The 936,338-nt window shown below is 45.3% G+C and overlaps 3 protein-coding genes across 12 annotated transcripts; 2 read left to right on the top strand and 1 right to left on the bottom strand.

Annotated features, from left to right (window-relative positions):
* Positions 1–14,527: 14,527 nt before the first annotated feature.
* CAMKK1 (calcium/calmodulin dependent protein kinase kinase 1) lies at positions 14,528–499,006 on the top strand. Of its 6 annotated transcripts, XM_063953688.1 has the most exons (18): positions 14,529–14,750; positions 59,166–59,331; positions 175,532–176,028; positions 192,582–192,629; positions 227,687–227,740; positions 261,291–261,342; positions 262,239–262,372; positions 267,908–267,944; positions 272,962–272,983; positions 274,861–274,949; positions 379,145–379,344; positions 382,169–382,222; positions 383,051–383,124; positions 384,580–384,667; positions 396,697–396,825; positions 411,614–411,714; positions 444,073–444,114; positions 496,511–499,006. In XM_063953688.1, exons 3-18 carry the CDS (start codon positions 175,633–175,635, stop codon positions 496,581–496,583), a joined length of 1,593 nt encoding a protein of 530 aa, XP_063809758.1. In that variant the 5' UTR covers positions 14,529–14,750; positions 59,166–59,331; positions 175,532–175,632; the 3' UTR covers positions 496,584–499,006. The 6 variants fall into 6 exon arrangements, with proteins under 6 accessions (XP_063809762.1, XP_063809758.1, XP_063809757.1 ...); XM_063953692.1 differs by lacking the exons at positions 59,166–59,331; positions 496,511–499,006 and adding an exon at positions 467,332–468,144 and having other exon boundaries at positions 14,528–14,750; XM_063953687.1 differs by lacking the exon at positions 59,166–59,331.
* A 334,174-nt stretch (positions 499,007–833,180) lies between these two features.
* On the bottom strand, positions 833,181–863,772 carry MIS12 (MIS12 kinetochore complex component). 3 transcript variants are annotated; one of them, XM_063953685.1, is made up of 2 exons: positions 863,538–863,772; positions 833,181–834,939 (listed from the first exon to the last, which is right to left on the bottom strand). In XM_063953685.1, the coding sequence occupies exon 2, from the start codon at positions 834,917–834,919 to the stop codon at positions 834,236–834,238; it is 684 nt and encodes a 227-aa protein (XP_063809755.1). In that variant the 5' UTR covers positions 834,920–834,939; positions 863,538–863,772; the 3' UTR covers positions 833,181–834,235. The 3 variants fall into 3 exon arrangements, with proteins under 3 accessions (XP_063809755.1, XP_063809754.1, XP_063809756.1); XM_063953684.1 differs by lacking the exon at positions 863,538–863,772 and adding an exon at positions 863,398–863,504; XM_063953686.1 differs by lacking the exon at positions 863,538–863,772 and adding an exon at positions 863,265–863,333.
* Positions 863,773–863,859: 87 nt separating this feature from the next.
* Positions 863,860–934,538, top strand: DERL2 (derlin 2). Of its 3 annotated transcripts, none has more exons than XM_063953682.1 (7): positions 863,860–863,999; positions 866,036–866,101; positions 895,895–895,968; positions 897,111–897,204; positions 918,403–918,598; positions 921,740–921,830; positions 933,684–934,538. In XM_063953682.1, the coding sequence occupies exons 1-7, from the start codon at positions 863,979–863,981 to the stop codon at positions 933,787–933,789; spliced, it is 648 nt and encodes a 215-aa protein (XP_063809752.1). In that variant the 5' UTR covers positions 863,860–863,978; the 3' UTR covers positions 933,790–934,538. The 3 variants fall into 3 exon arrangements, with proteins under 3 accessions (XP_063809752.1, XP_063809751.1, XP_063809753.1); XM_063953681.1 differs by lacking the exon at positions 863,860–863,999 and adding an exon at positions 864,006–864,218; XM_063953683.1 differs by lacking the exon at positions 863,860–863,999 and adding an exon at positions 864,236–864,382.
* The last annotated feature ends 1,800 nt before the right edge of the window (positions 934,539–936,338 follow it).

Genomic DNA, 936,338 nt, shown 5'->3' with positions numbered 1-936,338 from the left:
ATGCTTGTGTTGGTACTGTCAACCAATAACGACAAAATATTTCACTGTACGGTACCATATGCCATCTTGAATGGAGTGTAACTGGGTAGGACAAGCACATACTGTCCCTGTATGCTGTCCTACTTTGACCTGTGCATGTGCACTAGACTCTGGTACAATGCTAGCATCCCCTAGTGACCCTGTGCTGCCGGCTAGAGAGGAGGGGGCCCAGACAGAGACTGCACGCATGCCTCCGCCTCTCTTAATATGCCTCTAGCTGTATTATTTATTTATTAGCAGTTTCTTATATAGCGCAGCATATTCCGTTGCGCTTTCTGTATGGCAATACACATGCCTTGTAAGGCAAAACACAAGTCCTGTAATGGAGCACACATCTCCATTAAATAAGCATACTTTCTTGGGCGCAAATCACTGCAATTCTTTATACGTCCTTGTGCACACAGCCGCTGGTGAAGTCATCAGTGTCCTGGAGGGCAGCAACAATCTCCTTGTAGTACAATATCTCCTTTTTCTTCCCTACAGTGTTTTCTCCATGGTGGGTGTCTCAAGGAGATTGCTAGACTCCTCAGGGAGTCTGCAAGATTACCACTACTTAGGGAGTCTCCCCAACACTCATGTAGAATCAGCAATCATACATCCATAAACAAACTGTCTATTCCTTTCCTTCAGTTGATAAGAATGTTGATCATAACGGTGCTGATTGGCTAAGCTGAGGTTAGGAAAATGTCACTGTACAATGAAAGACGATAAGCCAGTATAGCAGGAAATATCCAGTGCGTTTTGTCCTGACATCACCAATGTGTCACAATAACCATGACTGTTGACCTTTCATTGTATAGTCACTGTGGGACAATACTGTTTTCAGGTAAGCCTCATTGTCTTTTTATTATTATTATTATTATATGTATCATTTCTTTTTTAATAAATATGTATGTGTTTATATGGTACACTATATTTTTTCTCTTTCAAAGTTATTTCTTCTTGTGATTTATCTGGGACAAGAAAGAGGCACCCAGTGAATTTATCTATTACCAACTGGTTCAGATAAGCATATTTTATTTTATTATTAGTATGGGGCCAATCATGAGTTATTTATTGACTGCACCAGTAGGTATCCTTGTTGTCTCTCTGCAAACAAGCAATATGAAGCCCAAGCAAGCAAACCTCGTGCTTGGGCACTAGGACATATACTATATAGGCATCTATAAAATAAGGGCTCATCTAGACATTCATGCTTAAAAAGAGATGTTTCCAGATGGGCTCACACGGAGTATGTGACAAACAGGCTCTCTGTATCATACTATCTTGTCTGTATTCACCTTATTACATGCTCTGGCAGGTTTCAGATATTTCCAAACACACCACCCAGCTGTCCTGATTCTGGTGTGACCGGCGACTTGTCAGGATTTGGAAGTCTTGGCAGCAACTAGTAAGTGACGGCTTGCTAACGCCGCATGTTTTGCTTTTAATAGCTTTGAATGGCATTTTACATTTCTTGCTTGAATTCTTGAGAAGCACTCTTTTGCAAGATGTAGCTTAATAAATGTATCCTTTGGTCTTTTTGGACCGCAGGCCTTATTCAGACCCTTTCACAGACGGACGAAAATCGCAAACAAGATTTTCGGTCATCTGCAGATGCACCGCAGCCGCAGCGTGCATGCTATCCTGATGCGATCCTATCCTGGAAGGATGCGTTCACATAATGATTCATAGATGATCAGCGTCTGAGGGTGGCACAGCGGTATACGGGGGGAGTACACCAGGAAACGCAGGCATGTCGTGCCCATTTTCGGGGCTAGCTGATGACGTTGTCTGCTGTTCCCGAGATCGGAAACATCTATATGCAATTGAATTGCGATCGAATTGCGATGCGGCGCCACACATGTTGGGCAACCTTGCTGGGCAACCTTGCCCGGTGCTTGGCGGCCGCCAGCATGTGATTTTAGTGGTCGCAGATTTTGCTAAAATAGCTAGATTTGCGACCAACTCTGAATAACCCCCTATGAACCTTGTTGATACCATACTGCCCACAGAGTTGTTGGTGTGTTGCTGCAATACTGCAGTTCATCCCCTCTTCTATATTCTCCAGTCATTACCAAGTTGTATCTCTGCTTGGATATTAAAACCCAGGGCTGCCCAGCAATCATTCCCAGAGCAGAGTATTTACTTGCTGTCTGTGTATCTGCAATCCAGTCCCTGACCTGGAAATCCTGTGTATCTGCAAACATGGTTAGTGACCTGCCAGTCTTGTGTATCTGCAAACGTTGTTCCTGACCTCGCAATCATGTTTACCTGCAAACCTTGTTCCTGACCTGACAATCCTGTGCTTCTGCAAATGTTGTGTTTGACCTAGCAATCCTGTGTATCTGCAAATCTTGTGCTTGATCTGGAAATTCTGTAAATCTGTAAACCTTGTTCCCGACCCAGCTTTTCTGTTACTCTTTGCTGCCCATGTGCAGTCTCCAGTGTCTGTGATTCCTTGCTATTCTACAGCAATCCTTGAGTTTACTCCTGTAAACTGTTATCTGTGTACCTGGTTTCTTCTCCCTCTATTAGTACCTGAAAAAAACACTGACAAAGTCCAACTTAATAGTGTGTGCAGTTTTCAGTGTCACAGATTCAACAGTCCACTAGATGGCCCTCAACAGCTAACGTATTTTACTTAAAGACCAAATAGCAGAAATAAAAAATTAATGACAATAATAATATAGTGACTAATATACTAATAATAAAATATACAGATTTATATTGTTTTTTGTTTGTTTGTTTTTTCAATTCTCAAAGCTGATTAGCTGATGTCCAGGCATTATCCTACTAGTAATTCCAAACCTTTTGACAGCAAGCTCAGATTGTGCTGGTAAAATAACAGTCACTGTAATTGTGACAGCACCAGCTTTAGCATAGCGCACTTCAGTGAAGTCTTCCCCTGCTTATTGCTACAACAATAACACTGCATCTGTTCCTCAGCATCATGTCTCATTATACAGTCGCTCCCAAATGACACTGCATCTGGCACAAGCTACTCTGCATCCATTTACAACCTGCACTTCAACAGGTCTTCTGCTGCCATTTTCCCAACATAAAGGTTGTGCTAGTGTGACATAAAAATTCCCTCACTTTTATTGGGCGCAAGGGCCCTCATTCCGAGTTGTTCGCTCGGTAAAAATCTTCGCATCGCAGCGATTTTCCGCTTAATGCGCATGCGCAATGTCCGCACTGCGACTGCGCCAAGTAAATTTGCTATGTAGTTAGGAATTTTACTCACGGCTTTTTCATCGTTCTGGCGATCGTAATGTGATTGACAGGAAATGGGTGTTACTGGGCGGAAACAGGCCGTTTTATGGGCGTGTGGGAAAAAACGCTACCGTTTCCGGAAAAAACGCAGGAGTGGCCGGAGAAACGGAGGAGTGTCTGGGCGAACGCTGGGTGTGTTTGTGACGTCAAACCAGGAACGCCAAGCACTGAACTGATCGCAGATGCCGAGTAAGTCTGGAGCTACTCAGAAACTGCTACGTGGTGTGTAATCGCAATATTGCGAATACATCGTTCGCAATTTTAAGTTGCTAAGATTCACTCCCAGTAGGCGGCGGCTTAGCATGAGCAAATCTGCTAAAATCCGCTTGCGAGCGAACAACTCGGAATGAGGGCCCAGGTACCGGAAGAACGGTGAGAATGCCTTCACCTCACAGCCACCAATATGGCACACAGGGGTGAGCAGGAAAAAAGGCAATTTTGTTCTACACTAATTAGCCTATCTGGGCTGTGAGCAGCTGGAATACATATGATATCCCTGCTGACAGGATGCCGGATATCGATAAACTGACAGCAGCATCCCGTCTGTCTGAATCCCGGCAGCGAATCCCCTCGCGGGCTTGCTGCATTCGCCACGCATCGGGCACGGTGCTTCAGGTAGCTTGCCACAGGTTCTATTCCCACTCGGTTGGTGGCATAGAACCACAAACTGAGTGGGAATACTGTTGGTATTCCGGGCATCGGTATTTCACTGGCTGTCAGGATTCTGGCGTTGGTCTCCTGAATGCTGGGTTCCCGACAGCCAGTATATTGACTGCATCCCGAGCAGCTGTACATTGCAAAAATGCATGCCTTACAAATGAATTTCCTCATGGAATGAGAACCGCAACAGTAGTAGACAAGCGATGTACACAGACATGGGAGAGTGCATGTGTTACCTACAGCACTGGATGCTTACTTACATAAAAATGTTTTATTTTCAAACCTCCATGACAGATGCCCCTTAAAGAGCATTTATAAAATATGCCACTTTTTACCCTTTTTATGACATATTATCACTGACCTGGTCGAAGGGTGTTGTGGACTCGGGGCTTCTTCCGGTGACAGGGAAGAGGAACCGCTACTGGGTCGCAATAGAGATGGCCGGATGTAGGTCTTCTTCATACAGGATGAAGACGGTAAGCAGGAAGCACGGAGGAATGATGAAGGTCTCCTGAAAAACAAGACTAGTGAAAGTGCTGAGTGCTGAGGTACAGAGATGCTGGTATTATTGAGGTGCTGAAGGCACTGAGGTGCTGAGACACCGAGGTACTGAGGTGTTGGAGTTCTGCGATACTAAGGTGCAGAGGCTCCGAGGTGCTGAGGTTCTATGGTGCTGAGGCACCGGAGTGCTGAGGAACAGAGGCACTGAGGTGCCGAGGTACTGAGGTGCTGATGGCGCTCAGGCGCCTTGGTGGCACGGAGGTGCGTGATAGCGCTCGGGCGCTTGGAGGCACGGAAGTGCGTGATGGCGCTCGGGCGCTTGGAGGCACGGAGGTGCGTGATGGCGCTCGGGCGCTTGGAGGCACGGAGGTGCGTGATGGCGCTCGGGCGCTTGGAGGCACGGAGGTGCGTGATGGCGCTCGGGCGCTTGGAGGCACGGAGGTGCGTGATGGCGCTCGGGCGCTTGGAGGCACGGAAGTGCGTGATGGCGCTCGGGCGCTTGGAGGCACGGAGGTGCGTGATGGCGCTCGGGCGCTTGGAGGCACGGAGGTGCGTGATGGCGCTCGGGCGCTTGGAGGCACGGAGGTGCGTGATGGCGCTCGGGCGCTTGGAGGCACGGAGGTGCGTGAAGACACTGGAGACACTGGGACACTGGAGACACTGGAGACACTGGGACACTGGAGACACTGGAGACACTGGGACACTGGAGACACTGGAGACACTGGAACACTGGAGACACTGGAGACACTGGAGACACTGGAGACACAGCGGAAAATAGGAACAAGGGAGCTCTGGAAATCACTGCTTCAGACAAGCAGAACGATGATACACAGGCGCCGGCTCCCTGCTCGGCGTCTGGCTTTGAACCTCCCGCCTTGGTCTGATTGGCGGAGCGGGCAGATGACGTCAGCCCCGCTCCGCCTACCTAATCTAAAGCAGCATGGCGGCGCCCTCGCTCCGGGAGCCGCCGGAGAGACCCGCCGACCCGACGCCGGACCCCCGAGGCCGCCGGAGGGGAGAGACGCCAGGCCATCCAGGACACCCGCAGCGGTAAGCGCGGCCGCCGCTGCCCGCGGGGTGTGACAGTACCCCCTCCTCCAGGAGTGGCCCCTGGACACTTTCCGGGTTTAGTTGGATGTCTGGAATGGAAGATTCGAACCAGTCGGGGAGCCATTACCTCAGTAGCATTGATCCAACTTCTCTCTTCAGGACCATAACCTTTCCATTCTACCAAGTACTGTAATTTCTTATGAAAATAACGAGAGTCAAGAATAGCTTTGATTTCAAATTCTGTCCCAGCTTCAGACACAGTAGTAGTTGGCTTAGGAGATGCTGAGTGGAACCGATTTAGAATGAGGGGGCGGAGGAGAGAGACGTGGAAGGAGTTTGGAATTCGAAGGTGGGAAGGCAACTCCAATTTGCAAACGACCGGGTTCAAGACTTGCCGCACTGAGAAAGGACCAATGAACCTTGGGGCAAATTTCATGGTGGGTACTTTCAAACGAAGATTGCGGGTAGAGAGCCATACCTTGTCACCAACCTTATATTGAGGAGCTGCTCGTCGTTTCCTATCCGCAAAGAATTTATAGCGACCGGAAACCCTCTTAAGATTGGCATGAACTCGGCTCCAAATTTGAGTGAAATGTCGAAGAGTTGAGGCTGCAGCAGGAACTTCTTCTGGAGGACAAATGGGCAACTCCGGAACTTGGGGATGAAATCCATAATTAATAAAGAATGGAGACTCACCAGTAGAAGAATGATAAAAATGGTTGTGGGCAAACTCAGCCCACGGTAACAACTCCACCCAGTTATCTTGAGAAGGGGAAAGGTAAATACGGAGAAAAGTCTCTAGATCCTGATTGACGCGTTCAGTTTGCCCATTAGTCTGTGGATGGTAAGCAGAAGAGAATTTGAGCTTAATTTGTAGAGTTGAACAGAGGGCTCTCCAGAATCTCGCTGTAAACTGTACTCCCCGATCTGAGACTATTTCCAGAGGTAACCCGTGCAGGCGGAAATGCTCTTGGATGAATAACAGGGCCAACTTGGAAGCGGAGGGTAATCCGGTCAACGGAATAAAATGTGCCATCTTAGAGAATCGGTCAATGATCACCCAAATGGTGTTATGACCCTTAGAGAGCGGTAATTCAGTAACAAAGTCCATCGAGATATGAGTCCAAGGCTTTTTAGGAATGGACAAAGGATGCAACAAACCCGTAGGCGGCAGACGTGGAGTTTTGTGCTGAGCACATTGAGGACACGAATTGACATACTCTTGAACATCTTTTTTCATAGTGTCCCACCAGTATGATCTTCGCAGAAATTCCCACATTTTCTGAATTCCCGGATGACCAGAAAACTTAGAAGTGTGTGCCCACTGCAACAGTCTCGGTCGAAATTTAACTGGTACCGACATTCTTCCCGGAGGAGGGCCCAACCTAGTGGGAGCTGCAGAAATAGAGATGGGACTGAGGATTAATGCCTTCCCCATAGTATTCTCCTCATCGGAAGCCATCACTGAACGGGATAGGGCATCCGCCTTGGTATTTAGAATTCCAGCCCGATACTTGATGATAAAGGAAAATCTGGTAAAGAAGAGCGCCCATCTCGCCTGACGGGGGTTCAAACATTGGGCCGTCTTTAGATACAGTAAATTCTTGTGGTCCGTAAAAATTGTGATTAAGTGTTTAGCACCCTCCAGAAGATACCTCCATTCTTCCAACGCAGATTTAATTGCCAGTAGCTCTTTGTCTCCGATGGTGTAATTTAGTTCAGCAGGGGAGAACTTGCGAGAATGAAACCCACACGGATGCAACTTCCCATCTGAGGCGTATTGCGAGAGTACAGCACCTATGCCTACCGTGGAAGCATCAACCTCCAAAAAGAATGGTTTTAGGAAATCTGGCTGCTGAAGTACGGGAGCAGATATAAAGGCGGTCTTCAACTGTTTGAACGCTGCTATTGCTTCAGAAGGCCAATTGCTTGGGTCAGCCCCTTTTTTAGTCAGAGCCGTAATAGGTGCCACGATGGTAGAGAAACCTCTTATAAATTTCCGATAATAATTTGCGAATCCTAGAAATCGTTGCACTGCTTTTAAGGAAAGAGGTTGAGTCCAATCCCGGATGGCCGAAAGTTTCTCCGGATCCATACGCAATTCAGTTCCAGAAATAATGTAGCCCAAAAATGAAATAGAAGGAACCTCAAAGGTGCACTTGGAGATCTTGCCATAAAGATGATTCTTGCGCAACCGAAGGAGTACTTCCTTAACTTGTAGTCGGTGCTCAGAAAGATTCTTAGAAAAAATCAAAATGTCATCCAAATAGACTACTACATTCAGATACAACATATCCCGAAAGACTTCATTAATGAATCCTTGAAAGACAGCGGGGGCGTTGCTGAGGCCAAATGGCATTACCAGGTACTCATAATGCCCATCTCTCGTATTGAAAGCCGTCTTCCACTCATCTCCTTGACGAATACGTATCAAGTTGTATGCTCCTCTTAAGTCAAGCTTAGTAAATACTCGAGCTCCACGCACTCTATCAAAAAGCTCTGTGATGAGCGGCAGAGGATACTTGTTTTTAATGGTGACTTCATTTAAACCACGATAGTCGATGCATGGTCTCAGCCCTCCATCTTTTTTTTTTACAAAGAAGAAGCCAGCTCCCGCTGGAGAAGTGGAGGGACGGATGAAGCCCTTCTGCAAATTCGACTTAATGTACTCAGACATAGCTTGTGTCTCTGGAACCGACAAAGGATAAGTGCGACCTCGAGGCGGTATTTTCCCAGGAATGAGCTCAATGGGACAGTCCCAAGCCCTATGCGGAGGTAATTTATCAGCCGCCTGTTCCGAGAAGACATCCAAAAACTCTCGATAAGCCTCAGGAACTAACTCCACGTCCAACTTGGCCGACGCACGGAGTGGAACGACAGGAGTAAGACAATTCAATCGGCAGAAAGGACTCCAAGAAATTATTTGTGTCGACCCCCAGTCGACATGAGGGTTGTGTAGCCTGAGCCAGGGAAAACCCAAAACGAGATCGTGAGACATTTCCTGAATAACTAGAAACTTCAGTTGTTCATGATGTAAAGCTCCCACTTGTAGCTGAATTGACTCAGACTGACTCGTAATCAAGGCGTTAGGAATTTGAACCCCGTTAATGGCTGTAATAGTAATAGGTCGTTCGACCAACTGTAATTTCAAACCCAAACTCTGGGCGCAGGAAAGAGAAATAAAATTCCCTGCAGCACCTGAATCCAAAAGAGCCATAACGGTCTTGACTTTTGTTTTAGTAGACAAAGATACTGAGAGTAAACAGTCCACTTCTGGAGAAGATTGAGAAACCACACCCAGCTTGACTTCCCCGGAACAGGCTAGGATTGCCCGTTTCCCGGGCGAGCTTTGCAAGACTTGAGGAAGTGATCCGCGGCTCCACAGTAGAGGCAAAGTTTGTTCTCACGCCGACGCTGTCGCTCCTCTGGAGACAGTCGAGACCGATTAATTTGCATGGGTTCGTCTGGAGCTGTCGTAACCGATGGTTTAGACGGAGGAGCCCGGAATCTGCACCGATCAGACCGAGAACGTTCGCCAACTCGTTCCTGCATGCGGAGATCCACTTTCACACAGAGCGAGATCAACTGTTCCAAGGAATCTGGCAAATCTCTTGTAATCAATTCGTCTTTAAGACGGTCGGACAGCCCGTTCCAGAAAGCGGCCCGTAAGGCATCATTATCCCAGCGCAATTCGGAAGCTATGGTCTGAAAATGAATCACATACTGACCCACTGAACGAGAGCCTTGTCGAACTCTAAGAAGATCTGAAGAGGCAGCGGCCGTTCTGCCAGGCTCATCAAAGATCCGGCGGAAAGATGAGATGAAATTAGTGTAGTTGGAAACCAAAGGATCAGATCGCTCCCATAAAGGAGACACCCATTCCAACGCTGAACCCTCAAGCAAGGAAATAATGTATGCTACTTTGGATCGATCCGTGGGAAAATTGTGTGCGAGGAGTTCAAACTGCACCTCGCACTGGTTAAGAAAACCACGGCAATTCTTCGGGTTGCCGTTGTAGCGAGAGGGAGTGGGAAGCTGAAGGCGTGACCTGGTACCGGACACTGCGTGAGCATTAACAGGAACGACTGCCGGAGTGGGTACTGGAGCTGGAACTGGAACTACTGAAGCCAGGGAAACCTGAATTTGATCCAACCTGCCGGATAGCTCTTGGAGATACCGCATCACCTGGTTTTGCGCCGCTTCCTGACTCTGTACACGGGAAACCAGATCCTGGATGGCACTTGCTTCTGGGTTCCGATTCCCCGGGTCCATGTGGCCTGTGTATACTATCACTGACCTGGTCGAAGGGTGTTGTGGACTCGGGGCTTCTTCCGGTGACAGGGAAGAGGAACCGCTACTGGGTCGCAATAGAGATGGCCGGATGTAGGTCTTCTTCATACAGGATGAAGACGGTAAGCAGGAAGCACGGAGGAATGATGAAGGTCTCCTGAAAAACAAGACTAGTGAAAGTGCTGAGTGCTGAGGTACAGAGATGCTGGTATTATTGAGGTGCTGAAGGCACTGAGGTGCTGAGACACCGAGGTACTGAGGTGTTGGAGTTCTGCGATACTAAGGTGCAGAGGCTCCGAGGTGCTGAGGTTCTATGGTGCTGAGGCACCGGAGTGCTGAGGAACAGAGGCACTGAGGTGCCGAGGTACTGAGGTGCTGATGGCGCTCAGGCGCCTTGGTGGCACGGAGGTGCGTGATAGCGCTCGGGCGCTTGGAGGCACGGAAGTGCGTGATGGCGCTCGGGCGCTTGGAGGCACGGAGGTGCGTGATGGCGCTCGGGCGCTTGGAGGCACGGAGGTGCGTGATGGCGCTCGGGCGCTTGGAGGCACGGAGGTGCGTGATGGCGCTCGGGCGCTTGGAGGCACGGAGGTGCGTGATGGCGCTCGGGCGCTTGGAGGCACGGAAGTGCGTGATGGCGCTCGGGCGCTTGGAGGCACGGAGGTGCGTGATGGCGCTCGGGCGCTTGGAGGCACGGAGGTGCGTGATGGCGCTCGGGCGCTTGGAGGCACGGAGGTGCGTGATGGCGCTCGGGCGCTTGGAGGCACGGAGGTGCGTGAAGACACTGGAGACACTGGGACACTGGAGACACTGGAGACACTGGGACACTGGAGACACTGGAGACACTGGGACACTGGAGACACTGGAGACACTGGAACACTGGAGACACTGGAGACACTGGAGACACTGGAGACACAGCGGAAAATAGGAACAAGGGAGCTCTGGAAATCACTGCTTCAGACAAGCAGAACGATGATACACAGGCGCCGGCTCCCTGCTCGGCGTCTGGCTTTGAACCTCCCGCCTTGGTCTGATTGGCGGAGCGGGCAGATGACGTCAGCCCCGCTCCGCCTACCTAATCTAAAGCAGCATGGCGGCGCCCTCGCTCCGGGAGCCGCCGGAGAGACCCGCCGACCCGACGCCGGACCCCCGAGGCCGCCGGAGGGGAGAGACGCCAGGCCATCCAGGACACCCGCAGCGGTAAGCGCGGCCGCCGCTGCCCGCGGGGTGTGACACATATGGGGTGGTTGATCTGCAAGAACTGTTCCACCCGTTGAGAATTAGCGTCATCCACAGTCTATGGTGTGACTATGGTTACATGGCTCTCTCAGATCTGACAACCACAGTGTTGTGGACTGTTGACAAAATGCAAAGGTCCATTTTTTCCTTACACTGGGACACACACCTTTCCTATATGAATTCCTATGATTTATCCCCTGTACAGCTTCTTTTTCTTCAGAACATTTAGGACTGAGATGTACGGGTGTCATACATCTCAGTTTGATGGGTCATTAATATTTTGTCCAGTTGAGATGGGAAGTTACCCCAAGCAGTAGCTTATTCTGTCAGTAGCCACCTCTATGGCCTACTCAGCAGATCTCTCATAGAGTAACTGCCCTTTTAGCACTATTGCCATCTCAGGTGTCAGGATACGGAAAAAATAAGTCTTATTACTAAAAAGAAGGGATTTTTTTCCTTAGATGATTATATTAAATTTAAACCTGCAACTGGAAGCACAATTCCAGGTTTTCAGCGGATTGCGCACGTGCAGCTGGGTCAGAATGGGCATAGTGGACCAGGAACCTTTTAATGGTGACAGCCAGTATCACTGGATTATCAGTCAACTGCCCCAACAATATTGTAATAGTATATTGGGCAGAAGGTTTTTATTCTTTGCAACAAGCGGCAATATACTAGTGTATCTTTGTATACTCCAGTATTGGTAATTAGACCTTTAAGGGGTCTATGTACTAAGCCTTGGATAGAGATAAAGGGGTCTATTCATGAAGCAGTGAAAACAGTGGAGAAATTAGTCTGTGGGGAAGTTTAGCCTGGTGACCTCAAGCCACCGCGGTGGCTTGAGGGCACCAGACTGGAAGTGGGGGCTGTAGTTACACCAGTGCTGGCTACGGTGTAGTTATGCCAGGCTGGTTGTGGGGGCTGTAGTTACGCCAGTGCCTCCTGCCCAATCTCTGCACACATAAGAAATTGTCTATAGGGTTGTTTTGTGAGAAGAGGGTACGTGTGTTCAGGTCTCTATTAGGGGGGAAAAGGTGCTGAGTGGTGAGGTAACCAATGAGCAGTGAAGCATAATAGATCAGCCGCCTGCTCTGATTTGCTAGCATCTATCTTGTTCTATGCTGAAAATGACCAACCAACATAAAGGGCCCCAGTAAGCTTGTAGTCTACAAAAACAACAAAAAACTTTCGTTTTAAATAAAATTATGAAAATTAAAAATATCAGGTAAAGACAAGCTCATATACCAAAGGGCTGGAGTAGGACAACCATGTGGATACAGTATGTCACTGTTTCCAGGACTGCACTGATTGTGTAAAAGTTCCTATGGGAATTTAGTGAAACTGCCAATAAATGTATTTATTATTTAAAATCCAAACACAGATGACCATCAAGTAGCAGAGATGTTTATTCATTCAACAGCAGCAATGCTTCATATATTGGCTCTGATAATTTCTCAAGCTTGAGAACGAATTATACATACAGTACCTGACCCAATGTTTATGTTGTGTGAATCTCTGCTTATTGCATCCTACTTGACGGCCATCTGTTTCTGGACATAAACACAATTTTTGGTCTGGGATCCTGTTCTTTAAAGTCTTATGGTATGTGTTAAGGGCCGTACTGACGGGGAGATTTCCCCAGAGATGTGTGAGGAGCGATCTAGCACAGACCGCTCAGCACACATCTCTCCCCCCGCTCAGCACAGCGCGATGAGCGAGGGGAGGACGGACACCGGGAGCCGCTCATTTCACCCAGCGGTGAAATGAGCGACCTGCTAGATTGTGCCTGCATGCGCATCGCTGCCGCCGGCACCCCTACACACGGAGTGATGTTCAGCTAATTTCTAAGCAATCTAGAATTGCTTAGAAATTAGCTGACCATTGCTCCATGTGTACCCCCCTTTAAGGGCCCTACAGACCCGGTGACCCACCACCGAGCTGCCCGACCTCAGATACAGCAGATGGGCGACCCGGCGGCGGGGGGGGGGGGAGGTGACGGGTGGAATGAATTTTCTTCACTCCCCCCATCACCCGGCTCCATAGCAATGCATGCTAATATGGACGATATTGTCCATATTGGCCTGCATGTTTAAACGAGTGGCACCAGCGATGAACTAGTGCGGGGCCGCGCATTGTTCATCGCTGGTGCCTACACACTGAAAGATATGAACGGTATCTTGTTCATTAATGAACGAGATCGTTCATATCTTTCAATGGTATCGACCAGTGTGTAGGGCCCTTAAGATAGATAGATAGATAGATAGATAGATAGATAGATAGATAGATAGATAGATAGATAGATAGATAGATAGATAGATAGATAGAATATCTCCCAACATGACCCTCTCCAGGAGGGACAGAATGCTCTGCTTCTGGACTTTTCTTGTAATTTATAATGGACGACACCTGTGCTGAACACCTTTCTTATCCATTAACCTGTCCAAAACAGGTGTCGTCAATCATAAATTACGAGAAAAGTCCAGAAGCAGAGCATTGCGTCCCTCCTGGAGAGGGTCATGTTGGGAGGTATGAGATAGAGCAGTGGTTCTCAAACTCGGTCCTCAGGAGCCCACACAGTGCATGTTTTGCAGGTAACTCAGCAGGTGCACAGGTGTATTAATTACTCACTGACACATTTTAAAAGGTCCACAGGTAGAGTTTATTATTTCACTTGCGATTCTGTGAGACCTGCAAAACATGCACTGTGTGTGGTCCTGAGGACCTATGAGATAGATAGATAGATAGATAGATAGATAGATAGATAGATAGATAGATAGATAGATAGATAGATAGATAGATAGATAAACTTACCATACTATCCTTTTAAACCAGGACATTCATGAATTACACATTTCACCACATTTTAAGCAGCTAGAGAACATGAGTGTCCCAGTTTAAATGGATAGTATGGTAGATAGATAGATAGATAGATTCATTATAGCACAAGCTACCAGTAGTGAAGGGGTTGGAGAAAAAAAATAGTCTGTATAAATCCATGCAATATATATAATGGAATATGCTTATTAAAAATGTAGATGAAAAAAAAGGTATCAGCCTGAGTAATTGCTGCTGGTTTCCAACAACCCAGGCAGAATAATATAATTTTATAAACCACACTACCAGAGTACAGACAGTCCTCAGTCTGCTACACAGTAACTCATTTATCACACATGTCTGTCATTCATTGTAGCAGGAAGTAAAAATACTAAAAGCAGAACTGACCGGGCTTCCTTCACATGAAATGCAGAGCGCAAAATTCCTTAGAACTGTGGATGTGTGTGAGGACATTTGCATGTTCTGTGGTATTAATGATGGTCGGGTTGTTTTTGCTTTGGCAAGGTGCCAGATACTATTGATTAGCGTTGTAGGCTGGGCCAGATGTAGCTATCAGCGAGGTACTGTATTGACCACTTGTGAATTCCCTATCCATCCGAGCACCGAGGTTATTACACACATGCCAGCTGCTGCAAAGGGAAGAGCCAATCGTGCTCCTTCCCAGCGCCAGCCAATCAGAGAGGGGTTTGCACAGTTACCCGGCCGCTCTGAGAGTAAAGTTGTGTTAGGCGGCCGCTGAGTGGAGGAGAGGCTGGAGTTGTGGTGCCAGTGCAAACAGAGACAGTAACAGCACATTGACATGTAGAGCAGCTGCCGGGGAGCGGGGAGGCTGCAGAGCCCGGCGGCCGGCAGTGCTGCGGTACACAGCGGCTCCTGCTGCACAGGTGAGCGACGCTTCTGTCATTACTCCCGTGCAATGCGCCCCCGGGATCCCCCGCATGTCTTAGCTCAGCGTCTCCATTCAATGCCCCATACATGTGATGGATGGAGTGCAGCAGCCAGCTGCTAATGCATGTGTGAAGGCTGCGGCACGTACTATGTGTAACGTGTCTGCCTATGGTCCTGGATTAATAGACTGTAGATAAGGGTGACATGGATTTCCATCTGTTATTACAAGAGCAAGGTACTGAAGCCTACTGCCACAGCGTTCTTGGCTACTCTTCTGATTAATGTCACCTTTGTGTGAACCTTAGGGAGATTTACATTTAATACCATGTGTTGCATACATGTGACATGTACACTGATTTATTGTATGGTGAACGATGCTCAGTGTTTATGTGATTGCTCAGTGCTTGTGATGCTCATGTGTATTATGTCCTAGTGATGTGGGTCTGTTCACAGCAATCTAGAAACAATTGCCGTCACTCCAGGTTAGATGCAAAAGACCGGCCAGTGCTAACAGAGTATCAGGTTGGTTACAGTATATTCATATGGATGTGCTTCCCTGGTCACCAATACATGTAGGAAATGCAAGAGCAATGGTCAAATTAAATGAGCACTTCCAGTGCTGTAAAAGGCTGGTTTAAGGTCAGTGTCTGCTACTACCAATGATATTGTCAATATATGCTCCCAGAACAACTAATGGGCCAAACCCACTGTAGTGCCCCCATTTCATATTATGCCACTGTGCCCCAAACGCCAGTGATGTAGTTATGGAGTCGTGTGTGAGCCCCTGGCTGCCATGCTGTTATTCCAGCACTGGGGCAACAGCAGAGTTACATAGACCACCAAATAACCCCCCTGTCTGTCAGTGTCAGTTGCTGTTCCGGTACCACAGCTGCTGACCATTGCTGCAAAGCACTGGGAAATCCTCAGTAATACACCCAGGATATACTAACTGGCCTAAGAAGGAGGGATGTGTCTGTCTTGTGGAGCAGATCATGTGAGATGATCCTCCTCCAAATGCCTTAATAAACTTGTTAGTCCGGTTACAATTAACCCCTACACCTCTGTCTGCCTTTCAGCAATATGATCAGTACTTCTCCCTGTGGGGACTAGTAACATCCCTTTGTGCTAGCCCTGGTTACAGATGATGTTTGTTTGGGGATTTCTTCTAGCTAATTGCTCTTCATAAAGGGAGTACATCAGATGAGATGCAGGCAGTAGACAAGTCCTATTGATCTGCTTTGATGCAATTTAACGTGCCATGTAGACTCTCAGGCATTGGCGCAGAGCTTGATGCTTTAGGTTTCTGCAGTATAGCTATTGGATATGTAGAAAGGCAAGTTGTCCAACAAATTACAGTTTATACATTTAGCCACATGCAGCAACTTTGTTCATTAAAAAAAAAAAAAAAAAAATTTAAAATTTGTAAAGCAATGCAAACAGTAAAACTTATTTTGTTAAATACATTACCCTACTAGATGGCTTTCCTTGCTCAGAATAGAAAGTGCACTGGCATGACTGAGAGATGCCTCATTCAGAGGTTATGCTTGGTGGTAAACTGCTGTACCTGGTCGTTTTGGCTTCTGTGTTGTAATCAGAGGCAGAACTCTGGGAGTCATCTGCCGCCGGGCTCCTGCTCTGTAGGGGGCACCTCTCCTCCCATTCTGTGACACCAGTGAATTAAGTTAATTGATACAGTAGCTGCCGCTATCTTTTCAGTGGCCACCTTCCTCACTGGTCCCTGCACCTTACAAATCAACACCCTCTTAGTTATACACATTTTACAAGTGTCACACCCAGGATTAGAAACCACAACCTATTACACTGGAAGCTGACACCTTGCTGGTGGAGCTGTTTGCGCCTGTATAGGAGATATGGGAATTTTAACTATATGAAGATACTTCTCTGACAATTACACGTAACTTCATGTGGTTGGCATTCTCGTGCTTCCTCTACGGGAGCAAATAGCTCCATCAGTAAAGTGTCTGCTGTTACACACACTTATCTTGATATAGGAAATAGGGGGGCACCAATATTTATCTTGCCCTCCGTGCAACAGGGACGAACTTACGCCACTGGTTGTAATATTTTATTATGGTCTATGAGTGATATTTATTTTTACATTGGTAGAGAAAAAATGTAGGAGTTTATCTTAATAAATAGATGTATGCAGTGCAGTAAAATTTTACTTATGCATGTTTCACAGAACATCTGTAGAGAAACAATGGATGATAGCCTTGATTTTTAATTTAAAATTAATATGTTCTGGCAAGATTGATCTGCCCATGGGTGAATTGTAGGTGAGAAAGGGTTAATCAAAACAAAACCACCTTTTCTGTCTACATATGCGTAGAATTGGCATAAAATGTCTTGCACTCCCTATTAAACACCAAATACTGCCACCACAAAAAAAAGTAAATAGTACAACTGACCCTTAACTGAAGTGTTTTTAGTTATTTAGTCAATGTTATAATAAACTAAACCATTACCTTTTATAAATGTAGTATTCTAAAAATCAAGCCTTTTAAGTACACAATGGGCGGAATTCAATTGATTATCATACCCAATCTTCCATCTAAAGTGACGGGAGATTGCGGGGGCGATATTCAATTGTACCACTGTATCGTGCTCCTAAAGGGATGGTTTAGTAAAGCAGCTGTTGGGCGCGCAAATGGGTCATTTTTTGCGCGTCAGCTCACCACACCCGAGGGGGTGTGAGTTGAAATTCAGATGCAGGCAGTCATTCGCACTTGAACGGAGCTACAAATTGAATAGCTCCGTTCGGCACCATTTAGCGGCTGCTGGCGAGTACAACATTTGAATCTCGCCCAGTGTTTCTTATGTATATGTGTGAGAAGCAACAACCTGTTTAGTAGAAGTAATGCCATATCATGGTCCAGAAAAGAATTTATAATATATTTGTAGAACACATTGATAAAACTGTTCTTAGACTAAATGCAATAAAACAGTTGGAAAACAGATTAGCATACCAGTACATTTCTTGCAGTGATTCCAATAAAGCGGGAGAGAATTTAAATTTGTTTATTACTATATTTACTCAAGAGCATTATGACTTTTTCTTATATTAAATCATGTAGTAATATATTATCTTTGGGGGAATTATTGTTCCGATTGAGCGCCCATTACTTTTGACGTGCCCAAAAGCACTGGGTTTAGCTGAGTAAAGCAGCTAAACCCAACTAAAGTCCTGGCTGCGACGCGAATAGTCCCACTTTTCACACATTTCTGCTCTGTGAACAGAAATGTTGGCGCTGGTAGCGCTCACGCCTGAATGGCAGAACAATTGAATAGCTGCTGGCTAGCGCCCTCTAGTGGCATGCACCCAAACAATTGAATTACCTCCTTTATATAGGGTTCCGATTCAGTTGTTTTGGTGTCTAATAATCCTATCTAAATGAGACTGTTTAGACGTCCAAACAATTGTCACAATTCAATTGTTGTTTGGGAACCCATGCATATCTGGCCCAAATAGTCAGGGCTACACCTGTCTAAAGTCCAGCTTTAGGCAGCCCAAAGTGCCGACTTATCACACATTTCTTCTTGCACCTCAGGAGGCTGCGAGAAGAATAAAAGTCATCCCCGTGGCTACCAGGCATCTAAATAGAGCAACAATCAAATTGCTCCGCATTGTATCCCATAGTGGTAACTGCGGGAAAAACAATTAAATAGAACCCTATTATGTTATATTGGGATAGTATGGTAAGCCTAAGGGATAAAAGGCACTCGCCAGTCTTGTACAATTTAGTTCAACAAAAGTCACAGGGTTTACTGGTGGAAGTCCAGAATATACAAATGTTTCGGTCCCTCTCTGTTCGATCCTGCCAGCACTGACCCCGTAGCCTAACCCGAACTCTCAGCCCCCCCTTGGTGCATAGCTAAATCCCGTTTGATAAATTGCCCTTTTTTTACCCATGACCACAACAAGTGATATGTGTGCAGATGGCCTATCGCACACCTTATATACCCACCAAGCCAACGCACTTCATGGGCTATGCACTGCCGACGTCAAATGTATGAGGTGGTCATAATAATGTTACTCAACTGTGTGTATATACATGTTTTCTCAAATGTGTTTTAAGGAAAATAAAACTGTGTCATTATGTTACCGATAAGAATTATACACTGAACTTGGAGCGACCAACCTATTCTAGTCTGTTTTAACCAAGCTTTTCTCCGGCAGGGTCCACAGGTTATCCACAGGATAACATTGGGATATGATGAAGCGACAGCGGATTTGCCCCAATTGATGAAAGCTTTTCGGCCTCCCAGCATGCAACAGGCCTCTCCATATATATCCCCGCCTTCTGGCTCAGGCAAACCAGTTTTTTGTTTGGTGCAGCAGGAGCCAGACCATGGTCAGAGGGCTGCTGGTTTTTAGCAGCCCTAAGCTTTCTTATTTTATTTTTATAGTCTTACTATTTTTTCTTGAGTGATCTTTCTAAAAGCGTTTTATACGTACCTTAGATTCGCTCCAACAAATCTCAGCCGTCTCGTGACAACACTTACCTACGAGTACAGTGCTGTTTCGGCGGGCGTCTGTGTCAGATATACTAGCATATCCAGCAGACTTTACCAGGCTGTGGTCGGAGCACGGGGAGAAGGTAAGGCATCGGTTCCGCTTAGAAGGGGAATACGGACACAGCCGCACTGTTTTGGGAAGTGACTACCAAACAGTTGCTGACGCGGCTGCCACCTCGGGTGCACTAGTGCTAGGCCTTAGGTATCAGAGGCTCCAGAAATAGTATGAGGCTGCAATCCCTAGGGTTGAAGTCAGCAGTGGGGAGTCAGACGCTCTCCTGGTCACCCCTCCACCCGGTTCATGACCAGTTTCTACCGAGTCTCCTGCCATGAATCGTTTCCCGCTTCCAGCTCAGAAGCTGTACACGAAAGGGACCCAGTTGCAGCATAGGCGGCTGTGTGACTGGTGCGTCTGTGTTCACTATAGGTTCATGGAGCGGCAGTGTACACTAGTAGCGTCTGGATCCACTCAGCATTCACAAATGTATTGATCGGTCCTGGAAGCAAGGTGAGTCTCCCTGTATCCCACTCTACTGAGTATGGGTAATACAGCACTAAGGGGGTCATTCTGACCTGATCGCTTGCTGCATTCAGGTCAGAACTGCGGCTCATGACTGACAGCTGACGGCTGTCGTTGCCTAGCGATCGCCTCTGCCTGATTGGCAGGCAGAGGCGGTCACTGGGGGGCACGGCGGCGTTTGGCCGCTGTTTTGTGGGCGCATTCAGCCAACGCAGGCATGGCCGGACCGTGCGGGGGGCGGTCCGCATCAGCTGCGTGATGTCACACGCAGCCGCTGCGAGCCGGGCAGCGATGAGTAGCTCCCGGCCAGCACGCAAAAGCTGCGCAGGCCGATAGCTACTCCTGAAGTGCAAAAGCATCGCCGCTGTGCGATGCTTTTGCACTTCTGTGACTGGGCAAGGACTGATGTGGGGTGGGCTAGCCCTGTGCTGGGCGTCCCCCCGCATGTCTGTGTTCCTGATCGTAGCTGTGCTAAATTTAACAGGGCTATGATCAAGTCGTAATCACCCCCTAAGTCTCTATCTACCTTTTTGAGTATGAATAGTTAGATAAGTGCCTATTGCATATGAGTCTGTATACTATTACTGTTTCTTTCGCTGTGTGTCTGAATACGGTAGATCTGTTTAAACATGATTCAGTAATATGTTCTCCTACATACTTGCAATGTAGTTGTAGTTGATGATGTGCTCATATTGCTTATTATACTAATGTATAACATGTGACTGACTGCTAGTATGATTGTCTATTTTACTATATATGTTCTGTCAGGTTTTTTTTTTTACTATTCTGATCCTCAATGCTGGTGCATGGGTAGTGTCGGATTGTAGGTCTCTTTAAAAAGCTTAAAGTGATTACAGTCACAAATTTATGTAGTACACTGTGGAAGTGTTGAATATTTATCATGTCTAAGAGCTGCAAAGGTGAGGAAAATACACTCACAGCAACACCAACACTCATATCATGTTTGTCTTGCAAAGCTGTGTTAACCTCACAGGATCTGGTTCAGGATGGTTCGTGTGCAAATTGTTTTAGCTTTCACCAGGGTCTCTTGAAAAATACAAGGCAGATTCAGGTGCATGTTGATCCACCTTGGGCTATGTTTGCACAGACATCCAGTATAGCTGAACGGATAATTCCTCCAACTCCTGTACCTGGGATAGGTTTCACGATTAACCCTTACATGCAACTTCCCACCTGCGGTTTATCACTTCCAGCAGCAGCCTCTCAAAAGAAACAGGCTGATAAGCCAGTGGTGAGTAAATCTTCATCCTCACAGGCTACACATGTTTCAGATGAGGATTCATCAGAGGATGGAAGCTCAATAAATTCTACTTCGGCATATGAAGAGGAATAAGGTTTCGGCTCAGTGGATATAGCTGAGTTAATTAAAGTTATGAAAGCCATTCTATCCTTAGAGGATCCAGCAGAACCTTTGTTAAAAACTAAGGCACCTGTGTTTAAATATCCCAAAACAGTTAAAACTGAGTTTCCAGGGTCAGATCAGCTGACAAAAATCATGGAAGAGGCTTGGGCTACGCCCAATATGAAGTTTAAAATTCCTAAGAAATGGAATTCCAATTATCCTCTTCCAGCTGGGGATTGTTTAAAAAGGGAGGTGGTATCCTAAAGTAGATACGCATGTGATTCGATTAGTGCGAAAATCTACATTACCTTTGCCTTCAACATCATTAAATGATGTCACGGATAGGAGAGAGGATGGTTTTTAAAAAAAAAATTTTTTTTCCCTGTCTGGGGCAGTCATAAAGCCAGCCATGGCTTCAGCTTGGATGGCAAAGGCAGTGGCTGCCTGGGCTGATGCATTGGAGGGGGATTTTTCAATAGCATCTAGAGAGCAAAAATCCCACATAGCACATATAAAACAGGCTGCAATAATCTTGAAAGAAGCAACATTGGATATGGGTACTATTGCCTCCAGAGCATCAGCTTCAACAATAGCTGCTCGCAGAGTAGTTTGGCTACATACGTGGAAAGCTGATTTCAGAATCAAAGAAGGTTTTGGAATCTTTGCCTTTTTCTGGAGATATTCTTTTTGGTAAAGAATTGACAGATATTCTGTAGTCAGAAGCAGACTCCAAGAAGGTCAAGTTTCCTTCCACATACAATTTCAAACATAAAGTTCTGGCTTTACTGCCCTTTTGGTCTCAAGGAAAAGCTAAAGGAAAAAGTGATGGCAAGCAGTCCCAATACAACAAGTCTGGTAAGACTAAAAAGCATTGGGCTACCAGAGGACCGGTTGGTAAAACAGATAATAAGCCATCAGCCTGATGGTGCGGGCCTCCACCTCGGGGATTCCAGGGTGGGGGGGCGACTTCTTCAGTTTGCACAGATCTGGCAGCAGTCTACAACAGATGCCTGGGTGCAGGAAGCGATATCTGCAAGTTATGCTTTTGCCTTCAAGAAACGCCTTCCTCAAAAGGTTTTTTTTTTTGTACCAGCCCGTCTCGGGTAGAGATGAAGGCCAGGGCTTTGCAAGAGGCAGTTCAGAAATTGCTTCAGTCAGGAGTATTCATTCCAGTTCCTCTTGCACAATGAGGACAGGGTTTTTACTCCAACCTCTTTCTAGTTCAGAAACCAAATGGGTCATTTCGGCCCATTCTCAATCTCAAAGTGCTGAACAAGTACATTTGGGTACCTCTGTTTCATATGGAGACGTTACGTTCCATCATTTTGGCCATGGAGCCAGGAGATTATATGGTATCCCTGGATATACAGGATGCTTACCTACATGTTCCTATAGCACTGTCCCATCAGTGCTATCTCAGGTTTGCTATCCTCCAACAGCATTTTTAGTTCCAGTTCCTACCTTTTTGGGTTAGCCACAGCCCCCAGAGTATTTACCAAGATTATGGTGGTAATGGCAGCTTATCTCCGCCAGCAGGGGATAAGAATTTTTCCATACCTCAATGATCTTTTAATCCTGGCTTAGTCGCAGGAATTGCTCCTATGTCATCTGCAACAGACAATAACGTGTCTGCAAAGGCACGAGTGGCTCATAAATTGAGCAAAATCGTCTCTGGTTCTGTCACAGTGGATAACTCACTTGGGGGCTGTACTGGATTCAAGGCTTCAGACAGTAATTTTACCGCTGAATAAGATATCCAAGGTTCAGTCAAGGATTCAGGACTTGCTGTACAGTCAAAAGGTATCCATTCATGCAGCAATGCGTGTGATGGGATTGATGGTGTCAACATTCGACATGGTGGAGTATGCACAGTTCCACTTGAAGCGTCTGCAGCATCTGATTCATTCCAAATGGAATGGGTTACATCAGACGATAAAAACGCAGACTATTGTTCTTACGATAGAAGTAAGGTCATTAGCCTGGTGGCTACAGACATCCCATCTGGACAAGGGGACACCCTTTTGGATATCAGATTGGGAAATTCTGACAACAGATGCCAGTCTCCAGGGCTGGGGAGCAGTGTCAGGAAGGTTTTGTTTCCAGGGGAAATGGACCAAGGAAGAAGGTTGCCTGCCAATAAATATAATGGAACTTCGGGCCATATACATTGCACTGATTCAGGCAAAGGACATTCTTCGGGGAAAACCAGTTCAGATCCGCTCTGACAATGTGACGGCAGTAGTGTACCTCAACCATCAGGGAGGAATTTGCAGCCTAAAAGCGATGAAGGAGGCAAGTTGCATACTAAAGTGGGCAGAACTTCATCATCCAGCCTTGTCCGCAGTGCTTGTTCCGGGAGTCCTAAACTGGGAAGCAGATTTTCTCAGTCGACATGCCATTCAGGCAATTGAATGGGCTCTACACCCGGAGGTCTTCCAGACTCTAGCAGACAAGTGGGGGTTGCCAGAGAGAGATCTCATGGTGTCCTGTCAGAACAACAAAGTTCTTGCATACCGGTCAAGAACAAAGGATACCAGAACGATCTTTGTGGATGTCTTGTCTGTGAGATAGGACTTTCATCTGGCTTATGTGTTTCCTCCAATCACCCTATTACCCAGGGTGGTGAGAAAGATAAAGCAAGGAAAGGGTGCCATGATACGAATAGCTCCGGCTTGGCCCAGAAGTCATTGGTACACAGATCTGCAGAGAATGTCGATGGATGCTCCACTCATGTTCCCTCAACGTCCAGATCTACTGATGCAGAGTCCTTGTTATCACAGACATCTGGATCAACTGTCTTCGACGGCGTGGCTCTTGAAACCTCTATCCTGAAGTCAAGAGGATTCTCACAACAGGTAATTCAAACAATGCTCAGAGCGAGGAAACCTTCCTCAGCTTGCATTTGTCACTGAATATGGCAAACCTATATTCATTGGTGCAGTGGACGGAAGATGGACCCTAGGTCTTTCAGAGTTTCCAGGGTCTTAGCATTCCTTCAGGCAGGAATAGATAAAGGTTTGAAGGTGGTTTCCTTGAGAGTGCAAGTGTCCGCATTGACTGTATGGTTACAAAAGAAATTTGCCAACTTACAGGATGTGGATACTTTTTTTTCCAGGGAATGCTGCACATTCAACCTCCTTTTGTTCCTCCTACAGTGCCTTGGGACTTAAATTTAGTCCTAAAGGCCCTTCAAGTAGCTCCATTTGAACCACTTAATAAACTGGATCTTAAATGGTTGACTGCTAAAGTTCTCTTTCTACTGGCCATGGTGTCAGCTAGAAGAGTGTCAGATTTAGAGGCATTGTCATGTCGTTCCCCATTTCAGATTTTTTTTTTTTTTTTTTTAATCCAGATAAAGCAGTTCTCAGAACTAGATCTGGGTATCTTCCCAAGGTGGTGTCTGTCTAAATTCCACCTTAACTAATAAGTTGTAGTCCCGGCTTTCCAGGTACCAGGTCTTTCTGCGGGAGATGCATCGCTGGAGGTGGTCCGTGCCTTAAGGATCTACGTGGATCGTACCAGTGCCATCAGAAAGACAGATTCTCTCTTCATTATCTATGGATTTCACAAGCGAGGATGGCCTGCTGATAAGCAGACACTGGCAAGGTGGCTTCAGATTACTATTTCTCAAGCTGATCTCCCTATTCCGGCTAATATCTCTGCTCACTCTACTCGTAAGGTAGATCCATCATGGGCAGGCGAACATTAGATAGATAGATATATATCTATCTATCTCCCTATACATTCGGCGGTCCGCCGCTGAGCTGCCTGATGGCGGATACGGCCGAAGGGCAACCCTGCGGCAGGGGGGAGTGAAGTTTCTTCACTTGCCCCGTCACCTGGCTCCATAACAGTGCATGCTAATGTGAATGAGATTGTCCATATTGGCCTGCATGAATAACCGACGGGGGACCAACGATTATTGAGCGCAGGGCCACACATCGTTAGTCGTTGGTGCCTACACACTGCACGATATGAACGAGTTCTCGTTCATTAATGAATAAGAACGTTCATATCGTGCAGTGAGATCTGCCAGTGTGTAGGGCCCTTAAGGCAGCCACATGGTCTTCCATTAACACATTCATAAGACATTATGCCATGGATACCTTTTCCTCTTATGACGCTGAATTCGGGCAAAGGATTCTCCTGTCCAATCAGCACCACTAAATTTTTTTGGGGGGAAATCCCAATGTTATCCTGTGGATTACCTGTGGACCCTGCCGGAGAAATATACGTTATAAGAACTTACCGTTGATAACGGTATTTCTCCGAAGTCCACAGGTTCCACAGGGATCCCACCCTGACACACACCTGATTTGAGGATCCATTTACTCACTAACCTCTTCCTTCTTGTACGGAAGGGTGTGTACGTGTGTTCTTCTCACCTGATTTGGGCTATCTATGATGCTCCTGCCCTTGAGCTTTGGGAATACAACTAATTTGCCTGAGCCAGGAGGCGGGGATATATGGACGGGCCCGTTGCATGCTGGGAGGCCGAAAAGCTTTGACCGATTGGTGCAAATCCGCTGTCGCTTCATCATATCCCAATGTTATCCTGTGGAACCTGTGGACTTAGGAGAAATACCGTTATCAACAGTTAGTTCTTACCATAACGTATATTTTTGGTACTTGGATCTCTCAACTGGAGAATGACTCAATGCTTGATGGCTCTGTAGTGCCAACAGGCCATATCTCTGTAACTAAAGTAAGGTGACCGAAAACAAGACTCTTGACTTGTCTTCTTCCTTCATCAGAATATATTGGTATTTGTGGGAAACCATGGTCACTTAAATATAGTAATAGTTTAAGGTAGACCATGGTAACATTTTATTTTCCAGAATTATCCAGAACAGCTGTAATAATATTATGCAGGAAGATTTAAGAGAGATAAAATATAGGCAATTAAATAAATCTGGATTTACTTTTAAGCAAAATTTACTTTGATGCAATCATATCAATGGAGATACATCAGGGAAACGGGGAAATTCAGCAGGTTAAAAGACTCTCTCATCCCAATTTTAGTGGAAATCAGCAAATTGAGGATAAATTCCAACATGTTGGATTTACCCGATACCCCAGCGTCGGCAGAAAATCGTATTTGGGCAGTCCCTTGCAGGTGTATGGGCCCCATAATATACCACAGAAGTTGCTATGACCAATATACTGCAAGCAGGAATGTATTACCCAAACCTTACAATTGTACTTTCCGTTCTAACATTTTTACATTTGTGCATTGATTGAAATTGTTAGGGTTATAAAAAAAATATCTTTAAAACAATGGATTTATTGGATGTTTTCTCCCTGAACAGAACAGTACGTTTGTTCATTTTAATTAGCTGTATCCTACTCCTGTTTAGTAGAATAGACTTCTACGTAATGCATTTAAATGGCAGCCCATTGATTCAAGGCTTTATCCACTGGGTCTTTGAAGCATATTCATTTGTTTAGTCTGTTTTGTAGTTGGAACATTTACAGGATAAATATAATAGTATAGCTGTTAGACCTGTAAGTTTAGGTTTATTTTTTATTTTTTTTGGGGGGAGGGGGGGGGGGGGGGTTGCTGTCTTTTTGTATTGCTCCAAAACTCCATGTATGTTGCTTAAACTTCTCGTAAGAATATTACAAACAATGCATGATTTGCATTTGGAATGCATTATTGTTTAGCTGTAATGCTAGTGGCATCTGGTCTTTAGGTCGACATGGTTTCTAGGTCAACAGGAACTCTGTCGACACGTTCTAGGTCGACATGACAAAAGGTCGACATGAGTTTTTCACTTTTTTCTTCATTTTTTTGAACTTTTTCATACTTTACGATACACGTGGACTACAATTGGAAACGGTAACCTGTGCTGAGCGCAGCGGTAGTGGTGCGAGGCACCTTGCCCGAAGCATAGCGAGCCATGCGAGTGGACGTGGTGCACTAATTGGGGTTCCTGGTCACTGTACGGAGAAAACGAGACCAAAAAAAGTGAAAAAAACTAATGTCGACCTTTTTTCATGTCGACCTAGAGTCCCTGTCGACCTAGAAACCATGTCGACCTACTTACTGTCGACCGATAGTGGTCGACATAGACACTGTCGACCTAAGTGTGGTACAGGGGCAATGTTAGAAAATTGCCCAAGTGCACAGGGCTGCCATCAGAAATTGCGAAGCCCATGATTAATAAAGTAGGCAGCCCCCCCTTCACCTACCCAATCATTCAAGCCAAGGAGACCATGAAAATGTGGGTACCAAGTCAAGTCATGGGGTCCAGGTGAGCGAGGGATAGTGGAGGGAGACATGGGGCAAAGAGGGTGAAATAGGAAGACATGGGGCAGAGAGAGAGACAGAGGGAGACATGGTGGGGAAGAGAGAGACATGGGGATAGAGAGAGATACATGGGGGAGGAGAGAGAACAGGGGCAGAGAGAGAGGGAGGCATGGATGAGAGAGTCATGTTTCCAGTTCACTTTTTTGCATGCTCATGTAGAGGTCTTGTGATGTGTAGAGTGCACTGTTTCAGCTGGTCAGCAATTGGTGGTGCTGTTACAGGTGCCTCACTACTTCCACTCTGTGCCCCCCCTCACCTCAAATGTCAGTTTGGACACACACTTGTTGCACATAGTGTACAGGTGTATAGATATTCTTTCTCACAATGGCGCATATCATTAAATTGTTTGAAAAAAAGTGTCCTTACTCCAATTAATTGAAATAGGTCCGCAATCCCTTTTATCATGTAGTGGGTCAATTCTCCTCAGTATGGAAGATGAATTCTCAATCTCAAAGAGAAAAACAACACATCTGGTGCAATATTGTCTGATCAAATGGGCAGAGTATATTTAATTAAACTCACATTAGAATCATATAAACAAGCCTGTCACCACAACTCGTGGACGGGGATCGCCACAGACGTCAGGTCCCACTCCACTAGTCGTCCCAGATCAAATTTGGATTCAGCAATCACGATATAAGTTCTCAGACTCAGAAAAAAGAATAACAAAATCTAGTGCAATATTGTCTGATCAAAAGTAGGCAGAATAAATTTATTACATTAGACTCACATTAAAAACATATATAACAAGCATATCACCACAAATTGTGGGTAGGGATCATCACAGATGTTAAACTCCACTCTATTACCGGTCCCAGATTGAAATAGGGTTCAGAGGCCGATGCCTCTGAGGAAGGACGTGTTGTCCGAAAAGCTTTAGGTGCTGGTGAGACCAACTCTGGGGACAAACATCACTATATCCACCATTTACCAGACGAGGTGAAGGAATCCCGGGCTTTCGGCCTCTGAACCTTATTTCAATCTGGGACCGGTAATAGAGTGGAGTTTAACATCTGTGATGATCCCTACCCACAATTTGTGGTGATATGCTTGTTATATATGTTTTTAATGTGAGTCTAATGTAATAAATTTATTCTGCCTACTTTTGATCAGACAATATTGCACTAGATTTTGTTATTCTTTTTTCTGAGTCTGAGAACTTATATCGTGATTGCTGAATCCAAATTTGATCTGGGACGACTAGTGGAGTGGGACCTGACGTCTGTGGCGATCCCCGTCCACGAGTTGTGGTGACAGGCTTGTTTATATGATTCTAATGTGAGTTTAATTAAATATACTCTGCCCATTTGATCAGACAATATTGCACCAGATGTGTTGTTTTTCTCTTTGAGATTGAGAATTCATCTTCCATACTGAGGAGAATTGACCCACTACATGATAAAAGGGATTGCGGACCTATTTCAATTAATTGGAGTAAGGACACTTTTTTTCAAACAATTTAATGATATGCGCCATTGTGAGAGAGAATATCTATATGCATTGTAATTTTTGTGGTGAATTTGTGAGGCACTACTTTTTCTCATAGGCTGCTATTCAGAGCTAGCGCATCCGTCATCAAAACCTTTTCTTACATAGTGTACAGGTAGCAGGACTCGTTGGGGAAGAGAAGTGGTGCGGTGATACAATAGGAGGAGGCCAATAGATAAGGCGTGGGTCTGTGAGCTCATTGGTGGCTGGTCCTGGGAGTGGAACCAGCCATGGAAACACAGCAGTTCAGGGGCAAAAAATTTGCAATGCGTGGGTGCGTGCAGCACTGCGGACAGGCTGTATCTGGGTGTGAGTGCCAGGGAGGTGATCAGCGTGCCAGGTCTTTGCTCCAGCAAAAGGCCCTCTCTCTGCCTGGGCCCCAGGACTGGAGTTCCGGTAGTTCCTCACCCCTTGATGGTGGCCATGCAAGTGCAATCCCTCTTATGCAGCATACTGTATATTACATTTTATTAGAAACTCTAACACTTAATTTTCCTTTGCATTTGTAGAATATACATATTGAGGCATGACTGAATAAAACATTGGTAATTTTACCTCTCCTTGATCCATTTTGACTGCATGTAGAGCCACCAATTGGTCATTGTTTTCCTTCTCTTCCTGGAATAATTTATTCCTTGCCAGTACCTCCCTGTTTGTTGATGTTGCACAGTTTAGTATCTATGGATTTGTGTGACAGCATTTTGAGTGGGTTATAATGTTGGGTGAGTGGTCATGCAGGAAAAGCAGTAACAGTATCTGCCCTGTATTTACTTATTCAATAATCTGTGGGCCTTACTGCAGGCTTGTAGCAGTGCCCGGGGCTATTTAATTGCCCTGACCGCAGTAAATCTTCAGGCTCTATTAACTCAGGAGGGTGCATACAGAAATCCACGGTAAGTGGGACTTTTTGGCCTTACTTTGGCCACTGTGAGCGTGTTAACCCATAGCTCCGGGCACTTAAACTAGAATCTATGGGATAAAACGCGTTGGCCATGGCCTCCGCTCTAGTTGAAATGGGCATAAAATTGAATAGCTCCAGGATTAAAACCCCAGGCTATCCTTCCACGGTAAGTAAAGCAAAACAAGAGACAACAGAAGTTGTACACTATAACATATTGCATTGTACTATAGTACTTGAAATTACTGTATCTAGGGAAAATCACTGTAAATTGATGGAAGTGATCATTTGCACCAGGTACATATACTTATGAGAAGTCTGGGAAGTATAAAATATTCTGCACATACCATAATTCCTGAAAATACAGTTTCTAAGCATAAATGTGATAAACTTTGAGGAAAATGTGAAATTCTTCTGGTCTGCTAATACCATCCTGAAACAGGTGATATTTGTTCAGATGTTAAACAATAAAAATGTCTGGTATATCAAAATTCTTCATAAGGCAAATGACCACTAATACACTAGAATGATAATGCCCGATTTCATCCAAATTCGGGCCGATATATCTGGTGAAATCGGGCATTTTTGGAGGTGTTTCCGATCCGATGCACGTTCCCGTGAGGGTCTGTTCGGCTCCCCTAGATCGTTAGTGCTGCACTCGTGATCTGTCGGTTCCCGCAGGCATGGCTGGGATGATATATCGCATGCAAAATGTTCCAAAACGTATGGAACCACTCCTGGGAGAGTTCAAGATAAATCGCCTCCGACTTCAGCTTCAGACATATCGTTGCAGTGTATGGGGCCCTTTAGGGGCTGATTCAATTAGCAGCAAGTTGTGTGGTCTGTTCTACTGGGTAAAGTGACCTGATGAATACAATTAACGATCTGTGATCAATGTATGAGCATGCCCTAGCTGTTCAAGCAGAAATAAGTATTACCTGCTACCCGGAGTTTGATTGCTGCTCTCTGATTGAATAGCTCTGGGAACATTACCCAGGAGAAGTGACTACACAACACAACTCATGGATAATCGAATCTGCCCCTTGTATGTGCATTGTACCTGTGTTAGGAAGGAGGGAGGCAGTCCGTGCTAAATACCGTCGGCGTTGGCTCTGCATTGCTGCTTGGCAGTGTGCCAGCTCCAATCAGCTGGTGGTGCTGAGCCACACTGCTGCCATCTGAGCCTCTTCTTCACAGATGGGAAGTAGAAAGTGGGAGTGGACAGCAAGAGCAACTCTGATCTACTTCCAGGGCTCCGAGCAGGTGAGCACCATCTCATGGCACATGGTGTAATGTGTGACCTCTGCATCAGGGGGGAACTGCCCAATTACCCTGCCTCCATGTGCCCCTCAGGCATTACTCTGCACTCCCCACAGTCTCCTATGTATATAATGATTCCATGTCCTCCCTCAGGCCCTGCCCTGCCCCATCCTCCATTCACAAGCAGTGTGTATGTCTATATGGCCTGCCCCTCCAGTCACCACTGTGTGTAGTTCCATGTGACCCCCGCCCCATTCACCAGCAGTGTGTATTTCTCCATACCTCAGGGGCCCCATAAGTCACCTGTGTGAATGTCTCCATGTTGCCCCACTGCTTCTCTTTCTTCCTTTTTTTATTTCTATTTGTCTTTGGCTTTCCATTTCCTTCCTTACATTGCCTGCATCTCCTCCTATTACACCTCTTATTAAATCTGACACTTGCCCTGCCCCTTATCCCAGTGCGTATATTGTCAGTCCCAGACCCCACAATTTCTGATGGCAGCCTGGATAGGGATGGCATATATTATGTTCCTGCCATATTTGCATTAATGCAGCACACAAGATTTGTATTTGCTTTTATTGGCATAATGATCGGTTTAGAATGGGAAGGTACAGGACCCTAATCAGTTGTCATATTACTTGATAATTTGAATCTTGCATGCTGACAAGCAACTCCTAATTGACGTGGTGCATTGAGCAGTTGGTGTGAATCTGTATAATATGAGAGGTCTTGCTGGAGATTGTCAGGGGCTAGTCACCGAAGTCAAGGAAAATTAGTTGAATGGTCATCTTTTATTTATCAACCAGTTTTTTATTTTTATTTTATTTCCCAGTGTAAAGTCCAGGTGCCATCAGTATTCCCTGGATTCCGTCCAACAGCTTCTGCCAAACACTGAGCAATGTCTGGCTCATCACAAAATATGTATATCTTGCACATTCAGACTTTATTCAGAAATACTATAATAGCCTCTTATGCAGTTCTATAATTTGTAACATTTACCTTGTTATGTTGGGGCAGTAGGCTTTAACATTGGTAGAGGATGATAATGGTGTGTTAGTAGCAACACATCCTTCTGAAAATGTCATTCTAGTTCTGTGTGACCTTGTGCAATTTGATATATTGTACCTCCGGAGCCTCAGAAATGAGACTATGTGCTTGGCTGGGCTAGGGAATTTATTAGACATGAAAAATTCAAGTAAATGATTATATTGCTGAGAGTGAACAAATGCTGCTATGGAAAACAGTTGAATTTTTTGTTTTTGTTTGTGTGTGGAAAGATACAGTATGGATTCCAGATGCGGCGCATCGTTCATCGATTATGCATACACACTGATCGATTTATCGTTCATTACTGAACAAGATCGTTCATATCGCCCATACACATCGCCCTGTGTGTGTAGGGCCCTTTACTGTTATTATATGAGAATTGCTAAATATTATTGAAGTACATGGATAAAGACAGTACCATGATTAGCAACCCTATATTTATTCAAGTTATTTATGTAAATAAACTATTAATTGCAACCTTTTAATGAGGCCATGACTTAGTCAGTATTTATAAAATATGTGGCTTGGGCTCTGGCTCATAAAGAGATCAAGATCAGGAGGGCGCGGATACCTTGAACATTTTCAAAGAGAGAGTTCTGTTAACGGCTGTTGGGAGTGACGGAAGGAGGTGATTACAGATAAGCCTCATTCAGACAGCAATGAAAATACATATCAAGATTCCAAAAAATAGTTTGGCTGATCTTTGTAGGAAGAGTGGATCTGCCTTGTACTAAGAGGATTTAGGAAGCAAGCGAGATCGCAGATAAGAGATCGCATCATGTTTATGCACATGGCCTCCATTAGAGAAGCCTATAAAATAACCTCTGCTGATTATCTCCATACTGCTTTTAGGGTTTTGTGCCCACAGCACCTAACAGTCACTCCGCTCCATCTTCTGTAATACATTTGGCAATATAATGGACAGCTACTGGTTGTCACAGGTTTAGGTATTTTGAGATCTGTGTTTGGTCCCTTTGGGCCAGCTGAACTTGGCATGTGAGGAAAGCTAGGAGATCTGAGGCGTACTGTAGTCTGCTCATGGAGCAGATAAACATAGGTTTGAGGTGCTTGTGGTCTCTAAGGCAATGCCAAATGACAAGTCAGACCAAGGCCAAAACTAGGATGCAGGACTGGAATCCTAGCTGTGAATACCTGCTCCAGGCCATGTGTCACACTGGGACTAGGATCTGTTGAACCCGAACTGGGTTCAGGGACTGGTGGCGGACTTGGAGTTGAATGAAGAAAACGGGCAGGTAGGATGAAGTTCCTTCTCAGAGGCTATGAAGTGGAAACTTGCAGTACACAAGTCTAACTGAAGTGAACTGGAATATTTGGGAACTAATAGTTGTTGTGACTAGACTGGAACTAGGATTTGTAGTAACTAGGCTGGAACCAGAGTCCGTTATAACTGGACTGTAACAGGAATTTACTATAAATGAGCTGGAACCGGATGTTATTGTGTCTGGATTGGATCTGGAATTCTCTTTACCGGGCTGGTATTGGATTTGGCTTTAACCGAGATGGAGCAAGAGAAGTTGCCAAAAAGGTAAGTACAGGCACTGATACAATTTGCTTCCACCAAGCAGCTGCTTATTGGAGATAATCTCCCACATACGAACAAAAAAACTAAATACTGGTAGCAGCGCTATATAGACTTATTCAGGTATAATGCTCAATGGTTCTTAGAAAAATGTTAAATATATTTAATAATAAAATATTACAATAACCAGGCTGGTACTAGAATTTGCTTTAACCAGTCTAGAATCGGAATTTGCTTTAACTGGGCAGGAACCGGAGTTCACTTGGGTTCTCTGCTAGATCTGTAGAATTAAGAAAGGTACAGGCGCCGGAGGCGCTGTAGAGAGTGCAGAGCTCCAGCACGCAGTGTAGAGGAGTGAACTGTGAGAGTCAGTGTGAGCACCAGCTGCAGCAGACACTAAGGATTTCTGCAGTAGATAGCAGACAGTGGGTGAGCTCACCAGTGGCTAGCAGCAATAGTAGATGGTATGCAGCTCAGGACAGCCATGAGGCAGAGTATAACTGTGAGCTGAATGAATGCTGCAACACTGATATACAGATGAACTGATGCAGCGGAAACTGAACCGTGATCAGTATAAGCCAACATGAATGCATATTTGAAGATAGCAGCAGGAGATGGCTTATAGGTTACCGGTAGCAAATATAGTAACAGGTACAAGAGTAATACCCCTTTCTCTAACGTCCTAAGTGGATGCTGGGAACTCCGTAAGGACCATGGGGAATAGCGGCTCCGCAGGAGACTGGGCACAACTAAAGAAAGCTTTAGGACTACCTGGTGTGCACTGGCTCCTCCCTCTATGACCCTCCTCCAGACCTCAGTTAGAATTTTGTGCCCGGCCGAGCTGGATGCACACTAGGGGCTCTCCTGAGCTCTTAGGTTTTTTATTTTCAGTGAGATCTACTGGCAACAGACTCACTGCTACGAGGGACCTAGGGGAGAGAAGCGAACCTACCTGCTTGCAGCTAGCTTGGGCTTCTAGGCTACTGGGCACCATTAGCTCCAGAGGGATCGAACACAGGCCCAGCCTCGGTCGTCCGGAGCCGCGCCGCCGTCCCCCTAGCAGAGCCAGAAGCAAGAAGACGTTCCTGGAAATCGGCGGCAGAAGACTTTGGTCTTCATTAAGGTAGCGCACAGCACTGCAGCTGTGCGCCATTGCTCCCCAGGCACACCACATACTCCGGACACTGATGGGTGCAGGGCGCTGGGGGGGGGGGGCGCCCTGGGCTGCAATATAAGTACCTTACTTGGCAAATTAACACATAATATAGCCTTTAAGACTATATATGTGTCAAATCCCCTGCCATAACTGTATAAAAAAAGCGGGAGAAGCCCGCCGGAAAAGGGGCGGGGCTATCTCCCTTAGCACACTGGCGCCATTTTCCCTCACAGCTCCGCTGGAAGGATCGCTCCCCAGGCTCTCCCCTGCAGTTCCAGACTACATAGGGTAAAAAAGAGAGGGGGGGGGCACTAAATTTATGCGCAATCTGTGATATATAAGCAGCTATAAGGGGTAAAATCACTGTGTAGTGTGTATCCCTGTTTTAGATAGCGCTCTGGTGTGTGCTGGCATACTCTCTCTCTGTCTCCCCAAAGGGCTTTGTGGGGTCCTGTCCTCAGTCAGAGCATTCCCTGTGTGTGTGCGGTGTGTCGGTACGGCTGTGTCGACATGTTTGATGAGGAGGCTTATGTGGAGGCGGAGCAGGTGCCGATAAATGTGATGTCACCCCCTGCGGGGTCGACACCAGAGTGGATGGATATGTGGAAGGAATTACGCGACAGTGTCAACTCCTTACATAAAAGGTTTGACGACATATCGGATGTGGGACAGCCGGCTTCTCAGCCCGTGCCTGCCCAGATGTCTCAAAAGCCATCAGGGGCTCTAAAACGCCCGCTACCTCAGATGGCAGACACAGATGTTGACACAGATACTGACTCCAGTGTCGAAGATGATGAGACTAGTGTACATTCCAATAGAGCCACACGTTACATGATTACGGCAATGAAAAGTGTGTTGCACATTTCTGACATTACCCCAGGTACCACAAAAAAGGGTATTATGTTTGGGGAGAAAAAAACTACCAGTGGTTTTTCCCCCTTCTGATGAATTAAATGAAGTGTGTGAAGAAGCGTGGGCTTCCCCCGATAAGAAACTAGTAATTTCTAAAAAGTTACTAATGGCGTACCCTTTCCCGCCAGAGGATAGGTCACGTTGGGAGACATCCCCTAGGGTAGATAAAGCGCTCACACGCATGTCAAAGAAGGTGGCACTACCGTCTCCGGACACGGCCGCCCTAAAGGAGCCTGCTGATAGGAAGCAGGAGGCTATCCTGAAGTCTGTTTATACACACTCAGGTATTATACTGAGACCAGCTATTGCTTCAGCATGGATGTGCAGTGCTGCAGCTGCGTGGTCAGATTCCCTGTCAGAAAATATTGATACCTTAGACAGGGACACTATATTGCTAACCATAGAGCATATTAAAGACGCAGTCTTATACATGAGAGATGCACAGAGGGATATTTGCCGGCTGGCATCTAAAATAAGTGCAATGTCCATTTCTGCCAGGAGGGGTTTATGGACTCGGCAGTGGACAGGGGATGCAGATTCTAAAAGGCACATGGAAGTTTTGCCTTACAAGGGTGAGGAGTTGTTTGGGGATGGTCTCTCGGACCTCGTTTACACAGCGAAAGCTGGGAAGTCAGCATTTTTACCCCATGTTCCCTCACAGCCAAAGAAAGCACCGTATTATCAGGTACAGTCCTTTCGGCCCCAGAAAGGCAAGCGGGTTAAAGGCGCGTCCTTTCTGCCCAGAGGCAGAGGTAGAGGAAAAAAGCTGCAGCATACAGCCAGTTCACAGGAACAAAAGCCCTCCCCCGCTTCCTCTAAGTCCACCGCATGACGCTGGGGCTCCACAGGCGGAGCCAGGTACGGTGGGGGCCCGTCTCAAGAACTTCAGCGACCAGTGTGCTCACTCACGGGTGGATCCCTGGATTCTACAAGTAGTATCTCAGGGGTACAAGCTGGAATTCGAGACGTCTCCCCCTCGCCGTTTCCTCAAATCTGCCTTGCCAACAGCTCCCCCGGACAGGGAGGCAGTGCTGGAGGCAATTCACAAGCTGTATTCGCAGCAGGTGATAGTCAAGGTACCCCTCCTTCAACAAGGAAGGGGTTACTATTCCACAATGTTTGTGGTACCGAAACCGGACGGTTCGGTGAGACCCATTTTAAATTTGAAATCCTTGAACACCTATATAAAAAGGTTCAAGTTCAAGATGGAATCGCTCAGCGCGGTTATTTCAAGCCTGGAGGAAGGGGATTACATGGTATCACTGGACATCAAGGATGCTTACCTGCATGTCCCCATTTACCTTCCTCACCAGGAGTACCTCAGATTTGTGGTACAGGACTGTCATTACCAATTCCAGACGTTGCCGTTTGGTCTGTCCACGGCACCGAGGGTATTTACCAAGGTAATGGCCGAAATTATGATACTCCTTCGAAAAAAGGGAGTTTTAATTATCCCATACTTGGACGATCTCCTTATAAAGGCGAGGTCCAGGGATCAGTTGTTGGTCGGGGTAGCACTATCTCGGGACGTGCTACAACAGCACGGTTGGATTCTGAATATTCCAAAGTCACAGCTGGTTCCTACGACACGTCTACGGTTTCTGGGGATGGTTCTGGACACAGACCAGAAAAGGGTGTTTCTCCCGGAGAAGAAAGCCAAGGAGTTGTCGTCTCTAGTCAGAGATCTCCTGAAACCAAAACAGGTCTCGGTGCATCACTGCACGCGAGTCCTGGGAAAAATGGTAGCTTCCTACGAAGCAATTCCATTTGGCAGGTTCCATGCAAGAATCTTTCAGTGGGATCTGTTGGACAAGTGGTCCGGATCCCATCTTCAGATGCATCGGCTGATAACCCTGTCTCCAAGGACCAGGGTGTCTCTGCTGTGGTGGCTGCAGAGTGCTCATCTTCTAGAGGGCTGCAGATTCGGCATACAGGACTGGGTCCTGATGACCACGGATGCCAGCCTTCGAGGCTGGGGGGCAGTCACACAGGGAAGAAACTTCCAAGGGCTATGGTCAAGCCAGGAGATTTCCCTACACATAAATATTCTGGAACTAAGAGCCATTTACAATGCCCTAAGTCAGGCAAGACCCCTGCTTCAAAACCAGCCGGTACTGATCCAGTCAGACAACATCACGGCGGTCGCCCATGTAAACCGACAGGGCGGCACGAGAAGCAGGACGGCGATGGCAGAAGCCACAAGGATTCTCCGATGGGCGGAAAATCACGTGTTAGCACTGTCAGCAGTGTTCATTCCGGGAGTGGACAACTGGGAAGCAGACTTCCTCAGCAGGCACGACCTCCACCCGGGAGAGTGGGGACTTCGTCCAGAAGTCTTTCAGCTGATTGTAAATCGCTGGGAACGGCCACAGGTGGACATGATGGCGTCCCGCCTCAACAAAAAGCTAGAAAGATATTGCGCCAGGTCGAGAGACCCTCAGGCAATAGCTGTGGACGCTGTAGTGACACCGTGGGTGTACCAGTCGGTTTATGTGTTCCCTCCTTTTCCTCTCATACCCAAGGTACTGAGGATAATAAGACGAAGAGGAGTAAGAACTATACTCATTGTTCCGGATTGGCCAAGAAGAGCTTGGTACCCAAAACTTCAAGAAATGATCTCAGAGGACCCATGGCCTCTGCCGCTCAGACAGGACCTGCTGCAGCAGGGGCCCTGTCTGTTCCAAGACTTACCGCGGCTGCGTTTGACGGCATGGCGGTTGAACGCCGGATCCTGAAGGTAAAGGGCATTCCGGAGGAAGTCATTCCTACGCTGATTAAAGCTAGGAAGGAGGTGACCGCAAACCATTATCACCGCATATGGCGAAAATATGTTGCGTGGTGTGAGGCCAGGAAGGCCCCAACGGAGGAATTTCAGCTGGGCCGTTTTCTGCACTTCCTACAGTCAGGGGTGACTATGGGCCTAAAATTGGGTTCCATTAAGGTCCAGATTTCGGCTCTATCGATTTTCTTCCAGAAAGAACTGGCTTCACTACCTGAAGTTCAGACATTTGTTAAGGGAGTGCTGCATATTCAGCCCCCTTTTGTACCTCCGGTGGCACCTTGGGATCTCAACGTGGTGTTGAATTTCCTAAAGTCACATTGGTTTGAACCACTTAAAACCGTGGATTTAAAATATCTCACGTGGAAAGTGGTCATGCTGTTGGCCTTGGCTTCGGCCAGGCGTGTGTCAGAATTGGCGGCTTTATCATGTAAACGCCCTTATCTGATTTCCATATGGATAGGGCGGAATTGAGGACTTGTCCCCAATTTCTCCCAAAGGTGGTTTCAGCTTTTCATTTGAACCAGCCTATTGTGGTGCCTGCGGCTACTCGTGACTTGGAGGATTCCAAGTTGCTGGACGTAGCCCGGGCCCTAAAAATCTGTTTCCAGGACAGCTGGAGTCAGAAAGACTGACTCGCTATTTATCCTGCATGCACCCAACAAGTTGGGTGCGCCTGCTTCAAAGCAGACTACTGCTCGCTGGATCTGTAGCACGATTCAACTTGCACATTCTGCGGCTGGACTGCCGCATCCTAAATCTGTAAAAGCCCATTCCACGGGGAAGGTGGGCTCTTCTTGGGCGGCTGCCCGAGGGGTCTCTGCTTTACAACTTTGCCGAGCAGCTACTTGGTCGGGGTCAAACACATTTGCTAAATTCTACAAGTTTGATACCCTGGCTGAGGAGGACCTAGAGTTCGCTCATTCGGTGCTGCAGAGTCATCCGCACTCTCCCGCCCGTTTGGGAGCTTTGGTATAATCCCCATGGTCCTTACGGAGTTCCCAGCATCCACTTAGGACGTTAGAGAAAATAAGATTTTACTCACCGGTAAATCTATTTCTCGTAGTCCGTAGTGGATGCTGGGCGCCCGTCCCAAGTGCGGATTGTCTGCAATACTTGTATATAGTTATTGGTTAACTAAAGGGTTATTGTTGAGCCATCTGTTGAGAGGCTCCAGTTATATTAGCTAGTAGCTACAATTCTCAGCAGCAGTTGCAACTGTTTATGATTGTAACATATTTAGAGAATCTAGTAGCTGAGACAGGATCAACATAATATTGTTACACAGAAGTAAATTGGCAACTTTGAGAAGCCAGAAGCAGTGGTTCTAACTGAATACACTGAACACAACACACTGTAGCAATTTAACTGGTAACACATAGGAGCCAGGGGACAGCTACATATTTCAAGAGATCAGTGAAGTAGCTACTAGCAATAAAGGTTATGTTAAAACCATAAACCTTATAATATATATGATCATCAATACAGTCATAATTTATGTGACTGTGGCACAAGTGACAGCTAAAATATATGACCTAATGATACATATTTCTTGAGATATTTACAAAGGTCTCCCTATACAGTGGTCATCTCATATATTAAGATTTTTGGATAGATGTAATAAATTTACTAGAAACGATAGATTAATTTCCCTATATCCGAGACCGTTTTAAGTACAATCATGTATACACATCACACTATATGAATATTAAAAATACTATACCTGTCAACTATCATTCCATTTATATCGGTAGCTAAAAAATAGGAATTATTCCTTAAAGCTACCATTATTAATGTATATGTGGGTTACCTTATATTAAGATCTTGGATTGCTATTTAATTGAAGATATATAATAACTCTTAGGATAATTATAGACGCACAGGAAATGAGTTGCGCCTATAGGTAGATTGCTTTCCAGAAAATTGGGGCTGCTATACCTCTAATATAAGCAATTTCCTAAAAAATTGGGGCTGCTAAACCCCTAAATGTAATTGGGGCTACTATACCCCTAAATATCAGCAATCCCCTAGGAAATTGGGGCTGCTATACCCCTAATATAAGCTGGTTACCTCCCACAAAGCGGGTATTACCATAACCTTTAGAGTAATCTAGCCCACATACATAATATACTTTCTATTGGTATAGGTAGTAAGTGTGAAGGACTCCCGATATATAGAGATTCCTATTTCGGTAGAGATCCGTGACTCTAGGTATAGGGAAATTGAGACTACAGCAATTCTACGTGTAATCGAATGATATATGTACATATATTTGAATCTACAGTTTCTGCATTTGGGGAGTACCCTCTAGCTGGTAACCTCTATGGAGTGAAGGGGACACACACATGAAGATTGTCTGTTTTGAATTATTAATACAGCATAGTGGGTTCTAATACTATAAATTTGTGATAAACCCTCTTGATATTGGATAAAGACAATCAATGTACACGTCATTACAATAACTTCCAAGAATTAGACGAGAAACACATGTGGACACGTTTTTAACTCTTTATTCACACATTTTTTTCCATTCTTTTCACGTATTTGTTAGTATTGTGATTTTAACTCTTATGTTTCACGGTAGCTCAGGACAAATATCCAACCTTATTTTAATGTATATCGAATAAAGGTTATTTTAGAATAAATTCATATTCTCTCAGTGCGTCAACAATACAGACTTACTTCTGTTTTTTCCTCTCACATCGACGTTAGAGAAAATAAGATTTTACTCACCGGTAAATCTATTTCTCGTAGTCCGTAGTGGATGCTGGGCGCCCGTCCCAAGTGCGGATTGTCTGCAATACTTGTATATAGTTATTGGTTAACTAAAGGGTTATTGTTGAGCCATCTGTTGAGAGGCTCAGTTATATTTCATACTGTTAACTGGGTATAGTATCACGAGTTATACGGTGTGATTGGAGTGGCTGGTATGAGTCTTACCCGGGATTCCAAATCCTTTCCTTATTGTGTCAGCTCTTCCGGGCACAGTATCCTAACTGAGGTCTGGAGGAGGGTCATAGAGGGAGGAGCCAGTGCACACCAGGTAGTCCTAAAGCTTTCTTTAGTTGTGCCCAGTCTCCTGCGGAGCCGCTATTCCCCATGGTCCTTACGGAGTTCCCAGCATCCACTACGGACTACGAGAAATAGATTTACCGGTGAGTAAAATCTTATTTTTCCACTGACAAGAAAATCCCAGGTTACTGCACGTAAACCCTGGATTTTTTTCAGGGGAAACTGCTCAGGACCCGCTTACAGCATAGGCAGAGCCGGCGCTAAGAGATGTTTTCATCTCTAAGCGCTAGCACTTCACCTGTATTATGTTGCCGTCCCGGCAATAAACTGAGTCCTGATGCCAGTCTACAAGGGGACTCAGCCAGTTCACATCTGGGTTTGATCAGTCTACAAAATTCTGGGTGTAACACGGCATTTCAATCTAAAAGGGGTATATCTGAGGCCTTGGGACCAGGAACAATCCCAGAAGGAAAGTGTTGCTCTGGCAATGTGCAGCAGGCCAGAGCAGATTTAAATAGGCAGTAGTGAAAGTGCATAGGCTGCTGCAGTCCTTTTTTAGTGCGGTGTTGTGCAAGGGATTGAATCTGTGAATCCAAAATGGCTGGGCTAATGCATGCAAACATGTATGGAGGGGAATGTGAACAGCATTGATATAACAGCGCCAAGTACAGTTTGGCGCTGTTATATCGGTACGGGACTAAGACTCCTATTCACAACACTGGTTGTGAGCGTCAAATACAGTTATTTACTTATGTACTAATTTCTCCCATTATAAGTAATTAAAGTAGATACTAATTTGTAGGTTCATAAAAGGCTTACACGTCTATAACTTATGCAGACTTGTTAATCATTGGGATAACGACAGATGGAAAGAGCAGCATGCATACCAAAAATCATTTAACTTTGTGTCTTTGCAATCACCATGTATAGGATAACCAAGCTTCACCAATGTAATTGACGGCTGAACTTAAATGTAAAATATAAATGCACTATCTACATATGTAAGCTATTGTGGAAAGCAGCGCGAGTGCATATAAAGGATGTTTTACTCACTATTGGCCCCTAAGTGGGTTATAACTCTGTATGCCATTAGCAACCAGACCAGCTGTTCATGCTTCTGACAGTGGTGTTGTGTACTGTGGCGGCTTCAGGGGTTGGACGGCAGCGCAGTGCAAATTTCAAATAAGGGACCTACACCTACTGCCACCGACTGTCTTCCCAAACTGATGCTCTGGCACTCAAGCTAGCTTGGATGCTAATGGCGAACACTTTCAACACTTGCAAGTACTTCCTCATGTTTCTTGTAGACCAAGGTATGTCTGTGTCAAATATCTCTGAATTATGTAAATTTCTTTAAATGTTATAAGGAAAAACTTAGAGGAAAAAGTGTATTTCTATACTATAAATTTAATTTGAGGATATTGTTATAGAGGCCAAATTAGATAGTATTGTGATTAAATATTAAGGAGTCAGATCAGGCATTCCCAACCTTGATCCTCAAGGCACATTTATTGGTAAATTTACTAAAGCTTATAAAACAGAGAATTGGTAATGTTCCCCATAACAACCAATCAGATGCTGTCTATCATTTTCTAAAAGTCAATAGAGAAACGAAAAACAGCATCTGATTGGTTGTTATGGGTAACATCACCAGTTCTCTGTTTTTATAAGCTTTAGTAAATTTACCCTCAACAGTCCAGATTTTAGTGATATCCATGCTTGAGCACAGGTGACTTCATTAGTACTTCAGTTATTTTGATTTTATCTGTGCTGAAGCTTGGATATCCCTAAAACCTGCACTGTTAAGCTACGTACACATGGTGTGACCCGTGCGGTGGCCGATACTGATTATATTGATGCCGGAGGCATGAGCCTCTGATATACACAGTATTGGTCCTGCTTGCACCAACTATATTTTATTGAGATGCCGATCCTGGAGGACCGCGTATCGGCATCGCAAGGTGTATACACATGGTGTGACATGCACTATGTTTACTTCCGATATGGACTATATAGTCCATATCAGAGGTAAAATTGCGCAGTGTGTATGCACCTTTTAGTGTGCCTTTAAAGCCTGAGGTTGGGAATGCCTGGGACAGAGATTGAGTCAATGTAATGTTGGAGTATTCATTACCTTTTACATTTAATTATTAAGAATTGTCAATTTATCTAAGAGAACTTGTGTATTTGTTATACATAAAGAAATAAAATTTACTGCAGCTACTTACCGTACATACTCGAGAATAAGTCGACCCGAATATAAGCCGAGGCACCTAATTTTACCACAAAAACCTGGGGAAATCTTATTGACTCGAGTATAAGCCTAGGGTGGGAAATGCAGCTCTAGCCGTACACAGCCATCATACTGCCAGATATGCCCTCACGCTGCCAGATATGCCCTCACGCTGCCAGATATGCCCCCTCATTGCCACATATGCTCCGGCCCCCCACCCCCCCAAGTGCCAAATATGCTCCCCCAGTGCCAGGCATAACTTACCTTCCGCCGCTCCCGCACTGTCTTTTGAAGGAGGGACATGGAGGGCACAGCGCGCACCTCTCCTGTGTCCCTCCGGCGGCCGCGGCGGGTCTGTTAAATGAAGTGCCGGTTCGTGAGCCAATCAGAGCTCACGAACGGGTACTTCATTTAATAGACCCGCCGCTGCCGCGGGAGACGCAGGAGGGACACAGGAGAGGCGCGCTGTGCCCTCCGTGTCCCTCCTTCCACTGACTCGAGTATGAGCCGAGGGGGCTTTTTCAGCACAAAAAAAAAGTGCTGAAAAAGTCAGCTTATACTCTAGTATATATGGTACATTATCTCCAGAGTGTTTTTCCTTTTTATCAGTTTCAAATAATATTCATCTAAATGAATTCATGTAGGTGGTAGAATGTTCAATCCTAATAAGGTGACGAGGAGTTTGCTGGGTCAAACCCTGGTGCTTCTCATGTACTCTCTATACCAGTGGTGGCCAACCAGTAGCTCTTGAGCCACATGAGGCTCTTTCTTTATTTAAATATGGCTCCCAACACTCTAAATCATGTGACCACAACAAATACAGAAACTGCTACACTCCAGCCAGACCTGCAGCAGCACTACAGGGACTGAAAACTGAAGGAGCCAGATACTAGAGGCGAGACACCCACTGGCAAACAGAGAACACATTAGGGGCTGCAGCAATGGCATGACTTGGTGGGGGAACTTTAGTGACACATGAGGGTGGGCTAGAGTGATACAAGGCTGAGCTGGCTGGAGTGACACAGAAGGGTCCTGGCAGGAGTGACACATGGAGGAGCTGACAGGAGTGATGAAGGAGGGTGCTGGAAGTAGTGACACACAGGAAAGCTGGCTGGAGTGACGTAGGACGGTGCTGGCAGGAATGACTCATGGGAAGCTGGCTGGAGTGACATAGGAGGGTGCTAGCAGGAGTGTCACATGGGGAGCTGGCTGGAGTGACATAGGAGGGTGCTAGCAGGAGTGTCACATGGGGAGCTGGCTGGAGTGACATAGGAGGGTGCTAGCAGGAGTGTCACATGGGGAGCTGGCTGGAGTGACATAGGAGGGTGCTAGCAGGAGTGTCACATGGGGAGCTGGCTGGAGTGACATAGGAGGGTGCTAGCAGGAGTGTCACATGGGGAGCTTGCTGGAGTGACGTAGGAGGATGCTAGCAGGAGTGTCACATGGGGAGCTGGCTGGAGTGACATAGGAGGAGCTGGCTGGAGTGACATAGGAGGGTGCTAGCAGGAGTGTCACATGGGGAGCTGGCTGGAGTGATGTAGGAGGATGCTAGCAGGAGTGTCACATGGGGAGCTGGCTGGAGTGACACATGGGGGAACTTAAGTTTATTATGTGAATCTGTCTTTTTCAATTATTTTATGTGAAAGTGGCTTTTTCAATGGATCGGACTTTAAATGTTTTTATTTTATGTCGTTCTGGCTTTTTCAATGTATTTTATACCAGTGGCGTGGTCTAGCAGGCACAAGGCCACATTCCATTTTTGCATGCGCGCCTTCGGCTCGATGTCTGCTCTTTGACGTCGCTAACAAGGTTTTTTGGCTCTTTGTCACTGACTGGTTGGCCGCCCCTGCTCTATACCCTTCTCTCACTAAAGGCCGATGATTGCATTGCAGCATCCATCTGTCTATCAGGCATGACAGAATGATAGATTCTCCAGCCTGACAGATGTGATAATTTGTGCTTGGATATACTCATGATCAGACAGAAAGAACTATGACCTTCTTACAGTGTCTGGCAAAGTCAGATAATTGTTCTTTCTGTGTAATGGTGACTTTAATCTGACAGTATATGGTCACCTTAACCGACTCTGGTGGAACTGTTTAAAGAAAGTTTTCACCACATCAGAATTTATAAGCATTATTCATTTATTTATTATGGTGTTCAGAAGGTGTTTCATTAACATATAAACATATTATTTTAGGTGCAGATATGAGACTTTCACACTGCTGTGTAACTTCACTGACGTGATTCTACCTCTAACGACGCACATTCCCAATCACATCACACACTCTACCTTCCACATATACACTCATTGGTGCTTTCCAGCTTGATTTTCCTTGTTCTTTGTCTCTGCTGCCTCCAGTGCTTAGTGTCACCTATATCCTCCTGTCTCATACCATATACGTCTTTCCACCTCTCCTGTCTCTCCCCCCATTCTCCGGCTGCTCATGTCATGTTACAGCTGTTATACTCCTAGGGAAGCACAGATTGCGAGGGGGAGCTATGAGGTTTGCTTACCTCTTCTGATACTGTATGTTTAGCCAGGAGCTTTTTCTGGCCTGTCTTCTACTTTAAAATCCAACCTTCATGTAATGTTCAGATTTATAAGTGCATTTTTAAGCAAAGGTGTAATATAATATACTCACTACTCTTTGACATTAAATGTATAAGATTCAGGTAACTTGCACGCTGTAAGTACAGGCGACTTGGAATTTCCATAATCATTTGTCGCCACCTACATTGTTAGGTCAAATGGCTCCCAAAAAATGTAACCCTAGCGTGGATGTGTGTGCGTCAACTTGTGTTAAAGGGAATATAGACAGTAAGCTTCACAGGGGCAGGGACTGATGTGAATGGCCAAACATTCTCTGTAAAGCGTTCCAGAATATTTCTGCACTATGTAAATAACTGGTAATAATAATAAAGCTAACTGCAGCCTAACCCTAATCTATCTGTAATCCTAATATGTCTAACCCTAAAATAAATAAATCCCTGTTTCTTTCCTTTCTTCATGGTAGTTGTCTGAATTAATTGGTGAATCATAGTTGAAACTTGGTTACACGTTTCTCATGCTCTATTGATTTTGTTAATGTATACAATACATCCTAGTGAAGTAGTCAATCAAGAACAGTCTCCTAGGCTGGTGTTCTAGTAGCTGCAATAATTTAACACTTTTCCCTTACCTGGTGATGCCTTTTTCAGGGATGGCTCAGGTAGAAAATGTGAGAAGATGGGGTAAATTTACTAAAATGGGAGTTCTATTTAAGATGGGATGTTGCCCATAGCAACCAATCAGATTCCAGGTATTATGTTCTAGAAGGTGCTAGATAAATGAGAAATAGAATCTGATTGGTTGCTATGGGCAACATCCCACCTTTAAATAGAACTCTCATCTTGGTAAACTTACCCCGATGTGTTTTATGGAAGGCTTCTGTTATTTCGGCAATGGAGAGAAATATATCAAATCCTGAATGCCCACCATTCATGAACCTAGAGGTGCAGCAACTTTTGATGATGTCATGCAATAATATCACTGTAGCCCCTTCAAATGTCTTTGAGAAGAAATTTTTAAAAAAAAATAAAATAAAAAAATCAGTATTACGTACAGTATGGTTCCATTCAAGAGCTATGGTTGAACAATTCTGGAACAGGGTTTTAAGTTAAATAGTTTCTGCCAATCACCTTGAAGTCATGCTACTTTGTGTTTGATCTTTGGGAGATCTGCCTGCCTCACTGGAAGAAGCCAGATACTTGCCCATGGCTTGCTGTAGTTTTTAAATTGGCTCAGAAATTTCTCACGCACAAATGGATCTCCTTCAGCCCCCTTTTGTTACGGACATCAGAAAAGATAGCAAAAGGTACATCATCATGAGAAGAGATCCATGTGCTGGAAATTAGAGCAGTATGGAAAAAGTTGAACATTTTCATCAACCGTTACTGGGGAAGCAACAGAGTATTCTCAGACAACAAGACAGTGGTGTCCTTAATAATTTGCCAGAGAGGTACCAAAAGCAAAGTTATGGTAGTGGTAGTAATAAAGCTGATATCTAGGTCAGCATTCAACGTGGGTTTAGTACCTACAATCAAAATCCCAACGGTCAAAATACCAACAACAATTGACAGATGGTCAAAATACCGATAATTTCAAATACTGACATTTAAAATGTCGACAGGTCAAAAAGTCGATATGAGTTTTTCATATATATTTTTGGTGTGTTGACCTAGGTCGACATCAACACCGTATAAGTGTGCCGCGTCCCGTTGCATGGCTCACTGCGCTCGAACTATTATATTCCCCCTCCAGCTCCACTGGGAGGGTAAAGTATGAACAAGTCCGTTTCAATGAAAAACTCATGTCAACTTTTTGACCCGTCCACGATCTTGTCTGTATTTTAAATGTCGGGATTTTGACCATCTGTTACTGGTTGTCTGTATTTTGACCATCGGGATTTTGATTTTAGGTACTGTAAATTGACCGCATCCCTTCCACGTAATAGGCAAAGTGAACACATTGGCAGTTAAACCGATGTTAAAGTAATTTGGTCCATGCAAGTTGTCGCTACATGAGGAATTGTTCTAGCTGCTGATAGAAAAATTTGAGCTTCATCAAATAGATGATATGGCAAGGAACCAGAATGCAAAGATCCTAGATTCTCCTCTCAGGACAAAGGGAGTGGATGTATCAACAGTCCCAGTTTCAGCTAGCCTATGTCTCTGTTCAATTTCCTTTTATAAATAATACAAAATCAGTTACCCAAGGCGCAAACACACCTGTGCAGCCACTTGGGGATGAAAAGGGCCACTTAACCCTTATACAAATTACAATACACACAGAATCCACAAGTATAAAGCGCTCAGTGCTGTCTCACATAACAATACTCAATGTCCAAATGAGAAAGTGGATCAGTCCCAAATATCCAACAGACTCCTCCTCAAATGTGTCTCGCTGTTCCAATATGGGATAGCCTCCTATTCCTCTGTGTGTCTCAGGGTGATATAAAATGAAGAACAATAAAAGATCATGGTGTAATATCTCCTATACTGTTTTCAGAATAAAACCATCAATCTTCTAGTGATCCAATGCGTACCCCACTCACAATAAAAATGGTATATATCCACACATAAAGGTATCTTTCACTGTGACATATAGACAGGATCTCTCATGTATAGATGCGTACCGTACTCACTTCTCCCAAGATATTGATCCTCACATCACGGTTTATTTTATCCAATGCTCGGCCGTATGTCCCTCCTCGTATAATAATCGTGGAAATAGGGCATATACTTAAAAAGAATTTATTCAAATATACAGGCAATTACCATATAACAATTCCCAGAAGAGTGTAGGCTGGTTATCATTCTCCCCTCTGTATATTGATGTTTAACATCAGGCAGGAATCTGCTGTTTTCGGCCGACAGCTGCACCTGTGATTGTCATCATAAGCAGTAGGGGATTGCTATATGGTAATTGCCTGTATATTTTAATAAATTCTTTTTAAGTATATGCCCTATTTCCACGATTATTATACGAGGAGGGACATACGGCGGAGCATTGGATAAAAGAAACCGTGATGTGAGGATCAATATCTTGGGAGAAGTGAGTACAGTACGCATCTATACATGAGAGATCCTGTCTATATGTCACAGTGAAAGATACCTTTATGTGTGGATATATACCATTTTTATTGTGAGTGGGGTACGCATTGGATCACTAGAAGATTGATGGTTTTATTCTGAAAACAGTATAGGAGATATTACACCATGATCTTTTATTGTTCTTCATTTTATATCACCCTGAGACACACCGAGGAATAGGAGGCTATCCCATATTGGAACAGCGAGACACATTTGAGGAGGAGTCTGTTGGATATTTGGGACTGATCCACTTTCTCATTTGGACATTGAGTATTGTTATGTGAGACAGCACTGAGCGCTTTATACTTGTGGATTCTGTGTGTATTGCAATTTCCTTTTATCTCTCTCACATTATGGAAAATAAAAAAAAATAAAGCAGAAGGCATAGCAGTCTTCTATATTGGCAATGATGTCTGTATTTCCCAGTAGCCTGGGTGAAGTGTTAATAAAACTAATGGTGAATATCTCTTCATCCAGATTTATTGCTTCAGGGTGTCGGATTTCACCCAAATATACAACTGCTACATCTAACGACCTAATCTAAGGGGGTGATTCAATCGTTTTTCAGGCGGTGGCCACTAGGTGGCACCAGACACCAGTTCTTCTGTCAGGCACGATCACTGACAGTGCCAATGTTTCTGTTTGCAGCCTCCTTAGGTGGCAAGCAGAGATGTGCTAGAAGTGTCCCACTTGGCTGCGCAAACAGGACTTTTCGCGCTGCGGAGACTACTTTAGATGGGATCTGTTGCTATTCGTGGCTAAACCATGTCCGTTTGGGTGCCTGATCAGAGCAACCATTAAATTGCTCTAAGATGGAATTGCTCAAAGAAAAAGGATTACAGTGGTCAACAGCCATAAAGTGGAACTCGAATGTAATTTGCGCTCGCAGCCAGCAGATGGCACCCAACAGAGCGGTTCAATTGTAGCTCAGTTCGGACGTTATCGACTGCTGTCGCTGACATTTCAGCTCGCACCTCCTGCGAGTGGATGGGCAGGTGTGTACATACGATAGCTCTTTCACAAACATTAAATCGGCCATGCAGCACAGCTAATGCCATTTTATATCTTTCGATATATCGGTGCATCGGCATGTGTGTACAGGCGACCTACCGACCACAGGGAACTCAGTCCCTGGCTGCAGGGACCACCGACAGACATTACAGCTGGGTGGGTAAATTTAAATGCTTGCTCTGTTGTAACATCTGGCCCAATATTGAGCAGCTGATCGGTAAGTATGTAAATCTTACCTTATCGGCTGCTCAGTCGGTGGGCAGATCTATTAAGGGGGGGGGGGTACACACGGAGAGATCCATGCTTAAATTCTAAGCAATCTGACTAGATTGCTTAGAAATTAAGCACGGATCTCACTAGATTTGGCATGCGTACCAAATCTAGTGAGATCTCTCATTTCACCGCTGGGTAAAATGAGCGCCCCCCCCCCCCGTCGCTTAGCACACATTGCACTAAAGAAGGCTACTCGCGGAGCGATATTCTAAGCAATCTGACTAGATTGCTTAGAATTTAAGCCTGATCGCTCCGTGAGTACCCCCTACAGCGATAGCGATGCGCAGCCCCGTGCATCGCTATCGCCTCTGCTAGATTGGCCTGATCATCATCTCACTCTGCTACCAAAAAAAAAAAAATTAACAAAAGGGTAGCATTATGGTGCACCTGGTCGACTGTTTCAAACATTTAAGATATAACTTTTAATCAGTACAAGTAAAAACTGAGTTCCCCTCCTAGAAAGATAAAGGCGAAAATATTAAAAAGATAGAAATAGGTTAGAAATAAAGAATATTAAAAATTATGCCAGGGTATCAATTTATGCTCCTGATCGATTGAGTTCTCTGACTTAAATGTCCATAAACAGTGCAAATAAGTATCTTGCGACCAAATTTGGGTGTGGTATGGAAGGTATATAGTATCTAGGTCGACAGTGTCGAGGCTGACAACTATTGGTCGACAGGGTCTCTAGGTCGACCGGGTCTTTGGGTCGACATGGTCTTGGTCGACAGGTCAAAAGGTTGACATGATATTTTTTAATGGTTTTTTTTTTTTATTGTCTTGTTTTCTTTGTAAAGTGACCGGGAACCCCAATTAGTGCACCTTGCTTCGGGCAAGGTACCTCGCTCCGCTCGGCACAGGTTACTGTTCCTAATTGTAGTCCACGTGGATCGTTAAGTAGGAAAAGGTTAAAAAAAAGGCAAAAAATCGTGAAAAACTCATGTCTACCTTTTGACCTGTCGACCTAGAGACTGTGTTGACCTAGTTACTGTCGACCAATAGTGGCTGACCTAGATAGTGTTGACCTAGTTACTGTCGACCTACAGACTGGATCCCGACCATATTATTCTGATAGTCCCAGGTAACTATCTTACCTATCTATATTTCCTATCTGGTGGTGATCGGGCAATAGTTTTTAAATGTCTGCTAAGCAATTCTTCCTCATGGGGAAATAATCAGCCTGCACGTATAAATAATACTAGTGTACGAAATGTAATAATATATATACACAATGGGGGAGATTCAAATGTTTGAAAAGTCATTTGGGAGTCTGTTTGTTTTTTCCTATCTAATAGACAGGAAAAAAACAGATACCCAGCCGACTTTTCAAACATTTGAATTCCACCCATATTGTGTCATTAAGAGCTCACTATTTGCTACAATATATTCCACATATAATATTATTAGACCATTGACATGTTGGGGGATATTCAATTGTTTGAAAAGTCGGTCGGGTGTCCTGTTTTTTTCCTGTCTATTAGATAGGAAAAACCAGACACCCAACTGACTTTTTAAACCTGAATATCACCCTGTATGTCTAGAGATAATATATATAGACAGCCTCTACTGTCCTTAAATTAATAGTACATGAACTGCTTATATTAGCAGCACAGGTGTAGTATGGTACTTAGTATTGCTTAGTAATGCAAAGTGGTTTAGTAAATACACAGATTTAATATCCATACAAATAGCAGTTGTGCTGTAGATATATACTACTTACCACTCATATATTGGGTTTCATTAGTTAATGTGTGCTAGCTTCTAATGCCTCACTGCAAGTAACCCCATTAGACAAGGTGAAGCTTTAAGGCTTTCATACTGAATTATCAGCCGACCTTTTATAATCTTGGCTGTACATTGTGTTGCAAATTGTCTGCAAATCTGGTTATTTGAAGATGATGTATAATGACCTCATTAACATTTGGACATCTATAACCTCAGCCAATTCAACATGGTCTTGGACTAATAAGAGACAAAGGATAAAAAGCATTTTATTCCCGAAACAGCATTAATATAGTGTTTTTGAAAACCTGAATATCGTCTGACTTCTAGTAAATTCTTCTGAGTTAGGTCGAGTTTGAAAACTTGCTTTCCTCCCTGTCATACAACAATTTAGCTATCATTTACAAAACATGCCAAAATTGCAGGCTTTCATTTCTTACTACACCGCAAGATTACCATGCTATGGACGCCAAAGTAACAATATTGCATAAACTGAAACTAATAGCATTGTCTCTGGAGAGGGCTGCCACCTGTAATGTACCTTTGCTGGCTGAGCAGGCACGCCTCATTTATTTACTAAATTGTGATCATTATATACATTTATTTTAGCAATTTGAAAATATTTGTTTTAACATTTGGAATTTAATTACTTCGTAAAGTATTTTCTTAGTTTTAACAAATCATATTATTCAATGTTTTTCTGACGTCCTAGTGGATGCTGGGAACTCCGTAAGGACCATGGGGAATAGCGGCTCCGCAGGAGATTTGGAACAACTAAAGAAAGCTTTAGGACTACCTGGTGTGCACTGGCTCCTCCCTCTATGACCCTCCTCCAGACCTCAGTTAGAATCTTGTGCCCGGCTGAGCTGGATGCACACTAGGGGCTCTCCTGAGCTCCTAGAAAAGAAAGTATATTTTAGGTTTTTTATTTTCAGTGAGATCTGCTGGCAACAGACTCACTGCTACGAGGGACTAAGGGGAGAAGAAGCGAACCTACCTGCTTGCAGCTAGCTTGGGCTTCTTAGGCTACTGGACACCATTAGCTCCAGAGGGATCGAACACAGGGCCCGACCTCGATCGCCCGGTCCCGGAGCCGCGCCGCCGTCCCCCTTACAGAGCCAGAAGCATGAAGATGGTCCTGAAAATCGTCGGCAGAAGACTTCGGTCTTCAACAAGGTAGCGTACAGCACTGCAGCTGTGCGCCATTGCTCCTCATGCACACCTCACACTCCGGTCACTGATGGGTGCAGGGCGCTGGGGGGGGCACCCTGAGCAGCAATATTAATACCTTGGCTGGCAAAATAATCACAATATATAGTCCCAGAGGCTATATATGTGAAAAATACCCCTGCCAGGATCCATAAAAAAGCGGGAGAAAGTCCGCCGAAAAAGGGGCGGGGCTATCTCCCTCAGCACACTGGCGCCATTTTCTCTTCACAGTGCAGCTGGAAGACAGCTCCCCAGGCTCTCCCCTGTAGTTTTCAGGCTCAAAGGGTTAAAAAGAGAGGGGGGGCACTAAATTTAGGCGCAAATCTGTGTATTATAGCAGCTATAAGGGAAAAATCACTGTGGGTAGTGTGAATCCCTGCATTATATAGCGCTCTGGTGTGTGCTGGCATACTCTCTCTCTGTCTCCCCAAAGGACTTTGTGGGGTCCTGTCCTCAGTCAGAGCATTCCCTGTGTGTGTGCGGTGTGTCGGTACGGCTGTGTCGACATGGTTGATGAGGAGGCTTATGTGGAGGCGGAGCAGATGCCGATAAATGTGATGTCGCCCCCTGTGGGGCCGACACCAGAGTGGATGGAGAGGTGGAAGGTATTAACCGACAGTGTCAACTCCTTACATAAAAGGCTGGATGACATAACAGCTGTGGGACAGCCGGCTTCTCAGCTCGCGCCTGCCCAGGCGTCTCAAAGGCCATCAGGGGCTCAAAAACGCCCGCTACCTCAGATGGCAGACACAGATGTCGACACGGAGTCTGACTCCAGTGTCGACGAGGTTGAGACATATACACAATCCACTAGGAACATCCGTTGCATGATCTCGGCAATGAAAAATGTGTTACACATTTCTGACATTAACCCAGGTACCACAAAAAAGGGGTTTTATGTTTGGGGAGAAAAAGCAGACAGTGTTTTGTTCCCCCATCAGATGAGTGAATGAAGTGTGTGAAGAAGCGTGGGTTCCCCCGATAAGAAACTGGTAATTTCTATAAAGTTACTGATTGCGTACCCGTTCCCGCCAGAAGATAGGTCACGTTGGGAGATATCCCCTAGGGTGGATAAGGCGCTCACACGTTTGTCAAAAAAGGTGGCACTGCCGTCTTAGAATACGGCCACTTTGAAGGAGCCTGCTGATAAAAAGCTAACCATAGAGCATATTAAAGATGTCGTCTTATATATGAGGGATGCACAGAGGGATATTTGCCGTCTGGCATCCAGAATTAATGCAATGTCCATTCTGCCAGGAGGGTATTAGGGACCCGGCAGTGGACAGGCGAGGCTGACTTTAGAAGGCACATGAAGATTCTGCCTTATAAGGGTGAGGAATTGTTTGGGGATGGTCTCTGGGACCTCGTATCCACAGCAACAGCTGGGAAGGAAAAAAATTACCTCAAGTTTCCTCACAGCCTAAGAAAGCACCGTATTATAAGGTACAGTCCTTTTGGCTTCAGAAAAGCAAGCGGGTTAAAGGCGCTTCCTTTCTGCACAGATACAAGGGAAGAGGGAAAAAGCTGCACCAGACAGCCAGTTCCCAGGATCAAAAATCTTCCCCCGCTTCCTCTGAGTCCACCGCATAACGCTGGGGCTCCACAGGTGGAGCCAGGGCGGTGGGGGCGCGTCTCGGGAACTTCAGCGACCAGTGGGCTCGCTCACAGGTGGATCCCTGGGTTCTGCAAGTAGTATCACAGGGATACAAGCTGGAGTTTCGGGGCGACTCCCCCTCGCCGTTACCTCAAATCAGCCTTGCCTGCTGCCCTCGAGGAGAGGTAGTACTGGCGGCAATTCACAAGCTGTACTTCCAGCAGGTGATAATCACGGTACCCCTCCTTCAACAAGGCCGGGGTTACTATTCCACAATGTTTGTGGTACCGAAACCAGACGGTTCGGTGAGACCCATTCTAAAATTGAAATCCTTGAACACTTATATACGAAGGTTCAAGTTCAAAATGGAATCGCTCAGGGCGGTTATTGCAAGCCTGGACGAAGGGGATTACATGGTATCACTGGACATCAAGGATGCTTACCTGCATGTCCCCATTTACCCTCCTCACAAGGAGTACCTCAAAATTGTGGTACAGGACTGTCCTTACCAATTCCAGACGTTGCCGTTGGTCTGTCCCTGGCACCGAGGGTATTTACCAAGGTAATGGCCGAAATGATGATACTCCTTCGAAAAAAGGGAGTTATAATTATCCCGTACTTGGACGATCTCCTTATAAAGGCGAGGTCCAGGGAGCAGTTGTTCGTCGGAGTAGCACTATCTCGGGAAGTGCTACAACAGCACGGCTGGATTCTGAATAGTCCAAAGTCGCAGCTGGTTCCTACGACGCGTCTACTGTTCCTGGGTATGGTTCTGGACACAGAACAGGAAAAAGGGTTTCTCCCGGAGGAGAAGGCCAAGGAGTTGTCATCTCTAGTCAGAGACCTCCTAATACAAATACAGGTGTCGGTGCATCAATGCACGCGAGTCCTGGGAAAGATGGTAGCTTCTTACGAAGAAATTCCATTCGGTAGGTTCCATGCGAGGATCTTCCAGTGGGATCTGTTGGACAAGTGGTCCGGGTCGCATCTTCAGATGCATCGGCTGATAACCCTGTCTCCAAGGGCCAGGGTGTCGCTGTTGTGGTGGCTGCAGAGTGCTCATCTTCTAGAGGGCCGCAGATTCGGCATACAGGACTGGGTCCTGGTGACCACAGATGCCAGCCTTCGAGGCTGGGGGGCAGTCACACAGGGAAGAAACTTCCAAGGAGAAGTCAAGTCAGGAGACTTCCCTACACATAAATATTCTGGGACTAAGGGCCATTCACAATGCCCTAAGTCAGGCTAGACCCTGCTTCAACACCAGCCGGTGCTGATCCAGTCAGACAACATCACGGCGGTCGCCCATGTAAACCAGCAGGGCGGCACAAGAAGCAGGATGGTGATGGCAGAAGCCACAAGGATTTTCCGATGGGCGGAAAATCATGTGTTAGCACTGTCAGCAGTGTTCATTCCCGGAGTGGACAACTGGGAAGCAGACTTTCTCAGCAGGCACGACCTCCACCCGAGAGAGTGGGGACTTCATCCAGAAGTCTTCAAAATGATTGTACACCATTGGGAAAGGCCACAGGTGGACATGATGGCGTCCCGCCTCAACAAAAAAGCTAAAAAGATATTGCGCCAGGTCAAGGGACCCTCAGGCGATAGCTGTGGACGCTCTGGTAACACCGTGGGTGTACCAGTCGGTGTATGTGTTCCTTCCTTTGCCTCTCATACCCAAGGTATTGAGAATACTAAGAAGGAGAGGAGTATGAACTATACTCGTGGTTCCGGATTGGCCAAGAAGGACTTGGTACCCAGAACTTCAAGAAATGATCTCAGAGGACCCATGGCCTCTGCCGCTCAGACAGGACCTGCTGCAGCAGGGGCCCTGCCTGTTCCAAGACTTACCACGGCTGTGTTTGACGGCATGGCGGTTGAACACCGGATCCTAAAGGAAAAAGGCATTCCGGAGGAAGTCATTCCTACGCTGATTAAGGCTAGGAAAGATGTGATCGCAAAATATTATCACCGCATATGGCAATAATAGGTTGCTTGGTGTGAGGCCAGGAAGGCCCCAACGGAGGAATTTCAACTGGGTCGATTTCTGCACTTCCTACAGTCAGGAGTGACTACGGGCCTAAAATTGGGTTACGTTAAGGTCCAGATTTCGGCTCTGTACATTTTCTTCCAAAAAGAACTAGCTTCACTGCCTGAAGTTCAGACTTTTGTTAAGGGAGTGCTGCATATTCAGCCCCCGTTTGTGCCTCTAGTGGCACCGTGGGATCTCAACGTGGTGTTGGATTTCCTGAAGTCGCATTGGGTTGAGCCACTTAAATCCGTAGAGCTAAAATACCTCACGTGGAAAGTGGTCATGCGGTTGGCCTTGGCGTCGGCCAGGCGTGTATCAGAATTGGCGGTTTTGTCATGCAAAAGCCCTTATCTGATTTTCATATGGATAGGGCGGAATTGAGGACTCGTTCCCAATTCTTTCCTAAGGTGGTATCCGCTTTTCATGTGAACCAACCTTTTGTGGTGCCTGCGGCTACGTGGGACTTGGAGGACTCCAAGTTACTGGACGTAGTCAGGGCCCTGAAAATATATGTTTCCAGGACGGCTGGAGTCAGGAAAACTGACTCGCTATTTATCCTGTATGCACCCAACAAGCTGGGTGCTCCTGCTTCTAAGCAGACTATTGCTCGCTGGATCTGTAGCACGATTCAACTTGCACATTCTGCGGCTGGACTGCCGCACCCTAAATCTATAAAAGCCCATTCCACGAGGAAGGGGGGCTCTTCTTGGGCGGCTGCCCGAGGGGTCTCGGCTTTACAACTTTGCCGAGCTGTTACTTGGTCAAGTTCAAACATTTTTGCAAAAGTCTACAAGTTTGATACCCTGGCTGAGGAGGACCTTGAGTTTGCTCATTCGGTGCTGCAGAGTCATCCGCACTCTCCCGCCCGTTTGGGAGCTTTGGTATAATCTCCATGGTCCTTACGGAGTTCCCAGCATCCACTAGGACGTCAGAGAAAATAAGATTTTACTCACCGGTAAATCTATTTCTCGTAGTCCGTAGTGGATGCTGGGCGCCCGTCCCAAGTGCGGATTGTCTGCAATACTTGTATATAGTTATTGCCTAACTAAAGGGTTATTGTTGTGAGCCATCTGTTAGTGAGGCTCAGATATATTTCATACTGTTAACTGGGTATAATATCACGAGTTATACGGTGTGATTGGTGTGGCTGGTATGAGTCTTACCTGGGATTCAAAATCCTTTCCTTATTGTGTCAGCTCTTCCGGGCACAGTATCCTAACTGAGGTCTGGAGGAGGGTCATAGAGGGAGGAGCCAGTGCACACCAGGTAGTCCTAAAGCTTTCTTTAGTTGTGCCCAGTCTCCTGCGGAGCCGCTATTCCCCATGGTCCTTACGGAGTTCCCAGCATCCACTACGGACTACGAGAAATAGATTTACCGGTGAGTAAAATCTTATTTTTTCAGTTTTGACAATTAGAGAGAATACGTGTATCTGTAATTTGCAGTAGGTTCATAATGTCAGTAAGTGCTGACTCTTTAGCATCATTGTGTCTTCCTTGAAGCATGGCCCATCATTGATGGTACTGTGGACGTTATTGGAGAATGACACTGCAACACAGTTAAGATTCGTCTGTTGGCAGCATAGCCACTTGTCTAACGTACACCAGAGCGGATGTTGAAAGTAGAAATTGAGGAGGATGGCTCAGTCTGTCCATCAGAAGAATCTATAAATGAAGCGTGCTGATCATGCTGTTTGCTGACTACTTCCATTATGTATGTAACGCATGCTAGCCTATTTATCTTTTCAAAGCTTCACTTAGAATCTGATTCCCTTGATGTAAGCATTAATACTGTTCGGAGCAGATTTAAAATTGTGTTGGTTAATAGAGATTATTCATTAATTCGTTTTTGTTTCTTTGTTTTTAAACCTATTCCCACTTTTTGTAGGGATAGAGGTGTCAGAACTCTTGATGCTGGAGACCAGAGCTTGCTTGGATAATGCATTAAGTGCCCTGGGGGAATCCCTTAGAGACGCTATGGCCAGCAGGGTGTGAACTGCCCTTCCTGGGACCCTGTTGTAAAAACCCTGCCAGAATGGCTGAGAAACCCTAGGGTAAGCTTAGACTCAATCCAGTCTGATTTTGGGAGGGTTAAAATGCATCCGAGGGGGGGCCTGCAGTGGTTTAAGTATGAGAAATGCTGGCTGCAAGTCATTCATTGTCGTGAAGGGATCTAGATGATCATGACGAAACATACTTACCAGAGGAAACTTCACCTCAATTAGCGTTCAGCCCTGCCTTGGTGATATGAACGTTGTCCCTTTTTCCCCTTATTTTATTTCTGGAAATTGTAATTACTTGTGTGACTATTTAAACTATTATATTCTTGTAACCTTTTATTTTTCTGTAACTATAAACTTTGAAGTTTTGACTTGGATTAAAAATCTTATGCCCAGATTTATCAAGCCTTGAAGAGTGATAAATAGCACAGTTATAAAGGACCAACCAATACGCTCCTGTCTTTTTTCAAACACAGCCTGTAATATGGCAGTTAGGAGCTGATCAGCTGGTACTTTATCACCGTGCTATTTATCACTCTCCAAAGCTTGATAAATGAGCACCTATATATAAGTTCTGGATTCTATGTTTTTACACCCAAACCCAGAGAGGCTCATGTTACCTAATTTTTACGTATTAATAATTGTGTTTGGGGTTGAGAGCAGTAGCTGAGCTTGGGCTTGGCTCAAAAGGTACTTCTGCTGGTGGCAGTTACTGCTTTGATTTACTGCACAAGCTGAGGTAATCAGTAAGGTGTCACGGACAGTGTATCTGTAGAATCGTGACATGGATATTCTTCCCTGATTCTTGCAAAGAAACTGGGTTGTTTGTATAGTGAATTGGAGGAAACCTTTTACATAGTAAATCATTAGCCTATTTCCGATGTGTCATATAAATTTTACCAGGATGAGGGATTGTTTCAGCAAATTAAGAACATGTGTGACGTTCTGTACAGGCAAAGACGTGCAGATGAGCCTACTATTACTATGCCTTCATTTGCTATTAAATTTGTATTCTGTGGTTAAGTCCTGATCTTCTACAACTATATAAGAGTGGTCTGTGACAGCTGGAGAGTTTTAACTGACTCCAAGCTGCTTTGGGGATGAAGCAACATCCTGAACCACTGTGTTTCAGTGGCTTGCAGAATTTTGGCATGGGAGACCCATAAGTTAACTCCAGGGCAGGAGGAAGCTCAGGTGACATGCTGGCCAGATTTGATAACTGTCGCTAAATCTCTGTCTAGGAGGTAATCAGTGGCGATTAATCCTAAATCTACAGTTTCGCCCCTGGATCTAAACAAGTCATCCCAGTGGACCCTAGCTGAAGAAATTCTTACGTGAGCACAGAGTAGCCAATAAGACTGTGGCTGTTTTTGTGGCCAAGACTGGTCATGTAGCTACCTTACAACTCTGGCAAAAGCACACAGCCACTAGGGACTGGTAAGCCAACCAATGCTTGATGCAGTGCTGGAAGCCATTTTACTGAACTGCCCAAGAACGCATGCTCATGGTCCTTTCTCTATCATGACAGAGCATCTTCCCACAAGTCCGGGAAAGTGGATGATTTTCTGGCCCATGAATGCATCTACGAGCTTGGTCATCCGCCAACAGTCCAGACCTTGCCCCCTGCGACTCTTTTGTGTTCCCACAAATCAAGTGCAAAATGTGTAGGATTGATCTTTAGTCACCAAAAGCTGCAGTATAGACCTTCATCAAGCATATGGAAGACTACTTGCTTCAGACATGTCCAGCTGCTTCACCAAGTGGTTTGAGAGTATGCAACTTTGCATAGACTCCTCTGGCAAATACTTTGTTTTGTGCTGTTTATTATGAATATGCTTTGCTAGAGAAAACTTGAGAATCACCCAGTTATGATTGCTGATAAAGCCAATCTTTCTATTCTATTTTCTTTTTCTTTTCATTTTTTTCTTTTCTTTCCTTTTATTGCCCATTATTACAGAGTTTCTCTATGTATTCTCTCTAGTGTACACTTCTGACACTCCAAGTACATTAGTTCTATTGGGTGCTTCCTACATTTCCTGTGTGTTCTGTTACATATCCAGCACCAGTGGTTGTTATACCCCTTTCAGACTGCCAGCTTGTAACCAGGGTTATTGCACATGAGTGCACCGTAACGTGCAGTCTGAAATGGCCCAGGGGAAATATTCTGTGTCGAACGACAGTGTTTTGACTCTGGTAGCGACCAGGGTTGGGTCGCTGTGCAGTGTGAACGGGTTGGAGGGTCGATGCGACCCATTTCCCATTTACACTGTACGGTCCAATGGCACTTGGAGATCTTCTGTTCCCTATGATGATCATATTTGCCAGCCTTGCTGGTAACCAGTGACTGTCCATTGTGCCCTATCAGATACTTACTGCTTTCTTTTTTCTTTTTGTGCCAGTTCAATAAACACGTTCCATTCTCATCTAGGAGGTTAAACTGTATTCAACCTTTTAGTTCTGATCATACGATGTACAACCATATGCAGACCCCGGTACCTGCTCCAAGTCCAGACAATTCACAGATTCTGGCAGTAGGTACACATTCAGGAATTTATGCAGAGTTAGGAGAAAAGCACTTTTGGTGAGGGGGAGTATTTATAATAAGCAGGAAGATTTAAAGTTGGGGGAATTTTTAGCCCATTTCTTGGTTTTAGTGTAAAAACAGAGCTTCCCAGTGTTTGTGTGCGACAGTACATACAGAAGCAGCCTGTATTTTCCTTCATGCTAAATTAGCATTCAGTGCATTGCATTATTGTTTATCCAAGAGCAAAGATGCTGCTTTTTTATTTTTTTAAATCTTTGCTTCTAACTGCATTAGTCCCTCTGGCTCAGATGATATTACTCCAACCCTTGAATGGTGAACTGTGGTCCAGTCTAAAGGGGGGTACTCACGGAGCGATATTCTAAGCAATCTGACTAGATTGCTTAGAATATCGGCAGGATCGCTCCGTGTGTAGCCCCCTCGGCGATAGCGATGCGCGGCCCCGCACATCGCTATCGCCGCTGCTAGATTGGCCTGCATGCAGGCCAATCTAGCGGGTCGCTCACTTCACCCGCTGGGTGAAGTGAGCGGCCCCCCGTCTCCCCCCGCACGCTCAGCACAGATCGCGCTGTGCTGAGCGGCAGGAGAGATGTGTGCTGAGCGGTTCGCTCAGCACGCATCTCTCCTTGATCGGCCCGTGAGTACTGGGCTTAATACATGTCTGTATTAGACCGTTATCTATAATGTTTCATGCTCCTGAATACACTTCTGACATCAGGACAGTGACTAGAGCGGTGTTAAAAGGAGCATGAAAATTGCCCAGGAGAGTGCATCTAACATGACATTTTATAGTTTGTTATTTTAATACAGTTTAATGCTATAAATTGCCGTTGTATTTTTGCAGGCTTTGTACAGTACTAGCTCCAGTTATTTTAATGTATTTATTTAAAATACAGTTGTAAAGGGTTATGCCACATATTTTGAAAAGAAAAGTTTACTAAATTAGTTTTTTTTTTTTTTAATTATTTTTTTTACACATTGGTATTCATTTTATTTTAATTGGTATCACAAGCTACTATTTATATATGGTTCTCTTAGGCAATACCCATAGCTTTCTAAAAAATGATATACTTGGCAAGTTTTTTTGCCTTGGGGAAGCAAAACGTAGATAAGTTGTAATTAATTATAGCACTACATTGAATTTCAGTTTGAACACAATAACATACTGTATTGTATATAGAACTAGTGTTCATTCTAGCACCCTGCACCTAGTCTGTGAGGAAGGCTTATTTTAAATTTGAAGGGAAACCTTTTATACAGTTGCGATGTGTCGCTACAGCTGCTGAGCGATATATCACATATAAAATTTTGCCCTTTAAAATTAAAATATGCCCTCCTCACTGATTAGGTGCAGGGTGCTAGAATGAACTCCTATAGAACCAACAATCCATGTTATTCTGTGTTTTTATTTACCTGTATAGTCTAAAGCCCAGTACTCACGGGCCGATCAAGGAGAGATGCGTGCTGAGCGAACCGCTCAGCACACATCTCTCCTGCCGCTCAGCACAGCGCGATCTGTGCTGAGCGTGCGGGGGGAGACGGGGGGGCCGCTCACTTCACCCAGCGGGTGAAGTGAGCGACCCGCTAGATTGGCCTGCATGCAGGCCAATCTAGCAGCGGCGATAGCGATGTGCGGGGCCGCGCATCGCTATCGCCGAGGGGGCTACACACGGAGCGATCCTGACGATATTCTAAGCAATCTAGTCAGATTGCTTAGAATATCGCTCCGTGAGTACCCCCCTTTAGGATGGTTTCCTGTATGGAGAAAAAAATGTTCACTGGAGTTTCTTTGTGTACTAATATCTCTACCTAATCCAATTTGAACAAGAAACACAATTTGTACAAAAATAGAACTCTGGAGGTCCAGAACTTATCTAGTTCTGTAGAATTGTCTTCCTCTTGGCCACAGTGATGGGCAATAATAATGTTCTATAGCCCTTTGTCGCACATTGTCTTTGGGGTAAAATGGCTATAACTGCGCATTCAGAGGTGAATGGGATATAGTTAGTCAAATATTGTACTACATATGTCCGAACAGAGTGCAAAGGTATATAAGCACATTTATCACATTTTGGGCAAGTATTGGTGGAGGAGAGACCCATCTGGAAGTGCCTGACAGGTAATAAATAGGTATTACGGAAAATAATAAGAAAAAGTGCAATGTAAATGCTGGCAGATAAAAATTTTCAGGAAGAGGCCTATAGGGTCAGCAGTTAATCTAGAGCAGGCATGTTCAAACTGCGGCCCTCCAGCTGTTGAAAAACTATACATCCCAGCATGCCCTGACACAGCTTTAGCATTCTCTGACAGCAAAACTGTCAGGGCATGCTGGGATATGTAGTTTCACAACAGCTGGAGGGCCGCAGTTTGGACATGCCTGATCTAGAGCATGGGTCTTCAACCTGTGGTCCTCCAGTTACGTTTCTGTTTGTCCACATATTTTATTATTGGCAACCACCAGTTCTGGTTTTGGGCCATACATAAATTGATTTATTCCTGCACCACAAACACTTGGAACCCAGTTTGGGAACTACTCCACTAAGTGATGGACAGAAGTAAGACCCCCCCCCCCTTCCTAGAAATTAACTGGATAGAAAGCAATGTCCTCTTGAAAATCATGGTATGCTTTGTGGCTGGTGTATTAAGTAGTGTGTGCCAAAGTTGTCATGTCATCCGAAGAAGGGAATCCGTTTTAGAAATTTAATGGACATTGTTGGTGGCTGCATAGTCCATACTGCAGGTTTGTACTCTACATTACTCCCTCATCTGTTGGACTATGCTTTTGTGAGCATTCATGTGCACGGTCTGGAGTTTGCTGGAACTTTTGTTTCATAATATACATAACCTAATATCCGTGGAATCTTTGCTATTCTATTCAGAGGTAGCTGTTTAACAATTAGGGTTTTCTCTGTAACTATTAATTTTCTCCTGATTTTTGCGGCAAATTTTAAATTGAATTGCATTTTTAATGCAGCTTCCAAATTAGTTTTAAATTGAAAATGAGTTTTTTAAATTGAGCTAGGTGCTGCTCTGTATTTTTTCTATGTTAGTTATTATTAGCCTAAAAAAAAGTCTAGTTGTTAAAGAGCTGTAAGATGTTTATTACTCAAGCAAACTTTTTTTTTTTTTTATATACATCATTGTTGAATTAGTGTTGTAGGTTATACAGTATGTGATAATAGTAAGAGTTAACAGATTTTAATTTAATCCTATGATCCAATTAATTGGGAAGCAGATTATTCAAACTGCTTTAAATAGTTACAAGTTCACCTAATTGCTTTGAGAAAGTTCAACGGTATGGGGGGGAATGTGTAATACCCCTTTCACATCGCAAAAATAACCCGGTATATTGCCGAGTTTGAGCCGTGTCAACCCGGTTTGAGGTGCAGTGTGAAAGCGCCATTATGAATTTTACCGTGTCAAACAACCTGGTATTTCAACCAGTGTAAAAAGAAGGATCCTACACGGTTCGGAACCGGTTCATTTGGCAGTGTGAAAGCCTCAGACCCGCTATATTCAACCCGGTAATCTTAAAAAGGAGGTGATAGGTTGTCTCCCTGCATGATGTCACCTGTCTGAACCCGGAAATAAACAGGCAGCACGCTTTAAACAGTGTGTTTTTATTTATACTACATTCACAGTGCTACAGTGCTTGGAGAATATGGCAAACTGGAGTGAGGATGAGGTTAGGGAGCTGTTACGGATAAGAGGGGAGTCTGAAATTTCCCACCAAATGACAGGGACTGTTAAGGATGCAATCACGTACAAAAACATAACAAAGATGCTTGCAGCCTCTGGATTCCACCGTACCTCCCAGCAGGTAATCAATAAACTAAAGGCCCTTAAAAGGAATTTCCATAAGGTCCACGACCACAACAGAAATATAAGTGGTGCTGCCGGTATGGAGTGGCAATATTACGAGCAGTGTGCCACCATATTTGGCCACACACCACTTGCAACACCGGTTAGCTTATCCTCCAGCATGGCAGCAGCAGAAACAAGATAGGCCTGTGCTGCTTCTACCTGCAGCGTACAGGACCCAGACACCCGATCACAGGACCCAGGCACCCGATCACCACCACTATCTCCACCACTCGTACTGGATGATACGCAACCGATGCAAACCACTATGCCTGACCCAGTTGTACAGGAGCCCAGCAGAACTGAAACCACTGATGTGCCAGAAGACACAGAGGCTGGGCCAAGTCAAGTGGCCCCAATTGCACAAACGCAGCCTTTGCGTGGAAACAGTAAGTACAACAATCCTAAAAGCATAATAACTAACATTAACAATTAACGTAAACTAAACACAAACTAAGAACTCTAAACATTAACGTCATTAAATCTTAACAATAAATGCATACAATTAAAATTGATAAATGTTGCAGAGTATATGCAGTGTGTAGGTGGAAGGAGGCCACAAACACGTTTGTGAACACTGCTATTTTATATAAGCTCTTTGCAAATTCCAATAACATAATTATTTGATTTGTGTCTGCAATATATACTGTTCCGCCAAGGAGGCGCCGCCTAAACAAAACGGAGCAAGCTGCAAGAATTATGACCACTGTCCTGGTGGAGAAATTAGAGCAGATGGACGCTGCCATGGCTGATCGAGAAGATGCACGTCTCGAGCGATTTTTGCAGGCAGAGCAAGATATGAACAACACATTTATGACGCAGCTGATCTCTATGCAGGAAACCTATAATAGGGATGCAAGAGAACGTCAGAGGGAAATGCAGGAATTTCAAATGTCCATATTTGACCGAATGTTCCAATGCATTGAAGGGCTGCACACAGTGCCACCAAACTACCCTCAACCGTATACCCAATATTACCCTGGCCCCCCCCTACTATGATCATACCCCACCTCAACCAACGCCACACCATACCCATCCTCGACATAACCAACCTCAACAAACCCCACTCCACTAACTCCAACTCACTATACCCATCCTCGACATACACAACCTCAACACACCCAATCACCTTCTGAAACGGAGACAACTAGAGTCTCCTGTTTATCGTAATTTATCTTAAATGGTTATTGTTTTTCTTAAAAGTTGGTTTTAAAATCATAGGAGTGTTTTTCCTACACTATTACTGGTTTGACTTTTATTACTGTAAAGATTTCACTACTTTATTTACCAAAGTTTTATACAAATTAAAATTCTAAGGTCTCTGACCTTTTGTTAATCTTTGGACTTGTCCTATTTTTGCTTACAAACAAAATGCTTGATACATCCATTTCAAATTGGATATTGATGTTGTACATTTGTTATCGACACAGTAGCAGAACGTCAACTAAACAGGTTTATTTTTTGTAGAAACAACAATTAACAGAATATACAAACTGAAAAAAATTAACGGAGTAATGAGGGAAGGTTGGCCATTATAGCAGACCTCATCTGTTCTGTACTTCCAGAATGGTTGCCCAGATAGGCCTCACAATCAAGTGCAGGGTACGCAGCAGAGGCCTGCACTGTCCACTATAGTAGGAATTCCTCCCTCTGAAACTCACATAGGTTATGCAGAATACAACATGCTGCAAAAATGTTAGGCATGATATTAATGTCTACATCATTGCGCTTCATAAGACAACGCCAACGTCCTTTTAATCGTCCAAAGGCATTATCGACCACCATTCTTGCCGAGCTCAGGGTGTGCGTATATGTAATTTGATTGGGGCTCAGCTGGACATGTTGGGTGAACCCCTTCATGAGCCATCGTCGTAACGGGTAGGCTGCATCACCAAACATGTGTACCGGGATCTCCACTCCGTCCACAAATTTGGATTTCTAGTAGGAATATAGATAAAAAAATGTACGTTAGCAACAAGAAATTGGAATACAAATATGAGCAGACTCCTCCGTGATGGGCAGGCTGGTGGGCACATAGGAAGCATGTTTGAAGGTAACGACAACTAATTGGTCCCAATGTAAATTAAATTGCATTCATCTATTACCTGCTTGATTCATGAACATTGCGTCATTTTAACACATCTTTTCTTGGGCATGTTTTCAAAAGTATTAAAATTATTAAACAAAATCACCTCTCTTGGAAAAAGGTAGCCCCCTTGCTTGTCCTCTGCTAGCCGGTACAGATCAGAGTTAGCAAGCACTCTAGCGTCATGTAACCGTCCCGGCCAACCGATGAATATGTCTGTGAAGCTAATATAAAAATATATATTAAGTTGTAAATTAATTATAAACAATTAGCATTAAGAAAACACACTGACAAGAACATTACCAATACTTATGATCCACCACAGCTTGCAAAACAATGGAATGCCATCCCTTTCTATTGTAGTAGTCGGCAGGATTATCATAAGGTGCGATTATAGGGATGTGGGTACCATCAATTGTACCTGCACACTGCGGATATCCAGACTCCACAAATCCCTTAATTGTTTTATCCAAACGCTGGCCATGCGGAAGAGAAATAAATCTGTGGTATAGGTTGTCCACCAATGCTCTGGTCACCTCATGTACAATGGTGCAAACGGTAGATATCCCCACACCAAACAGGCAAGCAATTGTGCGATATTCACCTGGAGTGGCATATCACCACAATGCTATAGCTAGCCTCCTGCTTGGCTCTATTGGTGACCTGAAGTTTGTGGTCTGTCTAGAGAGTGCTGGGGACATTAAATCCAAAAGATAGTGGAATGTGTGATGTGACATTCTGAAGTGACACTTCCACTGAACATCCTGAAAGTTCAGCACACTTTGCATAAACACTTGCCCATGCTGCCATTCTCTAGACCACAATCTTTGTTGAGTAGTGAGGTTAAGGTTGAGTATGGTGGTCACAGAAGCAGATATAAACGATCTCCTCCTGCGCAGGTATTGTTGGCGACGAATGGCGGTGTCTCTCAAATACTGCAGCCTCCTCCTCCTCATAACATAGCTGCTGAACAAGCTACAGAATGTGAGAAGCTCAAATATCCTCTCACAGGCTGAATCCAAGAGCAGTACAGCTGAGACTATCATAAAGTCTATAGAGACATGAGCTGTGTCGGCCTTGATTGCTGCACTACTGAGCACTCCCCAGCCCCTCCTTGTAATACCTTTCAAACCTCATCAATAGGAGACAGAAAAGTCCATTTATAATGACATCACAAATGTTTTCAAAGGGTGAACCGGGTTCAGTGTGAAAGGCACCAACCCAGGAATAACCCGGTAATAACACTTCTCCAAACTGCGATGTGAAAGGAGAAGATTGCAAGGCAGCAGCTACTCTGATTGCATAGAGAGCTAAAGTTTAGTTTTAATATCACCTTGTTGGGGAGCTGTCATTGGATGTACTACTAACCTATTACAAATAAGAATGCTCCAAAGGGGGAAAGCAGTTTGTATGCAACTATAACTAAATCCTTGCTTCAGTTCTCAATTTATGGAAATTCACGTTGCTTTGAAAATCCCTATATACTACCAATTGATGAGTAAAGGGGTTTACTCCCCTAAGGACTTGATGAAATAAAGTTCCTCATTTGATATATAACTGGGACATAAAGGGCCCACTGTGTGAATGCAGTGGTAGTGGCCCATACTTAGGATTGTGGCGAGGTTTGGCTAACCTTTAGAGAATGTATAGAATATACAAATCCTGGGTGTGCGACCCAGATATAGCTGTCTGAAAGGGGTACTGGTGAATGAAATCTGAGCTAAAATGCCTTTCTAGTGACTGACAGTAACTGTTTTCATAGGGGGATTTTCAATTGATGGCGCCGCTCACTATCCCATTTAAAGTGACTGGAGATCACAGGGGCGATATTCACAAGATGCTGTTTATCGGGGATCAGTACGCCGGGATCCCGACAGGCGGTAAATTGACTGCCTCACGTTTATCACACCCATTAATGTCTGGTTTAGCTGTGTAAACTAATGGGAGGGGTAAAATGTGTCTCCCCGCAGCTTAGCGCAACTGAATGGAGCAACAGTTTAAGTGCTCCATTGGGCATGGCACCCAATGGAGCACTTAAACTGTTGCTCCATTCAGTTGTTATGTTATTATGTTAAAACTAACAAGTTCAGGGGACCGAGGTGTGTTGTGACCACCCACTTTCATTGGCAAAACTGTTATACTTGGTGCACCCATGTTCATCAGAGGTCCTTCTCTACCAGGTAACTAACACCCTAATATAGTAACTTTTGTTTATTTGAATGTACAATCTGGAAATTGACCCCTAGAGGTGAGGGTGGGCCCAATGGGGATTTCCCCTGTAGCCATGTGACCATGTCCAATCATAATTACTAAGTGATTATAAGTAATTTTTCTCTACGTTATCTGCTTTCATACATACCTAGGCTCATTATGCTTGTCACATAAGTTTAAATTGTTATAGCGCATTTGACACAAACCTCTCAGGCATGTAAGGTCATCCTCTGCTCCTGTTCAAAACTGACCATCCTATTTAATGATATTCTACAGTGTGTACCTAAAACTTGTTCCTCATGGACCCCCAACAGTTCATACTTCATATCATTTTAATCAGCAGAAGCTGCTCGTGCGGCATATTGCATTACATTGCGTCTAAGACGCATTTTCGCGGCAAAAAGACGCTTTGCGCTGCAGAGTCCCGCCACAAATGGCGCGACTTGAAGGGCTGTTTAGCGTCAATGCAGCAAGGATGTAAGATGAAATCTGTACAATATATGTATCATAGTCAGTCATATGACTCGTCATCCCTTACTCTATACAACATCTCTAGTAGCAAAACTGTGGAATGGCATGCTAGGATGTGAGTGAATTAGGTGAAGAACATGTATTTAAACTTATCCAAAATGATTTTTTTATTTTTGTGTGTGTGATATTTGTAAAAAGATTGGTTTATCGAACATCAGAAACATTGAGCCTAATTCAGACCTGATCATAGCTGTGCAAAATTTTGCACGGTTACGATCTGCCACCCTGACATGCGGGGGGACGCCCAGTACAGGGCTAGTCCACCCCACGTCTGGCCCTCCCCCTGCCGCACAGGTACAAAAGCATTGCACGGCGGTGATGCTTCTGTACCTGAAGAGTACCTCCATACCGGCGCAGCTCCTGCGCGCTGGCAGGGAGCTACCCGTCACTCTCCAGTTCAGCTGTCAATCACGCCCACCCAGTTCAGCTGTCAATCACCGCTGGCTGCTGCAGCCTGTGTACACACACAGCGACACGCCAATATATCGGTAGGGCTATTGGCCGTCGGCTGTGCTGCCGGGCCGACGCAATACCTCTGTGAACGACTGAGTTCACAGACGTATCGGCCGTACACACTGGCCGACGGACCCGCGATATATCGGCCTTTCAAGAGGACGCCTGATATATCGGCCAGTGTGTACCCACCTTAAGCCTGAATCCGTAAACAATTTGATACTGTGCAGCGGGTGTGGCTTTTTCAATGCCAAGTTCCACTGTGCTAAGTTTACAGACTTGAGGGTAATTCAGAGTTGATCGCAGCAGCAAATTTGTTAGCAATTGGGCAAAACCATGTGCACTGCAGGTGTGGCAGATATAACATTTTCAGAGAGAGTTAGATTTGGGTGGGTTATTTTGTTTCTGTGCAGGGTAAATACTGGCTGCTTTATTTTTACACTGCAATTTAGATTTCAGATTGAACACATCCCACCCAAATCTAACACTCTCTGCACATGTTACATCTGCCCCCCTGCAGTGCACATGGTTTTGCCCAACTGCTAACTAGTGATGAGCGGGTTTTGATCCTCTGGATCCGAACCCGTCCGAACTTCACCTTTTTATTCACGGGTCCGAGCAACTCGGATCCTCCCGCCTTGCTCGGTTAACCCGAGCGCGCCCGAACGTCATCATCCCGCGGTCAGATTCTTGCGAGATTCGTATTCTATATAAGGAGCCGCGCGTCGCTGCCAATTTTCATTCGTGCATTGGAGATGATCGTGAGAGGACGTGGCTGGCTCTCAGTTTCTATGTTCAGTGGGCTGCAAATTGTGCTGCAAATATCTGTGCTCAGTGTGCTGCAAGTGCAAATATCTACGTTCTCTGCCTGAAAAACGCTCCATATCTGACTGTGCTCAGTATGCTGCAAATATCTGTGCTCAGTGTGCTAATTGCTTTATTGTGGGGACTGGGGACCAGCAGTATTATATAGTAGTAGGACAGTGCAGAGTTTTGCAGACCAGTGACCACCAGTATTATACGTTCTCTGCCTGAAAAACGCTCCATATCTGTGCTTCATTGTAGTATATAGTAGGAGGACAGTGCAGAATTTTGCTGACCACCAGTATAAATATATATATATATATATATATATATATATATATATATAGCCGTACGGTACAGTAGTCCACTGCTCTACCTACCTCTGTGTCGTCAAGTATACTATCCATCCATACCTGTGGTGCATTTCAGTTTTGCACAGTTAGCTGTCCACCAGTATATAGTATATAGCAGTACGGTACAGTAGGCCACTGCTCTACCTACCTCTGTGTCGTCAAGTATACTATCCATCCATACCTGTGGTGCATTTCAGTTTTGCACAGTTTGCTGACCACCAGTATATACTATATAGCAGTACGGTACAGTAGGCCACTGCTCTACCTACCTCTGTGTCGTCAAGTATACTATCCATCCATACCTGTGGTGCATTTCAGTTGTGCGCAGTATATATAGTAGTAGGCCATTGCTATTGATATATTACTGGCATATAATTCCACACATTAAAAAATGGAGAACAAAAATGTGGAGGGTAAAATAGGGAAAGATCCAGATCCACTTCCACCTCGTGCTGAAGCTGCTGCCACTAGTCATGGCCGAGACTATGAAATGCCATCAACGTCGTCTGCCAAGGCCGATGCCCAATGTCATAGTAGAGAGCATGTAAAATCCAAAAAAATAAAGCTCAGTAAAATGACCCAAAAATCTAAATCAAATTCGTCTGAGGAGAAGTATAAACTTGCCAATGTGCCATTTACGACACGGAGTGGCAAGGAACGGCTGAGGCCCTGGCCTATGTTCAAGGCTAGTGGTTCAGCTTCACCTGAGGATGGAAGCACTCATCCTCCTGCTAGAAAACTTAAAAGAGTTAAGATGGCAAAAGCACAGCAAAGAACTGTGCGTTCTTCTAAATCACAAATACCCAAGGAGAGTCCAATTGTGTCTGTTGCGATGCCTGACCTTCCCAACACTGGACGGGAAGAGGTTGCGCCTTCCACCATTTGCACGCCCCCTGCAAGTGCTGGAAGGAACACCCGCAGTCCAGTTCCTGATAGTCAAATTGAAGATGTCAGTGTTGAAGTACACCAGGATGAGGATATGGGTGTTGCTGGCGCTGGGGAGGAAATTGACAAGGAGGATTCTGATGGTGAGGTGGTTTGTTTAAGTTGGGCACCCGGGGAGACACCTGTTGTCCGTGGGACGAATATGGCCATTGACATGCCTGGTCAAAATACAAAAAAAATCACCTCTTCGGTGTGGAATTATTTCAACAGAAATGCGGACAACTGGTGTCAAGCCGTGTGTTGCCTTTGTCAAGCTGTAATAAGTAGGGGTAAGGACGTTAACCACCTAGGAACATCCTCCCTTATACGTCACCTGGACCGCATTCATCAGAAGTCAGTGACAAGTTCAAAAACTTTGGATGACAGCGGAAGCAGTCCACTGACCACTAAATCCCTTCCTCTTGTAACCAAGCTCCTGCAAACCACACCACCAACTCCCTCAGTGTCAATTTCCTCCTTACACAGGAAAGCCAATAGTCCTGCAGGCCATGTCACTGTCAAGTTTGACGAGTCCTCTCCTGCCTGGGATTCCTCTGATGCATCCTTGAGTGTAACGCCTACTGCTGCTGGCGCTGCTGTTGTTGCTGCTGGGAGTCAATCATCATCCCAGAGGGGAAGTCGGAAGACCACTTGTACTACTTCCAGTAAGCAATTGACTGTCCAACAGTCCTTTGCGAGGAAGATGAAATATCACAGCAGTCATCCTGCTGCAAAGCGGATAACTCAGGCCTTGGCAGCCTTGGTGGTGAGAAACGGGTTTCCGGTATCCACCGTTAATTCACAGGGAACTAGAGACTTGATTAAGGTACTGTGTCCCCGGTACCAAATACCATCTAGGTTCCATTTCTCTAGGCAGGCGATACCGAAAATATACACAGATGTCAGAAAAAGAGTCACCAGTGTCCTAAAAAATGCAGTTGTACCCAATGTCCACTTAACCACGGACATGTGGACAAGTGGAGCAGGGCAGACTCAGGACTATATGACTGTGACAGCCCACTGCGTAGATGTATTGCCTCCCGCAGCAAGAACAGCAGCGGCGGCACCAGTAGCAGCATCTCACAAACGCCAACTCTTTCCTAGGCAGGCTACGTTTTGTATCACCGCTTTCCATAAGAGGCACACAGCTGACAACCTCTTACGGAAACTGAGGAACATCATCGCAGAATGGCTTACCCCAATTGGACTCTCCTGGGGATTTGTGACATCGGACAACGCCACCAATATTGTGCGTGCATTACATCTGGGCAAATTCCAGCACGTCCCATGTTTTGCACATACATTGAATTTGGTGCTGCAGAATTATTTAAAAAACGACAGGGGCGTGCAAGAGATGCTGTCGGTGGCCCGAAGAATTGCGGGCCACTTTCGGCATTCAGCCACCGCGTGCCGAAGACTGGAGCACCAGCAAACAGTCCTGAACCTGCCCTGCCATCATCTGAAGCAAGAGGTGGTAACGAGGTGGAATTCAATACTCTATATGCTTCAGAGGATGGAGGAGCAGCAAAAGGCCATTCAAGCCTATACATCTGCCTACGATATAGGCAAAGGAGGGGGAATGCACCTGACTCAAGCGCAGTGGAGAATGATTTCAACGTTGTGCAAGGTTCTGCAACCCTTTGAACTTGCCACACGTGAAGTCAGTTCAGACACTGCCAGCCTGAGTCAGGTCATTCCCCTCATCAGGCTTTTGCAGAAGAAGTTGGAGACATTGAAGGAGGAGCTAAAACAGAGCGATTCCGCTAGGCATGTGGGACTTGTGGATGGAGCCCTTAATTCGCTTAACCAGGATTCACGGGTGGTCAATCTGTTGAAATCAGAGCACTACATTTTGGCCACCGTGCCCGATCCTAGATTTAAAACCTACATTGTATCTCTCTCTTTCCGGCAGACACAAGTCTGCAGAGGTTCAAAGACCTGCTGGTGAGAAAATTGTCAAGTCAAGCGGAACGTGACCCGTCAACAGCTCCTCCTTCACATTCTCCCGCAACTGGGGCTGCGAGGAAAAGGCTAAGAATTTCGAGCCCACCCGCTGGCGGTGATGCAGGGCAGTCTGGAGCGAGTGCTGACATCTGGTCCGGACTGAAGGACCTGCCAACGATTACTGACATGTCGTCTACTGTCACTGCATATGATTCTGTCACCATTGAAAGAATGGTGGAGGATTATATGAGTGACCGCATCCAAGTAGGCACGTCAGACAGTCCGTACGTATACTGGCAGGAAAAAGAGGCAATTTGGAGGCCCTTGCACAAACTAGCTTTATTTTACCTAAGTTGCCCCCCCCCTCCAGTGTGTACTCCGAAAGAGTGTTTAGTGCAGCCGCTCACCTTGTCAGCAATCTGTATACGAGGTTACTTCCAGAAAATGTGGAGATGATGATGTTCATCAAAATTAAATTATAATCAATTCCTCCGTTGAGGCATTCACCAGCAATTGCCTCCAGAAAGTACACAGGGACCTGAGATGGTGGATTCCAGTGGGGACGAATTAATAATTTGTGAGGAGGAGGATGTACACAGTGAAAGGGGTGAGGAATCGCACGATGAGGAGGAGGTGGACATCTTGCCTCTGTAGAGCCAGTTTGTGCAAGGAGAGATTGATTGCTTCTTTTTTGGTGGGGGCCCAAACCAACCAGTCATTTCAGTCACAGTCGTGTGGCAGACTCTGTTGCTGAAATGATGGGTTTGTTAAAGTGTGCATGTCCTGTTTATACAACATAAGGGTGGGTGGGAGGGCCCAAGGACAATTCCATCTTGCACCTCTTTTTTCTTTCATTTTTCTTTGCATCATGTGCTGTTTGGGGACAATTTTTTTGAAGTGCCATCCAGTCTGACACTGCAGTGCCACTCCTAGATGGGCCAGGTGTTTGTGTCGGCCACTTGGGTCGCTTAGCTTAGTCATCCAGCGACCTCGGTGCAAATTTTAGAACTAAAAATAATATTGTGAGGTGTTCAGAATAGATTGAAAATGAGTGGAAATTATGGTTATTGAGGTTAATAATACTATGGGATCAAAATGACCCCCAAATTCTATGATTTAAGCTGTTTTTGAGGGTTTTTTTGTAAAAAAACACCCGAATCCAAAACGCACCCGAATCCGACAAAAAATTTTCAGGGAGGTTTTGCCAAAACGCGTCCGAATCCAAAACACGGCCTCGGAACCGAATCCAAAACCAAAACACAAAACCCGAAAAATTTCCGGTGCACATCACTACAGTGCTAACAAATTTGCTGCTGTGATCAACTCTGAATTAGGCCCTCAGTCGCATACCAAGTTATTCAGCAAAGTCTCCTGGTGCATCCTTGTTGTGTTTCTTATTCTCAAACATATTATGCATATAATGGACCGTTTTAGAAATATAATAACGGTATCATGATTATAATTGTCAAAATTTTAAATTTAATGTCCATAATAATGTCTCTTCCTGACCCTACGAATGCCAGATTTACAGGAGCATGGGCAGATGGGAATGAAGAAAGTGTTTGCTATAGAAGATGCAGACGATAAGGGATCTTTTTCAGCTGGCTTAAATGTGCTTAATGCAAAAACAGCATCTTTTTGGAAGTGCTGTCAGGGGACATGCCGGGTGATATTATCTAATACTAAGCGCAGGGAGGTCAGTACAAGACTACCCACTGCTTCTATGCGTCATTTAATGAATAGATCCTTCTGTGTGATAAACTAAATGGATTTATTATGTTGTATAGCAGAGAATCCCATTTGCCTTTCAGTTCCTTCACATAAGCATGCACAGTGCTCCGATATATGTAGAGTGCTGAGCTGGCAATCTGACTTTTGGAATAGAGCCGACTCAGCATCTCAAAATAAATGGGCTGATTGAACAGGAAAGAGACTACCCATAGGAAACTGTTACAGCTTCTATTGATTAAATGACTTATTGCTGGGAGCGTCCAACCATGTAATATGGTTTCTCTTCATTAGTGATCTCTTTAGAAGACTAGAGGAAATCTAGTCGAAGTTGGGATTTATTTATTTTGTTTTTTTCCTCATTTTTTTACATAGCATATAAACTAATATAAACACCTATAACACGCCCACTAATGGCCAATTTTTGTATGCACTATTATCCATCTCCCAGTCGCCGCTCAGGAATGGCCAGCGCTTTTCCGTCACCTTTCTGTTAACTTTGTGCATACATCCTGAGTAATGGTTGCGTCACTGTTTTCAGAAATGTTTGCACAGCTGCAAATAATCGCTCAACTGTTTGATTTTCAGCATTGTGGGGCTAATTCGGACTGGAACGCGATCCAACCGGAATTTTGGCATTTGCCCGCAGGCGCATGAGTTTGCCCATCCTGCTCATGTACCCGCATTTTCTGCGGGTGACCCGCAGTAATTTCGAACGCCTCTGCCTGATTGACAGGCAGAGGCATTCGCGGGGCGGGAGGGGGGGTGGCAACGCTCCGTTTCCAAGGCGGAGCATTGTGGTGGCGGCATTGAAACTGAAGCGAAAATATTTATTTCCCTTTTAATATGCACCTTTTGTCCTCCCTGAGTTCGCCTTGGGGAGCCTGATTGCTCATTTAAATAACTATGGGGTCTATTCATAAAGCAGAGAAAAGCCTTGTTTTGTAAAAAAACAGGGCTTTTCTCTGGTTGGTGCTATTCACAAATGAATCGCATCATCATACTTTAGTATGGTAAGTGCGATTCATGAAGGAACCTTTCCACTTCACCATGGAGTTCAGGTCACCATCCCTGGATGGCACAACCTGAACAGGGTGGCACTTGATATACCGGCTGTCGGGATCCCGGCGCTCACCATACCGATGCTGGAATTTCGACTGCCGGTATACCAACAAGTATTCTCCCTCTTGGGGTGTCCACGACACCCGTGGAGGGAGAATAAATACGCGCACCACCATGCCCGCACAATGGCTAGCGCAGCGAGCTTGCAAGGGGCTCTTTTGCACTCGCCCTGCTGCCGGCATTCCTGTGGTCAGGATCCCGGCGCCAGTATGCTGGGCACCGTGGAAACATACAACACCCCCCCGCACATCGGTGGGGAGATAGCAGGGAAGCTTTCTTCCCTGCTCTCTGCCCGACTCTGGCTCCACCCCCTTGACTTCCCAGCAGCCCCTGCAGCTACCCGGGAGCTCAGCGTCGGCACATGCGCACAGGGACCCGTCGGTTGACTTTACTCTATGCAGAGGTGACTGCTGCTGACTCCAAGCACCGGATATCGTATCACATCACTGCAAACATAAGTACAGGTTGAGTATCCCATATCCAAATATTCCGAAATACGGAATATTCCGAAATACAGACTTTTTTGAGTGAGACTGAGATAGTGAAACCTTTGTTTTTTGATGGCTCAATGTACACAAACTTTGTTTAATACTCAGTTATTAAAAATATTGTATTAAATGACCTTAAGGTTGTGTGCATAAGGTGTATATGAAACATAAATGAATTGTGTGAATGTACACACACTTTGTTTAATGCACAAAGTTATAAAAAATATTGGCTAAAATAACCTTCAGGCTATGTGTATAAGGTGTATATGTAACATAAATCCATTCTGTGCTTAGATTTAGGTCCCATCACCATAATATCTCATTATGGTATGCAATTATTCCAAAATACGGAAAAATCCGATATCCAAAATTCCTCTGGTCCCAAGCATTTTGGATAAGGGATACTCAACCTGTATACATGAATTGCTACTTACCAAACCTATATATCGCATTGAACTGATGCAATGTACAGTGATAAGTAACTATTACATTTTTGATTTCTACATGAATATACCCCTATATACAGTATATAAGTAAGCATTTCATTTTAAGTCTATGCTGTAAAATACCTGTACAGTTCCACATTTCAATACACTATCATAATCAGCAGTATAATTAAGATATTGAACTTTACGACAGACTCTAAAATATTCCAATCTTGTCTGAAATAAGTCCTGTTCCTATGTCCCCACTGTTTACTTACTATTTATTTATTGCAAGTTTTCAGTGGAGCAGGAGTTCTGAATGAAGCATAGAGGAGATAGGAAGGGGATATCTGAGTGCCTTAACTGATTCATGTAATAAAATGATCAGCTAGAACTGAATTCTTCATAGTAATATACTAATAACTGTAGGGAAATAGAAGAAAAATTACATGTTTTAAAATAACAAATAGGGGGAAGGGACAGAGAAGTTGAGGGGGCTGTCATTCCTACAAGGGAAAAGCCAAGAAGCTATTCAACATAAAGCTGAGAGGGGTTCAGGGTTTTTCAGCAGACAACTCTCAATATTGCTTAAAATACATCAATACAGTTTTTAGGAAAGCACAGCAAAGCGAATCTGGTATTGTGCACATTATTATACTCTTGAAACTTTGCACACCAAGGAGACCTCTGTGGACAAGCTCCATCATATGTGGGACAGAGGGACTTTCTGCCTCCAATCCCTGTAAAGGCTGGAAGTAGTACATGAAATTATATTTCCACCTGCAGTATATATTTGATGTATTTTCTTTTTTTGCAAGTAAGTATTGACACTTAGCAATTGTGTTCTAATAACTTCCCTTTCCTCAAAGTCTAAACTTTACCCAAAGTCTATTTTTTTTTTTTTTTCACCCCACTTAACTTTTTCATGAACCTGAAGACTAATTCCATGATTTGGGAGACGACTATAAATTATTAAGCCGGGCTATTAGCAGGAGACCTCATGAAACCTAGTGCTTCTCTATTGGCTCTCTTTGGTAGTTTATTTCTAGAAACCGTTCAATTAGATGCCGATCAGCAAATGCATAAAAATAATCTTGTGTGTAGAATATGTGAGATAATTATTGTACCTCAAGGAGTGTGATTTCTGTAAAGGGAAAATTAAACTCCATCAGGCAAACATATAGTGTTTTTTTCTGGATAGAAAAGTGGAGTTTGTTCAGTAATTGGAACATTTTTTGTTCTAGACAGCAGCAAGATGCTTTAAGTTTGTGTATGACAATCTTTAACCATGTCCAGCATACACACCACATATATAATCAGAGTTTCAGGCATCTTTCTAGGAATTTTTATTTTCGGTGGATTTTAGCCTGACTCTTTGGGTGCAGAATGCCTCCAACTCCACATGACTCTCTAGGTGTTCCTCCTATTCAAGAGGGCTTTTATATTATCCCATTTATAGATATGAAGTAGTTGCCAGAATATGACAAAGCCATTAGAAATAAAATGTGCCCTTAAAAGTTGAGATTGCTACTCTGTTATAAAGTGTTGGATTATTAATGTGCCAATTCAGACTTTGTATAGGTTTAAATAATAGCACTAATAAGTTCAGCAACATAATTTCCATTGTAAAATGAGGTAGGTTTATCTAGGCGCAGCTCTCTATGGGGTCGATTCAATTCAGCAACTTAAGAATAGCGCCGGGAATTAGCTCCCGACGCTATTCAATTCAGCTAAAGTTAAGTCGGCGAAAGCCCGTTCTCGCCGACTTAACAGGTAGTTTTGTCGGGAGAACGGGCATTCTCCGACTTAACTACCCGCGGCGATGCTGATTCCCGACACAATCAGCCTCGCGCCGGCCACGCGGCAGCACTTTTGTCGGTTTTCTTCTCTCACCCCCCGGGGATGAGAGAAGAATTCCCGACAATTGCGGGTAACTAACAGCTGAATTAAATAGCGTCGGGAGCTAATTCCCGGCGCTATTCTTAAGTTGCCGAATTGAATCGACCCCTATTTGTGATAAATGGCTGAGAAAGGTTGGGGTATTGGAATATAATGTATTTATTTTAGCAAGACAAGTTATACTATAAAAAAAACAATAGTACAGTATATACTTTCAGTGACTCAGCGTCCAGTGGGAGTTGTAAATCATTAGGTGTTACACAATATATCATCACAATAAAAGTCCAGTTTATAATGTGATGTGATAAATAACTGTTAAAACAGTTTGTATCAACTTACATTATACATAGCATATTATTTGTACCTTGCATATTGTCCACACTGGAAATGTCCTGTGCTGGGTATGTTATCTAGGAACTACAGTATTGCTCTTGTGGATGATCTTCATATTGTGGAAAACATTAGTTGTGGCCGGTGTATGCACCTCACATATTGGGCTCATGCATTAAGCAATCCTTCCCTACCTGTCACATCGACTTTTTATTTTGTTAGAAAATAAGAAAAATGCTCTGTACGTATTGCTTTACAGAAATGTGTATTTTACAAATGTAATTTACATCCGACTCTGCATGAAGCTCAGCTGCTATAGCCCAGAATAAAGAATGCAGATTTATGATCTATCTCTTCCACTGTGACTTTTGTATTCTAGCATTGCTGACAAGTGGCTGTCAAAGAGCTGGAACACATTCTAGAAGCTTCTGTGCATATCTGCTGTTCTCAGATGCTCTTGTTTGAGCAACATATTCACAGTTTGACTCCTGAAAATTTGCCATACCAACAATCTGAAGCTCCATCTAATACTATGAAAATGAACATAATAAGTCTGCTTTATGATTTACAAACTGATTTACTGTAGGTAGCTTATTAACTTTTCGATGCACTATGTATTATAATGGTAACCTGACATGTAGCTGTATATCAAGGGACCTCCTTTCTTTTCAATTTTCTCCTTCCTAATGTTATTTATATTTTACCTTTTGTGGGCACGGGGGAGTTTTTTTTTTTTCCCTTCGGTGAATGGGTGGATAGCATTGTGCTTAATGTAGGGAACAAAAGGTAAATACCATGAACTAGAGCAGAGGTTCCCAAACTGTGTGCCGTGGCTCCCTGGGGTGCCTCGGGACACTTGCAGGGGTGCCCTGGGTTGGTGGTCCAGGACCAATTCAAATTATTCATGGTCAATATAATAGGCAAAACCAGCGCTGGTGGCTGCCAGTCAAAAAATGTGGCCAAACAGAAGCAAATCGTGTCCCTCACCACACAACTGACCCTAAGGATGACATATAAACGCGATCTACTTAATGTAATATTTCTTTCTAAATTTCTCAATAAGAAATTTTTGGCCTAGGGGTGCCGTGAAAAAAAATCTGATATTCTAGGGCGCCGTGATTCAAAAAAGTTTGGAAACCACGGAACTAGAGGCAAATGCAAGATTTATACATGGGTTTCCTAATGCATTCCTTAAGAGCAAAGCAGAAGAAAAACTGTAGTAAGCCTAAAACTGGCACTTTTAAGGTAGGCGCGTGTGTGGAGGGGGTATTTAAATCGCATTACATATACTGTATATAACAAGTATGGTTAAGTAGCAAACCATTTCTTATTCAAACAATTTTATCTAATAAGCTTGAGATTAATAGTATATTTTAAAAGGGTAAAATAATTTTTACACACACTAAAATATTTTACCTGTGGTGCAGTTGGCCACATCCGCCCCATGTTGTGGGAGATGTGGAGGTAAAGGCAAGGCAGCCGTATTTGCTCCCTCGTTGCACGCATTGAGAAAAATGTAGATATTCTGTGATGTGCAGCTGTGTGACTACACCAGCTGTATCCATAGACTTGGTTTTATAGCAGTCATTATAATTAGAGCACACATGCACTAGCTCTGTCCTAGTGCAAACAGGCATATGCACAACTGCATAGCCCACAGTTGCATCAATACTCGCTAAATAAACGTGGCCTATGTGCAAACTAACCAGTACCATCCTGTTACATCCCTTCAGTCGCAGGATGCATACAGCTTTGCATCACCTGTAGATGCATGCACTCAGCTCTGGCGCATGTGCAGTATGAAAACATGCAAGATCTGTCTACAAAGTTCTGGCTACATCCGCCATGTGGTCGATACTACAGTATACACTAATCTGTGGTATCGACCAGTTTTACATTTTCATAGACACCAGATATGTCTGAGCACTTAGAACAGCGGTGGCCAACCAGTAGCTCTTGAGCCGCATGTGGCTCTTTCTTTATTCAAATGTGGCTCCCAACACTCTAAATCATGTGACCACAACAGATACAGAAACCACTGCACTCCAGCCAAACACGCAGCAGCACTACAGGGACTGAAAACTGAAGGAGTCGGATACTAGAGGTGTGACACCCACTGGAAAACAGAGGACACATTAGCGACTGCTGCAATGGCATGAGTTGATGGGGGGGGGGGGGGGGGGAGGGGGGCTGTAGTGCTAGAGTGACACGTGGCAGAGCTGGCTGGAAAGACACAGGAGGGTCCTGGCAGGAGTGACGTGGGAGGGTGCTGGAAGTAGTGACACATGGAAGAGCTGGCTGGAGTGACATAGGAGGATGGCAGCAGTAGTGACACATGGGAGAGCTGGCTGGAGTGACATAGGAGGATGGTAGCAGCAGTGACACAAGGGAGAGCTGGCTGGAGTGACAGGAGGTTGTTGGCTGGAGTGACACATGGGAGACCTGGCTGGAGTGACACAGCAGGGTCTTGGCAGTAGTTACACATAGGAGAGCTGGCTGGAGTGACATAGGGTGCTAGCAGGAGTGACACATGGAAGAGCTGGCTGGAGTGACAGGAGGGTGTTGGCAGGAGTGACACACAGGAGACCTGGCTGGAGTGACACAGCAGGGTCTTGGCAGTAGTGACACATGGGAGAGCTGGCTGGAGTGACACGGGGGAGCTGGCTGGAGTGACATAGGAGGGTGCTAGCAGAAGTGACACATGGGGGAGCTGGCTGGAGTGACAGGAGGGTGTTGGCATGAGTGACACACGGGAGACCTGGCTGGAGTGACACAGCAGGGTCTTGGCAGTAATGACACATGGGAGAGCTGGCTGGAGTGACACGGGGGAGCTGGCTGGAGTGACATAGGAGGGTGCTAGCAGGAGTGACACATGGGGGAGCTGGCTGGAGTGACAGGAGGGTGTTGGCAGTAGTGACACATGGGAGAGCTGGCTGGAGTGACATAGGAGGGTGCTAGCAGGAGTGACACATGAGGAAGCTGGCTGGAGTGACAGGAGGGTGTTGGCAGTAGTGACACATGGGAGAGCTGGCTGGAGTGACATAGGAGGGTGCTAGCAGGAGTGACACATGGGGGAGCTGGCTGGAGTGACATAGGAGGGTGCTAGCAGGATTGACACATGGGAGAGCTGGCTGGAGTGACATGGGGGAGCTGGCTGGAGTGACAGGAGGGTGCTAGCAGAATTGACACATGGGAGAGCTGGCTGGAGTGACATGGGGGAGCTGGCTGGAGTGACATAGGAGGATGGTAGCAGCAGTGACACAAGGGAGAGCTGGCTGGAGTGACAGGAGGTTGTTGGCTGGAGTGACACATGGGAGACCTGGCTGGAGTGACACAGCAGGGTCTTGGCAGTAGTTACACATAGGAGAGCTGGCTGGAGTGACATAGGGTGCTAGCAGGAGTGACACATGGAAGAGCTGGCTGGAGTGACAGGAGGGTGTTGGCAGGAGTGACACACAGGAGACCTGGCTGGAGTGACACAGCAGGGTCTTGGCAGTAGTGACACATGGGAGAGCTGGCTGGAGTGACACGGGGGAGCTGGCTGGAGTGACATAGGAGGGTGCTAGCAGAAGTGACACATGGGGGAGCTGGCTGGAGTGACAGGAGGGTGTTGGCATGAGTGACACACGGGAGACCTGGCTGGAGTGACACAGCAGGGTCTTGGCAGTAATGACACATGGGAGAGCTGGCTGGAGTGACACGGGGGAGCTGGCTGGAGTGACATAGGAGGGTGCTAGCAGGAGTGACACATGGGGGAGCTGGCTGGAGTGACAGGAGGGTGTTGGCAGTAGTGACACATGGGAGAGCTGGCTGGAGTGACATAGGAGGGTGCTAGCAGGAGTGACACATGAGGAAGCTGGCTGGAGTGACATAGGAGGGTGCTAGCAGGAGTGACACATGGGGGAGCTGGCTGGAGTGACATAGGAGGGTGCTAGCAGGATTGACACATGGGAGAGCTGGCTGGAGTGACATGGGGGAGCTGGCTGGAGTGACAGGAGGGTGCTAGCAGAATTGACACATGGGAGAGCTGGCTGGAGTGACATGGGGGAGCTGGCTGGAGTGACATAGGAGGATGGTAGCAGCAGTGACACAAGGGAGAGCTGGCTGGAGTGACAGGAGGTTGTTGGCTGGAGTGACACATGGGAGACCTGGCTGGAGTGACACAGCAGGGTCTTGGCAGTAGTTACACATAGGAGAGCTGGCTGGAGTGACATAGGGTGCTAGCAGGAGTGACACATGGAAGAGCTGGCTGGAGTGACAGGAGGGTGTTGGCAGGAGTGACACACAGGAGACCTGGCTGGAGTGACACAGCAGGGTCTTGGCAGTAGTGACACATGGGAGAGCTGGCTGGAGTGACACGGGGGAGCTGGCTGGAGTGACATAGGAGGGTGCTAGCAGAAGTGACACATGGGGGAGCTGGCTGGAGTGACAGGAGGGTGTTGGCATGAGTGACACACGGGAGACCTGGCTGGAGTGACACAGCAGGGTCTTGGCAGTAATGACACATGGGAGAGCTGGCTGGAGTGACACGGGGGAGCTGGCTGGAGTGACATAGGAGGGTGCTAGCAGGAGTGACACATGGGGGAGCTGGCTGGAGTGACAGGAGGGTGTTGGCAGTAGTGACACATGGGAGAGCTGGCTGGAGTGACATAGGAGGGTGCTAGCAGGAGTGACACATGAGGAAGCTGGCTGGAGTGACAGGAGGGTGTTGGCAGTAGTGACACATGGGAGAGCTGGCTGGAGTGACATAGGAGGGTGCTAGCAGGAGTGACACATGGGGGAGCTGGCTGGAGTGACATAGGAGGGTGCTAGCAGGATTGACACATGGGAGAGCTGGCTGGAGTGACATGGGGGAGCTGGCTGGAGTGACAGGAGGGTGCTAGCAGAATTGACACATGGGAGAGCTGGCTGGAGTGACATGGGGGAGCTGGCTGGAGTGACATAGGAGGATGGTAGCAGCAGTGACACAAGGGAGAGCTGGCTGGAGTGACAGGAGGTTGTTGGCTGGAGTGACACATGGGAGACCTGGCTGGAGTGACACAGCAGGGTCTTGGCAGTAGTTACACATAGGAGAGCTGGCTGGAGTGACATAGGGTGCTAGCAGGAGTGACACATGGAAGAGCTGGCTGGAGTGACAGGAGGGTGTTGGCAGGAGTGACACACAGGAGACCTGGCTGGAGTGACACAGCAGGGTCTTGGCAGTAGTGACACATGGGAGAGCTGGCTGGAGTGACACGGGGGAGCTGGCTGGAGTGACATAGGAGGGTGCTAGCAGAAGTGACACATGGGGGAGCTGGCTGGAGTGACAGGAGGGTGTTGGCATGAGTGACACACGGGAGACCTGGCTGGAGTGACACAGCAGGGTCTTGGCAGTAATGACACATGGGAGAGCTGGCTGGAGTGACACGGGGGAGCTGGCTGGAGTGACATAGGAGGGTGCTAGCAGGAGTGACACATGGGGGAGCTGGCTGGAGTGACAGGAGGGTGTTGGCAGTAGTGACACATGGGAGAGCTGGCTGGAGTGACATAGGAGGGTGCTAGCAGGAGTGACACATGAGGAAGCTGGCTGGAGTGACAGGAGGGTGTTGGCAGTAGTGACACATGGGAGAGCTGGCTGGAGTGACATAGGAGGGTGCTAGCAGGAGTGACACATGAGGAAGCTGGCTGGAGTGACAGGAGGGTGTTGGCAGTAGTGACACATGGGAGAGCTGGCTGGAGTGACATAGGAGGGTGCTAGCAGGAGTGACACATGGGGGAGCTGGCTGGAGTGACATAGGAGGGTGCTAGCAGGATTGACACATGGGAGAGCTGGCTGGAGTGACATGGGGGAGCTGGCTGGAGTGACAGGAGGGTGCTAGCAGAATTGACACATGGGAGAGCTGGCTGGAGTGACATGGGGGAGCTGGCTGGAGTGACATAGGAGGGTGCTAGCAGGAGTGACACATGGGGAGCTGGCTGGAGTGAAACATGGGGGAGCTGAAGTTTATTATGTGAATCTGGCTTTTTCAATTATTTTATGTGAAAGTGGCTTTTTCAATGGATCTGGCTTAAAAATTCTTGTTTTATGTCGTTCTGGCTTATTCAATGTATTTTATACCAGGGGTGTGGTCTAGCAGGCACAAGGCCACATTCCATTTTTGCATGTGTGCCATCGGCTCGATGTCTGCTCTTTGACGTACCTAACAAGGTTTTTTGGCTCGATGTCACTGACTGGTTGGCCACCCCTGACTTAGAATAAACCCTGTAAACATACAAATTTTAAATCATATTCAGTACTATACACTAGTATTAGGACTAGTCATTCGCCGTGTTGCTAGCTATTGTTGCAGGGTTTTTTCCCCGTTTCTTCACCAACCTTACCATCTCTCTTCCCTGTCTTCCCCGTTATCTCTCTTCGTCGTCTTCCTCCCATTTCCCCCCTCTCTCTGCCACTCTACCTTCCATCTCTTTCTCTCTTCCCCATCTCCCCCTCTCTTCCTCCCATCTCACGCCATTATTATTATTCTATTTCCCTCCCTATGTCTTTCCTCCTATACCTTGAACTTGGCCTCTGTAGCCTCGCACCCACTGTTATAAGGTTGAATTACATGTTATACTGGGTTACAATGCATCTTATACCCCTTTTCCACCTATGAGCACGGGTCGCAGCCGGGAGCCTGACACGGGTGCTACCTGGCTGCGGCCCGTGCTCAGCTCCCTTTCCCATCAGCAGTCACCAAACCCGGCATTTTGCCGTGTTGGTGACGCTGCTAGTGACGCGGCAGGGGCGAAGGGGGCGATCACATGATCACCCAGCGCCGCCCTTCCATACAGTGTAAACGGGAGCCGTGTCGCATAGACAAGGCTCCCATTTACACTACAACCCTAGGGGGGACCCTTTTCCACTTGCAAAAAACACGGGTAAATGCGCACCCCCGTACATTTACCCGTGTTTTTTGAGCTAGTGGAAAAGGGGTATTTCTCTGACATCCTAGTGGATGCTGGGGACTCCGAAAGGACCATGGGGAATAGCGGCTCCGCAGGAGACTGGGCACAAAAGTAAAAGCTTTAAGACTACCTGGTGTGCACTGGCTCCTCCCCCTATGACCCTCCTCCAAGCCTCAGTTAGATTTTTGTGCCCGAACGAGAAGGGTGCAGTCTAGGTAGCTCTCCTGAGCTGCTTAGAAAAAAGTTTAGTTTTAGGTTTTTTATTTTCAGTGAGACCTGCTGGCAACAGGCTCACTGCATCGAGGGACTAAGGGGAGAAGAAGCGAACTCACCTGCGTGCAGAGTGGATTGGGCTTCTTAGGCTACTGGACATTAGCTCCAGAGGGACGATCACAGGCCCAGCCATGGATGGGTCCCAGAGCCGCGCCGCCGTCCCCCTTACAGAGCCAGAAGAGCAGAAGAGGTCCGGAAAAATCGGCGGCAGAAGACGTCCTGTCTTCAATAAGGTAGCGCACAGCACCGCAGCTGTGCGCCATTGCTCTCAGCACACTTCACACTCCGGTCACTGAGGGTGCAGGGCGCTGGGTGGGGGCGCCCTGAGACGCAATATAAACACCTTAGGGGGCAAAAAAAGCATCACATATAGCTCCTGGGCTATATGGATGCATTTAACTCATGCCTGTTTTTCCATAAAAAAGCGGGAGAATGGCTGCCGAGAAGGGGGCGGAGCCTATCTCCTCAGCACACTGGCGCCATTTTTCCTCACAGCTCCGTTGGAGGGAAGCTCCCTGACTCTCCCCTGCAGTCCTGCACTACAGAAACAGGGTAAAACAAGAGAGGGGGGGCACTAAATTGGCAGATAAATCTATACAGCAGCTATATAAGGGAAAAACACTTATATAAGGTTATCCCTGTGTATATATATATATATAGCGCTCTGGTGTGTGCTGGCAAACTCTCCCTCTGTCTCCCCAAAGGGCTAGTGGGGTCCTGTCCTCTATCAGAGCATTCCCTGTGTGTGTGCTGTGTGTCGGTACGTTGTGTCGACATGTATGAGGAGGAAAATGGTATGGAGGCGGAGCAATTGCCTGTATTAGTGATGTCACCCCCTAAGGAGTCGACACCTGACTGGATGGTCTTATGGAAGGAATTACGTGACAATGTCAGCACTTTACAAAAGACTGTTGACGACATGAGACAGCCGGCAAATCAGTTTTCTCTGACGTCCTAGTGGATGCTGGGACTCCGTCAGGACCATGGGGAATAGCGGCTCCGCAGGAGACAGGGCACAAAATTTAAAAGTTTGACCACTAGGTGGTGTGTACTGGCTCCTCCCCCTATGACCCTCCTCCAAGCCTCAGTTAGGTTTTTGTGCCCGTCCGAGCAGGGTGCAATCTAGGTGGCTCTCCTAAAGAGCTGCTTAGAAAAAGTTTGTTAGGTTTTTTATTTTCAGTGAGTCCTGCTGGCAACAGGCTCACTGCAACGAGGGACTTAGGGGAGAAGAAGTGAACTCACCTGCGTGCAGGATGGATTTGCTTCTTAGGCTACTGGACACTAGCTCCAGAGGGACGATCACGGGTACAGCCTGGATGGGTCACCGGAGCCGCGCCGCCGACCCCCTTGCAGATGCCGAATACAGAAGAGGTCCAGAAACCGGCGGCAGAAGACGTCTCAGTCTTCATGAGGTAGCGCACAGCACTGCAGCTGTGCGCCATTGCTCTCCGCACACTTCACACCAGCGGTCACTGAGGGTGCAGGGCGCTGGGGGGGGCGCCCTGGGCAGCAATGTAATATACCTATTCTGGCTAAAATATATCACATATAGCCCCTGGGGCTATATGGATGTATTTAACCCCTGCCAGGTTCCAAAAAAAACGGGAGAAGAAGCCCGCCGAAAAGGGGGCGGGGCCTATTCTCCTCAGCACACAGCGCCATTTTCCTGCCCAGCTCCGCTGCGAGGAAGGCTCCCAGGACTCTCCCCTGCACTGCACTACAGAAACAGGGTAAAAACAGAGAGGGGGGGCACTTATTGGCGATATTTATAAGATTTGAGCTGCTATAAAGGGATCACACTTATTAAGGTTGTCCCTATATATATTTATAGCGCTTGGGTGTGTGCTGGCAAACTCTCCCTCTGTCTCCCCAAAGGGCTAGTGGGGTCCTGTCTTCTATCAGAGCATTCCCTGTGTGTCTGCTGTGTGTCGGTACGTGTGTGTCGACATGTATGAGGACGATGTTGGCGTGGAGGCGGAGCAATTGCCTGTAATGGTGATGTCACCCCCTAGGGAGTCGACACCAGAATGGATGGCTTTGTTTATGGAATTACGGGATAGTGTCAGCACGCTACAAAAGTCGGTTGACGACATGAGACAGCCGGCAAACCAGTTAGTACCTGTCCAGGCGTCTCAGACACCGTCAGGGGCTGTAAAACGCCCTTTACCTCAGTCGGTCGACACAGACCCAGACACTGACACTGAATCCAGTGTCGACGGTGAAGAAACAAACGTATTTTCCAGTAGGGCCACACGTTATATGATCACGGCAATGAAGGAGGCTTTGCATATCTCTGATACTGCAAGTACCACAAAAAGGGGTATTATGTGGGGTGTGAAAAAACTACCGATAGTTTTTCCTGAATCAGAGGAACTGAATGAAGTGTGTGATGAAGCGTGGGTTACCCCAGATAGAAAACTGCTAATTTCAAAGAAGTTATTGGCATTATACCCTTTCCCGCCAGAGGTTAGGGCGCGCTGGGAAACACCTCCTAGGGTGGATAAGGCGCTCACACGCTTATCAAAGCAAGTGGCGTTACCGTCTCCTGATACGGCCGCCCTCAAGGATCCAGCTGATAGGAGGCTGGAGAATACATTAAAAAGTATATACACACATACGGGTGTTATACTGAGACCAGCAATCGCCTCAGCCTGGATGTGCAGTGCTGGCGTGGCTTGGTCGGAGTCACTGTCTGAAAATATTGATACCCTGGATAGGGACAGTATTTTACTGACTATAGAGCAGTTAAAGGATGCATTTCTTTATATGCGAGATGCACAGAGAGATATTTGCACTCTGGCATCAAGAGTAAGTGCGATGTCAATATCTGCCAGAAGAAGTTCATGGACGCGCCAGTGGTCAGGTGATGCGGATTCCAAACGACATATGGAAGTATTGCCGTATAAGGGGGAGGAATTATTTGGGGTCGGTCTATCGGATCTGGTGGCCACGGCAATGGCCGGAAAATCCACCTTTTTACCCCAGGTCACCTCCCAGCAGAAAAAACCGCAGGCTTTTCAGCCGCAGTCCTTTCGTTCCTATAAGAACAAACGAGCAAAAGGACATTCCTATTTGCCCCGAGGCAAAGGAAAGGGTAAGAGACTGCAACAAGCAGCTCCTTCCCAGGAGCAGAAGCCCTCCCCGGCTTCTACAAAGGCGTCAGCATGACGCTGGGACCTTACAAGCAGACTCAGGGGCGGTGGGGGGTCGCCTCAAACATTTCAGCGCACAGTGGGCTCACTCGCAGGTGGACCCCTGGATCCTGCAGGTAGTATCTCAGGGTTACAGGTTGGAATTCGAGCAGTCCCCTCCTTGCCGTTTCCTAAAGTCTGCTTTGCCAACGTCTCCCTCCGACAGGGCGACGGTATTGGAGGCCATTCACAAGCTGTATTCTCAGCAGGTGATAGTCAAGGTACCCCTCCTACAACAGGGACACAGGGGTATTACTCCACACTATTTGTGGTACCGAAGCCGGACGGCTCGGTAAGACCGATTCTAAATCTAAAATCTCTGAACCTGTACATACATGGTGTCCTTGGACATCAAGGATGCTTACCTTCATGTTCCAATTTGTCCTTCACACCAAGGGTACCTCAGGTTCGTGGTCCAAAACTGTCATTATCAGTTTCAGACGCTGCCGTTTGGATTGTCCACGGCACCCCGGGTCTTTACCAAGGTAATGGCCGAAATGATGATCCTTCTTCGAAGAGAAGGCGTCTTAATTATCCCTTACTTGGACGATCTCCTGATAAGGGCAAGATCCAGAGAACAGCTGGAGGTCGGAGTAGCACTAACCCAAGTAGTGCTCCAACAACACGGGTGGATTCTGAATTTTCCAAAATCCCAACTGATCCCGACGACACGTCTGTTGTTCCTAGGGATGATTCTGGACACTGTTCAGAAAAAGGTATTTCTTCCGGAGGAGAAAGCCAGGGAGTTATCCGATCTAGTCAGGAACCTCCTAAAACCAGGAAAAGTATCTGTGCATCAATGCACAAGAGTCCTGGGAAAAATGGTAGCTTCTTACGTAGCGATTCCATTCGGCAGATTCCATGCACGAACTTTTCAGTGGGATCTGCTGGACAAATGGTCCGGATCGCATCTGCAGATGCATCAGCGGATAAAATTGTCCACAAGGACAAGAGTGTCTCTGCTATGGTGGTTGCAGAGTGCTCATCTGTTAGAGGGCCGCAGATTCGGCATACAGAACTGGGTCCTAGTGACCACGGATGCCAGCCTGAGAGGCTGGGGAGCGGTCACACAGGGAAGAAACTTCCAGGGTGTGTGGTCAAGCCTGGAGACGTCTCTTCACATAAATATACTGGAGCTAAGAGCAATCTACAATGCTCTAAGCCTGGCAAAACCTCTGCTTCAGGGTCAGCCGGTGTTGATTCTGCCGGACAACATCACGGCAGTCGCCCACGTAAACAGACAGGGCGGCACAAGAAGCAGGAGGGCAATGGCAGAAGCTGCAAGGATTCTCCGCTGGGCAGAAAATCATGTGTTAGCACTGTCAGCTGTGTTCATCCCGGCAGTGGACAACTGGGAAGCAGACTTCCTCAGCAGACACGATCTGCACCCGGGAGAGTGGGGACTTCATCCAGAAGTCTTCCACATGATTGTGGTCCATTGGGAAAGACCAATGGTGGACATGATGGCGTCCCGCCTCAACAAAAAACTGGACAGGTATTGCGCCAGGTCAAGAGACCCTCAGGCAATAGCTGTAGACGCTCTGGTAACACCATGGGTGTACCAGTCAGTGTATGTGTTTCCTCCTCTGCCTCTCATACCCAAAGTACTGAGAATTATACGGCAAAGGGGAGTAAGAACGATACTCGTGGCTCCGGATTGGCCAAGAAGAACTTGGTACCCGGAACTTCAGGAGATGCTCACGGAAGATCCGTGGCCTCTACCTCTAAGACGGGACCTGCTTCAGCAGGGACCGTGTCTATTCCAAGACTTACCGCGGCTGCGTTTGACGGCATGGCGGTTGAACGCCGAATCCTAAGGGAAAAAGGCATTCCGGAAGAGGTCATCCCTACCCTGGTAAAAGCCAGGAAGGAGGTGACTGCACAACATTATCACCGCATTTGGAGAAAATATGTTGCGTGGTGTGAGGCCAGGAAGGCCCCGACGGAGGAATTTCAACTGGGTCGATTCCTACATTTCCTGCAAACAGGATTGTCTATGGGCCTCAAATTAGGGTCCATTAAGGTTCAAATTTCGGCCCTGTCGATTTTCTTCCAGAAAGAATTGGCTTCAGTTCCTGAAGTCCAGACTTTTGTAAAAGGAGTACTACATATACAGCCCCCGGTTGTGCCCCCAGTGGCACCGTGGGATCTTAATGTAGTTTTGGATTTTCTCAAATCCCATTGGTTTGAGCCACTCAAATCGGTGGATTTGAAATATCTTACATGGAAAGTAACCATGCTACTGGCCCTGGCTTCAGCCAGGAGAGTGTCAGAATTGGCGGCTTTATCGTATAAAAGCCCATATCTGATTTTCCATTCGGACAGGGCAGAACTGCGGACGCGTCCTCACTTTCTGCCTAAGGTGGTTTCAGCGTTTCACCTGAACCAGCCTATTGTGGTGCCTGCGGCTACTAGTGATTTGGAGGATTCTAAGTTGCTGGACGTTGTCAGAGCATTGAAAATATATATTTCAAGGGCGGCTGGAGTCAGAAAATCCGACTCGCTGTTTATACTGTATGCACCCAACAAGCTGGGTGCTCCTGCTTCTAAGCAGACGAGTGCTCGTTGGATTTGTAGCACAATTCAACTTGCACATTCTGTGGCAGGCCTGCCACAGCCTAAATCTGTCAAGGCCCATTCCACAAGGAAGGTGGGCTCATCTTGGGCGGCTGCCCGAGGGGTCTCGGCATTACAACTCTGCCGAGCAGCTACGTGGTCAGGGGAGAACACGTTTGTAAAATTCTACAAATTTGATACCCTGGCTAAGGAGGACCTGGAGTTCTCTCATTCGGTGCTGCAGAGTCATCCGCACTCTCCCGCCCGTTTGGGAGCTTTGGTATAATCCCCATGGTTCTGACGGAGTCCCAGCATCCACTAGGACGTCAGAGAAAATAAGATTTTACTTACCGATAAATCTATTTCTCGTAGTCCGTAGTGGATGCTGGGCGCCCATCCCAAGTGCGGATTGTCTGCAATACTTGTACATAGTTATTGTTACAAAAAAATCGGGTTGTTATTGTTGTGAGCCGTCTGTTCAGAGGCTCCTACGTTTGTCATACTGTTAACTGGGTTCAGATCACAAGTTGTACGGTGTGATTGGTGTGGCTGGTATGAGTCTTACCCGGGATTCAAAATCCTTCCTTATTGTGTACGCTCGTCCGGGCACAGTATCCTAACTGAAGCTTGGAGGAGGGTCATAGGGGGAGGAGCCAGTACACACCACCTAGTGGTCAAACGTTTAAATTTTGTGCCCTGTCTCCTGCGGAGCCGCTATTCCCCATGGTCCTGACGGAGTCCCAGCATCCACTACGGACTACGAGAAATAGATTTATCGGTAAGTAAAATCTTATTAATACCTGTACAGGCGTCTCAAACACCGTCAGGGGCTCTAAAGCGCCCGTTACCTCAGGTGGTCGACACAGACCCAGACACGGACACTGACTCCAGTGTCGACGGTGAGGAAACAAACGTATTTTCCAGTAGGGCCACACGTTACATGATCACGGCAATGAAGGAGGTTTTGAACATTTCTGATACTACAAGTACCACAAAAAAGGGTATTATGTGGGGTGTGAAAACTACCCGTAGTTTTTCCTGAATCGGATGAATTAAATGAGGTGTGTGATGAAGCGTGGGTTTCCCCCGATAAAAAACTGCTAATTTCTAAAAAATTATTGGCATTATACCCTTTCCCGCCAGAGGTTAGGGCGCGTTGGGAAACACCCCCTAGGGTGGATAAGGCGCTCACACGCTTATCAAAACAAGTGGCGTTACCGTCTCCTGATACGGCCGCCCTCAAGGAACCAGCTGATAGGAAGCTGGAAAATATCCTAAAAAGTATATACACACATACTGGTATTATACTGCGACCAGCAATCGCCTCAGCCTGGATGTGCAGTGCTGGGGTGGCTTGGTCGGATTCCCTGACTGAAAATATTGATACCCTGGACAGGGACAATATATTATTGACTATAGAGCATTTAAAGGATGCATTTCTATATATGAGAGATGCACAGAGGGATATTTGCACTCTGGCATCAAGAGTAAGTGCGCTGTCCATTTCTGCCAGAAGAGGGTTATGGACGCGACAGTGGTCAGGTGATGCGGATTCCAAACGGCATATGGAAGTATTGCCGTATAAAGGGGAGGAGTTATTTGGGGTCGGTCTATCGGACCTGGTGGCCACGGCAACGGCTGGGAAATCCACCTTTTTACCCCAGGTCACCTCTCAGCAGAAAAAGACACCGTCTTTTCAGGCTCAGTCCTTTCAGCCCCATAAGGGCAAGCGGGCAAAAGGCCACTCGTATCTGCCCCGGGGCAGAGGAAGGGGAAAAAGACTGCAGCAGACAGCCTCTTCCCAGGAACAGAAGTCCTCCCCCGCTTCTGCCAAGTCCTCAGCATGACGCTGGGGCCTTACAAGCGGACTCAGGCACGGTGGGGGCCCGTCTCAAGAATTTCAGCGCGCAGTGGGCTCACTCGCAAGTGGACCCCTGGATCCTGCAGGTAGTATCTCAGGGGTACAAATTGGAATTCGAGACGTCTCCCCCTCGCCGGTTCCTGAAGTCTGCTTTACCAACGTCTCCCCCCGACAGGTAGGCGGTATTGGAAGCCATTCACAAGCTGTATTCCCAGCAGGTGATAATCAAGGTACCCCTCCTACAACAGGGAAAGGGGTATTATTCCACGCTGTTTGTGGTACCGAAGCCGGACGGCTCGGTGAGACCTATTTTAAATCTGAAATCCTTGAACACTTACATACAAAGGTTCAAATTCAAGATGGAATCACTCAGAGCAGTGATAGCGAACCTGGAAGAAGGGGACTATATGGTGTCTCTGGACATCAAGGATGCTTACCTCCATGTCCCAATTTGCCCTTCTCACCAAGGGTACCTCAGGTTTGTGGTACAGAACTGTCACTATCAGTTTCAGACGCTGCCGTTTGGATTGTCCACGGCACCCCGGGTCTTTACCAAGGTAATGGCCGAAATGATGATTCTTCTTCGAAGAAAAGGCGTCTTAATTATCCCTTACTTGGACGATCTCCTGATAAGGGCAAGGTCCAGAGGACAGTTAGAGGTCGGAGTAGCACTATCTCAAGTAGTACTACGACAGCACGGATGGATTCTAAATATTCCAAAATCGCAGCTGATTCCGACGACACGTCTGCTGTTCCTAGGGATGATTCTGGACACAGTACAGAAAAAGGTGTTTCTCCCGGAGGAGAAAGCCAGGGAGTTATCCGACCTAGTCAGGAACCTCCTAAAACCAGGCCAAGTGTCAGTGCATCAATGCACAAGGGTCCTGGGAAAAATGGTGGCTTCTTACGAAGCGATTCCATTCGGCAGATTCCACGCAAGAAATTTTCAGTGGGATCTGCTGGACAAATGGTCCGGATCGCATCTTCAAATGCATCAGCGGATAACCCTGTCTCCAAGGACAAGGGTGTCTCTCCTGTGGTGGTTGCAGAGTGCTCATCTTCTAGAGGGCCGCAGATTCGGCATTCAGGACTGGGTCCTGGTGACCACGGATGCCAGCCTGAGAGGCTGGGGAGCAGTCACACAGGGAAGAAATTTCCAGGGCTTGTGGTCAAGCATGGAAACGTCACTTCACATAAATATCCTGGAACTAAGGGCCATTTACAATGCCCTAAGTCAGGCAAGGCCTCTGCTTCAGGGTCAGCCGGTGCTGATCCAGTCGGACAACATCACGGCAGTCGCCCACGTAAACAGACAGGGCGGCACAAGAAGCAGGAGGGCAATGACGGAAGTTGCAAGGATTCTTCGCTGGGCGGAAAATCATGTGATAGCACGGTCAGCAGTGTTCATTCCGGGAGTGGACAACTGGGAAGCAGACTTCCTCAGCAGACACGATCTCCACCCGGGGGAGTGGGGACTTCACCCAGAAGTCTTCCACATGATTGTGAACCGTTGGGAAAAACCAAAGGTGGACATGATGGCGTCCCGCCTCAACAAAAAACTGGACAGATATTGCGCCAGGTCAAGGGACCCTCAGGCAATAGCTGTGGACGCTCTGGTAACACCGTGGGTGTACCAGTCAGTGTATGTGTTCCCTCCTCTGCCTCTCATACCCAAGGTACTGAGAATCATAAGAAGGAGAGGAGTAAGGACTATACTCGTGGCTCCGGATTGGCCAAGAAGGACTTGGTACCCGGAACTTCAAGAGATGCTCACGGAAGACCCGTGGCCTCTACCTCCTAAGAAAGGACCTGCTCCAGCAGGGACCATGTCTGTTCCAAGACTTACCGCGGCTGCGTTTGACGGCATGGCGGTTGAATGCCGGTTCCTGAAGGGGAAGGCCCCTACAGAGGAATTTCAACTGGGTCGTTTCCTGCATTTCCTGCAAACAGGACTGTCTATGGGCCTAAAATTAGGGTCCATTAAGGTTCAAATTTCGGCCCTGTCAATATTCTTCCAAAAAGAACTAGCTTCAGTTCCTGAAGTCCAGACGTTTGTCAAGGGGGGTACTGCATATACAGCCTCCTTTTGTGCCTCCAGTGGCACCTTGGGATCTCAATGTAGTTTTGGGGTTCCTAAAATCACATTGGTTTGAACCACTCACCACTGTGGACTTAAAATATCTCACATGGAAAGTGGTAATGCTGTTAGCCCTGGCTTCAGCCAGGCGTGTCTCAGAATTGGCGGCTTTATCCTATAAAAGCCCTTACCTAATTTTTCATACGGACAGGGCAGAATTGAGGACTCGTCCTCAATTTCTCCCTAAGGTGGTTTCAGCATTTCACTTAAACCAGCCTATTGTGGTGCCTGCTGCTACTAGGGACTTGGAGGATTCCAAGTTGCTGGACGTAGTCAGGGCCCTGAAAATATGTTTCCAGGACGTCTGGAGTCAGAAAATCTGACTCGCTGTTTATCCTGTATGCACCCAACAAGCTGGGTGCTCCTGCTTCTAAGCAGACTATTGCTCGTTGGATTTGTAGTACAATTCAGCTTGCACATTCTGTGGCAGGCCTGCCACAGCCAAAATCTGTAAAAGCCCATTCCACACGGAAAGTGGGCTCATCTTGGGCGGCTGCCCGAGGGGTCTCGGCTTTACAACTTTGCCGAGCAGCTACTTGGTCAGGGGCAAACACGTTTGCTAAATTCTACAAATTTGATACCCTGGCTGAGGAGGACCTGGAGTTCTCTCATTCGGTGCTGCAGAGTCATCCGCACTCTCCCGCCCGTTTGGGAGCTTTGGTATAATCCCCATGGTCCTTTCGGAGTCCCCAGCATCCACTAGGACGTCAGAGAAAATAATAATTTACTTACCGATAATTCTATTTCTCATAGTCCGTAGTGGATGCTGGGCGCCCATCCCAAGTGCGGATTGTCTGCAATACTTGTACATAGTTATTGTTACAAAAAATCGGGTTATTATTGTTGTGAGCCATCTTTTCAGAGGCTCCTCTGTTATCATGCTGTTAACTGGGTTCAGATCACAAGTTGTACGGTGTGATTGGTGTGGCTGGTATGAGTCTTACCCGGGATTCAAAATCCTTCCTTATTGTGTATGCTCGTCCGGGCACAGTATCCTAACTGAGGCTTGGAGGAGGGTCATAGGGGGAGGAGCCAGTGCACACCAGGTAGTCTTAAAGCTTTTACTTTTGTGCCCAGTCTCCTGCGGAGCCGCTATTCCCCATGGTCCTTTCGGAGTCCCCAGCATCCACTACGGACTATGAGAAATAGAATTATCGGTAAGTAAATTCTTATTTATACTGTAGAAGTATCCAGCATCTATTGATTGTCAATCAGTGTTGCTTCCTAAGTGGACAGTTTGATTTCACAGAAGTGTGATTGACTTGGAGTTACATTGTGTTGTTTAAGTGTTCCCTTTATTTTTTTGAGCAGTGTACATGTGCACACTTACACTCTAGGATTATTTTTATTTTGTTGGGAGCCAATTAACCTACCAGTATATTTACGGATTGTTTGAGGAAACTGAAGTACCCGGATGAAACCCACGCAAGTACAGGAAGAATATACAAACTCCACACACAGTTACAGCCATAGTGGGAATGGAACACATGACTTCAGTGCTGTGAGGCAGAAATACTAACCATTACATCATCCGTACTGCTGCATATCTATTTATATCTATCCATTTATATCCAGCAGCAGTCAGCAGCACTCCATTCAAGAAAAGGTAAACATCAATATAGTAGCCGGTGCCCTTCAAAGATAATAGCGCTATGGACAGTCCATTCGGGAGTATTTAGGTATGTGTTGTATGTGGTAATGGTTGTCCTGACGGAAAATGTTGCTTACCTGACGTTCAATCGCTGACTCACAAGACAAGGTCTCTGTCTCTTTTTTGTGTGCCGCCCACAGCATGTTTTGTCTGTGTATGTATATATATATGTATGTATATATGTGTGTGTGTATGTGTATATATGTGTATATTTGTGTGTGTGTATGTATATATATATATATATATATATATATATATATATATATATATATTCAAAAAAGATGATGGCGTCACTCCAGGTCTTTCAAATGGTAAAAGTGTATTTCAAATAAACATCACAAATTCCAACGTTTCGGGGCCCGTAGCCCCTTTGTCAAGGTGTGTGCAGTGCAATAAGGGAATGGCCTTACCTTTTAAAGGTCCGTGTCACCCACAGTGAGGAGGAGCTTCACCTGCGCCGTCGCCGCTGCCGGTAGCCGGGGGGCTTCCGGCGTCCCGTGGAATCCTTGTCACGCGGAGATGCCCGCCCACTTCCGGTGTCCCGCAGTTGTGACGTAACGATTGGGTTTCGGCCTTGGTGTCCATGGCAACCCGTGCCGATTGCCAATGCGCATGCGCGCCGGGTTCTGCAGAAGTAAAAAGTGAAGGAACGGAAGTGTACAGCGTCCTAGTGCTGCATATTAACTATAACAGTGTATATAAAATACAGATAAGTCAGGTACCTACTTAACATCCTAACTAGCAAGGCTCTATGTCCTATAATCATAAGGTCCTGTCAGGTTCTTAACTGCAAACCAAAGTTGTATTTCTCTTATAGATACTTCTTGTATAGCTAATGACTGGCTGTGTAGATGCGAGGGGCAAGGTGGACAGGGAAAGGGGGGTGGGGAGGAGGGGGGGGGGGAAGGAAGGGAGAGGAAGGTTGGGATGGACAGGTTAGTAAAAAGGGGGGGGGGAAGGAAGGTGCACAGTGGGGAAAAGAAGTGAACGGGAAGGGGTGGGGGGAGTTGGGAAGTTGAAGTGGGAAAGAAAAATTGATTACCTGCATGTCTAAAACGAGGGGTGGATCTCACACATATATTGAATTCTAACCTCTAGCCCTAATGTAGTACTACAGGGACAGAGACATAGAAACATACAGAGAGCAGAATAGGCCACCACCTCATGTCAACCATATAAGTGTGGGGGAAAGGGGTAAATGTCTCCCCGAAACAACTTGGGCTAACGAAATTATTTCTTTGTTAAGGAGTTCCACAGAATCTGTTCATTGAGTCCTTTGGGATAGATCGTTTCTAGCTTGAATATCCAGCGTGCTTCCAAATTCAGCAGCTTTCCATTTCTGTCCCCTCCTCTTGGACTCGGGGGGATGTGGTCTATAATCATGTACTTCAGCGCGCTGAGCTGGTGCTGCTTGTTCACGAAATGTTGGGCTACTGGTTGATCTGATTTTCCATTCCTGATGGCTGCCGCAATAGCCGATCTATGTAATGCCATCCTTTGTCTCAGGTCCCTGGTGGTCTCCCCCACATATCCTAGTCCACACGGACATGTAATAAGGTAAATTATGTGCGTTGTTGTACACGTTACAACATGTCGGATATTGAAGACTTGGTCACTGCTGGGATGTTTAAACTTTGATCCTGTTAGTAAGGATCTACATGTAGTGCATCCCAGACATTTATAGCACCCAGGTGCTTTTGTGAGGAAGTTCATCGGGGTGTTGGTCCCAAATCCTGTAATGTCTGAATGTACTATATGGTCTTTAATGTTCTTGCCTCTCGTGAAACAATTCATCGGTCTTTTTGATCTAAAGCATCTTAATTTGTTATCGGTCGCTACAATAGGCCAAAGGGCTTTAGTAGCTCTCTGAACTACCGGGCTGGAGGTGCTAAATTTACTAGTCCATGGTATAGTGTCCTTATTGTCCCTTGATGTCTTCCTCAGTAGTGTATCTCTTTCGAGATTCAGTACTTCCTGCTTTTGCTCCTGTAACTTGATTGGGTCATACCCCCGTTCTGTGAATCTATTCACGACTCTGTCTAGTTCTGTGTCCAGTGACCATGGTACACTGGACACAGAACTAGACAGAGTCGTGAATAGATTCACAGAACGGGGGTATGACCCAATCAAGTTACAGGAGCAAAAGCAGGAAGTACTGAATCTCGAAAGAGATACACTACTGAGGAAGACATCAAGGGACAATAAGGACACTATACCATGGACTAGTAAATTTAGCACCTCCAGCCCGGTAGTTCAGAGAGCTACTAAAGCCCTTTGGCCTATTGTAGCGACCGATAACAAATTAAGATGCTTTAGATCAAAAAGACCGATGAATTGTTTCACGAGAGGCAAGAACATTAAAGACCATATAGTACATTCAGACATTACAGGATTTGGGACCAACACCCCGATGAACTTCCTCACAAAAGCACCTGGGTGCTATAAATGTCTGGGATGCACTACATGTAGATCCTTACTAACAGGATCAAAGTTTAAACATCCCAGCAGTGACCAAGTCTTCAATATCCGACATGTTGTAACGTGTACAACAACGCACATAATTTACCTTATTACATGTCCGTGTGGACTAGGATATGTGGGGAAGACCCCCAGGGAACTGAGACAAAGGATGGCATTACATAGATCGGCTATTGCGGCAGCCATCAGGAATGGAAAATCAGATCAACCAGTAGCCCAACATTTCGTGAACAAGCAGCACCAGCTCAGCGCGCTGAAGTACATGATTATAGACCACATCCCCCCGAGTCTAAGAGGAGGGGACAGAAATGGAAAGCTGCTGAATTTGGAAGCACGCTGGATATTCAAGCTAGAAACGATCTATCCCAAAGGACTCAATGAACAGATTCTGTGGAACTCCTTAACAAAGAAATAATTTCGTTAGCCCAAGTTGTTTCGGGGAGACATTTACCCCTTTCCCCCAGACTTATATGGTTGACATGAGGTGGTGGCCTATTCTGCTCTCTGTATGTTTCTATGTCTCTGTCCCTGTAGTACTACATTAGGGCTAGAGGTTAGAATTCAATATATGTGTGAGATCCACCCCTCGTTTTAGACATGCAGGTAATCAATTTTTCTTTCCTACTTCAACTTCCCAACTCCCCCCACCCCCTTCCCGTTCACTTCTTTTCCCCACTGTGCACCTTCCTCCCCCCCCCCCCTTTTTACTAACCTGTCCATCCCAACCTTCCTCTCCCTTCCTTCCCCCCCCCCCTCCTCCCCACCCCCCTTTCCCTGTCCACCTTGCCCCTCGCATCTACACAGCCAGTCATTAGCTATACAAGAAGTATCTATAAGAGAAATACAACTTTGGTTTGCAGTTAAGAACCTGACAGGACCTTATGATTATAGGACATAGAGCCTTGCTAGTTAGGATGTTAAGTAGGTACCTGACTTATCTGTATTTTATATACACTGTTATAGTTAATATGCAGCACTAGGATGCTGTACACTACCGTTCCTTCACTTTTTACTTCTGCAGAACCCGGCGCGCATGCGCAATGGCAATCGGCACGGGTTGCCATGGACACCAAGGCCGAGACCCAATCGTTACGTCACAACTGCGGTACACCGGAAGTGGGCGGGCATCTCCGCGTGACGAGGATTCGACGGGACGCCGGAAGCCCCCCGGCTACCGGCAGCGGCGACGGCGCGGGTGAAGCTCCTCCTCACTGTGGGTGACACGGACCTTTAAAAGGTAAGGCCATTCCCTTATTGCACTGCACACACCTTGACAAAGGGGCTACGGGCCCCGAAACGTTGGAATTTGTGATGTTTATTTGAAATACACTTTTACCATTTGAAAGACCTGGAGTGACTCCGTCATCTTTTTGAATGCATGTTGAGACCAGCACGGAGGGCACCCAGGCAATTTACACCAGCAGGACCGGGAGTGCCGGACACCATCGATACATTTATATATTTATATATATATATATATATATATATATATATATATATATATATATATATATATATATATATATATATATATATATACATACATACATACATACATACATACATACATACATACATACATACATACATACATACATACATACATACATACATACATATTCTTTCTCTTTCTCTTTCTCTTTCTCTTTCTCTTTCTCTTTCTCTTTCTCTCTCTCTCTCTCTATGGACCTAGCTTGAATTGAATATCCCCAGGAGGGTAATTAGCCATGGTAAATTACCACAGCTTATTGGATGTCACCCTATTGACTGGATGTACTAAGAATCGTATCCACGTTAGGACTTACAGGTTTTGCCACGGGGATCACTTCTACGTATGCGGCAAGTGATGCACATGGGGGTGCTGGGAGGGATCCTATTAGATCCCTCTTCGGGAAATTGCAATATAAGCCCATAGGCTTCTATTGGGTAACGCCACCCAAAGATGGCGCTACCCACCGGGACAAAGCTGTACATGTGGAAAATGTAATAAAATCCATGCAAACTGAATTTTGTGGGGGGGTTTTATCACATTTTAGGGTTTAGTACATCCCACCCAATGTTTGTCAATTTCTATCTTTTTTTTTTTTTTGTACTGTAAAATGCATCCAAAATGTTTCAGGTTTCAGATTTTTATATACTGTAGCGGTCTCAAAAAAGAACAGATAAATACCATAATAAAATATAAAAACCCAGTACATTAATGAAGATAGAGCATGCAGCAGCGATGGTCCAAAACCTTTTAAAAGCGGAAATAGTAGGATGACTGCTTCCAATCCTTTGTTCATTTGTGCAAACTGGTTCTTCTCGCAGGTTCCAAAATTGTCAGATTATCAATCCATCATTATTTATGTTTACTGTAAACCAAAGGCTTATGCACAGTGTATGCGTCTGCATACTCCTTAGGCAGCCCAAGCCTGTACATATGCAGTCACTGAGCACTAGGATAGGCAGACACCATTCCCGGCAGTGTAACTGGTGGTTAGACTGTGTTGCAGTGGTGTCTGCAGAGTACCAATCCAACCCTGCCACATCACTTAATTGGCCAAGAATGGGAAGGGGGAGTGTTTGTTTTGTCACACACCCCTTACACACAGCCTGTGCATGCCTATACCAAAAACCATTCCCAGTGTGCAGGGCGTTGTGGTAAATACACTCCCTACAAAGGTTTCCCATTTTGTTTCTTTTATTGTGATTAATAAGATAAATAGGTGTTCCTCAGTCTTAGCGATCCATTGTCAGTGCCCGACTAGGCTGACTTGGGAGTGGGGCAGGGGAGGTCACCACTGAGGAAACAGCAGGGGAGTAAAATGGAAACCCAATTAAAACCATGGCCCTCATTCCGAGTCGTTCGCTCGGTATTTTTCATCGCATCGCAGTGAAATTCCGCTTAGTACGCATGCGCAATATTCGCACTGCGACTGCGCCAAGTAATTTTACAATGGAGATAGTATTTTTACTCACGGCTTTTTAATCGCTCCGGCGATCGTAATGTGATTGACAGGAAATGGGTGTTACTGGGCGGAAACAGGCCGTTTTATGGGCGTGCGGGAAAAAACGCTACCGTTTCCGGAAAAAACGCAGGAGTGGCCGGGGAAACGGGGGAGTGTCTGGGCGAACGCTGGGTGTGTTTGTGACGTCAAAACAGGAACAACAAGCACTGAACTGATCGCAGATGCCGAGTAAGTCTGAAGCTACTCTGAAACTGCTAAGTAGTTTGTAATCGCAATATTGCGAATACATCGGTCGCAATTTTAAGAAGCTAAGATACACTCCCAGTAGGCGTAGGCTTAGCGTGAGCAACTCTGCTAAATTCGCCTTGCGAGTGATCAACTCGGAATGAGGGCCCATGTTGTTGGTGGACACAGAGCTTGTTATTCAACCGCCTTGGAGGGGTGTTGAGGGGAAAGACCTGCAGTTTTTAAAGTGAATGCCAGATTACTGGGCCAATGTTACCATGCAACTTGCTGCTGAAACCTCTTACCTTGTAAACATTGTACCACAGAGTTTTTTGTCTGGGCAAATAAAGGTTGTGTGTATTTTATTTATTTATTTTTTGGGGGGGAGATGTTATGTGTGCACTATCGTAGGGAGTGCAGAACCTTTAATCAGGCCCTGTCCGTTGTTGTAACCCTATTGCTCAAAAGTTCTGTTGTGTGGGGGGTTTTTTTTTTCTTGTATTTCAGGGTAATTAAGCAATTCAAAAATGTGCATCTTTTTTGCAGTTTTTATCAGTATAATCTTGGTTTTGTAATTTTATTCTCTTTGAATTTGAGAAATTTCTGTTCCTGTTTTTGGCCTGAGAGTATTTAACTGTGGCATCCACTTACTGTAATCTGTGTTTCAGAGCAGAGCAATGTAAAATTGCATATGTTGCATTACTGGATGGAGAGTGTGGAAGTGTCTGATAATGAACACATGGTCCGTACTTTACATGTGATATGGATTATCTGGTTTTCTCCTGCTTGATGATTGGTTTATACTTTGTGTTCTGTGTACACACTACAAGGAGCCATGTGCTTGTGAATGGCAATAAATAACTATTATCTAGATAGTAACTATCCACTGGGTTAATGTTTGTGGAGACCACAGTATAAGTAAGTAGCATGTTAGAGTCTGTGCCACTAATACTTCAAAGTCCAAAGTGTTAGAGGAATTAGAATTTGTACCGCAATTTAGTTTATGAAAGTAGTTTAGGCCGGCAAAACACTGCACTGTGCAAGTTATCTAAAGCTACAACAGATATGCTATAAGCGCCTAATATCAGATTGTTTTAAAACAACATCATGAGCGCTGCCAAAAAAACACTGTGTATGTGCTTTAAAAGTTGCCAAGAAAGAAGAAAAAAGATTGGCTGCACTTATAATGTTGTTAAAGTGCCGTGTTGTTGGAGAGCTGACAAACACAATAATAAATAAATAAATACATTTTTTTATTAAAATATTAATACACCAATAGAAATTTAAACACAATATATAGCAAGGTTATACGTGTATATATATATATATATATATATATATATATATATATATATATATATATATATATATATATATATATATATATATATATATATATATATATATATATACACACACACTCTGAAAGGACCATATATGTCAAGCAACAAATGGCAATATCCACAAGGTAAATTTGTGGTTAGTAATAATGTTAAGAAAATGTAACATTCATATGGCTGCTCACTGAAATTGTATAGTTACCTCTCCTGGGCTATTAACACCGAGCGTCCCCGGTGTAGTCCACTATAGCCCTCTCTGTGAGTTAATAAGGAAAGATAATTTGAGCAAATTGCTCTAATGAGGGCTGTTCCCGTGTGGTGAGAGGTATCTTTATGTCAAAAGGCTTCTTCCTGAAATCTCCAGGGGGCTGGTAGAAATCCTTTAATGCGCCCGCTCACATGCGGAGAAGGTATGCCGTCCGGTGCCGTCAATAGGGCTGCTAACAGAGTAGCTGTGCGCGCCGTGCATCAGCGCTGGCCAGGTCTCCCAGGTGTAACAGGGCAAGTCCTCTCGCTGAGGCTGGAGTGTCCTTAAGCGGTGACAGCCGCTGGCAGCAGAATGGAGGCGCTGAATGAGAAGCACTAGCCGGAGCAGTCTGTAGTAAATTGGAGCAGTGCCGATATGAACGGGTCAGCGATCAGAGTATAGTGGGAGAAGCCTAACACGTTTCGTCACGATCACGTGACTTTCTCAAAGGAATGTGCAAGTTATGTCTGATTTTCTTAGGTTCTAAACAGCGGACACATGCAGCTCTCTAAATAGCACCCTGCGTTATTCCACAAATTAGATGCAGTGGACCAATTAGTTGGTGGGAACCATCTGTTTTGCCCTATTATTTATCTGTCATTGTATAAACCGTTTTTCATATTAATAGATTGTCAAAATAATAGCATTATGGGTTATAATTAGTGACGTAGGTCAAAAGCACATTTTAACTAAATTAGGCAATCTCTGCCTATATAACTGGTCACATACATTGAAATGTAAATGATACATTGCTAAATTGTAATAGATTTCAGTCAATATAATGCTATGTATTCATATTGTAAAATGCAATCGTTAAAATGTATTGCTTATATTATAGTTGAATCTGGTAGAAATCATGTGAAAATAGATTTCCAAAACACTTAGTTTTAGCAAAAACCCCACATTTTATTTTTCAGGGTACTGGAAATTGTAAAATAATTGAAAAGTGTTAAGTAGTCTAAGAATACAATAAAGGAAAAACATGCAAGTAAGTTCCGAGGCCAAAATGGTTTATTGTGCTAAATCAGTTTGCACAGTAAAATCTCTTTACTTCATGGTCTTCCCAAGGAAAAAACACATCTAGACAGAAAGATGAAATATTTACTTCCAGAAAGCCCTCATTAATGCTGACCTGAGCGGGCACGTCTAGCATATTGTATGTGCAGAAATGGGCATTGCTGAAACGTGTAGGTGTTGTGCATTAACCCTTTTGCTATTTAGGATTTTTGCACCCCTGTGCATTTTTCAACGTTAGTGCTTATCACATTGCAACATCAATAAAACATTTTTATTTTTCCGCAGTGCCTACCCAAATTATATTTTCAGAAATACCACTAGTGTTTTTGCTCAGTCTAACACATCACATAGAATTTTACCAAAGTGGGCAAAAAAAAAATGTTGGTTTCATTTTTAAAGTGAATAAAAAGCAAACATTACTATTTCTTTTATACACAACTTTGTGGTTCTTGTTCTGACATTAATCCATCTTTCCAAAATAGCAAACAGAAGGCTTCTCATGTAGGTTTGCACCAAAAAAATCTACTCTTTAAAATGGTTAGGCATTTTTTTATATTCATTTATTTTTTTTACAATTTTTTTTCCCATCAATTTAAACTACTGCTATGTGTAATGTGTAAGTATAATATAGTAGCCCAGCAAGGCCTACCATTTTTTAGAACACAAATCCTACTGCATGAAATGAGGGAGAGATCCTTAGATCCTTCCCATCTGTTGAAAAATTTATTTTGTGTACTGTTTCCATTATTGTGATCACCAGACAATAACTAGTAAATGGACACGTCTTTTGAAAGAAGAGTCCCCCATATATAGTACTGTGCAAAAGTTTTAGGCAGGTGTGGAAAAAATGCTGCAAAGTAAGAATGCTTTCATGACCACCCTTGCCTTCAAAACAGCATCAGTTCTTCTAGGTACACCTGCACACATTTTTTTAAGGAACTCTGCAGGGAGGTGGTTCCAAACATCTTGGAGAACTAACCAGATCTTCTGTGGATGTAGGCTTGCTCAAATCCTTCTGTCTCTCCATGTAATCCCACACAGACTTGACGGTGTAGAGGTCAGGGCTCTCCGGGGGCCATATCATCACTTTCAGTACTACTGTACTTGTTCTTCTTTACGTTGAAGATAGTTCTTAATGACATTGGCTGTATGTTTGGGGTCGTTGTCCACTGCAGAATAAAAGCTTGCTCAAGCTTGTGTTAGGGAAGTAAATGAGTAGAATTATTAAGAGCATAATATCCACATAGGGGTACTGATATATTTATCCAAAAATGGTGACCAAAGATCTGTTTTCTGTGTATTACTTGACATGTTTGAAATGTTATGCTACTTTTTCCATACCTTCGGAACTCAGAGGCTATTGCATTTAGCCGATGGTTTCTGTTGTGAGATGGTAAAGACCAGATAGTAATTGCAAAGCTGGCTCTAGTTTGCTGTTATGTCAGTATTTAGAATTTTGTGTCCTCATAGGCTGATTATAAGTGTTATCAGTAATTACCATAAGTCTGTTGCATTGTTTTGTGTAATTACTATATATGCCGATTTGTCGTACTTACCAATGATTTGTAAGATTCTCTTTTTTTAATAATATTACTTGAATGTCATGAAATGACATAAGGTCTGCAATACTCTATAGGTAGTCTTTATAACCAGACTTCTGATTTTTATTTAGTCAGTAAGGGTCTCCGTTTATCACTTTCATCAATTAAATTCCCCTCTTCATCTCAGCGTATTGCTAAAGGCTTATATCAAGCAAACATAAAGGGGATCAATGTACATTTAACATAGGTAGTAATTTTGGCAACACTGTCTATTACTGCACCTTTTAAAATAGTTAGATGAGCAAAATGTTACATTTTATTGCTCTCGTTCTACAGGAGCAAAGCATCCCTGGAATGCAGGACCAGTATGCCAGCCTTGATAAACATGACATGAACCATTAACATTTCAACAGACAGTCACAGCCTGAGACTGCATGCTAGATTTGGAAGGGGAGAGAGTTGTAGACTAGTACACAAATTCTTGCACGGAAGGAATGTCTTCACAATCATCCACTAAACACAATGAAGATAAAGTCTTTACTGTACTAAATGCGGCAACAGCTAATCCTAGTGCAGCGGTCACCTAGGTGTGCAGATGAAAAGAGGCTTTGCCGATATGATTAGCACTGCTGACAAGCATAGTGTAGTACTTCATGTTTTCAGAAGGAAAGACAGCTGCTCTTAAAGCATTCAACTTTGTGTCCTATAACAAACCAATACTACATGTATTACAGTACATCTACTAATGCCATTCTTTTCTTGCTTGGGCATGTTCTAATACTTCATTTGGAGCTAGGGTTTTTTAAAGCACATCATCACTTGGCTACATAATTATGAAAATGATCCCATTAATATGCCTGTCATTTTGCTAATTTGTCACATTATAATTATCCAGCATCCTAATTTTGTAGACCTCAACCCTTCTCATATTAAAAAAATATATAAAAAATATAATAATAATAATAATTAAAAATACTACATTTGTAATAACACTCTTGGGGTTAAATGTACTATGCAGTGCTTTCAAAATTTTCAGTATGTTTGGCAATTTTTGGTTGATTATTTTTTTAAAATGTATTTATTTATTAACAACTAGCTGAATTCCCGTGCTTTGCTACGGAATTAAAAGAATAATGCCAATCTTTGTCAGGCTGCACCTCTGGGCTTCCCCGGATTGATGCTGTCAAAATGCTGGTGCTGAGGAGAATAATCCGCCTCCTTCTCTGCCCCGTCCCACCTCTGATGCTGCCCTGCTCAGTGCTATAAATGCTGGGACATCAGGCCAAGCTTCGCCCGCTGTATGTTAAATATGTTAGATTTGCAGGCTGACTATGTCAAAAAGCCCTACGTCTCCTTGCTTTGACACTAAAGGGTGCCTCTGCCCCTACCCGTGTGTGCCTCTGCCCCGCCACGTGTGCATCTGTGTAAATTGCTCCAGGCATTCCAGATTTATGCTGGAACATACACACATACGTCCATTTTTATATATACAGTATATAGACGATTACTTATATAGGACCCTATTCAGCTTTAATTGTAGTTTTGATAAAATAGCAAAACTGCAACTGCTTGCGATCGAATGCTGGGGCCTCCCAGCACAGGGAAAGGCCGCTCAGCATGCGATTGCAATTCAATTGCAATCGCATAGCTAAACAAGGGAAGCCCCCTACCTCCACATGAGTCCCATCGCAGCGGCCGCTTGTGACTTTACATGGCTGCCCCAAATCTGCACCCGTTTCGGACACCCCTCCCCCACAATGCCGCATCACCCCTCCCAAACATGGTGTCACCGCCCCGTGAACACCTCTGCTTCTCTTATCAGCAGCGGCGTTCGCATAAATGCGCTGCAATCACATTGTCCAGCCCACGCAAGCACAGACTGGGACCTGTGCATGCGTACTGGGCCTAAAAAGGGCATAAAGCGATGGCATCGCATTAGCGGCCCTTGCTGAATAAGGCCCATAGTGCCAGCTGTACAATTGGGAGTAAACAATAATAAAAGAAGACTGGGTAATAACAAAAAACTTACAATAACAAAAAACTTACAATTTAAAGGTGCATTAATATTAAATATAAAACATGCTTGATTTGTATATTACATTATTGCCTATTTAACCACTTAACTGACATTTTTTTTATTTTTATGAGTGAATTAGATGAACATGTATTTAAACTAGTGATGAGCAGGTTCGGTTCCTCGGAAACCGAACCCCCCCCCGAACTTCACCCATTTTACACGGGTCCGAGGCATACTCGGATTCTCCCGTATGGCTCGGTTAATCCGAGCGCGCCCGAACGTCATCATCCCGCTGTCGGGTTCTCGCGAGATTCGGATTCTATATAAGGAGCTGCGCGTCGCCGCCATTTTCACTCGTGCATTGGAAATGTTAGGGAGAGGACGTGGCTGGCGTCCTCTCCGTTTGTGCTTATTGCTTAATTGTGGGGAGCAGCTGTATTATATAGGATGAGTACAGTGCAGAGTTTTGCTGATCAGTGACCACCAGTTTTATCCGTTCTCTGCCTGAAAAACGCTCCGTATCTGTGCTCAGTGTGCTGCATATATCTGTGCTCCCACTGCTTTATTGTGGGGACTGGGTACCAGCAGTATTATATAGGAGGAGTACAGTGCAGAGTTTTGCTGACCAGTGACCACCAGTATACGTTGTCTGCCTGAAAAACGCTCCATATCTGTGCTCAGTGTGCTGCATATATCTGTGCTCACACTGCTTTATTGTGGGTACTGGGGACCACCAGTATATTATATAGGAGGAGTACAGTGCAGAGTTTTGCTGACAGTGACCACCAGTATATATAGCAGTACGGTACGGAAGGCCACTGCTCTACCTACCTCTGTGTCGTCAAGTATACTATCCATCTAGATTCTATACCTGTGGTGCATTTTAGTTTTGCAGTTTGCTGACAGTGACCACTAGTATATATTGCAGTACGGTACGGAAGGCCACTGCTCTACCTACCTCTGTGTCGTCAAGTATACTATCCATCCATACCAGTGGTGCATTTCAGTGGTGCGCAGTATGTATAGTAGTAGGCCATTGCTATTGATACTGGCATATAATTCCACACATTAAAAAATGGAGAACAAAAAATGTGTAGGTTAAAATAGGGAAAGATCAAGATCCACTTCCACCTCGTGCTGAAGCTGCTGCCACTAGTCATGGCCGAGACGATGAAATGCCATCAACGTCGTCTGCCAAGGCCGATGCCCAATGTCATAGTAGAGAGCATGTAAAATCCAAAAAACAAAAGTTCAGTAAAAAAAATGACCCAAAAATCAAAATTGAAAGCGTCTGATGAGAAGCGTAAACTTGCCAATATGCCATTTACGACACGGAGTGGCAAGGAACGGCTGAGGCCCTGGCCTATGTTCATGGCTAGTGGTTCAGCTTCACATGAGGATGGAAGCACTCATCCTCTCGCTAGAAAACTGCAGTGCCACTCCTAGATGGGCCAGGTGTTTGTGTCGGCCACTTGGGTCGCTTAGCTTAGCCATCCAGCGACCTCGGTGCAAATTTTAGGACTAAAAATAATATTGTGAGGTGTTCAGAATAGACTGAAAATGAGTGTAAATTATGGTTATTGAGGTTAATAATACTATGGGATCAAAATGACCCCCAAATTCTATGATTTAAGCTGTTTTTGAGGTTTTTTTGTAAAAAAAATACCCGAATCCAAAACACACCCGAATCCGACAAAAAATTTTCAGGGAGGTTTTGGCAAAACGCGTCCGAATCCAAAACACGGCCGCGGAACCGAATCCAAAAGCAAAACACAAAACCCAAAAAATTTCCGGTGCACATCTCTAATTTAAATTTATCCAAAATTATTTTATACAAAATAGGAACCCAACAAATCGGCACCATTGGAACATTGCGGCTTTCATTTTTCTAGTCACGCAGCCACCAGGTACATACTGGGGGGGGGGGGGGTGGAGTTGTTAATGTCCGCAGCTTCTGGGTGGGAGGTCCTGTTGTGCTTACCGGTCAGCAGCGATCGTCAGCATGGCAAAAACTAGGGGAGGGTGCAGAGAAGCAAGGGACCAGAGAGCTGCAGCTGTAGGAAGTTTCTCTTCCCTGCAGCTGAACGCACTGTGTATCTGACTGGTCACATCGTGTGCCTCCAGATCAGATAAGGCAGCATCTGATGTGACCATGCTAGATAAGTAGTTAAAGCCAGCTTCTGTAAACACAGGCAACTTTGAAAAGTGTCATACAGTATGGTTAATTTATGCCTTGGGGTCCACAAATTCTAGTGCTTCTTCAATTACTAGCATACATCCTGCAGCCAAAATAATTGGCACAAATCTGTGATCCTTTTGTAAATGTTGTTTTTATATAGGCAAATGGGGGTTTCCAGTTGCCCGGTAACACCCCCTTCCCCACAGACTGGGCAATGGCCACTTCATACAATATAGAGGATGGAATGGAGCTGCTGCATGTGCCCAGTAGCAGTAGATTTTCCGGGATGCGGTTAATATACTTGCTGTCAGGATGCAGACACCGGAATCCCGACTGCCAGGGAAATTCCAAGTATTCCCATGCAGGCAGTCCCGACAGAAGCCCAGTATTCCCACGCAGGCGGTGGTCCACACCATCACCCAAAGGGGAATATAATAGTGTTGTGTGGGAAGCTCACCGCCGGGCCCGAAGCGTGGCGAGCGCAGCGAGATTTCTGCCGGGATTCCTGCTCTCTGTATTTTGGCGTCTGCCTCCTGACCGCTGGTAATTCATACCGAATACGATTTTCCTACCAAATCTGCTGTGCGTTGATCAACCATTGCACCAGAGAGAAAATCTGGTAGGTGGCTTACCGTGATCATTGGTTCTGAATGTCTGAATTACTGTGTTACAAAAACTGCACTTTGGGGCAGATTATAGTTCAGAGGTTCCCAAACATGGTCTACAAGGCACCCCTACGAGCCAGGCTTTAAGTATATCCATGCTTGCCCACAGGTGACTTAATTAGTACCTCAGTCAATTTTATTTAACCATCTCTGCTGAGCCATGGATATACTTGGACAGTTAGGGTGCCTTGAGTATTGTGTTTGGGAACCTCTGCTGTAGCTTTTTACATGGTAATTCTGCATCCTTTATGGACTGGCAACAATTGCTCAAAAGTCAAACATTTGGAAACCTCCATTCAGAAATCCTGCATTTGCCCCGGTTTAGCAAAAACTCACCCTCATGTCTGTTTACCATAACATAATTCTGTGCTGGTATGTAATCTTAGATAAATGGATTCCGAGTGTAAAATGGAATTAGTACCTAGAATCTCTCATCGTTTGTTCGCAGCCCACTGGATGTGACTCTCTGGAAATCGCTATCTTGCACAGTTTGAGAGGCTTCCCCTAGAATCCTTCAAAACCAGACTCAAGTTATAGGGTGAAATTCAATAAACCGTGGTAGATTATCACATGCTAATTGATCTCCAGAGGCTATCCAAAAGCCATAAATTATCTGAGATTTTTTTCACCTGGCTCAGCGGATGAAATTTGGTATAATAAATGCTGCTATGGGTATAAAGAAAACCCCCAAATTTTAGGCTATGTTCAACGGTTTGAAGTTATATGCCTTTTTAAAGCTGCAATTTTTTCACAAAAGATATGCTATTTACTTTTTTTTTATAAATTGCTCTTGCAGCTCACCTAATTTAACTAGAGTTGGGCAAGGTCTCATTTTAAATCTCTTTTTATGGGTTTTCATATGATATATAACACAGCAGTATGTTTCCACAGATGCCCCTTTTAGTTTGTAATTTAAAAAAATGCTTAGATCTCTTCCTCCGTAGTCTGTTAATACTGAAGTTTACATTTTGAAGATGTCTTTTATTTTTAAGCAATTAGGGGGGAATTCAGTTGGGGGGCGAAGGTAGTGAATTGCCAATTCTACAATGTTAAACGCTAGCAATGGCATCACATCTCACAGCCCTCGCCCATCCGGCTGAATCCTGAATTTGCACAAAAGTGCCTCACTACCCTATGGGGCTGAAAACCACTACACAAATATCACATTACTTTGAGCATGGTGATCTAAAGATCATCTTATAAAGAAGATCATCTTCTTACCACAAAAATGAATACTGTTATAATTTCTAACCATGTTTTTAATAGTGTAAAATGTTATCTTGATTTTAAAAGGACTTGGTTAATTATCTAGTACCTCATCGCACTTGTAGCTTTAATATAGAAAATACTCAAATGGTTCATGCCTGTTCCAGCTTTCTTGCCTTTCGATTTTTCATTACATTTGACTATTGTTGCAAAGTTTCTGAATTCTTGAGGAAATTTACATACTTAATTAGTGTATTACCCAAGCTTGGCAGACCTATGTTTGTTTTTGGGATTTTTTTTTTCCCTCCCCAAACATGATCACAGATCAACTCCCTCAATTACTAAATAACCCTATTTGCATTTTCTGTTTAGTGACAGCTGAAAACCGGTCTTTACTGAACCAGCACATAATGTAAAGGGCCCTACACATTACCTAACTGGCCGCCGAGCTGTCCGACGGCCGATACGGACAACTTGGTGGCTGGGGGGAGTTTCTTCACTCCCACCGTCACCCGGCCCTATAGCCCTGCATGCTAATATGGGCGATGTTGTCCACATTGGCTTGCAGGTATGAATGGGCCGGCACCAATGATCGAGCGCGGGGCAACGCATCATTCATCGTTGGTGCCTACACACTGAAAGATATGAAGGATATCTTGTTCATTAATGAACGAGATCGTTCATATCTTTCAGTGGTATCTTTCAGTGTGTAGGGCCCATTACATACTGGATTTCAGTCCGTTTCTCTTTTAACCAAGTTGCCCTGAAGGAGAAATACAAATATAATTTAACCTGTTGGCAGACGCCACTGAGAGCTACTGGGTTGTAGAGTAACTACAACTGTTTTACGTTCAATTATTTCAATTTAATAATACTTTTTCAACTCTCCTATTACGTACCTGATGACTGCACCATGAAAAAATTGTCACTCAATTACTTCCTGCAGTTCTATGGCCCTTAACCCTTAGTTGGCTCAACCATGAGTATTGTTCTTTCAGCTGCTCCCATCTAGACATCATTTTTGCTTAATTAGAATAAGAGGCACTGTGCAGCTGCAGAATAGTTACATTCCTGACTAGGGATACAGTAAAACCTTCTTTGAAACACTATTATCACAGTCTCTGTTGGAATTGACCACAGATTGTAAAGAAGGAACAGGAATAGGTTTTGTCAGTGGCACAGCATTACTTAGAGCTGAAGCGTGACTGATTTTCCTCAGAGTAATGCTGGGTACACACTTAGCGATGTGTACCCAGCCCGACATCCGCGCCGAAATGACCTGGCATGCGGTAAGTGCATACACACTGATGCTAGGTCAGATGGGGTGGGGGAACAAGTGACGTGCTACATTCTGCAGAGTGTAATCACTAGCGACATCCCCCCGTCGGCCCTGCTTTAGGGCCGATGGAGGATGTCAAAAGAGGGCTTGTTCAGTGATTAAAGACTGTAGCCATCGGCACTCATTCCCAGTGGTATAGTAGTGCCTTGCAAGAAATATTGCACAGGGTTCTACATTTGCAAAGCCAGACATGCATCTGAATGTTTCTGCTTGGATTTATGTTCTCTTGGTTGGCTTACATTCACAGGCTTATCTTCCATTTTGCTTACATTTTCTGTTACACATTATACCTTCTCTACTCATTTTCGTCTGCTAATAGGATCCACGTACTTAAATTCTCTATGCTCTACTGATTAGACTGAGTGCACTGCCAGACACGTGTCTTGTTATACACTTCTGCAGCTTGTTACATGAGGTAGGGATGGGTGTAGAAGGTGAGGAATAAGATGAGCAGAGCAATTGCTGATTACTCAGAATAGAATGCTGTAATAGTTACCCACCAATATGTTCTAATTAAAAAGTTCTTCCTGATCATTTGTACCCCGCCTCTGGATGAGGGCATTGGCAGCCTGCCCCACAGTTATTAAACAGTCTTTAAAACAAGACGTTCTTCGTCCTACTGCAGGGTCCAGGCAGAATATTGTCTCGCATAATAACATAAGGGATAAGCATTCACTTCTTGCATAAATGATTGTCCCTTTAAAACATTGTCCAGACTCGACGGGATCTCACGAGGCCCGAAATTCACAGGCTATTATGTTTACCCCATTATTTTTTTGTCTTGAGTCCAGATGGATCCCATGAGAACCAGATGGATTAGAAGCTTACATCTTTCAAACACAGGATTTCAAAAGCTCACTAAATGCGGTAAATTGAGTAACACATTTTTATCAATATAGTACTGATAAAATATAGTTATTTGGAACTATAGTTAAATACATGTGCACATTCAATAGGGTGGTCTTCAGTTTACTGGCGGACGGGCTCCCGACGACCAGCATACTGGCGCCGGAATCCCGACCGCCGGCATACTGACAGCTTTTCTCCCTCTTGGGGGTCCACGACCTCCCTGGAGGGAGAATAGATAGCGTGGGGCTCATTTGCGCTCGCCCAGCTTTAGGTATGCCGGCGGTCGGGATTCCGGCGCTGGTATGCTGGCCGCCGGGAGCCCGACCGCCGGCATAACATACTACACCCCATTCAATACTATAGTTGACTAATTATATAGTACTGAATGTGAGGGAAAGGTTATTTGCAACATTTGTTTGATCTTTGTGTATCAGTCTAGGACTGGTAAGTGGAGTAAGGAAGGGAATTGGGGAGATGTGTGTGTGTGTGTGTGTGTATGTATGTGTGTGTGTATATATACATATATATATATATATATATATATATATATATATATATATATATATAATCACTGCTTAACTAAACTACTAAGCCCCATCCTGGACCTGATTGGCCCATGGCCTGGTGCTCCCCATCAGTAGATGCAAACTGTTGATGGTTCGGCTTTGATGATAACCACGGATGGCACCACCGATGATGGGTGACCTTTAATTGTTAAGTCACTGATGGCACTCCCTAAACACAGCTGATGGCTCAGTAGGCGGGTTGAAGGCAACAGCAAGTCTCAGATTATTTATAGTATAAAACAGAGGCAAATAAGAATTCTGTTCTACAGGTATGAATAGCATGTTGGTTATGTCCAAAATGAAATCCAGTTATATCACTCCAGGCATGGGACGATTGTGTAAACCAAGGTTCCCAGACTTCATCATATGCGATAACTGTCATGGAGGAGAGCTGTGATGTACTCCATAGAGGCAATACTGTATATAATATTCTAATAGTAATAGCAAGAAGAGATTGCATGGTAAGTTGCTTCTGTGTCTGAAAGTTTATTGCATGGTTTGGAGACCCTGTGAAATGGTTTGCAAAGCAGAACATGTAGTGGATTTGAGGGTTTGTAACTTTGGACATTCTACTTAGGGAAATGCCCATATACCAATATCAGTGCTGAGATACAGACCAAAATGTGCTGAAATGCCCCAGAGCATAGAGCAGGCATTTCCAACCACGGTCCTCAAGGCACACCAACAGTGCAGGTTTTAGTTATATCCAGGCTGCAGCACAGATGGTTAAATCAAAATAACTGAGCTACTAATTAAGACACCTGTGCTGAAGCCTGGATATCACTAAAACCTGCACTGTTAGTGTGCCTTGAGGACCGTGGTTGGGAATGCCTGGCATAGAGCGACACACCAGGCAGGAAAGAGAAACTGCACTGGTTTTGAAAGGTGCAGAATGCTAGAATGGGGAAGCAGTTAAGTGACCGGCGATCATGAGACCGCTGGTCACAATACAGACGCTGGAATCCTGCCCCCTTACAGTCCCAACAGTCGGCATGCCGGCTAACGGGGACTATTCCCACTCGTGGGTGTCCACAACGCCCATAGAGTGGAAATATAACTACCGCGAGGGGCTTCTTTCCACTCACCCCCACCGGCCATCTGCAAGCTGGGATTCCGGCGTCAGTATGGTGACCAGCGGTCACGCATACCCAACTCCTAGAATGAACACTATGAAATGCAGCCTTGTAGGGACCAAATACCAGCGAGAATATATTGTGCGCCTGAGTATGACCCCACCCACTACACCTCACTGACCTCCCACCCGCAGTTCAAACAAGGGCGCTCCTCCAGGACCTGCCTTCCCAGCACTCTGCTTGCTCCATCACTACCTTCAAAGGTTAGCTTCTATGCGTTCCCTCCCCAAACTTGTTTTTATAAGAACCAGCTTATATCTCCTGCTTCCTATGTTCCCCACATCTCTCATTGGCTTCCTCCCCTGAATCCCTCCTTCATCAGCTTCCTTTTTATCTTCTCGGCCTCTCTCCACAAGGCTTCATATGCCCCCTTCCCCCCCCATCGCGGCATCTCCGACCCCCTCCTCATCGCAGGAACCCCCACCCCATCGTGGCAAGCTGAAGCCGAATGTGCCAGAAAGTGGGGTGTTTATACAGTGGCGGGGACCTGGTCAGAGATGCAGGATGCACAGTGCTTTCTTTGACTTCGTTTTTGGTAAGTGATTGATTTTGGGGATCAAATTAGACTGATAGGCTCTTCCCTGATTCCTTTATTCATTAAGTGGGATGGAGCAATGGCATAAGGAGCCTTGTTCCTTTATTCATGAAGAGGGATAGAGCAATGGCATAGGCTCAGAGCCGTCCCTAACCAATATGATGCCCTAGGCAAGATTTTGGCTGGTGCCCCCTAGCACCGCCGCTAGTTCCGCCTCTGACCCTGCACCCCTTTCCCAGCACCATCACCCCTCATCCATAGCAGTCCTCATTTTGGTGCTCCTACCCCCTATATTTTAAATAGGAACAGTGCACACATTCGGCGCATAGACCAAAAAGGGGCATGTTCTTGCTGGGAAGGGGCATGGCCATACAATAGTATCCCCAATTCAAAGTTAGCCACACAGTAGTGCAACTTTATACACATTATATCATGTGATAGCGTCCCTTATTTACGTTACATCACACAGTAGTACCACTTTACCTTATATACGTTACTCCTTAAGTAGTGCCCCTTATTCACATTACATCACACTGAATTGCTCCATATTCACATTACACCACACCATATTGATCTTTATTCATATTAGACCACACAGTAGTGCCCTTTCTATACATTAAGCCACACAGTAGAGCACCTTATACACACACTGCCACACAGTAGTAATGCATTTATAAACATAATACCACACAATAATGCCACTTACACATATGACACACATTTATTAATGTCCTTATAAACATAATGTGATTTACACATTATGCCGACCTTTATCAATGCCCTTATACCCATAATGTCCCTTACACTGGTGTGGTATGCGTGACTGGAGGTCAGGAGACTGCCAGCGGGATCCCGGCAGCGGAATGCCGGGGGGAAGCGCAACAAGCGCCTTGCGGACTCGCACTCGCCGCGCTGCGGGGTCTGTGGTGACCTGCATTCATCCCAGGTTCTATTACCACTCTATAGGTATCGTGGACACCCGCGAGTGGACATAGTCCCTGTTAGTCAGCATGCTGAACGTTGGGATTGTGAGGAGGCAGAATGTAGGGGGAGGTATTGTCCCATAACTACATCCCCCTTACACATATGGCGCACATTATTAATGCCCTTGTACACATAATGACACACTTAGTGCCTGTTACACATATGCCACACATTATTAATGCCCTTATACACATAATGACACACTTAGTGCCCGTTACACATATGCTGCACATTTTTAATGCATACATGATGCATATAATGGGGGTAATTCCAAGTTGATCGCAGCAGGAAATTTTTTAGCAGTTGGGCAAAACCATGTGCACTGCAGGGGAGGCAGATAGAACATGTGCAGAGAGAGTTAGATTTGGGTGGGGTGTGTTCAATCTGCAATCTAATTTGCAGTGTAAAATAAAGCAGCCAGTATTTACCCTGCACAGAAACAATATAACTCACCAAAATCTAACTCTCTCTGCACATGTTATATCTGCCTCCCCTGCAGTGCACATGGTTTTGCCCAACTGCTAAAAAATTTCCTGCTGCGATCAACTTGGAATTACCCCCAATGCCCTTTACACACATGCCAAACACTACTGCACAACCAACCCACCCGCACACAGCACTCATATGGCCACTAACACTGTGGCCTCTGTTTGGATATAGATGTGTCCTCATACATCTTTCCTCAATACGCCATGCAGCAGGAGATGACGGGCATAAGTCAGCTGGCAGCTCTGCTAACATTGGGTGCCTTTTTTTGAAGAAAATTCATCTTATTTGCATTACTATGTGGCTAGGATGCACAAACGGCTTCTGCCAATTAAAATTATATGCAGCATGCATATTCTGTGTGCAACTGTGGCTGAAATGCTACCTTACAGGGATTTCCAGGAATACACTGTAACGTAGCATTTCGTATGCAGATACAACCGCAGTCACATACAGAATATAGGCATGCCGCATATCATTTTAATCAGCAGAAGCTGCTTGTGCCATTAGGAATACCAAATGTCCTAGGCATTTGCCTAGTTTGCCTACGCCTAGGGTCGGCTCTGCAATAGGCTGCTGGACCAATAGCCGGCAGAAAGCCCAATGCACAAACTGTGAGACTTCTCATTACTTTCAGTGCTATTTTTCAGCAAATGTAATAGGGTTGCAAATTTCAAGGTTAAAACGGAATTCGATTTTTAGTAAAGGAAACGTGATTTTTAGTAATAAAACATGCGGTTTTGGTCATGTTTTTATTACTCGGTCAGAAGCATGCACAGATCAGCGAGATCCGTGCATGCTTCTGTATGGAACAATAAACAAACTGTTTAGAAATGTAAAAAAAAAAAACGACATGCAGGTGTTCCCTCCCCCCCCCCCCCCCCCTTCTTCCCCCCCCTAAAGCATTACCAGCACCGGGGTCTTCGAGCCAATCCTGGTTGCAAAAGCACAGGGGGAAAATTGACTGGGGTTCCCCCGTATTTAAACAATTAGCACTGTACTCTTGGACCGGTCCTGGTTCCAAAAATACGGGGGACAAAAGAAGTAGGGGTCCCCCATATTTTTGAAACCAGCACCGCGCTCCTCTAGCCCGGGAGGGGTATGGGTCGTTAGATAGACACAACTTAGGTCGACCATGGAAGGTCGACATGCATTAGGTCGACAGGGACAATAGGTAGACATGGTCATTAGGTCGACATGTACTAGGTTGACAGGTCAAAAGGTCGACATGTTTTTTTTTTACTGTTTTTGGCGTTGGAGAACCACAAATACCACTGGTGAACAAGCCCTGCCCCTAGAGTGAAACGTACGTTCAATCGACAGACGTCACTGTGACGTCACACGGAATCCCCGTGCAGAGAACACGGCTCCGTTCCCGGGCACCAGGAGAAACACGCGCTGACCAGTCGCAGCGTTGCTGCACGGCCCGCTTTCAGCCAAACACTTCATCTACGTACAGGTATTCTGGTGTTCTCTCAAGGAGGGGCAGCGGGCACGTTTCCCTGCAATAACCTAAAGGTTACCAGGGATTACCCGACCCGCAGCCCACAACAGTAGTAAACACCACCTTTTCTTTCTTCACATCAGCGCCGGCCGCTCGACTCTCACACCTCCCATTCACTGTGGAATTACCCACACATGGGAAGGCAGCAGAAGTCGGCGGAAAACCGGCACTGACTCTATTCTCTTTGAAACAAGTGTTTTTCAAACGCATAGATTGCTTTATACATATGATTGTTTCCCTGGTTAAACTAGTATGCCCAACATGGTGGGAAAAACTACTTTCATCTGCAATCCCATCATGCTATAAATGTTCATATTCACCTGTCAGGCACATCCACTTGTTAGGTACGGAGTAAAATACTTCCTATTTTACCTCCTGAAGTGTAACAATTTCATATTCAGATTGGATGGAAACATTATTACCCTCTCTGTCATAAACAAATGTTCAGCCAAGGACACAAGATAGTTACAGCTGTCCAGGATTTAAAAGTAAAAACATCTCATAGGAAGCATTACTCGTACCTTCGTGAATTACCAGGTAATTGTATTTACCAAATAACCAGTGGCTAATTAATTCCGTGATATTTTTGTAATTATTTGTCTAAACATGCACCTTTTGTCTTTTTTCTGCTAACTCTACTAAGGGGTGTAGCAGATTGGGTTAAAATCCCAAATACATAAACTTTTAGCCGATTCAAATTAAAATTACATATTTTTAAACAATATCTTTGTTACTAAATGAGTGCCCCCAAAAGAGGTTTTCTTCTTTGCTGCCGTGGTCTCTTTCCCCGGTACAAAAACCCCGTATGATTATAGTTATTTCCTCCAGGGAGCACCGCCAACACCAATAATTAATTATTTATGAATTATTCAAATTATTTGATTATACGTTGGTCATATATAATTAATCAACATTCAAACATCATAGCTGTGCAGGTATATCATACCTTCTGAACCACAAGTACCAGCATGCGGGGAAATAACAGGTCCGCTGGTACCTGTAGTTCTACAACAAAAGAAATATAACAATAAACACACACACCGTGACAGTAGAGCTTTAATAAATCATACTTGCACACTCGCATACATACACACACTTACACATACTTACCTACATACAACGTAACCATTCACGTCCACTTGTCCCATAGCATCCACGATCGCAGTAAAGAAAAATAAAATACTCACCTACCCCTTGTGTCTAGTCCTCTTCTTTCCAGTAGGCATCCCAGGGGTTAACAAAAAAAAAAATGAGAAACCCAAACCCTCGAACTAAAGGGGGTCCATGTTTACGCATGGATCCCCTTTATGCGAATGCCGGGACCCCCCCTTCCCCTGTGACTGTCACTTCAGGAGCCGCCAGCCAATCGGGGAGCACCACGTCATAGCGCTCTCCTGATTGGCTGACGGGTCCCGGCCTGTCAGTCAAGCGGAGGCCGTAGTGTATAATGAAGGAGCTCACCTTCCATTATACTCTATGGTGGGAATCCTGCAGTCTGCGGTAGACCGCAGGTTTAATTGAGGTCACTTTTGTGGTCACTACTTCTTTTGTTCCCCTGTATTTTTGGAACCAAGACCGGTCCAAGAGTCCGGTGCTGGTTGTTTAAATACGGAGGAACCCCAGTCAATTTTCCCCCCGCATTTTTGCAACCAGGACCGGTTCGAAGACCCTGGGGCTGGTTATGCTTTTGGAAGGGGACCTGCACGTCTTTTTTTTTAATTTTTTTTACATTTTAACACTTTCTTTACTGTTCCATACAGAAGCATGCACGGATCTCACTTATCTGTGCATGCTTCACCAGAAATCGCCAGTCTAAACATGGTCTATTATTCTGGCGATTTTTGGTAAGGTTTTGTGTGCAAGTGAAAAAATCGCATCCTGTTACATTTGTGATTTTCATTGTTTTCAATGGGAAAACATCTGGATGCGATTTTTTCATCTGCAATTTTTGGTATATGTTCAAAACTTGCGATTTTTAGCAAAATCGCAAGCTATTACATTTTGGATTTTCAGAAAATGTGCAATTTTGCGGTAAAAATCGCACGTTTTCCGAAATCGCACCCTATTTACATTTAGCCTATGGTGTCGCTTTTGTGAGGGGGAAAAAACCCTTCTTTTTAAAAATTTTTTTACTGTTATTTAAAATGTGCATAGGAAGACACAGCGAGAATGAGGGACAAGAGGGGACATATAACTTGAGAGGGGATGCTAATGACATGAAAGACAAAAGGGAATGGATAGAATGAAGCACAGCAATAGACTTGTAGAATGCAAGTGTGAGTAGATGGAATGAGGGATAGAATTAGAGGCTAATGGATGGAGTGAAACAGGAGGGAATTGATAGAGTCAGACGGGGATGAATAAAATGAGAGACATGAGGGGATAGTTTTAATAATATGAATAAATGTATAGAATGAGAGACAGGAAGGGACGGATAACTTGAGAGGGGATACTAATAGCATGAAAGACGAGGTGCTGGATCGAATGAAGCACAGGAGTAGACTTGTAGAATGCAAATGTGAGTGTATGGAATGAGGGATAAGATTGCCACTGATAAAATTAGAGGCTAATGAATGGTTAGAATGAGCAACAAGGATTGGTGCTAGAATGAGACACGAGGGGATGGATAAAAAGAGAGTCAGGAATTTCTGTTATCAAATCTATTTGACATATAGGGACTTTATTTAAGAAGCACTCTGATATTTAAGTGAATCAAGAAGTGTGAAAAGTTAGCCTTACTGCCTCACAGCGCTGAAGTCTAGGGTTCATTTTCCACCAATGCCCTGTATTTGTGGAGTTAGTATGTTCACCATGTGTATGCACAGGTTTCCTCCGGGTACAGTACTTTGGTTTACGTCCACTATCCAAAAACATACTGATAGGTTTTATGAATTGTGACAAATAAATTAACCCTAGCATATTTATGCATGTACAGTATGTATATGTACATCTAATACCCTAACACGAATACCTTAATCCTCACACTTAATCTTAAACCCTAACACTGATACCGAAAACTTTAACAACTAATCCTACTACTCTAACACCCCAGCCCTGACCCTGAGACCCTTACTAAACCCCTAATACAACTCTAACCCCTAACACTAATAACTGCACCCTAAAAGGGTAGGCTGGATTGCCAAATGTTTCTTATCTACCCTCAACTTCTGTGTTTATAGGTCTCCATCTAAACATTTATATTTCTCTGACGTCCTAAGTGGATGCTGGGACTCCGTAAGGACCATGGGGAATAGCGGCTCCGCAGGAGACTGGGCACAACTAAAAGAAAGCTTTAGTCTAACTGGTGTGCACTGGCTCCTCCCACTATGACCCTCCTCCAGACTTCAGTTAGAATCTTGTGCCCGGCTGAGCTGGATGCACACTAGGGGCTCTCCTGAGCTCCTAGAAGAGAAAGTATATTTAGGTTTTTTATTTTCAGTGAGATCTGCTGGCAACAGACTCACTGCTACGAGGGACTAAGGGGAGAAGAAGCGAACCTACCTGACTGGAGATAGTTTGGGCTTCTTAGGCTACTGGACACCATTAGCTTAGCTCCAGAGGGATCGAACACAGGACCCGACCTGTTCGGTCCCGGAGCCGCGCCGCCGTCCCCCTTACATAGCCAGAAGCAAGAAGTGGTCCGGAAAATCAGCGGCAGAAGACCTCGGTCTTCAACAAGGTAGCGCACAGCACTGCAGCTGTGCGCCATTGCTCCTCATGCACACCTCACACTCCGGTCACTGATGGGTGCAGGGCGCTGGGGGGGGGGGGGCGCCCTGAGCAGCAATATAAACACCTTGGCTGGCAAATCATCACAATATATAGTCCCAGAGGCTATATATGTGATAAATTACCCCTGCCAGAATTCCTGAAAAAAGCGGGAGAAGTCCGCCGGAAAAGGGGCGGGGTTAACTCCCTCAGCACACTGGCGCCATTTCTCCCTCACAGCTCCGCTGGAAGGATCGCTCCCAGGCTCTCCCCTGCAGTATCAAGCTACAAAGGGTAAAAAAGAGAGGGGGGGGCACTAAATTTAGGCGCAGTATAACTTATATAGCAGCTATAAATTGAAATAATTCAGTTAATCCCTGTATTATTATAGCGCTCTGGTGTGTGCTGGCATACTCTCTCTCTGTCTCCCCAAAGGGCTTTGTGGGGTCCTGTCCTCTGTCAGAGCATTCCCTGTGTGTGTGCGGTGTGTCTGTACGGCTGTGTCGACATGTTTGATGAGGAGGCTTATGTGGAGGCGGAGCAGATGCCTATAAATGTGATGTCACCCCCTGCGGGGCCGACACCTGAGTGGATGGTTATGTGGAAGGAACTACGTGACAGTGTCGACTCCTTACATAAAAGGTTTGACGACATACCAAATATGGGACAGCCGGCTTCTCAGCCTGTGCCTGCCTAGGCGTCTCAAAAGCCATCAGGGGCTCTAAAACACCCGCTACCTCAGATGGCAGACACAGATGTCGACACGGATACTGACTCCAGTATCGACGACGATGAGACTAATGTAACTTCCAATAGGGCCACACGTTACATGATTGAGGCAATGAAAAATGTGTTGCACATTTCTGATGTTACCCCCGGTACCACAAAAAAGGGTATTATGTTTGGAGAGAAAAAACTACCAGTAGTTTTTCCTCCATCTGAGGAGTTAAATGAAGTGTGTGAAGAAGCGTGGGCTTCCCCCGATAAGAAACAAGTAATTTCTAAAAGGTTACTAATGACGTACCCTTTCCCGCCAGAGGATAGGTCACGTTGGGAAACATCCCCTAGGGTGGATAAAGCGCTTACACGCTTGTCAAAGAAGGTGGCACTACCGTCTCCGGAAACGGCCGCCCTAAAGGAACCTGCTGATAGAAAGCAGGAGGCTATCCTGAAGTCTGTATATACACACACAGGTATTATACTGAGACCAGCTATTGCTTCAGCATGGATGTGCAGTGCTGCAGCTGCGTGGTCAGATTCCCTGTCGGAAAATATTGATACCCTAGACAGGGACACTATATTGCTAACCGTAGAGCATATTAAAGACGCAGTCTTATACATGAGAGATGCACAGAGGGATATTTGCCGGCTGGCATCTAAAATAAGTGCAATGTCCATTACTGCCAGGAGAGGGTTATGGACTCGGCAGTGGACAGGTGATGCAGACTCAAAAAGGCACATGGAAGTTTTGCCTTATAAAGGTGAGGAGTTGTTCGGGGATGGTCTCTCGGACCTAGTTTCCACAGCAACTGCTGGGAAGTCTGCATATTTACCCCATGTTCCCTCGCAGCCAAAGAAAGCACCGTATTATCAGGTACAGTCCTTTCGGCCCCATAAGGGCAAGCGGGTTAAAGGTGCGTCCTTTCTGCCCAGAGGCAGAGGTAGAGGGAAAAAGCTGCAGCATACAGCCAGTTCCCAGGAGCAAAAGTCCTCCCCCTCTTCCTCTAAGTCCACCGCATGACGCTGGGGCTCCACAGGCGGAGCCAGGTACGGTGGGGGCCCGTCTCAAAAATTTCAGCAATCAGTGGGCTCGCTCACGGGTGGATCCCTGGATCTTTCAAGTAGTATCTCAAGGGTACAAGCTGGAATTCGAGACGTCTCCCCCCCGCCGTTTCCTCAAATCTGCCTTGCCAACAACTCCCTCAGGCAGGGAGGCAGTGCTAGAGGCAATTCACAAGCTGTATTCCCAGCAGGTGATAGTCAAGGTGCCCCTACTTCAACAAGGACGGGGTTACTATTCCACAATGTTTGTGGTACCGAAACCGGACGGTTCGGTGAGACCCATTTTAAATTTGAAATCCTTGAACACATATATAAAAAAAATTCAAGTTCAAGATGGAATCGCTAAGGGCGGTTATTGCAAGCCTGGACGAGGGGGATTACATGGTATCACTGGACATCAAGGATGCTTACCTGCATGTCCCCATTTACCATCCTCACCAGGAGTCCCTCAGATTTGTGGTACAGGATTGTCATTATCAATTCCAGACGTTGCCGTTCGGTCTATCCACGGCTCCGAGGGTCTTTACCAAGGTAATGGCCGAAATGATGATACTCCTTCGAAAGAAGGGAGTTTTAATTATCCCGTACTTGGACGATCTCCTGATAAAGGCGAGGTCCAGGGAGCAGTTGTTAGTCGGGGTAGCACTATCTCGGGAGGTGCTACAACAGCACGGCTGGATTCTAAATATTCCAAAGTCACAGCTGGTCCCTACGACACGTCTACTGTTCCTGGGGATGGTTCTGGACACAGAACAGAAAAAAGTGTTTCTCCCGGAGGAGAAGGCCAAGGAGCTGTCATCTCTAGTCAGAGGCCTCCTAAAACCAAAACAGGTGTCGGTGCATCACTGCACGCGGATCCTGGGAAAGATGGTAGCTTCCTACGAAGCAATTCCATTCGGCAGGTTCCATGCAAGAACCTTTCAGTGGGACCTGTTGGACAAGTGGTCCGGATCGCATCTTCAGATGCATCGGCTGATAACCCTGTCTCCAAGGACCAGGGTGTCTCTGCTGTGGTGGCTGCAAAGTGCTTATCTTCTCGAGGGCCGCAGATTCGGCAGTCACACAGGGAAGAAACTTCCAAGGACTATGGTCAAGTCAGGAGACTTCCCTACACATAAATATTCTGGAACTGAGGGCCATTTGCAATGCCCTAAGTCAGGCAAAACCCCTGCTTCAAAATCAGCCGGTACTGATCCAGTCAGACAATATCACGACAGTCGCCCATGTAAACCGACAGGGCGGCATAAGAAGCAGGACGGCGATGGCAGAAGCCACAAGGATTCTCCGATGGGCAGAAAATCACGTGTTAGCACTGTCAGCAGTGTTCATTCCGGGAGTGGACAACTGGGAAGCAGACTTCCTCAGCAGGCACGACCTCCACCCGGGAGAGTGGGGACTTCATCCAGAAGTCTTCCAACTGATTGTAAACCGTTGGGAAAGGCCACAGGTGGACATGATGGCGTCCCGCCTAAACAAAAAGCTAGAAAGATATTGCGCCAGGTCAAGAGACCCGCAGGCGATAGCTGTGGATGCTCTAGTGACACCGTGGGTGTACCTGTCGGTTTATGTGTTCCCTCCTCTTCCTCTCATACCAAAGGTACTGAGGATAATAAGGAGAAGAGGAGTAAGAACTATACTCATTGTTCCGGATTGGCCAAGAAGAGCTTGGTACCCGGAACTTCAAGAAATGATCTCAGAGGACCCATGGCCTCTGCCGCTCAGACAGGACCTGCTGCAGCAGGGGCCCTGTCTGTTCCAAGACTTACCGCGGCTGCGTTTGTCGGCATGGCGGTTGAACACCGGATTCTGAAGGAAAAGGGCATTCCGGAGGAAGTCATTCCTACGCTGATTAAAGCTAGGAAAGAAGTAACCGCAAACCATTATCACCGCATATGGCGAAAATATGTTGCGTGGTGTGAGGCCAGGAAGGCCCCAACGGAGGAATTTCAGCTGGGCCGTTTCCTGCACTTCCTACAGTCAGGGGTGACTATGGGCCTAAAATTGGGTTCCATTAAGGTCCAGATTTCGGCTCTATCGATTTTCTTCCAGAGAGAACTGGCTTCACTACCTGAAGTTCAGACTTTTGTTAAGGGAGTGCTTCATATTCAGCACCCTTTTGTGCCTCCAGTGGCACCTTGGGATCTCAACGTGGTGTTGGATTTCCTAAAGTCACATTGGTTTGAGCCACTTAAAACCGTGGAATTGAAGTATCTCACGTGGAAAGTGGTCATGTTGTTGGCCTTGGCTTCGGCCAGGCGTGTATCAGAATTGGCGGCTTTGTCATGTAAAAGCCCTTATCTGATTTTCCATATGGATAGGGCAGAATTGAGGACTCGTCCCCAATTTCTTCCTAAGGTGGTATCAGCCTTTCATCTGAACCAACCTATCGTGGTGCCTGCGGCTACTAAAGACTTGGAGGCTTCCAAGTTGTTGGACGTAGTCAGGGCCCTAAAAATTTATGTTTCCAGGACAGCTGGAGTCAGAAAGACTGACTCGCTATTTATCCTGTATGCGCCCCACAAGTTGGGTGCACCTGCTTCAAAGCAGACTATAGCTCGCTGGATCTGTAGTACGATTCAGCTTGCACATTCTGCGGCTGGACTGCCGCATCCTAAATCGGTAAAAGCCCATTCCACGAGGAAGGTGGGCTCTTCTTGGGCGTCTGCCTGAGAGGTCTCGGCTCTTCAACTTTGCCGAGCAGCTACTTGGTCGGGGTCAAACACGTTTGCTAAATTCTACAAGTTTGACACCCTGGCTGAGGAGGACCTAGAGTTTGCCCATTCGGTGCTGCAGAGTCATCCGCACTCTCCCGCCCGTTTGGGAGCTTTGGTATAATCCCCATGGTCCTTACGGAGTCCCAGCATCCACTTAGGACGTCAGAGAAAATAAGAATTTACTCACCGGTAATTCTATTTCTCGTAGTCCGTAGTGGATGCTGGGCGCCCATCCCAAGTGCGGATTGTCTGCAATACTTGTATATAGTTATTGTTTAACTAAGGGGTTATTGTTGAGCCATCTGTTGAGAGGCTCAGTTGTTATCATACTGTTAACTAAGTATTGTATCACGAGTTATACGGTGTGATTGGTGTGGCTGGTATGAGTCTTACCCGGGATTCTAAATCCTTCCTTATTGTGTCAGCTCTTCCGGGCACAGTATCCTAACTGAAGTCTGGAGGAGGGTCATAGTGGGAGGAGCCAGTGCACACCAGTTAGACCTAAAGCTTTCTTTATAGTTGTGCCCAGTCTCCTGCGGAGCCGCTATTCCCCATGGTCCTTACGGAGTCCCAGCATCCACTACGGACTACGAGAAATAGAATTACCGGTGAGTAAATTCTTATTTTTTTCAACACCACTTGTTATTTCGCCTTGATAAGTACCTTAAATGTGCATGCAATATGACAGCACTCAGGGCACCCACAGATTTCTATAGGCAACGTCATCTACAGTGCCTTGCTAAAGTATTCACCCCCCTTGGCTTTTTACCTATTTTGTTACATTACAACCTGTAATTTCATTTATTTATTTTTATCTGAATTTTATGTCTTGGATCTGCACAAAATAGTCTAAGTTGGTGAAGTGAAATTAGAAAAATGTATCTAAAAAATATTTTTTATAAATAATAAATTGAAAATTCCCATGTGTATATGTATTCACCCCCTTTGCTATGAAGCCCCTCAAAAGTTCTGGTGCAACCAATTACCTTCAGAAGTCACATAATTGGTGAACTGAAGTCCACCTGTGTGCAATCCAAGTGTCACATTAAACACACCTTTTCTGAAAGACCCCAAAGGTTGCAACACCACTAAGCAAAAGGCATCACACCATGAGGACCAAGGAGCTCTCCAAACAAGTCAGGGACAAAGTTGCTGAGAAGTACAAGTCAGGGTTGGGTTGAAAAAAATATTCAAATCTTTGATGATACCCCGGAGTACCATCAAATCCATCATCTTCAAATGGAAAGAACATGGTAGCACAACAAATCTGCCAAGAGAGTGCCGGCCACCAATACTCACAGACCGGGCAAGGAGGCATTAATCAGAGAGGCAGCACAGAGACCAAAGGTGACCCTGAAAGAGCTGCAGAGTTCCACAGCAGAGACTGGTGTATCTGCGCATGTGACCACAATAAGCCGTACACTCCATAGATCTGGGCTTTATGGAAGAGTGGCCAGAAAAAAGCAATTACTTAGTGTTAAAAATAAGAAGGTACGTTTTGAGTTTGCCAAAAGGCATGTGGACGACTCCCCAAATGTATGGAGGAAGGTGCTCTGGTCAGATGGCCGAAAAGTAAAATTTTAGTCCCAACAAGGAAAACGCTATGTCTGGCGCAAACCCAACACATCCCATCACCCCAAGAACACCATCCCCACAGTGAAACATGGTGGTGGCAGCATCATGCTGTGGGGATGTTTTTCAGCAGCAGGGACTGGTAAACTGTTTCTAGTCAAGGGAAAGATGGATGGTGCAAAATACAGGGATATTCTTGAGCAAAACCTGTTTCAGTCTGCCTGTGATTTGAGACTGGGACGGAGGTTCACCTTCCAGCAGGACAATGACCAGAAGCATACTACTAAAGCAACACTCGAAAAAATTTAATGTGTTGGAATGGCCTAGTCAAAGCCCAGATCTCAATCCAATCTGTGGTCAGACTTGAAGATTGCTGTTCACAAGCGGAAACCATCCACATGAAGGAGCTGGAGCAGTTTTGCCTTGAGGAATGGCAAAAACCCCAGTGGCAAGCTCATAGGGACTTATCCAAAGTGACTTGCAGCTGTAATTGCCGCAATTGTTGTTTGCTTCACAATAAAAAAATAAAAAAAAGTTGTAGGCATGTTCTGTGAATGAAATGATGCAAACCTTCAAATAATCCATTTTAATTCCAGGTTGTGAGGCAACAAATCATGAAAAATGCAAAGGGGGTGAATACTTTAGCAAGGAACTGTATAAATGGCATTGCCTATTGATAACAAGCTTTGAAAAGTGACGCATGGAACTTGCTGTACCGCTGATTTGCTACAGATATCTCCTAAGGACTTTTTTTATTTTTTTTAATACATATGGGCATCCACATATATTACAGTAAACATCCGAAAAGCTGCAGTTTTTAGGAGGTTTAACCGCATATTTACTAATGACCTATTACCATCCAGCATGGTAGGACAATCCCATAGGGGTGCAGACGTAACCCAAAGTAGGCCCCACTGCCTGGGGACCCATCCTATCCTCCAGGGATTAGGTTTTAGACTGTGCACTTGAATTATACATTGTATATAAGTTACATTATACTGCCCAGGACTATGGTGTATTCATTACAGTGCATTGCTGTTGTTAATCCGTTACATTATTTGCATGCACTAGCAATATTTATTATATTTATTTATAAAAGTGCCCAAATCATACAGTAACCGGATGATAGATAGTGTCTAGTTAGTTTAATTTTCCTGATACCCCAACTGCCTGTGCTCATATTACCTCTGTGCATTCTATAATGCCACCAGCCCCTCCTGTCCGCATGTATCACACCCCTCCTCCTCTTATATTTACCTCCAGCCCCTCCTGTCTTCATGTCACACCCATCCTACTCATGTTCACCTCCAGCACAACCTGTCCCCATGTATCACACTCCTCATTCTCTTATATTCACCCCCAGTCCCTATATATTATATGGGTTCAGTATGATTTACCTTTGGCAGCAGGGTAAGCGCAAAGATTCCCCTTGCGGGCTCGCCACGCTGTTGGCTTACTGCGTTCGCCACAGATTCTGTTCCCACTCTGGGGATCCCGGCAGCCAGTAACTTAAACATATTTTCTCTGGCTGGGTCCACAGGTTATCCACAGGATAACATTGGGATATGCCGGAGCGACAGCGGAAATGGCACCAAACGGTCACAAGCTTTCTGGCCTCCCAGGATGCATCGGGGCTTCTCCATATAATCCCGCCCACTGACTCAGTCAAATCAGTTTTTTGTTTGGTGCGGCAGGAGCCGGACCATGGTCACAGGGCTGCAGTTAATAGCAACCTGAAGCTTTTATTATTTTATTTTTATAGTCTTACTATGTTATTTTTTTTTTCTCTGAGTGACTTTTCTTAACAGCGTCTTAAACACATACTAGAAAGAGTCACTCCAACAACTCTCCACTGGGTCGCAACAACGCTTACCTTCGCGGTATAGTGCTGTCTCGACGGGCGTCTGTGTCGGATGATTCTAGCAGGTCCAGCAGACGTAACCATGATGTGGCCGGAGCATGGGTAGAAAGGTAAGGCATCAGTTTCCTCTTACTAGGGGGTCCGGACACAGCTTCACTGTATTGGAGGAGACTACAAACAGTGGTTGATGCGCCGCCACTCTTTAGTGCAGCAACGCTATGCTTTAGGGATCATAGGCGCCAGGGCTAGGTGAGGCTGCGATCCTAAGTCAACAAGGGGAGTTAAACGCTCTCCTGGCCGCCCCTCCCCCAAGTTCATGACCAGTTTCCATGCGTCTCCCGTCCATGAACTAATGACCTCGCTTCCGTCTCAGATGCTACCATGAGGGTACTTGGTCGCAGCTTAGACGCTGCGATGGTGTACATTAGACTTTCTGCCTAGGCCCGGGCACAGACAGGAGCGTCTGCATATACTTATCGTTCAATGAGCGTCTGTGTCCATTAAAGAGCGTATGTGTCTCTCATCAGTCATCAAGAGCAGCAGTGTACACTAGTAGCGTCTGAATCTACTCAGCGTGTTGATGGATATGGAAGTGTGGTGAGTCTCCCTGTATCCCACTCTATGGAGAAATGGGTTATACAGTAGAGATGAGCGGGTTCGGTTCCTCGGAATCCGAACCCGCCCGAACTTCATGTTTTTTTACACGGGTCCGAGCGACTCGGATCTTCCCGCCTTGCTCGGTTAACCCGAGCGCGCCCGAACGTCATCATCACGCTGTCTGATTCTCGCGAGGCTCGGATTCTATCGCGAGACTCGGATTCTATATAAGGAGCCACGTGCATTGAGATTCATAGGGAGAGGACGTGTCTGGCGTCCTCTCCGTTTATAGAGATTCGAGAAGAGAGTGAGACAGAGAGAGACACAGTAGTAATTTGGGGAGCATTAGGAGGAGTACTACTACTACTAGTACTTGCTGAAGTGATAGAGAGAGATAGTGTGACTGTATTATCTGACTTGTGGGGGAGACACTGACAGTGGGGAGCAGTTAGAGTCTGAGAGCAGGACTCAGGAGTACATATAACGTACAGTGCACACTTTTGCTGCCAGAGTGCCAGCCACACTGCCATTGTTTGTGACCACACTGACCACCAGTATAATATATATTGTGATTGTCTGCTTAGGACTCAGGAGTACTGCAAGTTGCTGATAGTGTGACCAGTGACCTGACCACCAGTTTAATAAATCACCACCAGTTTGAGTTTAATATATATTTTATATATATATATATATATATATAATTGTATATAATATATATATAATATTGTATACCACCTAGCACCTACCCGTGTTTTTTTTTTTTTTTTCTTTCTTCTTTATACATACTACTATAGTAGCTTACTGTAGCAGTCTGCGGTGCTGCTGAGCTGACAGTGTCCAGCAGGTCCGTCATCAGTCATTACATAATAAATATATAATATATACCTGTCCGGCTGCAGTACTAGTGATATTATATATACATATATATTGATTTCATCTCATTATCATCCAGTCTATATTAGCAGCAGACACAGTACGGTAGTCCACGGCTGTAGCTACCTCTGTGTCGGCACTCGGCAGTCCATCCATAAGTATACTAGTATCCATCCATCTCCATTGTTTACCTGAGGTGCCTTTTAGTTGTCCCTATTAAAATATGGAGAACAAAAATGTTGAGGTTCCAAAATTAGGGAAAGATCAAGATCCACTTCCACCTCGTGCTGAAGCTGCTGCCACTAGTCATGGCCGAGACGATGAAATGCCAGCAACGTCGTCTGCCAAGGCCGATGCCCAATGTCATAGTACAGAGCATGTAAAATCCAAAACACCAAATATCCGTAAAAAAAGGACTCCAAAACCTAAAATAAAATTGTCTGAGGAGAAGCGTAAACTTGCCAATATGCCATTTACCACACGGAGTGGCAAGGAACGGCTGAGGCCCTGGCCTATGTTCATGGCTAGTGGTTCAGCGTCACATGAGGATGGAAGCACTCAGCCTCTCGCTAGAAAAATGAAAAGACTCAAGCTGGCAAAAGCACCGCAAAGAACTGTGCGTTCTTCGAAATCCCAAATCCACAAGGAGAGTCCAATTGTGTCGGTTGCGATGCCTGACCTTCCCAACACTGGACGTGAAGAGCATGCGCCTTCCACCATTTGCACGCCCCCTGCAAGTGCTGGAAGGAGCACCCGCAGTCCAGTTCCTGATAGTCAGATTGAAGATGTCAGTGTTGAAGTACACCAGGATGAGGAGGACATGGGTGTTGCTGGCGCTGGGGAGGAAATTGACCAGGAGGATTCTGATGGTGAGGTGGTTTGTTTAAGTCAGGCACCCGGGGAGACACCTGTTGTCCGTGGGAGGAATATGGCCATTGACATGCCTGGTGAAAATACCAAAAAAATCAGCTCTTCGGTGTGGAAGTATTTCAACAGAAATGCGGACAACAGGTGTCAAGCCGTGTGTTGCCTTTGTCAAGCTGTAATAAGTAGGGGTAAGGACGTTAACCACCTCGGAACATCCTCCCTTATACGTCACCTGCAGCGCATTCATAATAAGTCAGTGACAAGTTCAAAAACTTTGGGTGACAGCGGAAGCAGTCCACTGACCAGTAAATCCCTTCCTCTTGTAACCAAGCTCACGCAAACCACCCCACCAACTCCCTCAGTGTCAATTTCCTCCTTACCCAGGAATGCCAATAGTCCTGCAGGCCATGTCACTGGCAATTCTGACGAGTCCTCTCCTGCCTGGGATTGCTCCGATGCATCCTTGAGTGTAATGCCTACTGCTGCTGGCGCTGCTGTTGTTGCTGCTGGGAGTCGATCGTCATCCCAGAGGGGAAGTCGGAAGACCACTTGTACTACTTCCAGTAAGCAATTGACTGTCCAACAGTCCTTTGCGAGGAAGATGAAATATCACAGCAGTCATCCTGCTGCAAAGCGGATAACTGAGGCCTTGACAACTATGTTGGTGTTAGACGTGCGTCCGGTATCCGCCGTTAGTTCACAGGGAATTAGACAATTTATTGAGGCAGTGTGCCCCCGTTACCAAATACCATCTAGGTTCCACTTCTCTAGGCAGGCGATACCGAGAATGTACACGGACGTCAGAAAAAGACTCACCAGTGTCCTAAAAAATGCAGTTGTACCCAATGTCCACTTAACCACGGACATGTGGACAAGTGGAGCAGGGCAGGGTCAGGACTATATGACTGTGACAGCCCACTGGGTAGATGTATGGACTCCCGCCGCAAGAACAGCAGCGGCGGCACCAGTAGCAGCATCTCGTAAATGCCAACTCTTTCCTAGGCAGGCTACGCTTTGTATCACCGGTTTCCAGAATACGCACACAGCTGAAAACCTCTTACGGCAACTGAGGAAGATCATCGCGGAATGGCTTACCCCAATTGGACTCTCCTGTGGATTTGTGGCATCGGACAACGCCAGCAATATTGTGTGTTCATTAAATATGGGCAAATTCCAGCACGTCCCATGTTTTGCACATACCTTGAATTTGGTGGTGCAGAATTTTTTAAAAAACGACAGGGGTGTGCAAGAGATGCTGTCGGTGGCCAGAAGAATTGCGGGACACTTTCGGCGTACAGGCACCACGTACAGAAGACTGGAGCACCACCAAAAACAACTGAAACTGCCCTGCCATCATCTGAAGCAAGAAGTGGTAACGAGGTGGAATTCAACACTCTATATGCTTCAGAGGTTGGAGGAGCAGCAAAAGGCCATTCAAGCCTATACAATTCAGCACAATATAGGAGGTGGAATGCACCTGTCTCAAGCGCAGTGGAGAATGATTTCAACGTTGTGCAAGGTTCTGATGCCCTTTGAACTTGCCACACGTGAAGTCAGTTCAGACACTGCCAGCCTGAGTCAGGTCATTCCCCTCATCAGGCTTTTGCAGAAGAAGCTGGAGACATTGAAGGAGGAGCTAACACAGAGCGATTCCGCTAGGCATGTGGGACTTGTGGATGGAGCCCTTAATTCGCTTAACAAGGATTCACGGGTGGTCAATCTGTTGAAATCAGAGCACTACATTTTGGCCACCGTGCTCGATCCTAGATTTAAAGCCTACCTTGGATCTCTCTTTCCGGCAGACACAAGTCTGCTGGGGTTCAAAGACCTGCTGGTGAGAAAATTGTCAAGTCAAGCGGAACGCGACCTGTCAACATCTCCTCCTTCACATTCTCCCGCAACTGGGGGTGCGAGGAAAAGGCTCAGAATTCCGAGCCCACCCGCTGGCGGTGATGCAGGGCAGTCTGGAGCGACTGCTGATGCTGACATCTGGTGCGGACTGAAGGACCTGACAACGATTACGGACATGTCGTCTACTGTCACTGCATATGATTCTCTCACCATTGAAAGAATGGTGGAGGATTATATGAGTGACCGCATCCAAGTAGGCACGTCACACAGTCCGTACTTATACTGGCAGGAAAAAGAGGCAATTTGGAGGCCCTTACACAAACTGGCTTTATTCTACCTAAGTTGCCCTCCCACAAGTGTGTACTCCGAAAGAGTGTTTAGTGCCGCCGCTCACCTTGTCAGCAATCGGCGTACGAGGTTACATCCAGAAAATGTGCAGAAGATGATGTTCATTAAAATGAATTATAATCAATTCCTCCGTGGAGACATTGACCAGCAGCAATTGCCTCCACAAAGTACACAGGGAGCTGAGATGGTGGATTCCAGTGGGGACGAATTGATAATCTGTGAGGAGGGGGATGTACACGGTGATATATCGGAGGATGATGATGAGGTGGACATCTTGCCTCTGTAGAGCCAGTTTGTGCAAGGAGAGATTAATTGCTTCTTTTTAGGTGGGGGTCCAAACCAACCCGTCATTTCAGTCACAGTCGTGTGGCAGACCCTGTCACTGAAATGATGGGTTGGTTAAAGTGTGCATGTCCTGTTTATACAACATAAGGGTGGGTGGGAGGGCCCAAGGACAATTCCATCTTGCACCTCTTTTTTTCTTTCATTTTTATTTGCGTCATGTGCTGTTTGGGGAGTGTTTTTTGGAAGGGCCATCCTGCGTGACACTGCAGTGCCACTCCTAGATGGGCCCGGTGTTTGTGTCGGCCACTAGGGTCGCTAAGCTTAGTCACACAGCTACCTCATTGCGCCTCTTTTTTTCTTTGCGTCATGTGCTGTTTGGGGAGGGTTTTTTGGAAGGGACATCCTGCGTGACACTGCAGTGCCACTCCTAGATGGGCCCGGTGTTTGTGTCGGCCACTAGGGTCGCTTAGCTTACTCACACAGCTACCTCATTGCGCCTCTTTTTCTTTGCGTCATGTGCTGTTTGGGGAGGGTTTTTTGGAAGGGACATCCTGCGTGACACTGCAGTGCCACTCCTAGATGGGCCCGGTGTTTGTGTCGGCCACTAGGGTCGCTTAGCTTACTCACACAGCTACCTCATTGCGCCTCTTTTTCTTTGCGTCATGTGCTGTTTGGGGAGGGTTTTTTGGAAGGGACATCCTGCGTGACACTGCAGTGCCACTCCTAGATGGGCCAGGTGTTTGTGTCGGCCACTTGGGTCGCTTAGCTTACTCACACAGCTACCTCATTGCGCCTCTTTTTTTCTTCTTTGCGTCATGTGCTGTTTGGGGAGTGTTTTTTGGAAGGGCCATCCTGCGTGACACTGCAGTGCCACTCCTAGATGGGCCCGGTGTTTGTGTCGGCCACTAGGGTCGCTAAGCTTAGTCACACAGCTACCTCATTGCGCCTCTTTTTTTCTTTGCGTCATGTGCTGTTTGGGGAGGGTTTTTTGGAAGGGACATCCTGCGTGACACTGCAGTGCCACTCCTAGATGGGCCCGGTGTTTGTGTCGGCCACTAGGGTCGCTTATCTTACTCACACAGCTACCTCATTGCGCCTCTTTTTTTCTTTGCGTCATGTGCTGTTTGGGGAGGGTTTTTTGGAAGGGACATCCTGCGTGACACTGCAGTGCCACTCCTAGATGGGCCCGGTGTTTGTGTCGGCCACTAGTGTCGCTTAGTTTACTCACACAGCTACCTCATTGCGCCTCTTTTTTTCTTTGCGTCATGTGCTGTTTGGGGAGGGTTTTTTGGAAGGGACATCCTGCGTGACACTGCAGTGCCACTCCTAGATGGGCCAGGTGTTTGTGTCGGCCACTAGGGTCGCTTATCTTACTCACACAGCTACCTCATTGCGCCTCTTTTTTTCTTTGCGTCATGTGCTGTTTGGGGAGGGTTTTTTGGAAGGGACATCCTGCGTGACACTGCAGTGCCACTCCTAGATGGGCCCGGTGTTTGTGTCGGCCACTAGTGTCGCTTAGCTTACTCACACAGCTACCTCATTGCGCCTCTTTTTTTCTTTGCGTCATGTGCTGTTTGGGGAGGGTTTTTTGGAAGGGACATCCTGCGTGACACTGCAGTGCCACTCCTAGATGGGCCAGGTGTTTGTGTCGGCCACTAGGGTCGCTTATCTTACTCACACAGCTACCTCATTGCGCCTCTTTTTTTCTTTGCGTCATGTGCTGTTTGGGGAGGGTTTTTTGGAAGGGACATCCTGCGTGAGACACTGCAGTGCCACTCCTAGATGGGCCCGGTGTTTGTGTCGGCCACTAGGGTCGCTTATCTTACTCACACAGCTACCTCATTGCGCCTCTTTTTTTCTTCTTTGCGTCATGTGCTGTTTGGGGAGTGTTTTTGGAAGGGACATCCTGCGTGACACTGCAGTGCCACTCCTAGATGGGCCAGGTGTTTGTGTCGGCCACTAGGGTCGCTTAGCTTACTCACACAGCTACCTCATTGCGCCTCTTTTTTTCTTCTTTGCGTCATGTGCTGTTTGGGGAGTGTTTTTTGGAAGGGACATCCTGCGTGACACTGCAGTGCCACTCCTAGATGGGCCAGGTGTTTGTGTCGGCCACTAGGGTCGCTTAGCTTAGTCATCCAGCGACCTCGGTGCAAATTTTAGGACTAAAAATAATATTGTGAGGTGTGAGGTGTGAGGTATTCAGAATAGACTGAAAATGAGTGGAAATTATGGTTTTTGAGGTTAATAATACTTTGGGATCAAAATGACCCCCAAATTCTATGATTTAAGCTGTTTTTTAGTGTTTTTTTAAAAAAACACCCGAATCCAAAACACACCCGAATCCGACAAAAAAAATTCGGTGAGGTTTTGCCAAAACGCGGTCGAACCCAAAACACGGCCGCGGAACCGAACCCAAAACCAAAACCCGAAAAATTTCAAGTGCACATCTCTATTATACAGTACTAAACATTCTCTCTACTTGTTAGTATGAATTGTTAATTTTTGGTACATATTGCATATGAGGCCTGTATATTACTGTTGTTTTCTGCATGATATGTCTGAAAAAACTGGTTAAAAACAGAAATACAATTGTCCCACTTACTTGTAAGTTATTATGATGGAGGTTTTATTCTCATATGACAATGTCTAATATTTTAACATGTGACTGACTGCTAGTATGTGTGCTGACTTTATATGTTGTCAGTTCTGTTCTGAACCTCAATTCAGGTGCACGGTTGTGGTGAGTTTGATCTCACTTCTATATATTTATATATAGGTGATTTTCAGTCACAAATTGTGTAGTCATTAAAACAGATTATTACCATGTCTGTGAGCGGCAAAAGTGACAAGGGGAGAATTTATCAGGCACTCCTACATCCTTAACATGTTTATCTTGTAAAACAGGGTTAATTGAAATAGGCCAGTTGGTCACTTATGAGGGGTTATGTGCAAACTATTTTGCTTTTCAGCAAAGTAAAAAACAGGAATTGGTTCAACAACCAGCAGAACAACCATGGAGTATGTTTGCACAGACTTTGTCTTCAATAGCGGACAGATTAACTCCTGCAGCGCCACCCCAGGGAATAGGTTACACTATTAACCCATACATGCAGCTCCCTTCCTATGGTTTGGTTCCAGTAGCTTCTACAAGTAACCAGGCTATTAACCAAGGTACAGGTAAGACTAAAGTATATACGTCTATGTTGCAAACTACACAAGATGATACAACAGATGATGATACAGTATATTCAAATACTCCGTATGATGATCAGTTGCAGAGTTTCAGCTAGAGGATGTAGCTGAACTTATTGATGCAATGAAGGCTATTCTCTCTTTGGAGGAAACAGCCAAAACAGTGTCAAAATCTAAAGCACCTGTGTTTAAACGAACAAAAACAGTTAAAACTGAATTCCCAGCGTCAGAGGATCTGACGGAAATGATGGAAGAACCCTGGGCGACGCCCAGTAAAAAATATAAGATTCCGAAAAAATGGGATTCTTATTATCAGTTTCCAGCTGCGGATTGTTCAAAAAGAGAAGTTCCTCCTAAAGTAGATGCACATGTACTACGACTTGTGCATAAATCTGCTTTGCCTTTGTCATCTACCTCTCTAAATGATGTCACAGACAGAAGGGTAGATAGCTTCTTGAAAAATATATTTTCTCTCTCAGGAGCAGTGGTAAGGCCTGCTGTGGCTTCAGCCCTTGATGGCAAAGGCAATGGGAGAATGGATAGAGGAACTAGAGAATGGCCTCTCCCCTCCTAATAGGGAGCAGGAGTATCAGCTAGGCCGTTTAAGACAAGCTACCCAATATTTGGAAGAAGCAGCAATTGATATGGGTACAATTGCTTCTAAAGCATCAGCCTCGACAGTAGCCGCTCATAGAGCAGTTTGGCTATGCACTTGGAAAGCAGATGCAGAATACAAGAAAGCTCTGGAAGCATTGCCTTTCATTGGTTATATATTGTTTGGGAAACAATTGTCAAATATTCTAGAATCGGAAGCTGAATCCAAAAAAGTCAAATTTCCGGCTAGTTAAAACCCTAAGACTAGGGGTTCGAAATTTCCGCCATGTTCATGTCAAGGCAAAGCAAAAGAGGAGTCTAAGCAACCCCAGTTCAATAGAGCAGCCAGGGGTAGGAAGCAATGGGCTAATAGAAAGCCAGCTTCCAAGCCTGAACAGAAGCCATCAGCTTGAGGAGACGGGCCTCCCTGGAGGATTCCAGGGTTGGGGGCCGACTCCTTCATTTTGCACACATATGGCAACAGTCGACGACAGATGTTTGGGTGCAGAAGGTGGTATCTCTCCGTTATGGGTTCCCGTTTAGGAGGCAGCCTCCTCAAAGGTTTTTTTGCACCAGCCCGTCTCGTATAGAGTCGAAGGCCAATGCCCTGCAAGAAGCAGTTCAGAAATTGCTTCAGTCGGGTGTGATTATCCCGGTACCCCCATCACAACAGGGACAGGGTTTTTACTCCAATCTGTTTTTGATTCAGAAGCCAAATGGGTCAATTCTCAATCTCAAAATGTTAAACAAATACATTTGGATTCCAAGGTTCCACATGGAAACATTACGCTCCATAGTTTTGGCCATGGAACCGGGAGATTACATGTTATCTCTGGATATACAGGATGCTTACCTACATGTGCCCATAGCACGGTCTCATCAATGTTACCTCAGGTTTGCCATCCTCCAGCAACATTTTCAGTTCCAAGCCTTGCCCTTCGGACTAGCAGCAGCACCCAGGGTGTTTTACCAAAATTATGGTGGTTATGGCAGCTCATCTCCGCGAGCAGGGGATAAGAATATTTCCATACCTCGACGACCTTTTAATCCTAGCACATTCGCAGGAGTTATTTTTGAGCCATCTTCAACAGACAGTAGTTTGTCTAAAAAGACACAGGTGGTTCATAAACTGGGAAAAGTTGTCTCTGAATCCGGCACAGCGGATGGTTCATTTGGGGGCCATATTGGATTCAGGTCTACAGAGAATTTCCTTACAAGAGAAAAAGATAGCCAAGGTGCAGGTCATGACTCAGGAGGCGTTGCACACTCAGACAATGTCAGTCCATGCAGCAATGCGACTGTTGGGTCTGATGGTGTCAACCTTCGACATGGTGGAATATGCACAATTCCACTCCAGACCACTACAGCACCTTAGTGGTCTGGTCCAGGGCGGAACAAAGAGCAGAGCGGCGATGGCGGAGGCCACCAAGATTCTTCGCTGGGCGGAAAAACATGGAAGCGCTCTGTCAGCGGTCTTCATTCCAGGAGTGGACAACTGGGAAGCAGACACGATCTCCATCCAGGAGAGTGGGGTCTTCATCAAGAGGTCTTTGCAGAAGTGAAAAGTCGTTGGGCACTTCCTCAAATAGACATGATGGTGTCTCACCTCAACAAGAAGCTTCAGACATATTGTTCCAGGTCAAGGGAACCTCAAGCAATAGCAGTGGACGCACTAGTGACGCCGTGGGTGTTTCGGTCGGTCTATGTGTTCCCTCCACTTCCACTCATTCCAAAGGTGATAAGGATCATAAGAAGAACAAGGATTCAAGCGATACTCATTGTTCCAGATTGGCCACGGAGGGCCTGGTATCCGAAACTTCAGGAATTACTCAACGGAGATCCCTGGCCTCTTCCTCTAAGAGAGGATCTGTTACAGCAAGGGCCGTGCGTGTTCCAGGACTTACCGCAGTTACGTTTGACGGCATGGCGGTTGAACGCCAAATCCTAGCTAGGAAGGGTATTCCCGGGGAAGTCATCTCCACTCTATTCTACTTAAAGCTAGAAAGGAGGTAACTGCGAAGCATTATCACCGTATTTGGAGAAAATATGCGTCTTGGTGTGAATCCAAGCAGGTTCCTACGGAAGAATTTCAGCTGGGGCGTTTTCTCCACTTTTTGCAAGCAGGTGTGGATGCGGGCCTGAAGTTGGGCTCCATTAAAGTGCAGGTTTCGGCCTTATCAATTTTCTTTCAAAGGGAATTAGCCTCGCTTCCAGAAGTACAGACTTTCGTGAAGGGCGTACTACACATCCAACCTCCATTTGTGCCCCCAGTGGCACCGTGGGACCTTTAACGTGGTGTTACAGTTCCTTATATCACATTCGTTTGAACCTTTACAAAAGGTTGAGTTGAAATTTCTCACTTGGAAAGTGGTCATGCTATTGGCCTTGGCATCCGCAAGGCGGGTGTCCGAATTGGCGGCTTTGTCTCACAAAAGCCCCTATCTGATTTTCCATGAGGATAGAGCGGAGTTGAGAACTCGTCAACAATTTCTACCAAAGGTGGTTTCCTGCGTTTCACATGAACCAACCTATTGTGGTGCCTGTGGCTACGGAAGCCTTGGCTGATTCAAAGTCTCTAGATGTGGTCAGGGCTTTGAAAATGTATGTAGCCAGACCGGCTCGGGTGAAGAAAACAGAGGCGCTGTTTGTCCTGTATGCGGCCAACAAGGTTGGCGCTCCTGCTTCTAAGCAGACTATTGCACGCTGGATCTGTAATACGATTCAGCAGGCTCATTCTACGGCTGGATTGCCGTTACCGAAATCGGTGAAGGCCCATTCCACTAGGAACGTGGGCTCATCTTGGGCAGCTGCCCGAGGCGTCTCGGCATTGCAGCTTTGCAGAGCAGCTACTTGGTCGGGATCAAACACTTTTGCAAAGTTCTACAAGTTTGATACCCTGGCTGAAGGGGACCTCATGTTTGCTCAATTGGTGCTGCAGAGTCATCTGCACTCTCCCGCCCAGTTTGGAGCTTTGGTATAAACCCCATGGTCCTTTTGGAGTCCCCAGCATCCTCTAGGACGAAGGAGAAAATAGGATTTTAATGCCTACCGGTAAATCCTTTTCTCTTAGTCCGTAGAGGATGCTGGGCGCCCGTCCCAGTGCGGACTCTATCTGCAGTAATTGTATATACTTATTGCTTGTGTTACACAAAGGTTGTGTTGGTAAGGGTCAGACTGTTGCTGATCTGTTTTGGTTCACACTGTTAACTGGGTTTAGTTAAATGCCATGTTGTACGGTGTGTTGTGGTGTGAGCTGGTATGTAGCTCACCCTTAGTTTAACAGCATCCTTTTCCTCGAAATGTCCGTCTCCTCTGGGCACAGTTCCTATAACTGAGGTCTGGAGGAGGGGCATAGAGGGTGGAGCCAGTTCACACCCATTCAAAGTCTTATAGTGTGCCCATGTCTCCTGCGTTCCCGTCTATACCCCATGGTCCTTTTGGAGTCCCCAGCATCCTCTACGGACTAAGACAAAAGGATTTACTGGTAGGTATAAAAACCCTATTAATTTATACTATTTTCTGTGTTTTTGATGCCTGTAAAGCAACTTTGAGTCCTGCTGGAGAAAAGCGCTATATAAATAATTAATCATAGTTTTGCCTCTCTGATAAATTCTATTGTAGTGATTGTAGAACAGTGATAGGCAGCTAAATTCACTTTGGGGACGACCCACGAAGGGCTGCACATTATTCTTAGGGCCTGATTCTGGGTCGCATGCTTAAATACTGCACATGCATTATGAATTTGGACATATGAAGTGTGGAGTTTAGTGGGTTTTCCTGGGAGGTAATAGGGGGTGGCTATACAGACGAGCATGTCACGCATATGTCGCTAACAGCAGCTGCGTCCATAGCTTCACAGCTGCTCACACAGCACTTCATAATCAGATGCCAAAAATAAACTTGTTGTGGTATAAAGACGCACTGAGATGGATTTGTGCCACCGAAGATCTGTAAGTGGGGAATCTTAGTTTTGTATAAATCGGATGTGGCATTGACGAAAGACTCTCTTAACATCCGGAGCTGTTAAATTAGAGCCCCTTTTCTCACTCTCTAAATTACCGTTTTAATTAGGTGTTACCCCTTAGAATCCAGGATAAGTTCCGGGATCTATGGGTTAACACAGCCGCAGCGCCTGCAAACAGGCTATCTAATGGGGATTCTTTTTGGGTCTGCTCAAGCTTAAAACAAATTCTCATTAACGGCAAACTGCCTTCGGGACTAATTGAATAGCCCCGGTGCTTCAATTAGCCTCTGGTAATTTATTGTTCAGCCCATTATCAGCAGACCGTGCTATCACTCCTGTTCATATGTGATTCATGTACCAATCCTAAATAAATCTGATGTAAGAATGTTGGGAATCAGTGTATCACCGATGTTGAATCATGTTTTCGGCTGTATACAGTTATTATGTGATACTACAATTTGTTTTCTAATTTTTAAAATAGAGTAATATGGAAACATATAGATGGCATTTACTGTACATACTGCAAAACTGAACAAAAACTTCCCATCTAACTGAGCGTATGGCTCTGAAGCCTGACTGAGCATTACTGGAAACGGAGATCAACAGCTGGACTGCTGCAAATTGCTCATGCATGTCTTAGTGTAAAACATGGGAACCTGAGGCTCTGTAGCTGTTGTGAAACTACAAGTCCCAGTATAGCCTTCTATAGTCAGCTACAGTAATTAAATTAATGTTGCTCATGCATGTTTGGAGCAACGTTTCTCAAACTGTGGTTAGTGTACCCTAAGGGGTACTTTAGTCTGCCACATGTACAGTGTGACTAAATAACGGTTCAAGGTTGGCAAAAGGCTCATTTAACAATACGTTAAGCCGTAAAGGGTTGCTTCTTGGAAATGTATGCACTTTGCAAAAATGTACTGTTATAAGGACGTACACAATACAAAACGTATTGGTGTAGAGGTGAGGTGAAGAATGCTGGGATTTGTAGTTTCACAATGCCTGTTAGCCACAGGTATCCTATGTCTGCATTAAAAGTTGTATAGGAAACATTCAATACTCCAGCAAAGGCTGCCATCTTATGGTTGCTTACCTCTGCTACTAATCGTACTTGAACTAGCGTCTGCATCCCAGCTGTTGTTACATTCAATATCTCTTGATACTTAGTCAGGTACAAAGTCTAGAAGGGCATGCTGTCACTTATAGTTCCACAACATCTGGCAAACCACAGGCTGTCCGCTGTGTTAGTACTGAAGTCTTCTTAATGCTCTACTTTCAAACTATGCAACATTCTTCAGCTCATGTTTGTGATGTACTGCTGCACAATATCTAAAATATTAAGTAATAAGGGGCATATATATTATAAATCCCCATTGCAATGTGATTTGCACATTATACCACTGCAAATTGCACTGCAAAAAAGTATATGTACTCCAGATATATTAATAAAGTATTTCTGGGACAGCAGTTATGTTAAAAATCTGTCTCCGCTGGGGAGCATTAATAGAGGAGGGGCCCCGTGTGCAGTCTCTGTCCAAGCCCTCCTTCTCTCTAGAGGCCACAGCAGGCAGTAGACTTACTCCTAGCACAAGGAGCACAGAGTCTACTGCGCATGTGCAGGTTTCTGGGAAAATGGCATGGCGGGCATTTTCCCTGTGATTTTCCTACTTCACATGCACGCATGTGCAGGTTTCTGGGAAAATGGCATGGCGGGCATTTTCCCTATGATTTTACTACTTCACATGCACGAAAAGCCGGGGAAATGTCTGCCATGCAATTTTCCTGGTGACTTGTGCAGAGCTACTGCACCGACACAAGACTTTGGAGAGGTAACTATTGAAAGAATGGGTGCAGGGTGTGTAGTGTGGGGCTCATGTGCATGGTATACACTGCACAAATTATAGGTACACCACTGTGTCTCAGTAAATTAGTACCCTTTGCATAGAAGTTCACTTTTGCCTGTTGGAGAACTTCTCTTCTGTCTTTTGAATGTCCCTTTGTTCTTATCATGCTGTGCATGCACCACATGAAAAGGCACATAAATTACTCCCATATTCCCATACACGTGTCCACGGCTATTTCTGATCTTAAGGAACTCTTGGTTGGTGGCCTGTTCCGTGGACAATGGTGTTCTTTGCCAAAAGTAATTACATTTCTTTGGGGAAGTTTCCTTTTAATCTATCTAAATTTACTTATCTATATACCATTGTGTTGACATTTCGGTCACAATATGTGACCTTTTTCAAAACATGTCCATAGACATGAGTAGGAAGGCATACATCAGTGTACTAAACCTCCCTAAATACCCCCCATGCCCTAATTGGTGACTTTCTCCCCCCCCCGAACGATTCATTTATAAACAGAAAGTAGTGTCACTTACCATAAAAAGGGCTCTAAACCATTCAAATGGGGACAGCCAACCACTCCTGAGGCATCTCTTACTCAAATCCATGCTGGCCGGCGCTGTCACAGCTGCTGGGATCACATATACCAGTTAATACAACCAAAACCGCAGAACCGCTGCCTAACTTCCGGTATACGATCCACCCGGCCGGAAGCTTATGGTCGGTGCATTCCAAACACCGGAAGTAGCGTCACATGACTCAAAAAAAATGCTGTGTGTATCCAAAAAGCTGTGGAACGCAAACTGGAAACTAAAGGGTTTATAACAATTAGGAAGATCCCTCAATCTGACAATTTCCTCAGCGGCATGGGCAGCATTAGGGAGGCTTATTAGCTCAATCTGTAACAAATACAATAATTACAATAAAACACACAATTAATGGAGGCATTAATGGGCCAGTAAGAATAACTGAAGGGAAAAAAAAAGTAATCTTCTTAGATTTTCTGTATGCAGACCAGTTGTCGAGGGACATCCAAAAGTATTAGTGCAGAAAAAATCCTGATGGAACAAAAAAAATTTATATGAAATTTTGTTTTTGTTACTGACATTTTTTTTACAGATAATTATATTCATTCAGGTCTCTCAGGGATACAGTATACAGTTGGTGTATCCATCTGGCTTCTTTTTTTTCCACAATAGTGAGCCTCCTTCATTTTCTGGGGTGGTACCCAATTAATGATCAGAACTTTAAGGGCTGCCACTTTGTGTCCCTTTCGAAGGAAGTGTGCTATCACCGATTTATCAGTACCTTCCCTCTCAAATGCCAGTTTAATATCTGACTGATGCTGGGTCTTATGCTCATGGAATGTTCTCATCGTCTTGCCCACATAGATTAGCCCACATGGGCACAATAGGTAATAAATGAAAATTTCCAGCTGTCAATTCAAACTGTGCTGCAGGAAGATCCTTTTTTCACTATGTGTATGTGGAAAAGAGCGTCCTGTCATAAGTGCCCTATACGTTGCACAGCCCAAGCATCTGTAGCAACCTTTATTCGTAGTTAACCAGGGCTCATATCAGTTCTGTATAGCAGATTCTTCAAATTCAGACTACGACAGATACTCAGAAGTGGTTTGTGTCATACGTACATCCTTCAGTGTGGGATCTGTCCCCAACAAAGGCCTATGCTTCTTAATTGAATGTTGTACGCCATGTATACCAGTGTCATATTTTACTCCCAGAATCATTCTACCTGTGTCATGTGTTTTTGATACTGGTTTGCGATGCCCAGTGAAGATTTTTCTTGCTTTAGTAAGGCAACAGTCAATACCCTGTCTTTTATATCCCCTCATTAGGAATCTTTTGTTTGAATAGATTAATCTGCCTTTCAGCAGGTTCAGAGTCGTTCCTTAATACACATGTAAACTGGGACACTGGCAGATTGTACTTTCTTGACCACCCTATTTGCCCTTTACTTTATACCAATTATAAAGTATATTATATTATAAGGTGTCCAACTATCTCAGCTGGGTGGGCAGTATTACAACCTTTGACGCAATATATTAATTTCTACCTACAGGATTGTGTTAAGCAGACAGGGAGTTATATTAAAGATACTGCTGACTTACTGAGTGGCATCAAGAGGACCATATTCAGATCCACCGGTTTAATTTGTGATTTATTTGTTAAAGATGGTGCTGGAACACAATCCTTTCCTATATGTAGATTAATTTTGCATCCAGCAGTCAGGGACGGCCATGGGGTCAAATTTGGGCCTGTCTTTTATTTTAATCCATATTTTTATGGATCAGCGTATAGAATGGAAAACCCTTAGCGTTATTGGCTCTGTGGTTAGTTCTCCAAGATGTTTGGAACAGCCTCCATGCCGAATTCCTTCAAAAACTGTGTGCCATAAATTGATACTGTTTTGAAGGCAAAGGGTGGTCACACCAAATATTGATTTTGATTTAGATTTATTTTCTGTTCATTCACTTTGCATTTTAATTGATAAAAATAAACTTAACTTCTATTTTCGAAAAGCATTCTTACTTTGCAGCATTTTTTCCACACCTGTCTAAAACATTTGCACAGTACTTTATACTGTATATTAGAGATGTGTGCTGGACTAATTTTACTGGTTTTGGTTCTAATTTATAGTCTGGTTTTGGATTTGAGCCGTGAAAAAATTTCAAAAACGAAACTAAAATCATATAATTTGGGACTGTTTTTGTTCCTATAGTATAATTAACCTCAATACCATTAATTTCCACACATTCCCAGTCAATTTTAACCACCTCACAGCTCACAATATTGTTTTCATCTGCTTTAGACCAAAAACTGCAGCGTGCTGGCTGGTTACTAAGCAACAGAGCAGCGGCACAAACACACATGGTAGTTTATAGCATATCTGTCACAACTACTGGTCGATTCTCCAGATGTGCCAATCCGAGAATCGCCGGGTGTGACTACTGGATTACTTTAAACCCGAAACTGCCACCAGCAAGAAGGTTTAGCGACTAAATGCAAGGCCGTCTTCGCTTCGGCCTACACACACAATTATTAATACATCACAAACTAAAAGCATGGACTATGAGGCCTTTGGGCATAAGAACACAGACCAGAACTAAAAATTAAATGTTTAATTTCAAGAATATCTTCAGAGCTTTAGTTACAAAAAAAGAGTTACAAAGATTATGATAAATATTTAAAAGTACACACCGATTTAGGATATCTTTTCAAATAAAAAACTAAATGGAGGATAATTTCAGAAACCTAACTTACTCAGCAGTAGGTGAGCCTTCTTGTGGAGAGATTTCACAATGTAAGACATATGCATTCCCAGCTCTTGGCTGTTCCCTCAGAAATTAACAACACAATATGTGTGAGAGGGGCAGATATAACCCCCTCACAGCTGTGGCCCCCCACCTTTTCCTTAAGTCTCTCAATGCTGTGTACCTGGGCAGTGAGAAACAAGAGTTACTTCGGTTTCACTTTCAACAGCTGTCTTTCTGTTAAGTTTTAAGAGGCCAGGTTTCTTGACCTGTGATGTTCCTCCTTACTATAGTTTATAGCTTCTTAGATAAGGTAAGGGCCATAAACTAACCTCTGACTCCCCACTATACATCATTGTCCTCTACTCCCATATCTGGGTAGCTAGGAGTTCACTTAGAGGACAGACTGGCAGCCATGTTGTGTCACAGACTCCATTACAATATACATGTAGACATTACATACAAGTCTTATATCGCTGGATGCAAGCAAATGTCCCACCTTGCCACAACATCTATGAAGCATTGCCACACAGCAGTGGCAAAATACAAAGTGGTGCAAGATGGAATTATCCTTGGCACTCCCATCCACCCTTAAGTTGGATATTCAAAAGGTCATGCACAGTTTAACAAACCAAACATTTAAACGATGGGGACTGCCACTTTTGTGGCTGAAGAATTTGTTTGCTTATATGTTATGGATAGACAGTGGGGTAAGGCCTGCCAAGTGACAATACTTATATGTTATGGATACACACAGTGTACAGAGGTAACCTCCCGTGGGCCCCACTGCCTTAGGCCCAGACACTACTCTAGAGATCAAGATCCAGACTGTGTACTTGAATTACACATTATACATATGTTACATTATACTGCACAATACTTTGTTGTAATTTCTACAGTGCATTCCTGTTCTTAATGTGGAATGCATGCACTAGCAGTATGTACTGTAGTGCTTGCGTGCATTAAACGGGGCATTGAGACCAAGGATGAGGTTGTAATCCTGCCGTTGTACAACTCATTGGTACACCCACACCTGGAATATTGCGTTCAGTTCTGGGCCCCATATTACAAAAAGGATATCGGGAACTAGAAAGAGTTCAAAGACGAGCTACTAAATTGATTAAAGGGTTAGAGACACTGGAATATGAGGAGAGGCTTACTAAATTAAATATGTATTCACTAGAAAAGAGGAGACATTAATATCTTCAAATATGTAAAGGGGCATTACACGGAGCTAGCAACGGATTTGTTTATTAAAAGAACTCTGTATAGGGCGCGTGGGCACTCACTGAGGCTAGAAGAGAGAAAATTCCGTACACAATGTAGGAAAGGGTTCTTCTCCGTAAGGGGAATAAAGATTTGGAACTCGCTGCCGGAGAAAGTAGTAATGCAGTAGTAACTCTGTAAATGCATTTAAAAACGGATTGGAAAAATTTCTAACAGGAAAACGTATTAAGGGCTTTAGCATTTAGCATACTGACATTAAAATTATCTGGGAGTGGTAGGAATCATTGCTGTAAATCGGTACTAAACCATTACTTCAGCATGCACATTATAAAATGAACAGATTAATGCAGAATACAGGTTGAACCAGATGGGCATTTTGCCGCTTTTCAACCTCACTGACTGTAATTATGTAACTGTTCAAAAAGGGGCCCAAGCCATGCACACTCTAATAGTTAGCCAAGCCTCTGTGCAGGCTGGGCACACCCCCTCTGGAGGGTGGCCGCACACCTAAGTATGGATCCCTATTACTGCATTCCCTGGTGGGCCCATCATGCCCCTGTCTGCCACTGCCACCCAGAGGGACAGCTGTTGAGGTAATTATGGGAGACATAAGTTATAATGCACGGTTGGTTTATACAGTCAACAAAATATGTAAGGAGACAAAATAAGCATGGAGACCCTATGCACAGTGTTTAGTTTATGTTGAAACATGGCGCCATTGTCGCTACTGCTGTGGCCAGTCTGCTTGACCATAGACTCAATTGGGGAGTCAATCTTCCACGTTTCTGCGTAGATGCTGCATATGTGTACGCAGTTCTATGGACATTGTGATGGCTCTGGTGGGCATCTTCCTTCTTCTCTGGGCAGCTGCTTCCCTTGCGATGCTTAGCTAGTCTGTAGGCTTAAAAATCACAGCTGTGTGCATTGGCATACTAATCTGAATCATGAATTACTCACTGAGACAGGCCAAACAACACAATGCATCACAGAATGACTGAAAAGTCCAGAGAAAAGGGGGTTGTGATAGCAGTGGGAAACGTATGGACAAAATTAAAAATTTTATCCAATGGTTTCTTCTAAACCATGAGATACTGATCTTTTTCTTTTTTTTTTTAATGTATCAGTTGCCTTTTTAACATGAATATCTAAACTGTTACTAAAGTCTCTTTATTTTACTGCTTAATCTATTATTTTACTACTTTATTTGCCTGATTTAGAGTTAGAAGTAAATCCAGCAAAAATATACAGTTTTGCACCTTGGTAAAACCATATGGCACTGCAGGGACACACACCTGCAGTTCTAGAGTTGGAAGCGGGGTGCTTCCAAGCTCATCCCTAAATCACACTGTTAAAATAAAACTTCCCAGTATGGGTGTGCACATGCTAAAGCATGCGGTATTTCCCCTGCATTTCATTATAACAAGGTTTATCAAGATCCTGATTTATACATTTTTAGCTGGCTGCACTCCGTGCAGAGACGTCCATTATGTCCATCATCGCGTTTTTTGCGAGAATTATTCATACAAAGAAAAAAATGGCTTGCATTTTAAAAATGTACAGTGAATGTATTTTACATCATAAACACAATCTTTCAATTAGAATATCTGATAATAGTAATTTAGCTAATTATTTTAACTACGATATTACACAGTTCTTACTATATAAAAGTAAATAATTAGAGTGTTAGAAATGTTAAACCTAGACCTATTCAGCTTTGATGGTGATACAGTGTTTTTGTTTGTGATTATAATAGGTTTATTTTATGTGCTGAGACACTAATTAGGTTTGTACAGTTACTCAGACAAGTGCCTGACTAAAGGTGTGATTTAGTAGAATAATACATTGCTAGATGTTTGTATTCTATTACCGTATAGGATCAATTATTCTCTGTGTCAGTTGACTAATTTGAGTTGATGTATTTTCAAGATTATGTTTAGGAGAGGCAATAATGGACACAAAGTTGGTGAGGATCTGTGCCACCATCTTCTAAGAGGCAGTGGCCACCAGGTATCCGGTCTCTAGGTTGACCACATTTAGGTCAACATCTTCTAGGTCGACATGACAGAAGGTCGACATGAGTTTTCCACTCTTTTTTTTTTTCCATTATTTGAACTTTTTCATGCTTTACGATCCACGTGAACTACTATTGGGAACGGTAACCTGTGTCGAGCTGCAGCGGTAGCAGAGCGAGGCACCTTGCTCGCAGCATACCAAGCGAAGTGAGTCATGTGAAGGGACGCGGTGCACTAATTGGGGTTCCCGATCACTGTACGGAGAAAACACAATTTTTTTTACAAAAATTCATGTCTCCCTACTGTCATGACGACCTAGAGACCATGTCGACCTAGAAACCATGTCGACCAATAGTGGTCAACCTAGACACAGTCGACCTAAGTGTGGTCGACCCTATGATCCACACCCGGACACCAAGCACTGCCATTAAGTGTGTTAAACGGGTCCAGCCACCTAAGATCTGTACAACACATATTTTTCTAAAGTACACTGAAGAATCAGGTGAAGCTTCCCTGAGGGATTCTACCAATGAAACACAATTTTGATGCCTTGCTCTATTTAAACAGAAGACAAGCTAGGCAAGGCCAGACATCATTACATGTTGATCTGCTTTTGGGTGCTTTGCCTTCATTTAGTACTGTATATCACATATTCAGGACACTGTCCCATTGCAATCTGGTTTTTGTTTGGGTAACAATTCAAATGCTGTTATTTATTATCATTTATATATCGCCACCATATTCCGCAGCCTTTATACTCACATCAGTCCCTACAGCAGACACAAACACACATGCCATCTAACCTCATCAGTGGATTTTGGGAGGAGAAAACTGGAGTACTTGAAGGAAACCCACAGTCTGTTCAAAGGCACTGTCCAGAGAATTGTTTGAGAGAAATAATAGCACAGATCAGTTTCCCAGACTCTGGCATTACAGTCCAGATTGTAAGGATATCCATGCTGGAGTCCACATGATTTTAATCAAATTGAGGTACATACATATTAAGTCACCTGAGCTCAAGCATGGATAGCCTTAAAACCTGGACTGTAATGGCAGAGTTTGGGAAACTGGCATACATTATTATGGAATGTAGGCACATAGTGTTGAGTATGGTGGTGAAAATTAATGAATGCAATAGGGCTGAAAACAAGTGAGTATTATAAAAACAAATACAGATTAATAAGTAGTAACAAGGAAGTCCGAAAGAATATTGTGAGAGCATATAAATTAAATTAAGATAACCATAGCGTAGTGATGAAATTTTTCCATATGTAGCCTCCTCATTTACTGACCCAGCCATACTTGTATGCCCTCTAGAGAGATTTTGATAAGGAGATAATCAGTAAGGAGACAGCTAAAAAGGATGATTAAAATAACATAACATGTTGTTTAAAGAAAAAAACAAACACGTTCAATTGGTGCTTTAAGAGATTTTGTTAGTGTGCGATGTTAGAAGCTCTGAAAACTAAGCATGCTTTACTTGAAATTTGAAATGTTGTTGTATATTTATTACTAATTTACTGTTTCCAAGATATATCTCTATTTTATAAAAGTCATTTAAATTATAGATGGACATGGACCTCCGTGTTTTGGTACTGATTTTGGCTCTGAAAGCATTTGTGTTTTCTCGTTGGTTTTGTCTTTGCCCAACATTCCTGACCGTTTTGTTATTGGTTTTGGATTTCATTAAAAATTTTCAAAATCAGGTACTATTATTATTATATATATATTTTTTTTTAGTTCCTACATTACCATTAATATCATTAATGTTCATTTATAGTAATTTACATTGAATTCCATAAATGAACATCTCAAAACTTTCAATATTTACATTTTTCGTCACTATTGTCCAAAGGACAGGGAGCAGGGAACTGGCTGAGCAGCGGCACAAACACAAAGCAGCTTTATATTTGATACAACACCTATAGAATACAATATAATTAAATAAATGCAAGGTTCTTTTGTGAAATGCACAGAAATTAATCTTGGCAGATTGGGAGGCCAGTTCATCTTAACAAGTAGATACTGATGATGGTTAAAAGACTGTATCAAGAATAGCTAGCGGCTCAGTGGAGTGTGAAGATGCTGTGTCAGTGGAAATAGTACTGCCTCCGTAACAGAACGTGGTCGATGTGCAATTTAATCACCCATAGTTTGATCTAATAAAAGCTTTGAGGAAGCATTATCAAGTATATTCTGTAAAAATGAGTGAGCTTCTGGCCAATACTTTTTGTATTATGATAAAATGGATTAAACAATTCTACTAATCAATAATTAAGGCAGGGGAAATTGATTAATGTAGAATAATTACTACTGTTAGACCCTGACAATCGTGGGGAGAATTCAATAGATTTTTAAGTGGCATTAAGTAATAGGCGCCCAGTGGAGCTATGCAATTGTTTCTGCCGACAGACATGATTGCATTACTTATCACTTGTTTCACCCAAATGCACCAGATTTAGACATGTAAAGCTGCAAAACCTGTCTAATTCTTGGTTAGTGTGCCCAGATGTCAGTTTGGGGCGCCCCAAAAAATGGGCTTTTTACCTATTTTTGCTCGCGACCTCAGGAGGCTGCTGGTATAAATCATGCATTAGTGCCCATTGGCAGAAACAATTGATGATTTTCGATGGGCGCCCAATACATACAGCCCCACAAAAAAAAACCTCCCTGTGTCTTATTTGGGCTGCTTTCTGAGCGAGATGAGTTAACACCTGTCCCACTCCCGGCCTCTTGGCATCTCCTGGCCACAGTGGCTTGTAGTCCGAATTAGGATACTTTAAAAACTCTAAAAAGTACCCATTGGAGGTCCAGGCTTCCTATGTTTTAGCTGGGACTGATATTAATAACCTCAAACTATCTGCATAATATAAGATATACAAATTTTAAATAATCATTGTCAAAAAAGTAGATTAAAATGTTAGTCCAGACTTCAGGGCACAACAAAAAATAATAAAATAGTGGTCCAGTTTCCAGGGCAGCAGTAGCCTTTTCATTTTTTGGCTGTACAGGTATTTCATTTCCTTTCTTTCTCCCCAGTTATTCATTATAAGTTTTTCTTCATTGTCAAGGATTAAGGGAAAGATGTACTAAGCCATGAAGAGAGAGAAAGTGGAGTGGGATAAAGTGCCAGCCAATCAGCGCCTAACTGCCATGTTACAGGCTGTGTATGAAAACACCCCAGAAGCTGGTTGGCTTGTACTTTATCTCTACCCACATCTGCCACTAAGAATGTTTGGCTTTGTTGCTGAAGTGAAAATGGTGCAGACTTGTTCCCACAAGGGTATACACTTAATCAGCCATCTATCATCTGCATCATATTAGCCAGTCATCACATCTGGCACACTGGCCCTCATTCTAATTATTTTCCAGGCATTACTATATTCACAGCTGACAAATCAGATAAATGGATAGAGCATATACAGACATAACTGGTTAAATTTAAATCTGATTTGATCTCATTTAAGAGGAAAAATCATGAAAGTGTTGATTTAGACTATCAGAGACACACAGTATATCGTTGGTTATCTGGCGAGGAGAGACGCACTACATTTCCACAAAATAGATAGTACAGACGCCAATGGAGGGAAGGTGAAACTGATAACTTTGTCATATTCTTCATCTGAGTCTGAAAACACAGATGGCCTACCGCACCCTGGTACATCTTTTTTAGGTCCAAACATGAGATCAAGAAGAGGTTGCCAGAGAGGAGGTACAGGAGGCCGAACATATGGGGAAGGGGGAGGGGGGGGGGATTGATTTTCAATTTATCAGGCCATACCTTGAGTCCGGCTGAGTATTCTCTACTTTCTAAGGACCTTTCCTACAACCCTACATATAGATTAGATGACCCATAAACTCAGATTCAAATAATATTTTGACAAAAAAGATACTGATGTATTACCTGGTGTTAAACTGATTTTTGGTAAACCAAGTTCATTTGACCCGATTTTAAATAACTCTAGTTTAAAATCTTTTTTTAAAAATGGTTGAGCAAGAAGTTAAGACTGGTGCAGTGAATAAGGCAAAACTATGACAGTTTGACTTATGAGGAAAGAACCGCTTTTAAAAAAACTGTAAGAATATGTCAATTGTGGTGAGGAATGCTGATAAAGGGGGCATGGTTGTATTGCAGGACTTCTATAGAGACCAATAATCTCTGCCAGGGGATTCACCATGCAATCAATAGCCCAGTTTCTAGACTATTTTCCACAACCATATGTGAAATCAACTAGAGGCTATCTGAAAGAAACAGGTACATTTTTGATGGAGAAGAATCATATTGTATTCCTACCAGTGGGAGCCTTATTGGGCCACACTTGATGTAGTATCACTCTATACTATTATTACACACACAGGTGGTATTGAAGCAGTGAAAGAAGCTCATACAACTTGACCTCATGAGGGTCCACTAATTTAGTTTTTTTGTGAACTACTGACTAAAGTTCTAGAATGCAACTAATTTATCAGTGTGAATACTACATGCAAATAGCTGGGACTGCGATGGGGTCCAACATCGTCCCAGCGTATGCCAATGTATCTATGACCTGCTATAAACAAAACCTATATTGCAGGAGTACTCTGTTAGTATTTTATACTATCTAAGATTTATAGATTACATTTTTCTTATTTGAACTAGTGATGCCAGTTCTTTTCACAACATGGTAAATAAACTAAATGGTCTAGAGAGCCCAGTACAATTTACTGCTTCAATAGATGATAAAACTATTCACTTTCTGGATGTTACAATTATAAAGAGTGGGTGCACACTTGAATATACACTATTCCGCAAACCAACCAACAGAAATACATTACTGAGGGCAACTAGCCACCATCCTGATTCTCTTAAATTTGGTTTACCAATGTCACAGTTTTTAAGAATCCTGAGAAACACTTCTGATAATACGAGAGGCGAGCTACAAATTCAGGAATGTGTACAACATTATACCAGTGTACGAAAGGGACCCAATTTGAAGGATGTCCTACTGAGACCTAATATGCAACCCGGCACTATAATGGAGAGCAGTTGGCTAACCCAGCAAAATGGGTGCTAGAGATGCCTAGGTTGCACAACTTGTCGAGCAATGGTAGTGGGTAAACTTTTCAGTCACCCATACACTGGCAAGAAAATCTATTTAAGGTACCGATTGACCTGCCTTGTGGATCATATAGTTTATTACTTAATCTACCCCTGTGGCCTGGCGTATTATAGAAAGACTATAAGAAACCTTTTGAGAGAGGATGAACCAGCATAGATCATCTATACGTATAGCCTACAAAAATTGATCATCTAACAAACCTATTAGGCTCACTTCCTAAAAGAAGTTAATCAGATCTTTACGCTGCATGGCTATAGATTGGAGCCTGAAAGTTTCCGATACAGAAAATATACATTAAAAAGATCGACAGCCATTAGGTCGACAGGGTCAAAAGATCGACTGGGTCAAAAAGTCGAGACACAAAATGTTTGTGTTTTTAAACAGTTTTTACCCCAATTTTTTAATGTGTCCCTTCGCAGACTCAATTCGCTTGCTACGCTTCGTTACTAAAAGTAATAGGTGGTGACATGGATAGTAAATGCAGCAAAAGTAGTAAAAATTTTTTACAAAAACCTGATCTTTTGATCCTGTCGACCTAATGCATGTTGACCATTACTGGTCGACCTATTGACTGTAGGACTTTTGGTGGATTTACCACCTAGATACAGTGGCCTGAATGAGATGAACACACTCTCCGTTTCTATAATAGCTGACTGTTTTATCATGGTAGTGTTAAGATCGTCACTTAAAATGCAATCCTTTTTTTTTTTTTTTTTTTTTTTGGTGGCCGAACACAACTTTTTATAGTAAAATAAATTTTATATATATATATATATATATATATATATATATATATATATATATATATATATATATATATTTATTTATATATTAGTATGTTGCATTAGAGGCTGTCATTCTGTATTTCTTTCCTGAGTGCCGCCGACATCTCCATATTTGGCAGTTTGACTGCATACACGGAAGGCAACAGGGCCAGTTACTATGTAAGCAGTGAGTGCCGGACCTCCTGAACATTATATATAATATATAATATGAATTTATATTTTTGTTGTCTACGGCTCCGTGGTCATCTTCGTCACTGTTGACATTGACAATTTCATTATCATAAACATCATTCTCATAGCTGATGTCAGGAAGACAATCCTCATCATCTTTCCTTGTTCACCCCCAATGGAATCTGGATTTGCATGCCCATTTTTGAAGGATGAATATGGTGTTCCTTAAACAATTTGTACTTCATTGTGATATACACCAATTTCTCTGCATGTTTGGGTAGTAGCCTGCTACAGTGAGCACTGACCATGATTCCGTCCTGTTCTAAACGTTCTTTCAGAGCACACACTGGAGGGTGGACAGCTTACATACACCATAGCTAAAGTGTATAAGGTGTTCCAGATTTCTTTCTTTCCCTCTCAAATTTCCATTGGGTCACTCTGTGATGCTAATCTGTGTATTGACATTAAAGTTTTCCTCCACCAGTCTACAAATTGACACTGCATAACAATGAGAGTCGTTACTGTCAAAATTGGACATTATATTTAAACCTGCCCAGATGATCTAGCAACCTTTCGATCCATCGTTTGTGAATCTCTGTAGGAAAAAGAAATTCCTGGCATTATTACTATTATAGCAGCACTAGTATGCAGCAGAGGAAGTGGCACTTGTGACTTGGGGCCAAATTCAGAGTTGATCGCAGCAGCAAATTTGTTAGCAGTTGGGCAAAACCATGTGCAGTGCAGGGAGGGCAGATATAACATGTGCCAAGAGAGTCGCTGCGCTCGGCACACTATTATATTCCCTCTCCAAGTCCACTGGGATGGTAAAGTATGAACAAGTCAGTTTTAATGGAAAAAATCATGAAAACCCCGTCGACTTTTTGACCTGTCAACATTTTTAATGTCTGTATTTTGACCATGTCGGTATTTTGACCATGTCGGTATTTTGACCTTGTCGGAATTTTGCCTGTTGGGATTTTGATTGTAGGTAAATTGACCACATCCCCTTAAACCTTCTTCCCACATGAACTTTGTTTCCACTAGTAGAAGACATTTAATTACTACTACAGTACTAGTGCCAGTTTTCCTACTGTTTCTAGGATTATCTTCCCAATTTAGACTCATCCATTACTAAATATAATACAGTCTGATGTTACAATTAAATTACAACAGGTAAACAGCAGGATGGAAAGTCAAGCAGACTCTCACCGTGCTTTCTTAAATGGTCTCTCACCCTCCTCTGAAAATATATACTTAAAAATGTATGTAGTGTGGTGTGTACAGTATATGCAGTTTATGTATATCATAAGATTGTTTTTGGCACAATGGAAAATCTTACATTCTGGCAGATTCTCATCATGCCATCTGTCTATTGCTCTCAAGCTGGGTACACACTGGCCGATATATTGCAAACCTGTCTGCAAGTGTGTACCCCGATATGTCTGTGAACTACATCTGTCATAGACATATTGCATCGACTGTACAGCTGATGGACGATATATCTTTATATATATATCGGCGCATCTGGCTGCGTATATGGGCGGTTTGCCAACCACCGGTACACTTGCTGCGGGAGGCTGACATCACAGCTCGTTTTCCTGACCGAAACATTGAGTGTGTATACTTACCTGGATCAGATGCGGGTGTTGGGTTTGGGTGTGTAGTCAGCCTCAGTCTCTAGCATAAACTTCAAGTTGATACTTGCATATAGGTGCAAATGGCAGGTGAGCATCTTCTAAGTGCCCTTATGTGTGATCAAAAGACAGCAAGCACAGAAAATTATGTTTGACCTGCTTCACCTCCAACATTTACTGGAAAATGGCATTTTGTCCAATTAAAAGGTCCGATTTTTGCACCCAGAATCGAGTCAAGATGTTTTTTTTTTTTTTTTTAAATGTTTTACTTGCACTACTGTATGTAGCTCTCATCTTTATTTATTTCTTTATGCAAATAAGGAAGGTGAGTACATGTAAATAAATATGTACTGTATATGAAAGTAAATATGATTCTTTGTAAAGAATTTATGAAGTAAATAGGATTACTTTTTTTTTTTTTTTTATAAATAAACTAAACCGCTTTTGTCAGTTGATACAGTTCATTATGGTGAAAGGTACTTTAGTTATATAAGACAAGAATGTTGTGTCAAAGTGCATGAGAGGTTATATGCTTTCCACTTATACCGTATGGGAGATTGCAGTTTGGTAATTGCAGCTGTCTTTGTTATTGTTGTTGTGTTGTTTTTTTTTTGGGGGGGGGGTTATTTGGGGTTTTATCTCAGAGTTTATACTTTTTGTGAAAACTAAAATGGTAAGGATTACAGGATCCAACAATAAAGCTGGATGTTTGGAGGGTGTTTTCAAAATAAACTTATTTTCAGTTTAGCGGTGTGTGTATGTATGTATATGTGTGTGTGTGTGTGTGTATGTATATATATATATATATATATATATATATATATATATATATATATATATATATATATAATATTGCTACCATTTAATATGTGTACAAAAATGGTATTAGTAAGTATTGTTGTTTTTAGAAGGATAACCTTTTTCGTAATGGCACAATCTTTGTAGAATTCATTCCTTTAGATCTGGGTTTTATGCAGTGTGTGAGACAAATGACCATATACTTTGTGTCTTCCAAGGTTATTTTGGAAATATGCTTTTCATTAAAATCCTTTTATAAACTGTCATATTTACTTCCATCTACTGAAACATCATTTTATACATACATTACCTTAAGGCTCAGTGTCACTGAAGCTTGAAGTTATGTCAGTACCCTTTAAAATCGTATTGTAAGGTGTTCCTGTAGAATGTTCTTGGATGAACCTGTCTCAGTGGCATGAGCACAGCATACTGAATTTCAGAACCAATGGGATAAGTACGTAAGAGCCCATACCTACAACAGTCTTTCATAAGGTAATGGTTTTTGACTGACATATTGACACTGTGACTCTGTTGGTTGATGTATTATGGCTAGGAGCTATCTGGCATTATGAACTGTGTGGGGTTGGAACTTCAGTAAAAGAGCTGATGTGAGTCGGAATGATAATTGTGGTAAATTGTGCTATATTTTTAGATTCATCTTATTATAAATATGACTTGGGGGTCACTACAATTACCCACAAGTTGATTGAGGAGCGAGTAAGTGCTTAACACTACAGCCGGACTTGCAGATGTTTCCATTACGTTGCTACGAACAAAAATCTGCAAGTCCCCGAGGCGAAATCTGACCACGAGGGGGGAGAATTGTGACACCATTGCCAGCATTTACACGATGCTGTAACGGCAACTCGCCTGCTTCGCAGGTAATTGATTGAGCCCTAATTGTGTTGTGGGTTTTTTCTTTGTAATGTATATGTGCTGGGTTTTTTTGTTTTTTTTTACATTACTGTGAATCATGTGGATGTTTGGCGTTGGTAGATATTGAAGAAGTGTTTGGAGAAGTAGTGTGTCAGTTGCAAAGGGTAAAGCCACAAAAGTAGTAGTAGTAGTAGTTTATTTTCATAAACTGACTTTCAATTTTGTATAATTTTCTTGCAAACTGGTGCCAGATTTTTTTTTTTTTTATAATCCCACAGGCCTGTCTCCGACAATCATAGAAACATTACTAAGGGTATAATAGCCTACTTAGAAATATTATATATTGTATTTCATATTTGTTACATTATGGGGGGGGGGGGGGGGCGGGAGGGGGAGGATACGGGGTTCTTCTAATCACTCAGACACGGACCATGAAACCAAAGTAATGGTTTATTTCTCACTGCACACAGGAGTAGATAATTCACAGGAAACAGGTAAATATAGTCCAGATAGTAAGTCCCAGTAGAGGATTTAGGTCCACAGCAATTCCACACAGAAGTTACAGATAAATGGGTCCACACAGAGGAAGTGATAGCAGATTAGTACACAGGAGAATATTTGTAGAAGTCCAGGCAGTAGTAAATTCGTATAAGTCCACACAGCACTGATAATGCATTCCACAAGGTACCCTGGCAGAGAATCACCCCTTAGCCAAAGTCCTGCGACTAACATGAGGCGCTGACCTGCGCAACCACTTTTAAAACCTTCCAAATGCCCATCATGCCATGCTCACCTGGGGAGGATACACAGATTCCTGATTGGTGGGATCCCATTGCCTCCTCCATCCCACAGCTGGCCTTCTCCTGCTGGCCACATGCTGGGTCAGGTACCGAGTTGTCAGTCAGAGCCCAGGGTTTAACAGAGGAAAGTAAACAGAAAAAACAATGAGAGGGAAATTAGTTTAAGTCCTGATTGTCCCCTGTGGAGGCAGGGCCATCTTTCCATATGGGCTCAATGGGCACTTGCCCAAGAGCCCCAGGAGTGATAGCTGAGGGTCCCCTCTTTCCAGGGGAACTATATATATATATATATATATATATATATACACACACACACATATGTATGTATATAAACATATATTTGTATTCCTCTTGCACTTTTAGAGGCAGCAGGTGAACGCCTCTAATGCTCCCCCCCTATGGGTATTTCCTCACCTACTGTGACAGCCAGGGGATCTGGCACTGCACCGCTCTGCTAACAAGAAACTGTACATAGACTACACCTCCCAGCATACCTTGCTGCTGGGAGCTCCTGGTTGCAATGACTGCTGGGAGGTGTAGTTTATGTAGAGTTTCTTGTTTGTAGTGCGGTGCAGTGCCGGACCCCGGAGCCTGCTGCTGCATACTGTGTTCATTGCTGGCCCTTACAGCAGGTGAGGTACTATCCGGTGCGGGAAAGGGGGATATGGGGGACATATTTAGCTGCTACCTACTGGCCATGGGTGGCACCGATTGCTGGGCGGCGCCCCTCCTCAGCTGGTGCCCCTGGCGTGTGCCATCCAGGCCAGTAGGTAGATACGTCCCTGGATAGAACACCCCCTACAGCCCATGGGACATCAAAGCTGCCGCTGATAGCACCCCCCACCCCTACTGCTGGAGGATGGGTAGGGGGCCCAGTGCTTGCTATGCCCAGGCGCCTACACTGCTGTTAAGACGGCCCTGTCTGGAGGAGCATCTTCAGAGACAGATTACCTGTCCCTCATGTCTACTTCCTGTGTGACCATATAAGGATAATAGATGGACTCAATAGGCTTATCAATGATAACTTGTAACCTCATACACAGAATGGCATCCTCCTAAAATAACATAACATGACAGCACTATGTGCCAGGTCACAGCACACCTGTACCTACCCGAGTAAGATTATAGTTCAGAATATATAGGCTAACGAACGAACACGCATATGGGGTAATAGTGATACAAGCCAGAGAGACAAGGGAACTGATGGCTAAAAAGTATATTAATCGCTACAGAGAATGAAACACCACAAATACAGTTTTGCCCTCTGCCTCATGTCTTCACAGGGGTGAATGTCAATTGCTGGCGAAAGTGATACTTTTTCAATGGTTATAACTTAATTTCACTTTACGCCTGTATGTGGGTGGTAACTTATTGTGCAATCCAGTTAGATAATGGATGTAAAGTGCTTCACCTGATAATTCTTGCTGATTTTTACACGTGTCAAGTATAGGTGAAAATTTGGAAATCTACTACACTGGTTTTATAGTGTAGCATGTTCACATTTAGGACAAGACTGTGCCACCTGTATAGTTTGCACCAACTGATAAAAAGTTGTATTGGGTTTTTCCTTCTCAAGAATGGATAGGCATTGTAAACCTTATTTAATTTTGCATAATCTAGCTGCCCTTTCATGGCAAGTGATCCAATGAAAATTATAACATTTTTACTTATGTCTTAATTATACATTTGGTACTATAAGATTTTTCAAATCTAAATTTACCTTTTTTTTATTATTTGCTTTTTTCTACCAGTAGTTTTTGAATTATATCTGAAAACGTATAGAAGTCTGTAAATTTTTGGGCAATTTGTAGGTATTATGGAGTAATCTTTTATTATATTATATATACTTTATATTAATATCTGGGGTGCCAATTATTGAAAAGGAATCTTCAATATTAATACAGGTTGAGTACCCCATATCCAAATATTCCGAAATACGGGCTTTTTTGAGTGAGAGTGAGATAGTGAAACCTTTGTTTTTTGATGGCTCAATGTACACAAACGTTGTTTAATACACAAACTTATTAAAAATATTGTATTAAATGACCTTCAGGCTGTGTGTATAAGGTGTATATGAAACATAAATGAATTGTGTGAATGTACACACACTTTGTTTAATGTACAAAGTTATAAAAAATATTGGCTAAAACTACCTTCAGGCTGTGTGTATAAGGTGTATATGAAACATAAATGCATTCTGTGCTTAGATTTAGGTAACATCACCATGATATCTCATTATGGCATGCAATTATTCCAAACTACGGAAAAATCCGATATTTCTGGTCCCAAGCATTTTGGATAAGAGATACTCAACCTGTATATGTATATTTTCTATAATTTAATAGAGATCTATTTCACTTAGTATACTGTATGTTTCTCTGACGTCCTAAGTGGATGCTGGGGACTCCGTCAGGACCATGGGGATTAGCGGCTCCGCAGGAGACACGGCACAAAAGTAAAAGCTTTAGGATCAGGTGGTGTGCACTGGCTCCTCCCCCCATGACCCTCCTCCAAGCCTCAGTTAGATTTTTGTGCCCGGCCGAGAAGGGTGCAATCTAGGTGGCTCTCCTAAAGAGCTGCTTAGAGTAAAAGTTTGTAAGGTTTTTTATTTTCAGTGAGTCCTGCTGGCAACAGGCTCACTGCTACGAGGGACTTAGGGGAGAGAAGTGAACTCACCTGCGTGCAGGATGGATTGGCTTCTTAGGCTACTGGACACCATTAGCTCCAGAGGGAGTCGGAACACAGGTCTCACCCTGGGGTTCGTCCCGGAGCCGCGCCGCCGACCCCCCTTGCAGATGCCGAAAAGTGAAGAGGTCCAGAAACGGCGGCAGAAGACTCTTCAGTCTTCATAAGGTAGCGCACAGCACTGCAGCTGTGCGCCATTGTTGTCAGCACACTTCATAGCAGCGGTCACTGAGGGTGCAGGGCGCTGGGGGGGGCGCCCTGGGCAGCAATGATAGTACCTTATTCTGGCTAAAAATACATCACATATAGCCCCTGGGGGCTATATGGATGTATTTAACCCCTGCCAGGTCTCAGAAAAACGGGAGAAGAAGCCCGCCGAAAAGGGGGCGGGGCCTGTTCTCCTCAGCACACAGCGCCATTTTCCCTCACAGAAATGCTGGTGGGAAGGCTCCCAGGCTCTCCCCTGCACTGCACTACAGAAACAGGGTTAAAACAGAGAGGGGGGGCACTTATTTGGCGATATGTATATATATATATTAAAATGCTATAAGGGAAAAACACTTATATAAAGGTTGTCCCTGTATAATTATAGCGTTTTTGGTGTGTGCTGGCAAACTCTCCCTCTGTCTCCCCAAAGGGCTAGTGGGGTCCTGTCCTCTATCAGAGCATTCCCTGTGTGTGTGCTGTGTGTCGGTACGTGTGTGTCGACATGTATGAGGACGATGTTGGTGAGGAGGCGGAGCAATTGCCTGAAATGGTGATGTCACTCTCTAGGGAGTCGACACCGGAATGGATGGCTTATTTAAGGAATTACGTGATAATGTCAACACGCTGCAAGGTCGGTTGACGACATGAGACGGCCGGCAAACAAATTAGTACCTGTCCAGGCGTCTCAAACACCGTCAGGGGCTGTAAAACGCTCATTTTCCTCAGTCGGTCGACACAGACACAGACACGGACACTGACTCCAGTGTCGACGGTGAAGAAACAAACGTATTTTCCTTTAGGGCCACACGTTACATGTTAAGGGCAATGAAGGAGGTGTTACATATTTCTGATACTACAAGTACCACAAGAAGGGTATTATGTGGGGTGTGAAAAAAACTACCTGTAGTTTTTCCTGAATCAGATAAATTAAATGAAGTGTGTGATGATGCGTGGGTTTCCCCCGATAGAAAATTATTGGCGGTATACCCTTTCCCGCCAGAAGTTAGGGCGCGTTGGGAAACACCCTTTAGGGTGGATAAGGCGCTCACACGCTTATCAAAACAAGTGGCGGTACCGTCTCCAGATAGGGCCGCCCTCAAGGAGCCAGCTGAGAGGCTGGAAAATATCCTAAAAAGGTATATATACACATACTGGTGTTATACTGCGACCAGCGATCGCCTCAGCCTGGATGTGCAGCGCTGGGGTGGCTTGGTCGGATTCCCTGACTGAAAATATTGATACCCTTGACAGGGACAGTATTTTATTGACTATAGAGCATTTAAAGGATGCATTTCTATATATGCGAGATGCACAGAGGGATATTTGCACTCTGGCATCAAGAGTAAGTGCGATGTCCATATCTGCCAGAAGATGTTTATGGACACGACAGTGGTCAGGTGATGCAGATTCCAAACGGCACATGGAAGTATTGCCGTATAAAGGGGAGGAGTTATTTGGGGTCGGTCCATCGGACCTGGTGGCCTCGGCAACAGCTGGAAAATCCACCTTTTTTACCCCAAATCACATCTCAGCAGAAAAAGACACCGTCTTTTCAGCCTCAGTCCGTTCGTCCCCATAAGGGCAAGCGGGCAAAAGGCCAGTCATATCTGCCCAGGGATAGAGGAAAGGGAAGAAGACTGCAGCAGGCAGCCCATTCCCAGGAACAGAAGCCCTCCACAGCTTCTGCCAAGTCCTCAGCATGACGCTGGGGCCGTACAAGCGGACTCAAGTGCGGTGGGGGGTCGTCTCGAGAGTTTCAGCGCGTAGTGGGCTCACTCGCAAGTGGACCCCTGGATCCTATAAGTAGTATCCCGGGGGTACAGACTGGAAATTCGAGACGTCTCCCCCTCGCAGGCTCCTGATGTCTGCTTTACCAACGTCTTCCTCCGACAGGGAGGCAGTATTGGAAACAATTCACAAGCTGTATTCCCAGCAGGTGATAATCAAAGTACCCCTCATACAACAAGGAAAGGGGTATTATTCCACACTATATTGTGGTACTGAAGCCAGACGGCTCGGTGAGACCTATTCTAAATGGGAAATCTTTGAACACTTACATACAAAGGTTCAAATCAAGATGGAGTCACTCAGAGCAGTGATAGCGAACCAGGAAGAAGGGGACTATATGGTGTCCCTGGACATCAAGGATGCTTACCTCCATGTCCCAAATTGCCCTTCTCACCAAGGGTACCTCAGGTTCGTGGTACGGAACTGTCACTATCAGTTTCAGACGCTGCCGTTTGGATTGTCCACGGCACCCCGGGTCTTTACCAAAGTAATGGCTGAAATGATGATTCTTCTTCAAAGAAAAGGCGTCTTAATTATCCCTTACTTGGACGATCTCCTGATAAGGGCAAGGTCCAGAGAACAGTTGGAAGTCGGAGTAGCACTATCTCAAGTAGTTCTACGACAGCACGGGTGGATTCTAAATATCCAAAATCGCAGCCGTTTCCGACGACACGTCTGCTGTTCCTAGGGATGGTTCTGGACACAGTCCAGAAAAAGGTGTTTCTCCCGGAGGAGAAAGCCAGGGAGTTATCCGACCTAGTCAGGAACCTCCTAAGACCAGGCCAAGTGTCAGTGCATCAATGCACAAGGGTCCTGGGAAAGATGGTGGCTTCTTACGAAGCGATTCCATTCGGTAGATTCCACGCAAGAACTTTTCAGTGGGATCTGCTGGACAAATGGTCCGGATCGCATTTTCAGATGCATCAGCGGATAACCCTATCTCCAAGGACAAGGGTGTCTCTCCTGTGGTGGTTACAGAGTGCTCATCTTCTAGAGGGCCGCAGATTCGGCATTCAGGATTGGATGCTGGTGACCACGGAGGCCAGCCTGAGAGGCTGGGGAGCAGTCACACAGGAAAAAAATTTCCAGGGAGTGTGATCAAGTCTGGAGATTTTTCTCCACATAAATATACTGGAGCTAAGGGCAATTTACAATGCTCTAAGCTTAGCAAGACCTCTGCTTCAAGGTCAGCCGGTATTGATCCAGTGGGACAACATCACGGCAGTCGCCCACGTAAACAGACAGGGCGGCACAAGAAGCAGGAGGGCAATGGCAGAAACTGCAAGGATTTTTCGCTGGGCGGAAAATCATGTGATAGCACTGTCAGCAGTGTTCATTCCGGGAGTGGACAACTGGGAAGCAGACTTCCTCAGCAGGCACAACCTCCACCCGGGAGAGTGGGGACTTCATCGGGAAGTCTTCCACATGATTGTGAACCGTTGGAAAAGACCAAAGGTGGACATGATGGCGTCCCGCCTGAACAAAAAACTGGACAAGTATTGCGCCAGGTCAAAAGACCCTCAGGCAATAGCTGTGGACGTTCTGGTAACACCGTGGGTGTACCAGTCGGTGTATGTCTTCCCTCCTCTGCTTCTCATACCCAAGGTATTGAGAATTATAAGACGTAGAGGAGTAAGAACTATACTCGTGGCTCCGGATTGGCCAAGAAGGACTTGGTACCCGGAACTTCAAGAGATGCTCACAGAGGACTCATGGCCTCTGCCGCTAAGAAGGACTTGCTTCAGCAAGTACCATGTCTGTTCCAAGACTTACCGCGGCTGCGTTTGACGCCATGGCGGTTGAACGCCGAATCCTAAGGGAAAAAGGCATTCCGGAAGAGGTCATTCCTACCCTGGTCAAAGCCAGGAAGGAGGTGACCGCACAACATTATCACCACATGTGGCGAAAATATGTTGCGTGGTGTGAGGCCAGGAAGGCCCCATGAAGAAATTTCAACTCGGTCGTTTCCTGCATTTCCTGCAAACAGGAGTGTCTATGGGCCTCAAATTGGGGTCCATTAAGGTTCAAATTTCGGCCCTGTCGATTTTCTTCCAGAAAGAATTGGCTTCAGTTCCTGAAGTCCAGAAGTTTGTCAAGGGAGTACTGCATATACAACCCCCTTTTGTGCCTCCAGTGGCACTGTGGGATCTCAACGTAGTTCTGGGATTCCTAAAATCACATTGGTTTAAACCGCTCAAATCTGTGGATTTGAAATATCTCACAGGGAAAGTGACCATGCTGTTGGCCCTGGCCTCGGCCAGGCGAGTGTCAGAATTGGCGGCGTTTGTCTCAAAAAAGCCCATATCTGATTGTCCATTCGGACAGGGCAGAGCTGCGGACTCATCCCCAGTTTCTCCCTAAGGTGGTGTCAGTGTTTCACCCGAACCAGCTTATTGTGGTACCTGCGGCTACTAGGGACTTGGAGGACTCCAAGTTGCTAGATGTTGTCAGGGCCCTGAAAATATAGTTTCCAGGACGGCTGGAGTCAGGAAAACTGACTTGCTGTTATCCTGTATGCACCCAACAAACTGGGTGCTCTTGCTTCTAAGCAGACGATTGCTAGTTGGATGTGTAGTACAATTCAGCTTGCACATTCTGTGGCAGGCCTGCCACAGCCAAAATATGTAAATGCCCATTCCACAAGGAAGGTGGGCTCATCTTGGGCGGCTGCCCGAGGGGTCTCGGCTTTACAACTTTGCCGAGCTGATACTTGGTCAGGGGCACACCCTGACTGAGGAGGACCTGGAGTTCTCTCATTCGGTGCTGCAGAGTCATCCGCACTCTCCCGCCCGTTTGGGAGCTTTGGTATAATCCCCATGGTCCTGACGGAGTCCCCAGCATCCACTTAGGACGTCAGAGAAAATAAGAATTTACTTACCGATAATTCTATTTCTCGTAGTCCGTAGTGGATGCTGGGCGCCCATCCCAAGTGCGGATTGTCTACATTTGTAAAAATCGGGTTATTATTGTTGTGAGACATCTTTTCAGAGGCTCCGCTGTTATCATGCTGTTAACTGGGTTCAGATCACAGGTTGTACAGTGTGATTGGTGTGGCTGGTATGAGTCTTACCCGGGATTCAAAATCCTTCCTTATTGTGTACGCTCGTCCGGGCACAGTATCCTAACTGAGGCTTGGAGGAGGGTCATGGGGGGAGGAGCCAGTGCACACCACCTGATCCTAAAGCTTTTACTTTTGTGCCCTGTCTCCTGCGGAGCCGCTAATCCCCATGGTCCTGACGGAGTCCCCAGCATCCACTACGGACTACGAGAAATAGAATTATCGGTAAGTAAATTCTTATTTTATCATATAGATCTGCAAATATATTATGTCAGGCACACAAACTAGGTGGCTGATACATATATGCAGTTCTCATGAATTATGAAATTATGGGCGGGATGCAGTAAGCATCGCAGCATCCTGCCACTCTCTGCGTGCATATTGGCATTTACTAACGCCGTATGTATGAAGAACATCACAAAGGCCAGCTCTTGCAGTAAGAGTTTCTGGGTTTGTGACCTGGCGTCCTGTCTGCGTATGTGTCAAGTGACGCACCCGCCACAGGGGGTGCTGGGAGGGATGTGGTTGGACCCCTCTCAGAAGGAGCAACACGATAGAAGTCAATAGGCTTTTATAGGACAACGCCATCTGAAGATTGATTATAATCATTGGCGTATTTATAATGGGTACACCCTGCACCTATATAATTATACTTACCCCTCTGGAGTCCCGCAATGGCCACTTGTGCTGCGGACAGAAAGCACTGGGAAAATGGTGCTGCGCCCATCCTTGGTGATATGCGAATGCGCAGGAGAGATATTCCCGGGAACAAGGCGCAGGCACCATGTACTCAGAATCCTGCGCATGCGCAGTAGACTTTTTCACAAAGCTAGCTGTCACAGTGTACAGCTCTGTTGCCGGAGTGGAGGGGGACCCACAGGCAGGAGGCAGGGCCAGTACATGGTTTCTTGACACCCTAGTCAAAACTTCACCTACTGCACTGCCCCCCCCCCCCTCCCCCCACAAACCCCACACTAGTGCTGACTTTCCAGCCTCAGGTGAAAGTGTGGAGGTGGCATCTTATAAGTTCACAGAAGTTCAACAGCCACCATCTCTATTAAGTTTGTTGTATTTCGTGATAAGCGGTCTCAGGACCGCACCCCCAGATCCTGGCGTCTTAGACAGCTGCCGACATTTGCCTAATGGTAAAACCGACCCTGCCCACAGGGAGGCTGAACACGGGCCACCTCCTTTCTTAAAAAGCTCCTGAATATGATAGTTCTAAGGGTGCCTACGCACTTAGAGATATAGTAAACTATATCGCTCATTTTCCCCCTCCTCAGCTATATAGTTTACTGTATCGCCCAGTGTGTATGCAGCCAATGACTAGTCATGCGCGGCCCCATGGGTCGTTAACAACCCTCGGCCTTGGCCGTGCATGCAGCTCAATTTGGACTCATCGTCCAAAGCTGCATGCTCCGGCTGCGGCATTACGTCACTGTGCGATATCGCTAGTTATATCACACAGTGTGTAAGTACTAGCACATCGCCTAGAGGGGAAGCACTGGGCTATGTCGCTCACCGAGCACATCGCCTAGTGTGTACCCATCTTTAGAAACCCAGGAGGAGAATGTTTGTTTATTTAAAATAATCAAAAGGAATCTAGCTTTGTATTTGTTTTGAAATTAGCAGTTATACTGATTGTTTGGATTGTATAGATCAGACACTTGTACAGTGAAGTCTATGTTCCTTTTAGCAAGAAGTCCCATAAGCTTTTCTTTCAATATACCATTAAGTAACTATAAACAATATCTATCTAGATAGATATACCGTAAAGCAGGGGTGTGGTCTATCACAAAGGTGTGTGTCCTCACAGAAAATCCTGGTTCCCTCAATCTAGGGGCATGGCCTAGCTGGAATGGGGCATGGCTTCATTTAAAGCCCCCATAATTATTACTCTGTGGGTGTGCCCAGCATCCCCGGAGATGCTAAGCGGCCCCCAGAGACTGGGCTGCCAGCATTGCTGGCTCCTCCTCTGTGACAGGAACTGAGTGCTGCAGGAGAATGTCACGCTGCAGCATCTGGCTCCTGTCACTGCGTAGCAGCTGGCATTTTGGTGTCATCCCCTCCAACGGTGGCACCCGGGTTCAGCCCACACCCTTATAGTGACGCCACTGCCCTAAAGTATTAACGGTTACAGAGTCTGTATTTTTGTAACAAATACATTGTATGACTCTACTGACTTTTGCTTTCTCTATGTTGACATTAATTGACATTTATGTTTTTATTTCATAGACTGGACAGAACGCCTTAATTAAGAATATCTGCTATATTTGAGTTGGAAAATTGCATTTTGCACCCAAGAGACTGTGTTGGAATTTTCCCACACTGACACGATGGATTGTGGTTCTTGCTCAAGTAAGGACAATCAGACTGAGCTTTCTGAGAGAGTTGCTGCTATAGAAGTGGAGGAAGAAACAGGAGGGCCACATGCTCTGTTTTCTGCAGAAATGTACCGTCTGAGAAATAATGGTATGAGCTCTGAAACCAGTGAGGATGTATTTCTTTCTTCCCAAGACCAGAGGGACTTGAGCTGTTTCCAAAGAGCTACATCTCGACCAGCACTTTCAAGCAGAAAGTTATCACTTCAGGAAAGGCCCACAAGTGGCTGCCTCCCCTCTCAGAGCCAGGCCTATGGTCCATATGCAACTGGTCCTTCATCACACGTATCACCTCGAATTACCCGGAGGCCAACGATCGAATCCAACCGGGTCTCTATTTCGGACTCTGATGTAAGTTATATCATCAGGTTTTTTTAAATCAATATTTTACATTTAGAGCTCCCACGTCGTGCTTTTTACCCACTGCAAATCATTACCTCTCAGTGCCTTATCTTTCCAGACTCCTATTGTCCTCCTAGCATATAATCCCATATCAGAATTTTATAACACATAGCTGCGGGACATACAGTACTACGCAGCTGCAGATCCCGGTACTAACGCCCGGAGCTAGTCATGTACTTGGCACTTTCCATGTGTGATAAGCCAATAGCTAGAGCGTGTTAACTCATAGCTCTCGGTTTAAGTGCCCAGAGCTATGGCATTACCTGACACAGTAAACCACAGAAGGTGCACTTAATGTGGATTAGAGCACCCTGGGGCTTACTGTGTTGGATAAGTGGGCGGTAATTGAATAGCTCAGGACAGAGCTGCAGCTGTGTGGTAAGTTCCACGGCTAATTAAATCAACGCCGTAATGAATCTTCTACTTTCTTTTGTTTTCTTTCTTCTTTTTCTTTTTTTTTCTTACAGCTTTTATACAAAGAAAAAAAATGTGTTATTACTGTATAGCAGATGGAATGTTTTGGTTATTCACAGTAAATGCTAGTGGCAATTCTAAAAAGTGCTAATGTACTTAATTGGTGGCTAATTATGAATTATGCAGATTTTTGCTTGAAACAGCAGCAGAGTACAGTGTGTAAATAAATTGTGAAGACCTTTTATGTAAAATAGAAGTACAAAGAGGCATTTAATGAACAGACGTTACAGATGAAGAGCCTTTTTGAATATGGAAGTTGCTTTGCAGCGCATGTCACCTATTGTGGGACTCTAAAACCATGCTGTGTTCATGGGTAACCATTTACAGGTTAGGCATTTACACCCCACTTGTGCCTATGTTGTAAACAATTTTATGTGCAACAAATGCATTTGGTATTAAGCATCAAACTACATAAACCTCCTTAATATGGAATAAGAAATTGCTTAAACATGCTCACATAGGGCCAGATGTACTAAGCTTGAAAAGTGATAAATATCACTGTGATAAAGCACCAGCCAATCGGCTCCTAACTGTCATTTTTCAAACACAGCCTGTGACATGGCAGTTAGGAGCCGATTGGCTGGTGCTTTATCACAGTGATATTTATCACTTTTCAGGCTTAGTACATCTCCCCCAAAATCACATAAACCTCACGTAATCTGTACCAAAGCGATGAAGAAAGTACTAAGCCGTGTCATTGGATCATTCACACACTGTCCATGAAAAGAGATTTGATATCAGCGACAATCATCATCTGCTATTTGCACATGCCACTGACCACCTGCAAATAATATGGCTTTCTGTGAAAGGAGAATGGCACTGTCTATACCTTTTTCCAGATTGTCTCATTAAATACTCACACGGCTTTTACACTTTCTTCCTTAAACAATGCCTTCTCCAGTCTTGTAACCATGTTAAAGAACCACCATACTTGAGTTCACTGCACCAAAGCCTACGCTACCCGCTCAGCAGCTCCTGCAAACCAAAGAGGCATCGGGATGAAGAGGCGCTCTCCCCACTATGCTGTTTCTGCTGGCTGCCACTGCGCCTGTCACACTTTGATAGACAGCAGTGCCGACACAATCAATCGCAGCTCTGGTGCAGATCTATCCGTTTCGGTCCCTCCGGCTCCCTCTTTTCTTCCCCTGTATGTACTGTGACGGCTTGGTGACGCCTCATGTCACCTAATGGCTATGGCAGGACTTCTGTTCATTATTATTAGTATTAGGTGTTTAGTGTGTTCTTGCTGAGTGAGTTATCACTTCTTACAATAGGTAATCGCTGAGCCCTTGTTCAAAGCTAACTCTAAAACCAGAGCCGTTTCTTGCGGTGGGCGAGGCGTGCATTCGCATGGGTTGCTCGCCACAGCTCTTGATGGCTGTTTGTGCTCCCCCCTCCTACCAGTCATTACTACTTCGCTCGGGGGCAGAGTTTCATGCAATGACGCATTACATGAAACTCCGCCCCCGAACAGAGTACTGAGGAGGGGGAGCCACCCGGGACACGGAGCGGAGGGAGAGGCGGGCCGAAGTGCAGGAAGCAGGATGGAAGAGGACCTCTGGCTGTAACTTTCTCTCTTTCTCTCTCATTTTGTAGAAGGGGACATTTGCCTGCTGTATGTGTAAAATGGGGACTCTTGCCTGCCGTAATGTATAAAATGGGGACTCTTGCTTGCCGTAATGTGTAAAATGGGGACACTTGCCTGCCGTAATATATAAAATGGGGACTCTTGCTTGCCGTAATGTGTAAAATGGGGACACTTGCCTGCCGTAATGTGTAAAATGGGGATTTAATGCATCAAGGGCATAGCGGTGTGTGGCATAATATGGTGCAGGGGGCATTACTGTGTGGGGCTTAATATGGTAGATTTTTTTTTCTTTCCCTGTGGTGGCTGTTGGTGCAGGGTCAAAAACTGGGGTACAAGGCAGTTTTTTCAGATAAGGCCACACCCATTCTAATGAGACAACACAAATTTTAATGAGGCCACGCCACCTTGCCAGGAGCATGCGCACCTCTGGTGCTCGCAATTTTTGACATTTTTAATATCTATGGGGGGGGGGGAGCCAAATTGGCTAGAAACAGCCCTGTCTGGAGCATTATTATTATTATTGTTGTTGTTGTTATGATTATGATGAAGCTCTCCTGGGTCCTGTGGAGGAGCACCCCTACAGCTGCTTTACTTTGTGAGTGCAGACTTCCATAGATAATGTATGCATTTTAGATTCAATTTCCTTTCAGTTTATTTGAACACTTTGGTGGGTATCCTATTATCCATATCCATTTTCACCTTTTGAAAACAGCAGGATATCGCGATTGATGACTGATGGTCATTATCTCCCTGCACTGCTGTTGCTGCTAGCTGCCACTGCCTCTGTCACACTGTATGACAGGTAGCGGCCTCGGCAGCATGAAGCGTGGTTCTGGTGCAAGTCTCTCTGACTCTGTCCCTCCGGCTCCCTCCCTCCTCCTTCCTTCCGACTGCACCTTTGGCAGCGGCGCCGGCAGCACTGTCTTGCTGATCTGTGTGCCGTAAGTACCTCACTCCACCCTCTATCCCCACCCCTCCTCATGTGGACATAAGTGTAAGGGGCACTGCTACTGTAAGGGGCGTTATGTGTGGCACGACTACTGTGTATGTTATGTGTGGCACGACTACTGTGGCATTATGTGGAGCACTACTACTGTGGGCATTATGGGGGTCATTCCGAGTTGATCGCTAGCTGCCGTTGTTCACAGCGATCAGGCTAAAAAGCGGCATTTCTGCTCATGCATATGAAACGCAATGCGCACGCGCGACGTACTTTCACAACAAACGATGCAGAGTGATTGACAGGAAGTGGTTGTTTCTGGGAGGTAACTGACCGTTTTCGGGGAGTGTGTGTAAAAACGCAGGCGTGTCAGATACAAACGCAGGCGTGCCTGGGGAAACGCGGGCGTGGCTGGACGAACACAGGGCGTGTTTGTGACGTCAAAACAGGAACTAAATAGACTGAAGTGATCGCAAGCTAGGAGTAGGTCTGGAGCTACTCAGAAACTGCTTGAAAATATTCTGGTGCCGTTCTGCGATCCTTTCGTTCGCACTTCTGCTAAGCTAAGATACACTCCCAGAGGGCGGCGGCTTAGCATTTGCACGGCTGCTAAAAGCAGCTAGCGAACGAACAACTCGGAATGAGGGCCTATGTGTATAGGGGCGCTACTACTATGGACATTATGTTTAAGGGGCGCTACTACTGTGGGCATTATGTGTAAGGGGAGCTACTACTGTGGGCGTTATGTTTAATGGGCGCTACTACTGTGGGCGTTATGTTTAAGGGGCGCTACTACTGTAGGCGTTGTGTATAAGGGACACTACTGTGGGTATTGTGCATTAGGGGCACTATTGTGTAGTGTAACATGAATAAGGTACACTACTGTGTTGTGCAATGTGAATCGGGGGGACTGGTGTAATGTGAATAAGATTGTGATACTGTATAAATCTTTTGAATTGGGGGTACTATTGTGAGACCACACCCCTTATTGTGGCGCGGGCCTTTCTTGCTGTCCCTTTATTACGTATGGGAAGGCGGCGCAAGTTTATTTACAGAGGGCGCTGAACATACTAGCACCGTCCCTGCTGTGTACAATAGATTTTTTTTATACAGACGATCTAAAACCCATAAGCTCAATGCATTAAAAAGTATCCCTGTACAATAATGTTACAACATTAATAACATCATTTTGCTCAAGAATATATTTTAGTTGAACATGATGAAATAGTATCTCTGCTTAGGTACATTAACTTCTATTGCTGATTTCTATAGACTAATTTATAATACTATCATAATCTAGCACAGACTAGAATCTAGTGAATCCTTATCCCATAATTGCTGATTCCAGATGATACAATATTACTGCTGCCAGACTTGATATCACGCATGGAACGCACTTCAATGATTTTATTTATTTATTTATTAATGAACAGTTTCTTATATAGCGCAGCAAATTCCGTTGTGCTTTACAATTGTACAAATACATCCATAGTTCCTGTTCTATACACGCACGCTGTACTCAATATTAAAGAAACATTGTCAAATATGATGTCCTCTATATTTAAAACACAACGACTAATAAAGTAAAAAATATATAAAAATAATACAAATAAATAAAATAAAAAATAAATGACAAATATTAAAATTAAAAAATATATACTGTACATGAAAAAATAATAAAAGATGGTAATATATCAGACTTATTGGGAAAACTTATAGGTGGGGTAAAATGAAGTGAAGAATTTTAGGATCTAAAGGAAACGTTTTATTTTTAAGTCCTGATTTAATCTTTGTGGAGACCGTTTTTAATTTGAAGATGCACTTAATTTCTGCACGATAGATTTTTTTTTACTTGTTTCTGTCATTTCAAGTGTTTTTGATGTTTTGTATCCCTATAAAACATCTGATATGGCCTGTCGAACAGTTACAGAGGTCTGCAAATTAATAGATTCAACACCAGTTTTTTCATAGTTTTCATAACCTACTGGCCACAAACGTAGACTGTAAAACTGTTTTGCACTGCAATAAGTTTTTTTCATGCGTTACCTAAGATTCTTGGTCCTCTATTGAAAAATACTTGGTAGGGAATGTTTTGGTCTTTTTGTTTTGTTTTGTTTTGTTTTGTTTTGTTTTGTTTTGAAGGTAGGAAGGAAAGCAGAAAATATAGACGTCCTTCCCTGGCCAGGTAACAACAGTCCAGATGCAAATGCACTTTTGGGCATTTGTAAAGAAACTTTAGAAGAAGACAATCACCACCGAAACTGGCCTCCTAGAAGAACCTATATGAACATTGTATAGGGATGAAGATTTCCAATGACACACTCATGAACATCATGCTGTTGATTTTTTTCAATTGGCAGCTTTCCAGTACATTCATTTTGCTCATTTGTTGTAAACAAGTAGTGTCTTCACTGCAGTTCCTTCTGACACACAAAGTTGGCTTTACTCCATTCAACCAGTTGTTGAGATGCTGTCTGTCAGTCCGTTTATAATGATTAGCATCTGTAGGTTTGTTGTATATCCTATTTTGTAGAGTATTTTTTTTAGTATAGATGGCTAAATCTAAAATTTTCATTTTTTTCATTCCTGTTAGAGAAGGTGAGTTGTATGTTATCCAGGGGCTGGCTGGCAACCAGAGCCGGATCTAGACTTTGTGGCGCCCTGGGCGAAAAAATAGAGGTGTGGCTTCACTGAGAAGGGGCGTGGTCAGTTATGCCCCTTGTAGAGTTGTGCCCCAGTAGAGTTGTGCCCCCTAGTTGCGCCGTGCCCCCAGTACTGTGCCCCCTGTAGAGATGTGCCCCTTAGTTGCACCGCTTAAAAAAAAATTTCATACTTAAATTCCCCGCTCCTGCTTCTGGAACCGCTGCTGCCCTCCGTCTCCAGCCGCCGGCGCCGCTCCTCTGATCTATGGGAGAGACGTCATGACATCTCTCCCGTAGTAACGCAAGGACACTAGAGGTCAATTATGACCCCTTGTGTCTATGTGCCGCTCCCACAATGCAGTGCAGTGCGCAATGACTTCATCGCGCACCGCATCTACCGAGCACTGGGGGGCACCAGTAGCGAATCTTGCCACGGTGGTGCCCCGGCCAAAAATCCTGCGTGCCCGTGGCAAGATCCGCTACTGCTGGCAACTTTTAGCCTGGGCGGCAAATGCAATCAAATGGCGCCTGCATCTATCCCTGATTGCCCCTCCATATCTGTCTCTCATTGCCAGTTCCTTTGACATAACAATTAGCCCTTCGCAGCACACGCTGACATCACAGCACACACTGCCCCACTCACTGACTCCCTCACAGCACTCACTGCCTCTCCATTGTCCATCTCAAAGCAATGCCCACCAATAACCCCCTTACAGCACCTCCCCACCCCTCCAATGTTCATTGCACAGCACTCCCTCAGCCACCTCCCACAGTACCCCCTCTTCAAGGTACTGGGCACTCTTAGCCTCTGCTGAAATAAATGCTCCAATGCTAGTAAATCACCACATGCTGTCACAACCTCTGTCCTTAATATGGGTGGCAATTGTGGATCTTACCAGCCAGAGTATAGTGTGAGCTGTGTACTGGCATATTCACTGTATGCCCCGGGAGACTGATAGTGCTTGGATCCACGGATAAGGAACCTCTTCTTCCAAACCGCGACACCTGCAGCCGCTCATGCTGCCTCAGTTAGGCAGGTGATGCTGCCAAAGTTGTGGACCGACTTTCCAACAGTCAGCTGACGCGTTTCTCTGCCCAGTCAAATGGCTGTTTCATCACAGGTTGATGAAATGGCAGAGGGTGATGAAACCGCCGTCTAATTGGGTGGAGAAATGTCAGTGACTATTTGAATGCAGGTGCATTACCTGAAGCCAGAAGCCCTGAACCCAGAAGTAGTGATAAAATGATATTGAGCACCCAGTAACCCAGTTCAATATGATTGGTTTCATTCACAAAAATTTCAGAGCAGTATCTTGAGAAATTGATCAAGATCCACTCATCTGGATACACAGATCATCAGAATGTCTTTAGGAATGAGGCAGCGTGTCATGTTGCGGAAGAACTTAAATCAGAGAACATCGTTCTCCATCTTCGAGTGGACAATTGTCACAATGGATGTGTGTCTTCAAGGAAGAGGTGCTGTGGTCCATCATCTTTGTCTACAGTCATTTTGGTCTCAAATTCCCATAAATGTATTGGAACCCCGAGCAAGTTTGTATGCACTAAAAAAGGCTCAGATTCAGTTAGACTGCTCAACAGCAGTGGCATAAATCATTTATCATGGGAAGCCCTAGCAATGAGGTTTTCAATATTTTTGCTTGGGCATAGACGTTTGTCCCTGCGATCGCACAGTAATCCAGGAGTAGAAAATGGTGAGGTGGAAGTTGCCACTCAAACCACCCAAGAGCATGATATCTTTAAAGTATTTAGTCTCTTAATATAGTAGGGGTAGGCATCCCAGCATTTGCATGCTAAAACTGTGGCAGAAGCTGCAGTGCCATGGGTTACCAGCTTTGGGACTTCTATATATAGATGGACACAAGCAAAAATACAAGCTTGACGGGCTTTTGTCATGAATCTGACTTTTAAACTTGTTTCATGCATGTGATTTATCACTTACCTGTACCGAAGGTCAAGTTTTATAGTTGTATTCGTATTGTGGAGCTAATGCATAGATGTCTTCGTTTTGGATCTTGTCAGCTGACAGCCAATCTTTGACCAGCAGCTCCTGTAAACCTACCAAAACAGTAAGTCACATTGCTGATTTCCTGGCTCCTGTTTAGCAGCAAGTCTGCAATTCCTAGTGACATATTAGTGCTTCAGTTTTGCTGAGTTTTCTCTCCTCACACATTAGCGCTGCTGCAGCTGTCCAAGACACAGATTTCTCTTGTGTTTCCAGTGCATCTAATCAGCAAAGCTGAAGCTACAGATATTACCTGTTACATCTGTCTCACAAGCAGTATTGCTTGCAGCTGCGCTTCACTAATTACAAATCTCTCCAGTGATCTCAACTAACAGCTATGCTGGAATCAACGCCTGAATTTAACAGCCTTGTTTATATGCCTCCATCTTGGTTCTGCTGATTCTCTCTCCAGACTGTGCTCCCAACTGAGAGCTTCATATATTCCTGTAAGCAAGTTATTTATCTACTTAGTGTGCAAGTTCCAGTCTTCTACTGAATGCTCATTCTAAAGGACATTGGGGGTCATTCTGACCCGTTCGCACGCTGCTATTTATTGCAGTCGAGCGAACGGGTACCCACTGCGTATGCGCCGGCGCCGTAGTGCGCCGGTGCATGCCAGGCGGCCGAAGGCCGTAGCTGGGCTGCGATCGCCTCTGCCTGATTGACAGGCAGAGGCGGTCGCTGGGCGGAACGGCGGCATTTGGCCGCCGTTTCGTGGGCGCAGTCCGTCCAACGCAGGCATGGCCGGACCTTGCGAGGAGCGGCCTGCAACGGCTGTGTGACATCACACGCAGCTGTTGCGGGCCGGGGAGCGACGAGTACCTTCCGGCCAGCACGCTAAAGCTGCGCTGGTCAGGAGCTACTCTTGAAGTGCAAAGGCATCGCCGCTGTGCAATGCCTTTGCACTTCTGGGGGGGGGGGGGGCGGCACGGAAATGCGGGGCAGACCAGCTGGGCGTCCCCCCGCATGTCTGAGTGCCTAATCGTAGCTGTGCTAAATTTAGCACAGCTATGATCAACTCGGAATGACCCCCATTATCATCTCCGTTCTGTGCACATAGTGTTTCTTTTTCATCCACTAGGGGTCACTGGAGTACTCTTGGGATATGGACGGCTTCCACAGGAAGTAGGCACTGAATAAATTAATTTTGGAACTATACCTCCCCTCCATATCCCTGAGTACCTCAGTGTTTTTTCTGTGCTCGACGCAGTTAGTAGGCTTGTGGCTTTGCTGCCACAGAGGTCCACATTTCATTGGATTTTTTTCTAAGTTTTTCTTTTTTCAACGATTTACCACATCCCATCCCCCTTTCCAATAGGCGTGGGTCAGGGATAGTGAAGGCTGCTTTAGCAGCTGTGGTTGTCGGACCTCTCTAAAAAGAGCTCCCTCACTACCATGTGCAGGACTAAAACCTGCAGTAAAGGCTGGACGGAACTTACAGAGAAGGCCCGTCATAGCCCTCACCACAGGGTCCAGGTATGTTGAACGGGGCGGTCAGCTCACGCTGCCGCCCCACTGTGTGGGATACTGTGTGTATGTGTGTGTGTGTGGCCCAGGCCCTCGATGCCGCTTTGGGCTCCCTCTCCACCATAGCCCGGCTCCGTGTACAGAGAACGGTATACGGAGCATGGGGGGGCACACAAATGAGAGTCAAAAGGCAGGTTTCTTATAGTGAGTAACTTTGCTGCCACAGTGATGTTCCCTGCACACAGAAATGTCAGGGTCACTGGATAAAATCTCATGATTCAACTCTTATTGATAAGGGAATACAGCAGCGCTGCATATGTATTACAATAGGCTATGAAGTCTTTGTTAAAACAAGATTAACCATGTTTCCTGTTGTATTTCCAGAATTTCCTGTGTTACATCTCTCCTCCATTGAAGGCGCAGGGGTGTTAAGGGGAATTTGGGAGCAGGCATATGGCTGGCGTGCACTGCACTTGGCCAGATATATATTTATAGAGACAACTTAGTGCTATAATTACTGAGTCGTGCAAGTTGTCTGTCTTTGTTTTTGTTTTGTTTTTTGTATTGTCTGTCTGCATGAGTAAGACACCAGCAATTACTAATAAGCAGTTTCCCTGCCATGTCTAAAACATGGATATACATAATTATTTATATCATAACTGTTTATAATGATATTATCCTAAAGACTGCAAATCTGAATCATGGTTGTGGCAGCCAAATACTGGCTTTGTTCATTGTTGTAAAGTAAGATATGTTATAACATTTGGTCAGCACATGGTGCTTATAAAACAGTATCTGTGGAGCAGTATGAGTTCAGGTCTCACCTGCAGCAGCTTTGGCTTAATTCACTTGGCCACACCACACTGGATACGCCCAATCTCATCTGATTTTGGAAGCTAAGCAGTGTTGGGCCTGATTAGCCACCTGGGAGTACAAGGTGCTGTAGGTATTTTTAATCTACAGCCACACCACACTGGATACGCCCAAACTCATCTGAGCTTGGAAGCTAAGCAGGGTTGGGCCTGATTAGCCACCTGGGAGTACAAGGTGCTGTAGGTATTTTTAATCTACAGCCACACCACACTGGACAAACTCATCTGAGCTTGGAAGCTAAGCAGGGTTGCATACTGTTTTGCCATCTGGGGGAATCTGGTGATCCAACTACCAGTGATACATGCTAGTATCATGTATCACCAGTGATCACCTACATACATGTATCACATGTATCACCAGTGATCACCTACATACATGTATCACAGGTATCACCAGTGTACTACCAGTGATACATGCTAGTTTAAACTGTTAAAAATAGCTCAGTTTGGGCTTACACTATCAATATAAACCTACCATAGGTTTTACAGTCAGGATAGCTCTCCAGAGCGCGCTCCCGGCGCCGGCCACTAGAAGGGCCCATTAACTAAGCTGTGGTCAAGCAGCAGTCATCTCAGGTTTTAAGCCTGTGTGAGGTCACATTTAGTTTCAGACTTGTAAAAATGTGTTATACCTGTGTATCAGGATATGTGTATATGTGTATATATATAATGTGTATGTATGCATATATGTGTATATATATATATATATATATATATATTTATTAAAGTCTGAATATGTGTGAATATACATTGTTGTATGTGTGTGTGTGTGTGTGTGTGTATATATATATATATATATATATAATATGCTGACATTAAAAATCTATTTTGCAGTAAGCAAGAATAATTGGTCAGCACTCAGTGCTTATTAACAGTATCTGTTGAGCACTGCAAACATGGCCACACCTGCAGCAGCTTTGCTTATTGTTTTACAGGTGGCTCTGTAGCCAAGTGGTTAGGTTTCCGGCCACAGTGAACATTGTGTTTGCATGGACACTGGTTCAGATCCTGGTTTAACAGGTGTTTAAAAAAAAAAAAAAACCATGGTAGGACCTTTTTTGCTTTTAATGTTACTTCCTGGTTCTTTCTCGGAAGTTGCTGCCCTACAACACTTAGACTCTGGAGGAGCGGGGTGTTGTTAGGAGTTTAATTTATTAATTGTTTTGTACAGCATGACTCTACAGGAAGATTCACTATTGCTGGTAACCACATGCACGGTAATGCAGGTTTATACACACGTTACTTCCGTGGTGTACTTACTGGTTGGAGTACATGATCACTAAGTCTAAGGCATAATCAAACAAGCAGCTTCGCTGCAAAGTCGGTCACACAGTGTGTCGGACAAATACGAATCTGGGCCAGTGGCGCAATGTATAACGCATCTGACTATGGATAATAGGATTGTAGGTCGTCTCCTACCTGGCTCGTTTAAGTTGCCGTGATCGTATAGTGGTTAGTACTCTGCGTAAAGCAGACAGTTTCAGTTACATTGTTGCGGTCGATTTGCCGCCAGCCCTCATAGCACCAGGCCAGTACGTCAGGTTCTCAGCGAAGGCTGAACAATTTCCAATCAGAGACAATTGCAATATTATCGGAGTATACCCTACACAGCAGTAGGGCTGTTGCTTCGCCCTGCTTTGGTAAGGGATGAGGTAACAAGGCTGTAGTGGCAGGGCATTCCAGTTCAGGTTTGCCCTAAATAAAGACCACCTTACACTGCTTGCTGCCTACAGCTTCTTTGGACGTTGGCAGTTGGTTCTTGCGTTTTCAGTTTCGCTAGTAGCGTATAACGTCCACTTTGGCTACGTTCCTAACAGGCGGAGTCCGATTCCAAACGAGATAGATCGCAGACCAAGTGGGGAGGAAAATCTGATTTCCTACCATTGTCTACGCAAATTCCTGAAGGATTCCGTCTCAACGACTTCAATTCCTAGGTATGATTCTCAATATGGTAAATCAAAGAATTTACATACCCGAACAGAAAGTACAGGTAATTCGTCATCTGGTACAATTAGTGCTCAAGCCACGCACAGTCTCGGTTCACTTGTGCATTCGCCTATTAGACACAATGGTGGCGGCTTTCGAAGCGCTTCAGTTCGGAGGACTTCACTCACGTCCTTTTCAATTGGATGTGTTCGCACAGTGGTGGGCTCGCATCTGCAGATTTACTGCAGAAGTGAGGTTGTCTCCAAGGGCCAGAGAGTCTCTACTCTGGTGGCTCAAAGTACAGAATCTAACCGCAGGGAAACGGTTCGGTGCCTGGAATTGGATAATTCTCACGGCGAACGCAAGTCTCAGAGGTTGGGGAGCTGTAGTTCAAAATTATCAGCTCCAGGGTCTCTGGGCGGATCACGAAAGATTGCTGTCTATAAATGTCCTGGAACTCCGGGCAATTTACAATGCGCTATGACAAGTAGTGCACAGGCTGCAGGCTCAGGCTGTTCAGGTGCAGTCAGACAATGCGACAGCAGTCGCATACATCAACAAACAAGGAGGAACAAAAAGCCGTATGGCAATGCGGGAAGTACAGATGTGTCCACATACATCTTTGCTATATCCCGTCATGTATGGCACAGTTTTGCATGCTATATACTCGGAGATTTAGTCATGTCTTGTGTTTTTTTCTTAAATTTGCTTCCTTAATATGTTACTTTATACATATTCTTTTATGGCAAACAAATTTTAAAATTCATCCACTCGCTTTTCATGAAAAACAGTTTAGCTGTGTTTTGCATGTTGTGCCAAATTTGTAAAAAAAAAAAAAATGCGAAGATGTAAGTTGTCACATCTGTAGCTTGAATCCTCTATTGGGCCGAGTATCACCAAATGTTATTGTCGGCAGTAGTCATTCCGGTAGTGGACAACTGGGAGGCGGATTATCTCAGCCGTCTGAATTTTCATCCAGGAGAATGGGCATTAAATCCAGAAGTATTTCACATGCTGGTCCAGAAGTGGAGTTACCCGCAGGTGGACCTGATGGCATCTCGCCACAATCCTCAAACGCCCCAGGTCGTGTCCAGACTGAGAGATCCAAAGGCAGTGGCGGTGGATGCTCTCACAATCACGTGGCCATACAGTCTCGTGTATCTATTTCCACCGTTTCCGCTGCTCCCTCTGTGGCTAAAACGGATCAAAGGGAGTCCGTCACAGTTATACTAGTGACGCCTCTTTGGCCTCGGAGAGCTTGGTTCTCGGATCTCCGCGGTCTACTCGCAGTCGGTCTTTGGCCGCTCCCACTACGTTCTGACCTGTTACAGCAGGGTCCATTCCTTTTACCCGATTTTAGCGCGGCCGCGTTTGACGGGGTGGCTGTTGAGACAGCCCTCTTAAGAAGAGAGGACATTCCAGAATCGGTTATTCCAACCATGTTACGAGCTAGGAGGCCGGTTACGGCAGCTCATTATTACAGAATTTGGCGTGCCTAGGTTAGATAGAGGTCTGAATTTATCCACACTAAAAGTGCGGATATCTGAGTTGTCCATTTATTTTCATAGTAGATTGGCCCTATTGCCGTCGGTTCACACCTTTTATGCAGGGTGTCCTCAGAGTTCAGCCTCCATTCACTCTACCTACTGCGCCATAAGACTTGAATCTGGTTTTTAGATTTCTTAGTCTTTTTATTATGAACTCTTACAACAAGTGGATATTAAATTTCTCACTTGGGAAAATAATGTTTCTTTTAGCCTTAGCGTCAGCAAGGCGTGTTTCAGATTGGGTGCTTTGTCGTGCAAACCACCGTATTTAGTGTTTCATGATGACAGAGCGGAATTCCGAGCGAATTCTGCTTTTCTACCAAAGGTAGTGTCATCTTTTCACATCAATCAACCAATAGTAGTTCCTATGTTAACAGGAGACTCTGGTAGGTTGGATGTGGTGCGCGCTTTACGCATTTATGCATCCCGAACGTCGACCGTTCGTAAGACGGATACGTTGTTTGCTCTCTATGATGCTGCCAAGATGGGTTGGCCAGCTTCTAGGCAGACCTTATCCAGTTGGTTTAAAGTGACCATACGTCAGGCTTACCTTCATGCTAGGTTACAGCCGCCTACATCGATAACAGCTCATTCCACACGTGCTGTGGGAACATCATGTTCAGCGAGTCGTGGAGCATCTACGACACAGCTTTGCCGGGCGGCTACATGGTCTTCGGTGCACACGTTTGTGCGCCTCTACAAGTTTGATACGTTTGCGGCATCAGCATCTAGCTTTGGCCGCCTAGTGTTACAAGTGCCGAACAGCTCTCCCGCCCGCGGGGGAAACTTTGGTACGTCCCAAGAGTACTCCAGTGACCCCTAGTGGATGAAAAAGAAAATAGGATTTTGGTACTTACCAGGTAAATCCTTTTCTTTGAATCCATAGGGGGCACTGGACGCCCACCCAGAGCAGTTTACCTGGTTTGTGGTAGGTTCAGTAGATCTTATGGTAACACACTTTCACCGACTGGTTCAGATTAACAAGTTATGGTGTCAACTGTTTAGTTGTCAGTAATGTTGGGTCAACTTTATTGTTGTCAGTTATGTTATATGTAATGCTCCATTGTCAACCTCTCTATCGCTCCTGTTCGGCTCAGTAAAAAACACTGAGGTACTCAGGGATATGGAGGGGAGGTATAGTTCCAAAATTAATTTATTCAGTGCCTACTTCCTGTGGAAGCCGTCCATATCCCAAGAGTACTCCAGTGCCCCCTATGGATTCAAAGAAAAGGATTTACCTGGTAAGTACCAAAATCCTATTTTCTGATATCGCCAGCATTCTCCTGTAGAAAACTTTTACTATTTGTGTGTGCATTCCCTTAGCTTCCTACCACAGTACAAGCACTAATACACAGACACAGTCTTCAAGTATTGTGAGACTCTACTGCGCTTTGACAGTCCCCTACCTAATTAATTCAGCTTTCAGCTCTCATCTGTTTTGCAGCACCACTGTCTCCAGCAATACCAGTTTCCAGTCTGGTTGATACAGTTACGGTTTCTGATCTACTCGGCAGTACTAGTGCTTTCAGCATTATCTGGTCCAGCATAGCCTGTTCCAGTCCAGCCTCAAGCATCACTGGTCCCAGCTCAGTATCCAGCATATCAGGTCCCGGCCCTGCATCCAGCTCAGTCGGCATATTAGACAGTTGGGCAGACTATTCAGACTTGGATTTCAGCTAACTCCACCAGACCTATTGGTTCTTCTCAGATGGCTAGGCATGGAGATTTCACCGCACAATTGTGATGGCAGCCACTTGGTCATCTGTCCACACATTAGCCAAAATCTATTAAGTTTCTGGCAAGTATTGCTGATGTTTTAAAGGGGAAATCGTTTAAAAGGAAAAGGTGTGTATGTGTGTGTTAGCAATCTGTGACTCGCTTTAATATTCTCAAAGTATTTCCAGTACCTGATCGCAAAGAATTGAATGTCCTGATGGAAACTTGTTACTAGCAGCAAACACAAATAAAAGTATATGTGATAATTAGTAATTTTGTACAAGCTTTTATGTGTGCAGATTTTATACTTCATTCTCTCTCAGTTATATCATGTACGATCATCAAACATTTAACCTTATGTGCAAATAAGATGCGTTGGTGCTATGTATTTTAACTTAATACAATCAGTTTCAGTTCAAAAATAAAATAGAGCTAAGGGCCAAAAACTGCATCTTGTGTTAATATGTTCCATATGATTACATTGTCTGATCTGTATTTATCCCTCACAGGTATCAACTGTACATTAATGACTTGTCAATGTAATACAATTGTTTTTTCGATAACATTTGCTCCAATGCTTCTGCTTGGTTAGTCACAGCGTGATGGTTTTATTAAACATGCATAATTGCACATACAATATCATGGATTATTGCATTGAAACAAACCCATTGGCCGCAATTGCATATATTCCAAGTGTTCATTGTGGCTGTTCATTAAAGTCCTTCTCTTCTTGTAGTCTTTAATCAGAAAGCTGTTTCTAATGATGTTTCTAATGATTGATAACCGTTTTTCTTCTGAAATATGATAGCTGCGATACTATGGTATTTGACCATCTACTAGTTGTGAAGTATACAACCAGGGGCCGAACAGTATATCTTCACATGCCATGCCAACACTTCATTAGGCACGTGTTGATACTTGGAGGGATGGGGAAGGGGGAGAACACACCTACATTGCGTGAGAACACACCTACTGTACACTTTAGATGTGCATGACCTATGTCTTCTTAACAATACAGAAATGTGATGAAATAAAGATACATCTTGTTTATTTTGTGTTAGAGTAAAAAAGAGCTGATGCAATTACTGTTTCTGTCATTGGACATGTTCTGGAAACAGTAGTACTTAGCTTCTGAGAAACAACGTGTAGCATCTAAATAGAGAGCTGTTGGGCTATGTTTCTGAATCGATAACCTGGAACATTTCCTTGTGTAACAAATGCTAATTGTTTTACATGCTGTAAGACGTGCAAGTAATATTGCAGCCACATATGTCATTTCTAATTGTTTTTTTCTTTTTCTTTTAAAGGACTGTGTGCAGCTGAACCAGTACAAATTGCAAAGTGAAATTGGCAAAGTAAGTGCCGTGTAAATTACAAATGCCTACGTATTTTATCGGGCCTAAACAATAGAGATAATAAATATGCAAGCCAACATTTTCAGACATTGATATGTACTATAGTCACAACATTGGATGGTATGCGGTCTCTAGGTCGACAGTGTCTAGGTCGACCACTATTGGTTGACAGTAACTAGGTCGACGGTCTCTAGGTTGACATGTTCTAGGTCGACAGGTCAAAAGGTTGACATGAATTTAAAAAAAAATATATATATTTTTTTAACTTTGTCATACTTTACGATCCACGTGGACTACGACTGGGAACGGTAACCTGAAGCATGGCGAGCGAAACGAGGGGACATGGTGCACAGGGTTCCTGGTCACTGTACAACGAAAACGACACCAAAAAACTTTAAAAAACTCATGTCAACACATTGGCTGACTGGTGGAAGATAATCATGGCTTGCTCTTTACTGCTAGTAATTTGTATTGTATGACATTCCTCTATACTGTTTTCTTCTGGAAAGGCAGCAATCTGGTATCCAGAATATAGCTAGATAGAAAAAAACAAGAGCACTTCTTATGAAAACGTCTATATCGCTTGATATTTATCCTAAAAATAACATGTTTTTTTAAATATATAATATCAGGAACAATTGCAGAACTGAAGACCATCCAAAGGTAGGGCATATATTTATACATGCAAGATTTTACATTAACCGTGGCAGCTCGGCTGGTGTACTGGTTAGCTTCATACCCTGAGGTCTTGAGTTCAAGTCCTGACTAGAGCACTGTCTGTGTGAAGTTTGTTACATAGTGAGGTTGAAAAGAGGCAAAATGCCCATCGGGTTCAACCTGTATTCTGTGTTAAGCTGTTTATATTATAATGCACCAGCTGAAGTAATGGTTTAGTACCAGTTGACAACTATGATTATTACCACTCCCAGATATTACTGTCAATATGCTAAATGCTCTAACTCTGGATACTTTTTCCAGTTAAAAATGTGTCCTTCTCCGGCAGGGAGTTCCAAATCTTTATTGCCCTTATCATGAAGAACCCTTTCCTACATTGTGTACGGAATTTTCTCTCCTCTAGCCTCAGCGAGTGCCCACGTGTCATATACAGAGTTCTTTTAATAAACAGATCCCCTGCTAACTCCTTGTAATGACTCTTTACATATTTGAAGATATTAATAATGTCTTCTCTTAGACGACTCTTTTCTAGAGTATACATATTTAACCTAGTAAGCCTTTCCTCCTACTCCAGTGTCTCTAACCCTTTAATCAATTAAGTAGCTCGCCTTTCAACTCTTTCTAGTTCCCTAATATCTTTTTTATAATATGGTGCCCAAAATTGAACACAATATTCAAGGTGTGGACGTACCAATGATTTGTACAGTGGCAGGATTATATCCTTGTCCCTTGTCTCAATTCCCCGTTTTATGCACGCAAGCACTTTATTCGCCTTTTTTGCTGAATTTTGACATTGTACTGTTACTAAGCCTATTATCTTTGAGCACCCCTCTTTTTCCACTACAGTTACCCCTATATTTTCCCCATTTAGAGTGTAGGATGCATGTGTGGTTTTTGTCCCAAAATGGATAACTTTGCATTTTTCTATATTGAACCTCATTCCCTGTTTAGACGCCCAGGTTTCAAGTTTAAATAAGTCATTCTATAGAGACTCCACATCGCTTTCTGAATTAATTACTTTACACAGTTTAGTATCATCTGCAAAGATAGACACTGTGTTTTCCAGGCCTATTCCTAGATCATTAATAAATATATAGTAGCAGGCCAAGCATGGACCCTTGTGGTATTCTGCTAACTACTGGTGCCCAGCTGGAGAACATCCCGTTGTACTCTGTTATCCAGCCAATTACCTATCCATGTGCAAATAGTATATCCTAGGCCAAATTCCCTTAATCTGATGATCAATCTCCTGTGAGGCACCGTATCGACGGCTTTTGCAGCATCTAAATACACCACATCCACTGCTTTTCCCTGGTCAAGATTCTCGCTCACTTCCTTGTAGAAGCTGATTAAGTTAGTGTGACATGATCTGTCCCTTACAAACCTGTTGCTGATTTTTGCTAATAATCTTATTAACCTGCAGATAATCCTGTATGCTATCCCTCAAAATACCTTCCAATATTTTACCCACTATAGAGGTTAAACTAACTGGTCTATAGTTACCAGGATTATTTTTAGTTCCCTTTTTAAATAAAGGCACTACCTCAGCTATGCACCAATCCTTTGGTGCCATGCGTGATGTAATTTACCTATGGAAAATCATGTATAGGGGGTTTTGCTAGCTGCGACCTAAGCTCCATAATAACCCTCGGATGAAAACCATCTGGGCCTGGTGATTTATTAATCTTTATGTTGCTTAGTCTCTCCAGGACTACTATCTCACTTACACAAGCATCAAGCCAAGAGTCATTACCTTCACTATTGTTATGCACTACTCTCACCGTCTGATCCTCCCCGATGAATACTGAGGAAAAAAATTTGTTCAGTTTTTCAGCTTTTATTTTATCATCGTTTATCAAAGCTCCCAATTCATCTTTTAGTGGGCCTATGTTCTCCTTCTTTAACCTTTTACTATTTATAAAACTTTTTAGGATTGGTTTTACTCTCTATAACGATTTGTTTTTCGTTTACAATTTTAGCTGCCCTTATTACTTTTTTGCATTTTTTTATTGCTTTCCTTATAATGCTGGAATGACTCCTTCCCTTTATTAGATTTAAATATTTTGAAAGCACGCCTCTTTTTAGCCATTGCTTCTTTGACTTCCTTATTGAGCCACATTGGCTTGTGTTTAGTACTCCTGCGTTTGCTGCTCATGGGAATGAATTTGTGAATATTGCTATCAAGCAACCCTTTAAAAGCTACCCACATTTCCGTTGCGTCTTTACCATGAAACAAAACTTCCCAGTCAATGTCGTTTAGTTGAAAGTACGTAGGTTGTTGAGGACTGCGCTTATCACTTTACCTGATAGGTAAACTGCTATGGGGGTGGGGGGGATGAATTTGAATGAATGAATTAGGTAAATTAATTTGAAACAAAAGAAAACCTCCCAGTGCTAAATTAATCAGGTGTTACACTGACACTATGGGCTGCATTATAATCGTATCTGTCTACTTCTGTTCACTACTTATTCTACAACAAATTTATGCACAAGAGAATAACTAGTAATATTTATTTTATTTTGAAATTAAAAACATTTTTTTCCCTTGATTTGAACAATGTTTCTTGTAGTTTTAAATGAAATTCAATATAAAAACAGTGGTTCCTAATACCGGTATACTCACATACAACACAATACATCATATAACATACAATTTCTGGGTGAAACGCCTTGGCGAATTACTCACTCATAAAGCTCTGTATAGGTAAAAAAAAATCTTATTTAATACCGGATAGTTAAAATCCCCTAACACTAGGATGTCCCCCATTTCCACAGCTTTTTCAATTTGCAGTAAGAGTTGTTCCTCGTCATGTACGCTAATTTCCGGTTGCTTGTAGCACGTTCCAATGACTAGTTTCTTTGCTTTTGTGCCCCCACTTGTGATCTCAACCCATAGTGACTCCACGTTATCTCCAGTTCCCTCGTAAATACCATCTATTAAGTTTTGCTTTTAGAGATGGTTTAACAAAGAGACATACCCCTCCTACCCTTTTGGTAGCCCTATTCCTTCTGAAAAGAGAATATCCCTCCAAATTCGTAACCCAGTCGTGAGAGTCGTCCCACCATGTTTCCGTAATACCTATAATATCATGCTGAGATTTTGATACAAGCCATTCCAATTCCGCCATTTTACCTGATAGGCTTCTTGCGTTAGCAAGCAAACATTTTAGCTTAGCAGCTCCCTTGCCTTTTTGTTTTAATGGTACCTTATCTATATTTACAAGTGCCTTTCCAGACTTACCCTTACCGACCGTTATTCTCCCCCCTCCCATTCCACCCCATCATACTTAATACAGCCTTCCTCACTACTATCTCCATTTGACCTATTTAGACTTTCTAAACCCCCCCCCCCCCCCCCCCCGATGTTAGTATCTTTACCTTATGTAATGGACATAATTTTCTATATACCGTATTGTTGAGCTATATTCGTCATTATGTGATAAATTGAGCATATCTTGGGCAATACCTGTGTCAGTATTTCTGGTGTCAATACCCATGCAAATACCCTTGTCGGCTGATCTTTTGCTCCCCACTTCTCCACCCCCAAATTGTTCACTACCCCCATCCTTACTGTTCTCACTGTTTGACCCGTAAGCTTCTAGCTAAACCCTCCCCCCAGGCTCCTAGTTTAAAAGCTCCTCCAACCTTCTAACCATCCTGCCCCCCAGCACCGCAGCCCCCTCCTCATTCAGGTGCAATTCATCGCGACAAAAAAGATGGAGCCTGACTTAGAAGTCCGCCCAGTGTTTCAAGAACATAAATCCTTCCTTCCTACACCAGTCTCTAAGCCACACATTTACCTCCCTAATCTCCCTCTGCCTCCCTGGGCTAGCGCATGGCACTGGTAATATTTTGGAGAATATTACCGTAGATGTCCTTGCCTTAAGTTTCTTGCCTAATTCCCTATAGTCTTTCTTAAGGACATCCCACCTACCACTAACTTTGTCATTGGTGCCAACATGCACCAAGACCGTTGGGTCTTTACCAGCCCTTCCCAACAATCTATCTACCCGGTCCACGATGTGTCGTACCCGAGCACCTGGAAGACAACAGACTGTACGGTGATCACGGTCCCGGTAGCAGATTGCCCTATCTGTCCTCCTGATAATAGAATCCCCTACCACCTAAATCTGACTAGGTACCTCACTAACTTTGTTCCCATCTGTACCAGGGGGACCGCTCCTCTGGTTGCTAGATGGAACAGTCTCCACCGGTTCCGTCAATTCCTCACTGCCATCCTCAGAATCTTCATCCAGTCGGGCGAATTTGTTGGAGTTTGGCAGATTGAGTCCAACGCAGGCGAGTCGAGGCGTTTGGAGGGCGGAAGTCTGACGTCAGGACCGGGGCCTTCATCGCTGGATCCGTCGCACAGGATACATAACTCTTACCTTGGTCCTGTTTTGCAGGAAACTTTTTTAGCATAGCAGGGCTGCACAAGCGTTCGCAGCCCTGCTATGCTAAAATACACTCCCCCATAGGCGGAGATTAGTTGATCGCACCAGCAGCAAAAAGTTGCGATCAACTTGGAATGAGGGCCTAAGTACAAATAAAATATAGTAAAGGACACAATCTATGCAATACAATACAGTACTATAGCCTAGCTGTGAAGAGAAGCAATATTCAACAACAGAACAGTAATTGATAAAACAATACAATCAAGGGCAAGGGGAGATACAGAAGGACAGAAGAAAAACACAAAAATAGTCATTTATACAGTAATGTAGTTAAGCTTATACTTATCGATCCTTGTGCGCCCCCTGATCTTTTTCTTTATCGCAGCAGTCGCCGGCTCTCTGCAGCAAGCTCCTCAAGTAGTAGCAGCAGCAATGGCAGCAGTCTCCGGCCCCTCCGTCACGCTCCTCTGATAGCCGCAGCAGCGATCTTCGGCCCCCTTGTGCAGCTCCTATTGGCAGCAGCAGTAATAGGTTCTGATTCCTCAGGCAGGCTGTGGGGGCAGCTATTTGCGGCTTGGCCGCAGCAGCGTCAACGGGCAGCCCCTAGTACACACTCACACAAAAACGCAGCTCTTAACTCACATACAGAATCGCAGTCACTCACACAAAAAACAAAAACGCAGCCCCTCACACACACACACCATATCTCAGCCCCTCACTCACTCACCCAAAAGACGCAGCCCCTCACACAATAACTCAGCCCCTCACACACATACAAAAACGTAGCCCCTCACACTCTCACACAATGTCTTAGCTTCTCTCACACATACACAAAACACAGCCCCTCACACACTCACTCAATATCTCAGCCCCTCACACACTCACGCACTTGCACAGTATCTCAGCCCCTCACACAAAATGCAGCCCCTCACACACTCACTCAATACCTCAGCCCCTCACAAGCTCTTACAAAGAGCGGCAGCTCCTACTCTTGCTGCACACTCCGCTCAGCACCGGCCCAGCTCAGTCCCCTCTCTGGTACACAGGCACCCGCTCCGCCCTCAGATTGCTTAGAACTTAAGCACAGATCTCTCCGTGTGTATGCCCAACAGCGATAGCGATGCTTGGCCCCGCGTGTCGTTTTCGCTAGTACTAGATTGGTCACAATCTGGCAGGTCGCTCATTTCACCGCTGGGTGAAATGAGCGGCCCCCGCACCCCCCTCGCTCAGCAGGAGAGATGTGTGCTGAGCGATCGGTGATAGATCACTCAGCACACATCTCTCCCTGTGTGTATGGGGCTTAAGTTAATTGACTTTTGGGGAAAATAAATGCACCCTAGTGTGTGTATGTGCGTGTGATAGGGAATCTAGATTGTAATATAAATAACACTATATACAGTATATTTATTTATTTATTTATTTATTTATTTATTTCAATTAAAGCATATTTGTAATACTGACAAAAATGTAAATAATGCAAAGTTTTGTACTTAATGACAGCCAACAGGGACCTTATCCTGTTCTATTTTATTAAGAGATCATAAGACAAGAGTTCAACAAATTTTCACTGTGTTAGCACCAACTTATCCCAACAAAAGCTCTTAAAACTTAATTGCCTCTTCTTTCGAAATAAAAATGAATGAATTAAACAATGACGTTGTAATGTTGTGTATTTTTAAGTAGCTGGATTGTTCAGTGGTTGTCAGAACAGACAAAAATATTTTAGCCCACAGTACATGCTTTGTTGTCGGTCTCCTTTTATCAGGTGATTTGTGAGATAAGAGTACGTTTCAAACTGACTTCTTTTATGTAAGCTGTTAATATAGAAACTGTTAATATAGAAACACAACACCGCTATGTTGCATCTTTTAAAGGTTAATTCCACTGAGGGAAGACGATAAATAAGGTCTAAGGAAATTAATTTCATAGTATGTACAATATGTATGTGCACACGTACATAAATACTCATATGCGTGGTTCTAATGCGCTCGGGTTAAGTTATGTTGCATTCATGCACAGTTACTATGTTAAAAACATAGGATCATTAAGGAGTTATAGATCCCTGATAAGAAAAAGGAAATTCCATGTATACAGATTTGTATTTATGTTTGCTAATAAATAAATGTACAAAAAAATATTAGGGCGGACTTCTTATACGGCCCATCTTCCTTTTCATCTGAATATATCCCCTGTTTTTTATCCTTTACATTGTATTCGTGTTCTATCATTACATTCATTAACATCTGACATACACATCAAGCTGACTGGGTAATTAGTATAACCAGCTAGCAATAATTTCTCTTGGAGTTGTTGCTTTGGCAAGCTCTTTGAACAATTACCAATGTAAAAAGTCCACAGCTAGAACTTCCCTGACTGCTTAATTCTAGTCACATCGGCTCAGTGCCATGGGGATATTTTTTTACCTGTCTGTTCATAGTAAAAAAAAAATATATAATAATTGAAGACATTTGTATGCAAAGCCCTTTTTATCTGTTTTATAAATCAGTGTATCTTGGAATAGAAAAGATTAGGATCTACTAGATAGCTCTGATTGAGTGACTTTTTCAGAAAACAAAATCCTTTTAGATGTTAAAGCTTAAATCCTAAGGGTAGGTATGTACTGTACTATAAATTTAAATGTGATGTCTCTATGGTGAAATGCATGGTCATTCAGCTGTGTTCTACATTGGAAACATGATTTGATTGAATGTCGTTATGAAGATCCTTGATGTCTAGGTTCAAGATGAGTCTGTGCATACTGACGTGTCACGCACTGGTTGGACTTTAATGTTGCTTGTGATCAGCGGCGGCTCCTACTTACATTTAGGAGGAGGGCTGCCGCAACCCATGTGCCCAGAGAGGAGACAGCCAGCCCGGGCCCCGACACCTGCACAATGGATTCGGCAGGTGCCCTGGCTTCTATGGACTACATCAGCTGCAGTCCATAGATGCAGGATTGGACTGTGCAAAGGTAGAGAGTGGCTTCCTATTGGAAGCCAGTTCTCTGCTTATCGCACCGTGGTCTGGCAGGTCCCGGAGGGAGGACACACCTCCCAGTGGGACTATGTTGTGTGTCTGTGACTGACAGATAGGACTGCCAGTCACAATATCTGACTTCACTGACACAGATCGGGGTGGTGGATGTTACCGGGGTAAGGGGGGGGGGGGGGGGGGAGGTGGCTGCTTGTGATATTCTTGGTTTGATTAAAGCTTTATACAAATCCATTGGGATGAGGGGGAGGTATTGTGACCGGCAGTCTCCTGACTACATCCCGTCCATTTATATTATGTTTGTTTTCTAATGTGGTATCACGGGGTCATTTCAGTAACCCACGTTCAGATGTGTCCACGTACATCCACATACTGCCTGAGGGCCCACCCCGTTATCTATGACTTTAGACTGTGCATTCGGATTATACATTATACATGTTAAATTAAATCACAGGACTATTGTGTATTTTCTACAATGCCTTGCTGTTATTAATCTGGAACATTATCATGCTTATACTAGCAGTATACACTATACACCGTATACAGTATATGTATGAAGGGGCCCAGACCATACAGTGTCTAATTGTTACCCATACCTCTTTGGTGGACAGTGTCGGAATTGGGTATGGAGGGCCCACCTGATGGAGAATGTAATGTGAAGTGCCCATGCTAATAGGTGTGGGCAGGTACCACAGAGGCTTTGCTAACCATTAGAGAGTCTGGCCACTTTATAAATCTAATCTATCGATCTATCTACTTTATCTATCTCGAGAGAGAGTAAATACTGCTAGTGCATACTAGATTAATAACAGCAATGCACTGTAGAAAATACACCATTGTCGTGTACAATATATTGTAAAATGTATAATTCAAGTGCATAGTCTCAAACCTGATCTCTAGAGGAGGGGTTGGTCCCTCAGGTAGTGGGCGCCCACCGGGGGTTTCCCCTGCACCCCTGTGTGCCGGCCTGACACCCCACCCCCACCCTTTCCCCGGTAGACTCCATGGGGGGGGATTCAAATGTTTGAAAAGTCGGTTGGGTATCTGTTTTTTCCTGTCTAATAGATAGGAAAAAAACAGACACCCAACTGACTTTTCAAACATTTGAATCCCCCCCTATATTTCACAGTCCGGCACTGCATATATCTACCTTCCTGGTACGTTAATGAGCCCTTCTAGTCAAGCTATGCTGTGGCATGACTCTGCAGTGCGAGCGTCTTTTCATATGGCTTTTTACATTAAAATGTGTCTTATTAGCATTGATGTACGAATAGGACGCACAAGCAATACCACAATACAAAAATTATATACAAAAATGCGCTTAAACACTAAATTAAATGAATATAGAGTTAAAAACCAGTTTGTTTTCAGAAAACCTCAAAGTCTCAGACAAATGTCTCGTGGATTTTTCTCCGATCCGAAGGCACATAGAGGAAGGAAACAGAAAGAGATTTCCAATGTGTAGTAGTTCTTTAAGCCACAACCGGAGTTATACAGCGGGAATATAGGATATAAAATCTCCCCTCCTCCGTGTCTTTGTATGATATTCTGGGACCACCCGGAAAGTGTATCAGTCAGAAATAACCAAATGCTCACTTTCTTGCTTACTTCAACAAACGTATGCGGACTCCTATAAAGGTATCTTTCAAACTTCTAAAGGGAGCTTCGCTCTCAAGGATTCCTGGTTTATGTGATTATTCTCCGAGATACGGAACATGAGAAAGAAAGCACATAAACAAATCCAATGTGTAGTAATTCTCATCAACCTTATGTTTGGGGTATGATAGATGAGGGAATGAAAAGAAGTCCCTTTTTGCTCTGTGTCTTTATATCACTTTAGGGGACCACCCAAAAACAGTGATAGGTCACAAGCACAAGATGCTCACTTTTAGGCTTACATATAGATGGATGAATGGACACACATAAAGGTATCTTTCAAACTCTAAACGAATGAAGTTGTTCAAATAACTCTTGATATAACATGCTTACACGTGAGCTTACTTGAGGGGTGCGATGTATGTTCACGTAGCGGTTTCTTTCAATAATATATCTGTAGTAATTCTCCACCAATAGCCGTACTCATAATCAACAAACGGATTTTATTCCATAAAAATGAATAAAAGTATATACATTAAAAATTGCGAACCTGGGTCACTTTGCCTCGGCTGTTGTAATGATCCCAATAGAGGGCAAGAAACATGTATGGGGCCCAAATGATCTTACCAAATATTACAGGGGGGGCTGCGGGGGTACAGGACGGAGGCTTGGCGGCAGCACGGAGGAGGAGCGGGCGGCAGTGAGCGAGGGGAGTGGCTGCAACACCTTCCGGGTCGCACAAGCAGCTTATGCCGATTTTTGCTGATTAGAATGATATGCGGCTTGTGACTGCGGCTGTATCTGCATATGAAATGCTATGTTACAGTAGCAGTCGCACATAGAATATAGGCATGCTGCATATAATTTTAATCCGCAGAGTCTGCTTGTGCGTCTTATTTGCGAATACAGTGCATCTGGAAAGTATTCACAGTGCTTTACTTTTTCCACATTTTGTTATGTTACAGCCTTATTCCAAAATGGAAAAAATTAATTTTTCCCCTCAAAATTCTACACACAATACCCCATAATGACACTGTGGCAAAAACATTTTTTGGAGATTTTTGCAAATTTATTAAAAAAAAAAAAAAAAAAGAAATCACATGTATATAAGTATTCACAGCCTTTATTAAATACTTTGTTGATGCACCTTTGGCAGCAATTACAGCCTCAAGTGTTTTTTGAATATGATGCCACAAGCTTTGCACACCATCTTTGGGCAGTTTTGCCCATTCCTCTTTGCAGCACCTCTCAAGCTCCATCAGGTTGGACGGGAAGCGTCGGTGCACAGCCATTTTCAGATCTCTCCAGAGATTTTCAATTGGATTCAAGGCTGGGCTCTGGCTGGGCCACTCAAGCACATTCACAGAGTTGTCCTGAACATTCACAGAGTTGTCCTTTGATATCTTGGCTGTGTGTTTAGGGGCTTTGTCCTGTTGAAAAATGAACAGTCTCCCCATTCTGAGGTCGAGCGCTCTGGAACAGGTTTTCATCCAGGATGTACATTGCTGCATTCATCTTTCCCTCTATCCTGACTAGTCTCCCAGTTCCTGCCGCTGAAATACATCTCCACAGCATGATGCTGCCACCACCATGCTTCACTGTAGGGATGGTATTTGCCTGGTGATGAGCTCACTCATGCTAGCCATCTCCCGCTGCCTGGCTTTTTGAGAAATGATATAGATGGAAACATCTGTACTTGGTAATGCTACCCTCTTTGGGGCTAATACAAAGTTGAACTCAAGTTAGTTTGGTCCTGCCTGTTTTTGCACTGTGCATGCTCCGCAGTGAGTGTGAGTGAAGGTATGAGCATTCTAGATACTTATGCAAATCCACTTGAAGCTGCAAGGAAATATCTGGGAGGTACTGGGGTGTTTGCACTTAGGCAAAGTTCAGTGAGGGCGTGTAGACGAAATTGCGGACTCTGCAGATTTGTATGTATGCAGCTATAAACTTGTTTTTTGATGTTTTGCACCAATCATAGAGTTGGTGCAAGTGTGCACTGATAACAGTGACTGCTATGAAACCAAGTATATGGTAGTGGCTGTCCATTAGCATATGGGCGCATATACCCATTTATTTACGAGCAATGTGGGACATCTATAATGAGTTACATTCAACTTTGCATCAGCCCTTCTATTACTCTAATAACTTCACTCCCACCGCTCCTCTAAAAAAGAGCTGTTATAATGGTATACAGGATTTACCCATAGACAAATCTTTATGATATCATCAGAAATGCATTACTTCCTAGCATAATATTTTATGTTAGGTACATTTAATGTGTGTATATACTGTATGTATGTATGTATGTGACCTTGTGATAGATTGAGAACTAGAAAAGGTGACCTGGATGCATTGCCGTAGCAATGCGCCTTGTCAGCCCTGCCCCTGAACATGTGATACAGTGACTTCACACCAAGAGGACGGGGCCACCAGCACCACGGGATGCTCTGAGCAATTGAACTCTGCAACTACAGTACTAGCTGCAGTGTGCTGTTCTACTCACCATGTAAGAAAAATGCTTGGGCCGTTGTCTCCCCCAGGCCTTGTGCTCTGGGTGACTGTACTGCCTGGATGTGTATATGTCTATTCACTTCCTGCATGCTTTGTTTGCAGTTCAGGATCAGAGATGCAATGCAAGAATTCATCAGTGTTTTTATATTAATCTCCCAGTTTGGATTTTCTTTGTTTCTAAAGGAAAATCCTAAATGTAATTATAGCCTAAATACCTACACTGCAAAATGTTTCCCTCCTACACTTATGTTGCAAAGCCTTTTCAAATATTGGGGCAGATGTATTAAGCCTGGAGAAGGGATAAAGAAGTGATAAGGGGGGGAAATGTGTGCTAAACGATCCAGAACAAACAACTCAGCACACATCTATCCCCCCCCCCCACCTCCGCTCACAGTGCGATGTGTGCTGAGCGAGGGGGGGGAGGGGCGCTCTTTTCACCCGGCGGTGAAATGAGCGATCTACTAGATTTGGCATGCATGCTATCGCCATGGGCATACACACGGAGAGATCCGTGCTTACTTTCTAAGCAATCTCGTCAGATTGCTTGGAATTTAAGCATGGATCTCTCCGTATTTGTACCCCCCTGAACTGTAATTTTTCAGATCCATAATGACTGTCTGCTGCATTATCACCTTGCACTTGTCAGGCTCCGGAGCCTTACCTCCGGCGGGTGCTCCCGCGGATTACCGTACCGCTGGTTGCTGCGGCGGCAGGTCCTCCTGGATGGATGTGCGGCTGCCAAGGGTCTGGAGAGCCGGGCGCTGCGGTAAGGTCCTCTAGTGGGGACACAGTATAGTGTGTCAGAGACAGAACTGGCTAAAGCTGTGTGCTAACAGCTAAGTATGTCTCCTGTGCTGGGGTCAGCCATGTTGGAGACCAATGTATTACCAATGAAGTTACCAATCTGTGTACAGCCAATCCTGCGTGTTCTCCCCTTACAAAAGGGGGCTGGCTCAGAGGGAGAGTGCCAGTGCTTCAAGTTACCTCCTTGTGAAAGGTTCTCCAGCTCTGTGCTCCCAGGTTACTTCTGGTTCCCTGGTCCTGGTTGCTCTCATCTATCGGTTACCTAAACGCTGCTGCAGTCCTGCTTTCCAAGTCCGTTGCCACTCGTGAAAGCGCTCACGGGGTCCCAGGTCGTAGAGGAGCTCCAGGTGCTAACGGCGGTTCCCACAGACGTCTTCATTTCTTCAAAGTTCACGTTTTTCAGCCTAGTCTTTCAGTCACAAACCGCAGTCTTCATTTCTTCAAAGTCCAAGTTCTTCAGCCCCGTCTTTTAATCATAAAACACAGTCTTCAGCTCATCTTTACCAGAGTTCTTCAGCTTCACTCTTCAAGTCATTTAACCATAGACTCTAATTTTTCCAGTTTCTTCTATTTCTCCAATATTCGTGTACAGCCTGATTATTCATTAAAACTACAGTTATCTTCCTACGAAGTCCTCCTTTTCTTTACGCCCTCCGGCCAACGTTAAAACTTAGTTTGGCTTCCACTCCATGAGGAGGAATTGCATTCATCCACCTCGTTTACTCTCCTCAAAGGTAGCTGTCCCTTCAGCCAAAACTCTGTTGTCTGAACCCCAACTTACTCCGAGTGTGACAGCACTTATCACTGCTTTATCCCTTCTCCAGGTTAATACATCTGCCCCTATGCCTCAAGGTCATCTTAATTAGCTAGTTTGAAAATAATGAGCATCAACATAATGTTTTCTCTGCTCCAACAAGTACATTATTTAAACAGCAGAACAATACTACAGTAGTCACTTTATATGAATCTGATATCTGTTTTTCTTGTACATCATTGGTCTGTGATTAGTATTGTAAGAATCTATCAACCTATCGGATGACTGTTGTATGGCAGTTACTAGCACAATACACACTACAACAAATGGCTCTGAAGGAAACCACTAGTCCAGGTTTGGTATACGCATGGCAAACCTAAAATACAGCGGCAAATGCTAAGTTGGACACAAGATATGTCTAATTCACACACAAACTGCGTTCAGAAAAAAATGCATCCATCTTGGCATAATTAGCAATCAGGGGGTCAATCACCTGCAAGTGATCAGTCTCAAAACGGATGTAAATGAATAGGACACATTTAGCTTGTACAGGGCCTTACTTACATGCCCCTCTGGTACCCTTCTTCTGCCCCTTCATACAATATTGTAAGTGCTAAAAACATCTCTGTTATCCATGCGGTAATTTGACACACATAAGCAGGGCCGACATGTTAACGCATGGCATCACATCACCAGGCATGCATCAGGCAGAATTAGGATACTTGGGAGGTCATCAAAACTGAAGAAGCCTGTGAAAGCCGAGGAGGAATGTTGGTAAGAGGCACCAGTTGAGAGCAGCCGAAGGGAGCAGCCATGGAGAACACTAGTGTTGATGAAGGGTCAAGATTCCATTATAAGTGGTGCCAACTGGATGCTTGTTATACTGTAAGTACTGAGAAAGCAAGTAAAGGAAACAAATAGACACACGGAGTTTGTTATAAGAAGTTAAGTTAATTATGCAGGAAAGAAAGTAAAGCAAGTGCTACTTTCAATAGGTATAAGAGACATCTTTAAAGAATGACAGCAGAGAGCTAAGAACACTGTGGAACAGAACAGTTAAGGTCCATACACACTGAGCAATGTCCCCCCCTGCCCAGCGTTGTTAGCGGGGGTGAACGGCTTTCCATAGCAGGACGCTATGGAAACCCGTTCACCCCGCCGTTAATCTACTGGTAATACCAGCAGTTGAACGGCGGCTGCCGGCGATGAAGCGGGAGCACGCATCAGCGCTCATAGCCGGGGCATACACACTGGGCGGTTTTGAGCTGAAAGCAGCTCAACACACCAAAAGTGATCTGCTCTCAGCTCAAAATCGCCCAGTGTGTATGGGCCTTAACAGAGATGGAAACTGAGTAAGAGAAGTATATAGGCTACAAACGTCCAAACACATTAAGAGTATTTGGTGGAATTTTCTCAAGATGAAATAACTTTTGCATAAAGCTGGAAGTATCTTCAAAAAAGTATGTTCTTCCGTCAATAATCACTGCAAGACATTCAACAATTGTGAGACCGGTTGATAAAGTGAGTCCAAGGAGTATATAATAGGTCTGCATGGTGAATTACTGCTGCTTATATGTAATATGTCAGTCCCTGCCCCAGTGGAGCTTACAATCTATGTTCCCTAGCACATGTACATGCACACATTCTCAAAATCGGGTTAATTTTGTCAAGAGCCAATTAACCTACCAGTATATTTTTGGATTGTGGGAGGAAACCCACGGAAGCACGGGAAGGATATACAAACTCCACACAGTTAGGGCCACGGTGGGAATCGAACCCATGACCTCAGTGCTATCAAACTGTGCTGCCCTAGTATACTGTAAGTGTGTGTGTGTATATAAATATATATATATATATATATATATATATATATATATATATATATATATATATATATAAAATTCAGAGGGGGCACTCTCTAGACTTTTTTCATGAATACAACTGTTCATTTATTTGTGATATACTTTACATAATCTGCACAATGGCAAGATTTTCCTCAAGCGCTTTCGGCCCAGCAAGGGCCTTCCTCAGGAGGCACTGCACATCAGTAGCAACTTCCAACAGGAAAAGAACAGAAATCCAGACATCCAGCAGTAACGCTGGTCCTGCCTGACTGGCTCTAAATACCCTCACCACTTGAAAAAAGGCGCCAAAAGTGCTATGATGTCATCGGCGGGGGACAACCATTATTCTTACTTAATTATCACATATAAAGAGAACATATACCACTACAATGGTCCCCACCAGCAAGCACCCTTATCCATAATGTTAGTAATCAAGTATAAAGCACTAGGGCCGCAACAGCCCAGCTCTAAAGCCCGCTGCGTCCCGGTGTGAAGCACTTCCGGTCTGTGGAACGCAAGCGTCACCGGGCCGGAAGGATCTATACGCCAAGTGGAACGCAAACAGGAAGTTAAGCGCTAATTCCCTCCGACGGAGGGTACAGCTTGACAAAACATAATAGGCTCATCACAGGGCGGAATATCATTATCACACATCAACCTTATATCTCCCACCCATAAAGGGCAAATATATAGATATATCAATATGTAGGTGGCAACGTGCATATTAATTGTACTAACGAGAGTATTAGAGCCAGACAGTACAGCTAAAAACATTCCCCACATACAACCCCTTTACTCCACGTCTAACTAGATCCACAAAATGCAATGGCTGAACAACAACGAGCCACTCCATACGAGTAACCCAATTAAGACATAATCTACTACGGTTTAATTTGGCCGTTTCGTTGTCCCTCCATTGCACTCTGGTGATCAAAGGTACACAGTTAAAACATACCAAATATGACTCAAATTATACAAAACTGACACACAACTGAAAAAAACAAGCTATTAAGGTGCATCGGGCAAGAATCTCTTACTAGATTTCACAAAAACGTCTATCAACGTAGAAAAACGTTTAACGGGTTTGACTCATTCAGACCATTGGTTGTCACTGAACCCAATCTGTGTATCCACCTTGCTTCCAGTTTTTTTAGGAGAAGAGAACGATCACCCCCTCTATTGGGGACAGGGACCCAGTCAATGATCCTGCACTTCAGCGATGCCACTTGATGTCCCTCATTTAGGAAATGCTGAGCCACCGGTTTGTCAGTACGACCTGTTTGCAGTGCTTGATGGATTGAACTGCGGTGGTTGGCCATCTGCTCTCTGAATGAACAGGTGGTCATCCCCACATACGGAAGACCACAGGGACATAATAGCATATAAATAACATGGTCCATCCGACAATGCAGTCGATATCGAATAGTGATTGGTTGTCCGCTGAGGGGGTGTGGAAACTTCTCACCAACCAACATCGAGCGACATGTCACACAGCCTAGACATTTGACGCAGCCTTTTCTTGTCTTGTTTAACCAGTTATTCTCAATACCAGCCGTTTGTCTAGCTGGATGCATCAATAGTTGTTTCAAATTACGCCCACGTCTGTAGGCCAACATAGGTGGATGTTCAAATGTATTTTTGAATTTTGGATCTGAGTTCAATATGAGCCAGTGCCTCCTTATTGACGCTCTGACAGCAGGCGATTTTGCATCAAACTGTGTGACCTATATCATCCGTGGCTCCTTGGTCGGTTTTACCTCAACCATTCTTGATCGTGCCTTATCCAGACATTTGTTGATAGTGCACATGCTGTACCCCCTCTGAATAAAGCGAGCCTTCATTTCCATGATCTGCTTCTCAGCGGTAGTTGGATCTGTGTTATTCCGCAGAACTCGCATAAATTGCGAGATTGGCAAGCTTGATCTTAAGGATGGTGGATGGTTGCTCGTAGCGTGCAAGATCGTGTTACGATCTGTTTCTTTTCTAAATAAGGTAGTACCCAGAATAGTGCCGTTACGAAAGATGGTCAGGTCCAAAAAATTAATAGACTTTAAGTCTGAATGTCCCGTAAACTGTACAGTAGAATCCAAATTATTCAAATATTCTAGCATATCATTGAATTCTAATTCGGTACCGTCCCACAGCAGGAAAACATCATTTATAAAGCGTCTATAATATACAATCTTGTTACCATACTTTGGCATGATGTTAGTAGTCTCATACTCATGCATAAATATACCTGCATACATAGGGGCCACATTCGAGCCCATAGCCGTCCCCAAACACTGCATATAGTACTCTCCTTGGTACATAAAGTGGTTATTTGTCAAAAAAAATTCTAAAAATTCCAAAATACAGTCAATGGGGATAGTGGTTATACCAGATGAGACTAACAAATTCTTCACAGCCTCCAGACCCAATCTATGGGGAATGATAATATACAACGATGATACATCGAGTGTTGCAAGTAACACATCCTCCTTAATCTCCCCAAGGTCCATAATTTTAGTCAAAAAGTCACCTGCCAGGGGGTCTCTTCTACAACCGTTAGCTATGTTTGTTGATAGTTTTTTACAAGAATTAATACCTTACATACCGAGTTATCTTAGAGACACGTGACTTTTTGACTAAAATTATGGACCTTGGGGAGATTAAGGAGGATGTGTTACTTGCAACACTCGATGTATCATTGTTGTATACTATCATTCCCCATAGATTGGGTCTGGAGGCTGTGAAGAATTTGTTAGTCTCATCTGGTATAACCACTATCCCCATTGACTATTTTGGAATTTTTAGAGATTATTTTGACAAATAACCACTTTATATACCAAGGAGAGTACTATATGCAGTGTTCGGGGACGGCTATGGGCTCGAATGTGGCCCCTATGTATACAGGTATATTTATGCATGAGTATGAGACTACTAACATCATGCCAAAGTATGGTAACAAGATTGTATATTATAGACGCTTTATAGATGATGTTTTCCTGCTGTGGGACGGTACCGAATTAGAATTCAATGATATGCTAGAATATTTGAATAATTTGGATTCTACTGTACGGTTTACGGGACATTCAGACTTAAAGTCTATTAATTTTTTGGACCTGACCATCTTTCGTAACGGCACTATTCTGGGTACTACCTTATTTAGAAAAGAAACAGATCGTAACACGATCTTGCACGCTACGAGCAACCATCCACCATCCTTAAGATCAAGCTTGCCAATCTCGCAATTTATGCGAGTTCTGAGGAATAACACAGACCCAACTACCGCTGAGAAGCAGATCATGGAAATGAAGGCTCGCTTTATTCAGAGGGGGTACAGCATGTGCACTATCAACAAATGTCTGGATAAGGCACGATCAAGAATGGTTGAGGTAAAACCGACCAAGGAGCCACGGATGATATATGTCACACAGTTTGATGCAAAATCGCCTGCTGTCAGAGCGTCAATAAGGAGGCACTGGCCCATATTGAACTCAGATCCAAAATTCAAAAATACATTTGAACATACACCTATGTTGGCCTACAGACGTGGGCGTAATTTGAAACAACTATTGATGCATCCAGCTAGACAAACGGCTGGTATTGAGAATAACTGGTTAAACAAGACAAAAAAAGGCTGCGTCAAATGTCTAGGCTGTGTAACATGTCGCTCGATGTTGGTTGGTGAGAAGTTTCCACACCCCCTCAGTGGACAACCAATCACTATTCGATATCGACTGCATTGTCGGATGGACCATGTTATTTATATGCTATTATGTCCCTGTGGTCTTCCGTATGTGGGGATGACCACCTGTTCATTCAGAGAGCGGATGGCCAACCACCGCAGTTCAATCCATCAAGCACTGCAAACAGGTCGTACTGACAAACCGGTGGCTCAGCATTTCCTAAATGAGGGACATCAAGTGGCATCGCTGAAGTGCAGGATCATTGATTGGGTCCCTGTCCCCAATAGAGGGGGTGATCGTTCTCTTCTCCTAAAAAAACTGGAAGCAAGGTGGATACACAGATTGGGTTCAGTGACACCCAATGGTCTGAATGAGTCAAACCCGTTAAACGTTTTTCTACGTTGATAGACGTTTTTGTGAAATCTAGTAAGAGATTCTTGCCCGATGCACCTTAATAGCTTGTTTTTTTCAGTTGTGTGTCAGTTTTGTATAATTTGAGTCATATTTGGTATGTTTTAACTGTGTACCTTTGATCACCAGGGTGCAATGGAGGGACAACGAAACGGCTAAATTAAACCGGGTCCGAGGCATAACGTGTAGAAACACCGCTATGTGCGGCGGATCATTACCCTTCCCAGCTACAATGGAACTGAGTGATAACACACCCAGTCCTTGTTGCTCCAGGATTAGTTACATTGTGACTAAATCAAACCTTCACCAAGCACCATACACCAGAGGGAACAAAGTATAGTAACTATCAAGATGGAAAGGCATCTCCAATAAAGAAGTGTCATATATATTAGGGCCATACTCCACATGATTATAGACATTGTTTATTCAAGTGTTGCCATCCGGACTCGAACACATACCCTAAAGGAAAGATATACAATAGTTTCCCATCAAAACGGGAATTAAGCCTAAGCCAACACGGATTATTTTAAATAGATACTAAAAAAGATACTAAAAAATAGCCCGAATCATGCCAAATGAAAATAATGCCTAGGCTAAAACAATGTCATTTAATCAAAATTCTAATCCTCATGGCAACCCTTGAAAAAGATAGAAAAACTAGAGAAAAGACAGCAGGAGGAAAAAAGATACAAATAGGCAATATCCAAATCTTCATAAGAAGCAGAGGAGGGAGAGATTTTCATTAAGTCCCGATGGGGCGACTGTGTTGAACTCAAAAATCCAACACGCCTCCAACTGTAGCAATCTCCTATTGCGATCTCCTCCCCTTAAGATAGGAGGAACGTGGTCAATGAGTTTGTCGTGCCTCCCTAAAATGTCTGGCCACGGGCTGTTCAATATCTTTTCCTTCCAAAGCTTGTCTTATGGCCAACCTGTGCTGTGCTGCCCGTTCTCTAAAGGTACAAGTGGTCTTGCCTATATAGGCAAGTCCACAAGGACATTTGATGATGTAGATCACATATTTAGACGTTCAGGTTAAGACATGCTTTATGGATACTTTCTTTCCTGAGTGTGGATGTAGCACTACTGAACCTACTTCAAGGTACCTACAGGTGGTACAGCCCGTACATCTGTACGAACCTGGGTCTTTAGTAAGGAAATGTGAACATAGTATCATTATGCACCAGCCAGTCCTTAAGGTTACGTACCCTCCGATGACAATTTAACACCCTGTATTGATTCAAAGCTGGCAGGGTTTTATCCGTCTTGATAATAGGCCACAATTTCCTTACTTTCTTCCTCACTACTATACTTGTAGTGTTAAAGGTGGTTATTAACAGAATCACCTTCTCCGGAGTTTTTTCTTTCTGCTGCCGACATTGTGAACGTGGTAGTGCCAACGCTTTCCTTTTGCCGCTTTCAAGGTCCTCAATTGGGTAACCCCTCTCAAGGTATTTCCCAATCATTCTGTCCAATTCCATCTCACAATCTTCCTGGTTACTAATAATGCGTCTTGCCCGAAGGAATTGTGAGAAGGGTAAACCCTTTTTCATGGCCGTAGGGTGAAAGTTGTTGGCGTGCAGTAGCGTATTTCTATCGGTGGGTTTGTGATACACCGATGTTTGTAGGCAATTCGTCTTTCTTGTAATCTGGACGTCCAGATAGTGAATAACGTCAGTGCTATATAGGCAAGACCACTTGTACCTTTAAAAAACGGGCAGCACAGGTCGGCCATAAAACAAGCTTTGGAAGGAAAAGATATTGAACAGCCTGTGGCCAGACATTTTAGGGAGGCGCGACATACGATGGCAGCCCTGCGATATAAACTCATTGACAACATTCCTCCTATGTTAAGGGGAGGAGATCGCAATAGGAGATTGCTACAGTTGGAGGCGCGTTGGATTTTTGAGTTCAACACCGTTGCCCCATCGGGACTTAATGAAAATCTCTCCCTCCTCTGCTTCTTATGAAGATTTGGATATTGCCTATTTGTATCTTTTTCCTCCTGCTGTCTTTTCTCTAGTTTTTCCATCTTTTTCAAGGGTTGCCATGAGGATTAGAATTTTGATTAAATGACATTGTTTTAGCCTAGGCATTATTTTCATTTGGCATGATTCGGGCTATTTTTTAGTATCTTTTTTAGTATCTATTTAAAATAATCCGTGTTGGCTTAGGCTTAATTCCCGTTTTGATGGGAAACTATTGTATATCTTTCCTTTAGGGTATGTGTTCGAGTCCGGATGGCAACACTTGAATAAACAATGTCTATAATCATGTGGAGTATGGCCCTAATATATATGACACTTCTTTATTGGAGATGCCTTTCCATCTTGATAGTTACTATACTTTGTTCCCTCTGGTGTATGGTGCTTGGTGAAGGTTTGATTTAGTCACAATGTAACTAATCCTGGAGCAACAAGGACTGGGTGTGTTATCACTCAGTTCCATTGTAGCTGGGAAGGGTAATGATCCGCCGCACATAGCGGTGTTTCTACACATGTTATGCCTCGGACCCCGTGCTCCGGCAGCCTGGCATGCAGGCGGTGTAGGTGTCATGCGTCTATTGCTACGGTTTGTTAGGCTTGTCGCTAAGACAACTGTTCCGCCCACTAGGCGGTGTCAGTGCGATTTGCCTGAGCATAACGTTACGCGTCTAAAAGTATCGTGTGTCGCTATGACAACTGTCCCGCCCACCATCTACGTGGCAATAGGGGACGGCGTCTATGACGTCGGCGCCGGGGGGCCGGAAGCGGGAGGTGCGAGGTGTGTCTCACACGTTTGGTGTTATAAAAGGTATGTTTGTTTTGCTATACTGTATCCTGACGAAAGGTGCAAATAAAGGCACCTGAAACGTTGATCTAAACTGGATTGGTGAGCTGTATGATTTTTTTCTAAATCCATTGGAGTGCCGCCCATTACATTGTACTGTTTGCTGGGCCTTGTAGTGCCACGGGAGGGCACCCGGGTATTTGCTCTCTGCTGTAGGAGTGCCGGTCACAGGTGTTTTTGTTCGTTTTGTTGCCAGCACCAGCATTACCTGATGAAGGGCCTTGCATGGCCCGAAATGCAGCATTGTAACATGCTTGTGCTTTGAAGCTGGAGCATTAAATATCTTTACAGCTAGTCCTGGAGTGCCGTGCCTGTCTGGAGCATTTGATTGTTCGGACTCTACTATGTATGCAATATTTGACAATGGCACCCAGGTAGTTGGATATTAGCAAGAGTGCCGGATTATTTGGATACTACATACATACATACATACATACATACATACATACATACATACATACATACATACATACTTTAATTTTGAAGTACTTCCTGGTGAACTAATTAGACTTACAACAGGACATGCTCCGCCCGCCGCTGCCAATCTTTGTCAGACTGCACCTCCGGGCGGGCCTTCCTCTGATTGATGCTGTCAAAAGGATGGCGCTGGGGAGAATAATCCGCCTCATTCTCTGCCCCGTCCCGCCTCTGATGCTGCCCTAGTCAGTGCTGTAAATGCTGGGATGACAGACCAAGCTCCGCCCGCTGTATGTTATATATGTAAGGTTTGCAGGGATAGGCTGACTTTTCCAAAGGGCCCTAGTTCTCCTTGTTTAGCTTCTCAATCGCTGCCGCCTGTCTCCGGCTGCCTCTGAAGGGACTCTGAGCGCTGCATGCCCCCCCCCCCCCTCCCTACCGTACTGCGACAATCTCAGGTCTCTGAGTCCAGCCACCACCGCCTCTGCAGGGGACTCAGGAGCGCTGCCGCCGGCTCCCGGGTCTCTGCCTCTCTCTGCCTTGACACTGGAATCTGCCCTGGATGCCAGCTCACTCAGCCCTCCCCACCCACCACACCGCAATTCGGGAGAGACATGTTGACGTCAGACGTCTTTCCCTGTCCCGGCTTACTAGGCCTCCCACACTGCCCTGCACCCCTCCCAGCGCTGTGAGGAGCTGCTAGCTTTGAGAGGAGGAGGACAATTGGGCAGGCTGCACAGTTTTCCATCCCCTTTGCCTTTGTGAGTTAGCAGCACTGCAGTGTCACATATGTACATAGACCTTTTATTTTTCAAGCCTTCTCACCCCCCATGCTGATGGGGGCTGAAGCTGGACTGAAACGGCATCGGGAGTGTCACTATTCATCTCAGCGCCCCCGAAAACTATGGATTTTTACATGTGACCCCCTTCCCACCCCCACCCCTAGGGGTGCTAGCGGTGTCCTACCCCCACAGTATTTTTTTCCACATTGTAAGTCGTATGTATACCAAGTTTGGTGTAAATTGCTCCAGGCATTTCAGAGTTTTGCTGGAACATACACACATCCATTTTATTCCATTTTATGTGTGTGTGTGTGTGTGTGTGTGTGTGTGTGTGTGTGTATATATTGATAAAGCTAATTATTTATCTTATAACATTCACTATATATTGGTAAGAGACTCAGTACGCAATGGGCGTACGTGGTACCGTAAGGGTACACACTTAGCGTAGCAGACGCTAGGCCGTGGTCGAGACGCACGACGGTCCGAGTACCGTAATGCTACGCTACTAGCGTAGCGGACGCTGTGCCCACAAGAGGAACACGAGCGGCGCAGACGCTCACAGGATGACACACAGTAAACCTTGTATGCAACACAATGTAACGCTGATTAACCTCTATTATGTAAAAGCTGCTTGAGCGATTGAGACACTCCGAATACCCTTAGCAATGTAATGATAAACACACAATACCTTGCAAGGTTCCAAAACCTTTATCTAGATGATTTTAGTATGTAAAAGGAGAAAACAGTTACAGCTTATACATTACAGCACTAACCTAAAACACCTAAACAGAATAACTGAAATTATACAATATACAACAGTTTCTTAATCCTAAACAATAACAGAGAGAGAGAGAGTATGGCAAATACAAACAGAGAACAAGTTGGTTACAGAGAAAAACTTACACACTGGGGAATGATCGCTGCGCAGTCCTGGAACCAGCTCTCTAGTTAGTCATTGATGAAAATCGTTGTGGAGAGTAGACTGAGCTGGCCCTGGCTGGCTGTTCTTATATACACTACATACAGTACACTACAAAGGGGCCTACAATCTCATTGTTAATTGGACACAGGAATCTGTCTTCACATTATAACAAAAGGTCATAGGTTGATTCGAACAGGTGGGTTGTGACTATTTCATACTGCTCAGGTGGGAGGGAATCTCAGGATTCCCGCCGCATGGATAATGAACTGCAAATACAGTAAATGTCCATAAACTTCTTATAAACATAACTATTCGCAGGAGCGATTAATCTCTTTCAAACCAACACCGGAATGTTACTAATAATATACTCTACCGTTGCATACTAAACACCACTGCTCAAAACCTGTCTGACCCTTCGTATCATGTAAAGAGGGATCTCTCTGTCCATGAATCAGTTACACTAAACAAACTCACTGATATTATTAAGGGGACCATAACCTATAAAATACATTATTTGAATTAACTATGTAACGATCGAGTCGCCCGCCAGACGCATACAAACTCTACCGTAAATGCACATACCACGCGCCTGAGCGCACGACCGTGGAGGCGCCGTCACGCAACTGCGAATATGCGCACGCACGGGAGAGAATGTGCAGCGGGCAAGCGCATGGGGTTAGTACAAGGCATCATAGGTCGCTATATTTTTCGACTTTGAAAATATATATATAGATGTACTGGATTTTTACTCTAAATACCCTCCAACCACATGGCCATAATGAAGGCTACGAGATTGCCCCCTTCCTATGAGGTACACTTAAGCTGCATTCTAGCCTGTGCAACGGGCTCGCTGAGAAAGAGCTCCTTTATCCTGCAAGAATGAGTACTAATCTTCTCGGGGATTATTTAATTATTTAATTGTCTGTGCATATTATACCTGACTACATTTAGAAAAAATCTTGGATTTTTTGCATCCTACTAGACTCATAGAATATCCCACCATAAGAAATATATCAAGGATCATTGTATTTCTGCATAGTAATGTGTCATTGTAACACTTATTATATATCATATACATATACTTTTATACATACCTACATACATTTTTTACATTTTTGTATTTTATGTATTTTTTTATGTATATGTTTTTTATATATAAAAAATTTTTTTATATATGTATATTTTTTAAGTATATTTTTATGTATATATTTATGTGGCATTTTTATCTAATTTTATTTACTCATATCCTCGATCTCTTTTATCTCTCTTTTATCTCTCATTTATGCACTATAATTGAATCCACATATGTATATGGCTTCACTCGTACATGTCAATTGCTGCTAAGCATCCGTGATTCTGACTTCCCTATTTCAACACATTTACCACAATATACATGCTATTTCCGCCAACCAGCCTGCCAACCCTAAACAGGATGTGCCCAGTATTACTGCTGGAACGCACGCTGGCTCTATTCCAAACCGGAAGTGACGCGGCAATGGCCGGGACGAGCCGCGTCACTTCCGGTTTCACGGTACACACGGACTGTGTGTCCGTCTCTCTCTGCACACACAGACTGCTCTCATGGCTCTGTTAACACTGCACCACCAATGTTATTTAATGATATGTGTCAAGCCTTGTATGTATTTAGTATCTAAGTCGGACCAAGCACTTCCGGCTCCGGAAATGACGCGAACCGGAAGTGCTGGTGAAAACGAAACCGAAAGCACTATAAATATGTGCACCTTACTGATATGATGTATTCTCCTGAGGAAGCCCTGGAGGCGAAACGCGTTGGGACTGACCAGACTACTGCCTATACTAATCAGCTAAGATTATTTCATTTGTTTTATTTTTATTTTTATCTGAATTTGTATATTATTACTTTTCGTGGATTAAATACTTTATTGATATTACTATATAAGGCAGTAGCAGTCGATTGATTCAGCCGTTACACCATATTGGACCGACTTTATCTACCTGGATATAAGTATATCCTACATGCTATATTGAATCTCTCTTTTGGTACGCATGAAATATAGGGGAGGGTACCCCAAGACATATTTAAGGTTACTACACCATATGGCGATGATCTTTGTCTCCTAGGTGGGGAACAGCCACAAGGAATTCAGTGAGACAGACAGGCCTAATCTCAAGAATCAATCCGGTACTTATATCTTATATACGTATCCATCACTCCCATTTATTTAAAATACTACACCATATGGCGCTTGTTCTTCTCCCCTGCCTTCACAGAATTGCATGACTGAACATACCCAAGTCATCTTCTGAAGAACTGAGCAGCCACCAAAGAAGTTTGGGAGGTGATTACTGACGGAGCATCTACGACCGACTAAATCTAAATAGCAGGACTTTCAGTCTACGCCTTGTTTTAAAAGGAACATTTGGACGTGAGACCAAGCGCACTGACCTTAAAACTCTCTCTATATATATATATATATATATATATATATATATATATATATATATATATATATATATATATATATATTTATTTATATTGCACTGCTCGAAAAAATAAAGGGAACACTTAAACAACACAATGTAACTCCAAGTCAATCACACTTCTCTGAAATGAAACTGTCCATTTAGGAAGCAAAACTGATTGACAATCAATTTCACATGCTGTTGTGCAAATGGAATAGGCAACCGGTGGGAATTATAGGCAATTAGCAAGACACCCCCAATAAAGCAGCAGTTTTGCCGGTGGTGACCACAGACCACTTCTCAGCTCCTATGCTTTCTGGCTGATGTTTTGGTCACTTTTGAAAGCTGGCGGTGCTTTCACTCTAGTGGTAGCATGAGACGGAGTCTACAACCCACACAAGTGGCTCAGGTAGTGCAGCTCATCCAGGATGGCACATCAATGCGAGCTGTGGCAAGAAGGTTTGCTGTGTCTGTCAGTGTAGTGTCCAGAGCATGGAGGCGTTACCAGGAGACAGGGCAGTACATCAGGAGACGTGGAGGAGGCCGTAGGAGGGTAACAACCCAGCAGCAGGACCGCTACCTCCGCCTTTGTGCAAGGAGGAACAGGAGGAGCACTGCCAGAGCCCTGCAAAATGACCACCAGCAAGCCACAAATGAGCATGTGTCTACTCAAACGATCAGAAACAGACTCCATGAGGGTGGTATGAGGGCCCGACGTCCACAGGTGGGGGTTGTGCTTACAGCCCAACACCGTGCAGGACGTTTGGCGTTTGCCAGAGAACACCAAGATTGGCAAATTCGCTACTGGCGCGCTGTGCTCTTCACAGATGAAAGCAGGTTCTCACTGAGCACATGTGACAGAGTCTGGAGACGCCAAGGAGAACGTTCTGCTGCCTGCAACATCCACCAGCATGACCGGTTTGGCAGTGGGTCAGTAATGGTGTGGGGTGGCATTTCTTTGGGGGGCCGCACAGCCCTCCATGTGCTCGTCAGAAGTAGCCTGACTGCCATTAGGTACCGAGATGAGATACTCAGACCCCTTGTGAGACCATATGCTGGTGCGGTTGGCCCTGGGTTCCTCCTAATGCAAGACAATGCTAGACCTCATGTGGCTGGAGTGTGTCAGCAGTTCCTGCAAGACAAAGGCATTGATGCTATGGACTGGCCCACCCGTTCCCCAGTTCTGAATCCAATTGAGCACATCTGGGACATCATGTCTCGCTCCATCCACCAACGCCACGTTGCACCACAGACTGTCCAGGAGTTGGCGGATGCTTTAGTCCAGGTCTGGGAGGAGATCCCTCAGGAGACCATCCGCCACCTCTTCAGGAGCATGCCCAGGCGTTGTAGGGAGGTCATACAGGCACGTGGAGGCCACACACACTACTGAGCCTCATCTTGACTTGTCTTAAGGACATTACATCAAAGTTGGATCAGCCTGTAGTGTGTTTTTCCACTTTAATTTTGAGTGTGACTCCAAATCCAGACCTCCATGGGTTAATAAATTTGATTTCCATTGATAATTTTTGTGTGATTTTATTATCGGCACATTCAACTATGTAAAGAACAAAGTATTTAATAAGAATATTTCATTCATTCAGATCTAGGATATGTTATTCTACTTTTCCCTTTATTTCTTTGAGCAGTATGTGTATTTGTGTGTGTGTGTGTGTGTGTGTGTATGTGTGTGTATGTATGTATATATATATATATATATATATATATATATATATATATATACTGTCAAAACGAGAAACAAAGTGGGCGCTCCATGGTTTTGTTGGTATCTTTGTCAGGCATACTGCTACCAACACTGGACCGTCTGCCTTACTGAGATACTGGTAACACTATGCGGTAACCGGTTCCCACTGTTTATTTGTTTGGTACGTGCATTTTATGTGCTTTTAAACCTCTATTCATGTATTTTATGGATTAGAGTATTTTGCAGACTATGGAGTGCACCCTTTGGTTCTCTCTTTGATAGCACATTCTCCCGTGGGATTCCAGGGTTTCTAAAAGGGGAGCTGAGGTTTGAATACTGAAGGAACTTAGGGGCGTTTTTAAAAGAGGAGGGGGTCTGTGTCCAGACTCCGGGTGCCCCCCCCCCCTCTCCATGGCGCCCCAAGCTCCGGCAGTGTTCCGGAGTCTTTAGCACATGCGCAGGTCTCCAGAAACATGGCGGCTGCCTTGGTCCGGAGACCAGTTATCTACTGCGCAAGCACGGTGGCCATTTTGGATGTGACATTTTGCTGCAGCTCACGTCGCAGGACTCCAGAAAGATGAGTATTAAAACTATACGTGTGCAATGTGTGTGCTGTGTGCCCCCCTGGAACTTAAATGTGACTATGACACATTCAATCACTGACGACATAACAATGGGTAAATGAAGTGCATTGAACACTGCACACACAGTACAGAAATCCATTTTGACACAATGCTTAGATACTTGATGTCTCTTGTAGAACAAGCAGTGACTATCCTACATATTATTAATATGATGCTTAGCAACCTACATTCAGTATGTACTGTTCCAGCACAACTGAAAACTAGAAAATTAATTGTATTAAAAAATATTTATTAAGTTGTTAGCCTGTGAAGAAAAGCATATTTAATTGCAAGTTCTGCTTAGTTTACAATCTCTGTTTGCCAGAACCAGTTCCCTAAAAAATTCATGTAACCCTGTCCTGTGTCTGGTTCTTGGCTTATGGCTCATTGACCTTTCCTAGCTTCTGTCCCATGGCTATGTTTGTTATGCCTTAATGTAACCTGATTTATAATGTTTGCTTTCTGTTTTTCATGTTTCTGCCCATTGTTCTTTATGATTACAGCCATTTATTTTAATATGAATTGTATATAGATTGTAACTGCATGAAATGTTATTCTCTATTTGTCCTTTTTCTTATTTTATTTCTGAAAGGACTTTGTGTTTTGCCTGGAAAGGAAAGTGGTTCAGAAGATAAATGAAGGATATCAGAAAGCTAGGAAAATGTTATAGTACATTAAATCGACACATAAAACATCACAATGTACTATATGAGAATAATCGCTAATGCATTTAGCGTTAAGAGACCAAACAATCATTTACAGATAGTGTTTCAAACCCTTAGGGGAAAAAGAGAAGTAGTTAAGAATACATGAGTGCCAAGAATTGCCAAACCGTGGGACAGTTGTTGGTGCTGGAATACAGCAATAGCCCAGGGCTTAATATTGCTTGAGCAGTTACAGGGACTGCATGTAGTGCTGTTACTAATATAGCCTAGATCAGGCCTGTCCAACCTGCGGTCCTCCAGCTGTTGTGAAACTACACATCCCAGCATGCTCTTACACAGTTTTAGCATGCTGGGAATTGTAGTTTCACAACAGCTGGAGGGCCGCAGGTTGGACAGGCCTGGTCTAGATCTCTACTCCATGTTATGTAAAATTGTAAGTCACATATGTTTGGTGACATGCCAGCCCTGTTTATACTACGCTTATTTTGCATTCTCCCCTCCCTGTATGATGACTGATCAAAGAAGCATATTCTGGAACAGGTTTTAGGCTCAAGCATCCCAGTCAGAGGCTAGTGAACTCAGGCACATTGCAAGAGTTTGTGAGACCACTCATACTGTACATGCAACAGATTAATGAGAAGTAGATTTCTACAGACTGTGAACACAGATATCACTAAAATAGGCCAAAAGAATACAAGAAATCTAGAGGAATCAGTTGGATTTAAACCCTGAAATACAAAATCGACCAAACATCGACCAAAAATTTACCCATATTGACTTTTAGTAAATATACACCCTGCAGTCTCCAAACACTTCTGTTTTATTTACTTAACTCATCACATACTGTACCACATTATCATGAAAATAGACTCCCAGAAAAATCAACCAATAATGACATCACAACACTATCCACAACAAAAATGTATCACCAAACTGGAAAAAAGGAAATAGATACAACCCTGTAGAGCACGTGGAAGATGTCAGATAAAGTAAATAAGGTATGAAAAGAAAAAAAAAGATATTGCTAAGGGTAATCTATATGACAAAATCAAGTGCTGATAAAAGAAAAAGTTGAGACTGAAGAGAGAGATGGAGAAAAAGTCAGGAGAGAGCTAAAGAGAGATAAGAAAGAGACGGTGGGGAAAAAAAATCCCGGCCAGGACTACAGTAAATAAACCGTTTAATCAGCATAATTATTCCTGCTAAGAAAATGATACTAAATGAGACTTTGGAGAAGATGTGAAGGAGCAGATGAATCAAATGCTGGAGACAGTAATTTATCTCCATTCTACAATACAGTTTAACTGATATTTAAAGCACACTAATAAATACTCTAGTACACAGGTTCTCAAACTCTGTCCTCAGGACCCCACACAGTGCATGTTTTGCAGGTCTCCTCACAGAATCACAAGTGAAATAATTAGCTCCACCTGTGGACCTTTTAAAATGTGTCAGTGAGTAATTAATACACCTGTGCACCTGCTGGGTTACCTGCAAAACATGCACCGTGTGGGGTCCTGAGGACCGAGTTTGAGAACCACTGCTCTAGTAAAAAGGCCTGAAGCAGAATGACATTAGGTTGCGTAAAAACCAAGACTGTATATAAATACCAGCCAGGGTCGGACTGGCCCACAGGGGTACAGGGGAAACCCCAGTGGGTCCCACTGTCTGTGGCCCACATTCTCCTCTCCACATTTCAGACTGTGCACTTGAATTATACATATGTTACATTATACTGCACAGGACTATGGTGTATTCCTCCTGTTATTAACCTGGTACATTAACATGCATGCACTAGCAGTGTTTCCTATCTCTCTCTATCTCTCAAGGGGCCCAGTCTATGTAATCTCTAATGGTTAGCTAAACCTCTGTGGAGACTGGCTACACCTCTAAGCATGGGCCCCTACAACTACATTGCCCCGGTGGGCCCTTCATGTCCCAGTCCGCCACTGATACCAGCACAGGAAAGAAATCGTACAGGACAATATGAAAAGAGGGAATGCACTGTAAGCAAACAAGAGTGTGCTTTAAACTATGAAACAGGGACATTTAAAGCAGTTGTTCAATATAGAAAGCAGAACAGCCGAGATAAAAGCACTAAACTCACTGACACATGCACAAATAAATGGAGTGGATTGTTTAAAGTGACAGAAGCTCATCTGACCCAGATGTATTAAGCCTGGAGAAGTGATAAAGAAGTGATAACGCAGTGATAAGTGCAAGGTGATGACGCACCAGCCGGTCAGCTCCTAACTGTCAATTTTCAAATCCATAATGATTGGCTGGTGCATTATTACTTCTTTATCCCTTCTCCAGGTTAATTTATTTATTTATTATTTATTAACAGTTTCTTATATAGCGCAGCAAATTCCGTTGCGCTTTACAATTGGAAATAACAATAGATCTAACAAAACTGGGTAATAACAAACAGTCATAGAGGTAAGAAGGCCCTGCTTGCAAGCTTACAATCTATAGGGAAATAGGCATTGATACACAAGGAAAGGTGCTATCTATTGCATAATGGTCCACCAGATTGCAAAGGTTGTTGGTGGGCTGTATGATCTGGTCATACAGCAATGATGAACCGTGACAGAGAGGAAGGAAAAGTGAAGAATGAGAAGACATGTGGTTTAATACATCTGCCCCATTGTATAGATTGTCACTATACTTTTTGTTTTTTTAATCAATACCCAATGAGCAAACAGCCAGTGAGCCTAGTACAGAATGCTTTTGTGCCTTACTGCTGTCTTAACTTTCAAGAAAACAACTTGTATCATTATGCAGGGCAGCTTAACAGAGCAGGGGGCTAATATGCAGTCTTTATGCAGGCCCCCTTCCTCTCTTACTGCTGAAAATGCAACTGAGTCACTTTCCCGGTGATTTCTGTGGTGCCAACGGATGAATGGGTGCAGGGTGTGTGGTGTGGCCCCATTAGACTCAGAAGCCCATGTGCACAGCACATCCTGCACTGATTATAGATACAGCAGCAATCATATGCTAGTTTCTGTATTTATTATTTTCCACTTATTGGGCCTGATTCAGAGGCTGCATGCTAAGCTGCGATTTTGAACGCAGGGCCGCACCTCTGGCGGCTTACGTCCGCCACTAACCTACATAGCAGGAACATTGGATACACATCGTACCTCGTAGCAAACCTTTGCTGTCTCAGGCTGAGCGGCTCTCCTAAGGTGCCGAGGGCTCTCCAGCTGCGATCGAATTTGTGGCTGACTAGGGCACTGACTATGGTCCTGACACTCCTGCATTTTTCTAGCCACCCTCCATTATCTCCCCCAAACGCTGACTACCTGTCACTCACTTTGGAATAAATTCTCTGTGCATGTGCTATCACTAATAAGTCGCAGTGTGTGGCTTTGGTAGATGTGTAGTGTCAAAAAAAATCACTCCATTGTGTCCTACACTGACGTTGTGTGATCCCCATATTTCTCAAATGCACATATAGTGCAAATATTTTCTGTCTTGACATAGGGGCTAATTCAGGTTGGATCGCAAATTGCGATCCAATCGAAATTATTACGATTGCCCTGCGGGCGCTTGCGCAGTGCCTGTCCTGCTCATACACACGCACTTTCTGTGATGATCACCTCTGCCTGCCAATCAGGCAGAGGCGAGGTGGGGTGTCAACTCGCCGTTTCCAGGGCAGAGACTGAGCGTTGCGGGGGCAGTGTGGTGCAAACGGGGGCACGGCGGGGGCATGATCACGGTGGCTGCGTGATGTCATACGCAGCCGCCACGATCGGGTGCATGACGGCGGGCCTCCTGTGAGTGCAGTGAAGCTGCGCCAGCAGGAGGCATCCTCTATTTCTGCTAACAAGCAGAAATTGCGATGCGTTCGCAATTTCTGCTTGTTGAAGGGGGGAGGTGGCGGTAAGAATTGCCCTGCGATGGGCGGCCCCCAGCATGCTACCAAAAGTTTTGCAAATTCTGCTAATTAGCAGAATTTGCAATCCTTACTGAATTAGGCTCATAGTGTACATATTCAGTATTTGAAAAGCTTTAAATGCATTTTGTGTAGCTTGCCAGTTAAGCTTTTATTATTTTATGAGACTACAGACTTGTTAACTTCCTTGTAGCCCTCCACTTATTATCTTGTTAACTTTCCTTTAGCTCTCCCTTTTGTTGGTCTCCGTTTTTGTGTGTGTTTTATCATTAGGAATTCTGATTAATGTAACTTGAATGTTCTTTATATAAATCTTTTTCTAAAGATAAAATAAGTGTTTGAATAAAGAATCTTCTCAGTCTATTATTAATAGTAGTAGTATTTATCAGGTTGTTTAAGTGGGTAATTACAAAGAATGTGTACCATTTTGACCATTGCAGTTCCTCTCTAGCAGAGTTTACTTTTTGACATCCGCAAGTGGGAAAATATGAAACTATGCTCTGTGATTGGCCTGTGGGATTGTAGTTTAATGAAATCACTGTGTAATTATCTAACAAACTTAGGGGCAGATGTATTAACTTGGAGAAGGCATAAGGAAGTGATAAACCAGTGATAAGTGAAAGGTGATAAACGCACCAGCCAATCCGCTCCAATATGCAAATTAACAGTTAGGAGCTGACTGGCTGGTGCATTTATCACCTTGAACTTATCACTGGTTTATCACTTTCTTATGTCTTCTCCAGGTTAATACATGAAGGCTAATACATCTGCCCCATTAAACTTTTCAAGCATGCAGTACTTCTGTAAAACAGATTGTAAAAGTCCTTATCTTTTCAGCTGCTCATGTAAGAATAGTGGGCCTGATTCAGGGATGCACACCGTAATATTCTAAACTGCGGCTTCGATTTAGCCACCCTATCCCCGTTCCCTCCCTCAAACAATCACTAGCTGCAAATAAATCCACACTGCATTTGCGTGTGCTCATTGTGTCTGTGACTCATTCATAGTGGCCATAAATAGCTCTACTGCGGCCAGCATAATCATTGGACCCATCTCTGAATCAGATCCATTGTTTGGAATGTAATGTTCTCCAGTAATAATTGTGTCTTTCTATTTATAGGGCTCATATGGGGTTGTGAAACTGGCTTACAATCAAAGTGATGACAAGTATTATGTAAGTGATATGTCATTTTTTTCATACTTATTGTGAGTTTAATACTTGTAGATGTCTAATGCTAACAATACACACACCCAGCACTGGTTTGGGTTAATGAGTATGGCTTCAGGTGGCCAGAAGTATTTCTGCAGCGGGGTACACTGGTATTCCACAGGGATTAACATCGGGGGTGTAGAGTAGGATCTTGATCTGAGGCACCAACAGGCTAAAAGCTTTGACTGTTCCCAAGATGCTCAGCGCTGCCTCCTCTATAACCCCGCCTCCGTGCACAGGAGCTCAGTTTGTAAGTTGGTGCCTGCAGTTCAGGCAGCTAAAAGGCAGGGCTGCTCCAGCAGCCCTCAGAAGAGCTATTTTAAAGAAGATAGTGTTAGGGTCTCCTGCCCTGTGCTGCCACGTCGTCATGGCAACCGGGAGACAAGTGCTAGCGGAGTAACCTGAGCGCAGCTGATACTCCGGTTCGGGTCTTGTGCTGTGCAGTGGTTACAGGCTCTGTGCACGGCAGGGGATCCGGTGCTGGTTTTTGTGCTCACAGTCTGTGAGGTCTGAGTGGGGCGTGGACAGCACCTGCTTTATAAGGCCTCTTCTCAGGTTAAGCAGATGCTGCTGAATCTTTGTTGGTTAGTCAGTTCCTGAAAGTTAGCCAGTACTGTGTAGCTTTGTATTTGTTGTTGCTTACTGCAAATAGGCCTGGGGATTTGGTACTCCCTGTCACGTCCTGAGACTCAGGCTATGGCAGAGTACATTCAGGAGAACTTGGCTAAGGGATTTATCAGACCTTCACAGTCTCCAGTTGGGTCGGGGTTCTTCTTCGTGGGTAAAAAGGACGGTTCGTTGCGACCCTGCATCGACTTCAGGGAATTGAACCGTATCACGATTAAAAACTCATACCCACTGCCTCTCATTTCGGTCTTGTTTGACCAGCTTCGTACTGCCACCATTTTTTCTAAGATTGACCTACGCGGTGCGTACAATCTAATCCGAATAAGAGAGGGGGATGAATGGAAGACTGCCTTTAATACCCACTCAGGGCATTATGAATATTTGGTGATGCCTTTTGGGCTCTGTAATGCCCCGGCAGTCTTCCAGGATTTCATGAATGATGTGCTCAGGGAATATTTGGATAGATTCTTAGTTGTATACTTAGATGAAATCCTAATCTTCTCCCATTCCCTGGAGGAACATCGGAAGCATGTACGCTTAGTCCTCCAGAAACTCAGAGACCACCGGCTTGGGGCGAAGCTGGAGAAGTGCGAATTTGAAGTTCAGCAAATCGCATTTCTAGGATATATTATCTCCCCAGAAGGTTTCCAAATGGAGGGTTCCAAGGTACAGGCAGTCCTGGATTGGGTGCAGCCCACTAGTTTGAAGGCGCTTCAGCGTTTCCTGGGCTTTGCGAATTTTTATAGATGATTTATCGCTGGATTTTCGTCTATAGTGGCGCCCTTGGTGGCACTCACTAAGAAAGGGGCGGATGTTGCTCACTGGTCTTGTGAGGCTAAAGCGGCTTTTGCCCGTCTCAAAAGGGCATTTGTATCGGCCAAGGTGCTGCGACACCCAGATCCAGAGCGTCCTTTTGTGGTGGAGGTGGATGCCTCTGAGATGGGTATTGGGGCAGTGCTTTCTCAGATGGGAGTGTCTGATAATCGCCTTCATCCCTGTGCTTACTTTTCCCGTAAATTTTCGCCTGCCGAGATGAATTATGACGTGGGTAACCGGGAATTGTTGGCTAGTAAGGATGCACTCGAGGAGTGGAGACACTGGCTTGAGGGGGCTAAGTTTGTGGTCTCAATTCTCACCGACCATAAGAATCTGGCATATTTAGAGTCAGCGAAGCGTCTCAATGCCAGGCAGGCACGATGGGCTTTGTTTTTTGCTCGCTTTAATTTTTTGATAACATATCGCCCTGGGTCAAAAAACATCAAGGCTGATGCGCTCTCGCGGAGTTTTGCTCCAATCCAGGAGACCACCGAGGAGCCGTTGCCCATTGTGTCCCCATCATGTATTAAAGTGGGCATTACCCAGGACCTCTTATCATTAGTCCTTAGAGCACAGGAGCAGGCTCCTCCAGACCTTCCGGTAGGTCTTTTGTTTGTGCCTCCTAGGTTAAGACAGCGAGTGTTCCTGGAATTCCATGCCAAGAAGTCGGCAGGTCACCCGGGTATTGCCAGAACTCGGGAGTTGCTATCTAGGGCGGTGTGGTGGCCCTCGGTGGCTAAGGATGTGGATCAGTGGGTTCGGGCATGTGACATCTGTGCCCGAAATAAGACTCCTAGAGGGGTTCCTGTTGGCCCATTACATCCACTCTCTATCCCATCTAAGCCATGGACCCACATTTCAATGGATTTTGTGGTGGACTTGCCCAAATCCTCGGGGATGACAGCCATCTGGGTTGTCGTTGACAGGTTTTCGAAGATGGCGCACTTCGTTCCACTGGTTGGGCTGCCATCGGCCAGACGCCTGTCTGAATTATTTATGCTGCATGTTGTGCGTCTCCACGGGTTGCCACTTGATGTGGTCTCTGACCGCGGATCCCAGTTTGTGGCCAAATTCTGGAGGGCATTTTGTTCCGATCTCCAGATTTCTGTCAGCTTGTCGTCAGGCTACTATCCGCAGTCTAATGGGCAGACTGAAAGGGTGAACCAGTCCTTGGAGCAGTTCCTCAGGTGTTATGTCTCCAAGTGTCAGACTGACTGGGTTGCTCATCTGTCCATGGCGGAGTTTGCCTATAACAACGCGGCTCACTCTGCTACAGGGATCTCTCCCTTCCTTTGTGTGTATGGGCATCATCCTAAGGCCAATTCTTTTGACCCCCTGGACTCCACGCCTGGTGGTTCCTCTGTGGTTTCGGTCCTTAGAGGTATTTGGCGGAAAGTGAAGAAAGCCCTTGTGTCTGTGTCATTAGTGACCAAAAGGGTTTTTGATAAGCGGAAAAGACCCTGCAGCTTCAAATTAGGAGACTTCGTCTGGTTGTCTACCAAGAATTTGAAGTTGAGACAGCCATCTCATAAGTTAGGCCCCCGGTTCATCGGCCCTTATAAGATCACCAGGGTTATCAATCCGGTGGCATTTCAGTTAGATCTGCCCCGTTCTTTGGGTATCAATAAAACATTTCATTGTTCCCTTTTAAAACGGGCGATTAGTAATCCTTCTTCCAGTGGAAGACCTTCCCCTCTTCTGATACGTGGCCAGAGGGAGTTTGTTGTTGAAAGGATTCTTGACTCCAAGATGGTTCGGGGTCGGCTGTCATTTTTGGTGCACCGGAGGAGCGGTCGTGGGTGCGCAGTTGTGATCTTCATGCCCCCAGACTGATACGCTCTTTCTTCTCGCAGTTCCCCGATAAACCCGGTGGTAGGGGTTCTTTGACCCCTCGTCAGAGGGGGGGTACTGTTAGGGTCTCCTGCCCTGTGCTGCCACGTCGTCATGGCAACCGGGAGACAAGTGCTAGCGGAGTAACCTGAGCGCAGCTGATACTCCGGTTCGGGTCTTGTGCTGTGCAGTGGTTACAGGCTCTGTGCACGGCAGGGGATCCGGTGCTGGTTTTTGTGCTCACAGTCTGTGAGGTCTGAGTGGGGCGTGGACAGCACCTGCTTTATAAGGCCTCTTCTCAGGTTAAGCAGATGCTGCTGAATCTTTGTTGTTTAGTCAGTTCCTGAAAGTTAGCCAGTACTGTGTAGCTTTGTATTTGTTGTTGCTTACTGCAAATAGGCCTGGGGATTTGGTACTACACTCTGCCAATCCAGACCTAGCAGTAAGACTGGAGTCAGTCGTTTAGCTTGCTGGGGTTCTTTTACTACTCTGTGAACTTAGCAAGTTTGCGGCTGTATTCTAAGACTTGCCTGCCTAAATCCTGTCTCACTGTGCAAGGTGTCAGGTGTCAGTTTAGTGGCAGTAAGCTGAACCTGTGCACTGCAAGTGAGAATTAGGATTGTGGAGACTCTCCTTGTGTCTATCATTCCATCTCTGACCAAGGAGTTTACTGCCACACCCGTTGGTAACCCTTTAGGGTTTTGCTGTTGCCCTTAGCAACAGCATTTCGGGTTCTCTACGTATTAAAACACAACATCTTGCTTTTCCCATCTGAGCATTACTAATACTAGGGAGACACCCAGTTCCTTAGCCTCTGGGCTTCTCTGTTCACTTTGTGTGTATTTTGTTACCCTATCACCTTCTGTGTACGTAATGTCATATTCCCCAGTCTGTCTGTGAGTTCATTTGTTTTGCATACCTATCCGTTCAGACACCAGTGCATTCCTGCAGGCACTGGAGTGCATAACAGTTCTGACACCAGTATATTCCTGCAGGCACTGGTGTGCATAACAGATAGAAGACTTCAAGGGCTGTAGCAGAGGCACTCTACTGCTAGATATCATTCTGATATCTCCTGCTGCAGCTCCATCACCTCTCCCAGTGGCGCTGTATACTCCTGCATTCCAGTGGCGTGCAGTGAGGTCAGTGGCTGGTGAGGCATGCCCACTAAAGCCACTGCTATGGCCGCTGCCAGAGGCGAGTTTAGACCTCATGGAGCCCTAAGCAACACACGGATTTGGGGCCCCCTTCCTCATACAATCCATAGCACTATAGCATGTCATCACCGGCCCTGGCTGTGCCTGCTGTGCTTGGGTCTCCTTCTACCCGCACTAAAGCAGTAGGAGGCAGATTCTGGAGCCTCCTCTCGGACAGCATGGGGACAGACTCTGCTCACCTCCATTATCCGCCAGCAGCAGCAGGTCTCCCAACAGCTGCGCTGCTGCTTGTGATGGAGGCTGGAGACAAGTAGAGTCATCCCTGGCCAGCAGTACCAGTTTGGGAATGGGCTCTACCTGGCAGTTTAGGTACAGGCTGCAGGCCGGGAGGGTTAGGGGGTTTGTCGGGATCCTGCACATTGGGATGACGCTGTCGGTATTCTGACCGTCTTCAGCTCAAGCGCCAGGATTCTGATACCATCCCTCACAGTGGTCGAAGTGGAATTTTAAAGTGGGGATATGGAAAAGTGAAGGCTGCAATTATGTGCACGCCGAAGGTGCGTGCGCTCCGGATAAGGGAGCGTGGCCAGTCACAAGGGGCGCGTGTCCTTCCATGTAGTTTACCACACCATATACCCCACAATAGTAGAACCCCTTATACTGTCTAGTACTGGTGCCCATTTCACATTATACCACAAAGTATATGCGGAAATTCACATTGTAGCACACTGAATGAGCCGAAATTCACATTATAGCACACTGAATGAGCCGAAATTCACATTATAGCACACGGTACGAGCCGAAATTCACATTGTAGCACACGGTATGAGCCGAAATTCACATTGTAGCACACTGAATGAGCCGACATTCACATTGTAGCACACTGAATGAGCCGAAATTCACATTGTAGCACACTGAATGAGCCGAAATTCACATTGTAGCACACTGAATGAGCCGAAATTCACATTGTAGCACACTGAATGAGCCGAAACTCACATTGTAGCACACTGAATGAGCCGAAATTCACATTGTAGCACACTGAATGAGCCGAAATTCACATTGTAGCACACTGAATGAGCCGAAATTCACATTGTAGCACACTGAATGAGCCGACATTCACATTGTAGCACACTGAATGAGCCGAAATTCACATTATAGCACACTGAATGAGCCGAAATTCACATTGTAGCACACTGAATGAGCCGACATTCACATTGTAGCACACTGAATGAGCCGAAATTCACATTATAGCACACTGAATGAGCCGAAATTCACCTTGTAGCACACTGAATAAGCCGAAATTCACATTGTAGCACACTGAATGAGCCGAAATTCACATTATAGCACACTGAATGAGCCGAAATTCACATTGTAGCACACTGAATGAGCCGACATTCACATTCTAGCACACTGAATGAGCCGAAATTCACATTATAGCACACTGAATGAGCCGAAATTCACCTTGTAGCACACTGAATAAGCCGAAATTTACATTGTAGCACACTGAATGAGACGAAATTCACATTCTAGCACACTCAATGTGCCGAAATTCACATTCTAGCACACTGAATGAGCCGACATTCACATTCTAGCACACTGAATGAGCCGAAATTCACATTGTAGCACACTGAATGAGCCGAAATTCACATTGTAGCACACTGACTGAGCCGAAATTCACCTTGTAGCACACTGAATGAGCCGAAATTCACCTTGTAGCACACTGAATGAGCCGAAATTCACATCTGGTGTATGACTATGCTGCGATCACCCCCACTGGTGGCTCATGTGGTGTATACATACATCACATGAGTCGCCAGTGGGGGTGAGCGCAGCAGTCTCAGCGGAGCACCAGGCACAGCACTGCAGCTTTCCCCGGCCGACACTCAATGAGCCACCAGCGGGGGGTGAGCGCAGGATAGTGTCAGTGAAGCCCCGGCCTCGCACTACAGCTTCCCCCAGCCGCCCAATACCCCAGAGACCAGGAGGCTGACTGTGAGCTGGGGTGGAGCCACGGGCAGTAAATTCTGCAGCCCGCGGCTCCACCCCCAGCTCACAGTCAGCCTCCTGGTCTGTTGCGTGTGCAGCCACGGCGACATAATTACGTCACGGCACCCACCAGCAAAAAGATAGCTTGGCGCCACTGGGTGGGGGGAGTTTGGGAATTTACAAGCTACTCACCAGTCACCAGTGTCTGTCAATAGCGGCTGTGGTCTCTCACATATTCCCGGATGCTGCGGCCAAGCCTCTGCAACTTCTCCTGCGCTCCCTCCAGCTGACAGCCCAGCTCAGCTCAGCTGGCAAGCAATCGGCGGCTGGTAGTGAGGTGGAGGGGGGAGATGAGCAGCACTGGCGGTGAGCAGGGGGGGTAGAGTCTGTAGGGAAGATGAGCAGCACTGGCAGTGAGCGGGGGGGGGGATGAGCACTGGCGGGGAGGGAGGTAGGGGGGAGAGTTGAGCAGTATTGGCACTGAGCTGGGGGGGGCGGGATGTGCAGCACCAGCGGTTGTTGGGGGGCGGGGGGGGTTGGGAGATGAGCAGCACTGGCACTTGGGGGGGGGGGGAGATGAGAAGCACCAGCGGTGGTTGGGCGCGGGGGGAGATGAGCAGCACCAGGGGTAGGGTAGGGGGGGTGATGAGCGGCGCCAGCGGTGTGCGGGTGATTAGCGGCGCAGAGCTCTACGCCGCATAGTCAGGAGGAGAGGTCAGCACCAGGTGAGGGGTCCGGGGGTGATGAGCGGCGGCGCCGGCGGTGTGAGGGTGATGCGGGTCTGGCCGGAGGAACGGAAGCGGCCAGCGGGACTCGGGTCAGGAGTAGCCCATGATCGGACAGGGCCCAATCATATTTGCAGCAGTGACAGGGGCGTGCTTTCATATGGGCAGAAAGCACGCCCCTGTCACCGAGGCACTCACACTGGTGCCGCTTTTCCTGGTTTTTGTAACGGGCTTTTACAGCCCTGTCCTTGGCCCCGCCCCCCGCATCCTACCCTTTGCCATTATACACAGGAGGCATCGCTCTCGATGCCTCTAAAAAAAAATTTAACCAGTTTTAAAATGTAGAAATTATTAAAATAATAGAAAGCATATACTTAGGACACAGAATATGTGTCATAAGTATATTCTTTATATTATTGTAATCATTAATGACAGGGGAGAATGACAGGGGAGGCACTGCCTCCCCTGCCTCCCCTGACTGCACGTCCCTGCTGCATTCCTGGTTGCCGGGTACTTACAGCGGATGCTCCGGTTCTTCACCCAGGGCGCACACACTAACCGAATTTCTTCGGGATCACGTGGCCGCACTCAGGGATGAGTGAAGAGCGTCCCCCAGGCGGGACCCGCTGGAAATCACGATCCGCTGCGGCCATTAGGAGGCAGGCCGCGCGCGCTGGTGTGGACACTGTGGCAGTACAGGGACCCTACTAGACCACCAGGGCAAGGGCACAGGTCGGATTAGGCTATAATCCATTTTATTAAGGCCTGCAGCACCCGGTGGTGAAGTCCAGCAAGGGTATAAGGCTCTGACCTGTAGCCCCTCCCCCAGCCCCTGGGCGCCATTTAGAGTAAATGTTCCTGCACTGGAGCTGCATCTCTGTCTCCCTCACTCTGTCAGCGTTTGGGCGCCATTACACACAGCTGCGCTGATTCTGGGACTGCTGGGTGATGCCTCCTCTGTAAAGCCGCCTGCTAGTCAGCGCTGTGCATTTACAGGACACTTAAGTATTTCAAATGTCGTTTAGACAGTGTTAGTTAATAACAAGTGCATACTTCAGGGTTATTTAGTACAAGTACCCTGTAATATTCATCCGGTTTTTACTGTGCATTGATATATCTGTTTATATACATAGCTTTACTCCGTAATAGTATTGCTAGTCCAGTGCAGTTTTATTGTTTGTCATAATTCCTGCATTGTACATGTGACTGTGTGTGTGTGCATATAGCTGCTGGGTGATCTCTACTCCGTGTATCTCACTCCTACTGCTATCCCTATATTCTGTAACCTGAGGAGGCTTCTGTGCATCAGGGTTATTAGATAATATAGGTATTTCACAGGATATACGTATTTTTCTCTGTGTTTTTCAGTCACATTTTACCTCAGAAATCCTCTGTTTGTGCTGTCACACTGCACGGGGGGTTTGTGTTGGGTATTAAATCTGCTGATATTGTACTCTGTCGCCAGTGGTTTACGCTTTCTTATCATGTCAGCTAGAGGGAACGATGGGTCTGGGGCTGATTCCGCCGTGCGCGATTATGATGTCCCAGATGCATTTGAGGATAACATGGCTGCGGAGGATTCAGGTTTTGGGGTTTCTGTACCCCCCAGTCAGTTATCCAACAGGGGCACATCAGGGCCCGTCTTGGGCTGCCTTTTCTAATTTACTGACTACGTTGGTAACTAGACTTGCGTCCCCTATGGGACCTCCTGTGCCTTATCAGCCTTATATGGTCCCTGCCGTTAATCCGACATGGACAGATGCTCTGTCCACTCAGTTACAGCAATTGAATAACTCTTTTGGATAAATGTATTCCTGACCCTCGCCCGTCTAAGACTAAACCTAAGAAGTCCTCTAAGCGGGCTGTTACTTCCACTCAATCCACGCATGTTCCAGATACCTCTTCCGATGAAGATGGCGTGTATACTGACTCCACAGACTCTGATCATGACGTTTCTGATAGGGAATCTGTTTCACAGGTGGATGTTCCTGATCTATTAGAGGCTATCAGGCTCATTCTTCAGATTGATTATGATCCTAAGCCTGCTACTACATCTAAGAAACCAGACAGGTTCAAACGTCAGAAGGTTACTAAATTAGTTTTACCTCATTGTGACCACTCGGTTGACATACGTCAGGAATCCTGGGAGAACCCAGGAAAGAAATTCACCCTGCACAAGAAGATGCTAGTCCGCTATCCCCTTGCGACAGAATTGAGTAAAAATTGGGAAACTCCACCGCCGGTTGGTGGTGTCATCTGCTCTGCCTGTCACTACTGTCACTTCACTTAAGGAGCCGACGGATAAGCGTGTGGAGGGCTGCTTAAAAGCTAACTATACCCTTACAGGGGCTGCGCATAGGCCCACCATTGTGGCTACTTGGGCCGCAGAAGCTATCGAGGCGTGGGCTCAGGAAATAGAGGCTGAGTTTCCGTCCAATTTTTCTGAACATGCCAGACATTATCTCTCTTATATTGTCACGGCATCTCATTACATTAAAGAAGCAGCTTCAGATGCAGGTGTTTTGGCAGCCAAGGCTGCTACTACATCCATTTTGGCCCTCCGTATTCTCTGGTTGCGGTCCTGGTCTGTGGACTTGGACTCTAAGAAAAACCTGGAGGTGCTCCCGTTTAAAGGAAACATCCTCTTTGGTGGGGATCTCAACAAGATTGTCGCTGACTTGGCGTCTGCTAAGACTGCATGTCTACCTAGTACCGCTCCTTCGGCCCCGAAGGCAAAGAGTACTTCCTTTCGTTCCTTTGGCCCTAAGGGGAAAGCCAAGGGTCAACCTGTTCCTAGTCCCCAAACCGAATGGTTCCTCCCAGCCCATTCTCAACCTCAAATCATTGAACAAGTTTGTGAGGGTCTCCAAGTCTCATATGGAGACCCTTTGCTCTATTGTGCTGGCTTTGGAACCAGGTGACTATATGGTATCCCTGGATATACAGGATGCTTACCTGCATATCCCTATTTCTCTGACGTCCTAGTGGATGCTGGGAACTCCGTAAGGACCATGGGGAATAGCGGGCTCCGAAGGAGGCTGGGCACTCTAGAAAGATTTCAGACTACCTGGTGTGCACTGGCTCCTCCCACTATGACCCTCCTCCAAGCCTCAGTTAGAATTCGTGCCCGGCCGAGGTTGGATGCACACTAGGGGCTCTCCTGAGCTCTTAGAAAGAATAGACTTAGGTTTTTTATTTTCAGTGAGACCTGCTGGCAACAGGCTCACTGCAGCGAGGGACTAAGGGGAGAAGAAGCGAACTCGCCTGCTTGCAGCCGGATTGGGCTTCTTAGGCTACTGGACACCATTAGCTCCAGAGGGATCGACCGCAGGCCCAGTCCTTGGTGTTCGGTCCCGGAGCCGCGCCGCCGTCCCCCTTACAGAGCCAGAAGCAAGAAGATGGTCCGGAAAATCGGCGGCATGAAGACTCTGTCTTCACCAAGGTAGCGCACAGCACTGCAGCTGTGCGCCATTGCTCCTCTCACACTTCACACTCCGGTCACTGAGGGTGCAGGGCGCTGGGGGGGGGCGCCCTGAGGCAGCAATAATAACACCTTGGCTGGCTAAAATACCTCAATATATAACCCCAGAGGCTATATATGAGGTAAATACCCCTGCCAGAATTCCATAAAAAGTGGGAGAATAGGCCGCGAAAAAGGTGCGGAGCCTATCTCCTCAGCACACTGGCGCCATTTTTCCCTCACAGCTCGGCTGGAAGGAAGCTTCTTGGCTCTTCCCTGCAATATACAGCAACAGTAAGAGGGAAAAGAGAGGGGGGGCATTAAATTTGGCAGTATATATACATATATTATATGAAAAGCAGCTATTAGGGACATAACTCAGTTAGTCCCTGTATATATATAGCGCTCTGGTGTGTGCTGGCATACTCTCACTCTGTCCCCCCAAAGGGCTTTTTGTGGGTCCTGTCCTCTGTTGAGCATTCCCTGTGTGTGTGGGGTGTGTCGGTACGGCTGTGTCGACATGTTTAATGAGGATAATGAGGTGGAGGCGGAGCAGATGCATTTTGAAGGGACGTCACCCCCTGCGGGGCAGACACCCGAGTGGATGAACTTATGGAAAGAAATGAGTGCACGTATAGATTCTTTACATAAGAAATTTGACGACATGCCAAATGTGGGACAGCCGGGATCTCAGCTCGTGCCTGTCCAGGTGCCTCAGGGGTCGTCAGGGACTCTAAAACGCCCGCTACCTCAGTTTGCAGACCCGGATGTCGACACGAATACTGATAACAGTGTCGACGATGATGAGCCAAACCTAATGCCTGTCAGGGCCATTCACTGCATGATTGAGGCAATGAAAGTTGTGTTAAACATTTCTGATTTACATCCAGGTACCACAAAAAAGGGTATTATGTTTGGGGAGAAAAAACTACCCGTAGTTTTTCCCCCATCAGATGAACTAAATGAAGTGTGTGAAGAAGCGTGGCTTTTCCCTGATAAAAAATTTGTAATTCCTAAGAAGGTACTAATGGCGTTCCCTTTCCCGCCAGAGGATAGGTCACGTTGGGAAACACCACCTAGGGTGGATAAAGCGCTCACACGTTTGTCAAAAAAGGTGGCACTACCCTCTCAGGATACGGCCGCCCTTAAGGAGCCTGCTGATAGAAAGCAGGAGGCAATCCTGAAGTCTGTATACACACACTCAGGCATTATACTTAGACCAGCTATTGCGTCAGCTTGGATGTGCAGTGCTGCCGCTGCATGGTCAGAAAAACTGTCAGAAAATATTGACACACTAGACAGAGACACTATTCTGCTAACGATTGACCATATAAAAGATTCAGTCTTATATATGAGAGATGCACAGAGGGAAATTTGCCGGCTGGCATCTAAAGTAAGTGCATTGTCTATCTCTGCTAGGAGATGCTTATGGACTCGTCAGTGGACGGGAGATGCAGATTCCAAGAGGCACATGGAAGTTTTGCCTTATAAAGGGGAGGAATTATTTGGGGATGGTCTTTCCGACCTAGTTTCCACAGCAACGTCTGGGAAGTCAGCATCTTTACCCCATGTTCCCTCACAGCCTAAGAAGGCGCCAGTTTATCAGGTTCAGTCCTTTCGGACCCAGAAAAGCAAGCGTGGAAAAGGAGGGTCTTTTCTGTCTAGAGGCAGAGGTAGGGGAAAAAGGCTGCAACAGACAGCAGGTTCCCAGGAACAAAAGTCCTCCCCCGCTTCCTCTTCCAAGTCCGCCGCATGACGGTGGGGCTCCACAGGTGGAGCCAGGTACGGTGGGGGCCCGCCTCAGAAATTTCAGCGATCAGTGGGCTCGCTCACAGGTGGATCCCTGGATCCTTCAAGTAGTATCTCAGGGATACATGCTGGAATTCGAGGCGGCTCCACCCCACCGGTTCCTAAAATCTGCCTTGCCGATTGCTCCCTCAGACAGGGAGGCGGTGCTAGCGGCAATTCACAAGCTGTATTCCCAGCAGGTGATAATCAAGGTACCCCTACTTCAACAAGGCCGGGGTTACTATTCCACACTATTTGTGGTACCGAAGCCGGACGGTTCGGTGAGACCCATTTTAAATTTGAAATCCTTGAACATGTACATAAAAAAATTCAAGTTCAAGATGGAATCGCTCAGGGCGGTTATTGCAAGCCTGGACGAGGGGGATTACATGGTTTCCCTGGACATCAAGGATGCTTACCTGCATGTCCCCATTTACCATCCTCACCAGGAGTACCTCAGATTTGTGGTACAGGATTGCCATTACCAATTCCAGACGCTGCCGTTTGGACTCTCCACGGCACCAAGGGTATTTACCAAGGTTATGGCGGAAATGATGATACTCCTTCGAAGAAAGGGAGTTTTAATTATCCCGTACTTGGACGATCTCCTAATAAAGGCACGGTCCAAAGAACAGTTGTTGGTGGGAGTAGCACTATCTCAGGAAGTGCTGAACCAGCACGGCTGGATTCTGAATATCCCAAAGTCACAGCTGGTCCCGACGACACGTCTACTGTTCCTGGGGATGATTCTGGACACAGTCCAGAAAAAAGTGTTTCTCCCGGAGGAGAAAGCCAGGGAGTTGTCTTCTCTAGTCAGAGACCTCCTGAAACCAAAACAGGTATCGGTGCAGCACTGCACGCGGGTCTTGGGAAAGATGGTAGCTTCTTACGAAGCAATTCCATTCGGCAGGTTCCATGCCAGAATCTTTCAGTGGGACCTGTTGGACAAGTGGTCCGGATCGCATCTTCAGATGCATCGCTTGATAACCCTGTCTGCAAGAACCAGGGTGTCTCTTCTGTGGTGGCTGCAGAGTGCTCATCTTCTGGAGGGTCGCAGATTCGGCATTCAGGACTGGGTCCTGGTAACCACGGATGCCAGCCTGCGAGGCTGGGGGGCAGTCACAAAGGGAAGAAACTTCCAAGGACTATGGACAAGTCAGGAGACTTCCCTTCACATAAATATTCTGGAACTAAGGGCCATCTACAATGCCCTAAGTCAAGCAAAATCCCTGCTCCTACACCAGCCGGTGCTGATCCAGTCAGACAACATCACGGCAGTCGCCCATGTGAATCGACAGGGCGGCACAAGAAGCAGGATGGCAATGACAGAAGCCACAAGAATTCTCCGATGGGCGGAAAATCATGTACTAGCACTGTCAGCAGTGTTCATTCCGGGAGTGGACAACTGGGAAGCAGACTTCCTCAGCAGACACGACCTCCACCCGGGAGAGTGGGGACTTCATCCAGAAGTCTTCCAAATGATTGTACATCAGTGGGGTCGTCCACAGGTGGACATGATGGCGTCCCGCCTAAACAAAAAACTAGAGAGGTATTGCGCCAGGTCAAGAGACCCTCAAGCGATAGCTGTGGACGCTCTGGTGACACCGTGGGTGTACCAGTCAGTTTGTGTTCCCTCCGCTGCCTCTCATACCAAAGGTATTGAGAATAATAAGAAAGCGAGGAGTAAACACAATTCTCGTGGTTCCGGATTGGCCAAGAAGAACATGGTACCCGGAACTTCAAGAGATGATCTCAGAGGACCCGTGGCCTCTGCCGCTAAGACAAGACCTGCTGCAGCAGGGGCCCTGTCTGTTCCAAGACTTACCGCGGCTGCGTTTGACGGCATGGCGGTTGAACGCCGGATCCTGAAAGAAAAGGGCATTCCGGAGGAAGTCATTCCTACGCTTATTAAAGCCAGGAAAGAGGTTACAGCAAATCATTATCACCGCATATGGCGGAAATATGTTGCATGGTGTGAGGCCGAAAAGGCCCCAACTGAGGAATTTCAACTAGGTCGATTTCTGCATTTCCTGCAAGCAGGAGTGAATATGGGCCTAAAACTGGGTTCCATTAAGGTACAGATCTCGGCTCTATCGATTTTCTTTCAGAAAGAACTAGCTTCAGTACCTGAAGTTCAGACATTTGTAAAGGGAGTGCTGCATATTCAGCCCCCATATGTGCCTCCTGTGGCACCTTGGGATCTCAACGTGGTGTTGAGTTTCTTAAAATCACATTGGTTTGAACCACTAAAAACCGTGGATCTGAAATATCTCACGTGGAAGGTGGTCATGTTATTGGCCTTGGCTTCTGCCAGGCGAGTATCAGAATTGGCGGCTTTGTCTTATAAAAGCCCTTATCTGATTTTCCATATGGATAGGGCAGAATTGAGGACTCGTCCCCAGTTTCTCCCTAAGGTGGTGTCAGCGTTTCATTTGAACCAGCCTATTGTGGTGCCTGCGGCCACTAGGGACTTGGAGGACTCCAAGTTGTTAGACGTGGTCAGGGCCCTGAAAATATATGTTTCCAGGACGGCTGGAGTCAGAAAATCTGACTCGCTGTTTATCCTATATGCACCCAACAAGCTGGGTGCTCCTGCTTCTAAGCAGACTATTGCTCGTTGGATTTGTAGTACAATTCAACTTGCACATTCTGTGGCAGGCCTGCCACAGCCAAAATCTGTCAATGCCCATTCCACAAGGAAGGTGGGCTCATCTTGGGCGGCTGCCCGAGGGGTCTCGGCTTTACAGCTTTGCCGAGCTGCTACTTGGTCAGGGGCAAACACGTTTGCAAAATTCTATAAATTTGATACCCTGGCTGAGGAGGACCTGGAGTTCTCTCATTCGGTGTTGCAGAGTCATCCGCACTCTCCCGCCCGTTTGGGAGCTTTGGTATAATCCCCATGGTCCTTACGGAGTTCCCAGCATCCACTAGGACGTCAGAGAAAATAAGAATTTACTCACCGGTAATTCTATTTCTCGTAGTCCGTAGTGGATGCTGGGCGCCCATCCCAAGTGCGGTTTATCTGCAATACTTGTACATAGTTATTGTTAACTAAATCAGGTTATTGTTGAGCCATCTGTTGAGAGGCTCAGTTGTTTCATACTGTTAACTGGGTTTCATATCACGAGTTGTACGGTGTGATTGGTGTGGCTGGTATGAGTCTTACCCGGGATTCAAAATCCTTCCTTATTGTGTACGCTCGTCCGGGCACAGTATCCTAACTGAGGCTTGGAGGAGGGTCATAGTGGGAGGAGCCAGTGCACACCAGGTAGTCTGAAATCTTTCTAGAGTGCCCAGCCTCCTTCGGAGCCCGCTATTCCCCATGGTCCTTACGGAGTTCCCAGCATCCACTACGGACTACGAGAAATAGAATTACCGGTGAGTAAATTCTTATTTTCCTTGTCACATCAGCAATAACTGCGGTTTGCTATTGGCAATCTCCATTACCAATTTCGGGCCTTACCGTTTGGTCTGACCACGGCTCCGCAAATTTTCACCAAGGTCATGGCTTCACTCCGCCGTCAGGGCATCCGGATCCTGCCATATCTGGACGATCTGCTGATCCTGGCCAATTCCCCAGAAGTTCTCCTCCGTCATTTGGATTTGACGGTCCAGTTTCTGCAAGCCAAAGAATTCATCCCTGGTCCCTGCCCAGAGCATGGTGCATCTGGGAGCGTTGTTGGACACACACAACCAGAGGTTGTTTTTGTCACAGGAGAAAGTCCTAAAGCTTCAGGACAAGATACGTTGCTTCCTCTCTCGTCCGCGTGTGTCGATACACTTGGCGATAGAGGAGGCGGCGCTGAGCATCTTGGGAACAATCAAAGCTTTTAGCCCAGCGGTGGCCAACCTGTGGCTCTTGAGCCACATGCGGCTCTTTCTTTCTTCAAATGTGGCTCCTAACACACAAAGTCACTTGACCACAACAAATCCGGTAACCCCTGCTCTCCAGAAAAACATGCAGCAGCACTACATGGACTTAGAACTGAGGGAGCCAGATACTAGAGATGAGACACCCACCAGCAAACGGAGGACACATAATGGGCTGCTGCAGTGGCATGAATTGGGGGAAGCTGAAGTGACACATGAGGGTGCTGGCTGAAGTGACACATGAGGGTGCTGGCTGGAGTGACAGGAGGGTGCTGGTTGGAGTGACAAGAGGGTGCTGTTTGGAGTGACACATGGGGGAGCTGAAGTGTATTATGTGGATCTGGATTTTTCAATATATTTTATGTGGATCTGGCTTTTACAATTTTATGTGGAAGTGGCTTTTTCAATGTATTTTATGTTGGCTTTGGCTTTTTCAATGTATTTTATACCAGGGGCGTGGCCTAGAAGGCACTAGGCCACACCCCATTTTTGCATGTGTGCCTTCGGCTCGATGTCGGCTCTTTGACGTACCAAACACCCTTTTTTTGGCTCTTTGTCTCTGACTGGTTGGCCACCCCTGTTTTAGCCTGTTGGTGCCTTGGATCAATATCCTACTCTACACCGCCGATGTTATTCCCTGTGGAATCCAGTGTACCTCGCAGAAAGAGATTTAACCAGGGTAAGTTCTTACCATAAATCTCCTTTTCAGGTCTGGATGAGGAACCATAGTGTCTAACATGGGCACTCATTTATTTATAGTGCCAGCACAGAACATAGTATCTTTCGTAGTGTTGAGCGTGACTCCGTAATATCATGCCAAGGCACAAGCCACCTAGTTATGTACATCAGAATGTCATGCTCTGTAATATACCAATATTGCCGCAGTAGCTGATCCGCATGGGCACAAAGAACCTATTTTTCATCCATATTGCACAACATTATTGCAGAGTTTACTATACATGTGTTTAATAAATTGAGATTTGTGCATAGTATGCTTTTAGTGCTTAATTTGTTTTCTTGCACCTTTCTGTATCGGTAGTAGTGACCCGTCCCCCACTTGCATAATACCAGCCTCCTGTGCCCAACATTAAGTCAGCAGCCAGTAACTGAACATACTGTAACCTCTAGTACCACTAACATACAGTATGCTACATTTCTGTGGCAATACACTATACCACACATATATTTATACCATTCTGTTATGGCCCTCCCACATACCAGCCCCATCACTTTGCTGCCTCTTTCCTTTAGTACTCATCTCAGCTTAAACAGACAATGATTTTGGTTGCCAGTCTGTTGCTTTTATATTTCACTGTGCTGTTATGGACTTACATAAAGTTGTTCATACAAATGTGTCCTCATACACTATTGCTGCAGACACACCAAACGGCCTTGTACGGTGCACCAGGCTCTGTGCGACTCTGTTAGCGCTGGGAATAAAAAAATGAGTCTTCGTCACAATGCAATGCAGCTAGGACACACCAGGAGATTGTGCTGATTCATTTTCTATGCATACTTGTATATGTGTGTGTGACGGAGTCCGAATCTGTATTCCAAGTGCTATGATGCAGTGGCCACAGCTTTTTTCCACGTCAAGTTCTGTTGTACTTCACACAGTATACAGACTCGGTCGCACACAGATACATTTGAGCCATCCCTCAACTTTTCTGCTAGCCATGATAATCTCAAGTCGATTGCTACAACTAGTGTGCCTGCGACCGTGCGAGCACCTGCGATAAGATCAAATGGGCGCATACTCTCCTGTAAAGGGGTCGCAAGTTGCCACGGCTTGTCATTTGATAGATTAGGGGGGACATATCTGTATATGTGTTGCATACCAAATTCATCAGTGCTCTCTCCTAGTTACATCACATTGCAACTAAGACGCATTGTCAGGGGGGAAAAAAACACCTAGCGCTAACAGTCGCACGGGATCTGACATCTCACTCGTGCCAGGCGTCTTGCGCCACATGGTCTATTGATGCTAGATGTGTGAGGGCACATCTGTAAATAAATACATCGTTTTAGTGAAAAATATGTTTTTCATTTCTGTGCATACATAGTAAATTGCAGTAAACCTCACTACATATAGTATGTAGGTGCAAGTGTACAGATGGAGCCTCGCTTATCGGCCTCGCTTCTCTGCTGCGCCTGGGTGCACCAAGGTTTATTAGCATAAGACTTTCATCTATTTTTCTCAGCTGCAATACAATACAGAGAGAACAATACAGCAGGGGATTAAATCCGACAGCACTGGCTCAGTTAATCCTATTAAAGGGATAGATGAGCAGGGCTCCATCTGTATCTAAAAGTCCCCATTCATCTAGTCTCCATTCTTCTAATGACCCAACCGGAACCGCTGATCGATGATTGGCAATCCATCTGGGAACTGGGGAAATTCTCCATGTTAAAACTCACAGATTTGCCAGTCATGACCGTGCTGATGCTCTAGGTTACCGTGACTGGAGAAAGTTTAGTAATTTCTGCCCTAGTGCCTACCCCTAAACTTCCTTCCCTCAGCTTAATCCTTTCTTCCCTTCCTAATGCTTAACCCATTGCTGCCATAGCCTAACTCTAAAGCTTGACACAAAGTAGAACGATGTGTGACCCAGCGACAGTGCAACGCAATGTAACGATACATAACGCCACCGTACACACTATACAATATATTATAAGATGTCATGATGTATCATCACATACTCCAATATAGCAATCCACTGAATGACTACCAGGAACGACAGAACACAGGTACACGCTATATGATGTGTATGATATATCATCCTGAGCCATGTCTGAATGATATATCATACAATGGGCGGGATTCAATTATTTTCACCCCTTTACACACCCGTTCTGTTTCTGCCCTCAGGGACGTTGTATCATTATTTCAGCTCGCTACCCCCGAAGTAGCGAGGCACCCAACCCCTTACACAGATAAACCTGATTACTATGGGCGCAATACGCGCGATAACGGAGATCATTTTAGAAAGGAAATTGGGCGTGATTTATCATTTGAATCTCACCCAATATATCACATAGTTTGTTCCCTGCTTAAACCTGTCTTTGCAAAATGTCAGTATTTCATATGTTGACAATGTGAGCAACATTTTCACTGTCAACATCATAACTCTTGATATTGTGGGGTCGACATTGTTAATGTCAGTGTGGTGACTGCATCATATTAAGCCATCCAAAATCTAAGCAGTATATAGAAGGATAAGAAAAAGAATATTGCAGAACAGCCATATGTGTGGACGGGAGGCCGGCTGTCAGTATCCCGACAGCGGCATCCTATCTGCCAGAATGCCAGCAGCGGGGCGGAGTGCTACGAGTCTCCTTGCAGGCTCACTGCACTCGCCACACTGGGGGCACAGTGGCTCACTGCGCTCGCCACAGGATCTATTGCCACTCTATGGGTGTCGTGGACACCCACGAGTAGGAATAGCCCCTGTGAGCCGGTATTTCGGCGTCTGTATCCTGACCACCGGGATTCCGACAGTCGGCAAATTGATTGCCTCCCGTGACCATGTACTCTGGCAGATTTGTTTTTTTCATTGTAAATTGTATTAATTCGTTTACTCCACCGAGTATATGGCAGTATAGGTCATATTAGAATGCCCCATTACCGAGCAGAACAGCAATTGATTGGAATAAACAAAATCAGTGCTACACTGTTATAGAGACATATACATCATCATTTAATCAATTTCATATTGTAGTTATTACTTTTGTAAAGACTGAGGTTGCGTTTTGCTGAAGCACCTTTTATTCAGCCTTGAACCTTTCCATTATATTAAAAGTTTAGTTCCACAAATCTATATCTGTGAAAATGAAGATTCTGCACAGATTGCTTTCTACTTGTCTTCACCATCTCTGTTTCTGTCCTTATTAGATAAGCTGAAGGCTGCATAAGCCTGAGGCCATATAAGAGCCCAATTTTTTGTGATTGGTTGTTTGTGACTAAGCAGTTGCTAGGCAGATCAGTGTTTTCGTGGGTATTTTTCCTATAGGATTATAGGGCTGTCCATCAAGGGTTTAGGGGTTGGTCTTGGAATAATATATAAGCCATGGTCATGTGCCTCAGACTTCCTCTTGCCATTTTGGAATGGCCCAGGAAGGCTGAGTACTGTTAATGTTATTAGTATTTGTCTCATTGTATCCTCACTGCGCTGCGCTGCCCCCCCTACCCCCTTCCGCTGGTTTTAGCAGGTAAGAGATGTGGCTCAGTGCACTGATACCTAGGTATATAGTGAGACCTGCGTCCAAACCCAATTGCAGATTTATATGTCATTTTATTTATACATGATGCAGCTTGGCTCCTGTTCCCCCCCGCTGCTGTGCCGCGTCCAGGAGGGTCTCCTCTCCTCCCCCTCCCGGTCGCTTAGCCCGGCCTCGGGCTTCCGGCTTTTTGTTCCTGGAGCGCGGCATTCCCCTATACCCGTCCCGGCGCTTGATATAGCGCGGCGGGGTCGTACCGCTGCGGCCTGCGTGTCTTCCCCGGCTAGTGTCTGCCTGGGGCGCGCAGTGCCCCTGCCACAGCGGTACATGATGGTGTGCGGCCGCGGTCTCGGGGTCCACCCCCGGCGGCCGTGGGGCTGCGGGCGGCTCAAATCTTCGGCCCGGCGCTCTCCGTCCGCTTCCCCTGCATCCTCCCCATTTCTGCCCGGCTATATGCGCCGGCGCACGCTGGCTGCCTGACGGCCCGGGATGGGCTGCGGGGGGAGGGGGGGCGGGCGCCGGGCTTGGAGATGCGGCTGCAGCGTTTCCAACGTGCCCCCAGCTGCTGCGGCGCGGTGTGCTGGCAGCCTGTTCCCACATGTTGGGGGCGGGTTTTTTGGGGTCCCTCACTGGATTGGGGGGGGGGCTGATGGCCTAGGCGCCCTGTGTTTCGGGCGGGTGCCCGCCGATGGCCGCAGGTGCGGTGGGTGGCTCCCTTTATGTGGGTCCCCGACCGCGGTGCTCGGCGCGTGGCCCTGCTGGGGGCAACCCCCCCACTTCGCATACGGGCCTTTCGGTCTTCCGCCCTCCCCATTTCCCGGCTTGCGGGTGCCCCGTGTGGGCGGGTGGGCACGTTGCAGGGGTGGCGGCCTGGTCCTATATTTTCCCCGGCGACGGATAGTCGCCCTCCCCCGGGCGTCTGGCCTGCGGCATTGGGACGCCCCGTGGGGCATGGCTCCCTTCTGCGCTATTTCCTCCCTACCATGCGGAAGCCCCGTCGCTTCGGCCCGCTTCCCTGCGTCCCCCTCCCGCCGTGCCTCCTGATTCGTGGTCGAAGCACGGGCGCTTCTTGCGCTTGTTGTCCCCTCTGTTTTGTCTGTGCAGGTGTCGATAGGTCCGGGGGAGTCAGGGTTTCGTCGCGGAGGAACCGGAGGCCGAGGAGGGATGCGGCTACAGCGGCAGAGGTGTCGGGGGAGGCAGCTGATGGTGTTCCAGGTCCTTCAGGAGACGGTGAGCATGCTGTTGTTTTTTCCTTATTGTTACAGTATTCCTTTTAACCGCTGTAGTGTTACGCTGGTTCTCGTTGGCGCCCGCTCTAGCGTGGCGTTAGGCGTCTCGGACTGGAAGGGTGCCGGCGGCTACTTTTCCCTCCGCCCCCCCTGCGGTTCACGGGGAAGGCGGACGGGGGGGGGGGGGGGGCTTTGGGGGGGGGGGCTTTCCGTACTTTCATCTGTGGTTCCGGTTTTTGGATTTTCGGCTTGTTGCACCGGGTCGCGACCTGCCGAATATCCCCGCATGGTGCAGGGGGTGGTAACGGCATTTTCTTGGGGCCGGACCACACAGTGGGGTCCCAGACCGCAGGCCCCTCGCGGTTGGCGTTTTTGTTTTGCGCTCCTTGGTAGGGGGGGGGTTTCGCTTATGGCAGGGGCTAGTACGCCGTAGGTCCACTCACGTTTCGTCCCTCTTGCATATTTGCGAGGCCTGTCTTCCGTCCAGTGACGGTGCCCCAGCCACGAGCGGGTAACCTTGCCCGTGGTGGCGCGCCGGTGTTGTAAGTCCTTTCACGCTTTCCCGCATCAGGTCCGGCGGAGGGTGGTCGCTGAACCGGCTTGGGGCTCGTGTGGGCCCTATGCCGTTTTTTTCCTCTCTTCCCGATTTGTGCAGCTTCCCTGTAGGGTGGGTGCCCAAGGAACCCGGGCTAGTACCGCCTTATCCTACAATTGTCGTATCTTCATGGGGTTTTTCTTTTCATGCTCCATTTCCGAGACCGCGCGCGGGGTGAGTATTAGTCTTTTATGGACTCTGCGTTTTGTTTCGTGAATATGGGCCGGGTACCTTCTTTTTGGCTAACTTGTACGTTGGGTCGGGCTTTCGCCGCTTCCCCTGCGTCCCTATCACCTGCAATTTTTCGGGCCTCGACTAGGGGCCTGTTTTCTGCTGACAGGTGGGTGCCCCTGGGTTTTTCGGTCTCATGTGCCTTTTTGGGAAATTCTGCTCTTTCTGGCATTGGCGCGTATTGTCCGCATCCGGCCCCTTCGGTGTTTCTCGCTACAGGGACTATTTTCTCTTCAGGGGTCTGGGAGGCATTTTGGTTTTTGCAACTATCCTTCTGTAGGTTGCCAGGTCTTTGTTCGGGGTCCGGGGTGTTCCCATTGCCACGGTACGTGGCAAGGGCCCTACCGGTTGCCTGAGGTTGCAGGGGTGGGCGCTGGGCACAATTGCGGGTTGTTGTCGCATCCCCACTGACAAGGTACCGACACTTTTGGGGTTTTTGTTAACGACTGCTGGGGGTAACACGAAGTTCGGCTTAAGCGGGTGCAGTTGTTAGCTCCTCCCCTTTTGCAAGCAGGGTTATCCCCATGGGTGGCATAGTTTGCAAGAATCCTAAGGGCCCCTGCGGGGTCGACCAGGTAGCGTACAGCAGTTTCCCTTCCCGCGGGATCAGTGATGTTTAGTGGTTTTGGTCTTCATTCCTATAGTTTTTACGGGGAGGTTGTTGTGGCCTCCTCCTACTTGTTCCCTACGGTCCCCCCAGGCTTTGCGGCTGTTGCGACATCTGCGTGGCTGCTGGCGGTGCAGTTTTACCATCCCGCTCCGGAGTCGGAATGGGTTGGCTGATGCTTTGATTCTTTGCAGTTTGATGAGTGCCGCGAGTGGGTTCCGGGGTTGGCGTCATAAGGTTTTCTCATGCCCGTCTGCTGTCGGGTGGATTGTCCAGGCGGGTTGGCTACTCGGACTAGGCATGCATTGGCTCCTTCCTCGTTTGGGGCGTCTGCTGCGTCCTGGTGTTTTTTCAGTAGGTTGGATACAGCGGATGTGTCCCTGGTAGCCTGTTTGATGGTTTTCCGGTTCGAGCGTTATTTGGGAAGGAGGTCCTAGGCGGCCATGTATCCTGCCTTTGCGGGCATTTCCTTCCGTTATAGGCTGCGCGGGCTGGTGGACCCCGCCTGGTCTTTCGTTAGCACTATAGGGTTGGGGCTAGGCGCCCCGCGCCTGCGGATACACGTAGGCCTGCTACGTGGCAAATTTTGGCGGAGTTGCTGGGTGTGCTGCCTCCTGTCGCCGAGTTGGTGTGGGAGGTGGCCCCTGTTTAGATTAGCCTTTGCTTTGGCTTTCTTCTGGGTTTTGCGGGTAAGCGAGGGGTGGCGAGCAGCAGGCATTAAGGGATGCCGGGACCTTTCTCTGTAACGCGGGTTGCAGGGGGGTCGGTTGCTCTGCAGGATAGTGTGATCCAAATCGGATCAAGCAGCTGGGGGTCGCTGGGTGTCCTTGGAGGCCCAGGAGGTGGTGGGTGTCTGCCCGCTGCGCCTGGCGCATGAATATAGATGGGCCTCCGGGGGGGCGACCAGTTGCTGATACAGGCGCTCGCTGGTCCTCTCACTAAGGTACAGTGTTGCTGCTGTGTTTGGGTTCGGTACCCATTCCTTGCGGAATGGGGCGGCTGACCATGCGGCAGCCACAGGGTCCGCCACGGCAGCTGTTCAGGAGCTGGCCCGTTGGCGGTATACTTCTTGGGTCCTATTCCTTACGGATGGGGGAGGCTGCCATGCGGCAGCCACAGGGGCCTCCACAGCAGCTATTCAGGAGCTGGGCCGTTGGGGGTATACTTCTTAGGTCCTATTCCTGCGGGTTGGGGTGGCTACCAAGCGGCAGCCACAGGGTCCTCCTTGGCTACTGTTCAGGAGCTGGCCCGTTGGCGGTATACTTCTTAGGACCTATTCCTTGCGGATGGGGGAGGCTGCCATGCGGCAGCCACAGGGGCCTCCACAGCAGCTATTCAGGGGCTGGGCCGTTGGAGATGTACGTCTTAGGGCCTATTCCTTGCGGATTGGGGTGGCTACCTTGGGCATCCACGGGGTCCTCCTCGGCAGCTGTTCAGGAGCAGGGTCGTTGGGGGTATGCTTGTTGCAGGTCCTGTTCCTGGTGGATTGGGGAGGCTACCATGCGGCAGCCACAGGGTCCCCCTCGGCAGCAGTTCCGGTGCTGGGCCGTTGGAGGTATACTTTTTAGGTTCTGTTCCTTGCGGATTGGGGAGTCTGCCATGCGGCAGCCACAGGGTCCTCCACGGCGGTTGTTCAGGAGCTGGGGCGTTGGAGGTTTACTCCTTATAGGTCCTATTCCTTGCGGATTGGGGTGGTTGCTGTGCGGCAGTCACAGGGTCCCCCACGGCAGCGGTCCAGGAGATGGGGCGTTGGGGGTGTACTTCTTAGGTCCTATTCCTTGCGGATGGGGGTGGCTACCATGCGGCAGCCACAGGGTCCTCCGCGGCAGCTATTCAGGAGGTGGTCCGCTGGAGGTATATTTTTTTTTTAGGTCCTATTCCTTGCGGATGGGGGTGGCTGCCGTGCGGCAGCCATAGGGTCCCCCTCGGCAGCTATTCAAGGGGTGGTCCGTTGGAGGTATACTTCTTAGGTCCTATTCCATACGGATGGGGGTGGCTACCATGCGGAAGCCACAGGTTCCTCCACGGCGGCTATTAAGGAGGTGGGCCGTTGGAGGTATACTTTTTAGGTCCTATTCCTTGCGGATGGGGGTGGCTACCGTGTGGCAGCCACAGGGTCCTCCACGGCAGCTATTCAGGAGGTGCTCTGTGGAGGGATGCTTACTATAAGCCTTCTGCATATGGATGATGTTTAGTTGCGCCTGTTGCGCTAACCCAAAAACTTGTTTACCCGTCGGTTTTTGAACGGGTAGCGTTCGGGAATCGAGGGTGTGAAGTGAATTTTTAAATTTTCCTCCGAGGGGGCCTAATTACAGTTGGCTCATCAAAGGTCCACGGGAGGTTTTTTGAGTTTTCTCCTTCACTTGGGTTAATTCTGTTATCTGTCACTTGGTTTTCCTATGTGATGTATGTCAGTGTGATGATTTTAGGGTGTTTTTCTTTTGCAGCCGTCGATGGTTTGAACAGGAATGGCTGGTTTGGCCACTCTTACATTTTTGGGCGGCAGGGCATTACTTGGCGCATAGGACAGCTGATGTTTTGGGTTATGGCTTTTAGGTGGTCAGGCATCCTCTGCTTGTACTGCGTCAGCCGCAGTTTCGACAAGGGGGAAGGCGTTCGTCTTCTCCGGCTGGAGTTTTGCAGGTTTTTCTTACCTGGGGTTTTGGTCCTTTCAGTTAGCTTTCTTGTTTTCCTGGTTTTTATTGGTTTGGATGGCGGGGCGGTTTGTTAAACCTTTGTGGCTGGAAGTCGCTTCCAACCAGCGGTCAGATGGGCATAAGTGGTCATTGTGGGGCACCCTCTTTAGAAGGACGGCAGGTGTGTCCTTACCTTGCGGTTGGACATTTAGACGTTCCCCTGCGGGAACCGAACGTTTGCCAGAGAAAAGAGTGGTGAGTCCTGCACAATGCGGGTTATGCAGGGAGGAGGCGGGGTTTGGGTACTCCCCTCCTTGGTGGTTGGATTTCATCCAAGGGACTGGAGCTGGTGTCTGGTAGCGACTTGTCCTTTGCCATCCTTCAATATAAAATCAATTCAATTACAATTATAGTTTAAAGAACAGGTCAGCGATCAATAAATATCGTCTGACCTTTAACTACAGCTAACAGTGTCCGTGTCGTTATTTTAGTGTGTCGTTATTTTAGTGATAAGCTAGCTTAAAGAAGTGTTTGTCAATCGCAATAAAATTATGGGCGCCTTATAAAGAGTGAGAACAGTTTGTGCTACCGATATGTGCACAAATTGTGGGACCATTTGTTTTATGGAGTGCAGGATATAATGGTGGGATTAAATGGCAAGTTTATCTAACTTAATTTTTGCAAATAATATTGCTCATTATAGTAAAACACTTACCTCCTCCCTCTTATTTGCTGGAAACTCTCCCATATTGCTTGTGGCATTCTATGCAGAAGGCGGATTTAACCGAGATTCTGGCAGATGAACAAGGAAAATAGCTTGAAAAATGAAGACGTAATTAAAATCTGATTTTTGTTTTGTTAATAGTAATGTTATGGAGGAGCACTAACATTTGCTTCAATGCAAATCCCCATGTGTGCCAGAAAGCACTACCCCTGAACACTACCTGCCGTTTCATTGCATGCCAGTTTGTGATCCTGTTAACTGAGCACACATGAGGGACTCAAGACACCTGTAAGGGCTGTAACACACTGGCCGGTTTCTCCCGGATGGCAAAAATCCGGACAAACCTTGTCCGGCTTTCTGCCATCCGGGAGAAACCGGCAGAGTCTCTCACACAGGACGGCTTTGAGCCGTGTGTGATGCTCTGCGCATGCGCAGCATTAGACCCGGCTTGAGAAAAAACCGTTGTGTGTGAAAGCTCCCCTTCACACACACGGTTTACTGGCTGCAAAGACAGCCCGGCGCCGGCACGGCAGCCGGACCTTCCAGTGGATAGTTCCGGCAGCCGGGCCGGGGCCGTGCAGTGTGAAAGGACCTGTAGCCTCACACTGTTCATTACAATGCCGGTACGGGAAAAAGCCATCCGGCTCGTGTGTTTTAGCCCTAAGGAGGCTGTTGCAACTCTGGAGTTCCGTATGAACAAATATAACAACAGCCTTTATACCATCAGTGCACTTTGGTGTCATCTATCATCATCTGCCCTGTTGGGGGCGAGACTGTTACTCTCTTGCTGCTTTAGGGCAATAAGCATTTGATACAATAAGTGCACTTTATGCTAATTTATGTTATGGGACACTCTAGCTGGGACATTTCTCTGTGCACATAAATGACTGATTATAGTTTTAATATTGATTTGAAGTATATGTAGTTTTCTACATGGCAGCTCTGATAGCATTTACTTCAGTATGTGAGCTTTAATTAATTGTTATAATCTGGTACAGATGAGCAGGTTTGTTAATTTAGGGTGTGGTATGGAAGGTCGGCAGTGTCTAGGTCGACCACTATTGGTCGACAGGGTCTCTAGGTCGACAGGTCAAAATGTCGACATGAGTTTTTTATGGGGGGTTTTGGTGTTGTTTGCTCCGTACAGTGACCGGGAACTCCAATTAGTGCATCGTGTCCTCTTGCATGGCGAGCGAGGCAAGGTGCCTCGCTCCCCTGCCGCTGCGCTCGGCACAGGTTTCTATTCCCAATCGTAGACCGCGTGGATCGTTGAGTTTGAAAAAGTTTTTAAAAAAAAATTGTGAAAAACTCGTCAACCTTTTCACCTGTCGACCTAGTTACTGTCGACCAATAGTGGTCGACCTAGTTACTGTTGACCTGGAGACTGGATCCCGTTAATTTACTACAGGTATCAATGATGATCGTCTGTACAAACCTGTGATTGTTGTTTAAAGTATTATAAATGATGATCTTTTCTGTATTTGTTTGGATTTCTGCAGTGGACCGGCAAATCAGATGTTGCCTTTTATCCTACACTAAAATGCATGGTCTGAGGAATGATTGTCTGGAGAGATGGAAATGTTGGGTAATGTCTAACAATCTCTCAAAAAGTGGATAATAGGGAAACCTCTAAACAGTAGACCTAACCGTTCATTGTTTTGTGCTTTGCAATCAGAGCAAAATAATTGTTTCTTGAAAGCATGGTTTACTGTTCAGTAAGGTACATAAAGCAGGAGAAAGAGAAGGACATGACCTCTCCCATGCATCCTAATGACTGTATGTATGTCTGTAGCTGAAATGGCTTCATAATGAAAATGAGTCATTTCATTCCTGATTATTGCTTGCAAACCACTTTCCGTACTCCCTACATAAAAGCACATTTTTAATTAGTTAGTGTTCTGTATTCTTTTTTGCAGAAATGTTTTTACTCATGCTCCATTTTACAAGCAGTTAAACAATTCAATAACACATAGTATAAAAACATCAGAAAGGAAGGAAACTAGAAAGATACACTGCTCCCAATTTCTTGTAACTGCTTTAAAGAAGAAAGTGGAATAAGAGCAATGAGGAGCTTGTAGAGAAAGGGGCGTGGAGGGTCAAGAGACATCTAAAACTGACAAGAAAGATATAAGCTGGTTGTGCAAGGGGTTAAGTGGAAGAAAATCATGTATTTCAAATTCTTAGGTTTGTAGGCGTAACAATCATGCAGGCAGACACCATCCTCTCTATTATACTCAAAGATTATTTATAGAAGTGAGGACCACCATACCAGTCTGTCACCTGGAAGCTACAGTAAGGCAGACAGCTACTGTATAAAAATACTTGCCAACCTCTTATTTCTGGAAAACATAAATGGAATGCGGTGACTCCAAAGAATATTACTCTACAGTATTTGTGCCAATGGGCCAGCGTATCAAATGAAATGCATTTACCCCGCAGTTTGACAGGTAGATTGTCTAAAACTTTAGGTACTATTTTGTTTATAGATTTATTTATGAATGTATTTATATTGCGCACACATAAATGCTTTCCAGAGAATATTATATATAAAAAATATTACAGTTATATAAAAATTAAGTTCATTTTTGTCTGAACCCAATTAACTACCGTTACTATACAGTATGTTTTTGGATAGAGAGAGGAAACTAGAGCATCCAGTCTGTTATACATGGTGTTCTATTACCTGCAGAAGGATCTGTCAGTGGGATTAAAAAAACTTCGAGTCCATGTAATATGTAATATTTTGACCTATTTATGTGGTGAATAGGGCCTTGAGCAGAAGTATATATCTCTATGAACAGATCATCTACCACATTGACATCAAACCCCTCCCTCCCAACACTTTGGTGTCTGTGTGGTAGGAATTGAGAAATCTCCTGAAAGAAGTGTGAGGAAGTTTTTTTTGGGGAGAATAAATATACAGTACTGTCATAGAGCAGTGGTTTTGAAGATTGTCTGTGGAAGCAGGTGGGGTAGTTACTAACCTAGCAAAATAAACTCCCCTGGCATTATTACAGAAATCCACAAAATGTGGGCGGTTGGTACTTAGGGACTGGAGTTAAGAACCACTTTAATAGAGCATTTCTGGTTTGGTTTATTTTAATATTGAGTAGGATTAAGCTCCCCCCAAAATCACCCTAGTATTCGCCCAAGGTTGGTATATTATAAATTGCATCTCATTAGTTAGGATTTAATTTATTTATTATTATTATTATTATTATTATTATTATTATTTTTTTGGGGGGGGCTACAAATACTGGTCAATCCATGTCTGAGAGTGCAGTCGTGTGTGTCTTCTGTAAAAATCAGATTTCCTATTTTTTTTTTTTTAAAGAAAGAATTATGTGATTCTATTTCATTGAACACAGAGGTTCTGAAACGTGGTCCTAAAGGCACCCCAACGGTCAGGTTTAGGTATATCCATGTCTCTGCAGAGATGTTAAATTAAATTGACTGAGGTGCTCATTAAGCCAAGCATGGATAAACTTGGACCGTTGGGGTGCCTTGAGGACCATGTTGTTTGAGAACCTCTGATTTATCAGGAAAGTATAAGCATACTATCTAAAATAATCGGTTTTATATGTTAGTATGTGTTGGCAGGACCGTGACTAGGGGTGCGCGAGAAGTGCCGTCGGCCAGAGCTCAGGTCCCTGATGGCGGCACCATCGCTGCCCCAGGGGGCATTTGGCTTGCAGGATGCCTGGACTGGAATTCTATAGGCATTATTGCTGTTTCAGAGCTGCCCAGTGGGTCCTTTATCTGGGATGTAGTTGGCATCTGGGATGCTGGTAGTCAGGAGACTGCTGTCAGAATGCTGATGCTGAAATCCTGAACATAAGTAACAGAGGAATGTTAGGCTGGAGGGGGGAAGGGTGGTAGTTAGGGTTTGGCTGGGGGGGGGGGGGTTAGGGTTAGGCTGCATGTAGCTAGAGTTACACAAGTTTCTTGCCTTGTCGGGATGCCGGGGTTGGTATTTTGACCGCCGGCATCTAAACTGTTGGTATCCCATACCTAACCCCTTTATCTGCTTCAGGCACGCAGCTTGTACAGCCGCCCATAGCATCCTAATGGCATTCCAAGAAGGCCCTACTCGCAAGCTTACAATCTATATTTAAATAGTCATTGATACACAAGGGTAGGTGTTATCGATCGCAAAGGGGTATGGCTTTATGAGGAAGGGGCATGGCCACATAATAGTACCAATTCACATTAAACAGCACAGTAGTGTCCGTTATTCAGATTGCAACACACAGTAGTGCCCCTTACACACATTACACCACAGTAGAGCCCCTGATAAACACTATGCCAGGTAGAGCCCACATTATGCCAAATAGAGCTCCAGATACACATTGTGTGTGTGTGTGTGTGTGTTGTCTGACCCCTTCCCCCCACCCTGGAACACACAACTTTACCTTAGGATGATACAACTACACAGTGGGAAACCAGGAAGGCCAGAGCGCGTACATACTAGCTGCAGCACTACAGTCCTATGTGGCACTGTAACAAGTAGCTAGGTGCTGCAGCTAATTAGTGCGGACCTGCGGGTGTTGCCAGGCACCGCTGGCGCACACCTAGTTATGGCCCTGGTTATTACCACTGGGATGACTTAATTGTTTGTTACTTTTTCCAACTGCATTTTTAGGGGGTGATTCAATTAGCTATGAGACAGCTCCCCCCACTAAGTGCGCACTTATGGTAGCTCCAAGCTCAAGTCTTTTTGTTTCGCACCCTCATAAGGTTGCTTTGGCTGTGCAAAAAACATGCAAGTCTGGGACGAGTTCAGCTGCTGTTGCCGGAGTTTAGATTATTGCAGCAAGTAATATGGCATATCCCCTAGTATTAATAATGCAGTTTTCGAATGGGCTATATACATGGTCATTTGTAATGTTGTGAATAAATGTAGACATACTGTAAATTTGCCGTTATTTATGTACTGTTCTATGGCGAGCCAATGTACTTGATGTGTATGATGTGATGCTTTAATAATAAGTTTATGGAAGCAAAACCAATTTAAAAAAAATTCCAATCTAATTCTAAAACCCTGTGTCTGTGAAACAGAAGTAAAATAAACAACATTAAATTAAGCTGTCAATGTAAGATTGCGCTATATGATTGTGCAGACAAATAATAAATAAATCTGTATTCCATTACATTTTTGCATAAAGTTTATTGTCATGTAGAAGAGTTAAATCCAGATGACAAATGCCAATTCTAAAGCTATTTTGTGAGCTGATGTCTTGAATTCCACTAAAAGGGAAATTATTTATTTTTGCTGGTTTTCAATTTTCCTTGTACCTTGTTTACATTTTTTTTGACTGTTTTTATCAGGGGTAGACAACGTCCAGCCCGCGGGTCATATAAGGCCCGCAAAGTCATTTCTTATGGCCCCCGCCAGGGTACCAGGGAAACCGCAGTCGGGACTAGGAGGGGGACGGACGGAGGGGAACGTGGGTTTGTAGGACGGCAGCAGGTGGGACTAGGAGGGGGATGGCAGCAGATGGGACTAGGTTGAAGACTGCATCCGATGGAGGGGGGGCGTGGGTTATCCTGGCCAAGGCAACCGCGGGCGGGTCTAGAAGGGGGCATGGCCTGGCACCCAAGGAGAACGTGGGTTACGTGCGTTACGTGGTGCTTGGTGCGGTGTCTGCATGAGTGTGTCCCCTGCGTGTCTTCTAAGCTCCTGCTGTTCTGAGGCACCTGTGCCTGGCTTCTAGCACACCTGTTCACTGGAGGATGCTGCGGATCAGAGGAGGTGGTGGTGAGATAGTGTGGACCTTGATCGATTATGTGCAGGAGTCCAGATGGGACATTACCTGCAGTGGTGGTGACTGCCCTGCTGGGGGCATTATATGTAACTGGCACTATACTGGGGTATTATGTGTAACTGGCACTGTACTGGGGACATTATGTTTAACTTGCACTGTACTGGGGAATTATGTGTGTCTGGCACTACTGTGGGCATTACTGGGGCAGTACGTGTAAGCGGCTATTACTGGAGCACTAATGTGGGCATTATGTGTAACATACTTTGTGTACACACCTACTTTACCAGGAGTACAGAGCACTCTTTGGTGGGGGCACTTCAAAAATGGTCTGCGAATGATGTTAAAAAAAATCCAATCCATGTCATGTCTCAGCAGGGCTGTATATAGTATTATTTTATTATCATCATCTAATTGTGTCTTTTTAATGCAATGTCAACATATTTTAGCCACTGTACTTCATTTAATAAATATTGATTTTGTTTTGTTTAAACTCCTCCAGAAAGTGAGGAGTATATGGGCCACAAGACGTACTCTCGTACTAAATAGATTGTTATGGTGTCTTGGTCAAACAGCTAGCATATGAGTAAGTCTAATGTACCAGTGTATAGGGATTTGGACTTATGACCCTACGGTGTTGATAATTTATATGATGTCTGTACCTGCCAACAACACAAATGTATGCAAATTCTGGAGACATCAGTCCCCTGACATCTGCCTTATGACGGGACTAGAATCTCTAATACCATAACTGCCATTTTTAAGAGTAGAGACAAAACCTAAACAAGTTTGCTTGGCAATATTATGCTTATACTGTATATTTGATTGTGATTTGTAATTATCTGTACTACATCAATGCAGTGACTGTTATATGACTGTAATTATGAACATTGTATATACAATTTCTGTGAGGAGCAACAATTGTTTTGTTTAAAGCCATTTTATAAATTTTGTTTCAAAATAAAATAATATATATGTAATAGTCCAATTGTATGCATTTCTTTAAAAGGTGTTTCCACACAATTTAATTGGAGGTGAGGGGATGTGGACAAGGCCCTTTAAATGCAATTATAAGGACAATGGGCGCATACATATTTACGGAAAACATTTGTCACCCCAACTAGGGGAACCCTGTGTTTGCTAATGATTTAGTTTCACATCTTTGTTCAGTAATTGAGGAAATACTGTTGTTATGCAAATACTAGTCTCTGATCAGCTGTCACAAAACTGACTTTTTCATTTTATTTTTTCAGGCCATGAAAGTTCTTTCGAAAAAGAGATTATTGAAGCAATATGGTTTTCCACGTATGTATGTTAATGGCTTTAAAGGGGTTACATTATATTCGTTATAAACAATCAAATTACCTATTAGAAGATAAAGATACGTAAAGCTGAGCTATGAATCTAAACTTCAGCAGTGATCCACTAGTAAACCCTGCAGTGTTCTATGTGTTAGCAATACTGCAATCAATAAGCTTTAAAGGTCATTTATAGAATTGTGGCCTTGAGGGCCAAGGCCCTCCCCCCCTCCCCCCCAGGAGCACAAATGTCGTTGTGCACCTAATTTGAAGAACTGCACCTGGTTTAATGCACTTTGTGTGTGGCGTTTGCAAATAAATATGGAGCAATCTTCTCGTATAATAGGATGATCAGCCTAGTTTCACAGGACTAGTTCCAAAAAAGTTAGTCTGTTCTAGACACAGGGGTTCTGAGAGGGGAGGAGCTGGTACTTCTTGCCTAGGCCAAAGTTTATCTAAGAGGGTACAGGAAAAAATGGCTTCCCTCCTTGGCACGTGATGCCGCTGAGAATAGTTTAAAGGGTTTTTTTTTCGGGGGGTTGGGTTATTTTCTTTTTTGGCCATGCCTCCCCTATTTCCTGAGCCTGTTATTGCTCTCTACATCCCTGCCTAGACATAAGGGCCACATACGAAGTTCATATATGGATCCTGCTTGGTGGTATTAACAACATCATGCATTTTGCAGCTGATTCCTGGCACTGTGTGCTGCTACCGAGCACACTCAACATACACTCCTAAATGCTCTTATGTGGTGTATATATGTGTCTGATCTACAGATACAATCTTTACAAACCTATTTTTTATTTCCTGTTGATGCATCTGATAGTACATTTAATATTCTTTATGTATTCTCATATTTACTGCAGTTGTATATTTTGTGATTTTTTTTAATTTTATCCGCAGGTCGTCCTCCCCCAAGGGGATCGAAAACAGCATCCGGTGAACAGACCAAGCCAATGGCCCCACTGGACAGGGTTTACCAAGAAATAGCCATTTTAAAAAAATTGGACCATGTTAATATAGTTAGATTAATCGAGGTAGGTATAAGAATTAATTGATTTAAAAATCCTTAAATATTAATGGGGATTACATTTATTTTTAAATGTGACTTACTACCTTCATTTCACCTTATCTTATGGGTTTTTTTTAATGCCATTTTAAAATCTTTTCTAAATGAGCGTTGAGTAGCTGCAGCTACTCAGGAGGCTCAGCTTCAGGGCAGGCAGTAATTACAAACAAAATGCCGAACATTGAAAACTTAGAAACTTAGACAGAATGTGGACACAACATGTTGCATACATATCAAGTATGCCCAACGGACTCAAAGTGTGGCCTACAATTATATAGAGGTAGTAAAACCATTGCAAACATTAATGTGTGAAAGGCAGCCAAGTATCTGGTCGGGAGAAATGGGCCTTAGCTGCTTCAGGGTCGTCAAAAAACAATGGTTTCCAATTCTCAAAGACACGAAGGCACGCTGTATATAGTATGGAGAACCTGACTTTGGTGTTGAATAGGTGTTTGCATGTCGATGCAAATTCTCTACGTTTGTTGGCAACGTGGTTAGAAAAGTCCTAGATTATGAAAAGACGGTCACCTCTGTATGATAAGCTGGCTGTTTTATGATAGTGTTCCAGTAGCTTGATTTTATCCGCGTAATTTAAAATTTTCATGAGGACAGGGCGGGGGCGACAGGAGGGATTTTTCCGGTCTGGGCCATTTCTGTGTGCTCTTTCAATGGCCAATGGTGCTCCTTTTTAGGTCTAGAGCTAATTGTTCTGGAATTCAATTGGAAAGGAGGTCTGGAAGCTCATATCCTTTTATTGACTCTGCATTGCCAACCACCCGCAAGTTGTTCCGACTACTGCTGTTTCTAGATCGACAATTTTTTCTGTGAGCGCTGCAATATCTTTAGGTTTAGTCTCAATGGTTCGTTGCGCTGCCTACAAGTCATCGTCAAGGGTGGAGACCCTTTGTTCCACTAAATCCAAACAGGTCGAATGTTGGGTGGACTTGATGCCTCTTTGAGGCCTGCCAGCTTTTCATCAAGCAGGGGGCCCAGCACTGCAGCGATGTCTGTCTGTTTTATTTTGGAGGTTCGAGACTAAACAATTCATTTGCGCTTGCGTTGGGTGGCAGAGCATGTCGTAGAATAATCCGAATCGGAGGAGTGTCCACATGGGGTGTCTTCCTGTAAAGCTGAAGTGGTGCCAGCCGAAGTCATTGAAATAGGCACTAGAAATTTTTTCATAAACTGTTATAAAGCAGACAGTGTCTTGATAAATTGCCACACAGAGAATAAAGATCTGAAAGGCAACACATGCAAGCTTTAAACTACAATAGTGAGAGTCAAAAAAGGCGTAATCACCACTCAGGTATCCAACACAATACGTACAGGAATTGTGTTATGAAGGTGTCACATCCTGAAGTAGTAAACACACAAAGATAAAATAGTAAATCAGGAGATCAGTAGTTGTAAACAAGCAAATAGAGTTGAATGTTTATCCGCACAGCACCTCACCTTGCAATAGAATTTTCTTAGGAGTGTTGGAGTGTATAGTATTGTTATATGCAAAGGAGAAGAGTGAATTATATAGTCTGTGTTGCAGTGGGGTGCAGCCTCACTTCAAGGGTGTATAAAATGATGTAGTAGAAGTTAATGATATAAATTGCTGTCTTCAAAAAGTGGTATATAGCAATAGGCAAAGGGACCTGAACCAGATTATGATCTCTAGGCTGCTTACAGTGCAGAGATGATATATAAAATGGTGGGTATCAGAATTTTAGAATACTCACTGCACCACCAGAAATGATGTCCCAAATCACAGAAGCTGGAGTGTGTTGTATAAGATATGATATTCCAGGTTTATAATTGTCACATTAAGCAGCGTCTGTTGGTGCCTGGTAATTGAGATCACAGCTTCAGAGAACTGTAGACCTCTGTTCCACTGCCCCAGAGTCGAGCGGTCTCACCTCTCCGCCGCGACACACTGGGCCTCCGCTCCTCTGTCTAAAATGGCGGCTGGTGCTCCGTAATTAGCCAGCCTTCGGAGCTGGCATCCGGACCGGCAGCAGGCATCTGGACAAAGCAGGAAATGCCAGGCGCACCGTAAGATGGCAGCGGGAGGGAGCAAAACCACAGAGGTGAAGATGAGGTGTGCGCTCGATGTTCAGCACAACTTTGAGTATGGCAGGAGGTAGCCCAGAACAGAAGCTGTGGCTTCTTCTTTTATGCAGGCCCAGTAGTGAAGCAGTGTCTCCGAAGTGTCCAAACTGCAGCCAACAGTGACCAGGTGTGTCAGCGGGTGACAGAGGATCTCAGCAGGAGGTATGGGGGAGGGGAACCCCCTTTTAAAGCTTTTTCTACGGGTCTTTGTGGCAGGAGCTGCAGCTAAGTGTGGCTTCTCCCTCTGCTAGCTAGGCCACATCCCCCCTCCTTTACCTTTTTTATTAATTTTGTTTGATATACTGTAGAGCAGTGATTGAAGATGTCTTTTATTTGGGCATATACTGCATATCCAGAGCTGGATTATGGCTTTGAGAGACCCAGGGCACTTAAGACAATCGGGTCTATGCAGAGCCGTAACTAGACTTTTCGGTGCCTTGTATAAATAAAATACAGGAAAAGTCTGGCACTAATTTACATCAGCAATTCAAATACCATGAGTGCCTTTGTAATGTGTAAACACAAAATCCAGGTTAGTTATATAAACTAATACCACTTTCAGACCGCCAGCAATAACCCAGGTTAGTGCACGTAAACCTGAGTTGCTGTGCAGTCTGAAAGAGTCCAGTTGAAATAATCTTGGTTGAGCAACCTGGTGTTTCAATTTAGGCCACGACCATGGTTGAAAACGTGTTCAACCCGGGTCACGTTGCGGTGTGAACGGGTAAGCGGGGTCACTGTGACAGCACCCATTCACACTATGGAAGAGGTGGTGCTTGGAGACCCTCACCTCCAAGCACTTCCTCCGGGACGCATCACAGGGTGACGTAACCATCCCGGCATATTGCCGGGTCAGGCCGCCGGTCTGAAACGGGTCTCAAGCGGGTTGCACCTGGGAAGGAGCCATGTATACTGTAAGTCTGAAAGGGGTATAACTCACATGGGACTCTTTGTAGGATTTTGCGAAATCTGTGTATTACTGAAGTGAACTCTATATACATCAAATATAACACTGCACTCGCATTGCAATGTTAAAATCTTTCAAAATCATGGGGGTAATTCAGAGGTGATCACTGCAGTGAATTTGTTAGCAGTTGTGCAAAACCATGTGCACTGCAGTGGGGGCAGATATAACATAGTTGCAGAGAGCGTTAGATTTGGGTGGGTTATATTGTTTCTGTGCAGGATAAATACTGGCTGGTTTGAACGCACCCCACCCAAATCTAACTCTCTCTGCACATGTTATATCTGCCCACCCTGCAGTGCACATTGGTGGTCATTCCGAGTTGATCGCAGCCAGCAACTTTTTGCTGCTGGTGCGATCAACTAATCCCCGCCTATGGGGGAGTGTATTTTAGCTTAGCAGGGCTGCGAACGCTTGTGCAGCCCTGCTAAGCTAAAAAAGCTTTGTGTACAAGTAGACCAGCCCTGGACATACTTACCCTGTGCGGCGATCTCGGCGATGATGGGGCCGGCTTTGACGTCAGACATCCGCCCTCCGTTCTCCTGGACACGCCTGCGTTTTCCTTACCACTCCCAGAAAACGTCCGCCAACGGACAGGTGACGCCCTGGAATGCCTTCCTTCTGTCAATCTTCTTGCGGGCGCCGCTGCGACCGCTTTCTTCGTATCCAGTGTCGTAGCGGGCAACGTCACATGTGCGTAATGCGCACGCCGCGCATGCGCATTCCAGACCCGTTTGCACCGCAGCGAAGAACCGCTGCGTGCGGACAGGTCGGAATGACCCCTATAGTTTTGCCCAACTGCTAACAAATTTGCTGCTGCGATCAACTCTGAATTAGGCCCTATATCCAGCAATATTAGCAGTTTATGTTGTAGTAAAACACTCCACACAGAAACATGTCCCATAATGGAACCAAGCAAAAACGAAACTTAACTGGATGTCACAATTAATAAATGCTAACGTATTATCAGACCTGAGACATTTCTCCTCACCCTCTAACACTTCAGGAAGTTTAAATGTCCTAAGTTTTCAAGACTACAAACAGTATTTTCATCCTGAAGAAGCTTTAGTCTTATTTACCCAGACAAAAAGATATTTTACCATCCTGAGACTTTGGTCTAGTACGTGTTAACTGCGGATGTCTTAATACATGTGTTTATAGGTGTAGAGTGCGCCAAAATATTTTAGAAAGTATGTTTGTGGATATAGATATATCTAAAAATCTAAAAATAATGTACATTCTTTTTGGTACATCTTTGTGCTCCTATACAAAGTACAGGTTGAGTCTCACATATGTGAAAATGTGGTATCCAAAATACAACATTTTTTTGAGAGCTACTGAGATACTGTAGTAACACCTTTGCTTTCTGATGGTTGATTATACACAAACTTTGTGCATGCGTATAAGGGCCCTCATTCCGAGTTGTTCGCTCGGTAAATTTCATCGCATCGCAGCGATTTTCCGCTTAGTGCGCATGCGCAATGTCCGCACTGCGACTGCGCCAAGTAAATTTGCTATGAAGTTAGGATTTTTACTCACGGCTTTTTCTTCGCTCAGGCGATCGTAGTGTGATTGACAGGAAATGGGTGTTTCTGGGCGGAAACAGGCCGTTTTATGGGCGTGTGGGAAAAAACGCTACCGTTTCTGGAAAAAACGCAGGAGTGGCTGGAGAAACGAGGGAGTGTCTGGGCGAACGCTGGGTGTGTTTGTGACGTCAAACCAGGAACGACAAGCACTGAACTGATCGCAGATGCCGAGTAAGTCTGAAGCTACTCTGAAACTGTTAAGAAGTTTGTAATCGCAAAATTGCGAATACGTCGTTCGCAATTTTAAGATGCTAAGATTCACTCCCAGTAGGCGGCGGCTTAGCGTGAGCAACTCTGCTAAAATCGCCTTGCGAGCGAACAACTCGGAATGACCTCCAAGGTGTACAGGAAACATAAATGCATTCTGTGTTTAGACTTGGGTCCCATCCCAGAGATATCAAATTATGGTATGTAATACCATACTGGCAATTCCATAATACTTGTGGGCCCAAGCATTCGGATATGAGAGACTCATCCTGTAAGATAAATGGAAACAGTACTGTACGACCGTGATTGCAACAGTTGTACTGGTTTCAGTTAATTGTGAATATGTTTAGAGAAGAATCTTGGTGAAGCTGTTACAGTCTAACTTTCTATCCGTGCAATTGACATAATTCCTATATAGTATTATACTTACACCAGAGGGAACTGGAGTGTTTGTGGGGGGATGGGACATTTTCACAGTAACTGTTAATGTTGCAGTCCCCCTGTATTCCATATGATGTTTTTCTGTCTTTGGAAAGGGATTTTTCAGTTAATATTATTTATAAAAAAAATAATCTATTGTGGCTAAATGTAAAAATAAAGTTCAGGTGAATATTTAATCTATTTTAAGCTTTTATTCTTTGTTTTATAGGTCCTGGATGATCCAGCAGAAGATAATCTTTACATGGGTAAGAGATTGTTTTACGGGGGGGGGGTTGTGTACATCATAGAGTATTTAAGAGTGTAAATATATTGAAATAAGATTAATTAGTGTATGAATTTCAGTAGACACTTCCATATCCTACATTTCTACAAAATCTATCTTAATAGTATATATGCAGTAAAATGCTGATTGTACTGGTGAGCATATATAATGAGGGATAATCTAGAGAATAATATTGAACAGGGGATTTTCTACAATGAGGATTCAGGAACATTTACCTAATTGCTAGCATTTTATTTTTATTTCTAAGGACAGTTTTTTACCTTTACACAATATATTATTACAATATTATGATCCTATTGTACCATATGCAAACTATTCCTACTCAACATAGTTGGGGCGTAACTAGAACTTTGTGGGTCACATAGCAAAATTTTTAAGAGGCCCCCAACTCAGGTCTCCACCAAAGTGGGTATGGCTAGTGCCGCACAAGACGTGTGCTTAGAGTTGCCTATCATTTCAACACCGGCGCAGCAAGCAGCCCACTGCACCGTGCAGTTATCCTTTATTCAAACTCTGTTCCTACCATGCACTGGCTAGAGGGGGCGAGGATGGGGGTCACCACTGTGCTTCTGCTCCGCAGCAGAGGGGTAGATCTATCTATCTATCTATCTAATCTATCTATTTATCTAAACTCTCTCATATATTTTCTTTTCTTCCTTTCTTTCTCTGTCTCTCTAATTCTTGCACTCTTTTACACACCTACTATATCCTTTTATTTCTGCCACACACATCTCTATCTCTTTCTATTTTATTTGGTCTCTCCATTCATTCATTCATTCATTCATTCATTCATTCATTCATTCATTCATTCATTCATTCATTCATTCATACATACATACATACATACATACATACATACATACATACATACACTGCCTCTATCATATGTACATTCATACACTGCCTCTCACATACATATATACACACATACGCTTCCTCTCTCATATATACGTTCACAAAAACACTGCTTTTCACATACTGTACATACATATATACACTGCCTCTCTTCATACTGTACTTATGCTGCCTCCCTCATACATACATACATACGTACGTACGTACGTACATATATACACTGCCTTCCACATACATACATACATACATATATATATACACTGCCTCCCTCATACATACATACATACATACATACATACATATATACACTGCCTCCCTCATACATACATACATACATACATACATACATACATACATACAGTCGCTCTCATACGTACACTGATTCCCTCACACATGTATACCAGTCGCTCTCATACATACATGCTAATACCCCTTTCAGACTGACAAAAAATTCCCGGGTTATTGCACATGAACGCACATCAACCCGGGAATTTGCTCAGTGTGAAATGGTACAGGAACAATATCCCGGGACGAGCATCCCGGCATTTCATCCCAGGTCTCGACCTGGGTTGAATCCGGGATCGTCCCGGGATGCGGTGCAGTGTGAATGGGTAAGCCGGGTCAAGGCGACCCGACACCCGTTCTCTGCAAAGGAGGAGGCGGTGCTTGGAGATGATTATCTCCAAGCAACACCTCTGGTAGCGTCAGCGGTGACGACACCAACCCGGCAATATGCCAGGTCGGGCCGCAAGTCTGAAGGGGTCTTAAGCCGGGTCGCACCTGGAAAGCACCCATGTACACATTCCCGGGTGCGACCCGGCTATTGTCAGTGTGAAAGGGGTAATACATACACTGCCTCCCTCATACATACAAGTATACATCTGTACACTGTCACTCTCATACATACATACATACATACATACATACATACATGTACTGCTTCCCTAATTCATTCATATATACATACATACATATCCCACCCCTGCGCCAGGGCACATTGAAACCACTACCACTTTTCCCTAGAATAACCCCAGGAGGGGGTTGGAGGGGCACTGCTCCCCGTTGCTGCCGCTGTCTCCCTGCTCAAAGTGCCGCTGGTGAAGTTGCGGTTTGGCGTTGCTGGGGTTAACTGCTTTCCATTTCTGCCACTGGCTCCATGCTTCTCGTTGGTGCCGCCAGCGCACTGGCCAGCTCGGCACTGCTGCTTATGGGGGGTGCAGCGTCGTTGATACAGTTTGAAAAAGTACAAAAAAAAAAGCAGGGTGCAGTAGGTTTGCTGGGCCTGCAGGCTCCCAAAACAGCTGGGCCCCATTGCCAAGTGCACCCTCTGTAGTTATGCCACAGCAACATAGTCTGACCACTCAACCCAATTGTAATTTTATTCTACTGCATTTTGTACAGTTTTAACACTGTGCCCCCCTCCCCATCACAATCTAGCCAACAGGTTTGATTATAGGGGGTGATTCAGATCTGATTATAGGCTTTTACACACACACACACACACACACACACACACACACACACACACACACACACACCCCGCACGGGTGCGAAAGAATCGCACGGCGGCGATGATTTTCTACGCGCCGAGTAGCTGTCTGCGCAGGCTAGCTGTGCTGGCAGGCAGCTACCCGCCACGTCCTGGGTCGCAGCGGCTGCGCGTAACATCATGCAGCCGCCGCAGCACGCCCCCTGCAATGGTCCGGACGCGCCTGTGTTGGCACACCCCCTCCTGCCCCGCGACTGCCTTTGTGTGCACACTCCCCAAAGGGCTTCAGACTGCAATCGCTGCCGCTGCAGCGATCCACTCTGAATGAGGCCCATAATACAGTTCTATTACACTCTATATATGTAGTATTATTATTATCAATACTATTTTTAGTGTCCGTTATTTACCTGGTGCCAGAAAGTGTCTGTGGCACAATACAGAGAAGATTACAATAAAATGCACATATAATACAATAGAGTGCAATCACTCCTGAGTGAAAGGTGACAACAATAGCAGTCAATGACCCAGTGCCCTGGGAAGGCAGACGGACAAGACCATAGCTGTATATCTGAGAGGGGATCAGATTGAAGACCAGGATAGTACAGTATGAAAATCAAGTTGGTGGTAGGACCTGCTTATGAGAGTTTACAGTCTAGGGCGGGGTATTCAAAATGCAGACTTCCAACTGCTGTGGAACTACACATCTCTGCATGCCCTACCACAGTTTTGCTATTACTGTGTCAGGGCATGCTGGGATATGTAGTGCATACTGAATACCCCTGGTCTAGGAAAATTGATCTGTATAGCTACCTGAACCTATGAATTGTAAATACTTAACAATACTATTTTTGAAAGATTGCGCCGTAACGCTGTCATCGACAGCAATTTTTATTCTTCAGAACCTGAGATAGTCCTTTGCAATAAGACACCTTTTTAAATACTTTTCCCCTGATAAACAGTTCAAATTGCTGCGTATAGGAAGGAGTGGCTTTACCATCCCTATGATACTGGCCAACCTAGTGAACTCTTACCACTTTGTGGGTCTACTAGCAGACGGGAGAGCCATCCAATCACACTGGAAAGGTTTTCCATTCTATTGGAGTCTGAGGACTTTCTACATACCAACCAATATTTTGAAGGCAGGTGAGGGATGTGGCCGTGCATCAAGCCTCCATTGCTTGTCACGCTTGAGGGATTCACCCTTGCCTCTCTTGGCACTGTTTGGATGCTGCTTGCATGCATTGGAATCTATTCACCGCTCTGCTACAGAGAGCAGCAGATGAGATTCAGAACGAATGAACTTCCAACCTTTCACCCCCCCATGAGAGCCAGTGGGTGGTAAGAATGGACAGTGTCCCAATTTGGGGACTGTTCTACCTAAATATGGACAGTTGGGGGTTATTTATTATTGATTTTTAACATTTTCTCATTACTTATCATTGCAATAGGAAATTAAATATTAGTGCTACTTACATACTGTAATAAGACAAGCTGGGACTATGATGCTAGTAGTAAATCTTCTGGCAAAGGCCTTACCCTTGTGCTCTTTCACCTCTTGCTTAACACTTCCTGGTTCAGGCCCATTCACCTTGCATAGTAACCAACCCACAGTCTGTGAGTGACTGGCGGTTACCAAGTGGCTAGAGGAGAGGGTGAGTTTTGAAGAGCTGCCTCTTCTCCTCTCTAACCGGGTGACTTTTTAAGTTGAATGCTGTATACAAGAGATGGCATTACATTTGCTGGCCAAGAGACTAAAAGCATAGTTATTTTCATCACCCCCACAGAGCTCTATGGATCAGTAATAATTGATGAAAACTATGTTATCTTAATTGTGCTTTATACTATGTGCAAACCTCTTTAAATTCTATACAAAAAATTTTATAGCACCCATCGATCCCCCGTCACTTTAGACAGTAGATCAAGCGCGTGTAGGCGTGCATAAACAATTGAATTAGAAATTCAGTTGTTAATGCGCGCCCTGATACGCCTGATCTCCTGTCTAAAGTGACAGTAGATCAAGGTGCGCTATTCAATTGTTGTTTTTTATTGTGCTGTTCGTGCTCAGAAGTAGCATGTTTAGCCGCATAAAATGGCTTAACCAGACTAACGTTATGGGCACAACTCAAAAAGGGCCATTTAGGCTCCAAAACAGGCCACTTTTGGCACATTTGTTCTTCTCGCCATCATGGGGGGACTGCGAGAAGAAATGTCAACACCAGCAGCTGTTCACGCCCGAACGAAGCAACAATTGAATTGCTCGACCGAGTGCCATCAGGTGGCAGCCAGCACGAAAAAACGATTAAATTCCCCCTTTAGAGTTCATGTACTGCTGTAATTGTGCATTGAATAAAAAATGCTTTATTCTTTAACTTACTCATTTTTGATGTGGTGCAATATCAAAATTTAAAGAACAATAAAAGCAAAAGATTACCCAATAAAACCTTTATTTAAGTAACACCTGTCTGAATTTGGGTAATCTTCATCTTTTTGTTCTTTATTTTTTTAAATTCAATTCTCAATTTGACATTTAGATTATTGAACAGTCATGACTTTATTGTACATGGTTAGCCTTTGAGTGTGTCAAATTCAGTAATGATTTTCATTGTTTTCTCTCTTTTTTTTTTTTTTTTTTTAGTCTTTGACCTTCTACGCAAAGGGTATGTAAACAAAAGTTTAAAATGGATATAAAAAATACATTATTAATATAAAATTGTGCCTGCTTGGGTTTTTTCTACAGAGGATATATTTTTACAAATGGATGATAGCTAGCTGTCATACCAAATCATAAATTTGTCTGCAACTAATGGCATACAGGCTAATCCCAAGGCTCTGCTAGAGTGCTCAGCCCCCGTATTACATTTTCTGCACATATTGGTCTACTGAATAGACAGGTCACTATGCAGCCCCCTTGTTTGCTCAGCAGATTACTGCACCCACATACAGTCATTTACCAACCAGAATTACAGACATGCAGAATAGTGATCCCATCACTTTTCATACTTTTATTATCATTCATGTTACATATCAGAAAATGTTTCCAGTATCTGCACATTTGTGGTCGTCATAAATGTTTTATAAGGAGTACGGATCAAGCACTGTACTGCATGTGAAACATGAAAACCTGGTGTAAATCTGTTTGAAGTCAAGTGAATAGATTTTATGCACAACCTTATAGATTTGGAGTCCTGTGTATTTATAGCCTCCTGTTATTCCTCCTTGTCATGTTCCATAGGGATTCACTTAGCTTTAACATTTCCCTCAGTGTATATAATTCAAATGTACAATCTATAGTTTAATTCCATCGTATTAACAACATCTATCAAACTTCTTCAAATCATTCACTCACATTAAATAAAATATTGTGCGGATTATTAGAAATGTATTAAAATAATAACATAACAGTTGATTCCAGTAAAAAAAAAAAAAATGTTCTCTTGAAACTGCAGCCCGCGGTATTATTGCATTCCGGCTCATCGCCAGGTGCCGCACTCATACCCACAGCCACTGGGGGCATTATTTAAAGCTCCAGGGCAGTGAACTGTTAGGCACAATTGACCTGTTTATTGTGTGATAGTGTGCAGAAGTTTTATGATACAGTACTATTTTATTATAATACAAATCTGAAAATATTAGAAGCTGTCATTAAATGTTTTGGTTGTCTAGATGTTGCTAAACATTTGCTATCAAATTAAAGAGAGATTTCCACTATACTTTTTTCGTTTTTTTCTTCTTTCATCCTTTGCGCTAAAAGTAGATACGTTTCAGAGCTGATCACTGCATTATTAAACTTCTGAAGTGATAACTTTCCAGGATATACTTAAAATTAACTTATCAACTGCACAGAATGGAATTTCCCTGAATATTGGTCTATTATATAAAGTAGTTACCTCCACTGTATGTTACAAAACAACCTTATTAAGGCACTAATATAGCAAAATAAAATAAAAAACTGTAGAAAATCACAGCTATAGGGATGATTCAGATGCAAAGTGGTTGTGTTGCGTGATGCCACAGAAGTCTGATTTACTGCCTTATGAAATCCAAGTTTCCATGCGGCTTCAAGTGGGATGCTGCCCTGCCCACTGTTTTTCTGTCCCCAGCTTTAACTATTATCATTAGTACTGGCAATTGCACCAGCTCCATGCTAGATCAGAGAGATGGATCTGAAACAGGCTTCCCTTCCCCGTACACACGACACAGAATAACACAGACCTCTAGCTACTGGCCCATGACACTCTCATGAGACTACAGTTTTCTACAATCGCATTATCACCACCCATTTCCTGGCCCAAAAATGACCATTTTATGCATAGAAAACAACAACCAATATTTGTCCGGCTCAGAATTGAATCGAGAGATGCATAAAAGTATACATTTATTTTTGGAATTGAAACTGATTACTTGTCATATTGTCAAGTCAGCATTTATTTGTTGAGGTGTTGAAACAATTTATCCACATTTTTTTCTTACAGATTACTGTGTTCATGTTTATTATTCTGTCTGCTTATTTTAATGATTTTTTTAATCCTCTCAGACCTGTCATGGAAGTACCATGTGATCATCCCTTTTCAGAAGAGCAAGCTCGTATTTACTTCAGGGACATTGTGCTGGGCATTGAATACTGTGAGTAATGATGTTTTCAACAAATTGTCCACTTTCCGGTACTTTGCTTTTAGCACTTTAGTGATGAAAGAAAATATTCACAAAATACTAGTTAATTATTCATACTTGAAGGGTTTAGTCTTGTAAATCTTTATATTTGTGTTTGGGGAAGCAGGAAATATGCTTTTTCACAAAACAGATTTTCAGGTTGATAAACTAATGATGATGTCACATACTGGACACGTTTCTGTACTAAACTTAATGCAGATATATATTTAATTTCTTTCTTTTTGTACTAATTACAAAATAATCCCTACTTTGTTAAATTAACTCCAGAATGCCCTTCTTCCGGAAGCAGAATTACATTTCAGCGTTCCAGAATTCCAGCTTGCTTGCATGGTACTCTGGGAAATGAAATCTCTAGCAGTATCAGCCCTAATCTCATTAACCTCAGTGGCATCCCAGGGCACCACAGAAGGGAGCAGAACCGGTGTATGCGACATGGGTCCATTTGTGTAATGTACTTGAGTATAGAGCCCCATGTAAAAGCTGGTTTTAATGGGCTTGAATATAGTGACTTTCCCTTCTTAATATCTGCTTAGCCAAGTATCCAATATTTCAACAGTACAGTACTGTTTGTGTAGATGCCCTTAAATCTCTTGCTAGTTTTATGACTAATCCTTTTACTCTGCTGGGGAACTATTCTGAAAGATTGCCTGTGACTTTTCTGTGATATGACCTTAATAAACAGTGTGTGTGCATAAATGCCACAGGTCAAATTCTTCTCCTGTTATTTTCTTCTTTGTTTATCTGTGCTTAGACAGAATTGTACATATTTATCACTTTGACACATTGGGGTAAATTTACGAAGGTGGGAGTTTTTTTTTTTTTAGAACTGGTGATGTTGCCCATAACAACCAATCAAATTCTATTATCTTCTAGAAGCAGCTAGATAAATGCTAAGTGGAATATGACTGGTTGCTATCGGCAACATCACCAGTTCTAAAAAAAAAAAAAAAAAAACCTTCCACCTTAGTAAATTTACCCCTTTGTACAGATATTCTTGACATTTTTTCTTACTGTGAGCAGCTGTTCTATACATCAGTTATCAAATCTTATTTGTATTTAAATAACCTGTTGTAGCGGTTATATTCAATTATATTGAAATACTTTTTGTTAGAGGGAATTTGAATTGCTTCCAGCTGTTTGTGGTGACCTATAAGCAAATCCCAGCTCCATGGTAGCTGTTCTGGTCTACCACTTCCTCAAAAACATGCTCTCCTGTGAGTCATTTTTTCCCTCATTACCGGCCAAGCCACCACACAAAGCGAAACAGAATACAGGAGAGCGAGCCCCAGCATCTGTGCACAGTGTAGAGACAAAGGCAGAATAGAAACAGACTAGAAAAGGAAATCACAGGTGAGAATTAGAGAGGATCGAATTGCAACTACAATTCATAATTGATGAAGCTAACACAAGTAGATAATAAATGTGTAACAGGGAAAGTTGTTTCCTGATTTCAGATCCTAGTATACTGTAGCTTATCAGGTTTAACATAACTGCATGTTGTATAATAGTGATGTTACAGCTAGTTTCTTTCCTATAATAATTAACTGAAGGTAGAGTTTACAGTCAGAGTTTCTATTGTAAGCAGGTCATATTCAAGCATAAATTATTCTATTATAATGATGTAATCCATAATTTATGCAGCAGTTTCCCTGCATTATCTGTAATTAGGCTAATTATTTAAATGTCTTTTGTTTAGAAATATAGCACAGGAATCCAGTCATAGAAATAAAAATATGGCCTTTTGGGTTACATCATCAGGTTATACAGATGGCAAATACACATTGTGGGCATTATTAAAAGAAAAAAAAAATGGTGTACAGGTGAATAAATGCAAATTAGGTGTATCATTTTATAAACTGTAAAGTAAGAGCTAGATTCAGATAAGTAGCACTTGTTTGCATCCAGTGTCTTCTAATAGTGATACATTTATAGACACTCATTATCCTTGAGCAATAGAATGCAGTACACTTATAAAGATGGTGTTTATTTGGTTCACAATGCCACTCAGAGCAAGCTCTTCAGAAGTGACATAGTATTATTTATCTTGGCAGTATGATATTTTACATTGGACATTTCCAGAAACCTCAGAACTGTCAACATTTTGACAAGACTGTATACTTCTCTTTTATAGACCAGAATAGGAAAGAAATGACCTTAGTTCGATACAACATACCCAAACTAGTCTTAATTGTTCTAGCCATAACATTTTCTGTGCACTCATTTTGCTGTGGTGTTAGTTTCTCTCTTCTACTGTCACAGGCAGCTGGATATACAGTAATGTGGAAACTGTTACAGGTTGGGATTAGGGAAAAACAATTTCCACTGGTTCCATCACTCTGGATTATGTTTCCTGGCTGCATCGAATAAATTACATTCTAGACAGGAAAATCAGAGCACTCTGTTATAAATTGGGAACTTGAATAGCAGAATGATAGCTGGAAATTAAATGGGATATTTGTCCACTCAGAAGAAAAATTTCACCTGATTAGTATTGCTGCCAATAACTGGGACTTCTTTCTACCTGAAATCCTCTTACTCTTGGTAAAGGTACCAGACGGAAATGAAACAGTATGTCATTCAGTAATGTACAATCCATTTTTCTTTCTACTTTCGTAGACATTACTAAGTGCACCCTCAGGTCTGGATTGGGTGGGTGGGGGGCACCCCCCCCACACACAGGGTCACTCTGCCACTGCTCAGGTCGAGGGGTCATTTTTTGGAGGGGGCTCCTGCAACTTCGTTGTCCTGGGCTCCCACAAGCCTTAATCCAGCCCTAAGAATCCTTTTTGTTTATACAGCACTTCCAAACACTTATCTTTTTCTCTATATGCAGCTTTGAAGACATTTGTACATTTCACAGTTGTGTGATAAATAGTGCAGCTGCTTTCGCACATGATATTTATAATTTATATAACTGTTATCCAAGTTTGGATCTAAATCAATGGGGCACCTAAAATAAAATTTCTGTTTGAAAGCAAGTGCTATTTATTTCAAATGATACAGAAGTAAACTGTATTTATTTAGGTTAGGGATGGCCAGATTTTTGGAATAGAATCTACTCCACAATCTGAAAATCTATTAAGCTGGCACATTTGCGTATACGTGGCGTGCGAGAGAGAGGACCTGGTCTTACGACAAGAGGCGTGGGGAGTGCCCCTCTGAAATCAGACATTAGCCTCAGGGCAGCCATCAGGGCGGGACTGCGGGGACTGGAGTCCCGGGCCCTTATAGAAAAGGGGGCCTACCCCTGGCTCCTACCGCCAATACCGGGAGAGCTGCACTGGCAGCGCAACAACACCGGGCTGATGTGCAGCAAGGACTTAAAACAAACTTTCCCAGCGCATCAGCTCTGTGAATCGTTCCTGCAGATCCGCAATACTCCACCTATATGTAACGTCATACTGTATGACATCACATAGGGGTGGAGTGGTGTGGCAGAATTTAAATTTTTTGGTGGGGGGCCATGTCTATTTTGTTGGTCCTGGGCCCACAATTTCGTATTGGCAGCCTTGATTAGCCTCCACAAAAAAGAAACCTTGCACACATTTGCCCCCACAAGAAACAAACCTGTTGTTCCCCACAGGAAATATAAAACTTTTGTTTAGTTTTCCTATCAATACAACAACACAATATACATGTCCCATGTAATTCAACCCATTTTTGAGCTTTTTACAGAAAATCAACTGAAAATTAACTTCTCATTATTGGCCAAATGGTGCTACTTAAAGGCATTCAAGGGAATTATTATTTAGGAAGTAATGGAGGTTCTGCACTGTCCCAAAATTGTTGCATTTAAATTTGTGCCCATGAGTTTTTGGTAACCTGTGTTAACGGAATGGAAATGTCTCAGAAGATGGAGACCCTTGCCTTGGCAGTCCCACAAAATGGAGGAGACATGCCTTTGTTTTGGGAAATGCCATCGCCGCCCTCTAACCGTCCCCAAACGGCTGCACTCTGTTAGTCAACTGATGTCTGCAGCCTCACTACATCCAGTGACGCAGGACCCTTACTGCACACGCACAGTACGCGCCTGGGGCAATGTACTGAACAACCACAGTAGCATCCTGACCTGAATCTGGCCCAGTCTGCACTTTGCCAGCAATCAGGGCCAAGTGTTACTGTACCAAGGTATAAAGACTTTATGCTCATGTGTAAGAAAACTCTGCCTTGGAGCGTGCTGAGCAAGATTGCATGTAAATGGTTGGCATCAATCAGCGGAGAAGGATTGTAGTGCTATCCTAATCAGATATTGGGAGTTGAGCACAATTTACTGTAGTTTGTGATTCCGAAATAACTGAATGGTACATCTTTAGGACCGTTTCCACAGCAAGACTAATCTTTTCTTAGCAAGATTCCCTGGGGGGAACTCAATCAAAGTAGCATGGTTTTCAAGGTGTCTAGGTTGAAACAGAATGCATAATTAACATGACATTTCCTGTCTCTGTGTTACCCAAACATTCTGAAGGCATCTTACCTCAGAAGTGGCAAAACGTTAATACGCTTTCTGCATTTACAACAATATACATGAGGATAATATAAATCCAAATTACTAGCGAAGTTATTTATTCTCATTGTCAAGTGGGAAGGTGATCAAACCGCAGTAGTTTGTGTTTTTTAATTACAGGTTGAGTAATGAATCCCTTATCCAAAATGCTTGGGACGAGAGGTATTTTGGATATGGGATTTTTCCGTATTTTGGAATAATTGCATACCATAATGAGATATCATGGTGATGGGACCTAAATCTAAGCACATAATGCATTTATGTTTTATATACACCTTATACACACAGCCTGAAGGTCATTTTAGACAATATTTTTTATAACTTTGTGCATTAAACAAAGTGTGTGTACATTCACACAATTCATTTATGTTTCATATACACCTTATACACACAGCCTGAAGGTCATTTTAGACAATATTTTTTATAACTTTGTGCATTAAACAAAGTGTGTGTACATTCACACAATTCATTTATGTTTCATATACACATTATACACACAGCCTAAAGGTCATTTAATACAATATTTTTAATAACTTTGTGTATTAAACAAAGTTTGTGTACATTGAGCCATCAAAAAACAAAGGTTTCACTTTCTCACTCTCACTCAAAAAAGTCCGTATTTCGGAATATTCCGTATTTCTGAATATTTGGATATGGGATACTCAACCTGTATTATATTTTTTTTCTTATTTGATCATATTTGTTTTATAATAATCATACACCTATTCAATATATTATTGTATTTCAAACTGTAAAAAAAATATAATAGTCACATTTGTTTTTGTTTTGTCTTTCAAATGTATATATTCTTGAAACAATATTTTTATCTAATTGATTTTCTTAAACTGTTTATATACAGGTTTGCCACCTCTCCAATCATTCAACTCCACTGTAGATAGTGTGAATGGCAGAAAACATTGCGCTATTTTTGTACATACCAATTTTGCATTTATATTTGTTTTAAATAATGATTATCCTGGTGACAAAAGGAAGCATATGGTAGAATTTTGCTGTTTGGTGATCCACTAATAAATCAGTTTTCCAATACTGGCTGCTTTTGCATGTAGTCCACAAATGTTCGCTTTACTGTTGCACTGCAATTTAGATTTCAGTTTGAACACACCCCACCCAAATCTAACTCTCTCTGCACATGTTACATCTGCCCCAGCTGCAGTGCAGCATGGGTTTGCCCATTCGTGTGCTTTTTTCTTTGCTAACAAACCTGACTCAGGCCCTTAGTGTTTTATTTGGCTTGTACTATATTCTATATTGTATTATAACCGTAGTGATCATACTGTAAAGGGCCGGATATATTAAAGGGAAAATGCGTCCAAAACCCGAAAATAGCAATTTTCAGAATTGGGCCGCATTTCCAGAATGTGATACATTTCAGTGCTTGGACCCAGTGGGTAACGCCAGCTTTTGCTGACGTTACCCAATAGGAGCCATTGGGCTTATCATGTTTCCCTCTGGCCTCCACCTGGGTGAGATACAATCAGATCCCTCCCAGCACCCCTTGCGGCCACCACGCCACTCTGCGCATACGCAAGAAGACTCCTGGGTCCTATACTCGCAATCCTAAAGGGCAGCTCTCATCGGGCGGGCTATACTTTGCACTTTACATCACATTTCTAAGTACATACCCGGTAAGTATTCACACAATAAGTGACGGGTTGTACTGCATAGCGGATGCAATGCTCTATGCATCCTGCACAAAAAAGGGAGTAGTAAGCCTCTTACTTTTAAATGCCATTTTACATATACTTAAAGTTTAAAATGTGTGAGCAGGGTATGCCTAAGGCTAAAATAGGATGTTAGCTAGGTTTGGCAAGCCAAACAGTGCAATTGTGGACCCTGAGCCTGATTCAGAGATGTACGCACAGTCAATGTTGTACACACGGAGTGAATATTTGCCACTGCGCATGTTGCAATGCAGCACACTGATAAGCAATATCACACGCACTGAGGATTTATTTGCAAAGTGAGCCATAGGTAGCCAGCATTTGGGGGATGTAATGGGGGTGGCTGGAAAATGCAGACATGTAGGGACTATTCTCTGTACATACCAAAGTCAGCCACTGCAAATTCTCACAGCTGTAGAACCCTCTGTGTCTGAGGAGAGCAGCTTTGTCTGAGACACCATAGGCGTACTCAGAAGATCAGTGACCGTCCAGTGTGCTTCCGATGTTTGTTTTCGCTTTTGCACATGCCGGCAGTGTGTCTCTATGCACAAGACGGTGCCTGAGTAAATCACCTCTGAGAATGCATTTGCATACATCTCTGAATCAGACCCTCTAAGAAGAAAGTGTTGAATGAAGCTGAAAGTTCTTCACCAATGAACACATGGTCCTTGTTGCAGACATAAAAAAAATTACTAGTATGGCTTGAAGATCAAACCGGTTACAACGTGCTTTTACGCTGATCCATCACCCAGTGCTAAGCCCTAAGGTCCTGATTCAGCGGTGGGCGCTGCTGCGTCTACTCTTGCGACTGTTACCAGACTAGCGGCTGTAATCATATGCATATGCTACTTTCTGCTGTCCCCTGGTGTACAAGCCTGCACCTGAATGTGCAAGCGCTGAGATGCCCACTTTCAGTGTCTCTGCACTCTATAACACTGCCGGTGATTCCTGATACGCCATGGACACTTGCTACTTCATTTTGGCATGTGCAGTTTTTCCGTATGGCTTCTGTGGCAGTGGCCGTGCATCTGGGAACGCAGTCACTTTCACAGACACACCTGCAATTATCCCATAACATGCCTATGAAACAGACTTCTTTTTGCATTCACTTAAGGACACCACACTGGAACGACCATTACTTTGTCATTCTATTTTTGATTCAGTCTTTGCTGATGGCCACAGCACCTTTGCACGTATGCATGCCCTGTAGTGGTTTCCAGAATTTTCTGTGCGTGAGCAGTTGCAAATCAACATTGCGAGCGGTTTGCGTCCGCCTCTGAATCAGACCCTAAGCCTCTTCAATGCGATGTCGGCAGCGAGATGTGAGGAAGCTGCTCAGAATAAATTTGAAGCTAGCAAAGTCTGGTTTTATAGGATAAGGATAGAAACCAACTTCACAATATCAATGTGGACTTTGAAACAGCTACTGCAGATACTCTAGCTGCAGAAGATCGTCCACAGGAGTGAGCAAGGATCATTGGATCCGGTGGATATATCAAGCAACAGATTTTGAATGCAGATGAATCTGCATTATATTGAAAGAAAATGCGGTCTAGAACCTTTATTGCTCAGGAAGAGAAGTCAATCAGTAGCTTCAAAGCTGCAAGAGACAAATTAATACTTTTATTAAGGGCTAATGCAGCTGGTGATTGTAAGTTAAAACATTACACCTTAGAGCCTTAATTGCTATGTAGAAAGAGATAAATGTTGTTTTTCTTCTTGCAGCTAGAACTTCATTAATGCAGCAAATGGACCACAGATAAATTGCAACATTTAAATCCTATTACCGAAGTAGAACTTTCGCTAAGGCTATAAATGCCTTAGACAGTGATGCAGAACCTGGGCTGTGACAAAATAAATGAAAAGCATTTTGTAAAGGTTTCACGATTTTTGGTGGTATTAAAACTATGGGGGTCATTCGGAGTTGATCGCTTGCTGCATTCGTTCGCTGTGCAGCGATGAGGCCAAAAATCGGCACTTCTGCGCATGCGTATGTGGCGCAATGCACACACGCGTCGTACTACTGCAATGAACGATGTAGTTTCACACAAGGTCTAGCGAAGCTTTTCAGTCGCACTGCTGGCCGCAGAGTGATTGACAGGAAGAGGGCGTTTCTGGGTGTCAACTCACCGTTTTCAGGGAGTGTTCGAAAATACGCAGGCGTGCCAGGAAAAACGCAGGCGTGGCTGGGCGAACGCAGGGCGTGTTTGTATAGTCAAAACAGTAACTGAATAGTCTGAAGTGATCACAAGCGCAGAGTAGGTCTGGAGCTACTCTGAAACTGCACAAAATTATTTTGTAGCCACTCTGCTATCCTTTCGTTCGCACTTCTGCTAAGCTAAAATACACTCCCAGTGGGTGGCGGCATAGCGTTTGCATGGCTGCTAAAAACTGCTAGCAAGCGAACAACTCGGAATGGCCACCTATGTTTACATGAGAGAAAATGAAAGAAAGTACACTGAAAGTTGTTTGGAGGAAGACATTTCCTCCGTTTATGGACTGTTTTGAAAATCCTGCAAAAGAAGTCACTGCAACTGTAGTTGCAAGTATATATATCGCCATCCAGAGATGGCATTATGTTTTGAACTAAGGGCTCCATTTAACAAAAAAAAAGAAAACCGTTGAGGTGTAGTGTCTATTCTCATTGCCAGTGCTAACTTCAGCTGGTATTTAACACTAACCTGAGAAAATCATCATGCTACTCTGGAATGTTTTTCAAGACAGTGTATATGTTTTGTAGTCATAACTATGGATGCTATGCTGTTAAATTGTGTAGTTAAATAAAATGTATGATACATTCCCCTGTGATAGGCAGAATTATGCAAAGAAGATTTGTGGTCATAGGCGTGTGCAGCACATTTTATTAGGGTGTGCACCACAGGAGGGGTGTGTATAGCACTGCCTTTTGGGCGTGGCTAGCACCACCTATTGGGTGCAAGTGGGATGCAAAAATAAGGAGGGGCACTGAATGGTATGGGTACGTAGGATCCACCCTGACTACGTCAATCCCAGAATGCAGGCATTGGCATGTGAACAAGGTTAAGAGGGGGACTGAGAGAGGCAGGGCTAGCGGAGGCTGCCTGCTCAACACATCTTTTGGCAGCGGGTGGCTCGTATATATAGTGACTGCTGCAGCTGCGGACCTGGCATGTGGTCAGGGCTGCCATCAGAAATATTGGGGCCCAGGACCGACATACATACACATATACTGTCTTTTCTTTGGAGTGCCGCCGGAATTGGATGTGTGATTTATTACCCGAGGGTGATAAACTTGGAAGGCACCCAGCACTTACCAGTGATTTAAGCAAAGGAGTGCCGGTATCCTGCCTCTCTCTCTCTCTCTCTCTCTCTCTCTCTCTCTCTCTCTCTCTCTATATATATATATATATATATATATATATATATATATATATATATATATATACATATATATATATATATATATATATATATATATATATTCACTCACATAAAATACATTGAAATAGCAAGTTCCACATAAAAAAATATATTTCTATAGCCAAAACCGCATAAAATACAGGAAACTGAAAAAGCCAGATCCACATAAAAAATTTAAAAAGCCAGTGATTATTGGAGATATGAAACATAGCAGAATACAAACACTTCTTACGCATTAGGATGTTTTGTGTCAGTCTTTTCAGTGAATAAAATACTGACAAACTTAAGAGCAACATTTGCAGCATATCACTAAGCAGCTTTAGAGTAAAATAATTTATTGCTACCAAATGAGTGATGCGCACCATCATCTCCCGTCTGCATCTCTCAGCCACACCATCATCTCCCCCCCCCCCCATGTCTCTCAGCCACACATCTCCTGTCTGCGTCTCCCTGCCACACCATCTCCCGTCTGCATCTCTCACTATCCCCCTCACTTTGGGGTAAATTTACTAAGATGGGAGTTCTATTTAAGATGGGATGTTGCCCATAGCAACCAGTCAGATTCTACTTCTCATTTATCTAGCACCTTCTAGATGATAGTACCTGGAATCTGATTGGTTGCTATGGGCAACATCCTATCTGAAATAGAACTCCGATCTTAGTAAATTTACACCCTTGTGTCTCTGTCCCCCTTCACTCTGTGCCTCTCAGCCAGCTACCCTTTCACTCTGTGCCTCTCAGCCTGCCCCCCCCCACCCTTCACTCTGTGCATCTCAGTCGGCTACACCTTCACTCTGGGCCTCTCAGCCTGTCCCCCATTCACTCTGTGCCTCTCAGCCTGCCCCCATTCACTCTGCGCCTCTCAGCCTGATTGTACCTCACTTTGTGTCTTTCAGCCCCCCCTTCACTCTATGCCCAACCAGCTACCCTTTCACTCTGTGCCTCTCAGCCTGCACCCCCTTCACTCTGCACCTCTCAGCCTGCTACCCCCACCGTTCACTCTGTTCTTCTCTGCCTGTCCCCCCCCCTTCACTTTGTCAGAGACCATAGATGGGTTTAAATCATCGATGGTCGATGGCCATCCCTACCCGTCACTCACTACTGTCCGCACATGTACTACGCTGCCATCTGTGCCCCCTTGTTGTCTGTCAAGGCCCAGCCAGGACAATAGTTCAGATGGTCGGCCCAGCATGCAGGACATTAGGGGGTGCCTGTGCGCACCAGGCACCGCCCATGTGCACTCTGTTGAAGTCAAATTACTTTCTAATAAATATTTAAAATGCCAGCTCTAATATATACTGCGGACGCTAGGCGCATCTTATTACCATGTGCTATGAATGTGCGCTGTACTTCGCAAAACACTACATCCCATAAGAGAAAACAATACACCCACCCATTATCTGAGTTCCAAAGCTCATTGATGTATATATTTGTTATTAAAAGGATATGTATACAATATATCACATGTACAGTATATATATTTACATGGTTACAATTTACACAGTAAGCGGTTATTACAAACTACTTCATTACAGACACGGCCAGCAATACATCACCATATTTGCGCAATGCTCACTACGCTCCCCCTCCTCCATCTTTAGCTCTCCCTCCATGCTCAAAGCAGCAGAGTATCGGCAGAAGCCCATCTCGATCAGCACCCCGGGACAAACAGGAACTTCTGTGTGTGTGATCAGCTATACATTGAGTCTCTTGAGGGTATCTAGCTCTCTTGTTATTGGTCTAGGGGAGGGAACTTTCTCATTCATGATGAGTCATTGTTCAGTGTGAGGGCTTTTGTTCAAGGTTGCTGGTCTCTGGTTTCCTGTCCATCACATACTCCTTTGAATATATATTCTTTTGTTCCAGTAAAAGTGACTTCATATTCCTACATTTAATCATATCTACTCATGGCAATGTGCTACAACCTAACCACAGGCATCAGATGAATCTACACATTAATCTGGTTACTTTGACACCAAGCACGACATGTCCATCTTGCTCCGCTCCAACAATACACATACATGACGTTACTCCATTATATAATTTAAAACCTTATGATGTCTGGTGCTTGATATGTTCAATTTATGTGCTGTATGAAATATGTGTTGAATATATCTTTGTGGCATGTCTGTGTAAATACGTATGTTATCATATATTGCTGTGCGTCTTCGCAAGCATAGCGACTCATAATGTGTGGAGTCTGTATGTTCTCTCTGTCATATTTTTTACTTCGATAGTCCACCCTTTGGCAGTAAACCATAACTGCCATAAATTAACATAAGAAAAAATATTTCAAACCATAATCGGTGACCTAGACACACGTATGTATTCATTTCGCAAATCAGACACTTGACTATATTTGGGGAAGACAGGGAGATGGACGAGACATCCTCTATATGCACTCGGCGGTCACGGGACCACTGGTTGGGTGTGGGACAACATTCAACCTATAGAGTATGCTGGGACAGTGCTATGGCCTATGATGTCTGATTTGAACGAACATTTCACACATACATGTACCTATGTCTTAGTACACTGATGTTCAGATTCGATTGAGGTTCTGCTGGGTAGAGGGAGAAAACACAAACAAATCGTGAAAGAGACATATCAAAATTTCATGGTATATATTACCATCTTTTCTGAGCATTGTTTCCATTTCTGGAACGTATGCTAGGTCTGTTTCATCATTGAACAAGGGTTATAAGTAGTGTCCTTCCTAGATAACATAAACCTTCGGAGTTCGGGGAGAGCCACTCATAAACCTTTCTTCCACATATATTAATGAGCTCTTTATCTGCAATGTGTGAATAGCCATTGTCTGATTGTGTCACAACTGAGGGCCTGAGCTGACGGGAGGCAGCCTCAGTTGTAGGGGCTGAGATGTACCGGAACCTGGGAGGTTGTATCAGACCCCTGGACATGTAAGTAACATGAATAATAACTGCCCGAAGGCGTGACCACGACAACTTGGATAAAAGTCAATGATGTTTATTATGACAACTCCGCAACACAGCAGCAGTAAAAGAAAACGTAAAAGTCAGCAAAGAATAAATACAGTTCCTGGGTACTACAGGATGGCAGGAGCCACAGGGCACTGGTAGTGTGAGATAGTTCTTATGATCTTCTAGATGGAAAGTCCTTACCAGGCCCGACTGTAGCAATGGAGATAACCCAGGATTGTGCCAGCTGGTGTTCCAGGAAAAGCTGGGTTGCTGAAGATAAAACAGCTGCTGTGGATACTGGCTGGAACCAGACTGTTGTTAGCACGGAGTGGATACTGGCTGGAACCAGTTAAATAATAAATGAACTTGGGAGCGATGAAATATGAACTGAAATGTAGAACTTGAGAGCGGAGAAATAATAATACCGGTGGAGAGTAGTAAAGTGTAGAAAGGACACCGGCCCTTTAAGGGAAGCTGTACTCTGCTGGAAGCTGAGCTGGAAGCAGGTAATGTTGTAGCTGGAAACAGATGAATCCACAATGGATTGGAGAGTCAGGCTACACCGCAGGTGGAATGCTGGTGCGGGTCTCTATGGTGGAAGTCTTGAGACAGGAGCTGGAACCTGGAAGACAATCACAGGAGAGAGACAAACAGGAACTAGGTTTGACAACCAAAGCACTGACGCCTTCCTTGCTCAGGCACAGTGTATTTATACCTGCAGCAAGGAAGGGATTGGCTAGGCAATTATGCAGATTATCAATACTGACAACAGATTGGTGGAAATGATCAGCTGACAGAATCCAAGATGGCTGCGCCCATGCAGACACTTGGAGGGAAGTTTGGTTTGTAATCCATGTGGTAATGAAAACAGTAATGGCGGCGCCGGCCACTGGAGACAGGAGGCGCCAGGCTGACAGATGCACATCCAACCACGCGGACACAGCGGAGGCCGCGGCTGACGTAATCGCCACTCAGACACTCTGCATGCAGAAGTTCAGGGACGGCGGCGGAGGCCGCGGGAGACGCCATGCCAGGTGTAATATGGCGTTTACTGTGACAGCGTCCCAGAGTGACAGGAGAGGATACAGGAATGTACACATCAGGATAACAGATGGGATCCGGTCCTGGAGCGCTGAGCCAGCCTTAGGAGGCATCTGATGGGTAAGAAATGGCGTCCAGATACCCGGATCGTGACAGCACCCCCCCCTTTAGGAGTGGCCCCAGGACACTTCTTTGGCTTTTGAGGAAACTTGGAATGGAATCTCCGGACCAAGGCAGGAGCATGGACATCAGAAGCATTGGTCCACGAACGTTCCTCAGGACCATAACCCTTCCAGTCAATAAGATATTGTAGTTGACCGTAACGGTGACGTGAGTCCAGGATCTTGGCCACTTCATACTCAACGCCTCGTTGAGTTTGGACTTTCGGAGTTGGAGGAAGTGAGGAATGAAACCGATTCAAGATCAGCGGTTTCAACAGGGAAACATGGAATGTCCTGGGTATTTTTAAGAAGGGAGGCAACTGGAGTCTGTAAGCAACAGGATTGATGACTTGTTCAATCTTGAAAGGACCGATATAGCGAGGTGCAAACTTCATACTGGGAACTCTTAACCTCAAATTCTTCGTGGATAACCATACCCGATCACCCACCTTGAGAGCAGGAACTGCTCGACGCTTCTTATCCGCAAACTTCTTGTACCTGAACGATGCCTTGAGCAGAGCTGATCGTACGCTCTTCCAGATATTGGCAAACTGATGCAAGGTGATATCCACTGCGGGAACAGAAGTTGCTGGAAGCGGTTGGAACTCAGGGACTTTAGGGTGGAATCCAAAGTTAGTGAAGAATGGTGTTGAAGCAGATGAAGAATGATACTGGTTGTTATGACAGAACTCGGCCCAGGGAAGTAATTGAACCCAGTCATCTTGAGAGGAGGACACATAGATGCGGAGGAAGGCCTCCAAGTCCTGATTCACCCTCTCGGTTTGACCATTGGTCTGAGGATGGTAAGCCGTGGAAAACTTTAGCTTGACTTGGAGGACTTGACATAAACTTCGCCAGAATTTGGCTGTGAATTGAACTCCTCGATCTGAGATAATTTCTTCAGGAAGACCGTGGAGTCGGAAGATCTCTTGTATGAATACTTGAGCCAACTTGGAAGCTGACGGAAGACCGGTGAGAGGAATGAAGTGTGCCATCTTGGTGAACCGGTCAACTACCACCCAGATGGTATTGAACTTGTTGCACATGGGTAAGTCTGTAATGAAATCCATCGACAAGTGGGTCCATGGTCGACGGGGAACGGATAGTGGAACCAGTTGCCCCGCAGGCGACTGGCGGGATACTTTATGTTGGGCACACTTTGGGCAAGATGCAATAAACTCCAAGACGTCCTTTTTCAGAGTTGGCCACCAATAGGACCTAGAGATACACTCCAGGGTTTTTTGGGTACCTGTATGTCCGGAAAAACGGGAAGCATGGGCCCAATGCATGAGCTTCTTCCTTAGCATCGGCTTCACAAAACTTTTCCCTGATGGGGGCGTAGAGTCCATCCCTACCGTGGAGAATGCCAACGGATTTATAATAGGATGCTTGTCTGAAGACTCTGACTCATTTTCTTGCTCCCATGAGCGGGAAAGGGCATCGGCCTTGCGATTCTGAGAGCCCGGACAGAACTGGAGTTTAAAGTCGAACCTGGAAAAGAAAAGTGCCCATCTGGCCTGACGAGGGTTGAGACATTGTGCGCCCTTCAGGTATAAAAGGTTCTTGTGGTCTGTAAGTATGGTGATTGAATGAGAAGCTCCCTCCAACAGATACCTCCACTCTTCTAGAGCGAGCTTGATGGCTAGCAACTCCTGGTCGCCAATGGCATAGTTGCGCTCAGCTGGGGAGAACTTCCGGGAGAAGAAACTGCAAGGGTGTAAATGGCCATCTTTAGCCCTCTGAGATAACACCGCTCCTACTCCAACGGAGGAGGCATCCACCTCTAAGATGAAAGGAGAGTCGATGTCAGGCTGTTTCAGAACAGGCGCAGAGATGAACCTTTGTTTTAAAAGATGAAATGCTTGCATGGCTTCTTCAGACCACTTGGACGGGTTAGCACCCTTCTTAGTGAAAGCAGTAATAGGCGCCACAATGGTGGAAAAGTCTCGTATAACCTTTCGGTAATAGTTGGCGAACCCTAAGAACCTCTGGACCCCTTTGAGGGTTAAGGGTACCGGCCAATTTTGGATTGCTTGTAGTTTCTCAGGATCCATCTCTAGTCCGGAACCGGACACAATGTACCCTAGAAACGGAATGGACTTGACTTCAAAGACGCATTTTTCTAATTTGCAATAGAGATGATTGACACGGAGACGGGACAGAACCTCTTTAACCCAAAAACGATGTTCCTCTAAATCGTTGGCAAAAATGAGGATATCGTCTAGATAGACCACGACATGACGGTATAGAATGTCTCTGAAGATCTCATTGACAAAATGCTGGAAGACAGCTGGAGCATTGCTCAATCCGAAGGGCATGACGAGGTACTCATAATGTCCGTCACGGGTGTTAAAGGCGGTCTTCCACTCGTCACCCTCACGGATCCGGATGAGATTGTATGCACCTCGCAAGTCCAGCTTTGTAAAGATGGTAGCTCCGCTAACTCTGTCAAAGAGCTCAGTAATCAGGGGTAAAGGATAACGGTTCTTGATGGTAATGTCGTTCAAACCTCTGTAGTCGATGCACGGCCGCAGACCACCATCTTTCTTTTTTACAAAAAAGAAGCCTGCGCCGGCTGGAGAAGAAGGTCGAATGAACCCCTTTGCTAGGTTCTCTTTAATATATTCCTCCATAGAATGCGTCTCAGGCAGAGACAACGGATAAGTTCGGCCTCGAGGTGGAACCTTCCCTGGAACGAGATCAATCGGACAGTCCCATTCTCTATGAGGAGGAAGGATATCAGCAGAAGCTTTACTGAACACATCCGTGAAATCTTGATATGGAGGAGGTGGAACATCAGACGACCTGGGGGAGGAAGAACAGACAGGCAATACTTTAAACAAACATGTCTCAGCACAGGAGGAACCCCATGCCAGGATTTGCGTAGTCGTCCAATCAATTGTAGGATTGTGAAGACGGAGCCATGGAAGGCCCAGGACCACAGGATGTGTGGCTCTTGGAATCACTAAAAAAGAAATAAGTTCGGAATGAAGAACTCCCACTCTCAGACGAACTGGTAGAGTCCTTAAAGAAATAACTGCATCAAAAATTTTGCTGCCATCCACGGCAGTTAAAGAAATGGACGAAGGAAGTCTCTCGGTGGGTAGGGACCACCGTTTAACATAGGCTTCGGTAATAAAGTTCCCAGCTGCTCTGGAATCAAGGAGGGCAATGACGTTCCGATAACGTTGAGCAACTTGAAGCGAGACTGGGAGATTACAATCTTGAGGAGATGGAGAGGAGATCATTACTCCTAGCCGGCCCTCTCCTTGGCGAGCTAGGATTTGGAGTTTCCCGGACGTTTGGGACAGGCATTAATGGTGTGAGACGGAGCTGCACAGTAGAGACAGAGAAACTCGGAGAGACGTCTTCGGCGCTCAGCAGGAGTTAAACGGGAACGGCCAAGTTGCATGGGCTCATCTTTAGATGGTGACAGTTGACGAGGAGGAGGAGCAGAAGATTTTGGAGCAGATGATCTTCCACGCTCAGTTGCTCTCTCTCTGAAACGTAAATCAACTTTCGTGCAGAGTGAGATTAGCTCATCTAATTTAGAAGGTAAGTCTCTGGTAGCTAACTCATCTTTAATACGCTCAGATAAGCCATGCCAGAATGCAGCATACAGGGCCTCGTCGTTCCATGCCAGTTCGGATGCCAGGATCTGGAACTGTATCAGATATTGTCCTACAGTACGTGACCCCTGGCGTAAACGGAGAATCTCGGATGAAGCTGAGGTTACCCGGCCTGGCTCGTCGAAGATGCGCCTGAATGTTGACACGAAGGCAGTGTAGGAAGATAGCAGGGTGTCGGACCTCTCCCATAACGGTGATGCCCAATCAAGGGCTGAGCCACTGAGAAGAGAAATAATGTAGGCAATTTTTGTACGGTCACTGGGAAAATTGCCAGGTTGTAGCTCAAACTGAATCTCACACTGGTTGAGAAATCCCCTGCAGAATCTTGGAGATCCGTCAAATTTTGCTGGCGTTGGAAGATGAAGACGTGGAGCAGAAATGGGTAAGGTGGGTGGAGTTATAGCTGGAGTCACTGTGGTTGACGCACCAGACGCGCCTGATCCACGGAGAGTTGTCTGAATCCCATCCAGCCGAGTAGAGAGATCCTGGAGACAGCGGATGATGTGGCCCTGTGCAGCCTCCTGATGTTCTAGTCGGGCTGCCAGTTCTTGCATCGGCCTGGCCGCTTGATCCTGGTCTCCGGCTGGATTCATTAGGTCAGTGCTTACTGTCACAACTGAGGGCCTGAGCTGACGGGAGGCAGCCTCAGTTGTAGGGGCTGAGATGTACCGGAACCTGGGAGGTTGTATCAGACCCCTGGACATGTAAGTAACATGAATAATAACTGCCCGAAGGCGTGACCACGACAACTTGGATAAAAGTCAATGATGTTTATTATGACAACTCCGCAACACAGCAGCAGTAAAAGAAAACGTAAAAGTCAGCTAAGAATAAATACAGTTCCTGGGTACTACAGGATGGCAGGAGCCACAGGGCACTGGTAGTGTGAGATAGTTCTTATGATCTTCTAGATGGAAAGTCCTTACCAGGCCCGACTGTAGCAATGGAGATAACCCAGGATTGTGCCAGCTGGTGTTCCAGGAAAAGCTGGGTTGCTGAAGATAAAACAGCTGCTGTGGATACTGGCTGGAACCAGACTGTTGTTAGCACGGAGTGGATACTGGCTGGAACCAGTTAAATAATAAATGAACTTGGGAGCGATGAAATATGAACTGAAATGTAGAACTTGAGAGCGGAGAAATAATAATACCGGTGGAGAGTGGTAAAGTGTAGAAAGGACACCGGCCCTTTAAGGGAAGCTGTACTCTGCTGGAAGCTGAGCTGGAAGCAGGTAATGTTGTAGCTGGAAACAGATGAATCCACAATGGATTGGAGAGTCAGGCTACACCGCAGGTGGAATGCTGGTGCGGGTCTCTATGGTGGAAGTCTTGAGACAGGAGCTGGAACCTGGAAGACAATCACAGGAGAGAGACAAACAGGAACTAGGTTTGACAACCAAAGCACTGACGCCTTCCTTGCTCAGGCACAGTGTATTTATACCTGCAGCAAGGAAGGGATTGGCTAGGCAATTATGCAGATTATCAATACTGACAACAGATTGGTGGAAATGATCAGCTGACAGAATCCAAGATGGCTGCGCCCATGCAGACACTTGGAGGGAAGTTTGGTTTGTAATCCATGTGGTAATGAAAACAGTAATGGCGGCGCCGGCCACCGGAGACAGGAGGCGCCAGGCTGACAGATGCACATCCAACCACGCGGACACAGCGGAGGCCGCGGCTGACGTAATCGCCACTCAGACACTCTGCATGCAGAAGTTCAGGGACGGCGGCGGAGGCCGCGGGAGACGCCATGCCAGGTGTAATATGGCGTTTACTGTGACAGCGTCCCAGAGTGACAGGAGAGGATACAGGAATGTACACATCAGGATAACAGATGGGATCCGGTCCTGGAGCGCTGAGCCAGCCTTAGGAGGCATCTGATGGGTAAGAAATGGCGTCCAGATACCCGGATCGTGACATATTGTTCCTGATTACCTCCCAATTTCCTGATTTCCTGAAATTAGTGAGATTTAAACATACCAAGGATTTATCTATGGTACTGGTAGATCTTAAGACTAGGGGGTCTAGTTATATTATATTCCTTGTCCATCGGTCCCCTCCCCCTTCCGTGTAATTCAAGTACCTCAGCTAACTCTAAAAAAAAATATGGCACTAATCCTGCATCATTTCGTCTTAGAGGTACCTGTGAGCACATCCAACATTCCGTTTGTTTTAAGACCTTACCCACTAGTGAGTGGTAATCACTCAATGGATGTCTGTCAAATGCTGCCTTATTGCTAGACTGACATCTCTAGATGCACTCATCTTCAATTATGGGGTCACAATAACTACAAAATACAGTATTCCTCAGACAATAGCCTATCACGTTACCTCCGATCTCCGTAACTACTAGACCTTTGATTTTCTCTGGCTTTAACAAACTGATAGGCTAATCCTGGGATCCTATAAAGAAATAACTCCTTCCTCCAGAACCAGTTCCAGTCCCACACTCGACTCCTCATGAAAAACCTCGCAAAAATAGAATGTCCTGAAAAAATGTTTGTCAGCGGGAAAAAGAAAAAAAAATAGAACAAAACAAATCTTGTCCATAGCAAATCAATTACAATGACTGGTCTTTCTGTAAGCCTTTAGTACGCTCAGGTAGTGTTCAACAGTGCCGCCTCTCAGTCTTCACGGAACAGACACTCTGGTGATACTTTCGCAATCTCACTCCATTTACGAGTTCCTTCCGGACTACCGACTTTCCTGCAATGGGAATCGTGGACCTAAGTCTCTCTCTCGGCTACTTTCACTGGGTTAGTGCTGTCAACAAAACTTGGTACGGTCCTTCCCACCTGTCTATTAGGCAACTTGAGCGTAAGAACAATCACACAGTCTCTTGGTTCACAATCAAGACAGTTAGTATTTGGCATACCAGGAATCAACAGTTTCAAGTTCTTTTGTCAAGTTCTCAAATGCTGGCTCATCTCGATAAGGTACTACTCTCACCTCATTGGTGAATTTCTGATCATTGCGCGGATCAATCATGACATGAGGTTGTCTTCCAAAAAACAAAAAAAAAACAAAATTTTTTTTTCGAAGAGGGTTATTCGTTAAGTGAAGATCTGAGAGTGGTTCCGATGCTACATAATACTAGTGGCAGTGTCTATGACCACAATAGTCCAGTTTCAAGCTTTGCTCCTACTCCTAGGTGTACCATATCTACACACAAATTTCTGTACAATTTTCTTTGCGGTAATCACAGCAGCATCCGTGGCGGCAGGAAATGCCTCTACCCAGTTTGAGAAAACATCAGTGCACACCAATACATAACAATAATTCCTAAAGGGTGTTAACTGTACGAAGTCGATTTGTATTACCTGAAAAGGTCCGTCTGCAGGAGGGATATGGGATGGCTCTGTTAGTACTACCTTACCAAATGTTCTTCCTCATGCAAGTAAGACAGGTCATTGCTTTCCTGCTTGCCTGAGAAGTGAACGCTGGTACATGCCAGTAAGCTCTTACCAATTTGCACATACCTTCCCTACCCTAGGTGATTCAGACCATATGCCGCCTCCGCTAGGCTTGGAAGATACGTCCTGGGGGACACTGGCTTACCTTGTCCATCTCTCCAGAGTCCTGGGGACTCCTAACCATACCCCTTCGACTTCCAAACCTCCTTTTCCTGTAGGGAACACAAATTTGTATCTTATTTTAACTGTTGTATGTTTGCAATGTAGAGTACCATAAGCTTAACTCAAAAAAACAAAAAACAAAACACATCTCTGGAGGAGAGAAAGAAGAAGAAAATATCAGGTCTGCGTTCACTAACGGGCATATCAGTGTCTATACAAAATTTCCCTACACCAGTATTCTCATCCTTCCTCCACCCTTTGTGCGTGACAACGCACACTGCAGTAATATACTGGTGCCATTGTGTTGATGAGACATACCTTCATTGGGCAGAACTTGGAAAGACCAATACGGCATGTGGTGTATGAACTGTCAAATCATGTACCAGTACTACGTCCCAGGTATTTGACCCGTGTCCTACACAACTGTAGTTTATCCCTTGATACCTGGTGTCCTGTTTAGAAGAGACGAAACAGAACCTGCTTCGTATCTGCCAGGGACTACTCAAATGAATCAGCGCACAACAAGAAGAAGTCATCAACATATTGTATCAGCACCGACCCACTCTCAGGCTGAAAGGACTGTAAACAGTCATGCAGGGCTTGGCAGACAATACTTAGGCTGTCATTCGAAATCTTGGGAGAATTGGGTCCATGTATTGTACCACCCTGTGTGAACGCAGAAGATGAAGAGGAGACTGTGGAGAAATAGAATAGAGGTTAGTGACAGATAAGTTTGCAGAGGTGGAGAGCATTTTTATTAAAATGACAACTGGATTGGGCACTACCCCCCTTAGATCCTGCACTAGCCTGTATCCCCTCAGCCCACTCTTTTTCACAGGGAAGATGGGACTGTTGGCTGTGCTGGACGTCCCGACTAGGATGCCCTGCTGTAGCAGCCTTTCTATGACGGGTATACTCCTAATTCCACCTCTGGTTTCAGAGGGTACTGGGGGATTTTTGGAGCTATCCTGACACCTTTTATTTGTACTGCTACTGGGGCTATATTCGCCATCAATCCACTGTCCTGTCCATCTTTGGTCCAAAGGGAACCCGGTATTTGCGAGATCATTTCCTCTACCTTCGATGGACATGTGTTTATAACGGTGGAGTGTAACATTAGTCTTTGAGGGGGTGTCTAATATATCTTGTACCTCCTGTGCATGGTTCTCAGGGATATCTAAAAACACACCCTCAGGGGTACAGTATATGACACACCGCATTTTACACAACAAGTCTCTGCCCAGTAGATTAGTCGGGGCCGATGCAGCCAACAGGAAAGAATGTTTGGTTTGCAATGGCCCTATCGTAATCTCTGCAGGTCTACTCAAAGGATATTGCTGCACCTTTCCCGTTACTCCCATTGCCGAAATCGTTTACCAGTGATCTTATCCAGACGGAGAATTTTCTAGTACTGCAAAAGACAAAAAAAGAAAAATCAACAAGCTTCTAGGTCATGCAAAGTATTCATTCAATCCTTCTCATCCCGTATTAGGGGTCTGTACATGGTCCAACAAACATTTCCAAGCTCATCTTGACTAGGGGCATTACTAGAAATGAATACTTCTTATATGGTAACTAAAAGAAATACCCGGGGGTTACCCTATCTCTGTCCGCTTTCTAATGTGCGGACAGGATTTTCTCCATTTCTGACGTTACTTTCTTGATTTTTATTTTATTTTTGGGTTTTACTATATATGTACACAAATGACTTCATACTTATCAGTTCCACTGGTCTCAGCCACTTCCCCTGCAGGCTACTGCTCCTCTTTTACTGGTTGGATACTCCTCTGAGTGCATGAGAAATGGCTGAAACCAGTCAGGTCGCCTTCTCCTAAATAAAACTTCGACATTTATTAGTACATATATGGTTACATTCATATTTTTATTATTTTCGATAGTTTGTATGCTGGCCGTAACTGCTTCCACATCTACATATGGATACATATGGATGCAATACCTCAGGATCAAACTCACCAACCCTAGGGAATGATGCCCTATCATCAGCAGTCATACGTACCCATTCATCGCAATAAGCCTCCGTGTGTGGACCATACTTCTCACAAATAATAAACCGAGCTGACCCCCTGGGCCGTAGCTCTCCAGCCTGAACCCTGGCTGCTGAACGTCTATCACTTGAGTAGCTGGCTCCCATTGCGGGCTTCTCACCTCAAACACCAAACTACACAATGCAAGCAGACGGTGAAAGTTCTCCGAACGCCTTCACCCGCTCTCACCCACGCTGGCCAGTACTACGATACACTGTCGATAGTGGATCACGATGTACCCAACTCCGGGCTCCTATCAGACCTTACAGCACCGTAATTTCTTTCGGTGGAGGTTCTGTTGGAATTTTTCCTGAGAGAGTGTCAGCGAAACGTCCTTTTACCTTACACAAATCACGTTTGCATATGCTATACACAGCGCATATGATGACTCAATTTGCGCAAAAGAACGCAAATGGTATCATGTTGCGCCGCGTATTGCACACACAGACGTGCGGTCCAATCGCATGGCCTATAGATACTGGTTATCTATATGCCCTACGATCACAGGAGTCGATTTCACAAGCTGCACTCCACAGCCGGAGCCTAACACGAAGAACCTTCTACCAGCACGTTTTCACACAGTATGTGCCTCAATCCACCAAGTCAATAATCTATCACGCTCCTCCGCATGTTTTCACACAGTACGTGCCTCAATCCACTAAGTCAATACGCAAGGTTGCGACCCTTACACGCCGCTGAGCCTCTGCTAACTCAGCGTCCCACACAGTATCTCCGCTTCAGGGGTTCAATACATCCACACCTACTTTCAGCTCACATTAACCCAAATGTTTTTCTGTATAGAAAAATATCACTCCCTTTGATGGTTTTAACCCAGAGGCAGTACAGTTTGAACAAAGTCTTACACTAATCTGCTTTTGAAATTGGATAGTTATGTGCTATGGTATTAAATGTATTCTATCCCGCCTTAAATTGAACTGCTATTGTGCGGTTATAATTTGCACTTGCAACTCTAACCACGTGTACAAACGTGCGTTCGCAATTCAATAAACCATACTATCTTGATAAATGTGAGCAATAAAACTACTATTACTCACCAACACAACACACACTTGTTCCGTATAAACTTAAAAGTTTAGGCCGGACCTGCGTTTTGTGTTTTACAATTACACCCTTAACACACTAATTCAAATATATATATAGCAAATAAATGTATCCGATTTCACACAGATCTATAATGACTGCAATAATCTATAATTTAAATGCTATGATTCAGATTGTATAGCTATCTTGCAGAACATACACTGATCTAAATATACACATAATTATAATAATATTTTATATATATATATATATATATATATATATATATATACCATTTACTGCACTCCTATGAGACACCTCACCACTTCACTGCCTCTAATTTGCATATCAAAGATATTTGCCTTGCTTGTACAAGAAAGTAATTGAACAAGTTAATTAACATTTCAATTGCTATCCTACTCTAGCAAGCAGAGTCAACAAGTCCTGGGAAAGAAAAAAAATGTCTTTTTTTTTTCGTGTGTGTGTAATTCCCTTACATCAAGTATTCATTTATCTCACCATTAACTCTCACTAAGCCCAATTGAAACTATTTGTAATTGACTATGGCATGGATTAAATACATTTATTGGTAACTTATAAATGGTGCTGGATTTGTAGATGTGTTGTTTCTTTGTGACAAAGGAAACTGATTGTTTTAACCAGACTGAAGTGACCTTCCTAAAATGGCCGCTGCTCCTCCCTGTTCCACATCCATGTGGCTTGAACAAGATGGTGAACAGGCCATGTGGCTAGCCCAAAATGGAGGACAGACCATTGTCACAAATAAATCACACTCTATACAGGCACCAAAAGTTACTTTAGGCCTGGGTTTAAAAATATACGAATTTGCCTCAGCTTGCTAACACAGCTATATTATGGCCATGCACCAACTGTTAAATGTTCTTTAAATTTACTTAACAGAAACAATCCAATCTGAATCAAACACAATATGACTTATTTGAACTTTGTTTTGCAACAATAAAAATACGCTGTAGCATTTTAAATATTGTGAGAAACACACTGTCCCTTGAATTTCATATCAGTGCCTTACGGATAACGCAACAAAACAAACTGATGTGATTCGGCAGCATCACGATGCGTCCATCGTTAGCTGGTAGACCACAGCGGCGCTTGTGCAGTGCATCATTAAGAACGTGATATCGCGGACGCGCCGCCATCTGTTGAAGTCAAATTACTTTCTAATAAATATGTAAAATGCCAGTTCTAATATATACTGCGGACGCAAGGCGCATCTTAGTACCATGTGCTATGAATGTGCGCTGTACTTCACAAAACACTACATCCCATAAGAGAAAACAATACACACACCCATTGTCTGAGCTCCAAAGCTCATTAATGTATATATTTGTTATTAAAAGGATATGTATACAATATATCACATGTACAGTATATATATTTACATGGTTACAATTTACACAGTAAGCAGTTATAACAAACTAATTCATTACAGACATGGCCAGCAATACATCACCATATTTGCTCAATGCTCACTACGCTCCCCCTCCTCCATCTTTTGCTCTCCCTCCATGCTCAAAGCAGCAGAGTATCAGCAGAAGCCCATCTCGATCAGTACCCCGGGACAAACAGGTACTTCTGTGTGTGTGATCAGCTATACATTGAGTCTCTTGGGGGTATCTAGCTCTCTTGTTATTGGTCTAGGGGAGGGAACTTTCTCATTCATGATGAGTCAGTGTGAGGGCTTTTGTTCAAGGTTGCTGGTCTCTGGTTTCCTGTCCATCACATGCTCCTTTGAATATATATTCTTTTGTTCCAGTAAAAGTGACTTCATATTCCTACATTTAATCATATCTACTCATGGCAATGTGCTACAACCTAACCACAGGCATCAAATGTATATACACATTAATCTGGTTACTTTGACACAAAGCACGACATGTCCATCTTGCTCTGCTCCAACAATACACATACATGACGTTAGTCCATTATATAATTTAAAACCTTATGATGTCTGGTGCTTGATATGTTCAATTTATGTGCTGTATGAAATATGTGTTGAATATATCTTTGTGGCATGTCTGTGTAAATGCATATGTTATCATGTATTGCTGTGCGTCTTCGCAAGCATAGCGACTCATAATGTGTGGAGTCTGTATGTTCTCTCTATGTAATATTTTTGACTTCGACACGCTTATGTTTGTTGTTATGGTACTTTTGCATCATGTTCACAAATGACTCTGACATCTAGTGCTATCCAAAGCAGCTTCCTTCTTTAAATGTAAAATTGGACTATAGTATACGTATGCCAGAAAGGTCTCATCAGAGTAATTTCCATCTATAAACATATCTAAAGTAACTTCAGTTCATCATTTAGGTACTCATTTGTAAAAGCTACAGCTAGCTGGTGTTATGATTATGTATCTGTATTTGCTTTACATTTAATTTTCCACATGCCTCTTAATCAGGTTTGTATTCAGATATAGTGACTATATATGCCCAAAGTGTGTTCCTGTACTCGTGTAAAATCTTCCATGGTTTACATTTCATTGCCTCATAGTAAGGAGGCAAAAATACATAAAGCATAAACTCAGAGCTATTTATCTGTATCCTTTCCATGCATAAATTCATAAATACATACATAAATGATGTTCAACTGGAAGTTTGCTGATGCAGCGCTCAAAGCTTCTAGCGGCCCTCACCATCCCTGGCTATATCAGTAGGCTCTGTTCTATTATATATAAATAGTTCTAACAGTGTCATGGCCACAGCTCATATTTATAGCATGAATGTTGCATGGATCTTTGTATACATTTTGATAGCACTGATGTATGGAAAAATGTATTCCACTGTATATAGGTTAAAGTTCCCTAACTCACACTAATAGGTATGAGTTACATTGGCAAGTAAATTGTGATAGGTGTATGTAATGTCTTAACTACATAACTGTTTTAAATAATTATCTAGCACTGATTTGTGTAAATTTTTAGAATATTCTATATTAAATGCTATTATAGTATATATTGAATATTGTAGACTGTATGCTGAATGTAATCTTGGTTACACAACTTTTTTTTATGCATTCTGTAGCTTATTTTAGTTTAAAACATTCACTTGAATGTCCTTCCAAATTTTCTGTCAAATACCTTATATTACTGCTCCCAAGGCATAAGAATTAACATTCTTTGTTCTGCAAATTGCGTTAATCTGCTTTCTGATTTTAATAGTTTCCTGAGCTCCTTTCTGACTGTAAAATATGAGTCTCTAAATACTCATAGACGTGGAAGTGGAAGTTTGTCAGTAAGGTTTATGGTGCCACAACTGTTCATCTCACTGTAATCTCTATGGGGTATATGCAATTGCGGTCGAATTCCCGAAATTGGCGAAAAACTGGACTTTTTCGCCAAAAATAAAAAATCGTCAATGCAATTCAGTACTTTCCGTCAAAAAAACGGACTTTCAAAATTCGACTTTTTGAAATTCGACTTTTTGAAATTCGACTTTTTGAAATTCGACTTTTTGAAATTCGACTTTTTGAAATTCGACTTTTGTCAAATTCGACTTTTGTCAAATTCGACTTTTGTCAAATTCGACTTTTCTGCAATGATACAAGTGCTGCAATTCGACCAAAGTATATTCAATTGAAGTTTGGAAATTCGACAACAGTGCTTTTAGACAGTAAATTCGTCATTTTCAATCCGCCACACTTTGGTGGGTGAAACTAATAAAAAAAATTTAAAACATGTTTTTTTTGGTGTTTTTTTTTATTGGCGATAGCATATCTATTTATATTAGAAGGGATTAGGTACTTGGTTTGTCTTTTTTGGAGGCACAAGTATTTTTTATATATTTTTAAAAAAAAAAAAAATATATATATATATATATATATATATATATATATATATATATATATATATTTTTTTTTTTTTTTAAGATGGAATGGTAAAATCCCGGTAAAAAATGGCGTGGGGTCACCCTTCCAAAGCATAACCAGCCTCGGGCTCTTCGAGCCGGTCCTGGTTCTAAAGATCCGGGGGGGGAAATGACAGGGGATCCCCCGTATTTTTAAAACCAGCACCGGGCTCTGCGCCTGGTGCTGGTGCAAAAAATACGGGGGACAAAAAGAGTAGGGGTCCCCCGTATTTTATACACCAGCATCGGGCTCCACTAGCTGGACAGATAATGCCACAGCCGGGGATCACTTTTATACAGCGCCCTGCGGCCGTGGCATTAAATATCCAACTAGTCACCCCTGGCCGGGGTACCCTGGGGGAGTGGGGACCCCTTCAATCAAGGGGTCCCCCCCAGCCACCCAGGGGCCAGGGGTGAAGCCCGAGGCTGTCCCCCCCATCCAAGGGCTGCAGATGGGAGGCTGATAGCCTTGAGAAAATGTAAAGAATATTGTTTTTTTCCTGTAGTACTACAAGTCCCAGCAAACCTCCCCCGCAAGCTGGTACTTGGAGAACCACAAGTACCAGCATGCGGGAGAAAAACGGGCCCGCTGGTACCTTGTAGTACTACTGGAAAATAAATACCCAAATAAAAACAGGAGACACACACCTTGAGAGTAAAACTTTATTACACACCTGCCGACACACACATACTTACCTATGTTGACACGCCGACTGCCACGTCTCCTGATCCGACGATCCGGGGTACCTGTGAATAAAATTATACTCACCTCAATCCAGTGTCCAGATATAAATCCACGTACTTGGCAAAAAAACAAACCGCATTTACCCGACCCACGGACTGAAAGGGGTCCCATGTTTACACATCAGACCCCTTTCCCCGAATGCCGGGACACCACGTGACTGCTGTCACCGAGGTCCCTTCAGCCAATCAGCGAGCGCAACGTCCTGGCACTCTGCTGATTGGCTGGACGTCTGAGCTGTCAGACAGCGCCTCGCAAAGCCTCTCCATTATACTCAATGGTGGGAACTTTGCGTCAGCGGTGAGGTCAGCGGCTGACCGCGGGTAACCCCACCGCTGACGGCAAAGTTCCCACCATTGAAAGTAATGGAGGGAGCTGTGCGATGCACTGTCTGAGGTCACACGCGCACAGCCAATCAGGTGAGCGCCACGGAAGTAGCGCTTCCTGATTGGCTGAAGGGACCTCAGTGACAGGAGTCACGTGGGGTCCCGGCACATTCGGGGAAAGGGGTCCCATGTGTCAACATGGGACCCCTTTCAGTCCGGCATGGTCGGGTATGCCTTTTCTTTTTTTAACAAGTACGTGGATTATCTCCCGGACACTGGATTGAGGGGAGTCTAATTTTTTTCACAGGTACCCCGGATCGTCGGAGACTGTGGCAGTCGGCGGGTCAACATAGGTAAGTATGTGTGTGTCGGCAGTTGTGTAATAAAGTTTTACTATCAAGGTGTGTGTCTCCTGTTTTTATTTGGATATTTTTTTCCAGTAGAACTACAGGTACCAGCGGGCCCGTTTTTCTCCCGCATGCTGGTACTTGTGGTTCTCCAAGTACCAGCTTGCGGGGGAGGCTTGCTGGGACTTGTAGTACTACTGGAAAAAACAATATTCTTTCACATTTCTCAAGGCTATCAGCCTCCCATCCGCAGCCCTTGGATGGGGGGGACAGCCTCGGGCTTCACCCCTGGCCCTTGGGTGGCTGGGGGGGGACCCCTTGATTGAAGGGGTCCCCACTCCCCCAGGGTACCCCGGCCAGGGGTGACTAGTAGGATATTTAATGCCACGGCCGCAGGGCACTGTATAAAAGTGACCCCTGGCTGTGGCATTATCTGTCCAGCTAGTGGAGCCCGATGCTGGTGTATAAAATACGGGGGACCCCTACTCTTTTTGTCCCCCGTATTTTTTGCACCAGCACCAGGCGCAGAGCCTGGTGCTGGTTTTAAAAATACGGGGGATCCCTGTCAATTTTTCCCCCGGATTTTTAGAACCAGGACCAGCTCGAAGAGCCCGAGGCTGGTTATGCTTTGGAGGGGGGACCCCACGCCATTTTTTTTCGGGTTTTTCCCCGTTTTTAAAAAACCGGATCAAAATCCGTCAAATCGGACGTTTTTCGGCCGCGGGACTGTCGAATCCGTTTTTTATTGCATATGGTCAATTTCGGCACCCACTTGCCGAAATTAGCCTGTCGAGTTTAAAAACGGCCGATAATTTGCCGCGATTCGCCGCTAATTGCATATACCCCTATATAGAAATCTTATTCGGGACAGGCTTCAGATATTTGCAATGGAGTAGGCAGATTATACTTTTTAATAGAGCTGCAGTTGAATATCCGGTTAACACAGAACAATATATTTTATCTTTCTTTTTCACAGACAGGTGGATCAACTGTGAAACAAATTAAGCAAATTAACAAATTAATCTTAAATTTTAGGGCCCTAATCTCAGAGGGACCCTCAAGCAAGTTTATTTTTAATCAATGGAGTATTTTAGGTGTGTGTTAAGGTTATTTTAGTGATAGAATCATCACCCGTCTTTCATGTGTATTTTAACACCAAAAATCAGATTTTCACCTCTTGTTTTTATGTACTGTATGGTTATAGCTCATCACCAATAGCACCATGACAACCAGGCTAGAAGTACAGCATAGCTGTTATTACAGCTTTAATGCGTGTTGCTTGGTACAGCAGGAGCTGTTGGGAGTTGTAGTCTAGCTCTGTGATTTGCGCTTTGTAAATATGTTTCTTAACTACAATTCCCAACAGACTGCAGAACTTCTCTTTGTGACATTACCAGGAATGGCGGAGCCTGACAGGGCCCGTCTTAAGAAGGAGGCTGGGAGCAATTAGAGGTGAGAAGGAGCCCGGTCAAGGAGGCATCTAATAAGTCATTTTGCTGGTGCTGACTAGTGTGTGCTGTGCTTGCAAGTGTTGAATGTTGCCCTATTGTTGCTGTTTGCGAGGGGACCCCCATAACAGTTCAAGCTTCAGGGCCCCAAAAATGTAAGTCCGCCATGTCAGGAATCAGAACTTTGCATCGCACATCTTACCAGTGCACAATCTAGTCAGGCTTCGGGGGAGTCCCACGAGTATTATGTTGACTCTCATTCCGCTCTCTGTTCTGTTAGCTCCAGTACCCCTGAACACTGTTCAAGTCCTCCACAATGTTTCCCGCTAGCTGCAGAGTCTGGCCGCCGCCATATTGCCGCCAGTCAGCAAACCGCAACTACACCATTAACATGTTCTTGTTCAGTTCTCTGATTCTACTGACCAATCGCTGACCACCAGAGGGGATAAAAGGGCTAATTGGAGCACTAGCAAATCGCCCAGAACAACGTCGCTATCTCAGCTGCGTCAAGGCTTCCGACTCCTGTGTTCAGCTCCTGTCCCAGAAGTTCTGTGCATTCTCCAGTGATCCTACTGTTCCAGTTCAGCCGCATAACCAGCACTGTGACTCCAGCTCATAGCAGACAACAAGCACTGTATGTCCAGCTCATAGGAGACAACCAGCACTGTGTGTCCAGCTCATAGCAATACCGCCAAACACCGTGGTTCCAGTTTGTAGTAATACTATCACCACTGTGCTCTCAGCTTTTAGTAGTAATGAGATCCAGTCGGGATCCAGGCAGTCGAAATACCGACGCCGGAATCCCAATATTACTCAGAATGCCGACACTGGCATCCCGACTAGGCTCACTAGCGCGGCACCAGAATCCCAACCGAGCACGTGCTGGCCTGTCTGAGAGGTAAGCCAGGGGTGAGGTTAGGTTTACACTGCTGGAGGGGAGGGTAAGTATACAGAATTTTCAACATCAGGATGCGGAGGTCAGTATGCTGACAGCCGGCAGATCAATCCCAACGCGTAGTAATACTGTCACAGTGATTCTAACTGGCTGCAACATCAAACAATGTGCTTACTGTGTGTGCTATTCACGTTTGCATCCTGGACAGTCCAGTCCGACTCCAGTTCCAGGTCTCACCGATGCCAGCTCGTTTCAAATGCAAGTCATCCAGTGTACTATAGAGTGTGCTGCTGATCTCCATTACCGTTCTCACCAGTTCCAGTCCAGTCCAAGCAATCCGTTATTAAACTGACTCCAGTCCTCACCGGTTCTAGTCCGGTCCAGGCCATCAGTTATTAAACTGACCCAGTTACAATTTTCAACGGTTCCAGGCCGGTCTAGGCTATCAGTTATTAAACTGACTTCAGTTACAGTTCTCACTGGTTCCTGTCCAGTCCAAGCTAATCTGCTTCCAAGTTGTCACCTATTCTGCTATATTCCTTTGATAAATTCCTCCTGACCTCATGCGCAAGACTTTCATACGGCCATCGAGTTTCCTACACAGAGTGCTCTCTACAGAACAAACACCAGATTCAAACTTGAGTTCTGACACACCACTGTTCAGAGATGCGGGCTGGGCTGGGGGGCAGGAGGTGGATGCTTGATGCCTCCCAAGCTGCTCCAATTTTATGTGTTGGGTCCAAACCAGGTACTTGTTTATGTCGCATGGGCTGTGAAAGTGTTTTGTTATTTGTGCGCCATCTTAATTCCTTCTCTGTTGCGCATCCTTTTTGGAGCTCTTTGCAGCCACCTAGGGTTCCGGGTTAAGCAGGATCATCCCCCACTTATTACATTCCTACTAAGTGGGCATTAGACTAAGGTCGCTAACACTACTGTTGGCAGCAGCTGGGCACCAAGCATGGTAGGTTGCATATGTAGTCAGTAAGATAATTATAAGGTTCCGTGACCCCCAAATATTAAGTGTTTGTGTAGAGACTGCACTGTGATATAGAGTGGTTATTGCTACACCAGAGATAATTTTGTCTATATATCTGTCACAAATGAGGGCCTGAGCTGACGGGAGGCAGCCTCAGTTGTAGGGGCTGAGATGTACCGGAACCTGGGAGGTTGTATCAGACCCCTGGACATGTAAGGAACATGAAGAAGAACCGCCCGAAGGCGTGACCACGACAACTTGAATAAAAGTCAATGATGTTTATTTATGACAAACTCCATGCATCACAGTAGCAGTAAAAGAAACATAAAATCAGCAGAGAAATAATACAGTTCCTGGGTACTACAGGGTGGCAGGGACCACAGAGCTCTGGTAGTATGAGACAGTTCTTATTATCTGCGAGTTGGAAAGTCCTTACCAGGCCTGACTGTAGCAATGAAGAAAGCCCAGGATCGTACCAGCTGGTGTTCCAGGGAAAGCTGGACTGCTGTAAATAAAATAGCTGCTGTGGGTTCTGGTTGGAACCAGACAGATGTTGGCACGGAGTGGATACTGGCTGGAACCAGTTAAATAATAAATGAAGCTTGAGAGCGATGCAATATGAATGAAATGTAGAGTTTGAGAGCGGAGAAATAATAATACCGGTGGAGTGTGGTAAACTGTAGAAAGGACACCGGCCCTTTAAGAGAAGCTGTACTCTGCTGGAAGCTGGGCTGGAGGCAGGTAATGTTGTAGCTGGAAACAGATGAATCCCCAATGGATCGGAGAGTCAGGCTACACCGCAGGTGGAATGCTGGTGCGGGTCTCTATGGTGGAAGTCTTGAGACAGGAGCTGGAACCTGGAAGACAATCACAGGAGAGAGACAAACAGGAACTAGGTTTGACAACCAAAGCACTGACGCCTTCCTTGCTCAGGCACAGTGTATTTATACCTGCAGCAAGGAAGGGATTGGCTAGGCAATTATGCAGATTATCAATACTGAGAACAGATTGGTGGAAATGATCAGCTGACAGAATCCAACCACGCGGACACAGCGGAGGCCGCGGCTGACGTAATCGCCATTCAGACACTCTGCATGCAGAAGCTCAGAGACGGCGGCGGAGGCCGCGGGAGACGCCATGCCAGGTGTAATATGGCGTTTACTGTGACAGCGTCTCAGAGTGACAGGAGAGGATACAGGAATGTAAACATCAGGATAACAGATGGGATCCGGTCCTGGAGCGCTGAGCCAGCCTTAGGAGGCATCTGATGGGTAAGAAATGGCGTCCAGATACCCGGATCGTGACAGCACCCCCCCCTTTAGGAGTGGCCCCAGGACACTTCTTTGGCTTTTGAGGAAACTTGGAATGGAATCTCCGGACCAAGGCAGGAGCATGGACATCAGAAGCATTGGTCCATGAACGTTCCTCAGGGCCATAACCCTTCCAGTCAATAAGATATTGTAGTTGACCGTAACGGTGACGTGAGTCCAGGATCTTGGCTACTTCATACTCAACGCCTCGTTGAGTTTGGACTTTCGGAGTTGGAGGAAGTGAGGAATGAAACCGATTCAAGATCAGCGGTTTCAACAGGGAAACATGGAATGTCCTGGGTATTTTTAAGAAGGGAGGCAACTGAAGTCTGTAAGCAACAGGATTGATGACTTGTTCAATCTTGAAAGGACCGATATAGCGAGGTGCAAACTTCATACTGGGAACTCTTAATCTCAAATTCTTCGTGGATAACCATACCCGATCACCCACCTTGAGAGCAGGAACTGCTCGACGCTTCTTATCCGCAAACTTCTTGTACCTGAACGATGCCTTGAGCAGAGCTGATCGTACGCTCTTCCAGATATTGGCAAACTGATGCAAGGTGATATCCACTGCGGGAACAGAAGTTGCTGGAAGCGGTTGGAATTCAGGGACTTTAGGGTGGAATCCAAAGTTAGTGAAGAATGGTGTTGAAGCAGATGAAGAATGATACTGGTTGTTATGACAGAACTCGGCCCAGGGAAGTAATTGAACCCAGTCATCTTGAGAGGAGGACACATAGATGCGGAGGAAGGCCTCCAAGTCCTGATTCACCCTCTCGGTTTGACCATTGGTCTGAGGATGGTAAGCCGTGGAAAACTTTAGCTTGACTTGGAGGACTTGACATAAACTTCGCCAGAATTTGGCTGTGAATTGAACTCCTCGATCTGAGATAATTTCTTCAGGAAGACCGTGGAGTCGAAAGATCTCTTGTATGAATACTTGAGCCAACTTGGAAGCTGACGGAAGACCGGTGAGAGGAATGAAGTGTGCCATCTTGGTGAACCGGTCAACTACCACCCAGATGGTATTGAACTTGTTGCACATGGGTAAATCTGTAATAAAATCCATCGACAAATGGGTCCAAGGTCGACGGGGAACAGATAGTGGAACCAGTTGCCCCGCAGGCGACTGGCGGGATACCTTATGTTGAGCACACTTTGGACAAGATGCAATAAACTCCAAGACGTCCTTTTTCAGAGTTGGCCACCAATAGGACCTAGAGATAAACTCCAGGGTTTTTTGGATACCTGTATGTCCGGCAAAACGGGAAGCATGGGCCCAATGCATGAGCTTCTTCCTTAGCATCGGTTTCACAAAACTTTTCCCTGATGGGGGCGTAGAGTCCATCCCTACCGTGGAGAATGCCAACGGATTTATAATAGGATGCTTGTCTGAAGACTCTGACTCATTTTCTTGCTCCCATGAGCGGGAAAGGGCATCAGCCTTGCGATTCTGAGAGCCCGGACAGAACTGGAGTTTAAAGTCGAACCTGGAAAAGAAAAGTGCCCATCTGGCCTGACGAGGGTTGAGACATTGTGCGCCTTTCAGATATAACAGGTTCTTGTGGTCTGTAAGTATGGTGATTGAATGAGAAGCTCCCTCCAACAGATACCTCCATTCTTCTAGAGCGAGCTTGATGGCTAGCAACTCCTGGTCGCCAATGGCATAGTTGCGCTCAGCTGGGGAGAACTTCCGGGAGAAGAAACTGCAAGGGTGTAAATGGCCATCTTTAGCCCTCTGAGATAACACCGCTCCTACTCCAACGGAGGAGGCATCCACCTCTAAGATGAAAGGAGAGTCGATGTCAGGCTGTTTCAGAACAGGCGCAGAGATGAACCTTTGTTTTAAAAGATGAAATGCTTGCATGGCTTCTTCAGACCACTTGGACGGGTTAGCACCCTTCTTAGTGAAAGCAGTAATAGGCGCCATAATGGTGGAAAAGTCTCGTATAAACTTTCGGTAATAGTTGGCGAACCCTAAGAACCTCTGGACCCCTTTGAGGGTTAAGGGTACCGGCCAATTTTGGATTGCTTGTAGTTTCTCAGGATCCATCTCTAGTCCGGAACCGGACACAATGTACCCTAGAAACGGAATGGACTTGACTTCAAAGACGCATTTCTCTAATTTGCAATAGAGATGATTGACACGGAGACGGGACAGAACCTCTTTAACCCAAAAACGATGTTCCTCTAAATCGTTGGCAAAAATGAGGATATCGTCTAGATAGACCACGACATGACGGTATAGAATGTCTCTGAAGATCTCATTGACAAAATGCTGGAAGACAGCTGGAGCATTGCTCAATCCGAAGGGCATGACGAGGTACTCATAATGTCCGTCACGGGTGTTAAAGGCGGTCTTCCACTCGTCACCCTCACGGATCCGGATGAGATTGTATGCACCTCTCAAGTCCAGCTTTGTAAAGATGGTAGCTCCGCTAACTCTGTCAAAGAGCTCAGTAATCAGGGGTAAAGGATAACGATTCTTGATGGTAATGTCGTTCAAACCTCTGTAGTCGATGCACGGCCGCAGACCACCATCTTTCTTTTTTACAAAAAAGAAGCCTGCGCCGGCTGGGGAAGAAGAAGGTCGAATGAACCCCTTTGCTAGGTTCTCTTTAATGTATTCCTCCATAGAATGCGTCTCAGGCAGAGACAACGGATAAGTTCGGCCTCGAGGTGGAACCTTCCCTGGAACGAGATCAATCGGGCAGTCCCATTCTCTATGAGGAGGAAGGATATCAGCAGAAGCTTTACTGAACACATCCGTGAAATCTTGATATGGAGGAGGTGGAACATCAGACGACCTGGGGGAGGAAGAACAGACAGGCTAAACTTTAAACAAACATGTCTCAGCACAGGAGGAACCCCATGCCAGGATTTGCGTAGTCGTCCAATCAATTGTAGGATTGTGAAGACGGAGCCATGGAAGGCCCAGGACCACAGGATGTGTGGCTCTTGGAATCACTAAAAAAGAAATAAGTTCGGAATGAAGAACTCCCACTCTCAGACGAACTGGTAGAGTCCTTAAAGAAATAACTGCATCAAAAATTTTGCTGCCATCCACGGCAGTTAAAGAAATGGACGAAGGAAGTCTCTCGGTGGGTAGGGACCACCGTTTAACATAGGCTTCGGTAATAAAGTTCCCAGCTGCTCCGGAATCAAGGAGGGCAATGACGTTCCGATAACGTTGAGCAACTTGAAGCGAGACTGGGAGATTACAATCTTGAGGAGATGGAGAGGAGATCATTACTCCTAGCCGGCCCTCTCCTTGGCGAGCTAGGATTTGGAGTTTCCCGGACGTTTGGGACAGGCATTAATGGTGTGAGACGGAGCTGCACAATAAAGACAGAGAGACTCGGAGAGACGTCTTCGGCGCTCAGCAGGAGTTAAACGGGAACGGCCAATTTGCATGGGCTCATCTTTAGTTGGTGACAGTTGGCGAGGAGGAGGAGCAGAAGATTTTGGAGCAGATGATCTTCCACGCTCAGTTGCTCTCTCTCTGAAACGTAAATCAACTTTCGTGCAGAGTGAGATTAGCTCGTCTAACTTAGAGGGTAAGTCTCTGGTAGCTAACTCATCTTTAATACGCTCAGATAAGCCATGCCAGAATGCAGCATACAGGGCCTCGTCGTTCCATGCCAGTTCGGATGCCAGGATCTGGAACTGTATCAGATATTGTCCTACAGTACGTGACCCCTGGCGAAAACGGAGAATCTCGGATGAAGCTGAGGTTACCCGGCCTGGCTCGTCGAAGATGCGCCTGAATGTTGACACGAATGCAGTGTAAGAAGATAGCAGGGTGTCGGACCTCTCCCATAACGGTGATGCCCAATCAAGGGCTGAGCCACTGAGAAGAGAAATAATGTAGGCAATTTTTGTACGGTCACTGGGAAAATTGCCGGGTTGTAGCTCAAACTGAATCTCACACTGGTTGAGAAATCCCCTGCAGAATCTTGGAGATCCGTCAAATTTTGCTGGCGTTGGAAGATGAAGACGTGGAGCAGAAATGGGTAAGGTGGGTGGGGTTATAGCTGGAGTCACTGTGGTTGACGCACCAGACGCGCCTGATCCACGGAGAGTTGTCTGAATCCCATCCAGCCGAGTAGAGAGATCCTGGAGACAGCGGATGATGTGGCCCTGTGCAGCCTCCTGATGTTCTAGTCGGGCTGCCAGTTCTTGCATCGGCCTGACCGCTTGATCCTGGTCTCCGGCTGGATTCATTAGGTCAGTGCTTACTGTCACAACTGAGGGCCTGAGCTGACGGGAGGCAGCCTCAGTTGTAGGGGCTGAGATGTACCGGAACCTGGGAGGTTGTATCAGACCCCTGGACATGTAAGTAACATGAAGAAGAACCGCCCGAAGGCGTGACCACGACAACTTGAATAAAAGTCAATGATGTTTATTTATGACAAACTCCATGCATCACAGTAGCAGTAAAAGAAACATAAAATCAGCAGAGAAATAATACAGTTCCTGGGTACTACAGGGTGGCAGGGACCACAGAGCTCTGGTAGTATGAGACAGTTCTTATTATCTGCGAGTTGGAAAGTCCTTACCAGGCCTGACTGTAGCAATGAAGAAAGCCCAGGATCGTACCAGCTGGTGTTCCAGGGAAAGCTGGACTGCTGTAAATAAAATAGCTGCTGTGGGTTCTGGTTGGAACCAGACAGATGTTGGCACGGAGTGGATACTGGCTGGAACCAGTTAAATAATAAATGAAGCTTGAGAGCGATGCAATATGAATGAAATGTAGAGTTTGAGAGCGGAGAAATAATAATACCGGTGGAGAGTGGTAAACTGTAGAAAGGACACCGGCCCTTTAAGAGAAGCTGTACTCTGCTGGAAGCTGGGCTGGAGGCAGGTAATGTTGTAGCTGGAAACAGATGAATCCCCAATGGATCGGAGAGTCAGGCTACACCGCAGGTGGAATGCTGGTGCGGGTCTCTATGGTGGAAGTCTTGAGACAGGAGCTGGAACCTGGAAGACAATCACAGGAGAGAGACAAACCGGAACTAGGTTTGACAACCAAAGCACTGACGCCTTCCTTGCTCAGGCACAGTGTATTTATACCTGCAGCAAGGAAGGGATTGGCTAGGCAATTATGCAGATTATCAATACTGAGAACAGATTGGTGGAAATGATCAGCTGACAGAATCCAACCACGCGGACACAGCGGAGGCCGCGGCTGACGTAATCGCCATTCAGACACTCTGCATGCAGAAGCTCAGGGACGGCGGCGGAGGCCGCGGGAGACGCCATGCCAGGTGTAATATGGCGTTTACTGTGACAGCGTCTCAGAGTGACAGGAGAGGATACAGGAATGTAAACATCAGGATAACAGATGGGATCCGGTCCTGGAGCGCTGAGCCAGCCTTAGGAGGCATCTGATGGGTAAGAAATGGCGTCCAGATACCCGGATCGTGACAATATCTTCAGGAGCTTAAGGGGGGTACACACGGAGCGATGTTCAGCTAATTTCTAAGCAATCTAAGAAATTAGCTGAACATCGCTCCGTGTATAGGGGTGCCGGCGACAGCGATGCACGGTCCCGCGCGTCGCTATCGCCGGTGGTAGATTGGCCTGCATGCAGCTATATTGGCCTGCTGGGTGAAATGAGCCGCCCGCCGTGTCCCCACCCCTCGCTCAACAAATCGCGCTGTGCTGAGCGGGGGGAGAGATGTGTGCTGAGCGGTCTGTGCTAGTCCGCTCAGCACACATCTCTGGGGAAATCTCCCCGTCAGTACGGCCCTTTATTGGGAAGCTTTAAAGCCCATACACACTGGGCGATTTTGAGCTGAAAGCAGCTCACTTTTGGTGTGTTGAGCTGCTTTCAGCTCAAAACCACCCAGTGTGTATGCCCCGGCGATGAGAGCTGATGCGCGCTTCCGCTTCATCGCCGACGGCCGATGATCTGCTGTGCCAGCAGATGAACAACGGAGTGGGCGGCTTTCCATAGCGTCCTGCTATGGAAAGCCGTTCACCTCCGCTGACATCATTGGGTAGCGGGGAAAAGCGCTCAGTGTGCATGCACTGAGCGATTTTCAGCCCTGCGTTGTCAGCGATCATCGCTGTGCATACACGCTGGGCAAAAACGCCCAATGTGTATGCACCTTTATACACTCTCCTATGGCTGCTGTATAACTTGGATGTGCTCCCCTGGCACTGACCAAACTATTATTTGTACCTAGGACCATGTTTGGTGCTGCTCTAATGGAAGTGAATCCATAAATATGGGGTTGATTGTGCTAGTACACAGTTTCAGCTAAAAACACTGTGATGTGTATAGTTGACCGCAATCGAAGAACCTCGCTTAAAATGCAAAATTTTATTGCAATTATTATTATTAATAAATTGGTAATGTTTGAATTGTGCACCTGCAACCTTTTTCTTTGTATGCAGTTCTACTGAAAGGTCTCCGCAGGGTCGCACCTCTCATTACCGGTGTGCACCCCAGGACCCCTCCCCCGCAATCAATATGTGGCCTGAGAGCTTTTTTTCCCCCCTCCTAGTAGAATAGACTCCTAAGGGATTGAAAAGGGCAGATTTTCTTTTCTTTATTATGTCCTTTTATTTACTCACAATGCTTTCCTTTTGAGTGCCCTTTATAGCTATGCACATGTAAAATCCCAAAGAGCTTTATAAGAAAAATGATGATGTTTTAAGAAAATAACAAAGCATCACCATAATAAATCAGTATTAAAAATGTTTACAGCCTATTCGTAAATGTCAGTTAAAATCAGGGTATTTTTGTTGCTTCTCATTCACGTCACAGAATATAAAGGTCTGAGCTATACCATATAGGTAATTTATATACACACACTGTTTATATTTGTAAATAGAACATAACTGGTGCTTAAATGAAACAGGAATTATTGATCCCTGTGGAACACCTGTATTTTACATAAATCTTATAGTACATATAAGTATAGTCCCTCCTTTGCCTTGTGGGTAAATAGACCAATAGTGCCACTACATATGCATGTTTTGTAACAGCAAAGTTTGTGTAGAGGATCTACAGCAAGTACAGTGGTGTACAGGAACCAGAACACGTAATAATGGACACTTGGCCACAAGGCCACCATCAGGGGGACAATGCCGGGACTGTAGTCCTGGGTCCAGATAGAGATGCGGACCTGCCTGGTGCTGCCACTCACATTTCCCTCTCTGCTGCTGCAGCTGCACATGGGGTACAACATGTCAGTGAGTGAAGCCACTCTGGTAGGGCAGGTGGTCACGCTCGCTGGCGCATGTTCCTCGGGTGAGTTTTGAGTGAGCATGCGGAAACTCCGGAGTAATAACACCTGGATGCTGTGCCTAGGGTTGGGGGGTAAGTTGCCTGGCTGTCAGTAGTTGGGTTGTCTGTGTGATAATGCTGCCCTTATGAACATGACAGGTATAGACCCCTGGCCATAGTGGCTGGCTGCTGCTGCTACTACTTGCACATGGCAAAGTGGGAGTTGTGACCAGGGACCACAGTGTTTAGTGCCTTAGTGCCAGGACTGAGCTGTGCAATATTTGGGATGGGGAGGGTCTATATTCTGTACACTGACAGTGTCCCTATGTGTCATGGGCAGTGGTTGGAAGGGGCTGGGTCAGGACAGTAACATTGATATACTTATCTGTGTAGTGGCAGTATTTATTAACTAAGGTCTGTCAGTCCATATACATTAGGGCAGCAGCCTGTGCGGCATCCAATGCTGGCCTAGAGGTGACAGGGCGTCCTGTACTGTCATGTATGTTGCACAATAAATTTACAGCGTCGGGTTATATTATTGGGGGAGAGCCCTGCCTATTTTGTCAGTCCCGGGCCCCACAATTTCTGATGGCAGCACTGCTTGTCCATTTCCAGCAGTTTTTAGTTGCAGCACATTATTATAACACAGTCCTTCTGCTTCCTTTTCTGCAGGTCATAATCTTGGTTGCAGTGAATTAACATGTAACTGTCCGTTGCATTTTCCTGCTTGTTCGGATAGTCCAAATGAGATTCTTGCATATGTGTGAGGACCTATACATGCTCAAATGAGCAGAGCGAGGTCCTTGGATCAGATGGACCTGTATGACACTCCCCAAGTTTTCTATGCGGCCTCCTGATCGTACTCCTCAGAGCTTCACTGTGCTCTAACAGACCTTTGTCTCCCTTTCCAGCTTGCCATGCTAGCATCAGTCTGTACTTATGCAGCCCTCTTGCAGCCAAATGTTGTGGTGACCCCAGGAATTCTGAAACAGCTCTCCAGTCTTTGGGTCTTGCCACACACATCTTTCTTGCAGAGACCCTGAGTAACCGTTGTTTACTTGGTCATGTCTGTCAACGCCACTGGGCATACTCCTTTTTAAGACATTGCCTATTTGCTCTCACGTCACAAGGAGACATGGCTTCACTTGTTCTCACTCCGCCACACCACAGCAGCCATGATGCTCGCCTTACATATTACAAGCAGTCATGGCTTCTCTCAGCCTCTTGCTCCACACCACGGCAACCATGATGCTCTCCTTACATATTACAAGCAGTCATGGCTTCTCTCAGCCTCTTGCTCCACACCACAGCAACCATGATGCTCGCCTTACATATTACAAGCAGTCATGGCTCCTCTCAGCCTCTTGGTCCACACCACGGCAACCATGATGCTCTCCAAATGTATTACAAGCAGTCATGGCTTCTCTCAGCCTCTTGCTCCACACCACAGCAGCCATGATGCTCGCCTTACATATTACAAGCAGTCATGGCTCCTCTCAGCCTCTTGGTCCACACCACGGCAACCATGATGCTCTCCAAATGTATTACAAGCAGTCATGGCTTCTCTCAGCCTCTTGCTCCACACCACAGCAACCATGATGCTCGCCTTACATATTACAAGCAGTCATGGCTCCTCTCAGCCTCTTGCTCCACACCAAGGCAACCATGATGCTCTCCAAATGTATTACAAGCAGTCATGGCTTCTCTCAGCCTCTTGCTCCATACCACGGCAACCATGATGCTCTGCTTACATATTACAAGCAGTCATGGCTTCTCTCAGCCTCTTGCTCCACACCACGGCAGCCATGATGCTCTCCAAATATATTACAAGCAGTTATGACTTCTCTTAGTCTCTTGCTCCACACCACAGCAACCATGATGCTCTCCTTACATATTACAAGCAGTCATGGCTTCTGTCAGCGTCTTGCTCCACACCACGGCAGCAATGATGCTCGCCTTACATATTACAAGCAGTTATGGATTCTCTCAGCCTCTTGCTCCACACCACGGTAACCATGATGCTCGCCTTACATATTACAAGCAGTCATTTATTTATTTATTAACAGTTTCTTATATAGCGCAGCATATTCCGTTGCGCTTTACTATTAGAACAACAGTAATAGAACAAAACGGTAAAAACAGACAGACATTGAGGTAGGAAGGCCCTGATCGCAAGCTTACAATCTATAGGGAAATAGGCATTGATACACAAGGATAGATGCTACCTATTGCATAATGGTCCACCAGATTGCTGGGTTCTTAATGGGTTGTATGATATGATCACCCCGCAATGTTGGCCAAGTGTCAGGAGGATGTGAGAGTAAAGAAAGACAAAATGTGATGTTATGTATACTGTACAGAGAGGATGTAATTAGATAGGGAAGCACTGAAGGTTATGTGGGTGGGTCTGGAATTTGATAGGCTTGTCTGAAGAGGTGAGTTTTCAGGGAACGTTTAAAGGTTTGGAGACTAGAGGAGAGTTTTATTGTGCTTGGGAGGGCATTCCACAGAATGGGTGAAGCCCGGATAAAGTCCTGTAATTTTGAGTGTGAACAAGTAATGCGTGTGGATGAGAGACGTAGATCTTTTGCAGAGCGGATAGGTCGGGTAGGGGTAGAGGTCATGGCTACTCTCAGCCTCATGCTCCACACCATGGCAGCCATGATGCATGCATACACATCACAAGCAGGGATGGCTTGACTAGCTCTCTGTGAAGGGGTGCTACAGTATACAGATGGGTCCCCATTTATCTTGACCTTTAATAGGATTAACTGAGACTGGCCAATCGGACTTAATCCCCTGCTGTAATGATTTAATCCCCTGCTATATTGTTCTCTGTATTGTATTGCAGTTGAGAACAATAGATGAAGGGTTTATGCTAATAAGTCATGTTGTGCCTAGGCGCAAAAAACTAGTCAAGGTAACCATGGACCCATCTGTATATGACTGTCTAATAAATAAAAACTATTTTTAAAATGCTGGAGGCATATATGTAAAAGCAATCAAATTGGTAACATTAGCTGACTAATATTTGGGGATAATTCAGACGTGACCGTAGCAGCAAATTTGTTAGCATTTGAGCAAAACCATGTGCAGAGAGAGTTAGATTTGGGTGGCGTGTGTTCAAACAGAAATCTAAATTGCAGTGTAAAAATAAAGCAGCCAGTATTTACCCTGCACAGAAACAAAATAACTAGTAAGGTGCACCGGATATTTTTCGGGTTTTGGATTCGGACGCGTTTTGGCAAAACCTCCCTGAAATTTTTTTGACTGATTCGGGTGTGTTTTGGATTCAGGTGTTTTTTTTACAAAAACCCTTCAAAAACAGCTTAAATCATAGAATTTGGGGGTCATTTTGATCCCATAGTATTATTAACCTCAATAACCATAATTTCCACTCATTTCCAGTCTATTCTGAACACCTCACACCTCACAATATTATTTTTAGTCCTAAAATTTGCACCGAGGTCGCTGGATGACTTAGCTAAGCGACCCAAGTGGCCGACACAAACACCTGGCCCATCTAGGAGTGGCACTGCAGTGTCAGACAGGATGGCAGATTAAAAAAATTGTTCCCAAACAGCACATGATGCAAAGAAAAAAAGAGGCGCAATGAGGTAGCTGTTGTGACTAAGCTAAGCGACCCAAGTCGCCGACACAAACACCTGGCCCATCTAGGAGTGGCACTGCAGTGTCAGACAGGATGGCAGATTAAAAAAATTGTCCCCAAACAGCACATGATGTAAAGAAAAAAAGAGGCGCAATGAGGTAGCTGTGTGACTAAGCTAAGTGACCCAAGTGACCGACATAAACACCTGGCCCATCTAGGAGTGGCACTGCAGTGTCAGACAGGATGGCACTTCAAATAATAGTCCCCAAACAGCACATGATGCAAAGAAAAATGAAAGAAAAAAGAGGTGCAAGATGGAATTGTCCTTGGGCCCTACCACCCACCCTTATGTTGTATAAACAGGACATGCACTCTTTAACAAACCCATCATTTCAGCGACAGGGTCTGCCACACGACTGTGACTGAAATGACTGGTTGGTTTGGGCCCCCACCAAAAAAGAAGCAATCAATCTCTCCTTGCACAAACTGGCTCTACAGAGGCAAGATGTCCACCTCCTCCTCATCGTCCGATTCCTCACCCCTTTCACTGTGTACATCCCCCTCCTCACAGATTATTAATGCGTCCCCACTGGAATCCACCATCTCGGGTCCCTGTGTACTTTCTGGAGGCAATTGCTGGTGAATGTCTCCACGGAAGAATTGATTATAATTTATTTTGATGAACATCATCTTCTCCACATTTCCTGGAAGTAACCTCGTACGCCGATTGCTGACAAGGTGAGCGGCTGCACTAAACACTCTTTCGGAGTACACACTGGAGGGGGGGCAACTTAGGTAAAATAAAGCCAGTTTCTGCAAGGGCCTCCAAATTGCCTCTTTTTCCTGCCAGTATACGTACGGACTGTCTGACGTGCCTACTTGGATGCGGTCACTCATATAATCCTCCACCATTCTTTCAATGGTGACAGAATCATATGCAGTGACAGTAGACGACATGTCAGTAATCGTTGGCAGGTCCTTCAGTCCGAACCAGATGTCAGCACTCGCTCCAGACTGCCCTGCATCACCGCCAGCGGGTGGGCTCGGAATTCTTAGCCTTTTCCTCGCAGCCCCAGTTGCAGGAGAATGTGAAGGAGGAGCTGTTGACGGGTCACGTTCCGCTTGACTTGACAATTTTCTCACCAGCAGGTCTTTGAACCTCTGCAGACTTGTGTCTGCCGGAGAGTGAGATACAACGTAGGTTTTAAATCTAGGATCAAGCACGGTGTCCAAAATGTAGTGCTCTGATTTCAGTAGATTGACCACCCGTGAATCCTGGTTAAGCGAATTAAGGGCTCCATCCACAAGTCCCACATGCCTAGCGGAATCGCTCTGTTTTTAGCTCCTCCTTCAATCTCTCCAGCTTCTTCTGCAAAAGCCTGATGAGGGGAATGACCTGACTCAGGCTGGCAGTGTCTGAACTGACTTCACGTGTGGCAAGTTCAAAGGGTTGCAGAACCTTGCACAACGTTGAAATCATTCTCCCCTGCAATAGAACGAAATACCACCACACAAAAAGCGCACAAATCCTTATGTGAATGGACCAAACGAAGCTGGTTCCTTTCTTTTCGGGGTTCACATGGGTCAATGGTCCTCAATACCTCAAAAAAACATATATAGACATAGTGTGATATTGTAATGGATAAAATCAATGTCTATATTAAAGCAATTACTCGTACCCCTTCTGGTGGTCTACCATGTGTAGACAATTAAACTTTAGAGGAGCGGATGACACCGTGTGAGCCAATCTGGTCTCCTTAAGGTGGTCTATGGGTTTCCACTTCCACAGTCATGCAATCAAGAATAAAAAGACTTCCATGGTGTAAAACCTTAAGATGATTTATTTTATAAAATCAAGTGGGACAAAAATATCTGAACCCACACTATTAAAATCACAATGGAATGCAATCCTAAATACAGAAGCTGGGACTCCTACCAGATGGTGTTGTCCACTCCAAGAAGTAGACAATATAAGCATGGACTGGGGAGGCCTGCAGGCGTCCATGGGTCTCAACCTCCAAATCCTAGATAGGAATCCCTCTGTCTGTTCACCTTCCTTGCCAACGCGTTTCGATACAGGGTATCTTCCTCAAGGCATAAGGAAGGTAAGCACACGGTGGGCAATTTATACCCACTAGATATTAGAAATAAGCTATCCCTAAAACTAGACATGGAACGGCTAACATTCTTTCCCTGAGTATACATATAGAATGTGTTCCCCAAGTCCAATCCATTTCATAGATTGTAAGATCCCCTTTTTAAAAAGTCAGCCAAAATCAGCCATAGCAGTTGTTTGTACGTCATCAGACTGCGTCATTACACGTGACCGCATCCATCACTTCCGTCCGTCTCCCGGAAGTGATGCAAACCGCATCATCGTTAGCGGCGTCACACACGGAAGTCCCGTTATGCGTTTCAAACCTCACATTCGGTAGGAGACTTGAAAGATGGAAACAATGCACGGAGTGGATTCCAAGTGTTCATGGCTGATCTTTCATAACCAATATCCCATGATGTTTGTCGTCGGCGGCACATATTTACATGTCACGTTGTAATGGATTTTGATTTGATCAGCTGCATGTGAATCACCACCTAATATACCTTAATAAAAAATGCATATATTAGATTCTTTTTTGGATGCATGAAATTATACATTACAAAAACCATTTTAACTCAAAGTCTTTATTAATGCCCTCCGGTGTCAATGTCTTAAAACAGTGTATCATATTCGTTTCCATTTTAGCCAACCTTTTACTAATGTCACTGTGTCTTATATCACCACAAATCCTTTTCAAAGGCTTCTACAGGTGCGGAGATTGTGTGGGATGTAAAAATGTGAAAAACACATTTGGCAACAAAAAAGAGGATGTCGATATAAATGGGAAAATATGTAAGATTCAGGAGTTCATAACTTGTAACACTAACAACGTTGTCTATGGGATAGAGTGTTCATGCCATCTATTTTATATCGGCAGGACAAGCAGGCCGTTAAAAATCCGCATCAGTGAGCACCTACGCAATATAAAGAAAGGGGTAGAAACCCATGCTTTATCTTCACACTTCAGAGAAAAACATAGTTGTGACATTAAACACGTCATTAATTTCTATGGTTTGAAAAGGATTTGTGGTGATCTAAGACACAGTGATATTAGTAAAAGGTTGGCTAAAATGGAAATGAATATGATACACTGTTTTAAGACATTGACACCGGAGGGCATTAATAAAGACTTTGAGTTAAAATGGTTTTTGTAATGTATAATTTCATGCATCCAAAAAAGAATCTAATATATGCATTTTTTATTAAGGTATATTAGATGGTGATTCACATGCAGCTGATCAAATCAAAATCCATTACGTGACATGTAAATATGTGCCGCCGACGACAAACATCATGGGATATTGGTTATGAAAGATCAGCCATGAACACTTGGAATCCACTCCGTGCATTGTTTCCATCTTTCAAGTCTCCTACCGAATGTGAGGTTTGAAACGCATAACGGGACTTCCGTGTGTGACGCCGCTAACGATGATGCGGTTTGCATCACTTCCGGGAGACGGACGGAAGTGATGGATGCGGTCACGTGTAATGACGCAGTCTGATGACGTACAAACAACTGCTATGGCTGATTTTGGCGGACTTTTTAAAAAGGGGATCTTACAATCTATGAAATGGATTGGACTTGGGGAACACATTCTATATGTATACTCAGGGAAAGAATGTTAGCCGTTCCATGTCTAGTTTTAGGGATAGCTTATTTCTAATATCTAGTGGGTATAAATTGCCCACCGTGTGCTTACCTTCCTTATGCCTTGAGGAAGATACCCTGTATCGAAACGCGTTGGCAAGGAAGGTGAACAGACAGAGGGATTCCTATCTAGGATTTGGAGGTTGAGACCCAGGGACGCCTGCAGGCCCCCCCAGTCCATGCTTATATTGTCTACTTCTTGGAGTGGACAACACCATCTGGTAGGAGTCCCAGCTTCTGTATTTAGGATTGCATTCCATTGTGATTTTAATAGTGTGGGTTCAGATATTTTTGTCCCACTTGATTTTATAAAATAAATCATCTTAAGGTTTTACACCATGGAAGTCTTTTTCTTCTTGATTGCATGACTGTGGAAGTGGAAACCCATAGACCACCTTAAGGAGACCAGATTGGCTCACACGGTGTCATCTGCTCCTCTAAAGTTTAATTGTCTACACATGGTAGACCACCAGAAGGGGTACGAGTAATTGCTTTAATATAGACATTGATTTTATCCATTACAATATCACACTATGTCTATATATGTTTTTTTGAGGTATTGAGGACCATTGACCCATGTGAACCCCGAAAAGAAAGGAACCAGCTTCGTTTGGTCCATTCACATAAGGATTTGTGCGCTTTTTGTGTGGTGGTATTTCGTTCTATTGCATTGTATTTGTTTGGGGTGTGGGTGACACTCCCTCCATTCCACATATTAGCAGCCATTTCTGCGCAGTGGGAAAACTCCATCTCCCCCATTTTACATTCTCCACTGCGCTTGAGTCAGGTGCATTCCCCCTCCTTTGCCTATATCGTAGGTAGCTGTATAGGCTTGAATGGCCTTTTGCTGGTCCTCCATCCTCTGAAGCATATAGAGTATTGAATTCCACCTCGTTACCACCTCTTGCTTCAGATGATGGCAGGGCAGGTTCAGGAGTGTTTGCTGGTGCTCCAGTCTTCGGCACGTGGTGGCTGAATGCCAAAAGTGGCCCGCAATTCTTCGGGCCACCGACAGCATCTCTTGCATGCCCTTATCGTTTTTTAAATAATTCTGCACCACCAAATTCAATGTATGTGCAAAACATGGGACGTGCTGGAATTTGCCCACATGTAATGCACGCACAATATTGGTGGCGTTGTCCGATGTCACAAATCCCCAGGAGAGTCCAATTGGGGTAAGCCATTCTGCGATGATGTTCCTCAGTTTCCGTAAGAGGTTGTCAGCTGTGTGCCTCTTATGGAAAGCGGTGATACAAAGTGTAGCCTGCCTAGGAACGAGTTGGCGTTTGCGAGATGCTGCTACTGGTGCCGCCGCTGCTGTTCTTGCTGCGGGAGGCAATACATCTACCCAGTGGGCTGTCAGTCATATAGTCCTGAGTCTGCCCTGCTCCACTTGTCCACATGTCCGTGGTTAAGTGGACATTGGGTTCAACTGCATTTTTCAGGACACTGGTGACTCTTTTTCTGACGTCTGTGTACATTTTCGGTATCGCCTGCCTAGAAAAATGGAACCTAGATGGTATTTGGTACCTCAATCAATTCTCTAGTTCCCTGTGAATTAACGGTGGATACCGGAAACACGTTTTTCACCACCCAGGCTGCGAAGGCCTGAGTTATCCGCTTTGCAGCAGGATGACTGCTGTGATATTTAATCTTCCTCGCAAAGGACTGTTGGACAGTCAATTGCTTACTTGAAGTAGTACAAGTGGTCTTCCGACTTCCCCTCTGGGATGACGATCGACTCCCAGCAGCAACAACAGCAGCGCCAGCAGCAGTAGGCGTTACACTCAAGGATGCATCGGAGGAATCCCAGGCAGGAGAGGACACGTCAGATTTGACAGTGACATGGCCTGCAGGACTATTGGCTTTCCTGTTTAAGGAGGAAATTGACACTGAGGGAGTTGGTGGTGTGGTTTGCAGGAGCTTGGTTACAAGAGGAAGGGAACTCGTCACTGACTGACTTCTGATGAATGCGGTCCAGGTGACGTATAAGGGAGGATGTTCCTAGGTGGTTAACGTCCTTACCCCTACTTATTACAGCTTGACAAAGGCAACACACGGCTTGACACCAGTTGTCCGCATTTCTGTTGAAATAATTCCACACCGAAAAGGTGATTTTTTTTTTTTGTAATTTGACCAGGCATGTCAATGGCCATATTCGTCCCACGGACAACAGGTGTCTCCCCGGGTGCCTGACTTAAACAAACCACCTCACCATCAGAATCCTCCTTGTCAATTTCCTCCCCAGCGCCAGCAACACCCATATCCTCATCCTGGTGTACTTCAACAGTGACATCTTCAATTTGACTATCAGGAACTGGACTGCGGGTGCTCCTTCCAGCACTTGCAGGGGGCGTGCAAATGGTGGAAGGCGCCACCTCTTCCCGTCCAGTGTTGGGAAGGTCAGGCATCGCAACCGACACAATTGGACTCTCCTTGGGGATTTGTGATTTAGAAGAATGCACAGTTCTTTGCTTTGCTTTTGCCATCTTAACTCTTTAAAGTTTTCTAGCAGGTGGATGAGTGCTTCCATCCTCATGTGAAGCTGAACCACTAGCCATGAACATAGGCAAGGGCCTCACCCGTTCCTTGCCACTCCGTGTCGTAAATGTCATATTGGCAAGTTTACGCTTCTCCTCAGACGCTTTTAATTTTGATTTTTGAGGCATTTTATTGAACTTTTTGTTTTTTGGATTTTACATGCTCTCTACTATGTCATTGAGCATCGGCCTTTGCAGACGACGTTGATAGCATTTCATCGTCTCGGCCATGACTAGTGGAAGCAGCTTCAGCACGAAGTGGAAGTGGAACTTGATCTTTCCCTATTTTACCCTCCACATTTTTGTTCTCCATTTTTTAATGTGTGGAATTATATGCCAGTAATATATCAATAGCAATGGCCTACTACTATATATACTGCGCACAAAAACTTAAATGCACCACAGGTATGGATGGATAGTATACTTGACGACACAGAGGAAGGTAGAGCAGTGGCCTACTGTACCTACTGCTATATATTATATACTGGTGGTCAGCAAAATTATGCACAGTCCTACTACTATATATATATATATATATATATATATATATATATATATATATATATATATATATATATATATACTGCGCACAAAAATTTTATGCACCACAGGTATGGATGGATAGTATACTTGACGACACAGAGGTAGGTAGAGCAGTGGACTACTGTACCGTACTGATATAATTCTGGTGGTCACTGGTCAGCAAAATTCTGCACTGTCCTCCTACTATATACTACAATGCAGCACAGATATGGAGCGTTTTTCAGGCAGAGAACGTAAAATACTGGTGGTCACTGGTCAGCAAAACTCTGCACTGTCCTCCTACTATATAATACTGGTGGTCCCCAGTCCCCACAATAAAGCACACTGAGTACAGATATTTGCAGCACACTGAGCACAGATATGGAGCGTTTTTCAGGCAGAGAACGTAGATATTTGCAGCACACTGAGCACAGATATTTGCAGCACACTGAACACAGAAACTGAGAGAACGCCAGCCACGTCCTCTCACTATCATCTCCAATGCACGAGTGAAAAATGGCGGCGACGCGTGGCTCCTTATATAGAATACGAATCTCGCGAGAATCCGACAGCGGGATGATGACGTTCGGGCGCGCTCGGGTTAACCGAGTAAGGCGGGAGGATCCGAGTCTGCTCGGAACCGTGCAAAAATGGGTGAAGTTCGGGGAGGTTCGGATCCCGAGGAACCGAACCCGCTCATCACTAAAAATAACCCACCCAAATCCAACTCTCTCTGCAAATATTATATCTGCCACACTTGCAGTGCGCATGGGGGGGTCATTCCAAGTTTATCACTCGCTAGCTACTTTTTGCAGCCGTGTAAATGCATAGTCGCCGCCCACAGGGGAGTGTATTTTGCAGCCGAGTAGTACAAAAACAGTTTGTGCAGTTTCTGAGTAGCTCAGAACTTACTCAGCCACTGCGTACACTTCAGCCTGCACTTGTCTGGAATTGACGTCAGACACCCTCCCTGCAAATGCTTGGACACGCCTGCGTTTTTCCAACCACTCCCTGGAAACGGTCAGTTGACACCCATAAATGCCTTCTTTCTGTCAATCTTCTTGCGATCGGCTGTGCGAATGGATTCTTCGTTAAATCCATCGCCCAGCAATGTTCCGCTTTGAACCGGTACGACGCGCCTGCGCATTGCGGTGTATGTGCAGTAGTGACCTAATCGCTGCACTGCGAAAAATGGCAGCGTGCGATCAGGTCGGAATGACCCCCTTAGTACAGAAACGCAGCAGTTGATTGTTTTTTTTATTTGGGGGGGGGGGGGGGGGTCCGGCTGCTGCAACCTTTTTTTAGCTTTTAAGTTAGATGTAACTATTTTTACTGTATTAAGAGTAATTAGACAATTCTAGGATAGTTGAATTGTGCTGAAGGACCTTTTGTAGTTTTTTTTGTTTTTTTTCATGGTTTGGAGGCATTAGCTCCAGTAGTGATCCAAATAAGTAACTTGCCATTATAACCAACGGCAGCATCCATATACAGTATTAATTTCTGTTTTCAGCTTATGTAGGTGAAGAGGGTTCAGTTCACCTTCCTCGCCCACTATCAGCATTTGTTTGTGCACGTTTAGCTCCAGTTAAGTAGATGGGCTGATTTGGTGCAATATTATTGATCTGAATAGGAGACCGTAACATTGTTCTGTGCACTCAATTAGCAAGTATTAAGGGTCTATGGGATAAGCTTGTACTTGACATTTTGTAAGCATTTAATCTTGTTTGAATTATTTTGAGATCCGTTAACAAGTACATAAGCAATAGAAGGCTTATGGAATGTACAATGTTATAGCCGACATTTATTCATATGTTTGGCAGCTATAAATCTAAAAAAGGAAAAGACCAAATTTATTACAATACTACTTATTCAAATTGCTGTTACAGTAATAAACTCCAATATTGCTGATACAAACTACAGGTACAGTATGACTGATATAATCCCAGCATGATTATGAATGAGGACGTTTTAATATTAAAGGCATGCATTACATTTGTCCTCGCTACGTTTGAAATGATTTCCAGCTGGTTATACTTTCAGATTGTTTGAAGGTTACAGACTATAACCCCAAGCTTCCATACATCAAAGAGTAATTGCATTTCCTTATTGTATTTGTTATTTCGGAGTGATCTCGTTGTGCCTACTTAAAAAGCAATTACAGAACATTATTTATTTAATGTCTGGTAGAGAGTGAAAATCTCTAAAATCTCTACCAGAATTATTATATTGTGGTTCAGTGTGAGTGGCTGGTAATAGAGTGAATTCAATTAAACTCCTGTAAGCTCATGGTTCTTTTTAACTGGAACCCTAAATGACAGCAAAAATTAAGTAGTTTCCATTAATTTTCTGCATATCTGACTGAGTACCCCATAAACAGTTTCTGGGACATCACTTTAGATACTGACCCACAGGTATTGCATGGCATTTGCAAGTACTGCTATGTTTACACATATACAGAAAGGTAAAAGCCATGGTCATCAGGAGAAATGTTTTTGAAGTATGCATCGCTTATAGTACGTGTGCAGTGTCACAGCTTTGGAGCAAACTTACACAGTCCAAGCAACAGATCCAGAGCAGGAACTAGACCTTTTGGTACCCTGTGCCAGAAAGAGCATTGGCAACCTACTCCCCCCCCCCCCCTCCCCCAATAGTAAATAGGGGTAGCTTTGCCGAAGGCCAAAATATATGGGCATGGTCTTGCAAGGAAAAGGCGTGGCCATGGAAGTACTTTGCTGACTTAACGGAGCCAATATTTATAACCTTTACGTTAGTAAGCACTGAGGTCACGGAGACAATAGTACAGGTCATATGCAGTAGTACTTTATATGACCTTTGTCCGGGGCCCCCTAAGTCTCTGAGCTCCATAGCAATGGCATTCCCTGCACCCACTGTAACTACAGTACGTTAATGCAGTATACTACAAAAATTAGAATTACAGTGTAGAGGAATACATTATACTGTACATGCATACAGTACTGTGTAGTACAGTAGACATACCTGCTTGCAGCTGTTGCCTGAATGGCTGGGGGTGGAGTGGATCATACCATACAATGTCCCCCCACCTGTGCTGAAGTGAGTGAAGGATCCTGACCCTCCCGAAAGCTTTACAAATTTTGTTGTGGGAACACGAGTAGGCCCTCTGCTTTGCCTCATTGTCTGCCAGACCTCTGAGCTCCATCTATTACTGGAAAATCATGGTGGTGGAGGATACTGCGTGGGGTTCTCCTGTTTTTCCAGTTACCAGCACCGGTCTGCACCAGCCGTGGAGGCTTACACACATCACTTAGTCCCCTGCCATCACGTAAATCACCCACAAATTGGTCAGCCCAGGCTTGGGATTCCTCGGAAAGTGAGTTCCCCATCCAAGGAACCCCATAGTCCTGGGCTGAAAGCTCTGGGCTGAGCCCTGCATACCTGTTGGTGGTGGATGCGGCATTAATGGTGTAAAACATATAATTAATATTGTTCTTTACAGCAGAACTACAGGTCCCAGCTAGCCTGTCTTGGCATGTTGTCACCACAAGTGCCACCATGCCTGGACATCAAGGGCCTGCTAACACCTGTACCCCCACTGTGATGAAAATATTAAACTGTAGACAGTACACACACGCCACGGGCCGGATGTAATGGCTTTGCGATACGGCCAGAGCTCAGAGACTCCGGCCAAACTCGTGGGGGGTTTTTAAAGCAGCAAACGTTTACAAGGTCAAACCAACCAGGTTTTGCCTTGTAAATGTTTGCTGCTTTAAAAAAAATACTCCAACCGTCTCGCAAGCCATTACATCCAGCCACAGTTTTAATACTTTATTAAAAACACTTACGCTGCATACTTATCTAGTTCTTGACTGTGCTCAGTCCACTTGTCCATGTTGAAGTCCAAGGTCTTGCACAACAAAAAAATGGAGTGTCCCGATCCACAACGAACACGCTGTACATACTGTACAGTGGTACCTGAAGTGATAGATTTAGTGTAGGTCACTGCCATATAGCACTGATTGACTGAACACTCTCAGTCAATCAGTGGAATATTTTTATGGCAGCATCCACTGATTGGCTGAGAGAAGATCATTGTGGAACTCTGACGTCAAACTGACCAATCAATATGTCTTGGGTGGCCAATCCCGGGATCAGGATTGGCAGGATCCTGAGATTTTGGCCTTAAATTGGCTGGGATTGAATCCCAGGATTGGAGCTTCCAATCCCGGGATTTTGGCATTAGCCAGCACATGCTTTTATTTAAAAAAATAAAATAGATTATTATGGTGTCAAAAGTGAGATATAGCAATACATATATTTATTTCCACTAAAGAAATCTAATTTGGATAGCCTTACAAAATGGTAGTGGGACATATGTTGATCCTCTCCGATAGGAACTGAACATACATATAATTGTACTCTGTGAGGTGGTGAAACCTAAATAATTCTGGCAGATTCTGTAGTAATACTGTAAAGAATAAACATTAGTCACTGACACCCTCCCTCGACCTGGGGCTCCATGCAAGATCTCACCTCGTGTGGTATCAATGATCTTGAGAATGGTGAGGAATCAGCCCAGAACTACACGGGGTGAACTGGTCAATGACCTCAAGAGAGCTGGGACCACAGTCACAAAGGTTACCATTAGTAACACACTACGTCGTCATGGATTGAAATCCTGCAGCGCCCGAAAGGTCCCCCTGCTTAAGCCAGCACATGTCCAGGCCCGTCTAAATTTTGCCAGTGACCATCTGGGTGATCCAGAGGAGGATGGGGAGAATGTAATGTGGTCAGATGAGAGCAAAATCAAACTTTTTGGTATAAACTCCACTCGTCTTGTTTGGAGGGAGAAGAATGAAGAATGGCATCCCAAGAACACCATACCCACTGTGAAGCATGGAAGTGGAAACATCATGCTTTGGGGCTGCTTTTCTGCAAAGGGTACAGGACGACTGATCCGTATTAAGGAGAGGATGAATGGGGCCATGTATCGTGAGATTTTGGGCAAAAACCTCCTTCCCTCAGTAAGAGCATTGAAGATGGAACGTGGCTGGGTCTTCCAGCATGACAATGACCCAAACACGCCACCCGGGCAACTAAGGAGTGGCTCTGTAAGAAGCATTTCAAGGTCCTGGAGTGGCCTAGCCAGTCTCCAGACCTCAACCCAATAGAAAATCTGTGGAGGGAGTTGAAAGTCCGTGTTGCCCGGCGACAGCCACAAAACATGACAGATCTAGAGAAGATCTGCATGGAAGAGTGGGCCAAAATACCTGCTACAGCATGTGCAAACCTGGTCAAGAACTACAGGAAACGTTTGACCTCTGTAATTGCCAACCGAGGTTGTATTACAAAGTATTGAGCTAAACTTTTTGATTGTCCAAATATTTATTTTCCACAAGAATATACAAATAAATTGTTTTAAAATCATACAATGTGAGTTCCTAGTTTTTTTTTCAGATTCTGTCTCTCACAGTTGAAGTGTACCTATAATGGAAATTACAGACCTCTCTCATCTTTTTAAGTGGGTCAACTTGCACAATCGGTGGCTGTCCAAATACTTTTTTGCCCCACTGTATAAGGGCAGCTAACATGTCATATGATACCTTCATGTAAAATAGTCTTAGTTCTTAGAATTATTGTCCACTCTATTGCATCAAACTATATGTGCACATGACACCCCCCTTAATTTTATGAAACACTAGTGGCTACATGGTTACAGGAACAGTTAAGCATCTTTGCACATATAGTTTGTGGTTTGCCACTTGCAGGCTCTGATGGGCTGGTCGGCCTATTATTCTGTTGGGTCGCATGAAACTCCGGCCCGTCTTGCGCATGCTTGGTCCGAATTTCAGGTGGAGCTGGGGGAATCCGGGAGATTGGGTGGGTTTTGTGGAGCAGCAGGAGTGTTGGCAAGCATGCTTTTAGTAAAGGTATTTTAAATGTTCATTGTAATATCCTGTAGAACTACTACCACAATAATATGCTCTACAATGTGACAGCAATGATGATGTCAATACTGCTAGAAATATTTTTTTTCTAAGTCCAGCAGATGCCATTTCGTAGCAATAAGGAAAGTTGAGCTCTGTTTGTTTCTTTATTATTAAAGCCAGGCAGCATCTTGAAGTGGAAAAGCACAGGCTTGTATGTGCCTGCCTGTGCTGACAAAGCTTTCTTGATTTTGTTATATCATTTGGCTTACTGGAGGATGTGAAGGTAATACTAAACAGAGACTATAGTGGAGCCATATGGATTGCATTTGCCCTTGAACATTAATGGGCTTCCCTCCTAATCAAGCATATTACAGCATTGTCTGCTGTAAACAGTTTAGTGCAGGCATCTCTGTGTCTGCAGGATGTTTACAGCCCAACTGCCTTAGTATGTCCAGACATTTTTAAAGGAGTTTATTAAAATGGTACATTCATTTAAAAGTACAGAAGTAAAAGTGAAAACAAGATATGAATAAATCTGTTTCTCTAACGTCCTAGAGGATGCTGGGACTCCGTAAGGATCATGGGGAATAGACGGGCTCCACAGGAGACATGGGCACTTTAAGAAAGAACTTGACTCTGGGTGTGCACTGGCTCCTCCCTCTATGCCCCTCCTCCAGACCTTGGTTTCAGACTGTGCCCAGAGGCAGATGGGTGCACTGCAGGGAGCTCTCCTGAGTTTCCTGCTAAGAAAGTATATTTGTTAGGTTTTTTATTTTCAGGGAGCACTGCTGGCAACAGACTCCCTGCATCGAGGGACTGAGGGGAGAGAAGCAGACCTACTTAAATGATAGGCTCTGCTTCTTAGGCTACTGGACACCATTAGCTCCAGAGGGAGTCGGAACACAGGTTCGTCCTGGACGTTCGCCCCAGAGCCGCGCCGCCGTCCTCCTCACAGAGCCAGAAGAAAGAAGCCGGGTGAGTATGAGAAGAAAGAAGGCTTCAAAAGGCGGCAGAAGACTTTGTGAGCTTCACTGAGGTAACGCACAGCACGGCAGCTGTGCGCCATTGCTCCCATACACCTCACATACTCCGGTCACTGTAAGGGTGCAGGGCGCAGGGGGGGCGCCCTGGGCAGCAATATAAACCTCTTATTTGGCAAAAGAGAGCATATATACAGGTGGACACTGTATATATGCATGAGCCCCTGCCAATTTTCCACTTTTAGCGGGACTGAAGCCCGCCGCCGAGGGGGCGGGGCTTCTCCCTCAGCACTCACCAGCGCTATGTTTTTCTCCACAGCACCGCTGAGAGGAAGCTCCCCGGACTCTCCCCTGCTTATACCACGGTAGAAGAGAGGGTTTTAAAGAAGAGGGGGGGGGCACATAATTCGCCGCAGATAATAACTGCGCTACGGGGTAAACATTAAATTGCTGTGTTTTTCCTGGGTCATATTGCCCTGGGGTGTGTGCTGGCATACTCTCTCTCTGTCTCTCCAAAGGGCCTTGTGGGGGAACTGTCTTCAGAAGAGCATTCCCTGAGTGTGTGGTGTGTCGGTACGTGTGTGTCGACATGTCTGAGGTAAAAGGCTCTCCTATGGAGGAGATAAAGCAAATGTGTGTGTGTGGTGTCTCCGTCGACAACGCCGACGCCTAATTGGATATGTGAAATTAAGGCTAAGATGAATTATTACACAAAAGATTAGAGAACAGACAGGGAATCTACCCATGTCTGTCCCTATGTCACAGAGATTTTCAGAGTCTCGCAACGCTCACTATCCAAAATCATAGACACTGATATCGACACGGAGTCTGATTCCTGTGTCGACTACGATAATGCAAAGTACAGCCAAACTGGCAGAAAAGTATTCAATATATGGTTATTGTAATAAAAGATGTTTTGCTTATCACTGATGACTCATCTGTCCTGACACGGGAGTACGCATGTTTAAGGGGAAGAAAGCTGAGGTAAATTTCCCAGACAAGAAGCTGCAGCTTCCCAAAAAATAATTCTCAGGGAGTATCCTTTCCCTAATGGGGCCAGGATACGATGGGAATCTTCCCCTAGGGTGTACAAGGCATTGACACGTTTACCCAAAAAGGTAGCGCTGACTTTACAGCTATCCTCAGGGATCCTGCAGATAGCATGCAGTAAAAGTACTTTGAAGTCCATTTACACACATTCTGGTACACTACTCAGACCGGCGATTGTGTCGGCATGGGTTTATAGCGCTATAGCAGCGTAGACAGATATCTTATCAGCGGAGATTGAAACCCTAGATAAGGATACCATGCTATGGTCCCTAGTGTGTGTGTGTGTGTGTGTGTGTGTGTGTGTGTGTGTGTATATATATATATATATATATATATATATATATATATATATTTATATGTTAAAAGATGTCTTATATTTATATATATATATATATATATATATAAAGACATGCCCAAAGAGACGTTAGTCTACTGGGTTCTAGAGTCAACGCTTTGTCGATTTCTGCTAGACGTGTCCTGTGGCACATGCAATGGACAGGTGATGCCGACTAAAGGAGGCATATGGAGTTGTTGCCTTACAAGGGTGAGGAATTGTTCGGAGAGGGCCTCTCGGATCTCGTCTCCACGGCTACGGCAGGTAAATCAAATTTTTTGCCATATATTCCCTCACAATCTAAGAAAGCGCCTCATTATCAAATGCAGTCCTTTCGTTCCAATAAAAACAAGAGAGTACGTGGTTCGTCCTTTCTTGCCAGAGGTAAGGGCAGAGGGAAAAAGCTGCACAACACAGCTAGTTCCCAGGAACAGAAGTCCTCCCCGGCCTCTGCTAAATCCACCGCATGACGCTGGGGCTCCCCTGAGGGAGCCAGCTCCTGTGGGGGCACGTCTTCGACTGTTCAGCCACGTCTGGGTCCACTCACAGGTGGATCCATGGGCAATAGAAATTGTTTCCCAGGGTTACAAGCTGGAATTCGAAGAAGTGCCTCCTCGCCGGTTTTTCAAATCGGCCCTACCGAAACAACCCCTGGAAAGGGAGATAGTGTTACATGCGATTCAAAAATTGTGTCTGCAACAAGTGGTGGTAGGGGTTCCCATGCTTCAAAGAGGGCAGGGGTACTACTCAACTCTGTTTGTTTGTGGTTCCGAAACCGGACGGTTCGGTTAGACCATTTTAAATTTAAAACCCCTGAACCTTGACTGAAAACGGTTCAAGATGCAATCACTCAGGGAGGTCATCGCCAGCCTAGAAGGGGGAGCTTTTTTGGTATCTCTGGACATAAAGGATGCATACCTGCATGTCCCCATATATCCTCCTCATCAGGTGTACCTGAGATTTGCGGTACAGGATTGTCATTACCAATTTCAGACGTTGCCGTTTGGGCTTTCCACGGCCCCGAGAATTTTCACCAAGGTAATGGCGGAAATGATGGTGCTCCTGCGCAAGCAGGGTGTCACAATTATCCCGTACTTGGACGATCTCCTCATAAAAGCGAGATCACGGGAGAAGTTGCTGAGCAGCTTATCACTTTCACTGAATGTGTTACAGCGACACGGCTGGATTCTCAATATTCCAAAGTCGCAGCTGAATCCTACAACACGTCTGCCCTTCTTGGCCATGATTCTGGACACAGACCAGAAAAGGGTTTTTCTTCCGAAGGGAAAAGCGCAGGAACTCATGACTCTAGTCATGAACTTGTTGAAACCAAAACAACATCATTGCACTCAAGTTCTGGGAAAGATGGTGGCAACATACGAAGCCATTCCATACGGCAAGGGCCTTCCAATGGGACCTATTGGACAAATGGTCCGGGTCGTATCTGCAATTGCGTCAGCGGATAACCCTGTCCCCCAGGGCCAGAGTATCTCTCCTGTGGTGGCTAAACAGTGCTCACCTTCTAGAGGGCCGCAGGTTCGGCATTCAGGACTGGATCCTGGTGACCACGGACGCGAGCCTCCGAGGTTGGGGAGTGGTCGCACAGGGAAGAAATTTCCAAGGACTTTGGTCAAGTCAAGAGACTTTTCTTCACATCAACATCCTGGAACTAAGGGCCATATACAACGCCCTACGTCAAGCGGAGATCTTACTTCGCAATCGACCAGTTCTGATCTAGTCGGACAACATCACCGCAGTAGCTCATGTAAACCGCCAAGGCGGCACAAGGAGCAGAGTGGCAATGGCGGAAGCCACCAGAGTTCTTCGCTGGGCGGAGAATCATGTAAGCGCTCTGTCAGCAGTGTTCATTCCGGGAATGGACAACTGGGAAGCAGACTTCCTCAGCAGACACGCTCTGCATTCGGGAGAGTGGGGACTTCATCAGGAAGTCTTCGCGCAGTTTGCAAGTCGGTGGGGACTACCCCAAATACACATGATGGCATCCCGTCTCAACAAATAGCTACAAAGGTATTGCGCCAGGTCAAGAGACCCTCAGGCGGTAGCTGTGGACGCCCTAGTGACACCGTGGGTGTTCCAGTCAGTATATGTGTTTCCTCCTCTTCCTCTCATAGCCAAGGTGTTGAGGATAATAAGAAAAAGAGGAGTGAGAACAATTCTCATTGTTCCAGATTGGCCACGAAGAACCTGGTATCCGGATCTGCAAGAAATGCTCACAGAAGATCCGTGGCCTCTTCCTCTAAGGCAGGACTTGTTACAACAAGGTCCCTGTCTGTTCCAAGACTTACCGCGGCTGCGTTTGATGGCATGACGGTTGAACGCCGGATCCTAGCGGAAAAAGGTATTCCGGATGAGGTCATTCCTACGCTAATAAAGGCTAGGAAGGACGTGACATATAAACATTATCACCGAATATGGAGAAAATATGTTTCTTGGTGTGAGGCCAGGAATGCTCCTACGGAAGAATTCCACCTGGGCCGTTTTCTTCACTTCCTACAAATTGGAGTGAATTTGGACCTAAAATTAGGCTCCATTAAAAGTTCAGATTTCGGCCTTATCCATTTTCTTTCAAAAGGAATTGGCCTCATTACCTGAAGTACAGACTTTTGTGAAGGGAGTACTGCATATTCAGCCTTCTTTTGTACCTTTGGTGGCGCCTTGGGACCTTAATGTGGTGTTAAGTTTCCTTAAGTCACATTGGTGTGAACCACTTAAGACAGTGGAGTTGAAATATCTCACCTGGAAGGTGGTCAATGAACCAAACTATTGTCGTGCCGGTGGCTACATGTGACTTGCAGGATTCCGAGTCCCTTGATGTGGTCAGGGCTTTGAAAATTTACGTGGCCCGAACGGCTAGGATCCGTAAAACAGAAGCACTGGTCGTCCTGTATACAGCCAACAAAGTTGGCGGCCCTGCTTCAAAGCAGACTATTGCTCGCTGGATCTGAAACACGATTCAACAGGCGCATTATATGGCAGGATTGCCGTTACAAAAATCGGTTATGAACCCTTCCACTAGGAAGGTGGGCTCTTGTTGGGCGGCTGCCCGAGGGGTCTCGGCACTACAGCTGTGCCGAGCTGCTACTTGGTCGGGTTCAAACACCTTTGCAAAATTTTATAAGTTTGATACCCTGGCTGAGGAGGACCTCCTGTTTGCTCAATCGGTGCTGCAGAGTCATCCGCACTCTCCCGCCCGTTTGGGAGCTTTGGTATAATCCCCATGGCCCTTACGGAGTCCCAGCATCCTCTAGGACGTTAGAGAAAATAAGATTTTAAACCTACCGGTAAATCTATTTCTCGTAGTCCGTAGAGGATGCTGGGCGCCCGTCCCAAGTGCGGACTACTTCTGCAAGACTTGTATATAGTTATTGCTTACATAAGGGTTATGTTATAGCTCATCGGTCTTGGACTGATGCTATGTGGTTGTTTTCATACTGTTAACTGGGTAGTTTATCACGAGTTATACGGTGTGATTGGTGTGGCTGGTATGAATCTTGCCCTTGGATTAACAAAAATCCTTTCCTCGTACTGTCCATCTCCTCTGGGCACAGTTTCTCTAACTGAGGTCTGGAGGAGGGGCATAGAGGGAGGAAACCAGTGCACACCCAGAGTCAAGTTCTTTCTTAAAGTGCCCATGTCTCCTGTGGAGCCCGTCTATTCCCCATGGTCCTTACGGAGTCCCAGCATCCTCTACGGACTACGAGAAATAGATTTACCGGTAGGTTTAAAATCTTATTTTTGCTGGATAGTGGCAAAAGTATATTTTATTTAGAACATATTACATATGATGTCCCATTTTACTGGATACCAGCAATGGCCCTCATTCCGAGTTGTTCGCTCACTAGCTGCTTTTAGCAGCATTGCACACGCTAGGCGGCTGCCCTCTGGGAGTGTATCTTAGCTTAGCAGAATAGCGAACGAAAGATTAGCAGAACTGCTACTAAATAATTCCCTGCAGTGTCTGAGTAGCTCCTGACCTATTCCTAGACTGCGATCAGCTCAGTCCTTTTAGTTCCTGGTTTGACGTCACAAACACGCCCTGCGTTCGGCCAGCCACTGCCCCGTTTCTCCAGCCACTCCTGCGTTTTTACCTGGCATGCCTGCGTTTTTTAGCACACTCCCTGAAAACGGCCAGTTTCCGCCCAGAAACACCCACTTCCTGTCAATCACACTACGATCACTCGAGCGATGAAAAAACGTTGATCGAGCTTGTGTAAATCTACAAAGTTTTGTGTGAAAGTACTTAGCGCATGCGCGCTGTGTACCATGTGCATGCGCATTTTTGCAGTTTTTTCACTTGATCGCTGCACTGCGAAAATCGGCAGCGAGCGATCAACTCGGAATGACCACCAATGTGCTTTTGGATATTTGTAGATTTTGTGTAGTAGCCAGGTTATCCCAGGTTTTAAAGATGTGTCCTTGGAAATGTAAGAATTTTTTAAAAATTGAAAAACTACAATGTAAAATTGCACATTTCTGTATATTATGGGCCTGACTAAGAGTTGCACACACTATGGACTTGAAAACAAATGCCTTTCCTTGCCTATAGAGTTGCACACACTATGGACTTGAAAACAAATGCCTTTCCTTGCCTATAGAGTTGGCCACATATATACAGCCACACTGCCCATAACCATGGTGAATAGAGCATCCACTTGTGAATGTACTGTAGCTGTCACACTATCAGCTGACACTTACACCAGTCCTATCTGTGGTGCAAGAGATCCACCTGAAATCATGTGTTTGCATGTCTCAGCATAAGCCTTCGTTCTACCTACAGTATATGGCCACAAAACTCCCTCAGAACACTTTGATATATGCCCTGTTGCTTACATCATACTTGCCTAATTTATTAATTTCCTCTATGGGAGAAGCCCGGAGATGAGTTGCTCAAGACTGCTTTGGTGGTAGTACTGGCTCTCCACTTCATTAGGCCTCATCCCTGTTACAGAAATATGTTGCAGGTCTGTGGGGAGTGGACAGGGCTAAAATGGTGTGTTTCACGTGATTTTAGTCCCTTCATACAGACCTGAGATTTGCTGTATTATCTCTCCATGCTGCCCACTTCACTAGGAAGTGAGCGGGATATCACCTACTCTTCCTGGATGCATGCAAGTCTCCCGCAACTTCCAGGAGTAGACAAGTATGAGGTACATCCATTCAAACGCAAGTTGCTCTTAGCTGCACCGGCATTGCAAAAAAATAAAAACACAAGATGTTTGAGAATACTAAGATGTCTTTTGTATGCTGCACCTAATATAACCAGATGGTTGTTTCATTGAATTTTGCATAAAGAAAGAGCTTGTTGTAGGCCTCCATAGCTTCCAGTGTGCATATGTAAAACTCAATTTACATGTGTAACCCATTAATATAGCCATCTGTGTAATCATCATCATTACTGAAAATAAACACACAGTAAAACCCCAATGCCATTATTGGAAGAAAGTATGTGACAACATTGTTTAAACAGAAATCACAGTATAGTAAGAGCAGAGCATCTGTGAATGCTATGTGAACAATGTGGTCACATACTGTGTTGCACCCCAAATTTAGGAATGGGGAGGCTGTGGATTAGTGATATAGATATATATATATATATATATATATATATACACTGCTCAAAAAAGGGGAACTAAAGGGGAAATAAAGGGAACACTAAAATAACACATCCTAGATCTGAATGAATGAAATATTCTTATAAAATACTTTGTTCTTTACATAGTTGAATGTGCTGACAACAAAATCACACAAAAATTATCAATGGAAATCAAATTTATTAACCCATGGAGGTGTGGATTTGGAGTCACCCTCAAAATTAAAGTGGAAAAACACTACAGGATGATCCAACTTTGATGTAATGTCCTTAAAACAAGTCAAAATGAGGCTCAGTAGTGTGTGTGGCCTCCACGTGCCTGAATGACCTCCCTACAATGCCTGGGCATGCTCCTGATGAGGTGGCGGATGGTCTCCTGAGGGATCTCCTCCCAGACCTGGACTAAAGCATCCGCCAACTCCTGGACAGTCTGTGGTGCAACGTAGCATTAGTGGATGGAGCGAGACATGATGTCCCAGATGTGCTCAGTTGGATTCAGGTCTGGGGAACGGGCAAGCCAGTCCATAGCATCAATGCCTTCGTCTTGCAGGAACTGCTGACACACTCCAGCCACATGAGGTCTAGCATTGTCTTGCATTAGGAGGAAACCAGGGCCAACCACACCAGCATATGGTCTCACAAGGGGTCTGAGGATCTCATCTGGGTACCTAATGGCAGTCAGGCTACCTCTGGTGAGCACATGGAGGGCTGTGCAGCCCCCCAAAGAAATGCCACCCCACACCATTACTGACCCACTGCCAAACCGGTCATGCTGGAGGATGTTGCAGGCAGCAGAACGTTCTCCTTGGCGTCTCCAGACTCTATCACGTCTGTCACATGTGCTCAGTGAGAACCTGCTTTCATCTGTGAAGAGCACAGGGCGCCAGTGGTGAATTTGTCAATCTTGGTGTTCTCTGGCAAATGACAAACATCCTGCACAGTGTTGGGCTGTAAGCCCAACCCCCACCTGTGGACGTCGGGCCCTCATACCACCCTCATAGAGTCTGTTTCTGATCGTTTGCGTAGACCCCAGCACATTTGTGGCTTGCTGGAGGTCATTTTGCAGGGCTCTGGCAGTGCTCGTCCTGTTCCTCCTTGCACAAAGGAGGAGGTAACGGTCCGGCTGCTGGGTTGTTGCCCTCCTACGGCCGCCTCCACGTCTCCTGATGTGCTGGCCTGTCTCCTGGTAGCGCCTCCATGCTCTGGACACTACGCTGACAGACACAGCAAACCTTCTTGCCACAGCTCGCATTGATGTGCCATCCTGGATGAGCTGCACTACCTGAGCCACTTGTGTGGGTTGTAGTGAGGTCATAGAGGCACGTGGAGGCCACACACACTACTGAGCCTCATTTTGACTTGTTTTAAGGACATTACATCAAAGTTGGATCAGCCTGTATTGTGTTTTTCCACTTTAATTTTGAGGGTGACTCCAAATCCAGACCTCCATGGGTTAATAAATTTGATTTCCATTGATAATTTTTGTGTGATTTTGTTGTCAGCACATTCAACTATGTAAAGAACAAAGTATTTAATAAGAATATTTCATTCATTCAGATCTAGGATGTGTTATTTTAGTGTTCCCTTTATTTTTTTGAGCAGTGTGTATGTATGTATGTATGTATATGTGTATGTATATATATATATATATATATATATATAAAATGTGTAGCCCGGCACTCCTCTGATAAATTCTGCGCCCCGGTGGCCTCATTGGATCATTTGATAATAGAGCGGAAGAAAGCTGCGGCACTCAGGGTCTTGTATAAGAGAGATGTGTATTTTAAAAAATCACAACATTGTCCATCAACGTTCCGGGGTGTCTAGCCCCTTTGTCTCACATTATCCGTAAACGTTGATGGACAATGTTGTGATTTTTTTAAATACACATCGATCTTATACAAGATCCTGAGTGTTGCAGCTTTCTTCCGCTCTAAAATAAATATATATATATATATATATATATATATATATATAGACCTCCACAAGCCGGCACTCCTTGGATTGCTTCCAAATACCTGGCCAGGGTGCTCTCTCTGGGCCATTCCGCCCCTTTCATACAACAAGCAATGTATAGAGGCACTCCCGAACTGCAGAATTAGTGAATCAAATGCGGTGATTTATTCAACGTTTCGGGGTACTGCCCCCCGTCATCAGGACACACACATCAATATCTGTGAAACAAACAGTGCCTAAATAGACACACTTACAGGTCTCCAGATTGTTCTGCTGCCTCCCAGTGTGCGCTCCCGGAAGCTGGACACGGACGCCGGGAGCGCACGCTGGGAGGCAGCAGGACAATCTGGAGACCTGTAAGTGTGTCTATTTAAGCACTGTTTGTTTCACAGATATTGATGTGTGTGTGTACTGATGACGGGGGGCAGTACCCCGAAACGTTGAATAAATCACCGCATTTGATTAACTAATTCTGTAGTCCGGGAGTGCCTCTATACATTGCTTGTTTTATATATGTATGTGTGTGTGTGTGTGTGTGTATATAGATAGATAGATAGATAGATTATACAACAAATTGGAGCGAGGCGGCACTCGGGAAACTGAAACCAATGTAACAATCGCCACAAAACATGGTGCTGCTGACTTGCTAAGAGCAGTGCAGGGAACACCTTCCCGCAGAGACAAGCCCAATGATGATGAATTGATTTCTTTTGACGTACGTCTGGTGCTGCCGACTTGCTAAGAGCAGTGCAGGGAACACCTTCACGTGGAGACCCACCCAATGATGACCAATTGATTTATATTGAGGCATGTATGCCTGGTGCTGCCGACTTGCTAAGACCAGTGCATGGGGCACCTTCCCGTGGAGACCCACCCAATGATGACCAATTGGTTTCTATTGAGGCGCATACACCTGTCGCTGCTGACTTGACAAGAGCAGAGCAGGGGACCCCTCCCCACGGATCTCCGTCCAAAGCTCCCTGACCGATCGTGATGATACTTAGCCTAAAACCTGCCTGGGAAAACTACCTACACAATGGTGAAAACCGCATCACAATCGGTTTAGTGGTTTCGGAGTTTATTGAAATCAGACAAACAGAGATTCTCATTTATAAGATGTGTGTGTGTGTGTGTGTGTGTGTGTGTGTGTGTGTGTGTGTGTGTGCGCGTGTGTGCGCGCGCGCGTGTGCCGAGATTAAATATCTTAAACCCCTCCACAACCTGTGTGCTCCTGTGTGTATATATGGGCTTGTGCTTCTGTATGTATATGTGTGTACTGTTATTGTAATGCTATTATTTAAGTTCCTATGTTAGATGTATAGAAATTGGGATTCACACTCTACCCATCTCACCATTTTGCCTGGACTATCTGGGATTAACCAGGTGCTGTCTTATTTCTTTTGTATTAAGCCTTGTTTCTAGTTACATGAAGGTGTGTATAGCACTCGTATATCTAGTCTGCTGTAGACTCCATATAGTAAAGCATGGCTCAAATGTATTATTTTTCTGTTTATAAAATAGCAGCCAATGTTTGTTTGTTTTTTACTGTTCGAAAAATACATTTAGGAACATAAACCCACAATTTTCTTACAAATACTACACCCATTCATCATACCATCCTGTCCCCCTCTATCTCCACCTCCATTTTCTTCCATGTATTCCTTTGTTTCCAAACTCCAGTCTCCAGGGAACCCTAATTTGCATGGTTTCCAGTTCTCTTCACAGAATCAACTGTGAATGTGGTTTAATGACAGCACCATACCTCCAAACATTGGGGGTTAGTGGAGCGCGAAAGGGGGCAGAGCTTTGCAGCACCTCGGTCTCCATCACCGTGGAGGCGTGCCCAGCACTGTCTCTTAGATGCTAGGCTGCCAGGCTTTCCCAACACTGTGAATAGATTCTCCCCATGCAGATCAGAGGCGTGTACTCCCCCAACTTCCCCCCAACACCACGTGACATTGAGACCGTGGGTGGGACACCAGGACAGTCCTAGAAAAAGGTGATAGTCATGCTGAATTTGGGACAGTTGGGAGGTATGCTACGCCGTGCTGCAGCATTAAGCATGGAAAACATGCAGTCTTACAGTTACCTGATGACTGCAGTTGGGAAACACTGCTCTATTAGGTCGACAGGGTGTCTAGGTCGACAGGGTCTTTAGGTCGACATGTTCTAGGTCGACAGGTCAAAAGGTCGACATGAGTTTTTCATATTTTTGAACATTTTCATACTTAACAATCCACGTGGACTACGATTGGAACGGTAATCTGTGCCGAGCGAAGCGGTAGCGGAGCGAAGGCACCATGCCCGAAGCAAGGCGAGCCATGCGAGGGGACGCGGTGCACTAATTGGGGTTCCCGGTCACACTACGAAGAAAACGACACCAAAATAACATTAAAAACTCATGTCGACCTTTTGACCTGTCGACCTAGAACATGTCGACCTAAAGACCCTGTCGACCTAGACCTCCTGTCGACCTAGTTACTGTCTACCAATAGTGGTCGACCTAGACATCGTCGACCTAGTTACTGTCGACTTTCAATACCCCCCCCCCCCCCCCCCCCCTTCCACCGGGATCCGGATTGAAAGTCGACAGTAACTAGGTCGACAATGTCTAGGTCGACCACTATTGGTTGACAGTAACTAGGTCGACAGGGTGTCTAGGTCGACAGGGTCTTTAGGTCAACATGTTCTAGGTCAGGGGTGGGGAACCTGCGGCCCTCCAGCTGTTGTTGAACTACACATCCCAGCATGCCCTGCAACAGTTTTAGCATGGCCAAATAGCAAAACTGTAGCAGGGCATGCTGGTATGTGTAGTTCAACAACAGCTGGAGGGCCTAAGGTTCCCCATCCCTGTTCTAGGTCGACAGGTCAAAAGGTCGACATGAGTTTCTCTAACGTCCTAGAGGATGCTGGGGACTCCGTAAGGACCATGGGGAATAGACGGGCTCCGCAGGAGATAGGGCTCTTTAAGAAAGACTTTGGATTCTGGGTGTGCACTGGCTCCTCCCTCTATGCCCCTCCTCCAGACCTCAGTTTTAGACTGTGCCCAGAGGAGAATGGGTGCACTGCAGGGAGCTCTCCTGAGTTTCCTGCTCAGAAAGCATTTTTTTGGGGATTTTTTTTCTCTTTTTCAGGGAGCACTGCTGGCAACAGGCTCCCTGCATCGAGGGACTGAGGAGAGAGGAGCAGACCTACTTAAATGATAGGCTCTGCTTCCTCGGCTACTGGACACCATTAGCTCCAGAGGGAGTGAACACAGGTTCGTCCTGGGCATTCACCCCCAGAGCCGCGCCGCCGTTCTCCTCACAGAGCCAGTAGAAACGAAGCCAGAAGACGTCTAAGGCGGCAGAAGCCTTCGGTGCTTCACAGAGGTAACGCACAGCACCGCAGCTGTTCGCCATTGCTCCCATACACCTCACACACTCCGGTCACTGTACGGGTGCAGGGCGCAGGGGGGGCGCCCTGGGGAGCAATAAAACACCTCTCATATGGCAAAAGTCTATATACATGTACAGGTGGGCACTGTACATGTATATAAAAGAGTCCCCGCCATTTCTTAGTAAGTTTGAGCGGGACAGAAGCCCGCCGCCGAGGGGGCGGGGCTTCTCCCTCAGCACTCACCAGCGCCATTTTCTCTCCACAGCACCGCTAAGAGGAAGCTCCCCGGACTCTCCCCTGCTTGGCACACGGTGTAAGGGGGTTTTAAAGTAGAGGGGGGGCACATTATTGGCGTTTACACATTAAGCAGCGCTACTGGGTAAACATTTTGTGTGTTTCTCCTGGGTCATATAGCGCTGGGGTGTGTGCTGGCATACTCTCTCTCTGTCTCTCCAAGGGGCCTCAGGGGGAACCTGTCTTCAGAAAAGAGATTCCCTGTGTGTGTGTGTGGTGTGTCGGTACGTGTGTGTCGACATGTTTGACGAGGAAGGCTCACCTAAGGAGGAGGGGGAGTGCATGATTGTCAGGTCACCGTCGGCAATGCCGACACCGGACTGGGTGGATATGTGGAATGTCTTGAATGCAAATGTAAATTTACTGCATAAACGGTTAGACAAGGCTGAAGCTAGGGATCAGTCAGGTAGTCAGACCATGCCTGTCCCTGTGGCACCAGGACCGTCGTGGTCTCAAAAACGCACTATATCCCAGATCACTGACACAGATACCGACACAGATACTGACTCTAGTGTCGACTATGAGGATGCAAAATTGCAACCAAAGGTGGCAAAAGGCATTCGTTACATGATCATGGCCATTAAAGAGGTTTTGCATATCACTGAGGAACCCCCTGTCCCTGACACGAGGGTACACATGTATAAAGGGAAAAAGCCTGAGGTCACTTTTCCGTCCTCATTTGAGCTAAGCGACTTGTGCGAAAAGGCTTGGGAATCTCCAGATATGAGACTACAAGTTCCCAAAAGGATTCTTATGGCGTATCCCTTTCCACAAAAGGACAGGATACGATGGGAATCTTCGCGTAAGGTAGACAAGGCGCTGACACGCTTATCCAAGAAGGTGGCACTGCCTTCTCGGGATACAGCTTCCCTCAAGGATCCTGCTGATCGTAAGCAGGAGGTTACCATGAAGCACATTTACACACATTCCAGTACTATTGTTAGACCGGCTATGGCATCGGCCTGGGTTTGTAGTGCTGTCGCAGCATGGACAGACTCTTTATCTACGGAACTTGACACTCTAGATAAGGATACCATTCTAATGACCCTAGAGCATATCAAAGATGCTGCTTTATATATGAGGGATGCTCAAAGAGACATTTGTTTACTAAGCTCCAGAATAAATGCTATGTCTATTTCTGCTAGGCGACTCTTGTGGACCCGACAGTGGACGGGGGATGCCGACTCAAAGCGGCATATGGAGTCGTTGCCTTACAAGGGGGAGGAGTTGTTTTGAGAAGGCCTCTCGGACCTTGTCTCTACTGCTACGGCCGGTAAATCGAATTTCTTACCTTATGTCCCCCCGCAGCATACTAAAAAGGCACCTCATTATCAAATGCAGTCCTTTTGTTCCAATAAAAGCAAGAAGGTACGGGGATCGTCCTTCCTTGCCAGAGGAAAAGGCAAGGGAAAAAAGCTGCATGCAGCTAGTTCCCAGGAGCAGAAGTCCTCCCCTACATCTGCAAAGTCCACCGCATGACGCTGGAGCTTCCCGTGGGGAGTCAGCTCAAGTGGGGGCACGTCTTCAATTTTTCTCCCAGGTCTGGGTTCACTCACAGGTGGATCCCTGGGCTATAGAGATTGTTTCTCAGGGATGCAGGCTGGAATTCGAAGACGTGCCTCCTCGCCGGTTTTTCAAATCGGCTCTGCCAGCTTCCCCGTCAGAGAGGGAGTTAGTGTTGACTGCAATTCAAAAATTGTATCTTCAACAGGTGATAGTCAAAGTTCCTCTTCTCCAGCAAGGAAAGGGGTATTACTCAACCCTGTTTGTGGTCCCGAAACCGGAAGGTTCGGTCAGGCCCATTTTGAATCTAAAATCCCTGAATTTGTACTTGAAAAAGTTCAAGATGGAATCGCTCAGAGCGGTCATCGCCAGCCTGGAGGGGGGGGGATTGGATGTTGTCCATGGACATAAAGGATGCATACCTTCATGTTCCGATTTTCCCTCCTCACCAGGCGTTCCTGAGATTTGCAGTACAGGACTGTCATTACCAATTTCAGACGTTGCCGTTTGGGCTTTCCACAGCTCCGAGAATTTTCACCAAGGTAATGGCGGAAATGATGGTGCTCCTGCGCAAGCAGGGGGTCACAATTATCCCATACTTGGACGATCTCCTCATAAAGGCGAGATCTCGGGAGAAGTTGCTGGACAGCGTGTCGCTGTCGGTGAGAATGTTGCAAAGGCACGGCTGGATTCTCAATATACCGAAGTCCCAGCTTGTCCCTACAACGCGTCAGACCTTTCTGGGCCTGATTCTAGACACAGACCAGAAAAAGGTTTTTCTTCCGATGGAAAAGGCTCAGGAGCTCATAGCCCTGGTCAGGAACCTATTAAAGCTAAAAAGGTTTCAGTGCATCACTGCACGCGTGTCCTGGGGAAGATGGTGGCATCGTACGAGGCCATCCCCTTCGGAAAGGTTCCATGCGAGGACCTTTCAATGGGATCTACTGGACAAATGGTCCGGGTCCCATTTACAAATGCATCAAAGGATCACCCTGTCTTCCAGAGCCAGAGTATCTCTCCTGTGGTGGCTGCACAGTGCTCACCTCCTAGAAGGCCGCAGGTTCGGAATTCAGGACTGGATCCTGGTGACCACGGACGCAAGCCTCCGAGGTTGGGGGGGCAGTCACACTGGGAATAAATTTCCTAGGTCTCTGGTCAAATCTGGAGACTTGTCTCCACATCAACTTCCTGGAGTTGAGGGCCATATACAACGCCCTACGCCAAGCGGAGGCATTGCTTCGGAACAAACCGGTTCTGATTCAGTCGGACAATGTCACAACAGTGGCTCATGTAAATCGCCAAGGCGGCACAAGGAGCAGAGTGGCCATGGCAGAAACGACCAGGATTCTTCGCTGGGCGGAAGGCCATGTAAGCGCCCTAGCAGCAGTATTCATCCCGGGGGTGGACAACTGGGAAGCGGACTTCCTCAGCTGACACGACCTGCATCCGGGAGAGTGGGGACTTCATCCAGAAGTCTTCGCACAGATCGTGGGTCGGTGGGGACTGCCTCAGATAGACATGATGGCGTCCCGTCTCAACAAAAAGCTAAAGCGGTATCGCGCCAGGTCAAGAGACCCTCAGGCGGTAGCGGTGGACGCTCTAGTGACACCTTGGGTGTTCAGGTCGGTCTATGTGTTCCCTCCTCTGCCTCTCATGCCCAAGGTGTTGAGAATAATAAGACTAAGCAGAGTCAGAACAATCCTCATTGTTCCAGATTGGCCACGAGGACTTGGTATTTGGATCTGCAAGAGTTGCTCACAGAAGATCCGTGGCCTCTTCCTCTAAGACAGGACCTGCTGCAGCAGGGGCCCTGTCTGTTCCAAGACTTACCGCGGCTGCGTTTGACGGCATGGCGGTTGAACGCCGGATCCTAGCGGAAAAAGGTATTCCGGAGTAGGTAATTCCTACGCTAATAAAGGCTAGGAAGGACGTGACATTGAAACATTATCACCGTATATGGCGAAAATATGTTTCTTGGTGTGAGGCCAGGGCTGCTCCTACGGAGGAGTTCCATTTGGGTCGTCTGCTTCACTTCCTACAAACAGGAGTCGATTTGGGCCTAAAATTAGGGTCCATAAAGGTCCAAATTTCGGCCTTGTCCATTTTCTTTCAAAATGAATTGGCTTCTCTTCCTGAAGTACAGACATTCGTGAAGGGGGTGCTGCATATTCAGCCTCCTTTTGTACCTCCGGTGGCGCCGTGGGATCTTAATGTGGTATTAAGTTTCCTCAGGTCACCTTGGTTGAGCCACTCAAAACAGTGGAGTTGAAATATCTCACTTGGAAAGTGGTCATGTTGTTGGCCTTGGCTTCGGCAAGGCGTGTTTCGGAATTGGCAGCTTTATCACATAAAAGCCCCTACCTGGTTTTTCACCTGGATAGGGCAGAGTTGAGGACGCGTCCTCAGTTTCTCATCTTTTCATATGAACCAACCTATTGTCGTGCCTGTGGCTACACGGGACTTGGAGGATTCTGAGTCCCTGGATGTGGTCAGGGCTTTGAAGATTTATGTGACCAGAACAGCTAGGATCAGGAAGACTGAAGCTCTGTTTGTTCTGTATGCAGCCAACAAAGTTGGCGCTCCTGCTTCAAAGCAGACTATTGCTCGCTGGATCTGTAACACGATTCAACAGGCGCATTCTACGGCAGGATTGCCATTGCCTAAATCGGTTAGGGCCCATTCCACTAGGAAGGTGGGCTCTTCTTGGGCGGCTGCCGAGGGGTCTCGGCACTACAACTATGCCGAGCTGCTACTTGGTCGGGGTCAAACACCTTTGCAAAGTTCTATAAGTTTGATACCCTGGCTGAGGAGGACCTCCTGTTTGCTCAATCGGTGCTGCAGAGTCATCCGCACTCTCCCGCCCGTTTGGGAGCTTTGGTATAATCCCCATGGTCCTTACGGAGTCCCCAGCATCCTCTAGGACTTTAGAGAAAATAATATTTTACTTACTGGTAAATCTATTTCTCGTAGTCCGTAGAGGATGCTGGGCGCCCGTCCCAAGTGCGGACTTCTTCTGCAAGACTTGTATATAGTTATTGCTTACATAAGGGCTATGTTATAGTTTCATCGATTTGAACCGAGACTATGTTGTTGTTCATGCTGTTAACTGGGTAGTTTATCACAGGTTATACGGTATGATTGGTGTGGCTGGTATGAATCTTGCCCTTGGATTAACTAAAATCCTTTCCTCGTACTGTCCGTTTCCTCTGGGTACAGTTTCCCTAACTGAGGTCTGGAGGAGGGGCATAGAGGGAGGAGCCAGTGCACACCCAGAATCCAAAGTCTTTCTTAAAGTGCCCTATCTCCTGCAGAGCCCGTCTATTCCCCATGGTCCTTATGGAGTCCCCAGCATCCTCTACGGACTACGAGAAATAGATTTACCGGTAAGTAAAATCTTATTTTTTCAAATTTTTTTTCTTTTTTTGAACCTTTTCATACTTAACAATCCACGTGGACTACGATTGGAACGGTAATCTGTGCCGAGCGAAGCGGTAGCGGAGCGAAGGCACCATGCCCGAAGCATGGCGAGCGAAGCGGTGCACTAATTGGGGTTCCCGGTCACTCTACGAAGAAAATGACACCAAAATAACATTAAAAACTCATGTCGACCTTTTGACCTGTCAACCTAGAACATGTCGACCTTAAGACCCTGTCGACCTAGTTACTGTCGACCAATAGTTGTCGACCTAGACATTGTCGACCTAGTTACTGTCGACTTTCAATACCACACCCATTCCCACCTATAGTCCATTCTCTATACTCCCTCTCACTCCTCATTGTAAAGAGATGGACTATCACCCATCATTTTACATTGCTCTAAGAGACTGTTTTGTGTTGTATTGCACCATGGGGGTAATTCCAAGTTGATCGCAGCAGGATTTTTGTTAGCAATTGGGCAAAACCATGTGCACTGCAGGGGAGGCAGATATAACATGTGCAGAGAGAGTTAGATTTGGGTGGGGTGTGTTCACTTTGCAATCTAATTTGCAGTGTAAAAATAAAGCAGCCAGTATTTACCCTGCACAGAAACAAAATAACCCACCCAAATCTTACTCTCTCTACACATGTTAGATCTGCCTCCCCTGCAGTGCACATGGTTTTGCCCAACTGCTATCAAAAATCCTGCTGCGATCAACTTGGAATTACCCCCCATGTCAGGGAAGTGCAGTCAGGGGAGGCAGTGCCTCCCCTGTCATAATGATTAAAATAATACGAAGAAGATACTTATGACACAGATTCCGTGTCATAAGTATCTGCTTTAGCCTTTAGATTATTTTAATAATTATTATCTTTGTAAAAAACTGGTTTAAAAGTGTTTTGTCAGTGTGAAGGGGCCGGAAGCGGGGGGCGGGGCCAAGCGTTGGTCAGCAAAACCCCATTGAAAAAAACCCTGTAAGCGGCACCTAGTACAAGTGCCGCTTTGACAGGGGCGTGCTTTCTGCCCACATGAAAGCACGCCCCTGTCACTTAGTCAGGATTGATTGGAGAGAGGTTGATTTGGGAGGGGGGCACCAAGGAACATGCCCCCCTGTCATGTAGTACATTTGCAGATTAGATTTAGTCCATGCCCCCCCGCCCCCCGTCGCCCGCCGTGAATAGTGACAGTCAGACCCGGTAGAGGAGGGGTGCCGCTGATCCAGGGAAGTGTACAGTACGTGTAGGCAGGGCTGTAATATGTGGGTCTTACCCACCGCTCATCATAAGCACCACCCGCACGGCTGGCCGGAGGTAACGTAGACACAACCCTCTCTCTGGTCACTTCTGCATGGTGGCGGGGCTTTGCCAGGCCGGAGACAGCAGGTGGCAGCCCCGTCTCCCAGTGATGACTTCCCCGCCCTCAGTCAATGCTGGGACGGGACAGCACTGGCCAGATTCTTCCAATTAGACAGAGCCCCCGCAGTGCCCGCACCAAGTCCGGCCACAGCAATGCGGAGGATCCGACAGCAGCTCCCCGAGGGATTTAACCACTGAAGCCATCCAGCAGTGGAACTCCAGAGTGGTGGTGACCTTTCTCCCTCTCCACCTACTTCAAGCAGCACGGCAGAGGAAGCATGAGAGCATAAGGTGAGTGCGGACTCTGCTGCCTCTGTGCCTCCACCCTTCTCAGTCCCCACAGTTTACATACCCCAGCTTCCTGCCCCCACCCCCTCCATTCACAGACATGCTGCCAGTGTCAGGGGACAATACATGTCGTACCGTGTAAAAAGGGGACAATGTCTGCCGTATTAATGTGTAAAAAGGGGACGCTGTCTGCCGTAATGTGTAAAAAGGGGACGCTGTGTGCCGTAATGTGTAAAAAGGGGACGCTGTCTGCCGTCATCTGTAAAAAGGGGGGCGCTGTCTGCCGTCATGTGTAGAAAGGGGCACACTGTCTGCCGTCATGTGTAAAAAGGGGGACGCTGTCTGCCGTACTGTGTAAAAAGGAGGCGCTGTCTGCCGTACTGTGTAAAAAGGGGGACGCTGTCTGCCGTACTGTGTAAAAAGGGGGACGCTGTCTGCCGTACTGTGTAAAAAGGGGGACGCTGTCTTCCGTACTGTGTAAAAAGGGGACAATGTCTGCCGTACTGTGTAAAAAGGGGACGCTGTCTGCCGTAATGTGTAAAATGGGGACAATACCTGCCGTACTGTGTAAAAGTGAGCTCTACCTGGCGTAATTTATTTATTTATTTATTTTATTTATTAACAGTTTCTTATATAGCGCAGCATATTCCGTTGCGCTTTACAATTAGAACAAAAGTAATAGAACAAAACTGGGTAAAAACAAACAGATATAGAGGTAGGAAGTAATGTGTGACAGGGGTTCTACCTGGTGTAATGTGTGTAAGTGGTGATACAGTGCGGCGTAATTTGAATAATGGAGACTATTGTACAGCTTAATATGCATTGGTATAATTTTATGGGCAAGTGTCTATCTCCATGAAGCTATGCCCCTATATTTTTGTCGCATGCACTGGCCCTATTTTAAATATGGGGGTGGGGGCTGATGCTGTTTCTTGCACACAGCACTAACATGTCTAGTTATGGCACTACTATGCAGGGACAGTTGTGCACGGCGCAGCAAGAGAACCCCCAGTCTCGTACCTTGAGCTGATTTCCACCTCACTCAGCCCCCTCCTGTGACACCGCCGCCACTGCCTGTCTCTGGCATACTTCGCCAGACTCCGATACTAGTAACTAGAGTGCAGTCCGGCCAGAGGGGGGAGGAGGGGCCACAATCCCGGCTCCTCTCCTCTTCTCTCACTCTGTGTCCGACCCTGGATTCCCATTTAGGCTGCTCTTTGCCACTGGGGATCTGACGTCAAGATCCCTGGAGTTAACACCGAAGTAAGGACCACGCTGCAGTTCTAGGCCCAGGACCAGGTAAGTAAGTAGCACTATAATGTAATTCACTGTCTATCCCCATTTCCCTTTACTTCTCTCTGTCATACTCTCACCCACTGCTATTGCTGTTACCCTTTCCCTGGTGTCACTCCCTGTCTCCTGCTGCTGTCACCCTCTCCCTGGCGTCACCAGCTGCTGTCACCCTCTCCCTGGCGTCACTCCCTGTCACCAGATGCTGTCACCCTGTCGTCACTCCCTGTAACCTGCTGCTGTCACCCTTACCCTAGCTTCAATCCCTGTCACCCTCTCCCTGGTATCACTCCCTGTCACCTGCAGCTATCACCCTCTCCCTAGCATCACACACTTCCTGTCACCTTCCCGCTGGTGTCACCCTCTCCCTGTCACCGACTGCTGTCACCCTCTCCCTGGCGTCACACTCTCCCTGTCACTTTTTTTCCTTGGTATCACCCTCTTCCTGTCAGCGACTGCTGTCACCATCTCCCTGTCACCCACTCCCTCTCATCCACTGCTGTCAACTACCTGGCGTCACAGTCTCCCTGTCTCCCACTGCTGGCTATTTTGTTGTCCAGGACTTCCATTAACTTAATAGCACCATGCCCATGGCATTATTAAGTTAATGGAAGCCCTGGACAACAAAATTGCATTAATGTCCTCCTCCCACTCCCTCCCCAGTCCCAAACACTAATATTTATTTTATAAAAATGTAAAATATATTAGCCGCCTGCTCATCACAAGTTTTCTGAGCAGGCAGGCTGCGGGCATTGGCAGCAACGGTATTGGACTGAGATGCAAATTAGTGACGGGGGGGCCAGGGCAGTTGATGATGGGTGATTTTGTAAGCCATCGGTGGGGGTGGTGGCCATTAGTGGTAAGGGGAATGGGCATCAGGGATGGCGGAGGTAGCGGGCATTGGCTCAGGGGCAGTAGTGGGCATTGGTTCCGTGGTGGTAGGTGTCGTTGGCAGGACTCGTGGACATTATGGCTGCAGTGCCTCACCAGCCTCTGACCTCACCGCACGCCACTGCCCCATGTGTGTACCAGACCTTGTTGCTAAACCTGCATATGTGCAGGCGACCTGGGCTAGTAGCCTGAGTCATTTGGGTTAAAGTCCCATTCTCACCCTTTCGTATGGTATGCAGTCATTATGTCAACATTCTGGATGTCAACACTGTCTGAATTCATGGCATACCTCCTGACTTGTACTGATGGCAGTCTGGGACCCTCTGGGCCTAATTCTGAGTTGATCGCAGCAGCAAATTTGTTAGCAGTTGGGCAAAATCATGTGCACTGCAGGGGGGACAGGTATAAAATGTGCAGAGAAAGTTAGATTTGGGTGGGGTGTATTCAAACTGAAATCTAAATTGCAGTGTGAAAATAAAGCAGCCAGTATTTACCCTGCACAGAAACAATATAACCCACCCAAATCTAACTCTCTCTGACATGCCAACTGTTGACTTTGTGAATGCCAACATAATGTCCATTATGACATTCTGCATGTTGACATATTGTCCCACATTTCTTCCTACCCATTACTGCACACTAAATATACTTTTCTATCCAACTGTCCCCTCATCATAATCTCCCCTTTAGTAACACTCAGGGGCTAGTGACACCCCAGTGTGCCGGGAAAGCGGCATGGCCTTGTGGAGAAGGGGCGTTTTCATCACTCCAGCAGTGGTACTGGGCTGCCGCCAGAGACTCGTCTGGCTACATTGCTGGCTCCTACATTGTGCCAGGAGCTGAGTGCTGCTCATAATGTCACAATGCAGAACCAGCTCCTGTTACTTAGGAGAAGATGACATTTTGGTGACACCTGGGTACAACCTGCATTCCGCTAGTGACAGCACTGATAACACCCTGTCTATAACCTCTGCACAAGCCAATATTTACACCTTTATTGTGCATTATTTTTAAATTAATTTATTATTAAATCCCTTATTCTCTATTATTGACTTCACCGTAATTTTATCAGAGGAGAATTGATTAGAGATGGGAATCGAATTAGGAAACGTCAGAATTATTGGTCTGGTTCAGATGTTCACAACTTTTTATTTTTACTTTTTTGTAATTATTTTTGTACCATCGATGGCATGTTCTAATTATTTCTTACCATCGATTCTTCCCTTCCAATGTGGCAGCAACAGCATCACTTTATGGGAGTGCTCAGTGCCTGCAGTGCTACTGAGACTCTGTAAGGTACTTCCTCCTGTGCTCCTTCATTAAGAATTATTGGAAGGAGCACTTAGCGGTAGCCTGGTGCTATGATGTGATATATTTAGAGAGGTTTGGGGAGTGTGGCAATCTCTGGATTATCTACATTATTGGTTGCTGAAACACACACAAATTACTTGTCCTGAGATGCACATTTGGAGAGCATGGTTATGACTCCCCAGTACTTCCAAGCCACATTCTTGCTGCCCCTGGTTCTCTTATAAATTATTTTGCGACACAGAGTGAATGAGCCCACTTATAAAGAGAGGACCTAATCTGTGATCAGTTTCCTTCTGAGAGACTTCTAATGTATCACTACAGAATGCAGAGCCATGAGCTCAGCATCCTGGGGTGTCAGCCATTAGGGGCACAGAGATCTTGGCTGCTGTATAAACTGAGCCTTTGCCGCATCGCTTGAGGTCACACAGCAACTCTCAGTAGAAAAGGGTATACGTCTTGATTCTCACAGGTTACAGCTCCTATAAAGTTGGCCCAATTTTTAGTTGATACCTGAATTAAATTATCCCTGTGAACTAATTACAACATTGTAAGGGTTGCTTATAGGTAATTGTGTGCTTAAAATGAGGCAACCTAAGGCAGCAAGTTTTGCCCAACCGTAAAATGTAGTTAATGTTGCATTTAGAAAAATGTGCTTATGCAATAGTGTAAAGCTTAAAACAAAAAGAAAAAAATGATAGATAGATATATATATATATATATATATATATATATACACATACATACACACACACACACACACACACACACACACACACACACACACACACACAGGCTCTATTGGATTGGCACTCACCCCCTCCACAGCTGTCATGCTCCGGTGCCTTCTGGAAAACATCTGTATAGCATATGCCAAGCAAGCAGTGGCACTCGGTGTGCCACTGCTTGCTTGGTACATGATAGATAGATAGATAGATAGATAGATATAAGAGGTGCAGCACTCACGGATACCAGCAATGAAGCAACAGACGCAATGTGCGCATATCAACGTTTCAATATCTTTAGCATTTCATCAGGATACAAAAAAAAAAAATCTCATGAAAATCTAATATCTATCTATCTATCTATCTATCTATCTATCTATCTATCTATCTATCTATCTATCTATCTATCTATCTATCTATCTATCTGGTGCAGCACTCATGGATACCAGCAATGAAGCAACAGTCGCAAGGTGCGTATTTCAACGTTTTAATCACTTTAGATTGTCATGTGATTTTTATTTTTTTTGTATCCTGATGAAATTCTAAAGATATTGAAACGTTGATATGCGAACATTGCGTCTGTTGCTTCATTGCTGGTATCCGTGAGTGCCGCACCTCTTCCATTCATACATTCTGTTTATTGTGGAGACACCGGGACAAGTTGTGTCCAGAAATTTGGAGTTCCGGGTTTCACAAATAATTATGCATATGGTGATACTTCAGTAAAATAGTACAGTCTCTGAGTGCCGCTTCCAAGTTGGATTGTGTGTATATACATATATATATATATAATATGTATGTGAATATATGGGTGTGGTATGGAGGGTCGACCACACTTAGTTTGACCACCATTGGTCAACAGGGTTTCTAGGTCGACATGTTCTAGGTCAAATGGTCGACATGAGGTTTTTTTTGTTTTGTTTTATTTTGGTGTAGTTTTCTCCGTACAGTGACTGGGAACCCCAGTTAGTGCACCGTGTTTCCTCGCATGGCTCGCTTCACTCGCCATGCTTCGTTACTATTTCCAATCGTAGTCCACGTGGATCGTTAAGTTTGAAAAAGGAAAAAAAATTTAAAAACTCATGTCAACCTTTTAACCTGTCAACCTAAAACATGTCGACCTAGAGACTCTGTCAACCTAGTTACTGTCAACCAGTAGTGGTCGACCTAGAGACTGGATACCGTATAAATATATATATATATATATATATATATATATATATATATATATATATATATATATATATATATATATATATACAGGTTGAGTCTTCCTTATCCAAAATGCTTGGGACCAGAGGTATTTTGGATATGGGATTTTTCCGTATTTTGGAATAATTGCATACCATAATGAGATATCATGGTGATGTGTATTTTGGAATAATTGCATACCATAATGAGATATCATGGTGATGGGACCTAAATCTAAGCACAGAATGCATTTATGTTTCATATACACCTTATGCACACAGCCTGAAGGTAATTTTAGCCAATATTTTTTATAACTTTGTGCATTAAACAAAGTGTGTCTACATTCACACAATTCATTTATGTTTCATATACACCTTATACACACAGCCTGAAAGTCATTTAATACAATATTTTTAATAACTTTGTGTATTAAACAAAGTTTGTGTACATTGAGCCATCAAAAAACAAAGGTTTCACTATCTCACTCTCACTCAAAAAAGTCTGTATTTCGGAATATTCAGTTTTTCGGAATATTTGGATATGGGATACTCAACCTGTGTGTGTGTGTGTGTGTGTATATATATATATATATATATATATATATATATATATATATATATATATATATATATATAAACAAATACATGGACTGCGCAGATGAATGTACTCTCAATTAATGTCCTGTCAGGGACGAAGTCTGCTGTGACGAAACCGGTCGGGTTGTTAGAGCAAAGCACTGGACGCACAGATCGGGACCCTGCTGTTCGGGTGCGGCACAGGTGGATGATGACTGTCGGCGTTTCTGTCTCAGGACACTGTTAGTTTTTCTCCGGAGGCACCTCTACGGGGGTTTTGAGGTTGGAGCCGGTGAACGTATACCTTGATGTACGTGAGCTTATACTTTTTATTAGTAAAGATTTTACTTGTTACTCACGGATGCGCGTTCCTTTATTTGTTCTTTCCATATATTATAAGATTATGGTAATTTCTATAAGGAAAGAGAAATACACAGATTACATTTTCAGTGCATAGCTGCTATGGAGGAGAGTAACAACTCATAAGACATCTAATTGTCTGACCTGCCCTAGATTGATCCAAGATAATGAGCTATTGCACATACTGAATTTATAATAAGAATATTATTAACTAACCCCATCTCTGTTCAGTATTGCATTATCAACACGTTTTGTTCCATCGCAATTGACCGTATATCAGTAATAGGGAAAGTGGCTCCAAAGCTGATGGAGCAGCTATTCATGCTGATGAGCTCTCCCATGTAACCCTTGTGAAGTGACTGAATAGACTGATGCGTGGGTGGAGTGAAGGGAATTGCACATCTCCGTATTTTTTTTTCAGTCTCTTCATTTCTAGATATCCCAACGGCATGAGTCTTTAGACAGATTTAGGTGTCTGAGATATATACATTTATTTTCTAATATTGTTCCTGACACATACCTGATGTCTAACATTATAGGACAAATTTTGCTGGAAAAATGTAAATATCGTGTTATACATTTATCAATTACATGAGTTTGAAGTAACATGGCTAATTACTGTGAGCTCTCCTTGTCACTCATTACATTTCAGTCTTTTCCAGGCTAAACAGTGAAAAGTACTGGTAAAATAAAAATAAGACTATTTAGACTCATCGTATATTGGAACAATGTCCTGGCGGGGCCTGAGCCTGCAGTGTGCAAGGACTGCCTGTCATTAAGCTACCAGTAATACGTTTGAAAGTTTAAAAAGCAGTAAACTGCGCACAGATTTTCCAATGTACTAATATTGGCGTTATGATGCAGTGGGCACCCACTAAACTTATTTAATATTTCTTTCTAAATTTTAAAGTAAATTGTGTTTATATGTCATCCTTAGGTTCAATTGTATGGTGAGGGAACAAATTTGCTTCTGTTTGTCCATATATTTTTTTGATTGACAGCCGCCATCACTGGTTTTGCCTATTACATTGACCATAAATAATTTGAATCGGTCCTGGACCACTAATCCATGGCACCCCTGCAAGTGACCTGAGGCACCCTAGGGTGCCTAGGTACACGCTTTGTGAGCCACTGCTCTAGGGTGAATGTCTAAAAGTTTACAGGGTAAATCAAGTCAAAAATAGAATGTTCTAGGGCTGGTGCTAGAAATTGAGCCATGGGAATCTCCCATACTGAATGGGAACTGGAAAGTTGGTAATGAGCAGCATGGAAGATAAGGTGAGAGTAGATCATAGTTTCTCAAATTTAGGGCCTAATTCAGAGTTGATCGCAGCAGTAAATTTGTTAGCAGTTGGGCAAAACCATGTACACTGCAGGGGGGACAGATATAACATGTGCAGAGAGAGTTAGATTTGGATGGGGTGTGTTCAAACTGAAATCTAAATTGCAGTGCAAAAATAAAGCAGCCAGTATTTACCCTGCACAGGAACAATATAACCCACCCAAATCTAACTCTCTCTGCAAATGATATATATGCCCCCCCCCCCCCCCCCTGCAGTGCACATGGCTTTGCCCAGCTGCAAAAACAAATTTGCTGCTGTGATCAATTTTGAATTACCCCCTTAGTCCTCTGAACCCCACACAGTTCATATTTTTTTCAGGTCACCTAGCAGGTGCACAGGGATACTCATTAATCACTGACACACTTTCAAAAGATCCACAGGTGATGATTTCACTTGTAATTCTGTGAGGAAATCTTGAAAACACGAACTGTTTGGGGTCCTGAGGACCGATTTTGAGAACCTATGAAGTAGACAATGGGGCAGTCTGGGTTCTAGCCCAATCCACATTGATGTTGGACGTTTTCCAGGTCACCCGGTAGGTGCACTGTGTATGACCAACTGTCACATTTTAAAAATCCACAGGTGACCTGGAAGACGTGAACCGTTAAGGGTCCTTGGGAACCACTGGTCTACAGCTTAGTTTGGTTGACATTCTTGACCCTCCCCTACTAAAACTTTCAAACTTTTTAATTTATCTCATTTGGAATATTATGGATCTAGGACATTACGCTATAATGCATTAAGATACAATAAGATACATTAAGAACATTTTAAGTTACACTGCATGCCTTTGGTCCTCCTTTTCTCTATCTGTTTAAATCTCAAAAAGTCAGGCTTTCATTTTATGGTGTACAGGGCCTCTCTGTTACACAGCCCCAAGTAACAGGGATAGATAGTTACACTTCTCAAGTTCCCACTGCACTATGTGCACCCAAAATTAGCCCCAGCAACTAGGCTTGGGACCAGTGGCGGCTACAGAGGTGGGACTGCCGCACAGTCCATAAAAACCTGTCATTGTATCCATGTTTATTTACTACTGTAGGTGTTGTGTAGCTTCAGCTGCTGGACAGCACACACATTGCAGGTTAGACAGAGGCTCTGACAACCACCATTTATATACATTTTGTTGCTGAATATTGCTTGTATAGAACGCATTGGTCATCATGACTTGTCACTAGTTTATTATTCTACCAGTACTATAAGCAGCAATCAATTTGTTACATTTGTATATTTGTGAGAGGACATTTAATAGGGACAACAGGAGCAGAACATTTTCACATTTAAATAATCATGTTGCCTCATCTGTAGAGTCACTATAAACTTCTTAGTTGCAAGTATGGTCCATTTTATTAAAGTACCCAATACTCCTTATTCCTGTGTTCCTACTGAGTTTGGTATACAGTAATTTGAACAAAATGAACAGATCATAATTTCTTTTATGTCCTAGGGGATACTGGGAATCCTTTTAGTACCATGGGGTGTAGACGGGTCCACTAGGAGCAATGAGCACTGTAGAAGTTTGATCAGGTGTGTGGCTCCTCCCTCTATGCCCCTCCTACCAGACTCCGTTTAGAAAATGTGGCCGGTGGAACCGCTCACGCCTCTGGAAGCTCCTGAAGAGTTTTCTGCATTTATTTTCTAAGTTTATTATTTTCAGGCAGGACTGGATGGCACCAGCCTGCCTGCTTTGTGGTACTTAGGGGGTGGAACGGCCCAACCTCTCTCAGGGTTAATGGTCCCGTTCCCCGCTGACAGGACGCTAGCTCCTGTGGGAACTATTCGCAAGCCCCACCACGGCGAGCGTACATTCCCGCAGCACGCTGCCACCCCTAACAGACCCAGAAGAATGAACAGTGGTGAGTACTAAGCCGGCGTCCCGGTTAGCGAGTCGCCGCCCATTATGGCGGCATGAGGTTAAGGAGACGCACGGCTTCTAAACGGGGTTGACTGAGTCTCCTGACTGTGTACACTATATCGTACACTGTACCCAGACTGGTACCACAGCCATAAAAGGAGGTGTACTCCATTTTATGCACATAGACACATACAGCCAATATAAAGAAGAGCGGGAAGACCGCGCGCCATTGAAGGGACGGGGCTTCACCATGAGCTGATCCAGCAGCTCACAAATGCCATTTTCCCTACTGCAGCTGACACAGACGCTGCATGACAGGGACGTGCAGCTCCTCCGGAGAGACTCCAGATTACCTCAGCGGTACCAGGGGGTCATAGCGGGGGGGAGCGACTTCTTGGTGTGCCGAGTCCCTAATCTAGGTACTTAGTCTGCGACCTGGCTAATAAGGGTGCCGTGTGCTGGTTCCATACTCTTTGTCTAACTGGTAGGGCTCTTTGTGGGTTAACTGTGTATTTAACCTTTTTCCTGTGTGTGTGCTGTCACTGCTACAGTATGTCAGGCAACGAGTGTGTTTCCTGTAAGGCACAATGTTCCTCTTCTCCAGGGGGTTCACTAGCGTGTACTCAGTGTAGTATACCTTCCCAGGCTAGTGGGACAGAACCACCATGGCTGGACTCCATTAGGGGAATGATTTCCTCCATTTCTACTAAATTATCTTGGAATGAGAAAGAGACACAATACTTAAGACAGTCTGTGGCTGAGTTTCTGAAAAAGGACTCAGTAGCCAGACCAGCATCTCAGTCCCCTGCCGTTTGTCCGCAAAAACGTTCTTTGGCCCATATCCTGCACTCTGACTGATACTGAGGAGTCAAACATGGAGGAGGGTGAGGTGGACTCAGAGGTGGGGGAGCATACTCTGTCGCAGGGAATAGAGGCTCTCATAGATGCTATCAGGGAAGCCCTCAATATCCCTGATGAGGTGACAGAGGAGAGTGAGGAATCTTACTTTATTATAAAGAAAAATCTGTGTCAAAGAAATTCAGTACCCTGTGTGAAGAACCGTGGGTTAATCCTGATAAGAAATTTCACATCCCTAAACGGTTGTTATCATCTTTTCCTTTTCCTCCCAAGGATAGGAAAGACTGGGATAGTGGATGCATCAGTCTCCAGGCTCTCATGAAAGATTGTATTGCTGTCCCGGGTGCAGCCTCCCTAAAAGACATGGATGATCGCAAAATTGAGACTACTTTCAAATCTTTGTATACAACTGCTGGGGTGGCCCAGAGACTAACTATAGCATGTGGGTGAATTACAAGAGCCATTACTAAATGGGCGGGTAACCTAATTGAGGGGTTAGACACCTTACCTCAAGAGGATATTATTTCGCTCCTGCAACATATACTGGACTCTGCAAACTATATGGTGGAAGCCATAAAAGATATAGGCTTGCTTAATGCTCGCAGTACAGCTATGGCAGTATCGGCACGCAGGGGCTTATGGCTACGTCAATGGACTGCGGACTCCAGGAAAGGCGTGGAAGGTCTACCTTTCACAGGTGAGGCCTTATTTGGATATGAACTAGACAAATGGATCTCCAAAGCTACTGCGGGTAAGTCCAAATACCTACCTTCTGCAGCTCCCCCAGCTAGGAAGGCCTATTCAGGATCCAGTTTACAGTCCTTTCGGACTGCCAAGTTTAGGGGAAAGGCCAGAGGTTCTTCTACCGCTGCCAAAGGTGCTAGAGGTAAACCACGAAAACTGGGTACTGCCGGTTCACAGGAACAGAGCTCAGGCTCCGCTTCCTCAAAACCTTCTGCATGACGGTGGACTGCGATGCCTAGAAGACAGGCAGGTGGGAGCCTGGCTAAAATTCTTCAGTCACATATGGACAAGATAGTGCCAGGATCCCTGGGTTATAAACCTTATTTCCCAGGGCTACAGACTGGACTTTCAGGAGCTCCCACCTCACAGATTCTTCAAATCAGGCTTACCAGTTTCACAAGCAGCAGGTGTAACCTTACAGGACGCCATTCAAAAACTGTTACAGACCCAGGTCATTTTTCCAGTTCCACCCTATCTACAAAACAAGGGTTACAATTCCAACTTGTTTGAGTACCGAAACCGGACGGTGCGGTAAGACCGATTCTGAACCTCAAGTCGTTAAACCTGTACTTACGAGTGTTCAAATTCAAGATGGAGTCTCTGAGAGCGGTGATCTCAGGTCTGGAGGAGGGGGAATTCCTAGTGTCTCTGGATATCAAGAATGCATATCATATTCATATTCCGATCATGCCGCCTCACCAGGCTTATCTACGGTTTGCACTGCAGGACTGTCACTACCAGTTCCAGGCCCTTTCGTTTGGTCTCTCCACAGCACCAAGGGTATTCACCAAAGTGGTTGCAGAGATGATGTTACTGCTCCGCAAACAAGGAGTGAACATAATTCCGTACCTGGACGATCTTAAAAGGTGTTCTGCATCTCCAACCTCCCTTTGTGCCTCCCACGGCACCTTGGGATCTCAATTTGGTACTGCAGTTCCTCCAATTGGACTGGTTTGAACCATTACAGGAGGTGGAAGTAAAGTACCTTACATGGAAGACCGTCACACTATTGGCCTTTGCTTCTGCAAGACGTGTGTCTGAATTGGAGGCGTTGTCTTACAAGAGCCCCTACTTGATTTTCCATGAGGACAGAGCTGAACTCAGGACTCGTCAGCAATTTCTTCCTAAGGTGGTGTTGGCATTTCACATCAACCAATCTATTGTGGTTCCGGCTGTTACGAACACCTCTGCTACTTCAAAGTCTTTGGCTGTCGTAAGGGCTTTGAAGGTCTATGTGAAGAGAACAGCTCATCACAGAAAATTGGACTCGCTGTTGGGTGTACTGCTTCAAAGCAGTCCATTGCACACTGGATCAGACTCACTATTTAGCATGCTTATTCCAAGGCAGGTTTGCGATTCCAAAATCTGTACAAACCCACTCTACTAGGTCGGTGGGATCCTCTTGGGCAGCTGCCCGGGGTGTCAAGGCTTTACAGCTCTGACGAGCAGCTACTTGGTCTGGTTCAAACACGTTTGCCAAGTTTTACAGGTTCAATACCGTGGCCTCTGAGGACCTTCAGTTTGGTCAATGAGTTCTGCAGGAGCCTCTGCGCTCTCCCACCCGGTTTGAGAGCTTTGGTACTTCCCCATGGTACTAAATGGATTCCCAGTATCCACTTGGACATAAGAGAAAATAGGATTTTAATTACCTACCAGTGAATCCTTTTCTCGTAGTCTGTAGGGGATAATGGGCGCCCGCCCGGTGCTTCGTTCTTCCAGCACTGTTACTTGGTTAAGTAATGTTGTTTGGTTCAGCTGTGGCTGTCCCTGTTTACAAGTTTGGTTAGCATGGCTTTCCTCTTGTTATGGTTGTGCTGGTTCGAAATCTCACCACTTTCCTTTTTCTATATCCTTCTCTCAAAGTATGTCCGTCTCCTTGGGCACAGTTTCCTAGACTAAGTCTGGTAGGAGGGGCATAGAGGGAGGAGCCAGCACACCTAATCAAACTTCTATAGTGCCCATGGCTCCTAGTGGACCCGTCTATACCCCATGGTACTAAATGGATTCCCAGTATCCCCTACGGACTACGAGAAAAGGATTTACCAGTAGGCAATTAAAATCCTATTTTTTCTTTGCATTAAATTCACTCGCCACAATTAGCCAAAATTGGAAAGCAAGCTGCAAAACTGCCAGCGGACTATTGTATACTAAATGGCTTATTTTTGGGGAAGTTTACAAATTCTGGCAGCATCTGCGGCATTGTCATATTCCTGTCACAGATGTGCCAGAGATGCTGTGCTAAAAGCATTTCATAGTGTAGTATGTAGTTGTTGTTTTTTTGGCTGAAATGCTCAGTTGCCATAGTAATTGATTCGCAGCTGTAATTGCTGAAATCATTATGGGGTTAATGTACAGTCCTGTGTGATTAAACTATTACAATATCTAAAATGAGTCACTAGAAACATGTAGCCAGGCTGATTGACAGCCCAATTCCAGTTCATGTCTTGTCGTTATGTTTTGTGAGAACGCGCTCTATTCATGTGGTGATACGTTGGTAGGGTCACAGCGTCAGTGATGTAAATGTGGACCAATGTGACGTACATGATAGCTCTGCAGTTCATGTATATTATCACCTTTTGTCGCTACCAGCAGAGCAGCCAAGCAGTATGTATAAATCATTGAGTTCAGATTTATGGCTGATCTCCTGCGCATATTGAAATAATGAATATTGGTAGCTTAAATATTCAGGTCACTACAAAACGCTCTGCTCCCAAACTTACCACTGAGGGTGTTTTTTCTTTTTTCGATCAAGTTAATGCAGCACAGCCTATTCAAATAAGAGGGGTAGATATACCGTATAAAAGCTTGGAGAGATATGGAGGGAGAATGCATCAAACTTTGGGGAGAGATAAAGTGCTAACCAAACAGCTCCTGTCCGTTTTCAAACACAGCCTGAAAATGATAGGAGCTGATTGGTTGGTACATTAACTCTGTCCATTTTATATCTCTACAAGCTTTGGTAAATCTCCCCCATTATTGGGAAATTCAGAAACAGAGCATTTTGTTGGTGAATCTTGGTGATCAACATTTTCCCGTATTTGTGAAAAGACATTATTTATTTACAGTTTCCCAGATGGGTGTGGATCATTAGATCGACAGTGTCTAGGTCAACAATGTTTAGGTCGACCACTATAGGTCGACAGTCACTAGGTCAACAGGGTTTCTAGGTCGACATGTGCTAGGTCGACAGGTCAAAAGGGCGACTGTTTTTTTTTTTTTTGGGGGGGGGGTTGTTTTCTGCGTACAGTGACCAGGAACCCCAGTTAGTGCATCATGTCCCCTCGCATGGCTCGCGGCAAGGTGCCTCGCTTCGCTCGAGATTATCGTTCCAATCGTAGTCTACGTGGATCGTTAAGTATGAAAAAGTTTTTAAAAAAAAGTTTTTTGGTTTTTTTTTAAAAACTCATATCGACCTTTTGACCTGTCGACCTTCAAACCCTGTCGACCTACAGTGGTCGACCTAAACATTGTCGACCTAGACAGTGTCGATCTTCAGACCGGATCCCTCCCAGATATGGCGTTTTCATGTCATTCTATCCAGTACCTTCTGTACATACTGTATACTGTACAGTATAAGAGTGGAATAAGTAATAGTATTTGTATATACTTGGAGATACTGGATAGATTCAGATAAGAAAAGCCATATCTGGAACACTGTACATAAATGTCTCTAGAATAGAAATGTTATTTTTTTTTAAGTGTGTGTGTGTGTGTGTGTGTGTGTGTGTGTGTGTGTGTGTGTGTACTTTTTATTTCTTTTGCTGTTCCTGGCATGTGAGGATAGAATGAGGCCACAAATGATCTGGATTTTGCTGCTATAAATTCAGACTGATGAATTGCTGCACAGTTCAGTTTCACAATTGTTGGCAGTGTGTTAAGCAACCAGTTTTGTTTTTCTCAATCCTTACTACAGTGCTGCTGGCAAGTCTTGCTTTTTGACATATGTGATCCCTAAAAAGCTAATTTCAGTTAATTATCATGTATGTGCATCATTCTGTAGAAGTTTCCGGTTTTAACAGTTCTGCAATTTATAATCTAATACTGTCACTGAGCAGTGATGGCTGTGACAGTGGATGTACGACAGCTGTTTAACAATAATGGATTCTAGCTCCCAGCACAGATAAACATGCACATGTACTGACCTCACCTGTCATATTCCAGTATACTCTAGAGCAGGCATGTCAAACTCAAAATCCCAACTGGGCCGAATAATCAAGGTCTAAGTCTTGTGTGGGCCGCCAAAAAAAGAAAGAGTCTTATATGCAATTTTCAAAGGTTTTTTTTAGAAAAAATTAACAAAGTATAATCAAAGAGATGTCAAGTATCGTGAAGAAAACATTTACTTTTATGCAGTGGTGCAAGTTGGAAAAATTTCTTAGTGGTACTGTGTGCACGCGCCAAAGAAAATGGCTGTGTGATACACATATGGGGGCCAGATACAAATATGCCCTCAATAGTGCAGTGCCAGATACTCATATGCCCCACAGTGCCAGATGTACATATACCCCTAAACGTGCCAGATACACATGTACCCCCACAGTGCCAGATACACATGTGCCCCCACAGTGCCAGATACACATGTGCCCCCACTGTGCCAGATACACATGTGCGCCCACTGTGCCAGATACACATTTGCCCCCACTGTGCCAGATGCACATGTGCCCCCACTGTGCCAGATGCACATGTGCCCCCACTGTGCCAGATGCACATGTGCCCCCACTGTGCCAGATGCACATGTGCCCCCAGGGTGCTCACCACCACTGTTGCCTGTGTGTGATTGCAGGAGAGAGCAGCGCGCGCCTCTCCTGCTCATCAGTCTGGTCTCCGGCGGCAGCCACGGGTATCTTAAATTAGGCGCCGGTTTGTGAGCCAATCAGAGCTGCCTGTCCACGGGCTCTGATTGGCTCACAAACTGGCGCCTGATTTAAGATACCCGCGCCGCCGCCTGAGACCGGACTGAGAAGCAGGAGAGACGTGCACTGCACTCTCCTGCCCTTGCAGTAAGCAAGGCAGTCGGGCCGCAAAAAGACCCCTGCCCGCCCCCCTGCCTGCGGGCCGCAAAAGGTTGCAATAGGGGCTGAAAATTTGACACCCCTATAGTTTTGACTATAAAAGTGACTAAAATAATACTGCTGTAACATACAGCACAAGGGGAGGCAGCTATCAGATCTGCCTCACTGAAAGGGGCGTGGCTTGATGTAGTGTTAGGTGACCTATCTAGGAAGTTCCTCCCCACTCAACCAGGAGCAGCTAACATAAAGGAGATTCTGAATATCAAAACTGTTAAATGCAGGGGAATGTAATGGTGAGTGGCTGCTGGGGCGGGCAAGGTTGGTACATGGCTGGCCCTCTCCCCTAGTGTTGGCAACATACTTTCCTGCCAGTTTAAGAACCGAGAGGACAAAATAGGGTTGTGTAGTTTAGTGGGTTTTAAAAATGTAGTGCTTTCTGCCCAACCTTTTGTGTCCAACCTATATTATTTTTATATAATAGTGCACCTTTGTATAATGGCCACATGAGCTATGAGGTGAATATATATGTGTGTAAATCTGGCTCTGATGCCAACCAGTGAATCTCCAGTCATTGACCTCACCGCACATCACTGATATAGATATATATATATATATATATATATATATATATATATATATATATATATATATATATATATATATATATATACAGGTTGAGTATCCCATTTACAAAATGAAGAATCCCACATTTTTGGGTCCCCTTTTCAGATAATGACATATGTATTATATACATTATCTATAAATATATACATTATCTATAAATATATACATTATCTATAAATATATATATTTCTCTTACGTCCTAGAGGATGCTGGGGACTCCAAAAGGACCATGGGGTATAGACGGGATCCGCAGGAGCTTGGGCACACTAAAAAGACTTAAAACTGGGTGTGAACTGGCTCCTCCCTCTATGCCCCTCCTCCAGACCTCAGTTAGACTTTGTGCCCAGGAGTGACTGGATGCACACTAGGGGAGCTCTACTGAGTTTCTCTAGAAAAAGAGTTTTGTTAGGTTTTTTATTTTCAGGGAGCCCTGCTGGCTACAGGCTCCCTGCAGCGTGGGAGTGAGGGGAGAGAAGCAGGACCTACTTCTGTGAGTTTCAAGGCTCTGCTTCTCGGCTACTGGACACCATTAGCTCCAGAGGGTTCGATCACTTGGTGCGCCTAGCTGCTTGTTCCCGGAGCCACGCCGTCACCCCCTCACAGAAGCTAGAAGCCAGAAGGCAGAAGTCGGGTGAGTATGAGAAGATCAGAAGACTTCAGGACGGCAGAAGACTTCAGTGACGGAAGGTAAAGCACAGCGGTAACGCTGTGCTCCATGCTCCCACACACATATCACCAACTGTTGTCACTGGGTGCAGGGCGCTGGGGAGGGGCACCCTGGGAGGCATGTTACTGAAGTTTTGTAAGGGCGGCATATGATTGTGGGTGGCGAGGCACCTTTTACAGACCCCCGCCGGCATTTTACATGAGTTGGAATTTGGCGGGCCGAAGCCGCCGGGAAGGGGGCGGAGCTTCGGTCCGCGGCTCACACGCGCCATTTTCTCCCTGCACCAGACGGAGGGAGAGACGCTGCCGGGACCTCCACGCTGATTTCAAGTAAAGGGGGCATCTCCAGAGGGGAGCCGCAGTGGGGTACCAGTCTTTTTGATAATAAGGCAGCGCTGGGTACATATATTCGTGTACCAATATACAGGCGCTGGGGTGTGAGCTGGCATACTCCCTCTGTCTCCTCTTCTGGGCTGCATTTTGGGCCTGTCACCTTGCTGGGACGGTTCTGTGTGTGTTGTGTGTCAGTACTACGTGTCGACATGTCGGAGCCTGAATGTTATTCACCAGAGGAGGTTATGGGAGTTGGGGATGCGGGGCTAGATGTAGCACTGTCGACGCAGCCGACTCCTGATTTACTAGCACTCCTTAATACAATAAATTCCAATGTAGCTTCTTTATCTAAGAGGTTAGATAAGTCTGAGTCACAGACGCAGGTGTGGAAAAAGTCCATGTAGGAGGCTTTATCTCAGGTACAGACCCCATCCAGGCCCCATAAGAGGCCTTTTACTCAGGTGAGGGATACGGATACCGACACGGTTCCAAGGTCGATTTCACTGAGGCTGCGTTACATCCACGATTAGTTAAGAGTATTCAGTACATGATTGTGGCTATAAAGGATGTTTTGCAGATTTCTGATGAACCTGCGGTACAGGAAACAAGGATTTGCTTGTTCAAGGGAAAGAAACCTGAGGTGAAGTTTCCCCCGTCTCATGAAATGAATACTCTTTGTGAAAAGGCTTGGGAGTCGCCGGATAAGAAATGGCAGATTCCCAAGAGGATTTATATGGCGTATCCTTTCCCCTCTGATGACAGGGAAAAAATGGGAGACATCTCCAACTGTTGATAAAGCTCTATCCCATTTGTCTAAGAAGGTGGCGCTTCCGTCTCCTGACACGGCAGCTCTCAAGGATCCGGCATTGCTCAGACCTGCTGTGGCGTCGGTATGGGTGAGTAGTGCTATTGCTAAATGGGCTGAGAATTTAGCTAGTGACATGGATACTCTTGATAAAGATAATATCCTTCTAACTCTCGGTTATATTAAGGACGCTGCGGATTACCTAAAGGACGCGGCAAGGGACGTCTGTCTCTTGGGATCAAGGACCAATGCCATGTTGATATCTGCCAGGAGGGCCTTGTGGATCCATCAATGGAATGCTGATGCCGACTCCAAGAGGTCTATGGAAGCTCTACCCTTTAAAGGTACTGTCTTGTTTGGGGACGGCCTGGCGGACCTAGTCTCGACCGCGACTGCGGGTAAGTCCTCTTTTCTTCCTTATGTTCCCACACAACAGAAAAAGGCAGCACATCAACAAATGCAGTCCTTTCGTCACAATAAATACAGGCGTGGGAAAGGTTCGTCTTTCCTCGCCTCAAAGGGTAGAGGACAGGGAAGAAAACTTCCTGCAGCCTCAGGCGCACAGGACCAGAAGTCCTCCCCGGCTGCTACCAAGTCCACCGCATGACGCTGGGGCTTCCCTGGGGGAGTCCGGACAGGTAGGGGGCCGTCTTCAGGTATTCAGCCAGGTCTGGATTCAATCAGACCTGTATCCTTGGGTGTTACAAATCGTGTCTCAAGGATACAAACTGGAGTTTCAGGAGATGCCCCCTCACCGGTTCTTCATTTCGGCATTACCGGTGGTTCTTCCGGACAGGGAGGTGGTCCGGGCGGCGATTCAAAAATTGTGTCTACAGAAGGTCATTGTTCCCGTCCCTCCGTCCCAGCGGGGGGAGGGGTTCTACTCGAGCCTCTTTGTGGTACCGAAACCGGAAGGTTCGGTCAGACCAATTCTAAATCTAAAATCCCTCAATCCATACTTGATAGTCTTCAAGTACAGGATGGAATCCCTTCGAGCGGTGATTGCCAGCCTGGAGGGGGGGGATTTTATGGCGTCAGTCGACATAAAGGATGCCTACTTACATGTGCCGATATATCCTCCACATCAGGCTTTCCTCAGGTTTGCGATACAGGATTCTCATTACCAATTTCAGACGTTGCCGTTTGGGCTTTCCACAGCTCTGAGGATTTTCACCAAGGTCATGGCAGAAATGATGGTTCTTCTTCGCAAACAAGGGGTTTCAATTATCCCGTACTTGGACGATCTCCTGATAAAGGCGAGGTCCAAGGAACGGTTGCTGAGAAGTGTAGAGTTGTCACTATCGGTTCTGCGACAGCACGGTTGGGTGCTCAATTTGCCGAAATCCCAGTTAATTCCGACCACTTTGCTTCCTTTTCTGGGCATGATTCTGGACACGTAGTTACAGAAGGTATTCCTTCCAGAAGAAAAGGCTCGGGAACTGCAGACGATGGTCAGAGAACTTCTGAAGCCGACGAGTGTGTCAATCCATTATTGTACTCGGGTTCTGGGGAAGATGGTTGCGGCGTATGAAGCCATTCCGTTTGGCAGATTTCACGCCCGCGTGTTTCAGTGGGACTTGCTGAGCAAATGGTCCGGATCTCATCTACACATTCACCGGAAGATAAGTCTATCTCCCAGAGCCAGAATTTCTCTCCTGTGGTGGCTACAAGCTCATCACCTCCTGGGGGGACGCCGATTCGGTATCCAGGATTGGGTACTTCTGACGACAGATGCAAGTCTCCGGGGCTGGGGCGCAGTCACTCAAGTAAGAAATTTCCAGGGAAAATCGTCGCTCCAGGAAGCCTGTCTCCACATAAATATTCTCGAGTTAAGAGCCATTTACAACGGCCTGCTCCAAGCAAGAAGTCTTCTTCAGGATCGACCGGTCCTGGTACAGTCGAACAACATCACAGCGGTGGCCCATATAAACCGGCAAGGCGGAACGAGGAGCAGAGCGGCAATGGCGGAGGCCACAAAGATCCTTCGCTGGGCGGAACAACACGTCAGCGCACTGTCAGCAGTTTTCCTACCGGGGGTGGACAACTGGGAAGCGGATTTCCTCAGCAGACACGACCTCCATCCGGGAGAGTGGGCTCTGCACCAAGAGGTATTTGCAGAAGTGACAAGACGCTGGGGAATTCCGTTGATAGACACAATGGCGTCTCGGCTCAACAAGAAGCTCCCGAGGTATTGTTCCAGGTCAAGGGACACACAAGCCACTGCAGTGGATGCCCTGGTGTCTCCGTGGGTCTTCCAGTCGGTGTATGTGTTCCCTCCACTTCCTATCATTCCAAAGGTGCTGGGGATCATTCGTCAAACAAGGGTTCAGGCGATTCTCGTCGTTCCAGACTGGCCAAGAAGGGCCTGGTACCTGGATCTTCAGGACTTGCTGGTGGAAGATCCTTGGCCACTTCCTCTAAGAGAGGATCTGTTGTTGCAGGGTCCATGCGTGTTTCCAGACTTACCGCGGCTGCGTTTGACGGCATGGAGGTTGAGCGCCAGATCTTAGCTCGTAAAGGGTATTCCCAGGGAAGTCATTCCAACTCTCATTAAGGCTAGGAAAGAGGTTACGGCGAAACACTATCACCGTATCTGGAGGAAGTATGTTTCCTGGTGTGAGCTTAAAAAGGCTCCTGCAGAGGATTTTCACTTGGGTCGTTTTCTCCACTTTTTACAGGCGGGCGTAGATGCATGCCTGAAATTGGGTTCCATCAAAGTGCAAATTTCGGCTTTGTCTATTTTCTTTCAAAAATAGTTAGCTGCCCTCCCAGAGGTTCAGACCTTTGTGAAGGGTGTAATGCATATCAATCCGCCGTTTGTACCTCCTGTAGCTCCATGGGACCTCGATGTCGTCTTACGTTTCTCATGTCGTCCTGGTTTGAACCTTTGCGTAAGGTTGAGTTGAAATTTCTCACTTGGAAGGTCGTTATGCTTTTGGCGCTGGCATCTGCCAGGCGAGTGTCGGAATTGGCAGCTTTATCTCATAAGAGCCCGTACTTGATTTTTCATTCGGATAGGGCGGAATTGAGGACTCATCAACAATTTCTACCGAAGGTGGTTTCTTCATTTCACATTAACCAACCTATTGTGGTTCCGGTAGCGACGGAAGAGGGGGCGATTCCAAAATCTCTGGATGTTGTAAGAGCGTTAAAAGTATATGTTTCTAGGACAGCTGTTACTAGGAAAACTGAAGTGTTGTTTGTTTTGCGGCCAACAAGATTGGTCATCCCGCTTCAAAACAGACTATTGCACGCTGGATTTGTAGTACGATCCAGCAGGCTCATTCTTCGGTAGGACTGCCGGTGCCGAAATCGGTTAAAGCCCATTCTACCAGGAAAGTGGGCTCATCTTGGGCGGCTGCCCGTGGTGTCTCGGCGCTACAGCTTTGCCGAGCAGCTACTTGGTCGGGTTCAAACACTTTTGCTAAGTTCTATAAGTTTGATACCCTGGCCGATGAGGACCTGGCGTTTGCTCAGTCGGTGCTGCAGAGTCGTCCGCACTCTCCCGCCCATTCTGGAGCTTTGGTATAATCCCCATGGTCCTTTTGGAGTCCCCAGCATCCTCTAGGACGTAAGAGAAAACAGGATTTTGGTACTCACCGTTAAATCCTTTTCTCCTAGTCCGTAGAGGATGCTGGGCGCCCGTCCCAGTGCGGACTATTACTTGCAGTGTGTTTTCTTACTGGTTAAGTTAGTTTGTACACGAGTTGTGTATTGGTTTGTTGCAGCTGGTTGCTGGAGTTTTATGCATACTGTTATCTGGTTTGGCGTTATTCCGGTTGTACGGTATGTTTATGGTGTGGGCTGGTAGTTTGGTAGCCCTTAGTTAAAACAAAAATCTTTCCTTGTACTGTCCGTCTCTCCTGGGCACAGTTCCTATAACTGAGGTCTGGAGGAGGGGCATAGAGGGAGAAGCCAGTTCACACCCAGTTTTAAGTCTTTTTAGTGTGCCCAAGCTCCTGCGGATCCTGTCTATACCCCATGGTCCTTTTGGAGTCCCCAGCATCCTCTACGGACTAGGAGAAAAGGATTTAACGGTGAGTACCAAAATCCTGTTCTATATATTTGTAAATAATATATATAATAAATAGATATAATATTTGTTATTATCTCAGTAGGGGACCTACAAATTGGGATTTTGGATAAGGGCTACTCAACCTGTATGTGTGTATATATATATATATATATATATATATATATATATATCTATATGTGTGTGTGTGTGTGTGTGTGTGTTTATTATAATTTATATGAGTGAGTAATTCGTTGGGCCACTTTTTACACTTGGGCCCTCATTCCGAGTTGTTCGCTCGGTAAATTTCATCGCATCGATTTTCCGCTTAGTGCGCATGCGCAATGTCCGCACTGCGACTGCGCCAAGTAAATTTGCTATGAAGTTAGGATTTTTACTCACGGCTTTTTCTTCGCTCAGGCGATCGTAGTGTGATTGACAGGAAATGGGTGTTTCTGGGCGGAAACAGGCCGTTTTATGGGCGTGTGGGTAAAAACGCTACCGTTTCCGGAAAAAACGCAGGAGTGGCCGGAGAAACGGAGGAGTGTCTGGGCGAACGCTGGGTGTGTTTGTGACGTCAAACCAGGAACGACAAGCACTGAACTGATCGTAGATGCCGAGTAAGTCTGAAGCTACTCAGAAACTGCTACGAGGTGTGTAATCGCAATATTGCGATTACTTCGTTCGCAATTTTAAGATGCTAAGATTCACTCCCAGTAGGCGGCGGCTTAGCGTGAGCAACTCTGCTAAAATCGCCTTGCGAGCGAACAACTCGGAATGACCTTGATACGGTTTGAATTCTTCTAAGCATGGATTCCACAAACTTATGTTTTGTGAGGAACATTAGGTCAAATTCGATGACTTGCATCTTACAGTTCTTTAACGTTTGATTGTGGTGGATACAAAAGGACTCATGCTTTCGTGCTGTTGTCTCCATATAATCACCTTACCAGCTGCATGGTGTCATTGATAACGTGATTCTTCAGACCACATGACCCGTTTCCAATTATTTACTGTCCAATTTCTGTGTTCCTGAGCATCTTGGAGGCGTTTCACTCTGTTTGTAATTGAACAGGCTTTCTGCTTCTGTAGTCTATATGATGTAATATGTGTGGTGTACAGCTTGTTGAGTGGCCATTTGAATTGGTCCCTGCTTTAGATTATCCATAATTTGATGCATTGTTGCAAATTTGTGGGACTAAACAAGATTGCCTGCTCTCCGTTCTGCTCAAGCATCCAGTAGCCGTCTACAACCACTTTTTTTTCTCTGCTGGGCCACTCTGCGTACACTAGAACTACTGCCCTAGTATAGCTATTTTGTTAATGCTCACATACTGTAGCGGCTGCCAGTATAAACAACCGCTGCATATTCATAGCTAGTAAGATTGCGTTGTTTACCTATTATTTAATCAGTGATGCACTTCATTAGTCTCTGCATACCTTTGCCTTTCCATTTTTATACATATTCAGGCATCCTAAATCAGTATTATCTGTGAAATAGCTACTTTGCATAAAATCGCCTGGCTGCCATAAAAATGTGTCCACTTGGTGTGTGCGTGTGTGTCTAATCTATCTACCTATTCTTATGTGTACATACAAGTATATGTGTATGCATGAATTAACATACAAATATCATATTAAGGGTTGTATCCTATTAGCTGCAGTTATTTACCGCGCTGTAATAATGGGCTTTTTAGTCTGATAACGCAGTCGGGCTATCAAATTACAGCCCGTTTTTACCATGTGGTAAATTACCCGTTATTGACCAATAACACTTGGGATTCGTGATAACATTGCGGACCCAGGTATTCGCATACGATAACCAGAATAGTCCTCCACTGTATATTGGACCTATTAAGATACAGAACTACACAGCATCAGATGAGAGTTCATATGCAGGGGTGGAACTACCATTGGTGCAGCAGGTGCATTGCACCAGGGCCCCTGAGCACTAAGGGCCCACTGCTGCCCAGACCAGCAATGGGTTATCCCCTGACCATTTTGAGTAATGTTGGATACAGAGAGCAGGGCAGGGTGGGCACCACTGCCTGAGGAACCTGCCCCTTAATTTAGGGAGGCAGGGCTGACCTTGTGTGTGCCGGACTGATAAGAGGAGTCCTGCCACCTATCAGCACTAATTATCACAGCCGCACACTGCATACTTGCCTACTCTCCCGGAATGGCCGGGATGCTCCAGAAAATCTGATGACCCTCCTGGCCCCCCGGAAGAGCAGGCAAGTCTCCCGATTTCTGTCGTCTTCCCTGCCCGGCCGCCCACTTAGTGAGTAAAGTGGGCGGTCCGGGCAGTCGATGCCGCGATTCTTGTTGAATCGCGTAATCATAGCCACGCCCCCTGCAGTATAATACCGGTAACAGAGGCATTACACAGCGTGGTATGTGGCTTAAATGACGTGATCCATCAGCCACGCCCTCATCCCGCTTCTGTTCCACTTCTGCCCCGCCCCCCCTGCTTGTCACTACCTTACCCCACTCCCTGCTGAGCCGACCTGGCTGCTCTCTCCTGGAGAGAGCAGACATAAAGTCGGTAAGTATGACATACTGCCTCTAATTAACAGATAGCTGTACATTATTTTTTTTTTTGTATTCACTGCTGTCTAAATTAAAAGCGGCTCACAACCGGTGGAACTGCCGCCGTCGGAGTCTGCTTGACCAAGTGCCAAACTGAGTAAAGCAAAAGGGATGGTTCCCATGTCACAGACAGAGCAGAGGATGCTGTGTTCCTGCCCCTAACAAGGTATATGCATCCTATTCTCTACACCGCACAGGACATTGTGCTTGTACCCCTGTCACCCTCCCCATCACCCACTGCCTCCTCCTCACTCACTGTATCTCACTGTCACCCTCTTCTTCCCCTTACCTTCCGATTTAACCCTCTGCCTCCCGCCGCCTTACGCAGTCACCCTGTGCCTCTCCCTGTCACCCATTGCCAAGTGGAACCTGGGTTGGGGTGGATACTTTTGCACCTAGTGCCGCGACCCCCGTTTTCATCATGTTGGGGGCGCGCCCTGCACTCCTTGAGCAGCTGGGCAGCCCCTGGTTAGCTCTCCCTGCACTGATAGATGCCACTGGCTCTCCCAATTTGTGCTCAACCCCCAGGCGAGACGCCCCACCCGCGGGACCTCTGACAGTGTCCAATTAGCGGGACTGTCCTGCTGTATTCGGGACAGTTGGGAGGTATGTCTTGTCCTCTCCCCAGATGAGAGCCTTTATGAATATAGTACAGACCTTTATTGCACATATTTTGAACAGCTACATGTACGGTAATTTGAGTCGGCAACTGACTGCTGGTTATTTCTGATGATAGCAGCGGTCACAAAAATTCTGTATTGTCTCAGTGGCTCTCTCCCAACAACACAAACATAAATTTGATGACTAGCAAATTATCCTTCTCTTACTTTCTTTTCCACATGGATAAACACAAATGTCTATAAAAGTTTTGTGTGAAATGAGTGACTTATATTCATACATTGCCTGTACACAGAAAAGCAGCGTTTTCACCGTAGTCCTGGTACAACCTAGAAATCATTTCAGGCCAGCACCCTTTTTGGTCATTTTAGGTTGATATTTGATGGGAGCAAAAACTCCGGAGCAGCAAAAATGTGACACCATGATGGGTTTTGCTGACCTATCGTTATGAGTGGACCCATATAATACTGTATTATCTGTATGTTGTTGTACTTTGCTATAAAATGTTATCTATTGTTTTTTATTTGCCCTTAAAAAAATATATAAATATATATAAAAAAAACACTTGAAGGTAAATATAGTATGTCAAAGTGTATAATCTGTTGTAAATGCTTACACAAGCTTGTAGTAAAACACAGTCTGTATTTTTACTTTTTCTTTTCAGTGCATTACCAGAAGATCATCCACCGGGATATTAAACCATCAAATTTACTTCTGGGAGATGATGGTCATGTTAAAATAGCTGATTTTGGGGTGAGCAATCAGTTTGAAGGAAATGATGCTCTCTTGTCAAGTACTGCTGGGACTCCAGCCTTCATGGCACCTGAGACACTCACAGATTCTGGGCAGGGATTCAGCGGAAAGGTATGTTTGGTGTAATGCTTTCATGCAGCATGCCAGGGGAAATGCTTTACAAATGTGTAAATGTGTGATCACACAATAATTAATTTTCCTGCACACTTTTAAAAACTAATTACATATGTGTGAACTTATGAATTAACCTCTACATTTAATTCTACATTATCTCTACTGGTTACATATGCTCAGATTTATAGTAGTTCTGGTCCTCGTTATATAGATATCATGGGAAGTGTTAAGTAATCAACATTTCTGTTGCTGCTTGTGTGAACTGTCTTTTCTTGTTGCAGATGTGCATTTGATGGTTTATGAAACTGTTCATGTTACGTCTTGTGTCCTTACTTGCTGTGCTGTTCCAGTACATTGCTGTCTATCTCGCAAACAGCAGTGAATAAAATGAGTTGTATTATACGTGCCAGCGTAATACACACCGTAACAAAATGGATGGACTGTGTTCTGAAACTCTTTTAAAGATGTCCAATTAATGTGTTTCTTATATGAGGTGTTTTATTTACCCTGCTTGTCACTAGTGAGCTAAATATGCAACTCCATTACAGTGCATCCGGAAAGTATTCACACCGCTTCACTTTCTTTCACATTTTGTTGTTACAGCCTTATTCCAAATTGGAATAAAGTATTTTTTCCCCTCAAAATTCTACACACAATACCCCATAATGACAACGTGAATAAAGTTTTTTTTTAGATTTTTACAAATTTATTAAAAATAAAGAAACTTAAGAAATCACATGTACATAAGTATTCACAGCCTTTGCCATGAAGCTCAAAATTGAGCTCATGTGCATCATGTTTCCACTGATTATCCTTGAGATGTTCCTACAGCTTAATTGGAGTCCACCTGTGATAAATTCAGTTGAATGGACATGATTTGGAAAGGCACACACCTGTCTATATAAGGTCCTACACTTGACAGTGCATGTCTGAGCACAAACCAAGCATTAAGTCAAAGGAATTGTCTGTGGACCTCCGAGACAGGCACAAATCTGGGGAAGGGTACAGAAAATATCTGCTGCTTTGAATGTCCCAATGAGCACAGTGGCCTCCATCATCGGTAAATTGAAGAAGTTCGGAACCACCAGGGCTCTTCCCAGAGCTGGCCGGCCGTCTAAACTGAGCAATCGGGGGAGAAGGGCCCTAGTCAGGGAGGTGACCAAGAACCCGATGGTCACTCTGTCAGAGCTAAAGCATTCCTCTGTGTAGAGAGGAGAACCTTCCAGAAGGACAACTATCTCCGCAGCAATCCAGCAATCAGGCCTGTATGGTAGGGTGGCCAGACAGAAGCCACATCAATGGGGCCAGATGGGGAAACATCCAAGATACTAAAAGAGCTTAAAGGGGTGCTGATAGTACTATTAACATAATTATTCAACCAGTCATTTGCTACAGGAGTAATTCCAGAAGACTGAAAAGAGTGAATGTAGTCCCACTGCACAAAAGTGGAAGCAAGGAAGAGGCAAGCAACTATCGACCAGTGAGCCTTACATCAGCAGTAGGGTAATTGATGGAAACAATCTAGCAACTAACAGGATCCCAAACAGCATGGATTTACTGGGGGTGGTGGGGGGGAGATAATGTCAAACAAATCTTATTTAATTTTTTTCGACTAGGTGACTACAGTAATATATTGAGGGGGCGTAATTGTAGCTTATGTAAACTTTAGTAAGGTTTTTGACACTGTCCCACTTCACAGGCTGTTAAATAAACTTGAAAGTTTTGGATTAGATTCAAAGATAATTGAATGGATAAGATCTTGGTTGCAGGATAGAAAACAGTTGTAGTAAATGGAGTGCATTCACAGGAAGGAAAAGTTACTTGTTGAGTCCTCCAGGGCACTATAATGGATACTACTGAGGAGGAAAGTGATCTAGGTGTCTCTGTTTCAGGTGACTTAAAGGCCAGTAAGCAATGAAAGAAAGCAATGAGAAAGGCAAGTAAGGTGCTTGGTTGTATAGGGAGAGGAATCAGCAGCAGTAAGAAAGAAATAATAATGCCACTGTATAGGTCATTGGTACGGCATCAACTGAAATATAGTGTTCAGTTCTAGAGGCCATATCTCCAGAAGGATATTAATGACTGTACACAGAAGGGCAACTAAAGGGCGACTGTACACAGAAGGGCAACTAAAAGGTGTATGGTCTATACCACAAAACGTAGCAAGAAATACCTAAAATATCTTAATATTTAATGTATTGAGCAGAAAATGAAAGTTGGACATGATAGAAACTTTCAAATATATCAAGGGTTTTAACAAGGTACAGGAGGGAAACATTCTTCAATGAAAGAAAAGTATTAGAACACGTGGGCATGCATTGAAACTGGATAGAGATAGGTTTAGAGGAAATTTGAGGAAAAATTAATTCACAAAAAGGGTAGTGGACAAGTGGAATAGCCTGCCAGCAGAGGTGGTAGAGGCTAGAGCAATTTAAACATTCTTGGAATAAACAAGGATATCCTTACAAAGAACTAGGGATCTAATAAGGTTTGAGGTAATAATTTGGTTAATAAAGGGACAGACTAGATGGGTCAAGTGGTTCTTATCTGCCAGTAAATTTTATGTTTCTATGACTGCATAAAACAATATACAAATTTAAAATAATTTATTTTAGATTATTTTGTCATTGGGTTAATTTAATATTGAATAAGTTGCAAAGCTGGTGGAATTTTATTCTTTAACATATTTGACAACGTTTTGCAATAGTTTAGTCTTGCTCAGTACATCATATAATTCTTTTTTTCTCTAGTGTGTGAATGCTAAAATGTGAAGAATGTGTATTTTGTTCTAACTCTTTTCATTGTTTCTCTGTATTACCAGGCACTTGATGTATGGGCAATGGGAGTCACACTGTATTGCTTTGTATTTGGAAAGGTAAGAAAACATTATACATAAAAGACTATATGTGTGAACGACCAGGTGCTTGGCATATGAACTAACTAGAAGAGATTTGGTGTCAGATAATATATGTACCATACTATATTCTAGCAATTACAAGGTTTGTAAGGCCTGTCTGCCGGGCTGCAGAAGTATCTCCATTTACGTCATGCCACCCTGTAAAACCTTTTACTAAACCAAACAAAGCCTTTAAGGTAAATGCCATATACACTGAATAGCTTTGAAGTAGGCCATATGGACTACGTCTGTAATTTGCATTTTGGTCATATGGACAGTTAAACACGTGGTAGAGCAGAAATGTTTATTTTATGCTTATATCACACTGATATGTAACCAGGATGTTCTATCGAGAGGTTTCTCTTTCCTTACTTTGGCAAAGTCAACTTCTCTTCTGTAAATTAAACTCTTGGTATAATCTGTGTTATTATCTATAATCAAAACGTTTCTCGTTATTCAAAATAAGATCTTGCAAAAATTAACATTTCTTGTGTTATTTACTTTTGTAATATAAACCCTACCTCCTTGTCCTCATAACCTAAGAAAAACTATTCTCAACTTAGTTATTCCTCAAGAGTCTATGTAGCCTGTTCATATATGATAGAGTTTATGCTGTTGGTCTCCCGGCATAATAGTACCCAAGTATTACCTTTGCAGAGAAGATGTAGCCCTCATATAGGACTAAAGTGATCTTGTGAGGCTCCTGAAAAATGTTAACCATCACTGTATGTTAAAATGTACAGTTTTATGAGTGAAAGATCTGTTCTATATATTTAACAATAACAAAGTTTGTGATTTATATTTCAGTGCCCTTTCATGGATGAATATATCTTGGTTCTTCATAACATCATAAAACATAAGCCAGTTGCGTTCCCGGAACAGTACGTAAAGTTTCTCTCTGTAATTGTTATCCTTTATTGCCATGAAGTACATCGAACTGACAAGCCTCCGTTCTCCAGTAACTGTAACTTGTTCCATCTAAGGGAGTGATTCCGTTAAGGGGCACAAATAAAAAAACAATACACAGATTCTGTGGTTCCTCCCCCCAATTTAAAGACTCCTTAATCCACCAATTTGCGCCCATATGTTAGATACTTTTCAGTGATATGCAGATCATTTTCAGCACATACAGATCTGCCAAACTTTAAAGACTCATCATTTTACTAGTAACAGTGCGCAAATCTAATGATTGTTACCATACTCTATCTACACCTGCAATGCAACATGGTTTGCACAGTTGTTTGCTTTTTTTTACTTTACTTACAAACATGAATCAGGTCCTATGTCACTTATTTGTACAATACCCAGAGGTGCATATAGCTGCACATTGCATGAGGAGCCAGTGGGACCTAGGGGGTCATTCAGAGTTGTTAGCAAACCAAAACAAGCACACTCATGGGCAAAACCATGTGCACTGCAGGGGGGCAGATATAACATGTGCATAGAGAGTTAGATATGGGTGTGGTGTGTTCAAACTGAAATCTAAATTGCAGTGTAAAAATAAAGCAGCCAGTACATAAACAATATAACCCACCCAAATCTAATGCTCTCTGCACGTTACATCTGCCCCACCTGCAATGCAACATGGTTTTGCCCAATTGCTAACTTTTTTGGTTTGCTAACAACGCTGAATAACCCCCCTAGTCCTGAACTGGATCACCCCTCCTGTGTTCTCAGTCCTTGTAACCAGTTGTTCACTCTAAAGGGGGTACACATGGAGAAATCCGCTCTTAAAATCGAAGCAATCTGACTAGATCTCTCTCTCTCTCTCTCTCTCTCTCTATATATATATATATATATATATATATATATATATATATATATATATATATATATATATAATTTAGAAATCACCTCAGAGTCTTCTATGCCTTTCCCTCAGACGTCTCAGCCTTTCTGCCATCTCTTCCCCTTCAATAATATCCTCCTACTCATTGTGCACCTCACTTTTACTCTTTTGGGATCTGTCTCCACCTTAACGGAGGACTCAAAACTGTAATGCTACCCTGTGATAAAGTTTAGAGAATTTCTAGGATAGGAGCCTAGAACCAATTGCTATATAGAGGGTGCTATCAGGGAGGGTGTTTGTCCTTAAACTTGAATATCTAAATGACTGGCTTTATGATGCACATTCGTAACATTTGCCTGTATTTTATTAAAGGGAGATATTATAATATTTCACAACCTTGCAGCAAAGTAAATCATTGCCGTAAACATCAGCTAATAGTCTACTGTAGAAATTGTAAAAATCTGATATATTTTTTACGAAATTGAGCAAATATATTTCAGTATTATGGGAACAAACTCAGTTGTTTCGTTTACTGTTTTCCCATTAGGCCAGTCATAAGTGATGAACTAAAAGACTTGATTGTGAGAATGCTGGATAAAAAACCAGAAGATCGCACAACTGTTCCAGAAATAAAGGTATTTAGCAATGAATGGTATGCAAATTGCATTAACCTTTTCCTGTCAATTTCACTGGGCGGGATGTACTAAACATGGCATTCTGAAATGTGGTACATCCCGCCACTTATCAGGTACATACCGGCGTTTTTACTGGTTAGTTTACGGTTTACACTTCAGTTTCCAGATCCTCAGCTGCGAGGGAATATGGGGCCCAAACAGATAAAGGTTATACAGGTTGAGTATCCCTTATCCAAAACGCTTGGGACCAGAGGTATTTTGGGTATCGGATTTTTCCGTATTTTTGAATAATTGCATACCATAATGAGATATCATGGTGATGTTACCTAAGTCTAAGCACAGAATGCATTTATGTTACATATACACCATATACACACAGCCTGAAGGTCATTTTAGCCAATATTTTTAATAACTTTTTGCACTAAAAAAAGTGTGTGTACATTCACACAATTCATTTATGTTTCACATACACCTTATACACACAGCCTGAAGGTCATTTAATACAGTATTTTTAATAACTTTGTGTATTAAACAAAGTTTGAGTACATTGAGCCACAGAAAACAAAGATTTCACTATCTCACTCTCACTCAAAAAAGTCCGTATTTTGGAATATTCCGTATTTCGGAATATTTGGATATGGGATACTCAACCTGTAATTATGTCCATAAGTCAAGATGAAAGAACCAGTGTGCTAAAGTAGCCCACAGTTTGTATTCTTTACTTGTGATAAAAATAAGTACAGTATGACTGATTTTATACCTTTTTAAATTTAATTTTGTATATTCAAATAAGGGTTTATCATTTACTGGAGGAAAAAAAAATATACCAGCGCCTTTAATTTGATAGTGCTAGATGTATATACCCTAATCCCTCTCTTACAAGCCTAGGGATCCTCATTCCTTTGAATATTTAGGTCTGATTTCGAAAAGTTTGACTTTCCTTCTGAATGCTACCGGAAGCACATGGTGGATAATAAATTAGTAATGCTGAAAAATATATATATATATATATATATATATATATACCCATCCACTATATGCCGGCACGCAATATAATGATCCCAACTGCTCAGGTGCCCTTCCAAACAAATTAATATCCAGCAATATCCGAGATGGCACTCAGAGACTTGTAGCAGTGAAAAAAGACATCTGTATTTGATGTTGATACACAAACGTTTTCGGAGCTTCTGCCCCGTCCTCAGGACAACATCTATAGCAGATGTTGTCCTGAGGACAGGGCAGAAGCTCCGAAAACGTTTGTGTATCAACATCCAATACAGATGTCTTTTTTCACTGCTACAAGTCTCTGAGTGCCATCTCTGATATTGCTGTGTATATATATATATATATATATATATATATGTATGTATATATATGTATATGTGTGTGTGTGTGTATATATAGATAGATAGATAGATAGATAGATAGATAATATATTATATTTGGGTGAATGTTCCCCACAAAATATAACGACAGGTGGTAGTACCCATGCCTTAAAGAATTCAAGCTGTATTAAACGCAAAGGGTGGCGCAACAAAGTACTAACCTGGTGGCCTTAATTGAAAATAAATCAGGTTTAATTATGTGCATTTGTATTTATGATAATATATTCAGATTACTTTTGTGTTACCTAATTTATGTAGCATGTAGCCCTCATTTTTATTCTTGCCTCTTTGCAGTGTGCTGGGCGGCTGTATTATAAGTGTATTCTGGGTGATTAGCTGAAATTCTGTTGTGCTGCTGTGAGTGAATAGAGCAAGCAGTTTTCTGTCGGATTCCTAAATCCTTTAAACATTAACTCACAGGACACTAGCTGATAATTAAAGCACTGGGGGGGGGGAAAGGTAATCACAAGGATTAAAAAGTCTTAGAGTTAGGGCGTGGCCTAGACAGCAAGCTAAGAGGACGTCTTCTCTGGGAGCTCCTGCCAGCCGTATACTTTGGGCTTATTTCCTGTGCTTTTGGGGACTCCCACTACCCCCACTGTCTCCAGGTGTCACCCCTCAACGTTCCTGATCGTGGGTCCGTGGCTACGGAGCCGGGGGACTCTTTTAAGGGTCCCTGCGGGTTGTGGCCTTTCCCTCACTGTGAAGCCGGGGACTGTAGTGAATTTCTCCCCCCAGACTGGACGCCGAAAAGTTCCTTCCGCCAGCGAACTACAGGGACGCCTACCCCCGCGACGTGAACAGCAGCAGTGCCCGTGGCTGTCTCCCCAGTGACCCGGCGGCTGCACTGTGAAGCTTGCGAGCCCGGCGGCGGCCCCGTGCGGCCGACAAGTTTCCCTCCCGCCGGCCTCCCCTGAGCGCCTGGAGGTCCGGTATTGTAACACCCCCGCCAGGAATCCGTCCACGGCTGTGGGCGACCTGCTGGGCGGCACAGGGGGATCGAGCGGCTCCCTCCATCGCCGGGCAGCTGTGGCCCCGTCCGCCTCGCTCTGGATCCGGGGGCTGAGGTTTGGCGGTGATCTTCCATCTGAGGCCTTCATCCAGTTCTGAGGCCGGGGCCTCGAGTTTGGCGACTCCCCGAGGGCGGGGACTGGGGCGCGGCCGGAACGGGACTCGTAGCTGTCTCCCCCGCCACCTGAACTCCCTCACAGGCCATCTCCTACCTGACTCTGACCCTCGGACACCAGCAGGAGAGGGTGGGCTCCTTCTCTGCCTTCTGCCGCTGCAACTATACTCTGTGGAGTCCCCTGCCTGTGCTCCCGTTGGCGGCCATCTCGGGACACCCAAACTGTGAGTAGCTGGAATCGCCCTGCATCAGTCCTTGCTCTGTGGCCCTCGTTCCCCAATATTTCCACCTGCCTGCCTCTCACCCCGCCAGTGTACCTGAGCGCTCACCCTCCTGTGGCCCTCCATAGCTGCATGCACAATTTGCGACTTGGCTGACCTGCGGCCTCCCTCAGCCCCAGTACTGCAACCTCTAACTGCAGCACCTACCAGCCGGGGACGCATAGTCGGTGTGGTGGGCTGGCCTGCTCCCCTCAAGCTCTGCTTCCGCTGGCACTGGTGGCGGTGTGTGCCCGCTGAATTCCCCCTCCACCACTGTGTTATAAGTGCCCGCTACTCTAACCCGCTACTCGCGGTCCTCCTACCCCTACCGGAGACTGTATATTTACTACCACCCTCCGGGGAGCTCGGAGAGGGTCGGCGGCTGCTCATACTGGTTACACTGCCCATACATTAACGGAGGCCCGGAAGACGGAGAGCGCTGACCATTCTTAATCTCTTACCCTCACGGTGGATGTCTTCACCCCTGTTGCGGTGCTGCTTTATATTCTGATTTATCTGTACTCACGCATTACAGTGCACCCGGCTGGGCTTCCTCGGCCATTTTCTGTGAACTGCCTATAATGTGATCTCACTATGTGATGCACCCGGCCCCGTGGGTGATTCTAATGCTATAGGAGCTTCCCCGTCCCTGCCCAGGGGTTGACTACCAATCTACCTCATCCCTCTCCGTCACCGTGCCTAAAGGGGGGAAAAAATCAAATGCCCATAACCTGGTGGGCTACTTCAAGAATTCTACTCCGTCCTCTACTCGGAAATCATCACCACCTCCGCCCACGTCAGCAACATCCGACCGTGACTCGGTTGATGACTCTTTCTCCACTCCCGCCACTAAAGCGGATGTCGCTCTTCTCCTGTCCGAGATGCGCAATATAAAAAAGTCAATTCGTGCGGAGGTGCAAGAGGCTATTTCTGGTCTGAAAACGGACGTGGACAGCTTGGGAGCCAGAGTTGATGCCGTTGAAAGAAAACAAGAAGAGCTTATCGCCTTTCAACAAGAATCAGAACAGGAGATGACTCAAATGCGTTCAGATGTTATGCTATTAGCGGATAAACAAGAAGATTTGGATAATAGAGGCCGTCGGAACAACCTTAGAATCCGTAATGTCCCCGAGACGGTAGAACAGACCCACCTCACTGATTACCTGCTGCGCCTGTTCCGCTCACTCGCTCCCTCTGTTCCTGACGATATGCTACTTCTAGATGGGTCGCACAGGGCCCTACGTCCTAGATCTCAGGATGCTAAAATGCCGAGGGATGTAATTCTGCGTTTTCACTACTTTGCGGTCAAAGATCAAGTCTACGCCAAAGCTCGGATGTCTCCAGCCATATCTTTTGAGGGCTCCGATCTCCTAGTCTTCCAGGACTTATCACCGGTTACGTTGAATAGAAGAAGAGAACTAAAGGACATAACCAAAACCCTGAGAGACAACAATGTTAGATACAGATGGGGCTGTCCCTTTGCCCTCCAAGTCAGATCTGATGGTAAAGTCCTATCTGCTAGATCCCCTGACAAGGCCCTTCAACTACTCCGCCACTTGAACATCACCGGCCCTCTGTCTACCTCTCAGCATCCTCCCCCAGTCAACACCTCCCCTTCCCTCACTGCCCCGTCCTCCAATTGGAACACTGTTGGATCTTCCTCCCATACCTCTCCGGGTACATAACTCTACATTTGTTGCTGCCCTTGAGCGGGCCTCATTTCCGCAACGGCTCTCATTGGATCTCAGGGTGTCTTTTTGTGTTCCATCAGTGTTCCCATACTCTGTAGAGCCCTCTGTTTAGTTAATGTTTACTGTTTTTTGCCTTATTATATTTGTGGAGGTTGGGCCTGTTTGGGTCCTGGGACCAGGTTTCTCCGCGGTTGTCCGCGCGGACCCCGGCCCCGGGTGGCCCGACCGGGTCACGCTTTCTTTTCCTGTTTCTAATAGTTTCAATGTTACTGTTTTTCTCCTTCCCTACGATTACATGCTTATTTCTAGGGAACTCAGGAGGTGGGGTTCTACGGACCTCTATTTTTTCTAAGGTCAGGTAGTCATCATACCATGTTTCCCCTCTGTTCCTTTAGATTTGCTCTCCCTCCTTTCCTCCCCCTCTCCCCCCCCCCCCCTCCCCTTCAGCTCCTTTTGCCTACTAACTACAATATGCACACCACATTGGTTTTGCCCACACACAGGACCCGGTCCTCACAAGTCTCTCCTCCGTGCGGCTGGGTTCACCCACCCCCCATTCGGCCTTCACGGTCGACGTCGGACGAATTAGGCCCGCGGGCCTGTTCCTTCCTTGGGTCCGACCTGTGAGAATGGATTTTCTCTGTTTGCAAGTTGCTGGCGCTAACATATGCCTGTTTTTCCTCTGTTCTCCTTCTATTTCTCTTCTTCTTTCTCTGGTCTTCTTCCCTTCTTTTCCCCTCTCTCTTCCGAGGTCCCGCTGGTGCGCTTCCGCTTGATTAGTGCTCCACTTCTATTCCATGGTTCTTAGAATAGTTTCCCTGAACACGAAAGGTCTGAACAGTCCACGCAAACGCTCTCTCTTATTTCAGTCCCTTAAGCAACTCAGAGGCGATATTATATTCCTACAAGAGACCCACTTCTCTGGCGCTTCACACCCTGAACTTAGGTCTAAAACCTTCCCACACACTTTCCATGCTTGCAATCCCATACGCAAGAAGAAGGGGGTCTCTATACTCTTTGCTAGCCACCTAGCTTTCACCCCCTCCGATATATTGAGGGACCCTGAGGGTAGATTTCTGCTGTTAGTAGGGCTGTTGAATGGGACCCCCTACACATTCTTGAATGTTTATGCTCCAAATCAACTACAGGCCCCTTTCTTCCATTCCTTAAATAGCCTCTTAGCTCTGCACAGACGCGGTAATGTGGTTTTGGGTGGGGATTTTAATGTGACCCTGGATAGTGCTCTGGACAGATCTAAACCTCTGTCCAGATCAATGCGCTCCTCTCATTCACGTAATGCAGCTGCTTTGAATCTCTTGCTATCCCGACACCTTCTCTTCGATGCATGGAGAGTGAAAGAGTCGAACGCTCGTGATTACACCTACTACTCCCCCATATATGATGTCTACACAAGATTGGACATGCTCTTTTTGAGTACAGAGCCTGCTCAATGCATTCTGCCCTGTCTGTCCCCAACGGTTTCCGCGGAACTAAACTCTAGGATCTCCGATGAAGAAATTGCCACCGTTGTTAAAGGCCTAAAATCTAACAAGGCTCCTGGCCCAGATGGCTTTTCAGCCGCCTACTAAAAGACTTTTCTGCCCCAGCTTATGCCCCACCTTTCAACCCTCTTTAATGCTGTCCTACAGGGAACCTCTTTTTCCAAATCGGCTCTGGAGGCTAGGATTATAGTTATTCCCAAGGAAGGCAAAGATGCATCCAACTGCGTTAACTATAGACCTATCTCGCTACTTAACTCTGATATTAAGATATACGCGAAAATCCTGGCCCTCCGATTGAACAGCGTATTGCCCCACCTTGTCCATAATGACCAGGTAGGATTTATCCCTGGTCGCCAAGCCCGCGATAATACGAGGCGGGTCATTAGCCTTGCTCATCATATCAACCTTACACATACCCCTGCTCTTTTGCTTTCTCTGGACGCGGAGAAAGCGTTTGACAGGATAGGTTGGCCCTTTATGTTCGAAACTCTTGCTCACTTTGGTTTTCAGGGGGAATTTCTCACGGGGATTCAGGCTTTGCACTCGGATCCCTCTGCAAGGGTCTCCGTGAATAGAGTGTTGTCAGACCCTCTGGGTATCTCTAACGGCACCAGACAGGGCTGCCCACTCTCGCCCCTGATCTTTGCTCTAGTAATAGAACCGTTAGCAGCGCGTATCCGGACTTCAACCGATATTAGGGGGTTGGAGGTGGGGAGCTCTGTTTACAAGATCTCCCTGTTTGCAGATGATGTCCTCCTTTCGCTTTCTTCACCGCACACTTCTTTGCCGAACCTTCTCAATCTTCTGTCTGAGTACGGACATGTATCGGGTTATAAAGTTAATTGGTCCACAAAACGGAAGCTCTCCCCTTCCACATTTCTCCTACCCACCTATCCCGCATGCAATCCAACTTTAAATTTTCTTTGTGTGCTTCTAAAATCCGATACCTGGGGATCTTTATTACGCACCGCTACGGAGACCTGTATAAGGCGAACTTCTCCCCCTTGCTTATAAACATTATGGCCGATCTCCATAAATGGTAGTCCTTGATTATATCCTGGCTGGGGCGTATCATAGCTCTGAAAATGAATATAATCCCCCGCCTACTTTATCTGTTTCAGACGCTGCCTGTGAAAGTCCCGGACTCTGTCTTGGCACAAGTTCACTCTTGGTTTCTCCGCTTTGTTTGGAGAAATAAGGTCCCTAGGATAGGTTTCTCCACTTTACGCAAGCCAGTACAGGAGGGCGGTAGAGGCTTCCCAGATATCCGCCTTTACTATCTGGCCACTCATCTCAGCCAAGCTGTCGCTTGGTTCGCCCCTGCTCAGAACATCCGATGGCTCCAGCTGGAATCTGCACTGGGCCACACTACGTTTTTGTCGTCCTTACTCTTATCCTCCTCCAAGGCTAGATCTCCTCATTTGCAACTGCACCCCGTGCTGGAATTCTCTTGCCAGATCTGGGACTACTGCACTCGGTGCTTTCACCTGCTGTCATCCCCCTCTTCACTTACCCCTTTATGGGATAACCCTTCTTTCGCCCCGGGTCAGTCTCTGACTCGCTCTCGTCCATGGTCGGAAAGGAATATCCGCTTTGTTCTGGATGTACTGTCCGAGGGTGCTTGCTCGCCTTTATCGGATATCATAACAAAATATACTTTCCCGGAAGTGAACCCTTTTACCTATTTCCAGATAAGACACTTTGTCTCTTCTATATCGAATTCTTCCCCGTTCTAACCTTTATCCACTCTGGAGTCTTATTGCTATCATAAACCGCTTGCTCGAGGAATTATCTCCCTACTATACTCCCTTCTTCAGGTTTGGGGTCAGTCGACGACCCCGGCTTTTGTTCTCCAGTGGGAATAGGACCTAGGACCGCCGCCTGCTGACCATGATTGGTCGGATGTCTTCACTGCTGCCGCAAAATCCTCCATCTCAACGCTAGTAAAGGAAAACGCTTACAAAATATTATATAGGTGGTACTTTGTCCCCTCTAGACTCCACAAGATGTTCCCTTCCTCTTCGCCCATGTGCTGGAGAGGCTGCGGCGGTCATGGCTCTTTCCTCCACATCTGGTGGACGTGTCCCAAGATCATGTTATTTTGGGACTCCGTCGCACGGGATCGGTATGAAATACCTCCAATCAAAATCCCGACGTTCAAAATCCCGACACCAATTGACCGATGGTCAAAATCCCGACAAGGTCAAAATCCCGACATGGACAAAATACCGACATTTAAAATACCGACAAGGTCAAAATACCGACATGTAAAATGCCGACAGGTCAAAATACCGACATGCAGTTTTTGTTGTTGTTTTTTGTGTGTATGTCGACATAAGTCAACATGGACACCATATAAAGTGTACCGCGTCCCCTCGCATGGCTCGCTGCGCTCGCCATGCTTCGGGCACGGTGCCTCGCTGCGCTCGGCACACTATTATATTCCCCCTCCAGGTCCACTGGGATGGTAAAGTATGAGCAAGTCAGTTTCAATGAAAAAAATCATGAAGAACTCATGTCAGTATTTTGACCTGTCGGCATTTTACATGTCGGTATTTTGACCTTGTCGGTATTTTAAATGTCGGTATTTTGTCCATGTCGGGATTTTGACCATTGGTCAATTGGTGTCGGGATTTTGAACGTCGGGATTTTGATTGGAGGTAAACTGACTGCATCCCAGTCGCACACCTGATAAGTACAGTGCTCCAGACCCAGGTATCTAAAGAACCCTGGTCTTTTCTGCTGGGCCTCCCCATTATTAACACACCTCCAACTTCCGGTAAATTACTGACACAGATTTTAAATGCTGCTCGATGCTCAATTGCCCTCCACTGGAAACAGAGGGAGGCCCCCCTTATTAAGCGGGTCATTGATAAAGTATGGTACTTCGCAAGCATGGAAAAAATCACTGCATACCTCCATAACAGATCTTTCCAGTTTCTTCTGATTTGGGAATTATGGTTCGACTCTCAAGCTCCAGCACGTATAATACGCTCCCCTGAGGGTTCTGTGGCACTCCTACTGTGATTTTGGTAATCTCCTAACCTATCGAGTAGGCATGTGACCATCCTTAATATTACCTTTTCGTGTACCTTAAGTATTACCTTCTATCTTGCACTGGCGCTCCGAGCGGTATTTGCTGTATAAAGAGGCACACAGGCGGATCCTCCGACTGTCTTTTCTCCCCCTACTCTATACTTTCCTCGTCTTTCCCTTCTCTTCTTTTCTCTTTTCTTGCTTTTTCTTTATCCTTCCTTTCTTTACTGGTACAGTCACGAGTTTATTTCTTGGTTCCTATTTAATCGGATTGCTTCTGTCGCTCTCGGTGTTTATTTTATCTCTCTTTCTTTTATTATCAATGTGATGTTTTTTATTATGGGAACACCATGACCTTTATTTTCAGATTATATCTCTGCTCTAGGTATAATGTTGTTTTACGGATATGCTCTCCCCACGTGTTGTGGGGGGTTAATGTAACCCTTTATAACTTGAAAATTAAGTAAACAATTAAAAAAAAAAAGGTTTTGGGGTAATATTTATTAAACACCCATTTTTAGGATACCTGACATTTTACATGGCTGGACCACAGCAGATATCTCCAATGTCTGCCACAGCCCCTCCATTTCTGACCGCAAAGCAGCCCTCATTGGTTGCCTTGGCGGCTGCTATGCAGTTGGATTTACCAAGCTTGGTCATGGTAGCTAACGTTGTTGTAGCCTAAGGGCTACTGTTAGTCATATTCTTTCGGAGAGGGATCCTAAAGACAGTGATAAAAACTCTCCTTAGCCTAGATGTTTAACAAACTCAATTTATAGGCATCAAAACCATTAAATAAGTCATTTTTGTGATGAAACATAATTTTCAGGATGGAGCTGATACATTAAAGAGCAAGGAAACCCATATCATTTATTTGCACAATTTAATGATACCATATTGCAAATTAGGATTGAAATCATTTTACTATTTCTTGCATTTCACAATGAATAATCAAATGTAGTGTTTAGTGATTGTCAGTATTTCTAAGAAGCAATTTTTAATAACCTCTAAAATGGGCACAGAAGGAGCAGAAGATATTGTGTTCCCTGTAGGTAAGCATACATTATTCTAGGTGCATGGAAAAAGTGCTCACTTCAGTTATAGGGGCTGGACTAAGAGTAAAACAAAAAGAAAGAAAGAAAAAGCAAGTTACTTTGCACCTAGGGGAAACCGTGTTGCACTCCAGGTGGAGCAGGTATAACATATGCAGAGATTTAGATTTCAGAGCACCACTCCATGTCCCCAAACTCAAATCTAAATTGCAGTGTAAAAATAAAGCAGTCCAGTGTTTGTGGGCTGCATGCAAAACAACAAATGTGTTTGCACCCCTTGCCGTGCAACATGGTTTGTCCAGGTGCAAAACTACTTTACTGCCAACCCAGATTGAGGCCCATACAGGGTCGGACTGGCCCACAGGGGAATAGGGGAAACCACCGGTGGGCCCCACTGCCTATGGGCCGCCCTCCTCCTCTGGGGATCAGGTTCCAGACTTTATCCAGGTGCACTTAAGTTATGCTTTATACATATGTTACATTGTACTTCACAAGAATATGGTTTATTATATATTTATCAAGGGGCACAGAACATGTACTCTGTAATGGTTAGCCAAACCTCTGTGGTGGCTGGCCACGCCCCAGTGGAGCCTGGCCACACCCTTAAGCATGGGCCCCTACAATAGCATTTCTCCAGTGGGCCCTTCATGGCCCAGTCCAACACTGGGCCCATACTGATTAGTACAAATTATTTTCCCAGTTTGTGTTTTTTATCTCTTAAAATAAGTCATAGAAGTAGTTGGTGGCCTACTTTTTAATATCCTTTTTCTGAAATTTGACAAGATTACAGTAACTATTTTGACATCAGTATCTTCTTTAATCCCAAGCAACAGACACATCAAACAATCAGTGAAACATTTCTTATCCTAATCATTTTTCTACATCTACTATTCAGTAAATACATTTCAATATCAGAATTTTATCCAACTGCTCATAGGTTAAGTGAAATAAATTATTGTATTCTGTTGTTTTTTGTAATGCTAATGAATCATTTTATTTTAATATAGTACACAATAGACAAAAGAGTACCACAGATGCACAAGCAAAGGCTGCCGATTATGTTAGTGGATAGAGTGTCACCCACACACAAGACAGTACGTTTGTGCAAAAGGGGGAACCACCACACAAAAATCGCACACAATAAAGATACTTAATACATAAGACCACAATCCCTCAGTAGTTCTTCATTGATGTTCAGTTCCTTTGGATATTCCTTAATACCTCAAGAAGGAATAGATAAACACTCAACAACTGAATAGTTGTGTGTTTATCTGTTCCTTTTTGAGGTATTGAGGAATATATCCAAAGGAAATGAGCACCAGTGAGAAGAACTACTGAGGGATTGTGGTCTTATGTATTAAGTATCTTTATTGTGTGCGATTTTTGTTTGGTGGTTCCCCCTTTTTGCACAAATATTCGAATATAGTATTCCGTAGTACAACAACTCATCTAAGCTTCTACTAACCCCTTTTTTCTATTTTCAAACTACACATTACGCAAGGTACTGTGTTACAGATGTGTCCTCTTACATCCTTGCTGCAGTCACGCTACACAGCCCTTGAAGTCATGCTGTGACGGGACTCTGTAGCGCAAGTGGCTTTTTTTGCGTTTTTTCCACTAAAATGCGTTTTAGTGGAAAAAACGCATCCGAAATGCCACGAGTAGCATAGCAATTTGTATGCACACATGTTGCATGCATTCTGCATATCATTTTAATCAGCAGTAGCTGCTTGTGCGTCCTGTTACATTACTTTGTGTCTAAGACTGAATTAAAAAACACAAAAAAGATGCTCGTCGCTACTGAGTCACATTGCACTAAAGCGTTATGTGTAAATTGACTTGTAGCATACGGAGCAAAGATGTAAAAGGACGCATCTGTATATAGCACAATGCAACACAATAGAACCTGATGGCAGATTTGCTTTAAGTACATTGAAGAAAAATGTAATTTTGCTGCATGGCTTTTCTTCTGCTCAGGTACACCCTTGGGTGACTAAGAATGGGGAGGACCCATTGCCCCTGGAGGAAGAACACTGCACAATTGTAGAGGTTACTGAGGAGGAAGTGAAAAACTCAGTCAAGCTTATACCGAGTTTGACAGCTGTGGTAAGAAAACATTTCTTTTTTTATTTTCTTTATCTTTAAGTTTCTTGATGCTATTATTACAGTAGATGTTTAATATCTATAACATAGTATAAATTATTGCATTGTTAATATGCTAATAGATATCTTTCATAGTGATGTGTGTACACAGGCCATAGGGGTGTTGACCCTTTGGGACAGAGGGTTATTGCTGAACATGCTGTTGTATCACCAGGTCAAAGACTTTGTCCAGATAGTTAGATACTGTAGATCTCCTGATAGAGACCCGGATTCCATTGCTAGCCTCCAAACGTCTCTAATGCTGCCCATGCACCTAAAGATTTATTGTCAGATCTGGACGGTTGGATTGAAAACCTGGTAATGGATGAGCGGAAAGGACAGTTGGCTATTTGCTCCTAAATGCCGTAAAACTGCCAAAAACATGTAGATTTAACCAATTTGTCTGTTTGACCATTTTTGTCTGTTTTCCAGTGTTTGGGAGCAAATGGTCAAATGTTGTTTGCTCTCATCCATTACCAGATTTTCATTCCAACCATCCAGATCTGACCATAAATCTGTAGGTGTATGACCAGCTTAAGGGGATCTGCCTGCAGACCCCTTTATGTGCTCTTGCGTCTCCGTTTACCAGCAGCAGCCATACCCAAAGCACAAACTTGTGTATCCTGACCGTAACCTGTTGGTCTTCATATTGACCACTTGGTTGTCAGCAGAGGAAGAGGAGTAGATTGGGAGGCTAAGTGCAGGAGATGGGGCCAGCACTATCTGTGAAATGGGCGTTGCTATGTAGCGACTATGCGATCTTACTGGTGATGATAACTATTATAATAATGCGGTAAACTGTACAAATCATTTTAAGTCCCTCAATAGCGGGTGGTAAATAATTTATCGAAAATTTGTTATTTTTAAAACCATTAATTTCCTATCGGAATAATCTACTAGGCAGTTTCAGTAGCAATCATTCAGTTTTACAATTTGATCACGTTATGAACTTCAATCAGTTTGCTATAAATAGATAATCAATTACATTTTTTTATTTCATATTTAGGCGAATCCTTTTACTGGTGTAATTACATTTCAGCAAGATTAAACTCTCGTAGTTGATTGTGCAAAATAGCGTTTAGAATTTGTGTTTTTCATTTCATGAGATTTACTCCAAAATCCCCCTTGTAGTTTGGGCCTTGTCAGATTTTGGCACTAGTTCAGTAGTACTTGGCAAGCTCTCTGTGCATTTACAAAATGAACACAATGTTTATTAGAAGAAAATTATCTAATAAACACCCATCTGTGCACTGAAAGTAAGCAGCCAGCACTACAACACTAGCCTTCAGGATTTTTAACACTAAGCTCCACTAAGATTTTGTTGAACAGTATGTGTAAGACTTGGAGTGATCTTTTTATCCCTTGAGCTGATTTGGTATAAATTATTAACCCTTATTTATATAGCGCCTACTATTACACAGCCCTTTACTGAGAACATTTAATCATTCACTTCAGACCCTACTGCAGTGGAGCTTGGAATCACTGTCTAACTTCTGCGCATGCTCACATGTACAAAATCTATTTATTTATGCTAGTAATTAAAATACCATCCTATCTTATACCTGTGGGTCTTTCACAAATGTGGATTTGAAATCCATTATCCAAAATTATTTACAACATGAGTTTATACTCGATAGCTATCCATGAGGTCAATCCTTACACAAAAAGGGTGTTTATAAACTGCATTACTGCCAATGAAAACTTTACATCAAGTACCCGTTTTTCTTTAAGACAACCTAGTTTTCCTCAGGGCCCAGATAGATGCAGAAGTTTGCATCAAATGTCAATATAATCAAAGCCTTTACGTGTTAAGTGAAGACTTGGCACACCTGCACAGCCCCATTTGCATTTTGTACTGTAGTACAGAATTAAATAATGGAGTTAAAGGGCTGGGCAAGGAGAATTAAGGGATGTTCAGTGAATTGTTGCAGAATCGTCCTCCCCATGATCTGCTCCAAATTCTCCACGATCTCAAAGCTCTCGCCTTTGCGAATTCCGCTTTTTTTTTTTCTGTGTGAAAGAACATTTGTAAGCGATCTTCATTCAATGGAATATATTTAGTCAAACACATGTGATAATTACTTCCCTGTTCACTCATGGATTTTTGTTTTATCCTGACTGTTTTTTAAGAAAAACAAAAAATGTAAACCAATTACGGTGACAATACAAAAATTTTAGGCAGTTCACTATTCCCACCTTTCACTCTTTTAGTTACATTAAGGTATATTTTGACATAACTGCAATGCAAATTGCAGAAGTGGTGTAGCTATAGAGGGTGCATAGGATACAGCTGCTATGGGGCCAGGTGGCTTGGGGGGCCCCAAAGGCAATCCCATTGCATGCTCTAATAAAAAAAAGTTTTCTAATTTTTTTTAATGACTGTTATACCCCTTTCACATCGCACAAATAACCCGGTATCGACACGGCATATTGCCGTGTCGACACGGGTCAGTGTGCGATGTGAAAGCACTTTCCAAGAATTAGCGGGTCGTCTGACCCGGTAATTCAACCCGGTATAAAAGAAGGATTATACCCGGGTTGAATACCGGGTCAGGTGCAGTGTGAATGGGAGCCGCGTCGATGCGACATGGTTCCCATTCACAGCATAGGGAGAGGCGGCGCAGGAGATGAGCTCATCTCCCAGCGCCGCCTCCACCCCCGCCCCTGCTGCTGCTGCGCCCCCCCCCCCCCCTGCTGCTATGGCAACCGACCCGGTATATTGCCAGGTCGAAAAGCCAGCAAAGGAGAGCAAATGCCGGATCCCACCCGGTAAGGACACGTTTCTTTTACCGGGTGGGATCCGGCATTTGCGATCTGAATGCGGTATTACCATGCTGAGTCCAAGGTTTTGCTACAGGGCCCACAAAGTTCTAGTTATGCACCTGAATTGCAGTTTACATTGCAGTAAATAAGTGGTTTCATTTTGGTGACCACTATGTCCATATTTACATTTTATTTTTATACAGATATGTTCTAATACATCTTTGCTGCAGTCAAGCCAAACAGTCCCGCTTGGCACGCCAGGTCCCATGAGACTCTGCTAGCATCGGGGGACTTTTTTGCTGAGAAAGAGTCTTTGTTGCAACACTATGCAACTAGGATGCACAAGGAGACTGTGATTAATTTGATATGACACTTGTATTTCTCTGGCTGGGTCCACAGGATTATCCACAGGATAACATTGGGATATTGTCGAGCGACAGCGAAAATGGCACCAACACGGTCACAAGCTTTCTGGCCTCCCAGGATGCATTGGGGCCTCCACTATATAGTCCCGCCCACTGACTCAGTCAGATCAGTTTTTTGCTTGGTGCGTCAGGAAGCCGCATGGTCACAGGGCTGCTGTGAGAGCAGCCTCAAGTTTTCATTACTTTATTTTTATAGACTTACTATAATGTTTTTTAGAGCGACTTCTCTTAACAGCGTCTTAAACGCATATTAGAAAGAGTCGCTCCAACAACTCCCCACCGGGTCGCAACAACGCTTACCTTCGGGTATCAGTGCTGTCTCGACGGGCGTCTGTGTCGGATGTTCTAGCAGGTCCAGCAGACGTAACCAGGCTGTGGCCGGAGCATGGGGAGACAGTGAGTCTATGGACTTCCTCTTACTAGAGGGGTCAGGACACAGCTACACTGATTTGGTGGAGACTACAAACAGTGTGTTGATGCGCCGAACATCTCGAGTGTGACAGCGCTATGCTCTGGGGATCATAGGCGCCAGGACTAGGTGAGGCCGCGATCCTTGGAGTTTAAGTCAACGGGGGGTTTCAGACGCTCTCCTGGCCGTCCCTCCTCCGAGTTCATGGCCAGTTCCCGCGTGTCTCTCGTTTCATGAACTGAATGACCTCACTTCCGGCTCAGACGCTACCACGAGGGTACTCGGTCGCAGCTTAGACGCTGCGGTTGTGTACACTGGAGTTAAACCCGCCCAGACCGAGTCGCAGGCCTTTAGCGTCTGCATACACGTGGAAGTCGCTCAGCGTCCGTGTCCGTTGGTGAGCGTCCGTGTCCGTTATCAGTTACCAAGAGCGGCAGTGTACACCAGTAGCGTCTGAATCCACTCAGCGTCTTACGAGCGTATTTTCTTGGATATGGAAGTGTGATGAGTTTCCCTGTATCCCGCTCTCTGGAGGCAGGGTATACAGTACTAAAAATTCCTTCTACTTTTTAGTATGCATTGTTAATTTTTAGTACCTATTGCATATGAGACCTGTATATTACTGTGTTTTCTGCATGTTATGTTGAAATTAGAACCAGTTAAACCAGAAGTACAATTTTCCTACTTATGGATAAGTTATTATGGAGGTTGTATTCTCATATGACAATGTCTAATGCTTTAACATGTGACTGACTGCTAGTATTTGTGCTGACTTTTCTGTGTAATGTCAGTCCTGTTCTGACCCTCAAATCAGGTGCACTGTGGTCAGATTGATCTCATCTCTATATACTGACATATAGGGTGTTTTTCAGTCACAAAGTGTGTAGTCGATAACAGGTTAATACCATGTCTATGAGCGGCAAAAGTGATGAGGAGAATTTACCAAGCACTCCTATAACCCTAACATGCTTATCTTGTAAGTCAGGGGTAATTGATATGAATCAATTGGTCACTTATGAGGGTTTGTGTGCAAACTGTTTCGCTTTTCAGCGAAGTAAAAAACAGGAGTTAGTTCAACCTCCAGTAGAGCCACCATGGAATATGTTCACAAAGACTCTGTCTTCAATAGCGGACAGGTTAGCTCCGGTAGCACCACCTCAAGGGTTAGGTTACACTATGAACCCATACATGCAGCTCCCTTCCTATGGTTTGGTTCCAGTAGCTTCTACAAGCAACCAAGGGGCAGGTAAGACTAAGACAGATACGTCTGTATGGCAGACTACACAAGATGATACATCGGATGATGATGCGGAAACAATAAATTCAACTCTGTATGGTGATCAGTCGCAGAGCTTTAGTTCAGAAGATGTAGCTGAACTTATTAATGCAGTGAAGGCTGTACTTTCTCTGGAAGAGCCAGCCAAGACAGCGTTAAAAGCAAAAGCACCTGTATTTAAACGAAAAAAATCAGTGAAAGCTGAATTTCCAGCGTCAGATGAGTTGACGGAAATGATGGATGAGTCTTGGGCAGCGCCCAGTAAAAAGTATAAGATTCCTAAGAGATGGGATTCTTATTATCCATTTCCTGCTGTGGATTGTTCAAAGAGAGAAGTTCCTCCAAAAGTAGATGCACATGTTCTGCGACTCGTGCATAAATCTGCTTTACCACTGTCATCTACCTCATTGAATGATGTCACAGACAGAAGGGTAGAGAGCCTATTGGAAAATATTTTTTCTCTTGTAGGAGCAGTGGTAAGACCTGCTATGGCTTCGGCCTGGGTAGCAAAGGCAATGGGCGAATGGATAGAGGAACTAGAGAATGACATCCCCTCTCCTACTAGGGAGCAAGAGGATCGTCTTTGCCGTTTAAGACAATCTGCCCAGTATTTAGAAGAAGCAGCAATTGATGTAGGCACTGTTGCTTCTAAAGCTTCAGCCTTGACAGTAGTCGCTCGCAGAGCAGTTTGGCTACGGACCTGGAAGGCGGATGCGGAGTCCAAGAAAGAATTAGAAGCATTGCCTTTCGTGGGTAATATATTATTTGAAAACCTTTATCGGATATCCTAGAATCAGAGGCTGAATCGAAAAAGGTCAGATTTCTGGCTACCTATAACCCTAAGTCCAAGGGTTTAAAATTTCGCTCATTTCGCTGGCAAAGCAAGGCGAAAACTAAAGAGGAGCCTAAGCAACCCCAGTTTAAATCCAGGGGTAGGAAGCAGTGTGCTAGCAAAAAGCCAGCTTCCAAACCTGAACAGAAACCCTCAGCCTGAAGAGACGGGCCTCCGCCTGGAGGATTCCAGGGTTGGGGGCCGACTCCTGCAATTTGCACACATATGGCAACAGTCAACAGCAGATGCCTGGGTGCAGAAGGTAGTATCTCAGGGGTATGGGTTCCCATTCAGGAGGCAGCCTCCTCAAAGATTTTTTTGCACCAGCCCATCTCGTATAGAGTCGAAGGCCAATGCCCTGCAAGAAGCAGTCCAAAAACTACTGCAGTCAGGTGTGATTGTCCCAGTACCTCCATCACAAAGGGGACAGGGGTTTTACTCCAATCTATTTCTAATCCAGAAACCAAATGGGTCATACCGACCAATTCTAAATCTGAAAATGTTGAACAAATACATATGGATCCCGAAGTTCCACATGGAGACGATACGCTCCATAATGTTGGCTATGGAACCGGGAGATTACATGGTATCTCTGGATGTACGGGATGCTTACCTACCTGTGCCTATAGCACTATCACATCAGTGTTACCTCAGGTTTGCCATCTTCCAGGAACATTTCCAGTTCCAAGCTCTGCCCTTCGGGCTTGCTACAGCACCCAGGGTGTTTACCAAGATCATGGTGGCTATGGCAGCTTGGGATAAGAATATTTCCATATCTAGATGACCTATTAATCTTAGCACAGTCGCAAGATTTACTGTTGAGCCATCTCCAACAGAAGATAGTTTGTTTACAGAGACACGGGTGGCTCATAAATTGGGAGAAGTCGTCCCTGAATCCGTCACAGCGGATGGTTCATTTGGGGGCCATATTGGATTCAGACCTACAGAAGGTTCTCTTGCCAGAGAAAAAGATAGTCAAAGTTCAGGTCATGGCTCAGGAAGCGTTGCAAGCCCAGACAATGTCAGTCCATGCAGTAATGCGACTGTTGTGTCTGATGGTATCAACCTTCGACATGGTGGAATATGCGCAATTCCACTCCAGACCATTGCAGCACCTGATTTTGACCAAATGGAACAGAAATCATCAAACGATAAAGAAGCAGATGATAAAGATTCCACTAAATGTAAAAAGGTCTCTAGCGTGGTGGCTACAGACAGACCATTTAAACAAGGGGAGACCCTTTTGGATAAAAGAGTGGCAAGTCCTGACAACAGATGCCAGCCTGCAAGGCTGGGGGGCGGTATTCGGAAGCCTATGGTTCCAGGGAAAATGGACCACAAGGGAAAGTCGCCTGCCGATAAATCTGTTAGAAATAAGAGCCATTTACTTGGCTCTGGTTCAGGCAAAGGACAATCTACAAGGAAGACCAGTCCAGATCCGCTCAGACAATGCGACGGCAGTAGCATACCTCAATCATCAAGGTGGAACTCACAGCAAGAGTCTGATGGAGGAAGTAACCCCCATTCTAAAATGGGCAGAACTCCATCTCCCGGCATTGTCAGCAGTATTTGTCCCGGGTGTACTAAATTGGGAAGCAGATTTTCTCAGTCGGCACACCATTCAGGAAACCGAATGGGCACTACACCCAGAAGTGTTTCAGACACTGGTGAACAGATGGGGTCTACCGGAGATAGACCTTATGGCGTCTCGTCTAATCAACAAAGTTCTTAGGTACGGATCGAGAACAAGGGACCCAGGAGCGGTCCTGGTAGACGCACTGTCAGTAGAATGGAGGTTTCAGCTGGCATATCTGTTCCCTCCAATATCTCTGTTACCCAGAGTAGTGAGAAAGATAAAACAGGCAAAAGGAGCAATCATTCTAATTGCTCCAGCTTGGCCAAGAAGGCATTGGTACACAGATCTGTTGAGAATGTCCGTGGAAGCACCGATGCTGCTCCCTCAATGTCCAGATCTGTTAATGCAGGGTCCTTGTTGTCACAGTCATCTGGATCGCCTGTCTTTGACGGCGTGGCTGTTGAAACCTCTATCTTAGAGGCTAAAGGATTTTCGAAACAAGTAATCCAAACCATGCTTAGAGCAAGAAAGCCTTCTTCGGCCCGTTTATATCATAGAATATGGCAAGCCTATATTCATTGGTGTACTGGAAAAAATTTCAATCCGAGATCTTTTAAAGTAGCTAGGATTTTGGATTTCCTTCAGGCAGGATTGGATAAAGGGTTTGAAAGCTGCTTCCTTGAGGGTTCGAGTATCAGCGTTAACTGTATCATTTCAGCAGAAGATTGCTGATTTACAGGATGTACGTACGTTTTTTCAAGGAGTAGTACATATTCAACCTCCATTTGTTCCTCCTTCAGCTCCCTTGGATTTGAATTTAGTTCTTAAATTTCTCCATGGTCCTTTGTTTGAACCACTTGAGAGAGCAGATCTTAAGTGGTTAACGGTTAAAGTTCTTTTTTTACTGGCAATGGCGTCAGCCAGAAGAGTGTCAGATTTAGGAGCATTATCGTGTAAGTCTCCTTTCCTAAGTTTTTTACCAGACAGAGCAGTTCTCAGAACGAGATCTAGCTATCTTCCAAAGGTGGTATCAAAGTTTCACCTGAATGAAGAGATTGTAGGCCCAGCTTTTCAGGTATTGGGACTATCTGCGGGAGAAGCGTCGCTGGACGTGGTCCGGGCGTTAAGAATCTACATAGATCGTACTAGTGCCATCAGGAAAACAGATTCTCTCTTCATCCTCTACGGATTCCATAGAAGAGGATGGCCTGCTAGTAAACAGACGCTGGCGAGATGGCTCCGAATGGTAATATCAGAAGCTTATTCTCATGCAGATCTCCCTATTCCGGCTAATGTCTCTGCACACTCTACACGTAAGGTAGGTCCTTCTTGGGCAGCACAACAGGGTGCTTCAGCAGAACAGATCTGTAGGGCAGCCACATGGTCTTCCATAAACACATTCATCAGACATTATGCCTTGGATACTTTTGCCTCTCATGACGCAGACTTTGGGCGAAAGGTCCTCCTGTGCAATCAGGAGCTTCCCCACCACTAAAATGGCTTTGGGAATCCCAATGTTATCCTGTGGATAATCCTGTGGACCCAGCCAGAGAAATATACGTTATGGTAAGAACTTACCGTTGATAACGTGATTTCTCTTATGTCCACAGGTATCCACAGGGATCCCTCCCTGACGCATCTGATTTGAGGATCTAGACAATCACTAAAACCTCTTCCTTCTTGTATGGAAGGGTGTGCATGTGTGTTCTTATCGCCTAAACAGGTCTCTGCCTGATGTTCCTGCCTAAAATCGCTGTGGAAAGAACTGATCTGACTGAGTCAGTGGGCGGGACTATATAGTGGAGGCCCCAATGCATCCTGGGAGGCCAGAAAACTTGTGACCGTGTTGGTGCCATTTTCGCTGTCGCTCGACAATATCCCAATGTTATCCTGTGGATACCTGTGGACATAAGAGAAATCACGTTATCAACGGTAAGTTCTTACCATAACGTATATTTTGCGCTGCATGGCGTATTGAGGCTGGATGTATGAGAACATTTATAATTGCCCTCCTTCATATCTAGTAATGGAAAGTGCCATCTGTTTCCTACAGCAGTGTTATCAAAGTCTTGCATATTCTCACTGCTACTGTTTAAGAGCAAGCTTTGAGACTTCAGAGAAGACATCCTTCAGACTACTGCAGCTCTAGAGTGGAGAGAGACCTCTTATTAAAATATAGTGCCGAGCATCTTCTGAAATCGTGAAGTCGTAGCAGAAAAAATTATATTTGTTTAATAATGAGCTAATTCATTATTATATAAACAGAAAAGCAATGAGTTTTCTTTAATCTAACCCCATTGCTAAGTGTCCACTTTAGCCAAGGCCAGTCTCACTCTCATTATTTATAAATATTTAGCATACCTCCCAACATTTTCAATTGAAAAATCAGAGCAAATTAGGCTGATTATTCTGAATCCTACCAGCCCAATGAAGGTCAGAAGTTTTCTAGACAGGCAAAAAATCTAGTTTGTTACAGGTGTAATATAGTGCTGCCAAATATACATTCAGAAATAAGTTCTCTTTAATCAAAGCTGAAAATGTATTTATGTTCAAATAGTACAGACTGTGGGTTCCTGCATACTAGTACCTGTGCTTAGACCTATGATTTACATTGACCGTGCCATTGCAACACCCTTACTTATGCACCTACTGTAATCCTTTTTTTTTTTTTTTCTCCAAACATACTTTTTTTGTAGTAAAGGAACCTCCTATTTCTGTGTGTTTTTGCAGAGATTAAAACTTGTATTTGTGCTAGAAAATCTATTCATATACCCATCCTTTTATAGTAAGTGACAATCACATTGCAGGACGACAATGTTAATTCTCATAAATGGGTAATAGAGCATTTGGTTTCCATGGAAATATGCTAAATCTTGTCTGTTTATTACCATTTGAAGAGTAATCCTAAAATGCAATAGGCAGTTGAGCTGAACAGGTGATATATATTAATTAGGACATAGAGTTCCCCATAGGTCAAAGCTGGCGCTATTAAGTATGCAAATGTAATTAAACTATCTCTCTCTCTGTGGAAAAAATGAGTGACCTATATTTCATTTTGCTACATAATTTCAGTGAGCTGACATACCATTTTATTTTTAATCTTCTTGAGGTATTTTATTTTCTAGAATTGTCTGTTCTTTAAGCCGCTAGCAGATTTTCGGAAATTAGTATGTAGTGATGTCTAAAAGGATATCTACATATAAAATCTTAAGGCTTACTAATATAGATCCTGTGGTTCTTATTCTTAAAGAAAAACTATCAAAATGTACTGTTCCGTTTTGGGTGATTACAGTGCTTTGCTTTGTAGTGCTACCTCTGGCCTGTTTGAGACCGACAGAAATGTTCTCACTGTAGGGGAGATGTATCAAGCTTTGGAGATGGATAAAGCAACAACCAAGTCAGAATCTGTCATTTTTCAAGCACAGCCTTTAAAATGACAGAAGCTGATTATTTGGTCTCTCTCTACTTTATCTCCAAGGTTTGATACATCTCCCCCTGTATCTATTCTGTAATCTAGGCCCCTTTAGTGAGTACTGTATCAGGGTACCAAAATGATGGCAGATACACCTGGCCTCTAATATAACCTACATCACTACTCATTTATAACATTCTGGGTTAGCAATATGTAACCAATAATCTTTTAAGAATTCTTAACGCTATGAGAATTAAGGGTTTTATTACAGGTACAGTAGGTTGGTGTTGAAGATTGTGCGAATGAAGGAACAAATTGTTAATCCCTACAGTTCAGTGAGATGAAATCATGAAAGAATGTCTGTGCAGTTCAAATATTCAAACAGGTAGTCATTTTATTGAAATTCTTTGCAATGTCCTGAAATATAGTTTCATCACTAAGTACACAATAAGAATGCACATTTTCCAGCAGTGACAGTGAAATGATATACACTGTGTCATGTGATTTACAGAAAGCACCTGCTAGGACCCCTTAAATTCAGTGGATATCTAGAGCTGTCAAATTGACACACTTTGTCAATTTGACAAGTGAGGAAGTGATGTGCTGCTGTCAGTGAGACAGGGATGTGCCACTGTCAGTGAGGCAGGAATATGCCACTTCTCAGTGAGGCAGGGATGTGCTGCTGTCAGTGAGGCAGGGATGTGCTGCTGTCAGTGAGGCAGGGATGTGCTGCTGTCAGTGAGGCCGGGATGGGCTGCTGTCAGTGAGTCAGGGATGGGCTGCTGTCAGTGAGGCCGGGATGGGCTGCTGTCAGTGAGTCAGGGATGTGCTGCTGTCAGTGAGGCCGAGATGGGATGCGGTCAGTGAGGCCGGGATGGGCTGCTGTCAGTGAGGCCGGGATGGGCTGCTGTCAGTGAGGCCGGGATGGGCTGCTGTCAGTGAGGCCGGGATGGGCTGCTGTCAGTGAGACAGAGATGTGCTGCTGTCAGTGAGACAGAGATGTGCTGCTGTCAGTGAGACAGAGATGTGCTGCTGTCAGTGAGACAGAGATGTGCTGCTGTCAGTGAGACAGAGATGTGCTGCTGTCAGTGAGGCCGGGATGGGCTGCTGTCAGTGAGGCCAGAATATGCCACTTCTCAGTGAGGCAGGGATGTACTGCTGTCAGTGAGGCAGGGATGTACTGCTGTCAGTGAGACAGAGATGTGCTGCTGTCAGTGAGGCCGGGATGGGCTGCTGTCAGTGAGACAGAGATGGGCTGCTGTCAGTGAGGCCGGGATGGGCTGCTGTCAGTGAGGCCAGAATATGCCACTTCTCAGTGAGGCAGGGATGTACTGCTGTCAGTGAGGCAGGGATGTACTGCTGTCAGTGAGACAGAGATGTGCTGCTGTCAGTGAGGCCGGGATGGGCTGCTGTCAGTGAGACAGAGATGGGCTGCTGTCAGTGAGGCCGGGATGGGCTGCTGTCAGTGAGGCCGGGATGGGCTGCTGTCAGTGAGGCCGGGATGGGCTGCTGTCAGTGAGGCGGGGATGGGCCGCTGTCAGTGAGGCGGGGATGGGCCGCTGTCAGTGAGGCGGGGATGGGCTGCTATCAGTGAGGTCGGAATATGCCACTTCTCAGTGAGGCAGGGATGTGCTGCTGTCAGTGAAACAGAGATGTGCTGCTGTCAGTGAGGCCGGGATGGGCTGCTGTCAGTGAGACAGAGATGTGCTGCTGTCAGTGAGGCCGGGATGGCCTGCAGTCAGTGAGGCGGGGATGGGCCGCTGTCAGTGAGGCGGGGATGGGCCGCTGTCAGTGAGGCGGGGATGGGCCGCTGTCAGTGAGGCGGGGATGGGCCGCTGTCAGTGAGGCGGGGATGGGCCGCTGTCAGTGAGGCGGGGATGGGCCGCTGTCAGTGCGGCAGGGGTTGGTCGCTGTCAGTGATGTGGTGATATGCCACTGTCAGTGAGGCAGGGATGGGCCTTTGTCAGTGAGGCAGAGGTAGGCTGCTGTTCTGTGAGTAGTGTCTCTGTGAGTGATGTTTTACAGTTGGATTTGTTTACAGATGGTAGTGTGATAGTTGGAAGCAATTGAGGGTGCGGTTACGCTGGGAAGTGTACGGTTGTTGGGAATAATGCACGTCATGTTATCTATCTTATACCTGATGAAATCGCGCTCATCCATCCGCAGTATGGATGGCGTGACTAGTTTGCCTGCTTCTATGTAGAAAATGGCAACTTCAACTAGTCTCAGCATGGTGTTCACTGCAGCTTGCTGTGATGCGTATGCCTATGCGTACGCATCGCGGCAATGATGAGCAAGGCTGCATCTGTACCATGTCATTTTATAAAAATATCTATTTATATCTACACACACACACACACACACACACACACAGTCCCTTACTGCCAGGTTGCTGATGGGGCAGACATTTTGTGGCATTAGGCACAACCCTAGTGACATGCGGTCAGGGAAGGCAGGGGAAGCAAAGCTTCACTTATAATACTCGAGTACACTCCAGAGTTTTGACTATAATTGTGTATTATTCATATCATCTCTGAAATATTATAATAATTTTTGTAGTCAGAATCCACCACCATTGATCTCCCTGCACCTCAGTGCCCTCCCCCTTGTGGCCATAATGCCGTGATTTGTTGGCCTATGCTGAGGGGGCATGGCTAACAAGATGAAGCTTTGTATTTTTAACTTCAGACAGATCCACAAATCAAAGCATTACAGCTGCGAGGGGGTGCAGCTCCAATCGTGGTCCATCCACTCCCCTGTAGAGACGCACACAGCTGTCTCCATTTGAGTAAAACAAACACTTGGCCCATCAGAGGGGTTTCTGAGGGATTTCGGAGTACTCAGAACCACATGTATGCACCACCGAACATCTCTTTGCCAAGAAAACCTTAATATAGCACATATGTACAGTATGCAATGGGGGACAATAGGTTAGTAGATGAGACCCACAGATTTGTGTATCTGTGGCATACAAATGTAAAACGGTCTTCCTGGTGCACTTAGTCCTTTGAGGCGTAATTATCCTATTTTCCTTCTTGAATTCAAGCACTTGGGAGGAAATTCATACCTTAATGCAGTGGTTCCCAAACTGCCACAGGTTGGTGGTACCAGTGCCAAATTTAATTATTTTTATCCAATGTGAGAGGCAAACCGGTGCTGGTGGCTGCCAATCATAATATACGTGGACTAACAGAAGTATAACCCTGTCCACCATCACATAACTGTACCTAAGAATAACAGGCAAGCAAATTTATGATTTTTGCTGAATTTCTCGATAATAAACTTTTGGCCAAGAAGCGCCATGAAACAAAGGCACTGTGATTCAAGAAAGTTTGGGAACCTCTGGCTAAATGTTATCCATTGCTTAGTCTACACACAGAGGGGGTCATTCCAAGTTGATCGTAGCAGCTACGATCATGTTCCCAGACATGCAGGGGGACGCCCAACATGTCTGTCCACCCCCCTGTTCTGCACAAGTACAGAAGCATCACACAGTGGCAATGCTTTTGTACTTGCTGAGTAACTCCCGGCCAGCGCAGCTCCTGTGGCTGACCGGGAGTTGCTCCTCGCTGCCCCTGGTCACAGCAGCTGTGTGTGACGTCACGCAGCTGCTGCGGCCCACCCCCGCACGGTCCGGCCCCGCCTGCGTTTGCCGGACCGCGCCCCCAAAATGGCAGACAAATGCTGCGCCGCCCCTCCCGCCCAGCGACTGCCTCTGCCTGTCAATCAGGCAGAGGCGATCGCTAGGAAACGACGGCCTTAGGCCATCCGGCATGCGCAGGCACGTGCAGTTCAGACCCGATCGCTGCGCTTCAAAAAACTGCAGCGAGCGATCAGGTCGGAATGACCCCCAGAGTTTCATATTATAGCCTTCCATATTATAGCCAACACATATTTACCTCAGTGTACTAAATGTTATATATTCACAGTTTATGGTATTTAATTTACAGTATTACAATAGGCTGGGCCTCTTGCTTCACAGCAACTTAGGCATATTAAAGCAATGTCCACTTGTATTTGTGTGCAGGTTCTTGTATTGACATGTTTGCTGTCTTGTAGATTTTAGTGAAAGCAATGCTGAGGAAACGCTCATTTGGAAATCCATTTGAATGTGCAAGGAGAGAAGAAAGATCAATGTCTGCTCCAGGAAACCTTTTAATGTAAGTTAACAGAGCAACATCCTTTCACTGCATCATTCATTATGATGCATAAACTGTTTAGTTTCATTTGTTCTACATTTTGTAATATTTTAATGTTTAACCTACATCGTGACTACTGAGGGGCTGTTGTGAGTTATGTGTGAGCCTGATAGAGATGAGCAAAAATGTCATTCAAGGCTATTTCTCAGAGGCGCAAACTCCGGAAATACAATCTTCAAGTCCCGCTTTTGCTGCCTCATTCCACTGAATAGGTTATTATTATGCAATTTCTTTTTACATCAATATGCAGTTTATCTGACATGGTTGCATAGTCTGTATGCTAAGGTCATTTTCAGTGCAGTTCTGTTATTCTGCCTATTTCATTTCCAGAATTAAGCTTTATACCTTATTGAGGTTTGTGTAAGTCTAAAGCCACCAAGAAATCAGGGATTGGTGTAAATTGACATTCTCTCTCCTTCTGAACTCCATTACCACCAAGAGACCATAGAAACTAATATAGAGCTGTAGAAATGAGACATAATACAGTGTGACTTTTTAAAGGAGATTGCAAGTCTAACAAATTGATTTATTAATGCCCCATTTGTAAGAGAATAATAAATATGAGCGATTGCTGTCTTTGCTTGTGTCTATAGCTTTCTGTAAATCAACCTGTCAAAAATGTGGTGGGAATTTTACTTGATGCCTTAGTTGTTTTGTTTTCATGCTATTACAGTTTATTCAATTCATAGATGCTCCTTATTCTTTTGCACAAAACACATTTTTGCATTCTAATATTTTCAGCAGTTGGAGCGAGCAAGGAAAATATTTGGAGGGCAGCCACAATGTTAATATCTACCTTCACTTACCATCTGTTATCACAGTGCAAATGTGATGCTACCACCACGACCCAAATGTTCCACAATCTGCTGCTTATAGCAGACCGTAGTCAGGGTTTATTTGAACTTTTGGTTTCTTGAAGGGGAAGTTTTTGGGGGATTTTATTTTTGTTAGCGCTTAAATGTCACCTAATTAGATTAAACTGCCACTTCCATATAGTCTTCAGTACATTTTTTTTTTTACACATACAAGTTCACAAACTGGGAGCCACAGTAATTGACCACAGCTAATTGAATTCCCCCCTAAGGATAACTTATAAACACAATTTACTTTAATTTATTTTATTTTTGTAAAATCGTTTTATTGATTTTTGTAGGTATAACAACAAGTAAACAATAATAAGAATTGAGGAGCATATAAGATACCAGGGGAATGGGTTTCGACAAGACATATCAACATCAAGTTTCATAACAACCCTTCCAACTAGTTATCATAAGTAACATTATGAGTAAATTAAAACAAAAATATGGTGAAACGCAGAAGAGAAAAAAAAAGGGGGGTGACGGTGGGGATAGACAATAAAAGAGAGATGTTGGCCAGTCGAGGTTGTCTGTAATATCAATCCAGAGTTTATGAAATTAATGGGCTAAATGGTCGTCAATGGAGGTTCTGCGTGAAAGTGTAATGTCCAAGGCGTCCAAGTCTTAATAAAATTATCTGGTGAATCATGAAGGGCAGCCGTAATGCGTTCCAGTTTATATGTGAACCAGATAGCATTAACAGTGGTGGATAAAGTAGGAGGGGTTGTGGATTTTCAATTTGCTGCAATTTGGCATTTAGCTGTGTTCAAAAGATGTTTAATAAGTTTAAGCTGTTGGCTCGAGATGTCAGGAATGGGACGGGAGAGTAAAGAATATAGGGGGGAATTGGGGACAACTACATCCGTGACATCCAAGATTAGTTTATGGATCTGTCGCCAGTATCGGTGGATCAGTATGCAGGACCACCAAACATGCAGCAAGGTTCCCCGTTTCCCACAAAGTCCTCAGCATCTATCAGAGCAAGCAGGATACATAGATTGTAGCCAAGAAGGCACTAAATACCAACGGTAATATATTTTGTAAGAGTTTTCAGCAATACGAACAGATCTAGAGCTCTTAGCAATTTCTTGTCTAATGTCATCCCACTCTTTGACGGTTAAAGTTTCTCCCACATCTCTTTCCCAAGCTAGTTCTTGAGACTCCTTAGGGGGGACATTATGTGCAAGTAATATCTGATAGATACGTGATCATAACCCTTTTGTTGAATGAGGACCGCGACACAAGGATTCAAAGGTAGTAGTAACTGCGGGGTGAGCGGTTTTAGAAAGGGTATTATAAAAATGGCGTATTTGCAAAAACTGATAGAAAACTGAATGAGGGAGCGAGAAGCGAGATTACAAATCCACAAATGAGGGGAACGAGGAAAGAGGGGCTATATCCAGTGAGAAGAGAATGTTGTGTGCAGCCCAATGTTTGAATGCGAGGTGATCATTGCCCGGGTACACTCTACACTATTCCATAAGGGGGTTAGATAAGGATTTTGAGAGCGAAGCTGATAGAAATGAGTGCAGAGGTCCCAAATCGATAAAGAGTAGAGTATAGTCTGTAATATTAGAGTAGAGGTCGGGCGAGAGCGGGGCGAGCTCCACAATAGGGTTGAGGGTGAGTACATTTTCAGTGTGTGTGCCTCAAGACGTGTCCATATTCTATGCTGAGGAGGTGAGTGCCAGTGAACACAGGTGGCCAAATGTGTAGCACGATAGTACTTAACAAAATCCGGCATACCCAGATCACCCGATGTACGATGTTGTTGAAGTAGTCGCATTTTGACTCTGGGCTTTTTCCCTGCTCAAAGTTAGAAATGTTCCGTTTCAGTATCTTAGTGGCGATGTAGATCGGGAGGGTTTGCCAAAGATATAATAATGGTGGCAGTATGTTCATCTTAAATGCAGCGATGCGCCCAAACCAGGAGATAAAAAATGTATTCCAAGTGACCAGATTAGTGTTTATAGATGAAATTAGCCTTGGGAAATTGGCTGCGTAAAGCGCTGAGTAAGATTTGGTCAGGTAAATGCCTAAATATTTAAGCTTATTACATTGCCATTTAAATGGGTAAGAGGAATATAAGAGGCGTAAATCTTGCGGAGGTATGTGTAAATCTAAAATTTCCGTTTTGTCAGTGTTGAGATTATAATTAGATAGATGACTATAAGCATTAATCTCCTCAAATAAATGTTGCAGGGATATGCATGGGTCGGTCAGGGTTAAGATGACATCATCCGCGTATAACGCTATTTTAAATTCATGGTTCCCCACCAAAATGCCCAAAATGTTGGTGTTTAGTCTGATTTTTTGCCGCTAATGGTTCCATCACCAGGGCGAAAAGTAGGGGAGAAAGTGGACAACCCTGACGGGTGCCATTTCTAATAGGTAGAGGTGGGGAGGATAAACCATTAACTAAAATAGAGGCTGAAGGATTTTGATAGAGCGAGATAAGAGCATTATAAAAGGCACCATGTATTCCTATATTCTGTAGAGTTTGTTGGATAAAGGGCCAAGTTAGTCTATCAAAGGCTTTTTCTGCATCAAGGGCCACCACCAGGGTCGGAAGGGATTCCTTATGGGAGAGGTGAATAAGATTAATAAGTCGTTGAGTATTGTCCGCAGTCTTGCCGATTAGGAATAAAACCGACTTGGGACCTCATTCCGAGTTGTTCGCTCGCTAGCTGCTTTTAGCAGCAGTGCACACGCTAGGCCGCCGCCCTCTGGGAGTGTATCTTAGCTTAGCAGAATTGCTAACGAAAGGTTAGCAGTTCTGCTATTAAATATTTCCCTGCAGTTTCTGAGTAGCTCCAGACCTACTCCTAGATTGCGATGACTGCAGACTGTTTGGTTCCTGGTTTGACGTCACAAACACGCCCTGCGTTCGGCCAGCCACTCCCCCATTTCCCCAGCCACTCCTGCGTTTTCGTCTGGCACGCCTGCGTTTTTTAGCACACTCCCGGAAAACGCTCAGTTACCACCCAGAAACACCCACTTCCTGTCAATCACTCACCGATCAGCAGAGCGATTGAAATGCGTCGCTCGGCCCTGTGTAAAATTGCATAGTTTTGTATGAAAGTACTTAGCGCATGCGCCCTGCGGCCCATACGCATGCGCAGAACTGCCGGTTTTTAGCCTGATCGCAATTCTGCTAAAAACGTCAGCGAGCGAACAACTCGGAATGACCACCTTGGTCCGTATGTATTAATGTCGAAAGATATGGGGCAAGTCTATTTGCGAGGATCTTGGCGAATAACTTCAGGTCTGTATTTAAAAGTGAGATAGGCCTGTAATTTTTCATTTCCAATGGATCATGATCGGGTTTGGGAATGACTATGATGTTGGCCCTGGTGGTGGTTGCATCTAGCGATCCCTCTTCTAATAGCGAGTTAAAAAGTGAATGGAGCATAGGAAGAAGGGATTGAGAATTTTTTTATAATAGATAGCGGTAAAGCCATCTGGGCCCGCGGCGGAAGAGCGGCAGAGCTGCTTAATTGTATCGAGAATTTCCTTGTGAGATATAGGGGCGTTGTGCGTTTCTAGGTCCGATGCAGTGAGTGTCGGTAAGCGACAAGAGGAAAGGTACTGTTGAATGGTGGAGATGTGATGTGGAGCAGTAGAGACATCTGAAGGGAGATTGTAGAGGGATTTATAATAGTCCTGAAATTGTGAAGCCATTATCTTAGGGTCACAAGTTATGGATCCATCAGCGCACTTCAAGGCAAGGATGCGGTTGAGTGTACGTTTTGCACGTAGACGATGGGCCAATAAAGTATCTGCTTTATCTGATTTTTCATAAAACCTCTGGTGGATCCATAAGAGTGATTTAATAGTTTTTGGTGAGAATTTGGGATAGTTGTCCTTTAAGCGAGAGAATCTTGAGATAGAGACGTTTTTTGGGAAAGTGTTGGTGAAGGAGAGTTAAAGAGGCTAGTTCTGTTTCCAGGTCAGTGATTACCTCAGATTCTATCTTTCTCTGAGTTGAAGAAAGATTAATGAGGAGGCCCCTTAGTGTGGCTTTATGAGCTTCCCATAAAATAGCAGGCGTTATATTAGGAGAAGCATTGTCAGTAAGATAATTGAGGATCGTGTCATTAATTTGAGCAATGTTGGAGGGTTTAAGGAGGAGTGACTCATTTAGATGCCACGTGCGTGTGGGCGAGGGTTTATAAGGGGTAGCAAAATCCATTGTGATCGCATAATGGTCTGACCAAGTGGTCGGAATAATTTGAGCCCCTAAAAGGGTTTGGGTGGAATCGCGATCCACAAAAACATAATCAATACGAGTGTTTAGGTCATGTTGGGGTGAATAGTGCGTGTAGCCCCTAGCAGATGGGTATAGATTCCTCCAACCGTCAAACAAATTGTGGGAGGTAATACATGACTTTAAAAGTTTAGACAATTTCGCTTGGGAGGATGTCCCCATGCTAGAGTGAGATCTATCAAAAAGAGGGTCCAGGGTAGCGTTACAATCACCAGCCACAATGACCCAAGAATTTGAGAGTTTAGAGAGATGGTCAGAGAATGTCCTAAAAAAGGACCCCTGCTGCATGTTTGGGGCGTATATCGATGCTAAGGTGATGGGGGTTTGATTGAGGGTACCAGAGAGGATTACAAATCTGCCACTATCATCTAAAATTGAGTCCTGAATAACTATGGGGAGGTCACGGTGGATCATAATAGCAGTGCCTCTGCGCTTGGCTGACATCGTAGAATAAAAAAGGCGAGGATATTGCTTACATTGTAAAGAAGGGTGGGGAACCTTAAAATGAGTCTCTTGTAAAAAGATTATATCCGGCTTGTGTCGGGCAAAAAATGTAAACGCCATGGACCGTTTAGTCGGAGAATTAAGGCCATTGACATTAATGGACAGTACTTTCAAAGTCACGGAGGGTAATAATCATTAGAAAAAACAACCCTGATCCAGGCGCTAATTTGTTAATTGTATTATTTACTCTTAATTTGAGATTTATAAATTTAGAGCTGCAATATTTGTCCAGCTGTACCTGTGTACGTACAGCTAAAACTTGATCAAAACATTGATCAAGAAGCTACACAAGAAAAAAGAAAAGTGACTGATTGCGCTATTTCTCCAGGTGCGTATATGAATAAAAACACGTGCTTTTCACTTCTCTAGTGTTTATTTTAGTACAAACGTTATATCTCATACAACAATATAATAAAAAATTAAGTATGCATACTCATTAGGGGCACATTCTAAAAAATTATTTTATAATAATAAAAATGATGATATTTCTCTGTTTTAGACAACCAGTGCTCAAATCTATCAGAGACAATTAATAGTTACACTCCTGGATTAAAATGCAACATAATTTATGTATCCACAACGTTTAAACGGTGATTTTCCAAGGTGAAAGCTCAGTTCTTTGTTTAAAGACACAGTTTCCACAACATTGAATATTGCTTATCTTCGTTGTATTAGAACTCAGTCTTTAGCATAGGACCACAGTTCTCATTCATATAATTGCAAAGTCCATACACTGACAGTTTCTAAATTGAGCCGCTTACCACCGTGTCCGTGGATGCAGACGTGATGGGGAGATCCTCGCCGTGCACAGCGATGCTGGTTTGCTTTCCTTCTCCCCGTCCGTCCTCCGTGGTGGTAGCGGTGCTGGATGGTTTCTAACCCTCAACGTGAGTGGGGCCGCTTGTATGTGGACAATTTTCAGAATGGACTCTCCACCTTGCTAGCCGCGTCTCCTTTGATTGCAGTTCAGCTGGAGCGGCAGGTGTGTAGGAGGTCTTGTTGGTTGTCCTTAGCTCCCAATCCGGCAGGGTTGATCCCAAACAATGTCGCTGATCACTTGGCAGGGTGAAAGGCAATTCTCTAACGCGTTTCGCACACAGGTGCTTCCTCAAAGAGTAATGTACTTTCAAATTCCAGAAGAAGCAGCGGTAAATCTATTTCTCGTAGTCCGCAGTGGATGCTGGGAACTCCGAAAGGACCATGGGGAATAGCGGGCTTTTTATTGATATACGCACCTGGAGAAATAGCGCAATCAGTCACTTTTTTCTTTTTTCTAATAATCATTAGAGTATAGTGAGATAAACAACCAATGACTGGGCCGACTAGGGAAAATTAATGGGGTGTTAAAGAAACAAAAATAGAAACGGGTTAAGGGAAATGTGAGAATAAACTCAAGGGGTAGACCCTGTCCTGAGAGCGGGTTGGGTCCAAAAGGGAAAGGGTTAATGCCAAGTGGGCAGTCCCTTCGTAGTGGGGGGTAGCGCCAACAACAGTAAACAATAAGCAAGAGTAAGATCATAGGAAAAGAGAATAAAGATATTCTGCGAGCTAGTGTAAGGGGTATAGAGAGAATAGGTCAATACTTAAACAGTAACATAACTAAAAGAAGTTAAGATGACTATTACGCAGACAGCAACCATACGATAACGTAGAACTAACAGACATACATAAAGACAGGTAGCCATCAATGAAAAAGTGGCAAATCTAGAAACGAAACAGTTGTAACATTTCCATCACCTCCATGGCCCGAGTCAGTCCCTCATCAGTAAACATCATATTAGCCTTACCAATTCAAGGCCCGTTAACCAGTGTATAGGCGGGACCATCAAGAGTCAGCGCATATGAGTCCCAGGTAGGTAACAGACCACAGTACAGTATAAGTTAAATGTTCTGGGTAACGTATCATAAAAGGGATGGAAATAGTAAAGAAAATCGATCATAGTTACGAATCTTCGGTCAGCATCTCAGCTTGTCATTTAGTAGACCATTCACGGGTAAGTGCCATAAGTCTCTTAGGAGAAGTGGTGGTGAGCTGATTTCGAATCTCGTCAGGGAGTGAGTCAAAGATGCCAAGAGATTTGAGGAGGTTGTAGCCTTGAGCAGGGGTTTTAACCGAATGGTGGGAGCCATCCTTAGTGACTTGAAGTTGGAATGGAAACCCCCATTTATACTTAATGGAATGGTCACGGAGAACCTTGGTGACAGCGGTAAAAGGTCTTGTCGCTTTCTAAGTGTAGAAGGCGCCAAATCCTGGTAGATTTGAAGTTGGGTGCCCGAATAAGTGAGTGATTGGTGTTCCCGAGCTGCCAGCATGAATCTTTCTTTTGTTTTGTAGTAGTGGAACCACAGGATAACATCACAAGGGGGTTGAGTAGGGGGCAGTCGAGGGCGCAACGCCCTATGTGCCCTGTCTAGAAGTAGCATGTCTTTAGGGATCTCGGGTATCATATCCAGAAATAGGCCCTCTAGAAAACCCGGGAGGCCTTCCGATGTAACACTTTCCGGAATGTTGCGGATCCGGACATTGTTTCTGCGATTCAGATTGTCCAAATCCTCTGGGTGGTCGCCGTGAAGATCGATATCCGAACGAAAGTCAGCAAGCTCTTGTTCAATCACTGTCTGATACTGGCATACTTCGGCTAATTTACATTCCAGGGAGTCTGTACGAGTACCCAGGTCGGCAAGTTCAGTTCTGAATTCAGTGAGAACTGATCTCATTTCCGTCTGAATGGTTTTAGTGACAATAGCTATAATATCTTGGGTGGTGAGGGAAGCTTTCAGTGACGGAACATCCTCGGTATCAGACATTTGATCCATGGTTGGGGAGTTACGAGAAGCAGAACCTGCCTTCTCCCATGCTCGACGAATACTAGGTTTGGCAAGAGCAGGAGTTTTGCGATTTCTCTGTGACATAATGAAATGGAAGGGGCAGGTTGGCAATGACAGAAGATATCAGCTCAGTGGGCCACTTATTGTAGACTTGAAATATCACATAAACGTCCAGGAGAGGACCCAAAGAGACACTATGGTCAAGAGAGGAGCGAACCCCAATACACTATTTAGCCGCAGAATGGTTTAGCACAAAATAGGCATCATGAGTGATTTAGAATGCCTAGATTAAATTGAGCAGCCATACATTGAGTGTCACGGCTTAGTGAAGGGGAGTGGAGGTTCGTCCCGGGGCCTGGACACCCTTTAAGGCTAGCGCAGTAGTAGTAGCCAACAGGTGGGGGTGGCTATGGCAACATAGTCATGGACCAGCCAGCAAGCAGTTGTCACACAGCCACCAATCAAGGGAGTAACAACCGACTGGCTCTCCTCAGGTCGCCCGCCTTGAAAACCTCACAAGAGAGTGGTGAGAAAGGTATCTGGCTACAGGGACGTAGGTCAATCAGTGGGTGCTCCAGTGGGTTATGTATAGAGCAATCCAGCTGAGGCTGTGCTGGGACGTAAAGTCAGGAGGTAAAAGGAGGGCAGCAGCAGAATAGGACCTCTAGTTGGTCGTATGTACCAGGGAGCACCCCATTCAATAGAAATTCCCAGCCAGGGAGGAGTGTGGAGAGATTACCTGCAGCCTTGGAGGGAGGTAACTGGAAGAGCGTCGTCCACCCCTGAGGGCCTCAGTCACAGCGGGCAGCAGGAGTCGAGGTGCCAGAGGAGTGGCGCTGCAGTGCGTCTCTGTCTCCCAGGGAGTACCAAGGTGAAGAGTGGAGGGACAGCAGCGGGTAGGTTGCGGATGGGGCCGCCAGCGAATCCCAGCCACGGTCAGCTCCGTCTAAAGAAGCGGCTTGTGTGCAATGTCCTGGAAGTCCCGCGACAGGCGGCCCGACACCGCAGGCTTCCGGACGTGCAGAGGTCACAGGTGGTGGATGGCAACTCACACGGGCAGACCTCAGTGCACGGGGATATCCACTGCACCACGAGAGTCCAAGTTGGCCGGTGCCCGCCACTCGATCCCGGCCAGGCAGGGCTATAAACGTCGCTCCCTAGCGTCTGGGCCCACACGGAGGTAGGGGAACGGAGGCACAGATTAGGGTGGGAGTGCAGGGATACTCCAGGGGCCAGTGGTATGTAATATGGGCTCACCGGAGGTGCAGTCGTCCCGTCCCCGGAAGTCCGGCTCCGGGGACGGGACTATAGGCCACGGCTCCATGCTGGTGAGAAGACCGCAATCCGCGGAAGGGTACAAGGACTCTCCCCGATTCCGCGGGTCCCACTCACAGGCTGCTGCGGGATGGTAGGAAGCGTGGGGGTAATATGGGACAATAAGGGAAGGGAACAGCAAGGAAAGTAGATGAAAAGGAGCTATACACTCAGGAGCTCCAGGGCAGCACGTCTACTCTCTGCAGCAGCTAGGTTACACCCCCCAATTTACTTAATTTTGTATTTTTTCTGTATAAGAAACTTTTGGCCTAGGGGTGCCATGAAAAAAATTCTGATACTTTAGGAGACCGTGATTCAGAACATTTTGGAAACTACAGTAATCTACAGATTTAGGGCCGAATTCAGTTACCCACGAAAAGCCGATTTTGTGGTAAAAAGTGCAATTTTACCAGAAATTGCTAAAAAGTGCCTATTCAGTCTGGAAAAATGGATTTGAAATAATTTTACCGTAAATTTCAGTTGATCACCTCTGAGCACATAAAAAGTTGGAAAAAAAATCCCTATTTTAAGTTAAAAACGTTGGTATTGGTACACCCTGCTAAATGACTAATTAGGCAAGAAGTTCTCAATTATTTTTAATTGACGAATAGTGACATCATTTTGGAGGTGAAAAAGTGCGAAATCGTGAAAATTGGGGTGCAAGGTATGGGACAGGTATATTGGGGCGCTTTGTGATTGTAACAAGTGTTTTTAGACTTACAGGGGGGAGTATTTGGTCTGGGAGTAATTTTATTGAAATTGTTTGTCTTCTATAATTCTAATACATCTTTTAAAAAATGCGTATAACAGCCATTTGACACATTTTAAGTACCAGAAATACTTTTATTATAACCAATAATAAACTTATATTCTGTTATCTGATGTTAGTTTAGCTTTTTTTGGGGGGGTACTGGCAGAGTTACCATTTTTTTATTTTTTATTTTTTTTACTTTTGCCAAAATTTTCGTGGTAATCCCATTTTCGCAAATTTGCAATTGAATAAGTGAAATTCGGGAGTACGCATACACATGAAAAGCCCTGTTTTGTGGCAATAATGCAAAATAGTTTTGCATATTACATTGACCATAAATGATTTGAATTGGTCCTGGACCACCAATCCAGGGCGCCCCTGCAAGTATGCAGAGTCAACCCAGGATGCCATGGCACACAGTTTGAGAACCACTGGTATACAATAAACTTTTATGCTTTAAAAGTCCTTGGGTGTATTTGGCAAGTATTTTGGGAGATCTATCTCATCCAAATGGGGGGATGTTTTCTGTGTTGCCATCTAATAGGCGTTACCGTTCTATTCTTTGTCGGACTAACCGGTTAAGGGGTAGTTTTTTCCCAAAAGCAATAAACATGTTAAACCAGATAGGACCGAGATAAATTGACAATTGGGAATGTCTTGGGTTCAGGAGTGCTCTTTTCGTTCTGTTCTTATGGTCTCTGTATATGCTTGCTTTTTAGTTTCGTTGATTGTTCATTGAACTATTGATGACAATAAAGTAAAGTAATGTTGTGTTGTCCCTTTGTCTCTTAGTGCTCCGTATAGACGGGCTCCGCAGGAGACATGGGCACTCTAAGACTTTAGAATGGGTGTGCACTGGCTCCTCCCTCTATGCCCCTCCTCCAGACCTCCGTTAGATCCTATGCCCAGAGGAGACTGGATGCACTGCAGGGGAGCTCTACTGAGTTTCTCTGAAAAGACTTTTGTTTGGTTTTTTATTTTCAGGGAGCACTGCTGGCAACAGGCTCCCTGCATCGTGGGACTGAGGGGAGAGAAGCAGACCTACTTAAATGATAGGCTCTGCTTCTTAGGCTACTGGACACCATTAGCTCCAGAGGGTCGGAACACAGGTGTCGTCCTCGCTGTTCGTCCCGGAGCCGCGCCGCCGTCCTCCTCACAGAGCCGGAAGATAGAAGCCGGGTGAGTATAAGAAGAAAGAAGACTTCACAGGCGGCAGAAGACTTCAGATCTTCACTGAGGTACCGTGCAGCGGTCATGCTGCGCGCCATTGCTCCCACACTCACACACACATAAGTCACTGTAAGGGTGCAGGGCGCAGGGGGGGGGCGCCCTGGGCAGCAGTAATAACCTCAAGGGACACTGGCCAGCATAATAGATACTGCGGACGCAGTATATTAATAAACCCCTGCCAGTATAAAGAATTTGAGCGGGACCGAAGCCCGCCGTTGAGTGGGCGGAGCTTGATTCTCCAGCACTAACCAGCGCCATTTTCTCCACAGCAAGCTGCAGAGAAGCTGCTCCCCGGACTCTCCCCTGCTGAACACAAGTACAAAGGGCAAAAATGAGGGGGGGGGGCACATTTAATTGGCGCAGTAAGTATATTATATATCTATAAAATCGCTGTACAGACTGGGACTTTGTTCCAGTGTCCAGTGGCGCTGGGTGTGTGTGCTGGCATACTCTCTCTCTCTGTCTCTCCAAGGGGCCTTATTCGGGGGCTGTCCCCATATTTTGTATATCCCAGTGTGTGTGGGGGTGTCAGTACGTGTGTGTTGGCATGTCTGAAGCGGAAGGCTCGGCTAGGGAGGAGGCAGAGCAGATGATTGTGGTGTCTCCGTCGGCACCTGATTGGGTGGATATGTGGAATGTTTTAAATGCAAATGTGACTTTATTACATAAAAGATTGGACAAAGCAGAGTCCAGGGAAAAAGCTGGGAGTCAATCCATGGCTTTGACTGTGTCACAAGGCCCTTCGGGGTCTCATAAACGTCCCCTTTCCCAGATAGCAGACACTGATACCGACACGGATTCTGACTCCAGGGTCGACTATGATGATGCGAGGTTACACCCAAGGGTGGCCAAGAGCATTCATTATATGATTATTGCAATAAAAGATGTTTTGCATATCACAGAGGACCCCTCTGTCCCTGACACGAGGGTCTGCATGTTTAAGGAAAAGAAACCTGAGGTATCGTTTCCTCCATCTCATGAGCTGAACGCCTTACTTGAAAAAGCTTGGGAAACTCCAGACAAGAAACTGCAGATTCCCAAGAGAATTATTATGGCGTATCCTTTCCCCTTACAGGACAGGTTACGATGGAAATCCTCACCCACGGTGGACAAGGCTTTAACGCACTTGTCCAAAAAGGTGGCGCTACCGTTTCCAGACACGGCAGCCCTCAAGGATCCTGCTGATCGCAGACAGGAAACTACCTTAAAATCAATTTAGACGCATACGGGTGCCTTGCTCAGACCGGCAGTAGCGTCGGCATGGGTGGGTAGCGCAATTGCTTCATGGGCAGACACTTGTCATCTGACATTGACACCCTAGATAAGGATAGCATTTTATTGACCTTGGGTCACATTAAAGACGCAGTGTCAGTGATCGCAAAAACGCGCTATAACGCGTATTTTACGCGTTATAGGCAGTGGGGGACTCAGTTTTGAAAAATGAGGGGGTCCTGCGGGACGCGCTGTGTCTCCCCTACCAATCACTGCGGGCAGCATCACACGTCTCTTCAACCAGTCATAGCCAGCAGTGTCCCCAACCAATCACTGCTGGCAGCGTTTCCTCTCATCTAATCACCGCGGCAGCCTCCGTCTTGACTTCTCTTCCCGCTCTGCAGCTTGAATCCTCCTCCTTGGGCTCCGGGTGACAGCAATCGAATCCTGGCCTGGGGTTGAGACTCAGGGATTTAGCAGCGCTCTCTGTGCCGGCTGCATTGCGGATTCCAGGTTTGAATTTAAAGGTGAGGACGCGCTGCGCTGCACAGCAATGCGCTGTCAGTGTGTGATCCGTCCTCCTCATTGTCCTCACCCGTCTGTGCGCTGCCGCGGGATACGGGGCCGACGCTGCGAGTGAGAGGTGCTGTCCACACAGCCTGGCAGACGGGACAGTGAGTGGGGCAGCGGCTACTCTGCTGCTCTGTCCGCTCCTCGCCTGGCTCATTACATAGGAAGGGATGGAGGGAGTGTGATGCGGCGCCGGTAAGATGCGGCTGCTGGGGGGCATTGCTACAGGCTGGATAAGCTAATATCGATATGGTGTTGTGAGTACTCGCCACAGGCAGGACACCCCCTCCAGTGACACCTTCAATGACTGGGCACCCCCTTCCTGCACAATCCCCCCCCCCTTTCCGGCACAATCACTGTGGACACCACCCTCCCTCGCTGCCCCCCCTGATCGCTGTGTCTGGGGGGGGGTCTGAGGTGGTGGCTGCAATGTGTAGAACGTGCTGTACCCGGTGCAAAGTGTATAACGTGCTGTACCCGGTGCAAAGTGTATAACGTGCTGTACCCGGTGCAAAGTGTATAACGTGCTGTACCCGGTGCAAAGTGTGTAACGTGCTGTACCCGGTGCAAAGTGTGTAACGTGCTGTACCCGGTGCAAAGTGTGTAACGTGCTGTACCCGGTGCAAAGTGTGTAACGTGCTGTACCCGGTGCAAAAGTGCTTAACGTGCTGTACCCGGTGCAAAGTGTGTAACGTGCTGTACCCGGTGCAAAGTGTGTAACGTGCTGTACCCGGTGCAAAGTGTGTAACGTGCTGTACCCGGTGCAAAGTGTGTAACGTGCTGTACCCGGTGCAAAAGTGCTTAACGTGCTGTACCCGGTGCAAAAGTGCGTAACGTGCTCTACCCGGTGCAAAGTGTGTAACGTGCTCTACCCGGTGCAATGTGCATAAGCGGCACTACTGTGTGGTGTAATGTGAATTGGCACTATTATGTGGCCACGCCCCTAAATTTTTGCGGCGCGCCTTCGGCGCGCATTGTCTGTTCTTTACAGTGTAGGGCAGGAAGCACCAATTCACTTTCTGCCACAAGGGCGCTAAAATGTCTAGTTACAGCTCTGGTGCAGTGTCTGTATGCTACACAGCCCAGCAGCTTTGTCACTTCCCCCCTCCTGCTACACTTTTGTAGTGTCCAAATCAAGTCTGTGTTTTTATGTTTGAATCAGTAATGAGATTAATATGAACCTTCACTCCAATGGGACCCAGAAAAGGACCGGTAGGACCCCAATTTTTAAAAGTGAGGGGTCCCTGGGACCCACTTTTTTTCCGGCTCAGCGCGATCACTGCGCAGCGTTATATATGAAAGAGGCTGCGAGGGACATTGGGCTGTTGGGTTCAAGAGCCAATGCCATGGCAATTTCTGCTAGACGGTCCCTGTGGACCCGCCAATGGATGGGTGATGCCGATTCAAAAAGACATTTGGAAACTTTTCCTTACAAAGGTGAGGTTTTATTTGGGGAGGGCCTCGCGGACCTGGTTTCCACGGCTACCGCGGGTAAGTCTTCTTTTTTGCCTTATGTTCCCCCACAGCAAAAGAAAACACCTCAATATCAGATGCAGTTCTTTCGGTCGCATAAGTTCAGAAAGGGTCGGGGCTCTTCCTTCATCACCAGAGGTAAAGGTAGAGGGAAAAGAGCGCCTGCTATGGCTAGTTCCCAGGAAAAAAAAGTCCTCCCCGGCCTCTACAAAATCCACCGCATGACGCTGGGGCTCCGCTGAGGGAGTCCGCACCAGTGGGGGCACGTCTTCGACTCTTCAGCCAGGTCTGGGTTCAGTCGAATTTGGATCCTTGGGCGATCGAAATTGTATCCCAAGGCTACAAGCTGGAATTCGAAGAAGTGCCTCCTCGCCGATTTTTCAAATCGGCTTTGCCAGCATCTCCCCCAGAGAGGGAAATAGTTTCAGCTGCAATTCAAAAGCTGTGTCAACAGCAAGTGATTATCAAAGTTCCCCTAATGCAACAGGGAAAAGGGTACTATTCAACCCTGTTTGTGGTCCCGAAGCCGGATGGCTCGGTCAGACCCATTCTGAATCTAAAATCCCTGAACCTGTATTTAAAAAGGTTCAAATTCAAGATGGAATCTCTCCGTGCAGTGATCTCCAGCCTGGAAGGGGGGGATTTTATGGTATCACTAGACATAAAGGATGCATACCTTCATGTCCCCATTTATCACCCTCATCAGGCGTACCTGCGATTCGCTGTACAGGATTGTCATTACCAGTTTCAGACGTTGCCGTTTGTGCTTTCCACGGCCCCAAGGATTTTCACCAAGGTAATGGCGGAGATGATGGTGCTCCTGCGCAGGCAAGGAGTCACAATTATCCCATACTTGGACGATCTCCTGATAAAAGCGAGATCAAGAGATCAATTACTGAAAAGCGTGTCGCTCTCCCTGAGAGTGCTGCAGCAACACGGCTGGATCCTAAATCTACCAAAGTCGCAGTTGTTTCCGACAACTCGGCTATCATTTTTGGGTATGATTCTGGACACGGAAATGAAGAGGGTTTTTCTCCCAACGGAAAAAGCCCAGGAACTCCAGAACATGGTCAGTGACCTGCTAAAATCAAAGAGCGTCAGTTCATCAATGCACTCGAGTATTGGGAAAAATGGTGGCAGCCTACGAAGCCATCCCCTTCGGCAGGTTCCATGCGAGAACGTTTCAGTGGGACCTTCTGGACAAGTGGTCGGGGTCCCATCTACAAATACATCAGATAATAAGCCTGTCCCCCAGGACCAGGGTGTCTCTCCTGTGGTGGCTTCAGAGTGCTCACCCCCTAGAGGGTCGCAGGTTCGGCATTCAAGGCTGGGTTCTAGTGACCACGGACGCGAGCCTCCGAGGATGGGGAGCAGTCACACAAGGAAGAAATTTTCAGGGACTGTGGTCAAGCCAGGAGGCTTGTCTACACATCAACGTGCTGGAATTAAGGGCCATTTAGAACGGCCTACGACAAGCGGAGAATCTTCTTCACGACCTACCCGTTCTGATTCAGTCAGACAATGTCACAGCCGTGGCGCATGTAAACCGTCGGGTCGGGACGAGGAGCAGAGTGGCAATGGCGGAAGCCACCAGGATTCCTCTCTGGGCGGAAAATCACGTAAGCACTATGGCAGCAGTCTTCATTCCGGGAGTGGACAACTGGGAAGCAGACTTTCTCAGCAGACACGATCTCCATCCAGGAGAGTGGGTCTTCATCAAGAAGTTTTCGCAGAGATAACAAGTCGTTGGGGACTTCCCCAAATAGACATGATGGTGTCACGCCTCAACAAGAAACTTCGGATGTATTGTTCCAGGTCGAGGGATCCTCAGGCAGTAGCGGTGGACGCCCTGGTGACACCATGTGTTTTTCAGTCGGTATATGTGTTCCCTCCTCTTCCGCTCATCTCAAAAATATTGAGAATCATAAGACGCACAAGAGTGCAGACAATACTCATTGTTCCAGATTGGCCTCGAAGGGCCTGGTATTCAGATCTTCAGGAAATGATCGCAGAAGATCCGTGGCCTCTTCCTCTCAGGGAGGACCTGTTGCAACAGGGGCCCTGTGTGTTCCAAGACTTACCGCGGTTACGTTTGACGGCATGGCGGTTGAACACCAAATCCTAGCTAAGAAAGGTATTCCGGGGGAAGTCATCCCTACTCTGATCAAAGCTAGGAAGGAGGTAACGGCAAGGCATTATCACCGTATCTGGAGGAAATATGTGTTTTGGTGTGAAGCCAAGAATGCTCCGATGGAAGATTTTCAGCTGGGTCGTTTTCTCCATTTTCTTCAGACAGGAGTGAATATGGGCCTAAAGTTAGGCTCCATTAAGGTGCAGATTTCGGCCTTATCTATATTCTTTCAGAAGGAATTGGCTTCTCTCCCAGAAGTCCAGACTTTTGTAAAGGGAGTGCTGCACATCCAAACTCCTTTTGTGCCCCCTGTGGCACCGTGGGACCTTATTGTGGTGTTACAGTTCCTTAAGTCACACTGGTTTGCACCTCTTCAAACGGTTGAATTAAAATTTCTCACTTGGAAAGTGGTCATGTTGTTGGCCTTGGCATCTGCGAGGCGGGTGTCCGAATTGGCGGCCTTGTCTCCCAAGAGCCCCTATCTGATTTTTCATGTGGATCGAGCGGAGTTGAGAACTCGTCCTCAATTTCTACCTAAGGTGGTTTTATCGTTTCATATGAACCATCCTATTGTGGTGCCTGTGGCTACGGGTGACTTGGAGAATTCCAAGTCCCTTGATGTAGTCAGGGCCTTAAAAATTTATGTAGCCAGGACGGCTCGAGTTAGGAAAACAGAGGCCCTGTTTGTCCTATATGCGGCCAACAAGGTCGGCGCTCCTGCTTCTAAGCAGACTATTGCTCGCTGGATCTGTAACACGATTCAGCAGGCTCATTCTACGGCTGGATTGCCGTTACCTTATTCGGTAAAGGCCCATTCCACTAGGAAGGTGGGCTCTTCTTGGGCGGCTGCCCAAGGCGTCTCGGCATTACAGCTTTGCCAGGCAGCTACTTGGTCGGGTTCAAAGTTCAAACACTTTTGCAAAATTCTACAAGATTGATACCCTGGCTAATGAGGACCTCATGTTTGCTCAATCGGTGCTGCAGAGTCATCCGCACTCTCCTGCCCGGTCTGGAGCTTTGGTATAATCCCCATGGTCCTTACGGAGTCCCCAGCATCCTCTAGGACGTAAGAGAAAATAAGATTTTAAACCTACCGGTAAATGTTTTTCTCCTAGTCCGTAGAGGATGCTGGGCGCCCGTCCCAGTGCGGACTATTTCTCCAAGGCTTGTATATAGTTGTTGCTTACATAAGGGTTATGTTACAGTTGTGATCAGTCTCTGGCTGATGCTGTTTTGTTCTTGCTGTTAACTGGTTTAGTGTATACCAGGTTGTACGGGTATGTATGGTGTGGGCTGGTATGTATCTCGCCCTTAGATTAACAAAAATCCTTTCCTCGTACTGTCCGTCTCCTCTGGGCACAGTTCTTTAACTGAGGTCTGGAGGAGGGGCCTAGAGGGAGGAGCCAGTGCACACCCATTCTAAAGTCTTAGAGTGCCCATGTCTCCTGCGGAGCCCGTCTATACCCCATGGTCCTTATGGAGTCTCCAGCATCCTCTACGGACTAGGAGAAAAAGATTTACCGGAAGGTTTAAAATCTTATTTTTTTTGTATATTTATAACGATGCAATTCACCCCAGTCCACCTAGTGGCCACCTGCATCTCCCCTCTGAGAGGTGGTGGTTGTTGGGATTGCAGGTTAGGGGGCGCTAGGCTGAAGCTTTGTCTAGAGTGCAGAGAGACCTTGCACCAGCCTCGCACATAAGCAATGCATAACCCCTGCACAGGACAAGCAATAACTATTGCTGCTATTAATGATCACACTCTGCGTTAGTGTGTTTTCTTTCTTAGCACTTTCTAATATGTACTGTGTAATTGTCATTGCTGCCTAAAGTTACAGAATGCACTAAGTAGTGTGGAAAGAGTATTTTTGTTTTTTTGAAATGACACTATGGGCCGGATGTAATGAAGTACAAGTTGTCCGGAGGTGCGGCTTCCCGGTCGAGCTTGGACATTTCTTTTAAAGCGGCAATCATGTACAAGGCACGGTTTCGTTCAGTCGGGAACCCGCACCTCCGGCCAACTCGGACTTCATTATATCTGGCCCCATGTTGTGTTGTACCATAATAAGAATACCTCCATAAATCCATTTTGATTCTCTGGCATAAGAAAATAAAAATCTGAAGAATGACAGAGAGGGGGAATAAATGTTGTAACCACTATACTTTGAAATCCTTAGCTTTGAATTCCAATGGACTTGCTATACATTTCTTTACTATACTATGGGGAGATTTATCAAAGCTTGGAGAGAGATAATGTACTAACCAAGCTTCTGTCATTTTACAGGCTGTTTTTAAAATATGACAATTAGGAGCTGATTGCTGCTTTATATCTCTCTAAACTTTGATAAATATCCCCTATAGATGCTCATGTAGAATTTTTGTATAATTCTGCTATAGGTTACATTTAAATACAAATATTAGCCATTCTATGCCCTTTTAGTTAAGTTGATGGCATTGTTGTTATCATAACTTAGTGTACATAATCTGTTTTCACAGTACAAATAATGCAAAGAGAACCCTGTATATTATATGCAGTTAGCGTATATGAGATAATGGGTATCTAGCAATTGACATCTTTTATAGACTTGCAGTGATATGTGGAAGGAAAGGTCTGAAAGATGTTTTTTTCTTTCAATTATACCCTGCACTACACCCATGACCACTCCATATTCTGCACTACCTCTTTGTACATGATGACTACACTATTTTGCGAACTCCTATATACACAGCACAATTTCCCAACACTACAGCACTACATACCTGACCTCACTATACCATGAACTGAGTTCTCACACTACATTCCTGTGCTACATTAACATCTCTACACCTACTACAGCGATGCTACCCCTATATATTGTACTACATCATTGACCCCTCCAGGGGCATTTTAAGAGAGGTGGGGACCCGCGTGCAGCCTCCTTAGCTGACCCCCTCATCTCCGGCAGGAATTACAATGCCAGAGTCTACTGCGCATGCACAGGTTTCCGGGCACATGGCCCGTGCCTTGTTCCCGGGGACATCTCCTGTGCGCATGTGCAAATCACTCGGAAATGACCGCGGTGCCAATTTTCCGCCGTGGGACTCCGGAGTGGTAAATATAATATATGGGTGCAGTGTGGATCCCCCTGGACACAGGGGCCGTGTGCACCGCACACACTGCACCCATTATAGAAACGCTTGTGGACCCCTCTATACCCTTCCCTTCATAACTCTACATACCCCATATATATTGCACTACAACAGGGGTGGCCAGACTTTTCGGACCTGGGATCTACTTTTAGTCAACACCAATAATGAAGCATACATTGAAAAATAGCATTAAGAATGACACCATCAAATAACAACACCAATAAGGACGCACACATTTAAAAATAAGAATTAATAATGATGCCATCAAATAACAACACCAATAAGAACGCACACACTTAAAATAGCATTAAGAATGACGCCATCAAATAACACCACCAATAAGGATACATACATTTAAAAAAAGCGTTAATAATGACGCCATCAATTCAAATAACAAGACCAATAAGAACGCACACATTAAAAAAAAAAAAGCATTAATAATGACAACATTAAATAACAGCATTAATAGTAATGTCTACATTACAAAAAAACTTCAATATTAATAAACACAATGTTTTGCAGATTCCCCCTTGTGCAGAATACCCCCTCCCCCTCACAGTTCTATATCCCCATATATGCAAAACAGCCCCCTGTGCTATACCCCTCCCTTTATGCAGAACAGCCCCATGTGCAATGCATATTCCCCCTCCCCCTCCCATTGCCGAACAACCCGCTGTGCAACATACTCCCCCACCAATTGGAGAGTCCCCCTTTGTGCAATACCCTCCCCCATACAGAATACCCCCTCCCCCCTGTGTGCAGATCTCCCCCTCCTTGTGCATATACTCTGATGTGCAGCATAACTTCCCCCTCCCACTCAAGAACAGCCTGCTGTGCAACATACTGTACTGTAATCCACGATGGCTGGCTGGCTTCAGAGGGTCCCCGCTGGCTGGCTTCAAAGGCTGGCTGGCTTGCTTCAGAGGCTGGCTGGCTCCCCGCTGTGATGCTGTGCCTGCTCCCGGAGTCGTGCTTCCCGCCGCCGCTGACTGCATCCAACGGCGCACAGGCTCCTCACAGCGTCGGTCGCGGGTGACATCATGATGTCAGCCGTGCACCCGTGCAATGCAGCACTGGGAATGCTGCAAATCACTGGGAGGTGGCAGATGACTGAAGTTGGTTGTGATCTACCCACGGGATCTCCGCAAGCTACCAGTAGATCACGATCAACGTTTTGGCCTCCTCTGCACTACAACATAGACCCCTCTATAACCTACACTACACTGTACTGCATCACTGCACTGCCTGTCCACACTACATCACTATACTGCCCCTCCCCCCATGCACACATACCACATCACTGTACTGTCCAGTACACTACATCACTGCACTTACCCCCCCTCCCCCACACACACACACACATTACATCACTGCCCACCCCACAACACTGCACTGATTTACCACACTACATTGCTCCGGGAGGCAGTCTATTGACCGCCTGTCGGGATCCCAGCGGTCAGGATACAACACTGGAATCCCAACACTACCTGAAATACCGGCGGTCGGAGTTCTGACCACCGGCTAGTTACCCCTCTTGGGTGGTGGTCCACGACACACCACCCGAAGGGGAATAGAAACCTGTACCGGGCCCGAATCGTGGCTTCCTGACCGTCGGGATCCCGACTGCTGGGATCTCGTACAGATCCCACTGGCCCTGCATAACATTAGAACAGTCTCTCAACAGACACTGATTATCTCTCAGTCATTCTGCTGTGGTCTCTGTGTGCAGAGCAGCTGCTCCAAAGGAGTAGAAGAATAGAGGAAAGCATTCATAGACAGAGTAGAAGCAGGGCTGGCTCTACCATTAGGCAACTTTAGCCGGCCCCTGGAGGGCGCCACTGAATTCATCTAGCAAAAACTGAAGGATGTCTCTGTATGTGGTCTCCTCCTTTTACTCTGCGCTGCAGTGACGTGCGGTGAGGTCACTGGTTGGGGAGGCACTGGCAGCTAACAAGCCCTCCCCCCCCCCCCCCCCCCCGAAAAAAAAAAAAAGTGTGGTCCCCCAACACATCAGTAAAACCAGCACTAGGCAGAACCAGCAAGGGGGAGTAATGCCATAGCAGGGGAGACACTCAGTGCGGTGTCCCCCTGCCATAACATTAATCTGCCCCCCCCAGCCAGTCAGCCCAGGGTTGGAATTCCTCGGAAAGTGGGAACCCCAAAAAATAAAAATGGGGTCCCCCCTCCCGAGCAATAACCAGCACTGGGCTGATAGCCCAGTGCTATGCCCCGCACCCCTGGTGGCGGTGGGTGTGGGGTTCATTGTGTGTTAATATTGTTCTTTACAGGTGGCCTACAGGTCCCAGCAAGCCTGCCCCAGCATGCTGGCACTTGGAGAAACACAAGTGCCAGCATGCCCGGACATAAAGGGCCTGCTGGCACCTGTAGTCCACCTGCAAAGAATAGTAATATTGTTCTTTACAGGTAGCCTACAGGTCCCAGCAAGCCTGCCCCAGCATGCTGGCACTTGGAGAACCACAAGTGCCAGCATGCCCGGACATAAAGGGCCCGCTGGCACCTGTAGTCCACCTGTAAAGAAAATATTAAAATGAAACACCACACAAAAAATAACTGGGTCTTCACCTGGGGGCGGCGGCCTTTAAGCTCTTTTGTGTGGCCGCCGCCTTCCCAGGGCTTCCAGCGTCTTCACCTGGTGGGCGGCGGCTGCTATGCTCTTTTGCATAGCCGCCGCCCAGCCAGGACTTCCTGCGTCTTCTTTCTTCAGGAGCTCTTCACTGCTCCTCCTCCGCCGTCGGACTGACTCTCCTCCGCCTCGCGCTGACTTATATAAGTCAGCCGGAGGGTCGGGGCGATGACGCGGCGAGCCGTGATTGGCTCGCGGCGGCCATCTTGAATTTCAAAAATGACGCTGAGGCGCCATTTTTGAAACTGGAACCGCTCCGCTGCCAAACTCTGCAGATAAAGGTACATTTCCGCCGCCTCAACCCGCCACCTGCACCGCCGCCGCCCGCACCACCGCCGCATCCCGCCGCCCGCACCATCGCCGCATCCAGCCGCCCGCACCTCCTCCGCCAGCGTCGCCGTCACAGTGATTGACAGCGGATCCAGTGACGGATCCGCTGGCCAATCACTGTGGCCTCACTGACAGGGACGTGCTTTCATAGGTTGAAAGCACGTCCCTGTAGGAAAGCGGCACCTCTAATGGTGCCGCTTTCCCATATATTTTCAAAGGGCTTTTACAGCCCATGGCTAGTCCCCGCCCGTGCCCGCCCCCCGCTCCCCATACTTTCCCCAGTGACAACGGGAGGCACCACGATCGGTGCCTCCCAAACACATACAGAGGGGAGCAATGTAAATAATATTAAGAAGATACATATGACACAGAATATGTGTCATATGCATCTTCTTTGTATTAACTTAATCATTAATGACAGGGGAGGCACTGCCTCCCCTGACTGCACGTCCCTGCTGCGCTGGCTGCTACTGCAGGTCTAATCAGATGCTACCACCGCTATCGGCCTATACCACATAGTGTCTCAGCTCTTCTGCCGTGCTGACACATGTAACATCAAGTCATGTGAAGGCACATAGGAGGCAAATGTAATTATGGCTCCCAAGGGGCGCCCCCACGGCCGCTCCTCGTAGCCCTGATGCACCTCCTTCAGGCCCCTGGATCCTGGCTCACCAGAAGCAAGCAGCACCTGACTACATGTCTGCACCCAGCAGCATCGCTGTAATGTAGCTACTGCTTGTAAGAGGAACCCTGCCAATTAAGATAGAAAACAATTAAACAACTTTTAGGTAAGTAACTCATGGGGGTTTCTGCTGGACCACAGACGGTGTCAATCTTACAGCCTGACGGGTGGTTTACACTTGTAAACAGCAAAATAGGGAAAACAAGCACTGGGGCACAATACAATACATATGGAGCAGGGGGGTCAGTAATGAACTTATAGATAGGGGATGGAACACAATAAGGAGCATACAAATCTATATATGTGTGCATATATGTATGTATGTCTACACATACTAACATACTATTAAATATCCCCACCAGCCCCATATGCAGATGCATTTACATGTGTGTGCGTGTGCACTCAGCATAAATGTGAAATTGGCTTCTGTGTCCTATAAAATTGCTAACATGCCAGCTAGCGTGTACACATAGGCAGCAAGAATGGTCGTCACTCAAGGATTTGAAAGTGAAAGTATATCATGAACAAAGTCACAGCATTTTGTGACTTTGTTCACAATATACTCTTTCACTTTCATGTCCTTGAATGTATAATAATGCAATTCACACAAGCCCACCTAGTGGCCACCTGCATCTCCCCTCTGAGAGGTGCTGCTGGTGGGGTTTCCAGGTTAGGGGGTACTAAGCTGAAGCTTTTGCCTGGGGTACAGAGAGACCTTGCACCGGCCCTGAGTAGAGGAGATCGAAAGGGGGCGTGCCTGGTCCTAGGGATGGGAGGAATTATTTTCCAGATGCATCCCTCCAGATAGATCAACTTAGGGATAGCCATCGGTGGGTTAGTATTGAACTAGACGCGGGCCAATCAGAGTCCGTGGGTGTGGCTTCATGGGTGTCGGGGTGGAGCTATGCTCTGTGTCCCTGACACCCTATAGAAAAAAATGTAAATATATTTAGCTCTTTACCATCGATGGTGGGAAACCATCTGGTTCTCCCACATCAATGGTAAAAGTAGTTACCATTGGTCATAGGCCATCAATGATCTTGAATCATCGATGGTCGATGGCCATCCCTAGATCAACTTACTCATACTTACCTACTCTCCCGGAAGCTGCGGGAGGCTCCCGTTTTTTGGGGTAGCCCCCCGCACCCCCGGAAGAGTGGGCAGGTCTCCCGCATCCTGCTCGCACCCTAGTGATGCGGGCAGGATGGAGAGATAACCTCCCGAATTTGCGGGTCCGTCGGGTGGAGAAGGGGTTAAAATGACGCAATCGCGTCATTTTAGCCCCGCTTAGTGATGTCACAGTCCGGCCCCGCCCCCGAAGAAACCTGCAGCGTCTCCTCTCCAGGCTTCTCCCGGAGAGGAGAAATACAAAGTAGGTAAGTATGAACTTACTTCAGGTCAGGACTGTCTGGAGGAATCAGACAGGTGGCATCCCTAATTTCAATGGGCTTGTCTATCTTGTAACTTGCAAGTGACATGAAAATCTAAGAATAAACACATTACTGTGAGTATGAACTAATGCTGCAGACCAGCACATATGGTGCTGTCTGTTACATCATTTCACAAACACTACACTACACATCTAAGAGAAGGACTAAGAATTCAGACATGTCCAATGCTATGGTTGTGTATGGTATTAAGGAAAGGATATCTTCACATAGTCTGAAAATATTCAGAGATGACTGAAAGGTGTTGTTTATACTCTCATTTAAAGCTGTTTTCTTGTGATTTAACTGTGATAAATAAGATGTGTATGAGGGCAGATTGCCAGATAATGTCTATCAAAGTGTCTGTCACACATTACTGTTGTAGATGCTGATAGAAATAATTTCTACACAATATGCAGTATAATTGGGAGATACCATTGGGCAGAGACCTTTGTGTTTTCCATCTTTATTGTAAGGAAGAATTGAATGCTTATATATGCTTAGAAGTTGTTGAGACACCTATACCTCTAGATATGCCGTTGGCATCTCACTGTTCTAGAAATATATCCGCTCCACCCTCCATTAAGCTAATCAACCAACCCATGGAGAGTTACACACTTAACACAGTTTTAAGTATCACTGTTTAACCATGAAATCCTTGTGAATCCAGGCAAATATAATATAGAAAGAAATGTCTAAGGGTTACGTGCACACTAGGCGATAACGCATACGATACGGCTGATATCAAGTGTGTACACACAATATGGAATACGATGCGTGCTCCAGTTGTTTGTAAAAGATAGGTCATTAGGTCGACCACTATTGGTCGACATGGCCATTAGGTTGGCGTGGAAAAAGGTCGACATGAGGTGTTTTTTTTTCTGGGGGGTTTTTGTGTCGTTTTCTTGGTGTAGTGACCAGGGCCGATGCAAGGTTTCTCAGCACCCTAGGCAAATCTTCAGCGCCCCCCCCCCTTCCTCCAATACCCAGCTTCCCGCCGGGATCCTTACTCACAGAGGAGAGTGAGGGATGTTCTCCCCTCTCCCCCACTCCCTAACCCACTCCTCCTGCAGCCTAACCCTAATCTTCCCTCTTGGTACCTAACCTCCCATCCCTGCTGGTTAAACCTAACCCTCTCTGTCCCGCAGCCTAACCCTAACCCTCCCTGTCTGGTGCCTAGATCTAACCCCCCTCTCACAGTCCTAAAGCTAAGGTGGCGTGTATACTTACGGTCGGCATGCCGGTTGTCGGGATTCTGGTGTCGGTCTCCTAACCCTTTCGGAGTTCCGTCGTCTGTATTCTGAAGGGTGTCGGGATTCCAGCATCGGTATTCCGACTGCTGGAATCCCGACAGCCGGCATTATGAACACATCCCATATATAGCCTGTGTGCCAGCCCAGCTGGTACTTACCCGGGAGTGAGGGGTGTGTACTGCTGCGTAATGTAAGTGGAAGCTATGGGAGGACTATAGTCACATGCTGCATTAGTTTTACAATCGCCCTGCTGTCTGTGTGTGAGGCCGTGCACCGCCATACATTGTGCACAGGAGGAGATGCCAATAGGCAACCTCCAGGGAAGGGATTTAGGGTAACAGAACATATGGCTGTCATGTATAGCAGCCACCACTCAACCACTGTTTTTTATGTTCCAGACTACAACAGCGCCTTAGTTTTATCCAATAGGTAAAATTGTGGTATTATTAGGGCACGCAGCAATGCCTAGGAGCCGGCGGAGGGAGCAGATCTTCTCCCCGGTTAACGGGGCAGGGAAGCGAACGACACAGGGACAGGCCCCAGACACAGAGAGTCAGGGAGAGAGTGACCGTTTCAGGGACAGAGAGGGAGAGACAGTGCCGGGGAGAGAGAGAAACAATGTCAGTGAAAGAGTGACAGTTTCAGGCAGAGAGGGAAAGATAGTGTCACAAAGAGAGAGAGAGTGTCAGGAAGAGAGCAAGAGAGAGAGTGAGACAGTGTCAGAGAGAGACAGTGTGGGGGGCGGAGAGACAGTGTCAGAGAGAGAGAGAGAGAAACAGACAGATAGGAGGAAGAGATAGAGACAATGGGCCTAACTCAGACCTGATCGTAGATGTGATAAATTTAGCACAGCTACAATCAGGCACACTGACATGCGGGGGGACGCCCAGCACAGGGCTAGTCCGCCTCGCATGTCAGTCCCTACACCGTCGCACAAGTACAAAAGCATTGCACAGCGGCGATGCTTTTGTACTGGAGGAGTAGCTCCCTACCTGCGCAGTTCCTGTGCGCTGGCAGGGAGCTACTCATTGCTGTGAGGGTCGCAGAGGCTGCGTGTAACGCCACGCAGCCACCGCGGCCCGCCCCCTGCATGGTCCGGGCACGCCTGTGCTGCCCAGACCGCACCCCCTAAACTGCGGGCAAATGCCGCCAGCCCACCTCCTCCCGCCCAATGACTGCCTCTGCCTGTCAATCAGGCAGAGGCGATCGCGGGACTGAGATGGCTGTCGGCTGCCTGGCATGCGGCGCCGGCGCGCATGCGCAGTTCAGACCTGATCGCCTGCTGTGCGTAAACGCACAGCACCGATCAGGTCTGAATTAAGCCCAGTGTCGCGGGAGAGATAGAGAGAGAGGGAGGGCCAGCAGGAAATACAGTACACTACCTGAGTACAGCACAGCGCGGATGACCATCAACCATCACTGATTCTGAATCATCGATGGTTTATCCTCAATGTCGAATACTTTTGCCATCGATGGTGGAGAACCAGATGGGCTTCCGCCATTGATGGTGGGCATGAGGCCGATGGTAATGCACAGTATGGTATACACAGTATAATGCACACATATACCATACAGTATATAGTACAGTGTGTGATATGTATACACCACATTATACACATATAATGCACACTGGGGGTCATTCCGAGTTGTTCGCTCGCAAGCTGCTTTTAGCAGCTTTGCACACGCTAAGCCGCCGCCTACTGGGAGTGAATCTTAGCATATTAAAATTGCGAATGAAAGATTAGCAGAATTGCGAATAGACACTTCTTAGCAGTTCTGAGTAGCTCCAAACTTACTCGGCATCTGCGATAGGTTCAGTCAGTTTCGTTCCTGGTTTGACGTCACAAACACACCCAGCGTTCGCCCAGACACTCCCCCGTTTCTCCAGCCACTCCCGCGTTTTTCCCGGAAACGGTAGCGTTTTTTCGCACACTCCCATAAAACGGCCAGTTTCCGCCCAGAAACACCCATTTCCTGTCAATCACATTACGATCACCAGAACAAAGAAAAAAACTCTTAATGCCGTGAGTAAAATACCTAACTGCATAGCAAATTTACTTGGCGCAGTCGCACTGCGGACATTGCGCATGCGCATTAGCGACTAATCGCTCCGTTGCGAGAAAAAAATACAGAGCGAACAACTCGGAATGACCCCCACAGTACATATAGTATAATGCACACATTCAGTTCGCTGGGATATATATATATATATATATATATATATATATATATATATATATATATATCTATATATATATATCTTTATATATATATATATATATATATGTGTGTGTGTGTGTATGTGTGTATATATATATATATATATATATATCCCGTATACACCACATAATACCTGCAGTATAAAACACAGCAGGACACGTGGTGTAATCACACTGCATAGTATAGTATAAGAGACTCACAGCTATGAAGGCTTCCGAGCTGCACAAGTCTATGATGGTGGCGGGACTTCATGCCATTAGGCCCCACCCCTAAGTACCAGCGAATCGGGAGCCGGTCAGGGTAGAGCAGGCCGGGCCAGACTTGGTCCCCCCCTCTCCTGCTACATCCTCCGTGTTGCTGCTGCTGCAGCATTACACACAGCTTGCTTGCTTGCACTGCAGCATCCTGAGCTCCTCCACCAAAATAAATATGACATCGGGTGAGCAGGCGCCTTACATCCCTTGCGGTGCAGATCCTGTAACATCATCATTATTATTATATTTTGCTTCACTCACTGCCGCCCTCAAAATGCCTAAAGCTGCCTAATGGTGGCGCCGGCCCTGGTAGTGACAGGGGAACCCAAATTAGTGCACCATGTCCGCTTTGGGCAAGGTTACTATTCCTGATTGTAGTCCACGTGGATCATAAAGTAGGAAAAAGTAAAAAAAATGAAAAAAAACTGTGAAAAACGCATGTCGACCTAGTGACCATGTTGACCTAATGCATGTCGACCAATAGTGGTCGACCTAATGACCGTATCCCATCTGACGATACCGTCAGAAACTGCATGTTCAGGGATGTGGCAGGATGACATCAATGAATGATATCGTTAGTGATATTGTTCAGTGTGTACGCGCGATATCGTCTGTCCAGGAGTTCATGGGAAATACAGTCAGGTCCATAAATATTGGGACATCGACACAATTCTCATATTTTGGGCTCTAGATACCACCACAATGGATTTGAAATGAAACAAACAATATGTGCTTTAACTGCAGACTTTCCGCTTTAATTTGAGGGTATATACATCCAAATCAGGTGAACGGTGTAGGAATTACAACGGTTCTATATGTGCCTCCCACTTGGGTCCATTGGCTTTATATTGTATTAAAATCTTGAATGTGCTCCGTGTTTTTTAGTTGTAGGTTTGTTTTTTACTACTCTTTTGTAACATAAAAACAGAAGATAGCAAGGAGAATACATTTGGAATAGAAACCTCAACCTGTGTAAAATGTTACTTAGATATTATTTATGCCAGGTGAAATGAGGCAAAACCCAGTCTTGCAGCTCTGTTTGCAATGCTTAGACTAGCATGGGGGACTTCTTACAAGGACATTAGATCATTAGTGGTGCTTACATGGACAATTGCAAATACATCCAAACATGAGTTCGTATGTTTTCCAGTTTTAGAATATTCATTTTGCTATTCATACAATAATTTGAGAGAGCCTAGTGACTAAATTCAAACCCATCCCATACTCTCATACACTTCTTATGTTATTTCTAACATAGGGCAGTAACCAATTAGTTGCAGTATTTTACAGCAGCTAATTTACCTGCCTGAGGTTATTCAATTAGCCCCTGAGCCTGCACTTATCAGGGATTTTGTGTCACCTGCCAAATCTTTGATAAGCATGCACTTTTTACTCAATTTTGGCTGCAAAAAAAACATAGGTCCACGACTTTTTGAGGTCCCTATGCATTTTCACACAAAAATGTTGAATTTTTTCGAACTGCAAAAGTTGAATAGACAGAAAAAAAAAACTTTTTCACATCCGAAAAATGTTTTGGTCTAATTAGATACCCCCTGTAGTGTTTACCATTTTTTAAATCCCATACAAGAAAACATAACTCTCCATAAAGGTAATTTCTTTCTAACTAGTGCACAGAAACATCATTATAGCCCATAAAGTCAGACACCAGTAAACTACCAAAAATATCAGAGAACACCAGTGCATCCAGTGGAATCCCACGCAGTTATGCAAACGGTATGCGGTTAGCATACCAATCGCCAGGATCCCTGCGGTCACAATACAGACACGAGATCCCGATGGGGGCACCATACCGGTGCCGGTATACCGGTGAGTTAGGTGATTCTCCCTCTATGGGTATCAACGACGGGATCCGGTCTCTAGGTCGACCACTGTTGGTCCACAGAGCCTCTATCTCGACATGTTCTAGGTCGACAGTTCAAAAGGTGGACATGAGTTTTTCACAATTTTTTCCTCCCTCTATGGGTATCCACGACGGGATACGGTCTCTAGGTCGACAGTAACTAGGTTGACCACTGTTGGTCGACAGGGTCTCTATGTCGACATGTTCTAGGTCGACGGGTCAAAAGGTCGACATGAGTTTTTCACAATTTTTTCTTTTCTTTAACTTTTTCATACTTAACAATCCACGTGGACTACGATTGGGAATAGTAACCTGTGCCGAGCGCAGCAGTAGCGGAGCGAAGCACCTTGCTCGCTCGCCATGCGAGGGGACACTTGCTCTAATCAGGGTTCCCGGTCACTGTACGGAGAAAACAACACCAAAAAAACATAAAAGAACTCATGTCGACCTTTTGACTTGTCGACCGAGACCCTGACGACCTAGTAACTGGTGACCAATAGTGGTCGACCTAGTTACTTTCGACCTTCCATACAACACCTGTCCACGACATCAATAGAGGGAGAATAGAACCTGTGGCGAGCGAATCTCGCCACCAAGCCCGCAAGGGGCTTAGATGTGCTCGCCCCCCGCCGACATTCCACCCTGGATAACACCCTGCTCAGAATAAGACCAACTCCCCAACGCTTAGAGAGCATGTAAGGCTAGTTACTGTACTGTGTGTTACCATTTGCATGATCCAAATTGGATTTTATACTCTCTTGTGGTTTATCACTGTCAAGCAAAGTTGTTACCGTAATTATTTTGTATGTTGCAAAAGTGGCATGCAAACAAATGCTGAATTTTTACACATTATTACACTCCCCTTTACTTGTGCTGTACATTGTTAAATTGTTGGGATATGGCAAAGACATGTATAGTAATTAATACAGGTATCACAAATCTTTTCAATAACATAAGTTAATTTTCTTATATATGAGGAATGATGGGGTGCTTGGTAATACTTGTTGTTTCCATGACAACATAACTTAATGTCTCACTGCGTCTAAAAAGGTATAAAAAAGCCTTAAAAAACAAACAACTTGCACAATGCTGTAGTGGTAATACACAACAGGAGTATTGTTCTCATCTTTCAATTGCTTAGTTGTGTTGGCTTTCAGTTCTCATTAAAATGTAATGTCTTTCCAATGTATTCTCACCATGAGTAGATACATCTTCCCATATAATTTGTGTGCAAACCTTTATTTATACACTATGCATCCAGTATATTATAGTTTAAATTACATTCTGTAAGATGTCATAAAAAAAGCTTTGCATATTTTATTTTCAAGAAATTTTATTGCTGTTTCTTTTCTTTTTGTATCATTGTTTCATCTTGGAACAGGTGCCAGTTTAAATCATCTTTAAAATTGCATCCATACTTAAGGTAATTCTGTGTTATGCCCCCTTTAAGTACATGGGTGTGTGTTGAGTGTGTCTTCAGTCCTCCGTACTGTGCGTATAGAGTAACACCCACCATCCAAATTAACCACGTTTTTACTTGCCCTCCCCTTGCTGACAAGTGTTAGTTCTCCCTAAATGTGGTTTTGTTACCAATGCTGAGAAATGCTTGCTTTTTTTGTGTTTTTATTTTTTAATTAGGGGACCTTGAGTAAAGCTACAACACAAATCACAGTTTATCATACCTAATATTAACCAGCATTGTGCAACTTAACACATCCCCAGCCTACTATTGCTCTATCTTCTCAACCTGTCCTCCAGAAATCTGCTGGTACCATCCTGCAACCCTTCTGTAATTTTCAGCTTACTTATTCGGCTCAATTTCCTTCATACAGAGCCATCTTATGTTTCCTTTTGCTGCTTGATGACTAGTCTGCGCACAATTTATATTACATCCTCTAACAATGTTGTTGCTCAGCTTTATGTCTTTATTTTATTCTTTTTGTTGGGATTTGGCATACACTACGTGAAGTAAAATTACAATATGTCTCTTTATGACCAGGCTTTGTACACTTTTCTTCCTTGGTTTGTGATATTCCAGACTGTGTGTTGTGATAGCAGGTGCTCGGATATTCCTCAGAGCCTCCATGTGCACTAGAGTCAGAGGCTTCTAAGAACTCCCCATAGCATTTGCAGGAGATTTAGGATGAAACATTGCTTACTGAAAGTCTGCCTGTCATTCCATATATATATATATATATATATATATATATATATATATATATATATATATATATATATATACATACATACATACATACATACATACATACATACATACTGTAATGTGCAGAAGAATTAAGCTGGTTTAGAAAAAATGCTAGAATGTAAGAATGCTTTCAAAAGTTGAAGTGTTGATGGTTTGTTTATATCAATTAACAAAATGCAAAGTGGATGAACAGAATAAAAATCTAAATCAAATCAGTATTTGGTGTGACCATTTGCCTTCAAAGCAGCATCAATTCTTCTAGGTACACTTGCACACAGTTTTTGAAGGAATTTGAAGGGAGGTTGTTCCAAACATCTTGGAAAAGTAACCACAGATCTTCTGTGGATGTAGACTTGCTGAAATCATTCTGTTGCTTCATGTAACCCCAGACAGACTCTATGATGTTGAGATCAGGGCTTTGTAGGGGCCATATCATCACTTCCAGGAATCCTTGTTCTTTTTTTACGCTGAAGATAGTTCTTAATGACAATGGCTGTATGTTTGGGGTTGTTGATATAGATATATGTACCCTGTTCAGTGTTCTTGTTTGTGGGCTTTCTTAGTTTGTCTTGACCTTTTTTGGCCTTCCCAACGAGGCTCTGTGGATATACCCTCTCACCAAGATAAATCACCCAGTCAATAAAACAATCGTTTATTATACACATTAATGGACAGTAAAAACAGAGTTATTCTGTATCTACAACAGGTTCACATAAATGTGACATTTATAAAATTTGATTGCATATACACACTAAATGCACAGAGAATTTCTCTTGACAAAGTAATATTGCTCTCACCTAGGAACTGTAAACCTCTAGGGTGGGTGTCTGAGCATTGGGTGATAAAAGAATAGTGGCAGCCCCTCTGGAAAACACTACGCGTTTCGTCCAGATGGACTTCTTCATGGGTTAGTGATTTCTAAAAGATTTCCATAGGTCTCAGTGTGTCAAATAGTTCTAAAGAGTGGAAATGGCTTTGACAGCCTAGTGGTAAAGCTTCTGCTTATTTATTTGGTTCAGCAGAAGAGTGTTGTTGCCCCAATTGGCCAATAAAAATAAATACGAAATATGAGAGGGAATCAGTCCTTCTCTACAGAAACAAGGTGTATTCGATGCCTAAACGTGTATTTCTCTGGGCCACCACAATCTCCTAAAAATTGGGTTTAAAAACAGCAGGTGAGTTGGATACCTTGACTCAGATCCGATCACAGACTAAAAATCCTGGTGAGTAGACAGACCATGTGCTTGCAGCTCTGTGTTCTGCCAGTCTACTTCAGAGAAGATACGGACCGTGGTACCGGTATAATGCTGAGTCTGGAGATACACCATGGGATAGGCCTCCAGCACACCAAGCTCCGCTATCTCCTCCTGAAATGTGAGAGGCCTCTTTAGGGTATCATGTACCAAATCTCCCGTGGTAGTGATCAGGGGCCTTTTAAGAGAGGAGGCACGTGTGCAGCCTTCTGCATCAGGGGCCCCCTCCTCTTTGACCGAGGCACAAGGTTTTAATACTTACCTCTCCGGAGTCCTCCGGCGGTGCCATCCTTCTCCGCAACGGCAGTAGAGTCTGAGCACAGACTCTATTGCGCATGTGCAGATCTCTGGGAACACGGCGCGGCGCCCATTTTCCCGAAGATTTTCCTAATACGCATGTGCGAAACACCAGAAAAATGGCCGCCGTGCCATGTTTCCGGAGTTTTCAGCAGGCTCAATAGAGTGTGTTCCCCCTAGTGTTCAGACTCTGTTGCACTGCTGAAAAGGGATGGCTCCGACGGGGGACTCCAGAGAGGTATTAAACAAATGGGTGCACCCATTATAGATACGTCACTGTTAGTGATGCCATTCAGGCTCCAAATATTAAAGGAGTAAGAGGCCTGACCGTTTTGAAAATCAGGATTATCTAGAAATTGAAGAAATAAGGACCTATATGCGTTCAACCCATATTTATGGTGAAGCAGATGCCAAATCATTTGGGTATTTCAGAGTAGCGGGTTATCTCTCAAGTATGTAGGAATCCACTCCATGAGGTATGGTAATATTGAAGCTTAGGAAGTTAATACCCCCATTCACAACAGGCTGCTGTAATTTAATTAGACTATCCCTAGGTCACTTGCCATGCCAGATACATTTGTGGAAGAGAGAATTTATATGTTGAACATCTTTGTGGTGTATAATACAAGGTGAAGCCTGAATTAAATATAATGGCTAGGGAAGTAAATAATTTTAATGCTATCCATTTGTATGACAGAAGGAGATGTCTCCATCCCTCCAGCTCAACTGACATGGGCCGTACAGCAGGGGTAAAATTAAGGGTATACAGACTGAGGATTACAGGCAATCTGTTCTCCCAAATAAATTAAGTTATCAGTGCTGCAAGTATGGCGATACTGCGCTCCAGTAAGAAAGTGACAGCCGGTATGCAGTACCGCCGGCCGTTCTTCCTTGCAGCCACTGCTGTGTGTATGTCAGGGGAGGAGAGCCCATTGCTCAATCCGGCGGCGGATCTCAAACCAGCCGCCAGTTTGTGAGCCAATCAGAGCTCGCAGACCGGCAGCAGCGGCTCCTGATTGGCTGCCGGACTGTAAGCTTTGTTTGGTACTGTGGCTACACAGTATCACTAAGACATTTTTTCTACTTGCACCACTGGAAGTGATCCAATGTTCAGGAAACGGGTACATTCTGTGCCCAAGATCCAGGAGAACTAGAGCATCCCAATCAAAGTGCAGTAGATTTAGTAAGATTAACTGAGAAGCCGAAAACCTCTTCAAAGGCCTAGATAGAGAAAACCGAATACAGGGAAACTGAGGGATTTAAAACACAGCGCAGAACATAGAGAAGAACGTCATCTTCAAATGCCGAAATTTAAATTTCCTTGGTGGGATCATAATACCCCAGAAGTGGGCAATGCTTTGCAATAATCAAAATAAAGGATCAATAGCCAAATTGAATAATTGTGGAAGCAGTGTACACCCCTGTCCGGTACTGCGTTACATAGAAATGGGAGAGCTTTTACCTTCATTAACAAGAAGGGAAGTGTACATTTAATTCACTGTTTTTAAGGTTTTTCGGAGAATACATTTACAGCTGACCATTGGGATGCCTTGAGGACCGCATTTGAGAACCGCTGGCTTAAGCAGTTTCACTGTATAATTATCATGAAAACAAGTGGAACACTTTAGAGAAAAAAAAAATAAAAATTTTTTATTTTATTCAATATCTTACAATATTAAGTGTAAGAGCAAGAAATTACAGCAAAAGATACAATTAAGATTACAGTACAATAAATGTGTTTGAATACTTTTTTCTTATTAATGGGCATGGAACAAAAGAGAGAGATAGAGAAGAGAAAGAGAAAAAAAGAGGGGAGAAATGCAGAAACAGAAATGGGGAGGGAGGTGTGGGGGGGGCATAGTATGAGATGAGGTAGTACTAGAAAGCACTGTCAAGCTAATCTAGGTATTATTGACAATAAGTAAATGAATAACATTCAGAAAGGTCACAGTGGGTTTATTTATGAAAGACATTGTAGTAATGGGGCCCACACACCATGCTATTTGTGTTAGGTGCGATGTGAGCCTCTACAATGTGTGCTATGTGATTTGGAGTGTACACACTGTGCAATTTGAACTACATCCGATTTTGAATACACTACAATGTACTATATGCAATGTAGTACAAAAATACCTGCCTGCCCATACTATTTTGCCTTGAGATATGAACTAGACGAGAGCGCGCATCGCATTGCAAGTAACAATACACACGGTGCGATTTGAACTAAAAAGATCAAATAGCATGCGAGAATCGCACCGTGTGTGGGCACAATAAGGACCAAGTGGTATTTTCAAAAACTTTCATAATATGCTATGTATAATATGAGATGTAGCACTGGGTAAGGAAGTCAAATATAATTCCCATTTCTTATGGAACCTTTTAACCCCTTCAATATCGTAAAGAGCAGTACGTCTGTCAAAATAGAGGAAGGTCAACAGTTCATGTTTCAACAGCTCAATAGATGGATAGATGGTGCTGATTTCTATAGCCAGTGCTGTAAGAGCAGCTCTAAAGCTAAAGTTACGATAACCATTAACAACGGTAATATCGATGTGGGTATTAAAATTGGAGTCCAAAGAGAAAATCCGCCAAAAGAAATGGTTCCCAAGAAAAAGGCAGATTCCTCCTTCCTTACAATCTGGTGTATGAAATTATAAACCTTGAACCAGAATCTTTTAACCTTGGAGCATTGCCAGATATTGTGAACAAAAGACACAGAGGAGGAGGAGGAACATTTCGGATAGGAGCTAGAATGGAAATGAGTTATATGACTCCATTATGCCTGAGATATATGCTCTTTTAAGGAATTTAATATGTATTTCTTGGAGTTTTGCAGATTTTACCCATTTCAAAACAGAAGGAATTAGTTTAAAATTGCTAGCTGAGCCGGAAAAACTTGGAAAGTCTTTAGCCCACGATGACCAATCTTTCTATATCAGGGTACAATAAGTTATTATATATACATCGAATTTTGAATTTGTACATTGACGTTACTATTAATATAGTGTTGTGTCTGTAAATACAAAAATAGGTGAATATTAGGGATATCAAACTTGTCGTTGAGTTGATGAAATTAATACGTGTTGCCTCCAGGGTCAAAAAAAAAGTTCTGTAACGCTGCCAACCCTTTCTGTTTCCAAGTGACATAGTGTGAGATTGTGAGAGAGGGGGGAAATCTGGGTTTCCCCACAACGGGATACATTTTGAAACCTAAGGATTTGAGTTCATAAGTTTAGGAATGACAGACCACGCTCTATAAGTATCCATAAAAAATATGTTATGTGTGACTCACCTTGGCAATTTCGATTGAGGAAGATGTTAAAAAGCAGCGGTAGCATAGGGTGCAAATAATGCCTCTTCCAATAGTTTATTGGTAAAATTTAGATGGACCCAGGCACCAGTTTGAGATGTACTGAAAGGATGCAGCACAGGAATATGTAAAGACGTCAGGGAAACCTAACCCGCCTTTTAGATTTGGGATAAAGTAAATGATTCCTAGCAATTCTTGGTTTTTTGCAGTTCCATATAAAATTAAGAAATGCTTTTGTACATTTAGAATTATCTGCTTTAGATAAAAACACAGGCATCATTTGAAGCGGAGTATGTTCATTTAGGAAAGAGGACTCTTTTCATAACTGCCACTCGGCCCATCAGAGAAAGAGGGAGGGACTTACAATGTTAAATTTTATGCAAGACTTTAGTTATTGCTGGTGGAAAATTGGCTTTATAGATTTGGTTAATGGATGGCATAATATTATTGCCAAGGTATTTTAATTGTGGTGAAATGACTGTGAAAATAGTGATGAGGAATGCAGTGTGGCACTAAGTCTGGTCGAGAAAGTGGGAAAACCTCAGATTTTGTGACCTTTATTTTGTAACCTGCAAAGGAACTAAAGTTTGATATAAGTAGTAAAATAGCTGGAATTGATGATGAGGGTCGAGAAATGAACAGTAAAAAGTCATTGGCAAATAAAGATAATTTGAGTTCTATGGAGCTTATTCGGATACCATGAAATTGAGAATCAGCCTGTAGGGCAATTGCTATAGGCTCTAGGTTTAACGCAAATAAAAGAGGGGATAAACGGCAGCCCTGTCTAGTGCCTCTTTGAATTAGTATGGGGTGTGAAATATAGTTATTGGCCACTATATATTTGAAGATATTTTTTCAGTGCTTAAATAAGGTCCAGAGACAGAGGAAATCCAAACCGACGGAGCGACTTATATAGATGATCCCACACCACTAGATTAAATGCTGTCAGTGTCTAATGAGATTAATAATTGCAGATCATCCTCATGAATTTCATCAAGATGCTGTAGGAGAGCTAAGACTTTGCGTATATTGGAAACAGCACTACGTCCCAACATAAGTCCTGTCTGGTTTGGGTGTTCCAGAGTAGGAATCACCAGTCTGAGTTGGTCTGCAAATATTTTCGTGAAAATTTTATAATCTACATTAAAAAGGGAAATAGTGCGTTAAGAAGTGGGCAGGGTATGGTCTTTACCAGATTTCGGGAGTACTTTGATAATGGCTTAATTAAAGTAAGCAGGCAGTGCAGTACTTAAAAGTAGAAGTTGGTGAGTGGGGGTACTATAGACGTTTGAAGACATTTTGTAAAATTTACCCGAGTACCCATCAGGATCCGGTGATTTTCCAGGCTTAAGACCCTTTTTTACTGACAGAACATCAAGTAAAGAGATGGGAGCGGTAAGAGAGGAGGCTTGATCATTTGTTACGCAATGGAGGGCTACTATAGTCCAGAAATTATGTTTATTCAAGTCAATATGGTCCAATAAGTAGAGTCTAGAGTAAAAGGAGTGAAGAATATTAAGTATTGCAGGACCTGCAGTGTAATAAATGCCGGAGTCATCAGTTAAAGTTAAAATTGCTGAACTAGAAGAAGGAGAGCGACGTAAAAGCTCAAAAGATCAAGTTAAATCAGCCTGGGCATAACGTATTAACTTGGAGTGGTGCTTGTTATGATGAGACATGAAAGATAATTCTGGAAAACAAAGAGTGAGGGTTAGAATAGAAGGTGTATTCTCTTTCTATTGGGTGACAAAGATGCTACACATCAACCAAGTGAAATCATCTGAGAAGGTATTGTATACCAACTTATTAGGGTCTAAGAGGGGGAGAAACTGTAGATTGGTGGTCCATATTATGGGAAGCTATAAGGTTAAAGTCTCCACCCAAAATCAAAGTGGAGTCCAGGTAAGGGTGCAATAGATTAACAATACACACAAAGAACGATTTATCATAGATAGTATGTGCATAAACATTGCAAAGAGTGTAAGAGGTGTCAAATATTTTTGCCACAAGGAGAACATATCTACCATTAGGATCTGACTGTCGGTGAACAATAGAAACAGGCATATATATTTTTTAGCAAGATAGCTACGCCTCGAGATTTAGAGTTATAAGAAACATAAGCAACAATCCGTTATCCCAGCATGAACAGTTTGTCATGTTCTGAGGCTGTTAAGTGGGTCTCTTGAAGAAAGGTGATGTCAGCTTTTTGCAGATTAAGATAGGAGATGATTTTTTGGTGCTTAGTCGAGGTATTAATGCCTTGGACATTCCAGGAGCAATATTTTAAATCATGCATGACATTTATAAGAGATAAGAAATATAATGTCTCCCAAGAGCCAGGTCCAAATCATATGTGAATAATAAATGTTATACTGTATGCTGTGACCTAGTACCAAAAATGACCAGCAAATCACACTTAGAGATCATGGAAAGATGAAGGAAGGTAGTGCATGGTATTCTCATCAGAGGAAGTTAAATTAAAAAAAGGAAAGCAGAAATGGGACTTCTAAAGGAATCACTTATATCAACAATAATCACCAACATAGAAAGCAAACCAACATATTGCCTAATTCAGACTTGATCATAGATGTGTGAGAAAACGCACATATATGATCAGTTTCTTTGACATGTGGGAGGAAGCCCACCACGCACGCCGGGTCCTATCCCCCTCGCACACATTCGACAGCATCGCACGGCGGTAATGCTTTTGCATGTTTTCTGCAGCCATCTGCCTGCACAGCCTAGCTGCGAAGGCAGATGGCTACCCACCATGTTAATGGTTGCAGTGGCTGTTCGTGACATCATATAGCCACTGCGGGCCTGCCCTCCAAAATGGAGCATCAACGTCTACAAAATGCGGCGTCGATGCCCTGTTCCCACCCCCCTCCAGTTCTTAAACTGTGTTCTGATAACGATGTTTAGGACCTTGCACATGCGTGTACCGGCGTGCGCAGATGTGCAGAAATCGCTTCATAGCAATTTTAGCACATCTGCGACAGGGTCTGAATCAGCCCCGTAGTTGGGTGTCATAAAATAGGTCTCAGTAAGGAGAACCAACCCTATAAAAATGCGCAAATTAGCACTATCACCAACTATCCAAAGAAATTATTGATACCAGAGAGGAGTATTATATCACATGCATTAGTAAAACGAAAGCTTCATAAGTAGGAAACGGGCCATTTTAGAGTAACCTGAGCATAAGTGTGACGTATAAAATTGCAAATATGAAAACAGGGTGATAATTCAACAGACAGACAAGTAACTTATATACAGTAATTGAGTTGAAAATCAGGGTGTTCGGAAAATAGAATCATTGACAGATCGTAGGCAATAGAAATGGTCACTTAGGCACAGCCGAAGAATCAGACAATTCTTCATCCGGGAAAGCTTTGGCTGACGTGAAGTCCTTATACCACTGTATCCTGGAAGAGGCACAGTCTCGCTGGGAATAGTAAAGCAAATTTCCTCTGTGCTGCAATCAACTTGGAGCATGCAGTAGACATTTCTTTACGTTCTGGGGACACTTCCGCCAAGTAATCTTGAAACATCAGGAGCCGATTGCCCTTGCATTCAATATTGCCTTTTCACGAGCTTTTGACTAGATCTTAGATTTATGAGCAAAATTGAGACAATGGAATATGACAATGCATGGACGTTTGGCATCGCGAAAAAGGCCCAGCCTATGTCCTCTCTCAACCACAAAGTTTATAAGTTCCACTGTTAAGTCTTATGGTTCCTATACACTTATGAGATAATCTGTGATATCCTTCGATTTTGACCACATCTGTGAGCGAAACCGAAGGATTGTATGCATGTAATCATGTGATTACCATGCGATCTATCGCATGATCGCATGGTAATCACTTTGGCAGTTCAGGTGCGATTTCATCACACCTGAACTGCCGGTGCGATGCCAGACGATGTTGCATCGCACAAGTGTATGGCCAGCATAACAGTGGTAGCAAATCTGTGGTTAGAAATTTGTAGATGTCCCGGCCTTTAAGGTGTTCAGGAAGGCCCACGAGTATAAGGTTATTTCATCTTGAACAAATTTCCTAATCGTCTATTTTATTTACAAGTTTAGTAGGTTTGCTTGATCTAGCAGTTGTTGTAAATCGAAAAAGGGCCTGTTCATGTTTCTCGATTTTTGTTTGAGGTGCCACGACTTGTAAATCTGTGGCGTCTAACTGTTCCTTTTAAATCTTTAAGAGCAGCAGCAAATACAGTCCATTATGGGGGTGACTGTAGCCTTTATGGCACGGACAATGTCTTCATACTGGACGTTAAGGGTTTGTTGAACTCACAAGTAAGTGGACAGGTCGAAGGCAATGTTGAGGGTAAGTCAGGAGTATCCACGGTCATTGAAATAAATATATATATATATATATATATATATATATATATATATATATATGAAATGTAAGATTTTAATAAATATGTTCCACATCGCGGCACCCGTTTTAATGTAAATACGGGTGGAATGCAAACTATCATGGCACTGGAACGCAAGTTGTTCCAGTTCCAGCGTCAAGGTCTCAGCGGATTGGCGGGCTAGGACATGTGATCCACGATCACATGCCCGCAACTACTATGGTACGGATATCGCTGTAATGAAAGACCGCACTGGGGGTTAGGGAATCTCCCCAGGCGGCTGTGAGTCAGCCGAGTCATCCCGTATTAAAAGGGAAGGTTCTGCAATGTTTTCCACATAGGGGTTGGGCGCACTTAAGTTTGTTTATTGAAGACGTTCCGCTCCTCTGTTCACCGATTGGATGGTTTCACTTGTCAGTCACTGACTACATGCACAGGGGTATTATAGTCTCATGCTAGGCATTATGGGGCGGTTTACTAATTAACGAGATACACGAATATTAGGGGTTATGTTCAATAAATAAATGGACACCTATCTTTACTAATACCTATACTTCACTGGATGGAAGGGTTGCTTATTTAAAAGTAACTCAAACTAGTATTTTTGGGATATAGCATATCCACTTATCACATTAGGGGGAAGTGATGTCACGATTTGTGTTAGAATAAAAAGGAGGGCTCAAGCACACAGCCAAATACACATGATACTGGGACACATCATTCATTCTACCGGATGGTAAGCATCAGCTAATATAGGTAGAAGAATTTAAATACTAAGGATATTATGAGATAGACTGATTTTGACCCCACCTGTGTATCATTGTAATGTATGGAATTTAGCAAATTTGGAAACTTAACGTATGATATAATATGTTTGGTTAATCTGATTTAGTGCTGACTGGCATTGGTCTTTTAGCTATGACTCGCATTGATTTCTTAAAGTGATTAAGACAATTTGCAATGGTAATCATTTGTTTTACACACATGCATGGTATTATTTCATACATATGCATGATAGTTACTGATATTGGTTATTCAGCTATGACCCGTATTGATCTCTAAAAGCGGTTAAGATCATTTACATTAGGAAACGTGTCTCACACATATGCTTAATCAAACTATATATGTGTGTGGTTGTAATACTCTTATGAACAGGGTCCTATTATACCCTAGTTAATGCACTTTAAACATAGGTCTTCAAAGGTTGAAAAATAGTTATGTTGTTGGACATCGGCCCTATCTTATTAGGTTGATTGATCCTGCGGTGTAGTCTGAATCCCTAAGTATCATATGCCCTTTTTAGAAATTATCAGGTATGTGGGTTCTATATTACTAACAACTCCACATTATGTTTATCATTCATATATGACCTACAGTAATATTAAAAATGGGGTATTCTCTAAGAGGCACAAGTGTTCATTTGTTTGACATCGTTTGATGTGTTCAAAAACAAAAAAGTCTAAGAATACTACCTATTGATTCAATCCTCGTATATACACATTTATTGAGTTATGTGTGTTTACATGGTTTTTTCCTGCTCGCTCTGATTCTTTCACCTCCATCTGCATTCTAGTGGCTCATCCTTTGGTATGTTCCAATCCATATATGTTTGTTTAATTATTATTGTATATTATGCTATTTTATTATGGAATTATTTTTAAATTGTTGTTTTAAAGTGATTATGTTCTGACAGTGTAGATACTCCCCCGATGAAGTCTCTGTATGAGACAAAACGCACCGGGTATTCTTTCTTGTTCTGATGTGACCTCCAATCTGCAATATTGGGAGGAGGATATCACGAAAAGAAGTACCGTACATACTCGAGTATAAGCCGACTTTTTCATCACTTTTTTTTTTTTTTTGTGCTGAAAAAGCCACATCGGCTTATACTTGAGTCAGCGTTAGGAGGGACACGGAGAACACAGTGCGCTGCTCTCCTGTGTCCCTCCTGCATCTCCGGCAGCAGCGGCGTGTGTGTGGTAAAGGAAGTGCACGAACCGGCACTTCCTTTAACACACGCCGCTGCCGCCGGAGACAATGGAGGGACACAGGAGAGCCGTGCGCTGCGCTCTCCGTGTCCCTCCTTCAGAAGACAGCGCGGGAGCGACGGAGGGTAAGTATCTAGCACTGTGGGGCACATCTGGCACTGTGGGGCATATCTGGCACATCTGGCACTGTGGGGCATATCTGACACTGTGGCATATCTGGCACTGTGGGGCATATCTGGCACATCTGGCACTGTGGGGCATATCTGGCACATCTGGCACTGTGGGGCATATCTGGCACATCTGGCACTGTGGGGCATATCTGTCACTGTGGGGCATATCTGGCACATCTGGCACTGTGGGACATATATGGCACATCTGGCACTGTGGGACATATATGGCACTGTGGGGCATATCTGGCACTATGAGGGCTGTGTACGGCTAGAGCTGCATTTCACACCCTAGGCTTATACTCGAGTCAATAAGTTTTCCCAGGTTTTTGTGGTAAAATTAGGTGCCTCGGCTTATATTCGGGTCGACTTATACTCGAGTATATACGGTATTTGTGTATTTATGAAATATCAGACCCCCATGGTATATGTAAGGGGGCTGATATATTGAAGATACTTATATTCATATGGACATTTTATGAATTTTAAATATATGTTTTGGAACCTATTGTTCATTTTATAAGGCATGTACAGTAATGCTAATTGGCAGTAGTAATACAAACAAAGTGGGGAATCAATATTCGTTTCCTGGGGCGCCAATTTCACTATTGGTATACGTATATACAGTGGGTCAAAAAAAAATAAGGACAACCACCGATTGTGCAAGTTGACCCACTTAAAAAGATGAGAGAGGTCTGTAATTTCCATCATAGGTACACTTCAACTGTGAGAGACAGAATCTGGAGAAAAAAAAACAGGAAATCACATTGTTTGATTTTTTTTTCAATATTAAATTTTATTATTTTGCGGGTAAACAAAGCAAAAGGGAGAGGGGTACAGAAAAGAAGAATGGGAGGGGGAGGGTTGAGGGGGGTACACAGACTGTTCAGCAAGAAACAAAATTACATAGAGGATAGTAAGGAGAACACTGTACAGGAAAACAACGTGAGGCTAAATCCAACCAACAGTAGATACATATTAAAATTATAACATATATTCCTAAGTGTCGTGAGGGGGTGTGGGGTCTGGTGAGCGGTTATGCTAATAGGTAGACCACGAATACCAGCGGAGCAGTGGGCAGGATGGGTTAGTGGTATAGGCCACTCACGCTGTCTCAAATTCGCAGTGCGACTGTACGGCCATCTCTATCGCTGATATATGGGGAGCGCCATTGGCGAGCAATTAGTAGTTTGGTTGAGATAAGAATATGGCCTAAGATGTAACGATCGCTCGGCGATAAGCCACCATAATATATATATGGAGAGCCAGACGCGGGTGGGGGGTTACCGAAAGGCCCAGCACTAATTCTAAGAGGTGGAAGACAGAGGTCCACAGCGGGGTAAGTACTGGGCAGTCCCAGAAGATACGCATTAATGTACCGACCTTACCACAGTTACGCCAGCACATATTGGATGTGGAGGGTTGCATCGCATGTAAGCGGGATGGGGTGAAATATAAGCGATGGAGGAGTTTATATGATAGTTCTACATGTGATATACATTTAGATACTGTGTAGCAGGACCTGAAAACCATCTCCCATTCCTCCTCTGAGACTGAGCACCTAAGGTCCGCCTCCCATTTCACTTGGAAGGAGGCTTTCTGTGGGGGTTGGGGATTGATAATGTAGTTATACCATTTAGTAATGCCTCCCCTGCCTTCCCCGGTATCCAGGAACTTCTGAACAAGTGTGGGTAAGGAGGATAGGGTATGGGGGGGTATTGAGGCTCCATGGAGCCAATGTCTGAGTTGCAAATATTTATAGAATTCCCCATGTGGCAACAGGAATTTTTCCTGAATCTGGGCAAAAGAGAGAAGAGTATTAGTCACCATTGTATCCTGTACAGACAGGATTCCCTTCAATATCCAAGAATCGAATCTCAAGTCTGAGATCAGGGAGGCTATGCCCGTCAGCGATAGAGCTGGGGTGGGGAGAGTTATGACGCTTCCACTTTGCACTACTTCCAACCAAGCCCTCCGTGCAGATTGGACAGAGAGAGATCTATTGGTTAATAGTTTGCCCTCCGACTTCGGGAGTAACAAAACATCAGTCAGGGGGTAGCGGGGCAACCAGCCCTTGTTCGAGTCGGACCCACGATTTGCACGGAGGATGTAAATACCATGCCCCTATCTGCGCTAGTCGGCAAGCCAGTTGATAGGAATGCAAATCCGGATCCGCTAGACCCCTTTCTCGCTTGGGTCGGATCATTGTTTTCCTGGTTAACCTCGGTTTCTTACCTTTCCAAACATAAGAGTTGAATATAGCATTAAATTTGGACAAAAGGTAGTTGGGTAGGAGGAAAGGGATGGCTCGAAATAGATACATGAGCCTGGGGAGGACCGTCATCTTCAGTGCAGCTATTCGCCCTAGCCATGAGACATGATGCATCATCCAGTCCGAGACCAGAGTTGTAAATTTGCGCAGTAGGGGGGGTAATTAGCGGATATTAGATCGTCCAACTTCTGGGTGATGTGGATCGCCAGATATTTGAGGCTTCTATCCCACCAGGAGTACGAGTAGGAAGCTTTCAGCACGGATAAAAGGGGGGGGGGCGGAAAGTTAATAGGGAGTGCCTCCGTCTTGGTACTATTGAGTTTATAATAGGATACAGCTGAATATTCAGACAAGAGTGTGTGTAAAGCTCGCAGGGAGGTAGTAGTGAGTGTCAAAAGGACATCGTCCGCGAATAGACATATCTTATGAGAATATCCCAGATATTCCACTCCTTTAATCAATGACGAAGATCGTATTTTCTCAGCCAGAGGCTCTATTTCCAGAGCAAATACTAGCGGGGATAAGGGGGCACCCTTGGCGTGTGCCATTCGTGATCTTAAAAGAAGAGGAGAGGAGTCCATTCACACACACTCTTGCTGAGGGGTGGGAATATAGAGCCAAAATGGAGGAGAGAACCCTACCTGTAAGGCCAAACTTACGAAGAACTGCCCGTAAGTACCACCAGTGAAGGCGATCGAACGCCTTCTCCGCGTCTAGTGAAAGCAACAATAAAGGAGAATCAGATGAACAGAAGGCGTCCAGCACATTTATTACCCGCCTAGTGTTATCGGGGGTCTGCCTGCCGGGGACAAAGCCCACTTGATCACAATGGATGAGCGAGGGGAGCAGGGGGTTGAGCCTGTTGGCCACTAACTTTGCATAGATTTTCAAATCAGTATTTAATAGAGCTATGGGGCGATAGTTAGGCATCATGGCGGGATTCTTCCCTGGCTTAGGAAAGGTGACTACACGAGCCTCCAACATTTCTACTTGGAAATCCCCGACGGAGGAAGCATGATTATAGACTCCGTCCAGGACAGGGGTAAGAGTGTCTTTGAAGCATTTCTAGAATTTATTTATAAATCCATCGGGACCTGGAGCTTTTTCCAATGGGAGTGAATCTATAGCTCGAGTAATTTCTATATGGGACCAAGGTTGATTTAAAGTCTATAGAGTAGATGAGTCTATGGAGGGGAGGTGAACATCTTTCAAAAAGGCCACTATATCAGCTGGTGTGGGCTGCGGGACAGATACGTCGTCTTTCAAATTATATAGGGAGGAGTAGTATGTGGCGAAGGAATCAGCAATATCTGCTGGGTCGGTTATCTTGATATTATTTAAATTGATAATAGATTCCACCCTCTCTTTAGCATTTTTCCCCCTCAGTTTGCGCGCAAGCATTCTACCTGCCCTGTCCCCCTGCGTATAAAACTTTTGCCGCAGTCGGAAAAGGTTTTTATGGACCTCTGTTAGAGCCAATTTATTCATCTCATCCCTGACCCGAATCAGATCTCGATATATTTTAGAGGGGTTCAGCTGGAGTAGGGTGTCTAAATCTTTAAGGCGGACTTCGAGTTCTAACTGTTTTTCCCGGGAGGTCCTGCGAATATAAGCAGCCGCCTGGATAGCCGCTCCCCTAACTACCGCCTTAAGGGCACACCAATGTGTAAATATGGACGTGTCTGCTGGAATATTGGTTTCGATGTACAGGGAGAGGGCCTGTGTAATAGACCGGTGAGCATCCGCATTTGAGAGGAGATAGTCTCCAAGGCGCCATAAGGTAGGAGAGGACCGCATGCGGCAGGGGTTCCAATGGACAGAGAGGGCAGAGTGATCGGACCATGATACTGGAAGGATAGAAGCCTTTGAAACCTGTTGGAGAGTCCACTTATCCGATAATGCTAAATCGATCCTAGAAAAAGAGCCATGTACCGGGGAGAAGAACGAATAGTCCCTACAGGTCGGGGTTTTAGCTCTCCAGACATCGTAGAGGTCATACTCATGAAATATATTCCTAAAGGCTATCTCGCTGCGAGCTCGCACTGGAGGAAGGCCGGGCTAAGGATTTATCTACCACTGGGTCAGGGACCATGTTAAAATCCCCCAGCAATAACAAAGCACCCGATAAGTGCATCTGGAGGAGTTTAAAAAATTTCCTAAAGAAAGGTATTTGTTTGGTATTGGGAGCGTACAAAATGGCTATAGTGACCGGCCTGTCTTCCAGTTTACCTGTCAGGATAAGGTATCTACCCTCTTTGTCTGTAATTTGATGATCTAGAGCAGGGGTGGGCAATTATTTCAGCTGGGGGGCCGCTTAACACTTCCGGCGAATATTCGAGGGCCACACACAAAATACTCAAAAAGAGATCCCTTTTTACACATTACGGCAGACAGCGTGCCCTTTTTACACATTATGGCAGACAGTGTCCCCCTTTTTACACATTACGACAGACAGCGTCCCCTTTTTACAGATTACGACAGACAGCACCCCCATTTTTATAATTACGGCAGACAGCGCCCCCGCTTTTATACATTACGGCAGACAGCGCCCCCGCTTTTATACATTACGGCAGACAGCGCCCCCGCTTTTATACATTACGGCAGACAGCGCCCCCGCTTTTATACATTACGGCAGACAGCGCCCCCGCTTTTATACATTACGGCAGACAGCGCCCCCGCTTTTATACATTACGGCAGACAGCGCCCCCGCTTTTATACATTACGGCAGACAGTGCCCCCGTTTTTACACATTACGGCAGACAGCGCCCCCGTTTTTACACATTACGGCAGCAAGCGCCCCCGTTTTTACACATTACGGCAGACAGCATCCCCTTTTTACACATTACGGCAGACATCGCCCCCGTTTTTACACATTACGGCAGACATCGCCCCCGTTTTTACACATTACGGCAGACATCGCCCCCGTTTTTACACATTACGGCAGACAGCATCCCCTTTTTACACATTACGGCAGACAGTGCCCCCGTTTTTACACATTACGGCAGACATCGCCCCCGTTTTTATACATTACGGCAGACAGTGCCCCCGTTTTTACACATTACGGCAGACAGCACCCCCCGTTTTTACACATTACGGCAGACAGCACCCCCGTTTTTACAATTACGGCAGACAGCACCCCCGTTTTTATACATTACGGCAGACAGCACCCCCGTTTTTATACATTACGGCAGACAGCGCCCCCGTTTTTACACATTACGGCAGACAGCGCCCCCGTTTTTACACATTACGGCAGACAGGGCCCCCGTTTTTACACATTACGGCAGACAGTCCCTACCCCCCTTTCCCCACCCTCCCCTAAACCTATATAGCAGTCCTTACCCTCCCCCCCCCCCCCGACACTCCCCTAAACCCATACAAACGTTTTTAACTCCCCTCCCCATAACTTATAGGGCAGCTTTAGCTTTATCCAGGGGGATTACCTATTTGTCAGTGACGATCCCCACTGTCAGTGATGATCGGCGCTGCTGCTGATGCTGCTTCTCCCCGCTGGCCGCCGTTTCTTCTCCCCACTGGCCTCCGCTTGTGCTCCCCACTGGCCTCCGCTTGTGCTCCCCACTGGCCGCTTCGTTCTGCTCCGAGTCCCACTCTGCAGTGCCCGCCCAGCGCCGCTCCCCGTGACGGCCAGCGCATGAGATAGAGGAAATCCCGGTCAGCTGACCATGTGACGTGACCGGGATTTCCTCAGCGGCGCTGCGTCTGCGAGCAGTGCAATGACAAGCGGCCTGTCAGGCCTCTTGTCATTGCACTCTGGTGGGGCACAGCGGGCCAGGCAGGATCGGTCCGCGGGCCGCATGTTGCCCACCCCTAATCTAGAGAGAAGTCACATGTACTAGAAAATAATATAGCGACCCCAGCCTTTTTCTTTGGGCCGTTGGACATATAACCTGTGGGGAATTTGTTATCTTTAAGAGAGGGGGGTGACAAAGACATGAAGTGGGTCTCCTGTAAGGCCACTATGTGCGCCTTACATTTTGGAAAATGGCGCAAGGCAAGTCGCCGTGTATTTGGTGAATGCAGCCCTTTCACGTTTAAGGAGAGAACATTAACCATTAGGCATAGCAGTGAACAATGCGAAAATCAATCTACATACATATTCTATGTAACGGAACCCACGAAGGAATTTGTGTACTAAAACTTGGAAAGGTAGGAAAGACAGGGAAGGTGGAAGAAGCAGTAAGAGAGGAAAACAGAGCGGGCACCACAGGGATGCCAAACAGGGTTGCCTAACTAGGCAACACATGGGGTCGGGGCGAGGTGCAGGGAGACATCCCCCCCACTCCTAGAGCAATCAATATAGGGGGGAAAAAAACGTCATCAAGGAGACATAGGGTATACGTCTCCTCCCGGACAACTCCAGAATCCACACATATAACATTAAAGGGAGCAAAGATTCCGCTGAGGGAATGCAGGGCGAGCATTGGGCAACAAGGTTATAGCAGGAATATTACAATGTAAGCATCCCAAGCTAAACTAATACCACACATATGCATAAATATAAATCTTGCTCCGTGACCATCCGAAGCATTGCCCGGGAGGGTACAATAAAGGCTTACATTAACGTAAAGAGAAACAGGGAGATCAAGACCGACTACAACATACAACCTGGGTGAGGCAGTTAATCTCTAGAGTCATTTGCCGGCTATCGACCACTCCTGGGCCAATTTAAGGGTTGCAGGTGCCTTTTCAGGTAAGTCCTCCCTCTTCCAGGAATCCAATAGTTTCAAACCAGCCTCCGGCGTGATTATCGCGTGCATGACACCGTTACGTCTAACCAGTAATTTCGTCTGGAACCCCCATCGGTAAAGAATATCAGCTCTCTTTAGTGCCGTAGTCGCCGGGTAGAACGAGCGTCTCATAGCTAGGGTAGCCGCTGAGAGATCTCCGTACACTTGGACATCTCCCAAGGTCTTGGCCGGCAGATCCGGGCGCATACCAGCACGCAGGATTTGTTCCTTGACATGGAAGTAATGCATCCTCATCAAAGTGTCTCTCGGAGCTTCTTTCGGGGCGTTTCTAGCTTTCGGTAGACGGTGGATGCGGTCAATGAGAAAATCATCAATAGAGCTGGTAGGAAGGAGAGTCATGAAGAGGTCAGTCGCAAATTGTTTGAGCTCTGAGTTGGAGACCGTTTCTGGGATGCCGCAAAGTTTTATATTGTTACGGCGTGACCTGTCCTCAAGGTCACAGGTCTTCCGTCTAAGGTCCGCGACCTCGGCTTGTAGCTCTTCAAGTTGATTGGTCACCTCATTATGAGACTTCACCACCTCCTCACACTTATTCTCGAGGTGGTCCGTATGTTGGCCTATAGCGTCGACCGTCTGCTGGCAGCTTTGGAGCGCCGTCTTAACTTCCATCGTAATATCATCTTTGAAAGAAGCCAGGAGCTGCCGCATAGAGCCAAGTGTGAGGGGTGCGTCATCATCCAGTAGAGAGTTTTGTTTGATTCACACGGGGAGTTATGGATACATCATCACAACCCTGGAATTGCTTGGATAGGGGATCCGACACAACAGGATTTTTCTGGCTCTGGGAGGTCGGAGATTGTTTGAAAAAAGCGACTGGGCGGACCGGGGTCGGGTCTTTTTGGCGTTTAGGCGGCATTATCCCAGAGGGTATCCCCCACCGCGGTAGTCGTTGACAAGAGAAATCGGAAGTAGGAGGTTAAATAAACCTATGTCGGTTTGATATATGTGCCCGAAACGGGATCACTGCATCAGGAGTGGGGGAGGGTTCCAGACATTACACCACTGGTTACATTAGTACGGCTCGGGCAGAGACGAATCTCCCCGCGGCACCCAGTTGTCGGGTGCAGCGCCGGGGAAAGCAGCCAATTAGATATGAAGGGTTAAGGGGAGCGCCTGAGGTTTCCTAACAATATTGCCAGGTGGGCTCTCTGTAAGGCTGTATAACATGCACCCGTGAGGGAACAGAGAGAGGCCTCATAGAGAGAGAGAATATCAACGTAGAGCTGTGCAGGGATGAAGGAACTGAGAAGCAGGGTAAATGTGCCTCCGTTTTCGCTGTGTGCCAGGTAGCAAGATGGCGCCGCCTGGTTCCTATCACAGGCTTCTGGAGCTGCAGAAGTGAGTGACCTCCGGATTCATTGGTGGTGTCAGTGGTGAGTAGATTCGGAGCCCCGGGGTCCCCGTCATCTGCGGGTGGGGATCGGCGCTTGAGGTGTGCAGCGGTGTTCACTGTGGGCGGAACGGGCGGCGCGGCCGTGGGCCCGTTCTCCCGCTCCGTCGAGCCTCTCAGCGGTGGTCGAGGTCAGCGGCAGGGGAGCCCGACAGTTTGGCTGGGGCAGAGCTGGTAAAGGGACCGCTAAGAGGGGAGATAGTGTGAATCCCGTACCTCCGTCCCGATCGAGGCCCCGCCGCGTCACTTCCGGTCCGGACACAGCTCGGCCTACAGCCCCCGGCTTCCAGGCAGGTAGGCCGCAACCCGCACGGGCACAGGGGGTACCCGCCGGCTCCGCAACCCACCCTACCTTAATCAGAGAGAGCTCAAGGACCCAGTGGTGAGGGTCCAAGGGCTAAATCAGGGGCCGAAGGGGTTTCAAAACTGTCCTCTTCTCTCCATTGTTTGATTTTTAAACAATTTATTTATATATTCTTGTGGAAAATAGATATTTGGACACCTACCAAGCAGCAAGATTTCTGGCTCTCACAGACCTGTTACTTCTTCTTTAAGAAGCTCTTCTGTCCTCCACTCGTTACCTGTATTAATGGCACCTGTTTGAACTGGTTATCTGTATAAAAGACACCTGTCCACACCCTCAAACAGTCAGACTGCTACCTCTCCACCATGGCCAAGACTAGAGAGCTGTCTAAGGACACCGGGGACAAAATTGTAGAGCTGCACAAGGCTGGGATGAGCTACTCGACAATAAGCAAGCAGCTTGGTGAGAAGAGATCAACTGTTTGCGCAATTATTAAAAAATGGAAGAAATACAAGATAGAAACATAGAATTTGTCGGCAGATAAGAACCACTTGGCCCATCTAGTCTGCCCCTTTTTTTTTTTTTTTATATATTATTTTTTTTTATCACTAACCTTATTTGATCCTTATTTCTTTGTAAGGATATCCTTATGTCTATCCCATGCATGTTTAAATTGCTCTACTGTCTTAGCCTCTACCACCTCTGATGGGAGGCTATTCCACTTGTCCACTACCCTTTCTGTGAAATAATTTTTCCGCAAATTTCCCCTGAACCTCCCCCCCTCCAGTCTCAGTGCATGTCCTCGTGTCCTATTGCTTCTCTTCATTTGGAGAATGTTTCCCTCCTGGACTTTGTTAAAACCCTTCATATATTTGAAAGTTTCTATCATGTCCCCCCTTTCTCTTCTCTGCTCCAAACTATACATATTGAGATTTCTTAGTCTTTCTGGGTATGTTTTGTGATGTAGGCCATGCACCATTTTAGTTGCCCTCCTTTGTACAGTTTCTAATGTATTAATATCCTTTTGAAGATATGGCCTCCAGAACTGAATACAGTATTCTAGATGAGGCCGTACCAATGACCTATACAGTGGCATTATTACTTCTTTCTTTCTGCTGCTGATTCCTCTCCCAATGCAGCCAAGCATCTGACTAGCCTTCCTCATTGCCTTGTTACATTGCTTACCTGCCTTTAAGTCATCTGAAATAGTGACTCCTAGATCCCTTTCCTCCTCAGTAGTTTCCAGTATAGTGCCATTAATACTGTATTTAGCTTTAGGATTTTTGAGACCCAAGTGCATGATTTTGCATTTTTTGGCATTAAACTGTAATTGCCAGACTCTTGACCATTCCTCTAGTCTACCTAGATCCTCAATCATTTGTTTTACCCCACCTGGTGTGTCTACCCTGTTGCATACCTTTGTGTCATCTGCAAAAAGGCATACTTTCCCTTTAATCCCATTTGCAATGTCACCAATAAAGATATTGAAAAGCACTGGTCCAAGTACAGATCCCTGGGGTACTCCACTGGTAACATTTCCCTCCTGTGAATGCACTCCATTTACCACAACTCTCTGTTTTCTATCCTTCAACCAAGATCTTATCCATTCAATAATCCTAATATCCAATCCCAAACTTTCAAGTTTATTTAGCAGTCTGCGATGTGGAACTGTGTCAAAAGCCTTACTAAAGTCAAGATAAGCTATATCCATGGCTCCACCTTTATCCATCACTTTAGTCACACAATCAAAAAAGTCAATAAGATTTGTTTGACATGATCTTCCCCCAGTGAATCCATGCTGTTTGGGATCCAGTAAATTGCCGGATTTGAGATGATCTACAACTCTTTCTTTTAAGAGTGTTTCCATCAATTTCCCTACTACTGATGTAAGACTCACTGGTCTGTAGTTGTTTGCCTCTTCCTTGCTTCCACTTTTGTGCAGTGGGACTACGTTTGCTCTTTTCCAGTCCCCTGGAATTTCTCCTGTAGCTAATGACTGGTTGAATAATTCTGTCAATGGTGCTACCAGCACCTCTTTAAGTTCTTTTAGTATCCTTGGATGTATCCCATCTGGCCCCATAGATTTGTCCACTTTCAGCTTTGAGAGTTCTGTTAGGACCTTCTCCTCTGTAAATGTACTTGTTTCATTTTCCTGAATATCCCTGCAACTTAACTGTGGCCCCTTCCCCTCTCTTTCAGTAGTAAATACTGAGCAAAAATAATCATTAAGATGATCTGCTATTAAATTGTCTCCCTCAACAAGATTCCCAGTGTCCGTCTTTAGTTTTATAATTCCGCCTTTTGTTTTTCTTTCAGATCACTGACAATCTCCCTCGACCTGGGGCTCCATGCAAGATCTCACCTTGTGGGGTATCAATGATCGTGAGAATGGTGAGGAATCAGCCCAGAACTACATGGGGGGACCTGGTCAATGACCACAAGAGAGCTGGGACCATAGTCACAAAGGTTACCATTAGTAACACACTACATCGTCATGGATTGAAATCCTGCAGCGCCCGAAAGGTCCCCCTGCTTAAGCCAGCACATGTCCAGGCCCGTCTAAATTTTGCCAGTGACCATCTGGATGATCCAGAGGAGGATGGGGAGAATGTAATGTGGTCAGATGAGAGCAAAATCAAACTTTTTGGTATAAAGTCTACTCGCCGTGTTTGGAGGGAGAAGAATGATGAATGGCATCCCAAGAACACCATACCCACTGTGAAGCATGGGGGTGGAAACATCATGCTTTGGGGCTGCTTTTCTGCAAAGGGAAAAGGACGACTGATCCGTATTAAGGAGAGGATGAATGGGGCCATAGATTTTGGGCAAAAACCTCCTTCCCTCAGTAAGAGAATTGAAGATGGAACGTGGCTGGCATGACAATGACCCCAAACACACCGCCCGGGCAACTAAGGAGTGGCTCCATAAGAAGCATTTCAAGGTCCTGGAGTGGCCTAGCCAGTTTCCAGACCTCAACCCAATAGAAAATCTGTGGAGGGAGTTGAAAGTCCGTGTTGCCCGGCGACAGCCCCAAAACATTACAGATCTAGAGAAGATCTGCATGGAAGAGTGGGCCAAAATACCTGCTAAAGTGTGTGCAAACCTGGTCAAGAACTACAGGAATTGTTTGATTAATTGACAACCGAGGTTATATTACAAAGTATTGAGTTAAACTTTTTGATTGTCCAAATATTTATTTTCTGCAAGAATATACAAATAAATTGTTTAAAAAATCATACCATGTGATTTACTAGTTTTTTTTTTTTTTTCTTCAGATTCTGTCTCTCACAGTTGAAGTGTACCTATGATGGAAATTACAGACCTCTCTCATCTATTTAAGTGGGTCAACTTGCACAATCGGTGGCTGTCCAAATACTTTTTTGCCCCACATTTTGGAACGTACTCGAAATATATTAAACAAAATAGAAAATCATAGTGTTCCACGTCACTTTAAAGAATGTTGTACATCCAAGTTACAGGGTTTTTCTTTTAAGGCTATAGAAAAAAATCCAGGTAGATGATAGGAAAGGTGACATTTTAAAATATCTCTCACAACGAGAGACTTTCTGGATTTATACATTAAATACTTTTGCACCCTTCGGTCTTAACGAGGGGTGTGATATTGGGGGTCATTCTGACCCGTTCGCACGCAGCGGTTCTTCGCTGCAGTGTGAACAGGTCTGGCATGCGCGGCGTGCGCATGCGCCTCTTTGCCCGGCGACAGGGGTCACCGGGCAACGACGCTGGTTATGAAGAAAGCGGTTGCAGCATTTTTGCTTGGTTCAATTATGAGATATGATGATCCTGTGTGGAGTATTTTACTACAACATAAACTCCTAATACTCTGCTGGATATGTGGCCTAATTCAGAGTTGATCGCAGCAGCAAATTTGTTAGCAGTTGGGCAAAACCATGGGGGTCATTCCAACCCATTCGCACGCAGCAGTTCTTCGATGCGGTGCGAACGGGTCTGGAATGCGCATGCGCGTCATTGCCTGGCAACAGGGGTCGCCGGGCTACGACACTGGATACGAAGAAAGCAGTCGCAGCGGCGCCCGCAAGAAGATTGACAGAAGGAAGGCATTCCGGGACGTCACCTGTCCGTTGGCGGACGTTTTCGGGGAGTGATGAGGAAAACGCAGGCGTGTCCAGATAAACGGAGGGCGGATGTCTGACGTCAAAGCCGGGAGGAACGTCGCTGGATCCGTCGCACAGAGTAAGTAGATCCAGCCTTACTCCTAAGTTGCTGGAAACTTTTTTTTAGTTTAGCAGGGCTGCACAAGCGATCGCAGCCCTGCTAAGCTAAAATACACTCCCCCATAGGCGTAGATTAGTTGATCGCACCAGCAGCAATAAGTTGGTGGCTGCGATCATCTCGGAATGACCCCCATAGTCCCATTTTTGCATGATTAACTACCGTGTGTGGCGCTTTGGGCATAAACGGCAGTGGCTTGTCCCGGTAATTGCCCATACAGCGCAACATACTGAAGGTCTATCGTTCAGTCTCTCTCTCTCTCACTCTCTCTCTCTCTCTCTCTCTCTCTCTCTCTCTCTATATATATATATATATATATAGTAGAAAGAAGAGGCGGCACTCCCAGCGTTTTAAAGTGGAAAAATCTTTGTCAAGAACGACGTTTCGGGGGGTCTCACCCCGTCATCAGGATAACATGTGCATAACAAAAGAACAGACATTTATACTTACATGCCGCCCGTCTCCCCGCCCGCCGCTGGCCGCAGTCCACGGACGCCACCATCTCCTTCCGGGTTCAGGACCCTGACATCACCGGAAGCAGTGAGACCACGTGAGCCTGCGCCGGGAGGTCTAAGAGAGACAAGCCGCATGCATTACGTGTCGCCATAGTAACAATAAACAAAATACAACATACGTGAAAAAAATATACGATGTGAGGAAAAGCCCCACAATAATAACTGTGCTAAAACAACAACATTATAGTGACACTAACCATTAAAAGCAGCAGAAGTGGACTATAATGCATGTATACAAGAGTCAATGCTTAAAATAAATATGCTTAATAGCAACAAATCCGGAACACAGCAACCCCAAGGGGCTGAATGAATCTTTAAGCCTGTCTGCATTTATTTGAGTTCTAGCTATTACCATATGCCGTATTGCAGTTGAAGAATGGCCAAATGTATATTAGTAGCTGTGTTGAAGTCCAGATCTTCAGACACTCTACTCACTCACTCTACGTTAGTAATGTTACTATATAAATAGATGTTTGCGACATTGTACATTGTAGTCAGTTTATTATTAGTGGAGTAGTGAGAAAGCATAGTGATACTAGCTGTGCAGGCTATGTGAAGTGGGGGTTGCTGTGTTCCGGATTTGTTGCTATTAAGCATATTTATTTTAAGCATTGACTCTTGTATATATGCATTATAGTCCACTTCTGCTGCTTTTAATGGTTAGTGTCACTATAATGTTGTTTTAGCACAGTTATTATTGTGGGGCTTTTCCTCACATCGTATAGTTTTTTCACGTATGTTGTATTTTGTTTATTGTTACTATGGCGACACGTAATGCATGCGGCTTGTCTCTCTTAGACCTCCCTGCGCAGGCTCACGTGGTCTCACTGCTTCCGGTGACGTCAGGGTCCTGAACCCGGAAGGAGATGGTGGCGTCCGTGGACTGCGGCCAGCGGCGGGCGGGGAGACGGGCGGCATGTAAGTATAAATGTCTGTTCTTTTGTTATGCACATGTCATCCTGATGACGGGGTGAGACCCCCGAAACGTCGTTCTTGACTAAAAGATTTTTTCCACTTTAAAACGCTGGGAGTGCCGCCTCTTCTTTCTACTATACATTGGGGATTCATCATCTCATGGAGGGCACCCCAGGGAGTTACAGTAGGGTGACGCTGTCCCTGTGCCGGGTTGGATATCTGTGTGTGTGTGTGTGTGTGTGTGTGTGTGTATATATATATATATATATATATATATATATTTATTTTTCTTTTACAGATCATATTGTGCTACTCCCAGAATAAGATATGATATATTTTTTTTTTTATAACAAGTCATGAAGTTTTAATTAATATATAAATGAGTCTCATACCTGCACGGTTAATCATTCAGTGTGTGGCGCTTTGGACATGAGCGGTATTGCAGTTGCCCATACAGCGCAGCACGCTGAAGATGTATCGTTCGGTATGTATATATAAAAAAAATATCTTGCAGATTATATTGTGTTATTCCCAGAAGGAGATAATGTACTTTTAGAATTACATTTAAACTTTTTATAATGAATCTTGAAGTTCCAATTAATATGTAAACGGGCCAGGATCGAAATTAAACAAATCGCTTAAGGTACTAACAGCATAAATCAATAAAGGGTTAACTAAGGTTAGAGACGTGAAATTAACTATATTGAATGTTGGCGGAGTTTTTGTATGATCCTGCCCCGTAATATATCTATGTTTTATATATAGATATATATATGTGCTTTCTATATATAGTGATACTTTTTTTATGTATGTTAAATGTTTGTAATTGTTATAGAATATGTGTGGCTATTTTAATGAGTAAATGGACCGCCCCATGAGGGTTTACAAGTGTTCTGATGGTGAAGGCAAATCCCACCTCCTGAAGAAGTCCCGTAATTAGTCGAAACGTTTAGAGGCGTGGTTTAGACGTGGACGTTGTGACGTCATCGGCCGAGACCAGGGCGGACGTTGAGCTGATATCGCTGTGCAATTGAAGCGGTTAAGTTACAGCTACACACCGACGCTGTTCATTTTAAAACTCAATGTATGTAAGCAGATTTTACAAGTAAAGGTTATTTTATAGTATTGACCAGTGCGCTCTCCAATTTGTTTACTATATATATATATATAGATAGATAGATAGATAGATAGATAGATAGATAGAGGGATAGGGGTGGCAGCTACCCACAGTGTTTAAAACATTAGAAAAAGAAAGCTAAAAAAAAAAAATTGGAAATAAAAAAGATGCGGGGTCTAGATAATATATATCTTAATATTGAGCGGAATAAGCCAGAATCCGTTTGTTTTAAGCAATGTATAACAATATTTTTATTCTAAACAAAAAAGTAAAGATCAATATACATATATATCAGGGACACAATAAAAAATAATGAGTAAAATGCGTTTCGTATGTCAGACTTCATCAAGACCCCTTGATGAAGTCAGATAGACGAAACGCATTGGGTGTACCTCAGTGACTCTTAATACCAAGATAAGCTCCAAGTTCTCGTTTTTTAAATCCTTATATGATTATTTTATTCATATTTTACATATATAGTTTTTTAGTCTTTTTCATCGCTCTTTCTCTTTTATCTTGTTTTTTACTCCCTATTTTTTATTGTGTCCCTGATATATATGTATATTGATCTTTACTTTTTTGTTTAGAATAAAAATATTGTTATACATTGCTAAAAACAAACGGATTCTGGCTTATTCTGCTCAGTATAAAGATATATATTATCTAGTCCCCACATCTTTTTTTATCTCCATTTTTTTTTTTTAGCATTCTTTTTCTAATGTTTTAAACACCGTGGGTCGCTGCCACCCCTATCCTTATATCCATATTCTTCTGTATAGCACTTTTACCGGTGCTTAATACTTAGGGGTTAGCTGACACCCTAGATACTGATACCCCTTTCAGACCAAAAATGCAGGGTCTTACCTGGGAATACGGTCCCGGGATCATGCAGGGACATTCCCGGGTAAGACACCTTGCATACCGCAGTCAGCAGTGACGCGGCGGGGGGCGGCGCTAGAGATCACATGATCTCCAAGCGCCGCCTGTACATAGAGAGTGAACGGGAGCCGGGGCACATTGACCCGGCTGCCGTTCACACCGGACAGTGAGCCGGGTTGAACATGGGTTCAACCCTGGTCAAGAGCAGGGTTGAAATACCAGGTCACTGGACCCAGTATTTCAACCCCGTTACCCTTTCATACCGCACATGAACACGGGTTATGCACGTTCATGTGCCAATAACCCGTGTTCAGAGGTACTGGTGTGAAAGGGGTATGAGGGAGTGTTGTGTAGGTCCACTAGAGACCTTCTCGTTATTGTTGCTCACAAGCGCAAGTGGCGCCTTATCTCTATTGTTTATATATATATATATATACTGTATATACATACTGTACAGCAAAACAAAAGAAAGAATAGGCTCATTTAAACCAGTGCAGTCAATATATCTAATTCTCCAGGATTATATCAATCATGAGCCGGTAGAAAACACTTCTGGTAAATAGCATGGATAATGGAGGGTCGGGCATCCCCTTCAGGCAGAATTACATCATGGAAAAAGATAGTGGCAGTAAGTGACGAATAATCAATTCCAAAAGAGTCCAGAAAGTAAAGCAGTAGAGCTAGTAAAAATGCAAGTGTGGATACTCACAGCTAAGGTGCTGCTAGCGTTGAAATTGGACACTGTGAGTCTCCAATTATGTACATTGTGACACTGGCCTGTAAAATGGTGGTGGCGGCCCTGGGCAATAATAGCCGTTCAGTTAAAAAGCGTGCCCAGCGCTACCGGTAGCACTGCTTCTGTTGGTGCAGCTGCGGTATGGTATCCAGGGTGGGCCCCGTCCCACCCCCACCACCTGACGAGTAGTGACCGGCCCAGAGGGCACACTGTGGGAGACCGGGGACAGAACAAGGAGGCCGCGGGTGAGAGAGCCGGCTATTGATGGAGACGTCTGGCACCCGTTAAGGGCTGAAACACACACGCCGGCTCCCGCTGCCCGGCACAATCCCGCCCGGCTTTTTACCGCTGCCGTGCTGCAGAGATACATGCAGCGCAATGTGTCCTTTCACACAGCACGGTCCAGGCCCGGCTGCCGGGTTGCAGCCGGAAATTTCCACTGGAAGTTCCGGCTACCGGGCCGGGGCCATGCCGTCTTTGTAGATAGTGGGCCGTGTGTGTGAAAGGGAGCTTTCACACACAACGGTTTTTTTTCAAGCCGTGTCTGCTGCTGCGCATGCGCACAGCAATACACACGGCTCAAAGCCGTTGTGTGTGAAAGACTCTGCCGGATGGCAAAAAGCCGGACAAAGTTTGTCCGGCTTTTTGCCATCTGGGTAAAACCGGGGAGTGTGTCACAGCCCTAACACAGACTTCGGTCTCCAGGGCTGCCGCAGTGTCCTGGGGAGTGGAGGTGACTGTTCCAGGCAGAAGGGTCAGAGGGTGACAGCGGGATCAGGTGACAAACAGAGAGCTCTGGAGCTCTACGTTGCCATGTTTTCTTCCTCCGGCTTCCTAGCCACACCTCTTCTTGACACATTTTTAATTAATTTGTGATATAAAAAAACTTATACTGTACTTCTGGCTAGGTTCTCCACATTGACGTTTCTTATGTATTTGAAGTACATATGTGTGCGCTATATAAATAACTGGTAATAATTTGAAGCCTCACTCTAAAATGGAGACGTAAATCACATCATTATGCAACTTCCCTTGGTTACCATGATCGGGGAGGCTGGCCTCCACTCCTGCCAGTGTGAGAGCACTCCCTTAAATTTGGGAGTCTCCTTAAAATGCCGGCAGAGTAGGTAAGTATGGTAGTATAAGATGTTTGTTAGGCTAAAAATGTACATATTATTTAAATGTTGTCAACTCTATATAGTCAAGATATACATTTTTCTCTTACATCCTAGAGGATGCTGGGGTCCACATTAATACCATGGGGTATAGACGGGTCCACCAGGAACCATTGGCACTTTAAGAGTTTGAGAGTGTGGGCTGGCTCCTCCCTCTGTGCCCCTCCTACCAGACTCCGTTTAGAAAATGTGCCCGGAGGAGCCGGTCACAACTAGGGGAGCTCTCCAGAGCTTTTCTAGTAAAAAGTTATTTTAGAGTTTTTTATTTTACAGGGAGGCTGCTGGCAACAGCCTCCCTGCAGCGTGGAACTAAGGGGCGGAGTAGTGTCCGCCCTGCGGGGTCTGAGCCACTTACTCTGCTGACAGGACACTGAGCTCCTGAGGGGATAGATCGCTCCCCACCACAGGGGATCGCTCACCCCAGCAACATGCTGCCACCCCCTTACAGAGCTGAAGATTGTGGCGAGTAATACACTGACCCCCCCTTGGAAGCTGGGGGCCGGTGTGAAGATGGAGGCAGCAGGGTAGGAGCACAGTATTAACTGTGCTCTGGGATGGCTCAGCGGTACATAGTGCGGAGCGTTGAGGGGCGCCCTGGGCTAGTGCTTACACCCTACACTGGTCGTAAAGTCTGTCGGGGTCCCAGGATCTCAGCCAGCATCAATCCTCCGGCCAGTATAATCAGATGAAGAGCGGGAAGACAGCGCCATTTTGGGGGCGGAGCTTCTCAGAGCGGACCCAACAGCATTCGGCGCCATTTTCCTGCCAGCACAGCGCTGATCAGGAGAAAAGAAGGTCCCTCCACAGCAACTCCAGCTATCTCTCACGGTACCAAGGGGTTGTAGAAGGGGGTGGGGGGGGGGGGGGGGCGGGCTGAAATACGACTGTGTATCCTATTAAGGTGCACAGTCAGCGCTGACAAGGGGTCTCCCTTTGGTTAAAAGCGCAAACGTGCGCTTGTTCATGTCATGCAAGATGACACGGATACCGATTCTGATACCACAGACGGTACTGGGGATGTGTTGCGGGGGTCTGCCTCTCTTGCAAAAGGGGTGCAATTGATGATAGAGGCGATCAGTGATGTATTGAATATTAATGATACAACACCTGAGCAGGTTGAGGAGGCTTTTTTCACTGAAAATAAGAAAGCCTCGCTAACCTTCCCTGCATCAAAGGAATTAAATGCTATATTTGAGAAAGCATGGGAAAACTCTGAGAAAAAAATCCAGATCCCTAAAAGGGTCCAGGTGGTGTTTCCTTTCCCTGAGGAGGATAGGAAAAAATGGGAAAGCCCGCCAATTGTTGACGCATCTGTGTCCAGACTCTCAAAAAAGGTGGTTTTTCCTGTTCCGGGATCTACCGCCTTAAAGGAGCCTGCTGATCGAAAAATGGATAATACACTTAAATCAATGTATACCGCTTCGGGGGCCATATTATGTCCCACTATTGCTAGTGCATGGATTGCAAAAGCTATAGTAAAATGGTCAGGCACCTTACTTGAGGATTTGGATACAATGGGTAAGGGTGATGTTGAATTGTTTTTGCGTAACATTCACGATTCAGCAGGTTTTATGGTAGAATCCATGAAAGACCTGGGTTCCATGGCTGCGGGGATCTCTTCCATGTCTGCTTCAGCTCCTCTGGGACTGTGGCTGCGCCAGTGGTCGGCCGACGCGGAATCCAGGAAAAGTGTGGAGTCCCTACCCTACACGGGTCAGGCTCTCTTTGGGGAAGCTTTGTATGCGTGGATATCCACGGCTACAGCGGGTAAGTCTCCGTTCCTTCCCTCAGCTGCACCTGCTCCAAAGAAATCCTTCTCTTCATCAGCATCACAGTCCTTTCAGTCTAACAAGCCTAGAAAGGCCAAACCGTCCAATACCTTCTTTAGGGGAGGTCGCGTTAAATCCAAGAAACCTGCTGCGGCAGGTTTCCAGGAAACTAAGCCTGCTTTCAGTACGCCGAAGTCCTCTGCATGACGGTGGACCGCGCGGCCTGGAGGTGGGGCCAGTGGGAGCGAGGCTCAGACAGTTCAGTCACGTCTGGGTATCATCCGGCCTGGATCCCTGGGTGACAGATATTGTGTCCCAGGGATACAGGTTGGAATTTTAAAATCTCCCTCACCGATTTTTCAGGCTTGCCAGTTCGGCTGGCGGACAGGACTGTCCTACAAACAGCGGTCCAGAAGTTGGTGGAAGCACAGGTCATTGTGCCAGTACCTCCTCATTTGCAAGCCATGGGTTACTATTCGAACCTTTTTTGTGGTACCGAAACCGGATGGTTCGGTCAGGCCCATTCTGAACCTAAAATCACTGAACCCATTTCTTAAGTAGTTCAAGTTCAAAATGGAGTTTCTCAGAGCGGTGATATCAGGTCTGGAAGAGGGGGAATTTCTAGTATCCCTGGATATCAAGGATGCGTACCTCCACATTCCGATTTGGCTACCGCATCAGGCTTATCTCCGTTTTGCATTACTGGACTGTCATTTCCAGTTCCAGGCCCTGCATTCATCCTCTCTACAGCACCAAGGGTGTTCACCAAGGTGATGGCGGAGATGATGGTTCTACTCCGAAAACAGGGGTTAAACATCATTCTGTATCTGTACGATCTACTGATAAAGGCATCATCCAAGGAGGAGGAGTTGCAGTCCATTGTACTCACAACCCACCTACTCAGAGTCCACAGTTGGATTCTGAACCTTCCAAAATCTCATTTGGTACCAACCCAGAGGTTGTCTTTTCTGGTGCTGATCCTCGGCACGAAAGTGCAGAGGGTGTTTCTTCCGCAGGAAAAGGCGTTGGTGATACAATCTATGGTCCGGGATGTCCTGAAGGCAGCCCGGGTGTCTGTTCATCAATGTATTCGCCTTCTGGCAAAGATGGTGGCCTCTTACGAGGCTCTCCAGTACGGGAGGTTCCATGCTCGGGCCTTCCAACTGGATCTCCTGTACAAGTGGTCAGGATCTCATCTACACATGCACCAGAGAATTCGTCTATCGACAAAGGCCAGGATTTCACTCCTCTGGTGGCTCCAATTGCCTCACCTTCTGGAGGGCCGCAGGTTCGGGATTCAGGACTGGGTCCTTCTAACCATTGAAGCGAGCCTCCGGGGCTGGGGCGCAGTCACTCAAGGGGAAACCTTCCAAGGAAGGTGGTCAGGTCTGGGAGCCGGCCTGCCGATCAACATCCTGGAACTAAGAGCTGTCTAAAACGGTCTTCTTCAGGCAGCCCATCTTCTAAGAAATCAGGCCATTCAAGTGCAGTCGGACAATGTAATGACGGTGGCTTACATAAACCGACAGGGCAGAATGAAGAGTAGAGCTGAGAAGTCAGAGGTGACAAGAATCCTCCTCTAGGCAGAAAAACACGCGTTGGCGCTCTCTGCAATCTTCATTCCGGGAGTGGACAACTGGGAAATAGACTTCCTCAGCAGACACAATCTCCATCCGGGGGAGTGGGGTCTCTATCCGGAGGTGTTCAAGGAAATAACAGAACTTTGGGGGTTACCCCAAACAGACATGATGGCCTCTCGTCTCAACAAGAAGCTTCAACGCTATTGTTCCAGGTCGAGGGACCCACAAGCAGTGGCAGTGGACGCCCTGGTGTCTCCATTGGTGTTCCAGTCGGTGTACGTGTTTCCACCACTCCCACTCATTCCAAGAGTTCTAAAGCTCATAAGGAGAACAAGAGTTCAAGCGATCCTCATTGCTCCAGACTGGCCAAGGCAGGCTTGGTATGCGGACCTTCTGAATCTCTTGCAGGAAGAGCCGAGGCCTCTTCCTCTTCGGGAGGACCTGCTACAGCATGGGCCATTTGCCTATCAAGACTTACCGCGGCTACGTTTGACGGCATGGAGGTTGAACGCCTGATACTAGCTCAGAAGGGTATTCCGAAGTAGGTCATTCCTACCCTGATACATGCTAGGAAAGGGGTAACATCTAAAGATTACCATCGTATTTGGAAGAAATATGTCTCTTGGTGTGAGTCTAAGAAGTTTCCTGCGGTGGAGTTTCAACTGGGACGTTTTCTCCTCTTTCTGCAAGCAGGTGTGGATATGGGCCTGAGGTTGGGATCTGTGCAGGTCCAGATTTCGGCCCTGTCCCATTTTCTTCCAGAAACAATTGGCTGCTCTCCCTGAGGTTCAGACTTTTTTGAAGGGAGTTCTGCACATCCAGCCTCCCTTTGTACCGCCTACGGCGCCTTGGGGCCTTAACGTGGTGTTGCAGTTTCTCCAGTCGGACTAGTTGGAGCCTCTACAGGAGGTTGAGGTCAAATTTCTTACATAGAAGGCTGTCACGCTGTTGGCCTTAGCTTCTGCTAGACGTGTGTCAGAATAGGGGGCTTTGTCCTGTAAAAGCCCTTACTTGATCTTCCACGAAAATAGAGCTGAGCTCCGGACACGTCAGCAGTTTCTTCCAAAGGTTGTGTCGGCATTTCATATCAATCAACCTACTGTGGTGCCAGTGGCTGCAGACTCCTCAATTTTGTCAAAGTCCTTGGACGTTGTGAGGGCTTTGAAAATCTATGTGAAGAGTACTGCTCGTCACAGGAAATCGGACTCTTTGTTTGTCCTGTATGATCCCAAGAAAATTGGGTGTCCTGCTTCAAAGCAGACTATATCTCGCTGGATTAGGTTCACTTTCCAGCATGCGTATTCTACGGCAGGATTGCAGTGTCCAAAATCTGTTAAGGCCCACCCTACTCGTAAGGTGGAGTCTTCCTGGGCGGCTGCCCGGGGGTGTCTCGGCGTTACAACTTTGCCGAGCAGCAACTTGGTCTGGGTCGAACACGTTTGCTAAATTCTACAAGTTCGATAATTTGGCCTCTGATGACCTGAAGTTCAGTCAATCAGTTCTATAGGAGCCTCCGCGCTCTCCCTCCCGTTCTGGGAGCTTTGGTACATCTCCATGGTACTAATGTGGACCCCAGTATCCTCTAGGATGTAAGAGAAAATAGGGTTTTGGTTACCTACCGGTAAATCCTTTTCTCGTAGTCCGTAGAGGATGCTGGGCGCCCGCCCAGCGCTTCGTTTTCCTGCACTTGTTATCTAGTTCAGTACAACTTTGTTTAGTTATGTACTGCATTGTTACTTGGTAAGTAATGTTTCAGCAGTTGCTGAGTTTTTCAAGCTAGTTAGATTGATGTGCCTTTTATGTGTGAGCTGGTATGAATCTCGCCACTGTGTGTGTTAAATCCTTTTCTCTAACGTCCTAGTGGATGCTGGGGACTCCGAAAGGACCATGGGGAATAGCGGCTTCGCAGGAGACTGGGCACAAAAGTAAAAAGCTTTAGGACTACCTGGTGTGCACTGGCTCCTCCCCCTATGACCCTCCTCCAAGCCTCAGTTAGATTTTTGTGCCCGAACGAGACGGGTGCAGGCTAAGGGGCTCTCCTGAGCTGCTTAGTGTAAAAGTTTAAAGTAGGTTTTTTATTTTCAGTGAGACCTGCTGGCAACAGGCTCACTGCACCGAGGGACTAAGGGGAGAAGAAGCGAACTCACCTGCGTGCAGAGTGGATTGGGCTTCTTAGGCTACTGGACATTAGCTCCAGAGGGACGATCACAGGCCCAGCCATGGATGGGTCCCGGAGCCGCGCCGCCGGCCCCCTTACAGAGCCAGAAGAGTGAAGAGGTCCAGAAAATCGGCGGCAGAAGACGTCCTGTCTTCAACAAGGTAGCGCACAGCACCGCAGCTGTGCGCCATTGCTCTCAGCACACTTCACACTCCGGTCACTGAGGGTGCAGGGCGCTGGGGGGGGGCGCCCTGAGGCGCAATAAAACACCTTTTTTTGGCAAAAAATACATCACATATAGCTCCTGGGCTATATGGATGCATTTAACCCCTGCCAATTTTTCCATTAAAAAGCGGGAGAAAGGCCGCCGAGAAGGGGGCGGAGCCTATCTCCTCAGCACACTGGCGCCATTTTTTCCTCACAGCTCCGTTGGAGGAAGGCTCCCTGACTCTCCCCTGCAGTCCTGCACTACAGAAACAGGGTAAAACAAGAGAGGGGGGGCACTAAATTGGCATATTAATATATACAGCAGCTATATTAGGGAAAAACACTTATATAAGGTTATCCCTGTATATATATAGCGCTCTGGTGTGTGCTGGCAAACTCTCCCTCTGTCTCCCCAAAGGGCTAGTGGGGTCCTGTCCTCTATCAGAGCATTCCCTGTGTGTGTGCTGTGTGTCGGTACGCTGTGTCGACATGTATGAGGAGGAAAATGGTGTGGAGGCGGAGCAATTGCCTGTGTTAGTGATGTCACCCCCTAGGGAGTCGACACCTGACTGGATGGTCTTATGGAAAGAATTACGTGATAGTGTCGGCACTTTACAAAAGACTGTTGACGACATGAGACAGCCGGCAAATCAGTTAATACCTGTACAGGCGTCTCAAACACCGTCGGGAGCTATAAAACGCCCGTTACCTCAGGTCGATACAGACACTGACACGGACACTGACTCCAGTGTCGACGGTGAGGAAACAAACGTATTTTCCAGTAGGGCCACACGTTACATGATCACGGCAATGAAGGAGGTTTTGAACATTTCTGATACTACAAGTACCACAAAAAAGGGTATTATGTGGGGTGTGAAAAAACTACCCGTAGTTTTTCCTGAATCAGATGAATTAAATGAGGTGTGTGATGAAGCGTGGGTTTCCCCCGATAAAAAACTGCTAATTTCTAAAAAATTATTGGCATTATACCCTTTCCCGCCAGAGGTTAGGGCGCGTTGGGAAACACCCCCTAGAGTGGATAAGGCGCTCACACGCTTATCAAAACAAGTGGCGTTACCGCCTCCTGATACGGCCGCCCTCAAGGAACCAGCTGATAGGAAGCTGGAAAATATCCTAAAAAGTATATACACACATACTGGTATTATACTGCGACCAGCAATCGCCTCAGCCTGGATGTGCAGTGCTGGGGTGGCTTGGTCGGATTCCCTGACTGAAAATATTGATACCCTGGACAGGGACAATATATTATTGACTATAGAGCATTTAAAGGATGCATTTCTATATATGCGTGATGCACAGAGGGATATTTGCACTCTGGCATCAAGAGTAAGTGCGATGTCCATTTCTGCCAGAAGAGGGTTATGGACGCGACAGTGGTCAGGTGATGCGGATTCCAAACGGCATATGGAAGTATTGCCGTATAAAGGGGAGGAGTTATTTGGGGTCGGTCTATCGGACCTGGTGGCCACGGCAACGGCTGGAAAATCCACCTTTTTACCCCAAGTCACCTCACAGCAGAAAAAGATACCGTCTTTTCAGGCTCAGTCCTTTCGTCCCCATAAGGGCAAGCGGGCAAAAGGCCACTCATATCTGCCCCGGGGCAGAGGAAGGGGAAAAAGACTGCAGCAGACAGCCTCTTCCCACGAACAGAAGCCCTCCCCCGCTTCTGCCAAGTCCTCAGCATGACGCTGGGGCCTTACAAGCGGACTCAGGCACGGTGGGGGCCCGTCTCAAGAATTTCAGCGCGCAGTGGGCTCACTCGCAAGTGGACCCCTGGATTCTGCAGGTAGTATCTCAGGGGTACAAATTGGAATTCGAGACGTCTCCCCCTCGCCGGTTCCTGAAGTCTGCTTTACCAACGTCTCCCCCCGACAGGGAGGCGGTATTGGAAGCCATTCACAAGCTGTATTCCCAGCAAGTGATAATCAAGGTACCCCTCCTACAACAGGGAAAGGGGTATTATTCCACGCTGTTTGTGGTACCGAAGCCGGACGGCTCGGTGAGACCCATTTTAAATCTGAAATCCTTGAACACTTTACATAAAAAGGTTCAAGTTCAAGATGGAGTAACTCAGAGCAGTGATAGCGAACCTGGAAGAAGGGGACTATATGGTGTCTCTGGACATCAAGGATGCTTACCTCCATGTCCCAATTTGCCCTTCTCACTAAGGGTACCTCAGGTTTGTGGTACAGAACTGTCACTATCAGTTTCAGACGCTGCCGTTTGGATTGTCCACGGCACCCCGGGTCTTTACCAAGGTAATGGCCGAAATGATGATTCTTCTTCGAAGAAAAGGCGTCTTAATTATCCCTTACTTGGACGATCTCCTGATAAGGGCAAGGTCCAGAGAACAGTTAGAGGTCGGAGTAGCACTATCTCAAGTAGTACTACGACAGCACGGATGGATTCTAAATATTCCAAAATCGCAGCTGATTCCGACGACACGTCTGCTGTTCCTAGGAATGATTCTGGACACAGTACAGAAAAAGGTGTTTCTCCCGGAAGAGAAAGCCAGGGAGTTATCCGACCTAGTCAGGAACCTCCTAAGACCAGGCCAAGTGTCAGTACATCAATGCACAAGGGTCCTGGGAAAGATGGTGGCTTCTTACGAAGCGATTCCATTCGGCAGATTCCACGCAAGAACTTTTCAGTGGGATCTGCTGGACAAATGGTCCGGATCGCATCTTCAAATGCATCAGCGGATAACCCTGTCTCCAAGGACAAGGGTGTCTCTCCTGTGGTGGTTACAGAGTGCTCATCTCCTAGAGGGCCGCAGATTCGGCATTCAGGATTGGGTCCTGGTGACCACGAATGCCAGCCTGAGGGGCTGGGGAGCAGTCACACAGGGAAGAAATTTCCAGGGCTTGTGGTCAAGCATGGAAACGTCACTTCACATAAATATCCTGGAACTAAGGGCCATTTACAATGCCCTAAGTCAGGCAAGACCTCTGCTTCAGGGTCAGCCGGTGTTGATCCAGTCGGACAACATCACGGCAGTCGCCCACGTAAACAGACAGGGCGGCACAAGAAGCAGGAGGGCAATGACGGAAGTGGCAAGGATTCTTCGCTGGGCGGAAAATCATGTGATAGCACTGTCAGCAGTGTTCATTCCGGGAGTGGACAACTGGGAAGCAGACTTCCTCAGCAGACACGATCTTCACCCGGGGGAGTGGGGACTTCACCCAGAAGTCTTCCACATGATTGTGAACCGTTGGGAAAAACCAAAGGTGGACATGATGGCGTCCCGCCTCAACAAAAAACTGGACAGATATTGCGCCAGGTCAAGGGACCCTCAGGCAATAGCTGTGGACGCTCTGGTAACACCGTGGGTGTACCAGTCAGTGTATGTGTTCCCTCCTCTTCCTCTCATACCAAAAGTACTGAGAATCATAAGAAGGAGAGGAGTAAAGACTATACTCGTGGCTCCGGATTGGCCAAGAAGGTCTTGGTACCCGGAAATTCAAGAGATGCTCACGGAAGACCCGTGGCCTCTACCTCTAAGAAAGGACCTGCTCCAGGAGGGACCATGTCTGTTCCAAGACTTACCGCGGCTGCGTTTGACGGCATGGCGGTTGAACGCCGGATCCTGAAGGAAAAAGGCATTCCGGATGAAGTCATCCCTACCCTGATCAAAGCCAGGAAGGATGTAACCGTACAACATTATCACCGTATTTGGCGTAAATATGTTGCGTGGTGCGAGGCCAGGAAGGCCCCTACAGAGGAATTTCAACTGGGTCGATTCCTGCATTTCCTGCAAACAGGACTGTCTATGGGCCTAAAATTAGGGTCCATTAAGGTTCAAATTTCGGCCCTGTCAATATTCTTCCAAAAAGAACTAGCTTCTGTTCCTGAAGTTCAGACGTTTGTCAAGGGAGTACTGCATATACAGCCTCCTTTTGTGCCTCCAGTGGCACCTTGGGATCTCAATGTAGTTTTGGGATTCCTAAAATCACATTGGTTTGAACCACTCACCACTGTGGACTTAAAATATCTCACATGGAAAGTGGTAATGCTGTTAGCCCTGGCTTCAGCCAGGCGTGTTTCAGAATTGGCGGCTTTATCCTATAAAAGCCCTTACCTAATTTTTCATACGGACAGGGCAGAATTGAGGACTCGTCCTCAATTTCTCCCTAAAGTGGTTTCAGCATTTCACTTAAACCAGCCTATTGTGGTGCCTGCGGCTACTAGGGACTTGGAGGATTCCAAGTTGCTGGACGTAGTCAGGGCCCTGAAAATATGTGTTTCCAGGACGGCTGGAGTCAGAAAATCTGACTCGCTGTTTATCCTGTATGCACCCAACAAGCTGGGTGCTCCTGCTTCTAAGCAGACGATTGCTCGTTGGATTTGTAGTACAATTCAGCTTGCACATTCTGTGGCAGGCCTGCCACAGCCAAAATCTGTAAAAGCCCATTCCACACGGAAAGTGGGCTCATCTTGGGCGGCTGCCCGAGGGGTCTCGGCTTTACAACTTTGCCGAGCTGCTACTTGGTCAGGGGCAAACACGTTTGCTAAATTCTACAAATTTGATACCCTGGCTGAGGAGGACCTGGAGTTCTCTCATTCGGTGCTGCAGAGTCATCCGCACTCTCCCGCCCGTTTGGGAGCTTTGGTATAATCCCCATCGTCCTTTCGGAGTCCCCAGCATCCACTAGGACGTTAGAGAAAATAAGAATTTACTTACCGATAATTCTATTTCTCATAGTCCGTAGTGGATGCTGGGCGCCCATCCCAAGTGCGGATTGTCTGCAATACTTGTACATAGTTATTGTTACAAAAATCGGGTTATTGTTGTTGTGAGCCATCGTTTCAGAGGCTCCTTCTGTTATCATTCTGTTAACTGGGTTCAGATCACAAGTTGTACGGTGTGATTGGTGTGGCTGGTATGAGTCTTACCCGGGATTCAAAATCCTTCCTTATTGTGTACGCTCGTCCGGGCACAGTATCCTAACTGAGGCTTGGAGGAGGGTCATAGGGGGAGGAGCCAGTGCACACCAGGTAGTCCTAAAGCTTTTTACTTTTGTGCCCAGTCTCCTGCGAAGCCGCTATTCCCCATGGTCCTTTCGGAGTCCCCAGCATCCACTACGGACTATGAGAAATAGAATTATCGGTAAGTAAATTCTTATTTTCTCGAAGATGTCCGTCTCCTCGGGCACAGTTTCTAGACCTAGTCTGGTAGGAGGGGCATAGAGGGAGTAGCCAGCCCACACACTCAAACTCTTAAAGTGCCAATTTCTCCTGGTGGACCCGTCTATACCACATGGTACTAATGTGGACCCCAGCATCCTCTACGGGCTACGGGAAAAGGATTTACCGGTAGGTAACCAAATCCTATTCTTACAGTCATGCAATAAGATACAGAAATTGCTATCACTGTAGGGAGTCCAGCTGCTATAAGGCCCAAAGGTCAAAAGAGAACCCAGCTCTATTCAATTTTATTGTATTCTTTTTTTTTTTTTTTTACATAGTTGCCATGTGGCCTGACAATGCACTGTTGCATCCCCGGTATACTTTAATTCAGGAACAATGCACGTTTGACTTTCCACCTGTTAACCTGCAACTGGCAAAGCCTTTGTAGTTCTGTGACAAGTTAAGGGCCCTACACATTGAGCGATCCACCGCCGAGCTGCCCGACGGCGGATACGGCCGACGGGCGACCCGACAGAGGGGGGGGGAGGGCAGTGACGGGGAGAGTGAAGTTTCTTCACTCCCCCCGTCACCCGGCTCCATAGAAGTGCAGGCAAATATGGACGAGATCGTCCATATTGGCCTGCATGCACAGCCGACGGGGGACCAGCGATGAACGAGCGCGGGGCCGTGCATCGTTCATAGCTGGTGCCTCCACACTCAAAGATATGAACGGTATCTCGTTCATTAATGAATGAGATTGTTCATATCTTTGAGTATTATCGCCCAGTGTGTAGGGCCCATTAGTCTTTGTGAAAGGTAAAACTTCAGTCCAGTGCTGGAAGTGAGGTCTTTTTAGCTTTCAAGCTCATTCTGATAGCCTCTGGGAAAACGGATTACAAAGACAAACAACTTCCCTCAGGCACAGCTGTAGGAAAATGTGTTGTTTCAGCAAACGTTTATTCTGGGTATGAAAATTGGTCTGTGAAATATTGGAAGTGATGTTTTATAAAAATAAAAAGTGAAATGTTGTGCTATTTACCTTTTAATGCTGGCATTATATGATAATCCAAAAACAGTCTGTTTATAATTAGAAATCCCTCATCTGTTTTAAAAATAAAAAATAAAAGGTTAAAGGCGCATACACACTTATCAATATAGTAAACAATATCGCTCATTTCCCCCTCCTGTGCAATATAATTTACTATATCGCCTAGTGTGCATCCAAATATGTATGTACAGCCCGGCAGTGGCATGAGTATCGCACAGTGTGTATGCCCGCCGTCGGGCGGGCCGGGAGAGGACACACTAGGCGATGTCGTTCACGGAACACATTGCCTAGTGTGTACCCACCTTAAGTCATACTGCACAAGTCTTTGTCAGATTTGCTTTTTTTATGCAAGTAAATATTTCTGAATTTACATATTTTTTACATATGAACAAAAGAAGACAACTGCTCCACAGCAGGCAAATGGAGTAAGAATGACTTACTAGTACAACTACAAACGCATGTTGTGATAAGCATCAAATTACAGAAAGGAGTATGTAGCACAAGAGTGACCATGGTATATCAACAGGATCAAAAGCACAGAGTGCCCATATTAAGAAAAAAGAAATATGCTACAAAATAACGAATGAAAAAGGGAAAAGAGAAGGAAACCAAGAAAAAGGAGGGGGGGAGTGGATCACTACCGGGGCTCCAAGTACCGAGCTGTTCTCAGGCAACTTGTCAGAGAGGGAGAACTAAGGTGCTCCAGTAGGGGATTTGTACCTGTCTGATTCACAGAATTCCAGCCATGTAAACCATATCACTGAATAGGTCTGAAATGTATCAGGAGAGGACATTATGATGATATGCATAGATCAATAAATTTCTGTCACATTTGCTTTTAAATCTTTATTTTAATTTTAGAAGGTACATTGCCCATAGCAACCCATTCAGAGTCTAGTTACTACACTTAGTTTGCACCATTTGTAATTAAAGTCCGTCCGTCCGCTATCTCCTGTGGTAGGGTTTCTAGAAAGGGTGAGGTTTTGTAACAGAATAAGCTCCAGTTTAATTAGACGTACAGATGTGCAAATTTGAAGGTCATTAGCAGGAGCATTTTAACAGAGATGGGGGGCCCCTATGCAGACTCCGGGTGGGCCATCTCCTCTGCACGGCGCAGTAGTCTCCGGCATTGTACCGGAGTCCTTGTACTGTGCATGTGCAGGTCTCCAGAAACATGGCGCCCATCATATGTTCCGGAGACCTATTTCACTACTGCACATGCACGTGGCCATTTTGGAAGATATTTTCACTCCAACGCTGGACACCGGAAAGGTAAGTATTAATATGGGTGTGGTGTGGGCCACTCCTGGACCCAGTGGGGCCGTGTGCACTGCACACATTGCACCCAGTATAGGAACGCCAATGGTCATTCGGCAAAGTCATACAGAGCACCTAACCTAAACAGTAGTTTCTCTATCGTCCTAGTGGATGCTGGGGTTCCTGAAAGGACCATGGGGAATAGCGGCTCCGCAGGAGACAGGGCACAAAAAGTAAAGCTTTAGGATCAGGTGGTGTGCACTGGCTCCTCCCCCTATGACCCTCCTCCAAGCCAGTTAGATTTTTGTGCCCGGCCGAGAAGGGTGCAATCTAGGTGGCTCTCCTAAAGAGCTGCTTAGGAAAGTTTAGCTTAGGTTTTTTATTTTACAGTGAGTCCTGCTGGCAACAGGATCACTGCAACGAGGGACTTAGGGGAGAAGAAGTGAACTCACCTGCGTGCAGGATGGATTGGCTTCTTGGCTACTGGACATCAGCTCCAGAGGGACGATCACAGGTACAGCCTGGATGGTCACCGGAGCCTTGCCGCCGGCCCCCTTGCAGATGCTGAAGTAAGAAGAGGTCCAGAATCGGCGGCAGAAGACTCCTCAGTCTTCTAAAGGTAGCGCACAGCACTGCAGCTGTGCGCCATTTTCCTCTCCGCACACTTCACACGGCAGTCACTGAGGGTGCAGGGCGCTGGGAGGGGGGCGCCCTGGGAGGCAAATGAATACCTATTTTGGCTAAAAATACCTCACATATAGCCTCCGGAGGCTATATGGAGATATTTAACCCCTGCCAGAATCCGTTAAGAGCGGGAGACGAGGCCGCCGAAAAAGGGGCGGGGCCTATCTCCTCAGCACACAGCGCCATTTTCCCTCACAGAAAGGCTGGAGGGAAGGCTCCCAGGCTCTCCCCTGCACTGCACTACAGAAACAGGGTTAAAACAGAGAGGGGGGGCACTAATTTGGCGATATGCTTATATATATATTAAGATGCTATAAGGGAAAACACTTATATAAGGTTGTCCCTATATAATTATAGCGTTTTTGGTGTGTGCTGGCAAACTCTCCCTCTGTCTCTCCAAAGGGCTAGTGGGTCCTGTCCTCTATCAGAGCATTCCCTGTGTGTGTGCTGTGTGTCGGTACGTGTGTGTCGACAGGTAGGAGGACGATGTTGGTGAGGAGGCGGAGCAATTGCCTGTAATGGTGATGTCACTCTCTAGGGAGTCGACACCGGAATGGATGGCTTATTTAGGAAATTACGTGATAATGTCAACACGCTGCAAGGTCGGTTGACGACATGAGACGGCCGACAAACAATTAGTACGGTCCAGACGTCTCAAAAACACCGTCAAGGGTTTTAAAACGCCCGTTTACTTTAGTCGGTCGACACAGACACAGACAGGGACACTGAATCCAGTGTCGACGGTGAATAAACAAACGTATTCCTTATTAGGGCCACACGTTAAAGGCAATGAAGGAGGTGTTACGTATTTCTGATACTACAAGTACCACAAAAGAGGGTATTATGTGGGATGTGAAAAAACTACCATAGTTTTTCCTGAATCAGATAAATTAAATAAAGTGTGTGATGATGCGTGGGTTCCCCCCGATAGAAAATTATGGGCGGTATACCCTTTCCCGCCAGAAGTTAGGGCGCGTTGGGAAACACCCCTTAAGGTGGATAAGGCGCTCACACGCTTATCAAAACAAGTGGCGGTACCGTCTATAGATAGGGCCGTCCTCAAGGACCAGCTGACAAGGCTGGAAAATATAATAAAAAGTATATACACACATACTGGTGTTATACTGCGGCCAGCGATCGCCTCAGCCTGGATGTGCAGAGCTAGGGTGGCTTGGTCGGATTCCCTGACTAAAAATATTGATACCCTTGACAGGGACAGTATTTTATTGACTATAGAGCATTTAAAGGATGCATTTCTATATATGCGAGATGCACAGAGGGATATTTGCACTCTGGCATCATGAATAAACGCGATGTCCATAACTGCCAGAAGATGTTATGGACACGACAGTGGTCAGGTGATGCAGATTCCAAACGGCACAGTATGGCCGTATAAAGGAAGAGGACTTGTTTGGGGTCGGTCCATCGGACCTGGTGGTCACGGCAACTGCTGGAAAATCCACCGTTTTTTACCCTAAGTCACATCTCTGCAGAAAAAGACACCGTCTTTTCAGCCTCAGTCCTCTCGTCCCTATAAGATCATATCTGCCCAGGGATAGAGGAAAGGGAAGAAGACTGCAGCAGGCAGCCCATTCCCAGGAACAGAAGCGTTCCACCGCGTCTGACAAGTTCTCAGCATGGCGCTGAGACCGTACAGGACCCCTGGATCCTACAAGTAGTATCCCGGGGGTACAGATGGGAATGTCGAGACGTTTCCCCTTCGCAGGCTCCTGAAGTCTGCTTTACCAAGTCTCCCTCCGACAAGGAGGTAGTATGGGAAAAAATTCACAAGCTGTATTCCCAGCAGGTGATAATTAAATTACCCCTCCTACTACAGAAAAGGGGTATTATTCCACACTATATTGTGGTACTGAAGCCAGAAGGCTAGGTGAGACTTATTCTAAAAAATTTTTTTTGAACACTTACAAAGGTTCAAATTAAGATGAAGTCACTCAGAGCAGTGATAACGAACCAGGAAGAAGGGGACTATATAGTGTCCCGGGACATCAGGGATGCTTACCTCTAGGTCCCAAATTTGCCCTTCTCACTAAGGGTACCTCAGGTTCGTGGTGCAGAACTGTCACTATCAGTTTCAGACGCTGCCGTTTGGATTGTCCACGGCACCCCGGGGTCTTTACCAAGGTAATGGCCGAATTGATGATTCTTCTTCGAAGAAAAGGCGTCTTAATTATCCCTTACTTGGACGATCTCCTGATAGGGGCATAGTCCAGGGAACAGTTGGAGGTCGGAGTAGCACTATCTCGGATACTGCTACAATCAGCACGGGTGGATTCTAAATATTCCAAAATCGCAGCTGATCCCGACGACACGTCTGCTGTGCCTAGGGATGATTCTGGACACAGTCCAGAAAAAGGTGTTTCTCCCGGAAGAGAAAGCCTGGGAGTTATCCGAGCAAGTCAGGAACCTCCTAAAAACAGTGCATCATTGCACAAGGGTCCTGGTAAAAATGGTGGCTTCCTACGAAGCAATTCCATTCGGCAGATTTCACGTAAGAACTTTTCAGTGGGATCTGCTGGACAAATGGTCCGGATCGCATCTTCAGATGCATCAGCGGATAACCCAATATCCAAGGACAAGGGTGTCTCTCCTGTGGTGGTTATAGAGTGCTCATCTTCTAGAGGGCCGCAGATTCGGCATTCAGGATTGGATGCTGGTAACCACGGAGCCCAGCCTGAGAGGCTGGGGAGCAGTCACACAAGGGAAAAATTTCCAGGGAGTGTGATCAAGTATGGAGACTTTTCTCCACATAAATATACTGGAGCTAAGGGTAAATTTATAATGCTCTAAGCTTAGCAAGACCTCTGCTTCAAGGTCAGCCGGTATTGATCCAGTGGGAAAAACATCACGGCAGTCGCCCACGTAAACAGACAGGGCGACACAAGAAGCAGGAGGGCAATGGCAGAAACTGCAAGGACTTTTCGCTGGGCGGAAAATCATGTGATAACACTGTCAGCAGTTTTTCATCCCGGGAATGGAAACTGGGAAGCAGACTTCTTCAGCACGACCACCCGGGAGAGTGGAAACTTCATTGAGAAGTTTTTTTTCCACATGATTGTAAACCGTTGGGAAATACCAAAGGTGGACATGATGGCGTCCCGTCTGAACAAAAAACGGGACAGGTATTGCACCAGGTCAAGAGACCCTCAGGCAATAGATGTGGACGTTCTGGTAACACCGTGGGTGTACCAGTCGGTGTATGTGTTCCCTCCTCTGCTTCTCATACCTAAGGTGCTGAGAATTATAAGACGTAGAGGAGTAAGAACTATACTCATGGCTCCGGATTGGCCAAGAAGGACTTGGTACCCGGAACTTCAAGAGATGCTTACGGAGGTCTTATGGCCTCTGCCGCTAAGAAGGGACTTGCTTCAGCAAGTACCATGTCTGTTCCAAGACTTACCGCAGCTGCGTTTGTCGGCATGGCGATGGAAAGCCGGATCCTAAGGGAAAAAAGGCATTCCGGAAGAGGTCATTCCTACCCTGGTCAAAGCCAGAAAGGAGGTGACCGCACAACATTATCACCACGTGTGGCGAAAATATGTTGCGTGGTGTGAGGCCAGGAAGGCCCCACAAAGAAATTTCAACTCGGTCGTTTCCTGCGTTTCCTGCAAACAGGAGTGTCTATGGGCCTCAAATTGGGGTCCATTAAGGTTCAAATTCGGCCCTGTAAATTTTCTTCCAGAAAGAATTGGCTTCAGTTCCTGAAGTCCAGAAGTTTGTCAAGGGAGTATTGCATATACAAACCCCTTGTTTGTGCCTCCAGTGGCACTGTGGGATCTCAACGTAGTTCTGGGATTCCTCAAATCACATTGGTTTAAAACCAGTCAAATATGTGGATTTGAAGCATCTCACATAAAAAGTGACCATGCTCTTGGCCCTGGCCTGGACCAGGCGAGTGTCAAATTGGTGGTTTTTTCTCAAAAAAGCCCATATCTGTTTGTCCATTCGGACAGGGCAGAGCTGCGGACTCGTCCCCAGTTCTCTCCCTAAGGTGGTGTCAGTGTTTCACCTGAACCAGTTTATTGTGGTGCCTTGCACCTACTAGGGACTTGGAGGACTCCAAGTTGCTAGAAGTTGTCAGGGCCCTGAAAATATGTTCCAGGACAGCTGGAGTCAGAAAATCTGACTCGCTGTTTATACTGTATGCACCCAACAAGTTGGGTGCGCCTGCTTCTAAGCAGTCGATTGCTCGTTGGATTTGTAACACAATTCAACTTGCACATTCTGAGGCAGGCCTGCCACAGTCTAAATCGGTTAAGGCCCATTCCACAAGGAAGGTGGGCTCATCTTGGGCGGCTGCCCGAGAGGTCTCGGCATTACAACTCTGCCGAGCAGCTACGTGGTCAGGGGAGAACACGTTTGTAAAATTCTACAAATTTGATATCCTGGCAAAAGAGGACCTGGAGTTCTCTCATTCGGTGCTGCAGAGTCATCCGCACTCTCCCGCCCGTTTGGGAGCTTTGGTATAATCCCCATGGTCCTTTCAGGAACCCCAGCATCCACTAGGACGATAGAGAAAATAAGAATTTACTTACCGATAATTCTATTTCTCGGAGTCCGTAGTGGATGCTGGGCGCCCATCCCAAGTGCGGATTATCTGCAATACTTGTACATAGTTACAAAAATCGGGTTATTATTGTTGTGAGCCATCTTTTCAGAGGCTCCGCTGTTATCATACTGTTAACTGGGTTTAGATCACAAGTTGTACGGTGTGATTGGTGTGGCTGGTATGAGTCTTACCCGGGATTCAAAATTCCTCCCTTATTGTGTACGCTCGTCCGGGCACAGTACCTAACTGGCTTGGAGGAGGGTCATAGGGGGAGGAGCCAGTGCACACCACCTGATCCTAAAGCTTTACTTTTTGTGCCCTGTCTCCTGCGGAGCCGCTATTCCCCATGGTCCTTTCAGGAACCCCAGCATCCACTACGGACTCCGAGAAATAGAATTATCGGTAAGTAAATTCTTATTTTTTTGCCATTACCTATTAGTTGTATACTTTCCGTTTAATATTTTATTTTTTATTTCTAAACCTGCTCTATACAGTGAGTGCCTGCCTGCTCAACCTCCAGTCTCCATTTGAATTTGGATCCTGATAGTATTAATGTTTTATACAATCAGCATCCTGTGGTGGATATTTATATAAAAATAATACTACTAGACCTCTATTACTATTGCAGCATCTTATACATACTTGCCTCAGCATTAGTTGTCATGAATCATGTGGAGACCTTCATTACATCATTCTCTTATATTGCTAAGCCTCTTACTTCAGTTTATTTCACAGCTTTCATTTATTGGAAAGACTGCTGTGAAATGTGATTTATGTCATCAGTGTGGCCCTGAAAGCTTTCCTCTGGTCTCACCTGGCATGTGTATCATATGGATCTCTCCTCTAAACATGTCATGGGTTGGATAATGATTACTCCTCACGCACCACAACATTCACTGTCACTGGTGACTGTGGATGCTTGAAAATCACTGGCTTATAGTGGACACATCATTTATACTAGAACAAATGTTTCTGTATCTGCATAAATGCTACAGTCTGTATTTGTAATAGCATTTATAATCTGTATTTCTGCAGAATTACAAATAGTTGTAACACCACTGGAATGCTGCAACAAAACTACCTTTTATAGCTCCGTTTTCTATGATGGCAACCTTATATTTTGTCTTGGGTGGATATTAGTATGTTGAAATAATGTGTGGTTAATTATTGTCAGTGTTGCATCCTTCTGGTACTGGCTGACTATAACACCTACTTGACTGTATCTTAGCATACTGGACTTATGGGGTGATTCAGAACTGATTGCTGGATTGCTAAATTTGTTGTTCTATGATCACATAGTCGCCGCCCAAGGGGAGTGTATATTCGCTGTGCAAGTGTGCTATCGCATGTGTACACCGAGCTGCAAAAAAATATCTCAGTCAGCAGACAGCTGCAAATCCGTTCGCACCTCACTCGCCATTGAATGATTTTTCTACTGTGTGCAGTCTATGCGCAGGCCAAGACTTACTCCTACAGTGCGATGAGAACAGGCTGATCAGGTCTGGAGCTGACGTCACAAACCCTGCCTGAAAATGCTTGGGAACGCCTGCGTTTTTCATGACACTCCCTGAAAACTGCAGACAGAGATGGGGGGTGCTTTTCTCCCCCTGGTATCTCCCCAGCACACTAAAAATTATCTGTAACCATACTTGAACCTATCTGGTAATAGAATTTCAGAGAAATTAGTTGCATGCGTTTGCAAAGACATGTTTAGCTGCTGAGCCGCGTCAAGGCTTCTCCGATATCAGCAGTTCTAACACTACATAATGGCAGTGCCCACATAGGACCATGTGATTTGTCTACAGTAAGGCCTCATGATAAAGGCTCATACTAAAACACATCCAGACAGAGGGCCAGCTTACCTGGGAGCCACCCCAGGATCTCCCGTGAGCCTTAATCATGAGACCTTACTGTAGACATGCCTCTCCTGCCGGTTGTACACCATACAATTATCTGGTGGGGCCATACGTTGTGAGATATCTTACAGTGTATGCTCCATGATATCTGAGGGGTGTCAGGCTGTCAGATAAAATATGTATGACTGTGTATGTCCATCTTAAGGAAATGGAGAACTGCCACTGAAGTTCTACACTATTTAGCCAGGGCAGGGATGAAAACAGTGTACATTTGAAAGCAGACAAACACTAAAATTTATATAAAGGTGTATATAATTTAATTAGCTACATATAGCCACTTTTTATTGGTTATTGTAAAATTGGAAATTCGGAGTAGTGCGTTCAGTTTCCTTAAAGTCAACTACAATTTTTTATAAACATTATACCCATCATCCATTTTGACCAAAATGTTGGGGTGGCTTCCCCTTCTGACTTGTGAAACTGGGCCTCCACAAAGGATTGTCTGTCAGAGTAGGCCTCCTCGTGGAACTGTCTTTTCCAGATATGTATGCTTCAGAGTTCCGTATAATAAATATCTATGCTAAATCATAAATAATTGGTGGCCTGATGTGATGTAGTAGAATGTGCAGCAGTGTGATGCCCGCTCTGCAAATCAGGTCAATTTAATAAGGGTACAGCAGCATGCTAAGCGGCCTGCTCAATTCAAGCAAGGTATTACATATTGTCATTATTTTTTTTAAAAGGTGCCAGTAGTCTAATATTTAGTCTGTCAGGAAGTGTGTAGATGTACTTAAGAAGACAATGTGACCTTCTCTAGTTTCCACAAATATAGTGCTGCACATCTGTATTTGTTGAGTCGTGTTTCTGAGTGGCACATCTAGAGTGCGTACCAAAATATCTTAAAGAGAATGTGTCCTGCAGCTCAGAAGAACACAAACTTCCCAAATAGTTCCAGGGCACACAGCAACATAAATTTATCTCTGGTGCTGGTCTAGAGATCCCCCCAAAATCATATGATAGATGTATGATGTATCTTAAAAAAGTGCAAATCCTAAAAAAGAGTAATTCTAATAAACAATGTATAAAAATAGGAGATCCAGTAATTACTCATTTTCATGTGATATTAAATAATAGAAAGCTCATCCAGTCATAAAGCAATTTATTTAGAATACAATATATTGTATACAGTAACTGAGGTGTTCAATTCTAAATAAAATCTGATTTTACTATTAGATGATCTCTATATTATCTGATTTCTCTTGAAAATTAGTAATTAGTGGATCGCCTATTTTTTATTTTTCTATTTTTGTAAGAATACCCTGAAATTAGAGCCCTCGATTATTTAAGGTTTGTGCAATTTTTGGGTTATATTATACATCTACCATATCATTTTTGTGGTCCTTAGTCCCACAATAAATCTACATCTGTATTTGTAACTAGTAGCTATTGTATGTGTGTTGTTATTTATGTGCTGTGTCTTTGTAGATTAGTTTAGTTTAAAAATTACATGTCTCAAACTGAACTAATTTTTCATGATGGTTTTATAAATATATAACATTTTCTAAAATGATTCTTTACATATATCATGGATAAAACCGCAAACTCTAATACCATGTTATTGTCCACACAGAAAGCAAGCAAGTGGGGAGGCACTGAAAGACTCTGAGCTGGCTGACGTGGAGGAAGATGAAGGGACGTCATGAGTACTTGCATGCCCAGATCAAACTCGCCTGCTGCTATAACCCTCGCTCTCCTATGTTGCACAGACTTGTACCCTCATCACCATTATGAACCAAAGCTTGTGGTTTGTAAACAACGCAAACAACGATCTTTGTAAAACATATATATATAATTACCTAAGGAATGCGATAATCAAATAGCGACTGTCTATATTAAAATGCGTTTGTCAGTTTCAAACAGTGAAGGCAGCCATTTTGTAGGCTGAATCAATATTCATGCAAATGCAATCTATAAATGTATTAGGGGATGCAGGTAATTTACCGGCTGTCAGGACGCCGTCGGTCAGGAGACAGACGTCGGAATCCCAATAGCCGGCAAAATGCAGTCAGTCGGAATCCCGACTAAAGTCTCGAGTTCCCACTTGAGTGATGGTCCACACCACCACCTGAGGGGGAATAGAATAGTGCTTTACTTGACACCGGGCCCGAAGTGTGGCGAGCAGACTTGCTGCGCTTGCCACCAGGATTCCGGCTGTTGAGATTCCGCTGTCTGCATCCTGACCGCTGGGATTCCGACTGCCGGTATAACATACCTGACCCTTTATTAGGAACTATGGTAGTAATGTCTCTGGGGCATGACAAACCTTGTTCCTCAGTTACTTAATTTCTATAGACAGAATGAATATTGTCCAAAATGGCTTCCTCCACTATGTTTAGGCAACTGGTAAACTTTATTTGTGCTAAATGTGTCAGTCTGCATGTATCGGTTAATATGTGTATGTATACAGGAAAAACCATGAACAATGTGCCTCATCTCCATCTGTGCTTCTGTAGTATACAGACTGAGTAGCTTTGAAGATTGCTTGACCTATGAATGTCATTTTATTTATAATTGAAAAGAAAAACACCAAAAAATATTTTTTTGTTACATTTTATCCTAAAAATCACTCCTACTGCGCTATAGCTTTAGAACTCCGCCTGCAGGCTTCTCTAGTGCTATGGGATGGGGATTTTTTTTTTTCCCCATTTTTTGTATACATGTATAGAGGGTTGTACAGGGACTATTTTGGAAAACCATGCTTGCTGCTGATTGCATTGATTTTAACTGTGTTGTAGAAGTATAAACTTGCACATTACCTGCCTAAGTGCAGGAAAATTGGTTTTGGGCTGTAATCATGGCTTAGTTCAAGTCAGCGGACCTGTTACTGTATAGAAATGTTTACATTTGCAACAGGAAGGGCTATTTCTTCTTTGCACCTGCAGCACATCCACTTTTCACCTTCTTATTATTTTATATGTTCCACTGATTAGCTTGCTGCTATGAATGACGTCACCAATGTACAAAAGTACACCATGCTTGCAAGCCATCATGGGAGAACTGGATGCTGATGGTTTTCCATCTCTTGTTTACAGCTTGTTTCCTTTAAAACAGAAGTTGTGGATTGCGAAACAAACGGCTAATGCATTTAAGCATGTAATCATTCTATAGATATTTTTTAAACATGTTGTCAATGAAGAATATACTGTCTAATTAAATAGCTTTTCAAAAATACCAATGGTTGACTATTCCGGATGACAAAGAAACCATGTAGTATAACTTGACTGCCAGTAAAGGAAAATGTTAATGTTTAAAGATAATAGCTGATTTTTTATTTGTGGATCTGATTTAAAATATGCTCACTTTTCACATATTAAACATAAATATTATTAGAATGCAATCGTACATTATCTTGAAATTAATTTTGATTAAAATTCTAATGTTTAGATTACCTCTCTATGACCATGTTTTAGAATATTATATGTATTGTAATATCAATTGTTACTATTTCCACACTACATGACTAATTATTGATCGCCTGTGATACTAGGCTAGTGAAAAGAAAAAATCTATTTCCGAGCTCTATTATAGTGCAAATGTGTTCTATTATTTGAAGATTATGCAAGTTAAATGCAAACGAAACATTAAAATACAAATGGGTGCTCTTTGTGGATAAGCATAAAACAAGTTTCAAAGAGGAACGCTTACAGCACCTTATAACTTAAAGTACTGCATTGCTATGTCTGGTCATATGTTCTCTTCCCAGTAGTGGAGTCTTGCACAATAGGCTACTATGGCTTTTAATGCTCATAATAATATTTTATGTCAACAACTGCATGCCTAATCCACCAGTTTATAATCCATAAATGTATAATCCACAGTGGAATGGATTGGGAGGTTGTTCAATTTATTTATTTTTTTATGTATTTTGTTTTCTGTTTTTATTTTACTATTCACATGCTAGATAATTGCCTGATAAACCATATGTATGTATTTTTTTATTTAGTTGTTTGTTTGTCACCAGAGAGCATTTATTTGAAAATTGTATATATTGTAATTCCTTACATGATTTAATACACATTCTTACTGTTATTTCTTTTTACCTCAAATAAAAATTCCATATTTATGATTCTGTGTCATTGAGTCCATTGTTTATTCTTAATATTACCCATGTGTCCTTGGCTTCCCCAACATGTCTCCGTAGTTGAGCAAGGGCCATTTTTTCTTTAAAGCCTTCTGACAGGTCAAGAGGTGTTTCTTTCAGAAACTGAGTCATTCGGAGTTGGAGAAATCTGCACAGTATTACATAAGAACAAAGAAATAACAAATAGTTTCATTATTTAAACAGCAGGGCAGCATATGATTTGCTTCTACAAATAAAATTAACCTTGAAGAATCCTCAAAATATGGGCCTAATTCAGACCTGATCACAGCAACAAAATGTTTCTCTAATGGGCAAAACCATGTGTACTGCAGGTGGGCAGATATAACATGTACAGAGAGAGTTTTGTTCAGCGGGGCACTGCACCTTAGCTGTCGCAGCATGCCGCACACCCCTAACGATGCCTGAAGGTGATCGTCGGTGGTGAGTACAAATCGGGGATCCCGCTAGGGGGGTCCCCCGGTTCATGGTGTGGCAAAAGCACAAGTGAGCCCTGGGCAGCAATATAACACCTCTATTATGGCAAAAGACAATATACATGTACAGGTGGGCACTGTACATGTATATAAAAGAGCCCCGCCATATTTTAGTAAGTTTGAGCGGGACAGAAGCCCGCCGCCGAGGGGGCGGGGCTTCTCCCTCAGCACTCACCAGCGCCATTTTCTCTCCACAGCACCGCTGAGAGGAAGCTCCCCTGACTCTCCCCTGCTTACACACGGTGAAGGGGTGTTTAAAAGAGAGAGGGAGGGGGGGGCACATAATTGGCGGATAACATATATTATACAGCGCGGCTGGGGGAAAAACATTTTGTGTTGGTCTCCGGGGTCATTGTGCTGGGGTGTGTGCTAGCATACTCTCTCTCTGTCTCTCCAAAGGGACTTGAAGGGGATACGGTCTTCAGAAAAGAGGTTCCCTGTGTGTGTGAAGTGTGTTGGTACGCGTGTGTCGACATGTTTGACGAAGAAGGCTCGCTTAATGTGGAGGGGGAGTGCTTGAATGTCTGGTCGCCGTCGGCAACACCGACACCGGAATGGGTGGATATGCTGAATGTCTTGAATGCAAATGTCAATCTATTTGCATAAAAGGTTAGACAAGGCTGAAGCTAGGGATCAGTCAGGTAGCCTGTCCATGCCTGTCCCTGTGGCGCCAGGCCCTTCAGGGTCTCAGAAGCGCACCATACCCCAGATCGATGACACAGATACCGACACGGATACTGAATCTAGTGTCGACTATGAAGATGCAAAATTACAGCCGAGGGTGGCAAAAGGTATTCGGTACATGATTATTGCCATTAAAGAGGTTTTGCATATTACTAAGGAACCCCCTGTCCCTGACACGAGGGTACACATGTATAAAGGAAAAAAGCCTGAAGTCACCTTTCCGTCCTCATTTGAACTGAGTGAATTGTGCGAAAAGGCTTGGGAATCTCCCCGGATAGGAGACCACAAGTTCCCAAAAGGATTCTTATGGCGTATCCTTTTCCACAAATGGATATGATACGATGGGAATCTTCGCCTAAAGTAGACAAGGCGCTGACACGCTTGTCCAAAAAGGTGGCACTGCCTTCTCAGGATACGGCTTCCCTCAAGGATCCTGCTGATCGCAGGCAGGAAATTACCCTGAAGCACATTTACACTAATTCAGGTACTATTGTTAGACTGGCTATGGCGTCGGCTTGGGTTTGTAGTGCGGTTGTGGCATGGGCAGATTCCTTATCTACGGAGATTGACACCTTAGATAGGGATGCCATTCAAATGACCATAGAGCATATCAGAGATGCTGCCTTGTATATGAGAGATACTCAGAGAGACATTTGTTTATTAAGCTCCAGAATAAATGCTATGTCTATTTCTGCTAGGTGGCTCTTGTGGACCCGACAGTGGACGGGAGGCGCCGATTCAAAGTGGCATATGGAGTCCTTGCCTTACAAAGGGGAGGAGTTGTTTGGAGACGGCCTCTCGGACCTTGTCTCTACTGCTACGGCTGGTAAGTCGAATTTCTTACCTTATGTCCCCCCACAGCATACAAAAAAGGCACCTCATTATCAAATGCAGTCCTTTCGTTCCAATAAAAACAAAAAGGTACGGGGATCGTCCTTTGTTGCCAGAGGGAAAGGCAGGGGAAAGAAGCTGCACACAGCTAGTTCCCAAGAGCATAAGTCCTCCCCTGCGTCTGCAAAGTCCACCGCATGATGCTGGGGCTTCCCGGGGGGAGGCAGATCTAGTGGGGGCTCGTCTTCGGTTTTTCAGCCACGTCTGGGTTCACTCGCAGGTGGATCCCTGGGCATTAGAGATTGTTTCTCAAGGATACAGGCTGGAATTTGAAGACTTGCCTCCTCGACGGTTTTTCAAATCGGCTCTGCCGGCTTCCCCGTCAGAGAGGGAGCTAGTGTTGGCAGCAATCCAAAAATTGTATATTCAACAGGTGATTATCACAGTTCCTCATCTCCAGCAAGGAGAGGGATATTACTCAACCCTGTTTGTGGTCCCGAAACCGGACGGTTCGGTCAGACCCATTTTAAACCTAAAATCCCTGAACCTGTACTTGAAGAGGTTCAAGTTCAAAATGGAATCACTCAGGGCGGTCATCGCCAGCATGGAGGGGGGAGATTGGATGGTGTCCCTGGACATAAAGGATGCTTACCTTCATGTTCCGGCATTCCCCCCTCATCAGGCGTTCCTGAGATTTGCAGTGCAGTACTGTCACTACCAATTTCAGACGTTGCCGTTTGGGCTTTCCACGGCCCCGAGAATTTTCACCAAGGTAATGGCGGAAATGATGGTGCTCCTGCACAGGCAGGGGGTCACAATTATCCCATACTTGGACGATCTCCTCATAAAGGCGAGATCTCGGGAGAAGTTGCTGGACAGCGTGTCTCTGTCCATGAAGACGTTGCAGTTACACGACTGGATTCTCAATATACCGAAGTCCCAGAGCTAGTCCCTACAACGCGTCTAACTTTTTTGGGCCTGATTCTAGACACAGACCAGAAAAAGGTTTTTCTTCCGGTCAAAAAGGTTCAGGAGCTCATAGCCCTGGTCAGGAACCTATTAAAACCAAAACAGGTTTCAGTGCATCATTGCACGCGGGTCCTGGGGAAGATGGTGGCTTCATACGAGGCCATCCCTTTCGGCAGGTTCCATGCGAGGACTTTTCAATGGGACCTCTTGGACAAGTGGTCCGGGTCCCATTTACAAATGCATCGAAGGATCACCCTGTCTCCCAGGACCAGGGTATCTCTCCTGTGGTGGCTGCACAGTGCTCACCTACTAGAGGGTCGCAGGTTCGGCATTCAGGACTGGGTCCTGGTGACCACGGACGCAAGCCTCCGAGGCTGGGGAGCAGTCACACTGGGAAGAAATTTCCAAGGTCTCCACATCAACGTCCTGGAGTTGAGGGCCATATACAACGCCCTGCGTCAAGCGGAGGAATTGCTTCGGGAAAAACCGGTTCTGATTCAGTCAGACAATGTCACGGCAGTGGCTCATATAAACCGCCAAGGCGGAACAAGGAGCAGAGTGGCCATGGCAGAAGCGACCAGGATTCTACGCTGGGCGGAAGGCCATGTAAGCATGTTATCAGCAGTGTTCATCCCGGGGGTGGACAACTGGGAGGCGTACTCCCTCAGCAGGCACGACCTGCATCCGGGAGAGTGGGGACTTCATCAAGAAGTCTTCGCACAGATCACGGGTCGGTGGGGACTGCCTTAAATAGACATGATGGCATCCCGTCTCAACAAAAAGCTAAAGCGGTATTGTGCCAGGTCAAGGGACCCTCAGGCAGCAGCGGTAGACGCTCTGGTGACACCTTGGGTGTTCAGATCGGTCTATGTGTTTCCTCCTCTTCCTCTCATACCCAAAGTGTTGAGAATAATAATAAGCAGGGTCAGAACAATCCTCATTGTTCCAGATTGGCCACGGAGGACTTGGTATCCGGAGCTGCAAGAGTTGCTCACAGAAGATCCGTGGCCTCTTCCTCTAAGGCAGGACCTGCTGCGGCAGGGGCCCTGTCTGTTCCAAGACTTCCCGCGGCTGCGTTTGATGGCATGGCGGTTGAACGCTGGATCCTAGCGGAAAAAGGGATTCCGGAGGAGGTCATTCCTACCCTGATCAAGGCTAGGAAAGACGTGACGTTAAAACCTTATCACCGTATATGGCGAAAATATGTTTCTTGGTGTGAGGCCAGAGCTGCTCCTACGGAGGAGTTCCATTTGGACCGTCTACTTCACTTCCTTCAAACAGGAGTGACTTTGGGCCTAAAATTAGGGTCCATAAAGGTCCAAATTTCGGCCTTATCCATTTTCTTTCAAAGAGAATTAGCCTCTCTTCCTGAAGTACAGACTTTTGTGAAGGGTGTGCTGCATATTCAGCCTCCCTTTGTGCCTCCGGTGGCGCTTTGGGATCTTAACGTGGTGTTACGTTTCCTCAAGTCACCTTGGTTTGAACCACTCAAAACTGTGGAGTTGAAATACCTCATGTGGAAAGTGGTCATGTTGTTGGCATTGGCTTTGGCAAGACGTGTTTCAGAATTGGCGGCTTTATCACATAAAAGCCCATACTTGGTTTTTCACATGGATAGGGCAGAGTTGAGGACTCGTCCTCACTTTCTGCCAAAAGTGGTCTCATCTTTTCATGTGAACCAACCTATTGTCGTGCCTGTGGCTTCACGGGACTTGGAGGATTCCGAGTCCCTGGATGTGGTCAGGGATTTGAAGATTTATGTGACCAGAACGGCTAGAATCAGGAAGACTGAAGCTCTGTTTGTTCTGTATGCGGCCAACATGGTTGGCGCTCCTGCTTCAAAGCAGACTATTGCTCGCTGGATCTGTAATACGATTCAGCAGGCGCATTCTACGGCAGGTTTGCCATTGCCTAAATCGGTTAAGGCCCATTCCACTAGGAAAGTGGGCTCTTCTTGGGCGGCTGCCCGAGGGATCTCGGCATTACAGTTATGCCGAGCAGCTACTTGGTCGGGGTCTAACACCTTTGCAAAGTTCTATAAGTTTGATACCCTGGCTGAGGAGGACCTCCTGTTTGCTCAATCGGTGCTGCAGAGTCATCCGCACTCTCCCGCCCGTTTGGGAGCTTTGGTATAATCCCCATGGTCCTTACGGAGTCCCAGCATCCTCAAGGACGTTAGAGAAAATAAGATTTTACTTACCGGTAAATCTTTTTCTCGTAGTCCGTTAAGGATGCTGGGTGCCCGTCCCAAGTGCGGACTTCTTCTGCAAGACTTGTATATAGTTGTTGCTTACATAAGGGTTATGTTATAGTTTATCGGTTGAACCGAGGCTATGTTGTTGTTCATACTGTTGACTGGGTAGTGTATCACAGGTTATACGGTGTGATTGGTGTGGCTGGTATGGATCTATCCCTTAGATTTACAAAAATCCTTCCTCGTACTGTCCATCTCCTCTGGGCACAGTTTCCCTAACTGAGGTCTGGAGGAGGGGCATAGAGGGAGGAGCCAGTGCACACCCAGAGTCCAAAGCTTTCTTAAAGTGCCTTATCTCCTGCGGAGCCCATCTATTCCCCATGGTCCTTACGGAGTCCCAGCATCCTCTACAGACTACGAGAAATAGATTTACCGGTTAGTAAAATCTTATTTTCTTCCCTCTGGGGCTCCGCCTGCTAGACGTACCTACCTGGGACAGTCTACCTAGTCCTTTCGGTCCACCAGATTTCGATCTAGGGCCAGGGGTGCCTCCAACGCAGCTAGAGGCAACAGAGGTATGCCTAAGAAACCAGCCATTGCCGGCTCTCAGGAACAGAGCACCAGTTCTGCTTCCGCAATAGCTTCAGCATGACTGTGCCCACCCACCCCGAGAGGGTCTCGTGGTGGGAGCTCGGTTACGTCGCTTCAGCCATATCTGGGAAGGTTCCTGGCAGGATGCCTGGGTAAGGGACCTCATCTCTCAGGGTTACAAGCTGAGTTCGACGGTGCTCCTCCCCAACGATTTTTAAAATCAAGCTTAACAGCTTTGGAAAACATGCGTGTAACGCTGCTGCTGGCCATCACAAAGTTGGTACAGTCCCAGGCCATTGTTCCAGTGTCCCTGCATCAACAAGGACAAGGTTACTACTCCAGCCTATTCGTAGTACCAAAACCAGACGGGTCTATGAGACCCATTTTGAATCTGAAGTCCTTGAATCCTTACCTGAAGGTTTTCAAATTCAAGATGGAATCTTTGAGAGCAGTGATCGCAGGCCTGGAACACCAGTAGTTCCTAGTATCTCTAGATATCAAGGATGCCTACCTCCATATCCTAATTTGGCCTCCTCATCAGGACTATCTGAGGTTCGCCCTGCTGAACGATCATTATCAGTTCCAGACGTTACCCTTCGGCCTGTCTACAGCTCCGAGGGTGTTCACGAAGGTGATGGCGGAAACTCGCCACCGTCTCAGCAGCTCCTGTTTCTGGGTATGCTATTAGATACTGTAGCACAGAGAGTGTTCCTCCCGGTGTAAAAAGCGAGAACACTCCAGGAAATGATTTGCATGCTCCTCAGACCTGCTCGAGTGTCCATTCATCTTTGCATAAAATTATTGGGAAAGATGGTGGCATCGTACGAGGCGATACAGTATGGACGGTTCCATGCCAGAATTTTCCATTTGGACATCCTGAACAAGTGGTCCGGTTCCCATCTCCAGATGCATCGGATGATTCAGCTGTCACCACAGGCCAGGATTTCTCTCCTGTGGTGGCTACAGTCTTCCAAACTCCTGGAAGGTCGATGCTTCAGGATTCAGGATTGGATCCTCCTCATGACGGATGCGAGTCTAAGAGGATGGGGAGCTGTCACCCAGGGGGCCCGGTTCCAGGGCAGGTGGTCTGCCCAGGAGGCCCTACTTCCAATCAACATCCTGAAACTTCGGGCTATCTACAATGCTCTGATTCAGGCCTCCTCTCTGCTCAGAAATCTGGCAATCCAGGTACAGTCGGACAACTCCACGGCTGTGGCGTACATCAATCGACAAGGAGGGACAAAAAGCAGGGCCTGCATGCGAGAAGTGTCAAGGATACTCCTCTGGGCGGAAAGTAATGCAAGAGCACTGTTCGCAATCTTCATTCCGGGAGTGGACAACTGGGAATCAGACTTCCTGAGTCTCCACGATCTCCACACGGGGGAGTGGGGACTACACCCTCAGATCATCGACAAATGTGGATGCCCACAGATCGTCATGATGGTGTCTCACCTCAACAAGAAGCTTCGCTGCTATTGCTCGCGAACCAGAGACCCTCAGGCGAGCGCAAAGGATGCGCTGACATCGCCTTGGCCTTACCAGCTGGTCTACCTATTTCCTCCGATTCCATTGATCCCAAAGGTGTTCAAGAGGATCAGGCATCAAGGAGTGCAAGCAATCTTGATTGCCCTGGATTGACCCCGAAGAGCATGGTACGCGGCTCTTCTGGACATGTTCATAGAAGACCCTTGGCCTCTGCTATTAAAAAGGGATATTCTTCAGCAACGACCGTTCGTCTACCCGGACTTACGCCGGCTTCGTTTGACGGCATGGAAGTTGAGCGGAACATCCTGGCTCACAAAGGGCTTTCCAAAAAGGTAATTGCCACTATGGTGCAAGTCAGAAAACCTGTGACGTCAAAACACTATCATCATATCTGGCGGATATATGTCTCCTGGTGCAAGGAATGCACTTATCCATCTGCAGACTTTCACTTTGGAAGATTCCTCCATTTCCTGCAGGCTGGAGTGGATAAAGGCTTACGTCTGGGATCTATTAAGGTCCAGATCTCAGCTCTTTCCGTCTTCTTCCAGAAGAAGTTGGCTCTATTGCCAGAAGTTCAGACCTTCTTGCAAGGGGTGCTTCACATACAACCTCCGTTTGTGCTGCCTATGGCACCTTGGTGTTATGTTTTCTGCAGTCCCCCTGGTTTGAACCTCTGATGACGGTGGAAGACAGGTACCTCACGTGGAAGACGGTGATGTTACTGGCCCTGGCTTCCGCTAGACGTGTCTCAGAATTGGGGGCCTTATCATGTAAAAGTCCATACTTGGTCTTTTACGAGGACAGAGCGCAGCTCAGGACTAGACAGCAGTTCCTGCCGAAGGTGGTTTCCGTGTTTCACTTAAATCAGCCTATTGTGATTCGTCCAGTTCAGGCACTTCTGCCCCTCCGGAGGCATTGGATGCAGTGTGAGCCTTGAAAATCTATGTCAAGAGAACGGCTCGGATCAGAAAAACGGATTCCTTGTTCGTGCTCTATGATGAGCAGAAGAAGAGTTGCCCTGCTTCAAAGCAGTCCATTGCTCATTGGATTAGGCGTACTATCCAACAGGCCTATGTGTTGGCAGCCTTACCTGTTCCTAAGTCTCCGAAGGCCTACTCTACAGGATTTGCGGGGTTCTCCTGGACGGCTGCCCGTGGAGTCTCGGCCTTGCAACTATGCTGAGCTGCTACCTGGTCGGGGAAGAACACCTTTGTGAAGTTCTACAAATTTGATACCCTGACCAAAGAGGGTACCCAGTTTGGGCAGGCGGTGCTGCAGATGTCTCCGCACGTTCCCGCATGTTCTGGAAACTTTGGGACATCCCCATCGTACTAATGTGTCCCCAATATCCCTTATGGATACTAGATAAAATAGGATTTTAATACCTACCGGTAAATCCTTTTCTCGTAGTCTGTAAGGGATATTGGGCGCCCGCCTCTGTGCGGTGACTTTCTGCAGGTTCTCTGTTCTGTGTTACCTGTCCAGCTGTTGCTGTTATGTTGCCAGCTGATGCTGGCCCAGTTATGTTATGGTGTGCTGGTGTGTAAATCTCACCACACTTGTTATGTTCCTTCTCTCAAGTATGTCATTTCTCCTTCAGACACTGTTTTACTTATAACTGCCTGTGGGAGGGGGCATAGAGGGTCCTTTGGACCCCATCTATACCCATCGTACTAATGTGTCCCCAATATTCCTTATGGACTACGAGAAAAGGATTTACCTGTAGGTATTAAAATCCTATTTTTATGGACCCCAAAATGTTTCCAATTTAAGCATTATACAACATGTTGTATGTTTTTACCTTCCCTTCTACCTCCTACACATGTTTTCTTAGTGTATTAGTATATATATAGTCAACATGAACTTCTGGTGTGGAGTGGACGTGCACTAAATAAATTCTGCGTATGTGTGTGTGTGTGTGTGTGTGTGTGTGTGTATATATATATATATATATATATATATATATATGATAGAGAATGAGGGTGGCACTCAAGCAGGCTGTTGCATGTGTAGAAAATCAGTTTTATTGATCCGACATGTTTCGGGGACTAGCTCCGTCCTCAGGGCCTTAAGGCGTTAAGGCCCTGAGGACGGGGCTAGTCCCCGAAACATGTCGGATCAATAAAACTGATTTTCTACACATGCAACAGCCTGCTTGAGTGCCACCCTCATTCTCTATCATATTCATTGAGGACTACCGCAGCACTACAAACAGGTTACAAGAGGAGTGCCGGGATCTTCCATATCTATATATATATATATATATATATATATATAATTTAGTTTTTATTTATTTGTATTTTCTATAAATCTGTTGTCCACTTGGCTGGTGTGTGGTATTTTGTACCTTGACAAAGGTCCATATGAGCAGGGTCGGACTGGCCCACAGGGGAACAGGGCAAACCACCGGTGGGCCCTCCTCCTCCTCTAGGGATCAGGTTCCAGACTCTATCCTAGTGCACTTGAATTATGCATTATACCAGGGGTGGCCAACCAGTCAGTGACAAAGAGCCAAAAAATCTTGTTATGTATGTGAAAGAGCCGACATTGAGCCGAAGGCACACAAGCAAAAATGGAATGTGGCCTTGTGCCTGCTAGACCACGTCCCTGGTATAAAATACATTGAAAAAGCAAGAATGACATAAAATACATTTATAACACCAGATCCATTGAAAAAGCCAGATTCACATAATAAACTTCAGCTCCCCTATGTGTCACTCCAGCCAACACCCTGCTATCACTCCAGCCAGCTCCCCCATGTGTCACTCCTGCTAGCACCCTCCTATGTCACTTCAGCCAGCTCCCCGTGAGTCACTCTTTCCAGCACACCCCTGTGTCACTTCAGCCAACTCTCCCATGGTTCACTACTGCCAGCTCTCTCCCATGTGTCACTCCTGCTACCACCCTCCTATGTCACTCCAGCCAGTTCTTCCACATGTCACTACTTCCAGCACCCTCCTGCGTCACTCCAGTCAACTCCCCCATGTTACACTCCTGCCATGACCCTCCTGTGTCACTCCAGCCAGCTCTGCCTTGTGTCACTCTAGCCCACCCTCGTGTATCACTACAGCCCCCCAACAAACTCGTGCCATTGCAGCAGCCACTTATATGTCCTGTTTTCCAGTGGGTGTCTCACCTCTAGTATCTGGCTCCTTCAGTTTTCAGTTTCTGGCTGGAGTGCAGCGATTTCTGTATCTGTTGTGGTCACATGCTTTTGAGTGTTGGGAGCCACATTTGAATAAAGAAAGAGCCGCATGCGGCTCAAGAGCCACTGGTTGGCCACCGCTGCATTATACTTATGTTACATTATACTTCACAATAATATGGTTTATTATATATTTACCAAGGGGTACAGAACGTGTACTCTGTAATGGTTAGCCAAACCTCTGTGGTGGCTGGCCACTCCCCAGTGGATCCTGGCCACACCCTTAAGCATGGACCATTATAACTGCATTTCCCCGGTGGGCCCTTCATGTCCCAGTCTGACACTGCATTTGAGTAACCGCTTCTGAACCCCATATGCAGCAGGGTTCACTGAACACGTCTGGTAGCCCCCAGTTTCATTTTGATGATGAGCTGCTCCACTGTGTCAGCCAGCCCTCACGCACCTTTACCTCTCACATCAATGGTATGTGGTGCTCCACATTTCCACGTCGGTTATTCGCAATGGTGCCATCCGAAATACTGCCACCCTTGGCTCGAAAGCCAATATTCATCTCTTTTTACCCATGACAGCAATGAGTGATATGTGTGCAGACGGCCTACCGCACACATTATATACCTAGCAAGCCAGAGCACCACACGTGACGTACTTCATGGGCTACGTGCTGCTGAAGTCAAATGTAAGAGGTCGTCATAATAATGTGACTCACATTATATACCCACCAAGCCAGAGCACCACACGTGACGTACTTCATGGGCTACGCGTTGCTGAAGTCAAATGTAAGAGGCCGTCATAATAATGTGACTCGACAGTGTATATTGGTGGTATGTAACCATTAACCAACAACACTATTTTTGACCGATGAATAATGGTGAGTGCCCCCTTTTTCTTGAACTCTGTAAGTGAGCTGTGGATTCTGCATATATAGGGCCAGATGTACTAAGCTTGAAAAGTGATAAATATCACTGTGATAAAGTACCAGCCAATCGGCTCCTAACTGTCATTTTTCAAACACAGCCTGTGACATGGCAGTTAGGAGCCGATTGGCTGGTGCTTTATCACAGTGATATTTATCACTTTTCAGGCTTAGTACATCTCCCCCAGTATATAGTACTGTGCAAAAATTTTAGACAGGTGGGGAAAAAATGCTGTAAAGTAAGAATGTTTTAATAAATAGAAGTGTCAATAATTTATTTTTATCAATTAACAAAATGCAAAGTGAATTAACAGAAGAGAGATCTAAATAAAAATAAGAATTTACTCACCGGTAATTCTATTTCTCGTAGTCCGTAGTGGATGCTGGGAACTCCGTAAGGACCATGGGGAATAGCGGGCTCCGAAGGAGGCTGGGCACTCTAGAAAGATTTATGACTACCTGGTGTGCACTGGCTCCTCCCACTATGACCCTCCTCCAAGCCTCAGTTAGGACACTGTGCCCGGACGAGCTGACATAATAAGGAAGGATTTAGAATCCCGGGTAAGACTCTTACCAGCCACACCAATCACACCGTACAACTCGTGATACTATATCCAGTTTGACAGTATGAAAACAACTGAGCCTCTCAACAGATGGCTCAACAATAACCCTTTAGTTAACAATAACTATTTACAAGTATTGCAGACAATCCGCACTTGGGATGGGCGCCCAGCATCCACTACGGACTACGAGAAATAGAATTACCGGTGAGTAAATTCTTATTTTCTCTAACGTCCTAGTGGATGCTGGGAACTCCGTAAGGACCATGGGGATTATACCAAAGCTCCCAAACGGGCGGGAGAGTGCGGATGACTCTGTAGCACCGAATGAGAGAACTCCAGGTCCTCCTCAGCCAGGGTATCAAATTTGTAGAATTTTGCAAACGTGTTTGCCCCTGACCAAGTAGCTGCTCGGTAAAGTTGTAAAGCCGAGACCCCTCGGGCAGCCGCCCAAGATGAGCCCACCTTCCTTGTGGAATGGGCATTTACAGATTGTGGCTGTGGTAGGGCTGCCACAGAATGTGCAAGCTGAATTGTACTACAAATCCAGCGAGCAATAGACTGCTTAGAAGCAGGAGCACCCAGCTTGTTGGGTGCATACAGGATAAACAGCGAGTCAGATTTTCTGACTCCAGCTGTCCTGGAAACATATATTTTCAGGGCCCTGACAACGTCTAGCAACTTGGAGTCCTCCAATTCACTAGTAGCCGCCAGCACCACAATAGGCTGGTTCAGGTGAAACGCTGACACCACCTTAGGGAGAAATTGGGGACGAGTCCTCAATTCTGCCCTATCCATATGGAAAATCAGATAAGGGCTTTTACATGATAAAGCCGCCAATTCTGACACTCGCCTGGCTGAAGCCAAGGCCAATAACATGACCACTTTCCACGTGAGATATTTCAGATCCACGGTTTTTAGTGGCTCAAACCAATGTGATTTTAAGAAACTCAACATCACGTTGAGATCCCAAGGTGCCACAGGAGGCACAAACGGGGGCTGAATATGCAGCACTCCTTTCACAATGTCTGAACTTCAGGTACTGAAGCTAGTTCTTTTTGAAAGAAAATCGACAGAGCCGAGATCTGTACTTTAATGGAGCCTAGTTTTAGGCCCATATTCACTCCTGCTTGCAGGAAATGCAGAAATCGACCTAGTTGAAATTCCTCTGTTGGGGCCTTTTTGGCCTCGCACCATGCAACATATTTCCGCCATATGCGGTGATAATGCTTTGCTGTAACATCTTTCCTGGCTTTAATAAGCGTAGGAATGACTTCTTCCGGAATACCCTTTTCCTTCAGGATCCGGCGTTCAATCGTCATGCCGTCAAACGCAGCCGCGGTAAGTCTTAGAACAGACAGGGCCCCTGCTGACGCAGGTCCTGTCTGAGCGGCAGAGGCCATGGGTCCTCTGATATAATTTTCTGAAGTTCCGGGTACCAAGCCCTTCTTGGCAAATCCGGAACCACGAGTATCGTTCTTACTCCTCGCCATCTTATTATTCTCAGTACCTTTGGTATGAGAGGCAGAGGAGGGAACACATAAACCGACTAGTACACCCACGGTGTCACTAGAGCGTCCACAGCTATCGCCTGAGGGTCCCTTGACCTGGCGCAATATCTCTTAAGCTTTTTGTTGAGGCGGGACGCCATCATGTCCACCTGTGGCCTTTCCCAACGGTTTACCAACAGCAGGAAGACTTCTGGATGAAGTCCCCACTCTCCCGGGTATAGGTCGTGTCTGCTGAGGAAGTCTGCTTCCCAGTTGTCCACTCCCGGAATGAACACTGCTGACAGTGCTAGTACGTGATTTTCCGCCCATCGGAGAATCCTTGTGGCTTCTGCCATTGCCATCCTGCTTCTTGTGCCGCCCTGTCGGTTCACATGGGCGACTGCCGTGAGGTTGTCTGACTGTATCAGTACCGGCTGATTTTGAATCAGGGGCCTTGCCTGACTTAGGGCATTGTAAATGTCCCTCAGTTCCAGAATTTATATGTAGGGAAGTCTCCTGACTTGACCATAGGCCCTGGAAGTTTCTTCCCTGTGTGACTGCTCCCCAGCCTCGAAGGCTGGCATCCGTGGTCACCAGGACCCAGTCCTGTATGCCGAAACTGCGGCCCTCTAGAAGATGAGCACCCTGCAGCCACCACAGTAGAGACTCCCTGGTCCTTGGAGACAGGGTTATCATTTGATGCATTTGAAGATGCGATCCCGACCACTTATCCAAGAGGTCCCACTGGAAAGTCCTCGCATGGAACCTGCCGAATGGAATTGCTTCGTATGAAGCCACCATTTTTCCCAGGACTCGTGTGCAACGATGCACCGATACCCTTTTTGGTTTTAGGAGGTCTCTGACTAGAGATGACAGCTCCTTGGCTTTCTCCTGCGGGAGAAACACTTTTTTCTGTTCTGTGTCCAAAATCATCCCCAGGAACAGTAAGCGAGTGGAAGGAACCAGCTGTGACTTAGGAATGTTCAGAATCCAGCCATGCTGTTGTAGCACCTCCTGAGATAGTGCTACTCCGACCAGTAACTGCTCCCTGGACCTTGCCTTTATAAGGAGATCGTCCAAGTATGGGATAAAAAATAAAAACTCCCTTTTTATGAAGGAGTATCATTATTTCTGCCATTACCTTGGTAAACACCCTCGGTGCCGTGGACAGTCCAAACGGTAGTGTCTGGAATTGGTAATGGCAATCCTGTACCACAATCTGAGGTACTCCTGGTGAGGAAGGTAAATAGGGACATGCAGGTAAGCATCCTTGATGTCCAGGGATACCATGTAATCCCCCTCGTCCAGGCTTGCAATAACCGCCCTGAGCGATTCCATCTTGAACTTTGTTATGTAAGTGTTCAAGGATTTCCATTTTAAAATGGGTCTCACCTAGAGATGAGCGGGTTCGGTTTCTCTGAAACCGAACCCGCACGAACTTCATGTTTTTTTCACGGGTCCGAGCAGACTCGGATCCTCCCGCCTTGCTCGGTTAACCCGAGCGCGCCCGAACGTCATCATGACGCTGTCGGATTCTCGCGAGACTCGGATTCTATATAAGGAGCCGCGCGTCGCCGCCATTTTCACACGTGCATTGAGATTGATAGGGAGAGGACGTGGCTGGCGTCCTCTCCATTAGAAATTAGATTAGAAGAGAGAGAGAGATTGTGCAGAGTCAGACAGAGTTTACCACAGTGACCAGTGCAGTTGTTGTTAGTTAACTTTTATTTATTTTAATATAATATATCCGTTCTCTGCTATATCCGTTCTCTGCCTGAAAAAAAACGATACACAGCAGCAGCCAGTCACACAGTGTGACTCAGTCTGTGTGCACTCAGCTCAGCCCAGTGTGCTGCACATCAATGTATAAAAGGCAAAGCTTATAATAATTGTGGGGGAGACTGGGGAGCACTGCAGGTTGTTATAGCAGGAGTCCCCAGGAGTACATAATATTATATTAATTTAAAATTAAACAGTGCACACTTTTGCTGCAGGAGTGCCACTGCCAGTGTGACTAGTGGTGACCAGTGCCTGACCACCAGTATAGTAGTATATTGTTGTATGTATTGTATACTATCTCTTTATCAACCAGTCTATATTAGCAGCAGACACAGTACAGTGCGGTAGTTCACGGCTGTGGCTACCTCTGTGTCGGCAGTCGGAACTCGGCAGGCAGTCCGTCCATCCATAATTGTATTACAATATATACCACCTAACCGTGGTATTTTTTTTTCTTTCTTTATACCGTCGTCATAGTGTCATACTAGTTGTTACGAGTATACTACTATCTCTTTATCAACCAGTGTACAGTGCGGTAGTTCACGGCTGTGGCTACCTCTGTGTCGGCAGTCGGCAGGCAGTCCGTCCATCCATAATTGTATTATTATTATAATATATACCACCTAACCGTGGTTTTTTTTTCATTCTTTATACCGTCATAGTGTCATACTAGTTGTTACGAGTATACTACTATCTCTTTATCAACCAGTGTACAGTGCGGTAGTTCACGGCTGTGGCTACCTCTGTGTCGGCAGTCGGCAGGCAGTCCGTCCATCCATAATTGTATTATTATTATAATATATACCACCTAACCGTGGTTTTTTTTTCATTCTTTATACCGTCGTCATAGTGTCATACTAGTTGTTACGAGTATACTACTATCTCTTTATCAACCAGTGTACAGTGCGGTAGTTCACGGCTGTGGCTACCTCTGTGTCGGCAGTCGGCAGGCAGTCCGTCCATCCATAATTGTATTATTATTATAATATATACCACCTAACCGTGGTTTTTTTTTCATTCTTTATACCGTCGTCATAGTGTCATACTAGTTGTTACGAGTATACTACTATCTCTTTATCAACCAGTGTACAGTGCGGTAGTTCACGGCTGTGGCTACCTCTGTGTCGGCAGTCGGCAGGCAGTCCGTCCATCCATAATTGTATTATTATTATAATATATACCACCTAACCGTGGGTTTTTTTTCATTCTTTATACCGTCGTCATAGTGTCATACTAGTTGTTACGAGTATACTACTATCTCTTTATCAACCAGTGTACAGTGCGGTAGTTCACGGCTGTGGCTACCTCTGTGTCGGCAGTCGGCAGGCAGTCCGTCCATCCATAATTGTATTATTATTATAATATATACCACCTAACTGTGGTATTTTTTTTTCTTTCTTTATACCGTCGTCATAGTGTCATACTAGTTGTTACGAGTATACTACTATCTCTTTATCAACCAGTGTACAGTGCGGTAGTTCACGGCTGTGGCTACCTCTGTGTCGGCAGTCGGCAGGCAGTCCGTCCATCCATAATTGTATTATTATTATAATATATACCACCTAACCGTGGTTTTTTTTTCATTCTTTATACCGTCGTCATAGTGTCATACTAGTTGTTACGAGTATACTACTATCTCTTTATCAACCAGTGTACAGTGCGGTAGTTCACGGCTGTGGCTACCTCTGTGTCGGCAGTCGGCAGGCAGTCCGTCCATCCATAATTGTATTATTATTATAATATATACCACCTAACCGTGGTTTTTTTTCCATTCTTTATACCGTCGTCATAGTGTCATACTAGTTGTTACGAGTATACTACTATCTCTTTATCAACCAGTGTACAGTGCGGTAGTTCACGGCTGTGGCTACCTCTGTGTCGGCAGTCGGCAGGCAGTCCGTCCATCCATAATTGTATTATTATTATAATATATACCACCTAACCGTGGTTTTTTTTTTCATTCTTTATACCGTCGTCATAGTGTCATACTAGTTGTTACGAGTATACTACTATCTCTTTATCAACCAGTGTACAGTGCGGTAGTTCACGGCTGTGGCTACCTCTGTGTCGGCAGTCGGCAGGCAGTCCGTCCATCCATAATTGTATTATTATTATAATATATACCACCTAACCGTGGTTTTTTTTTCATTCTTTATACCGTCGTCATAGTGTCATACTAGTTGTTACGAGTATACTACTATCTCTTTATCAACCAGTGTACAGTGCGGTAGTTCACGGCTGTGGCTACCTCTGTGTCGGCAGTCGGCAGGCAGTCCGTCCATCCATAATTGTATTATTATTATAATATATACCACCTAACCGTGGTTTTTTTATACCACCTAACCGTGGCAGTCCGTCCATAATTGTATACTAGTATCCAATCCATCCATCTCCATTGTTTACCTGAGGTGCCTTTTAGTTCTGCCTATAAAATATGGAGAACAAAAAAGTTGAGGTTCCAAAATTAGGGAAAGATCAAGATCCACTTCCACCTCGTGCTGAAGCTGCTGCCACTAGTCATGGCCGAGACGATGAAATGCCAGCAACGTCGTCTGCCAAGGCCGATGCCCAATGTCATAGTACAGAGCATGTCAAATCCAAAACACCAAATATCAGAAAAAAAAGGACTCCAAAACCTAAAATAAAATTGTCGTCGGAGAAGCGTAAACTTGCCAATATGCCATTTACCACACGGAGTGGCAAGGAACGGCTGAGGCCCTGGCCTATGTTCATGGCTAGTGGTTCAGCTTCACATGAGGATGGAAGCACTCAGCCTCTCGCTAGAAAACTGAAAAGACTCAAGCTGGCAAAAGCACCGCAAAGAACTGTGCGTTCTTTGAAATCCCAAATCCACAAGGAGAGTCCAATTGTGTCGTTTGCGATGCCTGACCTTCCCAACACTGGACGTGAAGAGCATGCGCCTTCCACTATTTGCATGCCCCCTGCAAGTGCTGGAAGGAGCACCCGCAGTCCAGTTCCTGATAGTCAGATTGAAGATGTCAGTGTTGAAGTACACCAGGATGAGGAGGATATGGGTGTTGCTGGCGCTGGGGAGGAAATTGACCAGGAGGATTCTGATGGTGAGGTGGTTTGTTTAAGTCAGGCACCCGGGGAGACACCTGTTGTCCGTGGGAGGAATATGGCCGTTGACATGCCAGGTGAAAATACCAAAAAAATCAGCTCTTCGGTGTGGAGGTATTTCACCAGAAATGCGGACAACAGGTGTCAAGCCGTGTGTTCCCTTTGTCAAGCTGTAATAAGTAGGGGTAAGGACGTTAACCACCTCGGAACATCCTCCCTTATACGTCACCTGCAGCGCATTCATAATAAGTCAGTGACAAGTTCAAAAACTTTGGGTGACAGCGGAAGCAGTCCACTGACCAGTAAATCCCTTCCTCTTGTAACCAAGCTCACGCAAACCACCCCACCAACTCCCTCAGTGTCAATTTCCTCCTTCCCCAGGAATGCCAATAGTCCTGCAGGCCATGTCACTGGCAAGTCTGACGAGTCCTCTCCTGCCTGGGATTCCTCCGATGCATCCTTGCGTGTAACGCCTACTGCTGCTGGCGCTGCTGTTGTTGCCGCTGGGAGTCGATGGTCATCCCAGAGGGGAAGTCGTAAGCCCACTTGTACTACTTCCAGTAAGCAATTGACTGTTCAACAGTCCTTTGCGAGGAAGATGAAATATCACAGCAGTCATCCTACTGCAAAGCGGATAACTGAGTCCTTGACAACTATGTTGGTGTTAGACGTGCGTCCGGTATCCGCCGTTAGTTCACAGGGAACTAGACAATTTATTGAGGCAGTGTGCCCCCGTTACCAAATACCATCTAGGTTCCACTTCTCTAGGCAGGCGATACCGAGAATGTACACGGACGTCAGAAAAAGACTCACCAGTGTCCTAAAAAATGCAGTTGTACCCAATGTCCACTTAACCACGGACATGTGGACAAGTGGAGCAGGGCAGGGTCAGGACTATATGACTGTGACAGCCCACTGGGTAGATGTATGGACTCCCGCCGCAAGAACAGCAGCGGCGGCACCAGTAGCAGCATCTCGCAAACGCCAACTCTTTCCTAGGCAGGCTACGCTTTGTATCACCGCTTTCCAGAATACGCACACAGCTGAAAACCTCTTACGGCAACTGAGGAAGATCATCGCGGAATGGCTTACCCCAATTGGACTCTCCTGTGGATTTGTGGCATCGGACAACGCCAGCAATATTGTGTGTGCATTAAATATGGGCAAATTCCAGCACGTCCCATGTTTTGCACATACCTTGAATTTGGTGGTGCAGAATTTTTTAAAAAACGACAGGGGTGTGCAAGAGATGCTGTCGGTGGCCAGAAAAATTGCGGGACACTTTCGGCGTACAGGCACCACGTACAGAAGACTGGAGCACCACCAAAAACTACTGAACCTGCCCTGCCATCATCTGAAGCAAGAAGTGGTAACGAGGTGGAATTCAACCCTCTATATGCTTCAGAGGTTGGAGGAGCAGCAAAAGGCCATTCAAGCCTATACAATTGAGCACGATATAGGAGATGGAATGCACCTGTCTCAAGTGCAGTGGAGAATGATTTCAACGTTGTGCAAGGTTCTGATGCCCTTTGAACTTGCCACACGTGAAGTCAGTTCAGACACTGCCAGCCTGAGTCAGGTCATTCCCCTCATCAGGCTTTTGCAGAAGAAGCTGGAGGCATTGAAGAAGGAGCTAACACGGAGCGATTCCGCTAGGCATGTGGGACTTGTGGATGCAGCCCTTAATTCGCTTAACAAGGATTCACGGGTGGTCAATCTGTTGAAATCAGAGCACTACATTTTGGCCACCGTGCTCGATCCTAGATTTAAAGCCTACCTTGGATCTCTCTTTCCGGCAGACACAGGTCTGCTGGGGTTGAAAGACCTGCTGGTGACAAAATTGTCAAGTCAAGCGGAACGCGACCTGTCAACATCTCCTCCTTCACATTCTCCCGCAACTGGGGGTGCGAGGAAAAGGCTCAGAATTCCGAGCCCACCCGCTGGCGGTGATGCAGGGCAGTCTGGAGCGACTGCTGATGCTGACATCTGGTCCGGACTGAAGGACCTGACAACGATTACGGACATGTCGTCTACTGTCACTGCATATGATTCTCTCAACATTGATAGAATGGTGGAGGATTATATGAGTGACCGCATCCAAGTAGGCACGTCACACAGTCCGTACTTATACTGGCAGGAAAAAGAGGCAATTTGGAGGCCCTTGCACAAACTGGCTTTATTCTACCTAAGTTGCCCTCCCACAAGTGTGTACTCCGAAAGAGTGTTTAGTGCCGCCGCTCACCTTGTCAGCAATCGGCGTACGAGGTTACATCCAGAAAATGTGGAGAAGATGATGTTCATTAAAATGAATTATAATCAATTCCTCCGCGGAGACATTGACCAGCAGCAATTGCCTCCACAAAGTACACAGGGAGCTGAGATGGTGGATTCCAGTGGGGACGAATTGATAATCTGTGAGGAGGGGGATGTACACGGTGATATATCGGAGGGTGAAGATGAGGTGGACATCTTGCCTCTGTAGAGCCAGTTTGTGCAAGGAGAGATTAATTGCTTCTTTTTTGGGGGGGGTCCAAACCAACCCGTCATATCAGTCACAGTCGTGTGGCAGACCCTGTCACTGAAATGATGGGTTGGTTAAAGTGTGCATGTCCTGTTTTGTTTATACAACATAAGGGTGGGTGGGAGGGCCCAAGGATAATTCCATCTTGCACCTCTTTTTTCTTTTCTTTTTCTTTGCATCATGTGCTGATTGGGGAGGGTTTTTTGGAAGGGACATCCTGCGTGACACTGCAGTGCCACTCCTAGATGGGCCCGGTGTTTGTGTCGGCCACTAGGGTCGCTAATCTTACTCACACAGCTACCTCATTGCGCCTCTTTTTTTCTTTGCGTCATGTGCTGTTTGGGGAGGGTTTTTTGGAAGGGACATCCTGCGTGACACTGCAGTGCCACTCCTAGATGTGCCCGGTGTTTGTGTCGGCCACTAGGGTCGCTAATCTTACTCACACAGTCAGCTACCTCATTGCGCCTCTTTTTTTCTTTGCGTCATGTGCTGTTTGGGGAGGGTTTTTTGGAAGGGCCATCCTGCGTGACACTGCAGTGCCACTCCTAGATGGGCCCGGTGTTTGTGTCGGCCACTAGGGTCGCTAATCTTACTCACACAGCTACCTCATTGCGCCTCTTTTTTTCTTTGCGTCATGTGCTGTTTGGGGAGGGTTTTTTGGAAGGGACATCCTGCGTGACACTGCAGTGCCACTCCTAGATGGGCCCGGTGTTTGTGTCGGCCACTAGGGTCGCTTATCTTTCTCACACAGCTACCTCATTGCGCCTCTTTTTTTCTTTGCGTCATGTGCTGTTTGGGGAGGGTTTTTTGGAAGGGACATCCTGCGTGACACTGCAGTGCCACTCCTAGATGGGCCCGGTGTTTGTGTCGGCCACTAGGGTCGCTTATCTTTCTCACACAGTCAGCTACCTCATTGCGCCTCTTTTTTTCTTTGCGTCATGTGCTGTTTGGGGAGGGTTTTTTGGAAGGGACATCCTGCGTGACACTGCAGTGCCACTCCTAGATGGGCCCGGTGTTTGTGTCGGCCACTAGGGTCGCTTATCTTTCTCACACAGTCAGCTACCTCATTGCGCCTCTTTTTTTCTTTGCGTCATGTGCTGTTTGGGGAGGGTTTTTTGGAAGGGACATCCTGCGTGACACTGCAGTGCCACTCCTAGATGGGCCCGGTGTTTGTGTCGGCCACTAGGGTCGCTTATCTTTCTCACACAGTCAGCTACCTCATTGCGCCTCTTTTTTTCTTTGCGTCATGTGCTGTTTGGGGAGGGTTTTTTGGAAGGGACATCCTGCGTGACACTGCAGTGCCACTCCTAGATGGGCCCGGTGTTTGTGTCGGCCACTAGGGTCGCTAATCTTACTCACACAGCTACCTCATTGCGCCTCTTTTTTTCTTTGCGTCATGTGCTGTTTGGGGAGGGTTTTTTGGAAGGGACATCCTGCGTGACACTGCAGTGCCACTCCTAGATGGGCCCGGTGTTTGTGTCGGCCACTAGGGTCGCTTATCTTACTCACACAGCGACCTCGGTGCAAATTTTAGGACTAAAAATAATATTGTGAGGTGTGATGTGTTCAGAATAGGCTGAAAATGAGTGTAAATTATGTTTTTTGAGGTTAATAATACTTTGGGATCAAAATTACCCCCAAATTCTATGATTTAAGCTGTTTTTTAGGGTTTTTTGAAAAAAACACCCGAATCCAAAACACACCCGAATCCGACAAAAAAAATTCGGTGAGGTTTTGCCAAAACGCGGTCGAACCCAAAACACGGCCGCGGAACCGAACCCAAAACCAAAACACAAAACCCGAAAAATTTCCGGCGCTCATCTCTAGTCTCACCGAACCGGCTGGTTTCGGTACCACAAACAGTGTGGAATAGTAACCCCATCCTTGTTGAAGTAGGGGCACCTTGACTATCACCTGCTGGGAATACAGCTTGTGAATTGCCTCTAGCACAGCCTCCCTGCCTGAGGGAGTTGTCGGCAAGGCAGATTTGAGTAAACGGCGGGGGGGAGACGCCTCGACTTCCAGCTTGTACCCCTGAGATATTACTTGAAGGATCCAGGGATCCACCTGTGAGCGAGCCCACTGATCGCTGAAATTTTTGAGGCGGCCCCCCACCGTACCTGGCTACGCCTGTGGAGCCCCCGCGTCATGCGGTGTACTCAGAGGAAGCAGGGGAAGAATTTTGATTCTGGGAACTGGCTGCTGGTGCAGCTTTTTTCCTCTTCCCTCGTTTGACCCGCCTGCTTTTTTGAAGCCGAAAGGACTGTACCTGATAATACAGTGCTTTTCTTAGGCTGTGAGGAAACCTGAGGTAAAATATTTTCATCCCAGCTGTTGCTGTGGATACGAGGTCCCAGAGACCATCCCCAACCAATTCCTCACCCTTATAAGGCTCTATGTGCCTTTTAAAGTCAGCATCACCTGTCCAGTGTCGGGTCTCCTGACAGAATGGACATTGCAATAATTCAGGATGCCAGCCGGCAAAATATTCCTCTGTGCATCCCTCATATATAAGACGACGTCTTATGTTCGCAAAATAGTATCCCTGTTTGAAAGGGGTACAGACCACGCTGCAGCAGACTGCAGGTCTCAGTCTAGTACCTGAGTGTGTAAATACAGACTTCAGGATAGCCTCCTGCTATTTATCAGCAGGTACCTTCAAAGTGGCCGTATCCTAAGACTGCAGTGCCACCTTGACAAACGTGTGAACGCCTTATCCACCCTAGGGGATATCTCCCAGCGTAACTTATCCTCTGGCGGGAAAGGGTACGCCATCAGTAACTTGTTAGAAATTACCAGTTTCTTATCGGGGAAACCCACGCTTTTTCACACTTCATTCACTCATTTGATGGGGGAACAAAACACTGCCTGCTTTTTCTCCCCACACATAAAACCCTTTGTTTTTAGTGGTACTTGGGTTAATGTCAGAAATGTGTAACACATTTTATATTGCCGGGATCATGTAACGGATGTTCCTAGTGGATTGTGTACATATCTCAACCTCGTCGACACTGGAGTCAGACTCCGTGTCGACATCTGTGTCTGCCATCTGAGGGAGCATTGATGGCCTTTGAGACGCCTGGGCAGGCGCAGGCTGAGAAGCCGGCTGTCCCATAGCTGTTACGTCATCCAGCCTTTTATGTAAGGAGTTGACACTGTCGGTTAATACCTTCCACCTATCCATCCACTCTGGTGTCGGCCCACAGGGGCGACATCTCATTTATCGGCATCTGCTCCGCCTCCACATAAGTCTCCTCATCAAACATGTAGACACAGCCGTACCGACACACCGCACACACACAAGGAATGCTCCAATGAGGACAGGACCCACAAAAGCCCTTTGGGGGGACAGAGTGAGAGTATGCCAGCACACACCAGAGCGCTATATAATGCAGGGACTAACTGAGTTATGTCCCCTATAGCTGTAGACTGCAGGGGAGAGCCAGGGAGCTTCCTTCCATCGGATCTGTGAAGGAGAAATGGCGCCAGTGTGCTGCAGGAGATAGCTCCGCCCCTTTTCAGCGGACTATTCCCCCGCTTTTTTCTGGATTCTGGCAGGGGTATTTTCCACATATATAGCCTCTGGGGCTATATATTGTGGTATTTTTGCCAGCCAAGGTGTTATTATTGCTTCTCAGGGCGACCCCCCCAGCGCCCTGCACCCTCAGTGACCGGAGTGTGAAGTGTGTATGAGGAGCAATGGCGCACAGCTGCAGTGCTGTGCGCTACCTTGGTGAAGACTGATGTCTTCTGCCGCCGATTTTCCGGACCTCTTCTTGCTTCTGGCTCTGTAAGGGGGACGGCGGCGCGGCTCCGGGACCGAACACCAAGGACTGGGCCTGCGGTCGATCCCTCTGGAGCTAATGGTGTCCAGTAGCCTAAGAAGCCCAATCCGGCTGCAAGCAGGCGAGTTCGCTTCTTCTCCCCTTAGTCCCTCGCTGCAGTGAGCCTGTTGCCAGCAGGTCTCACTGAAAATAAAAAACCTAAATCTATACTTTCTTTCTAAGGGCTCAGGAGAGCCCCTAGTGTGCATCCAACCTCGGCCGGGCACAAGATCTAACTGAGGCTTGGAGGAGGGTCATAGTGGGAGGAGCCAGTGCACACCAGGTAGTCATAAATCTTTCTAGAGTGCCCAGCCTCCTTCGGAGCCCGCTATTCCCCATGGTCCTTACGGAGTTCCCAGCATCCACTAGGACGTTAGAGAAATTTATATTTGGTACATGATGATGACCAGCTGCCCTGTCGGCCAGGCAAATATCACTGACTTGCCTTCAAAACCGCATCAATTCTTCTAAGTACACTTGCACACAGGTTTTGAAGGAACTCTGCAGGAAGGTTGTCCCAAACATCTTGGAGAACTAACCATAGATCTTCTAAGAATGTAGGGTTGCTCAAATCCATCTGTCTCGTCATGTAATCCCAGACAGACTAGTTGTTGAGCTCTGTGGGGGCCATATCATCACTTCCCAGACTCCTTGTTCTTCTTTACGCTGAAGATAGTTCTTAATGACTTTGGCTATATGTTTGATGTCGTTGTTCTGCTGCAGAAAAAAATTTCAATACCATCATGGAAGCGTCTGATTGACTCCAAATTAATTCTGCAGCAGGACAACGACCCCAAACATTCAGCTAATGTCATAAAGAAGAACAAGGAGTCCTGGAAGTGATGATATGGACCCCACAGAGCCCTGATCTCAACATCATCGAGCCTGTCTGGAATTACGTGAAGAGACAGAAGGATTTGAGCAAGCCTACATCCACAAAAGATCTATGGTTAGTTCTTGAAGATGTTTTGAACAACCTCCCCAGGGCCAGATTAAGTCTGGTGGGGGCCCAGGGGCAATGAAGTTGTGGGGGCCCCCTCATAAAATTGCTTATAAATAACACCCCACCCCATGCGTAACACACACATCCATGCACCAGCACGGAGGCAGGCCTGCCGCCCCAGCCCCTACACACACAATACATAATCATAGTTACATACTCACCCCCCCCTTCCCCGGAATAAAATAACTAATTAATAAACTCACCCAGCTGCCAGGATGTGGCACTGTCTCCCCAGCAGCAGCAATAGGGTTCTCTCCTCCCGAGTCCCGGTGCTTGCTTCCATTTGCAGTGGGACATTGAGTACAGCAATGCTGTAAAGGCGAGGCTGAAGAGGCGGGTCAGCTTGGGGATGCGCTGCGTGACCTCTGACGTCACGCGGTGCATCGCACAGGGGCAGCGTCGGACTCCGAGCTGACAGCTGAGTGCTTTGGTGCTCAGTGCTGCCAGCTCACTCCCAGGACACAGTTATATGTGGGGGCTCCTAATGTGTGGGGGCCCAGGGACGACCGCTCGCCCCTGTCGCCCCTGCTTTAATCCGGCTCTGAACCTCCCAGCCGAGTTCCTTCAAAAACTGTGTGCAAGTGTACCGAGAAGAATTGATGCTGTTTTGAGGGCAAACTTTACATTTTGTTGATTCAAAACTATTAGCAATTCTATTTTTAAAAACCTTTCTTCGGTTAATGCCACCTGAGTTTGGTGGCCATGCGGGATGCCAGCTGGATGTTTGCCTTGCCTTGTAACCATGCCTTGTAAGTGATTGCCCCTTTAAAAAAAACGTCCGAGTTCGGCCGCCATCCTGCATGGCCGCCGAACTCTAGTAGCACTGCAGGCATTTTGTTAAATAAGAACCTCGGCATCCACCTTTATTTTCAGTTGAGTGCACATGATCATACATATAAGAACCTGCTGCAGCACATACCCAGGTGTGTTTCATGTCACTGAGCTGCACATCTCTACATTCCCTGGCAATGAATAAAACATGGTACAGAGGTGAGTTAATATGCAGTAGAGGTAGAGCTTATTGAATTCTATTGGAAGATGAATGGACTGTTACATATAGTTTATTCTCTTGTACTATGTGCCATTTTGCTTTGTGTAGACATCAATAATTGCAATCTCTGCCAAATTGTCACCCTTCTGTCCTGTATGATAGAATGAAAAACACTTCTGTGGGATTTGTCACAAGATCATATTTGCTCTTATACAACTAATTCCCATCACCATTCTTCTGATCATAATGGTATACTCATTTGCTATTACAGACTTTATTTAAAATGAGGTGTTTTATTAATGTCATGCTGATGAATATGTACATTTCTGTCCGTCTCCTAATTCCCTCCATGCTTATTTATTAATAATAGTCCATACAGTACACTAAAATGTAATTGTATGTACTTATACAGAATAAGTAACAATGCATTCAGAATCCATATGAATTGTAACATTTTCCTGTAATGCCTTCTCTAGCAAAGCTGTAATGGTTATGCCCCAGTATAATATTCTAAATAGAAAAGTTGCACTCTGTAATCTCTTACCCATGAAAGTACAACACTGTGATATACAGTGGCTACAGGAAAGTGTCACATGTTTTGGAAAAGATAACAATGACATATTATAGTCACTAATATTCAATAATGTGTCTTTCTGGACCTGGCCTATCTTTTCCCATTATTCTTAACAAATGTTTACTAATATAAACTATATTAACTAATGTGTCACAGTGTGCCAGGAATATAAGTAATGACAACATACAGTATAGTATGTAATTGGTTAATGTAGAAATCTTGCACTGATTGGTCACTCCGTGGCTAAGCTGCTGGTCAAACCGTTAACGGGTAAAAATATAAAATAGTCACTCATCATTTAAAGAAAATTACATGAAAACATTTGAATATGTTAAAAAACCCAAGTTAGTGTGTTGTTGTTTTTTATTCTACAGACCCTGCCCAAGACATGTACAGTATATGTTACAGTGTACAATTTTCGTTTATCCCTAAGTCTTTTTCAGCACTGCACAGTGTGAGGCCAGAAATCATTCCGCTCACCTCTCGAATCTCCCCTTTCCAGGCAATCATTTGCTTCTCTGCCTTTATAAACCACATGTGACTGCACTCTAATGATGTCTCTGCGGAGAGTAGTCTCCCAGTGGGCAGTAACAAATGAGAACATGCGGAATACTTGGCTTCAGTGATTCCCTGCAGTTACCACAACAGCTACAGCATTTGGCACTCAGTGAGTCACAGGTGCACTTCCTAGAAACCAAGCATATGTATGTGCATTTCTGAGTATATCTGTTATTCATTTCCTTGTGATTTATATCAACTGAATTTCAATCTAGGCCATGAGGTTTCTTCCAATCCATTGTTTGCTATATTGGCATTTACAGTGCTAAGACAAGGCACAATGCTGTAACATACTCAATGATTTTTAGAAATAGGAATATTAACTTAGTGATTTAATATGATTTTGTGCCTCAGGTGTGGCCAGCTCAGCTAGGATGCACCCATAACATTTAGAGTACAGATATCTGAAAGGAGGAATTACAGTTCTTCCACAAAAGTATTACCTAATTCCAGATATTCCATATGATATCCATTCATAGAGTATGCTGGATTGTGTTTACACCTGGTGACAGAAAAGTCCATGATTTATAGATAACATCAGCATCATGTGTATCACACCAGTAGCAATGGAACATGCTCTGTGGATGGGGCATTGTCAGCCTGGGGACCCCACCGGAAGGTAAAAACTTGGGGGGTCATTCCGAGTTGTTCGCTCGCTAGCTGCTTTTAGCAGCATTGCACACGCTAAGCCGCCGCCCTCTGGGAGTGTATCTTAGCTTAGCAGAATTGCGAACGAAAGATTAGCAGAATTGTGAATAGAAATTTCTCTAACGTCCTAGTGGATGCTGGGGACTCCGTAAGGACCATGGGGGATAGCGGGCTCCGCAGGAGACTGGGCACTCTAAAGAAAGATTTAGTACTATCTGGTGTGCACTGGCTCCTCCCTCTATGCCCCTCCTCCAGACCTCAGTTAGAATCTGTGCCCGGCCAGAGCTGGGTGCTCCTAGTGGGCTCTCCTGAGCTTGCTAGAAAAGAAAGTATTTTGTTAGGTTTTTTATTTTCAGAGAGCTTCTGCTGGCAACAGACTCTCTGCTACGAGGGACTGAGGGGAGAGAAGCAAACCTACTCACGGCAGCTAGGTAGCGCTTCTTAGGCTACTGGACACCATTAGCTCCAGAGGGATCGAACACAGGTACCTAACCTTGATCGTCCGTTCCCGGAGCCGCGCCGCCGTCCCCCTCGCAGAGCCAGAAGAACAGAAGCAGCAGAAGCATGAAGACATCGAAATCGGCGGCTGAAGACTCCTGTCTTCACTTAAGGTAGCGCACAGCACTGCAGCTGTGCGCCATTGCTCCCACAGCACACCGCACACTCCGGTCACTGTAGGGCGCAGGGGGGGGGGGGGGCGCCCTGGGCAGCCCTGGGCAGCAATTAAGATACCTTTTGGCAAAATTATACATATATACAGTCAGGCACTGTATATATGTACGAGCCCCGCCATTATTTTTACACAGAAACGGGACAGAAGCCCGCCGCTGAGGGGGCGGGGCCTTCTTCCTCAGCACTCACCAGCGCCATTTTCTCTCCACAGATCCACTGAGAGAAGCTCCCCAGGCTCTCCCCTGCAATAGAAGAGGGTAAAAAGAGAGGGGGGGCATATAAATTTGATGCAAAAACAATATATACAGCAGCTACTGGGTTAACACTAAGTTACTGTGCGATTCCTGGGTCATATAGCGCTGGGGTGTGTGCTGGCATACTCTCTCTCTGTCTCTCCAAAGGGCCTTGTGGGGGAACTGTCTTCAAATAGAGCATCCCCTGAGTGTGTGGTGTGTCGGTACGTGTGTGTCGACATGTCTGAGGTAAAAGGCTCCCCTAAGGAGGAGATAGGGCAAATATGTGTGTGAGAGGGTGTCTCCGTCGACAACGCCGACACCTGTTTGGATATGTGTAAGTGCTGAGGTGAATTTATTGCACAAAAGATTAGAGAACAGACAGGAAATCTACCCATGTCTGTCCCTATGTCACAGAGACCTTCAGAGTCTCACAATGCTCACTATCCAAAATAATAAACACTGATATCGATACGGAGTTTGGCTCCAGTGTCGACTACGATAATGCAAAGTTACAGCCAAAATGGCTGAAAGGTATTCAATATATGATTATTGTAATAAAAGAGGATTTGCATATCACTGATGACTCATCTGTCCCTGACACAAGGGGTACACATGTTAAGGGGAAGAAAGCTGAGGTAAATTTCCCTCCTCTCATGAGGAAAAAGAGCGGGAAACTCCAGACAAGAGACTGCAGCTTCCCACAAAAAAAAATCTCAAGCAGTATCCTTTCCCCACTAGGGCCAGGATGTGATGGGAATCTTCCCCTAGGGTGTCCCGTTTGCCCAGAAGGTAGCACTAGCTATTCTCAGGGATCCTGCAGATAGCGTGCACATTCTAGTATACTACTCAGACCGGCGATTGTGTCGGCATGGGTTTATAGCGCTGTGGCAGCGTGGACAGGTACCTTATCAGCAGAGATTGAGACCCTAGTGTGCATATAGATATATATATATATATATATATGTATATATAGAAATATATATATATATATTAAAGATGCTGTCTTAAGTGATAGGTATATATATATATATATATAGAAAAGAGGAAATCAGCGGCACTCAGCAGACTTGTAGTAAGGTAAAAAAGTCTTTAATCCGGTCCTACGCCGTTTCGGGGACTGCGCCCCGTCTTCAGGGACAAATCATACACAAATACATTTCACACAGAGTACACTTATATACCCACCCAAGTAGGTACTCAGTACCAGGATTAGACTCACCTGTCCCGCGCCGCCGCCGCCTTTTATTCTAAACTTTTATTCTAAGCAGCTCTGGAGAGCTACCTAGTTTGCACCCTTCTCGGCCGGGCACAAAAATCTAACTGGCTTGGAGGAGGGTCATAGGGGGAGGAGCCAGTGCACACCACCTGATATCTCAAGCTTTTATTTTGTGCCCTGTCTCCTGCGGAGCCGCTATTCCCCATGGTCCTTACGGAGTCCCAGCATCCACTACGGACTACGAGAAATAGATTTATCGGTAAGTAAAATCTTATTTTTTGCTGTTTACAACTCACACTTAGAAATCCCAGTAGCACTTGGAAGAGACCAGCCCCACAGAGCGTTTCCTTGTAATATCAGCTCTTCCGGGCACAGTTTCCTTAACTGAGGTCTGGAGGAGGGGCATAGAGGGAGGAGCCAGTGCACACCAGATAGTACTAAATCTTTCTTTAGAGTGCCCAGTCTCCTGCGGAGCCCGCTATCCCCATGGTCCTTACGGAGTCCCCAGCATCCACTACGGACTACGAGAAATAGATTTACCGGTAAGTAAAATCTTATTTTCTTAGCAGTTTCTGAGTAGCTCCAGACTTACTCAGCCATTGCGACCAGCTCAGTCCTTTTCGTTCCTGGTTTGACGTCACAAACACACCCAGCGTTTGCCCAACCACTCCCCCGTTTCTCCAGCCACTCCTGCGTTTTGCAACTCGAACGCCTGCGTTTTTCCGCACACTCCCATAAAATGGCCAGTTTCCGCCCAGAAACACCCACTTCCTGTCAATCACACTACGATCAGCACAGCGATGAAAAAGCTTTGTTATGCCGTGAGTAAAATACCTAACTTTTGTGTAAAATAACTAAGCGCATGCGCTGTGCGAACCTTGCGCATGCCCAGTAAGCGACTAATCGCAGTATAGCGAAAATCGGCAACGAGCAAACAACTCTGAATGACCCCCTTGGTTCTATTAAAAAGTATCTACTTTGACTTCACAGAAATTGAATGTACGGGGGTGGATCAATGGTTCAACCTACTGACCCATATGGTCAACATACAGTAGGTCGACAGTCAAAAGGATGACATGGCAGTGGTCGACATAAAAATTTTTTGTGTCATTTTGTATGTTTAACCACATGTAAGCCACATAAGTGAAACCATGTACCCTCACAGGTTCGCTTTGCTCACCATGCTTTGGGCAGGTTACTATTACCAATCATAGGGGGTCATTCCGACCTGATCGCACGCTAGTATTTTTTGCTGCGATGCAATCAGGTCACTACTGCGCATGCGTATGCACCGCAATGCGCAGGTGCATCATACGGGTACAAAGCAGATCGTTGTTGAGCGATGGATTTAACGAAGAATCCATTCGCACAGCCGATCGCAAGGAGATTGACAGGAAGAGGGCGTTTGTGGGTGGCAACTGACCGTTTTCTGGGAGTGTTTGGAAAAACGCAGGCGTGTCCAAGCGTTTGCAGGGCGGGTGTCTGACGTCAATTTTGTCAAGAACAGGCTGAAGTGATCGCAGCGGCTGAGTAAGTTCTGAGCTACTCAGAAACTGCACAAAACTTTTTGTAGTGCTCGGCTGCACATGCGATCGCACCCGTGCACAGCAAAAATACACTCCCCTATAGGTGGCGACTATCTGGTCGCAGCGCTGCAAAAAATAGCTAGCGAGTGATCAACTCGGAATTACTCCCACAGTCCACATGGATGGTAAATGATGAAACAGTTGATAAAAACAAGACTTGTGTCGACCATTGTCATGTCAACCGTTTATATCTTGACCACCTCACCATATGGACCATATGGTGTCGACATATTGACTGTCAACCTATCATCTGGAACCCTGACTGCACCCATACCATGCCAGGAAATCTCATTGTGCAATAATTAGAAATGTTCCCTTCACTGTTGGAAACAATCCTGGAGTATTTACGTCCATCCAGCCTAGGGCAGATTAAGTTTGAAGCAAATGGGACTGTAGCTCCAGGCATCTACATAAAAATAGTCCTATCATTAAGGCAGCATGAAGATGACCATCTGCCCTGTCGGCCAGGCAAATATCACTGACTTGCCTTCAAAACAGCATCAATTCTTCTAAGTACACTTGCACACAGGTTTTGCAAGAACTCTGCAGGGAGGTTGTTCCAAACATCTTGGAGAACTAACCACAGATCTTCTAAGAATGTAGGCTTGTTCAAATCCTTCTGTCTCATCATGTAATCCCAGACAGACTCATTGTTGAGCTCTGTGGGCACCATATCATCACTTCCAGGACTCCTTGTTCTTCTTTATGCTGAAGATAGTTCTTAATGACTTTGTTGGGGTCGTTGTTCTGCTGCAGAAAAAAATTTCAATACCATCATGGAGCCATCTGATTGACTCCAAATTAATTCTGCAGCAGGACAATGACCCTAAACATTCAGCCAATGTCATAAAGAAGAACAAGGAGTCCTGGAAGTGATGACATGGCCCCCACAGAGTCCTGATCTCAACATCATTGAGCCTGTCTAGGACTGCATGAAGAGACAGAAGGATTTGAGCAAGCCTACATCCACAAAAGATCTGTGGTTAGTTCTTGAAGATGTTTTGAACAACCTCCCTGCCGAGTTCCTTCAAAAACTGTGTGCAAGTGTACCTAGAAGAATTGATGCTATTTTGAGGGCAGAGAGTGGTCTGCTGTGTAAAGGGTACAGACAGCTCTCCCAGTGACCTTAAGAGTTGTGCGAAAATCTTTACCTTTTTACCTCAAAGGACAAGCCCTAAGGAAAGTGAGAGGCTAAGCAAAGAGAGCTAGGGCCCTTTGGAATAGAGTCAGCCTATCCCTGCAAACCTTACATATGTAACATACAGTGGGCGGAGCGTGGCCTGTCATCCCAGCATTTACAGCACTGAGCAGGGCAGCATCAGAGGCGGGATGGGGCAGAGAAGAAGGTGGATTATTCTCCTCAGCGCCAGCTTTTTGACAGCGTCAATCCGGGTAAGGCTCGTCCGTAGGTGCGGCCTGACAGATTGGCGTTATGCTTGAAATTCCATAGCGAAGCACGGGTATTCAGCGAGTAAGTAATAAAACTGTATTTCTATTTTCCCCACAAAATAATGCATTCTATTTACAGAGAATATTTTTGGTCATTTTCATCAGTCCCTGTCTCGGTTAATTTTGTTGGGAGCTAATTAACCTACCAGTATATTTTTGGATTGTGGGAGGAAACCCACCCAAGCATATAATAATATACAAACTCCACACAGGGCCATGGCGGGAATCAAACCCATGACCTCAGTGCTGTGAGGCAGTAATGCTAACCATTACACCATCCGTGCTGCCCCCGTGCTGTATTTATGGAGACATTGTGGCTGGTGATAGAAATCTTGGGCCCCCCTATCCCTCCAAGGTAGGTACAGGCTAGTCGGCCATTAGCCTATTCACACCCCTCCCCCCGCCCCTGTCACTCTCCAGCATCACTCCTTGCCTGTAGAGCTCCAGTCCTCCAGCCCCATCCTTCCTACCCCCCTGTGTGTCTCAGCCCCCCATTCTCCTATGTCTCTTAGCCTATCACTGTCTATTATACGCCCCATTACCATGTCTCTTAGGTTCCTCATTATCCTGTGACTCTGTCTCCCCATTCCCCTGTTTCTCAACCTCCCATCACCTTTTGTCTCTCAGCCCCCATTACCCTGTATCTCTCAGCCTCCATCTGTCTCTCAGCCAGGGGTGGATTGGCCATAGGGATCACTAGGAAGATTCCTGGTAGGCTGACGTGTCTGTGGGGCCGGTTTTGTGTGTTATCATGTGGCCCCACCCCCCACATGACAGGCAGCCACTGCACTGCATTGTCCCTATTCATTCTGTTATTCCATCTCTGCAGTACAGCACACCCAGTGATGCTGCCATGGCTACATGGTATGTTATACCTCCTGTGCTGCCCATCTCGGGCCACTTCTACAACATTTTACCGGGAAACACTTTTAGTTCCCAATCCACCCCTGTTCTGCAGCATTAGGAAAGCCACAATTGCGTACAATCAGGTCCTATGAGTAGGTATCCTGTCCCCTCATCAGACCGCACCCCCATTAGGGCTGCTTCCATAAATTTCCCAGGCTGGCTTTCCATCCCAATCCACCCTTGCTCTCAGCCCAGGGGTAAATGCAGGATTTGTGGGGAAGGGATGGTTCCTTTTATGCACACGTGCGCGCGCGCGCGTGTGTGTGTATATATATATATATATATATATATATATATATATATATATATAAATTAGTGATGTGCACCGGACATTTTTCGGGTTTTGGATTTGGTTCCGCGGCCGTGTTTTGCATTCGGACGCGTTTTGCCAAAACCTCCCTGAAAATTTTTTGTCGGATTCAGGTGTTTTTTCAAAAACAGCTTAAATCATAGAATTTGGGGGTCATTTTGATCCCATAGTATTATTAACCTCAATAACCATAATGTCCACTCATTTCCAGTCTATTCTGAACACATCACACCTCACAATATTATTTTTAGTCCTAAAATTTGCACCGAGGTCGCTGGATGACTAAGCTAAGCGACCCAAGTGGCCGGCACAAACACCTGGCCCATCTAGGAGTGGCACTGCAGAGTCGGACAGGATGGCACTTAAAAAAGTAGTCCCCAAAAAGCACATGATGCAAAGAAAAAAAGAGGTGCACCAAGGTTGCTGGATGGCTAAGCTAAGCGACCCCAGTGGCCGACACAAACACCTGGCCCATCTAGGAGTGGCACTGCAGTGTCAGACAGGACGGTACTTAAAAAAATAGTCCCCAAACAGCACATGATGCATAGATATATATACTGGTGGTCAGCAAAATTCTGCACTGTCCTACTATATGCTGCGTACAACTACAATGCAGCACAGATATGGATAGATAGTATATTTGATGACACAGAGGTAGAGCAATGGACTACTGTACCGTACTGCTATATATATATATATATATATATATATATACCGTACTGCTATATATATATATATATATATATATATATATACTGGTGGTCAGCAAAATTCTGCACTGTCCTGCTACTATATACTACAATGCAGCACAGATATGGAGCGTTTTCATGCAGAGAACGTAGATATTTGCAGCACACTGAGCACAGATATTTGCAGCACACTGAACACAGAAACTGAGAGAACACAGCCACGTCCTCTCTCTATCATCTCCAATGCACGAGTGAAAATGGCGGCGACACGCGGCTCTTTATATGCAATACGAATCTCGCGAGAAATGAATACGACAGCGGTATGATGACGTTCGGGCGCGCTCGGGTTAACCGAACAAGGCGGGAAGATCCGAGGCTGCCTTGGAACCGTGTAAAATAGGTGAAGTTCAGACCGAACCCGCTCATCTCATATATATATATATATATATATATATATATATATATATATATATATATATTACACTGCTCAAAAAAATAAAGGGAACACTTAAACAACACAATGTAAATCCATGACAATCACACTTCTGTGAAATCAAACTGTCCACTTAGGAAGCAACACTGATTGACAATCAATTTCACATGCTGTTGTGCAAATGGAATAGACAACAGGTGGAAATTATAGGCAATTAGCAAGACACCCCCAATAAAGGAGTTGTTCTGCAGGTGGTGACCACAGACCACTTCTCAGCTCCTATGCTTTCTGGCTGATGTTTTGGTCACTTTTGAAAGCTGGCAGTGCTTTCACTCTAGTGGTAGCATGAGACGGAGTCTACAACCCACACAAGTGGCTCAGGTAGTGCAGCTCATCCAGGATGGCACATCAATGCTAGCTGTGGCAAGAAGGTTTGCTGTGTCTGTCAGCGTAGTGTCCAGAGCATGGAGGCGCTACCAGGAGACAGGCCAGTACATCAGGAGACGTGGAGGAGGCCGTAGGAGGGCAACAACCCCGCAGCAGGACCGCTACCTCCGCCTTTGTGCAAGGAGGAACAGGAGGAGCACTGCCATAGCCCTGCAAAATGACCTCCAGCAAGCCACAAATGTGCATGTGTCTACTCAAACGATCAGAAACAGACTCCATGAGGGTGGTATGAGGGCCCGACGTCCACTGGTGGGGGTTGTGCTTACAGCCCAACACCGTGCAGGACGTTTGGCATTTGCCAGAGAACACCAAGATTGGCAAATTCGCCACTGGCGCCCTGTGCTCTTCACAGATGAAAGCAGGTTCTCACTGAGCACATGTGACAGACGTGACAGAGTCTGGAGACGCCAAGGAGAACGTTCTGCTTCCTGCAACATCCTCCAGCTTGACCGGTTTGGCAGTGGGTCAGTAATGGTGTGGGGTGGCATTTCTTTGGGGGGCCGCACAGCCCTCCATGTGCTCGCCAGAGGTAGCCTGACTGCCATTAGGTACCGAGATGAGATCCTCAGACCCCTTGTGAGACCATATGCTGGTGTGGTTGGCCCTGGGTTCCTCCTAATGCAAGACATTGCTAGACCTCATGTGGCTGGAGTGTGTCAGCAGTTCCTGCAAGACTAAGGCATTGATGCTATGGACTGGCCCACCCGTTCCCCAGACCTGAATTCAATTGAGCACATCTGGGACATCATGTCTCGCTCCATCCACCAACGCCACGTTGCACCACAGACTGTCCAAGAGTTGGCGGATGCTTTAGTCCAGGTCTGGGAGGAGATCCCTCAGGAGACCATCCGCCACCTCATCAGGAGCATGCCCAGGCGTTGTAGGGAGGTCATACAAGCACGTGGAGGCCACACACACTACTGAGCCTCATTTTGACTTGTTTTAAGGACATTACATCAAAGTTGGATCAGCCTGTAGTGTGTTTTTCCACTTTAATTTTGAGTGTGACTCCAAATCCAGACCTCCATGGGTTAATAAATTTGATTTCCATTGATAATTTTTGTGTGATTTTGTTGTCAGCACATTCAACTATGTAAAGAACAAAGTATTTAATAAGAATATTTCATTCATTCAGATCTAGGATGTGTTATTTTAGTGTTCCCTTTATTTTTTTGAGCAGTGTATATATATATATATATATATATATATACACACATTCATGCACATATTCAGAAACATGTTACACACGACACATATATACACACACACATACATATACATACTCGCATACACAGATACACACATAGGACACATACATACACACACTAACTGCTGGATTCTGCCCTGAGGAAAGAGGATGCTGCAGCAGGAAGGTATTGATTCCGGGTCTGGGCACTTAGCAGCACTTGATAGATCCAGATTGAGGCAGCCATCATAATTAATCTAAAGGAGCATGGGCGTCATTCTGACCCGATCGCATGCTACAGTTTATCGCAGCGCAGCGGTCGGTTCAGAACTGCGCATGTGCTGGAACCACAGTGCGCTGGCACATTCCAGACTGCTGAATGCCATCACTGAGCTACGATCGCTTCGGCCTGATTGACAGGCAGAGGCGGTCGCTGGGCGGGGGGGGGAGGTGGGGGGCGGAATGACGGTGTTTGGCTGACGTTTTGTGGACGCTAATGCTGCTCTGGTCGGGAGCTACTCCTAAAGTGCGAAGGCATCGCCGCTGTGCGATGCTTTTGCACTTCTGCGGGGGGGGGGGGGGGGCGCGGCACTGACATGCGGGGCGGGATAGTCCTGTGCTGGGCGTCCCCCCACATCTCTATTGTCATGATCATAGCCCAAGCAACTTGGAATGAACCCCATACACACAAGGCGATATTGTAAATAACATCGCTAATTTTTACCCTCCTGAGCGATATCGTTTACAATATCGCCCATTGTGTATGCTACAAGCAATGCCCGATGCAACCCCCACTGTCGGCTGTACATGCTCACTCAATCTGACAAAATCGTCAGAAGCTGCATGTTCGGGCCGGCCGTGCTATGACATCACTGTGCGATATCGCTTGCGATATTGCACAGTGTGTTTGCACTATGGGGATAATTCAGAGTTGATAGCAGCAGCAAATTGGTTAGCAGTTGGACAAAACCATGGGGGTCATTCCGAGTTGATCGCATGCTGCAACTTTTTGCAGCCCGTGCGATCAGATAGTCGCCGCCTATGGGGGAGTGTATTTTAGTTGTGCAAGTGTGCTAACGCTTGTGCAGGGGAGCTGCACAAAAAAAATTTGTGCAGTTTCTGAGTAGCTCTGGACTTATTCAGCCACTGCGATCACTTCAGCCTGTCAGGTCCCGGAATTGACGTCAGACACCCGTCCTGCAAACGCCTGGACACGCCTGCGTTTTCCTCTCCACTCCTAGAAAACGGTCAGTTGACACCCCGGAACGCTTTCCTGCTGTCAGTCACCTTGCGATCACCTCTGCGATCGAAATCTTCGTTAGAACAATTGCTGCCTGGCGTTCCCCGTCGCCAGGTAGCTACGCGCCTGCGCATTGCTGCTGCAGCGCATGCGCATTCCGGACCCGATTGCACGGCAGCGAAAAACTGCAGCGTGCAATCTGGTTGGAATGACCCCCCATGTGCACTGCAGGGGGGGGGGCAGATATAACATGTGCAGAGAGAGTTAGATTTGGGTGGGGTGTGTTCAAACTGAAATCTAAATTGCAGTGTAAAAATAAAGCAGCCAGTATTTACCCTGCACAGAAACTAAATAACCCACCCAAACCTAACTCTCTCTGCACATGTTATATCTGCCCCCCCTGCAGTGCACATGGTTTTGCCCAACTGCTAAAAAATTTCCTGCTGCGATCAACTTGGAATCACCCCCATGGTTTTGGCCAACTGCTAACAAAGTTGCTGCTGCGATCAACGCTGAATTACCCCCTATGCCGGCGGCCCTGGAGGGGAAGCACTAAGCGATATCGCTCACAGAGCGTATGGCATAGTGTGTATCCAACATAAGATCTTTGATCCCGGCAAAAAACTGCTTTGCTGAGATCAAAGATATTTGATTACGCTGGCTGCCTCAGTCTGGATCAGCAGCATACAGGGCACCGTCTGGACTCCCGAGTTTCCTGAGGGTCTGGGAGCCCCACAGAATCACGGGGCCTGTCACAAGTGTCTCCTTTGCCCCCTGTCGCCGGGCCTGGCACCCACACAGCACTGGTCACAGTTCTTCTGCTTTTCACAATAGGCCCTTGTTAATTTTCAGCTTCAGACCTGTTTAGACTTTAATCTTATGGATGGTGATTGGATTTTTATCTCAAACTTGCTTTCTGACCACACTTTAAATGGGTTCACTACGGCTGGCCGGCGGTCGGGCTCCCGGCGACCAGCATCCCGGCGCCGGGAGCCCGACCGCCGGCTTACCGACAGCTTGGCGAGCGCAAATGAGCCCCTTGCGGGCTCGCTGCGCTCGCCACACTACGGGCACGGTGGCGCGCTACGCGCGCCACACTATTTTATTCTCCCTCTATGGGGGTCGTGGACCCCCACGAGGGAAAATAAGTGTCGGTATGCCGGCTGTCGGGCTCCCGGCGCCGGTATACTGAGCGCCGGGAGCCCGACCGCCGGCAAACAGAAGACCACCCCTTTAAATATGTTGTTTGTGAAACATGAGCACGTTTACCTGTCCCTTTATTGCTTACCAAATGTGTCTAAACAGTCTCCTTTCTTACAAGTGATAAATGACCAGCCAATCAGCTCCTAACTCATTTTTCAAACACATGGGCAGATGCATTAAGCCTGGAGAAGTGATAAAGCAGTGATAAGTGGAAGGCGATAATGCACCAGCCAGTCAGCTCCTGTCATTTTTCAAACCCGTAATGATTGGCTGGTGCGTTATCGCCTTCCACTTATCACTGCTTTATACCTTCTCCAGGATTAATACATCTGCCCATAGAATGTTACATGGCAGTTAGGAAGCTAATTGGCTAGTCATTTATCACTCTTTACCGCCCTGTGCAAGTCTGCATACGCTGTGTGAAATGCTTTGCAAACGCCGATCAGCTGCAAATCCATTCGCAACTCAAACACCATTGAATGTTTTTTTTCTAGTCTGTGCGTAGTCCAGGACCTTCTCCTGCAGTGTGAAAGAAACAGGCTGATCAGGCCGGAGCTGATGTCACACAGCTCCCTAAAAACGCTTAGGAACGCCTGCGTTTTTCCTGATACGCCCAGAAAATGGCCAGTTACCACCCCCAAACGGCCGCTTCCTGTCAATCAACGTTCACCTAGCGATCTAAAAAGAAGCTGATTTCTTTCGCAGTTTGGCCTTGCGTGTGCGCATTATGATCCGTACACATGCGCAGTCATTCAATAAACGGCTGCCTTGCGAATTCGCACAACAGCGATCAGGTCTTAATTAAGCCCTTTATCCATCTATATCACTTTTTAAGGCTTAATACACGTGGAAGTATGTTACTTGTCTAATTAGTGCATAGGTCATCCCTCTGGATCACACCTTGCATTCCATATGTTTGGTGTCTCATTTACGCTGATGTTTCCATTTTGTATTCCCACTACCTGTACATTCTGATGTATTCCATTACAGACACAGGTGTTCTAGTATAAGCCAGTACAAAAAAACAGCAAAAAGCAAACATATAGTATGTGACCCCTGTGCTAGACTCGCATGCATAATAATACTTTATAAGCAAAAGGTAGTTTTCTATGTAGAAGGGTCAACCGCCTGGTGTTTGTCTTTTGGATATTTTAGAAATTATCTAATTTTCTAGGTAATTTTTTAGACCAAACCAGGGATGTGCGGTGAGGTAAATTGGGAGACACTGGCTATTCCCAGAGCCAGATTTACAATATATGAGCCCAAGGGTTCATGTGGGCATTATACACAGGTGTAGCAGTATATACTGCTGGAAATTTGGGAGCTTATTCAGCACGAATCGCTAAACTGCTAAAAAGCAGTTGCTGCAGTCAAATAGTTGGATCACATAACCAATGGATCACATAACCATTCGCAAATACCGAAACATCGAAGAGTTTCTCTATCTGCGCCAGGCAAAGTCATCAGCAATTCTGCTAATGCAACATATCCTAGTGGTCACCGCTGATGTCAAAGACCCACCTGAAAAATGACTTGGCATGCCTGCGTTTTGACAAACACACCCACAAAACGCCATGTATCCTCCAGTAAACGCTGGCTTCCTGTCAATCAAAATGCGATTGCATTGAAGCACAGTGCGTTCGCAGAATAAATCACAAATAGCGGTTGTGCACGTGCAATGTGAATGCTGCACATGCGCACTTGTTTCATAATCGTCTGGATTGCATTTTCTCAATTTTGCGATCTGTGCTGAATAAAGGGCCTAATTCAGACCTGATCGCTCGCTAGCTATTTTTTGCAGCGCTGCGAGCAGATAGACGCCGCCTATAGGGGAGTGTATTTTAGCTTTGCAAGTTTGCGATCGCATGTGCAGCTGAGCAGTACAAAAAAAGTTTTGTGCAGTTTCTGAGTTGCCCAGAACTTACTCAGCCGCTGCGTTCACTTCAGCCTGTCAGGTCCCTGCAAACGCTTGGACATGCCTGCGTTTTTCCAAACACTCCCAGATAACGGTCAGTTGCCACTCACAAACATCCTCTTCATGTCAATCTCCTTGCGATCGGATGTGCAATGGATTCTTCGTAAAATCCATTGCACAGCAATGATCCACTTTGCACCTGTGCATTGCGGTGCATGCGCAGTTCTGACCTGATCGCAGGGCAGCGAAAAAATCTAGCGTGCGATCAGGTCTGAATCACACCCAAAGTCCTTGGTGGGTTTGGTCAGAGACAGTGGCGGATCCAGGGGGGGGGGGGGGGGGGCACTCGGCCCATGCCCCCCCCTGTCATTTGTGACCTCCGTCCTCCGTCCGTCCCCCCCCCCCGGCGCCGCACAGGGAGATGATGGGCGCCCGCTGAGATTGTGTTACCAGCGGGCGCCCGTCTCTCCTCACCGAAAGCCGAAGGCAGGAGCTCAGTACTGAGCTTTTGCTTCCGGCGCTGTCACGGTGCGGCATGCGTTATGGGAGAGACGTCAGTCATGACGTCTCTCTCATAGTGCTGAGGAGCGGACGCCAAGAGGAGGATTGCAGCGGTCTGGAAGCGGGAACGGGGCTCGGTAAGTATGTTGTGTTTTCTCTTCCTCAGTGCAGCGGGGGCATCTACTTTGGGAAAACTACGGAGGGGACATTACTACTGGGGGGCATCAACAAGGGACATTACTACTGGGTGGGGGGGGGCATTATTACTGGGGGAGCATCTACTGGGGGCATTACTACTGGGGGCATTACTACTGGAGGGTATCAACAAGGGACATTACTACTGGGTGGGGGGGGGCAATACTACTGGGGGCATTATTACTGGGGGCATTATTACTGGGGGCATTACTACTGGGGGGTCATCTATTCGGGGCATTACTACTGGGGGCATTACTACTGGGGGGTCATCTATTGGGGGCAAACTCCTAGGGGGCATTACAACTGGGGGACATTATTACTGGGAGGCATCTACTGGGGGCACACTACTGGGGGGACATTATTACTGGGGGCCAACTACTGGGGGGCAAACTACAGGAGGGCATTACTACTGACGGCGTAACTACAGGGGCATTACTACTGGCGGCGTAACTACAGGGGCATTACTACTTGGGGGCTAAACTACAGGGGGGCGTAACTACAGGGGCCAAACTACTGGGGGCATTACTACTGGGGGCTAAACTACAAGGGGGGCATAACTACAGGGGCTAAACTACAATGGGGAAAACTACAGGGGGGCATTACTACTGGTGGCTAAACTACAAGCAGGCAAACTACTGGCGGCATTACCACTGGGAGGCTAAACTAAAGGGGGGGAAGGTAAACTACTGGGGTCATAACTGCAGGTGCATTACCACTGGGGACATAACTACTAGGGCGCTAAATGACTGGGGGCATTACTATAGGCAACATTACCACTGGAGGCAATACGGGCATTGCATAAGGGGCACCACTACTATGGGGTCTATATAAAGGGCACTACCAGTACATGGACATTGCATAATGAGCGCTACAACTGTGGGCATTGTATAAGAAGCGCCACCTCACATGCACCGAAGCTGCACGCAAATGTACTTGCCCCTTCTATGGTGCCCCCCCTATCATTTTCTTCTGGATCCGCCCCTGATCAGAGATGTGCGGAGAAGGTAGGCAGGGGAGGCACTGTACCTGTCATAGACTTTTTTCTCCAGAGTTTTTACTGTAAACATGATTAGAATAATACAAGGAAGATATTACTAATATATTCTTTGTATTTTTCATATACTTTATATAGTCAAGACTCTGGCGTATACGTATGACAGGAAAGGCTCCGCCTCCCCTCAACGCATTTCACTGGACCAAACATCTTTTAACTTTGGAAATTCATCCATACTTTCCTACTCTTTCGGAGCACCAGCGAGGCTCCCATTTCTTGGGCGGCTTTCAAAGACTCCCAGAAAAGTAGACAAGTCTCCTGCAGGCTCCCTGCTGCCTCCCACTTAAAGTGGCTAGTCCGGGCAGCTTGATTTGCACGAAAAATGCATCATTGTGGCACTGCCCCACTTTAAACTGCTGGAAATCACGATTTTGTATAGCGAGGTTGGGGTCCTGAACAGTAGCGTAACTAGAAATTTTTCTCCCCAAAGCCAAGAAATTCTTGCCCCCCCCCCCATATCCCCCATAATTGGCACTAGTAAAGGGACAAACATGCGCACGCCGCCAAAAGGGGGGCGTGGCTTCGCATAAAGGGGCGTGGCATTGCAGAAAAAGACTACCTTATACCCCAGTTATGCAACCTGCACGCCCAGACGTTGGCCACCACAGGAAAGAAAAATAATCCTGATTCATGCGCCGCCCAAAAAAAGGGGGCGTGGCTTCGTTGAAATGGGTGTGGCTTTTCATAAAAGGGCGTGGCATTGCAGGAAAAAACTACCTTATACCCCAGTTTTGCAACCTGCACGCCCAGACGTTGGCCACCACAGGAAAGAAAAATAATCCTGATTCATGCGCCGCCAAAAGGGGGCATGGCTTCGCATAAAGGGGCGTGGCATTTCAGGAAAAGACTACCTTATACCCCAGTTTTGCAACCTGCACGCCCAGACGTTGGCCACCACAGGAAAGAAAAATAATCCTGATTCATGCGGCGCCAAAAAAAGGGGGCGTGGCTTCGTTGAAACGGGCGTGGCTTTCGCATAAAGGGGCGTGGCATTGCAGGAAAAGACTACCTTATACCCCAGTTTTGCAACCTGCACGCCCAGACGTTGGCCACCACAGGAAAGAAAAATAATCCTGATTCATGCGGCGCCAAAAAAAAAGGGGGCGTGGCTTCGTTGAAACGGGCGTGGCTTTCGCATAAAGGGGCGTGGCATTGCAGGAAAAGACTACCTTATACCCCAGTTTTGCAACCTGCACGCCCAGACGTTGGCCACCACAGGAAAGAAAAATAATCCTGATTCATGCGCCGCCAAAAAAGAAGAAGGGGCGTGGCTTCGTTGAAATGGGCGTGGCTTTCACATAAAGGGCGTGGCATTGCAGGAAAAGACTACCTTATACCCCAGTTTTGCAACCTGCACGCCCAGACGTTGGCCACCACAGGAAAGAAAAATAATCCTGATTCATGCGGCACCAAAAAGGGGGCGTGGCTTCGTTGAAACGGGCGTGGCTTTCGCATAACGGGGCGTGGCATTGCAGGAAAAGACTACCTTATACCCCAGTTTTGCAACCTGCACGCCCAGACGTTGGCCACCACAGGAAAGAAAAATAATCCTGATTCATGTGCCGCCAAAAAAGGGGCGTGGCTTTGTTGAAATGGGCGTGTCTTTCGCATAAAGGGGCGTGGCGTTGCAGGAAAAGACTACCTTATACCCCAGTTTTGCAACCTGCACGCCCAGACGTTGGCCACCACAGGAAAGAAAAATAATCCTGATTCATGCGCTGCCAAAAAAAGGGGGCGTGGTTTCGTTGAAATGGGCGTGGCTTCACATAAAGGGCGTGGCATTGCAGGAAAGACTACCTTATACCCCAGTTTTGCAACCTGCACGCCCAGACGTTGGCCACCACAGGAAAGAAAAATAATCCTGATTCATACGCCACCAAAAAAGGGAGCGTGGCTTCGTTGAAATGGGCGTGGCTTCGCATAAAGGGGCGTGGCATTGCAGGAAAAGACTACCTTATACCCCAGTTTTGCAACCTGCACGCCCAGACGTTGGCCACCACAGGAAAGAAAAATAATCCTGATTCATGCCCCTTACATTATTTGTCATTTTTCCTCCTTATAGTAATGCCCAGTATACATTATGCCACATACTGCAATGGCCCTTAGACATTATGCCACACACAATAATGCACATGACACAATATGCACACACCGTAATGCTCCCGACACATTATGCCACACACTGTAATGCCTGTGACACATTATGACAGGAATCGCAATGCCCGTTATACATTATGCTACACACTGCAATGCCCCTGATACATTATAGCACATACAATGTCTGTGACACATTATGACACACACCGCAATGACCCTGAGACATTATACCACATACCACAATGCCTGTGATATAGTATACAACACACCGTAATGCCTGACACATTATGACACACACCGCAATGTCCGTGATACATTATGCCACACACTGCAATAACCCTGAGACATTATACCACATATCACAATGCCCGTGATATAGTATGCCATACACCGTAATGCCTGTGCCACATTATGACACACACCGCAATGTCCGTGATACATTATGCCACACACCGCAATGCCCATTACACATTAAGTTCTACAGTAAGGCTTCTAATTACTTTTAAATTACCTGCTTGTTGCCAGGGGTTTCATGCTCTTGGTTCCATGCACGGTGCCAGGGGTTTTCATGCTCAGGGTGTCATGCTCGTTGCCAGGGGTTTCATGCACTGGGTGTCATGCTCGTTGCTAGGGGGTAGTGCTTGTTGCTAGGGCCGTGCTCCCAGTGCCACATATGCCCCCAGTGCCAGGTATTCCCCCACAGTGCCAGGTACTCAAGTGCCCCCAGTGCCACATATGCCCCCTCAGTGCCTGCCACGTATGCCCCCAGTGCCAAATATACCCCCCCAGTGCCACATATGCCCCCAGTGCCAGATATTCCCCCACAGTGCCAGGTACTCACATGCCCCCAGTGCCACATATGCCCCCTCAGTGCCTGCCACATATGCCCCCAGTGCCAAATATACCCCCCCCAGTGCCACATATGCCCCCAGTGCCTGATATTCCCCCACAGTGCCAGGTACTCACGTGCCCCCAGTGCCACATATGCCCCCTCAGTGCCCCCCCCCTGTCATTTGTGACCTCCGTCCTCCGTCCCCCCCCCCCCGGCGCCGCACAGGGAGATGATGGGCGCCCGCTGAGATTGTGTTACCAGCGGGCGCCCGTCTCTCCTCACCGAAAGCCGAAGGCAGGAGCTCAGTACTGAGCTTTTGCCTCCGGCGCTGTCATGGTGCGGCATGCGCTATGGGAGATGCCACATATGCCCCCAGTGCCAAATATACCCCCCCAGTGCCACATATGCCCCCAGTGCCAGACATTCCCCCACAGTGCCAGGTACTCACGTGCCCCCAGTGCCACATATGCCCCCTCAGTGACTGCCACATATGCTCCCCCAGTGCCGCGCTCCCCCGCTCTCCCCCGCTCTCCCCCCCCCCCCCGCTCCTTTGTGATGGAGGGACACGGAGGGCACAGCGCGCGCCTCCCCCGTGTCCCTCCTGGGTCTCCGGCGGGTCTGTTAAAGGAAGTGCCGGTTCGTGAGCCAATCAGAGCTCACGAACGGCACTTCCTTTATTAGACCTGCCGGAGACCCAGGAGGGACACGGGAGAGGCGTGCGCTGTGCCCTCCGTGTCCCTCCTTACAGCAGCGGAGGGAAGGAGACCGCAGATTGACATGCGGATGCTCGTCCGCATGTCAATCTGCACTAAATCAGTGGCGCCCGAGGACTGCGGGGGCAGTAGTTACGCCACTGGTCCTGATGATAAGACTGCGGCACCCTTTCCACTTCCCACCTTGCTGTGCTTCTCCCATCCTCAAACCTCCCTCCTGACGACAAGCATGAATTCATCCCTGGTACTGAATAATATGACAAATACATTTTATAGGATATTTAATACAACAGCGTCCACATATTACGCAGCTCTATACAGTGTGTTTAATCATACTGTACCCTTCAGTTCTACCACAGAAGCCAATTAACCTACAAGTATGTTTATGTGACATGGGGGAGACAGTCACCAGGATGAAACCCACAAAATCAGGGTAGAACATAAATTACAAACTCCACACAAAGTGTTACCTATTCTGACTCAAATCCAAGTCCCAGAGCAGCAATACTAATTACTGTACCACAGGTACTAGGTCATGTGCATTTCACACAGGACCTGATTCAGAGATCTACATACATTTTTATTTAGCTAAATCTCCGATGTTTACAAATCTGCAAAGGAGTCACGCTGCGCATGTGCGAACCTGGTTCTGTAACGTCGGTCACAGTTCCCCAAAAGCCACAGCATGGTTGACATACGATGGGATGGTGAGCATTGCAGAACAGTGGGGGGTGTTGAAGTCAGTTGTTCCTTGGATGCAGCATCACTGGCCCCAGCAGTGTAATTTTGCCGGACATCATGAGTAACTTGAGGGTTACCCAGATATGACAAAGCAGCGTATCAGAGAAGCTGGCAGAGGGGCATCTTTTTACTTAAGAGAGCTCCTGCGGCTATCATAAATCTGCACAACTGCTGCAGCGGCATAAGTCTCATCCACCTCTGAATTAGCCCCACAGTGCAATGTGTTTTTCTTATTGAGTTAATTGTTCATTGTAATATGAAATGTTCAATGTGCAGAACCGCAGTGCACAGTGAACAAATATTAATATCAGACATTTTGTGCTAACATAAAACCACATTGTTATTTATTAAATTGTATTTTTCTTATTTTCTCTAAGTGCCGTTGTCATAGAGTAATGTTGGCAATGCTCCAGGTTTGCCAAAACAAACTGTTTCAGCTCCTGGGTAACACCTACACTACTGCTGCTACTGTTATTTTTTGGAAGATCCTTCTCTGGAGGTATTAATAAATGCTATTGAATTATTTTGTTAGGTGCTGTAGTGAGGCTCTATTTGTAAATGTTTAGGGTTTTTTTCAGCATTTACACAGAGTCTGCGTGAAAAACCACCTCTCTGGTATTGTAGTATTAGCGCAGAAGGGAGCCGCACATCAGTAGTATACAATATAGTGAATAAAGACACACTGTACCCTATTTTATTTTGTATGGTCAGACAGAATAGAAAAATGATACAAAAAGGAAAAACAGATGGGCATCCACAGCCCAATATCGACCATATTATTTTCAGGAAAAATATAAGCCAAGAAACAACTTCAGGAAAATATAAAATGGATAGTAAGGGGAGAAGGGAGGTGAGGAGGGGTAGGGGGAGAAAGGGGGGATGGGGGGGGAGACCACGATACAGTCTCATAATGACTAATATACAGAAAGCTTTCAAGTTAAGAATAAGAATAGGAAAGAAGAAGAGAAAAGATAGAAAAAGTAAAAAGGACAAGATAACAGTATAGGAAGCGGAAGCAAGAAGTAGGGGGGGCAATAGTTGTCATCCATGGGTCCACGGGAAAAGTTAATAACAAGGGGAGTGGCGGGGGGGGGGGGGGGGGGGGGTTGGTCTACGCTCTGCCAGGAGCCAAGGAGTCCAAACCTGAGCAAAAGCATATCCTCGGTCATGAAGGTAACATGTAATTCCCTCCATTGCTGCAATATGACAGATTCTGGTCCTAAGTGCAGAGAGGGGAGGGGGAGAATTTCCAATTTAGAGCAATTAGTGTTTTTGCTGCTGTTAAAATGTGTGTTGCCAGTTTTTTAGAAAATTTGTCAAGGGCCGGTGGGGATAGCACAGTAGAAAACTCCAGGGATCTTTCGGCACTGGGGTTTCAAGAAGGGAATCCAGGAGGGCATGAACCAAGTCCCAAAAGGGGATAATTATCGGGCAGGTTCACCATATATGGATCATAGTGCCTCTGCAGCCACATCCCCTCCAGAAATTCGGAGAAGAGGATGGGAAGTCTATTGAGTCTGTCAGGAGTATAATACCAACGGTAATAGATTTTGAATGCTGTCTCTTTGATATTGGTTGCAATAGAGCTCTTTGCTATCCCCAGTCTCATGTCGTCCCAGTTCTCATGTTCCGGGGGGGGCCCAAGATCTCAGTCCCAAGCAGTTTCATGGGGTCTGGAGGAGGGTAGGGTGGCATCTAGTAGGAGGTCATAAAGCTGGGAAATTAAGCCAAATGAGGTGTTTTTTACATATATTTTCAAAGGGGGTAAGGTCGCGAAGTACTGCAGGTGAGGGTACAGAGGCTAGAAAGTGGCAAATTTGTAGAAATTCAAAGGGGTTGAGTGTTCGTGAAGGGGTTTTCCGTTGCAGATCAGACAGGGACAACCATTGGTCCTGGTTGGCAAAATCAGCTCGGAATTTAAACCCAAGTTGAGTCCAAATACGGAATCTCGTAACCGAGGATCCAAGAGGAAACAAAGAGTTCCGCCAAATAGAGGTCAAGGGTGAAGGAAGGGAAGGAAGAGTCATCTTTACGGGATAACAGTCACAAAGTTGAATGTTGAATTTGACGGTGGGAAGTAGTTTGGAAGCTGGGGGTCGGGATGTGGAGGAAAGCCCTCATAAGGGGGTCAGATCTGGGAGGTTAATGTAGGCTGATTCAATATCAAGCCAGGAAACCGAGCCAGAAGGAGCAAAGGAGGTTACAATATGGGAGAAATGAGAGGCCAGATAGTAGAGTTTAATATCAGGAGAACCCTGCCACCAGCGGAGACCAATCTTTTGAAGACGTTGGCAGCAATATGTGGAGACCTGTGGTTCCAAATAAAACGGACAAGGGCTTTTTGAATATTGCGAAGGAAGGAAGCAGGAACAGCTACGAGGAGGGTTTGGAAGCGATAGAGCCATTTGGGGATTATATTCATCTTAACGGCGATGATCCTACCCAGACACAAAATGATAAGACGGTTCCAAGATGTCAAATCCGCTTGAATCTTGGAGAATAGAGGTGGGAAATTTTCACGGAAGAGAGATTCATAGTGAGAGGTCAGATAAATCCCCAGATATTTGATCTGTTTGGGTTGCCATTTGAAGTTGAAGTTAGTTCTAAGGTGTTCGACCTCCTCTGGGGGGGGACACGTGGAGTAGCATGGCCTCCAACTTGGAGTAGTTAATCTTAAAGCCTGAAACAGCACTAGAAGAGTGAAAGACTGAAAATAGCTTTCGGAGAGATATAGCCAGTTGAGTCAGGGCGAGAAGGATATCGTCCGCGAAGAAAGAGATTTTGGGGTTGGTATGGCCCACTTGTACACCATGTATATCAGGATGGGATCTAATTTGGTAAGCAAGCGGTTCAATTATAAGGGCAACTATCAGTGGAGATAGGGGGCAGCCTTGTCGTGTACCATCAGAGATGTGGACAGGGGTAGACGGCACACTATTGATCAGTACTGTGGCAGAAGGGGTAGAGTATAAAGCCAGGAAACCAGTGAGGAAGTGATTAGACAATCCATAGGATTCGAGAGCAGTTTTCAGGAAACTCCAGAAGATTCTATCAAAAGCTTTTTCAGCATCCAAATAAAGCATAATAGTAGGGGATCTCCTGGAGTTTGAGATATGAATAAGATCGACAACGTCTTGTGTTGTCTCTCGCCTGGTGACCTGGGATAAACCCCACTTGGTCATAGTGGATCAGGGATGGGAGGTACGGGTTCAGGGGGTTTGCAAGGATTTTAGTGAATATCTTCAAGTCTAGGTTCAGGAGGGAAATAGGTCGATAGCTAGCACAGTTATGCGTATCTTTACTCAGGGCCGAAACTAGGATTTTCGTCACCCGGGGCAAGGCAATAGTTTGCGCCCCCCCAAGAAAAGAAAAAAACAGCAGTAAAACAAACTCTGTCAGACTAAAATATCAGATTACCAGGAAATTTGAAAAAAGGGGATACTATTGGACAATATTCCCCTATGTTCCTCAAATGCCCTACAGTATGCGTCATATGCACTGCCAGTGTGTTCAACTACATGCTCCACTGTGTGTCCCCATACATTGCACTATATCATAACACGTCGTCACTGCGCTACATTCCCCTATCCGCTGCACTACATCACTATACTACATACCATACATGCTGAACTATACTACATGCCCCTATGCACTGCACTACATACCCTATATGCTACACTACATCATTACTAGTGATGAGCGGGTTCGGTTTCTCGGAAACCGAACCCCCCCGAACTTCACGCTTTTTACACGGGTCCGAGGCAGACTCGGATCTTCCCGCCTTGCTCGGCTAACCCGAGCGCGCCCGAACGTCATCATCCCGCTGTCGGATTCTCGCGAGGCTCGTATTCTATCGCGAGACTCGGATTCTATATAAGGAGCCGCGCGTCGCCGCCATTTTCACACGTGCATTGAGATTGATAGGGAGAGGACGTGGCTGGCGTCCTCTCCGTTTAGATAGAGAGTGAGACACTTGATTTACTGGAGCATTAGGAGTACTCAGAGAGTGCAGAGTTTTGCTGATAGTTATACTAGTGACCACCAGTTTTATTTATTATTTAATATAATCCGTTCTCTGCCTGAAAAAAAACGGTACACAGTCACATACCATATCTGTGCTCAGCCTCAGTGTGCTGCATGATAATATCATCTATGTATATCTGACTGTGCTGAGTAGTGCTCACTGCTCACACAGCTTAATTGTGGGGGAGACTGGGGAGCAGTTATAGCAGGAGTACATATTTAACAGTGCACACTTTTTCTGCCAGAGTGCCAGTGTGACTGACCAGCAGTGACCACCAGTATATTGTCTGCCTGAAAAAGTTAAACACTCGTGTGGTGTTTTTTTTTTTTATTCTATAAACGCATTCTGCTGACAGTGTCCAGCAGGTCCGTCATTCATTATATTTCTATCTTCTTGATACTAGTAGTTTAGGAGTCTGCAGTGCTGACAATGTCCAGCAGGTCCGTCATTATATAATATATACCTGTCCTGCAGTAGTGATATATATATATATTTTTTATATCATTATCATCCAGTCTATACTAGCAGACGCAGTACGTTAGTCCATGGCTGTAGCTACCTCTGTGTCGGCACTGGCAGTCGCTCGTCCATAATTGTATACCTACCTGTGGTGGGGTTTTTTTTTCTATCTTCTTCATACTAGTAGTTTAGGAGTCTGCAGTGCTGACAGTGTCCAGCAGGTCCGTCATTATACAATATATACCTGTCCTGCAGTAGTGATATATATATATATTTTTTATATCATTATCATCCAGTCTATACTAGCAGACGCAGTATGGTAGTCCACGGCTGTAGCTACCTCTGTGTCGGCACTGGCAGTCGCTCGTCCATAATTGTATACCTACCTGTGGTGGTTTTTTTTTTTTCTATCTTCTTCATACTAGTAGTTTAGGAGTCTGCAGTGCTGACAGTGTCCAGCAGGTCCGTCATTATATAATATATACCTGTCCTGCAGTAGTGATATATATATATTTTTTATATCATTATCATCCAGTCTATACTAGCAGACGCAGTACGGTAGTCCACGGCTGTAGCTACCTCTGTGTCGGCACTGGCAGTCGCTCGTCCATAATTGTATACCTACCTGTGGTGGGTTTTTTTTTTCTATCTTCTTCATACTAGTAGTTTAGGAGTCTGCAGTGCTGACAGTGTCCAGCAGGTCCGTCATTATACAATATATACCTGTCCTGCAGTAGTGATATATATATATATATTTTTTATATCATCATCCAGTCTATACTAGCAGACGCAGTACGGTAGTCCACGGCTGTAGCTACCTCTGTGTCGGCACTGGCAGTCGCTCGTCCATAATTGTATACCTACCTGTGGTGTTTTTTTTTTCTATCTTCTTCATACTAGTAGTTTAGGAGTCTGCAGTGCTGACAGTGTCCAGCAGGTCCGTCATTATACAATATATACCTGTCCTGCAGTAGTGATATATATATATTTTTTATAACATTATCATCCAGTCTATACTAGCAGACGCAGTACGGTAGTCCACGGCTGTAGCTACCTCTGTGTCGGCAGTCGCTCGTCATCCATAAGTATACTAGTATCCATCCATCTCCATTGTTTACCTGAGGTGCCTTTTAGTTGTGTCTATTAAAATATGGAGAACAAAAATGTTGAGGTTCCAAAAATAGGGAAAGATCAAGATCTACTTCCACCTCGTGCTGAAGCTGCTGCCACTTGTCATGGCCGAGACGATGAAATGCCATCAACGTCGTCTGCCAAGGCCGATGCCCAATGTCATAGTACAGAGCATGTAAAATCCAAAACACCAAATATCAGTAAAAAAAGGACTCAAAAATCTAAAATAAAATCATCGGAGGAGAAGCGTAAACTTGCCAATATGCCATTTACCACATGGAGTGGCAAGGAACGGCTGAGGCCCTGGCCTATGTTCATGGCTAGTGGTTCAGCTTCACATGAGGATGGAAGCACTCAGCCTCTCGCTAGAAAAATGAAAAGACTTAAGCTGGCAAAAGCACAGCAAAGAACTGTGCGTTCTTCGAAATCACAAATCCACAAGGAGAGTCCAATTGTGTCGGTTGCGATGCCTGACCTTCCCAACACTGGACGTGAAGAGCATGCGCCTTCCACCATTTGCACGCCCCCTGCAAGTGCTGGAAGGAGCACCCGCAGTCCAGTTCCTGATAGTCAGATTGAAGATGTCAGTGTTGAAGTACACCAGGATGAGGAGGATATGGGTGTTGCTGGCGCTGGGGAGGAAATTGACCAGGAGGATTCTGATGGTGAGGTGGTTTGTTTAAGTCAGGCACCCGGGGAGACACCTGTTGTCCGTGGGAGGAATATGGCCATTGACATGCCTGGTGAAAATACCAAAAAAATCAGCTCTTCAGTGTGGAAGTATTTCAACAGAAATGCGGACAACATTTGTCAAGCCGTGTGTTGCCTTTGTCAAGCTGTAATAAGTAGGGGTAAGGACGTTAACCACCTCGGAACATCCTCCCTTATACGTCACCTGCAGCGCATTCATCATAAGTCAGTGACAAGTTCAAAAACTTTGGGCGACAGCGGAAGCAGTCCACTGACCAGTAAATCCCTTCCTCTTGTAACCAAGCTCACGCAAACCACCCCACCAACTCCCTCAGTGTCAATTTCCTCCTTCCCCAGGAATGCCAATAGTCCTGCAGGCCATGTCACTGGCAATTCTGACGAGTCCTCTCCTGCCTGGGATTCCTCCGATGCATCCTTGCGTGTAACGCCTACTGCTGCTGGCGCTGCTGTTGTTGCTGCTGGGAGTCGATCGTCATCCCAGAGGGGAAGTCGTAAGACCACTTTTACTACTTCCACTAAGCAATTGACTGTCCAACAGTCCTTTGCGAGGAAGATGAAATATCACAGCAGTCATCCTGCTGCAAAGCGGATAACTGAGGCCTTGGCATCCTGGGCGGTGAGAAACGTGGTTCCGGTATCCATCATTACTGCAGAGCCAACTAGAGACTTGTTGGAGGTACTGTGTCCCCAGTACCAAATACCATCTAGGTTCCATTTCTCTAGGCAGGCGATACCGAAAATGTACACAGACCTCAGAAAAAGACTCACCAGTGTCCTAAAAAATGCAGTTGTACCCAATGTCCACTTAACCACGGACATGTGGACAAGTGGAGCAGGGCAGACTCAGGACTATATGACTGTGACAGCCCACTGGGTAGATGTATTGACTCCCGCCGCAAGAACAGCAGCGGCGGCACCAGTAGCAGCATCTCGCAAACGCCAACTCTTTCCTAGGCAGGCTACGCTTTGTATCACCGCTTTCCAGAATACGCACACAGCTGAAAACCTCTTACGGCAACTGAGGAAGATCATCGCAGAATGGCTTACCCCAATTGGACTCTCCTGTGGATTTGTGGCATCGGACAACGCCAGCAATATTGTGTGTGCATTAAATCTGAGCAAATTCCAGCACGTCCCATGTTTTGCACATACCTTGAATTTGGTGGTGCAGAATTATTTAAAAAACGAGAGGGGCGTGCAAGAGATGCTGTCGGTGGCCAGAAGAATTGCGGCACACTTTCGGCGTACAGGCACCACGTACAGAAGACTGGAGCACCACCAAAAACGCCTGAACCTGCCCTGCCATCATCTGAAGCAAGAGGTGGTAACGAGGTGGAATTCAACCCTCTATATGCTTCAGAGGTTGGAGGAGCAGCAAAAGGCCATTCAAGCCTATACAACTGAGCACGATATAGGAGGTGGAATGCACCTGTCTCAAGCGCAGTGGAGAATGATTTCAACCTTTCTGCAACCTTTTGAACTTGCCACACGTGAAGTCAGTTCAGACACTGCCAGCCTGAGTCAGGTCATTCCCCTCATCAGGCTTTTGCAGAAGAAGCTGGAGACATTGAATGAGGAGCTAACACAGAGCGATTCCGCTAGGCATGTGGGACTTGTGGATGGAGCCCTTAATTCGCTTAACAAGGATTCACGGGTGGTCAATCTGTTGAAATCAGAGCACTACATTTTGGCCACCGTGCTCGATCCTAGATTTAAAACCTACCTTGGATCTCTCTTTCCGGCAGACACAAGTCTGCTGGGGTTCAAAGAACTGCTGGTGAGAAAATTGTCAAGTCAAGCGGAATGCGACCTGTCAACATCTCCTCCTTCACATTCTCCCGCAACTGGGGGTGCGAGGAAAAGGCTCAGAATTCCGAGCCCACCCGCTGGCGGTGATGCAGGGCAGTCTGGAGCGACTGCTGATGCTGACATCTGGTCCGGACTGAAGGACCTGACAACGATTACGGACATGTCGTCTACTGTCACTGCATATGATTCTCTCCCCATTGAAAGAATGGTGGAGGATTATATGAGTGACCGCATCCAAGTAGGCACGTCAGACAGTCCGTACTTATACTGGCAGGAAAAAGAGGCAATTTGGAGGCCCTTGCACAAACTGGCTTTATTCTACCTAAGTTGCCCTCCCACAAGTGTGTACTCCGAAAGAGTGTTTAGTGCCGCCGCTCACCTTGTCAGCAATCGGCGTACGAGGTTACATCCAGAAAATGTGGAGAAGATGATGTTCATTAAAATGAATTATAATCAATTCCTCCGTGGAGACATTCACCAGCAGCAATTGCCTCCACAAAGTACACAGGGAGCTGAGATGGTGGATATTAGTGGGGACGAATTGATAATCTGTGAGGAGGGGGATGTACACGGTGATATATCGGAGGATGATGATGAGGTGGACATCTTGCCTCTGTAGAGCCAGTTTGTGCAAGGAGAGATTAATTGCTTCTTTTTTGGTGGGGGTCCAAACCAACCCGTCATTTCAGTCACAGTCGTGTGGCAGACCCTGTCACTGAAATGATGGGTTGGTTAAAGTGTGCATGTCCTGTTTATACAACATAAGGGTGGGTGGGAGGGCCCAAGGACAATTCCATCTTGCACCTCTTTTTTCTTTCATTTTTCTTTGCGTCATGTGCTGTTTGGGGAGTAGTTTTTGGAAGGGCCATCCTGCGTGACACTGCAGTGCCACTCCTAGATGGGCCAGGTGTTTGTGTCGGCCACTTGGGTCGCTTATCTTAGTCACACAGCTACCTCATTGCGCCTCTTTTTGTCTTTGCGTCATGTGCTGTTTGGGGGGTGTTTTTTGGAAGGGCCATCCTGCGTGACACTGCAGTGCCACTCCTAGATGGGCCAGGTGTTTGTGTCGGCCACTAGGGTCGCTTAGCTTACTCACACAGCTACCTCATTGCGCCTCTTTTTTTTCTTCTTTGCGTCATGTGCTGTTTGGGGGGTGTTTTTTGGAAGGGCCATCCTGCGTGACACTGCAGTGCCACTCCTAGATGGGCCAGGTGTTTGTGTCGGCCACTTGGGTCGCTGAGCTTAGTCATCCAGCGACCTCGGTGCAAATTTTAGGACTAAAAATAATATTGTGAGGTGTGAGGTGTTCAGAATAGACTGAAAATGAGTGGAAATTATGGTTATTGAGGTTAATAATACTTTGGGATCAAAATGACCCCCAAATTCTATGATTTAAGCTGTTTTTTAGGGTTTTTTGAAAAAAACACCCGAATCCAAAACACACCCGAATCCGACAAAAAAAATTCGGTGAGGTTTTGCCAAAACGCGTTCGAACCCAAAACACGGCCGCGGAACCGAACCCAAAACCAAAACACAAAACCCGAAAAATTTCCGGTGCTCATCACTAATCATTACACTACATTCCCTTATATGCTAAACCACATCAGTGCACTACATGCCCCTATATACTGCAATACATTACTATACTACATACCCTATATGGTACACTACATCACTACACTACATCCCCCTATAAGCTACACCAAATCCCACCATCTGGAAGGCAAAGTGGAGCTTGATACTGCTAACTAAGAGCACAGTGCGCTTCTATAGCTTGTACAGTGCACCGCACGCTAGTCGCAGCACTGCGTGGCAAAGAAGAGAGTTTAAGACGGTAGCCGGCTTAGAAGAGATCCCAGGTACTGGAGCTCACCTGCACAACACCGGAGCCAGCTGTGGGCAGACAGGGGGGGTCAGAGACATTGCCAAGGGCGCTGTCTGCTGCCTCACTGGAGCAGCACAGCACTGCCGGTAAAAAAAAAAAACCCTGTCCCCCCCCCGTTACTGCCCTGCTTTACCTTCTTTAGGGATCACAACAATTCTGACCTTCAGCATCTCAGAGGGGAAAGGGGTTGCCATGGATTATTTTATTAAAGAGGAACTGGAGGTGAGGAGTGAGGTCGGAGAATTTTTTATAATACAGAACTGTGAACCCATCTGGGCCAGGGGATTTGCCATTTTTTTAACTTTAATAGTCTGAGCAATTTCTTCCACAGACCTATTTTATTCTAAATGATTTGAATACTTCTGAATTTGTATTAATTAGAGAGATGAATAAGATATAACATGAAATGCTGTCTCAAATGGGAGAGAAAAAGTATTCTTATAGCAGAGCACACACATGTAACAGTGGGACATATAAAGTATAACTTTTATTATTACAGTTAAAACTTCAAATAAAATCCCAAAGTGATATGAAGTCAAATAATAAAACAAAGACACTGCTGGAGGCAGGTTAGCTCATTAGAGCAATGGATGCGCGTTTCACATCCTCATGCTTTCTCAAACTATCAAATCTTATTACTTGCTACTAAATATATACTGGTTGACACTGGTGTATTAAGAAAAAAAAACCTTACCAATTAATTGTATAGTTTTAGAAACGTTATTTGCAAATTTAATTTTATTGCTAACCTCCATGTTTATTGCTAACAGCTCATGTTAAAAACTATATATGGCGGTGAGTACAAATATGCAGGTGAAGTTAGACTACTTAGCAATGCCACTCATTATTCTGTTACAAATAATTACACCAATGATTCAAAAAGACTACAATAAAATAAGTGGTATCATTTTCATTTATTATTTTTCTTACAGACATACACTGAACATTATCACAGGGAGTATAATACAATATCTAAGAAAATATCAGACATTTTCTTAATCTCTATTGGACACAGATAAAACATAATTTACTGTGCATCAGATCAGTAATGAACACTTGCCAGGAGGTATAATTTATTGTATAAATCCCAGCTTAGTAACGTTATACAAATGTGTCTGTAAACCTTTTGTGACAGTCTGCTTTATGTTTTGTTTTCATATAACTTTGGATTTTATATTTGCGGCTTTTTATGTCCCACTGTTACAAGTGTGTGCCCTGCTCTGATGATACTTTTCTCTCCCTTTTCAGCTAACAATTGGTGTAGTATTACCAGGGCTGGCGACAGGGAGGGTCAAAGGGGACACCTGTACCGGGCCCCAAGACTCAGAGGGGCCCCAAGGATACACCTCTTAGTGCCCGGCAGTGATGTGAGCTGTCTTGTCCAAATAGCGTGTCACAACTGAGGGCTGGTGTTGGTGTGAGGCTACCTCAGTTGTAGGGGCTGGTGTAAAGGTGATCTGGGTGGCTGAATAGGACTCCTAGACATAGAGGACTTCTACCACCAGTGCCCGAAGATGTGACCACGACAACAAAAGATAAAATTAAGACTTGTTTATTCAAACACAGTTCTGATGGTACACCGGCAGTTGCACAGTATAGTATGAGAAATGATTAAAAACAGTACATAGTTCCACAACAGTAGCAGTTGTAACTTTCCCCTAGGTGTGGTATCGCACTAGACTAGCTTGGGAAATAAGGAGATGGTCAGTCCTTACCAACACCTGGGTGCTGTAGAATAGATGAGAGATGGAACTGGTCAGCAGATGGAATACAGAGGCTGAACGTACTGCAGAATGAATGGTGTTTGTAAACTGACGGTTTTGCCAGATGAAACGGATATTTGAAGAACTGTGAAGAAATGCAGATCCGGATGTAACGGATAATGAAGTTGAATAGTACTGTAGATGCTAGAGATCGAAGACTTGAGAAATAGATGACTTGATACTGTAAATATCCAGAACACAGATGGCGGAGCACCGATGATAATAGATAGCTGAACACCACTGGAAGCCCAATGCTGGAAGCTGGTGTTTTTCTGAAGAACTGCCGATTGCAGAATACACTGGGAATGCTATTAAGTCAGGCTGGCACCGCAGGGTGATGATTGGTGCAGGTCTCTATAGAACTGGAGACTTCAGGAGCTGGAATACCTGGAACACAGAAACTCAGAGAGCAGAGACAGGATACACTTGATGATGACAACCAAAGCACTGACGATTTCCTGGTCTGAGATCAGTTCCTTTATACCCTCAGCAGTGCAGGGATTGGATCAGCAATCAGGCTGAGCTAAGCAGGACTGTGGATTGGTAGAACAGTATCACATGATCAGAACCAACATGGCTGCGCCATACCGATTCTTGGAGGGAAACCCGGCTTGTAGTTCTATATGGAACTTTCACAGTAATGGCGGCAGCGGCCGCAGAACCCAGAGAATGTCTCATCTGTACAGTATGCTCCCGGTGCCAGCGGCAAAAGCTACAGCGGGTGAGAAGCGCCGCACAGAGCCGTAGCACTTTAACATAGTGATCGCGGCAAGCGGCCGCGGCTGACAGGAGACGCCAGGAGATCCGTCCTCACGCTGGGAGCGCAGCAAAGGCGGCAGAGGCTGCAACCGTCAGTGACTGCGATGCAGAGCCGTCTCAATGCTGAGAGTCTGGTAACGGCGGCGGAGGCCGCGATGAGCCAGAGACGCCATTCCACGTAAGAGTTTCCTGTAACGGTACCTACATACTAATAAGGGGAAAATATGAAGTAAGGACATTAATGAGATGACTGAGACCCGGCCCTGGGACACTGAGCCAGCCTCAGAAGACATCTGAAAAGTAAAAAATAATGTCCAGTAGGGCGGATCGTGACATAGCGCAGTGAGCTGTAGGTGGACTGACAGGAGCCTCTCACACACAGTGACTGTGCGGTATGACGGTGCTTCCGCTCTTCCGGGTCCAGCTCAGTTATGGGACATGGCAGAAGCTCCCCTGGCCAGGATTCTCGTTCCCTGTGCCGGCCTCTTCTCGTGGGGTGTGAGGGCTCAATGGTACCTGCTATGCGGTGTTCGGGTCTAGGTACTGGGGAGTGCAGCACATGTGAGTCTTTCCCCATGGTAATAGTGCTTTATATATAATCTGAGGGGACCCCAGAGATATCACTGTACCGGGCCCCAAGATTTCTATTGCCGGCCCTGAGTATTACCACCCGTACAGTTTCTTTGATTTTTTTTCCTGTTCTGCACAAATAACAACAAAAAGGCATGTGCACTGAAACACTGCAGAATTTCTGAAGGCAAAATCCTCTGATCATTCTGCTTTTGCATTCCTGCATACTGCACATGTCCAAGATGAAATGACCACTCATGTGCAGCAATCTGGATGCTGCTTGGCCTTAAGATGGGGGTGGCCATCGATGGTAATATAACAAGTGCCCATTGATGGCTGCCAACTATGCAGTGGATGACCATTGATGGTTTCCACAATCATCCCTATCCTTTCATTGACTGTCCCGAGAGGCTGATCAGAACACCGGGCTGGGCTTTGCAGGTGGGGAGGGGGGAGTGTAGGGTGGGGTGGCGTTTACTCTGTGTCCCAGCACCTCAATAAGACAAAAAAAAGAAAACCATCTGTGTCTCCCCCATCAATGGCAAACGTATACTACATTGGCCATAAACTATAAATGATTTTGAATAATTGATGGTCGATGGTGATAAAGCCTAATATTTATCCTACTTAAAACCCTCTAAAAAGGTGAAAGAACACAGTACGCTATTGGCGTATGGTATACCGTAAGGGTACGCACGTTGCGTAACAATCACTTAGCCGTAGTCGAGACGCTCGAGCGTCACGTTCGCTCACGGCCAAGAGATCACAGGCAGGCACGCTATAGGCTGCCGACTAACGTAATGATATGCTACTAGCGTAGCGGACGCTTGGGACCACGAGGAGATCACAAGCGGCGCTGATGCTCACGATGTTAAACCTTTATAACTATACCATAAACAATGTATTTATGCAATAAACCTTGGTGCAGTGATAGGGTGTAAATGTAACACAGTGTAACCTTGCTAGTATGAGCGTATGTGACGCTCAGAGAACCCCTTAGCAATATAATAAACAGTCAAATACCGGTCTAAGGGTCTAACGCCTTTTAAGGAAATGAATGAACGTTCAAAAAGAATAATACAATACAAGTCATACACTACCAAAATAACATAGAATATCTAACCAAGTGACTACACATAAAATACAATAAAGGTACAATTACTATTAGAGGGGAAAGGAGAGAGAGAGAGAGAGAGTGGCTTATAACAATAAAGACAATATGGTTGCGGAGAAACTTACGCTCAAGGGAAACAATCGCATGCGCCTCTGGATATCCAGCTCCCGATTATCAGCAATGAGAACCGTTGAAGAGAATAGAGAGCTGGCCCAGAGTGGCTTGTCCTTTTATACCCTACACATAATACAGTACAATGGTCCCTATATTCTTATTGTTCATTGGACACAGGAATTCGTCTTCGCATTATAACAAAAGGTCATAGGTTGATTCATACAGGTGGGCTGTGACTATTTCCAACTGCTCAGGTGGGTGGGAAACTGGGTTTCCCGCCGCATGGGTAATAAAGTGCAAATAATAGTAAATGTCCATAAACTTCTTATGTCCATAACTATTCGCACGAGCGATTAATCCGCTCCAAACCAACACCGGAATATTGCTAATTAAATACTCTTCCGATGGATACTAAACACCACTGTATAACCCCTGTCTGACCCTTCGTATCAAACAAAGAGGGATCTCTTTGTCTATGAACATGCTACATTAACTAAACTTTCAGATTCTATCAAAGGGACATAATCTACAAAATACATTATATGGTAAAAATATGTAACGATCGAGTCGCACGCTAGGCACACATAAACTCTACCGTAAATGCGCATACCGTGTGCCTGCGGGTGCACGCACCAGCGGGTATGCGTACGCACGGGAGAGCGTGGGCACGCGCAGCGGGGACACGCATGAGGTGCAAATATGGTAGTGTGCATCATGATATTTTTCTGACTTTGACAGTCCACCCTTTGGCAGTCACCAATAACTGCCACTTCCTAAAACATTTCAAAAAGAGAAAAATATATGTCATGTGTAAATACATTTCTATGGTTGGGTAGGGGAGGAGAGGAGAAGGTAGGAAACGGGTATGACCTAGTGAGATAGCAGAAGCATGTGTGTATGAATCCATGTTTGGGGGGGTCATGTATCATCGTGCCGTACGTGTTTTAAATCAAGCTTCGAGGTATTGCGAAGTATACATTTGAATTCCTTCTTATCCCGTGGTACGGGTCTGTGGATGGGCTGTCAAACTTTACCGAGCTCTTTTCGGCTTTTAGTTGCAACAAAATGGGGGAGCACATTTTAGTTGATGATACATGAATAGGGGGGAATATGTGAGTGCTGATATCTGTGCCTGTATTCCCTATCGACTATGTGTGTCATTACCTGAAGGTTGTAGAGATGAAGATAAGAAACAATTATGGTAAATGCAGTGGTATTCTATGTGAGGTTAATATGCATTTGTTGGTTTAAGTCTTGTCTGAAGTCTTGTCTGAAGTCTTGTTTGAAGTCTCCTTTGGGCTTTTGCTATTAACGGTATGCAAAAAGCCTTGTCAATGTCCATAGACTTACAAAAAAAGTTGGGCTAGCGTAAATTTAAAATTTCTAGGGAAACTGGGGGTCTATGGCATAGTCCATCTGTTTGTCTGTGTACAAGGTTGTCAAACTTCTTCTTTAGTCCATCTGTTGTCTGTATACAAGTGGGTCTTTTTACCTTGGGGAAAAACAAAGGAGAAACGGGTGAAAGAAACGGACCGTAGAATCGCATTTTCATCACAACAGTGTCTCTATCGTTGGGTCGTAAATCAAATCCATTGGAATTACAATGTTCTCACTCCTTAGACTCATTACTTTAGTACTTTGTTTACACTTCGTTAAAGCCTGAACGCATCTAAATATCAAGCCAATCGATATGACAACACCCAAGATACATAGAAGAAACTTCCCTACATCCATTATAACTCCTTGAGCCCATTCTCCTAAACCAGAGAACCAATTTCGCGGGTTCAACCATGACACCCAACTGGTCAGCTCATTACCCACAGTGGCAAGGGTGAGATTGTGTTTCCTTCGGAACTCCCATTTTAATTGGAGAATGTCGTCCATCTTTTGGTCTATGACCTCGACCGGGTCCTCGGTGCTGTTTGTGATATACGTGCAGCACTTTATTCCATACTGAGTTGCTAGGGTGACACAATACCCACCCGTCACAGCTGTGAGATAATTGAGAATCATCCTATGCTGAACCAGTTCTGTTTTATAAGCTTGGAGCTCCCTTCCAGTATACCTGAATGTGTCATCATACATTTCAGTGATATTGTCTAATAAATTTGCAAGCGCAGATATATATTTATAATTTATCACTCCTCTGGCGGTGCGAGTGATATCTAACGCGATTAGGAATTGAATCCCGGTGGATTCACTGATCAGGTCAGAGGCCGGATGCTCTGTTCTCTCTATCAGGTGCCGTTTAACGATGTGCTCATAATGAGTGTGGGTATAAGGAGCTTGGGCACTGCGGTGAATATCTTTCATTTTAGTATGTGATACAGTCATTACCTCAGGCAGTACTTTTCCAATATAACACAATCCTTCAGAGTTTGGGGCAAGCCACGTATACGCCTTCCTCCCGCATATGAAATATGCATCATCGGGGAGAACATATGGGACGGAGTAGGACATAACCATATTACACATTTTCCATATGAAATTTCCTAACCCTAATACTCCCATCTGTTTACTACACGTATCAGTTTGTATGATATGTGCACAGTATCCTGGTGATACCTCTCCAACACTCATGGACCTATTTCCTAGGGTATACCTATATCGGAAATATTTTCCACTACCAGCTATGTGGCATATAAGTTCTGTATCTGTTGGCATTCTATCGGCTCTGTATGAAAAGGTCATGGTTTGGTTATTCCATGACACTTCCCAATTTCCCGGCTTTCGGGGATTGGAAATGTTAAAACATACTAGGGATCTATCCACATGATATTGGTGGAGCTTCAAACTAGGAGGACTGGAGATATTAAACCTCCTGTCCACCGGCCTCCCACCACTTAGCTCAAGTACCTCCCCTATAGTTAAAGGGAAGGGCACTAATCCTGATTTGCTATGGCCTTGAGGTACTTGAGAGCATACCCAACAATCTGTCTGATTTAACACTTTACCCAGGAGTGATAGTCACTCAATGGATGCCGGTCCATGTGGATATTAAAACTGGATTGGCATTTCTTGATACACCCATCCTCAACTACACTGTCACAGAGCCTACAGATACAGTTCTCTTCAGCTAACAATCCTTCACAATTTCTTCTATTGTCAATGCTACCAGATCGTTTTCTGATACTCGCCTTTACTCGGTGATTATGTTGTTCTTGGAAATCTACGCCTCCATCTCTGTCATCAGAACCCATTCCAGAACCTTTCTCGACCTCCATGGTACTCTCGCCGGAACAGACTGCTCTGGTCAACATCATGGTCAACAGAAAAATCCGGATCACAGTCTCTTGGGGCAAGTCCATTTTATAGGAGGAAATGGAGAAGAATGAGAAGGGGGAAAGAAATAATTGAGGGAGATGGGATGGGAAGTGGAGAAAAACAATAAAAGGGAACAGGGGATCGACAACTGCCTCCGATCTTATTATTTTCAATGCTCAGGTGCCGTCTCAGTCCTCCTGAAACAGACACTCCAGTGATACAACTTCCTCCACCGTCTGTTCTTTATCACGGGACCTCTCTGGATCAGCAACCTTCTTACAATGGGACGAATGAACCCAAGTCTCTCTCTCGGCAACCTTCAATGCTGTCGTGCTAATCAATAAGACTTGGTATGGTCCTTCCCATCTGTCAATAAGGCAACCTGAGCGTAGAAAATTCCGTATCATTACATAATCCCCAGGTTCAATGTCATGACAATTACTATCTGGCAAATCAGGAATCACTAACTTCAGATTGTCATTTTGATTCCTTAGCTGTTTACTCATGTTAACCAGTGTCACAACTGAGGGCCTGAGCTGACGGGAGGCAGCCTCAGTTGTAGGGGCTGAGGTGTAATGGAACCTGGCCGGTTGTATCAGACCCCTAGACATATAAAAGAATTGCCCGAAGGCGTGACCACGACAACCAGGAATAAAAGTCAATGATGTTTATTTATGACAAACTCCATGCATCACAGTAGCAGTAAAAGAACATAAAAATCAGCAGAAAAATAATAATACAGTTCCTGGGTACTACAGGGTGGCAGGGGCCACAGAGCTCTGGTGGTATGAGACAGTTCTTATTATCTGCAAGTTGGAAAGTCCTTACCAGGCTCAACTGTAGCAATGAGGAAAGCCCAGGGTCGTACCAGCTGGTGTTCCAGGGAAAGCTGGACTGCTGTAGATAAAATGCTGCTGTGGGTACTGGTTAGAACCAGACAGGTGTTGGCACGGAGTGGATACTGGCTGGAACCAGTTAAATAGTAAATAAAGCTTGAGAGCAATGCAATATAGATGAAATGTAGAATTTGAGAACGGAGAAATAATAAGACCGGTGGAGAGAGGTAAACTGCAGAAAGGACACCGGCCCTTTAAGAGAAGCTGTACACTGCTGGAAGCTGGGCTGGAAGCAGGTGATTGTTGTAGCTGGAAACAGGTGAGTCCAGAATGGATCGGAGAGTCAGGCTACACCGCAGATGGAATGCTGGTACACCGGCCCTTTAAGAGAAGCTGTACACTGCTGGAAGCTGGGCTGGAAGCAGGTGATTGTTGTAGCTGGAAACAGGTGAGTCCAGAATGGATCGGAGAGTCAGGCTACACCGCAGATGGAATGCTGGTGCAGGTCTCTATAGCAGAAGTCTGGAGACAGGAGCTGGAACCTGGAAGACAATCACAGGAGAGAGACAAACTGGAACTAGGTTTGACAACCAAAGCACTGACGCCTTCCTTGCTCAGGCACAACCTATTTATACCTGCAGCAAGGAAGGCATTGGCTAGGCAATTATGCAAATTAATAATACTGACAACGGATTGGTAGGAAAGATCAGCTGACAGAATCCAAGATGGCTGCGCCCATGCAGACACTTGGAGGGAAGTTTGGATTGTAATCCATGTGGTCTGGAAAACAGTAATGGCGGCGCCGGCCACCGGAGACAGGAGACGCCAGGCTGACAGATGCACATCCGACCACGCGGACACAGCGGAGGCCGCGGCTGACGTAACCGCCACTCTGAATGCAGAAGCTCAGGGACGGCGGCGGAGGCCGCGGGAGACGCCATGCCAGATGTATAAGGCGTTACTGTGACTGCGTCCAGAGAAACAGGAGAGGATGCGGGAATGTGCACATCAGGATAACAGATGGGATCCGGTCCTGGAGCGCTGAGCCAGCCTTAGGAGGCATCTGATAGGTAAGAAATGGCGTCCAGATACCCGGATCGTGACAGCACCCCCCCCTTTAGGAGTGGCCCCAGGACACTTCTTTGGCTTTTGAGGAAACTTGGAATGGAATCTCCGGACCAAGGCAGGAGCATGGACATCAGAAGCATTGGTCCATGAACGTTCCTCAGGGCCATAACCCTTCCAGTCAATAAGATACTGAAGTTGACCGTAACGGTGACGTGAGTCCAGGATCTTGGCTACTTCATACTCAACGCCTCGTTGAGTTTGGACTTTCGGAGTTGGAGGAAGTGAGGAATGAAACCGATTCAAGATTAGCGGTTTCAACAGGGAAACATGGAATGTCCTGGGTATTTTTAAGAAGGGAGGTAACTGGAGTCTGTAAGCAACAGGATTGATGACTTGATCAATTTTAAAAGGACCGATGTAGCGAGGTGCAAACTTCATACTGGGAACTCTTAACCTCAAATTCTTCGTGGATAACCATACCCGATCACCCACCTTGAGAGCAGGAACTGCTCGACGCTTCTTATCCGCAAACTTCTTGTACCTGAACGATGCCTTGAGCAGAGCTGATCGTACGCTCTTCCAGATATTGGCAAACTGATGCAAGGTGATATCCACTGCGGGAACAGAAGTTGCTGAAAGCGGTTGGAACTCAGGGACTTTAGGGTGGAATCCAAAGTTGGTGAAGAATGGTGTTGAAGAAGATGAAGAATGATACTGGTTGTTATGACAGAACTCGGCCCAGGGAAGTAATTGAACCCAGTCATCTTGAGAGGAGGACACATAGATGCGGAGGAAGGACTCCAAGTCCTGATTCACCCTCTCAGTTTGACCATTGGTCTGAGGATGGTAAGCCGTGGAAAACTTTAGCTTGACTTGGAGGACTTGACATAAACTTCGCCAGAATTTGGCTGTGAATTGAACTCCTCGATCTGAGATAATTTCTTCTGGAAGACCGTGGAGTCGAAAGATCTCTTGTATGAATACTTGAGCCAACTTGGAAGCTGACGGAAGACCGGTGAGAGGAATGAAGTGTGCCATCTTGGTGAACCGGTCAACTACCACCCAGATGGTATTAAACTTGTTGCACATGGGCAAATCTGTAATAAAATCCATCGACAAATGGGTCCATGGTCGACGGGGAACAGATAGTGGAACCAGTTGCCCCGCAGGCGACTGGCGGGATACTTTATGTTGAGCACACTTTGGGCAAGATGCAATAAACTCCAAAACGTCCTTTTTCAGAGTTGGCCACCAATAGGACCTAGAGATAAACTCCAGGGTTTTTTGGATACCTGTATGTCCGGCAAAGCGGGAAGCATGGGCCCAATGCATGAGCTTCTTCCTTAGTGTCGGCTTCACAAAACTTTTCCCTGATGGGGGCGTAGAGTCCATCCCTACCGTGGAGAATGCCAACGGATTTATAATAGGATGCTTGTCTGAAGACTCTGACTCATTTTCTTGCTCCCATGAGCGGGAAAGGGCATCGGCCTTGCGATTCTGAGAGCCCGGACAGAACTGGAGTTTAAAGTCGAACCTGGAAAAGAAAAGTGCCCATCTGGCCTGACGAGGGTTGAGACATTTTGCGCCTTTCAGATATAGAAGGTTCTTGTGGTCTGTAAGGATGGTGATTGAATGAGAAGCTCCCTCCAACAGATATCTCCACTCCTCTAGAGCGAGCTTGATGGCTAGCAACTCCTGGTCGCCAATGGCATAGTTGCGTTCCGCTGGGGAGAACTTCCGTGAGAAGAAACTGCAAGGATGTAAATGGCCATCTTTAGCCCTCTGAGATAACACCGCTCCTACTCCAACGGAGGAGGCATCCACCTCTAAGATGAAAGGAGAGTCGATGTCAGGCTGTTTCAGGACAGGCGCAGAGATGAACCTCTGTTTTAAAAGATGAAAAGCTTGCATGGCTTCTTCAGACCACTTGGACGGGTTAGCACCCTTCTTGGTGAAAGCAGTAATAGACGCCACAATGGTGGAAAAGTCTCGTATAAACTTTCGGTAATAATTGGCGAACCCTAAGAACCTCTGGACCCCTTTGAGGGTTAAGGGTACCGGCCAATTCTGGATTGCTTGTAGTTTCTCAGGATCCATCTCTAGTCCGGAACCGGACACAATGTACCCTAGAAACGGAATGGACTTGACTTCAAAGACGCATTTCTCTAATTTGCAATAGAGATGATTGACACGGAGACGGGACAGAACCTCCTTTACCCAAAAACGATGTTCCTCTAAATTGTTGGCAAAAATGAGGATATCATCTAGATAGACCACGACATGACGGTATAGAATGTCTCTGAAGATCTCATTGACGAAATGCTGGAAGACAGCTGGAGCATTGCTCAATCCGAAGGGCATGACGAGGTACTCATAATGTCCGTCACGGGTGTTAAATGCGGTCTTCCACTCGTCACCCTCACGGATCCGGATGAGATTGTATGCACCTCTCAAGTCCAGCTTTGTAAAGATGGTAGCTCCGCTAACTCTGTCAAAGAGCTCAGTAATCAGGGGTAAAGGATAGCGGTTCTTGATGGTAATGTCGTTCAAACCTCTGTAGTCGATGCACGGCCGCAGACCACCATCTTTCTTCTTTACAAAAAAGAAGCCTGCGCCGGCTGGAGAAGAAGAAGGTCGAATGAACCCCTTTGCTAGGTTCTCTTTAATGTATTCCTCCATAGAATGCGTCTCCGGCAGAGACAACGGATAAGTTCGGCCTCGAGGTGGAACCTTCCCTGGAACGAGATCAATCGGGCAGTCCCATTCTCTATGAGGAGGAAGGATATCAGCAGAAGCTTTACTGAACACATCCGTGAAATCTTGATATGGAGGAGGTGGAACATCAGACGACCTGGGGGAGGAAGAACAGACAGGCAACACTTTAAACAAACATGTCTCAGCACAGGAGGGACCCCATGCCAGAATTTGCGTAGTCGTCCAATCAATTGTAGGATTGTGAAGACGGAGCCATGGAAGGCCCAGGACTACAGGATGTGTGGCTCTTGGAATCACTAAAAGTGAAATAAGTTCGGAATGAAGAACTCCCACTCTCAGACGAACTGGTAGAGTCCTTAGAGCAATAACTGTATCAAAAATTTTACTGCCATCCACGGCAGTTAAGGAAAAGGAGGAAGGAAGTCTCTCGGTGGGTAGGGACCACCGTTTAACATAGGCTTCGGTAATAAAGTTCCCAGCTGCTCCGGAATCCAGGAGGGCAATGACGTTTTGATAACGTTGAGCAACTTGAAGCGAGACTGGGAGATTACAATCTTGAGGAGATGGAGAGGAGATCATTACTCCTAGCCGGCCCTCTCCTTGGCGAGCTAGGATTTGGAGTTTTCCCGGACGTTTGGGACAGGCATTAATAGTGTGAGACGGAGCTGCACAATACAGACAGAGAGACTCAGAGAGACGTCTTCGGCGCTCAGCAGGAGTTAAACGGGAACGGCCAATTTGCATGGGTTCATCTTTAGTTGGTGACAGTTGGCGAGGAGGAGGAGCAGAAGATTTTGGAGCAGATGATCTTCCACGCTCAGTTGCTCTCTCTCTGAAACGTAAGTCAACTTTCGTACAAAGTGAGATTAGCTCATCTAACTTGGAAGGTAAGTCTCTGGTAGCTAACTCATCTTTAATACGCTCGGATAAACCATGCCAGAATGCAGCATACAGGGCCTCGTCGTTCCATGCCAGTTCAGATGCCAGGATCTGGAACTGTATAAGATATTGTCCTACAGTACGTGATCCCTGGCGTAAACGGAGAATCTCAGACAAAGCTGAAGTTACCCGGCCTGGCTCGTCGAAGATGCGCCTGAATGTTGACACGAATGCAGTGTAAGAAGATAGCAGGGTGTCGGACCTCTCCCATAACGGTGATGCCCAGTCAAGGGCTGAGCCACTGAGAAGAGAGATGATGTAGGCAATTTTTGTACGGTCACTGGGAAAATTGCCAGGTTGTAGCTCAAACTGAATCTCACACTGGTTGAGAAATCCCCTGCAGAATCTTGGAGATCCGTCAAATTTTGCTGGCGTTGGAAGATGAAGACGTGGAGCAGAAACGGGTAAGGTGGGTGGGGTTATAGTTGGAGTCACTGTGGTTGACGCACCGGACGCGTCTGATCCACGGAGGGTTGTCTGAATCCCATCCAGCCGAGTAGAGAGATCCTGGAGACAGCGGATGATGTGGCCCTGTGCAGCCTCCTGATGTTCAAGTCGGGCTGCCAGTTCTTGCATTGGCCTGGCCGCTTGATCCTGGTCCCCGGCTGGATTCATTAGGTCAGTGCTTACTGTCACAACTGAGGGCCTGAGCTGACGGGAGGCAGCCTCAGTTGTAGGGGCTGAGGTGTAATGGAACCTGGCCGGTTGTATCAGACCCCTAGACATATAGAAGAATTGCCCGAAGGCGTGACCACGACAACCAGGAGTAAAAGTCAATGATGTTTATTTATGACAAACTCCATGCATCACAGTAGCAGTAAAAGAACATAAAAATCAGCAGAAAAATAATAATACAGTTCCTGGGTACTACAGGGTGGCAGGGGCCACAGAGCTCTGGTGGTATGAGACAGTTCTTATTATCTGCAAGTTGGAAAGTCCTTACCAGGCTCAACTGTAGCAATGAGGAAAGCCCAGGGTCGTACCAGCTGGTGTTCCAGGGAAAGCTGGACTGCTGTAGATAAAATGCTGCTGTGGGTACTGGTTAGAACCAGACAGGTGTTGGCACGGAGTGGATACTGGCTGGAACCAGTTAAATAGTAAATAAAGCTTGAGAGCGATGCAATATAGATGAAATGTAGAATTTGAGAACGGAGAAATAATAAGACCGGTGGAGAGAGGTAAACTGCAGAAAGGACACCGGCCCTTTAAGAGAAGCTGTACACTGCTGGAAGCTGGGCTGGAAGCAGGTGATTGTTGTAGCTGGAAACAGGTGAGTCCAGAATGGATCGGAGAGTCAGGCTACACCGCAGATGGAATGCTGGTACACCGGCCCTTTAAGAGAAGCTGTACACTGCTGGAAGCTGGGCTGGAAGCAGGTGATTGTTGTAGCTGGAAACAGGTGAGTCCAGAATGGATCGGAGAGTCAGGCTACACCGCAGATGGAATGCTGGTGCAGGTCTCTATAGCAGAAGTCTGGAGACAGGAGCTGGAACCTGGAAGACAATCACAGGAGAGAGACAAACTGGAACTAGGTTTGACAACCAAAGCACTGACGCCTTCCTTGCTCAGGCACAACCTATTTATACCTGCAGCAAGGAAGGCATTGGCTAGGCAATTATGCAAATTAATAATACTGACAACGGATTGGTAGGAAAGATCAGCTGACAGAATCCAAGATGGCTGCGCCCATGCAGACACTTGGAGGGAAGTTTGGATTGTAATCCATGTGGTCTGGAAAACAGTAATGGCGGCGCCGGCCACCGGAGACAGGAGACGCCAGGCTGACAGATGCACATCCGACCACGCGGACACAGCGGAGGCCGCGGCTGACGTAAACGCCACTCTGAATGCAGAAGCTCAGGGACGGCGGCGGAGGCCGCGGGAGACGCCATGCCAGATGTATAAGGCGTTACTGTGACTGCGTCCAGAGAAACAGGAGAGGATGCGGGAATGTGCACATCAGGATAACAGATGGGATCCGGTCCTGGAGCGCTGAGCCAGCCTTAGGAGGCATCTGATAGGTAAGAAATGGCGTCCAGATACCCGGATCGTGACAACCAGGTATTTTACAGTCACTTCATTGTTACACTTCAAATCATCCTGAGGGTTAATCATAACATGCGGTTGTCGACCAAACAGAATTTCAAAGGGGGACAGATTAAGAGGGGACCTGGGAGTGGTTCTGATGCTGTATAGTACAATGGGTAAAGCTTCTGGCCATGTTAATCCTGTTTCTGCCATAACTTTGCTCAATTTATTTTTAATAGTGCTGTTCACTCTTTCCACCTTCGCACTCGCCTGGGGGCGATATGGAGTGTGCAGCTTACTATCAATTCCCATCAACTTACACATTCCTTGAAAGACATCACCTGTAAAATGGGTTCCCCTATCACTTTCAATTATTCTAGGGATACCATATCTACACACAAATTCCTGCACAATTTTCTTAGCAGTAAACATAGCGGTATTTGTGGCCGCCGGAAATGCTTCGACCCAATTTGAAAACACATCTATACAAACAAGTACATATTTCAAATTTCGACAAGGGGGTAGTTGTATAAAATCAATCTGTATTACCTGAAAAGGGCCGCCTGTAGGTGGGATATGGGATGGTTCTGTTGGTATTGCCTTTCCGATGTTCTTCCTCAAGCAGGTAAGGCATGACATTGCTCTCTTACCTGCATGGGATGAGAATCCTGGGGCGCACCAATATGCTCTTACCAACTTGCACATTCCCTCCTTGCCCAGATGAGTCAGCCCATGTGCTGCTTCAGCTAAACATGGAAGATATGTTCTGGGGGCCACTGGTTTACCCTGTCCATCTGTCCAGAGTCCTGAGGACTCCTGGCCATATCCTTTTGCCTTCCAGACTGCCTTTTCCTGTGTGGAACACAAATTTTGCATTTCACACAACTTCTGTGTGTTGATGGTATTGAATACCATCAATTGTGTGGTGTCTGTCTGTCTGGGGGTACCAGCTGCTAACTTAGCAGCTTCGTCTGCTCGGCTGTTACCAAGTGATACTGGGTCTTGGCTATATGTATGTGCTTTACACTTGATAACAGCCACTCTGTCAGGTTTCTGTATCGCTGTTAGAAGTCTTTTGATGTGAGCTGCATGCGCTACCGGTGTACCAGCTGCCGTCATGAAATTTCTGAGGCGCCATAGGGCTCCGAAATCATGGACTACCCCGAAGGCGTATCTAGAATCGGTGTAGATATTGGCTGACTTTCCCTTAGCCAATTCACATGCTCTGGTTAGGGCAACCAGTTCAGCAACCTGGGCTGAGTGAGGTGGGCCTAGCGGTTCTGCTTCTATGGTGCCTTGGTCATCTACGACTGCGTATCCAGTACACAAGTCTCCCGAGTCCGTCTGTCTGTGACAACTACCGTCAGTGTAGAAAGTGAAATCTACATCTTCCAGTGGGTTGTCACTGATGTCAGGCCTTGCTGTGAAATTTTGGGTCAAATATTCCATACAATCATGTGTGTCATCCCTTGTATTAAATCCTCCTTCCCCATCACTCTCGTCCTCCACCCTTTGTGCCTGTCCAGGCACACCTGGGAGATATGTTGCAGGATTTAATGCACTGCATCTCCTTATGGTGATGTTTACGGGGGCCATTAATGCCAATTCCCATCTTGTAAACCGCGCTGATGAGACGTGCCTGGTTTGGGCAGAATTCAGCAAGGCTGACACTGCATGTGGTGTATGAATTGTGAGGTTGTGTCCTAGCACTACATCTTCGCTTTTTGTGACTAGCAATGCTATCGCAGCGACACTTCTCAAGCATGTGGGGAGGGATCGCGCTACCGTGTCTAGCTGAGCGCTGTAGTATGCTACCGGCCTGCTGGTATCACCGTGCTTTTGGGTTAGGACGCCTGCTGCGCAACCAGCACTTTCTGTTCCGTACAGCTCAAAGGGTTTCCCATAGTCTGGCATACCTAATGCTGGCGCCTGCGTTAGGCACTGTTTGAGTCTCTCAAATGCCATCTCGGATTCGTCTGTATGCGAAATCCGATCAGGTTTGTTTGATGAAACCATCTCCTGCAAAGGTAATGCTAGAATGGAAAACCCTGGGATCCAGTTACGGCAATACCCACACATTCCTAAAAACGTTCTGATCTGTTGCTGGGTTTGTGGCAGAGTCATGTCTCTAATTGCTTGAATTCTATCAGCGGTCAGGTGTCTCAGTCCTTGTGTTAGACAGTGTCCCAGATATTTTACTTTAGGCTGGCATAATTGTAGTTTGTCTTTGGAAACCTTGTGTCCTGTGTCTGAAAGATGAAACAGGAGCTGTTTCGTATCCTTCAGGGACGCTTCCAGTGAATCTGAACACAGTAGTAAATCGTCCACATACTGTATCAATATTGATCCACTCTCTGGTTGGAAAGACTGTAAACAATCATGCAAAGCCTGTGAAAATATACTTGGACTGTCTATGAAACCTTGCGGTAATCGAGTCCATGTGTATTGGACTCCTCTGTATGTAAATGCAAACAAATATTGGCTGTCAGGATGCAGGGGTACCGAAAAGAAGGCGGAGCAGAGGTCAATAACAGTGAAAAATTTCGCAGTGGGAGGGATCTGCATAAGGATGACAGCTGGATTTGGCACTACGGGGAACTGACTCTCAACTATTTTGTTAATCCCCCTTAGATCCTGTACTAGCCTGTAACCCCTCCCCCCACTCTTTTTCACAGGGAAGATGGGACTATTGGCAGTGCTGGATGTTCTTACCAGAATGCCCTGTTGTAGCAAGCGCTCTATTACTGGGTAAACTCCTAACTCCACCTCTGGCTTCAGAGGGTATTGTGGGATTTTTGGAGCTATCCTACCATCTTTTACTTGCACAACTACTGGAGCTACGTTTGCCATTAATCCAGTGTCCTGTCCATCTTTAGTCCACAGTGACTCTGGTATTTGGGATGTCATTTCTTCTACCTGGGATGGATTCCTATTTAATATAACTGTGTGGGACATTAATTTTGATGGGGAGTCTAGCATGTCTCGCACTTCCTGAGCGTGATTCTCAGGTATGTCTAAAAATACACCTTCAGGAGTGCAATAAATGACGCACCCCATTTTACACAATAAATCTCTTCCCAGGAGATTAGTCGGTGCCGATGCCGCCAGCAAAAAGGAATGCTTGGTATGCAAAGGCCCTATTGTAATCTCTGCTGGTTTGCTAACAGGGTAGTGCTGGACTACTCCCGTTACCCCCATGGCTGGAATTGTCTTACCAGTGGTTCTCATGCCCACTGTCGAATTTATCACTGATTTGGCCGCCCCCGTATCTACAAGGAAATTTAATGATTTACCAGCTACATCAATTGTGACCTCGGGTTCACTTCCAAGGCTTGCAATCAATTTAACTGGCTGCAGATTACAGGTATGGCCACACCCCTATTGGGTATGGTGACCTCCCTGAATCGCGCTGGCAGCAACTACTTGAGAAGGGGGTAAATGGGAACTACCCGAGACTTGCCAGTCTCTTTTTGGGGGATACCTTTTTGTTTCCCCTGCATGTGGCTCATGACTCCGTCTCTGCGGTCCCTGATCCCAATTTCGTGTGTCATGTCGTTGTCTAGGGGGTTGATATGATTTTTGTGTGTTTTTCGATCTACAGTCTCGTGCAAAATGTCCCTCTTTATGACAGGAATAACAAGTTACCACATTTGACTTACCCACAGGGTTTGGAGATTTATACAAAGGTGGCCTTGTGGTTAGGGCCTGTATACTTACGGCCATTAACTTATCACTTTGTGACTCCCTGTGTCTGGTGATATTTCGATCGTGATCAATAGCAGCCTCTCTCAAAGTAGCCACCGACAGACCTCGCCAACATGGTTGCGTGGTCTGTACTCTTGTCTTTAATGCTTCTTTTAAACCATCCATTAACACAGATACTGCTACTTCTCTATGATTTACATTTGTCTTAATGTCTTCAATGCCTGTGTATTTAGCCATTTCTAGTAGTGCCCTATGAAAATACTCAGCAGCTGTTTCTGCCTCTTTTTGTTTTATGGAGAAAATCTTGTTCCATTTAACTACAGCTGGAAAATACTCTTTTAACTGTAAATTTATTCTCTTTACATTGTCTTGGTTGTACACATCCGTAAGGGGTACATCCTCGTCTAATTTACAGTCAGCTAAAAATTGTGCTGAGTCGACATTGGAGGGTAAACATGCCCTCAGCAATATCTGCCAGTCTTTGTTATTGGGCTCTACCGTATTCCCTAGGTCTCTAATGTATTTCTGGCTAGCAACTAGATCTTTTCTAGGGTCAGGGAATTCAGACACTATTGCTCTTAATTCCATTCGGGAAAATGGGCAGTGCATGGCAATGTTTCTGACAGGAGTGACTCCTGAAGTGTCCGTTTTCCCATTTGGCACTGCTATTACCCTAACGGGATTAAGTTTACTTACATCATTCTGAATAGATTCTACAGCTTGTGGTGAAATGGTTTCAGCATAGTGTATGGTGCCGTACTTACCCGTTGATACGACCTCACCTGTCCCTCCGCTAGGGGCTTTTGATACTAATCTCGGGGGTTGGGACGTGCCTACTGCTGTTTCTGATATGGTGGCTGCTAGAGAGAGCGCCGATATTGTTGCCGATTCGTCCTCTTGATCACACTCCTGGGGAAAGTTTAAAACAGGGTACAACTTGCACGGGTTAATACTTGCATTACTCATCTTATTCATATTATCCTTAACATTTATGCAGTTACTAAGTGCCTGTTTATTACAAATTAGTGCGTCATTCTCCGCAACCAACTTCTCTCCCGTTATGTAAGGTGGCGGTGGTGCCGTAGCTATCAGTTTCCTGATAGGGTTAGATCCCGCCGCCTGAGCCAATCCTCTCTGTATTTCACCCTCCTGTTGCCATAACTGTAAATAATCATAATGTTTGATCCGTCTCTTTGCTGATTTAATGAGACATATCCTTCTCCTTAGATTTAGTAACACATCTGGGCTAAAGCTGCCTACTCTTGGGAACTTCTCCCCGTCATGTACAGTCATTCCCATTCATCACATAAAACCTCTGTGTGTGAACCGTATTTTTCACACATTACATACCTTGCCGACCCGATTGGTCGGTTTACTGAATCAACCCGAACCGAGGTTGATCGCCCCCTACCTGAACAACTGGCCCCCATAACTTGCAGGTGTTGCTTTCACTACCTCTGACCTTCAATCAGGGTCTTCAGCGAACCCTTACAAAAACCAAGATGTTCACGATAGGCCGACGGTGGCGGTTTACCGAGTACCCCACTCACTCGCCCACGCCGACCAATACGCCCACACACTGCCTTAGCGCTGGCGTACTCGACCCAGGGCCCCTGCGACCTGAACCGCTATTTACTGGAACATGCGAGGGTGATCCGAAGAGCACTTACTCTTTCCAGTAACTATTGGTTGCTGGATAGTTCCTGAGTGACCAGCGAACCTCCCTTAAAATAAAAAAATTTACACAAATCACGTTAGAATGTACAAATAGCGTTTATGACCCCTTTCGTACGCAAATGGCACTGGGTCAGATTACTAACTAATGCACACAATTACGTGCGGTACAATCGTTCAGCACATAAGCAACTAATCTTATGTGCGGAGCGACCAGTGGAATCGAAAATTGTGGCTGCGAATTCCTTCCGCCTGAGCTTCAATGGCCTATATGGGTTTTGCACCAACCCCCTGGGTTGTGCTCTTTTCTATCTATAGCAGACTTCTTAGTCTGCTGTACCTAGACCTCCTGGTCTGTATGACCTCCTGGTCTGTTCTACAGTAGACCTTCTGGTCTGCTATACTCTAATGCTCTTTTTTTAATGTTTAACAAGGGATGCCTCCCTAGCCACCATGCACGTCACTTACATGTATGTACCTCACGAGAACTCGACTTCTTGTGGTTCAACCCAAAAATTGTAAAAACATATATATGCAAACACTCACTCACCACATGTACACTTTACTTTTGTTTCTATTTCTGCGCAGAAATTTCTTTTCTTTAGACCAGATGAGTCGTAAATTTAGAGAAGGATCTATTAGTTTTAGATTTCGGACACTAAAATTGACTTGCGCTATTTATCGCGTTGCCACCTTTTCGCCTGTTAAAATAATACTATCGTGTGATTTGAGTTACGTGGGCGTACCCGGACACTCCGTTGCGTAATATACGCCGCGTGCGTCGGCCTTTTACGTTGCGTACACTAGTCTAACCCTTTTGTTAGAAACACGTGTACGCAAGGCAGATATCCACCGTAACACAATTAACACGTTTATCAATGTAGGTGATCCTCGATCATCTACCGAGCACCACACAGATCTCTCCTTGTATCTTTAGGCAAAGCTGTGTGCGTGCTTTACAAATTACCCCTTAATGTATTACCTTTACTCTTTAACTACTGATAGCAACAAAATCTTTCTTAGCCCGTTAACAATTGTGAAATGGCAAACAGGAGAGTGATATGAAAATACACAAATGAAAAGAAATGCAGATGTATGCGTGCGTGCGTACGCAAGACAGAACAGAGAGAAAAAAAAACAGTTTTAAAAGACACTAGCGTATTGTTCTTACCTCCGGTTCCGGATTCCTTCAGCACCCTTTACTAAGCGAAGCAGACGCTTATCCAGTCAGCACTACGAGGAATATGATCTCCCGCCCTTTGCTGATGGATAATGTCTGCTGAAATTACCTAGCACAGATATGTGAAGGACGGACGAGCCGCCAATTGATAAAGCCTAATATTTATCCTACTTAAAACCCTCTAAAAAGGTGAAAGAACACAGTACGCTATTGGCGTATGGTATACCGTAAGGGTACGTACGTTGCGTAACAATCACTTAGCCGTAGTCGAGACGCTCGAGCGTCACGTTCGCTCACGGCCAAGAGATCACAGGCAGGCACGCTATAGGCTGCCGACTAACGTAATGATATGCTACTAGCGTAGCGGACGCTTGGGACCACGAGGAGATCACAAGCGGCGCTGATGCTCACGATGTTAAACCTTTATAACTATACCATAAACAATGTATTTATGCAATAAACCTTGGTGCAGTGATAGGGTGTAAATGTAACACAGTGTAACCTTGTTAGTATGAGCGTATGTGACCCCTTAGCAATATAATAAACAGTCAAATACCGGTCTAAGGGTCTAACGCCTTTTAAGGAAATGAATGAACGTTCAAAAAGAATAATACAATACAAGTCATACACTACCAAAATAACATAGAATATCTAACCAAGTGACTACATAAAATACAATAAAGGTACAATTACTATTAGAGGGGAAAGGAGAGAGAGAGAGAGAGAGAGACCGAGAGAGAGTGGCTTATAACAATAAAGACAATATGGTTGCGGAGAAACTTACGCTCAAGGGAAACAATCGCATGCGCCTCTGGATATCCAGCTCCCGATTATCAGCAATGAGAACCGTTGAAGAGAATAGAGAGCTGGCCCAGAGTGGCTTGTCCTTTTATACCCTACACATAATACAGTATAATGGTCCCTATATTCTTATTGTTCATTGGACACAGGAATTCGTCTTCGCATTATAACAAAAGGTCATAGGTTGATTCATACAGGTGGGCTGTGACTATTTCCAACTGCTCAGGTGGGTGGGAAACTGGGTTTCCCGCCGCATGGGTAATAAAGTGCAAATAATAGTAAATGTCCATAAACTTCTTATGTCCATACTGTAACTATTCGCACGAGCGATTAATCCGCTCCAAACCAACACCGGAATATGCTAATTAAATACTCTTCCGATGGATACTAAACACCACTGTATAACCCCTGTCTGACCCTTCGTATCAAACAAAGAGGGATCTCTTTGTCTATGAACATGCTACATTAACTAAACTTTCAGATTCTATCAAAGGGACCATAATCTACAAAATACATTATATGGTAAAAATATGTAACGATCGAGTCGCACGCTAGGCGCACATAAACTCTACCGTAAATGCGCATACCGTGCGCCTGCGGGTGCACGCACCAGCGGGTATGCGTACGCACGGGAGAGCGTGGGCACGCGCAGCGGGGACACGCATGAGGTGCAAATATGGTAGTGTGCATCATGATATTTTTCTGACTTTGACAATGGCAACCCCTACTTTAAGCAGTGATGGACAGCCATAAGTCGTGTTACCGCACTCTCAGCATGGATTGGTTGCCAGGCTTCCAGCATCACGGGATGTGATGGCTACTAGCCATTACATTAAAACCATTTAATGGTATGACCAGCAATGGTTACAATGTGCACTTGTGCAGAAGCAGTTACAGCTTTGTGCCAAGGCACATACGCTGAACTGAGGACACAACTTCTGGCTGGCTGCAGCTGAAACAGATCAGCTATCGGATGGGCATAGAAAAGCACCTTTGATGTTTTGTAACCATCAAAAACCTAGAATTTTTTGGAAACAGTACTTCCAGCAAGCCGCAAACATCAATGGTTACTAACAATCGGCTTCTGAGGTCCACCCCTAACTGTAAGCATAATGCCTTCCTGAGATGTGTTCTGTCTACCACAGAAATGCATTGAAAAGCCATTTTCTCTATCCCTGTAGCAATATATGGGGCAGCAGTAAAGTGTGAAAAAAGAAATAACGATGTAACAATATCCGTGAGATGCCACAGGCAATACAAGAGAGCTACAAAGAGAAGCCAAATCCAGGTAAAGGGGGGTACACATGGAGAGATAGTGCTTAAATTCTAAGCAATCTGACCAGATTGCTTAGAAGTTAAGCACGGATCTCTCCGTGTGTATGCCCCACAGCGTCGCTATCGCCGGTGCTAGATTGGCCTGCACGCAGGCACAATCTAGCAGGTCGTTCATTTCACCGCTGGGTGAAATGAGCGGTCCGCCCCCTTGCTCAGCACACATCCTACTGTGCGGAGAGGGGGGAGAGATGTGTGCTGAGCTGTCATTGATAGATCGCTCAGCACCAGTAGCGGATCTTGCCACGGGCAAGATCCGCTGCTGCAGTGGTGCCCCCCGCTGCCCCGCTGTCCGCTGTGAAGGGAAACTAGACGCTAGGCGTCTAGTTTCCCTTCGTGGGCTGCCCGCTGTGAAGGGAAACTAGACGCTACGCGTCTAGTTTCCCTTCCTGGAGAGGACCTTCACTGTAATGATGTGTGGTGCGCGTTGACGTCATCGCGCACCGCACAGCAAAGGTCCTCTCCACGAAGGGAACTAGACGCTTAGCGTCTAGTTTACCTTCGTGAAGAGGACCTTTGCTGTGCGGTGCGCGATGACGTCATCGCGCACCGCACATCCTACAACATCCTACAACAACTGACCATGCCCCCTGTATGAAGCCACGCCCCCTAATGCCGCCCGGGGCGCCAGAAGCCCCGGAACCGGCCCTGCTCAGCACACATCTCTCCCCTTGTATACGGACCTTAACCGTCTATTGACGATTTGGGAGTTTGGATTTATTGTGCTGGAGAACTATTCCCTGCATTAGAGTTCCTAAAGTACAATTGTGAATGGTAGACACTACCTTCCTGCATTTCTGCTGTAATTCCAGTGGTACAGTGCCTTGCTAAAGTATTCACCCCCCTTTGCATTTTTTATGTTTTGTTGCCTCACAACCTGGAATTAAAAATTAAAAAGGTTTGCATCATTTCATTCACAGAACATGCCAACAACTTTGAAGATTTTTTTTTTTTTTATTGTGATGTAAACAACAAATAGGACAAAATAACAGAAAACTTCAGCGTGCATTACTAATCACCCCCCTAAAGTCAGTACTTTGTAGAGCCACCTTTTGTGGCAATTACAGCTGCAAGTCGCTTTGGATAAGTCTCTATGAGCTTGCCACATCTTGCCACTGTGATTTTTGTCCATTCCTCAAGGCAAAACTGCTCCAGCTCCTTCATATTGAATGGTTTCCACTTGTGAACAGCAATCTTCAAGTCTGACCACAGATTCTCAATTGGATTGAGATCTGGGCTTTGACTAGGCCACTCCAATACATTTAAATGTTTCCCCTTAAACCTCTCGAGTGTTGCTTTAGCAGTATGCTTCGGCTCATTGTCCTGCTGGAAGGTGAACCTCCGTCCCAGTCGCAAATCACAGACAGACTGAAACAGGTTTTGCTCAAGAATATCCCTGTATTTAGCACCATCTATCTTTCCCTCGACTCGAAACAGTTTACCAGTCCCTGCTGCTGGAAAACATCCCCACAGCATGATGCTGCCGCCACCATGTTTCACTGTGGGGATGGTGTTCTTGGGGTGGTGGGATTTGTTGGTTTTGAGCCAGACATAGTGTTATACTTGGTGGACGAAAAGTGAAATTTTAGTCTCATCTGACCAGAGCACCTTCCTCCATACATTTGGGGAGTCGTCCACATGCCTTTTGGCAAACTCAAAATGTGCCTTCTTATTTTTAACACTAAGTAATGGCTTTTTTTCTGGCCACTCTTCCATAAAGCCCAGATCTATGGAGTGTACAGCTTATTGTGGTTGCATGCGCAGATACACCAGACTCTGCTGTGGAACTCTGCATATACATATGCACATGCCAATTTTCACATTTTTATTTCTAAAAATTATTTTTTATATAAATTCTTCTAATTTCACTTCACCAACTTAGACTATTTTGTGCAGATCCATGACATAAAATTCAGATTACAAAAAAAATTACATTACAGGTTGTAATGTAACAAAATAGGTAAGGGCACTGTATTTGTACAAAAAGAATGGTATACACCTAACATACATACATGAGGCTGCATGCCGTTCCCACATTTAACTATTGAGAGTTACAACTGAAAAAGGGACTTCATTTTTTTTATAAATTTGTATCAAATTTTATGTTTCAAGAAACTATACATAAATCTATAGCTATATGCAGATATATAGGTATATTCAAAGGAAAGGATCCGACAAAGCACTATTCAATGAACGGACAAATCCTTTCGGATTTGGCTGTTCTCGACAATGTTATCCGACAGTTTTTAAAGTCGGAAGGACATTGTCAGAAACGGGGCCAAAAACTGTCGAATTTGTCCGTGTTTCTGACAAGCACACGGATCAACGGCTATTCTGCCGATCCTCATGCTTTCCGACAAGTCGGAATTCACGATTTATCAGAAAAATTAGGGCTCCACTGAATAGGTCGGAACCCCTTCCGACATAAAATAGTCGGAAACTGCTGTCTTTCCGACAAGACGGCTGTTTCCCACTATAATGGAATATACCCTATAACTATCTACATCTATAGTTAGTTACTAAGTACCGGTGCGGTAATCATCTTTTTTTCTCTGGGGTTTATTTACTAAGTGGTGGCTTGTAAAAGCTGCTACATCCCGGAGTGTTTAAACCAATAATTTTTAATGGCCAAGAGCAAAACACCCATGAATTTTAGGCTTAAGCACAGTGGAAATCGGAGACTTTTACAGTGTGCTTCTTGATAAAGATGCTTTGTGTGCTGAAAAAAGGAGTTATCACTGCGGGATAAGCAGACCCCTAGGCTGTGCAGCGTGATTCTAGCACTGGAGTGAGAAACCAATGATCTAGCACAATATATATGCTCATTTATTTCTCCAAACCTGCAATTACATATAATATGTGTTTGTAATTTATTTTTGGATGGAAAAGGTGTAATGCCAGGTGTGTTTAATGAAAGAAAAGCTGCAATTTGTCTCTAGCCTCCCTTAGTATACAGATCACATCACGAGTGAGCTATGTTCCAACACAATAGGGCTGATTCAGAGGCACATGCACAGGAGCTACACATCAGTCGCATTGTATCAAAAGACACAGCATGGCTTACAAGCTGCTGGTGTTTGGGGTTTGCAACTGGGAGTGTTCCAGAAAACAGGGAGTGTGTCAGACCCTTTTCTGGGCATGCCATAGTCCGTTTCTGCATCCTTGGACACGGTTTCACTGGCCCCAGCAGCGCTATTTGGCTGGACATCCTGAGTAATCTGTGCGTTACTCAGATGTCCAATAGCCACGCATCTGATTCCATACGGTGTCTTTAGACTGAAGCCTGCAGTGGGCATATTTTTACCGGGTGGTCTTCAGTATGCCGCCGGCCGGGATCCCGGCAACCAGCATACTGGCGCCGGGATCCCGACCGTTGGCATGCTGACACATATTCTCCCTCTTTGGGGGTCCACGACTCCCCTGGAGGGAGAATAAATTGTGTGGCATGCGTAGCGAACCACCGTGCCCGCAGGGGGCTCATTAGCGTTCGCCCAGCTGTCAGTATGCCGGCGGTCGGGATCCCAGCACTGGTATGCTGGCCCCGGGATCCCGGCCGCTGGCCACTCATACTACACCCGTTTTTACCTAAGACGCCTGCTGTGACTTTTTCATAGTTTCACACTGCCGCCGTGTACAAAGACACCGCAACTGTTCTAGTTGCATCCACCTTGAATGAGACCCAGCATTCAGTACTCTATGATATATTCCAGAAGCCAGATTGAATCAGAGCCTCTTGTTGCAATCAGCCCATGACCACTCACATGGACAGTCAGTAGTCATCTGGCATGTATTTGATATTGGCATGTGACTGGGATCAATATTCACATTGACACTCTGCAAATTTGGCTATGTAATGGATGTCTGGTCATGCTTAGGAGGTGAAAGTGGTAACACACTGGGATACTGTAGCCATCTGCACGTGTGTAGCCCCAAAATGTGAAATCTCCCCCCCCCCTTCCCCCCCGATAATAACCATTATTAGGAACGTTTAATGTGGTCAGAAGTTGACTTAATTGACCAGTGTGTATGTGGACATCTTGTGACCCCAGTAATATTCCAATGTGTGTATCGCGGGACCGGCGGTCAGGAGACCACTTGTCACCATACCAACGCCGGCATCCTGGCATTGGGTTGCCCGGCGGGAGGCGAGCGCAACGAAGCCCTTTGTGGGCTCGCAACAGGTTCTATTCCCACTCTGTGGGTGTCATGGACACCCACGAGTGGGAATAGTATCTGTTAGTTGGCATGCCGACTGTCTGGATTGTGGGTGGGCGGGATGTCAGTGACGGTCACATAAATTACATCCTGTATCAAATGACCGGTGTCATTTATTGTGGCCTCCCCCAAGTGGATGACCTATTCCTGTAGTTCAGCAGCATCACATACCATAACTTCTGACTGTGTGTATAACCTGGTCTATAGCAAGACACATCCTGTATGCCTGTGAAAGAGACCTCGCATGAGCTTAATAACAGGGGGACAGAACAAGTAAGCCTCATGATCACAGGTTTATCTGTAATACTGATCAATCGCATTATGCTGTTATTAGTATTGTAATCTGCAACATCCCACAAATTAATGATTATGATGGAAAACAGCCAATATCAACAAATCAAAGCATTTTTTATACACTGCTCAAAAAAATAAAGGGAACACTAAAATAACTCATCCTAGATCTGAATGAATGAAATATTCTTATTAAATACTTTGTTCTTTACATAGTTGAATGTGCTGACAACAAAATCACACAAAAATTATCAATGGAAATCAAATTTATTAACCCATGGAGGTCTGGATTTGGAGTCACCCTCAAAATTAAAGTGGAAAAACACACTACAGGCTGATCCAACTTTGATGTAATGTCCTTAAAACAAGTCAAAATGAGGCTCAGTAGTGTGTGTGGCCTCCACGTGCCTGTATGACCTCCCTACAATGCCTGGGCATGCTCCTGATGAGGTGGCGGATGGTCTCCTGAGGGATCTCCTCCCAGACCTGGACTAAAGCATCCGCCAACTCCTGGACAGTCTGTGGTGCAATGTGGCGTTGGTGGATGGAGCGAGACATGATGTCCCAGATGTGCTCAATTGGATTCAGGTCTGGGGAACGGGCGGGCCAGTCCATAGCATCAATGCCTTCGTCTTGCAGGAACTGCTGACACACTCCAGAGACATGAGGTCTAGCATTGTCTTGCATTAGGAGGAACCCAGGACCAACCGCACCAGCATACGGTCTCACAAGGGGTCTGAGGATCTCATCTCGGTACCTAATGGCAGTCAGGCTACCTCTGGCGAGCACATGGAGGGCTGTGCGGTCCCTCAAAGAAATGCCACCCCACACCATTACTGACCCACTGCCAAACCGGTCATGCTGGAGGATGTTGCAGGCAGCAGAACGTTCTCCTTGGCGTCTCCAGACTCTGTCACATCTGTCACATGTGCTCAGTGAGAACCTGCTTTCATCTGTGAAGAGCACAGGGCGTCAGTGGCGAATTTGCCAATCTTGGTGTTCTCTGGCAAATGCCAAACGTCCTGCACGGTGTTGGGCTGTAAGCACAACCCCCACCTGTGGACGTCGGGCCCTCATACCACCCTCATGGAGTCTGTTTCTGATCGTTTGAGTAGACACATGCACATTTGTGGCTTGCTGGAGGTTATTTTGCAGGGCTCTGGCAGTGCTCCTCCTGTTCCTCCTTGCACAACGGCCGAGGTAGCGGTCCTGCTGCTGGGTTGTTGCCCTCCTACGGCCTCCTCCACGTCTCCTGATGTACTGGCCTGTCTCCTGGTAGCGCCTCCATGCTCTGGACACTATGCTGACAGACACAGCAAACCTTCTTGCCACAGTTCGCATTGATGTGCCATCCTGGATGAGCTGCACTACCTGAGCCACTTGTGTGGGTTGTAGGGAGGTCATACAGGCACGTGGAGGCCACACACACTACTGAGCCTCATTTTGACTTGTTTTAAGGACATTACATCAAAGTTAGATCAGCCTGTAGTGTGTTTTTCCACTTTAATTTTGAGGGTGACTCCAAATCCAGACCTCCATGGGTTAATAAATTTGATTTCCATTGATAATTTTTGTGTGATTTTGTTGTCAGCCCATTCAACTATGTAAAGAACAAAGTATTTAATAAGAATATTTCATTCATTCAGATCTAGGATGTGTTATTTTAGTGTTCCCTTTATTTTTTTGAGCAGTGTATATATAAGATGTAATACAGTATCCAATGGATTATTAAGGTAAGAATAGAAACCTCTCCAAATTGCTCTATTTGGTAGATGTGGTGAATAAAATGCTTAGTTGTTGGGTCTGGAACCTGGTCCGTAGAGGAGGCGGTTAGAGATGAGCGCCTGAAATTTTTCGGGTTTTGTGTTTTGGTTTTGGGTTCGGTTCCGCGGCCGTGTTTTGGGTTCGAACGCGTTTTGGCAAAACCTCACCGAATTTTTTTTGTCGGATTCGGGTGTGTTTTGGATTCGGGTGTTTTTTTCAAAAAACACTAAAAAACAGCTTAAATCATAGAATTTGGGGGTCATTTTGATCCCAAAGTATTATTAACCTCAAAAACCATAATTTACACTCATTTTCAGTCTATTCTGAATACCTCACACCTCACAATATTATTTTTAGTCCTAAAATTTGCACAGAGGTCGCTGTGTGAGTAAGATAAGCGACCCTAGTGGCCGACACAAACACCGGGCCCATCTAGGAGTGGCACTGCAGTGTCACGCAGGATGTCCCTTCCAAAAAACCCTCCCCAAACAGCACATGACGCAAAGAAAAAAAGAGGCGCAATGAGGTAGCTGTGTGAGTAAGATTAGCGACCCTAGTGGCCGACACAAACACCGGGCCCATCTAGGAGTGGCACTGCAGTGTCACGCAGGATGGCCCTTCCAAAAAACCCTCCCCAAACAGCACATGACGCAAAGAAAAAAAGAGGCGCAATGAGGTAGCTGACTGTGTGAGTAAGATTAGCGACCCTAGTGGCCGACACAAACACCGGGCACATCTAGGAGTGGCACTGCAGTGTCACGCAGGATGTCCCTTCCAAAAAACCCTCCCCAAACAGCACATGACGCAAAGAAAAAAAGAGGCGCAATGAGGTAGCTGTGTGAGTAAGATTAGCGACCCTAGTGGCCGACACAAACACCGGGCCCATCTAGGAGTGGCACTGCAGTGTCACGCAGGGTGTCCCTTCCAAAAAACCCACCCCAATCAGCACATGATGCAAAGAAAAAGAAAAGAAAAAAGAGGTGCAAGATGGAATTATCCTTGGGCCCTCCCACCCACCCTTATGTTGTATAAACAAAACAGGACATGCACACTTTAACCAACCCATCATTTCAGTGACAGGGTCTGCCACACGACTGTGACTGATATGACGGGTTGGTTTGGACCCCCCCCAAAAAAGAAGCAATTAATCTCTCCTTGCACAAACTGGCTCTACAGAGGCAAGATGTCCACCTCATCTTCACCCTCCGATATATCACCGTGTACATCCCCCTCCTCACAGATTATCAATTCGTCCCCACTGGAATCCACCATCTCAGCTCCCTGTGTACTTTGTGGAGGCAATTGCTGCTGGTCAATGTCTCCGCGGAGGAATTGATTATAATTCATTTTAATGAACATCATCTTCTCCACATTTTCTGGATGTAACCTCGTACGCCGATTGCTGACAAGGTGAGCGGCGGCACTAAACACTCTTTCGGAGTACACACTTGTGGGAGGGCAACTTAGGTAGAATAAAGCCAGTTTGTGCAAGGGCCTCCAAATTGCCTCTTTTTCCTGCCAGTATAAGTACGGACTGTGTGACGTGCCTACTTGGATGCGGTCACTCATATAATCCTCCACCATTCTATCAATGTTGAGAGAATCATATGCAGTGACAGTAGACGACATGTCCGTAATCGTTGTCAGGTCCTTCAGTCCGGACCAGATGTCAGCATCAGCAGTCGCTCCAGACTGCCCTGCATCACCGCCAGCGGGTGGGCTCGGAATTCTGAGCCTTTTCCTCGCACCCCCAGTTGCGGGAGAATGTGAAGGAGGAGATGTTGACAGGTCGCGTTCCGCTTGACTTGACAATTTTGTCACCAGCAGGTCTTTCAACCCCAGCAGACCTGTGTCTGCCGGAAAGAGAGATCCAAGGTAGGCTTTAAATCTAGGATCGAGCACGGTGGCCAAAATGTAGTGCTCTGATTTCAACAGATTGACCACCCGTGAATCCTTGTTAAGCGAATTAAGGGCTGCATCCACAAGTCCCACATGCCTAGCGGAATCGCTCCGTGTTAGCTCCTCCTTCAATGCCTCCAGCTTCTTCTGCAAAAGCCTGATGAGGGGAATGACCTGACTCAGGCTGGCAGTGTCTGAACTGACTTCACGTGTGGCAAGTTCAAAGGGCATCAGAACCTTGCACAACGTTGAAATCATTCTCCACTGCACTTGAGACAGGTGCATTCCACCTACTATATCGTGCTCAATTGTATAGGCTTGAATGGCCTTTTGCTGCTCCTCCAACCTCTGAAGCATATAGAGGGTTGAATTCCACCTCGTTACCACTTCTTGCTTCAGATGATGGCAGGGCAGGTTCAGTAGTTTTTGGTGGTGCTCCAGTTTTCTGTACGTGGTGCCTGTACGCCGAAAGTGTCCCGCAATTCTTCTGGCCACCGACAGCATCTCTTGCACGGCCCTGTCGTTTTTTAAAAAATTCTGCACCACCAAATTCAAGGTATGTGCAAAACATGGGACGTGCTGGAATTGGCCCAGATTTAATGCACACACAATATTGCTGGCGTTGTCCGATGCCACAAATCCACAGGAGAGTCCAATTGGGGTAAGCCATTCCGCGATGATCTTCCTCAGTTGCCGTAAGAGGTTTTCAGCTGTGTGCGTATTCTGGAAAGCGGTGATACAAAGCGTAGCCTGCCTAGGAAAGAGTTGGCGTTTGCGAGATGCTGCTACTGGTGCCGCCGCTGCTGTTCTTGCGGCGGGAGTCCATACATCTACCCAGTGGGCTGTCACAGTCATATAGTCCTGACCCTGCCCTGCTCCACTTGTCCACATGTCCGTGGTTAAGTGGACATTGGGTACAGCTGCATTTTTTAGGACACTGGTGACTCTTTTTCTGAGGTCTGTGTACATTTTCGGTATCGCCTGCCTAGAGAAATGGAACCTAGATGGTATTTGGTACCGGGGACACAGTACCTCCAACAAGTCTCTAGTTGGCTCTGCAGTAATGATGGATACCGGAACCACGTTTCTCACCACCCAGGATGCCAAGGCCTCAGTTATCCGCTTTGCAGTAGGATGACTGCTGTGATATTTCATCTTCCTCGCAAAGGACTGTTGAACAGTCAATTGCTTACTGGAAGTAGTACAAGTGGGCTTACGACTTCCCCTCTGGGATGACCATCGACTCCCAGCGGCAACAACAGCAGCGCCAGCAGCAGTAGGCGTTACACGCAAGGATGCATCGGAGGAATCCCAGGCAGGAGAGGACTCGTCAGACTTGCCAGTGACATGGCCTGCAGGACTATTGGCATTCCTGGGGAAGGAGGAAATTGACACTGAGGGAGTTGGTGGGGTGGTTTGCGTGAGCTTGGTTACAAGAGGAAGGGATTTACTGGTCAGTGGACTGCTTCCGCTGTCACCCAAAGTTTTTGAACTTGTCACTGACTTATTATGAATGCGCTGCAGGTGACGTATAAGGGAGGATGTTCCGAGGTGGTTAACGTCCTTACCCCTACTTATTACAGCTTGACAAAGGGAACACACGGCTTGACACCTGTTGTCCGCATTTCTGGTGAAATACCTCCACACCGAAGAGCTGATTTTTTTGGTATTTTCACCTGGCATGTCAACGGCCATATTCCTCCCACGGACAACAGGTGTCTCCCCGGGTGCCTGACTTAAACAAACCACCTCACCATCAGAATCCTCCTGGTCAATTTCCTCCCCAGCGCCAGCAACACCCATATCCTCCTCATCCTGGTGTACTTCAACACTGACATCTTCAATCTGACTATCAGGAACTGGACTGCGGGTGCTCCTTCCAGCACTTGCAGGGGGCATGCAAATAGTGGAAGGCGCATGCTCTTCACGTCCAGTGTTGGGAAGGTCAGGCATCGCAAACGACACAATTGGACTCTCCTTGTGGATTTGGGATTTCAAAGAACGCACAGTTCTTTGCGGTGCTTTTGCCAGCTTGAGTCTTTTCAGTTTTCTAGCGAGAGGCTGAGTGCTTCCATCCTCATGTGAAGCTGAACCACTAGCCATGAACATAGGCCAGGGCCTCAGCCGTTCCTTGCCACTCCGTGTGGTAAATGGCATATTGGCAAGTTTACGCTTCTCCTCCGACAATTTTATTTTAGGTTTTGGAGTCCTTTTTTTTCTGATATTTGGTGTTTTGGATTTGACATGCTCTGTACTATGACATTGGGCATCGGCCTTGGCAGACGACGTTGCTGGCATTTCATCGTCTCGGCCATGACTAGTGGCAGCAGCTTCAGCACGAGGTGGAAGTGGATCTTGATCTTTCCCTAATTTTGGAACCTCAACTTTTTTGTTCTCCATATTTTATAGGCAGAACTAAAAGGCACCTCAGGTAAACAATGGAGATGGATGGATTGGATACTAGTATACAATTATGGACGGACTGCCACGGTTAGGTGGTATAAAAAAAACACGGTTAGGTGGTATATATTATAATAATAATACAATTATGGATGGACGGACTGCCTGCCGACTGCCGACACAGAGGTAGCCACAGCCGTGAACTACCGCACTGTACACTGGTTGATAAAGAGATAGTAGTATACTCGTAACAATTAGGATGACACTATGACGGTATAAAGAATGAAAAAAAAACCACGGTTAGGTGGTAGGTATATAATAATAAATAATACAATTCTGGTCGGACGGACTGCCTGCCGTGTGCCGACACAGAGGTAGCCACAGCCGTGAACTACCGCACTGTACACTGGTTGATAAAGAGATAGTAGTATACTCGTAACAATTAGGATGACACTATGACGGTATAAAGAATGAAAAAAAAAACCACGGTTAGGTGGTAGGTATATAATAATAAATAATACAATTCTGGTCGGATGGACTGCCTGCCGTGTGCCGACACAGAGGTAGCCACAGCCGTGAACTACCGCACTGTACACTGGTTGATAAAGAGATAGTAGTATACTCGTAACAATTAGGATGACACTATGACGGTATAAAGAATGAAAAAAAAACCACGGTTAGGTGGTAGGTATATAATAATAAATAATACAATTCTGGTCGGACGGACTGCCTGCCGTGTGCTGACACAGAGGTAGCCACAGCCGTGAACTACCGCACTGTACACTGGTTGATAAAGAGATAGTAGTATACTCGTAACAATTAGGATGACACTATGACGGTATAAAGAATGAAAAAAAAACCACGGTTAGGTGGTAGGTATATAATAATAAATAATACAATTCTGGTCGGACGGACTGCCTGCCGTGTGCCGACACAGAGGTAGCCACAGCCGTGAACTACCGCACTGTACACTGGTTGATAAAGAGATAGTAGTATACTCGTAACAATTAGGATGACACTATGACGGTATAAAGAATGAAAAAAAAAACCACGGTTAGGTGGTAGGTATATAATAATAAATAATACAATTCTGGTCGGACGGACTGCCTGCCGTGTGCCGACACAGAGGTAGCCACAGCCGTGAACTACCGCACTGTACACTGGTTGATAAAGAGATAGTAGTATACTCGTAACAATTAGGATGACACTATGACGGTATAAAGAATGAAAAAAAAACCACGGTTAGGTGGTAGGTATATAATAATAAATAATACAATTCTGGTCGGACGGACTGCCTGCCGTGTGCCGACACAGAGGTAGCCACAGCCGTGAACTACCGCACTGTACACTGGTTGATAAAGAGATAGTAGTATACTCGTAACAATTAGGATGACACTATGACGGTATAAAGAATGAAAAAAAAACCACGGTTAGGTGGTAGGTATATAATAATAAATAATACAATTCTGGTCGGACGGACTGCCTGCCGTGTGCCGACACAGAGGTAGCCACAGCCGTGAACTACCGCACTGTACTGTGTCTGCTGCTAATATAGACTGGTTGATATTTAAAGAGATATTAGTAGTATACAACAATACTATACTGGTGGTCAGGCACTGGTCACCACTCCTGCAGCAAAAGTGTGCACTGTTAATTAATATAATTGTACTCCTGGCTCCTGCTAACAACCTGCAGTGCTCCCCAGTCTCCCCCACAATTAATTATAAGCTTTTAATTTATACATTGATGACTGTGCAGCACACTGGGCTGAGCTGAGTGCACACAGACTGAGTCACACTGTGTGACTGACTGTGCTGTGTATCGTTTTTTTTTTCAGGCAGAGAACGGATATAGCAGAGAGAAGTGAACGGATATATTATATTAAATAAAAGTTAACTAGCAACTGCACTGGTCACTGACTGTGGTAAACTAACTCTGTCTGCGACTCTGCACAATCTCTCTCTCTCTATCTAATCTATCTCTATTCTAATGGAGAGGACGCCAGACACGTCCTCTCCCTATCAATCTCAATGCACGAGTGAAAATGGCGGCGACGCGCGGCTCCTTATATAGAATCCGAGTCTCGCGATAGAATCCGAGCCTCGCGAGAATCCGACAGCGTCATGATGACGTTCGGGCGCGCTCGGGTTAACCGAGCAAGGCGGGAAGATCCGAGTCGCTCGGACCCGTGAAAAAAAACATGAAGTTCGGGCGGGTTCGGATTCCGAGGAACCGAACCCGCTCATCTCTAGAGGCGGTGGCCCCCAGGCGGAGCAGGAAGTGTACCACTGTGGGACAGTCCAACCCTGGATATTAACCTCCTGGTTACTTGCAGAACAGCAGAGTCCTTTTGTGTTTAAGAGAGGGGCACATACAAGTCAAGCAACAGACGATGAACATCTAATTATTATTATCTCTTTGTCGTGCTGTCTAATTGTGGCAAAATGGCATGTAAACATATCAGCTAAACTGCTAGGCTGCAGGCTTCTTGCCAAGCTCAGTTGTAGTAAATAAGAAAGGCAGGAGGATGTGGCAACCCAAACTAGTATGTTTTCAAACTCACTTGATACATGTTGGAATACATGAAAATAATTAAAACAGCATGTGAGGACCAAACAGGGATTGCTGCCAGAAATGATGCTACAGTATTGTCAGAGGGGGCTATACGTAAAAGGGCAGTAGTTTCACTGTATTGGATTTTTTTTTAACTGCAAAACCTAACAAGTATTAGTAACATTGTAGATTTAAAGTTTTCCGTACATTTCATACCATGGTTCTGTGCCATAAAGACCTGTTGTGTTGTAAATGAATACTGCTGGATTTCAGATCTCCTTGGTTCTAACCTTTGGAGCGGTAGCATTGAAGAACTGGCGTGATTACGTTTACAGAATTATGAGGGATTATGGAGTAGGATCCCTAAATTGTGGGTGTAATGTATCCTTGTGTGACTTGTTATTTATACGTTAACTGTAACAGTCATTTGATTTGTGTATGACATCTCTATTCATTATTAATTCCTATCTACATATCATAGCACATCAGCTTGACGTGTACAAAAGCTATGTTAAAATAAGCTACAATACATTGATGGTTTACAATCAATAATAAATATCAGCCTAACCTGGCTAGGTTCCTGGTATCCTGACCACTGGAATGTACTGCACAAAATGTTAAAGTAATGCTTTCATCCACAACAAAATAGCTAAGAGGATTAGGGTCAGTACATGGTAATTCAATAGAAGGTTGAGGAGTTCAGAAGTTCAGAACCTCTTACTCATATGCTGGACAAAGGACAAGGAGGGTAAAATGCAGACACTGCTCATGTCACAATTATTATTATTTTATTACAAGTTATTTATATATTTACAGGAATATTTGGCCATTCACATCAGTCCCTGCCCCAGTGGAGCCTACAGTCTATATTTCCTACCACATACACACTAGCATTAATTTTTGTCTGGAGCCAATTAACCTACCAGTTTATTTTTGGAATGTTGGAGGACACTGGAGCACCCGGAGGATACCCACGCAAGTATGAGGAGAACATACAAACTCCACACAGTTAGGGCCATGGTGGGAATCGAACCCATGACCTCAGTGCTGCAAGGCAGTTATGCTAGCCATTGCACCGTCCATGCTGCAATTAGGTACCCAAGTACATACAACTACCATGAATAAGCCCTTATGTTGCCCTTCATTCTGTAGCAAATATTGAGATATATGATACCTCATCATGGAAGGACCAGACCTAGAAGAAACGGATTCAGTATGAATTCCCGACTGTTGGGACCGACGCCGGAATCCCGATATCGAGCGCAGCGTGTCCCCTCGCGGGCACGCTGCGCTCGGCATGCTTTAGGCTCAGGATGATCTATTCCGCCTCAGGTGGTGGTGCAGACCATTATCCTAGAGGGGATACTGGGAATCTGTCGGGATTTCAACTGCCACCATTGTTTCCGCTATCGGGATTCCAGTGTCCGTATTTTGACCGCTGGGATCCCGACAGTCTGAAATTTAACTGCATACTGAAGAAACATCTATAGTAGTTAAAAAGAGGAAAATGTATTCCATTTAATGAATAATCTGCATAATGTAATTAAACATTAGTATAACAATAATAAAAATACACTTGTATGATCCAAATGATATAAAAACATCAACGTTTGCATAAAATAAATAAGAGGTTTCCCAGCACAAGACAATTGGGGGTATTTAACAAACACAATCATCTTATAAACGTTGGAAAATGTGATATTTACGTTTTCTGTAGATAAGTTTGTTTAGATATCCTTTTATTTTTTAATCTCCTGTGGCAGTGCAGTCCACAATTCAAATAGGGGATCCACACCATATGCCACCCCAAATGCTGCCAGACATCACCAGCCAAGACTCACTGGCAGTTGGCGTTTCTCCCCTAGTTAAATTGTGACTGCGCTGCAACTGCCACTGGAGAAGAGATATTTATCTCCCTTTTTTTTCTGTTTTTTAAACAAACTTATCTCCAGAGAACGTAAATATAAATTTTTCCAGCTTTTATGAGATATTCATGTTTATTAAATATCCCCAATGTGTGAATGCCACAGTCAGTATGGCTCCTATCTTCTCCACTATCTACCATTAAGAGAAGTAAATTGTTAACATGAAGTGCATGTATTTAATGTCAATGCACTCGGGTGCATTGGACACTGGACAGGGACATTTTCTCATAAGGTGCTTATGAAAAAAATGCTGGAAAATCATTTAGGGTTTTATTTTATATATATATATATATATATAGAGAGAGATATATATATATATATATATATATATAGAGATATATATATAGAGATATATATATATATATAGATACATATATATTACCTATCTTTTGCCTTTAAAATGCTGAAGTCAAATATACTTATTCTTACCTGCTATAAAATTGCTTGCACTCAGCGTTTCAGTGTCAGTGAGGCACACAAACCACCTCCGGATATAAAGGTGTTAATATGGGAAATTGATTTTCAAGTAATAAATATTTGATAGCTTACATAGTGATCCTTGCCTGCTGTACGGATTCCCAGGATTGCCTTCCTTTACAGAGGCTGCAACAGGGATTACATTAACCACTGCTACAGGCTTATACTGAAGCATATTAGTACATAAACAACATACACATTACCTTTTATTAAAATAAAGTTACTGTAGTGCATATATTATTTTATTCTACAGCATTTCAGTAAGTACTTTGGCCTACTTTTTACCTTGCAGGAGATCAGTATCTCTTTTATAATGGGAATGTAGCTTTTCTCATTGTATTATTCATAACCTCTCAAACTCTTTTATCTGGGACCCCATCTGACAATAAAAATGATTACAAAACCCCATCAAGTTACCACAGAATGAACGCCACACGTGTGGTCAGCAGACAGCGCATGCACAGTAGCGCTGCAGTACCACTAATGCATACCTCCCAACTGTCCCAATTTCAGTGGGACAGTCCTATTTGTTGGGGCACTGTCCCGCTGTACCACCCAAGGGCTGCAGTTGGGAGACCCTCTCTCACTTGCTGCTCTGCGTAGCACGTACGCACGGCATTAATTCGCCCGGAGATAGCCACTGGGGGCATGGTCCTCAGCTCACAGAGCCCTGGGCATGCCTCCACAGTGCCGAAAACGGGGGTGTGGCTCGCAAACGCTGCACTTTCTGCGAGGTCACGCCCCTTATCAGTAAGACTACACCCCCTCTAACCAAGGACACGCCCCTTTATGTAGCGAGTGCGCCATAGGTGCACGAGGATCCCAATCTTTTGGAACAAAAGTTGGGAGGTAAGCTAATGCGTTCGCTTCATTACTTACTCATCGCAGTAATGCAAGAGCCGCTGTCCCTGCATGTGTTTTTCACATGCAGGGACAGCGACAGGGACCCCCCCCCCAACCCAACCCCCCCCCCCCCCCCCCACCCCCCCTGTTGAGGCTTTTGGAGTGTCTGCAAGCTTTGCCTGTATTTTCCTATTGCAAACTTTTCCAGTCCAGTGGGAGGCAGTAGTGGCCAGGGCCGTCTTAACAGGATTGTAGGCTTTGGGCAAAGCAGAACCATAACACACCCCTCCTGCGTGATCTTTCCCAATGCTTCCATGCAGTGATTTGTTATCAGCACTCTTATTGGTGGATAGCTGCAAGCAGAGAATGCTGCCTTGCCACTCTGATTTTGTGACCACCACCCACACCTGCTCGAAGGACCCTAAAATTGTGGGACCTTGTGCAGCTGCCCAGCGTACCTATATGTTAAGATGACCTTGGTATTGGGTGCAAGGGAGAGGCAGCTGGTTACAGGGAGATGCAGTGGGTGAAGGGGAGAAATGGAGGGTGGCAAGAAGATGCAGAGCATAACTGATGAGGCAGTGGGTGACAGGGAGAGGTAGAGTTTGACAGGGAGGAAGTGGGTGGCATGGAAAGGCAGAGGGCGGCAGGCAGAGACAAATGGTGACAGGGTGGGGATAGTGGGTCTAATTAAGCACTTAACTGACGATTTTCCCCCCAAAAACCGCTCAGAAATTGTCAGGGGTTTTTATGAATGAATTGGGGGAAGAACATGAATTTAACCCTATCCAAAATGATTTTACTTAAAAAAAGAAAACAAAATAATAATAAAATTTATATATATATATATATATATATATATATATATATATATATAGCGAAATGACCCGGCACTCTATAGTCCTTGAAAAAATAACTCACTGCTCGCGGTGCCTTCCCTCTCGGCTTCTCAGCCAATGATACACTCAGTCGGAACGGGCGGCACTCGGAGACTTGAATTCAGTGAAAAAAGTGTAGAAACTTTATTGTCAACATCAATTCTACGTTTCGGGGTCGTAGCCGACGACGGGGCTGCGACCCCGAAACGTAGAATTGATGTTGACAATAAAGTTTCTACACTTTTTTCACTGAATTCAAGTCTCCGAGTGCCGCCCATTCCGACTGAGTATATATATATATATATATATATATATATATATAAAATTTATTTATTTATTTATTTATTTTTTCTCTCCAAACATCAGAACATCAATAGGGAATATCGTGACCATCGGAAACATCGCGGCTTTCATTTTGAAAGCTGGGACACCCTCCAGGTACACGGGGGGGGGGGGGCTTGGAGGGGTTAATTTACACATCCCCAGTGGCTGCTATTACTGCAGCCGCTGGAGGGGGGGTCCTGCCGTGCTGACCGATCAGCAGTGATCGGCAGCGCGGCAATCAGTAGGAGAGAGTGCAGGGAGGCAGAGGGATCTCCCGATCCCTCTGACAGCAGCAGTGGAGGGGAGTTTCCCTTCCCTGCCGATACTAACACTGTTTATCTGACTGGTCGCATCCTGTGCAACCAGGTCAGATAACGCACTTGCAGGCATGGTCGTATCTGCAAGTGGTTAATGTCTTTCACCTGTCCCCTTTATATTTAATTAATGCGTGATTCCATTTAAGTTATGCCACCTGCCCTCCCCTTACATATTGAATTATTGTATGCCACGTGCAGCCCCATATCAGGGACGTGCGTTTAGCTAAATGGCTCAGGAGGCACTGGCTAGCATCAGAGACAGATTTAAATGCAATATATGAGCCAAAGGGTGCATGTGGGCATTATACACAGGTGCAGCAGTATAAACTCCTGGAAATTTGGTGAGTTTTGATCAGAGATGTGCGGAGAAGATAGGCAGGTGAGGCACTGTCTCACCTGCCATAGACTTTTTACTCCAGAATTTTGGCTATAAAAATGATTAGAATAATACAAAGAAGATATTTCAAACATATTCTTTGTATTTTTCATATACTTTATACAATCAAAACTCTGGTACAAACGTTAGTATGACAGAAAAGGCTCTGCCTCACCTGCCTCACCCCACTGCACATCAGTGATATATTTATTTTATTTTTTTATAGCTGTATTAAAATCATTATTTCCTGGGCACGTGCTCACCTATTAACCATTGTGGTGGACCCGCCACCAGAGCCGGCCCTAACCAATATGATGCCCTAGGCAAGATTTTGGCTGGTGCCCCCTAGCACTGCCTCTAGTTCCACTCTGACCCTACAACCTTTTCCCAGCACCATCACCCCTCACCCATAGCAGTCCTTATTTTTGGTGCTCCTACCCCCTATATTTTAAATAGGAACAGTGTGCACTTGCTGGGAAGGGTCATGGCCACACAATAGTATCCCCAATTCAAATTACACAACACAGTAGTGCAACTTTATTCACATTATATCATGCAATAGTGTCTCTTATTCACATTACACCACACCATATTGCTCTTTATTCACATTAGACAACACTATAGTGCCCTTTCTATACGTTACACTACAAAGTAGTACACCTTATACACACAATGCCGCACATTAGTAATGCATTTTGTATGCAGATAGAGCCGCAGTCACACACAGAATATAGGCATGCTGCATATAATTTTAATCAGCAGAAGCTGCTTGTGCCCCTAGGCATTCCAAATGCCTATACCTAGGGCCGGCTCTGCGCGCCACCCAGCAATTTTTTTACATAATAGAAAAAAGCATTGCAGGGCAGGCTGGAGTCAGCCCTGCCTTCCTAAGGCACGGGGCAGTTCCGACAAGGCGATGGGGCCGATTATACTGGCATTCCCTGCCAGATGCCCAGACCAGCAATGAGTTTGAGAACTGCTGGTTTAGATAATAATTCTATATTTGCAGAGAAAAAAAGGTACAAAAAAGGGTTAGATTTTAAAATATGACCTTTGCTCCACATGTAACCATTTGTTAGAAACACTCTAGTAACAATTACCGTATGTATCTGATTCTTGTTTGGTGAGCTAGGCATATGCAGTTCTTTATCCATCCTGGGTACCCACATTTAATAATGCTGACAGGTGATGCAGCTGTGGTGTCAGGCAAAGGACTGAATGTGTTTGATTCCCTGAAGATCAAAAGTCTTATTGATAAAGTACTCATTACAGTATATACACTTTATAAAGGTAGACTTAACCTTTAAATAAAAAAATAATAATACCCCCAAAAAATATATTGATCCATAAGTAGACCTTTCATACCAATATACATATTATTAGCAGATTAATTCAACTGTATCTGTTAACTTAGGTATTTTCACAGCTGAGACATTATATTTACACTCCCTGAGAAACATTCATTTAAAGTGCTAGCAGTTCTGAGATAGAAAATCTATTTTCTGAATACGGTTTACCATTTGACCTATTAGGAAATGTGATCATCAGACAATAAGTACTAATAAAGGCAACATTATTTGAAAGAGGGTACCACTCTTTCTTATATTGGTTTCCATTCATTAATAACAGCAAGGTTGGATGAAATATTCCCCAGTGAAGGACTCCAAGACTGTTCACCCACAGTAAAGTGCTTGGCAAAACACATGTGGCACATTTAAGAGAGAGACAAAAGTTTGCTACCAGTACAGTATGTTGCAATGGAAATTTGTGTATAATTAAAAAAACAACAACAACACGGGTCTAATGTGGGTGTGGCTTTATATAGCATATTAAATATAAGAGAACTTGTGTCAAAGTGCTGTAATCAAATACAACCCCTCCTAGCCCCATCTCAATCCAGCGACCTTTATACAATGCAGGGAGCATTCAAGTGACCTTAATACAATGCACACAACATTCTAGTGATGTATTTGCAATAGTGTATATCTTAGTAAACAACAGGGCGAACGTCCCATCTGTCACTTCTGGTATATGCCAGAAGGGGCGATGGTCTGGGGGCCGATCCAGTCACACAGAGAGCACAGTGCAGCTTCTGGCTCTTTGGTCTGGTATATCTTAGTAAACAAAAGGGCCAGACTGCCCATCTTGCATATAGGGACGATGATCTGGTGAGCTGGTCCGGTCCCACCGAGGGCAGAGAAAGCCGCGAACAGTGCAGCTTCTGTCTCTCCGGTTTGGGACCCCCGCCCAAAGCGTGTGTCTCCAAGAAAATGTGCCGTGAGTCCACGTCCCCTGACTCGTGGCAGGCCCCCATGTGCCGTGTCCGCACACAACCCCCCTCGCCTGTAGTGTGCATTTTTTTTAAATGGGGGGGTGCCACGAGTCCATGCCCCTTTATTCATGGCATGATCCTGTGCGCCCCCTCTGCCATTCGTGCGCCACCCGTGCTGTGTTCACTAATGCCAGGTACGAATTGTGGGCCAGTTCGTCCATGGTAATCAATATACAATAGTAATGTATACTGTAATTATTGTGACTTCTATAAAATACAGAGAGCATTCAAGTGGTAAATAATGAAAACACAATGCATATATGGCTACCCGGAATAATAGTGTGTGTGCCCCTTTAAGAAAGTCTTACTTGCAGCTCCGCAGGAGCAAGGCAAGCGCTGGCACAGAAGGAATTAAGTGTAGCCTATGGGTCGGTCACGTGGCCTCAGAAGGAGAGCTGATTGGACAGGAGCAGCTGGGAAAAGCAAAGGTTTTTGGGAAGAAGATGGAATGCTGTTGTTGAAGCGAGGAGGTTCTAGAAGGCAGGGGTAGGTGGAGCAGAGCGTGAGCTGATTCCAGGAGACAGCCACAGGATGCTGCTCAGTGTTGCCAGGAAGCCAAGTGCCAGAGAGTGGTTGTTAAGATGCCACAGCCAGCGACCGGACACCACCAGGGCTTGTGAGAGGTGCGGATGCCGCTGCCATCTTGAGACAGTGAAGAGCCACTTGCAGGAGGTGCAGCCAGCATATACCTCCGTTCTCTGTGTCTGAGTGAGAACTGTAAGAAACTGGCAGCTCAGCCACAGGCCAGTGCACCCTTCAGCCTCTGCCACCCTTGTTACAGACTGAGTAGTATTTAAAGGGCAGAGTCAGCACAAGCGGTGCTTAAAGACTGAGTTTAATGTGAACCTACAGAAAATATTTGTGCTTAAAGACTAAATTTAATGTGAACCCAAAGGAGATATTTATGCTTAGGACTGACTTAATTGTGCAAATCCAAATCCAAATCAAGCCCTACAAATTAGAGAGACTGAGTTTGTTTTATCCAAGAGTCTCTCATTGTAAGGAGGCCTTACCATTCTTTCACTAGATACAGCCTCTTTGAATAAAAGATGAATCATCATTGAAAATTTTCTAATCCAGTATTCCCCCCAGGATTTGTGTCCCATTCCCCCACCGATATGTTGTGGTTCAGTAGACTTCACCCAGAGCTCCAACAATACTTGCCTTCGAAGATATTGTTTACTTTGGCTAGGGAGAGCTAGAAGGTTATTATTTAGGATTATTAATAATAATAATAATGAGTATACTGCTATTATTCTTCTTGTCATCACATTATAGAATGGAATGCACAGTGTCTGACATTATTTTATGATTCCAATGATTTTATGTTAGTTTGTGATTCCAATTGTTCTTCATCTTCTGTGATTCAAATTACTTGTCTTTTGCATATTGGATGATCTTTTGTGGCATGAACTGTAGTGAATTGCATGTTCCTATTCTTTTTTGTATGCCAAAGGTTTCTTTTTGTGATTTGCAACCAAAGTAATGTACTTTAATCAATCAATCATTCATTCCAAATCCAAAATTTATTGCAGATTAATAAAAAGACTTCCTGTTGGAATTACTGACTCACTTCTGATTCGTATCAATCTATCCTACCTCTCTGAGGTCGGTACTACAAGACAAGGTACAGGGAGCAACATTTCAGGGGAAAGGTTCAACCACTTAGACATATCCTGGGAACCCCGGGGGTGTTATACATATGCATTATGACTATTCAAAGCCAATATGGTCTGGGGCCACTATAAAATACAAACCTGCCAATCTCTGGTGACTTTATAATGCAGGCCCCTGAATTTCTGATGTTACAGTCCAGATCCCAATATTTATCTTTCCTTTAAAATGCCAATCACTCATAACCTCTTGTGGCTTTACTATACAAAGTGTAATTATCACCTTTTTTTTAACCGTAAGAAAAAAAGGTCTAGATTGCTTTCTATAATTGAGAAATACTGTGAACATTTACAAGACCCACAAATATGACCTTTTCCTCCGAATGCACAAAGATAGGCTTCTGAATTTACTATGTATTATCGATGTTGAATTATTTGATGAGAAGGGTGACTTTTCCAATTATTAATTAGTTCAGTGCATGTAGCTGCAGTAGTAAATGAGGTTGGGAGTTTGGGAGCAGAGAATATTGAGGGAGATGTGTGAAAAAAGTCCTAATGGACGTTATGTGCCTGGGGCCGTATCACCACATTATCGTGGTGATACGGCTGGACCCAGCGCCACAATGTATTACATGTGTGGCAGCCGATATGGGAGGGCGTTATCTTACCTGTCCCGCGATAGCCGCTGGCTTTCTACGCATGCGCCCTTTTGCCCTTCGCCCTGCTTGCGCCGCTGGCGCCCGTAGGCGCATGCACGATTAGGCTGGCCATTCGCCAGGTGTGTAGTTCAGCTCTGACAGAAGGAAGTGTGAACAATAAAGTTTAAGTGTTCAAATTAAAATCATTTAAAAAAAATTAAAAAAGGCAGTTTCCTCACATCGCCTGCCCGGGGGAGGCGTTCCGTACCGGCGGCCTTAGAAGGCGAAAAGTGACAGCAGAGGCAATCATACATTGCCTCTGCCCTTTGTCTCCCATCCTCTACTGCGAGGAAGCGGTAAGCAGCGGGGGCGCACGGCTGGCAATGCACACGGCGTTAACACGCCGTTCATACATTAAGAGGAAGCGCTAAATGCAGGCATTACGTGCACTGTGGTCAGCAGAAACCACAGCGCACTTTCATACATCTCCCCCATTGTACTGAGAGGAAGGGTCTTAATGGAATGAAACCTTGTTATTCAACTTTAACCATGATAAATCAATATGCTTTTGCCTACAATTAGTTATTTATTTTTATATTTTTTAAACATTAGATATTTATTGATTACAAAATATGCAAAAGATAAGCATATAGACAGCCATTGAGCATCACCATATAAAATGCAAAAAAATACACAGATAATGAAATCAGCAGCCCTATATATAAATCACAAATACACAAGACAAAATACAAACAAAAGAAACATAAGAGGGGGGACTAAAGGTTAAAAATAACAAAACAAAAAACAAAGACCCATTAGGGTACATAAGTAGACAAAAAACACTTTGTGCGTGCTCAGGGGGATAGCTATCAAAATAAACTTGAACACTTACAAGGTAGAGATGAGCGGGTTCGGTTCCTCGGAATCCGAACCCGCCCGAACTTCATGTTTTTTTTCACGGGTCCGAGCGACTCGGATCTTCCCGCCTTGCTCGGTTAACCCGAGCGCGCCCGAACGTCATCATGACGCTGTCGGATTCTCGCGAGGCTCGGATTCTATCGCGAGACTCGGATTCTATATAAGGAGCCGCGCGTCGCCGCCATTTTCACTCGTGCATTGAGATTGATAGGGAGAGGACGTGTCTGGCGTCCTCTCCATTAGAATAGAGATAGATTAGATAGAGAGAGAGAGATTGTGCAGAGTCGCAGACAGAGTTAGTTTACCACAGTCAGTGACCAGTGCAGTTGCTAGTTAACTTTTATTTAATATAATATATCCGTTCACTTCTCTCTGCTATATCCGTTCTCTGCCTGAAAAAAAAAACGATACACAGCACAGTCAGTCACACAGTGTGACTCAGTCTGTGTGCACTCAGCTCAGCCCAGTGTGCTGCACAGTCATCAATGTATAAATTAAAAGCTTATAATTAATTGTGGGGGAGACTGGGGAGCACTGCAGGTTGTTAGCAGGAGCCAGGAGTACAATTATATTAATTAACAGTGCACACTTTTGCTGCAGGAGTGGTGACCAGTGCCTGACCACCAGTATAGTATTGTTGTATACTACTAATATCTCTTTAAATATCAACCAGTCTATATTAGCAGCAGACACAGTACAGTGCGGTAGTTCACGGCTGTGGCTACCTCTGTGTCGGCACACGGCAGGCAGTCCGTCCGACCAGAATTGTATTATTTATTATTATATACCTACCACCTAACCGTGGTTTTTTTTTCATTCTTTATACCGTCATAGTGTCATCCTAATTGTTACGAGTATACTACTATCTCTTTATCAACCAGTGTACAGTGCGGTAGTTCACGGCTGTGGCTACCTCTGTGTCGGCACACGGCAGGCAGTCCGTCCGACCAGAATTGTATTATTTATTATTATATACCTACCACCTAACCGTGGTTTTTTTTTTCATTCTTTATACCGTCATAGTGTCATCCTAATTGTTACGAGTATACTACTATCTCTTTATCAACCAGTGTACAGTGCGGTAGTTCACGGCTGTGGCTACCTCTGTGTCGGCACACGGCAGGCAGTCCGTCCGACCAGAATTGTATTATTTATTATTATATACCTACCACCTAACCGTGGTTTTTTTTTTCATTCTTTATACCGTCATAGTGTCATCCTAATTGTTACGAGTATACTACTATCTCTTTATCAACCAGTGTACAGTGCGGTAGTTCACGGCTGTGGCTACCTCTGTGTCGGCACACGGCAGGCAGTCCGTCCGACCAGAATTGTATTATTTATTATTATATACCTACCACCTAACCGTGGTTTTTTTTTCATTCTTTATACCGTCATAGTGTCATCCTAATTGTTACGAGTATACTACTATCTCTTTATCAACCAGTGTACAGTGCGGTAGTTCACGGCTGTGGCTACCTCTGTGTCGGCACACGGCAGGCAGTCCGTCCGACCAGAATTGTATTATTTATTATTATATACCTACCACCTAACCGTGGTTTTTTTTTCATTCTTTATACCGTCATAGTGTCATCCTAATTGTTACGAGTATACTACTATCTCTTTATCAACCAGTGTACAGTGCGGTAGTTCACGGCTGTGGCTACCTCTGTGTCGGCACACGGCAGGCAGTCCGTCCGACCAGAATTGTATTATTTATTATTATATACCTACCACCTAACCGTGGTTTTTTTTTTCATTCTTTATACCGTCATAGTGTCATCCTAATTGTTACGAGTATACTACTATCTCTTTATCAACCAGTGTACAGTGCGGTAGTTCACGGCTGTGGCTACCTCTGTGTCGGCACACGGCAGGCAGTCCGTCCGACCAGAATTGTATTATTTATTATTATATACCTACCACCTAACCGTGGTTTTTTTTTTCATTCTTTATACCGTCATAGTGTCATCCTAATTGTTACGAGTATACTACTATCTCTTTATCAACCAGTGTACAGTGCGGTAGTTCACGGCTGTGGCTACCTCTGTGTCGGCACACGGCAGGCAGTCCGTCCGACCAGAATTGTATTATTTATTATTATATACCTACCACCTAACCGTGGTTTTTTTTTTCATTCTTTATACCGTCATAGTGTCATCCTAATTGTTACGAGTATACTACTATCTCTTTATCAACCAGTGTACAGTGCGGTAGTTCACGGCTGTGGCTACCTCTGTGTCGGCAGTCGGCAGGCAGTCCGTCCATCCATAATTGTATTATTATTATAATATATACCACCTAACCGTGGTTTTTTTTTCATTCTTTATACCGTCGTCATAGTGTCATACTAGTTGTTACGAGTATACTACTATCTCTTTATCAACCAGTGTACAGTGCGGTAGTTCACGGCTGTGGCTACCTCTGTGTCGGCAGTCGGCAGGCAGTCCGTCCATCCATAATTGTATTATTATTATAATATATACCACCTAACCGTGGTTTTTTTTTCATTCTTTATACCGTCGTCATAGTGTCATACTAGTTGTTACGAGTATACTACTATCTCTTTATCAACCAGTGTACAGTGCGGTAGTTCACGGCTGTGGCTACCTCTGTGTCGGCAGTCGGCAGGCAGTCCGTCCATCCATAATTGTATTATTATTATAATATATACCACCTAACCGTGGTTTTTTTTCCATTCTTTATACCGTCGTCATAGTGTCATACTAGTTGTTACGAGTATACTACTATCTCTTTATCAACCAGTGTACAGTGCGGTAGTTCACGGCTGTGGCTACCTCTGTGTCGGCAGTCGGCAGGCAGTCCGTCCATCCATAATTGTATTATTATTATAATATATACCACCTAACCGTGGTTTTTTTATACCACCTAACCGTGGCAGTCCGTCCATAATTGTATACTAGTATCCAATCCATCCATCTCCATTGTTTACCTGAGGTGCCTTTTAGTTCTGCCTATAAAATATGGAGAACAAAAAAGTTGAGGTTCCAAAATTAGGGAAAGATCAAGATCCACTTCCACCTCGTGCTGAAGCTGCTGCCACTAGTCATGGCCGAGACGATGAAATGCCAGCAACGTCGTCTGCCAAGGCCGATGCCCAATGTCATAGTACAGAGCATGTCAAATCCAAAACACCAAATATCAGAAAAAAAAGGACTCCAAAACCTAAAATAAAATTGTTGGAGGAGAAGCGTAAACTTGCCAATATGCCATTTACCACACGGAGTGGCAAGGAACGGCTGAGGCCCTGGCCTATGTTCATGGCTAGTGGTTCAGCTTCACATGAGGATGGAAGCACTCAGCCTCTCGCTAGAAAACTGAAAAGACTCAAGCTGGCAAAAGCACCGCAAAGAACTGTGCGTTCTTTGAAATCCCAAATCCACAAGGAGAGTCCAATTGTGTCGTTTGCGATGCCTGACCTTCCCAACACTGGACGTGAAGAGCATGCGCCTTCCACTATTTGCATGCCCCCTGCAAGTGCTGGAAGGAGCACCCGCAGTCCAGTTCCTGATAGTCAGATTGAAGATGTCAGTGTTGAAGTACACCAGGATGAGGAGGATATGGGTGTTGCTGGCGCTGGGGAGGAAATTGACCAGGAGGATTCTGATGGTGAGGTGGTTTGTTTAAGTCAGGCACCCGGGGAGACACCTGTTGTCCGTGGGAGGAATATGGCCGTTGACATGCCAGGTGAAAATACCAAAAAAATCAGCTCTTCGGTGTGGAGGTATTTCACCAGAAATGCGGACAACAGGTGTCAAGCCGTGTGTTCCCTTTGTCAAGCTGTAATAAGTAGGGGTAAGGACGTTAACCACCTCGGAACATCCTCCCTTATACGTCACCTGCAGCGCATTCATAATAAGTCAGTGACAAGTTCAAAAACTTTGGGTGACAGCGGAAGCAGTCCACTGACCAGTAAATCCCTTCCTCTTGTAACCAAGCTCACGCAAACCACCCCACCAACTCCCTCAGTGTCAATTTCCTCCTTCCCCAGGAATGCCAATAGTCCTGCAGGCCATGTCACTGGCAAGTCTGACGAGTCCTTTCCTGCCTGGGATTCCTCCGATGCATCCTTGCGTGTAACGCCTACTGCTGCTGGCGCTGCTGTTGTTGCCGCTGGGAGTCGATGGTCATCCCAGAGGGGAAGTCGTAAGCCCACTTGTACTACTTCCAGTAAGCAATTGACTGTTCAACAGTCCTTTGCGAGGAAGATGAAATATCACAGCAGTCATCCTACTGCAAAGCGGATAACTGAGTCCTTGACAACTATGTTGGTGTTAGACGTGCGTCCGGTATCCGCCGTTAGTTCACAGGGAACTAGACAATTTATTGAGGCAGTGTGCCCCCGTTACCAAATACCATCTAGGTTCCACTTCTCTAGGCAGGCGATACCGAGAATGTACACGGACGTCAGAAAAAGACTCACCAGTGTCCTAAAAAATGCAGTTGTACCCAATGTCCACTTAACCACGGACATGTGGACAAGTGGAGCAGGGCAGGGTCAGGACTATATGACTGTGACAGCCCACTGGGTAGATGTATGGACTCCCGCCGCAAGAACAGCAGCGGCGGCACCAGTAGCAGCATCTCGCAAACGCCAACTCTTTCCTAGGCAGGCTACGCTTTGTATCACCGCTTTCCAGAATACGCACACAGCTGAAAACCTCTTACGGCAACTGAGGAAGATCATCGCGGAATGGCTTACCCCAATTGGACTCTCCTGTGGATTTGTGGCATCGGACAACGCCAGCAATATTGTGTGTGCATTAAATATGGGCAAATTCCAGCACGTCCCATGTTTTGCACATACCTTGAATTTGGTGGTGCAGAATTTTTTAAAAAACGACAGGGGCGTGCAAGAGATGCTGTCGGTGGCCAGAAAAATTGCGGGACACTTTCGGCGTACAGGCACCACGTACAGAAGACTGGAGCACCACCAAAAACTACTGAACCTGCCCTGCCATCATCTGAAGCAAGAAGTGGTAACGAGGTGGAATTCAACCCTCTATATGCTTCAGAGGTTGGAGGAGCAGCAAAAGGCCATTCAAGCCTATACAATTGAGCACGATATAGGAGATGGAATGCACCTGTCTCAAGTGCAGTGGAGAATGATTTCAACGTTGTGCAAGGTTCTGATGCCCTTTGAACTTGCCACACGTGAAGTCAGTTCAGACACTGCCAGCCTGAGTCAGGTCATTCCCCTCATCAGGCTTTTGCAGAAGAAGCTGGAGGCATTGAAGAAGGAGCTAAAAGGGAGCGATTCCGCTAGGCATGTGGGACTTGTGGATGCAGCCCTTAATTCGCTTAACAAGGATTCACGGGTGGTCAATCTGTTGAAATCAGAGCACTACATTTTGGCCACCGTGCTCGATCCTAGATTTAAAGCCTACCTTGGATCTCTCTTTCCGGCAGACACAAGTCTGCTGGGGTGCAAAGACCTGCTGGTGACAAAATTGTCAAGTCAAGCGGAACGCGACCTGTCAACATCTCCTCCTTCACATTCTCCCGCAACTGGGGGTGCGAGGAAAAGGCTCAGAATTCCGAGCCCACCCGCTGGCGGTGATGCAGGGCAGTCTGGAGCGACTGCTGATGCTGACATCTGGTCCGGACTGAAGGACCTGACAACGATTACGGACATGTCGTCTACTGTCACTGCATATGATTCTCTCAACATTGATAGAATGGTGGAGGATTATATGAGTGACCGCATCCAAGTAGGCACGTCACACAGTCCGTACTTATACTGGCAGGAAAAAGAGGCAATTTGGAGGCCCTTGCACAAACTGGCTTTATTCTACCTAAGTTGCCCTCCCACAAGTGTGTACTCCGAAAGAGTGTTTAGTGCCGCCGCTCACCTTGTCAGCAATCGGCGTACGAGGTTACATCCAGAAAATGTGGAGAAGATGATGTTCATTAAAATGAATTATAATCAATTCCTCCGCGGAGACATTGACCAGCAGCAATTGCCTCCACAAAGTACACAGGGAGCTGAGATGGTGGATTCCAGTGGGGACGAATTGATAATCTGTGAGGAGGGGGATGTACACGGTGATATATCGGAGGGTGAAGATGAGGTGGACATCTTGCCTCTGTAGAGCCAGTTTGTGCAAGGAGAGATTAATTGCTTCTTTTTTGGGGGGGGTCCAAACCAACCCGTCATATCAGTCACAGTCGTGTGGCAGACCCTGTCACTGAAATGATGGGTTGGTTAAAGTGTGCATGTCCTGTTTTGTTTATACAACATAAGGGTGGGTGGGAGGGCCCAAGGATAATTCCATCTTGCACCTCTTTTTTCTTTTCTTTTTCTTTGCATCATGTGCTGATTGGGGAGGGTTTTTTGGAAGGGACATCCTGCGTGACACTGCAGTGCCACTCCTAGATGGGCCCGGTGTTTGTGTCGGCCACTAGGGTCGCTAATCTTACTCACACAGTCAGCTACCTCATTGCGCCTCTTTTTTTCTTTGCGTCATGTGCTGTTTGGGGAGGGTTTTTTGGAAGGGACATCCTGCGTGACACTGCAGTGCCACTCCTAGATGGGCCCGGTGTTTGTGTCGGCCACTAGGGTCGCTAATCTTACTCACACAGTCAGCTACCTCATTGCGCCTCTTTTTTTCTTTGCGTCATGTGCTGTTTGGGGAGGGTTTTTTGGAAGGGACATCCTGCGTGACACTGCAGTGCCACTCCTAGATGTGCCCGGTGTTTGTGTCGGCCACTAGGGTCGCTAATCTTACTCACACAGTCAGCTACCTCATTGCGCCTCTTTTTTTCTTTGCGTCATGTGCTGTTTGGGGAGGGTTTTTTGGAAGGGCCATCCTGCGTGACACTGCAGTGCCACTCCTAGATGGGCCCGGTGTTTGTGTCGGCCACTAGGGTCGCTTATCTTACTCACACAGCGACCTCGGTGCAAATTTTAGGACTAAAAATAATATTGTGAGGTGTGATGTGTTCAGAATAGGCTGAAAATGAGTGTAAATTATGTTTTTTGAGGTTAATAATACTTTGGGATCAAAATTACCCCCAAATTCTATGATTTAAGCTGTTTTTTAGGGTTTTTTGAAAAAAACACCCGAATCCAAAACACACCCGAATCCGACAAAAAAAATTCGGTGAGGTTTTGCCAAAACGCGGTCGAACCCAAAACACGGCCGCGGAACCGAACCCAAAACCAAAACACAAAACCCGAAAAATTTCCGGCGCTCATCTCTATTACAAGGTCATTTCAGAGTTAGGAGACCTCAAAATAGACAAATCAATAGGATCACTGTAAATAGTATAATATCCCTCTTTCTCAATATTCACTCCACTTAAACCATCTTATATGAGTTGAGGAAACCGAAGAAGAATATTTGCTACTGGCTGTCTCAAATACAAAATGCTTATGTTTTATTAACAATGGTCTGTATACATGGTATTGACTGTGATTTCCACAGTTGCCCAATTGCAGCTTTACTTGAAATCAAAATATGGCCTAGTATATAACTATCACAACTTAGTAAACAGTGCTCAGTGTGATGGAACAGAGCAACAACCGGATCATCAGGGAGGTTAATTCCCAGTACATCACGTATAAGAGAGAACACCTCAGTCCACAGCGGCCTCAAAACCGGGCACTCCCAAAAGATGTGGAAGATAGTACCAACACAACCACAATTTCTCCAACATGGGCCCTCATTCCGAGTTGTTCGCTCGTTAGTGGTTTTCGCAGTGGAGCGATTTGTCGCAAACTGCGCATGCGCAATGTTCGCAGTGCGTCTGCGTCAAGTAAATTGCCAAAAAGTTAGGTATTTTACTCACGGCTTAACAAAGAAATTTCTTCGTTCTGGTGATCGGAGTGTGATTGACAGAAAGTGGGTGTTTCTGGGCGGAAACTGGCCGTTTTATGGGTGTGTGCGGAAAAACGCTGCCGTTTCTGGGAAAAACGCGGGAGTGGCTGGAGAAATGGGGGAGTGTCTGGGCGAACGCTGGGTGTGTTTGTGACGTCAAACCAGGACCGAAACTGACTGAACTGATCGCAGTGGCAGAGTAAGTCCCGAGCTACTCAGAAACTGCAAAGAAATTTCTATTCGCAATTATGCTAATCTTTCGTTCGGAATTCTGCAAAGCTAAGATTCACTCCCAGTAGGCGGCGGCTTAGCGTGTGCAAAGCTGCTAAAAGCAGCTAGCGAGCGAACAACTCGGAATGAGGGCCATAGTTGGGAAACAGAGGGCCAGATAAGATGTTGCCGCCGCGGAGTGAAGTAAGCTCTATGAAGCAACTTGAAAAACATTTCAGAATGTTGTAAACATTTAGAAATCTTAAAGCACGATGACGAGATCGAGTCACACTTCTCTACTCGGAACATTCTGGAAAGATCTCTCTCCCATTTAATCTGAGATAATAGTTTACCTGTTTTATGCAATAAAACCATATATTGATACCATCTATATATACCGCCCCTATGACCAGGAGATGACAATCTAACAGATAAAACCCCAGGCAATGGAGAAGGAATAAACTATTTATCTGTGTAGGTATACAGTCAGTGACGCAATTGCAAATATTTAACGAAATCATGTTTCGGGATATTAAATTGTGATTGCAGCTGGTAAAAATAAATTAAACTATCCGCATTGAAAATGTCCTGTAAATTCGATATTCCCGCATCCACCCATGAATCTTAGGTGAGATTAGGGATAGAAGTGGCTATAGTCTTAATAGAAAGGACAGCTGCTGGTAGGGAGACTGTATCATCAGCCAATATAACTGTGTGCCACATCTGTATTGTGGATCTAATTGCGGCACCAGGACCAGTCCACAAAGGTGAAGCCTGTCTGGGAGGCAAGAACAAATCAGTGAGCGCATATGTACCTAAGAAGGACCGTTCCATAAGGACCCAAGGTTTAGGGGACTGTACAGCGAACCAATCCCGGGCTTGACTAAGGAGACAAGCAGAATGGTAGCTGTCCAGATCAGGATAATACACACCTCCAGAGCGTTTAGGTAAAGTCATGAGTCGCCTGGCTATGCGGGACCTAGAACCTTTCCAGATGAACTGAGTGAAAATTTTATTGGCTCTAGTACTGAATGACTTAGGAAAAGTATGAGGGATGGCACGAAAAAAGTACATCAATTTAGGTAACAACACCATCTTAGCAGCAGCGATACGTCCCAACCAAAAAATTTCGCGCAGAGACCACTCTTTAATTAATCTATCGAAGGAGCCTACCAAAGGTGTAAGATTACGGTCAAGGAGGTCAGTATCCTGAGCTAGATGCACCCCTAAATATTTGATCGATCTCTTCTGCCATGCATACCTATACCTATCTTAAAGAAGAGCAAGTGTAGTCATTGAAATATGAAGTGGAAGGGCTTCCGTTTTAGAGGTATTTAATTTATAGTAGGAAATTTTCGTGAATATATCTAAAATTGTATGTAGCCCAGAGAGGGAGGTTTCAGGGTGAAGAAGGCAAAGCAAAATATCATCAGGGAAAAGGCTGATCTTGTGATTAAGGACTCCTATCTCAGGGTCCACCACATCAGTAGCAATTCTAATAGTCTCTGCCAGGGGCTTGATGGCCAAAGCAAATATGAGGGGCGACAAAGGGCACACCTGCCTAGTGCCATTGGAGATGTCGAACCCCAAGGAGAGACAGCCGTTTACAAAAACCCTTGCAGAAGGGACAGAATACAGGGCCAAAATGGAATCCAAAAATCTACCTTGAAAACCAAATTTCGTTAAGACATACTTTAGGTATCCCCAATGCAGTCTGTCAAATGCCTTCTCAGCATCCAATGACAGAACTAATAAAGGAGATCTATAAAAGTTACAGTATTCAATAGTATTAAGGACTCTCTGAGTATTTTCTGGGGCCTGCCTGCCTGGTACGAAACCGACTTGATCTGCGGCTATAAGAGAAGGTAGAAAGGGACAGAGGCGATTAGCAATCAGCTTCGCATAAAGCTTAACGTCTGTGTTTTATAACGCTATCGGGCGATAGTTTTGAACTGAAGTGGGGGTTTTACACGGTTTAGGGATAGCGACGATTTGCACTTCCAACATCTCCTTTAGGAAGCTCCCAGCATCTGATGCCTCATTGAAAACAGTTAACAAAACCGGGGCCAGTTCCACCTTTATAGCTTTTACAGAAACTGGACGGGAAACCATCGGGACCAGGGGCTTTATCTCGCGGCAAAGCATCAATAGCCGCTTCAAGTTCCGAAATGGACCAAGGGGAGCAAAGGGCCAGGCAGGCCACAGAGTCTAACTCAGGAAGAGACAACCTATCCAGGAAGGAACGAATATCAGCCTCGATGGGTTGGAGAGTATCAGGGTCAGATTGCAAATTATAGAGTTGAGAATAATAGTCTGCGAAAGCGTTTGCAATATCATATGGATCAGAGACCTTAGATCCCGTAGAGGTGTAAATATGGTGAATTCGAGCCATAGCACGACGACCATGTAACTTCCATGCCACAAGCCGACCAGCCTTATTCCCAAAGACATACAGTAAAATCTCTGATTCAAATTAGCTATATTGCGCTGTACTTCACGTAAAGTAAAAGTGTTGAGATGTTCCCTTGCAATAAGCAAAAGCTTGAAAACAGACTTATTAAGGGGATCTACCTTATGCGCGGCCTCAAGCCGAGCCACCTCACTCAGCTAACATAAAATCACGCTTATAAGCCCTCTTGAGCCGAGCCGCTGTTTGAGTGGCTGACCCCCCTCAGAACAGTTTCGAAGGAGCACCAATGACTGAAAACTGAGGTGTCACCATGGGGGGTCATTCCAAGTTGTTCGCTTGCTAGCTGCTTTTAGCAGCATTGCAAATGCTAGGCCGCCGCCCTCTGGGAGTGTGTCTTAGCTTAGCAGAATAGCGAACGAAAGATTAGCAGAACTGCTACTAAATAATTCCTTGCAGTTTCTGAGTAGCTCCAGACCTACTCCTAGATTGCGGTCACCTCAGTCCGTTTAGTTCCTGGTTTGACGTCACAAACACGCCCTGCGTTCGGCCAGCCACTCTCCCGTTTCTCCAGCCACTCTTGCATTTTTACCTGGAACGCCTGCGTTTTTTTTAGCACACTCCCTGAAACTGCCCAGTTTCCGCCCAGAAACACCCACTTCCTGTCAATCACACTACGATCACTCGAGCGATGAAAAAACTTCGCTTGAGCAAATCTCCAAAGTTTTATGTTAAATTAGTGAACGCATGCTCGCTGCATACCATGCGCATGCGCATTTTCCACCTAATCGCTCCGTTGTGAAAAATGGCAACGAGCGAACAACTCGGAATGACCACCCAGGATCATTAGTATCCAGGTATAACTCTATAGATTGTTGAATGGATTGGAAGGTCTCTTGGTGAGAGAGCAAATAGTTCCCTAACCTCCAAGGTCCAGGGGCAATTTTACGAGCACCTAAGTCCCAGGCAACCAATAAGGGGGAGTGATCCGACCAAGTCATAGGGAGTATGTCAATTTTACGAATGGATGGGAGTGTCCACCTATCCGTCAAAACTAGGTCAATTCTAGAGTACGAGGAATGAACAGGGAATAAAAGGAATAGTCTCTAACCGTGGGGTGCTTTGTCTGCCAGACATCATAGAGGCCTTGTCTGGGGGGAGTCAGAGGTCTAGAGGGGAGAGATTTAGTTGGGCGAGATCTATCAATAGAGGGATCAACCACCATATTAAAATCGCCAAGCATCAGTATGGCACCTTTTGCATTTTTATGCACCAGTGAGCAAAGCTTCCTGCAGAATGGGAGTTGCTTAGTTAGGGGCATAACACGAAACCAAAGTATCATCAGCGTCATCTAGGCGCCCTACCAGAATTAAATAGCGTCCTTCCGGTTTAACATATTGTGTATCTAATATAAAAGGGCAGTGAAGTGAGAAAAGAATAGCTACACCGGCCTTTTTAGTGGGGCCATTCGCCATATAGCAGGTAGGGAAACGATTATCGAAAAAACGCGGGGGGTCACACTTCCTAAAATGAGTTTCCTGAATAGCAACTATGTTTGCTTTCAGTTTATGAAAGGAAGACAGGGCTAACCTACGCTTTTGTGGGGAATTCAATCCCTTAACATTCAAAGATACAATGTTAACCATAGCAAATACATGAAAAATTTATATTGAGTAGTAAGTGCATAAGCTGGAAAAAAAAAACATATTTCAATCCCTGGGCACAGAGGAGGGTAGACAAAAAGTGGACAACACACAGGAGGGAGACAAAATAGAAAGACATACAAAATAAATGAACAAACTCTAATAAGAGTCTTAGTAAGGCGCCAAAAGAGCAACGCCTCACACATCAATCAGAGGGGGTAGTGACCAACCACCCCGCAGTCACCTAGTAAACAAATATAAACATAGATAGAAACATATGACACATGGAGCAGAGAACTACTAGTAGAATAAGAACTCAGAGCACATGACATAGATCGCCAGCCCCATAGAGCAGTAAATCTGGGAAAATCCCATAGGTAAATACCCAGAACATGGTAAAGAAAATAAGAAGCAATCAACTAGGGCTAGAGATCCATGTACATAAACAGGGCACACATAACAGTGAAAGGTGCCAATTCCAAATAACATGCAGATGCAACATATAACACCTAAGGAGACAATATAAGAGCGTGGCGTAAAAAGGTAAAAAAACATACAACAATAACCAACCTAAAAAACCACGAGCACATTAACATTTGGTGTTATCAACAAATAGATACGTAATATCAGTAACATAGTAAGTGGCATTAACGAGGATATCAGGTTACTTCACCACCGTCGACCAGTCCTGCTGAAGCCGACGATCTGGAGAAGGAAATTTCTGTCCATCAGACAAGTTTCACTTAGCGAGAAGATTTAAGCCATCTTCCACATTAGAAACAGCAATGGTAGAGCCCTCACGGGGAATGAGGAAATGCGTGGGGAAACCCCACCGATAGGCAATACCTGCCTTACAGAGAGCAACTGTAACCAGTTGAAAGTAGCGCCTCCTAGAAAGGGTAGCTTGTGACATGTCTCCAAAAAGTTGAAGCGATCCCAATGCATCCGCGGTGTCCGACGAAGGTCTAGCAGCTTTAAGCAGAAAGTCTTTAATATGAAAGAAGTGAACTCTCATCAGGATGTCTCTAGGGGCTCCCTCAGGAGCATTCCGAGCTTTCGGTAATCTGTGGATATGGTCCAGAAGCAAATCGGAGGAGGAAGCCAAATGCAAAAGCTTCTTGAAAATGTCTACAGTATAATCATGGAGGCTACTGTTCGAGAGGATAAAAAAAAGGGGCAGACTAGATCGGCCAAGTGGTTCTTATCTGCCGTCAAATTCTATGTTTCTATGTTGCTATGTTTCTATGTCTCAGGAACCCCCCTAAGTTTCAGATTATTTCTCCTTGAGCGATCCTCCAAGTCCACTACTTTGTCCCGCAGAGTCGCCACTTCTCCCTCAAGAGTATCATGTGAATCAATTAAGGCATTATGGGATCCCAAAACTTCTCCTATTTTGGTCTCCAGGTGACCAGTGCGCTCCCCCAGATCCTCAATAGAGCGTTGACAAGACTGCAACATGGTGCAAAATTCAGAGGCCACTTCATCTTTAAATTGGTGTAATAAAAGTTTCATAGCACCAACAGTTAAGGCTACACTGTCCTCCAACTGTAGCGGGGGAGAGGAACCTAGAGATGAGGAGGGGTCCGCCATGCGAGCTGAGGTAGTGGGAGAAGGCCCAGGGCAGGTGTTAGGGTCCCCAACACCCTGAGAGCGGGAGCACTGGGGGGATGGTTTGAAAAAGGAGACTTGAGAGACGGACTTGGAGATTTTATGTTTCTTCGGAGGCATAATGAGGAAAAAATGCGCGGCAAAACAGATTTTTTTAAAATATATATATACGTATAAAAAAGCTATCCCTGAATACCCCTGCTATTGTCCCCAATCACCTCCTTTTGCTCGCCTGTGCCGTTGTGCTTTCCCCCCGTGCTGCTGCGGAATCGGGAAGCCTCGTGTGGGCTTCTGCAGGTTGCGGCCTGCTCGGGGTGGGGGAGCCGCGGTCTTGCGTACGTCTCTGCTCTTGCTGGGGACGTGCTGCTGTTCCAGAGGTCCGGGCTAGTGGGGCAACCCTGGAGAGACGTCCCCTGCTGCCGCCGGCCTGCTTCCGCTGCCCGGACCCCTCTAGACCATCAGTGTCTGCACAGAGCTGCAGGACCTCCGGCGGCCGCCTCTGACAGGTGCACTCGCTCTCCTGCCCATACCCAACACACCAGGTGAGCCCTGTCTCACGATATACTGGCCCCCATACCCTCTATACTTGCCCTTGGGCTCATTATTTGCTGACTGAAGCTATATGCTTATGAGTACACTGCTCCCTGCAATTCCTCCAGGCTCTGCTGAGCTCAACTCCTGCTTGCTTTTCCCGTGGAATTACACGGATACTCTGAAGGGCTGCACATAGCCTGAATGCCCTACAGCAGCACTATTTTTTATTTTCTGTCAGTTTACATTACACTGCTGCTTGCTTCTAATGTGACGTCTCCTTGCTCCAGCTTTGATACTTATGCTCCCTCTGCTGCCCCCCAGGGCTGATGCTGTGTCGACCATTCTAACGCCATGAACCCCTAACTACCTCACCCACGCAGTATAGGGTGGGGCATCCTGTGGCCGTGACCGGGATCTCCTCTAAATGCTGATGATCTGTTTATAGCTATCCCTGCAACTAGTCCTGCTATATCTCACTACGTATGTGAACGTCCTCTTTTTGATGGTAAGAACCAGGAAAAGTGGGAGGACATCTCGTACCACGTCGTCCGCATCCTCACAGTCTAATCTGCTCCATTACCTTGTCCCTGGACACGAGATATATATATTGGCAAAAGCAAGGAAGCTAGATGGAATTGAATTTAGCGGCTCCAAAGTTCAGATCTTCCCTGACCTGTCTTGGAATACCCTCCAACACAGACGGCTCCTTAAACCGCTCACGGATGCCTTAAAGCACAAGAATATTCGCTTTTGTTGGGGCTTTCCTTTGAGCATCCAAGCCTCTCATGAAGGTCATACTCTTAGCTTACAGTCTCCGGATGACTTGGATCGCTTTTGTTCTGCCCTTTCCATCAACACGCCGCCCCTCCCAGAATGGACACAATTATACTGTAGGTTGGATCCTCCCACACCTCCTCCGGCGCGGGCACCTTGGGTGCAAGTCCGCAACCCTAAGAAAGGTCAGGCTTCACCACATCCTCACCCGGAGACCCCGGGTACCTGAAAGCCGTCATTCTTTCATTTGGAGTTTTCGGATTCCTTTCTACTGTTTATTCCAGGACTTACTTCTTAGGTTTGAAGCCACGCTGGCTGTTGACCTACGTATTATCTGGACTTAACTCTACGAATATTCTCTATGCGTTAGGCAATCAAGTTTCGTTATGATATTCATACTGTTCATTGTTTTTCTTCTTACCATGTTATTGTCCTTATATTGACTCTTTCATGGTTCACATGCCGTTCTCTGTTTTTGAGTTTACCTTCTGCAGGACATTTTGTATTAATCTTTTCTTTGCAGGACTTAGTTATCAATAGTTTCTAGATTTGTAGCTATTGTAGATTTCGAGGCCCTGGGCGGCGGTCACAGATGCCACGCCCCAGTTGGGTTGGTCCGCATTTTCTTTATTGGTTCATGGATGAACGGGTTTCACCCATGTTATCCAATAGCGGACGTTTGTTTTTTTCCATTTATTCTGATGCTTGTTGTTCTTTGTATGTTTTCTTGGATTCTGCCTTTTTCTTTTCTTTCCACCTGTTTGTGTCTTTCTCCCTCTCTTCTTTTCCCATTCCACGCATGACTGTCTTTTGTGGTCCCTTCGTGGGGTCGGCTCTTCATTTTTTGATGTATTTCCTAGTGGATTCTCCTGTGCATTTTCCTCGCGCCCCCCCCCCCCTGATCTCTCATGACCTCATTGATCGCGCGGACATTAAAATTTTGCTCTTATGTCAAAGGATTAAATATCCCTGAAAAACGTTCTACTCTCTTGAGGAAACTCTGGTCGGAGAGGGTGGGCGTGGCCTTTGTAGAGGAGACTCATTTCAAACAGGATGCTGCCCCTACCCTTAGAAACCATAACTTTCCCCACCGGTTCTGTAGTGATAACCCTCTAGGTAAATCCTTGGGTGTGGCTATACCCCTATCTCGCCACCTAGTAGTTTCGGAGACTTCCACCATGTCTTAGTAGCTGGAAGATGCCAGGTTCTAAAATGTAAGATTTTTGATCAAGTTTATACCCTGGTTAATGTATACTCGCCTAACCAACATCAAAGGAATTTCCTAACCAAGGTCATGCGACTCTTAGAACCTTTGAGGGAGGGTTGTTTGATATTAGGGGGAGACTTTAATTGGACTCTTGATCCCGCACTTGACTGTTCTACTAGGCCTCTGCACCACTCCTCCAGAGACCACCGTAGGATACGTCAACTGCTCCACGACAGTCAGTAAATCGACCTTTGGAGATTGCACCACCCCACAGTCAAGGACTATACCTTTTATTCTGCCCCTCATACTTCTTATTCTCGTCTTGATTTCTTTTTAGTGGACCATAAACAATTGCAGTTTTTTTCACTGATAGTCATATTGGCCAGATTACTTGGTCGGACCACGCTGCTACATTTGCCTCTATTAGCCTCCCTACTGTTCATACACGACCATGGTCATGGAAATTTAATGAGACTTTGCTCCATGATACGCGGCTTAAAGACAGCCTGCTCCAAACGATTACTGAATATATCTCCTTTAACAACTTGCCTGATACGCCCGCTGTGATGATCTGGGAGGCACATAAATGTGTCGTTAGGGGTAAATGTGTCCAATTGGGTTCCCAGTTAAAAAAGGAGAGAGAGGCTCAGCGACGACTGCTGTTGACCCGCATCCAGCTATTGGAGCTGTCTCACAAGTAGTCACTCGATGGATGGGAGCTGCGTGATCTCACTGAGGCGAGATTAGCTTTTAAAAAACTCATGCAGGAAAAAAATAAATTTGAATTACAGAGATACCACCACAAATTTTATCTATGGGGTGATAAACCCGGTTCTATGTTAGCGAGAGCCCTGAAATCTCAATGTCAAAAGTCATATGTCCACTCAGTTCGAGACTCAGAGGGACATGGGGTCCATACCTTTCCGCAAATAGCAAAGGCCTTTCAATCTTACTTTATGGACCTCTATTACTTGAGACAGACCCAGTCTCCATCTGATGTTCTATCATCTGTGGAAGCAGTCAATGAGTACCTCTCTTCTGTAGATTACCCTCAGTTATCAGGAGACGATGTAGAGTTTCTTGAATGACCCTTTGCTATTGAGGAATTGGAACTAGCCCTCTCTGCTACTCCTCTTGGGAAAAGTCCGGGCCCGGATGGCTTCCCAGTAAGATACTATAAATCTTTCCAGTCACCCCTCATGCCACTATTTTTGAAAGCATGTAATGCAATAACTGCTGAGACTGTGTCCCTCCCCCCCCCAATCCCTGGAGGCGCACATTTCCATAATCCCTAAGGAGTGGAAGGACCCCACTCTCTGCTCCAGTTATCGCCCCACCTCCTTACTGAACAATTATATCAAATTATATGCTAAAATGCTGGCTAACGGGCTGAATTCCCTCTTGCCGACTCTGATCCATGTAGATCAGGTAGGCTCTGTAAGGGGAAGAGAAGCCAAGGAAAACACCACAAAAATCATTGATCTTATCCATCATGCCGTGCGTGGTGGTGAGACTATGATTCTTCTATCCACGGACGCGGAGAAGGCCTTTGATAGGATTAATTGGCAGTTTATGGAGGGCCTTCTCCGTCGTCTAGGATTAGGGCCGTATTGCTTACATAGGATACTTGCTCTCTATAACGATCCCTCCGCACGAGTTCGTGTTAATGGTGCATTATCAGATCCATTTGTGATTAAGAATGGTACACGCCAAGGGTGTCCCTTATCTCAATTATTTTGGTTTTATGCATGGAGGCAGTGGCGAGGGCGATCCGTTCAAATGATAATGTCAGGGGTCTCCGGCTTGGTGACTCTGAATATAAATTGGCCTTATTTGCCGACGATCTTCTTGCTACCTTAACTGCTCCGGTGACCTCTCTCCCTGCCCTTATACATGAATTTAGCAGATTTAGGGGGTCATTCCGAGTTGTTCACTTGTTGACGATTTTCGCAACGGAGCGATTAAGGCAAAAATGCGCATGCGCATGGTACGCAGCGCGCATGCGCTAAGTATTTTAGCACAAAACTTAGTAGATTTACTCACGTCCGAACTAAGAATTGTCATCGTTGAAGTGATCGGAGTGTGATTGACAGGAAGTGGGTGTTTCTGGGCGGAAACTGACCGTTTTCTGGGAGTGTGCGGAAAAACGCAAGCCAGGATAAAACGCGGGAGTGTCTGGAGAAACGGGGGAGTGGCTGGCCGAACGCAGGGCGTGTTTGTGACGTCAAACCAGGAACGAAACGGGCTGAGCTGATCGCAGTGTAGGAGTAAGTCTCGAGCTACTCAGAAACTGCTAAGAATTATTTATTCGCAATTCTGCTAATCTTTCGTTCGCAATTCTGCTAAGCTAAGATACACTCCCAGAGGGCGGCGGCCTAGTGTGTGCAATGCTGCTAAAAGCAGCTAGCGAGAGAACAACTCGGAATGACCCCCTTAGTCGTGTCTCTGATTTCAAAATAAATTACGCAAAATCTGTAGCAATGAATGTTTCAGCGCCACCCTCCATGATAGATGGTCTTAGAAGCTTGTTCCCTTTCCTATGGAATCCGAACCAACTGAAATATTTAGGGATTCTCTTGTCCCCAGTTACCGACTCCCTGTTTCAACTTAACTTTCCACCACTTTTGAAGCAACTTAAGGTGGACTTTCAAAATTGGTCCCTACTTAAGCTGTCCTGGCTGGGTAGATTGAATGTGATAAAAATGAGTGTTCTCCCTAAGGTTTTGTACTTACTACAATCTCTACCGATTGCCATACCGTCTTCCTTTTTTAGGGACCTACAGAGCATGGTGGGTCGATTTATTTGGGGATCACTTGGACCCCACATATCTCGTGCCACTCTAATTCGAAGCAGAGCTCGGGGTGGCCTTCAGCTTCCCTCCTTTCTAACGTACTACCATGCCATTGACCTTGCCAGGATTGTTGAGATGTCCAAGTCTCCTGTTGTGAAACAATGGCCGTTTATCGCGAGTCACGCAGCTCCTGTCCCATTGTGTATCCTTCCGCATTACTCACCCACCCTGGGCCCTACTCTCCACTGCTGGCAAAAATACAAGAATTGTTTGGAATTTAAATCAGGGACTCCTCTATCTATGCCCCTGTTTAACAACCCTGACTTACCCCCAGGCATGCCGCCATTTCAACTTCCCTCTTGGTCAAATGCGAGCGTATCACGTATCTGCCACTTAGTCACAAACTCAAAAATGTACTCCTTTGAAGAGCTCCAACGGAAGTATGGGCTCCCAGCTAATACCTTTTGGTTTTACTTGCAGGTTAGGCACTTTATTTACTCTTTTGGGAAACGTGTCTCCCCATACACCCCCACCAAATTTGAATCTTTATGCCTGACTCCTAACCCTTCTAGACATTTAATATCACAGCTGTATCATTTATGTCTCACTGTTGCGACTGACGGTCCTCCTTCCTTTGTCTCAGCTTGGCAGGACGAGTTACATAGGGATTTGACGGAGGATCAGTGGACCTGTATTTTTACTCATACCTTTGCCACCTCTTCCTCCATGTTTTAGCTACCCAATATAAACTTTTAGCTCGTTCGTATAGATGTCTGGTACAGATTCACCAGATTCACAGAGGTCACACCAGCAAAATGAGGGAGCAGGACCCTTAATAGCATTGAGGGATCAGATTTAAGGGCCACAGCAGATGGAGCTCAGGAAGCGCTGGACCTCTCCATTAGCCAGCCAGGCCACGTTCCCCACACAAATAGTTCTTGAAAGGTAAGATTGTAAATATCAAAATTAACTTTTACTCATAGTTGCCAGCAGAATAGTTTCGTATGTCCCACGAGCCTTACGATAACTAGCTTTATATGTATTTGCAGTCAAGAGAGACTAGCAGTGGATAATTTAAATCCCGTTCCATTCTCTTTGGAACCTTGGGTTGTCGAAGATAATAAGTACCCTGCTGCCTGCAACTGTGAGGAAACACCTACTGCAGGTCTGCTAGAAGCCTGCCACTGTAAACTGTTAGTGAAGTCAGCTGATAACCTTCTTTGCTTAAATTCAGAAGTCTAGAGGAAATTAATGGCATCTGAACCTTTAATTCGTTAATTATGACTCAACCTACTTATCAGCCTTTTGACTGTCACAATTATTGTACTCTGATCCCCAATTATTGTGAATTTGCATCTCTACATGCTTATTTTGTGTTCAGAGGATGTATTATAGCTTGTGCTGTACAGAGCAATGATGACTCACACAATTAAGGATTGCTAAACTAGTAATATTTTTATTACACTATACTCTGTGTAAAATCTGAAAATAGAAAAGTGTCTTCTTTTCACTTAATCAAGAAGAAAATAAATAAATAAAGAAATATATATATATATATATATATATATATATATATATTAGAAAGAAAATTGTTACATTTTAAACAGTAATTATTTTGAATTAGCTTTGACAAAAACAGTCCAAGTATGCAAGCTATCCTTCAGATTCTGTGTCCTTGACAGTATCCCTATATTTAAAACTGATCAAGTTCACAGAACCACTGCTCTGGCTTTGGATACAGCTCTCGTTATAATTTTATTTGTTTTATACAACACATGTTATCAGGGCCCTCATCAGCAGTACAAAAACTAAACACACTTCCTTAAACTTCAGGGGCCAGATGCATCATCGCTTGGAAAGTGATAAAATTGAGAGTAAAAAAGTACCAGCCAATCAGGTCCCAACTGCCATTTTTCAAACACAGCCTGTGACATGGCAGTTGGGACCTGATTGGCAGATACTTTGTCACTCTCTATTTTATCACTTTCCAAGCGATGATGCATCTAGCCCAAAATCTCTAAAACTTAAATCATTGCCTTTCTCCACGGCAGGGTCCCCTACCCCTCTCTGTTAATAACACCTCCCTCTCCTTTGTCTCCCACATATGCTATCCACATTCAGGACCTTTCTCACCTTGAAGCTTCTAAAATTCTAATTAACTCCCTTAACAATTCTTGCCTAGACTGCTGTAACCTACTTCTCTCCTGCCTACTGAATTCCAGCCTTGCCCATCTTCATTTATCCTCCACTCTGCTGCCCACCTGATTTTCATCACTAGTCACTTTACCAGTACTGTAGCTCCACTGGATTCTTATCCCATGCAGAATAAGATTTAAACTTGTCACACACAACCACTCTTCTCTCCCTACCAACCACTTCACTACTCTAAGCTCTGCCTCACATGCTCCCTGCATGGTTATTTATATAGCGCACACATTTTCCGCAGCGCTTTACAGAGAATATTTGGCCACTCACATCAGCCCCTGCCCCAGTGGAGCTTACAATCTATATTCCCTATCACATGTACACACACACACTCACACACACACACACACACACACACACACACACACACACACACACACACACACACACACACACATTCACACTAGGGTTAATTTTTGTCAGAAGCCAATTAACCTACCAGTATATTTTTGGATTGTGGGAGGAAACCTGAGTACCCAGAGGAAACACACGCAAGTATGGGGAGAATATACAAACTACACACAGTTAGGGCCATGGTGGGAACTGAACCCATGACCTCAGTGCTGTGAGGCAGTAATGCTAACCATTACACCATCCCTGACCACCCTTTCCCATTCCTACCTTCAGAACTTCTTTCACATTATTTCCAACCACTAGAACGCTCCACCACACTCAGTCTGGTTTGCATTCAACCTCTTTGCTTTTAAACCTGCCCTTAAAACGAATCTCTTCATTCAGGCCTACCATCCTCCTAACTGTCCAGCCTCTGTGCATTCCCTGTCTCTGCTCTTCTCTCTCCCTTTGTGTATACTCACAGACCCTCTTGAATTTAAGCTCTTACAGCAGGACATTCTCTCTCTTGTTAAATTGACTAACCCATTTTATATTTATGTAATTTTGTTGTATGTTGTATCTCCTGTATGGAGGTGCAGAACCCTGGAGGTATCATATAAATAATACATGATGCAGTGATGAGTTCTAGCTTATCCTAGTCACCAGAGATTAGAGATCTGATATAGTTGGGCCACCAGATATTGAAGATGTTTTGCACTTATTCACCAGATTGATGTCTGGTTTATACACTAACAGTACCTGAATATAACCTACTCCTTATACTGGGTTGAGTATGTTATCCCGGCAGTTGGGAGGCCAGCGGTCACATGACCAACAGTGGCATCCCGACACTGATGATCCCAACACCAGTTGGGGTAAGTATTCTACCCCTTCCCCGTCCCCTACCCTAACCCTTGACCATGTTTATCTTATCCATAAACTCTTTACTAAACCTCCTATATCTATTTTATCATAAATTATAGGCAGGTTATGATCAGGGCCGTATTATCCATAAGGCTGACTAGGCTGAAGCCTAGGGGCCCCGCAGAGACTAGGGGCCAGTCAATTTCTTTCTATTATGCACTGTTACATGTGCCCTAGGCAGAGCCTATATTCTGTGTGTGACTGCGGCTGTATCTGTATATGGAATGCTATGTTACAGTGTATTCTTGGAAATCACTGTAACATAGCATTTCACATGCAGATACAGCCACAGTCACACACAGAATATAGGCATGCTGCATATCATTTTAAAGAGTAGAAGCTTGTGCATTCTAGTTCCATAGCAATGCTAATAAGATGCATTGAAAGCAAAAGAAGGCTCCCAACGTTAGCAGAGCTGGCTTGGAGCTGCCAGCTGACTTATACCAGGCATCTCCTGCTGCATGGCATATTGAGGAAAGATGTATGAGGACACATGTATCCAAGCAGAGACAGAGGTCACAGTGTTAGTGGCTGTGTGAGTGCTGTGTGCGGGTGGGCTGATTGTGCAATAGAGTTTGGCATATGTGTCCCTCGCATTATGTGTGGCATGTGTATAAATGCATTAATAATGTGCGCATGTGTGTAAAGGGCACTATGTGTGTCATTATGAGTATAAGGACAATTAATAATGTGTGTCATATGTGTAAGGGGCATTACTGTGTGGTATTAGGTATATAAAGGCATTACTAATGTGTGGCATTATGGGGGTCATTCCGAGTTGTTCGATTGTTGCCAATTTTAGCTATACTGCGATTAGTCGCTTACTGCGCATGCGCAAGGCTCGCAGAGCGCATGCGCTTAGTTATTTTACACAAAAGTTAGGTATTTTACTCACGGCATAACAAAGCTTTTTAATCGCTGTGCAGATCGTAGCGTGATTGACAGGAAGTGGGTGTTTCTGGGCGGAAACTGGCCGTTTTATGGGAGTGTGCGGAAGAACGCAGGCGTTCGAGTTGCAAAACGCATGAGTGGCTGGAGAAACGGGGGAGTGGTTGGGCAAACGCTGGGTGTGTTTGTGACGTCAAACCAGGAACGAAAAGGACTGAGCTGGTCGCAATGGCTGAGTAAGTCTCGAGCTACTCAGAAACTGCTAAGAATTTTCTATTCGCAATTCTGCTAATCTTTCGTTCGCACTTCTGCTAAGCTAAGATACACTCCCAGAGGGCGGCGGCTTAGCGTGTGCAATGCTGCTAAAAGCAGCTAGCGAGCGAACAACTCGGAATCACCCCCTATATGTATAAGGTATGTGTGGTGTAATGCACAGGTTCTCAAACTCGGTCCTCAGGACCCCACACAGTGCATGTTTTGCAGGTCTCCTCACAGAATCATAAGTAAAATAATTAGCTCCACCTGTGGACCTTTTAAAATGTTTCAGTGAGTAATTAATGCACCTGTGTACTTGCTGGGTTGCCTGCAAAACATGCACTGTGTGGGGTCCTGAGGACCGAGTTTGAGAATCACTGGTGTAATGTATAGAAAGGAAACTACTGTATGTTCTAATGTGAATAAACAGCAATATGGTGTGGTGTAATGTGAATAAGGGGCAATTCAGTGTGATGTAATGTGTATAAGGGGCACTACTGCGAGGAGTAACGTACATAAGGTAATGTGATACTACAGTGTGATGTAACGTGAATAAGGGACACTATCGCATGATATAATGTGAATAAAGTTGCACTACTGTGTGGTGTAATTTGATTTGGAGGTACTGTTGTGTGGCAATGTCCCTTCCCAGCAAGAACACGTCCCTTTTGTGTGCACTGTTCCTATTTATAACATAGGGGCAGGAGCACCAAAATGAGGAATGCTATGGGTGAGGGGTGATGGTGCTGTGAAAGGTGTGCTGGGTCAGAGATAGAAACAGCGGCAATGCTAGGGGGCACCAGCCAAAATCTTGCCTAGGGCTCTGGCCAAAGGTCTCAAATGATCAAAGGCATGTTGCACTCTGCACAACATTCAAGGCACACTCGTAGTCAGCTACGGTTTTGACACAATTGGGGGGGGAAACAATGGACCAATTGAGCACTAGCACTATTTTAAAAGAGAAATGAATGAGCTGTAAGAAAAGAGGTCAGCAGATTTTATTTCAAATGGGTATTGGTGTCCGTGTAAAAACTGAAAGTGTAAATGATGGCCCTGCTTCCCAAAGGTTAGCTGTAGTGGGTTGAAAGATTGAATTGCTGGAGGGGTCCACAAATACATGAAAGCCTAGGGGTCTGGTCATGGGTTAATACGGCCCTGGGTGTGATGTAATGAGGAACTTTGCCAGGTCGGGAAAGTCAAAATGATGACTGAGAGCATACAAAGGATTGCTAGAGACAAACTCTATCTTTATCTATTAGCCTGTTTAACCACACACACACACACACACACACACACACACACACACACACACACACACACACACACACACACACACACTTTATAGTAAAGTCGTGTTTGGAGTAATTTAGCCAACGTTTATTAAAAGTAGATCAAATAGCACCAGATGCATACACAACAAGGTACTGCATTTTGTTGTTGACATGTTAAATGTTGGCACTCTGAACGTGTCGACATTTTAACCATAACAACATAAGACGTGTGTCTACATATTGGTTGTCGACATTCAGAACCTGTCAACATTCTGGTGTCAACTGTCTGACTGTCGTCTGGATACTGTTTATTGGACGATCCTTTTCCTGATACTGAGAACTGACCAGCAGAATTGTGTTATATGTTGGGGATGGCTGAAAAGTAAAACTAACAATAACATACTCTTCTGCATTAATGTGTCCTGAGGCACCCCGGGGTGCCATGGCACACAGTTCGAGAACCACTGGTATATTGGGGGTCATTCTGACCCGATCGCACGCTGTGCTTCTTCGCAGCCGTGCGATCGGGTCGGAACTGTGCATGGGCGGCGGCCGCATTGCGCAGGAGCATCGTTGCCCGGCGATGCCGCTTACGAAGAAAGCGGTCGCAGTGACGTCCGCAAGAAGATTGACAGGAGGAAGACATTCTGGGTGTCAACTCACCATTTTCTGGGTGTGGAGATCCGAACACAGGCATGTCGAGGCGTTTGGAGGGCGGATGTCTGATGTCAATTCCGGGACCAGCAACGCTGGATTGATCACACAGGGTAAGTAACTCTTAAGGCCAGTACTCACCAGCCGACTTGGGGAGAGATGTGTGCTGAGTGAACCGCTCAGCACACATCTCTCCCCCGCTCAGCACAGCGAGATGTGTGCTGAGTGTGCGGGTGAAGTGAGCGACCTGCTAGATTGGCCTGCATGCAGGCCAATCTAGCACCAGCGATAGCGATGTGCGTGGCTGCGCATCGCTATCGCTGTGAGGGCTACACACGGAGCGATCATGCTTAAAATCGAAGCAATCTAGTCAGATTGCTTAGATTTTAAGCAGTGATCGCTCCGTGAGTACCCCCCTTACCCGGGTCTTGTTCTACATAACACTTTTTTTGCATAGCAGGGCTACACAAGCGATCGCAGCCTTGCTATGCAAAAATCCACTCCCCCATAGGCTGCGTCTAGTTGATTGCACGAGCAGCAAAACGTTGTAGCGTGCGATCAACTCGGAATGACCCCCATTGTCTTTTAGCTGCAACATATGTATGTACTTTGATTACAGCTGAAGCATAGTATAGATGCACTCAGAGTAACAGTATGTAGCTGTTATATGTGAATATGTACCATTCATAGAGATGCTATTTTTGCATGTTTATTGTTTTACCTTAAGTAATCAAAAATGAAATGGGCAATAAAAATAATTAACTGTCGGTTTCAAAGTACTACTGTTCCAGGAGTAGTGTGTTTTTTACAGTTAATCCAGCAATGATTGGCTGGTTCAGTCACTGTTACACAGTCAGCAAGCTTCCACGCCTCCCATGATTGCTCCACTTGAGGCTCTGCCACCTCCCCCGCACTTATAGCATCTACTCCTGCATTACAGTCCTCAAGAGCAGAACAGGCCCTCCTTATGGTTTGGTTGAGCAAGGCAGTAGCTAGGACAGTGGTGCCAGGCTGAGCTATTAAATGCATACCCTCCAAAATTGGGGGTCATTCCGAGTTGATCGCTAGCTGCCGCTGTTCGCAGCGCATTGATCAGGCTAAAAATTGGCATTTCTGCGCATGCGTATGCACCGCAATGTGCAGACGCGTCGTACGGGTACAATGTGCATCGTGGGCTTGCACGGGATCTAACGAACATTCCTGTCGCACAGCCGAACGCAGGAAGATTGACATGAAGTGGGCGTTTCTTGGTGGCAACTGACCGTTTTCAGGGAGTTCTTAGAAAAATGCAGGTGTGCCAGGAAAAACACAGGCATGGCTGGGTGAACGCTGGGTGGATGTGTGATGTCAAAAGCCGTCCCTTCGTCAACGCACACGAAGAGTAACTACAGGGCTGGTCTTGTTTTGCACAAAACGATTTTGCAGGCGCTCTGCTGCACAAGCGTTCGCACTTCTGCAAAGTGAAAATACACTCCCCAGTGGGCGGTGACAATGCGTTTGCACGGCTGCTAAAAACTGCTAGCGAGCGATCAACTCGGAATGACCCCCGTTGTACCCTCGAAAACCGGTACAAATTAGGAAAAGGGGCAGGGCACGGGTAAAGGGGGCGTGGCCACGCCCCCTTTCTTATACTTTCTATGGAGATTTAAAAAATCGGTACAAAGCCCTTTTTGGCCGGTACAGACCATAAAAAAACGGTACAGTTGGAGGGTATGTAAATGAGGAGTCAACTTTTTGCCTGGGCAGCACAAAGGAACAAGCCTCTATGTACTGGATATATGCGTAGCTGCAATCGGTATTCTCAGGGCCGGATTAAGCGCCTCATAGGCCTGGGGCTGAAATTGTTCAAGAACTTATTACAAGAAGCAGCGGGAGTGTGACCAGAGGTGGATTGGCCATAGGGCTCACAGGGAAGATCCCCGGTGGGCCGACGCACCCGCGGGGCCTGTTTTGTTTGAGGACATGTGGTCCTATTTATAGACATAATGAATAAGATGCTAAATAATTTGCATATATGAAAACGACTTTGCCACTTAGCCTGTGATTGCAGATGATCTAGTGTATGCTCTGTCTGCCTACTTGGCTGACACATAAGATTGAGTGAATAGTGATTGGGATACGGTTGGTGTAATAAGCAAAAAAATATATCTTTCTAAAGAATTATATAGTGTCCTAAATTCTGAAGGTGTATCATATAATGTGCTCATAATATTTAATTTTATTTCCTTTTAACTTCCCCCTTGATGCTGTACATGCCCACTATCTGGAAAGTCTTGGGGGGAGGGTGCTGCTGCCATGGCCCATGGCTAGACCTTACACCACTGGTGCTGCCCATGTGGGGCCACTAGTACACATTTTTCCAGGGCCGCTTTTTGTTCCAGGGCCGCCCCTGAGTGTGACGAATGCTCTGTGGGCGTGGCCAGTGTCACATAGACATGTAGACCCTGTACACTCAGCCCCAATGTATCTGTAAATATGTAAAAGTACAAAAATTGCATTATTTTCGTGTGGTAAATAGAAATACAGTTGAATGCTTATGATTTATAGCTGAATGTGTGGCCACCTGTGCAGCTGGTGATCATTATGCTGTCATGATGATGGGCCTATTTTTATGTGGAGGCCTGGAGCTGTAGCTCCATCCACTCCATTGTTAATCTGTCCCTGGGCATTCTGCTACCACTGCTGTATTCTCTGCCAACAGATGAGCCTCCCACTCAGGGACACCTCTAGCAAGGAGCCTGTATCTGATTCTGCACGGAGATCACCTCCCATCCTACCATGATCAGAAAATCTGGGACACATTGTACAATAAAATAAGATTTCTAGCAACTCTCATGTAATATATTTCTGCAATGTGAGGGCAGGCTGGTTATTAGGGTGCAGTAAGGTACCTCCCACTATCAAACCCTTCCAATAACTGATCACATAACGATAAAGAAAATCACAGCTCATACCATGTAACGTGTAGGTATGCGGATGGGTGGCTTTATTGTTAAAGATCAGTGTGTGTGGCGGGGGAGGATGGTGGACAGTAAAAGAAGATGACTGCAGTTCTCGTTGAACTGAATCTGTCTCTTAGTGTGGCAGTTCCTGGGACACCTATTTTTCTATTTTTGCTTTACCTCATGTAACCAACTGGCTACACTACTGCCCTTACTCCCTTCATGTGTCACATAAAACTCTAAAATATAAGGTTATGGTAATTTGGTACCCAGACTCCAGGTCGACACCAAAAAGGTCGACACCAATTGGTCGACACACCTTAGGTCGACATGGACAAAAGGTTGACATGGACAAAAGGTCAACATGAGTTTTTCAAAAAAAATTTCCATTTTTTTTTTTTACTTTTTCATACTTTACGATCCACGTGGACTACGATTGGGAAAAGTAACCTGTGCTGAGCGGTAGCGGAGCGAGGCACCTTGCCCGAACACTCGTCATGCAAGGGGATGCGGTGCACTAATTGGGGTTCCCGGTCACTCTACGAAGAAAACGTCACCCGGAAAATATAAAGACCGCATGTCGACATTTTTCCATGTCGACCTTGTTCGTGTCGACCTTTTGTCCATGTCAACATTTTGTCCAGGTCGACCTAAGGTGTGTCGACCAATTGATGTCGACCTGTAGTCCCAGACTCTGTAATTTAGGCCTGAAATGGGAGCCTGAGTTGCTTAATGGATGAGCTGATTATGGGGGTAATTCTCAGTTGATCGCAGCAGCAAGTTTGTTAGCAGTTGGGCAAAACCATGGCCCTCATTCCGAGTTGTTCGCTCGTTATTTTTCTTCGCATCGGTGCGATTTTCCGCTAACTGTGCATGCGCAATGTTCGCACTGCGGCTGCGTCAAGTAAATTTGCTAAGAAGTTTGGTATTTTACTCACGGCATTACAAGGTTTTTTCTTCGTTCTGGTGATCGGAGTGTGATTGACAGGAAGTGGGTGTTTCTGGGCGGAAACTGACCGTTTTATGGGTGTGTGTGAAAAAACGCTGCAGTTTCTGGGAAAAACGCGGGAGTGGCTGGAGAAACGGGGGAGTGTCTGGGCGAACGCTGGGTGTGTTTGTGACGTCAAACCAGGAACGAAACTGACTGAACTGATCGCAGTGGCAGAGTAAGTGTCGAGCTACTCAGAAACTGCTAAGAAATTTCTATTCGCAATTTTGAGAATCTTTCGTTCGCAATTCTGCTAAGCTAAGATTCACTCCCAGTAGGCGGCGGCCTAGCGTGTGCAATGCTGCTAAAAGCATCTAGCGAGCGAACAACTCGGTATGAGGGCCCATGTGCACTGCAGGAGGGGCAGATTGGTGGGGCTGGTCTCTTCAGGTGGGGCTGGTCTCTTCAAAGTGCTGCTGGGATTTCTAAGTGAGTTGGAAACAGTATAAAGGTGAACTCTGATTAATCTCTGTCTATCCATACAGAGATATTAATTTTGTGAGAGAAAGTAATCTGATTCTGATTGATTGATTGATTGTATCTATACTGTTTCTTTTTGTTTTAATACATCTGTACTGGGTTTTTTTTTTTTGTGTTTTTCTTTTGGAGGGAAAAAAAAAAAAAAGTGTGAGGTGATAGCCTGAGGGGTTAACTCAGGTGTGAGTAATCAGGAGTAATCAGGAGGGTGAGGGGCTGATTGAAACAGCTGGGTGAGCCTATATAAGCAGTGACCAGACTCTTTGAGCCTGCTCTGTGGGGCTGGTCTCTTCAAAGTGCTGCTGGGATTTCTAAGTGAGTTGGAAACAGTATAAAGGTGAACTCTGATTAATCTCTGTCTATCCATACAGAGATATTAATTTTGTGAGAGAAAGTAATCTGATTCTGATTGATTGATTGTATCTATACTGTTTCTTTTTGTTTTAATACATCTGTACTGGGTTTTTTTTTTTTGTGTTTTTCTTTTGGAGGGAAAAAAAAAGTGTGAGGTGATAGCCTGAGGGGTTAACTCAGGTGTGAGTAATCAGGAGTAATCAGGAGGGTGAGGGGCTGATTGAAACAGCTGGGTGAGCCTATATAAGCAGTGACCAGACTCTTTGAGCCTGCTCTGTGGGGCTGGTCTCTTCAAAGTGCTGCTGGGATTTCTAAGTGAGTTGGAAACAGTATAAAGGTGAACTCTGATTAATCTCTGTCTATCCATACAGAGATATTAATTTTGTGAGAGAAAGTAATCTGATTCTGATTGATTGATTGATTGTATCTATACTGTTTCTTTTTGTTTTAATACATCTGTACTGGGTTTTTTTTTGTGTTTTTCTTTTGGAGGGGAAAAAAAAAAAGTGTGAGGTGATAGCCTGAGGGGTTAACTCAGGTGTGAGTAATCAGGAGTAATCAGGAGGGTGAGGGGCTGATTGAAACAGCTGGGTGAGCCTATATAAGCAGTGACCAGACTCTTTGAGCCTGCTCTGTGGGGCTGGTCTCTTCAAAGTGCTGCTGGGATTTCTAAGTGAGTTGGAAACAGTATAAAGGTGAACTCTGATTAATCTCTGTCTATCCATACAGAGATATTAATTTTGTGAGAGAAAGTAATCTGATTCTGATTGATTGATTGTATCTATACTGTTTCTTTTTGTTTTAATACATCTGTACTGGGGTTTTTTTTTGTGTTTTTCTTTTGGAGGGAAAAAAAAAAGTGTGAGGTGATAGCCTGAGGGGTTAACTCAGGTGTGAGTAATCAGGAGTAATCAGGAGGGTGAGGGGCTGATTGAAACAGCTGGGTGAGCCTATATAAGCAGTGACCAGACTCTTTGAGCCTGCTCTGTGGGGCTGGTCTCTTCAAAGTGCTGCTGGGATTTCTAAGTGAGTTGGAAACAGTATAAAGGTGAACTCTGATTAATCTCTGTCTATCCATACAGAGATATTAATTTTGTGAGAGAAAGTAATCTGATTCTGATTGATTGATTGTATCTATACTGTTTCTTTTTGTTTTAATACATCTGTACTGGGTTTTTTTTTTTTGTGTTTTTCTTTTGGAGGAAAAAAAAAAAAAAGTGTGAGGTGATAGCCTGAGGGGTTAACTCAGGTGTGAGTAATCAGGAGTAATCAGGAGGGTGAGGGGCTGATTGAAACAGCTGGGTGAGCCTATATAAGCAGTGACCAGACTCTTTGAGCCTGCTCTGTGGGGCTGGTCTCTTCAAAGTGCTGCTGGGATTTCTAAGTGAGTTGGAAACAGTATAAAGGTGAACTCTGATTAATCTCTGTCTATCCATACAGAGATATTAATTTTGTGAGAGAAAGTAATCTGATTCTGATTGATTGATTGTATCTATACTGTTTCTTTTTGTTTTAATACATCTGTACTGGGTTTTTTTTTTGTGTTTTTCTTTTGGAGGAAAAAAAAAAGTGTGAGGTGATAGCCTGAGGGGTTAACTCAGGTGTGAGTAATCAGGAGGGTGAGGGGCTGATTGAAACAGCTGGGTGAGCCTATATAAGCAGTGACCAGACTCTTTGAGCCTGCTCTGTGGGGCTGGTCTCTTCAAAGTGCTGCTGGGATTTCTAAGTGAGTTGGAAACAGTATAAAGGTGAGTTAGAATACAGATAAAGGTGAGTTTTATAATACACAATCAGGAACACACATTTACAGTACCATTAAACTTCTGGTGAGACTGCAAGGGGCTGACCTTGTGAGTGAGTGAGAGGGTCTCTTACTTGGAGTAGCAGAGGGGCTGTGATTGTGCGGGTGTGAGGGGCATTTTTTATTTTTTTTCTTAGCAGGAGCTGGAAGCCGAGTGAAAAGGAGGAGCAGTGAGCTGGTACAACTGCAACTGCTAAGTGGAGTATAGGTGCCGCAGGTGAGAGCACTACGGCTGCATAAAAGTGAAGGACCAAGAACCGCACAAAGATAGATAAGTATAAGCCAGCTTAATTATTGTATAAGTGATATTGCTTGTCTTCTATTTTTTATTTTTGCTGCTTTTTCTTTGAGTGTAACAGGGAGTTAGACCTTGCAAACAATATGGGAGGGGCTGTGATTGAGGACCTCACTCAGTGCATGTCGTGCAAGATGTATGCACACCTGGAGCTACCGGCCCAGTGTGAATACATCTGCACGAGGTGTGTGCGAACTGTTGCCCTGGAAGCCCAGGTAACTGATCTAGAGCAAACGGTTACGCGACTGAGGGAGATTCACAATCTCGAGCGTAGTTTAGACAGAACGGTGGAGGAGTTGCGGGAGGGGTCACTGGTAGAAGAGGATGATGACCAGGTAGCCAGTTGGGTCACAGTTAGAAGGAAGAATAAGAGGGGGAGGCACGACATCTCCGAACTATCAAACCCGAACAAATTTGCCCGATTGGACGAGGAATCGGAGGATGATAGCGAAGAAATGACGGTGCCGGAGGAGACTGCTCCCTCTAGCATCCAGAGGTGCGGTCCCTCTGGCGCGGTTGGGATAAAAGATAGAGAGGTACCTAGTCAAATGGTGGTGGTAGGGGATTCTATCATCAGGAAGGCAGATAGGGCAATCTGCTACCGGGACCGTGATTGCCGTACAGTCTGTTGTCTCCCGGGTGCTCGGGTACGGCACATCGCGGACCGGGTAGATAGATTGTTGGGAGGGGCTGGCAAAGACCCGGCGGTCTTGGTGCACGTTGGCACCAATGACAAAGTTAGCGGAAGGTGGGATGTCCTTAAGAAAGATTATAGGGACTTAGGAAAGAAACTGAAGGCAAGGACATCTAAGGTAATATTCTCGGAATTATTACCCGTGCCACGCGCTAGTCCAGGGAGGCAGAGGGAGATTAGGGAGGTAAATGTGTGGCTTAGGGATTGGTGCAGGAAAGAGGGGTTTGTGTTCCTGGAACACTGGGCGGACTTCTCAGTCAGACGCCATCTCTTTTGTCGTGACGGATTGCACCTGACTGAGGAGGGGGCAGCGGTGCTGGGGGGAAGGATGGTTAGAAGGTTGGAGGAGATTTTAAACTAGGAGCCTGGGGGGAGGGTTTAGCTAAAAACTACGGGTCATGCAGTGAGAATAGTGGGGATGGCGGTAGTAAACAAAATGGGGGAGAAGTTGGGGGGAGGGTAAGAGCAGGCAGTAAGGTTATTAACATGGGTACTAAAAGGGATTTTACCAAAGCACTAACCAATGACGATTACAGGTCATCCTTGCCACATAAGGTGAAAGATGTCCCTAATGCAAGGGAAAATACTTATCTTAGTTGTATGTATGTAAACGCCAGAAGCATTACTGGTAAAAAGGGTGAACTAGAAATACTTGCAGCAAGCAAACAGTATGATATTATAGGCATTACTGAAACTTGGTGGGATGAATCTCATGACTGGACAGTCAATCTAGAGGGCTATACACTGTTTAGGAGAGACAGACTAAATAAAAAGGGTGGAGGGGTGTGTCTGTACGTAAAGCCGTTTTTAAAACCTAATATATGGGAAGATACTCAGGAGGGTACTGTAGACACTGTTGAGACACTATGGGTAGAAATTGCATGCGGGGAAAAAGGAACAAAAAAGTTAGTATTGGGTGTATGCTATAGGCCGCCTGGTATCAACGCATCTGATGATGAATTGTTACTAAAGCAAATTGAAAAAGCAGCAGGAGTAGGAGACATAGTAGTGATGGGAGATTTTAACTATCCAGAGATAAACTGGAAAAACGATTCATGTGATACTGCTAGGGGCAGTATGTTTCTAAACACACTAAATGATAACTACCTAGTCCAACTAATTGAGGAACCAACTAGGTACAATGCAATCTTAGACCTGGTATTAACAAACAATCAGGATTTGGTATTGGGTATTATAGTAGGGGAACCCATAGGAAACAGCGACCATAATATGGTCACATTCAATATCAGTTTCTACAAACAGCCCTATACTGGCTCAACTAGGACTTTAAATTTTAGCAAAGCAAATTTTGAAATGATGAGGGTATTTTTCAGGGATATTGAATGGGAAGGTTTGTTTTTAGGAAAAAATACTACGGAGAAATGGGAGGTACTAAAATTCCTGCTAGCTAAAAATACACTCAAATATATTCCTATGAGTAGCAAAAAAGGGAATAAAAATCATAAACCGATGTGGCTTAACAAAAAGATTAAGGAACTTATGGGCAAGAAAAGGCGAGCATTTAAAAAATACAAATCTGACGGGGAAGCAGAGTCATTTCAGCACTATAAGGAATGTAACAAAAATTGCAAAAAGGAAATAAGAGCGGCTAAAGTAGAAACTGAAAAACTAGTAGCAAAGGAAAGCAAAGCAAATCCCCAAAAATTCTTTAAATACATCAATAGCAAGAGATTAAAAAAGGAGAGTATAGGCCCTTTGAAGGACACGTTGGGAGTCTTAAGCAAAAATGATAATGACATAGCGAACACACTAAATGAGTTTTTTTCAACAGTATTCACTAGAGAGGACCCAATTCAGGGACTGACACACAATCTCAATAAGGACAATATCACACTGATAGGTACTTATTTAAGCGAGGAAGTAGTCTGTCACCGATTAAAACATTTAAAGATTAATAAATCACCAGGGCCCGATGGTATTCATCCAAGGGTTCTAATGGAGCTTCACTCTGAACTGGCAAAACCGCTATCTCTGATCTTTGAGGATTCAGTTATATCAGGTATGGTTCCCAAAGACTGGCGTATAGCGGAAGTAGTGCCTATATTCAAAAAGGGAAGTAAAGCTGAACCAGGTAATTATAGACCAGTTAGTCTTACATCTATAGTGGGGAAAGTATTGGAAGGTATTCTAAGAGATAGTATTCAGAAGTTCCTTGAAACCAATAAGGTCATTAAAAGGAATCAACATGGGTTTATGAAGGACAGATCCTGTCAAACCAACTTACTTGGCTTTTATGAAACAGTAAGCGCAAACCTAGATCAGGGTAAAGACGTGGATGTAATCTTTTTAGACTTTGCCAAAGCGTTTGATACTGTACCACACATGAGACTTATATACAAGCTACAAGAATCAGGGCTAGGAAGCACAATATGCACTTGGGTCAAAAACTGGTTAGATAATAGGAAGCAGCGCGTTGTGGTTAATGGATATTTTTCAACTTGGACTGAAGTGCTAAGTGGTGTGCCGCAAGGCTCAGTATTAGGACCGCTATTGTTCAATATTTTCATTAACGACCTAACAGAAGGTCTAGAGAGCATGGTGTCAATTTTTGCAGATGATACCAAATTGTGTAAGGCTATAAATACAGAGGAGGATGCCGAGTCTCTTCAGAACGACTTAGTTAAATTAGAAGCATGGGCAGCCAAATGGAGAATGCGCTTCAACACAGACAAGTGTAAGGTAATGCACTGTGGTAACAAGAACAAAAATTACACCTACCTACTAAATGGGGTAAAACTAGGGGATTCTGTACTGGAAAAGGACTTAGGTGTCCTCATAGATAGCAAGCTAAGCAGTAGTACCCAAAGTAGGACTGCAGCAAAGAAGGCTAATAAGATATTAGCATGCATAAAACGGGGTATTGATGCTAGGGACGAGAGTATTATACTCCCATTATATAAATCACTAGTGAGGCCACACCTTGAATACTGTGTACAGTTCTGGGCACCGTACTACAAAAAGGATATCCTGGAGCTTGAAAAGGTACAAAGGAGGGCGACCAAACTAATTAAGGGCATGGAGACGATGGAATACAAGGAAAGGCTTGAAAGACTAGGCATGTTTACATTGGAAAAGCGGAGACTAAGAGGGGATATGATCAACATCTACAAATATATAAGGGGACAATACTCAGAGCTTGCGCGGGACCTGTTTTTGGTTAGATCAACACAGAGGACTCGTGGACACTCGCTCAGGTTAGAGGAGAGGAGATTCCGCACAATACGGCGTAAAGGCTTTTTCACGGTAAGGACAATACGTGTTTGGAATTCCCTGCCCGAGGGAGTTGTAATGGCGGAATCTGTCAACACCTTTAAGAATGGGTTAGATAAATTCCTATTGGATAAGGATATCCAGGGGTATGGTGCATAGTCATGCATTATAGTTACTATTTAGTCAAATCATCATGCAGAGGACACCACAAATAGGTTGAACTCGATGGACAATTGTCTTTTTTCAACCTCAGATACCATGTTACTATGTTACTATAACATGTGCAGAGAGAGTTAGGTTTGGGTGGGTTATTTTGTTTCTGTGCAGGGTAAATACTGGCTGCTTTATTTTTACGCTGCAATTTAGATTTCAGTTTGGCCATCATTCAGCATCAGTTGCAGATTTGCTAAAAAAGAAAAACTGCAACTGCTATCAGTCACATGCTGAGGGCCGTCCAATACAGTATTATTTCCGGATGGGAAAGAAAAAACATGGTGAAAATGAGTATCAAATATATAAATTGGGTATTTTTTCAGAACAAAAGAAAGAGCAGTACAGAGCAGAAATACAGATGCAAATAAATAAATAAATAAATAAATAAAAAAGGAACTATACTGAATAGCTTTTATGATGAAATCACCAAATCAGACGTTTATCAATTTTCTAAACTGTAAATAATTTTTGTTGGCTTCGTTAAAATCAGGTCAGGCTTCAGAAATGTTCCCTAGGAATTTGAAATCCTGAGAACTTCAGAGACCATAAAATACAGTATGGTGAGATGATAAACAAATAGTAGCTGACATCTCTATTATTTTGCCCCAGGTCTATATGGGATGTTGCATTTCAACTGGTTATGCGCATTTATATGTGTTAATACCAATTTAAACAAATTGCCAGCAACATGGCACTCTGGGCAGGGGCCCATCAAGAGAGGTGGAGGCCTGTGTGCAGTCTTTGTCCGGGCCCTCTCCTCTCTAGCCAGCAGAGCAATAGACTTTGGCCACTATGGTAACTAGGAGACCCTAGCACTGTCTCAGATTCAAGGGCACATGTCAGGTCTTCAAGAAAATGGCGCAGCTGCCATTTTCCCAGTGTCTTTCTTACTGCGCATGTGTGAAACAAGGGGAAAATGGCTGCAATGCCATTTTCCCGGTCGTTTCTGCAGTGCTGCTTCTGCCAATGCGGGACTCCAGAGGGTAAGTATTGAAAAAAATGGGTTAAGGGTTGGTAATGGGTCCGTGTACTCCGCACACAGTGCACCCATTATAGATACGCCAGTGATGCTAAGCCTGATTCAGGTCCCGATATTATTGCTGCTACAGGCACAAAGTATCGATGTTCTATACTTTGCCCATGTGCAGTACCTGTAAGTGATTGACAGTCTGAAGTTGTTTGGGGGTGGCGACAGCAGCAGTTTCACAAAACACAGGCGTGTTGTCTCCGTTTTGTGGGAGTGACAAGGCCAGGATCTTTGTCTTCTGTCGGAGATTTCCTATCCTCTTGGACAGAGCTGCATCAGCCGGCCTATGGATTCGCACGTGCTGGATCCGCTGTCCAATTAACCATACACCGGCGGACAGAAGTGGCGGCAGGACTTACCGGCAGTGTCACAGGGCACATGCTTCGTGAAAGCCTACTGCCCGTCTCCTACATGAACACTCCAGCCCCCCCCCCCCCCAACCGCCGTGCTCCCGCTGCTCCTGCTGTTTGGGACGTCGGGGTCCGTCCACGGGCGTGTCTCTCTCTCCTGCATGAACACTCCAGGACCCCCCGGCCGCCGCGCTGCCGCTGCTCTTGCGTGAGTCACTCGGGAGCTGTGTTCCTCCTCCTGCCGCCTCTCTCTCTCTCTCGCAGTGGCCAGGACGTTCCTCCTCCTGCCGTGTGTCTCTCTCTTTCTCTTTCTCTCTCTCTCTTTCTCCCCCTCCTGTGTATTACTTAAAGAACCAAGTTTGTAAGTATAATTTTCAGTTTTACAGGTAACCCTATTGGATTCTACTGGACAAGTGGACGTGATCGGCGTGCTATGTAGGTAAGTAATCTCTCTCTCTCATTTTTAAGGGTGCCCCTATTGGATTCTACTGGACAAGTGGACGTGATCGGCGTGGGATGTAGGTAAGTATGTGTGAGTGTGTTTTAATAAATTTTTACTTTCACGGTGTGTGTGTTGTGTTTTTGTTTGGGTATTTTTGTTGTTGTAGTACTACAGGTACCAGCGGGCCCGTTATTTCCCCGCATGCTGGTACTTGAGGTTCTCCAAGTACCAGCAAGCGGGGAAGGCTTGCTGGGCCATATAGTTCTACAACAACAAACAATATTCTTTTTTTTAACACACTTATGGCTACCAGCCCGGCACCCACAGCCCAGGCGTGCTGGGGATGGCCTCGGGCTTCACCCTTGGCCACTGGGGGCCTGGAGGGGGGACCCCTTGATTTAAGGGGTCACCACTCCTCCAGGGAACCCTGGCCAGGGGTGACCTCACGCATTTATTTTTACATTTTTAACCCATTCAGACCCTTTTCCATTAAGTTAATGGAAGCCCTGGACAACAAGATTGCATTCATGTCCTTCTCCCACTCCCTTCCCAGTCCCAAACACTCATTTTTTTTTATTCTATAAAAATGTACAATATATCACAAGTATGATGAGCAGGCAGGCAGCGGACATTGGCGGCATCAGACTGAGATGCAAATTAGTGGCAGAGGGCTCGGTCAGTTGATGGTGGGCGAGTTTGTAAGCCATTGGCGGTGGCAGCAGGCATCGGCTCAGGGGCAGTAGCGGGCATTTGCTCGGCGGCGGTAGGGGTCATCGGCAGGATTCGGCGGACATTATGGCTGTAGTGCCTCACCAGCCACTGACCTCACCGCACGCCACATCCGTGAGTATGATATACCATGGATAGATAATAGCGAGGGAAATATATGGCATAGCATACATTGCTGCTCCCAAATGCAGTTTTATGGACAAACCTACTTGATGTGGGATGAACTATGGCACTGTGCAAAACTATGCAGAACTATGGCACTGTGCAGCAGGTATTTGTGATGTTACTACTCCTGTACTATACTGTACAATGTAATTTTCTTTAAACTGCTGTATATGGTTCATCTTTAGATTTAGCATATAACTTGGAAAAGCCTTCTTCTGATTTCATACTTATTTTCTTATTTTGTGCAAGCACACCTACTTGCCCATCTAACATTGTAAGGTGAATGCCCCTTTCCAGTCTTTGGAAACACTCCGTAATATCAGTATATACCCAAATATGCTATTACTCTGGAAAATTTGTTTATACATTCTATCTATAACAAGTTATTTTTTGTATATGTTCAAATAAACATTCTGTAAGGTTTAGTCATTTAATCCCTGGTAATCCCATTTGCCATGAAATTGACACCAGAATTGCTGCTAAAAACCTGGATAATGTTTTATATTCTTTGCTTCTGGACTAAGACATATAAAAAACAGAGTTTATTATTGGCTTATTAAAGTGTTACCAAAGGTAAATCGTATAATGCTCAAAAATGCATAGCAAGGCTTAGATGTTGTGTCAAAGTTACGGTGTTTCACATTTCCAAAGAGCTTTTCATAATTACACTGTGCATATTACTGTACATGATAATATGATTTCTAATCGTTCAAAAGACTCTGGGGTCTATATGCATTTTGTTTTGCTTTGCTCTTAATTCTAATGTGGGCCATACATCTGCGCCGTGGTTCCTGTTCTGCTGATTTGCGGTTATCAATAATCAGAAATTCCCCAGAGCAGCGGGAAATTCAACATTTTAACAATAATCAACACATTGATTCCAACCATTTTTCGGCCAGAATCTAAATTGCCCAACATAGTTAATTTCTCCAATCCCCCAATCCCTGCGTCAGCAGTACAGTCTACATGTATGGCCTCTTAAATGGGTGTCCAAAGTCCTCTTGTAAATCAAGTGTCTTTTACCTTTGTGCAAATACACGAGTAACCAAAGAGTTTCAAAGCAAATCTGCACACACTACTACTCTTTAACAAGCGCTAGCGCTCATATTTACCCTCCTGAGCGATAACGCTTATTATATCGCCCAGTGTGTATGCTTCAGACGACAGCCGATGCGCGGTCACAGGGGTCGTTAACAACCCCCTCCATTGGCTGTGCATGCAGCTCAATCTGACAATATCGTCAGATGTTGCAAGTTTGGGTCAGCCGCAGCATGACGTCAGTGGGGGGAATTCAGAGTTGATCGCAGATGTGCTAAATTTAGCACATCTACGATCATTCACTCTGACATGTGGGGGGACGCCCAGCACAGGGCTAGTCCGCCCTGCATGTCAAGCCCTGCCCCCCCCCCCCTCCCGGCACAGGTACAAAAGCATTGCACGGCGGTGATGATTTTGTACCTAGCGAGCAGCTCCCTACCTGCACAGTTCCCGCACGCTGGCAGGGAGCTACCCACCGCATTCCGGGTCGCAGCGGCTGCGTGTGGCATTCATGAAGCCGCCGCAGCCCACCCGCCAATGGTCCAGACATGCCTCCGTTGTCCGTACCGTGCCCTGCCAACGTCGTTCTAATGCCGTTGGCATGCTCTCTCCCACCCCGCGATTGCAGCCAGTGAGATGCTCATAGCATGTCACTGAGCTTCCAGGGTGCGCACGCGCAGTGCGCCCGCTGCGCTCACACACTCCACAAAGTAATTCAGACTGTGATCGCTGGCGCTGCAGCGATCCAGTCTGAATTACCCCCATCGTACAGTGTGTATGCCCACTTCAGGCGGCCCGGCCAGAGAGGGGACACACTAGGCGATGCAGACTATTAAGAACCTTTGCAATCTGGCAGGACCATTGTACAATAGGTAGCACCTATCCTTGTGTATCAATGCCTATTTCCCTTGTGAATGCCAAATTGTTTACTCACAAATATTTAAAATGCCCGCTCTAATATATATTGTAAACGCCTGCACATCTTATTACCATTTTGCCATGAATGTGCGCTGTACATCCCAAAACACTGCATCCCATAAGAGAAAACAATACACCCACACGTTATCTGTGTTCCAAAGCTCATTGATGTATATATTTGTTATTAAAAGGATATGGATTCAATATATTACAAAGTACAGTATACCTATAGTTACATGGTTTCACTCACACAGTAAGCAGTTAAAACATACAGTTACATACAGTTACAGTTACAGGCCAGCATACAATACCATTCCCTCAATGCATCTTATATCTCTCTCTCTCTCTCTCTGTGTGTGTAAAATCATGCAGGCACTGGTCTGCCAGCAACTCCATTTGTCCTCTGAGACAAAACAGCAACTGGCTTCCTGTGTGATCAGCAATGTGTTATCTAGGTTTTTGGGGGAGGGAACTTCCTCATTCATGATGAGTCACTAGTTTGTGTATATGCTAAACAGGTTCACCCTTGGGGACGTCCAAAGGGGCTGGCCTGAGCTTCCTGTCCACTACCTGTTTGGAATATCTATTGTTCTAATAAAAGTAATATTAGCTTTTATACATTTAATCATAATTATTTGTTGCAATGTCCTACAACTTAATAACAAGTATCAAATGAATCTACACATTAGTCTGGTTGCTTTAATACCAAATATTACAGGTGTATCTGGCTTCGTTCCCATAATACACATACATGACATTACTTCATTATATAATTTTAAATCATCATGATGTCTGGCGCTTGATATTATTATAATTATGTACTGCATGAAATAAGTGTCAAATCCATCTCTGTGGCATGTCCGTGTAAATGCGTGTGTTACCATATTTTGCTGTGCTCGCTGCGCGTATATTTGCAAGTATAGCGACTCATAATGTGTGTAGTTTGTATGTTCTTTTTATGTAATATTTTTGACTTCGACACCCTATAGATTGTAAGCTTGCGAGCAGGGCCCTCCTTTCTCTAAGCCTGTCTGTTATTTTATAATAGATACAGCAGCCTTGGAACTGGCACCGTTCTTCAATGGCACAAAATACAGGTTAGTGACTGATGTGAAGCTACCCGCACAGAGGCCAGCTATGTGGGCAATGTGAGTAACACACCAGAATATTTGTGCTAACACAAACACTGTTTACTCCTGGCATTTGTCATTCGAATGGTATAGGGGAGAGCGTAATGTGACCATCCCCACACTTATTTTAAGCCTAATAAAACTTTTACCTTCTTTGTGTGCAATAGAGACTTGTTACATCCAGGCTTTACTAACCGTTATATATTCAACAGTACAGATATTTTGTACATTTGTTCTTCCTTTTCTCTAATCATATTGGGGGACGAAGGGGGTGGGCTTGGACTGAACACCTTAATTCTGAATATAATGAGTAAAATAGAAAATGCAGGTGCACACTCTAAGGGGGTAATTCCAAGTTGATCGCAGCAGGATTTTTGTTAGCAATTGGGCAAAACCATGTGCACTGCAGGGGAGGCAGATATAACATTTGCAGAGAGAGTTAGATTTGGGTGGGGTGTGTTCAATCTGCAATCTAATTTGCAGTGTAAAAATAAAGCAGCCAGTATTTACCCTCCACAGAAACAAAATAACCCACCCAAATCTAACTCTCTCTGCACATGTTATATCTGCCTCCCCTGCAGTGCACATGGTTTTGCCCAATTGCTATCAAAAATCCTGCTGCGATCAACTTGGAATTACCCCCTAAATACTAAACATTGCTAATCTGATTCATTATATTAAGCGATATGATTTAACAGAGTAAAATTGAGGTGCTTTGCATAATTTTGACCAAAAATATGGGCCCAGATTTTTGGCCAAAAAAGATGTTAGATAAATGATAAGTACAATCAATTGGTTAGCATGGGCAACACCTCCAATTCTAAAAACCCACACTTTAGTAAATAATACCCCATAATGTCTGTTGCAGCTGAGGGAGATGTCTCAGGCTCATCAAATATCCTGTAGAATGAATGTATTATAATTAGAAAAGATGGGATTAATTTATTCCCACAGCAGAGATGCCCATGGCAGGGCTTGCCCATAGAGTGGCAAACGCAGGATTTTGTAGGGGGGGTTTCCTATATATATATATGTGTGTGTGTGTGTGTGTGTGTGTGTGTGTACACACACACACACATACATACATACATTGTATATACACCTACAGTGTGTGTGTGTGTGTGTGTGTGTGTGTGTGTGTGTGTGTGTGATCCCCACCCCAATGCAAGTATGAGTGTATACATAACTCATTTATTAGCTGCTCCCCGCTGTGTGTGTATGTGTGTGTGTGTGCGTGTGTTTGACCCCCACCCCAATCCAAGTATATGAGTGTATATAACCCATTTATTAGCTGCCCCCCATGTGTGTATATGTGTGTGTGTGTGTGTGTGTGTGTGTGTGTGTTGACCTCCATACAAGTATATGAGTGTATATAACCCATTTATTAGCTGCACCCATGTGTGTATGTGTGTGTGTGTGTGTGTGTGTGTGTGTGTTCACCCCCATACAAGTATATGAATGTATATATAACCCAGTTATTAGCAGCCCCCCCCCCCCTCCCCCATGTGTGTGTTTGACCCCCACCCCAATGCAAGTATGAGTGTGTATATAACCCATTATTCACTGCCTCCCCTGACCCCAAACAAGCTGCTGCGGCTGTCGGACATAACAGAGGGGAGGGGAAAGTAAGTTCTCACCTGCTCCCCATCTCTCTCCCGCCGGCACGCACCCCTGGGAATCCCGCCAGCATGTGCGGCAGACACACACATGCCAGAGTCACTGCCTCACCCGGCTGCTGCTGCCTGACAGGCGCTCTGCGCTGCAGCTCCTCCCCCTATATTTAGTGAGCACAGCCTCGTTGGGCACCTATGCGGAGGCTGCAGCGCTGCATACGCTGCCTGTAGCCTCCGTTCCTTCGTTAAAAAGTAAAAAAAAAACAGTCAGCTAAATCGATGTATCAGCGGGCAGGGGGGTTTCTAGGTACTCGGAAACCCCCCCTGCGTGCGCGTATGATGATATAGGTGTGACACTCTTAGTGGTAGGTGTTTGTGTGTAGTGTGGATTGTACCTGCTCCCTGGAAGGTTGTGTTCCCATCAAGGCATGGCAGAGGATCTGGGAACACCCAAATCTACAATACAAGAATGACACCAAAAGTAAAATGAAATTTGATTTCTTAATCCGGAACCTTTGACACAATAAATCTGTACAGGGGCGGATTGGCCTACCAGGGTGCCAGGATGGTTTACCACTGGGCCAGGCCCCCTTGCTCTTATTTTTGACTGTGCTTCCCCCAATGCCGGGTCGATCATATACAATAACTACCGCTGCCACAGCTTAAGCCGTAGCTGTGGCAATAAAGTTGCTGTGTGCCGCCCACTACACAAATAATCCAGTGGCAGCCAGGGCAGAGTCTAGGCATCACATGTCTGACGTTGTCTCTATGACATTGCTATACCGTGGCTGGTCCCTCCCCAGCCAACCTACCATAGAGGTTGGGAGCTCAGAGCCAAAACTGGACCGGAATGGCTCTCTGCACAGTGACCTCTGCTTTGGAGCTTTCTGTGTGTGGGAAGTCAGTGACAGGCAGCCAAATTGAGGTTCTTAGCACAGTTTTTGGCCAAAAATGTGAGCCCACCTACCTCGTCACAATGACTTTATCAGATGGGTCCCTAACATCCCTAATGCTGATATATTATATACATTTATCCAGGTGTTATATATTATAGAGCACATTTTAATATGTAGATGGCAAATGTAAGGAACCATACTAATTAAAAACACTTAAGGGCAGATGGGTGAGGTGCTAATCCAAGTATAAGGCATCTCTACCTTCAAGTGTACATACAGCATATACACAATTACAGAGGAAAGGAGGAGGCTAGACTGCACACCTACTGCACCATAAGAGGTGCTACATTGCTGAGACTTGTAGTGTGACACAGAAAAAGGGGGAAATGCAGACGTGCACTCCAAGCACTAAGATAACTGGTAATCAGAACAATTAGAATAAACTCTACAATATAGCATGGATTAAAATTGAGGTTCTTAGCACAATTTTTGGCCAAAAATGTGAGCCCATCTACCACGTCACGGTAACCTCATCAGGTGGGTCCCTAACCTAACCTCCCTAACAGTGACATATATAAATTTGAGACATTTAATTATAATCCATTCAAGTAGACAGGCCTTGAAGGAATGGCATAGTTTGACTCAGATTAACTTGTTGATTCTCCACATGGCTAGCCAATATTTGGACTGAGTCCTTCCTTCGGGTTCGATCCTCTGACAAATCCATTTGGTCCAGAATAAATGGTCACAGCACTGAAGGTTAGGCGGTTCAATTCAGGGACCCCTGGGACCAGCCATACTGGTAGGAGAGTGTATGAAGCTTGAAGGCCTGATGATGTGTCTCTTTATACAAGTCACTGTAGTAAGAATAGTATATACTGTGCTGTGATGAAGCATGACACTATGCAGGAGGGCTGGACTGGTGGCAGAGGATCATCTCCAGATCTTAACGTGGCTCAGTGTCTATGCCAACACATTCTTCGGAAGTAGTATTTAATCATCCAAATTCACATACTTCATAAAAGCTTTTGGTATTTCCAGGTCACGGATCCCATGGGGCAGCTGGTGGGCAACGTACAGTTGCTTCCTAATAACCAGTCTGCACTGATGACTCAGGCCCCTTGCGTCTGGTTGAACATCACGCCAGTTGGGTACTATGGGAGGTATTCTATGCCGCACTTGCATGTACTCCTTGAGGAAAAAAAAAATCAACTGGGTTAATATTTCCCAAACCTCATTGTCAGCTTGTCTCTATTACAGTACATTCCACTCTATCATTGCATAACCACATATTGGCTCTATCAGTATGTAACTCACTGTTACATACTGATAGAGCCAATATGTGGTTATGCACATTGTATAAAATGAACTGGAGGGCATTATAATGTTACCTAATATGAACTGGGGCACTGTAATGTGGTACAATATGAAGTGGCAGCACTATAGTGTGGCATAATGTGATCTGGGGACACATGTCATAATGTGAATTGGGGGTACTGTGTTGCATAATGTGTACTGGCAGCCCTACACTGTGAAAATGTCTAAGGGGTTCCGCACAGGTCAGTTAAGTAGTTCAATGTATAGAAGAACCAAGATGGACAATTAAGGGAAAGTATCCCGGTTATGGTCCAATTGGTGGTGCACCCAGAGTCAGTATAACAAGCTATGTCTAAAAAGGAAGAAAAAGAAGACTCTGGTGTGGGCGCACTCTTATGTTAAATCAAAATACAAAATTAAAATAACATTTTAATAAATAATTATAATTAAAAGGATAACTTCCTATAACAAACACAACACTAAAGACCACCAACTAGGTTGGACAATGTATCAGCATACAAATATATGTGACAATGGGAAGAAAATTAATGTTCAGTCACACATAAGGCTTAGATAAATTGATATGAACCAACCATTGGTTAATTAATTAATACATATCCATTACCAGGACAAATCAACCAGTATTTTCTTGGATTAGTGTATGAAGACAGCTTACTAATGCAGGTGAAAATAGAGTTGGATCTGAAAGCATCGAATAAAAGTATTGCTGAAAATAGATACCTATTGCTGGGTGACTGAACAATAAAATATACCCAGTCAAATCTATGTATATAGGAGCAGAAATGGGTACCAGAAAGGTAGTAGGGTGAATCTGCTGTCAGTGTTAGGCACGGAGTACCTGATATATATTGGAGTCTACTATACTTGGTATTCCTAGGAGGTCGCCCATCGAAGTACTAACCAAGCCCAACACTGTTTAGCTTCCAAGATCGGACGGTATTGGACGTTAGCAGTGTGGTATACTCCGGGATCACTGATGAGAGTTCACAGAAAGTGATAAAATAGAATAGAGACAGAATATAGCTATAGTTGATGCTATAGTTGATTCTATAGTATGCTAGCGAGCGATCAACTCGGAATGACCACCAGTGACCGCAAATTCGCAAATTTTAGCTTGTATCCCTTTGGGGAGCACAGTAAAATGAGCAATGTTAGACTATCATTTAGTATACAGGCCCCTGTATATGTTTACAACGTGAATATAAGGTGCTGTACTATTCTGTTGTAAGTAAGAAAAAACCCAAATGATTTTACCAAGATGTGACATTTTAGAAGTAGTAGGAAAGTGTAATATATCAAAGCCAAAGACGGCTTCTTTCTATAGAGTTCTTTTTAAGTAGTGCAAAAATAGAATCAAAGCATGAAGCAATTAAGATTCCCTAATTAAGCTGTCAACTTGCCTGTGTGACAAATTAAGCATTACTTTTTGCAACATATTTTCTGAAAAGTTTACTTCTTAGAAGGCAATGGAGTAGTTGAACAATTTAAGCAAAGATGGACTAAAATGATTTATCCAGTAACACTATTACCAAAAATAGGAATTATTATGAGTACATAATGAAGGCAATGCATCATCATAATTAGAACTAAAAATGTCCATTGGCCGCAGATTAATACTTCTGGGTTTTAAATAACACTATGTCGCCACAGCGATTGCCAACATTCTGTCAATGTCATCCTGCATGTCGACACAATGTACATGTCGACATACTAAACGTCAAAATTCAGGCGAATGCGACATTCTGTACCACACACGATGCATCCAGTGCTGGGAAAGAGATTTTGCTGACCGCTACCAAGATGTCATATTTTTATCCCCCAATATAGCATACTCATTCTCTTCCCATCCTGGCATAGAAAACACGTCAACGTATACTGGTTTACATCCAAAAATATAATTTTAGGGTATGAATTCCTTGATGTCCCTGATGTAAATTAGTAATAACACCAACATGTACTAAGGTGACTATTCAGTTATTGCATCACTCAGGTCACAGAAACTGATACCAATTTTCCACCCAAAAACACAGGTCTGACCCTAGTTTCCAGACTTGGTTGCAACCCAGGTCAGACCCGAGTTACACCCCGTTTACACTGCACCTTGGGTCCAGGTTATTCCCGGGTCAACCCCACTAATGCCGCTTTCAGATCGCAAACCCGGGTTGGACCCGACTTTTGAACCCAGGAGGGACCCAGGTCCAAGCAGGCTCAGACCCGTTCACATTGCAGTTTCGATCCGGGTTATTCCCGGGTTGGTGCCTTTCACACTGAACCCAGGTCACTCATGTTAAACACTGTGATGTGGTTTAAAATGGACTTATCAGGCTCACATTGATGAGGTTTCAAAGGAAATAAAAGAAGGGTCTGGGAACCGCTCTCAACAGACACATAAACAGCCAATCAGCACTTTTTTCTGAGACCCAAGTTGAATATCCCGGGTCAGAGGCTTTCACACTGCACAACAAGCTGGGCCCGACAAGTGTTTAACCCTTCTTTTAGCTCGGGTTGAAATGGTGGGTTCCTTGATCCGGGATATTCACTCTGGTGCTTTCACACTGCATCTGGACCTGAGTCGATATGGCAACAACCCGCAATATCCCGGGTTATTGATGCGATGTAAGCGGTATTACACTGAACCAGGGTCTGCCCTGCATGTCGCTCACAGACACTCACTTGAGGCAGGCCTCTGCATACACAGTCATACATCAGTAGCTTTTAAGAATAACCAGGGTTGGAAAACCCTGGTTGATCTGTTTACACTGCACCATTACCCAGGTCCAACCCTGGTAGCTACTAGGGTCAGATTCCCAGGTTACTAGACCTGGATTTTTTTCAAAGAGCCTTTTACATCAAGCACTGACCTGGGTAGACCTGGCAAAAACCCAGGGTATTGCGGCAGTGATAAAGGGGTATGACACGCCCTTTTTTTCTCTTTCATTTTGTCTATTTCTATTTCCCACTTTCTTTTTCTCCCACTACACTGTCTTTATATACCACCCTTTCTAAAAACTGAGCTTTTCGCTATTTTTAGGGAGAATGGGGATTCGCCCTATGCAATAGCAGGGATGGATTTTCGCCTAGGTGAAAAATGAGGCAGGGGCGAAAAACATGAGGATTGGCGAATCCACATGTTTTCGTCGAAGATGTGTGCCATTTTCGCCAATTTTGATGCTTTTTTTTACCAATTTCTTTACACTTAAAAAAAGATGAAAAGGAAATGGCGAAAATGCCTTCAAAGCAGACGAAAACGGCCCTAATTTGTTACTCAGTGGGGCAAATTCATTAGCTTCAAAATGATCGGAGCTAATTGCATACTCCCTTTAATATCATTTTTTTACTATCTGTCAGTCTCAGTACCTCCGCTGTAGTAATCAGTTGTTGTGTTGGTCATACTCACATAGTCATCGCACGGGTGCACACTGGCAACTAAACTTGCTCAGCGTGCATCTGGCAACCTAGTAACCAGTACTTATGTGGATTAGATTTGTCTCAGTAACTCAGTAAGTGTTTTGATAATACATGTGTGTGTGGGCAGGGATTTTATCTCGGTGGTGGTTGGAAATAGTGTTTATTTTTAAGCTTAGTAGCACATAGATAGATTGACTAAAGGGAAAATAATATTTTTATATTATACTGATGTGAATGTACATTATATTTATTATAATGACTGGTTTGCAACCGGTGCCAGATTTGAAATGTCTCAAATGCCCCGGCACCAAATCCATACCTGTTGATAACACACGGGGAGGTCAAAGGCATACAGAAAGAGGTGAGAGGCTGCAGGGCATAATGTGTAAGGGGCATTTCCGTGTGACATAATGTGTAAGAGGCACTGCTATTGTGTGGCATAATTTGTAAATGGCATTACTGTGTGTGGCATTATGTATATGGGGCACTAATACCGAGTGGAATAATGTGCTATAAGGAGCACTACTACTGTGTAGCATAATGTGTGTAAGGAGTACTGCTATGTGGCATAACGTGAATGGGCTCTACTTGTGTGGTGTAATGTGAATAAGATATGCTACTGTATTGTAACGTGAATAAGGGGCACTACTGTGTGTCGTAACGTGAATAAGGGGCACTACTGTGTGTCGTAACATGAATAAGGGGCACTACTGTGTGGCGTAATGTGACTAAGGGTGTAGATCATTAGATTACTATTCCCAATAATAATGATCAATGTGGATGGTAAAGTATGAAAAAGAAAAAAAAAATAGAAAAAATGTTTAAATTTTTTTTGTCATGTCGACCCTTCGACCCTGTTCTCTTTTTGAATGGACTACCTGTTACAAGTCGACCTTTTGACCACGTTGACCTAATACATATCGACCATTAGTGGTCTGACTGTAGAACTTTTTAGCGTAGATCTATAAACCAGATACCATGATTAAGGGGCACTACTGTTTAGCATAATTTGAATTGCGGGTACTATTGTGTGGGCACATCCCTTACCAGAGAGACCACACCTTTTTTTTGGAGAGCGCACACTCTCCCTGCTTCAACTATGGATGGGGTTCTCCAATGCTCTTAATGTACACAGGCACCAAAATGTGTAGTTGCAGCTGTAACTAGACATTTTAGCGCTGTGTGCAAGAAACATCATCGGCTCCCCCTCCCCCATAATATTTAAAACAGGGCAGTGCGCGCCAATTTATATTACACTGTACAGTAGTCTCCATTATACAAGTTACGCCTCACAGTAGCGACACTTACACACATTGCGCCAGGTAGAGCCCCTGTCACATATTACGCCAGGTAGAGCCCGTCACACATTACGTGAGGTAGAATCCCAGTTTACACATAACATACTGTACATACATATACACTGTACATACATCCATATACACTGTATATACACTATACACACATACACTGTATACATATACACTACGTACGTACGTACGTACGTACGTACGTACGTACGTATGTACGTACTATGTATGTATGCACATACACTATACATACATACATATACACTGTACATACATATACACTATACACACATACATATACACTGTACATAAATATATACATACATATACACTGTACATACATATGTCTGTGACATATACAGTATATACATATACACTGTACATACATATACACTGTACATAGATACATACATATACACTGTACATACATACATATACACTATACACACATTCATACATACTGTACACACATTCATATAAACTGTACATACACATATACTGTACATACATAGACAATGTACTTACATACACATACAGTAGCACCTTAGAGCTGCAGGCACTCAAATCATTTAACTACCTGAATAAATTCAATATTAATTAAGTTTGTACTTTAGAGCACATATTTTCCTCAGGGCATGAACTGCTATGGCTATACTTATTTTGGCCACTCACTCTCTCCTCTCTTCCTCTTCCTCCGGAGTCCCGAGCAGCACATCAGCCCGACATCTAGCCCAGCAAGACAACAATAACCTTACCCTGGGCACCAGAGGGGACTCCGGGACCTGTAGGCCAGTACAGGGACAACAATAACTATCCCCGGGAACACACAGGACACACAGCAGCACTATCCCCGGTCACCTGATGCTGCCGGCTTGCAGACAACTTACTGAAGCCGGTATCAGTGAGCACCGCTTGGAACATTCATCTCAGTGGCACGTGCTTGAGAAGAGAGATGACAGCGGCTACGCCTCCAGCGCATTTGCGCTGTGTGCGACGCAACCTTCGCCCATAGGTAGTTACGGCCCTGGTGTTCAGCACCTGTGCTCTAAAAAATTAATACAGTGTACATTATCTAATCCTCTACAACCGCTAAGCCAGGTCTTGGTCAATTGGGAAAATGCCTTTCCTATTCTTTGTGCGTGACATACACAAATAAAGTGCTAGCTTTACCTAACACAACCAACCAAATGTCTGACTATGTCACATGTTTGAATTCCTACAGGATGAGCTCTGCTGTGTGTATTTTAATACAGAGAATATTGTTCTTATATTAATAATATTCAGGAGTAGTAAGGGGAGGAGTCTATGCCAGGAGCCAGATGCTAACGCGAGGTGGGCATGTGTGCTTTAAATTCCAGGCCCTATTTTTATGATGATTGTTCCTCCAAGAGAAAACCAGTTGGCTTGGGTTGCTATTAGAGCACACCATGACCTGACAAGATGCTTAAGGATCTATTTACTAAGCCTTGGATGGAGATAAAGTTGACGGAGATAAAGTACCAGTCAACTAGCTCCTAACTGTCATTTTTCAAACCCAGGCTGTGACATGTCAGGAGCTGATTGGCTGGTACTTTATCTCCAGCCAGTGTATCTCCATCCAAGGCTTAGTAAATACACCCCTTAGTCCTGAAAGGATGAGTTGTAAGCTGTGAGATCAGTGGGTTGGGGAAGGCATTATTGTGATGGACAAACATAAAGTCATTGCAGAAAAATAATAATAATACTTTTTGAAGCACCAACTGAGAAAATAAATTTCAACTTTGCTCATGCAAAGATTGGTAGGAATGAGTTCTTATAAAGCTGCATACAGGTCAGTATTGTCTGTAGCTGGCATTGTGTCACGATCCGGGTATCTGGACGCCATTTCTTACCCATCAGATGCCTCCTAAGGCTGGCTCAGCGCTCCAGGACCGGATCCCATCTGTTATCCTAATGTTCACATTCCTGCATCCTCTCCTGTCTCTCTGAGACGCTGTCACAGTAACGCCTTATTACATCTGGCATGGCGTCTCCCGCGGCCTCCGCCGCCGTCCCTGAGCTTCTGCATGCAGAGTGTCAGAGTGGCGATTACGTCAGCCGCGGCCTCCGCTGTGTCCGCGTGGTTGGATGTGCACTTGTCAGCCTGGCGTCTCCTGTCTCCAGTGGCCGGCGCCGCCATTACTGTTTTCATTACCACATGGATTACAAACCAAACTTCCCTCCAAGTGTCTGCATGGGCGCAGCCATCTTGGATTCTGTCAGCTGATCATTTCCTCCAATCTGTTGTCAGTATTGTTAATCTGCATAATTGCCTAGCCAATCCCTTCCTTGCTGCAGGTATAAACACACTGTGCCTGAGCAAGGAAGGCGTCAGTGCTTTGGTTGTCAAACCTAGTTCCTGTTTGTCTCTCTCCTGTGATTGTCTTCCAGGTTCCAGCTCCTGTCTCAAGACTTCCATCATAGAGACCCGCACCAGCATTCCACCTGCGGTGTAGCCTGACTCTCCAATCCATTGTGGATTCATCTGTTTCCAGCTACAACATTACCTGCTTCCAGCCCAGCTTCCAGCAGAGTACAGCTTCTCTTAAAGGGCCGGTGTCCTTTCTACATTTTACCACTCTCCACCGGTATTATTATTTCTCCGCTCTCAAGTTCTACATTTCAGTTCATATTTCATCGCTCCCAAGTTCATTTATTATTTAACTGGTTCCAGCCAGTATCCACTCCGTGCTAACAACAGTCTGGTTCCAGCCAGTATCCACAGCAGCCGTTTTATCTTCAGCAACCCAGCTTTTCCTGGAACACCAGCTGGTACAATCCTGGGTTATCTCCATTGCTACAGTCGGGCCTGGTAAGGACTTTCCATCTAGAAGATTATAAGAACTATCTCACACTACCAGTGCCCTGTGGCTCCTGCCATCCTGTAGTACCCAGGAACTGTATTTATTCTTTGCTGACTTTTACGTTTTCTTTTACTGCTGCTGTGTTGCGGAGTTGTCATAATAAACATCATTGACTTTTATCCAAGTTGTCGTGGTCACGCCTTCGGGCAGTTATTATTCATGTTACTTACATGTCCAGGGGTCTGATACAACCTCCCAGGTTCCGGTACATCTCAGCCCCTACAACTGAGGCTGCCTCCCGTCAGCTCAGGCCCTCAGTTGTGACAGTAAGCACTGACCTAATGAATCCAGCCGGAGACCAGGATCAAGCGGCCAGGCCGATGCAAGAACTGGCAGCCCGACTAGAACATCAGGAGGCTGCACAGGGCCACATCATCCGCTGTCTCCAGGATTTCTCTACTCGGCTGGATGGGATTCAGACAACTCTCCGTGGATCAGGCGCGTCTGGTGCGTCAACCACAGTGACTCCAGCTATAACCCCACCCACCTTACCCATTTCTGCTCCACGTCTTCATCTTCCAACGCCAGCAAAATTTGATGGATCTCCAAGATTCTGCAGGGGATTTCTCAACCAATGTGAGATTCAGTTTGAGCTACAACCTGGCAATTTTCCCAGTGACCGTACAAAAATTGCCTACATTATTTCTCTTCTCAGTGGCTCAGCCCTTGATTGGGCATCACCGTTATGGGAGAGGTCCGACACCCTGCTATCTTCCTACACTGCCTTCGTGTCAACATTCAGGCGCATCTTCGACGAGCCAGGCCGGGTAACCTCAGCTTCATCCGAGATTCTCCGTTTACGCCAGGGGTCACGTACTGTAGGACAATATCTGATACAGTTCCAGATCCTGGCATCCGAACTGGCATGGAACGACGAGGCCCTGTATGCTGCATTCTGGCATGGCTTATCTGAGCGTATTAAAGATGAGTTAGCTACCAGAGACTTACCTTCTAAGTTAGATGAGCTAATCTCACTCTGCACGAAAGTTGATTTACGTTTCAGAGAGAGAGCAACTGAGCGTGGAAGATCATCTGCTCCAAAATCTTCTGCTCCTCCTCCTCGTCAACTGTCACCATCTAAAGATGAGCCCATGCAACTTGGCCGTTCCCGTTTAACTCCTGCTGAGCGCCGAAGACGTCTCTCCGAGTCTCTCTGTCTCTATTGTGCAGCTCCGTCTCACATCATTAATGCCTGTCCCAAACGTCCTGGGAAACTCCAAATCCTAGCTCGCCAAGGAGAGGGCCGGCTAGGAGTAATGATCTCCTCTCCATCTCCTCAAGATTGTAATCTCCCAGTCTCGCTTCAAGTTGCTCAACGTTATCGGAACGTCATTGCCCTCCTTGATTCCGGAGCAGCTGGGAACTTTATTACCGAAGCCTATGTTAAACGGTGGTCCCTACCCACCGAGAGACTTCCTTCGTCCATTTCTTTAACTGCCGTGGATGGCAGCAAAATTTTTGATGCAGTTATTTCTTTAAGGACTCTACCAGTTCGTCTGAGAGTGGGAGTTCTTCATTCCGAACTTATTTCTTTTTTAGTGATTCCAAGAGCCACACATCCTGTGGTCCTGGGCCTTCCATGGCTCCATCTTCACAATCCTACAATTGATTGGACGACTACGCAAATCCTGGCATGGGGTTCCTCCTGTGCTGAGACATGTTTGTTTAAAGTATTGCCTGTCTGTTCTTCCTCCCCCAGGTCGTCTGATGTTCCACCTCCTCCATATCAAGATTTCACGGATGTGTTCAGTAAAGCTTCTGCTGATATCCTTCCTCCTCATAGAGAATGGGACTGCCCGATTGATCTCGTTCCAGGGAAGGTTCCACCTCGGGGCCGAACTTATCCGTTGTCTCTGCCTGAGACGCATTCTATGGAGGAATACATTAAAGAGAACCTAGCAAAGGGGTTCATTCGACCTTCTTCTTCCCCAGCCGGCGCAGGCTTCTTTTTTGTAAAAAAGAAAGATGGTGGTCTGCGGCCGTGCATCGACTACAGAGGTTTGAACGACATTACCATCAAGAACCGTTATCCATTACCCCTGATTACTGAGCTCTTTGACAGAGTTAGCGGAGCTACCATCTTTACAAAGCTGGACTTGAGAGGTGCATACAATCTCATCCGGATCCGTGAGGGTGACGAGTGGAAGACCGCCTTTAACACCCGTGACGGACATTATGAGTACCTCGTCATGCCCTTCGGATTGAGTAATGCTCCAGCTGTCTTCCAGCATTTTGTCAATGAGATCTTCAGAGACATTCTATACCGTCATGTCGTGGTCTATCTAGACGATATCCTCATTTTTGCCAACGATTTAGAGGAACATCGTTTTTGGGTTAAAGAGGTTCTGTCCCGTCTCCGTGTCAATCATCTCTATTGCAAATTAGAGAAATGCGTCTTTGAAGTCAAGTCCATTCCGTTTCTAGGGTACATTGTGTCCGGTTCCGGACTAGAGATGGATCCTGAGAAACTACAAGCAATCCAAAATTGGCCGATACCCTTAACCCTCAAAGGGGTCCAGAGGTTCTTGGGGTTCGCCAACTATTACCGAAAGTTTATACGAGACTTTTCCACCATTGTGGCGCCTATTACTGCTTTCACTAAGAAGGGTGCTAACCCGTCCAAGTGGTCTGAAGAAGCCATGCAAGCATTTCATCTTTTAAAACAAAGGTTCATCTCTGCGCCTGTTCTGAAACAGCCTGACATCGACTCTCCTTTCATCTAAGAGGTGGATGCCTCCTCCGTTGGAGTAGGAGCGGTGTTATCTCAGAGGGCTAAAGATGGCCATTTACACCCTTGCAGTTTCTTCTCCCGGAAGTTCTCCCCAGCTGAGCGCATCTATGACATTGGCGACCAGGAGTTGCTAGCCATCAAGCTCGCTCTAGAAGAGTGGAGGTATCTGTTGGAGGGAGCTTCTCATTCAATCACCATACTTACAGACCACAAGAACCTTTTATATCTGAAAGGCGCACAATGTCTCAACCCTCGTCAGGCCAGATGGGCACTTTTCTTTTCCAGGTTCGACTTTAAACTCCAGTTCTGTCCGGGCTCTCAAAATCGCAAGGCCGATGCCCTTTCCCGCTCATGGGAGCAAGAAAATGAGTCAGAGTCTTCAGACAAGCATCCTATTATAAATCCGTTGGCATTCTCCACGGTAGGGATGGACTCTACGCCACCATCAGGGAAAAGTTTTGTGAAACCGATGCTAAGGAAGAAGCTCATGCATTGGGCCCATGCTTCCCGTTTTGCCGGACATACAGGTATCCAAAAAACCCTGGAGTTTATCTCTAGGTCCTATTGGTGGCCAACTCTGAAAAAGGACGTCTTGGAGTTTATTGCATCTTGCCCAAAGTGTGCTCAACATAAGGTATCCCGCCAGTCGCCTGCGAGGCAACTGGTTCCACTATCTGTTCCCCGTCGACCTTGGACCCATTTGTCGATGGATTTTATTACAGATTTACCCATGTGCAACAAGTTCAATACCATCTGGGTGGTAGTTGACCGGTTCACCAATATGGCACACTTCATTCCTCTCACCGGTCTTCCGTCAGCTTCCAAGTTGGCTCAAGTATTCATACAAGAGATCTTCCGACTCCACGGTCTTCCTGAAGAAATTATCTCAGATCGAGGAGTTCAATTCACAGCCAAATTCTGGCGAAGTGTATGTCAAGTCCTTCAAGTCAAGCTAAAGTTTTCCACGGCTTACCATCCTCAGACCAATGGTCAAACCGAGAGGGTGAATCAGAACTTGGAGGCCTTCCTCCGCATCTATGTGTCCTCCTCTCAAGATGACTGGGTTCAATTACTTCCCTGGGCCGAGTTCTGTCATAACAACCAGTATCATTCTTCATCTGCTTCAACACCATTCTTCACTAACTTTGGATTCCACCCTAAAGTCCCTGAGTTCCAACCGCTTCCAGCAACTTCTGTTCCCGCAGTGGATATCACCTTGCATCAGTTTGCCAATATCTGGAAGAGCGTACGATCAGCTCTGCTCAAGGCATCGTTCAGGTACAAGAAGTTTGCGGATAAGAAGCGTCGAGCAGTTCCTGCTCTCAAGGTGGGTGATCGGGTATGGTTATCCACGAAGAATTTGAGGTTAAGAGTTCCCAGTATGAAGTTTGCACCTCGCTATATCGGTCCTTTCAAGATTGAACAAGTCATCAATCCTGTTGCTTACAGACTTCAGTTGCCTCCCTTCTTAAAAATACCCAGGACATTCCATGTTTCCCTGTTGAAACCGCTGATCTTGAATCGGTGTCATTCCTCACTTCCTCCAACTCCGAAAGTCCAAACTCAACGAGGCGTTGAGTATGAAGTGGCCAAGATCCTGGACTCACGTCACCGTTACGGTCAACTACAGTATCTTATTGACTGGAAGGGTTACGGAACGTTCATGGACCAATGCTTCTGATGTCCATGCTCCTGCCTTGGTCCGGAGATTCCATTCCAAGTTTCCTCAAAAGCCAAAGAAGTGTCCTGGGGCCACTCCTAAAGGGGGGGGTGCTGTCACGATCCGGGTATCTGGACGCCATTTCTTACCCATCAGATGCCTCCTAAGGCTGGCTCAGCGCTCCAGGACCGGATCCCATCTGTTATCCTAATGTTCACATTCCTGCATCCTCTCCTGTCTCTCTGAGACGCTGTCACAGTAACGCCTTATTACATCTGGCATGGCGTCTCCCGCGGCCTCCGCCGCCGTCCCTGAGCTTCTGCATGCAGAGTGTCAGAGTGGCGATTACGTCAGCCGCGGCCTCCGCTGTGTCCGCGTGGTTGGATGTGCACTTGTCAGCCTGGCGTCTCCTGTCTCCAGTGGCCGGCGCCGCCATTACTGTTTTCATTACCACATGGATTACAAACCAAACTTCCCTCCAAGTGTCTGCATGGGCGCAGCCATCTTGGATTCTGTCAGCTGATCATTTCCTCCAATCTGTTGTCAGTATTGTTAATCTGCATAATTGCCTAGCCAATCCCTTCCTTGCTGCAGGTATAAATACACTGTGCCTGAGCAAGGAAGGCGTCAGTGCTTTGGTTGTCAAACCTAGTTCCTGTTTGTCTCTCTCCTGTGATTGTCTTCCAGGTTCCAGCTCCTGTCTCAAGACTTCCACCATAGAGACCCGCACCAGCATTCCACCTGCGGTGTAGCCTGACTCTCCAATCCATTGTGGATTCATCTGTTTCCAGCTACAACATTACCTGCTTCCAGCCCAGCTTCCAGCAGAGTACAGCTTCTCTTAAAGGGCCGGTGTCCAATCTACACTTTACCACTCTCCACCGGTATTATTATTTCTCCGCTCTCAAGTTCTACATTTCAGTTCATATTTCATCGCTCCCAAGTTCATTTATTATTTAACTGGTTCCAGCCAGTATCCACTCCGTGCTAACAGTCTGGTTCCAGCCAGTATCCACAGCAGCCGTTTTATCTTCAGCAACCCAGCTTTTCCTGGAACACCAGCTGGTACAATCCTGGGTTATCTCCATTGCTACAGTCGGGCCTGGTAAGGACTTTCCATCTAGAAGATTATAAGAACTATCTCACACTACCAGTGCCCTGTGGCTCCTGCCATCCTGTAGTACCCAGGAACTGTATTTATTCTTTGCTGACTTTTACGTTTTCTTTTACTACTGCTGTGTTGCGGAGTTGTCATAATAAACATCATTGACTTTTATCCAAGTTGTCGTGGTCACGCCTTCGGGCAGTTATTATTCATGTTACTTACATGTCCAGGGGTCTGATACAACCTCCCAGGTTCCGGTACATCTCAGCCCCTACAACTGAGGCTGCCTCCCGTCAGCTCAGGCCCTCAGTTGTGACACATTGCAATGGATTCTCACACTTTGTAAAAGACCATCATTTTCAGATATCTGTATAAGTGGGAATTACCTGCCAACTCTTTTAGAGAGCCCCCCATTAGTCTTCTTAGTAATAGCACCTGGTTGAGAGAAGAGCTATTACGTCAGTCCCTGGTGTCCCAGAAAGACAAGAGACCCCTTGTTTTAAGTAACTCATCTTTCAATTTAGTGCCTTGCAATTCAAGTAGGGGAGATATATCAATCCTTGGAGAGAGATAAAGTGGTGTCATTGTCCAAAGCTACCAATGAGCTTGTAACCATAATTTCAGCCACTGTGCAAGATAAATGACAGAAGTAGACTGATTGCTTACTGCAGCTTCTCTACTTTATCTCTCATAAGGCTTGATAAATCTCCCCATAATAAACTTTACCATTGTTGCTTCATTGCAAACAACTGTGATATATGCAGCGCCACAATTATGGTGGTATGGGGGGACCCAGGCTGAGGGACACAGGATGAAGGAGAGGGGACACAGGTTGAGAGACACAGAGTGTAGATAAAGGGGGGGGGACGACAAGCTGAGAGATGCAGAGTGTTGGAAGGGGGGCCGAAGGCTGAGACACAGAGTGAAGGCGAGTGGGATGCAGGCTGAGAGACACAGAGTGAAAGGTAAGGGGGGGAACGCAGGCTGAGAGACACAGAGTGAAGGAGGGGGACCGCAGGCTGAGAGACACAGAGTGAAAGGGAAGGAGGGAAGACATGGGGCTGAGAGACACAGAGTGAAGGAGGGAGGAACGCAGACTGAGAGACACAAAATGAAGGAGGTGGGGGGTGCAGGCCGAGAGACATAGGGCCTAATTCACACCTGATTGTAGCCATGCAAAATTTTGCACGGCTACGATCTGCAACCCTGATATGCGGGGGGACGCCCAGCACAGGGCTAGTCCGCCCATATGTCAGGCCCTCCCCCCGTCGCACAGGTACAACAGCATCGCACGGCAGCGATGCTTTTGTACCTGAAGAATAGCTATCCGGGTCGCAGCGGCTGTGTGTGATGTGACGCAGCCACCGTGGTCCGCCCCCCGCATGGTCCGGGCACTCCTGCATTGCCCGGACCGTGCCCCCAAAACAGCGGCCCAACACCGCCGGCCCGCCCCCTCCCGACCAGCAAACGCCTCTGCCTGTCAATCAGGCAGAGGCGATTGCTGGGCATAGATGCCGATCGCATCTCTGGCATGCGCCAGCGCACTGCGGCGCCTGCGCTTGTGCATTTCAGACCTGGTCGCCCGATGTCCGAAAAAACACAGCAGTGATCAGGTCTGAATTAGGCCCATAGAGTGAAGGGGAAGGGGGGAATGCAGGCTGAGAGATACAGAGTTAAGGAGGGGGGCCGTAGGCTGAGAGATCCAGAATGAAGGGGAAGGGGGATGCAGTCTGTGAGACACAGAATGAAGGAGGTGGAGGGTGCAGGCCGAGAGACATAGAGTGAAGGGGAAGGGGGGAATGCACGCTGAGAGATACAGAGTTAAGAAGGGGGGCCGCAGGCTGAGAGATCCAGAATGAAGGGGATGGGGCGCAGACTAAAGGGGGGGGGGGCGTACGCTGAGAGACATAGGGTGAAGGGGAAGGGGGCATGCAGGCTGAGAGACACAGAGTGAGGGAGGGGGATGCAAGCTGAAAGACACAGAGTGAAGGTGGGTACGCAGGCTGAGAGACACAGAATGAAGGAGGGGGGCTGCAGGCTGAGCGACAGAGTGAAGGGGAATGGGTGGAAGCAGGCTGAGAGACACAGAATGAAGGAGGGGGGACGCAGGCTGATAGACACAGAGTGAAGGAGGGGGACGCAGGGTGAGAGACACCGAGTAAAGGAGGAAAGAATGCAAGGTGAGGGACACAGAGTGAAGGGGGAGACACAGGCTTAGAGCCACAGAATCAAGGAGAGGGGACGCAGGCTGAGAAACACAGAGTAAAGGGAAGGGGGGGACGGACGCAAGCTGAGAGATGCAGAGTGAAGGAAGGGGGGCCGCAGGCTGAGAGACACAGAGTGAAGGAGAGTGGGATGCAGACTGAGAGACACAGTGTGAATGGGAAGGGGAGGACGCAGGCTGAGAGACACAGAGTGAGGGGGGGGGCGCAGGTTGAGAGACACAGAGTCAAGGGGAGGGGGGGGACACACGCTGGCTGAGAGACACAGAGTGAAGGAGGGAGGAACGCAGACTGAGATACAAAGGGCCTAATTCAGACCTGATCGTAGCAGCAAATTTGTTAGCAGATGGGCAAAGCCATGTGCACTGCAGGGGGGGGGGGGGGCAGGGGGCAGATATAACATGTGCAGAGAGAGTTAGATTTGGGTGGGGTGTGTTAAAACTGAAATCTAAATTGCAGTGTAAAAATAAAGCACCCAGTATTTACCCTGCACAGAAACAATATAACCCACCCACATCTAACTCTCTCTTCATATGTTATATCTGCCACCCCTGCAGTGCACATGGGTGGTCATTCCGAGTTGTTGGCTCGCTGATAATTTTAGCAGAATTGCTAATAGTCTAAAATCCGGCAGTTCTGCGCATGCGTATGCACAGCAGGGCGCACGCGCTAAGCAAATTTACACAAAACTATGCTATTTTACTCACAGGCGAACTAAGCTTTTCAATCGCTCTGCTGATTGACAGGAAGTGGGTGTTTCTGGGCGGAAACTGGCCGTTTTCAGGGAGTGTGCTAAAAAAACGCAGGCGTGCTAGGTAAAAAGGCAAGAGTTGCTGGAGAAACGGAGGAGTGGCTGGCCGGACGCTGGGCGTGTTTGTGACGTCAAACCAGGAACTAAACGGACTGAGGTGATCGCAATCTAGGAGTAGGTCTGGAGCTACTCAGGAACTGCAAGGAAATTGCTTTCGTTAGCAGTTCTGCTAATATTAGCAGAATTGCTAATCTTTCGTTAGCAATTGCTAATATTTCGTTAGCAATTCTGCTATGCTAAGATACACTCCCAGAGGGCGGTGGCTTTGTGTTTGCATTTCTGCTAAAAGTAGCTAGCGAGCGAACAACTCGGAATGAGGGCCATGGTTTTGCCCATCTGCTAACAAATTTGCTGCTACAATCAGGTCTGAATTAGGCCCAAAGAGTGAAGGAGGGTGGGATGCAGGCTGAGAGACACAGAGTGAAGGGGAAGGGGGGGACGCAGGCTGAGATACACAGAATGAAGGAGGGGGAATGCAGGCTGAGAGACACAGAGTAAAGAAGGGGGACGCAGGCTGAGAGACACTGAGTAAAGGGGAGAGAATGCAAGCTGAGAGACACAGAGTGAAGGGTGGGGGACACAGGCTTAGAGCCACAGAATGAAGGAGGGGGGACGCAGACTGAGAGACACAGAGTGAAGGGGAATGGGGTGGCGTGCATGCTGAGAGACACAGAGTGAAGGAGGGAGGAACGCAGACTGAGAGACACAGAGTGAAGGGGAAGGGGGGGGACGCAGGCTAAGAGACACAGAGTGAAGGGGGAGGGGGGACTCAGGCTGAAAGACACAGAGTGAAGGAGGGAGGAACGCAGACTGAGAGGCAAAGAGTGAAGGGGAAGGGGGGACGCAGGCTGAGAGACACAGAATGAAGGAGGGGGTTCCGTAGGCTGAGAGACAGAGTGAAGGGGAAGGAGGGATGCAGTCTGTGAGACACAGAATGAAGGAGGTGGGGGGTGCAGGCCGAGAGACATAGAGTGAAGGGGAAGGGGTGGGATGCAGGCCAAGAGACATAGAGTGAAGGGGAAGGGGGGAACGCAGGCTGAGAGATACAGAGTTAAGGAGGTGGGCCGCAGGCTGAGAGATACAGAATAAAGGGGAAGGGGGGGGGGGGGGGACATGCAGGCTGAGAGACACAGAGTGAGGGAGGGTTGGATGCAGACTAAAAGACACAGAGTGAAGGGGAAGGGGGGACGTAGGCTGAGAGACACAGAGTGAAGGGGAAGGGGGGGGACACAAGCTCTGAGATATAGAGTGATAGAGGGTGGGACGAAGGCTGAGACACACAGTGAAGGGGAAGGGGGGACACAGGCTGAGAGACACAGAGTGAGAGAGGGGGGGTGCAGGCTGAGAGACAGAGTGAAGGAGGGGGGGCCGTAGGCTGAGAGACAGAGTGAAGGGGAAGGAGGGATGCAGTCTGTGAGACACAGAATGAAGGAGGTGGGTGGTGCAGGCCGAGAGACATAGAGTGAAGGGGAAGGGGGGGGGGGGGGGCGCGATGCAGGCCAAGAGACATAGAGTGAAGGGGAAGGGGGGACGTAGGCTGAGAGACACAGAGTGAAGGGGAAGGAGGGACGCAGGCTCTGAGAAATAGAGTGATAGAGGGTGGGACGAAGGCTGAGACACACAGTGAAGGGGAAGGGGGGACACAGGCTGAGAGACACAGAGTGAAGCAGGGGGGATGCAGGCTGAGAGACACAGAGTGAAGGTGGGGACGCAGGCTGAGAGACAGAATGAAGGAGGGGGGCTGCAGGCTGAGAGACACAGTGAAGGGGTGGACACAGGCTGAGGGACACAGAATGAAGGAGGGGGGACACAGGCTGAGAGATACAGAGTGAAGGAGGGGGCGCAGGGTGAGAGACACAGAGTAAAGGAAGAAAGAATGCAAGCTGAGAGACACAGAGTGAAGGGGGGACACAGGCTGAGAGACACAGAGTAAAGGGGGGGAAGCAAGCTGAGAGATGCAGAGTGAAGGAAGGAAGGAGGACCGCAGGCTGAAGGACACAGAGTGAAGGGGAAGGGGAGGACGCATGCTGAGAGACACAGAGTGAAGGAGGGGGGGGGCCGTAGGCTGGGAGACACAGAGTGAAGGGAAAGGGGGGACGCAGGCTGAGAGACACAGAGTGAAGGAGGGAGGAATGCAGACAGAGACACAAAGTGAAGGAGGGGGACGCAGGGTGAGAAACAACGAGTGAAGGAGGAGAGAACGCAAGCTGAGAGACACAGACTGAATGGGGGGACACAGGCTTAGAGCCACATAATGAAGGAGAGGGGACGCAGACTGAGAGACACATAGTGAAGGGGAAGGGGGGACGCAAGCTGAGAGATTCAGAGTGAAGGAAGAGGGGCCGCAGGCTGAGAGACACAGGGCGGGATGTACTATCTGGAAAATGCGATAAACCCCCCGGCCACAGCGTTTCCACTGCACATCTTTTGATGGCGATAGCCTATAGAAGCCTATGGGCTTCTTACCGTCACCCGCTGCATCTCACCGTCTCCGCCGCCCCGCGCTGCTGACGCCTCCACCCCTCCCCCTGGCATACCTCCGTCTAGGCACCCTGGACCTGGAAGTCAAACTCCTCCTTCCCCTAGCTACACAGCCGGATGTAATTCTGGCTGCAGGGAGGAGAAGGAGGCGCCCAGAACAGCCTGCTGCTGCTTACCAGCCTGGGAAGGAGTGTGGAGAGCCCAGGGATGTGACCCCCCGCACACCATCTCACAGGTATCGCTGGGGGCCTCCATCACCGCATTGCGATGTTAATCGCATATGTTAGTACATATGCGATGATAATGTCGATATTATCTTACACCATAAAGCTATACCTTTAAACACACTCTTATCATGGAGCCGCTACGGCCGCTATACTTAAGATACACGCTATGCACTTTGGAGGTAATTCCAAGTTGATCGCAGCAGGAAATTTTTTAGCAGTTGGGCAAAATCATGTGCACTGCAGGGGGGGCTGATATAACATTTGCAGAGAGAGTTAGATTTGGGTTGGTTATTTTGCTTCTGTGCAGGGTAAATACTGGCTGCTTTATTTTTACACTGCAATTTAGATTGCATATTGAACTCACCACACCCAAATCTATCTCTTTCTGCACATGTTATATCTGCCTCCCCTGCAGTGCACATGGTTTTGCCCAATTGCTAAAAAAGTTCCTGCTGCGATCAACTCAGAATTACCCCCTTTGTACGCTATTTGCGTACAGAGTCCCGTACGTTGTACGGACTTAGCGTACACACGCCGCGCTGGGGTACAAAGTACGCACAGCGTGCGCACACACTCTTGATAAACTTTAAACCTTGTTAGTAATGCAATGCAATGATGTAATACCTTAAACCTTACGCAGCGCTGACGGTATAAAGTACCCGCAGTGCGTACACATCTTATCAATACACTCTTAAACCTTATACAGTTAAATACACTTTAAACCTTAGCAGGGAAATGAGGACACAACACCGATATGTAGTTAACCGCTGGGTTCTAACGCCACAGTGGATTATTTGAAAGGGGATAACAGTACAAATTATACTCTACAAGGCTAACAAGATAAATCTACAACAGAATAATGGCTACAGTCAATGTACATACGTGAGAATATTCGCTTGCGCAACCTGGACCAGTCCTCCGCTCATCAGGTAGATAGCGTTCAGAGTCTTCTGACCGGCCAGGCAGCAATGGGCTTTTTATACACAACTTCCATAAACAATACAATGGTTACAGTAATCCCTTTGTTCATTGGACGCAGTGATGCATCTTTACATTACAGGAGAGGTCATAGGTTGATTTGAAAAGGTGGGCGATGTCTTTCCCAACTGCTCTTGTGGGTGGTCTCCTCTGAATTCCCACCGCATACATAATATACAGTAAATACAGTTTATATCTATAATCTACTTTTGCACATAACTATACGCAGGAACAAGCAATCTTTCTCTAACCAACACCGGAATGTTACCCTTAAAATACCCTACAGCTGGATACTAGACATCACCTTATAACCTTTGTCTGTCCCTTCCTATCATGCAAAGGTGAATCCCTTAGTCCTGGAATCATTTAAACTGTTGGTACTTGCTGGTGTGGTGCAGGGAAGCTATGTGTACAATGTGCACTATTTGGGTTAAATATGTAATGTTCTGATAACCCTCTATGCGCTCACAAACTCCGCCGTAAAATACTCATACCATGCGCAGGATCGCGGGAGCGATCATACGCAAATTGCGGATATGTGCACGCACGGCGGAACAAGTGCACGAGCAGCGGGCATGTGTGCGTGGTTAGTACATTATGTATGCATTACAATATTTTTCGACTTTGACAGCAATTAACATTGCGGCGAGGGGAGGCGATGTATGTTAATACATCCCGCCCACAGAGTGAAGGAGGGTGGGATACAGGCTGAGAGACACAGAGTGAAGAGGAAGGGGGGGACGCAGGCTGAGAGATACAGAGTGAAGGAGGGGGGCCGCAGGCTTAGAGACATCGAGTGAAGGGGAAGGGGGGATGTAGGCTGAGAGACACAGCGTGAAGGAAGGAGGAACGCAGACTGAGAGACACAGAGTGAAGGAGGGTGGGATGCAGGCTGAGAGACAGAGTGAAGGGGAAGGGGGGGACGCAGACTGGGAGACACAGAGTGAAGGAGGGGTCCGCAGGCTGAGAGATACAGAGTGAAGGGGAAGGGGGGGACGCAGGCTGAGAGACACAGAGTGAAGGAGGGAGGAACGCAGACTGAGAGACAAAGAGTAAAGGGGAAGGGGGGACGCAGGCTGAGAGACACAGAATGAAGGAGGGGGGCCATAGGCTGAGAGAGTGATAGGGAAGGGGGGATGCAGTCTGTCAGACACAGAATGAAGGAGGTGGGGGTGCAGACTGAGAGACATAGAGTGAAGGGGAAGTTGGGACGCAAGCTGAGAGATCCAGAATGAAAGGGAAAGGGGGGAGGGACGCAGGCTGAGAGACACAGAGTGAGGGAGGGTGGGACGCAAACTAAAAGACACAGAGTGAAGAGTGAGAGTGGGGACGCAGGCTGAGAGACCCAGCACAGAGTGAAGGAGGGGGACACAGGGTGAGAGACACCGAGTGAAGTAGGGGGGGGACGCAGGCTGAGAGACACAGAGTGAAGGAGGGGGGGGACGCAGGCTGAGAGACACAGAGTGAAGGGGGGGGACGCAGGCTGAGAGACAAAGAGTGAAGGAGGGGGGGACGCAGGCTGAGAGACACAGAGTGAAGGGGGGGCACAGGCTGAGAAACACAAAATTAAAGGGGGCAGGCTGAGAGACACAGTGAGGGGGGGGGGGGGATCAAGCTGAGATACGCTAAATGAATGGGGGGCAGGCCGAGAGACACAATGAAGGGGGGTCCAGTTGGGATATGCTGGGGGTCAGGCTGAGAGACACAGAATTAAAGGGGGCAGACTAAAAGACACAGATTTAAAGGGGGCAGACTAAGAGACACAGATTTAAAGGGGACAGGCTGAGAGATGCAGGGGGAAGATGATGGTGTGGCTGAGAAATGCAGGGTGGGGGAAAGACAGTGTGGCTGAGAGTAGCAGGGGGGAGATAATGGTGTGGCTGAGAGACGCAGGGGGGGGGAGATGATAGTGTGGCTGGGATACGCAGGGGGAGATGACGTTGTGGCTGAGAGTAGCAGGGGGAGATGATAGTGTGGCAGGGAGAAGATAATGGTGTGGCTGGGAGATGCAGAAGTGAAGATACTGGTGTAGCTGAGAGATGCATGGGGTAAAATGTGATACAGGTGGCATGAATCTGGTTGAATCACTGTTGTATGACAATGACTTTGGTTATATTCCTACACAAACACGCATCTTCCGGACCATGTGATTTCCTACATTAATAGTGAATACTGACTGTAGACACTGTTTGTACAGGGAGGATACATTTCTTCAGAGGTTTCCCATTGTGAGAAACCACCATATAGGTAAGGTGCATATGGAATGTTTATGAATGTTCTCAGAGTGACGCCTCCATTTCCATTGACCACGCCCCTTGTGCCATGTAACCACACCCATTTTTAAAGATTTGTTTTTCTACTTGCACCAATGGATTCATGTGAACCCAAGTCTTAACTGAATCTTGCCTGAAGTTTTACATCTAGAGCTAACATTCCCAAGCCCATATGCAAGCCAAACTCATAAACATAACTCTAGCCCAAACTCTCACAAATTCTAGCATACTTCCGATATTTTCAAATTCTAAAAATGGCAGAAGACAAATACAGCATAATCTGTGAGGAGTGCAAAAAAAAATAGATACACTGATATAAAAGCAAATTATTCTTATGTTTACAAAAAAGGAAAGGGAACCTACAAATGTCTCTTATGACAGACCTGCTTTCCATGTATGGGGCAAGATTCTAAGATGCATGTAATGCAGATATTTGGTCAATGTTTTTCAAATGCGTATGCTTCTAAATAGCTAAAAGTTGCACAGCGCATGCCTCCCATAGTTTGTGTGCACAAAGTCACATTATTGCAATACATGGTCACTGAAATGTATTTGGCATTTAGACACACGAAGATGCACTATATTATATGGGAGTGCAGCAGTGTGCTAGTTTCAATGGTGTGACCGATGGTTGCTTCTAAAGACGCATAAAGTGGGCGCACCTAGGCCACTCTGTGTATATATGAAAGTATATAAAGTACATTATTGTTATACCAAATTTTCAAAAGCTCCCTTTCCAGTTTGCAATGGAAGGTGCTTCTGAGGAAGCTGGGTGCATATTGCCCAGCGAAACGCGTTAAGCCTGTGCCTTGCTACCTTGCCACCATTTGCTGCAGACCATCATTTTTGCTCTGGACAACATTTGGACTTATAATCTTCTCCTGGAATCCATTACAGCGATTGGTAACATTAAAGACTTACCCTTCAGATCAATTGCATTGCCAGGGCTTCCGGCTAAGAAACTGTTGGGATATTTGCATCAAAAGTCTACTACAGTGTACCATTGATACAACTTTACGCTGACTTTATCCGGAGACAAGGTCCAGCCGATGGTAAAACCAATAATTTATTACAGAGTGGCATTCATGATCACATGCAACGAATTAGTCACTAGATTTTAGTTGATGTCTTTTAAAGTTTTAAATCAATATTGCTATTGATTGTCCAAAATCTGCTGCTCACACCTCAAAACTACTCTCTAACCTCCTTTCTTGGCCTCTCCCAATGGACTGACTCCTCTACTCATCAAGAGGGCCACTGCCTTGATCTAGTTTTCACCAGACTATGCTCCGTCTCTGAACTCACTAACATTCCTTTCGCCCTCTCAGATGACAACCTTATCACCTGCATGCTCTCCTCCGTTAATTCAAACTCTGTGTTGCTCAAGTCCTTCAATCCTCCTCAAACCCGCAGAAATATTAACACAATTAATCTTCAAGAACTTTCCACTTCACTCCAACAGCTGCTTTCACCTATTTCTGCATTCACCTCCCCTGAGATGGCTGTATCACACCTGAATGAGACTCTAGAACTAGCCCTTGATGAAGTGGCTCCAGCTACCCATCACACTCCACGTAGGCCTAGATGTCAACCATGGCACTCCAAATTAACAAGACAGCTACAAAAACTCAAATGAAAACTTGAACGTCAGTGGCGTAAATCTCGTATTTCAAGTGACTTCCTCACATATAAGACTGTCTACCACTCTTATAGAAATGCCCTGGACACTGCCAAACAAACATATTTCCAAACGCTTATCTCTGCTCAAGCCTCTAACCCCAAATGACTCTTTAATACATTTAAATCACTATCAAGGCACAGGATCTTGCTTCCTACTTTAAGGAGAAGATTTATAAAATCCGAGATGAAATGGTATGCTCTTCGGCAGCCAGTGACCTGCTCCGTTCTTTACCTGAACTCTCTGGCACTCTCTCTTCATTTGATCCCACAAATGAAGATGAAGTATCATCACTCTTCTCATCCTGCTTCTCTACTACCTCTCCTCTTGATCCTATACCTTCACAAATAAGTAAAGCTCTGTCTCTGGTGCTCATTCCTACCTTAACTAACATCTGTAATCTCTCTCTCTCTCTACTGGTATTTTTTCCTTCACTCTTCAAGCATGCAGTGATTACTCCCATTTTGAAAAAAAAAATTCTGACCCTAATGCTCTCTCAAACTACCGCCCTATCTCTCAGCTCCCTTGTCTCTGAGCTACTTGAGAGACTTGCCTACACTCGACTCACACACTTTCTTAACTCACACACTCTGTTGGACCCACTTCAGTTAGGCTTCCGTTCCCAACACTCCACAGAGACAGCACTGACTAAAGTGGTTAATGATTTGGTCACTACGAAGTCTAAAGGCCATTACTCACTACTTATTCTTCTAGATCTATCTGCTGCATTTGACACTGTTGACCACTCTCTTCTCATACAAACACTACAATCCCTAGGTCTTAAAGACACAACCCTTTCTTGGTTCCTATCCTACCTATCTAATCGCTCCTTCAGTGTTCGCTTCTCTGAATCTACCTCCTCTTCGCTACCTCTTTCAGTTGGAGTACCGTAAGGCTCATTTTTGGGTCCTCTGCTTTTCTCTATCTATACCTCATCTCTTTTGGATTTCAGTATCATCTGTACGCAGATGATACTCAAATCTACCTGTCCTCCCCAGACTTGTCCCTATCTGTACTGGACCGTGTCACTGGATGCCTTTCTGCCATTTCATCCTGGATGACATATTGCCACCTCAAACTTAATATTTCAAAGACAGAGTTAATTATATTTCCACCGGCCAATAGTAGGTACCAACCTGATATCTCTATCACTGTTGAAAACTCGACTATCTACCCTACCCCACAAGCTCGCTGCCTAGGTGTCATTCTTGACTCTGATCTGTCCTTTGTTCCCCACATTCAATCTGTCTCAAGATCATGTTACATGCATCTAAAAAACATATCCAAAATACGACCATACCTTACACAAGACACTACTAAAACTATAATCCACGCTCTCATTATCTCCCGCATTGATTATTGCAATAGTCTCCTGACTGGTCTTCCTAAAACAAGACTTTCACCACTACAATCCATTCTGAATGCAGCTGCGAGACTAATCTTCCTTGCTAGACGTTCATCGTCTGCAGATCCACTCTGTCAGTCCCTCCATTGGTTACCTGTATTCTACCGTATTCAATATAAAATACTTTTACTCACACACAAGGCCATTAACCAAACTACACCAACGTACATCACTTCGCTTATCTCAAAATATCTCCCAACCTGACCTCTTCGCTCTTCACAAGACCTGCGTCTCTCATCCACACTCATTACTCACTCCCACTCACGATTGCAGGACTTTTATTGGGCTGCACCCACTCTGTGGAATGCCCTACCACGCACAATAAGACTCTCCTCTAGTCTCTAAACCTTCAAGTGTTCCATGAAAACTCACCTCTTTAGGCAAGCGTATCAAATTCCAGAACCGCCCACATAACTTTCATAAACCTTCCTATCAAATTGCATCCACTCTGTACAGTCCACACATATCCTCACATGTCTTCTTATTCTTCACTTTCCCTTCCTCTCGAACCCAGTTCATACCATGCAGCCCACCAAGAACCTTTGCAATCTGGCGGACAACTATGCAATAGCTAGAACCTTTCCTTGTGTATACATGCCTATTTCCCTATAGATTGTAAGCTTGCGAGCAGGGCCTTCCTACCTCTATGACTGTTTGTTATTACCCAGTTTGATATATCATTGTTATTTCCAATTGTAAAGCGCAAAGGAATTTGCTGCGCTATATAAGAAATTGTTAATAAATAAATAAATAAAATAAATAAATAAAGTGTGTTGCACTTTTTATAAATTAATTGTGACCTTCTATATGTTGTTATATATACCTTTTTAATCATATAATAAATGTGAGATTATATTACAAACCGTCCAACTATTTTTTTTACAGCATAAGCGCTGGTATATCATTTATTTTCTCTGCAATGGAAGGAGATATGAGACATTAGTGTGATTCATGTGGATGTGCTCCAGTGCTACTTAAATAAAATACTTCCTGAATTTATGTATTAGTACAGTATATATTGTGGTTACAATTACCATCGGGAAACACTACTCGCCATGGATTATTAAATCTTAAAGGCCTTTATGTGTGGATCTTAATTGCTGTAGATAATTAGGGCTGTGTCGCGGGCAGTGCTGAACTAATTGTATAATATTCTGTCAGAGCTTGAAAAAACGCAGGAACTTTACATTTTGAAAGGTTTTAAAAGTATATTTCAATAAAGCCACACAGGGTATAAGCATTGTATAATAATCCATATGCACAGCCCTCTACAAAGAATGCATTATAGGCAAATTACCAAAAGTCTAACTTGTTTCTAAATAAAGACCAAATTTTAATGATACTTTTATGACTCATCACATTCAACAGAGTGGACATTGTGCCTGATTCATGTCTGTATGTAAAGCAAACTTTACTGGCTGCTTTATTTTTACAATGCAATTTAGATTTCAGTTTGAACACCCCCCACCCAAATCTAACTCTCTCTTTTACATCTGCCCACCTGTAGTGCTACATGGTTTTGCTCAGAGCTTGCTTTTTTGCTTTACTTCCAAGCATATATCAGGCCCATTGTCTTTTCTAGATTGGTTTATGATACAATTACAATAGACAAAGAGAAAGTGTGGAGCCGTTTACATTGAGGTACACTTCATCACTCACTTCACATGATAGTTACTATTATTATTATTATTATTATTATTATTATTATTATTATTATTACACTTTTCTTTATAGTTAAAAATGTTTTATTATTACCTATGTATTGATACTTAACTTTTATTCTTTAAATAATAAAAAATGTGTTAGAGTCCCATATATCACAATTAGAAGATATTGAAACATACAATTAAAATAAAGAGAATGAGAATACAAGGTAATTTTTTTAACAAGTAATATTTATTAATTTTTGGGCATTTGGACAAAGAGACTATGGGGGTCATTCCGAGTTGATCGCTCGCTGGCTACTTTTAGCAGCCATGCAAACGCATTGTCACCGCCCACTGGGGAGTGTATTTTCGCTTTGCAGAAGTGCGAACGCTTGTGCAGCAGAGTGCCTGCAAAATCTTTTAGTGCAAAACAAGACCAGCCCTGTAGTTACTCTTCGTGTGCGTTGATTCTAATGATGGAGGGATTGCTTTTGACGTCACACACCTGCCCAGCGAACGCTCAGCCACGCCTGCGTTTTTCTGCCACGCCTGCGGTTTTCTAAGCACTCCCTGAAAACGGTCAGTTGACACCCAGAAACGCCCGCTTCATGTCAATCTTCCTGCCGAGCGACTGGAATGTTCGTTACACTCTGTGCAAACCCACTATGTTCATTGTACCTGTACGACGCGCCTGCGCAATGCGGTGCATACGCATGCGCAGAAATGCCTATTTTCAACCTGATTGCTGTGCTGCGAACAACAGCAGCTAGCGATCAACTCGGAATGACCTCCTATGTGTATCAAGGCAATGAAGTAACTAAAATACATACTAGTACAACTGTGTATCCGAACACTTACAAAGATACATTGCATGAGAATAATCTCTATGTATCAGTGGGAACAAAAATACACAGAATGTCTAACTTAAGGTGAAATATATACTGTAAGATAAAGAGATAAAAGAGTTGGGGGAAAAAAGAAGAAATGACCATGAAAGAGATACAGTAGGTAGAAGATAACAAAGAGAAGAGGGCGGGGATATAAGGAGGAGTGGGAGGGGTCACCACCGTGGTTCTCGGATAAAACAGGCTAAGCTTAAGTATCTTGTTCTACAGGGAGGATTGCACCAACAAGGGATTTGTATCTGTTGGACTCACAAAATTCTAGCCACAGAAACCAAATCAACGAATAATTCTGAAATGTATCAGGTGATAACATTATGATGTCTTCCATCGATCTATACAATTCTAACCAATCAGGAAGGGTTGGCGGGGGAAGTAGATTTCCAGCGCACAGGTATAACAGCCTTAGCTGTAAGAAGGAGGTATGTAGATTTAGCAACCAGAACTCCGACCCCTCTGGTACTCCTGGTCCCAGGATTTCTTGTGTGACCGATGATTACATCATTGCAAAATGTTCACAGAACCTGACAGGACCACCATATATGAAGAGGGGTCCCCAAATCTGCACCACATCTCGAACATCCCATATGTATCCCAGGGTACATCTTGTAGAGTGTGGATGGGCATGTGTAGCAATGGGACATGACTTTCAAATGACTTCCATTCAGGGATACTGATATCCCTACCAAGGTGCCTTTCCAAGCATTTAGTGAATTTTGGTAATGTAGAGAAATGGTTCTCAATATAGATATTTGTAAATGGTTGGTAAAAAATGGAAGGAGGAATTCTGAGATATCAACAATTCCTCAAGAGGTCTCACTTCCCTGAGCTGCGAAGATCTCTGGACATGAGAAAATGCTTAACTTGAAAGTATCTCCACATCTCACGATTCTGGAGGGCCCATTTAGTTTGGATATCAGGGAATGGAAGCACACCAGAGGAGTCATATAGTTGCCCAATCCTCGAGATACCTGCCTGGGACCATAATTTAAATGTCTGTCTTAAAAACCCCAGGGAGGAACTCCAGATTATAAAAAAATGGAGTTAGTGGGGAAAAGGGCGATGAGATATACGCTTTGTTCCTGAGGCGTTTCCAAAGCATAAGAGTAAGCCCTATGGTTGGGTGTCAAATGCTAGGAAAACATGAGAGCCAGAGTAATGCAGGAAAAGTAGACCCCAGAAAGGTGTTTTTAATAGCCACCCATTGTTTTGTTGAACTAGGCCTAGACCACTCATAAATTCTGCCAAGCATAATGACATCATAATAGATGCCAAAATGGGGGAGTTGGAGGCCGCCTAAGTGTCTCCTCCTAAACAAAACATAATGTTTAAATTGGGGAGTTCTTCCACTCCACACAAAGTTTTGGATCAAACGATGCAATTCAACAAACCAACCAACCATGGGGAATAAGTATAGGTAATGTTTGTAATAGGTAAAGTATGCGGGGTAGGATATTCATTTTAATTACAGTCACCCTCCCAATCCATGAGATACCTCTGCTTGGCCAAGAGGTAAGCTCATGTCAGATAGTCGCAAGAGCAGTAGTACAATTATAGTACTTAGATAGGTGGGGTGATATTTGAAGGGAAATGTCTGTTATAGCCCAGTGAGAGTGTCTGGAGGAACCATAACATTAAGAGCTACTGATTTAGAATAATTTATTTTAAAGTATGACATTGTAGAGTACAAGGTAATTTTAATGTGTGTAAAACTCTTACTTTTTATAGTGGAACCTTATTTTTGGAAATATATTCTCCCAATTGTTAAATACAAAGAAGATGTATATACAGTATGTGTTCCTTTAAGAACTACTATATCTCCTAATACTTAATAGGAGTTGTTCTCCAATGACTAGGATTTTATACTTGTAACATACTGCAGTAAATGTTTAGGCAGTGATGCGTAGCCTCTGTGGGTATAGCTTCTTATACCATACAGTATATGTAATATGGCTAGATGCCAATAGATGATTGCTCCTAAATGTCTGTATGTAGACATATGCTAATGGGTCCTTATTATATCCAGTAAGCTATTTGGATACAATATACAGTGGAAATTGTTCTAGAGTTTGTGGATATCAGATAGATGGTAATTCTCATTGCTCCTAATTAACTAATAATAGTCGGTATCCTATAATGTATTAATATTGAGAAAAGATATCTGTGCATGGGTGAAAGGTATTCAGGTATTGTGCAACCACTCCTCTTTGCAATGCGGTGTGTAGTCAGCAATAAACAGACCCTTAGTATAGATATAAAAAGCTACTTTTCGACCTTCACCAAGTTAGAGTGGACACTGTATATGAATGCATATACTCGCGCCCTGGGCTAAAGGCAGAGCCAGATTAAGGCTCACGGGGGCCCTGGGGTAAAAAAGTTGTGGGGGCCTCCACAAATAAAACTGTGTGATCAGTTTAATATTATTGAATATTTGGCCATTCACATCAGTCCGTGCCCCAGTGGAGTTTACAATCTATATTCCTGCCACAAGTAGATGCACCATCATTCACATGAGGGTTAATTTTGTTGAGAGCCAATTAACCTACCAGTATATTTTTAGATTGTGGGAGGAAATTAGAGTACCCAGAAGAAACCCATGCAAGTACGGAGAGAATATACAAACTCCCCTTAGGCCTATTTTCGACAATCCGTTGTTCCCCCCGGGAGGGTCCAATAAGATTGCTTCTAGATGGGAGGGGGCGGGTGTGACTAGGGTGGGTCACCTACTTGCACATGGCAAAATCAAAACGTTCTCTGAAATACAGAGTACGGGCGATATTCCCGCTAAAGATTATTGGTTTTACCTTCAGGTACACCATTTTGTTACCTCACAACGAGAGGCGATAGACTTTCATAAAGCTCTTACTCCCTTTGAATCCATGTGTAGTCAAGGGATAATCCCCTCACACGTAGTGTCCGGTATCTACAAAATTCTTCAACAGGGCTCCTTTCCAAATGTCCCCTCCTTTTGTGACACATGGGACAAAGACTTAATACATCGGGGAATCAAGATCCACTGGGACACACACTGCAAAGTTATGGCACAATGCTCCACTAGTCTGGACGTTGTGGAAACGCAATACAAATTACTGACAAGATGGTATAGATGCCCGTCACTTCTACATAAATTTTACCCCTCGGTCTCCCCCCTGTGTTGGCGATGTGGTATAGATACGGGCACACTGATCCATATATGGTGGGATTGCCCGTCAATTGCCCCATTCTGGAAAACGATCATGGATCTATCCACAAAGATTTTGGGTGGCCCAGTCCCGCTGGGCCCAGACTTTTGGCTATTATCACATTCAGATATACCCCTCTCTCGCTACAAGAAATCCCTCATTAAACACTTAAACAACGCAGCAAGACCTGTAGTCCCAGTGCATTAAAGATCCACAAACCCACCGACATTATGGGAATGGTTCCAACGCATTGATTTTTACATGTATATGGAGGATATTTATTCTGCCGCCTTAGACAAATACTCAGACTATATAGCTACTTGGCTTCCTTGGATTGAATTCAAGACTACTAAGACTTATGCTGATCATGCACCCTGACTATACACTGCTGATGGAGGTTCTTAGGGCCTCCGCTCTAGCTTCAATATATTCTACATATGTGGCCCACTTACTTCCCTCCCCACTCTTCTTCCCCCCTCTCTCCCTTTTTCCCCTTGTCCTTTTCTTTATCTATTTGTTCCAAATGTCGAATGCCTCACACCTTATATAAATGCTATGTTATTAAGTGATAACGTCATGGGGCAGCTCTTGACTTTAGATTTTGCAAATTCTATTGAACGTTACACGGTTTCAGATAATATAAATGAATCTGCTGATTTCTTTTTGCTGCAAACACTTACTGATGTCTATAATTACAGCTGATAAGTCATATGACTGTTATATGCGTTCTATTTTGGATATATATGTTGACATATTTGGAAAATGTTTTATATTACAAAATGAAAAATAAAGAATAAAAAAAAAAAAAAAGAATATACAAACTCCACACAGCTAGTGCCATGGTGAGAATCAAACTCATGACTTTAGTGCTGTAAACCAGTAATGTCAACCATTACACCATCCATAGACCTGTTAGTGGCAGCAGTCCAAGCCAAATGGGAAATTTTCCCCAGAACATTTATTTAAAAAATGAAACATTTTGGTGCAAAAATTTTTTTTATATATATATATATATATATAAAATGCTATCCTATGAGTAAACTCATCAATGAGCATCTACCACTAACATTTTTTCTAATATGCACTTTCAGTTTCTTTTGACATGCCACTATCGTGTAAAAAAACAAAACAAACAACAAAATATGCATTAAAGAATATATGATGAAAAAGCAGGATACAAAAAACTAAATTGAACCCATTACCTCAGTGCTGTGAGGCAGTAATGCTAACCATTACACCATTCGTACTGCCCCTTTAAATTTATAATGTGTTTAAGAGCTGGTTGTCAGTCTGGGTACAAACAATATAAGTTCTTTCCATGAAGGAGAGTCACTTCTCTCTTAAACTGGTGACCCGTTCTGCAGTAGCCCATGGAGACCCTTCTGCACTTTCAGTGCTCTGCGGTTGGCTGCAGTGACAATCACTGAGTACAGAACTTGCACGCAACTTGAATCAGCTGGGAAGGTGCAAGTTTAGGTTTATCTTGCGAACGGCCACTTAGCAGGGGTCAGGCAGAGCTCCCTGGGACTCGGATGCATAAACTGCAGAAATGGCGGGTGTGCCATCGCTAACTGCAGTGACGGGTCAGCGGTCACTCGTAGGAATCCATAGTATCTCACAGGAGCCATCCAATTTCCCCAGGTGGGAAGTGGCATGCAGGAGCGCTGTGAGGTAGTGTTCCTTCCGCATGGGAGAGAAGGTGTTCAGAGTGGGGCCTGTCAGGGCAGTATTTACAGCAATGTTGGGGCATACTTGCCTACCTGACCCTCTCTATGAGGGAGAAATTGCTCTGTTCCTGGAGTTTCCTGGTAATGTATGATTGCCATCACCTGTGGTGAAACACCTTTCTTATCAATTAACTAGCTCACCACAGGTGATGGCAATCATACATTACCAGGAAAGTCCAGGAACAGAGCATTTTCTCCCTCATGGAGAGGGTCAGGTAGGCAAGTATGTGTTGGGGCCCTTGTGTGACCACCATGCCCACCCCGCCTATAATACGGCCCTAGCTAGAGGCAAAGGTTGTGCTATCCTAGTTATGTATACAGCCATGGCCAAAAGTTTTAAGAATTACACAAATATTCATTTTCACAAAGTCTGCTGCCTCAGTTTTTGTGATGGCAATTTGCACATACTACAGAATGTCACGAGGAGTGATCGGAGGAAGTGCAATTAACTGCAAAGTCCTTCTTTGCCATGACAATGAACTTAATCTGAAAAAACAAAACAAAAACATTTCAGCTGCATCTCAGCCTTGCCACAAAAGTACCTGATGACGTCATGTCATTGATTCTCTCTTTAACACAGGTGAGATTGTTGACGAGGACAATGCTGGAGATCACACTGCCATGCTGATTGAGTTAGAATAACAGACTGGAAGCTTTTAAAGAAGGGTGGTGCTTGAAATAATTGTTCTTCCTATGTTAACCATGGTTACCTGCAAGGAAACACGTGCAGTCATCATTGCTTTGCACAAAAAGGGCTTCACTGGGAAGGATATTGCTGCTAGTGAGATTGCACCTAAATCAACCATTTATTGGCTCATCAAGAACTTCAAGGAGAGAGGATTAATAGTTGTGAAGAAGGCTTCAGGATGCCCAAGAACTTCCAGCAAGAGCTAGGATTGTCTCCTAAAATTGATTCAGCTGTGGGATTGGGGCACCACCAGTGCAACATGCAGGTTTAAGTGCATCTGCACTCACAGTGAGGCGAAGACTTTTAGAAGATAGCCTGGTGTCGAGAAGGGCAGCAAAGAAGCCACTTCTCTTCAGGAAAAACATCAGGGACAGACTGATAATCTGCAAAAGGTACAGGAATTGGACTGCTGACGTCTGGGTAGTCATTTTCTCTGATGAATCTCCTTTCAGATTGTTTGGGGCAACTGGAAAAATGCTCATCTGGAGAAATAAAGGTGAGTGCTACCATCAGTCCTGTGTCATGCCAATAGTAAAGCGTCCTGAAACTATTCATGTGTGGGGTTGCTTCTCAGCCAAGGGAGTGGTTTCACTCACAATTTTGCCTAAGAACACAGCCATGGATAAAGAATGATATCAAAACATCCTCCAAGAACAACTTCTCCCAACCATCCATGAACAGTTTGGTGATGAGCAATGTCTTTTCCAGCATGATGGGTGAAAGGGTTAACACTGCAAATATCGACTCTTTGCATAAATGTAATATAATTGTCAATAGGAGCCTTATGAAAAACACTTATGAAATGCTTGTCATTTTTCTTCAGTATACCATAGTAACGTGACAAAAAGGTCTAAAAACACTGAAGCAGCAAACTTTGTGAAAACCAATACTTGTGTCATTCTCAAAACTTTTGGCCATGGCTGCACTGTAATTTAGTGTAAAGTATTTTGATGAAGGAGGCAAAGGTTGCAAATGGTCACTTCCCTCCAGTTCTCTAAGTTACAGTATCTATGCATTATATCACATCTAGGTGTATTACCCACGTATTTGAAAATGTGAAATAAATAAAATGCAATATATCTCTCTTGGCATTCTCATTACTGTTACACATTACAGTATATATCACAACTTGGCATCAGGGGTGTATCTACCCATTGGCCAGGATGGCACTCGCCAGGGGCGCCAGCCAAGGAGGGGGCGCTGCCCGGCAGTGCCACCCTCAGCCTATGGGAGGAATCACTTAGTAGTGGCATCTCCTGTGCTAGAGGATCGCACAGTATTCAGGAACAAGCGCCGGTGTTCGGCACTGCAATGCACTAGTGAAGAAAGTGAAAAAAAAAACTAAAGTTACCAGCAGCCCTTGCTGTCGGGAGCTCCTGCAAGCAAGGGTTGCTGGGAGCTGTAGTTTACTTTCACTTTCTTCAGAAAGTGTGGTGCGGTGCGGAAGTGTGGTGTTCCTGCCTACTGTGCGACCCTTCAGCCCAGGTGATGTCCAGCTCATCACACTAGGTATACATATGACGGATATGTTCTTTGAGGGGAGAGGACTATAAGCAGGGAGGGGAAAGACATTGTGCAGGGAGGGGGGAGACTATGCCTATGTGCAGGAGGGGAAACTATGGATATGTGCTGAGAGTGGGGAGACTTTGCCTATGTGCAGGGGAGGGGGGCTATGGATATGTGCAGAGAGTGGGGAGACTATGCCTATGTGCAGGGAGGGGAGACTATGGATATGTGCAGGGAGGGGGGAGGCTATGCCTATGTGCAGGGGACGACGACTATGGATATGTGCAGAGAGTGGGGAGACTATGCCTATGTGCAGGGAGGGGAGACTATGTATATGTGCAGGGAAGGGAGACTATGCCTATGTGCAGGGAGGGGAGACTATGCCTATGTGCAGGGGGGGAGACTATGGATATGTGCAGGGAGGGGGGGAGACTGTATATGTGCAGGGGGGAGACTATGGTAATGTGCAGGGAGGGGGGGAGACTATGCCTACATGCAGGGGGGAGACTATGGCTATGTGCAGGGAGGGGGAGACTATGATATGTGCAGGGAGGGGGGGGAGACTATGCCTATGTGCAGGGGGGAGACTATGGCTATGTGCAGGGAGGGGGGAGACTATGGATATGTGCAGGGAGGGGAGACTATGGATATGTGCAGGGAGGGGGGAGACTATGCCTATGTGCAGGGAGGGGGAGACTATGCCTATGTGCAGGGAGGGGGGAGACTATGCCCATGTGCAGGGAGGGGAGACTATGCCTAAGTGCAGGGAGGGGGGAGACTATGCCTAAGTGCAGGGAGGGGAGACTATGCCTATGTGCAGGGAGGGGAGACTATGCCTGTGTGTAGGGAGGGGAGACTATGCCTATGTGCAGGGAGGGGGAGACTATGCCTATGTGCAGGGAGGGGAGACTATGCCTGTGTGCAGGGAGGGGAGACTATGCCTATGTGCAGGGAGGGGGAGACTATGCCTATGTGCAGGGAGGGGGAGACTATGCCTATGTGCAGGGAGGGGAGACAATGGATATGTGCAGGGAGGGGGGAGACTATGCCTATGTGCAGGGAGGGGAGACTGTGGATATGTGCAGCTAGGGGGGGAGACTATGCCTATGTGCAGGGGGGGGAGAGACTGTGGATCTGTGCAGGGAGGGGGGGAGACTATGTCTATGTGCAGGGAGGGGAGACTGTGGATATGTGCAGGGAGGGGGAGACTATGCCTATGTGCAGGGAGGGGGGAGACTATGCCTATGTGCAGGGAGGGGGGAGACTATGCCTATGTGCAGGGAGGGGAGACAATGGATATGTGCAGGGAGGGGGGAGACTATGCCTATGTGCAGGGAGGGGAGACTGTGGATATGTGCAGCTAGGGGGGGAGACTATGCCTATGTGCAGGGGGGGGAGACTGTGGATCTGTGCAGGGAGGGGGGAGACTATGTCTATGTGCAGGGAGGGGGAGACTATGTCTATGTGCAGGGAGGGGAGACTGTGGATATGTGCAGGGAGGGGGAGACTATGCCTATGTGCAGGGAGGGGGGAGACTATGCCTATGTGCAGGGAGGGGGGAGACTATGCCTATGTGCAGGGAGGGGGGAGACTATGCCCATGTGCAGGGAGGGGAGACTATGCCTAAGTGCAGGGAAGGGGGAGACTATCCCTAAGTGCAGGGAGGGGAGACTATGCCTATGTGCAGGGAGGGGGGAGACTATGCCTATGTGCAGGGAGGGGGGAGACTATGCCTATGTGCAGGAAGGGGGAGACTATGCCTATGTGCAGGGAGGGGGAGACTATGCCTATGTGCAGGGAGGGGAGACGATAGATATGTGCAGGGAGGGGGGAGACTATGCCTATGTGCAGGGAGGGGAGACTGTGGATATGTGCAGCTAGGGGAGAGACTATGCCTATGTGCAGGGGGGGAGACTGTGGATCTGTGCAGGGAGGGGGAGACTATGCCTATGTGCAGGGAGGGGGAGACTATGTCTATGTGCAGGAAGGGGGGAGACTATGCCTACAGTATGTGCAGGGAGGGAGAAGACTATGTATATGTGCAGTGGGGGAGACTATTCCTATGTGCAGGGAGGGGAGAGACTATGCCTATGTGCAGGGAGGGGGATGGGGGCTATGGCTATGTGCTGGAATGGGGGCTATGGCTATGTGCTGGGGGGAGACTATGGCTGTGTGCTGAGAGAGGGATGGAGACTATGGCTATATGCTGGGAGGAGGATGGAGACTACTTCTATGTGCTGGGAGGGGGATGGAGACTACGGCTATGTGCTGGAAGGGGAATGGGGACTACTTCTGTGTGCTGGGAAAAGAATGGAGACTACGGCTAAATGCTGGGAGGGGGATGGGGACTACGGCTATGTGCTGGGAGCGGGATGGAGACTACGGCTATGTGCTGGAAGGGGGATGGAGACTACGGCTATGTGCTGGAAGGGGGATGGAGACTACGGCTATGTGCTGGAAGGGGGATGGGGACTACTTCTGTGTGCTGGGAATAGAATGGAGACTACGGCTATATGCTGGGAGGGGGATGGGGACTACGGCTATGTGCTGAATGGGGGATGAAGACTACGGCTATGTGCTGGAAGGGGGATGGAGACTACGGCTATGTGCTGGAAGGGGGATGGGGACTACTTCTGTGTGCTGGGAAAAGAATGGAGACTACGGCCATGTGCTGGGAGGGGGGGGAATGGGGACTACTTCTATGCTGGAAGGATGTGGGTACTATGGCTATGTGCTGGGGACAGGAGGTTATCTACAGTACCCATTGGCCAGGATGGCACTCACCAGGTGCACTGGCCGAGGAGGGGGCGCTTTCTAGTGTTGCCACCCTTGGCCAGGGGGTGAAATCACTTAGTAGTGGCAGTGCCAGGGCAGGTGGTTCACACAGCAGCCAGGAGCTGGCACCGGTGTTCAACACTGCAATGCACCACAGTGAAGAAACTCAAAATAAACTACTAGAATACTATCCTTAATATATAACTACATTACCACTACTCGGTAGTGAGCAGAGATACCTTTTCATTGCCATTAATATTTGAATATACCCCCTGGCTTCGGGTGACATCGCCGGGTGGTGCCCCTCCTTGACCGCACCAGGCACTGCTGATTTCTCCACAGTGTGACAAGGATTACTACTGTGAAATGTAATTTTAACTGGGAGTAATATTGTGTTTGGTCATGTCCCTTTCCCACAAGATCATGCCCCTTTTTTGCACATGCCCTTCCTTTTTTCAAATATGGGGGCGCCAGTCTCTTACTTTGCCAGGGGCGCCCGGACCCCTAGATACACCTCTGCTTGGCATATATGCAATGTGAGTGCAGTGTTCCATTATGTCTGCTCCCATTGTGCCTGATGTCCATGTCGTTCTCATAGGTTATCTGCTATCAGGATTTCTGACCCTTTTTTATGTTATATGTTTTTTATGTGTATTATCTGTCACATTCTTGTGCCAATGTTTTTTTCTTCCATAGTTTGTTCACATTGTCTCTGCTGCCATTGCTTATACTCAAACTGTAGGGGTAATTCAGACTGCATCGCTGCAGCGGCAGCTATCGCAGTCTGATTTTTTTTGTGGAGTGCGCGTGCGCATCCCGGGAGCCCAGTGAAATGCTAAAAGCATCTCAGGGCTGCGATCGCCTCTGCGTGATTGACAGGCAGAGGCGGTCGCGGGGCTGGATGCGGTGTGCCAATGGCGTTAGAACGCCATTGGCAGGGCACGGTCCGGACAACGGAGGCATGTCCGGACCATTGGGGGGGCAGGCCGCGGTGGCTGCGTGACATCAGCGCGCAGCTCCTGCCGAAGCGCAGGAGCTGCGCGCTGGCAGGTAGCTACTCGCTGGGTGCAAAAGCATCGCCACCGTGTGATACTTTTGCACCAGTGCGGGGGAGGGGGGAAGGGGGAGGTAGGTCCAGGCATGCGAGGCGGACTATCCCTGTGCTGGGCGTCCCCCCCGCATGTCTGAGAAACTGATTGTAAATGTGCTAAATTTAGCACATCTACGATCAGATCTGAATTAGGCCCTGTTTCCACTCACATGCCTTGTCTTGACTGCAGGATTTATTTCATTCATTCACCAGGAGGCAGCCAATGAAGTGGTGATTATGGGGAAATGGAAGAATTTTGATCAATTTTGAACTGATTTTGAATTTACTCCAATTGACCGATTTTGCAGTAATGTTTGTGGCAAATTGAAATTTTTTTAAGTGTTGATTTTGTGTTCCTTTTGAAAATTGATGTAGATGTGATTAGGTTTTAAAAGTTAAGTCAGTCGGTTTTGTCAGTTCTATTTCAAGTTGCCTGCAAACAGAAGTATAAAACCAACTAAAAACCGACAAACACTTGCTATTGAATTCCTATTGGTCAAAACATACCACATGCAAAGTAAGCATCACAAACACCTAAAAAAGCTGGGAGATGACCAAGCTAACTGATGGTGCCCCCAGATTTGCCAAGACAGTGGATCTGAGATTAATTAGTGGCTGTATGTGCCAAGTTGCTGCTTAGGGCCTGCCGACAGGGATTTATAATGGAGGGCATTTTTTACTTGCTTTCGGGCCCCAGCAGGCTGTCAGTGCATCGATTGGACAGCTGTCCTAGCAGGCCACTCTGTCTGTTGTGCATGTGACCCGTCATGTCACACGCCCTGAGACTGAGAGAGGAGCCTAGAAGATAGAAGAAGGTGAGGTGCACCTGCCAGTGAGTGCCTTTACTGTGTGTGTGTGTGTGTGTGTGTGTGTGTGTGTGTGTGTGTGTGTGTGTGTGTGTGTGTGTGTGTGTGTGTGTGTGTGGCCATGGGGTAGTGTGTGTCTATGGGGCATTATGTGTATGTGGCTATGTGAGCAATGTCTCTGTGTGCACCTATGGGATAGTGTGTGTGTGTGTGTGTGTGTGTGTGTGTGTGTGTGTGTGTGTGTGTGTGTGTGTGTGTGTGTGTGGTTATGGGGACAGTGTGTGTGCGGCTATAGGGGCAGTATATATATATATATATATATATATGTGTGAATATCTATGGGGCAGTGTGTGTATGTGCGATTATAAAGGCATTGTGTGTATGTGCGCCTATGGGGCAGTGTGTGCGTGTTCAGCTATGGTGAAGAGGGTGTGCGGCTATGGGGTCTGTGTGTGTGCGGCTATAGGGGCAGTATATATGTGTGTAGCTATGGAGCAATGTGCGTGTGTGGCTATGGGGCAGTGTGTGTGGGTATGGGGCAGTGTGTGTGGCTATAGGGCAGTGTGTATGGCTATGGGGACAGTGTGTGTATGTGCGGCTATGGGGGCAGTGTGTGTGGCTATGGGGCAGTGTGTGTATGTGCTGCTATGGGACAGTGTGTGCGTGTTCAGCTACGGTGAAGAGGGTGTGCGGCTATGGGGACTGTGTGTGTGCGGCTATAGGGGCAGTATATATGCAGTGGCGGATCAAGGGAGGGCACTCGGGCCCGTGTCCCGCCCCCCCCCCCCCCCCCGTCATTTGTGGCCTCTGCCCCCCGTCCCTCCCGGCGCCGGTGCCGCACAGGTAGATGAAGGGCGCCCGCTGAGATTGTGTTACCAGCGGGCGCCTGTCTCCCTGCACAGCGGCAGCCGGAGGCAGGAGCTCAGTACTGAGCTACGGCTTCCAGCGCTGTCACTGTGCGGCGTGCGCTATGGAAGAGACGTCAGTCATGACGTCTCTCTCATAGTGCTGAGGAGCAGACGCCAAGAGAGGACTGCAGCGGTCTGGAAGTGGGAACGGGGCTCGGTAAGTATGATGTTTTTTTCTTCCTTAATGCAGCGGGGGCATCTACTGGGGACAAACTACGGGGGGGCATTACTACTGGGGGCAAACTACTGGGGGCATTATTACTGGGGGGCATCTACTGGGGGCATTACTACTGGGGGGTCATCTGTTGGGGCAGCTACTGGGGGCCATTTTTACTGGGGGCCATCTACTGGGGGCTTTATTACTGGGGGGCATCTACTGGGGGCATTACTACTGGGGGGTCATCTATTGGGGGCAAACTCCTAGGGGGCATTACTACTGGGGACAAACTACTGGAGGACATTATTACTGGGGGGCATCTACTGGGGGCAAACTACTGGGGGACATTATTACTGGGGGGCATCTACTGGGGGCAAACTACTGGGGGACATTACTGGGGGTCAACTACAAAGGAGCTAACTACTGGGGGCATACTACAGGAGGGCATTACTACTGGCTGCGTAACTACAGGGGCATTACTACTGGCAGCTTAACTACAGGGGCATTACTACTTGGTGGCTAAACTATAGGGGGGCCAAACTACTTGGGGCATAACTACAGGGGCCAAACTACTGGGGGGCATTACTACTGGGGGCTAAACTACAAGGGGGGCATAACTACAGGGGCTAAACTACAATGGAACAAACTACAGGGGGGCATTACTACTGGTGGCTAAACTACAAGCAGGCAAACTACTGGGGGCATTACCACTGGGAGGCTAAACTAAAGGGGGTGAGGGTAAACTACTGGGGACATAACTGCATGGGCATTACCACTGGGGGCATAACTACTAGGGCGCTAAATGACTGGGGGCATTACTACAGGCAACATTACTACTGGGGGCAATACGAGCATTGCATAAGGGGCACCACTACTATGAGGTCTATATAAGGGGCACTACCAGTACAGTGGACATTGCATAATCAGCGCTACAACTGTGGGCATTGTATAAGAAGCGCCACCTCACATGCACCGAAGCAAATGTACTTGCCCCTTCCATGGTGCCCACCCTATCATTTTCTTCTGGATCCGCCCCTGTGTATATGTGTGTAGCTATGGGGGCAGTGTGCGTGTGTGGCTATGGGGCAGTGTGTGTGTGGCTATGGGGCAGTGTGTGTGTGGCTATGGGGCAGAGTGTGTGGCTATAGGGCAGTGTGTATGGCTATGGGGACAGTGTGTGTATGTGCGGCTATGGGGGCAGTGTATGTATGTGCGGCTATGGGGGCAGTGTATGTATGTGCGGCTATGGGGGCAGTGTGTGTGGCTATGGGGGCAGTGTGTGTATGTGCTATGGGGCAGTGTGTGCATGTTCGGCTATGGGGGCAGTGTATGTATGTGCAGCTATGGGGGCAGTGTGTGTGGCTATGGGGGCAGTGTGTGTATGTGCTATGGGGCAGTGTGTGCATGTTCGGCTATGGTGGCAGTGTATGTATGTGCGGCTATGGGGGCAGTGTGTGTGGCTATGGGGGCAGTGTGTGTATGTGCTATGGGGCAGTGTGTGCATGTTCGGCTATGGTGCAGTGGGTGTGTGTGCGTTATGGGGGCAGTGTGTGTGCGGGTGACTATGGGTCCTGGCTATGGAGGCATTGTGTGTTGCTATGGGGGCAGTGTGTGTGTGGATATGGGGGACAGTGTTTGTGTGAAATTGCATGCAGTTGAGGGAGGGGGCCCCCAAACTGATATTGCATGAAAATAATAATTCCCAAATAGCATGCTGCAGCCAGGTCCTCCTCCCAGCCTTGTGCCGGGGAACATGCCATACAACCACAAGTGGTTTTAAAGTAATAGGTTGGACTATTGATTTTACTGTTTGCTTAATTTCAGGAGTATTAAAAACACAAATGTAAGTGCCTATTCTTATGGCCATCAAGTGGTTGAACATCTTAAGGGGAATGTTTACCATTCAATATTTGCAGCACATCCCTCCAAATCAATCATATTCAGGGAATATCCCCATATCTGCCACTAGCCACAACTCATCCATTTCCGACAGCAGCCCTGTCAGATTTACCAATGGGGGCTATGCAGCTGTCACAGTTACCAAGCTCCAGAATAGGAAGCACACAGATACTTGTGGTTTCCCTCTACAGCTAACGCCATCTAAAGATGACAGAAAGTCACGAAAAAGCTAAGTTATCTTGGATAAGCAACGGGGATATGACAGAGAAGTCAGCAGCAAGCCAGGTCATACACTGGAGCACTCATTATAGTCTATAGATGATGTTAGCCGCTGTAGTCTATGGGTTACAGTTTGCAAAAACTACAGAGAGTGGGTTCCTCCAGAACCCTCCCCAGCAATGGCTGCCGAACATACGTGGTTAGTAGACTGCGCGTGCAGGAGTCAAAAGACCACTGATGCAGTCACTATACTCCAAACACATGGCAGTGGCAGGCTCATTTCAGAGCCCCTGTCCCTGCGTGTAAACATTAACACATCAGAGCGGTAGATCATTTCTTTCTGCCTTGAAAAGTGTTGATAAGAAATTACAATTATTGGGTCTGAAACTCGATTATTGACACATATACTCTGAAATGTGCTAGTGCTATCATGCAAGCACATATCTTATAAAGAAGAACTGTGTGCCTGTGTTTGTTACAGTTCATAAATGACCATTGTTTGATTCAAAATGTTAATTCTATGTTTTCTTCATGCAGTAAGCTGATCTGTCTAATGACAGACGCATCTGTAATCACCTATTGCATAAAATACAAATATACATACACAGTGTTGGACTGGGGAAGGAAGGGCCCACTGGGGAAATGCAGTGGTAGGGGCCCATGCTTAGAGGCTTGGCTAACCATTAGTGCATGGTCTGGGCCCCTTGATATATAGTAAATACTGCTAGTGCATGCATGATAATGTACCAGGTTAATAACTGCAATGCACTGTAGAAAGTACACTATAGTTCTGTGCAGTATAATGTATAATTCAAAGTGTAGCAGCGGGCCCCACGGGGTTTCTCCCTGTACCCCCTGTGGGCCAGTCCGGCCCTGTACATACAGCTTTACAGTTTAACAGGTTTTCCGTCATCCAAGCAAGAAAGTGTTGAACTGACGGAGCATCTGGATGCTGGGTCCTAGCAGGGGTAGTCCCAATCATTATGTGTGCAGTGAGCTTTTTCTTATTGACACAATCGTTGTGGAATTATAGGGAATGTGGATAGAATGATCAAGTGGAGTAGAACAATGTAAATAATATACCTTTTCTAATGTGTTACGGGCCAACATAAAGAGCTCGTGCAGCTCACTGCTCCACAGATCTGTACTGTGGGCTACACTATGAAAGGGAGCAATGAATAGAACTTAGTGCCCCAGGATATTACATTATTTCAGTACATGACTGCACAGCAAAATGTATAGTCTAACAGCAGCAATAATAAGGATTTTATTTTATACAGCTTAAAAGAGAAATATACCTTTACTTTAGATCAAAATATCACTGTGCGGCAGCATCTATACATTACAAATGTACTTTACAAGAAGTTAAGAGGCTGCTATGTCCCATGTTTATTATTGGCTTTTCATTGCTTTTGTTACTACTGTTGTCTACTGAAACACTTTTCACAAATCTTTATTAATTGAATCTATATACATATTACTTTGTGATTTACAGCATTTATGGTAAGGGCAAGAGGGTCAGGTAGGCAAGTATGGGTAAGTCTTATAAAACACAGCGCTTACTAAACCACCAAGCAAACCATAAAATTATCAATTAATGACCACTATTAGTTAATATCCGGTTTTTGCAGCTCCTAATGGTGGTACTGTTCCACCAAATGAAACAGACAATTATACAATAAACAAACAAGGAGCGCTGAAACCAGATATAAAAAATATATTTTGTACAGCTTTATTAAAATATAATCCACATATATGACCACATTTAAAATAAATATAAGAATTACTTAAATCCTGTGCCTCTGACTCAATATAAATGTCCGTTTAAGATTTTTATATAAATCCATCCATATATGTACTGCGGTAAGTCTATATCAACTTCTCATGAGGATATATTTGGCATCCAAATTATATAGTCTCTGTGACCCAGTTTCTTATAACCACATATGCATGTGTGTCCACGGGGGAGAGCGCTGTGATGTTTAGATGTCTCCAGCGGTATGCTACGACCCCGAATTAGCAGTGTGAGCTGATGGATACTCACGGCAGCCGCAGCTGTGATAGTTAGATGTCTCCAGCGGTATATTGCGACCCCGGAATGATATAGCCGCAATGTGAGCTGATGGATACTCACGGCTGCCGCAGCTTATGATGAGCGGGGAGCGTGCCTCTTTAGCCAGGTCACGCTTCAGCAATAACCCCGATGAGCGGCTCGCCGGCCAATGGTGCAGCCACAGAGGGAAGTAAGGAGTCGTCAGACAACAGGATTCAAGTGATGAGTGCCCTCATTACGCGTTTCTCCGCCAGTAGGGCAAGCGGTTTCGTCAGAGGTTTGTCATTGCAGTGTTGCTAGATCCTATTTAAACTGGAATCAACCAATCATCTTGTTGATTACTTTAATCATATACAGTTGTTCAGACCTATATATGTGGCATGCTGCAAACAATACTCAGCACAAAATCACTAGTGTTACCCGCAGCTGTGTAAATACTATTTCAATATAACATATTTAAATGGTCCATATTGGTTTACTTGGTGGTTTATAGATTTAAATGGTTTAATACCATTAACTAGCCATTCTATAATTTAAACATTGATAAAATAAAATTAATAAGATTGACCAGGAGACTGAAATATAAATCATCTACAATAGGCTTAAATCATACCGAAAGATACATGGCTTCAGTAGCTCAGCGGATTTATTCAGTGCACACAACACCCAGAGTACCAGGGTTCAAATCCAATCATTTTGTTATTAGTAAAGCTATGGCACTGAAATATACATCGTCTGTAATAAAATCAGACTATACAGAATGAGATAAATAGCTTCAATAGCTCAATGGGTTTCTTCAGTGCACACAGCACACGGAGCACCAGGTTCAAATCCATACCCAATATTCATTTCAGTTTATCATCAATTTTAATGGTAATTCAATATACTTATATTTTCAACTGATAATATATTTATTTATTCCCAAGAAAAAGGGGAAAATGAGGTGAAAACAAGGGGACGTAGAGGAGAAACATCTATTTCGTTTACTTATTACTAGGTCAATAAAAGTATCTGTATAAATATAATATAGATAAGATTGATGTTCTAACATTTTCATATATTTTTGTGTCATTAATAGATTTTTATATTAATATTTCATTTACTTTGTTCTAATAATCATTAATATTTGCTTCGTATATTGTGATAGAGCAAGAATTGTATACCTCAAATTAACAACTTCCAATATTGTTTAGTTCGATATTCTCGTTCAGACCACCTGGAACAAGTGTGCCCAACGAGAATATCCAGAAGGCTTCTCTGGTACATAGACGATTAAATCTGTCCCCTCCTCTCGGTGTGGGGGCTACATATTCAATCCCCTGGACCGTTAATACATCGATATTTCCTCCATGCTGATGGACTACATGTCTTGAGAGGCTATGTTTGAGGTTCTTCTTCATTACGTTCCTTCTATGTTCGAGAAACCTGGTGTTCAAAGACCTAGTGGTCCTACCCACATATTGCTTACCACATCTACAACTCACTAGATAAATAACATAGGTCTGTTGACAGTTGATAATAGTCTTTATATCGAAGGAAATACCCAAGCTACACGATTTGAAGTGTGTACTCCTATTAATCATAAAGGGACATGTAAGACAATTTTTTCTCCCACACTTATAACAACCACTCAGGGTTGTTAACCAGTTCTTAGTTTTAAATTTAGATATATCTTCTTTCTGTGCCTGAAAGTAACTAGGGGATATAAAGTTCTTTATATTCTTAGCTTTACGAAAGACCACTTTCGCTGTATCCCCCAGAGAGGGTTTGAGGGTTGTGTCCAGTTTTAGAATATCAAAATTCTTGTTAAGTATACTTCTAATTTCGTTGGAACAAACATTATATTTAGTGATAAATGGAAGGATTTCTCCTTCATTTCTATTCTTCAGTACCTCACTTCTCTCTTTTTTGTTAATAGTCAGGAGGGAACCTCTATCTCTACTCTCTACTTTATCCAATGCTTCATTTAATAATTCTAGAGGATAACCTTGGTCCAAAAAGGCCTCTGTGAGTATGGCAGTGTGTTTATGGAATTCATTCAACTCTGTACAATTTCTCTTCATCCTCAAGTATTGTCCAACTGGAATGTTGTCTTTCCACTTTTGGTGGTGACAACTCCCGTAATTCAAATAACTATTACAGTCAACTTCCTTTCTGTAAGTACCCGTTACTATCTTATCCTCCCTGATGGAGAGAGCCACATCAAGATAATTGATGTGAGTAGGGTGACAGGTATGTGTAAACTTAAGTCCAAAAGTGTTAGAATTAATGTAAGACATAAACGAAGAAACAGAAGAGACCCCATCCCAAATAATAAAAAGATCATCTATGTACCGACCATACAGCACCAGGTTCGCCCCAAATGGACCCCCCCAGATGTATTTCTCTTCGAAGAGGCCCATATATAAATTCGCAAAACTTGGGGCGAACCTGGTGCCCATGGCGGTACCATGTATTTGAAGAAAAAACTGTGAATTAAATAAAAAATAATTATGTGCCAAAATATATTTTATTGACTCTAGTACAAACTCACGACGTTCGGGCCACAAGTGTCCATCAGTATCGAGAAAGTGACGACAGGCTTCCACACCCTCATGGTGTGGGATGTTGGTATAAAGGGATTCGACATCGCATGTCAAAAAAACATAGTCCTGTCGCCACTTAATCCCACCCACCAGATTTAAAAAATGGGTGGTGTCTCTGATGTACGATCGAAGGCCCACGACGTGAGTCTGCAAAAAGAAATCAACAAAAGCTGATAAATTAGATGTGAGGGACCCAACACCCGAAATTATGGGACGTCCAGGGGGTGCTGTAAGTAATTTGTGAATTTTGGGAAGGTGATAGTATGTGGGGATAATAGGATAAGGGTTAAACAAATACATGAATTCATCTTTGGTGATAGCTCTCTCCATCAGGGCTTTATCTAGAAAACTCCTAAACTCCTGTAGAAATCTCTCAGTTGGATTCATACCCAATTTGTGATAATAATCTTTATTGTAAAGTTGTCTCTCTGCTTCCTCTATATAGGCTGACCTATCTTGTATTATGACTCCCCCGCCTTTATCGGCGCTTTTAATAATAATGTTATTATCCTTCTTTAAAGAAATTAGTGCCCGACGTTCATTCTTATTGAGATTATCCCTTTTGAATTTCTTATTATTACTATTTTTCTGTTTATCACATAGGAGGCGAAAATCATTTAGTGTTGACGTATAAAATGTCTCAATATAGGCACTCCTATGTTGCATAGGGTAAAATTCTGATTTTTTACGAAATTTTTTACTATTATCGATATTCATTCCTACATTATGTGCTGTATCAAATATTTTAATTGGTTGATCACTTATAAGACAACCTCCATCCTCATTTTCCAATAGCAAAGAATTCAATACAGATAAGCCATTGTCATCTTCTTCATTCAATACTATTGGTACTCCTTCGATATCTTTATTTTTAAGTGTTTTGTTAATAAAATATCTTTTTCGACACAGATCCCTTGTAAATTTATTAAGTGCTACGAATAATTCGAAAATATCAGGTTTTGTCGAAGGTGCAAACTTCAGACCTTTTGCGATCACCGCTTTTTCATGTTCATTAAGGGTCCTAGTCGATAAATTATAGATACCCCTATTTCTTATCCTAGTCTTCCGTTTTTGGCATTGAACCCTCTGTCCTCCTCTACATCCTCTGTTTCTTCTCTTGATCTTTTTGGGGTAGTGGAGGTAAACTGACCCTGTTCGAATCTGTTGTGTGACCCCCACTTCTGTCCCTCTCTTTGCCCTAAAAAACCCTGAGATGTCCCTTCTTTGTTTTTACCTAAGATTTCTCTCTCATTCTTAAAGCTCTCTTTAGGCCTAGCCCCTCTATCTTCATAGCTATTTCTCTCTCTCCAGGTAGAACCCATATTGCTCCCTTTGTGATCAGTAAAATGATTACCTGAGCTCATGTTTATGGTTTTTTTTATATATCGATCAACTATATCCGCTTTTTGGTTACCATTTTCATAATGTGAATGATTCTTAGAATGTTCCCCTTGTCTCTCATACCTTTCTCTTCTATCTATAAAAGTATCTCTAGAGAGTGGTGTCCTTTCTCTTCTCGTAGTTTGATAATTTCGGTGCCTGGTATGAGCACTCCTTGATCTATTTCTATTAGGATAGCGGTAGTTGTTACTATTTGCTCTTTTATTGTATGATCTTACTCTATCCGTTCTGTAATCATTATTGTCTCTTTCAAGTTTTTTCTTTTTAAATTGGATAAGTGAATGTTCGAACTCATTAATTTTATTGTTAAGTATTTCATCCCGCTCCTTAAACTCTTTACTGTTCTCATGAGTTTTTAACAATTCCTGTATTTTTTTCTATCTCCCTGTTATGCACACCAGTGCCTGCTGGAAAGTACTGGTGTCAGAACTGTTATGCACTCCAGTGTCTGCAGGAATGTACTGGTGTTTGAACTGTTATGCAAAACAGATGGACTCACAGACAAACTGGGGGATATGACATAACGTACACAGAAGGTGATAGGGTAACAAAATACACACAAAGTGAACAGAGAAGCCCAGAGGCTAAGGAACTGGGTATCTCCCTTGTATTAGAACTGCTCAGATGGAAAAGCAAGATGTTGTGTTTTAATACGTAGAGAACCCGAAATGCTGTTGCTAAGGGCAACAGCAAAACCCTAAAGGGTTACCAACGGGTGTGGCAGTAAACTCCTTGGTCAGAGATGGAATGATAGACACAAGGAGAATCTCCACAATCCTAATTCTCACTTGCAGTGCACAGGTTTTAGCTTACTGCCACTAAACTGACCCCTGACACCTAGCACAGTGAGACAGGATTAGACAGGCAAGTCTTAGAATACAGCCGCAAACTTGCTAAGTTCACAGAGTAGTAACAGAACCCCAGCAAGCTAAACGACTGACTCCAGTCTTACTGCTAGGTCTGGATTGGCAGAGTGTAATACCAAATCCCCAGGCCTATTTGCAGTAAGCAACAAACAAATACAAAGCTACACAGTACTGGCTAACTTTCATGAACTGACTAACCAACAAAGATTCAGCAGCATCTGCTTACCATGAAAAGAGGCCTTATAAAGCAGGTGCTGTCCACGCCCCACTCAGACCTCACAGACTGTGAGCACAAAAACCAGCACCGGATCCCCTGCCGTGCACAGAGCCTATAACCACTGCACAGCAAAAGACCCGAACCGGAGTATCAGCTGCGCTCAGGTTACTCCACTAGCACTTGTCTCCCGGTTGCCATGACGACGTGGCTGCACAGGGCAGGAGACCCTAACAGTACCCCCCCTCTGACGAGGGGTCAAAGAACCCCTACCACCGGGTTTATCGGGGAACTGCGAGAAGAAAGAGCGTATCAGTCTGGGGGCATGAAGATCACAACTGCGCACCCACGACCGCTCCTCCGGGCCATACCCCTTCCAGTGCACCAAAAATGACAGCCGACCCCGAACCACCTTGGAGTCAAGAATCCTTTCAACAACAAACTCCCTCTGGCCACGTATCAGAAGAGGGGAAGGTCTTCCACTGGAAGAAGGATTACTAATCGCCCGTTTTAAAAGGGAACAATGAAATGTTTTATTGATACCCAAAGAACGGGGCAGATCTAACTGAAATGCCACCGGATTGATAACCCTGGTGATCTTATAAGGGCCGATGAACCGGGGCCCTAACTTATGAGATGGCTGTCTCAACTTCAAATTCTTGGTAGACAACCAGACGAAGTCTCCTAATTTGAAGCTGCAGGGTCTTTTCCGCTTATCAAAAATCCTTTTGGTCACTAATGACACAGACACAAGGGCTTTCTTCACTTTCCGCCAAATACCTCTAAGGACCGAAACCACAGAGGAACCACCAGGCGTGGAGTCCAGGGGGTCAAAAGAATTGGCCTTAGGATGATGCCCATACACACAAAGGAAGGGAGAGATCCCTGTAGCAGAGTGAGCCGCGTTGTTATAGGCAAACTCCGCCATGGACAGATGAGCAACCCAGTCAGTCTGACACTTGGAGACATAACACCTGAGGAACTGCTCCAAGGACTGGTTCACCCTTTCAGTCTGCCCATTAGACTGCGGATGGTAGCCTGACGACAAGCTGACAGAAATCTGGAGATCGGAACAAAATGCCCTCCAGAATTTGGCCACAAACTGGGATCCGCGGTCAGAGACCACATCAAGTGGCAACCCGTGGAGACGCACAACATGCAGCATAAATAATTCAGACAGGCGTCTGGCTGATGGCAGCCCAACCAGTGGAACGAAGTGCGCCATCTTCGAAAACCTGTCAACGACAACCCAGATGGCTGTCATCCCCGAGGATTTGGGCAAGTCCACCACAAAATCCATTGAAATGTGGGTCCATGGCTTAGATGGGATAGAGAGTGGATGTAATGGGCCAACAGGAACCCCTCTAGGAGTCTTATTTCGGGCACAGATGTCACATGCCCGAACCCACTGATCCACATCCTTAGCCACCGAGGGCCACCACACCGCCCTAGATAGCAACTCCCGAGTTCTGGCAATACCCGGGTGACCTGCCGACTTCTTGGCATGGAATTCCAGGAACACTCGCTGTCTTAACCTAGGAGGCACAAACAAAAGACCTACCGGAAGGTCTGGAGGAGCCTGCTCCTGTGCTCTAAGGACTAATGATAAGAGGTCCTGGGTAATGCCCACTTTAATACATGATGGGGAAACAATGGGCAACGGCTCCTCGGTGGTCTCCTGGATTGGAGCAAAACTCCGCGAGAGCGCATCAGCCTTGATGTTTTTTGACCCAGGGCGATATGTTATCAAAAAATTAAAGCGAGCAAAAAACAAAGCCCATCGTGCCTGCCTGGCATTGAGACGCTTCGCTGACTCTAAATATGCCAGATTCTTATGGTCAGTGAGAATTGAGACCACAAACTTAGCCCCCTCAAGCCAGTGTCTCCACTCCTCGAGTGCATCCTTAATAGCCAACAATTCCCGGTTACCCACGTCATAATTCATTTCGGCAGGCGAAAATTTACGGGAAAAGTAAGCACAGGGATGAAGGCGATTATCAGACACTCCCATCTGAGAAAGCACTGCCCCAATACCCATCTCAGAGGCATCCACCTCCACCACAAAAGGACGCTCTGGATCTGGGTGTCGCAGCACCTTGGCCGAAACAAATGCCCTTTTGAGACGGGCAAAAGCCGCTTTAGCCTCACAAGACCAGTGAGCAACATCCGCCCCTTTCTTAGTGAGTGCCACCAAGGGCGCCACTATAGACGAAAATCCAGCGATAAATCGTCTATAAAAATTCGCAAAGCCCAGGAAACGCTGAAGCGCCTTCAAACTAGTGGGCTGCACCCAATCCAGGACTGCCTGTACCTTGGAACCCTCCATTTGGAAACCTTCTGGGGAGATAATATATCCTAGAAATGCGATTTGCTGAACTTCAAATTCGCACTTCTCCAGCTTCGCCCCAAGCCGGTGGTCTCTGAGTTTCTGGAGGACTAAGCGTACATGCTTCTGATGTTCCTCCAGGGAATGGGAGAAGATTAGGATGTCATCTAAGTATACAACTAAGAATCTATCCAAATATTCCCTGAGCACATCATTCATGAAATCCTGGAAGACTGCCGGGGCATTACAGAGCCCAAAAGGCATCACCAAATATTCATAATGCCCTGAGTGGGTATTAAAGGCAGTCTTCCATTCATCCCCCTCTCTTATTCGGATTAGATTGTACGCACCGCGTAGGTCAATCTTAGAAAAAATGGTGGCAGTACGAAGCTGGTCAAACAAGACCGAAATGAGAGGCAGTGGGTATGAGTTTTTAATCGTGATACGGTTCAATTCCCTGAAGTCGATGCAGGGTCGCAACGAACCGTCCTTTTTACCCACGAAGAAGAACCCTGACCCAACTGGAGACTGTGAAGGTCTGATAAATCCCTTAGCCAAGTTCTCCTGAATGTACTCTGCCATAGCCTGAGTCTCAGGACGTGACTGGGAGTACAACCTGCTCTTGGGAAGCTTAGCATTTGGCAACAAATCAATGGCACAGTCATAGGGGCGATGGGGAGGTAGTACCTCTGCAACTTTTTTGGAGAACACGTCCGCAAAATCTGCATAACACCCTGGCAATCCTGGCAAACTTAGCTGCGAGAGCCTGACTGGAAGGCTCAAGCAACTCCTGAAACAATCAGTACCCCAACTAAGAATCTCCCCAGAGACCCAGTCAAATTGAGGATTGTGGGCCCTTAACCAGGGTAACCCCAACACCAATGGGGCAAAAGTACAGACAGTCACATAAAAGGACAATTTTTCAGAGTGTGTGGCTCCAATAAACAAAGAAATCTGGCTAGTGCAAGAGGTAATTTTACCTTGGGATAATGGTTCCCCGTTTAACCCACAAATCTCAATTTCCGATGCCAAGGGTACTAAGGGAACAGAGTGTTTCAGGGCGAATTGGCGGTCCATAAAAACCCCGTCGGCCCCACTGTCCACAAAGGCCTCAGTCTTGACAGTTTGACCGAGGATCTTCAAGGTCACCGGAATGATAAAAGTCTTCTTGGGAAATTCTGACTTCTGGCCTGACAGGATATTTCCCATCACCCTCAGGCCCTGAAGTTTTCCGGCTTTTCTGGGCATGATACTACCACATGACCTTTATTCCCACAGTACAAACACAACCCCTGCTGTCTCCTCCGCGTCTTCTCACGCGAGGAGAGGCGGGTAGCCCCAATCTGCATAGGCTCCTCAGAAAATTCCTCAGAGTCTGAGGTTCCCTTGGGAAGGAAGGAAATCTCAGTCTCCCTTTCAAGCCTACGCTCTCTCAGCCGTCTATCCACCCGGATGGATAACTGCATGAGCTGATCCAAGCTATCAGGCAAGGGATATTGTACCAGTTGGTCCTTTATCTGGTTAGAAAGACCTCTTCGGTACTGGTGTCTCAGGGCTGGGTCATTCCACTGGGTATCATGGGCCAACCTCCGAAACTCCGTACAGTAAACCTCAACTGGCCTTCGCCCTTGCTTAAGGATCGAAATCTGAGCCTCGGCTGAGGCCGTCTTGTCAGGGTCATCATACAACATGCCCAGTGCCGTAAAAAAAGCATCAACACTTTTAAGCGACGGACAGTCAGGCTGCAACCCATATGCCCAGACCTGTGGGTCTCCTTGTAGCAAGGAAATCACTATGCCCACCCGCTGAATCTCCGACCCAGAAGACTGAGGCCTAAGCCGGAAGTATAGCTTGCAGCTCTCCTTGAAACAAAAGAACTGCGAGCGATCTCCAGAAAAACGATCCGGGAGATTTACTTTCGGCTCCTTAACCCCTGCAGGTGCTGCTGCTGCGGGAGCTCCGCCAGCAGCCTGGGAGGTGTGCATTTTAATGGACAAATCATTAAATTGTCGAGTCAGGACCTGCACCTGATCGACCACCTGTTGCAACGTATTTTGAGGGGTATGCTCCATATTCCCACAAAATTTCAACAGGAGTATTAGGCTGCTGAATATGTTATGCACACCAGTGCCTGCAGGAAAGTACTGGTGTCAGAACTGTTATACACTCCAGTGTCTGCAGGAATGTACTGGTGTTTGAACTGTTATGCAAAACAGATGGACTCACAGACAAACTGGGGGATATGACATAACGTACACAGAAGGTGATAGGGTAACAAAATACACACAAAGTGAACAGAGAAGCCCAGAGGCTAAGGAACTGGGTATCTCCCTTGTATTAGAACTGCTCAGATGGAAAAGCAAGATGTTGTGTTTTAATACGTAGAGAACCCGAAATGCTGTTGCTAAGGGCAACAGCAAAACCCTAAAGGGTTACCAACGGGTGTGGCAGTAAACTCCTTGGTCAGAGATGGAATGATAGACACAAGGAGAATCTCCACAATCCTAATTCTCACTTGCAGTGCACAGGTTTTAGCTTACTGCCACTAAACTGACCCCTGACACCTAGCACAGTGAGACAGGATTAGACAGGCAAGTCTTAGAATACAGCCGCAAACTTGCTAAGTTCACAGAGTAGTAACAGAACCCCAGCAAGCTAAACGACTGACTCCAGTCTTACTGCTAGGTCTGGATTGGCAGAGTGTAATACCAAATCCCCAGGCCTATTTGCAGTAAGCAACAAACAAATACAAAGCTACACAGTACTGGCTAACTTTCATGAACTGACTAACCAACAAAGATTCAGCAGCATCTGCTTACCATGAAAAGAGGCCTTATAAAGCAGGTGCTGTCCACGCCCCACTCAGACCTCACAGACTGTGAGCACAAAAACCAGCACCGGATCCCCTGCCATGCACAGAGCCTATAACCACTGCACAGCAAAAGACCCGAACCGGAGTATCAGCTGCGCTCAGGTTACTCCACTAGCACTTGTCTCCCGGTTGCCATGACGACGTGGCAGCACAGGGCAGGAGACCCTAACACTCCCCAGAGATTTTCTGAACTTTTTCCTTTCTGTATGTAATTAATAGTTTTATCAGAGAGAAAGAACAACCATCCAAGATCTCATTCCATCGGTTGGTTAAGTCCTGGTCGTCCTTAAACGAGCAGGACTTAAACACCCGTAATCCTCTTGGAATTATTTTTCCATCCAAATATTTACTGAGAGTTTCCTGATCCCACCAGTGGCGGGTTTCTGCCTTTAATAGAGATTCTAGTTCATTAAATAGTTTCCCTAATTCTGGAACTCCTACTGTAACATCAACATCATCCACATTGTTATTCATCAACAGTTGTCTCCTGGTCAATCTATCCGACATGCTTCTAAATGAAGCCATTTTAACTCCAAAATATATAAATCAATCAATAGATTAATAATAATTAGACAAGTCTTTAATATGAGGAACTGTGTAAGCAGCTATGAACAACCAGTAAATAACCCCACACTAACAGTAATTCTTATAAAACACAGCGCTTACTAAACCACCAAGCAAACCATAAAATTATCAATTAATGACCACTATTAGTTAATATCCGGTTTTTGCAGCTCCTAATGGTGGTACTGTTCCACCAAATGAAACAGACAATTATACAATAAACAAACAAGGAGCGCTGAAACCAGATATAAAAAATATATTTTGTACAGCTTTATTAAAATATAATCCACATATATGACCACATTTAAAATAAATATAAGAATTACTTAAATCCTGTGCCTCTGACTCAATATAAATGTCCGTTTAAGATTTTTATATAAATCCATCCATATATGTACTGCGGTAAGTCTATATCAACTTCTCATGAGGATATATTTGGCATCCAAATTATATAGTCTCTGTGACCCAGTTTCTTATAACCACATATGCATGTGTGTCCACGGGGGAGAGCACTGTGATGTTTAGATGTCTCCAGCGGTTTGCTACGACCCCGAATTAGCAGTGTGAGCTGATGGATACTCACGGCAGCCGCAGCTGTGATAGTTAGATGTCTCCAGCGGTATATTGCGACCCCGGAATGATATAGCCGCAATGTGAGCTGATGGATACTCACGGCTGCCGCAGCTTATGATGAGCGGGGAGCGTGCCTCTTTAGCCAGGTCACGCTTCAGCAATAACCCCGATGAGCGGCTCGCCGGCCAATGGTGCAGCCACAGAGGGAAGTAAGGAGTCGTCAGACAACAGGATTCAAGTGATGAGTGCCCTCATTACGCGTTTCTCCGCCAGTAGGGCAAGCGGTTTCGTCAGAGGTTTGTCATTGCAGTGTTGCTAGATCCTATTTAAACTGGAATCAACCAATCATCTTGTTGATTACTTTAATCATATACAGTTGTTCAGACCTATATATGTGGCATGCTGCAAACAATACTCAGCACAAAATCACTAGTGTTACCCGCAGCTGTGTAAATACTATTTCAATATAACATATTTAAATGGTCCATATTGGTTTACTTGGTGGTTTATAGATTTAAATGGTTTAATACCATTAACTAGCCATTCTATAATTTAAACATTGATAAAATAAAATTAATAAGATTGACCAGGAGACTGAAATATAAATCATCTACAATAGGCTTAAATCATACCGAAAGATACATGGCTTCAGTAGCTCAGCGGATTTATTCAGTGCACACAACACCCAGAGTACCAGGGTTCAAATCCAATCATTTTGTTATTAGTAAAGCTATGGCACTGAAATATACATCGTCTGTAATAAAATCAGACTATGCCTCACAAGATACTATCTAACATCACTTTCTGATACAATAGATTTAGTGCGTACCTATATGTACCACTAATTACATAATTATCAATAATTGGTTAACAATGCTTTAATTGGACACACTTCCCAATATTCATGTGTGAAAAAGCCGAATTTTTCAGCCAATCTTAGGCATGTTATTTTTTCACCAAGTAGATTGAAACTTAATAGAATAGTAGACAGAAAAATATATCAGAAGGAAGATAGGGGAAAATAGGTGAATAAATGCCGGGTTTCTGCTTTTGGTAATCTGCTAAAAAGCATCGAATTCCCAATGAGAGAACCACCTGAAGCATACGCACCAATCCCAAGACCTGTATCTGCTGTTAACTTCTACTGCTCAATTAAGAGCAAAGTTAATGAGAGTGCAGGGAAGAGGTCCCTAATCAATTAATCTACATAACTTAATTCCTATAGGCCCATTGAAAGATAATAAAAAAGCGATTAAGATAATGACCACTGAAAATAATAAATAAACAGAGGATTAACTGAACAATCAAATGTTCCTCCTGTCACAATCGTGAATACAGATAGTTAATTGATACAATTGACCAGATGGTCTCTAAGAAATATAGATTTCATATGCAATGACACCCAGGATTTCTGCTGTCCTTAATCATATCTCCCGACATCGAATTAAAGATGAGAGAATCCTATGGGCGTGTATGCAAAAATGAAAAAGGCGTGCTTCTGCTGTTGGTATCTCAATAAATGAGTTAATCCAATGAGAGTACACAGAAAAGAAAAAAGAAAAAAGAGAAGAAAGAAGAAATCAAAAACAATAATAATAATTGTAGAAAAAATATATCATATAGCTGGTATAGAATGTATCCTCATGAGTGTATTCATAGATTATGAAGTAATATCCTGTGTACCGAAATGTCTGGTCAATTAGTGCTCATATTTTGTTAATAGTAAGTAGACAATATTCTTATTAGTAGTGAGTAGAACAATATTCTTCCAAAAATATGGCTGCAGTTATTTGGATTAAGACATACAGTATTGATCTAGGTACAAGTACAGTGGTATTATCAAAGTTGCATCATATTTGCACAATGTTATAACATCATATTTGCATTGTAAAAATATTATTAAATTGCATCCTATTTGCAGACAGCGATCTGTGAGCACGTCACCAAATGTATAATTATAATTAATTAATAAACATAAACATAGAGTTATGTGCTGTTATTAATGTGCTGTTTTGCTCTTGGTGGCAACATGAAAGAAAAACCATTCTACTTATCTTAGATAAGTAGAATGGTTTTTCTTTTATGTTGCCACCAAGAGCAAAACAGCACATTAATAACAGCACATAACTCTATGTTTATGTTTATTAATTAATTAATCACTACTAATAAGAATATTGTCTACTTACTATTAACAAAATATGAGCACTAATTGACCAGACATTTCGGTACACAGGATATTACTTCATAATCTATGAATACACTCATGAGGATACATTCTATACCAGCTATATGATATATTTTTTCTACAATTATTATTATTATTATTGTTTTTGATTTCTTCTTTCTTCTCTTTTTTCTTTTCTGTGTACTCTCATTGGATTAACTCATTTATTGAGATACCAACAGCAGAAGCACGCCTTTTTCATTTTTGCATACACGCCCATAGGATTCTCTCATCTTTAATTCGATGTCGGGAGATATGATTAAGGACAGCAGAAATCCTGGGTGTCATTGCATATGAAATCTATATTTCTTAGAGACCATCTGGTCAATTGTATCAATTAACTATCTGTATTCACGATTGTGACAGGAGGAACATTTGATTGTTCAGTTAATCCTCTGTTTATTTATTATTTTCAGTGGTCATTATCTTAATCGCTTTTTTATTATCTTTCAATGGGCCTATAGGAATTAAGTTATGTAGATTAATTGATTAGGGACCTCTTCCCTGCACTCTCATTAACTTTGCTCTTAATTGAGCAGTAGAAGTTAACAGCAGATACAGGTCTTGGGATTGGTGCGTATGCTTCAGGTGGTTCTCTCATTGGGAATTCGATGCTTTTTAGCAGATTACCAAAAGCAGAAACCCGGCATTTATTCACCTATTTTCCCCTATCTTCCTTCTGATATATTTTTCTGTCTACTATTCTATTAAGTTTCAATCTACTTGGTGAAAAAATAACATGCCTAAGATTGGCTGAAAAATTCGGCTTTTTCACACATGAATATTGGGAAGTGTGTCCAATTAAAGCATTGTTAACCAATTATTGATAATTATGTAATTAGTGGTACATATAGGTACGCACTAAATCTATTGTATCAGAAAGTGATGTTAGATAGTATCTTGTGAGGCCTAATCAGTGACATCTTAATAATAATTAATATATGTTTTATGTTGGTATGTCAATGTGAGTTCTATTTCCGATAATAAAAGTTAAGTTTTAAATTAATTGTTAAGAGTGCCCCATCAAAAAGAGTTGTCTTTTCTTCCTGTATATTTATGTAATTTGGTCTTTACAACTTAAGGGAGCACCGCCGGCTTCTTCTATTTGTCAGAGTAATAATTTGTTTTGCCCACAAGAAGGGTAATATTTATCTTAAGTTACTTTTCTATATTCCGGTTTTTTGATATACTATACCTGCAATAGGGTAGCCCTGTGCGCCACTCTTCCCCCACAACCAATCTAGTGCCCATAAAATCAGACTATACAGAATGAGATAAATAGCTTCAATAGCTCATTGGGTTTCTTCAGTGCACACAGCACACGGAGCACCAGGTTCAAATCCATACCCAATATTCATTTCAGTTTATCATCAATTTTAATGGTAATTCAATATACTTATATTTTCAACTGATAATATATTTATTTATTCCCAAGAAAAAGGGGAAAATGAGGTGAAAACAAGGGGACGTAGAGGAGAAACATCTATTTCGTTTACTTATTACTAGGTCAATAAAAGTATCTGTATAAATATAATATAGATATGATTGATGTTCTAACATTTTCATATATTTTTGTGTCATTAATAGATTTTTATATTAATATTTCATTTACTTTGTTCTAATAATCATTAATATTTGCTTTGTATATTGTGATAGAGCAAGAATTGTATACCTCAAATTAACAACTTCCAATATTGTTTAGTTCGATATTCTCGTTCAGACCACCTGGAACAAGTGTGCCCAACGAGAATATCCAGAAGGCTTCTCTGGTACATAGACGATTAAATCTGTCCCCTCCTCTCGGTGTGGGGGCTACATATTCAATCCCCTGGACCGTTAATACATCGATATTTCCTCCATGCTGATGGACTACATGTCTTGAGAGGCTATGTTTGAGGTTCTTCTTCATTACGTTCCTTCTATGTTCGAGAAACCTGGTGTTCAAAGACCTAGTGGTCCTACCCACATATTGCTTACCACATCTACAACTCACTAGATAAATAACATAGGTCTGTTGACAGTTGATAATAGTCTTTATATCGAAGGAAAGACCCAAGCTACACGATTTGAAGTGTGTACTCCTATTAATCATAAAGGGACATGTAAGACAATTTTTTCTCCCACACTTATAACAACCACTCAGGGTTGTTAACCAGTTCTTAGTTTTAAATTTAGATATATCTTCTTTCTGTGCCTGAAAGTAACTAGGGGATATAAAGTTCTTTATATTCTTAGCTTTACGAAAGACCACTTTCGCTGTATCCCCCAGAGAGGGTTTGAGGGTTGTGTCCAGTTTTAGAATATCAAAATTCTTGTTAAGTATACTTCTAATTTCGTTGGAACAAACATTATATTTAGTGATAAATGGAAGGATTTCTCCTTCATTTTTATTCTTCAGTACCTCACTTCTCTCTTTTTTGTTAATAGTCAGGAGGGAACCTCTATCTCTACTCTCTACTTTATCCAATGCTTCATTTAATAATTCTAGAGGGTAACCTTGGTCCAAAAAGGCCTCTGTGAGTATGGCAGTGTGTTTATGGAATTCATTCAACTCTGTACAATTTCTCTTCATCCTCAAGTATTGTCCAACTGGAATGTTGTCTTTCCACTTTTGGTGGTGACAACTCCCGTAATTCAAATAACTATTACAGTCAACTTCCTTTCTGTAAGTACCCGTTACTATCTTATCCTCCCTGATGGAGAGAGCCACATCAAGATAATTGATGTGAGTAGGGTGACAGGTATGTGTAAACTTAAGTCCAAAAGTGTTAGAATTAATGTAAGACATAAACGAAGAAACAGAAGAGACCCCATCCCAAATAATAAAAAGATCATCTATTTACCGACCATACAGCACCAGGTTCGCCCCAAATGGACCCCCCCAGATGTATTTCTCTTCGAAGAGGCCCATATATAAATTCGCAAAACTTGGGGCAAACCTGGTGCCCATGGCGGTACCATGTATTTGAAGAAAAAACTGTGAATTAAATAAAAAATAATTATGTGCCAAAATATATTTTATTGACTCTAGTACAAACTCATGACGTTCGGGCCACAAGTGTCCATCAGTATTGAGAAAGTGACGACAGGCTTCCACACCCTCATGGTGTGGGATGTTGGTATAAAGGGATTCGACATCGCATGTCAAAAAAACATAGTCCTGTCACCACTTAATCCCACCCACCAGATTTAAAAAATGGGTGGTGTCTCTGATGTACGATCGAAGGCCCACGACGTGAGTCTGCAAAAAGAAATCAACAAAAGCTGATAAATTAGATGTGAGGGACCCAACACCCGAAATTATGGGATGTCTAAGGGGTGCTGTAAGTGATTTGTGAATTTTGGGAAGGTGATAGTATGTGGGGATAATAGGATAAGGGTTAAACAAATACATGAATTCATCTTTGGTGATAGCTCTCTCCATCAGGGCTTTATCTAGAAAACTCCTAAACTCCTGTAGAAATCTCTCAGTTGGATTCATACCCAATTTGTGATAATAATCTTTATTGTAAAGTTGTCTCTCTGCTTCCTCTATATAGGCTGACCTATCTTGTATTATGACTCCCCCGCCTTAAAAGTATGGGTAAGGGGCAGATGAATGTGTGCCCTGTTTTGTCAGCAGTTTGGCTTGCCGACTTATAGCTTAGCAACACCTTGCCAAGGAAAACTTCCATTTTATTCTATTTTAGGGTTCATTTTCTGATCAGGGTAGGGTTATAATAAAGTATAGGGAAAGTATATTACAAATTATAAGTTTAAACAACTTTGGGGGTAATTCCAAGTTGATCGCAGCAGGATTTTTGATAGCAATTGGGCAAAACCATGTGCACTGCAGGGGAGGCAGATATAACATGTGCAGAGAGAGATAGATTTGGGTGTGGTGAGTTCAATCTGCAATCTAAATTGCAGTGTAAAAATAAAGCAGCCAGTATTTACCGTGCACAGAAACAAAATAACCCACCCAAATCTAACTCTCTCTGCAAATGTTATATCTACCCCCCCTGCAGTGCACATGGTTTTGCCCAACTGCTAAAATATTTCCTGCTGCGATCAACTTGGAATTACCCCCTTTATTCTTTCCTATGAATGAGCAGGGCCAGATTAAGGGAGGGGTGACATGGGCGGTTGTGCTTGGCCCCCACACACAGCTGTTTTCTGCAGAGTAGTCCTCCTCTGGCGGCTCAGCTGTTTAATAACAGCGGCCGCCATGGAAGTTTTCCCAGCACAGCAGTCAGTCTCACGGGACACTGCAGTGAAATCCCACGAGACACTGGTCGGGGCCCCCACCACCCTTAATCCGGCCCAGTGAATGAGTAGTTGCTATATTAGTTTTATATCTATACATTTGATTATCTATAATTGGTGCAGGGTATGCGGTGCACATGGGCACGCACACTGCACACCCTTCACCCATATAATTATACTTACCACTCTGATGGACTACCGCTAGGTGCAGAAATTAAAATGGGCAACCTGGCCATTTTCCTGGTGATTTGTGCATGCGCAGTAGAGATGCCCCTGGGAACAAGACACAGGTGCCATTTTTCCAGAGGCCTGTGCAGTCTACTCCACCGTCAGAGAGGAGGGGGCCTGATCGGAGCCTCCTCCTCTCTTAAACCATCTTTGTGTGTGTATACATATATATATATATATATATATATATTATAATTTATAGCACTCACCAAGATAAAAAAAAAAACAACTCGAACCTTTATTCTGCACTATGTGTAAATTATCTCTATTTAAAAATAATATAGTCCATTATAAAGACATTAGCTGCTCCTCTTTGTAGGTTCATGCAACTCCAGACCTGTAATAGACCACAAACAAAACACCAAGATACCACTAGGCCCTCATTCAGATGTGGTTGGAGGGACTATCATTGCTGCTTACATAGAAGCAGCAGCAATAGCACTAATACTGTAATGCAGCAGGAAGCGTCACACCTCCTGCGGCACAACGCAGTATTGGAACATCCCCAGCACCATCCCCCTTGGGTTATGCAGCAAGCCAACGCAAGTCCAACCGAGAGGTCATAAAATCTCCATTCTGTGAGGGAGATCCTGGCCTTGTCTCTCCCCTGCAACAGCGGCGACATGCTTCCATTTGGAGAAATGGAGGCTGCCACTCCCCCTTCCAGACCCAAATGGCATCAGATAGTCAATCACTGATAGTCTGATGCTGCAGTGTGACCTATGTATCAGACCCATACTGCACATACACAGTATGAGTAAGTGGCGTAAGTTTTTCCCAGTTGCCTGGAGGCAAGAAAAATATTGGTGACCCCCCTTTTTTTATGTTAATAATTGATGGCAGTTATTGTTTACTGCCAAAGGGTGGACTGTTGAAGTCAAAAATATTACATAGAAAGAACATACAAACTCTACACATATAAGTCGCTATACTTGCAAATACGCACAGCGAGCACAGCAATATATGGTAACACACGCATTTACACGGACATGCCACAGAGATGGATTCGACACTTATTTCATACAGTACATAATTATAATAATATCAAGCGCCAGACATCATAATGATTTAACATTATATAATGGAGTAATGTCATGTATGTGTATTATTGGAACGAAGCAAGATAGGCCTGTCATATTTGGTATTAAAGCAAGCAGATTAATGTGTAGATTCATTTGATACTTGTTATTAAGTTGTAGGACATTGCAACAATAGTTATGATTAAATGTATGAAAGCTAAAATCACTCTTATTAGGACAATAGACATTTACAGAAACAGGTAGTGGACAGGAAGCTCAGGCCAGCCCCTTTTGATGTCTTCAAGGCTGAACCTGTTTAGCATACGAACAGACTAGTGACTCATCAGTGGCGTAACTAGAAATGTTTCTCCCCCAACCAAAAAAATTCTTCGGCGCCCCCCCCCCCATAATTGGCACTAGTAAAGGGACAAATATGCGAGCGCTGAAGGGTGTGTGGCTTTGTTGAAATGGGCGTGGCTTCGCATACTGGGGCGTGGCATTGCAGGAAAAGACTACCTTATACCCCAGTTTTGCAACCTGCACGCCCAGACGTTAGCCACCACAGGAAAGAAAAATAATCCTTATTCATGCCCCTTACATTATTTGTAATTTTTCCTCCTTATAGTAATGCCCAGTATACATTATGCCACATACTGCAATGGCCCTTAGACATTATGCCACACACAATAATGCACATGACACAATATGCACACACTGTAATGCCCCCGACACATTATGCCACACACCGTAATGCCTGTGACACATTATGACAGGAATCGCAATGCCCGTTATACATTATGCTACACACTGCAATGCCCCTGATACATTATAGCACATACAATGTCTGTGACACATTATGACACACACCGCAATGACCCTGAGACATTATACCACATACCACAATGCTCGTGATATAGTATACAACACACCGTAATGCCTGCCACATTATGACACACACCGCAATGTCCGTGATACATTGTGCCACACACCGTAATGCCCATTACACATTAAGTTCTACAGTAAGGCTTCTAATTACTTTTAAATTACCTGCTCGTTGCCAGGGGTTTCATGCTCTTGGTTCCATGCATGGTGCCAGGGGTTTTCATGCTCAGGGTGTCATGCTCGTTGCCAGGGGTTTCATGCACTGGGTGTCATGCTCGTTGCTAGGGGGTAGTGCTTGTTGGTAGGGCCGTGCTCCCAGTACCACATATGCCCCCAGTGCCAGATATTCCCCCACAGTGCCAGGTACATGCCCCCAGTGCCAAATATACCCCCCCAGTGCCACATATGCCCCCAGTGCCAGATATTCCCCCAAAGTGCCAGGTATATGCCCCCAGTGCCAGATATTCCTCCACAGTGCCACATATGCCCCCTCAGTGCCTGCTCCCCCCAGTGCCAGATATTCCCCCACAGTGCCAGGTATTTGCCCCCCAGTGCCAGATATTCCCCACAGTGCCACATATGCCCCTCAGTGCCTGCTCCCCCCAGTGCCAGATATTCCCCCACAGTGCCAGGTATTTGCCCCCAGTGCCAGATATTCCCCCACAGTGCCACATAAGCCCCCTCAGTGCCTGCTCCCCCCAGTGACAGATATTCCCCCACAGTGCCAGGTATATGCCCCCAGTGCCAGATATTCCCCCACAGTGTCACATAAGCCCCCTCAGTGCCTGCTCCCCCCAGTGCCAGATATTCCCCCACAGTGCCAGGTATATGCCCCCAGTGCCAGATATTCCTCCACACAGTGTCAGATATGCCCCACAGTGCCACCAGGTACATGCCCCCAGTGCCAGATATTGCCCCACAGTGCCTGCTCCCCTATCCCCCCCCCACCCGCCGCTCCTTTGTGTTGGAGGGACACGGAGGGCACAGCGCGCGCCTCTCCCGTGTCCTTCCTGGCTCTCCTGCGGGTCTCATAAAGGAAGTGCCGGTTCGTGAGCCAATCAGAGCTCACGAACGGCACTTCCTTTATTAGACCGGCCGGAGAGCCAGGAGGGACACTGGAGAGGCGCGCGCAGTGCCCTCCGTGTCCCTCCAACACAGCAGCGGAGGGAAGGAGACCGCAGATTGACATGCGGACGCTCGTCCGCATGTCAATCTGTTCTAAGTCAGTGGCGCCCCCACAGCCCCTCGCCCCCAAGCCACCGCGAGGACTGCGGGGGCAGTAGTTACGCCACTGTGACTCATCATGAATGAGAAAGTTCCCTCCCCCAAAACTAGATAACACATTACAGAGACACACAGTGGCCAGTTGCTGTTTTGCGCCAGACGATGATGGAGGTGCTTCTAGATCAGTTCCTGTATTTATTTGCTGAGAGAGAGATATATATTTAGAGGAAGATGCATTGAGGGAATGGTATGGTATGCTGGCCTGTAACTGTATGTATTAACTGCTTACTGTATGATATTGTAACCATGTAACTATATGTATACTGTACATTGTAATATATTGAATCCATATCCTTTTAATAACAAATATATACATCAATGAGCTTTGGAACTCAGATAATGTGTGGGTGTATTATTTTCTCTTATGGGATGCAGTGTTTTGCGATGTATAGTGCACATTCATGGCACATGGTAATAAGATGTGCAGGCGTCTACAATATATATTAGAGCGGGCATTTTAAATATTTGTTAGAAAGCAATTTGGTATTTACAGATGAGGGCTCGTCCACGATACCATGGTCTTAATGATGCACTGTACATTACAAACGCGGCTGTGATCAACCGGCTCCGATGGAAGCATCGCGATGCTGATGAATAACAAATATATACATCAATGAGCTTTGGAACTCAGATAATGTGTGGGTGTATTATTTTCTCTTATGGGATGCAGTGTTTTGCGATGTATAGCGCACATTCATGGCACATGGTAATAAGATGTGCAGGTGTCTACAATATATATTAGAGCGGGCATTTTAAATATTTGTTAGAAAGCAATTTGGTATTTACAGATGAGGGCTCGTCCGCGATACCATGGTCTTAATGATGCACTGTACATTACAAACGCGCCTGTGATCGACCGGCTCCGATGGAAGCATCGCGACGCTGATGAATAACATCCACGTGTTCTGTTGTGTTATCAGTAAGCCAATGATATGAAAATTCAAGGGACAATGTGTTTCTCATAATATTTAAAATGATAAAATGTATTTTTATTGTTGCAAAACAAAGTTCAAATAAGTCATATTGTGTTTGATTCAGATTTGATTGTTTATATGTTAAGTAGATTTAAAAGTACATTTAAAAGTTGCTGCAGAGCCTTGATATAGTTTTTTTTTTTAAACTCAGGCCTAAAATAACTTTTGGTGCTTGTATAATGTGTGCTTTCTTTGTGACAAAGGAAGCCGCATGGTCTGTCCTCCATTTTGGACTAACCACATGGCCTGTCCACCATCTTGTGTAAACCTCATGGATGTGGAAGGGGGAGGAGCAGTGGCCATTTTAGGAAGGTCATTTTCTAAATAGCTGATTTTCAGTCTGCTCAGAACAATCAGTTTCCTTTGTCACATCAAGCACCATTTAAGAGTTACCAATGCATTTATTTAACTCATGCCATAGTCAATTACAAATAGTTTCAATTGGGCCTAGTGAGAGTAAATGGTGAGATAAATGCTTGGCTTGGTGTAAGAAATTGCACACAGAAAAAAAAAGAAAAAAAACTTTTTTTTTCTTCTTCTTTCCCAGGATTTAGTTAACTCTCTGTTTGCTATAGGATAGCCATTGAAATGCAAATTAACCTGTGTAACTGCTTTTTTTTAGCAGTGAAAAGTACATAGCTTTGATATACAAATAAGAGGTATGGTGTCACATAGAAGGCCAGTGAATGATACATATATATAATATTATTATAATAATGTGTATATTTATATCAGTGTATGTTCTGCAAGATAGCTATCCAATCTGAATCATATCATTTAAATTATAGATTATTGCAGTCATTATAGATCTGTGTGAATTCGGATACATTTGTTTGCTATACAGATACATTTTAAATAACAGTATTTTAAGGAAGTAAGTGTAAAGACACAAACGCAGGTCTGCATAAAACTTTATACAGAACAAGTTGTGTCTAGTGGGCAATAGTAATTAGTATTGTTCACATTTATAGAGTTGTGTGATTTGTTTTATTGCGAACGCAGGGTTTTGTACACATGTCTCGGACAAAGTACAGGTCTGCGCACGCAGCGTAAAAGACACGCACTGTCGCGTGTTTACGCAAAGTGCGTAAGATTGCGGGCGCTAAGTACAAATTACACAATAGTGTCGTTTAGTTAAAAGGTGGGACAGTACCCATGCTACAATAGCACAAAACTACCCGGTTTCTAAAGCAGATTAGTATAAAACTTTTGTTTAAACTGTATTGCCTCTGGGGGTAAAGCTGCCAATCAGAACGAGTGAAAATTTTCTGTACAGAAAAACAAAGTGTATTTGAGTGAGCGAAAGTAGGAGTGAATGTATTGAACCCCGGGAATTCGGGATCTCGTAGATGGTACACCAAGTGAGTGGAGGCTTGGCGGCATGAGGCGGCTGACTCACGTTAATATAGATTGGAATACATAAGTCGTGAGGAGACTTACACAGGAGCATGGTAGGGAATTGTGAATTGTGACCCATATAGTTTGTTTATTCGCTCCGGCTGAGGTTTCGCAGCTTGTGATTCGATTCCAGTGGTCGTACGGCAGATAGGTGACAAGTACCTATATGCTGTGCGATTGGACCGCGCATTTGTGGGTGCGATATATGGCGCAACTTGATACCCTTTATACGAGCTTTTGCGTAAAATCTCGGTATCATTAGCGCTGTGTAGAGCATATGCAAGCGTGATTTGTGTATAAAAAGTGCGTAGGGAGTTTTCGCTGGTCTCTCTCAGGAAAATCTCCAACGACAGATACTTTACTGGAAAGGGTAAGTTATTCCTAAAAACTTCCAGTAAATATAGGTCAATTAGGGGCCCTAAGTTGGGTACATCGCCTTTGCTATCGACAGTGTATGGTAGTACCGGCCAACGTGGGCGAGAGTGGGTGGAAGCGCTAGGAGAACTTTCACCGTCGCCTTATATTGAGTATTTTGGTATTTGTGGGAATAGCCGAGAAGACAAGACCCACAAATTATGGGAGCCAGTTGCTCAACTAAGGGACAAATGGTAGCCAGGGTTCAGGCAGAAGAGTTGGGACCAAGAAGGTCAGACTCGGGATCGAGTATTATGTATGGAAAATATGGTCCACACGCTGAAGTTTACTGTGATTAATGGGTACGTATGACTGACAACGATAGGGTATCATTCCCTAGGCTGGGCAGCTTTGAGCCAGAGGTATTGCAGAACTTAAGGATAAGGATATGTCTGATAAAATCCAGAAAACAAAGGGTCAGACATACAAATTGTTTAAACCTGTGGCAGCAAGATGGGTTGGTGAGTATTATCCTTAGGTATTGCAGGTGGTATGTCTAACAAAAGTCATATAAGACAAGAATGGAAATATAAGAACTGTTTGAACTTGTAGCAACAATAAACAAGTAGGAAGAAAAAAGAGAATGCAAGTACACCACCTTATGTAGATGTGGAAGCAGTTACGGCCAGCATACAAACTATAGAAAATAATAAAAATATGAAAAATATGACTGTAACCTATATATGTACTAATGAATGTTGAAGTTTTATTTAGGAGGAGAAGGTGACCTGATTGTTTTCAGCCATTTCTCATGCACCCAGAGGAGTATCCAACCGGTAAAAGAAGAGCAGTAACCTGTGGGGGAAGTGGCTGAGACCAGTGGAACAGGTAAGTATGGTATCATTTGTGTACATATATAGTAAAACCCAAAAATAAAACAAAAAAATCAATAAAGTAACGTCAGAAATGGAGAAAAACCTGTCCGCACATTAGTATTTGCCAGTAGGAAAGCGGACAGAGACAAGGTAACCCCCAGGTATTTCTTTCAGTTACCATATACGAAGTATTCATTCCTAGTAATGTCCCTAGTCAAGATGAGCTCGGAAATGTTTGTTGGACCATGTACAGACCCTTAATACGGGATGAGAAGGATTGAATGAATACTTCACATGACCAAGAAGCTTGTTAAACTTTTTTTTTTTGTCTTTTGCAGTAATAGAAAACTCTCCATCTGGATAAGATCACTGGTAAACACTAATTCGGCAAATGGGAGGTGGCTGTCTCTGTGCTAATGGACGGGCTCAATAAGGAATTGAGGGCAGGGTGCAGACTTCTTTGCAAAATTGGAAAGGGGTCACAGTAGCTAATCTTAGAGAGTGTGCTATTGAACATCACAAGAATAGTGCTAGGTGCAGAGAACAACAGGTGGAGAGGTTGAGGACGGTAAGTATACTGGCACTTACAGGAAAGACCCATCAATCCAAACCCCAGATCCCTAATGGTCAATAATATGTTACACTTGTAGGAAGGAAGGGCATTTTGCCAGCGATTGTAGGAGTAGTAGAACACATAGTCAATATAGACCCCCTAGACAGAAAACACAAGCCACATTATTAAACACATAGATGGGACCAAGGGACATATAGTAAGGAATCATAAGCCATATAGAAAACACAGATTCGGCTAATGGGAAGAACAAAATAAATGCAACATTACCCTTTGACAAAACTTGCTGGGGTTAAGATGGGGCCTCTAAACTTTTGCTTCTTTTTCCTAGCAGAAATGGCCCCTGATTAACTTAATTTTGTTAGATATGATATACATATACTGTGCTACCGCTCAGGAAGTACAAAGTATGTTAGACACCAACGAAGACTAATGTTACATTTCACTGTTTTAGATGCATGTCCATCACAGGTAGAGGAAATTATCTCACAGATACCGGGTTCCCTATGAACTTAGGATGGACAGGACACTGGATTGATGGCTGGGATAGTCCCAATAGCGATACGATAAACACAGAATTTTTTTAAGGGGAGTAGACCAAGTAGAGAATCACTTCCCCGTAGTGCCCAATCCAGTTGTCAAATTTTTATAAAATCTTCTCCACCTCTACAAACTCATCTGTCACCAACCTCTATTCTGTTTCTCTACAGTTTCCTCTTCATCTTTTGCATTCACAGAGGGTGGTACAATACATGGACCCAATTACAGTTCAAACTCCACATTCCTTCAGAATTTCTGCCCAAACACAGTATATCCCAACAGCATGATAACACCAGTATTACTGCAGTGTGCCTTGTCATGCACAAAGGGTGGAGGAAGGATGAGAATACTGGTGAAGGGAAATTTTGTATAGACACTGATATGCCTGTTGGTGAATGGCAAACCTGACATTTTCTTTTTCATTTTCTTCTTCTTTCTCTACTCTAGAGATGTTTTTCTTTTTCTTTTTGAGTTATGCTCATGGTACTCTACATTGCAAACACACAATGACTTTGCACAGTTAACACCCTTTAGGAATTATTGTTATGTATTGGTGTGCACTGATGTTTTCTCAAACTGGGTAGAGGCATTTCCTGCCACCACGGATGCTGCTGTGTTTACCTCAAAGAAACATTGCGCATAAATTTGTGTGTAGATAATGGTACCCCTAGAAGTAGGAGCAAAGCTTGAAATTGTACTATTGTGATCATAGATACTGCCACTAGTATTATGTAGCATCGGAACTACTCCCAGATCTTCACTTAACGAATCACCCTCTTCGAAATTTGTTTTTGTTTTGGTATTTGTGTCTTTTTTGGGTTGTTTTTGGAAGACAACCTCATGTCATGATTGATCCGCACAATGATCAGAAATACACCAATGAGGTGACAGTACAGTACCTTATTGAGATGAGCCAGCATTTGAGAACTTGACAAAAGAACTTGAAACTGTTGATTGCTGGTATGCCAAATACTAACTGTCTTGATTGTGAACCAAGAGACTGTGTGAGTGTTCTTACGCTCAGGTTGCCTAATAGACAGGTGGGAAGGACCCTACCAAGTTTTGTTGACAGCACTATCCCAGTGAAAGTAGCCATGAGAGAGACTTGGGTCCACGATTCCCATTGCAGGAAAGTCGGTAGTCCGGAAGGAACTCGTAAATGGAGTGAGATCGCAAAAGTATCACCAGAGACTCTGTTCCATGAAGACTGAGAGGCGGCACTGTTGAACACTACCTGAGCATACTAAAGGATTGCAGAAAGACCAGTCATCGTAATTGATTTGTTATGAACAAGAGTTGTTTTGTTCTATTTCTCTTTTCTCTCTTTCCCACTGACAAACATTTTTTTTTCAGGACATTCTATTTTTGCGAGGTTTTTTTTATGAGGAGTCGAGTGTGGGACTGGAACTGGTTCTGGAGGAAGGAGTGATTTCCTTATAGGATCCCAGGATTAGCCAATCAGTTTGTTAAAGTCAGATAAAAAAAATCAAAGGTCTAGTAGTTATGGAGTTCGGAGGTAATCAGGAACAATCAGACAATGGCTAATCACACATTGCAGATAAAGAGCTCATTAATATATGTGGAAGAAAGGTTTATGAGTGGCTCTCCCTGAACTCCGAAGGTTTATGTTATTTAGGAAGGACACTACTTATAACCCTTGTTCAATTATTAAACAGACCTAGCATACGTTCCAGAAATGGAAACAATGTTCAGAAAATGATAGGAATATGTAGATCATGAAAATTTTCTATGTCACTTTCACGATTTGTTTGTGTCTTCTTCATCTACCCAGCAGAATCTCAATCGAATCCAAACATCAGTGTACAAAGACGTAGGTACATGTATGTGTGAAATGTTCGTCGCAAATCAGACATAGGCCAAAGCACTGTCCCAGCATACTCTATAGGTTGAATATTGTCCCACACCCAACCAGTGGTCCCGTGACCACCGAGTGCATATAGAGGATGTCTCATCCTCCTCCCTGTCTTCCCCAAATATAGTCAAGTGTCTGATTTGCGAAATGAATACATACTTGTGTCTAGGTCACCGATTATTGTATGAAATATTTTTTTTCTTATGTTAATAATTGATGGCAGTTATTGTTTACTGCCAAAGGGTGGACTGTTGAAGTCAAAAATATTACATAGAAAGAACATACAAACTCTACACATATAAGTCGCTATACTTGCAAATACGCGCAGCGAGCACAGCAATATATGGTAACACACGCATTTACACGGACATGCCACAGAGATGGATTCGACACTTATTTCATATAGTACATAATTATAAAAATATCAAGCGCCAGACATCATAATGATTTAACATTATATAATGGAGTAATGTCATGTATGTGTATTATTGGAACGAAGCAAGATAGGCCTGTCATATTTGGTATTAAAGCAAGCAGATTAATGTGTAGATTCATTTGATACTTGTTATTAAGTTGTAGGACATTGCAACAAATAGTTATGATTAAATGTATGAAAGCTAAAATCACTCTTATTAGGACAATAGACATTTACAGAAACAGGTAGTGGACAGGAAGCTCAGGCCAGCCCCTTTTAATGTCTTCAAGGCTGAACCTGTTTAGCATACGAACAGACTAGTGACTCATCATGAATGAGAAAGTTCCCTACTCCAAAACTAGATAACACATTACAGAGACACACAGTGTCCAGTTGCTGTTTTAACAAATATATACATCAATGAGCTTTGGAACTCAGATAATGTGTGGGTGTATTGTTTTCTCTTATGGGATGCAGTGTTTTGCGATGTATAGCGCACATTCATGGCACATGGTAATAAGATGTGCAGGCGTCTACAATATATATTAGAGCGGGCATTTTAAATATTTGTTAGAAAGCAATTTGGTATTTACACCTCCTATATACATATTGTTAAGTTCGTTTAAATTACAAGAAAAAGCAATACATACACACACTGTGGTTTGAGCTGCTGCGGCCGCTAATCAAATACATATAACAGCTAAATTGTGCATATATGTTGCATATACACACCAACACGTTATGCACACGATATAGTGAAATGTGTCGCTGAATACGCTTTACCCCAAACAAGAATAGAATGCGACACCAGTAGTTAAATGTAATGTTGTGGTCCAACACATCAACAGTATTTACTTAAGAATATACAGATAAAAAGGTACAGCAATATACAGAGAAGAGCTACAACCAATAATACATACGTTTAAACACGAGAGCTCCTGGATCCAGGTCTCAGTCAGTCTTGGCAAGATGACCTCAGATAAATAGGGACTGAAGCCTGGATCAGGAGACCTCTCTTTTATACAATGTGTCCAAATACAGTACAATGGGAAATGCAAGCTCTTCTTTCATAGGTCAGAGGGCAAGGTATTTACAGTACATGAGGGGTCATAGGTTGGTTTGAACCAGTGGGCGATGCTTGGTCCAGGGTGCACTAGCAGGTGTTCGCCTCTGGTTTCCCGCCGAATATCCTGATTACAGTATCATAGCAGTTTGCCAATATTATAATTCTGCGTATATCTACACGCAGAAACATGCGATAAACTGTAAATAGCAACCGGAATGTAGATCTCAAAATACTGCACATCTGGATACCAAACACTAAGTCCTAACATTACTCCATCCCCTCACATCATGTAAAGTTGAATATCTCTGTTGTTTTACCTTTTAAGTGTATGCAAGTTGCTGACAAAGTGTATGGAGACTATGGGGTATATTTACTAAGGTCCCGATTTTGACCGAGATGCCGTTTTTTCTTCAAAGTGTCATCTCGGTAATTTACTAAACTCAAATCACGGCAGTGATGAGGGCATTCGTATTTTTTTGTAAAGTCCAAGAAAATAATTACGAATGAATACACTATCGGTCAAAACGCGGCTGTTTAAGTATGAATCTCGGTCATTTACTAAGAAGTGCAATGCAAAAAAAAATAAAACACTGCCGTGAAAAATTACAACTCGTAAAAAAGTGCTAAAAAAAACAGACCTGCTTTTTTGATCCGTGATTGTATAGGCATGCAGGGATCCATGAGATCCGTGCATGTATATCAGTGGGAAGGGGTGGGAAAGTGGTTATTTTCAAAAAAAAAATTGCGTGGGGTCCCCCCTCATAAGCATAACCAGCCTCAGGCTCTTTGAGCCGATCCTGGTTGCAGAAATATGGGGAAAAAATTGACAGGGGTTCCCCCATATTTAAGCAACCAGCATCGGGCTCTGCGCCTGGTCCTGGTTCCAAAAATACGGGGGACAAAAAGAGTAGGGGTCCCCCGTATTTTTAAAACCAGCACCGGGCTCCACTATCTGGACAGATAATGCCACAGCCGGGGGTCACTTTTATATAGTGCCCTGCGGCCTTGGCATCAAATATCCAACTAGTCACCCCTGGCCGGGGTACCCTGGGGGAGTGGGGACCCCTTCAATCAAGGGGTCCCCCCCCAGCCACCCAAGGGCCAGGGGTGAAGCCCGAGGCTGTCCCCCCATCCAATGGGCTGCGGATGGGGGGCTGATAGCCTTTGTTGAAAATGTAAAGATATTGTTTTTAGTAGCAGTACTACAAGTCCCAGCAAGCCTCCCCCGCATGCTGGTACTTGGAGAACCACAAGTACCAGCATGCGGCGGAAAAACGGGCCCGCTGGTACCTGTAGTACTAATACTAAAAAAATACCTTAAAAAAGACAAGACACACACACCTTGAAAGTAAAGATTTATTACATACATCCACACAAACATACATACATACTTACCTTATGTTCACACGCAGGTCGGTCCTCTTCTCCAGTAGAATCCATGGGGTACCTGTTGAATAAATTATACTTACCAGATCCAGGGTACCAGGCTCCTTGGCGAATCCATTTGTAATCCACGTACTTGATTAAAATAAAAAAACCGAGACCCGAGCCACGCACTGAAAGGGGCCCCATGTTTTCACATGGGTCCCCTTTCCCCGAATGCCAGAAACCCACTCTGACTTCTGTCTAAGTGGGTTTCTTCAGCCAATCAGGGAGCGCCACGTTGTGGCACCCTCCTGATCGGCAGTGTGCTCCTGTACTGTCTGACAGGCGGCACACGGCAGTGTTACAATGTAGCGCCTATGCGCTCCATTGTAACCAATGGTGGGAACTTTCTGCTCAGCGGTTGACCGAAAGTGACCTCAGAGAGGGTTTGAGGGTTGTGTCCAGTTTTAGAATATCAAAATTCTTGTTAAGTATACTTCTAATTTCGTTGGAACAAACATTATATTTAGTGATAAATGGAAGGATTTCTCCTTCATTTCTATTCTTCAGTACCTCACTTCTCTCTTTTTTGTTAATAGTCAGGAGGGAACCTCTATCTCTACTCTCTACTTTATCCAATGCTTCATTTAATAATTCTAGAGGGTAACCTTGGTCCAAAAAGGCCTCTGTGAGTATGGCAGTGTGTTTATGGAATTCATTCAACTCTGTACAATTTCTCTTCATCCTCAAGTATTGTCCAACTGGAATGTTGTCTTTCCACTTTTGGTGGTGACAACTCCCGTAATTCAAATAACTATTACAGTCAACTTCCTTTCTGTAAGTACCCGTTACTATCTTATCCTCCCTGATGGAGAGAGCCACATCAAGATAATTGATGTGAGTAGGGTGACAGGTATGTGTAAACTTAAGTCCAAAAGTGTTAGAATTAATGTAAGACATAAACGAAGAAACAGAAGAGACCCCATCCCAAATAATAAAAAGATCATCTATGTACCAACCATACAGCACCAGGTTCGCCCCAAATGGACCCCCCCAGATGTATTTCTCTTCGAAGAGGCCCATATATAAATTCGCAAAACTTGGGGCGAACCCGGTGCCCATGGCGGTACCATGTATTTGAAGAAAAAACTGTGAATTAAATAAAAAAAAATTATGTGCCAAAATATATTTTATTGACTCTAGTACAAACTCACGACGTTCGGGCCACAAGTGTCCATCAGTATCGAGAAAGTGACGACAGGCTTCCACACCCTCATGGTGTGGGATGTTGGTATAAAGGGATTCGACATCGCATGTCAAAAAAACATAGTCCTGTCGCCACTTAATCCCACCCACCAGATTTAAAAAATGGGTGGTGTCTCTGATGTACGATCGAAGGCCCACGACGTGAGTCTGCAAAAAGAAATCAACAAAAGCTGATAAATTAGATGTGAGGGACCCAACACCCGAAATTATGGGACGTCCAGGGGGTGCTGTAAGTGATTTGTGAATTTTGGGAAGGTGATAGTATGTGGGGATAATAGGATAAGGGTTAAACAAATACATGAATTCATCTTTGGTGATAGCTCTCTCCATCAGGGCTTTATCTAGAAAACTCCTAAACTCCTGTAGAAATCTCTCAGTTGGATTCATACCCAATTTGTGATAATAATCTTTATTGTAAAGTTGTCTCTCTGCTTCCTCTATATAGGCTGACCTATCTTGTATTATGACTCCCCCGCCTTTATCGGCGCTTTTAATAATAATGTTATTATCCTTCTTTAAAGAAATTAGTGCCCGACGTTCATTCTTATTGAGATTATCCCTTTTGAATTTCTTATTATTACTATTTTTCTGTTTATCACATAGGAGGCGAAAATCATTTAGTGTTGACGTATAAAATGTCTCAATATAGGCACTCCTATGTTGCATAGGGTAACATTCTGATTTTTTACGAAATTTTTTACTATTATCGATATTCATTCCTACATTATGTGCTGTATCAAATATTTTAATTGGTTGATCACTTATAAGACAACCTCCATCCTCATTTTCCAATAGCAAAGAATTCAATACAGATAAGCCATTGTCATCTTCTTCATTCAATACTATTGGTACTCCTTCGATATCTTTATTTTTAAGTGTTTTGTTAATAAAATATCTTTTTCGACACAGATCCCTTGTAAATTTATTAAGTGCTATGAATAATTCGAAAATATCAGGTTTTGTCGAAGGTGCAAACTTCAGACCTTTTGCGATCACCGCTTTTTCATGTTCATTAAGGGTCCTAGTCGATAAATTATAGATACCCCTATTTCTTATCCTAGTCTTCCGTTTTTGGCATTGAACCCTCTGTCCTCCTCCACATCCTCTGTTTCTTCTCTTGATCTTTTTGGGGTAGTGGAGGTAAACTGACCCTGTTCGAATCTGTTGTGTGACCCCCACTTCTGTCCCTCTCTTTGCCCTAAAAAACCCTGAGATGTCCCTTCTTTGTTTTTACCTAAGATTTCTCTCTCATTCTTAAAGCTCTCTTTAGGCCTAGCCCCTCTATCTTCATAGCTATTTCTCTCTCTCCAGGTAGAACCCATATTGCTCCCTTTGTGATCAGTAAAATGATTACCTGAGCTCATGTTTATGGGTTTTTTTATATATCGATCAACTATATCCGCTTTTTGGTTACCATTTTCATAATGTGAATGATTCTTAGAATGTTCCCCCTGTCTCTCATACCTTTCTCTTCTATCTATAAAAGTATCTCTAGAGAGTGGTGTCCTTTCTCTTCTCGTAGTTTGATAATTTCGGTGCCTGGTATGAGCACTCCTTGATCTATTTCTATTAGGATAGCGGTAGTTGTTACTATTTGCTCTTTTATTGTATGATCTTACTCTATCCGTTCTGTAATCATTATTGTCTCTTTCAAGTTTTTTCTTTTTAAATTGGATAAGTGAATGTTCGAACTCATTAATTTTATTGTTAAGTATTTCATCCCGCTCCTTAAACTCTTTACTGTTCTCATAAGTTTTTAACAATTCCTGTATTTTTTCTATCTCCCCCGAGATTTTCTGAACTTTTTCCTTTCTGTATGTAATTAATAGTTTTATCAGAGAGAAAGAACAACCATCCAAGATCTCATTCCATCGGTTGGTTAAGTCCTGGTCGTCCTTAAACGAGCAGGACTTAAACACCCGTAATCCTCTTGGAATTATTTTTCCATCCAAATATTTACTGAGAGTTTCCTGATCCCACCAGTGGCGGGTTTCTGCCTTTAATAGAGATTCTAGTTCATTAAATAGTTTCCCTAATTCTGGAACTCCTACTGTAACATCAACATCATCCACATTGTTATTCATCAACAGTTGTCTCCTGGTCAATCTATCCGACATGCTTCTAAATGAAGCCATTTTAACTCCAAAAGATATAAATCAATCAATAGATTAATAATAATTAGACAAGTCTTTAATATGAGGAACTGTGTAAGCAGCTATGAACAACCAGTAAATAACCCCACACTAACAGTAATTCTTATAAAACACAGCGCTTACTAAACCACCAAGCAAACCATAAAATTATCAATTAATGACCACTATTAGTTAATATCCGGTTTTTGCAGCTCCTAATGGTGGTACTGTTCCACCAAATGAAACAGACAATTATACAATAAACAAACAAGGAGTGCTGAAACCAGATATAAAAAATATATTTTGTACAGCTTTATTAAAATATAATCCACATATATGACCACATTTAAAATAAATATAAGAATTACTTAAATCCTGTGCCTCTGACTCAATATAAATGTCCGTTTAAGATTTTTATATAAATCCATCTATATATGTACTGCGGTAAGTCTATATCAACTTCTCATGAGGATATATTTGGCATCCAAATTATATAGTCTCTGTGACCCAGTTTCTTATAACCACATATGCATGTGTGTCCACGGGGGAGAGCGCTGTGATGTTTAGATGTCTCCAGCGGTATGCTACGACCCCGAATTAGCAGTGTGAGCTGATGGATACTCACGGCAGCCGCAGCTGTGATAGTTAGATGTCTCCAGCGGTATATTGCGACCCCGGAATGATATAGCCGCAATGTGAGCTGATGGATACTCACGGCTGCCGCAGCTTATGATGAGCGGGGAGCGTGCCTCTTTAGCCAGGTCACGCTTCAGCAATAACCCCGATGAGCGGCTCGCCGGCCAATGGTGCAGCCACAGAGGGAAGTAAGGAGTCGTCAGACAACAGGATTCAAGTGATGAGTGCCCTCCTTACGCGTTTCTCCGCCAGTAGGGCAAGCGGTTTCGTCAGAGGTTTGTCATTGCAGTGTTGCTAGATCCTATTTAAACTGGAATCAACCAATCATCTTGTTGATTACTTTAATCATATACAGTTGTTCAGACCTATATATGTGGCATGCTGCAAACAATACTCAGCACAAAATCACTAGTGTTACCCGCAGCTGTGTAAATACTATTTCAATATAACATATTTAAATGGTCCATATTGGTTTACTTGGTGGTTTATAGATTTAAATGGTTTAATACCATTAACTAGCCATTCTATAATTTAAACATTGATAAAATAAAATTAATAAGATTGACCAGGAGACTGAAATATAAATCATCTACAATAGGCTTAAATCATACCGAAAGATACATGGCTTCAGTAGCTTAGCGGATTTATTCAGTGCACACAACACCCAGAGTACCAGGGTTCAAATCCAATCATTTTGTTATTAGTAAAGCTATGGCACTGAAATATACATCGTCTGTAATAAAATCAGACTATACAGAATGAGATAAATAGCTTCAATAGCTCAATGGGTTTCTTCAGTGCACACAGCACACGGAGCACCAGGTTCAAATCCATACCCAATATTCATTTCAGTTTATCATCAATTTTAATGGTAATTCAATATACTTATATTTTCAACTGATAATATATTTATTTATTCCCAAGAAAAAGGGGAAAATGAGGTGAAAACAAGGGGACGTAGAGGAGAAACATCTATTTCGTTTACTTATTACTAGGTCAATAAAAGTATCTGTATAAATATAATATAGATATGATTGATGTTCTAACATTTTCATATATTTTTGTGTCATTAATAGATTTTTATATTAATATTTCATTTACTTTGTTCTAATAATCATTAATATTTGCTTCGTATATTGTGATAGAGCAAGAATTGTATACCTCAAATTAACAACTTCCAATATTTTTTAGTTCGATATTCTCGTTCAGACCACCTGGAACAAGTGTGCCCAACGAGAATATCCAGAAGGCTTCTCTGGTACATAGACGATTAAATCTGTCCCCTCCTCTCGGTGTGGGGGCTACATATTCAATCCCCTGGACCGTTAATACATCGATATTTCCTCCATGCTGATGGACTACATGTCTTGAGAGGCTATGTTTGAGGTTCTTCTTCATTACGTTCCTTCTATGTTCGAGAAACCTGGTGTTCAAAGACCTAGTGGTCCTACCCACATATTGCTTACCACATCTACAACTCACTAGATAAATAACATAGGTCTGTTGACAGTTGATAATAGTCTTTATATCGAAGGAAAGACCCAAGCTACATGATTTGAAGTGTGTACTCCTATTAATCATAAAGGGACATGTAAGACAATTTTTTCTCCCACACTTATAACAACCACTCAGGGTTGTTAACCAGTTCTTAGTTTTAAATTTAGATATATCTTCTTTCTGTGCCTGAAAGTAACTAGGGGATATAAAGTTCTTTATATTCTTAGCTTTACGAAAGACCACTTTCGCTGTATCCCCCAGAGAGGGTTTGAGGGTTGTGTCCAGTTTTAGAATATCAAAATTCTTGTTAAGTATACTTCTAATTTCGTTGGAACAAACATTATATTTAGTGATAAATGGAAGGATTTCTCCTTCATTTTTATTCTTCAGTACCTCACTTCTCTCTTTTTTGTTAATAGTCAGGAGGGAACCTCTATCTCTACTCTCTACTTTATCCAATGCTTCATTTAATAATTCTAGAGGGTAACCTTGGTCCAAAAAGGCCTCTGTGAGTATGGCAGTGTGTTTATGGAATTCATTCAACTCTGTACAATTTCTCTTCATCCTCAAGTATTGTCCAACTGGAATGTTGTCTTTCCACTTTTGGTGGTGACAACTCCCGTAATTCAAATAACTATTACAGTCAACTTCCTTTCTGTAAGTACCCGTTACTATCTTATCCTCCCTGATGGAGAGAGCCACATCAAGATAATTGATGTGAGTAGGGTGACAGGTATGTGTAAACTTAAGTCCAAAAGTGTTAGAATTAATGTAAGACATAAACGAAGAAACAGAAGAGACCCCATCCCAAATAATAAAAAGATCATCTATTTACCGACCATACAGCACCAGGTTCGCCCCAAATGGACCCCCCCAGATGTATTTCTCTTCGAAGAGGCCCATATATAAATTCGCAAAACTTGGGGCGAACCTGGTGCCCATGGCGGTACCATGTATTTGAAGAAAAAACTGTGAATTAAATAAAAAATAATTATGTGCCAAAATATATTTTATTGACTCTAGTACAAACTCACGACGTTCGGGCCACAAGTGTCCATCAGTATTGAGAAAGTGACGACAGGCTTCCACACCCTCATGGTGTGGGATGTTGGTATAAAGGGATTCGACATCGCATGTCAAAAAAACATAGTCCTGTCACCACTTAATCCCACCCACCAGATTTAAAAAATGGGTGGTGTCTCTGATGTACGATCGAAGGCCCACGACGTGAGTCTGCAAAAAGAAATCAACAAAAGCTGATAAATTAGATGTGAGGGACCCAACACCCGAAATTATGGGATGTCTAAGGGGTGCTGTAAGTGATTTGTGAATTTTGGGAAGGTGATAGTATGTGGGGATAATAGGATAAGGGTTAAACAAATACATGAATTCATCTTTGGTGATAGCTCTCTCCATCAGGGCTTTATCTAGAAAACTCCTAAACTCCTGTAGAAATCTCTCAGTTGGATTCATACCCAATTTGTGATAATAATCTTTATTGTAAAGTTGTCTCTCTGCTTCCTCTATATAGGCTGACCTATCTTGTATTATGACTCCCCCGCCTTAAAAGTATGGGTAAGGGGCAGATGAATGTGTGCCCTGTTTTGTCAGCAGCTTGGCTTGCCGACTTATAGCTTAGCAACACCTTGCCAAGGAAAACTTCCATTTTATTCTATTTTAGGGTTCATTTTCTGATCAGGGTAGGGTTATAATAAAGTATAGGGAAAGTATATTACAAATTATAAGTTTAAACAACTTTGGGGGTAATTCCAAGTTGATCGCAGCAGGATTTTTGATAGCAATTGGGCAAAACCATGTGCACTGCAGGGGAGGCAGATATAACATGTGCAGAGAGAGATAGATTTGGGTGTGGTGAGTTCAATCTGCAATCTAAATTGCAGTGTAAAAATAAAGCAGCCAGTATTTACCGTGCACAGAAACAAAATAACCCACCCAAATCTAACTCTCTCTGCAAATGTTATATCTACCCCCCCTGCAGTGCACATGGTTTTGCCCAACTGCTAAAATATTTCCTGCTGCGATCAACTTGGAATTACCCCCTTTATTCTTTCCTATGAATGAGCAGGGCCAGATTAAGGGAGGGGTGACATGGGCGGTTGTGCTGGGCCCCCACACACAGCTGTTTTCTGCGGAGTAGTCCTCCTCTGGCGGCTCAGCTGTTTAATAACAGCGGCCGCCATGGAAGTTTTCCCAGCACAGCAGTCAGTCTCGTGGGACACTGCAGTGAAATCCCACGAGACACTGGTCGGGGCCCCCACCACCCTTAATCCGGCCCAGTGAATGAGTAGTTGCTATATTAGTTTTATATCTATACATTTGATTATCTATAATTGGTGCAGGGTATGCGGTGCACATGGGCACGCACACTGCACACCCTTCACCCATATAATTATACTTACCACTCTGATGGACTACCGCTAGGTGCAGAAATTAAAATGGGCAACCTGGCCATTTTCCTGGTGATTTGTGCATGCGCAGTAGAGATGCCCCTGGGAACAAGACACAGGTGCCATTTTTCCAGAGGCCTGTGCAGTCTACTCCACCGTCAGAGAGGAGGGGGCCTGATCGGAGCCTCCTCCTCTCTTAAACCATCTTTGTGTGTGTATACATATATATATATATATATATATATTATAATTTATAGCACTCACCAAGATAAAAAAAAAACAACTCGAACCTTTATTCTGCACTATGTGTAAATTATCTCTATTTAAAAATAATATAGTCCATTATAAAGACATTAGCTGCTCCTCTTTGTAGGTTCATGCAACTCCAGACCTGTAATAGACCACAAACAAAACACCAAGATACCACTAGGCCCTCATTCAGATGTGGTTGGAGGGACTATCATTGCTGCTTACATAGAAGCAGCAGCAATAGCACTAATACTGTAATGCAGCAGGAAGCGTCACACCTCCTGCGGCACAACGCAGTATTGGAACATCCCCAGCACCATCCCCCTTGGGTTATGCAGCAAGCCAACGCAAGTCCAACCGAGAGGTCATAAAATCTCCATTCTGTGAGGGAGATCCTGGCCTTGTCTCTCCCCTGCAACAGCGGCGACATGCTTCCATTTGGAGAAATGGAGGCTGCCACTCCCCCTTCCAGACCCAAATGGCATCAGATAGTCAATCACTGATAGTCTGATGCTGCAGTGTGACCTATGTATCAGACCCATACTGCACATACACAGTATGAGTAATGGCGTAAGTTTTTCCCAGTTGCCTGGAGGCAAGAAAAATATTGGTGACCCCCCTTTTTTTTATGTTAATAATTGATGGCAGTTATTGTTTACTACCAAAGGGTGGACTGTTGAAGTCAAAAATATTACATAGAAAGAACATACAAACTCTACACATATAAGTCGCTATACTTGCAAATACGCACAGCGAGCACAGCAATATATGGTAACACACGCATTTACACGGACATGCCACAGAGATGGATTCGACACTTATTTCATACAGTACATAATTATAATAATATCAAGCGCCAGACATCATAATGATTTAACATTATATAATGGAGTAATGTCATGTATGTGTATTATTGGAACGAAGCAAGATAGGCCTGTCATATTTGGTATTAAAGCAAGCAGATTAATGTGTAGATTCATTTGATACTTGTTATTAAGTTGTAGGACATTGCAACAATAGTTATGATTAAATGTATGAAAGCTAAAATCACTCTTATTAGGACAATAGACATTTACAGAAACAGGTAGTGGACAGGAAGCTCAGGCCAGCCCCTTTTGATGTCTTCAAGGCTGAACCTGTTTAGCATATGAACAGACTAGTGACTCATCAGTGGCGTAACTAGAAATTTTTCTCCCCCAACCAAAAAAATTCTTCGGCGCCCCCCCCCCATAATTGGCACTAGTAAAGGGACAAATATGCGAGCGCCGAAGGCGCGTGCCACCAAAAAGGGTGTGTGGCTTTGTTGAAATGGGCGTGGCTTCGCATACTGGGGCGTGGCATTGCAGGAAAAGACTACCTTATACCCCAGTTTTGCAACCTGCACGCCCAGACGTTAGCCTGGGCGTGCAGGGTGTCATGCTCGTTGCCAGGGGTTTCATGCACTGGGTGTCATGCTCGTTGCTAGGGGGTAGTGCTTGTTGGTAGGGCCGTGCTCCCAGTACCACATATGCCCCCAGTGCCAGATATTCCCCCACAGTGCCAGGTACATGCCCCCAGTGCCAAATATACCCCCCCCAGTGCCACATATGCCCCCAGTGCCAGATATTCCCCCAAAGTGCCAGGTATATGCCCCCAGTGCCAGATATTCCTCCACAGTGCCACATATGCCCCCTCAGTGCCTGCTCCCCCCAGTGCCAGATATTCCCCCACAGTGCCAGGTATTTGCCCCCCAGTGCCAGATATTCCCCACAGTGCCACATATGCCCCTCAGTGCCTGCTCCCCCCAGTGCCAGATATTCCCCCACAGTGCCAGGTATTTGCCCCCAGTGCCAGATATTCCCCCACAGTGCCACATAAGCCCCCTCAGTGCCTGCTCCCCCCAGTGACAGATATTCCCCCACAGTGCCAGGTATATGCCCCCAGTGCCAGATATTCCCCCACAGTGTCACATAAGCCCCCTCAGTGCCTGCTCCCCCCAGTGCCAGATATTCCCCCACAGTGCCAGGTATATGCCCCCAGTGCCAGATATTCCTCCACACAGTGTCAGATATCCCCCACAGTGCCGCCAGGTACATGCCCCCAGTGCCAGATATTGCCCCACAGTGCCTGCTCCCCTATCCCCCCCCACCCGCCGCTCCTTTGTGTTGGAGGGACACGGAGGGCACAGCGCGCGCCTCTCCCGTGTCCTTCCTGGCTCTCCTGCGGGTCTAATAAAGGAAGTGCCGGTACGTGAGCCAAACAGAGCTCACGAACGGCACTTCCTTTATTAGACCGGCCGGAGAGCCAGGAGGGACACTGGAGAGGCGCGCGCAGTGCCCTCCGTGTCCCTCCAACACAGCAGCGGAGGGAAGGAGACCGCAGATTGACATGCGGACGCTCGTCCGCATGTCAATCTGTTCTAAGTCAGTGGCGCCCCCACAGCCCCTCGGCCCCAAGCCACCGCGAGGACTGCGGGGGCAGTAGTTACGCCACTGTGACTCATCATGAATGAGAAATTTCCCTCCCCCAAAACTAGATAACACATTACAGAGACACACAGTGGCCAGTTGCTGTTTTGCGCCAGACGATGATGGAGGTGCTTCTAGATCAGTTCCTGTATTTATTTGCTGAGAGAGAGATATATATTTAGAGGAAGATGCATTGAGGGAATGGTATGGTATGCTGGCCTGTAACTGTATGTATTAACTGCTTACTGTATGATATTGTAACCATGTAACTATATGTATACTGTACATTGTAATATATTGAATCCATATCCTTTTAATAACAAATATATACATCAATGAGCTTTGGAACTCAGATAATGTGTGGGTGTATTATTTTCTCTTATGGGATGCAGTGTTTTGCGATGTATAGTGCACATTCATGGCACATGGTAATAAGATGTGCAGGCGTCTACAATATATATTAGAGCGGGCATTTTAAATATTTGTTAGAAAGCAATTTGGTATTTACAGATGAGGGCTCGTCCGCGATACCATGGTCTTAATTCACAAAAACACCAAGATACCACTAGGCCCTCATTCAGATGTGGTTGGAGGGACTATCATTGCTGCTTACATAGAAGCAGCAGCAATAGCACTAATACTGTAATGCAGCAGGAAGCGTCACACCTCCTGCGGCACAACGCAGTATTGGAACATCCCCAGCACCATCCCCCTTGGGTTATGCAGCAAGCCAACGCAAGTCCAACCGAGAGGTCATAAAATCTCCATTCTGTGAGGGAGATCCTGGCCTTGTCTCTCCCCTGCAACAGCGGCGACATGCTTCCATTTGGAGAAATGGAGGCTGCCACTCCCCCTTCCAGACCCAAATGGCATCAGATAGTCAATCACTGATAGTCTGATGCTGCAGTGTGACCTATGTATCAGACCCATACTGCACATACACAGTATGAGTAATGGCGTAAGTTTTTCCCAGTTGCCTGGAGGCAAGAAAAATATTGGTGACCCCCCTTTTTTTATGTTAATAATTGATGGCAGTTATTGTTTACTACCAAAGGGTGGACTGTTGAAGTCAAAAATATTACATAGAAAGAACATACAAACTCTACACATATAAGTCGCTATACTTGCAAATACGCACAGCGAGCACAGCAATATATGGTAACACACGCATTTACACGGACATGCCACAGAGATGGATTCGACACTTATTTCATACAGTACATAATTATAATAATATCAAGCGCCAGACATCATAATGATTTAACATTATATAATGGAGTAATGTCATGTATGTGTATTATTGGAACGAAGCAAGATAGGCCTGTCATATTTGGTATTAAAGCAAGCAGATTAATGTGTAGATTCATTTGATACTTGTTATTAAGTTGTAGGACATTGCAACAATAGTTATGATTAAATGTATGAAAGCTAAAATCACTCTTATTAGGACAATAGACATTTACAGAAACAGGTAGTGGACAGGAAGCTCAGGCCAGCCCCTTTTGATGTCTTCAAGGCTGAACCTGTTTAGCATATGAACAGACTAGTGACTCATCAGTGGCGTAACTAGAAATTTTTCTCCCCCAACCAAAAAAATTCTTCGGCGCCCCCCCCCCATAATTGGCACTAGTAAAGGGACAAATATGCGAGCGCCGAAGGCGCGTGCCACCAAAAAGGGTGTGTGGCTTTGTTGAAATGGGCGTGGCTTCGCATACTGGGGCGTGGCATTGCAGGAAAAGACTACCTTATACCCCAGTTTTGCAACCTGCACGCCCAGACGTTAGCCACCACAGGAAAGAAAAATAATCCTGATTCATGCCCCTTACATTATTTGTCATTTTTCCTCCTTATAGTAATGCCCAGTATACATTATGCCACATACTGCAATGGCCCTTAGACATTATGCCACACACAATAATGCACATGACACAATATGCACACACTGTAATGCCCCCGACACATTATGCCACACACCGTAATGCCTGTGACACATTATGACAGGAATCGCAATGCCCGTTATACATTATGCTACACACTGCAATGCCCCTGATACATTATAGCACATACAATGTCTGTGACACATTATGACACACACCGCAATGACCCTGAGACATTATACCACATACCACAATGCTCGTGATATAGTATACAACACACCGTAATGCCTGCCACATTATGACACACACCGCAATGTCCGTGATACATTGTGCCACACACCGTAATGCCCATTACACATTAAGTTCTACAGTAAGGCTTCTAATTACTTTTAAATTACCTGCTCGTTGCCAGGGGTTTCATGCTCTTGGTTCCATGCACGGTGCCAGGGGTTTTCATGCTCAGGGTGTCATGCTCGTTGCCAGGGGTTTCATGCACTGGGTGTCATGCTCGTTGCTAGGGGGTAGTGCTTGTTGGTAGGGCCGTGCTCCCAGTACCACATATGCCCCCAGTGCCAGATATTCCCCCACAGTGCCAGGTACATGCCCCCAGTGCCAAATATACCCCCCCCCCCAGTGCCACATATGCCCCCAGTGCCAGATATTCCCCCAAAGTGCCAGGTATATGCCCCCAGTGCCAGATATTCCTCCACAGTGCCACATATGCCCCCTCAGTGCCTGCTCCCCCCAGTGCCAGATATTCCCCCACAGTGCCAGGTATTTGCCCCCCAGTGCCAGATATTCCCCACAGTGCCACATATGCCCCTCAGTGCCTGCTCCCCCCAGTGCCAGATATTCCCCCACAGTGCCAGGTATTTGCCCCCAGTGCCAGATATTCCCCCACAGTGCCACATAAGCCCCCTCAGTGCCTGCTCCCCCCAGTGACAGATATTCCCCCCCAGTGCCAGGTATATGCCCCCAGTGCCAGATATTCCCCCACAGTGTCACATAAGCCCCCTCAGTGCCTGCTCCCCCCAGTGCCAGATATTCCCCCACAGTGCCAGGTATATGCCCCCAGTGCCAGATATTCCTCCACACAGTGTCAGATATCCTCCACAGTGCCGCCAGGTACATGCCCCCAGTGCCAGATATTGCCCCACAGTGCCTGCTCCCCTATCCCCCCCCCACCCGCCGCTCCTTTGTGTTGGAGGGACACGGAGGGCACAGCGCGCGCCTCTCCCGTGTCCTTCCTGGCTCTCCTGCGGGTCTAATAAAGGAAGTGCCGGTTCGTGAGCCAAACAGAGCTCACAAACGGCACTTCCTTTATTAGACCGGCCGGAGAGCCAGGAGGGACACTGGAGAGGCGCGCGCAGTGCCCTCTGTGTCCCTCCAACACAGCAGCGGAGGGAAGGAGACCGCAGATTGACATGCGGACGCTCGTCCGCATGTCAATCTGTTCTAAGTCAGTGGCGCCCCCACAGCCCCTCGGCCCCAAGCCACCGCGAGGACTGCGGGGGCAGTAGTTACGCCACTGTGACTCATCATGAATGAGAAATTTCCCTCCCCCAAAACTAGATAACACATTACAGAGACACACAGTGGCCAGTTGCTGTTTTGCGCCAGACGATGATGGAGGTGCTTCTAGATCAGTTCCTGTATTTATTTGCTGAGAGAGAGATATATATTTAGAGGAAGATGCATTGAGGGAATGGTATGGTATGCTGGCCTGTAACTGTATGTATTAACTGCTTACTGTATGATATTGTAACCATGTAACTATATGTAAACTGTACATTGTAATATATTGAATCCATATCCTTTTAATAACAAATATATACATCAATGAGCTTTGGAACTCAGATAATGTGTGGGTGTATTATTTTCTCTTATGGGATGCAGTGTTTTGCGATGTATAGTGCACATTCATGGCACATGGTAATAAGATGTGCAGGCGTCTACAATATATATTAGAGCGGGCATTTTAAATATTTGTTAGAAAGCAATTTGGTATTTACAGATGAGGGCTCGTCCGCGATACCATGGTCTTAATGATGCACTGTACATTACAAACGCGGCTGTGATCAACCGGCTCCGATGGAAGCATCGCGATGCTGATGAATAACAAATATATACATCAATGAGCTTTGGAACTCAGATAATGTGTGGGTGTATTATTTTCTCTTATGGGATGCAGTGTTTTGCGATGTATAGCGCACATTCATGGCACATGGTAATAAGATGTGCAGGTGTCTACAATATATATTAGAGCGGGCATTTTAAATATTTGTTAGAAAGCAATTTGGTATTTACAGATGAGGGCTCGTCCGCGATACCATGGTCTTAATGATACACTGTACATTACAAACGCGCCTGTGATCGACCGGCTCCGATGGAAGCATCGCGACGCTGATGAATAACATCCACGTGTTCTGTTGTGTTATCAGTAAGCCATTGATATGAAAATTCAAGGGACAATGTGTTTCTCATAATATTTAAAATGATAAAATGTATTTTTATTGTTGCAAAACAAAGTTCAAATAAGTCATATTGTGTTTGATTCAGATTTGATTGTTTATATGTTAAGTAGATTTAAAAGTACATTTAAAAGTTGCTGCAGAGCCTTGATATAGTTTTTTTTTTTTAAACTCAGGCCTAAAATAACTTTTGGTGCTTGTATAATGTGTGCTTTCTTTGTGACAAAGGAAGCCGCATGGTCTGTCCTCCATTTTGGACTAACCACATGGCCTGTCCACCATCTTGTGTAAACCTCATGGATGTGGAAGGGGGAGGAGCAGTGGCCATTTTAGGAAGGTCATTTTCTAAATAGCTGATTTTCAGTCTGCTCAGAACAATCAGTTTCCTTTGTCACATCAAGCACCATTTAAGAGTTACCAATGCATTTATTTAACTCATGCCATAGTCAATTACAAATAGTTTCAATTGGGCCTAGTGAGAGTAAATGGTGAGATAAATGCTTGGCTTGGTGTAAGAAATTGCACACAGAAAAAAAAAGAAAAAAAACTTTTTTTTTCTTCTTCTTTCCCAGGATTTAGTTAACTCTCTGTTTGCTATAGGATAGCCATTGAAATGCAAATTAACCTGTGTAACTGCTTTTTTTTTAGCAGTGAAAAGTACATAGCTTTGATATACAAATAAGAGGTATGGTGTCACATAGAAGGCCAGTGAATGATACATATATATAATATTATTATAATTATGTGTATATTTATATCAGTGTATGTTCTGCAAGATAGCTATCCAATCTGAATCATATCATTTAAATTATAGATTATTGCAGTCATTATAGATCTGTGTGAATTCGGATACATTTGTTTGCTATACAGATACATTTTAAATAACAGTATTTTAAGGAAGTAAGTGTAAAGACACAAACGCAGGTCTGCATAAAACTATACAGAACAAGTTGCGTCTAGTGGGCAATAGTAATTAGTATTGTTCACATTTATAGAGTTGTGTGATTTGTTTTATTGCGAACGCAGGGTTTTGTACACGTGTCTCGGACAAAGTACAGGTCTGCGCACGCAGCGTAAAAGACACGCACTGTCGCGTGTTTACGCAAAGTGCGTAAGATTGTGGGCGCTAAGTACAAATTACACAATAGTGTCGTTTAGTTAAAAGGTGGGACAGTACCCATGCTACAATAGCACAAAACTACCCGGTTTCTAAAGCAGATTAGTATAAAACTTTTGTTTAAACTGTATTGCCTCTGGGGGTAAAGCTGCCAATCAGAACGAGTGAAAATTTTCTGTACAGAAAAACAAAGTGTATTTGAGTGAGCGAAAGTAGGAGTGAATGTATTGAACCCCGGGAATTCGGGATCTCGTAGATGGTACACCAAGTGAGTGGAGGCTTGGCGGCATGAGGCGGCTGACTCACGTTAATATAGATTGGAATACATAAGTCGTGAGGAGACTTACACAGGAGCATGGTAGGGAATTGTGAATTGTGACCCATATAGTTTGTTTATTCGCTCCGGCTGAGGTTTCGCAGCTTGTGATTCGATTCCAGTGGTCGTACGGCAGATAGGTGACAAGTACCTATATGCTGTGCGATTGGACCGCGCATTTGTGGGTGCGATATATGGCGCAACTTGATACCCTTTATACGAGCTTTTGCGTAAAATCTCGGTATCATTAGCGCTGTGTAGAGCATATGCAAGCGTGATTTGTGTATAAAAAGTGCGTAGGGAGTTTTCGCTGGTCTCTCTCAGGAAAATCTCCAACGACAGATACTTTACTGGAAAGGGTAAGTTATTCCTAAAAACTTCCAGTAAATATAGGTCAATTAGGGGCCCTAAGTTGGGTACATCGCCTTTGCTATCGACAGTGTATGGTAGTACCGGCCAACGTGGGCGAGAGTGGGTGGAAGCGCTAGGAGAACTTTCACCGTCGCTTTATATTGAGTATTTTGGTATTTGTGGGAATAGCCGAGAAGACAAGACCCACAAATTATGGGAGCCAGTTGCTCAACTAAGGGACAAATGGTAGCCAGGGTTCAGGCAGAAGAGTTGGGACCAAGAAGGTCAGACTCTGGATCGAGTATTATGTGTGGAAAATATGGTCCACACGCTGAAGTTTACTGTGATTAATGGGTACGTATGACTGACAACGATAGGGTATCATTCCCTAGGCTGGGCAGCTTTGAGCCAGAGGTATTGCAGAACTTAAGGATAAGGATATGTCTGATAAAATCCAGAAAACAAAGGGTCAGACATACAAATTGTTTAAACCTGTGGCAGCAAGATGGGTTGGTGAGTATTATCCTTAGGTATTGCAGGTGGTATGTCTAACAAAAGTCATATAAGACAAGAATGGAAATATAAGAACTGTTTGAACTTGTAGCAACAATAAACAAGTAGGAAGAAAAAAGAGAATGCAAGTACACCACCTTATGTAGATGTGGAAGCAGTTACGGCCAGCATACAAACTATAGAAAATAATAAAAATATGAAAAATATGACTGTAACCTATATATGTACTAATGAATGTTGAAGTTTTATTTAGGAGGAGAAGGTGACCTGATTGTTTTCAGCCATTTCTCATGCACCCAGAGGAGTATCCAACCGGTAAAAGAAGAGCAGTAACCTGTGGGGGAAGTGGCTGAGACCAGTGGAACAGGTAAGTATGGTATCATTTGTGTACATATATAGTAAAACCCAAAAATAAAACAAAAAAATCAATAAAGTAACGTCAGAAATGGAGAAAAACCTGTCCGCACATTAGTATTTGCCAGTAGGAAAGCGGACAGAGACAAGGTAACCCCCAGGTATTTCTTTCAGTTACCATATACGAAGTATTCATTCCTAGTAATGCCCCTAGTCAAGATGAGCTCGGAAATGTTTGTTGGACCATGTACAGACCCTTAATACGGGATGAGAAGGATTGAATGAATACTTCACATGACCAAGAAGCTTGTTAAACTTTTTTTTTTTGTCTTTTGCAGTAATAGAAAACTCTCCATCTGGATAAGATCACTGGTAAACACTAATTCGGCAAATGGGAGGTGGCTGTCTCTGTGCTAATGGACGGGCTCAATAAGGCATTGAGGGCAGGGTGCAGACTTCTTTGCAAAATTGGAAAGGGGTCACAGTAGCTAATCTTAGAGAGTGTGCTATTGAACATCACAAGAATAGTGCTAGGTGCAGAGAACAACAGGTGGAGAGGTTGAGGACGGTAAGTATACTGGCACTTACAGGAAAGACCCATCAATCCAAACCCCAGATCCCTAATGGTCAATAATATGTTACACTTGTAGGAAGGAAGGGCATTTTGCCAGCGATTGTAGAAGTAGTAGAACACATAGTCAATATAGACCCCCTAGACAGAAAACACAAGCCACATTATTAAACACATAGATGGGACCAAGGGACATATAGTAAGGAATCATAAGCCATATAGAAAACACAGATTCGGCTAATGGGAAGAACAAAATAAATGCAACATTACCCTTTGACAAAACTTGCTGGGGTTAAGATGGGGCCTCTAAACTTTTGCTTCTTTTTCCTAGCAGAAATGGCCCCTGATTAACTTAATTTTGTTAGATATGATATACATATACTGTGCTACCGCTCAGGAAGTACAAAGTATGTTAGACACCAACGAAGACTAATGTTACATTTCACTGTTTTAGATGCATGTCCATCACAGGTAAATTATCTCACAGATACCGGGTTCCCTATGAACTTAGGATGGACAGGACACTGGATTGATGGCTGGGATAGTCCCAATAGCGATACGATAAACACAGAATTTTTTTAAGGGGAGTAGACCAAGTAGAGAATCACTTCCCCGTAGTGCCCAATCCAGTTGTCAAATTTTTATAAAATCTTCTCCACCTCTACAAACTCATCTGTCACCAACCTCTATTCTGTTTCTCTACAGTTTCCTCTTCATCTTTTGCATTCACAGAGGGTGGTACAATACATGGACCCAATTACAGTTCAAACTCCACATTCCTTCAGAATTTCTGCCCAAACACAGTATATCCCAACAGCATGATAACACCAGTATTACTGCAGTGTGCCTTGTCATGCACAAAGGGTGGAGGAAGGATGAGAATACTGGTGAAGGGAAATTTTGTATAGACACTGATATGCCTGTTGGTGAATGGCAAACCTGACATTTTCTTTTTCATTTTCTTCTTCTTTCTCTACTCCAGAGATGTTTTTCTTTTTCTTTTTGAGTTATGCTCATGGTACTCTACATTGCAAACACACAATGACTTTGCACAGTTAACACCCTTTAGGAATTATTGTTATGTATTGGTGTGCACTGATGTTTTCTCAAACTGGGTAGAGGCATTTCCTGCCACCACGGATGCTGCTGTGTTTACCTCAAAGAAACATTGCGCATAAATTTGTGTGTAGATAATGGTACCCCTAGAAGTAGGAGCAAAGCTTGAAATTGTACTATTGTGATCATAGATACTGCCACTAGTATTATGTAGCATCGGAACTACTCCCAGATCTTCACTTAACGAATCACCCTCTTCGAAATTTGTTTTTGTTTTGGTATTTGTGTCTTTTTTTGGGTTGTTTTTGGAAGACAACCTCATGTCATGATTGATCCGCACAATGATCAGAAATACACCAATGAGGTGACAGTACAGTACCTTATTGAGATGAGCCAGCATTTGAGAACTTGACAAAAGAACTTGAAACTGTTGATTGCTGGTATGCCAAATACTAACTGTCTTGATTGTGAACCAAGAGACTGTGTGAGTGTTCTTACGCTCAGGTTGCCTAATAGACAGGTGGGAAGGACCCTACCAAGTTTTGTTGACAGCACTATCCCAGTGAAAGTAGCCATGAGAGAGACTTGGGTCCACGATTCCCATTGCAGGAAAGTCGGTAGTCCGGAAGGAACTCGTAAATGGAGTGAGATCGCAAAAGTATCACCAGAGACTCTGTTCCATGAAGACTGAGAGGCGGCACTGTTGAACACTACCTGAGCATACTAAAGGATTGCAGAAAGACCAGTCATCGTAATTGATTTGTTATGAACAAGAGTTGTTTTGTTCTATTTCTCTTTTCTCTCTTTCCCACTGACAAACATTTTTTTTTCAGGACATTCTATTTTTGCGAGGTTTTTTTTATGAGGAGTCGAGTGTGGGACTGGAACTGGTTCTGGAGGAAGGAGTGATTTCCTTATAGGATCCCAGGATTAGCCAATCAGTTTGTTAAAGTCAGATAAAAAAAATCAAAGGTCTAGTAGTTATGGAGTTCGGAGGTAATCAGGAACAATCAGACAATGGCTAATCACACATTGCAGATAAAGAGCTCATTAATATATGTGGAAGAAAGGTTTATGAGTGGCTCTCCCTGAACTCCGAAGGTTTATGTTATTTAGGAAGGACACTACTTATAACCCTTGTTCAATTATTAAACAGACCTAGCATACGTTCCAGAAATGGAAACAATGTTCAGAAAATGATAGGAATATGTAGATCATGAAAATTTTCTATGTCACTTTCATGATTTGTTTGTGTCTTCTTCATCTACCCAGCAGAATCTCAATCGAATCCAAACATCAGTGTACAAAGACGTAGGTACATGTATGTGTGAAATGTTCGTCGCAAATCAGACATAGGCCAAAGCACTGTCCCAGCATACTCTATAGGTTGAATATTGTCCCACACCCAACCAGTGGTCCCGTGACCACCGAGTGCATATAGAGGATGTCTCATCCTCCTCCCTGTCTTCCCCAAATATAGTCAAGTGTCTGATTTGCGAAATGAATACATACTTGTGTCTAGGTCACCGATTATTGTATGAAATATTTTTTTTCTTATGTTAATAATTGATGGCAGTTATTGTTTACTGCCAAAGGGTGGACTGTTGAAGTAAAAAATATTACATAGAAAGAACATACAAACTCTACACATATAAGTCGCTATACTTGCAAATACGCGCAGCGAGCACAGCAATATATGGTAACACACGCATTTACACGGACATGCCACAGAGATGGATTCGACACTTATTTCATATAGTACATAATTATAATAATATCAAGCGCCAGACATCATAATGATTTAACATTATATAATGGAGTAATGTCATGTATGTGTATTATTGGAACGAAGCAAGATAGGCCTGTCATATTTGGTATTAAAGCAAGCAGATTAATGTGTAGATTCATTTGATACTTGTTATTAAGTTGTAGGACATTGCAACAAATAGTTATGATTAAATGTATGAAAGCTAAAATCACTCTTATTAGGACAATAGACATTTACAGAAACAGGTAGTGGACAGGAAGCTCAGGCCAGCCCCTTTTAATGTCTTCAAGGCTGAACCTGTTTAGCATATGAACAGACTAGTGACTCATCATGAATGAGAAAGTTCCCTACTCCAAAACTAGATAACACATTACAGAGACACACAGTGTCCAGTTGCTGTTTTAACAAATATATACATCAATGAGCTTTGGAACTCAGATAATGTGTGGGTGTATTGTTTTCTCTTATGGGATGCAGTGTTTTGCGATGTATAGCGCACATTCATGGCACATGGTAATAAGATGTGCAGGCGTCTACAATATATATTAGAGCGGGCATTTTAAATATTTGTTAGAAAGCAATTTGGTATTTACACCCCCTATATATATATTGTTAAGTTCGTTTAAATTACAAGAAAAAGCAATACATACACACACTGTGGTTTGAGCTGCTGCGGCCGCTAATCAAATACATATAACAGCTAAATTGTGCATATATGTTGCATATACACACCAACACGTTATGCACACGATATAGTGAAATGTGTCGCTGAATACGCTTTACCCCAAACAAGAATAGAATGCGACACCAGTAGTTAAATGTAATGTTGTGGTCCAACACATCAACAGTATTTACTTAAGAATATACAGATAAAAAGGTACAGCAATATACAGAGAAGAGCTACAACCAATAATACATACGTTTAAACACGAGAGCTCCTGGATCCAGGTCTCAGTCAGTCTTGGCAAGATGACCTCAGATAAATAGGGACTGAAGCCTGGATCAGGAGACCTCTCTTTTATACAATGTGTCCAAATACAGTACAATGGGAAATGCAAGCTCTTCTTTCATAGGTCAGAGGGCAAGGTATTTACAGTACATGAGGGGTCATAGGTTGGTTTGAACCAGTGGGCGATGCTTGGTCCAGGGTGCACTAGCAGGTGTTCGCCTCTGGTTTCCCGCCGAATATCCTGATTACAGTATCATAGCAGTTTGCCAATATTATAATTCTGCGTATATCTACACGCAGAAACATGCAATAAACTGTAAATAGCAACCGGAATGTAGATCTCAAAATACTGCACATCTGGATACCAAACACTAAGTCCTAACATTACTCCATCCCCTCACATCATGTAAAGTTGAATATCTCTGTTGTTTTACCTTTTAAGTGTATGCAAGTTGCTGACAAAGTGTATGGAGACTATGGGGTATATTTACTAAGGTCCCGATTTTGACCGAGATGCCGTTTTTTCTTCAAAGTGTCATCTCGGTAATTTACTAAACTCAAATCACGGCAGTGATGAGGGCATTCGTATTTTTTTGGAAAGTCCAAGAAAATAATTACGAATGAATACACTATCGGTCAAAACGCGGCTGTTTAAGTATGAATCTCGGTCATTTACTAAGAAGTGCAATGCAAAAAAAAATAAAACACTGCCGTGAAAAATTACAACTCGTAAAAAAGTGCTAAAAAAAACAGACCTGCTTTTTTGATCCGTGATTGTATAGGCATGCAGGGATCCATGAGATCCGTGCATGTATATCAGTGGGAAGGGGTGGGAAAGTGGTTATTTTCAAAAAAAAAATTGCGTGGGGTCCCCCCTCATAAGCATAACCAGCCTCAGGCTCTTTGAGCCGATCCTGGTTGCAGAAATATGGGGAAAAAATTGACAGGGGTTCCCCCATATTTAAGCAACCAGCATCGGGCTCTGCGCCTGGTCCTGGTTCCAAAAATACGGGGGACAAAAAGAGTAGGGGTCCCCCGTATTTTTAAAACCAGCACCGGGCTCCACTATCTGGACAGATAATGCCACAGCCGGGGGTCACTTTTATATAGTGCCCTGCGGCCGTGGCATCAAATATCCAACTAGTCACCCCTGGCCGGGGTACCCTGGGGGAGTGGGGACCCCTTCAATCAAGGGGTCCCCCCCAGCCACCCAAGGGCCAGGGGTGAAGCCCGAGGCTGTCCCCCCCATCCAATGGGCTGCGGATGGGGGGCTGATAGCCTTTGTTGAAAATGTAAAGATATTGTTTTTAGTAGCAGTACTACAAGTCCCAGCAAGCCTCCCCCGCATGCTGGTACTTGGAGAACCACAAGTACCAGCATGCGGCGGAAAAACGGGCCCGCTAGTACCTGTAGTACTAATACTAAAAAAATACCTAAAAAAAGACAAGACACACACACCTTGAAAGTAAAGATTTATTACATACATCCACACAAACATACATACATACTTACCTTATGTTCACACGCAGGTCGGTCCTCTTCTCCAGTAGAATCCATGGGGTACCTGTTGAATAAATTATACTTACCAGATCCAGGGTACCAGGCTCCTTGGCGAATCCATTTGTAATCCACGTACTTGATTAAAATAAAAAAACCGAGACCCGAGCCACGCACTGAAAGGGGCCCCATGTTTTCACATGGGTCCCCTTTCCCCGAATGCCAGAAACCCACTCTGACTTCTGTCTAAGTGGGTTTCTTCAGCCAATCAGGGAGCGCCACGTTGTGGCACCCTCCTGATCGGCTGTGTGCTCCTGTACTGTCTGACAGGCGGCACACGGCAGTGTTACAATGTAGTGCCTATGCGCTCCATTGTAACCAATGGTGGGAACTTTCTGCTCAGCGGTTGACCGAAAGTGACCTCAGAGAGGGTTTGAGGGTTGTGTCCAGTTTTAGAATATCAAAATTCTTGTTAAGTATACTTCTAATTTCGTTGGAACAAACATTATATTTAGTGATAAATGGAAGGATTTCTCCTTCATTTCTATTCTTCAGTACCTCACTTCTCTCTTTTTTGTTAATAGTCAGGAGGGAACCTCTATCTCTACTCTCTACTTTATCCAATGCTTCATTTAATAATTCTAGAGGGTAACCTTGGTCCAAAAAGGCCTCTGTGAGTATGGCAGTGTGTTTATGGAATTCATTCAACTCTGTACAATTTCTCTTCATCCTCAAGTATTGTCCAACTGGAATGTTGTCTTTCCACTTTTGGTGGTGACAACTCCCGTAATTCAAATAACTATTACAGTCAACTTCCTTTCTGTAAGTACCCGTTACTATCTTATCCTCCCTGATGGAGAGAGCCACATCAAGATAATTGATGTGAGTAGGGTGACAGGTATGTGTAAACTTAAGTCCAAAAGTGTTAGAATTAATGTAAGACATAAACGAAGAAACAGAAGAGACCCCATCCCAAATAATAAAAAGATCATCTATGTACCGACCATACAGCACCAGGTTCGCCCCAAATGGACCCCCCCAGATGTATTTCTCTTCGAAGAGGCCCATATATAAAGTCGCAAAACTTGGGGCGAACCTGGTGCCCATGGCGGTACCATGTATTTGAAGAAAAAACTGTGAATTAAATAAAAAATAATTATGTGCCAAAATATATTTTATTGACTCTAGTACAAACTCACGACGTTCGGGCCACAAGTGTCCATCAGTATCGAGAAAGTGACGACAGGCTTCCACACCCTCATGGTGTGGGATGTTGGTATAAAGGGATTCGACATCGCATGTCAAAAAAACATAGTCCTGTCGCCACTTAATCCCACCCACCAGATTTAAAAAATGGGTGGTGTCTCTGATGTACGATCGAAGGCCCACGACGTGAGTCTGCAAAAAGAAATCAACAAAAGCTGATAAATTAGATGTGAGGGACCCAACACCCGAAATTATGGGACGTCCAGGGGGTGCTGTAAGTGATTTGTGAATTTTGGGAAGGTGATAGTATGTGGGGATAATAGGATAAGGGTTAAACAAATACATGAATTCATCTTTGGTGATAGCTCTCTCCATCAGGGCTTTATCTAGAAAACTCCTAAACTCCTGTAGAAATCTCTCAGTTGGATTCATACCCAATTTGTGATAATAATCTTTATTGTAAAGTTGTCTCTCTGCTTCCTCTATATAGGCTGACCTATCTTGTATTATGACTCCCCCGCCTTTATCGGCGCTTTTAATAATAATGTTATTATCCTTCTTTAAAGAAATTAGTGCCCGACGTTCATTCTTATTGAGATTATCCCTTTTGAATTTCTTATTATTACTATTTTTCTGTTTATCACATAGGAGGCGAAAATCATTTAGTGTTGACGTATAAAATGTCTCAATATAGGCACTCCTATGTTGCATAGGGTAAAATTCTGATTTTTTACGAAATTTTTTACTATTATCGATATTCATTCCTACATTATGTGCTGTATCAAATATTTTAATTGGTTGATCACTTATAAGACAACCTCCATCCTCATTTTCCAATAGCAAAGAATTCAATACAGATAAGCCATTGTCATCTTCTTCATTCAATACTATTGGTACTCCTTCGATATCTTTATTTTTAAGTGTTTTGTTAATAAAATATCTTTTTCGACACAGATCCCTTGTAAATTTATTAAGTGCTACGAATAATTCGAAAATATCAGGTTTTGTCGAAGGTGCAAACTTCAGACCTTTTGCGATCACCGCTTTTTCATGTTCATTAAGGGTCCTAGTCGATAAATTATAGATACCCCTATTTCTTATCCTAGTCTTCCATTTTTGGCATTGAACCCTCTGTCCTCCTCCACATCCTCTGTTTCTTCTCTTGATCTTTTTGGGGTAGTGGAGGTAAACTGACCCTGTTCGAATCTGTTGTGTGACCCCCACTTCTGTCCCTCTCTTTGCCCTAAAAAACCCTGAGATGTCCCTTCTTTGTTTTTACCTAAGATTTCTCTCTCATTCTTAAAGCTCTCTTTAGGTCTAGCCCCTCTATCTTCATAGCTATTTCTCTCTCTCCAGGTAGAACCCATATTGCTCCCTTTGTGATCAGTAAAATGATTACCTGAGCTCATGTTTATGGGTTTTTTTATATATCGATCAACTATATCCGCTTTTTGGTTACCATTTTCATAATGTGAATGATTCTTAGAATGTTCCCCTTGTCTCTCATACCTTTCTCTTCTATCTATAAAAGTATCTCTAGAGAGTGGTGTCCTTTCTCTTCTCGTAGTTTGATAATTTCGGTGCCTGGTATGAGCACTCCTTGATCTATTTCTATTAGGATAGCGGTAGTTGTTACTATTTGCTCTTTTATTGTATGATCTTACTCTATCCGTTCTGTAATCATTATTGTCTCTTTCAAGTTTTTTCTTTTTAAATTGGATAAGTGAATGTTCGAACTCATTAATTTTATTGTTAAGTATTTCATCCCGCTCCTTAAACTCTTTACTGTTCTCATGAGTTTTTAACAATTCCTGTATTTTTTCTATCTCCCCCGAGATTTTCTGAACTTTTTCCTTTCTGTATGTAATTAATAGTTTTATCAGAGAGAAAGAACAACCATCCAAGATCTCATTCCATCGGTTGGTTAAGTCCTGGTCGTCCTTAAACGAGCAGGACTTAAACACCCGTAATCCTCTTGGAATTATTTTTCCATCCAAATATTTACTGAGAGTTTCCTGATCCCACCAGTGGCGGGTTTCTGCCTTTAATAGAGATTCTAGTTCATTAAATAGTTTCCCTAATTCTGGAACTCCTACTGTAACATCAACATCATCCACATTGTTATTCATCAACAGTTGTCTCCTGGTCAATCTATCCGACATGCTTCTAAATGAAGCCATTTTAACTCCAAAAGATATAAATCAATCAATAGATTAATAATAATTAGACAAGTCTTTAATATGAGGAACTGTGTAAGCAGCTATGAACAACCAGTAAATAACCCCACACTAACAGTAATTCTTATAAAACACAGCGCTTACTAAACCACCAAGCAAACCATAAAATTATCAATTAATGACCACTATTAGTTAATATCCGGTTTTTGCAGCTCCTAATGGTGGTACTGTTCCACCAAATGAAACAGACAATTATACAATAAACAAACAAGGAGCGCTGAAACCAGATATAAAAAATATATTTTGTACAGCTTTATTAAAATATAATCCACATATATGACCACATTTAAAATAAATATAAGAATTACTTAAATCCTGTGCCTCTGACTCAATATAAATGTCCGTTTAAGATTTTTATATAAATCCATCCATATATGTACTGCGGTAAGTCTATATCAACTTCTCATGAGGATATATTTGGCATCCAAATTATATAGTCTCTGTGACCCAGTTTCTTATAACCACATATGCATGTGTGTCCACGGGGGAGAGCGCTGTGATGTTTAGATGTCTCCAGCGGTATGCTACGACCCCGAATTAGCAGTGTGAGCTGATGGATACTCACGGCAGCCGCAGCTGTGATAGTTAGATGTCTCCAGCGGTATATTGCGACCCCGGAATGATATAGCCGCAATGTGAGCTGATGGATACTCACGGCTGCCGCAGCTTATGATGAGCGGGGAGCGTGCCTCTTTAGCCAGGTCACGCTTCAGCAATAACCCCGATGAGCGGCTCGCCGGCCAATGGTGCAGCCACAGAGGGAAGTAAGGAGTCGTCAGACAACAGGATTCAAGTGATGAGTGCCCTCCTTACGCGTTTCTCCGCCAGTAGGGCAAGCGGTTTCGTCAGAGGTTTGTCATTGCAGTGTTGCTAGATCCTATTTAAACTGGAATCAACCAATCATCTTGTTGATTACTTTAATCATATACAGTTGTTCAGACCTATATATGTGGCATGCTGCAAACAATACTCAGCACAAAATCACTAGTGTTACCCGCAGCTGTGTAAATACTATTTCAATATAACATATTTAAATGGTCCATATTGGTTTACTTGGTGGTTTATAGATTTAAATGGTTTAATACCATTAACTAGCCATTCTATAATTTAAACATTGATAAAATAAAATTAATAAGATTGACCAGGAGACAGAAATATAAATCATCTACAATAGGCTTAAATCATACCGAAAGATACATGGCTTCAGTAGCTCAGCGGATTTATTCAGTGCACACAACACCCAGAGTACCAGGGTTCAAATCCAATCATTTTGTTATTAGTAAAGCTATGGCACTGAAATATACATCGTCTGTAATAAAATCAGACTATACAGAATGAGATAAATAGCTTCAATAGCTCAATGGGTTTCTTCAGTGCACACAGCACACGGAGCACCAGGTTCAAATCCATACCCAATATTCATTTCAGTTTATCATCAATTTTAATGGTAATTCAATATACTTATATTTTCAACTGATAATATATTTATTTATTCCCAAGAAAAAGGGGAAAATGAGGTGAAAACAAGGGGACGTAGAGGAGAAACATCTATTTCGTTTACTTATTACTAGGTCAATAAAAGTATCTGTATAAATATAATATAGATATGATTGATGTTCTAACATTTTCATATATTTTTGTGTCATTAATAGATTTTTATATTAATATTTCATTTACTTTGTTCTAATAATCATTAATATTTGCTTCGTATATTGTGATAGAGCAAGAATTGTATACCTCAAATTAACAACTTCCAATATTTTTTAGTTCGATATTCTCGTTCAGACCACCTGGAACAAGTGTGCCCACCGAGAATATCCAGAAGGCTTCTCTGGTACATAGACGATTAAATCTGTCCCCTCCTCTCGGTGTGGGGGCTACATATTCAATCCCCTGGACCGTTAATACATCGATATTTCCTCCATGCTGATGGACTACATGTCTTGAGAGGCTATGTTTGAGGTTCTTCTTCATTACGTTCCTTCTATGTTCGAGAAACCTGGTGTTCAAAGACCTAGTGGTCCTACCCACATATTGCTTACCACATCTACAACTCACTAGATAAATAACATAGGTCTGTTGACAGTTGATAATAGTCTTTATATCGAAGGAAAGACCCAAGCTACACGATTTGAAGTGTGTACTCCTATTAATCATAAAGGGACATGTAAGACAATTTTTTCTCCCACACTTATAACAACCACTCAGGGTTGTTAACCAGTTCTTAGTTTTAAATTTAGATATATCTTCTTTCTGTGCCTGAAAGTAACTAGGGGATATAAAGTTCTTTATATTCTTAGCTTTACGAAAGACCACTTTCGCTGTATCCCCCAGAGAGGGTTTGAGGGTTGTGTCCAGTTTTAGAATATCAAAATTCTTGTTAAGTATACTTCTAATTTCGTTGGAACAAACATTATATTTAGTGATAAATGGAAGGATTTCTCCTTCATTTTTATTCTTCAGTACCTCACTTCTCTCTTTTTTGTTAATAGTCAGGAGGGAACCTCTATCTCTACTCTCTACTTTATCCAATGCTTCATTTAATAATTCTAGAGGGTAACCTTGGTCCAAAAAGGCCTCTGTGAGTATGGCAGTGTGTTTATGGAATTCATTCAACTCTGTACAATTTCTCTTCATCCTCAAGTATTGTCCAACTGGAATGTTGTCTTTCCACTTTTGGTGGTGACAACTCCCGTAATTCAAATAACTATTACAGTCAACTTCCTTTCTGTAAGTACCCGTTACTATCTTATCCTCCCTGATGGAGAGAGCCACATCAAGATAATTGATGTGAGTAGGGTGACAGGTATGTGTAAACTTAAGTCCAAAAGTGTTAGAATAATGTAAGACATAAACGAAGAAACAGAAGAGACCCCATCCCAAATAATAAAAAGATCATCTATTTACCGACCATACAGCACCAGGTTCGCCCCAAATGGACCCCCCCAGATGTATTTCTCTTCGAAGAGGCCCATATATAAATTCGCAAAACTTGGGGCGAACCTGGTGCCCATGGCGGTACCATGTATTTGAAGAAAAAACTGTGAATTAAATAAAAAATAATTATGTGCCAAAATATATTTTATTGACTCTAGTACAAACTCACGACGTTCGGGCCACAAGTGTCCATCAGTATTGAGAAAGTGACGACAGGCTTCCACACCCTCATGGTGTGGGATGTTGGTATAAAGGGATTCGACATCGCATGTCAAAAAAACATAGTCCTGTCACCACTTAATCCCACCCACCAGATTTAAAAATGGGTGGTGTCTCTGATGTACGATCGAAGGCCCACGACGTGAGTCTGCAAAAGGAAATCAACAAAAGCTGATAAATTAGATGTGAGGGACCCAACTCCCGAAATTATGGGACGTCCAAGGGGTGCTGTAAGTGATTTGTGAATTTTGGGAAGGTGATAGTATGTGGGGATAATAGGATAATGGTTAAACAAATACATGAATTCATCTTTGGTGATAGCTCTCTCCATCAGGGCTTTATCTAGAAAACTCCTAAACTCCTGTAGAAATCTCTCAGTTGGATTCATACCCAATTTGTGATAATAATCTTTATTGTAAAGTTGTCTCTCTGCTTCCTCTATATAGGCTGACCTATCTTGTATTATGACTCCCCCGCCTTAAAAGTATGGGTAAGGGGCAGATGAATGTGTGCCCTGTTTTGTCAGCAGCTTGGCTTGCCGACTTATAGCTTAGCAACACCTTGCCAAGGAAAACTTCCATTTTATTCTATTTTAGGGTTCATTTTCTGATCAGGGTAGGGTTATAATAAAGTATAGGGAAAGTATATTACAAATTATAAGTTTAAACAACTTTGGGGGTAATTCCAAGTTGATCGCAGCAGGATTTTTGATAGCAATTGGGCAAAACCATGTGCACTGCAGGGGAGGCAGATATAACATGTGCAGAGAGAGATAGATTTGGGTGTGGTGAGTTCAATCTGCAATCTAAATTGCAGTGTAAAAATAAAGCAGCCAGTATTTACCGTGCACAGAAACAAAATAACCCACCCAAATCTAACTCTCTCTGCAAATGTTATATCTACCCCCCCCTGCAGTGCACATGGTTTTGCCCAACTGCTAAAATATTTCCTGCTGCGATCAACTTGGAATTACCCCCTTTATTCTTTCCTATGAATGAGCAGGGCCAGATTAAGGGAGGGGTGACATGGGCGGTTGTGCTTGGCCCCCACACACAGCTGTTTTCTGCAGAGTAGTCCTCCTCTGGCGGCTCAGCTGTTTAATAACAGCGGCCGCCATGGAAGTTTTCCCAGCACAGCAGTCAGTCTCACGGGACACTGCAGTGAAATCCCACGAGACACTGGTCGGGGCCCCCACCACCCTTAATCCGGCCCAGTGAATGAGTAGTTGCTATATTAGTTTTATATCTATACATTTGATTATCTATAATTGGTGCAGGGTATGCGGTGCACATGGGCACGCACACTGCACACCCTTCACCCATATAATTATACTTACCACTCTGATGGACTACCGCTAGGTGCAGAAATTAAAATGGGCAACCTGGCCATTTTCCTGGTGATTTGTGCATGCGCAGTAGAGATGCCCCTGGGAACAAGACACAGGTGCCATTTTTCCAGAGGCCTGTGCAGTCTACTCCACCGTCAGAGAGGAGGGGGCCTGATCGGAGCCTCCTCCTCTCTTAAACCATCTTTGTGTGTGTATATATATATATATATATATATATATATATTATAATTTATAGCACTCACCAAGATAAAAAAAAAACAACTCGAACCTTTATTCTGCACTATGTGTAAATTATCTCTATTTAAAAATAATATAGTCCATTATAAAGACATTAGCTGCTCCTCTTTGTAGGTTCATGCAACTCCAGACCTGTAATAGACCACAAACAAAACACCAAGATACCACTAGGCCCTCATTCAGATGTGGTTGGAGGGACTATCATTGCTGCTTACATAGAAGCAGCAGCAATAGCACTAATACTGTAATGCAGCAGGAAGCGTCACACCTCCTGCGGCACAACGCAGTATTGGAACATCCCCAGCACCATCCCCCTTGGGTTATGCAGCAAGCCAACGCAAGTCCAACCGAGAGGTCATAAAATCTCCATTCTGTGAGGGAGATCCTGGCCTTGTCTCTCCCCTGCAACAGCGGCGACATGCTTCCATTTGGAGAAATGGAGGCTGCCACTCCCCCTTCCAGACCCAAATGGCATCAGATAGTCAATCACTGATAGTCTGATGCTGCAGTGTGACCTATGTATCAGACCCATACTGCACATACACAGTATGAGTAATGGCGTAAGTTTTTCCCAGTTGCCTGGAGGCAAGAAAAATATTGGTGACCCCCCTTTTTTTTATGTTAATAATTGATGGCAGTTATTGTTTACTACCAAAGGGTGGACTGTTGAAGTCAAAAATATTACATAGAAAGAACATACAAACTCTACACATATAAGTCGCTATACTTGCAAATACGCACAGCGAGCACAGCAATATATGGTAACACACGCATTTACACGGACATGCCACAGAGATGGATTCGACACTTATTTCATACAGTACATAATTATAATAATATCAAGCGCCAGACATCATAATGATTTAACATTATATAATGGAGTAATGTCATGTATGTGTATTATTGGAACGAAGCAAGATAGGCCTGTCATATTTGGTATTAAAGCAAGCAGATTAATGTGTAGATTCATTTGATACTTGTTATTAAGTTGTAGGACATTGCAACAATAGTTATGATTAAATGTATGAAAGCTAAAATCACTCTTATTAGGACAATAGACATTTACAGAAACAGGTAGTGGACAGGAAGCTCAGGCCAGCCCCTTTTGATGTCTTCAAGGCTGAACCTGTTTAGCATATGAACAGACTAGTGACTCATCAGTGGCGTAACTAGAAATTTTTCTCCCCCAACCAAAAAAATTCTTCGGCGCCCCCCCCCCATAATTGGCACTAGTAAAGGGACAAATATGCGAGCGCCGAAGGCGCGTGCCACCAAAAAGGGTGTGTGGCTTTGTTGAAATGGGCGTGGCTTCGCATACTGGGGCGTGGCATTGCAGGAAAAGACTACCTTATACCCCAGTTTTGCAACCTGCACGCCCAGACGTTAGCCACCACAGGAAAGAAAAATAATCCTGATTCATGCCCCTTACATTATTTGTCATTTTTCCTCCTTATAGTAATGCCCAGTATACATTATGCCACATACTGCAATGGCCCTTAGACATTATGCCACACACAATAATGCACATGACACAATATGCACACACTGTAATGCCCCCGACACATTATGCCACACACCGTAATGCCTGTGACACATTATGACAGGAATCGCAATGCCCGTTATACATTATGCTACACACTGCAATGCCCCTGATACATTATAGCACATACAATGTCTGTGACACATTATGACACACACCGCAATGACCCTGAGACATTATACCACATACCACAATGCTCGTGATATAGTATACAACACACCGTAATGCCTGCCACATTATGACACACACCGCAATGTCCGTGATACATTGTGCCACACACCGTAATGCCCATTACACATTAAGTTCTACAGTAAGGCTTCTAATTACTTTTAAATTACCTGCTCGTTGCCAGGGGTTTCATGCTCTTGGTTCCATGCACGGTGCCAGGGGTTTTCATGCTCAGGGTGTCATGCTCGTTGCCAGGGGTTTCATGCACTGGGTGTCATGCTCGTTGCTAGGGGGTAGTGCTTGTTGGTAGGGCCGTGCTCCCAGTACCACATATGCCCCCAGTGCCAGATATTCCCCCACAGTGCCAGGTACATGCCCCCAGTGCCAAATATACCCCCCCCAGTGCCACATATGCCCCCAGTGCCAGATATTCCCCCAAAGTGCCAGGTATATGCCCCCAGTGCCAGATATTCCTCCACAGTGCCACATATGCCCCCTCAGTGCCTGCTCCCCCCAGTGCCAGATATTCCCCCACAGTGCCAGGTATTTGCCCCCCAGTGCCAGATATTCCCCACAGTGCCACATATGCCCCTCAGTGCCTGCTCCCCCCAGTGCCAGATATTCCCCCACAGTGCCAGGTATTTGCCCCCAGTGCCAGATATTCCCCCACAGTGCCACATAAGCCCCCTCAGTGCCTGCTCCCCCCAGTGACAGATATTCCCCCACAGTGCCAGGTATATGCCCCCAGTGCCAGATATTCCCCCACAGTGTCACATAAGCCCCCTCAGTGCCTGCTCCCCCCAGTGCCAGATATTCCCCCACAGTGCCAGGTATATGCCCCCAGTGCCAGATATTCCTCCACACAGTGTCAGATATCCCCCACAGTGCCGCCAGGTACATGCCCCCAGTGCCAGATATTGCCCCACAGTGCCTGCTCCCCTATCCCCCCCCACCCGCCGCTCCTTTGTGTTGGAGGGACACGGAGGGCACAGCGCGCGCCTCTCCCGTGTCCTTCCTGGCTCTCCTGCGGGTCTAATAAAGGAAGTGCCGGTTCGTGAGCCAAACAGAGCTCACGAACGGCACTTCCGTTATTAGACCGGCCGGAGAGCCAGGAGGGACACTGGAGAGGCGCGCGCAGTGCCCTTCGTGTCCCTCCAACACAGCAGCGGAGGGAAGGAGACCGCAGATTGACATGCGGACGCTCGTCCGCATGTCAATCTGTTCTAAGTCAGTGGCGCCCCCACAGCCCCTCGGCCCCAAGCCACCGCGAGGACTGCGGGGGCAGTAGTTACGCCACTGTGACTCATCATGAATGAGAAATTTCCCTCCCCCAAAACTAGATAACACATTACAGAGACACACAGTGGCCAGTTGCTGTTTTGCGCCAGACGATGATGGAGGTGCTTCTAGATCAGTTCCTGTATTTATTTGCTGAGAGAGAGAGATATATTTAGAGGAAGATGCATTGAGGGAATGGTATGGTATGCTGGCCTGTAACTGTATGTATTAACTGCTTACTGTATGATATTGTAACCATGTAACTATATGTATACTGTACATTGTAATATATTGAATCCATATCCTTTTAATAACAAATATATACATCAATGAGCTTTGGAACTCAGATAATGTGTGGGTGTATTATTTTCTCTTATGGGATGCAGTGTTTTGCGATGTATAGTGCACATTCATGGCACATGGTAATAAGATGTGCAGGCGTCTACAATATATATTAGAGCGGGCATTTTAAATATTTGTTAGAAAGCAATTTGGTATTTACAGATGAGGGCTCGTCCGCGATACCATGGTCTTAATGATGCACTGTACATTACAAAAGCGGCTGTGATCAACCGGCTCCGATGGAAGCATCGCAATGCTGATGAATAACAAATATATACATCAATGAGCTTTGGAACTCAGATAATGTGTGGGTGTATTATTTTCTCTTATGGGATGCAGTGTTTTGCGATGTATAGCGCACATTCATGGCACATGGTAATAAGATGTGCAGGTGTCTACAATATATATTAGAGCGGGCATTTTAAATATTTGTTAGAAAGCAATTTGGTATTTACAGATGAGGGCTCGTCCGCGATACCATGGTCTTAATGATGCACTGTACATTACAAACGCGCCTGTGATCGACCGGCTCCGATGGAAGCATCGCGACGCTGATGAATAACATCCACGTGTTCTGTTGTGTTATCAGTAAGCCAATGATATGAAAATTCAAGGGACAATGTGTTTCTCATAATATTTAAAATGATAAAATGTATTTTTATTGTTGCAAAACAAAGTTCAAAAAGTCATATTGTGTTTGATTCAGATTTGATTGTTTATATGTTAAGTAGATTTAAAAGTACATTTAAAAGTTGCTGCAGAGCCTTGATATAGTTTTTTTTTTTTAAACTCAGGCCTAAAATAACTTTTGGTGCTTGTATAATGTGTGCTTTCTTTGTGACAAAGGAAGCCGCATGGTCTGTCCTCCATTTTGGACTAACCACATGGCCTGTCCACCATCTTGTGTAAACCTCATGGATGTGGAAGGGGGAGGAGCAGTGGCCATTTTAGGAAGGTCATTTTCTAAATAGCTGATTTTCAGTCTGCTCAGAACAATCAGTTTCCTTTGTCACATCAAGCACCATTTAAGAGTTACCAATGCATTTATTTAACTCATGCCATAGTCAATTACAAATAGTTTCAATTGGGCCTAGTGAGAGTAAATGGTGAGATAAATGCTTGGCTTGGTGTAAGAAATTGCACACAGAAAAAAAAAGAAAAAAAACTTTTTTTTTCTTCTTCTTTCCCAGGATTTAGTTAACTCTCTGTTTGCTATAGGATAGCCATTGAAATGCAAATTAACCTGTGTAACTGCTTTTTTTTTTAGCAGTGAAAAGTACATAGCTTTGATATACAAATAAGAGGTATGGTGTCACATAGAAGGCCAGTGAATGATACATATATATAATATTATTATAATTATGTGTATATTTATATCAGTGTATGTTCTGCAAGATAGCTATCCAATCTGAATCATATCATTTAAATTATAGATTATTGCAGTCATTATAGATCTGTGTGAATTCGGATACATTTGTTTGCTATACAGATACATTTTAAATAACAGTATTTTAAGGAAGTAAGTGTAAAGACACAAATGCAGGTCTGCATAAAACTTTATACAGAACAAGTTGCGTCTAGTGGGCAATAGTAATTAGTATTGTTCACATTTATAGAGTTGTGTGATTTGTTTTATTGCGAACGCAGGGTTTTGTACACGTGTCTCGGACAAAGTACAGGTCTGCGCACGCAGCGTAAAAGACACGCACTGTCGCGTGTTTACGCAAAGTGCGTAAGATTGCGGGCGCTAAGTACAAATTACACAATAGTGTCGTTTAGTTAAAAGGTGGGACAGTACCCATGCTACAATAGCACAAAACTACCCGGTTTCTAAAGCAGATTAGTATAAAACTTTTGTTTAAACTGTATTGCCTCTGGGGGTAAAGCTGCCAATCAGAACGAGTGAAAATTTTCTGTACAGAAAAACAAAGTGTATTTGAGTGAGCGAAAGTAGGAGTGAATGTATTGAACCCCGGGAATTCGGGATCTCGTAGATGGTACACCAAGTGAGTGGAGGCTTGGCGGCATGAGGCGGCTGACTCACGTTAATATAGATTGGAATACATAAGTCGTGAGGAGACTTACACAGGAGCATGGTAGGGAATTGTGAATTGTGACCCATATAGTTTGTTTATTCGCTCCGGCTGAGGTTTCGCAGCTTGTGATTCGATTCCAGTGGTCGTACGGCAGATAGGTGACAAGTACCTATATGCTGTGCGATTGGACCGCGCATTTGTGGGTGCGATATATGGCGCAACTTGATACCCTTTATACGAGCTTTTGCGTAAAATCTCGGTATCATTAGCGCTGTGTAGAGCATATGCAAGCGTGATTTGTGTATAAAAAGTGCGTAGGGAGTTTTCGCTGGTCTCTCTCAGGAAAATCTCCAACGACAGATACTTTACTGGAAAGGGTAAGTTATTCCTAAAAACTTCCAGTAAATATAGGTCAATTAGGGGCCCTAAGTTGGGTACATCGCCTTTGCTATCGACAGTGTATGGTAGTACCGGCCAACGTGGGCGAGAGTGGGTGGAAGCGCTAGGAGAACTTTCACCGTCGCCTTATATTGAGTATTTTGGTATTTGTGGGAATAGCCGAGAAGACAAGACCCACAAATTATGGGAGCCAGTTGCTCAACTAAGGGACAAATGGTAGCCAGGGTTCAGGCAGAAGAGTTGGGACCAAGAAGGTCAGACTCTGGATCGAGTATTATGTGTGGAAAATATGGTCCACACGCTGAAGTTTACTGTGATTAATGGGTACGTATGACTGACAACGATAGGGTATCATTCCCTAGGCTGGGCAGCTTTGAGCCAGAGGTATTGCAGAACTTAAGGATAAGGATATGTCTGATAAAATCCAGAAAACAAAGGGTCAGACATACAAATTGTTTAAACCTGTGGCAGCAAGATGGGTTGGTGAGTATTATCCTTAGGTATTGCAGGTGGTATGTCTAACAAAAGTCATATAAGACAAGAATGGAAATATAAGAACTGTTTGAACTTGTAGCAACAATAAACAAGTAGGAAGAAAAAAGAGAATGCAAGTACACCACCTTATGTAGATGTGGAAGCAGTTACGGCCAGCATACAAACTATAGAAAATAATAAAAATATGAAAAATATGACTGTAACCTATATATGTACTAATGAATGTTGAAGTTTTATTTAGGAGGAGAAGGTGACCTGATTGTTTTCAGCCATTTCTCATGCACCCAGAGGAGTATCCAACCGGTAAAAGAAGAGCAGTAACCTGTGGGGGAAGTGGCTGAGACCAGTGGAACAGGTAAGTATGGTATCATTTGTGTACATATATAGTAAAACCCAAAAATAAAACAAAAAAATCAATAAAGTAACGTCAGAAATGGAGAAAAACCTGTCCGCACATTAGTATTTGCCAGTAGGAAAGCGGACAGAGACAAGGTAACCCCCAGGTATTTCTTTCAGTTACCATATACGAAGTATTCATTCCTAGTAATGCCCCTAGTCAAGATGAGCTCGGAAATGTTTGTTGGACCATGTACAGACCCTTAATACGGGATGAGAAGGATTGAATGAATACTTCACATGACCAAGAAGCTTGTTAAACTTTTTTTTTTTGTCTTTTGCAGTAATAGAAAACTCTCCATCTGGATAAGATCACTGGTAAACACTAATTCGGCAAATGGGAGGTGGCTGTCTCTGTGCTAATGGACAGGCTCAATAAGGCATTGAGGGCAGGGTGCAGACTTCTTTGCAAAATTGGAAAGGGGTCACAGTAGCTAATCTTAGAGAGTGTGCTATTGAACATCACAAGAATAGTGCTAGGTGCAGAGAACAACAGGTGGAGAGGTTGAGGACGGTAAGTATACTGGCACTTACAGGAAAGACCCATCAATCCAAACCCCAGATCCCTAATGGTCAATAATATGTTACACTTGTAGGAAGGAAGGGCATTTTGCCAGCGATTGTAGAAGTAGTAGAACACATAGTCAATATAGACCCCCTAGACAGAAAACACAAGCCACATTATTAAACACATAGATGGGACCAAGGGACATATAGTAAGGAATCATAAGCCATATAGAAAACACAGATTCGGCTAATGGGAAGAACAAAATAAATGCAACATTACCCTTTGACAAAACTTGCTGGGGTTAAGATGGGGCCTCTAAACTTTTGCTTCTTTTTCCTAGCAGAAATGGCCCCTGATTAACTTAATTTTGTTAGATATGATATACATATACTGTGCTACCGCTCAGGAAGTACAAAGTATGTTAGACACCAACGAAGACTAATGTTACATTTCACTGTTTTAGATGCATGTCCATCACAGGTAAATTATCTCACAGATACCGGGTTCCCTATGAACTTAGGATGGACAGGACACTGGATTGATGGCTGGGATAGTCCCAATAGCGATACGATAAACACAGAATTTTTTTAAGGGGAGTAGACCAAGTAGAGAATCACTTCCCCGTAGTGCCCAATCCAGTTGTCAAATTTTTATAAAATCTTCTCCACCTCTACAAACTCATCTGTCACCAACCTCTATTCTGTTTCTCTACAGTTTCCTCTTCATCTTTTGCATTCACAGAGGGTGGTACAATACATGGACCCAATTACAGTTCAAACTCCACATTCCTTCAGAATTTCTGCCCAAACACAGTATATCCCAACAGCATGATAACACCAGTATTACTGCAGTGTGCCTTGTCATGCACAAAGGGTGGAGGAAGGATGAGAATACTGGTGAAGGGAAATTTTGTATAGACACTGATATGCCTGTTGGTGAATGGCAAACCTGACATTTTCTTTTTCATTTTCTTCTTCTTTCTCTACTCTAGAGATGTTTTTCTTTTTCTTTTTGAGTTATGCTCATGGTACTCTACATTGCAAACACACAATGACTTTGCACAGTTAACACCCTTTAGGAATTATTGTTATGTATTGGTGTGCACTGATGTTTTCTCAAACTGGGTAGAGGCATTTCCTGCCACCACGGATGCTGCTGTGTTTACCTCAAAGAAACATTGCGCATAAATTTGTGTGTAGATAATGGTACCCCTAGAAGTAGGAGCAAAGCTTGAAATTGTACTATTGTGATCATAGATACTGCCACTAGTATTATGTAGCATCGGAACTACTCCCATATCTTCACTTAACGAATCACCCTCTTCGAAATTTGTTTTTGTTTTGGTATTTGTGTCTTTTTTTGGGTTGTTTTTGGAAGACAACCTCATGTCATGATTGATCCGCACAATGATCAGAAATACACCAATGAGGTGACAGTACAGTACCTTATTGAGATGAGCCAGCATTTGAGAACTTGACAAAAGAACTTGAAACTGTTGATTGCTGGTATGCCAAATACTAACTGTCTTGATTGTGAACCAAGAGACTGTGTGAGTGTTCTTACGCTCAGGTTGCCTAATAGACAGGTGGGAAGGACCCTACCAAGTTTTGTTGACAGCACTATCCCAGTGAAAGTAGCCATGAGAGAGACTTGGGTCCACGATTCCCATTGCAGGAAAGTCGGTAGTCCGGAAGGAACTCGTAAATGGAGTGAGATCGCAAAAGTATCACCAGAGACTCTGTTCCATGAAGACTGAGAGGCGGCACTGTTGAACACTACCTGAGCATACTAAAGGATTGCAGAAAGACCAGTCATCGTAATTGATTTGTTATGAACAAGAGTTGTTTTGTTCTATTTCTCTTTTCTCTCTTTCCCACTGACAAACATTTTTTTTTCAGGACATTCTATTTTTGCGAGGTTTTTTTTATGAGGAGTCGAGTGTGGGACTGGAACTGGTTCTGGAGGAAGGAGTGATTTCCTTATAGGATCCCAGGATTAGCCAATCAGTTTGTTAAAGTCAGATAAAAAAAATCAAAGGTCTAGTAGTTATGGAGTTCGGAGGTAATCAGGAACAATCAGACAATGGCTAATCACACATTGCAGATAAAGAGCTCATTAATATATGTGGAAGAAAGGTTTATGAGTGGCTCTCCCTGAACTCCGAAGGTTTATGTTATTTAGGAAGGACACTACTTATAACCCTTGTTCAATTATTAAACAGACCTAGCATACGTTCCAGAAATGGAAACAATGTTCAGAAAATGATAGGAATATGTAGATCATGAAAATTTTCTATGTCACTTTCACGATTTGTTTGTGTCTTCTTCATCTACCCAGCAGAATCTCAATCGAATCCAAACATCAGTGTACAAAGACGTAGGTACATGTATGTGTGAAATGTTCGTCGCAAATCAGACATAGGCCAAAGCACTGTCCCAGCATACTCTATAGGTTGAATATTGTCCCACACCCAACCAGTGGTCCCGTGACCACCGAGTGCATATAGAGGATGTCTCATCCTCCTCCCTGTCTTCCCCAAATATAGTCAAGTGTCTGATTTGCGAAATGAATACATACTTGTGTCTAGGTCACCGATTATTGTATGAAATATTTTTTTTCTTATGTTAATAATTGATGGCAGTTATTGTTTACTGCCAAAGGGTGGACTGTTGAAGTCAAAAATATTACATAGAAAGAACATACAAACTCTACACATATAAGTCGCTATACTTGCAAATACGCGCAGCGAGCACAGCAATATATGGTAACACACGCATTTACACGGACATGCCACAGAGATGGATTCGACACTTATTTCATATAGTACATAATTATAAAAATATCAAGCGCCAGACATCATAATGATTTAACATTATATAATGGAGTAATGTCATGTATGTGTATTATTGGAACGAAGCAAGATAGGCCTGTCATATTTGGTATTAAAGCAAGCAGATTAATGTGTAGATTCATTTGATACTTGTTATTAAGTTGTAGGACATTGCAACAAATAGTTATGATTAAATGTATGAAAGCTAAAATCACTCTTATTAGGACAATAGACATTTACAGAAACAGGTAGTGGACAGGAAGCTCAGGCCAGCCCCTTTTAATGTCTTCAAGGCTGAACCTGTTTAGCATACGAACAGACTAGTGACTCATCATGAATGAGAAAGTTCCCTACTCCAAAACTAGATAACACATTACAGAGACACACAGTGTCCAGTTGCTGTTTTAACAAATATATACATCAATGAGCTTTGGAACTCAGATAATGTGTGGGTGTATTGTTTTCTCTTATGGGATGCAGTGTTTTGCGATGTATAGCGCACATTCATGGCACATGGTAATAAGATGTGCAGGCGTCTACAATATATATTAGAGCGGGCATTTTAAATATTTGTTAGAAAGCAATTTGGTATTTACACCCCCTATATATATATTGTTAAGTTCGTTTAAATTACAAGAAAAAGCAATACATACACACACTGTGGTTTGAGCTGCTGCGGCCGCTAATCAAATACATATAACAGCTAAATTGTGCATATATGTTGCATATACACACCAACACGTTATGCACACGATATAGTGAAATGTGTCGCTGAATACGCTTTACCCCAAACAAGAATAGAATGCGACACCAGTAGTTAAATGTAATGTTGTGGTCCAACACATCAACAGTATTTACTTAAGAATATACAGATAAAAAGGTACAGCAATATACAGAGAAGAGCTACAACCAATAATACATACGTTTAAACACGAGAGCTCCTGGATCCAGGTCTCAGTCAGTCTTGGCAAGATGACCTCAGATAAATAGGGACTGAAGCCTGGATCAGGAGACCTCTCTTTTATACAATGTGTCCAAATACAGTACAATGGGAAATGCAAGCTCTTCTTTCATAGGTCAGAGGGCAAGGTATTTACAGTACATGAGGGGTCATAGGTTGGTTTGAACCAGTGGGCGATGCTTGGTCCAGGGTGCACTAGCAGGTGTTCGCCTCTGGTTTCCCGCCGAATATCCTGATTACAGTATCATAGCAGTTTGCCAATATTATAATTCTGCGTATATCTACACGCAGAAACATGCGATAAACTGTAAATAGCAACCGGAATGTAGATCTCAAAATACTGCACATCTGGATACCAAACACTAAGTCCTAACATTACTCCATCCCCTCACATCATGTAAAGTTGAATATCTCTGTTGTTTTACCTTTTAAGTGTATGCAAGTTGCTGACAAAGTGTATGGAGACTATGGGGTATATTTACTAAGGTCCCGATTTTGACCGAGATGCCGTTTTTTCTTCAAAGTGTCATCTCGGTAATTTACTAAACTCAAATCACGGCAGTGATGAGGGCATTCGTATTTTTTTGGAAAGTCCAAGAAAATAATTACGAATGAATACACTATCGGTCAAAACGCGGCTGTTTAAGTATGAATCTCGGTCATTTACTAAGAAGTGCAATGCAAAAAAAAAATAAAACACTGCCGTGAAAAATTACAACTCGTAAAAAAGTGCTAAAAAAAAACAGACCTGCTTTTTTGATCCGTGATTGTATAGGCATGCAGGGATCCATGAGATCCGTGCATGTATATCAGTGGGAAGGGGTGGGAAAGTGGTTATTTTCAAAAAAAAAATTGCGTGGGGTCCCCCCTCCTAAGCATAACCAGCCTCAGGCTCTTTGAGCCGATCCTGGTTGCAGAAATATGGGGGGGAAATTGACAGGGGTTCCCCCATATTTAAGCAACCAGCATCGGGCTCTGCGCCTGGTCCTGGTTCCAAAAATACGGGGGACAAAAAGAGTAGGGGTCCCCCGTATTTTTAAAACCAGCACCGGGCTCCACTATCTGGACAGATAATGCCACAGCCGGGGGTCACTTTTATATAGTGCCCTGCGGCCGTGGCATCAAATATCCAACTAGTCACCCCTGGCCGGGGTACCCTGGGGGAGTGGGGACCCCTTCAATCAAGGGGTCCCCCCCCCCAGCCACCCAAGGGCCAGGGGTGAAGCCCGAGCTGTCCCCCCCATCCAATGGGCTGCGGATGGGGGGCTGATAGCCTTTGTTGAAAATGTAAAGATATTGTTTTTAGTAGCAGTACTACAAGTCCCAGCAAGCCTCCCCCGCATGCTGGTACTTGGAGAACCACAAGTACCAGCATGCTGCGGAAAAACGGGCCCGCTGGTACCTGTAGTACTAATACTAAAAAAATACCTAAAAAAAGACAAGACACACACACCTTGAAAGTAAAGATTTATTACATACATCCACACAAACATACATACATACTTACCTTATGTTCACACGCAGGTCGGTCCTCTTCTCCAGTAGAATCCATGGGGTACCTGTTGAATAAATTATACTTACCAGATCCAGGGTACCAGGCTCCTTGGCGAATCCATTTGTAATCCACGTACTTGATTAAAATAAAAAAACCGAGACCCGAGCCACGCACTGAAAGGGGCCCCATGTTTTCACATGGGTCCCCTTTCCCCGAATGCCAGAAACCCACTCTGACTTCTGTCTAAGTGGGTTTCTTCAGCCAATCAGGGAGCGCCACGTTGTGGCACCCTCCTGATCGGCTGTGTGCTCCTGTACTGTCTGACAGGCGGCACACGGCAGTGTTACAATGTAGCGCCTATGCGCTCCATTGTAACCAATGGTGGGAACTTTCTGCTCAGCGGTTGACCGAAAGTGACCTCACCGCTGAGCAGAAAGTTCCCACCATTGGTTACAATGGAGCGCATAGGCGCTACATTGTAACACTGCCGTGTGCCGCCTGTCAGACAGTACAGGAGCACACAGCCGATCAGGAGGGTGCCACAACATGGCGCTCCCTGATTGGCTGAAGAAACCCACTTAGACAGAAGTCAGAGTGGGTTTCTGGCATTCGGGGAAAGGGGACCCATGTGAAAACATGGGGCCCCTTTCAGTGCGTGGCTCGGGTCTCGGTTTTTTTATTTTAATCAAGTACGTGGATTACAAATGGATTCGCCAAGGAGCCTGGTACCCTGGATCTGGTGAGTATAATTTATTCAACAGGTACCCCATGGATTCTACTGGAGAAGAGGACCGACCTGCGTGTGAACATAAGGTAAGTATTATGTATGTTTGTGTGGATGTATGTAATAAATCTTTACTTTCAAGGTGTGTGTGTCTTGTCTTTTTTTAGGTATTTTTTTAGTATTAGTACTACAGGTACCAGCGGGCCCGTTTTTCCGCCGCATGCTGGTACTTGTGGTTCTCCAAGTACCAGCATGCGGGGAGGCTTGCTGGGACTTGTAGTACTGCTACTAAAAACAATATCTTTACATTTTCAACAAAGGCTATCAGCCCCCCATCCGCAGCCCATTGGATTGGGGGGACAGCCTCGGGCTTCACCCCTGGCCCTTGGGTGGCTGGGGGGGGGACCCCTTGATTGAAGGGGTCCCCACTCCCCCAGGGTACCCCGGCCAGGGGTGACTAGTTGGATATTTGATGCCACGGCCGCAGGGCACTATATAAAAGTGACCCGCGGCTGTGGCATTATCTGTCCAGCTAGTGGAGCCCGGTGCTGGTTTTAAAAATACGGGGGACCCCTACTCATTTTGTCCCCCGTATTTTTGGAACCAGGACCAGGCGCAGAGCCCGATGCTGGTTGCTTAAATATGGGGGAACCCCTGTCAATTTTTCCCCCATATTTCTGCAACCAGGATCGGCTCAAAGAGCCCGAGGCTGGTTATGCTTAGGAGGGGGACCCCACGCATTTTTTGTGTGTGATTTTACAGTGTTTATTTAAAAAAAAAAAAAAAATGAACCCCAGCACGGATCACACAGATCCGGCCGAGATTCATTGTGATAAAGTCGGCAGTGTTTTGCTAATCACTGCCGTAAAAAACGGGAAAAAAACACGAATGACATCGACATCGGAACAAATGAAAATGCAGAATACGACAGCTTAGTAAATTAGTTGTAATAAATTCAAAAAGTTGTAAGTTTACACTTTCGATGTCATTCGTGATTGAACTTTGACCTTTTTCCGAAAATTACGAATGTTAGTAAATATACCCCTATGTGTAAATTATGCACTATGTGAATAAGGTATTATATATGTCTTTGTGGCTTTTCTGTGTGAATGCGTATGCTACCGTATATACTCTTGCCATGCGTTAAAACGCATGGCGAACCTGTGTACGTAACTTGCGTGTATGCGTATGCACGGCGGTAACGCGCACGCACAGAGGCCACTCTGTTTGGAGTTTGCATGTTGTGTGTATGTATTATTTTTGACTTTGATATATATATATTTGCTCCTGCATAGCAAGCCTGCAGATTCTAACTATATGAAGCTACTACAAAACCATTGCAACTAGGCAGATCTTGTAGGGGTCCAGCCACACACTACATAGATCTGCTCACTCACTCACAATGCTGATAATTTCTCTGACAATTAATTTGCAAGTGTCATATCCAGGATTAGAACCCACAACCTATTTCACTGGAATCATGCACCTCACTGATAGAGATATTTGCTCCTGTACAGGAAGTGTGATAATTCTAACTATATGAAGTTACTTGTCAGAGAAATAACTTCACATAGTTAGAATTCTCATGCTTCCTTTATAGGAGTAAATAGCTTCATCAGTAAGGTGTCTGTCTGCTTCCAGTATATCTATAATAAAGAGGGTGTGATTTGTAAGGTGTAGTGACTAGTGGGGAATTCGGCTATGGAAGAGATACCGGCTGCTGTCAATTAACTTAATTGATTAATGTCGCTGAACACACAGAACCGGAGGAGAAGGGCCCCCCTTCAAAGCAGGAGCCTGTTGCCTCCCAGAGCTCTGCCTCTGGTACGAGTCCAGCGCATTCGCAAAGCACTTTGCTGCATGAGCCGCTACACCGTCTACATCTGAATGAGGGACATAATTTAGTGAATTCAGTCACCACTATCAATAATTCAGTAGCTATTATGTGTTTATCTTGTGTTTGTTTATTTGAACACTTCTTATGTGTTTCCTTCTTTGTAACAACCTTCTAAGACTTGTCACACCTCCTAAATAACGTCTTTGTGCACTATGATCTCAGTATTCTACTTCTCAACACTTATAATCTCAAAAGGTGGATGTAATTCCAGTAAGACAGCGGATCTCAAGAGTGGTCCTCAGGACCGAAAACAAGTCAAGTTTTCCAGGTCACCCAGTAGGTGCACAGGTGTACTCATTACTCCTTTTTTTTTTTAAAAGACACATGTGGAGCTAATTCTTTCACTTGTGATTCTGTGAGGTGACCTGGAAACATGCACTGTTTGGGGTCCTGAGGACTGAGTTTGAGAACATATGCTGTAAGAATACCCTTCCACCAAATGCACCCAAAAAAAGAAGGGAGGTAAGCAGCTGGGGTGTATCTCTATCCCCTGGTGACACGGCAAGCATTCTATTACGGCCCAGTGACCCCTTTAGTAGACTACCATCTCCTCCATATCGTTTGTCCATGCTTGCCCTGACACGTGCATAAGGGCAATAGTGTGCAACAAGGCCTGGCAGCCATACGGTGCAGAAGCACGTACCTGAAGCGCCAGTGACCTGTCACTCATGAGACTTTTTTCAGCTCCCTACTTGCCGTGCAGAACCCCCTGTCCTGTCACCTGTGGACCCGCCTGCCCATACCAGGGGTGTTGGAGATTGAGCAGCTCTTCTGTTCTACTGTATCTGGTACATATCAACTACGGCACGCGTGCCTTCCAGACTCTGCTACAGAGAAAGTTTTTGTGCTTGGTGAAGCTCTCATGGCCATCGTTATGTGAGGGTTGCCTATGCGCGATGGCTACCTATTACTATTGATACTTCCTAAATGGGTCTCATGCCTTAAAGTAGGACTCCCATATCTCATGGGTTGATGACCCTCACATTTATGTAGTAACCACGGCATACTAGCCGTCACAGAACCCCTCCTGGCTTCCACCTGCGGATTCCCTTTCTATATTGCTTTGTTATAGCCTTTCGACACGCCGACGAAAAGAGGGGGTAAAACCCCAGGCGGCCTGCACCTATACAATTTCCTAAAGCCTCCAACTAGAGTAAAAAATCACCTAATATGACCTCAGCAGGCTCTTTGACACCTCCAAACCCATCTAAATCTCCTGCTATCCGTGCATCAGCAGACCTGGGTATGGACCTAGATCCTCATGCTCCTCTTACCACCCAAACGATGCTCAAAATGTTTTCAGTTTTTTGCTCAGATATTCTTTCTGGTTTGGATTTCTCAATTAAATCACTCAGGACTGATTTAGTGGGCATTGCAGGTCGTACTGAACATCTCGAAGATAAAATGCTGGAGCTAGTGACCTCTCATAACGATCTCCTCACCTCGCATTCTGAGCTACAAAATTATGTGTCCTCGCTACGTGAAAAGATAGCTGACTTGGAGGACAGATCGCAGAGAAACAATCTTAAGGTTAGGGGTATGCCTGACTCGGTGGCTCCGGCAGAGTTGAAAGGCTATGTTACCAAATTGTTCCAGAGCCTTCTCCCATCAGCATCAACACAAGACTTGCTTATTGATCTTATCCACCGTTTGCCCAAGCAGCGTGGTGGATACTCATCTAACTTCCCAAGAGACACTTTGTTGAGATTCCATTTTTTCCATATCAAGGAAGACATCCTCAGGGCTACCAGGCTGGCGGAAGACTCTGACATTATGGGAGGTTTGCAAATATATCCTGATCTATCTCAATTCACTCTGGACAAGAGACGGGCTTTTCGCCCAATTACGACTGCTCTCAGAGACAATGATATCCAGTATAGATGGGGATTTCCGGTCAAGCTAATTGTCAGATATGACTCTTTTTCCTACATAATATCTACATTCGAAGCCGGAGTAAAGTTGCTAGATGACTGGGACATTCAGATTCCGCACTCGAAGGCTACTGCGCCAGCTCAAGTATCGGAGACTTGAAGCCTGGCTTCATCATGTTATTCACTATATTCTGTTTGATAAGTTATGTGCACTCAGAGGTGCAGATGGTCTATATAGAGACCTTATGTTCTGTGTATGTTAGTGCTATTGTCTGTACTCAGACTCAGTTCTTACGTTTTATGTGTCCTCACGGGCCTTTTCAGCTCAAATAGGGGGTCATTCCGAGTTGATCGCTCGCTAGCTAGTTTTAGCAGCCATGCAAACGCTATGCCGCTACCCACTGGGAGTGTATTTTAGCTTAGCAGAAGTGCGAACTGTTGTATTGCAGAGCGCCTGCAAAAAATTTTTGTGTAGTTTCAGAGTAGCTCAAATCCTACTCAGCGCTTGCAATCACTTCAGACCATTCAGTTCCGGATTCACAAATCCGCCCAGCGTTCGCCCAGACACGCCTGCGTTTTTCCTGGCACGCCTGCGTTTTTCCGCACACTCCCTGAAAACGGTCAGTTGCCACCCAGAAACGCCCACTTCATGTTAATCACTCTGCGGCAAGCAGTGCGACTGAAATGCATCGCTAGACCCTGTGCAAAACTACATCGTTCGTTGTGCACATACGTCGCGCATGCGCATTGCACTGCATACGCATGCGCAGAACTGCCGTTTTTTAGCCCGATTACTGCGCTGTGAACAAATTCAGCTAGCGATCAACTCTGAATGACCCACATAGTTACTTGTTCTCTTAGGACACTAAGCTTATTAGAGGTTTAATGTTTACCTTTCTCTGCCAGCTTTTACAGTTATCTATGGTAGTTCATAATCCTAGGCACAGCTGATGTATCGTATGATTTATTGCCCACTAGCATGTGCCTCAGTTGACCGAACTGGCTAGTGTGCTGTGTTTTTTTTTTTCTTACTCTTTCAGGTTGTGTTTTCCTCTTATTGGTGATTTTCGGTATGAGTGAGACCCTTTAGAGCCCACTCCCACGATGGTTTTTGTTTTGTGACCGTGTTTCTTATGTGACAAACATTGTGGCCCTGAATTCAGGGCTTTTTCTGTTTTTGTCTTCTTTGGTTTCCTATATCCCACCTTTTCTATTCTCTCTCCCCTTCCCCCTTTGTTTTTCCCTCCCCCTTTAAAGTCCAACTCCATTTTTACGACTTTAGCAAGATTGTCCTCGCACACCTTACCCTTTCCAATGGTTAAGTTTTACTCTTTGAATGTAAATGGCCTAAACTCCGCCAATAAGAGACGCCAAGCCTTAAAAACTTTTCCTAAAGAAAGGGCTAGAGTTGTTGGCCTCCAAGAGATGCACTTTCTAGCCTCTGCCCTTCCTACTTTCCATAATCTTCGCTACCCTGTAGGTTACTTTGCAAATGGTCCCTTTAAGAGGCATGGGGTGGCTATTCTTTTCCACAACACTATCCATTTCGACTTGTACTCTCAATTCTCAGATAAGGAGGGGAGGTATTTGATTTTGTGAGGAAGCTGGAAGATGTTGAGGTTACACTTGTCTTACTATATGCCCCAAATACTAATCAAATCCCTTTCTTACGTAAGCTATTTGACACTATACACAAGGTTCAGAAGGGTCGACTGATTGTAATGGGTGATTTCAACGTGGTCCCTGATAAGAAGCTTGATAAATCCTCTCCCTCACATAGACCCGTACGAGGGACGCCCATGGTTAAAGATTACACTTTTTTCTCCCATGTGCATGACTCATACTCCCGCATTGACCTCATTGTTGTTGATAAATGGTCTTTGCAACATTCGTCTAAGTCAACCATTTCCCCGGTTGTTTGGTCAGACCATGCGGCAGTGACATGGTCGTGGAAAAGTAATCATTCTCAGGTCTTTCCTAGACCCTGGAGACTGCCGAAGTATATCTTAAAGTCTCCGGAGGTGTCTTCTGCCATCACAGACGCCCTGTCTACGTATTCAGCAACTAACTCCCCTCTTGATACGTCAATCCATACACATTAGTGTGCCTTAAAGGCAGTTCTGCATGGAGTCATTATTCAAACAGAGGCTAGATTAAAGAGACAATACTTGAGTCAACAGGAAGCTTTGGAAACCAACTGCTTCAGGCGGAGTCTCTGAATAGATCCCAACCCTCACGCCTTTTGAAGCGTGAAATAGTTTAAATTCAGAACCAGCTCCAAAAAAATTTTTCAACCGCATGCAGCATGCCTAGACTAAACTACAACAGAAATTCTACTCCTTGGGCAATAAATCTGGTAAATTCTTATCTTATAAATTGAGACTACGTCAAACTAGAAATAGAATTAAATTCATTCAGACGGATGAAGGCTGTTAAATCCGTCTGACATAGTGAATGCTTTTGCTACGGTCTATAATAACCTATATAATTTAGCCTTAGATCCCAACACTAGTCAACCTACCCCCTCCTTGATAGCCTCATTCTTAGAAGACTTGCATTTTCTTAGGTTGTCCTCAGGTGAATTAGACTCTCTTAATGTACCTTGGTCTAAAGAGGAATTAGAAACATTTATTAAATCTTTACCATCAGCGAAGGCCCCTGGTCCGGATGGATTTACTAACTCTTTCTACAAAAAGTACGCCTCTGATCTCGTTCCGACACTGTCTGCTTTATATAACTATGCTACGGAGTGCGGATCTCTCACAGAGGAAATGTTACAAGCTCGTATTGTCACAATCCACAAACAAGGAAAAGATCCATCCTTGTGTCAGAATTATAGACCAATAGCATTGCTTAACTCGGATCTAAAAAAAAATTCCAAACTTATTGCAAATAGGCTTTCTCCCCTTTCCCTGCTTTAATACATCCGGACCAAGTAGGTTTTGTAAGAGGGCGACAGGCATCAGATAATACGAGACGATTCTTTGACCTAGCCAAATATATCTCTAATAGGGGTGAGGAGGCAATTTTCCTTTCCATAGACGCTGAGAAAGCATTCGACAGGCTGCATTGGGGCTTTCTCTACGACACCTTGTCCAAATTTGGTTTACAGGGTCCCATTTTGTCCTTTATTTCAGCGCTGTATAGTTCCCCAACCGCTGTAGTATTTAGTAACAGATTCTCATCTCCTTTTAAAATTTCTAACGGAACCAGACAGGGGTGTCTTTTGTCTCCCCTTATGTATGTATTAGCAATAGAACCCCTCGCACTGGCAATATGTCAGTCCTCCGCCTTCCCTGGTATAAATGTGGGGTCATCTCTCCATAAGATTAGTCTATTTGCTGACGATGTCCTCCTATTCATTACGAAACTCATGACTACATTACCGGTCCTCCACTAGATTATAGACCGCTTCAGTACAGCGTCATTTTATAAGCTGAACACCTCCAAAACAGAGACATTGCCATTTAATTTGAATTTAGAGAAGCGTTCTGCACTCCAACTCCTCTAAAAATATAACTGGAAGAAAGATTTTCTTATATATCTTGGTATTAATATCCCTTACTCCCTATCTACAGTAACGGAAATCAACTACAATCCGTTGCTGTACCAGATAGATTACTTATGTAAATCATGGTGTGGTCTGGAGATATCTTGGTTGGGCAGAATTGCTGCATTTAAAATGTCGATCCTGCCAAGGCTAATGTATCTTTTCCGAGCAATCCCCTATATAGTTCCCCAGAGAATTATAGGTTGAATACACTCATTAATATTGAACTATATTTGGAAGAAGAACCCTCCCAATGAATAGCATATAGGTGCTTAACTAGACCAAGGGAATTTGGAGGTCTGGAAGTGCCGGACTTAAGAAAATATAAATTTGCTTGCATAGTGGCTCAATTGAGTGACTGGTCTCTACCTACGGGCAATAAACAATGGGTGGACTTAGAGAGACAGCTGCACACCCGCACTCCCTTACTAGATCTACTGTGGATCCCGACCCAACAGAGACCATCCTCATTTATCACTATACGTGCTCTTACTAAGTGGATTTCTTGTGGTATAGACACCATCTCTGCGCTGGTGGATGGTACAGCAATTACTTTGTTTTGTGTTATACAACATCAATATAATCTCCCTGCCAGAGAACTGTTTTCATATAATCGTATTGTCCATTGGCTAACTGGCTCCTTACGATCTTCAGGTCCGATACTCTTGCCTTCTCCCAATATACTGTCAAAACTTGTCTTGGGTAATTGCAGAGGATCTATAAGGTTTTGGTATTCTATTGTACAGGATGATGAGTGGGGGAAAAAATCTTCCATACAAATTAAATGGGAAACAGACTTAACCTGCTCTTTTTCCCAGCTGCAATGGGAGTTGATTTTTCTCTCATCCCATCGGATGTCCAAATGCAACAACCACATAGAAATGCACTTTAATAGTTACATGGTCTCTACTTTACTCCTGTCAAACTACACAAAAAATGTTATCGCTACTAGAGCTGCGATAGCACAAGATTGGAAGAACCCTTCCCCACCTTCACTCCTTAAAATTGTTTGGAAAATTAATCACTCCTTTCAGATGGAGACTATGAGTTTACCTTATTCCTCTAGAACTAACTCCCCACTGGTTAAGTGGTTTCATTGGCAAGAGTATTCGACTTCAAGTGACGGGGCTAAATTGTTATTTGATTCGGTTTAATCAACTTAGTGGGGGATTATAAGTATGTATAGGTACTGAGACTTATATTCAGATTCCTGTTCTGCTCTCCTGATATGCCTCTCTATTATGATTACAATGTATTGTATTTGTATGTATCTTATTTGTACGTACGCCTGTGCTTTTGATAGTTGGACTTGATCCTGGACACCGAAGCCGGCCACTCAAGGGTCTTTCATATTAATGCCCCCTACCACCTTACATGGTGATGATAGCAGTAACTGCGGAGCTCTGTGAAGGACACCAGCTGTAGCACCCAGAGAGTGGGAACATCTCTAGCTCCAATGCAGACTGACCTGCGAACTCTAGGAGGAACCTTTGGAGGGGAAGAGAGAGCCTTACAAAGACGGTGCTGTGAGGAGAGCCGGAGCTGAGAGGGCTTACGGCAGTTCAGAAAACAGGAAAGTGACAGAGGTGGGTGTGTGAGCCGCTACTGCACTGTCCTAAGGTGACCGGAAAAGCGCAGCTAGTAAAAGTAAATCCCGTGAGGAGAGCCAGTGACCCAGAGGGACGTCCCTGAAACCTGCTGTCACAGCAACCGGGTAAGCTGAAGGAAGGGAAGCCAGTAAGGAGCGGCTAGCCAGCCACCTGTCATGAAGGAAGGCACAGGCAGCACAGAGAGAAACTTGTGGCAGCCTGCAGGTGAGGCAGACAGGTAGCCCTCAATGACAGCTAGGCAATCAGTGTGAGGGAGAGAGAGCTGCCAGAGAGACTGCGAGGGCCAGATGTTCCAAGCCCTGAAAAGTGATACATTTAACGGTGATAAAGTATCAGCCAATCAGCTCCTAACTGTCATTTTTCAATCCCAGTCTGTGACATGGCAGTTAGGAGCTGGTTGGCTGGTACTTTATCACCATGAAATATATCACTGCATGCGGGGGTGGGGAGGAGTAAATTCATGGGTATATTTCATGGTGATCCATCAGCGCAATTGACCGTTTTTTAAATGTATTTATTTTTTGGTTACGAAGCTCAGAGCCATCTTCAGTTACGTGCAACCAAAAAGAAGTGTTGTAACTTTTGAACCATAACTGCTATTTCAAATCTGTTTGCAGCAATAAACTTTTCAGCTAATTCTGATGTTGTTTGACATACATGATCCCCTTTCCATTTGAAAAGAACAGACTTAGATTCAAGATGGCCGATTTCAAGGTGGCGCCTATGTTCGGTGCATACCCTAAAAGATAGCTCACCTCACCAATACCTTACTGGAGTATTCAGTTTTCCCATTTCCTGCACAGGTTTTGAAACAAAAGGCTGTACTGCGACTTTTGAATCAGCCTGTATTTTATTATGAGTTTTCATGAATGTCCATATGATGATTGCTGGCACAATATGGTGAAAACATTAAACATTGAGGGTGAGAATCAAATCTCTGCCCCCTCTCCCGCCCCATATCGCGCCCGTCTGTAGTATTTCAATGTTACTGTGGACAGGCGCAAAAAGTACATTTCAGCTCGCTACCCTCAGGGGTGGCAAGCTGAAATGCACGTAAAGAGACCCGTTTGGGAGCCCAAACAGGTCTTTTCATGCTCGCGGCCATTACTTTAGTTGGGTTTAAGTGCTTTGCGTGCCTAAACCCGAGTGTAATGGGCGCGATCAGTGCAATAGGGGGGGGATTTGAATATCGCCCCTCGATCTCCCGTCACTTTAGACGGGAGATAGAGAGTGCAATAACATTTTAATTCCCCCCTATATGTTATGTGAGATTATCCTAGTTATAAGGTTATATGTGATATGATTTTCCCACATATCTGTGAGAGTAACTGTATTTTTGTGAGTAGCCATTCACTGTACTTGAGATATTGATTTTATTTAAACTTTGACCATTTTCCCTGAAATAGGTCCTTTACTCTTGTTAAATAAAATACCATGTCACTTTATTTATTATTTATTACCAGTTATTTATATAGCGCACACATATTCCACAGTGCTGTACAGAGAATATTTGCCCATTCACATCAGTCCCTGCCCCAGTGGAGCTTACAATCTATATTACCTATCACATGTGCACACCGACACATTCACGCTAGGGTTAATTTTGTAGGGAGACAATTAACCTACCAGTATATTTTTGGAGTGTGGGAGGAAACCCACGCAAGTACGGGGAGAATATACAAACTCCACACAGTTAGAGCCATGGTGGGAATCGAACCCATGACCTTAGTGCAGTAATGCTCACCGTTACACCATCCGTACTGCCCTGTCACTTTCCAAACATGTAGTGACTGGCACACGCGCACGCGGGGGGGGGGGGGGGGGTCCGAGTACCTAGAAACTCCCCCAGGGTGCCGATTTATCGGCGCTGCTGAATGATTTTTAGCTTTGAAATGAAGTCGCTGTATCTAATGTGGCAGCGGCATTGCTTCCTTCCTTTTATACTAAGAGGCTGGCCGCGGCGCTGGCTGCATGTATGGGGAGCTGCAGCGTGTAGCGCGCAGCTCCTCTCCTCACAAGTAGTCCCAAGCAGAGACATATCCTCGGGCGAAGCGCAGTGTAGCAATGAAAGGAAAAGAAGCTGCCTGTATAGGTCTTAAGGTTGATGTTAGAAACTTGAAAGCATCATCTGTATATACAGATTTAAGTAGTATTTAAGATTAGGTTAAAATATTTAAAGCACCTTCCCACTGGACTTACTAGATGAGCGGGGCGAGTTTGGCAGGGTTTTATCGTATTTTTCTATGTATGTATTCCCTTATTTGACATGTAGGCAACTTGTGAGACGTTTTTATATGTTATTTCATCAGTATTTACTGTCACTAATTTATCATTGTGAAGCACAGAGGCTTGATCAGCTGTTTCACTGTTGTCTGATTTTCACCATGGTTACCTATTCCCAGCCCCAGAGCGCCAGCCGGATGGACCGGAGCCGCGTCATTTCCTGTGTAGCTGAGTGACGTCAGGACCGGAACCCGGGCAGCGCGGCTGGAGGCGGCGGTGTGGACCTCTTCTCACAAAGGTATTTATACACTGTATTTTGATTTGTTATGTATCCTGACGAAGGGACTGCGACCCCGAAACATTGAACTGCATTAAAAAGCACTTTTTCTTCACCGTACTGACAAGTCTCCCAGTGCCGCCCTTATTGCTATTGCTGTGTATGGGAATCTTTCCACGAGGAGAAGGCACGGGAGCAGTTATAGCAGACGCTGGAGAGCGTGAGGAGTGCCGGGACATATTGAACTGTGTCTATATATATATATAAAGCATCGATGCAGGCATCACTCTCAGCGTAGGAAATAAAGACAGAAGCCTGGGCTCCAAGTCCGCTGACATCGATGCTGTGTACACTGTAACGTGGGTAAATCCCGTTATATCTGGAGGGCACCAGCTACCTTACATAAAGTTGTTATTATCAAGGTGTGGAGTGCCGCTGACTGTTTGGAGAGATTTACACACACACATACAAAGTATGTATGTATATACATATATATATATATATATATATATATATATATATATATATATATCTATCATACAAGGGATCAAGCACTCTAGCAGTCCCCAAGGGGACAAATCCTGCAATTATGCTTTGGTGCCTTCCCTAGGAATTTGGCACCCCCAATAGACAGCAAGGATGGAGGGCAGCACTTGGTGACTTGGTTTGATGGTGAAACATATGTGCTTCAATGATTTGGAGATGTGCTCCCTTTCCTCAGGATACAGCAAAGTATACAGTGCACAAAATAAACCTTAAATATCTTACCTTCCAGACCCCATGCTGCTGTCTCCATGTGTACGCCATCCAACCATTTCTGGTTGTCCAAACCAGAGCAGTTAGACTGGAACCAAGGATGGCGTACACGTGGAGACAGCTGCAGGGGTTCTAGAAGGTAAAATATTTAAGGTTTCTTTTCTGAACTGAACAATTTGCTGTGGAAGGGCAGCACATCCAAATTCAAAATATATATCCATATATTAATAATCATATATGATATATTAAATATTAATATAATTTATAAATATGATTCCATAAAACAAAACTAGGTGGTAACATCAGCGGAAGTTCAGGGCACTGGACGTTCCCGGACTTGTTTGCAAATGGGGTTTGGAATAGATAAAAGGTAAGATGTTTTGTATACTGTTTGTAAGCCTGAAGACGGTTGGAATAAATACTGAAACGTTGCTTAAGAAGATGGGGTGATGACCTGTTCTTTGATAAAAGTCCTAAGAGTGCCGCTCATCTGTACGTGTATGCTGTGAGAGGGCACCGGGCTCTTAATGATATAATATTCAGGAGTGCCAATCACTCTGGCATATATATATATATATATATATATATATATATATATATGTGTGCACAAATAAGGATGCACTCACCAGACTTCTCCATGGTGAAATTGATAGACTTTAATCCAGACAGCACATACTCACAAACAGAAGGTCAACGTTTCGGCTCACAGCAGAGCCTTTGTCAAGACCAGATTACCAGGTTGCCATCTCCCTAGGCAATCTGGTAATCTGGTCTTGACAAAGGCTCTGCTGTGAGCCGAAACGTTGACCTTCTGTTTGTGAGTATGTGCTGTCTGGATTAAAATCTATCAATTTCACCCTGGAGAAGTCTGGTGAGTGCATCCTTATTTGTGCACATGTATCGTGGAACTTTGTTCTGATAGGACCTGTTCCTGGATTTTGCACCCCAGCAACTGTGATTATTAACGACATGTGAGTGCGGCTCTTCTACAATGGATATATATATATATATATATATATATATATAGTATACCCACCTGTGAAAATCCTGCGTTTGCCACTGACTAGGTTGGGGTTCTGGGGGCAAGGTTCACAAGTATGATACACTCACTGACACATTCACCACTAGGGGGTGTCACATTGTTTGTAAGTAGGGAAATAAAGCAATACTGTTTTAGGAGTTTTTATGAATGGATGTATATTTTGCACCACAGATGTTAAATGGATTTTCATGTGTCTCTACATGTTTAAGGGTGAAAGGCACAGGGACCCCTTTCACAATAATAACATCAAAAATGTTTATGTCCATATTTTTTATTATATTAAGCAGAGTTAAAAAAGCTCAGCAATTTTACCGTTCACAGCTTGCACAGTGCAATTGATCTGCGAGAGGGGATGGTGAAAACAGGATTACGGAAAACATTTAAAATCAAGCTTTTTGTTTTTGTATTAAAAACTTTTTGAGCCATTAAAGCACTTTAATCACATCCTTTTCACATTGCTTATAGAAGTCTGTGATTTAAATAATGAACAATTGAGATGTAAATCCTAATAGGCAGCCACATTTTTGGAACAGATATCTGCAATTTAAATATGTTTAGGCTTTCAAAAAGCTGCATACAAATTATTGCACTGCAAACAATTCCATTTTAAGAACAAAAGCCCGTTAAAACCATTGAGTGACAAAAATAGTGTAAAAGCATTTCAGTATTATTTTCATATTTAAAAAGAACCACGTAATACCTATCATTATTTGTACAATTGAGTGCTAAAGAAAAAAAAAAGAAAAAAAACAGCTTTATTTTGCTAAATTCAGGTATTAGTTTCAAGGGTAGTCAACCATACCAAATAGCAACATTGGATTTAATGTCTTGATTTTTCAGTGCCAGTACGGCTTGTCTGCATTTGAAAGTTTGTCTTATCTATAACAGTCCAGTTCGATAGAAACATAAAATTTGACGACATACAGTATAAGAACCAAATGGCCTATACAGTCTGCCCTTCAGGGTTAGCGTATTAGGGATAGGGTATTAGGGTTGATTTATACCCCGTTCACACTGCCAATGCGGATCCCACTTGGGGAATTGGAAGCGGGTCCTTCCCGGGTGGGATCCGGCCTTGGCAGCTGCTGCTGGCTTCCCCGACCCGGCAATAAGCCGGGCGGGTTGCCATAGCAGCGGGAGGAGGCGGAGCCGGCAGCGGGGGTGGAGGTGGAGGCGGCTCTGGGAGATGAGCTCATCTCCGTGCTGCCTCTCCCTATCTAGTAAACGGGTCCCGGGACGCATCGACCCAGGAGCCCGTTTACGCAGCCACTGACCCGGTACTCAACCCGGGTATAACACTGCTTTATACCTGGGTTGAATTGCCGGGTCAGGCGACCCGCGATTTCGGCAATGCCCCTTTCACACCGCACGCGAAGTCGCGAACCCGTGTCGACCCGGCAATATGCCGGGTCGATACCTGGTTATTTGTGCAGTGTGAAAGGGGTATAAGTGGTTTGGGTTAGGGTATTAGGGTTAGTTTACGGGATGGGGTTAGGGTATTAGGGTTAGTTTAGGGGATGGTGTTAGGATATTAGGGATAAGGTATTGTGGTTGGTTTAGGGGTTAGGGAATTAGGGTTAGTTAGGGGGTTTGGGTTAAGATATTAGGGTTAGGGAGAGGTTTGGGGTTAGGGGTGCTTAGGGTATTAGGGCCAGGAACAGGGTATTAGGGTTAATGTTTAGGGTTAGGTTAGGGTACTAGGGTGATGGTAATGGTAGGGATGGTCTACGTCCCTGATTTAGTTTGATTGTACCAGATTTGGGTATGTGCGCAAGCGCCTGGGAATAGTGGAACAGAGAGGGTTTAGTCATCCTGTGGTCAGCGGGTGCAGGTAACAGAGCCCCGGCCTACAGCAGCATCAGAAAGATTGTGAGGCAAAAATTGATGGCCAGGTAACCAGCTGGGGAGAGTGTCCATGATGGAGTACAGAAGCTATAGGGGAAAGACTAAAATTAGAAGTTTATCAAGCAAGTGTAATCCCTTTGCAATGTCCAAGCAGGATACTCAGCATGTAGTATCCATATGTTTGAATTGGAGGGAGTCCAAAAAGTAGTTTTACAGAATTTTAGTAGACTGTTGTCTTACTGTTTCCTCCTGATGACCTCCTGCATAATTCTTAATAATGATTTAATTGTAATACCACTTAGAAAATAAAACACACTTTGAATAAGAAAAAAACGCTGAAGCCCATATCCAGGACTGCAGCCCATACACACTAATCAATAAATAGTTGTACATGAGTGCTGAAGGATTGCACCCTGTCCCAATCTCTTCTTCCCCCTACAGGGCTACCAGTAAACTCCACAGCAAACATTTCCAGAATAGCATCCCATTTATCTAGGATTAACTAAGATCCATGCCTTAAATCAGACTAGCGTTTGCAGATTGTAGTTAATGACAATTTACCCAAAAGAACAGAGCCGGATTAAGGGGGGTTCCCAGGGGGTCAGTACCCTGGGCCCCCCAGCCGGAGCTCTGCACTGCTCTTTTGCCTTTCCTCAGGTTGCTGGCAGCGGAGGCTGGAGATTGCTTGACTCAGTCCCCGACCGTGCTGCCCGAGAGTAGGGGGGAGGAAGCCACATGCACAGCCGCACTCCTCCCATGGCAGCAAGGCAGCCTGGTGTCTTCTCTCCCTGCTGCAGCGCGGCTCCCGTTGCGTGGGACCGGGGGAGGTGAGCAGCACGTGCAGCTGGGGTTGCTGGTGGTCGGCGGGGGTGGGGACCCTCCTATCTTGGGTTCCCCTGGGTCCCACTAGGGCTTGATCCGGCCCTGCCTGAGAAGAAAAGATCAGTCACATCACCATCCCTCAATGCCAGCTAGAGCTAGTAATAACTCCTGTGCAACTCTTAATAATGCTTAAAATGTAACAACACTTAGAAAATAAAAAAACACTTTCAATAAGAAAAAACACTGCAGCCCATACACTAATCAATAATCAGTTCCTGTGGCCATTCTGTGCAACCATAGGGTAAACTCAGATGGGTGAGTCTCTTTGTATGCAGATGCTTTGTATGCCATCTGTGGGGGTCTCAATACAAATCCCGGCAGCTGTGACATCTGCATATACTGTATTCACACAGCAGTTGCGCACATATATGCAGTTGCGAATGCAATAGCATACAAATCTGAATCAGGACCTGTATCACAATATTACTGGAGTACTCTAGTGGTAGGGAGTAGTCTTTTGGCATTACTGAACAATATTACCATTTAGTGGGGGCTAACAGGATTCCATAAGAACTAGGCGGAGAATGGGGCTAGGGTTTCCTAAATCTGCCTTAGCTGTTCCAAGGTTACCCCATCAAGACCGATTAGTACGTTGCAGTACAAACAGCTGCAACATTTAATAGGTGTGATGTAGTGCATTAGTCACCAAGTCTTCGAGAAGCTCCCACAAAGCATTTGGAACAAACTTTTGTAGGCCCGTCTGGAAATGAGTATAGAGGAATTTCAAAATGCCATTTAATTCTATGACCATTTTAAGAGCAGTACTTTTTAATGTATACTTTTCCTGATATTCCAAAATACAGCTTGGATAAGATTTATTGACAGTTTATCCTATAAATCCTTCATGAATGTCTTAATTTAACTAGCGTACATTTTATTGTTTTTTATTAGTATAAATGCACCTATGAAAGCATTTACTGGGAAGGAGCACAAGGCATTTCACTGACTGTAAAGTCTGATGCCTATTTCAACCAAGATCAGGAATGTGTGAAAAACATGACCTTTTACTGGGGATAAAAGGCAGCCTAAGGACTATTTCACACTGGCTGGTTTTTGGTTGTGTACTTCTTTTTATTAAGTATTGTAGTAGATAGCAGCTTTCAAATGGTACAGTCACGGCGTGGTTGCTGTGTTACAGCCCTCCATGTCCACTGAGGTGGACGGCTGCCCTCCGGCTGCTGCTGCTGTGGTCCAGATCCTTCAACACAGCACACATGTGAAAGCATTTGAATCATGGGCAGAAACCGGGCTGTTTTTTACCACCCGGTAAAAACCGGCCAGTGTGAAATAGCCCTATATGGAGTCAGGAAATGCCTGGTACTTTATCTTGACAGAACAAATATCTATTTTATGACCACAGTGTGGTGTCAGGTGTATAAGGAGCACCACTGTGTGGCGTAATGTGTTTAAGGAGCTCTACTGTGTAACCTAACATGTATTAGGTGTACTACTGTGTGGCATAATATGAATAAAGAGCACTACTGTATTGTGTGAGACAGAGGTGGGCAAAACGTTGATCGCGATCTACCAGTAGCTCGCAGAGCTCCGGATGGTAGATCGCAACCAACTTCATAATTTGAACTGTCATTTGACACCTCTGAACGCTTCAGACCCGCAATGTGAGGAGCCTGTGCGCCTGTTGGATCCAGTCAGTGGCAGCAAGAAGCGGAAGCAGGCACAGCGTGACAGTGGGGAGCCAGCCAGCGAGGAGTCACTGAAGTCAGCCAGTGTGAGATCTCCACAGGCCAGCCAGCATGAGTTCTTCACAGTCCAGCCAGTGTGGAGCCACAGAGTTAGTAACAACCAGCCAGTGTGGACCCACAGAAGCCAACCAGCATAAGTTGTTCACAGGGGTCTGTTATGCACTGGGAGAGGGCTAGGGGTCTGGAGGGGGGGTGGGGGGGGGGAATCTGCACATGGGGGTACAGGATGTCGCACAGTGGGCTGTTCTTCAATAGAAGTGTGAGGGGGGATATTCTGCATGTAAGAGTATCTTCATTCATCAGGGAGGGAGAATGTCGTGCAGCGGGCTGTTCTGCACTAGGAGGGAGATATTGCACAGGGAGGAATATCCACAATGGAGGGAGTGGGGGGGTATGTTGCATGGCGGGCTGTTCTGCAATGTGAGTGAGAAAGGGGTATTCTTTCTGCACATGGGTGTATCTGCACAAGGGAGGGGGGATTTACACAGGGGGGTGTTGCACAGAGGGCTGTTCTACACTGGGAGCGGGAGGGAGGGGGTATGGCACAGGGGGCTGTTCTACACTAGGAGCGAGAGGGTGGGTTTATGGCACAGGGGGCTGTTCAACACTAGGAGCGGGAGGGAGGGGATATGGGACAGGGGGCTGTTCTGCATACAATCATGACAACATTGTGTTTATGAATATTAATGTTTCTTTATTTGTAATGTGGACATTACTATTGGTGTTGTTATTTAATGTTGTCATTACTAATGCTGTTTTTAAATCTGTGCATTATTATTTGTACTGTTATTTGATGTTTTCAGTCTTAATGCTATTATTAAATGTGCACATTATTATTGGTGTTGTTATTATTTGATGGCGTCATTATTAATTTTATTTTTAAATGTGCGCATTATTATTGGTATAGTTATTTGATGCCTGTAGATCACCGGTAAGTAAGTAAACAAAAAGTGGATCCCTGGTCCCAAAGGTCCAGCCACCCCTGGTGTAAGGTGTATAAGGAGCTCTACTGTGTGGCGTAAGGTGTATAAGGAGCACTTCTGTGTGGCGTAATGTATATAAGGAGCACTACTGTGTGGCGTAAGGTGTATAAGGAGCACTACTGTGTGGCATAAGTTGTATAAAGAGCACTGCTACTGTATGTGGCGTAATGTGGTCAATTAAGGGTATAGATGATGCCCAAGGAAAAGCTTGTAGAGAGATGGGGCAGGAAATCTGTTCCACTAGGACCCATTGTTTATTGGGAAGGGCTTTGGACCAGTCTAGAATTCTACTAAGATGAACTGCCTGATAATAAACCTAAAAAATGGGGCATTGTAAACATTCTGACCTTTTAGGGCAATAAAGACTTTCATGGTGAAATCTAGATTTCCTACTGATAATGTCGATATTATCTTAAACCATAAAGCTATACCTTTAAACACAGTTTTACCATGGAGCCGCTGCGGCCGCTAGACTTAATACACATGCTACGTACCTTGTACGCTATTTGCGTACATAGTCCCGTACCTTATACGGACTTAGCGTACAAACGCCGCGCCGGGAGTACAAAGTACACACCGCGCGCACACACTCTTGATATACTTTAAACCTTATTAGTAATGCAATGCAATGATATTATTACACTCTAAACCCTATGCAGCAAAGCACTGCAAAGATGTTACACCTTAAACCTTATGCAGCGCTGACGGTACAAAGTACTCGCAGTGCGTACACACCTTATCAATACACTCTTAAACCTTATACAATTTGGTAAGGTAATATGCTTTAAACCCTAGCAGGGAAAAGAGGACACGACACCGATTTGTAGTTAAACACTGGGATCTGAAACCTCAGCGTATATATCTCAAAGGGGATAACAATACAATTTATACACTACAATATACAACAGAGTAAATGGCTACCGTCAATGTACATACGTGAGAATATTCGCTTGCGCAACCTGGTCCATTCCTCCGCTCATCAGGTAGATAGCGTTAAGAGTCTTCTGACTGGCAGGCCTGCCGCAGGCTTTATTTATACAAGTCTTCAAAAAGCAATACAATGGATACTGTAATCCCTTTGTCCATTGGACACAGGGATGCATCTTTACATTACAGGAGAGGTCATAGGTTGATTTGAAAAGGTGGGCGATGTCTTTCTCAACTGCTCTTGTGGGTGGTCTCCTCTGGATTCCCGCCGCATACATAATATACAGTAAATACAGTTTATATCTATATTCTACTTCTGCACATAACTATACGCAGGAACATGCAATCTTCCTCTAACCAACACTGGAATGTTACCCTTAAAATACCCTACAGCTGGATACTAGACATCACCTTATAACCTTAGTCTGTCCCTTCCTATCATGTAAAGGTGAATTCCTGAGTCCTGGAATCATTTAAACTGTTGATACTTGCTGATGTGGTGCAGGGGGACTATGTGTACAATGTGCACTATTTGGATTAAATATGTAATGTTTTGATAACCCTCCATGCGCTCATAAACTCCGCCGTAAATACCCATACCATGCGCAGGACCGCGGGAGCGACCATACGCAAATTGCGGATATGTGCACGCACGGCGGAACAAGTGCACGCGCAGTGGGCATGTGTGTGTGGTTAGTACATAATGTGTGTATTACAATATTTTTCGACTTTGACAGTCCACCCTTTGGCAGTCAACTATAACTGCCACTATCTAAACATTAAACAGAAAAATATACAATACAATATTTACAGATGATTGGATGGTAGGAGGAGAGGTGTAGGCGGGAAATGTATGACCTAGTCGGATAGTAAAAGCATGTATGTATGAATCCATGTCTGAGGGGCATGTATCATCGTGCCGTATATGTTCTAGATAAGCTTCGAGGTATTGCGAAGTATACATTAAATCCTTCTCATCCCGTATTAAGGGTCTGTAAGTGGGCCAACAAACACTACCGAGCTCTTTTCGGCTTCTTGTTCTGACAAATGGGGTGCACATTTAGTTGATGATACATGGAGGGGGGAACATATGTGAGTGCTAGTATATGTGGATATCACCTGTCGACTATGTGTGTCACTAACTGAAGGTTGTAGAGATGAAGATAAGACACATATCTAAAATACATTCACATAACAATTTTGTAATCATTCTTGGGTGTAGTCGATGTCTTTTCTGGATCGGTGTATCTGGGCAAAGGGGGAGACAAAGGAAAAACGGGTGAAAGAAACGGGCCGTGGAATTAATTTGCAATCATGTCTTATCATAACATTGTCTCTATGGATGGATCATAAATTAAATCTGCTGTTGTAACAATGCCCCTGCTCCTTAAACTCATCAATTTTGTGCCGTGCTTGCGCCGCGTTAAAATTCGAACACACCTAAATATCAAGCCAATAATTATGACGACTCCCAGGATACAAAGGAGAAACTTCCCTACGCTTATAATAACATTTTGAGCCGACTCTACTTATCCTGAAAACCAATTTCGTGGGTTCAACCATGAGACCCAGCCGGTCAGTTCATTACTCACAGCTGTCAGGGTAAGGTTGTGTCTCCTTCGGAACTCCCACTTCAACTGCAAGATATCGTCCATGTTTTGATCGATGATCTCGGTTGGGTCATCAGTGCTGTTTGTAATATACGTGCAGCACTTCCCACCATATTGAGTTGCCAAAGTGACACAGTACCCACCCGTCACAGCTGTGATATAATTAAGGACCATCCTATGCTGGATCAGTTCTGTCTTGTAAGCTTGCAACTCCCTACCCGTATACCTGAAGGTGTCGTCATACATCTCAGTGATATTATCTATCAGGATCGCTAGCGCATGGATATACCTATAATTTATAATTCCTCTGGCGGTACGGGTGATGTCTAACGCGAGTAGGAATTGAATCCCGGTGGATTCGTGGATCAAATCAGAGGCTACGTGCTCTATCCTATCTATGAGGTGTCTGTTAACGATGTGTTCATAGTGAGTATGAGTATAAGGAGCCTGAGCACTGTGGTGAACGTCTTTCATCTTATCATGGGTTATGGTCATGACCTCTGGCAACACTCTTCCAACATAACACAATCCCTCTGAGTTTGGGGCAAGCCACTTATACGCCTTCCTCCCGCATATTAAATAGGCATCATCGGGGAGAACATATGGGACAGAATATGACATTACCATATTACAAACTTTCCAAGTGAAAAACCCAATCCCTAGTTCTCTCATCTGTTCAGTACAAGTATCAGGCTGTATGATATGCGCACAGTACCCTGGTGATACTTCTCCAACCCACATGGTCTTGCTTCCTTGAGTATACCTATACCGGAAATACCTTCCACTGTTGGCTATTTGGCGTATAAGTTCAGAGTCTACGGGTATCCTATCAGCTCTGTACGAAAATGCCATGGTTTGGTTATTCCATGTCACCTCCCAATTTCCTGGTTTTCGGGAATTGGAAATGTTGAAACACACTAAGGATCTATCTACATGATACTGGTGGAGCTTCAAACTAGGGGGCCTAGAAATATTAAATTTCTTGTCCACCGGTCTCCCACCCTGTAATTCGAGTACCTCATCTATTGCTAAAGGGTACGGTACTAATCCTGACTTGCTCTGACCTTGAGGTACTTGTGAGCACACCCAGCATTCTGTTTGGTTTAAAACCTTACCCACTAGTGAGTGGTAATCACTCAATGGATGACGGTCCATGTTGATATTAAGGCTGGACTGACATCTCCGGATGCACCCGTCCTCAATTATGTTTTCACAATTCCTACAAATGCAATTTTCCTCAGCCAATAACCCTTCACAGTGCCTCCTAGTTTCCTGACTACCAGATCGTTTTCTGATTCTCGCCTTTGCTCGAGTGATGTGATGCTCTTGGAATTCTACAAATCCGTCCTTGCCATCAGAACCAATTCCAGATCCTTTCTCGACCTCTCTGGGACTCTCACCAAAACAGACTGTTCTGGTCAACATCAGGATTAACAGGAAAACCCGGAACGCAGTCTCTTGGGGTAAGTCCATCTTGTTAAGGGGAGAGAAAGGAAACCAGAAGGGGAGGAAAGGGAAGGAGAGAAGGAGGGTAGTGGGAGATAAAGAAAATAATAAAAAAGAAAAACTGGTGCGACAACAGCCTCTGGTCTTGTTGTTCTCCGCGCTCAGGTGCCGTCTCAACAGTGCTGCCTCTCAGCCTTCCCGGAACAGACACTCCAGTGATACAATGTTCTCTGCACTCTGCTCTTTGTCACGGGTTCTCTCTGGGTCAGCGACCTTCTTACAGTGGGACTAGTGGACCCAAGTCTCTCTTTCGGCAACCTTTAATGCTGTCGTACTGGTTAGTAAGACTTGGTACGGTCCTTCCCACCTGTCAATGAGGCAACCTGAGCGTAGAAAATTTCGAATCATTACATAATCCCCAGGTTCAATGTCATGACAATTACTGTTTGGTAGGTCAGGAATCACCAGCTTTAGATTTCTGTTTTGATTCCTCAGCTGCTGGCTCATCTTAACCAAATATTTTACAGTCACCTCGTTATTGCATTTCAAATCATCCTGGGGGTCTATCATTACATGGGGTTGTCGACCAAAAAGAATCTCAAAGGGTGATAGGTTAAGGGGGGACCTGGGAGTGGTTCTGATGCTGTACAATACTAGTGGCAAAGCTTCTGGCCACACCAATCCAGTTTCAGCCATCACTTTGCTAAGCTTGTTCTTAATGGTGCTGTTTACTCTCTCCACCTACACACTCGCCTGTGGGCGGTACGGAGTGTGCAGCTTGCTATTAGTACCCATCAGTTTGCACATAACCTGAAAGACTTCACCTGTAAAATGGGTACCCCTATCGCTTTCTATTATTCTAGGGATACCATATCTACACACAAATTCCTGCACAATTTTCTTTGCAGTGAACGTAGCAGTATTTGTGGCAGCAGGGAACGCTTCTACCTAATTGGAAAACACATCAATACAGACTAACACATATTTTAAATTCCTACAGGGTGGTAACTGTATGAAATCAATCTGTATTACCTGAAAAGGGCCGTCTGTCGGCGGGATATGGGATGGTTCTGTTGGTATTGACTTTCCAATATTCTTCCTCAAGCAAATAAGACATGTCATTGCTCTCTTACCCGCATGAGAAGAGAATCCTGGCGCACACCAGTAGGCTCTCACCAGCTTACACATACCCTCTTTACCCAGATGAGTCAGACCGTGTGCCGCCTCAGCTAAGCTTGGAAGATATGCTCTGGGGGCCACTGGCTTACCCTGTCCATCTGTCCAGAGTCCTGAGGACTCCTGGCCATACCCCTTTGACCTCCAGACCGCCTTTTCCTGTGGAGAACACAAATTTTGCATTTCACTTAATTTTTGTGTGTTGACGGTGTTGAATATCATCAGTGATGTGATATCTGTTTGTATGGGGGTGCTGGCTGCTGATTTAGCAGCTTCGTCTGCCCGGCTGTTACCTAGTGACACTGGGTCTTGACTGTAAGTTTAGGCTTTGCACTTGATAACAGCCACTCTGTCTGGTTCTTGTATCGCCGTTAGAAGCCTTTTTATGTGGGATGCATGCGCTACAGGTGTGCCAGCTGCCGTCATGAAATTTCTGAGGCGCCATAGGGCCCCGAAATCAGGCACTACTCCAAAGGCATACCTAGAATCTGTATATATATTGGCTGACTTACCCTTGGCCAATTCACACGCTCTGGTTAGGGCGACCAGCTCAGCAACTTGTGCTGAGTGCGGTGGGCCCAGGGGCTCAGCTTCTATGATACCTCTGTCATCTACGACTGCGTATCCAGTACACAGGTCTCCCGAGTCCGTCTGTCTGTGGCAACTACCGTCAGTGTAAAAAGTAAAATCTACGCCTTCCAGTGGGTTGTCACTAATGTCGGGTCTTGCAGTGAAAGTTTGGTTCAGATATTCCATACAATCATGTGTGTCAGTATCTGCACTAAATCCTCCTTCACCATCATTCTCATCCTCCACCCTTTGTGCCTGTCCAGGCACACCCGGCAGATAAGTTGCAGGATTTAGTGCGCTGCATCTCTTTATGGTGATGTTTACAGGGGCCATTAGTGCTAATTCCCACCTTGTAAACCGTGCTGATGAGACATGTCTGGTTTGGGCGGAGTTTAGTAAGGCTGACACTGCATGAGGTGTATGGACTGTCAGGTTGTGTCCTAACACTACGTCTTCGCTTTTACTCACTAGCAAAGCTATCGCTGCAACACTTCGCAAGCATGGGGAGAGACCGCGCTACGGTGTCCAACTGTGCACTGTAGTAAGCTACCGGCCTGCTGGCATCACCATGTCTCTGTGTTAGGACACCTGCCGCGCACCCAGCACTTTCCGTACCGTACAATTCAAAGGGTTTCCCATAATCTGGCATGCCTAATGCAGGTGCCTGTCTCTCAAATGCCAGTTCGGACTCATCTGTGTGAGAGATCCGTTCTGGTTTGTTCGAGAAGACCATTTTTTGCAAAGGTAAAGCCAGTATGGAGAACCCTGGGATCCAGATTCGGCAGTACCCACACATTCCAAGAAAAGTGCAGACCTGTTGCTGGGTTTGTGGCAGAGTCATGTCGCGAATCGCCTGTATTCTATCAGCGGTAAGGTGTCTAAGGCCTTGCGTCAAGCAATGTCCCAAATATTTTACCTTGGTCTGGCACAACTGCAACTTATCCTTTGAAACCTTGTGTCCCGTATTAGAAAGGTGAAACAGAAGCTGTTTCGTGTCTTTTAAGGACGATTTGAGTGAATCAGAACACAGCAGTAAGTCATCTACATACTGTATTAATACTGAACCACTCTCAGGTTGAAAGAATTGTAGACAGTCATGCAAAGCCTGGGAGAAAATACTTGGGCTGTCAATGAAACCTTGGGGAAGGCGAGTCCAGGTGTACTGTACTCCCCTGTATGTGAATGCAAACAGGTATTGGCTGTCAGGGTGCAGAGGGACAGAAAAGAAAGCAGAACAGAGGTCAATGACAGTGAAAAATTTTGCAGTAGGGGGAATTTGCATGAGGATGACAGCTGGATTTGGTACTACTGGGAATTGGCTCTCAACTATTTTGTTTATCCCTCTTAGATCCTGCACTAGCCTGTAACCCCTCCCCCCACTCTTTTTCACAGGGAAGATGGGACTATTGGCAGTGCTGGACGTCCTAACTAGGATGCCCTGTTGTAGCAAGCGCTGTATGACTGGGTACACTCCTAATTCCACCTCTGGCTTCAGAGCATACTGAGGGATTTTTGGAGCTATCCTACCATCTTTTACTTGCACTACTACGGGAGCTACATTCGCCATCAATCCAGTGTCTTGTCCATCCTTGGTCCAGAGGGATTCCGGTATCTGGGAGATCATTTCCTCTACCTTGGATGGACACCTGTCTATAACAGCAGAGTGTGACATTAGCCTTTGTGGGGTGTCTAACATATCCTGCACTTCCTGAACGTGATTCTCGGGTATATCCAAGAAGACACCCTCAGGAGTACAATATATGACACACCTCATTTTACACAATAAATCTCTCCCGAGTAGATTAGTCGGAGCTGATGCAGCCAGCAGAAAAGAATGCTTGGTCTGCAAAAGGCCCTATCGTAATCTCCGCTGGTCTACTTAAAGGGTAGTGTTGCACTATTCCTGTTACTCCCATTGCTGAAATTGTTTTACCTGTGGTTTTCATACCTACCGTCGAATTTAACACTGACCTGGCCGCCCCTGTATCTACAAGAAAAGGTAGTGATCTACCAGCTACATCAACTGTGACCTCAGGTTCACTACCAAGGCTAGCAATCAAGTTCACTGGCTGCAGACTACAGGTGTGGCCCAACCCCTATTGTATATTGTGACCCTCCCGCAGCGTGCTGGCAGCTACTATATGTGAGGGGGGTAGCTGGGAATTTTCAGAGGTCTGCCAGTCCCTCCTAGGTGGGTACCTCCTTGTTTCCCCTGCATGCGGCTCATAACCCCTGATCCCTATTATGTGCATTATAATGTGGTTCATATCCTGTTCTAGGGGGTCGATATACCTTATGTGTGCCTTTTTAACTACAGTTCCGTGCAAAATGTCCTTCCTTCTGGCAGTTATAACATACTACTACATGCGACTTACCATCAGGGGTCTGGGGTTTCGGCTGATGTGGTTTGGTTGTAAGGGCATTTATACTTACTGTCATCAGCTTATCCCCCTGTGACTCCCTGTGCTTAATGATGTTCCGATCGTGCTCGATAGCGGACTCTCTGAATGCAGCCACCGAGATACCTCTCCAGTTAGGTAGAGAGGTTTGTACCCTGGTTCTTAGTGTGTCTTTTAACCCGTCCATTAATACTGACACAGCTACTTCCCTATGATGTACATTTTCCTTAATGTCCTCGACCCCAGTGTATCTAGCCATTTCCTGCAGTGCTCAATGGAAATATTCAGATGCAGTTTCACCTTCTTTTTGTCTTATGGAAAAGATTTTATTCCATTTGACAACAGTAGGGAAATATACTCCTAATTGCAGATTGATCTGTCGTACATTCTCCTGAGTGTACTCATCAGTGAGAGGTACTTCTGCGTATAATTTACAATCAGTAATGAATTTTGCGGGGTCAATGTTGGAGGGTAAACATGCCCGTAGCACTGTTCGCCAATCTTTGTTTGTGGGTTCGGTGGCGTTACCTAATTCTTTAATAAACCTCTGACATGCGACTAGATCCTTTCTGGGATCGGGAAATTCAGACATAATTGTCCTCAATTCTGTCCGGGACCAAGGACAATGCATAGCAATGTTCCTGATGGGAGTGATTCCCTGAGCGTCAGTCTTCCCATTGGGAACTGCGATCACCCTGACAGGATTTAATTCAATTACATCATTTTGAGTTGATTCCACAATCTGAGGAGCTATTGTCTCTGCATAATGTACGGTACCGTACTTACCTGTGGACACGATCTCACTTATCCCTCCGCTAGGGGGCCTTACTACTGCTCTTACTGGTTGGGCCGTGCCCACCTGGGTGTCCTGTATGGTGGCTGCTAGAGAGAGTGCCGATATCGTGCTGGGTTCATCTTCTTGCTCGCAGTCCTGAGGAAAGTTTAAAATGGGATACAACTTGCACGGGTTAGCATTAGTACATTTATCAATTATACTCTTATCAGCTACCAGTATGCCATTGTCTGTAGCCACTTTCTCCCCTACAATATACGGTGGTGGTGGTGGTGGTGCGGTTGCCATCATTTTCCTGCTAGGTTTGGAACCTGCTGCGTAAACTTGTTCCCTTTGCATATCGCCCTCTTGCTGCCATAAGTTTAAACAGTTTGTGTGTCTGACCCTTTGTTTTGGGGATTTTATCAGACATATCCTAATCCTTAAAATCTGCAACACCTCTGGTTCAAAACTGCCTATCTTAGGGAATGGTTCCCTATGTTCCGCAGTCATACGTTCCCATTCATTGCAAAAAAAACTTCAGTGTGTGTTCCATACTTCTCACACATTATGTACCTCGCCGACCCTTGGGCCGCGGAATGTCAACCTGAACCCTGGTTGACCGTCCCTTACTTGAGCAACTGGCCCCCATTATTTTGCAGGTATTGCCTTCTCGGCTAATCCTACAAAAAAAAACCAAAATACTCAATATAAGGCAACGGTGAAAGTCCTCCGAGTGCTTTCACCCACTCACCGCCCACGTTGGCCAATACTACCATACACCGTATTTCGAAGGCACGTACCCAACCTAGGGCCCTGTGTAACCTCTATTCACTGGAAGTTTCTGGTAGTGACTTACCCTTTCCAGTAAATATTGGTCGTTGGAGAATTCCTGAGAGAGACCAGCGAAAACTCCCTAAACCTTTATTATACACAAATCACGCTGGCGTATGCAATAACCAGCGCTAATGATACCGCGATTTTACGCAAAGCTCGTAAAAGAGTATCATGTTGCGCTAACTATTACAGCCACGAACGCGCGGTCCAATCGCACAGCGTATAGGTACTTGTTACTTATCCGCCGTACGACCAATGGAATCGTTTTTTTTTTTTCAGGCTGCGAAACCTCAGCCGGAGCGAATCAATCAAAACTAAATGGGTTTCTTCGCTAACCCCCTGGGCTGCGGTACTCTAAAACCTCGCTGACCTCTGGTCTGCGGTACTCTAAACCTTCGCTGACCTTCTGGCCTGCGGTACTCTGCTACCTTGCTCCTTTGTACTTCAATTTATGTTAACGTGAGCCAGCTATTCTCACGCCACCAAGTCTCCACTCACCTGGTGTGGTCTCCTACGGGATCCCGAATTCCCTGGGTCCACAAAACCTTTATTATGTTTGCACACTCACGCTCGTTCACTCAAATACACTTTGGGTTTTCTGTACAGAAAATTAACTTTCATTCAGATAAACAGCCTTAGTACCAGAGGTAATACAATAAAAAAGGTTTTATTTAAACTAAATCTTGGAAACTGAGCAATTTGTGCTATTGTCGCGTGGCTACCGTCCCGCCCCTAAACTAAACAATGCTATTGTGTAATTTGTACTTAGCGGTCGTACCCTTATGCACGTGCGTATGTCTTTACGTTGCGTACGCAGTCCCATACTTTGTCCGAGACACGTGTACAAAGACAGTACGTCCGCAATAGTACAAATCCCACACTTCTATAAATGTAAGCGATATTACCTATAATCGTTTACTTAACACAACACAGTTTCTTTCTGCATAAACCTGTTTAACTAGGCCAGACTGTATTTGTGTTTTACGTTTACTTCCTTAATATGTAGTCTATATTTTTACTAAATAGCAACAAATTTCTCAGCACAGGTCAAAATGAATCTAATAATCAGTACTAATGGCAACAATGCGAGCAGGTATACAAATACAAAGTACAGGTGTATGCTTGTGTTGTGTGCGCATTTGTCGCCAAACAGAAATTCACAGACTTTTAAAATAGCTTTGTATATTTACCTTACGGATCCCACCAGCATCCCTACAAACCATGCAGAGCAGACACCATCTTATCAGCAATGAAATAGGGTTTACCAGTGTATTCTACAGCCAGAAAAAGGCTTACGTAGGATACCTGTCCGCCCTTTGCTGATAGATAAAGTCTGCTTTAACCTGCTAGGCTGTGGGTATGAGGAAAAACCGGACGATGCCCCCAATTGATAATGTCGATATTATCTTAAACCATAAAGCTATACCTTTAAACACAGTTTTACCATGGAGCCGCTGCGGCCGCTAGACTTAATACATACGCTACCTACCTTGTACGCTATTTGCGTACAGAGTCCCGTACCTTATACGGACTTAGCGTACAAACGCTGCGCCGGGAGTACAAAGTACACACCGCGCGCACACACTCTTGATATACTTTAAACCTTATTAGTAATGCAATGCAATGATATTATTACACTCTAAACCCTATGCAGCAAAGCACTGCAAAGATGTTACACCTTAAACCTTATGCAGCGCTGACGGTACAAAGTATCCACAGTGCGTACACACTTTATCAATACACTCTTAAACCTTATACAATTTGGTAATGTAATATGCTTTAAACCCTAGCAGGGAAAAGAGGACACGACACCGATTTGTAGTTAAACACTGGGATCCGAAACCTCAGCGTATATATCTGAAAGGGGATAACAATACAATTTATACACTACAATATACAACAGAGTAAATGGCTACAGTCAATGTACATACGTGAGAATATTTGCTTGCGCAACCTGGTCCAGTCCTCCGCTCATCAGGTAGATAGCGTTAAGAGTCTTCTGACTGGCAGGCCTGCCGCAGGCTTTATTTATACAAGTATTCAAAAAGCAATACAATAGATACTGTAATCCCTTTGTCCATTGGACACAGGGATGCATCTTTACATTATAGGAGAGGTCATAGGTTGATTTGAAAAGGTGGGCGATGTCTTTCTCAACTGCTCTTGTGGGTGGTCTCCTCTGCATTCCCGCCGCATACATAATATACAGTAAATACAGATTATATCTATATTCTACTTCTGCACATAACTATACGCAGGAACATGCGATCTTCCTCTAACCAACACCGGAATGTTACCCTTAAAATACCCTACAGCTGGATACTAGACATCACCTTATAACCTTAGTCTGTCCCTTCCTATCATGTAAAGGCGAATTCCTGAGTCCTGGAATCATTTAAACTGTTGATACTTGCTGATGTGGTGCAGGGGGACTATGTGTACAATGTGCACTATTTGGATTAAATATGTAATGTTTTGATAACCCTCCATGCGCTCACAAACTCCGCCATAAATACCCATACCACGCGCAGGACCGCGGGAGCGACCATACGCAAATTGCGGATATGTGCACGCACAGCGGAACAAGTGCACGCGCAGCGGGCATGTGTGTGTGGTTAGTACATAATGTGTGTATTACAATATTTTTCGACTTTGATACTACCATGCCAAATAAAATCACGTACCATTTGCTGCAGGTCTTTAAAGAAAGAGGAAGGTATTACAATAGGGACGCATGTATGCAGTACAAAATTGGTTGAATGATATTCATATTTATTATATTTACCCTCCCAATCCAAGAAAAAGTCTGCGGTTGCCAAGCCTTGAGATCCTTACTAATATTCCATAGTAAGGGAGAAAAATTTGCCTGAAAGAGGCTTTTGGCATCTTTAGTCAAGTGGCTATCCAAATATTTAATTTGTGATGGATGCCAATGAAATGAGAAAGCCGACTGTAAGCATTGGAACACAGATACCTGTGTATTCAGCTTAAGAGCCACCTACTTAGAATAATTAATTTTGAAATTTTATAATAAACTACATTTTTGAAACTCCCCAGTAAGGCTGGGCAGCAAGAGCACAGGATTTGAAATAATTTCCAAGGAGGTTGTCGGTAAAAAGAGATGATTTAAATTTCTTGGCTCCCAATTTTACACCTCCTATATTAGGGTTACATCATATAGCTCGTGCAACGGCCTCCATGCAAATTATAAATATAATAGGGGACAAAAGGCACCCTTGTCTCGTCCCATTAAGGATAGAGAATGGTTCCCATTAACTTTGACCCAAACACTAAGAAATGTATTTAAAGCCATTATCTTACAAATCTTTTTTTGTGAACTCTCCATCTATGGACAATTGTGCTACAAGGTTAGCCATGATAAATGTGAAGTTATACCCATGCCCTCTAAAAAATTGCTCCAATTGAGTTTTGATATGACTTGCTGAAAGGACTTCCTCTACATCAAAATCACTAAAATCGTTGACCAGAAGTACAAGGTCAATTATTCCACCTTGTTCAGAGATATTTCTGGCTGGGAGAAACATTTCATTTCCTGGATGGGCAGGATTAACAGCATTAAGATGAACTTCCTTCCCAAACTATTGTACCTTTTTCAAATGCTCTCAGTTGGGGTCCCTACGCAAGTGCTAAATGCTCTCCAGTCTTATTTTGTCAAATTTATCTGGAACAATAGAAGACTTGATTAAAAAGATGTCCTGATTAAATGGTCCATCAGCGGAGACCTGGGCTTACGATACTGTCTAGATATTACCATGTCTCTCGGCTTAGTTGATTAGAGGCCTGGCACTCCCCGAGGGGCACTAAATGCTGTGTGGCTCTGTAGAGCAATGTTGTCAAGGTGTACTCAGTTTCCCATCTGACCTGGCTCCTGAGGAACCATACACCGAGATCTGCCCTTTTGATTCCTACAGTTGCTCTCACGCTTTTCACTTGGGACATTCTCAACAAAAAATACACTGTCTGAATACCCTTCACAGTCTCCCTTGTGGTAGCACCCCTTTTTCCCCCTGCTCAATCCTCCCATTTGGGTTCCATCTGGACTACTGACATCACCAGGTTTAGTCATATTTTGGGTATTTTTGCCCCACAGTCTTTGTAGACATTCAAGACAGATACCAGCTACCTTATTCTTGCTTTTACCAATACATTCAACACTTTGTCAACTCTTCTTAAGTCTGTGATTTTAAAATGCTCCATTAGTGTGTCAATTAAAGAGAATGCCTATAAGGTGTATACTTGGTGGTCCTTTGTCCCAGAGCACCTACATCGAATATGCCCTAATGATCAATGTTTGAGGGGTTGCAGTAACACTGATACTTTTTAATCACATTTGGTGAACTTGTCCACGTATTGCTCCATTCTTGGCTCTGGTTCAATAGATCATCACTTCAGTTAACAGCCCTCTCATAGCCCGGCCAATTTGCACTTATGTACCTTAGTCTGCTATATGTCTAAACATGTCAATAAGATTATTCTACATATTACCTGCGCAGCTAGGATTGCAAATAGCTAAAGACTGGAAAAAGCCTGATCCTCCTACTCGTCAGGAGCTGGTCAACAGGATCTGGTCTGTATCCAAGATGGAATACATCACCAGTCTCCAGAACAACACATTGGTCAACTTTCATGCAGTCTGGTCTTCATGGTACACACTCCAAAATGCAACCCTTCCTTGGCTTACCAGACATGCGCACTCCTTCCTAACCAATCTCTATCTCCCTGTACGTCCATTCTTCTCTGCCCCTTTCTATAGTCTTGCTCTGCCACCCTCTTCTTATTCCAAACCCCCACCCACCCACCCACGGATATGGTTTGTTCATTCTGCCTCTATGATCCCTACCCTTTTCACCGTTCCGTCTCCCTTCCTATTTTATATTCATTCCCCTCCCCATCATTTTGTTTACTATGCCCTTTGTTATTATTTTTCCATTTAAAAAAAAAATATGCTCACACATTGTCACTCTAGACTCAATTTGTGTAATTGACCCGTACTTCTTTCAGTCACAGGGCCTTTCCTTGGCACCATTCTAACTTCTTAAGCATGTGGATACGGTTCATTGCAATTTTGGACTATGTTCTTCTTTACATTTTATCGCCTTATACGTTGTATCGAACTGTATTCCTTTTTTTTTTTAAAACAGACACTTTCTCATAAAAATTTATGATAAAAAAAAGAAATTATCGGATCATTCGGACATGCAGGGTGATTCTGCATGTCCGACAGACCAATAATGTGTGACCAATAATGTGTCGTGGCTACATGCTATGCAATTACTTGTGAATCGGACCTATAAAATTGTATAATGTATGTCCAGCATGAAACCCAATATGAATTGTTATCCTCTTCTTCAGCCTGCGCAATTCCTTCCCTGAAACATCTGGCACACTTTTTCTCTTTTTTTTTTTTATTCCACAAATTACAAGTAAGTACTTTCTGTCTTATATTTCTACTAACCATCTCTCCTCTTGATCTATGCCCTCACAAATCAGTAAAGCTCTGTCTCCCGTGCATATCCAAAACCCACAGTAAAATCTGGTATTTTTCCATCATAATTCATGTAGGAGTGATTACGCTTATTCTGAAAAAGAAAAAAATAATTACCCAAACTCTCAAATTACTATCATATATTGCATCAGATGCCTCAGTTTAATAATGCTTTTGTTTCCAGTATCAGAGCTTGCACTAAGGTGGTCAATTTAATCACAGTTAAATGTAAAACTCATTCTATTTGTCCTGGATATCTCTGTTGCATTTGATACTATGGGCCACTCCCACAGTCCTATCTTGGTTCTCAATTTACTTAGCAAATCACCTTCAGTGTTTGTTTCTTTAGATCCACCTCCTCTCCACTTACTCCATAAATTGGAGTACCGAAAAGCTCAGTCATATGTCCCCTGCTCTTCTCTATAACACTTCTCATTGGTTTTTCAGAATCATCTCTATGCATACACCGGATTTACATATCCTTTCCAGATCTCTCGCCATCCACATTAGCTCACATTAATATTTTTGTCATTTCCTCTTGCATGTTGTCTTACTACATTGAATCTTTCAAAATGTTAATAATATTCCTACCCATCTCTTTAAGCAAGCTTACCAAATTCTTGAACCACCTACTACTTCTATAAAGCTACTCTATGCAATTATTACCCCTTACGTGTCCTTTCTCTATAGTCAAACAATCCACTGACACCAGACCAACATTGCCATGTGACTTGATGATGTAACCCTCTAGTAAATTTGCAATGTGGCTTGACCTCATATTTTAGACTCAAGTAATGTTCGAGATTGTAAACTTGTGAGCAGGGTCCTCTTACATGTCTCATGATTCCCAGTCTTGTTTTATAACTGCTTTTTAACAACAGTAATGGAATATGCTGCTGCTATACAAATACTTATACCTTAACAGTGTGTCTAAACCATAAAACCAAAGTCTACTACTTAATTATTGCTCAGCCAGAGGGAGAACACTCACAATAATAAATAAAAAAAAATTCCAATAAGGTCCACATATATTGCTTAAAATTCACGATTGTGCTTAAATAAAAAATGTGTGGAACTATAAACGTGAGAACTACTGCACAGATTAAATGATGGACACAATAGAAAAATAAGATATTAGCAAGTAAAATTATTTTTTTTTTGTTTCAATATTTTTATTAAGTTTATATTCAATAAAGAAGAAAGAAGGGGGAATAGCATAAGGAAAAAAAGAACATGGCAGAAAAAAAATAAGACTTAAAAGGTACATTTGCATAGACAATTGCGATATATACATAATACAATGAATATGATTAACATAAATTAGACAAGCATAAGATCCAAAATACACACAAAGCCCTCACATTACTCCAAAGATATAGGTATATATTGGTCAATAAACACTTACTTAGGAAATCTCAGTGGGTTATACTTCACAACAAAACTTGTGCCAATGATCCACTTTAGTAACTATTATTGTTGCTGTTGAACAGTTGCTTTTTTTATTGTTGCTTTACAGTTTCCATATACTTATGTATTTTAGCCAATGTCTTAGGCACGCATGGTTAAAGGCAATATTGAAGAAGTGCTGCCTTGGTCACCCTATCATGTCTCTCTGCAGGGTAGAGTATCAGATTAATTCGTTGAACTAATATAAATAGACATTCAGCATCTATACGAATAGCAACTTCTTTTTTTGTTGGTATGGTGGCCATTAATTAAACAAGACTGAGAATCACCGAACCTGGTAGGGGACTTGCATTTCTTTAAGTCAAGTTAAGACCCTTTGCATTAATTGGTAAAATGTAAACCATTATCACATTGTCAAAGCAATTAGTTGTACAACCATATTCACTTGACATAATAACTGCATAAATACCTTTAGAAAAGGGCAAAAAAAGGAAATGGAGAAAATTAATAAAACTATTTAGCTCTGCTAAGAGCTACAATTCTGTCACTTTAAGGAGAAAACTCGGCGGCAAATTTAGGGTGTTGTCGGAGCAGTGTTAAGTCCTTCCAACATTCTGTTTTACAAGACCCTAAACTTATATTGCCATCATTAGATTATGGTGGTAATCTAATAGCCTGCAAAATGCTGGCCTTAGAACAATTTAGTTGAGTGGCCGATGTTTTAAAGCACAATTCATTTAAAAGACAAACCAGGTTGGTTTAAAGCATTGGGCACACTGACCGGAATCGTGCCAATGTCTGCATCTAGCAGGCTATTTTACATTTCCCCCTATAACTTATACAAAAGAAAAATAATGTGTTTTCTAAATAGAAACTAACATTAATTGCAAACAGACTGCATCCTAAAATCCACAGGTACTGCACACACATTTAGCGTTAACTAGTTAAATGGACTCGGTCTTTGCCGAGTCACCTCAGTGTACACCACCCATTCAAACCCCACCTCCCTCTGCTGTCCCCCTTTGTCGTGACTTGACTCCGTTCCCTTCACCCAACGCAGCTCCGTCTCAACCACCACAAATCCCATACTTACCCTAAGGCTGTCCTATCTCCATCGCAGTGGAAGCCGTTCGGGCTTACGCATTGAGTAGACGGGAAAGCGTTACTCAATTATTATGTAGATCATGGAAAAACAATCTCCACTCATGTAATATTTGTTATAATTTATATATAATCCTATCCAATTCTACAATATTTTTGTTACATTTTTAGAGATGCAAGAACTGATATTCTTGAGATAATCTTTAGAAGTATATCCTGCTGTATTCTAGACCCATGAGGGTATATTTACTAAAGTGTGGGTTTTTAAAAGTGAAGCTGTTGCCCATAGCAACTAATCAGATTCCACTTATTTATCTAGAACCTTCCAGAATATAATAGCTAGAATCTGAATGGTTGATATGGCCAACATCTCCACTTCGAAAAACCTGCACTTTAGTAAACAGACCCCTTGGTGTAGTTGGTAGATTCCATGTCTAGAGGTCAGACTATAAGACCATCTCAGTCTGAGAACGACTGTAATAGAACTGACGATTTTCCCTTCAAAACGGTTAATAACATTGCTTTTTAAAATGTATTTTATTTAATAAAGTTTAAAAAGTATTTTTTTAAATATTTAAACATTATATTATGCACATCTGCAGAATGGATCTCCTCATCAAAAACGGTGGGACAGGGTGGGACGGCGCAGTTGCATGAGATCTGACCATGCCAGTTAAGTGGCTATCCACTTAACTGGCATGGTCAGATCTCATGCAACTGCGCCGTCCCACCCTGTCCCACCGTTTTTGATGAGGAGATCCATTCTGCAGATGTGCATAATATAATGTTTAAATATTTAAAAAAAATACTTTTTAAACTTTATTAAATAAAATAAGAATTTACTTACCGATAATTCTATTTCTCGGAGTCCGTAGTGGATGCTGGGGTTCCTGAAAGGACCATGGGGAATAGCGGCTCCGCAGGAGACAGGGCACAAAAAAGTAAAGCTTTACTAGGTCAGGTGGTGTGCACTGGCTCCTCCCCCTATGACCCTCCTCCAGACTCCAGTTAGGTACTGTGCCCGGACGAGCATACACAATAAGGGAGGCATTTTGAATCCCGGGTAAGACTCATACCAGCCACACCAATCACACCGTACAACTTGTGATCTAAACCCAGTTAACAGTATGACAACAGAAAGGGCCTCTTAAAGATGGCTCCTTAACAATAACCCGAATTAGTTAACAATAACTATGTACAAGTATTGCAGATAATCCGCACTTGGGATGGGCGCCCAGCATCCACTACGGACTCCGAGAAATAGAATTATCGGTAAGTAAATTCTTATTTTCTCTATCGTCCTAAGTGGATGCTGGGGTTCCTGAAAGGACCATGGGGATTATACCAAAGCTCCCAAACGGGCGGGAGAGTGCGGATGACTCTGCAGCACCGAATGAGAGAACTCCAGGTCCTCCTTTGCCAGGGTATCAAATTTGTAAAATTTTACAAACGTGTTCTCCCCCGACCACGTAGCTGCTCGGCAGAGTTGTAATGCCGAGACCCCTCGGGCAGCCGCCCAAGATGAGCCCACCTTCCTTGTGGAGTGGGCTTTTACAGTTTTAGGCTGTGGCAGGCCTGCCACAGAATGTGCAAGTTGAATTGTGTTACAAATCCAACGAGCAATCGACTGCTTAGAAGCAGGTGCGCCCAACTTGTTGGGTGCATACAATATAAACAGCGAGTCAGATTTTCTGACTCCAGCCGTCCTTGCAATGTATATTTTTAAGGCTCTGACAACGTCCAACAACTTGGAGTCCTCCAAGTCGCTAGTGGCCGCAGGCACCACAATAGGTTGGTTCAGATGAAATGCTGATACCACTTTAGGGAGAAAATGCGGACGAGTCCGCAGTTCTGCCCTATCCGAATGGAAGATTAGATAAGGACTTTTATAAGATAAAGCCGCCAATTCAGATACTCTCCTGGCAGAGGCCAGGGCTAGTAACATAGTCACTTTCAATGTGAGATATTTCAAATCCACCTTTTTCAATGGTTCAAACCAATGGGATTTGAGGAAATCTAAAACTACATTTAGATCCCACGGTGCCACCGGAGGCACCACAGGAGGCTGTATATGCAGTACTCCCTTGACAAAGGTCTGGACCTCAGGGACAGAGGCCAATTCTTTTTGGAAGAATATTGACAGGGCCGAAATTTGAACCTTAATGGATCCCAATTTGAGACCCATAGATAATCCTGATTGCAGGAAATGTAGGAAACGACCCAGTTGGAATTCCTCCGTCGGAACCCTCCGATCCTCGCACCACGCTACATATTTTCGCCAAATGCGGTGATAATGTTTCACGGTGACTTCCTTCCGTGCCTTAATCAAGGTAGGAATGACTTCTTCTGGAATGCCTTTCCCTTTTAGGATCTGGCGTTCAACCGCCATGCCGTCAAACGCAGCCGCGGTAAGTCTTGAAAAAGACAGGGACCCTGCTGTAGCAGGTCCCTTCTCAGAGGTAGAGGCCACGGTTCGTCCGTGAGCATCTCTTGAAGTTCCGGATACCAAGTCCTTCTCGGCCAATCCGGAACCACTAGTATTGTTCTTACTCTTCTTTGCCGTATGATCTTCAATACCTTTGGTATGAGCGGCAGAGGAGGAAACACATACACTGACTGGTACACCCAAGGAGTTACCAGTGCGTCCACAGCTATTGCCTGTGGATCTCTTGACCTGGCGCAATATTTGTCCAGTTTCTTGTTGAGGCGAGACGCCATCATGTCTACAATTGGTCTTTCCCAACGGTCTATTAACATGTTGAAGACTTCTGGATGTAGACCCCACTCTCCCGGATGAAGATCGTGTCTGCTGAGGAAGTCTGCTTCCCAGTTGTCCACGCCCGGGATGAACACTGCTGACAGTGCTATCACGTGATTCTCCGCCCAGCGAAGAATCTTGGCAGCTTCTGCCATTGCACTCCTGCTTCTTGTGCCGCCCTGCCTGTTTACATGGGCGACCGCCGTGATGTTGTCCGACTGAATCAACACCGGCTTTCCTTGCAGGAGAAGTTCCGCCTGGCTTAGAGCATTGTAGATTGCTCTTAGTTCCAGAATGTTTATGTGAAGAGACTTTTCCAGACTCGTCCATACTCCCTGGAAGTTTCTTCCTTGTGTGACTGCTCCCCAGCCTCTCAGGCTGGCGTCCGTGGTCACCAGGATCCAATCCTGAATGCCGAATCTGCGGCCTTCTAATAGGTGAGCCTTCTGCAACCACCACAGAAGTGACACCCTTGTCTTTGGTGACAGGGTTATTCGCAGGTGCATCTGCAGATGCGACCCTGACCATTTGTCCAACAGATCCCTTTGGAATATTCTTGCATGGAATCTGCCGAATGGAATTGCTTCGTAAGAAGCCACCATTTTTCCCAGGACTCTTGTGCATTGATGTACTGACACTTTTCCTGGTTTTAGGAGGTTCCTGACCAGATCGGATAACTCCTTGGCTTTTTCCTCTGGAAGGAAAACCTTTTTCTGAACCGTGTCCAGAATCATTCCTAGGAACAGCAGACGAGTTGTCGGGATTAAATGGGATTTTGGAATATTCAGAATCCACCCGTGTTGTCTTAGCACCTCTTGAGATAGTGCTAAAGCTGTCTCCAGCTGTTCTCTGGACCTTGCCCTTATTAGGAGATCGTCCAAGTATGGGATAACTAATACGCCTTTTCTTCGAAGAAGAATCATCATCTCGGCCATTACCTTGGTAAAGACCCGAGGCGCCGTGGACAATCCGAACGGCAGCGTCTGAAACTGATAGTGACAGTTTTGAACAATGAACCTGAGGTACCCCTGGTGTGCGGGGTAAATCGGAACGTGTAGATACGCATCCTTGATGTCCAAGGATACCATAAAGTCCCCTTCTTCCAGGTTCGCTATCACTGCTCTGAGTGACTCCATCTTGAACTTGAACTTTTTTATGTAGAGGTTCAAGGACTTCAGATTTAAAATAGGCCTTACCGAGCCATCCGGCTTCGGTACCACAAATAGAGTGGAATAATACCCCTTTCCTTGTTGTAATAGGGGTACTTTGACTATCACCTGCTGAGCGTACAGCTTGTGAATGGCTTCCAACACCCTCTCCCTTTCGGAAGAGACGGTTGGTAAGGCAGACTTCAGGAAACGATGAGGAGGATCCGTCTCTAATTCCAACCTGTACCCCTGAGATATTATCTGCAGGATCCAGGGGTCTACCTGCGAGTGAGCCCACTGCGCGCTGTAATTTTTGAGACGGCCCCCCACTGTCCCCGAGTCCGCTTGAGAGGCCCCAGCGTCATGCTGAGGTTTTTGCAGGAGCCGGGGAGGGCTTCTGTTCCTGGGAAGGAGCTGCCTGTTGGTGTCTCTTCCCTCTTCCTCTGCCTCGTGGCAGGTACGACAAGCCCTTTGCTCTCTTATTTTTGTAGGAGCGAAAAGGCTGCGGTTGAAAGGTCGGTGCCTTTCTCTGTTGGGGAGTGACTTGAGGTAAAAAAGTGGATTTCCCGGCAGTAGCCGTGGCCACCAAGTCTGATAGACCAACTCCAAATAACTCCTCCCCTTTATACGGCAAAACCTCCATGTGACGTTTTGAATCCGCATCGCCTGTCCACTGTCGTGTCCATAAGGCTCTTCTGGCTGAAATGGACATAGCACTCACCCGAGATGCCAGTGTGCAAATATCCCTCTGTGCATCACGCATATAGATAAATGCATCCTTTATTTGTTCTAACGACAGTAAAACATTGTCCCTATCTAGGGTATCAATATTTTCAATCAGGGATTCTGACCAAACTACTCCAGCACTGCACATCCAGGCAGTTGCTATAGCTGGTCGTAGTATAACACCTGCATGTGTGTATATATTCTTTTGAATAACTTCCATCTTTCTACCTGATGGATCCTTAAGTGCGGCCGTCTCAGGAGAGGGTAACGCCACTTGTTTGGATAAGCGTGTGAGCGCCTTGTCCACCTTAGGGGGTGTTTCCCAGCGCGCCCTAACCTCTGGCGGGAAAGGGTATAATGCCAATAACTTTTTTGAAATTATCAACTTTTTATCAGGAGCAACCCACGCTTCATCACACACGTCATTTAATTCTTCTGATTCAGGAAAAACTGTTTGTAGTTTTTTCACACCATACATAATACCCTGTTTTACGGTATCTGTAGTATCAGCTAAATGTAACGTCTCCTTCATTGCCAAAATCATATAACGTGTGGCCCTACTGGAAAATACGTTTGAATTTCTACCGTCGTCACTGGAATCAGTGCCCGTGTCTGGGTCTGTGTCGACCGACTGAGGCAAAGGGCGTTTTACAGCCCCTGACGGTGTTTGAGGCGCCTGGACAGGCATTAATTGATTGTCCGGCCGCCTCATGTCCTCAACTGACTGTTTAAGGGAAGATAAACCATCACGTAATTCCACAAATAAAGGCATCCATTCTGGTGTCGACCCCCTGGGGGGTGACATCTGCATATTTGGCAATTGCTCCGCCTCCACACCAATATCGTCCTCATACATGTCGACACCACGTACCGACACACACCGCAAACTCACAGGGAATGCTCTAATGAAGACAGGACCCACTAGCCCTTTTGGGGAGACAGAGGGAGAGTCTGCCAGCACACACCACAAAGCGCTATATATACAAGGGATATCCTTATATTAAGTGCTCCCTTATAGCTGCTTTAATATATATATATATAGCCATTAATGTGCCCCCCCTCTCTGTTTTACCCTGTTTCTGTAGTGCAGTGCAGGGGAGAGACCTGGGAGCCGTTCTGACCAGCGGAGCTGTGACAGAAAATGGCGCCGTGTGCTGAGGAGATAGGCCCCGCCCCTTTTTCGGCGGGTTCTTCTCCCGCTATTTTTCCAGTCAGGCAGGGGTTAAATATCTCCATATAGCCCCTATGGGCTATATGTGAGGTATTTTTAGCCTTGTATAAGGTTTATATTTGCCTCTCAGAGCGCCCCCCCCCAGCGCTCTGCACCCTCAGTGACTGCCCAGTGAAGTGTGCTGAGAGGAAAATGGCGCACAGCTGCAGTGCTGTGCGCTACCTTATGAAGACTGAGGAGTCTTCAGCCGCCGGTTTCCGGACCTCTTCACGCTTCAGCATCTGCAAGGGGGTCGGCGGCGCGGCTCCGGGACCGGACTCCACGGCTGGGCCTGTGTTCGATCCCTCTGGAGCTAATGGTGTCCAGTAGCCAAGCAGCAAATCCACTCTGCATGCAGGTGAGTTTACTACTTTCCCCCTAAGTCCCACGTTGCAGTGATCCTGTTGCCAGCAGGACTCACTGTAAAGAAAAAAACCTAAACTAAACTCTCTAAGCAGCTCTTTAGGAGAGCCACCTAGATTGCACCCTTCTCGTTCGGGCACAAAATCTAACTGGAGTCTGGAGGAGGGTCATAGGGGGAGGAGCCAGTGCACACCACCTGACCTAGTAAAGCTTTACTTTTTTGTGCCCTGTCTCCTGCGGAGCCGCTATTCCCCATGGTCCTTTCAGGAACCCCAGCATCCACTTAGGACGATAGAGAAAATAAGAATTTACTTACCGATAATTCTATTTCTCGGAGTCCGTAGTGGATGCTGGGGTTCCTGAAAGGACCATGGGGAATAGCGGCTCCGCAGGAGACAGGGCACAAAAAAGTAAAGCTTTACTAGGTCAGGTGGTGTGCACTGGCTCCTCCCCCTATGACCCTCCTCCAGACTCCAGTTAGGTACTGTGCCCGGACGAGCATACACAATAAGGGAGGCATTTTGAATCCCGGGTAAGACTCATACCAGCCACACCAATCACACCGTACAACTTGTGATCTAAACCCAGTTAACAGTATGACAACAGAAAGGGCCTCTTAAAGATGGCTCCTTAACAATAACCCGAATTAGTTAACAATAACTATGTACAAGCATTGCAGATAATCCGCACTTGGGATGGGCGCCCAGCATCCACTACGGACTCCGAGAAATAGAATTATCGGTAAGTAAATTCTTATTTTCTCTATCGTCCTAAGTGGATGCTGGGGTTCCTGAAAGGACCATGGGGATTATACCAAAGCTCCCAAACGGGCGGGAGAGTGCGGATGACTCTGCAGCACCGAATGAGAGAACTCCAGGTCCTCCTTTGCCAGGGTATCAAATTTGTAAAATTTTACAAACGTGTTCTCCCCCGACCACGTAGCTGCTCGGCAGAGTTGTAATGCCGAGACCCCTCGGGCAGCCGCCCAAGATGAGCCCACCTTCCTTGTGGAGTGGGCTTTTACAGTTTTAGGCTGTGGCAGGCCTGCCACAGAATGTGCAAGTTGAATTGTGTTACAAATCCAACGAGCAATCGACTGCTTAGAAGCAGGTGCGCCCAACTTGTTGGGTGCATACAATATAAACAGCGAGTCAGATTTTCTGACTCCAGCCGTCCTTATTTTTAAGGCTCTGACAACGTCCAACAACTTGGAGTCCTCCAAGTCGCTAGTGGCCGCAGGCACCACAATAGGTTGGTTCAGATGAAATGCTGATACCACTTTAGGGAGAAAATGCGGACGAGTCCGCAGTTCTGCCCTATCCGAATGGAAGATTAGATAAGGACTTTTATAAGATAAAGCCGCCAATTCAGATACTCTCCTGGCAGAGGCCAGGGCTAGTAACATAGTCACTTTCAATGTGAGATATTTCAAATCCACCTTTTTCAATGGTTCAAACCAATGGGATTTGAGGAAATCTAAAACTACATTTAGATCCCACGGTGCCACCGGAGGCACCACAGGAGGCTGTATATGCAGTACTCCCTTGACAAAAGTCTGGACCTCAGGGACAGAGGCCAATTCTTTTTGGAAGAATATTGACAGGGCCGAAATTTGAACCTTAATGGATCCCAATTTGAGACCCATAGATAATCCTGATTGCAGGAAATGTAGGAAACGACCCAGTTGGAATTCCTCCGTCGGAACCCTCCGATCCTCGCACCACGCTACATATTTTCGCCAAATGCGGTGATAATGTTTCACGGTGACTTCCTTCCGTGCCTTAATCAAGGTAGGAATGACTTCTTCTGGAATGCCTTTCCCTTTTAGGATCTGGCGTTCAACCGCCATGCCGTCAAACGCAGCCGCGGTAAGTCTTGAAAAAGACAGGGACCCTGCTGTAGCAGGTCCCTTCTCAGAGGTAGAGGCCACGGTTCGTCCGTGAGCATCTCTTGAAGTTCCGGATACCAAGTCCTTCTCGGCCAATCCGGAACCACTAGTATTGTTCTTACTCTTCTTTGCCGTATGATCTTCAATACCTTTGGTATGAGCGGCAGAGGAGGAAACACATACACTGACTGGTACACCCAAGGAGTTACCAGTGCGTCCACAGCTATTGCCTGTGGATCTCTTGACCTGGCGCAATATTTGTCCAGTTTCTTGTTGAGGCGATACGCCATCATGTCTACAATTGGTCTTTCCCAACGGTCTATTAACATGTTGAAGACTTCTGGATGTAGACCCCACTCTCCCGGATGAAGATCGTGTCTGCTGAGGAAGTCTGCTTCCCAGTTGTCCACGCCCGGGATGAACACTGCTGACAGTGCTATCACGTGATTCTCCGCCCAGCGAAGAATCTTGGCAGCTTCTGCCATTGCACTCCTGCTTCTTGTGCCGCCCTGCCTGTTTACATGGGCGACCGCCGTGATGTTGTCCGACTGAATCAACACCGGCTTTCCTTGCAGGAGAAGTTCCGCCTGGCTTAGAGCATTGTAGATTGCTCTTAGTTCCAGAATGTTTATGTGAAGAGACTTTTCCAGACTCGTCCATACTCCCTGGAAGTTTCTTCCTTGTGTGACTGCTCCCCAGCCTCTCAGGCTGGCGTCCGTGGTCACAAGGATCCAATCCTGAATGCCGAATCTGCGGCCTTCTAATAGGTGAGCCTTCTGCAACCACCACAGAAGTGACACCCTTGTCTTTGGTGACAGGGTTATTTGCAGGTGCATCTGCAGATGCGACCCTGACCATTTGTCCAACAGATCCCTTTGGAATATTCTTGCATGGAATCTGCCGAATGGAATTGCTTCGTAAGAAGCCACCATTTTTCCCAGGACTCTTGTGCATTGATGTACTGACACTTTTCCTGGTTTTAGGAGGTTCCTGACCAGATCGGATAACTCCTTGGCTTTTTCCTCTGGAAGGAAAACCTTTTTCTGAACCGTGTCCAGAATCATTCCTAGGAACAGCAGACGAGTTGTCGGGATTAAATGGGATTTTGGAATATTCAGAATCCACCCGTGTTGTCTTAGCACCTCTTGAGATAGTGCTAAAGCTGTCTCCAGCTGTTCTCTGGACCTTGCCCTTATTAGGAGATCGTCCAAGTATGGGATAACTAATACGCCTTTTCTTCGAAGAAGAATCATCATCTCGGCCATTACCTTGGTAAAGACCCGAGGCGCCGTGGACAATCCGAACGGCAGCGTCTGAAACTGATAGTGACAGTTTTGAACAATGAACCTGAGGTACCCCTGGTGTGCGGGGTAAATCGGAACGTGTAGATACGCATCCTTGATGTCCAAGGATACCATAAAGTCCCCTTCTTCCAGGTTCGCTATCACTGCTCTGAGTGACTCCATCTTGAACTTGAACTTTTTTATGTAGAGATTCAAGGACTTCAGATTTAGAATAGGCCTTACCGAGCCATCCGGCTTCGGTACCACAAATAGAGTGGAATAATACCCCTTTCCTTGTTGTAATAGGGGTACTTTGACTATCACCTGCTGAGCGTACAGCTTGTGAATGGCTTCCAACACCCTCTCCCTTTCGGAAGAGACGGTTGGTAAGGCAGACTTCAGGAAACGATGAGGAGGATCCGTCTCTAATTCCAACCTGTACCCCTGAGATATTATCTGCAGGATCCAGGGGTCTACCTGCGAGTGAGCCCACTGCGCGCTGTAATTTTTGAGACGGCCCCCCACTGTCCCCGAGTCCGCTTGAGAGGCCCCAGCGTCATGCTGAGGTTTTTGCAGGAGCCGGGGAGGGCTTCTGTTCCTGGGAAGGAGCTGCCTGTTGGTGTCTCTTCCCTCTTCCTCTGCCTCGTGGCAGGTACGACAAGCCCTTTGCTCTCTTATTTTTGTAGGAGCGAAAAGGCTGCGGTTGAAAGGTCGGTGCCTTTCTCTGTTGGGGAGTGACTTGAGGTAAAAAAGTGGATTTCCCGGCAGTAGCCGTGGCCACCAAGTCTGATAGACCAACTCCAAATAACTCCTCCCCTTTATACGGCAAAACCTCCATGTGACGTTTTGAATCCGCATCGCCTGTCCACTGTCGTGTCCATAAGGCTCTTCTGGCTGAAATGGACATAGCACTCACCCGAGATGCCAGTGTGCAGATATCCCTCTGTGCATCACGCATATAGATAAATGCATCCTTTATTTGTTCTAACGACAGTAAAACATTGTCCCTATCTAGGGTATCAATATTTTCAATCAGGGATTCTGACCAAACTACTCCAGCACTGCACATCCAGGCAGTTGCTATAGCTGGTCGTAGTATAACACCTGCATGTGTGTATATATTCTTTTGAATAACTTCCATCTTTCTATCTGATGGATCCTTAAGTGCGGCCGTCTCAGGAGAGGGTAACGCCACTTGTTTGGATAAGCGTGTGAGCGCCTTGTCCACCTTAGGGGGTGTTTCCCAGCGCGCCCTAACCTCTGGCGGGAAAGGGTATAATGCCAATAACTTTTTTGAAATTATCAACTTTTTATCAGGAGCAACCCACGCTTCATCACACACGTCATTTAATTCTTCTGATTCAGGAAAAACTGTTTGTAGTTTTTTCACACCATACATAATACCCTGTTTTACGGTATCTGTAGTATCAGCTAAATGTAACGTCTCCTTCATTGCCAAAATCATATAACGTGTGGCCCTACTGGAAAATACGTTTGAATTTCTACCGTCGTCACTGGAATCAGTGCCCGTGTCTGGGTCTGTGTCTGTGTCGACCGACTGAGGCAAAGGGCGTTTTACAGCCCCTGACGGTGTTTGAGGCGCCTGGACAGGCATTAATTGATTGTCCGGCCGCCTCATGTCCTCAACTGACTGTTTAAGGGAAGATAAACCATCACGTAATTCCACAAATAAAGGCATCCATTCTGGTGTCGACCCCCTGGGGGGTGACATCTGCATATTTGGCAATTGCTCCGCCTCCACACCAATATCGTCCTCATACATGTCGACACCACGTACCGACACACACCGCAAACGCACAGGGAATGCTCTAATGAAGACAGGACCCACTAGCCCTTTTGGGGAGACAGAGGGAGAGTCTGCCAGCACACACCACAAAGCGCTATATATACAAGGGATATCCTTATATTAAGTGCTCCCTTATAGCTGCTTTAATATATATATATATAGCCATTAATGTGCCCCCCCTCTCTGTTTTACCCTGTTTCTGTAGTGCAGTGCAGGGGAGAGACCTGGGAGCCGTTCTGACCAGCGGAGCTGTGACAGAAAATGGCGCCGTGTGCTGAGGAGATAGGCCCCGCCCCTTTTTCGGCGGGTTCTTCTCCCGCTATTTTTCCAGTCAGGCAGGGGTTAAATATCTCCATATAGCCCCTATGGGCTATATGTGAGGTATTTTTAGCCTTGTATAAGGTTTATATTTGCCTCTCAGAGCGCCCCCCCCCAGCGCTCTGCACCCTCAGTGACTGCCCAGTGAAGTGTGCTGAGAGGAAAATGGCGCACAGCTGCAGTGCTGTGCGCTACCTTATGAAGACTGAGGAGTCTTCAGCCGCCGGTTTCCGGACCTCTTCACGCTTCAGCATCTGCAAGGGGGTCGGCGGCGCGGCTCCGGGACCGGACTCCACGGCTGGGCCTGTGTTCGATCCCTCTGGAGCTAATGGTGTCCAGTAGCCAAGCAGCAAATCCACTCTGCATGCAGGTGAGTTTACTACTTTCCCCCTAAGTCCCACGTTGCAGTGATCCTGTTGCCAGCAGGACTCACTGTAAAGAAAAAAACCTAAACTAAACTTTCTCTAAGCAGCTCTTTAGGAGAGCCACCTAGATTGCACCCTTCTCGTTCGGGCACAAAATCTAACTGGAGTCTGGAGGAGGGTCATAGGGGGAGGAGCCAGTGCACACCACCTGACCTAGTAAAGCTTTACTTTTTTGTGCCCTGTCTCCTGCGGAGCCGCTATTCCCCATGGTCCTTTCAGGAACCCCAGCATCCACTTAGGACGATAGAGAAAATACATTTTAAAAAGCAATGTTATTAACAGTTTTGAAGGGAAAATAGTCAGTTAAGTGGTTTTAATTTTGTTTAAAATCCCCGTGTATAGTGTAAATCTGCATTTCTTAGAGCAGTGGTAATCTGGGAAAATTATCTTTCTCTAGCACCCATATGGGATATTGGGGAATCTAGTACTGTGGGGTATAGATGGGGTCTAAAGGAGCCGGTGCACTTTAAATTTCTTCACTGGGTGTGCCGGCTCCTCCCCTCTATGCCACCTCCCACAGGCAGTCTAGAAAAAAGTGCCCTCAGGAGAGGATGCACATCTCTGCAGCTCCAGAGTGTTTTCTTCAATTTCTTTTTAATGTTTGTTATTTTTGGTATGCTATTTGGGCAACAGCACACCTGCACCATGGGAGTTGAGGGGGGGAGGTTTGCAGTCACCGACCTTGCAAGGTGCAGAGCCACTTCCCCGCTGAGGGGTTGTTGTTCAGCGGGGCACTGCGCCTTGGCTGTCACAATCGCAGCACGCTGCACACCCCTAACACTGCCTGAAGGCGACGTCTGTGGTGAGTACACACCGGGGGCCCCGCTAGGGGGTCCCCCAGTTCAAAATTCAGCTGACTGCGGGTGCGGCATATGGGATCGTCCTGGGGGGGGTCCCGTTAGGGTCCCCGTGTAGACTGGCTCACAATCGCTTAGACTAGCACTTGTTGTGTTTTTTTTCTAAGCTGATAGGAGACATTGCCAGTATAAATAATAACTATAGCTCCGGCGCCATTGAGGGGGGGGGGGGAGCTACCTCAGAGTGGGACCAGAGTCATTTTGGCGCCTTCCTCTGCTTAATGCAGCCACAGACAGCAGACACAATGCTTCCTGCCTCACAAGACAGGCTGGAAATCTGGTGCAGGGTGTAGCAAAGGGGGAGAGCCGCTATTGTACACTATCTGGGTCCTCTACAGTACAGACATGATTAGTGTTTACTGTGTTATAGTTAGCTGTTAGCCTCACTGGAGCTGTACAGCTAGGGGTGTGCTGGTGTCCTTCTCTCTGTGTCTCCTTTCACATACAGTAAGGGCAGGCTTGAGATATATTACTGTCTGTGTGTATGTGTATGTTATTGTGCTTACTGTGAAACATGGGTAAACACAAACTGTGCAGTGTATGTCACACTAGATTCTCTCCAGTATCATCTGATTCTGTTTCTTGTGAACAATGCAGCCAATCCTCACAAATCAGTGAAGGGGCTGGGGTAGAGGGTCCAGAGACCCTGATGTCTGATATGTCAATCCAGCTCACTGCTAATGTTCAGAAAACTCAGCTACTACAACAGGCTGTTGCAGATTTAGCTGCTAGGGCAGATGTTACACAGCCCCCCTTCATCTTATGAAGGACCACAAAAGTGTGGTTTGCCTGCTCTACTATCTGACACAGATGAGGATATAGTTAGATGACCCATTCAAGTTGGCCTGGAAAAATCCAGACAAAAAATTCCAAGTGTTCAAAAAGTTTTTGCGCACTTTCGCATTTGCTGCTGAAGGTAGGAAATTTTGGGAGGAACCCTCGGGGGTTGATGTATCAGTCTCTCAACTGTCCAAAAAGCCGGTGCTGCCTGCCCGGGGCTCCTTTACCATAAAGGATCCTGGGGATAGGAAAATAGAAGCTACACTCAAATCTATTTACATGGCAGCAGGTGAACCGCAAAGGCCGGTCATTGCGGGTTGCTGGATGACCCATGATAATCATTCATGGGCCACTCAATTTAAAAAGAGGGCCATATTTCTCTCCCCTGGATCCCTGCTGGCGAGACGCTCCTACCCAGGGCCGTCTGTACAGTCCTTTCGGTCTCATAGATTTCAATCTAAGGCCAGAGGTGCCTCCAATGCAACTAGAGGCACCAGAGGCAAGTCAAGAGAGCCTGTAAGCACCAGCTCTCAGGAACCGACCACCAGTTCTGCTTCCACTAAGGCTTCAGCATGACCCCCCCCCCCCCCTCCCCGAGGGTATCTTGAGGTGGGAGCTCGGCTGCGTCACTTCAGCCACATCTGGAAGGCTTCCTGCCAGGATACCTGGGTCAGGGATCTCGTTTCTCAAGGCTACAAGCTGGAGCTTGACAGTGCTCCTCCCCAACGATTTTTCAAATCAAGCTTACCAGCTTTGGCAGCTATGCAGGTTACGTTGCAAAAGGACATCCTAAAGTTGGTCCAGTCCCACGTCATTGTTCCAGTACCAATTCCACAAGGGTTATTACTCCAACCTGTTTGTGGTACCGAAACCGGATGGTTCGGTAAGGCCTATTTTGAATCTACAGTCCTTGAATCCTTACCTGAAAGTGTTCAAGTTCAAAATGGAATCCTTGGGAGCAGTTATTGTGGGCCTGGAAGAACAGGAATTCATGGTTTCCTTGGATATCATGGACACCTACCCTCCATATTCTGATTTGGCTACCTCATCAGGCGTACCTGAGGTTTGCCCTACTGGACAATCACTACCAATTCCAGGCACTGCCCTTCGGCCTGTCCACAGCTCCGAGGGTGTACACAAAGGTGATGGTGGAGATGATGTTCCAGTTCCGGGTCCAGGGAGTCAATATTGTCCCTTACCTGGACGATCTTCTGCTCAAAGCAAGATCCAGGGAGCTTTTGTTGCTCCACATCAACCACACTATACAACTTCTGTCACGCCATGGGTGGATCCTCAACTTACAGAAGTCCCACCTGAAGCCGACTCAGCGGCTCCTGTTCCTGGGGATGTTGCTGGATACTGTGGCCCAGGTGTTCCTACTAGAGGACAAGGTGAGAACACTTCAGGAGATGGTTCGCATGGTGCTCCAACCTACTCGAGTGCCCATCCATCTTTGCATAAGATTGGGAAAGATGTTCGCCTCATATGAGGCAATCCAATAAGGAGATTTATGGTAAGAACTGAACGTTGTTAAATCTTTCTGCGAGGTACACAGGGTTCCACAGGGATAACATCGGGGTGAAGAGTAGGATCTTGATCCGAGACACCAACAGGCTAAAAGCTTTGACTGTTCCCAAGATGCTCAGCGTCGCCTCCTCTATAATCCCGCCTCCGTGCACAGGAGCTCAGTTTCGTTAACCAGTCCAATGCAGTAGCAGGTAAAAGAGATGACAACCATTAGTAGCCACGTACACCACATTCTCATGATAGGAGAAGGCATCAGTGGCTAATGCCATACAAACCCAAGGAAGCTAAGTGCATCAGGGTGGGCGCCCTGTGGAACCCAGTGTACCTCGCAGAAAGAAATTTAACAACGGTAAGTTCTTACCATAAATCTCCTTTTCTGCAGCGGGGTACACTGGGTTCCACAGGGATAACATCGGGGATGTCCTAAAGCAGTTACTCATGGGAGGGGATGCACTGTAGCAGGCACAAGTACCCGTCGTCCTAAGGTAGCATCCTGGGAGGTGGATGTATCAAAGGCATAGAACCTTACGAACGTGTTCACTGAGGACCATGCAGCCGCCTTGCACAATTGTTCAAGGGTCGCACCATGGCGAGCCGCCCAAGAAGGTCCAACCGACCGAGTAGAATGAGCTTTCATGGTAGCAGGAGCTGGAAGACCAGCCTGTACATAAGCTTGTGCAATCACCATTCTAATCCATCTGGCCAGGGTCTGCTTATTCGCAGGCCAGCCACGTTTGTGAAAACCATAAAGGACAAAGAGAGAATCAGACTTCCTAACAGAGGCTGTCCTCTTCACATAGATACGGAGAGCCCGTACCATATCCAAAAGACCGTTCCTTGGAGGACAAATCAGGAGAGATAAAGGCCGGAAACCACAATCTCTTGGTTAAGGTGGAAAGAAGACACCACCTTAGGTAGATAACCAGGGCGTATCCGAAGAACCGCCTGGCCACGGTGAAAAATCAGAAAGGGTGACCAACAGGATAAGGCACCCAAGTCTGAAACCCGTCTAGCAGAGGCAATATCCAGCAGAAACAAGACCTTAAGAGTAAGCCACTTAAGGTCCACAGATTCAAGAGGTTCAAACGGAGACTCTTGCAAGGCCTCCAGAACCACAGACAAATCCCAAGGAGCCACAGGCGGGACATAGGGAGGTTGAATCCGTAACACACCCTGAGTGAATGTATGAACATCAGGCAGAGTCGCAATTTTTCTCTGAAACCAAACCGACAATGCAGAAATATGAACCTTGATGGAAGCCAGACGAAGCCCTAAGTACAGGCCCCGTTGTAGGAAGGCCAAAAGTTTGGCCGTACTAAACTTGTAAGGGTCATGATTGTTAGATGCACACCAAGCAAAGTAAGAATTCCAGACCCTATGATAAATCCGAGCCGAAGCTGGCTTACGGGCCTTCAACATGGTTTGAATGACCGCCTCAGAAAATGATTTGGCCCTAAGAACGGAAGCTTCAAGAGCCACGCCGTCAAAGCCAGACGGGCCAAATCCTGGTATACACAAGGGCCCCGAACGAGGAGATCTGGGTGTTGTGGAAGCAGGAGGAGGACTCTCCAACGAGAGACCCTGAAGGTCTGAGAACCAATGCCATCTGGGCCACGCTGGAGCTATCAGAAGTAGGATTCCTCCATCTTGCTTGAACTTCCTTATCACCCTGGGCAGAAGTGACACCGGAGGGAACACGTATGGCAGCCGAAAGTTCCATGGAATTGTCAGTGCGTCCCCGAACGCTGCCTGAGGATCCCTTGTCCTTGCTCCGAAGACCAGAACCTTGTGATTGTGTCAAGACGCCATCAGGTCTACATCTGGGAGGCCCCACTTGTCCACTAGGAGTTAAAATACTTCTGGATTGAGGTTCCACTCTCCGGCGTGTACGTCCTGACGACTGAGGAAGTCCGCTTCCCAGTTGAGGACCCCTGGAATGAATACTGCTGATATGGCCGGCAGATGGCGTTCTGCCCACTGAAGAATCCTTGATACTTCCCTCATTGCCATGCGGCTTCGAGTGCCGCCTTGATGATTGATGTACGCCACCATGGGGGCGTTGTCCGATTGTACTTGAACAAGTCTGTTCTGTATGAGATGCTGGGCCATTGTCAATGCATTGAACACTGCCCGCAGCTCCAGAATGTTTATCGGGAGTAGAGACTCCTCCTTGGTCCACCGAACCTGGAGAGAGTGTTGTTCCAACACCGCGCCCCAACCTCTCAGACTGGCATCTGTCGTCAGCAGGACCCAGATGGATATCCAGAAGGGACGACCCCTGCTCAATCGTTGGCCCTGAAGCCACCAGCTCAGGGATTGGCGGACCTCCGGAGACAGGGAGATCATGTGAGATCTGACAGAATCAACTTCTGTAGAGGGTGAGAATGGAATTGAGCATACTCCACCATGTCGAAAGCCGACACCATGAGACCTAGCACTTGCATCGCCGAATGAATCGACACTTGTGGACGGGATAGGAAGCAATCGGATCTTGTCCTGAAGTTTCTGGACTTTATCCTGAGACAAGAACAACCGCTGGTTGTGAGTGTCCAACAATGCTCCCAGGTGTACCATGCTCCGAGCCGGAACCAGGGAGGATTTCTTCCAGCTGCTCAGCCACCCGTGGGCTGTCATGCACTGGACCGTCAGATCGAGATGACACAGGAGAATTTCTGGGGAACTCGCCAGGATCAACAAATCATCTAGGTATGGTAGTATCGTGACCCCTTGACAGCGGAGTGTAGCCGTCATGAACGCCATTACTTTGGTGAAAACTCGCGGAGCCGTTGTCAAACCAAAGGGTAACGCCTGAAATTAATAATGTAGGTTGCCCAACGCAAACCGCAGGTACTGCTGATGAGATTCCGCAATAGGAATATGTAGGTAGGCATCCTTTACGTCCAGGGAGACCATATAGTCCCCAGGCTCCATGGCCAGAACAATAGAGTGCAGCGTTTCCATATGGAACTTGGAGATCCGCACATGCTTGTTCAAGGACTTCAGATTGAGAATGGGCCGTGAGGACCCGTTCAGTTTCGGGACTAGAAACAGCGGTGAATAGAACCCCTTGCCCCTCTGAGTCAGAAGCACCTGTACCACCACTCCTGTGGACAGGAGGGAATGTACTACAGAGTGTAACGTGTTTGCTTTTGCCGGATCCAGAGGCACATCTGTCAGGCAAAATCGATGAGGGGGACGATTCTTGAAGGGTACAGCATAACCTCGAGCGACGACTTCCCTTACCCAGGTATCTGAAGTGGTCTTCAACCATTCCTGGGCAAAACCTAGAAGTCGGCCCCCCACCCTGGGATCCCCCAGAGGGAGGCACGCCCCGTCATGCGGCAGGCTTGTCCGTTTTGCAAGCTGGCTGACAGGCGGCCCAGGCACGCTTCAGTCTGTGCTTGGCAGGTCTGGAAGCACGAGCTTGCTTTGGGTACGCCTGACCTTTTGCTTTACCTGGAGGACAAAGGGCCGAGGGAAAGTACTTTTCGCCTTCTGAGCAGAAGGAGCCATACTAGGTAGACAGGCTGTTTTAGCAGTAGCCAGATCGGCCAATCTTATTGAGGTCTTCTCCAAAGAGAATGTCTCCCTTGAAAGGAAGCCCCTCGAGGGTTTTCTTGGAATCCAAATCCACCAACCAGGATCTCAACCAAAGGATACGTCTGGCCAAGATGGATGCAGTAGCAGCCTTGGCCGCAAGCACCCCGGCATCGGAGGCCACCTCCTTAAGGTATAGAGAAGTCGTGGCAATATACGAGAGACATTGTCGAGCATGCTCAGAGGCATAGGAAGACAGTTCCGCCTCAAGTTCCTGAGCCCAGCAACAGCTTCAGCAGCCAAAAATCGCTGCAATAGTTGCGCGTTACACAGCCCCCGAAAGGGTATAAATCACTTTTAAACAGCACTCCACATGCCGATCCATCGGTTCCTTCAAAGAAGTGAAGGTAGTTACTGGTAGAGCAGAGGAAACAACCATACGTGCCACATGAGAATCTACAGGCGGAGGAGTTTCCCAATTTTCACACACCTCTGCAGAGAGAGGCTAGCGAGCCAACAGTCTCTTATTCGGTGTAGATTTTGTCCCAGGATTTTCCCAGGATTCCTGACGTATGTCAACCAGGTGTTTAGAATAGGGTAAAACTTGTTTAACCACCTTCTTACTTTTAAACCTATCCGGTTTCTTGGAGACAGTTTCAGGCTCAGAACCATCAGACACTTGAAGAATGAGCCGTATCGCCTCAATCAAATCCGAGACATCCACGGATAACTTCCCCATCCCACCTGAAACATTAGCGTCAGTGTCTGAGGGGTCAGTATATGCACCGTCCTCCTCAGTGGACGTGTCGGTTAAAGCAGTAGATTGGGAGGAGGCAATGGCCCTTTTAGAAGACGACTTAGTCTTATGCGGGGGAGAGTGACCCTTAGATTTAGACATGGATCAGTTCAAATGCTGTAACTGAGTGGAAAGCTGATCCGCCCATGGCGGGTTCACAGCAGGGACCATAAACTGTGGTAGTGGCACAGGTGGTCCCACGGGGGGGCATCAATTTAGTCACAAGCGTGTTTAACAATGTGGAGAATGCAGCCCAAGCTGGCTCTTGCGATGCCCCAGGCGCTACCGACCCACTGGGGGGCAAGGAACCCCCTGAACCTGAACTCTCAGCTGCTAAATTATCCTCCATTACGTCCGCGGCCTCACAACCACGCAGTGTAGGAGAAGCCCCAACGTCGTTGCCACGTGAAGCAGACATAACTATGTGCACAGTAATGGGCAACCCGGTACAAAGTGTAGCAGCAATATACCCAGCAAGAACTCTCAGAAAAGAAGCCTAAGATGGCACAGACCGGGAGTTCAACAGATATAGAATATATGGTGACTATAAATCACAAGTAAAAATACACCGTCAGTATATCTTGTGATACAATCCTATATTAATAATATAGAAAAACCTGAGACACTTGGCCCACACAGGTATAGCAATATAGGAATAGCCCACTGAGTGAAATACCCTGCAATAAGGCAACCACGCAGCAGCTACATGCACACACACGTATATAGTCACAAGCGTACCATGCAGAAATTATGTACCATAAACTGCACTGGACGAGCAATACAAATACTCAGTATGGCTATATGTGATAACTATAGATATAACAAACACAGTAAGCACTGGATGTATATCACAGGGTGTTTGTACCACACAACCCTGAATGTATGCACTCTTTCTTAACTAACACAGTCCCAGTGACAGGTAGAATACTCAAGTGTCCTGTAGGAAGCACAGCACTGGCAGTCAGGCGGTTCCACAGAGGAGGATTTGCCCTAGCAATCCCAGGAACAGCAAGGCTCTCTCTGAAAAGGCTGCTGACCGGGAGTGAGGGAGAAGGAAGCAGTTCCAGGGTGGGAACATTGCTGAAATGGCGCACTGGGGGTGGGGGGGAGGGGCCTCACCGACCTGCTCCCCCTGCAGGCATCCCCACCGGTTGTGCGGGCTGTAAATACAAAACGGGGGAACTTGGTACAAAATCCCCCTGACCTGTTCCAATAAATCAACCCTGGTGGCTAATGGAGCGGCTGCCCAGTATTCAGTGTCCACGCCAGCGCGCGCGTGGCCCGCCTCCTACGGCCACGCTGGATTGCTGTAAAGTGCGGCACAGGAGCACCTTACCTCCCCCCCTTGTCTGCAGCCCCGCGATCCGGGAGACGGGGGCGTGTGTGTGTGTGAGAGGAAGAAGCCGGCGCCTCCGCTGCAGTGACCCGCCAACCAGGGCGCGGGAGTATACAGCGCCGCTGGGGGTGATGGAGCTGCACACAGGGAAGTCTATGAGACTTTGCCTGCAGCAGCCCTAGTAGTCTTCTTGCAGTTTTCTTCTGCCAGTCTTGTAAAAAATTAAGCTCTGAAAAGGCTGCTTAAGGCAGCCTCCTGTTAAGTGCCTGCATACTGCATGGCACCAACTTACAAACGGAGCTCACTGGCCTGGAGGCGGAGTTATAGAGGAGACGACGCTGTGCATCTTGGAAACCGTCAAAAGCTTTGAGCCTGATGGTGCCTCGGATCAAGATCCTACTCTACACCCCGATGTGAATCCTTGTGAAGCCCAGTGTACCCCGCAGCAGAAAACTTGTTTAACAACCTTCTGACGTTTAAATCTGTCCGGTTTCTTAGAGGTAGCATCAGGCTCTGGGTCATCGGTAATTTGAAGAATTAGTCCGATAGCCTTCAATAAGTCAGGAACATCCACCTGTGAGACAGATTCCCCATCAGAAGTATCTGGATCAGTGTCTGTGAGGTCAGTATACATGCCATCCTCATCAGACGATGTGTCTGGGACATAAGTGGATTGTGAGGAAGTAATGGCCCGCTTAGAGGACCCCTTGGTCTTAGGCGGCCGAGAGTTAGATTTCTGTTTAGTCAGTGAGTGGTTCAATTGCTGTAACTAAGTGGACAGGTGATCTGCCCATGGCAGATTAACCACAGGGACAATATGCGGTTGTACCAGCACGTGAGGTCCTCTAGGGAGCATAAGTCTAGTTACCAGCGTACTTAATAACGTGGAGAAAGTAGCCCAAGGTGGGTCATTATGAACCCCCGTTGCTACGGTCCCACTGGGGGGTAGGGAACCCCCAGAACCTGAACCCTCTGCTGCTATGTTTTCCTCTGTGTCTGCAGCGTCACCACCACGCGATGTGGGATCAGTCCCAGCTCCATCGCCCCTTGTATCTGACATACCTGTAAGCTCAAATCACGGGCAACTCAGTACAATATCAGCAGTCTAATACCTTAACAAGAACCCCGAGCAGTGTATTAGCACAAACAGAGAATTCAAGAGGTATATGGTGACTGAAAATCACAGAGAAAAAATAAGATTTTAAACCTACCGGTAAATCTTTTTCTCCTAGTCCGTAGAGGATGCTGGGTACTCCGTAAGGACCATGGGGTATAGACGGGCTCCGCAGGAGACATGGGCACTATAAAAAAAAACTTTAGATGGGTGTGCACCCAGCATCCTCTAGGACGTAAGAGAAATACAAAATAAGTATATCCTGTGAAACACCTATATTAAACAATAGCTCTGACGCACTTAGCCCCCTCAGGGTACAGAATATAGGGTTAGCAATCTGAGTGAGATACACAGAATGGAAGTCACGCAGCAGCTGTATATGCGCACACACAGTCACATGTACAATGCAGAAATTATGACATGCAATAAAACTGCACTGGACTAGCAATACAAAGTAATACTAAGTACAATCAATAGATATATCAATGCACAGTAAATACTGGATGTATATCACAGGGTACTTGTACTACATAACCCTGACTAAATGCACGGTTTCTTAACTGACACTGTCAACAGACATGTAGAATACTTAAGTGTCCTGTAAAATGCACAGCGCTGATAATGCAGGCGGCTTTACAGAGGAGGTTTTACCCAAACAGTCCCAGGATCAACTTAGCATGTGAAAATGGAGCCCAAACGCTGACAGGGAGAGAGATGCAGCTCCAGGGCGGGAACATTTACTCTAAATGGCGCCCTGGGGGAGGAGCTACAGGTCAGAGCCTTATCCCCTTGCTAGACTTCACCACCGGGTACTGTGGGCCATATAAAAACGTTTTTTAGTAAAACCGACCTGTGCCCCTGTCCTGGTGGTCTAGTGGGGTCCCTGTACTGCCAGTGTCCATGCCCTCCTCCCACTAGCCACGCCGGTTCACGGTTTCCAGCGGGTCCCGCCTGGGGGACCCTCTTACCTCCTCCCTAAGTGCGGCCACGCGATCCTGGAGAGCTGTGGTGGTGTGTGTGCTTGACAGAAGAAAAACGGAGCCCTCTGCTGTAAGTACCCGGCAACCAGGGCGCGGGAGTATACAGCGCCGTTGGGGGAGGTGATGGAGCTGCAGGAGATGTCTGACTGACATCTAACACTCAGTGTCTCTGCAGCAGCCCTTGAAGTCTTCAAATTTCACTTAAAAAAGCTCTTCTGAGGGCTACCTGAGCAGCCCTGCCTGTTGTATGCCTTCAATGCATGGCACAAACTACAAAACTGAGCTCCTGTGCACGGAGGCGGGGTTATAGAGGAGGTGGCGCTATGCATTCTGGGAACAGTCAAAGGTTTTAGCCTGTTGGTGCCTCGGATCAAGATCCTACTCTACACCCCAATGTTATTCTCTGTGGAACCCAGTGTACCCCGCTGCAGAAATTGGATTTTAATTACCTACCGGTAAATACTTTTCTCGTAGTCCATAAGTTATATTGGGCGTCCACCTCAGTGCGTTGACTTTTCTGCATGTTCTCTTTTCTGTGGTTACCTGTTCAGCTGTTGCTGTTTCCAGCCGCTGCTGGTCATTGTATGTTAGAGGTGTGCTGGTTTATAAAACTCACCACTCTTTGTTGTCATGTTTCCTTCTCTCATATTTGTCCTTTCTCCTTTGTGCACGTTTTTACCTATAACTGCCTGTGGGAGGGGACATAGAGCAGAGGAGCCAACAAACCCAGTGAAGAAATTTAAAGTGCACCGGCTTCTTTGGACCCTGTCTATACCCCATCATACTAGATTCCCTAATATCCCTTATGGACTACGAGAAAAGGATTTACAAGTAGGTAATTAAAATCCTATTTTTCCTTAATGTTGCACATGATTTTGCAATGTGCAAGACCGTTTCTTTAATGTGGAATTTTAGTGCATTTTTACATTTTGTAATGCTGTGTACTTGATCAAATATTTTTTCTCTGTAAGACCAGGGAAAAGCTTATTTAAATACATTTAGAGCAAAGTCCTTTAAGACAGGTAACTGTATAGATTAATTTTTTAGATTAGTGCCAATCTTCTAGGTCACCTATTTTTTATTTAAGATTTAATTCTGTATTGCTTTCTGAATAATTATGTCGCTATGTGATCCGTTCCTTTTATTTAGACTCAATCTGGTCAGTTATACCCTTAACGTAAATGAAACAAAAATGTATGTATGTAACTGGCAACACAAATGCTTCTTACTAAGTACATATTGTGGGGGGTGGTAGCAATTGTTTCCTTCCATGCTTTATAACCATCATGCCTCTCAAGGTCATCAGAAAGCACTGAAGAGCTATTCCTCCTGCTTTAATAAGGTCTAGGAGTTGAACCTATGTTTCCATAGTGACAATGGGTGCGAATACTGCAGAAGGTAGCTCCCAAGATTTAATTTACAGCACCAAATTCTTCCTTTGATTCGAGTATGGTGACTCATCCATGGCTGCAACTAACAGTATAATTGCTTTCCGTCATCTGTCTTCAGCCACAGTGTGAGGGAGTTCTGAGACAGACTACTAGAGAAACATCTGTATCCTAAACCCCTCCACGTGTCAATGTTACCTGTGCTGCCTAGCAGACACTCTCCATGTGCATGTACGAAACCCAGACGTATTTCTGTACACTTTACTATGAGCTCCTCAGACAAGTAACACCTTCAATAATCAATATGTATAATAAATGTACCTGAACCTGCATAATACTTATCATATATCAGACAATACCTACTATACAATGAATGATTAATTTATCTTAATGAATGGTATGCAGTCAGAATATTATCAGTTATAAAGTCGACAGCAGATGGTCATGGTTAAAATGCCATCATCATTAATATTGACATTGTTAGGTTGTCAAAATTTTTATTAGGGATACAGAGAACTAGAGACTTATGGGTATATTCAATTGCAGTCGAAAGCTGCCGTCTGTCGAAAAGACGGCAGTTTTCGGCTTTCTTAGGTTGGAAGGGGTTCCGACCTATTCAATACACCCCAGAATTATCCGACAAGTCGGGAATTCCAACAGACAGAGAGGGGCGGGGGTGTCTTGTCGGAAAGCACGTGGATCGGGGAAATAGCCAGCGATCCTCTTACTTCTGTCAGAAATGGGGCCAAATCAGACAGGTTTTGGCCCTGTTTCCGACCATCTCAATCCAACTTTAGAAAAAGTCAGATTGCGATGAGGAAGCTGAGAGGAGAGCAGCGCTACAGCAGCGTAGCAGGAGGATGTGGCACAGCCGCCGCTCATTGCAACGTCCACACGGCTCCAGCAAGCGAGGTCGCGCTTGCTGGAGCCGGGTGGACACTGCCTCCTCCTATGCTGCTGTAGCACTGCTCTACCCCCTCTCAGCTCCCTCATCTCAATTCGACTTTTTTTTTAAAGTTGGATTGAGATGGTCACTGAATAGCCCTTGTCTGACCCATTCTGCCAAATGTATGTCAGAATAGATCAGACTTTCATTGAATTTACCCCCCTAAAAGTAAAGTCGATATTACATTAGGACAGTCAACAAAATATACCACACTGTAACGAATGTCTTCCTTCAAAACCCTTATTTTGATATTTAAACAATTTAATTTAGATCTTCAAATTTCAATTGTGTTAATGAAAATTGTTATGCAGATGATATTTTGATTGAATAAGATATAAAAATGAAAATTGGAAGGAAATAAAATTGTAATTAAAAATAAAATCTTGTATCTATTGTACCTTATAAAGATGGTTACCAAAATTTTACAAAGTAATAGTCTAAATGTACCTTAAAAATACATATTTATTGTTATATGACCAAATGCTTTAAGTAAAAACAAAATATTCAAATGCCTAAAAATCATTATTTATTGCATATAAGCTCCTGCTAACTCTAGTCCTTTGGAAATCTCCAGATAACAAAAGTGATTATATTTAATTTGAATAACTTGAGGGTTCAGAAAACGTTTACACTTACAGTATTTAATTGTAAAACGATTTCAATATTATAATCTCAGCTAAAATTATAGTCAGTGGCCATCAAATTACACAATACTCTTATTAATTGCAAGCAATTTTTCAGTAAAGCCTCTTGTTGGACCTCAAAAACATTGTCTTTAGAAGAACTAGACCCAAAATACAAGTGTATCCAATGAGAAACTAACATCGGCTAACGCTTTCATTCCATTATATAAATCTGCCAGCATGTATCTAGAGGTGATTGTCTTCCACTGTTTGTGATATACAATTGTAATTAGCAGTGTATTTTTATGAAGTGAAAGGTAAACTTGGTGTGTGTACTACAGTGCCTCACTCTATATTCTGAACCAATGGTTAAATTCTGAATATTGGTGAGAATTGCTGCATACATTGAATCCTCCGGACAGTCTGTGGCCAAATAAATTATTCCAAATGCGTGGCATGTCTCAGTGGCTGATTTCTGATCACAGCCTACCCCAATTACTGTTATAAGTGCAGTGCGAGGTGGCAGCAGGTCACATGTAAGTGAATTGCCCCCTTTGAAAAAGATAGACGTGTGTTTTATAGCTATTTAAAAAGTATTACATTGGTATATATACAATAATCAATATTTCATAGTAATCATCCTTTCAATGCCTTAAGTGAAGTGTGCGTCACTCCCATGAAATTCCCTGTCTGGGTCCTCATCTATGCAGCTCAATTTGTGAAATGGAAGCGGTGGGAAAGACAGTGATTGCAGCAAGTTATTCGCAAATCAGACCCACAGCCGAAATTCACTGCAGACACCAAGGAGGGAAATCTTTGGGGAGGTGTCCTCTCAATTCAATTTAGGGTAAAAGGGATAGATTATCAAAATATATAATTTTTTTTTTATTACAACATTCAGATTTCCAAGTTAAAAAAATAAATAAAAAAAAGATTCAATAAAATGTCATTTTTGACTTATTAGATCTTCGTGCTCTTAATCGGACTGGAGTACTGCAAGTCAAATCAAGTTTAAGTTTTTTATGTTTCATATCTATTTCTTTCACAGTGACCTCCAGTTTCTTTGAAGTCTGAACCATAAATGCAAAACTCTCCAAATCTATATTCCCATGCTCTCTGCTACTTTTGTCCAACTTATCAAACAGTGTCAGAATCTCTTCCAGCTCAGACTGGACACTTGCTTGTTCTTCCAGCTCAGCTAAAAGGGACTTGGTAGCAAATGTTTCTGCCTTGTACTGCTCCTGTAAAGTCTTCGTTACACTCTGCAGATCATCAAACTCTTCTTTAGTGTAAGGATATTCGGCATGAACCTTATCTTCCGACAACAGAATATTCCTGGGTATTTTCAGCACCAGCTTTAAAAGACAATTCTCTATTTTCTGAAACAAGAGATTGAAGTGTTCATTTATAAAACTCAGATACTTTTCAGTGCCTTCTCGAATATCAAAGCGACTTATTCCACAGTCTGGGTATTTCGTTAGTTTCTTCAGGATTACAGTCTCCACAAGCAGCAACATGTCAAATAAGTAGTCTTGAAAAGAAATGTATAGTCTGAGTATGCAGGTTTGTGGTGTAAACCCAAAAAATTGGGTTTCATAGCACATTGGAGCAACAGACATTATAAATTTTCAGAGGAGACCTGTAATAAAAAAATAACATAAAATATATTAGAACTATAGCCATCCAGCTGATATTCCATACATAGCACTTAGGTCGCCTACACGTTTCAGCATCATTACAAGATAGATATCCTTTGCGAAAGCAGCGATTTGATAAGTAGTTATATTTATTTATTTTTTAAGAGTTTAAAAAGGGTGGAGAAATGAAACACACCCTTTTGTAAATAAGTTTCTTGAAAATTTGACAATTTTTTTTCTCAGTTGGAAGATGTAACCTTGTTGGCTTTGCTGCCATCTAGTGCCAAATTCAAGTACTGCAACATACAGCATCTGAAAACGTTACATGTGGACCTTTCACTTCTTGCACAATTTTCATTAATGATTTTAAGAAAATTTTTATCAGTTTAAGATGACTTTTTAGCTGCAGGATTAATTATGATGCTTAGATGATTAACTATCAGCATGTTTAATCTGTTAGATCATCTTTCAGCAGATATCTTATGTATAGAATTTCATCCATTGTTTGTGGATTCACCCAATAATGTCCTGATGAAATGTAACCACTGTAAAATATGTAAAAGTCCACATACGCATTCGTTTTCATTCTAGCACCTAATCAGTAAGTAGGGCATATTTTTATTTTGAATGGCAACATTTTATACATGATGTGTCCAGTGATACATCAAATCTAAAATGTTGTCCTTCAAATTTAAAATAAGCCATCCTCACTGATTAGGTGCTAGAATGAACACAACATGTATTATAGTTTAATAAAGACAAAACAAAAAAACAAAAACAATAAAAAAATAAGAATTTACTTACCGATAATTCTATTTCTCATAGTCCGTAGTGGATGCTGGGAACTCCGTAAGGACCATGGGGATTAGCGGCTCCGCAGGAGACTGGGCACAAAAGTAAAGCTTTAGGACTACCTGGTGTGCACTGGCTCCTCCCCCTATGACCCTCCTCCAAGCCTCAGTTAGGATACTGTGCCCGGACGAGCGTACACAATAAGGAAGGATTTTGAATCCCGGGTAAGACTCATACCAGCCACACCAATCACACCGTACAACCTGTGATCTGAACCCAGTTAACAGCATGATAATAGAGGAGCCTCTGAAAAGATGGCTCACAACAATAATAACCCGATTTTTGTAACAATAACTATGTACAAGTATTGCAGACAATCCGCACTTGGGATGGGCGCCCAGCATCCACTACGGACTATGAGAAATAGAATTATCGGTAAGTAAATTCTTATTTTCTCTGACGTCCTAGTGGATGCTGGGAACTCCGTAAGGACCATGGGGATTATACCAAAGCTCCTAAACGGGCGGGAGAGTGCGGATGACTCTGCAGCACCGAATGAGAGAACTCCAGGTCCTCCTCAGCCAGGGTATCAAATTTGTAGAATTTAGCAAACGTGTTTGCCCCTGACCAAGTAGCTGCTCGGCAAAGTTGTAACGCCGAGACCCCTCGGGCAGCCGCCCAAGATGAGCCCACCTTCGTTATGGAATGGGCTTTTACAGATTTTGGCTGTGGCAGGCCTGCCACAGAATGTGCAAGCTGAATTGTACTACAAATCCAACGAGCAATCGTCTGCTTAGAAGCAGGAGCACCCAGCTTGTTGGGTGCCTACAGGATAACAGCGAGTCAGATTTCCTGACTCCAGCCGTCCTGGAAACATATTTTCAAGGCCCTGACTACGTCCAACAACTTGGAGTCCTCCAAGTCACTAGTAGCCGTAGGTACCAAAATAGGTTGGTTCAGATGAAACACTGAAACCACCTTAGGGAGAAAATGAGGACGAGTCCTCAATTCCGCCCTGTCTGAATGGAAGATCAGATAAGGGCTTTTACAGGATAAAGCCCCCAATTCTGACACGTGCCTGGCCGAGGCCAGGGCCAACAACATGACTACTTTCCATGTGAGATATTTTAACTCCACAGATTCAAGTGGTTCAAACCAATGTGACTTTGGGATCTCAATGTATTTTTGGGGTTCCTAAAGTGCCACTGGAGGCACCAAAAGAGGCTGTATATGCAGTACCCCTTTTACAGACGTCTGAACTTCAGGTAGTGAAGCTAGTTCTTTCTGGAAGAAAATTGACAGGGCCGAAATTTGAACCTTAATGGACCCCAATTTTAGGCCCATAGACACTCCTGTTTACAGGAAATGCAGGAATCGACCTAGTTGAAATTCCTCCATCGGGGCCTTACTGGCCTCGCACCACGCAACATATTTTCACCAAATGCGGTGATAATGCTTTGCGGTTACATCCTTCCTGGCTTGACCAGGGTAGGGATGACTTCATCCGGAATGCCTTTTTCCTTCAGGATCCGGCGTTCAACCGCCCTGCCGTCAAACGCAGCCGCGGTAAGTCTTGGAATAGACAGGGTCCTTGCTGGAGCAGGTCCCTTCTTAGAGGTAGAGGCCACGGGTCCTCCGTGAGCATCTCTTGAAGTTCCGGGTACCAAGTCCTTCTTGGCCAATCCGGAGCCACGTGTATAGTTCTTACTTCCCTCCGTCTTATAATTCTCAGTACTTTTTGGTATGAGAGGAAGAGGAGGGAACACATACACTGACTGGTACACCCACGGTGTTACCAGAGCATCCACAGCTATTGCCTGAGGGTCCCTTGACCTGGCGCAATACCTGTTTTTGTTTAGGCGGGACGCCATCATGTCCACCTTTGGTTTTTCCCAATGGTTTACAATCATGTGGAAGACTTCTGGGTGAAGTCCCCACTCTTCCGGGTGGAGGTCGTGCCTGCTGAGGAAGTCTGCTTCCCAGTTGTCCACTCCCGGAATGAACACTGCTGACAGTGCTATCACATGATTTTCCGCCCAGCGAAAAATCCTTGCAGCTTCTGCCATTGCCCTCCTGCTTCTTGTGCCGCCCTGTCTGTTTACGTGGGCGACTGCCGTGATATTGTCCGACTGGATCAGCACCCGCTGACCTTGAAGCAGAGGTCTTGCTTGGCTTAGGGCATTGTAAATGGCCCTTAGTTCCAAAATATTTATGTGAAGTGATGTCTCCAGGCTTGACCACAAGCCCTGGACATTTTTTCCCTGTGTGACTGCTCCCCAAGCCTCTCAGGCTGGCATCCGTGGTCACCAGGACCCAGTCCTGAATGCCGAATCTGCGGCCCTCCAGAAGATGAGCCCTCTGCAACCACCACAGGAGAGACACCCTTGTCTTTGGTGACAGGGTTATCCGCTGATGCATCGGAAGATGCGATCCGGACCATTTGTCCAGCAGGTCCCACTGGAAAGTTCTTGCGTGGAATCTGCCGAATGGAATTGCTTTGTAGGAAGCCACCATTTTTCCCAGGACCCTTGTGCACTGATGCACTGACACCTGGCCTGGTTTTAGGAGGTTTCTGACTAGTTCGGATAACTCCCTGGCTTTCTCCTCCGGGAGAAACACCTTTTTCTGGACTGTGTCCAGGATCATCCCTAGGAATAGAAGTCGTGTCGTCGGGATCAGCTGTGATTTTTGGAATATTGAGAATCCAACCGTGCTGGCGCAGCACTATCTGAGATAGTGCTACCCCGACTTCCAACTGTTCCCTGGATCTTGCCCTTATCAGGAGATCGTCCAAGTAAGGGATAACTAAAACTCCCTTCCTTCGAAGGAGTATCATCATTTCGGCCATTACCTTGGTAAAGACCCTGGGTGCCGTGGACAATCCAAACGGCAGCGTCTGAAACAGATAGTGACAGTTCTGTACCACAAACCTGAGGTATCCTTGGTAAAAAGGGTAAATTGGGACATGTAGGTAAGCATCTTTGATGTCCAGAGAGACCATATAGTCCCCTTCTTCCAGGTTTGCAATCACTGCTCTGAGTGACTCCATCTTGAATTTGAACCTTTGTATGCAAGTGTTCAAGGATTTTAAATTTAAAAATGGTCTCACCGAGCCGTCCGGCTTCGGTACCACAAATAGTGTGGAATAGTACCCCTTTCCCTGTTGCAGGAGGGGTACCTTGATTATCACCTGCTGGGAATACAGCCTGTGAATGGCTTGCAATACTGTCTCCCTATCTGAGGGAGACGTCGGTAAAGCAGACTTTATGAAACGGCGAGGGGGAGACGTCTCGAATTTCTTGAGACGGGCCCCCACCGTGCCTGAGACCGCTTGTAAAGCCCCAGCGTCATGCTGAGGACTTTGCAGAGGCGGGAGAGGGCTTTTGTTCCTGGGAATTGGCTGTTTCCAGTGGCCACCAGGTCTGTTAGACCTACCCCAAATAACTCCTCCCTTTTATAAGGCGATACTTCCATATGCCTTTTGGAATCATCATCACCTGACCACTGTCTTGTCCATAACCCTCTTCTGGCAGAAATGGACAGCGCACTTACTCTTGATGCCAGTCGGCAAATATCCCTCTGTGCATCACGCATATATAGAAATGCATCTTTTAAATGCTCTATAGTTAGTAATATACTGTCCCTATCTAGGGTATCAATATTGTCAGTCAGGGAATCCGACCAAGCCACCCCAGCACTGCACATCCAGGCTGAGGCGATTGCTGGTCGCAGTATCACACCCATGTGAGTGTATATACATTTTAGGATATTTTACTGCTTTCTGTCAGCAGGTTCCTTAAGGGCGGCCGTATCCGGGGACGGTAGTGCCACCTGTTTAGACAAGCGTGTGAGCGCTTTATTCACCCTAAGGGGTGTTTCCCAACGTGCCCTATCCTCTGGCGGGAAGGGGTATGATGCTAATAACTTTTTAGGAATTAACAGTTTTTATCGGGGGAAACCCACGCATCATCACACACTTCATTTAATTCCTCAGATGCAGGAAAAACTACAGGCAGTTTTTTTCTCACCCAACCTAATACCCTTTTTAGTGGTACTGGTATTATCAGAAATGTGTAAAAACATTTTCCATAGCCTCCATCATGTAACGTGTGGCCCTACTGGAAGTCACATTCGTCTCTTAATCGTCGACACTGGAGTCAGTATCCGTGTCGGCGTCTGTATCTGCCATCTGCGGTAACGGGCGTTTTAGAGCCCCAGATGGCTTTTGAGACACCTTGACAGGCACAGGCTGAGTCGCCGGCTGTCTCATGTCATCAATCTTTTGTAAAGAGCTGACACTGTCACATAATTCCTTCCATAAGCTCATCCACTCAGGTGTCGACTCCCTATGGGGTGACATCTGTTACAGGCAATTGCTCCGCCTCCACCTCATTTTCCTCCTCATACATGTCGACACAACGTACCGACACAGCACACACACAGGGAATGCTCTGATAGAGGACAGGACCCTACTAGCCCTTTGGGGAGACAGAGGGAGAGTATGCCAGCACACACCAGAGCGCTATATATATATATATATATATATATATATATGTATATATATACACACACATATACATACATACATACATACATACACACACACAGGGATAACCTTATATAAGTGTTTTTCCCCTTATAGCTGCTGTATTGTTATACTGCGCCTAATTAGTGCCCCCCTCTCTTTTTTAACCCCTTTCTGTAGTGTAGTAACTGCAGGGGAGAGCCAGGGAGCTTCCCTCCAACGGAGCTGTGAGAGAAAATGGCGCCAGTGTGCTGAGGAGATAGGCTCCGCCCCCTTCTCGGTGGCCTTTTCTCCCGTTTTTCTGTGGAATCTGGCAGGGGTTAAAATTCATCCATATAGCCATGGGGGCTATATGTGATGTATTTTCACCAGCCAAGGTGTTTTTATTGCTGCTCAGGGCGCCCCCCCCTAGCGCCCTGCACCCTCAGTGACCGAAGTGTGAAGTGTGCTGAGGAGCAATGGCGCACAGCTGCAGTGCTGTGCGCTACCTTGGTGAAGACAGGATGTCTTCTGCCGCCGATTTTTCCGGACCTCTTCTTGCTTCTGGCTCTGTAAGGGGGGCGGCGGCGCGGCTCTGGGACCGAGCTCCGAGGCTGGGCCTGTGTTCGGTCCCTCTGGAGCTAATGGTGTCCAGTAGCCTAAGAAGCCCAATCCACTCTGCACGCAGGTGAGTTCGCTTCTTCTCCCCTTAGTCCCTCGATGCAGTGAGCCTGTTGCCAGCAGGTCTCACTGAAAATAAAAAACCTAAAACTAAACTTTCACTAAGAAGCTCAGGAGAGCCTCTAGTGTGCACCCTTCTCGGCCGGGCACAAAAATCTAACTGAGGCTTGGAGGAGGGTCATAGGGGGAGGAGCCAGTGCACACCAGGTAGTCCTAAAGCTTTACTTTTGTGCCCAGTCTCCTGCGGAGCCGCTAATCCCCATGGTCCTTACGGAGTTCCCAGCATCCACTAGGACGTCAGAGAAACAAAGAAAAACAAACAGCACTAAAGCACTGATTAACCAAAATCAGAGCACCTGTCATAAGGCAACTCTCTGATTTTAGGACTACCAGTACAAGGTTTTTGTCCCCCTACCTAATACCCCTTTCACATCTCCAATGCCGGATTCCCACAAGGGAATTGGAAACGGGTCCTTCCATGCATTGGACCCCAACAGCAGGCTTCCCGACCCGGCATTTGGGTTGCCATAGCGGCGGGGGGGTGGAGCCAGTAGCTGGGGCGGCGCTGGGAGATGAGCTCATCTCCATGACGCCGCTCCCTATGTATGAACGAGTCCCATCGAACCAGGAACCTGTTCACACTGCCAATGACCCGGTATTCAACCCGGGAGTACTCCATGGCCCCTCTCACATCACACAGTGACCCGTGTCAACCCAGCAATATAGCGGGTGGATACCGGGTTATTTGTGCAATGTGAAAGGGGTATAAGGGGGCAGATCCGATAAACATGCATCCCACCTTTTCTTACCCATGTAGCGGCTGATAGACTCACTGACTGTCAGGTTGCAGAAGGCAAGTTCCATCTATCCCACCTGTGTATGATGGCCCTGGCGCTATACCAGTCTGGAAACTTGCAACATGACTTCTCCTGCACCCTGCCACCGTGAGGCTGCCTCATAAGATCCTGTCTGAAGTTCTCAAGCATCCATGTTATTTTGAGTAGCCCAGGACCTGTTTTGAAGACTTTCTTCTACCCTCTCGTTGCCATCAAGGCCTCAACCACGACCTAGATACCCCCACCAGCCTCAACTGTCCCCACTATGCATATTGTCTATCAACCTTGCCCTTTAGAATGTAAGCTTTCACGTGCAGAATCCTCCACCCTACATTTCACGTTTACTGTATTCCTTACATGACCCTGACACGTCTTGTGCTGAACTGATTTGATTATGTAAGCATTTTAAGCTTTGTACTTTATGGTATTCTGCCGTTTTATCCATCTTCTAGTCATATGCTGACTTATTCTGTCATGTGATTTAATTGAAATTGCATCCATTTTATTCTGCTCATTAGAAATATTAATTTTGTCATTTTACCCCAAGTATACAACCCAATATGACGCATTCCAGAAGAAACAAATTGCTCTGTTCCTTACCTTCCCTCCTAATGTACGACTGCTGTCACCTGTGTTGAACTAGTTAACTGACAAGAAAAATAAGATTTTACTCACCGGTAAGTCTATTTCTCGTAGTGCGTAGTGGATGCTGGGGACTCCGTAAGGACCATGGGGAATAGACGGGCTCCGCAGGAGACTGGGCACTCTAAAGAAAGATTTAGTACTACCTGGTGTGCACTGGCTCCTCCCTCTATGCCCCTCCTCCAGACCTGAGTTAAGGAAACTGTGCCCGGAAGAGCTGACATTACAAGGAAAGGATTTTGGAATCCAGGGTAAGACTCATACCAGCCACACCGTATAACTCGTGATAAACTTACCCAGTTAACAGTATGAACAACAAACAAGCATCACTCAACTGATGCCACATAACATAACCATTTAGTAAGCAATAACTATATACACGTATTGCAGAAAGTCCGCACTTGGGACGGGCGCCCAGCCTCCACTACGGACTACGAGAAATAGATTTACCGGTGAGTAAAATCTTATTTTCTCTAACGTCCTAGTGGATGCTGGGGACTCCGTAAGGACCATGGGGATTATACCAAAGCTCCCAAACGGGCGGGAGAGTGCGGATGACTCTGCAGCACCGAATGGGCAAACTCAAGGTCCTCCTCAGCCAAGGTATCAAACTTGTAGAACTTTGCAAATGTGTTTGAACCCGACCAAGTAGCAGCTCGGCAAAGCTGTAATGCCGAGACCCCTCGGGCAGCCGCCCAAGAAGAGCCCACCTTTCTCGTGGAATGGGCTTTCACTGATTTTGGATGCGGCAACCCAGCTGCAGAATGAGCCTGCTGAATCGTGCCACAGATCCAACGAGCAATAGTTTGCTTTGAAGCAGGAGCACCCAGCTTGTTGGATGCATACAGGACAAACAGCGAGTCAGTCTTCCTGACTCCAGCCGTTCTGGTCACATAAATCTTCAAAGCCCGGACTACGTCAAGCAACTTGGAATCCTCCAAGTCACCAGTAGCCGCAGGCACCACAATAGGTTGGTTCAAATGAAAGTATGACACCACCTTTGGCAGAAATTGCGGACGAGTCCGCAATTCTGCCATATCCATATGGAAAACCAGATAGGGGCTTTTACATGACAAAGCCGCCAATTCTGACACACGCCTAGCCGAAGCTAAGGCCAACAGCATGACCACTTTCCACGTGAGATACTTTAGCTCCACGGTCTTAAGTGGCTCACACCAGTGGGATTTCAGGAAACTCAACACCACGTTAAGATCCCAAGGTGCCACTGGTGGCACAAAAGGGGGCTGAATATGCAGCACTCCCTTAACAAACGTCTGAACCTCAGGCAGTGAAGTCAGTTCTTTTTGGAAGAAAATGGATAGGGCCGAAATCTGGACCTTTATGGACCCTAATTTCAGGCCCATAGTCACTCCTGACTGTAGGAAGTGCAGGAATCGACCCAGCTGGAATTCCTCTGTAGGGGCCTTCCTGGCCTCACACCAAGCAACATATTTTCGCCATATACGGTGATAATGCTTTGCTGTCACATCCTTCCTAGCCTTTATCAGCGTAGGAATAACTTCATCCGGAATGCCTTTTTCCGCTAGGATCCGGCGTTCAACCGCCATGCCGTCAAACGCAGCAGCGGTAAGTCTTGGAACAGACAGGGCCCTTGTTGTAACAGGTCCTGTCTGAGAGGCAGAGGCCACGGGTCCTCTGTGAGCATTTCTTGCAATTCCGGGTACCAAGTCCTTCTTGGCCAATCCGGAACAATGAGTATTGTTCTCACTCTTTTTCTTACAATTCTCAGCACCTTTGGTATGAGAGGAAGAGGAGGAAACCCATAGACCGACTGGAACACCCACGGTGTTACTAGTGCGTCCACAGCTATCGCCTGAGGGTCCCTTGACCTGGCGCAATATCTTTTTAGCTTTTTGTTGAGACGGGACGCCATCATGTCCACCTGTGGCAGTTCCCATCGATTTGCAATCTGCGTGAAGACTTCTTGATGCAGTCCCCACTCTCCCGGGTGGAGGTCGTGCCTGCTGAGGAAGTCTGCTTCCCAGTTGTCCACTCCCGGAATGAACACTGCTGACAGTGCTAGTACGTGATTCTCCGCCCAACGAAGAATCCTGGTGGCTTCTGCCATTGCCACCCTGCTTCTTGTGCCGCCCTGGCGGTTTACATGGGCCACTGCCGTGATGTTGTCTGACTGAATCAGCACCGGTTGGTTTTGAAGCAGAGGCTCCGCTTGACTCAGGGCGTTGTATACGGCCCTTAGTTCCAGGATATTGATGTGCAGACAAGTCTCCTGACTTGACCACAGCCCCTGGAAGTTTCTGCCTTGAGTGACTGCCCCCCATCCTCGGAGGCTTGCATCCGTGGTCACCAGGACCCAGTCCTGTATGCCGAACCTGCGGCCCTCGAGGAGGTGAGCACTTTGCAGCCACCACAGAAGAGACACCCTGGCCCTGGGGGACAGGGTGATCAGCCGATGCATCTGAAGATGCGATCCGGACCACTTGTCCAACAGATCCCACTGAAAGATCCTCGCATGGAACCTGCCGAAGGGAATGGCTCCATATGACGCCACCATCTTTCCCAGGACACGCGTGCAGTGATGCACCGATACCTGTTTTGGTTTTAGGAGGCCTCTGACCAGAGTCACGAGCTCCTGAGCCTTCTCCTCCGGGAGAAACACCCTTTTCTGGTTTGTGTCCAGAATCATGCCCAGGAAGGGCAGACGCGTCGTAGGAATCAGCTGCGACTTTGGAATATTCAGAATCCAGCCGTGCTGTTGCAACACTTCCTGAGAGAGTGCTACGCTGATCAGCAACCGCTCCCTGGACCTCGCCTTTATGAGGAGATCATCCAAGTATGGGATAATCGTAACCCCTTGCTTCCGAAGGAGCACCATCATTTCCGCCATCACCTTGGTAAATATTCTCGGTGCCGTGGACAGGCCAAGGGGCAACGTCTGGAATTGGTAATGACAGTCCTGTACCACAAACCTGAGGTACTCCTGATGAGGTGGATAAATGGGGACATGCAAGTACGCATCCTTGATGTCCAGAGGCACCATAAAATCCCCCTCTTCCAGGCTTGCAATGACCGCTCTGAGCGATTCCATTTTGAACTTGAATCTTTTCAGATAAATGTTCAGGGATTTTAAATTCAATATGGGTCTGACCGAACCGTCCGGTTTCGGTACCACAAACATTGTGGAATAGTATCCTCTTCCTTGTTGAAGGAGGGGAACCTTTACCACCACCTGCTGGAGATATAACTTTTGAATTGCCGCTAACACTACTTCCCTTTCTATGGGGGAAGCTGGCAGGGCCGATTTGAGGTAACGGTGAGGGGGCATCACTTCGAATTCCAGCTTGTATCCCTGAGACACAATCTGTATAGCCCAGGGATCCACCTGTGAGCGAACCCACTGGTGGCTGAAATTTCGGAGACGCGCCCCCACCGCCCCTGGCTCCTGTGGAGCCCCAGCGTCATGCGGTGGATTTAGTGGAAGCCGGGGAGGACTTCTGTTCCTGGGAACTAGCTGTGTTGTGCAGCTTCTTTCCTCTACCCCTGCCTCTGGCCAGAAAGGACGCACCTCTGACCTTCTTGCTTCTCTGTGATCGAAAGGACTGCATTTGGTAATACGGTGCTTTCTTAGGCTGTGAGGGAATATATGGCAAAAAGTTTGACTTCCCAGCCGTAGCTGTGGAAACTAGGTCCGAGAGACCGTCCCCAAACAATTCCTCACCCTTGTAAGGTAACACCTCCATGTGCTTTTTGGAGTCGGCATCACCTGTCCATTGCCGAGTCCACAGGACCCTTCTGGCAGAAATTGACATTGCATTTATTCTAGGGCCCAGTAGGCAAAAGTCCCTCTGGGCATCCCTCATATATAGGACAGCGTCTTTTATATGCCCCAGGGTCAGTAAAATGGTATCCTTGTCTAAGATATCCATTTCCTCAGACAGATTATCTGTCCATGCTGCTACAGCACTACACATCCAGGCCGACGCAATAGCCGGCCTCAGTATAGTACCTGAGTGTGCAAAAACAGACTTCAGGATACTTTCCTGCTTCCTATCTGCAGGATCCTTTAGGGCGGCCGTATCCTGTGACGGCAGGGTCACCTTTTTAGATAAGCGTGTCAGAGCTTTATCTACCCTAGGGGAGGATTCCCAGCGCATCCTGTCCGTTGGCGGGAAAGGGTACGCCATAAGTAACCTTTTGGAAATCAGCACTTTCTTATCGGGGGAATCCCATGCTTTTTCACATAATTCAATTAACTCATGTGAAGGGGGAAAAGTCACCTCTTGCTTTTTCTCCCCATACATATATACCCTTTTGTCAGGGACAGGGTTTTCCTCCGGTATGTGCAATTGCTATAATCATGTATCGGATGGCTTTAGTCATTTTAGGCTGCAACTTTGCCTCATCGTCATCGACACTGGAGTCAGAATCCGTGTCGACATCTGTGTCAACCAACTGGGATAGTGGGCGCTTTTGAGACCCTGACGGCCTCTGAGCTGCAGAATCAGACACGGGTTGAAACCCTGACTGATTATCCAACCTTTTATGCAAGGAGCTTACATTATCATTTAACACCTTCCACATATCCATCAAATCTGGTGTCGGCGGCATCACAGTCACTTGCACTTGTTCTGCCTCCACGTAACCGTCCTTGTCAAACATGTCGACACAAACGTACAGACACACCGCACACACACAGGGAATGCTCTAATTGAGGACAGGACCCCACAAGGCCTTTTGGGGAGACCGAGAGAGTATGCCAGCACACACCCCAGCGCTATATAACCCAGGGATTACACAGTAACTTAGTGTTTACCCAGTAGCTGCTGTTTGTTAATTTTGTGCCTAAATTTATGTAAACCCCCCCTCTCTTTTTACCCTTTTTCTACCTTGATACTGCAGGGGAGAGCCTGGGGAGCTTCCTCTCAGCGGAGCTGTGAAGAGAAAATGGCGCTGGTTAGTGCTGAGGAAGAAGGCCCCGCCCCCTCAGCGGCAGGCTTCAGTCCCGAGTCTGTGTAATAAAATGGCGGGGGCTCGTAAATATATACAGTGCCCAGCTGTATATATGTGTCTTTTTGCCAAGAGGTATCCTAATTGCTGCCCAGGGCACCCCCCCCCCCCTACAGTGACCGGAGTGTGTGGGTAGTGTGGGCGCAATGGCGCACAGCTGCAGTGCTGTGCGCTACCTCATGTGAAGACAGGAGTCTTCTGCCGCCGATTTCGATGTCTTCTTGCTTCTGCCGGCTTCTGACTTCTGGCTCTGCGAGGGGGACGGCGGCGCGGCTCCGGGAACGGACGACAAGGTCAGGTCCTGTGTTCGATCCCTCTGGAGCTAATGGTGTCCAGTAGCCTAAGAAGTGCAACCTAGCCGCAGTTAGTAGGTTTGCTTCTCTCCCCTCAGTCCCACGTAGCAGAGAGTCTGTTGCCAGCAGAAGCTCTCTGAAAATAAAAAAACCTAACTAAAATACTTTATTAGCAAGCTCAGGAGAGCTCACTAAAAGCACCCAGCTCTGGCCGGGCACAGATTCTAACTGAGGTCTGGAGGAGGGGCATAGAGGGAGGAGCCAGTGCACACCAGGTAGTACTAAATCTTTCTTTAGAGTGCCCAGTCTCCTGCGGAGCCAGTCTATTCCCCATGGTCCTTACGGAGTCCCCAGCATCCACTAGGACGTTCGAGAAATGGTGTTTCACCACAAATGAGGGCAATCACATTAAGTGGGAAGCGTGGGGGTGGAGTCCAGAAACAGAGCAATTTGTAATTACACTATGGCTAGCTGTAATGTATTGTGTCTTCTCAGTAGCTTTGCTACATGATTATATCACCCCCTTGTACAGTGCTGCGGACACATTGTGGCATCTTGCAAATAAACTATAACAGTGTTAAAAAGTAGACTAAATGTTGTACTTTGTGCACTATAGGTACCAGTGTGGTCTGGCAGCAAAAAATGACTGCCAGCACTTTGAGAACCATAAGTGCCAGCTTGCCCTGGCATCTGTAGTGCACCAAGGAAAAAAGTTAGTCTGCAGAGGCCTCAAGCTGAGCCGCCCAAGAAGCTATGACCTACCGGATGGAATGAGGTACCACCCCAGTCAGAGAAGGAACCTCCGTCGCCAATAGGCCTGATGGACAGTTAGAAGGGACTATCTGGCCAAGAACTGTTTTGAAGCCGGCCAGCCATGAAAAATAGGCTTTTAATTACCTATCAGTAAATCCTTTTCTCGTATGCCATAGAGGATGCTGAGGTTCCATTTAGTACCATGGGGTATACACGAGTCCACTAGGAGCCATGGGCACTTTAAAAGTTTAATAGTGTGGGCTGGCTCTTCCCTCTATGCCCCTCCTACCAGACCCAGTCTAGAAACTGTGCCCGAGGAGACGGACATACTTCAAGAGAAGGAAATACACAGATAGTGGAGAGATTCACACCAGCTCATACAACAAAAAAGGAAAGCCAAGCTAACCAACTTGGAACACGAAGCATTGGGCAGGCGCCCAGCATCCTCTACCGACTACGAGAAAAGGATTTACCAGTAGGTAATTAAAATCCTATTTTCTCTCACGTCCTAGAGGATGCTGGGGTTCCATTTAGTACCATGGGGGATGTACCAAAGCTCCCAGTATGGGAGGGAGAGTGCTGAGGTTCCTGCAGAACCGATTGGCCTCTGAGGACCTAAAGTTTGGTCAAAGTATCGAACTTGCAAAACTTATCAAACGTGTTCGACCCAGACCAAGTAGCTGCTCGGCAAAGCTGTAAAAGCAGAGACACCCTGGGGAGCCGCCCAGGAAGAACCACTTTACGAGTAGAGTGGGCCTTAACAGATTTTGGACACGGCAAGCCTGCCGTAGAATAAGTATGCTGGATAGTAAGCCTGATCCAACAAGAAATCATCTGCTTAGAAGCAGGACACCCAATCTTGTTGGGATCATAAAGGACAAATAGGGAGTCCGACTTCCTGTGACGAGAAGTTCTCTTCACATAAATTTTCAAAGCCCTCAATATCCAAGGACTATGAGGTAATTGAGGTGTCAGTAGCCACTGGCAACACAATAGGTTGGTTGATATGAAAAGTTGACAACCTTTGGAAGAAAGTGCTGACGCATTCTGAGCTCAGCTCTATCCTCATAGATAATCAAGTAGGGGTTCTTGCATGATAATGCCCCCAATTCCGACAGACGTCTAGCAGATGCCAACGCCAACAGTGTGACCGCCTTCTAAGCAAGAAACTTGACATCCACCTCCTGTAAGGGCTCGAACCAATCCGATTGCAGGAACTGCAGCACCACATTAAGATCCCACGGTGCCGTAGAAGGCACAAAGGGTGACTGGATGTGCAGAATCCCTTTAAAGAATGTCTGAACCTCAAGGAGAGAAGCCAATTGTCTCCAGAAGAAAATGGACAAGGCCGAACCTTGATGGAACACAAGCGTAGGCCCACATCCACACCAGCCTGCAGAAAGAGGAGGAAACGTCCCAGTTGAAACTCCACCGTAGGAAACGTCTTGGACTCACACCAAAACACATACTTTTTCCAAATCCGATTGTAATGTTTTGACGTTACTCCCTTCCTAGCCTGTATCAGGGTAGGAATGACCTTTTTCGGAATGCCCTTCCAAGCCAAGATCTGGCGTTCAACCTCCATGCCGTCAAACGTAGCTGCGGTAAGTCTTGACAGGCGAACGGCCCCTGTTGTAGAAGGTACTCGTGAAGAGGAAAAGGCCTCGGATCCTCCAGCAGTAATTCCAGAAGATTCGCGTACCAAGCCCTTCTTGCCCAGTCCGGAGCAATGAGGGTCGCCTGAACTCCTGTTCTTTTTATTAGTTTGAGAATCCTTGGGATGAGTGGAAGTGGAGGGAACACATACACTGACTGGAACATCCACGGACTTACCAATGCGTCCACCGCCACTGCTTGTGGGTCTCTTGACCTGGAGCAGTACCGCCAAAGCTTCTCGTTGAGGCGAGAGGCCATCATGTCTATCTGGAGGTACACCCCATCGGCTTGTCACCTCTGCGAACACCTCCGGGTGGAGGCTCCATTCTCCTGGATGGATAGTGTCTGCTGATTAAGTCCACTTCCCAGTTGTCCACTCCCGGAATGAAGATTGCCAACAGCGCCACCGCGTGCCTTTCTGCCCAGAGGATGATTCTCGTTACCTCTGACATTGCAGCTCTGCTCTTCGTTCCGTCCTGTCTGTTTATGTAGGACACCGCCGTTACATTGTCCGACTGAACCTGAATGGCCTGATCTTGCAGAAGATGTGCCGCTTGTAGAAGGCCGTTGTATATGGCCCTTAGTTCCAGAACATTTATCGGAAGGATGGATTCCAGACTTGACCACTTTCCTTGGAAATTTTTTCCTTGGGTGACTGCTCCCCAACCTCTGAGACTTGCATCCGTGGTTAGAAGGATCCAGTTCTGAATGCCGAACCTGCGGCCCTCGAGTAGCTGAGAAGTTTTCCAGCCACCAGAGGAGTGAAATTCTGGCATTCGGCGACAGGCGTATTCGCTGGTGCATGTGAAGATGTGATCCCGACCATTTGTCTAGGAGATCCAGCTGGAAGGATCTCGCATGGAATCTTCCGTACTGTAGAGCCTCGTAGGAGGCTACCATCTTCCCTAGAACGCAAATGCACTGATGAACAAATACCCGGGCTGGCTGCAGAACATCCCGTACCGTTGATTGGATCACCAACGCTTTCTCCACCGGTAGAAACACCCTCTGCACTTCCGTGTCGAGTATCATCCCCAGGAAAGGTAGTCTCCTTGTCGGCTCCAAATGTGACTTTGGAGGGTTCAGGATCCACCCATGATCCTGGAGTAGTCGAGTTGAGAGAGCAATACTCTGCAACAACCTCTCACTGGAAGATGCTTTTATCAGCTGTTTTATCAGCTGTTCGTCCAGATATGGAATTATGTTCACTCCCTGCCTGCGGAGGAGTAGCATCATCTCTGCCATGACCTTGGTGAACACCCTCAGTGCTGTGGAAAGGCCAAATGGTAGTGCCTGGAACTGATAGTGACAGTCCAGTAACGCAAATCTGAGATAAGCATGGTGAGGCGGCCAGATCGGAATGTGAAAGTACGCATCCTTGATATCCAGGGATACTAGGAAATCCCCTCCTGCAGACCTGAGATCACACTCTCAGAGACTCATTTGAATTCCCTCAAGTACAAGTTCAATGACTTTAGGTTTAATATCGGCCTTACCGAACCATCCAGTTTCGGTACCACAAACAGGATTGAGTAATAACCCTTGTGTTTTAGGCGAGGTGTAACTGGAACAATAACATATGTTCGAACCAATTTTTGAATGGCTTCCTGTAGGATAGCACTTTCTGTCAGCGAAGCTGGTAAGCCTGATTTGAAGAATCTGTGAGGTGGGAGTTCTTGAAACTCCAGTCTGTACCCCTGGGCAACAATATCTCTTACCCAGGGGTCTGGGCATGAAGACGCCCAGATGTGACTGAAATGTTTTAGTCTCGCTCCCACCTGCTCGATCTCCAGGCTGGGAGGTCCACCGCCATGCTGAAGATTTTGAGGAAGCAGAACCTGGTTTTTGTTCCCGAGAACCTGTTGGTGCAGGTTTTCTGGATTTTTCCCGACCACCCCTAAAGAAGCTGGAAGGGGGTTTGGACTTAACTTTTGCGGTCCGAAAGGACTGCAGTGTAGACGTAGGATAAGATTTCCTAGTTGGTGGTGTTGCTGAGGGAAGAAGGTTGACTTACCCGCAGTTGCCGTGGAGATCCACACATCCAATGCGTCCCCAAATAGAGCCTGACCTGTGAAGGGTAGGTTCTCCACACTTTTCTTGGATTCTGCATCCGCCGTCCATTGGCGTAGCCAGAGTCCTCTGCGCGCCGAGACCGCCATGGAAGTAGCCCTTGCGTTTAGCATGCCAAGGTCCTTCATGTCCTCCACCATGAAACATGCAGAATCCTGTATGTGCCGTAAAAACAATTCAATGTCACTCCTATCCATAGTGTTTAAGTCCTATAGTAATGTGCTTGACCACTTTACTATGGCCTTAGAAATCCACGCACAAGCAATCGTGGGCCTTAAAGCCACGCCAGCAGCTGTGTAATGATTTGAGCATAGTCTCAATCTTGCAGTCAGCCGACTCTTTTAAGGCGGTTGAACCAGGGACAGGTAAAACCACCTTTTTAGACAACCTAGATACAGAAGCGTCTACTGTAGGTGGGTTTTCCCATGTCTTTCTATCCTCTTCAGGGAAAGGGAAAGCAATGAGAATTCTTTAAGGGATCTGGAATTTCTTCTCTGGGTTTTCCCAGGATTTTTCAAATAAAGATTTTAACTCTTTAGAAGCAGGGAAGGTAGGCAAGGATTTCTTTTACCAAAATTGAGAAGAGAAGGATTCCTCCTGCTTGGGTACCTTCTCAGAAATATGTACAACATCCCTAATGGCTTCAATCATTAGCTGCACCCCTCTAGCAAGGGATGCTTCTCCCCCCTGCATATCCCGATTACCGTCCCCTGTATCAGAGTCGGTAGTGTCAACTTGCATTATCTGGACAAGTGTACGTTTTGTCGGGTATGTAGGTGGGTTGTTTGAGGAAGCAGCGGGAGCTGAATACTTCCAAACCTCTACAGATTTTCTCAAAAACTGCTCCTCTTTCTCAGTATGAGACATCCTTGTTGAAATCTGGGATATCATCCCCCTTAAAAAATCCACCCATGGGGGTTCGGATTCCGAAGGCTGGGAAAGTACATTACAGTCCTGAGTACATGGGATAGACTCCTCGGGAGAAGATGCACATTCTGCTGCACAGGACACAAAGTCCCTAGACGTGGTAAAGTGGATATACACACTTACACAGGAAACGGTCAGAGACAGTTTCCCCCACAGTGCCTTCAGAGAGTCAGAGTGTAAAAGGAGCCAGCCACACAGCGCCCTTGTAGGCAGTTATTATGATAAAAGCCTGGCGCTGACTAATTAACCTTAATAGGGTAACTAGTACTATAAGCACACTCCCCCCCGTCTATAACACCCTGGTACCGCAGAGGTATTGCTGGAGTTATCTGGAGGGCAGCGCTCCCTGTCAGCATCTCTGTCTGTATGTCTGCAGGGAGAAAATGTCACTGGTGAGTGCTGGATCCACTCTGAGAGGAAGCCCAGCCCCTTGCAATGGCGCGCGGCTTCCCGCCCTAAGTTGTTTATACTGGCCCGAGGTGTTTGTTACTAACAGCAGGGATTAGCCCCTGTTAGCCTAGTGACCAGTTTAAAGGTGAAGTGCGCTGGCCCTGGACGCCCCTCAAGCGCCTACACAGTGTTGTTGCTGAGCCTGCTGGAGCGCAGCCTGTCAGAGCTGCGCTCCCACCCTTGTACCGCCATTCCCACCAGCGAACCGCCGCCGCTGTACTCTCCACTCTTCTTTCTTCTGGCTCTGTTAGGGGGTGGCGGCCGTGCTGCAGTAGTGAGCGGTTGCCTCGTGGGCTTGCGATCAGCACCCTCAGGAGCTCAGTGTCCTGTCAGTTGAGATAGAGAACCATTAACTTCAAGAGTTGGTTCCTACTCCCCCCCCCCCCCCCCCTCCCCCCTAAGTCCCACGAACCAGGGAGGCTGTTGCCAGCAGCCTTTCTGTAACCTAACAACTCAGAAAACAATAAAACTAGGAAAACTCCTAAGATCTCCCCTAGCTGTGACCGGCTCCTCCGGGCACATTTTCTAAACTGGGTCTGGTAGGAGGGGCATAGAGGGAAGAGCCAGCCCACACTATTAAACTCTTAAAGTGCCCATGGCTCCTAGTGGACCCGTCTATACCCCATGGTACTAAATGGAACCCCAGCATCCTCTAGGACGTAAGAGAAATGGCAAAGACTATTTTTTGGCATAACTTCCCCAACAAAAGTGTAAAACTAGCAATACCTATGTCTTGAAAAAGTCCTTAGTACAGAATGAAACACATAGGGGTCAATTCAATTCGGCAACTTATGAATAGCGCCGGGAATTAGCTCCCAACGCTATTCAATTCAGCTCCAGTTAAGTCGGCGATGTCCCGTTCTCGCCGACTAAACAGGTTGAATTGTCGGGAGAACGGGCATTCTCCCCGACTTAACATCCCCGGGGATGAGAGAAGAAATCCCGACAATTGCGGGTAACTAGCAGCTGAATTGAATAGCGTCGGGAGCTAATTCCTGGCGCTATTCATAAATTGCCGAATTGAATTGACCCCATTGATGAGTGACACCTGGTTTTGCATGAATACAAATATCATCCTGTAGCCACATTGATCCTTACTACACTTGCAAGTAACACAGTGAGAGGTGCAACATTTCAATTACTTTAGACCAGCCAGTTGGAATTTAAATACCAAGACATCAGTGATGGCAGCTGCAGGGACACTGCACCAGTGTCCTCAAATGAGCTCTCCTGGCTCCTGCTGAAACACCTAAAAAGGCTGCTAATATACTCACCAGATGGATGTGGCCAAAGTTTTTATTTCGCTTATAATCCCAAACAGCAATGAAATTGATTACCCGTCTCTTTTCTGCTGCTAATAAGATCATTTGCCCAGATGCTCATGCTGTATTACCAATACCGCTTTACACTGCCTTTAAAACCCCAGGTTTTTGCTCATTGGGAAAGGGTCTGGAATAAAAAACAAACAAAAAACAAAAACAGGTCTTTACCCAGGAATCCAATCCGTGTAGCGAGCGGGGTTGGATATGGGTAGGACCTGGGTTAAGGGGATGTGTAAACAGCCGCTGCAGTGGCAAAGGGGTAACGGTCCATACACACTGGGCGTTTTTGCCCAGCGTGTATGCACAGCGATGATCGCTGACATTGCTGGGCTGAAAAGCGCTCAGTGCATACACACTGATCGCTTTTCCCCCCTGCCCAGCGATGTCAGCGGGGGTGAATGGCTTTCCATAGCAGGACGCTCAAAATCGCCCAGTGTGTATAGGCCTTAAGTCTTGGGTCTGACCTGGCTTGGAACCATGTTCCAAATCTTGGTGGAAAAGGGGTATAAATTGGTGCTACACGACTTCTTTTGGATTCCATTAGGCTGAAACTGCAATATAAAAAGGTGTTTTACATCCAGTGATATATGTTTTTCTGTATGTTTATTATGGAAACTTTTTTTTTTTTTAAATTCAATAATTTTTATTTGAGTTTTCGATTTTGCATCAACAATTTACACAAAAAACAAACTTAAAACTACACACATACACAATATGCACATAAACAGCTGTACATGTATAAGGCACATGGTACATCAAGTGGATATAATGTCTCATAAGTCACACAGTCGTAAAGTGTCGGCGTCTGGGAGTAACACAACCCAAACATATCACTTCCAATATAAGCAACAGCATAGCAGAGTAAGCACAGTATATCGAAAAACAACATAGCAAGGCCGGCCGCGAGGATATCCACCTCCAAAACATCCCAGAATAAAACAAGGAGAGAAATACAAATCTAGACTTCATTTATCCTTGAAATATTTAGAGTCCATCCACCTGCCAAATATTGTAAACAATTTCCTCTCCACCTTCCTAGCCAGGAACACAAATTTTTCGTGTGCAATAGTTTCGTTGACCAGGAATATCCAAGCCTTAGGTGCCGGGGCCTCACCAGCCAGCCACAGCCGGGCTATACAGACCCTAGCTAAGGCACATAAATTGATGACATATCGCCTGCTAGGCGGATCTAAAGCTTCCTCGTCCACAATCAGCAGTGTACACAACGCAGGCGTACATACAGAAGAGGGAATACCTGTATCACTTACCGTACCGTATAATAGCCGTCCAGAACAGAGACACGCCAGGGCACACCCAAAGTAGATGCCAGAAGTCGGCACCCATGGCTCCACACTTAGGGCACCGTGAGATACGAGACCCCCCAATATGTGCTAACCTCACCGGGGTCATATACACTCTATGCAGAATATATAATTGTATTTGCTGGTATCTAACAGAGGAAGTGGAGATCCGATGGGCTCCCATAGCAGTATTCCATGCATCATCTGATAGCATACCCACATCTGACTCCCACCTACCCCGAAGAGCAGTTAGAGGGTCAGTATGATGCATCTGGAGAATACGACCATATATCCTAGAAACTAGGTGTCCAGAGTCCAGCGTCTGCAGCATTAATTTGACCGGGGAATCAGCGAGGACTGGAGGGCCATTCGGAAACTGGGCAGCCAAAGCGTGCCTCAGCTGAAGGAATCGAAAGAAGAACCCTGAGGGGACATTATGCGCCTGTTGAAGTTGTTGGAATGAGATAAGGGTCCCATCACTATATAAATGGCCTAAAGAGAACACTCCCCAGTTACCCTAAACCTCCCGGACCTGGAGTTGACACAGTTCCGGCAACCCGTAAGTATTATCCAGTGGGGTATCAGGATCAACACCGTGACCACGCATCACAGAGTGCACCAATTTCCATATTAGGATGGATTGTTTAATCACTGGCAATGTGGACATTTTGACGCTACCACAAAGGAGTGCTGTAATGGGGAGCCCCCAGGGTAATCATGGTGCAGCATCAGCGAGTGCAAAGCCAGGGCATCGAGGTCGTTAACCCACTCCCAGACATGCGTCAGTTGCGCCGCATAATAATAAAAACGGAAGTTGGGGAGAGCCAAACCACTTATTTCCCGTGACCTGGTCAGGGTATCCAATCTCAAACGTGCCCGCCTACTAGCCCACACCAGGGAGGAAAGCAACCTATTTATTTGTATAAAAATCTTCTGAGGAATATAAACGGGAGAGTGCTGCAAAACATATAGAAGTTTGGGCTGGAAGACCATTTTTACCATATTAACCCTCCCCGTGACCGGTAAAGGTAGCTTTCCCCATGCCTTCACCCGGCTACGGAGATATGTTATTTGTGGAGTAATATTTAGGGAGGAAAATTTTTGAGGATCATTAGACACCCAAATGCCCAGATATTTGAAGGAGTCCACCCACCGCAGCGGGACCCTACCAACGGGGAGGCAGGAACTTCGCCCTGAAGTGGGATAATAAAGGATTTCTCCCAATTAATCAGGAGCCCAGAGTATCGCCCGAACCCAATAATAATTTCCAAAATCCTAGGCATAGACTCAGCATAGCGATCCACAAACAGCAAAACGTCATCGGCATATAAGGCCACCCTGTCCTCACGGGCACCCACCTTAAAGCCAGAGATCCCCACATCCGCCCTCAGGAGGCACGCAAGGGGTTCAATGGCCATAGCAAACAGAGTAGGGGACAGTGGGCAACCCTGTCGCGTACCTCTAGTTAGGGGAAAGGAGTGAGATACGAAACCATTAACCGCCACCCTCGCCGAAGGAGAGGAATACATCAATCGAACATATTTAATAAAGTTTGGGCCTATACCAAATCTACGCATAACTTCCCACAAATAAGCCCACTCCACAGAATCAAAAGCCTTAGCGGCATCCAACGAAACGACTATGGAGGAGGAGGGGTCCTTGCGGGGGATTTGTAGGTGAGTAAACAGACGTCTAAGGTTAATAGAGGTCGATTTATTGGGCATAAATCCCGTCTGATCCGGGTGTATGATGTGAGAAATAACTGAATTTAATCTGCCAGCCAGCACCTTAGCCAAAATGTTAATATCAGTGGGTAAGAGGGATATAGGGCGATAGGACTCAACTTTCCTAAGATCTTTGTCAGGTTTAGGGAGAACCACAATCGCTGCCTCCGCCATAGACGGGGGGAGAGACTCCTGTGCAAAGATTTGGCCATACAACTCAAGTAGACGAGGGACAAAGAAATCCAGGTGTTGCTTATAGACCTCAGAAGGTATGCCATCCAAGCCCGAGGCTTTACCACTAGGGGAGGCCCTGATAGCGGCCATAATTTCATCGGATGAGATAGGTGCCTCCAAAAGGTCACAAGCCTCACTGGATAAGGTGGGGAAACAAACACTGTCTAAATAATCGTTCAGTTGCGACGAAGTACAATCCAGTTTAGATTCATATAAGCGGCTATAATAGGATACAAATTCAGCCGCCATTTGTGGAGTCTTAGTCAGGGAAACACCATCAGAGTTCACAATCTCAACCACAACACTAGTAGGTTTATCACCCCGGACCAAAGAGGCCAGGTACGTCCCCGGCCTATCACCAGTAGCGTAAAAGGTATGGGACGAGAAAAGGAGTCTATGCTGAGTCTTTTCCATTAGGTAATCTTTCCATTCCCTCTGAGCCGATAACCAGGCTAGCTTAGAACTGTTCAAAGAATCTTGTAAGTATTGTAATTCTGCAGCGACACTCTGGGCCTCCAGCTCAGCCTCCCGTCGCCTATAGAAGGACTTCAAACTAGACATCCGTTTAATCAAACTTCCCCGCATAAAGGCCTTAAACGTGTCCCATAGATTAGAGATAGCTTTTTCGGCACTGTTCAGTACAAAGAATTCCCGCCATGCAGCCACCAGGTCATAGCCGTCCCCCATGTGAACGAGCCAAAATGGATTAAATTTCCATACAGCTTGGCCCCTAGAACAGTTAAAGTCTAAAGTAAAGGTCAAAGGGGAGTGATCTGATATACCCCTAGTCTCATATCTAATACTACCAACCCTGGGAACCATGTCCTTCGCCGCATCTAGCACATTATTGAAATCCCCGAGGCAAATAACAGATATACCGGGGGATGAGGCCATGAACCCAGCAGCCTTCTTAAGATCATCAGGAGAGTAGGGAGGGGGCACATAAACAGCTAGGAGGAGGACAGGGACATAAAATAATCTACATTTCAAAAACACATCTCCCCCAGGGATCCGTTTGTATAGACTCCAGCACGAAGGGGACGGTCCGCCTAATAAGGACTGAAACTCCACGAGAGGCAGAAGTATGCATGGAGTGGTACGCCCATCCCACCCAGGGCCTCTTCAATGAGAGAATCTTACTCCCCACCAAGTGCGTTTCCATAAGGCAGACAATATCAGCGGCATAATGTTTAATCTGTCGGAGTACCAGGGACCTCTTAACTTTATCATTGAGCCCTCTCACATTCCACGATAACACTTTAAGCCCAGCCATAGTGCATCAAAAGTATAATAAGTGCAACACCCCGCGGCCAGCCAATTCCGCCATGCATAAATTCAGTTACCGGACACCATTGCTTAAATAGTACAGCATCAAACCATGTACATTCACAACATACACTTCCACACAAAAGGTAAATACAACCCAAAACCTTCCCCCACCCCCCTCCCTGTATACCACCCCCAACATGCAGCATACTTGGATCCCAAAACTGAGTGCAAATACCTAAAACTAAAAATAAACAAAACTTCGTAGCACCATTAACTAGTGCAAACACACCTTAAATCGGGGCCAAGAATATAATGACTCTCGGGAGAAAAAGAGGTAGCCTCCAGCGGGCGCGAGAGAGTATATAGATATGTATAGATAGACACCAGGGCCAAAGTCTCCAGTTATAATGCAAAGTGTCCGCCTAATGCAGCAGGGATGCAGGGACTGTCACCCCCAAACAACGCCGTGGGACGTAGAGGATCAGTCCCCCGCCAGTAACCTCCAGGCACAGCAGGGAAGCTCGCGCCACAGATGATGAGGGCAGGGTCAGCGAGCCAGAGGATTAAAACAGGAGGAGGGGGGAAAGGGTGTATGCAGCCCAATTACCACCCAACCAGCACAGTTGAGGCTCCAAGTGTTAATCTTCCCCACAGTAGTGAATGTGCACCCCGTGTACCGGGGTCCCAGTGTGGATGGGGACATACAGCAGCAGGGGGTCCAGAGAATGGCCGCTAAGGCAGGCATCCAGCAGTATGCAGGGTGGCCACGCTCCCCTCCAGACTTCACCCACGATTAGAGGGGTCAGGCAGTGCAGTCCCGCGGACCGTTTATGAGAGCCCCGGCCGGCTGCAGCGGCGGACAGCGGGAGTCGCACTTCCGGTTTCCCGGGCAGCGCGAGTCCGTGGCAAACAGAGCGTTGCAGGGAGCCCCACACAGGACTCCTCCCGGATACTGCAGGAGGCTGACGGAGCGGCAGAGGAGAGCCCGGCGCTCCCGTCGTCCAGGTACTTGGCTGGCCGCAGCGGGCGGCGGCAGGGAACAGGAGCCGGACTTCCGGATAGAGCACGAGGCAGCAGTCCCACACGCCAGCCCAGCATAGATCAGGGCCCACATGCTCACAGGGCTCCAGGACCTCCGTAGACAGCGGCAGTAGGCTCAAACCCGTTCCAGGGGGGGTAGGAGATGCTCACACACCGATGGCCCCAGTATTAGACCCAGGGTGGGTGGGTGGGGGGGGGGGGGGGAATAAACTGTGTATTATTATCATCATCATCTTGTGATTCAATGAACCAAAGCAATGATATACCGAATATATTTATTTTAAATACAAAACAAACAAACAAACTGGAAAACAGCACTGTGACGCCTTTTCGTTTTTATTTATCCAAATATTTTTACCTAACTACTGGTGCTAGTAGACATAGGTGCCAGGGCATGTTGTTAATTATGGTTCTCAAAGTGTTGGCATGCCCTGGGCCTGGTAGCTATTTTGGGCACCAGGCCATGTTTGAAACTGTAGGAGGACAGAAAGCATTTATTCCAATTATTTTTACAACCGTTAACACTGTACCCACCAAGATAATATCCATAGTGCTATTAGGAATAAAACTGGATATTCCTTAGGAACAGAGAAGAGCAGGGGGGCTAGCTGCATTCCCCCCCATCTCAAACCCCTTTATTGGGGTCAATTCTATTCGGCAACTAAAGAATAGCGCCGGGAATTAGCTCCCGACGCTATTCAATTCTGCTACTAGTTGCCCGCAATTGTCGGGAATTCTTCTCTCATCCCCGGGGGATGAGAGAATAAACCCGACAAAAGTGCTGCCTCGCGGCCGGCGCGAGGCTGATTCTGTCGGGAATCAGCCTCGCGCCGGGTAGTTAAGTCGGAGAATGCCCGTTCTCCCGACAAAACTACCTGTTAAGTCGGCGAGAACGGGACATCGCCGACTTAACTTTAGCTGAATTGAATAGCGTCGGGAGCTAATTCCCGGCGCTATTCTTTAGTTGCCGAATAGAATTGACCCCATGGAGTCCACACAATGCAGGTCTTCCCTCTATGGCTCTGGTGCTGATAACCCTAAAAACTAGGGAAGGACACCATATTGGGGAGACCAATATCAGTTAAAAGTGCTGGTTACAATTTAGGAGGAACAACCTACAGTGGTGTAGCCTGCTTCTCATCTTCTAGTGTGCTCACGCTGTCCATACCCTATTTAAATATTGCTTTCATTGACTTAGGAGACAAATTATATTCTAGGGGGTATGTTTACTAAAGTGCTGAAGTATTTTTAATAGTGGAGATGTTACCCATAGCAATCAGGTTCTAGCTATTACCTTCTAGAAGGAGCTAGGTAAATGTAAAGTAGAATATGATTGGTTGCTATGGCCACATCTCCACTTCTAAAAACCAGCAGTTTAATAAATATACCTCTAGGGATGTGAGAGGAGAAAGGATGTTTGACTAAATGACTGTTAGAGACAGGGGGATCTATTCAAGAAGCAGTAAAAAGTGTGGAGAAGAGAGCCGGTGGAGAATTTGCACATGGCAACCAATCAGCACTGAACTCTAAAGGGCCCTACACACTGGCCGATCCACCGCCGAGCTGCCCGACGGCGGATACGGCCGACGAGCGACCTGGCGGCGGGGGGGCAGTGAAGTTTCTTCACTCCCCCCGTCACGCGGCTCCATTGAAGTGCATGCAAATATGGACGAGATTGTCCATATTTGCCTGCATGCACAGCCGACGGGGGACCAGCGATGAACGAGCGCGGGGCCGCGCATCGTTCATCGCTGGAGCCTCCACACTGAAAGATATGAACGAGTTCTCGTTCATTTATGAACGAGATCGTTCATATCTTTCAAACAAATCGGCCAGTGTGTAGGGCCTATAACTAATACCCTCTTGCGCTATACTAGATATATGATACGGCTGAAAAATTCAATACATCAGATCTTATATTTTATAAGTATAATAAAATGTATTCATACACAATAAATCACAATTTTTTTAAAGCAAGACTGGTCTTATTAATATAATAAAAATCTTTGAATAAGAATAACAAGTATATATTATACTAAACGGAGGTGGACTTAAGCATAATCTGTGCACAGAAGGGTATATACTATTATGTAAGGAAATAGCTCAGTCCGTGAATATTAGTCAATGCGTAACCACTGTCAGCTGCTAGTTAGAACCCGTACACTGATTAAATATCCATATAGTTATTTTGTATCACAGTTCCTTTAAAAGTAACCATCCAGCACAAAGCAATAAACTGCGTGAGAACCGCTCCAAACTGAAGTCTTACGTGAGGCTTAAGCCAATGATACCAGCAAGGAGGAGTCCCAGTGTCTACCGAGGTGGTCTCTGGCTGCAGGAATTGGAATATGTGGTGATAATGTTAATGTACTCTCTATACCTACACTATCTATTCTACATGTGAGCTTATGTACATTATGCATATTCAAATATTTCACCATGTTATTAGAAGTTTTGTAACACTGAATGATGACATAGTGTGGTTATATTTGGTTCTGTCTCCATTTTTATTGCAATTAACATTTTTACGTTTTGCATCAGCAGGACTTTCAGTAGCCAAAAAGGTAACTTAAATGTGTACCCCTTATTTCCAATGGAAACACAAAATATGAACTATGCTCATTTGTCCTCCATCTAGAGATAGCAATCAGTGGGTTAACCATCGATGGTTGTTATCCATTCACACATCTAGCTATGCAAACATTTTGGACCGGGACTACAAGAACTCTACAAGATACTACAACAATAAAATCATCACACAGCAGATTCCATCTCTCCTCATACGGGAGCACTATGTGTGGAACTGGTGTCTCCTACAGATATGGCAATGTCCAGCTACTTACAGCCTCAACATCAGGGCAGATGCCATTATGCCCTGTCAAGGAAGGGCGACCCGATCACACGTATGAGTGCAGCATATACATAGCCCCCAGCCGCCCACACAGCATAGCAGGACGCGGGGCCCGGCAGGGTTACCTTCTGTTGCATGACCCGCAGACACCGCTCACAGAGATGCTGTCTCCCTTCCCGCCAAGTCTCCAACACAAACCAGCAACCGCGCCCGGCACTCTCACAAAACTGGACGCTACCTTCTCATACGGTCACACCCCTCTCACCAGTCACTTGTAACAGTGCATCCTGTGACTGTCTCGCGAGACCAGGAAGATCAGAAACGGCCATGATTGTTTCGGGAAACTCATCGGTTCATTTTTAGGAACAGCGCCGAAATTCCCTTCTTGCTGACACGTTACCAATCACAGATATCTGACATACTTCATATTACTTTTGCCTCCACATTTTGTTCGTTTTCTATCACAACCCTAATGCTGAGTGATTTTTGTGCATCATGTGACTTGGGGCGAGGCCCGCCCCTCACCGTGTAATCCGTATTAATAAAAGCCACAGGCACAGCCATATCCGGGAATATATAGCAGGCGTCAGTTCTTACTACTAGAAAGTTATTCTCTCACCAATCAGGACTCACTAGCAGACGCCACGCGTACCAATGGCAGGCAGACGTGACATCGAACACGTGGGAGGTGGGAGAGACAGTGCGGATGACCAATAAGAAGACAGGAGTAAGAGCAGTCGGGCGCTCATTGGCCAAGCGGTGTACTGGCATTTGAATGTGTCCGTATGATCGATGTGAGAATTCTGGCCGAGGCGGAGATGAGAGCGGGCGAGAGGTTGGAGGCAGCAGCAAGATGGCGTACCAGACCTTCCGGCAGGAGTACATGCAGATTCCCCCGGTGACCCGCTCCTACACCACGGCCTGCGTGCTCACTACCGCTGTAGTGGTAAGGGCCAATCTCCGCCCACCTCCTGGCACACCGGTGGTCGCCGGGGCTGTACCGAGCTGTCACCCGTCCGAGTGTCAGTCGAGTCCTGGGTGGCTGATTACCCAGCTATTAGCGTCCATAAAGCCAGCCACCCCCGCCTCCACATGCACCATGGTCTCTCGGTAATGGTGTTGTCCTCAGCCGGTGTTATATTGCACTGCTCCCCTGGCCACAGGGACACGTCACTCAGCGCAGAGGGCAGTATATGAGGGTACTGTATTGTACAGCGTCCCTCTATGCTGTACAGTGCTGAGGATAGTCCTGTGTGCTAATGAGGAGGCTGCGCTACCATCTACTCACTAGTTGTTGCTAAAGTTTTATGTATGTTCCTGAAGAATGTATGTGACACGTCCTTGCTGACTTCTTACTGTGGCTATCTCTACATATATCAGCAACCGGCATAAAATCTTGCAAGAAAGTACTATTAACAGATTCAATTTCTACAGTATTTTTGATTTTTATTTTGTTATTTTGTATCTTCTCTATCTAGCTTTTACTGTCTAGTGTGTATATATAGTTTGGTTTAGTCTAATGCTAGATGCACACTGCAATAATTGGGCTGATCAGCAGGTTGATCTGACTATTTTGGGTGGGTACACATCAAGCCAATATCTGCACTAGGATATCTGCATCCACTAGGACGTTAGAGAAATTGTGTTTGCTCAATTGCGTGCTCCCATAGGTCACATACAACATCTTCCGGTTGGCCGTGCTGCACAGCCAACCGTACAAAGCACATGTGGCTCTGTGCATATTAATGAAGGTCAGAAAAACATCGGCTTATGTGTACAGTCAATCGGGGATGGTTCGGGACGAAGGGAAATCATCCCAACCATCGGTCTGATTGCCCGTCGTTCTGCTCTCACCATTGCATAGCACATGGACCTGACTGACATTCACAAGCCTGTCACATCGGCTCCCGACAAAGGAAATGCTGCACCACATTACAGCAGATACAAACCTTGTCAGAAAAATTGGATGTACAAACAACTTTGAAAATGTGTTGTTCAAATGGGAGCGATAATTGTGCAGTATGTGTATAGAGGAGCTCAGATTTTCTCTGGATTGTATTAGCTGTCAGTGAAAGACTTTGTGGATTGTTCCTTTTATTTGTCAGTTGTGTTCCTAGCTTAAGGATAGACATTTTTGGAGTCAAAATTGAAAGTTGTAGCTAACTTGGCCCAACCTTACCATTGACTTGTGGATTTTTATACACAGCCCTATGGGTGGTGAGCAAAAATGAATCCAGCAGTGTCGTAAGTGTGACATACAGCCGCTTTCACTCACGTCGCAAATTAACCCGCAGTTGAACTGGATTGAGCCCTAAATGTGTCATTTAAGTTTAAAGGCTCTGTTTTTCTCAGATTCTCTACATGAATTCCTGTTGTACACCCTCTTTCTAATTGAAGAATCTGTCTTCGAGGAATATGGCATGCAGGCTTCTGTCTGCCTCTGGCCCTACTGTCATCTGATTTAAACACAGATCGATGGTTTGTTTTTTTCAATTGTAAATTTGATTATGCTGATTATTTTCACGTGCAAAAAGCATTGTCTTAATACATTAATTTAAAACTGCTTGATTTGGCATCCTTATCCACACATTTCTAGGGAAACAAATGCTCTAAGTGCAGCCATTACATTTTCCATTATGTTTTGGGTTTTTACAGTAGAAAAGAGAAGTCTGCTAACACATTCCATGCTGTTATGTGCAGTGTTTTTTGTTTTGCTAAATTGTACTAAAACTATTTGCTTTTTTTTCTTTCTTTCTCTTTCAGCAATTAGAACTCATAACACCATTTCAGCTATACTTTAACCCAGAATTGATATTTAGACACTATCAGGTAAATATAATTTTAGTTTAGTTATAAGCGTAATGTTTTGATTACTAGGTGTGCTTTAAAACTTGGCTTTGTTAGCTAGAACAGATTCTTCTCACAGGAAGTATAGTGCCAGCCATGTATCCTGGTTTCATTTCTATTTAAAATCAAAATTTTGCATGTACAGGAAATTACATATGATTATATGCATGTACTGGCTAGAGATACAGCTGTCACAGGATTTTAAAAAAAATGTGTATGTATATAATTATATATATTTTTTTTTTCACATTTCTTTATTAATACAGAGTTAGACCACCGTTTGCCTTTAATACAGTTTATGGAATAAGTATCCAAATGATAGGGCGACTGTTAAAAGGTTCACAGTCAAGAGGTCCATAGCAAATGGTCAACGTGATTTTTATTTTTTTAACTTATTTAATTTTTTTTAAATCTTTCATAATTTACCATCCACATGGGCTACGATTGGGAATAGTAACCTGTTCCGAGTGTAGCGGAGCGAGGAGACGTGGTACCATAATTGGGGTTCCACATGCTGGAAGGGAAAACTTCTGATGTAGACCATTTTCATGTCTACCTTTTGACTGTGTTGAAGTTGTGCATGTCGACCATTTGGTGAAGACCTAGACACTGTCATTCTCTTGACTGTCTACTTATTACTATACCATAACCTATGGAGTATACTCCTGCAAATTCTGAATAGTATGTAGTGGAATGTATAACCTCTACAAGTTACTTGAGAGGTGATGGAGGAGGGGTTTTACTTCTCGCTAGGGTGGCCAATCGCGGTATACCGGGATTTAGGGCAAAAAATGTCTAGGATTCAATCCTGAGGTTGGAAGGTCCAATCACTGGGATTGAGGGATCAGCATTGAGCGTCCGCAGGACGCTCAGACGCTGCCCGGCTTCCTTCTTCCGGTGAGGTCACGCTGTGCCGCCGCCGCATGGGAGGGGGGGGGGGGGGGAGAGGCTGTGCAGTTTCCCGCCCGCGGTATCTGGTTAGTTATTGTACAGGGCGAGGGGGCGGCCACATAGTTAAAAGCCAAAACCTGGAATCCCAGGATTGCCCATTTTTTCAATCCTTATACCCGGGATTGAAAAAATGGCCTGGGTTTGGCTTCCCTACTTCTTGCTCTGCTCTAATACTGACTACAGTGGTTCAATGATCTTTAAGTAAGTGTGCTGGCCAAAAGTTCAGTTTTATAATATTGAAGCAGAGATTGAACACTCCTGCCTGTGTGTACGGAGGGCATTGTCATCTTGAAAAGTTGCTTTACTGTTGGGAAGCAGCGTTTGGACCTTGAGATGCAACTGGTTGTTTGAAATAACCACTTAGTTCCTGGCAGTAATTCCGCCCTTGATAGTAATTAAAGAACCAACACCACATACTTTAGGTATTGCTGGTCGAACCGTACAGAGCCACTTCCATGTTTCACAGTTTGTGCCAGGTATTCAGAATATAGGCTTCCTTGGGTATTCTTCATGCATATGCCTGGATCAATGTAGAAAACGGAGTGAAGGATGACTCATCGGAGCACATTATCTGTTTCCAGGCATCAGATGTTCAAGTTTTATAATGCTGAAACATTGTGTCCCATCTTCAGCATTGTCATTAATCATAGTTTCTCTTATGTCCTAGAGGATGCTGGGGACTTCGTAAGGACCATGGGGATAGACGGGCTCCGCAGGAGACATGGGCACTAAAACAGAACTTTAGGTATGGGTGTGCACTGGCTCCTCCCTCTATGCCCCTCCTCCAGACCTCAGTTTATTACTGTGCCCAGAGGAGACTGGGTACATTACAGGGAGCTCTCCTGAGTTTCCTGAAAAGAAAGTATTTTGTTAGGTTTTTTATTTTCAGGGAGCCTGCTGGCAACAGACTCCCTGCATCGAGGGACTGAGGGGACAGAAACAGACCTACTTTAATGTTAGGCTCTGTTTCTTAGGCTACTGGACACCATTGGCTCCAGAGGGAACAGAACGCAGGTCTCACCCTCGCCGTTCGTCCCAGAACCGCGCCGCCGTCCTCCTCGCAGAGCCGGAAGATAGAAGCCGGGAGAGTATGTGAAGAAAGAAGACTTCAGAGGCGGCAGAAGACTTCAGATCTCCCACACAGCACACACACGGCAGTCACTGTAAGGGCGCAGGGGGGGCGCCCTGGGCAGCAATAAGGACCTCCAAATCTGGCTTAAATAGTGATATACAGGCTAGGCACTGTATATATGAGACCCCCGCCAGTTTTTTTTTTTTTTTTTTTTTCTAATTTTTCAGCGGGGCCGAAGCCCGCCGCTGAGGGGTCGGAGCTTGTTCCTCAGCACTCACCAGCGCCATTTTCTCCACAGCACACCGCTGAGAAGAAGCTCCCCGGACTCTCCCTTGCTTACCACCGTGAAAGAGGGTTTTTAAGAAGGGGGGGGGGCACATCATTTGGTGCAAAATAGATGATAACAGCGCTATCTGTGTAAACATATTGTGTTTTTTCCCTGGGTCATTAGTGCTGGCATACTCTCTCTCTCTCTCTCTCTCTCTCTCTGTCTCTCCAAAGGGCCTTAAGGGGGAACTGTCTTCAGATAAGAGGATTCCCTGTGTGTGTGGTGTGTCGGCATGTCTGAGGTAGAAGGCTCTCCTAGGGAGGAGGTGGAGCAAATGACTGTGGTGTCTCCGTCGGCAACACCGACACCTAACTGGTTGGGTATGTGGAATGTTTTAAGTGCTAATGTGAATTTATTGCACAAAAGGTTGGACAAAGCTGAGTCCAGGGGATGTACAGGGTGTCAAGCCCTGCCTGCTCCTATGTCACAGGGACCTTCGGGGTCTCAAAAGCGCCCACTATCCCAAATAGTAGACACGGATACCGACACGGATTCCGACTCCAGTGTCGACTACGATGATGCAAAGTTACAGCCAAAATTGGCTAAAAATATTCAATATATGATTATTGCAATAAAAGATGTTTTGCATATCACAAAGGACCCCCCTGTCCCTGACACGAGGGTTCACATGTATAAAGAAAAGAAACCTGAGGTAACCTTTCGCCCCATCTCATGAGCTGAACAAGTTCTTTGAAAAGGCTTGGGAATCTCCAGACAAAAAACTGCAGATTCCCAAAAGGATTCTTATGGCGCATCCTTTCCCGAATAAGGACAGGATACGGTGGGAATCCGCCCCAAGGGTGGACAAAGCGTTGACACGCATGTCCAAAAAGGTAGTGCTGCCATCCCAAGATACGGCTACCCTCAGGGATCCTGCTGATCGCAAGCAGGAGACTACCTTGAAGTCCGTTTACACGCATTCTGGTACCTTACTCAGACCAGTGATAGCGTCGGCTTGGGTTTGTAGCGCTGTAATAGCGTGGACAGATACCTTATCGGCGGAAATTGATACCCTGGATAAGGATACCATGTTATTGATCCTGGGTCATATTAAAGATGCTGTCTTATATATAAGAGATGCTCAAAGAGACATTGGCCTACTGGGTTCTAGAGTCAATGCTATGGCGATTTCTGCTAGACGAGTCCTATGGACCCGGCAATGGACAGGTGATGCCGACTCAAAGAGGCATATGGAGGTTTTACCTTACAGGGGTGAGGAATTGTTTGGGGAAGGTCTCTCGGACCTGGTCTCCACAGCTACGGCAGGTAAATCAAATTTTTTCAGAAAAAACACGGGCAATGGCTGTCCCGTTACATCGGGCGCTAATAAATTAATTAAAGAAAACACCTGATATATAATGATTAATATAATAGCAGCTCCTACAGGGCAACTGGATGCCAAAGACAAAAATGTATACTTAATGTTCTATAGAAAACATTTAAGGAGCGCTAATATCCAATAAAAAACTTTTAATATTAGAGATAGTGGAAAACCACTTATAATGATTAGTTTATGAGTTAAAAACATAAGCAGTGCAAATGCATATACATGTATAAGAAATCACATTCACAGTAAAAATAAATTTAAATTAACTGCAGTTGGCCTTTGTGCCAATTATTTAGGTATTTCAGTCCACAGTCATAGATAGGGCTGGTGGCATCCGTACTGATACAGGGGTAAGTAAATTGACTCCACAAGATAATTAGGATTTACTAATGGATTTATGCAAAGGGTTTGTTATATTTGTAGTATGCTGTTGCTCACCCCTGGCATTAGGATCCGGTTTCTCGCTCGTTATTGTAGACGCTGATTCCCGTCAATAGCAAGTAGCGGAGGTGATTCTCGGCAGCCGACAGCGTCTGTAACGGGTTACCCGGCAAGGGAATACCCGAGATGAGGCAGCACCTCAGCAGAACGGGGCTTTTCCAAGCACAGCAACAAGAGTTGAGCAGGAATGGATCCAATAAACGTGATGGAGAGAGACCGTACTAATCCCTTAGTAACAGTAGCGGATGATCCGTGGAAGTCTCCAGCAGTGGACAAGCAGTTAGAATGACCCTCTACGCGTTTCTCCGCCCACGATATCGGGGTTACTGTTACTAAGGGATTAGTACGGTCTCTCTCCACGTTTATTGGATCCATTCCTGCTCAACTCTTGTTGCTGTGCTTGGAAAAGCCCCGTTCTGCTGAGGTGCTGCCTCATCTCGGGTATTCCCTTGCCGGGTAACCCGTTACAGACGCTGTCGGCTGCCGAGAATCACCTCAGCTACTTGCTATTGACGGGAATCAGCGTCTACAATAACGAGCGAGAAACCGGATCCTAATGCCAGGGGTGAGCAACAGCATATATACAACCCCTTTGCATAAATCCATTAGTAAATCCTAATTATCTTGTGGAGTCAATTTACTTACCCCTGTATCAGTACGGATGCCACCAGCCCTATCTATGACTGTGGACTGAAATACCTAAATAATTGGCACAAAGGCCAACTGCAGTTAATTTAAATTTATTTTTACTGTGAATGTGATTTCTTATACATGTATATGCATTTGCACTGCTTATGTTTTTAACTCCTAAACTAATCATTATAAGTGGTTTTCCACTATCTCTAATATTAAAAGTTTTTTTATTGGATATTAGCGCTCCTTAAATGTTTTCTATAGAACATTAAGTATACAAATCAAATTTTTTGCCTTATATTCCCTCACAGCCTAAAAGTGCCACATTATCAGATACAGTCCTTTCGGTCAAATAGAAACAAGACAGTACGAGGATCGTCCTTTCTTGCCAGAGGTAAGGGCAGAGGGAAAAAGCTGCCTACCACTGCTAGCTCCCAGGAGCAGAAGTCCTCCCTGGCCTCTACAAAATCCACCGCATGACGCTGGGGCTCCGCTGAGGGAGTCCGCCCAAGTGGGGGCACATCTTCGACTTTTCATCCACATCTGGGTCCACTCACAGGTGGATCCCTGGGCAATAGAAATTGTTTCCCAGGGGTACAAGCTGGAATTCAAAGAGGTGCCTCCTCGCCGGTTTTTCAAATCGGCCCTGCCAGCTTCTCCCCCAGAAAGGGAGATAGTTTTAAATGCGATTCACAAATTGTGTCTTCAACAGGTGGTGGTCAAAGTTCCCCTGCTTCAACAAGGGAAGGGGTATTACTCAACCCTGTTTGTGGTCCCGAAATCGGACGGTTCGGTCAGACCCATTCTAAATTTAAAATCATTGAACCTATACTTGAAAAGGTTCAAGTTCAAGATGGAATCGCCAGCCTAGAAGGGGGGGATTTTATGGTATCACTGGACATAAAGGATGCATACCTTCATGTTCCCATTTATCCACCTCATCAGGCGTACCTGAGATTTGCGGTACAGGAGTGTCATTACCAATTTCAGACGTTGCCATTTGGGCTTTCCACGGCCCCAAGGATTTTCACCAAAGTAATGGCGGAGATGATTTTGCTCCTGCGCAAGCAGGGTGTCGCAATTATCCCGTACTTGGACGATCTCCTCATAAAAGCGAGATCACGAGAGCAGTTGCTGAACAGCGTGTCACTTTCAATGAAGGTGTTGCAGCAACACGGCTGGATTCTCAATATCCCAAAGTCACAGTTGGTTCCTACGACTCGTTTGACCTTCTTAGGCATGATTCTGGATACGGACCAGAAAAGGGTATATCTGCCGATAGAAAAGGCCCAGGAACTCATGACTGTTCAGGGACCTATTGAAGCCAAAACAGGTGTCAGTGCATCACTGCACTCAAGTCCTGGGAAAGATGGTGGCATCTTACGAGGCCATTCCCTTCGGCAGGTTCCATGCGAGGACTTTCCAATGGGACCTACTGGACAAGTGGTCCGGGTCACATCTACAGATTCATCAGTTGATCACCCTGTCCCCCAGGGCCAGGGTATCTATCCTGTGGTGGCTGCAGAGTGCTCACCTTCTGGAGGGTCGCAGGTTCGGCATTCAGGATTGGATTCTGGTAACCACGGACGCGAGCTTCCGAGGTTGGGGAGCAGTCACACAGGGAAGAAACTTCCAAGGTCTTTGGTCAAGCCAGGAGACTTGTCTTCACATCAACGTCCTGGAGCTGAGGGCCATATACAACTCCCTTCGTCAAGCGGAGACTTTGCTTCACGATCTACCGGTTCTGATTCAGTCAGACAACATCACCGCAGTGGCTCATGTAAACCGCCAAGGCGGCACACAGAGTAGAGTGGCAATGACGGAAGCCACCAGGATTCTTCGCTGGGCGGAAAATCATGTCAGCGCACTGTCAGCAGTGTTCATTCCGGGGGTGGACAACTGGGAAGCAGACTTCCTCAGCAGACACGATCTACATCCAGGACAGTGGGGACTTCATCAGGAAGTCTTCGCACAGATTGCAAGTTGGTGGGGACTGCCCCAAATAGACATGATGGTGTCCCGCATCAACAAAAAACTACAGAGGTATTGCGCCAGGTCAAGAGACCCTCAGGCGGTGGCAGTGGACGCCCTTGTGACACCGTGGGTGTTCCAGTCGGTCTATGTGTTTCCTCCTCTTCCTCTCATCCCCAAGGTGTTGAGAATCATAAGAAAAAGAGGAGTACAGACAATTCTCATTGTTCCAGACTGGCCGCGAAGGGCCTGGTATCCGGATCTGCAGGAAATGCTCACAGAAGATCCGTGGCCCCTTCCGCTAAGACAGGACCTGTTGCAACAGGGGCCCCGTCTGTTCCAAGACTTACCGCGGCTGCGTTTGACGGCATGGCGGTTGAACGCCGGATCCTAGCGGAAAAGGGTATTCCGGATGAGGTCATTCCTACTCTGATAAAGGCTAGGAAGGACGTGACAGCTAAACATTACCACCGTATATGGCGGAAGTATGTTTCTTGGTGTGAGGCAAGGAAGGACCCTACGGAAGAATTCCATCTGGGCCGTTTCCTTCACTTCCTACAAACTGGAGGGAATTTGGGCCTAAAATTAGGCTCCATTAAGGTTCAGATTTTGGCCCTATCCATTTTCTTTCAGAAGGAATTGGCTTCTCTACCAGAAGTACAGACTTTTGTGAAGGGAGTGCTGCATATTCAGCCTCCTTTTGTACCTCCGGTGGCGCCTTGGGACCTTAACGTGGTGTTGAGTTTCCTTAAGTCCCACTGGTTTGAACCACTTAAAACGGTGGAATTAAAGTATCTCACTAGGAAAGTGGTTATGTTGTTAGCCTTGGCTTCGGCTAGGCGAGTGTCTGAGTTGGCGGCTTTGTCTCACAAAAGCCCCTATCTGGTTTTCCATGTGGATAGAGCAGAATTGCGGACTCGTCCTCAATTCTTGCCAAAAGTGGTTTCATCTTTTCATATGAACCAACCTATTATGGTGCCTGTGGCTACATGAGACTTGGAGGATTCCGAGTCCCTTGATGTAGTCAGGGCTTTGCAAATTTACGTGGCCAGAACGGCTCGGTTCATAAAAACGGAGGCACTGTTTGTCCTGTATGCAGCCAACAAGGTTGGCGCTCCTGCTTCTAAGCAGTCTATTGCTCGCTGGATCTGTAACACAATTCAGCAGGCTCATTCTACGGCTGGATTGCCGTTACCAAAATCGGTTAAGGCCCATTCCATTAGGAAGGTGGGCTCTTCTTGGGCGGCTGCCCGAGGCGTCTCGGCATTACAGTTGTGCCGAGCAGCTACCTGGTCGGGTTCAAACACCTTTGCAAAGTTTTACAAGTTTGATACCCTGGCTGAGGAGGACCTCATGTTTGCTCAATCGGTGCTGCAGAGTCATCCGCACTCTCCCGCCCGTTTGGGAGCTTCGGTATAATCCCCATGGTCCTTACGGAGTCCCCAGCATCCTCTAGGACGTAAGAGAAAATAAGACTTTAAACCTACCGGTAAATCTTTTTCTCCTAGTCCGTAGAGGATGCTGGGCGCCCGTCCCAGTGCGGACTGCTTCTGCAAGACTTGTATATAGTTATTGCTTACATAAGGGTTATGTTACAGTTTTGTTCAGTCTCTGACTGAGGCTGTGTTCTTTCATGCTGTTAACTGGTTCGTATTACCCGAGTTATACGGTGTGAATGGTGTGGGCTGGTATGAATCTTGCCCTTGGATTAACAAAAATCCTTTCCTCGTACTGTCCGTCTCCTCTGGGCACAGTTTCTCTAACTGAGGTCTGGAGGAGGGGCATAGAGGGAGGAGCCAGTGCACACCCATACCTAAAGTTCTTTTTTAGTGCCCATGTCTCCTGCGGAGCCCGTCTATCCCCATGGTCCTTACGGAGTCCCCAGCATCCTCTACGGACTAGGAGAAAAAGATTTACCGGTAGGTTTAAAATCTTATTTTTGTTATACCCATTTCACACCGCCTGAGGCAGGTCGCACCCGGGAGCCTGACACGGGAGCTCCCAGGGTGCGACCCGGCTCAGGCGCCTTTTACACCGCAGTCAGCAGCCTGGCATATTGCCGGGTTGCTGATGTCAGCAGGGGCGGTGCTTGGAGATCACATCTCCAAGTGCTACCCGTTCACACCGCACAGTGAGCCAGGTTGAACACAAGGGTTGAAATACCGGGTCACTCGACCTGGTTTTTCCACTCCGGCACCCTTCCACACGGCACATGAACGCGGGTTATGCGTGTTCATGTGCCAAAAACCTGTGTTCAGAGGTGCTGGTGTGAAAGTAGCTCTACCTTGTTGGTTTGTGAAGCTGCCGTTGAACTATTTTTGTGGAAACTAGGTCCTCATGATGAATATTGCATTCTGCAGTCACATTTGCTGCAGAAGTTCTGTTTTAATATTATTATTTCTCTAACGTCCTAGTGGATGCTGGGGACTCCGTAAGGACCATGGGGAATAGACTGGCTCCGCAGGAGACTGGGCACTCTATAAGAAAGATTTGGTACTATCTGGTGTGCACTGGCTCCTCCCTCTATGCCCCTCCTCCAGACCTCAGTTAGATTTCTGTGCCCGGCCCGAGCTGGTTGCACACTAGGAGCTCTCCTGAGCTGCTAGAAAGAAAGTTTAAAATTAGGTTTTTTATTTTACAGTGAGACCTGCTGGCAACAGGCTCACTGCATCGTGGGACTAAGGGGAGAAGAAGCGAACCTACCTGCTTGCAGCTAGCTTGGGCTTCTTAGGCTCCTGGACACCATTAGCTCCAGAGGGATCGACCGCAGGACTCGTCCTTGGAGTTCGTTCCCGGAGCCGCGCCGACGTCCCCCTTACAGAGCCAGAAGCATGAAGATGGTCCGGAAAATCGGCGGCAGAAGACATCAGTCTTCACCAAGGTAGCGCACAGCACTGCAGCTGTGCGCCATTGCTCCTCATACACACTTCACACTCCGGTCACTGAGGGTGCAGGGCGCTGGGTGGGGGGCGCCCTGAGCAGCAATAATATCACCTTGGCTGGCAAAAATAACCACAATATATAGTCCCAGAGGCTATATATGTGGTAATTACCCCTGCCAGAATTACAGAAAAAAGCGGGAGAAAGGCTGCCGAAAAAGGGGCGGCGCCATTATTCCCTCACAGTTCCGCTGGAAGGAAGCTCCCTGACTCTCCCCTGCAGTCTACACTACAGAAAGGGTAAAAAAGAGAGGGGGCACTAAATTTGGGCGCAGTTTAATATAATAAGCAGCTATAAAGGGTCATAATTCAGTTAGTTCCTGTATTATTATAGCGCTCTGGTGTGTGCTGGCATACTTTCTCTCTGTCTCCCCAAAGGGCTTTTGTGGGGTCCTGTCTCCTTGTAAGAGCATTCCCTGTGTGTGTGCGGTGTGTCGGTACGGCTGTGTCGACATGTTTGATGAGGAGACTTATGTGGAGGCGGAGCAGATGCCTATTAATGTGATGTCACCCCCTGCGGGGCAGACACCTGAGTGGATGGATTTATGGAAGGAATTACCTGCAAGTGTCGACTCCTTACATAAAAAATTTGACGACATGCCAAATGCGGGACAGCCGGCTTCTCAGCTCGTGCCTGCCCAGACGATTCAAAGGCCGTCAGGGGCCCTGAAACGACCACTACCTCAGATGGCAGACACAGATGTCGACACGGATACTGATGCAAGTGTCGACGACGATGAGTCAAATTTAATGTCCACTAGGGCCATTTGTGGCATGATTGAGGCAATGAAAGAGGTATTACACCTTACTGATATAAACCCGGGTACCTCAAAGAAGGGTATTCTGTTTGGGGAGAAAAAACTACCTATAGTTTTTCCCCCATCTGAGGAATTGAATGAGGTGTGTGAAGAAGCGTGGGCTTTACCCGATAAAAAATTGGTGATTTCAAAAAAATTACTAATGGCGTTCCCTTTCTCGTCAGAGGATAGGTCACGTTGGGAAACTCCCCCTAGGGTGGATAAAGCGCTCACACGTTTGTCTAAAAAGGTGGCACTACCGTCTCCGGATACGGCCGCCCTAAAGGAACCTGCTGATAGAAAGCAGGAGGCTATCCTAAAATCTATTTACACACACACTGGTGTTATACTGAGACCAGCTATTGCCTCAGCCTGGATGTGCAGTGCTGCTGCTGCTTGGTCAGATTCCCTGTCGGAAAATATTGACACCCTAGACAGAGACACTATATTGCTAACCATAGAGCATATAAAAGACTCGGTCTTATACATGAGAGATGCACAGAGGGAGATCTGCCGGCTGGCATCTAGAATAAGTGCTTTGTCCATCTCTGCTAGGAGAGGCTTATGGACTCGGCAGTGGACAGGAGATGCAGATTCTAAAAGGCACATGGAAGTTTTGCCTTATAAGGGTGAGGAGTTATTTGGGGACGGTCTCTCAGACCTTGTTTCCACAGCAACGGCTGGGAAGTCTGCATTTTTGCCCCATGTCCCCTCACAGCCTAAGAAAGCACCGTATTACCAAGTACAGTCCTTTCGACCCCAGAAAAACAGGCGCGGAAAAGGCGGGTCCTTTCTGTCTAGAGGCAGAGGAAGGGGGGAAAAAGCTGCAACACACAGCCGGTTCCCAGGACCAAAAGTCCTCCCCCCGCTTCTTCCAAATCAGCCGCATGACGGTGGGGCTCCACAGGCGGAGCCAGGTACGGTGGGGGGCCGCCTCAAAAATTTCAGCGATCAGTGGGCTCGCTCACGGGTGGATCCCTGGATCCTTCAAGTAGTATCTCAGGGGTACAAGCTGGAATTCGAGGCGCCGCCCCCCCGCCGTTTCCTCAAATCAGCCTTACCGACGACTCCATCGGGCAGGGAGGCTGTGCTAGAGGCCATTCACAAGCTGTTTTCCCAGCAGGTGATAGTCAAGGTACCCCTACTTCAACAAGGCCGGGGCTACTATTCCACACTGTTTGTGGTACCGAAACCAGACTGTTCGGTGAGACCCATTTTAAATTTGAAATCCTTGAACACTTACATAACAAAATTCAAGTTCAAGATGGAATCGCTCAGGGCGGTTATTGCAAGCCTGGACGAGGGGGATTACATGGTATCCCTGGACATCAAGGATGCTTACCTACATGTCCCTATTTACCTTCCTCACCAGGAGTACCTCAGATTTGTGGTACAGGATTGCCATTACCAATTCCAGACACTACCGTTTGGACTGTCCACGGCACCGAGGGTGTTTACCAAGGTAATGGCAGAAATGATGATACTCCTTCGAAAAAAGGGAGTTTTAATTATCCCATACTTGGACGATCTCCTTATAAAGGCGAGGTCCAGGGAGCAGTTACTGGTCAGAGTAGCACTATCTCAGGAGGTGCTACAACAGCATGGCTGGATTCTGAACATTCCAAAGTCACAGCTGGTTCCTTCCACTCGCTTACTGTTCCTGGGGATGATTTTGGACACAGAACTGAAAAAAGTGTTTCTCCCGCAGGAGAAAGCCAAGGAGCTGTCATCTCTAGTCAGAGACCTCCTAAAACCAAAACGGGTATCGGTGCATCGTTGCACACGAGTCCTGGGAAAAATGGTGGCTTCATACGAAGCAATTCCATTCGGCAGGTTCCATGCGAGGACCTTCCAGTGGGACCTCTTGGATAAGTGGTCGGGATCGCATCTTCAGATGCATCAAATGATAACCCTGTTTCTCTGACATCCTAGTGGATGCTGGGAACTCCGTAAGGACCATGGGGAATAGCGGCTCCGCAGGAGACTGGGCACAAAAGTAAAGCTTTAGGACTACCTGGTGTGCACTGGCTCCTCCCCCTATGACCCTCCTCCAAGCCTCAGTTAGATTTTTGTGCCCGACCGAGCAGGGTGCAATCTAGGGGGCTCTCCTGAGCTTCTTAAAAAAAGTTAGTTTTAGGTTTCTTATTTTCAGTGAGACCTGCTGGCAACAGGCTCACTGCATCGAGGGACTAAGGGGAGAAGAAGCGAACCTGCCTGCTTGCAGCCAGCTTGGGCTTCTTAGGCTACTGGACACCATTAGCTCCAGAGGGACCGAACACAGGCCCAGCCTCGGAGTCCGGTCCCAGACCCGCGCCGCCGGCCCCCTTACAGAGCCAGAAGGAAGAAGAGGTCCGGAAAAATCGGCGGCAGAAGACATCAGTCTTCAACAAGGTAGCGCACAGCACTGCAGCTGTGCACCATTGCTCCTCAGGCACACTTCACACTCCGGTCACTGAGGGTGCAGGGCGCTAGGGGGGGGCGCCCTGAGCAGCAATAAAAACACCTTGGCTGGCGAAAATACATCACATATAACCCCCAGGGCTATATGGATGTATTTTAACCCCTGCCAGAATACAGCAAAATGCGGGAGAAAAGTCTGCCGAGAAGGGGGCGGAGCCTATCTCCTCAGCACACTGGCGCCATTTTCCCTCACAGCTCCGCTGGAAGGACGTCTCCCTGACTCTCCCCTGCAGTCCTGCACTACAGAAAAGGGTAAAAAAGAGAGGGGGGGCACTAATTGGCGCAGTTTGATAATATCAGCAGCTATAAGGGGAAAACACATTATATAGTGGTATCCCTATATATATATATATATATATATATATATATATATATATATATATATATATATATATATATATATATATATATATATATATATATATATATATATATATATATATATATATATATATTAGTGCTCTGGTGTGTGCTGGCATACTCTCCCTCTGTCTCCCCAAAGGGCTAGTGGGGTCCTGTCCTCTATCAGAGCATTCCCTGTGTGTGTGCTGTGTCGGTACAATTGTGTCGACATGTTTGAGGAGGAAAATGATGTGGAGGCGGAGCAATTGCCTGTAATAGAGATGTCACCCCCTAGGGAGTCGACACCTGAGTGGATGGGCTTATGGAAGGACTTACGTGACAGTGTCAGCTCTTTACAAAAGACGGTTGATGACATGAGGCAGCCGTCTACTCAGCTTGTGCCTGTCCAGGCGTCTCAAAGGCCATCAGGGGCTCTAAAACGCCCGTTACCTCAGATGGCAGACACAGATGCCGACACGGATACTGACTCCAGTGTCGACGATGAAGAGACGAATGTGACTTCCAGTAGGGCCACACGTTACATGATTGAGGCAATGAAAAATGTTTTACATATTTCTGATAATACAAGTACCACTAAAAAGGGTATTATGTTTGGTGAGAAAAAACTGCCTGTAGTTTTTCCTACATCTGAGGAATTAAATGAAGTGTGTGATGAAGCGTGGGTTTCCCCCGATAAAAAACTGATAATTCCTAAAAGGTTATTGGCATCATACCCTTTCCCGCCAGAGGATAGGGCACGTTGGGAAACACCCCCTAGGGTGGATAAAGCGCTCACACGCTTGTCTAAACAGGTGGCACTACCCTCTCCTGAGACGGCCGCCCTTAAGGAACCTGCTGACAAAGCATGAGAATATCCTAAAATGTATATACACTCACACGGGAGTTATACTGCGACCAGCAATCGCCTCAGCCTGGATGTGCAGTGCTGGGGTGGCTTGGTCGGATTCCCTGACGGACAATATTGATACCCTAGACAGGGACAGTATATTACTGACTATAGAGCATTTGAAAGATGCATTTCTTTATATGCGTGATGCACAGAGGGATATCTGCCGACTGGCATCAAGAGTAAGTGCGCTGTCCATTTCTGCCAGAAGAGGGTTATGGACGCGGCAGTGGTCAGGTGATGCGGTTTCCTAAAGGCATATGGAAGTATTGCCTTATAAAGGGGAGGAGTTATTTGGGGTAGGTCTATCAGACCTGGTAGCCACGGCAACTGCTGGGAAATCCACATTTTTACCCCAGGTAGCCTCTCAACATAAGAAGACGCCGTATTATCAGGCGCAATCCTTTCGGCCCCATAAGGGCAAGCGAGCAAAAGGCTCCTCATTTCTGCCCCGTGGCAGGGGGAGAGGAAAAAGGCTGCAGCAAACAGCCAGTTCCCAGGAACAGAAGCCCTCTCCCGCCTCTGCCAAGTCCTCAGCATGACGCTGGGGCTTTACAAGCGGACTCAGGCACGGTGGGGGCCCGTCTCAAGAATTTCAGCGCGCAGTGGGCTCACTCACACGTGGACCCCTGGATCCTTCAGGTGGTATCTCAGGGGTACAAATTGGAATTCGAGACGTCTCCCCCTCGCCGTTTCCTAAAGTCTGCTTTACCGACGTCTCCCTCCGACAGGGAGGCGGTATTAGAAGCCATTCACAAGCAGTATTCCCAGCAGGTGATAATCAAGGTACCCCTCCTGCAACAGGGAAAGGGGTATTATTCCACGCTGTTTGTGGTACCGAAGCCGGACGGCTCGGTGAGACCTATTTTAAATCTAAAATCCTTGAACACTTACATACAGAGGTTCAAATTCAAGATGGAGTCACTCAGAGCGGTGATTGCGAACCTGGAAGAAGGGGATTATATGGTGTCTCTGGACATCAAGGATGCTTACCTCCATGTCCCAATTTACCCTTCTCACCAAGGGTACCTCGGGTTTGTGGTACAGAACTGTCACTATCAGTTTCAGACGCTGCCGTTTGGATTGTCCACGGCACCCCGGGTCTTTACCAAAGTAATGGCCGAAATGATGATACTCCTTCGAAGGAAGGGAGTTTTAGTTATCCCTTACTTGGACGATCTCCTGATAAGGGCAAGATCCAGGGAACAGTTGGAAGTCGGGGTAGCACTATCTCAGGTAGTGTTGCGGCAGCACGGTTGGATTCTCAATATTCCAAAATCGCAGCTGATCCCGACGACGCGTCTTCTATTCCTAGGGATGATCCTGGACACAGTCCAGAAAAAGGTGTTTCTCCCGGAGGAGAAAGCCAGGGAGTTATCCGAGCTAGTCAGAAACCTCCTAAAACCAGGCCAAGTCTCAGTGCATCAATGCACAAGGGTCCTGGGAAAAATGGTGGCTTCCTACGAAGCAATCCCATTCGGCAGATTCCACGCAAGAACTTTCCAGTGGGACCTGCTGGACAAATGGTCCGGATCGCATCTTCAGATGCATCAGCGGATAACCCTGTCACCAAAGACAAGGGTGTCTCTCCTGTGGTGGTTACAGAGTGCTCATCTTTTAGAGGGCCGCAGATTCGGCATTCAGGACCGGGTCCTGGTGACCACGGATGCCAGCCTGCGAGGCTGGGGAGCAGTCGCACAGGGAAGGAATTTCCAGGGCTTGTGGTCAAGCCTGGAGACATCACTTCACATAAATATCCTGGAGCTAAGGGCCATTTACAATGCTCTAAGCCTAGCAAGACCGCTGCTTCAAGGTCAGCCGGTGCTGATCCAGTCGGACGACAGGGCGGCACAAGAAGCAGGAGGGCAATGGCAGAAGCTGCAAGGATTCTTCGCTGGGCGGAAAATCATGTGATAGCACTGTCAGCAGTGTTCATTCCGGGAGTGGACAACTGGGAAGCAGACTTCCTCAGCAGGCACGACCTCCACCAGTGAGAGTGGGGACTTCACCCAGAAGTCTTCCACATGATTGTGAACCGTTGGGAAAAACCAAAGGTGGACATGATGGCGTCCCGCCTCAACAAAAAACTGGACAGGTATTGTGCCAGGTCAAGGGACCCTCAAGCAATAGCTGTGGACGCTCTGGTAACACCGTGGGTGTACCAGTCGGTGTATGTGTTCCCTCCTCTGCCTCTCATACCCAAGGTACTGAGAATTATAAGACGGAGAGGAGTAAGAACTATACTCGTGGCTCCGGATTGGCCAAGAAGGACTTGGTACCCGGAACTTCAAGAGATGCTCACAGAGGACCCGTGGCCTCTACCTCTAAGAAGGGACCTGCTCCAGCAAGGACCCTGTCTGTTCCAAGACTTACCGCGGCTGCGTTTGACGGCATGGCGGTTGAACGCCGGATCCTGAAGGAAAAAGGCATTCCAGATGAAGTCATCCCTACTTTGATTAAAGCCAGAAAGGATGTAACAGCAAAGCATTATCATCGCATTTGGTGTAAATATGTTGCGTGGTGCGAGGCCAGGGAGGCCCCGACAGAGGAATTTCAACTGGGCCGATTCCTGCATTTCCTGCAAACAGGAGTGTCTATGGGCCTAAAATTGGGGTCCATTAAGGTTCAAATTTCGGCCCTGTCGATTTTCTTCCAGAAAGAACTGGCTTCAGTTCCTGAAGTTCAGACGTTTGTCAAGGGGGTACTGCATATACAGCCTCCTTTTGTGCCTCCAGTGGCACCTTGGGATCTCAATGTAGTTTTGGGGTTCCTAAAATCACATTGGTTTGAACCACTCACCACTGTGGACTTAAAATATCTCACATGGAAAGTGGTAATGCTGTTGGCCTTGGCTTCGGCCAGGCGTGTGTCAGAATTGGCGGCTTTATCCTATAAAAGCCCTTACCTAATTTTTCATACGGACAGGGCAGAATTGAGGACTTGTCCTCAATTTCTCCCTAAGGTGGTTTCAGCGTTTCACCTGAACCAGCCTATTGTGGTACCTGCGGCTACTAGGGACTTGGAGGACTCCAAGTTGCTGGACGTAGTCAGGGCCCTGAAAATATGTTTCCAGGACGGCTGGAGTCAGAAAATCTGACTCGCTGTTTATCCTGTATGCACCCAACAAGCTGGGTGCTCATGCTTCTAAGCAGACTATTGCTCGTTGGATTTGTAGTACAATTCAGCTTGCACATTCTGTGGCAGGCCTGCCACAGGCAAAATCTGTAAAAGCCCATTCCACAAGGAAGGTGGGCTCATCTTGGGCGGCTGCCCGAGGGGTCTCGGCTTTACAACTTTGCCGAGCAGCTACTTGGTCAGGGGCAAACACGTTTGCTAAATTCTACAAATTTGATACCCTGGCTGAGGAGGACCTGGAGTTCTCTCATTCGGTGCTGCAGAGTCATCCGCACTCTCCCGCCCGTTTGGGAGCTTTGGTATAATCCCCATGGTCCTTACGGAGTTCCCAGCATCCACTAGGACGTCAGAGAAAATAAGATTTTACTTACCGATAATTCTATTTCTCGTAGTCCGTAGTGGATGCTGGGCGCCCATCCCAAGTGCGGATTGTCTGCAATACTTGTACATAGTTATTGTTAACTAAATCGGGTTATTGTTGTTGTGAGCCATCTATTCAGAGGCTCCTCTATTATCATGCTGTTAACTGGGTTCATATCACAAGTTGTACGGTGTGATTGGTGTGGCTGGTATGAGTCTTACCCGGGATTCATGAATCCTTCCTTATTGTGTACGCTCGTCCGGGCACAGTATCCTAACTGAGGCTTGGAGGAGGGTCATAGGGGGAGGAGCCAGTGCACACCAGGTAGTCCTAAAGCTTTACTTTTGTGCCCAGTCTCCTGCGGAGCTGCTATTCCCCATGGTCCTTACGGAGTTCCCAGCATCCACTACGGACTACGAGAAATAGAATTATCGGTAAGTAAATTCTTATTTTCCAAAGACCAGGGTGTCTCTACTGTGGTGGCTGCAGAGTGCTCATCTTCTAGAGGGCCGCAGATTCGGCATACAGGACTGGGTCCTGGTGACCATGGATGCCAGCCTTCGAGGCTGGGGAGCAGTCACACAGGGAAGAAACTTCCAAGGACTATGGTCAAGTCAGGAGACTTCCCTACATATAAATATTCTGGAACTAAGGGCCATTTACAATGCCCTAAGTCAGGCAAGACCCCTGCTTCAAAACCAGCCGGTACTGATCCAGTCAGACAACATCACGGCAGTCGCCCATGTGAACCGACAGGGCGGCACAAGAAGCAGGATGGCAATGGCAGAAGCCACAAGGATTCTCCGATGGGCGGAAAATCACGTACTAGCACTGTCAGCAGTGTTCATTCCGGGAGTGGACAACTGGGAAGCAGACTTCCTCAGCAGACACGACCTACACCCGGGAGAGTGGGGACTTCATCCAGAAGTCTTCCTACTGTTGGTAAACCGTTGGGAAAGGCCACAGGTGGACATGATGGCGTCCCGCCTCAACAAAAAGCTAAAGAGATATTGCGCCAGGTCAAGGGACCCTCAGGCGATAGCTGTGGACGCTCTAGTGACACCGTGGGTGTACCAGTCGGTTTATGTGTTCCCTCCTCTGCCTCTCATACCAAAGGTACTGAGAATAATAAGAAGGCGAGGAGTAAGAACGATACTCGTGGTTCCGGATTGGCCCAGAAGGGCTTGGTACCCGGAACTTCAGGAAATGATATCGGAGGACCCATGGCCTCTACCGCTGAGACAGGATCTGCTGCAGCAGGGGCCCTGTCTGTTCCAAGACTTACCGCGGCTGCGTTTGACGGCATGGCGGTTGAATTCCGGATCCTAAAGGAAAAGGGCATTCCGGTGGAAGTCATTCCTACGCTAATAAAAGCCAGGAAAGAAGTAACCGCGAACCATTATCACCGTATTTGGCGAAGATATGTTGCGTGGTGTGAGGCTCAGAAGGCCCCAACAGAGGAATTTCAGCTGGGTCGCTTTCTACACTTCCTGCAGTCGGGAGTGACTATGTGCCTAAAATTGGGTTCCATTAAAGTCCAGATTTCGGCCCTGTCGATTTTCTTCCAGAAAGAACTGGCTTCACTGCCTGAAGTTCAGACTTTTGTAAAGGGAGTGCTTCATATTCAGCCCCCTTTTGTGCCTCCCGTGGCACCTTGGGATCTCAATGTGGTGTTGAATTTCCTAAAATCACATTGGTTTGAACCACTTAAAACTGTGGATCTGAAATATCTCACGTGGAAAGTGGTCATGTTATTGGCCTTGGCTTCGGCCAGGCGTGTGTCAGAATTGGCGGCTTTGTCTTGTAAAAAGCCCTTATCTGATTTCTCTATCGTCCTAGTGGATGCTGGGGTTCCTGAAAGGACCATGGGGAATAGCGGCTCCGCAGGAGACAGGGCACAAAAGTAAAGCTTTCCGATCAGGTGGTGTGCACTGGCTCCTCCCCCTATGACCCTCCTCCAAGCCAGTTAGATTTTTGTGCCCGGCCGAGAAGGGTGCAATCTAGGTGGCTCTCCTAAAGAGCTGCTTAGAAAAGTTTAGCTTAGGTTTTTTATTTTACAGTGAGTCCTGCTGGCAACAGGATCACTGCAACGAGGGACTTAGGGGAGAAGAAGTGAACTCACCTGCGTGCAGGATGGATTGGCTTCTCGGCTACTGGACATCAGCTCCAGAGGGACGATCACAGGTACAGCCTGGATGGTCACCGGAGCCTTGCCGCCGGCCCCCTTGCAGATGCTGAAGTAAGAAGAGGTCCAGAATCGGCGGCAGAAGACTCCTCAGTCTTCTAAAGGTAGCGCACAGCACTGCAGCTGTGCGCCATTTTCCTCTCAGCACACTTCACACGGCAGTCACTGAGGGTGCAGGGCGCTGGGAGGGGGGCGCCCTGGGAGGCAAATGAATACCTATTTTGGCTAAAAATACCTCACATATAGCCTCCGGAGGCTATATGGAGATATTTAACCCCTGCCAGAATCCGTTAAGAGCGGGAGACGAGGCCGCCGAAAAAGGGGCGGGGCCTATCTCCTCAGCACACAGCGCCATTTTCCCTCACAGAAAGGCTGGAGGGAAGGCTCCCAGGCTCTCCCCTGCACTGCACTACAGAAACAGGGTTAAAACAGAGAGGGGGGGCACTAATTTGGCGCTAGAAATATATAAAAAAGATGCTATAAGGGAAAACACTTATATAAGGTTGTCCCTATATAATTATAGCGTTTTTGGTGTGTGCTGGCAAACTCTCCCTCTGTCTCTCCAAAGGGCTAGTGGGTCCTGTCCTCTATCAGAGCATTCCCTGTGTGTGTGCTGTGTGTCGGTACGTGTGTGTCGACATGTAGGAGGACGATGTTGGTGAGGAGGCGGAGCAATTGCCTGTAATGGTGATGTCACTCTCTAGGGAGTCGACACCGGAATGGATGGCTTATTTAGGGAATTACGTGATAATGTCAACACGCTGCAAGGTCGGTTGACGACATGAGACGGCCGACAAACAATTAGTACCGGTCCAGACGTCTCAAAAACACCGTCAGGGGTTTTAAAACACCCGTTTACTTTAGTCGGTCGACACAGACAGGGACACTGAATCCAGTGTCGACGGTGAATAAACAAACGTATTCCTTATTAGGGCCACACGTTAAAGGCAATGAAGGAGGTGTTACATATTTCTGATACTACAAGTACCACAAAAGAGGGTATTATGTGGGATGTGAAAAAACTACCATAGTTTTTCCTGAATCAGATAAATTAAATAAAGTGTGTGATGATGCGTGGGTTCCCCCCGATAGAAAATTATGGGCGGTATACCCTTTCCCGCCAGAAGTTAGGGCGCGTTGGGAAACACCCCTTAGGGTGGATAAGGCGCTCACACGCTTATCAAAACAAGTGGCGGTACCGTCTATAGATAGGGCCGTCCTCAAGGACCAGCTGACAGGAGGCTGGAAAATATCATAAAAAGTATATACACACATACTGGTGTTATACTGCGACCAGCGATCGCCTCAGCCTGGATGTGCAGAGCTGGAGTGGCTTGGTCGGATTCCCTGACTAAAAATATTGATACCCTTGACAGGGACAGTATTTTATTGACTATAGAGCATTTAAAGGATGCATTTCTATATATGCGAGATGCACAGAGGGATATTTGCACTCTGGCATCATGAGTAAATGCGATGTCCATAACTGCCAGAAGATGTTATGGACACGACAGTGGTCAGGTGATGCAGATTCCAAACGGCACAAAGGTGTATTGCCGTATAAAGGAAGAGGAGTTATTTGGGGTCGGTCCATCGGACCTGGTGGCCACGGCAACTGCTGGAAAATCCACCGTTTTTTACCCTAAGTCACATCTCTGCAGAAAAAGACACCGTCTTTTCAGCCTCAGTCCTTTCGTCCCTATAAGATCATATCTGCCCAGGGATAGAGGAAAGGGAAGAAGACTGCAGCAGGCAGCCCATTCCCAGGAACAGAAGCGTTCCACCGCTTCTGACAAGTTCTCAGCATGGCGCTGAGACCGTACAGGACCCCTGGATCCTACAAGTAGTATCCCAGGGGTACAGATTGGAATGTCGAGACGTTTCCCCTTCGCAGGCTCCTGAAGTCTGCTTTACCAAGGTCTCCCTCCGACAAGGAGGCAGTATGGGAAAAAATTCACAAGCTGTATTCCCAGCAGGTGATAATTAAATTACCCTTCCTACTACAAGAAAAGGGGTATTATTCCACACTATATTGTGGTACTGAAGCCAGAAGGCTAGGTGAGAATTATTCTAAAAAAATTTTTTTGAACACTTACAAAGGTTCAAATCAAGATGGAGTCACTCAGAGCAGTGATAACGAACCAGGAAGAAGGGGACTATATAGTGTCCCGGGACATCAGGGATGCTTACCTCTATGTCCCAAATTTGCCCTTCTCACTAAGGGTACCTCAGGTTCGTGGTGCAGAACTGTCACTATCAGTTTCAGACGCTGCCGTTTGGATTGTCCACGGCACCCCGGGTCTTTACCAAGGTAATGGCCGAAATGATGATTCTTCTTCGAAGAAAAGGCGTCTTAATTATCCCTTACTTGGACGATCTCCTGATAAGGGCATAGTCCAGGGAACAGTTGGAGGTCGGAGTAGCACTATTTCGGATACTGCTACAACAGCACGGGTGGATTCTAAATATTCCAAAATCGCAGCTGATCCCGACGACACGTCTGCTGTGCCTAGGGATGATTCTGGACACAGTCCAGAAAAAGGTGTTTCTCCCGGAAGAGAAAGCCAGGGAGTTATCCGAGCTAGTCAGGAACCTCCTAAAAACAGTGCATCATTGCACAAGGGTCCTGGTAAAAATGGTGGCTTCCTACGAAGCAATTCCATTCGGCAGATTTCACGCAAGAACTTTTCAGTGGGATCTGCTGGACAAATGGTCCGGATCGCATCTTCAGATGCATCAGCGGATAACCCTATATCCAAGGACAAGGGTGTCTCTCCTGTGGTGGTTATAGAGTGCTCATCTTCTAGAGGGCCGCAGATTCGGCATTCAGGATTGGATGCTGGTGACCACGGAGCCCAGCCCGAGAGGCTGGGGAGCAGTCACACAAGGAAAAAATTTCCAGGGAGTGTGATCAAGTCTGGAGACTTTTCTCCACATAAATATACTGGAGCTAAGGGTAAATTTATAATGCTCTAAGCTTAGCAAGGCCTCTGCTTCAAGGTCAGCCGGTATTGATCCAGTGGGAAAAACATCACGGCAGTCGCCCACGTAAACAGACAGGGCGACACAAGAAGCAGGAGGGCAATGGCAAAAACTGCAAGGACTTTTCGCTGGGCGGAAAATCATGTGATAGCACTGTCAGCAGTGTTTTCATCCCGGGAATGGAAACTGGGAAGCAGACTTCCTCAGCAGGCACGACCTCCACCCGGGAGAGTGGAAACTTCATCGGGAAGTTTTTTCCACATGATTGTAAACCGTTGGGAAATACCAAAGGTGGACATGATGGCGTCCCGTCTGAACAAAAAACGGGACAGGTATTGCGCCAGGTCAATAGACCCTCAAGCAATAGCTGTGGACGTTCTGGTAACACCGTGGGTGTACCAGTCGGTGTATGTGTTCCCTCCTCTGCTTCTCATACCTAAGGTGCTGAGAATTATAAGACGTAGAGGAGTAAGAACTATACTCATGGCTCCGGATTGGCCAAGAAGGACTTGGTACCCGGAACTTCAAGAGATGCTTACAGAGGTCTTATGGCCTCTGCCGCTAAGAAGGGACTTGCTTCAGCAAGTACCATGTCTGTTCCAAGACTTACCGCAGCTGCGTTTGTCGGCATGGCGGTGGAAAGCCGGATCCTAAAGGAAAAAGGCATTCCGGAAGAGGTCATTCCTACCCTGGTCAAAGCCAGAAAGGAGGTGACCGCACAACATTATCACCACATGTGGCGAAAATATGTTGCGTGGTGTGAGGCCAGGAAGGCCCCACAAAGAAATTTCAACTCGGTCGTTTCCTGCATTTCCTGCAAACAGGAGTGTCTATGGGCCTCAAATTGGGGTCCATTAAGGTTCAAATTTCGGCCCTGTCGATTTTCTTCCAGAAAGAATTGGCTTCAGTTCCTGAAGTCCAGAAGTTTGTCAAGGGAGTATTGCATATACAACCCCCTTTTGTGCCTCCAGTGGCACTGTGGGATCTCAACGTAGTTCTGGGATTCCTCAAATCACATTGGTTTAAAACCAGTCAAATCTGTGGATTTGAAGCATCTCACATGAAAAGTGACCATGCTCTTGGCCCTGGCCTGGACCAGGCGAGTGTCAAATTGGTGGTTTTTTCTCAAAAAAAGCCCATATCTGTTTGTCCATTCGGACAGGGCAGAGCTGCGGACTCGTCCCCAGTTCTCTCCCTAAGGTGGTGTCAGTGTTTCACCTGAACCAGCTTATTGTGGTGCCTTGCACCTACTAGGGACTTGGAGGACTCCAAGTTGCTAGATGTTGTCAGGGCCCTGAAAATATGTTCCAGGACGGCTGGAGTCAGGAAAACTGACTTGCTGTTATCCTGTATGCACCCAACAAACTGGGTGCTCTTGCTTCTAAGCAGACTATTGCTAGTTGGATGTGTAATACAATTCAGCTTGCACATTCTGTGGCAGGCCTGCCACAGCCAAAATATGTAAATGCCCATTCCACAAGGAAGGTGGGCTCATCTTGGGCGGCTGCCCGAGGGGTCTCGGCTTTACAACTTTGCCGAGCAGCTACTTGGTCAGGGGCAAACACGTTTGCTAAATTCTACAAATTTGATACCCTGGCTAAGGAGGACCTGGAGTTCTCTCATTCGGTGCTGCAGAGTCATCCGCACTCTCCCGCCCGTTTGGGAGCTTTGGTATAATCCCCATGGTCCTTTCAGGAACCCCAGCATCCACTAGGACGATAGAGAAAATAAGAATTTACTTACCGATAATTCTATTTCTCGGAGTCCGTAGTGGATGCTGGGCGCCCATCCCAAGTGCGGATTATCTGCAATACTTGTACATAGTTACAAAAATCGGGTTATTATTGTTGTGAGCCATCTTTTCAGAGGCTCCGCTGTTATCATACTGTTAACTGGGTTTAGATCACAAGTTGTACGGTGTGATTGGTGTGGCTGGTATGAGTCTTACCCGGGATTCAAAATTCCTCCCTTATTGTGTACGCTCGTCCGGGCACAGTACCTAACTGGCTTGGAGGAGGGTCATAGGGGGAGGAGCCAGTGCACACCACCTGATCGGAAAGCTTTACTTTTGTGCCCTGTCTCCTGCGGAGCCGCTATTCCCCATGGTCCTTTCAGGAACCCCAGCATCCACTACGGACTCCGAGAAATAGAATTATCGGTAAGTAAATTCTTATTTTTCATATGGATAGGGCAGAATTGAGGACTCGTCCCCAGTTTCTCCCTAAGGTGGTATCTGCTTTTCACTTGAACCAACCTATTGTGGTGCCTGCGGCTACTGGGGACTTGGAGGATTCCAAGTTACTGGATGTAGTCAGGGCCCTGAAACTTTGTTTCCAGGACGGCTGGAGTCAGAAAGACTGACTCGCTTTTTGTCCTGTACGCACCCAACAAGATAGGTGCTCCTGCTTCTAAGCAGTTTATTGCGCGCTGGATTTGTAGCACTATTCAGCTGGCGCATTCTGCGGTAGGCTTACCGCAGCCTAAATCTGTAAAAGCCCATTCCACGCGGAAGGTGGGCTCATCTTGGGCGGCTGCCCGAGGGGTCTCGGCTTTACAACTTTGCCGAGCTGCTACTTGGTCAGGGGCAAACACGTTTGCAAAATTTTACAAATTTGATACCCTGGCTGAGGAGGACCTTGAGTTCTCTCATTCGGTGCTGCAGAGTCATCCGCACTCTCCCGCCCGTTTGGGAGCTTTGGTATAATCCCCATGGTCCTTACGGAGTCCCCAGCATCCACTAGGACATTAGAGAAAATAAGATTTTACTCACCGGTAAATCTATTTCTCGTAGTCCGTAGTGGATGCTGGGCGCCCGTCCCAAGTGCGGAGTGCCTGCAATACTTGTATATAGTTATTGCCTAACTAAAGGGTTATTATTGAGCCATCTGTTGAGAGGCTCAGTTATATTTCATACTGTTAACTGGGTATAGTATCACGAGTTATACGGTGTGATTGGTGTGGCTGGTATGAGTCTTACCCGGGATTCAAAAAAATCCTTCCTTATTGTGTCAGCTCTTCCGGGCACAGTATCCTAACTGAGGTCTGGAGGAGGGGCATAGAGGGAGGAGCCAGTGCACACCAGATAGTACCAAATCTTTCTTATAGAGTGCCCAGTCTCCTGCGGAGCCCGTCTATTCCCCATGGTCCTTACGGAGTCCCCAGCATCCACTACGGACTACGAGAAATAGATTTACCGGTGAGTAAAATCTTATTTTTTTTATTATTTTTTTGGCACAAGTCTCAAATTGCTTGAAAATGTGACTGGTCTCCCATGGTTCAATACTTTTTGTGCAAACTGTTAGAGCAATCTCTAATGCTAACCATCCAAAAGAATGATTTATCAACGTGATAGATGTTCTTTCAGTGTAGCCAATTCAGATAAGTTCAAACCCTATGTTGTCTAGCATTTTCAGTTTTGTTTTGGTTTTAGAACCCCACCTTATGTATGTAATATGTATAGAGATCTAGATAATCTACACCAGAGAAAACTTGAGTATTTACTTTGCACAAATTCTGTTAATCATTCTGACTCGCTCCTATGCAGCAGGCTGCCAAGTTAGGAGGGAGTTGCTTCTCTTAACTAAGTCAAGGTTTAGTGATGGCTTTGTAGGTTTGCTGTACACATCTACTATGTGTATTGGTAGATTCATAAACTCAGTCAGGGACCTTAATGTCACATTAACTAAATTGATTACACACTATGGGGTATATGCAATTGTGGTCGAATTCCCGAAATTGGCGAATTTCGGGTCATTTTCGACCAAAAAAAAAAAATTCGCCTATGCAATGCAGTGCTTTCCGACCAAAAAACGGACTTTCAAAATTCGTCTTTTTGAAATTCGACTGTTTGCAAATTCGACTTTTCTGCAATGATACAAGTGCTGCAATTCGACCAAAGCATATTCAATTCAAGTTTGGAAATTCGACAGCAGTGCTTTTAGACAGCAAATTCGTCATTTTCAATCCGCCACACTTTGGAGGGTGAAAACAAATAAAAAAATTTTAAACATGTTTTTTTTGGTGTTTTTTTGGGGGGGAATAGCAGATCTATTTATATTAGAAGGGATTAGGTACTTTTTTTTTTTTTGGGGGGAGGCACAAATATTATTTATATATTTTTTAAAATATTATTTTTATTTTTTATTTATTGCTGGAACGGTAAAATCAGAAAAAAAAATGGCGTGGGGTCCCCCCTCCAAAGCATAACCAGCCTCGGGCTCATTGAGCTGGTCCTGGTTCTAAAAATGCGGGGAAAAAATTGACAGGGGATCCCCCGTATTTTTAAAACCAGCACCGGGCTCTGCGCCTGGTGCTGGTGCCAAAAATACGGGGGACAAAAAGAGTAGGGGTCCCCCGTATTTTTAACACCAGCATCGGGCTCCACTAGCTGGACAGATAATGCCACAGCCGGGGGTCACTTTTATGCCGTGCCCTGCGGCCGTGGCATCAAATATCCAACTAGTCACCCCTGGCCGGGGTACCCTGGGGGAGTGGGGACCCCTTCAATCAAGGGGTCCCCCAGCCACCCAAGGGCCAGGGGTGAAGCCCGAGGCTGTCCCCCCCCCATCCAATGGGCTGCGGATGGGGGGGCTGATAGCCTTTGTGATAAAAAAAAGATATTGTTTTTTCCATTAGTACTACAAGTCCCAGCAAGCCTCCCCCGCAAGCTGGTACTTGGAGAACCACAAGTACCAGCATGCGGGAGAAAAGCGGGCCCGCTGGTACCTGTAGTACTACTGGGAAAAAAATACCCAAATAAAAACGGGACACACACACCGTCGACAGTAAAACTTTATTTCACACTACCGACACACACATACTTACCTATGTTCACACGCCGACATCGGTCCTCTTCTCCATGTAGAATCCACGGATACCTGAAAAGCAAAGTTCAATATACTCACCTCAGGGTCCAGAGATAAATCCACGTACTTGGCAAAAAAAGAAAACGCAAATACCCGCTCCAGAACGGACTGAAAGGGGTCCCATGCTGACACATGGGACACCTTTCCACGATTGAGACCTGTCAGTGACAGCTGTCACTGACAGGTCTCTAAGCCAATCAGGAAGCGCAACTTCGTTGCGCTCACCTGATTGGCTGATCGCTGTGACAGCGCATCGCACAGCTCCCTCCATTATATTCAATGGTGGGAACTTAGCGGCTAGCGGTGAGGTCACCCGCCGGTCAGCGGCTGACCGGCGGGTGACCCCACCGCTAGCCGCAAAGTTCCCACCATTGAAAGTAATGGAGCGGCTTTGCGAGGCGCTGTCAGAGTACAGACGGCGTCCAGCCAATCAGGTGAGCGCCACGGCAGTAGCGCTTCCTGATTGGCTGAAGGGACATCAGTGACAGGAGTCACGTGATGTCCCGGCATTCGGGGAAAGGAGTCTAATGTGAAAACATTGGCCCCCTTTCATTAGTCCGGTGGATCGTGTTCGGTTTGTTTTTTTACAAAGTACGTGGATTTACCTCTGGACCTGGACCTCTGGACGCTGGAAGGTGAGTATAATTTTTTGACAGGTACCCTCGGATCGTCGGAGATCGTTGCAGTCGGCGTGTCAACACAGGTAAGTATGTGTGTGTCGGCGTATGAAATAAAGTTTTACTATCAAGGTGTGTGTGTCCTGTTTTTATTTGGGTATTTTTTTCCCAGTAGTACTACAGGTACCAGCGGGCCCGTTTTTCTCCCGCATGCTGGTACTTGTGGTTCTCCAAGTACCAGCTTGCGGGGGAGGCTTGCTGGGACTTGTAGTACTAATGGAAAAAACAATATCTTTTTTTTTATCACAAAGGCTATCAGCCCCCCCATCCGCAGCCCATTGGATGGGGGGGGACAGCCTCGGGCTTCACCCCTGGCCCTTGGGTGGCTGGGGGGGGGGACCCCTTGATTGAAGGGGTCCCCACTCCCCCAGGGTACCCCGGCCAGGGGTGACTAGTTGGATATTTGATGCCACGGCCGCAGGGCACGGCATAAAAGTGACCCCCGGCTGTGGCATTATCTGTCCAGCTAGTGGAGCCCGATGCTGGTGTTAAAAATACGGGGGACCCCTACTCTTTTTGTCCCCCGTATTTTTGGCACCAGCATCAGGCGCAGAGCCCGGTGCTGGTTTTAAAAATACGGGGGATCCCTGGCCGATTTTTCCCCTGCATTTTTAGAACCAGGACCAGCTCGATGAGCCCGAGGCTGGTTATGCTTTGGAGGGGGGACCCCACGCCATTTTTTTTTCGGGTTTTTTAAAATCGCGGCAAAATCCGCCAAATCGGCCGATTTTCGCCCGCGACTCTGGCGAATCCGTTTTTCATTGCATATGGTGAATTCCGGAAGCCACCTTCCGGAATTCACCTGGCGAATTTGGTCGAATTGAAAAAACGGCGATAATTGCCGCGAATTCGCCCGCTATTGCATATACCCCCAAGTTTTGAGCTCTGAGATTCAATCAAGACACCCGTATAGGTGTAAGGAAAGCTACACCTTTTTTTTAACAATTTATATAGACTTGTGATATTCTAGGACATGCATGAATGAAATGTATAATTAAGCACTCCCTAGTGTGTGTATATTTGAGACTTTTCATAGGGATGTTTTTTCCTATAAACAGCTGATTGACTTTCAGCAATCTTATTGCGTGATCACCTCAACCAGTCTAGACCTATTTATCAGAGAGTGACTGATGGCAGACAACAGCTGCTTCTGTATGCTGCACAGCAAGCATAAATTATGTCGTTTTGATTTACTTTTTGTTAAAGTATGGGCACTTTTAGCAGATCTTGTTTTTATGTAAAACATTGGTTGTCCATCCTTTTCACAAAGCATATTTACTGTAGTCCCATTGTGGTCTAGCAGTAGATTAGTATTATGTTGTGGAATTGAAATTATGTATGTAAGTACATACACACTGTTTTTTTTTTTTGTTTGTTTTTTTTTTTTTCTTTCTCTCTCCAGGTATGGCGACTAATAACAAACTTCTTGTTTTTTGGGCCAGTTGGATTTAATTTTTTATTTAATATGATTTTTCTGTATCCTTTTAAGATCTTTACCAGCTATATGGCATGCTTTTTAATAAGTGAACAAGTAGATAACATCCATTACAATAATGTCGAGGTTTCCATTATACTTGATTAGAAAGAATCAAAGACATTGTTCATATGCTTTGATTCTCATATCTACAAAAAAGTTTAAATGTTTGAGATATATAAAAAAAAATTTTGTTAAAGGAATATTTACAGAATAAGTAATTACACTAGTAAATGGTACCTTCTGTAGTTTTTTTTTTAGTTTTAAGGTTTTTTTTTATTATGCATAGTATGCTTATCAAACTCCAAAAGGTACAAAACTTCTTCTAATTTTTACTTATTTATCGTCTCTTTGTAAAACAATGAGTTGAAGATGTCAGGCCCTTTAGTGTCACCTAGAACCCTACAGAGTCCTTCTCCAGTGGCTTGTGCACACTCTAGAACTACTGGAACTAATAGCAGTGTAATGGGCCCTACAGACTCGACGATGAGCTGCCCGACCGCCGATATGGCAGACGGGCGACCCAGCGGTGCGGGGGGGGGGGGGCAGTGACGGGGGGAGTGAAGTTTCTTCACTCCCCCCGTCACCTGGCTCCGTAGACGTGCAGGCAAATATGGACGATCTCGTCCATATTGGCCTGCATGCACAGCCGACAGGGCACCAGCGATGAACGAGCGCGGGGCCGCGCATCGTTCATCGCTGGTGCCTCCACACTGACAGATATGAACGTTATCTCGTTCATTAATGAATGAGATCGTTCATATCTTGCAGTGCAATCGCCCAGTGTGTAGGGTGCATTAGTAACAGTGGGCCATATACCATGCTGAGTGACAATCAAGTCACTATAGTTAATACTCTTGCAGAACATGTGATAAATGCTTCAGAACAATCCATGAAAATAGCCTACATTGAGGAAGACTTTTCTTTAAATGGAGAAAAAATACAGGGAATCTCCCAGCTGATTTGCAGGTTAAAAGCAGAGTCACAAATCAGTGGTTGGAAACTGTGCCGTTTAAAATGGCTCAACATTGACATGCATACATTTAACTGTTAAAGGTTTATTGTTGGAATGTATTATCTATAAATTCCTGGTCTCTTCCACCTATTTAGAGAAGCATTTTCTTTGACTGTGTAACTACTACAGATACAGATACTGTCGGATGCTTGAAGAAGGATCTTTCCGAGGTCGCACAGCAGATTTTGTATTTATGTTCCTTTTTGGTGGCCTTCTAATGGCTGTATCCTTCCAATAAGTAAACTGGGTTTGTTCATAAAAGGAAAGTAAACAAATTAAGATTCTTTTGCAATTTCTCATATGATGGACTGTTCTGGGGGAAAGGTGGTTGTGGTTGATGTTCCTTTGGTCAACACAGCTAAACTTAAAAGAGGCTCCACTTGTTGGACTGCTTAACTTTTTTTATGTTCTTTAAAGTACTGTGGCCAACCTCCTAATTAGGGTAATTCAAATCGGCCGCATGCCATCTGGAACTGGCCCAGCTGCACTGTTTTCCCCTACAACGCTGGGCGACTAATAGGTATATCCTGTGCCATGCTTTATGGCCACCAAAGCAGCAATAACTGTATTATGGAAATCTATATTCCTACTGCTCTGAGCTATGGCATGGAAATGTATTGGTTTATAGCACAATTCTTCTACATCTTCACATTTAAGCTAATGCTTCTAATGGCTCTCCTAGCATATAGAGTATTTTGCCCTGCCGTAGCCTCTCTATAATTATTTGTACAGGTTGAGTATCCCATATCCAAATATCCGAAATATGGAATATTCCGAAATACGGACTTTTTTGAGCGAGAGTGAGATAGTGAAACTTTTGTTTTTTGATGGCTCAATGTACACAAACTTTGTTTAATACACACAGTTATTAAAAATATTGTATTAAATGACCTTCAGACTGTGTGTATAAGGTGTATATGAACCATAAATGAATTGTGTGAATGTAGACACACTTTGTTTAATGCATTCTGTGCTTAGATTTAGGTCCCATTGCCATGATATCGCATTATGGTATGCAATTATTCCAAAATACGGAAAAATCCCATATCCAAAATACCTCTGGTCCCAAGCATTTTGGATAAGGGATACTCAACCTGTATAATGTACTACCATTGTAACATTTAACTTGCATTTGAAGAGGCAGAAAATTTGTGTTCTTATAAGGCTTACTGTGTGATTGATAATCATCCAGAAGTACAGAAAGATTAGGTTATTGGACCTTGCTAACTAAATCCTTTTTTTGTGAAAGTGGAGATATGCTTAAGTACTGAGTGAACCTGTCACACACTTCGTTTATGTGCAAATACCATAATAAAGTTCTTTCAGATCAAATATCTGAAAGTGTGTGCTTGCAGTGCTCATTGTGGTGGTGAAGTAAGGAAAATAGTGCTATTGCCCTCTGAAACAGAAATAATCAAATTAGGAATGTAACAATTTTTTTTTTGTCTTTTAAGGGTTTCCAAACCTCTGTGAACTTGCAGGGGTGCGTTGGATTAATGGTCCAGGACCAATTTAAATTATTTATGGTCCGTGTAGTAAGCAATACCAGTGCTTGTGGCTGGCAGTCATAAAATATGTGGACAAACAGAAGCAAATCCTGTCCCTCACCACATAGCTGATTTATAAGGATGACATATAAACACATGTTTTTTTTCTGAATATCTCAATAAGAAACATTTGGCCTAGGGGTGTTGTGAGAAAACGGATACTACTAGGGTGCTGTGATTCCAAGAAGTTTGGCAAAACTTAAGGTGGTGTTTTGGGGAATTTTAGACAAGGGCATATTTTTTTCCAGTAACAATGGTGGTCATTCCGAGTTGTTCGCTCGTTGCCGATTTTCGCTATATTGCGATTAGTCGCTTACTTCGCATGCGCAAGGTTCGCAGAGCGCATGCGGTTAGTTATTTTACACAAAAGTTAGGTATTTTACTCACGGCATAACGAGGATTTTTCATCGTTCTGGTGATCGTAGTGTGATTGACAGGAAGTGGGTGCTTCTGGGCGGAAACTGGCAGTTTTCTGGGCGTGTGTGAAAAAACGCTGGCGTTTATGGGAAAAACGCGGGAGTGTCTGAAGAAACGGGGGACTGTCTGGGCGAACGCTGGGTGTGTTTGTGACGTCAAACCAGGAACGAAACTGACTGAACTGATCGCAATGGCTGAGTAAGTCTGGAGCTACTCAGAAACTGCTAAGAAATTTCTATTCGCAATTCTGCGAATCTTTCGTTCGCAATTCTGCTAAGATACACTCCCAGAGGGCGACGGCTTAGCGTGTGCAATGCTGCTAAAAGCAGCTAGCGAGCGAACAACTCGGAATGAGGGCCAATGAAGCAGTTACTCAGCAGTCTCTTGGTAGCATGCACATGATTGTGAAGGCTCTTGATTTCTTTTTAATTTTTTTTAACCAGTTTGCACTTCCAAACAAACATGGTGAACTGCACTCTAGTATTAATAGCAAGGTAGTGGCTAACCCCAGGAGTTTGGTGGCCAGTGCATATTAGAAAATAATATAATTTTTTATTTTGTTATTTCTAACTGGTGCCTCATTTATTTCTATCAATGATGCAGATTTTACCTGGCTTCCTGAACATGTTTACTTGTTTCCTAGATTTCCTGGCTCCTTAATCCAACACTTTTGTCTTCCTTTAGCATTGTCTGTCTGTACAGTTTAATGGTATGGAGGTTGTTGCGTGTCCGTCTATTGCTATCACTGTTTTCATAACCTTACACTAAATTTTGTCCTTCAGAAGTCATATATTGCACAGCATGGGCATTTAAGCTGCAGATGTGTTTTTTTATATATATATATATATATATATATATATATATATATATATATATATATATATATATATATATATATATATATATAATTTATATTGTTGGGTTTTTTTTTGTGAAATAATTAATAGGGTTCATCCACTACCAGATAAAATAATTTTTTGTTATCTAGCGGAACAATTTGTTTCTCTGGCTGGGTCCACAGGATTATCCACAGGATAACATTGGGATATTGTCGAGTGACAGCGAAAATGGCACCAACACGGTCCCTAGCTTTCTGGCCTCCCAGGATGCATTGGGGCCTCCACTACATAGTCCCGCCCACTGACTCAGTCAGATCAGTTTTTTGCTTGGTGCGGCAGGAAGCCGAATGGTCACAGGGCTGCTGTGAGAGCAGCCCCAAGCTTTTTATTATTATTTCTCTATCGTCCTAAGTGGATGCTGGGGTTCCTGAAAGGACCATGGGGAATAGCGGCTCCGCAGGAGACAGGGCACAAAAGTAAAGCTTTTACAGGTCAGGTGGTGTGTACTGGCTCCTCCCCCTATGACCCTCCTCCAGACTCCAGTTAGATTTTTGTGCCCGGCCGAGAAGGGTGCAATTCTAGGTGGCTCTCATAAAGAGCTGCTTAGAGAGTTTAGCTTAGGTTTTTTATTTTACAGTGATTCCTGCTGGCAACAGGATCACTGCAACGAGGGACAGAGGGGAGAAGAAGTGAACTCACCTGCGTGCAGGATGGATTGGCTTCTTGGCTACTGGACATGAAGCTCCAGAGGGACGATCACAGGTACAGCCTGGATGGTCACCGGAGCCACGCCGCCGGCCCCCTCACAGATGCTGAAGCAAGAAGAGGTCCAGAATCGGCGGCTGAAGACTCCTGCAGTCTTCTTAAGGTAGCGCACAGCACTGCAGCTGTGCGCCATTTTCCTCTCAGCACACTTCACACGGCAGTCACTGAGGGTGCAGGGCGCTGGGAGGGGGGCGCCCTGGGAGGCAAATGAAAACCTTTAAAAAGGCTAAAAATACCTCACATATAGCCCCAGAGGCTATATGGAGATATTTACCCCTGCCTAAATGTACTAGATAGCGGGAGACGAGCCCGCCGGAAAAGGGGCGGGGCCTATCTCCTCAGCACACGGCGCCATTTTCTGTCACAGCTCCGCTGGTCAGGAAGGCTCCCAGGTCTCTCCCCTGCACTGCACTACAGAAACAGGGTATAACAGAGAGGGGGGGCAAAATAAATGGCAATATATCAATATAAAAGCAGCTATAAGGGAGCACTTAATCATAAGGCTATCCCTGTCATATATAGCGCTTTTTGGTGTGTGCTGGCAGACTCTCCCTCTGTCTCCCCAAAGGGCTAGTGGGTCCTGTCTTCGTATAGAGCATTCCCTGTGTGTCTGCTGTGTGTCGGTACGTGTGTGTCGACATGTATGAGGACGTTATTGGTGTGGAGGCGGAGCAATTGCCAAATATGAGGATGTCACCTCCTAGGGGGTCGACACCAGAATGGATGCCTTTATTTGTGGAATTACGGGATAGCGTCAACTCGCTTAAGCAGTCGTTTGCCGACATGAGGCGGCCGGACACTCAATTAGTGCCTGTCCAGGCGCCTCAAACACCGTCAGGGGCTGTAAAACGCCCCTTGCCTCAGTCGGTCGACACAGACCCAGACACAGGCACTGATTCCGGTGGTGAAGGTGACGAATCAACCGTATTTTCCAGTAGGGCCACACGTTATATGATTTTGGCAATAAAGGAGATGTTACATTTAGCTGATACTACAGGTACCACTAAACAGGGTATTATGTGGGGTGTGAAAAAACTACCAGTAGTTTTTACCGAATCAGAAGAATTAAATGACGTGTGTGATGAAGCGTGGGGTGCCCCGATAAAAAAACTGCTAATTTCAAAGAAGTTATTGGCTTTATACCCTTTCCCGCCAGAGGTTAGGGAGCGCTGGGAAACACCTCCTAGGGTGGACAAAGCGCTAACACGCTTATCAAAACAAGTGGCGTTACCCTCTCCTGAGACGGCCGCACTTAAAGATCCATCAGATAGGAGGATGGAAAATATCCAAAAAGGTATATACACACATGCAGGTGTTATACTACGACCAGCTATTGCGACTGCCTGGATGTGCAGTGCTGGGGTAGTTTGGTCAGAGTCCCTGATCGAAAATATTGATACCCTGGACGGGGACAATATTTTACTGTCGTTAGAACAAATAAAGGATGCATTTCTTTATATGCGTGATGCACAGAGAGATATCTGCACACTGGCATCACGGGTAAGTGCTATGTCCATTTCGGCCAGAAGAGCTTTATGGACACGACAGTGGACAGGCGATGCGTAGAGGAGTTATTTGGGGTCGGTCTATCGGATTTGGTGGCCACGGCTACGGCCGGGAAATCCACTTTTCTACCTCAAGTCACTCCCCAACAGAAAAAGGCACCGACTTTTCAACCGCAGCCTTTTCGTTCCTTTAAAAATAAGAGAGCAAAGGGCTATTCATATCTGCCACGAGGCAGAGGACGAGGGAAGAGACAGCAACAGGCAGCTCCTTCCCAGGAACAGAAGCCCTCCCCGGCTTCTACAAAAGCCTCAGCATGACGCTGGGGCTTCGCAAGCGGACTTGGGGGCGGTAGGCGGTCGTCTCAAAAATTACAGCGCGCAGTGGGCTCACTCGCAGGTAAATCCCTGGATCCTGCAGATAATATCTCAGGGGTACAGGTTGAAATTAGAGACAGAGCCACCTCGCCGTTTCCTGAAGTCGGCTTTACCAACGTCCCCCTCAGAAAGGGAGACGGTTTTGGAAGCCATTCACAAGCTGTATTCTCAGCAGGTGATAGTCAAGGTACCTCTTCTACAACAAGGGAAGGGGTATTATTCCACTCTTTTTGTGGTACCGAAGCCGGATGGCTCGGTAAGGCCTATTCTAAATCTGAAGTCCTTGAACCTGTACATAAAGAAGTTCAAGTTCAAGATGGAGTCACTCAGAGCAGTGATAGCGAACCTGGAAGAAGGGGACTTTATGGTATCCTTGGACATCAAGGATGCGTATCTCCACGTTCCAATTACCCCTCACACCAGGGGTACCTCAGGTTCGTTGTACAAAACTGTCACTATCAGTTTCAGACGCTGCCGTTTGGTTTGTCCACGGCACCTCGGGTCTTTACAAAGGTAATGGCCGAGATAATATTTCTTCTTCGAAGAAAAGGCGTATTAATTATCCCATACTTGGACGATCTCCTAATAAGGACAAGGTCCAGAGAACAGCTAGAGATGGGTTTAGCACTATCTCAAGAGGTGCTAAAGCAGCACGGATGGATTCTGAATATTCCAAAATCCCAATTAATGCCGACAACTCGTCTGCTGTTCCTGGGGATGATTCTGGACACAGTTCAGAAAAAGGTTTTTCTTCCCGAAGAAAAAGCCAAGGAGTTATCTGACCTGGTCAGGAACCTCCTAAAACCAGGAAAGGTGTCTGTACATCAATGCACAAGAGTCCTGGGAAAAAATGGTAGCTTCTTACGAAGCAATCCCTTTCGGCAGATTCCATGCAAAGGGATCTGTTGGACAAATGGTCAGGGTCGCATCTTCAGATGCACCTGCGGATAACCCTGTCGCCGAGGACAAGGGTATCCCTTCTGTGGTGGTTGCAGGAGGCTCATCTATTGGAGGGCCGCAGATTCGGCATGCAGGATTGGATCCTGGTGACCACGGATGCCAGCCTGAGAGGCTGGGGAGCAGTCACACAGGGAAGAAATTTCCAGGGAGTGTGGTCGAGCCTGAAAAAGTCTCTTCACATAAGCATTCTGGAACTAAGAGCAATCTACAATGCTCTAAGCCAGGCGGAACCTCTGCTTCAAGGAAGACCGGTGTTGATCCAGTCGGACAACATCACGGCAGTCGCCCATGTAAACAGACAGGGCGGCACAAGAAACAGAATGGCAGAAGCTGCCAGGATCCTTCGCTGGGCGGAGAATCACGTGATAGCACTGTCAGCAGTATTCATCCCGGGCGTGGACAACTGGGAAGCAGACTTCCTCAGCAGACACGACCTTCACCCGGGAGAGTGGGTACTTCATCCAGAAGTTTTCCACATGCTATTAAACCGTTGGGTAAAACCAATGGTGGACATGATGGCGTCTCGCCTCAACAAGACACTGGACAGTTATTGCGCCAGGTCAAGAGATCCGCAGGCAATAGCTGTGGACGCGTTGGTAACACCTTGGGTGTACCAGTCCGTTTATGTGTTTCCTCCTCTGCCTCTCATACCAAAGGTATTGAGGATTATACGGCAAAGAGGAGTAAGACTAGTGGCTCCGGATTGGCCAAGAAGGACTTGGTACCCGGAACTTCAAGAGATGGTCACGGACGATCCGTGGCCTCTACTTCTGAGAAGGGACCTGCTTCAGCAGGGTCCTTGTCTTTTTCAAGACTTACCGCGGCTGCGTTTGACGGCATGGCGTTTGAATGCCAGATCCTAAAAGAAAAAGGCATTCCAGAAGAAGTCATTCCTACCTTGATACAGGCAAGGAAGGAAGTCACCGCGAAGCATTATCGCCGTATTTGGCGAAAATATGTTGCGTGGTGCGAGCAGCGGAGTGCTCCGATGGAGGAATTTCAACTGGGTCGGTTTCCTACATTTCCTGCAATCAGGATTGTCTATGGGTCTCAAATTGGGATCTATTAAGGTTCAAATTTCGGCCCTATCAATATTCTTCCAAAGAGAATTGGCCTCAGTCCCTGAGGTCCAGATTTTTATCAAAGGAGTACTGCATATACAGCCTCCTGTGGTGCCTAAGGTGGCACCGTGGGATCTAAATGTAGTTTTAGATTTCCTCAAATCCAATTGGTTTGAACCACTAAAGAATGTGGATTTGAAATATCTCACATGGAAAGTGACTATGTTACTGGCCCTGGCTTCGGCCGGGAGAGTATCTGAACTGGCGGCTTTGTTTTATAAAAGCCCTTATTTAATTTTCCATTCGACATAGGGCAGAGCTGCGGACGCGTCCGCATTTTCTCCCTAAGGTGGTATCAGCGTTTCACCTGAACCAGCCTATTGTAGTGCCTGCGGCTACAGACGACTTGAAGGACTCCAAGTTGTTGGACGTTGTCAGAGCCTTAAAAATATACATTTAAAGGACGGCTGGAGTCAGAAAATCTGACTCGCTGTTTATACTGTATGCACCCAACAAGTTGGGTGCACCTGCTTCTAAGCAGTCGATTGCTCGTTGGATTTGTAACAAAATTCAACTTGTACATTCTGTGGCAGGCCTGCCACAGCCTAAATCTGTTAAGGCCCATTCCGCAAGGAAGGTGGGCTCATCTTGGGCGGCTGCCCGAGGGGTCTCGGCATTACAACTCTGCCGAGCAGCTACGTGGTCAGGGGAGAACACGTTTGTAAATTTTTACAAATTTGATACCCTGGCAAAGGAGGACCTGGAGTTCTCTCATTCGGTGCTGCAGAGTCATCCGCACTCTCCCGCCCGTTTGGGAGCTTTGGTATAATCCCCATGGTCCTTTCAGGAACCCCAGCATCCACTTAGGACGATAGAGAAAATAAGAATTTACTTACCGATAATTCTATTTCTCGGAGTCCGTAGTGGATGCTGGGCGCCCATCCCAAGTGCGGATTATCTGCAATACTTGTACATAGTTATTGTTAACTAATTCGGGTTATTGTTTAGGAAGCCATCTTTCAGAGGCTCCTCTGTTATCATACTGTTAACTGGGTTTAGATCACAAGTTGTACGGTGTGATTGGTGTGGCTGGTATGAGTCTTACCCGGGATTCAAAATCCTCCCTTATTGTGTACGCTCGTCCGGGCACAGTACCTAACTGGAGTCTGGAGGAGGGTCATAGGGGGAGGAGCCAGTACACACCACCTGACCTGTAAAAGCTTTACTTTTGTGCCCTGTCTCCTGCGGAGCCGCTATTCCCCATGGTCCTTTCAGGAACCCCAGCATCCACTACGGACTCCGAGAAATAGAATTATCGGTAAGTAAATTCTTATTTTTTTTTATAGACTTACTATATTGTTTTTGAGCGACTTACCTTAACAGCGTCTTAAACGCATTCTAGAAAGAGTCGCTCCAGCAACTCCCCACCGGGTCGCAACAACGCTTACCTTCGGGTATCAGTGCTGTCTCGACGGGGTCTGTGTCGGATGTTCTAGCAGGTCCAGCAGACGTAACCAGGCTGTGGCCGGAGCATGGGGAGACGGTGAGTCTATGGACTTCCTCTTACTAGAGGGGTCAGGACACAGCTACACTGATTTGGTGGAGACTGCAAACAGTGTGTTGATGCGCCGAACATCTAGAGTGCGACAGCGCTACGCTCCTGGGATCATAGGCGCCAGGACTAGGTAGAGGCCGCGATCCTGGGAGTCTAAGTCAACAGGGGGATTCAGACGCTCTCCTGGCCGCCCCTCCTCCGAGTTCATGGCCAGTTCCCGCGTGTTTCTCGTTTCATGAACTAAATGACCTCACTTCCGGCTCAGACGCTACCACGAGGGTGCTCGTCGCAGCTTAGACGCTGCGGTTGTGTACACTGGAGATAAACCCGCCAGACCGAGTCGCAGGCCTTAGCGTCGGCATACACGTGGAAGTCGCTCAGCATCCGTGTCCGTTATCGGTTATCAAGAGCGGCAGTGTACACCAGTAGCGTCTGAATCCACTCAGCGTCTTACGAGCGTATTTGCTTGGATATGGAAGTGTGGTGAGTCCCCCTGTATCCCGCTCTACGGAGGCAGGGTATACAGTACTAAAAATTCTCTCTACTTCTTAGTATGCATTGTTAATTTTTAGTATCTATTGCATATGAGACCTGTATATTACTGTGTTTTCTGCATGCTATGTTGAAAGAACCAGTTTAAAACAGAAGTACAATTTTCCTACTTATGTATAAGGTGTTATGGAGGTTGTATTCTCATATGGCAATGTCTAATGCTTTAACATGTGACTGACTGCTAGTGTGTGTGCTGACTTTTCTGTGTAATGTCAGTCCTGTTCTGACCCTCAAATCAGGTGCACTGTGGTCAGATTGATCTCACCTCTCTATACTGACATATAGGGTGATTTTCAGTCACAGATTGTGTAGTCAATAACAGGTTAATACCATGTCTGTGAGCGGCAAAAGTGATGAGGAGAATTTATCAAGCACTCCTACAGCCCTAACATGCTTATATTGTAAGTCAGGGGTAATTGATATGAATCAATTGGTCACTTATGAGGGTTTGTGTGCAAACTGTTTCGCTTTTCAGCGAAGTAAAAAACAGGAATTGGTTCAACCACCAACAGAGCCACCATGGAATATGTTCGCAAAGACTCTATCTTCAATAGCGGACAGGTTAGCTCCGGTAGCACTACCTCAAGGGTTAGGTTACACTATGAACCCATACATGCAGCTCCCTTCCTATGGTTTGGTTCCAGTAGCTTCTACAAGCAACCAAGGGGCAGGTAAGACTAAGACAGATGCGTCTGTGTGGCAGACTACACAAGATGATACATCGGATGATGATGATACAATAGATTCAACTCCGTATGATGATCAGTCGCAGAGCTTTAGTTCAGAAGATGTAGCTGAACTTATTAATGCTGTAAAGGCTGTTCTCTCGTTGGAAGAACCAGCCAAGACAGTGTTAAAAGCAAAAGCACCTGTATTTAAACGAACAAAATCAGTGAAAGCTGAATTCCCAGCGTCAGATGAGCCGACGGAAATGATGGATGAGTCTTGGGCAGCGCCCAGTAAAAAGTATAAGATTCCTAAGAGATGGGATTCTTATTATCCATTTCCTGCTGTGGATTGCTCGAAAAGAGAAGTTCCTCCAAAAGTAGATGCACATGTTCTGCGACTCGTGCATAAATCTGCTTTACCACTGTCATCTACCTCATTGAATGATGTCACAGACAGAAGGGTAGAGAGCCTGTTGAAAAATATTTTTTCTCTAGTAGGAGCAGTGGTAAGACCTGCTATGGCTTCGACCTGGGTAGCAAAGGCAATGGGCGAATGGATAGAGGAACTAGAGCATGACATCCCTTCTCCTACTAGGGAGCAAGAGGATCGTTTTTGCCGGTTAAGACAATCTGCCCAGTATTTGGAAGAAGCAGCAATTGATGTAGGCACAGTTGCTTCTAAAGCTTCAGCCTTGACAGTAGTCGCTCGCAGAGCAGTTTGGCTACGGACCTGGAAGGCAGATGCGGAGTCCAAGAAAGAATTGGAAGCATTGCCTTTTGTCAGTAATATATTATTTGGAAAACCTTTATCGGATATCCTAGAATCAGTGGCTGAATCAAAAAAGGTCAGATTTCCGGCTGCTTATAACCCTTAGTCCAAGGGTTTAAAATTTCGTTCATTTCGCTGGCAAAGCAAAAGCTAAAGAGGAGCCTAAGCAACCCCAGTTTAAATCCAGGGGTAGGAAGCAGTGGGCTAGCAAAAAGCCAGCTTCCAAACCAGAACAGAAACCGTCAGCCTGAAGAGACGGGCCTCCGCCTGGAGGATTCCAAGGTTGGGGGCCGACTCCTTCTTCTTTTTGCACACATGGCAACAGTCAACAGCAGATGCTTGGGTGCAGAAGGTAGTATCTCAGGGGTATGGGTTCCCATTCAGGAGGCAGCCTCCTCAAAGATTTTTTTTGCACCAGCCCGTCTTGTATAGAGTCGAAGGCCAATGCCCTGCAAGAAGCAGTCCAAAAATTACTGCAGTCAGGTGTGATTGTCCCAGTACCTCCATCACAAAGGGGACAGGGGTTTTACTCCAATCTATTTCTAATCCAGAAACCAACTGGGTCATACCGACCAATTCTAAATCTGAAAATGTTGAACAAATACATATGGATCCCGAAGTTCCACATGGAGACGTTACGTAACGCTCCATAATGTTAGCTATGGAACCGGGAGATTACATGGTATCTCTGGATGTACGGGATGCTTACCTGCATGGGCCTATAGCACTGTCGCATCAGTGTTACCTCAGGTTTGCCATCCTCCAGGAACATTTCCAGTTCCAAGCTCTGCCTTTCGGGCTAGCTACAGCACCCAGGGTGTTTACCAAGATCATGGTGGTTATGGCAGCTTGTCTGCGCAAACGGGATAAGAATATTCCCTTACCTCGACGACCTGTTAATCTTGGCACAGTCGCAAGATTTACTGTTGAGCCATCTTCAACAGACGATAGTTTGTTTACAGAGACACTGGTGGCTCATAAATTGGGAAAAGTCGTCCCTGAATCCGTCACAGCGGATGGTTCATTTGGGGGCCATATTGGCTTCAGACCTACAGAAAGTTCTCTTACCAGAGAAAAAGATAGTCAAGGTGCAGGTCATGGCTCAGGAAGCGTTGCAAGCCCAGACAATGTCAGTCCATGCAGCAATGCGACTGTTGGGTCTGATGGTATCAACCTTCGACATGGTGGAATATGCGCAATTCCACTCCAGACCGTTGCAGCACCTTATTCTGACCAAATGGAATGGAAATCATCAGACGATAAAGAAGCAGATGGTAAAGATTCCAGTAAATGTAAAAAGGTCTCTAGCGTGGTGGCTACAGACAGACCATTTAAACAGGGGGAGACCCTTTTGGATAAAAGAGTGGCAAGTCCTGACAACAGATGCCAGCCTGCAAGGCTGGGGGGCGGTACTCGGAAGCCTATGGTTCCAGGGAAAATGGACCGCAAGGGAACGTCGCCTGCCAATAAATCTGTTGGAGATAAGAGCCATTTACTTGGCTTTAGTTCAGGCAAAGGACAATCTACAAGGAAGACCAGTCCAGATCCGCTCAGACAATGCGACGGCAGTAGCATACCTCAATCATCAAGGAGGAACTCACAGCAAGAGTCTGATGGAGGAAGTAACTCCCATTCTAAAATGGGCAGAACTCCATCTTCCAGCATTGTCAGCAGTATTTGTCCCGGGTGTACTAAACTGGGAAGCGGATTTTCTCAGTCGGCACACCATTCAGGAAACCGAATGGGCACTACACCCAAGTGTTTCAGACACTGGTGAACAGATGGGGTCTACCGTAGATAGACCTTATGACGTCGCGTCTAAACAACAAGGTTCCGAGGTACGTATCGAGAACAAGGAACCCAGGAGCGGTCCTTGTAGACGCACTGTCGGTAGAATGGAAATTTCATCTGGCATATCTGTTCCCTCCAATATCTCTGTTACCCAGAGTAGTGAGAAAGATAAAACAGGCAAAAGGAGCAATCATTCTAATAGCTCCAGCTTGGCCAAGAAGGCATTGGTATACAGATCTGTTGAGAATGTCCGTGGAAGCACCGATACTGCTCACTCAACGTCCAGATCTGCTAATGCAGGGTTCTTGTTGTCACAGTCATCTGGATCGCCTGTCTTTGACGGCGTGGCTGTTGAAACCTCTATCTTAGAGGCTAAAGGTTTTTCTAAACAAGTAATCCAAACTATGCTTAGAGCAAGAAAGCCTTCTTCGGCCTGTGTGTATCATAGAATATGGCAAGCCTGTATTCATTGGTGTACTGGAAAAAATTTCAATCAGAGATCTTTTAAAGTAACTAGGATTTTGGATTTCCTTCAGGCAGGATTGGTTAAAGGGTTGAAAGTTGCTTCCTTGAGGGTCCAAGTTTCAGCGTTAACTGTATGGTTTCAGCAGAAGATTGCTGATTTACAGGATGTACGTACATTTTTTTTCAAGGAGTAGTACATATTCACCCTCCATTTGTTCCTCCTGCAGCTCCCTGGGATTTGAATTTAGTTCTTAAATTTCTCCAGGGTCCTTTGTTTGAACCACTTGAGAGAGCAGATCTTAAGTGGTTAACGGTTAAAGTTCTTTTCTCTATCGTCCTAGTGGATGCTGGGGTTCCTGAAAGGACCATGGGGAATAGCGGCTCCGCAGGAGACAGGGCACAAAAAGTAAAGCTTTTCCAGATCAGGTGGTGTGCACTGGCTCCTCCCCCTATGACCCTCCTCCAGACTCCTGTTAGATTTTTGTGCCCGGCCGAGAAGGGTGCAATCTAGGTGGCTCTCCTAAAGAGCTGCTTAGAAAAAGTTTAGCTTAGGTTTTTTATTTTACAGTGAGTCCTGCTGGCAACAGGATCACTGCAACGAGGGACTGAGGGGAGAAGAAGTGAACTCACCTGCGTGCAGGATGGATTGGCTTCTTGGCTACTGGACATCAGCTCCAGAGGGACGATCACAGGTACAGCCTGGATGGTCACCGGAGCCGCGCCGCCGGCCCCCTTGCAGATGCTGAAGTCAGAAGAGGTCCAAAATCGGCGGCTGAAGACTCCTGCAGTCTTCTAAAGGTAGCGCACAGCACTGCAGCTGTGCGCCATTTTCCTCTCAGCACACTTCACACGCAGTCACTGAGGGTGCAGGGCGCTGGGGGGGGGCGCCCTGGGAGGCAAATGTAACCTATATAAAGGCTAAAAATACCTCACATATAGCCCCCAGAGGCTATATGGAGATATTTAACCCCTGCCTAAATTCACTAAATAGCGGGAGACGAGCCCGCCGGAAAAGGGGCGGGGCCTATCTCCTCAGCACACGGCGCCATTTCCTCTCACAGCTCCGCTGGTCAGGACGGCTCCCAGGTCTCTCCCCTGCACTGCACTACAGAAACAGGGTAAAACAGAGAGGGGGGGCAAATTTATGGCGATATTTTTATATATAAAGCAGCTATAAGGGAGCACTTATTATAAGGCTATCCCTGTTATATATATAGCGCTTTTGGTGTGTGCTGGCAAACTCTCCCTCTGTCTCCCCAAAGGGCTAGTGGGTCCTGTCTTCGTTAGGAGCATTCCCTGTGTGTCTGCTGTGTGTCGGTACGTGTGTGTCGACATGTATGAGGACGATATTGGTGTGGAGGCGGAGCAATTGCCAAATATGAGGATGTCACCCCCTAGGGAGTCGACACCAGAATGGATGCCTTTATTTATGGAACTACGGGATAGTGTCAACACGCTAAAGCAGTCGTTTGACGACATGAGACGGCCGGACAATCAATTAGTGCCTGTCCAGGCGACTCAAACACCGTCACGGGCTGTAAAACGCCCTTTGCCTCAGTCGGTCGACACAGACCCAGACACAGGCACTGACTCCAGTGGTGACGGTGACGAATCAACCGTATTTTCCAGTAGGGCCACACGTTATATGATTTTGGCAATGAAGGAGGCGTTACATTTAGCTGATACTACAGGTACCACTAAACAGGGTATTATGTGGGGTGTGAAAAAACTACCTATAGTTTTTCCTGAATCAGAAGAATTAAATGACGTGTGTAATGAAGCGTGGCTTGCTCCTGATAAAAGGCTGATAATTTCAAAGAAATTATTGGCATTATACCCTTTCCCGCCAGAGGTTAGGGAGCGCTGGGAAACATCTCCTAGGGTGGACAAGGCGCTAACACGCTTATCTAAACAAGTGGCGTTACCCTCTCCTGAGACGGCCGCACTTAAAGATCCATCAGGTAGGAGGATGGAAAATATCCAAAAAAGTATATACACACATGCAGGTGTTATACTACGACCAGCTATAGCGACTGCCTGGATGTGCAGTGCTGGGATAGTTTGGTCAGAGTCCCTGATTGAAAATATTGATACCCTGGACAGGGACAATATTTTACTGTCGTTAGAACAAATAAAGGATGCATTTCTTTATATGCGTGATGCACAGAGGGATATCTGCACACTGGCATCACGGGTAAGTGCTATGTCCATTTCGGCCAGAAGAGCTTTATGGACGCGACAGTGGACAGGCGATGCGGATTCAAAACGGCATATGGAAGTTTTGCCGTATAAAGGGGAGGAGTTATTTGGAGTCGGTCTATCAGATTTGGTGGCCACGGCTACAGCCGGGAAATCCACCTTTCTGCCTCAAGTCACTCCCCAACAGAAAAAGGCACCGACTTTTCAACCGCAGCCCTTTCGTTCCTTTAAAAATAAGAGAGCAAAGGGCTATTCATATCTGCCACGAGGCAGAGGTCGAGGGAAGAGACAGCAACAGGCAGCTCCTTCCCAGGAACAGAAGCCCTCCCCGGCTTCTACAAAAGCCTCAGCATGACGCTGGGGCTTCTCAAGCGGACTCGGGGACGGTGGGCGGTCGTCTCAAAAATTACAGCGCGCAGTGGGCTCACTCGCAAGTAGATCCCTGGATCCTACAGATAATATCTCAGGGGTACAGGTTGGAATTAGAGACAGATCCACCTCGCCGTTTCCTGAAGTCTGCTTTACCAACGTCCCCCTCCGAAAGGGAGACGGTTTTGGAAGCCATTCACAAGCTGTACTCTCAGCAGGTGATAGTCAAGGTACCTCTTCTACAACAAGGGAAGGGGTATTATTCCACTCTTTTTGTGGTACCGAAGCCGGATGGCTCGGTAAGGCCTATTCTAAATCTGAAGTCCTTGAACCTGTACATAAAGAAGTTCAAGTTCAAAATGGAGTCACTCAGAGCAGTGATAGCGAACCTGGAAGAGGGGGATTTTATGGTATCCTTGGACATCAAGGATGCGTATCTCCACGTTCCAATTTACCCCTCACACCAGGGGTACCTCAGGTTCGTTGTACAAAACTGTCGCTATCAGTTTCAGACGCTGCCGTTCGGATTGTCCACGGCACCTCGGGTCTTTACAAAGGTAATGGCCGAGATGATGATTCTTCTTCGAAGAAAAGGCATATTAATTATCCCATACTTGGACGATCTCCTAATAAGAGCAAGGTCCAGAGAACAGCTAGAGATGGGATTAGCACTGTCTCAAGAAGTGCTAAAACAGCACGGGTGGATTCTGAATATTCCAAAATCCCAGTTAATGCCGACAACTCGTCTGCTGTTCCTAGGGATGATTCTGGACACGGTTCAGAAAAAGGTTTTTCTCCCGGAGGAAAAAGCCAAGGAGTTATCCGAGCTTGTCAGGAACCTCCTAAAACCAGGAAAGGTGTCTGTACATCAATGCACAAGAGTCCTGGGAAAAATGGTGGCTTCTTACGAAGCAATTCCATTCGGCAGATTCCACGCAAGAATTTTCCAAAGGGATCTGTTGGACAAATGGTCAGGGTCGCATCTTCAGATGCACCTGCGGATAACCCTGTCTCCAAGGACAAGGGTGTCTCTTCTGTGGTGGTTGCAGAGTGCTCATCTATTGGAGGGCCGCAGATTCGGCATACAGGATTGGATCCTGGTGACCACGGACGCCAGCCTGAGAGGCTGGGGAGCAGTCACACAAGGAAGAAACTTCCAGGGAGTATGGACGAGCCTGGAAACGTCTCTTCACATAAACATTATGGAACTAAGAGCAATCTACAATGCTCTAAGCCAGGCAGAACCTCTGCTTCAGGGAAAACCGGTGTTGATCCAGTCGGACAACATCACGGCAGTCGCCCATGTGAACAGACAGGGCGGCACAAGAAGCAGGAGTGCAATGGCAGAAGCTGCAAGGATTCTTCGCTGGGCAGAGAATCATGTGATAGCACTGTCAGCAGTGTTCATCCCGGGAGTGGACAACTGGGAAGCAGACTTCCTCAGCAGACACGATCTTCACCCGGGAGAGTGGGGACTTCATCCAGAAGTCTTCCACATGCTGGTAACCCGTTGGGAAAGACCAATGGTGGACATGATGGCGTCTCGCCTCAACAAAAAACTGGACAGGTATTGCGCCAGGTCAAGAGATCCGCAGGCAATAGCTGTGGACGCGCTGGTAACGCCTTGGGTGTACCAGTCGGTGTATGTGTTTCCTCCTCTGCCTCTCATACCAAAAGTATTGAGAATTATACGGCAAAGAGGCGTAAGAACGATACTAGTGGTTCCGGATTGGCCAAGAAGGACTTGGTACCCGGAACTTCAAGAGATGATCACGGAAGATCCGTGGCCTCTACCTCTAAGGAGGGACTTGCTTCAGCAGGGTCCCTGTCTGTTTCAAGACTTACCGCGGCTGCGTTTGACGGCATGGCGGTTGAACGCCGGATCCTAAAGGAAAAAGGCATGCCGGAAGAAGTCATTCCTACTTTGATTAAAGCAAGGAAGGAAGTAACCGTGCAACATTATCACCGAATTTGGCGAAAATATGTTGCGTGGTGCGAAGATCGGAGTGCTCCGACGGAGGAATTTCAACTGGGTCGATTCCTACATTTCCTGCAATCAGGATTGTCTATGGGTCTCAAATTGGGATCTATTAAGGTTCAAATTTCGGCCCTGTCGATTTTCTTTCAAAAAGAATTGGCTTCAGTCCCTGAAGTCCAGACTTTTGTTAAGGGAGTGCTGCATATACAGCCTCCTGTGGTGCCTCCAGTGGCACCGTGGGATCTCAATGTGGTTTTGGACTTTCTAAAATCTCATTGGTTTGAACCACTAAAAAAGGTGGATTTGAAATATCTCACATGGGAAGTGACCATGCTTCTAGCCCTGGCTTCGGCCAGGAGAGTGTCAGAACTGGCAGCTTTATCTTACAAAAGCCCATATCTGATTTTCCATTCGGACAGGGCAGAACTGCGGACTCGTCCGCATTTTCTCCCTAAGGTGGTGTCAGCATTTCATCTGAACCAGCCTATTGTAGTGCCTGCGGCTACAAGTGACTTGGAGGACTCCAAGTTACTGGACGTTGTCAGAGCATTAAAAATATATATTACAAGGACAGCTGGAGTCAGAAAATCTGACTCGTTGTTTATATTGTATGCACCCAACAAGATGGGTGCTCCTGCGTCTAAGCAGACGATTGCTCGTTGGATCTGTAGCACAATCCAACTTGCACATTCTGTGGCAGGCCTGCCACAGCCTAAATCTGTAAAGGCCCACTCCACAAGGAAGGTGGGCTCATCTTGGGCGGCTGCCCGAGGGGTCTCGGCATTACAACTTTGCCGAGCAGCTACGTGGTCAGGGGAGAACACGTTTGTAAAATTTTACAAATTTGATACTCTGGCTAAGGAGGACCTGGAGTTCTCTCATTCGGTGCTGCAGAGTCATCCGCACTCTCCCGCCCGTTTGGGAGCTTTGGTATAATCCCCATGGTCCTTTCAGGAACCCCAGCATCCACTAGGACGATAGAGAAAATAAGATTTTACTTACCGATAAATCTATTTCTCGGAGTCCGTAGTGGATGCTGGGCGCCCATCCCAAGTGCGGATTATCTGCAATAATTGTACATAGTTATTGTTAACTAATTCGGGTTATTGTTGAAGGAAGCCATCTTTCAGAGGCTCCGCTGTTATCATACTGTTAACTGGGTTTAGATCACAAGTTGTACGGTGTGATTGGTGTGGCTGGTATGAGTCTTACCCGGGATTCAAAATCCTCCCTTATTGTGTACGCTCGTCCGGGCACAGTACCTAACTGGAGTCTGGAGGAGGGTCATAGGGGGAGGAGCCAGTGCACACCACCTGATCTGGAAAAGCTTTACTTTTTGTGCCCTGTCTCCTGCGGAGCCGCTATTCCCCATGGTCCTTTCAGGAACCCCAGCATCCACTACGGACTCCGAGAAATAGATTTATCGGTAAGTAAAATCTTATTTTTTTACTGGCAATGGCGTCAGCCAGAAGAGTGTCAGATTTAGGAGCATTATCATGTAAGTCTCCTTTCCTAAGTTTTTTTTTCCAGACACAGCTAGATCTCGTTCTGAGAACTGCTATCTTCCAAAGGTGGTATCAAAGTTTCACCTGAATGAAGATATTGTAGTCCCAGCTTTTCAGGTATCGGGACTATCTGCGGGAGAAGCGTCGCTGGACGTGGTCCGAGCTTTAAGAATTTACATAGATCGTACTAGTGCCATCAGGAAAACAGATTCTCTCTTCATCCTCTACGGATTCCATAGAAGAGGATGGCCTGCTAGTAAACGGACGCTGGCGAGATGGCTCCGAATGGTAATATCAGAAGCTTATTCTCATGCAGATCTCCCTATTCCGGCTAATGTCTCTGCACACTCTACACGTAAGGTAGGTCCTTCTTGGGCAGCACAACAGGGTGCTTCAGCAGAACAGATATGTAAGGCAGCCACATGGTCTTCCATAAACCAGTGTTCACTCTAGGAGTGAAAAGGGGCAGGGCGCCGGACTCCGGGGGCACATGTGTGCGCGCGCGGCGAAGCCGCGCACGCGTCCGAAATGGGGGCGTGGCCACGCCTCCGTCATTTTAGGGGGCGGTGCGGCCCACAGACGCTACTAGAGAGAGCGTCTGTGGCCGGTGACGTCACTCTTGGGGGCGTGCCCAGCACCTCCGTCGGTGCTGGGCTTCCCCCAGCCCTCTCCCAATGCGTGAATGGATGCCGCGCGCATGCGCACGGCATCTATACACGCCAGGAGGGCAGGCAGCGGGCGGCTGTTCTAGCAGGGCGCCGCAAAAGGGGCAGGGTGGGTTTTGCCTGTTAAAAAAACGGGCAGGGCGCGGCGCCCTGCTAAAACAGCCTAGAGTGAACACTATAAACACATTCATTAGACATTATGCCTTGGATACTTTTACCTCTCATGACGCAGACTTCGGGCGAAAGGTCCTCCTGTGCAATCAGGAGCGTCCCCACCACTAAAATGGCTTTGGGAATCCCAATGTTATCCTGTGGATAATCCTGTTTACCCAGCCAGAGAAATGTACGTTATGGTAAGAACTTACCGTTGATAACGTGATTTCTCTTATGTCCACAGGGATCCCACCCTGACGCATCTGATTTGAGGATCTAGACCATCACTAAAACCTCTTCCTTCTTGTATGGAAGGGTGTGCGTGTGTGTTCTTATTGCCTAAACAGGTCTCTGCCTGATGTTCCTGCCTAAAATCGCTGTGGAAAGAACTGATCTGACTGAGTCAGTGGGCGGGACTATGTAGTGGAGGCCCCAATGCATCCTGGGAGGCCAGAAAGCTTGTGACCGTGTTGGTGCCATTTTCGTTGTCGCTCGACAATATCCCAATGTTATCCTGTGGATAATCCTGTGGACATAAGAGAAATCACGTTATCAACGGTAAGTTCTTACCATAACGTATATTTATTTAATCTGGATGTATTCAACATTAAAATAATTTAAAGGTTAGGTTGTTATGAGTAAGCCAAGGGTTTAAAGCCAAGTTCCAGCATAATTGGCTTAGCATCAACTGAATAATGCTGAGTACACACTGGCCTATATATCGGCCGTTCAATTGAATGGCCAATAGATATTGTGGGCTTGTCAGCAGGTGTGTACCCCTGATATGTCTATAAATGTTACATATTGTGTCAGCCGTAGGCCAATATACCTGCAGATATGCATCCGTGCTGTGTGTATGGGCGATCTGCAAACCCACCTGTACACTTGCTGCAGAAGCTGCCTGTCACTGACTGCACAACTGGGCGGGTACATGTAAATGCCTTCCCAGTTGCGACATCAGGCTGATGATTGGTAAGTGTGTATGCACTTTCTGATCGTCGCATAGGTCAGTGGACCGGCCGATCCGTCTGCCTAGTGTTCCCAGCTTAAGGCTCTAATTTCTTGATTTAGAAGTAAGGCGTTACTACTAACTTGCTGGATGGATGGTGTGTGTAGTCCTTGTTGCCCAGCTAACACAGAAACCCTTTTAATAGCACAGAAAGGATGCTAGTAAAGCAATTGGTATCAAGGCCATATTATGGAATGAAGCAAAGGGGAGTTGTTTGAGAGCAATGTGATCTAAACTTCTTGAATTGGGTTTAATATTCCTTAATTCTTTTTAGATCTTTGGTCTATTTGTCAATTTGGTGTTCCTAGGCCAAGCTTTTACAATAATGCTTGTGTATGTGTGGAGCAGAAGGAATCCTTATGTTCGGATGAACTTTTTTGGGCTTCTCAATTTCCAGGCTCCATTCCTTCCATGGGTTCTCATGGGCTTCTCACTGTTGCTGGGGAATTCCATCATTGTGGACCTCTTGGGTAAGATGTGCATTCCTGTGCTGGCCACTTAGGGCTCATACACTGTAAGGGAAAAATCAAGTGGCATCTGAAATGTACTTGGTGGAATTTATTAAGTTATTTAAACTGCTAAAACTGCATATTCTCTAATGTGCTGTTTAATTGTATTATTTGTTATGTAGTGCCAACACACTACAATCACCCACACCGGGTTCACTATGGTATGCCGGCGGTCGGGCTCTTGGCGACCAGCATACCGGCGTTGGGAGCCCGACCGCCGGCTTACCGACAGTGTGGCGAGTGCAAATGAGCCCCTTGCGGGCACGGTGGCGCGCTACGTGCGCCATGCTATTTTATTCTCCATCCGGGGGTAGTGGACCCCCACGAGGGAGAATAAGTGTCGGTATGCCGGCTGTCGGGATCCCGGCGCCGGTTTACTGTGCGCCGGGATCCCATCAGTCGGCATACTGAAGACCACCCCCCACACCACCTACAAAGTGCAGCAGGCAACACATTTTTTATTTTATTTTATTTTTTAATAATTTCTCCTCCCCTTCTAAAACTGTGTAGCAATCAGTTAGTATAGTTATACAATTATTTAAAGCTCATTAAACTACATTTTATGATCCTTTATTATTTTACTAATCTTATTGTACTAGAACATATATTTGTAGCAGACCAGTAGCAATCCCCCCCCCCCCCTCCCCCCACCCTCAAAGAACATTTAACTGTTACTGTAGTTAAAAACTAAAACCTCTAAGGGATGGGTCTTCAACCTGCAGCCCTCCATCTGCTGTGGGACTGCACATCACAGCATATTCTACCACAGTTTTGCTATTAATGCGTGTTAAAACTGAGCAGGGTATGCTGGGATGTGTAGTTCCACAACAGCTGGAGAGCCACAGGTTGAAGACCCATGATCTAAGGCAGTGTAGCTTACGAGCTACCGGTAGCTCGCCGTAGTATTTTCGGTAGCTCACAGAGCGCACGGGCTTGGGCAGTCACTGGCACTCCTACTCCCTTCATTTTTAATATGGTGCCGGCCATCAGCCAATCAGAGCTCGTGGACCGGCAGTGGCGGCACCTGATTGGCTGCCGGACCGCAAATTTTGATTGTCTCACTTACCGGCACCATTTTTTAAATGCCCGCTGCCGCCGGAGACCGTCACCCTCACCGCAGCCGCTCTCCGGACTTCACAGGAGAGGCGCGCGCTGCACACTCCTGCCCTTCCGTCCCTCATACAGGAGGAGCAGCAGCACCGGTGGCAGTAGAAGAAGCCAGCAAGGGTTAGCACTGTGTCGGACACTGCGGGGGGCATTTTAAATGGCACTGCAGGCAGAATTGTATCTGGCACTGCTGGGAGGCCTTATTTGTGTATCTGGCACTGCTGAGGGTCATTATTTGTATCTGGCACTGCTGAGGGGCATTATTTGTATCTGGCACTACGCGGGGGGGGATTTCTTGTAGTTGTGAGGACACACCCACTTTTGTGAGGTCTCACCCACTTTTGCAGGAACGCACGCGCATTGGGGGAGGGGGTAGCTCCTTCAGAGGTTTTATTTTTCCAAAGTAGCTCACACCCCAATTAAGGTTGGAGACAACTGATCTAAGGCAATATGTAATAGCCTGCATGGGGCAGGCTGTTTGGGAATTTCTGCGAGTCTGCTCATACTTTTGGCGTTTTGAGCTACTTCGTGTGTATGGCTGAGTGATGAGCGGTAAGCAGTGATGCGTGCTCCTGCATCATCGCTGCTGCCGTCCGTTGCCCTGTGCTTCACTCCCGTGAAAATCGCTGGGCCGGATGAATATCGCTCTGTGTGTATGTACTGTGCGATTTTCCGGCCAGCGATTTTTTTTTTTTTTTTTTAATTTTTTTTTTTTCACATCATCGCTGTGCATACACTCTGGGCAAAAATGTATTTAATGCCTGGGATAAGCACATTATACTTGGAATGACTTTTTCATTTAGAATATTATCTGCTTCTATGACCAGGTTTTCAGGTAACAACTAGTTCCTTATACTTTGACTGTTCCAATAAACTGATACATAATTAGGTTCTCAGTGTAAGCTGGTTACACACTAGAAGATATTTTGAACGATTGGCCTGATTCAGACTTATCGGAACAACAGTTCGTCCAAATTATCCAGTATGTTCGCGCTATGCGCTCTCTCGCTGCTTCATCTGTTAAATCTTCAGGTCAACCCTACATAATGCTCAATCTGAGTTAACAACTGTATACTCCTTGATGTGACCACTGGCAATATATCTTTAGGTCTTGAGCAAGATTGCACAGTGTGTATGCACTATATAGTTTGTCCGGGAGGTCAAGAGAAATCATTGACGCAATCGCATTATTTGTCCATCATCTAGTGTGTACCCAGCTTTAATGGCTGTGGGAGGGTTTGCTTTATTCATATTTTTTTTTTTTGTTTTTTAAATTTCCATTTAAACAAAATAAAGTTAGATATTTGTGGACATTCCTTCCTTGTAACTTTAAAGTCCCTAGGTATTGTCGTTTTGTTAAGTTCTGTAATATAAAATGATATCCATGGGATCACTGGCCTTGAGCTTTATTTAAAGTCTTAATGTGGTAGTCCCCACATGTTTGGTTGGTAACGAGGTCTTGGCAGGGTTAGCAAGATCTCATTTAATTTGTACACCTTTTCAAATATTCAATTTAAATATGAGTAATAGTTTTCAGAGAGGCAAAATCCTGGGTGAAGTTCTACCTGGTAATTTGCTGAAAAACATGGGTCCTTTTTCTGTGTGACAGGTTCAACCCAGGTTTAAATTCCCAGGACTTCGACCCTGGAATTTACCAGGATTGGAGACCCCGGTCGGCCCTTTCACACAGATGAAATACTCAGGTTGCTCCGCAAATTACCAGGTAGACATTCTTGACCCGGTAACTTGCTTCTCTGTGTGAAAGGGGGGTCATGCAGAGATTGGCAAAACGACGGGTAATTGACGAGATTTCTGTCTGAAAAGGGTAGAAGACTCAAATACACACCCATGCTATATAAAATATACATATACCCACTAGGTGGACCTAAAGGTTCTTTTCTGCAGTCCAATCTAGGTTTCTGATTTTCGAGTGACGATGTATACTTATTAGTACATGTTTCTTTCAGCTGTTCTGTTCTATATGGCTTCTTTTAGGTATAGCAGTTGGGCACATCTATTTCTTTCTAGAGGATGTGTTCCCTAACCAACCTGGAGGCGGAAGAATTCTTAAGACCCCATATATTTTGTAAGTAAATTGGTTTAGTTTCAGCTACTTCTCCCAGACTTGTTACAACGAAAGGCACTTAAGCCGGCGCTGGCTGTTTCTCCAATAGTAAATAATTAGAAAACTATGGATGATTATTTATTAATTATTTTCTAATTATTTACTATAGGAGAAACAGCCAGCGCCGGCTTAAGTGCCTTTCGTTGTAAAAATTCTATTGGGACTGACAATCCCTTGCTGGCAGCTGTGACAGCGCGTCTGGAATTGCTCTTTTCTCCCAGACTTGTACCCTTCATACACATATTGTCACTCACTTATATTTAACTAAATTGCTGATTTCTCTGACGTCCTAGTGGATGCTGGGAACTCCGTAAGGACCATGGGGAATAGACGGGCTCCGCAGGAGACTGGGCACTCTAAAGAAAAGATAAGGTACTATCTGGTGTGCACTGGCTCCTCCCTCTATGCCCCTCCTTTAGACCTCAGTTAGAATCTGTGCCCGGCCAGAGCTGGGTGCTCCTAGTGGGCTCTCCTGAGCTTACTAGTAAAGAAAGTATTTATTAGGTTTTTTATTTTCAGAGAGCTTCTGCTGGCAACAGACTCACTGCTACGTGGGACTAAGGGGAGAGAAGCAAACCTACCTGCTTGCAGCTAGCTTGTGCTTCTTAGGCTACTGGACACCATTAGCTCCAGAGGGTTCGAACACAGGCACCTGTCCTCGATCGTCCGTTCCCGGAGCCGCGCTGCCGCCCCCCTCGCAGAACCAGAAGAACAGAAGCTTGAAGACGACGAAATCGGCGGCAGAATACTCCTGTCTTCATTTAAGGTAGCGCGCAGCATCGCAGCTGTGCGCCATTGCTCCCAGCACACTTACACACTCCGGTCACTGTAGGGTGCAGGGCGCTAGGGGGGGGGGCGCCCTGGGTAGCAATTGAAGTACCTTTTGGCAATAAAAATACATATATACAGTCTGGCACTGTATATATGTAAAAAAAAAAAAAAACGCCATTTTTTTACACAGAAAGCGGGACAGAAGCCTGCCACTGAGGGGGCGGGGCCTTCTTCCTCAGCACACCAGCGCCATTTTCTCTTCACAGCTCCGCTGGAAGCAGCTCCCCAGGCTCTCCCCTGCAGTATCCAGGTACAAGAAGGGTAAAAAAGAGAGGGGGGGCACATAAATTTAGGCGCAAATAAAACATTTCTCTGACGTCCTAGTGGATGCTGGGACTCCGTAAGGACCATGGGGATATAGCGGCTCCGCAGGAGACAGGGCACAAAATAAAAGCTTAAGGATCAGGTGGTGTGCACTGGCTCCTCCCCCTATGACCCTCCTCCAAGCCTCAGTTAGATTTTTGTGCCCGGCCGAGAAGGGTGCAATCTAGGTGGCTCTCCTGAGCTGCTTAGAATAAAAGTTTAGTTAGGTTTTTTTATTTTCAGTGAGTCCTGCTGGCAACAGGCTCACTGCATCGTGGGACTAAGGGGAGAAGAAACGGACTCACCTGAGTGCAGAGTGGATCGGGTTTCTTAGGCTACTGGACACTATCTCCAGAGGGACGATCACAGGTTCAGCCTGGATGGGTCACCGGAGCCGCGCCGCCGTCCCCCTTACAGAGCCAGAAGAGACGAAGAGGTCCGGTGAAATCGGCGGCAGAAGACATCCTGTCTTCAGACTAAGGTAGCGCACAGCACCGCAGCTGTGCGCCATTGCTCTCAGCACACTTCACACTCCGGTCACTGAGGGTGCAGGGCGCTGGGGGGGGAGCGCCCTGAGACGCAATATAACAGAATACCTTAGGTGGCAAAACAGAATACATCACATATAGCTCCTGGGCTATATGGATGTATTTTAATCCCCTGCCATTTTACACAAAAAAGCGGGAGATAAGGACGTCGTGAAGGGGCGGAGCCTATCTCCTCAGCACACAAGCGCCATTTTCCTTCACAGCTCCGCTGGAAGGACGGCTCCCTGACTCTCCCCTGCAGTCCTGCTTCAGAATCAGGGTAAAAAAGAGAAGGGGGGGCATTGTTGGCAGCAAATAACAATAATTAACAGCAGCTATAAGGGAATAACACTTATATAAGGTTATCCCTGTATATATATATATAGCGCTGGGTGTGTGCTGGCAGACTCTCCCTCTGTCTCTCCAAAGGGCTAAGTGGGGTCCTGTCCTCTATCAGAGCATTCCCGGTGTGTGTGTGCTGTGTGTCGGTACGCGTGTGTCGACATGTATGAGGAGGAAAATTATGTGGAGGCGGAGCAGTTGCCTGCGTTGGTGATGTCACCCCCTAGGGAGTCGACACCTGACTGGATGATTGTATTTAAACAATTAAGTGATAATGTCAGCAATTTGCAAAAAACTGTTGACGACATGAGACAGCCGGCAAATCAGTTAGTGCCTGTCCAGGCGTCTCAGACACCGTCAGGGGCGCTAAAACGCCCGTTACCTCAGTGGGTCGACACAGATACTGAGTCTAGTGTCGACGGTGACGAGACAAACGTAATGTCCAGTAGGGCCACACGTTACATGATCACGGCAATGAAAGAGGCATTGAACCTTTCTGACACTACAAGTACCACAAAGAAGGGTATTATGTGGGGTGAGAAAAAACTACCAATATTTTTTCCTGAGTCAGAGGAAATAAATGAGGTGTGTGAAAAAGCGTGGGTTTCTCCCGATAAAAAACAGCTAATTTCTAAAAAATTATTAGCATTATATCCTTTCCCGCCAGAGGTTAGGGCGCGTTGGGAAACACCCCCTAGGGTAGATAAGGCGCTCACACGTTTATCTAAACAAGTAGCGTTACCGTCTCCTGATACGGCTACCCTCAAAGAACCAGCTGATAGAAGGCTGGAAAATATCCTAAAAAGTATATACACACATACTGGTGTTATACTGCGACCAGCAATCGCCTCAGCCTGGATGTGCAGTGCTGGAGTCGCATGGTCGGATTCCCTGACTGAGAATATTGATACCCTGGATAGGGACAATATTTTGTTAACTATAGAACATTTAAAGGATGCATTATTATATATGCGTGATGCACAGAGGGATATTTGCACCCTGGCATCAAGAGTAAGTGCTATGTCCATCTCTGCCAGAAGAGCGTTGTGGACGCGACAGTGGTCAGGGGATGCGGATTCCAAACGGCACATGGAAGTATTGCCGTATAAAGGGGAGGAGTTATTTGGGGCTGGTCTATCGGACCTGGTGGCCACGGCAACGGCTGGAAAATCCACCTTTTTACCCCAGGTCACTCCACATCAGCAGAAAAAGACACCGTCTTTTCAATCTCAGTCCTTTCGTTCCCATAAGTACAAGCGAGCAAAAGGCCACTCCTTTCTGCCCCGGGGCAGAGGAAGAGGAAAAAGACTGCACCATGCAGCCGCTTCCCAAGAGCAGAAGCCCTCCCCTGCTTCTGCCAAGTCTTCAGCATGACGCTGGGGCTTTACAAGCAGACTCAGATATGGTGGGGGCCCGTCTCAAAAATTTCAACGCGCAGCGGGCTCACTCGCAAGTGGATCCCTGGATTCTACAGGTAGTATCGCAGGGGTACAAACTGGAATTCGAGGCGTTTCCCCCTCATCGTTTCCTGAAGTCTGCTTTACCAAAGTCTCCCTCCGACAGGGAGGCAGTTCTAGAAGCCATTCACAAGCTGTATTCCCAGCAGGTGATAATCAAGGTACCCCTCCTGCAACAAGGAAAGGGGTATTATTCCACGCTGTTTGTGGTACCGAAGCCGGACGGCTCGGTGAGACCAATTTTAAATCTGAAATCCTTGAACACTTACATAAAAAGGTTCAAATTCAAGATGGAGTCACTCAGAGCAGTGATAGCGAACCTGGAAGAAGGGGACTATATGGTGTCTCTGGACATCAAAGATGCTTATCTCCACGTCCCGATATACCCTTCTCACCAAGGGTACCTCAGGTTTGTAGTACTAAACTGTCATTATCAGTTTCAGACGCTGTTGTTTGGATTGTCCACGGCACCTCTGGTCTTTACCAAGGTAATGGCCGAAATGATGATTCTTCTACGAAGAAAAGGCATTTCAATTATCCCTTACTTGGACGATCTCCTGATAAGGGCAAGATCCAGGGAACAGTTAGAAGTCGGAGTAGCACTATCTCAGGTAGTGTTACGTCAGCACGGGTGGATTCTAAATATTCCAAAATCGCAGCTGATTCCAACGACACGTCTACTGTTCCTAGGAATGATTCTGGACACAGTCCAGAAGAAGGTGTTTCTCCCGGAGGAGAAGGCCAGGGAGTTATCCGAGCTAGTCCGGAACCTCCTAAAACCAGGACAGGTCTCAGTGCATCAGTGCACGAGGGTCCTGGGGAAAATGGTGGCTTCTTACGAAGCGATTCCATTCGGAAGATTCCATGCAAGAACATTTCAGTGGGATCTACTGGACAAATGGTCCGGATCGCATCTGCAGATGCATCAGCGGATAACCCTGTCGCCAAGGACAAGGGTGTCTCTTCTGTGGTGGCTGCAGAGTGCTCATCTACTAGAGGGCCGCAGATTTGGCATTCAGGATTGGATCCTGGTAACCACGGATGCCAGCCTGAGAGGCTGGGGAGCAGTCACACAGGGAAGGAATTTCCAGGGCCTGTGGTTAAGCTTGGAAACGTCTCTTCATATAAACATTCTGGAACTAAGGGCCATTTACAATGCCCTAAGTCAAGCAAAACCTCTGCTTCAGGGTCAGGCGGTGTTGATCCAATCGGACAACATCACGTCAGTCGCCCACGTAAACAGACAGGGCGGCACGAGAAGCAGGAGGGCAATGGCAGAAGCTGCAAGGATTCTTCGCTGGGTGGAAAATCATGTGATAGCACTGTCAGCAGTATTCATTCCGGGAGTGGACAACTGGGAAGCAGACTTCCTCAGCAGACACGACCTTCACCCGGGAGAGTGGGGACTTCACCCAGAAGTCTTCCACCTGATTGTAAACCGTTGGGAAAAACCAAAGGTGGACATGATGGCGTCACGTCTAAACAAAAAACTGGACAGATATTGCGCCAGGTCAAGGGACCCTCAGGCAATAGCAGTGGACGCTCTGGTAACGCCGTGGGTGTACCAGTCAGTGTATGTGTTCCCTCCTCTGCCTCTCATACCAAAAGTACTGAGAATCATAAGAAGGAGAGGAGTAAGAACTATACTCGTGGTTCCGGATTGGCCAAGACGGACTTGGTACCCGGAACTTCAAGAGATGCTCACGGACGAACCGTGGCCTCTACCTCTAAGAAAGGACCTGCTACTGCAGGGGCCTTGTCTGTTCCAAGACTTACCGCGGCTGCGTTTGACGGCATGGCGGTTGAACGCCGGATCCTGAGGGAAAAAGGCATTCCAGAAGAAGTCATCCCTACTCTGGTCAAAGCCAGGAAGGACGTAACCGCAAAACATTATCACCGCATTTGGCGTAAATATGTTGCGTGGTGTGAGGCCAAGAAGGCCCCTACAGAGGAATTTCAACTGGGTCGTTTCCTGCAAACAGGACTGTCTATGGGCCTAAAATTAGGGTCCATTAAGGTTCAAATTTCGGCCCTGTCGATTTTCTTCCAGAAAGAACTGGCTTCAGTACCTGAAGTTCAGACATTTGTAAAAGGGGTGCTGCACATACAGCCTCCTTTTGTGCCTCCAGTGGCACCTTGGGATCTCAATGTGGTGTTGAGTTTTCTAAAGTCACATTGGTTTGAACCACTTTCCACGGTGGACTTAAAATATCTCACATGGAAGGTGTCGATGCTGTTAGCCTTGGCTTCAGCCAGGCGTGTGTCAGAATTGGCGGCTTTATCATATAAAAGCCCTTACTTGATATTTCATTCTGACAGGGCGGAATTGAGGACTCGTCCTCAATTTCTACCTAAGGTGGTTTCTGCATTTCACATGAACCAACCTATTGTGGTACCTGCGGCTACCAGGGACTTAGAGGACTCTAAGTTGCTTGACGTTGTCAGGGCCTTGAAAATATATGTTTCCAGGACGGCTGGAGTCAGAAAATCTGACTCGCTGTTTATCCTGTATGCACCCAACAAGCTGGGTGCTCCTGCTTCTAAGCAGACGATTGCTCGTTGGATTTGTAGTACAATTCAGCTTGCACATTCTGTGGCAGGATTGCCACAGCCAAAATCAGTAAAAGCCCATTCCACAAGGAAGGTGGGCTCATCTTGGGCGGCTGCCCGAGGGGTCTCGGCTTTACAACTTTGCCGAGCAGCTACTTGGTCAGGGGCAAACACGTTTGCTAAATTCTACAAATTTGATACCCTGGCTGAGGAGGACCTGGAGTTCTCTCATTCGGTGCTGCAGAGTCATCCGCACTCTCCCGCCCGTTTGGGAGCTTTGGTATAATCCCCATGGTCCTTACGGAGTCCCAGCATCCACTAGGACGTCAGAGAAAATAAGATTTTACTTACCGATAAATCTATTTCTCGTAGTCCGTAGTGGATGCTGGGCGCCCATCCCTAGTGCGGATTGTCTGCAATACTTGTATATAGTTATTGTTACAAAAATTCGGGTTATTATTGTTGTGAGCCATCTTTTCAGAGGCTCCTTTGCGTTTATCATACTGTTAACTGGGTTCAGATCACAAGTTGTACGGTGTGATTGGTGTGGCTGGTATGAGTCTTACCCGGGATTCAATATCCTTCCTTATTATGTACGCTCGTCCGGGCACAGTATCCTAACTGAGGCTTGGAGGAGGGTCATAGGGGGAGGAGCCAGTGCACACCACCTGATCCTTAAGCTTTTATTTTGTGCCCTGTCTCCTGCGGAGCCGCTATATCCCCATGGTCCTTACGGAGTCCCAGCATCCACTACGGACTACGAGAAATAGATTTATCGGTAAGTAAAATCTTATTATAAGGCAGCTATTGGGTAATCACTTATTATAAGTGAAAATCCCTGTTATATAGCGCTGTGGTGTGTGCTGGCATACTCTCTCTCTGTCTCCCCAAAGGACTTTGTGGGGTCCTGTCCTCAGTCTGAGCATTCCCTGTGTGTGTGCGGTGTGTCGGTACGGCTGTGTCGACATATTTGATGAGGGTTACGTGGAGGCGGAGCAAGGGCAGATAAGTGTGGTGTCGCCCCCGTCGGGGCCGACACCTGATTGGATGGATATGTGGAAGGTCTTAAACGACAATGTAAGCTCCTTACATAAAAGGTTTGATGACGCTGCAGCCTTGGGACAGCCGGGGTCTCAGCCCGCGCCTGCCCAGGCGACTCAGAAACCGTCAGGGGCTCATAAACGCCCTCTATCTCAGATGGTTGACACAGATGTCGACACGGAGTCCGACTCAAGTGTCGACGATGATGAGGCACATTTACAGTCTAAAATGACCAAGGCCATCCGATGCATGATTATTGCAATGAAAGATGTATTACACATTTCTGAGATTAACCCTGTTAATACCAAGAGGGTTTATATGTTTGGGGAGAAAAAGCAGCCAGTGACTTTTCCCCCATCTGATGAATTAAATGAATTATGTGAAGAAGCGTGGAGTTCCCCTGATAAGAAACTAGTGATTTCTAAGAGGTTACTGATGGCGTAACCTTTCCCGTCAACGGACAGGTTACGTTGGGAAACATCCCCTAGGGTGGACAAGGCGCTGACACGCTTATCTAAAAAGGTGGCCCTGCCGTCTCGGGATACGGCCGCCCTAAAGGAGCCTGCGGATAGAAAGCAGGAAGCTATCCTGAAGTCAGTGTATAAACACTCTGGTACTCTACTGAGATCTGCTATTGCTTCTGCCTGGATGTGTAGTGCTGTAGCAGCAATGGACAGATACTCTGTCAGACGACATAGATTCCCTCGACAGGGATACTGTTTTGCTAACCCTGGGCCATATAAAAGACGTTGTCTTATATATGCGGGATGCTCAGAGGGACATTTGCCTGCTGGGCTCTAGAATTAATGCTATGTCCATTTCTGCCAGCATGGTCTTATGGACTCAGCAATGGACAGGAGATGCTGATTCTAAAAAACACATGGAGGTTTTGCCTTATAAGGGTGAGGAATTGTTTAGGGACGTCTATCGGACCTCGTGTCCACAGCAACAGCTGGAAAGTCGACTTTCTTGCCTCAGGTTTCCTCACAGCCTAAGAAAGCACCGTATTATCAAATGCAGTCCTTTCGTTCTCAGAAAGAGAAGAGGGTCAGGGGCGCATCCTTTCTTGCCAGAGGCAGGGGTAGAGGTAAGAAGCTGCACCATGCAGCCAGTTCCCAGGAACAAAAGTCCTCCCCTGCTTCCACTAAGTCCACCGCATGACGTTGGGGCTCCACAGGCGGAGCCAGGTGCGGAGGGGGCGCGTCTCCGAAACTTCAGCAACCAGTGGGTTTGCTCACAGGTGGATCTCTGGGCTGTACAAATTGTATCTCAGGGATACAAGCTGGAATTCGAAGCGACTCCCCCCTGCCGTTACCTCAAATCAGCCTTGCCAGCTTCCCCCATGGAAAGGGAGGTAGTACTGGCGGCAATTCACAAGCTGTACCTCCAGCAAGTGATTATCAGGGTCCCCCTCCTTCAACAGGGATGGGGTTACTATTCCACAATGTTTGTGGTACCGAAACCGGACGGTTCGGTGAGACCCATTCTGAATTTAAAATCCTTGAACACTTATATAAAGAAATTCAAGTTCAAAATGGAATCGCTCAGAGCGGTTATTGCAAGCCTGGAAGAGGGGGATTTTATGGTGTCGCTGGGCATCAAGGATGCTTACTTGCATGTCCCCATTTACCAACTTCACCAGGAGTACCTCAGGTTTGTGGTACAGGACTGTCATTACCAGTTCCAGACGTTGCCGTTTGGCCTGTCCACGGCACCAAGGATTTTTACCAAGGTAATGGCCGAAATGATGATACTCCTTCGGAAGAAGGGAGTTATAATTATCCCGTACTTGGACGATCTCCTCATAAAGGCGAGGTCCAGAGAGCAGTTGTTGATCAGCGTAGCACTCTCTCAGGAAGTGTTGCAACAGCACGGCTGGATTCTGAATGTTCCAAAGTCGCAGCTGATTCCTACGACGCGTCTGCTTTTCCTGGGCATGATTCTGGACACAGAACAGAAGAAGGTGTTTCTCCCGGTGGAGAAGGCCCAGGAATTAGCATCTCTGGCCAGGGACCTCCTGAAACCAAAACAGGTATCTGTGCATCACTGCACGCGAGTCCTGGGAAAGATGGTGGCTTCATACGAAGCAATTCCCTTCGGCAGGTTCCATGCAAGGATCTTTCAGTGGGATCTGTTGGACAAGTGGTCCGGATCGCATCTTCAGATGCATCGGCTGATCATCCTGTCCCCAAGGGCCAGGGTGTCTCTTCTGTGGTGGCTGCAGAGTGCTCACCTTCTCGAGGGCCGCAGGTTCGGCATACAGGACTGGGTCCTGGTGACCACGGATGCAAGCCTCCGAGGATGGGGGGCAGTCACTCAGGGAAGAAACTTCCAAGGGCTGTGGTCAAGTCTGGAGACTTCTCTACACATAAATATACTGGAACTAAGGGCCATTTACAACGCCCTGAGTCAAGCAGAGCCCCTGCTTCGAAACCGGCCAGTGCTGATTCAGTCAGACAACATCACGGCGGTCGCCCATGTAAACCGCCAGGGCGGCACAAGAAGCAGGATGGCAATAGCGGAAGCCACAAAGATTCTTCGGTAGGCGGAGAATCACGTGCAAGCACTGTCAGCAGTGTTCATTCCGGGAGTGGACAACTGGGAAGCAGACTTCCTCAGCAGACACGACATCCACCCGGGAGAGTGGGGACTTCATCACGAAGTCTTCACACAGATTACAAAGCGATGGGAACTGCCACAGGTGGACATGATGGCGTCCCGCCTCAACAAAAAGCTAAAAAGATATTGCGCCAGGTCAAGGGACCCTCAGGCGATAGCTGTGGACGCCCTAGTGACACTGTGGGTGTACCAGTCGGTATATGTGTTTCCTCCTCTTCCTCTCATACCCAAGGTACTGAGAATAGTAAGAAAGAGAGGAATAAGAACAATACTCATTGTTCCGGATTGGCCAAGAAGGACTTGGTACCCGGAACTGCAAGAAATGCGCACAGAGGACCCATGGCCTCTGCCTCTCAGACGGGACCTGCTGCAACAAGGGCCCTGTCTGTTCCAAGACTTACCGCGGCTGCATTTGACGGCATGGCGGTTGAACGCCGGATCCTAGCGGAAAAAGGCATTCCGGATGAAGTTATTTCTACGCTGATAATGCTTTGCGGTCACGTCCTTCCTAGCCTTTATCACCGTATATGGCGAAAATATGTTGCTTGGTGTGAGGCCAGGACGGCCCCTACAGAGGAATTCCAGCTGGGTCGATTCCTGCACTTCCTACAGTCAGGGGTGACTATGGGCCTAAAATTGGGGTGCATAAAGGTCCAGATTTCGGCCCTATCCATTTTCTTTCAAAAAGAACTGGCTTCACTGCCTGAGGTTCAGACATTTGTCAAGGGAGTGCTGCATATTCAGCCCCCTTTTGTGCCACCAGTGGCACCCTGGGATCTTAACGTTGTGTTGGATTTCCTGAAATCCCACTGGTTTGAGCCACTTAAGACCGTGGAACTAAAATATCTCACGTGGAAAGTGGTCATGCTGTTGGCCTTAGCATCGGCTAGGCGTGTGTCGGAATTGGCGGCTTTGTCATGTAAAAGCCCATATCTGATCTTCCATATGGACAGGGCAGAATTGAGGACTCGTCCCCAATTTCTCCCAAAGGTGGTATCATCGTTTCATTTGAACCAACCTATTGTGGTGCCTGCGGCTACTCGGGACTTGGAGGACTCCAAGTTGCTGGACGTAGTCAGGGCTTTGAAAATATGTTTCCAGAACGGCTGGAGTCAGGAAGACTGACTCGCTGTTTATCCTGCATGCACCCAACAAGCTGGGTGCTCCTGCTTCAAAGCAAACTATTGCTCGCTGGATCTGTAGTACGATTCAGCTGGCTCATTCTGCGGCTGGATTGCCGCATCCAAAATCAGTAAAAGCCCATTCCACAAGGAAGGTGGGCTCTTCTTGGGCGGCTGCCCGAGGGGGTCTCGGCTTTACAGCTTTGCCGAGCGGCTACTTGGTCGGGTTCAAACACCTTTGCAAAGTTTTACAAGTTTGATACCCTGGCTGAGGAGGACCTTGTGTTTGCTCATTCGGTGCTGCAGAGTCATCCGCACTCTCCCGCCCGCTTGGGAGCTTTGGTATAATCCCCATGGTCCTTACGGAGTTCCCAGCATCCACTAGGACGTCAGAGAAAATAAGAATTTACTCACCGGTAATTCTATTTCTCGTAGTCCGTAGTGGATGCTGGGCGCCCGTCCCAAGTGCGGACTTTCTGCAATACGTGTATATAGTTATTGCTTAAATAAGGGTTATTGTTATGAGCCATCCGTTGAGTGAGGCTCAGTTGTTGTTCATACTGTTAACTGGGTAAGGTTATCACAAGTTGTACGGTGTGATTGGTGTGGCTGGTATGAGTCTTACCCTGGATTCCAAAAATCCTTTCCTTGTAATGTCAGCTCTTCCGGGCACAGTTTCCCTAACTGAGGTCTGGAGGAGGGGCATAGAGGGAGGAGCCAGTGCACACCAGATAGTACCTAATCTTTTCTTTAGTGCCCAGTCTCCTGCGGAGCCCGTCTATTCCCCATGGTCCTTACGGAGTTCCCAGCATCCACTACGGACTACGAGAAATAGAATTACCGGTGAGAAAATTCTTATTTTTTATTCCAAGAAGTGGTATTACATTATAAGCTAAATCTAAAATAAGTCTATAGTCATCTCTTAAGACTTAGAACATGTTTTATTATAGTTTACCACTTGTGCATGTCTGATGTTTTTATTTGTTAATTGGGTTTTATACTTACATAGAATGTAATTTACAGGAAAGCAATATTTGATACTCCAGACGAAGACCCAAATTACAACCCACTGCCAGAAGATCGTCCTGGGGGTTTTGCTTGGGGAGAAGGACAACGGCTTGGAGGTTAATAAAACAGATGTCCAGGGAAACATGGCTATTGGGAGCTGAACTTTTTTTTATAACTTCTGGAATGCACATTGTCCCTGTTTTCAGAGCTAACGTTTCAGTTCTCCAGAACAGGAAGCACTTTATAATCCATTCAATGACCCAAGGAAACTTTAATTTTCCCACCAGTGCCTCTGAGTTGAGGTTTTGTTTGCATTGGTACTTGAAGCTCTTGGACCCAAGGACACAAAAACTGGAAATGGGGAAACCAGTGCTTGCCAACTGGACTGTGCAGAATTCTGTATTGCTTCTTAACAGTTGGTGTGTGTTTATTAGTATTTTCCTTTTTAATATGTATGGAATTTATTGCTGTTTGCAAGCACAGACGCGAAGTGTTGATACTGTAAGTCTGTGCCAGTGTCCCCCTCACAAATAATGCACAAAATAGGGTGGCGTAACTCCAACAACCATTCCTCTGCTGTGTAATTTAAAATGCAATGCAGATTTTTTTTTTTTTTTTTTTTTTTTTTTTACACACACACATTAATAGTAACAAACTATGCACTGTTTAAACAGTGGGATATAAAATCTGCAATGTTTTCTGAATTTATAGGTTATACTATAATAAGGTTTCATCATCAAAATGTCACAATTTCTATCTTCTTTTTGGATTTATGTGAGATAATGGAGGCGTATGATGGTGGCCTAATAACCACATTGGGGAACATGTATGAGCAGTTTTTAATGTGTGCAATAAATCCTTTTAAGTTGTTGTAGTGTCCAAAATCCTATTGGTAGAAATGTGTAACGCAGAACACTATCCATCACCCAATATAGTGTAATTTATTTATATAATGCTCATTTTCTCATAGGAATGTGATGCGCTTTGCAGACCTCAAAAAACATAGCACATGGTACAAAAGATTGCGTTTACAACAAGTCGAAAAACCACCCAAGACTATAAAAGGAAAACCTAGAAAAGTTGCATAATGCAGGGTTGGCCCAATCATTTGGCGAAATAAAGTCCACAGGTTATATATTTCACCCATGAGGGGTACCAGATGAGGCACCGTCTTTGGTGCACTACATAGGAGTACCTTGGCTGGAATAGATTATGCCTAGAAGCGATGACACAAAATGGGTGCTTGTCGCATCCTAATGCACAGAGTAGGATCCTAACACGTACAGCTCTGTATATTTCTCTAACGGTTTATGGCAGGCTTATCCAACCCGCGGCCCGGGCCAGCTAGTAATGCGGCTCAGTGCAATTTTTTATTTTTTAAGAAATTCTAAAGTTTCAAGTTACACTGCCGGCGCTTGTGGCCGGAATGCGGCCGGGGCACGTCACAACGGTGACGCCAGCGCGCTTCACCCGCACCATCCATTATATTAGCTCCGAGAGGCCACATCTTGCAGCCTGTGCGAAGTATGGGTGAGCGCGTCACAAAAGTGACGCCAGCTTCACCTGCCCCCCGTCCATTTTAGAAGCTCCTACAGGCCACATCTTGCTGCCTGTGCAGAGTGTAGGTGAGCCGGTTGAACTGTATTGCGCTGCGGCCATCACTATCGCGCAGCGCTCCTCCACTGTTTTGCAGGGTCGGACTGGCCCACCGGGGACCTAATGAAACACCCGGTGGGCTCCGACCTGCAATAAATTAGCTCATTTTTGCCGTGATTGATGGCGGCTTTTAACTGCTGCGTAGGCCGCCATCTCTCTGCAGGATTTATTATTCCCCGTATATGTTAACTATGTTTTCTATGGTTTTTTTGGATGATCAGGTATCGTTACTGTTTTATTTTATGTGCGGCCCAAACCAAATTTTCATCTTCTAATGTGGCCCAGGGAAGGTGAAAGGTTGGACACCCCTGGTTTAGGGGATACTGGGAGCAGGATCGGCACCAACCTCTTGAACGGTTAATGGTCTGGATCTCCGCTGACAGGACGCTAGCTCCTGAGGTGTTTCGCTCTCCCCCAGGGTCAGCCTGCACTCCAACAGCATGCCGCCACCCCTAACAGAGCTGAAGACGCTGGGTTGGTGAGTACTGGAACCGGGGTCCTGGTTAGCGGGTCCCCGGTTCAGATGGTGGCACGGCGCTGCGGTGCCTGCTGCAGAGAGCCACACTGATGCTGACACAGAAAAGGGGTTTTAACCCCGTTTTCTGTAAATCTGTGAGACTTAAAGCTGGTATAAAATACAGGGACACTGCACGCCATTAAGGGGCTTCCCGGAGAATGGGACCAGCGGCTCAGAGGTGCCATTTCCTGCTGCATCACAGTCTAGGCTGCAAGCAGGGAAGCGGATAACTCTGTATCCAGCCTGTCACGTAAGATTGTACTGCCTGTACCTGATGCTATCTCCTTAAAGGACCCTGCTAATCGTATAATTGAAACTATGCTCAAATCAATTTACGCTGCACTGGGAGTGGCACAGAGACCCACCATTGCTTGTGGTTTGATCACAAGGGCCATTGTTAAATGGACCGGTAATATCATAGAGGGTTTTCAGACTATGCCTCAGGACGATCTTCTAACGTTCCTGCAATATATTCAGGATTCTGCTAACTTCATGAG

The sequence above is a fragment of the Pseudophryne corroboree genome, chromosome 2, assembly GCF_028390025.1.
Source record: "Pseudophryne corroboree isolate aPseCor3 chromosome 2, aPseCor3.hap2, whole genome shotgun sequence".
Classification (NCBI taxonomy): Eukaryota; Metazoa; Chordata; class Amphibia; order Anura; family Myobatrachidae; genus Pseudophryne; species Pseudophryne corroboree.
This window is presented reverse-complemented; position numbering and strand designations above follow the sequence as displayed.

What these genes read in the sequence shown, in the direction of transcription:
- CAMKK1 (XM_063953687.1), top strand. Translation starts at nt 175,633, where the DNA reads ATGGATTGTGGTTCTTGCTCAAGTAAGGACAATCAGACTGAGCTTTCT. An exon ending in GGCAGGGATTCAGCGGAAAG is followed by an intron (nt 379,345 to 382,168) that starts GTATGTTTGGTG and finishes CTGTATTACCAG; the next exon opens with GCACTTGATGTATGGGCAAT. An exon ending in GCTCCAGGAAACCTTTTAAT is followed by an intron (nt 411,715 to 444,072) that starts GTAAGTTAACAG and finishes ATCTTGGAACAG; the next exon opens with GTGCCAGTTTAAATCATCTT.
- MIS12 (XM_063953685.1), bottom strand. Translation starts at nt 834,919, where the DNA reads ATGTCTGTTGCTCCAATGTGCTATGAAACCCAATTTTTTGGGTTTACA.
- DERL2 (XM_063953681.1), top strand. Translation starts at nt 864,048, where the DNA reads ATGTGTCCGTATGATCGATGTGAGAATTCTGGCCGAGGCGGAGATGAG. An exon ending in TGATATTTAGACACTATCAG is followed by an intron (nt 866,102 to 895,894) that starts GTAAATATAATT and finishes TTCTCTCTCCAG; the next exon opens with GTATGGCGACTAATAACAAA. An exon ending in TTGGTGGCCTTCTAATGGCT is followed by an intron (nt 897,205 to 918,402) that starts GTATCCTTCCAA and finishes AATTCTTTTTAG; the next exon opens with ATCTTTGGTCTATTTGTCAA.